Here is a 1094879-nt window from a genome sequence, read left to right as displayed (position 1 = left end):
AAAATAGCATTATTTCTCCTGCTATCGTTTCTGCTTTCTCAGATGACTTACTGGGTGATTGGTGGAGACAAATGCTCCAGAAATGGGAACCTGGCAAGGAATCTGAATGCCCCCAAGTCTGAGATGACCAAAGAGCTGAAATCAGACAGACAGACACATGCGCACATCATTAGCCGCTAGCCTGCATGTGAAATGAGCTGGGATCCAGCTGGCACCCTAATGAAGACTTCCCCTTGTTCTTGCAAGCAGACAATAAAACCCAACCCAGATACACCCCCATCTTCCCCAGCCATTTCTGTTATATAAGTAGTCTGGGTCTTGATCAGTGTTTCTTTGATTATCTCTGTGTGCCCACATAAATATACTGTGTGTGGGTTCACACAAAATCCATCTATTTATCCACCCCACAAACCATTTTGCTGGGAGACAGCATGGTCCCCTGAATTTTTTATGGCTCTGCTTAGGTTGGAAACAATCCAAAGGTCAAACACTGTGCTGTATCTCCAGTCACCTTGTCAGTCAGCGCAGAGCATGGGTCTCTGATACTTTCTGAATCTCCGGATTGCCCACAGGGCACTAAATTACAGCTATTACACTGCAATTCGCTGTACAATTTTATTCTTTGATACACTACCTGCCTTTGTCTGTCTGCATAGCACCGAGAGCAGTATGCATTATTTACCAGGCTAAGTACACTGCTGCTGCTAGTGTTGGGGAAAAAAAAAAAAAAGAGAATGGGAACAGGCTTGAAATATAAAAAGATGGCACAAATACAGCTTCCTGGGAAATGATTTCACAGTTATGTAAAACTTTCTGAGATTTTGCAGTCCTTTTTGCCTCCCTGCAGAGAGGCAAACAGAGGTACTGGGTTAGGTGGGAACTCCAGTCTGGCCAGTGCCCTGGCTTCAGGAGGACACCATGGCAGGCACTGTGCCTGTTGGGAAAGGGAACTGAAAAGCATGTGGTGAGGAGAGCAGGATGCCACTTTCCTCCACATGAGATATTACAGAGCCTTAAATTGGTCTGGGTTCCTTCTGTTTTGGCCAGAAATCCTTGTGGACAACAGAAAGATATTCCTTTGTTACTTCAGTTGATATATTCCACCCTTTCTAAAACCTAACCATGGTTTGTGTTCCTTCCAGGTTGTCCCTTTGAACCTTGAACCTACTGGGGCAGGGATCTGGGAATAAAATCAGTTTCAGAAGATTTCCATTTAGTGCAGGGATCATCAAAAAGATCACAGTCCTCTACTTTGGCAGCCTGAGAAAGACAGGTGTTAGCTGGGTTTTGTTGCCCTGTGTTGACTGTTGTGTCCTTTGGGCTTCCTTCCAGAGCAAGAGTGTCTGCGAGGCAGCTTTTGGAACGTGCGTGGGTGGAGCTGGCTGGGTGATGCTGTCCCTGGCTAACATGCTAAGAGACACTTCCAGACTTCTCTTCAGCATAAACAGCTGGTGAAGGTGACAAGGCAGAGCCAGACGAACCCTGGCAGGAGGGCAAAGCCAAGGCCAGCCCAGAGAGGGAGAGTCTGGGAGAAGCAGGCTTGCTGTTTCCATCTGGTGAGAAGAGGTGGGATGTGCATCGTGACCCACTTGTTGCTTTCCTTCCCAAATGCCCTGCAGGTGTCCCCTTCATTTCCCCCTCATCAGCTGGCAGCAATAGCCTGACCAGCTTGCTGTGGCTCTGGTTTAGGCGTTACACAGAGCGATGGTAAGACAGCACCTTATCCATCAGGTTGTGTGTATGTGGGGTGCTAATCCTGCAGGGAGAGTGAAAGCAGCTGTGCACAGGCTGCCTGAAGGCAGAGCTGACTGGAGTCATGCACTCAGACCAGCTCCTGGTCTTTTATTTGTTGAGATAAGCTACAGACAAAGTGGTTTTAAATCTAGTCCATGGTCAGGGAAATGTTTGCTCACTGGCTGAATGTCATGAAGCAAATGGAAAGAGGAGAGGGAGTTGGGGCTCTGATTATTGCAGAGCTGGTTGAAGCAACATCGGCCTGTATTGCAGCAGTCAGAGCTCTGATTGTTTCCCATCTCCCCAGTGACTGGGGTCTTATTCACTTTCTCTCCATCTGCTCTCCATCTGACATGGCTCCATTATTGCTCAGCAACACAAAATAGATTGCAGGTTGCTTTCTCCATTTTGCCCCAAAAGCAAACGGGGACAGCCACAGCCTTACAAGAGATGGATTTCTGATTGAAATCCTCCATGTCAATTGCTGCTGGGATGCTTCCTACACAGCGTGAAGAGACTTCTTGTGAAATTGCTAGCGAGAGAGGCTGTGGTTGTGTGAGGCTCAGGCTCCCACTCCCTTCCTTTCCCTGGCAATGTAACACTGTCCCCATTTCAGAGATGCTTTGCACCCCCTCAAGGTTTTGCAGGCTCCTGAAGTGGGAGCATCAGAGTGGCACATGGAGTAGTGTCCCCAGTCCTCTCAACAGGCAAGACTGCCACCTGGGCCTCCTTGGGTAGACATTTTCCTGAAATCAGTGCTGAGAAGTTTTTCCCCATTTCCTGCTGAGGTGAACCACTTCTGGGTGAATCCCAAAGACTGTATTTCTGAAACATAAGTCTTCAGTTGTCTTCCTGTCCCTTGTGGGGGATCTGGGCTCAGGCCACCAGCTGTGGGCTGTGATGGGCAATATTGCCCTTCCTTGGGCCTGAGCAGTGCTGACTGGGAATAGGAATTGAACCCACACTTGGATGAGATACTTATAGCTCCCTTGCCAAGAGCCCATTCCAGCCAGCCTCTCAGCATTTCTTCAAGGTTGACAGTATATTTTTTTAGGCCAGTCAAAATATGTTCAAATATGGGAACCCCTAGGAGATCAGGTGAACCTGTGCATATGGGTTAAACACAGTCTAAAGACTGGACAGGGTCCTGTTTACAAGCTGTGCTGGAGGAATGCAGGAGCATCCTTTTTGTTGCTGGTTCTGGAGGCTGCTCCGGCAGAGCAATGTGGATATAGTCCAAGACACTTTTTAGCTCAGCTGGGGGGCAGTTCAGTTTGATGTGCTCCTGCCTTGTTTCAAGGGCAGCACCTCAACCGTCAAGATGCTGGTGTGACAGGGGACTTCCCTTTCCCGTGGCATTTTCCTTCTGAGTGCAGCAGAGGCTGTGGCTGTGCAAAGCAGGCGAATAACCTTATTACCTTCTCCTCTCAGAGTATCTGGCTGATGAATGTAAGGAAGTTAAATATCAGCACCATTTTCTCTATTCTGTCCTTCATCTGATGCTTCTGCTTGTGTCTCAGACCTGAGGAAAGCTTTAAGTGTCCAAAAGCTCATCTGTCTTTCCCAGTTAGAGCAGTTGGAAAAATGATTCTCCTGCCTTACATATTAGGGATAAAGCAGCTGTCCTGGTTGGGCTTATTCCTCTCCCAGGAAAAATATTACGCCTCCATGCTCTTCTGATGATACAGCTGTCTATGCTGCTCCAGGTTGTGTCTCACAGCCATCGCCTTGGCTGTGAACGCTGTGTTGGCAGGCAGCAGGGAGACCAGGGCATGGAAGGAAGCAGTGGGGGAAAGAGGCTGCGGCACAAGGCACGCATTTTCTTTTCTAATTTGGGATTTGAGCTGTGTGTGGCACATGCAGGTGGGATTTGAATGCTTTTGATAACTTTACAAAAGAACTCCACTGTTTCCAGATTTCACAACCTGGAAAGAGAAAGAAATTAGCCAAACTACTTGGCTCCAACATCCAATGGCCAGTCCTTGAAATGACATCAAGCATGTTGCTTTAGAGGTGCTGTCAGGGTTTGGAAGAGCATGGAGAAGTGCCATGAAACAGGGGAAGAAATCTATAGGGGAAAAGAGACAGAGCAATTTTGTATACTAGCTGCTGCTAAGACTGGCAAACATGGCTTAACCATATTTTGCTCTCAGGTGGAGAGTACTCGGGTATTTTCCACACATGTTCATCTCTTCAGTTTAACTCAGAGGAGAGTGCTTTGTCTTGGCTAACATGTAGCCAGCAAACACCGTGCCTTACTGACCTCACTTGCACTGGCAGATGCTCTTTTGAAGGCTTTATGGATAAACTGACATGCATCTTACTAGAACATGTTGAAACCTCTGCCCAGAGCACCACTCTCTAAGGTATTAAGGTTGCCTCAAAATCTTTTAAAGAAGGACCCAGGCTGGGACTGGAGATGTTGAAAGTGTGAGGTCCCAGAGCACTCCTGCCCCTTTGCTCCTGTGAGATGCGTTGCTTCCCATGCAGGGAATTTTGAAAATGGAGGTCATGTGGTTTCTCTCCTGATAAAACATGCTGTTCCCATGCTTCACTTTTTGGACTATGGAGGTCTTTGCCAGCAGAAGAGCTTTTAGTGGATTAGAGACAAGGAGCCCAGGAAGGGATCCCGGTTCTCCTGGGATTTTCCACATGCATTTTCCATACTTCCCATGGGAGTGCACTGAAGGCAGCACTTTCCTGTGCAGGCTGTCCTGACTTTGGGCAGCCCTGGCAGCTGACAGCTTTGTACAAGTCCTCTGCATCCAGTGGTAATCCACTGTGTGGGCAAGAAAGAGACGGTGTGATGGAGAATCCAGTTTTGGCAGCCCTAACTCTGTGTTGAGCCTGCCTGCATTTTTTTTTTTTTTTGGCAGCCCTGAGGGACTGTTGGGAGTAGTGGAGCCTGCGGGGAAACTGATGTCAAGGTGAAAAAGAGGGACAGGGAGAGCAGTGGCTGTGAAGCCCTTGGCTCTGTCCTTCCCCACCATGGGGCAGAGGGTCCCTGTGGAAAAGAGGGTGCTGCAGAGTCCGGCTGCAGGAGTCCCCAAGAGCCAGCCCCAGGTGCCTTACCCTGGAGGAGCCTGGGGCATGGCTTGGACCTACTGTGTCCTTGTCTCTGCTGAGGGAAATGATTTTTCCCCAGCTGGCATATGCTTGGCATATGAAGGCAGCAGGTATGCCAGCTGAGGGAAGACCCACTCCATGAACGGCATTGAGGCAACTCTCCCTCCAACTTCAAACATGCTCAACAGGAGACCTGACTTTTAAATTAGCAAGAATGTTTTTTTTTTAATGACTTCTCTCTCAGTTCCTGAGTGGCTGCCAGCCCTGCAAGCAAGCAGGGACCCAAGGCTGTCATTTGAAAGCCCTGACAATGGGAGACCAGCAACAGAAACACTCTGGATGAGCTGCTTGGAGAAGCCCTCAGAGCAATCCAATTCAGAGAGTGATATTAGTTAATTTCTGTCTCCCCTTGCCATTTATTATTAGGGACCTGGAATCAGTCACCTCACCCCTTTGAGTTATCTCCTGACTCTCCCTCTCTAGTCTCCATCACCTGTCACCAGCATCCCAGGGAACCTCCAGGGCAATGAAAGGAAAAACTGTGCATGGCAGATCCACAGGCCTTGGCAAGAGAGCAGACAGCAGGAGCTGGTAGCAGTTTGGTTCAGAGGATAATATTCCAAATGGTAGAGCTCCGGGAACACAGATGTGGGCAATACCTGCTATGAAAGCAAAATCCACTCAGCAGGATGGTAGTTGCAGTTCACAAGGAGCCAACACCTCATTAATTTTCTGCTGTGTGTAAAATAAAGCTGTTAATGATATTTAGTCCTTCTTTTGCACCTTCCCTTTGAGGAGCTTGAAAGCATTTTGCAGACACTAATTAGTAATGGGTTGCGATTCCTTGGGAAAACACAGCAAAAACTTAATCTATACCTAGGGAAACCGAGGAAGAAGGACAGGGCACTGACCACTGCTTCTGCAGGACCTGTTCTCCAGGTGCTCTGCTTGGGTAGCCACTCTGAAACCTAGCATAAGCTCTGCTGTGAAGGACAGTGGGATTTTGGACATAAGGAGAGAGATGGGAAGTAATTTATTTTACCTTTTTTCAGTCTTATCTAAGCTCAGTGAAGGAGACCTTTCATGCAAGTAAAAGGCTAGCTGTCCTCTATTCAGGTGAGAAGAGATTCTCTTGGAAGAGTCTATTTTCTATTTAGAAAAGTATTTTTCAGTTAATGTTATTAAGGCCTGGTGAATGCATGGCAGCTTCTGTGTGAAATGAGTTTGGCAAGCTCATTTCACATCCTAGACTGTAGGTATAGGTGTCAGAAACCAGGAGCTGTCTCTTGCCTGGCTGTGGTCACTGAAGAGTCCAACAGCCTTTGGGATCTTGGACCTTAAGGACTGGGGACCAGATCAACTGCAAGACAAGGCAGAGGAAGAGAAGCAGACAGTATTCTTTCTCAGCTTCTCTGGAGACAAATCACAGACTTTCTGGAGGTTTCAGCTGGACACTTTTGTCTGGGGCTACATGAAAAAGCCAAGAAGAGGCATTTCAAGGTTCTACAGGCTCAATCTGTAGTCAGTGTAGCCATACCATCCTTTGCTACCCAGTTTTAGAAAGGTTGACTGACTAAGGGTTAATTGCTGCTGATAAGCCTCCCCCAGGCAGCTCTTACCCTAATGTAGCAACAGCATGGCTGCAGTATCCTCTGATCCATTAAAGCCTTATCTGGAGTTCTTTATTCATCTTTCTAAAATCCCTTTAATTCATGTCTTCCCAGAAGACGATCAACCATATTCTGACTTCATCCTACTTAACTGTGTATATAATCACTTAAAGTAATCCACAAAAACTGTCCTGATACCTTGATGCATGGGTTATAAAAAAATACACTTTATTCTCTGTAGGAAGAACATTTTTATCTCTTTCTTCCTTTTTCTTTAGGCAGATTAATAATTTCCTGGTTTTATCACAACCCCCTTTGGATGCTGGAGTATTCCCTGTGCCTGGTATATACTGTACTGCTAAATTCAGCGTCGCTTCCAGTATTTTAATAACACTTCATCACAAATGGTTGGGGTTTATTTGCTATGTATTCTGCTCCTAGTTCCTTCCTGTTTTTTCCTTCTGGTATCACGTGGGTTTGATTTATTCCCTGTGGGTGGTCCTGTCATGTGACTTGGTGAATGCCTTGACAATACCTGGGAGCAAGAGCTGCTGAGTGCAGTTGTGCTTGGTGCATGAGAGTGAGCAAGCATCTGCCACTCACCTGGGCCTGCAAGGACACACTGACTGGTATTTCACCTAGAAGCACCTGGACCCACAGAGCCCTGGATTAGGGCACCTTGGCTTTCTGACAGGGATAGAGAAAGTCACAGCTAAACCAGCCTTCCTCTGGGACTCATGCATCCAATTTAGCCTCTGCAATCCTCCCTTGAAAGCAAGAAACACTGCCCAAAAAACAGCCTCTCCTCACAACAGCTGTCTGCTTCTCACTTATCCAATGCAAGGTTCAGGAACTCATCAAGCTGTGCTGACAGCTAGGAGGTTCAAAAGAGGAACCACCTGTTTTTCACACATCATGTAGCTAAGCAGTAGAAGTCCTTGCCATAGGGTGTTGTATGTGCTTAAGTTTTACTTACGTTCAAGAGGAAATTGGATGTGTTCATGGAGAAAGAGCTCTCTGAACGGGCCTAGCAGAGGGAAGGAGGCAGGTGGAGGGTTACCAGGTTGATGTATTGCAGTGCCCTTAGCTGCTCACAGAGCATTAATTGCAGCTTATAGGCCCTGCAGGGACATTTTAAGGATCTGTGTTTTGTGGTCAGACATGCTGCTTAATTCACGTGTTAATATTTCAGGTCTAAATGGAGATGGTTTTTACCCACCTGCTTCCTTGGTGTGTTGCGCTGCCAAGGTAATATTAATGATATCTTTTGCATTCCTGGAATGGAATATGGTACACTGAGGCAAGGCCTGACATATGATCATCCCTGGGAAGGGAAAGCTGCCCTTAGCATGAATGCCTAGGAGATCTGTTACAAATTTTCTCTTTGGGACAGATGGTGAACCACACTCCTCTGCCACACTCGCTCCTTCTGGAGAGAAGTGATAATGCAACATGTCTCATGTGGAACCATCAATGCTGATCTCAGTAGTAAACAAGGCTGAGCTTTTCTGAGTGAGGATAAATACTGAATGCAAAATGGCACAGAAACAAGGCCAGTCTCCTCTGCCAATCCCTTAAAGAACAATTAGCACCCAAGTACTTACTCTCCGACTTAAGAGAAATGTAGTTGTTTTATAACTTAGGCCTTTTTATGAAAATGCTGAAGTTATGGGCTATGTCAAGATGACTAGCTGAAAACCAGCCAACTTTTTTTTTGCCAAGGAGGGATGCTTTGGTCATATTTGCAAGAGATAAAGTAACAGTCTCATCTGGCAGAAAGCATGCTGAATTCTCCTTTCCTCCAGAGGCATTAAGGTTCTTCTTTGGCCTCGGAAACTGACAGATGTCTGAACAATGCAGAGATGGAAATGAAAAGCAATTAAAATACCTTCTACCAGACCACTGGAATTACCATATGAGAACATCCCATCCCTCAGCCTAGTATCTGTCATCTTTTTCTTCCCAGCACTGAGAGTTGCGGGGAAGGTGGCAGCCACCGTGGTGGACATCCACAGTCTAGAACAGAGCATGTGCCCAAGAGACATCTCCTCTCTCCCCTCCTAGTAAAGCAGCAGAGGTCCTACACTGGACCTGGAGGAGTTAAAATCCCTTCCAGAGAGATTTTATTCCGTCAAGTGTGACGGTGGATATTTTCATTATTCATATCAATGGCTTTTTCTCTTCTGAATGCTTCTGAGCCTCAGTTCTTGGTAAAATCACATGGCAGTGAACTTTACAGGTTAAGTATTCATTGTCTAAAAATAGTCTTTCCTTTTATCAGTTCAAAATTCATCGCCTTTCACTCTAATTGCATGTCCTCTGTTCTGGTATTATTGGGCAGTCTCTGTGAGGGAATGATTTACTTCTGCCTGTCCAGAGGTTATTTTTTACCTATTTTTCCCATCCCTTGTATTCATCTTCTTTGTGTATTACCCTACTTCAATCTCCCTATCTCTTCCCATTCGGAAGGTCTACTGGCTTTTAATTGTTTTTGCTACGCTCTCTATTTCTGCTGTGTCATTTTGCAGAGCTGCCGTAGGAAAAGCCAGAAGATGGGACTCACTTCTCTGCGTCCCAGGCTTTAATGCCCCAGAGGCAAATAGGGCTGCACTTGGGGGACACAGTGATAGAGCAGGAACGGGCAATTATCAGGCTTTTGTTCTTTATATCTCATTCTTTATGCACACAAATGCTGTGTTGATGCTGGCAACACATAGCCCAGACGGAATTTGCCTTACGGACACCCTTTGGGGTGCCACATCTGGCAAGAAAAGGTGCTTTTTGTCAGCATTGCTTGCTGTGCCCCACTTGTGTCTGTCATTAGAGTCTTGCATCATCATAGCTGTGGTCCCCCAACACATGGCAAGGCAACAGGCAACTCCAAAATTAAGTTGGCTTCAAAGTCATGTTGCTGTACAGACTTGTTTCCCCCCCCCCCCCCCCCCCCCAACTGAGTTTCCCTTTATCTGGGCTTTTAAAATGCTTAGCTAATGCAACATTCAGCTTCCTTTACCATAATCATGTGGTTCGAAAACCTACAGGGACAAGAAAAACTATGATTCTCAGGAAACTTTGTGCAACCAGGAAGTAAGGATTTCGGACTCCCCCTTTTCCTATCTGTTGAAGATTTATGGAAGAAAGGTGAAGACTGATAACACAGGCTCAACTGGCTTTCTAAGGTTTCCTCCAGGACTGGTGAACACAGACAGTCTTGTGTGATCTGAAGAGATGGCAGAGGTGCTCTTGTAATAGAGCTGCATAAAGGAGGAGGAGAACGCTAAAGACTTCTTGCCTCTGTGATCACTTGTTAATTCTATTGCCCACACAGGTGCTGCTACACGTGAAATCACTCACCAGATTGACCACTTTTGTGTTTTAGCAGTTCTTTGAACTTGTTTTTGATCTTCAATAGCTGCTTACATCTTCCTTTTGACTGCTTTGCTTTCAAATGGTGCCAGTCAGCATGAGGAGCATAGATGGAGGCTTTTTGAAGGTCCAAATAAACCACCTCACTTTTCCTTTATCTACTGTTTTGCTGACATGCACAAAGCATCCTAGAAGCTGTGTGAGACACAAATACTTTTGCTGAAGCAGTGTTGGTTTGTTCCTGTTATATCACCGCTGTCGTGTAGATGTTTTATTCTTTAAGCTTTAATTGTCTTTTCAGTTAATTTGCCTAGTTCAGAGTAAGGCTCATTGGTCTGTAATTCCCAGGATTGGTCTGTAATTCCCAGGATCACCACTAATGCCAATTTTAAAGATAGGTATGCTTTTACTGCCCTCTAATCCACCTTCAATACAGTAGCTTATTTTAATGAAATATCATAAGCACTGGAAGACCTGGATTGAGGCTCTGTGCATCTCTGGATTCATTAGGTTGTTCTGGCACCTACTCTCTGAGCCTCTCAGTCCTTTGCAATCTCTTTTCCATTTTACTCAAAAAGGGTGATCTTGGTCTCTCCTCATCCTCTTACTCTGCTGTCTCCCAAATATGTGCCGAGAGGGATGCTGAGGAGAGATCACCCTCTTTCCCTGCAGTGTCTTTTTGCTCACTCTAGCAGTCCCTTTCAGTCCCTTGTAGTTGACTCCTGGCAATGCTTCTGGCTGCTGGCAGTGCCTTGAACAGAGATTTCCCAGCCATTTTGATCCATGGACTGGCAGTTGTGGTGCCCTGGTTGTGGTACAGACCAGTACCCACCAGATGTAAGGCCTCAGGTGGCCAGCATGAACTCCTTGCTCTACATCTTCAAGGAAAGCACGAAGGCTGTGGGGGGAAACTGCCTTCTTGCAAATCTCATTTCTTCAAGGCTGAGTCTCTGCTATCACTTTTGTGGTTCTCTGCGAGGCTTTTGGGGCCACTATTTCTCTGTATCAGCTCTCCCAGGGCAGCAGAACAGCTGCAGGCTGGTACCAAGGCAGGACCTGCATTTCAGTGGAAGCAAAGAGGATAAATGGCTTTAAATCACTTTCTGGGTCTTCAGGACGCTGCAGTCTTGTTTCCTGCTTCCTTCAGTAGTGCTGAGTTCTCATGAAGTGAGGTGATGGGCCCCAGAGAAGAAAAGGCCTTCAGGATTTGAAGATTGCAAGGTTTGGTGCTGACTTGTGAAGGGTTGAAGGGCTTGCTGGGGGTCTAAGCCAAGGGAAAAGCTGGGCTGTGAATGCTCGTGGGATAAGACAGAAGCCTTTCGTCCCGGAGGCTGCAGATGGTCCATGGTACCTCCAAACCCAGGTGCAGGAGGCTCAAGAAGCTTTGCATGGGCCACGTCAGGATCTCGCGGCCTGTTGTTGCCCAGCTTCCATCAGCACCACAAAGAGATGAGGCACTTGCTGAGGGCCTTACAAATGACTTTAGAGGGGAATAAAGGCTCGAGCAGGTCTCTTAGTAAAACCGGGTCTTTTATGAGGCATAAGGGGAGGCAGGTACATTGCTTTTTCTTTTACCTTCTCCCATGCTGAACTGTTCTTTTCAACTAGGATTGATTTATCTACATAAGAATGACATTTAAGGGCAATCTGTTCACATTTGGTACATAGCAATTTATAATCCATATCTGCACCTTGTTTAATGCTGCTGCTCTAAAGCAAGTCTCTTTATCATCAGCTGGAAGGCTCAGTAAGTGAAATGATACATCTTTGCTCATTAAAAACACAACTCCCTTTCTCTATGATGAGTATGTAGCATAAAACATTTTAGCATCCCATTTGCCTTTCATTTTCTCATGCTCGCTATCTGTCAAATGGGTCTTTTGCCTCTTAATATACTGATTTTGTGTGTATGCATCTGCCTTTCAACAGCCTTCTACATTCCTGTAGGCTGCTATATCAGAAGTCACAGATCCGATGGTGGTTTATAAACAGTGACTCAGATGATCCCTGGCTGAATTTTCTCCTAGCTTTTCCTAGTAATGTCACACCTAGGGACTTTAAGGTATGTGTCTGGGACCTGAGTGCCAGTGTGTGTCTGAGTATGACATCTAAACATAAACTCAGTCTTGCTGCCACAATGTAAGCTGTGGTGGCTAACAGCACCTATCACACCATGATCATCAGTAGTGTCAAACCTCTGTGTCCAAAACTATCTGGAGATGGGGCAATTGTAGTTTAATACTATCTGCTGTGTTCCCCAGGAGGCAACCTGCTGATCCAGCTTGGATTGTCTAATGATTAGGGGTGGGATGGAGAAGGCACCAAATTTTCAGTGCTGAGCAGGGGTTCCCTGCTCCCATTTCAATTAGAAGAGATGGAGTAAAGGCAGCCAGCACAGTCTGGAGGGAAATGCCACACAGTGAGACATGCATCTCTGCAGGCTGCACTGACAAAGGTAGGATTTGGTTGCTGAAATATGGATGCCTTGTGCTGTTTGAGACACCCTGGGGCATCCATGCTGTTCCCACTGGACCCAGAGCCCCTGAGGAGCAGCCCAGGGAGGCTGTCAGTCTACAGAATCATCATACTAGAGTAGTGAAGGGCTTAACTATGTGGGAAACATGTTATCTTGAACTCTTACGCTGCATTCAGACTAATTTTGAGATGGCAAAATGATTATTAATACCAAATAGTAAGTGGTCATAGGCATTGATATAATGACAGAAGGCATTCACAGAATCTCAGGGTATGAACGCAGACAATGGTTTCTGAACATCTTCACGCTGCTGCATCGTGTCGAAGTTGGTTTGGATGTGAAGAGGAAAAGATTCAAAAAAATATATGTTAGAGAGTTCTCAAACTTAAAAAAGAGAGTACTTATGAATGTGAATAGAAATGCCCATTTTTGTAGGCACTGAACAAGCATCAGAATCTGCTTCTTTGCTCAACAGGATTCTAGTACAGATGGGGGGGGAATAAAAGCCATAAAATAAAGTCATGTGCTGATATCCTCAGCAAAGTGCCAGCTACCTCTTTTATACCCATCCACCTAATGCCTGCACACAGTCAGTATCCTGAGGACATGTACTGATGACACAGCTTCTGGAGAGATGGATGATTGCACAGATACTTTATGGACTTTCTTTCTGTGTGTGCATAGAAAATAATCTGGCAGCAACATGTAAGAAACCTGCCTGGGTAGCTAAGGGACAAATGAGGACAGTGTGTTTAATTTTAACAGTTGATGCTACATGCTGTCCTCATTTGTTCCTCAGCCAAGCTGCTAGCATGTTTTTCTCTTAATTTGATCTACTACTCCTAACCTACTTTATTTCTAGCACAACCTTTCACCACAAGAGTTACCCATCTGCCAGCTGCACAGCCTTTCTTAATGCAGGGAATAAAATAAAACATCTACTTCTGTGCTGGAGTTCCTGAAAGCCCTAGACCACATCTGTGGATGATGCCTGTAGGGAAAGCAGCCCTAGTGCCACCTGGAAGAGGCTCTGAGCATCTTGCACCCTCTGGGAACAAGCCACTGAGGGCTGCTGCCATCTCATTCCCACTGCAGCCCTTCTCATTTTGGTTTTCAGCTAGAGGCAGCTGTATTGTAGCATCAGCATGTTCTCCATTTTTAGATGGCCAGCTGAGAGAGAGCATCAGGTACCAGACAGTCAGAGCGATCACATCAGGGTGGAAGCTGGCTTCAAATGCTGGATGTGGTCAGTTTGGGTAATTTGCATTTCCAAACTCTGAAAGACTTGGATGCAAATGACATGCATCTGGCATGGAGCTTTGATACATCCTTCAAACTGTGAGTAACACCTGATTAGAGATTAGCAAAGGTAGTATCTCTGGTTAATAAGGGTGATAAATGTGCTCTGGGCATGTACATGGCCATGTCTGACCTCAGCAATATTTAAAGCTTTTGAACAACTTGTGAAGGATGGACAAATTAGCAGAGGTAAATGGAAAAGGTCATACAATGAAATGTGAGTTTTGCCCTGTGGCAGATCATGACAGAGCAGTCTGATATCTTTCTTTGAGAAGGCAGCTGTATTTCTAGACAAAAGATATGTGGGAGATCTATTTATGCTTCAAATAAACTTTTGATAGGATGCCACTGAGAAACCAGTGGAACTGAAGTATATGGGGATCAGTAGAGCTGACAATTAGAGCAAAAAACTGACTCAAGAAAAGATGACAGCAAAGGATGTTTCTTAAGAGTGTGTTGACCAGGCTTAAGGGTCTAGAAGTGTTTCTTAGGGATGAATCTTAGGACTGATCTAATGTTTTTATGAAAAGAAGAATAGGGGTCCTCTGGTAGAATTTTATACTCACAGAAAGATAGCAGACATCAGCAGGACAGAAGAGGATCAGAATATCATGCAGCAGAAATTGGGTTACTTTCAAGACTAGAGCAGTGGAAGGTCTGCTACTACTAACTCCAGTGCCAGAAAGTCTGAGAAACTGCTTGTGAAAACCTCAGCTGTGAGCTGGGGGTCTATGTCTTTGAAGGAGTCATGAAGACAGAGATCCCGGGGGTGCTGCTGCATCACGTTGGCTGGCAAAAATGCTGGTTGGTTTCTCATCAGTAGGTACATGTACCCGAAAGGTAGGTGCAAAGAAGGCAGAGCCAGGCTCATTTCAGTGGTGTTAAGTGGCAGGACAAGAGGCAGTGGGCACAAACTGAAACACAGGAGGGTCTTGAACATCTGGAAACAAGTTTTCACTGTGAGGGTGACCAAGAAGTGGCATAGGATGCCAGAGATGTGGTGGAGTCTCCATTCTTGCAGACATTCAGAAGCTGTCTGGACACAGTCCAGGGACACCCTTCCAACCTCAGCCTTTCTGTGACCCTGTGTGAAAGTGATACATCCAGAAGGCAAACATCAGTCCTTTCAAACAAGGTATTTCCTGCAAAGCGTGGGAATTACTAATGCTATCAGAAGGGCTGCTTACAAATAAAAATAGGCTGGAAAAAGGCTTTGTGAGCGTCAGAAAACAGTTCTGCAATGGTTTCTCAGCAGATGCAATGGGGAGGAAAAGCTCCAGTGGGATTTAAGAAGGATTTTGTCAACCTGTAAGAGGAATATGGGCATTTGCTTGCCAGAGGGCACAGAGGATTGGGCTCAGATACTGCAATTGGAAGCCTGTATTTTTAAACTGTCGAGAAGGATGAATCCACCATTTAGGGTATTTCTCCAAATCTGAAGCTTCAGAGAGGGTCCCTTGGTAACAGCAGGCCAGTTTTATATATTCTTTCATTTTCTAGATCATAATTTTTAAGCCCTTGTTGAAAGTTCACCTATTCTTGTTGGCTTCCTAAATTAGGAAAAAGTACAAGTAGACTTAAAATACAATCTTCTGTGCTTTTCTAGGTTGTTGTAAGTCTAGGTTTTGGGAAATCAGATGTGTCACTATAATTGGCCTGGACTGCCTCCCTGATGCTCTCTGCTCCCTGCTGGAGATTTGTGCAGTATTTCCTGTTACTGAGGGATTATCTTTAACAATAATATTCCAAATATATTTAATGGTGGCCTCTGGGAAAATTGCTCCATTCAACAGTTTCCCATTTCTGCAATACTTGCGAAGAAATGTAGCACTTTGAGGGCATGAGCAGTGAGCGCAAGCCCCTCATTCTGCACACTGCAGTATTTCCACTTTGAATTTTCCTTCTCAGTCATGGTGGCTCACACCCTTTGTGGGTTGCTCTGCATCTACCTTGGCTCTCCTGGAGCTGTCACTAGTCTGCCGGGGGTGGACGCTAGCAGGGAGAGAGGTGGACATGTGCAGGTCCTGTGTCACTTGGAGGTGACAAGAGCTGGGGGAGAGGAGGGTCTGGTCTCTGTGAGCTGACTCCCAGATAAAGGCTCTGTTGCCCTCTCTGTTTGCTGTGCTTCTGAAAATGCCTGGTATGAACCTTGGTGTTTGCCTTGCCGTGCAGAGCCTCCTGAGCACCAGCCAGCCTGCTGCAGTACTCAGAGTATTAGGGAGACAGGTTTTTGAAGAGAGAAGCTGATTCCAGGAAGGCTTGCACATATCCACCCCAACCTCTGCAATGAATCCCAGGCCAGCCACTGCAGATTGCTAGAAGTTTATAAACACAGGAAGAAAAGAGATGAAATTCAGGTACCTTCATCCAGGCAAGGATGTGATCAGTGTGCCCTAGCACCCAGCCCCACAGTTGGGTGCTGGTCAGTGATACATCTTATTTTGGGCTAATGGAGGAGCTGTGGCACAGACTTAACTGCAAGCCAAACACTGACGTATCTGTCAGTGGAGAAGGATAATTCCTTTTCCTTTTTTTTCCTTTGGTACGGAGATGTGTATTTTACTGACAGCTTCAGCTGTAAAAGAACAACAGAAAGATGTCTGTGCTAAAAGACCATAATCCGTGACATGCTGGGGATCTACACCACTCTGCTCTCTGCATCGTAGATAACAGTAATGTCACAGTGCATCTCCCCAGCCGAACAGAAACACCACCACAGCAGCAGCCCAGATGCCGCAGCTCAGAGTAATGATGCCATTGCACTCAGGACTATTACTCAGAGACATTCTCCTTTCTGCGAATATGCTGTGTCCATTCTGCCTTTCCCAGCTGTGGTACAGCTGGTGAGGCAGGCTTCGAGAGGCTGAGAGGCTGGCTTTTGGTTCAGCCTTGTGTTCGCTAGGAACACATAGAAACTGAAAAACGAGAGAGGATCTGGCTTGCATTGCTCCTGACACTAATGACATTTAGGACTATGATCAAAGTCCCACCTGGCCAGGCTCACTGTGGGGGAGAGAGATGCAGCAGCAGGGAGTCCCCTTTGTAACCAGTGCCCAGAGCTTTCTCCAGCCTTGCCGTGCTCTGGGAACCCTGTCAAATCTGGGAGTTGAAGCAGAGGAGACTGAGAGCTACCATCCTTTCCTGTGCACCACAGGAGTGAAGAGGGAGCAATGCACGAGCCTGGCAGTGTTTGCTTTCTGGAAAAAGGTGGAGTTTTTGAGGTCTTTTGTTCCTGGGCTAACTTCTTTTTCCTGAGCAAGGACTGGCAGCCACATTTGTTGTGCCAGTCCCCCAGTCAGTAAAAAGAGGATAATGAGTCCACTAGCATAAATACTTTATTCACCTCTTGCTTCCCCCCACTGTCTCCAATTTGCAGAGCTCACTCCTGCCTGTGTTGATGGCTGACTTGTTCAAACTGCTACCCTAATGCCAGCAAGTGATGGTGACAGGTCATCCAGTATATCCATCCAGTAGTCTGTAGATTCCTCTTCAGTGGACTTGCCCACTACCTGCATTATAAACTCCAGCCTGGGCTGGGAGACTACCCCAGCATAGGCAACAGGCTGCTATTATATGCTGGATAAATTGAGCCCATATACTGGGTCGAGCCTGGGTATGAGGGATGTCCCAAGCTTGGTACCTCCCACAGACATTGTAGGTGTTTTAAGCCTGAACTAGCAGCACCACTGTGAGCAAAAACACAAAGATCACAGAGCCCAAAGGGGTCATGGCCCTCACAAATCTCTTATTGCTTTTCTCACAGCAGGTAATACAGGCTGACTGGAGTGAGAGAAATTTCCCCAGGGATAGGTGATACTTTCAGATTTCTTTCTGTTTCCCTTGGAAGAGTCCAGCACCAACCAGTGCCAAGAACTGGTCACACTGAGCCCATCAGCAACTCTTTTCTCATTGAAGCAGGCTAAGCTGCTGCTTCTTAAGATTCAGGAGACTGTAGAGAGTATTTCAAGACTCATTGCACTAAAGCCTCCCTCGCTTCAGAGCTTTGATACGCAAAATATGGAAACAAACCCAAGCTTCGCCTTTTCTAATTACTGCTCAGTGCTTGAGATGTGTCTCTCACATTTCTGGCTGCCATGGGAAGGTGGTGAAGTGGAAAGCTGATGTATATTAAAAGAGCGACGGTTTGGCTCCCTATTGCTGCTGGCTCTGCTTCTCCGAGAGCTTGCAATACACCCTGAATTTCTGTAGATGTTGCTGCATGCCTGCAGTCTTCCCACAAAGCTTTCTCAGAGGGAAGCCCACAAGTGCAGAGCATCTGGAGAGAGCTGCACTTTCAGTGGGGTTCCTCTTTCCTCTCTGGGCTCCAGAAAGTGAAGATACAGGTGTGGAGGCTGATCTCTTCTGTCTGACAACAAATCTTGAGGAACTAGCAAATTAGGATGGATTGGGATGGGTGCCGAAAGGTCACTATGGAGTTAAAGGTTTACTGAAAATCATTGCTGATCTGTGTTGCGTATCCTGTGTCACTGGGTTCCTCAGCACTGGCCCCATGCTAGAGGGTAGGACCTGCTCTGGAAACATGGCTGTCCCTAATATCATCCTTCCACCCTGGGGAATCAAAGGGTTTGCAGGTATCATACTCCCCAGTGTGTCCCAGACATCTCACAAGTCTGAGTCTGGTCTTCCTCTGCACTGCATGTACACACCCTCTTGGCTTATGGAAGCCCACTAGCTCCAAAATACAAGGTCTGGGAGCAGAGGGGATCCCTTTTGTACCCCTAAAATGCCATGGCCTCTGCAAAGTGGTATTCAGAGCTACCAGTTGAAACTCGTGGTGTGCAAGCCCACGCACTCCCTGCTGCCCTGGGGATATTAGCTGAAACCAGGTTAGAGATTGATGTGACTGCTCTTGATTGAGGGCGGCTAGGCAGGAATCAGCTAGGTCCCAGGAACCTGGAGTAAATCCCAGCAGATGGGAAATACTCCTTTGTGACAGATGCAAGACCTTAGAAGCAAGGAAACTTCAAAAACAATTGCCCTGAGATGTGATCTGTGCCAGGCACACACAGAGTGACTGGAAAGACTCCTGCATCAGTGCCCTCAGTGCCACGTGTCACGGGGCTCTTCAGCCCCATGAGAAGGACACAGTGGGCTGGGAGAATTGTGAAGGGAGTGGGGTAGCAAGCTTGCATCTGGGGAGGGAGTTAGGCTGCTGCACAGCTCTTCTCCCCTCCTACAACCTGCAGCAAGCAATGCATGGGGCAATGGAGGTGGTGGAGCTCTACCTCCTTTCTCTGTGCCCCTCTCGAGTAAGCCCACCTTGTTCTATTAATGCAAGTCTCTAATTGGCAAACACAGGAGAAATTTCTCATGGGAGAAATTACTTACTCTGGTTTAAGAAAGCAGACAAAGAAATATAGTGACGGTTTAAAGAAACAGCCCTGACTGGAAAACACCCAGGCAGAGCTGGAATAGAGAACTGAGATATTCACGTCAAACCTGACCAGGATCTGCTGGGGCTGATCTACAGTATATGATAGGCTTGGCATGTTTGTTTGTAGGTGTCGCTTCTTTTCAATGTTTATGTCCTGAAATGAAAAGTATGATATTTTGGGGAAGCTGACAAGTCACTGATTGTCCCTGTCGTGAAGTGGGGATAGAACTGTAGGCCCTGAGCTGAGGCTAGTGGTGCTCAGAATAATCAGAGGCAAGTGCAATGTGGATGCTGTTATAAAACTATGGCCATTTCCCAAAATTATAGCAGACAAAGGTGTTAGTATTAAGTGAAGTATCTGGCAAACGTTGGGATGGAGGGGTTAGTTACGTCCACGTGTCAAAGCAGCCAACCCTCACTGCCTGAGGGGGAGTATCAATATGTTGAAGGGAGTGCCAATAGTTACAAGGCCCAAGGAGTTGGCAGTGCCACCTGTAGCAAGCAGGGGATGGAAAAAATGCACCCCTCTGCCCTCCCTTCTCCATGTAGCTGTCTCAGTCCTTTTCTCCCTGCCAGTGGAGTAAGTCATGGATAAGTCATGGTGTCCTGACAAGTACAGCAGGGACCATGGGGCTGTCAGACTGGGCTGTCCAAGGCAGAACTTGGCTTGTTTGATAAACTTGCCACTTGCTGTGGTTTGACCCTATCTGGCAACTAAAGACCACACAGTTGCTTGCTCACTCCCAGCCCCTCAGTGGGATGGGGGGAGAATTGGAAAAAAAGTTAAATTTGTGCATTGAGGTAAAAGCTATTTATTAGGACAGAAAAGGAAGGGCGTGAAATAATGATAAAGTAATTAGAATACACAAAACAAGTGATGCACAATGCAATTGCATCACCCACTGACCGATGGCAAGCCAGTACCCAAGCAGTGGCCCCCAGAGAGCTTTCCTCATAGTTTGTATATTGAGCATGATGCCATAAGGTATGGAATATCCTTTTGGACATTTAGGGTCAGCTGCCCTGGCTTCTTGTGCCCCCCAGCCTCGTTACTGGGGGGGTGGAGTGAGATACTGAAAAGTCCTTGGGTCTGTACAAACACTGCTTAGCAACACCTAAAACATTAGTGTGTTAACAGTATTATTCTCATCCTAAATCCAAAGCACAGCACTGTACCAGTAACTAGGAAGCAAATTACCTCTATCCCAGATGAAACCAGAACACACTTCTGCCTCAAATCAAATCCTGGAGCATTTGTTTGTCCTGCCTGCCCCAGGCCTGTGAGAATGTGGGGCTCCCTTGGAGACTGAAATGCAGGACCAACCAGCAGAGCAGAGCTGATGGCTGCTGTGGGGAGGCACAACAGGGTGTTCATGCCCTGCATGTGTTCATATCCCATGCAGGTGTGCAGGATCCAGACAAATGCCCGTCCAGCTCAGCATCTCAGCAGCTGGTTTTGTGTGCTTGGGATAAATGTCAGAAAAAGACAAGTGATCAGTGCAGCCTCTCCAAAATATACCCTTATCTCCCAGAGATCTGCAGTTCAGGGACCAAAGCTGCTTGTTTAAGACATAATAAGTTTGTCTTCCTTGACTTTGGTCCACTGTCTTTTTGCATCCATGTTAATGTTGAGCATTCCCACCATCCCATGGCAAGGAGTCCCACAGTTTAAAAAAGCATTGCATGAAGAACCACCATTTCTTGTTTGCCTCAGACCAGCCACTTCCTACATTCATTTGATGGTCCCCAGCCTATTTCTGGTATAAGAAGAGACAGCAAATACCTCTGCCTTTGGCAAATGCACTGAAATCTGCTTGGCTAAACCTAGACCCTGGCAAGCCTAAGGGCACGCTTAGATTACATTTAGCTTACAGGCTGTAGATTGCCCATCACTTTTAGGATTTTCACACTAGCTGGACTCAGATGTCACCCTACAGCTTATCTTTAGCAAGAAGAAGGAGACATCACCGGATACATCTGCTCTCATGAAATGCCAGAGTCGAGGCACAGGCTGCTCAAGAGGTCTTTGCTCTGCAGGCAGAGCTTGAAGCAGGTCAGGGCGAGATCACAGCTGTGATGAAATCTTGGTATTGCAGCCCCCATGCCCCTGAAGGCTCCCTGTCTGACTGGCACCTGGCGGGCAGATAGGATCCCTGCCTGGATATGCCACTCATAGGGCTTGAATACCTCATCCCAGACAGAGTATGAGGCAGAGATAAGCCCATTCTCATTGGCATCTGCATCAGGGGAGAGATAAGGCAGTCAGCTGATGGGACTCAGCCACTTTCTGAAGGGCTGCAGCTGGGTGGGAAACATCCTTGTCCTGCTCACTGAGCAGCAGCAGTAGCAGCTCATCTCTCCCGGGGTCTCCTGTTCTTTCAGCATTAGCCCTGCACACAAAGGGAGGCTACTTTGCACACCAGCAGGAGAGAGCCTGGGCTTTGAGCAGCACAATCGCCCCTTTCACTGCTCTCAGCTGCCTTGCTTCACTCTGCACTCCCATGCCCGGGGACTCACTCAGTCTTGGGAGCCTGGGCATGGGGAGCCCTTGGCCTGGAGATCTGCTGCCCTGGTTATTTGAAGCAGGTGCTTGGCTCCTTTCGGATAGGCAGTTCTTTCTCCCAAGAGCTGCAGCACTGAAACGGTGACACAGCTATAGTAGCAGCTGGGAGAGAAATCTTGGGTGTGTCATTACCTGTCCTCACCTGCACATCCCTGTGCTGGCATCCAGAGGGGCAACAGCTCCTCAGCAGCCCTGCTGAGCCCGATGCTCTGACCTCACTATCCCCCTGTCTGTTTGGGTGCCAAGATCTGGCACCCTTTTTGGGAACAGTGCACTTGGATCACCGTTCCCTGTCCCTTCAGGTGATCCAAGTGCTCTCCTTGGCCAGCCTGTGAGGTGACAGCTCAGCTGAGAATCACTGATGCTCAGGACAATGGGCCGTTCACCCTTTTTTTCCTTTTCTCTGCCACATATTTCAGGGCCTCCAGTCATTCATTCTCTCCAGTCATTCATGTCCCTCCAACATGTTTTAGAGGTTTGCCCTTATTTTGGATAGTCCCCCAGAATACCCTTGCTTCAGAGAGGTGCACTGGGGAGTGAGGGAGGCAGGGGAGCACTTGGTCCAGCATCAGTCAGGCTGTTGGGCAGGCAGGTCTTGGCAGAGAAAAGCGGTAGAATATACATGTTTTATATCTATATATAAAATATACATATTTTATATCTATATATATCTGTATTTTCTTCACAATACCTTAGGATCTCTAAATCAGAAATCTGCTTTGTCAAAGGCCAGCCCTACCTCCCAGAGTCTGCTCCTTTCGGTTTCTTTGTGCTTCTGAGCAATCTGCTCCTACACATGTTAAGAAGCACTTAGCAAGCAACTAAAAGCCTCAGAAAAGGAATAACCTAAGGATTTAATAAACTGCAAACGAAATTATATAAAAAAATTTCCCAGGCAGTTGAGTTTTCAGTGATTAAGAAAATACAATTTCCTGTAATTAAATCTTAACAAGAAATGTTATTAAAAACACTCTGTCCCGGCTTTTGTAATAATTGCCCATTCCCCCAGAACAGTAAACAGAATTAGAGTCTGCAACACACGCTGTAATCCATGTGTCATTTTGATCAAATTTACCTTAATAACTTTATCTGAAGAGAAAAGTTGAATCACAGTGTCTGAAATGGAAACCCCTGCCTGACAAATGTGACATGTGGCTGCTTCTGGGGCTGGGGCAGGGGCCAGCCAGGGTTGGTGATGCTGCCAGGGTGGTCCTGCCCTTGCATGGGCTCCCTCCACAGCTGCTGCAGCACCCTGATCCCCAAGGATAAATGGGCTTGGTGCTCCTATCCAGGTCATGGGGCATACACCCTCCTCATGGCTCTAACCCTCAGCACCTCCATCCCGAACTTCCTTGGTGTCCCAGAATCCTGCAGTGGTGTCTCAAACCTCCCTTCTGGGAAGGCCTGCTCTGCAGGGGTGATTTGTTCCCTTCCATGGTTTCAGCTCCTTCCCACGATGTCTCTTGCGCTTGGTGAAGCCCTCCTTTCATACACGACACCGCTGCCACCTGCATTTTAGAGCTGGTGTGGGGCTTTGTGCCCTATCCCTGTCCCTGTCCCCTTCTCCTTGAGTCTGAGTGCCATGGGGTCTCGCTTTGCAGGTGCTGCAGCATTGCCCATGCTGCTTGACTCCCCTTCCCTCTCTTTGCCCGTGGCTACAGCCTGCTGGACCATTTCTGCCCCTTTACAGCAGTAGTTCCCTTCTTCCAGCCCTCAGCTATTCTCCTGCTTTCTGGCTGCAGGCAGAAGAGAGGTTTTTATCCCTGCCTAGTGGCTCTCTCCAGGACAGCTGACAAGGCATCATGCATTTCCCCTATGATCCCCTCCCAAATGCCAGGGCGGGGAATGCAAGTCGAGCGGAGCGCAGCGTGGGGAGCACTGGCACATCCTTCCCTGGGCAGCAGAGGCTAACCAGGGGCTCTGTCAGCTGGCTGACAATTTCCAGCCTAACCTGAAATCAGTCTGACAGCAGCTGGGCAACCCACTCACCTGGGGGGTAATTTTTAAAGCCAGTAATTGGCTGTCATTGCTGTTGTGTCAGGCTATGCCACTCGCCCTCCAGCAAAGCCTGGGAAATAGATGAGGAACCTGCTTGCACAGAGGCGAAGGTTTCTCGTGTGTGCCAGGGCAGCCCCAGGTAGAGGTGGGGAAGTGGCTGCATGCAGTGGGCAGGGCTGTCCTGGATGCTCCTGCTCTGCATCTTGCAGTGCTGAGGAAAAATACAGCTCCTGCTATGACAAAGAGCTGTTTGCAGCCAGTGTGAAAGGGACCTTGTGAGCAGCTTGCCACAGAGAACTGCTAGCAGATTTTTTTAGGAAGGGCAGAAAGAGTTGGAAAGTGATGGTCTAGTACCAAACGGAGGGGTGTGGGCTTGGATTCAGACTGGTCTTGCTTCAGGTACTGTTCCCAGCCACAGGAAGAGGCTGGTTTCTCTTGGAAATGTCCAGATGTGCTACAGGGCTGAAGAGCCAGCAGTGGCAGAGCACAGCACTGAGCAAAACCTGGATCCAATATCTGCAGGGACTTCTAACAGTTCAGTGGTTGCTTACATCACTAGGTGGGGCTGAGTGTAGAAACTGGGGAGGTTTGAGGGGAGCAGAGAAGCTTTTGAAATACTATGCCATTTTTTGTCAAAAGGCAAACACCTGGCCACACCATAGTTTTGTTCAGTAGGACATCACATTTTTCCACCCAGCTTCATTGCGCCTTTGAGCTGTACTTTAAGAACCTGCTGTCTTTGTTCTCCTCTAGTGATCCAGCTTCCCAGCTAGATGTACTCCAGCCCTTGTGCCTTGTATGAGACCCTGTAAACACATGCAGGCTCTCCTTCTTACATTGTAGGAGATGTTGGGCAACCCATGCAGACAGAACTCTGCTTCTCAAGGAGAATCCGAAGCCTGAACCCTGCAGTGGTCTCTACTTACAAGGGAGCATGGGTTCAAGCCAGAAAGACCAGTTGCACTCTGTTTCCTGGTCCTGTCAGTAGGTACCTGGCTGTGAGAAGACAGATCCTGCCAAGGTGTTGCTGGCCAGCCAGCATGGCAAATAGGCAGAACATAAGTGGTGGAATGCCTCTATCTTTCTGTTTATCTGGCTACTTACCTGCCTATTTTTCACTCCAACTTTCCTTCTTCAACAGTTACACCAATCCATCTATCTCTCTCTAACAGAGAAATGCCCCATTACACTGTTTGATGGTAGCATCTCCCTCTCTGAGTACTGTTTCTGTAGGGGCAATCATTACAGTATCACGGCATTACCTACGTACAAAAGAAAAGGCTCAGAAAAGGCTCTGCACCGGTGAAATATGGTTTTCTAGCTCTGGAAACCTCCAGACAAATATATAGCAGATGCCGTCTCTCTAAACAAAGGCTTCTTGCAGAAACCAAGTTATTTGCTGTACAGGATCCAGTGGTCCTGCTAGCCTGAAAAGACACACGCTCCCACTGGACTGAGTCCTGCATTATTTCAGGGAGGTGGCAGGGCAGATTCCACAGTCCACATACTCCATCAATGCATTTTGCTGGCCAATTTCTTATCTGTCAGAGTCTAAAATGCCTGCTGCTGTCAGAGTGTTTGAACAAACTGCCAAATCCTCGCTCTGTGTCACACTGCTGGCATCTGTTGCTTGTTCTGGCAATAAACCAGTTTATACTGTCACGATCCAACCCAACGGTTCTCCTGAGTCAGTGCAGGATGGCTCAGGAAGGCAGTTTCCTTTTCATAAGGTTTTTATTAAAAACAACATTGGAGAGAGGAGTTTCTGTGCTGAGATGGTGGAAGCAGCTGGGGGATTGTTTTTTTTCCAGCACATCATGCAGCCGGTATTTTATGTGCAGCCTTCCTGCAGGGGATGGCCTTGATTCTTCTCTTTCTTCCGCAGGTGTAAATGAGGAGTCTTTTTAGTGGAGCTACCCTGCTGTGAAGCAGGTGTAAGCAAGAGGAAAATAAAGCCCATCTAAAAAGAATTGGCAAAGTTAAAGTCTTTGGAAGCATGTCGGAGATTGCTGCTTCAGTAGGTGCTTGAGGAATATTCTCTGTCAACCCAGACAGTGGGGCCATTGGCAATAGAAACCAAGTTTAAATAAAAACTTCCTCAGCTATTCAGTGGAAAGCAAGGCTATGGCAGGGCTAGGCTTAAAATACAGGGACAGTGCCTGTGGGAATCCACTCACTTCTCAGGGAAGGGCTCTATGCAACCAAGCAGCTCTGATGAGAAACCGGGGGATCCTGAGGCTGGTTTGAGCACCAAGTAGCATTTGAAAACAGGCAGCTCTGAACCTGCCAGCATAGGAGAAATTATTTCAAAAGAACCAGGGTCACAAGTGAATCAGACACGCTGCTTTGAAACAGAGCTTCTTGTGGGATCCCAGCACCTTAAATGTCTTGGGAGTTGAGTAGTTTCATGCTTGATATGTCCGTAGCAGAGTCTTTAGCTGTGAGCCCTCAGGGGTACAGAGGGATGCGGCAGACCCTTGTTTGGAAGTTGGGGTCGAAGGGACTGGGAAAAGTTTGTTTGGATCAAAATCAGTTTGGAGTTTTCTCCTATATTACCTGCTAGAATTGCAGCTCAAGGGATGAGGTAGTCCTGGTATTTCACCTTGTGCCTTTGTCTTTTGGAAGTCTGGCCTCTTGCCTTCTGGCAGGAGAAGTGACCAGAAGCCTATCTAGCTCCAGCCACTGGAATATGGGGGTTTATCTCTAGCAAAGGAAGGAGAAGGCATATGCCTGGGCCACAAGCAGTGTTCCACAAAACCCCTGGATGGGTTATGAAAGCTGAAAGGTTAACACTGAGACCTCAGGAAGCACTTGTGAGGAAGGCAGCTACTATACCTTGTGCACACTGTGCCTTTGCTGGAGAAGCCTAGTGCTCGCCAGATGCCCTGGGCTACAACCCCCAGCACCCCTGCTATTATTACACAGGTCAGTGACCATCTAAAATCTTGCCCATCTAAAGAATCCACTCTTGCAGACCCAGTGCTGGTAGATGTAGTCAGACCAGAGCAGCTGTGCTGATACAAAGCTCTAACATCAGAGATCTTTATCCATCCAGAGACTGTCACACTGGTTTCAGCGCTGAGGGTGTTTAACACCACTGCTGTGGTCCTGCCCAGCAGTGCACAAGCTTCCTGCCTCACCTCTTTGCCCTGGCCCTGCAAATAACTCATGCCTGAGCCCATTTGGCTTACCTCCAAACTTCAACATCCATTGCTCCTCCTTATTCTAAGCAACCTCTTGCCTCCACCTCCTCTAGGGAGGGAACAGCATGACATGATTAAAAGCAGAAGGCTGTAAGGAAAGGTGGCTTTTTGGTAATAGTAGATACAAACAAGAAAACCTAAAGAGATTGTGTGCCTGGCTCAGTTTCATTAAGATTTTGAGCTTTTGGTTGATGACAGGTGTTGAGTTAAATCACCCAGGCCATGTTTTATAGTCATTAAAAAAAACCCGCAAAGATAAAAAAGTGAGAGATTATGAGCCATTTTCAGGATTTCTTCTCCCTTTGTGTCACTGCAAAATTTTAATTATCTTGCTCTGCACTTTGCACTGATCTTTGGATGTTAAGACTGAGACCTTAAGCGAGGGATCATGCTCTAATTTGGCATCGCTGTTGCATAGTAATAAAGCTCCCTTGGCACTTTTTGCAAACATTGAATTCTTCTAAATGTTGCACTGGCTATCAGGGCAGCAGAGCTCTCTGCTTTGGCTGTTGATCTTTTGAACACCATCCCTGGATCCCTCCCTGCCCTAGGAGACCATGCAATCAAAGTGACATTCTTCAAAGTCAACCTCCCCTGCAGATGTACGCATGCATTTAGTAACCTTCTTACCCACCTTCATTTTTGGTATCAACCCTTCCTTCCCTTTGAAAACATCTCAGGAATGATCCCTCTGTGATCTTCATCATCTGTCCGTGGCCCAGAGATTCATACAGTCAGAAGGAATGTGAAAATAATATCTTTCTCTAAGTGCACCCAATGCAGTGAATATCTGTGGGGCTTTGAAGATGAGGAATTTCTCACTGGAGGATGTTAAGATGCCAAAGTGTATGGGGGTCCCAAAGACACTGGATCCAGAGGCAGCTCCCAATGAGTACCTGTGCTCCTCCTTGGCCCTGACACCCCTTCCTTCTGGCAGATGGTTCAGCTGGGCTGATGCCCACCTTGCACACAAAACTGCTGCGTGCACCCATGTCCTGCGTCTCCATCCATCTGAGGGGCCAGTACATTGCTATAGAGGGGTGAGAAGGGAGGTACATGAATATATAAACTTGATGCAGGACAATGTTACAGTGCTCGCTTTCTGGAAGTCACAGGCAGACTTTAAAGCACAAATGTGCCTGTCTGCTTCTATTAATTTGAATTTTGCCTGGCTGTTTTCTGAAGAGTTTGAAAGGGCTCTAAGTTTGGACTGTGTTATGCATGTTCAATAATGCATTTCCTGCTCACAATGTTTAAATGGTTATCTTCATTGTTATTTATTAAAACATCTCCAAGAATGTCTGGACATTCATGGCTCTGCATTTCAAATGATTCATTAAAACACCCACTTTTGCTGTCAGAAACTGCACTCTTCTATTATGTTCTGATCTCCACCACTGAGTGGGTGAGAGGCCGATGTCAGGTGGGATAAAATCTTTATCCCACTGCACATCCTCAGGACAGAGGTGTCTGCACAGTGTCTTGCAGACAGAGGTGAGCATAGACTTTCAGCTCTCCCCTCTTGGCTACAGTGAGTCAGCCCTCCCCTACTGTTAACCCATGCTAGCAGGGGGTGCTGAGCTGCACCTGTCTTGCCCCTGTCTCCTCAGCATGGCTGAGGAATTTAAGTGTCACACCTTGATAAACTGTCTACCTGGCTTCTGGATCAGAGCTGGCTGGTGCTGGGATCAGAAGGCAGGCGGGCAAAGCAGGCTGACACAATCTGCACTCATACCTGCAATAATCATGATGGAAAGCTCATGTAACTGCAAAGACAGGATTTGCAAGCCCAGGGAAAGCACATTTTCTTCAGTCAGCAGTCCCCTCTGTTTGGCTCTTGTGAAATTGCATCTGGAGTACTGGGTCCAGTTTGGGGCTCCCTGGGAAGAGATACCTACAATCTGGAAAGAGCCAAGAGGAGGGACACTGAGATGCTGAGGGCTGGGGCACCCAGTATGTGATAAAGAGTCTGGAGATTTGGGGAGCTCTTTGCTGTCTTCAGCTGTCAAAAGAGGTGTTGCAAATAGGATGGAGGTGAAGTTTTTCTCAGAGGTGCATAGCAAAGGACAAGGGACACAAACAGCTTCCATGGAAATTTTGATCAGACATAAATGGAAACATAAATCTTCCCTGTGAGAGTGGTCATGCACTGGAAGAGCTGCCTGGAAAGTGTGGGATGTCTATTATGGAGATACTCACAGAAGGCTGGACTGGATGACTTCAGAGTCCACCCTGCATTCTTACCTGGTCACAGCTGTCTCGACTCTGCCATCTATTAGTGGCAACATTTCATGACCAGCTCTTCCCATAGCAGTCCTCTCGATCTACAGAGGACAAGACAGAGCTTGTTTCTCAAGGTATACTTTTGCCTCCTGCCACTCTTATGCAAAAACACAAAGAGTTAATAAAGACATTTCTTCCTTCCTAGTGCCCAGACTTGCTGGCAGCCTTCCCTGCCTAAGTTTTGGTCTTCCAGGTGCAGCTTTCACCTTGCCCTGTTGCAGGTAAGTGGACCCAACGCAGTGAAGATCTGTGGGGCTTTGAAGATGAGGAATTTCTCACCGGAGTATGTTAAGCTGCCAAAGTTTGTATGGGTCCAAAAGACACTGGACCCAAAGGCAGCTCCCAGTGAGTACCTGTGCTTCTCCTTGGCCCTGACACTCCTTCTTTCTGGCAGATGGTTGGGCTAGGTTGGGCTAGGCTGATGCCCACCTTGCAGATGCACAAAACATGCACCCATGTCCTGTGCCTCTATCCATCTGAGGGGTCAGATGTCCTAAAAGGACTCCCTCACCACAGCCAGGTGTCCCAAAAGGAGCTTTGCAGATCTGGGAATCTGATCACAGAGTTTCCAAAAATCTCTGGAGGAACAATAGCACCACCGGATTTTGGGTTGTTCCCTGTAGCCTCCAATTTAAGAGCAAGCAGCATCAAATAAAGCTAGTGGGAGCTGGGCTTGAAGGAAGCATCTCTTCCCAAAAGAGATAATTACTCTGTCTGACTCTTTGCTGCAGGATGTTATGCTGAAGTTTCCATTAAGTCCAAAAGAGGAAAACCCAGAACTAGTTACTGAGCATGACGAAACTGCCTCTGTTTTAGCAAGCCTCTATGTTGAACTTGTTCACCTCTGTTGAAGGAAAGGGATTAAGAGCAAGTTTTGTATATGCTCGTCCTAGTCTGCCCTGGTCCCTGGTCCCTGGTCCCTGACAGGGATCCTGTGGGATACTGTACAAATGTTCTTGTGGAGGGGATGGCATTTTCCTCACCACAAACCTCACTCCATTGCAAAATGACAAATAAAAACCTGCTGTCTTTTGTCAAGCAGTTAGCTAAGACAGTGAGCATCCTGGGCTTCTGTGTTTCTTGGGAGAGTGTGCCACTTGCACCTGCAGCTGTGCAGTCCCTGGCTCTTAACCTGGTCAGCTGAGATTTTTGAGGGATGTGACATTTGACTAGAGCTGTGCAAATAAGCATTGCTTTAGTTTGCTATGGGAAAAGCAGCATCAAAAAAAACCCCAAAAACCAAAACACAAAACAAGCCCACAACTGGGGGTCATTGGGAATTTCATTATTTTTCAGTTTCCTGCTGTAATGAAAAGCAGAAAAATCATCTTGTGTTGAGTAAATTACTCAGTTTGAAAGCAAATGTTCTGCTAAGGGATCTTAAAAAAGGTCTAATGGGCTATTAGAAATCTGTAAAAATAAATGGCTATTTCAAGAAGCTAAACCAGCTAATTCAGAAAATGTTGAATTGGAGCCTTTGAACTTGTCAGTTTTCTTCCTCTCTGTTGAAATAATTCGCTGATTTTTGCAGTGATACGTGACTTAGCTTGGTCAACCCAAAGAAGAATCTTTCAGTGGGAAAGCGTGACCCTGAAAATTGGATCCTTCTCCTGCTCAGGACCACCCCTAAATATACTCCTGCTCCTGCCACGCTGATTTTCAATTGCTGCAGCTGCACTGCTGTCCTTGCCACTAATTGTCTCTCTGGCACATCCCTGAGACACTGCTTCCCCGGTGAAGGTCTTCTAATAAATAAGCTGCTGCAGGGTTGTCTGCCTCATTTCAGCCTTCTCATCCTCAAGGGTCTTTATCAGTTTTTTTCTGAAGTGACTGGGTGGCTTTAGATATACTTTCAGCTGAATAGTACACAGCGCTTGTCATTGTCCCTGCTTTGCTGCCTGGCATGGAAAGTGCAAATAAAGCAAGAGCAGCAAGGGCTGCAAAAGCTTTGTGGAGACCTGTGTTGTTTAGGAGGGATGATGGTGTATACTTCCTCTGGCTGGAGGTCCTAGGAGCCTATGGTGCTTATGCAGACCTCCAGGACAGCTCCACATAGATGGGTTCAGCTGCTTTAAGAGAGGTCAGTGTGGAAGCTGAGCAGTGCTGGGTGGATATGGAGCAGTGGGGTGCTGTGGATTTGGAGGTTCACTCAGCAGTGGAACATTTCAAGCACAGGTGAGAGTGGTTGGTACATCTGTGCCGTCGTGGTAGCTCAAGGCTTAACTCTGCATGCCAACCCAAACTCCCTGGTTGCACCTTATCCTTGAAGCCTGCTCACAGATAGTGTGGACACAGCCAGCTGCAGCCCAGGATGAGGTGAGGCTCTTAGGAGGGCATGGTGGTGAGTAGTCACTTATAAATGCCCCCTGTGTTCACAAGGATCCATGTGCTCACTAAACCACGTTCCAGGCAAACAGAGTCCCTTCTCTCAGTTGCTCTTCCTCTCAGCCCCGTCTTACTTCCCAGAGCTGAATGCAAAATTAACACATTTATCACGCACAGTCTGAAAAAAAAGAGAAAGACCAATTTAGAACAGGTTGTATTTGCAAACATTTGAGCTCAAAATAACACAAACAAGCAGTTGCATGACAATTCCATGGTTGCTTTTCTTCTGAAGCCCTTCACTGGGGTGGAACCTGCCCCTTGCCTTCTTTTTAACCATTCTCTGCCAGGTGATGCAATACATTTCCACACTCAAATCTCCAGTTAATCCAGCAAAAGCTTTTTAGGGGGCAACAAATAGGATCTCAGCCAATGACTCATGGCCACCACTTGCCTGCTGCAGGCTGCTTCCCAGGGTGGTTTTTTCTACACGGTGTGCCTGGGGTGTCCTTGGTGCTCTGATCCTCAGGAGAAGACAATTTCATCCACAGTGGACTCCCACTTCTGAACAGCTGGAAGAAGCTAAGGGTGGCTGCCGTTCCAGGCTGGGAAACACACTTTCTCTTCTGTAGTAAAAGGCAGAACCTGATTTTACCTATATTTCCCATCAACAATCAGAAAATGTGATGACCCCGGAGGCAAACACCTCACCTCTGAAGACATACAGTGCAAGAGGAACAAACTTGTCTTCCAATATGGCACTGCCAGTGCATCTAGCCATACCCTCCAGAGGTCCTGGTGGTGATGAGGAGCAACCTAAGCTGCCATGGCCATCGCAGCTGATGCTCTCAACAGGGTCTGCTTCCCCAGCATATGTTGTGTTGGGGTTTGTTTGCCATGATGTGGGTCTGCCCTGTGGGGCTGAGGGCTGGTATGTGCAGTGGAAGAAACTCTCTGTATGGAGATCTTGGAGGTTCTGTGTTAGGAAAGGCAGTGCCTTAGGAGAGGCAAGATCTGTGAGGTGACTTGGACAGGCTGTTAGACCCCATTCCCCACTGTCACCGACACAGAGACCTGACACTGGAAGTGTCACTCTCAGGGGGTTACTTGTACACACAGGAGTGGATGGAGGTGCAGAGACACATGGGAAAACTTGTTTATTTTTAACCTATGCCAAGCCTTCAAAGTGAACTCCCTTCAGGATGCTTCTTTCTCAGTTCTCCCTTCATCCCACCCTCCCTCTTGTCACTGTTACAGGCTCACAAGGATGATGGATGAAAGGCCTTAAAAGCAGCTGGTTTCACATTTCATCACTGTCACATAACTTGCTCTCCTCTTTGCCTTAAACCACTCCTGCTGCCAGAAATGCCCTTGGCATTCCAAGGTGTGTTCTGCCCTCACCAGTGCCCAGAAAGGGATGGCCTGCTGGAGTCAGGTGCCTTGGTAGTTTTGCAGCACCCCTGGATGTCTTGAGAGGAAGGAGTCATCACAGCCTTCTGCTTCTGACAGCTGGAAATAACAGCATTGTCTTTCATCATGGGAAGAAGGGACGATATGAGCATGGCAGGGATGTCCACACAGAGGTGACAGAATGGCTCTGATGAAAGAAGGAAGGGAACTGTGATGGGAAACCCTGGTGCCCAAGGGACCACCTTGGACCACCATTCCCTTGTGGGAATGCCTTTGGGGTTCTGTTCTGGTGCAGCTCAGTCTCCTGCTGGCTGTATGCTGGGTATCTCTGCTCTGCTTGCAGGGAGGGGTGGCAGCTGTGCTTCAGGGGCAGTGGGCAGGAAGGCGACTTCTTTGGGGGATGGCACTGGGTGTCTGGGGTCCCTGGTGGCACCAAGGAGAGTTTCTGTCATGGGCAGAAATACCCTTGATGTTGGGGGAGAGGAAAGCAAGTTCCTTCATGGACTGCAGTGCTTGCATCCCTAATGACCATGAATAAGCACATCGCATCTCCCCTGTCACCTGGGCACGGCCAGATTTTACCCTACATCCCCCCATGCTGGCAGGCTCAGTCCTCGGAATGGATCTGGACAGGGACTAGTTAGAACATATTTCCACTGTTGCTTCTCAAGTTTCCTCCGTTTGCAGTACAAACAGGTGAAAAACTGGGTTGCAACCCCTCTAGCAGGCAGCTGTGATTGAATGCCTAAGAAGGGGAGGGGAGGGGAGCGAGAGGAGGAGCAGAAAAGAAATGATTGAATAAAAAAACCCCTAAAGTAAAATAAGAATCAGTGTGAAGCAAGAGAAGACATTGTAAATCAAATTGTGCAAAACGAGGCAGAGTGCAAATGCTTCAGCCAGGTCTAAGCCACCATCAGTTATTTATTCAGATATTATTAGTGAGGAGAGACACTCACATCTGATGTATATCTCCCAGTCCCAGAGAAATATGAAAAGGCAGCTGGCTCTGCTCCTATCAGAACCACTCCAGATGTTTTCAGCTGGTGTCAGACGTGCTGCTTGGCATGACAAAGCAAAGGGGAAAAAAAACAGAGAGAAAGAAGGGAAAAGAAATGTCATAATCTTTTTTTTTTTTTTTAAACACAAAAGGGAAAAGAAATCATGGCTTCCCATATTAAATGTTTCCCCTGGCAGCTCGTGGTATAGTTGTCATTAATAGCTGAAATAGCAAGGGAGATAGCAGAACACAAGGCTCCTATTTACCATTGTTAATCAAGCACTAATTGGTAGTTTAGACATTCTAAAATTATTGTGGGGAACATTTCAAAAGTGTCAAGAGCCCAGATCCATTTCAGAAGTGTCTCCCAAATCTGATTTCCATGTCTGAGTCATTTAGATGCTTTTGAAAATTTTTACCTGAACAGTCACAGCTGAGACTGGAGCATAAATTTTGGTGCCAGGAGCTGCAGCACGGAGTAGTGGCTGTGCCCTGAAGATTTTGATGAACCTGTAGGTGCAGGAGGAGGCTCTCACACCATGTTAGATATCTGAGGGATTAAGTTATGTAGGGATTAAGGGTGGCACCTATATTGCTTTATTAGGTAACTCTGGAAACAACCCAGGCTGCTGTGTGTCCACAAGCTAGATGTGAGCATGCCACCCCACCAGCCCTTGCAGCATTCCTCTTGTGTGGTGCTTCCCGATGCCTGCTGGCACCTCCAGGCTCCTGCCAGGCTTCAGACACTCATTTTGTGCTCTGGTGATTAACCATCTCTGCTGTGAGCCCATGGGAACTCTCAGTTGATGAGCAGGGAAGGTGTGGAATGAGGTAGTGCCTTACCTGTGGAGATTTGCTTGTCTGTGGGAAAGGAGGCTGGGAGCTGTTGCAAGACTGCGCTTTCTGCCTTTGTCATGAGAAAGAAGGAGTAAGCTGGGAATGGAGCATGGAAGATAAACACAAGCACTATTGAGGAGAGGCAAACACGGATCGGATCTGGGATGCAGCCGGAGACAGTTACCATAGTTACTCCCCATTCCTGCAAGGAGGGAGGCTCAGGCAGCTGTCCACTGCTTTGGCACACAGAGCAGAGGTATCTCCCAGAGCCCACGGGTGCTGCTGGCGGTGGGAGTCAACTTGGGGGTGACATCAGTCTGCTTGTCCTGGGCTTAACTCCTTACCTGTTTTGACCTGGGCAAGGAAAATGTTCCTGCTACCCTTAAGCTAGCAGCCTTGAGGGTGGTGGGGCACAGTCAGGCACGCAGAACCAGGGCAGGCATTTGCTAAAGCATGAGCAAAGCTGCAAGAGTGCAAAGAGCATCTGGAGGTTGGTTGCAGACTTAGCTGGGCTGTCTATGGTGTAGATATGGGCCTGGGAGGCCGAGGGGAAAAGAGGGCCCTGGTTTGGGATCAGAACAGGATTTGCAGGATAATTGACATATCCTAGTCCAGTTGGGGAATTGAGCTTAGATTTCTTTAGGGCCACTGGAAGAGGTGCATGGAGGATGCTTATGTAGATTGATGACTGAGATGCATGGAGATGATTATGCAGCCCCAGTTCAGGCTATGCTCTGGAAAATCAGTGGAATGACACAGAGCACACTTTACCTGCAATCAGTATGAGCCTGAGCCCCTAAAAAGCCAGGTAGAAACTTGAGCCATGTTACTGGATGGCTACAGAGAAAGAGCAGTAATTTTTTCCCCATCAAGAAAAGGCCTTCGGATCACATCAGCTGATGTGCAGTGACATCTCCTTGGCCCCTGGCTGGCTTTTCCTCTTAAAAAGAGTAAGGAGAGGGACATGTATGTGCAAGCAAGTGATAAGCAGCCTAGAAAATGAACCACAAGGCCCTGGAAGGTTCCTGTTCAGCTCCAGTGCACTGATGGGCATCCACAGCGTGTCAGCTTGGGACTTGAATCCTGATGAGCAGCCCCAGCGTCAGCCAGATCCACCTGTGCTGGCTGCCAGCAGTACCACTGCTGCTTCCCTTGGGTGCAGGGCTCACCTCACAGTGGGATGTGCTGGGTGCCTTGGTGCAACAGGGCTGTGTTCAGCTCAAAGCCAGAAAGTCTGCAGATACAGAGATCCAAAGCAGAGGTGGCAAGAGAAGTTGTCAGCTGGGGATGGTGTCAGGCTGACCTGTCCTCTGGGAAGAGGTCAGCATGGCACACAGGCTCCCAAGGCTCAGCACCTTCCGGAGGATGTAGCTGAGAGCTGGGTTTCAGCTGGCTGGGACTGTAACCATGGCAGCAGCAGCTTCTGCATAGCAACATGGCTTGGGGACACAAAAAAAAAAAAAAAAAAGGAAAAAAACGGGAAAAAAAGGAAAAAAAGAGAAAGATAAAAAGAAAACCAATTACATTCTAATAATTATATAAGTTTGATGGCAGATCAGGTTTGCTGAACACCTTTCACCTAGGCAGGGCCCACCCCTGGGCACCAGGTGAAGATGTGATTTCTACAGGCAGCCAAGCATGTGCTCTGGGAAATCATGTTGAGAGTATTCGGCTGGAGCTGGGGAAGGGGCTCCGCCTGCCTCTGTGCTCCTGGAAGCTCTCATTACACTAACAGAGAGCATGGGGGGCAGAGCCATGGGCGCTGGCACCCTTGCTGTGCACTTAATAAAGTGCCTGAAACTCTTGTACGTATTTTTATTAAAAAAGTGTCAGTGCCTCAGCAAAAGGTGGGAGGGAATGACTAAATTGCTGTTAAGTGACATGTTCAGACATGAAATCAAGTGGAGCACTACATTTTTAAATTAGTTTTTGACAGTCCTTTCCCCAGCATCTCATCAGGCTGCAGCTCCTGGGAAGATGTGTCCTCTCCCTCTCCTGTACCCATGGCAGCCCCCTCAGCTGGAATCCACAGTGCCAGTTTCTCCTGTTGTGGAGATGGGATGACCACAGTGCCTCATAGACCTTATGCTCCTGGAGGCTTAAGGTACCTGGTGAGAGCCAGGAAAAGCACATTGGGTACATCAACATGTATTGAGGCTCCTCTGGGCTTCACCAGCTCATGTGGGTCCACAGGCTGCTGTGTGAGTGGCCTTCACATCATCACGCAGCTCATGCCAGGGTGATGGGGTCTCTCTGGGACTGTCTCTCCCAGGGGCTGGCTGTGATAACCATGCCAGACTCCTGCTTGACCTGAGTAAGTGGCTTGGTGATGATCCCAACCAAGTTTCTTGGCTCTCCAGTATGTGGCTGTTCCCACTGCCAAGTTCAACTCTCAGTCCATGCTTACAGTCCAGACCCACTCCAAGCTGCCCATCCCTTGTCCCATTCACATTTAGCTATTCCCTGCTCTCCTGTATGGCAGCAGAGGCTGGGATGAGGGATAAGGCATTGCTGGGTGGGGATATATGTGTGTGAGGCTCTCAGTGGTGCTGTAAGTAGAGTGAACTGTATGTGTGGAGAGGCAGACTTGTTCATGTTGCTCACCACTGGAAGACATGCCTTTACCACCCACCCCCCGGCCGAGGAATGAGGGATTCAGCCCAAAATCTGTGAGCTCAGTTTGCTTCAGCTTATCTGGGATTTTCATGTAGGGGGTTTAGTGTGCAAAAAATGGCTTTGCAAGTCAAGAGTCAGAGTTAGGAGCCTAGATAGCTAATGACTATCCCAGAGAAGACAGCAACAATAGAATGAGGAAGGGTGGAGGAATGAAGGAAAGTTCAGAGAGAAGCTGTGAACCTGTGCAGAGCACTGGATGTCTTCAGGGTCACTCTGTCCCTCCTTTCCCAGCCCAGGCACTGCAGGGACTCTGCCGGTGTCTGTGAAGGGTAGGAGCTGTGAGTGAGGGGGCTGTGTCGCTCTAACGTATGCATGCAAGGTAATGTGCTGGTGGACACCAAGGAACAGCTGATGCAAATTCAGGGGTAAGCTGATGCAAACTCAGGGATATGTGTGTACATGCCCAGCTAGGAGTAAACACGCACATCCCTAGCTCTGGTATATCAGCATATGCATGGCTACAGTACCTCTCCTGCAGCGAGATAGTGGGGCAAGAGGCCCAAACAAGCTTCATGGCACACACACCTTCACTCTCCAAGACAGACCAAGCAGTCTTTGAGCTTAAACTTCTTGAAAACATCATAAGATTTTCTCAGAGCTCTTGGGCTGCATTTCTTGGTGCAGGGAGCTCATATATAAAACTTAAAAAACCCATCTGCAGTGCCTCCCTTGAAAGCTTCTTGGGTCAGAGATGTGAAGACAGTCCAGGGAGGGAAGGGAGGGGGCAGGCTGTCATCTCAGATGAGGAGGGTGCTGTGAAGAAAGGAAGAGTTTCCCGTCTGATGCCTACTTGTTTCTCCATCGCTTCTGTTATGGACTATTAAAAATTAACTGAATCATGTTCGTCATTAACATGCGTTGCCTTTGTTCTCCAGGCTCCTAGTGCCCATTTGTAGGGCTTTTGTTATGTATTTTTCAGCACTTTGTCTCTTTAATTGCTCGCTTCTCTCTGATGTGCTGGGCTGTGGTTTGCAAGTCAGTTGGAGGGAACAGAGGGGCATTTTTATTGCTCCAGACTGGACGTCAGTGAAAGGAAAGGTTCAGCAAGTCCCAGCCACAGCAGTCAAAGCAACCCCTTCAGTCTCTGGTGCCTGTGCACTGGATGCTCCTTGCCTACTGGTAGGCAGACAGTTCTGGAGGCTTTAATCCTTTGTGGAGGAGAGAGAGGGAGGCTTTTCTGAAGCTCAGGTTGCCTTTGCTCCTTTTCACCTCTTTCCTCCCACACACAGTTCTGTTGCTTTTTTCACTGTCTGCTCTCAAATGATGTAGTTGTTTTTGGCACCCCGAAGTGCAGTGTGGGTCTCACTGCAGTGCTGTGGTGCTGGATGCCCTGGGCTCCACTGCTGGCTGCACTGCAGGGGTCTGCATGGCTGTGGGAATACCTCCGGCCGGGACCAGGCTGGAGGTGTCCCCACAGCCCTTTCCTGATATTAGTCCCTTCCTCTGAGCCTAAGTGCTGCCTTCACTTGAGTTTTGCTGGGCCACGAGGGCCTCCTAACAGCTTGTATAGTCTGATTTCCTATAAAAAATGGATGCAGTGTAGTAATCCTGGCAGCTGGACTGGGAATGAGCAAATGCAGGGGGTGTGAGCAGCTGCCCCACTCTTGAGGCTGTGGTGTAGGCATCACTGTTGCTAAAAGGAGGTGGGCATGCAAGACCATGGTGGTCACAGGTCCTGAGGTGCCTCCTCCTGCCGAATGCGCTGGGGAGGTGGGGTGAAACGAGAGAAGGGGCTCAGTAGGAGGTACATAGGCTGCTCCTGCTGCCAGGAGAGATTTCACTTTTGCCAACTGTGGAGGAAGACAGGAAAAGAGATTGTAGAATAGGGTACTATCACTTAGTCTCCAGGGGGCAGCCCATCACTTGAAGCTACCAGTCATCCTGGCAGTCAGCTGGAGAGCAGGAAGAGATGGGTCAGCTGTTACAATGCTCATGCGGAGTGAGTCAGACCTCTGCCCACAGCTCCCCAGTGGGATGCTGAGCAGAGCTGACAGGCAAAAGTAAAACATCTGCTTCAAACCCTTGTTCTTTTCAAGCTCAGCAAGTGACAAGGCAAGAGCTCACCGCTTGGAACAGAAGTGCCCAAGGGAGAGGTACTGGGAGTTGGGGTATCTGGTTTGGGAGCAGGGGGCTATTTGGCACTGAATCGTCTCTTTTAGCAACTTGGGCAAGGAAGAAAGAGTTAGTTTCCCTTCGGGTATGGACAATTAGGACTAAGATTGGAACTCACCTCTTTGATCAACAAAAAAAGCCTAGACAGCATGTTTCTGGACTTAATTCAAGGGTCACTGAGTGCAGTTTGACAAACCATGCTATTAGGATGGGCAAAGATAATAAGAAGTTTCTGGTGCCCTGAACCTCTGTGAAATACCCTGATGGAGGAGGATCTTTGGTCTCAACTACCTTAGTCTCCTAATGTTTCTTACCGGAAAGGCTGTAGATCCTCAAAGCACTGATGTCCTGAGAGCACATCAGTCTTTGGGAAAGACTCAAGTCCCTCTGAAGATGACGTAAATCTTTTCCTTGATTTCATCAGTCTGTGGATCAGGGCTGGACTCATCGCAGTCTCTGCATAGTGAAGTGAAGTGCCATCGTGATTAAAACAGTCAGCTGCAGGGGTGATGGCAGGAAGTTTTAGAAGGGGAAAGGCTGGTGTCAGCATTTTCTCTAAGAGCTCTAATGCCTAACATGTTGAAATTTAATAATTAAGGAGGTACTTTCACTTTTTTTCTTTTTTCTTTCTTTTTTTTTTTTTTTAATAGTCTAACAGCATGAACTAAGCCATTCAATAATTAATTGACAAAGTCGAACTACACATGCCAGCATCGAAGCTGAGGGTGTGGGCTCAGCCTTTGCAGACAAATGAAGTGAGAAGTAATTGCTTGATGAAGAAAAGGAAGATATTAACATAAGATTTGTCAGGTCCCTCATAGGAATTCATCATAGTGGGTCTAAGGCTTCGAATGGGATTTGTGCTGCTAATTAATCACTAATTAACACTCTAAATTGGCCCAGGCATGAGGGGAGGGAGGAAGCTAGGATCATTCGAGACTTCAACAAGAGCAAACGGAAGGAGAGAGAGAAAAACCTTTATTTGTAGGGGGTGATTCAAAAGGAATAAGGAGGAAACAAAAATGGACTGCTCATGCTGGTCAACATCTGCACATGTGTGTTTGTCGTTGGGATGGATCTAGCAACACTGACATCCACATGGATAATCCCAATGTGCCTGGATGGAGACTCAGTTCCAGTGAAGGGAGCCCTAGCTCTGCTCCTGGCTGACTCCAGTCTCCTTCCTCCTCCTCATTCTTAGGAAGTCTCTGCTGTTGCAGATGTTACAGCTGGTCTGGCTGGGTTCAACCTGACTCCGGTCCTCTACCGCCCGAGCATTGCTCCATGTACAGTCTGTAGAAAGAACCAGGTACCACAGCGAGGGTAGGCACCTCTCCTATGCTGGCTGAATGTGGCTCTGAGGAGCCGCTGTAATACATTAAATAACAGATCCACCCAGCTGCCACCTACACGTGGCAGCTCTACCTACTATGAGATATGGCACCTCAAAGTTGCCTCAATAATTTAAGTCTGTCTCACCAGGTTATCTGTATCTCTGTCCCTGTATGTGTGTTACGTGACTTGGGTCTCTCCTACTTGTTACTGTGTGGATCAGCTCCACCTGGAGAGACACCAAAGGCTCTGTCAGTGTGCCCTAAGATGGTAGCTGGATATTAGCTAAACTTGGGGTGCACTGTTCCCCTACACATGCTCTGATTCCACAGCTATTAGAAGAGTGCTACCTTTCCTGTGATTTTTCCTTTTTTTTTTTTTTTCTTTCTGAGAAATATCAAAAGCATGATAAAGACACTAAAACTTTGAAAAATGTTCCTAAAAGGGCAACTTACCCCTTCCCAGCTCTAAGTGTATTCCCAGGACAACAGATTAGTAGCATCTAGGGCTGGAAAGGATCACTAGTTTAATCAATAGATTAAAAAAGATCACAGTCATTAGTGCCAGACTTTGATTTTCACACTGCCACTATGTGGCTGCCTCCCCTTCTGTGGCATTTTATAGCAGTATACCTCTGTGTTACCCGATTCATCTATTGTTTTGCTATCTCTTATCTCTCAGATGCTCCTGGATCAGTGTCCTGCTGTGTTTCCATCACTCACAAGTCATACCAGGTGGGAAGCAGTCCCACAAGATGCTGGCAGTGTTTGTGTGACAACTCCAAGGCAATGAAAGGCCAGTCTATATGCTGTCTGCATTTTACTTCAGGATCAGCACCTCCTAATTTTGGCTTGAGATTGACCAGGGATGGATGATTTGTCTCCCCAGACACTACAGCAGGATTCAACTTGGAGTCCTGAGCTAAGCCTCTCCACCTTGAAGGTGGTGATGTGGGCAAAGTGCTGGCCAGGCTTGGAGTGCTTGAGCAGGTTGCCAGAGTCTCTCTAGATGGGACTGTTGGGAATGGGGTCATTTCTTGTGAAGAAAAGGTGTTTCTCTGCTCTCCCCCTTCCATTGTCTTACAGCAGCTGAGCTGGTTTTCTCCCCCACCCAACATAGTTTTGGTCTCTGGCTTGCCTGATGGTGACAACTCCGAAGCACTCTTAGGAAGGACAAAGTCACAGACGTCAGATGAAACGTGCTGCTGTCAGCTGCTGCTGCAGAAAGGGGCGGTGGCCAGAAGTGCCTCTGTGTCTCTTGTTTGCAAAAAAAAAAAAAAAACCCAAAATGGACGTAAAGAACAAACTTGTTTTCTCAGAAAGTCAGCTCTGAAGGTCCCCTGAACTTGTGTAATCTTTTTGCAGCCTGAATGTGACTAGATATGTGAGTGGATGGATTGGGATGCTGCAGCAGGATAGAAATGAAGGCGCTGACAAATTACAGTGTTTCTTTGGTGCAGTTTATTCCAGAGACCTTGCTGCAGCTTCTAGGGAAAGAGTTACCCTTGAGGGAATGCAGGAAGTTTTTTAAAGTCTCAGGAGATAAAACCTCTCATAAAAATGCTATTGGTGTCCAGTCAGAACCCCTCTAAAGAGCATCTCAGTTTGCTTTTGGTTATCTGCGGATTGTATGCACAAACATACTCCTTCCTTGTGTTGCATGCACTAAAAAGGAAAATTTGTCAGCCATTTTTATTACTTTAGGAATTTTTGAGAGATAGAAAAACACAGGCAACTTTGTTGAAGAGAGGCACAAATCCATTCTCTGTCTTCCTGATACAAGTCCCTGGATGGGTTCTTTCTAGTTCTGCTATGGATGGATGGCAGTTTCTGTCTCAGGCTTAAATTAATTGGCATTGAGGATCTTTACTCTGTTTTACTCTCATTCTCCCTGTTTCCAGATGGGAGAATGAAAAATCCCCAAATGAGGTCTCTATCTCCATATTTCTGTCTCTGGAGAATCAGTCCTCATGAGGTCCCCTTGGGCATTGCTGACGTAGTAGCTGACGTAGTAGAAAGCCTCCACAAGACTTTGTTTTCTGCTAATGAACAAAGCTTCTTCAAATCTTAATAGGATTTGAGCATCACAGGTAAGCCTAGAGCAGCTATGTCATCTGATAAATAACTTCTTGTTAGTCTTCTGTCTTAGCTATAGAATGATTTCTGCATTGGCTTGTGTTCGCTCCTGTAGTGATGCAAGTTATACCCTGTTTCCCATGCATGAATAATCAGACAGTTAAAGGGGAGTCCCAGCAAACACTGAAGCTTTTGTGACAATCCTCAGGACTCCGTGAGGTCAAGACCTCACTTGTAGCTTGATGAGGACACTGAAGCCCTTCTTCCAGAAAGCACCAGAAGATCCTGGATAATTATCAGCTATCAGTGATTTAACTTCAGCAAAAGTTTTCTCTCTCTGAAGCTGATCTGGGATGCACAAATTAGCAATGATCCAGAGGGGAACCTTGTGGCAGACTAAAAATACCTGTTACTGGTTCCCCAATGCTGCCTGTGTCTTCTGGGTTCTCCTGGTGCATTCCAGAGCCAACTAAGGATTCAGCTGAGGATGTGAGCATTGCCTCAGTGTGTACACATGGTTCAGAGGATAGTGCAAGCTTCCTTCTTCAGTGAGACCAGCAGGTAGTTGTAACCCTGGAGAAAAAAACAGCTCCAGCTACTTCCACAGTGGGATTTTTAAGACAGCAGAACCAAAGAATAGGGTCTGCTCTGTGGAAATTCTTTGGAATTGTGTCTCGCTACAGTAATGAGGGTAGGTGCAATCTGTGAAGAAATACCTGGATAAAGTGTCTCTGCTTTTGGTATGTGCTGGCTATATGGTGGCAACTGGTGGGGAAAGAGTACCACTACTGTGGACATTCCTGGCTCTTTGGGTGGGATTTCTGCTGTTTGCCACATGCTGTGTCCTGCAGCAAGATGTATGAGGGTGAAGGTCTCTGATGCCTGGAGGAAGAAGGTTTCCGATGAATATTAGGACCAAACAGGATTCAGCCAAACTGGGGCCCATTGCACTAGAAGAGAATCCAGATTAGGTGGTGGGATTCTGCTGGCTGACAGGGATGCTGTTCCCATGTCTTTCATACCACAGAAATGCTTTCCCGGTCTCACAGACAAGAGCCCCAAGACGTATCTCAAAGTGCTCTAAGTGCCTAACCTTTTCCATTTTAAATGGTACAAATCAGATTCCCACTTTCCTAGCAACATGGAAGCTGCAGAGTCCTGGTTTTATTATTGCTTCACTGTGCCAAGAACTCGGCATCAAACCTATGATTTTTACCGTCCTGTTTTCTGAATAAGGGATGCAAAGGGATGAAACAATACAGCGTACCTGGAAAACATCCACAATGTTAGTTTAGGCTCGTGGCTCCTTGGAAAGATCCAGTGAACTGCAAGCAAAAGCAATACATCAGAGCATTGCCAGAAAAAGCAATAAATTAGCTCTGTACAAGTGATAGCTTCCCAGCAATAGCCAACTCAAGCAGCTCTAATAGGTTTCTACTGACTTTCTGCTGAAAGAATGACACTCAGCTCGAACAACAGAGATGTATCTGTGGGTAGGGGAGGTTTCCTTGTACCAGAGGCTGCTGTGAGCTCTGTGAGGGACACTTCAACACTTCCAAACTGGAAAATCTACAAGCAAAATGACCCTGAAACAGCCACTTCAGTGACATTGAAAAGAAACCTTACAACTTCATAAATCAAACTGTGGTGAGGAAATGAAGCAGAGGTTCTGCGGTCTGAAACTGGAGGGTATACCCAATGGGAAGAGCACCTTGGGCTCAGAGTCAGTTTTATCAAATTTTTAGGAGTAAACAATGTTGTCCTGGCTGTGTCTGATAGTAAGAGGATGGATGGCCTACTACAGTCTGGGACAGGCAGATCTACAGCTGAGCAAATGGAACTGAACACGCAATATATATCAGGCAACTCAGCCTCTCTTCCTCCTGGGGGTAATGCCAGCCACCTGCGATTTCACTGAATCCAAAATAATGGGAGAGACTTGCAGAGTGGGGAAATAATAAAGTGTTTTATAAGTGAGAGCAAAAGGATCAACTGACAGGGTCTGATCTGCCATGGCTTGTGGCAAGGTTCTGGCATTACTCCCCAGACTTCTCCTGCCATACCCATGGGAACACTGTGTGTGGCATTGGAGGGTCTGTCCTTTAGACACATGTAGTATCTGCTTTCCTTCTATCAGCTGCTTAGAAAATTGCCTGCCATAAGTCACCTGTCCATCTGTCTCTGGTGGACTGGTGCCTTCTCCTTCCTTCCAGTATCAGGGATGGAGCAGAGGGTTGCTCTGGTACCTCACAGAGCCATGGGGACATGTCAGCAAGAGGTGGAGGAACATCCCACAGGGGTCACTACAGAGGTGATGCCAATGGGCAGAAATATCAGAGCAAGACAATCCAGGGAGAGCAGAAAGGTGTCACATGGTGTTCCCTGGTCCTTTCCACAGCCCTGGCTGGTTCAGCCTGGGAGTCACCAGTGTTGGTAAGGCACAACAAACCTCCTTGATCCATCTCCTCTTTTCCCTCAGCAAATCATGCCCTGTCCAAGAGAAGCCAAGGCAGAGTGGGATAGGGATGTGATGCAGGGAAGAGGTGACCCCACTCTCAGCCGTCAGTGAAGTGTGCTGCCCTTGGCATCAGGGCTGTAACTCTCACCCTTGTAAACCCTCAGCGGTTCCTACGTTCAGGCAGACATAAAAGGAAATCCAATGTGCATTTACAAACTCCCAGCCCATTACCGAATGGGTTCATAAAGCAGCGAACAAAGGCTAATCAATATGCTGAGTGCAGGGGAGAGAGAGCCTGAAAGCATTCGCTAATCGGGGGATGCTGCCGGCCTTATAAATAAGGAGGGTCTCTCTGAAGGGGAGTGGGCCCAGGGAGCAATTCGGCACCTTTCATCTCCAGTCGCCCCTAAATGTCTCTCTCCAGTAATGAGCTCGCAGCTCTCCTTCCTCCACAGCACGGAGAAGAGCGAGAAGGAAGAGGCAGGCAGAGCAGCCACTAATGGTGACTTGCCACAGGGATCAATAGATAGGAAGCAAATTAACTAGGATCCTGTGGGAAGGGATTTGTTGATATGCGGGGTGGCAGGGAGTGACATCAGATTGGACGTCTGTGCCGTTTCGGAAATACCAACCTGTAATGAACCCCTGAGGGAGCAGGAGGGAGGGGACCCTCCTGACTGTCTGGGATGCTGTCTTTTCTCACCTCATCCTTCCATTAGCATATACACTGCTTTGATTTTTCTCCCTAACAAGTTCTCTCCCTGCCTCTCTTGCTCTCTGAAGTGCTGTTCTCTCCAGCAAAACTTCTCCCATAGATGCCCCTAGAGAGGGGGTAAGGTCCTCAGAGCCCAGGGCTCCATGTGGAGGGTGGGCTAGGGGGCTTTGTATTAGGACATACCTGAAGCTGTTTCTAAGAGTCTCGCAGCCCTCCTGCCCTGGAAATGTGTCATGTGCTTGAAAGAAAAGCCCTGGTCTACTTAGTTTGCTTCATGACCATCGTGGCACTGTGCTGCGAGGTGGGGAGGTGGTGAGGGAGGGCTCAGCCAGCTGTTGCTCACTCAGCCCTACCTTCTCTGGTCCTTGGGAAGGAGGGACTGCTTCTCCAGGCAATGAAGCTGGGAAAGCATGCTCCTTTCCCTGCCAAGCCTGGTGACTTGGTCAGTCTTTGGTTTCTATGTCGGCATTCCCAGAGGTGGAGATGTCCTCAGGCCCTCTGCCAGCAGCCAGCACAGGAGGCTGGAGAAGGAGACTGCTCTCAGCCAGCTGCTCCACAGAGCAACCTCATGGATGTGGGGCTGTCCTGAGGCTGGGGTTGTGGAGCAAGTGTCTTCAGCAGAAACTGGTGCAGCCTGTCCAGACTGTTAGAATCATAGAATCATTTAGGTTGGAAAAGACTTTTAAGATCATAAAGTCCAACCATTAACCCATCACTGCCAACTACACCACTAAACCCATGTCCATAAGTACTCCAGCTACAAAATTAGACAGCCCTATTTGTAAAGGGCTTCTCCTGACTTCATTCCTCACCTGCACATGGGGAGCCTGGCACTGCAGGCATTAGTCCTGGCATTCTGCACCTCAGCTGGAGCCAGCAGAGCAGGCAGGAGGAAGGTAAGAATCAACTGCCTGCTGGACCAAGCCTGGCTGGGAAAGGGCAGGAGCTACAAGTTGTGGTACCTGCTGGAGGTGGCTCAAACAGGAAATTTGTGCAGAAGTAGTGCTTTTAAGAACCAGAATAGATTTCATTATCTTCATGCTCACATTAGGCAGCCCTGGCAGGAGGGTGGGTGGATAGGAAGGACAGTACCAGCGGAAAAGAGTGGGCTAAGAAAAGCAAGTTCTGAGAACACACAGAGAGCAGGACGACCCTGATGGAGTGTGAGTCATGTCTGCAGAGCAGATCCGTATTTAGTACCTCTCCTTCACTGCAGATTTCAGGGCACAGCATAGCAAGGCATCAGTTGGCTGCTGAGACAGCCAGGGATGGATTTCCCAGGGCAGATAGCCAAGAGGATGGAGCTTCAGACTCCTGGAAACCACCACCATCATCTTTGCAAGGCAAATCTTGTTTCTGGACAATACTGAATGTTCCTCATGGAGTTGACCAAGGAGACCCTCATGGTCCTGAAGCTGACCAAAGCAGAATTTGTGAGAGGAGCCTGAGTCCAGTGAATTTTTGAGGGACACCCAAGTTCCCTTAGAAGGCTGGGGAGCAGGTGAACTTGTATGGGCTGGAGATGCATCTCTTGGCAGGCAGAGATGCATGTCCCATGCCTCTTGCTCTCAGCACAGGTGGAGAAGGAAGCAGGACAGAGACCGCCAGCCTCTGCGACAGGCAGCCCAGGCAGCCTTCTGGCAGCTGGTGATCTGAAGGAGTGGGGGTGATCTTCTGGCCGTGCTGGTTGTGCTGCTCTGGCAGAGAAAGTTCTTACTGTGCTGGCCGCCCCTCCTTGACTGCCTGACAGCTTATGCCCTGAGGGGCTCATTTGGTGCAGATCCAGCAGCGAGTTCAAATCTCATTTAATTTTGCATGCACGCATAAAAGAGAAAATCCTGTTGTTTCTACTGCTAGCTGCTTGACTGCCTCCCCAAACAAACAGGCAAGATAAAGTGACCCTGGGCATCTCTGCTAAGCCATGGACAAGGCTTGACTGAGCAAATGAACTTGCAGACAGAGAACAGAAAAGTTCATAGATTTGCTCTGCCTTGGTCCACCCTCCAAACACTGCTGGCACCCAAAGAAGCAGCGTCCCCTAGGCTGCTTTCTTGCTATGGGGCTGGGAGGGCAGGAACAGGACCAGCTTACCAGCAGGGGAGGAGTGAAGGTAGTCCTCCTTGGGGAAACCAGAGCACTGAGTGATCAGCATCTCACAGGAACAAGAACAGCATCTCTTTGGGAGGCATCCTTTGTCCTGCTGCTGGCACTACATCTGGCTTGCCTGCCCCACTTCTGTGCTTTCCTCTCTGCTAACGGTCAAAGACCCCCAGTATTTCTGGGCAGAATTAGGAAGGTATGCTCGGGACTAGGCTGTTAACCACTTGAAAATAAACCTTCCATCCCTCCTCTGTCTCCCCCTCACTGCTTTCTGCACCCTGCTTTCTCATACTTCCATCTCTCCTTCCTGATCTCCACCTGCCCTCCTCATCCTATCTCCTCTCTCTTCCTCCTTTTGATCTCATCCTCCCTCTGCAGTGGAGCTATGCCTTTCAAGCAGGCTATTGAAAGGACTTGCTGAAGGAGCCATTAGTTGGAAGCAAAGTGAAGGCCTGTGGTGTTGAAAACAAAAAGTACGGTGGTAGAGAGCAGGGAGGAAAGAGCCAGTCAATATAATACAGCTCTTCTCCACTACCAAGTTCAGCGAGATCCCCCTCTCCACACATCAGTCAGCCATGCTGTGACAGCCGTTTGTGAAGAGTTCAAGCATTCCCATCTGCATTCCCTAATGAAGACAGCGACTCACAGAGCCCCAGCTGCATCGCAACTCCTCCCTTCAGCCCTGGTATGTGAAGCATGAGCATCTGCTGGGGTTTCTGCTCCTCTGGAGTAGAGCAGCTCTCGCCAGGAAGCAAGAGGAAAGTGTGTAAGCATGAGAAGGGACCTAAGAGAAATCTAAAGGTGACAGCAGAGGTTGGCAAGCTCCTGGCTCCTTCAGGCTGTTAGGAAACAGGTGAGAATGAGTGTATTGTCCCAACAAAAGCACATTGCCTTGTTGACATAGCAGGGCTGTGTGTGAGTCTCTCGCTCTTGCTCACTCTTTAGCAGTGAGGAAAAAAGGTCTGTGTATAAGAACAGAAAATAAGTTTGGATTGGACACCCTACCCCTCTGTGCCAAAGCCCTTTGAGGTTAGAATGATGTTTGGATTTGGAGACAACATCTGTTGGGACTCCTTGGCAGAATCTTCTGGATATTATTGTTCTTCCTCCTGTGTCAGTGAAGCCTGACTGCTTCTCCAGCACCATCCAAGCAATTTCCCTGCACAGAGCTCTGCCCTAGCAAAGACCCAGTGTGTGCCTACAGATCTGTTTGCGCTTTCTGTGGTATCTGTGACCACAGAGTGACTTTGCTTGGGCAGAGAGAGAGTGCCTGCAGGATGGCTGGAGTTCTGTATTCAGAGCCTAGGTACTGCAGTTGGTAAAATACTGGGATGCTATAGATATAAGGCCATATAAACAAATGCTCAAGATTCCAAAAAGGCAGCATTGTATCACTCTTCACCCGTCTTCACCTGCTTCACCTGTCTTCACCCGCTTTGAGATCACTGAATGCAACATTTGATATAAATGCAAAATAATTATTATTTTGAAAAAGAATTTATTAATTTCCTCCCATTATACTCACACGCACCAAGGAGTACATTCCCACTGCCAAGCATTTGTGCATAAGCCCTGGAGAGTGGCTTGTCTGATGTGTTTATTCAGTGTAAATAAGTTAAATGCTGGGGAATGAATGATTCTACTAATTGAATTTATTCTTGTAAATTTAATATGCCAGTCTAGCCAAATGTGCCATCAGAAATGTGCATTATTTTTTTCGTCTGCATGGTCATCATTGAAATTCAGAGAACACATCTGAAATTCTAGTGCATGGCTGGAGGAAATGGTCTTTCCAGCAACTCATGGAAATACTGTGTGGAATTTCAATATTTGTATATCTAGAATGACTGGATCCAGTGACTGCAATTGTAATGCTGAAATATGCCCACTGTGAGAAAAAGCACAGTTTCTTTGCTTTTCTAACTTCTCACATATTGATTCCTTTGAGGCTTAGAGTCCCTCCTGTGCTTATTCTCTGCCCAGAGAGGATTTTAATGTACAGAGGAAGGGGACAAGGAAAACCCGTAGGTCTTTCTGTAACTGTGCTTTGCGTACATTGTAAGAATTATATTTGGGTGTAACTTGGCACCAGTGAGGTATCTTTTGCTCTAATTCACCTGTTTTATAGCTCTTATGGAGAAGTGACAGCAATGAGTGAGCTGTTTGTGAGGACACAATTGATTTGGAAGACCTGAACGTAGGAGTTTCTTTTTATATCTGCATGTCAGAAGGGTCTGTTACATTTCTTTAAGCTCTTCATCCACATCTCACACCATAGAGGGCCATGTATCTGCTGCAAACCCAATGTGATTCTTTTCAGTCTGTTTCATGGCAGTTCAGTGAGATGGTTTGGAGGTGGAGAAAGCACCTGCTAAACTGGCCATAGGAAGGAAAATAAAGCAAAGCAGAGAACATCGTTATGCCATAGCCCACGTGCTGAGTAGGGCATACAGCTCAGCTTCTCCAACTCAAATACCTTTTATATAACAGAGGAACAGAACAGCAGGGATGACCAAAGGTGGGGAATGACTTGGGTGTGAAAAATTATTAACTGGGCTAGGACTGTCCTGTCTGGAAGAGAGAGGTGAAAAGCTATGAAATTGTGAATACCATGGAGAAGGAGAACAAAGAGCAATTGTTCCGTCACAGCATCAAGACTGGAGAGGTCAGAAGGAACTGGTAGGTGGCCATTTCAGAAGACAGCAGAGGAGGTGACTCCATGGCAGGGCCATTGATGAGCTGTGAAACACCTGGGCAGTGGGCATCTGGAGCATGCCAAATGTGAGTGAACAACTCTGTGGAGGAAGAAAAATCCACCGTGAAGTATTAAAGGCAGGAATACCACATGTGATTTAGGATGTCTGGAAGCCAAAGGTGGCTGGGAGAGTAATCTGGGGAAATCCCATGGCACGCTTGCCCTGCCCTCATCTGCTGCTGGTTGGAGACAGGATGTTCAGTGAGATTGGTCTCTGATATGACCATTATTGTACTTTCATGTTTGTTGCTGAAAAAACACCCTATGGTAGTCAACTCAGCTCTAAGAGCACTAAACTTCAGAAAGTTATGTAACTATTCACTGCTTTGTCTTCATGCCATTAGGTATCATTAGGTCCCTACTATGGATTAAGCAGAACTCTGATGAGCCAAGGGGGAGAAATAATTGCGGTCCATATGCCTGAAATCATCCGTCCCACTAAGGACTGCAATTCAGCTCATGAGCAGTAATCACATCAATTAACCTTTGTTCCATTTAACATTAGGAGGGCCATAGAATTACAGCTTTTGTAATTAACCTCCTAAATAGGGATGTATTCAAAACAAAGAGAAATCCCTATGTCTCCCAGGCCTGTGCAAAGGCAGAGAGAGGGAGAGATGAGTGTTACTGAACAAAAGGAAAGATGGACTAATGCCCACTGAGCTTTGTTGTTGCCTTGCAAAGGGAAGAGCTGCTCTGAGCCCTTGGGGCTCGTGAGCCTCCCAGATGGGTGGCAGTTTTGCACCAAGGGCCTTGAATCCAATGCCAGGGAAAGGAGGGATGCAGGATCAGGAGTGGGGGAAATAGGAAGCTCCCAGGGCCTAAGTAAGGTTGAATAAAGGAAGCTCCCACCCTGGAGGAGCAGACTGTGTGGTATCAGCCCCTCTGGGATCAAGTGCCAAGCTGAAGACCCATGGGATGCTTAAGACCTGTTCTCTGCTGCTCTGCTCTGCTGTCAGAGGGTCAGACAGCAGAGCTGGCCTCAGGGGGGAAAAAAACACGGAGCAGCCGTTTAAAGGGAAAAATGGAGAAGATTCACTGAGCAGTAATGGGAAAGTAATTGAGCTAAACTGAAATGTAATTGGAAAATAATCATGGTGAGCAGCAGTTTAACAGATTTTATTGTTATCTGAACAGAAGGTGCTTTATGAGTTTGTGTTCCACCCCGTCTTGGGGCTTGTGGTGTGTCTATAGTGTAGACAGAAGACTTTTTCTGTGCCTTAGGACTGAAGCCAGAAACAGACTCTTCTCCCTCATCCTCACTGCCACTCTTGTCTCTGTATGCAGTGCCAGGGCAGAGCAGGAGGAGGAACCTGGTTTCTCCAGCAGTGTGGGAGAAAGATGGTGATACCATCCACAGCAGAAGATGACAACTGCTGGCCACAGGGGACGATTCTGGGAGATCCCACTTGCTTACTCCATGTTAGCCAAGAGTATTTTCCGTCCATTCTTTCTGTGTGCTGTTTTGTTCCAAAGCTGTTTATGCAAAGCGTTCAATAAATACCCCCTGAAATGTGGAGGAGATGAACAAGGTAATGTGAAGAATAATGAAATGTCCCTCAGCCTCTGGGGAAGCAATATTGACCAGCCATGGAGAGAGCTCATAATGAGGCCCACTCTACTCAGAGAGAACAATAATAGCCTTCCCTTCCGCAGCCCCCCCTTTGCCATCCCTGTAATTGTGTTTGCTCAAGAAAATGATTTGTGCAGGAAAGGAGCCAGGCAGTGAGTGCAGTCTGGAGGGGGTGATGTGGAGGGAAGGGGAAAGGTTGCAGGGAGAATCCTGGCTCAGACGTGGCTCTGTGCAGTCGGTTACTTTTGCAGAGAGAGTCTGCTGTCTAAAATGCTCCTCTGAATCCTGCTGGCCCAGGATGCCGGGGAAAAAAGACTTTGGGAGTGTGGGAGCCAGAGCTGGCAGCAGGGAGTGGATTCTGTGCTCCATGAGGGTAACCCTTGCCCTAGTTGTGGTTTTCCCTTGCCTCACCCATGGCTCTCTGTCCAAACCTTGTTCTTTGTGCAGGTGGTGTGATCTCTGCACTAGTCCTACTCTGTCCTGACAGTAATCTCAGGCTCCTTATCCCACCCCTGCTCCACTGCACCCCTCTGGATGGATTCAGTGAACTCTCATGCTGGATTCACTGGCCACTCTCTTCTGGCTCCATTACCCACCACAGTCTGCTGTGGAGAAGCCCTGAGCTGAGGCAGAGCCTCGGGCAGAGGCTGTGTGTCTGGGACAACGACCAGCCCCAACAGGGCTGTAACAGATAACCTGAGTGCCCAGTGACAGAGCTGCAGTTTCCCACCCAAGAGCAGCGACTCTTGTTTTCTAGCCTATGACCTGGGGTTCCTGGCAGCCTTTATAGCACTACAGTGTCTCTTGTTTTAGCAGTTATGGAGATTTCTAGAGCACACCAGCTGCTCACCTGGTTTTAACTGTGCTATCTGTTCAACACAGCATCCTGTCTACATTAACCTTTACCTCCTTTTCCCTTCCATTGCTCATTTCCATTCCTTGCCCCCTTGTTATCTGGGGAGGCAACAGGTCTGTCACTTTGCCTTGCTGTTCCTCCTATTAATTTCTCTGCCTTTTACTGTCAGAGCTTCCTTTGCCCGCTCCCTCCTTGAGCAGCATGCCAGTTGGGACCAGCATCTCATTAGACTGCAATTCCCCTTGCCTTGGTCCGGTGTACAAAGTGCCAGAACATCTCAAATTGAGCTGGGACTGTTGTCTCACAGACAGCAAGGTCACTGCAATCCAAGGTGCTCCCAAGCCTCTGTGTATATGAGGCAGCCCACGTTCACACAGAACAAAAGGCAGCTCTGCAAACTTTAGAGCTATCTGAGTCCTCAAGCTGGTTCGTTCGAGCACCCACACACTGCATCATTTCTTTGGCAGGTGAAGGAGGAATAAGGGTTTGTTTTTATTATCACCGTTATTGTATCATTTATTTCCTCAGTAATGTCCAGAGGAGAGACTCCTTCCTGCCTGCGTGGCAGGTGAGAAAAGGGTGCAGAGGAACGCACCAGGCAGTGGAGAGATGCGATGAGGCACGAACCTGATAAGGGTGATTGGATGATATAAGATTTTAGTGTGTGGTGGATCACAGTTACTGGTGAGCTTCTTCCCTGCTGCGCTCTGATGTGGCCCATTGTATGGCCAAACCAGACTAGTTTTTTCAACACTTTGTGATGTCCTCCATGGTCCCCCCCCCGGGCATTTGGGACAAGGGGGTTTCTCCCCCTGAGCTACAAACAGTCCCACACTGGCACCCACAGGGGATGTCCGTCTTTTTCCTCCAGTCAGGGGTTAGGCTTCACTGTGCCCTGGGGAAAAAGTCACTGGAAGCTATTAGCCTAAAGCAAATTGGAGGAGCCCCCCTACTGTGTTCAATCTGTTGATTAAAGCAGCAGCTGATCTTATTGTCATTCCTAGCAGATCAGCCTGAGTTTTCCAAGGCTGCTACTGAGCCCATTGTTAGCTTGGCTAGTTGCAGTGATCTCAGTTTATCCTAAGGGGTTTTGTTTTTTCTTCTTATGGTTTTGAGTCTGTTCAAAAAATAAATTCCTTCTCATTTTGTGTTCATTGGGGTTTCATGGGGTGGAACCTGCCAACCTGGCAAAACCCCCTTTGGTCATGAGTTTCTGAGGGATGCTGAAGCAAATCAAACTAAACCAGACTCTGTGAAATCCAAAAAAGTGAAGCTATGGCCAAAACAGACCAGATTCAAACAGACCCCATCAGTTCAGCCCCAGCCAAACCAAACCAGAAACCTACCTTGACTTGACCAGACCTAATTGAATTAATATTTGAGTTAAGGGGAATAGAAAGCCCCTTGGACACTGGAATAGAAAAGCATTTTCTTTCCTGCTTCCACTGACTCCAGGAGGAACTCTGCTCAGCTTTCCCTGTCAAGTGGGCCTTTTGCTCAGGTGCAGAGCTCCTTAAGGCGAGACTGTTGCTTGGAGAACTTGTCACAATGCCTCAGTATTTCAGAGAGGACCTCTGTTCTATCCATAGTAAAAGCCAAATGAAAGCAGAGAATCATCCTTACCTTTGATATGCTGCCTTAAGAATCTTGAAACAACATGGGAAATGGTATCCATTGTTATCACACCAGTGACTCTTCTATGGTTGACATCAGATTCTAACCTGGATTTCCTCTTGCCTGGAGTTGACAGACAGCTCTGATCTAAATGAAGTGATTAGGAAGCTACGTGCCTATTCCAGTGCCTGTGCCATATGACCAAGGTCAGCAGCACCCACTCATAGCCTTGCTGCTGTCCACTCAACAAGGTATCCACCGGCAATCCCAATGGGGAACAGTAAGTGTTAAATGGAATAGCTCTTTGGAGATTGGGTATTTACCAGACTGTCATTATCCACTTAAGTCCTTATGATTGTTTTCCCATAAAATCAAGGAAAGAAGCAAAAACCCAGCAGAAATAATTTTCTACAGTCTCAACAGTTAGGATAAAATCTTTGTTTTTAGACCCTCTCTTCTTTCCCATGCTCCAGGTTGAGCTTCTTACTTTTCCCACCTAATTAGCATGCAGCCTGCAGGTTCCACAGCATAAGCTAAATATAAGCCATCCTTTTATTTTTTTCCTTTTGTTTGAGGGCTGTTGACAGAGCTTTTTGTTCACTTGAAAGGTAGAGGATTAGCCATGTGAGGTTCATTCCTCACGTCTGTCTCCTGTCATCTCATTAGCCAGGCACACATCCAAGGCAATGCATTGGGCAAGGTGTCAGACAGGACAATGTCACAGCCAGACTCAAGGGAGTGAGTGCCTGAGCTCTCACTTGGCCACAGTCTAGTGCTGAGGACAGGAGCTCAGCTCTTGTCAGTCCTGGCTTTTCTTCCCTGCCTCTTGGCTGTTACAGAGAAGTTACCTTCCTTCAGTGTGCTTTGTGTTCTCCACATCGTGTTTCGGGAACAATCATGCTTGGGAAGAAGAATGGCTGATGCCTATGAATAGAAAGGTTGCAGGGGGATTGATCCCAGTCATCAATCTTTTGGTTTAACCAGCTGGTACCTGTAAAATTCTACGAGATTTGCTAAGAAATGAGCCTCTAGTATACATGGGGCAGTGATATGTGTCTTCTCCATGTGCTTTCATGCTTCTACTAACAGAGCTGGCCCCTGTATCTGTCTTGTCTGCCAGTTTGTACTGTTTCAGGAGTGATGACATTCCAGACTGAGGAAGGATGAATACGGCCTCTGATGTTAATTCCTCATCATTTGGTGCCCCCTGTGTCCTTTTTATACCCATTAGGAAGACAGGGTGACATTAAGGGAGCCACAGACTGCATTTCAAAGCCTAAGGTATCCCATCTTGGCTGAACTGTAGCTGACATTTCACCCACCCTGGGCTTTAATGTGCAGCAAAGACCCTCTGGGCATGATACACAACCGTTTTATAGAGCACTGAAACAGCATTCTCCAGCTGGGATAATAAAGGAGGGGATTTTTTTTTTTTTCCAATGGCTCCTGTTGGAACACATTATGAAACCCTTTTTGAGAGGCTTTAAAAAGTGCCTTTAAAATTAATTCAAATGGAGTGAGACTTGGCAGAGTTTGGAGTGGAAGGAGAATGCGGGGGATGGAGAACCTCCAAACCAAGGGAAATCACTCTGGGAGCATGGAGAAAGCTGTCTGCAGGATTAGATCTCTTTCCTTCTCCCAAATGATGAAGTGGGTGGCAAGACTCAGATTTCCCTCCCTGAAGCTGACACACAGTTGGCCAGTTTATCACTGAGTCACTGGTTTGGTCTGGTTGGTCCCAGCACACACTCGTCACCCTACAACCACAAACAGCTCGGTGTGGACACTCAGGGTACCAGGTGATTTGGCTATGGTGCCATCTCAGATGAATATCCCTTTGGACTTACACCACCTCTGCAGCTAAAGGGTTTCCACTTGCATCCATCCCACTCTACTTGCAAGGCTCCTACTTATTTCTTTGCTGCCTGTGGGAGGTGGAAACACTGCCACCCCTTATAACATGTTCTTCTCTCTAGAGCGGCCTCTGTGACTTTTCTCCTTCTCTACAGTTTCACTTATCTACTGCCCATGTCCATCATTACCTGTGATTACATAATGGAGAAGGAAGTTATAAAATAGAAAAGACCTCCCACTTCTCAACACATGTTGTTTTGTAGGAATTTATAATCCCAGGAATTCTTATCTCTCAGTTCAAGAGAAAAGACCTTTGCCTTGTTGAGCTAGTACTTCAGCGTACCTGAGTCCTGCTTGCTTGATGCTTCATCACAACAAGCCCTCATGTAAGGACATCAAGGGATAAGGAACAAGTGATCTACTGAGGGAATAACATCAGTAGCACGCAGAAGATGGGGACTTCTGTCCCAGATATTTGTCTGACTGGCAGCCAGGGCTGTTGGATGTCCAGAAATGCTGGTCAATGCTCCAAGTGTTAAGACTGGTAGAGCCAGGGGCTGATGTGTTAGAAGTTTTCTGGGCCCTTGAAGTTCTGCTAGGGAGCCTGGTAAAGGAGATAGTAGGTGCTTTCTAATAAAGGCTTGTTTTCTGAGTCAGATTAAAGGAGTAAGGCATGAAATTTGAAGATAGGGATGACTATGGCAGCCTTTATGGTAAGATCTCTCCTACATGTTGAAGTCTTCTTAAGAGGAAAGAAACAAACATTAGCATATAAAAATAGCTGAAACACAACAGAGCTGGATCTTGCTTTGGCCTTGGGAGAGAGAAGGAGGAAGAAAATAGTGTTTGGGGACCTTCATGCTCTGCCAGTGAAGACTTCTGGTGCAGTACAGGTGTTGTGTCATCTCTGGAATTTCCAACAGCAGTATGATGGCACATCTGTGGTACTCAACACAAAAAGAGAAGCTAGAAACCCTGTGGCTTGATCACTAGCCTGATTCTGCTATCTTTTCTTTAAATCCAGCCTCGTTGCTACATTAGAGCCACTAGTTTCAAAACCTCAATTCCTCTGTGCCTCCTCCAAAGTTGATCCGTATGTTAACTGTGCAAGCTGGGGTTTTCAAAGCTGAAAATATGCCTTGGGCTGTTTTAATGTTTCATCTAAAGTGGGTCATTCATTTCCAAAGAGAAGATTAGGGAAAAAACAAACACCACTGCTTTGACCATACTGTACAAAATTCTGACAGATGGGTAGTTGGAAAGTGCAAGCTTATATGTTGGAGATGGGAATCAATGTTTGTAAAATTCCACTCAGCCTAACTAGAGCTGCCCCAGTGAAAATCCATGCATCTTTGAAAACTCCCTGGCTCATCTATTTTCTGTAGAGACCAGCTGTATCTGGGCTGCTCTGTCCTCAGAAGCACCTGTGTATGCTGAGTGAGCTTGCTTGGCTTTCCTGTGGCTCCCACAGCCCAGTTTGACTTCCAGCATCTACAAGGTGATTTTTTTTTGTGCAGCTGTTACTCTATTGTATCATGGTAGAGTTTTCAGCCCACAAGGCATCCTACAGCACTACTGATGATGGCTGTCTCCCCATCTTCCTGTGCTCCAGAGGAGTATTCCCCGGGATGCTGGTGGGCGAGGTAAGGCAGAAGGAAGCTCTCTCTTTAAGTGCTGCCCTAGCTGCTGCACATGGCAAATATTAGGAAGGACTAAATCAGGAAAATGCAAAAAGCAGGAAGATGATCTCATGCATCCCAAGGGACTAGATTGTTTTCTTCCTCTGTTACTTTGCTTCTCGCTGTCAGGGAAAGGTGGCATAAAGTAAGAGGTTCATTGAGAGTAACTCATTCCTCCTTTCTTAAATAATGAGCCTGATTTGTGCTGTCCATTATTATAACCAGGTGGATTCACGCTTCAAACACATAAAATCCCATGTAAACCCTGAAAAATCAGACTGTAAGATCTTTGCAAATCTAGCATGCCAAATTATGATAATTTCGTATGAATTTGGCTTTGTTTCTGTCCTTCAGTTCATCAGGTATGATGATAATAAAGCCACCTGATTCAACAGGGGAAGTGCTGATGAATAATTCATTAATACCTGTGGCACTGAAACGCTATCATGAGCAGAACTCAGGCTTTGAGGCAGGTCTTGAGTCCTGCTGAAGGCTGTAAATGAGCGGGAGCCAGAGAGGCTGAGGAAAAACTGGGAGATTGGAGCAATGGGAGTCACCATGAGGAGAGTAAAATGACTGTCACTGTGGTCCCTCAGTCTGGAACCTTCTCCCTGGTTCCTCTGAGGAGAGAAGACACGGGGGTACTTGTCTTGGGGTGCTTGGGGATAGGACTGGAAGGATGCAGAGGAACAACCATGCCCTGGTGGGATAAATGGGCCACCTGCATCACAACATCCCATCATGTAATTTCCTCCTAGAAAGGAGCTCTAGGCTGAAGGGAAGAGACAAATGGCCCTCCTGGAGGGAATGTGGTATTAAAAAAGGAACTCCCCTGAGCCTTGGCTTCACTCTGTGTGCCAAGCTGCAAGGCAGGAGCATGTCAGCTGTCAGCTAACTCACCCATTGCCATGGCACTCATCTCCATCACTCCTGCTTGTTGTCCACCCCACAGCCAGGCGTTAGACTGACAGCAGTCTGATTGTGCCATCAGCCCAAATGCAACTAGCCTGCAAGGGAGGGAAAAGCATGTATTAAACATTAAATGGGGTACAGCCATTAAGCACTTTTGTATTTCAGCTTGGGTGTAAAAACTTACGGAACTGCTAGTGAATGGATGATGTGCCAAATGGTAGTTTGTATCAACAGTGTGGATTAAATGTTCGTGCACACAGTGTGAAGCATCTCCAGAGCTCCACTCCTCCGACTGGCTCCCTGCCACTGTTTCTGATCCCCACATAGACAGTTTTCTCAAGCCTCAAAACTCCATATCCTTTCCCTTAGTGCCTCAAAATGGTAAACTATTTGAGGGTTTAATTTCAAATGTTAGCACTGCAAAAGAGTAGGAGTTTTCTGGGAGGTGGCTCACATATCCAAAAAAAAAAAAAGAATGAGATTTAGTTATAATGGGGTGGTTCTCTGGTTGCTGGGTAATTCAAAGCATCTGATATACTTCTTTGCATGGCACAGTTGTAGTATGAGCTCCCTCTACCCCACAGAAATCCGTAACTTATCGAAGACACCAAAGTGATCTAAGTCATGGAAATAATCTGTCTGGAGTACTGGTGGAAGTAATACACATCCCCAGGTGATCCAAGTGTCTGAAAACCAGGTCACTCTAACTTCTTCCATGGTATTTCACCAGAACACCAGGACATGGATTTACAAGTGTCTCTTGACTGCCTTGGTTCTTGGTGGACAGCCTTGGTCAGGTCAAGCAGCGAGCTACTGCTTTGCACCACATCAGAAGTCACCTGCTTAGGAGACAAGTACACTTTGCAATAACCTGAGCGCTTTGAGCTAATATTTGATCAAGAAGTGCCACAGAAATGGTGTTTTCCACTGGAAAACTCCAATTTATTGAACCCCAGAGTGTGTAGCAGTAAGAGCTGACTTCAGCGAACGGGGAAAAAAATGTATGTGCAAGAGTATACATTTGTAGAGAAGGAAAAGTTCCCAGACTGTCAAAACCATGATGAAATATTTGGGCTTTCAGTTTGCAGCAGCTTTCAATTCTTGAAATGTTAGTTAATTCATACATAGAAGAAGGAAAAGAAAAAAAAAAAAAAAAGCCTTGAAAGCTCTAAAGGTTGAAGAGGCTGCAAAATAGAGGTCTGTAGCCTTGGAGCTCTTAGAGAGGCACACTTGCCACACAAGAGCCAGGCTGTCTGGCAGGAGAACAATACCTCCCACCTCAGTGGAGTGCTGAGGCAGGCTCTCAGCCCTGGAGTGGCAGCCAGGAGCTGGCCAAGGGCTTCTCCTGGGCTCCCTTTATCCAAAGGGCCATTTGGCAGTAAAAGGACAGGCTATCACTGGGCAAAGACACTGTGGCTCCCTCTCCCTTCTGTTTTCCCCTCCTGAACCACAGCTGGATCCAGCCCTCTTCCTCCCAGACTGAGGGGAGGAGAGAGGGGAAGACATGCCAGCAGGGAGGGCTGGGTGATAGCAGCCTGTTTGTAACCCTCGATAAATGCCAGGGTGCAGCCAGCGTGAAATGAAGAAATATTGCTTCTGGTAAATATTTATTTTATATCAGAAATTAGCATACCAAATGTAATTAAAAACAACTTTATGTGCACGTTCCTCCCCCCAAGTCTGTCAAATTACAGCTTAGAATAACTAGTCATAAAGAATGTGGCCTAATTAGCAAGCATCCCAGCCTACTGCTGCTGTTTGATAATTACCCTACAATAAGCTTCTGAAATGAGAATTTCATTCCCCCTCTCTGTCCTCCTTCAGCCGAAACCAGCACCTTTCTCTTGGCAAATACCTGAGTGCCTATATGCCAGAGCCAGCCTCAAAATCCCTCGCTTTACTGAGCTGGGAATGTGAGTGACATCTGTCAGCAGAGGCACCCCTGTCCTGTGGGGCAATTTTTGGAAGGCAGGCACTGGGGTGTCACCTGTGCTCCTCAACTCCTTGTCCGGGCACCTGGGAGCTTGGCTGGGGTGAGAAGAGTGAGAGGATGGGGATGAAGGGAGACAGGAGAGAGGCGTAGGAAGGAGTAATTAGAAAGGTCTCAAGACAAACAGGAGAGCGGTTAATCCCAATCTGGTGTGGGGCTGCTTAATTGCTTATCCCCGGGGCTACTCGGGGAGTGTGGTGCTCAATGAGCCTACTGCCTCCATTCACCGAGGCATGCGTGAAATAAAAATCAGTTTTAAAGAGGGCTTGCAAGTCTTAAATCCATCAGAAATGACCCATCAGAGGCAGGGAAACAAAAAAAAAAAAAAAAAGAAAGAAAGAACCAGATGGTGCCTTGTGAGAGAAAGCCTTTCCCTTTTGTTGCTAGAGCAAAATCAAGGCTGCCTTTCCCATCCCTGCACAGGCTCCGAGTGAGCCTGTGGAGAGGGGCTGCTGGCTGCTAGGGACCTGAAGTCTGGGAACATGAGTAGCAGCACATTTTCTCCTCCTGAGATTTTTTACTCCCAGTGATCCCTGATGTTTGTGCTCATGTGCAGCCCTGTCTCGCCCTGGCTCCCTCCTTGCAGACCCATCACTGCCAGAAACAGGGATAGGGTGGGTGTGGGCCAGTCCTTGGGGCAGGTCCTCAGGAGACTTTGCTGGAGATGTCTGCCTCAGGCATTTCCAGTCTGCTTGTCTCTGAGCCCCTTGCTCCCCTTCTTCCTAGGGAAGAGGACAAGGTGCTTTTAGGACCTGCTTTCTCTGACTTATTTTAGCCATTGACTTTAGTATGAGACAAATGATGTCATGGAAGAGTCTGTTTTCTTCACCTGACCAAGCAGAGACCCCAGGGTTACTTGCTCGGAGAAGAAAAACATCAGTGAAATGAATCCTATTCTGCAATCTTGTTTTCCCACAAATAGAGGCTAACCAAGACAAAGCAGAGGAGAGGGGCAGCTAGTATTAAAGAACAACAGAATTAACTATAATGGGAAGCATTTCCCAAGAGGCTTTTCAAAAGAGGCTTTTCGTCAGCACACAGGAGAGGCATTGGCTTTGTCTGCCTTTGTCTGGGATGCTTTACCAAGAGGAATGAGGACACAGAGACAAAATTTTGGAGAGAGCCACAGCCAAAGGTTCACACTGAGGCAGAGTACCCTAGAAATTTGGAAGTGATCCTGAGGGATCCTCAGCTCCATTTGCACATTGGTGGTTTGTATAGCTTGGCTGAAATGGGGAGGTGTAATGGGACCAGAGGCTTTAGGAAGTAACCTTGTGGATATCTGTGAAGGCCCTAGGGACATCTGTTCAAGCCACCCACATCTCTAAGGGCAGAAGAATAGCATTGTCCTACTCATCCCTTCCATCCCACATGGGACGAGACACCTCAGATCCCAGCAGGGGTCACTGGCTGGTGGTGCATTTTGGGTACAATGACTGGCACACTGGGAGGACCACTCAGTGGAAGCTGGGATGAGAGGCTTTGATGATTTTGTTGGGTCTGCAAATAGAAGGAGCTTTGGTAAAATGTGCCACAGTAGAGATTGTGACCCTCCTTGTTGCCTCCCAGTGCTGAGTCTTCTTTCGTGTGAAAGTTGAATCTGGGTTTGGTGTCCCCAGAGACAGTACCCCAGCCAGACTCCATCCTTCTTGGGGCGTGCTAGGGTGCTATTGCATGTGTCCAGCCCATGGGGTCAGCTCTCAGTCTGGGCCTTCAAGGGCTGTAGGTGCCACAAGGAACATGAAAAGCGCCATACTGCTGCTGGGCTGAGACATGCTGGCAACCAGAAAGAGGGTGAAGGGCAGGAAGAGAGGGAAAGAGACCTGGGCAGCTTAAAAAGGCCTTCCTGAGACTCTGCGGTAGCCTCTGTCCCTGTGCTGGCAGTGCTCCTAACTTTAGGGAGACCTCCTCCTCTTCCTGAAGAGGGCAGAGAGGATCTCCATGCTGACACTGCAAATGCAGCAGCCCCAGGCACTGGTTTCCTAATTGCTGTGCATGGCTGGGTCCTCTTGGGGATCCAGCAAGGAGGGCTATTGAAGATAGAGAAGGCTGGCATTTCATTTAAGTCATTAGAGAGCTCCCCAGGGAGCTGGAGGGAAGACAAAGTGAGAGGGATAGAGGGGCAGAGGGAGGGAGAGGCAGGAAAGGAGGAGACAAGGAGGGAGGGAGGGAAGGAAGGTGCAGGTAAAACAGGATAGAAATACGGTGAAGTATTTGGAAAGAAGAAAAAGAGAAAGGAAGAGGAGAGAAGAAGTAGCATGGGTAAGGGGAATGGGGTGTGTATGATGGAGGAAGAATGACCAGATGTCAGAGGATGAGAAAAAAACCCTGGTGCTTACCAAAGCAAGGAGCAGGAGCACTGCAAGCCTTTTCCCCAGGGTGTGCTGTGCTGAGGCCCTGTGGCCTCCTGCTTCTTCCACCCCTCTGCCCTCTCTTTCACCTTGCTGTTCATGTCACCTCCCCAGTTGTTCTTCTCCCTCCAGTTACCCCTCTGCAGCCATCTCCTGCCTCTGAATTGGGAAGCATCAGGCAGATTTTTAATCCTGGAGATTTTTATTTTAATTTTTGACGAGAGCAGCATAGAGTTTCCTTCACCTGCTCTTTATTTTCCTTTTCTTTTCCTTCCCCCCCACTCCTTTCTCCTTTTCTTTTTTTTTTTTCTTCTTTTCTTCTTTTCTGTTTTCTTTCCTTCTCTCCTTCTCTCTCTCTGCTTTTGGATTCCTAAGTCCTTCTCCTTCTCCTGCTTTCCCCTCCCCAATGGAGGGCACCACGGGGCCACTTGCAGAGCAGGGAAAGGAGCTGACCAGCAGTGTGGAGTGAGCTCAGCATCTCAGGCCCTACTCAGGAACTTCTAACTGGAAATAGTTGGCTTGTTTTCTTTGGAAATATTTTCTTGTGAAAAAAAAAAATAACCCTTTCCTCTACACCTTTTTTTTTTTTAGGATAGCAGATTGTTGTTTCTCTCAAACATTATGTTTTGAAGACAGAGGAAAATAACAAATATGTATAACAAATATGTACTCTCTTGTCTTCCCCTATATCCACATAGGGAAAAATGACATGTCTGAAAAAGTGAATTATTTTCAGGGATTGTTTTGAAGAAAGAGATTTTTTGTTGTCATTGGAGAGCAAAAAATAAATTTTTTTTTAAAAAATTGTTTTGTTATGATGAATTCTGCTGGTATTCTGAATGGACAGAGGGAAATATCCTCACTATAGCTGTTTCACTGCTGTCTTGCAGGGTAAACTGAGGTACAGACAGCTTCATGGGTTGGCTCAAAGGCAAGCTGTGAGTCTCTCGGAAAGTGAGGCATCATTCCTGGTTTGCAGGCAGTGCATACTGGAAAATTCTTCCCTGCTGGCCATGAATCTCATGCATCTTAGCAACTCAATAGCTCCACAAAGCCCAGACAGCAGAGGGGACCACAATTTTGCTTGCCCTGAGGACGGGGAATGCCAACATTGGCAGCTGTGCCTGCTTGCCTTACAAACAATTACCTCCTACCAGTCTAAGTTGCACTGTGCTTTTTACACACCACACACAGTGTATCTGACCTCACCTGCTCCAGCTCTGTCCTGCCCCTTGTGCTCAGGGCACTGGGCACACTGGTTAAGAGCTGTACAACAAGGACATTTCTTCAAATGAGGACGAATGGGAATAAGATTTAATTGCTGAAGCTCAGGATGTTTTCCAGAGCTTGCAACACAGACTTTCTCAAACACGGGATGCATCAAACCTAATTGCTCTCCAGGCTGGCCTGCTCCTTAATTAGAAAGTGTTTTAAAGCCCCATGTCAACTCGCTGCTGATAAAAATCGCTTTGCAGTATGAAATGAGAACCAGCTGCCCCAGCACCTTGCAGCACTGTCAGGACTGAGGCAGGAGCACAAGCTGCCTGGTTCTCTTCCTGCAAAGAAACCCCACAGGGCTGCAGCGTTGTGGGATTCAAGGGTGTCCTCTGCATCTGGCCAACTCACCTTCCTTCAGCCTTTTTCCAAGCAGGACTGTCTCACAGGATATGTGTGCTTTCCTGGGAAAGAAATTCTCTTATTAGAAATCACAGTTCAGTAAGGACATGAGTGGTTGTTGTGGGTTCAATCTTGAGGCTGGACAACATGAGAGCAGCAAGGGGCAAGCAGGGGAGATGCTCCCAGGCTTTCCCTGGCATGGAGATACTGCTGCATCAGCCCTCCTGTCTGAGCTGGTGCAAGCTATAGGACATCCATGGGAGAGAGAGGAAGCAAATAGTTTCCAGCACAGTTTCCTGCTTCTGAATGTGTCCCCCTCCTCTGCCTTTCCCTGGTCTGCCGTTGTCATTTCCCACTTGGCCGACTCCACAAACATCTTAATTTCATGCCTGCTTGTCAGGGCTGCTTTGTGAAACATCTGAATGACATTAGCACAGTTTAAGAGTGTGACAGACTGAGGAGCAGCAGCCTCCTGTGATCGCCTATTCCAGATGGTTAAGTGACAAATCTCACTTCTGATATCTTAACTAGAAAGGTGCAGGAGGAAAACGTCTCCAGGGAGCACCAACACTCCACCCTGCCAGCTCTGAGCCTTTGCTAGGCCCAGGCAGCGGTTAATCCATACGGAAGGAGACGTGCAGCAGATGCCGTGTTCTTCAGGGACCCTGGAAAGCTTCTCCCTCCCTCTGACTTGTTGCTGTCTCATATCAGTTACATTCACAGCCATAAACAGCTCAACCAGACCCAGTGCTTGTTCCTTCAAGTGTCTTTTCACCCGGCGACCCTTCTCACTGGCGTGATACTCTATCATATTGCCCTCAAATGGTATTTGCAGTCTCATAGGCATTCTTCAAGCCCCAAGCCATTGCAGGATATTTTGGGGGAAGAAACTCTGCGTTCAGAGCAGTAGCGAAAGACAAGCATTGCTGGGGAAACACTGGAGTAAAAACTTGAAGTGTATGTGTGTAGGGATAATGTAGTCCAGGCTGGTGAAGCCCCTTGCTCAGGCTGAGACTGGAAACTGCTTGCATCTCGACTGCCTTGCTGGGTGCTGCTTCACTTTCTAGTGCAACCCCTCCTGGGTCATATCTAGTTCCTGGACCACTCCTTCCTTCAGTGTAAGAGGAACTTAACTGCTGTTACCTCTGGGAGTGATAGAAACACATTGTAGGGCTAGTGCTGGTAGTGTTAGCAACTCTGCTAGCAAGAAAAGCTACAAGTTTCTGGGTCAGCACAAATGATCATGTGTGTCTGTCTGTCTGTGTGTCTATGTGTCTGTGTGTCTGTGTGTGTTTGCTTATGAATTGCTATTCTACCTCCTGAAATCCAGCTGATCTCATCATTAAGCTCAGCAGCTGATTGGAAGGACAGGACATGAGATGGCAAGGCAGGAAGGGAAACAAAACACTGTAAAACTGGGAAGGAGTACTTAGGAATCATCGACAGCTGGAGTTTTGTGCCTCTTCTGCAGTACAGCACTGTTTCAACACTTCCTTTTGTCCATGTAATATAATATAAACTTTCCATCTTGGCTTAGGATCTGGGTCCTGAAATGATGGTGTCCTTTCTCACGCTGTAGCAACAAATGTATTCTGGGTCCATAGGCCACAGAAAATTCAACAGACAAGGTAAATATTGGGATACTATGTCCTCCTATGCTCCCAGTGCTGTTCCCATTGCTATAGTTACAGCATCTGTGTGTTTGCTTGGTAAATGCCCTTGCCTGCCCTAATCTCCCCTATTCCCAGCATCTATTCCCAAGCTCAGACACCTCAGGGGCAGAGGCTTACAGAGCCTTTGTTTCCATCTCACCTGGCTTGCTTGTGTCAGCTACCTGGGCAGGGAGTTGAACAGTTTTAGTGGCGCTCAAAACGGGAAACGTGTCCATGCTTCCTGCCCTGATGCAGTCTCCCATCCCTGAAGTGAGAGCTCCCTGCCTCCTGGAGCGAGAAGCTGAGGTTGTTAGCAATTGGGCTGGGAAGTGGTAATGAAAGACAACAGCTGATCAGAAAACAAAATCAGAGAGGAGGGGAGAGGAACAAAATCTGGCTTTTGCTGATCTTATATAAAGTAGCAGTAACCTTGTAGTTAAATAATTGTTTTTGTAAGATACTTTGATTTCAATGTAATGGTTGAAGGTTTACGAGTAATGCCATATGAATAAATTTGGAGTTGGCACAGATACTGGGTTTCTCTCTGTGAGATATTTGCTTTTGGTGGCAAGAGACTCACAATTGCAACTAAAGCTCTGGTCTACGGTTGCACTCAGCTGCTGCAGTCCAGAGGCAAGTCTGACTTGCAGACTCCTGAGAAATGCTCATAGGAGGCATGCATCATCATCCTGGTCCCTGCCTGCCTCCCTCCTGTTGTGATGGAGCACATCTGTTACTTCAAAAATATCCCTTGAGCCTCTTTGAAATAGAAATACATGGGAATTATTATACGCTGTTGAAATCCTATCTTCTGCCCTCTGCAGATGGGAGGCAGAAATGGGGTTGGATCCAGCTAGGATTACTCTGGATGGTTGAAATGATTCCCAGTCTGGTCCCAGAAGAATGACAGGCAGAGAAATGAGTGCAGGGGGGAACAGACGTCTAAAACCTTGCCAGTGGAGAATTATTTCAAGTTACACCCTCAAAGACGAAAGGAAATGTTCACGGGCCCAAGGAGGGTGACCTGGCCTGATTTAGTTCATCCATGCAGCTCCGCGTATGAGGAATGTTATTACCCGTCACCTCCACCTTCTGATTCCCTCCCTAGGGATCCTGGAGGAAAGTGACAAGCAGACCAAAGTGGAACGTTATGGGACTCTGTAAGTGAGCAGCAAAGTCCCCAGCCATGAGTAAACTGTGCCTTTCTCAGCACTTTTAATCTCCTTATTATGGTAATGGGCTGATAACTGATTGTGTAGTTAAAATGGAATTTGGCACCAGGGCTGCCGTTTCTCTGACTTCAGAGAGATTCTGCAGTAAACAACCTGGTAAAGAGCTATAAGAGCTGATGTTCTGCTTCAAACCTGTGCTAATGGGAATATGAAGAAGTGCAAGAGAATAAAGGGAAGCTGAATTTATGTGGATAGAGGCATCAAATGGTCCTGGACAAATAAAGCATTTCTTAGCCCAGAAAGGGGGTGGTTAGAAAGGTCACCCTGTGGGTGGAGATGGAAAGGGAGGGGAAATGCAGGAGCTGTGCAAATGAAAGACTCTGGGGCCACAGGCTGCAGTGTACAGCATCTGCACACTCCTGTTGCTGTGGCTGCATACGTAGCCTCAGCAGGCATCTTGCTGGGCTGACACTGATGGGCCCATCATCCTCTTACCCCTGCAGCACCAGCAGCATATCATGTTCTCCTGATGTGGTTCCCCTCTGCTTGGCCCAGCTAGTTACCCAGTCTTTTAATCACATTTCAGCCTTTTCCTTCTTCTGTTTTATTAATTCCTGGATTGTATTGTCTCCTGTACTGCCCACTATGAGTTCCTGAGTGACCCAGTATGTTGGCTAAGCATATGCCCTCCATGGATTTCCCTTGGATTTTTCAAAAATTTGGGAACAGCTTTATCGCTTTACCTGATCTGTCAGCTTTGCTCCTATCCTATCCTATCCCATCCCATCCCATCCCATCCCACTCCATCTGACTGCATATCCCCCCATTCAGTGTAAGGCTTTCCTAGCGAAGCATAGCACAGTGACTGATGTCTGTGGCCTGTGTTCTTTTCTTGTATTTTCACTCTTGTCAGTGGTTTGGCATCAAGCTGCGTCTCTACAAAGCAGGAAAGGGATCTCTATCATGGTCCTAGCAATTAAGTTGCAGAGGATAAGAAAGATGAAGGTGATAGGACTATGAACCTGTCTTTGTCTCCATCCATATAAGCTCATTTCTCCCACACTATAGAAATAGAACGGGAAGAACCTCTCTCCACTCACCCTTCTGAGATAGGTGACAGCTGATGAGGCAAACTGCAAACCTCTCTGAACTGCTGAGTTCCCAGTACTTTTTCAGATCCTGAATTCTGAGGAATTGCAGGTTGATGGCCCGATAGCTTCAGGGAAAATTGTTGAGCAGTCCTGCTGGATTTACCCCAATGAAGATCCCTATTTATGCTCTATCAGCCACTTCAACTCCATTCTCCCTTTGAAAAACAGGAAGGAAAAATAGCATCATTGTGAGGGTCTGCTTTTACTTTTTTTTTTTTAAAGTCATAGTCAAGTACATTTATGTGGGGGAAAAAAGACCCATTGAATTTCAAGGTCTTGGGCAGCATCTATATCCTCCATTAAGCAGGCGGATGTGGGGAAATGAGGGAACGTGTATTGATTGATTTTACCAAGGTCCATTATAGGTCATGTGGATTGAAATATCAATCTGGCTTTGACATTAGGCAGAGAGGAAGCTGGACTCCCAAGAGGATGGTGTAATGAGAAGGTACAGACTTGTTTTATTTGGTGGGCTCAGCAAGGGGGGGATGAACAGCGTCCCCAGGGGGGGGAAGAACAGTCCCCCAGCGTCCACAGTTGAAGCTGTGTTCAGATGCTGCAGGTGGTCCTGGAGTGCTCACCATCAGCCTGTCAGCCCATCTTCTTCTTCCTGAGGACTATGGGTGGTGTAGTAGGTGTGCATGAAATCTCAGACCCCACCATGAGCATGTAGGGATGGGGTTTCCTGTGCTCCCCAGACACCGTCCACCCTTGTGCTAGCAGTGAGAACGATACTTAACACTGCTCCTTCACAGGAGAGGCTCGGGGACTTAGTCTGTCCCTGAGTACTGGACGACTCAGGTACTTGATAGAAAAGCAGTATGGAGGAGTCCACTGAAACCTAAAGCCTGAAAGGTATTGTTTAGGGAAAGTACTGGCTGTCTGGTATGATTAGCTGGGAGTGCCATATGAAGGCTTTTGTCTAGCTGCACCAGCATCCTCAGGACATAGTCTCAAGCTGTGCCAGGGGAGGTTCAAGTTAGACATTAGGAGGAATTTTTTCACAGAAAGGTTGATTAAACATTGGAATGGACTGCGCAGGGAGGTGGTGGAGTCACCACCTCTGGAGGTGTTTAAGAAAAGACTGGACGTGGTACTTAGTGTCATGAGTCTAGTTGACATGGTGTTGTTCGGTCATAAGTTGGACTTGATGATCTCAGAGGTCTTTTCCAACCTAATTTATTCTGTGATTCTGTGTGATTCAGGTAACAAGAGGTAAATCTGCAGGCCTTCTGAAACTTCTTGCTGGCTTTGCTCTGCAAGTACTGGGAAGCAAGCAGTCTGAGGGGATTATGCTGTGATGCCCAACAGGGTTTATGGGCTAATGGATGTCTCATACTCACATTTATTCTCAGCATGAGTAGAAGAAGCAGAATTAACTGTGTAAATAAGAGCAAATTCACCTTCTTTAGGCAAAGTAATACTGCAAATCAAGCTGTGCTGATGCACACAGCACGTGCTAAGCTGTGGAACTCCTTGACACAAGAAATTAATGGTGAGAATAACTTAACCAAGCTTGATGACACATATAGCTAGGCAAACCAGCATATGTAGTAATACAATCTTGTGATCCATGGCATAAGATGGAGTTTCTTTTCTAGCTGTTAGGTCTAGGGGGCTTTCCCAGGTTTTTTTCAGCTTGCTGAACAAACTCATCTTTGCTGTATGCATGTTTCTGTTTTCACCCATTTTTTTATCAGGGGATTAGAGAGGTGACAAATGTTTATCATCTGTGGGATGCTGCTTGGCTGATGTACCCAGAGTCAGAGACATGGGTTTGTATAAATGTAGCTCACAGAAGTCAATGAGATTCTCTTTTCTTCCCAGAGCTATCAGTAAACCTTATAGTTCAAGCCCCTTAACCAGCCCGGCTGTTGTTTGGGAGAATTTGTGACCTTCTTCAGTCCTGACAGTCAAAAGCATGCTCTTCCTTTCTGCTGGGAGACTCTTCCTGTCCTTTTTTATTTACATCCCAGCTCCCTCATCCCAAACTTTGAACTTGTCAGACACTGTCCATCACCCTGGAACAGACGCTGTTTGCTGCCCGCTCGGCTGCCTCCTTCGTACCCCTGTCACTGTGGCTGCACACCAGCTTCAAGGCAGTGTTCCCTGATGTGAGCTGGGCTCTTTTCCTTCCCCTCCACTGCACATCATTTGTGTCCTTGTCACCCCTCTGATGCCACAATGTCTTTTCGCCTTGCCTTTTGCCTGGCCTCTCCGTATTAGAAGCCATTCCACAGGTCGCAATGATCTCCTTCCCTTTACACAGTCCCAGGAGTGCCCATTAGCATTAAACTTCCCCTCCTTGCAAGTCACAGGCAGTCCCACTCCTTTTTGGGCTTTCGTGTCTAATTTTAGCATCATTTTTTCTTACAGCTATTCTTCCCAGAGCATCAGGAGAGTCCCTGCCCCATCAGAGATGTTATTCTCTTGGCAGCAAGCAGGTATTTTGCCATCATGCAAGCCAGGCTTCTCAGAACAAAGCAACCTTTATTAGGCATAAGGGATGCTGTGATTCAGGGTCATTAGGCTGGTCTGGTATAGAAAAGCTACACTCACATCTGCTGGGGGTCCCTTTTCAGCCCTGCATGGGGCAGCATGCTGACACTGCTCTATGGCTGTGCTTCCCAAGCAACTTCATACATGCACAGACCTGGACTAATGCTATTTAAGTGCTGCCTTTTCCCCTTCCTAGGTCGCAAGGTGTAGGGGATCCCTGCAGACTCTGCTGGGGGATTACCCTAAGCTTTGTCATTACCCAAAGTTTATTACTCTGGTTTTGTATTTCAGAAAGGTACTGAAGTGCTGGGAAGAGCAGAGGTGCAGCAGAGCTCTCGCTGCTAACTCCTCCGGGAGAAAGATGTGCTTCCCTAAACAGGCATTCCCGGGTCATGGCACATCTCTTTGAGCATGGCTTTTCACAGAAATTGCCTCTGTCGTCTCTGAGCTGACTGACACCCTGTGGGAAGTGAGCTGCCTTTTGGTAGCACGGCACTCGTGGTATGACAGGGCTGTGTATTGAGGTTCTTCGTGAAGAAAGGCAGCCTATGAATTATTTAAGCACCTCTGTTTCTGATTAGCTTATGACTAATGTTCATTGCACTAACCCCTGAGACGCTGCACATTAAAACTGCTGCAGAAAAAATAATGCATTTAATTGCTTTCTAGGTAGCAAGGTACACACAGAGCTTTTGTGGACTTCTGTGTGTTTGTTTTGCTTTTAGTTTTAAATACACATGCTGAAAGAGAGCTCAGAAAGTCTGCTCAGGGATTGGGAGTCCACAATGGGCCTGAATCATTTTTCAAGGTCAACAGGGAACAACGGGGAGTGAATACCACAGCAGACAGAGCAAGAGGAAAGAAATCTTCTTTCTGATTTTACATTAAGGTTTTATAAGTCTTAAGACCAGGAGCAGGGAGTAGAGATTGCCTTGACATAGCCCATGGAATGAAGGGTGCATGAGCAACACCAGCAAATTTCACATCATGTTGAAAAAACATAAAAAATACTGTTGGTGGAGCTCAGAAACCAGAGGCTGACATTAGAGCAAGTTAATAAATGCCTGCTGTGTACTGATCTCTTTGGGGTCTATGGCTGCAGTGGGAAGCTGTTTCCTGTTGGAGTGGACGTTTGACAACCACAAGTGCCTACCTCTTACCAGAGAGTGGAAGTCTTATGTAAGAGCTCAACTAGTAACCCCCTTACACACCAAAGGCAGCAGCCCAGAACCTGGCAATTCACATATTTAACTAGTAGTTTCATGTAGGATTTGGACACTCAACACTACAGTTTCCCAAAGGATTCCTGTACCTATTAGCAGTCCCCCTTGCCAGGTGGCAGGGCTCTCTTTGGGTCACTGGGGACCACAGATATCTTTTTGTCTGCTTCCCTTCTTGCTGTGGGTCAAATGAATTGAAAACTCTCAGCTTGTACTTCTTCATTCACATTCACTGACTGTTAGCTATATGTCCCTCTGGATACCTGTGTGCTGGCTTACTAATCACCTGAGTTATATTTGCTAAATAAGGGTCTTGATCACAAAACCCAAGCAGCAACAAAAAGAAAACTTCATTATTCATCATATTGTTCCACAATATCAGAGCCAGCTGCACCATGTTCCCAATGGTGTGAGTCTCCTGTAGACCTTTTCATCAGCTGAGCTCCCTTTAGGTAAGACAGCTAGAACAAAAGCCACTTAGAACAGAAGTTTGGGGTCCAGAAGGAATACCAGGTTCCCTGTTGGGAACCTCAAACCAACTCCTGCAGCCTCCTTCAAAACTTGCATCTGTTTCCCAAACTTCTTTTTTTTCTGCCTAAAGGTCTTGCTTGGGTTCCTTCTGTCTTAAGGAACAGTATTTCTTGGGCTTGTCAGGATTGTCTGAGACCCCACTTAGCATAAAGAAAAAGGAAAAAAAGATATATGTAACAACAAAGGCAAGAATCAAGGTCTCAATAACACAATGTGTCATTCATTGCACTAAAAGGCATTTTCAGTGGATGTTTCATCTGCCCTCTTCATCTGGAATAGATGAGATTTCTCTTGTCCTTAAAATGGCTCTTCTCCTGTAAGAGGATTCTGAAGTGAGTATTTCACATGGAGGTATTTGCACAGTGGACATCCAAAAGGTGAACAGGAGGGGGCAGATTTTTCCCCTGGTTACAGAAGCAAATCACAAAGATGAGAGCTGTCACCCAACTCTTCTACTTGTGGCCTCGTAAAGTTTTATGGAGGAGTATCTTAGCTGCAGGAACCAAAGTAGAGTTTTCCAGAACAGACTCAACCAGTCTTGGATTCCCATTCAGATTTGGGAGATTCCAGCTTCTACTGGAAGCAAAGGCAGCCTCAAAACATCTCTCAAAATCTCCTCAATGGCTCTGTTCATTTGAGGGATCCCATTGTGCAGTAGCTGTGTTCGCCTTCTTGGTGCAGGTGGAAAAGCCAAAGGAACATCTGATCCACAGCTGGTTTTCCTCCCACGGGGCACAGAGAGGATGCTGGAGCACAGGCTCTCCCATCCCTGCTACCTTTGCCTTGGAGGAAGCCAGCTCAATCATAGCTCTGAATTCATGTGTGTGTCTATTGACAGTCCTACCTCACTCATCAAGGCATCTCCTCGCTGTGTGGTGAGTGCTGGGCTTCCCACCAGTTTACAGAGACTGTCTAATGCAATAGATGTGGAACCTGCTTATGCTTGTGCCTTCTTTAGCTTTAGGGGTAACTAGGTCTTTCAAACCATTTGAATTTTCCAGGTCTCCCCATAGTTATAATTTCACCAGATCTTTTAAAATAAGAAGGATTTTGTCCAGCTGGTGTCCATGTGGGAAGCCTGCAGGGCGTGTGCCAGTGATGCTAAAACAAACAGCACTGGCTTTCAGCATCACTGGCATGGTCTGACATGAAGGGAAGCTTAGGTGCAGGATGAGCAATCTTGTAGCTAAATCCTGAAATGCAGACTTCAGTGATGCCTTGACAATTTTTAGTTCTGATTTTGTGACCATACCACAAAGCTTGTGAGACTGCTTTGTGCACCATACTTCCCACTCGGGCTGGTTTCCTTCATTACTTGCCTGATTTCTGCAAGTGCTGTCTCATAGTCCGCCCCAGGGGCAGCTGCACTGCAACTCTAAGGGATCCCATGACCTGTCGGAGTCCCTTGAGAGGGAAGATGCCATAGCAAAGCCTTGATGGTGACAAAAGAGAGGCATTTGCTGGGGACCAGCTGCTCTCCCTCTCTGCTGCAAGTCTGTTTCTGTATGCAGCCTGAGTACAAATGCATTTTATTAAATAAAAACATCTTTAATTGAATGAAACTTCCAAAGCTGGTAGGACTCCAAAAGCAATGTCTGCTCCAGGCACTGCTTTACTTTTCTCTTTTGACTTTTAGCCTCTTAAGTCCAAACATCTCTCAGATATTACCTCTTCTGCATTTTCAATTGCAGGGCTCACGGGGGTAAAACATTTCTGTGCTCAGTTCAAGGAACACCATGGCCTTGGCACTGTTACCAGCAGATGCATGGGTGAGGCCATCCTGCTTTAGGAGAAGACAGTTGAGCGTGGATGTCAGCACCACGCCATTCTGTCTGCTTTTCTCACCAGAGAACAGGACCTGGACTCTGAGACTGGGAGAAAAGGTGTTTTGTCTTAGTCCAGCACTTCTGGTCTCCTAATGTTCCATATCACTGCTCCAGAGCACTGAGGCCAGCCAGGTGATGGTGGGACATACTCCACCTCCACAGCCAACATGCCAGGAAAAAAATGGGCAGAGTAATTTTTCAAGAAGATGAAAGCACTCAGAGAGGAAATGTACAATGTCTACCTCAATAACATCTTAAAGACATGGCACCAGTGTGTGGAAGCTATTCTCCTTCTCTCAGTATAGCTGCAGGAGCAATTCTCTACTTCATTTTGCTATGGTCAGTTGTAGGAAGGTCACAAGTCTTACTTATGCATCCTTGGAGTTCCTTCAAAGTTCTTTTCCTTAGTGACCTTGCGACAAAACATCCTGCTGAGCCTGTTGTCTCCTTAATCCTACCAGTGTCACCTGCTAAGAGAAGGGATCTGTCCCTTTGTCTCCCTGGAGGACCTTAACCCCACACTACACATGCTGTGCTGAAGTAGCTGAAGTGTAGGCAGTCATCTACCATCTACCAGCTGCAAGGGACACACGTGTCCTGGTGTTGGCCATGTGGGCTGGGACAGACCTGGGCCATGCTTAGGGTGGAGAGCAGCCTATTTGGGATCTTTGAGGGGTAACCAGACTCCAGTAGGACATTTTCACCATTCTCATGTCAGTCTGTGGCCATCACCCAAAACTCCTGGCTGGGATCTTCCCACAGACATGCAGTGTTGGAGCGTTACAGAGTGATGTGCTCTGGCACTGTGTGTGAGGCAACCTTGACATACACTTAACTGCTGTTTTCAAACAAAGCAAGACAAAGGCAGTCATTAGTGCGCAGACATTATCTCATCCATCCTAGCAGAGCCCACTCCAGCTTCATCATGCGTTTCTCATGGCACCCTTTCCGCGGTGCACAAGAGGATGGCTTGACTGCCTGATTCCTCTTCATTGCACTTAACTGCTGCTCCCTGCAGCCAGCACCAGAAACAACCTGTTCTCTCCTCACAGTACTTTCAGGTTTGGGATTAAAGCAGCAAGAAGCCAGGGATATTTCCCTTCTATACAGTGAGGCTGTTGCCATTGTGAGCCTTCATTTGCCTGGGCTGAAACTTGAAAGGGGAGCTTGGGGATCTGCAATCAGAGCCAATTGCTTCTATTGCTGGACGTTTTCAGCACTCACCTGGACACAGTCCCCAGCTGTTACTACAAGAACTGACAACACTTTCAGAGTAGCACCTTTTCTTGCAACAAAAGCACTTTGCCTTTGACAGTTGTCCACCCTATGCTTTTTGCAAGACTCTTGCTTAATGCGTTGCACAGATCATACAATGCTGTCACAAATCCCTGGCATCTTTACTGCTTGTTTCCAGGGATATTCCAATTTCTTGATTATGTTTGGGGTCAAATCAGCCTCACTCTGTAATCACTGGTCGGGGGTTGTTTTATTTCCCTGAACACAGAGTATCCAGTTCCTTCATGCATCATTTATATTCCCTGCACCCTGGCAAAGCTCTGGCCATTTCTATATTCCAGCCACGTTTTCAGAATTGTTCATTTTCTTTCAGATTCTCTTTGTAAAAACAGAAATGCTCTATCATCTCCAATGACTCTGAGGATAGGTGATTTTGTAAATTTTCCACAATCTCAGCAAATGCTTTGTCTGCAGATTTAACAGACACTTAAACAATGCAGCAGATTATAAATTTTAGCCCCTATTATGATCAGTAAACTGCCAGGATTTTTTTAGATGTTATACATTGTTTACTCTCCCAGCATAGGGCGACCAGTTTTCTCCCAAGTCGGTGGAAAAGCCTGTTTTGCCCAGACAGCTGAACATATTTAATCTTTTTTCCTTTTCCTTCTGCATGGATGGATTACTCACAGCCCTGTAGCCTGCACTGTGCAGCTCTATGTGCCGTATGACTGGGTTTTGTGGCTCTCCTCATTCACCAGCAGCCAGAAACAGGATTGAGCTGAGCTAAAAAAAAATGGATGGGGAAGAAATAGCTTGAAGTCCTGAGGGCTGGTTTGTATCCACAGCTTTGCAAAGAGATGATTTTGTGCACCCATATGGGTGGAAGAGCTGTGCCCTCACCTTGTGTGATGCTACCCAGGTCTCCCCCCACCTTTTCTGTCTTGCCAAGTTACAGCAGAACCTCTGCCAATTCCTGTGGCGGGTTTGCACGGCATGGGCCAGCACTCTCATTTTGGCTGGGACCCCAGTTATTGCCATGGCTCAAACACTGTCAATCTGTAGGCAGGTTGCTAGCAAGCTGCTGGCACTTCCATATTGGAAAAACAACAGCCTGGGGGGCTCTGTGCAGGTTTTTGCCATAACTGGACAATATTTGAAGGTGCCTGCAAACTGAGCAAGTGAGGCATTGTGTGTATTTTCTTCCTTCCTCCTTCCTCATGCCTAGGTTTCTTTCTGATGGTTGGGTGCTGGTTGGCTCATGTAGGTGGCTGTTCTCTGAGCCTGGACATCTCTAGCCAGGAGACAGCTTCCCACCTCTTTAGATTCTGAAGTTTGATGGATGAGGACCTGTGCTAAGTAGCACAACTCCAGGAGAGCTTCTGAGTCCTCTCACTGTCTCCTGGCTCCCTGTCTTCTGATCCCACTGCCTCCCCCTGACATTTCATCTGACATCTGGATGTTACTCCCAGTCAGCTCTTCTCCTCTTTCTGCTCTCTGCAGCTTGCAGTCAGTTCAGTGGATGGAGGCATGGGGAGGGGAGTAGGAGCTGGATGGACAGAGTAGGTGGCATAGTCCTCCGTGTTTTATGCCAATGGTGGGACCTATGAGTTATGGTATTGCTCAGTAACAAGTATCAAAGTGGACACAGAATGCCTTCACTCCTGTATTATAAGATGGAGGCATTGGGATGTTCAAGTGGTATCTCAGGCAGAAGCAACTGAAGCAGGAGGAAAAGGGCTTTTCTGAGAGCCCTCAGCCTCTGGGCTTTGGGTGGAGGTAAGGAGGGAGGTCACACTGCACATTCCACTCCCAGTGTCCCTCCAGAGAGCTCTCTCTTCTGGGTTGTTGTGGTCTCTGCTGAGCCATTCTGACCTCCGTAGACCTGTGGGAGACAGGTTAAGGCAGAGCACACCTGAGCTATGGGAGGCCATCAGGCTTCGATGCAGCTGAGCAGAAAGGCAGCTATTGAGTCTGCTGAATGTTTTATAGCGCATTCAAGTCCTGAGCCCATTGTCAAAACTGGACATTATCCATTTAGAGCTTTGTGTTTAAAATAAATGATTTGAGTATGATCTGCTGCCAGGTGAGGGAATGTCTGATATGGGAAGAGAAACTGTACCAAGAAGACTGAGCACTCTCACCACAAAGGCAGAAGAGATGGGAAATTAGCTCACAGAGCCCAGGCATCTCTCCAGTTAAAGGCATCATTCAAAGAAAATTTCCCAGCAAATTATATTTTTGCATTAAATTGGAGAATTTTGAACCCAACACTCTTCCCGGAAGAGAGAATTTGCTTATTTTTTTAAAAATACAGAGGTAAGTTAAAGCCTGAATCGGTACTAATGTTTGTGGAGGAAAGAGGAAATAAAAAGAACTGTGCTAGGTTGGGAATGTGATGCCACAGGTGCTGGCATGCAAGGGAAGGCAGCATGGGCTGGGCAGGGAGCTGTGCTGTTGGGGAATTAATTCTGAGATTAAGATGTTTTAGGTTGTGAGTAAAAAGGAGCTGCAGGTGTTTAAAGATACAGGGGACAGGTAAGCCATGGGGGTATAAGAAAGTTTGAAGAGATCTGCGGGGATCTGAGGGGTTCATAAGCCCTGAGGGGAGGGAGGGCAACAGTGGGAGGGGGAAGCACTTCCTCTGAAGTGCACAGAGCAGGTGACCAGTATCTATCTATACAGCAGTAATGCTCAGTGCGTGCCCAGCCTTGCTCAGAAAGAGACAACTGCCGCATAGAAAAACACATGAGCCGTGAAGCAAAGCAGTAAAGAGAAGGGGTGAGAAGGGGAGAACAGAGGCCATAGTGAGCACATGAGATGCCACACTGGATAAGATGAATGTCCCTTTAGGCCCTTATCTCAACCCTAGCAGTGGCTGATATCAGATGCTCCAGAAAAAGATGCAAAAACAATCTTCACAACACATCTGGGCATCAGTGTGATAGCAGCCCCACAGGGGCCCTTCCTGCCAGACCCCATTTGCTGATTAGCCTACACATGGAAATCAGAAGACTGAAGGCTCTTGTCAGTTTTGCTCTGGCTGATGTTGCAGCCAGAAGGACTTTCACTCACACAACCTGCTTGCCCAGCTGGTTTCCTTCCCCTGTTGCTATACTCTGGGAGCACCCTTCTGGCAAGCATAGACCCATGAGCTATCCCTATGCTCCTGCAGACAAGCACAGCCCAAGGTGGAGCTGGACTATACCTTTTCTTCATCTATTTGCCACTCATTGAGACCTCACCCATTCTTCATCCCATTGTTTTGAACACCTTGCTTCAAGTGTGAGTAGGCAGTTGGAGCAGTGTGCCACCACTCTTGCCCTCACTAGAGCAACATTTCTGGAGGATGGATTAGCAGGAGTGTGAAGAACAAACCAGAAAATCCACATACCACTGCTATGGATAGCCATGGAAGGTCCAACAATGCTATGTGGCCCAACTGGAGGGTCTGTACCAGCATTTCCATTGCTTTAGGCATTGAACCTGCTGTCTTCATTCTGCACAGGGTAGGACTGATGAACAGGGGGAATAAATCTGAGGAAGAATCCCAGGAGCCGATGACAAGCATCTGGGACTTACCAACAATTGCTGATCTGGGATTTACTGGCAAGTGCTGAGCAAGTTGATGGAGTGCAGCATTATCCTGAGGGATCTTTGACAGACCCTAAGGTGACGCTCTGTAAGATATCAAAGTGTAAGATATACAGACCTATTGTACATAAACCTCTTAATGGAAAGCCCACACTATCTGTTCATACTCAAAGCACAAGGAGACCAAACAATGAAAGAAAAATCAAAAGGAATAAAAGAATTTTAAAAGTTTTATTTGGCTGTAAATGAGAGTTGCTCTGGGCTCTCTGCACACAATGCTCTTCAGGAGGATTTCTCAGCAGCTTAGGTGATTATCTACAAAAACAGAGGTGGTGAAACTCTGACCTGATCAGTTTTCTGGGCTAAGTATTCCCCATGGATATGATTAGTTGTGAACTTGGGACTACCTTGAGAAAGACCTTTCCTCTCCCCAGCACTGTGTGGGAAGTGGCAGCATAAACCACGGGGGACCTCCTGGCTCACGGATAGTTCAGTTCCTCTGATAGACTGCCAATAATACTGTGAGGTGTGGGATTTTGGTTTTGGACCTCCCGTCCCCTAGCATGCACACATGCAAATGAATATGCATTTCTAGGCATGTGATATCCTACAGCTGGAGGATTAACTCCCAGCCAGTAGAAGTGTTTTTGCTCTGTCCCTCTCCCATGCCCTACCTCAAAGAACTGATTTTGGGGAACACACCACACCAATTAATTGCTATTCCTTGACATCCCTACTGTAATAGCCTTGACCACTGATCACGGCCCCGCTGTCCTGTTTAATGTGTTTGGGTTCACAGCACTACAGTTCCCCAGGCAGAGACTGCAGGCTGCTGTCCTTGCTGTGCCCCCTCACTGGAGGAGCCCCAGGAGGTGAGAGCTTGGCTGCTCAGCTGCTGCCAGCCCTCCAATGCCTGCTCATGCCTCCCCTCTGCTAGCGCTGGGGCTGTACCCTGCGTGGCACATCGTGAGAGGCAGGGGGCCACGGGTCTATGTTGGGACACTGACAGTGAGCGCATGGCGTGTCCCAATCCGTCTGCACTCCAGGCCCTGCTGCAGGCCCCATAGGAGGTGGCTTTCACTCCCTGACTGCCTGCATCATGGGGTCAGGGCTGCGTTGGCTTTGCATTGTCACCACATGGCATGCGAGATCAGTGGAGGATAGCAGGTCACTCACAGGAGTCTTAGCACAAGGGACTCGGCTCGGCACTCCAGCTGCATTAAAATCCTTGGGAAGATAAATCAATGGCTCTCCAGGGACAATCTCTCCATGTACTAGCCCTTTCCCTCTTCTTTCTCCTGGCCTTTGGTGTGAACTTTCAGGCTCTCAGGGAGGTAAGTAGGGACACTTGAAAGCTATGATTCACAGTTTTAGGCTTATGCTGCCTGATTTTTTTAAGGCTCAGAATTATTTGCTGCTGGGACACCACACTGTTCCTTCCACAGCCACTTCAGTGCAACAGTGCTCATGTAAGAGGCTGTCCAAAGTACTGCTTCAGCAAGGCCTTCACTCTCCAAGGGTTATCATTGCCCTTCCCTGAGAGCAGTGGCAGCTCTGAACACTGCTTTTGTATGTGCAAGGTGATGGAAATGGGTAATACTTCTTCTTGGAATGCTAGTGGGTCGTGGTTAGGTTCATGTGAGCTTTGTGGTTTCTGGTACTTGGTTTGAAGTGACTGGCTTAGAATGCCTAAGGAAGAGCAGTGAGCAAAGCCTACTCACAGACCACACTAATGTTTGCACTCTCTTTCCCTCTAAATTTACACTTCTGGGTTGTCAACGTGGAGCTTTTCAGATCACAGAGATTTGGGGGGGGTCGGGTCTAATTTATTCCCACTTTAATGCAATTTTTTCTTCAATAAACATTGTTGGTTTGTTGGTTTGTTTGGTTGGTAGGGTTTGTGTTTTGTGTTTTATTATTGTTGGTTTAGGTTGGTATTTTTAGACGTATCAATGGCTGTTTCAAAGCTACTTCCCAAACAGAAAAAAAAAGCCTCAGAAAGTTTTTAGCTGGCTGGGGAAAACTACAAATGATGCAAAGGCAGCCATGTCCTGACAGAGGTTATTGAAGCACACTGGACTTCACCACCCCCCACATACTAGAGCAATGTCTGCCATTAATGCAGAGCGCAAATTAATGAACTGTTCCTCACATGGTTAAAAGAGTCCCACCTCGATAAATCCATCCCTTCTCATACATTATAATTCCCCCAAAACTAGCCATTTGGAGCTATGGTAATCCCACTGTCCATACAATACAGTTCCACAGATCAAGAACCACACCAGCCAAGTCTACACTGCTGCTCTCCAAGGTTTGCTGTGGGGCAGGTGTGCCAGGGGAGTGAAGGTTGTGTCTACGAAAACAATTTGAAACAAAACTCTGGATTTTGAGCATGGATACTCAGAAAACGGTTTTGGGATAGACAGGAAAAGGGCAGGATTGTGCCTCTGGCAATACAACCCTGTAGAAATGTGTTTAGATGGATAGAGTAAGATCATCTCAGTGTCACAGAATACATGTCCACATCCTATAAACTTGCCTTCACTGTCACTGACACACATGCTGAGGTGGAGGACTGAACGATGGATTTGTAGCTCCCAAATTGATCATAACAAAGACCCCAGTACTGATCCATGCAATGCCTGTTATCTATTCTGTGCATAAACAAAGGAATTCATCCTCCAAGGACTATCAGTCTAGGCTTCTTTCATTAAAAATAAATTAAACATTAAAAAAATAAAATTGTAGAAGAAAATTTTTTAAATTTTTTTTTTTATTGGAACACATTTATGTAAAATTCTAACTGAAATAAGCAACATGAAAGTGCAATGTATTTCAAATAGAGAGAAATAATGCTCTAAATATACCAGGCTAATTAGATGTACTTTCTCTACAAACCCACAATTCTAATGTTCCTGTCTCGCTGTAATTAAAGAAGCATTTACCATGCATTGGAACTTTTAATTAGATCTAACATCTAATAAACTCAGAGAAAACTAACAAATATTTTCTCTGTCAGTGGGTAGTTTTTAATCAGTGTTTAGAGGTTTAAAATTTCAGATAGCAGACATCAGCCAGTGTCTAAAGAGCTTAAAGAGACATTTGAGCATAACCATTCGAGTGCTATAACATTTGCACATAACCACATGTCGTGTTCACCCTCGTAAGGGCCTGTCAAGGGAACCAGTTCCCAGCCTTTTCCCTTTGGTAGTTTAATTCTCCTGAGGGGGAATTACTCTACAGGCTGTACTTGCAAGAGGTTGGCTGGGCTGTGGACTTGGGTATCTGATGGGTGCCGAGTGCGGGCTCTTTCCCTCTTGCATGAGCCATCCAGAAGGTAGACCAGCACTTCTACTGTAGTCAGTGGAGGAAAAGGGGGTTCAGCCCCTCCCAAATAGTGTTTAAGAGAGATGAGGCCAGGCCCCTGTCAAAGATTCCACTCTTTCTCCATCAAGACAGAGGACTTTGGTGGCCATCCCAGATGAAATATCTAAATTATAGACAGCCAAAGAGAGCTGAGAGATCTCTCTCCACCCTGCTAGTATGAGATGGAGACATGGGTGAGCTTGCTGATGTGTCACTACACAGAAATCAGCACAGCCCACAGGAAAGCTGCCAGGGAAGAGAAGACGTCTCCTGGTGGCAATGGATTGCAGGAACCCAATGGGCAGAGCTCGTGCTAGCCATGTGGGCAACTCTGTCTCTTTCCTCAGGAGGGAAGGACAAGGTTGGGGGAAATGGGATCTGGATGATGAGGAGGATAGAGGGACTCAATGACTCTTTCAATGGGATCAGACAAGCACAGACTCTTTAGGACTTGCCCTTGAGGAAGTTTCCTGTGCAACAGGAGAGCTCTTTAGAATCATAACCTCCTTTATGTGTTCCTCTGGAGCGTAGGAGCGTGATGCTAGAGGCTCAAAGCATAATCAGCATATGGTGTCTCTGCTTGCAGCATTCTAAACTGTCTCCAGACACCAGTCATGCCATCTTCCCATGTCCTGTGTCTTTCACCTCTTTCTGGCAATTGTTTCAAGTTAATGGTCCAGGTAACACAACTCCAAGGTAAGCTCACTCCTGTGCTAACAGGTTCTGAGAGACATTCCTGCCTCCTCATTGTCTTGGGAAAAGAATTCCCCCCATTTTTTGGCAGGACAAAGGGAGGGCGGACACTGAGTCATTAAATAGCTCAGAAATTTCCACATTCTCTGCAGAAGAACAGGGGTCAGGGGGTAGAGTATAAGAATATATGTTAAAGGAGCTACTGAGGAAGCAAGCAGAGGAGGCAGGAGATACATGCCTAGTGCAAAGAGTGAGGGTACACTTCAAAAAGAGACTGTTATGGAGATTGGATACAGTGGAGAAAACTGGGAGGATGGGGAAAGGGTAAAGACTTTCAGATTTGGTCATGGAAATGTGGCTAGGACATTTTGGAGGGGCAGGATGAAACCCAATTGTTGCTAAAAGATGGGCACACAAGGTAATATTTGGGCTTGTGAAGGTAATATTTGCTTCAGTACAACTGGCAGATGCCTGTGCTTGTGGAACAGAAGGTCATATATTTTGTGTGAAGTCTCCTGCATCTAGGGAATGACTTTAATGTAGCTTGAAGTACCAGTAAGTGGAATAAGTATGTGCCATTACCAATAACAATAACAGCTCTGGAATATTTTCTACCTAAGGATCTCAAAGCACTCCTTTTTGTGACTTATTCATTGACTCTTTGTGTCCTCAGGGAGGGCGGGCATTATAACGATCACCCACTTTACAGGTGGTGAAAGGGAGGGTAAGTGGCTGAGCTGTGAATAGAGCTGTGACTCTTCCCTGACAGCATCAAGTTCCCAAGCCAGTGGTTGGGAAGGAAAAAGTTGAAGCAGTTGCCGGAAAAAGCCTCTGGCATCCCAAGGGGCATGCGAAGGGGGTACCTGTTGAACCTTCCTGGTGTGACTGCAGTGTGGAGAAGAGAGACACTCAAGCACCTTGAGGGCAGACCCAAGCAGGCTCAGTCTTGTGCCAGGCCCCTGTGGCCTGGATCCCAGCACCATTTGGAGGTGCTCGAGCTGCAGACCTGCTTTGAGAAACAAATTTACATGGGTGAACCCCAGTCTCTCCCCTCACTCCTGGGCACACAGGCTGGTTTCTCACCCACTCCCAGTGGGCCACCCACAAAAGGTTGGTTGGTCTGACGCGAGTGTGTGTAAAATATTTGGGGTCTGCTACCTCCCTGTGGCTAAAACCAATGTTCAGGTGGGCTCTTATGCTAGCAGACCAAAGATTAGGGGTTATGGCACAAGTCCACACAGCTATGGGTCACAGTGTGGACTATATGCTCTACTGTGTGCAATACACAAAAAGTATACAGATCTAAATGGAAATTAGACAGGGGAACTTACCTCTATATACACCTTTAAGAAGCCTATTAGGAACTTACCTGAGCACTACCAGTGTAATGGGCAACTTACCAAAGGGCTGTCCACAGTTCTGGAGAAGATTGTCTCCAGACATGGAGCAGAAGTTTAAAATATTCATGTAGCAGTGGTAAAAGGCTCAGGCCCTAATTGGACAGGATAAAGTTAAGTGGGTTGGCCACTACCAAAACATTACCAAAGCGTAGTAGTAATACTACCCAAAGGCAATGTTAGTGTAACCTTTGCCTTGCCTCCTGACCCTTTACACCAACATGGCTCCCTCTTTCCTCACTGACTGCCTTCACTGGACCTGACTGAAAACAGACAGGAGAAACTCAGACCATCATAGCCAAGCTCCTGAAGAAGTTTTTCCAGTGGGGGCCAGCAGACAGGCCCATCCTGGGGGATCTCTGCCTGTGCTGTCTGGCCCCATCTCTCAAACATGTACAGGCTAAAGCTAAAAGTCTGAGCTTGCCTTCTGCAGTTGAGGAGGGGCTGGGGGAGTTGTGTGGCAGCACTGAGAGTTATTGCTATGACATTTATGGAGCATGTTGCTATGAATCGATATCTCACCATAATTACCTCATTTGCCCATTTTTCAAATTAGATAAAAAGGTTCAATGTTTGACCAGACCATTCCTCACCCCTTTACATCTTCTTCTCTCCTTGGGAGAGAAGGGTAGCCCCTCTTGTGTTAATTAGCAGGCCTTAGGGTGAGTGGGGGAACACCCAGAAAACTCATGGCTCCTTTTGCCTCTAGTGCCTGAACCTTGTTGCCTGAAAGTGGGAAGCCAGGACAGACTGCCTCTCACCAAGGATAGGGGAGCTGTTTGTCCCGGCTGGTTCCAGGCTGAGACGGGAGGCGGAAGGGAATGAGCTCACGCTGTGTTCAGACAGTGACATTTTCATGGGGCAGGGCTCATCCATCATGATGTGGCGGCTGAGGAGAGCTGTTAACTGTTTCAAGCTGGCTGCCTGCCTCCTGCACAGCAATCAGGCTCTCTCCCATGGGGGGCTCAGGACTCAGGACATCCCTGGGGGAGTGGTTTGTGGGATGGTCTCGGGGAGAACCCATTCGCCTGAGCAGGGGGCAGTAAGGATGAACCCCAGCATAACTCGGTGTTTCGGGAATACAAAGCATCCATTTGTAGGGGCAGTGCTGCTGCTTTAACCCCCATGGCCAGCACTAGGGAGATATTTTTTTCCCCCTTTGTACCTGCTGCTTTCTTCACAGACAACAGCCAGGCTGCCCCCCAACATGTTCTCCTCTTTCATGGGACCTCACGGTGTGCACCACAGACTGACACGCACCCATCTCTTACCTCAGGGGTTGATTTTGGGCTGGACCCATCACCCGCCCCGTGCTGTTTTTTTTTTTGCTTCTGTTGCTCAGCAAAGCACTCATGCTCATCTGGGTGGTGACCTGGCTTTTGTAAAAATAGCACTTGCTCAAAATCAGAAGCTGATCATATCCTCGACCCCTCTTCATGCCTCATTCTCCTGAGCCAGCCTCCAAGGCAATACTTATTACCAGGTATTACAAGCAAAGCAAATGCTTGTAGTCAGATGGCTCATTAGCTCCTGCTTCTCTGGGGTGCCCCGGTGCTTTTCCTCTGCTCTCTCTCCCCTGTGAGGAGTGAAGGACCCCCACCTTTGTCAGGGTGAGATAAAGAACAATTAGACAGCCATTAATCTGCAGAATGGAGGGCAGAAGGGGCACCAGCTGCTGAGCTGCTGTTGCACAGCTTAAGTGTGGTTTTGCAGGGGCAGGTGGGAGGGCAGCCTGGATTAGAGATGGGGGAACTGTCTGGTGCCTCTCCCTTGTCAATTAGTATAAGAGGTTGGCCTTACCTCCAAGGAGCTAGGGACCTTGGAGCAGCTCTCAAAACTGCAAGCAGACTCTTTGGAGATTAATTGGGGTATTTCACCTCCTTTTAGCTGCCTCTCAACAATGTGCTTTGGAGTGCAAGCAGGAGAGCAGGTGCTTAGTTTGACAGACAGGCAATCAGCAGGGCTTTACCAGTGCCCCAGGGCCCAAGGAATAATAGGAGAAGAGAACTGGGAGACATGACCCTGAAGTCAGGAAGCCACTTTCAGTCATTTACCAGCAGTCCTGGCAAACTGGGGAGGTCCCAGATGACTGGAGGTTGGTAAATGTGACGTGCACCTAGAAGATGGGTCAGAAGGGCAACCTGGGAAAATAGAGGCCTGTCATCTTGATCTGTGCCAAGGAAGGTCTTGGAGCAGGTCATCTTGAATGCCATCTCACAGCATGTACGGGACAACAAAGGAATCAGCCAGCACAGGTTTATGAAAGTCAGGTTCTGCTTGACAGACCTGATCTCCTTCTCTGACAAGATGACCAGCTTGGTGGATGAGGAAAAGGCTGTGGATGTACCTACATTGGCTTTTGTAAAGCCTTGGACACCATTTCCCACAACATTCTCCAGGAGAAATTGGCTGCTCAATGAATGGATGCACTCTTCATTGGGTAAAAAACTGGCTGGATGGCCAGGTCCAAATAGTGGTGGTGGATGGAGTTAGTTACATCCAACTGGTGTCGAGTCACAAGTAGTGTTCCCCAGGGCTCACTGATGGGGCCAGTCCTGTTTAATACCTTTATCAATGACCAGGATGAGGGGGTCAAGGGCATTCTCAGTCAGTTCACAGGTGACATCAAGTTGGGTGGGAGTGTCAATCTGTTGGAGGGTAGGAAAGTCCTGCAGAGACATCTGAACAGCTTGGAAAGATGGGTCAAGGCCAACTGTATGAAGTTCAATAAGAAAAAGTGCTGGGTCCTGCCCTTGGGGCAAAACAACCCTTTTCAGTGCTACAGGCTGGGTGAAGAATGTCTGGAAAGCTGCCCAGAGGAAAAGGACCTGGTGGGCTGGTCAACAGCTCTCTGAACATGAGCCAGCAGTGTGCCCAGGTGGTCAAGAAGGCCAATGACATCCTGGCTTGTATCAGAAATAGTGTGCCCAGCAGGACTAGGACAGTGATCATCTCCCTATACTCAGCACTGGTCAGGCCACACCTCAATTACTGTGTTCAGTTTTGAGCCTCTCACTACAAGAACATCAAGGCACGTCCACAGAAGGACAACAGAGCTGGTGAAAGGTCTGGAGTACTAGTCTTATGAGAAGCAGCTGAGGGAGTTGAGGTTGTTTAGCATGGAGAAAAGGAGTCTTGAGGGGACCTTATCAGTCTCTACAACTACCTGAAAGGAGGTTATAATGAGGTGGGGTTGGCCTCTTCTCCCAAATTGCAAGTGGCAGGATAAAAGGAAAAGATTTTGACTGCTGTCAGTGGAGGTTTAGATTGGATAAAAGGAAAAAATTTTTTACCAGGTGGGTGGTCAAGCATTGGAACAGGCTGCCAAGAGAAGTGGTAGAGTCACCATTCCTGGAGATGTTTAAAAGACATGTAGATGTGGCACTGAGTGACATGATTTAGTGGTAGACTTGGCAGTGTTGGGTTAATAGTTGGAATCAATTATTTTAAAGGTATTTTCCAGCCTAAATGATTCTATGTTTCAGTGAGGTGCTCTGTGGCTCGGAAGAGGCCTTCTCATGGCAGGGTGGTGCCTTCAATGGCACCCAGCATGGGGCCTCCCCATTCCCAGATTTCAGACCCTGTATGAGACTCCCTGCTCTTGTGTCCTTCTCTGTGCCAAGTCTTTGGGTTGACACTCCTTCAACCACCTGTAAGGGATGAACTGAATTCTTCTGTACCTTCTTCTCCGTGGAAACATGCACAGAGAGGCTTTTATGCCTCTCCATGTGGTGTTTTGCCAGTGTGCTGCAGAGGAGGAACATGTACATCCACATGGAGAAGCACTCCTTTTCCCTCCTGCTGCAGGAGGCTGATAGTGGCTTACATCAAAAGGTAACAGAAATGTCCTATGAAAAGGGAAGGGGAAAAACTGCCCAGGCATCTCCTACAGGAAAGGTGTCCTATTCTGGGGAGAGGAAAAATGGGTGGGATTGTTCTGAAAAGATGCTCTGGACTGCACCAGAATACTCCATGCAATGAGTTTGAATGGCAGCTGGTTATGAGCCCGGGCAGGGAGGGCAGCAGGATTCAGGCTCAGTTATTAAGACCATAAATCATGGAGACAGTCATGGGGAAGACTGATGAGGAGGGTGCGTGCAACCAGGAATGCCGGGAGGGAGAGGGTGGGCATCAAAGACACACGGCTTCTTCACATTGTGTTATTTTAAGAATTTTTCTTTTTTATGGCAGTGCTGTCAGTTTTCTCAGAAGAAGGGGACCAAATTTCAAGCTCCCTGATTTCCTGAAGACCCAGGCATGAATTCCTTGTTGCTCCTGATCAAGAGCAAGGCACAGGGAATAGAGGTGAAACAGTATTGCCAAGGGGTACAGTGCAAGAGCCAGGGGCAAGGACAGGGCTGGAGTGAGGCAGTTAAATACCAGAAGCATCCCATGTATGGGGCAGGGAACGGCAAGGATTTGGGATTGCAATGTTTTCACTGTCAAAAGCTGAAAGTGGTTTTTGGTGAGCAGGGGAGGTCAATCCATAGCTCTGCCTTCAGTGAAAGGTGAAGCTGTTTGAGGTAGCTAGGAGTGAGGCTGTGCAAAGATAGATGAGCAGCAGCCCCTCCCCTTGGGCAGACGGTGCAGCACTGATGGCTTCTCTGTTTCCCAGCCTGCGCCAGCACTTGAGCCCTGCAGTCTGTGGTCAGCTCTGGTATCTCTGTGCTATGCTGTAGTTGTGATGCCTGACTATCTGGAGGGTACAGCAGGCAGATCTTTGCCCACTTGCAGCTGTCCAAGCCTCTCACATCTCCTTAGGGGCCTTCAGATCTTTCTAGTTAGATACTGAGGTATCTCTGAAGTATCTGGGCCAAGGAGAGGCAAACAGTCACTCAGAGCTGTGCAGCCAGTGTCCCCAGCGACTGTACTTTGCTGTTGGGCTAAAGGCAACTGCCTGGTTCTGGCTTGGCTCTGACTTTGGTTTTGGCTCTTGCTTGGAGCATCAGGCACAGCTGGAGGTGCAGGGGAGACATATAGTGAGCTTTAAGCATAACTCAAGTACTGAGAGCAGGGCTCAGGCTTGCTGCAAAGCCCATTCAGGACACTGGGTTAGAAGAGGCTGAGTCTTGTTAGTGTCAACCTATTGAATAAAGGACACCTCAGTGTCTGCCTCAGAGGCAGACAAAGTTGAGGTCAGCCAGGGCAACCCATGAGAACATAAAAACTGACACTGGTCAGTTTTGAACAGGTGAGGTGACACACAGGCTGAAACAGGGCAGGAGCCTGGCCAAGGGCTGTAGCTCAGTCTTCATGCATGTGATGAGATCCCTTTCTCCTCAACAGTGCAGAGAATTTTCTAATGCTTGTGCAGGCAGTAGGTGATCTGCTTAGTGGTCTCCTGGCAGGCTTGACTTGCAGCCCTGCACCCTGCAGGAGCAGCCCTAGCCCTCCTGCCTTGTCCACTCTCAAGAAAAGCTTTCAGAGACATGTCAGTCCGGCTTTTGCATGGAGCAATCTCTGGTGTATCTATTTCCCTTGTGCCCAGGGGCTCACGTGGGATGTGGAAAGGGATGGATGGGTCAGCTCTGGGTTCCAGCTGCCAAAACCTTCAGCCTGCCCTGACATCTTTCCATCACACCCACCAGCCACAAGGTATCTGGGCTAGCCTGTCCCTACTCAAGGCGATGTGAAATTAGTTAATTAATCCTTGTTCCCTCTCCATGGCAGGGAGGAGTATGGGCTCAGTGCCAAACTTGAGATGTGAGAGCAGGCAGTGATTTTGCCTTATGTTAAATGAGTGGAGCTAGAGGAAGGGCTACAGCACGCAGAGTCCTTGGTGCAGCAGGTGACAGGGAAGTGAGCCCAGGGGACCAGACCGCTCCATCTGCCTCCTTCCAACAAGAATCCTCAGGTCAGCAAAGGGGATCAAGATGCAGCCATGAGAGGCTAAAGGGAGTCAAGGTGGCTAACTCCATGCAAGGTGGGACACTGCTGCTGGTAGGCCCTGGTGGGAGGGTGGTTTCACAGGGATCAGAGATCCAAATGGGAAAAAAAATCCAGGGGCAGATCTGTGGCTGGCAGCAGCAGAGAGATATGACTGACAGAAAAGGGCTGGAGGAGGGAGTCAAATTCAGTCAGACCCCTCATGGGGATGAAGGTGTGGCATGTATAGGGGACCACACAAAGGAAGAGCATCACAACATGGAGAAAGATATCTGGAGAGAGGTGCCCCCTCCATCGCCAGATACCCAAGCATAATCTAATCCCTAATCTAAACATGTCTTCCCCTTCCCCTGCTCACTGAGATGATGGGACAAGGGTTTCCCAGCCAGACTCAGGACCCAGTTCTGCTCTGGGGCTCACATGGGCTGGCAGGATGCTGCTGTGGTAGGCTGTAACTGCAGTCTGTATCTCTAAATCTTCTCTGCTTTTTAGGTCACTTCGTTCTGCTTATAAATCTTGGCCTTGTCGTACAAGCAATAAATCTTCCCCTTTAGTCAGCACCATTTATTTTTTTCTCTGGTTTTGTTAAAATAACAGGGTCAGAATATTTAAAATCCAGATTGTTGCGTTTTCTGTGGTTTTGGCTCACAATTAGTATTCTCTTCCATTCTGGGAAAATGCCACAGACCCGTGGCCAGACAGGTCTGCTTGGGAGCTTGAAGGGAATGAGGAATAGGGGAAAGGGGATCCAAAGGATATGCTGAAATAATCTGCCACTCACAGAGTCCTTACATGCATGCTCAATCCCCATGCATGCGTGTAGCACATCCAGTGCACCTACCTGCACACAACGTTACCTGCCCTGCTGTCACACATCAAACACCTTGCTGGCACCCTGCACTGGCCTTCACTGAGGCACAACCTTGCACAAATCAGAGCTGCATCTTCTCCCTCCACCCCTAACACCCATAACCGACCCGAGATACTTGGCAGAGAAAATAAGTGGTTCCCATCCCTTGCCTTGCCAAACAGAGCTGTTAACCCAAACCTCATCCCTGCCATGCCACCTTGGTGCTCTCAGGCTTTCCACCCTCCCTAGTGTCAGGAGCAACTTCTCAGCAACCTCTATACCCGCTGTGCTTCTCACTCCTTCCTACAAGATGCTGCTGGGTCCCCATCTGGGAGAAGCAGCATCTCTCCTCTGCTGCCTGCCTGGGGTGGAGGAGAGACTCTATGGGAGTTGGGTTCATGTGTTGCAACAGTGGGAAATAGCCTCTGCCAAGCAGCAGGGCAGCCCTGCATGGGATCATGAGCCTGCTAACAAGTCACATGTGATGGTGCAAAGCCAGTGTTCCACACTCAGCCACCCTGGAGCCCACAGATGTGCAGTGAAGCATCCTGGTGTGTCTGCATTACAGTCCTCTTCTTAATGACCATACTACTTGTGTTTCTGCAGGTTTCACGTGAAGGACTGTACTCACTTGAGCATACAGTCAATACTCCTTTCGATCTTCATCACTCACTGTCTGGCTCCAGGCTTTATTTATTGCACAACATCAAATCACTGAGCCAAAGACAAAAATGGCTTGCTCCCCTGTGGCCCTTTTGGTGGGCATTCCTGGTGATCAGGCTGTAACAATATTAGCAGTGCTTCTACCTTTGGAGGTGATATTGCTGTCTGCAGTGCATGCAGGAGGGGCTGAGCTGTAGCAGCTGTAGAATCAATAGTACAGAGCACCTTGCAGGAACAGCCTGAACCCCAGTCTAGTTTCTAATCTGACAGCACATCCCCTTCTCCCTCAGGGAAGAATTGCAACATAAAGTTCAGGAATATATTAGTGTGTAAGTTGTGAGAATGACTGCAGATGGGGTGTCAGGCATAGACAAAGACTAGAGTAAATTCTGGGTTATCAGAGGTAATCCCCACTGGTGGTGCCCTGCTTGAGAGAGCCACAGCCCTAGTAGATATCATTTTGTAGATGACACACTGAAAAGCTTTGAGTGTTTCTGCAAAGCAGATGCAGTGTGGGAATATCTAGAAAAGTAAGAATTAACAATTAATGAAAAAAATATAAAGAGCAGACTCAAGCTCTCTGGGTGATACTAAACAACCTTACATTTTCCCTCTTTGGCTACCCCCTCTACCTCATTTCCCTCCCAGACTGTGCAAGAAATAAAGCCACATTCCTGCAAAACAGAGCCCTCTTTCCTGCACAATTCCTGCTCAGCCTGAGAGCTGTTATGACCTGTGTGCTAAATAAGAGGGACCCTGAGAAGTCAGTACAGAGTGGGACTCTGTATCTCAGCATGTGCATGACAGAGGTGAGCTGAACTCGGGCAGCAGAGACAGAGATGAATGCTATGTGCATGCATATATATACATATATATAATATATGTATGTATATTACATATATATATACACACATGTATTTGTTCATTAGTACTTTGCAGTACTTTAAGACCTGAATCTCCAGAGTAATTCCAGTATCCCTTCAGACTCCCATCTGGAGCAGTTATTTTTTATTACAGGAGAGAATAAAGGAAGCATTTACTAGGCATGATTCCTTTCATTGAATCATAGAGCTGGCCATCCTCTTCGCCATTGGATTTCACAACTCTTGTTGCGAGGGAAGCATAAGATGTAGAAATTCTGGGTTGGTTTGGAAGGCTCTTTTGCATTGCTCTGAGCCCTACCCCAGACGTTCTCCAGGCAGTTCAAGATGCCACTGTTTCATCATCATTAACACCAGCTGGAGTGCATGGCTGTAGCTTAAGTGATCCACTGGCCCACAGTCAGGGTAGGCACCCGGGTTCTGTTTTAATGTTTTAGCATCTGTTGAGCTTCAGCCAACAGCTGCAGATTGTGACATGTAAAACAAAACTACGTCTGGCTTTCACATCAAGTTCTCTGAAGCGCTGCTCTTAAGTGCTGGGATGAGGCAATGTTAACTTAGGGCCTAGGTGAGTAGCCCTGCAGATCTCATGGCACAGAGAAGACACCTTCACCCAAAAACATCTGAGGCTTCATGCAGGTCATGTCTGGCATTGCCCATTCCCTGATGGGTCAATGGAGTAGTTGGAGTGGAGTAGTTGGACCCATTGCTGGACACCCTAAGGTGGAGGGGAGTACGAGGACAAGGGGACCTGGCACCACACTGACAGCCCATGGTTGTTGGCTTATTTCACACCTGCTAGTTTTGGAGCTGCTGCCTTGGCTCCTCATTTTGTAGGGAAAGTCAAGACCAAAGGACAAGAGAGAACCAGCTTTGCTTAGTGTCATCAGGAGCCAGCAGCCTAAATAGCTGCAGGCCTGGTGTGGGAAGGGGAGGTTTGGGAGAGGCCAAAGGAATGCTGGGTTAGGGAACATCAGGGGAGAGCTTTGCGCCACCCACCCTGTGCTCCCTTCAAAAGGATCCCCAGCACTATCTGCCCCAAACCTGCCTGTGCCATGTCCTGTGCCCGGCCTCTGTCATGGGCTTTGAGCAAAAATGAGAAGTCTTCCCCAGGGACTTAACCAGATGTTTTGGGAAGCCTCAGGGTCAAACACGCCTCAGTGTTAGGTAGTAATGCGAGCTATTCCCTGCCCCAGCCACCGTGAGCACCAACTGCAGGCTGCACCTTGTCATCCCACCCCCACACAGAGGGACACGCAGGCTCACCCGCTCGAGTACTGCAGCTTTATTTGAATGAAATAATCCACGTTGAGAGTCTATAGGTTACACAGTGGGTGCATTGGGGTTGTGGGCAGGGGGATGGATGAGGCAATGCTTATAAAACATCTCACCCTGTTTAAAAGGTTCAGTTCAGTCCCTTTGTGTTTTGTGCTTTTAACGTTGTGGACAGCTCAGTATCGTGGTGGTGAGAGGGTCCCAGCTCCACTCAGTGGTGGTGATGGCATTCTATGAGATGCGGAGCGGGGATGGCACAAGACGTGGTGGTGATGAGGGAGGTCGGTGGAGAATGAGGCTCTGTCCCAAGATCTCCACCTAGTATATTGATGGTAAAAAAACCAAGAGACACCAGAGGACCTCTCCCCATCCTCCATTGTATCCCCCCAAAACAGACCTTTTATGTTGCTTCTTTTGGGGAGTGTGTTTCTAAACACTTCTGTCAGGTCAATATATACTCTCTACTGGCCTTAGTGACCTGGAAGTGTCAGGGTGACGTAGTCCCATTGGAACTGGATCCCACTGAAGTGGCTCACTATTGGGCCTGAGCTGGTTCTCCCTACACCTCAGAAGTTGAGGACGGGATTTGGTGTGATCCCCTTCTATGGGATCCAGGGATGAAGTCTGCTGCTGTCTCTCTAGGCTGGAAATGAAACAGTTGGTGAGGATAAGTATGGAGCAGGGGGATGGAGTGAGGAGGAGTGTGGAAATCACTGTCTGATGCTCACTTCTGGCCAAAGGCAGGAGGTGCCAGAGTTGTGTCCTCATGAGACAGTTGTATCTTGGATGATGGTCCCTCTCCTCTGCTATGTATATTGCAATACAGACAGAATGGTTCTGGTTGGGAAAAAAGACCCAAGCAAAACCATGCTGGCACCAAATTTTCCATTCCGTGTGGAGATTAGAGATTTTACTCATGCTGTCAGGCAGGGGCTGTGACCAAAATCACAGAGAAGAGCCACATATCTGTAGCATCCACAGCTTTTGGAGTGTCTTGAGATGAATGACTGGTGTAGAGCCCCCTGGGATGAGATGGTACATCTAGAAGATCCCAAAAACTGGGAGAACAGGCCAGACTCATCTATTTGAAAGCACTGACACTAAGCCACTTAAACACTAACAGTTACATAAATGCACTGAGAAGCTGGGGATGGGCAGCAGAGAAGGACAAACATCAAAGTTTGACGAGAGGAAAAAGTCACCTCCAGCAAACTCTTGATAGAGTCATCTTGTCCCAAGATGCTACATAGCAGGGTCTCCAGGAAACAACCAAATAAATGCACAGGAAAGTTTCTTTGCTCCAGGTCTGGAAATACCTTCCCTCATCAGCATCTTAATTTTCCCAGGGAAATGTCTAGAGCTCACAAGTCTCTTGCTCAATCTCTGTGTGGTACATGCTGCCACCTGTACAAAAGACCTAAATACTGCCCCCACCTGTGGTTGTTAGCATTTCAAAGACAGAATGAAATCGATATTCTCGCTCACTACAGTTGAAGTGCTGTCTGAGCTGACCATGCTGCTACAGCCTCTCTTGGCTGTTCCTCTCTATGCTGATACCCACAGCTAGTTCTCGACAACAAGGCCCATTGAGATAAGATATACCAAATGTTCCATCTTCAAAGGTGCTCAGAGTTGGAGCATGGACTTTTGGAGTAGAGAAAGATGGGGACTCGATGGAGGTGCTGCCACCTCCAAAAAGGGTTTTCAAGTCCTGTCTTCTCTCTGCTGCATTGCTGGCAGCTGCAACAGATCCACACCTCAGTTTTTAGCTTTGATCCCTCTACAAGCTGCTAAGATAAACATCTTACCAGTGCTGGACCAACATGTGGAGACAGCTTCATCCCAGCACCACGTTATATATCAGAGTCACTAAAAGGAAACCAGTTGGTGCCTGCCCACAGAGGCTGCGATGCAGATGGGAAAGTGGGGCTGCAGTTGCTCTTAGGTAGTTTGGGCTCATCACTGAGCAGCTGTAACACTGACAGCAAAGGAGTCACAGCTCACTCAAAGTGACTGAGCAGGACTGCTAACATCTGGCATGTTCCAGCTCCTACGCAGGGCCTGCCTTTGCTGATGATCTTAGGCATACTGTAGTTATGCAAGTTTTGAACATCTAGGAGTATGCATTGTAACAGCTGGGTTTTCCACAACTAACAGCCACTTTGCTGCCTAAATGGCAGCTTCCTCAGCCAAAGTGGGCCTCTGTTGGCTGGCAGCAGCAGTGGGGCTTTTGTCTTCCTACAGACTTGGCTGGCAGACAGGACAGATGCACATGGGTGGTAGAACAGATGAGTACCCTTCACTTGGCTCAGTGTTTAGGCAAGGACCCAGCCATTACAGCACCTCCATCGCTATGAGCTTTGGGCACTGGCACTGCCTGGGGACACTGCCACACTGTGAGGGCTGTCCAGCTGGCCCTGTCTTATACCAACTTTAGGCCATCCTGGGGGTAAAAAACCCTACTCTAAGTCAAACATTCATAGACAAATTTCCCTTTAGAACAACAATTAATGGAAGCACAAAATTTTGCCTCATTCCACAGGAACAAATGATCTTATAAGCCATATCAAATCCAAGAAAAACATGGATTTGCCATAGACCTGCAAAGCTCTCCACAAAACCCTCTAATCCCCCAGCTCTACCTTCGCAACAGATGTGAGTAAAGACAGCATTTCTCCTTCTCCCTTTCCCTTATTCTCTGCCCCATGCTGGAAAACCCTCACGATGAAAGGCAGCAGAGAGAAATGAAGTGCCTGTGTCCTGGGACCTTAGCCCTACCTCCCTTTCCAGCTTTCCCAAGGGGTCACCAGTGCAAGGACAGTGGATTGCTCGGCTTCCTCATGCACAGATGCGCTGAGGCTCTGGAGGCAGACTGGAGCATTTTAATAGTACAGGTCAGACAAAATGGAGTGGGATGGCATTGCTCTTCCATGGGCAAGAGGTGTCCTGGAGACTACGACTCTCTGCAAGCTGCATCCCCTCCCTCTCTAGAAAGGCAGGTTGGGTGAAGGTGGCCCTCGTCTGTCCTGCAGTGCTCCTTGGGACATTTAAAGCCTCCAGGGTACAAGTGGTTGTCTCTGGTTTGATGTGACCATACCAGACTGGAAGTAGCCATCAGAAGACCCCAGAATCCCCTGTGGTAGGCTAGGTGGAGGCAGATGGTCAGCCAAACTGACATGTCTTACTCACAAATGGGAGTACTGAAAACCACATATATATGACAGCTATCAGTTGGGATACCAAGTGAGTTTAGGCTATTCAGCTCACTGCTGGAAACCAACAGCTGCCAGTTATTACCATGGAGTGTAAATGGGATCCTGTTAAAATGCAATTTCCAGAACTCTTCAGCACTTGTTCTTCTGCAAAAGCTTTTTGTCTCCATTAAATGCCTTCCCAGGCTGAGGAGGACAAGCTGTTACCAGTGGGGCCAAAGCAAACACAAATGCTGGCAACAGCCTGCACAGGGTCCTGCTGCTGCACTCTTGCCTCTACAAACAGGGGTGCACATGCACGGAGGGCAGCCTAGAAAAGACCAGATGTCAGGTCAGTTTAGGTAACCAAAACTGGTCTCTGCCAAAGCCAGGAGTGCAAGAAGGCCTCTCCTTTGCATAGGAGATACAATGCCACTTCTTACCGTCACAAAAAAGCTAGGTCCTTCTCCCTGGGTGCAAGACCTGGGCATTTCTTGGGGCTGTGTGCACCCATCTTGAAGCCCAGAGCCCATGGTGATATGGGCTTAATCACAGTGGGGTTGGATCAAGGGTTGGACTTGATGATCTCAGAGGTCTGTTCCAACCCAGTTAGTTCTATGATTCTATGATTCTATGTCCCTCCATGCTGTTGCTAGGTCACCCAAAGGCAGGAGGCAAAGGGTGCTGCAGCATTTCTGGAGAAAGATGGATATCTGAATGGTGCTGACAGAAGAAGGGGACTAAAACAGCAACACCCCGAATCAGCAACTCCCTGAGCTCTCTGCTTCAAGGAAAAAGTTTGTCTCTTTGAGTGGGGTGAGGTGACACCATTTACTCCATCTAGCAGAGAAAATGCCCTGGTTCTTTTGTCTGTCCCTGTCTGGGGCAGGTGAGGTCCCTTAGGGCAGCATGAAGGACCCCCTGGCAATTTCCTGCCTCAGGCTGGACAGGCAGGAGTAAAACTCCCTGCCTCAGGCTTGGAGACAAGGCCAGGGCAGCGATGGAGGGATGCTTCTGCCATCAGCACCACTTCCTGATCCCAGTGACTGTCACTCCCAGGCTGAGAAGCACAGGACACCAACCCAAAAGCAGAGTGCGTTTCTTGGCACAGAATGATAGGGAAGGGCTGAGGATGAAGAATCCTGCTCTCCCTTTGGTAGCAAAGCATTTTTTTGTCATTCTGGAGTAGTGCACCCACAGGATTTTGTATAGAAAGAAATGAAATTTCCGTATTTTGAATAGCAACAGGGAACCAAATACAATTTGTATCATGTTCACTATGCTCATTTATACATCTCTAAATTATTTTTGCAAGAAATTTACCAGCCTAAACATCTGAAGCCTGCCCTACTTTTTCCCCAGTTGCCACTGCATTTCTCACCAGAAGGAAACTAGTTCCCAGAAGAAGGGCTCCGTATCGCTGTTGCTACAGCTGCTTTTCAGGCAGCAAGCTGTGCAGCTCTGCTGGAGCAGCTCTGCATGCATGACAACCACAACACTTCAGGAGTTCCCAAGCCATTTGTGCACTATGCAAAGTTTTTCATATAGATGAAACGGTTTTTTCGCTCCCGTACAGCTGGGAGGAGTTGCACTCAGGCGTTCAAAATTACTTAACTCCAGATCAAATGAAACATATTAGTTCCATTGCTTTCCAATGGCTGATCTACGTAGAAGAAAAATAGTCTATTACTATTATCAGCCAGGAGCTGCATTCCAGAGCAAGCAGTAGGAATTGATGTTCATATTGTTAAAAGTCATGGATTAAAGTCCTGTTGATGACCTGTTATTGGGACTTGCACTGAACTGTAGAAAATTATAATTAAAAAAGTGTATTTTTCAGAATACAGTGAACATCTACAAAAAGAGTTTTCAGATGAAAGTTTCTTTGTAAGCCCCACTTGTAACTACACAGTAGCATTCACTGCTTCTAATATCTACAACTTATACCCAGGAGCCTGCACACGCACATATTTTCTGTTTTATACCCTGAAAAAATAAAAAAAAAGAAATTGAGTATATATCGGCTAACACCCACACAGCGTTCTTCCTAATGTATTTCTACAACTACCGAGCAGAGGTCTCTTTGTAAATAAAAGCAGTCTCTTAAATTTATATTGCACTTTTCTTCTGCAGGGACTTTCATGCTATATACACGAATAATATCCACCATTGCTGAAATGCAGTCAGTTCTGCAGTGGAATAAAGCAGCTACTCAATAGGCACAGAGCAACATAAAACATCAGCAAAAGAAACATAACATTAGGACTGCAATAGATATTTAAGCAGACAGTCTGTAATTAATTTTAAGGACTGTAATTTAGCCAGAACACTGTGAAAAGTGTGAAGGGATCTTTAATTGGAAGGGGTAAAGAACATGGCTTTGTATCTCACCTGGGATGCAATACCACCCCAAGGAGATTTGCCCCTCAAGCATGGAGTTGTAAAACACAAACAGCACTGTCCTCAAAGAGGAGGGACACAGCGTCCCCTCCACCCCATCACTGCACAGCTTCCCATCCTTGTTGCTGAAGTACCTTTTTTCTCTGCTACCGTCTCTCAGCACATCTGCCAAGGAAATGAAGTCCTTCTTTTTCACCTTGGTACTTCTGACAAGCTGAGGCACTTGAGTTAATGACTTTCCCCCAAACTTACCACCAGCTGATTTCTAGCCAGAGATAAAGGAACATAGGTCTAAGCAGGAAGGGGCTCCCTGAGATTTTTCTGAGGCTGATGGGTCCACACCTGACACCAAAAGGCTTCACCTCTGGCTGGGGCAATCTTCTTGCTCTTCCCTGGACCTACAGCCACCAATGGGCTTCTTGCCCCCTGTGCCATGGGTTTGCTTGGTGAGGCACTTACATTCTTCCTCGCAGGAGCTGGCAGCAGGGCATGGACACCTTCCCTGCAGGTGTCCCTTTCTAAAAATCTGGTACCCCTTTGCTGACACCTCACAGGTAACGCTTAACATCAACAAAACGTGCTTGTGCAGCCTGGGCTAAGCAGTCTGTAGAAGCAAGGCCATAGGGGTCTCTGCCTTAGAAAGAGCTTAGAAAGTGAGATGGTTGCCCTGGGCTATCTCTTACTGCTGGGGAAATGTTTCTGTCTCCACCTTCTGGCCAGCAGAAGCCTCCTGGAACCAGCAATGCAACACAACTATTTTGCTGCTGACAGACCAGGAGCCATCATGAAGTTCCCAAGGGCCCCTGGAACATACCATCTCTCTCCTAGGAGTAAAAGTGGACTGTTATCAGGAACGGGGTGATGACTTCTGACCTCCAACAACCATGGAAGAAAGGAAGAGTGTGAGACTGAAAGAACTCAGCTAAAAGATGATAGTGGCACTGGCTGCCAATGAAAATGGCAACAGACAGCAAGAAGCAGAATCGCTGTCAGCACCCACTGCATCCATGACGCTTCCTGGCCCTGGGCAACAGTCTCGGGTATGCCAGTCAAATATGCACTGTGACTGAGGTCTGGGCTTTGAGGGGAGAAGTGGAGACAGAAAAGACACAGTCCTAGTTCTTGGAAATGGAGAAAAGCAAAACTAGCAAGGGAGACTTGTATCATCCCCTCTCACTGTCCTGCAAAGCCTCCTGTGAAGGAGGTTCCCTTGCCCCTCACAGCTGATATTCTTTCTCTCTCTGGTGGCTGGGCAGCATTAGTGCATTAGTGCAGATGAATACCTTTCCAGGATCTAGGGAGTGATGGATTTCAAGACTTCAAACTGTATCTCCTGGGAGTTAGGTAAGAGCTTTCCCCTCCATCAGTGAAGGAAATGAGGCACCAGCTGTGGCTGGAAGCTGAGCAATGTAGGAGGCAGCTAATACATTCAAGTGATTTCAGACAAACACGACTGTCTCAGAGAAGCTGATATATTCATCAGAAATGGGTAAGAAGCCATGGATACTGAGGGCTTCAGTGAGAGAGCTATCTTATCATACATCTCTGGTGCCTTAGATAGGGATTTTGGATGGGTTGTTCCTTAGGAGGAAGAGTACCACTTAAATGGATTGCCAGAGCATGGACTAGTAAACCACAATTCACAATCCTGTGGGGCTAACTCTGCCCTGTGCAGGGAGATTAGTCATGTCCAGGGCTGCTTCCAGATGCAACAAAGCTATCACAGCTCCTTTCTGGCCAGTGCAGGGCAGACCCTTCTCCTGGGGGTTCAATCTGGAGTAGCACATGCCTCCACCCTGAGGAGGTTAGGCCAGACCCGCTACAGGTCTGCAAGCAGGGAGAAACATCAGCTTTACCCTTTCATGGTGCCAGCAGGAAAAAGGTGAATTTCCCATCCACTTGTTCCTCAGTGGCAAACAGGGCCACAGTTCAGCACAAATCCCTCTTTTGGGCCAACTTCCTGCCTCCATCTTTCATCCTTCTTGAGGCACGTTCCTGCCTGTTTCACCTTTCAGCTCCTCTGCCCAGAGCTTTGGCAGTGGAAGTTGTGTGAGTGCCTGTGTGCCTACAAGTGCTGACAAAATTCAGCCCTGAGCAGCAATGCTGTTGCCCCCCTTCACCCATGCTGAAGCTAATGCACCATGCATGCAGAAAGGCCTCTGTTGGAGCTGCCTGAACTGCCAGTCCAGGGGCTGGGTCATGGGCACAGACCTGATGTCTGTCTGACAAACATTTAAATGCCTCATCTTTCCCATAATACAGAAAGCTTGAGGTGGAGGAAGTTAAGCAATGGAATAACAACCAAAATAAATAGGTAATGAAGTAGAGGCAGAGAAGCAATCCTGGATTTAGGGCTGAGGCAGCCGTCATCACAATATGCACAGGGGAAAGCCAAAGCACAACTGCTCCACCCTTCCAGTCCCATCCCATCACACCTCATCCCTCAGACCCATAGAGACACCTTTCTGTCTGCAGCTCAGGCCTGCTCTCATAGTTTCCCTATCCAGCAAGAGTGCTGAGAGACAGAGAGAGGCTCTTAGAGGCCAGTGCTGCAGCTGGATCCAGCCAGGACTTCACCACTCAGTGTGCTCCATGTCATTGGTCCCTTCCTGCTCCATCTTCTTCAGGCTGGCGGGTGAGAAGCACAGAGAAGTGGGGAAAGGCCAAAGCAAACCACACTGGGGGCCATTAAATACATGAGAGCCTGGAAGATGTGGATGGATGGAGACACTGAAGCACATGCGGTGTGAGGCAAGGTGCTCTGGCCACTGGCACTTGGGGTGGCTGCTGCCCCACGGTCGAGGCCGGCATTACTGCAGGGAGCTGCAGCTGGAGTGGGGCAGCCCCAGCCAGCGGGAAAGCATGAGGAGACAAGGGGAGTACTGCAGTATATCATCCACTAAGCTGTGGGCTCTGCAGTAAAGAAGGTAACTGTTCTGGTAGAAATTTGTGCTTTAATATATTTTTGTTTGTTTGTTTAAAACAAGTTCCCACTTCCCTGAGGAAGCCCTGTCCGACATTCCCAAGGAAACATGGGGGTGTTTTTTTTCCTCCTTCATTTGCTCTTCACATTTCTTCATTCCTATTTTTTTGTCTTTCATTCCTTCTTTTCTGTGTCTTTCTGTTTCTTTCCTTCCTTCCTCTCTCTCTCTCACTCTCTCGTGCACGTGCTTTTAAAAAAAGTTTTGTCTTTATTTTTAAACTTCGTTCTAGACATTATGACTTTCTCAAGGAGTGCTCCAGTTCTGAACCAGATCCTTTTGCGTGGTCATGCCTGTCAGTCTTTGGTAACATATGGACACTTTGGTGTGCCAGTGAGGAGGGTAGGAAAAAGGAGCAGAGGTGGCTGATCAGGAAAGGAGCAGGAATGTCTTGGTCCGAAGACAGGAGCGCTCGCTTGCCATCATCTGAGCAGCACGTAAAGGAAGAAAGTCAATGGGCCGCAAACACAAGGGCTGTGCAGGGCTGGGACACCGCTTCCTGGAAGAGCAACCGCTGCGAGTCAAGAAGAGAGAAAGAGAATTAGTGATGGGACAGATATAGACCTCATCCAGCAAGTCATCACACATCCATGTCTTCTCCCACCCCAAAACACCCATATCTATTGGGAGACATTTCTAGCCTTTCCTGGACATTTTCAAGGTTTCCTAAAACTATTTCTTTTCTAACTTTGGAGAAAAGGTTGAATCTTAGATACTTTTGCAATCCAACCCTCCTTTCACCCCCAGAAGTTTCAGCTTGAGTCAAACAAAAGGTTCTGCCTGTGTTTTGGTTACAGCTTGACCATCCTAGGCTGAAACAGACCTTTAACTGCACATAAAATTTTGACATTTTTAGGGTGTTCTCACTTTTTTTATGTTTTGTTTCCCCCTTCACCTTTGAAGTTAAGAAAATTGCTGAAAGTGACTCTTACTCAACAATTTTTTTTGTTTCAAAAATAACGAAAACTTGCTCACCAGTGCCTGCCTGGCTCTGGTTTGCCTACTCCGAACATCTGTCCTCCTGCCCATCTGAGGCATGTTATTGAGGACACAGGCAGGACTAAGGCAATAGGCACACCAGTGATTCCCACTCGAGGGCTAAATGCCTACATACTGCTTACTCACCTTGCTATGGCTTCAACCTACAGTGCACCTCAGTGAGAGTGGAGTTGTCTCCATTACTGCAGTGCTGGCATCAGGTTATGTGGATGGACTGGAAAGAGACTGGTGGGATTTAGCTCATGTGCTCACTGTCAGGACTGGGAGAGAGGTGCCGTACAGCTCAGGTAGCTTGCTCCCATCCTGCACGTGTGACACCTTGCCTGGCTGTGCCTCTCTGCTCAGCGGGCAATGGGAAGAAGCCCAGCCCCTTTACTCCATGCCCCAAAAAGCAGATTTTTTTTCCCGGAGAAGGACTGACTTAACACTGCAGAGGCCATTAAATCCTGCAGAAGGCCCTTCCCTTTCCAAAGCTCCCACACCTAGGGTTTCCAGAAATGAGTTACTGCAGAAGTCCTTGGCTTCTTTGGGATGACACCCCCACCCAACGTACTGGTGCAGACTTCAGCATGCTGGTGTCTGGCACCACAGTCCCTACAGGATCTGGTTGTTCCTTTGAGCTCTGCTAACTCACGACTGTAAAGAATAAGTTAAAGATTTTGACAGCTCCTCTGCTGACTTCTGCTGATGGAGTCAAACACTTTGTTGAGTCCCACCAACATGTCAACGTGCTTTGAAATTAGCTGCGCATCCTTAGTGTATGCATTTTTGAATGCACTCATACCAACTCATTTGCCTCTGAGGCACACACAGTCTCACCTTTATTCGGTCCAATTGGCTTCCTCGGACAGTCTCCCTTTTTCAGAGTGACGTCATCGATGGCAATGTCCCCCTCGTAGCTCGTGCCCCGGACACCTTCAAAGATTAACTGCAAGCAGAGCATGGGAGAGAGCCTGGCATGAGCCTGCAGTTGTGGAGGGCCCTTCCTGCACTTCAGGGCTCTGCAGAGGTGAGCAGGACACAGACCAGATCTTATCAGGTCCCCAAGTGAATGATTCTTCCCTGTTTCTCCAGTTCTCACAGAACCTGGAAAGCCAGATCCCACTGCTTATGGGACCAGCCTCCCTGTGCTGAGTGTCTCTACAGTAATAAACGAGCATGTAAAGCTCTGCTTTCCTAAGTGTTCTGCACGAGCAAGCCAGCCAATACTGAACAGAACTTGTCAGAGTAACTACATGCTTATTTATTATTTTGAAGCATACTGGGCATTTTGTCACAGTGCTACAACTTACCAGCCTGCACAGAGCAGCTCTCACAAGCAACCCTACAACAGCAAAGTAGACTGTTGGGTAAAAACATCAGCAATAAAAGCAGCCACTGCCTGGGTACACGAGTGACTCAATGAGGAGATAAAGAGTGCCCAGTTCATAATCACAAAATCTCCTATAATCCTAAACCAGGGGAAGGCGGTGGTGGTGGTGGTGGTTCTTGCAGCACATGCTAGAAGAAACCTCTAGCACTCAGTCATTTTACACCAACAGCCAGCATCCCCCAGATGTTCAACACCAAGAGACCTGTCCGTCACACAGACATGGTACCAAAAGGTGCTCTTTGATAAGCAGTTTCCAGATCAGCAATAATCAGAAACTTTATAGTGCCAAACTGATGCTTGCATGTAACTTCAGCAAGCTTTTGCTTTGCCCCAGTGACCCTAGGAGTTGAGAGCTCCCAGTGTCCTCCCAGTGCCCCACCACTGCCCATGCCACAGAGGCAGATGACTGTTGGGAAGGTTCCTACATCCATGCCACATGGACAGGAAAGGTGGCAGGTGTCTCCTTGACTGTGGAGCTGACTTACCTGGAAGGGCCCGGGCGGGTTGATGGGCACATGTGCTTGCTGCCACATGTTCCCCCGGTTCCCACTGAGTGACCAGACCTGGGTGTCGATGGCTCGCTTGTTCCGCACACGGACTAGGAGGTTCAAGGAGCCTGTAAGAGAAACCAGGTGCAGGTGTAACAGGGCAGGCATGCAAGCCTGCCTGCTGGGCTTGGCTCCAGCACAGCTCTGGGGCTAGGCCTCAAACCATGGCTGTATGCCCCAGCTGGCCCAGGGACAGCCTGCAGAGCTGCAGCAGTAATCTCTGAAGGGAGCCAGCTTTCTTCTCTGTTGATGGATAAGTGCCACTGGCAATGTTTCATCCACCTGGACTATCCAAGGGAGGACACAGACCCAGACAAAGAGGGACAGGATGAGGAAGAGGAAGTCTACAGCACAGCTGGGGTGTGACAAGAAGGGGGTAGCAGAAATGCTAGTTGCCAGGGACCTCTGGACGCATCCCATCCAACCTCCTGCTTGAAGCTGTCTCCTGCTCTACAGGAAGGCAGCATGGTTTTGCCTGGCCAAGTCTTGAATTTCCCTGAGGAAACCAACTTTTCCTAATGTCCAGTATAAACCTTCAGCACTGCCAGTTGTTGTCACTGTAACCTACTATATTATCTAATACTGTGAAAAGATTTTGGTTCTGTCGTCTTTGAATTTGCCTTGAAACAGTCAGGGACCAAGAGCTGACAGTAACCTCCTCTTAGCCAGACTGAGCCAGTCCAGCAGCCTTAGGAGCTCTTCCTCAGGATTTCTGCTCCTGGTCCTTGACCATCTTGATGCCCTTCTGCTGGACCCCCACCAATTACTCTTCAATCCACTGGAAATGGGGAGCCCAGAACAGGTATTTGTCTCTCCCTGTTCACCACTGACACCTGACACATGCTATGCAGCTTATAGCACTCTCCCTGCCATGGCCCTGGAAATATGTTGTGGAAGTATGACTAGTGTCCTCACTCACCACTTGCCCTGGAAGCAGCCTTGGAGTGAGCACCGTTTCTTTGCAAGCACTGGACAGCGTTGCCTGTACCACACCCCCTAGTACCATCCCAGCTCCATGTTTTCAGAGGGACACAAAGACCCTGTGAATGAACACTGACTTCAAGTTTCTTCAAAAAAAGCAATTCCCAAAAGGTTTTGTCTGCCACTAAACCAAAACCAAAGCCAACAAATTTCAAAGCATTTCCAGTTCTCACTTTGTAAAGTGTGTCACAGCCTCCTACCCTACACCCACAAATGAAACCATCTCAGTTTGTGTTCCTGCAGCATCTTTTCACTAATGCTCTCAGATGACTTCTTTTCCTATTTTGCTTAAGGGAAAAAAAACCATTTTAAAGCAGTCAACATCTTAAACCACTCAGGGTTAACCTAAAGACTTTTTTTCCTCAAAAAGTCCATCAATCCCAACTCTAGTTATGCTGTTGCTCATCAGTGTTTCTGATCTCCATATGTAGATATATTACACCTGAGAGCAGAGTGGCAATAGTAACCCTTACTTATACATCTATATAGTCTATCTGCACTTGGGATGCTGCATTCTCGAATGGGTACAGCCTTTCTGAGAATCAGCAGAAAGAGGTCAGGGGAAGAGAAAGGGAAACAGACTTTCCTATATAACCTCCCTCCTATGTGATCCCCCCAAATTCTTCATTCTTGGCACATTTGCCTTGGGGGCACGGTGTGAATCACAAGGACCTGGAATTACCCCCATCAAGTGGCTGGCTGTCAGAAACTGAGAGATGCATCACAGGGAGTTCAGAGATGCATAATAAAGATGATGAAACGTTTAGATTCTGAGTGAATGACTTACAAGAAAAGGTTAAAAAAATGAAATATGTATACAATTTAGTGAAATGAGGAAAGGGGGGCATTTTATTGCCTGGAAATATTCTGAAGTGTTAACAGTAAGGCTAGCTGAGAAAACTAGATGAAGGCCTGACAGGACATGGACAGAGTATCCAATTCCCTTCCCTAGTGGTACCCAGTTTTGGATGCACACCATAACCCAAGATCAGGAGAAAAATAGATTGTTCCTCCATCTCTTGAGACCCAGCTGGCACTGCACAACCTTGGTGGGCCAGAGGTAAGTGAGTGAGACCTCTCTTCTGGAAACATGGTGGCACAGACAAGAGATGCCAGAGCCTCTGGTAAAACCAGGTTTGAGCTGCTGATTTCTTGGCATCTTCCTTGCCCTCGGGAGCTTACTAGGAAAGCCTCTCTAAGAAGGATATCTAGTCCTCATGGAGGCCCTTGTTAAAACTGATGGCTCACACAGGAACTATGTAATTCCACAGATCAGTGTCAACAGGAATGTGTTCAGAGCAGCTAATTACAGACACCAGAGCCAGTGAGGTGAGGGATTGAGAGTGAATCAAGAATTAATATGAAGCTGATAGCAAGCGTGGATTAAAAACAACCATTGTCTATTCCACTCTCATTTGGGGACTTGTAGCTAGGATCTGCTGCACAACAGCCTGACTGAGTACCCAGCACTGGGACAAATCAGGCAGCAAATGAACTTTGATGCCCTAGGAAAAAGGAAAAGTGAGATAGAAGGAAACCCAGAGAAGCATCTGGAATGCAAATTAATGCCTCCAAAGCACTGTCTGTGAATGCCTGGCCTAAACCCAAACCAAGCCTGAGCATATCCTGGCTGACAGCTCCATGTCCTTGCAGCGTCAGGAAAAACGTTTCAACCTTTTGGACCCCAAATTCCCTAATACAACAATACTGAATACGAGCAGGCATTCTTCAAATGGTTTGCAGCTGGAAAGAAAGCTCCCTTATCTACTCACAACATGCAGTGTTTCACTACTCCTGTCCACAGATAGAAAAATGAAGGTCAAAACAGATGAGCAGTATACAAATCAGTCAGAGCTGTGAAGGGCAGCCAGGTGTCACAGCCCTACCTGCAATTCCTGCTGAGTTACAGAGGCTCCCTGAGACTGGAAAGGAACTACAATACCTCCAGCTGTCGCTGGGAATATGCTTCTGGGAGGCATGGCAGAGACTCTAGGACTTTAAACATCTGGACTGTCCCATCTGAATTGAGGCCATAGTGTTGTAAATGTTAAAGATCGTGGAGGTCTTCTACTTTATTCCCTTCTACCATGTGTCAGTCTGCCATCAGTTGGCAGTCTGGCTTCAAAAGCCAACTTTGTAATGGCATAAGTGCTGCAGGGCTTTGTGTTTTCCAAGGGAAAGTTCTGGGTTCAGCCCACTGCCCTAAAATCAAGCATTGTTCAGGATCTCAAAAATTAAGTCTCAGGCTAAAAAGGGAGGTGGAACCTATGTAGATATGGACATCCATAGGTCCTGACCTCTGGTAGATTCACATCTCCCCACATCTATTTTCATGCAATCTAGCAATACCCATCTCATGTCTTATTTGCTATCTGTATTCCTGGTGTAGCTTTCAGCATGGCACACGAATTCAGCACGAACCAACCACCTAATGCTTGTTAAGTGCCTCTCCTAGAGCAAAGACTACATCTCCAAATCCCACTTTGCAGGAGGTAGTCAGTGCATAGGCCATGCATGTGTGGAGTGTGAGGAGCCCCTTTACAGCTGAAAACTGACTTGCTGTGGGATCCTCAGCAAACTGCCTTTACCTGCTTACTGCTGACACAATATGATAATCAAGCACGACGATAACTCTCAGTCACTCAGAGGGGAACTGAGAAACATAGCAAACATTTTATGAGACCTGAGAAAACATAAGAGTGCCTGAGCTCTTCTTCCTTTCCAGTGGTTACAAACTGAAAAGAACCAAAGTGTGACTTGCTCTCCAACTTCCCATCAGTGAAGATGTGAAAGGCCCATATGGGATGTTCTCCAGTGCTGCAGTCACCCTTTTTGCCTCGTTTTAAACTGCAATTGTGCCTACTTTCCAGTATCAGAGTCCAAAACCAGCTGGCCAGTTTTGTTACCTATTTCTGTCATTGTTGCCCCTTCCCCATTTCCCCTGTCTGGCATTTCCTAAAGGCTAAAGACATCTGCTGGTGAGCGACATACAAAATCAGACCATCTATCTGCTGCTAAATCTCTCCAGCTGACCAGAGACAAACAAACAAAAGAGAAATCCCAGGACACCAGCAATCCTATTGTTACCTCTTCTCATACAAGGCAATCTTTTTGCATTTGTCTTGTAATCTGTATTATTCCTTCTTCCCAATCAGAAGGGAGAATAAAGGCCAGTGACGAGTGATGAGGAATCAATTACAGGCAGAGCGAGTGGTACCTTCTGCTGGCTGCCTTTAAGACCAGAGCTGGCATTTCAAAAGAGTGGCACTCACACAAAAGAGCACCAGCTGGGCTGCCAGATACAGTAGCCCAAGGGATGCCTTTAAATGTTACTTTCTCACAACAAGAAAAGGTCTTCACTCAGTTTCCACAGGATGGGGACTTGACTGCTGCATTGAATTGCAGTGTAGATCCAGAAGGGCTAGCACAGGCAGCAGTGGGAGGGAGGTAGGGTATGTGAGGGCAGGGCCGCCGGCACAGTCTGTGCAGGATTGCAGAGAAGGTAGAGGTTTCTTCAAGAGTTCTCTACAGGGAAACTGGAGGGGGGTCAATGCAGGGTGATGGTGTGGGAAAAGGCTAAGGCACGGCTCAGTTTATCTGGCTCAGATGGAAGGCAGGCAGCTGGAACAGTCAGGAAGTGAAAGGAGGCCGATGCTGCATGCTGAGAGATGGGGTGCAGTGCTAAGTGCAGCAGAGATTCATGGGATGGGTAGGGAAGGCTGGGAGCTGGGCTGGCTGCAGGCTGGAACGCAGCCTGGTCTCACTGGGACTCTCTTCTGTGCTCCTGCAGGATCCTCGCTCCAGCATGGGGCAATCATCTCAGGCAACTAGCTATTCACGAGAATTCCTAGCTGCAGCTCCAGTTTAGATTTGGCATCAACTGGGAATTTAAGGCTGAAAGCCCCCATGGAAATTCCCCCGGCATTTCAACTACAGACAAGACAGACCAAGATAAAAAGCTGACTGATTGCAAGAGATATCCAGTGATACACAGTGATACACAGAAAGAGATACACAGTGAGGAGAGGGTTTAGACCTCGCATATCTTAGCAGAGTCACCTGCAGACTCAACATGAGGGCTAAAACTAATCCAGGGAGAAACCAATCCAGGGAAAAGAGAGCTCTTACCTTTCAAAGAGGGGGTCTGAGCACTCTGAGTGTTTAATGTTAACACCACTGATCAGTAACTAAAAGCCCAAAGCTTAGTGCAGGCAAATCGCAGGACCAAATGACAGTCTCCAGAAAGAATTTATTACTGTTTACAATCTCTGCAACAAAGACAGGTCTCTCTCTCTCTTATTTAAATGGATGTTAATGAATAGCAGTCAGTGTCAGGCTGGTGTTTTCAGTTACAGAGCTGTGGGGGAAAGTTACTGCTCTGTGAGCTAGAGAGCAGGGAGAGGAAAAATAATTGTAGCACAGATAGACATGGAGAAATAATTTCAGCTGGTATTGACTCATAATTTCTAGGAATGGAAGTTGTCTCCGTGCCATGATAGGATATATTTACTCGTCTGCAGTCTCTCAGAATGCTTCATACATTAACATATGTGCAGTAAGACAATTAAAGCGTCTGGGCTGCTCCTGACTCCTGATTACAGAGAACTTTGTCTCTACATGTCTTTAACTGTTCTCAGTTTGGTGTGCAGTCCTCTGCGTCCAGTCACAGGGTCACTACACAGACCTCTTCCTGCAGCCACCAATTCACTAACTTCAGAACAGGAGGGTTCAAAGAGGGCATGAAAGAGTTCAGAGTTTGGAAAGCACCACTATCCCACCTCTATTCACAAGGCATCCCCAATGGGGAACTGAGCATGTTCAGTGCTGTGCTGCAAGCTGGCTAATTGCTGTGGGACACTCTGGGCCTCATTACAGTAGGGAAGCTATAGAGAAGGGGATCAGGAATTCAAGCCTCCAGTTCCCTGCTATGGCTGGGACTTTCTGGGCATATAAACAACAATATGGTAAGTTTTGATGGGCAGTCTTTCCCCTACAGCAAACCTGTGAAAATCTGACTACAGGGAATTTTCTTTGGAGTTTAAAACGGATTTAAACCCCCCCAAAGAAACAAACACATTTCCACCCCTGACCTCCTAAACCACCATCAAATGAGGCTGGGCTCGAAGCAATATTCCCTGACATTGCAAAGTCAATTGTACAGATTGATCTATGATCCATCACTATCCATCTCACCTGTCTGGCACATACATGAATTTTGGGATGGAGGGAATGGGCCAGCAGAGAAGCAACAACACTTCACTCTAAAAAGGTAAAGTGGACATGGATGGATGCCTGGGGGAGACACACTGGAGGTGGGGGAGCTGGCGCCTGCAGACAGTGGGGCAAATGCAATGCTATAGTCATGGCTGTCTTGTGATGAGGAATGCAAGCGCTAATGGGAGGAAGGCAGGCAAGCTACAGCTATAGCTCCTTCTCTCTAGCATATCCCCATTTGTCTGTGTACACAGAGAGCAGATGGTGATATGGCAAGAGCAGACTCACAATGGAACTATGCTTGAGCTCCTCTGCTCATTTGATCCACAGCCTAATTAGAGAAACTGTTAGCACAGAAAGATGAAAGATACAAGACTTCCATCTTTGATACTGTATTTATGGAACAAAATCCTGCCAACCCCTTTCATGGAAAATTCCCTCAGAGGTTGTTTGTCATCAGTAACAGCCTTTCTATGTGTGGACAACAGGATGTGGCTTAAGGAATTGAAAAGTGGGAGAAAAAAATCTTGATGCTTCATAACATTAAATTTATGCTATCTCAGAAAGACAAAGGCCCAATATGCAGCCAGAACGCAGTAGAGGGAGGGTGAGTCATAGGTAAGTTCAGAGCTTGTCACTTTTTGGGGTCACGGCTGTGTCTCAGCCCAGTGTTGCCTCTGACTGAGCTGCAGGAAGGGCAGGGGGAGCCCCAGGTGTTCGGCAGTGAAGTGGGCACTGCTGACTTCATTTCTCTGTGCAGCTGCTTGGCAAGCAGGATGGGATGATGCTGGTGGGGGCAGCTCCTTCTCTCTTACCTGCCGTGCTGGGTACTACCTTAGAGAGGAGAGGCTAGCCTGGGGGAAAATCATAGAACAGTTTAGGTTGGAAAAGACCTTTAAGATCATCAAGTCCAACCATTAAAAATGAGACTATGATTAGTGTAGCAAGAAGGAGACCATGTGTAGGTAACTTTCCTACCAATTTTGCAGACTCAAGAAGCAGAGTGAACCACAGTTCAGCTGTGAGGTCTGTTTGCTCCTTGTTCACCCTCTGTTTCGTGACATGCCCAGATGCCTCCAGGCAAATGCTCCCTCTCCTCCCAGCTTTGATAACTGACCCTTTCATCTTTGCACCAGAGACAGCTGGGTCCTTTGCGGAATTCATGTGCTGGGCTCTCAGACTGAGAGCACGCACTGTGCTCAGCACTCTCAGACGAGCTGAAACAGAAGTCTGCTTCATAGACACTGCCAGGTTTAAAAGAGCACAAAAGCTAGACAGGGGAGCCTGTCTAGCCCCTTCTGTGGGCAGGCTTTGCAAAGACCTCAGCCAGAGAAGAGGGAGGCTCCCAGAGCCCCCAAAATACAAGTGATGTGTGTCGGAGGGTTCCTGACAAAAACCCTGCAGACACAGATGTATGTACACCAACGAAAATGTTGCCCGTCTCTTCTCTACCTCTATTAACAATTTTCATATTTCCCCATCATCACCCTGTCTGTGGTGTCTCAGTCCCGGGAGCCAAGCACAGGGCAGCTGCATGGCTGCAGGGCGTGGAGCAGATGGGCTGTTTTACTGTGATGCTGAAGTCAGTAAGACAGCAGGAAGGAGCAGCTGAGTTCACATACTCTTCCTGCTGAACTGAAGACACCACTCAAAAGCTGTTCTCTGGCCTCCTCCTCTGCCTGACCCAAGGAGACATGAGAGGATGAATGGTTCAGGCTTAGGAAGTGATTTGCTGCACAAAGGCTGTTTGTTGGAGTAGGCTGTGTTCCCTGCTTTGAGTCAGTATGCATTATAGCAAGACACTCCTTTCCCATTTTGTGCCTGCTTGTACTTTCATCAGAAAACTTCAAGGGGATGAGCTGAGACAGTGAGACTCTCAGCCTGGATCTGCAAACTCCTTCAATTCAAGTGTTGGGGTGCCTATCATCCCTGCAGATCTCTCTTTGGGAGAGGAAGTCATTCCTAGAAGTGGTGGTGATGACTGACACTTGCTGAGTCTGAGCATTTTTTTAATTTTCTGGGAATCATTTCCATACATGTTACAAAATCATGTCTTGTTGAAGCTCAGGTACAGATTGGGATGGTTGGGTAAGTACTGCATGCTACTTTTGCACTCTGGCCCCCTAACCTTTATCCTGTCAGAACACCCGGGGGTGTCCAGATGTGCACCTGGAATGACCAATAGTGGAACAGTTAACAATCCATGGAGAGAACAGAAGAGTGACAAGGGAGTGGATATGCGCTGAGCGCTCCTGTTTCCTCTTAAGTGTCTGTTAAGTTTTGTATCTAGCAGTTTCAGGATCTGAATAATTGATGAAGCAACTGATGTCTCAGGAGACAACTGAGTTGCAGTACATCCTTACAGCTCCTCAACTTTGCACAAGGCTGCTGCTGTGCACCAAGTCTGAATGGAAGGAGTCTTTGCTTAGAGCCTGGAGGAAGGATGGGGAGATCATAGCAACTTCCAACCAGAGGAGAAACAATGACTCAAATCAGGTGTCCAAGAGCAAAGATGATCTGTGGGGATTCAGGACATCTGCAAATGAATTGGTGCCAGCGTTCTATGCCTCTGACAACCTTCCTAACAAATTCTATAGCAAAAATGTGGTCAGACATTCAACTGGTAAGACAGAAGAAGAGGACTTTTGAAGAAGACAGCATTTCAGTGGCTATCTTCACTGGGAACTCAATTCAGTGATGCCCTCTTTGTGAGGGGCAAGAAAAGGTGGGGATCAGTGAACCCAGATTCAAGGTACTAAGCAGAATGCCTGCAAACGACATGAAGACACAATATTTGTGGAATAAAAATGACGTGTAGCCAATCAACATCTGAATACTTTCCCTTCTTTCAATGTTTTCTTCAGCTTTATGTGCCATGCTCTTCAGCTTATGATAATTCAGTCCTACATGCCAAATCAAACATACTATTGATGTTCTTTGTAAGTAAACATCCAATGAAGGTATAGACATAGTATTTACTGGGATCCAGCAAAAGCAACTGGAGTTCTCTGTCCTTGGTTATGCAGGAAGTTTGATTAGATGATGTACTGGTCCCATTGGGTCTTAATAATCTTTAAATCTATGCCTCTAATCCAAAGTTCACTGAAGTCTTTAGAAAAACAGTAACTTCAATGATCTTTGGTTCAGAGCCACTGTATTGAACCTACAGAAGTTGAATGACACTTTACAAATACGTGGTTATCTTCCCAGATATTTATAATCCTCGCTCATGGTCACGGTATTTGACTAACTTCCCAAAAACCCAAACAGATACTACTAGAAGAGACTACAGTCTATCCAAAGGGTCCCTACCATAACCCACAGGAAGCTGCTGGATCTCTGAAAAAACATTAGTCAAATATGTACTTATTAATGAAGGAATGAGTAAAGCCAAGAAACCATCTGAATAAGTGGAAAAAGAATGAGTATTAAAAAAATTGAGTACATTTTTCATTATAAACTCTTCACTTAACTCAAACTGCAACTTGTTTTCAAGAGCCTAGGGGGAAGTGAATCATACTCATTAGGAAAATCAGCCTCCCCTCAATCAATCCTGTGATGTAACCTCTACTGTGTAGAGTTATTGCTTTAGAGATAATGTCATGGACTTCAAGAACAATACATTTTTATATAATGCAAACTTTGATTATCCAACAGAATGCAGTTATCTCCAGAGCACCACCTATATAACTGTACAGTGGTAGGGTGCTGTGTTGATAAACAAATTCTGGGTAAAAATAAGGGAGCTACAATGTTGAATCTTACAAAAAGGACATCTTCATGGTTCAAAATGCTTTTATACTGACATAACTGGTACTGGTAGCTGTGTGACCTGACAGCTCTGACTCCTGTCAGAAACAAGATGCAGCCACATGGCATGTGCTCATCTACCACAGCCTTTGAGACACACACCTTTGCACTGGTTGCATTATCTGAGTTGAAGAAGAAGCAATTCACTTTGGCAGGCCTTTCAGATCTGTGATTCCTCCTCAGCAGGAAAGCGTCAGTGGTGACACCGCCAGTGTAAGTTGCTGCCCACAACCCAATTACCTCTGGGAAACAGCTTATGGCTTTCTGGAACTCAGATGCTGTGGCAAGCAATCTGATCAGATCTCATTGTTCCTAGTGACTCAGAACACAAATCTCTCTTCATCAGTCCCAAGCACTGTTGCTGATATTATCTTAGAATAGGGGGAGTAGGATAGAAAAAAAGAAAGGGAAGAGAAGGGAATGGAAGGGAAACTTGTAAAGGACCTACAACCATCAACTAGTCCTACTGCCTGGCCACTGTGAACACCTCTCTAGGAAGCCTATTCCAGTGTCTGACCAACCTCTTAGTAAAGAAATTTGACCTTCCCCTGATGCAATTCTGAACCATTCCTATGTGTTCTGTCATCAGATACCAGGGATCAGCACCTTCCACCCACTTTCCCTCAACAAGATGTAGAGAGCAATGAGTACTTTACAATTTTATTGAAAGATTCTCATCTTCCCATCTGACTTAGCTGGGGTGGTCAGATAAGATCGGTGTGAGCACTGGAACAACCACACCTTTAAGTCTTCATATGTTTCATAGATGCTGGACACATGCCAGAAAATAAGCCAGTTTCCTGATTTCTGGGAGAGGAACTGGCCAAAGTAAGACCATGACACTTTTAGTGCAGAAAGGAGGCTTGAAGTACAAAAATTGCAGGCCAAGGGCAGGGTCTTCCAACTTTGCATTCAATCAAGCCCATCTCTTGAAGACCAAGATTTGCCAGTTTCAATACAGAAAGGGGCTGAACAGTCCCATCTTGGGAGGTACCCCAGGGCAAGGAGGGGGTCTTTGCCTTCTCCCCTCTCTGAGGCCAACCATCATAAAACTGTGTGCAGTGACTACTGGTATTAAATACATAGTTTTAAAAGGGTCTACCAAGATGAGTTTAAAAAAATGCTGCTTAGGCACATCCTATATCTCTGCTTTTATGTAGGGCACCTCTGTGAGCAAACAAACTCTTTGACCCAAGTGTTTCCTCATGAGTCACTGGCTCAAGAGATAGGGATAGGGAGCTATAGCGTTGGCAATCACTGTGTACCACGTGGACCAAGTGGCCACACAAAAAGCCAAATTCTCTGTGGCTGAAATTTTCAAATCCCTCCGAGCAACCTTCATCCTGTGACCTGACCAGGAAGACGTCTTTTGCGGTAGGGTCTGCGAGAGCATCCAGCAGTGAGCAGGAGGAAGTGCAGAATAACCTGCCTACCAGTTAAGAGACACGAGAAAAAGATGGCAGGGGACTGTGGTGGGAGCAGTCCATCAGGGACACTGTCCTCTCAAAATCACAGAATCTGCCAAGTTGGAAAGGACACGCAAGGATCATTGACTCCAGCTCCTGGACCTGCACAGGACCATCCCCAGGAGTCACACTACGTGCCCAAGAGTATCATCCAACTTCTTCTTGAACTCTGCCAGGCTTGCTGTTGTGATCACTTCCCTGGGGAGCCTGTTCCAGTGCCCACCTCTAGGTGAAGAACCTTTTCTAATATCCTCCCCTAATATCATCCCCTGACACAGCTTCAGGCCATTTCCTCGGGTTCTGTCACTGGTCACCACAGCGAAGAGGTCAGTGCCTGCACCTCCTCTACCCCTCATTAGGAAGTTGTAACTGCAATGAAGTGTCCCCTCAGTCTCCTCTTCTCCAGCTAAACAGATCAAGTGCCCTGAACTGCTCCTCACAGGGCTTCCCCTCAGGGCCTTTCACCGTCTTTGTTGTCTTCCTCTGGACACTCTCTAACAGCTTAATATCTTTCTTATATTATGGTGCCCAAAACTGCCCATAATATTCAAAGAGAAGCCATCCCAGTGCAGAGCAGAGCAGGACAATCCCCTCCCTTGACCGGCTGGTGATGCTTTGCCTGATGCCCCCCAGGACACGGTTGGCCCTCCTGGCTGCCAGGGCACTGCTGGCTCATATTCAGCTTGCCATTGACCAGCACCCCCAGGTCCCTTTCCTGGCATTGCTTTCCAGCATCTCATTCCCCAGTCTGCCTGTACATCCAGGGTTGCCCCATCCCAGGTACAGAATCCAGCACTTCCCCTTGTTGAACTTCATATGGTTGGCGATTGCCAAGCTCCTCTTAATTTGTCGAGGTCTCTCTGCAGGGCCTCCCTGTCTTTGAGGAAGTCAACAGCTCCTCCAGTTTTGTGTCATCTGCAAACTTACTTAGTATCCCTTTCAGTCCTGTGTCCAAGTCATTTATGAAGATGATGAAGAGCACAGAGCCTAAGATGGAGCCCTGTGGAACCCCACTAGTGACAGATCACCAGTCTTATGTCACCCCATTATTCATTATTACCCTCTGTACTCGACCCCTGAGCCAATTGCTCACCCACCACATGATGTGTTTATCCAGCTTGTGCTGGACATTTTGTCTAGAAGGATCCTGTGAGAGACAGTATCAAAAGCTTTACTGAAATCCAAAAAGATCCAAAAATCAACTGGCTTCCCTTGATCAACTAGATGCTTCCAGTCAGCTGGGTCTTCTCCGCAATCCCAAAACCACTCCAAAATCATCAAGAGAGGTTGTGTGATGACGTCAGCCAGCTCTTTGAGGATTCTGGGATGAATCCCATCAGGCCCTATAGAGTTGTAGGGATCCAGTTGGAGCAGTAGATCCTGCACAATTTCAGGGTCGACTGGGAGTGGATCATTTTCGCAGCCATGGTCCTCCAGCTCAGGGCACTGAGACCCCCTTGGTCTGTCAGCTGTGTTGAAGACAGAGGCAAAGAACACCTCTGCCTTGTCTCTGTCCCTGTTTGTGAGGTGACCATCCTCATCCTGTAACGGGCTGATGATGTTTCTATACCGCCTATTGCCATTAATGTATTTGAAAAAACTCTTTTTTATTGTCCCCCATTTCTCATCAACTTCAACTCCCGTTGAGCTTTGGCCACACAAATTTTCTTCCTACACCTGTAAGCAGCATCTCTGAATTCTTCCCATGTCACTTGACCTTGCTTCCACTGGGTATACACCTTCCTTTTTTTGCCTTATTTCCAAGAGAAGATTCCTGTTCAGCCAAGTTGGCTGTCTGACTTGTGTGCTTGACTTCTGACACTTGGGTATTGCCTGCTCCTGTGCCCTTAGGAAGTGATGCTGGAACAGTGACTATCACTGCTGGACCCCAGCACGTGCAAAAACATTTTCCCAGGGGACCTTACTAATTCCCTGAGCAGTCTGAAGTCTGCTCTTCTCACATCCAGAGTTGACATTTTGCTGGCACTTCTCCTGTCAACAGAGATTTTAAATTTAATCCCTTTTAGGAATTTTCTGGCCCAGGTTATACCAGCTGTGTGGTGCTCCCAGTTAATTTCTGGAAAGTTGATGTCCCCCATAAGGACAAAGGCAGTTGATCTGGAAGTGTTGCTTAGTTCCTCAAAGAATAATTCATCAGCATCATCGTCTTGGCTGGGAGGTCTATAGTAGACCCCCAGAATGACATCCACATTATTTGTTTGCCCCTTGATTCTTATCCAGAGGCTCTCAACTGTGCCATTGCCAACTGTGAGCTCCATACATCCTAATCCTTTATTACACACAGTGCCACCCCTCCACCTCTTCTGCCCTGTCTATCCCTCTGGAAGAGCCTGTAACCATCCAACAGGGCACTCTTGTCACAGGACCTATTTCACCAGGTTTCCCTTATGCCAGTGATTTCAAATCTCTGGGACCATGCCAAAGCTTCAAGATACTCTTGTTTGGCAGCCCCTGGAAAGGGAGGAAGGGGAGTCTGATGGCTGAAGCAGGGACTTGAGGATTTGCTCCCAGCTGTGATGCTGACTCACTCACCCAACCCGACAAAAAGGCTATTTGAACTTGGCAAATGGTTGCTGCCTGCCATGGATAGTTTACTCCCCTGAAGAAAGCAAGCAATTCCTCATTTGATGCATCTGCACCAGGCACAATGTTCTTGAATGTCTGGTAGAAACAGGACTTCTTTCCTTCCCCTTCCTCTGATTTTTGTGTTTAGGCAGGCAGGATCATAGGGTAATGTGAATGCTTGCTCCAGGGGGACCAGAGGAAGAAAAAACGATGACCAAATAACTTCAGAAGAATGGGAATTGCCTTCAGGGAGCTCCCCTTCATCCTCCGCTCTCATCAGCTGAGAGATATTCAACATCGTCCTGCTCTGCTAGTCGCTGAATATTTTATACCATGGCTACAACCAGTCCATTTGTATTCTGTTTCTCTCTTTCGTCATATCTATTATAAACGAGTAGTGTCTGGGAACTCTCCCAGGGAAGATTTGCCTGGATGGCTATGGATATTTTATAGTCAAATTGTGAGAGTAAAACAGCTTTCAAGTTCTGTAGAGGGGGGAAAAAAGGTAATAAAAGGGTTATTAAAAAAATAAATAAATGTCGGGATTTTATATGGCTTCTTTCCATAGTGACAGAGCTTTGGTTTGCTCCACGATGGGGCTGGAGTTGCTAGGAAAAGCTTGGTCTGGGAGATACCCTCTTGCAGGCACTGTCTGCCAACAGGAGCAATCTGATATGCCCTTGGTAAGTGCTGCAGTTGGCTCAGCAGGGCTGGCACCTGGCTCGGTAGGACTGCACTGGCACTAGGTGAGCCAGGGATTGGGGTCATGACTGCAGGCATATGGGAAGCAAGGCATGGCTCAGGATTGTAGCAACTGCATCTTTACCTTCATATTGTTGGATATGTGATGTGGGTAGGAAGGCAGGGTCTGTGCCCTCATTTGACAGAAGTCCTACTGAGACCTACACTCTCTCTAACCCATGGCTAAAGAAGAAAAGCTAAATAAACTTGCTTTACCCTAAAAACTCTGAGAGGACTTCAGCCACTAGGGGTATCAAGCCTGGCACTATCGAAAAAATGTACAGCTTTCTGGAAGGGTTTCACAACTTCCATACAAGCAAAACCAGCAAGGGAGTGATCAACATGCATTAGAAATTTAGATCAAGCTGGTGAAACAAGTGTGTCCCAAACATGGGTTTATTTGTGCATGTGCAGAGATGAGGACAGCTATGCCAGAGTGTTGCCAGTGTGGTAGTAAGGAGGAAGATCAAGTAGTGTAAGAATTAGTAATTATCACAGTGGGAATGACGAAAACCAGCCAAGTTCCAATTACCAGGCATTCTGATTTTTCCTGTAGAGGTTTCAGTTTCACCCTGCTGCCCCAACAGGTAGAGGAGAAGTCAAAATGGTGAAAGAATATTGTGACCGGCCTCGAAAGAAACTCCAGTGTTGAGCAGATATAAGACACTGATTTTCAATCTGCAGAGAGATACAGAGTGGGTTTGCTAGACCGAGTCACGGATTGCACAAATGCGCATATTTTAGGACAAGAGAAAAAGAACATTTTCTCATTTATTTCTCTTTCATTCTCTGACTCTATCTAGTCAGTCTAATTTTAAAATAATTTATTCCCTCTCAGCTCAGCAGAACCCACACTGGAAATAATCATTTGACATTAGAGTCTATCTACCTTGCACGAATTTATCAGTCCCTTTGTGCAACAAAAGTGGAAAGCAGGCAGGGGCCACAGCATTAGGTATAAAGGGAAAAATCAACAGATGTAAAAGGCATCTGAAGCTGAGGAACAGAAAATAGCACTCAGTGGCTTTCTTAGATTTTGGGAGTTACTGTAGCTTTTGCTCTGGGTAGTTTGTGGGTGGAGCATATGAGTAAAGAGTTAAAATGCTAAAAGCAAAAAACCTATAATAAATTGATTCCCTGGCATGTCCAGTTCACCCCATCTCAAGAGAGACCACCACATGAGAGCTGTAAAACAGAGCTCTTGTCCAAAAGCAAGCAAAAGTTGATGGGCTTTTTCTTTACCTGTGAATGAACTTGCGATATGACACACAGTTGTATTTCCAAAGCAAACAAAGAAAAGGAGGTGTCCTCTCCTTACCTCTTTCCTTGCCAGTCTCCCACCAGTCTGGCCCAGTCTTCACCGAAATAAAAAAACGAGAACCCTCTCCAAGCCTCCAGGACATGGAGGAATTAGGAAGCAGAGCTGACTTACCATGAGGGCCAGCTGCAGGAACATGCGAGTTTGCCAGACAGCAATAACAGCTGGACTCTGTCAGCTAAGCAGGACCAAGAAGTTCAGGAAAACCTGGTGTGAGCCAACACTGACAGTGCTCTTCTATCTGAGCCACTGCCAGCATGACTACAGCATAGAGCAGCCTGTCTGCAGGGGAAATACAGGTGTGTGCAAACACCTTTGATCTGGCCTGACGCCTCAGAAGAAAGACACAGATGGAGACCTGCTCAGTGAACCACAGTCCAGCCCCTAGCCCCCGGCACCCATGGCTGTCAGGGTTTCAGTCTTGCCCAGATTCTGCAGTTAAACCTCTCAGCTGTGCCACAAATGAACAGAGATGTGGTGGCCAGACTCAGGAGTGCGTTCCCTCCCAGTGACATCTACAGTCCTGAGCAGAGAGCTGTTAATTAACCCCGTTTATTGAAGGGCGGACACATTCCTGCCTGGGCCCTGATTTTTCAGTCAGGCTCCAGGCCAGCAGGTGATTAATAACCAGCGTGCTGTGGGAAGAGTGCATCTATTATTCAAATTAATGAAATTATAATCAAGAGGTGACGAATTAGCAATTGCTCCTTGACTGGATATGGAAACTCATTAGTGTACCAGGCGCTTCTGGGGTGCTTGCTGCACTCACAGGCTTACAGTTAGAGAAGAGGGAGTCAGGCAGACCAGATAGCCAGCCCCTTGGCACAGCTGGGAGAACAGGCATCCTGCCCACCCTAAAATAGCTACAGCCACTGCAGAGTTCTCTGGTCCCACAAAACCCCTTAAACTCCACCTCTTCTTTATTGGACAGACTGACTGCAAGGTACTGCCCGAAGGATGCGCTGCAACAGCCTCAAAGCCCTGATGCTCCTGGGCTGTATTATGGGAATTTGTATTTGAAAGTATTTGAAAGCAGCTGCTTTGAACACTGGAGTAGGACTCCTGCCCTCCTGAATCGCTGGTCACAGGCATAGCTGGTGGAGAGAAAGGCTAGAGTCTTCCTCAACAGCCTGCTCAAGGCTGGGGTTACCTTTCCCTGGAGGGTACTCACCGATGTGCTTCCCATACATGTGGTAGTAGAAGGAGACACAGTAGTACTTGGCAGTAATGTTGTAGAGGGGGCTGATGAGCCGGGCTTTGTCTCCTGTCACCCGGGGCCGGGATGCCTCGATGAACATGTAGTAACCTACAGAACAAGATGGAAAGGTGGGGAAAGGTAGCATGCGCTGGGTCTCCCTTCTTGCAAGCGATGGGAAGCCAATGGCTGGGAAACTACTCCTCCTTTGGGAGACATGGCCTTGCTCTCCCCTACTGTTCTGCACCCAGTGTGATCCTGGCCAGAGACACTTGCAGGATGTCTGCATGCCTCTTCTGCCTTGACAGTGTTTAGGGGAGAGCAGCAGAGATGGGCATCTGCAGACCGGCTGTGAGTGCATGCAGCAGCGGAATCCCTGAACGTGCACACACACATTTGTCTGCGTGCAAAATGAGCCTTCCTGCTGCAGCACAGGGACCCCAGAACTGACTCCGTGGTGTAAGGAGAAAACCAGAAAGAGGAGGGAGAAACCATTCCCAACTAATTTCTTTGCCTCAAGCAGAGGGAGAGAGGATTCCATCTAAACAATACTGTTGTCTGAAAAGAACAATACTAAAGTAGTAGTTAACAGCCCAGGGAGGAACAGATTAGCTATTTAATTTGTTGACATCATTTTCAACGCTCAATCAGGTACTTAACGCTAATAGGAAAAGCCACTTTCTTAGCTGGCCATTGGATGTCTCCCATTTTTTTCTGAGTTCAAAGATATGTGCTTGCACACAAATTTACTTTCCTCATTAGAGAAAGGTGGAAGTAATATCCAGCTAAAATGGGAGCATTTAGTCCATTCACAGCTAGCGTGAGCAATGCATAACACCAGTCTCCTCCAGCTATGAGGTGAGGCAGCTCCTGTCTCTCGTAGTCCTGCTTGGCACTAAGCAGATCTGTTTGCCTCCCTGAGACCCTTGAGGAAATAGCTGGCTAAAACCAACAGAGCCATTTCAAGGTGTTGGAGACGTTCTTGTACTTGTTTATCCTTTTTTAACTTCAAAACAAGCATCAAACAGTACAAGGGCATTAGGCAGCAGGCAATTAGCTGGTAACAAGAACTAATGCTCACACTATTCCCTTCAACAAAGTCGTGGGTGTTTTAATTGTGTGTTTAATGCCAATCAGTAACATGCAAATTAACTGCCTGCTCCCCGCACCCTGCGCAGAGGAGAAGTGTGTTGTGTGGAAAGCAGATCAGCCCTCCGCCAGCTCCCAGAGCCACAAGGCTCCTGACAAGCAACGGCATGCATCTCACCCCCCCAGCCAAGCCGTAAGAAACCCAGATGTGTGCCTACCCTCCGGAGTACCGCTGATGTCCGTGGGGGGGCCTGTGTTGACGGTGCGCTTGGGGTTCTGGGTGAGGGCATTCTGCCGGGTCCAGTCAAAGTTGTCCATCTTGTCCTGCATGAAGCCGCAGATCTTCTCGTCCTCAAAGCGGCAGGTGTTGTCTGTGGGGAAGGAAGGGAAAGGGCTGGTCAGCTGCTGCTTTTCAAAACCTCCTCCCCAAGCTGCCTGAGTACTCGCAGAACTGCTATGTCACTGTGTCGAGCCGGGGGCAGATGGGCAGCCCTCGATCTCAGGAGGAGGCTGAAACAGAATGTATCACAGAAATCACAGAACGGGTTGAGTTGGAAGTGACCTCAAAGATCATTCAATTCCAAACCCCCCGCCGTGGGCAGGGCTGCCATTCACTAGATCAGGTTGCTCAGGGCCCCATCCAACCTAGCCTTGGACACTTCCATGGATGGGGCACGCATAATATCTCTAGGAAGCCTGTTCCAGTGCCTCACGGCTCTCTGAGGAAAGAATTAACTCCTAACATCAAATCTAAATCTCCACTCTTTTGGTTTAAAAATATTCCCCATTGTCCTATCACTACCCATGATATATCCAGATTAGTATTATTATGGAAGGGTTAATCGAGCCTGATGGATGTGATGGTCTGACAAAATAGAACAAAGGCAATATAGCTAAAGAGAGAGATTCTGCTGAGAGATCTGAAGAGGCAAATGTAGAAGAGGGTAGAAAGAGCATTGAAGGCAAACGGGCTACAAGGGCTTTTATATCAGAAAAAACTTAATAGTAGAATAATTTCCCCAGGACAGAGGAAAAAGCACCAGCAGATGACACCCCCCTTTAGGCTATATATTTAACTAAACTATGACACACATGAAAAAAAATCAGCTGTGGAGAAGAGGTCAGCTCAGTGTGACAAATGTGTCATTTGGCTAGAGTACATTCAATTTATACCAGCTAAAAGGCACATTTGATTTTGAGCTTACGCTGGTTTCCCTAACAAATAAGTCATGTAGGTAAAAGATTTTCATGTAGTATCAACCACATGTACAATAGGGCTCGTTTTTATTACTGCCACAAGACACTTACACCCTACAGCAATATTGTGAGACAGGTGAAAAATCTTGTGCCTAGACATAACCCAATATGGACTTGCATAGACTGGAATGAATAGGACATAACAACACTGAAGATTGTAACCTTTGTGTTAAAAAGGTAGTTCTTGAGTCACAAAAACAAAGGCCAAAGACCAGCTTTATGCTGCTGATGCAATAGGAGAGGGATGGATGAAACAGGCAGAAAAGAAAGAGAAAAGAGGTCCAGGACCCAGAGCAAAAACTGCTGTGTGTTCTGAGAGGTCCCTGGGCAGAAACTCGAGCTGGATGGAGAACGGGCTGAGCATGGGATCTCAGACCTTGCAAGTGGTCCTCCAAACAGATATCAAAAGTCTGCACATCTATGTGGCAAGGACTTGGGTTCTACATTCTTGCCTGTCTCTTCTCAGTATCCCACCAAAGCAGTGAGAAAAGAGGAGGCAGCCTCCTGCTATGGCCAGTAAAAATGTCTTTGCCAGCATAGGTTGGACACTGTGTGGCAAGCCAAGGGCTTGGTTCACAGACCAGGGCTGTTGGGTTTTCCATAAATTCAGCAGAAAATGCCTCTCTTTCGAGTTCAGCACAGCCATCAGGAGCTTGGCTGGGCTGGCCACTTAACTGCTGATTAACCCTGGCTAAGTGCTTTCCATTCAATCTGCTCATTTCTAATTAGCATCCAAATGCGAATTAGCCACTGCTCTGTGGTGCCTAGCACAGGGGTTGCATGGCATCTGGAGCTGAAGGAGAAGGGAGGAGTGGGGAGGAGATGATGGAGCAGATGCTGGCGGGGGGCTGAGACAGGGTAACTGCGTGGGATGGGGGGGCCTTTTTCATTCCTCAGCACAGGGAGATGGAAGGAGAAAATAGTGAAAAAGCAGCTTCTAAGGGTCCTTCTTCAGCTCTCATGGCTGAGAGAAGGGAGTTCATGGTTGTACCAGATACCCAGTGGTCTTCAAAGGAGGGGCTGGAGGCCACAAGCTTGCTGATATTGCTGGGTTGTGTAATACCCCTAGTTTCTCTCCACTGGACCAAAGACAAGAATTTCCATGACTTCAGCTCATGGGTTGCCAGCTGCAGTTAGAAGAGACAAGTTTTCTCTTAGAACGACATTATCCTATACAGTAGAATCGTCACGACTATCCTTTTCCAAAGGGACTGGGATTGTTTGCACTTCTGACACTGTGGTGCACATGGACTTCAGAGAAAGGTAACATCTTTCTCCAGCACAAAATTACCTTAACAGGGAATATCAAGTGTAAAGCAGAGCTGGAACCTGTAACACAGAGGTCAGCCAGGCAAGTGATTGAGAGGGAGCAGACCCACAAATGAGGAGGCACAGACATCAAAAGAGAGGCAGATTAAGGAGAAAGCACTGGCTCAGGTGGAGATCAGAGGGAGCTGTACAAGACAAGAGGACTGAAGTATTCTCAGTATTCTCATCTTAGCACCAAGGTCTGGTTGTGGCAGCTGATGGACTACTGTGCCTCATTTGTAAGAAGCCACACACGCCCATGGGATGAGACTGCTCAGAAAAGATATTCAAAAGCCCGAAGAGAGCTCTTTTAATGTCAAAACAGGGTCCTGATTGCATTTGGTGCTCTCACTCAAATGCAGCTAATTTCAGAAGGTAACATTCTAGCAGAGCACATAGACTAGAGAAGGGTCCTATGCATCACGGATCAACCAGTGCTGTTGCTTAATTGACAACATGATCCAGCTTATGTGCAACACCACTTGCTGTGCGGGAGTTTGTGACTACAGCACATTACCTCTGCTTGGCTTGGGAGCTCAAGGCACTTTGCAACAACTAATGAACAAGGCTTCTTAACACCTCTATGGCATAGCAATGCCTCTTTCTATACATCTCCTGCCTTACACATGGGGAAACAGACGCACAAAAGTATAGACAAACACATTAAAGGTCACAGCAGGCAGCATCTAAGCTGGAAACAGAACCTGAGTGCTCTGACTTCTGGTCCTTTGGTTTAAAACAAGCCACAGGAAGGCAAAGGTTTGTTGTTTCTCCGAGCTAGAAGTGGAGGTGCCATGAATAACTAGGAGATGTTCAGTGTGGTTTGGGACACCACCAGCACATCACTTCTGTGTGGTTATCAGCAAAGCTTGCCAGGAGAAACCTGGTAGATCCAGCCAAAAGGAAAACCTTTAAAGGGCTTTCTGTGTCTCAAGAGGCCACAAAGGTGACCTGATGAACCCAGCTGTGTGAAGCAAATCTTCTTGCAGTTTTACCCCATCTGCCAGGGATCCTGGCTCAGCACCATGGTGCAAAGGAACCTTCCTGTTTAAAAATTAAGAAATGGATTTAAATATTGAACACAGGATTCGTTCTCTGGATGGTTATATGTGGGGTGCAGGTAGCAGAGGAGCTGGTTCCTCAAAGGCTGTCTTCGCCAAATAGATTTCCTTGGTAAGTTTTGCGGTGATGGCAGCTCAGTGCAACATGTTTGCACCTGGTTACAGAAACCTCCCTGCACTCCCAGGGGAGGCACCCTCTGCTGTGGCTATTAGCATTTTTGTTGCTTTGCCTTCTTGAGGAACATAATGGAGGTTTTCCTTTCAAGTCCTTAGAGGGAAGCCATCCCTGAAATTCTGAAATTCTGGATGCCAGATGAATACAAAAAATAATAATCCTATTGCAGCTGCAGCCTATGGGTGCATAGCAGATGGAGTGCACTTGAATAAAATTGCCGGCATCATTTAGCTGTGGTCTGAGGACTGAAACTGGCTTAGAGCATAAAGAAACTTGCTCTAAACCTCGGCTCTCTTGGAGACCTGTTAACTGACCCACAGGCTCTCACCTTCTCTTTGAACATCAGTTTCCCCACGTAGAAAATCGAGACAATGAAAACTGTATTGAGACCTCGAAGTACATCGTGAGCTAAGAGAAAACATTTAATAGTCTCTTCCATTGTAATCTTCTAGAGTATTTATCACCAGTAATGGAAGAAAGCTTCACAATGACATAACTGGTTGGGTCATACTGGATTGCTGTCTGGTTTAATATCTCAAACTGCAACAAGGGGATAATATGGCCTACACAATCCTATTTGCCATTATAATACAAAAAATTGTCACCTTTTTTAACCTTTGCTTTGTACACATTCCTGAAGAACGGGTACAAATTTGAGTAATCCAACTCTAAACAGCAGGCTGGCATCTCATTCCCACATGTTCACACCTGAGCAACAAGATTAAATTCCTCTGGACTATGAGGCATTATCAGAGACAGGACACACAAGCACTAGATGGTAAGAAACAAACCATGGTAATCTACCACAACCAGCATCTGGCACAGATCACCACCCACCTACTTGTCCACCGTCCCAAAACATTTTAGCACCACACACAGCCAGACTGCAGATACGTGAGAAACAGTGTTGCTGCTCTGGAAGGGCAAGACACATTGGCCAAGAGAAAGCTATACCATGTACTTCTTAATGACCTCATCACCAAGTTGCAAGGGCACATCTGGTAGAATCAGGGAAACCAAACCATCCAGTGCTGATGAGCCGGAACAGTTTGTGGGTTGGCACTGCAGCGTTTGGGTTAGAAAGCGAAGGTTATATCCAAATGAAAATGCAGGGGAGAGGTAAGAAGGACAGAGGAGATTCCCCAGCACCGGAATTTATTCAAGGCATTAAAATTATCAGTTATTCTAGGAGAACTTTAAGATAATTCTTAGGCAGTTTTTTTAAAATATAAATTCTGGTTTTTAGAACTAGATCAACTAAATTTTAAGAGTCAGCCTTACTGGCAACCTCTAAATATTAGAAATCCTCAATGTCTTTTGTTCACTTCCTCTGCTTTTCCTTTATAGCCCTGTACCTGGCTCTGTAACCATGCCACACGCATGCCTGCCCCAATGTTATTAACATCTTATTAGGCTGAGAGAGAAAATGCATGAAGAAATAATTGTATTAAGTGACTCTCAGAGTTTGTAAATTAATCACCATTGTGCATGCCCTTGGATCAGGCTGCCAGAGGCATTAATCATCTAATCTTTGCCTTTCACTTGAGAGCTCCCAATGTTTGCTCCCAGAATTTGACTAGGCAGCCTAGCATGAACTTTTCCCTAGGGGTGGTGGTAGCAGAGGAACTAGGAAAAGAAGAGGTAGCAGGAGGGATTTCCATGTTACTGGGATGACAGTCTGGGAACTCAGCTGTGGTCCAAAGAAAGAGCTAAGAGCCTTTGGGCTCGTATTTACTAGCAGCTGGTCTGAAAGGAAGGGTCATATCTGAAATCAAGTGCAGTAGGTCCAATTTCAGGCGGCCAATCTCAAGGTGTGAACTCACGGGCAAGACCCTCATGACTGGTCCAGAGGTCCCAATATCCGCCAGAGGCTGGGCAACTTATATTAAGGTGAAATCATAAGTGTTGGGTTTACTGCATGAAAATACATGTGTGGCTGAATTATCCTCCACCGTAGGCAAATTTAATGCAGTTGTTCTGGACTCAATCAAGCTGCCAAAGCAGCCCCAGGCAGGCAGTCTGAAGGTTCAGTTTACAAAAACCCCAAGAGACTGGCACAATTAGGACTGAAGTTGCTCTGGCACTACCAATGATTTATGTAGTGTAAAAGCAAGTGGCAAAAGGCCAGATTTTGTCACTTTCCCCTGCAGGCTGGGATGCTTGCCTCCTCCAGCAAGTACCGAGAGACACGCTCTGGAGCAGGTTCCTGGCAATATGCTCCGTGGTTCCCAATGAGTCTTCTGTGGAGAATATTTAAAGAGGATCAGGAAGTGGAGAAAAGTAAGCAAATGCAATAAGGACTTAGAGCACCAAATCCCTCTAACCCTGTAAGCAGCTCCTACTCTCCGGCAGAGTATGGCTCACCAAACCATCCTCAGAGTGTGAGCTTGCAAGAATTAACACCTCATGGCTGCCTTAACAAGAAAATCCCATACCCTGATTTTTGGCTGCCTTCTCCTTCTCACTGATACCCTGCAGTGCAGCAGTACCACTTACCTACACATACACAGAGTAATACATTAAAGGACTGAATACTTACTCAGCAGCTGGAAAAAAGGAGAAACATATACATGGAACCACGTGCTCCCCATGGACCACTAGCAAGTAGTCTGCCCTTCTCTGCCCAAGAGCTTTGCCTGGCCTTATATCCAGCAATCGAAGCAAAGGGACTGTGTTTCATCCCCTGAAGATCACCCCACCACTGCTTCTAGCAAGCTAGAAATCCTCTTTCATGCTCAGTGGGCACCGTCACAGTCATGTTAAAGACCATCATTTTGAGACATTGTGTATTCTGCTCTCAAAATCAATGGGAACTCTGGTTGCTCAACAAAGATGGGCCTGCATCTTGGCAGGAATGACCAAAAGGAAAATAAGCAAGTTAACAGTGATGACAAAAGAAGGGAAAAGAAAGGGACTGTGCTCAAGAAGTTTATGAGAGGAACCAGATCTGAGCTGGACACAGCTCCATACTAGCCTGCAGAGATATCAAGTGATGTATTTTCTGGCCAGAAGAGCATGGGAATATACATTCCTAAACATAGATTATTTGGGGGTACATTTAATAACCTGCCTACTGGAAGCAGATTGCTCATTTTAAAGGGAGGGTGGTTTCAAGATCACAGTCTATCCAGTCACAGAGATATCAGGTGTGAATGAGAGCCATATCTCTGGTGTATATCTCCTGAAAATAATTTGAGGTTCAACAAATGGCAGTATTTACTGGAAGCTTTAGCGTATGCAATTTCATCCTCTTTTGGGAAAAAAGGTTTGAAAAAGTCAGCTGTGTATTCCAGTTGTTGGCTTGCCTGATCTGCTGAAGCACTTGACTAACATGCATTACATTCAAAACGCAAACACAAAGGTGTTGTTGCTTACCTGTTGGGTTGGGATAGTTGATTGCTGGAAGAGGAAACAGAAAAACAAGTCAGAACAGCTAGTACTCCCTCAAATCACAATCAAACTCTGAAAATAAAACAAACATATCAAGAAAGGTCACAGATGCACAAGTCTCCTGGTAGCATCCCTGTGAAACAGCAGTGCTCGGTGTCTGCCTTGGTGATGGAAAAAGATGCTGACGCTCTAATCCAAGCAGTAAGAGACCTTAAGAAACCCCCACCTAAGGGGTGATCCTGGGATTCCATAGGGGAACCCTTCTGGCAACCCAAGCAGTTTCCTTCTAGACACTAGTGCAGTAGCACCCACTTAGACGCCAGAGCTTGGTATCTAAGAGAGACATCGAAACAGTTTGACACACTGTGGAAGTTCAAGATGACAGGTATGCTGAGGACACCAGAAATGCTGTCACTCCACAAGATAAGAGGGTTGTACGCAATCATGAAAACATAGGAGGAGAGGGGTCTGTACTTCTTGCTGAAATATAAGGTCCAAACTCCTAATGGTAGTAAAGAAATCATAGAGCTGTGGAAATGGAGAGAAGTGTGGTCAATATGTATCAATGGGATGGTTTGGGAATCATGGTATTGGATAAAGCTATAGCTTTATTAGTGACTAGTTAGGAAAGGAATCATGCATTCAGCTCTGGAAAGAACTGAAGCCTTCTGCAATCCTCTTATTTTTATGGGATTGTGGTTAATACACAACGTCCAGTGGTTGTCCTCTAATATGCCACTGCACCATGGGAAACTGCAGCATGGCCTGATGGGTCACTGAGGTTTTAGGGATCTCCTGCCCACAGAGTGGAAAGTGTGAGTCAGAGCTGCTGAGTGACGGATCAGTGGAGACTGACCTTCAGAAGTCTCTATTTAGTGCTCTGCATCGATGGCAACAGCCAAAATACACTGAAATGTTTTAGTGCAGTGCTATCAAAACTCCTCAGCGCAGAGAGATCCACCCAAGGGTGACAGAAGACCACATCTATTCAGGCCCATGTCCCTAGGCCTGGGGCTCGGACCTGCTCTTGTAGCCAGGACCGAGGAAGAGACACCTACGTTCCATGTACCGGATGATGCGGGCAGCCATATCTCCAGCCCCAAAACTGGTGATGGGCGTCAGGCGAACTTCATAGCTCTGAGGCACTTTCAGGTTGGGCAAGATGTGCTCCAGCAACAGGCCTTTCTCCATTTTCTTCACAGGAATGAAGGTTTGGATGGTGCTTCTCTGAGACAGCTGCATAGAAAAGGAACCCACAGTATTATGAGAATCCTGAAACTGGAAACCTGAGCAATCCTATCCACCATCTAACACACTATTCCACCTCTTCCTATAAAGACATGTACATCTGGTTTCTCCATGAGATCTTCATGCAGTATTGGTTTGAAAATTCCCACCCTTGGTACAGAACAGTGATCAGGAGACTAAGTTGCCCCTCAAGAGAAGCCTTGGGGTCCTCCTGACTCTAGGGACAACTTGAACTATGGGTCCTGGAGCAACTTTGTGTCCAGAAAGAATGGCTTCAGGATGGGAAAAATGGACCCAACTTACCCCTGCTAGTGCACCAAGCTCCTTGCAAACACAGCATTGCATTTTGCCAAGATATCCTGCGGTTCACAATCACTGCTGCAGAATTCATTCACTTGCTGCCTGGGCCCTGTGGCATTTCATTTGGTGCCTCACTGGGACCTGTCTACTACCATGCTTCCTCAGCAACCTTCCATAGGATCCATTTTTGACTCCTTGCCCACACTGCCTCTGCAGACCAGAGCAAGTGGTCTAGTTCAAGTCGGTGGTTCTCTGGAATCAGTCATAGGCTCCCTCTTTCTCTGATGCCCATTGGAAGGAGCTGAACCATAATAGCTAAACATTGTTCAGTTTGCTAAGGCAGCAGGGAATTTTCAAGAAAACAATGGGAAAAATATCGTTATCAAAATCACCACCACTAAAAATGATGAATTACATGTCAGTGAAACTTCCCTGCCACGGTCATGCTTGCTTGGTGGGGGAAGGACAAGAACGAGGACTGCATTGCGATGATACAATTTCCTGCCTGTCGCCGTGTGGTACCTGGATCCTTGTGGCAAGATACGTTATTGGGGATGCTGGTGCTGGTAAAATGATCTTTGGCAGGGCTTTCCATGATCCAGTGTTCACTGTCCCAGACACTAAGCTTTCCCCTGCCTCTGATACATCCTCTAGGCTGACAGTTTCTATCGCAAAGGCAATTTTCCTGACAGGCTGTCTCAGTGTTGGTCATTAACTCTGAAGTTACAGGATTACTGGAACCAGGAAGCATGGAGGAAGGTTTACAGCAAATCTGTCAGTGTACAGAGAGTGGGGCAAGAAGATGGAGTGAGGACACAGTGGGAGCACGAGCCATTAGCAAGGCAGGGCTGGGGAGCAATGCAGATGTGGAGCTTTGTAAAAACAAGTTCATTCAGTCCCTGATCTGCCTGTCTCCAGCCCTCATGAACATAACTGTAAGTTCTAACTCAGAAGGCTGCCACTGGAGAGCTTCCTGTGCCATGGCCCTGTTCATTTCCAACACAGCCAGGACCCAACAATCCACCTCCTTGATCAGCCTACAGTTTGGACGGTGCTTCCATGTGAAGGGGCAGGACTGGACCACATCCTGTGTTGGGGCAGGACTGGGCCCTGGGAACCCATGGCTGCTTGTGGTTCTCACAGTGAAAAACAGCTTTGCACTTGCCTTACAGATTCTGTCTAACAGAGACCTTTGTACCTAAGCAGATCAGGGTGCAAGTTACTTTCTGCACCCTCCTCCTTCTCCCTGGGCAGGATGGGTCAGAGAGCTGGGAGCTGCTTTCCTGCAGCTTTGTGCCTTCCTGAAAGGCACCTGGGAGGAGTCCTAGCAGGCAGGACCAGGGCAGGGAACCAAGCATGAACCTGGCACCAAGATGCTGCCAGGATCCATACGTATCAACAATTCCTCATACGCATCCTTGCAAGCTGGCATTCCTACTGCTCAGCCCTCCCATCTGCCAGCCTTCCATAGCACCGCTCTGCCAAGCAATGGCAGAGCTGGCTCCCAGTGGCAGCGACTTCACCTGAGATCATTAGCATGAGACCCCCAATTATCTGGGAGAAGAGGAGCAGTCACAAGCCAGAAAGAGAAGGCTGGAGTGGTACAGCTGCCATAGATCTTTTTGGGATGTGGAACCTCACTGGGAAGGCTGGCAACAGCTCCTCCCCACAGGCTGCCATGAGCTGGGGTGCTGGGAAGGCAGCCAGCAAATAGGAAGAGGTCAGAAGCCATTTCCCTCATCTAGACATAACCTTTAGAAGAGAAACAAAATGGAGAGTCAGAGAGAAGCCTGAGGGCAAGATTCAGACAGTGCAAATTTCACCTCAGCTGGGATTTAAGTGGAATTTGGGTATCTAAAGCCTCTGGGAGCAGTGTCAAATCACGTACTCTCCCACATCATCTAATCCAGGACAAACTGAGAAATCAGCCTCCAGTCTGGACTGCAAAGCTCTAGATCAGATCCCCCAGTTGAGTCTATCCTCAGGGACTTGTGGGTTAAACAAAATAAATAACTGGCTGCCACCCAGTTTTGGCTGTGAAACTGAAATTAATAAGTCATTAATACGATTCCTATGGGTTGCAACTTTCCTGCTTCCCAGAAGAGACCCAGACAACTAGATAATGGGAAAGGCACAGCTGGGGCCCAGTATGCATCTCCTCTTGGTGTATAGAGGGAAAGTTTTACAAGAGTCTTTTCCCTCTGTCAAATGCTTCATATCCAACTCTTCACTCAGCCTGTGTCCTGTCTCTATTCAATCTGCAACTTGGACCTACACAGGAACTCACTGCCAGAAAGGCTGCCCTCTGCATATCCTTAATATGGTCCCTGCAGTCCTGGCATCACAACAGAATGTCTTTGGATGTCTTTGGAAAGACTGGCTCTTCTCTGTGAAAGGCATCATGGGCCAAACATCTCCCCTGGGCCAGCTGCAGCCGTCAGCAGAGACAGCCACGTGCACTGCCAGCACAGTTTAAAGGGCATATGCCAGGGAGAAAAAGGGGACAACTCCAGCCAGCCGCTTGCTGTGTGCATGCGGAGCAGGTGCTGGCTTGTAGTCACCAGCACAGGTCCAGCAGACAGAGATATTAGGGCCAAGGTCTGCCCCCCTCCCTAAATATCCTTTGCCTCTCTTATTGCCAGCAGCAGGTCTGTGAAGAGCTGCATGCATCAGCCCAGTAGAAACCCATTTTTCAATCCGCTTCAATTGCCAGCTGTTGCCCTTTCTGCCACTCTGTGTTCTTTTCTCCCATGTTATCCTGGTACCTTCTTCCTTCCACCCTCTTCTCAGCCTCCCTCCTCCTGATCATGTTGACCCAGTGCTCCAGTTTAATATTGCTGCGGTGCAGTTAATAAAGCAGAGGCAGGCGCAGAGGACAAGGAAACACTGGCCGCCCTATTAGAGATGCTGAAGCCTCAGTGGAGGATCTCATGCAACAAGCTCATTCATCACCAGGCTCGGGAAGCTGCCAGCGGGGCCAGAACAAAAGCACTGCGCAATACACAGCCTCGCCTCTGCCTTCACCTCCTTTCATTTCCAACAAAAAGAGGAAGGGGATAGGAAAGGAAAAAAACCCAAACAAATCCACAGTTTCTACCAGCTGGCTGTGAATATCCCACAGGCTGCAGAGGTGAGAACATTCTTGCAGAATGAGTTCACTAGAAACACTTTATGAAGGGAAAAATCAGCCCCATATAGTACGTACGTATTCACATGCAGTGTATGCAACCTGTCCCTTCCCCCTGCCACTTGTAAGCAGTGTTAGCAATCATGAGAGAGCACACTCACATGCTTATATGTACTTAGCCATCAAACCTCTGGGAGCTGCAAACTGAGAACTGCCCCTTCTTGTTCCTCAGCATCACGTTCTGTTGGTAGGTATTGCCTGTTCAGTCCCCTGTCTTATCATGTGAGCTGGCTTGTGACGCTTACAGAGTTTTCACTCCACTGCGGCCAGCTGAGCCAGCTCATGGTCCAGGAACACAAACCAAGAGACTCAGAGAGAAAACCAGGATTCCACACTACCCCTGCTCGCTGCTGCCACCTCAGTTGGGGCACTGTCACAGTAGAGGAGTCTAAGGTATTTTACCGCCACACCTGTGTTTTCTGTTTATATCAGCTATTAAAGGCAAAAAAGGATGATATTTTCAGACTGAATGATGTTTAAGCTAGGTATTTATCCACTGGAAGACTCACTAAAGCCAAAGGATATTAATAAACACATCTGTCAAGAGTTCATGCTGCGATTCTGCTCAACAAACCACACCAGGGATTCACAAGACTTGGTGTGTATTGTGGAGCCACACATGTGGTCTCACAACCAGCTGTACATTTAGCTACTATGCATACTCATTTAAGGGAGAAATTAGAAAGAAAATCTATTTCATCATCAAGCTCCAAGGAGTTGTTGCAAACACCCGCTAGAAAAATGCACATTAAAATCATGTAGAATCCCCAGTCAGCTGATCCAAGCAAAGGAACTGCTCTGCAGGCATCCAGATTCCCAGCATTGCATTTCACTCTTGCCCTCTCTCTCCACTTGTTCTGCTTCTTCAGCAACTTCTCAGCTCAGGGCACAAGCGCTAGCTCTGCTTTCCAGTATCTTCCATCCAAATCCTTTCCACACATACTTACTGTCTCACCCTTTTTTCTCAGCCTCATTCCGATTCCCCAGGCTGCTCCTTCCTGCAGCACAAATGAGACAAGGTGGCTACCCACACTCCCAGTCCATTCCCACTAACTAACCACAGACACGGGCTGCTGGGAAAGCTCCCAACTCCACCCCCAGCCTCCCCAGCTTCTCCAAAGGGAGAGAATTCAGCAGACAAAGGCAGGCTGATGTGGCACAGCAGGTTCACACACAGACTCCCTCTCTCTGGTAGGGTATTCCTTAGTCCATGTAAAGCTCCACAGAGAAGCATACCAAACAAATGGCAGAGGGATCAGGAGCACAGGTAGTAATTTCCTTGATCCTTCCACTGTCAAGGAATAATATTGCTAGTAATAGTAAGATCCATCAGGTCAGTGAGTGGCTCCAAGGTTGGTGCAATTGGAAAAATCTGGAGTTTGCTGGCCATGGGATGATCTACTGAACACCTGGTCTACTGACACCTGAGGGGATGCACCTATCTCAGAGGAGAAAAAGAGTTTCAGCATATGAGCTAGTGGGGCTTGTTGACAGAGCTTTAAATTAGCTTGGAAAGGGGCAAAACCAGGCTCGCCAACAATGAATGATGGGATGGTGTGCCAAAACTTGAAGAAACCAGCACTCATGGGATCCCTCAATCTTCTTCACGAGGCATGTACCATGCCTGAAATGTTTCTACACAAATCTGTGCATCATGAGGAACAAACCAGAGGAGCTTGAAGCTTTGGCCCAGTCCCAGAGATCTGACACCACTGATACTGGTTGGATGTGTCCTGTTACTGGAGTTCCCAGTTGGATGGTTACAGGCTCTTCAGGAGGGACAGGCAGAGCAGAAGAGGAAGGTGTATGCCCAGTAGAAGCAAGGTCAAGTGACATGGGAAGAATGCAGAGATGCTGCTTACAGATGTAGGAAGAAAATTTGTGTGGCCAAAGCTCAACAGGAGTTGAAGTTGATGAGAAAGTGGGGGAGGGGACACATAATAAAAAAATGTTTTTCAAATACATTAATGGCAATAGGCAGGATAGAAATATCATCAGCCTGTTACAGGATGAGGATGGTCACCTCACAAACAGGGACAGAGACAAGGCAGAGGTGTTCTTTGCCTCTGTCTTCAACACAGTTGATGGAGCAAGGGGGTCTTGGTGCCCTGAGCTGGAGGACCATGACTGCAAAAATGATCAATTCCCAATCAACCCTGAAATTGTGCAGGATCTCCTGCTCCAGCTGCATCCCTACAACTCTATAGGACCTGATGGGATGGTCTCCCTCATGTGCTCAAGAGGACAGTCAGTCTCAGCCAAGCTGCACAGTTTCTCATGACGCATAGACATCCCTGTTTAGCATGGTCCAAGGGCCAGGAGAAAGTGACAGCAGCAGAAGAGCACTTTTCTTCTGACAGGCAATAACACTCAGGGTGTGACAGAGCCTCCCATTTGTACCAGTTCAGCCTCTTTGTCAAGAGTCTTGGCTGCATTATATAGCTCTGTCCTGGAGTGCTGCACGCACTATCTCATATCAGATTTCCCCAGGGGCTGCGACTATGATGACCTCATCCCAACAAAGTCCAGCTAAGACAAAGTTGCTCCCTTCCAAAGGGAGTTTTGTTCACAATCACACCACTGCACTCAACAGTGGATGGGCAGTATCTGTGGCCTTAAACTGGTAACAGCCAGGAAAGAAACTTCCAAGCACCCCATCCAAGGGACTGGAAGGGACTGAGCTTTGTTATGGTTGCTGGTAACAGCTCCTGTGATGAACATGGGGCTCTGCAATGCAAAACACCCCACCACTTCAGCACACATGCTCTGTCCTCAGCTTCTACCCCAACTGCACCTCCAAAGCTACAGAATACCTTGCAGAGAGATAACTTCAAAGAGCACATGTCATGGACTTCTGAGTGTTGGGAAAAAAAAACAAACAAACAACTATGATTAGAGGGTTTATGTGTGTCAGAATTTACAGTGACCAAGACTGACAGCGAAATGATCCAAGGTCCAGACCCATTATCCACTGCTGGAGAATGAGAGCCCAGCAGATGAGTTCCACAGGTAAAACTAATTCCTTGTGAAAAGAGGAATGAAAAATGCTCAGAAACAGGATCAGGAGGGAGGCGGGGATAGGAAATTTTAGAAAACTCTCCTAAAAATGAGGTTCCAGTATGTTTCACAATGATGGAAAAATCTACCAGAAATCTGTCCCTCCTCTCCCACATCTTCCTATTCACCCTCTGACACATAGCAATGGATTGAGATTCTGATTCTTCATGTCACCTTGGTGCCACAGGGCAGAGCAGAGGAAGATGGTTTGTCTTGTGGGTCCCTTCCAACTCAGCATATTCTGTGCTTCTGTGAACTGAACACCACAAATTTGATGTTTGGTCTCGGTATTTTGGCAGAGGGATAAAACCCCTCTGCACTGGGAGCTCCCGAAGTTCAGAGAAGGACAAAGCATGGACACATACAAGGACACAGCAAGGGAGGTACACTCCTGGTTGATAGGGCCCAGCCCTCTGTCACTACAGGGGCTGCCTCTGTTTATTAATTTTATGTATGCATCACATCCCCTCTTAAAAGTGGTGCGTTCCCTTTAGGCCTGCTCCTCCTGCTGGACGTCTGTTCCAGAGCCTGCCCACCCTAATGTTCTCATTTCCAGACTGAATTTATTCACAAGCAGTTTGCACCTAGTTGATCCTGTGCCAATACTGTCCTTTAGCTTAAATGGCTCTTTTCCCTCGCTGCTGCTTGACCCTGATGTTATTATAGACAGCAGTCACACCACCTCTTATCCTTTGCTTTGCCAGGCTAAACAAGCTGAGCACTTTGTGACTCCTCTCGTAAGACAGACTCTGAGTTTCCCTGATTGCCTCCATAATATTTTTTTGCATGATCCCACTTGCTGGAGTTCTGTGCCCCATCCCTGCATATAGGATGCTGTGGCACCTCTCCACCTTGCCTAGAAGTACCTCAGGTTTCACACAGGAGTGCATTTGCCCTTTCTCACACCTGCACCTTCCCAGCAGCTACTTGAAGCCAACTCACTCATGCACATTGTTCCTTCACTTCAGTAATTTCCCACTGTAGCAGATTTCTCTGATAGCACCTTACAAATGCATGACCCTGCCTTGGTACCACTGCATTTCATCTCACCAGAACCACTCAAGTAGGCTTCCATCTTTCAGATCTCACTTAGAATATCCTGATCCTTCACTGAGATGGCCTTGTCTCCCAGCCTGCTGTCAGGTGCATGAAATTTCAACAGCACAAACTTAATAAGGGATTCTGAACTGACTGTCTGGTATCAGCCATGGGGAAGAGTCATGCCTACTCTGGAAAAAAACCATTTTGATAAGATTTGGATAGTGGAGAAATTTGGTTTGGATATGAAGACAGTCATTGTGATGTTTCTTTATAATCTCTCATCAAACTTCCTGTGCCCGTCATATTGGATTAAAGCATGTTACTTGGTTAGTACTTCATCACCACCTTGGATGAAAATGATGTTAAGCATTAACAGCAGCAATTAAAAGGCTAGGGTAAGCTTAAACTTGGATTTATTTCATTTTCCTTGCTTGATAACCTTTACTCATTAGGGGTTTCCAGAGCAAATAATCACATTGCCAACACAAAATTGGCATTTATCACACAAGCACACCAGTGAACTGAAATTCACGCCTATGTTGTTCATCAGTCAAGCACACAGGTTCAGATCCTGGGGTTAAGCACGGATGAATGGCCAAACCAAATCCATTATTCAGTCTAAATGAGGAGTCCTGGAAGTTTTTGTCTGACACTGTCCTTCATCAGGAGGCTCCACTTCCAGGCTGAAACATCCCCAGCTCCAAAGAGAGAAGTAACTGAGACCTTCAGCAGACACTGAGGACAGCTGTAGCCATCTAAGCTGGGAGAGAGTCTCTCTTTCTTCCTCTTGCACAGGCAATCAGCTGCCCATCCTCATTAGGTACCAAGAGCAGCAGTTTATGGCTTCCAAGAGAAGCCAAATTGGTGCTGTCATGAATTACTGTAAGTGCTTGTTCCACACTCTTCAATAATGTCTTTCATTAGGGGCTGATCAGAAAGCAATATGTATTTTATTAGCATATGTTCCCTGGTCTATGGAAGAACAGACCTAATCTTCACTCTGTCAGAGAGACAGTCAAGCAAAAGTCTAAACTAAGGCTCTCTTCCACAGCCCTATTTTCAATCCTGAAGGCACATGCCATCCTTCTGTTTCAGACTGGAGGCTCTATACTGCTGCTGCAAGTTCCTACCTGTACTTTACTATGCACTGCAGAGCCTGAAATCACCTCTCTGTCTTCTGTATGGGCATAAGTGGATGAGAGACAATTATCCCTCATGTTGCTTCACATCCTCTCTTCTAGACAGCAATGGTTCCGTCTCTTTTGAGCCTCACATCTGAAAATCAGCACTGCTCAGTGCCTTACTGGATCCAACTTCATACTCATCCCTATGTCAGTGAGCACAGTCTCCTCTTCCACCAGTTTCCTTGCACTGGAACAACTGCTTGCAGCTGGACCCACATACATCTGTGACTGTGCTGTCAGCACTTCTGGGTCCAAGAAGAAAAAGCAGTTTGGCTCTGCATAGCCCAAGTTTGCCCAGTTGCAGTGACACTGAGCGCTGAGCCACTCAGTCTCATAAGTTACACTTACGATTGTAACTTAGCAAGCAAGACATGCTCCACCACCAGGAGCTGCCACCTCGCAGGCTTCTTTTCTTGGGTTCTCTACAGACCACGGCAGAGCCCTCTGTTAGGGCACCTTCACCATTGAAAACAACTAATAAAGGATGGGATTGTTGCTTCCTGGAGAAGAAGTAGCCATTTTGTGGGACTCTGGACTTTCCAGTCTGGTACATGCAGTGAAGGTATAATACAGGTATCATTCCAGAGCCTACAGGTCACTCAACTGCACTTGTGGTCCTGTCTCTAACAGAGAAGAGGCAGCCAGCACAGCATACACAGAGAGGGCCATACAGCTCCTCACAACGCTCCATGCTGCCTGCTTCATTTCTTTATGAAACACAGTCAAAACATCTATGTAGTGCCTACTCCTGCTCATTTGTGACTAGCTATGGGAGAGACTACATCTCTCTTCCAAACCCTTATCCTTCACACACTCTCACCTCTTATCTCCAACACATTCTAGAAAGTGAGAGCCAGGGAAAAAAAAAAGCAAAGACAAGAACAAAACCAAAAAAGGAAACAGAAACAGAAGAAAGAAGAAGGAGGGGGAGCAGGGAAGGGCATGAAGGTGCAGAAAGAAAAGATGGTAAAGCAGTAGGAGGAACATCGTCTGACTACTGAAAATAACAGACAAGCAGAGTAAATGGGAGGAAGCTGCATCACAGCCTATCGACAGGGACTTTTGGAAAGACTCAATAAACAGCATGTACCCCTTGAAGCCACTGAAGGAATGTGGATAAGAAATGCACAAGAAGGACTGACTTTTATCTTTGATACCTGGCAAGCATTTTTCATCCTGCGTTCAGCTTTGTAAAACACAAGCCAACAGCCTGCTGGATATGAACAAGCACAGTGGTGTGAAAACAACATCTCTAGCCTGCAAGGCTGCTCTGAGCGGTGTATTGGTTTGGGGAATCTGATTATCTCTTCTCTCACATTTTCCTTACCCTCAGTGAGCACTGAACAGCAGTGTTAAGAGCTAGACAGACATGAGATTTTCCTTCTAGATGAGTTTTAAGACCATGTGAGCCTTTCCAGCAAGATTATTTGTACTGTTCTTCTCAGGCACTGTAAATATTACGAACAGAACAAAGACTGGGAAAACTGTTTGGATTATTCTCTTGTACTAGGCAAGCTAAACAATACCCTGCTTTCTCTCTTGCCTAGTCAAGTACTTGAATTGCATTAGGAGCAGTAGTTATGAAAAGTGAATGTTAAGACAAAATGTCCGCTGGCAGACCTTATGAATGGCAAGACACCTTGAAAAACTTTCAGCTACCCTGTTTTGGGTGGATGAGCTTATGTACTGGATCCAGGTATGATGGAGTTGATTTTCCCCATAGCAGCCCTCACAGTGTGGGTAGCTAGAAAAGTGCTGACAACACACCAGTGTTTTAGCTACTGCTGAGCAGCGCTGCACAGCATTAGTGCTGTCTGTCCAACATTTCCCCCTCACCAGTAGGCTGGGAGTGGGCAAGATCTTGAAAGGGGACATCATGTCCAGGATTGCTGACCCAAACTGACCAAAGAGATGTGAAAGGGATGAAGAAGGGGGGCATTTGTTATTATGATGTTTGTCTTCCAGAGCAACTGCTACATATACAGAAAATCTGCTTCCCAGGAAGTGGCTGGACATTGCCCACTGATGGGAAGTATAGAATAAATCTTTTGTTTTCCTTTGCTTCTGTGTGTGGCCTTAGTTTTTGGTTATTAAACTGCCTTTATCTTGATGTGGTTTTCCCCATCTTATTTTCTCCCCCTTGTCCTGCTGAGGAGCAGAATGATAGAGCAGCTTGGTGGGAATCTGGTGTCCAGCCAAGGTCAACCAACCACACCTTACTTACTTTGGGTAATCACAGAAGAGGAACGATACCATAAGACTCAGGCACTAACCTGCCACTGCTTATATTACTCATATTATTAATTTTCCCAACTAACTGATTAGAAATTATCTGTGGACTAGGGAAAACCAGCTCAGAAAAACCATGTATCTTACTGAAGAGCAAGTGAATGCAAAAAGACATAATTAATCAGACTAATTCATTAGTTAAGCACCATCTGATAAGCTCTCATGGGCAAAGGGAAGAAATCTCAAAAGTGGCATTGGAAGAAGTTAGGCTATCTAAGGGGACAACCTTATCCCAGGGCTACCAGCCATTTCCACTGAACTCACCTGAGCCATTCAGTGCTGGTCAGGCCTGTGTCAAGCTTCCATGGCCAGCCTTGTAAAAAACACTCTGATTCTCTGGCTGACAGGGCAAACAACCACCATGGCTGGGCAGACACCTCCACCTGCAGTGGAGTGAGCAGTGGCTAAGGGAAAACTCCCTTCCTTTGTGCTGGGTGGAGGCTCTTCTGTTGTTGACTTAGCCAGTAGAGAGTACATACATGAAATGTGGAAAAAGGTCCTTGTTTCCCAGCCCTACCAAATATCCAGCTATCCTGGATTCTTCCCTTACAACACAGTTAGAGAGAACCTTGTTCTAGTAGCAGGTCTCATTGACATATCATCCCCTGTGACAGATTACTAGGGATGAAAAGAGATGGCTCATTGTGCTCTTAGCTGCAGTGATTGACGGTGTGTCCTATTTTCAGGCAGCAGAGAGCAGAGCTGAGGCAAGATCCTGCCCTCTTCACTCCCAAACGCCTGTGGCAAAGTCACTGCTTTACCCCCAGGTCCTGCACAGCAATCGTACTAAGCTTCAAGGACTGCTTGCCCACCAAATGCTACTGATCAGCCAGTTCTCCTTCCGCCAGTGTGTGGCTGACACTCAGTCCCAAACCTCTCCTCCTCTTGCAGCCTAGAAAGACAGTGTCTCCTTTTCCCTCTCTTGCTTTCCCTGACTTTGCATCATGATAGCTGTTCAAACCATCCACCAAACACACCTCCTGCTGACACGCTGGCTTCTTTCTGCATCCTCTTCTACCTCCTCCTCAGGGTTGAGTCCTGCACAGCATCACATATGACACTAGCACAACTGAAGGCAACTGACTTGAGAGCACAGATGTAATTTGCCTATTATCACTGCCTGAACAGAAGTTAAAATGAAAAAAAAAAAGAAGAAAGAGCATCAATGGCGGGGTGTGTGTGTGGGGATAGTTAGAGTTGAAAAAAGACCTTTTGGCACTACAGAGGCTGGCTCTGCAGGTAGATGGAATTGTGTTGATTTGAGATCCCATATGACAGCATCTTGTGATCAAACATCAAACTGGCAAAGAAGGTAGGTAAAAAAGAAGAGAAGACTAAAGAAGCTTTCTAACAGATGAGACTTATAAGCCACCCTACAACAGAAGGTCTGCTTTGAGATTGAGTCCTGGGCAAACATTGCAAGGTCAAGTCACTGCAGTACCTAATACCAGTTTGACAGGATCAGCACAGCCCACATCAAGTGAAATGATGAACAGTAAAGGGGTGCAGTTTGTCACACCCCACAGTTGGTCCACACAGCATCTGACACGCAGCCAGGGCCACCATCTGCTGCTTCACAAAAAGCCACACTCCCTTCATGGCTGCAGCCGGCTGGGACTGTGATGCTCTAGGCAAAGGGGCTCACACATCCCTGTTCCATGTGCCCTGTCTGTGCTCCACACTGGGACATCAAACTGGGCTAGCCAGTCAAATGACCTGTTAGCTGGAGGATTTTTTGGCTGATGTGGCACTGCAAACCCATTCCCTTTTTCCAGGTAACACCAGGGTGAGTGCACCACAAGGCACATTTTATCCAGGGCAGGACAGGTCCCTCCCTAGCTTACAAGACACAACTCCATTCTTTAAGCTTTTCATCTTCTTGTATGAAAAGCAGGACAGCCTTGTCTGTTTTTAGCTAAGTCCTAAAACAGGTATCCCCATCCTCAGCTCCTGCAGTGTCCCTCAGCTGAAAACCCCACTGCAGCACTACTGTGGAAATGCACAGGATGAGAGCAGTGGGGTCACAGTGCCCCAGAGAGCCTCAGGATGAGGCCTATGGACCCAGCCTGGTCTGCAGCAGTTGCCTTGGCAATAGCAGCATTGTGCTCTGGAGCCAGCAAAATGTTAGCCCCTTTGTTTGTAAAGCAAATTTGGCCACCCTGAACTGCTCTGCCCTGCAGAGCTGCCTTCTTATTGAGACTTTGGCGTTCCCCAGCCTCGAGGTGCAGCCCTGAGGCAAGCCCCCAAAGTACTGCTCGGTTTCCCAAGAATCTTCACCTGAAGCCATGGTTGCATGTGCAGAAGAAAAGGAATTTTGTTCGCCACCCAGTGCACAGGGCTGGGCTGCTGCAAGGGCCACCACCTGCTCAAATACACTACCTGTCTGCATCATAGCCTTTTCTAATCTGAAACCCAATAGCATTTTCAACTAAACATTTATGGAAAAGACTGGTGTACTGCTTGCACATCTTCCCTTTCTAGAGCTACCATCCCTTCTCAGTGCATGAAGAGAAGTGAGAGACACCCCTGCCCTCGGAGGGAGTGCCAGTGCCACATGCTAATGAAGGCAAAGACAGCAGCTGACAGACACTACCGAAGTGGGCTCAGAGGAGAGGAAAAGAACAACTCAGAGGCAGAAATGAAGTGATACAAATCCACAATCCATGGGCCTCGGCATAAAACCTCTCCTGCTGCGTCGTGATGGCCATCAGCGGAGTTAACCTTCCACTCTAATCACAGTCATTAAATTCCTGCTAACGTCCCTGTCCTATGTCTGTCCAAACAGCTCTGTTATCTGTCACCTCCCCACACGGTGTGCCCGGCTCCCCACTGCCACAGCTCTCATTAATGCTGCTCTGGCTGGCTGATGAGGCAAGTGGCAGCCGGCTCCCGAGCCCAGATGAGTTTTGTAGACAGCAGGGGATGTTTATCCAACATGGAGGGGATGAAAGTGCAAACAAAGAGAGACCATACAATTACTCAGGCATCGCACAGGGCCAGTCTCATTAAAGACAGTCTCCCTGACAGGAATTAATCTGAAGTGACAATGCAGTGAGCCAATTTAGCAGATGAGTTTGGGGCTTGGCCCAGTGCAAATTTCAGGGGGCAGTCTGGCAGGTAGAGCTAAATCTGCTCCTAGGAGAGAAAAGGCAGGAATGTGTTAAGCTGGCCTGGTTCTGGCCTAAGACTGTGTATGAGAAGGTACAGAGGAGACAGCAGCCTCAGGTCTCCTTGAGGGGCACAATAAAGATTAAACTTTCCTACTGCACCGACAGCTTCTCCTTCCTCTTTCTCTTGCAGCCCTTAGGTCACAGATGGGTTCTAGCTCATTAAGTGCATAGTAATTCTGCCACTATCCCCTGTAACCACCAGCCCAACTCAGATCTTTCCTCCATGATGTAACCTGCTTGCAGTATTAGATGGCTTTTCATTTCTCTGTAATGTTAGAGCAGAGCCCTGGGAGGGGATAAAATACACAGAGAGAAAAAAGCAACTTAAAAGGCTTTTTATTTTTTAAGCAAAGATCTGGTCTGGGGAGGCTGCTTTGAATCCCCAAGCAATGAAAAGCATTTTCAGTTGGAGTGCAGTGCCTCAGTGCCTTTCTACGCTCCAAGAATATATGGAAATAAAAAAGCTGACCAAACAAATAGCCCAAAAGCCTCATGGCATCTGCCTATAACCAAAACAATCAAGGCTGTTAACTCATTGAGTTAACAGTAGTAGTTAAAACTACCACAACTGGTAAAGGTGAAGTAAGGTGGCTGGCATCTGTATCACTTGCCTTGCAGCAAGAAAGGAAAAACCTTCCAAGCTGTCAGGACAGACAGCTGTGAGGCTCCTGCTGTTCCTAAGTGGGGAGGTTTTCCCCTCTGAATTGGCACTCAACAAAGCCACTGCCTAAGCCCCCCCTGACCTTCAGAAACTAACCACCACTTTGCCAAGATATAGAGCAGAGGCTTTACAAGGAGCTTGCTTCAAGTTGCTATCATATGTGCTTTGCCTGGGTCAGTGGCTTCAAGCTGTCAAGCAGCTTATATGGTTTTAATCAAAAGTTAATCCTTATTCTACTGGAACTGGTACGTCTGCTGCACTGCCTGGCCGGCTCCACAGTGCTGGGAACAATCAGCTCTGCCTGTCTTGCTGGGAGCCCTTGTGCATTGCTTTGGAAACCATACTCCCCCTAACTGCTTGTAATCTCCCCAGGAGTGCACAACCAGCCTTAGGGAGCCACTGTACAGGAAAAGCTGGAGGAGCCACAGTGCCAGCCAATTAATAAGCAGCACTTTGACTCTCACCCAGCACCTTTTTCAGCAGCTGCAGCAAGCAAATCTAATTCAAGGGTTCCCAGGTGCCTTGCAAACCATCCTGCTACTTGGGGATCTTCACATTACATATGCCAAGAGATCTTTGAGCAAACCAGGCAGTGTGAAATGAAAACCAGCAAACCATCTTGCAACCAGTGGGCATCCCAGCTGGTTGCCCTTTGGATTCCAGCTCAGCAAGAGTTAATTTTTCCCTTGCCATGCCCTCTACCCCTGACAGCCCCTCATAGCCCCAAGGCTGCAGGCTGCTGCTGCCACATTTGTTCATCCTTAAGGTGCTGAAAAGCCCCTGCCATGACCACCGAGGCTGCAGAGCTCCCAGGGCTGGCTGGCTGGGCAAGCTTTCATCAGCTTAGTGCTGGCAATAAATCAGTTGTGTCTGGCCATGTGCAAGGACCTTTTTACCTAAGGAGAATATTCCGTCTCAATCCTAGCTCTCTAGGAATTTTCTGCCACCACAGGTAGTTCCTGGAAAGCCAGCATATCCAGTGAGGAGAGTGTGCAGGCAAACAGTAGCTCCACATCCAGGCAGACAAATCCCCTTTCTTAAGAGCTCTCCAGTCAGTAATGCTTTTTTAAGCTTTTGAGCTTTTCATGGTTATATTCAGTGAGGTCACTATGTTTTACAGTCCAACAATGGAACAGAAGTATGCAAAGCTTACCCCAGGTGTCCCAGCACAGAGAAGAAGGTATGACAAAGCATCAGGGTCTGCAGGATATGGAAGAGGGTGATGGAACAAGGGAAGGAGTGAAAGGTCAGGAGATGTCACAAGGCTTCTTGGAGTCCAAGTGAGACATCACAGGAAAAACACCAGGAAGGCGGGACAAGAGTGCAGGGAAGTGGCAGGCTGAAGATGAGGGGGGATGTGATCCTCTAGGACAAGGAAATGAAAAGGGACCTCAGCAAGGCACGTGGAAGGGGAGACCTTGCCATGAAATGCAAGTATTTTTGTTGGAGGAGGGCCAGGAGGAGGCACTACTGTGAAAAACTTTTCCAACGTTTCCTGCTTGTGCTTGACAGAAGTGGGAAAAGACTCCCCTGCTTCCTCCTCTCTCTGCCCTATCTTACTCAGATCCAGGCCACTATGATGAGACCTGTAGCCATTTCTAAGAGCCTGCCCATATGTGAGATTGGGCTACAGCAGGGCCGCAATATCACACTCCTTCAAAACACATAAGTCAACAGTCACAGCTATGTGGTGATTCTGCAAAACAGTAACAGCAGTAACTGGTGGGGTATGAACAAAACTGGGGTGGGGGGGTGAGTGGTGTTAAATTTGCACGGGCACTCAACTCCCTTCATGTCATAACTTAAAGCAGAAAAGTGGGTTTCCCTTTTCTTGATCCCTTTCAGCAGGAGCTCAGTGAAGAACAGATCCAAGATTACTTTTAGGAACTGTGCAAAAGGAAAAAAAACCCTCAACATTACCAGAGAAGGATAAAACCCACAAATTTCTTCACTGAGTCGCAGTGCTGATAATAGCAAAACTTGGCTCAGAGGGAAGAGCTACTGTGACAAACTGCCTTCATTATTAGAGGCTCCCCTGTGTCTTGTATTATTATTAAGTACTGACAACGTGCTCCATGCCATGTGAGTAACAAACAAAGGCTGTCCCACCCCAGAGAGCTCACAATCAAACGGAGACATAAAACTGGAGCCTACTGTGCAGAACTAGAGGAAAAAGACACTTGAATCTTTTTAATTATTTTGTTTTCTATCTACAGTAAACAAACTTTCCCTTGCAAAATGCATTTGCTTCCCAGCTACCACTGAATGGCAAGAACCACCAACCTTTAGTGTTCCCATTTTTCAAAAATGTTGAACATAGGTGCTTTGCTGAGCGTGGATGAAAGTACCTGGCAATCCTGCTAAGTTAATGTGCTCTTTAAAAACACCAAACTCTTTTCTCTAGCCTTCTCCAACCAGTCATGTCTTCAGATTTCACTGAGTTCTTTCCTCCCACTCCCACCACCCAATATGATTTCTCTTCAAGCTAAGAAACCTTGAGACCCACTTCTCTTCCCCTGCAGAGTTCATATAGTCCAAATAGCTTAGTTACTGTCACAGTATGAAAGCCCTTCTGCAACACAAACAGTCTTTGATTTTTTCCTGCAGTTCTAGCCTGGAGAGCTCTTCAACTTATTCTCTTTTTTCTGTATGAGTGAGGAGGATGGAATTCTACATGTTTGAATCTTTGGCCTATAAAATCTATAATACCTACTAATGACTGTAGGGTATTGTTCCCATTAAACCTCAGTTCAAAAAACTGAGCATGAACAGTCCAATGGGAGCAGCAGGGCTTTGGAAGACCTGAATTGTACCCAGCATCAGAGGTAAAAATGAACACTGAACTGTGCACTTGGCCTGTCTCTTCCATTCTGTGGGGAAGGTGCAGGACCATCAAGATCCGGCAATTTCATCACCTTCAACTCTTAATCAGCAAGGAGACATTGATATAACTGCCTCCTTAAAGGCTTTCTTCCCAAGGGTATATGCTGAGGCTCCAGAAGAGCAGACCTTACCTGCCGGAGTTCCAGACGGTACTTGAGGATGGGATCCACAGCATCTGGCTCCTTCTGTGTCCACTGCAAGATGTAAGAGTAATTCTTGGACTGCTTCTGGCTCAAGGTAGGATTGGGAGTGTCATAGTAAAACTCTGGGCTATAAGCTTTGGCTGGAGAGGAAAAAAAAAATAGGGAAAAAAGTAAAAAAGTGGGATCAAGTGGAACATAAATGACACGGAGATGTGGTGAAAGTGGATCAGCTCCACTCACCAAACTCATTCACCTGCCTCTGACATGATGGACACCTTTACTGTTGCACTGATGTGCCACCATTTTCTGTGACTCAATACTGCTTTCATAGCCTAAACTATTAGGCTATAGAGGATTAGCAGCCCTGCAACACCAGTAGGGCATGACCAGCACCTGAGAAGGTGGGAACAACTTCAGTTCTCCAGCTGGAACAAGCTCTAATCTTTTCTCCTTTGCTTTGTAGTTTAGATTGAGATAACAGCTTTAGACTGGCATTTCTCCTGTTTAATCTGCTGCTTTACAGAGACTCCTGCTAACAAACTCCGAAGAAAGATCATTTGGCCAGTAGGTCATAGGAAAAGTGTTATTTATCACACAGGGACCATGGCATTAAAAAGGAGACCTTGCTCCTTCTGCACCTCCCCTGCCTCAGCAACGCAGTGCTCAAGCCTCTTTGTAGAATAACAGTCAACTCGGCAGCAAAGGGGATGCTGACCTCAGCCTGGGTAAAAACAGCAGGAGCTTTGGCAGGGGCGGAGATGTCTTTTCTAAACTGACATCTCTCCTTAAAAACAGAGTGCAGCAGGAGAAGGGAAACACAGGAGAAACAATGTACCAGATAGAAACTAGGCAGTTTGGAGAAAAAGGGTCTTCCTGTGATTTCCCTAGTCACTGCTGTCCCGAACCACCACCAAACAGAATTTGAAGGCTATTGCCATGCAACCCCCCAGCTTAAGGACTAATGCACAGGGCCCAGAAACAACTCAAGGTCTTATCCACAACTGGTTTTGCCCTATTTGAAATTACCTTCATTTCATCCTGTGAACTTCAATTTTTGGCAGGTCCTGTCCTGAGCCAGGCAGCAGCTGGACCTGAACGAAAACCCAGCTCTCTGGGTTCAGGTCCAGTCTGAACCTGCAGTGACCAGAAAGATGCGTAGGCAGCAAGGGACACCAGAGAGCAGAACAGGCATAAACTGTCTCCCCAGGCTGTCTGCTGCACCTTTCCACTTGAATTACAGGTCCTGCCATTCTGTGTGGTTATAATCAGGCTTGACAGGATTCACCGGTCTTTTTTTATGAACTCAGATGTATAATATTGATATTTATTTCCAAGTCCTTTTTTTCTTATTATTTTTATTGACTTGAATTTTTGCACAAGCAAGAAGTTCAGAACCACCTCAGAGACTAATTGCTGCTTATTCAACTTGTATTGACTGTGGAAGTCAAGCTTCATAACGGATTCAGAAATAAAATCAGAACTGATGATAATCATCATCTTGCATGATATTAATTCCTTATTAATTGACTCAAAGATGGAAATGGAAGTTAAAAAAAAAAGCCTTTCGGCCTTTTGATAGAAATGCTGCACATCAAAATATTTTCAGAACTTCCTTTCTGGAAACTTTTAGCATTACTGGAAAGGTTTTTCTTTTGCTTACAGCCTATGGGAAGAGCTGAAGATTATTCACTCTGTCTTTCAGGGCTCTTCTGTGCTTGTGGCTAGTGGGAGAGCAGGTTATGACCACTATGGGCTGCCAGATAATTTACTCAGGAGGAATGGGTTGGATGTCTCACTATCTTTCCAAAATATCTTAGAAATGCTCATCACCCATTTTTAGATGCAAATAATCCCATCCTGGGCAGCTTCATGTACGGTATTTCCAGTACATCTGAACACCCCATAGTCACAAATGAGTCACTGCCTCCTTGTCACATAGGAAGGTTTATGGTCTTTCTCCATAGAGAAGAAACAAAATCAAAAGGAGAGCATGCCATTCTGCCCACTTACATAAGAAGGCTGTCGCTGATGGGAATTAAAACTCCAGCAATCCTGAGCCCAAGCGCAGCAGTCTAGCCACTGGATTATTTTTCAGGCTGCTCTACAGGCTCTGAAAGCCTTAATTGATTTGTAACTGTCCAGGAAACAGGCAGAGATGTCTGGAGCTGAACAGCTACCATCAGGTATCAATGCCTTGGAAACAGAGAAAGGATGTGGAAAAATAAAACCCTGCTTTTTTCCTGATCAGTGCTCTCTGGGGATGAAACTTCCTTCTGCTGAGGGAATCTTATCTAAGGCACAGCATGGCACACTGCATGGCAGTATGTATTTGTTCCTGCTCCCAGCAAGAAATTCCTGAGAGCATTCCCAAACTTGATAGGGACACAGTTTTCCCTGATGGCTCATAGAGGGATATGGTTTGTCATCACTTAGTGATGTGAGAGTTATGAAAAACGGGTAAAGAGGGTCAAAGCTCTCAAGAAAAATCCACTGCCAGACAAATGCCAGGAAATCTCAAGGGCTGAGAGCAAGGTCCTGAAAAGGGACTCAAACAGTTTGGGATCCCCCATTTCTGAGAGTGTCTCAGATTTATAGCATACCTGTGCTTTTCCAAACCTTACAAAAAATCTGCTTCAAAATCAGGCCTCTCTGGGTGTTATTTATTCTCTTTGTTCAGCCCTGACTTGAAAAGTATTATAAACTGACCCCAGACTCAAACCCCAGTATTTGGGCTGAATTTATTGCTTATTAAGGCAACTTCATGGGAGAGCTTTTCTAGAAACTTGTGCCCAAGTCAATTCTGGGGTCATGGAAAAAGCAGATTTAATGATCATCTGGAGAGGCCAGGTCAGATGTGTGGTTTTAGATGCTATAACTCTGCCATCCCTCTTTGCAGTTGCAGGTGCTGGAGAGGAATCCTATTATGGTGCATGACGGATTCACAGAAAACTGTGAGTCGCAAATCCACTGAGTACTAGTGTCCATAACCAGCTCATGTTTTTCCTATGAAGCATCATGAGACACAGAGAGACAGGAGACATAGGGATGGTACAGAAATACATAATACCGTTTTTGTTTCTTGGTTTGTTTGCTTTTAAAGGGGAAATTAGATGGTTTGGAGCCTGTTGGAGGTATGTAAACACTGCTAAAATGTACCAGTGGCTAGCACTAACTGCTCCAGATCCATCTGCCTGAATGACTGAGACAGATCTCTCTGTTGGCTTATAAAAATCACTCCTCCTGAACAGAATGCTGTATACAGAAGAGGCAGTAGAGGTTGCTTTTACTGGCACCAGTTTATGAGGAGCAAGCTTCCCACCTCCATGACCCCATCCAACAGCTTGCTCTGATGTGGATTCTGTGGCTTACCAGACACCTGGAAGAGGCAGGTGGAGACTCCCACGTCATTGGAAATACTGCACTCGTAGCTCCCACTGGTCTCCCGGCTGACACTGTCCACCTTCAGCTCTGAGTAGTCCTGCTGCTCTGCCAGGGGCTGCGCCAGGAGGGTCCCGTTGAAACGCCAGACAGAAGTGGCCACCTTCATGGGGCTGCCCTTCAGCATGGTGCAGCGCAGGGTGACACTGTGCCCCATGCCCTGGCGTACATCCTGGAAGGCCGGCTCCACCACGGGGGGGACTGGAGACAAAACAGAGCAACAGACAGGGATGCAGTCAGGGAACAACTGTCTCACTCAGCACGGTCACCCTGACTGCCTCTGATGAGACAGATACCTATGATTTCCAAGGGGATATTTATTTTCTGGTGGGAGCCAGGATACATCAAACCAAAAGCAATAGTCATCTGACATCTCCTTCTCATTGGATTGTGGCCACATCCCACCTCCCTTCCATTTATGAGGTAGGAGTGGCCTTTAGCAAGTTCTCGTACCACACTAACATGCTACTTGGAGGAGCTACCAAGCCCCACTCTTTCGTGTCAAAAGTGCAACCCCAGCAGCTGAGTGTCACAGCTTGGATTCAATCCTCAGATACTAATCAGAAAAACCACAGTCCTCTTTTGCAGCATGAAATGCACTCTATGACCAGGCAGTTAAGCTCCCAATCAGTTAAATTCATGTTCTACTTGTCAGTGTCTGGCAGGGTTATCAAGGACCCTGTGCTTAGATGGAGGGATATGCACTGGCTGTCCCTACAGATCTGAAGGCGTGTTAGAGGGCTTCTCCCAAATACATCAATACAACACACCAGGGACCAGCTACAGGGACTCTGAGTCCTATTTTTATCTCTGGTAACAATGCCCTGATGTTGGGAGGCGAGTCACATCTATCCATGTCAGCTTCTCTGCCAGTAGTGCAAGAATGAGAATGGTGATATGTGTTCACCTCCTCAGCAAAGGGAGACTACCGTGCTTTGTTCTCCAGCACTTGTAAAAAATTACAGGAACCTCACAATTTGGGTATGATTGAAGCAGAGCAAGTATCTGGATTGGTACTGTTTAGGTTACCCCTTATATAATGCAATTGCAGAGGACTTCAGTTTCCACAGCCATCTGATAGACTTGTTTCATTTGCAATAAACTTTTAATTAAAGCACTACAGCATAGGGATAACCAGAAGCTCTCCATCTAAAATAAGAAAAGCTTCCTGAACACAAAACAGCTGTTAGCCTAAATGTAAAAAAGGGAGAACTGATTTATAGCAGCTTCCAGCACAATCATAACTCACCTTCTCCATGTTCAAAGCACCTGCTCATCTACAGATGACTTCTGTGCACTACAGATGAGCAGAGCACTCGCCTCCTCTAAAGGTCCACAGAGCTGCCAAGCACAGCCAGGCCCAAACACCTGCAGCACCCAGCATCTGTAATGCCACAAACACCTCCAACAGCTACTCAGCACCCCTGCTGCCCTGAACACAGCAATGCCAGGAGGGCTCCAGCTCACCGGTCTCTCATCTCCCGTAGCCTGACCCCCAGCAAGACTCACTGACAGCTCTGTAACACTAGTGACATCTCCATCTTTACCACAGATGAAAGTGGTGCACACACTGTCCCACAGGCAGGCATGCACAGTGCCCCCCGGCACAAATGCAGCTGTGGATATGCAGCTTACAATCACCCGCTCCACCTGGCAGCCCTGGTTTGACATGGCTGATTGTTTGCAAGATACCTGTTCTCAGCTCTCAGTTTCTGAGCCCCTTGCTGCACTTCAGTGGATTAAAAGCAGCCCTCAACTGAGCTGAGTGGCATGGTCAGCTCATTACAGATGGCTTTGCTAGCACTGTGTCTCTGCAAGTGCTCCAAGTGCTGACTTGCCTTTGGCTCACATGTCTCCCACCTCATGGTGAGAATAATGTGAGAAGTTGTTTGATTAGACCTAGTGCCATGAATGTGTCATCTCCATCCCTAGCTGCTATGCCATTTCTTTGGTCACATCTGCTCCTTAATTGAAGCTAGTGGGGTCTCACATTACAATCTAGGCCAGCTGGTGATACAGGGGAAAAAAAAAGGGGAAAGTAGGGAGAAGAGAGAAAAGAAGGCTGAAAAAAAATGGCACAGCATTGAATACCAGAGGTACTCAAAGCAGTCTCTCTCCTGAGGAGCAGAGAGAGAGGTGGAAAAGCAGCTTCCCTCACTGCACCTAGCTGTGCCTGTCTATGGGGATGGGACAAAGGAAGAGAAAAGGTCTGAAATTGGACAAAGTGCTGACTGCAAGGAAATGCGCTGCAGGGAAGGTGCCCTCCTGGGCCTCACTGAGAGAGTGTCTGGGGTTGGTAAAGAGTCACAGAGGAACAGGGTTGAGATGCTCCAGATGCTTCCTTAGGTCACTGGAACAGCAGGGCAGCCAAGGATGCAGAAGATATTTAATCTTCTTCAGCTGGGGAATGGGATTTCCTTGATTTGCACTGGGACAGGCTCTGGGCCTCTGTTATCATTTTGCAAAGGGAATGTCTGAAAGTGCCTCTAAATTAAAAATTGATTACATTTTCTTCTCTTGTCTCTGGCACTAGGAAACACCCCATGAGCATTAACCCTGCAGGTAGTCCTGTAGCTCCTGGGTTTTCTGGAGAGAGAGCTGAAGTAGATCATCCCATGGATGCAAAGCATACAGAAGTATACCAAGAGTCAGCTATTCCCAAAGGTTCTCAATGGATATGAAAACAAAAAAAGGTCAATAGCAATTACAGAGCCAGACACCAGCTCCTGCCTCAATGCCTACTAGGGAGTCCACACTGGTTCAAGAAGGTTACACACAAAAGGCAGACTCGCCAGAAAGGCAGGTATTCAGTCTGTAAAATCTAGCATCTAACAACAACATAGTCTTTTCTGTTTCTGTTCTTTTTCCCTGGCTTAAAGGCAAATGAAAGCTTGTTTAAATGAACTGGTGCTTCTACTTGCTAGAACTGGGAACTGAACAGCTCCTGAGATGGGGACTGTCTCAGAGCGGAGACCTCCCACATGACTCCTGCACAGACACCTTTAGGGAGCTGCAAGAAAGGATAACGATTTCCCAGGTGCCTCTTATACCCACAGGCAAGCAGCATCCCTGCTGGCTAGAAGGGAGCAGTATCTGGCTCTTCTGGTTTGCTAAGCTGCCATGCTGCTCTTTGAGGACCTTGGGTATCACCCCGGTTTTTAGCCCAGTTACAAAGCTGTGTCCTTGTCCGGACATTCCTCAAATGCCTTTCTGTATCCCACCCTGAGCTCCTGTGCCGGTGTCTGAAGTGCTCTTTTAAGCAGCCACCACATTGCAGGCAGCAGGTTGCTACACTTAAAGAAGGTAAAAAACCTTTGTGCATATACAGAGCTTCGAGATCTCCTAGTAAGAAACACAGCAAACAAATATAGACGATTACTGATCTCTCTCAACACACAGGTTAACTCTAGAAGAGCTCACTGGCAAGAGGAGTGATGAAAGGGGTGAAGAGGTAAAGTTGAAGGGAGGCTCCTCCGGCAACATTGTTAAGATGCTGTTGCTGCAAAACACAAGGCAGGGCAGCCTGCCTTTGCAGCAGAGTTAGCTAGTTAGGAGCAAATCAAATCAGCCAAACACAGGCAACCTACTCTAGCATGCCAAGCACCCTAAAACAAAGCCAGGCTGCAGGCAGCTCCCTTGCTGCGAGCCAGAGCAGATGCTCCGCACTGAAGGGTTGCTAAGCTAACACAGTATTCACAATGATGAAGGGCAACAGTGAGGAAAGCACAACAGAGCAATGTCAAGCACCGAGGAGTGTTGCTTTGTGTCCCAATAACCTCTTACTTTCTTGGCTTCACTGGAAATAACTAGAATCAAAATGCTTATCCTGCTAGGTGAGTGAGAAGTGCGCTGGCTGATGAGTGGTGGTTAACTTGGATTAAGTCTGTTTTTATTTTAGCCTTGAGGAAGGGAGGAGTGTTCTTCCTTACAAGAGCCAAAGAACTTGAAGGAGAGACCACACTTTCCTTGCACTGTTACTGTGCTGTGCTGCTTGGGCAGAGCACAAGAAGGGGTACTCAGCCATCCCTGCAATGCTGTCTGATTGCTACAGATTCCCATCAAATTCAGATGCCTTCAGAAGTCAGAGATGTTTATTTCACTAGTGATGAAGTCAGAGCATCCCAGGATGGCAGAGATGCACTACAGAGAGTTTTTTACTTGTGGGTAAATATAGAAAAAAAAATCACCTAAATTAGAAAATGAGGATATTGTCATGAGCCTGCTCAATCTGGTATAGATGAAAGGCAAAGAAAGGCTCCTACTGGAGTGGACTGATGTACAGAAATCAGTGACAAGTGTAAACACAAAACAGGATCTATAGAACAGGGGAGCACTGAGAGAACAGACCTCACATTAATTGCTCAGGCAATAACTGAGAAGGTTGAATATCCTAGACACCACAGGACAACACTACTATGCAAGACATGCAAAGTCTGCTTTCCCACCACAGCTTGAGAACTGTTCCATTCCTAAATACTGGCTCATTTTGGAAGGGTTGTCAGAGCTGAGGAGCTCACTCATAACCTGCTTTTTGACTCAAAGGCAGCCTTGTCTCCTATGTAGCCACCCTGACCAGCGGCTGGCAATAGCCATCTCTGTAGGTGGTTAGCTGCCTGCATTGTACTGCTGGTCTGTGCAGCTGCCATGGGCTGCTGCACTCTTATTTTTCTACCCGAGTTTACTTTCTGCAATGCTTCCTCTGCTGCAAAGAGCACTACAGTGCAGCAATGTCCAGGCGGAAAAAGAGAAGCACAAAACAGAAACACACCCTAATCGAGGTCATACAAGCAGGCAGCATCAGACAGAAGCAGCACAGACTCCTGTATCCTGACCCTCAGTATCTGGTGTCCTGAATCAGGATACTTTCCATAACAGGTCCCATATCCTAGTCCTTCCGTCCTTAGCCCAGGCTTCCTTCTCTGTGAGAAACATCCTCTACTCTACCCTCCAGAGTCAGCCTTTACATTTTTATTTAAATTTAGAAAGTGCAATATGTAATACAAGTGATGAAAATAGCAAGCTTTGCTAGACTAGAAAGCAGCTTTATTTTGAGTAGCTTTCATTCCACCCTACTGACTGACCGCCTCAGAGCCTAACTATGCATCGTAGCACCAGTGGGACCCCTGCCTTTAACCTTCACCTTATCCCATGTCTGAGACCTAATGGACCACTCACTTGCTGGGTTAAGATTGCAAATGACACATAGATAACCTGGTATGAAAGACTGTACTTTATGGTTAGTTACAATTATTAGCTGTGTCTTGTTATCCAAAGTAGTTTGTGGCATCAGGCAGTTATTTCTATCTCTAGAAAGCAAATCAGCACAGGCAGCTATTAGGGCCTTATGAGACCTGTATGACCCCATCCAGCATCCATTTCATTTCTTAAAGGTATCCTTCTGTAGTCATACTGAATGCAGTCTTCCCTGATCTTCTCCAGACAACCAAAGGAATCCCAGCAAAGGTGCCTTCCCTATCCAGTCTGTGGTCCCACAGTCTGGGGTAATTAAGATGTTACAGGCATCAAAGATACTGCACCCCTTTTCTCACAGCAGGTAGAGAACTCCAGGGTTTCAGCTCTCTACCAGAGCTCTCTACCCAAACAAGTGGGAAGTTCTTTTATTATCACAAGACTGGGAAATCACAACTGAGCAATTCTGTTTCTTGCAACAGCACCCACACCCTTGGAACACACATTAGGCACCAGCAGTTTACCCTGTGGAGACAAATATCCAACCCATATTTACAAGCCCAGTCTCATGTGCTTGTTTCTGAGTGATATAATTGAGTAGTCAGAAGCAGGGAGATGGAGGAAGGCTTGTTCAACCTATTTCAAAAGCCAGAATCTCTTTCTTTCATCTTATATGCCTTTTGCCTTTGCACTTCAGTCTCCCCATGCGTAAAGAGATAAAACGTTTGCTTTCTGCATAGTGCTTGAAAGCCAAGTTGCAAGTATTGTTATTTCAAAGAAAACAAATTTGTTTGTGTACATTTTCTGCTAGACAAGTGGGCGCAGGGTTTGGAGAGGAAAGGCTCAGAGCAGAGAATGCTTAGTTCTGTGCTAGCTGACTGCTTTTAAAAGAAGAGCAAATGAAATGTATTCACTACCAGCTTTTCTGCTTTCCTTTCCCTGAACTTTCCAAGCCAATTAGCTCAACCAGTCTTCACCTTGTTTTAATAAAGAAGGATTTACTAAAGGATTTCCTCTTCTGCATGACAAGCTGTGCTGATTAATACATGAGACCCCTAGCTTACTTTACAGAGCGCTTTGAAGAAAGTCCATCCTGGGTGGGAATTTCCAGACCTTCAGCCTCACAGACATGCCTCCTCAAAAAAAGATCTGTCCCAGACATGCTGGAATGCCACTCAGACTTGCTGCCCAATTAATTCATGCTAACAGGACATTACAAAGGCAAGTATTCTCCTACAGTGTAAAGCCACCTCATTCCCATGCCTCACTTATCTTCAAGCACCTGGTTTCAAAACACTACACTCCTCTAATTGAAAAAGATAAGTGGGAAAAGATGGTGTATGTACAGAAAACACAGATCTGAATGTGAAAAGCAAGCTGATAATCCTCCCCCCACCCACATACCACCCAATTAGCAAAGCTGTGCACAAGAGAAATACAGAGGGTGAGAGAACGGGCATTTCAGTGCTAATACCATCAATTACTGCCAGACCAATGGCATAACCCATAAACTTGGATGATTTTTTTTTTTTTTTTTTTTTTGCCACAGACAAACATGAAAATATTTTCTCTAACTCACAACCAATTTTGCTAATTATAACATGGTGAAGTAGGATGTCGGCCAGGGTGGATCTGCCCACCCTTCATTCTCCTACCCACTCACATAGCCACAGGAGGGAAGCCCTCCAATGTGTAGCATTGTCAGATTACTAGCTCTCTGCTCAAGTTCTGCTTGTCTTCTACAAGATGACAAGGTATCAGCTCACACCCATGCATCTGTTATTAGATACCTCTGCTTAACAAATTGGTCTGGCAGTGACACGCCGCTCCCAAAAGTATATAAATAGTTTAGATGCAAACATTCACTAAGAGTCAGCCAATGACATTCTCTCCCCAAAAGCATCCCATATGCATTAACTTTTGGCAGAGAACCAGTTATCTTACTACTCAATAATTCATAGGTGAGCTACTCAGCTGGGTAGTTCTGGGAATAAAGCAAATCATTGCCAGTGCAAACTAAGGAAAAGAAAATAAAAATAAGATCAACCCACAAAAAAAGAACAAAATGAGATTCTTCTTCCAAAACAGAGAATCCACATCTTTCCTCTTACTTCAGAGTTTATCACTAGTTTTCCTTACCATATAACCCAACTCCTTTGCTTCAGCTTAAGCCTACTTCAAGTCCTCCCCACAGGTGTTTTTATGTCCTAGTAATCAACTCTGGCCTATCCCCAGTAGCTTCCAACCTGAAGAAATACTAGAAGGAGAAAATTCTTAGTCCTCTTCTCCTCCTCCCAAAGTCCTTGACAAGAGGATGTTGACATTTTATATGTGTGTGTATGTATATGTATCTTTACACTTCCTCTTTCTTTCCTTCCTCTCTTCTTCAGGTGGCAGAAGCATTGCTTTAGTCAGTTCCTGTTTAGACTTTGTTTTCCCTGAGCAGAAACACTGTCCTTGGCTTTTAAATGCCAGAGGAATCAAATGCAAAAAGTTTAGGAAAGGGAAACTTAAAAGAGAAACTTGAACCTACATCCCCGACTCTCCTCATGTGTCTGGCACAAACAGCAGGGCACAGGGGCCCAATAATGGGGCAGAGATCAACAAGTACCATTTACAACCTTGCAAGCAGAAACACCATCACAGCAGAACACATTCCCTGTGTTCCATCCACTGTGTAAAGTCAAAATAGAGGGCAAACAGTCAGTCTGTGATGTTCATCATCCTAGGATGGCCCTACACATTCCTGAGAAGGATTTGGGACAACTGGGAAAAGGACTGATCACCTCCCCTCCCAGGTTTAGCAGTAAACCTGGCACTAGCTGTAGCAGGACTTTAAAGACCAAATTTATCCCATCTAACTTCATGTTCTTCATTGAGGCACTCAACTTAGGAATGGCACCTCCCTCCAAGGCTACTGACTGCAAGGCACATCTCCAGAGGATGATTCAGATGGTAGGAATCCCTTGGTGTACTGCCTCTGTCCTGGGCCTGCACAAGGAGCCTAAGGTGATCCCAGCCCTCACATGTCTTTTAGGTGGCATGAATGCAGAGCAAAGTAAATACACACAAGTGGCCAGTGCCAGTGCCACCCTCCTATATGAACCTCTCCATGAACTCCCAGTGCCTTGTTTAATGAGTTGATCAGTAGGCTGAGTCATAACATGCAACTGAAGCTTGGGCAGCATATCCTGCTCTTGGACAAGAGACGCCTCCTGTGCTCAAACTGCTCTGTGCCACAAACAGCTAACCTGGGAAGGAAAACAGACACTGGCCTGCACATTCCCCATAGCAAATATAGTGATTATAGTGAATTAGTGCCACACTAGGGCTCATGTCCAGAGTATGCAGCTGCCACCTACAAGGAATTGTTCAAATTTCCTCTTGTCTTCTACAGGGGATCTCACCTGCAACCAGAGGAGCTACTGGACAGAGGTGACTGCTGACTTCAAGCAACAATCCAATAGAAACAGGTTCCCATTCCATCACCAGCTGCCTTAGCAATTCAATTGCCTCCATATATTTACACCCTTTTAATAAAAGAACTGAAAGATAAAAGCCAGGAGGTTGTACGAGAAAGTACCTCTGAGAACTGCAGTCCTATCAAAATGGAAAAGAGTCCCTGCTTTAGAAATGCACCGATTGTCATGGGTTGTAGAGGGTCAGAGGTTTCTGCTCACAGCTGGGACACAGCATTACCTCACCTTCTGTTTTCAGTTTGAAAGCTAAACTGGGGCCAAAAGACAATCCCTTTACAGCTGCTTTCCAAACAGGCAGGCAAAGGAAGAGGCAGCATGGCCAAAACCAGAAATATTGATTTAAAAGTCAGACTTGCTTTAATGATGGAGTGGTAGGATCAGAGCTGGAAAGGGGAGAGATCCAAGGCAGAAAGAACCTAGTAGGGGAAGGAGGGCCATCCAAGGCAATTAAGATAATCAAATACTAACCAGCTTTCCTTAATATGTTTACTTGGAAATCTTTACCTGTGCTAGTAACCAAAAAGGATGCACAGGGCAAAGCTATATGAGGAAAAGTTAATACAATGGTTCACCACTTATCTACAGAGTGAAAAGAGAACAAGCTTCCCCATACAAAACAGGCTTTGCCTCAGCCTCTCCTTCAGGCCTAGTAGGGAATTGGGACCAAGGAGAAAGAACTCTGCATAGAGCAAACACACAGTTCTCCATCACTTCTCTATCAGCTACCTTGGAGTTCAGCTGCCAGTTGTTTAATATCCTGCTCCACTAACTGCCATCATTACCCCATTTTTCCATCCTTCACTCATGATTGGTCTTGATTCATCTGTGGAAGATGACGACAATGAAAACGTAACTGTTCAGAAAGAGTCTGAAAGGATGCTCAAACTAAAAGATTTATGGCAAACGTTCAGCCTCATAGATGAAACAGCTGAGGTCAACAGATATCAAAGCAATTTTTCCCATAAGAATTAATGTAACAAGGGGGGTGGTGCATACAGGAATTCAAGAAATGCATGCAATTTGAAAACACAGGCTCAGTATCTATGGCACAGAGAAAGGAGAGGAAGGAACATTTTTTACTGTAAGCATTTTTACTGTCACTCTCTGGATGGTTACTGCTTCATCATTGTCATCATCATCTTCAGATGAATCAAGGTAGATCAAATCAATCAAGGGCAAAGGATAGAAAAATGAGGATAGATTCAGGAGGTCATCAGATGAAATGGCTGAGGTCTGTCAGAATAGTGACTGGCTCCAAAAAATAGTGACTGGCTCACCTTTTCTGCCATCTGTAGGTCCCGTCTTTCCCCTCTATCCTTCACACCATTACCTGCATGCATTTAAAATGTGTGAATTCAATAAGGGCCTTTGCTCAACTCCTCCTCTATTAATTTATTATGAAAAAAATACTTTATCTGTCATATCAGTAACTGTCATAGCTTTTCATGAATGCATCTTCAGTGCTGGTTACAGAGAATCATCTCCCTATACCTTATTCCCAAAACAGCTAATTGCCTATGGAGACAGCAGAGAATTTGGCAGTCCCCTTCCTTCAGGTATGGATGATATCACCTGTCTCAGAGACTGACACGAACTCAAGCTGTAGAGAACTTGCTCTTGCACTGAAAACCTCATCTCTTCTCTGCATTGGCACTGTGTTCCCCAAGAAGCAGGAGCACACCAGCCTTGCTGCTGAAGCAGATGCAGCCCTGCAGCTCCTGTCTTTCCCTGTGTTAGGGAGAGCAGTGTCACTTCTGACAGCCGCAGGTGCTGTGGGCTCCCAGAAATCACTCTCCAGGACTAGGGATCTCCTCTGCAGCAGAGGGCACAGGATGGAGGCCGATGACAGAACTGGCAACAATTCAGTGACCACAGACTGCTCCCTCGACCTCCCCATCTGGCTATCCACTCTGTCCCATCTCCTCTGGACTTGGACCAGCAGAGGGAAATTTATTAACAGTCCCACTCACTGGATAAATATGATCTGACATTCGATTTTCTGTGACTGACCTCAAACTGGGTCAGTACAGCAGGAACTATTTGGAGGAGCACCATCCCTGTAATGTGGGCACTTGCCTATCTCAACAGACACTTTTTCATGTTGACTGATGAGAGCTTAGGCTGCAGAAAAGATGATATTCAGGTAAGTGGGAGTACATACTCCAATTCTTCTCCTGATTCCTGGATTTTGGTCCAACAGATAAATGTCTGAAGTTGGTTCCATAAGTTTCCATTATTCTCATTCCCAACTCTCCTGGGACACAGAAGGTAAAGTCATTGCCTTCCTCATTCTGACCCACAGCATCAAGATCTGAAAGTGGATCCTGGCCTCAGTCAATCCATCAGCAATCATCAGTCTGAAGGTTTGCAGCAGCACATACTACAACATAGGATCCTGCTCCTTCCACTCTCTCCATGATAGATAATAACACCTCCCAGAATCAGATATTCCAGATGAGAAGGGCATTTTCAACGAGGTTCAGCAATGTTTGCTGAGCCATCCCACTGTGGTGGGCAGGAAGAAGATATAATTCTGTGTACAGCTCTGGAAAGAAGCTGCATGGACTCCAATCTGGTACTATCTGTGGCTAAATCTGTGATAAAAGGCTGCAGTGATGGAAAGACAGGCTATGTCTGTTTGTAAGACTCTCACTAGATCTGTGTACCCTGATCTGAATTCATCAATGCAAAAATGGCAGAATAAAAGACTAACAACAGATCATAACAATGTTATAGAAGTAGGAAAAGATGTGGGAAACTTCATCCATCCAGGTCTTTGAGGGGAAATTTGTGATAGCATCCTGCAAACTCCAGAGGAGATAAAATTATTCTGTACCCTCCATACATGCATTGTCCATGGCAGTAAAAACATCAATCAATTGGGTCAACATAACCAAATGAGGCCTCAGAACATACAGCAATAAACCTTTTTATTCTTCACTGATTCCATAAAAAACCTCATGGAAGATGAATGTGGGATGCAACATTCCAAGTTAAAAATGAATGATGATTAATAGAGTTTTATGGGTCCTTGGCAGACAAACTGGGTAGTGTTTGAGAAAGCAACAAGAAAAGTAACTATTTTGTCATAACATCCTCAGGCTTTGGAAAGATCCTGGCTTGCTTCCACACGACAGACTAATTGAAGATGTAATACTATTCAAATGCAGCCCACATTAAGCAGATTAAAAACACATTAACTGAAAGGGTTCAAAAAGAAATTTTAAATGGCTGCACACACCACTGGGATCTCTCTAGTGAGAGGAAAGACCTATGCTAGGAAGATGTCTCTAGTAAGAACCCATACAAACCTCTTAAACTGATGCTATTTCACATTTCCATCAAGGTCAAAAATCCAGCCAGCAGATTGGCATGGCTAAAGCACATCAATTATAAAGTCCCTGTTCAGGATGAGTAGCCAACATCACACATTTTTCACATTTCAGACACCTTTAGTGTCTGAATGACCTTACATCCACTTGCAGATGGGCTGATTGGGTGCACACTTTGGCACGACTGTGGCATGTGGCTTTTGTGCTTTGCTTCCTTCCCTCCCACACAAAGGCATAACTGACAATCACCATCCTTAAGTGCCTGTGTCAGGATAATATACCAACATCTGTGGAAGACACAAAATATGGAGCCGTAAATAACATACTAAAGAGAGGCCTGAGACAGGACACCTTGGCTTGCTTCATAGAATGGGATGTGGGAACTGTATTCAATTTCTCTTGGATAACCACAGAATCATAGAAAAGTTTGGGTTGGTAGGGACCTTTAAAGGTCATGTTGCAAAGGATCTGGAAAGAAAACTGTCAAGGAAAGAATGCGTCACTCTTGCAAGGAAAGAGACAATGACCCCAAGAGGAACCTCAGTTAATGTAATCCAGTAAATATCAGCTTTCAGTTTAATTCTGTAGTCCAAAGATGTCCAAATCCTTGGATGATTAACCCAAAGCCTGCTAAACGTATTGTGAGATGTGCATCACATCTGCATTGGTGAGATAATTTTTGAAAATCTGTTTAATATGTGTGAACATCCTTCCAGAACGATGTTGAAAAAAAAACTGAGAAGAGGGCTATAAAAACGAATCAAGGACTGGAAAACATGCCTTGTGGTGAATGGCTAAAGAGACTCTTTCCAGATTGCATACTTGACAGGCTAAGAGATTACTTGTTCTGGTGTCTGAGACTACACAAGGAAGAGACTGCTAATAACAAATAGCTCGTTATGTGAGAAGACAAAGGCATAAATAGAGCTTGTAGTTGGAAACTGAAATGAGACAGGCCTAGATTAAGTGACGACAACTGAACCATGAGAGTAAAAAAGACACTGGAACAACTTACTGGGCAACACACTAAATTCTCTATCACTTTAGTGTGTGAGGAGATGCTGCACTGAAAATGTACAAATAATCCAAGTTTAGATGCACAAAGGTAAACTCACCTCACTAGTGATGACTGTTGGCATATAACTAAGTCTCCTGTCTAGACAAACAGCACAAAAAGGGATTCAAAGAGCTTTTGCTTTCTCATAATGATTAGGAAGATGGAGTCACAGCATTTTGTATAAACAGACTGGAGCACATTAGCTTCTCAAACCTTTTTTTTTTTTAAAGAAACAAACAAACAAAAAACCACAACTCTTTGCTCCTCTCTTTAAAATCTGTAGGTAGTTTCATTTGTGTCTTTTCATTTACATGTGTGAGTTGGTTCCTAGAAAGTGAATCAGTATGACAACTTGCCCACTTCCAAACATGCCCACTTCCAATCCTTTGCAAGGTCTCATCACAAGCAGCCAAAGGATAAGAGAAATATTTCCAAATCACAAAACATTTTGAGTTGCTCCATTTTCCTCTGACCTAGCCAACTGCCACCATCTTCTCATCCCTTTAGATCCATTATACTCTGTCCATGAAAACACCTTAGATGGAGGGCTGCTTCTTTTCCCTCAAGCCTCAGTTCTCCATTTTACAGCATACCAGAATGTTGACTAAAGGACCTGTACTATGCATAAGCTATGAACTGCTCAGAAAATCCCAGCAGACCTAGCACTATTAAACTCATCTATATTGCATTAAGTTATTAGCTACTGTATTCTAGCTTGTGATTAGGACAGTAGAGTATCTCTTTGCAATCAGCACTTTGTAGGGAAAATCCCTGTTCAGTGCAAATGCTACTATCATTCACTGTTCTCTTGACCTCAATCACAGCCACTGTTGGAAACCTCTGTTAGTTTTGGCACTCCAACCAATTTCTCCTATGAAATGCTTGGCCGAATTGAGCCCAGAGTTGTATTACATTTGCAACAGATGAAATTTGCAGCACTTATTTCATCAGCTATGAGAGCAGGTCACAACAGATCGAGAGTCTACAAACAGTCGGCTGGGATGGCCTTCAGTTGCCATTGTTTCTTTACCAGCAGGGATTTGACCCAGATGCTTTTTTGTCACAGAAATGGAGTAATTTTCAGTCTTTTCTACATCCCATTCATCCCTCTGCAGCGTGGCAAATCAGGACAGAGAAGCACAATGTCTACAGCTCCACAGATACTGTAGCTGGAAAAGGCATGCCAAGGCAGTACACAAACATTTTTCCTTCCACATCTTTCTGATCTGGGCCACCCTAGAATTTGAGACCTCAGCCTCAATCCCAAGCTGCCATTTTGGTCAAGAAGTAGGATTAGGGTTCAGAGAATGATGGAGGCTCCAGTTCCATGGATACTGGGGCTGAAAAAGCTATGTCAAGTAGAGCACAGCACTGCACCAACATTCATCTCTCAACATCTTTCTTGTCTGGGCCACCCATAATTCTGGGGACCTCAGCTGTACTAAGTGAACTGTCTCAGAAACCAGCTTGTCCCGACAGAAAACAGCTGTCCTCAACAGTAGCAAAAAATGTCCATGGTTTCCTGTGACCACACATGACCCTAGAAACAAGGACTCCAAAAGCAAACAAAATGCATCAGTCCACACATAACTGGGAAATTTCAGCACATCTTCAATTCCTGGGACCAATAACAGTTTTGCAGGTTTGTCACTGGGTTCATAAAAGAAAACCAACTGTTTTAACTCCAGTCCTGAAGGCCAATAAATTTGAATCAGAAGCCAACAGCTGAGATAAGGAAAAGACTGTGTACACACGTGCAGTAGAGAGGCAATGAAGAATGGAAATCAGGAACTTACGAAGCGAAATAGGGTGAGAGGGGTACATGTTGGAAAATGATCTCTACTGCCTGAGAAAACTGTTTCCTGGCTTCAGAGAAAAAACAGTGTCTTGCTCTAAAACTGGCCCAAGTGGAAAAACACAAACTAGTCACTGAGTAGCTGTCTCCCCACAGAAACCTCCAAAAGGCCCTTAAGACCTTGCTAAAACCTGAACCCTCAGCCCCCTAGTACAGTGTCTCAGCACAGAACTGGCAACAGAAGACCCACTGGGATGTAGAGAAGCCTGACCACCTCTGAAATTTAATTCACATTTAAACAGTTTCCCTATGAGAGTGAATGTAATTAGTGGTGTTTCAGGGCTCGGGGTCATAAAGTATCATAGAATGTCATGTCCAGTATATAAACTGAGGGAAGATGGCTGGGAGGCACCAATCACTGATTGGGGATGGGCTGGCTATTGTTCAGTAGGTTGTGAGCAGTTGTACTGTGCATCACTTGTTTTTCTGGAGTTTTTCTCCTCTTTCTCTCAGTTTCTCTCTCTCTTTCCCCTTTTCATTACTATTATTATTGTAATGCTGTTTAAATCACTAAATTGTTCTTACCTCATCCCATGAGTTTTACTTTTTTTTTTTTCTGATTCTCCTGCCCATACCTAATGGATTCCCCATAAATTCATATCCCAGTCCTATTCATCACCCTTGACAGAGAATATCCCACCATTTCACACTCCAGGATCTACAATGCGTTCTCTGCCTTGGGCAAGTTCTCATGTACCCTGGACCTGTTCTGGTGCTGCACAGACCAAGAGAGAAAGCTTGGCAACAGCTGCTGTGCCAGACTCACCACCTCTGACCTGCTTACTGGAGGTAAGCACGCAGCAAATGATAGAGAGTGTATGATAGAGAGGAACCTGTGTTACATCCATGTGCAAACTGAAGCAGAGCTAGGACAACCTTTCCCTTAAGCCAAGGCTGCCTTGATGCAATCTGGGTACCACCAGCTGTATTGCACTTTGAAGGTCTTTTATATAGGTGGTTTTACCTATGGGCTAAAGCCAGACAACAACAACAGGACTCAAAACCAAATTAGTTTCTCCTGAACGCCAAGACGAGAAGCACTGGCAAAGTGTCTGACAATCCTTTGGCAGCAGTATCCTCCTGTGGCTTTAAACAAGGGCACGCTTGGGTGAGACCCGAACTTGCACAGCCCTTCAGGAGGCCCAGTGCAAAGCAGTTGAGAGGATTCTGGAGTTGTTTTTTATCCCAACAAGTTGATATATAACTAGGTCCTACAGAGCAAATAGGTGCCACAGCAGGAAAACTTTAAAAGGGATGTCTGAATTAGAACAGTATGAGATGTGGTGTTCAGCCCTGAAGGGGCCACAGAAGGTGAGCAAACATCCACAGAGACATGACCAAGATTGTCTGCCATCCACCATTTCTATACGGCCCTTGTCTCCCCTTTTCTGACAAACTGTATAGCTTGGATGTGTCTTGATAAAATTAAGTTGCTCTTCCTGGACAGTATGGCCAAAAAACAGAATAATGGGATTATGGAATGTGTATTTGTTTCTCCCAACATATCCGAGAAATGGATTAACTGATTTAAACCAGTCCTCTTCTGAACAAACAAATTCATCTCTCTAGGCAAGGAGCTCTCACACAAGCTTTTAGAGATGAACAATGAGCTGCACAGAGGCTGAATGGCAGTGCAAGGCAGGCTGCAATCTCACAGAGCAGACCTAGGTCCTCTCTTCAAGGCAGGCTCCCACCTTCCTGATGCACATATCTGGATATTTTCCTCCCTTCTTTATCCTGTTTTACCCAGGGCACAGCAAAGAGGCCTCATGGTACTTTGCATCTGATGGGTGTGGTCGCAGACTGAACATGCCAGCTTCACAAAATCTGCTCCCTAGCCTCCGAATTCCCCCTGCCATCTGGGCCTTTTGCTTTATGTCTCAAGTCTCTTAAATCTCCTGGCCACCACAGCGTGCAGACATGCTCTGTCAGACCAATTTCAATCAAAGAGGTAAATCAGAAAAGCTCTCAGGGCACAAGGGAGACTTCCCAAGAAACCTCAGTGAGTGGGAACCTGTCCACAAGGCAGGAAGCGGAGAAGAGACCCGGATTCCGCAAAGACCCAACTGCTACAAACTGAGGGCAAAAATTCAGACCAGCCAAAATTCATACAACTCCTTTACCCTGTCAAAGGCATTTTTATTTCTTTAAAGCTGCATACAACAAACATTACCAAAAAAAAGCAGCACTGGGAGTCCTGGGGCTTTGCTCTATGAACATAAAGGTGGTTCCAAAGAAGAACCACCTAGCTTTAGCTAGACATCCTTAGCCTGTCGAACTATCTACCCCTTAATGCCACGAGGCTGGCAGAAGGGTAGGACCAATGAGTAACATTTGGTACAATCCCATCTTAAGACCCAATCCAAGTGCTGTCACAGCCCCCATCTGTCAGGCCCCATGACCTGGTAATTGTTAATCTGAGGCCAGCTGTAAGTCTCTGCAGTTGTTACTGTGCTCTAAACTGTGGTCATTTGTGTTTACAGCCACAACGGAGTAAAACTGATTCCTCCCTTCCTCCAGCCCGTCCTGAGACTGACAACTCTAATTAGCTGTTAGCAGTCCAGGCATGGGAAGCTGAGTGAGCAACCCGAACGCCGTATCACCCAGGACAGGGCTATGTGCACAAACAGAAGCTGTAGGCAGCTTAATCCCAAACACAATACTGCAAGCAAAACCCGTGTTTGACAATCAGGAACAAACCTCCCTGCTCTTAACAGTGGGAGAAGGGGGGTGCTTTGTATTGATAGAAACACAGAAATAACATGTATACTTTTAACTTAGTCACACAAACCTCTGTGCAACAAATCTGAGGATAAATAGGCAGATTTCCATCAAAGTGGAACCTAACTGCCAGGCCATGCTTTGTTAAGACCGGTGGTTCAAGGTCATGCCCAGGGCAATAAATTTATTCTTTTTACTAATGAAGGTCTCCAGGTTTGCAAACACTGAACTTCCAGAAGGCACAGTTCTCCCATGACTTTGAATACAGACACACTTTACTGGTTCATTCTTTAGCCTCCCATGTTCTAAAATGAACCAGAACATGACAGAGCCCTAGTTGGCAGGAGAGCCCAAGGTTTCCCTCTCTTGCAAACAAGACCTGTATTGGGTAGAACAGCAATACTGAAGCATAAATGGAAGGGCAGGAAAGTGACAGCTATTGCAAGGGTAGACAAATCATCATCTGCCCCCAAGTTAGCTCCTGAACTCAGCTTGGAAAAGGGTTTCAGGATGGACATAACTGAAGAAAATAATGAAAAAAATACCAGTCACTATTAATAAATACACTCAGAAATTAAACCAGCTAGCTCTAAAATTCTTAGCAGCTGGCTCTGTACTCCAGCTCACATGGCCACGCAGCAAGACAGATAAGCCAGCTCAGTCGCATATAGGGGTCAGCTCTGACCCCTGACATTCTCATTTCTCTTAGACTCCCTTTATAGGCAGGGATTGCTGCAGAGAGCTCTCAGGAGCCAAAATCTCAGTCTTAGCCAGTCTGCAAAAATATCTTCATGCCAAAAACATGTCTCAAGAGCACTTTTAACGGAGCAGTTAATATCCAAGCTTTTGGAGAAGGGGGCAGGGCATCAGCAAAGGGCACTGACATTGAGCTATGGCTTCAACAGTTGATCGAAACAGTTTAATGCATTTCCATTTCCAGTTGCATGGATCCAGCAATGCTTCTTACTTATTTACAGTATCACCCCTTCCCCTCCTCCCTGCTCTTCTGTTTGCTACATAGATAACAGGGGAAATTGATGCTGACTATTGCCTGCCTGATGTACAGCACTGCCAATGGGTTCAGCAGGATTTTAAAGAGGAATGAGTCAACAGTATGTGACCAGGAATAACATTTACCAGTGTGTGAGCTTGAATAGGAAAACATATTTGTGCTCACCTGAACATTAGTTAAAGTGACAATGGCAACAGATGCCCCAGCAGGACGTGTTCTGGCAGTCTTCCAGGTCAGGGCAGAGCCAGACTTCCTAGTCACCAGCCCTTGGCAGTGCCTATGTCTAAGACTATAAATGGCTCCTGAAATCCTGTTAGCCATGATAACCATCCCTCCAAAGGGAATGTCAGTCTTCTTTCCTGATTACACTAATATTCACTATGCTTTGAAGACAAAGCATAGTAACCCACCTTCTTCTTAACGAGGCAAAACTTTACCTACGGGCTATAAAGATAACCCTTTGGAGAGCAATCCCATATGATTGTGGGCTCTTACTTTAGATCCAGCAGGGGCAAAATTCACAGGCCATGTTATTCCAGGGAAGGAGGTATTCAGGTTAATTCCTTTTCTAGTCATTCCTCCTGCCAGTATCTCACCTGTTACATGACCCCAAGACAAGCAACAGAGCCAACTTTTAGACTCACCTACCCAAAGCAAAGTCAACCCTATATAAATATTCCCTCTTCCTTCTTCTCTTTTTGTTGGGCATTCAGAGACACCAAAACTTCTGCTAAAGACAAAAACAGCACCAGCACAGCAAAAGTCCGCTTATCTCATTTTCAGAATTTGGTGAACTAATTAACAACTGTCAACGGAGGAAACAGGTGCTCTTCTATCAGGCTTTGGTGGTTATCCAAAGAGGGAGAACACATTCAAGTGATCACGCAAGGGCCTGAGACAGCAAGCAGTGAGTGATGTAAAGGAGGATAAACCCATCTACAGGAAAATACTGGAACAGATGTATCAAGGATCAGGTGGGATGAGGAGTGCAGGGCTGAGTTGGACTTGGACTAAGCTGTCCAGCAGTTTACAACATGCTGTTCAGGACTGACAAAGCATCAGAGCTGACACAATTTCATTCAAGCAGGATAGCATACTAGGATTGCAATTTTCACCTCACTGTTTTATGAGGCTCTAACAGAGCAAATGTCATATTCACTGTGATATAACAGTCATCTCAAAGGCCAGTTCTAGCAACAACTAGAGTTTACAGTCACTACTAACCTTTGTAATTCATGGAAATACTGTGTTGGCCAGTCTTTTAGGATACATGTTTAATACATTTTTTTCAATTTGTTGCTATGTACTTTCTAAATTCATACCTAGGTAGCATCCTTTTCACTGATCCACACATGCATACTGTCTGTCTTTCCTCCTTTCATATATATCGGCTCAAATGACACTATTGTATTGCAAACCCCTGACTGCTGCACATTTTCAAGCCCAGTGTGTGTTTTACAGCCTTACACTATCTCCCCTATATGGAGTGACCCAGCCCTGATTTTAAACTCACCTCTGCAGAGGATTGATTTTTCTGCCGGGATTTTTTTGAATGAGTACCTAGTTCTGAAAAAAACCCTTGACAACAGCATCAGTCATAGCACTGGTTTTTATTAACAGCACTCTGCCATTCCATTAATATTTTTATTTCAACACTACAAAGTGCTGTGTTTATTATGTCCCACAAATCTTTGATAAGATGGGTCAGTTTTATTCCTGTTTTGAAGACACAGGAAAAGATGACAAGATGTTGCCACTTCAAGTGGTAGATTCCCCGGAGTTCTGACAAGCCCAACCTCTCGCTATAACCAGTATACAACACTTCTTCATCCTAATCACAAAGCTATAAGGCTGCAAGGACTTTCATGAACTTATTAATCTTTCAAAACTCTACAGTTCAGACCAAGAAGTTCAGGGAACGCACCATGCATCCTGTCAGAGCTGATAGACAATTACAGCTCATAAGATAAAAGGAGAGCAAGTTCTTCTGCTTTCAAAATCCAAAAAATAATAAAAAGTCGAAACACCTTTTTTGACAGCTGACTTGTTCTTTTTGTCTTCTTACTTTCTTTCCACTATTGAAGTGCAGTTGGCAAAGCCTATTTCTAAGCTAGTTTGTTACAATACAGCACTATATGCATGAGGGTGAGGGGAGAAAACCAAGAGAAAAGGGAAACACAGAAACAGGTTCTGACATCTAATCAGATCTGCTGTATTGATTTTGCAGCTTTAGCTTTGGAGCAAATCAGAGAAACAACCACATTATCATCCAGGATTCGCTCTTCCCTCGAGTGAGCCGGTTCAAAAGGAGCTCACACTGACACTAAACAGGCACTCCTGCATGCACACACACGCTCACACACATGCACTTGCCCATGTGGATGCACACCCCACCGAAGCAGCTCTCCAATGGGATGCGTGGGCTGGGGGAGGTGAGAGAAGTGCTCATCACAGAGGCTGCAGGAGCCACACGATCCCCATTTCCAACAAGATGAGAATTCCAGAGCAAAGCCACCAGACTAATGAGCTACCCACACTGGAAAGCTGTGTTTCAATTAACCACAGAAGCCCCCGCCGCGGCATTCACATCCTTCCAGCAGCATGAACGAGGAGGAGAGGGATAAACAGGGACTGTGTTGTTTCTGGGTCTGCTTTTTGGGGGCTGGGAAGGAAAGGAGAATTCTGTAAAAGGGTTGAGAGCAATTCTTGTCCTACTTTCTTGGTTTGCAATTTCTTATTCATACTAATGGAAGGAGCAATTGACAGTCCTGAAACCAAGGCTGCCTGCTTAGGCACAGAACAGGCAGTACCACCATAAGGTCCTTCCACAATTTCCAGGTAGGAGGAGACAGTTCAGGTGTACTAACACTCAGGATGCACCCAGCTTCAACTAAGGGTAAATGGAAATAATGGAAAAGGGAAGAGGGCTGTTCGGGTGGGCTGTTGCATGGACCCTGACACCATTACTTGGGCAGGATCACAATAAAGCATTGCTTGGTCATGGGAAGAGCTATAGAAAGAGTATGTTGGGTTACTCTTTACATGGTTCATCACATCTTTGCCTTCTAGAGGGTCACATCAAAGGCTCTGCCCCAGAACTGCTTCTGGCTTGTACCTACCACCTTTCTTGTACGGAGAATCATGTCCTCCTCCTGCAGCTCAAGATTCACAGCTGTGATCCCCCTCTAGACCACCTAGTAAGCCTGAATTCATCCCAAGCTTGGCACTGCTGCTCCCTCTGCAGGGGCAATGAGGGTCAAGCGAGAACCACACAGCTTTCAAAAAGTAACACCAAACTGGGGACACCAGCAGGTCTGATGGTTCTTTGCTCCCAAGTGAAATTTTGCTGCACCTCTCATCAGTTCTTGAGGTGACCAAGAGTCACCCTCCCTATCATGTCTGGTCAAATCCCATACATTTGGCCCAGGATGCCTTCCAGAACAGCTCAAACCAAGATACGCATTTTCACCCTGCTAAAGGGAAGCTTCTCCACACATATTTACCTGCATGGAAATCTGCACACATTTCCCTGTCTCATCCTGTAATCTAATTCTTGCCATGCTCCTGAACAGACAGAGACAATTTTAAAAGGGGATCTTTGAACACTCAAAGTGCCTGCAGGATTTCACACACCTCCATTACTGCTGTGCTCCCAGCAGCTCACATCTGGGAGCAGTTTGTCTGGTTGATTTCAGCCAGGTTGTCTGCTGAGGTTTCACTTCTCTTATTCCTGGGGAGAAAGCCTGAAAGAAGTGTGGCAGCATGTCTAATGAGTGCTGCTGTGTTGTATGTGGAGGCTCATCAGTCACAGCCCAGAGGCAGCATGCCCATGTGCAAATTAACCTGCTCCCTGCCCATCCCACACCTGTCAGATCTGTGCTGCTCAGAGTACTCTGCAAGAGTTCAACAATCACACCATTCTCATGGGATGCAATCTGCAGGAAGAGCCACTCCTACAGTCACCACTCCTTCCAGACCAAGGCATTTTACCCAGCTGCTTTCCCCATCTGATTCAAAGCCTCATAAGGAGAGAGAGCACACACACTCCCACATGTCAAAAAACACCTCAACAGCATGGGAGCGGAGCAGGCACTCACTTCTCTGGAGGGAGAAACCACTGCAGGGAAAGGACAGAGATGTCATCCAATGCAGACACTGGCAGCATCCCTCCTTCTTTGTTCACCTTTGTGCACAGTTATTTCCTCCAAGTGGGGCTGGGAGCACTGCCCACAGGTAAAATCACTCCATATACCACATACTAAGAATCAGTTTTCTGTTACAGCCTTGTTACATGAAAACCATTTGGGATATGCAGTCTCTGTTAGGTCTGCCTAGCACTGCTTTTTAGGCAAAATGATCCAGGCACATCGATAAATGATAGCTGGGGTAACTAAGTTGAAAAAAAGGTTGTGGGGTGAAAATTAACGTTCATTTATTAAGGTCATTTGTGGAGTCTAATTAACATTCATTTGCACCTTTTGAGTGTTTGACTTTACAAACTTCATAACATACCCTGAAGGTATTTTACACACATGTCATGCATATAAACACACACCTGGTGAAGCTGCTGTTCTGCAGCCATCCTCTGATACGGAAATAGAAAGCATTGTATACAAACATGTACAACACCTCTCCCCCTTCCATTTGCAACATGCTGGCCATATGGTACCCTGCCCTTATCCTTGTGTAGCCAGACCAATTAAATATAAACTGTTCAACAGTCCCCAGACAAAAGAGATGTGTCTGCTCAGCCCAGGAAGAAAGGTCAACCCTGCTTAGCCTACAGGCTTTTGTGTACACAGGCATTCAGCCAGGTGCTCCAGTACTGAATGGTTATACTCACACTGCACGTTGAGCTGCACCAGGGCTTCCCGGGGTCTGATGTTAAAGCCATTGTACCTGGCTGTCTGACACTTATAGGTCCCACTCATTTCTCGGCTCACACTCTCCAGATGCAGCTTCCCATCGTATGTCTCCATCGTCATTGTCCCTGAAGGCATCGGGGTTTCCTTATCTACCCGGGACCAGATGATGGGTGGCTTGGGCTTCCCACGAACCTCGCACTGCAGCTCTGCCCTGGAGCCTTCCCGGACAGTGATGGTGGACTGACCCTTAGGGACACTGATCGTTGGTGGCACTAAAAGGATAACGAGAAGGGAATAATTTTACACTGAGTTTTCAGCAAGTAAGGAACATTCTTGAGACGCCTGTGTTTGAGTCATGCCAACAGCCTTGAACTCTCTACGAGCACACTGTCCTGTGCAAATTATCCTACAGGAGCTGGAGCTGCAGGGTACCAAGTAAGATCCCAGCTTCTCCAACATTGTATCCCAATATCAATGGCAAGTGCCACGTGTATTGGGGCAGACTCCCTGTTCCCATTCCTCTGTCTGCAAAATGCTATCCAGCAGGCATTGAGGAATCCAAAGGTAAAAGCCTCTTTGATCCATTTCTCAATTTCTGGTCAGTGAATTTCCCAAGGAAATAAAAGTTGTGTCTCCCAAGGGGTCTAGCACCCTTATCCAGGTCAGACCAAAATCAAGATTTAAAGAATTAGTGCTTGTAGATTGCATCTCTAGGGGGTCCACAATCCCTGTTCCTAAACTACAGCAAGGAATCAGCTCTGTTAGGTGTCTTTGCTTATTTTACATTGGTGAATGCACTGTGAATCTCCACACCAATGAACCTCTGGCTCATCTGAGTGAGTGACGAGTCCCAGCAAAGATCAATCCTGGCATCCCTTCCAGGCTGGGAAGAGCTCACCCAGCAGAACTGCTGCTGAGCCGGGGCTAGAGTTGGAGGCACAGTAAGACTCAAAGAAATACCCAGTTATCAACTGACAAACAAAACTTTGTTGATAAACAAAGCTCAAAAGAAACCCAATGACTACAGCTAAAGGGTGCAGAGTTGTCAGCGGGAAGAGGTTTGCTGTTCGCATCCCTAACACCACCAAGAACCCAGGAAAAGGATGTTTGTGCTAAACCCCACGAAATATTGACAATTTATCTGTGTTAGGCTTTAGAGTTAACAGTTCAGCTGAGGTAAATATGGCCACAATCATTCTCTGAAAGCTACCTTTTCAGCCCTTCCTGCTGACAATGGCAACACTTGGATTGGCACTCCTATAACTGCCAGGGCCATGTACTTCGTTTCCATTTAAATCAAAATGCAGGACTACAGAAGCTGTAACAAGCTGGTCTGACCAACATTAGCTCAATTCAGCTCCAGCAAAGGAAAATGTGCTGTAATAATTGTACATGTTACAGCCTGGAGCACTCTATGAACAAATTTAGGATGGATCCAGCCTAATCTTCCTCTGCAGTGACCTCCCTATGCAACAGGGAGGCCACATTTTCAATTTGCAGGTCTCCCGTGGGCGGGGGAATCTCATCACACCCTGTCCTGCACAGTGCGAAGGTACGACAGCACTTTCAGTGCCAACGCTGTCGGCAGCTACTCACCTGGTGAGCTGTAATTTTCTCCACAGGAAAAGTTGTAAATTACATTTGAAGATTTTTTTTTTTTTTTTTTTAATTAGAGCTATCTCCTTGGAACTGCTCAGTGGAGGCAGCCACCTTGACGAGCTCAGGCTTTGCTCAGTGGGGAAACACGAAGCCACTGCTGCTGCCCTCCTGCTCTAAACCTGTGGTCTCACAAAAACCTGGGGTTTTATATGGGAATCACTTGTCAGAGGTGGCTCATTGCTGTTTGTGGGAATTCTGCATGTTGGACAGCCTTGGCTGCTGCATGGAGGGCTGCTCCAGCAGGGATGGCTGTTTTCATTCACTGGGACACATGGATGTCCTGCTGGCCCAGGCTGACAAAGAGAGGCTTTAAAATACCCCAAGCTGCCCTCCCACTCTTCCTCATTGGCAGCATCCACACAAGCATATGGGACTCATTCTCCTCCAAACAGGCATGGGGCAACCTGCCACTTCAGACTCCACCTTTAAGGCAGCAACTGGCTGGTGCTTAGACCAACATCTGCACTGACTGACACTGCCCAGCCTCTCAGTAGGGTCATCCAAGGTCTCCCAACCCTTTCCAGCCTCCTACCCTTGCAGTCTTAAACACAACTGCACTCTGCCATCTAGTGATCTTGGGCAAAAAGAATTGCTCCCGGAGGTATCAGCCACTCAAGGTCAGGAGAGAGAGTTTTGCAGCAGGACTGGGGAGTTCCCCCGATTTTGTTCCCTGTTGGTATGACAAGGTTGGTGTCAGCAGGCATGGAGTGGGTCCACAGCTGCCCACAGAATAAAAGCACCATCCCTCACTTTTTAGTAGGTCCAAGGCATGGGCAGGACTCATTCTTCAGGCTGCTAATGAGCATTGGATGCAATCACATTGGGAACAGGCTGGCCCCAGTATTTCTGATGGGAGATAAGGGCTTCCCAAAGCATCAAAAGCAGTTGCAGCACTTTTTGTTGGGGAGCTGTAATCAGAAGCGTCCAGAATCAAGACTGTGATCAGACTGGCCTATGAGTCCAGCACAACCAGGGACTGAGAAGAAACTTTCTGTAAAGGTTCAGGTCAAAATTTGTGGGCAGCTGTCTCCCCTGCGGAGTCCTCATCAGATTATTAATGCAGTGCTGCTTTGTGCTGTACTCTCTCGGCCCTGGAAAGGCAGCACAATGACATGGATGTAACGGAGAACACAGCTGGATCCATCACTTCTCCAGAAACAGAAAGACAACCCTGTCAGTCCCCAAAGTGACTGACAACCATTTACCTATTGGTCCTGTCCTCAACAAGCCATGGGGTGAAGCTTTGACCCTGATTTTAAGGGGGGAGGCATTTATAACACTTTGACTCCTGCAAAAAGTGCCCAAGACAGACTGCATTTGCAATCCCATAAACATTAAAACATTAAAAATCTTCATCTATGGCAGATGACACCAATATCCTGGACATAGCTCTGAAAAAAGGTATATTCCTCATAAGCAATGCCAAAGAGAGGAAACAACAGCTTTCTTTCTCTTTTACTCCCTTCTAAACAAAGGGACACTTGAAATTTGGTGAAATATCACCTCTTCTTCCTTCCTTCACAATGTGGAGGTTTCTTTGAACAGTCACACTCTAAACCTGTCTCTGTAGCTTTGAGTGTCCTTTGGACTTTTCACAGGGAGAAAACATAAAGAAAGATCTGCTTGCTGCATAAGACATCTGACAGTGAAGCTGTAAGTATTGTCCATCTCCAATCTCAGCTAAGTGCTTGCCTGAGGATGTGAGACTTTTCCCCACTGGGATTCAAGACACTCATGTGAGGTCCTTCAAAAAAGCCAGAGGCATGCAGGTGGGGGGAGTGATGTCAAACACTCCTCTGAGGTCCCCATCTGCCACAGAGAGGCTCACCTGTCTCTGAGGAGATGTTCACCTCCACACTGAGGTCAGGAATGGGTGCTCCCTGGAAGGTAGCCACACACATGTAAGTACCATAGTCACTGAATCGCAGGTCAATAATCTCCAAGCTGCAGGTCACAGGTGGGAGCTCGGGGTCATTCCGGGTGATGAGCAACCGGTCTGAGAACCTGGCTGGTTTCCCGTTCTTGTACCAGGAATAGACAACCTTCTCCTGGGGAACAGCATCTACATGGCATGAGAGCTTCAAGTCCTGTCCTAACTGGATAGTCTCGCTCTCTTTGATCACATCAGGAGTGATTTGGAATGTGGCATTCTTCATGGCTGAGATAAACAGAAGTGAAAAGCTGGTTAGGGACAGTAAAGTGTCTTGCATGGGACATGACAACAATTCTTTGCTCCTCAGGAAGGCAAAACCTGCTCAAAGATCTTTGCAACTTACTTTCCCATAAAATGTCCCCAGGGCCTCACATCTGGCAGTCTGGGATCATTCTCCAGCCCAGGATAGTGGTACAGCCTGGGATGAGGCTGCAAGAAGTGCTTGCACAGCTGTTGGTCTGGGAGCAGAGAAATTTGCACAGGCACTTCTCCAGAATACTAATTGCTGCTAAATATCACATTCGCCCTCAGCCATACAAGAACAGCCAGGAGAAATGCAAATCCAACCCCTCTGCCCTGAAAACCCATGCTCTGAGAAAAACAGCAACTTACACCGCACCAGCAGGTTCACTATCTTCTTTGCTGGGTTCCCCACATTGTTGATGGCCGTGCAATTGTAGTAGCCCGAGTCCTCCACGCGGATCCTCCAGATCGTGAGGTTGCCTCCTTGCACAAGGCTATTGGGAGGTATTGGGCCAGGAGAGTGAGACCAAACAACTTCTGGCTGTGGGTCACCACCCATCAGAGAGCACTGCATAGTGATGTTGTCACCAGGGTTGACCACCAGGGTCTCATTGACAGACAGCTTCAGAGCAGGTGGGGCTGGAAATGTACAAAGAGGGACACTCCTGAGCTTGAAAAAGACCCATGCACTTGCCTGTACACAGCTTCCTACTTTCTAGGATTTATTCTTGATGATGACTGGTTTGAGTAGGGAGAGCTGGAGGGATCAGTGAACTCATTACAAATACAAAGTGCCCATGAATCTAAAGCGTGATCCTTACCATGTCTTTCAGTTAGAACACTCTGCTCTCAGGGCTAACAAACAGCATAGGGAGGAACCACCCCAGAATGGAGGTCATACCTAAACCACTCATCATTAGGACTGGAGCACAAACTAGGTATGACATTTTATCAGTGCCAAGTGCAGGTTCTCTAGGGCTTAGGATGCAGGTGTCAGTGAACCCTTTGCACAGGCATGGGTGGAAAACAGACAAAATTTGGCAGTGGAAAACCCAAGGCTAAAAGCTTCTTGACTCCTGGTGCAAGCAGCTGCAGTTAGGCATAAGGGCAATGGAAAGCCACTGTAGACTTGATGGAGAGGTGAAGGAGAATGGATATGCTCAGAGGAGCCTGTTTGAACCAAACCACTGCTTGTGTTCAAGGACAGCTTGAACCACTCATCCCAAGAAGGGAGCTTCAGAGAAGGTCTTAAACTAAAAGGATGTCAGCTGTCCTACAATATGCCTCTCCATCTCTCACACCCATCTAGACATCTTTGACAGGCATAGTCCTAGCAGTTCGGAGCCTGATATGGAGGACCAGGACCTGTCTGCACAGTAACAAATCATGAGCAGCAACTCTACACCTGCTCTTAACCTCCTTCACCTCCCTGGGTGTTTAATACACTTTTCTATACACCTGGGGGCTACCACAATCACAGGGATTCTCTTCCATGTACAACTGAACTGAAACTCATTCAAAACGTCTAGACAACCTCTCCTTTGAATACCCTAGTACCTGATTTTCAGTTTATTTTATTTCTGCACCTTCTCATTACAGCCCCCTCCAGGAATTGATCAAAAATACCTCCCTTTGTATTCTCTATTTTATTCCATGAAAAGCCTTTCAAAGCCTCTGTCAGCACCATGACTGGCTCCATCCAGACAGAGTTGAGAAAGCATCAGTCCCCAGCACAAAGGCGGACAGTGTGTTTTAAGTAACAGTCATAATAATGCAAAATAAGATATTGTTCCATATTCATGAAGCCTGATTTAACAGCATCATTATTTCTGCCTCCTCTCTCCCTGGACCCTGTGTTAATGAGCTGTGCTGGATTTGTGTTGGATCCCTAAATTACAGCCCATACAAACAAGGCAAGGAGGACTGCTCTCTCCTCAGCACCAGTGCCGTAATTTAGTAGTGCAACTACTGCCGTGCTGCATTATTGGTTTGGTGCACTGAATATAACATCCTCCCTGGCCACAGTACATGCTGTTTTTGCCAGAGGTGGTGAATTGTGCCTAAGGAAGAAGAGGGCTCCTCTGTCACCTGCACTGGACATTTTGAGGCCAGGGGTTGGAGTCCTTGAATTTCGGGAGGCCACAATCTGCATTCAAGAGACTTTGGTAGCTCTCTTTGTTGGAATCTTGCAAATAGTGCACAAGGGTTAATGCATAGTAAATGGCAAAGGAAGGATTTGTACATCCTCACCAAGGTGGTTTCATGAGATACCATGAAGCCCAGAAACTCAATAGCTTGAGTCACCATGGTTGGGTAAGACACAATCTTGTCACTAACTGAGTGTAGCTGACACCAAATTGCTGTTTCTGCCTTCTGACATTGAACTAGTCTCACATTCACAGGGCATGGACAAACTGACAGATGCAGCATACATCCCCTTCAGAGACAGAGAAAGGCTGAGACTGGCCTCTACCCGGAGAGAAGGTGTCAGAGTTGGGAAGCACAGACCAGAGGTCCTGCACATGCTGGTTCAGATTTAGGGCTCTTGCAGCATTTGATGTGCACATATCTGACCCACACTCATCTTGCCCAGCTCTGGACAAGGCAACATAGAAAAAATGTGACATGCTGGTGCAAGCACTGCATCAGGACAGGTTGTGTGTAATGCAAGAAGGCGGTAAGGAAACTGCAAATCTGCTACCTGCACAGCTCCAGGCAGCAAGCTCCCATGACATACCTCAAAATGGAGCCCTGGCTGTGGCAGCCTGTGTGGATCCCCACTCCCCACTCCCACTCCTGTCAGCAGACAGAGGTTAACAGACTGCAGACATTGTTATGCAGGAGATGAATCTCATTTATTTGTAACCTGTGGCAATTCCTTTTGTTCTTGGCTCAGAAAACCTGCTGGCGGAGTCTGCAGAGCATCGAGGGGACCATTAAAAACAAAGAATCGCTTTCAATTCCCTTTGAAGTCCAATTTGCTGCAGTAAAACTGCTGGAGAATTAACCAGCTGGGCTGCTTAATTTTGCAGAAATTGAGGAAGGAGAAAACATCAGGCTGACCCTGCTGGAGCAGGTGATGACAGCCCAGTGCTGAGCTGGTCCTGTGGCCCTGCAGACCCAACCTGCTGCTTGGAACCATGCAACAGCAGCAGAACAGAGGAGGAGCAGAGAAATCTACTTCCCATTAAGGTTGCAGACAAAGAACCCAACCCCTGCTGCTAGGGCCAAGTTGCTTACGCAGAGCTTGGGAGAAGCACATCTCCTTGCTGGAGACTATGATCTGCCCAAAGGCCACTGAGGAGCCAGCTGTGGAACTGAGGAGCCAGCTGAGGAACAGCAAATGAACTGAGAAGATTCCCTTGGCCTGACATGACCTGACCCACCAATTTCCCTCAAGGTCTGTAGTGCTGGGGACTATAAATATTTAAGAGATGGATTTCCAAGCATCTGAGTGCCTTTTGGGCCCTTCTCAGTTGCAAAGGCAAAAGCATCCTGAGCTAAGCTGCTCAGGATTCTGGGCGCAGCCAAGGCTAGAGAAGCTGTGAAAGCTCAACTGCAAGAGGGACAGAGAAGACCTACACAAAAAAGGAAAGAACTAAAGAATTTCCTTTAAATATTTCCTCATCTATGCACAATACTACCTACAGGGCAAGTAACCCAGATAATATTTCTAATTAAATATACTTGTGGTATTTGACACAAATCCTGCTCACACTGCAATGCCAGCTTCATTTTCACTGCCAACTTTTAATACAATTTGCTATGAACACATTTTCCATGGCCCCTTTGAGCTTGTAGTGCCAGGCTCCAATGTAACTATGTATAAATATGCATCTATAATTAAGCAACGGGAAGAAAATACTAGATATTTGTACTACATGGTCCAGGTTCAGAACTTAAGTAAGTACTTAACAACTTGGTGTAAATTCAGACATATCACTGACTTCTGATTGGAGCTACAACCTGAAAATACACTTTCCCCATTCACTTAGTAAAGGGGCTGGATTGAAATGAAGGGTAGTTTCTCTGTGCTTGGGCTGGCAGGGGGAATGGACATGAAGAGAAATTTATTTTCTGACTCCTCAAAGGTGAAGACACACAGAGAAGAAGAGCTCTATAAGATCCCTTGCTTCATCATGAGCAGAAGATAGGTTTTTAAAGAGAATATTTCAACATTTGCTACAGTCTCATCCTGAGAGAAATTCGGGTAATAGGGTGAGTTGCTCAAGATATGTTCAGAGATCTTACTACATAGAGAATACTTTTTTCTGACACTAGCTATAATTCACTTTCTTAAGCTCATTACTTTTCTTCTTCCTACCTAAAATGAGGCAACTATTGTTCAACGCCTTGAGCTCAAGTTAGATCAATAAACATAATTTAAACAGTATCAACAATATCCTGTCAACAGTTAGCAGCATCAGAAAAAGTTCTGTTTCTGCTGCACAAAGACGACACAAGGGATGCAAACTGCTTTGTGTTACATTAGAGAGGTGAATAATTCAAACCACTACAATGCCTTTCTCTCTGATCATGGAATACCCCAGAGCTGGAAGCAATTTCCTGACATTTACTTACTATTTGAAAATATTCAACACCTGGGGGGGCTTTGCAGGTGGGGATTTTTTTGTGTATGTGTGTGGTTTTGTTTTCTTCTGTTTTTTAATGGACAGGTTGCAATCGGGTCCTTGCCAGTATCTGATACGTGATACTCAATCGTTTACTGCAGGTCAAGCAAGAGGCATCAAACTGAATCTGCTGAAAACTGGAGGTGCCCTCAAGTATTGCTGACATGAATATGAGTGTAAAATCTCTTTATTGGGGAGGCACCACAGAGGCATGCTTTCTACAAACACCGGCACCACTGGAACCTGTTAGCTGGGATGTGCTGAGAGCACAGCCCGGCAAACCAGGCCAGAGTCACACATGGATGAATTATTCGTAAGAACTGCAGCACTGCCCAGCTCTAGATGTATCGAAACTATTTTTAAAGTCACTCAGAATTATAAATAAATAAAACAGTGTCTGAATTAAAAATTACATAGTGCCTCAACACCTACACGTAGTCTCCTTCAATGATCTCATGGCAGGCCTGGCCAAGGCACCGGATATATGCAGTGCTACAAGAAATTAGAGCATCCCTGGCCACAAGACTTCCATGTGAAGGCTCTGTAATCCCAGCAGCCACGTACATGAGGGTGATGTACTGCACACCCTGGACAGGGTTCTGTGCTACCCTCCTCAGGAGTAATGGTTGTTGAGCAGGCAAGGGGTCAGAAGGTTGCAGGAACCCTTCACATCCCCTCTTACCTGTGGTGTTTGTGAGCTGGAAGGTGATGGATTTGTCAGGGATGCTGCAGACATTGCGGACAGACACCTGGCATGTGTAGCTGGCATAATCCTGAGGTCGTAGGTTTTTCAGCTTCAGGACTTTGGTTTCACCCTAGGATTTGGGAAAAATGGGGAAAAAAAAAAAACCACAGGTGTACAAAGCACAGATCATCACTGCAAGTCCATAACCTGTCCCAAAGTTCACATATTACTAGCAGGTCTCATCAAAACCTCAGGGTACCGAGCAGATTCCAAGTCCCTCCAGCTCTATATAAAGGAGACCCAAAAAGTTTACAGTAGTAGTTTCACCTCAGGGATTTCTCAAAACACCCAGCAACAGACTGACATTTGATCTGAAGGCACTGCCAAACAGGTCTGGGCATAATTTCTCATCAGCTGCTGCCAGAATCATCTTGCAGAACATGACAAACCTTAAACATCTCAGAATAGATCCTAGGAACTCACTCTGAGATGTCAGTAGCAACACAAGGAAAGTCATTGGGGAGTCAACATTGCCAAACCAAAGTAAATTAGAGCAGATTGAGGCATTAATGCTGGCCTAAATATGACAAGTCCAACAGTTACACTGTAGAAATTTGCAGTATAGAGGGAAAGAGTATTTCAGAGAAATACTCAAAGAATTCCCAAAACTTTCTGATCCTTCTTTTCCAGATTCTAATCTCATTTATGTGGATATAAATCCAGAGTGGCTGCACAGACTTTGATAGCCTTTTCTCATAGTAAGGTAATACACAAACAAAATCACTGCCTGGCACTCCATTAGTTACTGGCTTGTTATAGAAACAGAATCAAGTTGTTAAATTAGTGATAGATGTGTTCTGTAGATTTTTATTTATGGAATGCAGAAAGCTCTGAGATGCATCCTATGGTTTGCACACCATGCAACTCATATGTCTTCTCCCGACAGCTTGTCGCTATTTTCTCCTTGTGTTTGCCTAAATCTCTTTTGGAGAAACCATTCCATAACTGCCTGCAAATGTGAGAAGGTGTCAGCATGACAAATCCTCCTAAGGACAACCTTGGGGGACTGGACAATGAGCTCAGGCATGCTAATATGCAGAGAACAAGGACATGAACTGAATAAATTAGAACAATAAATACCTGGGACACCAATAACCCTATGAGAGTCCTGTCCCCTGAGGATTGTTGCTATGCCACACAAATGACGGCATTTACACAGTGCATGTCATCTACTTACTTACAGGGTCATATGTATCCTGTTCATTGATTATTAGATGTTGGGTAAATATGTATAAAGTCTTCAACTCCTTTCTAACGCAAAAGCCTATTCAAACCTGACACTGGTACAGGTTTGTCTCAAAGACAATATTGCAAACTCCAGTGACGGGTGCTTTGTTAAACACAGTGCATTTGAGCTCCAGCAAGATTTTGCTTTCCTGACAGTGTTGCAGAGGTGTGTTTTTGTTAACTTCAACTCTTACCAACCCAAACTTACAGGCTTACACTGGTGCTAAGGAAAAGACCATAAGGGCATGCCTCTCTATGCGCACAGCAGTCCTAACACCCTCTCTCAGATCTGGGAATGACCCATCGTGTTGGGAACATTGCCTGAAAGGAGCTGCAGGATGATGGGTCCTTTACACATTAAGGCTGCAACATGGTGAATTTCTGCCAGATGCCTTATTTAGCTGAAGAAAATATCACAAGTCCTAATGCATCCTCTCATTAAGCAATGTCTCCCGTTAATTACACTGAGCTCAGTGAAAGTCAGAGAGTCCACGGTGGCTTCCTCTAAGGCCAGGGATGTCCTACTTGGGAGCCACATAGTGCACAGACAAAGCTGTCTTCAGGGCCGAACAGCAGTGCTGACTTACAGTGTTTCTGCAAATCTGCTGCTAACCTGCAGCTCTCTCCTCCCTCCTCATCCCCCTGAATGTTTCCATTTGGCTGCCCATTTCCATGACCTGCAGAGATGGCGTGTTTCAATAAAATATGAACACGACTACATTAACTTAACGGTTGCCTGGGGCATTGCTCAGAAATCAGACTTGGGCAGAATGTGCTCAGGGCCCGGCTCTGGGAATGCAGTAAGGTGCTTGGGATGAAACAGGTGCCCTGGGGAGCTGCCCTTCCAGCCCTCCCTTCTCACCCATCACTGCCTTGTGCTGCCTAGCAGCCTTGCTGGAAATACTGGGGCTGATTAGCATCTGAAGGACATTCAGAACTGGAGCTCAGTTTAGGATAACATGCCCAGAGTGCCTTGGCATGAGAAAAATTCCCTTTGGTCTCCCACTGCATTGGCAGGCTAATTACTGTGAAGGAAGTGGTATTCGTGGGGGGAACATGGTTGTCCACACAGGCAAGCAGGACAAACAAAAAGGATGTGGACTCCTTGTCGCTGGACAACAGTCAGGAAGTGCCCAGGCATCTCTGCTCCCCATTACTCGAGGTCATTAGGAAAAGCTCATGGATCCCACAGCAATGCCTGCCCCATTCGCTCATACTGCTAAACAGGAAGCACTTCCCCTCACATATGGGGCTTGGGCATTCAGTTAAAAAAAAAAAAAAAAGCAATGGGAGATAGAGGAAACCCAATCTTGGAATTGTTTGCTTGGGTTTTAGTCTCAGCCATCCAACAGCCACATAAACTCATTAGGGGAGCTGTGACCTGCTCTCAGGGAGAGTGACAAAAAGAGAAAGGTAATTCTAGGCTGTCACACTGCCCCCTGCTGCCCTGCTCTTCCTGTATCCTGGGAATCTGCATGCAGGAGGTTCTACCAGCCCTTCTGGAGACAGTGCTCCTTGCAGTGCTCCACACACTCTCCTCAACATCATAATCCATACAGGGAAGGAGACACAATCTATGACAGTGCCCTGCATCAGCAAGACACTCAACAAAAGTCGGCAGAGGTTTGCTTTCTTTCACCTGTGTGTAGAGGGGTTCATAGATGTCCACGCCATTGTCCTGACTGTGAGAAAGCGTCTCAGCTCCCCGCTTCCAGATGAAGCGAGCTGGTGGGTTGGAGTTGACCGTGCAGCGGAGGAAGACGGTCTTCTCCTGGTAGAAGCTGCCACGTACATCGCTGATGGTCTGGTGAACGGTGAGAACAGGTTCATCTAGATCTGGAAGGAAGGTAGGGAGGGTCGCAGCAGTTGTTAGCGAGCTTGGTCTGCGTGTACAGCCTGCAGAGCATATGATGCTCCAGGCGCCAAGGAGGAGAGGGGAAGGTCCCACACATTTGGCTGATGACAACTGCTGATTTAAGAACCGATCTGAGGGCAAGTAATACAACTGATATCTAAAGGGAACAGACAGGAGAAGCCAAAATTGTCCCGCTCACCAAACAACCTTCAGAGAATAGAAAGCAGTCTCTGGTTTGCCAATCCCCATGAAGTTCTCAAACCACCTGGCTGCCACATGCCTCTCAGAGCAGTGGGCTGCCTCACCTTCCACACTGGTACACCCCCACTCCCCCCCTCAAAATCACAACTCTCTACTTCAGTGAAAGGTCAGAGGGATCCCAGGAAACTCTGCTCCATCATCATTTCTCCACTTTTCAGCTTCCAGATCCCTCCTGAAATCATGGGACTAAGACCACAGCTGTGAGATGTCCATACAAAGGACAAGACAAACCTTCAAATAAAGGAGTGAGAGTGAAAATCAGGACATGATTGAGGAACTGAGATAGAGAATCATCTAGACAGGAGTAAGTCATGTGGGGAGTCATGGGAATATGAAATGCAAAGCACTGTAGTAAGAATGTATAATTTCTCTCCCTATTAAATATCCTCTTATTTTCTTCAAGGGCTGTACTGACTACCCCTCTTCATCAAAGTCTGCTCACTTCAACTCCATTCCCCATCCCTAAACTGATCAGATTCTTTTGTTTTCTCCCTTTTCAGAAGACGCTCCTTACAATTCTCTCACCATACCTCTACCAGACATGCAGCCATCATGACTGAATCAATGGTTGTCAGTGACTTCACTTGCAAGGACACAAACAATAGCCCTGCAGGGAGAATATTTTCTGCATCCACACAGAGCACACTGCTCCCCTAGGGCTGCCCACCCGCTAAAAAGGGATCATTTGCTTGGAAGTTGCACCAGGTATCAAAGTTTGAACATCAAGGTAGCATGGGGGAAACCTCAGAGGAGATGGATCTTTCTCCTTCCAGAACGCCTTTGAGACTGATTGAGGTTAAATGTAAAGATCCCACTTGACAAGAACTGACACTCTAAAACTGAAGTCTGTTCCTGTGCCCTCATGTATGTCTTATGAGGCATCTTTTGAGCTCAGTTGAAGTCATTCTACATTTTCAGGAGCCTTATGACCCCATTTTCAGCTTTGAGGAAACTCAGGTATGTCTCTGGTGCTGCCAGCACAATCTTCTCCTCATGTTAACATGTTAACATGCTCATTGCCACCTGCCCTCCTATGCCACCTAATTTTCATTACATTTTATTGTACAGATTTGCAAGTTTGGAGATCTGACTTCTAGAAAGCAAGAGGAAAGCAAGGATGAGTTTCTGTTAACAAGTCATCCAAACAACGTATGTTCTCTGCTGATTCATAAGTGTCAGCTTGTGCATTTGCATATTTTAATGAGCTGTATGCTTGGCAGACAGCAATTGTAATGGGACCTGAAATTTGTCTGCTTGACCACAGCTCAGAGGTATGGCTAGAGTCGTTAATGGAACAATGACAAGACCCAAAAAATATCTCAGGAGAAAAAAACCAAACCAAAACAAAAAAACCTAACCAAAAAACACTCAAGGTTGAAGAATAACATACACAAATGGAAAAAAAAAGACTCCTCTCCATACAGTGATGTCTTGGTGTGGCCATAAGTTGACTGAACTTTACAGCAAAATCTTTTGGACCAGGACCCAGGGCATAGATTCTCTTCTTTTGCCTCTTCTTTGTCCTTAACTATCCTTTATTTGTTCAAACTTTACATGAGTGACTCAACCATCCTTCTAGGACTCCATTTCTCAGCAGAAAGTACGGTTAATCACTTCCCTTTCTAATCAAAGAGGATGTTCACCCTTCAGGTCTCTTGGCTCCCAGCTACTCCCCACACGAAAAACAATAGTTTTCTTTTGGTTGCTAAAGCTTTCCTCCCTCGAATCTTTCAGCCTTCTTTTGAAACAGTCAGCCTTAGGTCTAGCCCTCCTGAGAAATACTGAAATAAAGCCTACAATGATATGTATGTCCTCGATGTACAAGTAACACCACTGATGTCAGTGAGCTGCACAAATGATAAATTTGGCCCAAGGCTGCTCATGGAGATGACCACATGGGATCTTTCATGCACAGTAAGAGCTTGTAAACATTCATTCTTTCTTTTCCTTTACTTTCTCTCTCTCCCACATGGAAATACTCTGAACAGCAGCTGCCTCTCTGCCAGTATCTAATCAATACGTTAAAGGCTCACTGATGCTCACTTGAGGCAAAAGAATATCATGCTACACAGGTTAGAGTTTCCAGTTTAATACCCTCTTGGCACCAACAATGCTCTCTGTACAACCTTGCTGTCTAATACTAAAAGCATGACTGAGGACGAGCAGTAGCTGTCAAGGACACCAAGGTATACATGAGGCTGATTACTTACCTCTAACTACAAAATGGGATGCAGGGAAAGAAGGGGTTTGTTTTCAAACTCTTTTTCATTCAGCTGAAGGTTGCCTGGGTGAGCGTTCAACAAAACCTGTGACTTTTCCTATGTGTTCCCTTTACCTACTGCAAATACTAGCAGAAAATAGTCTCTCCTTCCTAAAAACCAAGTGAGCAGAACAGAGGTGCAGTAGTACCAAGTCCATCTGCAGAGTAGATGTTAGTATGAGAAAGCCCTTGGCCACCCCATTAGCCCCATAGTTCTACAGGTCAGAGCTGCATGAGGACCATGGGACACTACATCACTCTAGCTCCAGCCTGCACTGTGGGAGTGCCCTCAGGGCATAAAGAGATTCATGGCACAGTCCTGTTCTAGAGACACAGGCCCTGATAAAGTGTCACACTGAGGCTTGAGAAAAGCAAGTCCCCTTTGAAATGGAGAGTTATCGTATGCTTCCATCCACGTAGGAGAAGAAGTGGGCAGAGAAGCCAAGCAGATCTAGGGTAAGTGTCAGAACTCCCCTAAACAAAGCGATGCGATGCCAATGAAAAAATACCCAGCTTACCCACAGTGGCTGCTGCTGAAGCAATCTATTTCCCCAGCCTAGGTAGGTGGTGTCCACATACCAATAAAGGGTAGGGCAAGGAAAGAACAGAGATGGGAATTTCTCCCAGCCATACAATACAACTGTGGATTATAAACCTGTCAAAAGCTAAGGATGCTCATGTCTGTGGCACAGTTTGATGAGAGTCACATGTCTGTGGCACAGTATGGCTGGACAGCGGGACTGAGAGGAAGCAGTCAGGCAGCAGTTGCTGTCATCAAAAATATCTACAAAAGTATCTCCAGGTATGTACTGGGGTTTTGAAGCCTGGAGGTTGCTCCACTGACAGATAACCACAGAGCACATCAGCACAGAAGACTGTCTTGCTAGAATGAGTGTGGGAACAGGTTCTGGGACAGTTTCAGCTGCTTTATCATACTTCACAACTTTTTAGCATCTCCTCTTGCTGGCTAGGCATTCTCAGAAGATATGAGTGAGGAGAGGGATTTGGTATTACTTGGGCTGAAGAAAACTGTACTAGTAGATAGCTAAGGACAATCCGCAGAATGGTAATCTCCTACAAGAGAGTAAATATGTTCAAAAGTTGCCCAGACAATAAATTTTGGATTCCTCCCATATAGGTGCTACGGCATAAGTTTAATTTCCCTCCCTTTTGTCCATAGGAGCCCAAGAATAAACATTAATCCCGAGAATAAACATTAGGAGAAAACTTCAAAACTTGGAGCCCAAGTGGAAAACCACTAACAGTACCTGCAGGACACAAGAGAGATGGCCACTGTGACCAGCCAGAGAAATGCTGAGTCACCTTTACATCCACCCCTTCACAGCTCAGTCTCCTCAGCTGCACCCCAAAGTCTTCTACTCTGTTTCCACTGTGCTACAGAGGTAGCAATGCTGGGAGCAGGGCACTGATTTTAGAAACTCTCCCAGCATCGGGGACACTACCAACTTTAAGAAGCATTGGTTTGCTTCAAGCACTACCAGCTTCAAAATGAAGACAAAGAAGGCAGAAGCTACCTACATTGCTAAATCCCAGACAAGTGCTAGGGAATCCTGTCACTGACAGACACCATGGCACCTAGATAAGAATGACTCACAAGGACAGGCAGAGCTGTTATTTTTCATGGATGGGTCTAACCTCTTATGGAAAACGGACCCTGGGGACACCACTCCAGTCCCTTTGCTCCTGATTCAGGTGCACGTGGTCCTAGGGCAATGCAGCTCCCCGCTGGCCCCGCAGCGAGGCAGAGACATGCAGTAGAACTGTGGGAAGGTCTGGGTTGCCGCTAAACGACTTACACTGCACATCTACTCGAATGGACTTGATGGCAGGGACCCCAACCCCATTTTCTGCTTTACAGTAATAGCGGCCCCCCTGCAGCCTTTGGATCTTCTCAATCCGAAGGGTCTCGTTAAGCACTGACGTCTCTTGGAATTTGTCCGACGCGCTGCCAGCAGTTTTGGTCCATCTCACCTGCGTGAGAAGAACAAATGAAATCAGTGACACAAAATAGAGACCCCAAGAGACAGCAGAGCTCCCTTTGCTGCTCTTCCCCTTCCTCCCTTGCCCTCTCAAGAATGGGTCCTACAGCACCACCAGACTTACCAAAGCTCAACTACTGATCTCAGTAGGCCAGTTGTGATTCTCAGCCATCACCAAACCCCATGTCCAAGAATCCAGGATGAGCCTTCAGTTCACCCAAACACACACTGCGTATTTCCTGCTCCTGCTCTGGTCCTGTAAACCCAGTAGCTTGCTGAGTTTTATTCCACAGAGGACTATTGGCATTCAGCCTTGGGACCCCATGTGGCTGGTAGGTCATGACGCTGCAGCAGACATCAGCCCACAGCTACAGAGCCTTCATTGCAGTCCATACACATCTCTTTCTGGACAGCAAGGCTATTTCTGCTTTTTGTTTTTCCAAGAATGAGAAAATGCAGTTGCTATCTGACTTGTGCCCCTTTCCCACAGAATGCATAAGGCATTCTTTTGCAGTACACAAGGTTTTCCTCTGTTTTTAAAGATACAGAAAAGGAAAAAAAATAAAATAAAAAAAAATTCCTTCAGATTTCAAGCTATCTTTGCAATTTTTTTGTCCTTATGTTACATGTCTTAAGATCCTGGATTGCAGGGACAACAGAGCTGCAAGATATTTAATGGTGAATGGTGGCAAGAGAGCAGCAATCCTAAAGACTGAATGGTTATTCTTATGTCTGGAATGAGGTACAACCCTCACAGTGGCAGTACAAGCTTTCCCCTTGTTTTGTGCAGTACAGACAATGAAAGAGAGAGACATCTTTTCCCAGCCCATTGGTTTCCTATATCTGCAGCCTCCCTTCTAAAGGCTGGTGACTGCCGGTCTCCTACACCGATGCCCATCTAGACTCTGGGATTGAGATCCAGAAAGATCAGCCAGCACAAAGAAGACAGACTTTCATTCAGCATTGGTCATAGATAAAATGCACCAAATACCTTGACCAATCTGCTAGACTTTGCCTAAAGCTCACTGCCATCACCTGATTGATGCTGGTGCTCCAGAAAGAGCAGGGGGTGTCTACATCTCAGTCCCAGAGCATCAGACTGAGCAGATTTTCAGAGCTAATGACCATGGATTTATTCAGCCTTTGTAGCCTTATGAAATTGTCTGAGGGCCCCAAGCCTCTCCGAGTCGTCTGTTTGCAAGGACAATTCAGCCAGCTCTTTAATCTTTTCAATTGCAATCTCATTTAAGTATTTTGGCCACATTTTCATGCTTTAATGACTGGCTGATAGAAGGGGAAAGGGAAGATTAAACAAAGGTTAGCATAAGAGCTTAGCTGGGAAAGAAATCAATCCATGAGGAGGAAGGGCAGAGATAGGATGCCTGCCATGTTCTATATGCACAGGTTCCAGTCTCCCCAGTCATGCCTGGTTCCACATTTTCATGTACCCTGTGCATGTCCAGGCAATGACAAGCCACCATGCTGCCCACTAGAACGCTGCCTGCAACAGGCTCTACTCCAGAAATCTCTCTGGCTACTCAGGCTCAAAACCCTACAACCTGATAGAACCTTCTCACACATTCAACAACCTTAGGCAGGGCCAGCCCTACCATCTTCCTTGTTTGTAATGTACACAGGCATCATTTGCCTATCACAGTCGCAAGCCTAGGCTGGGCATTTTTGCTGGCTTGGCTCACATTATTTTCTTTTTTTTGTTTCCAGGATTTTTTTTTGACAGATAAACCATTTCAAATCCTGCTGGCTCCCTTGCCTTTGTCATTGCCTCTTCTCCAAGTAGCTCCTCACAAGCAAGTCCACAGAGGCACTGACTGGTATATGCAGACATACGGCTTCTCAGCACAAATATTTTTGGCAGGATTGAGGAAGGAGACCAAGAAGACACATGTATCATATGTGTCTCCCTTGAGTGTATTCTGGCACATCCAGCCTCATAGTATGCACCAGTTGCCACTCCTACCCCGCTCTGTCCCAGAGCTTAAAGACCCATGCTCTGGTCCAGTAGCTCTATGGACTCATCCACCCCTCATCCACACTGAACCACCCTGCTTGAGTATCTGAAGGGTGGGAAGGTGGCTGTGTGAGGCTTGAGGCTATACAAGCCTCTAGGCACCCTAGGGAAGGACTGCAAGTTAGCCAAGCTCAGCTTCATATGTCTCCACTGAACTGTCTCTCTGACAACAGCATGGATATGTCCAGTGCCATGGGTGTGAATCTGCCTCTGCTTGGTGACCATAAATCAATGAAAAGTGGGCTCTGCACAGTGATCAATGAAGTGCACTACAAACAACTTCACAAACTCTCCAGAGCAGGGTCCCCTGGGCTCTCATCATGTGAGAGACTGATGGACTATGAAGGACCAATTCCTATGGCCAGGATATGTGGGAAGCCTTACCTATTCTCTACACTGTTCCTGCTTTGTAGTAAGACTGTTAAAGATTTAAGGATGGACTGTATATTGGGTTCAGTCTGGGCTTTCAGTTTCTGGGAGGACTTCACTGAAAATCATTAGAAGGTCTTTGTAGCCTCCTGCAAAGCTTTGTGGGCTGTTTTCCACAAAAGCAACCCTAAATGCTTTATAGCTTAGTAAACAAGTGCTTGCATGATAGGTTATCCCTATCTGATACCAATATGTAGAAGAAAGCTGGATCCCGCTGCCCACAATTTTGCTCAATGTGGAGACTACAAACAAGTGCCATGGGTGACATTATGGGTGACAGCTAGGACTGAAAATTTACCTGTGGCCGGGGATGTCCTGTGACCAGACACTGCAGGACCAGCGTGTCCCCCTCCCGAATTGTGTAAACACGTTCACTGATGTTGTCTTCCTTCACCACGCATGCTTGCCCAGCATGGATGATCTGGGCCTGAGCAGGAGCTGCAGAGAGAAGAGAAGAGGTAAAGGGGGAAATGAGCATCTCATCTCCTTGTGCCCACTGCCCAGGGTGGCTTCTCCCACAGCAGGGTGGAAGAGCCAGTTCTTAAGCCACAGAGAGGAAGAGCCCAGACAGTGCTGGGAACGAGACACAAAGGTCTTAGGACACAGAAAATTAAGCAATTTTCCCCATTTACTAGGTAACTGGTACCAACTTTATTTTAAAACCTTTGGTCTTGTTGGGATGAGCAGCTCTAGGCACTGAAAAGCAGAATATAGAGATTTTTGGGGGACTCTTCCACATGGACTGAGTACTAAGAATATCCTACTGTCATTTCTCCCAGAGAGGAGTATGTATAAGCAGCTATTGCAGGGACTTGGTCAAATCACAGCTGCTCTACGCCTGTCAAAAATAAGCCTGATTACTATGATTTACCTTGCAGGGGTCTGGCATAACTACCAAGCAGAGTCAGAAAGGGCCTTGAAGCTCTGTACAGCGATTAGCACACATCCCTAGAACAGGCATAGCACACGCTACAGGAAAAACAAGTCCTTCCCATATTAAATAGCAGCCTATCTCAGCCTTGAGCCAGAGGGAACACCACCTGCAAGATCAGGGGACCCATAATCTCTAAGGACCTCTACACCTAGGGGTCCAAACTGAGACCAGTTACTCCCAGGAAAATGACGGAAGACCAGCACAGTGGAAAAATACATAGAAAGAAAGTTCCCAGAACAAAGTTAAAAAACACAATGACCCCAAAAAGCTCCTATGTCCCATTGCAGCCCTGATGAGCAGCAGGGAGAGACAATCTCTAGGAGAACAGGATTTTATAAAGAAAAAAGCCTCAGCTCTGAAGTCCTGTGCAAACAGCCTTTGGCTCCCTACTCCAAAGCATTTGTGTGATCACAGAAGCAGCTGAGATGCATTGAAGGTGACTGTGCAGCCCAACAGGACACCTGCGTTTGTTCGAGGGGAAAACTCCAGTCGCACTTCAAGGAACAGAGAAACCCACAAACGTGTTCTGAGTCAGTGTCTCAGTGACAGTTCCCTGGGATACTTCCTTGACTTGCTAGAATGCTTCCAGGCAACTCTGGACTCACATCTCAAGCTCCTATTTGTGAAATATAACACAAATGAACAAACCACTGGAGGAGATGATCAAAGGTTTCAAATCAACAAGCTTTACTAAGACTTCTTAAACATGAACAAATTTTGCACAACCTGTTAAAGCTGAACCAACCACCTACTTTTTCCTCAATGTTAGTTGAGCTTCAAAGACTCCTTTTAAAAAAAATTATTTTCATTCCTTTGATATGACCAAAATGTTCTAAACCAAATCATTTGGGCAAGGAAAGCCCTCAGAGTTTTGCTGGTTTAATCCGCCAGCAGTACAGACCTAGGGCAGGCTGGGCTTGGGCAGTGGAGAAAATCTGCCTTTGAGGGCAGTTTATAAACTATAAACTACCATGCACTGATCAAGCAGCAGTGACATGAGAATGGACACAGGGCTAGTGGACAACAAGTTGCTCTTGCTGCTGGGGCTTCACAGCCTGCCACAGCCACCCAGCATCCAAGCAGCACCACTGCACATACAGCAAGTTACTCTCTTTTTCGACACTATTAAAATCACTATTACTTTTCAAACTGCTGACTAACAGAAGCAACATGTGTATTTGAATAATATGATGGCACAAACATGTACAAATCTCTCAGAGTCTCCTGTCTTTGCCCACTGGAGGCCTCCCAAGATGCCTGCCATCACTCGAGCACCATGAAATACTGAAACCAACTGTCAAGGCTTCGCTGATACAACTGAGCAGATAAGTGAGTGACCTTGCCCTGCCTGGGTGGCAGAAGAGCCTTGTTGAACCCAAGAGAAAGTGAAAACCTGTATTTGTGTTTACACACATCTGTGTGTTTGTATACTCATATATACTGATATGTAAATACATTAAATAAAATAGTGACTTATCAGTAGAAGACTATAATAATACTTGTCAAGCCAACAGTCACAGAAGAGGAATTCAGAAGCCTTTATAACCTTTACTAATACACTTTAATCCAAATGACAGTATCTTGTGGTGTTACAGACCTCAGATCAGTCTTCTGCAGATCTGCTGTCACACCTTTAACCCCATGTAAACTGCAGAGCACCACTTACAGGGCTGATACCCAGGCTGGAATGCTGAAGAATCCCTGTTTTATGATTAAAAGACAGACTACATCCCTTCCTATCCTATACCACATTCCCCCCCATCCCCAAACTGTGCCTCCTGCATTCCAGCATGGTCCTGGCACCCTCCAGCAGCAAAGCTCTTGTAACCTCTCTTTACAGACTTTGGGCTGCATTTGCCAGCTGGTGGCTCTATTCTCCCTTTGCAAACATGACCTTGCTGCAAAAACTAATTTCCAGACACCCCATAGAGAATCAGAATATTTATCTGCAGCTCTAGCTCCCAGTGAAATGTTGCTCTGCTGTACCCCATATGGTATACAAGGTAGGTCAACGTCTACTCTTTTCCCTTTGTCTATCCCACTTCCATTATTTCACCTTTCATGTGTGACCCTTTTCTACCACTTCTCCAAAGACATTTCCACATGGAGAATTTCCACAGCAAAATCATTAGGTACAGCAGTACAGGATTAGCAGGCTTTTGTGCAATTATTCTGGTGCCAAAATACCTTGTGGTAATTTGCTGGTGTCTCTCCGAGTTTGAGAACAATATTATTTAAACTGCACCTTTTTTGGCACTACAAAACAATACACAGCACTAGTCTACGGCAAAACGACAACCCTGAGAATAAGCCCTGGGTCAGAATTTGGTCCTCTTCTCCCAAATTCTCCCTGGATACACTCAGCTTACTACAAACAAGAGTGTGAACACTCAGCTTTGTTCATAGGCGTCTGAACTTGCTTCTGTCATCATCACTAATACCTTTCAGCTAAATTCATTGGAAAGGCACATCACTTTAAGTGAATCCCCTCTGCTTAAGCTGTAACGTCTCTCTGGCAATCACAGCACCAGGTCCTCAGTAGAACACCCACCATTTTTCCATGTCTTAAACCCCACATGAAACCAAATCACTCAAAAGGGAACTCAGAAAGCCTGGGGTTGGCATGGAAAGAAAAGTGCTCAGGTAGATGGCATAGGAGCCTGAGACACTCTGCCTTTTGTTTGGTTACAACTTGACATTAGTAAAGGGGTGGGAGCTAAGCAATGAAACAGACCAGCTCTTAGTGGGGCCTGCATTAAATCACAAGATGAGACTCAGGAAGGTCTCTGTTACAAGCTCAGCCTGCCACAGCACACAAGGGCTGGGAAAGTCACCTCATGCCATATTACAGATGGGCAGAGAGACTGTGAGGATTAATTGCACTTTTAATGTGCTTGAACAGAAAGAATACATTATTGTTTGACATCATCCCAATTCTCCTGGAGGATTTCAGCATGCAAACAGTTTGCACGTTGCCAGCACAACAGGATGGCAGGACCATGCCTGTCAGAGCACCAGTTTCACAGAAAGCCCCTAGGAATGAAAACAAAGGCTGGAGCATGAGGCCAGGTGCTGGAGTTGAAGCAGTAATCTCAGCCATTCTCAGCAGTGCTCCATGAAGAACAACTCTTGCACAGAGACAACCTTCCCTGCTAAGTCCTGCTGGGGCAGAATCCCTCTCCTCAGACCATCAAACCCCAAAGCAGAGATCCAAGGAAGACCTCTGATGGTCTCTACAGGGGAAAAGGGGACAGATATTTCCCACCATATTTTTCCCAGAATTTTGAGGGACAGATGCATCATTACTTTTATTCCACTTCCAGGTAAGAGACCGACTTAGGGATGGCTCCCAATAAAAAGTTCTCCAGAGAAAGTAGGACAGCCAAATATTGAGTGTCAGATGTTTTAGAAGGGAAAAAATTCAGACTCTGAACATGCTGCATTAGGCCCTTCCTCAGAAAATGGCTGGTTTGCAATGCATTTGGCCTCTGCACTGAGATTTTCTACTATGCTTTCACTTGATATATTTACACATTAAAACAAAAGGAAATTGAAATGGATAAAATAACTTTATTCCCAGTGCAGTGTACTGCACAGTGTTATTATCACCATAATCTGGAAAGTTTATGAGATGCTTGGTGCTTAGAGGTTGCTAATATGAAAATACAGAAAATGAGAGAAAAATGGTATTTTGGAGAGGACTGAGTCATCTGTGGTTCACATGTCTAACCGTTTATCTCCTTTAACCTGAGGTCCCATCGCTACGATGGCAATGATAAGAGCTCCTTCACAGAGAGGATGGTGACACTGCCTACTTTGCTGTCAGCACCCACAAGGACAGCCGCTCCCCTCACTTGCAGCACAGCATCAACCACACTGCACTGCTGCCTTGTCAGTCAGCAGGCTAACATTAGCCATCACTGTTTGACTCCATCCCACCACTACCCTTGCCACCAACACATATCCTGCTGATGACCTCAAGGACGAAGAGCATTCATCTCCGGAACTGCTGGGCTAATACTCATAGCTACACACACAGGTGCACTGAACCCACCCACCTTTGCTTTCACCCTCATGGAGGGTGGGGGGAGAGGGAGCTGCACCTGGAGCTTTCCTTCCTCCTTAGGCTTAATCTACCATCCTGCTTTGCATGGCAAGCAATAACCTTCCATGTATCTGGTGAAGTTATAATTCAGCCTCTTCTGCACATACCCTGGTCAAAGAAGCCGAAGTCCTTCCCCATTTCTGCTTACAGGCTCCTTGGACTCACATTGCTTAGTTACACTGGAGCAAGAAGGAGGGGAGCATCAGCTGCTAATCTGCTGCTTAAATCCCTAAAGAGCCTGCCTATCTCCTTCCCTCACCCTTCCCATCCTGAGCAAGTGGTATGTAAGGGATGCATCTTGAAGGAAGTTCCCATAAAAGGGAAAAACACATGGGGTATTTATGAACCACAGTGGGGGTGAATAAGCATTTTATTGAGGAGATGCACATCTGGCATTCCTTGTGGAACACCCACTCTCAGCAACTGCATGTCCACGGGTGGAATTGCCCTGCAGCACTATTAGTCACAGACCATACATGGTAAAACACGCAGGGGGCATCTCAGGCCTCGAAGTCACTGCTTTAGGTAGTGTTTTATCCCATCTGTTCATGCAATGCACAGATCTGCTTGAACAGCAGGGGCATACAAACTTGGAGACCTTTGAGGAAGGGGTCATTTCCCCTTAGCAGAGCACAAAGAGAAGCCAGCACACATATAAAGGGAAGAGGCCTGCTAGCAACACTCAGCAGGAGTTAGGAAAGTCTAGTAGCATGGGAAGGGTCTGCAGGGGCAGCATCCTGACCATCAAACAAAGCATGCTGCTCTGGGAGGGGATGGCAAGTGCCTTGATGTGTGCTCCATCACTCTTCAGCTGTTCTTATTGATTGCTTCACTGTGGATGAAGACCACAGGCTTTGCTGAAACTTTAGACAAAACAAATTAACCAGGCCAGATCCAGCCCACAATGCAGGGCATGATATTGATGTACCATTTGAAAAGGAGAATTCACTCCAGCTTGAGGACAATTATGGAAATAATAATACACAATCAGTGTCCATTAACACTGTCAGCAGGGTTGTGGATCAATATTGTATTAATGGCTGAAGAAAGACTGCCCGCACCCATCAGTCACCAGTTAAGACCAGCGCAATAGCAGAGGAAGAGAAGATGGCAGTGGGTGGGTGTAATTGAGCTCAGGCATTGGATGTCTTTGTAATACCTGCCCAGGGAATCCCTGCCATCACCACTTTTCAGAACACATTCCCTGGGTGCTTGCTCAGGGGTCTCCTCCTCCTCACCTCAACCCCTCACTGTCTCTTTGCCCAGTGCAATGGCAAAGGGAGCACAGTCCCTGCAGGGAATTTCCCCCGCAGAAAGTGCCCGGTACAGTTCAGCCTGACTAAGCTCCAACTTTTAACACAAGACCAGGCTAGTCCCCTAGCAGAGAGAGAGGCAATTCGGAATCCCCAGGGATAGGTGAGGTTCAAAGCACATCCATGGTACTGGATCTCCTCCCACTCTTTGAACTGTCTTGCCCAAGCTCCTCCTGTTGACTCTTCCAACATCGTGTGCTGCCTGGGCAGCTCTGCGCTATGACAAGGCTGTCCTAAAGCAAAAGCCATCAGGAAGCCCTCCCTGCATGCTGACACTAAGAGTTACAACCCCAAACAAGACAGAACTCCAGGGAGGCTCTTTGGCTCCCATGCACCAGCATTCTCACTGCAGCCCAAACCACATATGCTCAAAAAAAAAAAAAAAAATTCTTCTTACTGTACTTCTGGCCTAAATTTGCATCAGGGAACACATTATATTTCAGTAGCAAACTGAATCTGACTCCTCTGGTATTTGTACACTGATCATGATTAAAACACAAATATCAATCCACTCATAAAAGAAACACAGCCACTCCCAAGATACATAAAGCAACCATGTCTAACCACACTTCACAGCACTCTAGAGCAAGAAGAAAAAAAATCAGTTTTTCAGTGGTAAGTGCACAGAGAAATGGCAGAGTTGTGGAAAGTAATCACTGAGGATGAAACTTGACTATTAAAAATAGCATGGGATTGTTTTTTACTTGGAAGAGACCAAGATTCTGTCTTTTCATCTCTGGCTGATTACACCTCCAGAAACAGAGTTTCCTTTAGCAAAGCTCACCCAGATGATTTCCACAGTCTTAAAATAACTTTTTGCTTAATCAATGTCACTTCCTTAAAGCATCTCTTTAATTTTGTTTCTTTTAGAAAAATGCCAGCAACAAAATCATGGGAGATGTCATGAACAACAGGTACACCTCTCAGTGACTCACTACACCTGCTCCCAAGACCACCGTTCAATTTATAACTAAAGCAGTATTATGTGCTTTACTAAAGCATCAGTCACCAGATCATCACTGAACCCCTTCCCCCCAATTCCCAACTCCACTGTCTGCAGCGGCTCACTAGCTTTCCTACATGTTCTCAAAAGACTCTCACATAGGTCCACCTAACTGCAGAGAATCAAGCGGCAGAGCTTGACCAGCAACTTTGTTTGATAAGAATCAAGTGACAGATATTATACACACCTAACATTATGATGGCATAAACCTTACATTATTGCCTAACTCTTTTGCCTGAGCGGAATTTCTGTTGATGACTTAATGCCACCAATATGATGTAGGTTGTCTCCAAATCTTTAGGGACTCCAGACACGGTGGTAGTCAGAGCCGGCACCTCACCACTACTGTCCTGGAAGATTCCAGCTTTAGTTGGGAAATGGAAAAAGCATGCCTGTCTCTAGTCACCATCAAAGAGACTTTATCATCTTTCCCAAGCCACTTCCTACTGTGCCAGCTACAGAGCCTGAGCTGTATCTCTAAATCTTGCTGCGAAACCCAAGGAGCGACAAAGCCACAGTTGGGCAAGGTGATCCTGCCAAGCTGAGTGGTCAAAGCATCTCACTCAAAAACACCATTTCTTGTCTGGTTGCTACTTAAAGCACCTAAGCATTTTAGGGGGAAACACAAATGAGGCAAGTAGCTAGGGCAAGAAATCATCCTCTCCTCTGGAGACCACTGACAGACCAACTTGTTTGTCAGCTGGTAAAACACAAAAGAAATGAAACAGTCCAGTCAGAGAAAACAGGGCTACAAAGAGAGGAACTCAATTGGACATGTACAGCATAGACAGTCATTCATCCCACCCACGTGCTGCAGGAACAGCCCCAATAGGACAGGAAAGCACTAGGCTCCTTGGCAGGTTTGATCCCTTGCCTCCCTACATAAACACCTACCATGTCTCCAGTCCCCTGAACCAATCTCCAGCTGCTCCATGCACCCACCACCATCTGAAGGCAAATTAACAGCTATAGGCATCCAGAAAGCTTGCAGGCCCTCTGACCTTTATTAGCCCTCATGCTGTCAGCTTTCATTCTGCCCATTACGAGGAGCCTCCGAGTAGCCAGTTCAGCAGAGAGCCAAGGCTGGCTCAGGTGGAGACACAAGTCAGGTACTCTTCATGCATATCACACTTCTGCTCTCCTTTTTTGCTCCTTCATCACAGCACACAGGACCCACCAAAGCTGCATATCCCTGCTCAGCCAGGACAACTGCCTTTCACAACCATGCTACAGCTTGCCAGCACAGGCAGCAAAGTCCAACAGGCAACGTCCCCAGGATCTGCTGCTAATAACTTTTGCAGGTAAATGGGCTTTGCTTGAATGGTCTCAGGGGTTTTACCTCTCCTCTTTTCCCTGAATTCAAGATCAGCTTATTCCCAAAGCCACCATTGGCACTGCTTTTTCTGGTTCCTTTCCCCTTTTGTACATTGAACGTCTTTAGTGACTCTTCAACAAAGAGGTCCACGTGCACAGATCTTTAAACCTGTGTTCTTTGAAACTCAACTGTTGTTTCATGGCTAGACCACCTAATATAGGAGATAAAAGGAAAGCACAACACAGACACTTCTTTCCTTCAAAAGTGAGAAGAAAAAGTCAATTCACTAATCATTTGTTGACTAGATTAGCAACGAAGGTGCATTAACTCCAATCAATGAATAACTACAGGTTCCTTTTCATATCAAAACTGAAAAAGAACTCAGATGACAGCTGTGGTTCCTGAATCATGAAAAATAAAGAAAAGCAGAGGTAGTAGTTTCAAACTGAATTCCCCAGCTGGTGGGACACATGGGGAATGCTCCAGACTTTGGAGAAACCACCGAAGTCACACACACTTGCTAAATAAAACCCACCCTGGAAACACAGGAAGATAAACAAATTCAAGCTCCAGGTGTACTAAAAGCAATAGAGAAGAAGCAGAATGAAAAACAAACCAGTATGCAGAGCACACCAACAGAAACCAGCTAAGAATTGGAGCATTTCTACAAAACTCCAGCTGGTGCTGTTTTAAATGCTAAACCCCAAGGTCCAAAATCTTCAGCACTGAGGTAGAAACTACAGGCTGGTGGGCAGGACAAGAACTGGCAGAGAAGAGCTGCTGTAAGAGAGGACGTCTCTCTACATGCAGAGCCAAAGGGGACGTTGTATACTCAGTGGTGCTAACCCCAGCGAGTGGGCGCACAGACATGGCGCTACCAAAGCAAGGCACTGACTAGCTGGTGCCCCAAATCTCCTGAAGACCTCCCTGTGTATGTAACCAAAGCAGTTCCACCACTGTCAGGAGAGTTTCTGCAGAGGCAAAGAACTCTGTGCAGACCACAAAGCCCGTCTGCAAAGCTAAGTAAACACTCAGGCACTGAATCAATGCTAAATCCTCACCTGTCACAGCTTTGCTGCTTCCAGGGCCCCATCCAACCGGCTGAGTAAGCTGGGGATGTGAGGGCAATCATGCCATGATGGCAGTGCAAACATTCTCTCCACGCAGGAGAGGAAAGATTCAACAAATGGCCATGTTTACCTACTGTTATACCCATCTTCTCCAGAAAGCAAAAGGCTATTTCAATTGTGAAACAGAGGGCAGGGAGGGGCAAAGAGGGGGAAACGAGAGCAGGAGAGGGTGGTAAGAGCCACAAGAAAGAGACTGAAATAAAATTTCACTGAAAGTGTGTTTTGTTCTCATCATAGTTAGAAAGCGCTGGAAGCACAAATACTGCCCTTAATTAAATTATCTAAAATCCAATTTTGCTACTGAAAAGTGGTGGGCAGCAGTCTCTGTCTAAGCTCTACGAACATGAGATGCCCAAACCATATGCACCCCAAGTCCCCTGCAGCAAAGTCACCTCCATGGGGATCAAAGCACAGTGGCTGCATGAGATCTGCTTTCAGCTCCAAGCCACTTGGCGGGGGACAGGCAATCCCAGCTGGCACAACCCCAGCACAACCATTCACTGGCAAACCTGGCAGAGATGTCAAGGACCCAGGGAATGGCAGAGACTTGGCACCCCTCTGCCAGGTACCTATCTGCTTCCAGTAAGATCAAGGATTAGAGGCAGGGGTGCTGCTGATGGTACAGGGAGGCTGCTGGTAATACAGCCCCTCAGCGGAAAGAAGCCTTTGTGCTCAAATGAGTTCCAGTGCAGGCCCTCACAATACACTGAAGCTTTTATGCCCCAAGCAGTGCTGTTAGGTGGGGAAATGCTGCTATTGTGCTCTGCCATCGTTGGGCAGGAAGCCTGAAGCACAGCCAGGGATCAATCCATAGCTAATTCCAATTTAGTGCCATACAGTGCAAAGGCCAAACTCCACCCCAAAGGAAGGGAGAGAGCACTGAAAGCAAATGCCAGCAAATTGTCAGCAAAACTGAGGCAACAGGGGCTGAATGACACCCCTGGAAATCAAGCCAAGTAATGTTTTATCTTGACAGCATCTTTTACATCCCTGCAGTGCCTTTGGTGTTCAGAGTCCTAGAAAGTCCCCAGCTCTTTCCCTTCCGAGTACCAATAATTAACAACCACAAACTGGCAGACAAGCGAGCAATTCCCCCCGGTTCTGATAAGAGGAGCTGACATCTCTCTAACCCCAGCCACCTCCATTGTATTATTCTCTTTGTTTATTGATCCTTTTATGCACATAATGCAAATTGACATTTAATAATTCAGCCGAGTTAATGGTGCTTAAATATTAAAAGGCTTTTCTCTTTTAATTAGCTGTAGCAAAATAGGCAACAAAGGAGTGCTAGATAGACGCCATTTAAAATGCTCTTGTCCAAGTTCCCTGGCCTTTTTCTAGGAATGGGAAAGAACAGTTCAAGGGAGATTTTGTGTAAGTCTCTTACTCTTGCTAGGAAGGTAACTAACCCATAGAAGAATTTCCAGAGACTTTGATTCATAGAGCATATTCATCTCTGTCAACTCTTTGTTTTCTCTCCTTTCTGCTCTTCTCCTAATAAAGAAAGGAGGGGAAGGAGGAGCAGAGGGTAGAAATAAAATTCTTCTGCATAAGCAGTGCCAGCACCCACGTAACATGGTGCAGATGTGGATGCAGAAGCCTTCTGATTTGCCATTGCAACACCTGCATCCAGGTGAAAATAGAGCTAAAAGGGAGAAGTACACACAGCTAATTGAAGACTTACAAACAGCATAGAAATCTTTCAGTTATTCCTTGAGGTAAGAATAACTTATCCAGGAAATTAATTTAAGATTACACTGAAAAAAAATAATAAATCCACATACAGCAGGCTAAGGGAGCACTTAATTATTTCTCTTCTGCTCATTATGCCAATGGTTGAGAATGAGAGGGAAAATACACGGTATCTTTAAACCTCTGTTCCATCTCAGCTGGAGCCGATGGCAGTAATACATCTTAGTCATGATGTTGCTGGTATATATATCATCATAGCTGCAAAGACTTGGCATTATTTTGGGGTGTTTAAACTGTGCATACCTCCTCTCTGAATTAGTGCTCATTTTAAGTCCTCAATGGGTTTGAGTTTGGGATAATGATTTCCCACCTAACCCAGAGCAGAACCACAGAATCACAATAATTAGATATAGTAACTGTTAATAACTTAGTTTAATTACAACCCATTTTCTTCAAATTTAGCCTAGACATAAGATTTCAATGAATTCTAATTACATGCCACATTTGAAGAGCCTGCGTTATTACATTATTAATTCCAGACAAAGAGACTGACAAACACTAAATTCCTTACTGAGGATACTTAAAAAAATTAATCTTAATTCAAGTTAATTAATATATTGACTTGCAAATTCTGGGCAAATTCATTCTTCCAGTGAGGACTCTGCATTGTAAATCTGTGGAGAGTAAGCTGTGTTTTTCACACATAAGAAAACTATCAAATTCCATTTTTACATGCAAAGTTGAGTTCATCCTTAACAGCAGATCTGCTAGTGGCATTTCCACAAATCACTGGAGTCACCGCTCTGAAGTTGCCAGATAGGACATTATGCCAAAGGGTGTCCTCACATACAATGGCACCCAAGGAATTCAGGATGATGGGAGAGGATAGAGCATCGGTCCTTCTGTCCTGAAGTGGCAGGAGTGTGCAACACACACAGCCTTGTTCACAACCAGCATGCCCCCACATACACAGGAGAGGGCAGTGGTGCACATCCCAGAGTCAGCATGTTGTACTTTTATGACTGATATTAAGGTGGGGAACATAGGAAACTGCTATTTTATCTTCTCTTGCACACAAAATCTAGAGAAAGGTCTTTGACAACCCTCCTAGACTTGTGTTATCCCCTGCCCATTGCTTTTGCAGAACATGGGGAAATCTTCCTTGGTTCTGTAAGGCTCTGCACACAGGGAGCATCTTCTGTCACTCCGCATCTGCTACATGCTTCTCATGCAGTGAAATATTCTTGACACCATTACAAACATTTTGCATTGTTTCCCTTTAATAGATTATCCATCTACTCCTCTCCAGCTGTGCAGCACATCTGGCCACGCTGCCTCTCCTGGGCAGGCACTTCTCAGCCCAATATTCTGCCTACTGTTGCTCAGGAGACATAGGAGGTAATGGGGGAGTTAAGGCCCAGGGAACAAGTTGCATCTCCAGACATTTTCAGAGGCAATAAAACACAAGCCTGCTTACAGCCTCTTCAGTAACAAGCTCCCACTTTTGACCTTCTGTAGTCTCCCTTCCACCTGCAGCTATTCCCAGTAAGATGGAGCAACTCTCTGGATGTACATGTGATTAAATAACAGGCTGTTCCTGTAAACAGGATGGTTTTTGCATCACTACTACAAAGAGCTCTCCTCAACCTCAGGTGCCAAATGTTGGCCTCAAGAGCATCCCCCAAACCCTGCAAAACAAGAGTAGCTCTGGCATTGCCACATCTGAGTTCTGTTGATGGAGTTCATTCTGACAAGCAGCAGCTCAAACAATTAAAACGGAGGAAGAAAAGGGAAAAAAAAAAAAAAAAAAGGGAAAAAGGAAAATGGACTAGTAAAGAGTTTTGAAGAAAAAAAAAAATCTGACTACAACTGAAACACAGGCAATGAGAAGCGAGGCAGGCTGATGCTGGTTTGGCCATCCCCTGAAGAGAGACCAACAGCAATGAACTTAGGAGCAAAATTTCCACAAAGCCAGGTTATGAATTTATTACTCTGCATCTGTGTGAGTCAAAAGATCATCTGAAACACCGGAGATTTTCATTGGGGAAGCATTAATCCACATGGGATGGTGTTTAAAGTAATTTCTCAGCTGGCTGACTGCACAGGGGGTAGGAACAGGGATTAATTCTCTACCCAAGATCATGCATTTGTGCAAACACTGTTGAGCAGCTTGTTCAACAGGGGATTCGGGGACTAACACAGCCATATCAAAGCAGCCAGGGTCTGGCTGACAGCCTTGCAAAGGAAGTAAGATGATCTTTGACACCAAGGAAATAAAGCTCTGAGAGACTGAAATGCTGACAGGCACCAGCCTTAAAGTCAAAGCATCTCTGAAGAGGAAATCTCTTTAAAGACTTTTGTTCTCAAACTCTCTTCTGTGAAAGAAAAGGCTTTGCCCTACTTAGGCGAGGCCAAGGGCAGGCTGAGACCTCAGCATATTTTGAAATCACTTATCCTCAGCTCCATTTGATGTTTTCTTGATATTAGGAAGAAATTTTATTTTATTTAAAACACTCCTGGGCCTTCAGCTGCATGTGGAAGGACACAGAGCAGCCCATCCCATGGAGAACAAAATGGTCCCTTGCTCTCTGAAGGGGACAGGAGGAAAGCAAACTCAGACAGCAAAGTCTCAAAAGCAGCCTCCTTTCTTAAAAGACCTCGACCAACCCAGCCTGCTGCAGAACACCCTTAGATGAATTAATACAAAACTGGACAGTGCGCTTCCCACTTAAAAGAAAGTGTCTGAAGAAGGAAAGAAGCACAGCTTCTGAAAACATGCACTTACTTGAACTGCCATCCCCTAAATGAGCAAATCCCTTGTACTTCCTGTCAGACAAGGCATTGGTTTACCTTCTAAAGTCTAGTTTTGCCCTCTGTTTCAGTATGTTCCAATTTTGCAGTAAGGGAAAAGACTCTGGATCTGGTCACCCTAGAAGAGCGTACATCTCTGATAGTCCACCAGACTGATGGCTGACAGGCATTATGAAACTACTTTCCAGTGTTTGTCCCACAAGACATGTCAGCAATTACCGAGGCACCGCCAATTTGTTTCACTGAGATGGGCAGCACACTTGTTTTGGGGCATTTCCCCAAGGAAGACAGAGAGTGGGAAAGAAATCCAGAAACCAAGAATAATCTATAATGAGCACTACTCAGTAATTACCTTGCTGTGTGACCTTGGGCAAGCAGGTTCTCCCTTTCTTGGTGCACCTTTGCCTCCCTGTGTATCATTTCATTAATTGCACTACAATGTCATGCAGGCACTTTAAAGCTTAGTGTTTATACAACTTTCTGAAGATGCAAAAATCATATAAATGCTAAATATTATTGCAGTTATTACCTTCCTCACAGGGGGGTTATGAAGCTTTGTAATTAGTGTTTGTAAAGCAGACCTCTGTCATTGGATGAAATGTGATGTGCTAGAGAAGTGTGAAGGATTAATATCCTCAGTAATCTGATGTGGGTTTTACTGTTCTGTGCAACACTTAATAAAAATAATTAAAAACAAACCTAAGCTGATACTGATAGGAAGGATGAGGAAGCAGAGACAGATGCACGTGGGGACAGACTGCTCTCCCTTAATTAAGCCCAATACCATCAGTATCCGAGACATTGCCAAGTGTTTTCTTACTCCTGGTGATAATCACGCATTAAACTTAATGCTGATTTTGGGTAACCAAATTAATTTCACTCCTTAGGCTGTGCAGGATTCAAGTGCCCTGGAGCACAAGCAGTGACCACTCCTATGCATTGAGAACCACTAGCTCAGTGGCTCTGCAAAAATACATACCAACAGCTTTAAATTTCTTCCATATGAGAAATGTGCTTGCTGGAGTGTGTTGCAGTACATCTACTTCCAAGTGCACAGAGATGGAGAAGCCTTTGGAAAGTCTCTTTGAGCATCATTACAATCAGAGAAGGAAAACTGCTGGTAACTGCTTTTACTTCCCAATTACCAGCTTTCTCCCCAGCACAGCAGATGCTGCCAGAGCTCTGCCCTCTCAATGTGTTCATAACAAACAGCCCTCCAGATACTTCATGTGACTGAATTCACCACCACACATGTCCTTGTATTAGGGCTGGTATAGGTAATACATATATATACATATGTATGGTGGTATGGGCTATATTTCTTTACACACACAAGTTGCAACAGCAGCTCCCTAGGAGACTCCAAAATCAACAGAATGTCCAAGCCCTGCAGATTTTTTTCTGTTCATCAGGCTTCCCTCCTATTGACTGCATTTGCCCATGTGGTTTCTTCTGGTGCCAGTTCTCTGTGCTTAATGCCAAAGTGATAAAAGCAATACTGTTTTCCCCCTGAATATGTGCGTACAGACATGCCAATGCTTTCTATAGGTAAATGGACTAAAAGCAAAACTCAGACAAGTTACAGAAAGAGCTTAAGGAACCACACATATTTCAGACAGAAGAGTCCCACAGTACTTGCCAGGTCATCTACAAGCCTCCCCTGTAGACTTCTCCACAGTGATGAGCCTGATCAAGCTTTAAAATGTCTCCAGAGAAGATTTCCACAGCTTCTTTCATGTTTGCATCAAGAATGTTTTCTGGCATTCAGCCCAGGTTGTCCCCACAGACAGGGGTTTACAACAGGCTGGAAAAACAGCACCCAAAGCACCTGTCTTGTAGAAGGCATGTCATCTTTCTGTTTATCACTTGAAGGCACACAGCAAGGGGACCTGAGCTCACATCAGGTATTACAGTAATACGTGTGAATATCAACAATCCTGGTTGTGCCTGATAAACCACCACAGTAAGGAAGACACACATCCTTTCTCTTTAGAGGGCTTCAAGGGATGATGGGAAGCGAACTGCACCACCACTAGAGAAACAAAAATCACTCAAAGAATCCGTGCAATGGGGTGGGAGTGTGACAAACTAAACAAACACCTTTCTTCACCTATGAGACTTCTCTCAACATTCACTTTTAAATCCTGAGAAGCCACTTACCCTCTACCCTGACTCACTTGAGACTCAAAAGGAGAACAAAACACTATGGAGCAGTGTAACACCCTTTCTCTCCCTGTCCTGTGCAAAGGATCAAGTCAAATGTCCCCTCACTACCTTTGGTTTTTAGAGGAGATGTTGTAGGGGGTGTGTTTCACTGGAGGATACTCTGCTAATCCTTGTTATACATGACGGGTAAGGGCAAAGGATTAGCATCACCAGCTGCTCTGCTGGAAAGTGCAACATGGAAAATTGGATGCATATATGCAGTGTGGAGGCATTAGGAAGAACTGCCTCAAGCACCTCCCACTCCACATACTGCATCTCATAATTCCCCATGTCATGCCCAATGCACTCCCCTTCAACACAGCCTTTATTTTTTGTCTCCTCTGCAGCCTGTTACTCCAAGTGCCATCTCCACTGCTGAAACACAAGCAACACTTCTTTCCCATCCACACTGCTGTAGAGGGTGTTACCTTCATCAAAATCATTCTGGGCAGCTGGTGCACACTGCAGAACCAGTAGGGAACCAGTAACAGCACCTTCTTCCTGCAGCTTGGCCTTAGCAGAGTGGAGATGCCAGACACCCTAGCTGTGAGAAGTAGTCACTTTACCTCACATTTTGTTGTAATTTGTCATATCAAAAAGATAAGTAAGTACACAGGTGGGAGAAGAGGGGCTGCTTTCATAAGGAGCAGAACACAGCTTCCTCTGAGGAGGAATACAGCTGGTTAAGAGGGCTCAGGAACATTATCTAATTGCTCAGGTTAAAAAGGGAAAAGCAATCTGAACTGATTCGAAACTTCAGAGGGAATTAGGAACCAGAATATAATTACCTAAGTTGGAATTTTGCCACAACTCATGAGGAGAAAAAAAAAAAAAGTTATTCTGGTCTTTCATGACCACAAACAAATAGCAACTTGGTGTTCCATTCCTTTCCAGAGTGGTATGGGCATGCATTTGATCTCATTCACACTGCTCTTTAAGAAGCAGCTTTGAGGTAAAGAGAAATGCACTGGCTTTTTACCAACATAGCTGTCGGTTACACTGTGATGCTATGCTAAAGAGATCATAATGTCTCACAACACTCAGGTGACCTCAGCTTTGGGAATATGCAGATTTTCGATCCTTGACCTTCACAATTTTTAAAATCCTCTAGCAAATCTTCAATAAAGTAAATATAGACTAATAACCCAGTGCAGCCAAATACTTTTCAGAATCTTTCATATCTGTCACCTCAAGACTTTTCACAAAGCAGCCATGGGAGAACAGGTTTCTATGGCCAGGTGTCTGCTGCACAGCTCTGGGTCCACAGTGCAGGACGGTGGCACTACCCTGGGCTTCTGCCCCAGGAGAAGATCTTGGTGGCAAAGGGCTTGATCAAACCCCAAATTCCCAAAGCACATATTGGTACAGCTCTTAGCAGACCTGGAGTCACAGCAAGATGAGACCAGAAAAGCATGCATTATCAAGGCAGGAAAGCCTTCACTCTCATTAAGTCTGGCACATGGCTAGTTGGAAGCTTCCCTGGTATTTTAAAAACTGTGAGAAGCAGCCAAGCCAAATCTGGTCTGTTTTAAAGAACAGCCAGACTCCCACACAGGTCAGAAACACTGCACAGCTACCTCCAGCACACATGAAGTCTATATATGGGGCAGGTCTTGGCTAAAACAACATCTGTAAAAAGCTGCCAGCAATGCCAGATTGGCCCTTTTCCTCCTCCAACCTCACAAGCACCTGTGAAAAAGTAAAGAAAAAGCTGGTGCCATTCTGCTTCAGCCTGCCCAGAAAAAAACAAAACAAAAAAACCAAAAAAGTGGTGAAATTCAGGTCTGGCAAGTTCTAAATCTTGGCTATTCCTGTTGTAGATATGGCAGGAACAAACCAGAAAGCACAGAAGGCCTTGGAGAGCAAACACTTCTCCTGTTCCCCTGAGGAGGGGTCTTTTCCCACAGCAGTCATTACCAGTCCTAACTTTGAGAACTTTGATGGGCACAAAGTGTGCACCAAAACCACAGCGCCCATCATCCCGACTTGTCCTAGCCAAGTGCCTGTTGCACCTACCCCTTTAGACCAGCTTTGTCCCACTGTTAAATAGCAAGGACAGAGCTAATACCGGGCAGCATCTGGGCTGATTGATTGGTAGTGAAATTCACCCTCATGCTTTGCTACAGCAAGGTGTGTCCAGACAGGCAATCTGGCACAAGTGTTTAAGCCCATGGAAGTAAGGGGATGTATTATAAATTACACCCAGTGCAAGTGCTACATCAACACTGGCTTGAAGATTAGGTCTCTGCTAGAAGGATTACAGGGGGACGGGTAGGGCAACACCACCTCCGCTGTTCAGTACTTATCACACAGCTTTGATAACATTGCTGTTCTCTTCTAAATTAGAAGATGGAGGAGGTGGAATTGAAGGTAGCTTGGGGGGATAGGGAGGTCTGCCAGGAGGAATTAATTTCAACATTTCTAATGCTTAGGTCTTAAATAATCCAATAAAATATCCAAGCCTTCACAGAATGGAAAAAAACCGTCATAAGCTAAAACACTCAAACCCCAAGTACAAACAAAGGAAACCATTGGCAGTAGGCTTCACTCTCCATCATCTGTCACATTTCAGTTCTTAAAGACAAAGCAGGGTGGTGGGAGACACTGGCATCTCCAGTCCACTGTACACTGAGTCACAGACACTTGGAAAGGGTCTTGCTTTGACCTTGGAAAAAGGTCTAGAGGAAGCCAATGATGGGTTTTCTGTCTCTAATATGCATGGATCCAATTCCACCTTCCGCTGCAAAATGGCAACTTTCACTGCAGTCAAGGGGAATTACACCTATTTAATAGACAGAAGAATTGATCTTGTGATCTCTGGTGCCTGGGCCTGCAAGATTTTAAACCCACATAACTTTAGATAAAAATCCAGCTAACCCCAAGATAATGCAGTCTTTGAGATTCCACAAACACTGCTTCACTGAGCAAAGCTTGGAGGTAGTTGGAGCTCAATGCAATCACAACCTGCTGCTAAATTACCTTGGGCCAGAAGCATTACAGATCAGGACATTTCCAGGCAGGTTAAGGACTAATGTCATAAGAATTGCTACCTAAGGGATATTTTTTTTCACTACTCCATTGCTCCTGGGCAAAATGCAAAGGGGATTATGTGTACACAGAGCTACGATTCCCATCTAAGAGTTGAGCCTAAGCTTCACATCAAGCTGCTTGACTTTACTCTGCAAGCTTTGCTTGTCATAGTGCAAATGCAATGATGTGTTTAAGAAGATTCTGTTACCAGACAGAAAGAGTGAGAAAGGCAGCAGGAGCAGCTGTCACCTGCTGAGATGTGGCTTTGCAACTTAGTTGGTGTCACACTGAGGACTGTGAAGTGCCTGACAAGAGCAACAAAAGGTCACAGGTATATACTTCACTAGAAGATCTTGGCACCTTGATCAAAGCACTCTTGGGAAATGGGAAGACTCCTCAGCATTGCTCCCCTTTGTGTTCTCCTTGTGCTCCCCTTGCTGAGCTTCTGAACACGAGCTGAGGGCAAGAAGCTACTGCTGGAGCCAGCAGGTGCCTGGCTGCGGGGGGAGTTTGATGGAGAGAGCAGAACAAAAACCTGAAGCCTGAGGTCAAGCATCTACACCTTTTCTCCCAAAATATCAATTCTTTTCTGCACCACACTAGAAGATCATGAGGCACCACCTTGCCCCCAGCAGCAGTGGGGAGGAGAAACTGGAGTCACACTGAGCAACAGGCTGGGAGCTCAGCAGGGCTCACCTCGCAGTGCAATCCCGTGGCAATGCCCGTTCCAGACTTAAAGGCTGCCTGAGAGTCCTAAAGATGAATTAAGAGTGTTCAAGGAAGACTTTGGCTTGGTTTGCAATCCCTGTTCCTTTGCAGAATGCAGCCTCTGCACTCCTCCTCTGTAGGGATCACTCGGTGAGTGTTACTGCATTCCATTATCATCCCATCTCCATTCACAATAACTCAGTACCACAGGACCATGGGGACCTGGGTGATACATTGTTCCCATTGCACAGAAATTACATTGTTAAGCAGCACACTGGCCACAAACTGCATCATTTTGTTAGCTCTTGGCCATTGTAATGGTGACCCACTACAAAAAGAGCAGATGCAGCTTTCATGGAGTGGGTACTGCTGATGGCCCACTGCTCATCTCCAAAGGCAGAAAGAGGTACTATGGCACCTCATGGGAGCCCACATCACACATGGAGAAAGGAATGTGGGAGAAAAGGGAAACAGACACATACATCACCTCTCCTCTATGGAGGGATTTGTTAGACTGAAGGGATTTGGACCACTGCCCTTCCTTGCAGACTTACACAGGCCTCTCATTTGCAAAGGGTCAGATGCTCATGCACTTCTGGGAGGCTGGTCAATAGCTGCACAAGTAAGGGAACTGGGTACAGAGAGATTAAGGATTGTGACCAAGATACTCAGGGACTCAGGAGCTAACTGTTTTCATTTGTTCCCACAGCTATATCCGTTTTCAGCAATGTACACTGAGGAACAGCCTCTTTGGTGCTCATCCTTGCAATTTCCAGTCCAACAGCCCAGTCACATGTTTACCAGCCTCCCACAAAGGGAATCACAGCATAGAAAACAACATGGCCTAGAGGGTCTGTTTTCTGTAAGGTATCCAACACAGAGTGGCATAGGCTGCCTGGTGCATCCCTATGGTAACACTCGCTGCAACAGCTTGTGCCACACAACACCCCAAGAGCCTAGAAAAAGTGTTGCTATGAGATGGAGAAGTTTACTCCATTCATGAGCAACCTGATTTGCTGCTGGAGAGATCCAGCCCCCGAGGAATAACACAAAGGAGAGAAGTGATGAACAGGCAATAATAGGAGACTGAGACAGAAAGCCGTCTTGGTGTTTATTAAAATAGTATCTGCTAGTCGCCTCCCTGGCTGTGGTGTCATTTAAGCTGTAAAACAGTGCCTTGAGGCAGCAGCCAGCACTCCTGGTGCAAATTCCTGTTTCCCACAGGAGGCTTCCAGCACGGCCTTTGCTGTGGCCTACTCAGCTGCAGATGTTTCACTTTCAAACTGCCCCAACACGTGGAGCACCTCAGCCTCCTGGAGCCTTGTCTCTCCTACATACAGCTCTGCAGAACACACTGCCTGCCAGCAAGGGCTGCAGTTTTGCACTGTCTGAAACACCCAGGTGCAGGGAGGACAGAAAAAAGGGGAAGGGGCAGCTGGAGATGCAGGACACTGCTGCTCCAGCTGCAGAGTGAACTACCTCGGCTAGACATGTAGCCAGTCCTCCCATGAGAACTAGCTGGGATTGCCATGCCCCACAGCAAATGCCAGCACTGCCGTCCCATTAACATTAATGCCCATTACAGTAGGCTGGATCCTATAACAGGGAAGGCACAAGGTTTCCCACACAACTTCTTCAACACAGGTTTCAGGCTAGAGAACATGCAACCTGCAAGAGACTCCTTATTCATCACTTGAGCCAGTGTCCGGGTTCCAGCCAGGACAGGGTTGATTTTTGCAGTAGCCAGGAAGGGGCATGGCTAGGACCTGGAAGATGTCATTGCCTGGGGAGAAGGGAAGGGACTATTTTCCAAGGACAAGGTGTTCCTTCCAGTGGAGTGGCTGAAGGAGCCATCAGATATTGTCTATTGTCAGAGAGTGTCCATGTGAATTGTTCCTTTCCTGCACCCTCTCTCATTAGTATTGTTGCTGTTATTATTTATTTTCTTATCTCCTTGCTGTTTCCTCTACACTGTTCTTATCTCAACCCGTGATCTTTACCTTTTATCTTTACCACAGGAGGAAAGGGAGGGGAAAGTGAGGGAGCAGGCAAGCAGTATGTGGTTTGAAGTCTCAATGGGAGCACTAAATTGGAGTACCATTCCTAAACCATGACAGCCAGCTTCTTCAACGTGGAGGCTGATCCTTGCACGTTCACCTTTACCACTTCTCCCCTTGCATGTTCCCTTTTTTCTTGAACAACTAAACACTTGCAGGATGTTTCATGACCTGTCTCACCTAAATAAACCCACCTGCCATAGAAACGCATCCACGTGGGGGGAGAGCCCAGTAGCAATTTAATGATCTGTTGCAGTACCAAACACCACTTGAACAGGGTAAGAGGAGGAACATTAAATATGATCTCACGTCAGGCATGAAAATCCTTCTGCAGTTGCAAAAAATAAAGGCCAGAATAGAACATAAACCCATGCTGGTTTTGGTTTTGTGTTGCTTTTAAATTCTAGGTAACCAGGCAAGCCAAAAGACTAATGCAATGCTGGACTAGTGCATGCACACCATCATAGTGAGCAAGGCAGTGTTTCACCAGTCACCGCCCATAGATGCTACCCAAAGCACTGGGAGGTGTTCCTGTCTGCTCCCAAAACAGGAATTTCCTGCTATAGCCCATGCTCTTGCTCCACAGCACTGAATAGGATGCTCACAACTTTAATTCATAGACCTGAAGAAAGAAAGGATGAAAAAACAACCTCGTAGCTAATGGCAAAGGGCTCAGAGTGCTTTGCCTATGCCCTGGTGGCCACAGTGCTGCTGGGCAGATACCATTACACCATTTCCCACACAAAAGGCATAATTTAGAGACCCAGGGAAGGCACCTTTTCAGTAGCTTTCAGGGATAGCTGCTGTCTCAGAGGTTGAGGAAGGTGGGAAGCAGAGGGGACTTTCAGCCCAGACGCAGCCCCAGCCTAAGATGCTAATTCTCCTGAGGTGTGTGAGTGCTCTGGGGACGACTTGTCTCAGGGAGGCAACCGGGACCAGCCAAGTCTGTAAATGGATTTCTCAGGGCAGCTTGACAAGAAGAAACTTCAGATTCATCTGGCTGAAGACGCATGCTGCTTTCCTTCCCATACCTTCCTGCCTAATGCTGCTGGCTGCCAAGCCCAAATGAAGCAGGAAAATGAGGGGGTATGTTTTGGCAAAGAGTAGGAAAAAAAAAAAAAGGTAATAGCCTGCTTCAGTTGTTTGCAGAGAAAATTACTCTCAGAGAGAAAAGATCAGGGTGCAGCATCAGACCTGCCTAGGGAAAAGCAAGTCTCTGCTCAATGGGGGGATGACACTTCGTTCAAAAACTCAAGAACAGTTAAAAACTCCGTTCTGTGCTTTATATCTAAGACAGGAATGGATGTGGTATAAGGAGCAAGTTTCATCCTGTAGCATGAAAATTGTCTTGAGATTCTTTGGATTGCATTTCTCAAACCTCTTCTTCCCTCCATGCCTACAATCCCTTCCATAACTAAATCATGCCTTTTATGCAGATACAAGGCTAGGAAAGAAGCAGAAAGCATCCAAGCGAGTGAGCGAGCAGCTGCGTGGTGTTTAGTTGCTGGCTGGGGTTAAACCACAGCAGAGGGTCAGCAGTGAGGGCCATTGGAGGGGGCTGATCCCGCTGGTGTAGTGGCATCAGACCCAGGTGAGGAGGAGATGCAGCCCCTGGACCCCACACGTGCACACATGTTGTGCAGCATGAGATGCAGAACTGGAAGAGACTGAGCCAAGCAGTGCTCTCCCCCTGAGTCACATCAAGCCCTCAGCAATGTGGGCAGGCAAGCACATAAACAGGCAAATGTGAGCAGAGCCTGCAAGGAAGACTTCCACTAGCATTCCTGGGGAACAAACCCTGCCAGTGGTGTTATCTCATAAAAAAGAAATACATTGTACAAGGCATTAAAGAGAACAGATAAATACTCATCTACAGGAATGGTGGAGGGAAGCAGGTGCTGTTTTCTGTAGTCCTGAACCAGACAGAGCCTGATACGCTTTCTAGGAGAAACAGGATGAATCAGTCTTTCACAACAGCAGGGACACCAAGAAGCTGTTATTCTGGGGACCCGTCACAGACTCTGCTGTGCATCCCAGAGACACACTATATACACCTTGTATTACTTTCCCAGTAGTCATTTCCAAGCCATACTCCACAACATATGCTACAAAACTTTAATTGGAGGAAACAGTTTTGCCGAAGTCCTTACAGTAACTCACGAGCACTATCCCTCCCTGTCCCCCCTTCTCTCAGAAGGGGTCACTCCCAGCATTTTCTCACTACACCCAGTGCAAGGCAGCCCCCAAACACCTTCCTGTCTGCTCCTATACCAGCAGTCTCCTCCTGCCAGGTTTCTGCTTGGTGCAGTGCACCACATCCCCCATGGGAGCAAGCACACTTCCCGACACCAACTGAGCTCCATCTCCTCAGCACACTAGCAAAGCACAGCTTGCTTACTTTGCTACAGGAACCAACACTGCAGAGGACAAGCAAAATGTTAAGGACAACAGAGACAGTTCAGTTAGTTCCCTCCTACATCTTGTGCCACAGCCCCGAAGGAGGGAGACAGTGGAATGAAAGGGCAACACATTCAAAGCAATGCCAAGGACCTGCAGTTTGACAGCTCTGTTTAGTGAGTCATTCCTCTTTCTGCTAAAGTCCTGGGCACTGGTCACGCTTAGGGCAGGGATAGGACCAATTAGCTGGCATGAAAGGCTTGAAATCCTCCATCTAATGGGAGCCAATCACTGGTGCATGTCAAGCAAGTGGTACCTTGGATTTTAATTGTCTCCCTGTAGCCTACATTGCTCAGAAAGCCTGGCACAGCACTTGCTCTACCTGTTGTCCAGAAAGCCATGCTACAAGCTGGAGGAATGGGTCTCTCCTTCCACTGGAAATGTGGCCAGCAGCCCTCCTGCAGCAGCCAGCACCCTTGCCAGCTGGGTAGAAGAGCCTGCCCTCCACCAACCCTCCTCTCCAGCACCATAACAAGCCTTCTGCTGACTATAAAAGCAGCATCAGCTCACTCCCCAGCCCCAATAGTGTTAAATACTCTCCTAAATTTTACAAAATGCTGTTGTTGTTGTCCCCATGCACATTCCCCTCATGCCATCAACTGCAGGGACCTCCACCTGACTGCTTTAAAATCTCATAAACTTTCCCACTTTTTCGCAAAGCTGGAGTTACTGCTCTCCCTGGTACTCAGGCTGGTTCCCTTAAAATTATGGCCAAGTCAAAACTAAACTTGTGGTTTAAAAATTGCACAGATTTAAGATTTAGAGTGATTATTCATTTCTGACTCCCTACCTCCTTCCTCCCTCTAAGTGTTTCTGTGACCATCACTAAATTAAAACAAGCATAAACAAGGCTGAGTGGAATTCCAGCCAATTTTAAAAGCTAAAAGCAGCATGTCCCCCATCCTATTACTCCCTCCTACTCTTACCCTTGTATTTTATACAAAGGAAGACTTCCCTTTCTTGCTGCCTTTACTAAACAGATTTTCCAACCTTAGGCTGCCATATTTGGGCAATCAATGGAAAAAAGGCATTGTGATGTCACTCATTAATGTGGAAGCCCAATATAAAGTTGGCTAAGTTTAGAGGTCTTCTCCACTTCTTACATATTTCCAGATGATGTATTTCAAGACACAACCCTGATGTTCCTGGCCTTCTCAGAGGCTTATATGCATAAACAAGGGCTTTCCAAAATATCTCCCCACCTCTCCAACCATGACTTTACAGCTGTCTCATTGCCGCGACAGACAGGCTATACCCCAAACCTGGAGGTTTTGAGGCTGGCATGGGGACTGGCAATCAGACCAGGCATCAGACCTGCTGGAGACCCAACAGGCACTGGAAAACCTGAGCCTTGCTAACCTTGTCAGGTTTTTCACCATTGAGATTCCTGGCAGCTCTTAATAGCTGCAGGATCTGGATTTAAGGGATGCTGAGACTGTGTTTCCTTGTCTAGATTACTTCTGGAGCAATCGTAACTGGCAACCAACAGGGAGGAGTGAGAAAGGGAACTCCATGTCCCTATGAGACCTTTGGCATAGTCTTGGGTGGAAGCTGGGACCCAAAGGTTCTTGCTATCAGAGATCTTCTCTCAGACTCTAAGAAAGCATCAGAATCCCGCAACAACTCCTGTAGCAGGCTCTTAACATGAGAAGCAGCATCCACACTGGCCCTCTCCAGCAGGAGCAAACTGGGGTCAAACCAGGTATGAGCCCAGTGTGAGCAGGCTGAAAACCACCCATGGAGAGAGCTACCCTCACAGGAAACCTGTTCCTCAGCCAGTGCTGGTAGCACAGGGAGGGAAGGGGTAGGCATGAGGCAGAAACCACTTTTGTCCTCTCTCCCTCCCTCTCTTTAAAAGGCTGCAGCAAGGGCAATTTTCTCCTCACTGGGGCAGCTTTGGCCTGTCAGGTCTGTGTGTCCTTCCTGCTAAGGGCATGGAGCAAGCTGCCCCACTCCCCTTGGCAGGCGAGCCTGTTGCAGTGCCCAGACCACTCAGAGAGGAAGGGTGTCCAGCTCAGAGTTTATTCAGGCATTTTTTTCAGCCAGTTACCTGCCTCAAGCTTGATTCCCACTTGAGAAGCACCACCCCGCAAACCCCCACGATGGGGCCCCCCTCTGTAGGCTGTGCAAATTGGAATACAAATCAGAGGAAAAAGCTTTCCTCTGTTTGAACAAATTGCTATAGATTCACCCCCATCTCAGGTCAGAGCCCCCGATGGGAAATATTTTCACTGGCTGACTGCTAATAGACTCTGGAGCAGCCACTGGATCAATACCTGAATAAGAAAATTAGCCAAAGCACACAATCTGATTTTGCCTTGTTTTGAATTACAGCAGGTTTGTGTTTATTTCGCTCCCTTTTCCCTCCTTCCCTCTCTAGCACGCTTCCCCTGTCCTCGCTCCCTGGTTAGCTATCTATCAAATCTGGTCAGATTTGTGGGAATATAATAAAGTACGTGCAGGAAGATGTAATGCCTTTTGAAAAATGTTTACACGCATTAATATTTCCTAGTGAAACTGCAATGCTACCGTTCCCTCAGAGGAGATAATTCGGGAGCAACAGCAAGACTTTCATACACCCTCCTCAAAAAGGCCACATGCATACAATTAAAAAAAAAAAAATCTGCAAAGTAGGACTGAGACTGGGCTACACACTCCCTCTCAAAAAACTCAAGAGGTCAGTAGCAAGGTTTCAACGCTGGGAATTTAAAATAATACTAGTAATAATAATAAACAGTTCAGTTCTCTCCTTTGATGTTGGTAGCAATGAAGATATGTAACTAGACCTGGGCTAGATTTCAGATGCAGAGGGCTAGACAAGTCATCTAGAAGTCATCCCATTCTCTGAAAGACTTCACCAGCAAGGGAACAAGCAAAGTGATTCCTTTCACAGAGATTCACTGCTGTGTTTCTGACAGCTGAACACGTGAACCTTCCCAACTTCCTAATCCTTTTTTGCTAGTTTAGAGCCTATTTTGCTTTAATCTGGAAATGGCCCTACAAGAAGGGGAGAGACAGAGAAATAGAACACAGATACTAAGCACATTATAAAAAAAAAGCTGCCAAACCAACTGTTCAGCTAGGGCACGTTGCCCAGATAAAATGCAGTGGGAGTAAAATAATTCCTTCTACTTCCTACCCCAGCATCCCACTCTCCATGCCACCTACAATTGTGTCAAATGAAGAGAGAAAGCACGACTCAAGCTTCCTGCTCCGGCATGTCATGCTGTGAAGCAAAGCCACCAACCGGGCACCCATGGAGAACTCGAAGTGTAAAGAAACCCTGGGGCACTTAACGTGAGACAAGGTCCCCCTGTTACATTAGCACACCACAAGTGGCATTGGGCTAAACAGTTTGAGCTGAACCTCACATCATCCTCTTTATAAAGCTTTCCTCGGAAACTGCACATCTTTCTCCCAGCCCAGTCACTTACTGCTACACACCAGGGACAGGACTCTCTTCTCTTGACTTGGTGCACTGAACAGGCTCTGCTGCTGTTCCCTGCTTTCTATTCAAGAAAACTGACTGGGTATCCCAAGGGCAAAATCACTTGTGTGCCTAATAAATATATACATTACATATGCATACACATACACATGTGAGTACACATATACACACATACACAGCTATTTTAGTCTCTGTGAGAAGTGACCAGTGTGTTTAATATCCTTTTCCACCATCTCTAATCCCAACATTTGTTTGATCTTTATGTTACACTCACAGAAGACTACTAAGTATAACTGTCACTGGAGATTACGCTGTACATAATGGAAAATGTACAAATGTCTACCATCACAACTTCAGTTTCTCTGTTTGTCTGTGTCAGACCATACCAGGAGTGTGCTAATTACAGCGTGTCCAACAAAGAACTTTAAAGAGGAGAGGCCATAAAGCAATCTTTCTCATAGACACCACATAACAGGGACCATCTCATTGGAAGAAACTAGAAAAGAGATTTTTTCCAGAAAGCAGCATTTACAGTATGTGATACTGGATCAAGTACAGTGAGGGACCACTAAAATGGTCAGTTGGGTGGAGCATACGGTGTATGAAGAAAAGCTGAGAAAATTTGAGTGGGTTTCTTTGTTTGGTTGGGTTTTTTTCTAAGCCTTAAAAAATGACAAAGGAGGGAAGATGGACACAGAGTCAGATTCTCCTCAGAGGTGGTTGGTGAAAAGAAGGGCAAAAATCACCAGATGGAACACAGGAAATTCCCTTTTCTAAAGACAGAAACTATTTCACCATGAAGTTGTTCAAACACTGTTAGAGGGTCCCAGAGAGCGTATGGACTCTCCATAATCAGAGAAGTTCAAGACCCCAACTGGATGAGGTGCTTAACATCCTGGTGCAACTTCAAAGTTGGCTCTAACATTGAAGTAGCCCAGCTTTGAGCAGAAGGCTGAATAAGGCAACTCCAAAGGTCCCCTCCAACCTCTTCAATGATTCCATGAAGTAACTACACACAAATCGTATTTAAACTTGGAGATGTGGAAACGAGATAAAATACCAAAACCACAAAGAACTCTCATGGACATCAGACTTACTTGGTTTGTTTTGTTTGTATTTTTTAAGATTTGTTCCATTATTGCAGATGCCATCAGAGATGAAACAAGGTTTTTGTGGCTTAGGACCTCTAAACCAGGCTGCAGTCCAGGCAGTAGGAATTTTTGACTGAGTCCTTTCACTGTGATTCAGAATGAGTCCCCAATTACAATTACTTTGGTGCAGATTTTAACCTCTGGACCCTGCTATCTCCCAGAAAAAGGTAAGAGGAATGGAAAGATGCCACAGATTAGGTGTAAGCTCAATCCCAAGGAAATGGAACTTCAGGGGTTCTTTTTTTCCTTTAAAAACCAACATATTTCCCCTTCTCCCCTCCATATACAGTGTTGATTTTCACCTTTACGAAGTTACTGTACAGCTTCCCTCCTTGAGGACTATAAAACTTAGAAAAGAGCTTCTGGGAAGGTGGCCTCAGAGCTCCCAAAACAATGCAAAATGTCATGGCTTTCCCCAGGCAGGGATTCTAGGGAAATCTAGTGGATTATCAAAAACAAAAGCAGTTTTCCCCACATGGATGAACGCTGCTTTTGCTGTAGTCAGTGCCTACAACCCTACTGTTCACCTAAGGCACCTGGCTGCTGCCACCTGTGGGCATGCATGCCCCTGGGGAGAGCCACCGAATACTGGAGAGGATGAATAATCAGCTATGAAAGGGGAAGAGTCACACTCCTGAGAGACAGTAAGGAAAAAAGAAAGGTCAGTCTATACTTTAGGTAGAAGAGAGCTCCATGCAAATCTTTTCTTCAGCAAAAAGGGCTGCGCTTTTCTCAATTCAACCCAACTGTCCCCAGACGCTGCAGAAGAACTGCAGATTTGGGTGTATTACTCATTGGTTACCCAATAAACAACAACACACTGATCCAGCAGCAATGAACACTATGAGCACAAAAGTCTCCTGAGGAGACAGTTTCCTTCTCCACCCTGGGAAGTTTAGTGTCTGGAGGTTATTCTGTCCTGGAACTTGTGGAAGTTGAGTCTCGGCCCCAGCTGACCCCCCACTATGAAGGGTAGTGCTCCAGAAGATGCACCAACTCCCAGAAGCACTCACAGACCTAGAACCCACAGGTCCTCTTGGAGGGTGACAAGATGATGGACAAGTGATCTGGGAATGTATCTGCCCAAGAAAGAGGCAATAAATAAATAAAAAAAAAATTAAATAAAGGAAAAGACAGCGATAACATCTGTATTGGGAATACCATGAAACAAATTCATGTGTGCAAATTTACATACTTGGACAAAGAAAAGGGTGAGGCTGGCAAGACATCTCAAGGAAGGTAGGATGAGGGAGCACTGGGAGTCTGAAAAGATATTTGACAGAAAAAACGAGAAACAGAACAGTTGACAGTAAGTTTGCTCTATCACTCTTGCTCAAAAATGGGAACAGTGACGACAGCTCACACCAGCAGAGTAAACATGACAGCAGAGATTGCTGGTGTGGCTACAGAAGCAGCCTGGGAAGCCTTCAGACCTGACTCAGTTCATATCTGATCTCACACATAGCTCCCAGGAGACCCATGAGCTGGCCCTTGAATCCAAATTCCCAGCTCCCTGACGAACACCAGGCAAGGTTCTCACCTCAGTGAGAGGATACATTTAAGGTCAAATGTGTACAAATAATAATGGCCAGTCTTCGCGAGCGAAGATCCGGGGAAGGTCTTTACACCTTCCAGCCTGTGCATTGGATTTTTTAGGTGAGACACAGTGTGCGCGGAACTGAGCCCACCCTTTAATCCTAAGGTTCATCTGCCGGGGCCAAGCGAGCTTGGACGGTGGCAGCGAGGTCCTTAGGACGTAGGTGGGTTGCCTTTAAAGCTAACGAGCCCCACCTGCCCGGGAGTGGCCCTGACCGGGAATCGAACCCGGGTCTCCGCAGTGATAGCGCGGCGCCTTTACCGCTAGACCACCAGGGGTTCCGTGTACAAATAATTACAAAAATATTAACAGCAAGGAAAGGAGAGACACAGACACAGTGGAAAAGTCCCTCTATTCTGGTCAGCAGGGCAATCTAAATACATCAGGCCAAGGTCTTTCTCAGCTGTTTCTCCAACAGGCAGAGCACTCTGCTATGCTAAGCTCTTTGGTCACCATTCCTTCAGTAGGTGCTGAAAACACTCTGTGCTTCTCCATACGTGTTTATAAGTTTTGTGGAAGAGGGTCAGGAAAATACCCTCACCAGCACCGTGCCTGGTACTTAATCTTATTCATACAAAAAGATCAAACCAAGCTTCCAGCTGCTGTTTGCCTTCATGTTGTAATTCAGCATAAAGGTATCACTGGCAGCATTTCAATGCCACTTGGTTTTCCTTTGCTGCTGCTTCAGCAACAGGAATTTCCATTGTATTTGGACATTTGCATGTGGGGAAGCAGGGGAAAAGGGCTTTCTTCAGCTACAGGATTTTGTTGACATACTCATTTTATGTGCAAAAGCACACAGTCAGACTTTCTTTGCAAAGCCCTCTCTTGCAGAGCCAATATGTGTATTTAAAATAAGTGATAATGCATCTCTTTAATACAGCTTTTATTGTTCAAACAACTATTATTTCAAGCACAGTGAACTCAGGGAGAATTCCGAAGGTGAAACCACAGGAGCTGAGGAAAGAGAGAAGGCAGATGGGAAGACGGTGGTGACAATGGGACAAAGACTCCCCCCCCAGCAAGCCCTTATCTCCAAAGCCAAGTGAGATCCTGAACAGTAGCTCTATTTATGTCCCTTCCTTCTATTTGCACTTTTTAAGGACACCAGAAAAGTTAGGGAACAAACATATGTGACAAAGGTAAGGAGAAAAAACTTCTACCATTGTAACACAATTAAGCAACAGAAAGAAAAAAATCCTCTTATTCCAGCAAAACAATCCTGCAGGAAAGCAAAGAATGGGGAAAATAAAGAGGAAATCCAAATAACTCTTGCCAGCTGCCTACAATTCACTTCAAGACAGCAAGCTGCAAGAGACACAGGCCTGCAATCACTACAAAAGGATTCTCAAGTGGTATCATATATCTGATAAAACAGCCAAAAAACTTTTGGGGTAGGAAAGACTGGTTTTCCCATTATTCCAGATTGACCAACAGAAGTGAACGCATGGCGTGCTGAGAGTTAAGCTGTAGTTCAAGTATAATAACAATTAGCCCATTCTGGAATAATCACAAACATAATCCAAGTCCTCCAGAGTAGTGGGGGTTGAAATCAAAGTGCCCAGACACCTTTCAGGCCCAGAGAATCAAGAAATCCCCTTATAGAAGCAACCATCTCTGAAAGTAGATCCAAAAAATAGTGACTAGAGAGCTTGGCCTCTCTTTTGGCATGTTACCAGACTGGCTAAGTCTCCAGGCACTGTACTCTGGTCAGACAAAGCCAGCACACTTTATGAAGAGGGTTCACACTCAAGGATTTTCTGTGCTCTGATGACAGATCTGCTGTTGGGTTCTCCAGCAGCAGCTCACCAAGGCAGCTCAGGGACTGCCCGAAGAGAGTGGCAGTAGTGCAGTGACAACAACCACCAGCCATCGATGAAAAGATGCTCATCAATGCAGCAAAGCAGAAACCACCACAAAACTAAAAACGTCTTGAGTGGAAATTTAATGGTGATAGGATGGAAAAACCCCAAAAATCAGATGTCCCTGAAAACCTGCAAACCACTAAGACAGGATTCCAGACAAAAACTGAGGTTGCCTGTCTGTGCCCTCTCCTTTCATATCCAGATGAAAACACCCCACTGAAATCACCAGCTTCATCTTCAAAACCTCTGTCCAAGGCAGACAAATGGCACCACCTTCCATTCACACAAACAGAAGGGTAGAAGAAAAAACCAGGTCTGATCTTTTTTTGCAATTTAAGGCAAGTTTATTTGTTGCTGCTGTTTTTGTTTGGGCTTTTTTTTACATACTTGGTTTACACTGAAGTCTTTAAAATAAAATGTCATAAAAAAGACTGACAGCAATAGGATCCAAGCCATTATGCGCAGCATTTCAGGCCAGCATTTTTACGAGAGCAACAGCTCAGCTGCATTTAACTCCCTTGCTTTAGAATTAAAATGCTATCTACAGGAGTAGCATAGCAAAGCCAGAAATCATACCCAGGAAAGTGAATTCTCTAAGACTTCCCCCACCCTGCTTCTAACTTCTTTTTTCCCAGAGGATCTGAAGAAACACAAGCATTTCTCCCAGTCAGGCAGTAGCAAAGGCTTGAGTCAGAGTTTGGCCAGCAGCTCTTGCTGGTGGATCACGGGCACAAGGGCTGCCTGCTCACACCTCCGTAGCTGCAACACTTCTTCTGGGCTAATGAATAAAAAGTCATCCATGTCGGCAAGGTGAGCAGGTGTGACAAAAAACATAGGAGATATGATCTTATATCAACAAAAATCCAATCAGCCACGCCTGCCTCAAAAACTGATTACAATGACTCATTGGATCAGACAAAAAGGGAGAAATACAATACAGGAAAAATCAGAAGAGTTAGTTCAGCAAATGAACCCCTTAATTACAAACTATCACCCATTCTACACCGCTGTGGGATTTGGAATACAGCCTTGGTGTCACGTACAGTTGTTCACACACAGACAGCAGTAATGCTCACAGAGCATCTGGGACTGTAAGAAAAAGCATATAGGACTATGAATGAAAATTCTACATTAAATCTTCCTGTTTCTTGCACTGGTGGTGCTAAGACTAGCCCCGTTTTACATGACTTTTACCCCTGGACTTACAGCTATTGCTTTCTGGTAGATGTCCAATCCTGTTCAGGGAAGATTTCTGCCTGATGGGGATGATGGTTCTCACTTGCTCTTCCCATCTTTCATTTTCAACAGCAACAATGTCACAGGTATTATCATGAGGCCAATGAAAGACAGAAATATTCTCACTCCTCAAATTTACACACACCATCAAAAGCATCCATTTCTTTTCTCTCTCGCTCCTTTTTTTTTTTTTTTTACATCTAGCAATAGCTAGACACATTTCCTTCTCATTTCCCTGTCTATCTCACCAAGCATATCACAGATCCCAGTACTTTTTAGCACCTTCCCCTGCTTCCTCCTTCTGCAAAGCTTTTATTTAGGGCTAACAAGCAAAAAGCTCATAAATGTGGTTTCCTTCCCCCAACATCCTCACTTACTACTTCCTCTGGACTTGCTTTGAGACAATCAAATGCAGTTCTTAAAATTAAAAGCTGTTTATTAAGTATTAGTTCTGCTGGAGCTTTCCTGCACACTTCTCTATGCAAGGAAATTAAGTTTGTGATGCTGGGCTTCATTTTTCTTTACTGCTCTTTTAAATGTCTGTACAAAATGCCCTGCTGACCCATCTGAAGCTGAGTGATAAGCAGCTGATCTACTGTGTTTTACCCAACGTCTCTTATCTAAAACCATCTCCTTAAGCAAGCCATATGCTGCAAACATACTTTGAAATGTCTCCATAATAATCCAGGAAGCAGAACTGTTTGTCAAATAGCACACATACTACTGCTGGCCACTTGGAATAACCATCAGCCACAAGTAGGTACATATGCTCATTGTGATCTGCAAAAATCAGCGTGGCATCTTTGCCAAGGCTTAGCAAACACCAGTGTGGTTTCTAGTTTCAATAACTACCATTCACTTTGGCTAATTTCTCCTTCTACATGGAGTTTCAAGCCTGATTACCAACCACAAATATGTAAGAAACTGCTCCTTTCAATTTGTTGCAGTGATATTCATGCCTCTCACCCAACATCCCGACATGAAAGATTTATGGTATTAATCATGCACATCATAGTAAACAGTCATTCTCTACTGTCGATTGCATTTTTCTGCTGAAATAAGGATGAAAGTCCTAAGCTGCTTATCATTTGACCAGACAGAAAACAAACTATTATTGTGCTATTTTAACCAAAGCCAGAGCTTAGTTTCTATGGGTAACATCTTCAGATGCAGTTACATGGTTCAGGAGCTTGACTATCCCATTTTGAAAAACAATTTAGAAACTTAATCACAGCTAAATGCAGGGCTTGTCTATGCAAGGAGTTATTCAGGACTAGCTTTTCAAAATTAAAGATTAATTCCAGACCTGTTGTTCAGAGGTTCTTTCTCACCACAGCAAACTGCATTAAGCCAGATTGCACTCCTACATCTATGCTTGCTCGAAAAACACCACTGAGCAAGAGCAACCCTGGCATTTGTCTTGCTAGAGTTTGCAGCTACAGGACTGCAATAGCTAACCTGCTGCAGCCCTTAAACTTCAAACTAGACCCAACAAGCCAGATAGCTGGTTTTACACCCAGTGGCACAGCCTGGAGTTGAGTCCATTTGTTTGCACTGCAATCCAAAAGCAAGCATGAATCCAGTGTAGGTGTCCCACAACTTATCTATCAGGCAGTCAAGTGCAGTATGTTGCTGCCAGAAGACTCCAGGAACAGGAGGCTCAGCACACACCTCAAAGCCCACTCAGAGTGTTGCATGAGGGGCTCAAGCACGGGCCAAGCTGAGCTGTTACGGCTGTATTGCAATTGGTAACTAAAACTAATGATTTCAAGAGAGCTCAAGAGAGCACCCACAAGTCACAGTTCCTGCTTCTGTGCAGGCATAGTATATGTGCACTGTAAGTTGAATTGTCAAACAAAAATCACTGACTTTAAATCCTTTTGGGCTTCATTAGCATTTGGGAAACAAACACTAGAAATTTCTCACTGTCTTCATACTTGTAAGAAAAATAAGAATATAGATTAGCACATACATAAAATGACAAAACACGTTGGAATATTCAGATTTCTCTTTTGGTTTTTCAAAATCTGTGTTCTGCTCTGGCATCCAGCCTTATTTTGGAGTCACAGCTCCACCCTTGTAATCACAGCTTCTCCCCTTTGTCCCAGACACTCTCCCTGATCATGTACCAATTATATGGTCTCCTGCTTTTCTTCCCATCCCAAATCTTTGCTCCTTCATGGCAAACACAGACTTTTTGTCCTTCCCTCTGGGTACAAGCAACAGTCATTTAATCTCCTTGATTCATGACAGAGGTTTTTCATAGCAAGAAATACTGCTTCTTTGACCAAGTGCAAAATAATTTAAATTGTTGCAGAATGAGTCAACAGATTCTGAAACTGGTCCTTCTGCAGATCCACACAGCAAAGCCATGTATGTACCCACAACTGAAAGATTTCTTTCTCTCCCAGTGTTGTACTGTAAGGCTCAACTGCTGGAAGACCTACAAGAGATGTCCTAAAATAAATCCTAAGCTGTGTACAAAGATGAGCTAAATTAGTAGTGACAGACAAAAGATGGTTGTGGTTTTTTTATTAAGAAAGCTTGATTCTGAGATAACTGGATCAAATCCTGTTTTCGATGGCTTATGCCTTCTTATTGAGGATGTATTTACCTTGGACCTATCAGCCACGGGGATTGCACTTAATACCAGCTGCACTTTACCAGAGACAAGAGGATGGTTAAAACTTCGCTGAAGTTCGATTCTCCATTCTGCCACGGGCAAATCACTTAATCTCCATCTCATTTCCCCACACGCAGAATGGAATAACTGTAGGCAACAGGAGCATTGTAAAGATGGAGGTTCATGGATATTACAGTGATGGGAAACACAAGAAATCCTACATGTGCACTCTGAGAGGGATTTTCAGGGTCTAACAACTGCAGTGGAAATGTCCGTACCACTTAAATTTTCTTAATACCCCAGCTGGATTCACTTGACTGGCAAGGGAGTTTAGTCTCCCATCCCCAGCTAGCTCTTGCTGCTCAGGTCACTTTCATGAGCCTCAGTTTCTCCATTTCTGCTATTCTGAAGAATGCTTCGAGTCAGACTAATCCAGTTATTAAACTTAGCAAGAGAGTCATTCTTCACTCTAAATCTACAAATGCCTTTTTCCACTATGCAAAGCATGCAAGAAGCACCAGGAGGTGAAAAGGTATTTGTAAGCAAAAGCCATTCTGACACATTTCTCAAACACCTGTCTGAATCATATCTTTGTTTTACCTTTTTATTTCATCACAAAGGCACACAAGAGATGCACAAGATTCACATCCACATTTATTTTATAACAATTTACACTAATTAGTGAAGGATCATTTCCCTCTGAAACAAGAGCAGCAACAGCAAGCAGTTACTCTTGTATTAAATGTCCACCTGCAGACATCCTAAAGCCTTTCTCACAGCTTGACTTTAGCTTTCAATGTTATGTCAGTTCTTCTTTAGACAGCGTTTGCTAATTTGTCTTCGGAAACCGCTGTTCTTACTGCACCTTTGTCGATTGCTGTCCTCACCCTGCCATCATTTCCATTTACATGAACTCAGTAAAGTATCTGCATGCCATTTGTCCTACACTACAGCTCACAGTGGAGAGAAACCACAAGCCAGCACATCACCGTCAGATGGATTTTTAGTTACATCAATGAGATCTTTCCTATGCAAGCTAAAGCAAAGGGCTAACAGCCAACACCACGGCCATGAGCAGTTTGCAGCATGAGGGAAAAGAGCCACAAGAAAGCAAGAGGCTGGCAAAATCAATAAAAGCTGCTGGAGGTCCCTGCTCACCACCTTGATACACCCTCTTCTGGGAGGTCTGCAGCCCAGCACATCCCTGTGACCTGTTCTGAGAGCAGTGTTGGTGACTTCAAATCACCAGTGGGCTGTCCCACCTTATTTGCAACCACTGAAATATATAATTGTGTCTACACTGCTGTTCATTACTAGCACAATACTGAGGACACAGAGTGCTTTACAGAGGCAGACAGAGGGAGCATCTTTCTCAGAGGAGTTCAAACATTACTACAACCATAAAGCCCTCTGTACATTTTGGGAATACAGTCACAGCACACACTGGAGTAGCCACACTGCCTAGTCTAGAAGAACAAGTAGAAAATTTAAAGAACTAATAATTTATATTCAGCTGTCTCTCTACTTCCATGGTTAACTTCAAGCATCTCCCTTCTCCAGTTAGGAACCAGAGTATTTGGGCATTAAAACTAAAGCTTGATAGTCAGAAGCAGACCTTGGATACAGCGCAGCAAATACCCTGGTGCAAAGAACTCCCTGTAGGCAGCCACAATGCTCAAAAGACAATTTGGCTCTAAGCTAGAGCCCCTAAGCCACGTTTTCCAAGAGCCAAAGCACCAGAATCAATCAAATGTTTCTGGTGTGGCCCCCTCAGATCTGCTGCCTCAGAGAACCAAGGCGATAGATATATTGCAGCACTAATGCCCTCACCTGACAATTTTAGAGCCCTGATAGCCAGACCTCACCTTGCTGTCTTTTCTCCCTCTCCCAGAGCAAGGCAATGAGGATTCCTCTTCCCTCAAATCTGTTCAAATTCCTTTAATCCAACCTTTTCCTTTTGAGAACCAAAACCAAACAAAACCCTAAACGAACAACAACAACAAGTCACCAAACCACAACTACATAGATACGTTAAAAAAAAAAAAAAAAAAAAAAAAAAAGGTTAATGAAAGATTTAGGAGACCTGCACTCACTTTATTTTATGATCCTTAGAAACGGACAAGGAGGAACAGAAGAACAGCACTTTCACCTGAAGAGTATTACAAAGAAGAGAGAGGAAAACAAATAGAAAAGGGTAAAAGGAAAAAGAAGAAAAAAATAGTAGGGTGGTGGGCTGGGGAGGGCGGGTCATGAAGTGCTTGTGTACAGTGTGACACAGCTTCAGACCCGAACAGAAATCCGGGAGAGATGCAAAGTAGCACGCAAGCAGCCAGCGCCAACACCCGGACGCCGCAGCTCCGTCCCGGGCGCTCGCTCCCACACTCCGTCCCGGACGACGGACAGCGTGGTTTGCCCGAAGTCCGCCAAGGTGGTCACGGAGAGAACGAGCCGCCTCCGGGCGTTCCCCGGCCGAGCCGAGCCCGGCCAGCCCGCCCCACGCGTGTCCGGCCGGGACACGGGCGCTCCCACAGCGGGAGTGTGCCCTGAGGAAGTCCCGGCCCCATCTCTCTCCCCCTCTCCCCGTGGGAAGAGGTGCACCCCGGCACCCCCGCCGCCGGGGCGGTGCAACGCCTCCCTCTGCCGGGCAGCGGCGGCCCCGCCGCCCAGATGTGCTCCGCAGGCACAGCTGGAGGGGAGCCGGCCGGCAGCACCGGAGAAGGACGGGCAGCTTCCTGCGCCTTTCCCTCGGGCGGGAGGGGAAGCAGGAGCCGCCTGCAGCACCGCGCTGTGCCTGGGCAGAAGTCAGGAAAAGAAACAGGAGGCTAAGCCTTCGTTCCGTGAAACACCTGACAAAAGTCTCTCTGCCTCCCGGCAAGTCCTGTCCCAGCTAACTTATTGGTAAGCGCCCTTCTCCCACGTGAATTTTGTTGAGCCAAGATCAGCTGATGCCCAGGATCCCCTTTTCCTGGCTCCACTTCTCGAGCTCTTTCCTAGCTCTTTAATGCTCTTTTGATTGTCAGCTCCATTAATTTCTTCATCTAAACAGCAAGCGTTTGGCTATAAAAACAAACTTTTTTTGTTTCTTCAACCACTTCCCCTAGATAAGTAGCAGATGAAAGCTTTTTTCTTTTCAAAGCCAAGTACTTTGGATCCTACTAGAGTAGAAATCTCACCAGTTAAACATGGGCACAGAGACATGAAACACACAAACTCTCCTCTCCCACTTCTTCACAACACATCACTCTCTCTGGTGAATCCTGAAGGCCTTGCCAGATCAGCATTCTGCTGTATGGTGTCAGTGCCATATCCCTGCCTTCTCCACAAGCCCAGGAGACACTGGCACATTTTCCCCTTTGGAATTTAACCCTATGCCATGCCAGCTGATGATGATCAACAAAAGATGTCTGGGACACCTTGACTGCTTGAGAGCTAAAATGGTCTCAGTTTTCTTAATAGTTTCAGTGTACCTAAAATCTGGGCTACCAGGTACAGCCTAAAGAATCACATACTGTATTACCTACAGCATCTCTGAGGACAAACCAACATCCACCATTTGTTGTCTGGAAGGCTCATCTTCCCCACAGCAAATAACAGCCCCTTATGATGACAGAACACAGCAACCCTTCTGCAGAAGAGGAACCAATATCTCACCTGCCCTGATGAGAACTTAACCAATGAACTGTCTCTCCAGAGCTACACAGGCAAACCAGTTGACTGTAGACTTACCTTATGCTGACTAAAGAAGCTTTTTGCAGGTAAGGTTAAGGACATTTCCACAGAGTAAGAAAAACCTTCCATCCCAAATAGTCTTTCACGAGCTGCAGTGCATCTCTCTCCATTGCTTGTGCCAGCACACTGGCATTGGCTAAAAGGCCACTGCCTACCCCCCACCCCCAACTCTGCCCTCCTCATAACAATTTGTAGCCACACAGGCATGGTTCTTAGCCACAGACTATGCTTAATGAACCAAGAGAGCACAGCATGTGTGGAGGGTGGGACTGGAAGCTGGAAAATGCACTATTCAAGCAAGCAGAATAGCAGTAACTCATCAAAACACAGGCAAAACAGTAGGGCTTCTGGTTGATGGGAAGTGTCACAAAATCCCTGAGTTACCAGCATGGAAGTCACTTTGTCTTGTTGCTTAAAAATAAGAACAGCAGCCTCATCAGCACAGCACCCCTTACTGCCATGGCTGAATGGCTGTCTGACTACTGAACCTCCAGGTCCATCTTTTGCTGCATCTTCCACCTATTGGGAGTCACTTATTATACCTATCTCCCCCTCTCTCAAACTCATCTGAAATACATATATATATATTTCAAAAACTCCAATGCAAACCTGACACAGTGATAATTTTAAAAGCTATGCTGCTCATGTCAAATTATTCAACATCTGTCTTCATGTTCCCACAAAAATTAGCATAGGATGGTGGTTTCTGATGACACCTATAGTGAAATATTTTGACTTCATCCAGCAAGTTGCAAACAACCTGTCAAGAGGATAATGTCAGTTTTCTAGTACTGCATATTAAAGTCAATTGAGGGCTTATCTGGTGTATGAAGCTACTGACCTGACCTAAAACTACAGGCTCTAATGTCACAGGAGAGTCAGTGTGACACATTACAGCTGGAGAACAGCAAGGCATTCTGAAGCACTGGACTGGATAGATTTAATGCCTTGACCTTAGAGAGCTGTTAAAGACCTATGCAAATCTTGGACCTACCCAGTCCTTTGGTGAGTCTATTTCTATGGCACTCCAGTTAGAAAACTCATTCCTCAAAAGGCTGTATACAGCCTAAGCCACCAGAGATTTAAGGGCTGGACAACAAAGATAAATGGTTGAGCACAAAAGATGTGTGAACATGTGTGTATGCTTTTATATATATACATACACACATATATAGTTAGGAGGAGCACTGTGCTCATACTTCACATTTTCCAAACAGAACTAGCCAAGAAGTGGCTCATGGAGCCAGCTCCTCTCCTCCTTCAGCCAGTAATCTACTCAGCCATTTCTGAGGGCACAGGGTACACTGAGATGACAGCAAGGTATCTTGAGAGCTCCATGTCTCGGACCCTGTTCCTGCTGGCAAAACAGCTCTAGGCAGAGGCAGGTGAGAGGGATGGATCCAGGTCACCAGGCTCCAGGTGGCATTAGACTGTCTGTGCCCCAGAAACTGGCAGTAAAAGACATGCACGCACACAGGTTGCAAGACTGTGTGAGGCATACTGCATTGTAAACTCTAGTAAAAGCATTTTTACTTTACAGATAAAAGGAGCAGGAAACAAATCATATCATGTGTACACGAAATGAAAAAGTGCAGATGTTTATGGCTTAAATGCAGGATATGTTTTACCACGACACTCCTTCATCATAAGACATAAGAAATCAGTCTTCCAATAGATTTTTTTTTTGGCTGTCTGTAGTGGTATCTCAGGGATGATGGTGTCTCTTTAAAGAGAGAGCCTTAACAGGTCATTTATTCCCCACTTCTGAGGCCAGGGCAGGCCTACTCTACACTGCAAGTGCTTCACCCCCTCCAGTTTCAAATGCAGCCTGTCCAGGCCCTCTGATCATGGTGCTAGGTAGCTTTCCCTGCTGCCCAGCCTAAACCTTCCTTCTATTTCCTTTCCATCACCTGGATGTATGTAGCCCCTCACCATGCCTTGTGATGCCCATTCCTGAAACGCCTTCTCCGCAGGTCCCCTCTTGAGAGGCAGGGGACAAAACATCCCACTCTTTTATTCCACCTGAAAGGCTGCCGCTGATCAGCTGGACTGTGGTAGTTGCAAGACAACCCAGAAGTGTTAATTATATCCTGCACATGGAGCAAGCACAGCAGCAGCACTGTGCACACTCTGAAACAGAGCTACACAACTCCTGAAATCTACAAGGTTGACTGGGAAGCAAGCGGCACGCTCTTCCCCTTGAATACCTTCCCCACCCCCAACACCACCAATCGTCTCTTCTTTCAGTCTAATTTATAGTCTTTAAGTCTTGATAACTCCAAGCCTGGAAGGGCAAGTCCCCTGTCTCCTTACCTCTTCCTTCCTCCTCCCCAGTTCTGACATTTTCTAGGGATCTGTTACGGCTTGCTCCTTATCTTGACCAGCAGCATTAACATACCAGGACTGAAAGGCACGTGCAGCCTGGGAAATGGGCTACCACAAAAGGCTAATAAAAGTTGCCTCTTGGCAGTCTGCTGAATTGCCTTCCCGATCAGGCCAGCCTTGTCTCACTGCAACAAACAAGGCTGAAAGAATGGGATCAGCTAATGAGAAGAGGGTTTCAGACACACTTCAGTCATTACAACAAATGCCAATTTATATAACAAGCCTCTTCAGGTAGCAGGCAAAAAGCACCTTGACTCCTAATTAAATTGCACCTCGATTGTAAATGCTCCTTTCCCAGAAACGCCCTTACACACATTTTATTTATACCATTCATCTCAATAAACCTCTCCAACAACTCCGCTCTCCTAGACAGAGGTCTTTTGTGCACATCCATGTGGGTGTATTATTTAAAGGGTACATCACATGGACACTTTATCTTGTTTAATCTGATTTAATCTCAGGAGATTTGCTAAAGTAAAATATATTTATAGACCCATATAGATGCCTCCCCCAGTCTCCACTGCCATAAATAAATATTCAAAAGCAGAAACACAGATCTGAACCATGACACTTGAGATCCCATAATTTCTACATTTGGTGCCACGTGAGATAAACATTCACAACACAGAATGGTCAAGTACTGCTTAAAGCTATGGTGAGAGATTTAGGAAAAATCCAAGGGGGGGGGCAGTAGGACTAATTTCTAATCCTGCTTTATTTATCCTTGCAAATATAACCATATCAATCCAGCTCTGCTCGACCCATCAGTAACAGCAATCTTGCATCCAAAGAAACAGTGCTGGCTGCACAAGGCATGAAAACAGCACAGGTTAGTGGACTGAAAACAGGATTGGGAAAGACAATATGAAAACTATCAGCCACCATCCAGTGTGCTGATTCCACGAGACACTGCTTTGGGCTGCCCTGAGCAACAGCTGCGTATTAAGGCTCCTGATGTTAGATAGTTTGAAGAGGTAGGGGTGGGGAGAGGAAGGAAGAGACTGGGTTTCCCCTTTGTGTAGTTAAGTAAGAGAACAGATAGAAGTAGTGTACCATTTTGGCTCAAAAGGATATCTTCATCTTAGTGTATGTCTCTATCTGTGCTTTCTTTTGTACACAGTTTCTCCAATCTCTCTGTGAGAGAAAAAGACAAAAAACATCAGTAAGTTATTCTGAAGATCTAATTTAGCAGCAACTGTGTCAAATGTAGGTTCACTGAAGTGGATGAAAAAATACATCAGGCAACCTTTTAAAGCGCATTTAAGCAAACCTGGTTTTAAGCTCTGTCCCTCTTGCTACAATCCTGAGCTGAGAGGCCATTCTACAGCAAGTGACAGCTATTCAGCAGCAAGAACACTAAAGTGAAATCATATAAGTTCGGCTAGAGGCAGATTACCTGTTTTAAAGGATTAAATAGCATGCCCTGATCAGGTTTCTGTACCACAAACTCATTCTACTCCTCGTCTTTCCAGCCTTCTGAGGGTCATATAGTTTTCATCTGGACATGCAGGCTGGGAGAAAACACATATACCGAGAGGAAGAAAGAAAAAATGAAAGGAAACTAAATACTCTCTATTTAAAACGGTTATTTTACAAAACAGACCCAAACTCATATTAACACCCCAGCCCTCAAGGAGAAAGGAGGAATTGTTTCCATTAAAGAAATACATCATTAAAAAGTGACCTACAAAGACTTACCCACAGTCAGTGAGACTGAACTGATCTTTGCCAGAGCTCACACAAGAGACTGGCTGCGTGCTGTTAAAAAAAAAGAGGGAGCGGGGGGGCTGGATTCTCTCACTGGGGTCTCTCTTCAGAGCTCAGAGAGCCTGGCTTGTTAGAGGCAGCGGCATGCCTTCCAGGAGGACTTTACAGCAACGCACAACTGAGTTGTAAGCCAAGATAAAGCCGGCTTGTTATGAGAGACAAGACTTGTGGGTTGCTTTTATTTATTTTTTCCCAGTGTATTAGAAATGCAGATCTTGTAAAGCAAGAATTCAGAGAGGGTTGGGAGAGGGAAAGGGGGGTTGCACGGCTGGCTAACGTAAATTCCGGGTGTTTTCTCAGCCCGAGCTTGTGCTCGGCGGTGGCACTGGGTGCCATCCCCCCCACCTCTGCCCTCGCACTGAGGGGCTGCGGGAGGCAGACACCTCTCACGAGGAGACCACCCGAGCTTGCCATTTGCCACCCTGCCTGCAAACAAGGAGAGGAAGCAAGCTCGGTAAAAGCAATAACAATAGTAATAGTAAGAGAGGAAAAAAAAAAAAGAATCAACCAGCCCTACATCAGCTCTGCCACTGATCACCACCCACCAACCTCCATCATCTTAAGAAGAAAATCAGCAGCAAAGTTCCATAGGGTGCAAAACCAGCCTAGCCCCTCCCGGGGCGCCCGGCGGGGCTTGCCGTGGGAGTGAGGGGGAGCCGGGGCAGGGCGGGGAGCCGGCCCCGCCGAGCCGGGAAGAGCCGCCCCCCGGGCCGGCAGCGGGGGAAGGAGACCCCGACGCTCCGACGCGGAGCCCCGCGGGGCAGCGCTGACCGCCCTTCGCTCTGCTCGCCGTGCCGGCAGTCCTGCGAGGAAGCAAACCCGCAAGCGCAGGGCGGGGAGAGGAGCCTTCATCCTCCCCTTGCCCCAAAGAAAATGCAACTCGGAGGTGCTCCCGGAGCCACCCCCACCGACATCAGCGTGGCGTCCCCACGCGAGTAGGGAGAGAGGAGGCAGGGCCGGGGCCCGAGTCGCTCCCCGGTAGCAGCCCCGCCGGCGGTCTCTGCGTGCCATGTCGGCGGACTCGTACATGGGAGGCGGCCAGAGGTTACGGCGAGGAATTATGAAGTAGCTACAGGCGCTGGAAGCCCTATTGCTGCATCAATCTCTCCGCTCAGGCTGCGACGAGCTTCGCCGGCATCATTTACTTTCTCCTGCAGGTGCTTTTTAACTTTGATCCCACCGCTGCCGTCTGTGCCCTCGCCCCCCATCCCCACGGCCCTCCTCCGCAAACAGCGACCGCGACAGCGTCCCTTACCGTACACCCCTTGTCCCCTGCTGTACACCGGCATCAGAGACAGGAATAAAAAACAGATCATGTCCATCTTCAAGGCAGAGGCTTCATCGCCAGCGAAGAAAAACAGCCAAAACAGCTCAGGCAGCATCCGGCGGGGGAGCAAGGAGCAGCCGAAAGCCTCCCGAAACGCCACCCCATGCGCCCCGCTCCGCGCCGGGCACCGGCGTCCCTTGGGCGGAGGAAGGGACTCCCCCACCCACCCCCAACCGGGGCCGCCTAGGGGTAAAATTTAAAATTTGAAAAAAAAAAAAAAAAAGGAAGAAAAAAAAGGAGGGAGAGAGTGAGGGAAGGAGACAGGGAGGGAAGGAACGCGGAGCGCCGCTTCCCCTCGCCAGGTTGCTCGAGGATCTCCAGGCGAACAGGCAGCCGCGCCCGTACTCGGGGTACACGGAAAAGCCAGCTCGGGGGCACTGGGCCGGCGCCGGGATAGGGCAGGAGTAGGGCTCGGGCCAGCCCAGCGCTATCCCCCAGCCCCTGTGGGAAAGGGGGCTCCTTTGTTCAGCGGGAGCTGCCAAGCTCTGCCCCAAGTCCCGCGCTACTCAAAGTGCTGCCAACTGGGGCCAACTTCAGTGAGTCCTCGCCCTCTCTCCTCCTAGCGAGGCTCTGGCCGCAGCCCCAGAAGCGGACGGGGAGAAGGAGAAGGAGGTGGAGAAAAAGGGGGGAAGCGAGGGTGGGGGGTAGGAGCCAGCTGCTGAAAGGCGGAGGGAGGGATAGGTGATTCCTCTTTTCCAGATCTTCTGGGGAGGGGATTGTTGTAATTAATCAAATCCAGGCAGGAATTTTTTTTTTTTTTTTTAAAGCGGCTTCCAAGAGCTCCCCCAGCTGCACTGCATCGCCCCAGCCAACCTGAAGGGAGAAGCAAACGAGGAGCAGACAGACCACGCACCCTCGTTCCACCTGCAGCTCAGTCCGGCTCTCCTCTCCTCCTCCCCAACCTGCCAGGTCCTTCTCCCTACAAAACTTTCCCTGATGTTGTGTGCCGGCCTCGGAAGGATGCTTGGCCTCCGGGTTTGCCTGCTTTACCCGCCTCGCAGGGGATTTGCAGCTGTAGAGAGAGGTCCGTGTCTCTCTCCCTCGACGGCTGCCGGAGCTCCTAGCGGGAAATAACGGGCTGCAGCTGGAAGGGAGCCGACAAAGAGAGACAAGAAGCTGGACAAAGTTGGGCTATTCCTGCTAGATGCCAGCTGGAAACCGCTTGGCAGGTCCCTGCCCCACCGCTTTTTCCTCAAGCGCCAAAATCTCCTGCAAAAGTTGCTGGGAGCGTCACCGCTCCCCAGCCGGCCCCGGGGCTCTCCGCTCCACCGGTCCCCGACGGGGCGTCCGGCGGTTCCCGCGCCCGTCGGCCGGGCTGGCCCGAGGTCGCCTCACGCCATCCTGCCTGCCGGCTCTGCCAGCTGCGCCTTATTTTCTTCTCTGTTGGCTTTCCAGGTTTTTCCCATCTTCTCCTTACCATTTCATTCCTTTTTTTTTTTTTTTTTTTTTTTAAAAAAAAAAAAAAAAAAAAGGAGCCAATTAAAGCGGCCGTGCTGGGGAGAGCCCAGCCTCCTGCCCAATTCTGCGGGCCTCCCCATGCCTCGCCCCAGCCCAATTATAGACAACACCGCAGGGCTGGGAAGTAAAAGGGACTTGCTTCGTGCGAGAGATGGGTCGTCAGACCAGGGTATCCCCATCCTCAGGACACTCATGGCAAGGTCGGCTTCTCCCGACTGGGACCTGAGATGCGAAGGGGTGAGGAGGGCAGCTCCTGTACTGGCGCTGGCTAGTGCCAGCGAAGTTTTTTGCCCCCCACTTCCCCCATAGGTTGCAGGCTGGCGGGGTTGCCTTGTACATGCTGCCAGGGAGCGGCGGGGCGGGGGTGCCGTGCGGCCCCCAGCCTGGTGCGAGGCTGCGGGGGCCGCGGTACCCGCCGGACTGCCGGCCCTGGGCCGTGGTGAGGCTCGTACGTGAGACCTGGAGCCGGGGAGCTGTGCATGCAGCCTCCGCTCCTGCCCGCACCGCGCAGAGCTCGGGGCGAGAGGCTGGGAGGAGGAAGAGGATGAGAATGCTGCGTGAGTCCCGACCATCGTCACCGGCACTGGGGGGCTGCGCGGGGCCCTGCCTTGCCATCCCTCTCTCCGTCCGCTTTACCAGAGGGACAAAACGCTGCTTCTGGGGAGCCTAGACCTGCTCGCCTGCGAACCCGCCCGTGCCTTGCCAGGGGCCGTAGCAGTGAGCCCAGACCGTAAAGCGGAGCCAGCGCCGTGGAAACCCCTCTTGGGGCGCGCACTACTCCCGGGAACCCGGCTCCGGCTCGCCTCTTCCCCAGCGCTGAGAGCCCGCCGAAGCTCTCAGGGACGGGCTGATGCGGGTGTCCTTTAGCGACAGCAGAGTCGTCTGCGGCTCTTCCCTGAGGCTGGTCCCTGCGCACCCTCCCGCCTCGGCCACGCGTGGGCTGGGCGCGCTGCCCCCGGGCGCTCCCGCGGCTCCCTGTGCCGCCGCTCTGCACCCATGCCCGCTCCCCGCGGTTGCTGGCGAGGGGTGCGGGACCCGGAGAGAAAGCGGTTGGAAAGACTCGACAGGCACTGAGTCACCGTGTGAAGAAGTCACTCCCTGATAAAAACGTAATTAAAAAAAAAGAAAAGAAAAAGAAAAAATATCAAGAGATATGGCATAGGGAGAGCGGCTGCCTGCTCAGTCGTGCTCTAACAAACAAGCAATTAATAGATATAGCCCCTAATTAGTAAGCGGTTGTTCTTATTGTAAATGGTGCTCAGCGGGAGAGAAAAGCAAAGCGTGCACCAGGAGGAGAGCGGCGATACGGACAGGGCAGCTTCCCCCCAGTGCCCAGCATCCCTGCATGGAGGTGGCATGGCAGGCGATTTCCCACTGGGCTCTATTCTATCACTTGTCAGGATACCGCCAGTATAAAACTGCCTTGTTTGGTTTTGTGTGGTTTGGGGATTTTTTTGTCCTTTGTGTTTTTTGTTTCTATAACCAAGCTAAGGGAACATTTGCCAAGACACTGCGGGCTTCACACTCTGAGATGCCCTTTCTGTAGCTGATGGAGTGGGGCACTTGTGAAAGCACCTGATGTGATCAAGTTTATTCCTTAATACAATAAACCCTTGTCTGAGAAGGATTCAGTCCTTCCTGTGGTGAGTGGTGGCAACATTAATAAAGGGCGCATAGGTAGAAGGAGGCAGCCAGCACGAGGAAGGGACAGGTGGAGCAACCCCCTTGCCAAGGCATAGGGAGAAGGAGGAGCTGTCAATGATGAAAAGAAACAAAATTGTCCACATATCCATTCAACACAAGGAAAATGAAATGTAGAAGTGTTTGCAGATCCAAGAAACTTCATGGTGGCTAAAAAAAACCAATCAACATGGCAACACGGAGACACAACTCTCGTTTTTTTCTATGCGTAACTTTGAAATAAGGATATTTATGTGGCATTTTGTAGCCTTTTCATTTCTTTTTTTTCAGGGATTCTCATTAAATTATGGAACAGTGCCTCAGTGTTTGAACGAGTATCCTGGCTAATGAGTCAAAAAAAGAAAAATCAAAAAGTGTGTGCTTCACACCCCTTTTTGTGTTAACATTCAATGAATGTACTCATGTTTCATTGGCTCAAACACTTATGAAAGATGAATTTCAAAGTAAACTGACAAAGTATACTCTGAGTGGAAAAAAATACTGCCAAAACCCAAGTACCTAACTGCATTTGCTAAATAAGGTAATTAATAATTATTGCTCGAAGCCTAATAAATCATAGCATTCATAACTATGGAGCTTTCAGTGGGTGACAGCAAGGCAGCGCTCCTATGCACACTTGCTAAGCAAGCTACTTGCCATAGGCAAACCATACTCTGTAGTGATTCTACTTGTCAAAAAGCAAAGATGAGGGATGTCTTTCCTCCCCCCAAGACTGTGTCTGCAGAACATATTCGTCCCATCTTTCTATCTGGGAGTCAGTGTCTTTGGTCGCTTCTCAAGACCCCACTTGTCAGATGAGTCCTGTCTCTGAAATATTTATACATACTACATCACCTATATTTCACAGCTATGTTAAGAGGTAGACAGTCTCTGGGACAGATGTGGTGTTCAAAGGGAGCAAATCATATATAGCACAATGACGCCAGGCAAGAGGTGATTGAAGAACCATGTGAGGCCAAGGTCCAGTTGTAACAACATTAATTATCTCTGTGTCAATGTTTTCATGCCGTAGTCTGGTTCAGTCTGTCATTTATTTCTTTTCTGGGATGATGCAACTATCTCTGGGCCTCAGTGATCTTTTGAGCTTGTGGTCTGACATTTCTTTCACCTCTTTCCTGTTCATTATCTTCTCAGCACCACATCCAGGAATGACTCCATCATAGGTTTGCATCAAAGACCTGAGCATAGAGGCTTGTCCCTGCAATGCTGCTGAGCTGGGCTGAGCAGGGACAAGTGTCCAACCCAAGGCAGTGAGATGGGGCAGTAAGAGAGTCAAAGAGGGGGAACTGAGAATGGGAAGGGAATGCCAGTGTGTGTGAGGAAACTGTTACAAAACAAACTAGGGGCAACAGCACCAGATACTCTGCAATGCACAAACTACCGGAAGATGGGAAAGCATGGGTGAAGCTACAATGACAGGATGCAGTTAAACTGTCTGCTATCTGTTTTCCTTCTGTTTAACTGGTCTTCATAGGAAAACTGTAAAAAAATATACTAAAAAACCCTAGTTTGCCATTCTGAAGTGCTAGAGTCAGAATCTCTTTGTGGGAAAAAAATTGCCTAGAGCAGTCCTTCCACCATTCATAACACCATTCATAACTGCTGCTGTCCTAGATCCTCCTGGGTATCTCCTGCTTCCAGTGTGAAGCATGCCAAGATAGGGTTATAAATCCCAGGGGTTCTGCTTTGCTGTCCTCAGTTCTCCTCATCTCCACTCCAGGGAATACACCTATGCCGTGCTCACTTTCTTCCCAGATGCATTTTACAACACTAGTAGTACTTCTCAGCCTCTGCTGTATTCTCTGGTTTTTTGATTAGCTCTCCTCATCACAGACAGTGTTTGGTACTGAGAGGAGTGATGAAGAGGGAGTCCATCTCTATTCCTCATCCAAGGCCTACTGGAGCTTTATCACCCTTCCTTCCCTGCACCTCCCAGATGCAGCTAGTTGCAGGGCCATGTTGGGATTTCTGATAGCTGATTGCTATTGTATTGGATTTTGCTATTCCTGCCTCCTATCTTTACCCAACTATACTTTGACAAACCTATGTTTCCTAGTTAGGGCTTATTTGAAACCACTGCAATCCTTTGCCCCTCTTATCTCAATGTGTGGCCACTCTTCTTTCCTTTCCTTAGTGCTACCCCATGCCCTCCCCCTCCTTCCCCTGCTTTTGCTCTAAACCCACAGGCTTTTAACTCAACATTTTCTACCAATCTCTATGCCTTTTAGCCTATACATCTAGTTTTCCAGAGATCCTGCTGGGCTTTTTTTTTGCTTTTGTGCTTTAGGACAGATTTGGGCTGGTATAGGGGCAGAGACAAGGGTCTCAGCATCACTGGGAACATCTTTTTCCTGTTTCACCTTTTCTTTGATCTTTTTTCTCCTCTGCCTACTTCTTCTTCTACATTCATACTTTCTTCTTCTTTCCCACCCTCCCTTTCATGTGTAAAAAGTGAATCAAAAAATGTCAAGCTGATGCTGGTCAAAGGAACTTGTTCTCCCTTTCTTCCACTTCCTTTCATTGCCTCAGCCTCTCTCTTGGCGCACGTCTCCCAAACTGCGCTGGAGAGGGGATACTTTTTCACAGAAGATACAAAGGGTTTGGGCATGATTCTCCCCTATTCGTGCCCTCTGCCACCACCAGCAAAGGGTGCATCAATTGCAGATTTTGTCAGTGCCAGACAGATGATCTGAAATGTGTGATTTCTGCCCTTTGCTGGAGCTGGTGGTGCAGGGGAGGGTAAAGGAGCTGCTCCTGAAGCAGATGCCTTCAGCCAGAGGGTTGTGTTTGAGCCAGTTGTCAGCTCTCCCAGGAGACTGTGCTACTTGAATTTCCCATGAGAGGTTTTAAACACAGCTCACAACATGGGGATGATTGATTGGCTCATTCAACTGTCAGATGGGACCTTCCTGTTTAGACCTTGGTGGAGACAGACTTTGGCCACAGACAGCACATTATGTCTTCCTGACATGAGGAGGAAGCCATCCTGCAGAGTCACTTTTGTGGGAACAATCAGGTAAAGCTGTGGGTTCACATGCCCTAAGCCCTCTTGGTGGTGAGGAAACACCCCAGCAGGTACCTCCTCACTTTAGTTGTCCAGTGATCACACTTGGTTTTGTGAAGCTGATCTATTAGCCTCACAATTACTTCAAATAACACAAAAGAAGTTCCTTTATTCCTTTTTGTCCATAGACAGAGCCATCCTCACTTCAGGAAGCTGAACATTTGTGTTTTGGATTTAAAAAGAAAGCTGCAGAGAAAAGTATTTTTCTACCAGAATTTCCCCTCACTACCAATCCCAGAACATAAGACCTGGTAGAGATGGTCACAGAAAGATTCAACAGTGTGATGGGCAGGCTGCAGAGAAGAACATTCAGTTCAATACCTCCTTCCTCAGGAACCATACAGTACTCATCAGTGGTGCAGCTCTCCACCCGCCTCTCACTGTAACTTGATGTGGTGGGTTGACTTTGGCTGGATGCCAGGTGCCCACCCAGCTGCTTTATCACTCCGCTTCCCAGTTGGACAGGGGAGAGGGTAAGATGGAAAACAACCCATGGGTTGTGATAAGGCAGTTTATTAAAGCAGAAGCCAGGCAAAAGCGCGCAAGTGCAAAAGTGATGCTGCGAAAAGCAGCAGATTGTTCTCCACTTCCCATCAGCAGCGATGATGGACCACTTTGAGAAGCAGGGCTTCAGCACACGTTCCTCAGCAGGCAGCCGTTGGAGACAATGAGTGCCTGTCTTCCTGCTCCTTGCCTTAGCTTTTATATCTGAGCTGACATCATATGGCATGGAATATCCCTTTGGTCAGTTTGGGTCAGCTGGCCTGGTTGTGTCCTTTGCAGAATCTTGGCATTAACTGGGGAAGGAATGCTGTGCCAGTGCTGCTCAGCAGTAGCCAAAACACCGGTGTGTTACCAACACCTTCTGAGCTGCCAATGCAAGGCACAGCACTGTGAGGGCTGCTACGGGGAAATGAACACCATCTCAGCCAGACCCAATACACGTGACAGTGAAAAAAATTTGAAATCCATAGCTGTCAGGAGCCTATGTGCACTGCCCCCATCCAAACAGCTTGGGCAATCAGTGGGTATGGGCTTTGTTCCACCTGGGAGAACGGGTATGCAGTCCCAGGCTCACCTGGGCTTCACCAGCTGTTATGACTGGAGATACCCGAGTCAGCCCAGTTCCTGGTGGAGGCTTCCTCCTGCTCTCTTTTTGGCAGCTCTTCAGCTGATTGTTATTTCCCTTCACTAACACAAATACACTCTCCCAAGCCTGACCCGTCTTCCCTTTGTCCAGACTCCTTCCAGGAGGATTATAAATAAGCTTCGACCTGAGTTTTGGAAATCCTGGGGCCAGAGCTCCCGCTGAAAATACAGTGTCCCCAGGGTACTTATCTCCTCCAGAGGTACTCAAAGATGGATGTGGACACTCATGTTTTAAGTCAAAATAACTTTTATGGCCTGTTTCACTGTCACACCTTGCTCTACTCATACCTGTAGGTCAGGGTGGCAGGTGAATACATCAGAAAGTTTCCGGGCTTAAGGAGAGAATGCAAGGCGCTACCTTACTGGGCAATGCACATCTTAGTGCTGCTGAGCTTCCCTGCTTTGAGTCTGTAAATTCATGAAGTCTGGAGGGACGGAGTGCTGCAAATCTTAGCCCCATGAGGGAGGATGCTCTGAGCTCATCGGTGAGAAATCTGGGTCTCTCAGCCCTCATTTATGTTCCTCAGCAATCTCTGCACAGATACCACTTGTATATACACTATTTCATCTCAGTGTTTTGATCATGTATGACTTTAAGGAAACCTGGATTCCTGAAGTCCATGTGTCTTGAGAATGGCTGAGCACAAAAAATGTCAAGGGTAGTTGGCCCCTCTGATTTAATCCAAAAGCCACTGTCTTCTCATGACCCAAATATAGCACAGGGTGGAAAAGTAGCCCACGAGGTTTAGCTCCCTAAGTGAGTTTCGTAATAAAACCCATACGGTTAAGTTGTGCAGAAGTAGTTTCATAGTTGAGTACTGTATATAGTCTATGAGCTACCCTTGCTATTGCCTCTTCATTTCCAGGTGTTGTTTGCCACTGCTTCAGTATTTTACTCAAGAATCCAGCGATTTTTATCTATGTGTGAATCTCTGTGTACACACACATACACACACACACAGAAAATCCTTTTCCCTTCTGTCCAGTGATACACTACAGCCTCTTCAAGTCAAAATGTCTTAGACAATTCATTGCACAAATCCAGAAACCGCAAGAGAAATGTGCAAGGAAAAGAGAATGTTTGGAACTGTCACTGTTGAAAGGATGCTTTAAAAAACAAGAGCCTCTCCCTTCCCCAGGGATTTGCGGCTCCCTCTTTACCTTTGGAATGAGTCCGAAACACAATTCCATGTTGCCTCTATGCTTTAACATTCTCAAATCATTAAGGTGCAGTAGCATCTTTGTTTTTCCTCTGTAACTTGATCCATTTTAGAAAACCTGTGGTGAAAGACTCTGTTTCAACTTAACATGACTCTTTATAACAAATTGTACAGCAAATCAGAGTCAGAAGAGCCATTACTGTAACACTAGATGTGATACACAAGAATTTAACAGAAAAACCCTATTGGGAGGAAATTATAGAAACACCAACCACATTTACCAACATATTTTTCATTGGCGCTGCTCTAATCATTTTAGAAAAGCTGGGGCTGGGGCTACCTGGGGACACGATACAGATGTGTGAATGCTGTGCAGCATCGAAGCACTACTGGTGGGGACATAGTTTACCAGCAGAGCTGTTTCTTGACAGGATCACCCATCTACCCACTGCTCCCAAGCAAAGTAGCAAATGAATCTGCACTCACACAGAGGGGTTTTGCTGGCATAGCTGTCTCAGTCATGAGTTGCACCCCTGATCAAAAGTGAGTATGAAGGAGCCCTCCTGTGTGTGCGGAGGGGGTTGAAACACAGACTCAAGGTGTGACTCACCCAAACTCAGACAGCAAGGCAGAGAGATGAGCAGAGCTGGAACAGACTACTGTCTTGCCTCATTTCTCAGCATGGCTGCAGACAGACAGCATTGCCACTGAACTGTGTATTCCAATGTATAATTACTTGTTTATTATCTGGCTAGCTCATTATGCCAAACAAGTTAGCAGGAATGTGGAGCAAAGACATTTCTCCTCTCCTTGACTTTCAGACCAGAGAAGAAACGACAGATCATACAACCTACTGGGAATCTCCACCTCCTCCACCCTTCATAGCCTGGCAGAGATTGAAGTTTGATTGATTTCTCAGTTACATCTAGTCCTCAGAAGAAAAAGAGCTAATCATGCTAGCCTGATTCTAAAAGTCAGGGACTTTGATGGCTGTGGCTATTGCTGCTTCCAGAGTGATGTGCTGGGCATGTGTCGTGATGGGTGACCTTGCACTGAGCCGTGTTGGGAGTAACCAGCTCTACCATACACCATTGCTCGGTACCTCACAGACGGGGAGTGTCAACCTGAGCTAAAGCCAAATACAGGGCCACTGGAGTCAAGAGAGGGCTTGACTTACCTATAGGTAAAGGTGGCACATTTTTAAAGCTTGAAAACATAATCCCCTCTGTTGCAACCTTCCTCAAGGAGCTCACCAGGGGCTACAGTATTTTCACACATGTCACTTCATGTCTTAAGCGTTGCACACCCAGCCTGTGTATTTCCAAAGAAGTTTCTCCATGCAGCTCCCCAGGTGGCTGCCCTCTGGTGAAGGCTGAGGCACTCCTTGCTAAACCAAACCCTGCATCCAAACTTCCCCAGGAAAATCAGACGAGGGTTTTGAGCAGCAACAGCAGCCTTCCCTATTGGCTATATCAATCAGTAAAATTAGCAGAAAATAGCATAATTTTTAGATGGGCCAAATCATTCACAGATTATGGAGACAGAAGGAAACACTGCTGGTCTGATCTCCTGTTCTAATCAAAGTGCATTGTGAGGAACAACCTCCAGTACTGATTTCTGAGAAGCCAATAATAAACCATTCATTTGTATTTCACATAGAGCAGTGCCATATTCCATCAGGATGCACAAACCAGTGTTCTGAAGGAACAATACACATTTGGGATTGGATTTACAGCTCTGCAGAAGCTGTCAGATTTGCCGGTAAACCACAGTATCTGACTTCCTGGAAGGTTTCACGGCATGTGATGATGGCAGTAAGGAATAGATGCCTCTGATTTTCCCACTCTGATTTTTCCTGGTCTTTGGCATCAAGAATGGGGGGGACATCAGGGAGACAGTGTCACCCTCCCACCCAGCTTCAGGAGGGACTGGAGGAACCAGCAAGATCCAGGTGAGAGGGAGAAGCCATGGGGAATCAGGGCAGCACTGACTCAGGAATTAATGGGGTGGACAGCGAAAGGCGAAAGGCGGGGTGAGAAATGGCCTGGGGGAGGGATGAAAGAGAAACATTGGGGCAGCTTGAAGCATGGGAAGAGAAGCAAGGACTGCTAGAAAGATGGTGGAGCCAGTAGACAACTGAGACTTGGGGAAAGCTAGCATGTAAGAAGGCACTGCTTGCTGGGGTGGGGACTGGTGGCCCCTGGTTGGGTTGAAATGTGGTCCTGGGCCATGGGTAGGGTGAGGGGAGGCTTGAGAGTAGAGGTGGGCAGAGTCCCCAGGACCTGGCAGCTCTGCCCCTTCTTTTTGCCCAGTCAGCCCTTATTCTTCTCCAACCCACATTTTGGCACACCCTCACTTGCTTCACATCCTGACAGAATTCCCTTTCAATCCTACCCTTGCAAGGAAGCCTGTGGGGTTAGATATGAAGGGCTGATAAGAAGGGACAGAGGGAGAAATAGGATGAAATGTGCCTCCCTGTGCCTGATGATTCAGTCCAACTACCCTGGGAACACCTGGTCTTGGGGATAACATGGAGTGTGGTCACCATAGCTGACAGGGGATGAGCTCATCCGTGCTCCAAACATCCTGTGTGAGGTGTCTCATGCTAAATACTCTTCTTTATTCTCCGTGTACCTCTGAGCCCCTGAAAACAGCAGACATATTTTACAGGAACAAAATAGATGCCTTTCTCTCTGGAAAATGAGCACTGGCTGATCAAGAAATTACCAATAAAAATTTCTAATACGAGCACTTTTTTTCCCCCTTGTTTGTCTTGATGGAGAATCACATTTCATTCTCAAATCACAGTTCTACATTTATCATCCCTGATTTAGCAAATTGCCTCTTGTGGAAGCAGTGCCTAACCTACCTTTATTTAAGATTTTGCAGGATAATATGTTTGTGTTGGACTCAGAGAGACTGACAAAAAAAGTGGCAAATATATTGCAATGGACATACCATAAAGGATTTTAGATTCAAAATATTCCTCCTCAAGTAACACTTTCAGAAAATATGTATTGTCAGTAAGACTTAAACATAAAATCTTGAAACAAGAGGAATTTTGTTGTCTTTCTCCTTTTTTTAAAGTTTTTTTTCTTAACAGAGATCAAAATCAATCTTTCAATAAGCCTCTCTTCGTAGTCAAAATAGAAGAAGGTGAAGATACCTCTATATTCAGAGTTGGCTCAAGGCTTATCAGCAGGGTAGGTAAAATTTAATTTTGCAGCCCGAGGATTTTCACTTCACCCTTGGGCAGGCAGAATTCAGCTCTGTGTATCAGCAGAGTGGGTCCCTCCCTGGATGTGTCTCTTCTTTTCTATCACCTTGATACCACACAGCTTGTGGGGGAAAGGCTGGACAGTTGGCTGCTGCAGCTACAGCCATCCCAACCTCTTCTAGCCCAGGCCAACCAGGCTGCTGGTTGCCCCTGGTAGGCTCCTATCTTGGCAGCCAACAGCTTTGCCGGTGTTTGAAACCAGCCCTGTCTGTAGTAAGGTAGAGAAACTCTCATGTGCAAAGCTGAACCTGGAATCATTATATTATAGCTGCAAGGGTAGCCTCCCACTTAAATATAAGGATGCAGATAATTGGGCTACCCTGGATAAAACAAATTCTTCTGCCCTTTAAACTGTAACCAGTACACATGATGCAATCTCACTGTGCTGGGGCAGTGTTGGGAATGGGGGTGGCTTACCCCAAGTAGGAGAGGACTTCTGTGCCCTTAGCACACAGGGATAAACTACAGGGAATCATGACATTCACACATATGCCCCTTCCCATTTGAGCTCCATGGGAATACTATCAAGCTGATGGTTTTGTAATGAAATCAATAAGAAAGTAAGAGGACATCAACAAAATCATTAATAATTTCTCTCAATTATAATCTAGTTTTTTTCAAATGCAGCTATTGCTGGAGCCTCGAGCCAGAATTAATGATATGGAAAATCTGAAGGACGATAAACAGTATATCCGTGAGCTAGTAGGATGTGAACAAACAGTAAACACAAATGAAAATGTCAAAGGGGTTAAATCTGTAATAAACTACTGCTTCAATATTGTTTGATAAGCTCTCCTTCAGACGTTGCACAAATATTCTCCCTTTACTTTCAGAGCCAGCATGGTCTTTTACACATTTCACAGGACAAAATAGTAGAGGAACTGAAATGGGCCTTTAAAGAGAAACAGATTGTAACCTCATTGTTACATTTTAAAAGCAATAACACAAATGCATGATTACACATTCTTCATAGCTGGGATTCCTTTTTCGTCCTAGGTAGACAACCTGTGCTGTGTTCAGTGCAGAGCTCACTGATGTTCTGTACTTTCTGCTGTTTATAAAGTGAATCGAGCAGGTACATTTTGCAATTGTTAATACCAAGGGTAATAATATACACACACATATGCCTCCACCCACATAAGCACAGAGAGGTTAATACCAATCTAAAAATATTTTGTATGGCAGAAAGAATACAAAAACATTGTCAGCAGAGTTGTTGGAAGACAATATTGGTTAATGAAAGGTTTGTGGTCTTGGGCACACAACTGCAGGAGTTAATCTGTGTTCTGTCCATCCTGGGCAAAGACTGTACTTACTTCTTTAAAGTACTTTATCAAGTGCTTTGTGATGAAAAAGGCCGCAATCCCTGTATGTCCTAAATAAAGCAACCAGCAATACAAGTGAAACAGGCACATTTATGAAGCCAAGGAAGGAAACAGTAAGTTTTCTTAGGCCTGATTTCATGTCGCAGGTGCATTTTTGTTACTTTTAGACTCGACAAGAGTGACTCAAAACACAGAATTCTAATTCCCCGGGACACAGAGACAATTAATCACTGATGAAGGGGAAATGCTGAATTCCCAGTATCTAGCTTTCTCTAAGAAAGCTGTCTGGCTGTGTTGTGCAAACTAATCTCTTCCAAGCATCATCTTTTTTTGTTTCTTGCCCTGTTTCACATATATAATACACACACCCAGTTGGAGAGAGAGGAAAAAAAGAGAGGGAAACGAAGAGAGAGGTCATGTTTCCACATATCAATAACTGTTGGAAGAAAATAGCTTATACATGGAGCTGGAATTGGAGAAAGGTGGGACTACTCTTACAATTCCCTTGGTGAACTGCAGCTGAGATTAGTCCAGAACTATCATAAATAAAATACTGCACGGAAGAAAAAAATCAGAGCATGTTTTTAACCGTCTGGTGGGGGGAAAATAGCTATAGATTCTGACTGGGAGAAGCAGATGGCAGCGAATTATGAGAGCAGGGCACTGCTGCTGCTGCAGCCGCTGCTGCAACTGACACAGCTCAGCTCTTTTCCATGTGACAGAAGGGCCCCTGGGCAGCCAGAGATGAGTCAAACCCGTGTGTGTGCACAGGCATCTCTGGAGAACCCCAGTTTTTCTCTTTCATTTGTGTGACACTGCTTCAGGGTTTGAAATGAGTCGTGCAGCCCTTGCATCCTAAGAGCACCCTTTCCCCTTGCACTCTGTCTTTCCCAGCGTCTGAAATGTGGCCAGCTCTGATGAGCACAGTGTGGCTGGATGACATCATGCAGGAGGGATCTCTACAGTCTTCAAGCAAGGCTGCTATTGGCATCCTTCGAGTGGTGCACCTAAAGTCCTGAGCTAACACCAAGATGCAGAGAAGCAGCCACTGAGGACACTAACATTGAAGCCACTTTGCTTGCACTCACTGGGGAGATGTGCAGTCTCCTCCTGAAAATCAAAGGATGTGCAGCAACCGCATTGCAAAGCATCAGTATTTGACTAAGTCACTTAAACCTGTAGGTTACACATTAGCACTGGTAAATAGTCCCCACTGGCTCTGGGAGACACCCTGACCAACACTGGCCCAAACTCCGACAAGACAGTAGAAGCAGAAGAGCTGTGTTTTGAGCTGGAGACTGGCCAAAGCACATATCCAGTGTACCCCACCATGTGAGAAACTCTTGCCTGCTTGCAAAGGAAGAGCTATGCCAGCACTGGCATCCTGGATTGCTTTTTTAACAGAAGACTTAGCTGTTGGATTGAAGCTGGTGAGACATTTCCTATCCTCAAAAGACTATTTTAAGCTCCACAGAGAGCAGTTGTTGAACAAGCTCTGTAAATACAGAAGACCAGTAGCAAATCATTTCACCTTCTTAGCTAATGGCTTCCCCTCCTGGAAAAGAGATTCCTGAGGAAGGAAACCAACAGTGCTGTCTCTGCCACCAAGCCTGACCTGAGCCTCCCTGCAGCAGGCTGCTCATTCCACCATGTGAAAGGGGAAGGGGCACCTCTCTGGTGAACTGGTCTGCCCTCAAATACAGGACTGCAGGCTGAGGGCTGTGGTAGAGGAGGGGAGATGAGCTGGGTAAGAAATTGTTGTTTTCTGTGCTTCAATACCTTCTGGGAAAAAATTAGGGATACTTAGCTGCTGTCATACAAACATTTTATGCAAATCTTGTCTTTGCCTTCTGCATACTGGTACATAATTTGCATCTGATTATCAACTTTGGGTCTATTGTTTTATTCTAAACAGAATTCCTGCTGCTGAAAGGTGTTAGATTGACAGCCCTGGTGAATAAAGTCATCTCATCATCTCTCTATCAAGGGGTTAGGAAAAGAACAGCTTCTTGCACAGGGCTCTGCCATTATTCCCCAGCCAGGGCCAGCGGTGAGGGTGCCAGCCCTTGGCCTCTTCTGAGCCTGCCAGCTGATGCAGAGCAGGGCTGTGAATGTGGAATCGCTGTGAACTTTCTACAAAGACAACCAAAAATCATCTTAAAAGGAACAGCTAGTCTGTTGGGTCAGATTTACATTTGTGCTGCACACACAAAGGGTTCCAGCACGTAAATGGCTCTGAAGTCACACCCAAGGATCATGAAAAAGTTTACATGGTGGGATCTTCACACCCAAAATGAAAGCCTTTATCCTCTTGACCTAGAGGAGAAGAGGCATTTACTCCCCCGGCACATACACAAATATTGGCAACTGGATACAGCCCTGTGTCCAGCAGCAGCAATATGCTTAGTCCTTTTCCTGACCTTAGTAGGGTGTCTTGCCTTGTGTTGCAAGGCAAAAAAAGATTTGCCTGGAACTGAAGTGTGTCAAGTCCACCGGAGTCAGTGACTTGACAGTTTTACTTCAGCTTACCCTGGTTGAAAATTTGGCTCAGATACACTACATCAGCAGGAGCCTTTTGGGAAGCCCCATGTAGAAATCAATGACAACCAGAGATTGTGGTTTTCAAGTTCTGCAACACATGGGTCTTATCAGTTACCTCCTCTGTCTCTGAAAAGATACTTTTCTGTCATCTTGAGTGAGGAGGACACAGGGCCCTCCTAGTGTTGGGGAAGAAAAGGGAACTATTCATGGTAGCTACAGGGTGAAATGGGGGCTAAACTAATTCTGCAACACAAGGCTGCCTACATCAAGCCAAAGGATGAAGATAAATTAATGTTAACCTGATTCTTGGGCTTCAGCAGTCACAGCACTGAGCAATACGAGTCTGTCCACTTGGCTTTGGAATGGATGGCTGTTCTAGCTATGTTTGTCCTGTTGATAAAGCATTCAGGCCCAGTAACAGCTGCTTCTGTAAGAGTGACAGATTAAGACAAATAATGCAGACTTAGTGCTCTTTACATGGATTGCATGGGCTGACCCTGCTGCAATATGCACACCCACAAATCTTCTCAGCTCATTACCTCATTGAACACTGGCTGCTCCTCTGTGAGGACAGGAGCTGGGTGATACCTCCACAGAATTTGAACATGACACGTTGAGTCAGAGACAGAAATAGCTGACCAAGAGCTCTGGGCCTGCCTTGGCAGGGAGGTGGACCCTGTCAGAAAAATGCAGCCCCAAGAAGGACATGTGACAGCCCTGATGGATAGGACCCTTGGCTTTGTGGAGGAGGGAGCATAGCTTTCCTGTCATTAAGATATCCCTCATTATTTCAGTGCTTATTCTTTGCCAACACCTCCTTAGTATTTCACTTCTCTCCCTCTCTACACAGCCAGTTTTGGGTTAAGAAGGCAGGACTATGCATTGTGCAAATAGGGCTTGTTGTTTTCCTTTGAAGTATGTGGGAAGGCTTTGAAAACCCAACTGTAGCTGTTCCCAGTAATCTCAACTTTCTGCTCTATTTCTCTGGTTAACCTTGCTGACTCAAAACAACAAAAAGGATAGCCTGAAGGAAATAGTATTCACTGCTTTCTTAACTTTCCAGTAGCATTTTACCAAAGATATTTTCTTTCTGTTAAGATCTTTGAAGTCCATTCCTCTCTTTCTGTGTGGATTCCCATTGAGACCAAATGACTTCCCAGCCTGCTTTCCTCCATGGGATAGAAAGCATGACTGCCTTCCCCAGGTCATAACAAGAAGGAAGAATCATGAGGGGGCTGCTGAGATGCCAGCAGTAAACAATTCAACACAGAGATGTGTTTTATTTTCTTCCCAGAGGATGGTGGGAGCAAGATTTTCCCTCACACATGTATCCCAATTAGAGAGTGAAGATGTGATCTGTTAGGACATCGCTCTGTCCATCCAGTAAGACTGAGCAAGTCTTTCTTTCATATTGCTTTGCAGTCAGCTCAAGAGGTCATTCTTGACTCAAGCAAACTTTCTTCCCCCAGCCCCTAGCTGCATTTACAAACTGATTGCCTGGAGAAGGAAGTGATGGAAACTTCACATCAAGGCAGGCTCCTGCCAAGCTTTGCTAAGATACCTGCCTGGAAGAAGAGGGTGAAATGTGCCAACAGGATCACTTGAGGGAAAGCAGACATCCTTCCTTGTTCCATTCCTGCTACAGTACTTCTGGCCAAGAGTCCATCTGCTCCCTCATCTGAGCTCAAAGGACTGTGGTTCCCTTGACAATCTCAGGATGGTTTTCCACATGCTGGTCAGTGACTTGGTGGACAACCATCCCATGATTGCAAGGCATAGATAATGCTTCTGCTGAGGTACAAATCCTGAGTGTGAAGAACATGATAAAGAAGGGCATTTGTCCCATTGTCAAGTGTGCACCACACCACCACAGCATACAGCAGGCTGAAAACAGGAAAGCCCTACCACTGGAAGATTTCTCTGCCAGGAAAGCCTGTATCCTAAATAGAGCTTTCATCCTGACCAAGTCAACAGAAAACACCACCTAGCCACCAACAAGAATTCAATATCAGCACCCTCTGCTTATGTCTGATCTCTAAGGAAATGTCTAGTTTTTCAGGGGAAGATGAAGAAAAAGACATGTTCTGCTTCATTAAACACCGGTCCTTCCATCATAGATGTGACATGTAAAGGGAGGGAGAAAGAACCATATACAAAAGCCTCTTGAACATAATTGAAGAACTGGACTAATTTGGCTTGTCTTTATAACAGTCCAGATCTGGGCACTACACTTACCCACAACAGATAAAGATGAGTAACTATATAATGAGGTTAAAATATTCATTAAGCTAATTGCATGTTAATTAAGTAAATGATGCTATTAGGGATCCATTGAGCTCCATCTGTGTGTGCAAACAGGAGTGAGAATAATCACGCCAGAAAGCAGGAGGAAAGATGGAGACAGCACTTGGGAACCAGGGGTGTGGGGGCAGCTCCATGTCCTGGGGGAGCTGGCAGCTGTGAAAAGGAGGGTGGTCTCTTGAGAAGAGAGGGGACTTGTCACGAGAAACTCTAGGCTGCTGTTGCCAGTAATCATGTTGTGAATGGGCATAATATCTCCCCACGCTCCATTATCAGACATGTAAAACAGGAACTACAGCCTTGTCTCAAGTGAGAAAATTCATGAGAGAACACAGAAAAGGGTCTAGCAAAGCTCACCTTCACTATTGTGCCTGTTGATTTTATCAGAATTGCTTGCAGGGGCAGAGATCCATCATCTCAGAAAGGACTCAAGCCAACAGGCTGTAAGGCACCAGAAAGGTCTGTTATTGAAAATGCCCAACAAGAAGGCTAAAAATAAGAAGGCACAAATTACTTATCCATTTAAACTTCCTCTGTCAGCACCATGGAGGACAGTTTCTAATAAATATTTCTTCCAAAAAAAGAGAAAAAAATTCCATCTGACATAATTATGGCCAGTGTTCTATATGGCAGAATAGGGAAAATGCCTACATTTTTCATGTTAAAATTCATTAATAATGAAAGGCAAGGATTAAATTATATAACTGTCACCTTTAAGTTAAATAATATTTTCAGCAGAAGGGAAGGAAGATGAGACAACTCCATAACCAACACGTTTATTTCAGTTCATGAATAATGTAGAAAAATAATACAACAGCTTTTTAAAGGGGACAAGATTTGATGAGGAGATTGGGTTAGAAAGGACTTGCACTGCATTTGGAGACTTGAAGGACTGGGAGAATAATTCATAATCAATCATTCATTCTATTAATTTGTCCTTTCTTTCAAGCCATTAATGGGCAGATTGTTCTTTTTCAAATGCACTTATAGTTTGAAGTTACTGGAATCAATCTGGTCCATAGTTCCCCTTGAGTGGCCAGTTTCTTGAAAGGAGTCACTGCACAAAATGGAAACAGGTTTGGGTGGGGAGGTCACCTCCCAGTGGGTTTCTGATCTCAGACTAGCTCCTCAAATACTTTTTGCTATGAATCTAAATTTAACTTCATCTCATTCTCCTGCAATAATTGCTTAAATTTTCTTCTTCTTCAGGTAGACCTGCCAGGTCACCCCACTCATTCTGCTTAGGTACAAAGTGGAGGGCAAAACTGGAGTGAACATGAATGAAGCAGATTCATTAAAAATTTCAGACCATTGTTACTGAAAGATCAGTTTAGTGTGTTAGATTGTCCCCAGTGAAGCTGGCATTGTTCCAAACTACCCTTCTCGTGAGTGGGAAGGAGAAGAACTGCTTAAGTAATTCATATTTCTATTTCTGCAGTGAAACCTGACAGATGCCTTTTTATCCAGAGGCTGATGATTGTCTTGGGTAAAACAAAAATATCCCTGTAGATTCTGCTAAGTGCCCAAACATATGTGCTCTGCTCCACAGACCCAGAGCCCCCCAGACACACTCCAGCTTATGAAAGACACCCAAGAGAACTGACAGCCCTTCCCACAGTCCCCCAGATAAAACCAACTGCAGAAGTTAAACAGATTTCTCCAAGAGGCTGGACCTGCTGGCAAGAGCTCAGCGTGGGTCTTGGGATGCTTATCCGTGTGTAACAACAGAGCTCTGGTGCCCAGAAACCATCCCTGTGACTGACTCAGCAGGAAGACTTAATCCTGATTATTTTATGGCTCTTAGAGGCCTGCGCCTAATGATTTTTGTCTGGATTGCCTACCCATTTCCAGGTAGATAAATGTCTGCATAGCAAAAACAGAGACCCTGTTTGGCACTGAGATGCCTGCCAAACTAGGGATCTCAACTGGCAGCCTCAGGGCTCCTGCTCAGTTCAGTCTCCACTCCACATCCAGGGAAATCTGTTTTGCAGCAGAAGGAACAGACAGCAAAGGAAGCACAAATACATGTTGCTTCTACTCCATTAGTAGCAATGAGCAAAGAACACACATCTCTGAGGATTCTAATTAATTCTGCACCACATTCTCTTCATTTAAAAAAAATATAAATAATAAAGACTTCTGAAAATATTTCTGGTAGATTTGAAATGCAAGTGAAACCTAGGTTGTTCATATATGTAGGCAAAATGGAGAATGAACAAAAATGAATGAGAGTGGGGCTACCTGTGAGCAGAAAAGACTGTAATTTTATCTGAACTGCTTTATGTGCTAGATGACCTAATATGTCTTTTCCATCTCTAATTTCTCTGCTTCACCTATCCCTAGTTTATCATTAAAGAATCACTTACACAAATTCAATTAGGTATTTAACATTTTCCTTCCTGCAGCTCCCTGCCGTACTGACTCTTCATCACATTTCAAATCTCAGCTGACAACATCTCTTGCCTCTCTGACTTCCATTTCTTTGCCCTTAGACTACTAACTCAGTAACTGTGTGGCTTAATCCGCTGAAATATTTTGGGGTTTCTCTTTCTTGCAAAGGAGACACAAAATGAAGATGTAGCATACGGCACTAGCAAAGCCCAGTTGCTGGCTGCAGTCGTATGTTGCAAGAGATTATCCTGCTGGTCTGGCAGCTCTGGTGACCCCAGTGCAGTGCTGCATTAAGTCAGGAATGAAAATAAGGTTTTGTTTTCCATTGTTTGAGTTCACCCAACAACATATGGGTCCGAGTTTAGCCGAGTGCATTCATGAGCTTAGGATGGGAAGAATCAGGCTGTGACGTGGGCCAGAGGAAGGGGAAGAGCTGTGCGTGAGGAGTTCAGGGCTGGAATAGCAAAAAGGTGAAAGGTTTGCACGATGTGCAGCAGCGATGCACAGCGGTGTGCAGTCTCAGCCAAGAATTACCTCTCTTCTGGGCTTTGAGAAGGAAATTTTAGCTATTTACCACCTTGGGTTCTATCCTCCTGGTTTTTCTGCCATTATTCTTCTGGGTTTTTGCTCTCTCCGGTGTATGCTACCCTCCCTTCCCACATACATGCTAATGCAATTGTATGTAAACTTGCTCAAGTTGAAAACCAATGTTCTAGAAAGCCTCAGGAGCAAGTCCCAGCTAAGTGCATAATCATATAGTACTCAGAGTAATTTTCCTTTTCCTCTGAAAATGTGCATTGGCTCTGATTTTTCTATCTGCAGATTGTAAGCTCATAATTAACAGTAAATTACTCACACAAGTGACAAATTTTGTGCTTTCAAGTAAACAGACGAAATAGAGTTCACAAATTGCCTTGTGGTGCCACAGACACCTGGCTTTTCCTGCTTTCATGTTTCCCACTTGCGAGAGGGATAAATGGATCAGAAAATGTTTCTTCAAGGAGCTTGGATGATGTTGCCATTTACTGAGTTACCACAAAAAGCTATAAAAGGCAACTGTTGAGCTAGTGCTGCCCAGTCCCTGAGGATTGTGTGGCTTAGCTGGGTGTGAGCAGGAGAGCATGTGGCAGAGGCAGCTCGGGAGCAGAGGGTCCCCCTGCAGCCATGTCCCCAGCGTGCCTACCCAGAGCATCTGAGGACATCAATAAACCCTCGATGTAAGAACTGAAGCTTCCCTTCTCAAGCAAGGGAAAGCAATAAGAAAAAACACGTGATCTGTGATGTTGCTGCAGAGCACGGGAGGAAGATGAAAGTGCTGAGCTATTGTGGACCAAGGGCCAGGCTAAGCACTGAGGGCGGAACAAACATCTTAAGCTCCAGTCTGGTCTTGGGCAATGCTGTATGATGAAGCAATACCAATATGATTTGATAATTGCAGTTAATCATAGTTGCTGGGTGGGTAACCCAGACAGAGCGGGTGGACTTCAGGGCAAACAGGCCAATTGTTTTCCAGTTGTAAGAGCCATCAGCTGAGAAATGGTTCCTTGAAGAAGCCCCAGAGATGGGTGTAGCTGGATAAAAGATCATCTATCCTGACTGCACATCCATCTGAGACTTGGAGAATGGCAACAGGCCCATTCATCTGGTTAATGAGCAATATGTTTTCAGGGATTTGACCTGATGGTCATCAGTGTCTCTACCACAGAGCAAGAAGGGGTCTCAGAAAAAATTGCTGGTGCAATTATCAAAGAGGTAGAGATGACAACAGAAAAGGAATTACCTGTGGGATCAAAAGGTAGCTGTTTGGCAATGTGTAAATACAAAGGAGGGATTACTGGAGCATGCCATTAGGAGTGGAAGAAAAATGTGAGGAGGTGCTGCATGAGGGATGTTGCTTAGGTCTAGAGTAACTTTCAAGAACCACTCTGTACATTGGTGGCATAAATCCTGTTCCCTGAGCTGGAACACTGTCATGGTTGCTGCTGTGACAGTGTCGGCAAAAGCAAAGGCAAAAATCATATTCATGTTTCAGCTTCTTTGGAAATTCAGGGGGAAAACTACATAATCCACTCGGCAAGCAGGAAAAAAAAACCAAACACAGAACAAAAGAGGCAAGGCATTAAAAATGGAATTTCAAAAAAGGGGGGGGAGATTATATGAAAAAAAATTAAATCAGAGGTTGCAGTTGGCTTGGGATCATAATTGTTTTGTTATTACTTATTAATAGGTAAGGGATGTTTGCAGGGAAAGGATAGGATAAAGCAATTAATTTACAGCATCCATACAAACAGAGGCAATTCTTTCCTAAGCGTAGTATCATTTGAATACATTGGAAACAGCCAATCATGGAGACATTTCATATAGAACTTACATTTTTAAAGGTGGACTGAAATTTTCCTAGAGATATATATATATGTATATAAACATATACACTTAAGAATACTATTTAAGTCCTTGAATAATAGTACTTTGCACTTTTGTAGCAACTTCCTTCTGAAAGACTCAAAGGACTTTACAAAACTGAGTGAAGTAAGTTTCTCCAACCCACTGTGAGGGAGATAACTACTTTTGCCTTATTATACAAAGAGGAAGGAGGGGAAACAGCAAGACAGAATAGCCAAGCAATTTGACAAAAGCCGCGCAGTACATCTGATGGTCTGAATGAGTTTAAGAAAGAAGTTGCTAAGTTGTTACAGAAAGTGTGCAGCCTGGCTGATATCAGCTCTAAGGAGAATGAGGGGGCAGCAGATGTTGCAGCAGCCCTCTGCAACAGGTGTTTGGGAAAGCAGAGGAGGGAGTGTTCGCTACCTGCGATGAAAACAAGACTGGAATGATAAAATATCTGAAAGTTGCAGATATAACAGGGACTCTGGAAGGGCATTTGCAAAACCACTTCAATCTATTAGTACTCTTTGAGCGTGTCAGCAAATGTGGGACAAATGAAAATTGTCTGCCTGTTTTCACTTGGATTTTCAAAGCATTCTCAACAGGATCCAAACAAGAGAGTAGGCAATCAGGTACTCTATTAATGAGAACATCATGCCATGACAAGCAGACAAGCTGGCTAAGCATCTGAAAAGACAAATACATAATTTAGCATCAAGTCTGCCATTTCCAACACAGCAAAAATACTAGTAGCAGCATGCATCTAGCTCCTAGGAATGTCTGTTATTGTAGATTATGGACAATGTGGTGAAGGTGAACAGTAAGTAAGGTGGAGATATTGGCAAATATTTTTTGTCAAACTTAGAGGAAGATGTGAGTAATCAACCACATAAAGATGTTGAGTTTCTTGGTAATAAATGCACATTGGAAGGATTCATTTGGAGTATGCATATGTGTTCCTAGGTTCAAAATTTGAGAGACTTTATGTCCTCCTGAGCTGCATTCTATACCTTTGTAGCACTGTGCTCCTCCATGGTCAAACAGTTCTCTCCATCTGATGAGGCATGCATAGGGAATAGGGTGAATTTTCTTACTAAAGGTGGTTTGAGATCAGTATGAAAGAGCATTCTGTCTGTAATGCTGTGTTCAGCTCTATATTCAAAGAAAATTATAGCAGAAATCAAAAGGGTCTAGAAATAGTCAACACAATTGTTTCAAGGAATAGCATGATTTCCATGTAGGAAGCAAATTAAATGGCAGGTGTATTTATTTTAGAAATCATATGAATAAAATAGGTATTCAAAATAGTTAGAATAAATTATGTAGAAAAGAAAATTCAATGTTCCTATTTACCTTGTCTTTCACACTCCAGCACCAAAGGCACATTTCATTAAACTGAGTGATAGGGAAAGTTTTCCATCAAAGGGAATACTTCTCCTCAGGCATCCTCATTCACCTGTGGAAATCTGTGCTACAAGATATCTCTGAGGTGCAGGGTGTGGAAGGATTCAAATAAAAAGAGATATTTGTGGATATTGAAATTTTCCAGATTTACAATAAAAGAAGTTAAGATACAAATGAAGAATATAAAAGCTTCATAGTTTCACAATACAATGTTTGAGCCAGCCACTAATGAGGGTGCTAGGGAAGATATCTCCCTAAGCAATCCTTAACTGTCCAGCATGAGATCCTGTGAGTCTTCCTTTGTAACTTCTAGTATCCACCAGTATCAAAGATAAAATACCAACCAAACTGATAACTGGCCAGGTCAGACGTGGCATTTCCTGTGTTCTTCAACCTTCTTTTCCTCTGTTTGTTTCAGTCCTCAAGGCCACCCTTCCCATAATCTGAAGTGCATGGAGGTACAACTGAGCCATTTTACATTTCTATTGGTGTTTTTCTGCCTCTTTTAAGCAATTGAACTCATGGTCCCCAGCATCAGCCTTTCTGCCAATTTTGACTTGACCTGTTCACAATTTTGCATGCACTGTCATTGCCAGAACGACAGCTGAAATGGAAATTTTAATGATGTTAATGAGTAAAAGCTTAAGCTGTGCTTCCTGCACCTGGGCAGCAAAAGTGCATTTATAATTACTTGCCAAACAAGCCTCCTAGCTGCATTCTATCTGCCCCAGGCAAGCAGTTAACTGAGGTTTTCTCCTTTCACCAAGATTATTTTTGAGTGAATTCTTCTGCCAGTGAAAGCTGTTGGATTGACAGCTCTGGAGACTGAAGTCCTCTATTATGTGACAGAAGTGAAAAAATCTGTAACAACAGTTTTTATTAGGTCACCTAGTTCATCCCTCTGTCAACACAGAATTGTTCTCTATAATGTATTCTTGAGTGGTTTCCACCGCCCCTATTCTTCTCCTGCTCTTAAATATAAATCCCTAGGTCTTTTCCATTTTTCTGCAAAGTTCTGATGCTCACAGTCTCTTCTGTACTGACATTTTAGAAAAAAAAACCCCATGTGTGAGTGTGAAGATATGCATGTTCATTTTCCAGGCTTCCAGAATTCATTAGAAAAAGGGAAACAAGAAAGTTTGGAATCTGCAGGGAAGATGCTGAGAAACTATCAGATAGCACTTTCTGTGGAACAATGTTCTTCCTCCTAGAAGTCTCCTGAAAGAAGACTTCAGATCAAACAATGGTATTTTCCTTGTTCTGATGCTAATATCCTACTAGTATTGTCTGGATGACCACCACCTTTTTACTAGCAGAGTACCTTTAGAACTTGTCCTGGTGATTTTGCCTTTGTTTAAAGAAAGAGAATTGAAGCACAGAGAGATTAAGGGACTTACCCAAGCTCACAGGGGGTGAAATGAGTCTAGATTCCTCCCTATCTTCTAATCCAAACCCTTAAATCCCCTCTGGGGGATTCAACAACTGATGAATCTTTGTCCACGACAGGGTACTGGTCCCATACCAATGCAGTAAGAGCAGAGGAGCCCTTCAAATCACATATAGTATAGAATCCTGGGAATTACAATCTCCTTTTAGCCCATTCTGCCCTTGTGTATTGACAGAGTACAGGATTTATTGCTTCAGTATCATAATGTGATTGGTGTTTCTTCCAGAATAGGTCCTTCCCTTCTGTCGAAGTTAAACCAACAAACATGAAAACAGCAGCCTGCTTAACCTCATGAGAAATGTTCTGGCAGCTGTTTCTGTTTATAGAATCACAGAATGGTTTGGGTTGCAAGGGACCTTAAAGATCATCTAGTTCCAATCTCCCTGTCAGGGGCAACCTTCCACTAGAATAGGTTGCTCAGGACCCCATCCAAACTGGTCTTGAACACTTCCAGGGATGGAGCATCCACAGCTTCCCTGGGCAACATTTTCTGGTGCCTCACCACAGTCACACTATTTTGTGCAAGAATGACAGTGGGAGCAGAAACTACACTAGAGATGACCAGTTGACAGAGATGAATTTTGTCTCTGTTTTGAAATCTTGTACCTACCAATCATTCCAGTAGTCAGCACCCTTTCTTATCAGACTTCTTTCCTGCTACCAGTTCTTGTACTAGAACAGAGCTGTACTAAATAGTTTCCTCCAGAGAGGCATCCTGAAACTCCTTACCTTCAAGGGAGCATTACCAGTATATAAAACGGCCAAGACTACTGTCCCAGACATGGTCCAGTTTGATTAGTGTTTGAGTTCCTGCCATTTAATTCTATACATCTGGTTTATAAAAGAATCTTAGCTGGCCAGTGTCAAACGGTAACCAGGTGTGTTCAGTCAGGGAATTACAACTGACTTACTCAGGGCTGCGATAGTGCACATGGATGGATCCTAGACCGCATGCCCCAAAACACAGGGCATCTTCTGCTCTCACTTCCACTAGAGAGCATATGTCCATCATGCAATGCAGCTCATGTAGAAATTTCCAGGCTTGCATGTCATGGCCTCGTTGTGGTTTCAAAGGCGCTGGAGCTTCACTGTGTGGTGCTGGCTCCAGGGACTTGGTCCTGCTGGGAGCAGTCTGCTGGCATTGCTATGCCACTTCCATGACCCGAGCTAATGTTTCCATGCAGCACCCTGCTGCTGGGCTCACTCTGTGCTTCAGCACAGCAGTGCACTGTGCGGTGTGGACGTGCCCTTGGGTCAGTTGCCAAAGTAATTTTATTCCTCCCAGCTCACGCCATGACAACTGTGCTGCATCCAGATGCAGCTATCAAAAAAGAGGGTGATTACAGGAGAATTCAGCAGTCTTGAAGAGCCAGTACAGGAGAAGGGCTGGCTTGAGAAAGTCAGAGCGTGAGCACAGAAAAAAGACTGTGGGGATTTCACTGTGCAGGAGAAAGGTACGTGCATGGGCCAGATTCAGCAAAGAAACTGAGGACCTTGGAAGTGCACCTATGCTGAAAAAGAATCAGTAAGGCACTTAAAAGAAAGTGAGAATCTGGGTTGTAAATAAGGGTTGTGTCAGATGTGTGAATCAAGCCTGGCCACCTGTCCTCCTTCTGTCTTATATCGTTACTTTGCACTCAGGAAAACAAGGTCTGGCTCGCTATGCAAAGACACCTGGAGCATGCCTCATCCTGGAAAAGATACTGAACTGGCTCCCAGCCATCCTCACACACCATAGAGCAGCCAAGGACAGGAGCTACGAGGACCATCCTGGGGTCTCGTCCACACGATACCCATAGCACTCATCCAGAATCACAGAGTCTTGTGCCCTGGCAAAATTCATGCCCTCTCTAAGGGAACAATTTCCAACAGAGTAACACAAGTGATTCATTCTGTCTAACAGTCTTTCACATGTAAATATTTTATATTCCTATTGAATATTTTTGGTTGATTATGAATTCTTGATGTGATGAGGACCTTGCTATGTGTGAAAGCCAGGCAGTAGCAAGGACTCCACAAGGAGGAAAAGCATCCAAGAATAAAAAATAAGATATCATTACAAACTACAAATTAGAAAGAACTGGGATAAAAACACAGGCACATACCACTCTTTCTTCCTTCTCTGTCTGGACATTTTCAGAAACTGTCTAGAGCTCATATAATGAGCTTTGACATGGATAGATATGGAGTTGGCTGCCTCTCACACTTTCCCTCCCTTTCTCTCTTTCTCTTCTTCTGATTCAGTTTTAATTTCATTGTTTTCTGTTGAAAGATGCAATACCAACAGCCCAAAGGACCCAAGACTGACGTCACTCCAGATCTATTCCACAGTTTTACTGTTTCTGCAATGCATCCAGAAACCCAGATTGTGCCTCTGAATTCACACAGTGAAGTGAGACTGAGGGTGGAGAACTTCTACAAAAGAGGTAGATCCTGAAAGGATCTGGACAAGATAATGATTCCTTTTAGACCCCTAGTATTAATAGTGGTCGTACAAGTTTCATGTACGAGTACCAAAATGTCTTAGAGTCTCCACAAGGGACCTTTGCTAGGTTTCAGTGATTTCTGTTCTAGGTCTCAATCATCCAGTTAGTCAGAAGGGCTTTCACACGTTCAGAGGTGAAGAGTTGAAAAATGTTAAGTCTCAGTCAAGCTCGGACAAGGTTTGTCAGCAGAAACGTATCCTCTTGATTTGAACTGAAATTACTAAAGGTGAAGTAGAATCAGTGTTGGTTGACCCTATGTATCCATACATAAGCTTGTCTTCACTTCTAATAGTCCTCCCCATGAGCTAAGAAAGGGATTTGTAATGCCAATGGTTTTCATAGTTCCCTGACTGACAACACAATGTCAATGTCTGTGGGTCACCACAAGCCAGCTGAGGCCTCACCTACTAGTCCAGATCTAAAAGTGCATGAGCCTAAGCCTATCCAAAGGGCACGTAGTTTATGTTGTTGGTATATCTAGCTAGATTAGGAATAACAGTCTTTCTAAGCTTTCTCTAGGATCCTTGTTGTCCCTTGCCCAAGGTCCCAGCAATTTCATCTCCATAGAAATCCCATGACAAAGGGTCACACTCCTATCTACACAAGAATCACTTTTCAAAGCCCGTAGGGAATAGCAAAGATACCTTTGCCTAATTTTTGTGGGGAGAGAAGACATCATTGTCTTTGCAAGAGTGGAAGATAATTTGTACAGGCCTAAACTGAGAAATTGGCACAGAAAATGCTTATCTGCCCCATGACCCATATTCCAGACCTGTCCACCTCTGCTCATGCTTCCTTAAGTAGTTGTCTGCAAGCACAGCACTCCATGACTGCTTAGTATGTTGCCTGCAAAGACAAAACATCCCACTGTGTACCAGGGAAATGTGGCCAACCAGCACAGCCAGGGAAGTTCTCAACTGAACAAGCCCAGATAAGGATTGCATAAAGGACCCTGGTTATCTGGTCACTGTTGTGCTGGCATCAAAGTCCTGCACTGAACATTAGGGTTTCCATGTGTCCCCAGGGTGCAGTACACTGACTTTGCTTGAAGTGCAATTTAAGATTGATGAATTCACAGGTTTTAAATCAACTGCAAGCATCCGGGTTGGCCCCTTGATGGAGGCTATTAACTTAATGAAACTGAAAGGCTGTGAAGTCAGATAACAGACATTAGAGTCTTTATTTATCTAGAGATTTAAGGGGACCTTTTTGAGGCAGCACACGACTTTTCTTTTGAGAGGTGTAAGCTACTGCCTAACAGCACTTCCCAGGCACACATACACACACACTCAAGATGCCAGGAAGGCACTGTGTGCTGACAAGTGCTCTTCCACTCTCAGGTTGGCCGACAAGTGGTGCATTGTGGCACAAGGAGAAAGGTTTGTTTTAAAAGCCCAGATTCTGCTGCAGCAGCTGTCCAGTATGAAAGGAAGGACATGTGGTGAGCATTGTGGTCCCACATAGCCAACCTCCAAAAAATGATGCAGCCAGATGATTATTGGATGCTCTTGATCGGGTATGTGCAAAGTCAATCAGCAACTCAGCGGCAGGGTCAAGGGTAGAGCCTGACTCTCTTGACTGCTGCCTGGCTCTGCTGGCCACCAGGCACCACAGCTTCCCATCATATACTTCAAGAGGAAGAGTCAGAACAGTTCTCCATCTGATTGAGCAAAGATTTAGTAGCAACTGGGATCCCCCTGCTCCCCACGTCATGGTTGATGCATACGGTGTAGCACGTGCGTGCTCATTCCGTGCACAAATGTTGTCCGTTTCAACCGCTATCAAACTGAGTCTGTCTGATAAGCTCAAACATTAAGTTTCCTGCCTTTCCCCCACTTCCATACACAGCTACAGTGACAGGGTGCACGGTTCAAATGCTCCAGTGGCTGCTCACGAGGCAGGAGAAGCTCAGCCATCTGGCTTACTGCTTACAGGAGGGAGAGGGGAGCAGCAAAGCAAGCATCCAGCACGTACAGCAATCCCCAGGCCCCTGCTCACACAGAGGCAGTGCTGCTGCCCCCTCTGTGTGGCATCCCGGCGTCTCTGGCAGAACCGGGGAAAGGATAGGGAGGACCAGAGTAGAGGATTTATGGCACACAGATCTAATGACCCCCGGGTCCCGGCCTCCTCAGCAGTCAGTTCAAGGAGAAGAGAGGGTGTTTGGAAAAATAAGAATGCAGCAGCCCCAGGTCCCTGCCTTCACTGCAGCCAGTTTACACAGCACTGAAAGCCCACCAGACTTCATGACCCAAGTAGATTTGTGATGAGAGCTGCTAGGGTTATGGAGTGGCCCCCTACGATGCAATAAAGATATCCTGCTCCTGAGGTAATCTGATAGAACAATATAAAATGAAGCACTCGTGGTTGGACGTGTTTGTAGTTGTGCCTCCTTTATTCAAAAATTGCCCTTACTCGGTCACTGAGGTGCAACAGGGCAAAATCTTTATAAGTCACTTCTATCCTGAAAACCCACTGTAGAGCCTGGTATATCTTGCTTAAATGTGCTTGGACTCCTCCTAGCACCAGGCAGAAGGACTCTCAGAAGCATGTGATAGAGGATTTTAGTGTCAAAATAACCAAGGGGTATTAAGGAATTTATCTTGGCTAAATGACATATGTTTCAATTTGCACAAGGCTAAGGACTATTCATTTAAGCTCTTATGCAGATGATTTTTGCTCCTGTTCACCTGGATATAACCATCAATTTTCAGAGAAAATCCAGGGGTCACTCTGAAACAGACTTTCTATTCAATTTTCTTCTTCAGAAAAAAAAAAAAAAAGCAGTTAAAGTTTACCTTTTAAATTTTTTCAAGTCTCCAGTTCTCTTCTTTTAGTGATGTAATGCCTCTTTGGATTTTCCTGTGGGCTGAATGCATTAGTTTGTCTGTATCCAAAGGACTAAATTTAAATTCCAGAATAATCTTCCATCTGCAGGAAGTCGAAATTAAATATTATGTCCAAGTTCTTGTTTACAGGCTCAGTGGAAATGTGCGCACATGTATATATATTTATACATACATAAACCCAAGAATTTGTTGCTAGTATAATCGGAATCTTAACAGTGTAATCCAAGAATAACACTCCAGATTTGACTGTAACACAGAAAGGAAGAATACTTCTGTACATTAAAAAAGCCCTCCATCATAGTAACGATGCATTTTAAAACTTTTCAGTTTGCACCAGTTTCCTGCTCTTATGCTCTCCTTTCCACTGGTCTTCTGGGTCTTGATGGTGGTGGTTTCTCTCTAATGGGAGGGCATGGGGTTTGTCATGGTGCGCTGTCAGCATGTGGAGTCCTTCACCAGAAAAATATGATGATGATGATGTTGATGGTTTCCTCTTCCTCACTCCTTTTGCGGTCTGTTTTATATGTCTGTTTTTATACCTTGCTCATTTTTCGTTGGTCTGCAACTCCATGTTACATCCAAATGCATTATGTATGGTGCATTTTACATAAGCTAGAGACTTGTTCCTTCTTATCTTTGTTATCTAAAGTAACTGGTTTTGTTCAGGTCCAGAACACTTGTCCAGCCACATTTCTTCACTGGCTGTTGCTGAGTTGTTTATAGCCATGTGGCTTCCAGTGCCAGCCTGTGCCCCACCTCTTGCCCCATCCCGTACTTGTACTCTTCTAAACCTCTTCATGCCTGCAAAGCTGACAAGAGATCTACCTGCTGCACAGCCCTGCTGGTACTGTCCAGGCATTTTTGCCTCAGTATTGTTCTTTGCTGTCACAAAAATCTTGGAAGACTGAACACAAAGACAGGGAGCTTTTTCTTTTAAATCCCTGTGGCTTTCATTCCTCCTACCTGCTGTCTGCCACCTCTAATTAAAGTGCAAGGACCATGTCATGAGGATGGTGAAGTTGTATCTGGACTGCAAAATTTGTTTTCTAGCCCTGTCACCAACTTACCAACCAAAATCAGGCAAAAACACAGTCTGTGCCCTTTGTTTTCCCCCTTGCAAGGGAAGGATGACATTGCTTATATTATCTCTGCAGAAATTTTGGAGGAAGGACAGAGAATGTATTGACCCAGGTTTGCAGATGAGCTCTGACAAATCAGTGAAGGAAGTGGCTAAACCATAGTCATTCTCTGACCAGTTTTTCACTGGTTGTGATCCTGGGGATCACCAAATGGCAAGTATAAGTAGTGCCTAAGAGATTACCCATCTGCAGGAGTGGTGAAAACACAATGATTTCCCAACTTTTCCCATATCTTTCATATGCTCAGTGCCAGGGACACTCTGAGCAATGGCCTAATCCATGAGACCTGTGCCAGCTGAGTGTGGAGAACTCCTCAGCGGTCAGGTACCCATCCTCTTTGGGAGGACAACAGGATGAAGAAGGTCTGATATTCTTCAGAGGTTGTAATAACAGCAATAAGAGGAGGCATCTCTCTTGCAGCTTGCCTCCCAGAGCGAGAATTTCGTGCAGAGATTCTCATCCTAATTCACTGCTTCATGCCTCCTGGGCTGCAACTACAGAAGCATGCCATTGTGCCCAGAAACCTTTCCAGTGCACGGCTTCTGGCTCTGTTATTAGAAAATTGTGCATTGTCTACTGGTGTGTGACTTGCATGTTAAAAGTTGCCCACAGGGCCCTGTCCCCTGTGCACACAGGGGGGTGCAGCCTTTGGTTACTAAGATCCAGCACTTTGTTTCAAGCTGCTGCAGACCACATTTCCTCTCCATCCCTGTGTCATGCTGCCCACTGCACTCCAGACAAAATGCTGCGTACCAAAGAGCTACTTCTTCTCACAGTGGTGCAAATGGGCTGGTCGTCTTGCTGGGGACTGATGGATATTCCAGGGTGGGTGAAAGCAGAATTCAGCTTTCTAGTTCTCTGACACATCTCCTGCAGCAAGCACAAAAAATACCATAATACAAGCCATTATGTCTCCTACATCTTACCTTTCAGCATTAGGTACAGTTATGGACCTGGATGCAGCTCCATATCCCAAATCAGAATTGTAAATTTTGCCTTTTCAGCACAGCTGACAATAAGTATCAGACAAAAGAACAACAAAAGCACAACAAAATTAGAACCATTCCTTCACCTATTCCCTGCTGGAAGATTTCTTCCCTTTGATTGTTGCAGAGCCAGAGAAAGAGCAGACTGGCCACTGCATTTCTTTTTTGGCAATTGGCCCTCCAAAGGTAGCACCCTTTTCCTTCTCCTTTTCTGGCTTGGGAGATTGCTCCTTCCTGTGCCCTCACCTTCAGTTTTTGTCCTGCTTGGCAGAAGCAGCCAATTCCCTATGTGGCTCTGTCAATCTGAAGCAGTATCACGGTGATATGGCACTCTCTTAGCTTCACAGGATCACAGAATCATTTAGGTTGGAAAAAACCTCTAGGATCATCAAGTCCAACCTATGACTGAACATCACCTTGCCAATTAGACCATGGCACTAAGTGCCACGTCCAGTTGTTTCTTGAACACCTCCAGGGATGGTGACTCCATCACCTCCCTGTGCATCCCATTCCAATGTTTAACAACCCTTTCCATGAAAAAATTCCTCCTGATATCCAGTCTGAACCTCCACTGGTGCAACTTGAGACTACGTCCTTGAAGGTAGAAGGCACTCTGGGGAAATGAAGGGAAACTCTGTAAAAGAGAATAACCAAACCAAACCCATTATCATTTGTGAGATCAATAATTATTGAATCCCCTGTAAACTACTCCAACCTCTCCCTCCTTCCCCCATCTGCCAGGTTACATGTTGTAGGGGCACAAATATAGCTTGAAACAAGAAGCTACCCCAAACTGAGATGTTCTGGAGTTACCCGAGCACATGCCATGTCTGTAGGAGCAGCTGGGGCAGTAGCCTAGCCCATGGGCAGCTCCTTGGGATTACCTCCAGCTACCACAGAGAATCAAGATTTCTATCAGCTGCACTGCCCAGATACCCATGGTGAATGCAGCATTTACCCTGTAATACCTGAGGTGGATTTTACAAGATGTTGCTTCTGTTTTGCCAAGGAACAAAGCCAGAAAAGTGAGCCCTGAAGACGAACATCTTCTTCCAGCTGTGAAGGAAAGTTCTGCATTGCCTGCTGCTCAGGCAGGAAGGACCATAACCACATAGGGCCTGTGCAACCACATTCTCCTCAGAGAGCAGCAGAAGCTCCCCCCTACCTTCTGGGTCTTTGAACTGTTCATAGCCCTGCCCTGTCTCTGCCTTCCTCACTAACTTCACCCCTGGAAGAGAATTAGACAGTGCTTCTCCAGCCAAGCTGGCTCTGCCCCATGGGTTTAGTCTTTTCACTCTGTCATAGCTGGATTAAACCTCCTGCTCATCTGGACAAGCTGATTAGTTAAAGAACTTGTTTCATCCCTCCCTAGGGCTTTATTTTTTCATCTGTCATTTTCCTCTGTATTACCACAGTAAGCTTCTGCCTGTCCATCTCTTTCCATGCTACCCACTCACTGTCCACTCCAGTTCCCGGCCAACAGCCCTTGCCAGCCTTTCCCAGCTGGGGTGAGGGTGCAGAGCCTTCCTGTTCACCTCAGTATGATATGTCCCCATATCCTTTCACCTCCTTCCTTCAGATGTTCCCTTTCATACGAGTTATCTCTAGTTTTTTCCTTCCTTACTCCCTTCTGTTTCATCCCCCTGGGTCCATGTTGGTCCCATGCACAGCACTATACTTGAAGACTCTGGTGCTCCTGCACATTCAAACACAACTGAAGGCAGCCTTGGGAGTCTTTTCCCACCGTGCATGGTAGTCCTGGGTCAGGAATCAAGGAGGAAACTGTATGCAGGTAACTGTCCTACAGAACACTTGCACATTGGTGCTTTTTTCTGGCCAAAAGGAGCTTTGGACCATGAAATGGAGACTCCAGGACCTTGAAGTCCATCAGAGAGGCACTGGACCTGACAACTTTTCTCAGCCTTCTGTGGGCCCAGTAACACCACCCTCTGAGCTGCCTTACTCGTCTCAGCAGTTTGACCACGACCTTATTTCTGCTTCTTGACTCTGTCTATGTTGCTGGTTACCTGATCCTGACCATTGCTCCCTGCTCCTTCCATCTCCTCTCTCGGCTGTTATCCTTCCAAGGGTCCCAACACATCCTTCTCCATCTCTGAGCAATACTGACAAATCCTCCAAATAGTGGGCAAGTGAAATGTATCTTTAGGGAAAAAAAAAAGAAAAAAGCAAAAAGAGCCTGTAATTATGCTGCCCCTGTGGCTGCCAGCAACAGCCCTGATTGCTTTGATTGTACACTGTGACCCTTTTTGCCATGCTCCATCTGTTTATTTTTACAGTCTGAATTTGCAGCAGCAAAAGGACCGTGTCTTCTTACTTGTATCTACAGGGTCCCCTGTGCAATCTGCCCCTGTTCTGACCAGGGCCTTGCTCTACAGCACAGATAAGGAAGAACAACAATGAAGGGATGAAGAGTGGGAGCTGCAGCCAGCAGCACAGCCCTACTTTTGGGAGCAGAATAAGACAATTAAGAAAAAGATTTTCAAATAATCCAAGTGAAGAATACAAGGGAATAAATATTTAATACTCGGTCATGCAGCTTCATCCTCTTTAATAATCCCTAATGTTTCTACAGTGTCTTTCAGAAGGGACCAGTGCGTAAAGGGCAGATGGAAAGTGTGGCTCTGACAGGCAAAGATCCTCCCTCTTCTCCCAGTGGAATGGCGAGTGTGCAGCTAGATCCAAGACATGAGGGAGTCCTTCCAGTGGCAGCCATACCTGTAACCCTGTGGAGCTCCATTGGAAGGATATATTCTGCTTAAGCCCCTAGCTGTGGTTATATTTTCTATTCTTACTCCCCTTGACTCCACAGGCAGGATCATGCAGAGATTATGGATTTAGAATACAGTAGTACTCTGTTTAAAATTGAATAAAACCAATTCACATGTTTTGCAACATAGTCCATGTTCCCTTCTGTCCAGGGGCTCAGCAAGTATTCTTCATGTGGAAAGAGGATGCACTGACCATAGATTTCCTGCAAAAGAACTCTGCAGTCCACAGGTAATTTCTCTGCCTTCCTCTTACCCAGGCATTTTCAGGAGTCAGGCTCCACTCAGAAATTCCCAGCACAGGCAAGTGCCAGTATGACAAATACTGGCATCCAGGCTGGGTCAGGGGGAGTCTAGGACAGTGAGAGGGAGAGACAGATTGCTGGTGGATCGGACTATTCAGAGAGAGAGAAGGACAGGCAGAAGGTCTGTGTGCCTGTTGGAGGATGCAGCAGCCAGCACCTGGGGTACGTGCTGGGTATTTTGGAGTGGGAGTACTTAGTGTGTGGAGAAAGGTCTGGTTTTCAACCCTTTTTCCACTTGTCTGATTAACAGTTGCGATTATAAGCCAGAATTATCAAGCCATGCTCATACTGGGCAGGTAATATCTGTGCACAAAAGGAGACATATATATATAGTAGGGAACAGGCCACCTGCAGAGCGTCTGCAGCCTTCTTCCCTCTCTAAGTGCAAACTTGGTCTACTTTTCTTCTTAGTAGTCTATAGCTAGCTGCAAGCAACTGCAGGGAGAGGGGTGAACTGTTATTAACAAGCTGCCTCCCTGTTTCTGAGTGTACATGAGTGTATTTGAGTGAAAACAAGTCCTAATGGCAAAGAATGGATCCAGATAAAATCTCATTCTGCCACCTGTTATGTTTGGTGGGGATGCTGTTAGCTTCCAGAGACTTGGACAAGGAACCACATTCCCTTCACAGATTCTCTGGATTACATAACCCTTTTTAATTTTCTACACAATAAAACATGGATATGGAGAAAGCACTGGCTTTGTAAGGTGTTCTTAAGGTGGTTTTACACAACTCAGTTTCAAGTCCTGCCTCCCAAGAGGAAAAGAGGGTGGCATTTCGCAAAGACATTTTTCCCCAGTAGTTCCATGTGACCATGAGTACAGCATTGCATAGTGGCAACCTTGGAAGGAGAAAGGAGCAAATTAAAGAACTGCTGAATTATCCGGGCTGGAAGTGACCTTCCAAGTCCTGCTCATAGGCTGGCTAACTTCAAAGCTGAGTTGGGTTACTCAGGATCTTGTGCAGATGAGTTTTGAACATCTTTAAGGATGAAGATCCCATAACCTCTCTGGGCACCACTATCATGATCACCCTCATGGTGAAAAATTTCTTCCTTATGTTCATCTGGAATTTTCCATGCTGCAACATGTGATGACTGCCTTGTGCCTTTTCACCTCTGGGACCAGCATCTTCACTATCAACCGTTTTAGGGAGTAGAAAACAGCATCTAGATCTCCTCTCCGCCTTCCCTACTTAAGACTAAACAAATTGAATTCCCTCAGTCTCTCTCTGTGCTGCAGTTCCAAACCATCCTGGTAGCCTGTGCTGGACTAATTTGTCAAGATCTTTCTTTTACAGAGCAATCCCAGCCTGGACACTGGACACCAGAAATGTCCTTATGAGCGTGCCAAACAGATGGACTAATCACTTCCTCATTCTGATAGTCATCTCAGCTTTCCAGATCTGCCCCTAATAAATGCACATCATGGATGTATCCTCTGCAGTTCTGTGCATTGCATGCATGTTGAAAAAACTTACCGGTGAGTGTCATACAAAATTTCCTTTTATACTAAATAATTAAAACATTTGAAATAAATAGTGTTTGAAAATTACAGAGAGGGAAGAGATTTTAAATGTTCAGTAACATTTAAAGGCAAATTGTGTGTGCATGCTTGTGGGATGTAAATGAGTGGGTGTCAGTGGCACTAGAAAGGAATTCTTGATGATTTTTAAAATAAAAACATTAAGGAGCTAGCAGTATGAAATAGCAATTATTACGAATCATGATCTCATTTCTGAATCTGGTATGAATTTCAGGCTCTGCAGTTATTACATTTTGAATAAATAGCAATTAACATCTAAGGCTTTTTTACTTCTTTTCTTTTTTTTTTTTTTTTTTTTTTAACTTCTGGATAACAGACAAACTTCAGCCATTCTGAAATCCAAATACCTCTGAAGAGAATGTCAAGACCTCTACATCACCACTGATGGCAAAAAAAAAATATCTAAGGCATGTTATCCGACTCTGAGATTTTGCTTTATCTTCCTGGACTGACATGCACTGACCATTCGTGGGTTGTCATTTATTGCAGTGTCAAATGCCTGCAAATCTCATACTGACTTTGCAGCTGATTTGTATTTCAGTTTCTTCTAGTGCCTCACTGCCAAGTTTAGACTTTTTTTCCCCCTTGCTTGTACAGTAAGACCCATAGCAAAGTTTTGCAGACCATGTTCCATTGTCAGTGACATCCGAGCAATTCTACTTTCTGCCAATTCACTGACAGTGATCCAAGTGAATAGGCTGAGTCTCCGAATTGTGCCTGAAGCAGCAAATTGTGGGATACCCTCCCCTCACCACTGGAATGTGTGAAAGTGCAGTGCGGAGATGAAGCTTGGAGACCTAGAGTTTCAGGTCACCCTTCTGGGCCTGTGTTAGTGGTGTAGGAGACATAACATTGGAAAACAATGAAGATGTAGTTAACAAAGAAAACAAACCTAATTCTCAGGTGGTACCATTTCCTTTCACTGGAAGTCACCTTTGGGTGGGTCACTTTTCTGACCCATCTCCCCTAATGTCTCCAGTCAGTATGTCTAACATCTACAATCAGAAAAAAAGCCTTGAACATGAGGTGAAACATCCACATCAATGAATTAAACCATTCTTTCCCTTTTATGAGTTCCTTAAAAAAATGAGTAAGTGTTATTTATTTCCTTTAGAACAAATGTAAGACAATTGACCATACTCATTTTTCTCTGATATCATCTGAAAGTCCAGTGGGAGCAGTCTGTGTATTTCCAGGAATCTGCAGAGCTCAGACTGAAAACTATTGCAGTGATGTATATGGAAAGAATACACAGCCTGCACAGCAGCAGTTGGACTGGTATTCAGCAAGGTACAAAAGCTTCTGAATAGACAAAATACTCCACTGTTACCCTCTGTTTAATAGAAAGTGCTATTGCTGGAGGACTGATGTGAGTTCCACTTCTGAAGAAGAAGCAATACTTACAGCCCATTTGATCCTGTAACATACTAAGCTCACTAAACAAGTGGTGCAAATAGCCTGAGACTGTGTGCTGCCTGTGTTGAGGAAACCACAAAGGATCTTCTACCCTTTCCTTGGGAGACTATTCCACAGCCAGATAGGTGCTCGGTCAAGATTTGCCTTTGGACTCCAATGCAGTTTGCTGTTGTTTTATCTCCCTGCCTCTCTTTCACATGTTACCTCCATGTGTACTTTCCAAACCTTCTCTGAAGCAAGCTGGGGTGTGTACAATGAGTGTGACAGAGTGTGACACAGAGGCCACTTGTCCTTTTTCTTGTACTCCTGCTTGACTCCACTTTACAGAGAGAGTGATCAGGCATTGGAATGGCCTGCCCAGAGAGGTGGTGGATCCACTGTCCCTGGAGGGTTTTAAGATGAGACTGGATGTGGCACTGAGTACCGTGATCTAGTAATCACAGTGGGATTGGATCAAGGGTTGGACTTGATGATCTCGGAGGTCTCTTCCAACCCAGTTAATTCTATGATTCTATGATTCTATGATTACCCTCCATTGGGAACTGTAGAGAATCTGGACAGAAGAAGTTTCCTGGAAAGTTTCCTCTCTGCAAGTGCAGGGGTTTCCCACAGGGACGCACCCTCTGCTATGGATTCCAGGGGGCAGAAGCAGGGAGATGAGTGGCGTTTCTGAATCTCTAATTCATGGCCATTAGCAGAGGTCACTTTCAAATGCTTCTCCCTTAATGAAACGCTGGCTGTTCCTTGCTGGTGTTTCATTAAATCACAAGCTGGAGCAGGCAAAGATGCACTGGAATGAAAACAGGGAGAGAGGGCACCAGCTGGACATCCCTGGGGTCCTGTGGGACCCCCCTGCTTCCTGCAGCTGGAATCCTCACCCAGCTCACAAAAGAGTAAAGAAATTATTTTTTTGTACTGAGGGTTTTTGTTGTTGTTGTCACCTTTTCCCAGTGCCGTGCCCATCGTTCCAAAGAGAGGAGTGAATATTTGATTGCAGTAATTAGTTAATCAGTAACTGGCATAATTTTTTTCCCCTGATTAATGCTCTGAATAATCATTGCAGCCCTATCTGTAGGCAGTCCTGTTATCAGAGTCACTTTGAAAACAGCTTTGAAATGATAGATCTGCATCCTTACAGATAAAATTAGACAGGTCAGATGCTCCACCCTCCAAAAACTGCTCTTTCATTGAAATTGGCCAGGGGAAAGGAGACATCAAAAATGCATTCTCTTCTCTCAGCTCACTCATTTACACTTCCCCGTAAGAACCATTCTGGAAGAACCTGGGGAATGAGTCCACATGGAAAATCTCAAGTACACAGGGCAGATGGAGGCACAGGATGGGCCTTCCAGGAAATGAGAACCAGGAAAAACATTTATACAAAGACTAATCTATCTCTGTCCCTAGAGCTTATTTCATTGCTCCATGGGAATGCTGAAACAGAGGACCACATGCTGATCTCAGGGTTGAGCAACCTCAGTATGGACTCTGTGTGTTTATAGATATGTATACAGTACATGTATATAAATGAAAATATTTTGGGGGGTATATATTATATTTTTGTACATATAATGCATGCTTTATATGTTTTATGCATATAAAACATGCATGCATAAGATAAAATTTAACTTCATAGAAAGAAAAGGATGTGATCTTTTCCATCCTGCAGGAGCTAGAGCAATTCCTAAAGCAGTGGTGAAGTTCAAAGTCAGCCTTGCTTTGGAGGGATAAATAGTGTAATTCCAAAACTTTTCTGTAACAAATCATTAATTCTGAAAAACTGAATCTCTCTAGAACATCCGAGCCTCAGAATGGTCTCTTGGCTTCTAAGTGGGATTTCTAAGAGAAATGTGAGGCAGAGAATTCACAATAATATATGCAATGCTCGGAATGCTCAACACAAGATAGTGCTCAAGGGGAAGGGCCAAACTTTCAAAACCATGGTCTCTCCAATTGAATTTGAAAATCTGGACCCAAGCTTTACTCACCCCTGGTCAGTGGTGTATTCTCCTGCACATGAGCACTCCCAGTCTGTCACCTCTGACCACGAAACATGAAAAAATGGAAGTTTTCCTTTCTTTTTTTTTTTTTTCTCATGTGAAGCAGGGATATTTCCAAAATCCTGAAGGTGCCAGGAGGATGGTATCCCATTTCCTGACAGCTCCACCTGAACCACCTGCTCCCAGAAGTGCTAACATCAGCAGTAGTGACAATCATCAGGTGACGAAACTCAGATTAAAAAGACAGAGGGTGTTTTCCCAAGGTACCTTACTGCTTATTTGACAGAACACTATTTTTATCAGCCATTGTAAGGTATCAGCAACAACCATGGGAGACTAATGATCCCTGTTGTGCTCCTTTACCACTGGCCGGGTAAACAGATCATGACTTGCTGCCATTTTTGCTAGAAGAAAAGAGCGAGTAGATATGTACAGCATGTGGAGAAAAATGCCCCTGCTTAACTGGGGCTATCACTGCAAGGTTGAGCTGGATTGGATAAAATAGTGACATGCCCAAGCATCCTTTCCCACATAGAAGCTGAATCCTCTCCTTGAGACAGTTTTCAAAAAACCACAGCGCTGATTTGTATAAGAAATCAAAGGGAGTTTTGTATTAGGGGAGAATCACCAGATTTGTGCTTGAGGACTGACACAGCATCGTTTAGAAGAGCCGGACCCAGCTACATTCTCTGACCCCACAGACATTAGCAGCAAAAGGTTGAAAGAAACTCCTCTATGAGACTAGGATTTCCTGTAATATGTACAAAGATGTATATTTAGGAATCTTACAATGTGATTCAGTGAGTAAATCAGGAACAACGCAATAGAATTACAATCAGACCATCTTATCTTTATCTAAACTATGTCCTCAGTTATGTTATAACTTAAGTAAAAAAATGTGTCTGCTGGCTTCTTGGCAATGAGGCCATTTCTTATGACCTTTTGCCCGTGGAAAGCCTCAAGTCATTTGTCTTGCACCTCCAATATTTCCTGGACATTTAACTTCCACTTAGCCTACCTAATGCTGAGCTGACAAAAGCTGTCTTGGTAATGGGTACTCATATGTGCTAAACTACTACCTATACTCCTATCATATTCCATTTCTAATGATTATTGTATAATATTTCCTACATTCTCTTATGCTTAATACTATACTTAGACTTACTAAAAGAGTCGGGATTAAATGACATGTGAACAGCTATCAAAATGGATAATACTATTCCCCTTGCGTCAGGAAGACTCTCGGAGTGATATGGTCTGGCTGGCTGGTGCATTTGTAGTCATGAGAAACCAAGCAGACTGATCCCTCTTCATTTCTGGCTCTGGAGAAAGGAGAGCTGCTTAGAGCTGCTTTCTGTCTGCTTAATGTGTAGTGGCCACTTATAGGGGTGATTAAAGTAGGACACAAAGAATGACTAGAGACAACCCACGGACAACTCTGTCTCATTTCTGTGCTTGGAAGAGCCAGGTCATTTACTAGTAAAGCCAGTAAAAACCATGAGATTCATTCTTGCTTATAAGATTTCAAAAGTAGCTATTATATTCTAAAGACTGTTTATGCCTTCATAATTGACCTGATCCTGCCAATATAGAGATATCCGCAGAGGGGAATAGATGGTAATTCACTGATGTTTACTCACTCTTGTCCCAGTGGGGATTCATCATATACAGAAGGTCGTGGCCTCCCTTGTCCACTTATTTAACTAAGGGAATTTCTGCCTGGAACTGCCTGACAAACCCAGGGCTCCCCGACTGGGGAGAGCTAGAGCTGCTGTCCCATCCTTGTTGGTGGTAACTCCACAGCCCCTGGAGACTAGACTTCACTGGAAACGCAGGGAGTAGAAGTGGTGTTAAATTTAGACCATGTTCATTTCTGCCCCGGATCCCACATCTGAGCTGCCTCCCTCACGCTTGGATGCTTGAGCATACAAAAATCTGGGAAAGAACTGAGGGCAAAGGCAGGAAGGCTGGAGGACCTCTGTGCAATCTCATCCCCAGGGAGAACCTCTGCAGGCTTGGATGTATTTTTAATCTGCTCCATCAGCAATAACAAACACAGTCAGAAGAAATATTAACAGGGATTTTGCTGTGTATGTATGAACTTGTTATCACGAAATGTAATCTCTCGATCAAATTAGAGCTGTGTTCAGACATTCTCTTCACTGACCTTGGGCTCATCAAGAGAAAAGCATTTTCTTTCAAAGGCAGGCCTGTCACGGGTCTGCTCTTTACTCAGGCACTTGAACACTTTCCCCTTGTAACTATCTCTTCAATCTGTTGATGCCTAACTCTGGCTTGGGTCAACAAGGAAGTTCAAAGCAGTGCGAGATGTTTTCTTTAACATGAGATGTTCCACAAAAAACACAGTTGTGTCTGATCAGTATCGGTTCTTTGTTACTACTGTGCCTGAACCAAATACCAAGTCAGAAGAGTTACACTACATCCTGGATTAATTCTATTGTCTTAGATGGCCAAGAGTACCTCTTTTCTTCATGTTCTTAACTGATGTGTAGTTATTAACTGAAAAGCAACTGCTTTAGTTTGCAGCAGGGCTGTGACTAAACTGCAGTGTAGAGCAGAGCGCTACCAGAATATATGAGGTGTGGTAAACTGGTGACGTTTGTTAGCTTTCTTGAGTGGAAGACACTCTTCTATTACCTAGGCATAACTCCTCAAACAATCAGTTCAGGATGCCAGACATCCTCCATTCCAGAGTGCTTAAGGATGCGCAAGGTACTAACAGCTACATCATCTGCTTGTTGGGCCAACGCTCCCCATGATGAATGTTTGGCGGTATTCCAACCTGACTCCAAAGCTGATGGGACAATTTCCTGATGCAAGGTGACCATGTCTTTGTCCAGAGCTCCAGCAGACTGATCCAAACCCACCTAGTAGAAGTTAAAGGGCAGAGGTACCAAATGACCCTGTAGTGTCCTTAATGTGCCAGTATGCATAATTCATCATCCTCAGATAACCTGCAGTCCTTCCACCCTTCTGGTGACTGCATCAGCATTTGCAATGCAAAGCACTCTTTTAATTTTATTTATTGAGGGACTGATTTGCACAGCAGGGCATCACTTTGTTTATTCTCTGCGATCGTTGTTACCTTTAATGAAGACAATGAAGAATTTTAAATAATAATTATAAAATATATCGCCCTCAGTTACCCTGGCAACAAGCTGGAGCTTTTTAACACTGCCACATATTCCATCTGTTTCTTTCTTTTAAATGACAAAACAGCTACCTCCCGTACCACCATTGCATGCAGGAGAGGAGATTCTTAGGCAGAGGAAAATAGAACTTCCAGCTAACAAACGACTTACTTTACTACCCTGAAGGAAAGCCCTTTTCTAGTCAAGAGTGGTTTCTTTCAACCAATGCTGTCTTACAAGGTTTTCTCTACACAAAAAAAAAAGAGTGCAGGTCTGTTAGCCCGAAGCCTCCAGGACTTCACTTGCTCCTCCAAAGAACAGGTACAGTGGTGGATGTCTCCCTCTCTTACCTCCACCTCAAGCCTAATCAGACTCTATCAGATGACTGTCTGTCAGCTTGGTGCAAGTCTAGACCTAGATATGACTTGGCCCAGTTTGGAAGTAAGAGAGCAAGTGCATTCTTGTGACACTGCAAGAGAGATATGGCAACAAGGTACTTTCCAATAGATTTGTGGGGTGTGGATTAGAGGTAAATAAAATATAATAAAATTATTATTTTTCTAGCCTCAAAGTTCCTCTCACTACTATTCCACACAGATTTCCTGGGCTGACTTTTTTCTCTTCCTCCTCTTTTTTCAGACTCTGTTTGGGGGTTTACTGCAGCTCATCCCCATTCCCAGAAATTTCTTGAGTCTCTAAAATGAACTCTGATCTTCTCTCTTCCCTTGTTGACAGATAAACCCTCTCCCCCTAAAGACTGGCTGTCTGCCACTGCTCAGATGTATGTCACACCTGCCTCCTGCTTAGCATCTGACTCACAGATGGAATCATTTGTTGTATGAAGCCTCCATCTGCAAGATTTTGCTCTTACTTGTAAGGATATAAAGCCAGAGCAATTCTTCCCAATTTGCTGGAGATACTCCACCTCTTATGCTTGCGTTACCAAGACCACAACTATGCTCAAATGTTCCTCTTGGTCTTGCAACTGATGTTCCAGAGAGAAACATCAACGGACAAAGCTGAAGGCTTAGAAAGAAAGCTGTAAAGTGACCTTACATGCACAGAAAAAACAAGCCTTATCTTCAGAAGCATCTTCAGAATCAAAGAGTTTGCAGTCTTCCTTTCCAGCTTCCAGGATTGGTTTTGGTTTGGTTAGGGTTTGGTTTTTTCCCCTGTTATCTAAATGTTTCCTGTAGTCTTCTGCCTTCTTTGTCAGTAGATTTTGCTTTTTTTCATCTTGTGCCCCAGTGTTTCTCCCAGAGTCCAGTTTAATCACCCAGAATTTTACTTTTATGGAGGCTGCCTACTGTTCTGGGGTTTTGCCTCTTCTCATACAATCAGTTTATTGCTTCCTTCTGTCTTTCCAAATAAGCAGCAAATTGCAGTTGGCGGGGGGAAGGGGAGGCTGGAAAGCATTCTGAGAGTTCACCCAGTGATGGAGCAGCAACACTGACCAAGCCTGAAAGGAGAGCCAGCCTGTGGCCAGGAAAGGTTAATACCTTTAACCTCTGCATATGTATATCCTGGCTAGAGCCAAGTCTCATCTTGACCACTACTAATGGGCACCGGCATACTACCATGATGGCAATCTCTACTTTGGAAAAATTCAGGGCTGAACGGCAAAGAAATGGGACAGTCCATCTGCAAGGGTCCATCTGCAGGAAAGTCTGGAGGTCACAGCCTGGAGTAGAAGGTGCTGTACCACTGACTGAGGTTGCCCCAGGACATGAATAACAGAAGACACACCCAGTGGAGCTGAAGGAACAACTGTGTAGTGGTTGCAGTGTAGAGAACTGTGACAGTAAGACTGCTCTGAGTTGAGGGTGAATAGGAAGGTCCAAGTAAGGACACACAAGAAAGGTCAGCAGAAGAAGAACTGTAAGAACAACAGATGTTTTTAGCACTGAAATCTGGAGGTCACCAGTATCATGGCATATCTACAGGTAGTTTCTCAAGAAACCTGGAAAAAACTCTGAAAAAAGTAAAGAACAAACTAAACCAAGGAATACAACTTCCTTATTTTGTTTTCGGTGTTCTAGCCACAATAAATGTCACTTCAGATGCAGAAATACCCCTAGCCTTTCTCTATTACACAGAGACTGAGGTGCTCCTTCTCTCCTTCTTCTCTCCTCATCTTCATCTATAAGAAGGAGATTCCTAGAAATGCTGTTTCCTTGAGAAGCCAGAGACTTATGAGAGCAGCAGTGATGTTTGCCTGTAACCTGACGAATCATGGAGCTCCAACTGAGGACTGATGAAGCTGACCAGTCCAGCATGGGATGAGTGGAAGAGAGCTCCTCAGCAGAGCACTGAACAGTGTTGGAGGAGAAACAGAAAGTCTATGTTGCCTTGTAAAAGTGTGATAGAAGAACTACTTGACAAGCAGCAGAAGATGGAAAAACTGGGCTGTTTTTGAGATACCTTGCCTTGGGATTTCTAAGGGCAATGCGCAGTCTCTGAATGATAGACTACCAGAAATGTGGTTGATATCAACCTTTAGAGATGCTGTGATGAAAGGGCAGAAGGGGAAAACATCTTCTGTAATATCACACTCCTGAGCCAGGAGTGCTTGGGGTGGAAATGCCACCCTCCTGCCTTGGGCCTGCTGTTTCACAGTTGTCTGTTACTGGGGATTTTATCCTTCATCCTGAGCTGTCCTTTTATGTCCACTGCAATAAACGGGGCCCTGGATCCAGATGGTCCCTGATGCTGGCAAGACAAGAGCACAGCACTTGGCGCTTTATTACCTCCTCCTTTACATTGTGTATAACTGATGGTTGTGGTGTTAAAAAGCCGACAAATATGATAAATAGCCAAGGAAAAGAAATCCATGTAGGTGGATATTCTACTGTAAACCATATGTCTCTGTCCAGGGCTACCGTGGAGTTGTTACTGAAAACAGCAGGGTAGTAAAAAGTAAGATTTCCTACATTTTCAATAATGTTTTCTGACCACGTGTAATGTCAAGTGTTGAGAGACTGGCCAGAATTTCAGCCCTGGAGGCCAGACAAAAGCTCCTCATGTCACGCCTTCTGGGATCTTGCGCTAAGGGGAGGGAACCATTGCTGTCAGCCAGTGCTTGCCTGGCACCAGGCCCTCTTCCTCCTTCTGGTGGTGAATCTGCACCTCCAAAAGAAGCCAGTTTTTACTGAAGTCCTGATGATCATAAAGCTAAAGGTGTTGGCCCTTGACATTAGCTCTGCAAGGACAGAAATCTTACTCAGAGGAAGAACACATGCACAATCTGAGGAATATCCAGAATACTAGTGCCAGCAAAGAGTTAAATCCCCAGTTTTCCAGGATTCCTGGTGACAGAGTCAACCCATCAAATTATTTTCTCACCTCACTGATGAGGACATCCTATGCAGAATAGCATCTGGAAACCCATCTACCAAACTCCACTCACGGCTAGGCATATCAGCGCAGGTATTCCTTTGCAGATCTTCCTCTATTCCCCACAGAATGACCTGCCTTTGCTGTCTGAAAGCTAGTCCAGCTAATTATCCACCTCAATTAACATTCATATAGAGAGGATTTACCAGAGGCATTTCTGCTCTAACAATGCCCCGACCATCAACTTTCACTCTATAGTCTGTAACAGCTGTCATGGTCAAGTTTTCCCTCTGTGTTGGTTCCCTGAATTCCTTGATTTATACCTTCTGCAGCAAAAACTTACAGGATGAAAGCTAAAAGTGCTTAACCAAGCAAGGACTGAGATCAATGAAATCAAGGGTTTGGTACTCCCAGGTGAGGAGCAAGACAGGAGTAAACGTGATGTGCTCTAAGTTAGAAGCAGTTCTATCCCATTACCTGCACCCAGGGAGACATGGTAAGTGGGCAGTTAACTGTTGCCCCCAATAACGACTGCTTTCTGCAACTGAAAATAAATAAATTTTTATCTTACACAACTGAAATCCCAAGTAATAGTGGTTTATTGCCCTGTCAAAAAAAACCACTATGGATAGGGAATCCATACAAATGGAAATAGTCATAGAGTCATTTCCTCCTCTACCTGAGTAGATGGAATAAAGGGTCCTTGCTCCCTTGGAGCTCTCGCTCTTGGGAACTGGCCATCTGGGAAGATCACCTTTTTACTGGCAACTATGGTTGTAATAGGGGTTTTCAGGTGGATTTCTGCCCCACTGGGTTTGTAGAAGTAAAGCATTATAGGGGAGACGAGCATTTGCAATCCCTCCTCCCAAGCCTTATCATCTTCTCCTGGCTGCTAAGAGGAGCCGAAGGATTTGTTCCCCTGCCCGTCTTCCTTGAGCTATTTTTCATAGTGGGTTGAGAAAGGCTTAAATGTTGCAGATGGCTCAAAATCTTGTGGCATCAGCATGGAATGGCTGTTTCTGTTCATCCTAAGAGCCCAAAATGAACAGCAGGAGCAGTAACATGCCACTGTAAGCCTCACTCTGGTCACTTTAGTGTCTATCAGATGAAAAAATGAACAAATATACCTGATAGCAAACACCATCCAAGGCCTCTGTGGCACAAATTTGCCATTTTTTTTAAGTCTGGTTTGGATACCTCAGTGATAGCAATGGAAAGTGACTCATCCAGACAGTTGCCAACATTGTTAATGCGTTTTTTAGCAAAGATGAACCTAACTGGTTGTATAGGATATTTGTGTGTTATAGCAAACTTCCAAAGCCTCTGGTTGTGTTTTAGACCACTTGGCTACCAGGTCCCATTAACTTAGCTCTCTGCAATAGCTGGGAGCCCACAGGTCAGTGTCACCTCGCCTTTTCTTCACTGAATGGCTTTGGAGCAACATCTGACTCCTGCTTTCTGTCTGTTAACCAAAGCAGTAGATGAATGTGCAGCATCCTATACGTGTGTACTTTGCTTTAAAGGCTTCCCAGTCTTGCTCAAACAAGTTCTTCCTCATACTTGGTCCCTGCATGACCTGCTTCCTTTTTTCTTACTTCTCCCTTTTGTTAGAATGTAGCTGACTCTGGTAGGATGAGAAACCAGCACAGCAAGCTGATTTTTCTTCTCACATCAAGGAATAGCAGTGAATGCAGATGTTTGGTGCAAGAGCACCTGTAACTGAAACCCATCACTGGAGCCCTCTGCTCCCCATCCTCCTCCATGCAGGAAAAGTATTTGCCAGCAGACATTTCCACACACATGTGTCACCTCTACTGTCTTCTCTGTAACAAAGTGTGTAAGGAGGTGTTCAGTCAGACTTGTGTTTGAATTGTTCATCTAAAAACAGAAAAAGTGATCTTTTTAAAATAAAAATATTCATATTTCAAGAGATGCATTTGTTGTAGACAGATTTCAGGGTGTTTCCGAGCTGTTGAGCTTGGCTAAAATTATTAAATGAGAGGTTCTAAAACTCACTTTCCATGTTTTTCTGCAGATATGTTTTTAACATCAACCATGATTATGCCTTGGACTGGCATCCTAGGAAAGCAGATGGGGTTTCCTGGCATCAGGTTTCCTAGGCTTTTGACTGTTGGAGTCTACTGCATCCTGTTACAAGGGGAATGTATTTTGCAGTGCCATAACAGGATTCTATCTATTTCCAAATATAGTGGTTCCCTCTAATTCTCAGGCATGAGGTACTGCCAGGAATGGCTCAGCCTGACACCATTTTACTACAATGGACATGTGAAAGCCTGATTTCTGCATTGAGTTTCCAAGCCAGAAATTAATTGAGCCAAGAACAAATAAGTAATACCTTGTTTATTCCTCAGCTGAGGTTTGCGTCTGTTGTCAGGTCATAACAGGCTGGGGAGGGGAATTGCTCTCTGTGCCTCCAAGAAAGCATTACTCACTGTTACAGGAAATTAATAAAAGGTAGGATTCCTTTTCCTCCAGGAAAAGGACATCTCCCCCTCTTTGTGATTTACACTAGTGTTTTGAATTCTCAATCAACCCCTCTCTAGAAGTGGTTGGAATATCACTACTACTTTCTAAAACAGTGGAAATCTTCAGATGCATAATTTCCCTGGAGTTTTCTGTCACATCTGACCCCACAGTGGCTATCCTATGGGGAAGCTGTAAAGGTCACATGCAGGGACAAATGCAGGGACGATGTGCCTGGAAGCACTGAGCTTGTAAGCTGAACCCATAAGTTTCCATGTGGAAGCACCAGGGAGCTAGTGTTCTCCAGAACATTATTTCATCACTAAAGCCATGGAATCTGCACCTCAATGTCCTTCTGAAGCTCTATTTCCTCTACCATGCTGGCAACACGACCTACTAGTACCCATAGCCTGATATGCTCTCTTCCTTCACAGGTGCTTTTGAAAAGCTCTTTATCTTGTGATTCAGACTCTGTTCACAGGAAGTTTGCTCTTGGTTTTACATTTCAGGTGAGTGCCAGGACATTTCCTAGCAATGTGAGCATTGCTTCTATGTAGTAAACCCTGAAAGGAGAGGCTTCCTCAGGGCTCAACCTCCTCTGTTGCAGGCTTCTTCTCTCTGGCACCTGAGGAGACTCTCCATGGTTTCTGTACACCAGGGTAGAAGATGTGCCGCTCAGGGGCCTGGGTTGTGTTCCACCAGCAGAGACTCATGCATTGCTAGCCCTCACCTCTGGCTGGGCAGTAGCCTGTGGTTGTGTGCTTGAAATTGCTACAATACAGGGGCTCTGCAAAGATGCCTCCTTGGATAAGATTGACTTTGGAACCAGGCTAAGTTAGAGGGGTGCCTGTGGGACACAAGGCAGTCCTGCTGCAGCAAGGGAGGTGCCCAGGCCACCTCTTCCCTGTTCGGGGCTCCTCAAGATGCTCCCCTGCTTGGTGAGACAAGGATTCTGCTCTGTACCTCTGCTAGCCCTCCACACCCATGGCATGTGCCTACCTTTACTGCAATGCTTTTACCTTAGTATCTTACAGTTCTGCACTGCTTTTAGTTTTAACATTGTTTCATAAGCAATTGGCCCCTTTCAGCATGGTGTTAAGCACCACTGAAATAATTCACAATTGGTAGAGCGTGCCAATAGAGCCTGATTTTTCCCCAGCCTTGAGACAGCTTCATCAAGTGGCTATATAGTGGTGTCCACAAAAATTATGCAATAGTATAGGGCAAAAAGCAAAGCCAAAACCCATAGTAATCTGAAGTGTTGGGGAGACTTAAAAAATGTATAATTAGACAGGCATCAATGTGGCCAGAAAACCCTGTTTAGTGCCCCATTGTCTTTAGAAAAGGACCTGAATTTTGTTCATGAGGCAAATAAGGGATTTACCAGAATATTAACAATATCTCCATTCCTATATTACAGAGCATCCTTGGTACAAATAGAAAGGTATTGCTTGCCACCCACGGTCTATTGCCCTTGCTACTTAAAGACCCCAAGCACTTTGCATTTTGCCAGCCACTTGGAATATATATACTAGCTATAAAATGATACTTAAAGAGTTCCTGCACTTTGTACAAATGGCTATTTATGACCTGCCATCAATGTTGTTCTACGGAGAGGCACGGGGAGGGGGGATTGATGGAGCACTGAGCCCAATCCATCAGTCACTTTGCTACAAACTCTAAACAGATTTTAATTGTGAGGCCAGATTTACTCTAGCCATCTGTATACGAAACGTGTCTACCCACTGAAATAGAGAAATACTTTATACAGAATGTTCTTTTGCAATGTATATATTGTGTCAATGTCAATAAAATATTTGTCACAGCAAAAATATAAGCTTGTCTGCTGCATAACGGAGAGCCCCAGTGGAAGGCAACTTTCCCAGATTTAATGCTGACTAAACTTCTCAGTTTCACGGGAAATTAATGGGGTTGGGGAAGAGCCTTGCAATTAGAGGAGCAGGGCTACAAATTCTTGCCTTGCTGTTGGCTTTCTTTATTGGAAAGATCTCAGTTCTCAGAGCAGGACTGGGCTGACGGCTGGAATTGCTGGGAGCTTTTATTTCTCCTCAGAGCAATAAAAATAAAGCCACTGACATGACAAGCTTGCCTATGCCTCCAACCCCTCTTCTGCCAGAGCACCCCAGGTTGTTCCCCACCCAGAGCAGTGCATTTACTCCCACAACCCCTTTAAACCATGGCAGCACTGTTAAGACTGCCAACATGGGAGCCAATTAGGTGGTGCTACAAAGATGTTGATGCCTGTGGTCTGATATCTATCAGCTCATCTCAAATGTTCCCTGAACTGCCGTAAGTGGTAGAAGCTTTTAATCACTGTTGAGCTTGACTCAGTTCAGACCATTTTCTTGAGCTACACAGTCCTTTTGTTCACCTCACTTTCAGGATGATTAAAACTCTGTTTACTGTAAGGGGACAATATCTTCTTCAAATTTTATTCCTTTCCTTATCACTAACCATAATACAATTGCTTCTGAAGATCCTTAGGTTAAGTGACTTTCATGTAACATGCCTCTCTTTTGTGGTACACCCAATCTGCCACCTCCGGACAGCACGGCACAGTCACCATTCTTGAGACCTGGGATCCAGTCCTGCCACAGCTTAGCTTTTTCTGGTGCTCAAAGTGGCACCACATTACACCATCCTCTTTGCATCACCATGGACAGGCCCTCTCTGCCACTCACAGATATTTTTTAAACCCAGTAGAACAGTTCTACTTTGCAATTCCTAATGTACTTCCTAATAATACAGACAAAATTGTTCAGTACAGCCTGAAAGGTTGGTCTTCAGGACTCTTAGGAGTGGTCTGTAGGAGAGGAACATTTCCTCCATAATCAAGTGACCAGTGCATGCAGGCATCTTTCTTCTTTTCTCTGAAGGTGCAAATCCTACCAGTCCCATCTCATCCCCATTTGTATTTTTCTCCTGTGACTTTGTGGGTACCACTTACTCATCTGTTGTTGTTTTCAGTTATTCATATAGCTGATGGAACAAGACTTTAGTCTAATTAACCTGAATGGATGCTGGCATGCTAAATGTTGCTTACTCTGATTTACAGAGGATGCCTCAAAAGCTTATCCTAGCAAGGCTTTTCAGAATCCCATTTGCTTTTCACTTTCTGCTGTTTGCTTTTTCCTTGGCATTTCTCTCCGATGGACAATGGAAACAGACATCTAGCTTTCAATTCAGTTTCTAGTCTCACATTTGTGTTGCAAGCTCCCAAATGGGATTTTTACTTATTTTTGTTTCTTTCATGGAATATTTTCAATGAATTGCTGTGCGATATTTTTATTGGTCTGTGGTATTTATGGGGCAGGAAAAGCTAGACTGAAGGTTAAGCCCTAGCCTTCGCTTTTTCCCCAGAATGGTAGCCCCTATGCAGCAGTTATGTGAATCTAAAACATTCATCACAGACTTCCTGTGTTCATGAAGGGAAGAGCAGATATTGACAGTCTCTTATCTCCATTTCTGGCCAGACGTGCTTAGTATGAGGGCAGCTAATTCTTAAATCACCAGATGAACTTCTGCGCCGTGTGATTCAGAGAGATCTGCCAAAGAAGAAAATAGTAGGTCAGTGTCAGTGCTTCTGCGTTAACCTGGCGATGTTCATTGCACAGGCGTGAGCCTCGTCTCCTGGGTGATATTGAACAACCCAGGAATGATTCCAAACTCCTCAGGCTTTGCTCTCGCTAGCCTGGTGCACATTTCACCCTTCTCCCATTAGTGGTAAAGTGAGACAAGGAGCATGTGGATGTGAAGATGAGAAGGGATCCCAGTGAGGCAGGCAATAGTTTGGCAGTTAAATTTACCATCAAAACCACTCTAATGTATTCTAGAGCCATTTTAAGTGCACTGCATTAAACACAACTGGTAATACAAAAACAGAACAGAAATATGTCTTTGATTTGCTTGTGTTTTATTGCTCTAGTGTGTGCTCTGTAAACCACGTGAGCATTTGCATCCAGGATAAGACAATAAATGAGAATGAAATTCAGTGGGCAATGTTCCTGCCTCTAGGCAGCAGGGTCAGAGGTCTGGATTTTCCTTCAAGCTCATACCTGCTGGTGGGAAAACAGAAAAGGGCTGGAGGGATAAGTTGCTTTTTGGAGCAAGAATTAAACAGAGAAACATTGTGAAATGCAACAGGGTGAAAATGAGGATTCACATCACTCATTTCAGAAACATTATAGCAGAGTATGTACATCTGACACATAACAAAACTTATTAAAATGACAGTACAAAGTCAAACAGTGAAAAATTAGGAAAAGGCAGGGATCTTCAGGCAACCATTAGTTTGCTCCCTTATGCATTAACTATGTGGCTACACAGTGTTTTCCCTGCAGGGCCCTGTTTCATTCACTGCGCAAGATAGACAGTGCTAACTTAATAAATAGCATTTCAGTATTTCCTTCTCCTTTGTGTTCACTCTGCTGCCTCCACGGTTGGGTTCCTCATCTCCTGTGCCCCTCTCCGCTTTCTTGCTCCCTGTGTTCCCTGTACTCCCTTCCCTTGCTGGTGCTCCATGACAGATTCTCTCTTCAAGTGCAACACCAAGTCTTGCTGCCCCTTTCCATCAGTGCCTCCAAGACACCCTGTCACATTAGTCCCAGCTCCCCTACATCCTCTTCAACCCACATCCTAGGGTTGCCAGTGTCTCTTCAAGGTCCCACCATCTCCCCACCCAACGAACCTCCATCGCCGAGGACTGGCCCCACAAGACCCTCGCCCAGCCAGCCCAGTCAACTGCAGGGGAAGGGATGAATGGAAGGACCAAGGAGTCACCCCTGCACACAGAGGCTGCGGGGGTTGGACTGTGACATGGAGAGATGCCCTGCAGAGGGTTTGCGTGCCAGCACAGGCTCAAGACTCCGCAATACAGGCAGATTCCCAGTTCTCATGAGCTTCTGAAGGTTTAAATCACCCAGGGAGTTCAGCAGCTGACGTCCCTCCCACAGGCTGTGAGCCTGGGCCCCATCTGATCCAACAGAGAGGTGTCCATCTGAGCTAATCATCTGATGAGCCTTTTGTCGTCAAGGCAGAGAAAACACAGCAGTCCTGGGGCATGATTCATCCTAAGCAGGCAGTTAATATAGGTCAGCAGAAATGTTCCCTATGAGTGCCACTGGCTGTAAATAGAAATAGACCGGTGAAGCCGTGCCAATTGAATGCCACGCTGGTGGACAGGAGGGGGAGATCACACCATCACCTAGACATGGTCCCAATCTCCACAGTCTCAGTCCCAGACTGATTCTCTGATCCCACTTTCCTTACCCAGGCCATTTTCCAGACCCAATCTCTTTGCTCATCGTGTCTCAGTATTTCACCCTTCTCCAAATTCCAGCCCAGTTTCCCTCTCTCTTGGTCTTACCAGCTCCCGGGTAAAACTCTAAACTTCACTAGGCTCCTGTGCAAATCTGATGCCCCAGCAGCCTCTGAAAGCCGGTTCCACATGGCTACAGACCTTATACAACAAATTCTGCATAACCTGGGGCATCAAGCATGCTGAGGACAGAGGGACTCTTGGGGGAAAATTGCTTCTACAATCCAAGTAATTCCCAGTAGATATGTGCAAATTGCAGTTATTGGAGGCCAGATTTGGGGCAGGTTCATAAAGAGACAAAGGACACATTTCTGACTCAGAGACTACTCAAGCGCTCAATTCCACTGCATACTGGACACTGAACATTTAAAGAAAAAGATCACCTTTATTTTTTAATATGGACAAAGGCATAATTTTTTTCTGGTTTCATTCTTCAAAACTGTTACATCATTTGGAATGAAACAGTCATAAATACATGCATCCCAAAAAGGAAGACCGAGTAACCATTAAAAATCTGTGCCCAGAAAAGGTCTTACATAACAAAAAATAAGATTTTATGATGGGAGATGCTGGACAAGCTAAATTATATGTGAGGTTAACAACCTGCATGTAGAGATGAGACACTGTCAGGAACTGATGTGTCACAAGAAAAAATACTAGAATAAATGTGCTACATTAAAGAGCTGTAAATCACCAGTCTCTGATGGCCCAGGTTAAAGAATCCTGAAGGCTCCTAAGAAAGAAATTTTGAAGGAAAATACATAATCTCTCAATAAAATTAGTTGGCTGAAAGACAGCAAACACCAAGTCTACCATTTTCAGGAACACTAGGGTTATTCATGCAAATCAATACATCTTACTCTTACAAACAAGTTTTGTAATGAAAATTTAAAACATAATTACAGCAGCACTGATTGAGATACATTAAGGTCAAACAAACAAATTTTCAACACAGGAAAATCATGTTTCATTGGTCAATTTGATTTCTTTGTATAAAAAGGCAATGGAGAATTGGTTGCTACAGGCTGTTGGATTCTGACAGAACTCTTGACAAAGTCTTTCTTACGACAGAATTGCATAAATTAAGTAGCCAGAGCCAAAGCAACATAATAAACTAGAGCGAGGCTGCAAAGCAAAAGAAAATCAAGAGGAACAAATGACTAATTTTCATTATGGTAAAACACCATTAGTGAGATACAGTAAGTTTTAGTACCAGGGGATCATATTATTTAACATAGTCTTCTGTCATCTTGAAACATGATCAAGCAGTATAGCAAAAAAGGAGTCAACAAGGTCCCTTTATTTAGCCAAGGCTGTATAAAACTGTGGGGGTTGATCTAGGTGCCTGGATTACTCAAACCTCCAGTGGGGCCACCACTGGACCACCAAGCCAGAACTCACTGGCTTAACAGTGTATTTACCTACAGTGCTTTTACAAGCCTGCAGCTGCTATGTTGCATCTTTCCAACTTTAATTCAAAGTACAACTGGTCTTCAAACAAATGCTCCCTTAAAAATCACAGATACTGCTTATGAAGCATAACTTTCCCTGCTGGGAAGACATCAAGCACAGCCCATGACATACTTGATTTGGACCTTGAGGATTAACATTTGTATAAAAGGGGTCTATTCCTGGAAACCTTTGCTTAAAACTCAGAGAAACTTCCACCACATTTTTAAATAGCAGTGCTTCATGTACATTTATAGCATTATAAAAGTTAGAATAGTCTTTCTACAACAACCAGTCTGCTCTGGATCAAGGATCAAGCCAAACCAGGTCCTTTGCCCTGGCACATTTGGATAGCAGACTCCTTAAACTCCTTGCAGGGTTAACCAAACTGAAGCCAGTTGCTCCGGAGGGCGGCTGCTTTAGTGCCTCATGTGTCTCTGCCTTTGAAGTCTCTGCTCAAAGTTGCTGAGAACGAGGCACCTCTAATCCCAGAATCTGGGCATGCATCCACAGAACATAGCTCCCATTCTTTTGGGCCTGACCCCACTTTTTGCTGGGGCACAAACAAATCTCTCAGATGGTGCATATAGTGGGTGATAAACATGCCTCGTTCTCCCAGGTATACTTTACTGCTGAGTGTGGAGAGCCAACAAGGAGATGTTGTTTTCTGTGGTCTCAGAAATATTTCTCTCTTGGGATTTTCCTCTCTCATCTGGTAGGTAGGAATTGCAGCACTCAGGAGCTCTCAAAAGCTCTCCACTCACAGCAGGTTCCTACAGCACTACAAAGAGGAACACAGGGGAGGGATGGGGGAGGAAGGAAGAGGTAACAAAACCTCTCCAGGAAGGAGAGCCAGAAATGGGAAGTGCTACTAAGCCTTCACCTGCAATTGAATTTTCATAATGGTCAGGCTTACTTGGAGGCTGTAATTCTGTGCTATGGTTTGGAGAGTGCTCTGGAAAGAGCTGGACGGTGCCCCGTTTGGTCTCGCTGATGTATGGCATCAATATGCCCTGTGGCAAGTCATCTCCAGGCAGCGCCAGACACTGGGACAGACACTGCCCATGCTCTCAAACAGGGCTGTGTTTTTCAGGGGGACTCCTTTCTCCTCCTTGTGCAGTCATTTCCTTCTCTGCACACGGTGTCAGATGCTCCACTGGAGATCACTGCAATCTTAGTGATCTGTCTGCTTGTAATCATTAACTGTACAGCACACTATGAAATTGCATTCACTTCCTTTTCCCCTCTACCTCTCTTCCATACCATATAAGCCACCTCTTGTCTGTACAATCTGATGTTTGAACTCAGACTCCCATATAGAAATTCATATTTTCCATAGTTGACTTCCATAGGGGGCCTTCCCCACTACCCTCTTAAGAAGTGAACAACAATTAAGATTTTTTTTTCCTATTCTTAGACAGCACACACACATGGAGACACAAAATATTTACTGTTCCTCCAGCTATTTACAAAGGCAGGTTGACATTCCCACACCAACAAGGGTGGGAAGTAGTGAAAAACATAATTCAGGGCTCCTAAACTAAAGCAACTCGACAGACCAGCCAGCTGAGCTGAGCTCTTGCACCACTCCTCTGCCCCCCTTTCACTTCTCACCCCTTTCTCCAAGTCCCCAGCTGCAAAGAAGAAAGGCAACAAATCTTCAAAGGTCAAACACTGGTGCTGGCTTGCCAGGGTGGGAGAGTTTGGTGTCTGATGTCAATGTGGGGCTGTTTTCCCCAGTGCCCATTTCAGCATGACAGGCTGTTTTGAGGATGACACCTCAGCAGTAAGATGAATATTTGGGGTCTGAGTTGGATGACAGCTGTCTAACAGATTGAAAAGAAGTGTAAGAGGATGGTCATGTTGGCCTGCCAGCAGGGGACCAGCCCCCTGATTAATATCTTCACACATTCTAAAAACTAAAAGATCTCCCTCCTGTCCCCATATTTGACTGCTTCAGAGATGGGGGAAGCGTTTTTTGAAGCTCCTCTGGTAGAATAGCATCCCTTGCAGCAAGGAGAAAATGGTCAAAAGCAAGGCAGCTCTGAGGCATGGTGCACTCAGGTCTCCCTGGAGTGATATGCAGAAGGTACTGGCCTGAATGTGCAGACTTTAAAAAAAAAATCCAAAATACAGGAAAAACAAAACAAAACAAATCCACAAAACAAAACAAAAAACAGACTCAGCTGCTTAAAAGAGAGTCAGTGCAAGGAAAATAATAAAACTTCTGTATTTGTGCTATGAGTTTTGTGCAAGAGAGTCTGTGTCACATGTGCTTGTGGCTCAGTACCTACTGTAAATAGGGGAGATACTGGGGAGAAGAAAGCTGCAGGCCATCTTTCTCCATGCACAACCAGATATTACTAGCTACATTCCACTGTCCTTTGCAGGCAAAAGGAGGTGACAGGAACTGCTGCAGCCTTCTATGTTGACCCAGCATGGACAGATGTGGGTCATGTAGGTGGCAAAGCACATCAGGATACCTCCAGTCCCTTGACAGTCAAAGCTAGACAGAGCATTTGCTCTCTCCCCCACTTAGACCTAGGGTGGAATTGTGCCTGCCATCAGCACACACCTTGAGGTGCTTTGGTTCTGTGCCTAAACCATGGGGGAAGGGAGATGTTTCAAACAGACCTTCTTGCCCAGACAAGGGGGTTATATTAATGCATCCAGTGATATAAGCAGTTGAGGCTGTTGGAAACTGAGGGCAATTCCCACCAATTTTTTTCCTACTTTGCCTTGGAAAAAAACCCCACAAACTAATTTGGAAAATTTTCTTGATCTGATTTTCTGAGAGTTCATAACTTGGTAAAGCACTGGAATAGGCTGCCTAGACAAGGGGTGAAGACTCCATCACTGGCAGTGTTGAAGGCCAGGCTGGATGGGGCTTTGAGCAATCTGGCCTAATGGAAGGTTCCCTGCCCATGGCACAGGGGTTGGAACTAGATAATCTTTGAGGTCCCTTCCAACCCAAACCAGTCCATGATTCTATGAAGTTTGTGGGGAAACCCAACAGGTAATGCAAAACTCCTCTGATGCTCCAATGTGACAAATGTCTGGGGCAGGTAAGGAGGGTCAGGTAAAGACCAAAAGCAGCAATTGTTTGACTTTCTTGACAGTGTCATGAGTCCTAATCAACAACCACAGGCATCTTCATAGTAATGCACCTTTTCTTTTGGTGGTTAGGCTATCACCTTATCCTGCTCTAAGTAATGCTGCAGGGGAAGCAAAATTCCAAGATAGGCTCTGTCAAGCTGTCTTCCCTTCAGCTAAGCTATCACAGTTGTTCAGCTCCACAGGATAGACACATACAGCAGTTTTAGTCAGGCAAAATGCGCTAAGTGTGAAGCTGCGAAAAGGTTTATCCTTTTACAACATTTTGTCAATGGTTTTCTCTATTAGACTTTTTCTTCAATAGAAATTGTTTCAATTTAGACCCTGAGGGAGAGTCTGTGCATAATTTTTCATACTGACTTAACTATATTAGCTTCAAAGCCAATGTAATTAAAGTAGTATTCCCTCCTCCTCCACAGTCACACTTTAACTGGTATAAAGGGACTTATAATGGTACTGTTTACATGAAAATTAACTGCATTAATTTTTCCTTCTCTGCACACCTGTATTACATCCAGACAGCTGTAACATCACCAGGGGATGGACTGGGGATGAAATACCAAAACCCTTCTGACAGATTTAAATGTGTAGATAGATAATACTAATGAGGCAGACTATCTCACAGTCTGGTCTTGCACTCAGTGGGACGGGCTGAGAATCAGCATCTATGGATTTAAGGAAAAGGAATCTACAAGTGTTTGGTTTGGGGCACTCTGTGAAGAAAGTCCAAAAAGAAAAAGGAAGATATAGCTTCTGGTCTCACACTAGCATCAATCAGGATCTCCACTCCTGATGACAGAGAACGATGTGTTGGTTTCAGCTATTGCCTCTAGCTATCTCCTCGTACACACAGCCCTGTCAAGTCTCACAAATCCTTGTCTGGTACTAAAGTTTGCAGCCATTCTTCCACCCTCCCTGCCCTGCTTCTCCCTCTCTCAAACTTGAGGTCTTCTTTCCAAAGGAACCAGCTGCACCCCACATCAGGTGAGCAACTCTAAAGTCACCGCACTCATCTTCTCTGTACAGACACCAAACAAAGTGCAACATAATTTCATATTTGTCACTTTCCAGGCTCCTTCCCAGTCTCTCTGATTTGTGATTTCTATTTCAGGAGCTCTGCAAAGGAGCTCCACTGATTAATCCTCCATCTATGAACTAAAAGTAGCTGTAAACCCAGGCATGGGGGAGGGACCTTTAAACATTCCTGGCGGAAAGAGGAAGTATTAATTCTGGCATGGAAACAGCACTTAGCTTGCCTGCAGAATGACTTAATTTGTTTCTTAATGGACACAATGCTTTGCTGATAAAAGCCCTAAAGTGCCTTTAAAAAAAAATTAAGAAAGTGATTGTTCGTTCTTTACCCATTGGAGCTTTCATTTGTAATGTTTATGCTTCAGCCTGGAAAGCAGAAAGGGTTATGCTCCGGATGGGAAGTTAACACATGTGCAGACTCAAGTACTTTGTTAACTTTAAAATAGGAAGGCAAAGCCCATCATAGAAGAAATGCTGAGAGTGGCTATTTGTAGGAATTACTGTCCAGCCAGAGCTTTGGGACAGGGCAGGAGGGATGCCTAGACATCCAGGGAGACTTTTTTACCTACAGTCTTGTGTGTTATATGAAGAAGAGATCAGAGATTAAACCCTGCCTCTGAATTTCCCCAAAACTGGATAGTAAGGAAAGTCAGCTCTGCCATGTATCAGGTAAAAGCTAGGAATAAACACCACTCCTTGGACAGAAAGTGTTATCAGCCACTTGGCTCTTCCTTCTGATGCAGTCTGCTGGTGCTGGTATTTTCTTCCAGTTGCTGATATCTCAGGGAAATGGAGGAGGAGGAGTGGTAGATTTTAGAGATGGGAATAAAGAAGAGCTTTTTAGATGATACATGACATCGGAATACCAACCAAATATCCAGAAACTGAAAATCAGATTCCTGCCCAGCTCTGGATCCTGGCCCAGGGCTTTGTTTTGGCCATTTCTGCAGGCTGAATTTGTGCTGCTGACCACTGCCAGGGAGTCCAGCTCTGAGACAGACGAACCATTTGTTCAATCTAACATGGCAGTTCCTGTGTACCCTAATGCATGACGGCTAGTACATTTCTAGGGACCCAGGCTTTCATCTTAAGCCCAACATCCAGACTTTGATACCCATTCTAAAGTGTTGAGGCTCCTGCTTGTACTCCTTGCCACATTTGCCTGGAGTTGCTGGGTGTGCTGGGTGAGTGCCAGCCCCGCACTTCCATTTCTGCACATCTCCATGGCAGGCAAAGTCCTTCTGGCATCCCCTTGGTATGTATATGGTATGTGCCTGGGATGGTGCTGCAGCAGGGTTGATAATGTTTCCTGTCAAGGTTAGTGAATGACCTGCTCCCACCCTCTTAGGTCTGGGATCCCTTGTTCAGTTAATTTCATGCTGTGTTTCTTGGAGATGCATGATGGACAGGTTACCACTTCCTCTTATGCCTGGAAGCCTCTTCCAGGAAGGAGAGGAAAACAACTTATCCTCAGAGATTCAACCAGGATGGGGACAGCAGACTGGGTCAGAAAGTGAGAGCTTGGATGTCAGAGTCTCCCCACAGCAGAAAGCTTCCTCCTTGTCCAGGAGATGAGGATGGAACAGCAGAGCTTCTGGAGGCTGGACTAAAGTAAATGAGAAACCAAAGTAAAACATTTCAGCTCACAGAGAAAACTCAATGATCCAGGAGTATCAGTGGGAAGGGGGAAGATCTTGCAGAGATCAGTGCTATAAAGGGCAATAAAGCAAAGACTATGATTAGCTACTCAAAATAAAGCTCCTTGAGTAATGTATTAGCCCACACAGGAGCAAAATACCCTATGAAATGTACAGAGCAACTAGGTGCAGAAATCCTGGGCCAAAACTGAAAGTGGGGGAAAGTGAAAAAGAGTCTCTGTTTTAGCATCGCTCTGTTGTAAGCTCTCACCAAGGCTCAAATGTCAGTGAGAACTGCATGGCATCCTGCCCTGATGAGCAGAAAGGGCACCCTTGTGTCTGCAGAACAGGCAGGATGAGCATGAGAGAGATGCAGGAACTTGACACAAAATCCAGTTGAAACTGAAAATTCCTTGACATGGGCAAATCAAGGTAGAATTCAGTGCAAGAAGCCCTGCGCTCTCTTAGGCTTCCCTTCGTCTTGCCTAGCAGGTCAATATATTGTTACTTGCTCAAACAGGAGAAACCAGGGAAATGCCATTCCTAAATGTGCTGTTCTCTGGCACTGAGCATCCAGCCCAAATTCTGATCTCACTTTTACAGGCATTAAGGCAGGTTTAACATCATCTGAGCAACTTTCAACTTAGAGTGGTGTCACCACGATCAGAATCAGGCCTTTAGTCATTCCTGGCATGAGACCCTGCTTCCCTCCCCCTCCTTCTCCCTTTATTTTCTGTGGTCTATAAGATAATTTGCTAAATATATTACTATGTGCTGTTTGTACTGGCTGCCTCTTCAAGATGTTCCTATGCTGTCATCCCTTCCCCATTCCATTCTGTGGGAATTTCATAAATCACTGCAGGTTACACTCACCTACCATGGGGCCATGCATCACCTAAATACCGTCTTCACACACTGCCTTTCAGCTCAAGGACAATAAGAAAAGATGCTCCTGCTGGCTGGTCTGCTTCTTGCCTCGCAGAGGATGTGTAAGGAAAACTCCAGACACAGCAGTATATTGATCCAAATTAAACACACACACACAATCTAATAGCACTGACAGGAAACTGCTGTTTAAAGGCAGAAAATTAAAGCTGTTAATATAATAATGAACAGTTGTGCTTACTGTCTGTGCCTCTGACATTTCATATTGTCGTCTCACTAGCTAATCACACCGCCTCTCCCTCTTTTGTGGGAGTTAAACTGTTTTCATCCATTCACCCAACAAGGTAGCTCCCCAATCGTTTGACAGTTACTAATATATCCTACCTGCTAATGAGCCATCGAGGTGGAGTTGCACAGGTGATGGTAATAACAGCAGCCACCCACCGCTCCACAATAACCCTGGTGAGGTCAGGCACAGCGCACTACATGCTTGCTTGCCACTCGCCTTGGTCCCTTGGATTAGGGCAGCCCCCAATAGCCCCACTCACTCCCTTGGTGCTGATGGGAGGACATCAGCAGCAACTCTGTCTGAGCAATGATGCTAGGCTGCTGCAGGAGGAGGGGAGAGCCAAAGCCATTGCCTTTGGCCAAAAAGGTCCCTCCCTGGGTCAGGGCTGGGACCCTGGTTATTGTTGTAGACCCCAGCTCAAGCTGCTGCACCATCCATGGCTTTGCAGGGGACATGGGCAGGTCTGCCCATGCAGCTATTCGCAGAACAAGCTGCAGAGGTTCTTGAGGCACTGCACTAGGCCCTGGTCCTGGCTTTTACAATAATTTGGCTCCTTTAACTTCCAGCTGTGAAGATTGCAGCCAGTTAGGCTGCTGGGCTGAGCCATCTCAAAGGGTCTCCTCAAGTTTACTGACCAGCTGCCACCTGCCTGCTCTCTGAGATTCAGGGGCATGAGCACCGCAGCTCAGTGGCTTTTTTTTGCTTGGGGAACTGTGCTCACTGGTAAGTAAATATCTCTGCTCCACAGACAGAGAGCCTGTGGGGAGGGCAGGAGGACAGGCTTGCTTGTGAGTCAGCAGCAAGACTGGGAAATGGACCCCTGCCCCAGCCCCCAGCATTGCTGGTTTCAATTTCAAACAGTAGAAGAGGGAGAAGGGGAATGAGGCTCATCTGCCTTTAAAGACAACCTGCAAGCTGATTTCCTCCAACGATTTTCCAATAAACTTGGCTACATCGCTTGAGTGGATTCTTGACAGCCTCAGCATAACAGAAAGGGCACCACATTCCCCTACAGTAGCCCCCACAAGGGCTGCACAAGCTCAAAATCTGTGGAATAAATGTTACACTACCCAGGCCAAATCCTGCTTTGTGCTGCCCACCAGTCATGTCCTAGGTGATGTGTAGCTACCTTGCTAACTGTAGTGGGATGAGCTTGAAGTGGCCAAAGTAATTGCACCTAGTCATCATCATGACTGGGAGACACCTTCTTCTGCTTGCACAGCCAGTGTGTGCAGAGTCCTGTGTCCAGAAGGCAGGAAGGCAGGAATGAAGGCAGGAAGGCAGGAAGGCAGGAATGAAGGCAGGAAGGCAGGCAGGAAGGAAAAGACACCATTCATTCTCTGAATCTGTCTCCACTGGCTCTGGAACTGGCTCTTGAGACTTTGACTTGAAACATGGTGATGAGCAGGAACTTTAACTGGTGCTGTGGTCACATCCTTATCAAGACTTCCAGAGGATAATGAAGAAAACCCTGCAACATATAAATTTATAAAAGCATGTATTCCTTGGTGAAACTTCCTCTACCACCCATCTCATAGAAACTGGTTTCTGCCATGAATCATGGGGATTGAGAGTTCATCTTATGAAATTAAGTTTATTTCCATAATCCATATTCATGCATAATTTTTTTATTTTGTTCTCACTCTGTTTTTTGGACACATTAATTTTTTACAGCAAGGAGTTCCACAAAGCTGTAGCTATGTATTACACAAAAATAATTTTCTAGCTTCCTATGTGCAGTTTTTCAATGTAATGAATCATCTCTGAGAAAGAAAGTAATTAGGAGCCTACAGTACACCTTGTCTAACCCATCTATTGTTTTACTCTGGTCTACCATGTCCTTGTTATATATATCCACCGTTTGATAAAAAGATACAGTATTTTCCACCACTTCCCAAGTTTTTTCTGAGTGGTTGCCAATTCCTTTTACTTCTACATCATTTGTGGACAGATTTCCAGGGCAGAGTATAGTATTGCAGGTAAAAGCAAGCCATCTAGACATATAATGGCATTGCCACATAGTTGATCTCCTAACACATTTCCAGCTGATCTTTGCCTTGCTTCACCACCTTTCTGCATACTGGAGGGGTCTCACAGAGTTCTCTGCACTGGAAATCTGATTTTTCCTTCTCTTGAGTGAAGACACATCAATGTCACTGAATGGTTTAAATTATCTCTCCCTGCTCCTTGCTCATGATGGCACCCACATCTTTAGGAAACAGATTATTGGCTTTCTTTGGGTTAGCATTTTTCCATCCTCTGCATTTCTGTCCACCTGTCAGCTTCTCTATCAGCTCTGTCTGCTAATGGGCTCCACGAATTATCCTTCAGTCCCTGAGTCAGTCCCACATACACAGACCCGCACTTGCTGCTGGGAGCAGCACTAGATGAAGATGAATGGAGACCTCTTCTCCTGCAGGTTTCCCTAAACTCTCCACTGAGGAGCAACAGGAAATCAGTCTCCAAGCCCAAGCTTTCCATTACCAGAGACATGAGGAACAAAATAAATCTTCATTCACCCAAGAGGGAAGCAATACTCAAGAGGTGACATTCAGGTTCCTGCAGGGAACACTGAAGCAATCAGACAGCTCCAGTTGCTGTGCAGCTTTCCCAGGTTTGATTCAGTGCTTGGGTTGATAAAATCCAGAGGACAGTCAGCAAAGGCCACTGAACAAGCAGGGACAGCAGAAATCTTGTTTCAGAGGGAGAGAAAGGACAGCGAGGCAAAGTGTAGGGATCTGTTGTGTGGAGCAGAGCCAACTTCACCATCTTTACCACCACACTGCAGAGCATCAGCATGCTAGTCCCTCAGGATCACTGCCAGAGAGTGGGATGCTTGGTGGAGATGCCTCACTTCTGGGCAGCCACGGCCGCTGGCACCACATGATGCGTGGTGAGAGATGGAAAGTGGTGACGGGGGCGATCAGAAAATCCAAGATGTGATTGGCCAGTCCTGGCCCACATGGAACAGCTGGTGGGCATGGGGTGCAAATCACTGCTACTGCACCTGCTTTTCCCGTTGGGACTGAGCCCACTAACATCCTGCTACACATGGATCCCATTCTCTGACAGGTAGGTAGCATCCAGGCTTATTGTGCAATTAGCCACTCAGAGGTCTCTTCTGCGGCATGTTGCTCCTTGCTTGGCCCACAGCACAACCAAGAGGAATGCAGGGAAGGATGTAATTTCCCATTGCACAAGCAATGAAAGTATCTTTCCTAGTTTTATAGGTACCTGCTGTCAGGCTTTAAAAATAAGGGACCCAATTTCCCTTTTCATGGCGTTCCCTTATATAATATAAAGGAGCTTTAAATTGGAGTGATCTATATTCATCTCATGGTTTCTTTCCACTGTCATGGTGCTGTAAAATCTGTTGTAGTGTAAATGAGAATCAGGTCCAAAGTGTTCATCTACAGCACAGAACAGCACTGGCCCAAGGCTTTGAGCAAGGAACCAGGGAAGGGGAGAGAAGGAGAAATCCCATGGTCAAGAATGGAGTGATGTAAGAGGGCAGGAAGGAAGACATGACCTTGATAGGCACATTTGAGAAATCATCCTCTACAAGTTCATGGCTGTAGATAGCCCTCAGGGATGTGAATGTTCAAAGAGGATTCAGATGGGTGAATTAATGTGGGTCTAGGCTTGTGAGGGAAATAGGCACCATGCAGGTAACACCTTCAGTGACACAGTATATTTGTGTATGTATAAATCTATACATGTATGCTTATGGATGTCCCTGGGTTTTGGCAAATCTTTTCAAATTTGTTTCAATTCCACCAAGATCGAGTGGAATACTGATAATTTAGAGTTATCCTTCCTGTACAAGATAACCAGTTTCATACACAGTGTAAGCAAATATGTCAAGCAATTTCTTGGTTCACCCATCTGTAGCTGCCAGTCATGCTAGGATTTATATGTATTAATTGTGTTGGATCAAATGTTGTCTCAAACATTGGATAATGTGGTGAGAGAGGCCAGTGTTTTTCCAACTGAAAACATGCTGGAAGATGGACAAGACTGTGAGAAACAGAATGGTTTTACTTTTTTAACACCTGACAAATTCCACAGGCAACAAGGCCTCTGATGTCAAAACTGTGGGTGGATGACTCTAGTTTTGGGGTATACCCAGCTTACATGGAGGTAGCCACTGCCACAGGCAGTGTTCCCTTCTGACCACCTCTGCTATGCCTGTGGGTGCAAACTGATAGTTGTGACTCGTGGGCTTGGAGGAGGAGAAGGTATCTCAGGTGCCAAGTCAGAGAACAACAACTGCTCTGCACAGGTTTCTGACAACAACTGTCAGCCTTCCACAAAACTCGCCTCTTTATGTCAGGGTGTCCATGCAGCCTCTCCTCTCACTGCTGATAGCTGGGCCAGCACAACTTGGAGGCATTTTGGCTTTATCACAAAGATCTACAGAGGTTCCCAGGTCACTCTGTGCATTCATCCTCCAAAGAAATCGGTATGGAGGGATGAGGCAAGCAGTGTCCTATCCCTTGTTACCTCACTGAGCTCCAGAGAAACTTTCTAGCTGGGATAAACTGTGCTGAATGAAACCCAGGGACCTGAACCAGAGCAGTGGCTGAATGCTGGCATGTCCCAAGATCCCTACAGAAGTGCTTTGAGTACTGGAGGAGAGACAACCTCTCTGACCCTTGTGCCTTTTCTCTGGCTGAAACTGTTGGATAAACCAGTAGGTGGGCAAAGAGGAATCAGCTTTCACCTGATTGCTTCTCCCTCGGAGCATCATGAAAAAGTCAGCTATAGGTTTCTGGGATGTTGAAAGAGAAAAGAAGGAAGAAGGGAGTTTGCCAACTCAGCAAGGGTGAAATGTCATGAAGTTTGTAGGAGGCAGCCTTCAGCCAATAAAGAGGCTTTTTCTAAAGCCTCTGGTATGTAAAAAAAGTTGCTCGAAGTGCAAATTCACTGGCCAGTGCTTCACACTAATGTCCTCTTACCACGGAGTTACTGTCATTACCTGGTACGGCATTTGGGGTGACAGACAGGACCATGTGAATGTCAGTGGGGTGGGTAAGAGACCAGGAGATCCCATTAACTCTGTCCTCTCATGGATTTCTTCTTCAAAACAAATTGACAGTTGATTTCAGGCTCCCCATACAGAAAACAACTCACTGGTGTCCAACTGGCGGTCTTCTCATTTTGCAAACATCCATTGCTCCTCACCATCATGGAATTCTCTTCAAAGAGAGAGGTCAGGCACAGTTCAGCTATTCAAGCACTGCACATTTTCCAGCCAGAAAATGTGAAAAGAGCTAAATGAATTGAGTGGGTTAGAGCTGGTCCAGGATGCTGGTACTCTGTCCTAGGGAGAAAAGCTCAGACATTTGCAAGGGATTAAAGATATCACTAGCTGTACAGTTCGTCCAGGTCTTCCTGACTCTTTTGTTGAGTATGGATTCAAAGGGCAGAGAGTGGCTGTTCCCCACAAACAGAGTCACACCAAAACACCAGTGCCATTTCTTATGGCAGCTAAGTTTCCCATAGTACTGGCACATACTGGTGCTACTTACTCGGTAGGACAGGTCATCCAAGGGACACCATGTGCTTGTCTTCTTCCTGTAACTTTCTCTCGATGAGACTGGTCGCATCACCCTCCAGCCACCTTTGCCAACATACCCCAAGCAGAGAGACTGATGTCACCAGCTGAAGCAGAACTGACCAAAAAAGAATCACAGCACTAGGCTCTTCCAGAATAAGACCTGTCCACAGAAGCCAAGGGATGAGCATGAGTCAAGAGTAGGCTCCAAGGCAAGCTGTTCGTAGCAGGTTGTGCTTCCCAGAAGACTTCTCTGGTTGGCATTGTTCCTCCAAGGCTCCCTTTGCTTTTGCTTTTTCCTAGCTTATATTTGACTAGTTAAAAGTTTTATCAGCCAGGGCCATAAATTACCATGACAGCTTCTAGGAAAACTCAGCCCTTTCGTCTCCTGCTCATTTCCTCTCTGTCCCTTGCCATTGATCAAACCTGCAGAGTTTTAGCCTTCTCAAAGCAGAAACAAAGAGAACTCCAACCCTGTCTAATTGAGACGTAGGTAAAGTTAAAAAGCAGCCGCCACGCGTGTCTTTGCCTCAATTAAATTGGCTCTTTGATATTTCTGATAATTCCTTTCTCTTCTTTCCTTTCCTTTTTTTTTTTTATAGCAGTTTTATGATTAATGGGTGCTGTGATGTGCTGACATTTCAGCTTTTCACATATCCCATGCCCCTGTTAAATGGTGGGGGCTCGAGCTCCTGTTTGCAAGGAGCAAGAAAACTGCAAGTTGACTATTAATCAAAGGGGTAATTCAGCTGGGGAGGGAAGGAGAGCTCAGAGCCTGGCTCCTGGCAAACACAATACCCCCCCAGGAAATTTGAAAATGTTTGTATCCGATTCACTCAGCAGCTGAGAGCAAAGTGGCTCAGCTGAGTAGCAAGCTCAAGGCAGTATCACTGCACTGCTTGAAGGTCATTAATTTGTGTCTGATGAGGGAGAAAAAAAGCAGTGAAAGCCAATGCTTTTCCAATGTGTGGATTGAGGGCTCTAACAGGCCCTGAAGAGCTGAGGCTGGAGAGCAGGAGTTGTGTTTCAACCCATTAAACCCTGGCCTGACTTCCAATGTCAGAAAGGAGATGGATGATGGTGCTGAGAGCACAGTTTCCTTGCACAGGAGTTTGCAGGCCGTACAGCAAACTTTGAACTGGAGAGAGTGTGGGGAATATCAGGCTTTGCTGGGGGCTGCCTGAGTAATAACAAGAGTTTCAGACATTGTAGCTGTCTTCAGTCCTAAAGCACTTCAACAAACCTGAGTACCGGAATCAGTCACCATGCTAAGAAAGGAAGGGCAGCTTGTCAGGAAGGTGGGACTGATCCTTCCATTTAAAGGTAGTCCAAAAGCATTGAATGAGTCTAAAAGTAATGTTTAACCATGCCCCTAAGATACATCCTAAGTTGCATGAGCATTATGGTTGCTTGCCAAAAAGCCTCAGATTTCCATAGTCAGGTTTCTTAGTCAGGTCTCTGCTGGGTCAGTCATTCTGCAGCAGGGGAGATCAGATAACGTGGTAGCCTGAGATGGGTGATAAGCTTCATGCACAAGCAGAGGAAAGCACAGCTGAGGGATGGACCATCAGGATTCTCCCCTTCTTCCCCAGTGCAGCATTTCCAAAGAGGGGTGCCAGCCCAGCATTTAGCATCTAAAGAAGCAACAAAGCACTGAATGTCCTTTCATCTGAGTGGGAGCAGAATAGACTCCCTTGCCGCTGAAAGGGGAGTTGCACGATGTGGTGTGTTTAGCATCAAACAAAAAGACATAGGTTAAAAATAAGCCTTGCAGAAAAGGGCTGGAGAAGCTAACTTCAATCTTCTTATCAAAGCACAGAACACAGCCCTACAATCAGCAGTGTCAGGACAGCTGAGGGGGCTGCAAAACGTGGTACAAGAGCAGGAATTTCTTAAGTCAGCTTTATGAGCAAAGGAAACTCATGATGTAATTACACCATGCCAGCAAACACGGCAGCAATAGGTCTCTTTTGTCTCTGGATTTCTGTTCCTCCCTAGATGTGTGTATAGTAAGAAGCAATCCAGCCAGTGCAAGATACTCCATGTAAAATAGCAGCAGTGAAGAAAACTGTAGGAAGCTCTGTCTGCTATGGCCATATGGGGTTTGTAGATGATGTTCCCGGTCCTAGGAAAGTCTTCTCTAGGAGACCAGGGTGCCTACAAATCACCATGCTGTCTAACTGGTGTGGAGATGGAAGAAGTCATGGTTACTCTTTGGGAAGACTTGTAGAGCAGCAGCCCTCAGAGAAAGAATCAAAGCTAGTGCAGCTGCTGTGGTGGAGCTATTGGAGAGCGTGCTGTGGTTCAGCACCACAACAGTAATTATTCCACACTGGCTGGGAGGGGAGCAAAGAGCAGCAAAACAAAGAGGAGAAGCCCCCGGTCTATTTTGCATTGCCACCTCTCTTTCCAAAGCACCAGCAGAGACATATAAGATATGAAAGAGTCCCTTCTTGGGCAAGCAGTGTCCAAACACCCTGTCCTTCCTTCGGCCCTGACAAACCCAACTTGGAGATGTACTGAACAAATACTCTCCAACATAACTAAACCAAGGGATGAGCAGCAAGTGTTTTCACCGAACTAGAGCAGTTCCCGAAATAAGGGTTGGGAGGCCAGGGGGATCCAACAGAAAATAATTTAAGGAGGATTTGACAGGGGACTCAGAGCCATAAGCTTCTGAAGAAGAAACATCAGAGGGACACAGCTTACCTTGCCTGGACAGTTTCTGGTATGGGCAAGTATCTGCTGGGAGAGACACAGCTCTAGCCAGCCCTGCTGGCGTAGGAGATGGACCAGCAGATTTTATGATATTCTATTTACTCCCATTTTCCACAGCTGCTATGAAAGAAACCTCTTTGCAAATAAAACAAATCATCGTCTTAATTCTTCCACAACCAGGCTTAAGCAGAGCAAATAGATTTAGATATAAAACCCAAGGGACAGGCAGCTCCATTGGAGGCCAGAGCTTTATCCAGCAACCCCAGCCACATCCTTCTCCCCCTGCTGAATAATTCAGAGCTTCATTTTCTTATCTCCTCTAATCTGGGTTTGTACAAACCAGCCCTGCTGTTAAGTAACATGAGCAAGATAAAGAACAACAAGGCATCTTTGTGCAGGGGGAGCCTCAGCAGGCAACAGATACCTCCCCTTTGTACTGCCACACTTTGAGCGAGGAACTGGCATCTTTCCTCTGCTCTGGTACATTTGTTTCCCTCAATTTTTTTCTTCATGCTACTTTCCCAACGAGGATTCATTACGTGCCTAGGCTGGCCTCTACCTGAAGTGAGGAAAGCCAAGCAGCACTGAGGGAAAAAAAAAAAAGGAAAAAAAGAAAAAGCCCCAAGCTCTGTAATAGACTTTTCATGACATTTATTAAACCTTTTAGAAGTTTTCCTTCTTTCTGCACTAAATATCAGTTGCTTAAGATAATCTGTGAACCTGTAGAGTGGCCATTAGGAGCTCCCTGGTGACTAGGTTAATTCACAGTAAATTACAGTCACTGCCAAGGAGATTGCAGGGAGGTTAGGAAGAGATTGGAAGCGGCAGGCAGCAAAACACTGTAGCATTTACCAAAACCAGAAAATAGAACAGTAATCAAAACTCTCCCTTGTAAGGAACAAGGAGGCCAGGCATTGAATGCATGTTAGGATAGTCATTTCTGAACTCTGACAAATGCTGGTAAACACGGGGATCAACATTGGGCAGGTTTTCTGAGTGACCAACCAGCAGTAGCCAGTGTTACCATACACAGGAAGCATGAAGGACACTCACAAAGAGACTACCCTTTTCCCAATTCTTTTTTAAAGTGCTAGAACAGAGGACTGCGGGGCAAGAACCAAAAACTTGGCTGCACCAGGCACTGTACACATGGGAAGATGTTCTTCAGGCAGACAACAATCTTTTTGCACCTCCCTTCCCCTTCTCATCACCATCATTCCATCCTTTCCCTTCTTACTGTTAATATGATGACACTAACCTTGTCATCAGCCCCATCACTGGTGTTGCTGTGAGAACCTGGGCCCTTTCATAACCCAAATATTTGCTTGTGCACTGGGTGTGCCACTGCTCAGAGGCAGGCTCTGTAGGTGTATGATGCTGCTCCTGGTGAAGACCAGCTAATTTTAAGCTTAAAATGGGGGGCAAGTTCCCTGTGCAAGTCACTTCTTGCAGAGCACACTTTGCTTACTTTCTTCTGTCTCAGTTCAGAGCCCAAGTCTCTCCCATACGTTTGATCACTGTGATGCTGGGATTAAGTACATTTCCATAACCACATTTGAGAAGGGAAAAAGGGGAAAATACCATGATCCAGGCAATCCTCAAATTACTGAACAGTAATCTGAGTCACATGCAATGTCTAAGCTTTTTGACAAAATTGTGCCTGGAGAGCTTTTTGGAGAATGACAGAGAGTGGTCTCTGCTGTAGGAGTGTCCCTAGCTACCTGGGGAACTGCAGCTGTCTTCTGCAAACCTCCTCAGTGTTCCCAAAACAATTGTGTACATCCAAAAACTGCCAGGATTTTTTCCCCACCAGACACAAAAGGCTCCTTTTTCAGCTGCCAGACACATAGACTCTCTCAACACACTGGCACAGTATCTGCATTCCTTCAAGAGACCAGCATAGTGAGGACAAACTTGGCCTATAGCAGCAGTGTCACCAAAAAGAGGACACATGGCAAGCGTCACCATCCTGCAGTGGCTTCTCTCCAGCCTCCCATCCAAGATCTCTTTCCCTTCTCTGAATTTTCCCACAGTCTCTTACTCCAGCCACTGCTCTGACTATCAGCCAATATTCAGATCCCTCTGATATTTTGGCTGTGGTTTCTTAGTGTATGAAAGCCTCATGTTCAATGGATTCACAGTAAGCTGGTAGTAGATCATCCTCTGATGTGCTGGGGTTTTCTGCACAATTCAGCTCAATTCATTCTACCACCTTTCTGGGGGGTAATAGGCTACAAGGTATAGAGGCCCCTGGAAATTCAGATGTTGTCTCATCCTCCCCGTTCTTCCTCCTTTCTTTTCTTCTTCCCTCCCTTCCTCCCTCCCCAGCAGTCTCTGGGCTGCCAGATTTTTTAATATGAACTTTAATTTCTGCTGCTAGTAAAATGTAAATGTACCAAAAAATAATTTGTGCCTTTTTGCTTTCTTCCTGAAAATATACATATTAACCTATTTGGAAAGGCTTCCTTTCTTCTGCCAGCTGGTATCAACAGTCAATCAGAATCTGTCAACATAGCAATTTTATCATCTCCAACTCGGGTAGCAATGCAGTCGTCATGGGAACCAAAATAGTAACTATGGAATAGCTGCCTTAGTAACAACAACAACAAAAAATGTGTTGGCATAGAATTGCATTTGTAGTAAATTTCAGTTAACACTTTAGAAATTAAACAGTCACTGTGTGAATCGGGGAGTTTGTAAATCCAAGGGCCCTCTCCAGGGAAATGGTGGCTTTTAAAGTTCCCTGAGATCTAACCTTGTTGCTGACCCCTCACACTACAAGTTGAAAGAGGAGGAACAGAAGGAAACACGTCTTTATTTTGATCTGGGCATCTGTGTAATGTGATATTATGGATGCAGCAACTTTATCCTGCTTGAATAGACAACCTGCATTTCTAATGTATGGAGTTAAATTTGTGATGCTTGGGAGAACTACTAACTACACAGACTTTAAAGGCAGCTTGCTTTGGTCCTTGTGAAGATCCAAAAGAACAAGACCATGGGCAAACAGCAGGAAGGGAAACTTGGAAATTGCTGTATCAGTGCAGACCTGTGGCCCAGTACTCTGGGGGCATATCCACCTTTCAAAGGAAAATACATATTCTCAAAATGCTTTTGGTCACATATGCACAGAGATTCAGTTTTTCAGGGTAGTGGTTCATTCCCTTAGTCCATTTGATGCTCACACTATATTCCCAAAAGCAAGAGAACAGAAAGAGAGGGTATGTCTAAGGAGAGCACTTGCTGAGTTTTTCTGTTCGGATGACAGGTTTAATATACTCAGTGCTTTTATCCCCTCCAGACCTCTTGTTTCTGTCCTGTAACACCTTCAGAAACAGAAAAAGTCAATTCTAGCTTTACTTTGTACGTGACCTCTACAGATTCTGCCAGATCTCCTTGCATTGCGTAGATGAACATGACTCTCTTAACAGCAAAGATGAATAGCTAATTTCCAGGTCAGCTTTTTTAATTCTCTGTCAAGGAGGTGACCTGCTCAGCTGAGCATCCACACTACCCACAGCAGCAGGTTCAAATCCCAGCACTGTCTTCTCTGCCCTGCATAAAGAAATACAATTCTCTAGCACGGAGGTCAATCAGACAGTCTGGACACTTGAGGAGAGGTCTATAAGAGTCCCCAAAACAATAATAAAGTTCCTTGTGAAGTGTCTTAAGGTTCTCTATAAAATGACAGCACTTTTAATTGCAGTTTGCTAACACTACCAAATATATAGAAACTGTATCTGGCACTAGAAAGGTTGAGCCACGGGAGGCTGAAGGCTGGAGAAGATGTGGGGAAGTATCACTATGTACTTACAGTGGTCTTATACCTTTCCCAAAAGGTCCAGCTTTTGGCTCCTGACAGATAAAAGATGCTGTGCTATGGGGATCTTTGACATGCATGGTGTGGATATTTTAATACCCTTCTATACACATGCCCATTACTGGCCTACATCCAAAAAGCAGTTTTATTTAATTACTGCTGTATTAAAATTGTGAAACCATTGTCATAAAAAGGGAATGGATGTGTAGTTAATATTTGTCTTTCTAGAATGAGAGGTAGTTTAAATATTTGTGTAATTGCAGTGTCACAATCAATCATAATCCACCCACTTTAACACCTTTCTTGGGAAAATTGAGATTGTCAGTTTGTGACAAAGGCCAACGATCCAAAACTCCTGCTCCAGCAAATGATGTTCCCAAGTAAAACACAATCATTTAGAATGGTATAAGTGATATACACAATTTAAGTGACCATTTGGCCAGATGAGTTTGTCCTACTGACTGGTTACCTAGAGAAAGCACACTCAGAGAAGAGCAGTGGTCAGAAAGGTCAAGAAAGCTTCCCATTTTTCCCCCTTTTGAAAACTTTTTGTAAGTCAGAGAAGTGAGGATGCCTTGAGATGCTCCAGAGAAATCAAAAAGAAAATTCAGCTGGAACAGTAACAAAATCTGCGTCATGTAAAGTGAATTTAGACCTAAGGTTTAATGCCATTATCTTAAAAGGGCATCTCTCTACATTCTTCTCAGCACTGTGATAGTGCAGTGAAGAACAACCTGAAAAGGTGTTTGTCAGGAGGAAGTGTGAGTACGGGAGAGTTTGGAGGATTAACCTTTCGGTTGTGGAGACCAGAGCTGTGAGAAGTGGATATGAGTAAGTGAGGGCTGCAAGGCTATCAGCATGGACAGAGCTGACAAGGTTACAAAACAGTTTGTGTGATTAGCCAGGAGCCACAGCAGAATCAGTGACAGAAGTGAAAACAGATTAGAAATTCTGCAGCTTTGAAGACAGGAACCAGGACACTGGCTGAAGAATAAGGTTAGTTTGCTCAGAGGTGTTCCTGTGCTAATGAACAGGGGCCAGGGGACTGAGTGGAAGGACTGTAAAGCTGATCCAGAAAGCAGAACTACAGGTGGGAGAAGGACCGACATTGGAGGCATTAGCAAGTCCAGGGTGTGCCCATGCAAAAGATTGTAGCTATTATTTTCTTACTCCACATTTCCTTTACCACTCTGTCTCTATCACTTGCCCCTTCTCCCTTTCATCCTGGCATACCAAACCACTTTTACAAGTAAAGGTGGGGACAAGGTGAGAAAACTTTGCAGTTTTAGTGCTCGGGAGAGCTGACCACTAATCATGAAGTCCAAGTGGAGCTTTAACAGACTAACCAACTTCAGCGACTGTTTGCCAAATTTCCTGTGTTTTCCTGTTTTTCTTCAGTCCCTGAAAGATGATTACTACTCTTCTGATGTCTAGAAGACACAACAGAATTGTGATTCCTTTTGCATTGTGGAGTTATGGGTTGATCCCAGCATTAATGGTGCCTGGCTACTACCTATCGTGTTCTCTAACCCTCAGAAATTTTCCATATTCCACATATGCTACAACTGAAATGTTTTGGAGAGCAATTGAACCCCGAGAAGAAAGAAGCAGGAATATTCCGTAAATCCACTAAAATCTGCTGGAATAAAGAAGGCTTTAGGAAAGGCAAAAGGAGAAAATAAAGTTACTTCAAAAGACAAATGGGACACAGCAGAGGATGTGCACGAGAGGCAGTTCATCGCTGTCCCTCAGTGCCACCTCTGGCTCAGGAGGTCCCATGACTGCAGTCCACAAGCAGCCAAGGAGAGCACACCAAGAAAGCTTCATTGCCTAATGGCTTATTTCTGGGGCTCTTCCCTAGGCAATTGCTGCTGCCAGATACTGGATCCTGAGCTAAACAACTTTTGGGTCTCACCCAGAGCACCTGTTGGGGTGGTCACATCTTGATATATTCCTGGAAGGCAGCTCTGACTACATAAACTGGAAAGAGATCTCAGTCCACGAGGAAACAGTATGAGCAGTTCACAATGACTGTGCTCTAAAAGCATGCGTTTACCTTTGACAATTCCAGGAACATTTTTCTGAAATCAGGTCTGCAACTGCTGACCTATTTTTCCAGTTACAAAGCAAATGATGTTCGAGGGAAAAGTGACCAAAACTGAAGCCAATTTTCACATATCTCAAAATAAGGAGTCAAATGGGGATGACATCTCCAGGGTGCCCTCCATGGCTGATAACAATATTCCTTGTAATGCAGCAGCCCTTAGGCAAGGGAGAGGGAGGTGAAGCCCTGTCTCAGCCACACACACATCCCAGCACAGGCAAAGAGCTCAGCTCCACTTGGGTGAGGAGCTGTGTGAATGCCACAACAAATGGAAATCCAGCCCTGAAATGGTCTCCTGCCCAGCTTTGTGAAGCACTATATTATCATTTGATGCAATTATGTCATTAACTAATTTTCAAATTTGCATAGAACCATTAATTTAATCTTTAAATAAATAGTATGGATTTAGAGCCAGTGAAAGCCCTCCAGATTAACTGCTTGGTGAATGAAGCCTTCCGCTTATCTGTGAGACAGCAGCAGGACAAGCTTTATCCACATGCTGACCTGCCAGCATACTGCAACCTTGATTTGACAGATAAGTGCACAGCGTCTTCTGAGAAGCTGGAGAAAGGAGCTCAGCTCCCTTACTCAAACACCTCATAATCTCTCTTGGGTCATTACTGCACATCAGGGCAGAAAGTTCTCACGGAGTGCAGCTGGCACTGAGACTCATTTCACTTCCTTGTGCTTGAATCTCAGCATCTTCAGAATTGAAGTGACTAGCAAGTTGTCACAGGGAGCCAGAAATGGCCCCTCTACAAAATGAACACTCCGCATCTGTGAGCAGCCACAGCAGAATAGCACTTCCACATGTTCTCACGCTGTCTTATTGTCCTCTGCCACCCACCTCACTTAAGCTATTTATGCCGTGCTCTACACAAGATACTCACACTTCCTTACAGACGGGGAAGACAGACAAGGCGCCTGATGGTTGCTTTATGACAACTGGTTGGATTAGCTCCACCACCTGGAAGCTGCCTCCGCAACCACTGCTCTCTTGCAGGTTGCAGAGAGAGGCAGCCATTGTGTTGAGGAGGGGCAAAAGATCCTTGTGTTCCTGCTTGGTGGTGGATGGAGCTGGATTCCCTAATCTATCTGTCACAGCTGGGTGGGCTGACAGCTAACAGGCCTTCTCCCTTCATCTGGAAAACACACAGGGCCTACACCACTAGAGGAGGAAGAGGAGGAGGAGGATCCAGGCACTTGCTCCACTGGCTTTGCGAAATCCCAGGGCCACGACATAACCATGACAACTGCCACTCTGCAATCAGAGGAGTGAGTTGCGGCCAGCCATGAGGAATGGCAGACAAAAAGCAGAGGTAGAAGCTGACAGAAAGGGGGTGACTTGGCAGCCCGTGGTGTGAAAACAGCCCCTATGCCTCGCACCACTGCCAGGGAGGCACAGTCAGCAGCCAGGCACACCTGGACCAGCCGCATGGCTCTTGGCTGCTCTTATTATTCTCTGCAACCCTTCAGCATGACTCTTGACAGAAAAATTACCAAATGTAATGCACTTGTGACTTAGTTAATTTGCACCTGTATCTAATTTCAGACCTGCTAGAATAACAGAGCAGTTCTGTAATCAAAAATGGAGAAAAAAAAAACCAGACCTGCCAGTCACCGGCTGCTGCAGGGGAAACTGCCCCCACTTCATACAGGGATCCCATGTGAGAGCTTTGCATGAAGGTCACTGCAGGACACAGAGGTTTCCCTGAGAAGGGACAAAGCAAACCCCCGTGAGTGGGACTCAGAGTGATCCTATAGCGATTCTCAGTGGCAGCTGGAATTCCTCCCTGCTTTCTCAGTCAGCAATTTCTTCGGTTTCCTAAATGTCTCTGCGCTTTCATTTTGGGAGATTGTTCTGAGCAGTTTACAATTGTCTAGTTGTGGCTAGCGGCCTTGACTTTCTGAGAGCCAGAGGGTGCCATATTTCATCATCAGAGAAAGCACTAATGAGACAAAGTCCCTCTGGCCCTTGACTGTGGCTCATTAGGGTACTAGTCACAATGCCTCAGTTTCCCCTCGAGGCTCTGTGAAGCCAAAGCTGTTAGACTTCATGTGTCATTTTTAATCCTTTCCCTCAGTCCCCGCAAGGGTCTATCTCTTTCACAGTATTCAAGATACAAAACGAGATTTAAGAAAGTCAAAACCACTTTGTTTTTGGCAGGTCTCCCAGGACCCTTACACACAATAGTGCCAGGGTTCTCAGCCCAGCCTGCTCAGGACACAGTCACCATGCAGTGTGGCACACCAGCCCACAAACCTCACCTGGGCTCACCATGGGACCTTGGGCTGGCCTCAGCCTGCCCAGCCATGGCCAGCAACTGCCTCTCCTTCTTTGCCTGGCACAGAGCTGTGATGGCAAAAATGTTTTTTCTGAAGAAAATCAACAAGGAAGAGCTTTGGTTTACTTCTTGACCAACTTCAGTGTCCAGCCGTCCCCAAAGAGGGCCTATCTATATCTGCCTCGCTTTCTGGTGTCCCCTCCCTGCATGGATCCCATTGCAGCATCTCCAGATATTCCTTGCATCCTTATGACCCTCAACCCAGGTGCAATTCTATCGTGTCACACGACCACTAAATCATCTCAACCCATCCCCAACATTCTTCCTACACCTTCCCTCAACAGCATCTGCTTTCCTGTGGCACAGTCAATCAACTCCTTCCCCAGTGAGTGTGGTGATTCACCCCAACCATCTTCACCCCAAGGGGAGCTGGAGACAATACAGGCACACATACAGCACGGAGCAGCCTGCACTTTTCCGCTTTGAAAGACCAACAGCCTTCAGTAGAGCTGCATAGAGAAAGCAGACTGGGACATAAAACATTTTGAGATCTTCAGATGAAAGGGGTTAGTACATCATTAACATCAATTTCTTTGGAGATGTATGTTAAGCACAGGTTTTGGAATATGCAAGTCTGATGTTTTAACCTTGTCTTTCTCACTGACCCTACACCTCTAACCCTGGTCAAGCATTTGTAGGCTAAAAGAAGGTAGGGTCTAACTGTCCTGTCTTGCCAGGCTGGCTGCTGTGGTTCTGTAATTAGGTACAGCCCGTAGATTGCTGTAAATGTACAGGGCAATATGTAGGCATTATCTATCTATAACAGCCTCCAACCTCAGCGTACTGCAATAGCAGATGTACCACAGCAATATGCTCCCTGAGGAAATAGGTCCTTCCACCTCACAGCCTTGCTTCTCTCCCTGTGAAAGTGCTCTCCTGGACAGCCTGTACAGACAATATCCACGCTTTACAGCTGAAGATGAGGGTTGAACCAAGAGGAAGGAATTTCAGACGCTGTCTTGGGATGTCCTCACACATCATGCTGTTATCCAGTGGTCTCTGCACTAGAATACAATTCCAGGAGTGGTTGCTCACTCACCCAGGGAGAATAGTGCAAAGCACAACCACTGATCCATGCTGATCATCTCATCACTGCTGAAATTTCCTCCCAGTGATGCCCTGTAGCAACAGAGCTCAGAGAAAAGTCTAGGTGAAGGATATGCACTTCTGTCTTCAAAGGGAAAGCTGAATCCACCATTCTCATCCTGACATAGGAGCACAAAGGCCATGAAAAGACCATGCCAGCATTCACACTAGATACACAAGAGAGAACGACTATGGGGAGTGAGGCAAACTCAGGACACCGAGCAGTGTCAAGGACTTCCTTTGCGTCATATTTGGCTCCCACAAACCCTCTCCTTCAGGGAACTGAAGAATTGTTTCACATTCATAGTACCTGTGCAGGAATTCTTCTATGCCAAATAGCCTTTATGTGAAAGAGTCTTTCTATGCTTAGAACAACCAGCACAGAGGATCTGGAATCCTCTTAAGCCATGGTGACTCATGACTGGATAATTACCTACCGCCCTGCTCCTCTGAGACAAGCACCTACTGGACTGGCATTCATCAGTCCTCCTAGTTTCAGTTCTAGCAGAGAGGCCAAGCCTCAAGTACCCCAGGGAAACCAAACATCTAATCCCTCCAAGTGGTGCCTCCAGGGCAAGGTTGAAGGCGTATTAGCGATATAGTGTGGGAGAACTGTAGTGTGTCTCAGGATTCAGAGCTATCAATCCAGTGCTGCGGTGGGGAGATACAAAATCTTTAATTAACTTTTGCTCACTTGCTCCCAGCACTGGTGGAGGTGGGTGGATGTGATCGTTGCTCAAGGGAGGATTCTTCCCTCCCCCTGCTTTTGAATTCCCAAGCAATTAGTGCTCTGTATAGAGCAACATAAATAGAGCTCCTCAAGCCTGGAGGGTTTTAGTTTTGTTTTGTTCTGTTTGGGATGGGTTTGCCCTCCTACCTGTTCTATCAAAATACCAAGCAATTTATGGACCACTTTGCATGTGTTTGCACACCCTTTTTGCATCTTAACTGACAACCTACATGCTTTTTTAATTAAAATTTTATTGGCTTTTCCATGAGTGATGTACCTACTGTAAGTAAGCACGGTTCAGTACAGATAACATGTGGTTTGTTTAGCTATCTTGCAGGAGATTATTTCTGTTATCATTGTAAGTTGATTATTGTAATTATTGAAAGAGAGAAGGCTGACAGAGAGAGAGCATGCAGAAGGGAAATGGGGGGGAATTAAAAGATAATAATAAAAGATAATAACAGTTTCCTTTGTTCTTATTTTTCCTCTTGACAACCTACTGTACATGTTAAATTCCAGTTTAATGTTAGAGTCAATCCCTCCTGTTGCTAACACACCCCCATCAATAACACAAGGTCTTTAAACCCTGGATGCCTGCAATTAAATTCAGTATCAAAGAAAGCCAGAAACTGCCTCTCTTGTTAGCACTACCAGCCCTCTGAGTATCTCAAAATGCTTCTTTTCACCTCTTTCTTCCTAATTAATTTGATATTTTTAACCCTCTTTAGAAATCATATGGCCTGAGTGTACACAAAATTAGAGACAAGCATTATGTGGGGAGGGTGATGTGTGTGCATGAAAAGACTGAGGGAGAGAGATTATACACTGCACGGATAACCATGAGGTCCTGGCACCACTTTGAGGCCAGTGTATGGGATGGGAAGGTAGAAACCCCTGAAGGCCAGTCACAATGCTGTGAGTGGAACATAGTGCTGCCCTGTGCTTGTCAGGAGGGACAGGTGTTCCAGGGGCAGTAAACATTCCCTGTTCATGAGAAATGCAAGCAAATCTTCACGTGCTGGTCATCTCAGTAAGAAAAGTGCTAACTGTTGCAGGTGGGGTTTTTTCCCACATTTCAGAGGCAGTGGCCAATGCTTACAAGTACTGGAGGAGGATATCAGAAAGGGTCATCAGTAGGAAATGGCAAGACCCTCATATAATTCAGATGGTGTCGATAAGGTTACTTTTTTAGATACTTTGATCCAGGCTACTAGGGCTTTCAAGGACTGAGACTTTGAACTTGACCATGTATTCTCTTAAAACATGAGAGGAGGGGATGGCGCAACTGGCTTGAGCTACTGAAGTGTTCTGGGCTGCAGCAATGTCTCCCACACCCCGATGACTCTGTGCTCAGCTGGGTTAGCAAAAAGGGAAAAGCATAGGTCCTTGTGGGACAGCACCACATCTGGGCATTAGCAGTAGTGATGTACGTTCACATCTCTACTAACTGGGTATGTCCCACTGAACCATTCCCACCAGACTGCAACCTCCCTCCTCAGCAGGGACCTGAAGGGTTTCATGGTCAACAAAGTCAAATACTGCAGAGACATGAGCAGGAAATCTGTCCTCTGTGTATCAAATGCAGAAGTGCCACAAAAGCAATTTCATCTAATACCCTGGCCTGACTCCAGCCAGAGCCCCTGTGTCATTCCAGGAATACTGCGAGCAGCAAACCTCACTCAGGTTGGGGGGGTCAGAAGTGAAGCCATCCAGCTAGCAGCTACTCAGATGTTTCTCAGAAAATCCTCCCAACAGACCAAGCCCCACGAAACCGACCTGAAAAACAAAAACCAAGAAATCAATGCTGTGCTCTTTGCAGGTTTTCTGCGGTAAATAAATACTGCATTACCTACACCGTGCTCACATTAAAGGATTTTCTTCACTATGGGTGGTTACTCACTTCAGCATATTTGGCATTTGCTTCCCCTCTTTGCCAGAGGACCTGATTTGTGATGTCTCATGAAACTTCAAAATAAAGTGCAGCTCCCCTTTCCTCTCACAGAAAAGGAGACTAACAAGCTGCACACCTTTGCTCACCTCTCCCAGGGAGGGAGAGCTGCAGCCCATGTTATTGCTTTATAATGACATGACTATTTACGGTTGCAAAAGTTCTTGTCGTGGTTCCTCTAGTGAGGAGGAGAAAGACAGGAGATAAGACTTTGAAGGTCAAAACAAATGGGCAAACCGGGAGAGTATTTTTTCTACTGGGGGGTTGAGGGGAGAGAGGGGGAGAATATGCCCCTTGAGATCATCTGTGAACATACAAAAGCAGTAGGGATCAAAACAGCTGATTTTCATTTCAGGGGTAAAAATCCAGAGATCAGACTGTAAATATATTCACAAATAACCAATTTTACCAAGGCTTCATTATCTAGCAGTGCCCATCCTGACCTGCAGGAAACAAAGCAATGAAAGAAACTGGAAGGAAAACATTTTTAAATTAACCCAGATTTCTCAAACTACCTCAAACAGGCAAACAAACCAATAAAACAGCCTGAACAGTCACTCACTTCTTGGATGCAAGCTCACGTCAACTTTTATTTTTCTGAATTGATTTGCTTGTCTGTATTGCTTGCCACTTTTATTTTTTGGTCCCTGAAAACGTTGTAAAACCCAACTAATAGGGGTACAAAACAGTAGGTTTTATGTACATTGCAGAAACTCCTATGTGATGCAGTTTGTTAAGATCTCTGCCGTTTCCCCAGCAGCGTGTCAGGTTTGTCTAACACCCAGCCCCTGAGTTACAGGTTTACGGTGCCGATTTATAGCGTTGTAAGTTTAATATAGTGGCGCGCTGTAAAAGGGCTTCTTCTTCTTTTTCCTTCCTTTTTTTTTTTTTTTTTTTTTTCCCCACTTTCCCTTAATTAATATTTTAGATCCCAGGAAAGCACCACAAGGGCAGGCGGCGGGAGCAGGGCTGTGATGTCCGCCTGGAGCGCCTGGAGCGCAGTGCCCGGGGAACGGGCTCCCAGTGCCGGGGCGGGCGGGGCTGCCCGGGGCAGTGCTGCCCCCTCCCGGCACCGTCCTGGCGAGCATTGTTTGAAAAGCGATAACGATTTTAGGAGGGGAAAAAAAAAAAAAAAAAGAGAGAGAGAGAGAGCGCTCCCTAATTTGAAAGAAACAGCCAACCCCGCCCAAGGTCGGGGCAACCAGAAAAATTATAAAAATTATAATATATATTGGTACAGACATATGACCCTAACTATAAAAATACCCCTTTTGCTGCTAATGTTAGCATTGAAATGTCAGTAAGAGGGGCAAAAGCCAAAATATGGCAGCCCTTGTGCACTGGGAGTAAAACAACAGCTTTAGGCACAGGAGCTCTTTCCTGCACTTGGCTGATCCACCTGGAAAGACTGTGCTGTGGCTGGGATAGTGTCACATGCTGGGGCCACCTCTTCAAGGCCTTCACCTTCCTGGAGCTTACCTCCAGCCCAATAGGACACCCCTGAAATGCTAGGGAACGTCTGGGCAAACACAGGAAAAACAGCAGCACTGCTGCTGTGTTATAATAGAATCCTAGAATATCCTGAGTTGGAAGGGACCCACAAGGTTTATTGAAGTCCAGCTCCTGGCCCTGAATAGGACAGCCCCAAAAATCACACCATGTTCCTGAGAGCATTTTCCAAATGCTTCTTGAACTCTGTCAGACTCGGTGCTGTGACTTTTAATCTCCTTCTTTGCCATTCTCCAGTGAGTTATTTTCCCCAGATCCTCAGTGGGATCTAACAATACTGCCTGCAAAACCAAGCTGTATTGTCTTACAAGGGAAGTGATGTGGCAGAAGTTGCAAAGAGAAGATGCTTCAGGGACGGAGGAAAGAAGAGATGCTTTGGCTTTCACTGCAGACCCTCTTCCACTTAGCACCCTCTACTTCGAACAGCTGCTTGCCATTAGCCATGCCCATCACTAGAGTCAGCTCCTGCTTTAGTCCCTGCTTCTCTCTGTCACTCTTCTCTCCTTCCCTAGAACACCAATTTGTCTGATTGTTTGCAATTAACTGTTGATTATGGTGCACAGAAGTCCAAAGAGGATAATTAAAAACCGTTCAGCCAGCAGCAGTGGAAAGAGTCTGCTGCTGTAGAAGAGAGAACAGTGCACAGCAAGCACATCCCTGCTCAGGACAGGACAACATGACCTGCTGAGGACCAACCAGGCTGGCGTGCACAGGTAGGCAGGTTGCAGGGATGGCAGAGCAAGCCAGAGGCTGGTGGTGATCTCAGAGAGCTCAGATGAAACACTGCAGCTTAGTGCTCCTGCCCCCAGAACGTGTAAATAGGGGTAGTTCCCCATCCCATTATACCAGCAGGACCAGGAGCCCTGCAAGTACAGCATGCACCTAGGTCCATAGCAGCAGCATCAAATCCCTGAGCAATTTCATCAGTAACTTTGCTGAATGGGTTGAAGAAACACACTTTTCTGCCTTCTCTGGCAGCATCTCTTTTTAGACAAATTGTCAGTGGAAAGCCTTTCAAGAAATCACCTTGCTGTGAAATACGCTTTTGTTGCATGAAATAAAGCACACAGGCAAATGCTGGAGCTGATAATACAAAGTGCCCTCTCAGTCCTGTGTCAACACAGATCATTTTTATACACAGTAATAGACAACATGGGGTGTTGAGGAGAAGCCTGGGCAGGAACAAAGTACACATGATAAATTTAAACCTTGGACGACCAAGTGCAGGAAGCAGAGTTTTATTGAGGTACAGGCATTTTGCCTTCCCAGTTATACAAAAAAGAATTGCAAGTCAATTAGAATGACGAAAAGTCTGTCCAGCTGTCCAGTCCACATACCTCAGAGCCTCTCTCAGATGACACCTGTAAACAAGAACAGCCTGTGACTCTGCAAAGGGAAGTGGGAAGAGGAGTCTGCAGTTAGGACTGCTGTTTGTCTCTAATACCATCTCAGAAAATAAAAAAATTAGCTTTTCAACTTGAAAAATAAATAGCTTTTCCAAATGAACCATGTAACCAGAAGGAGATACCAAACCTGCTCCACCATGGGTGAAACCAAGTCTTCGTACATGGTCAGCTGAACTAACACAGATGTTTTGGCTGAAAGAAAGGGACCTTCTTTCTTGGCCCCTTGTCTTTCTTTAGCTCCCCACTTCTCCTGATCCTGTGAGCTAACCCGTCTATCTCCTGGCCCCTTGATCCAACTCTTGTTGCTCAGCAAACCCTCCAGTGAACTATATGAATCATTAGCCTGGCAGGATATGATCCTAATTTCTGGAGTGGTTTCTGCTATTTTAATGAGTTAAAGCCACTCAAGGTATGACACACGCAAGGTAAGGATCTTAGATGTGGCTGGAAGAAAAAGATCTTCCTTAAAAGGGAAATAGCACAATGCCAAAGCCTAGTGAAATGTTTCAGTATGTTGTAAGAAATAAACCTCAAGTAAATCCCAACCTTGACCTGTATTTTGGTGACCATCTTGTACCCCAGATACAAACCAGCAATGCAGAAATGGGTAAAAATGAAGAATAAAAAGAGTAATTGAACTGCTTTGATTTTCAAAGAGAGGTTCAGGACAGCCCAACTCTGGTTATAATGAACATCTTTTTTTTTCCTCCGTGGGAGATCTGTAGGGATATAGTTGCTATAAAGATAAGGGCTCAACAAACTGGTAAGACATGATTACAGGAACTGTGCCATGCTGCTACAACAAAGCATAGTTCAAGACACAGATACAATATTTTCTCTGAGAAAGGTGGAGCTAATTGCAAATCTCTTGTTTTCATAGAAATCTGGTTCTTGGATTCATTTCATGAAGCCTAAGCAAAGAAAATGAGAACAGCTGGGATACCAGAGGCAGAGTGAAAAGGAGCAGGAGTTCTGTGCAGGAGAAAATGCAAAAATACAAACTGAATGAGGCTTGATACATTAGGGAGGAACTCTGCTTTGACTTTTTTTTAATAATATCCCACAGCCTGAAGACACAATGCTAGTGCTGTAAGAAAATAGCTTTCCTCTGAAGCCTGATGTTTCAAAAGAATCAAGGCTTAAAGTCCCATTAGATGTTTGTTTAAGGACTAATACATTTAGTAGCTGTAAAACCTAACTATAATGTCCTGCTGTTTGTCCACTAAATCACATTATGCTCTAGCAGTGGGATGTATACTCTGCTTAGCTGTCCTGCCTGTCCCCAAAAGTAGAGTTTCCTCCCTGAATGTGCCACTAGCATTAAATGTTCTAGTTGTAGACCTTGCATTTAGGGCTGGTCAAGAAGGATGTGAGAAACATCTTTGAAAGACCTGACCTCCTGCCAGGCAGCTCAGAAGGAACACAGGCAAGACTTGAACCGAGATTAAAAAGGAACAGTTTTTCTTTGTAAGAATTTAAGAAGCAAAGGGTAACTCCTGAAATACAGAGCTGTGGAACACTGCTTTATTACAGTGACACAGTGCCTCACCCACAGTTTTACTGATGTCTGCACTATCGGATGATGGACAGGTCTAAAGGGGTTGGGGGTTTTCTCATGACCAGCACTGTCTTAAAACAAAGCAGGCTGCCCATGTTTCATTTACAGTTTCAGCAGGAGCTTTGCTCTCTTGAACCTAGTCAGCTTTGGTCCATGGATCCTATCCAATAGAAAGTTTCATCAAAACTTGATTACTCACTGGATCTGTGTTTCAGTGGACTGGTAAGTCCCAGGGTCCTGGCATTCAGGCTGCTAAAATGTGATACCTTGAAGCCTCAGATCATCATGTCTAGCATCTAATTTACCTCAGTCCACTGACAGGCTTTCATTCCATTCAGAGAAGCTGTTCTCAGTGTTTACAAAGTCATTCTTACATCCCAGTCTAGCTTTTCTGCTGAGTCTCCTAGCCCAGTGACAATTTTAAAGCTCTCTCCACTGCTGTGGATGTGGCAGACCCAGAACTGACAATCATCAGAATTCAAATCAATAAATTGTGCCCCAAAGTTGTGAGTTTTGTCCAAAAGTTGTAAGAACAGATAGATTACTTAGGGACAATTCCAATTTGCCTTAGTCTGTATTTCCCTATGAGTAGTTGGCTGGAGATCTGGGCTTTTTAGAGAGAAGGGAAGAACAAAGACATTAATTCCTTGCTCCAGGAGACAGACCTGCAAGACGTAAAATCCTGAGCTGGCAACACCCCCAGCCCTGGGGTCTCTAAAGTGCCACTGGGTGAAACCAGCCGTCATAGCTCATCAGCACAGAGCAAATACAAAGTTTATTGTGTAATCATTGTTTCTGGAAGAATTATCTATTCTTTATCTCTGTGAGAGCGTGAGAGATTAAGTTTGGAAGCCTATTAGCAACCGCTGAAATGCCATTGTTATCATTCACTGTTAATCGTCACGCCTGACTCTAATGCACTTAATCAGAGCAGTTGACACTTGGGCTCCAAATGAGAGTCAGCCAAGCAGGAGAGAGCAGGCAAATGCCCATGGCTGTTGCATGGGACTGGCATCTTCTGCTCATGACAGCTTTTGAGTCAAATAAAGACCCCAGCAGCAGGGTTTAAACTCCTGGCAGATTTTTTCAGATCCCTAACTGATTACAGCTGGTCTTGGCAGTACACTTAAATGGCACAAGGAAGAAAGCAGAAAAGCTGCCTGTCATGAAACATCCAACACAGAACTAGCAGACATGCTGAGGAAGCCAGGCCCTGGTCAGGGAAAACGTTTCTTGGGGTCTTTTTGGAAACTCCTGCCTGCCAGCTGTTAATGGATGAGGCCGAATTGCAGTCTGCATGTTAATGAGCCTATTATGAACAGCACTTTATCTTGTGACAAAGGTGGATTTAATGGAGTTGAAAGGTTTCCCAGAGTAAATTTCTAAATGTCCTAATAACCAATGAAGACTCCATTAGTGTATTTATTAATTACGACACAACCACGTTTCAGCAAGGCTGTTTCAGCAACCCAGGATATGAATCTTTCAGTACAGGAAGCTCCCAGAGATGTGTCCTGTAACCTGAAGATGAGAGCCTGAAGGTGCACGTCACAGCCTGAAGGATCTCCTCTCAATTCTGGGCTTCATGGGTGGACTGCTATAGCAAAATATCACCTTTTAGCTTGAAACACCTTGTTGGAGCAGAGCAAACCAGAATTTGGAAAAGCCTGCTTTGCACTGCACAAACATGGCGAATCCAGGCCAGAAGAGACCACTAAATAGTTCAGTGTTACCTTCTAGAGGCCCTTAACGTGATGTTCCTTATCTCATCTTATACCTTTGCTTCCACTCTACTTTATTTGGCAATAATTCTAGCCTTGAGATCTATCAGGAGATCCGGGTGCTTATCATCCAAATGCTCCAAAACACCTGCTCAGTCTCTCTGTCACTGACGCAATTCTGGAGTGGGATGAGGGCCTGTCTCATGTAGGTTTGTCATCATCATCATGGCTAGGCTTCGTGAGCGAAGATTTGAGGCAGACTCTGCCCACACTTCCTGCAAGCGTGCCGATGGCTAGAAAGGCCAATGTGAGATAGACAAGTCCGGTTGCAAAAGGCACAGCGGAAAGACTCCTTAGGCAGTATTGATTTGTAGGTTCGAGCCATAACTCACAGTTCCCTAGGTATTCCCCCATTGTTTCTCTGGGCTATTTTGATGAGGCTTCTGCCTCTACCATGAACCCTCCAGCAAATGTGATAGTCATGTCAGCTTCTACAGTGCCTGCTTTTACAAGCTACTATGACATGTACCACTTGTTATTCTTTGCATGCCTGGGCTCAGATCCTTTAAAGGTCAGTCTCAAAGCTAAGAATGATTCCTTTGTCTCAGGACTGACACTGTCCTTTTTACCCTGCTGGTCAGAGGACTCTATCTATCTGTCTATCTATCTATCTTAGATGCTCTGGCTGGGTTTCCATGAAGATTGTCCAAGGGAGAAAGGAACGATGATAATTGTTTTACAGCACTGTCAGATAGAGGACATCTTTCTTTGTCTTTCAGATTATGATTTGGCTTCATAGTGATGTGTGAATGACTGCAGGCTTTCTGTGGGTTTGCTAGAGTCAAGCTTTTGAACTCTTTCCTCCCCTAGGAACTAGCACACTCAGAGGTGAGGAAAACAAGGTGTGCAATTAACATAAAATTCTGGCATGATATCATAATTCACATTATCACCTGGGTTTTCCTTTCAGTGCTCATCACCTTTGCCTCTTATTGAATGCCTTCTGTGCACAGAATATCTATGTTTTCAATTCGCATCTCATTTGGCAACCACGCACCTGTCAGAAAAACCTTGCAAATACAACTGCTCACAACTTTTCACTGACAAGGAGAATACGGCCTTTCCTACCTCCACTGAAAACTCCAGTTGGGAAACTTGCTGTGAAAGGAGCTGCACAGATCTATAGGAGATGCTTTCCTTCATGCCAATTGGCTCATTAGTCATTTTAGAGGAAAGGTTTAAAAGTCTATTTAGTTTGGAAAAGGGGACTAAATAGTGTCCTTCAACACAGTTTCACTCCAAGCTCTCAGCTGCACTGTAATTAACTTTACTTTCTCCAGCAATCCAAGAGCATTTTCAGTCAAAATAAGAAACAATACTTCTTCTATAGTACTTTCTATTGAAGATTGAATTATCATATCATCCTACAGTTACTGCCTGCCTTTGCTGTTGGATGAGCTGACCCAAGGCACTGTGGAGCAGTGTGTCTCCACTGACAACGACCAGTGGGACACTGGTGGGACAGACTCCATCCCACTGACCCCGACTCACAGCCCGTCCCTACGCACTCATGCTGTCTTATTTGAAGACACCACGAAAGAACCCATGCTGCTTGAGCCCTATTTGTGGCTAGCATCTCTCACCAAGTAATTCTAGTTCTCATCAGATGTCTGGCAAGTATCAATACTGTACCCAGAAGAAAAAAGGCTGCATTTTGGTCTTCTAATGGGAAGAAAAGTAGGGTCATTCCATCCTTTCTTTGAAGCAAAGAAGAAATTTCTCTGAACATGGAAAGGGTTCTTTTCAGACTATCTGGACTTCCCCTGGACTCAAATGTCATTGTGCAGTCATATAACTGTCAACTTCAACATCATCACGGAAGGGTATCATTAGAGAAAGAGGTCAGTGCTGGTGAACACAGGTATCCACACACTTCTGAGAAACAAAAGGACTATGACAGATGTAGGAGTTTTTGTTTTACCACTCCTCCAGGGGTAAATTGCAGGAGTCCTGGTAGGCATCCCGTGAGAAAAAAAAAATCTTCCTGATGTTTGTCACAAGTGACCAGAGAAGAGCATAAAACCACAAATAAATCCATTTGTATTGCTAAATCAGTCCTGAACATGGTGGTTTTTCTGGAAAATACAAATAATTTAAATTAATTTGTCAGCTTGTGTTTAGACCCCAGCCTCTTCCACAGCAATACATTGAGAAGAGCTGGTTGAAATAATTATTCTTGACTTATGCAATCATTCTTTTTATTTCTGAAGGCTAATGGAGTGAAAACATGCTTTCCAGACCTTTGCTAATGACAGAGTCAGAAATAATGATCGGGGACCCTTATGTTCCTCTCATAATGAGGAAAGCAACACAAAATGATAGGGATGCGAGTCCTCAGCAATCACTTGTTCTTTATTTAAAAAGCAAATGGAGCATTCAGATGAGTTCTTTAGGTTAATGGAGCCACAAATAAGGTTTTGGGGCAAGGATTTTTCACAGATAATGCAATACAGGCAATATCTTCTCTGGAGGACAGAAATGTTTCCAGATGTTGAGATTTCTCTATCACAGAGAGGCAACCTAAAAGGCAACACTGAGAGGACAAACCAAACCTGTCCTTTACTTCTCATCCCCCCAAGTCTGCACACACAGTCCCCCAGGGTGCAGAGGCACCACATGCCCAGCCTGGGTGTCAGCTGCTGAAGTGGTGCAAGATGTTCACAGGCAATATGAGCCCCAAACAAGATTCAGAGAAACAGACACAGCAAATTTGAAAATTACTCCTCATGTGCCTGTCACCCAAAACTCATGGCTCCATGCCATGCACTTTCCTGTCCCCTACTCCACACCGTTGCCCAAGCACAGATCCTGGCACTAAACCAGCCCCCACAAGACCCCCAGAAAAATGAAATGACCCAATGACTCCTGCTCCACTGCTGAGGGTCATGAGATTGGACAGACCAAACCCAGGAGGCCCCTCAGAGGAGCCTCAAGGAGCAGCTCAGGCAGTTTTATCCCAAGGAAGAATGCAGAGGTAGTCATCTGCAAGATCTTCATCTTCAGAGGTTGGGAACAGAGCACTGGAAGTCCCCCAGGCTATTTACTGATGGTTAGGTGCAATTTGTTTGACTTCTGCTACAAGCAGCTGGAAGAAATGAGAGCCTAGAAAGACTTCTGCCCCACTGGGTCCTTCATTCTTAAGGAGATTGCACCTGTTTCTTGCTCACAGGCTGGTGAAGGCAGTGGCAAAAAGGAGGCCCCATAACCTTGGGACAGCAGTTCAGGTCCAGGTCTCCCAAGGGATCTAATTTCTTGCTGTATCACCACGTGAAGCAGGTTCATGTTTCCCTTCTGGTTCTTGTTGAACTCATCAGTTCTCCTGTAAATAGGCCTGAAACAACATCCATAGCCTGGGGACTTTTAGAGAAAGGGACCTATCTCCTTGATTGTTACCACCACATAAATATTTTACACCACCACTTTTACTTCTACTGCAGCAAGAGGAGAGCCAGGCTCAGGTACAATCTCAGACCTTCACTCTTAGCAAAGCCTACCCTACAAAGACACAATCTTCTTAGTCCTTCTCATACTGCTAGTTCAGATGGTTTAAAAAAGTCCAAATGCAGGTATACCCATATAATTGATTAACCAGTAGCAGGAGGAGGCCGTATATAATCTACCAAATAAGTTTTGAAAGATGCATAATTAGTACAATCAACAGCATCTCATTCTTTTCAATATGAGATCACAACAAGGGGAAAAAAATTTCTAACAACCACTATGATACTTACAACTCAGTAGGTACCATGAAGCAATCTCCTGGAAAGAAAGAGAGAATAATTCACAGAAACATTTGGGTTTTATCAAAACCTGCTTAGCCCATTAGAAAAAGAAATTTAAACCCATTGATCTGTCAGGGTTAACAACAAGAGAAGCAAGTTCAAGAAATTGGTTCAATACTCAAAACTCTATTTTAATAAAGCTAACTGTTTTCCCAGGCTGTGATCTCATCAACTCCCACAAGCTTAGTGGCAGGAACTTTTTAATGTGTTCACTGGGAGTCCTTGAGCGTGTAGAGGAGCACCTTGAAGTGATGGAGGGAACATGAATGGTCCTGCAAAGCAGGACTTGAGCCCAGTACCCTGGTGACGTGTGTCTGGTGTAGTAAGCTATGAGAAGAGATATGGAGACAACGTACTTAAAATCTGCGACCATAAAATATTCTACAAGACTTTGTGGGTTTTCATTAGGGTAGGTGATGTTTGGTTTTGAGAAGGAAAAGCTACTAAAATAGAGCATCTATTTATGGATCCATCTTCATTTGTGCAACTTCTCCCTTAAGATTTTTGACTTTCACTCGAGATCCTTCATGAAATCAATATATTCCTAATAATTAACTGGAAATAGACTCCCCTTCTATTGTCTTTACATTATTCTGTAGAAGTACAAGTTTTTGATGCTGTAAAGCAAGTACAAGCTGGAGAAATTCTGCTACTATGACTTTCTCTCCCTACTCTGCCCAAAACAGTATGAGATGCTAGTCACTCTTCAAACCTCACAGCATGAAGATTGACTCTTGAGAGTCTATTAACGAAGACCCAGCTGCAATAACCTGGGCTCATGTTTTGGACAGATGGTACAAGAATGCCCAGATAATGAACTGGGAAGGGCAGTTGTCCAGGAAAGTGCTTCAAGTAACTTTAAGTGCACATTTGACTAGGTGCAATTTATAAGCCAGCGCACGGATCTTTAGTTGTAAGCATAGCACCAAGCTCGAGGAAGATGTGAGCCACTTTAATCAGCTTGTCTCTGGGTGGGAAAAGCACACAAGGAGAAGGGTAAAATCATTAGCAGAGTGACATGTGCTGAGCAATGAGTAGGTCTCAACAGTCACCTACACCCCCACTGACTCTGATTCACTCGTTGCTGGTACAACACTGTCACCCTCACCTGTAAGAGGCTAACACGAACATACGCAACCAGCTAAAACAGTCTGTGCTGGCAAAAATGCATTTGCAAAACAGTAACTGATGAGATCCAAGTGTATTACCCTCTAGTAACAGATATTTCAAGATGAAAAAAAAAAAAAAAGGAAAGAAAAAGAAAAAAAATCCTGTGTTAGGGTTGCCATGAATAAGAGTTGACCAGATCAGAACAGTTCCTTTTTTCTGCAATCCAGGTGAATGACTTGGCATTTGGCAACATTAAAAAGCATTCTATTGAAATGGACACTGCAGACTGCACTATTTTATCTCTCTGTGTAACCACTCCATACCCATCATTACCAGCTACTCCTTCAGTTTGTGTGTCATCCTGAGATTTTATCAGCAGCAGTTTTATATTTATTTCAAGATCACCGATGGAGAAATTGAAATAACACCAGACACAGACTATTTCATAAAAACCTCACTCCCATCAGTCAGCATTCCCTGCCTCTTTTGACTCAAGTCAAAATATTGTGCTGGGCCATGCTGAACACATTGCAAAAGCACATTATCTCTCTGGAGTCACTGTCGACAACTGAATTTGAAATCACATACAAAATGAAACTTGTTCTGTTTAGCAGGCTCTCTCTCCTTGAAAGCTATGTTGCCTGATATTAATTATATTTCTAGTTAGAAACGGAACCTCATATTTCCCTGTGCAATATTTTGCCAGATATTAACTTTAGGTTGTTCAGCTTATAACCATCATAGCCACTGCCATTACACATCTCTGAATTACTGGCAAAACCTAAGACCTTTGCAGTCATCTGCAATATTGCCAGCACTCCCAGGTTCATTAAAACCAGATGTTTCCTGAGCCAACCTTCTCAAGACTCCTAGATATATGTTGTCCTAATAGATAATGTTTAGCAGGTTCTTTGGTTATTTCTTCTGGGAAGTAATCAGCCTTATCCAACCCATATGCTGTGGCTTTTCAAACATAGAGTAGGAACCACGACATAATGCCTTTGACCTCCTGTCTTCATTATAATGTCTTTATCTGTTGCTGATAATGACAGTATTCCTACTGTTCTTAAACCCATAGAAAGTTCTCATTGCCTCTGCCTTTTCTCACTAAACCAGAGGATTGTGTAGTGTGTTTGACTGTTTCCCCCTCCAACAACCTCTTTCTGCTGCCCCTTTCTCACCCTCTGAAAGGGTGTTGTGGACAAGGAACAGAAGGCAAGTTCTGGAGAAGGATTGGGAAGGATCCCCAACAACTGCATAGGGATTCAGAGGCTTTCTGCAATTCATCTACAGATTAATAGGACCTAAAGCCCTGCTGCAATTAGGGGAAAGTTATTTGAAAACAAAAAATTTGCTCCCATGCTCAGGGTCTCAATGCTGTTGTACAGGGCTTCTCTCTATAAAAAAAAAAAAAGTAATGAAAAGTAAGTTAATAGTTGGCACAGAGGCCAGAACAAAGACAGGGACAGAAGTCACAACTCTGAACTACTAATTTTGTGTCTTTTTCCCATTTCACTCTTTTTTTTTTCCAAATTACATGCCCCATCTTGTCTTCACTGCCACACGCACAGCTGAACTAAAAGCTTTGCGCTCAGAATAAATATCTACTACAAGGAGAAGCTTGTTATAGTAATAGCACATTCACCGCACACAGACTGCATTCTAATAACTACAGTCATGTAGAGAAATCCTCTTAAATCAAAGAAATACCACAATGAATAATGAGAATGTTCAGTAAAACTCTCTGAAGCAAACAGGGAAATAGAAAGATTGTTTGACCTCTTAATACACCTGCAATGCCCAAGGAATGGCTGCATTCCACAGCCCCCTGAACAAATGCCTAATGCCTCTAATAATATCATTTTCCTGCATGTACCTATAACAGCTGCATGGCTCCTCTTAGCAACAGGACAAGATACTTGGGATTATTCGGAGCAGCGTTTGCCAGGTGTTTCGATTTTTGTGTTGTGGTTTTTTGGTTTGGGTTGAGTTTTTTACTCAGTTTGGGTTTTTACTTCCACTAACAGTGTCCACTGACTAGACTAAGTTATCAAATGTGCCATCCATTTCTTCTCAGAAGAATTAGGCAGTAGCAGAATACCAGGGATGCATGTGTTCAGTCAGCCAAGGGCTACTTTGTTAGTCATGGCAGCCTGAAGAACCAGCTGCAAAGAAACACATGGCCCACTGGACAAGCCACACTTCTCTGGGAGAAGTAGGATGAATAACCTGATCTTAGGGGTCTCACTGACCTGAAGAAGCTGTGAGGGTCAGAGGGGAATTTTGATGAATGCCTGAGGCAATTGCACTTGCACCATCACGGTTGGCTTATGATGGAAGCAGCCTTCATAGGCTTTGGGTTCAGCCCATGTAGAAGTAGTTGCAGAAAGAGGATTCCTCATTGTCTGACATTGGGGATGGGCCCATCCACTCCCCAAAGCACCCTCTATGGACTTCAAAGCATGAACTTATCTTCTTGATGCAACCATGCACAGAGCAGAGGCCATCAAGTTAATTCTACCCTAATCGTCATCCAAACTGGAAGGGGAATAGCTGTGAAGCTGCTTTGCTCTACAGCAAGGCTAATTTTCTGGGCACTGAAAGGTCTACTGGATCTACACAAGCTGAGTTGTTATCTCACGGAGCTGCACTGTGCCAGGAAGACTCACCAGCTTGTTAGGAGAGGTCAAGGCATGGCCCTCTGTCAGGTTTCCAGAACAGTTTGATTCCCACGGAGTTAGGTTTGTGAAACTCCAGTACCAGGTATGAGCACCAAACTGTTTGGAAAATCAAGCCCTGAGCTCTTGAAATCTGCCCTTTCTCATGCTCTTCCAATTACTTCATGCTCTTCCAATTACTGCTGATCTCCACACTTAAAAGCCTGGTGGTGCTGAGGGGTGGTGTGATCAGCACGGTAACAGAAACAGATTTTTGGAGTCTAACAAGCTACATTTAGTTGAAATGTTTTAGCCATTCTTCTTTAAAAGCAGCATTAAGAATGGGAAGAAAATAGTATTCGGGGTGTTTAAAATGACAGTCAGAGAAGGCAGAAGTGTTTCACTAATCTCTCATAATTCTCTGGCCATGTCAGGGGAAAGCCACAACTTACTCAGACTGTCAAAATGCTTTTGAGCAAACATCACAAAAAAGAGAAACTATAGGAATTCAAACACCATAGTGGAGGCAGGTAAACTATTATTTTGATGAAACTTTAACAAAGGGAAAAGAAAAGAAGAATTAGATAGTCTATTTTCACCCTGACAAATGTCATATGCCTCAAGGCTCCACTCTGGATCCCACACTGTTTAATTTGCTTGTGTTTTTGAATGATCTAGAAAGCGCTGCAACTGAAATGGAAAAAATGCACTAGCCACAGATTTTTAGGTGGGTGAGTAGTAAGAATTATTATGATGACATTCAGGAAAACCTTAGGCAACCAGATGACTGGCCCAAGTAATCAAATCCAAGTACCAAAACACCAAAGACATGTAACATTGGAAAAGGAGAAAATATTGCTTGCACAGAAATCTAAATGTCAGTGGGAAATTCTTTCTTTACCGAGAAAGCAGGGGGTTTTTTACACCCATACCATGATCTGTACCCCGAAACTGCTGAGGGCCCTCATTGCTACACAGGGTATCCCCTTAGCAGGCACGTGCTCAGTGTCTCTGGCACAGGACACCACAGCAGCTCTAAGCAGCAATTGCCCCTGTCCCACCATGGGAGAGGCTGTGTCTCACAGTTGGGCAACAACATCTCCCCTGCCCGCCTCCCTGTCCCAGCTCACAGCATGGGGCTCTGCCTGTTCCCACAGGCAGGACCTCCTCTGCGTTTTCTTTCCCACCACACTCAAATACACACATGGGTCCCTCAGGTGCCCCTCGGCCTCTGTCTCAGTGAGGAGCTCCAAGCAGGAGAGAACAGAGCATGCAACATGCAAGAGAAAGAGGCTGCAACGTTACGGGGAGGAGGAGAGTAAAGGAGGAATGGTCAAGAGCCGGGGCTGGGGAGGGGATGCTGCACCGCAGGCAGTGCAAAGATATAATGCAGGTGACACAAGGAAACAGTTCAAATCATCACTGTAGATGTATCCATGTAGATTCAATCTGTACGCAAATGATAGCAGATAGCCAAAATTGATTAAAAATTAAACACTCAAAAGCGTTTGAGCAATTCTACGTAAGCACTACAAACCCAGCTGAAATCCTACACATTGTGTCCCTTCACTGGCTCTGAAAACTTCCTCAGAGATACTGCACAAGTTAAATGGGGACATGACTTCTGTTAAAGCAAGGTATTAAGAAGACATCCTAAGGAAAGAGCAGAAGACAAGGCCATTAGCTAAGGTTAGGGTTAAAAATGACTACAATAAGAATGCTACAACTGGTGCAGGGGAAAATAGGGAGGCCAAGGGAACAGGGAAGCTGCAAATGCATTCTGGACTGAAAACTCTTTCACTTCCAGGACATCTGAGGGTCTTGGTTAAGGCTACCCTGGCAAAAAGGATGAGTGAAAGGGTTAGGAGAGAGACAAAAACTACTGCTCCAGTTTGAGTAGGGCAGGAAAGGGGCTGCCAAAGGGTAGATGGTCTGCAAAAATAGCTCTCCTATAAGATCATGTTTATCCTAACCATGCCCAGGAAAGCTGAGACAAAAGTTAGCCAAGGTCAGCAATTTGGACTAAGGTATGGATTAGGGTTTGTGTTTAGGGTACCTGTATTTTTGAATGGGGCTGGAAGCAGGATGCCAAACAGTGTTTAAGCTGTTGAAAGAATTCATGCCCTGAGACCTTTTGTAAAATAATGTGAGTGAATAGAGTACACTCACTTTATCCCTACTCCATACTTCATAATGTCAGGAAAAAAGACAGACAGTGAAAAAAATCACAGCAAAATTACCACAGACAGAAAGAAATATTAAATACTTCTTGCAAACAGGTGTTTAAGCCTATGTACTCATTGCTATAGTAGACCAAGGACACGGGGTGATTCAAAATGAAAATGTATTTGTCTAAGGATAACATTAGTTTCCAGAGTCATGGGAGTTAATGATAACAACAATTTTTAGAGTGTATTAAATGCCATTCTTCAAGACTTAATCCAACCTCTAACTATTTCAGGATCAGGATGAGATCTAATGGGGCTTGAGAAAAAGGTTGAAAGGATTGATTATCCTGCATCTGCCTGCTGTGAGGTTCTTACATCTTCCTCTGAAGCATGTAGTGCTGGCCAGGGTCAGAGGCAGGCAGCTGGATAGGAAGGCACCCTGGATTAGCCTGTTTGTACTCCCCCTGCTCTGCCTTGGCTGCAAGCTATGCAAGGTTTTATGTCTGTAATCCACAGCTCTCCTTGAGGAACACAGAGGGCTTCTGAAATGCTAAACAACCCAGGGAAAGAAGCTTACCTGAAGCCATGAGTAAACCCAGCAGTCAAACCTCTGGCACAGATTTTGGCTTCTTCCTCTTCTAAATGGCTCAAGGTTTGGATGTCTTTGTTTTCAACCCTGTATCTGAAAGATAAAGGAATTAGCAGGATTTCTTTAATCTTTGTGTTCTCCCGGATAAGTGTATTAGGGGAATTTTGTAGGTTATGGAAATATTTATTTTGAATTAAAATTAAAGCTGCACCAACACTGTGTGTTACTGTATCTTAGTGTAGGGCACAACTGAGCCATGCAGTCTCCTGTATCTGACTGCAGAAACATCATTCCTTTTGCCCAGACCTGGAAAAATGAAATTCTCTCTTTTCAGCCAAACTCACCTTATACCTGTTGCAACACAGAATGCATGGAGTCCAAAAAGTCTCCTTAAAATAGGTGTTTTATTTTCAATATTTCATAGAGAAATTGATTTTGGCTTTCAAGCAGCAAAGAACTAGAGGTGTAACCTAGGGCATTATGGAGTCAGCAGGTCCAGTTATTGACACAGGAGACCAATAATTCTATTTCTGTGTAAACTTATTTTAGTGAACATAAGAATATCTCAGCTGGTCTTACCTGAGCTCTCTCCAGCCTATTTCCTCTAATTTAACCAAAAGGGAGGTTGCTTCTACTGTTTAAGATGGAGAAGAGTATAGAAAAAGTGACAGATAGTTAATAGGCAGACAGGTTTCCTCACTATGAGCACAGTTGTTGCTGGTGTCTACGAAATTTCCTTCCCAGCTCCAAGGGAAATACAGTTTTTGGAACAGATCAGGCCCAGAACACACTCTGAATCTCACAGGCAAAGATTTGTGAGCAAAGTGAACATATTTCTCAGGTGCAGCGCTCCTCTGCCTGAACAAAGGGATATAGGGGAAGGTGAGGAGCACAATACAAACCCTTCCCATCTCAGCAGCTCTGGGCCTCTCTGATTCCTCCTCAGGGCTGCATGAAGCCTTCGCTGAATGCAGCAGCCCACCAAGCAGCATAGCTCCAGCACCAGCTGAACTACTCTCTTACCTAACAACCCTAACAATCCTACCATAACCTTCCAAAAATCTCTCACTCCTAGTCCTGACTCAGTCAACACTCAAGGAAGTGCAGTTTAATGAACCCTTTCTCATGAGGATTGCGTTCAAGTACCCCATCCAGATAAGTACTAATATTGGCTCAGGTCGTATTGCCTCAGTTTCTCCTGCCACAATTTTTCCCCCCTTCTGCCTTCAGTAAGCTCTTTAGATTCAAGCACTCACCTCAGGCCAATTTTTTATTTCAAAGCTGGATTACTGCCTTAACTCCCTCTTCCCATTTTTCTACCACTTAGTTCAATGCTCTCTGACTGTGAGGATGTAACACAGCAACAAAGGACCAGGAAAAAGACAAGGGATTAAAGTATAAATGGATCTAAATACTTAATAGCTGGAAGTAAGAAAAGTGTGACCTACATTAATCAGAGGCAAAGCAGTGACAATGGGCTTCAGCTGGTTGTGTACCTAATTGTCTGTGTGTTTATTTATTTATTTTTAAGGCACCGTGTAGCAAGAAAATATTCTTGAAAAGGTTTCATTCAAATGCATCTTCAGACATGATTTGGAAATTTTCTACAGCTTGGAAACAAGCAGACAGCACTTGAGGGAAAAAAATAGAATTTAGCTTTATGAAAACTGGCACATCAGACAAGAGACAGTCAAGAGTTACAGATTGAACCCACTGTGTGTAAATTACTGAGATTTCTGTTTAATTACATCACAAGGCTCTTTGTTGGCAGTTCTTGAAACTTATTCAACCTTTAAAACAGCAGCTTGAAGCTCCAGGCCCTGAAGTCAAGAGATCATATGAGAGTCTCAGCTTCCATCACAAATAACACTGAATGTCAACAATGTTCAGATATCAAGAAAAAAACCCAAATGACTTTCATCTATCTATTTGTGACTTAACGATTTTTTAAAGGCAAATTCATGTGGATGGTGTACCAGCTTGTCTTCTGAACTGCTGGAGTGAGCAGTGCAGTAGACAGGGGGCTGTAGTAAGTGTGCAGGTCTCTCAAGGCTGCTGGCTGCATCCTGTATTCTCACTCCAGCTGCACTGGGAGAAAGGACAGAAGATGCAAATGGCCATTGCAAAGGGCTGGGCTTGTGCCACCTCCTGCCTCGTGGGAAGCCTGGGAAGAAGACTTGTTCTGCTGAGACTTTTTGGCCTGCCCAAAACAGGGTGTGCCTTTGGGTGTTCCCAAGCCTGAAGCAGTGAGCAGCTGAGAGTGATGCATTCATTGCTTCAACCCATTCCTTCTTCGCTATCCTCCTCTGAAGCACCACAGCTTGACTCATTGCTGTACTGCTGTCTCAGTAGCCTCTTGAGCTCTGGGCTGGATTGGGTTTCATTTAACGAATCAGCCTTCTAGCCCCCATTTTAACAGTAATTGATTGGAGATGCTTTTAACTGTTCCTTCTGGGTGTATTAATTTTTTACAGATTGAATTTGGTTTGATGAGGCAGGAAACCTGAAACTATTCCTGGCATCTCCTGTATACTCAGAATAACCACTCTAATGCATTCAGAGGAGCACACAGCAGCAGGGTGGTAAGAGATCAGGGTGGGGGACGGGAAGGCAGAAGTAGGGTAGGGGGAGCCTGGGTAGTCATCCATTTCCAAAAGACATCAGTAAGTGATTGCTTACCCGTGTCATCTTTTATATTAAACGTTTTTACCAGCAATGCAAGTATTTTGATCAGGCTGGGGCTGCTGACATTAACAGATATTAAATATACTCAGGAGAAATATGATCAAATGTTTGAAGTGTCTAGTAAATGTGCTGTTAGCTGCCCTCCCAGGGAGGCTTAGTGTAAGCTATTGTGTTTTGCTGAGCGAGAGAAAGGCTGGAATATTAGACAAGGAATCCAAAGGCAATTTTATCAGCAGTGTTATGCAGCTCTGGAACACATTGCTTTTCTATTGGAAGCTTTTCTATTACAGCCATCAAATTACTTGCTATTCTTAAACAATGAAATGCCATTTTGCATTTTAAACCCTCTGAGCTGGCAACTGTAAAGGATTGCTATGCTCAACAACACCTCCTTACTGTGACACTGTGGTGATGCTCTGGGCAGGGCTGGGCTTTGATGTCCTTTAGATCAGACAAAGGCTTTATCCTTCCTGCTCACCCAGAAAGGAGTGGGAGACACACTTGGCCAAGCTTACTTCCAGATATGTAGTGCCAGCAAACTCACCATTACAGCTCAACTACTCTCCTCCTGGAGCAGAGAAAATAACAGATGAGAAGATAATTGGCAGAAGAGACGGGAGGTTGGCCCCACTGGAACTTATGTAAAAGAACATGAGGAAAAAAGATTGGGAGAAGATCCTCCTTCAAAGTGTACATCTGCACAGGGGCTATTTCTCCTCTGTTTTTCAGCTTTTGAATTCAAGAGAAGGAGCCTGAAGCTGCTCCTTCCTCTTGGCACAGGAGGGCCTGAGACTGTGAGACCTCTGTTAGGTTGGGCAATGTAAACACTCCCTTGCAGAGGTTTGCTCATCCTCAAAACAACATTTCTATCCTGCAGGACTCTTCTACAGGGTTATAAAAAAGGAAACCACATAAACATAAAAGGCCACTTTCTTTGGTAAAAGGCCAGGTTTCCACTAGAGAAAAATGACTGCTACATTTTACAGAAAAAATTCAATTGGTTACTAACAAAGTTACAGAGATTAGTGACACACAGAGTACTTTTCTATCTTGGAAAGCATCCTCATTCCTTTAAAACTTCCCAGTATATCCAAATAATCCCAATAGAGCCATGTCTAGAGTAGATACAACCCTTCAAAATACTCCTCTCCAGCCAGAAGTTCAACTCAGGCAAAATGAAGGACCAGCTTTTTTTTTGGTTTTTTTAATTAAAGAAATCGAATACCATGTTTCTGGTGTACATCTACACCTTACCTGAGGCAGTCAGTCCCAGGAATAGCCTGGAGCCTAGGACATTCCTGAGACTCAGGACTCCATATCCAAAGCACCTTTGTAGATGATTTGAATGCAACCTGAATTCAGTCCTGCCCACCTTTCCAACAGACAATGCTAGTGCCCTCCTAGTATGGACGTGGACTGTCTCATGTGTCCTGTCAATTCTGTGATGTTGCTACAGGGCAGAAAAGACACCGAGGACAGAGCCATGCATCGCACACTGGGGTCTCCAGGCCCACTCACCCTTTAGCACCCGTACAGTATGGTGTTCCCCTTCTCTCTCCTCCCCATAAATGTGGGCTGAACAGCTGGATTAGACCAGGAGTATCCCAAGGCAGTGATTTAACAGGCTAGACAGCCAGTGCAGGTGTCTTCATTCAAGGCTTTGAGATTAGTCATTAATCAGTCACGATGGTCAATAAGCAATTGGCCAATGCACTGCAGAGGATTTTAACCCACTGTTGAAGCAGCAGCAGGTGCTGGCTTTGGAGAACCAATGGTCTCATTTAGCCAAGCAAGCCCTAGGCCCTCCTGTTTGTTAGAGCAGCATGCTTATTTTAAATTCAAACCTGCTGTCTTTTTCTGCTCCTCTTCTTCTATTGCTAAAAACGGGTTTATGACAGATCTTGATGGATATGAATTGTCTGCCATATGGTGTTTCCTTTCCTGACTGTTATCTCCATATGTCAAATGTACTTGGATCTGATGATCCCCATACAAACGATAACAAAACAAACAGACAAGGAGAGGCCAGACTACAGGGGAAACAGAGTCCCTATCAGAGAACTGAAATACCAGCAGACAGCCTTTCTACAGGAGACTGTACAGTTTACATGCTGTCACTCAAAAACAGTGACTCCTTCTAGGCACTCTCACACATTAGTTGCTCTCTGACTGCTAAGAAAGAATGTGTTCAAGGGGAAATTCCCTGGGGATCCACCACCGAGCTTAGGATATACAGAGTACTGAGAGACCTAATGAGTAAGGTTTGTTTTGCCTCCAGCATAACTGGTGCCAAGCTTTTTATAATTTGGTTTTTTTTCCTGGGAAATTGGGTAAATTATCAGAAGTGCCTCAAAGTGAATTAAATTTACCAGAGATTTGATCTCTTAAGTCCCTTAGACACTTACAAAATTGAATCCCTTCTTTCTTATAGTTGTTGCCTTTCTCCTTCATTTTCTTCTTATCACACTGCCATTTTCTTTTGTGTCTTTGAGACTTCTCCCACTCTCCAGGAGATCCAACATCAAGGCATACTTAGAAAACACAGGATCATAAATACCTCATAATACGAGATGGTAGGATTCCAACCTTACACCATTTTGTCCCTAATTACTTTTGTCCCTAGTGGTCCCAATTTTTATTTCCTAAACCAGACGTGGAATTCCTGCTCGTCTTTCAGGTTGTTCCCCCCTGCAATGAGCATCTGTGAACATGGGAGTGCTTGGCCCAATGTAAAGTGTATCTGCAGCCCTGCCTCTTTCTTCCTGTGCCCAAACTTTCAGCAAGAGAGCAAGGCACAGTGCCTTTCTTCCTGGCTAAATTCACAAGGAATTAAGTTGTTCTTTACAGGCCAAGGTAAATCTGTGCAGTTCCTGAGAAAGAACCCATTAGCAAGGTAAAAGTTAAAAACCACGTTTCAGCTATGATAGTTTCTGACTTCCCAAAGTTCTTCTTTTCTTTCTTCCTTCCCCTCACAGTTATTGCCCTGCTGAGCTGCTCAACAAGGAATCAAAGTGTTGTAATAGAGATCTTTGCAAGGTTAGAGAAGACACCTTTCACTTTAACAAATGATGGTCTCCATCTGTTTAGCATCCCTCTCATGTGTCTGTAACAGATATAGGCAGAATTGATTATCTTTACTTCAGGCTTACTAATTAAAGCCCTCCTCTGATGTAATGGTACCACTAAAATTTCCACTTGGGTCATCTGTGTTTTTCTGCAGATCCTATCTTTTTTTTTTTCAAGACAGAGGAGATTGTATTTAAGGGAGTATATTTTTTAAGGGAGACCAGACAGCAAAGAGATAAATCTAAACAACACAAAGGATCTCTAAGACCTAAAATAATTCAAATTGGAAGGTATTTTAGAAGTCCATCTAAAACTAAGCACAAAAACATCAAGCATAAGCTCAAAATCAGCTTCAAAAGCAGGTCAGGTTGCTGAGGACCTTGTCCAGAAGTTTTGAAAATTTTCAAGATGGTGATGCCACAGCCTCTCTGGAGACTTGTTCCAGTGCTTGACTGCAAAACTGGCAGGCTAATACAGCAACCAAATAAAGAGGTTTATGGCTGGTATCTCATCTTAGCTATACCTTCAAGGCAAAACGTGGAAACTGGGGAGGAATATGGCCAGTATTTGCCTGGGGCAAATGTTAATCATAGAATCATGGAATCATAGAATCAAATGGATTGGAAAAGACCTCTGAGATCATCAAGCCCAACCCTTGATCCACTACCACCACAGTTACTAGACTGTGGCACTAAGTGCCACATCCAGTCTCCTCTTAAATACCTCCAGGGACAGAGAAAAGGCCTACAAGACGAGCTGGTAAACTGGTGCCTCAAGCTTTTGTTAAACTACAAAACACATCAAGGATGCTATCTCCTAGGGAAGCATAACTTAGCCTGTACAGTCCTTTGGGGAGCAAAGAGGATAAAATAAGGACTGTAATAACTTGAAGAGCTGCTGCTCAGAGCCCAAGCACTTCCCAGAGCATCCCTCATCAGAGGGCTGGCCACACTGCACTTCAAAACCAGGAGGGTTTAGGGACTTCCTTATCACTCATTATGTTACCTATGTTTTTATTAGCCTTGCAGTGCTACACATACTTGCTTTGCTAGATAACATGGCTGCAGCAAATTTCCTTCCTTCTGTTCCAAAATCTTTTTCAGGATCTTACCCAGTGATCCAGGTCCATAGTACAGTCAGCAGAAGGCACGCTTGGAGAAACGAGCGGCAGTGAGCAATTCAGATCAGAGGAACAACAAACCAGGTTACACCAGCTTCAGCGCCAAAGCTGATGCCCTAAAATTAAAATTATTAAAATGATGCCCTAAGTGCTGAGCCACTGCAGAAAGACATCTCACTATGACTGGGGATATTTATGTGAGGAGTCAGGCACAGGAGAGGAACCCTTCAAGAACTGCCTCTTTCTGAAAGTCACGTGCTAGTTTGAGTGCAGTTAACAGAGGTCAAGTTCCCAGTGAGTCCTGGGTGAGTCCCTCACTTCAAAAACCTTGCTACCATTTGCTGGCTCTTGTGATGATAGTGGTTCCTCAGATCTTTCTCATCAAAGGCAAAGAGAGAGTCATAGGTTGGAGCAGACCTTTTAGTGCTCAGGGAAAGCTGAGATGTTTCTAAGAAGCTGCAATACACATGTGGTTTATTTGTCAAATTAGTAACACCTGAGATAACGAAAAGCCTACTGCTTCTATAATTAAATCATATTTTGGCTATTGGCTCAGGCCAGTATTAAGCAGACTGGTTGGGTTGCCTCTCTTGTACTTGTTGGTTGTTGCTAAATGTGTATTTAGAGTATTAAAAAAAAAAAAAAAAAAGAAAAAAGGAATGTGATTCATTCTTTTGAGCGAGTTGAAACCATTAGTTGGTACAGACAGAATGAACAGACAGTAAAACATGTTTGCACACACTGGAGTTTTTCTTTGCTTGAGTAAGTCTAGAACCAACCAAGCCTGAGATTTCAGTATTTAGCATTAAAGTTCACACTTGTTATAATGCAAATCTTCTGGGTCACTTGCTCATTAGCCACAGAAGTGCTCTTCTTGGAAGTGCAATATAAGTAAATAAACAGGAGTTAATGTATGTAATTCAATTTAAATTCAAGAAAAATGAACTTGGATATTTTTAGAGTCATTCAGCTTTCCAGGACTCTGGTCTTCTGACCGAGCTTTAACAGCTGCTCTTAAAGCAGCAAGCAGTTTAGCAGGAAGCACTGGGATATGGGATGGGCTGAGGGCCAGAAGGGATCAGTTTGGGTGGACAGTGATCACCCCAGCATTAGGGCTGAAAGAAAGCAACAATTTCAGACCTTCCTCCACCACAGCTCCAGTTACCAAAAGTCTGTCTGTAAGGATTTATATAGTAAATAGCTCCTAGATTTGTCTCTTGTACATCTCTGACCATTAAGTACCACTGTTATTGCCCTTGGGGAGCACTTAATGTCTCCATCTATTTTAATTTCTTATCATTTTGCACTGGTTCTTTAGAAATGCAATTTCATGCATTGCTTTCTTTCAGTCAATACCACCTAGACAAATTGAAGTTGGTACATACACAAACTCCTTAAAGATAATAATGCCCTGAGATGAAAGGAAAATATTTGACTGCTTCATATACTTGAACAGGAAGGAATTGAAAGGACCACTACCAACATCAGACAACCTTGCCATTTAGTTGTATATTTCAAGAGTTTGATTATATTGTGTTGTCAAAATCTTGCAGTTCAATTCAGTACGATTTTTGCCAATACAGTGTGCACTGTAAAGCTGCTGGTGCAATTGCTTCTGTTTAGATGGTGCCCTTTAATCAACATAAGATCTAGTACTACAGATAGCATATGTCGAACTCATAGAAAGCCTTTCCAAATCACAACATTTACACGCTCTAAAAAGCAGGCCTATCTGTGACTGGAAAATAATAGATATCATAAAGCTTCCCTAATTAGTGCATTCAGTTTTGGTGCCATCTAAAGACTGAAGCACGTAAGTCTCCATGTTTAAAATTAATTCTACAAGACACAGAGGAATCACTGTAGCGCACAAGCAGAGCCAGGAAAGATGAGAGAGGAGGAACTGCAACAGCAAAATGACTGTGGCACTAATGATTATGGCTAATAACAAGATGTTGCAAGAGTTAAATTGTCCAGAGCGAGAGAGAGAGAGTGAGAGTGTATGTGTGTGTGTGAGTGCACGGGGCTAGAATCAAAAGGGTGAACTGTTCAATCTCGGTGGAGTTGAGCAAGTTTTTTAATATAAATAACTTCTTGAATGAAGTTTAACTTATAGTCTATTTATTCCTTATGAAGTGTCTGTTCGCTGATTTGAGATTTTTTTTCTGAAATTAATTCACCATTGGAAATTGACTCTGAAAACCTGTTAATTAATTCAAGTGATCTACAAGCTGCTTTTTGGAAAAATTCTGTGCCAGAAACTGTGCTGGTTTTGTATAGATTTCTAGACGAATGAATATGCTTCTCGATCCCTAGCTGCTGTGCCTCATTAATTGCTAACACTGGTTTTCAAAGGTAGATTCCATTACAAAATTCAATGTATTAAAAAAAAAAGTCACACACCAGCTAAAATTCACAGTAAAATGTAAGGGACAAAATTTTTCCTTTTTTTTTCAAAATTTTTGTGTGCACATGTGCTTCTGGGAACTCTGGCCTCCAACTCCCCTCGGGAGAACATGGCAGAGACAATGACAACAAAGTCCCAAAACAAGGGATAAACATCACAAATGTCATTGCAAACATCATTGCAAACATCAAAGCAAAGGACTAAAGAAATCAGAATTAAGGATACATTTGTGGAGAAAGCAGCAGTTTGAGCCTACATCTCTTAACATGAGAGACATTTCAGATTTCAAATAATTCACAAATGTTGATGGCAAGCTGATTAAATGAGTCCCTTAAATGTTGGATTTTACTGTATTGTTAATGAGTGAAAGTATCTTGAGTTTAGATGGTGCATTTCTTTGTACAAGAGAAGGATGGTCAGATCCTATCCTGCTAATGCAGCAAATCTCTAAAAGCCACAACATTTGGGTTAGTGACAACAATGCAGATATTGCACCACGTCAATGCAGCTGCCAATGTTGAATTTTATTAAGTGACTTCTAAGGAGGACAAAGTAACTTCCTGCACATATTTGAAGATTATATACAGCACAGTTGAAAAAGGAGAGTGTAAATGGTACGTAAATAGAACAGCATGTTTGTATGGTGCTAAGCTAAATCAGAGAATCCAGGTGCAACACAGTGAGGACTCCTGCATTTCAAACACATTACAGGTGAGTTCCCTGATTCAGCTGCTCAGATGGATGCCTAATGTGAGGTATCACACAAAAAAAACCAAACTTGTAATAATAGAATCCACCAAGTTAAAGGACAGAATCACCAGAGAAGGGGTAGAAGCCAGAACTTTGAAATACAGACAATTTGATAGCTGCTCTGCACAGAGGCACCTAGAGGGAATCTGACTTGGTCTTTTCCACATAGCAAGTGCTAGAAAAAAAAAGAGGAACTTCCGTTTTCCTGTGAGTAAAATAATCTACTGTTTCTAATTCCTTTTCTATGGCAACATTTATGACTCCTAGACAATGGGGCAACATGTTCCCTATTTGTCTTAGTATCTCTTCCTCAGACAACTCTTCCCATGCTCAGCACTGCTTTTTGGTACTTACTACTTCCTTGGCAATGTTAAACCTATGTCCATTGTTGCTGCTGTACGTTATGGCATCAGGTTGGACTCCCAAATCCATGGCGGAAGGACTGACAACAGGCAATAGTTTAAATTAATTGAGATTTCCCTCCTCATTTGGAAACAACTCAGGGATAACATAAACCTTGTCATATTTGAAGGACGGCTTAATACTACACTCCTAAATGAGACGTGACTGAGTCTTAATCCCTCTAAGTGAAGCTTCACTAGTTCGTATTAATAGTTTATTATTATCTCTGATGGTTCCCCCCACTCCAAATCCTATATGCATCATTTACATGGGATTTTTAAATGGCAACACAAAATCCATTAGGAGAGACATTTTCCCATTTTAATAACATTTTCACACACATCAGCTAAGTCAGTCGCTATTGCAAGCTCAGCCTCACTTTTCTGCAGTGATCAGAATTAAATGCCAGCTGATCTCCTGGGAGGCTACAGGCTGAGCCAAGCATTGCAGGCTCCTGTGGTAGATATTGATGCTCTCAGTGAATTCCATACTTATTTATGTGTTTAGGAGTAATTCAACACCACGTTCTTCCAGAAATGACAGGATCCCAGTCCAGCAATTTTTGCTAAGGGAGTTTCTCTGTACCCTGAGATCAGGTTTTAAGCCACCTCACTTCAGCCTCTCCATTTCTCAGTGCCAAGTTAGAACCTGTCTCCAAAGTGGATCAGGTGAAGAAGTGGCCCTGAAGTTAACACAGGAGCTTAGAGGTAAAGATGGGGGCTGTTTCATGTCAGGAACCTAAGAAATAGATGTCAAATTCATGCTTTGCTGTTGTTTGGACAAACTTGATCGTGTTTTTCAAGAAGGAGCATAAGTCCCTTTATTTCCCATTCCCATGGAACAGGTCTCTCTCTGTCTCTGCTGTTAGAAGCTGAAAGGAGAATCAGAAACACCAGAGTGCAACCTCCCTAACAGTTATGTCCAGCACTGCCTGGGGTAACCACCACTGGCCATGATTCATCCAAAAAAACAGCTGGAGACTCCTAAGCATCAGCCATGTCTTTTTACAGGTAAGATCTTTCTTCCTAAATGTGGTGAGCAAATAGATCACACTCATTTTCTAAGGATAATAACCCACAACACCATATAATTCAAGAAGCTGGGCCATAAAACCTACAGACTTGGTCTGGCAGACAGTATAGACGTGCCCTTCTGAGGACACCAGAGGAAGACAACCTCACTTGCAGAAGCAGGAAATACTCTCCCTTCAGGGGAGCTCTTCCACAACTATTACCTCCTCTCATCTCCCAAGAACATCTGTCTTCTTAATAACCTGAGCCTCAGCCCCTACACTGCTATAACGGAGAGCACTCACTTTGAGAGTAATCCTTAAGGGAGGGTGCAGTGCTGACAGCACTGCCATCACCCAGAAAGCTTTTACAGGACTATACACCATTTGGAAAAAAAAATGTGCAGGATCCCTGCATAACAAAAGATCTTTCATTCCATTTGAAGTATGAAATGGATCAGAGGTAACAAGTGTTTTAATTGAGAGTGCATACTGAATCCTTTGTCGTCTGTTCTGTGCTGCAGTTACAGGTGATCATAGGACACCTGAAAATTATTGAGGGTGCAAACTGGCAATGTTATAATTCCTATATGGGCTCAGATGCTGAAAAAATAAATTTTATTTGCAAGTTGCAAGGGAAGAAAACAATGGGATGTGGTATTTTATATCTAGTAGCTTTCTAAATTTATGAGAGTTTTGAAGGGTGAGGATTGTGCTCAGTCTCAGCAATCCTGTCATCAGACAAGAGGCAGAAGAACTAAGGAAATGTGCTACCGTGTTCTAGCATTTGCTAGTAACATTCTGTGATTGGGACTATTGTAGCATCTAAGATAGTCTTGCTTTGCACCTTGCACAAGACATTCATGCCTGAACAAAGAACATACAAAATGCTACTCTTTGGATTTGGCAGCGAGTTATAGGCATTTGGCACAAGCATACATTTCAGTGTAAACTGCAAGGCAACAAAGAATCCAATCCCATTCAATCCACAAAGAAAAGAGGAGGGGAAAAAAAAAAAAAAAAAAAAGAGTATTTTGCAGTTGCCTAATGATAAAATTTGCCAGGTCTGAAGAGCCTTGTTTTTTTAATGTTCCTATCAGCCTTGCTTTTAAAATGGGAAGAATGGTAGCTGAGGGCAACTAATAGCTTACAGGGTCAATCTCAGCAGTAGGATTTGAATGAAGAGATGAAAGAAGTCTAAAGGGAATGAAATTCCCGGACCACAGAACTATGATCCTTTTGAGAATCATTCCCATAGGGCCACTTAGCAACAGGCCACCATCCAAGCACAACACTCCTGAGAGCAGAAGAAAAACTTTCTTCTTTGTATCTTGCCCTCTCCGTTGAAAATGGAGTTTTCAGCTTATTCCCTGGGGAGTCAGAGCCTCATCGGGAAGAAATAAAGCTGGCCAGTCTGAGAGTGATTGTGTCTCATGTTCTGCAAAGGCACACATTTCTCTTATCCCCAGGAAGAAAATTGCCTCATTTTATATTCAGATTCAAATGTACTGAAATTATAAGCAGTGGAATAATTACCTTCAACATGACACACTAGATCTGACCTTAATAAGACAGCCTGGTGGCCTTAACTGTTGTGGGACTGGCTCCTTCCATTTGTAGACCTGGGGATCATTTCCACATTCGCCCTCCAGTAAAAATAAGTTATGTCCTTCTTGCATCATGTCCATGTGCTCTGTGTGACCCAGGGGGCTAAAGCAGTAACTCATTCAGTTCTGCTGCATCTGAGTGCTGACTTGACCAGTGCCACTAAAATAGATACAAAGAAAGTAAACATTTACTTAGAGAGAGGAATAGACACAGCTGTGGAGTTAATTCTAATCTTTAATTGTTCAATACTGAATTTTAGCAATTCTAGAAGAAACTCTGTGTCCTCTGACACAATGATTTTGCTGTGAGTGTTGATGGCTCCGATGGAGTAAGGATATACCTCTTTGACAAAGGTATTGGGTATCAAAATCTGTCACACACCGAAATCTGCCAGCTTCTTCACTCCTGACCTCCAGGTTATATTAGTATTCCAGTGCCACCACCACACATCTCTGCCAATGCTGCTCACTCATGACTTACACCCCCTACTATTATAGCACTGAGCACCCCATGCAATGTAGCCTACTCATTTTTCTGATGGGATATATATAACACAAACCATCACAGAAGTTGTAATCACTCACCTTTGTTCTGAGATCTCCCCGTACTTAGAGAAGGGAAAGCTGCAGGATGGGAGGGAGGGAGAAGAACGGATCTGTCTGGGACATATCATTTGGAACCTGCTGTTGTGGTTTTTAATCCCTCTTTTCCTTGGGGATCAGGTAATCAAAAGTACATAAGAGATGAAAATCAACATTCCAACTTTCTGCTCAGTAACAGGAGCAGCTGGAGAGAAATGTGTGGCTGTAAGTGAGATCTAACAACTGTGTGCAAACTCTGCTCCCCAGAGAGTTGCATACATGAAAGTTTGGTTGAGAGCTTGTCCCCCACTCCCTTGACAGAGGAGGTATTAAGGTTTTTGCAACTAAATATCAAAAACCAGGTTATTACAGTGCTTTCTTCGTGAACTTACGCAACCATTACTTATTACCAGTTCAAATTCCTATATAATCTCAGATTTCTTCAAACTAAAGGCATGACACATGCCTTAAACCCCTGAATTGCTATTCCTTAGGTGTAAAAGGAGGCACTCTAGTATTTCTTTTACAGGGATGCTGGAAGGACAACACTGCAAATGCTTGGAAAGTGTTCAGAGGCTGTGGGTATAGACATTGTACAGCATGAGGAAAGGCAAAAAGAACCAACTCATGTCTTTAATGAGAAATTACATGTGTGTGCATTAGACCTGGAGACTTGGAGAAAGGACATCTGTGTTGTTCCTAAGTCTGTCCTTGGTCTTCTAGGTGCCACTGGAAAAAGCACTTTTCTTCTCAGTACATCCATTTCCCCAGCCATAGCATGGGAACAATACTACTGACCTTATAACTGAGGAGATTGGGAAAGCTGAATTCACTCATGTGTAGAATGCTTCACAGTTTACATCACAGATCATGGATTAGAATAAGCAATGTCACTGTCCTGGTGCAACCCCAGTGGAGCTGATTTTGAGACTCTCATGTTCCAGTGCTAAAGCAAGGAAAGCAAAAGTCATTCTTGCTTTAAACAGCAGCAAAGCCTGCTTGTGCTTTCTGACACACACCTCGGAAAAAGATGACATGGCACATTGTAACCCATGTGTCAAGGACAACCACACAACACACCTCTGCAACATGAGAAGCCGTAGCACCTCTTCCACGAAGTCCCATCCCTGGGACATCCCATCGCTCTGCAAAACACACCATAAGCAAAAATAAAGGCTGCAAGAGAACCCAAAAACTCTGTTGTACCTTTGTTGTACCACAGCTTCCCTGGATCACCTGGCAGAAGTCTCTCAGTGCCTGTGATCTGCCTTGGAGAGCCTAGCAGGACAGAAAGCACTTCATTGCAATTTGTCACTCAGCATTGCAGGTCATGTTCCCTCCCCTGTAGAAAGCCTCTGGCAGTAATTTTCCAAACTTTAGTGTATCCTTTGTCTATGAGAAAGATCCATAACCTGAAGTTGCAGAGGGTCTCCTACACGGCTGGAACTGGTCAGTGTCCTGCTGCTTCCTAGTGACAGGGATTTTGCTCCTTGCCTTATTTTGCATGGCCTCAGCATTTATGGTCTGTACCCTTCTATACACCCTGCTCTTTGCAGTGCCACCATGGAAATGTCTGTATAAATGTGAATTTCAATAGCCATTATACTCTCAGCAGCAGCAATCCATGTTTGGTACCTCAGAGCCTGTTAATCTGTAGTAGTCGTGAGGTTACTTATCTCCTGCTCTTTTCAAATACCTCAGCAGTGGATACAAAAGGGAAATGGCAGGAGTTATTCTTCTCTGGAGTCTGAGAGGTTTTTTTTTTTTCTCTTTCCTTTCTTTTTTTTATTTTATTTTATGCTATACTGTTGCTACATTACATTCAAAAGCAATGGCAAAGTTTGCAAGAGAGATGATAGATGAAAATCTCCCAAGTTTCTGCTACAGTAAGACTCTCAGCCCACAGGAGCACCTATTTGCAGGGTGTCGTTTCAAGGGCCCAGAGTGCTTAGCTGTCTGTTAGCTAATTAAAGCATGTGATCTCAGAGCTTTGAAAGATTTAGTTCAGATCTTCCTTGGGGTAATTTTTAGCTCTACTACTTATTTGCTGATGAATCCTCACTCCAGCCTACAGGTGTTGAGCTACAAAGGGATGTTTGGAGAGGGGTTCTTGTAGACATGGACTTAGGCATTGTTAAAAGGCAAAGAGAGACGTGGATCCACAGAGACTCATAGTGAGGATAACAAGAGCTAAAAATGTGCAAAGCAAATGAATTATGAAAGAAAACTATAATTTTGATTGGATTTGGACTGTTGTTGCTATGGTGAAAAATTTGGGATGCCAATTCACTTAACCTCTACCATTGCTGACATCCAAAGTTGAAGCCATTTCAGCAATCAAAAACTGGACAAGAGCTCTCCCTGAGGGACAGTCCTTATGCTTTTCTATCTCCCTAGTTGGAGTGTTGCAGAGCGATAGAGCACTGGGAGATCTCACTGTGTGACCAAATGTGACTGAAACATGGCCACAAAATGAGCGTTAAGGCACAAGCTCCATGATTAACCAGTTAGGCAAGTTGGACACACTGTCTAATGAGGGACTGAAGAAAATTCTCTCATGTGGGCTGAAGTGTCCCAGATGAGATCAGAGGTGTGCCAGATGAGAAAATCCAGGGAAATCCAGCTGTGGAGCTGGGTTTACAAAAAGAAAGGAGGGTGCTGGACTTGCACTTCCAAGCATGCCTGGGCAGAGCTGATCCTGCAAATGGAGAACAATTGTGCCAACTAAGACAGGACACGAAGTATAGCAGATGTGACGGAATGAAGAGGATACTGAAGGTGCTTAGCAAAGGGCCCCAAAAGGTGGGAGTGGTCTGGCTCTTGTGAGGAGCTGGTAATAATACAACCCTATTTTCTACATATGGCAATTAAGATACTAAAAATTCTTCAGTAATTTGGTAAACAAGAGACTCTTAGTCAAGAGACAGTAACAAAATCTTCTTATTTGTTGTCCATTACTCAGTCTTTGGAACAAGGCTATAGAACAGGATTTTCTCCTTTCCTACACTGCAGGTTCCCAGAAAATTCAGTAAAGGACAATGCTGAGCTCCTTGGAAGGTATCTTTAATTCCTATTGAATTTCTGCAGGCACAGCCATATATAAAAATAATCAAGACACAGCAAAATAAAAGCAAAGAGCAAGGCCTAGCAGCCTAAAATATACTATGCTCCTTTTCCTACTGATCACCTCAACTCCTTGCTTTATTCCTAGCCAAGCTGGAGAGAGAAATAGCTCAAGGATTTCAGAGAAAATAAGCCAAATAATGTGTACCTGAAAAAAAAATTCTTCTCAGAAGCCATGGGCCAGGAGCAAAGAAATGAAGTTGAATTAAAATCTGGCTTTCTTCCCTCCTCTTCCACTTCCCCACCAAACTAAAAATCTTCTGCCAGCATCTGCTTGTGGAAAGGCAAAGGCTTCAGGCACCTGTTTTTTTCTGTGCAGCATCATTTTAATTACATGAGCAACCACCAGTATAGTAAAGGAGTCTTGCATTTTCTTCAGCAAGTTTTCTTGTTTGTCTGGCCTGGAAGGAACAAGTTTCTGGTGTCTTTCCTTGTGCATCCTCGTGCATAGCCCACTGTGACCTAACTGCTGTTTGCTGTTCCTGCCTCACGGGGATAGATATTCAGAAAGAAGAAAGGAAATGAGAGAGTGCCCAAGGTGCTTCACAACATGACTTGGTTTGCCTTCTGAATTATTGCTGCCACAAGCTAATGAACATTTCTCCTCAGACTTTCTCTCACAAGGACAGAAAACTCAGTTGGCTTAACAGGATTTTCCTGTTGTTGTGGGTGCAGGCTGTGCAAACCAGAAATGAGAAATACTTTCATGGTTTGAGGCAGCTGCACAAAAGTAATCAAAAAAGAAAAAATAAAGAGAAGCTGTTATAGTAATCAGGACATGCAATGAATGAGCTCAGATTTGCATTCAAAATTAACCTCAGAACCTCAAAGGCAGAGAAATTTGAGGCCATCTTTTCAGCATGATTCCTTGACATCTACCGCACGTTCAAGGTCATGAATAAAATGTTGTTGTATATGTATGAGTGTGTATTTACCTGCTGATTATTTATTTGAACTCTGGCATGGGTTCTTGTGCATACAGTCAGAGCTTACTCCAACGCATTTGCCAACGCCTCAGTACTGGTGAGGCCCCACATTAAGTACTGTGCTCAGTTTTGGGCGCCTCACTGCATGAAAGACGTTGAGGTAATGGAGTGTGTCCAAAGGGCACAGAAGTTAGGAAAGGGTCTGTAGCTCAGGTCTTATAAGGAGCAGCTGAGGGAGCTGGGGTTGTTTAGCCTGGAGGAGGCTCAGGGAGGCCTTATCAATCTCTACAGTTACCTGAGGGGAGATTGTATCAAGGTGGGGCTTGGTCTCTTCTCCCAGGTAACAAGGATGAGAGCAAATGGCCTCAAGTTGCACCAGGGGAGGTTTAGATTGGATATGAAAAACAAATTCTTTACTGGAAGGGCTGTCAAGCCCTGGAACAGGCTCTCCAGGGATGCAGTGGAGTCACCATCCCTGGAAGAATTTAAAAGTCATGTAGATGTGGCACTTAAGTACTCGATAATTGTAAAGGTCTTTTCCAGTCTGAATGATTCTGTGATTCTAAAGCTATTTTCTGGTGTTTACCTAAGTAAAGTAATAATCCAGTTGTACTTACAGCACTTTTCAGCCAAAACACTTGGGGCACTGCAGAACAACAATAGAAATGCTTGAGAACACAATCCAAACACAGTGTTAAAAACATCTTATAATTCAAACAAAACATGCTGAGTTCCTAAGAGGCAACGCTATGGAGATGTAAAAGGCAATAAATATGTGGTTACAATGGTTTTGTTTCAAAGCACACTGTGAGCAAGTGTGGTTTAGATGGATTTAGCAGAGAAGTGGCAGTGGGGTGAGCTCCTCACACCAGAGCCCTCTCTGACAAAGACTGACTTTAAAAGCTGAGCTGTGCCTGGTGCTAACACAAGTCAAATTAAGCTGGAAGCAAGCAAGCCTGGGGTACTGCAAGGATCAGAGCCATAAAGGGCTTTCACTGAGCAGTATCAGTGTGTCACAGTCACTCTGCCCCAGAGGAGGCAGCTGTCAGGCTGAACACAGGGCATGTGAAATTTAATCTTTGAGGCTTTCACCTACTAGTGGGGATTGAGGGACTGACTTCCTAACTGATGTAGGAGCCATGTGAAGATACAAGGAATGACACTGTGACCCCAAAGGTGAGGCTGCAACAAATAGCAAAACCTGTGTTTTGTACCCATGGCCCACCCCATGTACAAAATAAAAACAAAGAAACAAACACCCTCCTCTTTTATTGTTCTCAGCCCTTACCTTCCCATGGATTTACACAGAGAAGCACAGGCCAGCCCACTGGGAGTACCAGCTTGCCTGCTCAGCCGTCAAGGGGATCCCAGCAAATGCCATCAGAGCAGTTGTTATTCCTCCCATGCAATATCTCTGAGCACAGCACAGAGATATAAAGCCAGCAGAAGCCCTGCAAACAAGAACCCCATGATTTGTTGAGAGCCTTCTCCAAGGCTAGCGCTACGTAATGGGAGCTGCATCTGAAGATAAGCGTCTTGCTCCAAGGCTACTGAAAGCTGAACAAACCCATGTTTCTTTGTTGTGCAGCAAGCAGAGCTCTAAGCTGGATGCTGCCCAGTGCCTTCTCCGTGTAAATAGGGGAGTTCCTGCTCAGATGCCAAATGTTAGAGCTGCCTTTGAGTCCCCGACATTGATTTCAACAGGATACAATTGCTGAAGCTTGGTTCTCACTGAACAAAATGAAAGACCTTAAGCAAAGTTGTGCCTGGTGGAGCTGAATTTGGTGTAGCAAGAGAAAGGCTGAACACTGCCCTCTGCCTTTTCAGCTCTATGAAATAGGCATTTTTCACTCCCAGACTCCTGTAGAATTCCAGGAAAAGTGCCAGGAAGCTCTCAAGAATGAGCTTTAGTTCAGGGCTGAGCCCTGCTGGGGGTGTGCACAGTGAACTAGAAATACTGGTGCGAGGCAAGAGTGCTAGAGAGGCAAAAAGTGGTAAACAGGAAAGCACCAGCACTTGAGTGGAGTAGGACTGTTCAGTGTTGGCTTGCTCAAGGGTGTACCAGGAGGCCATGGATCATGCTGGATGTCCTGCAGGAGTCCCACTGCCATTGCAGCAAAAGACCCCAAAACAACCTGTCTGACTCTTGATAACTGTGTACCAGAGTTCCACACTGTGTGAGACCTGATGTAGAGTAAAAATAAATGCAGTATTTTAATAGAATCCCACTGACATAAACACAATCACAAAATTTCATGGGCCAATTCAATCACAAATGTGACATCCATATTTTCACTCTAATTTAAAGAACATTAGATGATCTTGGCCCAAACTTTAATTTAATATATCCAGGTAGGGAAAGAGCCTTCATTGTATAAACAAAATTACTTGTTTGCTTTATCAGAGTAGCATAGAATACAAATTAGTTACCAATATTTGTACAGCATTTAGACTATGACTGAATTGCTTAGGTTCTTGGAGTATCCTCTCAAGAGAAGGAGACAAAAAGAAACTGTTCTAGCATCTCTGTGTTCTCTCCAGCAGCTGTCCCCATCTGATGTGTAGGAAGTGGGTCTGGCTGGCAGGGGTCATACTGGAATCTCTCTTCCACAATGACACTCCTCCTAAATGTCTAGTTGTTTCATGAAATGTAGGTTGCTACATATCTTAGAATGGGCACTCCCAATGAAGGCATTGGTGACTGAGAGAATGAAAATTTAAGGTAATATTGAATCAAGAACCAGAATAGCTTAAAATTTATACTATCAGAGTCATTACTAATTTTCTTCAGTCTCTGCCTTAGCTGGAGAAGTTCCTCTGGCAATAAAACCAGCATCCCTGCAAGACTTGGAGCCAGATACTTTAAGCTGACCCACCCAGGTCTAAATTTATTAGGCAGGGCCATGCAAGAACAGCCAGAGCAGTTCTGTCATTTCAAGGTTAAATGTTTGAATTTATCTAGTATATGAAAGAAGGTGAAACATCAGGATATATTGGGCCAAATGGTATAATTGATCCCCAGATGAGGACTGAATTCCACCTGTCCAGAATCCTTTAAGTTCTGCCTTTCTCTCCAGAGACTTCCCATTATGCTGCCTCATGTATTATCAGTGACACCAGACCTATATCTATGGCCTCTCTCCCTGTCACAGTCCCTACACATCACACAGTGACATTGTACTTTCCTTCTAGCTTTCATAAGGGATGACATTTTTACATCACCCTATGAGCATGCAGTAAAGAAACAACAAAGCAGCAAGCTATTACAGGATGAAAATGCACAGATCCACCTAGTTAGCGATCTGAGGGTTTCGCAGGTAGGTGATGTCTCCTGTAGGTTTCTTCTTCAGATGGACACAAAAAAGGTATATGGAAGAAAGAGTCTCTCCCAGTCCAGGGCACCTGGTGAGAAAGAGACTGAGTGTGTTCAGAAATTTCCAAAGTTTGTCTCTTTCCTTTAGGGCACAGTTACACTTTTGGGTGTTTGAATTAAAAAACCTCCTGGGGTTTCCTTGTCCATTCTGAGAAACTCCTTTCTTATGTGAAACACTTCCCTTGGATGTATGGGCTCAAGAAAGTGAAGAAAATGTGCAGCCTGGGAGAAAAGCCTGGAAAGGCCAGCTATTCTAGGCATAAGTTTGAAGCTGCTGAAAGAGACAGGTTATGTTTCACTGAGGCCACTTTTGCTTTCCTATTCTATTATCCTCCTTTTCCCACTTCATTTTTGCCTGAAAATAACTTAGGGATAATAATCAGCAGTAACACAAATAACAGAAAATGACATATACCCAGAAACTAATAAAGGAGATGCTTTTCTGTACTCCATAACAGTGTTGGAAGTCACTGAAGAACCTGACGGCCACACTGCTCCAACCTCTCCTTATCAGTTTCTTGCTTTATTTTTCATTGTTGTCAGCACTATATCTATTCAGCAGTGTTATATGTAAAGGAACAAACAAAGCATTTAGTGATGCCCAATTTTCTGAGGTTCTAGCTCAGTTTTAACTCAGTCTTTCTTCAAGCTCCTTTCAGAGAAAGAGATGAATCATGATTAAATAGGGGGCATGAAAATAGGAAACAGATAAAGAGAATATGAAATGTTTCTCCTGGAATTTTGTTCATTCTTCAGCCATTGCCCTCCATTTATGTACAAACAGGTGAAAGGATGGGTACAAATATGTTCCAGGCTAGACATAGTAAAACTGATGGAGACTACAGATGCCAGAGCAAATGAGATCTCTGAGGGCTCAGAAACAAACTTGCTGACATATCCACTCAATATTCATAGAAATGAGCTCAGGAAACTTTGCCCAGTTAAAGACTGGCTGCAGGGAAAAGCAGATCCAAGCTGAACTCCAAAGAAGTGTTTTTCTGGATGCATGAGATCTAGGTCAAAAGACACATAATTGGCTGAGGGATGCAGTATATTATAATGACATCTTCCAGAACCAGTGTTTTGGAGCACTCTGGCTTAATAATGCTCAGCTTTCACATTTACAGTGGTGATGCAGTGTTAACATCTGTATAGGTAGCTTCATAGTATATCTGTACCTATAAATACAGATTCCCACGGACAAAAAGGACTTTTGATTATGCGCATTAGTGAGTAACAATTAGGACAGATTCTTTTCCTAGTGACAGTAAATCTGGAGTAAATCCATGGAATTAATTGAAAATTCAGCAGTTTTACAATAGTATAGACCATTGTAACATATTCAGTTGTGATACTGCAGACTTACACTGACATAATCATATATCTTGAGTTCATTTCATTTGGAGAAGGAAACTACAAATTACTAGAGTCAGCTTTACTCATCACCGCCCCAGAATCCCCATAAAAGTTCCAGAACAGGTATGACTTTTCCAGATTAAGCAAACCTGCATTGTCATTCTAAACAATGCCTTCCCACATGGTACTGAACCATATTAATTTAGTCAATTGCAGTAACATCTTACATTTCTGTAATACTTTTCATCCCAAAGGTTTTGGTGGAATGCTTTGACTCTCCTTTGCTGCACATAAGCTTATTAGTTAAAGATATGTTCATAACCACTGCTTGCAGCCTGTTCTGCTTCCCACTGCTGGGAAGCTCTTCCCTGGAGCCTGTGCAGCTCAGTCTGAAGCTCTGGACAGCAATATCACCCACTGACCACCCAGGAAACTCATCCAACGGAAGCCGTGAATGAATGTGAAAGGCTGTCAGAGTAAAGCCACACTTTGCAGGTGAAAATCAGCCAAATCTCACTGCTTGTGCTATACATGTGAGGCATGAGGTGGGTCGTAAATCTGAAAACAATGGATAAATGGCCTGACCTGAAGAATATGAAATTGGATGAAGCATACAGAGAGACCCAGCCTAAGAGAGAATCTAGGTCAGACGAAGGCCAGACAAAAGCTGAGTGTTTTTGTCATGTTGCATTCTCAGATTATGCCATGAATATCTAACGCAGAGAGGAAAATCTTCCATGCAGGTTTTGACCCTCCTTTACCTCCACTTTTGATAATAGCTCTCATGACACTGCATGCAGAATATTATTTAATTGAATTTGTTAACTAACTCTGGCAATAAGGGAATTAGAGCCCTTAGTAAATCTTTTCACCTCAAGATTTAAACAAAAAGGATCAGATTGCTATCTGGTATAATCTAATTGAGTTCCATGGATTTACAACCACAGTCAAATTTTAGCCAATAAAGAGAAGAATATAACTGTTTCATTCTAGCATTTGTGACATCATAAAGCTAATATAGCTGTGCAATGAAGGGAAGATTTCTGAGCACATTTGTCTAATTTAAGTCTCATTTATAATGGAAAGTAATTAAACACATTCCATGAAATTGGAGAAAGTAGAAAAGAATTCTTCAGGATGTCACTTCATCTGTGGGACTGAGATGTACTTTGTTGTCTCCTGCTGTTTATCTTTAGCTCTGCGAGCAGGAGTTCACATTTATGTTCAGCTATTAACTGCCAACCTAAAGCCCATTGGAAGATGCATGTCATTTCCAGAAGGATCTTAATAAACACCACGAGTGGAGAGACATTTCACACTTGGCAGTTCATCTGTCAGAGCAAGAGATAACTTCAAATTATTTCCATGGCCATTCTGCAAGTATCTAGTGGAAGACAACCAGCATCGAGAGTATAATACTTAGGGAAGATACAAGTTAGAGAGGACTCACTGGTTTCTCTAGGAGAGAGCCCAGCTCAGCAAGCTCAGGGGTGACACTTGTCTTACCAATGATAGGCTACACCAAGTTCATCAGGCCAGTTGAAGAAAATGGAAATTTCCTAGCAATGAAAAGCACAGTGCTAACTAACAGCACTCCATGGCTCTGGGGTGCCACTGTCAAAGCTCTCTCATCCATGTCATGGCAAGCAGAGCATCTGCAGGAGGAGATTGGCTCAGACAAGTGCTTGCATCACACAGAGAAGTTAAGACCGCATCCTTCAACCTCCATGGGATCCTGCCTCTGTAGCATTGTCAGAGTGATAGTCTTCTGTTTCTCTAGGAAACTCTGGAAGCTGCTGAAGATACTCCAGTTTAAAAATAGGGCCACAAAGTTCATACATGAACCAAACAGGGAAAAGAGGTAGAACTCACACAAGCATTGCCCATCCCCCTTTGGACTGTGTTTCCACTGCCTTGTTTATCTGGCAATGTTCCTCTCTCCCCATTTTCCCATCTCCCTATCACCTTCCTCCACTTCTTGGATGAGAGGGAGAATGGGATGATAGAAAACTGAGTAAACAGGATGCCTGACTCACAAGCAGGCAGCAGGAACTGAGGTAAGTATGGGTGTCTTGAAGTCCTTTCCCAACGGAGAGGCAAATGAACAAGGGAAGATGTGCATACAGAGAGCCTCAGGAAAAGTGTGCATATAAGCAGTACATCTAAGGAAAAACATGACTTAAAGTCTCTGTCTCCTGAAGCCATTTGGCAGAAGCTCCTGGCAGCTCTCCCAAGCGCTCCTTCAGCAGTATTTCCCTCAACGTGGCAACCCAACTTGCACTGGGTCAGGCACAGCAGCAAGGCAGTGCCTTCATTTGGAGGTCATATGCTGCAGCTCTAGGCATCAGCTCTGAATTTTGGTTCTGGTACTGGGGAGTAGAGATGGGAGCAGGGAGAGGAGCAGAGCACTGGCCCAACTTGGATCCCCTCCTAATGTGGGTTTATTCCTGGAATGTGTTTCTTGCATTTGGGTTCGTTTGCACATGGAGCCCACCAGTTTGGAGGAGTGTTAGCGTATTTAACAGTTCTGCTCTGGTTTTAGTTAAATCACATGAATAGGTCCTCTCTGACAATGATTTAATTATGAAGGACTTGACGAGAACAGGAGAAAAAAGTCCACCTTGATGCCCTGCATCCACATAGACTTGGTTCAGGAAGTAGGGTTGCTGGGGCATTTTTTCACACCTTGTTTTTGCTTTTAACCCTTGCCAGTGTAACTGCTGCAAGCGTACCATGTCCACTATTCCAGCTTTCTCCTCAGTGTCCCTGAAGCACCACAAGGCTGTAGCAGGTTTTTCTAAATAGGGGCTCTCCAACTCTGGACACACATCCCAAGGTGTTTTTTTTTTCCTTTTGTCTTGTGGCCATGGATGTCACTACATCATCACACTGCAAGTTCACCAATCCCAGCTACTACAAGCTGGTAACTGTAACTACCTAGTATGAGGACATACACATACACACACACTCCTAGAGTAGCTCTCCCTGCTCCCAACAAACCTTTGACAGTAAGGGCTTGTTGTGACTTTTTTCTACTTTAAGAAAACAATCCATCCATCAGCTTCCCCAGCTCATGAAACCTTTTTCCTGGGCACTTCTGTAAGACCTGCTCCATTCTACCAAGAGATAATGCGGAATGCATATGAAATAACTATTTGAAAGGCTAACAAAGGTATAACAAAGCTGGAAGCCACTGAACAATACCTGCCCCTGTGAAATGTGAACCTACTGTATTTTTTGCCCCACAGCTTAACCTAGTCCTAAGCCTCAATGATGGGTGAAAGTGCAGGGTCTTTGGACATGGTAAGATAAGCAAACTTCAGAAAATCATGGCTCAAAGGTGTAGGTGGTTTTGCATTTCTTCTTTAAACCTAGATGCTAACCATGCTAAAATGCAAGTTTATTGTACAGCCTGGCAAAATTTCAGCAATTTTATTGAAAGGGCATTTTGTTATGTTTATTAGATTTGTCAAAGAGGCATTTTATGATGTTTATGAGATAGCATATAAGTTTATGAAACTGTAACATTTTTGTCAAAAATAGCCTTTACTGAAAATCAAATAATACAAGTAGTAAAACCTCCCATCAGACAAATACAGGCAAAATTTTCCATCAACCAAGGTTACAGACTCATCCACAGAACAATCTGTGAAATACTGACAGTGAAACCCATTCCATAAAGCAGTGGAAAACTTGCTGGGTGCACACGGGGAGGCTGCAATGCTCCCTACTGGGAGCAGATGTGGCAATTCTGTCTGATGTCCTTGCCTGACTACAAGTGAGGGGGCATCTGCTGGTTTTATTGCCCTAACTTTTGCAGAAGAAAGGAACAAGCTTCTGGCTTGTGTTTGGCTTTGTGTTGTGTACTGCTGTCCATAATAATCACTTGTCCCTCTGATTTCCAGACCATGACTGGCTGGGGTTTACATACTGCTCAGGAATAAACCACAAGCACATCCTCCATCATATCTATGCTTCTGTCTCCACTCCAGAAGCCACTTCTTCAGGTTTGTTTTCTTTTAATTTATTGCGGTTGTTGCTTTTCATTTTCCGCTGTTCATTTCTGCCTCCGTCCCACCCCCCTTCAAGTAAAAAACTGTCTTGTATTTCCACTCAGACAGCTCCCTTCTGCTCCTTATTTTTTTCTTTTGTTCATCCTCCACAGTCCCATCAAGATGATGTGAAACACTTGATCTATTCCCTTTTCTTTCTCGCTTAGGAGGTCAGTCTGGCACTCTGGAATTGATGTTCTCCTCCTTCTTGAAGACTGTGATGTGGCAGCAGGACAGGCTGAGAAATTGATTAAGCCATTACTGTGTCAGCTCGAATCTTGGTCACAGTCATGATAGCATTTCCAAAATGAAGATTTTGGAATGCCATTCCCCCAGGCAGAGAAAGGTGTAGCAACAATGAAATGTTTCCCACACTGCTTCCACTTTGCAAAGGAGCCCTAAAAAGTTGGAAAGGTGGAGGGAATGAGAGGTGTTAGGAGGTTAGGCAGGAGAAATCCATGTACTAAAGAGTTGGAAGATTAGGGATCAGGAGGGAATGAAGTCGGCCCTGCCTGTGTGTCAGCACAGGCTGTTCTTATGTTTAGAGCAGTTCACCCTGCCATGAATCATTGAATCATAGAGTCATAGTATTTTTGAGCACGGAAAAGACCTTTAAGAACATCGAGCACAACTGTTAACCTAGCACTGCCAAATCCACCACTAAACCATGTGCCTAGTTCTGCATTTACATTTACAGCTGGCTTCATGATGCATCAAAATGAAGCAGACCTGATATGCATAGAGACTTACTACCTAATAACTACTACTAAATTCCGGAAGACATAAAAAACCAAATGCATGAAAACTTGCATTTTCCAAGTGGTACTTTTTGCACTGTGTTTAAGTATTCTGAGGTACACAGTGAAAACGGTGTAAATATATTCCTCCTAGAGTAACGGTTGTCTTTTAAGCAGTTGCTTTTCAAAGCACACATGATGTTTTGGTAGTGGAAAAGCAAAAAGAGCATTGTAACCACAGGGTTTCAGTTTCAAATTTTTTTATTAAATAAGGTCCTGAAAGGCAGAGAAGGGACCTATTCGAAAAGCAGAGGACAGACAAGGGAGATGTGGTCACTTTGTGTAGCCAAACAGTCCTCTCACAGGTATAGCATCACTTCACCAATAACCTTTCTGGACCTGCTTTGTCTTGCAGTCTTGGTGAGGAGCTGCAACACTGCATTTGCCTGCTGTTCTCCCTTATTTCACTAGGGGACACATTCAAAGCACAATGCAAGTCGGGTCCTGCAATAACCTTAATAGACCTAAACTGTGATGATGCCAGGAGCGTGACTGTGACTGTGACCAGCCAAGGGGTCTCCTTCCATTTCCACACATCTTGTTTTGGGAAATGTACCTCATAAAATGCCATGGGAGTTGAAAGCTGATAAGGCCCATCAAATAGCAAAGTGTCTTGTTCATTGTCCAAGCTCTCCCTAGCTGAAGTATCAGTAGACTCGGATGCCCCTATTAAGCATTTACCCATCTGAAAGTGCTGCGCTGTCATTAGTTTGATTGAGGTGGAGGCATGTGCTGCAGTGATTGGCCTAGATAGTATAAAACTCTGTGAAAATGCAAAGGGCTGGGAAAATGGGGATGGTGAGTAAGTGAGGGTGTGCTATTACTATGCAAATTTTAGAGGAACAATCATCACCAAACAAAATTTTCCTGGAACAGATGCTGCTTTCGGCAGACTTAGAATCCAAGCCACAGCCCATACAGATTGAAGAAACTGCCTAACTCTTGTTGGCCTAAAATAACATTGACTGCAGGGCTTGCAGGACACATTCGTGTGCCTTCCCTCATCCCTCCCTCTATAACCCCAAGATACATCTGAACATAAAGTCTACCACCACCATCTTGAGAACCCTCTTACTGTAGCTGTACAGCAAGTTTATGCTGTGTTTAAGAAGCATCTTTTTCTGGATCTGTTCTGTGGGGTTTTTTTACAGGGAAAATAACCTGGATTTACAAGAATTTTCCATCCTCATAGCTCTGACTCCTCTTTGCCACCAGCACAGGTCACAGCACAGCAACTTCTGCACCAATTACCAGGCATAAATCTTTGGAGAAGAAATAGGTACATGGAACATTGCCAGGGACCTTGTTTACAGCCTCAGAGTTTTTTCTCCCCATTTTTGCTGATTTTATTCCTTCCTTTTTGCAATGAGCTGTATCCTAAGTACATCCTTCTTCACCATTTTAGTATATACACCTGTATCTCCAGGTCACTCTAGGCATGTCTGCACAGCCTGCTTTCCCGGGGTGTATGATGACCTATGAATTCCAGATGGCCCCTAATGTGTGCTTGGCAAGGAGATTATGAGGCATGAGATGGTGTATGAGATTTTTGAGAGTATTTATTCACAGGGCACTTTTGGGTACATGCACCATTATTTGAATCTCATTAGCTTGGTCCTTTATCCAGTGAGAGCCTACAGGCAAGCAGATGAATCAACCCTGGCATGAAGCAATATCACATGGCATGTCAGCAAGAGGTCAGGTAGAAAAGTTCAAAGTATAGATGTGTCCTCACAAAACTTAATACGCCATAGCTCTTCCAAAGATTTTTGCACATGCCACTTTTTAAATAAATCCAGTCTATCAAAAGTGAACATTGACTTGCTGTAGTTCACTGTGTGAATTCAAAGTGTTTCAGGTTTGTAAGAGGAGTACAAAAGCACAAATAGAATAAGCCGGCCATTAGGCAGCGTTTGTCATGTGGCTCTGAATAACTGCAGAAAGCATGTGAGCAGCATATACAAGAGAGCCACAAAAGAAAGGAGGACCAGAAGGACGTTAGAGCTCCTTCCTCTTAAGAAATTATTTAACCCACTGACTGCTTTTTTGTTTAATTAAAAATAAAAGATTAGTGAAAGACCTCCATGGTTCTTGGATGATAAATTCAGGATGCCTTAACTCAGCACTTTGGGCTGGTACCCTTTGGACTGATTATGGCCTTGGCATAAACCCAGCGCCTTCCACCAAGATGCACCCCATTACCACAGTGCTGACTTTACCCTCTCCTCTTAAGGCCACATAACTGCGCTCGGTAGTTATGAAAGGAATGTATGAAACAGAAATGAAATAGAAAGAAAGGTATGAATGCAGCTTCATGAATTTTACATCAGTCCAAATGAACTTGGAGAGATTTCTAGGCAGTCTTTTTAAGTGAGGGAATATTAAGGCATCAGGATTTTTAAATCTATCAGCACTGACCCTGATTTAGTATTTTCTGTATCATTTCAAACGTCATGATTCATAGCTGATCTGTCAGGACTGTCAGAGTAGCCTGTCCAACCACTTTGAGGTCACAAAGGTCTTGGAAACCAGATGTCCTTAATATCTGAATGTTGTTAACAGGTCAGAAGAGTTTCTTGTCCACTGCCAACCTCACTTTGCCTCTGGTAACGTGGTATGGATTACCTGACCAAAGACAATTTGCTTCATACATAGAGGTGGCTATTGCCATACCTGGTGAAGACCTGAGATCCATCGAAGTTTGGAGCACAGTTTACTGTGGGAACAACTCTACTGCACTATGCTTTAGGGCCTTTAGAAACAAATCAACAGGGGTGGAAAAAACCCCATGGCTCTAAGGGGGTCAATCAACCTTCCTCAGTGCTGTTTGCATGCCTCATGATATGATGGGAGCGAGTATCTGTCAGCTGAGTTCCACTTCCCCCTTCTTGACACTTGTGCTGCCCCAGATAGTTTTGCGTCCTTTGCCTGAATCTGTTGAAACCTCAGTCTACACATCACAAAGCCCTTGATGCTCCTGTAAAATAACATAGCAAGTATATGAGAGACTAGATGGGCTCAGAACTACTACCTGGGCTGGCAGCTCAAAGCAGAGCAGCTTGTGGCTGAACAGATGGCAGGATTCAAAATACCTGGGCTCTCTGGAGCCAGGGGCTGGAGTCCCAACAGGGACAGTTTCACTCCCTATTCCCAGTTACTGCATTCCCCATATCTTCCTGTCTCTAACCCTGCAGATAAGACCTTCACATCCTGAGGCTGTGTCTGGTTAGCATGCCCGCAATAACTTTTGAGGCACTTTTGTTGAAAGCTGGGTTTTCCCCAGTGGTTTGGGGTAATGTTTGCACCAGGAATTATTCAAATATCTAACTGATAGGAATCCTAGACCTTCTGGGGAATAAATTTGCTGAGGAGGTGTTCAACAGATAAGATATTCTGCCAGGTATATATCAATATTTACAATTTCTAAGACCAAATCTGGAGTCTTGCTGAATAATTGGAAGAAAATACACATATTTTGACAGTGCTATGTAAGCACTTTGGGCCTAAACTCTAATTTATAATGTGCTTTGGGATTAAAGGTGTCCTATATATGTAAGATAATTATTAGTAACAGTATCACTGCAAGTCCCAAAACAGTGAGTTAGGAACAGATACAGAGTATTCTGCATTTTGTCAAACCAAACATAACCACTATAGAAGACCGAGTATTTCTTGTCTTTTATTGGAATGAAGCAGAAAAGCAGTATGAACAAACATGATTAAAAATACCCTCTGGATTACACGTACCCCCAATTGCTCTTGCAAGCCAGATATCAAATTTTGCACTGTTTTCTAGGGGTTGATTTTTACTCTATAGTCTTCATTTGATTTTACAGTCAGCATTAGTTTAAGCTTATTACATTTGTAACAGGATACAAATACAACACCATTAATTTAATTTTATTTACGTTTCAGAGTTATTCATCTGGAATAAATTGAACACAATTTGATTGAAACTGTCTTGCAGGACTGACTTTAGAACACATTCAACAAGAGTGCTTTATAAATAATGGCAGCATTTGGTACGCCAAAGACACGCTCTTGAACCAGAGGATTCGCAGGAGTCACTATCCGATGAGGGAAAAGCAACGTTCCCAAGAACAGAGCTAAACTGAACACTTGTTCTCTGGAGCCCACTTTTCAGAATCTGCATCTTCAGAAGAGACCTCAGCTGGAGATCATGATGACCACACACTTCTAGATCCTACAGAAAGCAGTTGCTAACTCGGGTGTTCCACTAGTGCAAAAACGTCATGACTCAGCTAAACTGTTCAGGTGAACCTTGATGGAACAGGAATGAGGAACATCAATGTCTGTTTTGTAGTGGCCCTTAGAAGTCCCAGTCAGTGATGGAGAAGCTGTTGTAAAGACATTTGGCAGAACCAAAAGACCATCCCTACCTTCCAGGTGTATGTAAAGCGCAGCAGGTACATCTGGGCAGGCAGGGCAGTGGGTAGTGTGATTTGACTCCTCTTTGTCAGTATGATGGAGAGTGGCCAAACTGCTGGCAAGGTTTCATAGGCAGCATAGTAAAGGAGGGTTTTCACAAAGATTTGGAAAGATAGTGAGGGTATTTCACTGCTCTTTACCAATATTCCCCCTAGTTACAGCAAGGAGAAAAGCACAAAAGTTGTTTCTATAAAAATGTTAACGAGTGAGAAGTAGAGACTGACAGAATGATGAGGAGATGACACTGTCATAGCAAAGGAGAGCCCTTTGTCAGGTTGGGAAGGGGCTTGACAGGAAAGATAAATAGCTTGTGTTGATGGAGTAAAGAAGAGGAATGTAGTAGAGGAGCTAAGAATGTGTAAAAAATCCTCAAACTGATGGATTAAGAGGATGATCCCTATAGCAGTATTTTGCAGGGATGTGGACAGACTGAAATTACACTTAGCAAGACCAAAGAGAAGGATGTTTCAGTAATCAGAATGAAAGAAAATTGAATTTTAGCCAGGTTAGATAAGGCCATCTGATGCTTTTTAATGGCAAGGCTAGGCTACTAGCAGCATCTCTCTTATCTTGCCTGGAAGTGAAAGGAAGTGTTTTGAATAAATTTTTCCTTTTGATTATGATTGGGTTTTGTTCCAACTTCTGACTGCCTCCAGCATCCATGAAACAATTCCATTCTCATATGTGGGAAAAGGACATAGAATCATAGATTTGTTTACATTGGAAAATACCTTCAATATCATCAGGTCCAAGCACTAATCCAACTCTGCCAAGTCCAACACTAAGCCACGTCCCTAACTGCCACATCTACACTACTTTTGAATAAGTGCAGGGATGATGACTCCATCACTTCCCTGGGCAGCCTGTTCCAGTTCTTGACAACCCATCTGGTGGTGTTCTTCCACCTCTCTACCTGATCTTGTAAAAGCCCTGAATGAGAATTGGAAGGCAGGTAACAACAGGTAAGGGAGACTTGTTAGCACTGATTTAGTGGCACTTAATAGGTGGGCACTCAAGGTCAACCCCTTCTGGAGTAAGTGGAAGAAAAAAGGGATTTTGTTTAAGACCAACGAGATTTTTGTGATCTGTCACAGTAAGATATCTGATTATAAAGAAATAGAATTGCCATGCCATACCAAACAAATGGACCATATAGTTTAATAATCCTGCTGTGATAGTGCCTGTTGAAACAATTCAGATTAAGTACAGGGAACCTAGCAGAAGACAAGTCGAGAATGACTTGCCAAAAGGGGAAGTTTCTTTTTAATTCTTATCAGTTAGCAACTAGCCTAGGCCCTGAAGCAAGAGGGCTTATATCCTTCCATAACAAAAGAAAATATGTATTCTATTTAACAAGAACATTCCCAATTACATTATCCATATAAATGTCTAATCCTTTTTTTAAAATCCTGCTAATCTCTCAGGCTTAATGTTATCTTATGGGAATGAGCTAATTAGGCCTTGTATAAAACGCATTTCCTTTTAACAATTGTATATTTGCTGCCTTTTATTTCCACTGAATGTCCCCTTGTCCTTGTATTCTGGAAGCATGAATAGCAACGTCTATTTTTCCTTCTTTCTACTACCCACACATTTCACATCCCAGCCAGGGACCTCCTCTCTGAGGTATAACTTTCAGTGTTTCCAGACCTTCCCCAGTCAAACACCATAATCACATCATTTAGCAATTTCTGCCACTTGTATCTGAGAGCCTTATTCAGCATCCTGACCAAACAGGAAAACCAGAGCAGGACAAGAAGATTGTGCCATTGACTCAACCCAAGGGCATTACCATAATTGCAGGCTGGTTTGTCCCACGCTCTTAGCACATTTGAGCACCCCGTTATGCCTTGTGCAGGCAAATCTGCTGCAGTCTCCCTTGTGGTACCCGAGTTCCCTTTCTGAGGCATTACAGTTCAAGCAAACCCCTGCAAGTTCCTAGGTGCTCTCCATCACCCCTTCAAGTACCCACTGTCCTATGTCTGTTAGTGTGGGAAGGGGTCCTCCACCACCTGCACACACAGGATGCCTCTGCCATTGCTTCATCTTCGCTACATGTGATGAGACTCTGTGGCAGTGTTTGATCCACCTCTAACACCTCACCTTGCCCTCCCTTTTCCAAGCAGTTAAATAGCAGCCACAGCAGGGGTTAAGGCGGTGTCTTGCTGGAAGCCTTTACCAATTTAAAGACTGAACACTTAATCCTGTGCTTTGTTTTCAGCTCTTTTGCTGGTGTTTGATGTTTCCTCCTCTGACCTTTTACCCACCTTGCCTTTTTAATAGTATTTTGGTAGGGGATTTTGAGGAATGTTTTTAAATGAGCAAATAAAATTTGACAATTTATTCACATCCTATACAACCCTGCAGTGGTACTGGAGTAACGATAGTAAAACTTGGTTCTTTCTAGAATATAAAGAGCCTGCATGGAGCAAAGTATAGAAATTGTGAAGGATTTCTATATTTTGGATTCAGTACAGTATTTCTTCTGGCTCACATCCAAGCTTCTCCACATTGATTTTATTTTTTTTTTCAGAGCTTATACAGGAAGCCAAACAACCTTTACATTGAACCCAGAAGTAAACTGATCACAAGCCAAAGATGAGTTCTCTCTCTGCAGCTATCTGAACCATTACAGCAGCATTTATTGAGTGTGCCTTTATTTTTCTGGTTTTAATTTGCAGTTTGCTGACAGCTCCAGAAAGATCCTTCTTAATGGACTTTAATAGCGGTGCAACACTAAACTTATATAGCACCTGCCACACCAAGGCGTCCCAGTAGACTTCCCAAATAATAGAGTTTAAAGCTTCTGCTTTCACAAGCCAAAGGAAAGGCTCAAGAGAACAAAATTAGGTTTGGCTTTTAAAATATTGACAAACTTGACATTATTAATTTCAAGAGTCAAATTCATCACTGCTGGAATCGATTGCAAAGGAGAAACCAGGGGAGGATCGGCAGAGACAGCTCTGGTCAACTTACAGCCACTCACCTGGATGGTAACCCAGGAATGAAAACCTTTGTTCAATGTGCAACAAATGCATGTTTACAGCTGCTTAACCTACTGTAATTAAAATAAATCACCCAGAAAAGCAACAGAAAGTTTGAAGTCAGACTTGCCCTATGTCATTTTGAGCTTTCATGCAGTACCTTCTACACAACAGTTTCAAAGCATTCTAGAAGCATACCTCCCTGGTACCAAAAGCATTATAGGTATTGCAAACTATGACACATAAAGGTCAAATGACCTGTAGAAATTAATTCATAACAGTACTAATAGCAGAAACTCAGGAACTTGGATTCTCAGATTCTACATCTACCTCCTGGTCGATGAAGCTTCCTGAAGTTCCTAGAGGCTCATGTGTCACATGCGTGACTTCTCTTTCACTTTGGTCCTAATCCTAAAAATGGTTGTCTATGTTCTATTAAGGCTAAGATAATATTAATAATAGTATCTTTTGAAGCGGGTGTCATTTCCATTCATCAATAAGATTTCATGCTTTTAAATCCAAGGAAGCAAGAGTAGAACCAAATTTTGTGTTTTCTGAGCAGAACAGTCTTTCAGCAATAAATGAAACAACTTAGAAACATTTTGCAGACCACCTGAAGCAAGAATACAAGGAGATGCTGAATATTTAGAACGTTTATGAATACAGTTGAACAGATCCTGGTAAGAGATTTTACCTCATTTCAATGGGATAGTAAACCTATTGCATAGCTATCTGCATGACCTGATGAAAGCTGGTTCTAAACTGTGGCTGCAAAGTTCATGACAGGTAACACTTTCCACCAGGAAACAGGGCACATGTTTACTGAACATTACAGCCAATATATACTTACTTTTTGGTTCTTATCTTTCAAAGTTAAATGCATCTTCAACTTATTACATCTATTTTCTTATTTTCATGTTGCTTATCACATGTCTAATAAATATGTGAGCACAAGTTTAAGCTCACAAGCTACAAGCTCCCATTTGAAACTCCTGAAATACTTTTTTTAATGATGGCAATAAATGCCTTTGATTCAGACAGCATAAGTAACTGCAGCTTGTAGATATTATGCAGATCTGAGCTTGGAAATAAGGCATTTTTATTTCTCTGCTGTAAGGTTGTCCTCCATGATTTTCAAACCATTCTCAGACATTTTGCTGCCAGGTAAAAGGTGACATGTAAAATAAGCTGCTGGAAGGAAAGGGTATGACTGGACAAAAAGTATGCACAAAGAAAGGAAAAAAGAGCTCTTCTCTGAAAAAGGAAGTTAATAAACAAACTCAGGCAGTGGAAGAAAAATGGTCTGGGAATTTAAACTATTCTTATCATCTCACATGTGAACTCCACCATCCCCCAAGGTCATTCCCACCTTCTGCCTCCTAGCCATTACAGTCCTTTTTTTTGAGTGACTATTGAAGGTGTGAGGAGGGACATATCTCTGACTAAGCTCTGTCTAGCTAGGAAACAATTTACGCCTTTGCACCTAATCCACAAATTTGCAGCATGACTTCTTTACACCTACAGGCAGAGCATCTGACTCTGGAAACCAAAATGCTAAACCGGTGCCCTTGGGCTGTCCTACAGTTGTTTGATGTCAGGTGAATACAGCTGGGTAAATCAGATAACTAATATGAAAATCTGTTCTCAGATTTTCAGCCCCAGTTCTGCCACTTTAAGAAAATACGTGAGTACTGTCTGTGCTATCCAATGAAGAAGGTACTTCTTTGGGTTAAATAGATACAAAATATGAAGTATTAGTGGTAGTTCCTTTCAGCATTTCTATGGGAAAATGATAAAGAGATGTGTTGTAACAAACTCCTAAGCACCACAAAGACGCAGCATAAAATATGAGGCACAGTGCACAGCAGAGCTCCCCTTGGCTCATACATTAGGCTGCATGAGCCAGGTAGGAGGCAGTATTAAAAAAAAAAAAAAAAGTGTATACTACCTTTCATATCCAAAGCTGGAGCAAATAGTCATCAAGAAGCATTTTAAATCAGTCTAGGATGGGTCATGGACAGCAAAGAAAACTGACAGGTATTTTATAGGACTGACATATGTAATCGGGGGTGCCTTCCTGAGAGATGATGCCATGCAGGCAGGGAGTTTCCTGCGGGACTGAGAAACAGCTTTATCAACCTCGCAGGGAGGGGAATGGGTGATCACAGCTTTTTGTTAGGTTTTATGCAGGGTTGGCAGGGCATGGGAGAGCAAGAGGGTGGAGAAGAAGCTTAACAAGTGGGTACTTTAGCCTGGGGCTTTTAGTGGTTTTTTACCTCTAGAAGATTTTGTGTGTTTCATTCAGGAGCCCAGTACTGCTAGGCACTGTCAAAACATGAACTACAAAAGCAGTTCTGCCTTGATAAAGTTACCAGCCAGGAACAGGGAGCCCAGAACAGATCAATATATAATGTGGGAGTCATCGGCAAACCACCTGCTTAACCAGCGTCTAACAGCCTGTCTCCAGAAATAGACTACATGAGACAAATATGGATGTAAGAGACTCTGAAGTAAGCAATTATGGATTAAGCTACAGCTACCTACTGATAGTTTGACTCTCATCCAATTTTGTACCGCCTCACCTATGACTGCAGTCTTCAAGCATTTTACTTCAAACTGTATTTTCATCCTCCAGAAAAAAAGCTAGCCATAGACCTTTTTGCAGGGGTATAAATTAGAGCCTAGGTTTCAGTGTAAGCTGAACCCAAACTGGACACAGCTGAAACCCAGACAGCAGAGTTTAATTTTAGTAGTCCTTCAATGCCACCACACCTCCTAAGCCTGTATTTTCCAGACTCTCTATCACCTCTCCTTTTCCTGCAGCTTACTAGAAGCCACCTGCTTGTTTCTAGCAAAGCTGAAACCCAAAATATCACAGCATGCTCTGTTTCTTCATCACTCGGCTCTCTTCAACAGCCTGAAAAGGCACCACCTGAATGGGCTGCTTGCTGGGCTGAGTGCTCAGTCCTGGGTGCTCACTGGTGAGAGAAGGGGAAAGAATATGGTTTGGCTGGACATTCTGGCACCTGCATGAAAACAGACATGGGAGGATGGCAAATGAAAGGCTTGTGCAGATGTATGTCCTGCACTGGGGCAGGTTAAATACAATTAGACCATCTCACTCTCTGCTTTCCAAGGCAATGCACTGCAACAGCAAGAGCTGCCATGGGGCTGCCCCATGGTGAGGTGACTGGCTAGGCACACGGACAAGTGTTGATACAGGACCAAAGAGGAGAGAGTACAGAGTCCTTGGGAGAGCCCTTGGCAACAGGAGAAGCAAAAAAAGCAGGAATAGACCTTGGGACAGATTGTGTGATTAAGTGGAGCTGGAGATAATTGTGTTTTAAAGAGCTCCTGGGGAATGGGCTCAGAATAAATGCAGCAGAAGGGCTGGATCTGTAGCTAAGTATATAGCTATCGACGCATTTTTTAGCATGAAAGAGGAAATGGAGAACCATGGCTTCCATGAGTAAATTTCTTTTAGCAGTTCAGTGCACTGCTAGACAGATGTGCCAATACTAGTGGTGTAACATTGTCCCATACAGGTCCTTCCTTACAAGTCCCAGGGCTATACTAAATAAAAACATTAACAGCAATACTAGTCCCCAGAGGTTATTTGTTCGTAGCCTGCTGTTTGGGAATAATGCAGGAAGCTGGAGAAGAGATAATTTTTTTTACCATCTTCTTCAACATTACCTGGATGTTTACCCTAGTTGTTCTTGATTGGATGGTTACCTGTTTGTTGTTGTGTGTTTTTTTTTTTAACAGAGGAGAGACTTGATGGAAGCTCTGATGTACATAAGTAGGATAAATGTCCATTTATCCAAGTAGGATAAATGTCCAACAGCTGCCAGCTAGCTCTCCCTATTAATTCATGTGATGATCAGTCAATAGGCACTGAAATCTTCCCTCTGAAGAAGTAGATTTTTTTCTATCAAAAGCCCGGGTGAATTTATCCACTCTCTTGTTCAGGGATCTACAGGAAAATGGCATCCTTGCAAGGCTTCCCTAGGCTGGAGAAGCAGCAGAACAGCCACGGCAATGGGTCCTACATCTGATTGCCTTAACATTTCAAGGTACTCTACTCCCCTTACCGTTTTTTTCTAGGTTGGTTTAATGAAACCACTTGAAACCATGACAATAGCATAGGTGTGGCTGCTACTAGTAACCAGGCTACTAATACCTTTAAACAGGCTAAGTAATTAAATGTAGGCATGCCTAGTAAGCAGAAATACTAACTTGTGGCCACATGTACTGTAGGACTTAAAACAGGGGTTTCTTTCTTTCTCTACACAAAGAAATAACATGCCCTTTTACTGTTTTGATGGACTTGTCACCTCAGCCTGGCTAAGGAAGCCATTCTGACCTTTCATCAAGAGATTCGTGATGCAGGGAGAGGTATGCAAACAAACTCAGAGGGAACAAGGTGCAAAGGCAGTCTACTGGCTTTGTACATTTGCCTGAGTACTAGGAGGAGGAGAGGGACAGGGAGAGAGGAGCTAGGGGAGGTACACAGTACATAGGGTGAGTATAGAGGGAACAGGGCAAACAGCAGCAGCAGAAACTGAGTGGTTCATAATTTAAAAGGCCATTAAGTGAAAACCCAGTTACAGCACTTGTGACAGTACAACCTTCCACCGTAGCAACCAAGTACATTCTGTGCAGTGCCTGATAGTGGGTGATGCTGGTGATGAATTCCCTTCAAACAGGCAAAAGTCCCTACTCATTGCCTTGTCACTCTCTGTCACCACAGGAGCAGACCAGGCAGTGAAACAACACTTGGTGTCACAGGTCCTTTACACCGGATGTGCTTCTCTGATTCATTCTTGGTTATGTATCTGTATATACATGCTGCAGAAAGAAGTAAAAATAAGGAAGTTGTATCCAAAGCTTTTATTAAAACATCAAACTCTTTATAAGTATATAAAGGAATGTAATATCTTCCTCTGCCCTCAAAAGCTGTACACATCATCACATCCCCCCATTACAGAGGTCACCCCGAGGTGTCCATCTTGAGGACACTGGTTACCCCTTTGACACATTGGTCCAGCCACAGTGCAGCGATGCCTTTGCTGGCTGTCCATGCATGTGTGCAGACTAGCAAGGCTTTGAACCCCTTGTCGGAGAGCTCTCCTGATCTGCTCGCAGATGTTGTGAAAATGAGTTGCAGTGAAAATGAGCTGCATCCAGTGGGCTTTGCTAGCAGAGTGGCCATGCCTTCAGTGCACCAGATGTGTGCACTAGCAGCAGCTCAGCATGTATAAACCACCTGCTCCCAGGCACTTTGATTTTGGCATTTAACTTCTGGAACCAAAGCTGTGCAGTCTGCTTTTCTTTAAAAAGAGATACTCAGCTTGCAGTTTCAGCAGTGCAGAGTCCCTTGCCTGGTTGCTGCAGCCCTTTTCCTCAGAGCAGCTAAGGGACAGGTAAAGGACCCTGGGTGTGAGTGCAGCTCTCTCTCTCTCTGCAGTAAATCAGCCAGAAAGTACTGGAGTAGAAGTGCGAGGGTCACATCTGTGGTCTTCCCAAAGTAGGGAGGTGATGTGCCCATCCCAGAAACGCAGGAGGCACCACTGAGAATGAGTAATGGCTACCGACACCTACTCCCAATCATGCTGCTGAAGAACTTGTGTCACCTTCTGATCCCAGAAGTGAATGAGCTCACTTGAAGGAGAGCACCGCCTACTAATCGCAAGTAACAACAGTACTTCACCAATAAGCACAGGCAGCTCACACCACAGAGCTGTTGTCTATAAATTGCCTTCAAAATGTGGTAGAAATTTTTGAATTGGGTTTTTCAAGCTTTTCTTTGACACCAGGGAAGCTGAAAGCTTTCTTCCCTAGAGAACTGATTGGAAATAAGCCTATGCTGACATGGTCTTAATTCAGCCTTGACTATGAATAGCAGAATAGCAAAACAAAGCAGTTCATCCCAGCTCCCATTTTGAGGTGTTGAACTGTCACATTGTTTCAAAAATAGGCATTATTACAAAGCCACTGTGCCAGCTTTTCCCTTGGTCTCCTTAAACCTCTCATGTTTACCCCTGCTGGAGGGGTTAATAAAGAAATGAGTAAACTCAGAAGGCAACACAAGTGACGGTCCCAGCAACACGGACTACCTTCAGGAAGCTAATTGTGACAGTAAGGGCTTGAGGATCCCTGCTCAGAAGTCTCTCAGTTTACGTATTGCTTCCTAAGAGCTGGTTGATAACTCCCCTTTTCCTATCCTCTTATTACTCTTTTCTCCGTTGCTAATGTTTCTGCCTGTGGTACTTCACTGAACTATTTTCAGCTTGTTAACCATTGACCTGTCCCCATGTGCCACCTCCTCCTGTCAGCAGCCTTCAAGATGTACCCTATAACCTGTTCTTCTGTTGAAAAGTTGTCTGTAAAATGTAATAATCCTCCTGAAACCCATGGGAAAACCTTAATAGCGACTTCTCCTCTCTTTCCCACAAGGATAGGAGTGGTTTAGACACACATGACCATCCACCATTTCATTCTTGTGCCAGCACTCGGCTGCAAACCTGAGTGTAGGTATTTGCACTGGTCTTCTAACCAGACTCTTACTCCACTCACGTCCTCAATTTGTCCTACAAATACACACATACAGGCCAGACTCACTGCTGAAAGATGGGTTTGGGAAGCTGGAGAGGTGAGTAGATCCTCAGAGTGAAGTCAAGAAGCTGCAGTGAGTCTGTTTCCATCTCCTCTCCCTGTTCTACGATCTTTACATTCCTCACCCATACAGAAACACTGACAGCCACTTTCCCTCTCACCTGCTCATAAGAAGTCCTCCCTCTCAAAGCTGAGTGTGACTCTAAGACCACCTATGTACTTGTCATGTGTGTGTTACAGGCTATGCAATCTGGGATGGAAAGTCCCAAAGACTTTGAGACAAGACTTACCATTCCTGCTGCTGTGGGAAGGAAAAGGATGGCTGCTCCTCGTGCTATGAGGAGATATGATCCCCCTCTCCCCCCCCAGGAGTGGCCCCACACCATACAGCTCATCCCTCTTTCTGCACTGCTGGTAGTATCAACAGTGGTTTGCAGGAGCAAAGCATGGATTCACAGCTGCTCACACTGGGGACTGTGGCCATGAACTTCAGGTGCTGCAGCTTCTCTCTCACCCACTCTGCTCTGCACTTTCTGTCTCAACTACAACGTTGCTGCACAGCTCAATTTCTGTCTCTTGCAGCTGGGCCAAGGTTTCTCCCCATGGCTGGTATTGTGTCAGAACCATCGCCCCAATTGCTTCTTCACTTCCAGATTCTGGGTCCTAACTTTCCCAGTTCCCTGGAAACCATTCTTTCATGGCTTGCTGCTCTGATTTTTTATCTGTTGCTTTGCCCTCAAAGGCGAAATTTGAGGTTCTCCTCAAATTTCTTGCCTGACTGAAACAAAATGGAGTAATCCTGGCTTTAGCAGTAGCCCGTTAAAGTGAAATGCTTTGCAGCTTGACAGAGGGAGGCACAAAGATCCCCTGCTGTGCTTCTAAGGAAAATGCAAAGCCGCAGCATTCTCTTTACTTACCTTCAAGGAGCACTGTTTCCTCACTCTCTGGCTTGTACCCCAGCTCATCCATACTGGAGTTGCAGTTCTCCCGTTGGGGTGAAAGACTCCTTCAGATCTCAGCATTTCCAGCCCAGGGAGGGGAGAGGAGAGCAGAGCACACCACCTCAGGTGTGTTACTGCAAGAGGCAGGACTCTCCAGCAGCCCCTCACCAACTCACCTTTGCTTCCTCTTCAGTATCTCTCCAAGGCCAGTGGCTGCTGTCCTAGTCTGGGGAGGACTAAGCTGCTCAGAGCCACTACCTCCTCCACTCTTTCCTGCTTGTAGTCTGCTGTCACCTTGATGAGACAGGCAGAGTGGGAAACACCTGAGAGTCTCTGGAAAGCTGGAGGTGTGACTCCCAGCTTGGGGTCAGAAGGCAGAACAAATTTAACAGGGTGGGGAAGAAGGCCTGAGGACCACCTCAGCACTGGTCAGCCCAGCAGATGCTGCTGCATGGCACGACAGCTGTGGTTGGCTGCACAGCATTCCTGCCCATCAGACCGCAAGTCCACCCTAAGTCTGCCCAGCCATTTGCAGCCAACAGCTGTGGAAATGCATCTCAGAGGAAAGGCAAGGGAACTGAGCACAAATGTGGTAGCTCAATTGTACAGCATAAAGGAAAGCTGTCAGTGTGCACACAGCAGGAGAAACTGTGCCACGGGTACAACTGTTAACACTTTAAACTTGTTTTATAACAGCGTCAGACAAATTTGAAACAGCTGCTCTGTATGCTCTTCATTTCCAGCGGCAATGTCTTTTTTTTTTTTTTTTTTAACTTGCTGTAAAAGAAATTGGTGCTACTGCTGTTTACAAAATTACCCGAGCTGCACTTATGACTTCTAACTTCTGATCTTCCTGTGATTACATGGATACCATAAACAGCAAGATCAGGGTTTGCTCTACTAACGTTGGTGCCACAGCCCTGAGAAAGCTAAATGTTGGATGCATTATGGAGGGGAGCAGGCAAGGGAGAACTGTTTCCTATTTCACATTCTCTAAGAGCTTTTGTCATTGAACTACCAAATATTTTCTCATGCAGCCAAGCAATTAAGCCTCCCTGATACTGGAGTGTTTATGAGGGAATTACTGCTCATCTCAGCTGTGCTCAGAAACACCAGGTCAGAAGTCAGAGCATTGATAAACCTTATTGAGGTGCCAGGAAATACGTTCAGCTGCTGAGTCCCTGGGGCTGACATCTCCAGAGCAGTGAAGGAAAGAGCAGAAAAAGCTTATATTTAAACAGATTGCCAGGGGCAGGCACCTCTCAATTCAATGAAGAGTGAACTATTTCATATTTATACAAGATGAGAGTTTTATAATGCTTGTTTATCTGTGCTGCAGTAGGACCCAAGAGACCTAGGTGTAGATCCCTTTGTGCAAGGTATTATGAAAATGCTGAAGAGAAGACAGGTAAAGAAAACAGAAAAAGATGTAACTGTCACTAAACTTTCCATTTAACCATATTATTTTGGCCTAGGCTCCTTTTTCAAACGGAAGGATGTGTATAGTCCTTTATTTCTTTTTATCCATGTAATTTATAAACCAAGTAGCTGCAGCAAAAATGATTTGGGACTCCACTGTTAAGCAAACCTGGACACTGTGGCAGAGGAAGCAGATTGTGGGAACTGCTAAAGGAACACCCAAGGCATGAGCTCTGCAAGAGGGCACAGACTCTGCATCGGTTGCTATATTGGGAGTTGAGCAATGTGAATGCTATTACTAGATCCGCAGGTGCCTTCTTGTGTGACCCTAGGCAGCTTGTTTCACTTTTGAAAGCTGCTTTTCTCCTGGTAAAATTGCTGTAACAATGCCTACCTTTAAAAAAAAAGGGGGGGGAAGAGGGTTGGAGATCATTTGCTAAAAAGAGCATTCAAAGGCTAAGAATGGTCTTTGCTGAGTCTGCTATCCAGCATCAGGAAATGCCTAGCACAATTTGATCATCATTACACAGTCATAAGTCTCATGGTTTCTAATAATAATGAAAGTTTCAACTTATATAGAACATAGAATCATTGCATCATTTAGGTTGGAAAAGACCTTTACGACCATCAGGTTCAACGATCAACCCAGCACTGCCAAGTCTGCCACTAAATCATCTCCCTAAAGCGCCACATCTACACATCTTATAACGTCTGCAGGTTTATTTTCCTGTGAGTGATTTTAGTATTAGTCACTGCCACCCTGCTGTGTGGGGTCACTACCCACTTTTGTTTTCTAGGCATCCTCTCTCCTTTTATTAAATAACATCTAATGTTCTGATTTTTAAAGTATTTTATCTGGCGTTTTTCGACTAGCCTAGAATGTTTGTTTAATTGCACTCCAATTTTTGCATTTGTGCTTTTCAGAAATTGCCCTGGATTACACAAGAGGCAAGAAGGGTAAGTAATACATGTATGAAATAAATAAAAGTATTATTGCCTCTGGGTTAGTCATATTATTGCAAATTGCAACTGGTTGTGTTAAGAGTTTTCTCTTTCACCTTGGACCCTTCATCCAGCCATTAATTACAAATAAATGGCACTCTCTTAGTCACAGTAATAGTAACAACAGCAATTTCTCATTTCTAAAAATGCCATGCAATCAAGATTCCTTTACCAGAGTGCCCATGAGATTGTTTCCATTTGAGAGAACGAAACTGAGGCACAGGGGATTTAATATAAGAACGTCCAAGTCCCTACTCCAAATTCTGTGCTGGAACTATTGAAACTTGCCATTTAGTTTTCAAATTTAAGTTTTATGTTTCAAAAAGACACAGCTATGAAAACCTTCTAATTTGCATGACTCATAAATTGTTAATTCATGGCTGGTTTGTTTTCTTTTTGCTTTGTCAACACAAGCAGCGTTGAGAGCCAAGATGAGCTCATCTTGCCTGCTTTAATCTGGAGACTTCCTCCAAGCAGCAAAGAACTCTGAGTCGGATTCATCGCGGCCCAAGCCAGAGGCTAAGGTGCGGGCACTTCTCTCTTCAGACTGCTTGCACTGACACCTGACTTAAACTAAATGAATAAGCAAATGTTGAGATATTCAGCTGGAGCACACCCTGCTATGCCAGGTACATACAAAAACCAAGATGTGCCTTCCAAATGGAGAAAATGAGATGAGCTGTGCAGTGCAGAGAAGGCACTTGAAAGCCCGGCAGCCTTGGTCCTGATTCAGCCAGTCTTTGGGCATGGTTCAGTCACCTTTTCCGGGGTCAGATCTGTGTTGCTGACTTGCTGCAGGTTAAATGCCTTCATGGTCTGCAGCCCATGCCTTGGGCTCTAGTGAATCACCGTAATTGTTCACCTTTATCGTTAGCTACGGCTATAGCTCAGACATGTCCTCTCCACTGCCCTTTCCAACATGCTCATTTTATTTTTCAGCCTCAATACAGGTCTTAACAAGAATGAACTTCCAAAAGAAAAGATTTCACTAAGAGTATCTGCCTACTGGAGAGGAATAAAAAGTGGTGATTATTTCAATCAGTTCAAGAGTCTCTCTAACAGATTGGCATCACATGCATCACTTTTATCATTTTATGGTAATTTAGATCTCAAGATGAGAAGGAAGATGTACAATACTTGTGACATTCTCCACCTGCTCCACTTTATGGTTGTCCACACGTATCTCAGTCGGGCAATCATGTTTATAGTAAAATAAACCACCCACACACATTCTGAATATATACAGGTACAACACTTTCAAGCATATCTGTAAAAATAAAAAGGAGCACTTGAGAAACAATGGTATTTTAATTGTGTGGAGTTTTGCCTCCCAATCCTGTGAGGTCTATTACCTCATCTAATCCTACAATGGGGCCCTGCTGAGAAAGAGACAGAAGTATCTCAGTGAGAGGTTAAAACTAGACTTTACCACGAGAACATTTCCTGCATGTCCTAAGCATTTCTCCCATTAGAGAAATCTCTTTTATATTTTTTACTAAATTCTGTGTGTCCTGCTGGCAAATACCTTCTATTTTTGTTGACAATTTTGATTAAGAATGTATGGTTATGATCTGTGCCCAAATGGCAAAACTGTACACATTACATTTTTCAATTATTTCAGTGTCTGCAGCCTGTATTTTGGATGCCTTTCTCTGCATTCTCTGAATTGTCTGCAAAAAGATGCCTGGAGAATAGCTGCAGGGCCACTAGAGTCTCATTAAGAAGGATTAGCACCTTCCCCATCTCTTTCAAATATGCATAACTAAAATGACATGAGCTGTCCCTGTTGTTATGTACTTAAACTGTTGCTCACTATTCCTGTTATCAGTCTTCTCCAAGTTACCTTCCCATCACTAAATGAGTTTTTTCCCCCACCTAATGTATGTTTACAATGGATATTTGGTTCCCAAGGTTGAAACTTCCTTTGCTGTATCTGGACCATACGATGACTTTCTGTGGATGAATATTTCCAGCCTCTCCAACTACTACACTGCATATCTCTGCATATGTTTCCTAAGTGCTGTTTATGCATTGATCTGTGGATGCTTATACATTAGTTGAGAAAGCATCTGGGCTTGGACTCAGGATGCAAAAAGAAAATGTCAGTTAGCACTCAAATTCCTCAGGGGGCCAGAGGCCTGGATCAAGAGATCTCTTGGAAGAAGAGCCCACACACTGAATGGAGGCTGCGATGCCCTGTTCATGACTCTGCTAATTTTAGATCAGCTGAACCAGTTTTCTCCCTGCCAGCCTCTGAAGAAGCACTGCACAGCAGTACTTCCCTTTGCTACCACACTGCAACACAAAAATACACTTTCTGGTGGTTGCAAGTGGATGGATATGATTAGAAGACACATGACACGTATCAAAACATTACAGGGTTTAGAAAAGCAGGTACAGAACAACACAGTAAATTTTCAGGAAACAACACTGAACCGATACCTCAATAATTTAAATTTTGCATTGTTTGAACAACATAGAAAGTGACACAAATATATAAAACCAGTGTCGCAGAAGTTATACTTAAAAAAAAAAGACAAAATCCATTATTGCAAAGCACACCTGCTCCCCTGCTCTCTGTCCCATAGTATTCAACTGCACTATAATCCTTAAGACCACTATGTGTGTGTGACCCCAAGATTATTCCTCCTCTGGGCATTAGTAGTAGGCAGAGTTAGAGTTGTTCATGGATCTTCACTGTCATCATGCTTAGTATGTGTTTGCTTTGTGTAGTAATATTGTACCTAATCCCATGTTTTTCTTGTGTTTAACTTTGAATTACCACACCCCGGTAGGGTTTTTAAAAATCTGGACTGCTTGGAAAACTAGAATTTTTACATCATCCCAACATAACTTTACAAAATCACAAAAGGTTTATTTGCAATTCAGGAGCCCCTGGTGGTCTAGAGGTAAAGGCGCGGCGCTGTCACCACCGAGACCTGGGTTCAATTCCCGGTCAGGGACACTTCCGGGCTGATGGAGCTCGTTAACCCTTAATAGGCAATCCATCTACGTCCTAAGGACCTCGCTGCCACCGTCCAAGCTCGCTTGGCCCCGGCAGATGAACCTTAGGATTAAAGGGTGGGCTCAGTTCCGCGCACACTGTGTCTCACCTAAAAAATCCAGTGCGCAGGCTGGAAGGTGTAAAGACCTTCCCCGGATCTTCGCTCGCGAAGACTGGCCATTATATTTGCAATGACACAAGAATACTGAGCAGAGAGAATGCTTCTCCACGATATTTCCAATACTTGAAAGTTAATTCAGTATGAGCTTACTTCAATAGCAAATACAGACACACAACCTATTAAATCATCTTTAAAAAGCCAGTATGTACTCCTCTCTGAGGGGAATTTACAGCCTCTGGTAGTAGCACAGGCAGCCAGCACAAAAGGGAGCATTTCAATTTCCCGTTGACTTACTGGCTTAAAGGGCTGAGTTAACGAGGCTAGGGCTATTTTTTTCACGTACTCACTTCTCTGCTGCCTCAGCAGCTCAGCATTTTCCTCAGAGAGCTGTGCCAAAGGCAAGCCCTCCTGCTTCTGTCCACAGGGTAGTCTGGAGCAACAGATACTTTAGGGAGGGCGGGGACTTGGACCAGTTAACGCCCCATTTCCAGTCTCACACTCCGTGACTTTATAGCATCCAAAGTGGCTGCTGAAGAAGAGCAGTGACTGGTTGAGCTACTGAAGTATTAATCGGGCCCACTTAATGCATCAGGCAGGAGTCAGTCATCCCCAGACTCTACGGGTTTAATAAAACCACCATCATTAGCAAACTGGCACAAATTAGCCTCTTCAAAGGAAGTCTGTCCCCACGATTTCAAATAAATTCCAAAATTTCATTAAAAAGTTTAAAGCTTGTACGTATATGTATTTTGTTATTACCTTTCTTCTGTCATGAATTAATTTGATAGTAAATTCTTTAAGAACATTAATATTAAAATCAAAATATCTTTGGCAGAATTAGATGTTCACAAAAATCTACGTACTCTGGACTTTGCTAAAGATGTTTATTATTTTCAATGTTTAATAACCTTGATTTTAAGTGCAAAGTAGAAATCAAAGTATAAAACGGGTAACAGCACGTCAGAAATACATCAATATTCCACCGTCTTTATTGCCACACCGGTATTTTTCCACACATTTTCTACTCAGATTAGAAAGCGATTTCTAGCAGGGGGGGTCAGCAATATTTCCTCTTCTGAGACAAAACCAAGATACAGTGAGTGCGGGACTGCAACTTGCTCAATACCACTGGCTAAACCAGTACCAGAAGTACAATCCTCATTACTCAGCCCTCAAGTCCAGATGCTGAAAATTCCCCTCTCCTTTCCCGTCCGTCAAGGGGCGGCAGCCAGTAGTCACTGAGCCCGCTGTGCTCTTCACCCCCCTGCCATGCCTTACCTCCTGCAGGCCCCAGAATGGGGCCAGCACATGCCAGCCGGAGCGGCCCTGCCTTCTCCCGGCTCCAGCCAGCCCTCAGCTCAGCGTCCTCGAGCAGCAAGTGGTGTTTGCCACGAGCGAGGGAAGCCTCGGGCACGTCACACACCTACACGGCTTTATTTCGGACCGACGGAACGCGGGGACGCGCATCTACACAATAAGCCAGAAAAGAGACGGCCGCACGTCGCCCTTAGGGCCCTCCAGGCCTCCCTCCAAGCGGAGCCCCGGGCCAGTGAGTCCCGGTCCGCGCCTCGCACAGCACCGGAGCCCCTCAGAGCTCAGAGACCCCGAGCGCGGACAGCCCGCCCCCCCCGGCCCACTGGGCTGTCAGCGGCCAGGACGAGTGAAACACGTTCAGTGTCCCGGTGCGCGAAGCCGCTCCCGGTGAGTGGGAGCCCCGGCAAGTCCCGGCCCGGCCCCCCGGGACGCGCTCCCACCGACTTCCGCGTCGGGGCCCCTCTGCGCATGCGCGGCGAACACCGGTACCCCCACCCCGCCGGCCGTCCCTGGCTGTACCACTGTGCGCCCAACGTGTGGGTAGAGGCAAAATAGGGCAGCGGCTCCAGGTAGCTCCGCGGACCTCAGCTCCGCCTGAGACTCCTCCCAGAGAAGCCTATTCCCGAGCTTATGATAGCCCTCCAAGCTCACTTCTAACCTAGTTCCCGCATTCCATCCAACCTCACCCCCCCGGGGATGTGCTATGGTATATGCCGCTCCCAGCTGATTCAGTGGCTTGACGAAACCATCGCGCCCAGGACGGGGGGAGCCAAGGTGCCGGAGGGGGACACGCATTGTTGCGCCAGGGGCCGAGCGGCGCTCCGGGGACGGCGAGCGCGCCCCGCTGCGGCACCGGGGCGGTCACCGGCACCGGCGGGCGGGCGGCGCCGCCGCACGGAGCTCCGCGTCCCCGTGCCGCCGCGTCCCCTCTTCCCGGCGCGCCCCGCCGGCAGGGCGCGGCCGGGCCCCCCCGCGCCCTCCCCTCCGCCGCCTCCCTAGTGGTGCCGCCCGGCTCCAGCTGACCGGCCTGGAATCCCGGCCGGGAGCCGCGCGCCCCCGCCCGCCGCCGCCCCGCGCCCCGGCCCCGCCATGGGAGACGCCGGCAGCGAGCGCAGCAAGGCGCCCAGCCTGCCCCCGCGCTGCCCCTGCGGCTTCTGGGGTGAGCCGGGCCCGGGCTGGGCTGGGCGGGCAGCGACGGACGGACGGACGGAGGGAGGCGGGCGGCCGGGCGAAGGGCGAGGCGGGGGGGCCCCGGCTGGGCTGGGGCTGGGGGAGAGGGGCGCCGTGCCGGGTCGTAGTCCCGCACCCGGGCCAGAGGCGGGGGCCGAGGGCACAGCTCGCCCTGGGGCGGGGGCGGCCGCGGGCCCGTGCCGGGCGGGCCGCAGGGGTTGCCCCCCCGGAATAGGGTGTGTGCCGATCCCCCCCCCGCCTGTGGCTGCCGCGTCCCGGGGGGCCCGGCCGGGGTGGCGGCTCCGGGCTCGGAGACAGCGGGTGCCCCGGGGGGTGGTGGCTGCGATGTCCCCGGGCGCGGGGGGGTGCCCGGGCCGCCCGCGGCCCCCCCGCCGGTCGGGCACCGCGGCCTTCCCGGCAGCCCGGCGGGGGAGGCCCGGGCGCTCCCCCAGGCACGCAGGGTTCCTGGAGCGGCCGCCCCTCCTCTGGGGCTGCGGGCTGCGCTCCGGGGCCTGCCTGCGGCTCCTCACAGGCGCAGATGAGTAATGCGGGCCCCTGGCTGCCCTGCCGGGTGTCCCTGACACATCCCTGCCCTGCGCCCGGGGACGGGCAGCTCTCCCTGCAGTTCGTGCAGGGCAGCGTAGCTAATAAGGGGAAAAGGCTAAGGACAAAAACATGCTTCTTTCTCCACCTCACGAAGGCGAGGAGCTTCTTTATCGATAAGGTCCTTGTTAGCTGTTGCCTGATTCCCTTTTAGGAAGAAGGAAGTAGGGGTCATTCCTATTTGGCTAAGGTGAAAAAAAAAGAGTAAACCCGTTCCTTGCTAAACTACCACTTGTAGGGTCGTGTCTGTTGAAGATGTTTCCATTAGTGTTTTTTTGTTGGTTTTTTTTTTAAATCAGATGTATCATGGCAGATGGTATACTGGCAGATATGATCATAAAGTGTCTTTAGTGTCTATCACACAAACATTAGTCCCTAATGTTCTTATTTATGGAAAATTCAAAGAATATGTGACTAAATAGACTTCTGAGTGCCCACCTGAGATTTACACTTGTCTATGATTGTACTGTCTTGGGATTTATGTTGTGCAATTTAAGGTACTCTGGGGAAGTGGAGGCTGAGAGAAAAGAGGTGCAATAAGAGTGATTTAGTGATGTCACTGTGCATTTGGTTGGTTTATTGAAGTGGCAGGATTTTAAATGAAATCCCATTTTTGAGTTATGACAGAAGCCTGAACTGCAACAAATGCCATGGCCCTGTTGGGAGTGATCTTGCAAGACAGATTATAAATATATAGTAAATTATTTTGTTCATTTTTGTTTTGTTAGGCCTCCATATTTGGGCCTGATATTTTCTGTAATGTAGTGGAAAGAAGTTTCTGCTGTCTCTAATGTAGTGTACTGACTTTTGTAACGTGATATTGATGGGAGAGTTGTAGAAAGTTGAAAGTGAACTTCTTCTTTGGGCTGAACTTTTTGGCTAGTTCAACGTGTTGTGATAATGAGAAAAAAATCTGGTGCTTTGTGTTCAAGGATCTGCTTCATAGTGACAGGAGACTCTCAAGAAAACCCACTGCCTTTAAAGCTGATTTATTTTTTTCTTTTTAAACATGTTTCTCTGAAGGAGATATCCAAATGGTATTTTTTTGCCCTCCCCTTTTTTTCCCTCTTCAGAATGTCATCCAGGCAGTGTTGTTTTTTGTATGATAATTTTGAAAGACAGCACTCTGGAAAAACCCTCATTTTTTCCACCGATACAGTGAATAATCTGTTTTTTGGTCTCTCTAAGTGTCTGCCAGGTACATTTCAATACAGAGTGGCAAACTACATATCTATTTTTCCACTTAAAAAAACCCAAAAAACAAACCAAACCAAAACAAAAAACCAAACCCCCAAACTGTGCTGTAAATTTCCAGAGTTGGTTGTACTTCTCAGTCCTGAAGAAACTCAAGTGTCTACATGACTTTATTTACCTAGGCTTGAATAGATCTTCTGGTAAATCAGTGCAGATATGCCCTTCTCATTAAGTTGCATTGTCAGGAGTTCTTTAAGAGGTTACAGTTTTATACCAGCTTTCTAAAGAAAGTAAGTCATGATAACAAAAAGACTGATATTCATCTGAAGTTGAAATTCTGCTCTAGGTGTCAGCTAGGGTTATTACCAGCAGCATTTCTTAAGACAGTGTCTTATCTGTGACTTTCATGACATCTTTATGTCTGTCAGCTCACGTTTTGGAACAACAGGAGCAGGACATTTAAAGCTATGAAAAGTTCTGAAACTTGTAATTTAATGTAGTAGTTTCCATTAAATTTGTAAATAAAGTAATGTAGAAGAGTAGTATTTCTTTATATTTCCTGGACCCCATCAGTCTGGTGGTTGAGAATCTTTTCATAATTCTTCTTGAGTGAGCCCAAGCCATGTAGGCAGCAGAACCAGCTCTGTGTCGGGGTGAAACAATAAGGTCTAGATTTTATGAAGTATAAAAGATGATGCCTTTTTTTTTAAATCGATTTTATGTGATGCTTAGCAGGACATACTTTCTTCAGTAAGCCACAAAGATGGGAAACATGAAGGAAAACACTGAAAGAAGCATTAAAATGGAAGTAAAGTGTGGGTTTCTGTGCTAAAGCTTGCCTATTGGTGAACAGGGATAGAAGCAGCTCCTGAGACACGTTGATAGTGGTGGCATGCAAAGAGATTAAAGGAGCAGACTTTAGTATGTACTGCGGCATTGAAGTTGGAGGAGTTTCTTTTTTTGAAAGACTTGGGTTTATATTAGAAATTCAGATCCTGTAGGTTTCAGGAATCTCTAGAGACTGGAAAACTACTAAACTCTTGATGTTTCAAGATCTGAGAGACTGAAAAATGAACAGCTGAAAGAAGAGACTTGAGTGAGACTGCTAAGGACTTCTGAAACATCTGCTTAAGGTCAATGGCTAACGTTTGCTTACCTTTTGTTGAAGATCATGGAATCCATCCTTAGACCAGCAGACTTGCTCTTCTTTTTAGGCTGTCCAGTCTGCAATTTCTGCTCAAGTAAAGTTCAGATGGAGTATTGAGATAATCTTTATATTTTACAAAATAATTATGGTTACCCAGATAATCTCAACTGGGAAACCACATCAGTATTCATGTTATTTATGAAAAATTCACATAACTTACTGTTTGGAAATATTTTGCTCCAATTTCTTCCTGTTTTTATATGTTAAACTTCAGTCAGTTGTAACTATCTCGCTTTCTTAGTGTAAAAAGATTGGAAAGGGTGCAGTATGCAAACTTTTATTTTAGGTTACTTCATCTAGAGTTTATGCTGTGATTAAATTCTCCTTGTTATCATCTTTAAAAAATTCTGTCTTATTTTCCTGATTAACAGACCAGAGAATCATAGAATCATACAGTCATGTAATGTTGTGTTTTTTCTTAGACTAGTGGATTTCAGAACCTGTTTGCCTTTATGGTGTATATTAACTCAGAGTTGAAGATTTTATAAGTACATTAAAATATTGCTGTACATATTATATTCCAGTTAAGCCTTTTTGCTTATTAGAGATGAGGCATGATTCTTTAATGACCCACATGTTGGCAATTTCCCTTTGGCTTTTAAAGGACTCTGTGAAAATTTCGCATGTGTGTAGCTCACTGGAGGGCTGGGGCTGTTACTGTTAAATGGTTATATTCAGAAAAGAGAAAATATTCCTTGGCTGGTAGAAGCGTATTCTGTGACAGGAGTATTTCAGAGAGGATAATAATTTTACAATTCTACTTGCACCGTAGTGACTGCTGCTTATCTTTCTTATTGTCCAGACTGATACTATACCATTGCATTCAGTGCCTTAGAACCACAAAAGAAGGAAATATGTTAATGGACATAAAACAAATGAATTCCATTCTTGAAATGGTGGCAGCCAGCAGGAAGTTGATTGAAAACACAGTATGATTATTTTCATCTCATCTTAGTTCTGGCAACTATAAGGTACTGTAGTCAGCTAAAAGTGATGGCAATATTTGAGGACATGGCCAGCAGGGGTTTTGCAGGATTACCATTTGTTCTACCTTTCTCTGACACTGCATGCATCATACGTGTGATGAGACATTGTGCCCCAAGCATTCTGTGCAGGCCAAATTCAGAGTTTATTCCTGAGTCTGGATTTTCCAGTTACTTATGTATCATCAGGCCCTTGCCATGCCAATCTGGCTCTTTTTTCAATTTTGTTTGCTAAAATTAAACATTTGATCAAACAGTGAATCATTTAACATAAGCATGATTAGTTTGTGACTGTATATCACCAAAGCTTGCTTTTAGCTTCTAAACAAACAGTGATTATATATATGCCATTTAGAAGCCTCTTCTCTGACTAGTCTTTTCTTTCCTTATTTTTGGTGATTACAGCTGTTCATTCCATATAAACTCTCAGTGACGGTCCTTTTAATAAATATTGTCTAATCTCATGGGCTGTGTAGGTCACTATGAACGCATAATATCTTCCTAAACCTAATTTTGCTTTTACCCCTGTTGCAACCTCACATAGATGTTCCTAAATGAGGCTTGAGTAAACTATTAAAATATGTATCTTTCCCTCTGAGAATTAGTTTTCACTGGGCTTGTGTCATGCAGTTCCTTAGCCAGGCTTTCACTGCCTGGCACATTGGATCAGATGCTGGAATAAGCAGTGAATTTGTCAGTTTATGTGAGACAACGTATATGCTACCAAATAGGTTATAGTTTATTAGACCTCAGTATCAACTGAGGTCTTGGAGTAAATAGTGAGCAGTGAGAGTCCCATAAGCTGCTTTGGAATAGTTGTGTGGGAGTAGAGCTGTCTGAGGGCACGATTTCTCTGCAGTTACATGTCAATTGTTCCATCTAAAATAATAAATTGATTTAAATCAAGAAATTAATGACGCTTGTATTTTAGGAAGGGTAATTCTTTCTACCTTATACAAGACTTAAACAATTTTTTTGTGAGTAAGATAGAAGCTTGTTTGCATTTATTTATTACAAATGTTTATAGGCCACCTATGATAGGAGACTGTAGTTGGTTGGAATTTGTCTGCTGTGGTCTTTGTGCTTAATTTCAGTCTTAGGTTAAGACTAAAAATACTTGAATATTGTATTTTTTGATGTTATTCGTGAACTTATTTAATACTCTGTCAAATTCTTGCATAAAAGAACTTGAAGCAGTTTATAGTTAAAGCCAGCATTGACTGCTGTAATAATACGTCTACTGGCGTGTTGCACGAATAGAAGTGAAAAATTATTTAACTGACAGAAACAAAGAGTGTGATGAGAAATTGATTTATTTACTAGCTTTCCTATGAAGTGCTACAGAGGATGATGAGGGGACTGAAATTACGTACTTGGATCTTAATTTTAGAAGATACTGAGAATTATGAGACATAGAGAAGCTTCTGTCTGGGGAGAGAGTGGTGATGGGAAATTGAACTTTGTCATGTTCCCTGCTTGAATAAGAATATACAGAATAAAGAATGATAAAGAATTGTGATTTCCCTCAGTCATAATATAAGTAGAAGAGCATCTCAACTGAAGTCCAAAGACAGAAATTTTTTACGCTTTTTTTTTGTAGAGTGAGCAATTGCCTCTTGCATCCGCAGTTGCAAGGTAACACATTTTTGCTAAGTTTTCCATTTGCTGCAGGAGCTTACCTTGTGAAATGGGGGTTATTGGCACTCGAAGTAAAAGCAGATGAACTGGATTTAATACTTTAACTGTAATAAGCTCTTTTCTAGGAATGTGAAAACAATGCTTTCTTTTGCAGTACTAATAGAATAGACAAAACAGAAAGGAGATTTTGGTTTTTAATGAAAACCAGCTGTTCTGGATCAGAGCAAAGATACATCCAGCCCTGTTTCTGATTTAGGTGATAAGTGATGCAGAGGGAATAAGCATGAGGACAGAGCAAGCATGCACTGATGCTTATCTTGGTATACCTCCTTTGCTTCTGGCAGTCAGACATAAGGTCGTCCTCTGTTTTATAGATTAACAGCTTAGTAGGTCTTACCTATTTTTCAATAAATTTGCATAATGAATTGGTGAATCCATATTGAATCCAGTCCTGCAGCAAGACATTCCATAAGTTAACCATTCTGTTTATGGGGAAAAAAAAGTAAATTTTTTTTGTCTTTAATCTTGCTGTGTGATAATTCTGAGGAGTGAATAAATTCAAACAGCTGGTGTATGAGGGTGTTTTATTTAAGAAGATCCAAAAATAGGCCTTCTTGATTAAAAATGTCTGTTAACTTACTCAGAGCAGCCAGAATTTGAGGAAAACCCCCTCTTGCTTCAACCATGACTTTATTCAAAATCTTTGTATAAAAATTTTATAATTGTAAATGGGTACTGTGCTAATTATAGATTGGCGTATCCAGCACCTTTTAATCTAATTGTAACTTCCTCCTCAGTCAGAATGAGATTCATTGTCATAGCTGCTGTTCTTACAAGTGGAACAAATAAGAAGTAGATTGTGCCCTGCTTTTTGGAGCTTAGAGGAGTTCAAAGTTACTGTGTCTAGGTCACCTTCCAGGTTTCTTTCTGTCTTCCTATGAGACAGTATCTTCTCCATATCTTCTGTAAACTGTGATTAGTCAAAGGTATTATGATTTGGGCAGTGCTGACGATTATTCCACAGTTAGTGCTATGAAATATCTGCCGTAATGCTAACTAGTAAAATGTTGGTTGTGTGGTACCATAGATATTTTTTGTATGTTGTTTCATTTCATTGAAGATGCTCTGGTTTCTCCAAAGTCTCTAAGGGTAAGCCCAGTTTGTTAGAGGTTATAAAATAGGTATTAGTTTTAGGGAAATACTGATGCTGATTTTAATTGTATAAATTTTAAACAATTTACCACTTCTTTGGAAATTTGATGGTAATGTTGCTGCTGCGTGTTGGAGAGCTGTTGAAGTCTCAAACTGGTGGAAGCCTTGTGACCCAGTATTTCTTTTAAGGTGTTGAAATCAGTGAAGCAAAATATTAATTAGAGAGAATGATCCTTGATGGATATATTTATTGGAGATGTCTGGTTTTGACTTGAATGTTTTCACTAATATGCTGTGCCACTACTGGATTTGAATTTATTTTTTTTTAATTAGGAGTTAGTGCATATAAATAGACACAGACTTTTTACGAGCCAGTCGGTAAAAATTATGAAGGTGATATACTTTGCCAGCCAAATATTGCTTATATTCTTTGAAGTTAAAAATGTCACTGTGTTCCTGTATCTCCTCAAATATGCAACCTTGACTGACTTAATTAACATTGTACTTCCAGTGTTATCACAAATGTCTTGTGAATGTTGTTGGACAGTATTTGATCTTGATTGAAACCCTTATTTGGGTTAAGATAAACTTCATATACGCTTTAGGCATTTAAATTACGTTGCTCTTTTCTCCTTTTTTTTCTCCTTTTTTAACTCAAATGGGAAAAATCTTTCCTATCTGTTTAGTACAGACAGGGCTCACTAGTATGGAGTCTCTTCTCTGGTTTTGGAAGAAGAATTGAAAATCAGGCTGTGGCTGCAGCGTGAATCAACTTCTCTCGATGATAGATCTGTGAAGAAATTTAGGTCAGAGCAGCTGCAGATATTAAAATGGCATCTTCCCAGCACACTGAAAGGCCACATAAGAAAATACTGTTGAGGACACTATATGCAATGAATAACAAATGATTTGGAAAAAAAACGCTCTGAAAATGAAATGTTTGTGTGAATGACCACAATGGTTTCAGGCTGTGGAGATGACATTAAAGTACAGAAGGGTTGGTATTTTTAGGCTCTGCAAAAATGCCCAACCGTTATCTTCTAATTTAAGATTTTAATGTAATACTATTTTTTATTTTTATAGTAGAGATGGATCTTTTATTTGAATCGGTGAGAATTTTATATGCTTAAGGAGTGTAGGGTTTAAACTTTTTTAACGCTTTTTTTTTTTGAAATCTTGTAACTTCAAAGTCAGACAATGTATTGTAATACCTAGCTCTATTAACTCTAAGTTATTCTTTACCTGTACTCAAGAAAATATTATTTGAAGTGTTACAGTTTTCCATGAGTTGGAGAAGGAAGATATTTGCAGCTGTGTGTTCAATTTGTTTATAGCATTGCAGTAAGTGCAGTAGTTGCCTGAATAGAGAAGTTGTATTAGAAAATTGCTGATGGATTTTTACATTTACTTTGTCATCTGGAGTCTTCTCTGCAACAGAGAATGCTGCTCTACATTATTTATGAAAGAATTGTAGGTACCCTGTTCGATTCTGGGTGTTCAATCTGGCCACCATATGCATACTCTGAACTTGAACAATGGAAGTCAGTGGGAGGAAGATACATTTCAGTTTCTAAATATTGTAATATTTTAATTTTATTAGTGTTTTAAGGGAATTTATTTCTAGTATGACTTTCATTGGTGTTATGTCCTTTAAGAAACATATTTTGGCTAGTGTCGGATTTCCAGTCTTTATTTGGTGTAAATTAGAGACTAACTGGAAGTGATGAAAACTTTTGAATGGAGATAAAAACTGGTTTTCCTAACATAATTTTAGTAAGCAGTCAGACAAACAGAGAAAAGGAGGTTGGTTGTTGATTACTGCCTTTAGTTTTTAGCTCTTTAGACTATGTAGTGTCTAATGTTGGGTGAATTTTTAATTTGAGGGCCTATCTTAGTAATGTATATATTTAACTTCTCCATGGTTGAATGTGCTATTTAAGTTGAAAGTCCTATTTAAGTTCTAAACACCTAAGGAAGGGGGAGGAGAAAGGAGCACGGTACTAGATTTGAAGCAGCATTTAAAAGAACGAAAAGCAGGGTGGTTTCATGACAACCCCCTAATTGTGCCCTTCGAAAAGCAGAATCCAAAGTCGTGTCCTCATTGACTTAATTGCTAAAACACAACCGTCCTTCACAATATGACTGTTACTGAGATCAACTCTGTCTCCATAACAGCAGCATTTTTATCTCTAATTATATGTTTAGGGGTGTCTCAGAGGAAGTTGCATATATAGAGTAGGCAAAATGCTGTCATTTAGCGAGAGTCCCTCAGTAGTGGAAATTGTATTGTCCTCTAACTACCTGTTGATTAGATGCTATTTTGGTCCAAGATAATGTCAATATTAAGGATTCGTTTTTTGATAAATCAATTAACTGTCTTTGAAACTCTTCTTTAACAAGTATCCAATATTACTTAATGAAGTGCATTTTTAGCTGAAGCAAGGTGAGTGTTAGGTCAGGTATTGCTGACACCAGTTCCCAAGAAGAGGCATTAGTGTCAGATGCAGTAATGCTTGTTCATTGTTTAATGGCCTAGTGTTACCTTTTTTTAGTAATCTCCTTCAGTGAACTAATGGACAGTAATGGTTTCCAAAATCATCCATGTGTTAACAAATGCTTGGTTATTCATGCAGATAGGTTTCAAGTGTTCCCCTGAATTGTTAACATGTTAATCAATTTAAAATGTATTAATTTCTATTTTTAGAATAAACTTTTGACTGTGTGCCTCTATGAAGGAGTGAAAGCATTTTTCATATAGTATGTTTCCTTTAAGGGAGGTTCTCTCCAATTTCTAATTTGCAAGCATGTTAGTATAATTACTCAGTTTTTAACATGGAAAAACTTACATGGAAAACGTTATAATTTAACTTTTGAGAATGCTTAGAATTTTAAAAAGTTTAAAACACGGTAGTACTTTGAAACATCTGAAATCTTAGGGGTTTTCCATTTTTTGCATAGATGTGTGGATGAACCATCATCTCTGCTATAACTTGTAAAGGGCTTTGAGAATTATTCCATATATACTCAGTAACTTCCCTAGGTGTTAATTCATTTTTGAGCTTTCAAAAGAAAGCTATTAACAATAATATTTGAGCACTTCAAATATATTTTTCTGGGCATTGAGGCTTTGTGATTACTACTTCTTGGAAAAGTAATTGAAATAAAACTTGCCTTGGAAATAAGATGGAGCAAGTTGACTCACGTTGTTTAAGAAAGTGGAGTAACTCTTCTACTTGTATCTCCTGGCATTGTCAAATACATGGAGTGTTTGTGATACTTCTGACATACCTATTTTAGATATAATTCTTTTCCAGAATAAATTAGCTGTTAGAATGCCACTGTATATAGTGTTGAATGTCATGATACAATCTTCTCTTATTTTGACTGTAGTTTGTTGTCATTGGTTTTATTTTGAACAGTGGATGCATTTTTGTTTTAACTTTCTCTTGAGTACCACGATTCCAAGTGTTTAGACATTGTGCTCTAATGCTGATTTTTTTTAATACATCTTACATTTGTTATGAGACTTCAGAGACTATAAACCCAGAAAGATAGGGGTTCCTTTTTTTAATAGAAGTCCCCTTCTTGGCATTTAATTCCACAATGCTTTAGGAGCCTTGAATGAAAGACTGTGTAGTAAGGAGTATTTATGGCTTTTTGTTTAGAAACAGGTGTTTGTTTTAAATCAGAACTTGCTCTAGGACAATATTGACCCATTGACATGTTATTTCCCGGGTTGTTCATCCAGAGGGAAGTGTTTGTGGTGGGTGGAGGAAGTCTCTTTCAATCAGAAGAGTTGCTATGCAATTAGAAGAGCAAGCACCGCCTGTGTTACACATCTGCGAGTCTCAGGTGGTTTTGCAGCACTCTGTTGATGAAGATAGGACCCCATTATTATCTATTATTCTGTGATGCAGTCTCTCCTTTGACTATTAATGTTCTTGTGTGACTAATTCAGGAAAGACCAGAAATCTTTCTGGTAATAATTAACACTTCCTGTTCTGCTCAAGTGACTTGCAAAGACAAATTCACAAGGTAAGAACAAAACCCCAGTGATGTATATTGTTATATGGTAAACTGATGCATTATATCATTATTTCAAAGTAAAATAAAATACTGAAAATTCCATCACTTAGTGGAATAACAACTTGAGCATTACAGGTTAGAATTCAGTTGCCTGAGCTGAAGTGCAGCTGAAATTCAGACAACAGAAAGTACTGGTTGCTTTTGAAACTGCTATAATTAGAAACCTAAACTAAACAGAACTGGACCAGGGTTTTGAGAAATTCAGGTCTACAGCTTTCAGAGATTGTTACAATTTTTGTAGGAAGTTTTTTTGTGGGTTTTGCTTTGTTTGGATTTTTTTGTTTGTTTGTTTGTTTATTTTTGGTTCTTGGTCTTTTGCTTGGTTGGTTGGTTTGTTTCCCCCTTTGGATCAGATTTCCAGCGCACTCCTAGATGCCATTGAGACAAAGTGATTTAGCTGCTTTCCTATTAGCATTCTTTCTGTCCTTATTGTTTACTGATTTAGTAGTGCCGTTTCTGACTTCTATTAGCAAGGTGTTTGTTGCAAACTTGTATACAGAAGTGCTTGTTAGTAGTCTTTATATTGTGGTTGGAAATGTTAAAATTTTGTGTATGAATTTTTTTTTATGTATTCACACCCCTTCAGTTTCTTTGTAACTTTTGATACAGAATTATAAAACCTCAATTGGCTTCTCCATCACTCATGTAGATGGGTTGTAAAGGTGATGGCTTGTTGTAGCACAGAATGCTCATAGGTGTTCATTACTTTTCAGGATGAAAACAACTGTGAAAAAAACGTTTTCTGTCCTAACGTGACTTTGACTAACTATTCTAATAGTATTTTTCCTTGTATGAATGTCTTAAAATTAGAGATGTTGTGGTTTTTTTGTTTAATTATTATTTTTGAGGACTACCTAATACCATTAAACAACCATAAATATTTAAATCAATTTGTGGTCCAGATGGATTTATACTCCTTTTAAGGCTGTATAGTAAGATTTTCGGGAGCCCCTGGTGGTCTAGTGGTAAGGGCGCGGCGCTGTCACCGCCGAGGCCCGGGTTCCATTCCCGGTCAGGGACACTCCTGGGCAGGTGGAGCTCGTTAGCCCTTAAAGGCAATCCATCTACGTCCTGAGGACCTCGCTGCCACCGTCCAAGCTCGCTTGGCCCCGGCAGATGAACCTTAGGATTAAAGGGTGGGCTCAGTTCCGCGCACACTGTGTCTCACCTAAAAAATCCAATGCGCAGGCTGGAAGGTGTAAAGACCTTCCCCGGATCTTCGCTCGCGAAGACTGGCCATTATTATTATATATTTTATTATTTAGTAAGATTTGGACACAAACAGAAGCTTCAAGGACTTGTATTCTTTGGGTGTCCATGGAGGCAGCTACATAAGAGGGCAGGGGAAATGGTGTGCAGGACCCTCATCTTGAGATTGATTATTAGCTGGTTAATCAACAGTGCTTTAGTTTCCTCTGTTTAGTTTTCTTGTCCCTCATCATTATGCAGGACAAATTCTGAAGGTAGGTGTTACATTTTTAGTAGCTGAGTACTTAATTTGGAAAAGTAGAGCTCTTGGAGGCACAGGCATTTCTTTAGTATATGGGAAAGCTAATCTACTTGTTCAAAGTGTATACCTGGATATTACCTCAGTCTTGCCTATATTCTTAGATTGTCATGGGTGCAACAGTGACATGAAAGATAAGTGTCTTCTACCAACTAGCTGGACAGATGGCCTGCGTAAATGTTTCTTGTCAGCTGTTTACCTGTGTATGTTGTTAAGAAACTACTGTTTCTGCTAAAATCATGGAGCACAGTATGTAGCAAACACTAAATGTGGTATTACCCTTACCACAAACGACTGAACAGTTCAATTGGTACCATCTGCAGATGTGTTTAAATCACTTTGATTCTAACTGTGTTAGTCAAGTGTAAACATTTTCTTTGAAAGGGTATACATATCATTTTATCTTCCCAAAACAGAGCGAAATCATCAACATAAATTGACTGGAGAAAAATTATACTTAGAGAGCTGAAAATCCAAAACTGTCATCTGCCAGTCTACTGTTTGTAGGGGGTAGGATACTAAGTAAAAGCATTGGGAAGTAAGAGGGCAAGAAAACAGTTTACATGAAACTAATAATTTACGTATTTGCTATTCATTAGTTTAATAGTTGAAGACACTTCTTTTTCTGTCACTTAACTTCCCAGGCTGCTGTGGTGCAGCAGTAAATATGTAGAGTGATAAAAAATTCTGTGGGCTCCTTCAGAAGAGGCCTTCTGTGAGTAACGGATGCAACTGAAGAAGCTGCAGAGTTTTATGATTATAAGCTTAAAGTCAGGCAGAATCCTGGAAACATTAATTTTTATTTTACTTGGAGACTAGAGGTGGCTGAAGAGTTATGGGCTGATACTGCTGCTTGCTTTATTTTTGAAACTCATTTTAGCTTCTGCTTTGGATTCAGCATTAATTTGGCATAGTTAATGAAGCAGTAGAATTGCAGTTTCCATCTGCAGCCTGTCCTGGTGGTTACGTGGTTAAAACTTGCTTGTTGTTCTCATGTGCTGAGAAGGTTACGCACAGCTTGGATGAGAGTTCAGGATGAGGTAAAGTTTCGGGGCTCATTTGTATTACTTACTGTTAATGATCACTCTGCTTGCTTACCAAATGCCTTTGCCTAAGATTACCTTCAGAAATGCATAAAAAGCTGATCTAACAAAGGAGCCTTTGCTGTTTGCATGCATGCAAATGAAATATTTAACTTGGCCCTGATTTCCCGCTGTCTGAATTAGATGAAATAAGCATACTGATTGTGATTTATCCCTTCAGTCTTCATTATTAGAGGAAAAAAAGAAGTTGAGGCTTGTTCCCCCACTTTCTCTATGATATTTCAAAATAGGAAGATTGTGAGATTAGTATAATGGTTTCTGTGAGTGCTCTGATACCCTTGTTTTTGTTCACATAAATAAATCCAGGCTGTCTACTTTAGATACTTACAAAACAGTAAAAGCTACCTTGTGTAAATGACAGCTGTGAAGATTAGTTTGCATTGACATTAATCTAGATCGTTGAAGATGGAAAAGCCAAACTACCAGTCTGTGTAAAGGTTTCCTTCTCCTGTCATGGGATGAAGGATGTGGGATGGATTGGTTTTTTTCACTACTTATTTAAAACCCTTGAACTTTTAAAGCAAAACGTGCACGCTGAATTCTTTTTATCCCGATAATTGAAGTGCAATTGCCTGAGACTTGGGAAATCTGCTGTGTGAAATAGGAGAAAGGCACAATGCATTAAGTAAGGGGTCTCATCCCAACTTTATGTCTGACTGACTCCCTTTCTAGGAGGTGCTGTTGTTCTCTGATGTGTCAGCCACTGAAGGGCACATGAAGCAGCTCATTTCCCTTGGAGGAGTGAGTTACCCATACAGATGGTCCACACTGCCCTCTGTAGTAGTTCCAGTCTTACTCAGGGGTCTTTCACCTGAGCAGCAGTGGAACAAGAGCTCCTGACTGAGCTTCCAAGGCACGATATGAGAAAGGCTGTCCACAAACATCTTCTCTTGAGAATAAATTTAGGCTGTGGCAAAATTTTGAAGGAGATGGGAATGGGGGAGGGTAAAGGATGTTGACAATTTGATTATTCCTTTAACTTCCTTGTTGCCTTTTCTTCTGAGTCCTCACATGTAGAAAAGAAAACCTAGGTATTTTTATTTTTGTCAAGGAAAAAAATCTTAACAGTTCTGGGTGACCTCATTTTCTCTGTCCTCCAGCCATTAAATTTAGTTCTGCTATACTTGCATAAAGGCTTTAGTTATAAATTTATAAGGAAAGTGTCAACTAGCTAGGTACAAAATTTGATCTCTCTGGTTACATCAGACACTGCAGACTTCTCCACCTACTGCTAAAACTCTAGAAAAAAATATCACTGCTTATGTGCGATAGAGTTATGACAGAACAAGGTACACATTATAGAATGGTAAGCACCAAGGCTTTTTACAATTTTGCTTTAGATGTTGAGGGAATCGGTAGCATATTGGAGGGTAAGGGTTAAGAAGTTAGAGAGATACTGGTAATTTATTTACTTAGAAGAGGCTACTGATGGGCATTGTGTAGTTCAGAAGGGCTTCTCTTGAATGAATTGTATGAATTAATAGAACTTGCATATTTAAAATGCAAAAGTGGACTGATACTGATCAAGCTAGTTAACTTTGGGAGTTTAGGTTTGTGGGTCACTGATTAGCTCAACAGATTTAGTTATGTTAAAGTTGTTTCCAAACAAGACTTACTGTTGTTGATAGCACATTTGATGGTTGACCTAAACACTTAACTAACACCCCTGTGATTTAGCATGCATAGTTTTTACTTAGTTGCATTTCTCATAAGTTAGATGCTGAGAGGAAATGAGATTAACAGGTTTTATTTATGTTTTGGCAGATTATTGTATAACACTTGCTTGTACTGCTGCACTGCTAAGATGACAAAAATAATAGCTAATGCTGTTTTATTTTAAAAAGAAAAGCTTCCACTTGTTTCTTTGAGCAAATAGTAACGTGATTTGTTACTATTTGCAAGTGCTAGCCATTATGCATCTTCCATTTCAGAGCTGCCACAGAGAGACTGAAATGTAAGATAAATACATTTTTCATTAATACTTCAATTTTACTAAACCTAAACTTGGAACAGCAGTCATAAGAAAATATTTATTTGTACTTTAGGAACACAAAGAGCTCCCGAAACTGGAAAAATAATATATCAAGTTGACATTATGCAAAATTGTCAGCTGTTAATAAATCAGTGAGTTCTACACTAGAATAGTTCAAAATCCTAAAATGCAATTCCTTTCCAAAGTAATTGGGGCAAAGAGACGTATGATTCAACATGGACCACGAAATAGTATGGCTAGCAGAGGTACAAATGAGTTCAGCTACGAAAGTATAAAGTTGGGAAAAATGCAGAGGAGATTGCAAACCAAGTTATTTGATATCTTACTGCAAACATAAAGGGAGATTTGTGAATAGAAGATGTGTATGGGGAATGCTGAATGGTCTCCATTTGGTACATTACTTGCTACTTACAGGAGCAAAATTTGAATGGTGACTGGGTGAGAGCAGAGGGCAGGGTTGTTTCGCACTGTACAGGCTGTGAGTAGTCATTTGAGCTCAATTCCAGAGGAAGCACAGAACAACTTTTTGTTGCGGTGTGTAGGTACTATCAAACTCCATCTTTGGGGGACTAGCAGTAAGAAAGGACTCAAACTTTATTTTGCCTCTCTTGTGTCATTAAGAGGAGTGAGGATGACACTGGAATGCATAAGGCTGAAAGAGATTTGTGAGAAAAATAGCAAAAATTTCTCACTACACCTCAGAGCATGAAAATGGAAAAATATTACTTTACATTGATAGAAATCAGGAATCAATCAGTATTTTCGGCCTAGAGAGTATTACAGTCTCATCTTCTGGATTTCTCTTGCTTAAGTTGTTTTTGTATGCTTTCAAATATTGAAAAGCTTAAGAATGATATAAACCCACCTGAAGTCTAAGAGTCTAATGTATTTTTTTCTCTGTGAAAGTTGAGTTTTGATTTATTTACTGGGAAGGCCTCCTCTGTAGTTAGAGATGCCTGGAAAAGAACATGATTGGGTTAAACGCGAAAAGAACTCTTAATCTTTTATGACTAACAAAGCAAATGTAGTTCTTGTAACTGAGTGTCCTTCACCAAAAGTCTAAATGTAATAAATGATTTTAAAGCATTTAAATGACTTGTGTGTTAAACCCCAGTGGCAGCACTCGGGAGCCTTTGGAAATGTTACCTTACCATCCATACTTACATAATGTGATCAAACAGTGATTGTAGGCTTTCAGGAATGAATCCAGAGCCAAAAATGTGGTAAATATCTTAGTGGGGTGATTTAGGTCAGTAACAGAGTCAGCATTTGATAAGCTTGCGTATGACTTGACCTAAGTGCATTTAAAATGTAGTTGTATAGTCCTTTTCTTTTAGAAAGCCTGTATATTTTTAATATTGCACATGTTGGAATAAATAATGTAGTTTTACACATTAATCTTTTACCCAGCTGGCGAGGTAACAGACCAAAAACTATTCCATATGCAACCTTGTAGTTCACATTCAGTCTTGTGGTAGAATTTCAGAACACTGAAATGAAGGAATGCCATAAAACAAGGTAACTAACCATAGTTCTGTCCATAGTTTGCACGTCTGAAAGCGAGTCATAAATACATGGTGACTTACTAATAATTTTGAATATCAATGTGAAATGTTTTTCGATGGCTGTGGACAGCAGTGTAGTTATTTTCATTGTAGATACAGAATAATTATTAAATAATTTCATAGGGCAGTATTTTTTTGGCTTCTTACTGGTTACTCTTCTATGTGTTTAATTACTGGCAGAAATAATAGTGTGTATGTAAAAAAATATGTTTTCCCCATTAGTAAGATGCATCACTCCACAGTAATTTATTATTGTTTCTGATCACAAACTGGTTTGGAAGAAAAATGTTTTTCAGCATTATGATAACCATTCTAATTATGACTGGGTTTTTTGACAGGCCCTGTAGCAATAAACCAAATTTCTGCTTCATTTGCCCTATTTTCAGCTTTGAGTTGGAAATTACTCCTGGTATTTGTTATGCTTCAAAAAGATACAGTAATTTTTCTTTGGAAAAGTTGCATATGGGTTGCATGAGTATGCTTAGAGCCTGCAAAATGGTCTACAAGTTTGAGGGAAATATTTGGAAATCCTAAATTTAGTAGGTCCATTCTCCTGTTTCATATTAATTCCTGTACGAGTTTTTCTGCAGCCTCATTGCGCAATATGTTTAAGTATCTCTTGGAATCTTGGAGCCCTGGTAGGAACAGGATTTTTCCTGAATAGAGCAGTCAAGTCAATTGTTTGAAGTAGGGAACAAGACAGGATTACTGAACTCCTTGACTAGTTTAGGGCGAACGATTTTGATGATGGTAATGGAAAAAAAAGGTGTTTAAAATATTCTTAAGTTTGGCTATCCTGTATCAGCAGGTTCTCAAATTCCCATACTTCCCTGCTGAATTCAAAGAAGAGGTGGCAGGGCAAAGGGGGAAGGACAATAGCTGTCATTAGTATTTATGTTTAACATTTAATGCTGTGAACTTTAAAGGAGTTTGGAATATTTTTGCTCTTACCACCAGTGTTTGCCTTCATATATGCACCCAAAAAAGCCCCATAAGTTTCAGTGAGATGTGGATGAGAAATAGTCCTTGAGCCCAGGCAAGCTGTAAGCTTTAACATTCCAGGGTGTGATGGCTGATTCAGTGCAGTTTCAAAAGCCTCAGTAACTTGGAAGATGAGTCAGTAATGAAAAAAACACTTTATTCCATCCACACAAATTCTGCTTTTGTAATTACATATGGTATCAATAGAATATAAAGTTTTCATACAACATAGTTTTTTGTGGAGAAGGCTAATGGTTTTGGAGGTGTTCTACCTTCCCCTAGCCAGATGCTGAATATTTTGAGCCATTTCTATAAAATCATGCAGCTTTGTTACTGGACTGTAAATGCCAGAAGTACAACTGCAGTCACTGACCTTCAGCTGTATAATGGGAAGATAAAAATTTTCAAGACCTTTGGGCCTGATATGTAAAGGACATTGCTTTGTATGTCAAGGAAACTTCACTCAAGAGTGAAGACCAGAGTATTCAACTGGTTAATCCAGTTCACAGGATTTTAATTTTTTTCTGAGCCATACATGTAATACTTCTGTTCCAACTAAAAGTGATGATTCGAAATAAGATGCTCATCTTTAAGGAACAAAAAGCAGAACAAGGAAAGACAGATCTGACAGTCCCATTGGCAGGTGAGAGGAAGGAGGCAGGTAATTAAAAAACATTTTCTTTTTTTTCTCGTTTTTACCATTTTGTCACTATTATTGGGGAGACTTCTGAACTTTGTGCTCTGAGATGAAATGCTCACGGTGTATTACAGGAACAAACCCTGCCCACATTGTGCAATCAGTTTTAGTGTAGGTTTTATAAGGAAAAATGAAACCTACGGTGGAGTTATGGTTCTCTTGCACAGTTCCAAAAATGAATATAACTTTTTTTCCTCTGAAACCACTAACAGGGATGGTTGTTTTGCTGTAACTGATGGGGAAACTAAGACAGATGAATTAGTTAAATGGAAGCTAGAATTGTATTTGCATCTTGAAGCTTTAGGAAAGTGTTGGTCACTGATTCACAACTAGTAAGAAAGTTTTAATAGCAAAAATAGTGTGAGATTGCTGGAGAGATGGGAGGATTTGTGGATTTTTTTGTGATTTTTGTTTTTCATTGCCTTTTCCCCAGAATGAATATTTTAACAGGGAAGAACATTGTTTTATAATGTTAAGGCATTTAATTTCAAATGCAAGAACCTAAAGAACCATGTAGCTCTTCTGTAGGTTTAGAAAATTGTCCAGAGAAAATTACTTTTAAGCAACATATATTACTTTGTACTCTTACGTTATTAAAACAAAGAACTGACTGCTTGAGCTTTTAATTTCTAGGCAGTTTAGTGTTTCCATCCAGCAGGTTTCACAAGCTGTAAATCAACAACATTAACAGCATACTCATATAAACATACATATGTAGCTTATATATATATATATATATATATAAAACTTATATTGAAGCTGTGGACCTTAGTGCTTTCTTATTAACTCAGAACATTTAATCTGTATAGTTGACTTTAGCAAAGAAGCTAAAGTTTACCTCTTTTAAACTTTGAGATATAGGGAAACAAAATTTGGTTATTTCTTGGGTGACATATAGAAAATGAAAAGCCTTATCAATGTTTAGAAATTTCAATACTTACGATTCTCAGATGACCCGCAAATGAAATTTGGAGGAGAATGTAATTCTCAAGTTTGAAAATTCAGCCAATTGAAAATCGTAAGCCACTTACCTTTTTAAAAAGGCACTGTTGAAACAAAGTGTCTCTCTTGCTTTTTATTTTCAGTTGGTGTTTTAACGTTTATACAGACAATTAAAGACTTTGAAATTTATTAGTAGAACTGTTGGGACCGTCAAACCACTTCTTTGCTTCTGCTGAATTTGGTAAGATCTCAAGAGTAGAAGTGGGAGCTCCTGCTGAGGGAGCAGGAAGTGAATTGAAATATATGATGTTGTTCACTTTGGCACTGATCAAGCATTTTGTGAATCAATCTCTTACTCTGTTTAAATATAGTAAATACTCATGTTTGGTGATAATACCTCCCAATGTGTTCATTTTCCCACCTTCTGATTTGCTAGTTTTATTATACTGAAAAGAGAAGCAAGGAAAAATAGCTTGGAACTTTTGTAATGTGTGTAAAAAGGAGGCAAACAGATACATTTTTGTGTAGATTACTCAGATTTAGTTTTTTAAAATACTGGAAAAATTTTCTGGCTTATTTTGCCCATGTGATACTGAATCCTGTAATAAGGTAAGTTACAAGATTTACCCAGTTTCTTTTAATACAGTATTCAGCATTTCCCCTCCTATGAATAACACGAAAGACCACCACATTAATAAGTGTATTTGGTTACTGTATGCTAATTTTAGTGAGTGGTATTTGTTCCCTATAGATTTATTTGCAGACATTACAGTCCAGATCATCATGTAGCCGTGCCCACTGGAGATGGCATTCACTGCTGTCTTGCAGTACAAGTGTCGACAGGTTCTTATTTAACTTGAATTTTGTAGAGCTAAGGAGTGACCTTCTGAATTTACTAGGTGTAAGTCCTATTGGTACTGAAGTGTGGTAACCTGCTTCTGTAATACATTTCCTTTATACAGTAAATTCTCTTTAGTATTTCTGGTAGTTCAGCTGATTCAATGTTTACAACAGCTGAAACCCTTGTGTGCTGATGGTTTGAGTTGTAAAATGTTTCACAGATGTTAGAGTGCCTAGAGAATTATAAATGTTCTGTGCAAACTAACAGAGATCTACAGAGCGTGCATTTTATAACTACAGAAAGGCACTGTGGTTAACTCCTACCTGTGTGGTGCTTTTCTGTGATGCCACATCATTTTAGGGGCGGTGGGTACAACCCATTAGGATGTTAGACCTGTGGTATGTGTTAAAGTATACAGAGTCATCAAATTCTTTATTGAATAAACAGTAAAATTAATTTTCTGACTTTGGTTATATGTGAAGGGCAAGGGGAAGTGATCACCACCTAAAAGAGATGAGCAGTCTCTCCCAGCTTCCTTTGCCATTTTTGTATTGACACATCTGATTTTTTTAAAGTTCTGCAGATTTGTTAGCCGAGAGCTAAGATGAGATTTGGAGTCCAGTCCACTTTCACTTTGTAGGTCAATTAGACACACTGGAACAATTTGCTAGTTCTTCACAAGATGAGCTCAAGAAAAGACAGGTGGAATATTTGCTATTAAATAACGTGTATTAGTCAACAGTGTGGGACACAGCTGGCCTTTCTTAGAAACTCTTTCAATTTAACCTGTACCTAGCTCATACCGTAAACTTCTCTTGGGGAAAATAAGCAATTTTAAGAGTGCTTAAGAATTATATTTAAAAGATACTTTCAAAGTTGGCTGTAGTTGCATATGTGTTGTAGCACCTGCATTGTTTCTTTTCCTCTTAATTCACTCTAATACCTTTAAGAAAATAGAGGTTTGAGTTCTGATTAGAGTATATTGTTGTAGATCTGACTGCCTTTTTAGCTGGTAATCATGTAAATAAGCAATAGAGTTTGATGTTCATGCCACTGGTTCAAATTTAACCAGTCCTGGGAGTCTCCAGGTTTGATGGGTGGTAGCTGGAAGTTCACCCATGGATAAGTGATTTCAGTATGTTTGTGTTAGGCTGGGAGCAGTGCTGATTGACAGCATGAGGAATGATGTACAGTGTTTTGTTCTTTGTCAGGGTTAATAACAGCAGCATTTACAATGATGAGTGTGAGTTAAAATTATTTTCAAATAATGAGTCCTTTAAGCCTGAGATGAGTGCACATTACAATGTCACATCTTCAGCTGTGTAGTTTCTAATGTTCATCCTTTATAACTTTGATGGTCTGTGCTCTGTTTAGAAAATAACACCTAAAATTTGAAAAGTGTGTATCCTGATGTTAGTCATGATCTAATATATTCTTTAGTTTGTATAGCTCTCAAATTATTTACTAATAGAGGAGCTCATACAATCTGGTATGTATTTGCTTGTTTTCCAGTCCCTTATTCTTCAACACTAGAATGAGTTTACATTCCCTCAATTTACGTCTTCCACCTATGCAGGCAGATTATATATGTGAGGGTCCTTTCTTTAACAGTTTCATCTATCAGAGTAGTTAGACTGTAGGTTTGATAAGGAGGTCAAGTTTAGACTGAGGACAGATTTCTTCCAAGAGTTGTAATGAAGGTATTTAAAGCAAAATCAGAGTGTTTGCCTGTAATGATCTGTGTTTCATTCTGCCTTTTTTTTTTTTTACCACCTGAGTGTAATTTATTTTGTAGTAATTGCTCAAAACTGGTGCACTGGCTTAGACAATCTTTGCTAATGTCTTCCTTTTATATCCAGTTTAGTATTTTGCCTTGTTTTTTGTGATTTTTGATAATGAGAAGATTTGGGATGGGGGGGAGTAATAAGTTAAGAACTCTGGAGAAGAATGTTCCTGTTTTGGGGTTGGGTGTTTTTTTTCTTTGTTTTCTTTGTTTGTTTCTTACTATGGAAAAGACAGGCTGTATGGGGAAAGATATCTGAAAGATATCTCTGAATCTGTTCTTTTCCCCTGATCCTTTCTGCACTTCCCTGGGTACATATGCTCATCCTGGGATGTAAGGGAACAATTCCTGATCAGATTCAGAAACAAAACAATTGAGGTCTCTGACAAGGTCCCAGCACTTTGGATGTTTTAACCAAGAATGTTTTATCGGTATAACTATATTAACAACCCAATTTGAATATTTGGAAATGAATTGCTGTTGTTTCCTTTCAGAATTTTGAGAAATACAGTTTTATGTAATATTTTGAAGAGGTATGGAGAGTTGAAAGATGGAAAAAGTAAGGTAAACTTGGAATAATCTAATATAAAAATGCCAGTGTTCCATTAGGTACAAATGCTTGCCTGATAGATCCAGTTCAGCGCTGGTGCTTTTGGTCTGGGTTGGTTTTTGTGTACTGTGCTCATTCTATTTCAGTGCCTACGGAAGATACCTCATGTTGTTGTTTTCTTGGGCAATGCAGTGAGTGTAGTAGTGATTCTATAGCTGTGAAAGAGAAGGCAAAGATTTGTCTATTTAAAAGAAAAAAGGAAAAGCATCTGTATAATTATTAACGACATTTACATATTATGACTCAAAATACTTCTGTTTAATTGTATCCTTTTGTTTTGATGGTTTCATTATTTACAGAGAAAGTTAAATGTGCAAACATACGTACAGGCAGCTTTCCCGTAACAGAGAGTTACTCTTTTATCAGATGTTTGTTTTGAAGAATTTCAGTTTTCTCTGTGGAAGAAATTAGTAAACAAAAACTTGTATTATACAAGTTTTATTCAGTGAGTCAGGTGCACATTGTCTTGAATTAACATGTGATAAAAGAAAATGCTCAAGACTGGAATACTATCCACTAAATGAATGCATAGGGTGCTCTACATCCTGTTTTTGAAGCAGCTTTACTACTACTTAGTTTTTCTATAGTTGATCCAAATTGTACTGCTACAGTTATAGAAAGACCAGTAGCCAAACCTGTGAGCTAACTGTAGTTAACGAGAAGATTGAACATAATAATTTAGTATTTGCTGTTATACCGGAGGTGGGCAGGTTTTAAGACTGTATTTAACAAGTAACTTTTATCCCCCCTCTGGAATTGCAGTGGAGTACTTGAGGTGCTTTTTCTTCCTGAAAAAACTTGGAGCGCTATTTCTATTGTAACTGCTCTTGGAAATCAGGCATTTGCATTCAGAATGCAGAAAAAAGCAAAATATTGACACCATGGTGCGTTACATTATTTTAAAGTTGTTTTACATCTACATATTCTGGACACCATGGCTGAAGTGATTTGAACTCAGTATGTTTATTACAAATCTATATTTCATTGTGCAGTTCTGTAGCTCAGTTAAATGTATTTGAAGGATTTTACTATTCAAAGTAAAATTGAGAGGATTTCTGAAATAACATAACTGGATAAAGTACAAAGTTGAGGCAGCTGTTCCTCCTGGGCACATGAGTCATAGGATTTGAGTGAAGGAGCACGTTTATTTGCAGTCCAGTTGCTGAACTCTGCCACATTGTTGAGTCATCCACTTTCCAGCATCCTTTACTTGAAAAAAGAATGACCAATGTTCCTTGGGTCTGGCTCAGGTCTTAGAAATCGTGTTGAAAATGTAGGGAGCAGCTTAGGTTCTCAGATGTTAAAATTTCCTTCATATGTTTAATGTTTTAATCTCAACTTAAAAAAACCCAAAAAAACAAACAAGCAACCAAAAAAACTCCCCAAAACAATGTTCACACTCCCCCCAAAAAGCCTACTCAGTCTTTCAAGTGCTTCCACTTCATTCTAGATTTCTTAACTCTACAGATTTCCTTCCCCCCCCCCCCATCTCTCGCTTTGTAATTTGTATTTTAGTGGACTGATTTGGGATGTTTCATAGAGCATACACAGTTCGTAACAAGCAAAGGGTTTGGGGGCTGAAGGCAGTTTTCAAGGCCAGCACTCACTGTGTGATGGAAGCTCCTGAGAAGGCATCTTTGTACTGAACAATCCTGAAAAGAAGATCCTGCTTGATATGAGCTATCAGTGGAGCTATAAGTCAAGCCTATCATATGTCATGTTTCACTGAACTAATTGTGGTTTCCGTATGGCTGCTTTTGTATTTCTCTACTTGTGTTTGTGCCTGGGTGCACATTTATGGGAAAAAAAAATTACACCTTGTTTTACATTCAGATTAATGTCTTCCTTTGGATAAGTCTGTGTTATTATCAGCCTAACTCTTGCTTGTGGTGTTTTGGTGGTTTTTTTGAGGGCTTGTTTGCTTTTTGAAGTGGTGTTGCCAAACATGTTTGTATTGGTTCGTTGTAAATTTTACCTGATTTATTTAACCTTTTTCAAACAATTCAGAAGTTGAATGCTTAACTCAGAAACATTTTGAAGGAATGCTTTATGAAATTTTGTGCTGGTTAGAAATGCTGCATTCCTTGGAATTATGCTGACCTCTGGCTTTGTGGTACTTTGTCAGTTACATATGAGAAGAGATGTCAAATTTGAATATCTAAGGTATTGTTCTGAGACAAAACTTTGTGTGTTAGTGAAAATATTAGTTTATAACATTTCTTCAATATAGCAAGTGAATGGTGCTCTGTTTCTTTACTCTGGGATGGGTTTTTTTGAGGCTGGGAGTCTGAAAAAATGCAAAATCTGGTACAGATTTCTACCTGAGAGCTGTTAGGCAATTCACCAAAATTTTGGAGTGGCTAAGACGAGCATTCAAACCCGCTTCTACTAAAAGCAAGGTAGTCCTGGGTGGTTGAAACAGATGACAGAGTTGTTTATTCCACTTTAAAAAGTGATTTTTTATGGTTTTATTTTGGTTTTTTTCCCCCTACTTACTTTCTTTTAACAGCAGGGCAGAAATGCTTTCTGCCAGTATAGGTGGATCTGCTTTCAGGAATGTTTTGTTTAGTTAACTGGCAAATTGCTCTTAGTGTAGGCATAATCTTGATACGATTTATTTCAAATTCCTGAGGAGGAGCTGAAGTACTCTTATCTCTGAACCAGGATCATGAGACATGGCTGCAGTTTCCCACCTGAGAACTGAAAATGTCTGTGTGCAGTCAGTCAGGTGTAGAGGCAGCACTGACCAGAGTAAGAGCCATATTGTTTCTTGCCTGTACAGTTGGGTTCAAGGCAAGCTAGGACAGAAGAAAGTGAGTTTCCCACAGTGAACCTCTAGCTCACCTTTTGAAGACTTTACTGAGACTCGTTTTAAATGGGGGGAACTAAAAATGCCAATTTAACTTGGCATTGTTTTAGACTTGTGTGTTTATGAACAGTGTAATAAGGTAGGATTGCAGGCATCTTGTCAAAATTCTTAAACTGCTTTTCAAGAAGTGCTGCAATTCCACCTTAGCATGCAGTTCTAGAGGGGTTTGATTGACCAAGGAGTGCAAAGAACTGTAAAAGTGAGTTTGTCACTCATTCACAAAAATATGCTGTTAAATTGCTGGGTTTTGGTGTTGCTTAGGCAGGTTTAGGCAAGTGAGGTACTCTGCTGGATAACCTTCTGATTACTTAATACTTAATAGCTCCTTACCACATCTCGTAATAGTAACGCTTTCTCACTTTGTCCAGGGGATACTCTTCCCTCTTCGTTTTGACTGCTTTATTTCTGAACCTAGCTTCCTGTGCTTTATAACTCAAAGAAATGAATAGTCAAAATACTAATTGGGATTCTGACTTTTCCTCTCAAGTCTTTTGCATGTAGTGCACGTTCAGGTGCTTACTTTCTCCGTGTTTGGGATAGTCCACACTTAAAATACTTTTTGCTCGGGTAATGTTTGACTTGTTAGGCATGGCAAGTAGAGCTCTGTAACAAAGGACTTTATTTTATAATTTTGATGCTCTGCTAGCTTTTGAGAGAATACAAATGGCACAGCACCTAAACCAGACTTTGTTAGTGTGTTTTGTTAATACTATGCAACAGCATTTTTGAACCAGTTTATATAACTTGTCCTTTTAAATGTTATTTGACGTGCACACTGTGGTCTTGGAAACGCTTTGCAAAACCTTTTCCCCACCCCTTTCCCTGTAATTCAAAAGTTCTAAGCATTCTAAGCCATTATATTGCCAGGCTTTTTAAAGTACATTTTTGCCTAGAAAAATAACTTTGATTAAAAAAAAAAAAAAAGCTTCTCTGTGCTTTTACTGTGCTTAAATTTAGCAAGAATTAAACATTTCCCCACTTTCTATTCTAAATCTAGCAGTTCAGGTCAGGAAATGTTTCAGAAGGGTTTCCTGTCAAGGTTTGATATATAATTAGCCATACCTTTAAGTCAGGGGACAAAATGAATACTTTCGTGAGGTTTCGTCCAGCTACTTTTTTTTCTAAGAATGTCTTACTATTTAGTGTTTATTACTGTTCCTGTAGTAAATGGAATAACACAAATGGAACAGATTTTTGAGTGCTACTTCTTGTCAGGAGAGCATTCATTGGAGTGTCTGATCTGAAGAAAAAGATGAAGTTTATGTGATCTCTTATTCTAGATCTCAAGATGATGCTTGTGTTGTCATAGGGCAATGTTAGTTATTACCTGCAATACACAGAAAAAATAATATCCTTGAAGAATTTGTGGAAGTGGGGTAGGTCACAACTTTTGAATTTTATTCCTGCTTCACTAAAGACCTCTTGGACTCTCTTAATACTTAGTATTTCAACCTTTTTGCTGTACTTTAAATAGTAGGATACAAATCTTCATGAAAAAGATTTTGAAGAGTTGGCAGGGGAATGTTTGGTGTATGATTTTGCTGCTGAGATTTTTTTTTTCCAAAGAAAGTATAGAGATGTGTATTCATGGCAATATGAACCATTTAGCCTTGGCTGGAAGGCAGCAATGTTGTAAGCTCATCTAGAAACCCAGCTGAATGAGATTTTACTTCTTACAACCTGATTTAGATAGTTTAGATGTGCTGGATTCTTTGCAGTTTAAGAATTGTTGGAGAAGGCTTTAAATTGAAACTCTTATCAGTGTTTTTGTGTCAGAACCCATATGTTTTGTAAGACTAAGGAGCTACGTTACTGTGTATTTTCCGTATTCTCCTCTCTTGTGTGTTTGTGCTCTTCTCTCAACTAATTGTCAGCAGAGCACTTCAGTGTCTTTGTGTATTTAAACCATAAAAAGTGTTTTAGTCATAGAGTTTTAGAAGGATGCTTTACTAAAATTGAAAAATATTATAAATCAGGATACAGCTGCTACATTGGGTTGCATTAGCATATCCTTTAAGTGTGGAAAACTGCCAGAAGGGCATTGCACTAGTACACTGTACTGTTCATAAAGTTTGCCCTCCATTTCATTTCAAATAGAGGTAGGAACATGTGGCTCACTAACTGAAGCATCATTTTCAGCAGCTTACAAAAAATTTTGAAATGATAAGCAACATATAAATTGATAGTGGTGAAAATGAGGAGCCCCAAACCAGAATACTCACAGTTTTCAAGGAAAAAACCCTGTAGTAGTTGTAATAATAATAATAATAAATCTTGCTGATAACACTTTTCTAATTTAATTAGAATTCTTAACAGAGCGTATGGGTATAGAAGAGCTGATGAAGTAGAGGACATTGAATGTATTTGTGAGATATTTAATTTCAGATTTTAGTTCACTTAAAGATCTGTTTCTGAATGCCTGTTACTGCTTCTGGTTGCCAAGAAGTTCTCTACAGGTCCACCTACATTTGACATGCTCCACTTCTGCTTTTTAATTTGAAAGAAATTTGGCATACATCATTCATGAAGAATAATTGAGCTGCCTCAGTTTGAAAATATGAATAATTGTTTAAACTGTCCAAAAAACCTTGCTTGTATTCCCTTAACAAGATCATAAATTATGGAGGACCTATAAATATCAAATAGGCAGCATATATGAAATCAATGAGGTGACTTCTGATTTAGAAAAGTAAAATGGCTTTCTTCAAAAGCTCATGTACTTTCAAAGGACAATTGAGGGTCTTATTAACACAGCCTAATTAACCTCCCTCCTGCACAAGGTGAAGCATTACACACTCTAAGCAAAAGATGAAAAGTGTAAGGGAAATACAGAATTGGATCGATTTTCTTTTAATGATAAATAATTCTTCTAGTCTGGTTGGTTATAAGTAAACATATGTGCTCTATGATTTTGCTTTTGCTGTGTGCCAGGATTCAGCTGAGTGAACTCTTGGCAGAGTTATAAGCCTTTGAAAATTGCTTTATAATGGAAATGGTGTCAGATCATTAACGACAGTAGTATAAATGCATTGATTTAACATATGTATAGTTGTTTTAAGTTGCAAAATACATGACACAGTATGTACTGGATGTATAGGGAGTATCTTTGCAGTTTTAACTGATTAATGACACTATTCATATTATGTTAATCTTTCTCAAGCATACGACCCCTGACAATGTTAGACAGGTATCATTCAGGGGCTAAGATACATTTGTACTCTAGTGACACTGTGGTCCCACTGTAATTGCTGTATGGGAAGGAGACCAGGAAGTATTTTAACATGATGCATTTAATCACCAATGCAATTACAATGCCTCTGAAGTAGATATGTTTTCCTGCTACCAACTCATAGGAACTTCTGAATCATTACTAGATAAGCTGGAAAACCTTGTTTCTAGTAAAAATGCAGAATCTGGGATTTTGCAGTCACACCTAATTAGCATCTGAGGCTTAAATGTCTTTAAAATTAAATGTCTAATCCACATTATACTATATGAAAGCATTTTTTCTCCAAAACCTTTATTCTTCTGTCATCAGAACACAGGTAAACAAAAATGATTTTCAAGAATTATGATTGTTCTAGTGTTGTTTTTCAAGCACTCGAGGAATCAATACCCATACTAGAATCTTTACTTATTTTTACTCTGATGCAGCTGCATGATTGTTGTCATTGGTGAGCACCGACACTAATAATACTAGTTCACCATTACTTTAAAAAGTGTAGGTAGCATGCTAAAAAAGGTGACACTGAGCATTTTGTATTGCCCTTTGGCACTGGTGTAAAGCTACTATTAGTTTTTAGTGTTTCTGGTTTGCTTTTTATTTTCATCTTTGAGATGGGATGGAGAAGCTATGAAGCACCTGACCATCTGCTGGAAAATGGAGGATTTTGTTACAAAACCTTCCTTATTTATTAGGTGTGCCTATCTAAGTTTCTTGGCGGAAGGTTGTTTTTGGAGACTATCTTAAGATCAGCATGCTTCTTTTTAACTCCCTTTGATTGCACAAAATTTCCACATGTAACTTGTTCTTCAGATTGAGATTGTCTTTTTTGATTCTGTCTGTTCTGTTCAACTACTGTACATCCCACAATGTTTGAGATTTATGGCTGGAATTCAGCTGCATTCTCTGGATGTGGTTTTGTATTGATAGTCATTTACTGGGAGAGGGGGAAGGAAAACCAGACTTTTAGTGAAGACAGTGTGGAATGCACATTGATTTGGATGGTACCTTGGAGTGGTATACTGTCAAACTTTTATTCAAAGGAATAAAAGGAAAAGGTCGTAATATAGAGCCTAAAATTGAATAAATAACATCGAGTAGATAAGGTCACTCCACATCTTTATAATAATGTACTGAAAGTACCGTATGAAAATAGAATCAGGGAAGCAATCTCTTCAGTTTCCTTAATTAGTTACATATCGGTTGTGCTATAGGATATGAGCACATATAGGATTTGAAGAACGTGATTTTTGATATTTAATACCTCTGGCTGGCTTGCACTTTGCACTATGCACCTTTAGCTGGAGATGCAGATGTCCATCTCACTGAGGTTAGGACCTCGTGGTGGTCTGTGTGCACATCTGTCTGAATGCTCTCATAGTTTCCTTTGCTGTGGTGATTTGTAGGCACAGCAGTGCAAGTCAAATGTGCATTTTAATTTTTTTTTTACCTTTACATGCAATTTATTTCCTGCTAAAAGTATAAATATAATATCCAGGATTCCCCATTTCTGTAAATTCCTTTCTCTTCCAAAGTCCCCATGTTATTGCTACTACTTTCATGGTTGTGTTGTTAAGGGAGTGTTGTTTTTTTGGCAGTGGAGGCAGTTTTAATACCCACACTTTTTTCAGACCGAGCCCTGTGGAACGGTTGCTTGCAATCATTCTGGAGCCTCTCGGGTGTTCCAGCTGCCTTGAAGTATCCTCTGCCTCTAACTTAGTCTGCCACTTGACCTTCTGAGCTTGCTTCACCTTGTGGTTTCCAATCTGCATAATAATTTTGTGTCACCCTTTAGTTAAATGGTTTCTTTTTGACAGATAGAAGTACCTTCAAAGAGGGTTTAACTTTATATTCTGCCTCAGAGATAATACCATTCTATTTGACTTGATTTATCTATAAATATGAATGTCTTTCTGAATACCATCTTAAATTATGTACTAGTGGAGATTATAAATTACCAGTACAAAACTGGCTTGCTGGGGTTATTGGACATACAAAATGTGGACTGTGAGTAATTCTGGATTAGGTGCTGTTCAGCATGAAGCTGAATTTTATGGGGAAAATCTGGGAATTACTGTAAGTCCAGTTAAAAACCATGGTGGTTTGATGTCTGATTTAGAAGCATGTTGAATATGCCAACCTAACTGTGACAGAAGGATGTAAAATGTTGAATGTCAGCCTAAAGACTTGCCATCTAAAATGTGCCATTCTTGTTTCCAGGACTGACTTTGAATTCTAGCTCTGCTGTGCCTTCTTTGCCAGTACAGTGACTATTTTACTGTATGTTCCTGGAAACAGGAATTGTATTCCCTTCCCTGAGTCACCTTTGACCATCTTTTTCCTACGAAGTGGAAATAGAAGGCTGTGCCATGACCAAGACTGATATTTCAGAACTTTGAGTGTTGATATATTTGAGAAGGTTATCAGGAACAAAGAAATTTTATATTTTTGTGTTCCTCCTTGGCACTATGAGCTTCCGGTGAATTCTGGAGTCACTGAGAAGTAATTAATATAAACCAGCAATGTGGTTAACAAGATTGCTGTCTCCCTCATAGAGGAGCAGCAGTATGTGGGTTTGCTCAATTTTAAGTCTGGTGAGTGAACTTTTGCCTGCTGTAAAGTGGAAATCCTACCAACGAGATGAGGGATTTGCAGTGTAACAAAGAGCTATCAAACAATGTTTTACTTGACAGACAGTGACGTGACTCTCCGATAATACCTACTAAGTTTGATGTACGTAAATTGTGTAATGTGTTTTCTTTATAAAGCTTTTGCTCTAGTTAAATATTGCATTTTCAAAAAGAAGCTATTGGTGATCAGTGCTGTTACTCTGTCTCTAATAAAAATGGTCTCTTCTTAGTTCTAGTATAATGGTGATGTATCTGCCCTCACATAAGTGGCTGTGTAAAATAAACTAAGAGAAAAAACACTAGATTCTCATGGTAGGTAGCAACCTCAGACTGACTTGGATGCCCTGAAAAGGCATATAAAAAGATTGGAGAGAAAGTGATCCTTGAAACTGTAACAGTGAGCTGAAGTAATTTAACTCACAAGATCACTTGTCCAATAGCACTGTCCTTTTGGAAAATCTTGGGGGGTTTGTGTGTTAGGAGTAAATGGAAGGTTTTTTTCTTTTTTTTCACATAACTGTATGTTGTGTTTGCATCTGTTGTGTTTTCCGTTGTTGGTGTGCTTTTAAGTAAATATTATATGAGGCTTTGGATTGATATTTAACAACTGAGATGGTTGGTTATACCACTGAAGACATTTGTCATTGCCCATTCTGATGTCATCAGTATGAAGCAGCTGAACTCTGCCTTTCTTTTTCTTTGCTGCCCCTGGGGTTTAATGGCTTTGCAGAGAAGCTCCTGCCTGGCATATTGAGCTACTACAGAAGGTCTAACCCATAAGCAGTGAGTACTGAACTGCAGCACACTAATGCTGTGGGTGTTGACTCACCATGCTGTTTTTAACTGCAGTTGTGTTGAAGGTAGATAATGTGTGCAGATACTAAATCTTTGGGTATCTACCAATCTGATGATATATTTGTATGGCTACAAATGCTGATCTGCTTTTCTTTTCCAGGGAATTAACTTTTCTCCCGTGCACATACTGTTTGCATTTAAAACTAGCTTTCATGTGTCTGTGGCTCTTGCTGTAGCTGGCAAATGCTTACGTCTCAAATCTGCAGCGATCTGTGTTCTTTTAGAATTCTTGAGCCTGATGTAAACCAGCTTTCAAATGTGCATGAATTGAAAAGCATCTTCAATGTTTCGATGTGACTAATATTCAGATATGATTGACCAAGTCTGGATTTACTTTTTTACTGGAAAATCATTCAAAGTAACCCTCTCCAAACTCTGTGGGCAGGAAAAAATTCTATCATTCTGATACATATGTTCATTTCTGATATAATTGCTTTCAAAAAATTGTCAGATTTTTTCTCTCAAGATAGCAAGCAGTTTTTTATAATTTATGTGGTTTTAGGGCACTGATCTCCTCTCAAAATTCTATCCATGTTTGGCTGGAAGTAGAAAACAACTGTTTTGGTTGTCTCAGTTGTTTTTGTGTATGCGTATTTCTAAAGATAAAGGTGCAATTAATTTGGCTAAATTATATATTCCAACTAGAGCTGCCCCGAGGAGTCAAAAAGGTCTCGTCTTGCCTGTCAGTAGGTACTTTCAGACCTGCTCAGGACGGCTTTAATACTTACATGTAATGGCAGAGCTGGTTCAGGATTGCTGAACAAATCAGATATCGGCTGGTGTGCACAGAAACTGGATTGTTCTTACTTAAAGACATTTCAACGCTTTCGAGACTATTCTACAGGTCAGTTTGTGAAGGAGATGTGATATTAGAAGAGAACTTTTACAAAATGGAGAAACTTGTTCTCCCGTAGTGTATTGCTCTGGGTATTTTCATGGTAGCCTAAGGGAGGTCTATAACTGTATATGTGGTGGTTTTGTTTATTTGGTTTGGTTTGGGTTTTTGCTCATTTTCTTTTTTTTTCTTTTTTTCTTTTTCTTTTTTTCTTTTTTTTTTTTTCTGTGAGCATACTGAGTTCCTGAGGTTTGAACACTTGTGGCATAATTACTTAGACAACTTTGGAGATATCTGGGAGGCTTTTAAATATTACTGTTGTTCTCTAGCTGTTTTTCTCTCAACTGAAGGTTGTTGCCCTCAAAGCTGAGCCTAATGGATCATGTGAACTATCCTAGTCCCTGTCAGTGCAGAGTCAGGTTATTTTAAATTACTGCTGGATGCAGCTGAGGGTAGTAATGAACAGCTTGAGGTAATAACTACTTAAGCCATTCCAGCTAGACTTCCAAGAGCACATCTGTCTGTGTCCTTATAAGTACAGTACTTTAATCTCTCCATGGCTGTATTGTATTCAGGATTTGTCAGGACTGAGCTGTTGCCAAGGAAGTCTGATATTCAAGTCGAATGTATTGGTGCTTCCTGTCTATCATCATATTTCAGTAGAAAGATTTGAATGATGAATGTGTAACATTTACGTTGAATGGTAAAGGAAGCTTATTTTCATATATGAGGTAAACATGTGGAAATCGTGTTTTGGAAACTCTTTAAATTGGAAAGAGATTACCACACTAAGTCTCTTCTCTGACTCTGTTTCTAGTTCAGCCATTTCTAGCCACTGATCTTTGATTCTTAGCCATATAAGTTCTTACCCTCTTTGTGCCCTTTCCATTCCCCAAAAAACTTCCCTGTACTGATTAGAAATATAATGAATTTTTTAGCTCTATTTTTTTTTTTTTATTTTTTGCCCAGGTCCAGCAAGACTATGAATCTCTGTTCCAAATGCTTTGCTGGTAAGTGCAGTAAAAGGTTTTGTGTTTTTGTTAGATTACTGAAACTACATTGTTGGCATCTCCTTTAGGATTTGTGCATGGGTTTCTTCTCTTTCAGTGTCTATATGTAATCAGGTTTTCCTCACTTCAGTGCTTCATTTATTTGCTAATCAAGAACCTCTTGTGTAAATATACCCATCAAACCTTGTTCTTGAAGTTTATGGAATTTTGGTACATCCTTAAACTACAGAACTCCACTGCCAGCATAGCTCCTGTATGGATGATGTGGCTTTCAGAATGTCTGAATTGTAATCTGCAATTTTGTAGGATTATTTTGTAATAACCAGTATTATATACAATGGATAAAAGATGAAAAGGAAAGGTTGGTATAGAATACCTCATTTCATTTCACTTACAACCCTTGAATGTTAAATCATGAGTAGCTCATTGGTAGGCTAATTTGAATTACTGCATGTTATTTTCTTATTGTAAGGTCACTGCTTTTGTGTAAAATCTTAGGAATTGTTATTGACGGTTTCCCATTTGCATCTTTTAGCTTTGCCTTTCTGAATTAATTTTTTTTGTATTATTTAAGATTGTAAACTAATTTTTAACTTTAATTAAAGTCCTGTCATAGTTCATGATTTATAATTTGTCTTGGGGAAACTGATACAATTTTAAAAGGATCAACATTTTTATTAAACTTTAAAGCTTTTTCAGCATTTTTTAACAAAAAATGAATTTTGACTTGTAGATAGATCTTAGGTTCATCACTTCATTAAACAAGCACATGGGAAATAAAGATTGTCAAAGGTTGTTCAGCAAAATGATGCAGGTATTTCTCTGGCTGTTTGCCAAAGCCATGGGTCACTGAAACAGTGTATTGAGAAAAGTGTAAGTCCTTTCTTGTGTCTCTTTCCCTACTGACCACAGTCACAAACAAGTTACTGGGTCTTTGATTTATCTCAGTGCGACTGATATGTTCATATTAGCACTGTAAAAAACTTACATTTGTGTACCTCAGAAATGGGGGTGTTCTGATTCCGAGACATCAAAATGGTCCATCCCTCATGTTCTGAGCTTAGCAGAGTACCCAGCACTTCTCAGACAGCAGACCAGGCATTGGGCAAAGCATCTTTTATTTTGGTTTTACTGGTTTGGGAATTTTTTTTTTGGTTGCTTGTAATTCTGTTTCTATTTAACAAGAAGAAAAGTTCTTGTCTTCTATTCTGCAGTTCTTCTGAAACTCCGTTACTTCTGATAAAGTTAATTTTTTTCTGTTGTAAAATTACAAGATGATACACAAATATTTGTGTGATTGGGCACTGTGAGGGTGGAGGGAGGCGGGAGAGCTTATGTTTTTAAATTTTCAAGACTTTCCTTAGAGTCTGTTTATTTTAATGAAATAAGTTTTTGGAAGAGTTAGAGTAACTTAAAAAGCTACTATTGTTGGAATAAAACAAGGTATTGTAAAAAAAGGCAAATTTGCTGTCTTTTTTAGGTCTTAACTATGGTTCCTTCAATAAGTAGTATTGAAATAACCAGTTCTGTTGCAGTCACAACTTGAAACCTCTCAATGTCATCATTCCAACATAAAAGAATTTTTCTTTTTTTTTGTTTTTTCCTGATGTTACTGAAAGTATTTTTAGCATATTTTATATACTGGGTTTCCAGCCACATACTGAAATAGAAAGGCATATACTCTTGTTTCCAGCACCACAGATAGCAAGAATTTAGGCAAGTAAAGTGTTGCAGATGTTTTTCACTGTTTCAGACACTTGAAAGAAAGGATGTGAAAAAAGTTCCTCTTTTTAATATGGCAAGTTATTTATTGAAATGTATTGAAGCAGGTTTGTATGTGAGGGAAAACTGCAAAATATGATTTCTCTTGACCATCGTTTCCTTTCTCTTTCATTTCAGAAAAAAGAAATCCACACAACGAAAAAGGTTAGTAACTTTTTACATTTTTTGTTACTTTTTTTCCAGACAGAAGGGATAGAATCCAGTCTTCCTGGTTTTAAAAAATTTGAGACAGACACAGCAGGAAAGACCCTTACATTTGTGTAAGCGTTACTTTTTTGTACATACCAGGGGAGAAGGGCAACAAGTCAGCAAGGGATGAAAACGTTGTGTTTACAGTGCAGTATGATTTATTCATGGAGCCTTCATATCTTAACAGGTTTTTCAGACATTCTGAACTATGTACAAGTTTGTAAATACATGATTGTGAGCTATCCTTTGCTTCTGCCCTTCCTGGCTTCCCCATTGTCCTGTTTCCAGCCAGGTCACCGTTAATTTTTGCAGTAGCCAGGAGCAGCACGGCTAGGACCTGGAGGTTATTCCGTTCCACCTCATGTCATTGCCAAGGGTGGAGGAAATGGACTCATTTCTAGGGAGAAGGACTTCCTTCTGTTTGAGAACATGTAGCAGAGGGAGTGGCCAGTTCCAAGCAATCCTGTATGAATTGTTTGCCTATCTTGTACACTTTGTTATTGATATTGTAGCAGTTGCTGTGTATTTTCTTACCTCATTGAAGTCTGCAGTAAATTGTTCTTATCTCAATCTGTGATCTTCACCTTTGGTGCCTTCAGTTCTCTGCTCCAGCCTTCCACAGAAGGAGATTAAGGGAGAGGGGGAGTGAGCGGCATGGTTTGGAGTTTCAGTGGGAACACTAAATTGGAGAATGGTCCTAAATTGCAACACCCGTCCCTTGGGAAAAAACGGTCATAGTTTGGTATCCATTATATGAATCAGCATATAATTTGAGCAGAGGGCAATGGCTAGGGTGTGTTAGTTTGCCAAATTGTTTGACCAAATGCTTCCGATTTCTAAATTTATTATCAAAATAAATTCACTGAATTTTCACTCCCATTTGCCCAATATGAAACCAACAGCAAAAGCAACCAGATTATATAGCAGGGAGACTGGCATCCCTTGTTTTGGCGATCTTCTGTATGTTTTCTTACATTAAATGTGGGAATACTGTTCACAGCTTATTACAGAGATTAAGTTGTTCAGTTTTCAATGGCAAGAATGAGCTGGATACTGCACAGATACATGCAGACATTTGCCTAGAAGTGCCCAATGTTTTGGCCTAGATCTAGAACATTCACTAAACTCTTCTGTACAATCACAAATTTGCTGTTCATTTGCCCCAAACTAGTTCTTGGCTTGCACATAAAGGTTGATAAATACTGTAGAGGAGCTTGAAGTTAGCTATCTTCTTTAGCCCTCTTTGCCACCTCTTTGCCCCATCTGGCTCTTCCAAGAAGGAATACTTGACTTGTTTTACTGTTGTAATATTCAAGAGCTTCTCTGAAATAATTTCAAGTGAACTGTACTTCTGCAAAGTGCTTTAACATTCTGTCTCCAATTCAGTGCTGACTGTGTGCTATCAATGCCTCAAAGTCTCCACATACAGTACAAATGTAATACTACCTATTAAAGTGCTTCAAATTAAATATGCTCTTTAGATGGTTAAGACAAAGTTGCTTCAGACTTCTAATTCATTGAGAATACAAATACAATGAAGTGGTGTTTTGGGTTTTTTTAATCAGAATATAGACTGGTAAGTGAAAAAATGCAAATTACAGCCAGAGTATCTCCCTTAATTACACCACATCTTTCACTAAGGCTGCAACATCTCTTCTTTCAATATGGTAAACTGTGAAATTGGAATTATTAAAATACAGGACAGTGATGAGTGAAATTTTTCAAAAGTACTCTTATGAACATAACTTTGCTCCCATTTGGTTTATGGATGTTTTAATATTGACTTCAGATAGGGGCGATGTTTGAGTACCTTTTGAAACGTCACTTTTATAAAGTGAATTCTACATTCGTGGAAACAACACCTGGTATCTCAAGAACTCAATTTTAATTGGAACCTCTGGGAACAATCACAGAACAAACTATTACAGAGTAAGAACAAATATTTAAATACAGAAAATGGTGCAACTATGCTTTCTACTTGAATGATCCCAAAACCACTACCTTTAATCCATTTGACTGTCATCTTAGAAGGTTTAGTGCATTGGAAAGAGGGGTGCAGGAAATGGATTTCTGCTTCTTCAGTAATATGTGAAGCCGAAGGTAAGTGCAGCAGTAAGGTTTGGTGGAGAGATGCACTTGGAGACCTGGAAGAAGATAAAGTTATGATTAGAGTATTCATGGATTTGTGAATCAAATTCATAGGCCTTCTGTCTGAATGTGTAATAGAAACTTCCAGAGGTGGGTGTCCATTTCTTAATCCAACTGTACAATATTTATGTTCACATTCTGTGAAGCGCTTGGTCAGCATCACTGAAATTGAGAAAATAATTCAACAGTATAACCCAAGAATTTTCTGAGTTTTAAGGGCCTTACCCTTACTGAACTGTTAGTTCAGTTTAATTTTTAGATTTAAATAAAGCGTGTTTTTTTTACATACTGTTTTCTTGATGAGTAAAAACATTACAGATTTTTAATCTCCATCTAATAAGCAGAAAATCAGTATTGCTGGAACTGCATATGTATTTTCAATGCATATGCTTAGCTCTATGCTAGGTTATGAAATTTTGAAAGCTTTTATTTTCCTGAATTGAAAAGATCTAGTAAGAGGGTGAGAAATAAAAATAGACAGTAATATCTACTATATAGCATTACCTGAACTCACTCAGATGTCTTACTGTAGAATTATTTCATATTTTGGTGCATCTTAACCTACCTGCTTTCTTGAGCAGACCTTTATTTTGTCATGCTTAAGTCACACACAATTTTTGGAGCTTACAAAATTGGGACTTTTATGTGGCTCAGAGTTACTGAATAGCACAATGTCTTTTCTCTTAGTTTTTGTAAATCTTGGGAGCTATTTAGAGATTGTCTGTTGTAACTGCCATGTCTGGCAGTAATAACACCTACTGAAAGCATGAGCTGGCAAAAATTAGTGTTCCTGCTGAAATAGGTTTTGCTGTTAATTAACTGCTGATTTGATCCTTAGTCAAGCTTTCAGCTTGCTTTCTGGAAACCTTTTCAACAAGTGTATTTTGCATGTTTCTAGGTCAAATTTTGTTTTCTTTACTGTATTGTATTGTACTATAAATGATAAATTATGCCACTAAGCCTGACAGAGTTGAAGAGGCATTTGGGTGAAACTCTTGAGCCACATGGTGTGACTCTTGGGGATGGTCCTGTGCAGGACCAGGAGTTGGACTGGATGATCCTTGTGGGTGCCTTCCAACTCAGCATATTCTGTGATTCAGCCCTTCTGTTCATAAAGTTTTCAGTCCTAAATGAATGATTAAAAATCTGTTAGGTTTATCTGTTATGTGTTTTTCATATGCTTGTAATTTCCAACGTGGATCCACAAGTTTTAGTATTTTGTTGGAAAAGCAGTGAACACTTTGAGAAGTTTGAAAACATCCCTAAAGAACTAGTTTTCTTTATTGCTACACGAGATGTTTCTTTTTTTTAGTATGGTATTCCCTTTGTTGGCTCCTGATAGAAACCAGTGCCTCAGTATGTTGCTTCATTAGGCTAGAATTTGTTGCTGTATTCATGTCGGTCTTTGCATTTTGAAGTACATGGGGTGCTTGCTACAAAAACCATCACTCACTGGCTAGAACTTGAAAGCAGTCAAGCTTCATTTTCTCAGGCTTGCAGCTAAATATTTCTTTGGAAAATTATATAGCCGGTTACAGTGGCAACAAAAATACTTTTAATTTCTAGAACACTACTAATAAAAAACTGTAACATTTCAGAGATGGCAATAGATATTGCTTGGCATATGTTCAATTTCTTTTACTTTATACCCAAAGAATTTCAAGAAGGGAAAGACTGGTAGGAAAAAGATGTCTTAGCATAATTAGTAAACTTGAAAGATGAGATGTATGCTAAACTTGAGAAAGAGAGTCACCAGGAAATGGAATTAAGAAAAAATTAAATAAACTACTTCAGTTGAGCTTCAATTATTTATAAGCTTTATTTGCACTGCTACCCCAGTGATTCTTCTTACACTGTTAGTATGCATTATTCTGTTGCTTTAAAAAAATGTAAAGATCTGAGTAATAGATTTATTTGATTTGTTAGAACAGGGCAGTATTTTTAGGAAAGGTTAGGAAGGGATTTATGGATTTTTAGTTGACTCCTTTTCCCCTAACCTGGCTTAAAGTTCTAGAGGGGAAATACAAATTAATAGAAAGTGAGTTTGTTAAAATATGGTTGTACGATGCAAGCTTAGGACTAAACATTTTACTTCTGTCAAAAGTAACATCAATGAAATCATCCAACGTATTTAGACTACACCATCCCAGGTCTCCATACGTAAAGGAGAACTGGAAATTTGGGAGAGAAGGATACCTGAATCTTTCTAGCCTTGTTGGAGCTATAAGAGTTAAATAGAGATCACATGTTAAGTGAAGTTAGTAAAACATTACTTGAGGCCTCCACTCCACTTTTTTTTTTACTGTCATGGCTTGGAAGCTGTGGAGTACAGTGCTCCTGTGTTTTTGTGTCAATACTGATATAGTTTGGCTGTACATTACATTAAAAGGCATTAAAGGGGCTGTGTAGAAGACACAACCATCATCTGCCTGGGACCTGGCTGTGTGGATAGTGCAATGAAGGGTGTGAACAAGGGCCAGTGGTTCAGCTGCTGGTTTTGTTTGCTCTGATTTTTTTTCCTTTTTCGTCATCTTTTATCTTCCCCCCTATAAAATAGTGGGAAGGGGCGAGCACTGATGGAGGACAGACCCATGAAGTTTCTTTACAATTGGTAGTGGAAGAAAGAGAATTTCTTCCACAGCTGTCACTCAAATGTTGTGGTTTTCTCTTTTCTTCTTCCTGGCTACTACAAGTTAGTAGGACATTATCTCATCATGTTTGTAAGTGTCTTTTCACCAACACAGTCTAGTAAAACTGAATGCCTTTTAATTAAAACTTTATCATTTTACAGTCAATCCCATCAGCAAACTACCCTGTAGGACATTAGTGGCTGTTGGGTTGTGCCTTGGGAAATAAGGTTTAGTAGTCTGGGGCTCATCTGTTAAAGATATAAACTATACTCAAACAAAACCATGACCCCTTATCTGTACTGGCTACCCAAAAAGACTGCCAAATAGTCTTTAATTTAATTTTTTTTTTCTGGCTTAACAAGACATCACTGATATTTTCCATGTGTTTTCTTTTGCTTATCTCACGGGTTTGCAGGCCCAGCGTACAGATTGATCTACAAACAAAGAAAAGATCTCAGCTCTCATTTTTTTCCTTAGACTTGCCTTAGTTTCTCATAGCTCTGCTTTTGAGTGTATATCCTTCTGTATGGTAAAGCCAGTTTCTTTCTGTTTTGTTAGTATCTTGTTCACCTTCTAACTCCTGACCTTTCCAAATGACTTGATGAAACACCAACTGTAATGTAGTCTCCCGTGTACAGGTTCTCTATTGATGTAGAAAAAAAAGTTTAGAAATATGACTTAATTGCTATGATGTTTGCACATTACCAGCATGAAAGCAGAGTTATCGAGAATGTGCAGCCCACAGGTTTAATTTATTAAACTTTCTTGTAACTCCATTCTCCTATAAATGTGTGCATGAGACAGGAGAAGGAATGTTTTTCTTTTTTTTTCTAATTTAGCAATTTACTTGATTTATAGAAAAGTCTGTGCTCTGTTTTGTGTATTTGCTTGTTTGGAATCCTTCTGTAGTTTATAGAGACACTAGTGATTTGTTCCTTAGCCTCCCTGTGGAGTTTGTTCCATATTACAATCTAATTCCATGTCCGTGTCGTGCACTCCTGAGCTGTTAATTTGTACATTTCGATGCAGTTTGTTTCATCGTGTTTTTGTAATCCAAACTGAATCTAACGAGCTGTGTGCTTTGGGGACCCAGCCTTGCCTTGCCAATTAGAACAAGTGGTTACTGAGAGAGAGCATGTTTTAAATAAAACATGGCACCTCTGCGTGGGACCAGCAGCCTTTGGGGAATAAAAGAGGATATTTAACTCTTTCTGACTGAGAAGAGAGGTCAGATCAGTGGGCACATTTTAGAAACATTCAACTTATTCCTTTAAAAAATATTATGCAGATTCATGTTTTGTCTTGCAAATAAAATGTAGTTTGGTGTTGCAGATGTGTCAGGCACTACTGCATGGGAGTATTTAGGAATGCACGAGGACATCTAATCATTTTCTAGGATTCTAATTGCTAGTGCCATGTGAAAATTGTACAGAACTAGCAGATAACCTTTCTCTTTCCCCTGGTGCTGTTACACAAGAGTCTGAGATGGAACAGGAGGAGTGCCAGGTGGTAAAAGAGCTGGTTTCAAAAGGCGTTTTACGAGGGAAGGAATCTAGAACCAACTTTTTTTTTAATAAGAGTACTAAGGTTATTTGCTAGGTGACCAAGAGGAAGTTACTCTACCATTTTGAGGTAGCTGGGAAAGTGTACCTCTATGATCAGTATTTGTGATTGTTGAAGGAATTACCCAGCATTCTGCTAGTGCTTACATTAACTAAACTTCCTGGTGAATTCAAGCAAAACACAACAGTGATTTTGACCAGTTAACTTTACTTGCAATTCTTGCATTCCAGCCCCAGCAGTTCCTTTCCTCTCTCATCCCTATTAACTTGTACATGCTTGAGCATCTCCAAATGCAAGTAGTTTAGGTGAACAGTCACAGTAGTTGGCTAGACATTTCATCAAGTCTTGCCTACACAAGCAAGGCAAGACCAAGAAAAACCTTTCTTGTGAAAGTGTTTTGGCTCAGCAGCTTGGTGTTAAGGAAAGTAGAGCTGTTTGCTAAGGTGATTTAAGCTGTTAGAGGAGCAGGTGTACAGGACAAATGGGATCTGGATAATAGAACAAAACTGATGACTTTTCAGTTATTAATCTATTTTATGTAAAAGGAATGTGATCTAGCAGCTAGACAGCTGACTAGGATCTTGGGACTTGATTTCCTTTTCACAGTCAGTGATCATTTCTTAGTGATACTAGACAAGTTGCTTTTTTTGTCTCCTAATTCCATTCCTCATCAGTTACTGAGAGATGGTAATATTTCCCTCTTGATTTTGGACAAGCTTATTTTGGACTTGCCTTTTATACCCTTGAGGAACGGATACAGCTAGGGATCTTTTGTTTCTTTATTTTGTCTTAGCCTTCGTAAGTCTTAGGCAAAGTTCTGAAATTTCAGTTCTCTTCTGAATGTGGCTGTTCTACAGTTGCATTTCTATTCTTCATCTTCATGACACTTCATCTTCAGTTCAGTTTGTTTCTCTTCTTAATTTAAAGGAAATCACATTGCTCTGTTGCAATTAATGCATACCAGGTTGGTGTTTTTTTTAAAACTTTTAGTACTGTTTCTTATGGAACCTGCAAACATTCCAGTAATTTTTTTATTTATACAGGTTTTCATGTATGTATTGCAAATCTTGTATGTTCTCACAAAGTTAGTCACCAGAGGGCAAACTGTTCATGCAGATTTAGTCGATACAACTATAACTTTGAGCTTTTTTAAAAAAATCACAGTGTCTATGAATGAGTTTGCATGTAGTATTAATTAAGTAGAAAGTAAAAGGCTAATGACTCTCATCTTCAGAAGTACAAAAGTTAAGATTTTATGTTGAATGAGATGGAATTTTTAAAGATTAACACTTAAGCTGTTGGACTAATTTGCAAACTTTGGGGGAAAAAACACCCCTTGATAATTTTTCTTCTTTTTTATCACATTAAATATCCCTTAGTAAATAAATTATTAAAGATCACTTATAAATAAATATTAAAAGTGATTAAATATCACTTGACTATTAGTCCAGGAGAATAACAGTAGGTTAGAATAGTTTTCAACAGGAATGTCTTTATCCTTAAATGTGAGTAGATGAATCTCTGTTGTGGGCGCAGAGGTGTGTGTTTGTAATCTTATACTGGAGATCTCTAAGCCTGCAGGACTATTGATAAGGCCTTTCTGGTAAAATTATCTGAAAGGACTGCATCTCTTATAACTGAATGTGTAAGATTTTGCTCCTTTCTTTTGCAGAAAGCATAGAGTATTGACTGAATCTGACGCTGAAGAGTTAAGAAATTATAAGACAGGTTATGGTGCCATAATAATCCAATCTGTGTGTATCCAATATAACTGTCTTATAATTATGATAAAAGACTCAAAGAGTACAGGAAAGCATAAGATTATTGGCCTACACTGGTTTAAATCACAGGTCAGTAGATATTATCTAGGTAATCTCTGTTGAAAATGTCTCCTTGAAACAGATACCCTGTCCTGATGTGAATACACTGGAGCATGCACCATGGGCTCCAGTATTTCTAGTCTCCCTCACTATTAAATAATACTAAGGTGTGCCTTCTTAAATACAGCACTGTAGGATGTTTATACAGAATTGTACTCTCATTCATTGTACTGAATAAGAAGCAATTTAAGACATTCTGTCATGTCCTTTATCTTATTAGGACACTTGCACATTTGAGCTGAATAGAGAATAATTATTTTCTTTATAGAATTTCTTTAAATAACTCATTAGCCCCCTAGTGTTTTAGGAAAATAAGAAATTTACCATCTTGACATTTCTATGAGTCAAGATTGTGATATTCTTGTTCACTATACATAGATAAGAATCTAAAGCACAAATGTCAAACACCCACAGATATTTGGATTATATATTGGATATCAACTTTGAGAAGCCTTGGAAACTGTAGTCCTTTTCCTAATCTCCCTCCCCCAGGGCATATAATCTTTTGATGTTTTAAACATTGAAAGTATACACATCTCCCTTCCACAATGGAACTGCAGGGGTATTTAGTGCTTCTCCTAGTGGGGACCCAAGAATACTAGTTTGAACATCCTGAAAATAAATACAAGGAGGAACTTACAAAAGTCACACTGGAATTCTGTGGCAGAAAATATGGTTAGAATTTAATTCTCTTTGATTTCTCTTTGGAATTTTCCATGGGATTAAAACAAAGTCAAGAGTCTAGCAGAAAGGAGCTCTGCTTTCTGTAAGATTCCAGTTGCACATTATGAATGTTTTTGAGTCTATCCAGTAAGCAAGTTAAGGGTCCTCCAAAAGAGAAGTTCTGTGACTGCATACATTATGAAAATAATTTCAAATTAAGAGGTCAGATCACAAGTGTACAAAATTGATTTGATCAGGCGCTTACTTTTTTCAGAGTGCTTGACTTTTCAAGCTTAGTGTAGGATTTTGCCATCCTTTAATGCCACCGCCATCCTTCTAGTATAAATAAATGCAGTTATGTGGAACTGTGACTGTTACTGGCCAAAGTATTTGGAAACCATGAATCAGGAGTGTTGATTCTGAGCTGTTGGGCTGCAGTCAGGTCACGGGTTGGACCCAAACAATGTCTCAGTTGGGATCAGAAGTGCTCAAGCTGAACAAGCAATCTAGCTCTGGTCTTCTACAGAGTCTGTCTTCCGAGATTGCCTTTTTCTTGCTGCAACAAAAGTAATAGCCTTCAGAGCATAATACAAGACTTTTCTTCCTCTCCTCTGCATTAAGGCTCATCAAGCAAATGCAGAGGGAGGCTCTGGTTTGTATATTTTTAACTACTAATGTTATCTACACCATAGCTGTTTATTACCTGAAGTGAACACATAAATTTCATGATGTTCAGGGTTAATGAACTTAATGTATATGGAGGAAATGATGGAGATTTCTAAACTTCTATTTTGTATTTATGTACATTTATATACATTATTATTATTATTATTTTATACATGAGTACTTCAGCAAAAGGGGTAGCATTTTTATTTGATTTCAGCTACTAAATAATAGGAGCATTTATATTTTGGGATTGGTCCAACTCTGTGGGAAAGGTCCCCTATAAATGGCGAGCAAATTTGAACAGACAGTAGATGCTTGGGGATTGTAAGTATTAGAAATGACCAAAGGTAAACTTGTGCATCTCAAATAAGATTGCTCGAAGTGGACTTGGTATTCACTGGAGGTTGTTTACAGTGAGCTACATCAGGAATAAAAGACTCGTTTCTTTGTTGGTAATTGTATAAGTTACAGGCTTTGCTCTTTTAACAAAAGATGGTGGAGTTTTGCCTTCTGTCTTTGAGTTTTGCTTCAGAGCAGGGAAAAAAAAACCTTTCAGCACTTTAGAGAGTGTCTGTGGAGGTAAATACCAGTCTGGCTCATTTCTAGGTTGGAAAGGAAATATACTGTGCCATTTACCAGCATGTTCTAGCAATGTTTAGTATAGCATTACTGCTCCTAATAGACAAGCTTTCGTTCACCTCTGTTGACATGTCCTGCCCTGCAATATGTGAAGAAATAGAAAGCTGATCCCAGTGTAGGTGAATGCAGTCTTTCACCGTGACATTTTCTGTGCCTCAGCAAAGTCTGTGCATAGTTTCAGGTCCTCATGAGAACTGCTGTCTGCTGAAACGCTTTGAGCAGCAATTTGAAAACTACATTATGACAATTTTTTTTTCCTTGAGACTCACTGGTATGTAGAGAAAATTGTGATAGATGTAAATAATTCTGGAAATGCAGAAGCATATAATGGGTGTTGACATCTACTCAGTTGACAAAGATAAGTTAATGTTTAGAAATAGCTCAAATGTTTGTCTTCATTCTGCACAGCTTCTGTTAGTGTCCATAATTGTCACTTTTAAAGAGTTAAAATATCAGGAAACTTTTAACTCTAAGGGTTTAATTTAAGATAGACCTAGCAGTCACTTGTTTCAATAATCAACACAGGAAAATCATAGTTGGTGTTTAACTGCAGCTAGCTGGAGGTAACTGGATGGGTTCCAGTATGAACATGTTCTTTTTTTTTCAAAGTGAGCTCTTGAATCTATGCACAACTGAATTGTAAAACACAGTGTCTCAGAATCCAAAATCAAGATACCTGACAATATTCTCCAAATCAATATATCTGGTAGCTGTGGATAGCAATAGGTCTCCAGTACATTTCAGTCTTTTTTTTTCCCCCCCTCTTTTTCTTTTTCTTATTTGGAAAGGGTCCTGGTGTGCTTTAGTTGGGGAAAAATATATAGGAATATTCATCAAGGAGATTTAGAAATGCAGAGTGCTGAAAGCTTTTGTAACAGAACCTGTTTTTCTTGGTAGTAACCAAATGAGCTTTTTTGATGTAAAGGTCAGATTTCATGTATTTGTTCCCACTTGAACTCTTTCTTGACAGAAAGAAAGCTATTTTGCTCTTGATTTACAAGATATTTACTATGAGTTAGTACTGCATAAACATCTGACATTGTGAGCTGCTCTGGGTACTGCTGACCATGCATTGATGAAAGGAATTTTAAGATATTTATTGGGGCCTTTTCTGCAGGTACTGTAGCAAGGTACAGAATGTCCGTTTACAGGAGAGCAGAAGTAATTGTTTTGTTTTTAACTTGAAACCGTTTTCTCTTTCACACAGCAAGCTGCAGTAACTCCCTGCAGAGAGAATGAATGGCCAGTTGTGACTCTGTACACACACCTGAACCTGAGAAATTATTTGTACCATAACCTAATCGGAACGAAAACTTACGGCTCATTCACTTTTGATTTGTGAAGATGATGTTGTTGGTAGGACTTGAGATTATATCATCCTTTAGGAGACTTCAGAAAAAAATCAAAGTACAAATCTTGTATACTATTATGTCAGCTTGTTCCGTAGTTAAACTTACCAAGGTACTCAAATAAGAGTCTAGCTGCTTTATATTAAAAAAAAGCTAAGCAGAGAATCTTATTGGTGTGATGACACATAATTTATATAAAATTCAAGTTGAAGATGCTTTCTGTGAAGAAAGTTTTACTAACACTCTATTAACATAAGAGCAGTCATTTTTTACTAACAGTAGAAGTACCTCTGAATAAATACGAAGCAGTTGAAGTGACTTCTTGTTTAACCAAGTAATCAATTTTATGTTCCTATATTTGGGGACTTTCTATGAAATTCCAGTTTTCCTTGACATGTATTCCTAAATTATCAATAGACAAGCTAGTAAACAAGAAGTGTCCAGCAAACAGGACAAATACTAAGTTTAATTATTTTGTAAATTCATGTAGATATGCTTTAGTGTTTTTAGTTAACAAAAGAAGTGCTAAATTTAATTTTTAAATATGAACAGTAACTGAGTATCAGTCTTTAAACATGATCACCAATTTGCATAACATTTTGGCTAAAATTAAGCTTTTGTGAAACAGGATTAGAATAACATTAAAATCTGGCAACTCTTTCTAAAGGTGCCAGATTAGAACCTATTTCTTCCATTTCTCCTTTCTTAGTGAAATTTGAAGGACTTTGTGACCTGAAAATTGAAGGAAATCATAAGCTACTGTGAGACTGTATTCTTGAGCAGGTGAAGAAATCCTATGTTCTCTTTTACATTCTCCGTCAAGTTTGAGGCTGAGGAGCTGTAGAACCCGTGTAAGCAACTAATTGCAAGTGTTGAGACGTTTGCTGGTTTCTACCTAGCCTTCCTTTTTTGCTTAGCCAAAGGGAATGTTTACCCGTTAGACTCTCAGTGGAAGCCCTTTATCATGCAGTTTGGCATATATCTGAGTCACCTTCTGCCCTCTTTCGTTCCCCTTCAATGAAATGGAGTTGGGTGGGCAGAGAAGTGAGAGTGGAATGGCATTTACTGTGTCCAAACCAGTGACTTCCCTCACCCACCACCACCCCCTTGTATTAGAAAACTCTTTGTCCCTTTTATATTTTGCCTTACACTGCATTCAGAAGATTACTGTATTCTAGTGAGGACTTAGGCACCTTTACAGAATACTTATTCTCACATAACTGGATTATTGAAGAGAAGTTTTGACTGTACTTGTAGACTCCGGTTGGAATGTGGTTGAGTGAAACTAGTAGCAAATTACTGTCGTGACTTTTCTTGTCCTGTGCTGTTCCGGCTCTCCAAGTACAACTTTCTTCACTAAAACCTTTCTGTGGTAGTATTTAGTATCACTTATTAAATAGAGGCTTAATATGGAATTGCATTTTGTGGTTTACTGCAACTCATTTTCTGCCCTTTGCTCAAGGGAAGGCAAGTAGGAGGCTTTCTACCTCTTTCCTCAGTTTTACTGCTGATCAGGGAAACTGAGACTATGAAAGTTAGCTTTTTTTTTTCTGCTATATAAGTTTGTGCAGCAAGTTATTAACAATTTTCCAGTTGTGCCCTGGCCTATTAGCAGGAATATACAGTGGTACAAGAATGAATTTGTTGAAAATTTTATGCCTCCACGATCCATTGTAGAATGTTATCCTGCTGCAGTGTTATTAAGTCATATATCATCTCTTAAATTAATGTTGACGTGCTGTTACTGGATTTTTTTCTTGTCTTCAGATTGGAACATAAAGGGAAAAAATCTTATTGCTGGAATATTAAAATTAATTGTTTAAGTACCTTACTTGAAGTAGAATTCTACTAGAAAGATTATAATGTAAAATCAATGAATGATTTAGATTTGCTTGCATGTATGAAAAAGTGCTTTTGAAGCATTCAGGGCATCAGGAGAATGCAGGAGGTAAGGATGAGTTGAAATTGCTGTGAGAAAGGAAGAAACTGCAGAAGACAAGATATCCGTGTCCCTCCATGCCAGTATTGCAGGGGATAGTAACTGGAAAGTTCTGCCTTTTGTGAGCATTAAAATGCATTTTTAGTAACTGCCTTGTGGCACTGTTTGGTGATGTGAATTTCGTGGGATGTACAGAGAGGTGGGAAAGCTGTTTGAAATTAAATGTCACTCCTGGTGGTTGGGTTTGTTTTTGTTTGCTTTGAAAAGAGTCTTTTTGCGAAAGGGGATGCAGGTTTGGAGCTGGCATTTTGCAAATACTTTCACTATAGATTTTTGCTCTAATTCAGCTTTGATCAACACTAACTAGAAGTTATTGATAAGAAATTTCTGTTTGCCTATGGAAGATAAACTGGCTTGATATAGTATTCAATAGAAACTTCCATTATAAGCATTTTAGAATGCTCCAGATGAAGCATTTGCTTTTAGCTTTAGGAAAGAAAGAGATCCATAGAGATAGAGCTGGAGTGCTCAGAATAATCAGTAAGAAATTGGGGAGGTGGTAAGAAATTCTTTGTTTTACTTATAAAGTAATTTAACCATCATACTTGGAGGCTTACACTCCTTCAGACAGAGCATAGGCATAAACGTAGGTGAGCTGGTGGTGGAGCACAGACCTCTGCCAAGAAGGATGTGTGCAAGGAAACCACTCAACACCTCTACAGCAACAACAACAACAATAACGACAAAAAAGGTGAATAGCAAATAATTCACCAATTACTAGCCCTAGGAAGAAACACTCAATTTTCTGATAGTTTTTTAAGTTGGACTTTGAGCATGTGTTATATTCATTAGGCAAGTGGTGATTTGTTCTTACTGGTTTGTATTTGTTTTGGTTTTTTGGTCCTGGTGGGATGGCCAGCATGTGACATCTGAGGAAAGAGAAAATTTTCTTCAGTTTGTTCTGTGGGACAGTTGTGTTTTTCTAGTGCCTTATCATTTGCTCGCTCTCTTGTAGAGTGACAACACAATTGCATAAGGTGTATTCTTTTAATGCATTTGGTTAAAATTAACATCTTCAAATTTTATTCAGCTGGCTGAGCTATAAAGTGAAATTTGCTTTACATTGGTTTTAATAATTTTGGACCTAAAACTTCTTTAGTTGGTGCAAACTGCTGGTTAAAGTAGAGTTTTGCACTGGACGGAGGGGGAGGTAGAGACAGGAAGGTTAGGGTTAGAGTTAGCTTCTTTTTCTGGCTGATATTGCTGAAATTTAGATCATGAAAATTGGAAACCTTTCTACCAAAGGTCTGAGTTATATGTCTCATCTGATGGGACTAACTCTTGTAGTGACATTTGTGAAGAAGAAAGCTTTTGTTTACTGGAAGCCATAAACTAGTGAAGTAAAACCAGTTTGATCACCTAGTCCATCTGCAGATGATATAGGATTTCTGATTTACTTTTTTGGCATGTGATATGGGCTACAGAAATTGCTTTGAGGATAAAAGGCAAATAAGTTCATGGAATTGCTTCATCTTTTCAAAGGACAAAGAGAAAACGCTCGTTTCACTGCTGTCTACCAAATGAGATACCGGGAGGAGTTGAAATACTTATACTTAAAATCTGAGTATTGCTCTGCAAGTGCAAAAAAGTCATGGTGTAAAACACCATATTTTTGCTCTAGCAGTTGTAAAATAAGAACATAAGATTTGTGGATGTGTTAGCTTTTCAGTAAAGCACAGAAGATGAGTGTGAGTTTTCTAGTGTTAAAATAAGTCAGGGGTAACACTGATTTTTATTTTTTATATTATTCCTTTTAATCATCCTTCTTTCTTCTGAGAAATGAGACTTTCACAGAATGTCAGGTGTAGCTTGGCACCCAGTAGACTTGAAGAATCTGAGGCATGTGCCTTACTTTGGAGTTGTCTTTTTTCAAGAATTCTGACAATGCTGTCAGTCTAACTTAGCTTTTTCTAACTTGGCCTCATAGGCTACTGCTCCTACCTTAGAAGGTACTTGTGATTAATCCCAACTTAGAATGGATCATTATGCTTAAAAAAAATGGGGAATCTGTTTGAACAGAAAAAACTTCATTTAATGAGGGACCGAGCTTGGGATCTCTGTATTCCAGATGGCAATAGTTTGTTCTGCCAAGGTCTGTAGGTATCTGCTGGAAACGGTTCCCTCATACTAGATAGCTCTTTGTCATGTCCCCGTCCCTCCATTTTTTTGTTTTCTGGTTTAATTCAGAAGATGACACATCTGTCCATGTGGTAAAACCTTACAGAATGCAGTACAAAGAGGTTAAAGGAAAGCATCTGTATCTCTGATAGCTTTCTGAAAAGCAGTTTTAATCCCTAGGGTATGTTACATTGCCTGTCTTATATGATCAGTGTTAAGTGTTCTTTACAAATCAGGCATTCTCTGGGAACCTCTTTAAATTCTTGCAATCAAACTCACAGTGTTCAAGAATTATAAAACCAATATTATGAAGGTTCTCTGAAAAGCAGATGTGCATTAACATGTTAAGCAGCATGCTTCCTAGAGTTTTTCACTAAGAGAAAATAAGTGAAACCTTAACAGTTTTTATAGTTTGTTAACGTGGTATGTCATTTGTGATAATGCTTCCCCATGTCATCTTCTTCCATGTAGGTATAAATGGTAAATGTGAACTGCATTTTTGAAGGATTTTTCTCCATCTGTGCTGTCTGGTGTTTAAATTGATTGGGCCTTTTCTTTTAACTCTTATAATGAGATTTCAAAACTGTTTTATTTTCTGATCAAGGCTTTCAAATATGTTCACGCTTGAAATGTAGTGGGCTATGAGTAAATATTTTTTTCTATGTATAAACTTATTACTTTTCCAAAGGAGTTTAAAATCAATCTTAACTCTAACCTGGCAATATTGTGTTTGTGTGATATTGGACTTTTATATTTGTGTGATTTGATTTAAAAATTGAGGGTAAGGTCAAGTTATTAGGTCCTTACAGACAAATTGTGAAAGGTGTAGTAGCTAACTGGAAGAGAATCTGTAGAGAAACAGTGCTCTCTTTTGAAAATTTTTAATATTTAATTTTACTGTTTTTCTTCAATGACTTATATCTGTTTACCTGTTACAGTCTGGAGGAATCACACGTATAGCTTCTCTTCTGCCAGTAGCCAATGAAGTGAATATCCACAGGGCCAAAGAGATGAGAGAACTGTTCAAAATAAAGATAAAAAATAGAGAATTCATATGGAATCGTAGCATACAGTCTTAGTTGCTGTTCATATGCAGTATGCCAGTATTTCACTCCACTCACTCCTGTCAAGTATCTTGAAAGCATTAAACAGTAGTGCTGTATTCACTCATGTAGGGTTGGCAGCTGGGTTGGAAAATCACTCTCTTGGAACCCAGCAAAGCTATTCAGTAATTAGTAAATTTAAGAACAATTGGATCTGCATGAGTTGGTGGTACCATGTGATACCACTGCTGATGGAAAGTTATTAGAAAACCTGAAAAAATTCTTTACTTCCTAGTGCTCTAGTCACAATAATAAATCTTCTAGGTTATCTTCATTAAAAAGAGTAAAAACTAGTTGCTAATTTCAATTTTGTTTTACCATAGCAGTAGTTTTCACGGAATTTCAGTGTGTGGATTTTCTACTGTTTAGGCAGTTGGCTTTGTAATTTCTGTGTACTTCAGTCAAAACCAGAGCTGTGTACTGTATGAATAAAAGTGATGATTCACAGTCTTGAGCTCAAGTGTTGCAGCTGGGAGATTGGCAGTGTGCTGTGAAGGGAGAGGCCGCTGGTAGGAGGAATACACAGACAGGGTTCTTGTGGTGGGAAGAGTCCTGCATTTTCTTGAAATTCTCTGTTCAAAAATTTCCATGAATAACAAAATTCTGAATGTTGCACTTTGAGTTGAATTTTTAAAGTTTTCTTTGAGGTTTTTTGTTTTAAAAATCAGTATATTTTAAGTAACTAATTAATCAAAGATACATTTGCATTTTTAGTGGAAAACATTCGTATAAGAAATTTTTACCTAGCTCTTGTCTGCTGTGGAACAAAAATAACTGAATTATGTTTACTTTTGGGCTTCAGAGGCACAGAGTAGATTTCTTTAACATTGAAAGGGGGAGAGAAGAGGACAGGTGCTTCATTCGAGCTCAGTCAAAGAAGTCATCCTACTTACAGACTGTTGTTCTTTTCAGTAGCATAGTTCAATGACAATTGATCTTATCTGAGATTGTGTTCCTGAACAAGTAGCATGGAAAAGGGAAATACATAACTGAATAGACTGCATGGGAAAAAGGAGATTTCTTTTTGAAAGAATGAATTCTGGTTCCTCTCAAGGTGAAGATGACGTGGGCTCTTAAGGGTAGTTTCTTGCATGGTGCAGGAGAGCAAGACAAATTTTGACCACAAATACATGTTTGGGTTGAAATATCACCTTACGAAAACTGTCTCTTTCCAAAGACTTTTCATTTGGCATAATTTGAGGTAATAGATTTCTTTCTGGTTTTCAAATTGTATTAAACTGATGCTGACTTAGGAGAGAGAAGGAAGAGTGTATGCATGTGTGCACACCCGTTTATTTATATAAGTTTCCCCTATAATTATGTTGTCAGACTCTTTTCACCTTACTGTTTTGGCTGTTTCCATAGAAATAAGCAACAAGTATCCCAATTTCAGTAGAAAGGGAAATACTCCACACTGAAGTTTCATTCCTTGATTGAAGATACACTCCTTTCTAGGAGTAAGTACTGGAACATTTTATTCTCATTACCTATCACTGTGCTTTGCAGTAAAGAGAATGTTTTATCAGTCAGATACCTTTTCATCTGCTTTCTAACTTACTTCTAGCAACACATGTGAAACACTTGACAGAATAACACGTTGTGTTTATAATTCATCTCTTACTAGAATTCTGGATGGACTTTTGAAAGAGGGCATTCCCTACTTTATATATATTCTATGCATAATTATTTTTTTCTCTGGCAAAAGGCTCATCAAACTAATTAGGACATCATGCAGCTGTCTAAAAAGGGAGGGGAGAATGTGTTCAGCATGGCCTGAAATGTGTCCTCTACTACTTCAACAGTTCTAAGCAGAAAATCTCTCCCTTGCTGATAGTGAAATAAGAATTGATCAGCTACTATGTGTTTGACAGTGAATGAGTGGGAGAGCGAGAGGTGAAAATAGAAAAGGGAAGATGACAACTCCATAATGCTGGAGACGTTTCTAAAATAATATTAGGTCTGTTGATGCACTCTCCTTTGTGAGGGCCATTGTGGAAGCTATTGACCCTTGCAGAGACTCCATTAACCAGATATTTCTCAATTTAGGAAGCATCTTATCTTTTAGATAAGAAAATACAAAGAAGGATAAAGCTTTTGATACTGTCTCTCACAGGATCCTTCTGGAAAAAATGTCCATCACACAGCTGGATAAACACATCATGTGGTGGGTGAGCAATGGGTCAAGCACAGAGGGTAATAGTGAATGGGGGAACATCAGACTGGTGACCTGTCAGTAGTGGGTTTCTGCAGGGCTCCATTTTAGACCCTGTGCTCTTCAACATCTTCATAAATGACTTGGACAAAGAAGTGGAAGGGATATTGAATAAGGTTGCAGATGACACGAAACTGGGAGGAGCTACTGACTCCCTCGAAGACAGGGAGGCCCTGCAGAGAGACCTCAACAAATTGGAGGGCTGGGCAATCACCAGCCATATGAAGTTCAACGAGGGAAAGTGCTGGATTCTGTACCTGGGATGAGGCAACCTCAGATGTACAGACAGACTGGGGAATGAGATACTGGAAAGCCAGGAAAAGGACCTGGGGGGTCCTGGTCAATGGCAAGCTGAATCTGAGTCAACAGTGTCCTGGCAGCCAGGAGGGCAACCGTGTCCTGGGTGGCATCAGGCAAAGCGTCACCAGCTGGTCGAGGAAGGGGATTGTCCTGCTCTGCTCTGCACTGGGGCAGCCTCACCCTGAATATTGTGTGCAGTTTTGGACACTGCAATATAGGGAAGATATTAAGCTGTTAGAGAGTGTCCAGAGGAGGGCAATGAAGATGGTGAAGGCCTTGAGGGGAAGCCGTATGAGAAGAGGCTGAGGGCACTTGGTCTGTTCAGCCTGGAGGAGACTGAGGGGAGACCTCTTTGCAGTTGCAACTTCTTTGTAAGGGGAAGAGGAGGGGCAGGCACTGATCTCTTCTCTGTGGTGACCAGTGACAGGACTGGAGGGAATAGCCTGAAGTTGTGTCAGGGGAGGTTTAGGTTGGGTATTAGAAAAAGTTTTTCACCCATTGGGTGGTTGGATGCTGGAACAGGCTCTCCAGGGCAGTGATCAGAGCGCCAAACCTGACAGAGTTCAAGAAGCATTTGGAGGATACTCTCAGGCACATGGTGTGACTCTTGGGGACGGTCATGTGCAGGGCTGGGAGTTGGAGTGGATGATCCTTGTGGGTCCCTTCCAACTCAGCATATTCTGTGATTCTGTGTAATTATATCTGTGCAATACTTTCCCTGTGAAGAGGAGAAAACAAATGTGTTTTTTTATTTTGAAGACTGAAGATTCTTATACATACATTTACTTTAATTTATTAGTTACCATACTCTAGTATTGAATGTAGAATATGGGCTAGAATACATTTTGTCACAAAGTGTAAACATGCATGCTAATTTGCATTGGAGAAAGGCTTAAAATCTTACACTTATAATCTATATACTTTTAGAGCTTGTCAGTATCACAAAACAAAAATGAGCATTAGTTTTCAGTGTAATGGATGTGAAACAAAAATCCCCATAAAATTATGTTTTAAAAGGAGAGTGTTTGTAAACAAAGAGGGAACATGTTAAAATTCATTGGAGAAATTAAATATTATTGCATAGTGTCTTTAAGAAAAATCTGTATATATTCTCTGTCAACACTAAAGCAGTCTTTATTATTGAATATTGTAAGAATCGCAAATATTTAGGCTCAGTGTGTTTAAAATATATCTATTTGTATTTAAATATCTACAGAATACTTCCAAGCCATTGGCAGACCTTCATGGTAATGTTTTACCCAGCAAGAACACTGGAATTCTTTTAATTCTTCAATATTGTGTTCCAGTCTAGTTACTTGTCTGCCTCAAGTACAGTGTTTTCACAGTGACCTGGAATGCTGATTATATTGGCTCAAATGTGGCATTTTCTAAGGAATTTATGTTCTTAGTGTGGATTTTCGTTTCGTATATAGCTGTCCCTATTGTGATGCCTGAAATTAAGCAAGCAATCTGATTGATATCTGCTATGCGTGGTTTGTTCTTTCTTTCTTTCCTTGCCTAAGATAAATCCTGTAGGGTTTTTACTAAGTACATTATTTTATTCTGTGCTCTGTGTTTATGTTAGTGAAAGCTAGATTGCCAGAGTATACCTTGCCTTTAGAGAAGATATTGATAATATTTGCAGTGGTTTTAGTGTCTGCAGGATTCCATCACACTGGATTACATTACACTTGAATCGATATGGGGAAGAGTTTGTGCTATGTGATTGTGGGGAGGAGTCTGTGCTATGCAGGTGAGCTTCACCCCTGCTTTAGGCAATTTGTGATGTGTTGATACACTGATTGTCTTCAGATGCCTTCTAGTACCATGTTGGCAGATAACTGGGTTTCACAAGGATAAGATTTGACATCTCACCTGAAATTCCTCTCGGAGAAGTCAGGATAGAGGTTTGGGCAGGTTCCATGTGCTACTCACAGTATGATGATGAGTGCTATATTCAGCACTGGTTGTAGTTCCCTAAGGGTTTGGGCAATCAGCATTGTTGTAGAGCATCCAGGGAATGACAGAGCTGAATGTAATTCAGGCCAGACCATCACCTTCAATTGGGTTGCAGGTTCCCTTACAGCATTTCTTAGAGATCATATTTACACGTACATGTGGGTATATAGGTAGTTGTCTCCTGGGATTTTCGTGGATACTGTTGATTTGATGTTGCACGTGATGTCCTCATCTTTTGCTTCTGTTCTCAAACAGTAGCATCAGGAATAATCTTAGTCTTAGTCTTACTGACAGGTAACTCTATCTGTAGTTAATGAGAACTGCTTTACCTTGGGAGGGGTTCTTCGTCATCGGTCAGACTGCTGCCTATGTCACAGAATCTGAGAGTGGTTGAGGTCAGAAGGAACCTCTGGAGGTCATTCAATCCAAGCCTTCTGCTCAAGCAGAACCAGCTACAGCTGATTGCCCAGGACTATGTCCAGATGGTTTTGAATAGCTCCACGGATGGGAAGCCTGTGCCAGTTCTCAGTCACTTGATCACCATCATGCTGAAAAAGTGTTTCTTGATATTCTGATGGACCCTCCTGTGTGCCAGGTTGTGCCCATTGCCCATATTTGAAGGAATGTCAGGGAAGGAGCAGGATGAGCAAGTAGTCTAAGTACGTACCTTTGCTATTCCAAAATAAATATTTGTGAAAAAGGAAAAAAATATTATTAGATCCTTAATTGTTCAGATTGCTTTTTATTTGCTTCCTTGGGCTGTTTTGTGTTGAAGGCATTACACAGAAAGAATATTGTTTCAAAGTTCTATTTGCTTTGACACAGTCATACATCTAAATGCATGATGGTATTACTAACCGAATATATCTTTGAATCTTCATTTGATGCTGCACAGTAGTATTCCTTTTCACCTGACTTTGTGTCTTAGAGCTCAGTCAAGCACAAGTGTAGTTCCTAGTTGATGAGAAGTTTGTTGCTTCTTGAGAGTCCAGGTGTTAAATGTCACATGTTGAGAATCATGGGAGAATTTTGCTTCATACCTCCCAAATGCATTTGAAGCAGGAGTAGTTTTACTTGAGGTTTTAATAACAAAAAACTTTTCATCCTCCACGCTGTTTACAAGGATCGGAATACATTAAATAAAGTAATTAGGCTAGCTGTAATGATGGATATGCGAAATCATCTGAATTTACATACAATTATTGTGATATACATAGTGAAGAATTTGTAGCTTGTCATAAGGCAAGCAGTTGCTTAGGGTAAAATGAGTATTTGACTAAGTTCTTGCTGTTTTATTTTTTCCAGGCAGAGAATTAAAAACAGTGTCCCAGTGTTAAGTATTGTCATTTCCAAGAGCTGTTGAAGCAATTTTGTAAAAATAGGCAAAAGTTGTTATGTTAATTGGGTACAACGGGCACAGATACCAACTGTGTGGAACAGTACTTCAACCTTTTTGTCTCCTTTTGAATCCTGACCAGGATTCTCAATTCCTGGGTTCTCATGACTGTTTAATAGTACCTTAATCTGTCAGTGTGCCTTTTTTTCCTAGTACCCATTAACTCCATGGTGTTTGTCATAAAGGAACAATAAGGTAGATGACTGACACCCTCTAAGTCGCCTATGAAAGATGTAACTATAAAATTTGGTACTAGAAGAACAGCTAAAATCATTTTAGGTTTGTATCTGAATGGCTTTGACCAGGAATGTATCATGCCCTCGAGAAAGGTCAACTTAATCTCCAGCATTGTGGATGCAGAGTAATTTATACAGGGACTCCAGTAGAAGAGAGTTTAATGGACCTGCAGGTAGTGTTTAATAACTGAGAATGTAAGTTAAATTGACCATCTGTTACATGTCTCTACCACGTGCTGCAGTGGCATGTGGGATGGTGGAGGAATTTCATACTCATTTTGTTTCAGATTGTTCTAATAGTTTGTTTTTCATGCAAAGCATGAAAAGACTCTCGCAATTAAAAGAATGCCCTCTCTAAATTAAATGTAAACCCAGAGATTTAATCGAACTAATTCCCAAAGTAAATTCACTTGTCTTCATTGTGATGCCTTGAAGGGATGACATGTAACTTCATAACTGAATTGAAGCAGGACTTCATTGCAAGTGATGCCTCTGAGGTGCCTGCTGAGTTGCCTTTATCTCATTCCTTGAATGATTTGCATCAGTTAAAAGATTACAGTTTGTCCCTGATTGTTTATCATTGGATAGTTGAATAATAAGCTGCACAGTGTTTAAAAATCCTGGTAATTTGCCTTTAAATGTTTTTTTATAGAGCTGTGTTTGAGATTGTAGGGCTAACTAGAGATTCTCTAGTTAGGAAGAAATCAACAGCAAATGGAATTCAGAAGAATTTTGTCCATATACAAAATACATTGATGAAGGTGTTAATTTTAGAGGCTGTAAATGATTAGAAAGGGATACCGTCCCTTGGCAACTCTTGTATTCCTCGATGGACAGCAGAAAGGTTGCACCATATGCTAACAGAATAAATAGCATTTTCTCATTGTGAGAAGCTGTAGCATCTCAATGTCATCTAATTTGAAAAATGTCCAGAATGAAGTCATGCACCATGAATGAAAGCCCTTTCGAGAAGGTGATTGCTAAGTGTTATATAAGAACACTTTCTGAAAATCCAAGTTGCTTCAGGGATCAACATGTTAGTTGAAAAGTGCCCTCAAGCTGACATGTATTGGAGGGGAAATCAATGTTTTAGCTACAGAATCTCTTTAGAAGTGTTATAATCAAAATAGTGTTCAGTTATGTATACCTGGAATTAAATGGAAACCTGTCCATATAGTTGCATGTCTATCTGTCTGTCTGTCTATCTGTCTGTCTGTCTGTCTATCTGTCTGTCTGTCTGTCTCTCTGTCTGTCTGTCTCTCTGTCTGTCTGTCTCTCTGCAAGTGAACTGTATAAGGGACTGGCATGTACAGAAGCTAGACCTTGGCATAAATGTGAGTTTCAGTTTGTTTGGGGTTTTTTAAATATCTGTATGGTTTTAAGTGCTTTGTAACTGAGAAAATAATGTTTTATTAGGACCTAAGCATGCATTTCCTTGGTTTTCTGTATCAAGGATATTAGGAGGAATAACCCAGCTCTAAAAACCAAAGTATATAAATAAATAAACAAATAAAAACAAAACCATGTACTTGGTTAAAGTATTAAATAATTCTTAGGAATGGTTTTAACCTAGTGGTTTTGATCAGATAATGAGTGAACTGGCTGTATGATATAGAAAATTAATATCAAATTAATTTAATGTCATCAGTATTTGGTTCAGAGACACCAAAGTTCCAAGAAGGAGAAGCATGTTCCTGGTTTTGGGAGAACAAAATAAAAGTACCCTTCATTTAAGGCTGTCGATTACTACATGCATTTACATAACCATAATTTTATTGCCATCGCCCCTTCTCTGACCCCCCACCACAACAATATATCCACGTGATGAGAAGTGGTCATCTTTTGCTGCCTTGATATGTAGCTTTAGAAATACTAAATTCTGGCTACTGTGCATTATGTACTGGAGTTTACTCCAAGCAGTGCGGGGTAGCTGTGCCTTTTAGATAACCAGTGAGTGTGGATGGTGTGAAGTGTTAACCTTGTCTGATTCTAAAGGAGAGCTGACATGCTCATGGCCCTTTTCCAGATGAGCTGATGATTGTACTGGGCATAATAAAATCACTTTCTTACTGAAGGAGGAATAGGAAATGCTTCTGTGGTTCAAAGTGTGTGCGATAGGGGAAGTCCATGCTGCACTTCCTAAGATGGACCCTGATGTTGTGTTTGTTCAGTTACCTATTTTGTCCTCTGACTGAGCAGAATTTTAGTGCAAAAGCACCTCGAATTTATTGGACTTAAAATATTTAAAGAACAAAAATACTTATCAAGAAGCTCAGATAACATCTGTCAATCCTTGATTTTGAATCCTCTTTTTGTGGAAAGTGATAGGAACAAATTCTCAGGTGTGACTGCATTTTTTTTCCATAATAGAAGACATTTAAATGCTTCAAGGTCTGCCATTTAGGGATTTCTGTAAGAATGAAGCATTGCTTATACTGTTTGTCAACCCCTTAAGGTAAATTGCTGTTGATTGTTTCTCACTAGTTATTGAAAGTTTCCTTTACTGTACATTAATGTCATAGTAATAGAAATGAGTGGGACAGCAGGTGTATTTGTGCCTTCCAAACCAATGAACAGCCATCATTGGTGAAACAGTTGTGTTTATTTGAATGTCTTTTTTATCATGCAGTGGGGAGAATACTTGCTTATATGTCCAGTGTGCAAATGACAGAGGCAGTGTCCTATATAATCGCTGTTGTACACGGTAGTATTTATCAATTATAGGTGATGTTTCACAATCCATCTCTTTGGAGTGGTGTCTCTTCCAAAACACAGCTTTATGTCTGTTGAGAACAGTATTTATCTCCCAGCTCACCAAATGCAACTCAAAATACACTGCAGTTTGTAATAACAGGTGAAACAATTTAACATTTTTAAATCTCTATTTTACATCTCTTAGTTTTGCAACAGTCTGCCAAAGCAGGTTTCTGTGATTTGAGACCTCTGTCACGGTCCTGTAAATTCTTGATTCCATTTAGGAAATGTCAGCTTTCTCATATGTCACCAGGCTTCCTACTACTAATGTGATAAATATTTGAGTGGTTAACAAAAGCTTTTAAGCCCTCTTGCTGTCCTTACTTGAATTTTTAATTTCACATTATACTGGTTGCCAATATGTTTCACCAACTCTGAAAATTAACAAATTCTAAAATTCCTATCACTGATAAAGAAATGTGTCCTGCATACTTTCTATCCCAAAGGTTTTTATGCCAGGAAACAGAATTTGTAACTTGAGTGACAACCAGCGCTGGACTTTGTGCTAGTATGGGAATAAGTATGCATATGTTTCAGAAATTATTCTGTTGTTTTCATTGCTAGTTGCTAATTCTCTTGCTTCCCATATGTCTCCCCAGGGCTTGGACAGTACAGGAGTTTTTTGAGAAGTGGAATGACTTTACATTTAAGGAACCGAGATGTGTATTTTGGGTTCTGCTGTAAACTTCGCAGCGTTACATCTCTTAATTTCCACTACTCTGCCATAATTGTTTAAAAATGCTTTTTGCTGACTGTACCTGTTAGACTTTGCATTGATACCTGGGACACATATTTTGGATTCTATTCTGACTTCCATCATATGACATAGGAATCTGTGTTGAGCTCAGATAAATAAAATAGTTCTGGTAACTGAAGTACTACACCATAACCAGTGACAACATGCTTGGGTATCCCAGGATGACAAATGAGGACGACATCAGTGGTTTATAACTCATATGCACATGGCAAGAATAGGGAAGTCATTCTCACTGTTCTGGATATAAGGAAAATAAAAAGCAAACATTTTCTATAGTGCTCTCAAAACTAAAGAAATACGTTTTATCCAGATTCAGAATAGTTAAACAATTGTGATTTTATTTTTAGAACAGTGAGTAACACTTTCTAAAGCAATGAAAACAATGGGGTACTTCTGAGAAATAAAAACTTAAGTCATAAGCATTGTATACAAAATAGGTCTGAAGTTTCACTGGCAAGTTTGTATATGTTAGTTTTCAATATGATAAATTAAATAGAGGGCAAATAGTGAAGACTTTTATTGTCGGTTTTGTGGACAAACAAATAGGAGTAGTGGAAAAATAAGCTGGTTTTCCTGCTTGGCTTTCATTTAGTTAGACTGTCTTTCCACTATCAAGCTCCTTCAGCTGGTATTTGAAGTTGTTTATTAGTGTGCCCAGCCAGCCATGTATTCAGTTCTTTAAAAATACAGTTTGAAAGCCTGATCTGCTTAGTTCCACTGTATCAGTGTTCCTGTTTTTGAAAACACTTTACTGCCTCTCTTCACTTCATGCATACAGGGATTCAAGATAAATTCTGAAATGTATATTTATTCTTAAAGCTTACTCTACCATCTCACAATGTGGAAGCAATAAGAGGAAAACAAAATTCCACATATTTGTAAGAATTGCCTAACCTGAAAGGAAGAGCAGAAAATCACATAACCTTTCAGAAGCTGTAGAGCTCACTGCTGAAATTTTTCCTAGTGTTGTTCCTTGGGTTGAACCGACGACAGGATACAGTTTTCTCAGCAGACAGTGAAGTGACACTATGATATGTTCAGGTTTTTATATTGAAGATAAAACCATCCCCTAGAGACGTCATGTAATGTTTCAGGCTACTACTTTTTCTTTAAATCCCCTTTAGAAGGCTTATACTGTCTACTGATGTAATAGCTGTTTTTGTCTAGTATCTTTCGCACTTTAAACTTTTTTCTGATTTTGTTTTAATTTTGGACATCATCTTACAGGTCATGTAGAATTAGACATGCAGCGGTATAGACTGCTTTGTTAGACTTTATATATTGCTTTCCTGATTCTTACCTTTCAGACAGTAATTTTGCATCAAAGAATTGCTTCAGCTATCAAGTTTGCTCTGTAGATTTCTCAGCTTTATTTTTATTTTGTTAAGTTTGTCTATATTTGGACCACTCTTGCAGGCTCTCTCAGTAGCTGATTCCAGACTCAGTGCTGGGAATTTTCATCTGAAGCTCCATGTGATTAAGCTTTCTATGTTTAGATGATTGAAGTCAAACTAGCTCAAATTAAACTCATTTTATAGAGTTTCACCAGCAATGTGAACTGGTATAGGTGAACCAAATTAGAAAGCCTCATTTGATATTTCCCTCTGCTGGTATGGCTGTTTTGGCCACACAGCAGACTGAACTAAGGGTAAGATGACCCACCAAAATGCAAACACCTGGATGGGTTCTGTATTTCAGTATATTTTACCACCTCACAAATAGCTTTGAGACCACAAGGATGGGAGCAGTTATACGTGGGTCAGAATGGATGGGTACTGGAAATTAATAAACTAATTAAAAACTAAGGATATATTGTCAATTTGTCTGACAGTCTGTTTAGGAATAACTAGAGATGTCTTGGTTTTGTCTTGATCTCTACATCCTAGAAAAAAGGAGTCAGTGCTAATGACATGTTCTTACATATTTTTGACAAGGCCATGCTTACAGGTGCCTTCCAACCAAAGTAATACAGTAGTGAAAGCTGAAAAAATATAAAATTAATAAAAATAAATTTATGAATTCCCTTCATTATTGCCAAGAGAAGTTCAGGAATATCATGGAAATGACACTGAGTTGCATTGCATTCAGAATCTTGTCTGGAGTGGTAGGTATCCAGGACTTTTACTAAGAAAAGTAGCAAAAAATTATCTAGAGCAGAAATGAATAACCATCTAGTAACTGATAGCAAAGGGAGACTTATTTTTGACCCTTGTTGGCAACTGATTTGCATCTGGGGCAGGAGGGTTTAATTTATAATTTTTTTATTCTTTTAGATAGAAGCATTGTCAGTGTTGTCTTCTCTAAACCTTTCTAAAATGTTGTCTCCCATTAGACCTTTAGTAAAAATATGCATTGAAGAAGGGTGGCTGCTTTTAGTATGTTTTTTGTGAAGACTTTACTGTGTCAGAGAGACAGCAGTACTTGCTCATGGTTTAGAGAGTTACTTCTAAATAAAACATGTATTGAAAGTCTTATTTAAGATTGCCATAGCAAAAGATAAAGATATTCTAAAATTTTGCTGTATGGAAGTTGACTGAGCTGGCATGGAGGGGAGGGGGAAAGGTCAAAGGTGTTGACATACTATTTCCAAGGGTGGCATCGTTCATGGATATTAAAATATCTATACCTCTGTAGGTGGAGGGTATAATTTAAGAAATTTCCCACAAAGCTACTGAAGCAAAGGTAACTAAGTTACTGGATTTTGCAGCCAATTTCAGATGAGAACACAACTGCTCTGAAAATTTATCGCTGCATACTGTACAGATATATGACATGAAAGCTGGTGTTTCAAGTACATTTCTTCTGCAACTGATATTGTTTCAAGGACTCTCTGTTGTTTGTTTCCTCCTCAGTGTTGCCCTCCCAGTTCTGTTGTGTAAACTGGGCTGGGAACTCTGTGATGCTGACCAGAGTAAAAAAAAATTGACAACAAAAACGTGCTTGTTCTGGTATGTGAGGTTCTTCGGGATGAGAGGAGGCGGTGTATTTTTTCCAAATTCAGTTCAGCTTTCCATGTGGTTCATCACCCTGGTGTAGGACAGTTGGCTGAGGAACATGTAGGGAGAGCTACTTAAACTCCCGCAGCTGTTGGAAGAAATGTTTTCTGAACTGTGGCGTGTTTATCTCTTCAAGATGACATTTTTAAATGATGCAGTCATCTTGTTTTGGATACAATTTGGTTGGAAAGTACTTGAGATATTTTTGCATTGGACAAAATTTCAGACTACTGGCTCATGCAGATAATAGGGATAGGTTTAGGATTTTTTTTTCCAGTTTGAGGAATAAAATAATCCTCAACTAGAGGTTAGATGAACTGTATTAGAAAAATTACTTTTTAAAAGTGAAGGGAGATTTATTTTTGCTAAGACTAAAAACTTCTTTTGTTATTGCAGTATTATTGCGCCTTTTTTTTTTTTTTTTAAATTTTACATAGAAGGGAGGATAGCAAGGCTTACCATTAGCGGCACAATTCTAAAATTTTGGGAAATGCTGTCTAATTATACCATTATAATGTCTGGGGACTTGTAGACTTTTTTCTAACTTTTGGTATACAGATAGTTCAAAGAGAAGATCTGGAGGAAGAGAGTAGTGGATTTACAGGTCACTTCAGGTTGGTGTGTTTTGTGTTGGAAAATGTCATATCCCAGAAAACAGAAAGCCTGACGTTTTCCTTATTTTAGCTATTGCAAGGCATTCATGGAAATTCATTGAAATTTCATTACTCTGCAATAAAAGAATGCTCTCAGTGCCACAGAAGGTTGCTTAAAATACTAATTAAGAGGATGATTACCCTTTATACTGTATCATCAAACAGGGTAGTTTGATCTTTTAGTCACCACAAAGATGGAATCCCACAGAAATCTTACAGCAGACTTTGTGTTTTCATTACAATATTTGAAGTAGTCTGTAGTATCCCAGATACACTTTTGCGGTCTTGCCTTTGCATGTTCTCTTTTGTTTACAGCTCTCCTTGTATGGTAGAACAGCACCCTGCCTTGTTTGGGCTGCTGGTTATTACTGAAGTATGAAGATAAAGAATTGGGTTTCTTTTCTTATTTAAGCATGTAGTAAGCTTTTGTAGTGTTTACGGGTTTTTTCATAGGTGTTTTTTCAGAGGTTTTTTAATCTTTGTGTGTAGGTCTCTATTTTCCAATGCTAGTAGTCAGCATAAGTCAGTATACTGGTTTGTTTTTCTGGCAGTAATTGCAATAGATCTGACAGTGGCTGAAGTTTGCTTTTTGAAATGGTCACAATGTGAGAGAGAGACTATAATTTCTATTACAGCCACGTTCTGTAGTGTCTGAGGAAAACATGATATGGTGGCAGTGTTATTAACATGAAAATCTTCTTTTAACTCAACCAAGTCTGTGACATGCTCTATCCAGGGAACTTACAGATCTGTACAAAAGCATTTGCTTTGCAAGGCAGAGGTGGCGGTTTATGCACTGAAGCAACAAGGTTAAATAAAATGACTTGTGAAATTAAAGACTGCCATCTCCTTGAAGAAATGCATCTTTTCATTTTCCCTCTCCCAACCTTTATACAGCCTCATATTGTCCAGATTGCTGTGGGTCTCTTTGTTAAATGAGCTTTGCATCTCTCAGTTAATTTTCTGCCAGTATCACTTTAGGCTGACGACTGTGGGTGTTTGTGTATCTATTAAGCACACTGCCAGGACATGTCCACCACTTGCCACCACTCCCATTAAACGGCTGTCAGCAGGTTTACAGAGCTGCTTTCTTGCTTTGCATTAATTGCTGCAGCTCAGTAGATGCAGTGAAAAGCACCTATAAACAGAGAACACAGTTTGCCTTGAAAATTCTAAAGGTAAATAGAAATGCCATGAGCTGTTAAGTCATATTTTGTATTTAGTCATATCAATATGATTAGCAGGAAAGAAACGTCACTTCTTTTTAAATTTTCTTTTTTTCAACTAACCTTTCTCCTTGAGCTCCAACCTCCATGAGGAACATACTGCAAATCTAAACAAGAGTATGTCAGCAGATTCTTGCATGAGACTGTCTTGTTGAAGTTGTATATAATCCCATGCTGAGATTTACAATTGGTTCTGAAATGAAAATCTGTTAGAATTAGATCAAACATTATCCTAGCTGAGATAAGCAGTGCGGGGAAGATTAATGGTTTGTCCATGAGAGTCAGTGTGTAGATGGGTTATTGGTTTAAGGCTTTTCAAGAGATGTACTAAAATGCAGAAGGAGTACTAGCTTAATTGGATGGGCTGCAGCTAGTTTGCTGCATATTAATATGGTGTATTTTTTCAGAATAGGAAATTCTTATTCTAGTTCTTAAGACAAAGAATCATTTGGGATGAAAATTCCTTTGTACTACTTGAAGCCGTAAAACCAATAGTAAATAATTATGGAGCAAAGCAGTAATTTTGTATATCCAGACTCCTAATAAAATACTACCTTGGAAATCTGTTGGTGAACATGAGTAGAAGGCCAACACAAGACACGAGAAAACTTAAGTGTATTGACTGAAGGTATGAAGTTGAATCTAAAGATTTATTATGTCTAAGAAATTTCTCTGAGGCTTTACTTAGCCTTATGCTCAGTGACTTCAGACTTTATTCATTTTAATTTGTCATTCCTGAGTGTCATTTGTAGATGAATTTTGAGAGCAGATCATTGTGTTGATGAGTTTACAAGCTAATTTGACATGACCAGCACGTGGAAAAAGTTGAAAGAAACTAGTGACTTGTGCAATATCACCCAGAACACCAGTGGTGGAGAGCAGAATAGTTCCGAAGTGCTTTGATACAAATAAGTATGCTCTACACTGGGTGGCACAATCTTCTAAAAATGACTAAAAGTTCATCTATTCATTGATCTTTCTCTGTCTTACGTACTGCAGAACCATGAATTTTCCACCCAGTAATGTTCTCTTTAGAGTCTTCGGGTTTTATACGTCTTGCTGAGTATCATTGCATTGGTCTTTTGAGGGTTGTTCAGTGTTGCTTTTCAAGCAGCCAGCTAAAGGAATCATCAGATACTTACCTTGCATGCCAAACCTGCTGGCAGTAAGATTCCTACTTTCACTGGTCACAGCATATTGGTGAAATAAAGGATTTTAAAAGATGATTAAGATCTTCAATACCTTCTCACAAAGATATTTGTGTTCTATATTTTATCCCTATGCAGTAATTCTTTTTACCCAACATCTTTATGATGTGTACAAATACAGTTAATATAAACCTAAACCTGGTGTAAGAATAAAATCAGCTTTGTCACCAGATATGTTCCGTTTGTAATAGTTTCTAGGCCTCTTGAAGGTAGCAGTATAAAATAACATTCGTCATCTGACCTGAATATTTTGAGTTCCTTTCTACTCTTTAGTAACCGTTGCATTGTTGCTCATAAAAAGTTGATGATTAAGAAAATTCAAAAAACAAACCAGTAACCAGCAACAAAATACAAAAAACCCCTTATAAAATGCTAATTTTCAACTTTCCTATTTTGTGCTTCAGATTTTCTTGTAAACTGGTATTGCATAAACTTTTTTGTGGTTTATTATTACCTCTTAAAATCTTTGGAGTGCCTACTGGTCTATCTTTTCCAGCATTAGTTAAATATCTAAATCAGCTCTAAGGCACGTTCGGGTAAAATTTTTGCAGGCTTCTTTCACTGTATATTTTGATCATTTTCAGACAGTGCTGAAAAAGTATGGTATTTCCGTGCTGACAGTTCCCTTGTTCTTTTGCCAGGGGTAAAATCCTGTGCAGGCTGTGTAAGTAATTGTTTGTTTCAAAGGTTCTGGGGAGGGGATGGGACTGAGCAGGTAGAAGGGTATATAAGTATGTGACATGTTAGAAGGGATAAAAAACATACTTTGCATATGTAGAGGAATGAAGTGAGCTCTTAGTGGTTCATTGTTCCTGAGGGATTTTGGTGAACAATTTGCCTCTTCCACTTCACCTATCTTAATTTTTTAGTAAAAAAATGTGTTCTGTTACTCCAAAGATCTGTCAGCCACAATGTCAGCACCATCTCTAGCAGAACACTTTTAAAGTTGGGCATTCTGAATATGATCCTAACAGTGTTGGAAGGCACATGGAAAGTAAAGATCTGTTTAATCCCATAACATCCTCTGTGTTTAGAGCAGATGTGCCTACGTGTATCCACAGCTGTGTTTCAGTGTATGCTTAGAATACATCACGCAATGAAAACCAGGACTATTTTCCACTTTTATACTTCTGTACATGGAAGATGGTAGAACACAAATTTGTGAGGACTGTTAGGTTTGTAGTTCTTTTGGGTATCTCTTTTTTTTTTTTTTTTAATTTTAATGTGGAGATACATAGATATAGATATAGATATGTGCACTCACTAATTGTCTAGGCACCTAAGTCAATAAAATAATGTCAAAAAGAAAGTAATGCAAGTAGGAAAAGGAAAGGATCTGAAGATGTGAGATTAGTGTGGAATTTCTCAGAAATTACTTTGCTACCCTGACCAAAATAATTTAATTTTTCTACTCTGATTTCTAAAATATGTATTTATGAGGAATCAGTACCATTTAAATATCTGAGATATAAATTCCAGTCAGAGCACTATATAAACAAAGATAAAGTGTTCCTTGCACTAAATAGTAAACCATCTCAACAAGCAGGAAAAAGTAGTTTTAGTATTTTCCTTTGGCCCTGGAAACTGAGGGTTGATACATATTCAGCTATGTGGAGATTACACTTTATGCTCAGAATTTCACTGGGGCTTGAGGGAACTTTTGAACTCTGGAAGCTTTGAGCAAGAGGAATTAAGACTTTAACACTTATGTAGAAATAGCAAACCATCAAGTCACAAATATGTTAATCAAAGATCTTTGAGACTCTAACCCTGGGAAGCAAGCTACTTCACAAGTACAAGGACTTGTTCCATATTGAAAAGGTACTGATTCAGGTTAAGCCTTTCTTTGGTTAGATGCTTGTAACTGAAATCTGATGAATGTTTAACTCATGTCTAATACAAATCTGTGTATTTACTGATTATAAATTGGAAATTGATGGTCAGATCTTAAAGTATTGACTTCAAATGTCAGACTTGATCAGTAACTTGCTGGTTCTGAGAACTTTGTCAGTAGAATCACAGTACTTGTGTGTTTTTCCTAAATTGCTTTTTGCCCCTTTCCTCCTTTTTCCTTAGACAGTAACTCAAGTGCTGTGAACATTTTGTGACTGTGTTAAATTTAAACACCAAAAGATGTTCTGAATAGTTAAATTGATCTCAAATTCAAGACATCTGATAAAAAGTATCAAGGAACATGTAAAGGATTAGAATCCTGGTGGAATTCTGTAGCTAACTCAATGTATGCAATATTGGGTGAAGCCACAGGAAATCGAAGTGAGGTTTTGAAGAAAAACATTCTTCTCATCTGTCTGCCTTTGTAATATTTAAAAAAAGACTGCTCTTAGTGGAGACCATACAACGAATATAAGATACTGGAGGGGAAATTTTCTTCATCGGTAAAAGTAAGATGTGGGGAAGTCAGCAAAAATGATTCAAGTAGTAGAAGTTTCTGAAGCCAAATGCAAGTTGCCACTCTTACACTTCTTCATTGCTCTTGCTTCTTTTCACTTCTGAGAAAATATAAGTTCTGCATTTGAGTATGGGCTTGTATTTTAAAAAGGGCAGAGTAACATCTCTTGTATTTCTAGTTCATGTATTTACTAAGAATATGGCTTGACAGTATATTGTGTATCACAGTCTCTGATAATATCTACCTGTCATGGTACTCGATTAAAATAACTTGATGGTTTGGGGTTTTCAGGGTTTTTTGTCATTTTCTTTGTCTTGTCTTTTTACAACATGTTGATGAGAAGCAACAATGTTATGCTGGCTAGAGAACACAGTAATTGTTACCTTCTTGCTCACTAAAGTCCTAATTAGTGTGAATGAGCATGAAAAATAGATAGTAAAATGCGGTAGATAACAGTAATACTGTGCCACAAGAGAAAAGCTTTCTTTTTTGTGACCAAATTCTGGCATATTTAAAGTATTAAGAGGATTAAATGGGTGAATTAAATAGTTGTGCTCTCATGCACTATTTGCATTTGAACAGGGAGAGTATGTGGTAGGGTTTAGACAAGGAAATGGGTCCCAACCTGCGCAAAGTCACTGCAGGGACAATGTAAATGATAATGGGCCTACTGGATTTCCTCACAAAAATTTTTCTTGCCAAATCATTCTTAGGAGAGCAGCAGACATGCATAAACATCATTAAATATGAGATAGATTTGTTGATATATTTTGTTATAAAGTGAACTAACCAAATTAAATTACTTTTAAAAATAGTTTAGTGAGCACTTGGTGTATTTTTCCAATAATTTCGTATCTCAATTAACCTAGGACTGAGTGCTTTCTTAAAGATGACAAATTTTTTTTTTTTTTAATAAAAGCAGTACATAAATTGCATGCTGTTATTGCAGTGTCTCATTCTGAGGCCCATTCTGATTTTTATTTTCTGATACAATTACTTTCAGGTGCATCATACCTACAGAGCATCTTTTCTCTCATGGTATAGCCAGTTACTCTCTGTTTATTCTCTTTTCTCATTGTATTTAGTTGCTGAATAGAATTTTGGTTGCACATACAGTTTTAGTTGGATGAAGTATGTGAAGTTGTTGTATTTAGTTGTCAGCTGCTTTTCCATTTGTATCTACAGGCTTCTGATCACTTCAATTATTCATCTGTCTGGTGCTTTTTTAAACAAACTGCGTAAGTTATTGTTATATATGTTGGACATTTTCAAGAAATAGCCACTCTTATTAATTAAATACATTTATATTCTAGTGTTCTTTACGTTTCTGATGTGAGTTCTAGTTCTTGAGTTTAGATAGTAGTTCCAGGAATCTATTGTTTGCAGCTGAATACAGACTAGGTGTTGGGGTTTGCCTAAAAAAGTCATAAAAGTCTGTTAAAAAATTTCAGAAATTCCTAGCTGTGGACTTTCCACTTCTGACTACTTCTGGTAAACTGAACAGGTGTAGGTCCTGAGAACATCAGGAATTGTAGGCATTAATGATAGATCCATGACATAACATGCTACAGAGAGTTTGTCTTCTCTTTGTGAAAAATTGCAAAACTTCTTAAGCAAGATAAAAATCTGCAGAAAAGTTGTAGCTTGGCAGTTTTGGATCAGTTTCATTTGAACTTCAATTAGACAGTAATTTTGTATTAACATAAAGAGGCTGTGCTACCAACTTGTACTTTTAAAAGCAGATGTCTTTGAAGATATTTGAGTACTAATCAGGCACCCAGGTGGAAAGCTTCAGCTTTCTGTTCTTCACCACGTGAGATTTGATGAAAGCCTTTCAATGCGCTGTCATTGAACAGGTAAAAAAGATAATAGAAACTCTACTTTCTCGGCATCAGAACAGCAGGCCAAGATTTGTTTCCCTAAAGAAAGTAAGAAAATGAGTTGAGAATAACAGGATGTATCGATATCTCTGTACCTTTCCCGAACTTCCAGATCTTCCTGAACGTGATATTGTTGGCATGCTCTGCTTTTGACAGGATTCAGTTGCATTGGGACTACTTTGCACTTGCCTTGTGTCAGCGTGTTTTACTAACTCTGCAGGTTAACAATAACGTTGCTCTTACTTGCTTCTAGCCATATTTTTTTTCCTTGTGCTTGATAACAGAAATAAGAGAATGACTAAAGAAAAAGGAAGTAGAATTATGCACAAGTGAGAAGACAATGCGAATATGGCCAACAATAGTCTTAACTACCCTTTTGTGTGTGTCTTTAAAACATCATTTGCTTGGGGATTTTATCAAAAAGGAGGGGAAAAAAATTGCGGGAAGAGTCCATCAGTATAACGTCCAATACTGCTCCCTAAAAATAAGTGTTGAAAAGAAGAATGTATTGCTAAAATAAAATACCTTTTACAGCACTGGAAGAAGTCTGGAAGGCAGCTAATGCAGAAAATCATAAACATGAGTCTTGTATTTGGAATCTGACAGCAGATCATTTGTGGGCATGTACAATTACCACTCTCCACTGGCTGATGTCTGCCTCAAGCTTCAGAATCCAGCATTGCAATGAGTTTGACAGACAAGCCTGTTCCTCGCAGTCTTTGTGACTGTAACGCTTTCTAAAAAGTCATTACTTCCCTGCTACATAATTTTGTTGTGAAAGCTATTCTGAAAATACTAAAGATTAGTGCCATGTCTCCAATGTAAGGGACTGCTGCAGATTTTCAGATTGATGGAGTTATTCTCATGGCATTGCAAATCAATATTGTTGTGTCGTTTTCTTGTGAAGCAAGTTTGATGGGAAATAGTGACTGAGTAAATCATCTTTAAATTGACCAGAGAACATAAGATTCATGTTTCTGAAACCACAGGTTTTGAGGGAGTGTGGAGCAGGGAAGAGATTTCAGGTTTGATGTGCAAGAATAAGAGAAAAAGCTCTAGAATCAGACAGTGGTAATTTCTTCATACATTATAATAAACTATTTCAGGGGCCTCAAGAAAAAGAGCACAAGTCAGGGACTGAAAAGCTCTTGCTGTCAGCCATGGCATTACTTTATTTTGCTGTTTGCAAAATAACACACCTCATAAGTATTGTGCAGTGTTGATAAATGTATTATAAGTGCTGTTTCTTTTCAGAAGGACTGTGTGAACTCTCTTTCAGAAGTAATTTTTAAAAACAGGTTTGTTTGTCTAGAAGGGTGAAGTTGATTAATCAAGGTATAAGTGGCAAACCTTATAATTTGCAAGCAAAATGGCTAATTTCAGAATTTTCCCATTACGTGGTTTTGTGGCATTGCGATCTTCACACAGTTTACTCCTAACTATATTCTTTCTTTACTTATTTCTGTTATTCTTTCCTCATCTCCATTCTTGTTATGGTGTTGCTTTCTCTCTTCAAAGTGTTTCCTGTGCACAAGTGAGCAATGCCTAAATAATTCATGAAATTGAATAAAAGAATGTCTGTACAGGGCCAACCAAAGAAAGCTATGACTAGCCAGCACCCTGTCATCAGTAGTGACCAGTGTGCCGGACCAAGCAAATAGGGCAATCTGTTCTCAAAATTTCTAAAAATACTCACCAAAAAAACCCCTTCCTAAATTTGAAGTGAATCTAGGCTTCCTGAATTTGTCATACAGCTCCAGCATGAAATTGGGCAAGTGGCTTAGTTTTGCTCCGTGCACAGCTTCTCCCTATCTCTGGAGGCAGTTGGATACTCTTACAAAGTGGTTATGAAAATATAACCAGCAACACTGAAAGTATATTTGATAATGCTGAAAAGATTGCTTGACAGTAAGCGGAAACTTAACCTTCAGTTATAAAGCATGGGACATTTTTCGCTCTAAATGATGTGCTGTTCAGTGTAAAGCAGTTTGAAATAATCCAGTTGAACACACATAATCCAGTTGAAGCTTGAACTTCATTTCTTTTGGGCTACTAATTTTTTTGTCCCTGTTTTTAAAAAATTCTTTTAAATGTGCAAATTTAGGTCTACTAATTCAAGTAGCATCACAGCCAGAACTTTGGTGGTAATTTAATACAGCAGAATTCAACTCAGGACAGACTAGGCAAAGCTGTTAGTGTAAATGTCTACAACATAAAAATGAGTGTTCTTCCTTAAATTAAAAAATCCTGAAATCTTGTAATTGAAAGTTGAGCTTCTGTAATCATACTGTTTATCTCAGATGCAGCTGACATATTCTAATATAGCCTGGGGAACTTGGAAACGAAGGAATAAGCAAGAAACCAGACCAATGTTGCAGTCAGAATTGAGTTATGTTCTGAACTGGGAACTGGAAATTGTAAATTGAAGTCCCAGAGTGTGTTGCAGAGGTCACAAATTAATTAGCAAGGGAGTATGTTGATGGAATTGAGTATATGGGTTTCATATCAGGGTGTTTGTAGGGCTAATGTGTTCTTAGTCATTGCTGAATTTGGCAGGAAGAAGACAGGGCATAACCAGCAGCTCTCTTGAGTCTGTGAAATCAGGTGTAGGAGATTTGCAGATGACTTGCCTTTATGAAACAAGATGCAAGATTCAGACTTTGAGTTCCTGTGGACTATCAGTGCAGTCAGCATGCAGGTCTACAAATTAATTTCTTGATTAAAAGTCTTGGAGAAAATATGCTTCAACTTGGAATTTACTTCTAGAAGAAGAAAAATTCAAATATTAGGCTGTGGTTTGATGTGATCACCTGAAATCCCTTAATTTTACTTTTGTTTTCAGTTGAGCTGCCGCTGTTATTTGCTGTGAATCTTAATGTATTAAGTTTACAGAAACCTTGGACATCTAATAGAAAGACAAATGTTCCCTGAAGTTGACTTCTGGCATATCTAGTGCAGCCCATTTTTTATTTAAATAAACATATAAAACATCTTTTTTTTGTATGTCTAAGTAGTGTTTCTAGAGATAATTCAAGCCCATAGTATGAATAAAATCAATAGTTCCATTGTTCCTGTCCCATGTAGAAAAAAATTCTTTTTTATTACATTTTTATCTGTGCTAAATATTTTTCTTTTGTTGAAGTTTATTTTATATATAGACATGAAAATGTATCTGGTGTTATATCTGTCACTATGGTCCTACTATATTATGATGAGAATAAAATCTATCCTTCAGAAGAGTAACTCCTGAAGTTTTTTGCCTCAGAGATATTTTAATGTACAGACAATTAGGCAGCATTGAAATGTTACCTTACAGCATTTTAGATGAGGAAGAACAGTGGAAAGTCAGCCAGAGAGTATTACATGTTAGATTTACTGTCACTGTTTCCAAGCAAAATCCATTTAATAGGGGAAAATTTACTCACCTTTTTTTTCTAGATATATTTCTGCTTCTCCAGCAAGATCAGATTTAATGTTGGAGATTCCCCTGATAAAAGTTACCATCTAATGTTCATATATTGATGAACTTGCAGACTTGAATTAGAAATAGCCAATGCAGTGGATGGCAGGTTTCTTTTCCTGAATACTGGTGTTGTTATTCCCTGTATTTGAAGGGATACACACAGGAAAACCTAATTTTCTATTTTTCATCTGCATTTCCATTTGCTGTTGATTTGAGTCTCGCACAGAATTTTTCCCAAAACAGCCATCTTGCTTTACAATGGTTTCACCTATTCTGTATAAGTAATAAAACCAAACCCCTTGTGTTCAGGGTGGATGAAGGGGGAAGAAGAGTTATATCTTTCCCACAGAGCTGAACAGCTAATACCTGCAAGAAGTAGTTACTGTTTTGGAAAAAATTCTGTAACAGTCCCCAGTCATATGGAAGATGAGCATTTCTATTGCCTTTGTGTTATGGGTCAGAAAGAGGATAAAGGGCACTGTTTGATTTGTTGATTGTTTGAGATGGAAATGGTGGATTATTTATCAAGTTGCTTCTGTTAAATAATCAAATTAGTAATTAGTCTAAAATGTATACACATAACAAGTGACTCTTTGGAGTGTCTTTACAGCAAGAATCTTTTTCCCTAGTGAAGATGATTAGAATAGAAATAAATGTGCAGGGAAGGAAGTTTTTGGAGAAGGCAACCTAATAGAACACCTCCCTCTGGTGGTAGACATTATGTTGTTTAATCTACTCTGTCACGCAGTGAGCTGGAAACTTCCTGGTGAGGAATACCTCTCAGATTGCTACTGAAGAGCTAGTAGGACTTCTTTAAAAGATAATTGAATTGAGTATATGGTTGCCTGCCACTGTAACCCTGAATATGATGGGGGAGGGTTGGGCTGCTTGACCCACTTTATTCTGAGTTTGTCGATTAATTAATGTTTTCTCCCACCCTCCCCTCTTGCTGCTGGGATCCAGTTGCATTTTGCCATTTTTACTGAGCTGTGAGGATAGGCTCTATGGATGTTGGTACTTTAAGCAGGTAATCAGAACAGCGTGCATGAAACAGCTAATAGCTTCTAGCAATCATTTGGCTCTTTCTGAAAATTTAATTAGTCTTTTAGTTTATTCATATTTAGCTGTTTGATCTGAATTTTATGTGCCAGTCCTCAGTTAGTTTCCAAAGCAATGTCTGTAATTACTTGTACTTGAAACACAGTAAACCACCCTAACTGCAAGGGAAAGGTTGTTCTTAACTGTTTATTTTGTAGTGTATTAATGCCAAGAAACAGATAGTTTCTAAGATTTTTTTTCTATACTTTTCAGGGGGGATTCAATCTATCAATCAATGGCCAGTGAGCCCCCAGAGAAGCTGTAAATTGTTATTTCTACCTCTGTTTAGGCATAACAAAGAATGCTTGAAAGAATGCTTTCAAATGCTTCTTGAAGGCATATTTTAGTTCCTTAATTTTCATGGCCATTAAACTTCAGGAAGTGTACTAAACTAGCTGAATGTATGAGAATAACATTTTTCATTCTTCTTTTCCTTTCAATTTAGTAAGCATTTTATGGTGACTTTTTCTGTTCTTTCACAGTATAGTGAAAGCTGCTCTTATCCCCCCTGTCTAGGCTGAACACTCGAAACAGTTTTTACCTTTTTTTGTATGTCATTAATAGAAGAACCTGTGAAACCTTGTAAATCTTCTCTAAGGCTCTAGATGAAAAACAAAAAAACTCTTCCATGAGTAGGAGTCCTAATTCCATGACTGTGATGCTGGTAAACTCATAAAAACAAAATTTTGAATGTGGAGGACTGGCTACAGAAGTTGCTTTTATGTGCAGGATCCAAACATTACCGGCATTTAATAAATGTATTTGTTTAAGGTCAGCTCATCACTGCTCTGATTTGCAGTTTTATGCTTTGCTACTGAAGACTCCCATTTAAAGGATTCCACATCTATTATGCCAAATAACCACCATTTGCAAGCCAGAGCTCTGGAAACACCACTGGTAAAAGGCTACTTTAACTTGCAAGTGGGAGCACAAGAAGTCAGATCACATCACAAATCGTGGATATGAAATGTGCTTCTCTCTTATTGCACTTTGTCTTATTACAGAAATAAAGACATAGACAAGAGTAGGTGTTTTAGACAATTTCAGCAATGATCCTCAAGCTCTGACAGGTGGAAGGATCATTTCATCATCATAAAAGATGCTTCAAGTTCACATGTGCTTGCTATATAAAAATAAGTGTATTGAGGAAAAGTGTATTTATCTGTCATTTCCACTGGAGGGACAGAAATGCATCATTCTGAGGAGAGAAGTTTTTCCATTCCTTTTCCTTTTCTACATTTTCCTGGTTTCTTTGCATTAAAAGAAGCATCAATATTTAAATAGTCAGCATTTTTAAGAAAAAAACATTTAAAAAATCCATGAATTTCAGATATTAACTCAATAGATGACTTATTTTTGCATCAATTTTGTACCAATTTCAGATGCTAAGATGCGCTTCAGCTATTTTCTTTGGAACTAATTGGCTAATAATAAAAATGGATGTTGTCATTGACTTGAATTCAACATATCTAATGCCTTCTTCTAGAAGACAATTTTAATAAGAAATAAAGATGTTTTTATTAACTCAAAATTCCAGCATGTTTTGTTGCTCACAGGCCTAAGCAATGTTTATTTTATGTAGGCATTTATTTGATGTTTGCAGAAAATCATGTTTTTGTTCCTAAAGGACTGGAAAAGAAATAAATATTTAAAGTTTACCGAAAATAAGCATGGTGTGTTCAAGTTTGGGCTTGGTTTCTGAACCATGGTGTTCCGTAGTCAAAATTTAATGTAACATGGTAGTTTACAGTCAGATTTTGCAGTATTTGAGCTTTTTGATACATAGACTTAGATCAACTTTCCTTTGCTTGGTTCTTGAACTCCTGTTGTTTGGTTTTTTGTTGGTTTGTTGTTTTTTTTTTTAGCAGGTTGAACACTACTCTCCTGCATTTCTATATGATTATAGAATGGGATGGAGGGGATGGTAAGTGGGAGACTATAGCTAGCCCCTTGAGCTTCTGGACTCTTTTGGAAAGTTAGTAAACTGTGGAGCTTGAAGCTAAGGCACAAATGTATCAGATGAGATTTCAGTGAGCTTTCTCATTTCTGTGATTAAAATGACCTCAGGTTTTTTCATATTATTGCAGATTATTGAAGTCACACAAAGTACTTACATAAACTCCACCCATTGCAAAGTTGTTGCTCCAGCAACTGAGGACTGTCAGACTTGGAGTTTTGTCTCCATACTTTTCTCTAGCTACTCTGTGTGAAAGGCAGTTGTTTATTACAGGAAGCATCAGATTGCAGTAAGGTTGAGATGGGTGGGAAGATCATCACCCCTTATACTTCACCTCACCATTCATTGCTTTGGTGGTAAAACTGAAACAATGGTAAAATACTAAATCTTCCTCACAGACACACATTTCAAAGGGTTTGGTTGGCTCTGGGGAAGTGAGTCCAGGAAATGCTCTCCCTTCTCTTCCAGAACAGTCTTTAACTCTGCCTCTGGGATATTCAGAGGAGACCGGGGAAAAGAATCTGATAAATGAGTAATTCTGAGGGATGTTCTGAGAGTTTTGGTATTGGTACCTTAACTGGAGATGAGGGAGAGGGAACTGATCAGTGAGTTACTACTGGAAAAGTTTAATTTACTGTAGAGGCCTTTTATCCCTTGTGAAAATCCTGAGGATTTATGTTGTATTGAAATATTGGGGAATACTTGAACCATAAATGTGATTATTATTGACAGAAAATGAGGCAAACGTTCACTTTAATTGAAACCTTATAAATTAGATTGGAGGAATTAATTAAAAAGTAATAGACATCTGTTTTGAAATTGGAGGGTTCTCTCTAGGTATTGGAAAGGCCATGATAAGGCAACTTGAAAGATAGCTCCAGTACAAGAAAAGCTAATTGAAACATTTCTTTTATTAAAACAGTAGTTGCTACATGCCTCGTGAATGAAGTGTCCAGAATAATATCAGTGATAATTAAATTCTATTTCTGTCAGTTAACAATCCCATTTTCAAGATCTCTGATTTATTACAAACACACCTTGAGAAGTTCATTTCATTAGTTTGCTTTGTGGGACTCGCTGCTGTTGCACCGTTTGAGTTCATTGGTCAGTTTCTTCTAATCAGAATGAATGCCTCTCCCTCTTTAGGAGCATAGATTTTGATATATCATCACTGAATTTAGCTTGCAATGGGAAATTTAGTAATCTGTTTAGTTTCATACAGGATACTGGTACTGAAAGAATTCTAATGATAAAAATATAGAAGTTTAGAGGAACAACAGAGCTCCATTTTTGTAGGTTTTGTGCTGCTCTTAGTCAATTTTAAGTTTACACTTTTGAGTGTTTTCCATAATTGTCTTGTCTGTTGTGAAATGCTCGTGTTGCATGCTTTCCAACTAGTCTTTGAGAATAAATTCTGTAGGTCACAACTACTTAGATGTTTCCCCCCAGGAACTTTTTAAAAATTTTCTTACCTTTAATTCTGTTATATTACCGTTGTTGTATTACCCCCAGACCATGTTAAATGTTTGTTCTTCTTAAGTGCCAAATGGATCCTTCAAATGGTCACAGCGTTTTACTTTTCCTGGCATTTAAGTGTCAGAGTTTCTTGTCTCGTTTATTTGAGTTGGTAAAATTGTTGTCATTGCCATCTTTTCAGTGGCAGCATGTAAGAATCCTTGGCAAGTTACCCACTCAGTGTCTTATAGTAGTCTGTTTGATACATGTCCTTCCTAATGAATACCCACTCTACATGTAATGAAAAATAAAATATTTCTTGCAATCATGATGGAGTGGTTGCTTTGTCTAGTTATTTAAATTTCATAATTTCCGTTTGTATTAGACTGTTACCAATATAATTTGATACAGATTCAAAAACCCATACAGTCTCAATTAGTTGGGTATTAAATGGTCTTCATTTTCTAGTTTTACCAGATGCAGGTGCTGTATAGATAGCTCTTCACTGGTTTTAGGCTTTACAGTGTAAAAGTACCTTCATGTACTGTCTCTCACTGTATGGCTCTGTAATAAATTAAGGTATGAATGCTGAGGACCCAAGGGATTCTGTTAGAGGAAATTTTAAGTGGATTGTTAATATAGAAGTTTACTTCTCATAGCTTCAGCACTTTGGATCCTGTGATGACAATCAATAATATTTATTCTTTTTTATGTTGGTGAGTTTTACAGAAAAACAAAATTTTACTTGAAATAATGTAAACTTACTACTTTAAGTAACAATGGGAAATGTGACATAAGGGTCCAGAAGTTTTTCAGTGACCTTGTTCCTGTTGTGTACTGAAATAGATACAATAGTAAGCAAATTGTTACTACCAGGCAGAGCAAGGAGTGTTTGTTCTTCAGGGAAGCTGCTCTCAGGGGATACTTTCTAGATGATAATGAAATTCCTTTTTCATCAATTTAGGATTTCACAACTACTTTGGAAATAGTGGGATCATATGCTGTAAAAATGGCAAAGCCTTGTTAATACAGTTACTGTAGATTATTTTATACAAAACTGCATTTTCCTTCCTTAAAAAGGTGTGCATATATATTAATGACCCCGATCTTAAGTTGGTGGTCATCTGTAACAACATTATAATTGTTGTCTTGCTAGTCTTTGTTTATTAGTTATTCATGAATTTTCTTGCTAAATAATAAGGCAGAATCTGGTAGTCAAACCTCGAGCTTCCTGTGTAGCTTTGGGTTTGAATCATTTTATTGAGCCAAGAGAAAGAAGGACTATTATGGAATGTTATCTTTAATCAAAGAGTGTCTTTTTTTTGAGAGAAAAACTGCTCAAAACACAATGTCAACAGAATTCCTGGGGAGAGGCCCCCACTCCCAAGAAAAACCAAAACAAACAAAACTGACCACAACATAACACCAAACTAATCCTCCAAAATATTGATACATCCCAGTAAATTTACAAATAAGGTGCTCTTATGTAACTTGATCCTAATTCTGGAGTGATAGATACATGTAGTTGCAGGTACACTTTCTCACTGTCTGTTTACTACCCTTGCAGATGCATCTTTTTTATTTTGCCTTTTTTGTAGTACTTTCCTGCTTATTTGGTCAGTTTATGCAACATGAAAAGCTAGGTATTATTTGAACCTCTTATTAATAATGTCTTGCCATTTTAAAAAGTGTAGCAATCATAAAGAATAACTAAGCATAAAGAACTCACTTCAGCTTTTCTTCATGAAGAGCAAAAGCTAAAAAAAAAAAAAGGGAGGAAGAAAATGTTTGTTATAATTTTGAATAAAACCCCTAAGAGCTGAATGGCTTTCCTGTACCACATGTGCTTGTAATTCTAAATAAAGTTCAGTCTTATGGAAAATCATTTTTCTAATGTTTTTTGTTGCTTGTTAATTCTCTCTGTACTTTGCGCTTAACTCTGAAAGCCATGAGATCTGCTGATAGCTCATGTAAGAATGTACTGCAATTGTTATTTTGTGCTCTCCAGTCTAATATATTTTATTTATATATTTATAAATATAATTTAGTAAAATTAGTACATACCTCTGATTCATTTTTATGACTTTGTTTGGCATCTTCTAATGGAAGGGCTTGGGCATGTTTTGCAGTGCATTCCTCTAATAGCAGGATATCTGTGATCATTCTGCAATTGGGCTAATGCATCTTTCTGTCTTTGTGTTATTTAAAAAGAAAAAAACTAAAACTTCTCTTCCCAAGATGAGTTTTATTGCCAGTCCTTTATTGAAGCTCTAGATTGCATTCAAGTACCTACTGAAAGTGAAGGTTTTATCCATTTCACCTTAATTTATTATGCAAAAAGTAGTTATGTCTGAACAACACTTGAAATACCTTCAGTAAGCTATGAACCAGAGAAGTCAGTAAAGAGTTCTCAATAAATAAATAAAATATTCAGGACTTTCACTACTATTCCATGGGCACAATTGAGCAGTTTTTTGAGACACGTGATGGAAAAAAAAATAAAGTGATGCAATAACTTAAAGATTTCACAGTAGCAGTTTCAGTGTTGTAACATTTGTGTTACTTCCCATAGAGTACCCTCAAAATTCAGTTTCTCAAGTGTGGAACTGTTTTCTGAGTAGACTAGAGTATGGTAAAGTCTGTTGTGTACTGTTGGGATACTAATGGACTAGTAGGCATTTGATGTTATGCTAATGCATTCATTTTTGCTCTGTAAAAGAACAAGGTGCTCGAGTAATAAAAAATGTGCAAATTGCACATCCAGTGCAGAGTAAGAAACAAGCACTCTCCAAATAACCTTTTTGCTAGTTCACACAGCTAAGTTATGGGAACTGTAGGACCGAAGAATAAAGAAGTCGTGTTGTATTGCCTATCAGTCAAAATAATTACTTTAAAGACTCTAATTTTCTCCTCTCTGTTTACTCCAGCACTTCTTCCAACATCCATAATTTATTTGAATGAACCCATTTCTTATTAATGAAAACATCTGTTATAGGCTAGAGAATAGGAAATGTTTATAACTTAGACCCTTAAAATAATCGAAAAGGAGAGCTTAAGATTCTGGGATTTCCGAGAGGCTGTTATGGCTTATACCATAGCATGAGGGCAAATGAGGAAACTCTCTGACTCAGTATTAACTTCATGTAATGCTTTGTCATGCCTGTCTTTTTCAAAATAAAATGCTTTATGACATGCTGATATTACTCATATTTGCCTTCACCTCAAGATTCAACTGGTTACAATCATGGAAATTACCAGAAGCTGAAGAGTCATTTCTTACTTGGTCACAGAGTCCTTAGAGTTAAGCAAAAGTTGAGGACTCAATATTTTCTTAGATATTTTGTTGGACATTGATGGCTCAAGAAAGCTAAATACTGTAATTGGGCATGTCTGATTTTTTGTATCACAGAATCAGTCAGGTATTGTAGGTGATGGAAGTGGTTGGATGTTCTAGATATTTGTTTGATTTTGAGGTAATGGGTGAAATAAATGTGCTGGGGCTCTTTCTCACCTAACCTGGTAACAGTAATTGGACAAATGAACTGGCAAGTTTTAGTCCTGTGCAGAAGATGTGATTCTGTGTGGCATTTCTGGTTTTATGGGTTAGAATCAGAAGCTGTAAAGGCAATGGCCTTCATTATCAATGTTGTTTTATTAATACAAATGGGCAAAAAATTATCCAGCAAAAGAACTTCTCACCTAAGGTATGGAAACAAATGCTACTTCTTGCCTTTCTTTTAGTCTAAGCTATTTCAATTCACTGTATTTGTAGAATATGAAATATTTGTATCACATCTGTATATACATAGTCATTGTTTTGTTTACAAAGAAATCCTAAGCACCAAAACATAAATTACACTCTTGATATCCAGTGCATAAGATTTTCTGCTCCTGCTCAGCTTGTTAAGACATTGGGTGCAACCTTTGAACTCAACAAAGCAAAAGGATTATGGAGCTCAAAGACTGACAGTGTTGCTACCTACTACTAGCAGCTTCTCTGACATCCAGTAATAGTTTATTGAATGCATTTCATGTATTTCATTGATAGATCTTTCCTTCTATTATTCCCCCATGAAGAAAATGGCTAATTTTCATGTCTTATTTTGAGGCTGACTCCACTGTAAAACTAACAGCAGGATATCTTGCACTTTAACAAAAAAAATCTGTCACAATGGCCAAAAAAAAACCAAACCAAAACAAACCACCCAAAGCCGAAGGCACTTTGGAAAAGGAGACAGTGTTGAGAAGAAAGAGAAAACATCTTTTCTGACAAATGGAGAAAGTTTGCTTCCACTCAACCTGTGTAGCAATTGAAGTTCCTGTCAGAAGTTGCAAAGATGTGTTTAATTAACTGGGAAAGGGTGGTGCGGATTTGATGGATTTTTGGTCTGTCTTGTGCATTTTTGCATAGAATTTGCTAGCATATTGGAAGTCTCAATAAAAATGAAGGAAAAATAAATTAAAGTGTTTTGCATGCCTCTCCAATTAAATAGGAACTTTTGGAAATGCTGATTAATGTCTTGCCAACTCTTGTTCTGGTTTTTCCGTGTTGAGATTATTAGGAGAGGTCATTGTTCTGTCAACAGACTTACGTTCTGATTTTAATCAGAATTAAGCTTACCTTTCAAAACCTGCCAGGGTTTTGCCTGTATCATGTGTGTATTTTGGTTTTGTTTTATTTGTTAAGCAGTTAAGGCTTAACTGGATTTATTCAGGCACAACTCTCCTGTAAATGTTGCCAACTTTTATTGTGCTTGCGGGGAGAGCAAGGTGATCTACAAGTTATTTGTGCTAAGGAGAGTCCTGCTTGACAGAAGCCAAATGCCCTACAGAATACATGGAACAAATATAATGCAGCTCATATAACCTCTATTGCCAAACAGGTGCTGTGTTGCTGTTGACACCCCATTACAAAAGCAGCTGTTAATGATTTGCTGTAGTTTGAGTGGTGCAGCTTCAGTCACAGTTCGTGTGTTTCGGGGCACTTGGGATCATCAGTCTCAACACTTTCCTCAAGTACTCTTGTCTGTGGTGGAAACGTGGTTAAAAAGGGGGACGGGATGTTCTTGGGTTCCACACAACTGAGCAGGCTAAGACCTTTTTGAAAGTTAATTGATTTGCAGTCTGAGTAAATGTTGGTTCTGAACATGAGGTCCTGGGTTTGTGGAGGCAAAGAGCATTTCACTGCCATGGTGGATTTGCTGCTGTATGACAGCTCTGAACTCTTACAAATGCTACAGCTGCCTGACTGTGGCTGGTGCAGAATGCCAAGTGCTTGAAGCTTTCCTGATTGCACAAACACATAAATAATATCCAGGAGCCAAATTTGGGTGAAATTTTTCTGATAACTAGGGGGGCCCCATTAGGATATTTTTCTGGGTCCGGTAACTTGTCCCTGACTAAGCATCCCACTCATTTTCAGAACTGGATTGTGAAGGTGGATGGTTTCCTTCCTACCACTTGCTTCCTCCTCTTTCTCCTTCTCCTTCTCCACCTCCCTGACTTTGAGCTTATTCCTCTCCAGTCTGGACTTCTCGCTGACTCTTCCACAGCAGAAATTACAGCTTAATTTTTCTGGCGAATCACTTAAATCCTAAATCAGCATTTAGTGACTGCTTGACTGTAGTGCTTCCCAATCCCAGTGAGTCATGTTGGCAACCTGTGTTTCTAACACATCATCATCTGCAAATATTTATAGACTGCTCTGTTTTTCTCTTTGCCATGATATAATAATGAGCAATCAAATACTGATTGATTGATTGATTTGGGTATTGAATAAATTCTACCTTTGTATGTCACGTACAAAAAAAGCATTTTGGAATACCAAGAGGTGATGCACTTCAGCTGTTTCTTTGCAAGGAAGAGGTGCCTTTTCACTGGAAGAAAACTGGATATTAAACAAACCACAATCCATTTGGCTGAGAGGGGTGCTCTCCAGAGGCAGAGTGTGCCAGACTGAAATCTTTTAGTGTAGGTGGTAGGAACTGAGACTTATGCTATGATCAATCAGGTATTAAGACTATGGGTTTGGGAAAAAGCTTTCAATGGGGGATTTGCACTTGAAAAAGAACCTGAATCTGCTTTGGAGGCAAGATAAACCTCAGGGATTTTACGTAATGACAATGAAAAGTGTTAACGTTTCCTTAGTGCTGGGTTACATGCCTTGGTTCTTCCCTCATTGGATGTTTGCTCCTTTATGCTTCTGTACGTGCTTTGTGTGAATCGAATCCTTTTAGAAATGATACTGTGTGCTGTGGTAACTTTGAATGCTCTTGAAAGGCTGGGGAAACAAGACCTTTGTGTAGTTCCGAAAATGTTTGTTCTTCAGCAAGTAACTTCTAAAGTAGTTTATATCCGAAGTAAAAACTGGAAGGCTGCCCTTTGTGTTGTATGAGATTATCAGAAGTTATCAGAATGATGATTCCTCTGGCAGTGTTTTGGGGTTATTTTTGTTATGTAGGCGGGGGGGTTCTTTTGCATAAAATTTGGTGATTAGATTGAGCAAGTGGGATGACATATGAAATCTTGGTTTTGATAGATTTCCAGAAGAAACAGCCAGACGATGACTCTACTCCCAGCACAAGCAACAGCCAGTCAGATTTGTTCTCTGGGGAAACGAACAGTGACAACAGCAATACCTCTTTAACCACGCAGGCCGCTAACTCCAACCAGCAACTTTTGACAGAACTGAATGTAACTTCACCGAGCAAAGAGGAATGTAAGTGCTCGACTCCTGAGTGAAAGCGAAGGAGGCATAAACATTATGCTTTGTTCTCAGGTTTGGGTTTCACTGACTCCCTTTGGATGTAAACAGCCTGACTTTTGGGGCGAAGGAAAAGGTTAGAAGCTATTCACAAAATAGACACTGATGGCTTTAACCAAAGAACAAACTAATTATAGAGGTTTTTAACTAATTTTATGGCCATTTGAACTGCAGTATACAGTTTAATTTTGAGAAACTCCTCACGTTGCTGGTAAATTGGTATCTATATTGTAGTGTAAACACCAGTATCTTATGAAATTTGACTTTAAAATGTGTTGGTTTTTAATTACTGCAGTTGCACATAACACTGGCTGTAATGCATGTTTGTCTGAGCTGCTGCTTGCCTAAAACTTGCTTCGTGTGGTAATTAATCTATTCTTTCATGACTCATCTTTCTTTCATATTGAACTGTCAGGCAAAAATTCTCCCCAAAGGTAAGTTAGGATAGTAAAAATTAGCAAACTCAGTGAGATAAAATTGTCTTATAAATTATTCGAAACCTTTATATAAGTATATTGAGTTTTAAAATCTGCATTCTACAACCTAAGCTCCAGTGTGTAGTTTGTAGTTTTATTTTCCTTCAATTGTAGCTTTATTTTAGAAAGTACTCTATGGAGAGAAACCCTCCTGAGCTGAGTATACTTTAGGTTGTGGCCAGTAAATAGATATACACATTGCAAGAAAATGCTGGGTTTTCAGTAGGAAATTTGCAAAAGCGACTCTGGTTCTTCAACATTGAGGCAACTGCTGGAAATAACAATGCTGACAAAGCACTAGGACTAAAAAATCTTCAATATACTTGCTTTCAGTTGTGTTAACTATTTGCATGGGATGATTTTGATGAGTTGCCGAGGTATTTATTCTTTTTACAGGTATGAAGAGCTTTTACTCATGCAGATTGGCTGTGGACAAAGCATAAAATATGGTGTGGGGATTGCGGTACTTTATTATACTAACCAAAGTAAAATTTTTAAACTGAGATATTGTTTGCTATTTGTGTTTGAAAATATGGTCAGAAATACAACAGTGGTCAAATGTGAATGATCTGACAGTACTTCTTGTAATAAGACTAAACTTGCCATGTAAGTCTTGTCTCTCCCTCACATACACAGTTGCTGCTGACCACACTTCACCTCTTCCTTCTGTCCAGTGCTTCTTCAGGGGGAACCTGTAGCCTGCCGTAAAAACAAGGCCTTAAAACAACCTTCCTGGAGAATTCAGGAAAACACATTATGCTTCAGCAACACATTTGGGCCTTCAGAGGCTTACTGGCTGGCCAGGATCTACTACTTAGTGTTACAGGGTGCTCCTCTAATGCTTACTGGGTCAGGTTTTCTGAAAATTTGTTCAGGTAGAAATTAAATTGTGTTACAGCAAAGTATTTCTGTTGTGGCTGGGAAGGACTTGGTAAGTGAGAAAGTGGTTACAGGGATGAGAAGGAAATTAAATAGTGTCCTTCATCCTGAATTGCTGCAAGCTTGTGAACATACACTGAACTTGATAGATATTAGGCAGCACAGCCTGCAGAGCATTTGAAAATATTACCTGTAAAAAACCCCTCTTTGTGACTTCCTGCTGGGGTGTTTTTAAGTGAAATACAATAGGGAGATTTATTTACAGCTTGAGCTCTCTCTGTCTTCTCTCACATCCTCACTATCTCTTTAATGATGCTTAATATCATTTATCAGAAATAATTATACACAGATGGAGCTTTTCTGATGGATAATGTTCTCCATGTACAAGGTTCTTTCCTGTAATGAAGAATAGCCAATTTTTAAATGTCTTTTTGATTTTAATTTGAAGGTATTTTTTTCTGTACATTATTTATTTTGCAGCACGTTCTGTAAAGCATGCACTGCTCTTCTTCCCACTGTGTTCTTCAGAGATGGATATTTTGCACTGCTGTGTGAAGATGTACAGCTCTGTTTTGTTCTGAATAGAATTGTGGTAATTCACCAGAAACCAATGTATGGGATCATTGTGGTAATCCCTATCAAAGTGTGGAAAAATTGGACTATTCGGGAAGGATTCTCATGGTGCATTCCACACCCCTCTGTTTCTTTTCAAGATTTTGAAGAGAGACATTTGCCACAGTACTTGAGTCCATAGGGTAAACAGAGTGGACAAAATTGCAGCAAATCATTTAGGCAGATTAATTCATGTTATGACATTAAAAAATTTTATGACAACTGAAGAGAACCACAGAAATCTGTGGGTAAGATACATATTCTGTGCAAGAGAAAGTGAAGGTTTTTTTGTACTTGCTTTTAAGTAGCTATTTCCTTTTTCAGCACAGAATGAATGATATAGGAGAAAAGTTCCTTGGACTGTATTTTACAAGAGTTCAGTTTGACAGTCGCAAGTATTTCTGTGTTTTTTTTGTTACTGTTTTGATTTTATGTACGAGTTGCATTGGCATTCCTGAGTGTCTTACATACATACCTAGGTTGTAGTGGCTTTCCTGCTCCCACCACCCTCAGTTCTGAAGAGTTACCTACCGTGGTGTTTGCTTTGCCAAATAATATCTCTCCCCCTGGTAGGTGAAAGATAATTCTCAATCTTATATTTACAATCAGTGAAAATGTATTGAAGATTTATGCCCAGAAATAGTGATGCAACTTTAGTATTTTTTTCCCCCTCCTTCTCATGTGGAGGTGTTTTTATGAAATATTACTGATCAGTGGTTTTTAAAAAATGCTGTTGCTATCGGGGAATGAATAGTCTATTAAATTTTTTTTTTTTTTGGCCCTATATATTATTCTTCAGTTGACTGTTTCTTTCCAGAACCTTCAGGTCTCATCAGTTGCAGTCAGTTTTCTGAAGTAAACTTGCAGACAAAGAGTATATCAATATTGCTGTATCTCTACTAAGTCTAGATTTGCACAGTTTTTAATTATCTTAATCTTAATAGGTGGTTAAATAAGTCTAACTTTTGTTCTTCTGCTGCTTTATGTGCAGATAAGTTTCATCTATTCTCATTTTTCCCTTCCATCTCCTCCTTTCATTTAGGAGGTCCTAAGGGTAGTTATTTCAGCATCAGTCACCATATCAGCCAGTTGTCTGTCAAAGATTTCCTTTTCTGATTGGGTGGGCAAGGGTTTTGACTATTTTTAGCAGACAGGAAAAAGTGGATTTGACAATAGCCCTTGTTTCTCTCTGTCCCTACCTTCAGCCACTCTTAAGCTTATTAACCAGGGTTCTATGTATTTTGGTAAAGAAAAGGTCACACTGCACAAGGAATAATTTTGCTTAGTTTCAGGCCTTCATTGCTTTCTTTGGGGCTGTCATGTTATTTTTCTGTCACTATATGAGTAGAGCTAAAGCTAGTACTGTGCAGGTTTGAAACTAACTCTGTTGTTATGTGACAGGAGAAATGTCAGTGTGAAGAACAGTGACTCTGGCAGCTTGAACAGATTTGGTATTTCAGTAGTTTTTAGCTTCAGTTGACAGGATTTTATTTTAATTATGTGCTTAGCTCTTCTTGGCCTCCTTGAATAGCAAGAACCACAATTGTAAAAGGACAAAAAGAATATCTGATGTTTCTAGAACATTTAAATGCTCTGCATTTCTACATTGAAGAAATTATAGGAAGATAAACAAAGATTTGAGACATTGCTGTGAATGTCAGAAAATACACTGGAGATTTCAGCCCAGAAAGAAGGTGATGATCACTGACCAGACCTTACCTCTGTGTGTGTTGAATTTTAGATGCCCAAATACAAAATTATTTCATGACTGAAACTTTGGCTAGTTTTTGTATACCCTCCAGAATTCAAACCATTGGACATCAACCTAAGTGTTTAAAGCATTTTTAGTTTATCGCAAATGTTTAATTTTGCAAGATAAGTTTGAAGAATGCTTTTGGGTTGTTTATTTTATTAAGTGTTTGCATTTACTGGAAGTACTGATACACCCCCAATTTTGAAGTTATTTTATTGAAGTTACTTTATGTGCATCAAGCATCTGAGACAAAGATGCACTAGGCTTCTATAAAGAAAGGTGAGAGATTGTTTTTTCTACTGCACCTGCTGTTTATACTCTGAATTGCATTGCTTGTTGAAGCATGACTGTGTAAAAAGCAACATAGGCTATAGTACTAGAAATAATGATTTTTTTTCTGTCTTTGGAATAAAGTAAAAAGAAATGCCAGTTTTTTCAACCCAACTTTATGAAAAATGGATAAACAAGTGTGTTCTGTATTTCTTTCTTGTTGAATGGCCTTCTGTCTGACACAATGCAAAAGGTTTCTAGCAATTTATAACAACTTCACAGTTTTTGCATTTTGCCTGAGTTTGTGAGTAGTCATAGATAACAGCTTTCCTATGTATGCTCTGAAAATACTTCATATTTTGAATAATTACTGTGATGTTCTTAGCTGCCATTTGGACCTTTAAAGTAAGGACAGAGATTTTTAAAATGACAGTTGGTTTTGAGTGCTATTCATGGCATACTTTTCTAAATGCCCTGACTTTGAAAATTCAGTTGTTTATTGCAGTACAGTCAGCTTTATGCATCCTGTCTTTTTTTTTTTTGGTATGTTTTGGTCTTTTGTTGGTTTTGTTTGGGGATTTTTCCTAATTCTGTCTATGGGGAACTTTGTTTTCTGGCTCATCTCTGAAAGTTACATGCATACCTAATCCTGTAAAGTATTAAATGTATAAGCAGGCCAACCTAGGTGCCTATTTTTGTCTTGCTTGTCACAATTGGTTGTAGAAAACAATTGATTTTATTGCTAACCTGATTTATTCTCATACCAATTTGTACATTTTTCTCTGATTCAGAAGAATGCAGGAACTGGTAAAATGATGCTGAGCTACAGAACTAGCCTACTAGATACATGTGATTTAGTTTTAAGTTAAACTTGTATCCAGACGTAGCCGAGAAAGCTGTGGCTGGGTGATGGTGATGATGAATAATTTTAGTTTTATTTATCACTGTACGAGATTGTCATGTGTTCTTTCTCAGTGTAGCCAGTTTTGTGTCTTGTATCAGAGCAAGAGGAGACACATCTCTAATACAGAATATGCACCTGACTTTTCTTTGCTATTACAGACATCTTTGGGTTTCTGTGCCACAGAATAAGAACCAGCTATTTTCTCAGGTGTTTTCATTTATTAAGTTAGAGAATCGTAAAAGCTGTTTTACATCTTCTGGGATTTTTATTTTTTTTAGCCTTGTTTTCATTAGAAGCTATTAACAAATAGTGTTTTGGTACTGTTTTTAATGTTAAAATTAACAAATTCAGGTTTTTTATTAGATTATCATTGAACTGCTTTTTAAAATATTTATCACAAAATATATATCTGTTATGCAAGCACTTTTTCTCTAGGAATTTGCAAGAATGTTTTCAAATATAAAACCATATTGAGTTGTGGGCTATTTGTCTTTTGAGAGATGCCACTAGTATTAGGTGCCAGTACAGAACATGCAGGCAGTTAGAAAGTTGAATAAAACAGAGTTTAGGAGTGTCATCTTCATCAACTTTTCGTGGATGTATATCTTTCTGTAAGTTTCAGTCTACTCCCTACAGTCTGAATTTCATTTAAAGAACATTTCTGGAGTTTTTAACATCCTAAGCAAAGATCTGGCACATAGATTTATGAAATGAACAGTTCTTTCCACGTCTGTGGCATGGTAATTTTGAAACATAATGAAGACTAGTGGACTAGTACCACTGTTAATTGTTCCTTCTGATTTATAGTCACTTCACACTGCAGAGTAGACAGTGTGTCCTAGGGTCTCATTTATTAAAGTGAAAGGACCCCATGGAACATGAAACAGAAACACAGCCACATAAGAAAAATGTGGGTTAGAGCTGCACAGCTATTGAGGTTACATAAAAATTATTTATAAAAATGTAATTTAACTGCTGGTTTCAAAAGCACATTTTTACACTTCAGCTTACACCTATAAAGTAGGAGAGTCTCATGTCTGTTTTACAAGAGAGGAGACTGAGGAAAAGCAGGTAACGGAGTTGAGACAATAGCAGGGAAGAAGGTGGAATCTGAATCCTGTCTCCCTGTACTTCATTCTAGTTGTTACATTTACCATCCATTCAGCAACAAAGCAGTCCAGGTTTCTTTTTCTTTTCCAAAAGCTGCATGTAGATAAAAATCCCTGGAAGTACAAAAGGCAGGTTTGTAAAACTAGATTTTAAAAAGTATATATTTTTATGTGATATAATCTGTTTAGTAATGACATCACTGAAATTATCATGCAGCTTACCCATTCTGCAGCAAGTAAGCAGTTCTTAAGTGTTATATTTTGCCTTTTTTCCTCAAAGGTAGCATGTTCTGTCTGTGCAGACTGAATTTAGAGATTTATGTTCCTTCTTGTTTATGTATTGGTGTTTGTAATCAATGACTGTCTTCAAACTCAATTGTGTAGATTAATTAGATTATGTCTCTACCAATTCTTGAAATGCACAACTAGTTTACTGGTTTGGACAGGTTTCCCAAGATGGATTCTTTCCTGTATTGCAAATAACCATGACCTTTCTCCTTTCCTGGCTAAAACACTGCTGTCCAAGGAAATTCAGCTCTCACTTATTACCCTCCTCCATCCCATTGCATGCAAGGAGTTCAGTGTACTTTGCCTGGGAAGGAACCATCACAGTACCAAAAGCTCTAAGTGGAGTTCATGTATCCTTACGTTACTGGGATCAAGTTTTACTGGGCTTCAGGCTCCTTCACTTATTTTTTCATGTTTGTTCATTATCTGGCTTGCAGTTTTTGTGGTATCTGAAATTGTTTCAATTTAGACTCTGTACTCCTCCTGTACAAACTTGATTTCACTACATTCTGCATTTCTTTCTCTGCTCAGTAAATGCTTCCAAGTGCTTTCAAATCCACCTGAAGTGTGTACTCTGGGCTCTTCCTCAAACAGCAAAAAAGGGGGGTTACCCTGATATTTAACTTTTTTTCCTGCATTGGTGGTTCTGACTGAGTGGAGTCACTTCGCTTTACAAAGACCTTAGGAAGGGGAGACAAGAAGTTACCCTTGCTCAGGGTATGTCCTCAGGACAGACGCTACTTGGCAATTGTTAATGTTGTTCAGGAAGGGAGGTGCACAATGCAGAAGGGCAGTCTAAAACTTTAAACATATAGAAGTAGTAATAGTCTATAATAGTAAATAATAGCAATACTAATGTCTCTACAGAAATACAGGCAATATATAAAGTTTTACTACTTTGGACATAATAATAATAATATTATACTTTGGACAGCTAGCAGAGAAATTGGATTTGAACCTGGTTTTCCAAATTGATATATTTTGAGTACAGTACAGTTTAACAGGAAGTTACAGAAAGCTGTGAATATCATAAGCCCAAAACATAGCAGCTACATTAACAAGACCTTTTGTATTAATATATGATAAGGTTCAAGTTAAAGGATCATGGTTTATCCTTTATTAATTCTATGTTTGAGTTTGCAAACCTGAGTATTACCACAATCCTCACAATTCTTCCAATTTCTTCAGTAGCTTTTAGTATTTTTGTATTTTTGATCAGGTCTTGGGATTATGTTATCACTGGGCAGTGGCTGCTCTTGTTTGAAAGAGGAGTTGCAAATGTCAAAAACCATACACTGGAAAACATAGGAGCAGAAGCTGTTGTTTAACCTTTTAATTGGATATACGGTAGAAAGATACCTCTACTCTTCCATTTTAATCTCTTGTTTGTGCTCAGGAGTCTCACAGCCCTGTAGGTTATGTTTGAAGCTAGACATGTATGGCCTTTCACTGTGAACTGAAGTGTTTAATGTAACACAATTAAAAACCCTGGAAAAACTGAATTTTTTGGCAATGAAGATGCAAATATGTCCTGAATCATGCGAAGTTATAAGCCTACCTTTGTGAATAGCCAAGCAGGTCTGGTGTTCTATTGTTATCTGACTTCCCTTTCTCACATGAAGAACTTTTGTCAAAGGTTTGAGAAATATACTTCCCTGTTTCAGATAGTACAAAGATGCCTGAATTAGCAGTTACATATACCAAAAGATTCAACATAGTGGCTTCCACATAGAATTGCACAGTCAAACCCATAGTACTGAATTATGCATGACATTTTTAATGGTGGAACAAAGAGTAGCAGAAGGAAATGCTGCAAAGTACGTGCTACCTTCACTGGTTATTAAGCACTAGTGTACGTGCATACAAATCCCAAGATATTCTTTGTTGAAACTCTGGTGCTGTGCTATACAAATCAAAGTTGTATGAAAGCAATACCTAATGAGGGAAGAATAAATAATAGAAAAACTCTGACACAGGGAAGTGCAGAATACATACCAACTTATTGTACTTTAGAGAGTGAGAAATAAAAGTTCTTACATTTAGCTGGATGCTGAAGGTATCAGCTAGCGTAAATATTTACTGTACAATAATTGCAAGGATTAGTCTTATTTGTTAATCCACAGTGATGATGCCTCTCACTGTCTATTCAGTGAAAATTGGGAGAACGTAACTAAAATTATTTAGAGAGGAGCTGCTGCATCTTAAGAGGCAGCTGTGATCTAAAGTCAGTTCATTGAAATTCCATATCCTGTTGTATATATTGTTTACACAAATTCCATATTAAAACCAAATACTTGGTCTTTGGAAGTTGAGACTGACTTAACAGACCTGCTCTGTAATCTTTTGAATATTCAAAAGGTTTCAGTAGAAAACTTGGTAAGGCTTCTGTTCCAGTACTGATTTTCTTCCCAAATGCACCAAACCCTAGACCAGGCATTTTTGAGCCTTCTACAATAGTATTGCTAGCATAGATCAAGATAATATTTTCATTTTTTTTAATATTCTGGCCTAGAAAAAGTTATGTTATAAAAAAATTATTTCGGCTTACTTGAACATTTCTGGTTGTTGTGAAGCAGTTGTTGCTTGCCACTGCTGAAGAGGGCACTACCTTGGTGATACCAGGGTGCTTCAGCCATCCACTGTTCAGTAGGAAAGCCATCCACTCCAGGACTCCCAGTCCTCCTCACTGCAGAAACGTGCTTTGCTCTTCTCATGTGCAGACTAGACCCTTCAGAGAGGTCCCCACCACTCCCCTCCACTTACCTGTGGAGTTCAGCCATTTCTCACGAGCTCCCTCCTTACCAGCCTCCAAAATCTAACCGTGCTTTGCAATACTGTCTGTAGCATCTGCCAACTGCTTATGCTGTTGCATGTCACAGACAGCAGTTTCTTGTGTCACGTTCAGTAGTTTCTCCATGTCCTGATACTTCGCTTCACCTCAGGCCAGGCTCTTATGAGTGGCCTTAGCGTTTGCCTGCAGGCCACGCACTGGCTTGCTGGCCTTTGCAACCACCTCTTAAAAGATTACCTGTTGCATAGTTGTGAAATGGTGCATGTTGCCAGAGGGACTTTTTGGGAGAACAAAATACTCAAAAAATACATTGGTTCTTCTCTGAAAAACGGGAAGTGTAAAATGCTGTTCCTAGACGCATTTCCTTGAAATAGAATATGCCAAAGTAATTTCCTCACATATTTTCCTCCTTATTGCAAAAATTTATTTTCTTCTTTTTTTAAGTGCTGCTTTCCAGATAAGACAAGACTGAAAAAAATATAGAGAAAAAGTATGTTTCAGGGCATGAAGACTTATGTTAAAGTTATCCTGTCATACTAAGTTCTGTTGTATTGCCTGCAAAGTACTACTATATCACCAGCAGTTCAGTGCAAACTTGATTATTGGTATTTCGATAGCCAAACTCTAGTAGGTCTAACTCAATTTCAGGCTCTCTAGCATCATCTAATTTATAATATCCAGTTTTCAAAGCTATGATGTGTTATTACCACTGGTAATGCTACTGTCAATTTGTCTTGGCTTCCCTATATGGAGTTTATTTATTTATGTTTACTGCAAGTCACTGAGTACACTCAATTGGTTGCTATTTTAACAAGATCTCTGGAGAACTCCTCAACGATGATGCATGTTAAGGAAAAAGCCAGAAAGCAATTTACTACCAAGCAGATACCAAGATGAGTGGGCAAGAGTCCAGAAGTGAAAAACCTAAAACATGGAAAGGATTTGTTAACATATGCTTGTACCACACTTAGAACACATAATGAGGACAAGATAAGAGTGGAAGGTGTTATGTCACTGGAGTCAGTTGCAAGGTTCCTGTTGACATCAGAGAAGTGATCAGTTTGTCCCTCTCGTTACTTGGTTAGTTGCATATATTTCTGGCATTGCAATTGCAGTGTGTATTTTCCTAAAAATACCTCTTGAAATATTTATGAAGTATAACTTTGTCCCAACTTCTCATCTATGTTTTTTTTCAGCAGAAGGCATATTCCAATTTGTCTAGGAAAGAAATACTAAGTAGTTGAATACTTCCATATGTGCTTTCCAAAGACAAATTCTCCTCAGTGTTTTATGTTGCTAAATATAATCTTGATGTGGTTTTAAATGCTAAATGTAGGTAGTATTTTGAGACATATGATTTTCTCTGTTTCCAGGTGGGCCATGCACAGGTACAGCTCATGCCTCGTTAACCACACCAACCAAAAGATCTTGCGACTCAGGTATGTGTTTTGTGGTGATCAGGGACTTAGGTTTTGCATGACATTTAACTGTGTGGTTGTAGTAACCATGCCTGGCAAATGCCAAGTGAAAATAAGTATTGTTGCTTTGCTGACAGAAACATATATATCTAAGGATTACTATGGCAGATAGTTCATCTGAGAACTAATTGTAATGTTTTACTCTGGGTTTCATTGCAGGGTAATTTAAAAGCTTGCTATGGTGCTATAGATACAGTAAATTGAGAGTACTTGTAATTAACAAAAAGGCATGTAAGTTCTCTATTTGGAGTGTCAAATGGCAATGGTAGAAGCTTCTTAGAGTAAGGCGGATAAAGCTAAGACGTTGAAAAATATCCATTAAATGTTTGGCTAACTTTGCTCTGTAGTTCTCTTATTTTCAGTTTGTGCTGATGTTTGGTGTCTGATTCTGTGTTATTCATTTAGTCTGTTTTGCAAGAAAGAAATGACATGACCTTAATTTGCTGCCACAATTATCCTCTTCACTCAACTAAACCTCATGATTTTATGTTACCTCAGTTTCCCGTAATGTTTTTTATATTATTTGCTCAGTAATCTAAATATTTTCTTTATAGTTCCTTACACTAATAAAAACTTGTTACCAGGAGTTACAGTTTTCTTCTTCCGATCTTGAATTTTCAGCAAACTTTTGTTTTTAAAATAAATTGCCATGTTTTTGTGGGAATTGATAAGAAAACATTAAAAAATATTACCCAGAAATACTGTTCATCTTCAGGCATAAGGAGCATACCATGAAGGCAAACATTCGTCATGGTTTAACCACAAGTCCAAAACATAGCCCCATATTAGGCTACTGTGAAGAAAATTAACTCTGTCTCAGCCAAACCCAGCACATACTTTCACACTACACTCAGTTCAGCTTAGGGTCCCTTCCTAGGAAGCTATTTAAGTGATGGAAGCAGTATTTGTCAACACATTGTGTATAAACCTGCTTTCTGTAAGTATTCTACATTTCTTCTGCTTGGAAGAGCTTTGAAGGAAGAATGTTGTCTTGGATTTCATCTGTATAATTTTGTTCCCCCTTCAAGCGTAGTTTTTGCCTAAAGTTCCTTCAATCAGCATTTGAGACAGAAAATTAGAAATTTGACCTACTTATGAGTTCCTATCAGGAGGATATTAAGGAAGACACAAACCTTTCATATTTTATTAGTGTGAATGTAATAGTTGAAGAAAGATCAAAACAATAAATCTGCCAGATACAGGAAAAATTCTCGTACAGAAAGAAGTTTTTACCTAATGCACTTGTCAACCTGCATGCTGCAGGAGCTGTTCTGATAAAAAATAGTGTTCTGACACCAAATAGTGGGTTTTTTCTTCCTGTTCTCCAGAATCATCACTGTGGTAAAAAGTATTTCTATTCCAGTGTGCCCACAGGACAAGGATTATAATGAAAGGAATGAATAAAGCCTTGCAATCATTAGTTTGGATGATGCCTCAAAGGTTTTTGAGAGCCAGCAGTCTGAAGATTTTGTAGGAAAAAAAAAAATGGGACTGCGTGGCCTAGTGTATAGGCTCTTATGTATTTTGATTTGTTTCCTAATGGTTAGGTAATGTGATGATTGATGGCAGGTACTGTGAGGCTTACTCTAGTCTGCAGGGCATCCAGATCCCATTTATATCAGGTGCCCATGTTGTGGAAGTGCAGTACCAAGTGGCATATTACTCTTGTTTTTCTGCTGTACAGCTTTAATGATGATTTACTACACAACTCTGAACAGCCAGATTTTAAAACATTTTCATGCAGCTTAAAGAAACATGGAAAAAAAATCGATGGAACTGTGTGACTATGCTCAGTTAATTTTTAATTGTGCAGTAGAAAAGGTGGTAGAAACAGGCAGATAAAATGCAGTAATGATACAATCAATTCATACATTATATCCATAAAGTCGGTGAGATTTTAAGTACTTTATTTCTCAGTAGCAGTTCATGAGAAGCATGCATCTGTAATTCTTTGTATAGTTATATGTGTAGATAGCTCAGCTTTTATGAGAATATGTGTTGTAGATTGGTGTGGTAGTGTTTATATTGTACAAGATGAGTGTCTGTATCTTTGCTCTATGTGTTTTCTGGTTTAAAATTTGGGTCTAGAAGATGGAAATAATTCTTTCACTGCTCGGGTAAAGCGGCTGAGCAGGCCTGTGGTCCTTTTTGAAGTTTCAAGTTTATTGATGTTCTTATACTAAGACATATTCTTGCTTGTAGCAGTGCCAGGAATCTAAATGCTTTGAGGCAGAACCTGTACAATCGAGAGGACAGCCTTTTAGGAGTTACAGGAAGGTCAGGTCATGGAAATAAAAGTACACAGATTTTCAGCCAGAGCCAAAACCACGAAATCATTAAACTGATATGATCTTTTTTTTTTTTAATCAATCTCTGTGTATTGAGTAAGGACAAAAGGACCTCATACACCACTAAATAGATTTGGGTTTTTTTAATTGCTCTGAAGTGTTAAGCTCCCGAGCTAAAATAAACAAAAGATTATTGAAGGGGACTTTACAGTATTAAACCAACTTTGAGGTATGTTTTCATTGGTGTTCCAGGGGACTATTAAGGTGTTCTTTAGTGTTTGACTTCTGGAGGGCATTGTGTTAGAAATCCAACCTTCTTGGAGCCCTTTCAACGGCAGGAAAGTGATGATAGAACAGCCTTCAAGCAGCATAATAAATCACCCAGCCCTAGCAATAATAGTGCCCATTAGGGACGCTCTTCCCCCCCAACTCCTCTCAGTTTCCAGCTGTACTAATAGAACAGCACATCAAGCAAGGCTGTAAATAAAAGTTACAACCTAATAGGTGGGTGTTGAAGTGGAACGGACAGGAGCTGAGGCATGGAGGCCTTATTACTGCTCATCAGCAATTATAAACAGGATAAAGTGTCTGGGACTTGCACTGATGCTGCAGGAGCTAATAGAGGCTGGGAAATGACACTGTGCCACGATCAGGTGATGTATGTTGATGGCTTTTTACTACCTCATCTTATTGCCTATTTCTGTGACATGTTGTATTATGTGTTCTGTGCTTCTGTATCTGTCTAGGTGGACAGATTGGTTTCCACTCCTACTGGTTATCTAAGAGCCATCTCAAAGTGTTTTGATTATTATAGATTAAAATCCTCCTAATGGTAAAGATGATAATAGTCATACCTGTAAACAAAATTAAGGGCTTACTCTAATTGTATGATGTATTTTCACTATCACCTTCTTCAACTTTAAAAAGTTACCCTTATTTGTTAAAAATAGTGGATATGGTTCACCTGAACTTTCTTCTACACTGATTGCATCCCATGCATTTTAGACTGAATGGTTTACAACCAGTTTGATTGGAGAATCCAGAATGATGAGTTTGGGGCCAATATATCAAAAAGTTTGTTGAAAAGTCAGCCATAGCTATGATGATCCTTTCTTCTGAGTTTTTAAAACTTCAGCAGTTCCTGGGAAGGTTTATAAAAGCTTGTTAGCACACAATAATTGGTAATATTTTTTTTTTAAAGTCTTTCTTGATTTTTATTTATCACTGTCTAGCACATTTCTGTGCTAGACATCTAAATCATCTCTTTACTAAACTGTAGTGAAAAAATGCCTTGAAATTTAGCCTGTACTTGCTTTGATCTAAAGAGAAGTTTTGCAGGCATCTTCGTAGTTCGTACATTAATCACTCATGCTGTTTACTTCTGAAGATATTTTTTTTTCTGAGTACTGGAAAAAATACAGCATTTGAAAATGAAAAGGTGTGCAGCAGCATGACAGCAAGTCAAAACACTGACTCCTATCTTTGTCTATTCAGTACAGCCAGGATAAAATAGATTATTTTTCTATCTTATGGTATAACGACAGGAATACTTAATCTTCTTGTGTTAAAGTACACTAAACAGATGAATGGAAACTTTTCATAGTATGTCTTTGAAATTAACTTTCATACTTACCGGTTTCCAGATGTACTTTTTCGCTGCATTGTCCATAAAGTGAGAAAGCTACATAATTGAAGTGGCCCAAGGGACAAAAAAATGTAATGTGGCTGTGAAAGCCTTCTTTCATGTGCTCTATCAATGAATTACAGGTACTTACAGACAATACTTGGAAGGTTTTTATAAAATCTTAATATTTACTCTGCATCAAGCAGGAGGCTGGACTAGGTGACCCCCAGGAATCCCTTCCAACCTAATTTTTTCAGTGACACTAGCAGAAAATAAATATGATCTGAATGATTAAAGGTATTTAGTCTAACTTCAAGTAGCACTCATAGCACTTGATGAGACCTGAGGCCAGCAGGCTTTAAGAGTACAGGCCAGCATTTAGTGACTCGAAGAGAAGAGCAGGAGAGAGACTCCTGGTGGGAGAGTTGGGATGGTCAATGCAAAGCAAAGAAAGGGGAGAACAGTCTGTGCAGCAGGGTTCTCCCTGGGCATGAGTGTGGTAAGTGACCTGTGCTTTGGTAAATGAGATTCTACTGTCCTGAAAAAATGTGTGCTGCTGCCCCCAACACTTTCTCACCACATTTCTTCTATGGTCTGATGGGTTCTTTTCAGTCTGGTTGGTGAAACTGTTGCCAAATGCAAAATTGTACATTTTCAATATAAATGTATAAAATTCAGGTATTACCATCTTTTTACTAAAGTCTTAGGGAATTATGACAAAGGATTTGCCCTCAAATTCATTGAAAGAGTAAATATTTTATCCTTTATGTATATTTTGCTTAAAATGAAGCAACTTTACCTTGAATATTTTTTAGTAGTTTCATGCCATGTTTAGTTTTCAAAACTATCAGATTCTCAGTGATCAGTTAAGTGACCTTTGATAATAGTTACTATCAAAGAATACACATATATTCAGAAGCCCTGAATTCCTTGTTTCTTGGCCACAGACTGCTGGAATAGCTTTAAATAAACCACATCTCCATTAATTTGAAGGGCAAAGAAATCAGGGTTACATGTCTTGCTTTTCCCACCTACAGCCTGTTGGAACAGAATTGAGGGAGCTTAGGGTTTACATTAATTTTGATAGGGTTTGTCCAATAGCAAGACAGTATGGAGAATGTCACAAAGAATAGTTGAGACCATTAAGTTTAAAAACCTGACTCCTGTCAGGCTGAAGAATTGAACTGATTTTATCTCAGCAGTCAGCACCCTGATCTCATCTGTACAGATCAGGCAGCTTCCTTACTGGTATGATTTAGCAAATGAGACTCAGATTTTTAGAATTTTAAATTTGGTATTTTATTGCACAGGAGAATTTTTTTAAATAAGTTCAGCATTAAATAACTGGTCTGAAATATATTTGAAACAAATAGCCACTTATATTTGCTTCTAAAGTTTGGGGTTTTTTTTACTATTTTAAAATACATAGTCTGCAGGGAGCTAATCCATGATCCTATTCTTGCTATACTTTTTGGTATAAGAGCAGAGCCACAGAGATTTCATCTGACTTTTGGTACAGGTCTTTATTCTGACTAGTTATTTTGGTGAGCATCAGACAGCTTCTAAGAACAAGTTTTCAGTAGTTTCATTTAGATTCTAATTTTCTTAAGTACCTTAAAACTATATGAAGGTAATTTTAGAGTCTCTTGAAAGTATTCTTTAGTCTGTTGAGCGTCCATGGGGGAAAGTGTATCTTCCTGCAAAGTGAGGAACTTGTTTGAGTGACAGTTGAGTGAACACAGAAGTTACTTCTTTTTCCTGTTCCAAATCATTTTGCGTAATGTAAACTTCAGGGAATAACTAGTGAGACCAACCTCTTGGAGCAAAAGAGTGTAGAAAAAGAGCTGGATGTAACATACAAGACAGTGCATGTACTGTTGCATCCTCCCATTTTCACTGGTCTGCTCTACCTCTCCCTTTCTGTAGACCTGGTCTTTGGTTCAGGTGAATGTGGAAGCTTCCCAAACACATCTTTTCCAAATAGTAAGAACTGCTCGTTAAAAAATCCAGTGGAGACAGCAATCAGGTGTACAGGAATTGTCTTCTATGCCAGGGCTTGTTTTTTCCCCCCACAAAAGTTCCTAGAAAAAGTAACACAAAATATAAGCTGATTTTTAAGATTTATTTAAAATAACAGAATCAAAACCAAGTGTACTTTGAAGATAGATTAGCTGTACATTTCAGAACCTACTCACAATGCATTCAGTAATATTTTTGTCAAAGTACAAGAACTCTTAGTTTTTTTTTCCTTGACATTAATCAGTTACAGTCCTTGGAACTGTGGTCTCTCATTGCAAGGTTCCTGTTGCTAATGGCATCACTGAGGTTTTGCAGTTAAAGACAAATCAGTTTTTTGCAAGATAAATATTGAAAATATGTATTTTTTTCACTGCTAGCAGGCAAGGGTTCTTTACAATCCCTCTTCTGAATTTCTGTCTTAGCCTTGGAAAACCCTCATTACACCAGTGGGGGGAAGGGTCTACTAAGGAAAACTCAGTGTATGAAAGAAAAATAACAGAGCAAGTATTTTCTATATAGAACTGGTTTTAGGCTATTAGTTTGAAGAATTACCTTCCTGAATACTGTATACCATCTGATTGATGAGGACATAGCTGGAATATACCACTAGGATTTGGAAGCAGAGCATGCTTATTTATGCACTCAGGAGCTGACTAGCAAATATGCAATATTTATAGCATTATCTATTCTCATTAATCCAATATTAGAGAATTTCACAGAGCATGAGAGGGCTCTCATTAAAGTCAGCAAAACCAAAACTTTAATATTGCTGAATGCCTTTGAATTTCCCATTTTATCAGAACCACTGTGAGCTTATTTGTATGTATTTCTATATACATATTCATATACGTAAATATTCACGTAGTACTACATAGTCTTCAGGTGCTGTGGAATGGTCAGGATGTTTATGATTTGCCTTCATAACTTTTCATCATGTATATTCCCATGTTATGGCTTTTTCTTCCTTCTTGTGTCCATTCTTCCATTTAGCTATCTGTATGTGTGCATTATCCCTTCACTTAATAATCCTATTCTGATTATTCAGGCCACTTATGATGTAATTTTTTCTTCAGCTTTAACTGTCACCAGAATCTGCCTTTGTCCCTCTCCTAACCCTATCCCTGTGCTGCTAAAATACATAATTTCATAATGAGAAAAGAAGTTCAAATTGACACCCATAAAATATTTTTTGAAAACCATTGAGTCGAGTGCTTTGGCCTTTTTTCCTCCTCTAGCCCTTTTCCCTCTTCTGGCCTTTTCAAGGGTCATTCTTGGTAATAATCTGAATATATGAAGGGCTTGAGATGCTGTTTGTCAGCTATTAAAAAAATGACAGCAACAACCTAAACCAGCTGCCCTTAACATCCTTAGAATAGTACCAAGCTTATACCCTGCATCAGTTGGCCCCAGTAATTGAGACAACAGGAATTCAGTCTCGTGCCTGCACACACCAGCAGCACTGTCTGTGTATGATTTTGCTGTCAGCAGCTGTTCTTAAACATGTTCTTCAGGTGTTTCCCCTTGGAGCATGAGATGAACAGCAGGCCAGGTGCTCTGCAGGACTGTCCAACCTGTTCTCTCTTCACAAGCTCATCTGTTGTTGTGGGCTCTTTTGCCCATTGGTGTAAGTCAGGGAAGGAACCCCATTCAACTAAATATTTAAACAAACAAAATCCTTCTTTCAGGTCAGCAGCAATAGAAGTGGCCATTGCCTTAGGAAATGTGTTAACTAATTGAAATGCCCTCAGTTAATCCATCAAAGGAACTATACAGTACAGGAGGCTGAATACATTTAAATATGTGCTTGTTTGAATCAGTTTGGTATATGAGTAAAAATGGTATAGAAATAATATTTCAATTAACTAAAGACATGCTGACATTCAGAGAGTATGGGGGAGTAATGCAAAAACTTAACCATAAAACAGGTGTAGTATAGGATCCTAAATATAATATGAAAACCAATTAGCTTTTTGCTTAATTTAACAATTATGAATTTATTGACAAGAAAGGATAATAGGCATTTTCACACTTTTTCTAATTATAACTTAGCTAAAATGCATGCAGGAGCCTGTGTAGTTCACTATTTGTCATACAGTTTTCAACATGCACATATTAGTCCCTTCTGTTTCATTAGAGATGGTAGTTAGTAGCCTCATTAGGTAACACTGCAGTATAGTATACTTCCTTTTTGACAGATGATAATACTGACAATACAAGCTTAGAGGAAAACTAAAAATGTGAAAGATAGGAAGGAATTAGTATCTAACTTTTTTATTTTATTTTCCAATCCATGAATCTCAGAATTACAGAAAGGCTGAGAGTGGTAGTGACCTCTGGAGACTGATCCAACCTCCTTGCTCATAGCAGAATCTCTTAGAGCAGGCTGGGGGCTGTGTCCAGTCAGGTTTGGAGTACCTTTGAGAATGGAGCCTCCACAAACCCACCTGGGCAACCTGTGCCAGTGTCGGGTCTCCGCTACAGTAAAAAAGGGTTTTCTTATGTGCCAGTGGAATGTTACCAAAACTCTGTGTATGGTTATGCTCCCACACTTCCCTGTTTTCTTGAAGTCATATGCCAGCATTAATACTCATTCACTCACATATATGCATATATATATAGATATATATCTCCTCTTTCCTAGAAACACATGCTATGTGTGCCAGTTCTCATTTTAGAGAAATGAAACCATGCTGTTGTTGAGCTCAGAAATATGGCTTACACTCAAAGCAATACATGCTAAGTCTCTCCTTTTTCTTTTTTTTTTTCTTTTCTGTTTTTTAAAGTTCATTAAATAAAATCCAACACTTGGAGTCATTGTCTGTTAACAGAAGGTGAATTTTTTTCTGTGAGAGTTTGAAGCGCATTAGTAGTGTTTTGCATTGGAACATTTTGCAGCGATTCTTTCAATGGTGTATCTTAAACAGCTAGGCTAAAAGTTGTGGGGGTTTTATTGGTTGTTTTTGCTCATTAGAGCTGGAAACAGCTACTGTTGCATGGTTGTGGTGATGGATGAGAAATAATAACTTATGTAATGCAACTTGTGGGGGTTATTTATAGTCTCCAGTGTGATTTCATGGAGAGCCTCCTGAGGCAAAGCAGCGACTGATGGGATGTGAGTTCTGTAGAGACTATTCCTATGTGGTCTCTCTATTCCACATTGTTTAGGGACATTGAGTTTTAGTGAAGTTGCTTTTAAACTCTGTGGAGGGGAAATAATAAGTTGTTGAAATGGTGATGCTAAGGGCACTGCAATGATACTAGAAAAGATTGTGTAGTTAAATATTACCAAAGGGTTTATGTAAGGCTTTTTGAGACATTTGTCTGGAGTGTTTTAAGAAAAACTTAGGTAAATTCCCAAAAGAAATAAATTTCTTAGAAGCATGTGTGCTTCTGAAGAGTAGCACAGCTTTGAGATGCAGTCATGATTGTGTGAGATGATGTTCATTTCAATGTAAATATTTCAGAATAACTTCTTCTACAACACTATACAGCAACGGGGTCAGGGCTGAGGTGGTCACAGTTGTCAAACTTGGCTTATAGGGTGTTAATCTTGAATGTCTGTCTCTTCTTTAAATAGTCAACAAGCAAATGGGTTTTAGTGCAACTATGTTAATTTAGGATCATTTGAAGTACAGGAGGTGATTTTAAATTATGATTTCTGGTAAATGTAATAGGGAAGATTTGTAAATTTCCTCTAGATGAAATTTCTAATCATAGTCAACATGCCAGGGAATTAAGTAATCCCGCATCTAAGAATGGAATAATGAAGGGGGAAAAAATCAAGTAGAAATTGGCAACAAGCTATTGCTCAAACTGTAGTTAGTCCCTGTTACATAGTTATTGTCTGTGACCATGTAAGTTTCTTTAGGGACAGAGATTTTAACAGCTCAAGCTTCTTTTAAAATAGTTTCAGAGGAAATGGCAGTAATGTTTGAGGCTTCATTAAATATTGCTCTTTCTCATGTTTGCACAGACAGCTGAGATCATAAATGCCAGTCTGTCAGTGTGATGGGTTCTTTATGAAAAGAAAAAAAACCTGAGTGCCTCAAAAGCTGTCATGAAACCAGAGATTAAACATATTCATCTTCTTGAAGCAAGCAGCAGCAGAGGAGGGATCCTCTTTCTCTCACTATTTTCCAATCTCTTCCGTCCTTCCTCCTTCCCTGTTACATTTTCTCAGCCCAGGTCTCTCTTGGGCCTAGAGCATCTCACCCTCCCCCAAAAATGCCATGAAAGAGAGTGGAATTCAGCTCAGACACCATTTATTTGAAAAATTTTGAGGGGAGAACATGAGTAATGAAGATGAGAACAGTGAGGAACAAATATGAGTTTCTGTCCATGACACAAGAGTTTTAAGAATACTGCTTGTTGATTCCAGACAAGCCTCCAGTTTGTCTTCCTCAGCTGAATTACTTTGTTCTCTAATTTCAAATGGGTGCTTTAATGAGCCACCACAATTAGATGCATCTCCATCATCAGATATCAATTAGAATTTTTTAACTCTGAATTAAAATTGCAGTGAGTGTCAGTGGCAGTTAGTCTGCTGAGCACTTTCTTTGCGAAATTTGGGGATCTCTCATCTTTATTGTTTTTCTTCATTTTTACAGAGAAGTTTTATGATTTTTGATGTCTGTGGGTAAAAGGAGAGCATTCTTTTTTTCTCTCAGACTGGGTGTTTGTTGGTTTAGGTGTAATGCTAAAATGCAGATTAGGTGTGGAAAATGTTTCTTGAAAGGCAGAAGCAATTCTTGTTGCACCAACCATCCTTCTGAGGAGAGCCACTGTCAGTTACTAGCTGAGAGAATTCTCTTCTCTGTAGCCTTTTTTGATTGTTTGAAGGTTCACACTGGGAATTTACTCTTGATTTACTCTTGATCCAGGGAAGTTGCAGCACTTCAGCCTGTTCATAGCAGGTTTTTTCTGCTGCAGTCCAGGTAGTAAGGCTGTGTATGACAATTTCCTTTTGCTGTCAGATCTCTGAACTTTATTGTTACAAGATTCCAGGTGCTGGAAGGTTTGTGTTGTGTATTGCTTGTTTCAGTATGGTGGAATGCAATGTGATGCACAAAGACTGAACCTAAAAGTTCCAAATTTCTGATCGGTGCTTTTTCCTCACTCATTGTACTTGCTCATGAGAAGATGTAAGCACCTGTGCTGTTGATCTTGTTTGTAATGAGAATCAGCTGGGGCTCATGCGTTCAAGGCATGGTGCAGTCCAGGAGAGTCAGGCTAAGTTTGCCTCAGTGTTAAAAGTGTTTTAATTTCTGGCAGAAAGATATGCATTTTAAAAAATGAGGTAGCTAAATTTTCATTCCTGTGATACTAACCAATTTGTGCTGATTTTCAGTTAGCCATTACCAATTAACAGGAAAAGTATAATTAAATATTTTAATTTATAGGACTACTGGCCTGTCTTGGGGTAGCAGTTTTTCTCATTAAGGCACATGGTTTTATTAACTGATTAGACACTAGTTGACTCATACCATGAATCCTTTATTTGGATTTTATTATAAGCAGACCACTGTGGTTTCCATCGGCTTAATTCAGAATGCCAGATTTGCTTCTGAGAACTACCAGAATGGTGTATGTTTCCAGAAGCAAGGATGTGTGGGAGGTAACTGTTCCAAAAGCAGTGTATCTGTTTCTCTGAGTAATGAATAAACTACAAAACATGTAGTTTGCCATCTTTGGCAACAAGGTGGGCTGGAACATGTTTTTACTGAGCACTGAGTCAGCCAGGTTACAGTACACAAGCCGCCTTTTGAAGGGGACATCCTTCACTCAAGGCTAGCCTGGTCTCCTAGGCACTCTGAAAACAAGTGTCTGTGTGATAGGACTGTTGGCCTTGGAGCATGAGTCAGGATCTCTGTTCAGAGTGTCAGGCAGTCTGTTCAGAGAATCTTTCCCTCCGATCATCTTCTGCAGAGAGTTAAGACAGGACTAGTTGTTCTATAACTGTATAATTCATTATGCGCTACTTTCTTTTCCTTGTCGAGGCTCCTGCACAGCCAAATATGCAAAGGTGGAGTATGTTATGTACTGAATGTCAGTTTAGGCCTAATACGTGTATTTTGTGAGGTGTAAGTTTTAATCTATGCCACTGCTCAAAAAGGCATCTGTCTTGAGGCACATATCAGATAAAATCATTGCAGCTTAATAAAAACTTATCACCTGTATCCTGTGCAGAAAGCAGTTCAGTCTACTATGAAATGTGAGATAGAGAGACTTTGTACTTATTGTGAAGCCAGGCACATTTTCAGCATATCTTAAGAGCAATATGACAGAAATAAAGTGGGCTTCAGTGAGGCAAGTTGTGTATTTGTAATGGGTGTAACACTGGAGTCCAACAGTTGGAAAATCACTGTGACACAAGGGCTGAAACACAGGTAGGAAATGTGGCTTAGTCTATATTGCATGTGAGGATCCAGGGAAAGTTAAGAGAGCATACCCAAGGGAGAAGCTAGCAGGTATTCCTAGTCTTATCTCCTTAAGGTGTTTGCTCGAGGAAAGTCATGATGTTGAGAAGCAGTGGATCAGGTAAGATAGGTGACATAACAAGGATACGGACAGTTACCTTTTCCTGGCTAATCCAGGACAGCTACACAAAGCAGACATAAGCAATGGAATCTTAACATAAAGGTACAAACATGTTCAATAGATTACCATCCTGCCAAAAAGATATAGTTACCCTGTTAATTGTTGGATTAATGTCCTTTTAAAGTGGATTTAAACAAACTAATTTTTTTTCCTTGATCACCATCGTGCTCTGGAATGCTGACCGACTGCAGTAATGGCTTTCAGCAGCTCCTTACAGCACTACAAAAAATGATATAATTTTTAGTACAGTTGGGCTTAAATTTGTTTACAGTTCCTGTTACAAAGAAACACAGCACTGATTCTGCTGTGCACAGATTTGAGGAAGGAAAATGTCTTACGTAGCCTGTCCTGACTTGGATTGCAGAGCAGCAGATCCACTGAAATCTTCTGCCTTTGATATGCCACAAAAAAAAGGCTTGGGCACCCCATGTTCCAGTCAGTAATGTACATTTCATGTACTAGTCTAGAACCCTGGTCAAGATACTCTCCATCATAATTAAAAAAAAAAAAAAAAAAAAGGCATTGCACTATCTGAAGTAAACCTGTCCTGAACCTCTTAACTTCTTAAGGCTTTCCGCACACAATTTTCTTATAAGCTGGAATTTATAAAGTTATTAATGCAAATAGTATTCAAATTCTTTAAAAATGGCTGAATGTTTGGAACTTATAGGATGTATGTAGAGATGGTGCTTATTTTGTTTGGGTTTATATTGTTGGTGTTTCCTAATTTACATTTAAATTGTTAGCCATGTGGAAAGAGAGGGAAGCACGGTATGGTGCTTTCATGTACCGCCTTCAGTCATGAGAGTTATAACTTACATGCTGTGCCTTAAAAATCTCCCTTCTGCCCAGGGAGGAAATAGGTTGAACCTGTGTTCTGTTGTTTTTCGTCAGCAGCCTCCTTCAGTTAGTTTGTGTGGGGAGAACGAAGAAGGCATGCAGGAGAAACCAAACGAGATGAGGGATGAAGCCTGCAATTGTTTAGGATGGTGTGTGCTCTACGTGTATATCTATATGACCCAGCCTTGGCTGGAAGGAAGCTAATTGCTTCATTTTGTATTTAGTATTGACAGCAGGAGGGGTTCTTATAGGGAACAAAATAATTTGTCCTTTACTTGATGCTCACTTTGGTTGTTAAGGAAACGTGTGTATGTGATAGAATGGGAAGTATCACACTGCTTGTTGTTGACCCCAAGTGAAAGCAATATACCTTCAGTCTGCCCAAAGGGATGCCTCAGCAAGGAAGTTCTAATATTTTTCCTAAAATATTTGTTGTGAATACAACAGATTCACAGTCGGAGAGTGAGGCTTCTCCTGTGAAACGGCCACGGCTACTGGATGACAGTAATGACAGGCCTGAAGAAACCAGTCGATCCAAACAGAAGAGTAGACGTCGATGCTTCCAGTGCCAAACAAAACTGGAACTAGTACAGCAGGAACTGGGATCATGTCGCTGTGGTGAGTACTGTTTGTCAGTAGTGTCTGGTTTTCTAATGCAGCCGTGCTCAGATCCATATCAGAGGTGGAAATACAGAGAACACTTGCATTTTTTATCGTTCAAAGATAATTTAAACAGATAGCTTCCACTGGTAGCAAAAAGTTATAATTAGTTGCTGTCTGATTTCCCCTTTAAAATTTTGGCCTTGATGTACTACCTCGTCTCAAGAGATCTCAGATGTTAATGATTTGAGTCTCAGAAGTCCCTGTAAGGCAGGAGAGCATCATACCAGCTTGACAGGAGAAGAAACACAAAGTACATCAGGAAATATAAAAAGATCAGAAAGTTTTTACAGGGTGTAAAGGAACATAGGTCAGTATCTACATTCTGCATTATTATTAAGAACTTTAAACCAAAAAAACTTCTAGACTGAAAATATTTTCATTCTCATAGTTAGGTCTTGGTGGGGGAAAACTTGTTGTTCACGGTACACTTAAAATCATCTAATTTGGCTTTACCAAAGTTGATGACACTGTTCAGGTAATTGAATTGAGGATGATATTCCCATGCAGAAATCTAATTTGCGGTTTCATATTAAATGCAAATCGTCTTTCTGAAACAATAATTAATGTGACTAAATTCCAGAGATGTTCTCTGCATCATGGAGCAGTTGTGTTCATGACTGGTTTAAATGTGCTCATTAGACCCAGTGATGATGCACGTGGTAGTTTTACCTGCTAATTATTTTTTCATATAATCATATATTGAAAGCTTGCATTGTGCGCTCTGACAATGCTTGTATCAATACATTTGGAGAAGTTTGTTTTAGTTACTCCACTGTGTCTCAGCAGGGGGGTAATTTCCAAAGGATTTGCATAGACAATAGGTGCAATTAACATTACTCCTGTAAAGTATAGAATATTGTGTTAAAAGCATTTTCTGGATAGGAGGCACGTCCTCCTGAGCACCAGTGTAGAGAGGAAGGGTTGGGTGAGCTAGTTACAATTGAATACCCAATACCAAATGAAGAGAAGCAATAGAAAGCTGCAAAGATTCCATGTTATCCTTTGTTCTCTTCTTCATCATCTGTCTGTCTTCAGCCTGTAGAGATTACTGTTGTGTTGTGATCTTTTGGACATGAGATAGGCCTTGTTTCAGATACTGGAGCACTGCCCAGCATCCGTTATCTGTGTAAACACCAAACATGAAATCAAAAGCTTGTAACGCTGAAATTCTTGTTATGGAAATCATGTCAGGATACTTTGAAGTATTTGGTAACAGTTTCATCAAACTGTAGAGATTCAGAGCTATCAGTGACACAGTTTGGTATGACTCTTCCTGCTCAGCAGAGGCCAGAGTTTCTGCTCTTGGTGTGCTCCTGTCATGTTTAGAATGACTGAGGCTGCTCACAGGTACCTGACTGAAATGGAAGTATCCTCCCTAATATTGGGAGCAAGACAGTAAAAAGGACTGGGGAGTATTGGAGAAAAGATTACTTAGCCATTATATATACTATATCATTAATCTTTCTACATTCTGCAATATTGGAGCTATGTTAGAGCAATGAAGTTGAAAGCAACTCTTAAGAAGTCCTTCTATTGATCAGTAATGTTTTTAAAATTATGAAATAAGACCTGCCCTTTTTTTTTTTTTTTCTTGTAAACTGGATTATAGATATATCTGGTCGGTTCCTCTCAGGTTTTCTTGAAGTGGTTCCATAATTCAGTACTGTTGCAATATAAATGTTGTAGGAATTATTCTTTAAATTGTTTCTACTGGATATATATAGCTCTATGGAAATATTTCTGTTAAAGTTCATGAAATGTCTTAATAAAACATGAATATGAAAAAAAATTCTGGGTCCCTCAGCAATAAGTGACAAAATGAAAATCTGCATTTGTATATTACATCCTATATAGTTTAAAGTTTGTATTACAAACATTTCCACACATTTAATGAGAGAAGTAGAAGGCAGGAGTCTGTTTCCATGTTTACAACAGAGCTGAAAAAACTAGAGATCTTTAGTTTATCTGTGCAGTTATGATGTTTCATTAACACTCTATGAAGTAAGTGTGTGTTATCTATAATGAAATGCTCTCATGTGATGTGAAAGTAGGCATACACTGTGCTACTTACTTTTAATAGTCATATTAATAAGAAGCAAACAAAACCCTGCCACTGAGCAACACAGGTAATCTCAGCTTCACATCACCTGGCTGTTGATATCAGCACCTGGCTGTTGTCATTTTTAAAGATGCTGCCTTAGAAACCATTCTCAGCAACTTGCTCTGCTATCTGTAAAATGAGATTGCTTTAGGTCATGAGTGACAAGCCAGATCAAAAACCCTGGGGAAGAGATGGGAAATGGAACAGAATAAATATGTTAAATTCTCATTCGTTTAAAATATTTCCTAGATCCATATGTGATCGGGTTATCCTTTTTTGTCAAAATGTGAAGCACAGGTATCGATGCGTGTTCAGCTGGAGGTGGTGAGATATAATCAAGTGGTGTAAAATAAGCACATGCATTCTTGAAAAGCAGTGGTCAAGGTAGAACATCGTTTGATCTGCACTTTGAACCGCTGCTGTTAAATTATTGTCATCTTAATCCTTAACTGAAGCAATGGGAAAAAAATGTGGGGAAAAAACTCTCAACTTCAAACATTAAAAGAAATTCTGATTGTCAGGATTAATGAAAAGGCAGACATCATCTTCAGAATGACAAATATATGTGTTTGCTTGGATTTAAAGAAAAAGGATTTAGCACATACAAATACTCCAAAGCTGTATCTGAAAAACTGTTGTTAAAATACACATCTTCTTGTCCTAATGGTAAAAGTACTGGACGTCATCTCCTTTTTTGATGATTTGTCCTGGTAACTCTTCCCGTGAGATTTTTAGTGAGACATAGTAGAAAGAAAAATATGTACATAGTGAACAATATTTTAATGTAGACATGCTTGCAAATTTTGATCCAAATAACTGGGATACAGCTTTTTTGAAAAGCAAACAGGGAGAGTGGGCTACTGCTTTACACCAATTCAGAGATTTTTGAGAGACTGTTATATTGGCTTTACTGTCTCCTGTAAGACCTGTCCAGAGAGAGGTGATGCTGCTGAGCTCGTTCCCTCGACACTACATGGAATTTTAGACAGATTTGACAGAGCTGCAGGGCTCTGCTGTGAAGAAAAGCAATTCACTACTGAGAAGGGAGTTCCAGCAATTCAAACACAACATTTTTCAGATGTAGAAAGATTTGTTTGTTTTCATACATGCAGACTCTCAAGACCTTTTTTCATTCCTCTTCCGCTCTGTTCAAGTTATTAACTGCTGACAAGAAATTCACGTCTCATAAATAATGCTTAAGAGCCATTGCTATATAAATTGAATGTGTTATGAATTGTGATGGGCCTTTTTGTAGCATACTATGCCTGGAGCAGGAAGAACAGAGGATGTCATTTTCATTAATTTCTAATGAGGTGCCAATTAAAGCTAAGGAAGGAACTCAGAAGGGAAGAGTCACAGAGCTCCCCTGAATCCTGTACCCTGGGGCTGTCAAACGAGTGCGCTGCCAAGCCTCCTCTGAAAGTTCCATTAAATTACAAACTCATCCAGAGCACACACAGACAAATTCGGCTTCCCTTTGATCTTCAAAAGAGCAATTTGTAAGACGAGTTCTGAGCCTTTTCACACAGCAAACTGGGAGAAGTGATAGGAATTGTTAATTGCTGATGCACTTTGCAAGGTTCAGTGAGAAAGAGAAATTTTTAAATTAATTCTCGTTTTGTGCCTCTGACTGGATAACCTTTATATCAACAGGACTAGCACAAAATCAGCTTCCTGTGAAATGTTTCTAGGTGACAGTACAGTAGGCATGTTCTCCAGACAGCAATGTTCTCTAGTTTGGGGTGGATGGACCTTTCAGTAGTTCAGTGTGTTACGATGGAAAATGATTGTATTGAAATAATGTGTTTGTTTAATATTAGATGTAGGAGGCAGTTTAATCATCAAAGAATTGCAGGAATTGTATTCTTTCAAGTTACACTCCGTTACAGCATTTCTATAAGCAGTCCAAAATCAATTGCCTCTGATCCTTGATCTGAAAATTAAGTTGTTATCTCATTGGTGTGATAACTGGGTAGTTACCACAGACTTGCTTCAAAACTAGGGGCAGGGAATTTGTGAGTGAAAATAGCTATATAACACAGTTCTGGAAATGTATTTTGGAAAAATGCAGGTTGATTATTTGCAAATTGCACTATAAATTTCTAAGCCTGGTCTTAATTACTTGACCAGATGTACATTGTTATTAAATAAAGTTGTGTACAGTTTTACAAGACACTGAGCTCTATAAACTTTTATCCAGAGAGATTATTTGCACGGAAATAATAGCTTAATTTTATGGCAGAGTCTTAGTATTTTACAGCAAAAAGTGGTTCTGGTACCACTTGTTGTGTAAAGCCAACACACAGAAGTCTGCAGTGGTTTTTCTCTTAGAATTGCATGGGAGATACAAAGATATTCTAGGTGATCAGTAAAGGAATTTAACATCTGTCATGTTAGGTCCACATCTAGCCAGCAATCAAATTAAAATTAATACAGTGTGCCAGTTCTGCAGCAGAATAGTTTACTGTTTGTAGGCCAATCCTAATGGGCACGTCTGTGCTTCAGGTTCCACCTGTCCAGAACCTCTTGGCAGTCAGTGGAGTGGTCAGCAAAGTGGGCCTTCCAGTAGTAGTAGTGCCATTGAGAGAGGTTGCCCTTTTGTTTGTGTCCTTCCGGGATAGGAATCTTGATTATTTTGTGTTCTTTGGCCAGAGTAGATGCTTAATAGAATGGGAAGACGTTGAAACCTTCCAGTTTGATCACATTTAAAAAACAATTGCTCAGTTCTGGTTCATTCTGATCAAACAGTTGTTAGCCATATTTCTTGCCTGTGTGGAAGTGAAAGATTTTCTTGGAGTTTTCCTGGCCTAGGTTGTGTTGTAATAAGTTACAATTTCTCAGAATTCAGATTGACTTAAAAGTTGTGTATTCGCTGCTGCAATTTGTGGGGGCACTCTGCAGTGAGTGCTGACTTCAGGCATGGGTGAAAGCAAAATGTGGTATTTTGCAACTTTAATTTGATGTTGGCAAGTACTGTTGTTTGTCTGTTTTTTGATTTGAAGGGATGCTTGCTCACAAGTGACCTCCAGAGCAGTAAGATTTTGAGCCAGGAAACAAGAGTCTAAGTTAGCTGGTTAGCCAGAGTGCTGCCTCGTTCTGCTGAACACATGGAATTAAGAGTGTAGCCCATTGTTGGGGCCCAGCACAGACTACTCCTTAATAAGAGTATAAATTTCTTTCCTAGTTACTGTGCATATTTTCCCTGTTTTCAGTTTAGTTCTGTATAAATCTGAATAACCTGTTGAAATTCTTTTCCCAGTATTATTGTTGCTTTACTTCTGTTTTGGTCTTCTCCTAAGCAGAGAGTAAGAGGCAGAACAGAACAGACTCCTGTCAAGCACTGAACATTTCTGTTAGCCAGCAGAAATTAAATGGTTCCACACAGCAGGGACTGTACCTGTTTTACAGATAACTGGCAGCGAGTCTCACTGTGATTCAGTTATCAGAAAAGTGGAAGAAAAACAGCTGTAGATTCTTAAATTGTGTAATAGAGCTCCTGGTTCATAAACACAGGAGATGAGGCACTTGTTTGGATAGTGCCAAAATAAATTTGGAATGATTTGATTTACTCAGTTAATTAGAAATAATCTTCAGAAAGACAGGAAGAAAGAAACAAACTTGTGTAGATAAGTTGCTACATCTTTGTACAAAGTCATCCAACATATGTTGGACTAATGTCTCTCTTAAAACTTGGTAAAATAGTAAATCATGGTTCCATTTCCATGGAATCTCTTTCTGTCAAGGAGAATTTGTAATGGTGCTGGTAAATTCACTTTCTAGATGGATAAGGTTTATCTGCTATAAACCAAAATGGCTTCAGGGCTTTATTATGTATAACAGATGTACTTCCATTGATTAAAATGAAATACACACACTGCTTCTGGAGATTATGAGTCAACCAGTTCAGTAAGAAGTATTGAAAGAAAAACAAATCTTATTAGTAAGTGGTTACATACTACAATTCTGGCCAGCCTTACTGTTAGCCCTTAAGATGTACCATATTCAGCTCTTCTGTTGTCCATTCTCCTAAGAGACTTGCTCCCAGAATAGTGCTTTTGCTTCAGCCATATCAGTAATGGCTAGCATCTTAGCTTATGTTGCTGCAAGTATTAAAAAAACCCCACCACAACACAAAACCTATTGAAGTTTGAATTTGAACTCCAAGGGTTTTTTTGTTTTCCTTTGTTTTAAGAAGATGTTATTCCAAAACTTTTAATTCAAAGTAATAGGGAATAGGAGCTGTTAACTAATGTTGTTCTTTCTGAGTAATGCGTATTCTGAAAGTACTGGAAATTACACAGTTAAAAGGAGCTGACTAATTGGTGCATCATGGGTTCCAAGGGTAGGACCCAGAAAAGTGCTTTAGCATCTACATTTTAGAAAAGCTGTCCACGGCTTTAAAAGTGTAAATGGAGTTCATGCTCAGCTTATAATTAGGAATCATGAAATATCTTTTGAAGAGACTGCAGTATATTCCCCCAGCTTGTTCAATTAACGTGGGTTTCTTACAGCATGTGCTCATTTTTATTTCTTTCACTTTCTTGCTACCTAAGGTTTGGCAGTGTTGATTTAGTAATGTATACCGAGCCTATTACCTTCCTGTAGTCCCAGTCAGTAATTTAAATGGGTCAGTCAGTCTCTTAAATCCCCAGGTTCTCCTTCAATAAACAAGTTAGCATGTTTCTTTTAAAAACAAAACAAAACAAAAAACAGTTTTATTTTGGCACTACTGATGTGATATGTCCTTCAGTAAATAACCTTCAGGGGGGTTTTGCATGGAAACCACAGTGTGAGGTAAAAACCAAGCATTTTGTTGGTGGTGCCATATTATGTCTGTTCTTTCCTACCTACCTGTACTGTGGTTACAGAAGAACAAACTGTATGCATAAAGATGATACAGTTTCAAATTGCCTTGTATGCACATGTGACACATGGCCTAGTGAATTTGAACATAAAAATCTATCTGGCACTGCCTTATTTCTAATTCCATCTCTTTCAGCACCTTTATTTGCTCAGTCTTTGAGTCGTTTTTTTCTTATCAGAAAAATGAAGATAATAGCCATCTATCTGCCAGATGTTAAAGGAAACGTTTTTGAAGGTTGAAGTGCTCTACCTTTTCTAATCCAAGTTCTTTCTTTACAGTGTTCTTATTTATCCAGAGTCTCATAGGCATTTCTTACAGCTTCACCAGGACTGTGCACACAGAAAGCTTCTGCTGGTCAGCCAGAGGCTGCAGCAGTCTGGTCTCAAAAGGAAAGATACGTCCCCTTCAAAGTAAATCAAAGGTGTTTGTCTATTTGTTATCAAATAGCTATGCACTGAAGTGCTGATTTTACTGGTGTGCTTGATATTTCGGGTAGACACAGAAGGCCTGAAAATATGTCATAATAATCTGACCAATCCTGAAGGAACATTCCCAGCTAGTTCAACTGACCATAAAGTAAGGCTTAGGTAGGGAGGAATGATGCCCAGTGAATTTTGTTGGTGAAAAGTCTAAGTGGTTCACAGGAAGAGGTGGGGAAAGAACATAACAATTGCTGCGTAAGAACTGGGAGGAGAAAAAGGGTGTTGAAAGGAATTGTCAGAATTTGTTTGGAAAGTCAGGATTCTTTCCAGGAATTAGAGTATTTTTCCCCTACAAAATAAGTAAATATTAGCTAAAGGAAAATACCACATGTGGTCCTAAATTGCATAATTCAGGTATAAGAAGGTAGATACTGAGATTTGAGACTACCTTGTTCTCTTCTAGCTTGCTGTGGATGTTCTGAGGAAACTGGATGGATGTTCTAAGGAAATGACATAAAGATCAGTGTGCATGTGTTTTCACAAAAGGAAAAAGAATAATATTAGTCTGTGTCAGGACCTTTTAATACTAAATACGTCTGGCTTTGGAGGAAAGTTTCAAGAGCTGAAAAACTGTATTTATGGATATTGTAATCACTGAGGAGTACTCAGTAAGTTTTTTAAAGTAATGTGTTTATTTAACTGTATCTTACATGTATTGAAATGAAGATGGTTACTTAGAGAGGTGTTCACAGCTGTCAAACAGTCCTGAGTGGATGAAAGTTTTGCAAGTATATGCACAACTGGTGTATGGAGGGTCCTACCATATTCTGAACAAGCAGGAGCAGGGAATGTTATATGAAGTTCACACCAAAAAAAAAGGAGGAGTGAAAGTGTACGTTGCTCTTAAGCATTTGTTTTTCTTTATGTTATAAATAAGGCTTCTGAATGGAGCTCTATTTTCCTGTGGTTAGAAGAGGTATTTCTCTTGACATAGATTGCAAGAGGCTACAGGAATAGAAGACTCACATGGAGCAGAACGTGTAATCTAAGGGACCCTGCACATAAGGTGTAAGTAGGGAATGAAGACATAAAATACCTGTTATTTAGGTTTAAAAGAAACAGGGCTGCTTCTCTCCAGTGATTTGGCCAGCAAGCCTAGCTGTTGTCAGATTGGAGATCAATATGGTGCAACCTCTAAAAAGCTACCGGAACCCAAGGCATAAATAATACAGATCAGGAAATATACTGGAAGTCAAACCTGGAATCATATTCAGCATGTGATGAAGTCAAAATACATGCAGGATCCAGGAGAACTGTTAGAAATAATGCAACGTACAAGTACTATATGTTAGTATAGACCCTTTCATTTTTCATTCCACTTCTTTACTAGAAGCCTTGCATTTTCATTGGGCTAAACACAATTATACACATACATTATTGAATCACTCAGTATTGCTTGCTATTTTAATTAAGTTACTGGTACACTTCAGCTTTTAATTAAATCCTCAGCTTCTGGGAGAAGTGCATCAGCTGAGGTGGGCTTGGTGCAGAGAATTCTAGAAGTATTAATTCTCATGTAGCTCTTTTGAAAGTGTTGAAACACTGCACACATCCCTGCACTGATGCTGTGGTAACTGTCATCCACCCTCCCTTTCTCAGGACATGTTGTTTTAAGATTTCACACTTCTGAAATCTAAATAAGCTGTGCAGGAAGAAAATGTTTATGTGCTGGTATAGTCTATGGAAAACCTAATTTTACAGTACTACTAGCATTTACTACAGTGTTACCTGTTAGCATGTTTTACTTCTACTTTATTACGTGCCTACTCCTGTACACTGGGAGGCCTTTTTGGCATAATTCTTTTTACTGTGTATTCTGTTCTTTGGATTCATTCTTCCATATCCTGCAGGATATAACCTTCTGAAACTAGGAATGATAAGGAGGTGTGTTATTATTTCAGTGTGTTCCTGATCCTTTAAATGTGGCAGTGAGTGTTCCTATTATAAAGGTAGCAGTGTTACTTTAATAGCTTTAATACATCATTGCAAGATCACACAAAAGTTTGAAAGTTTCTTTTCAAAAAATGAAACTCTTTTCACCTACCTAAAGTCTAAACTTTTAATTTTGACCCTAACTTTTTCTCTCCCTCAAGTCAGTCATTGGTGTTCACTGTCTGGCACTTCTGTTGATGCTGTAAGTTGTTGGGAGCAATTTCTTTAAAAATTCTCTTGTTAAATTAAACACTAACTGGTTTTGGTTGTTTTGTCTGTTTTTTTCCTGTCTTCATGTTTCAAAAATTGCACAGGTCTTTTGGTGAAAAATATTTCTTTCAGTTACATTGACAGATTACATGACAAATTAAAATGCTAATTTCTGGCAAGTTGTATCCATTACCATAGATGAACCATGATCGGAACCCAGTTCTGTAGACACTTCACAAAGGCAGTAACCCAGCATTTGTTCTTAGCTGGTGAGTCAGCTTGTGGTGTCACAAGTACTGCTTGTGCCCGACTGCTGTGGATTGCATCTCAGACGAGAAATTGAGGACAGTTTGTGTAAGATGGGAAGGGAAGCCTGCAGATGAAATGTGTAGGTCAGTGACTGCTGAGGTATAAAGCAGTTTAGGAGTGAGTATTGATTGCATGGTGTATCCGTGGGATTAATCAACCTAAGTTGCTCTGTTAGTCTGTCCCCAGTGGATATTGGCCTTAACTCACAAGTCTGTAGTGGGGTCAAGAAGTTGTGATGTAGAAGTATTTACTCATATGTCCATGAGTTCTGTACAGCAAGAAAAATATTTGGTCCAAATCAAAAATTTTAACCACCTATTTTTTTCTAGTACATGACAGAACTGAGATACAGTCCTGACTGAGACCTGCAGTATTCAGTCAGACCTGACCCACAGCAAACATTTTCTAGTGGCAGCTTACTATACTTACTAGATTCTTTGAAATTCAGAAATAATCTGAAAACCTCAGTTCTATTCCTGAACAAGCTCTCTAATGCTGTGGAGTTAGTATCTCCTAGAGCAAAAGTCTTGAGTCTAGTCAAGAGTGCCATATCTTAATTTTTCCCACTCTAAATACACTGTCTTTAAAGAAACAGGAGGAAACTTTATTTTGAGTTCTTATTCTTAGTTCCAAAGTCAAGGAATAGAGTAGTGTCTTATGTAGAACCTCCCTAAGAATTTTTGATTCAAAAACAACCCCCTAAAAAACAGCATGTCCTCAAGTGGTATAAATTCTCTGTTCAAAATTTGTGTCGCATTTAATGTAAGAAAAAAACAGCTTTCTGAGCAAGTAGTAAGATAAATAGGGAAGTATATTTGAAATTAGCACAAATTGGGATAAAATGTAGTTTGTTTGCAGAGTCTCCACAGTGCAGAACTGCATCTCTTGTATGCTCCCTAAAGCAGCTTCCCAGGCTTATGATCTTAAAGAAAACAGACAGAAGACACTTTGAAACTCGGGTTATACGTGACTAAACTTGGAAATACAGTCTTTTCCTTGCAGTCTTAAGGAATTTTTGCAGAATCTTTAACCATACCTGTCCAGTGGCTGTTACAGTGTTAAGATGTGTTCTCTCTCTTTTATATACAATTTCTTCCATTCATTTCTTGGGCAGTTCTTTTCACAAATAGCTTTTTTTTTCCTCTAATGGAAATGCATGCGTATTGCTTGATCCTCTTTGTGGCAGACAAAAAAAAATAGAGGAAGAAGGGGGAAAAAAAAAATGTTTGTTTCCTTCTTTACTCCTAAGCATAAACCCAGTAGTAGAAATACAAAATGAATCTGTAGCATCTCATAAGCACCCTGAGTCTCAGACATAAACTTTTATGTAGCATCAGAGATACCACAGAGCTGCGTGCTTCCACCATGAAACCTGAGATTATCGCTGACTGAACAGCAGGGTGGAAGTCCCAAGTTTCACATCCAGTTCCGGGCACAGATTGGCAGAGTAAACAAAACATTCTAAGGTGTCTTACACCAACTCTTTCCTTTTCCTCTCTTTGGTTTAGTTATTGATCATTTTGATAGTCGGGAGTATCAATGATTTGTATAAAGAAAAAATATTGAAAGGTAAGTTGCAGTGATCATAGCAAATGGTTGGAAAAATAAGTTAATAGGAGAAGTACACTTCTTCCTACTGTATGTTTTGTGAATCTTTTGCAACTGTGCTGTTTGGGAAGGAACGTGGAACTGAATTGCCTTGAGAGCAATGTTTAAGATAATACGCATTGATACATAGAGACTTCTAACTTTGAGCACTTAGAGGTTAATATTCCCCATCCAGTCATCTTGGAGTGCAAATGATAGAAAGGACTGCCTGAAGCTATGTTTTGTGGACTTTTAATAAATATATCTATCTGGGTAAAAAGCTTCACCATAATGTTGCCATTTCCCCTTGGAAATGAATGACAACCAAGATTCCCAACCTAGTTATTCTGAACTACTTTAGGACTTAATCAAAGTCCATGACAACTTGCAAAGCTGGGAAAGAGAAACAGAAGAGTTTAGCTCACTTATTTATAAAAACTCATAGTTTAGCTTAGTGGGGTTTGGTTTGGTTTTGTAGAAAATGTCAGTAAAACCGAAATTTCCTTGAGGTGTGAAATGAAAGCTGACAATGCCACTGCAGAGCATTCCCCACAGAAGACACAGAAGAGGTAATTAGAGGATATGCTAGAAGGAGAATTATGCAAGGTATCAGCAAGCTAGAATACATTTATATTGTAAAACAGCGATGCGTATAAGCTGCACTGGACGTTTTGCTAGTCTGGACTATAGTGCTCTTTCACGTCCTTCCATTAGTGCATGTTCTTTCTGAACAATCTGCAGAACACTAGGGGAGCAAGCTGGATTATACTGAAAACCAGAGAGCGAGGGTTTTCTGAGTTACTCTATGCGCAAGCCTTTAGGATCTTTCTTTGTGTCTTCGTAGTTATTTGTTCAGCTCTTCCATTTATTTCTTACCTATTTCATGTCTTTAAAAAAAGAAAAAATATTTCCCTCCTACACTTCTTAAAAATAGCTTTATTGTTAGTATAATAAAGGGATGGGGGAGATACATAAATGTTGTTTTGGGGATTACTAGACACTTCCAGAGAATGATGTCCAATTATTCTTGACAGTGCTGCAGCAGCATGTATCGCGGCATGAGCTAATCTTCTCTGCTGGCTAATCTGCCTGGTTTGGCTGTGCTGTGTGATACCCTGTAGATATGTTCATCTTTGAAAGAGATGTTCAAATCTGTTCTTGCACAGAAATAGATTCACATATACCTTGTTAGATAATATATCTTTGGTAGAGAATTTTTACAGCACCTTCAACTCTTAAGTTACAAGATGTTTTTCAATTCTGTTTGAACATCTGCTGATTAGAATTTCAAATTTGCAAGAGAAGTAAAATATCTTGTGAAGAATGTAAAGAAATCAAGGGACACAGCACAGAATTCTGCTCAGAATTATCTCTATGTCATTATTAAGACTACTTTTGAGTAGGCTTTGTATAGGGCTCTATGCAAAGGTTGGTTATTAAATAAAATGGTGTAAGCTGCAAATTCTGACAGTTTTGAGCTTCTGCCTTTTGCCTTGGGAATGGAAATGATAAATACCAATACTAGTGGGCAGGTAAGATGATTCTGAAGTACCAGAATCTCTAATTTTTTATGGCAATATTGACTACACTTTTTTTACCTACTAGTGGGAGTTTCTTTGAATTAATATAGAGGAGTCACTGTAGTATAGAAAACTAAACCCCTTCAGAGCAGTTAGTGTGTGTAATGAAAACATAAGTGTCTAGTGTGAATAATTAAGGTGACTGATGGTACTTGGCAATGAAGGGCTTTGTCTTTTTCTGTCAGCAGTGATACCTGAATGGCTTAGCTTTCAGAAGCACAAAAATGTACCTCTGCATAAGTGAGGTTCAGTTTTCTGTGGTAGATGGAGCTGCCTAATTAGCCATGTGACGCATGCACTGTATGGCAGAGTCCAAATATGCTCCCTATTCTTGAAAAACGAAAGTATGAATATACTGAATATCAGGGTAATTGTGGCAGCAGGCAACAGCTTTTTAGGTAATATACATCAAGATGTTTCCAATAGAGATGCTTTTAAGTGCTTTAAAGTCGCTTTGTAAATGTGTAATCTGTGTAAATCTTTAATAAGCTTGTTTGGCGCTTTTACCACTTTTCAAACTGTGCACTCAAACAAATCTGTCTTCTTTTAGCAGCTTTCTGCGTGTCTTACCAATGAGATCAGGACCAGAATCTCTGGGTGGGAGACAAAGGAGCTTCCTTTCTGTCACAATGCTATTCACATAATAGGGATCATTATGTTTATTATATATTTTATGTAACAGTGGGAAGTTCTCCAGCAGTACATTAGCAAAGTCTGGAACTCCATGCCTGGTCAAGGACATCCACTAGAGTAGTCCCACCAGTGTGCTGTGCTTCTCCACTGGTAGTAGCTTGCAGTAATCCAATTGCTGGGCATTTGTGTCACATTCCAGAAAGTCTGACTACTCTTTATTGAGTTAACAGAAAGAAAGAAATTCAGATAAAATCAAGGGCCCACAAAAATTGCAATCTGACTTTGTGTTGTGAATTATTATGCCATTTAGTTGATTTTTTCCTGAATCTTCACATATCATTTTATTGGTATTTAAGTTGCTTACTGATTTTAGAATTTGAAAACTAAAACTTAAGAATCAAGTGTAGGTTTGAGTTGAAGCATTTGCTTATTGTCATTCCATACTCCCATAACCAATGTTCTTGAATGTACCAGTGAAGAACATGCCATCATTTTTCATCATCACAGCAAACTGGAGGTCTGTGATAGTCTCTGTCTTGAATATGGGAGACTATTTTGTTTTCTGTCCTCTCCAGCTGCCCTTTCCCAGGAGGTTCCCAGAAATGATGAAAGCAACTTTACAGCTGCTTGTATGTAATCTTGAGTTTTCCTTTGAATGACTCCTCCATAAGGAAGAGACAGTGCATTGCTTTATGGCTTTAGCCATTTGTGCTCTGATGATGAAATGGAAGTGAATTTTTTGATGATGTATTGTGAAATAGTTTCTGGGGTGCTCAGAGGAGCTCAGATGTTTTGAGGCACTACATAATGTTTTTCCAAGATGTTTACATTGGAGACCTGAGGAGTAGGTGATTCATAGTTTACTTCTAACATCAGAAAACAAAAATTGCAGTGCAGTGAGATGTATTATTACATTTAATAGATTGAAATCTTCTACACTTGGAGTGGAAGTCTGGCATGTTTTTGGTTGATGACTTGAGTAAACAAACTTTAGTTGGCAGTGGATTCCTTTTTCCAATGCTCTTTCCCCTAGCAGAACATTATTTATTTTGTGTTTTAGTTATAGTGTGCTAAAAGAAACATTTCTCAGTAAATTCCTGTAGAGGAGACAACCTATACTTGATACCATCCCATAATGAACTTAACAGCAAATGCACTGCGAGAGTTCATTTATCTAACTTACTTTATAAAAGCAGAGTTTTCAGGAGAAAAGATTTCACCTCTAAATATGGATTGGCTTTAAGGATCAAAATACTAGTACGTATATTGTTCTTCTGCCCCAGAACACACAAGCTGATAATGGAACTGTTGTAAAAACTAATGGCATTGGTATGACATCAGCCATTTGTGCACACGTAAACCACAAAATGTCCTTTCTGATTTCCAAGAAATGAAGAAGCAAGGAGTGAATATAGCAGTAAAAACTTAATTGAACTCTGAACTACATGAAAAAATGTTCAGATCTACTGTCACTCAATTAGCTACTATATAACAATATTTGAAAGTCCTTTAAATTTAAAATGAAACCTACAAAAATTCAAGTTCCAATCCTTAAGGTGTCATAGGCATTTGAAACAATGAGACTAAAGATCTGAATTCTCTTTTTGAAAATGGAGCTCCAGAAGATTGGCATTGCTAATTCAACAAGAATTACCCCCCTTCCTTAAGATCAGCCAATATATGCAAAACTATTTTAGTAACATTCAAAATGTGCTTGGGTATTCTTTCATTATCTGTTCTAATTAGCAGTACATATTTAAATATGTATATATTAATAACAGGTTTAGATTATTTAGTTGCTGAAATTAGAAATGCTATTCCCGTACTCTGGGAGAATGAAAATCATTCTTTTGTGGACAGTTATGGAAATTCTACATAAAAAATGCTTGACTAACAGAAAAAAAGATAAATAATGTGTCACATGGAATAAATGTAGCGCACACTACAGATTTTCCTATGTGAAAACATGCTCTAAAAAGAACTAAAAGGTGTTCAAAGAAGAAATAAAGGTACAGCAAAGGACAGAATAGATTGTTTTGGGGGTGGCAATGTGGAAAGGAACATCATGAAGCTCTGCTGGTCTGCAAGAGGCAGAAGGCTTTGTAGAAAGTGAGGAGATGGGGCATTTGAAAGGTCATTTTCAAAAAAGTGATAAATCATGTTGTATATGTACTTTCTTACTAGATTTATAAAAATGTCAAAAGGGTCTTGCTGAAGCAGTGTAGAAGATTGTATAAATTTTCAAGATCTCTTTTAGATAGTATTAGATAGCATTTCTACATATGCTTGGAAAGGATCTGTAAAACCATCAGGATTTAAAAAACAGCTTTTATATAGAAAGGACTGAGATATCTCCTGCCCAGTCCATATCTGTAGGGTTTCTTGCATCTGCTTCTTACACATTCATTGCAGATAAGCTGATGAACTTGATTTTTGAGCTCATTTAGTTAGGAGTTTATGTATTCTTGTATCTGCAGTGGACATTGGTTCAGCAATTTGAAATCTTATTTCAAGAAGTAAGGGAAGCCTTTCAGACCATGTGAGAAAGAATTGAGTGAAATGCCTGTTCAGTACTGAAACGACAGTCCAAGGATGTTTTCATTTTAACAATCAGACTTTGAATTTTTGGCACCTCAGGAAAGGTATTTGTCACATTTGAGTGTGGTATGACCCAGACTGAGATTGGAGGCAATGATCACAAGGGGCAAGATACATATCAATTCAATCTGCATGCTTCCATCCATATTTCTGAATTGTATATACCAATACAGAAAACTTGCCTTTCTTGCTTTGTTCCTAGAACTGAGTTCAAAGCCAGCCACAGATAATAGTCATGTCTTTTCATAGCCTGGTGCCACTGAAACAAAGACCAAAGATAGATCTGGGGGTTTTCTCCTTTTTTTTTTTTTTTTTTTTTTTTTTAAATAATTCCATATGTGATACTTCTTCCCTCTCATTTTTTTTAACAATCACCCTAATATAAAGGCAGCCTGTCGTTCTCTCCTGCAGTTGATGTTTTATAGTCCAGGAACTTGAAATACATCATGCACATATTTATATATATAAATATGTGTCTGTGTATATATGCACGATCATTCGCTCACTCATTTTTATCCTTTTCCATCTCTCCAGTACTGTAGTTTTGTGGGGTTTATATCTTTTGAGCATTCCAGGAGCAGCAGTAATGTAAAGCACTCAAGTAAGAGGCAGAATGTTGCCCTTTGTACCATCAGACAGGAAAAATATCACAGCATAGGCAATACCATACTTCATTTTGTGTGCAGGGGCTGCATGAGCCCTGTAACTGTGTGACTCTTTTCCCTATTGTATCATCTTAATACTACTTATTTGCTAGTTAACATTACTTTTGGAAGTAGGAAATTTGGGGCAATTTCTTCCCTGTTACAAAGTGTTACAGACAAAGAAGAAAAAAGCTGATTTCCTTTGTAAGCTAGAAAGTGGTGGCTCTGGAAGATGCCCTCCTCACCTGCAGGAAAAAGTATTGACATGTTTCTAAGTCACATGCTCCCTGGAAAGCTGAATAACATTGACTAGCTCTAGACAAAGAGAAAATAACCTACATCTTTTCAGCTACAGAGCAAGATGATGTGGCATGACACGGCCCTGTGTCAAATGCCTGTTCCCCCCTGTGGTTGGTGTCAGAATGGTGCACGAAGAGAAGCTTCTGAAAACTGGGATAGTGAAGGAGCAGTGAACTCTCCTGCAGTCGCTGCCAATGCTGGCAGTGAGGAGGAGGAAAGGTGCCTAAATTTAACAGTTCTGACTTGAATGTCTGCTTGGGAGTTCAACCTAGAGTACCATAGACATGAATTTCAGAAATGACAACCAACTCCACTTAAAAGTAGATAAGATTTCAGTGAAGGTGATCAAAACACAAAAGCAGTAGCTTTTTTACTATCTGGGCATACCTAACTTAGATGATTTTGGAGGCTTCCTCTGTAAGAAGAGAGGATGACAAAAAACCTCCACGAATCTAATACGACTTGTGTTGATAGATGATCAACAAAATGCAGTAAACGATCCAATATTTATTAATACCCTGTAAGGAAGACGAGTAAAAACTTCATGCTGGCGTTAATTTTTGAGACCTGAGTAACCTCCTGGCGGGTGGGGATCCTTCACTCCTGATTGAGGTAAGATTCCACCACTTAAGCCAAGTCCCTAACTGTGTTTTTTGTTTCCCTCCCCACGGCAGGTTACGTGTTCTGTATGTTACATCGCCTGCCCGAACAACATGACTGCACGTTTGACCACATGGGGCGTGGGCGTGAGGAAGCCATTATGAAAATGGTGAAACTGGATCGGAAAGTAGGGAGATCTTGCCAACGCATTGGCGAAGGATGTTCCTGAGTGCAAGACTGCAACCAAATGCTGTTCTCTTAGTTCACTAATGTTAGCCTTATTTAGGACAAAGTCAGCCAGACACCTTGTACTAGGCAAGTTTCAGACTACAGCCAATCAGTTTCCTTTCTTTAGCCAACCGTCCTGGTACTGTAGTTTAGGGGTTGATGGTGGTTGAAATTGATTTCTGGCTGGTTACTAAGGTGCCTGCTAGCCACCGTATAAAAATAAAACATGGAGAAATATTATTTTTGAGTATGGCTAGTGGATTTAAACAAAGCGAGAAAAATCCAAAGGCTTCTGTTATTGCTGGAGTCACTCTAAAAGCCTTATGCTGGAAACATTCCAGCTGCAGAGTTAAAACAAAATAGTTGTATAGAAGCTGGTGTAAAAGTTTGCTATGCACATGGCTTTCAGACAAACTGTTTAATGTGCAGCCTTTCACCTCTTCACTGCTAGTGAATCCTGAGGAGGTGAAATACTACTAAGAGCAGCCAGTATAGCTGCTTAAGCCCAGAAGACCTGACTGGTCACTCGTGCCTTCATTGCGTGTGGCTTTTGAGTTAGGCAGTGTCACCAGCATCAGGGATTCTGTTGGGGTAGGAACACCTTTCTGGTTCTTCCCAGGAAGCTAAAAAGAAAGGGGACAGAGATTCTTATGAAAAATTTTTATATGTATCTTACTATAAAGAACCTATCAGGGGTTTTTTTTTTTTTTTCTTTTTCTTTTTCTTTTTTTTTTCTCTGTTAAATTATGATCTCACTTTAAAGCCAACTCCATCCCGGAGCAGTAAATGGTGCATACTTTTTACATGGCATCCGCAGAGATTCTACGCGTTGTGTGAACAGGTTCCACGTACCTTGAGCAGTGCAGCCCTTCCCACCGGCCGAAACCTGATTGGCTCTTGTTTGCCTTTTGCTAAGTGCAGGTATCTGATAATTGATCAAATAAGGCTAATTCACAGCACAGTAGCCATGGCTGGATTCTACAGACTGACTTTCTGTAGCTAGACTTATATATTGGGGGAAAAAAAGGACATTTTGTAGCAAACGGAATTCAGTAACAGTATTGGGGAACAACCTGTAAAACACCCTTTTCCAGAATGAGTTTGTGAGTTCCTCACGTCCAGAGTGTCAATGAGATAATCAAATGGGCTCTACCAGCCCTCCTTCTATGCAGCTGAACGCTCTCAAGAAAAATCTCTGCCCGCAAAGCAAGTATAGCAAGTGGATGTGAAAAGCATTACACGGAGTAGAATGTTCTGGATATGGTTAGACCTATGGTTCTGTTCTGCATTACGGTGTGTCACGTTGAGCTGAGACGAATTGCACCAGTTCTGTCAGTTTGGAAACACAATAATTGTAATCGGGCTGTCTCCTGCTGCACACAGGGTTTTTTGCAGGTATAAAGGATCTGTACCGCTGTCGTTGCCCAGCTTAATCCTCAACGAATTTAACTTCTCAGTCTATTAGTAAGTTATTAACAAGTGGGTAAATTTGTAAGAAAACCTGAGGGAAGGAAAGAAAGACTGTCTCATCTTCAAATACTGGGCAGATCTAAAACATCCAGGGGGGTGAAGTGGCATGTCACTTGAAAAACCCGTGTTTTGGGAATGAGCTTGTATGAGTCATCCTCCATTCTACTTGTTACAGGTAATTAACTCATTATAGGCCAAATTATATTGTTACTTTGGTAGCCAGTTAGGAACATTTAACAAGGAGACAACTAATTAAAAAAAAGAATATAAATATATATATATATATGTCTCTCCACACACACAGCATCTGACTTGTATTAGCATTAACCATCAGAAGTGTCCCATCATCATAAATGCAAGCTATCCAAAAGGCAAGCTCTTTTTTTTTTTTTCTTGTTGTTGTTATTCAAGAATATGAAAGCAGCAGCAGAATCTTCTGAAATGTGCTGCATTTTCAGGAAGTGGTCCTGGTGAGAGGGACTGTCCAAGAATATTATTTACATTTGCTGTGAGGAGTTAAAATAACATGAATTTTGGCGGCTGCTGTGATACGCACTTTCTTTTCGTACAAAATCCTATCCTAGCATTTGATGGGCATTCTGATTGATAAACAAGACTTTTCTGCATTAATACTGAAGATGCTATTTTGTTCCTCCTTAATATTCTCTTTAATCTCATTACAAGTGCACAGATGGTTTCAAGGTGGCTCTTGAGAGAACACTAAAGTTCATGTGAATTACGGACAATGTTCACTTTAAGCAAGAAGTTGGGGAGGGGGTTGTTCCTTTGCAGTATCTGTTCTGTGAAGTTTGTTAAACGTAAAGAAAGCTTAAGTTCTTGTATCTTAAAAGAAGATCTTATTTAACCCTTTTGTGTTCTAGATTTACTTACACATGTAGCCTAGAGCTCAGTTTTAGTTTAACATTGTGAAAATATTAAAAGAACCTTGTAACTTTATTCTTTTTCCTCATGCTAAAAAAAAAAAAAAATTAAACCAATCAGATTAAAGTTTGAATTCCTTTCTGCCTATTCCAACAGGTCATGCTATTTTGCACCACTTCTGCTGTAAATTTATGTAAGAAATATGAACTGGGAAAATACCAACGTTAGGTCAGTAACTTCAAGCTGAATTTACCATCGGGGAAAGGTGGACAGGAATTTCTGCTGGCTTGGAAGGGAAGGAGAGCGTGTCTCCTGGGTCTGAGTTTAGTGGTTTGTTTTATTAGCAAATCTGCTGTAGCCAATTTGGTCCATTTAACTCTGAGGTTAGATACAGTAATCAAAGGAATAGGTTGTGCATACTCTCTACGTGGAATGCATATTGTACGCTGTGTCATTGGCATTAAAATGTCTTAAATGTTATTTCATGCACTTTGACAACTTCACCTAGAGTAGCTGTATTCATAATGGACAAATAGAGAAATAACTGTTGTTTCTTGATCGTTTAGATGCTAGAAACACAAGGCTAATTAAAAAACAATTTACTGTATTAGAGGGAGAGAGAATATAAGAAATAATTATTTTAAAACAATTTTGAAAATTGTTTGGAATTGAAATTGTGCCTGATTCATGGGACACATACACCCATTTTTTTCTCAAATTCGTTGAGAACTTTCAATTCTAAAACTCTGCGTGATTCTTGAGCAAGATGGCTGTGTTCTGGTAAAGGTAAGTTACATAAAACAGCTCTGCCTTGTCATCAAGTTTCAAACCTTCAACTGAGTGTGAGCCAAGGCTTCAAGGAAAAATAAGAATTGCCCGTGGAGGTTGCTGTGCCAGAGCCCGTCATTATAATTGCAGCTGTTTTCTGTTTTGAAGCAGCTCAGTGTCTTGAATGAGCATCAGTGTAACTGTAACATGAGGTACCTGAGAACAGGAGCTACTCTTCAGTAGTGCACAGGCACCACCCCGAAAAGAGTCCTGGTGCAATTATAGCAGTCCAAAAGTAATATTAACTGCTTTTATCTACTCAGTGGAAGGTGATAAATACATTCAAAACTTGAATTTTGCATGACTTTTCTTTTGGATAAATTGTAATCACCATGCCCAGTGAATACAATGTCCTCTTTATATTTAGCTTTGTACTCTCTGTGGTGTTCAGTTCATTCCGCCACCAGCAATTCCTTCTGTGATTATGCTACAACTTAGATATAAATCTCTAGGGGATAAAAAGCACTTTTTTGCTATCTATCTTACAATGATTATTTCAGTACAGAGACACATCGGGGAGGAAAACTGATACTAATGGAGTCATAAAAATACAGATTTTATAATAGACTCCAAGCAGTGTGCCAGTGGAATATCTGACAGCACCTGTCCTCACAGTTGATGTGTAGACAGTTAAGTGTCCAGACAGATGAATTAACATTCTTTTTGTTGTATTGTGGTTACTGAAATTGTCAGTCATCAGAGGAGCAGCAAAGAGAAGTAATCCCTTAATGTAACAACAAGCTTGTAGCCAATTCACGCTGGAAATAAGTTTGTATTCTCCTGGAAACTTTTATACCTAGAAAACAAATTGAAACATTTAAGCTCACACTATTTAAAATGAACTGTATTTATTGGCACCAGATGGTTTATTTCATTACTCAAGTACCTGATTAGAATTCTGCACACACAACAAAAATAATATAAACATTAGTAAGCTGTGATCCAACTCAAAAACTGTTGTGGCAGGAGCTGCTCTGTAAGGATACAGTTCTAGTGGACCCGGTTCATAATCTTATGCTGAGTTAAGACTGTGTCTGTCCACACTTTACTGCATAAAGGACCACGGTGGAAAAAGAGTGCATAAGATTACATTGTTCAAAAGTATTTGCAGTGTACGCTTTACATGGTAAACTTCTGCAATAGTGGGCTTTATTTCTCACTATCAGCAGCTGTTTTGGGACAACAAACTTTGCTGCTGGTGGAAAGAGCCACTTCTGAAAGCCATCAGTGAGAAGGACTCTCTTCCTGATCTTCACTCATTTTTCCTTTTTGTTGAGGCAGTCACCATGTGCAGCTGGGCATTTTAAAGTTGTTCTGCTTGAATGTTCCTCTTCTTGGCTTTTCAGTACTCCCCACAGGAAAAAAAAAAAAAAAAAAGCATCAACTTTGTTGTTCTTACGAGTCCCTGCACGTCAGTCTGGGCGGATTAAAATATAGATGTTGGTATATAGGTGATAACCTCCTTGGATTTTACTGCAGTGCCAGGCTGTTTCTTCAGTTAACTGAAACATAATGCAGACACAATTTACCTGTTCTGGACGCCTCATCTTCCAATCTGAAGTTGGTCAGGAGGAAAGAAGGCATAAAAGCAGGAGGCAGAGGGTGCAAAGTGACAGCTGCTTAGTGATCACATCCACCTTTCTCTTCCATTCAGCTCAGATCACAAAACAGTAAAGAGGCAGATAATTACTTGCCGAACAGCACCAACTTTTTTGACTTGGTACTACAGAAAACTATTTTGCTTTATCTTTGTGAATATACCTGTGTCTGAGTCCATTCTGCAACATGTTATATGCAAAGAAATGAAACGGGACCGTCATAATTAGAAAACATTTTTGATGGATTATTTAGTAATAACTACATATTTTACTAATGGACCTTCCTATTTTGCAATATGCTGCTATTTTCTTTAGAAGAAAAGCAGAACTTTATAAGACTAACTGTAAATGATTTCAAATTCAATACGTGCATCTGAAGCATTAGGAAAAGATTACTGAAATTATATATAGTTTTTAAAGATGATGATAACTGCATCCTCTAACAAAAGGATTTTGTTCTTCAGATAGTAGCAAGTGTTGATGGCAATGGTTTAAGCATAAGCAGAATGTTCCTTTCTGCTAGGTTTGTGCAAAGCCTAACATGCAGTAGGATGCTGTGAGTTAATGACTTGTAGCACGGTGCAGTGACTGTGTAAGTAATGAGAATAAAATTATAGAGACCTACTCTTGTCTGTTGGCTCTCCCTTCACACAAAAGGACAGATGACACCCACTGGTTCCTTGTTGCTTAGTCCCCTTAACTCTTTTCTGAGTTGCAGAAGACACTTCCTCTACTAGCATGCTAAGGGAGGATGGAAAACCACATTGAAACTGGAGGGTTTTTAGAAAAAAGAAAAGTTGACATCCCTGAAAGTGAAGTGATGAAGACATCCTCTACATCAGAGATGCAACATCAGAAGGAGCTTTCTTTAGGGTTCTTGGAAGTAACACCTGAAAACGCTGGGGTGATTTTCTCCTCTTAGATTGTTCAGGGGCTCTTATCCTAAAAAAAAAAAAAAAAAAAAAGGCACAGCATTGTATCATCCCTTGAAAGAGACCTGCATGATCATCACTGCTGCATTAAGCAAGCTAAATGAAAGGTTCATTGTTAGCTCCTGAAACATTTAGTCTCATCTTTTCAAAGGAGCAAATAAATGCAAGACTCCTAGAGGAAGGAGAAAAGAGTCTGAGCTAGAGTTAACCTAAATTCATTCTTCATTCCAGCAGTAATTTGTCTTTTCTCCCCTCACCTCCTCCTTCTGCAGTGTGTATACTACATTTGCTTTAGATTCCTGAAAGCTTTATCTACTCTGGTTTCTGGAGGCATCTTTTAACGTGCTGCATTTAGCAGCAGCATGAGGAAGGTGATGAGCTCCAATAAGTGTATCGCTGTGGCCAGCACAACTGTTCTCGTCCACACTAGAGCATTAAGAGGATGGCTACCTAAAAATGTTTTAGCTGATCCACCCATATCAGCTTTGCATGAATTCTGCTCATTTGGATAGTCTGTTACGTGCTGGAGGTGTAACCTTTATTCTGTCTGCAAGCAGACTTTACCCTTTGTTCTACCTTCCCCCTCCACCTCCCAATATTTCTCTAGATTGAAGTACTCATGAGGCAAGCAGTGCTTAGTTACAAATTGTGGGGCTATACAGCTGTTTTCAAGTCACGCTGCATTGCACTTGTTTTCTCTTTTTGACTGTTTGGTCTCAGGTCTTCTCAAATATAATAGTTCCAAATGGACCATTCCATACACGGACACATAAACACACACAAATCCCCTGGGATGTCAAATGGCTGTAGCAGAATTACGCTGCTGGACTAAAACCAGCTTTTGCTTCCTGCACACCCACATACATATTATCAGTCCCTGTCTGGCTTGTCTTCTGGGGAGATGTAGCTCGACCCTCTATCTCAATTTGCCCATTTAGTAGTAGCTGTAGTTTAATCATTATCAACTGCTATAGACGTAGTCCTGGAACCACCTTTATGTTCATTTGCAATTCCACTGAAAACACCCCCCTAACAGCTGCGAGGTTGGAGTGACTGCACACAGTTGGGTTACTGATCTTTCTCAGTAGCATGTGTCATGCTGTCCCAGGGGCACAGAACTCTGAAGGATGAAGGGAGCGTGTGTGTGTGCGTGGGATCAGCTCAGTGATGCTGACTGTACTCCAGCTGCTACCTCAATAGCAATACTTCGCCTCTGCTTAAAGCAGCAACTTCTGTGTGCTGTTTGAAACTTAACTAACCTTTTGGCCTGTTCTAGCACCCACGTAGGCCTTGATTTCTCTATTTGCTGTGATTTTTGTAGGCTTTCTCCATCATCCCTTTTGCAAAATCTCGCTCATCAACTATAATGCCCACTTCCACATCAAATTGTCATGTTGAAAGGCAGAGTCTGTGTGAAGACAACGTAACACTAGAAACGACCACATCTAAAGGCTTATATTGCTGGTAGCTGTTTCCATCTGTAATGGAAATGTTGATTTTTAAGTGTTAAATGACTGCTGCTGTTTAGGCTATGAAACTCCTAGAGATGTCTTAATACACTGTAGCAAATAACATTAAGGTGAAGTTCTACTTCCAATTTAAATCCCTTCTTCCTTTCTCTAAACTGTCTCTATGGACTTTCTCAATACGAGAAACCTTAGGGATAGTTTGATACTGCAACCACTGGAGATATGCAGGCAGTGTTTAATGCCACCTCTGCAAGTACAAAGTACCCATCCAGGCCAAGAATACAAAACTCTCTCTTTGTTCTGCCTTTAATTCTTCCTTTCCATTACCCCCATGTTAACCCAATGTTGTTACTCTGTGGATAAAATATTAAACTATCACTCGTTTGCCAAGTAATGCTAAACATCAGTCACAGTGATCAATATAAGATTATTAGCATGTGGTTGATACTGTGGGTCGGTTTGGTTTCTTTACATCAAGCTTCATGAAGACAGTTCTCCACTGTTAAAAGCTACTGAAACAGGCAGATTCAATTGACACAGAAACCATGGGTCAAGTAGACCCAAGTCAAACTTGTTATGTGAATCAGAAGCAGTTCCTTGCCTTTGCTGTTCTCCGTCTGGATGATAAAGGGAAGGCCAACTGCGCTGCTATCCCAAGCCCTGGAAGATCTCAGGAGTCACAGAACCTATCCATGAGTCCCTGAAGGCAATCAAGTTGTCTATTGTACCTGCTTTCTAACCATGTTTGTTGTGTGAAACAATAAAATTGTTTATGAAGAGATAAAATGTATTAAACAAGACACTGCTGATCTGTGACTGAACTATGCATTGTGGGGTGGCTTTCTTTTACCAGCCTTTGGCTGGTAGCAGAAAGGTAGGTAAGAAAATTCAGCAAGCCTGTGGAACTTAAATCACTCCACAGGAACTGAAACAAATGTTAGGCCCTATGCAGTCTGCATGCATCCAGCAAGGCAGAAAGATTAATGCCTTTATTTCACACCAGCCCTGAGTCAGTCACTTAACATCAACACAGATCAGTTTTCCTCAGCCAACATTCAGCATCTTTCTAGAGTGAAGGCAAGGAGGATCAATCATTTTGAGAGCAGTCTGCAGATAAAACGTATCAGAGTTAAATATCTACTATAAAGATTACACAGTTTTGTGTAAAACATACCAAAATAGAATTCTGATCCTGAAATGCATTTCAAGTACAACGTTACATTTCTGTTTTCTCAGAAAGCTCCATGGAGTCAAGATTGGGGCATTAACAGCAGAAAGAACAAAAGGTAATAGGCTTCCTGCACCATATAATTCTTCACGGTAAGACAGTCTGACCCTTGCTGTTCTTACTGTTTATGGATTTCTTGGTGTAATTTTCTGTTTGAGAGAGCTTAACTGTGAACTACAGTTTGTGGGTGCTGTGTAATTCCATTGCTAGATAACAGCCACTCCAGAGCATACAAGAAGAAGGAAAGCAGTAAGTCTTCGAATGTCTAATATTTATTTTTTATTTTAGAGCATACAGCTAAAGGGTTGATTACTTAAATATTAGAGAAACAGAGAAATAGAAAATAGCAAATTCTTCCAAGGAACCTGTGTAAACTCTTCCTGCACAGAATTCATCAGGATGTTAATTGAGATCTACCAGGTAAATAGTCTTCAATTTAAGAAAATGTAATGAAGTGACTTTCTCACTTCAGCCAGGGGCACATTCCTTGTGCCCTGTTTCTGTTACATACGAATTACTCAGTGTGCTATCCATGGTTGCTGGGGCCCTGTCTGCTTCTAGCTCTGCTTCTGTGTTGTCTATACTATTTCAAACCAGTATATGTCAAACCAGTATGTCGAACTAGAAACATCATCCCCAATGTGACTGCCACACAAGCTCCTCATCACGCTGAAGTCACAGGCAGTATCAAGAAGTTCGGAGTTGCCAGGCCAGGCCAAGACCTGTGCACCAGCCCCTCTGCAGAGAAAAGGGCACAACCCCCTGCTACTGTGGAGAAAAGTCACTGGCATTTCCTGCACCATTTGTGTTAGGCAGGCAGGACAGAAGGGCAGTGATGTGTAAGATAATACTCGCAGTACAGCCTTGGTGCAGTGCTGGAGCTAATGAGGCATCTCCTGTGTTAGTTCCATGCTCTGCCCCTACACCACTTGGCCATGATCTGCCTGTGCTCTGCAGACCCTCTCTACCAGCAGTAGAAAGGGCATAAGATCTCCTCTGCAATAACATCCACCCACTTTCTCTCGGACGAGTGGCAGGTCAGCACTGTGGCAAATGCTTGACCAAAAGCTCTCAGAGAGAAAGGGGAAAAAAAGTAGGAGTCCCAATGCTACTTTAGACTGTTGAAGGCCATGATGAAACCTTCACTCTCCCCATCCCTCAAGTCCTGTTTCAGGTCCTGAACATCTGTCAAGTGAAGATCAGCGAAGGGACATCCATGCTCCACACAAGGCTCCTTCCTACATCCCACCAACTCTTGTCCAAAGTTGCATGGTGGTTTGGTATTTGATGGTACTGGGAAGTTTGGTGGGGGTGGAGTGGGATGCAAAACTTGGCTGGAATGTCCTCCTGGCATGCAACAAGGGAAGTTGCTTTGTTTTTTAAAATTAGCACCAGCTAGCCTCCATTTAGTGAATTGACAGTGCCCATTTTATCATGTTGGACACAGAGCTTCCTGCAGAAGTTTTAGTCACTGACCCAACCTCTGGGTAAAAGACCAAACTGTTCCTCAGAAACAGAAACAGTAAATCTCTCTGCCACATTTCATTCTCTGCTCAAGCTGAGTCCCGCATCAGTGATTGCACAATGTCAAGATGCAACATAAAGTATCTGGCTCCATGCTGAACTAATGCTTTGGCTCAGTATTTCATTTTCACAAGAAATGAAAAACAAATAGACATGGAAGATTACTGAAAGAGCAGGTCACTAGCCAGGGTGACTGGGCTACACTGGACTGACTGCTTCTTACAAGCCATTCAGGTTTCCTAAGGTTAGCTGGAGTACTGTTCTTCCCTTTCTCACACTAAGAGGGTGTTTGATTCTGCTTGCAGTGTGGTAAATATGTCCTTCCTCCCGGAGGTATTTGCCCTTTGGGAAAGGGATCAAAGCATGCAATCGTATTTGTAAAGCACTGAAATACATGAAAAAAAGTGTTATATGCAGACTATTAAGAGGCTGTCTGTCAGTATTAATTTCAGAATAGCCTGTGTGTAGGAGAAAATAAAGTAAGTATGTGATCCTAAATATAAATAAAATCAGTATATTGGTCCTGAAGGAGAACGTGAAAAATGTAAACTCAGAACCTGAAGGTTAGGGTTTAAATGACATTCCCTTCATTTATGGTTAGCAGTCTTGAAAGTAGAAATTCTCCCCCATCTCACATGACTACCTCTCCCACAGATGAGGTCTCTGGTAGCACTCCAATTTCACATCTATATTTATGTAGTGATCAGTGGGCAAAATTTATTGAACTGCCACATTTAGCAGCACAGAACTAAAGCTGAGAATTAAGAGATCAAATAACTGTGAAAACTTCTGGTATGTGGCTGAAATGAAAGTAGTTCCTAAATAAACTAGCTGTTCCTGCAGTTTGACCATTAAGATTCATCCATCTTCCACTGGTATTTAATGAAAACCTCTCCAGGAATGCTGCTGCATTGCTCAAGCTGGCTTGCAAACCTGGCCAGCTGTTTGGGCTGTACTCGTGTTAGGGCTGTACTCGTCTACAGCAAGCCTGGTTGAATACTTGCCACCCGTCCAAATCTGTGGGTCTTGGACACGTCCGCTGCTGAGATCTCCTGACTGCACAGTTATTAGCCAGACAGTGCTCAACACCTAAGTGTCAACACACTCTCACAGTGCAACAAAGACAGCAGCAGCAACACTGACCAAACTTCAGCAAAATCTTGTGTTATTTCTTATATTTGGCCGAATTTCATTTTGGCAGCTAAACTGTGCCCAGCCTTGCCCCGCTGAGCTTCACAACCCACTTTCTGCTTTGGCATAAAGACCATTTCCTCTTGAAAACTGGACAAGGTCTCTTCTGCTCTAAGATCACTGGGCCACACCGGCCATCAGCTGCTGAGCTCTGTTATCATCTTTGCTTTTAAAGCACTCTGGACAACCACAATGCTGCACAAAACATACCCATTTATTTAGCCAAATGACATTAGCCCTGCCTATTACATTGATGCAGCCAAACTGACAATTTTATTGATCCAGGTAGCCTGTTCCATGTCCCCTCTTCATTATTTTTCATTTGTCCAATTAAAATAAAAGGAGAGAAGAAAAATAGGCTGTGACAGGACCCTGAATCAGCTGGAGTATTCATGTGGAACTACTCCCCACCTTTTCTTTCAAATGAGCACATCAAAATACACCAACAAGCTCTCAATCTCTAAACCAGGAGATGTTCTAGTTTATTAGGCTCTAAAGCTCTCTCTTCAAATAGATGAAAAACTGAGATGTGCTGGGTAAGGCAGTCAGTAAAAAGAGTTTCAGAGCAAATTCTCCCTTTCTTATCACTGTGTCCTTGTGGAAAGAGAGAGGGCTCTCTCTTCTGTTGGAGTTTCCCAACCCATGTTGCTCTTTCCTGCTAAAGGTTTTCTAACTAAAGAATAGCTTTTGTTGTTGTTCCAAGAGAAAGTACAGGTGGTTCCAACAGTATTTCAGCTACAGACAAGCAGGCAGCTCTTCCTCACTGCTACTCTGCTACAACACACCTCATCAGAAACAAAGGGGACGAAACTAAGCAGCTGTACCCTTTGCTGCGTAAGACCTGCATCTGGTACCACTCGCATCTACTAAAAAATAAATAAAAAAATCCAAAAAACAAGAACAGCGTACAAGAATTAGTGCAGCTCAGCTGATGTGCCCAACCTGCACAGTTACTACAGTACACCCAAGATAATGAATTTTCTGCAGCCAAGGGTAACTAAAAAGTCATTTAGCATAAACGGGAGATCTGGGAACAATGAGCTTGCTTAATTTAATTCAGAGTGTTAAACCTGGATTTTTGTTGTCACATTTGATGCACAACTTAAAAATAAGCCAGGAAGAGCTGTGAAGACGATATTCTTCCTTTTGCAAAGAAAAAGCTAGACAGAAGGCAGCTGCCAATAAGGTAGCATTTGTTTTAGTCACGTAAATAATATCTTCCATAACCTCCCTTTCTTGATGTCAACAAAGGACAGTAATAGAGAAACTGAGATAACAGCAGGTCTGCATGAGCCCAGAGGTAATGTTGGGTCTGCAGTGATGGGCAGTTGAGTAGTTGGACAGATGGCCTTAAAACCTGTGCCGTGGTTCAGCTCCTTCTGAATGGCTGCTCTTTACTGTACTGTGTAAATGGTATGTGTTGACTACACTGAGGAATTAGAGGGACATGGTTTGCATAACAGCTCTGTTGTCTTGTTTGTTTGTTTTTAAATGAGATGTGTAAACCTGTAATCCAAATGTTTTTAAAAAGCTCTCCCTTTTTATAGCTTCCTTTCCCATCTGCCAACATGCTTTATATCTACATGCTTTGAGATTTTTCATGGTTGTTGCATTCAGTAGCTTCAACAGCAATTGTGGGGTTGTTTGATGTTTATAGATATATTCAATTAGTTAGCATGGGAATGGCTTTGGTTCCTAATTTGTTCCATGTCTGTTTTCTCCAGTACATTTCCACTGAGATCAGAATTCCAGAAGTCCAGAGTCTAACTGCACAAGCCAGTCAATGTCAGATGCCAAACCCAAACAGATGAAACAAAAGTGCTTTTTCAATAACAAAAACAGATATTTTCTTTAATTAATTACAGCTGTGCAACACCCCTCTATCTCTCTTATCTCCCCATCATCCAAATAGGACATCTGAGATGGCGTATGTTGGCTAGGCTCTTTTCTCTCATTTGGAATCATTTCACAGCTTTGTAAAACAGGCATCCAGCAGGCAAAAAAATTACCCAGAAGGTTCCCTGTTCAAAGGCAAGTTCAGTTACAATGGTTAATCTTGGGCCCCCACCCTCCGTCTCTCAATCAATTCTGTCATTCAAGGTGCAGGTGAGAAATCAGTGTAATTAGTACATATTTCCCAGTGGTAGCTGAACTGACCTAGCTTGTACGTGCCATTTTTCCTCCTTGATCCAAGAGCATAGCAGCATCTTAGATTCAGCAGCATAAAGGGGAGATCAAGTCAATTAGTGGCGAGAGGAAAAAAGAGCAGTTCCTCTTGCGTGTAAGAAAGGGAGAGCAAGTACCGCACAGATTAGGTGGCTCATTACGTTCTTTTTCATCTTAGATTTTAAAAGGCAGCAAAAATGCTAAAATATCATCAGAAATATTTGCTATGAGTCTCTGCAGTCAAGCCAGTCTAAATGCAACAAAGAAGTATTAGAAATCCCACACGAAGCCCAGGTGCCCAACAATTCCTCATCAGAGAACTGAAATGCTTCACGTGGCATTTAGAATGCCACAGGCATCAGAGCTCTGCTCTTTGGAGATGATATAAGGCATCAGATATAAGGCATTATCCTTTACACTAGAAAAATCCAAACATTCACTCTACTACTGAAATTTTACTGCTAGATGTAGCCTCAGTTGCAAAGGGCCCCAATCACAAATGATTTGTTCTTTCAGAGAGAAAACCTTGAATATGAAGAACACCCTTCTCCTGCTGAGTTGCCTACACAGAAGTAAACAAAGCCCAATCCTTTTCACACAGGCAAATCATCAAATGTGTGGATTAAACACAGATTAATCACTATCCCTCTGAGCATACTGGCAACACTGCACATTTCTTTGGCATGAAAAAAAAACAATCGTTTCCAAATGAAATTGCTGTCTCCATCCTAAATGGAACTAAAAGTGACTGAGTTAATATGGTGTACAGTGGATTATGGCTTGTCCATTGAGCAACAGTAGCCAAGGCCTCATATGCCCTTAACCCATTGCAAATGCAAAGTAAAATGACTTCCACATGGTTCAAGTTGAAATCTTCTACGAAGTTACCATTTATCACCAGCACTTCAGCAAATACTTCACATGCATTCTTCTCCTCTTGCAAACACAGTCCTTCACACACAGTACCTCAAACATTTGTTATCATAGGAATGTAGATTTAGGGAGGCAGCACTGAAGTTGTTTACATGGAAATTTGAACAGGCCATGCAGAATAAGAATCTCAGTGCCTTGGGAAGTTTTTAACTGCAGCATAAACCAAATGCAATTTTCACGTAGTGCATGAATGATGGCACTTCCAGAAGGACAACATCCCCGTTATCACAGCAAAGTGCTGTCTGCCCTTGAAGGGAGAGGAATGCCAGTTCCTCCATCAAAGGACTACACTCCCTGCAGCACAAGCTTTTCCCTTAGCATTCTCTCACCTAAGAACTGACCAGACTTGAACCTGTATTACCTCACAAAAGTTAAAAGAATCACAGCCTGTGGCAGCCAGCCAGCATGCCAAGCAAAACACTGCTCTGATCTGTGCAGTCTTTTTAACCGCCCTGGCTGGTTGACTTTGAGCTGGATCCTCAACTCCAGTGACATCTTCAAAGAGACCAACAGCTGCAAGATCTTGCACTGCTTATGACAACAGACTGGCATTAAAATGGCTGTGAAATCTCACTGCTTCAGAACGGGACACAGACATTACAGACCAACAGGGAGATGCACCCCGGCATGCGCAAACAAGACACACAAAAGAAATACCACATTTGTTGATGTTAAACAGCAGTGACCCAAAGTGCCACCCCTCTTTTCCTTCACCTGTGCAGGTCCCAGACAGATAAAATAGTTTTCTGTAAGGTTACTAGACAGGAAGAGAACAAACCAAGAGCCAGTGTTTCTAAGTCATCCTGACTTGATTCATTCAAAGCACAGCTTCATGTCCATTATCCTTGGGTTGGAAGACATCTCCCTACAGCACAAAGTCTTTCAGATTCTAGATTAAAGCCAGGGGTAGCACGGCAGAAAGCAAGGAACACAGACTTCACAAGAGGAGTTTCATAAGCACACACGTTTCACACAATACACAAAGAAGAGATTTGCTACCCAGGATTCATGAACCCCAGCTCTCCAACACGCAGCCACCTAAGCCCAGTGACAACGCTAAGGAAGAGCATGAAGAGCTAGGCCTGTGCAGAGGTTTCAGCAGGTACATGTTCTGCCCACTTGCACTGCCTGTAGCCACTGAGGCAGAACTTGGCAGTAAGATTTGCCAGCAGTAAGTGGTGTGGAACGGCAAAGGGTCCCAGGCTAACAAACCTGAGCTAAAACAGGCACTGAGGGAGCGCGAGGACAAAGCAAGCCTAACGTGCTGTGGGAGTCCTGGGTGATGCGGAGGATGGGAGAAGCGGTGTGACAGGTACCTAAGAAACACCTGGGATCCAACAGTCTGGGTGGCAGAAACAGTGTGAGGGCTCTGAGGGTTTTCTTCTGTTTTGTTGTTAACACAGGCGCTTATCGTCTACAGACAGTTGTACTTTCAGTGGTACAGGCTTCTGCACATCAGCCTTCCTTTGTCAGGAATAACCTGGACCTGCCTAAACTGCTGAAAGGAGCAACACAGGAGAGGCATTCTGCTCAGAAAAGCAGACTGCTGTCTAGACTTGGACTGTGAAGCAAATTCTGCTTCAGCTTTACCAAGAACAGCCAAGTCATCAGATAACAAATGAGAAAAACAGAGGTGGGGTCACAGGGTGAAACTAGAGAAGGAGGGGTCTGGTCCAACAGCAGATGCACACAGCAATCACAGGCAGTCTCCTCTCCCAGGTGTCTTCTGTGCCCAGCAGCTGGGAGCAATCAGAGGTGTGATCTCTGCCCTTGGTAAGAACTAGGCATAAACATGTGCATCTCAGAAGTGGGAGAACAGATCTTGGGGTAAACTGAATAACTCTGCTGTAGATGCTCCTCAGACTCAACAGCTTGAGAGACTCAAGATGGAAAGTATAAAACCCCAGTTAACTCTGCAGTCTAACTGCAGTAGAGGAGCTGTAAATTGAGAGACATTCAGCTTATTTTTTTTTCAGCCTAGCAAAAAAAGAACTCATACCCAGCATGGATGGTTCAGATGCCCTTTACCCCCTCTTAACTGTCAGCATAGGGGGGTGCTCCAAGCTAAGCACTCTCTCTACTGCCCCAGGTGTTAACTGGCACTGGGTTAGGAGGAAATCCCACACAGAAGTTCTTCCTTCACCTAAAAGACTAGTGAAAACCCCACTTGCTAGAGTACACAAAGAATGCAAGGGTAAGCCTGAGTGATACAAAATCACTGCACAGCCTAAACATGCCAGACATTGCTTCCTAAAATTGCTTCTGCAGTTGTTAAATCAACAGAGGAGCTCAGTTCACACCTGCCACAGTTTAATTGGTTTGGCCACAGGTGACCAGGCTGTATACAATATTCTACGTAGTCTGGCATAGTCTTAGTGCTTTCCTTTTGCTGCAGCAAATTCCTCCTTAAGCATGTCTGGAAACAGAAGTACAGAACTGAGATTATCACAAGGTGTTGGTACAGAGAGGTCTATCCACATTCCACTTGTTGTCAGCTCTGCTAGGACAAGGAGCTGGCCACTGTTTTCCTCTTTCCCTCAGACCTCTGGTTTCATTTGCGTTACTGCCTCTCATAATGCAACAGTCTTTACTCCTCCACCGTTCAGTTAACTCCACTCTAAAAATTTTTCTCCTAATGTTGAGGCGAAGTTAACCGCTCACCAAGCCAAGTGTGCCTGAGGCGTGCCCTTCCTGCTGCGCCCTTTAAACATGGAAGCAGTCACACAGTAAAATCTAAAGAGTCATTGAAAAAAAATCTTCAAGTCTCATCTTCAGTGCACTGCCCACAAGATATATGCGAATGTTTGGACAGATCATGCTGTTCCAACACTGGTCACTCCCCAAGTTGCAATTTTCTTCCCCTTCTGCTGTGATCCTTCATTCCTCTGACATCTTGTATCCCTCTCCTATTTTTTAATAACTGATTAAAGGTCTTTAAAGAATTATTAAAATTATTAAGTCCCTTAACATTTCATTACATACACAGTAGAGTCTCGAGTCTGATTGGAGCCCTTAGACACAATGATACAAAATAATAATAATAGCTGCAGAGCTGTGGTAATACTCTCCAGTTGTGATGGGCATGCTGGAAAGATTACTTGATGTTTATAAAGCTTTTTGAGACTCTTAGATGAAAGTCAAGGTAGTGATGCACAGGATTTATTATTCTATTCACCACTTCAGTATCCAAGGCTAGCATCTATTCTAGTTGAAAAAGATTTTTACTGTATTGTAAAATGGAAACAAAATGAAATATATACAGTGCATGGTGCTTTATATATAAGGCACTGGCAGTACAGAAACAGAATTTCATTATTGAAATGGATGTAGCTGAAGCTGTTACACACAGTAGGTAAAAGACCAGATTCAGTGACCTCTTATTCCATTTAATCAAAATTGTTAGTATATGGTTTTCCAAAGGCCAAAGAAAAAAATCTGGGTTTTTTTTTCTTCTTTTCTTTATTACATATTTCATCACTTTGTAATAAACCTTTGTAGTTGCTTATGATGTGAATCTCAAGCAGACTTGACCAGCAATAAAATGAAAATAAAGCGTATGTAGGTTCAACAAACAAAGCCACCGTTCTTCTGTAATGCTCTGTGCATTTAACCACCAGATCAGAACCATTCGAGGAGGCTGCACTCCCTCTTCCTCATCACAAGTTTCTGCTCATTTCACAGCACCCCCCACTGCTCTATTGAGACGCAGGGCCCTTGCAAGTTCCCCCCCTCCTCCAGTTCTGTGCTTGCTGAGCACAGAGGGTAGACGATGCTGCTTTAATGGTGCTAGTTATGCTATACGTGGTCTTGCTGTTTCTAGGAATAGACATGCTCAGACATCAATTAACATCTAATTGCAGGAATTAATCTTGTTCATCTGCCTCAGACACCACAGAGATCAAACCAAGCCTATTTGCAGCTCTATTTTTAATTTACTGGAATTATAGTTTTTTTTTTCTCGTCCAGTGAAAAATAATTAAGTGACATGCTGTCCAGAGAATACACAGTTCAGGGATCTGGGTGTTTATGACGAAATTAACCAAGCAGGAAAAGATCACAACTGTTTGTGCCAAAGCATCTTTGTTACTGCAAGTCTTTCCTCTCTTCACACCTTCTCACCAGTATTTCTCTTCACACCTTCCTGCTTGAGTGATCCTCAGAGAGAAAGTGAGAATTATAAGAGTGTCTTGGGAAGGGATTGAATTTACCACCCTAGCAAATAATCCCCAGTTCTCAGGGTCAGCCTGTGCATAAGGGCAAAACAAGCATGGAAAGAAGATAAAACAAGGAAGCGGAGGGAAAGGATTTAGGAACAACACCAACCACCAGAAAAAAAAAAAAAAATCAAGCAAAATGTTTTTGCAGCACTCCCTTAAGGCAGTCACCCGTCTTCTTTCTTACTTGCTGAAGACTGTCATTGCAGGCCACAGGCAAGGATTTGGACTGCAGTTTGCAAGTTTTTATACTGAATGAAGCAAAGCAGCTTTCAGCAGACAGCTCCCAGTCTTAAGATACTGCTCCAGTTTCCTACATACGTGAGCAAGGAAGGCTTGGGCTTGGCCAGTGAGTTAGGGTTGGAAACAGGTTGGATTACTTAGCAGGAAAAGAACAGAATCCTACATAACCTGGAGTGAACCTGCAACAGATACTGTCAGAAAGCTGAGCTCTAAAGGGCTGTGTGACAGATATCAAATATGAGACTACGCTCTGGGACTGGGTCACAACACCTTCTACACCAAACCTAAAGCAGCTGAAGCAAGCATTATGTCCACCTACAATGCAGACTGCCAACCTATATTTATGGAAAGGTCTTTGATGACTCGTTTGGTTTTCAGAAAGAAGCAAACCATTCCTTTCTCATTCCTAGGTTAAATTGGCCAAGTCCTAGGTTAAATTCCAAGGTCAATTGGCATGACGTGTAGCTTCACTCATTTTTGCTGCCCGTATCAGTCCAATTATTCTCTTAGCTCCTCAGCACCAGCGATCAGAATTGATCTCACCTCATGCCATCACCCCTCTCCTTCTTTTTTCTGTCATTTGCTAAATACAGCATGCCCAGTAATAACACTGAACCCCTTCTTCCTTCTGCTAAAAGAGAATGTGAAACATTCCCACTTCCTACTAACTCAAATGCCCTCCAGAAATGCAGCTGGAGGAAAAGGTGCTGTGATGCTTTCTGGCACCTTTACTATAGGTCACTCCCTATGTGAGGAGCACATTTGGAGGGGATGAACACCAATCAGCTGCACACCCATAGAAATTTCAGAATTTACCAAAAATTAAAAAGGGTGTGGGAGAAGCACCACCATTCCTTCACAGATTTTCAAAAATCCCACTTTTTTATTTTCAGAGAGGAATGGTTCCCAGAGCTTTGGCAACCAGACCTATCATTCCCACATTGCATTGTTAGTCCTAAACAGAAGGAATTTCTGGTTCCTGTAGAAGAGGAAGGTGCTCAACACCAAAACTTGGTTTGGTGACACTTTCCTAGGAACAGGTCAAATTTACACATCCTTATGTCTGAGTGAAAGGCAGAGACAGACTGTTGGTAGCAATGTGTGCTAAGAAGTAAGAAAAAAACCCTACAAACCCCATTTATTCAATGCACATCATTAGTTACTTAATTTATATTCCTACCAAGCAGCAATAAACATCCTTCTGCTGCTTCCCATTCCCTTCCCCCCCAGCTTTTCCATTAGGAGCTCAGCTGGAGGCAAGGAAGGAGTGGGAGAGGAGGGAAACAGAGAACCTAATTCCATATACCTAGTTCTCTCAAAATACTGATACATAATTCTGCCAATGTATGTTACCTTGACTTACAACCTTTGTGCCCCCTGCAGTCCTTACTCACTGCTGACAGCAGAGCTCCAAACTACTAACACCACAACTCAACAACAATTTGACTTGCTTGACACTTCCTCTACTACATTATTTCTGGAGTTTTCCCCTCTTTCTCCTAATTGCATCCCCCCAAATCAACAATAATCCATACCATTACAATCCAGTACTTTTATGAAGCAAGAGAAAGTAATGCTGTCAGTGAGAGAGCTGAAAGAACCCATTTTATACTGTTCCATCCTACCCTATAGTAAACATACTTTCTTTAGGAGATAGATATTGCAATGAAACAAGAACATAAAGAAAAGTGAACCCCTTCCAGCACAAAGGTCTTAATTCTATGCCCAGATGAAACTCCCACAAAACACATAAAGCAAGGACCATTCTAATTGGTATTTACCTCACTTGCAAATTATACAGAATTTTGTAGAAAAAGCACTTGCTATCAAGTGCTAAATATATCCTATGGCACGGAAGAAAAGAAAGAACAGAGAATTAAAACTCTCAGATAAAGAGAGTAACCTTAATGTAAACCCTAAGCTAAAAAACAGTACTTTAAAAAGTGAGCTACACTCCAGTAAAAATGCTCTCACATTGAGAGATGTCCTTTCTTACAGACCTCAGACGCACAGACAGTGACACCCTGATCCCAAAGCAATCCGTTTACTTCTCCAGAGTAACAGATAGACACCTGAACTCAACAATAACAAACAGGTAGAGTTAAAGTGGTGCAAACATGAGAAAAGAAATCAAATAGCTAAACACAACAGTGTTTTGGGTATCATGCCCCAGGCATGGAAGTAATGCTGAAGCATACCAGCACTTTACATGGTTTTTGTAAATAACAGCCAAGATTTTCCTGAGTAGGAGAAAAGGGTGTTTAGATGAAAGACTGGAGTATCCCATTTCTGACTTGAACTGCAAAGCAAATCAAAATGTGACTTGCATTCCTACCTCAGTTTGTCATTTATATAGTCATGATAATAATATTCAGCACCTTTAAAAATATATTACTATCTTTGTTTGATAAATGCAACATTAATTTTATTCATGCTAGTCACTTCCATTTTACTCATTAGCTCTACTTGAAGACATCACAGCTTTATTAGGGAAACCAAAACTCCTTCATAAATTTCAATTACCTAGTACATATCATTATTACTATTATTTTATTAACTCTTGTGTAATTGCCTGTTGTGCATACAATTACAAAGTTAATAAATTCAAATCCAACTTCAGAAGTTCTTTGTGTAACTTGTATTTGCATAGCTGGCACACGTGTGTGCTTACATAATTTTTTCACTAGCTTTAAAATCTCCATCCTGAAATTTTCACTGTGCTTACACATAGTAGTGTGATTTAGACATTAAAACATTATTTTTTGGTGATATTACTTACTTCCAAAGCAGCCTTTGTGTCACTGAAAAAAAACCAACAACCAAACAACAAACAAACAAAAAACAACAAACAAACAAACAAAACTCCCCAAAAAACAAACCCAAATCATCTTACCATTCAGATGTATGCAGAAATATCCATATTTACAGAAATAGAGGACAAAGAGGATCAGATATTTTTTTTAAGAGGACAACAAAGACAGCCACCTAGTTGGGTCTTAAGCATAACGTATGAAGATCCCAAATTACTAATCAACAGATTTCACTCAGCTGTTGCCCATTGATGGCAATGACCTGCCATTATAGAACACCTGAGGACTTTAAATATACACCTGAGAGAAGGCAGTCTTCAGTTTTGAGCATTACTCCAGGGACCATTATTAATTGGTAAAACAACTATGTGTTCCCTGAGGGAGGGATCAGAACTCTGGATTCTCACGTGACTGAAGTACTTCATGTAGGAGCTAAATTTCCTTTTCCCATGAATTATTTTGTGCATGATGACATAGCTTCAGTAACACAGGTAACAAGTACTGTGCCACTCTCCCAGTAAACTGCAGGCTTAGATTTCTGGGAGAGAGATGTGACTTTGAAAGTTGTGAGGTTGCAAAGAAAACAATCTCTCACTTTCTGCACAGTTTCTCTGACAAGGTGTTATATACCAAGATGACACCTTCATCTCTTCTCCTACAATGAGAATACATTAAGGAAGAAATAAAAGCTCTCTTCTCTTTGCAGGCATCTCCATTCTGTAACGAACTCCAAACAATATCCTAAATGTTTCCTAATTAAACACTTGAACTCTAAAGAGAGACATGATGGATGATGAACCCTTCCACTCACAATTTCCTACTAGTGGATCACTGTTCTGGAAACACTATTCTGGAAGTCATTTGGAAGCATCTTCAAAACACTGTTCTCGAAATCATTTTGATGTACCCAGCTTTTCCTATACCTCATTCACAAAGCACAAGTGGGATTTGATGCAAGTTTCAGATTCAGCTCCAGGGAGAGGTGATTAAAAAATAAAGCATTCTGGCATTTAAAGTGCTGTACTTCATTGTGCTGAATTATTTTTGGTATCTATCTCTTAAAAAAAAAAAAACTGACATAATGAAGCTGTATTTATTTGCCTCCCTCATACTTAACAAATATCTGAAGGTAAACATGGCATGTTAAAGGAAAAAAAGTGTGTGGGGAAGGATGCAAAACTAAATTGATGGAAAGCAGAAAGCAGCTGTAATATTACAATAAAAGAAGAGATTTCAGGTCTGACTATAAAAGTTTTACCTAGGCAAGGACGAGCAGGTACAGTACAGACCCATACCCTCCTTGGGGCTTGACACCCAGAAAGATGCAAGTCAGGCCCCAAGAACCAGATAGGAAATTATGGAACCACGACAGGAAAAGGCAGGAAAACAACAGACAGAAACTGAACGAAGCGTAGGGCATCTCTTGTAAACAAACATAACAACGATGGAATTACTGTCAAATCAAATTATACAAATCAGAGGTCGTAAGATGCAGCTGCAGAGCGGCCTGGATCGATCACTCCAAACGGAGCGGGAGGCGGGCAGATGGCACCTCTGGCACACAGAGCAGCCCCACACCCGAGGCTGGGGATGGGCAGCCGCGCTTAAAGCGTGGCTTCAACAGATACGGGGGTGCGGGAGGGCACTGCCAGGGCCAGGGAAAGCCAAGTCTCTCCTTCACCCGAGAGAGAGAACACAAGGCCGAAAGGAGCCCCAGCGACACCTCCTGGGCCCGGCGGTCTCCGGCTCCCTCTGCCGGCGCTGCCATGGCCGGCGCTGCCCCCAGTCAGGGGCCGCGGCCCCTCGGCTGCCCCGCACTGCCCCGGCCGGCCCCGGGGGCAGCGGCGAGGGGCTGGGTACGGCCCCGGCGGAGCCCCTGCGGAGCCCCTGCGGCAGGAACGCTCCGGGTGCGGCTCCTGGAAGAGGAGAGAGCCCTGGAGCCGTGGGCGAGAGGAAAAGCCGGTGGCGATGTCGGCAGTGCAGCGAGAGGCGGGTCGGAGCCCTCGTGTGGGGGCTCTGCCTCTCCCGGGGCTCTGCCTCTCCCGGGGCTCTGCCTCTCCCGGGGCTCTGCCTCTCCCGGGGGCTCTGCCCTCCCGGGGCTGTGGCTCTCCAGGCGTCTCCGCTGTGAGGCTGCGGGAGGTGCTGAAGGTCGGGAGGTGCCTCTCCACGGGAATCCTGTCCTTCTGCCTTGAGAAAGCCTTGTGAGGGGTGGTGTGCGATGCCTTTCACGGCGTATCTGATGAGAGTAAGGCGCCTCTCCCCGGGACAGATAAACCGCCTTTCTTGTAATGAAGATTCTCCTTTTAAATTTGAATGGGCTCCTTCAATAGAATAAGTTGGTTTTATCGTTTATTCCGTCTGTACAAAACACACCAGATTTGTTGCTAGAGATAAAGCTGTAGCAAAGGACAGCGTTTAACAAAGATATCAAAGGGTTTCTCACAAAGCAACGCTCAATGCACACTTCGTGTTATTGATGCTAAGGAAAGAAATAGATGGCGATTTTAGATCATCCATCTCCAGAGGGAAAAGGACTTTCCCCAGTAGTTTTTAATGTAAAATTTCATCCTGTGCCTAAAAAATCCCAATTGGTTCTTTCAGCTGTATTTCACTAAGGATCCTAGAACAAAATAGTAAATTCTTAAATAAATGATTGCATTAAGTTTACAATGCCAACCTTAATATGTCACTGTTACTTTTCTAACTGGTTATGTAGATATCAGAATGCATTAAATAGTTTGTAGGTTGCTTTCCTTTCACTCTTTCCTTGCCCAGCATTTTGGCATTTGCTTGGGATATTCTACAACAACTTATATGAAAGAAGCAAAACCAGATACTGCCTCAGCTTCCATAACAGCATGAAGCTCATAGTGTAGCTAAGGTAAATCTTCCTTTGAGGTCTTGGCCAGACAAACTGTTATTTAACTCACCTGCTTTTATTTTTTAATAAAATTGTCTTTAAAATGTATGTGGCACATTGGAGGGGACAACGTGTACAAGGACAGAAAGTGCATTGTCAGCCAAATAAGCAGCTAAATGCAATAAATAAGTAATGAGAGGAAGCAGGAGGCCCTGAAAGATGGGCCCATAAAGATGTGGGAATGCCCAGGAGAGCAGTCTTGTTAAAGAGCAGACACTACAGCTTTGCTCCCAGGCAGCCACCCAAAACAGGGGACGTGGAAGAGAAAGCTACCACTGCTCAGGGCAGATGCAGTAAGGCTCCAAACGCAGGCACAGACACTTCCAGGGCTAGAATATTAATGTTTTACATAGTCAGACAGGTGCTAATTGCAGGTCACAAGGGAAAGGAGAATCAGTTTCTACTTGCAATGTCCTAGAGGGATCAGACAGTCTGCCATTTCAGTTCACTAAAAATCTAAGGCATTGTTCAGAAATGACTGAAGCCGATTCAGGGAGATTGGGAATTGTCCCGTCTTCTTTGTTTCCCTTCCTCCAAGATGGGAAGGGCAACACTCACCTTTCCCTAATGCCATGTGTCCAGCATTTGTTGGAAAGTGACGCTGTTGTGAAACTGTTAAATCTGAGTTGTTGCCATTATTCCCAAGTGTTTCACAGACTTGTTACATAGCAAGGAACATTATTAACTGCCCACATCACCATATGCCCTTGGCTTCACAGTTTTCCATTTAAAGAGGTGGAGACTGGGGAAGATACTTTCAAATAGAGGAGCTGTAAATTTGATTTTCAGAGGTGTTGAGATTTCTTAACTGCCAGTGAAATCAATTGGAGGGGCATTTGCTCAGCACTGCTGAAAATTAGGGGGGTTTTATTCAGGTATTGCATCGATTTAAAAATAAAAACCTTGTTTATGCACCCAGGTTGAAGATTTTGGCTGTGAGTTTTAGCAAGCATCAGTCTAAGGCCAAGTGCAAGATCCACGTGGAACATGGAAAAAAATTCTCATTTCATTCTTCACAAATGTTAAGAGTAGCATTTTTGACTCAGCTTTCCTTTCTCAGTAGCACATGGTGCTCTGGAGATTCCTGGGCCTGCTCTGTTATGTTCCTACTTAGATGGTCATTAACAGAGTTGTCCCCTTTGGGGAGAGGGGCAGGGGAAAAGAGGCCTGAGGATTGATAGCTGAAATGCTACCTGATACTGGCTGTGGAAAGCCTGTGAGAGGAATAAACCTATAAAAAGATGATTTCATTTTTTACCGTGAAGATGCAAAAGGACCTGTGGTGCATTAATTTTTCATATGGAAAAGATAGAAACAGGTTGCGAGTTTAAATAATTTACTTAGAAGAGGTAACGCACTCTCTTTTATCTCTAACTCATTCATTTTTCAAATACAGATGTTTCTGAGAAGCAGACTACTGCTGGCTCCTGAACAAGTTTGTAATGGGTGTGGTTTTACGAGCTTGGTGGAAGCCCAGGTGATAAGCCAGCCCCTAATGCCAACTCATCCCACCACTGCAGGATCAGGTGAACAGCAGGGAGAGGGAGAAGCAAGACCTCATTTGTCAAATCTTCTGTGGGAAAATGGCCAGGTGAAACCCAGTAAAATACCCCTTAGAGCAGCTAAAGCCTTACAATGATATCCTTAGGAATTTATTCTCAAACCATCTGGAACTGATATAATTCCTGGACTTCCACCTAAGAGGATTTCTGGGACACTCTTTCACACTGTAGTTATTAGGTGAACAGAAAGCTTTGGTGTGCTTTAGTCATCCTGCTTGCTGGGGTTAAGCTGTGTATAAGGAAAAGGAACACATCCCAAACCTTTTCTGGCAACGTAGCCCAGTATTGAATCTGATAATTATAATTAATAGTATGCGTGCACCTGTGCTAAATAGAGAACAAGAACAGGAAATGTTTGAAATGCATCAAAAGCATTCAAAATACTTCACAACAGCAGACCGTCTATTTACAAGCAGTCTCATCTTTCAGAAATCTCCATCCAAGTATCAGTGTTGGAAGCCTTTCTTTGCCAAGAATTCACTCTAGTTGGAGACTGAATCAGGAAACAGAATCTCCTGCTGCTTTAAACACCTTTACCAACAAGAAAGAGCATTATGGGCATAACAATAATGTGTATTTTTTAAGGCACTGTTGTCATTCTAGGAAAAGCAGCTTTGGAAATGCCAGCACACTGAGCCTCCCACCATGTTGGGAAGAGCAATCACGAAGAAGCTGCAGAAGAGGACCGTCTTAATCTCTGCTGAGAGGTATTGGAGTGTAACCACTCACAAAGGTCTTTACACCATGCAAGGTCTTCTAATAAGGATTTAGATTAGCGTCTCTCATCTCTCACTACACAATGGCCTTTTTAAAAGACAGGTGTAGAAAAATAATTGTTTTCAAAACTCCTCATTACAAAACCATCTGACAGATGGCGGCTGGCAGTGAATGTGGCTGCTTCGACCTAGTTTACGTATCTGAAGAGTAAAGAGTATTCTGCACTTAGAATGAATAGTTAAATCATGCTTATATTATTTGCTAACGATTAGCTTGTAAGAGATGATTTTATTAGGCACAAGCTATTTTCCAACAGCTATATGACCTCATGGAACAAGCCCATATCAATCTGATTTTAGATTGCAAATGCTACAGTGCCAAACAGTGATGGCTATTAGTACAGTCCCTCCGTTAAAATTTCTTTACACAAAATACTCAGTCAGTAACTCTGGATGAGAGAGCCACTGAAAGAAACTATTCTCTGTTCAGAAACAAAATTCAAACTCAGTGGGTAAACAATTTGTTGCAGATAGCTTGGGTAGATCAAGAGCGGCAGGCTGGGCATACTGTTGCTGTCCTCCTCTGTTCCCACAAAAAAACCCTCTTGTAAGGGTGCATGCTGCAGATCAGCATAAAGGACAAGCAGAACATCAAGTATTTTCTTTATGGAAAAACTGAACACGATGCTTTTGTCAGCTGCTTCCAGTAGACGACATGAAGCTGTGGGCAGGAAATAGGAAGCTCTAATAGAACAAAGCTTTTCTAAAGGGCAAGTCAAGCAAGCGCTCTCTAAAATTCCGAAAAGAACAAGCACACATTTTGCAGGCAAATCTGCTGTCCAGCTGGATCTGTTTACCACCTGCCTTATCTCAGAGGCACAGCTGAAGTAATAACAGGGATTTTGATGCTAGTGAATTGCTTAAATATGGCTCATTAAAAGCCAGGATGACTTGGGAAGGTGAAGTATTTGCTATAAGACACAGTAATGTCAGTACCAGGGACTGACATGCAAGAACTCCCTCATTGCTGGCCATAAAGTGGCCCAGTGAGGGCTGTCTGCACGAGGGGTTTGGAATATGATTTGGTTGCCCTCTGAGAAAGGGATCTGAGTGGAATATGGGAAAAAGGGGAATATCTATAAATCAGAGAAGCTGCAGACGGACAACCTAATCTACATCTATATCGGAGTCACTGTCACATTAGATGGTGGCCAAGATTTATTCTTCCAGAGCTCTTATAAGGAGCTGAAGCTTCCAGGCAGTCTGGAGAGATAACTATGCTATGGGACTGAGTATGACATGGCACTTTTCCCATTAAAGAAATAGGATTAGCCTATTGCTTACTGTACCTCCTAATAACCTTGGTGATTTGAAACCTGTTTCATAGTGACCATGGCAGGCTATGATCGCAGTGCACAGGACCTTGCTGTGAAGGTAGATGGCTACTGAGGAGGGATGATTAGTGACTCCTCTCATCACCCTCACCCAGAAAAGGAAAATGACCTTTATCTGACTCCTGCAGAAAACCTGAAGCCTCCAGATGCCTTGGCAGGAAGACGAAGTAGATACTGATCAGTAGGAATCTTGAAACTAGTATCTCTGATCCAATCCTGCCAGCCCTCAGAACACACTTGACTTTTGCACCCTTCAAGGAAGACTCATACTTTTCTACCAGTTCCTGAATAATTTTTTTAGTTGTCACAAACATCACAAAGCAAATGGGTATTCACTGAAGCTGGGGCCTTTTAACCAAAACTTTTCTATTAACATTCATTCTGAATCCTTATCCACAAAGGTGAAATGTTGAGCTCATATTGGTTATTGCTTCACATTAAGTAGAACAATTGATTCTTCATGGAAGGGAAGTACTGGCACAGAGGTATCAATCAAAATTCTAGTCTCTAAGCCACAAATGTGTTAGCCCATGGGAACCAGAAGAATGTGTCAAAAGAATCAATGTGCCTTTACCCTTCATTATACAGTAATAAAGAAGAATTTATGAAGCTGTATCTGACTTGCTCTTCTCCCTTTTGTCTCCCTGAAGCAGGGTGACAGAACATACACACACCAAGTTACCCAAATCCAGTATCTAAAACAGCAGAAATCTGATTATAATGCTATGCTCTGTCAGCTCTTCAGAGATCTTGTAACAGTTTGCAATTGCTAATTCAGGCTCAGAAACCCCATTGAGAAAGGTAAAGCCAGTATCTTCATTTTTAAGTATGAGTAAACTGAGACCAAGTGAGGGGCTATGGCTCTTAGAGCATTGCTTCAGGAAAAGACATCTTAGAACTGTGGCATTGCTGCATTGGAGCAGACTGGTTAATGAAGGTTTGTCCCCCAGAATTCCAGAGCAGTGTGCCTGCTTAGCTTAATGGGGTTGGTCACACATGGGCAGTTGCCAACACCAGATAAATCAGAGGAAAGTGTAAAATTCCTCTGGCAAAAATTCATATTGTTCCCAGGGCATGCACTAATCTCTTCTATTAAAAACACTGTCTGCCTCTTGCTTAATTGCACCAACATCTTTGAGTCCATTCTTCAGGATATATCAAAAGAAAAAAAAAAAAAAAGAAAGTAATTCTGTGGGCAGGGATGCTGGTGTTCAGGTTTCTTTTACCCAATAGAGATTTGGGATAGTCTATTAGTGCTGTTGTAATGAAAATACAGCTCTCCTTCAAAGTCTTTAGAATGACAAAAGAGCTGATTTTATGCTTGGTTACATATTCATTTTAATGGAATTTTTCTTCTCCCCTCATTAGCCAAGAAGGGGAATGTTTCAGATTACTGCTATCCCCTGCAGTTTTCCGTGTTCTCCTAGGGAGGTGAACATATCCAGCAGGCAAATGAAACCTGCTTTGGTTCTCTCTAAATATTTGAGTACCCAGGATTCCCTTAAAGGATTTTTCATTTATCTGCCTCTCCTTCTGCTTGCACATCTCAGCTGATCTAAGAAACTCATCCTGCTTTTCCACTGAAAATAATCATAGTCATGCATCTGCTTTATCATGACAGTGTAGAAGACAAGCACTTTTCCATGCTCAGTTCGAGACACCTTTGCAATCCATCTTCTTCTTCTCCTGCACCTCCATAGTCATCTGAGCTTTGCAGAGCGGTAACTTGCAGAAATTAATGCAGACCCTGCAATCATCACTCTGTTTGCTGGGATTGGATTATTCAGATTATGGCTTGTCTCTAGTATGGCTGCAGTGGGAGTTGGGGCTGACACACTTCATATTATCGCTTAGGTGCAGAGGTGGAGAGCATGCACTTCCCACTTAAAGGGTTGGAAATCCCAGAGCTGATCTGTGTTGCATGGAGCCCCAGCTGTAAACCTTGTCAGATTCAAAACACCTCAGTGCCTGTGCCACACTGGCAGGACGGGTGGGCTGTCAGGAATAGCGTGCAGGGACAATTTCCAGAGCCACAAGCAGTGAGACTGAGTACAGCTGTGCAGGGTAGCTCTGCTCAGGCTGGATCTGAGCTAATGCCGTGCACAACCACCGCCTGTGCATCTGCCGCTCCGTGCTCCTGGTTCCAGCACTTGGTTGTTCAAGTCCTGGCGGAGACCTAGATACAGCTGCACACCTAGATCCAGGCTAGCACCGTGCTGGATTAACGAAGCCTCTCTCTGGAAGAGCAGGGAATGCTAGTGTGATTGTAATAGTGTGACTATAAGAGCCAACCAAGCTCTGATACGGCCAAATAGGCTCAATTGAACTCAGAGCTGGACACAATGTGTATATTATATTGTGCTCTCAGGAGCACCCAGTAGTATTTGTACAGGCTTCTCATCTCACAAGTTTATCCATTACCTTTGATAATGAAGATTTTACTGTAGGATCTCTCTCCCATCTCTTTTCCAGTAGTATTTAGGTATACGGGAAAAACAAATATGGCAGCTGAGATTTGCAAGTTTGCCAAAAACAGCAGCTGCAGCAGCTTAGTATCCACATTTACATCCTTAGTTGAATACATTTTTCAAGAAATTTGAAAGATTAAAAACTGCCCAGGTATCAAACACAACCTAATTCTTGGCTCGTTTGTTGCCTCTGATTCTTTACTTATTTACACACAGATAAGATGGACACATTCAACCTAGAGTAGCACCTGTCTTACATTTCCAGGAGGCTAGGGAATGTTCAGGTAGCATGCCAAGACTGAGTATGCTAATGGAGAGACCACCTGACACAGACAAAAATGGACTGGTTACTCTAACAGGGATGTGAAATTAATTAACTGTAGTTGGTAATATATTTGATATGCTTTGGACCTTTAATGTTCAAGAAAAACAACACTTTGGAGGGAAATAACAGTAAGTAATTGCTTGAACTAGCTGATTATTACTGCCATTTTCTCTGTTAGTTCTATTCCTAAGTCCTTGGCTGTCATTTTTGCCCCATTGGTGTGTGTGATTTCCTTCAAGCTGATTTAATAGAAAGCGTATTTGCACACACATTTCGTTTCACTTCAGTTTCTTCAAAACTAAGCTTCTTTGAGATTTTTGACTTCCTGTACCTGCTTTTTGCCACAGCTTCTCATTTTCCTCTTTGTTTTGGCTGAGATACAAAAACTGAGATTCTGAACAACTTTGCTTATTCAGCTTCCATTTTTTGAAAGAACCAGGAAATAACCAGGAAATTTTCTTCATGGAAAATTCTATTGGCTGGTTTCCTTTTTAATGACTCTTCTGTCTGTTTCTTAAGGATCCGTACTGCCCTTTTAACTTATTCTAATTCTTCACTTCTCTTTTTTCCCTCCTATTCTTCCTTAGTTTTCCCTCCTCTAGCATTTCATTTCCTCTTTCTTTCCAGCCTCTCTCCACTGCGGAGCAGGAACTCCTCTCCTCAGTCCTGCAGGGTTTTTCTCTTGCCACAGTTCGCATGAAAAGCCTTCCACCTTTAAAATGGCCTTTAGAGTAGAAAAGTGTATCTTGGTGTTACCCATAATATTTGAATGCAGCATGGGGTTTTGAGTGTTATGCTTCAATTTAACTATCCTCTGTTCTGCCTCCTCTTCCTGCATGTCATTCTCCAGTATTGTCCAAAATTCCTGGACAAACCATGAGGACACACATTTATTTATTCAGAAGTTCCACTTGAGAGTTGAAGTTAATGCCATGGTTTTCTGAGGCTTGTCGAAGTTTTGAGGTGGTTATTAGCTGATTAATAATCATAGGAGTATGAATAATCTCCCTAGCCAAATCACTGCCCTGCCAGTAGCATCTGACAGGCTCAGAAACCCATTTGAATGCAGAGATATGTACTCAGATTCACCAAACAGGGCATTTCAGGAGGGGTGTTTAAAATTAAAACTATATTTCAGTAAATGAAATTAACATCAGTAAAATGTAAGCCTGTAACTTTCCATCTGCAGTCAAATTACAGTCATACAAGATCCTGTACATGACTGTAGGGACCTGTCTGGTAGTCAGAAATGCAAGTTTGAGTTCCACACTCGAATATATAAAATGAGGCACAGCTTTACCATTTTTGAGTTTGTATCCTACAGGGAATTTAAACTGTAGTACAGTCCTAGGGATTGTAAATTCCTGCCCTGACATGGTAGTGAGCAATACTTGTTTGCTCCTTCCTTGCTACAATCATTAGAGAAGTGCTTTTTGATCAGAGGCCACGAAATTAATTCCTACAGATATCAGGCTAGCTGGTGGTTTAGTTAGTCTCTTCTCTTTCTGTCATCAAAAGAATTGTACAGAATGAGTAAAAAGAGGCCATGAACATGCAGAACAGTGCAGTGATTTCAAATTCATATTTTTACCAGCTGTTAATCATGCCAGCAGTTTCCTCCCACTCTGCTTCATGTGCTGAGCCTCCTCGTTTCCTTTAATCATTAATTAGAGCACTTGTCAGGCAAAAAGATTCTCACGAAATCCAAGGCTCCCCTGAATTTAGTGACTGTCAACCCTGTCAGCCTTTCAGCAAAGTTTATTAGTTATGTTTTAGCTTCTCCATTCACAGTAAAGCAGTTTGTCACTGTATTGATCCTTACTGGTTATATTGTGGGATAGCCACTTTCCTGACACAGACCAGTGCCAAAGGGACACCTGCACCAAATACATGCCACAAAATGATTGTCTAAAAAATCACTAGCAAGAACGAGGAAGAAGCGGACAAAAATGTGCGGATCTTAGGATTTATTAATTTAAGATACCCTGTTTCACTTGTTGGTTTCTCCTCCCCCTCTCAGCAGTTTTTCCCCTTAACACAGATGTTCCTTCCCACTCACGTAAATTGTAAATCCAATGTCCCAGACTGAACTTAGTTGTGGTGTTTAGTGGAAGCACACCAGGCTGAGCATCCGTATAAATACACAGACTTCTGCAAATGCCTTGATTTTTTTGTGTAGTGAAGCCGTAAGTCTTGTTTGGTAATCTAAATCCTGCTAAAGGGAAATTTAGACAGAACAGTAATGGAATCACAGATTTACAATGGTGGAATATGAAAGACAGCTGTTACAATCTCTTTTGCCTTGAGGTATGAATGAAATAAAAAAACCAAAGCAGCAACACAAGTTAAACTTTTTATGTTGTAGGATAGTTGCAGCAAATTCTGAGGACAGGTCATGCCAGGATGGAATACACTAGTTGCTTTTTCTAAATTTAAAACAACAATGAAAAGAGGATCCGATGTTTTCTGCTGTTCCATTGTTTTTATTTTCGTATAATAGACATATGGAAAAGTCCCTTTAGATCTATAATCCAGTCTCTTATTCCCATTTAGAATCATAGAACAATTGAGGTTGGAAAAGACCTCTAATATCATCAAGTCCAGCCATTAACCCAGCACTGCCAAATCCACCACTAAACCATGTCCCTAAGTGCCACATCTACATGTCTTTTAAATACCTCCAGGGACAGTGCCTCAACCACTTCCCTGAGCAGCCTGTTACAACTCTTGACAACCTTTCTGGTGAAGAAATTTTCTCTGACAGCTAGTCTAAACCTGCCCTGGAGCAACTTGAGACCACTTCCTCTCTTCCTATCACTTGTTACTCTGGAAAAGAAACTGACCCCCACCTTGCTACAACCTCCTTTGAGGTGCAAGAAATTTGCTTGCACTCACTTTAAGTGCTTTGCCCACACCTATTGTTTTGTGACCTTACCTATTATTTTGTGTTTGAAATTACATTTCAAGTTCCTTGAGACAGGAATCATACAAAATATGTATTTTTCAGTGAAGAGGTTTTTAGAATATACTCAGGTGACTTTAAAACCATATTAAAAAGAAGAAAACATAATATGACAATGATTCTGTATTTCATAGACATTCATCACTGCACATCTCCACAAGCTTTTACTTCTCATACAAAGGATTCAGGGTTAGACTTGGAATTAGAGGTTGCAGGGGGGTGAACTGTGAGCAAAGGCCATAGGCATAAAGGCCATAAGCATAATGGTTTTATTATATTTTAGTTATACAGATCTGCTGCCACCTGCATAAGTAGAGGCAAATCTCTCAACCCAGCTAACTGACAGAACACTGTTTTCAGCACAGACATCATTTAAGAACTGAAGTTATTAGCTTGAGATGCTTTTTATAGTGTTTCTTGAGTATTTAAAGATCCCTTTGTCTTGTGAAAATACCAGCTCTTTGGGAATGAGGTTGCCTTCTGTCTTCCTCAGACATATTTTGCTATTGCTCAATTTTGCTATTGCTGGGACACTGGTAGTTCCTTCTGCTTTTACATAGGGTTTTATTCCAAGCATTTTCTGTAAATCTACATTATAGAAACTAATGTTGATTCAGCCACAGAGTTTAACATTACACTCTTACTATGTTTAATGCTTAACTAACTTTTCACTATGCCTATCTAAAGTACCTGAGCACAGGTAGTGCTCATAGCCATGGTACCTGAGTGCTAAGGTAGACGACTCCACAACAGTTTTATTTAAGTGTAAATAGTTTAAACCAGACAATTGTGCAGTTATAAGATCAGAAGTCTCTCTCAAATGTGCTCAGAATCCATACTGGCTGTGCCATTCTGTTGATTGTTTTTGCCGGAGTTTGTTTTCCAGGTGTCATGGGACAGCAGAAAGAATTTCTGAGAAATCTCTGGATTCTTGGTCTCTGGGCAATGACAAGAGCAGCACAAACTGACCTTATCTATCACTGATGAACGCTCCCTATAAATACAAGCAATGCAGGAAAGCAGCTGATACTGCAGCTTCTTTGTACAACTCTTGGTTCAGTGTGTAATGCATGGTGTTTGCAGTGTAACTTTACTACAGAACTCCAGGATTTATAGAGGTTCAATCCATGCGAGAACATCGCCAAACGCTGTGACTTGTGCAAGGCAGAACTGGAAGAGTAGAAACTGTGGATAAATGTAAGACATTATATTTACTTGTTTAGCTACTTTGTTAGAGCTTTGATATGCATTTGCCAGTTAGCTGAGAGAGCTGGGGAGCTGGATCAAACAAAGCTCTTGTGTGTGTGTCTATGTGCATCTGCGTTTTCTTGTACATACATGTGCATATATTCATCCATCTGTAACCTCATTTATCTAGAAAAGTGGGTGAAGAGTTAGACAGACTTATATGGTGGTAGGAGTTGTACAACCAATATCTATAACTAGAAAAATGCCCTGAATGTTTTTTAAAAATTGTTCTTATTACTGTACTACTCCTAGTTGTTTTATCTTAATGCTACTGAACTTGATGCTTTAGAGGTGTGAATTACTATAGAGAGTAGGCAATAACTATAGATATTATATATATATAAAATATATATTATATATATATATAGATATAGATATAGATATAGATATAGATATAGATATAACTAACTGCATATGCTACAGACCTTAGACTATACATTCTCCTAATTTACAGCCTTTGGATACACACCATCTGCCTGATTTTGACTAACAAGAGGAGGGAGAAAGGAAGAAGAATGGTGTTGAAGGGCAGAGCATGATGATTGTTTATGCATTTTCTGTTTTGAAACCACATGAATGATAATCCAAAGGTAGCTAGGGTAATAAAATTCTCATACTAATGTTGTTACCATTAATTAATCTTGATGATATGCTCACAATGTACCTCTCAAAATCACAGTGACATTCTGCACAGTGTTGCTTTCCAATATCTGATGCCATTGTAATAAGACATTATGTGAAATTCCTTTATTACTATGCTAAGTATAGAAAAATCTAATTGAGGTCTGAATGATAAACACGTCATGCAATAAATCATACATCCTGTAATATGTCTACTAGAAACTAGAAAAAGCAGCATCTGCTTTGGTTTGGGTTTATTTTTCAAGTGTGGTCTGAACTGGTTCTTCTCCAGCACTGGAAACCACAGCACAGGAGCAGTGTGTTGCTCGTGTCCTGAAGAGTCCCACCTAGCTGGCGTTTCTTTGAAATCTGTTTTTAGGATTTGTTGTCAGTGTGACTTGCTGGCTTCACTGACTCATGGTGCCCTCTACAAGGTGAGCCTTAAGCAGCCTGATGCACTTGTTCTCTCCCACTAAAATCACTCCTCACTAAGATGGGCATGCCCCCAGTATGATGCTGTGAAAATGCATCATCTTAAGGAAAAGGTAATTAAGACAGCAGGACAAGTGCTTTATTATGAACAATATGTTTTTAATTTTTTATTGTCATTTTATTAAAGATCTTCTGACCACCTAGATATATTTTACTTGCCAGTATCATTAAGAAACCCTCATATTTTGATATTGCATGGGTGGAACTATGATGCAGTACTACATTACCGTAACAGCTCAGCAAAGATCCTTGAGCATGTAATATGTTGTGAGTTTGCTGTAATGGAAGAAAATATTTCTGTTCACTTCAGGGAAAGGGGCTTTCTCTTTACTGTGATTCCCCAAGTTTTGCCATGAAAATCAAGTCACAGTCAGCTGCAGTCAGTAGGAACTCAAAGCTGACTGAACACTCCAATATATGATGCCTTCTGTTCAGTCTTCAGTGTTTCTACAGCTTTCAGATATTCAACAGTATTCAGATATTCAACTTTAAAAGCCTTCCCTGATTTAACACGGACCCCCTGATGCATCCCTAACTAGGGAGGATAATTAGATGAACCAGGCACACAACACTGTTACACTAAGGATAGTCTCTGTGGCAAACCTTTGAAAAGCAAAAGATAAAACTCCCACTGGAATACACAAAGAAGCAATAACCATATGGGGATTGTGATGTTGAATATATCAGATAAATCAAGAAAAATATATCTCAGGGTAAGTCACCATATGGCAGGCATCAACAAGGCTTAGACATTCTCCTCAGCTTGGGCTGTGTGTTTCTTACACAGGTCACAGAAAAAAAATGCTAATACCATGAAAAAAAGAGTGAAAGCTCAAAGTCTGCACATGAGTTAAAAGCGTCTCAACATGTGGGACCAGCATGTAATCCATGGAGCAAAATGAGCAGTGTAATATATTGCCACCTGATGCTTCCAACACCTGACTGCACACGAGGTACAGCCACCTCAGTTCCCTCAGCCTGCAGCCTGGTCTTCTGACCGCCATATCTGAATTACCAGATCTCATACTGCAGGACACACAGTCATCACATGAGGAGATAATTAGAATTTCTCTTTGCTCAAATCTTATACCATGCTGATTACCATGTTTTCTGAAAATGCACCTTAAATGCACTAAAAGTTAAACTGTGTCTTTTTTTTCTCTCTCCCTACCCTGCATCTCTTCTCAGGAATTGCTTCCTGTCTATTTATCTTCTGTCCAGGACCACTCAACAGGTCATGTATGCTTTAGAGAATGTTTTCCTTCAATTGAAGCTTCGGACCTTTCATTGGTCCTTGCCAGCAGCAATATAAGTGGTTTGACAGAGCAACAGATGTGTGACAGCATTTACGCAAGGAATAGTTTCCTCCCTTTCTGGAGGCACTTCATACATTCACAAACTGGTCAAATTTGTTTTGTAATGCACTGGTCCATCATTTAGTGAAAGTGAGTTAGCAATTTCCAAGGTAATTCCCCTATTTTCCTGTGAACAGCTCTGACAGGAGCCCCCGGGGAAATAACCATTAAGCAAACATCTGTGTACTTCCTATCTGTCAACATCTCAACAGCTTCAGAAGTGGGGGCTGACATGACGGACCTGCCAGCTTTACCAGAGCCCAAATTCTGAGGCAGCTGAGATTAGCAGAAACTCTGAACTGCACAAAGTAGCAAATTGCTGTTTTCCTAAATGTATTTTGTTCGTCTTGATACAATATATGTCAATTTTTACAATAAAAAATCTCCCTTGAGAATCGGCTGCAGGATTAGCATTGTCATCTGTCTAGTGATGATACATTGTACTGTCAACTTGTCAAAATGATTAACTGAACTAAAAAGCTAAATTTTTAGTACTTTCATGATAAATTAAATGCATAGAGGGTTCTTTCTGTTTGCCAGCATCTGCTATGTTTTAGTAATTTGGCTCTGATGATGGAGGGAAAAGGAAAAACAGAGTGGGGAGAAAGACAGGTAAGGAAAACCATTAATCTTGAGAAAAATAAGACTGTGATCTGCCCATCAACCTTAAGATTAAAATCACTCAAAAAAACAACGGGCAATTTTATTTTCACTTAAGAAAAAAACATTAAAGCAACCTGCTGCTTCACATTCTCAGAAGTACAATCTACAAAACACCTGTTACCTAATGGCTTCTACAATATTTTCAGGGGAACAGAATACGTTACTGAATCTCCTTGCCAGCACTTCCAAACTACACCTGAAACACACCTTTGCATAGTGCCTAGCAGAGAATATTTTCTTCAGTTAGACAGCTAACAAAACTGCCATGTTTTGTCACCCTTAACATATACTAAACCCAGGGATGTGCCGCAAGTGACATTAGTGACAGAGACTGTACTGCAGTTACCTCAATACAAATTTGTAATCAAGTTGAAAGCATTCAGTATTTTGGATATAGATATTACACAAGCATCTCAGTGGAATAAAAGTCAACCATTACATTTGATGCAGGACTGCTACAGGCAGCCATGGGCATTCTCTGATGGTGTTTTAGCAGTAGGCACATAAATCTATGTCTTGCCCAAGACAGCATGGTTGATTTGGTTTGCCCACTACCATAACCAGTGCAGACAACTAGAGATCATATTCAATACATAAAATATAGATATATACCAGCTTCAGTGTTCAGCCAACTTTCAACTAACTACACAGCAAGCCACGATTTGGCAGCCTTGGAAAGCAGATGATCTAAACTGTTTTGTCATCTCCTGTCCTTAGAAACTGCTATAGATAGACACCAGCTTTACTTGTAGGTCAGTTGGTTGATGTGGCACTGAATATTCATGTTTCATCAGCTCTTGTCTGTCTCATCTCCTTCAGAGAGAAAAAAATCCGTGCAACCTTTGCAAGAGCATCTCCTTGACTATGGATTGTGACAGCCTGAAATGAAGTGCCAGGCCCTTTCATGAGCTTCTTCATATACATAAATCTGGTGAAAGGATCATTTTTTGACGATGAGTAATAAGCCTTCTTCATCTTCCCTTATCCCTCTGAGACAATATCTGAAATGTGTAATAGCTAAGCTTCAAAATCATAGCATTTAAGTTATTGGGACAGTCATCTCCCTAAACAGCTACCACTGGGAGCAGTTCAGAGTTAATGCTTGGAAAACAAGAAAGAAAATGCCCTGGAGTATCAGCAAACTTGAGGCTTGCATTTCTGAGGTTGCCAGTATTAACAATGACATGAAGGGAAAACAGCATCCTCTTTGAGCAGATGTTTTAATCACCCTAGTCATGTACTAGAGCCCCCACATTTTGGCCCATCACCCAAACAGATCTGTGCCAGTGTGAGAGACAGTGGAAAGTTCTTAAACATACCGACAGTCAAATCTGAATCTGGCAAATGCCAGAAGATTACAGAATTTCTTGCTGTAAGTCATGAGTCCTAGTCTAATCTGAAACAAAAAGAAAGGTCAGTTTAATGGGGAATTCAGATATCATAAAACATGCAGGATAACATATTTATAACATAGGTATTGCTCCCAGTTCCAGAAGAGTAGAAAGAATGCTGGAGCTTGCTGGCTGTTCTAATCAGGGGCTAATACTAAATCACAATTGTGCTAAAACTTACCCCAGTTAGTTTTTCAGACTTTGAAAGTACTAACCCTGTATTCAGTGTTCTCTGCCCAAACTCTTCTACAGGCCTGCAGCTGGGAGAGATGCTTTTGACAGGGGAGCTACCTGTATTTCCCTCCATTTAAATAAACCTTTGCACCAATCCTATATGAGAACATGGACAAAGAAAGTGTCTGTGTAGTAATGACATGATTTATTTCTATTTCAGTAGATTGAACTTGAGAGTGGGAGAACAGAACTGTCACCGGCAGAAAGCCCTTCCACTCTGGAGTCACAAAAGGGGATGAAAGCTGTCAGGAACAGGACAAGAAAGCAGGACCATTAAACATATGGGAAAGAGTTAAGTGCACACATCAACTGGAAAGCTGTTGACTGGGAATATTTGTATACTCCTACTGTTACCTCCTGTGTTTTTGCTGAAAAACACATTTCTTCTAACAGCCTCAATTGCAAAGCAGTGCTTTTTTTATCCTCCTACTAGGTTTTAACCTAGACAGTACTGTGACAACATCAAAAGCATAAGTAATTCCTTTCCTCATTCTATTCACATCCAAAGCTAGCAATTTCCATCTGATATTATCACTAATGACCAGGTAAATCAAAATATAACTATAATGTAAGTTTATATACTTCTACGTACACTATATAGCTTAGAACAAGGCTAAAAGATCACCATGACATATATTCCACTTATATTAATAAACCCCCATTTATCTGTTTATTAATAGTGAAACTTTAGCTTAAAAATACATCTATAAAATAAAGTGTCACCTCCATTTTGTGATGCTGAAGTCTGAACAGTGTTAAGTAGCAATAAAACTACACTATGCCAGCACCTGGGCAAAAATATCTTTTCACCCAGCAGTTGACAAAGAAACGTGATAATGTCACATCTGAATTAAAGCAACAAGGATATTTATGTAGAGGTCTAGCACAGAGCATTCACCACAAAGAACACACCTGACAGAAATCCATCTATTTGTACCACAATCATCTCCTTTCTTAAAATACACATCGTAAGTGTTCATTTCATTAGACTGTTGGAAAGCAAGACTTTTCAGTTCCTTATAGTGGATCAGTTTAATACATTGCAATGATGGATTGATAGCAAATTGCCTTGTTAAACAGCATGCACTTATAGAACTGCAGCAGGCGGCCTCGGCTGTGCCTTAAGCGAATTTCTAATACTCTTACCATGTCCCTCATTGACATATGCAAGTATTTTGTGTCTGATCTCTTCATACATGTTGTGCCTAATGAAACCATTAAATCAAACTGCAAAAGGGCTATTTATCAAAAAGTAAACACCTCTGAACAGAGCTCACACTTGGTCTCATGCATCTCCAAGGCTAAGGGCAATTAGGAGTAATCACTGATAGAATCAGTTTTATATGGCTTTGAAGCAGCAATCCTGGAAGCTGTAACAAAGCTTACTACCTAAGAACACAACAGTCCATGTTTTCAAAGCTCAAAAATTCTCTGAATCCAATTAGGGATCTCTCATTAGCAAAGTGTGTGTGCATGAATACAGCTGATTTGCTTGTAGCCATTTGCCTACATCAGGTATGCAGAAATATGTGCAAGTATGCGTGACCTACAAGGCAGAGGAGCCTTTGTATTAAATAAGCACAGCTATGTCTCAGTCTGTGCTGCTGCCCTGTGCATGAGCTCCAGGCAATAGGTCACACAATTTGAGAATAACCGCTCCCTGGGAGCAGACACACCGGAGAGCAGTTACATCTCCATGAGGATTTTATCCCAAAGAAAAGAAGGCTCAGGGGTGACCTTATTGCTCTCTACAACTACCCGAAAGGAGGTTGTAGCCAGGTGGGGTTGGCCTCTACTCCCAGGTAACAAGCAACAGGACAAGAGGGCATAGGCTCAAACAGTGCCAGGGGAGGGAGATTCAGGTTGGACATCAGGAGGAATTTCTTTACAGAAAGGGCTGTTAAACCTTGGAATGGGCTGCCCAGGGAGGTGGTGGAGACAACATTCCTGGAGGTGTTCAAGAAATGACTGGACACGGCACTTGGTGCCATGGTCTATTTGCCAAGGTGGTGTTCGGTCATAGGCTGGACTCAGTGCTGTCAGAGCTCTCTTCCAACCTAACTGACTCTGTGATTCTGAGGATGACCAAATCCCTTGGCTATTCAATAGATGTGCTTGCCTGGCTGGGGGCAGGTTGATTACCTGCATGTAGCACATGCAGGCCCTGAGCAGCAGCCCCTGTCTTCTAAAATCCACACCATGAGGGGTAGCGAAGGACTACAAATGAAACTGGGGACTGACAAGCAAGTCTCAGGCAAAAGCGTGTGTATGACCTGACAGGTCTGAAAGTGTAAAAACTATTCCACAGGGCACAGAAGCGTGGGTCATCTCCATTTCCTCCTCAACAAACACACAGTAGGAAAACTCAGAATTTTCCTTTTTGCTTTTGCAGAGGAAATAATTAACTCACAAATACACTCAGTGCCTTGAAGAAGTCAGTGAACACAAGGATACCAGTGATCTAGTTGGTATATTTAGAGTTTCCCAAAAGCTTTTGATAAGGTTTCTCACAGAATGTCACTCTGCTATGGGCTACTACGAGAAACAGGATACCAGAGTAGGGAAATTGTATCACTCACCAAAGACTCCAAGAAACTGAGCTATCGTAGGGTATAGAACGCCCCCTCACAAAGAAATAATGTTCAAAGGATAGGAAACCAAGTATACCTTTTATATTCTAACAATACCTCCTCTTGCCAACTTGATTTTGTTCCAGAGATGGTGATATTTCAGTGCTAAGCAATACCACTATCTCTCTTATGCACAGGGCATGAATCTTCACATCCAAAAAACCCCAGGGAGGTGTTTGATCAAACAGAGTCACAAATTTGTTTCCACAAACACACTGGTAACAACCAACCCATGGCCCCTCTGCAAGCCACAGGGGAGCCTGGGCAGCAGTCAGTTTGTTGCTGAGGGGGGTGAAGACTTGTGAATATTTTACTTTCTCTCAGTCACGCAGTCTTCAAGAAAAAAAGCTTAGCAATGTAAACATCAACCTTCAAGTTGATGTTTACCACCTTAAAAAGCAGATGACAAAGAACAGTCATTCATAAATGGGACTAAAGTTGGCACTGCACAGACTAGGCCCAGGTAACTTCCCAATGACTCAGCTGCAACAAGGGATATTTTTGTGATGCATCTATTCTTACGAAATGGAACATGCTTTTACCTACACACCTTGGTTCTGCTGATGCTTTTGAAGCAAAACCCACACACTTTTCCAGCTACAGAAGGTCAGCACATTACTGGGGGAGAAAAAGGGAAAAAGAATGAGAAATCACAGAAATACAGAGACTCAAAAAAGATCTTATACAATTAATTTTTTTTTGCCTTGAGCTATAAGTAGGCAACAATTGCCTACTTTCCAGGATGTTTAATTTAATTAACACAGCCTACAAGGATATTTAAGCAGTAGTTAATAGAGGGTAAATACAAAATGAGTAAATAACAGGTGTCCTGTTTATGTGCATTTTTCTTTGTATTGTGATGATAAAATGATTGTGATTTGGTCTGTATCTTGTCTTTACAATTCATGCTCCACTGATGTGTCAGGGTGTTTTAAGCTTCAACTGTCAATGCTCATTACTAGTAAGCCCATCACAGAATTAGAAACAACTTTGAAATAAATCTTCAGGCTGTACCACCCAAACTGACTGCACCCTACTGCTGTTTGGAAAGGCAGCTGTATTTCCACTTCAGTCTGCACTCCCTTCATAAGCCCTACCTACTGATGATTTTACAAGCCTAAGCCCGAAGATAAACTGGACCAGAGCAAGAAGAAAGAATATTACTTCTTAGCTTTGCTCTCATCCAACTCCTTTTTCTCCTTGCTATGTTTTACTGTGTTTTTTCTTCTAGTATAATATATCCAGCACTTGCTACGAATTGCGTTATCTTGAACACAATCAAAATTCTTCGTGAAGGCCACAATGAAAATTTCCCAAAGGCCTCAAGAGGCCTCTGATTTGTCAAGACAGAGCAAAAAATCTTTGACTCTCTTTTCCACTTGGACACATGGCCTGGGAATGGCTTCAGCATGCGCTTCTTCTCATTGACCGGATTATACCGCTTTCTGTCTTACTTTGAGCCCGTGCCCTGTTATGCAAATACAATTTCAAAAGTAAGGCTTCCTCGCCTCAGTATTCCCACATGTTGTGTCACAATATAGTAAGTGAGGTGAGTGGCAGCTTATGCTTCAAAATCCACACATCTCCTTTTTAAAATGAACAGCAGGATCTGACACTTAAAAAAATCTCACTTTTCTTCTTAAAATCTAATTATAACTGTCAAATGTATTAACTATTGTATAACAAATCGACACACAAAAGACATTAAATCCAATTATACTATAGCATTGTATGGTTTTCGCTGGTACCTCAGCTTGATTTTTCAACCTGGTATCATACTTCTTTTTTTGAGTTTGACCTCTCCACTTTCTAGGTAACAAAGGGTATATACATTCATGGAGGGAATAGCATGACACACAAATGCTTAAAAGATTACATTATAGAGAAATGTAGTGTTGTTACTGGAGAACAGCCACTGCTTTAGGGCATGAAGTTCTGAAATCTGGGCAAGGCTTACAAAAATTCTGTTCAATATGTGAGGCTGATAAGATAAAGGAAGATAAAGGCCTAGTATTCTGAATCAAACATTCAGTGCTCCCGCATTTCATGGTAGTCTGATGAAATCAAGTGCTAAATCCTCTGAAAAATCAAGCCTTTTTTCGGCTTGTTTGAAAACAGCATCCCAAGTCTCAAAATATTTGCCCACTTTTTTCGTGAAATGAAGTGAAATATTCATCTGCTTCATCCAGAGTGTACAGCAGCACATCCTGGCAGCAACACCCCACAGCTGCTGTTCTCAACGTTCGCTGTAGTTTCGTGGATGCCCACTGGCCTGAAAGTCACTGCGAAAATCTCCGGCATTTTCTATGTTGATATTAAGACTGTCATTATGAGTTAACATATCAGTGATGACGTTATTTACTTCTTTGCCATGACAAGAATTCAGTACAGTTCTGCCAAAACTCTTCTATTCACACATGCAATATGTGAGCAGCATCAGACAGGCTCTACCCTTATTTTAACAAAACTACAGACAAGGAGTTAAGCACAAAAGATCACTTTATTTTTCAAATCACACCCCTCTCATTCTTGAAAAGGTGTATTTCTAATTGTCACTATTTTAAATATACTCTATATTTTCCTGTGAAGTTAAATACTTTGAAGAAGAATCTCCAAAGAAATAAATACAAAGCACAACAGTTTCACTTTATGATTTGCTTTGAGCATTGTCTGGTCCTGCATCCACTCCGTCAAGTTTTGCTGTTCTTTGAAACTCTTGAAAAAGAAATCCACAGTCAGCATTCCTTGCTCTCCAGAGCCCTCTGCTTATCAGCTGTTAATACAAACTGTTAATACAATACCAGAGCATGCACAAAATAGCTTACAGCAGTTTAGTAATTCTAAAACTTCCATTACAAATACATATGTTGCTACTAAAGAAACAACTGGGATGCTTCTTTTCTGGATGCTCATAGAAAATTCCATGTTACAAAATGCTTGTTTGATGATGTCCATGTCTGCTGGTGAAAAGAAAATCAGTACTAACTAGGTTTGCCAGCTTGTACAATGGATAACTTACAAAACCAGACAATTCCCAAAGTTATCAAATGGATCAACTGCAGCACAATCTGCAACCATCATTTTACCTGAAACCTAATTAGCCCAAAGGGTTGGTAATGCACATCCACTGCAGTATAAAACGATACCAAGGCCATCAGAACACACCTTGTGGGGTTTATTCTCATATGATGAGCACTGTCCAGTGCAACAGCACAGCTCCTGCTCACAGCCAGGAAGGGAGGGCTGACGATGCAGTTTTATGGTGGTTGTCATGGCAACGGAGAGGTGAAAGTAGTCCAGTGCAGGCAGCATCATGTCCCTTCAAAGAGAAAGTTAAACGCACTTCCCATACCAGAAGTTGCGCTTCTGAAAAAGCTTTTCTTGAAAGAGGTATCGGAGAGAGCCTGACTGGATGTGGCTGTGAACTCATCCCAGTTACGTCTCACCTGGGACAGTATTCCTGAAAATGCAATCATGGTCTGGCAGGCTGATTTCGCTACATACACATGCACTTAAAGAACATTCAAAGACTATGATAAATTCTAAAAATTACAGCTGCAACTCGTACCTGTTCACAACAAGGTCTGAGGTAGTTTAGAACCACTCTATGAGAAAGAAGGAAAGGGATTTAATGCACAAATATTTCAAGATACAATTGCTACAAAGAAGGGGAGTGTAACAAAGTGTAAAACAGATTTAGACTACTGTCTGCCAGGAAAGAGGAGCTAAACACAGAAATAAGTGAAAAAGTTCACTAAAAGCTGAACTTCTATTTAGCCTGGCTCTGATCATTAACATTCACTACAAAAAAACAAAAACAAAAAACCACCAACAACAATGAAATTGAGCAAAGCAGAAAGGAAATTTTACAAGAGATTGGACAAGGTTAATAGACATAGGGTCCAAATTGGGAAGTAGAACTGAACTTCACAAAATGAATCCATGTGCTCAGCGCGACATTTTGATATCTGACAGCCGAAATACCTTCACACAGGGACACTGAAAAGTTACGAATTCTTTCGAGATTCACTTTTGATGATGCAGTTTATTTAGAAAAGAACATTTATGTACAATCAATGCATTAAACAATGCATAACTAACAAATTGAGAACATATCTGGTGCATCAGGGTGAGAAAGAAATACTTACATTTATATTTAAGTGTAATTTAGATTAGCCAGCACAAAACCTGACCTACTTCTTAAGTCAACAGTAAACTCCTTACTGATTTTCCTCTTAAGGGTAACAGACTGTAAATAGATTATGGAAGTACAAGGTCCAAAAAGGTTAGTATTTTGCATATCCATAGACAGCCAAATTTAAATGTTGCTCACTAGCACTTGACAGCCTAGTTGCAGTTGCCTTTAAAGTCTGATGTGAATGAATGGGGATGAGGATATTTTATTCAGCATATGACAAAGAGGAAAAACAAAGAAAGTTTTAAAATTCCTTAATATACCACAATATGGAGGAAAGCTGCAGGGAACACCAGTGATACAATGCTAGGTAGGGAGGAAAAGAGAAGGAGTAACTAGCAGATTGGGGGAAACACGTAGGAAAAATAACCACTGAGAAGACTGGAGACAAACAGAACTAGCTCAGACCACAAGAATCATATCTTTGGGTTGTTCTTCCCTTAAAAACTACTAAAGCCTCACTCCCTACGTTCTCTTTTATTGCTCACATTCAGGTGAGTGAGATTCCTTAACAAAATTTCCCAAATTAAAAAAGAAAGGTCACACAGAAACACACCTTTGCAAACAGTCACTTCAACTTGGGTAACGCATACATTTTCTTTGCTATATATGCACAGATGCAACTATACAATTCCATACCAGTCTCTCCCTCAAACTGCTCCTTGCAACACCAGCTCTTGCTTTAAGTGACATTTTTAAATCTAATCATCTACATCCCATGAATGCTGTATTATTGCATTAAAACATTCACTTATGTATTTACGTCTCAAAATGAATAAGGGACATAATTCCTGAAACAGATCCAAAGAAGAACTTCTTTACTGTGAGGGTGGTGAGACACTGGAACAGGTTGCTCAGAGAAGCTGTGGATGCCCCAACCCTGAAGGTGTTCAAAGCCAGGTTGAATGGGGTTCTGAGCAACCTGGTCTAGTGAAAAGTGTCTCTGCCCACGGCAGGGAAGTTGGAACTCGATGATCTTTAAGGTCCCTTCCAATCTGAATCATTCTGTGATTCCCTGCTTCCTCTACTGAAAAGAAGTTGTGATAACTACTGTTCACTGGCACATAGCTCAGACACATCTCACAGTTATACTATGGACCTTACTTGATATTTCAGGAGTCAGCTGTACTTTTTGGACACAGAATTTGGCATAGATCATATAGGTTTGTTTTGTAAATTCCTCAGACCAATTAATATAGACTGAAGTTGTTTATGTATATCTGCCAGCTCTCAGGGGTCACTGGATAATTCAGAAGATCATGAGAAACTACATTACCTTGTTTTAACCAAGCATCTGCACAAAGATAACAGATGTGCCAAGATGCTAAATACAAAAAGATGAGTAAAAGTTCATTTTACCAATAGTGCAGCTTTTGTCCTCTATTACAGCCCAGGGCCTAGAAGTAGTAGGAGGCACTGCAGAGGCGTGTTTACACCTGTGCAGTGATGCCACCACTCATTCAAGCTTTTAGTAATCTGAACTTCAATTCCATTACGGTTATGTAAGGAATCAGTTATCAATTTTTCTGGAACACTGAACTATATTATTTTACTAGGCTGGAAGGAACAGTAAGAGAAATAATTCTCTAATGACTGGTTGGTGATAATGTCTAATGCCAAGGGTGGAAGGAGCTGATTCTTCAGCTCCCCCATTTGTATGTATCATAGTAATGAAACACATACAGTATGATAAAATCGGTATTAGCTGTACTGGCAGTCAGTCTATTGGTAATGACAGATACCTGTAGTTTCCTCACCGTGGCTTTAAAACTTTTCACAGTAAGCAATCAAACACAGACCCAGATTCTATCATGGAATATGAGTGGGACTTTGCCATTACCTCAGCTAAGGCTTTGCAGTGAAAGCTTGGGAAGGGCCAAAAAGACTGCAGTGCCTTTTTGAGCAGTTAACAGAAGTTATATGAAGGCTCACTCTGTAAACACTGCAAGCCATAGCAGACAAGGTAGCTTGGAGGAATATGTGTGTTCTGTGGACTGCAGCCCTGTCACTGAAATTAGCATTTAACTTGCTCTGTGTTTTATACACCTCAGCCAAAATGCCAGTACTTAATAACTGGGCAACAAAGCCCTTTGGACCTGCTCACCCCATACCTTGTTTGGACATTTGCACTTCTTAAGCAACCCTAACATAGTCACCATCCTGCCATACCACAAGAGCAGCACTTCACACATGCCTGCACGGACATTTTATTTGTTTGTTTGTTTGTTTGTGTTTAGTTTTGGAGCTTTAGAACCTGTTCTAAATTCAAGTCACATAATTAGCTACTCGCTCAATTTAACATATATATGTGTGTGCATACAAATACGAATATTTAGGTACTCCTAAAACCTGACCTACAACTTTTATTTCTGTTTCCTGAACAAAGCTTTGTGGAGCTTCTATATATCTAAGTTAATTAGTACAACTGACAACAACAACCACCAGTTCAGAGAGAACTAATGATTCTAACCTAAACAGACCATTAACTGAGAAACTGGGATGAGAACCAGGCCTCAGGCATCCTCTAGGATCTAAAAACTATTATTTCTGAAGCATGGTTTAGTCCTCTGGCAACTAATATCATGACACACAAGCCTGAACGTTTACTCTTAAATATATTAATTCTTACTGGCTCTGATTATTTGCTCACTACTCTAGCCACAACAACAAAATTACCAATGAATTCACTTGCTTATCTGACAGTATACTAACACCTGTCAAAATATAAGCCAATTAATATCTTAATAGAGAAATGCAATGTATAGCATGTGAAATCAAATCTAAGTTCTAATTCCTTCTGAGTGTCTCTGAACGGGCATCACTTTATTACCAGAACTATGAACACACAACAATCAGACAAGAATGGCATTAACTTTGTCTTCTAATTTTTGTACTGAAAATTTAATTAAACTGGAACGATTACAGACATCTTTTGCTTTCTTTCATGGAAACCAACTCTCATCAAGTCAGATACTCAACTGAAAATTCTCTAATGTTATCATTAGTAAAGATGAAAATGCATTAAATTGAATTTTTCAGCAAAGCTGAGAAGCACTGAGCTCCTACATGAGTTGTCATAATAAACAAGAAAAACTGATTTTCATGGGGAAAAAAAAGAAAGAAAGGGAGCTCTAAAGGAAGGAAACTGCAATGAAAAAGAGTTCCTACTCTAAGAAAATTGGTTATGTCTCCTCTGTATTGTCTTTTACGTTAGACTTGGGTTAATCTCTCTCATTGTAATTCCATTTAACAAGCTGTTTGACCTTATTTTAGAGCTGATTGGAAAGAGCTTGAAAACAGCTGAACAATTTTGGCTCGCTTAAAAAATTCATTTTCCCAGATAATAATTTCCCCCTACATTTCTGTGAACAAAAAACCCCTTTTATTTGCATTTGGGAAAAGTTAAGTAAATAAAAGGATTTTAGGAAGGCCTTTGTTGAGCTCCACATGAGTTAAATCTAAGTCTGAATTCAACCCATGGAATCAAAACTGAGAAAATGAGGCCTGGGGAACTTAAAGATACTAACGTACCAAATAGAATTAATGGTTCAATAATGACAATATAGTTAGTTCCAGTATGTAGAAATCTAAAAGCAGGTCTGTTTCATAGTTTCTGGTGAGAAAGCAATGAATACCTGGTCAGTTCTGCTCTACTCTTGTTGCAAATAAAACATGAGTGATTGCACAGTTCTGAATAACTACAGTATTTCATCCCTCTGATACAAACCCTGATACTAAGCCATAACAGCACAATTTACTTTCACTGAAAGGTAAAACAAAGGTAAAAAAGAAAAGAAAAAGAAACTTCAGACGACTATACAGGAAGTGCATTTGAAATTGGGAGTCAATAAATACAGACAATAATCTAGAAAGAATGCAAACATTCACACCAAATCAGCAAATCAATTCTGCATGGTGTCTTCCTCTGTCACTAGTAATACTTTGCTGACACGTTTAAGACAAGAGACCTCTTCTAGGCAATACAGGTATTAGGGGTGTTTGTTGGTGGGTAATATTAGAAGATCAAGCAGAGTTTAGCTCTCTGAAACATTATTTCTTTAATTAAAAAGGGGAAAGGGTTGAAAATGCGAAGCTGAGGCAGGGCTTGCCTTAAAACCCAGGGAGCTCACAGGGCTCACCTTGGTGACAGGTTCTAAGAGTAACTCTATATGAAATAAAGACTCTGAGAAGGGCCATTGTGAGTAAGTCTAGTACTAATACCTGCAGGAAGAGACAATGAAAAGTTGTTGGGTTTTTATTCATTTATGGGGGTGAGAAAACGAAGGGTCTACAGGACCTTGGAGTTTTTGCTCTGGGAACCTGATAAATTCATTTATATTCTTGGCAGAGAGTGAATATCATGGGAAAAAAAGAAACATTTCTGTTCCACAATGAGTCACAGGACAAGACCAAAAAGATGTTCAGTAGGTTATAGTCTACAAGATCATAAAAATCAATTTTGTATCATAAAAATTAATTGTGCACATCAAAGATTGCAAATGGAAAAATGCCATTCTTTCTCTGGGAACCTAGACTCAGAACAGCTGGCACAACCTTTTCCTAATTTTTTTTTTTTAACATTCTCTACAAGAGTGACTACTAAATACTAACAGCAAGGAAGTTATGCCCTTTGCTCCAGTTTGACAAAACCAGACTTGTTTGATCAAACTGCGAAGAAATACCATCACTGACATGGAAGGATTTGTATCTACCAAAGGCAAGACACACTCCATGCATCTCGGTAGCTCCAGCATGGATTACAACTGGAAAAGTTTTCTGTTTTTACTTTTCAAAGGGAAAAAAAAAAATCAACTTTTTGAACCTATACTTAAACAAGAGAGTGGCTGTCCCCAGCAGCTGGTCTCAATTCTTTCATGCTCCAAAGGCTGCTAAGCCATAAGGTAATCAGTCCCACAGACTAGGAGGTGACTGTCACAAGCAGAATCCTGTCCCAGAACTCCAGACTGTCTGAGGCAGCTGTGGCACATACATTAGAAGCTTTATACAGCACAATGGGCATCCATCTTCACCAACAGGCATTCACAGGTCAGAAGATAGCAGTGGCAAGGGAGAGGACTGTATGCGAATGTCAGAACTAAACTGTAATTTGGCAGTGAAAAATGCTATAATATTATTGATAAAGCCTAATCAATTTTATTTGAAAGAAGAAAGGATTTTTTTTTATTCAAAGTATTCTCTGATTCACTGCTACCACTGATTATATTTCTTCTTGGGTTTAGCACAACTAGTATGCAATAGGGAAATTATTTCAAACTAAGTAGTGTGATAAATTAACATACAATTTGCTATGTTGATATAACTCATTTTACCACTCTAATTATGCAAAGGAAAACCATATTTATCCTGCACTAGCTTTGTTTTCTTCTGACAAGGCTATTTATCACCCTAGGAAATTCCAAGTTCATAAAACTGGTTAGCTGACATTTCCAATATAATATACTTTGTGAGGAGTAACAGTCCTCCTAATCAATTTTGCCAATTACATCAGCATTTGTCTTAAAACAAAATCTCTTTATCTCATACTGAAGGACCAACATGGAGTTCTTCCTAAAAGTCATGCAGGCCTAGAGAGTAAGAGACTGCATCATCATCAGTGTGAAAACAGAATAAGTGAAGTAGCAGGCAATGCAATCCAGACAGACATGGATGGATAATGAATTCTGTGACTGTAAAGTAAGAACCAGATCTTTTACAATACAGTGCAAAAGCATCATATTTTGTGAGGATCGTGAGAAATGTTAATGCACACACAGCCTGTGAATTTTTAGCTCCAGACTGTAAAACAATTCTTCTTGGAAAAATGTAAGTTATCTGCAAAATCTTCTTTCTGTATTTGAACGACTGCTTGTCAGTGACCAGATGCATTTCTAAATCAAACATTTTTGATGACCTGTTGCAAGTTGTCTTAGAAATGCAGGCAAAATTTAATCATCTTCAGGAGTGAAAAAATATCATTTTCTTCAAGATGGATGTTTGATTTTGGAATTTCCTTTCTGAGCGTAAGAAATGACAATTTTGTACTTTGAAAAGTCAACTAAGGTCAAGATTAATATAGATACATTAATTAGTTTGTTGATATCATGAATGCTTTTCTTGTCATCCCACTGATGAATGAGGGAATTTGCATCTCAGCAGGTAAACATGTCTGATACTTCCTTAATCTACTGTACAGCATTTACTACAGCCAAAAATAAGAAACAAAGTGGAATATAGGGTCAAAATTATTTAGAAAACAGATTACTAGTTACAAAGGAATATGAATGAAGAATCACTTTTAAAAATAACATATATTCTGGACTGATGTGTTCCATAAATATTTTTTTTTGCTAATGAAAACCTCCAGGGAACAAATACTTATTTCATATGCCTTCCATTCTGCTCCAGTAATTTTAGATTTCCACTGTAGCTCTGCCCTTTATTTCCTTCTGTTTTCCTTGCCTTGGTTAGATTAGAGAGGTAGGGTGTTAATGGGGTACTTGATGAAGATTGAAGACCTATTTTCTCACCCTTTGGAGACCAGCCTGATTTGAACAAGTGGAGCAGAGTGAAGCAGTCTCTTCATGTCCTCAGGAAAAGCCTTTTCCATTTCAACATTTCCAGCGCTCAGACATGGCCCCCTTCATTCACAAAGAAAGAAAAGGTGCCAGCACAAGAAGGTTCTGATTAATTTCACAGAATGCCAGCAAGGCTGCAAAAAGCTCCCTTTCAACCTTCTTTATTGTTGGTGAGCATGGGAACGCGAGATGGATCCAGGAGGGGAATGCAGGGGACTAGTGCTTGCAGCTCGAACAGGGTGAGAAACAAGCTATTGTCCACCAGTGCCCACCTCTGCTGATGATACTTCCTTACTACTCTCGTCCTTGTGGGTACTGTTTTGGGCTGGGCACTCAAAATGCACACAGTGAAACACCTGGAGAGAACAAAAAAATGATGATAAAGCAAAACAATTTAATGCTGGCAAAAGCATGATCAAAGTAAGATGAAGTCTTTATGGAAGTATGCAGGCCAGATCAGTGACAAAGTAATTAGTCAGAATAGAAGTTTTGCCATGAGGTCAAGAACATTTATCCATGGGCAATAAACTTTAGAAAAGGAACCAGTGGAGCAAAAGAAGGCCTTCAGATTATACCAACCTTTACATATGGCACTAAAGATAAGAAAAATGTTTCAAAAGCCGATACAGACATTTGTAAATTATTCCTTTCCTTGCCAAGTAGCAGTAATATCTACTACATGCTATCAGATGACAACAACAATTAAACTGTCTTAAACGTATCTTACGATATAATTACTTCCTCAACAGGCTGAACGTTCACATACACTAGAAATGAAATTTAAATCATTACCAACATGATTTTATTTCAAGATTGCCCTCTGCTGTAACAGCAATGGTAGCTCTACAGACATGTCCTGGAGTATGTAGAAAGGCATTCAGAGTGTCCACGGAGGCTGCTGCTTCATCAGATGAAATATTCCATCTCAAACAGTGATCATTTACTGATGTTTCAAACAATATCTGGGACCAGTGTACAGGTGACTGTATCTTAGAGGACCATCTGTTTAAGCATTTTTTTCCATTTTATTTTCTACTTTATTTACTCTTACTTCTACTTACTTCTTGTTCTTGAAGTGCCTGGGAGGAGAAGGGGGAGGAACTCTTTAAAATTGTTACAAAACTTCTTTGCATATGATTTCTCATTGCTATGAATTGCATATAAATCTTTTCTTATAGTGTTTAAAAATTTGCTATTTTCTCATGTCTTATTGTTTTAAAGCTAAACCTTCATGAATATTAAAACCTGAATTTTAAAATTATTGCCTTGTCTTAACTTTGTATGCTTTCATGACATCTTTTATTATTCTTGTTGAGAGCAGATCATGTTTTTAAAGCTCTTCTCACGAAGATAATCTCTTATAATCTTAACTGCCCTTTCCCAGACCCTTTCAAGTTAATGTGGGCAAAATCAAATACCATAAACAAGACATGGACATACTACATATTCATACAAGACTACACAGTATTATATTTTCTATCCTTTCTTCAATACAACCTAAAATCCTATTATTCTTTTTGACCATCCCTGCTCAAGTGCACATTGAGCAGACATCTGCGTTGACATGTCTGCAATAGCCCCAGGTCTTTTTCTGAGGATGTAGCTAGTTAATTCCAATTCTGACAGCATACATGAAATGAATAAAAAAATATTCACAGTCACTGGGGTTTTTTTTAATCCCCATTATATTTTCTTGTGCCTCTCAGTGTAAGAATTCTTGCAGTTCTTTTCACAGATACATGGTGATGCATGCTTATATTTCTATATTTATGTACATGCTCACATGCATTGCTATGCCTTTATAATATATACACTTACGAACAGATTACAAATCCACACCCATAGCCACACACAGACGCATGTGCACAAAATGGTTTTTCTCTGCGTTTCTTCTGGTGAGTTTTTTTTCTAAAGCTGAACTAATTCCCACAGTGGTATGAATTCTCTCCATCTGTTACACTTCTTGAGAAGCCGATTTTTGTATTTAGTTACACTCTCGAGAAGCCCCTTTTCTACTCATCTCGCTCCCATGTTTTTAAAGTAACAGCTATTCTCATTTTTCCAGCTGCACTTAGCAGGATAAGGCCTTGCAGAGAAGAACATTCTCTCACCTCTGTAAGATGCTGCTTTCCTTGAAAGGCAGCACAGTCTAATGAACAGGATAAAGGTCTTCAAATCAGAAGATTCCATATTTCTACTGTATCCCACAACAATAGTGTTCATCATTTAAAACCTCACTTAATACAGTGATGCAGATTTTTTAAATATAGTGTGGATAACACTCAAATTTATCTAATACTAATCTAGAAAGTCAGAAGTACCTGATCCTTACATTCTAACTTCAATTTTTACTGACTCTTTCATACTAAATTCTTAATGCTCAAAACATCTGGCACATTACCAAGTCTGTGAATTTAGAACATTCTTCTCAGTTACTCTGCCACCTCAAAATGTAAAGAACACAGTGTGTGAGAGAAGCATAAGATTGAGAAGCACAAGTGAGCTCAACTGCTTCACCTGGTATGGGAATTAAGTGTTTCAGAACCTTATTACTAAAATAAAGAATCCTGCATGTGTTTCTCTCAAAAGAAAATGATGACAGTTCAGCATCATCCTCTGACCCACATCAGTTCTACTTCTCATGGATATTTTAAGAAAGGTCAGACATATAAAGAAGGAAGGCCAAGTACATATACACTGGTGCAGTAATTTGTAAGATAAAGCTCTCACATCAGCAACTAGGTGTCCTTTCCAGGTCAGTAATACTGAAGAGGAATAACAAGGTAAACTTACATAAAGTATCAGGTGACCTGTCTGACAAATAAATGAAGACGAGGACTAAGGAAAAGTAATCCTTTTCTCTACAAAATAGCATGTCTGGGAGCTCAAGAAAAAAACCCATAGTTACAATTCTATCTTGTTCTAATATACAAAAATAAATTCAAATATCAGGTCAAAAATCACTGAACATCACGTCTTCCAAAACCTGGAAAACATGGCAAAGGTAAAAATGAGTTTAAAAGATTAAATAATTCACAAAGTGGAGAAATTTTATGGGATTTTTTTGCAAGTCCAAAAGTCAACTCTTCCCTTGGGGAAGTACAGATTGTGCTTCAAAGTTCAAAGGTATGTGTTGGTACAACAGGCAAGGAGTATTTTTGTAGCTATTACAATAATACTCCTTGATAAAAATATGCTGCCATTAGTACATTTTATTTAATGTGAGACTGGTTTGACATAATATACAACCAGCTGTGGGTAAATAATTATGGAAACTGCTGGTATTCTTACTGAAGAGACTACTGAGACTACAGACTCCAGAACAAACCAAGACTTCAGTGACACTGATATTATTTAAATCAGAACTATGAAAAATATCTTGCTTCCTTGTCTGGAAAATTAAAATTTATGCCAAAATGTTACAGACCATCTGTTTAATATATATAGATAGATATATAAAAGTAATTTAGTAATATGTGCACACCAATTATGTTCCTACTCTACAGGATTTAGGAGAAATTAAAAACAATAATAAAAAAAAACCCAAACAAAATTAGTGTTGGGTACAGATTTTAAAAACAAAAGAGGAAAAAACCAAGAACAGCAGCATGTGTTTATAATTCCACTGCACCACTACATCAGTAGCTGTAACCTCAATTTACACATACTGTTCTTCATTAGAGTTAGGCAGTGGTCTATATAAATAAATTACGCAGGATATTAAAATTCTTGAAAACAGTAACCAATTTGAAACTGGAATTACAGTTAAAAGCCCATTACTCTTCGGGGCTTAAAGCTACCTTTAAGAACTAAAAGTTGGAAGTGTAGGTTGGTTTGCTAGGTTCACTCAGTGCACCTCATTCTTTTTTGACAAAGAGTTGACAACTTACAAATGCTGGCATGAGAGGAAACAAGACTGTCAATACGCAGTTGACAAATTCTAACTAATCCAAATATAATAGTGCTAACCCAAGTTCACTGTAAAGCGTGGAAATACAATGCTTGGCGGTGAACTACACATGTGGGATGTAGACATGCATGTGTATACACAGAAGCAGCAGCGTTTGGTGCCTCTTACAGTCTTGTCATACAAAGCCCTAATCTCACAAAGACTTACATGTATTATTAAATTCACATACTGTAAATTGTTCCATTGAAGTCAAGTGTAAAATCTGGACTTCAACTGAGACAATGCACAACGATTACGAAAGACAGAAGCACAAGTAAATAGAGGATGACACTGCACTTGGTTGGTTAAGGCACAATAATTTTTGCTATATAAAATTAACAATATTTCTTGGTTTGGCCACTATTAGTCAACTGATTTAACAGGTATGAAAATTAACTATAAGCAAATCTTAGGCAAATAGGATTTTCTTAAAAAAAGAGGGATTTTTCTTAATTTTTATTAATTAAAGAGATAATATAAAGGTGATAAAACCCAAGTAATCAGAGACCATACACCTTTCTAGTGTACTCAAATGGTATTTTCATCATTTATCAAATAAGGATTAATTTAAAACCAAACCCAGTAGGAATGTTTGACGGCAGTGTGGAAAGGTCAAAACCAGAAACAATGACATTGTTCAAACACTCAACTAAAAAAATTAGGCATGTACATTTGAGAAGACCTTAGCAATTTCAGTGCAAGATATGGAAATCTGTACTGTTGTGTATTCACGAAGAATGTAGGTTTTCTTAAAAGTTCCTTACCTCGTTAGCTGTGTTGCGAGTTCCAACTATTCTGATAAAAGATGCAGGTTGTTTATCAAAAGTGATTGTTTGCCAGGATCTACAAAGAAAATCCAGAAAGACATATAAATACTGAACACAGTCACAAAGAATGCATTCAAGTGACAGTAAGTACTATTGTCACTTAAAAGGGCAAAGAGAGAAACACTTTCCATTGCCTGAATTTCCAGCACTTCCTTCCTCATGTTTAAGTGTCTTGGCTCTGCTTATGTGATTTCATGCATACCTTATACCACTATAATTTGTGTGCAGGAACAGTAATCATACTATTGTTGAAAGTTAAGGAGATAGTGAAAGAAAAGAAGCCTGGATCAAAGTCTAAAATCCTTATCTAATATTGACTGTATTAGATAAACAAAAGGTCAGATAAATAAAAGTGAATGCATTCTCCTGTTACCTACTCAGAGCTTGGTTAAAGAAAATTGCAGATTGAGAGAAAAAAAACCCCAACAAAACAAACCACCCAAAACCTCAGATGAACTCGTCTCATTCTAAGTGGAGCAGTAGAGGCAGAGGAGTCAAGCTTTCTTTGTGTGGGCCAAGGTCCTTCTAGAAAACTATAAGCGACATAGAGCATTCTTTACAGGTCAGGTTGTGAAGATTTCCCCGTCCTGACACAGAGGCAGTGAGGAGAACAGACCACCACTCCAAAGTTGGCATATAAATTTTTGGGCTAGACTGAGAACACTACAGGTACAGTAGGACCAGCATGATCTTTTTTCCTCATTCATGCTCTTCTGATCTCGGTGAGGTGCAGCACCTCGAGTAACCAAATACACAGCAGGAAAAGGACACAACTTCCTACATACCTTTGTGCTTATAGAACACACTGACAGTAAAACAGAAGAAATAAAAAGAATACCAGGGAATAAAGGTTTCGGTTTGATACCAGTCTTCCACTATACTAGATTAGTACTTGAACACATTTAAATTTAAATTATTTTACATTCATAAAACATGAAAATGAGATACATAATTTAACTTTTTAGTTGAAACAGACTCTATCACAGATGTTTCAGAAATAAAATGAAGTTAAGTCTAACGTGATTAACTCACTACAGAAGGAAAACATTGGATGGTTTTCCAGCATGGGTTCAGAATACCTTTAAAAGTGTTCATACAAGAAAAAGGGACCAAAGCAAAACTGGAATAAAATACTACTCACCACCAAAAGACTACCCCAAAGCCTGGCAGTATCAACAGCTTGGTTGCTGACTATTTGTCACACATTTGATTTTTCCCTTAGTAGGAAAAACCCTTTGTCACAAACATTGCATTTCTGGGATTAATTTAGCCTGCTATTACTTCTATCACTGCTGTCCGGTTATATTTGTCTAAAGAAGATTATGAGCCCAATTGAGACCTAATTTCAAGTAGTTTACTGGTCTTACCATATGATGTAATGGGTGTAATTAGAGTTACTCATGATAACAGAAAGGTGTGGTCTCTGGCAGCTCTCAGTAGTACAGCAGTTATCTATCTAACAACAGGGTTTATTTATATCCCTTGTGTGGTTATACCCTTAATTTAAAGCTCAGGCTGTTTCTTCACGCTCTAAATAAAATACAAAAAAAGGAGAATGGACTACTTTGTTGACTGTCCCAAGATGTGAAAGACTGTTATGATTTAAACATTTTCCCCCCTAAATAGGAGAGTAATTATTGAATTTCCTTCTCACATTACTCCAGTACAGCCAGTCAGTTAATCCCCATGGCCAAATAGAACTTGTTACCTTTGAAGTACAAAGTCCCAAAGATGAGAGGCTGGGACAATAAGATGATCACAACACTACTTCTCACAAAAAAGCAATGCCATAGTTTCCATTATGCATAAGCTTTCACATTTACACACACTTTATGCAAGGAGAACGATGCTGTAAAAATCAGATTTCCCTTTTTAGTGATTATGAAAATATTTTAAAGCTATTTGAAATAAAAGAGTATAAAATCCTAAAGAAGTTATTAAGAACAGCCTATGTCTTCCCAGACACTAAGGCAGAGTTTGTGTTTCGTGACAAGAAACTATATTAATTAGGGATCATAGAATAGAATAGAAGTGGCTCTTCTATTTATTTCTACTATTTCTGAGCACCAGTTAAACAAACACTGCAAGAGCTCAGTGCAGATTTTCCAAGGATGGCAGTTAATGCCATTGTCTGTCCTATGATGTGATAACAAGAAAGCTGATGCATCTATTTGGAAACAGAGCTGAAGAGCATGACAGATGCTAAGAGGGTTTGAGAGAAAGGTCTCTGAAGATCATTTTGACAACAAACTTCCAGGTCAGCTCATCCAGGAAGTTCTCAAGTTCTCCCACATCCCACTTCCTTAGAAGCCCTTACTTTCTGCTACAATGCTATTCTTAGTTTTGGATTATAATTACCTCTTTAATAATATTAAAACATGATGGAAAAGAGTAAAAACATTTCTTGAGGATGTGAGACCTGAAGGGAGATAGGGTTTTTAATAAATTCAGTCCCAAAAATATGTACTGTTTTGCTATGTGTCCATTTTGTTCCTTTCCCATTGGAAAATCAAAATTATAGACTATTTGTAGAAGAGTTATTTTAAAATTCAAGAATAGTGCCACTAGAGAATTAGTACTTGATTGTATAATGAGAAAATTAGGGCTCTAGTTTATTTCCTTAGCAAAAAGAAAAAAAAAGCAAAATAGAAAACAAGCCACATGGATTTGTGAAGAATCACTTTTGAAATAAGCAAGGCAAACCTTCTTCACTAGAAAGTTTCATGGATTTGGCTGCAACAGTACATTTGAGAACATCAATATATGCAAAGCAATAGCTCTCCAGTACAGATATAATTATGCATCAAAGAGATAATTTATGCATGTAACTATACCCATATGAGAAAAGAGATTACTGACAGAACATTATCAAGGCATATCTGACCTCTTTTTGCATTTTTTGCTGATATAACAAATTCACTAAGACCTCTATTTATCTGTCAGGCCATAAAAATTGTTCAATGGTGTTCCTTGATTAAGGACATCGTGGGTAAGCCTTAAGTTTCTTTTCAACCTTCCTTTTTTTACTACTAGTTATCTCTGCTGGTAATATTCAGCTTCTTTGTAGAAGTTCTGTTTTGCAAATTACTTTGTAGTTACACCATTTGTCTAGTCCTGCCATGCATATGTGCTCACATTATATTTTCCTCACAAGAGCTACTCTTTCTATTCTCAAAATCGCTTTGATGGTCTTTACAAAAATTTCCTCCAAACTTTATACATAACTCTGCCATTGATTCACATATAAGTCACTGTATTCCAGGAACAGCAGCATTTAAAGCATATCAAAAGCACCTCATTTTTAGCCTGGGATTAGATAGTTCTGTGTAATAGATGGCATTTCTTCACCTTTACTCCCCATATGCCAAACAAACAAATCTTCCAAACTGGTGGCAATACTTTCACTGTCTTTACCTAGGACACAGTCATAAAGAAGCTAGCAGAATTTACTTCTCTCATAAAATGACACTGCTGTCTTGGTACTTTTTGTATCTCTGTAGTCCTTATTAGTGACCCTCTAACAAATACATTTTTGGGGGTTTAGCTTTATTAAATATTCAGGCAGTGTCGATTTATTTTCTGCTTCAACACCTGTCTCGCTAGTTGATTTATTTTAGATTTGCTGGCTCAATCTGCAGCAGTTCAGGTCATCACTTTCACAACAGAAATAATCACTATCTCAAGCTGAGGTTTACACCTATAAGAGAAGACTCAGGACTAGCAGCCTACTCAGATTTATACCAGGGTCCTCAAGCTGAAATGCAGCACTACAAGTTATTTGGCTAGCAAATGTCCCCCGATACCACAGCTCCATTTTCCAAAAGAAATTAGCCTTGTTACAGTCCTACAGTGTTTTATTTAACACTCTACATCTCACCTCAGCCACCCGACTTTTAACTCTCTTCTTCTACCCAACTCCCCTAAGGAGATGCAGTAATTGGTGATTAGCATTCCAAAGCCATGCTTGCATCCTGTGAGCCTGTCATATTTAATTACATTTTAACTATATTCGTCTTCTATAATAGCCTGAACATAATTTAGATAATTATCTTTTGCTCCCTTATTCTCTGACTCTGCCTGTCTCACTCAGAGCTTCTTGCAATAAAATCACTTTCTCTGTTCAAACATATAAACAGACTCTTGGGCCAAGTGCTTTCATCTCTCCAACAGCAACAGCTGAAAACCCAATGGCTTTGTGCATCTCACAATCTCTTCACCATACTCTATTCAGAGGAAGAAAAAAAAAAGTATTTGAAGCCGCTCTACTTTCATGTTTCTCTTGTCTTTTTTCTTTATTAGGCTATTGCAAGAAAAATGCAAGAAATACTGATGTCCAATAGCTTGCTATTGCTTAAACAATCTATAGTTCCAAAATAGCAATTCACCTCCTAAAGAATATGATGGTTTTTCTCAGCATTTGGAATCTTTGCCTAGTTATTTCTAAGAAAAGCTGCTATCTTCCTAAAGATTTATTACATATAATAGGACCTAAATAGTGACTCTTTCCCATTATTTCCTTCTCTTCTGGAAAGAACAAATTGAGAAAGAAGTGGAAGTTTATCTTTTACTGAGGTTTTCCAATGAGCCACAGGCACTAAAGAATACTACCACACTGTGGGCTAGGAGAGCATCATGAGTCAGAGCTGAAACCAAGTTCAGGACAAAGATGTCAGACAAAAGAGAAAGCTGTTACATATAATTAACATTCAAATGCTGTTATAACCATATCATATTCATATCAAGGCTTGCTTTAGGTTAAGCATGTATGTTTTCAGTGTGCACATCGTGTCTCCTCACTTTCCAAGGTGACATACAACCTCCATTTTCTGTTTCTCACTCCAAAAAGACAAGCAATGCAGACTGGGAAGCAAATGTAACCTCCATTTTACTTTCTAATACTTGATAACATAAGCCTCATTCTACAGTAATCAATGAAATACTTCTTACCTTATTTGAATGCAAACTTCTTCAACTGTGACTACATTTTTTAAAAATGAAATTTATAAGAGCAAATGACAGGAAAAGGAAAGAAGAGTTGTATTGTCTTTCCATGTATTAGCCTGATGACTGCACTGATAAAAACAAGACAGATCGTAACCAGCAGGTGATGGTACCAAATAAAAAATTGTGTGCACACATCAGCAAGCTGACTGAGACACGAGAAGCACCGCAGCATGTTCTGCATGGTATGTTACACCCCTGTTCTATTAATGAATACCATCCTAACCTCTCTTATGGAGTACCTATAAACATAGAAGTGCACACTAAAAATGCTATAAAAGTAATTGTTATACAGTTACTTTTTGTTATAGAATACAAAAGAGGTCTACAGCTACCTTATAAATTGTCTATAAACCCCATGTTTTCCACCCTAACAGTACTAAACAATAAAGTGAAGTAATGCTTCCTCTCCTGTTCCAGTTGTAATTTAACATATTAATTCAGGGAGACAGACCCATAAAGTGCAGAAGTCAGACTGCGTAGCAGGCTCAGCCATCCCTTTGCCATCCAGCCTCCCAAGCCACTGAGGAGGAAGACAAAGCATGAGAAAGAAAATATTGTGAGGAATCAAAGGTCATCAACATTTTGGTTTTTAAATCAAAGTCAAATTAAGTGCAGTTCTACCCCTGGTCTACCTCAACTAAAACTGACTTTCTATCTATTCTGCTAATCACCACAATAGCACTTTTTCAAAAGGCGGTCTGTCAAACATGAGACTTCTAAGGAAGCAAGGAAGGTGCAAGCTCGAAGTAACAGCTTTTTCTCTGCTTCTCTCAGAGACAGAGGAAAATCTGACCTAATAATACATCTTGGCTATATTTATGTGATAGTCTATTGATGAGTTAGCAAATATACTTTATCTAGGATAGTGAAAAAAAAACCCAAAACCACAAAATAAACAACCAAAAAGGACTTGAAATTCTAACAGAGGTAAGAAAAATGGTTAATAGAAATATAATAAATACTAAAAGTCATCTATCACAGTATTTATCACATAATAGCTTTATATATTAGCTTTATATATATATATACATATATACACACACAAATAAAAACACATATTCACACCTTTTGGGAAACTTCCACTCAAATGTTTTTATTCTAAATATACTTCCCATAAGGAATACATAATTCTGAAAGAATCTCAACTAAATTTGTAGTTATTTATAGCAGTTTCTATAATTGGTCTCTCACACCAATCCAAACAAAACATCTGTCCTCCATAAGAACACTTTCTTAAACAGCTACAAATATTTTATTACATAGGGTTTGTTGCAGAAACCAAATGTGGGCTTGATGAAACAGACCTATTACAATGAAAATTCTGACATAAAATAGATTCATAAAGTCTATACTGACTTTCTGACATCTTCATAAAGCTTCTAACATGAAAGACTCCTTATAGTAACACCTGCTTTTACAGTTTCAGTGCTGAAGTTTGCTTTTTTAAAAAAATATTACACAAAGAAAATGTTAAAATATAGTCAAATTGAACTATGGTAAAACTGAATGTAATAATTATTTTTCTAGCTAAATGAAGTAATCAGTTTTCAAATATGTACACCACAGTAGGCAGTGTTTGTCCTGCATAAGCTCACATAATTTAGCTTACTTACACATATTTTCAATTTCAACAGGTTGTCTTTCTGTACTTCCAACAATAGTCTATATTTTAAAATCTTACACAAAATTAAATGATTAGCAATTTGCTGGCAATTTTCTAGCAGAATGCCACAGGCCAAATTCCTATGCTGTAGCAAGAACTGTGCATGTAGTATCTACACATAAATCCTTAGGGGATGGTATTGGCAGTGGACAAAGGCTGTGAACTTGAGTAACTTGACCTGTGAGTTCATCTTACTTCTGTGTACACCAGAGCACACGTGCACAAGACAAGCCTGAGTAATCCTGGGGTTTGAATTGGTTTTGTTCTGTTTACCAACAGTCATTGTTCCTGATGTTCACATTGGTAGCAAAGATATGAAAAGTCATCGAGTACAATAACATACCCAGTAATACAACTAATGGGATGCTTTCAACTTTGAAGACTTCTCCCGCCCATAAACCTTACAACTGACTGTAAGCTATTTTTATTATATAACTCCTCATACCAATGGAATAGTTGATTAATAACAAATATATAAACAATACTTTCAGAGATATGAGATAGAATCATGCTCCCTATTAATCAGTTTCTTTGTAGCGTGAACACTAACACTGTATTTATCGCACTTGTCTCTTACGCTCCCCTGGGTGTAATTTCATGGCCACTCGTAAAAACTTCACATTTACAGCAACCGCCCTTCTATTACTGTCGATAACATCTAATTGACATGTCAAACCTCCAAGGAATGCAGTAAATTGAACCACAGCCTCTAAGAAGAATAAAACAGTGAAAAAAAGTAAATCAGCATGTGCCTCCTCCTAACAGCAATACAAGCATACTGAGGTTTGGTAATGGAAGGGAGGAAAACTGTTACCCTTTCTACTACCACACTGAATTATCTATTAACCTCAAGGTCAGAAAAGAAATCCTTGTGACCTCAGACTGAAACTCGCCCACAAAACCCCTGAACCTGAATCCATGACTGCAGTAATTTTAGACATGAGAGTAAAGTGAACTAAGACAGACAAGAGTAACAAATACAACTTTTTCTTCTCTTATTGTGTTATAGAACGGGAAAAAAGTAACGCCTTTACAATAGTGTCTGATAAACTAAATTTTAATATCTAGATAGAAACTCTATGCCTTAAAAATTTATATACAAAGAGCTGGGTAAAATTCACAAATACAATATGAAAACAAAGGAAACATAACTCATGATTAAAGAGCACAAAACAAAATCAGCCAAAACTTGTTTAAGCAGCAACCAAGGTAACAGGAAAAAGGTAGAATGATTTTATGTAGTTGAAGTATATGAAACTCATTAAGAAAGAAAAATTAGTTTACAAGGACAGAAGAAAAATAACATAGTGAAATTAGGTAACATGATGTTCTGTACTGGTATTGAGAAAAAAAATTTCCTTACTGTCGGAATTCAGTGTAATAGAAAAGCAAAGAGCAGAATGAAAGTGCCATCCCTTGAAGTATATGAAAAAAAACTTGATGAAGAATTATTCTAGAAAAACCAGACCACATACCACACAGGGCAGAAATCCCCAAAGGATGAACCTAAAGATATAATAATTCTTCAGCCTTGTGATTCATGGTTATAATCTGTCCTGCTAAAAACATTACTGTGAACAAATCAATGGCTTAATACTGCATAAATCTCAATGCAGGATATTTGTAACCCTAAAGACCATACCTGTTTCAGCCAGCATAATCAAATGTGTACTTTCCAGAGTTTTAATGAAATTAGATCCTGAGTATCAACAACGTAGTTAGGGCAAATCTCTAGACTGACATCTGACTGGCCTCCTGACTATACAAGATGTCAACAAGTGCTATATTATTTAATAGCTTTACCTGTAAGAAAGGGCTACAGACAAAATAGCAACTTACCATTCAGACCATGAACTCTTTTTTATTCATTGGTTTATTACACTAACTTATGCAACAGCAAAATTCAAAGTAAATGAACATGACCACAAATCAACAGGTAAAGCATCAGGTATTCCTTTCTCATCTCAGGCAGAGAAATGCATGAGTGTCACAGGAGACATGTACAATTAGGGTAACTATTTTGTAGAAATATTTATTTATACAGGTGCTAAGAGTCTGCATATGTGGGTGTGTCTACATGCATGCAGGTATGTGCATGCATGCACAGATATTTTAAAAGAGAGAATTTATGACTGTGAAGGCAATCTCAGGTGCTGCCACAGGATCTTTCCATAATATAAAAGCAGTGATCTGCACTGTTGAGCCCTTAACCAGACGCAGCTGAAAATTTGTTTCTGTTACCATTGGGAAAAAACCCTTTGCTTAACAGGATGCAAGACAGCAGTAGTATTCTTCTCCTAGTAAGAAAATTAGAATTTCTATACTGTTGAACAAAGTTGGCAACAATTGGACCTCTTAAGACCACAGGCTTTTGCAGAATTGCTTAATATTATAGATCAAACCGGGACCCAAATGTTTGGAGGGGGATATATAAGTATTCATAGTATGTATGAACAGTCACAGAGGAAGAACAACAGAACTTACAAATTTCTGAGAGGAGCAAGTCTATTTTCTACTGAAATGTCAATACGGTAATAATTATAATAATTCTTGAAAGTAAATGAATGTTTGCTTTGATTTTTATTTTAAACAGAAGACTATGCAGTGATATTTTACACATACTTAATCACCACTTTTTTAGATTATAATTATAATTACCACATTTTTCTAGATTATATTAGTAATACATACATCTATTTATATCATTAACTTCACAGCTTTTACTGGCCTCCAAAGAGACATTCAAGTCTAAGATGCCATGGGGGAAAATTCCCTTATCTAAAAGAGACAGGTACTGAAACTGTGGCTATTATTGGGTATTGCTTATTTTCTCTGAGGGAGAACTGAGCTAACATCCAAATTGATGTTGGAGTTACTATGGTGTTTTCTCCACTCTCCTCACAGTAATGTGGATGAGGAGGAGCCGAGAACATGCCAGCCACATGGCAAAGGAGAGCAGAGCAAACCTTTAATGCACGTGGCACATGTAGAGCTGCAGTGAAACAAATGCACGGAAAAACATTCAAGGGAGACTAAGACACTTTGCAACTCTTGTTACATTGTTCAAGGCTTGTTCAAAAGATTCATGTATATTTGTGGCTGAAAAGCAAACACAATGAACTGATGGTAGAAGTGAAAAAGAGAAAAGACCAATTAACAGTTTGAAAACCTTCCTGTGATCCTGAATTGCAGTTAAGATACACAACTTCAGAGAAGCTAGATCTTTCTTCAATCAAGCTAGAATCATCTAAAATAAAAGCTAGCAAATGAAACGTTAGATACAGAGTTTACACACTTTTGAGAGGCTCCTAATGCTCTGAAATGGAAACCCTGCTTTCTCTCTGTGAAATCTTAATTCTTTGCGCTCAATAAGAGAGGTCTGTGAAGCTGAAGTCTCTTTCTTCTTTTGCCTTATTAGAATCTTTCGAAATGTGAGCATATAAACATAAGGAAAAACATGTTCTTCAATGCCTTTATCGTGCAGGGCTTAAAAGCTCAATAATTACACAAAATGACCCTTTATATCTGTCTGACTTGCTCCAGTAGGCATTACTAGCAGCATAATGAACAGACTAATGAGAACTCTTAGTTTATTTTTGTGAAGTGAGACTTGAAATTGAGCTTAACAATGTAGCAATTTCCCAGACATCTTGCTTGAACATATTTCATCTTGCACTGCACGAATGTGGTTACAGTGAGTTTGTCAACCCTGGAGCAGGCATCTGGATTTCACAGAGTTGCTGCAAAATTTGCTTCACGTGAAGTGTATTTCAACTATGGATGAACCACAGTTGAAATATGCCCTGTTTGACAGAAGAGGTACAAGAATGGTTTTGCTGTGAAACCGACTTCATGTAAAATAGGACAAAGTACAGTCAAAATACTCTGTTTGACACCACAGGTACAAGAGCAGTTCCTTTTATCCTGTTTCACCCCACCACTCAGGAACTGAGGTCATCATGGCTAGGCTTCGCGAACGAAGATTTGAAAGGGCTCTACCCACGCTTGCTACAAGCGCGCTGATGGCTAAAAGGAACTGAGGTATGAGACAGAATTAAGGACTACACAAAAATTAGGTAAAATGTTATTTTCTTATTCTAGTGTGAAAGGCAGGCAAAACTGATGGGAAGCATCAGAAAAAGTGATGCAGGCATAGAGGCCATAGGAAAGGCAAAAGAGCTGAGAAATACTGCAGCCATTTTATTATGAGTGAAAAGTCCTATGCAAGTGGTTACGGAGCAGAATGATGAATGAAAACGGATGTGAGGGAATTCTAGAGATGGGATCATGCAATGAAGTGGAGGAACTAGAAGAGAACAGGAGGAAAAAGCTGCTATGTTTGTGGCTAAGTATAAGAAGCTACAAATGTAAGTAATGTGCCACATGCAGTTATGAGGAAAGGTATTCACACACTTCAAAGCAGAAGTACTACAGAAGTACTACTTGTTTAAAGCAGAAGTACTACAGAAGAAAATTCTCAGAATTGAGCTTAGATTCAGAATTTGAAATAGCTGTTATATAAGATAACAAACAATGGAAACATGAAATTAAGTTTGGAAGTTTTTAAACATTTATCATAACAGCAATATATCCTGAATAACATAAAATTTCAAACAATATATAATGCTGTATGTTATAAACCTTCCAAAAACGAGGTAATGCCCAGAAGAAAATCATAAACTCCCAAACCAGTCATACAGACAGGTGATACAAACTGCCTTATAACTGTTGATCCATAAATAATATTCATTGTTTTCCAAATTCTATCAGAGTATTAGATCCTTTTTTCCTACTGGGGAATTGAACACGGTATGCCTGCTGCCAATGGATTAGATCCATTTCACAATAACTACACAGGAGAACTTTAAAGAATGATACTGAGTTGATGAGCATTGTGACAGCCTGCTTTGTATTTGTCTTTGCAGGGTTTATTTTATCAGAAGTGTCATTAACTCTGAGGTCTGACTCTCCTACTGGCCTTTGGTATCTTCTGTTTTTCATTTGACTTTCAGACTCTGTCAGCAAATCCTTCTAACAAGTTCAAGTCTCTGTTGTTCAACACTAACATGCTCGAGTCCACTTATAATAAATGTTTTTAAAAATAGAAGGGAACACGACTGTTTTTCATTACTGTCATACTGTGTAGAGAGAAACAGCTTATTGCAGAAAAGAAAAAAAAAAACCAGCCTCCACAGAGCATCTGAAAATTGTCAATTACACAACCAGTATGCATTAATTGGCTCTCACTTAGGGAAGGTACACAAGCTTCCCCTGTGAAGATAACAGACATCCAGTTTCTGTCTTCAGCCTTTTAAAACTGGGAAGAGAAGGTTAGGAGTAGCCTGTCAGTTCCTGCCTTTGAGCACTGAATTATTAATTTACACAAAAGACGACATTAAAAATGCCATTAAAACAACCCAAAGCAGCACACTGATAGTTTAAAGGGGAAGTTCATGCTTCAGTAATCTGCCAAAACCAATATATGCTGTTTAAACATAATTTAATTTTCTTTCTCATTGTTTTGTTTGCCACTTCCTCATCCCTTAAGGTGTCTGTTGAGGTTTGTGTTTGGTACCCTTATGGTTCATCCTACTGCTTGTGCCGGAGATTGAGCAAAATTATTTGGAAACCTCACAGGACACTTGCAAGACAGTGGGCTAATGACTCTTATGAAAGTCTGTAACTCCACTGCAAGACCAGGCAGACTGAAAGCCAGCAAAGGAAACACCTCTTACCCATACATCTTTGAAGACAGGAAAGCAAATAGAGAATGTTACTAGTAATGTAAATTTTCTCATCGTGAAAACATTTTGTCTCTTTAAACGTGAGCTCCTGTGATATTCTCCTGTGTTTTAACTCCATCAACTTTCATTTCCTATACTGAAAAGTGAGTTATTTTTCTGCAGTGTACTGCAGCATATTAAGCACAGAACTAATGTTAGGGTAAACTCAGGATTTTAAGGTCTTATCAACCACTTAGGTTGCACTCACATCTCCAGAACTTGGTAGAGAATCAGATGTAATTTGGAGCATAGTTTTTAGAAAGAATTCATATTTTAGCCTGACATGAATACATGTATAATGATTCTTAGTTGACTGTTGCTCACAGAGGCACTTGTCAAACCGGCAATCATAGTCCCATGGAAGGACATATCTACTTCTTGTCTAAGTGAAGATAATTTCTAATACAAGATTAGTCCTTTTTGGGATGGTGTGTCAAAGTATTAATCAAAAAAAAAATCAGGATTTGGCTGAGTCAAAAAACAGTTGCAAAATTGAACCACATCAGCAAAAGGTATGTTCTGTTTCATCCAGGTGAGAGACGGGTGCAGCATTCAGAAACATACAACGCAGAAAGAGATGAGTGTACTCTGGTTTCTACCCCTTTATGCTCTAGTCTGGTTAAAGAAGATTACTGAATGCAGCTATCTTTAATTGTTTGCCTAAACCTGACAGTGAGTCAAACCCAGGCACACGGCTTGAGTTTGATCCCTGCTTTTCTTTGGGAAGTCTGTGAATCACTCGACTAAAAGACATTCAGAGGCAGATTTCTCTTGAGCTGTGCTGTTTGCATAACATACCAGTGTAATAGTGCTAAGAGAAAGAACACATAGAAAAAAACCATGAAATCCCTCGCATCCAACAGGAGTATCTTCATCCTTAAACTATGACAGTAAACCAGAAAAAACTGTACCACCTCCACCTTACTAGCATCTGTTAATTTTGGTTAAAATCCAACTATCTCCTCTGCTTGTTGCTGCTGTTAAAATTATATAAAATGAAAATAACTTGTTTGTTTTCATGGGAAAAACCCTCAAGTTTTCAATTTGAGATTTTTTTTTTAAATTACAGAAACTAACCCAAAAAGTCACTTCTTCAGATATTCCTAGCAGTGAGTGGTTCCATTTTTTTCCTCTTCATTAAGATGTCTCTATTACCACATTGAAAGCTTACCTTAATTTTAAGTGAGGACCTTAATTCAGTGCATGAGTCATTGAAGGGTGACTTTTCTTTCATTCTACATTCAACTGTTTTAAAGCACTAAGAGTATGGCTTTCTAGGTCATAGTACTGTATTTCAGTATTTTTCAGTGAAAAAATGATGGTCCAGCTCTGACTGACCTTATAGATATTAAACATTTATTTTTCTTTATGATATACTTATTTAGAGTTATCCATCTGCCATTACCATAAAAGTAATTTTTTGAGTAATTTCAGCATTTCTGCAAATAATACCTGAAAATAAAATAACGCATATTAAGTTTTATGTGATTGTAAAAAAAAAAAAAAAAGTCCATTTCTCTGATCATAAAGGGCAAGAGATATAAACTGAACATGAAAAAGCACTGTCAAATGCAAAGAAATCACCTGAAAATTGGCATGCAGTGAACTCTGCAAGCTTTATGACCAGCCTTTGACCAGCCTTTGTATTTATTTAGAGGAGATAGTTACGGACAGTGCTAGGACACTGTGTCTGCAAACTTCACAAGATTATAGACTGGCTTTATGCCAGCTGAACACGTATCTGTCAGAGTAAGAAGTTAGGCAAAATGCAATTCTCTAATCCACATGAAAATGGTTCCTGCAGCCACAGCTTTGAGAACTTCCAGAGCACCTATGGTTTGAATCGAGATTTTGAAGTATATCCCAAGAAGGCAGCTGTCTTTACTTCAGGTATGCATCTCTCTTAGCCCAAGGTCAAGGCTTTTAAAAAAAAAAAAAACAAACAAAAAAGTGTGGTTTGAACACTGTGTGAAGATATTTGAACTGGGCAGTCAATCAGCTATTTCACCTGCACTGTGCATACTTAAGCAAGTGCTTCTTTTGATTGTTACAGGCTTTTAGTATCAAAATGTTCAAGGAAAAAATGCACAAAGATGCTTGAGTGTCTCTCTCCTTTGTGGTTTCAGCCTTTTAGTTCTCCCACTGCTGGAGGCGGACAAAAAGATGAATTTTATCTATTACGCTGAGATGTCTTTGAGAATGATTAAATCTTTAGTCCTTCTCCAGACCTGCAGGCAGAACACAGGTTTTCTGCTCATCAATACCCTGCCCTTTACAGACAGTGAAAGGACGTGTCAAGTTCTCCTTCACCAACGTGCCTAGAGCACATTGTAAAGCATTTGAGTCGCACTGTTTGTTAAGAGAGGGAATATAAACTTTAAAAAAACGTGTGTCAGCAGCGTTGCTACAAAGGACTGAATAATTCTCTCGCTCAATGTGACAAACTGAGATACATCTCTGAATTTGTAAAATCAATTTTGTTTTGGTTGGCACAAATACAAGATGGGTGGGGGTGATTACTTCAATTTTGTCCCAAGAAAGAAAGCATATCTTATAGAAAACTTACTCGGGGAAAAGGAGGAAAATAAGGCTTTTATAATTCTGAGCTTCCCTGGGGCTTAGACAGGAAATCATGTCCTGTCGATATTCACTGAATGCTGAGCATACCTGGCTTCTGGATACATAATGTATAAATTTTCAGACTGGCTTTTCAGTCCCATGACCAGTATATAGGTCATTCTTTGCTAGGAATTGTAACTATGATCACATGGTTTAAGAAGGCTACCAACACTAAATTATTCATCCATATTAGAAGAATAGGTTTCATCAGCAGAAATTGTAGAAAAGCCAGTAGAGAGTATGCATGTGGAGAATACTCATGCCTGATTTGTCCTGATTTAAATATTCAAACGAAAATGAAACAGTTTTTCTCTCTTCTTTCTCTCTGTTTAAGAAGCGTGTTTGTTTTATGGAAGGGTCCTTTTCAAAAGCAGAGTGGTCAACGCATAAGTCAGGTACTCTGCTTTTGAACAGAGACAAGGTCAAGCTTTGGTAACTGTTTGGCCTGTTATGCTTTCGTCCCTGCCCTCACTCTCCCCACTCCCTTCAAATACCATACAATACATTTATGTGCTTTGACAGGGGAGAAAGACACTCGATTAACAAAATCCTTTACCAAATATACTCTCTTCCCTCTCTTTCCACCTTTCCCAAGGCAGGGTGATTTGACGCCAGGGGTCACCATAAACATGAGATCTACAGAAAAACACGGTTTAACTTCCAGTGATCACAAAATCAAGGGTAGGGTAGGCAGACTGTTTCTAAGAATGAACAATCCAATTGATAATCTGAAGATCCAGTACTGATGTGGTTCTTAAGAAATTGATTCTGGTCTGAAAGTCTAGATGTTCAGTTATACTAGAAGATGTTACCCTCTAAAGCTGTATTAATCTACAGGTTATGTAATGATCATTCTTTTCACAGTAACCTATATAAGTACTGAACAAAAAACCCACCAGAAAACCCAGTTTTCAGTTCTTACTTTGTGCAAATAAGTGGAAAAAAACTGAACTCACTTGCAGGAAATTTTTGTGCGATCCACCACCATAGTCCACTGCTGCTGATTCGTTGAAACCTCAATGTAGTAGCTGTAACTCCGATCATCACAGTCCCAAAGTAGCAACCTAAGTATGAACAAGTTGTTGAATGATAAGTAAAGAAGCTTTCCAGTCCTTTATTTTCTCCACTTAATCCTTTATAAATGTAACTATTTCTTTTGGAATGTACCTCTAGCACTCAAGGAAGTCTTTACTGTTTCTGCCATCTCAAACTACTGTGTCTCTATTCTTATTAGCCTAAGGCCAGTAATAGACTTACAGGCTTATAATAACCATCTTAAGAACATTAATCTATTATTACATTCAACAAATTACTTTCAATTTATTTGGCATGTGGCATTGCCTGCTTTAAACACAAAATGAAGATCTGTCTCAACAGGTCAGCTTAGGAGGGAATAGAAAAAAAGAATCGGGTGATTTAAAAGGATTAAGCTGTCTTCTTAACTGCATTCTCTTGGTTTTGGTAAATATATCATAAATACATTTAACAAAAAACCACACAAAACAAAACTAAAAAATGAGTATGGAAATGGGAATTCCCAGTCCTGGTTCATCAGAATATGACAAAAAAGGCAACGAATTGTTAAACAAATTCCTACAAAGGCAGAAGAAAAAAGGAAGACCATAAAGGTCTTAAGGGGCTCATTCCATATTTATTCTAACAAACATGCAGCTCTTTAGGAAGGGCACTAAATAACATATTTAATAGCCTTTGATTTCCATACTTGTCTTACAGAGAGGAAGACCTAAAGCATCAGGGATGTTATTTAGTTTAAGTACCAAAACATACATCTGGGAAATGTATCTTCTTTACTTTTCTTTATATGGGGTATATTGCCCCGTTGTAAGAGATATTTGGCCCAGAACTGGACATAGTCCTTGAGGTGCAGCCTCACCAGTGCCAAGCACAGAGATAAACAATTTAGTTCAGCACTTTTTTTTTAAGGTTTTGAAATCCCAGCATTCAAAGTGGAATTAGGTCTAGTGGACAAGTAATTATTCAAAATAAATTCCCTTGATGTTGAATCTAGCTCATTAATATTATCAAAAATAATATTCTATCAAAAGCAGCTTTAAGAAGCTGAAATAAAACACTTTTAACACAAGTGTTTTAGCACATATTAATACTGTCTGTTTGCAGATTAAAAGATTCAGACCTGACTGAGTAAAAATAAAAATAGTTGCCTGTGGCACCATGAAAGACCTAAATAAAATCCCATACCCCACAACAAAACCACCCAACTTCAACCCTGCTCCTTCATCAAATCATCCCCATTCTGCTTTTCTGTGGCTTGAAGGTCTCCAAATACTGAAGACACTGAAAGAAGCTTATTTTCTTTTAAAAACGGTTTACTGATTTCAATCCTGTATTTGGTAACTACTACTAATCAACATGTCCTGAATTGATTTAACATTTATATTTAAACCAAGTCTTCTAAATGATAAAAAGAGGGAAAAGTAAAAACAGTCATAAATTTGCTTTCTTTCAAAAAGTCTATTAAAATGTAGCTAATTATGCTTTTCAATAGAATCCTTTTATCATGGGGACTCAGTGTTGTTTCCTTGATCCATGTTTTTCAAAGCTATGATCAAGAGTTTGAATATCAGAAGCACACTGGTTGACTGTAATTTCAACTAACAATACTCTAATTAAACCACAACTGGCTTGGCTTCAGAGCAAAAGGCTAACAGGACATTTACAATTTCTCTCTACTGAATTTCTCTCTACTGAAACAACCTAGCCCAAGTTAAATATGTTTAGAAAAGCATATGGCTTAGAATTATTACAAACCAAACAATGAGTAATTGCAGTTGGAGGAATCTTTCCCAAAGTGACTTGGCATGAATGCTAAATGTAGATTTTTGTTTCTTTGGTACTTCTGAAAGAAAATTAAAAGTTATTTCTTCTCCAGTAGCTTTCTTAGGAAAGACTGGGGAGGGAGTCTGACAATAGAACCTATTTGGAATTTACTCTGTTTGAAAGCCTTTCTATACAAGCAGTGAAAACCTTTCAGTTGACAACATGAATATTCACCAGTGCACACTGAGCACAAAGGCCACTTTTATGCCAGGTACAATAATCTTTGCAGTATGTTCCAGGCAAATTACCAAGCTAAACGTTTGTAGAAAAGCTATGTTTTTCTAAGATGGATATTAAATGACAGGAAGAAGAATACCCCAGTCAAAAAGTCAGAACTATACCCATCGGAAATGCATCTGTTTATAGAAAAATTGCTCATGTTCTTAGGACTTTCCATATTAGAAGAAAAAGCTAAATTAGCTCATTAGTAAATCTTGCCCTCGGGATTAAGAAGGAAAAGTCAAATGAAGATTTACCCAGCTTACACCCTGCAACACTGTGAGATTTAAACACATTTCTTCTTTGGGTATCTAGAGTCTAGGCCTGTAACTTAATATGACATCATTATTTACATCACATGTTGACAATCCATCACTTTATAAAACAAAAGCTTTAAAAATATAAATAAAACTTCATATTACAGGTGTGGGAAACTGATTATATTGGCTACCTGTTACATAAAAAGATGCTGCAGCCCTTTTTAAAACAGTATATCCCTGAATGGCATGTGTTGGTCTATGATTGAATGTTCTGTGTTTCTACAAGCATTTTGTGCTGTCTCTGCTTGCTTTTTATTCCTAGATTTCTGTAAAAAAAGATCGTCACTGCTCAGTTCAGACTGCTGTATGACTTCAGGTACTCAAGGTGTTGGCATAATACCAAACACTATTAGTTGTGTATCTGACAGGACGACACCTGTTTCCTGAATACTATTAAGTCACTATTTAAATATATGGCATAAATATTTGATCATACTGTGTTCATAAACCACTTGCATACCTTAAAAACCCAAAAGACAGAAATGAAAACATGATGTAGTGACACTTCTAGAAAGATGAAGAAAAAGAAAACCTAAAACAGCATGGGAGGAGGTTTTTTATACAATATTTGTGACATTTTTGCCTCTGGATGTCTATAAACCTCTTCAGTTTTGTGCAGATACTTATGTTTCAGTAGTTATCCTGCAAGAAACCAGTTCTTTGGGATTTTACAAAGGAGACAAAATTCCTGCACATTTGCTAAGTGTTTTTATGATCATTCATTCTGAGTTATGATTCCACTTTTAAGTCAGACAAGCACAGAAAACAAGCAGCAAAGAAAGAAAAGCTACCTAAGCAGAAGTGGTATGGAAAATCAGAAAGTGTAAAAGATGTATATTATGATGGTACAAGCAAAACTTCATTGATATTGTTTGTTAATTTAAGAATTACTTTGAATATGAAAAGTTATCATGTATTCATATTAACAATAAATTCTTCAAATAAATTAAACTTGAATAAATGGTTAATGTACGTTCCTAAAGACGCAAAATATTTCCATTTATTCTAACTTTAAAATCACTGTTACAGAATAATTCTGTCTCCCTACACACTATAACAGATCCCATTTTATTTTTTTTGTTTTCTTTCTTTTTTTTTTTTTAAATTCATAGGAAAAATCAGGCAAAGACCATAGTGTAATAGTATTATATTTCTATTCCAGAAAAATGCAGGGAGAGTTAGAGAGTTATTGTGATATGACAGCTATTTCAATATTAAAAAGTTTTAGCCTTAGTTAAAATACATTAAGTATGTTGCACACAACAATCGCTGTCTTTTTCTTCCTAATTAAACACTTTTTCTGTCATTTGTAAGGAAGGGCCTTTTCAGAGAAGAAAAGAAGAATGTTATTTTGTGTCCAGACAGGCAACTACGTGGGAAAACTATCTAACCTAGAATTTTCTCTGTTAACTGTTGCAAATATCTTGTAAGCTGTTCCGAGTATTAATAATAATAATAAAAAAAATCTTATTTTTTTTAAATTTTGTAATCTAAAAGACAATATTTAGTTACAATCATTTAAAAAAAAAAAAAACACCACATAATCATAGAACAGTTTGGGTTGAAAGGGACTTTTAAAGGTCATCTAGTTCAACCTCTGTGTTTTCCAGGTCTTCTCTATTACAAAATACAATTGAGCACTGACTGTCATTACATCTTATCAAAATTTACTCAGAAATTCTGAAATGTAAGTCAAGAGCTCCAAATTTTTATACAAATACCTGTAGAAGCATTAAATACTAACAAACTTTCCCCATGGTCTCCCACAGCATTCCTGAGTCAAATTGAACAGAAGATACCATTAGTTGCCCATGTGCCTTCTCAGCCACGAAGCATGGTGGAGCTGCAGTAACAGGAACTGAGCCAGCTGAACAACGGAAAGAGATGATTCTTCTCTACTCGGCACCTGTTAGATCATACCTGGCATACTGGATCCCATTAAGTGGTAGATATGAACAATTCCAGCAGAGGACCATCAGAATGGCCATGAGGTCAGAGCACACACACTGTGCAAGAGGATGCGGAAATTGGCTTGTTTAGCCCAAGGAGGCCTAGGGTTGGGAAGGAACCTAACAGTGCTTGCCAATACTACCACTAACCTAAGAGCAGGTTATCATGGGCTACCCAGAGAAGTTGTGGAATCTCCTTCCTTGGAGGTTTTCAAGAGCTGAGTGCATAAAGCCCTGAGTGGTATGTTCTTTTTTCATAGATGACAACCCTTTGCGAAACAAGCTGGGCTAGATGTCTTCTCCCTCAAGTCCCTTCCAACATGAAGGATGCTAAGATTTCAGGACAAGGAATGACTTTGGCAGAAAGTATGCACACAAATATATACTCTTGAAACATTAAACTCTCTGTACATTTCTAAGGCATATTTGAGTACCAAGAGTACTTCTGTTTTTTCATTCTCAGAATTTAGTTGCCATGGTAACACATTCTGTCTTGGAGCCTCTCACCAGCGGTATTCTGATTTCTACAGACTAAAAGCAGACACCACTGTTTTCAAAGGCTCATGTATTTACCCTCTCTGAAACAAATATATTCAATGGAAAATTTGTGTTTCTGAACTAAAAAGATATGTATTTTAATTCCTAATTATTCATTTAGAATCCAAACCCACAGGCAGAGTTCTGTCTCTAGGCAATGCAGGTAGCCTCCTCTGTCAAAAGATATCTCATACGATAACATTGTTGTTTTCCTAAAGTAAGCTATTCATCTGGTTTTTACTATACATGCAGAAAAACTGACAGAGAAAGACGATATTCTGACCTTGTAGCTGTACAATCCAATACCACATAAATCACTAAATGCCTATTAGTTTTAAATTATGTAATGTTTGGGTTATTTTTTTTAATTTGCTCTACATTCTTGCTGATAATATAATTATTATTTCTTGGCAACCAAAAGTCTAGTTCACCCAACTCACTATTTAATAATAAGACTTACTAAAAATCTTCCCTCAAGAATAAACACTATTGAATATAGGAAAGTCAGGTTTTTCACTGACTGGAAAATATGATACTTTTCACCAACTGAAATGTAGCAGATAACAGTAAGATAGGAAGACAGATTATGAACTGAGAAACTATGAATATTGATTACTATTTTCTTGTCTTACTCCTTCATGTGGTCAAGGTCTTTGCTGCTATTTAAGTTTAAAGTGGCAGGAAAATGATGTAATTACATTTCATTTATCTATTTTAAGAAATCTTAGTGCTGCATTTTCCTTGTTTTCTACTTGAGATGCAATACTTAATTGAACGCTAAAAACATCAAACTAAAAGGCATAAAACACTGAGTGTGGAAAGTTACCAAATACACTTATTCAACTTGTTTCAGCAAGAACAAAGCCAAACTTGGATTATGCATAACATCTACAGCTGGCACACAGACAAAATACTACTTCTGTTAGGTAACGGATTTGCCCAGATGTCCGAGTTTAAACTTTGAAGATGAAGTTTTACATCCATCACAACAATGCCACAGGCCAAACCCAAACCACACAAAACAGAAATTATAAAGTTACAAAAGAGCCTTCAAGTCTCACTTCGCTCATCAGTCATTTTGAAGAGGCAGCTCTAACAGGTGGACTGCACTGAGCTCCTAGAAATATGTACCTATGTACATGATCTCTGTTGCAAGCCATACTTACCTGGGGTTTCAACCTTTGCTCACTAATACACTGAACTTAGAAATCTTTCTCTTTATTTCATTGCCACAGAGCATACAAATTACATCCCTGATTACATATTCTAAATTTACAAAGAACATGATGCCATAAAGACAAGGCCTGATTTTATGAAACAAGAACCCCAAACACTCATGGTCAGAGAATCTGAAGTTTGCAAGATTATTTTTGTCTTCACCTGTGAAAAATCCCACTCTCCAATCTATTTCCTAAGTCTCTACGTTAGCCAACACTTTGATCTTCATATGTATAGAGACATTTACTGTAGAAAGAGCCCAATGAACTTCAATCCGAATCCAAACACACACATTAATCCAGCACCGTAAAGGAATATTCAGGTTACTGTACCTTTATTATACTCTTCATGTTCAAGTAAGAACTAGCACTAATTGTGTAGTGAAAAGGAAATCTGGTTGACTGGAGGTGATGATTTTGTTCAATAAAATCATTTTCACAATGAAGTGGATAAGAGGAATTTCACCTACTTAACCAAAAGTGAGACTGCAATTAAATTCTATTTTAAAATAAGTATATAACTTTAATCTTACAATTTGACTGTTACTATTATTATGCCTCTGTAATGCAACATTTTCAGAAATCGCACTGCTGTATCTCAACAAATAATTCACACATTAATTTTTAACACGCCTACTATACTGAAGTAAGAAGCCAAATCCCAACTACTAAACTAGTCCCCTAATTAAAGATGTTTCCAAATGTCATATATTCTAAAGACAATAACTGCTCAGCGAGAGTTTCACTGCGGCCTTTAATTTAGAGAAAAATAAACCTTCTTACCGTATTGATCCAATCATGTAGGGCTGTGCTAGCTGTACTACAATAGCTCCGCTCCCAAGCTGATGGCATGTGTATCCAGAATCCCAATCATAGTTTTTTGTGTCTCCATTCAATAAGGCATTGCGACTGCGACTTACACCCTCAATCACACTGGCACAGTCTGCAATTGTTGCAACATTTTCAGTAGGAACTGTGAATTAAAAACATAAAGACGACAGACACACAGTCAGAAAACAGTTCAGATACCAGTGGACTTTATTGATGGGAAAGGATTGGTTAAAAAAAAGAAAATTCAAAGTGTGATCAACAGAAGGAAATTTAACTCATATAATGTGAACTATGAACAAGTGATACAGCTAGTTTTTACAGCATTGATCCCAGAATAGCTTGGTAAATTAACAGATGGATTTCAGTCTTGGTAATATGAAAGTACTCTTTTAATACAATTGGGAAAAAATATCTTGTCCAGTAAAACTTCAGAAACTTTAAAACAATTTCTTCCTGTTTTCATGATGAAACTTCCCTCTCTACCCCCAAAAGAAAAAATGAACAGAGACAAAACAAAAACTGGGAGATAATTTAAAGTGCTGATCTGGGCTGTATTCTTCCAGCCCTGTTTTATAAGTGCTTCAACACTTGTTTTTCGAATTACGTATTATTTCCCTTTGTTAACATTTGATCAAGTATGGCACTTTCCAGTTGTAACTTAGAGAGAATCCTAAGCTTTTTGAATGTCCCCTTCCAGCAAGATGACAGATAACATAAAACCCCCAAAGCCATTGGGTTTATGCCCCAACCTACATGCCCCAATCAGGTCCAGCAGTTTCCTAAAAAGCTCAGTTTCTAGCTAACCTCCTCAGCTTCTAAAACTCTCTCTGTTCCCTCTCTCAATCAAAAAATTAAAATTAACAAGACTGAAAAATATGCTCTCTGAACATGTGAAAATCAAGGTTGCTTGCTGAGCCCTTGTTTTTTGGAGGGAAAATGTTAGAAGCTCTGATTGTTCATACAATGATAACAAGAATTCTTTCAGCACAGGTTGCATTAAAAAACAATCTGAGATTTTGCGTGTCAACCTCTGATAAAGGACAAACAATCTGCACCATTTTAAGCCTGCTGTACACAGATAACTTAATCACATACTTTTAATAGCTGCCTGTAAAATATGTATTTAGAGTACTACTACATCTGAAAATGGCTGAAACACAGCTATGTGAAATTTCAGAGCTATTGTATGAGTCTCCAGCAGGCAAAAAAGAGATAATTTTCCACAAAGAGCTGGGATTCCGTGTTTTAAGGGCCCTACTGGTATCAGGAGCATAATCTTAGGACAACCACCAACCAACCAAAACATTGTAAAACACACCCTGGGGGAAAAAAGCAAGCTTGTTGCCAAGTAATAATCCAAGGCAGTGGAAAAGCAACCATTTCTGAAAAATCTACTGTGCTATCAAATGTACTACCACCTCTGTTTGCTCATAAAAAAATTACTAAATCCACCACGTTATTATTCCACAAATCTCTTGATTCCTCAATTACTGAAAAGAGGCATTCAACAATTCTCAGATTCTTGTTGGGAGCAGGTGGTAGACATTAGAAGTACTTCACTGGGAACAATCTGAATAAAACAAAAACTAACAATGCAAACTAAAAGTACTGGCATCGAAATAAAGTTTGCCCTGACTTCCTTTTCTTCCCCTCCTCTCTGGGAGTAAGGGTACTTCTTTGAGTATCCATTTTATACAGGCTTTAAAGCATCTTCTACGTATGGCTGCTTTTTGTAGGAAGAGGAAGCTATTAAAATCTTGATTAAAAAAAAATGAGTCAAAGATAAAGTGTCAAAATCAATGTTCATATTGAAGCTCCATGGCATATTCCAAGCTATGTAAGGCATTGACTGAATGCAGTGCAGCTCAGTTCATCCAGTATTTTGCCTGCATGCCCTCCGAGCATCATCCCGCTCCTTCTCACATCTAGATTTCTGCACTAATCCATGACCTCCTACGAAGATGTTTCCCTGATTAGTCAAACTCCTTAACAACCACACAGAAATTGTCTTGGTGTGTTTTTAATATAATTCTGTGGTCTTCCCTACATCAGCTAATTAGAAAGTGACTCTAACTAATTGAAGAGTGCAGAATGTGCCATACTGTTTCTTTTCTCTAGGGGGTCTGCCACTCCCTATTTTGAATGTTCATTATCATCTTTTATATCCGCTTGATAAATTTATTAAAAATACCATCTGGTGGGGACTCTGCTCTGTGCTGTATTCTAAAGTCTTCTGGTTCTCTGTCTTTTTCCCGTTAGAATTTCTGCTTCAATTTAGGTCACTTGTTTACAAAAATATACTGCCAAAACCAACAGTCTTGTTTCTTTTTTTTTTTTGTTTGTAATCCACCAGTTATCAAGCTTTTACAGTAACCAGTATTGTAAGAGAAAACAAAAGAGGAGATTACAAATATGGAAATATTACTTTTTTTCCCCACTGTTCATACAGCAGTTTTGCCCTGAAAAATCTGATTTGCTTTTATGGAACAGAAAAGATGTGTGTGAATAAAGCATATACATTCTGTAAGTAAGCAAAAGGAAAAGATGATTGAGGTTTCAAGACAGCAACTGTAAACATTTATTAAAACTTACTTTCTTGTCTCCTGGTCTTATGCTGTAGTATGGAGTGATGAACAGCTGGCAGTATATTTAATTCTAGTAATAGTATTTTTGTAAAGGACTGTAATTTTCAAGGCATGGTCTAAGGGTCATCTATACTGATTATATTTAAAGATAAGACAGATAGGTTATTCAACTGTCCTTAGAGATCTTCTAGGATAAAATGTACCAGAAGTGTGTTGTAACCTCAGTCATATTTACTTATCACTCCTTAAGCTTTCTGCTTTTTAACACACTTGATTTTTCATAGGAATTTTTTTTTCTCTGAAGTACTGAGAAAAGAATTTAATGCAGCTGCTGCCAACTGGCTTCCACATCTGAGCATAGGGTATTCCCTTTTATCTCCCATTCTGGACAGGTCAGCTTTTGCTTTCTGTCCATCCACTGTAACTGAACTACAATCAACTGGCTGATGTGGGTGGGTGGGGAAATGACAGAAAATCCTCAAATAACTTTTTGCAGCACAGGAAGGAACAGAACGAAGTGGGTTTCTGTACCAGCTAAAAAACCCAGCCCTTAACGACCCTTAAAACAACTACTAAAATAAACAGAGAGACAGCAGATCTACTAGGTAGTCTTACTGTACAGGAAGGCAGCAATTTAAAGCATTATGGAGTGTTGAATATATTTCTACTGCACTCTAGGCAACAGTCAAAGGTTCTCAGCTAAAGTATCATCACAACTACGATAGACTGAAATGCTGGTAATGTCTTGAACATCGTCAAAATCCTAGAAAGACTTTTTGTCAAACCGCAAAGAAGCAACTGCCTGTCTGCGACCACCGAGGCAGCCTCCCCTCCCAATGTCTCCTGACCGAAATTTGGACTGTGACTGAGGACTTAAGACTGCTGTCTAATCATCTCAAGTCTGAGGAGAAGTAAATCAGGCTCAGGAAAAAAGAATGCATTTGTGTTAAGAATCAGCCCTAGCTGGGCTCAGGGGGTGGTGGAGAAGAATTTTGGGTGTGTGATGGTGGAATCTCTCCACACCAAACCAAAGCAGTAAACCCCCTTGCTCTGGGAAGACCACGTACACATGGAACACTCACATGAAAGGCAGCTGAGAAGGGGTCACAAACCACTAAAGACCCCCAAAGTCATGCCCCAACTACTCCTGAGGCCTTTTCTATCACCAGAGGACTGCACATGAGCCAAGTGAGGCAACAAATCCAGAGCCTGTCCCAAAAGACTCCCCAGGGGAGGTGCCTGGGCATCTCCTGAACACATATTAATCCATTGGAGGCTGTTTTTCACGACCTTCATCACCAAGAAAAGCAGAAGAACTGGACCAATGAGATGCTGCCAGGTTCCACATTGGTGACACTTTTTCTATTTTAATCTCTCTCTGTCAGTTTTTTTCTTTCTCCACCTCCTTTTTCCTATTTCTTTCTATCTCTCTTTCTCAGCCTCACATTTACCATTAAATAAAACTCATACTATTGACTTTGGCATCTGATCTTGTTTGCACCTTGATTCGGGTAGAGGCATTTCTAATAAATTTAATAACTAGATCGTTACAGCAATACGACTGTTCATTTTACTCAATTCTCTTTGGAAACTTACAAAATCATCACTGTGAAGAAATTATCAACAAAAAAATTATACTGGAAGGAATAAATTTTTGTTTTAGTTAATACAAAGAAGTGATTTTCCTCTCATGATGATATCTGTTAAATGTACAGCTTTCAATTGCTTTGTACTTAACTGTAAAATTGCATTTCTTCTCTACCTGAACATCTACTAAGCTGGCATAAGTTTTCTCACCAGAAAGTGATGGCTAGAAAACACAAAGCTGATGCTAAAAAAAATATTAAAGATGTAAGTATTATTTCAGGGTTTGACCATATTGTTTTGAATAAAAGGATATTTTGGCATTTTGTTTTCATTATTTTCCACATGATAAAAGATTTGTTAAGTCTAATCTTTATTCAGTATATGAATTTGCTTTTGTTTATTTGCTATGTGGTAAAAAAAAAAAAAGAAATCTACAGACTTTTTAGTTAATTAAAAGTACAGTAACAAAGTCCTGTCTCTCCTTCTACACACTTTCTTGTTTTCTGGAGTTGAAACTTGCTGATGAAATTGCTACATTTAATTTAAATCTTCAATCAATAAATCAAGAGCTCAAGAAATACCAACTTCAAGCAAATATCAACAGCATTTCCACCTGTTTCAGTGAAACGCTTTCTGCAAGCCATATTTATCTGGAAAAGAAAACCCCACTAATACTTCTCTATGGATTTGAAAAAACTTCAGAGAAGGACAATTTTTCACATGATATCAGCTAGAGCTCATGATTTCTGATCCAATAAAATTAGAAGAAAAATATTCAAGTCATTAAAATGGCCATACTTTTAATTCCCAACCAATAGGCTGCTACAGGGCTCTTTCATTAAACCTTATGCCTGAAGAAGGTTTTCAGAAATAACAACTATTTTAGGAAGTACATATCCTTTGTTTCAGCACTAAAAATAGAAAGAAAAGAAAAAGTGGGAAAAAAAAGGAACTGGAACCATATGAACAGAATTTTGTTGAACAATGGATACCAGTAACTAAACCAAGCATGTGACTGTCCTTTCTTATAGAAAGAGAAAAAAAAAAAAAAATCACTGCAGTATTTAGATCGTCTTCAAATTTTCATAACTTCCTAAAGCTATGCTTGTAGCAGCTGGGTAAGCCTGCATAGTTTTGGAAGAAAGCTAACCTTTTTAAAAGAGAAAAAACCAAAATATGATAGCTTTGTGTGGAGTCGACATTAAACTAGACACAAAAATAGCATCTCTCGCTGCTTCCTTGGAGAGAGACAAAGCAATCTTTTACAAAGCTGAACCACACACTAGGAAACTGATATGACTGGTTTCTCTCTGTTACACATTTAGTTTAGCTTTGTTTCAAATAACTTCCAAAGCCAAGTGAATGTTTATTTGTATTTTTTTCCCTTTTAAAACAAGTTCTCCTGAGGCACTGAACAGCACAAAAATGAAGGTTCACAGTGATTCATAAGCGCTGAACAGCATTCCCCAAAGGGTGACCAAGGACACTCCATTGTTTTATATCCATCTTCTGCTCCTCAGCCATTATTCACTGTTCTCCCTTTCATCTGTAATGTACAAGTTACAAGACAACCTGATAGACTGAGACAGACTAGAGACAAACACAACTTCATGTACAGGGCGCCCACGCTGCACTTCCTATGACCTTAACCAGGCTCAAAATAGGCCAGTAGGTTGCTCAAACTCACACACCCACACAGTCCTTGACTGCCCCTCAGCACTGAGTAGTGATTAAAAGACTAAGTGAGGTTATCAGTTTTTTCCCTTTCAGGCAGAAAAGAGGAACTGGTTCCTATATTTAGATAGGGTAAAAACCCCAGGAACCAAAAGAGATATTGCACAGAAGCAGTCCTTTACCTGCTGTTGTAACTTCTTGCCGCTGGGCAGATATACATCACAACACACCAGGTACTGCTTCTGCCTCTGTCTCTTGCTTGTGAAAACATTCTTTTGTTTTGGATTCCAGATTAAATATTAGTGTCTAAAGACCATTCAAAATGTCAGAAGTAGAAGTTATTAAAAGCAAGCACTATGATTTTGAGATTAAAAAATATTTACATCCTTGTTAAATTAAAGTTATGCCGATATCATGAATTTAATATGTAAAACTGTTAACTCACACATTTAGAGATAATCCTATGCCAAACAGAAAAATTACATCTCAACCCTAACATCTGCATTAGGGAATAATTTCATGTGATGGAATTAATTTCTGTCACTTTCCTCATTCCACAAGACAGCAAAGTGTAAACCAACACTAAAACGCCACACAGGGCTAGAAAGAGAATTTTCTGCTACTTTTACTTCAAAACTACTACTCAGCTACCATTGGGTCATGCCAATACCATATCCAGTACTGTGTAAAGTAACCGCATAAATCATCTCTCACATTAACTTTTAAATGTAATATGTAAAGTTAATAATTTTTCATTAAAACCTTGTATGCAATAACACAACAACATAAAATTGTTATCATGAAACAGTACTTCATTTTTATTTGTTTACCAGCCCTCTAATCTTCACTCTACAGTGACAGCCATTACATAGATACTAAGTATCAGTAATAATATAGCTGAAAAATTATCCTCTTTGCCTACAGCTTTCTGATCAAGTTGGATAGCTTTCAAAAAAAAATAAATTATTCTGAAGTCTCCACATAAGATCCCTAAACAAATACCTCAGAGGCATTATTTCTTTGGAATGAGTTTTCAAACGGCAAAGTCTCTGCATATTATCTTCAGTGTTGTTTTGGTACAAGTAAGGGTCACAAAGTCTTTCTGAAAAGGGCCACATGGCCTTCAAGGGCTGACCAATATTTCGTTTTTTTAATAAAACAGGTTATAGAAACAGCAGCTGTATTTGTTCTAACCTAATTTAATACCATATTTAATATCATATGGGATAAGCATTGAACCCAATGAACTGTTTCTCAATGGTTGAAGATGAAAGCTTCTATACTCAGTCAACTTAAAAACAACCTACTCTGAATACTGCACTTTCATATATTTAGTGGAACTTTCCTAACTGCCTTCAGTTCACTTTACCCTATTCTGTTCACTGCAGAAGCAGAAACAGAAATTAACATTACAAATTCTCATCACAGCAATAAAATAAGTCTGTGCTAACTACACCACCGGTAGTTATACAGAGTTTTTACAGAAGTGGACCTTGGACAGTCCGCTTGATCACAGGAGCCAGACAATATGGTACCTTATGGTAACCATCAGAGGTATGGAAAACAAAGGATGGAAAACAAAATGGATATAAGGTTACTTTGATGGATCAAAGTTGTTAAAAATATTTTTGAATAGGCAATACTGATAACCATAAATTCTGGTGGAACAGCCCTTATGCCCCTGCTCCCAACTTGACTGCCCTCAACTAAATCCCTAAATCTTCCCAACTGTACCTTTTTCACCACAAATTCTTCAGGGTTGTGTAAATATTAAGAGTTTTCTCAGGGAAAAAAATAAAATAAATGTGTCTCATGCTATTTTGAAAACTGTTTTCCCTTCCATCTGTCATAGGTGCATACTTTATATATTTAAAATCAGCATGAACTCCGAGAATTTTGCTGAAATTCTCCATTTCATGCCAGAATTAATAAACTGGGGAAAATCCCATCTAGACAACTACTAAAAGGCACATAATACTCTTTCCAATGAACTTGAAGATCTGACTTTCATGAGTATAAATGGAAGAAAGCACACAAGCCACTCTGTTTGAACTATTCAAAAAAATTAGATCTTACCATGACATATTTTATCATTCAGTAGTGTTGGTCTGCTGGGGATTTCTACCTTAAGTAATGTCAAGGTACTTAAATCAGTATTATATAAGCTGTCCAGAGCTAACAGAGCTCCATCAACATGGTGTTCTGAGAATAACAGCAACCAATATAACGTTCTGCCATGGCTAAGCAAGTCTACAACTCTTTGGGGGAAAATCAACACATGAGAGTTTACTTTCAGCAGTTGAAACTAGGTTGTATAAGAGTCCCTAAATGCCCAAATCCATCTTCACTGCAATAAATAGCTCTAGTTACTCTATTCTTGTAAAAGAATTTGGGCTAACCGAGTGGGAGGAAAGAGCAACCATACTATGACATGCAACAAAAAATTAGATTGTCAGCACAGAGTGACTCAATTACCAGTAGCTTTGTCAGCAGCAGTTGATGTAATTTGAATTTCAGCATTCCTGCAGCATCATTAATTAATCCACAAAACTGGAATTTCAAAGAAGTTGCAAGAACTGCCCTGCTAATTCTGTGCTTACAGCATTGTTTAACTCAAATGAGAGATTTCTGTGTGGAAACAGGAGTAAGAGTGTAGTGATGGTCAGCTTTAAAAGACAAGCATTCACAACAGTTCATGTAGAAGGAAAACAGTTTCATCTCTTACCTATCAGACCCTTCTCAAGAGTAAAGGATTTGTTTGTGAACATGCATTCAAATGCCACAATATGGAAAACTTTGTTCACTGTGTTGTGAGTCCCAACAATTCGAATATACCTATAGGGAAAAAAAAAAAAGGTAAATAGCACAAGTTAAACACGATAAAGTTCTGTTCACTATCATGCAACTGATCCAGTCGGACTAAAACGTGCAGACCCATAAGAACTGAGTAACTGTTTAAAAAAAGAAAAACGAATAAAAAGACAATAAATTTCACAGCAAGTTTACATCTAGTCAGGATGCTGGTTACACTACAATTCAAGAAGAAAAAAATTTTTAAAGAGATGTGAAATCTGTTAAAATATTTCTGGATTAATTTGCCAAGAAAAGTAAAGTGAGGCACCTTCCGCTTCAGAAATGGTCTGTTAGTGCATATGTGTGCTCATAGAGGCTTTAAATAATAATAATAAAAATAATAATCCTTTCACCAACAAATTTTCATCACTGTGAAAGATTTCACAGCCAGAACAAACTCAGCAAATCAGTCAGGTTTTATTTCAGAAGCCAAAAATTAATTCCATTTTATTATGACTGTTTCTAATTCTAACACTGAGTGTACAGGATATCAATCTCTTTGTTGGTGTGTCCTTTATTAATAACAAAAAACCCCCAAAATCTCTAAACATTCAAATGTTATGAAATAAAACTAACTCTGGGTTTCAGTCCTGGTTGTATAACTTACACTTTTACACTCCAATTGCAAATCGAATAGTGCTGCTCTTGAACACTGTGACCTATTCACCTGCTGTATTACCCTGAAAGCTTCACCTTCCATAAACAAACACTAACCTCAATTCAGTCCGATTTTGCATTTTCTGAAGAGACTCAACAGTTCTTACTATACTTTTTGAAAAATCTTAAAAGGAATCTTGTACACCATCTCAATAAATGCTGAACAAGCAGCACAGAAAACAACCAGAACCAAATACCACTACCCCACAAAATGGGTTACTCACACTGCAGAAAAGTTTGTATGGAATTAACTCAATTCAACTGAGAAGTATCAGAACGTATGAATCTTTACCAATATTCTCGATCTGTGGTATAAAACAATCTTTCACTTACCCAGTATAATTATATTTCCAACATCACGGCCATTCCCCAACAGCATTGTTTTCACTTGTGTTTCTCACAGATCAATTTCAATGTGTATCAAGACATTTTTCAGTCCTATGATTTCTTTTTAAACAATAAAGCAACCCTTATAGCTATTTAGTGTACTAATGTTCAACCTCCAAATTTCATTTATCATGACTTGCAACAAAAAATATTATACACTATTCCCTAATTAACTCACAGATCAATTAATTATCACAGCAGCAAATTTCCTGAAAATTATATTATGTAGAAAACATAAAGTAGTAAAATAAAAGAAAATATTTTTTATTCATAAAGAAGTTGAACCTAAGTCTTAAGAGTAAAGCAGAAATTAGCCCTTACTATGTAACTGTGCCAAGTGCCTGCAAAGACCATCGCAGGAATCTTGGCTGACAGAGAAACAGCAGTTCTTTCCCCAGACCTGCCCATGTGGACCAGATTACTTTCTTTTCACAAGCACAGGTAACCCTAATGAACCCTAAACACACAGGTAATGTCCAGGATTTGACAATGGTAACTGTTCTTGTTCTCTCCAGCCTCAGAAGCACAAAATTCAATTAAACACAAGAAAAATCTTGGAATATTTTTAAGTGTGTACGTGGAGGCTGGCTTGCCACAGAGACTCCCTCATCTCTCTCAGGCAAGAAAGGTATTGATTGAGTTACGCTGCTTGGACAAAACACACTCCCAGTTAACCAACAGAGCATTATTAATGGACAGATACTTTGGCATCCTTCAGTTATACTTCCTTGCCTTAAAGAGTTTAGAGAATAAACAAAGTAACAATATTAATAGGAACACAAGAAACTGCTTCATAATTAGCTTTAAAACTGATTAATTTAGATTTTTCATGTTATGAAATTGTAACACTAGACCAAACTTCTTGATTGCTTTTTCAGTGAGACTAGAAATTATTCAAATTCCTGCCAGCAGCAAAGCAGGTTTATACAACACAAAGTTATCTATGAATCTTTGTGTGATTGCAGAATAAAAGAATCACAATCCAATGGCCAGTCTAGCTCCACTGTCAATGGCCTTTAGACTCAACTGATAAGACTGAGGGGAAGATAGAAAAACACTCTGAATCATTCTTTAAAGAGAAAACCTTGATCTGTTTGTGGTGTTTAAAAGTACTTCCCTGGCAGGTGACCAGGAATGCAGCACGATAACTTTGCTCCTTTATTTTATTTTATGGCCCTCTTTGAGAACAAGGGATACTGAAAATATAAATGCTATAAGAGTTTCACCCACATGTCACAGACTTCTCTAACCACAGTTAGTCATGCTACACATGGCCCTAAAATTCCCAAAACGGGAATACCAAAAAAATCTAGGTGGTTTTTTGTTTGTTTGTTTTTGTTTTTTTTTCTCACAAGAAAATTGTTTTAACTAGAGGGAAAACAGTACGTTCTACCAGAGCTTGGCAAATTTTAAACTTCTACAGTTTGAATGGACTCCCTGGGTTGATTAATTAGTCACCCACATGGCAACAGCCCTCAACCATCCCCCATTTTTCCCAGAGCAATTCTTCACATTTACACAAAACCATGACATGGGTACTCCGTTGTGGCTACAAATACTCATGTTTCTGAACAACTAAATTATGTTTTACTTCTGCTCTTTACATTTGTACAGCTGACACATTTAATTCAGATAACAGCTGCTGCAGAGCATACCACTGATTCAGCTGTGGATACCCTGGAGGACTACTAATACCAGAGCTCCGCTGCCTACATCAGAACAGTGCTTAGGACATACATGTCAAAATATAAAAACATGTATACTCTAGAAGTCATTTTAATCCTTCATTATAATAGCACCAGTAAGATACAGACAAACTCTAAAATATATTAAGCACAGATTCCAATCTGTTGAGAATATTGAGACAGAAGAGTAAATAAGGAGAGGTCATGGAAACTAACTGGTATTTTGCACTGATACCCACTCTAAGTTACTATCAAAGCAATCTAGAACAGCAACAGCAAACTCAAAGAACTAAATCAAATACGTTCAAAATGTGCTCTTATGAACTTGGCATTCCATTTTCCTTCATGGAGCATTTGGTATGAGACACCAGTGCTAGCCCTACATAATTTATATCTCCCCTAACTGCTTAAAATCCACTAACATTCACATTCCAATCACTGCCACAAAGATGCATGAGGTACAGCCTAACACACAAGGGCATTTGAAGATATTCTGTTTGTCTTTTAGTGGAAAAGGAAACAGTGCTATTCAACACCATCTAAACTCCATTTATTGACAACTCCCTAAAACGTATAATCCTTCAGACTCACACAGCTGAATCAACAGTCCCATGGCAGGAAGATAGAAAAAACAAGGAGGAAAAAATCTATTGCCAGCATTAAATCATGTGGAAAAACAGTGGACATAAATAAATATATAAAATAAAGAATTAAGCCAGAACAAACTTGAAAAGCATATCTGTCTTTTGACAGAAGACAAGTTTTCCTGCTCTTAGACAGGAAAGTCTAACAAAGTCTATCGCATAACAAAGGAAATCCCTGCTGCAAATATTGAAAACAAGAGTGACAAATCAAACAAAAAACTTCCACAAGACAAAATCATTAAACTCTAGCAGCAAAAGTACACGTAACACCTGCAAAGCCCACAGTAACAAAATGTACAGTAACAAACATTTTCACCTTTGCAATTGATGCCAATACAACCAACAGGGTAGCAGTCTGAAAACACGTTTCTCTCTGTAATGTGCTAAAACGTGCATCCAGATATCTCATGGTGGAGTACTCAAGTGGCTACAAATATTGGTATACAATACTCACACAGCACATGTAATTGCTTGTGTACTATACATAAGCAGTGTATCAACCAAGCAACCAATGTTTCTCAACATATTTAATCAAATTAACACTGATGTGCTTTGGAACATAAGTGACACTTGCACAATCTGATATTTTGTATTCCATAGGTAAGAATAATGAGCTTACAAATGTTTTGTTTTTCATTACTGGTTTCCAATTTTTATTTTTTATAACAAAAAACCTCTAATTTCAGATAAGCTTGCATGAATCTCCATCTTCACATTGTATGCATCTCTAGTTCCACTGATGTTCTCAAATCCGAACTTGGTTTGCCAGGTTTTGTTTCAGATCAGATCTCAACCCAAAACAGCTCTGTTACCTAGAACTCACCTAACTGTGAGCAGAAATCTGCAATTACACCTGATCTCATAATGGACTTCTATCACATGAATAAAAAACAAGGTAGAAGAAGATAGTAAGACTTTGATTTAAAGAATTCTGTATTTAAACCCTACCCTTGATTTGACTTTGCAGCCAAACACAAATATCACTTTCATTTATCTTTATGCTATCTTTGTTGAATACATAAAAATGGGACTCTAATAAATTCAATTTTACAGAAAAAAGAATAGCTCTTATAAACAGAGAAGAAAGCATTGTCCCTCAGAATGTCTGGTTCTAGCCCAAACTGGTCACAGGATTTAGAGAGCAGACACAAGCTGGCTCTGCATCGCTTCCAGGCTGCTTGACATGGAGTCAGATTCTTTCCAAAATACAAATAATCTTCACCAGGATTCGTTTTCTTTGAATCATCCTATGTCCTGATGTAGTTTCAAGACTTTGGGTCAATTTAGCTTAGGCTTCATTACATAGATACATTATAGCCTCTACATTTTTAAACATATTGAAGAAAACAGAAGAAAATACAGGATAGTTCTGCTCAATGAAATCTAAGAATGTTTTCCATTTTCCCCAGGTTCTCACATTCAACTAGTCTGTGAATTTAGCATGCACTAATTACTTCTTGCTCCAAAGATAGTACAGTAAGTGCTGTCTAGATCTAGCCTGGAATCAGACAATACACAATATGACAAAGAAACTCTACCATTTGTTACATTAAAATTATACTGGAAAAGTACCAAGCAATACTCAAATGAAATCAGCTAAGTATTGTAACATAAAAATGATGGAATACATCTTTTTCATCAATATTTTTATAATTTGAAAATTCATACCTATGGATTCAATTCCATGTAGAATTGAAGGTGGAGGTGGTTAGAAAATTGATGCAAAGTATTGCCGGCTCAATTTTGAATTGGCTATGCAATTATGGAATGCTGCAATGTGGGGTAATTCATTAAGTTAAGTCTGCCTTATAAATTTTAAACATTTATGATATACCATAAGTGTGGTTTAGATCTGAGACAAGACTGGTTCTGTTAACTGGTTCCTTAACTAAAGATATGAGGATACAGTTATTATATCCCTCTACTACCCAGTGATTTACAGATTTACAGATGCCAAGTCAACAGTTACTATGTCACTTACAAGAAACATCAACTTAAATTGTTCAACAGTAGAAGCAATGCTTGCAGGAGCAAAACCCTTAAAAAAAAATTCGCACTCAAACTAGTGGAATGTCAGTTCTGACTGCTTTGGCGTTCCTTTATGACATAAATAAAGTGTGTAACATCTGTTCTGCTCCTGACAACACACAGCTTAGCCAAACTTTTTAACTATAATCATTCTTTGGCTGCATTTTAGAAATTATTAATGAAGACTCACATTTACATGAAATATGTATCAGTCACTATGAAACGGAAGAGAAGCCTCACTGGAAATTATAAGACACATTTTTCATGTTGGTGAAACAAATGTCTGATGTGAGACAGATCAGTGAAAGTAACAACCAATTACTTCTAAATTCACCAAGTTGTGTCTTTTATGGGAAAAATCTGATATGATATCAATTAGCCGTATCACCTGCTACACATATACATGGTTGCTACCTCTGTTAATCAGTGTCTCTAATCTTTGCTGCTTTTTGTATATATTCCAGCATATTAAAGACCTAATTCCTAACTACTGCAGGCCTGAACTGAGCTATAAAATAAAGGACAAAAGAAATATTATTTATGGGACTGTTCATCAAACATGGACAGTGCAGCAGATTCAATCTCATAAGCTTCATAGGTCTAGTTCTTTTTAAATCCAATTGTGTTTTACAGGAAATAATAGATAACATGATGAAAGAAGATCATAAATTTGGATTACAAGTAGGTCTATATTAAGTTGCACAAACATTCCTACACAGCTCAGCAGCAATGACATGGCAAATGAGAAGGGTAGTGACTTCCAATATTTGGACCAAGATAACCGAACTTCCAGAAATTCAAGTTCCTGTGAGAAGAGTTGAATTATGGTTAATTTGAAGGCAAAGTATTTAAAACAAAAACTACTCTAAGTAATTATTTCTTGTTCTCACTCGTTCTTTTTTTTTTTTTTTTTGGGGGGTGTGGGGGTGGGGGGAATTTGTTTCAGCTGTAGAGTAAAACCACATGTATCACACAGTATTTACCACATTTCTCTTGGTGATTTAATAAGCAATCAGGAGAACTGTTAAATTCAGAACAGCACTTTGCAGTATTGCACCAGTTAAATTAATTATCCAGATATTTGCTCACTGAAAGATTACCATCAGGCTGGACTGGTACAGTGAGTGCTACAGCCCCAAGAAAACTTTATTATTTTGTTAAAATGTAGATCTTGTTCTCCTATAAAATGAAAATTACGTATTTTTGACATGTTTATGAAATATCCCACTAAAACTCATGAGCAGGTGAGCAGACTGCAGAACACAGAAATATATTTACTGAGCTACAGAATTTAGGTCTCTTCAAGTTGTTCCTTAACCAAAGAACAATTACCACTCATGCAGTTCTTTTCCTATGGGTAAACACATAAAAATATTAAACTGTTGCTATCTAATGTCACAAACCTTAAAATCAATTTGGAGGCAATGGAAGGGGAAGAGAATAAATGGTAACCAGAAAAATAAAGACTTTTCTTTTAAGTGGAATGGAAAAGTAAAACTCTCACCTGTCCAAAATTTGCTCAACACTGAGTGAGCTGCATGTAGGTTCCTTGTAGGTAATACTTATCCAGTGGGAGATCACAACCACTGACTCAGGGACCAACTACTAAAAATGAACCCCAGACCTGAATGCAAGGAAGAACTACACAGAATAATTAGCATGGGAAGCAAGAAATATATCTAGCAAAGAGGGGCTTGAGTACTAATTAATGCAAACATTATGTCACATGTATCCTCTGAATGCTGATATCTTTGTTTGTTAAAATGCACAGTGTAAAGTTTTGATGGTTACCACCCAGCTCCCTACTTTGAGCAAACTACAACAAAGAGTAGAACTACCTCGCCTGTGAGTTGGTGTCGCGCACCAGGTAATGAGTCCGCGTTTGAGACAACAGCACGTATTTGTATCAGTAACAACAACAAATTTGCCTTGATCTTTCTTTGTAATACCCTTCAAATAATAATAATAACAGATCCCACAGAGCATTGAAAGGATGTGAAAAAGTCAGTACTTGCCTGTGCACAAATATTTCTGCCAGCTGCAAGATGACTGCTTCTGTAGTGAACTAATGTTTATGGCCATGGGAAAAAAACCACTACAATAGTAACTTCCTTCACTATGAACAAGGAATCTTTCATTTGGGAATGAAACAGAGCTTTATCTGGATACCTACTTAAAGATAGAATACATTAAGCCATCATCCATTTGGCTATCTATATATTAACCAGTGTCAGAGAGAGGTTTCATCAGCTGTTCCTAAAAAGCAACATAAAGTATAAGAATTGTACTGAAAATGCTGAAAGTTGCAAATTGAAAGGCTTTAGCATCATGACAAAATAAAGGCTTCTTAAATAATTTAGTGATCTACCTAGGTTCCTCTAATGTAACAAGCTCATTTCTTCTCCATAAACCTCTGCCTTTTTCAGTCCAGATGACATCTAGTACTCAGAAACCCTTTTTTTTCCAAGTTTAAAGCTGTCTCTGAAATATTTCCATTACTCATGAAGGTACTGCATTAGACCTCAATTCAGGTAAATCTTGATGGTTTTTCCTCTACTGTTAAATTTGATACTATGTTCAAAAACACTCAAATGTAGCTCTAAAATTCATATATATATTCATATATATATATATATGTAAAGAAAATGCAGACTTTTTAAGTGCTCCAAACCATCTAAACTCTAACCACAATATCCCTGACACTACCTTACAAAGCTATGCTGCACATCTGTTTTCACCTTGATAGCAGATGGAAGAAGAATTCTGCCTATACAGCACATCTCTAGCACTGACAAACCAAAGTTCACACAACAAAACCACGATGTTAGTTTTAATGGGAAATTGCTTTCTTTTACTTCTGTTTGCCTTTGATTATTGCTGAATTTACTCAGCTAACACTTAAAATGTGACTTTTCAATGAAGAAATAAACCACAATACTTGAATCAAAAAAGTCAGAACAAAAGAAAAAATATGGGAAAAAAAAGAAATAAAAAGTATTTCCTTACATTGCACAGCAGGTGAGACAGTGAGAATGAAATTTGTGACTGGGCCCCTCAGTTTAGGAAAGACACTGAGGTGCTGGAGCAGGTCCAGAGAAGAGCAACCACGCTGGTGGAGGGACTTGAGCACAAGTCCTATGAGGAGAGGTTGAGGGAGCTGGGGTTGTTTAGTCTGGAAAAGAGGAGGCTCAGGGGTGACCTCATCACTCTCTGCAACTACCCGAAAGGAGGTTGTAGCCAGGTGGGGATCGGTCTCTTCTCCCAGGCAATCAGCAGTAGGACAAGAGGGCACAGGCTTAAGCTCTGCCAGGGGAGGTTTAGGTTGGATATTAGAAAGAAGTTCTTTACAGAGAGAGTGATCAGGCATTGGAATGGCCTGCCCAGAGAGGTGGTGGATTCACCGTCCCTGGAGGTTTTTAAGATGAGGCTGGATGTGGCACTGAGTGCCATGATCTAGATAATCAGAGTGGGGTTGGATCAATGGTTGGACTTGATGATCTCAGAGGTCTCTTCCAACCCAGTTAATTCTATGATTTAGGATATTAGCTCTAACAATTGTATAGTCCATCAGAAACCTGCAGTTACACGGTAGTGTTGGGACTAGCTGAGCTGGTGGTATTGACATGCTTGTTTCACCATTCCTACCCTCAGCATATTTGATAGGTCTCCATTGTTATTACCTCATAGGTGTCCTTCCCAAGGTGGCTGTGAGCATACACAACCCTCTCCCAGTTAAAAGCCAATTAGATCGTTACAACATTACATTGCAACAACTGCCACTGAAAGGCATTAGGTTGTATTGTATCTTCTTCAAGAAGAATTTTTTCCCTCTAGAAACCACGATTCTTCCCTCAGAAGTGACAGAAGTGCTCTGTAGTAGAGTATCTTGTAAAGGATACTTTACTGCACAGTTATGTGAATCTCAGTTCTGTAGACACAAATTTCATTAGTGCATCAATTCGATTTTCCTGAATGTCCTGTGTTACCTTTTAAACCATCTACTTCACTTTATTAAGCTGATAATTTGAACTCAGTACTGCATTATTTTATGCAGCTAAAAGGTAAGTCAATGTATTTTATTCTTACATATTAATGCAGTGAAAACACGTTTCAGTAGGCAGCTCTTCGTTATACCTCATTGCTTTATTCCTAGTTGTAACTGATGTCAGTTAGGAGGCTATTATCAGGCTAATAGTACTTTTTCCTCCATAATATTATTATTATTCTCAGTATAATGACAAATATCTGTTTGGAAATGGAGGCAATCAATATTATTTATTGCTCTATTTTCATTAAGTAGAAATTTACAGGGAATACAAGACTGTGACTTTCTTTTGTCCTTCATGGAGTGGAACCTTTGAACTTCAGAACTAAAGTTCCCCCATCTGACCTTCCTTACCTATGCTGAAAGTCATATTTTCACACTTAATTTTCAGATTTCTTACTCTCCATCTCTCAGCTCATGCCCTTTCTTTCACCTTGGCAGGTGAATTAGTATCAGTGTTTCCCACTCCCCTACTATGTCATGTATCCTGAAACAGATGATATACTTGATATATTCAAAATGAATCTTGATACAATACAGCCTCATAATTTTAGTTAAAATCAATAATTAACTTGTGTACTTTTCATCATTAAATGTTAAGAACTTAAATGCTTAAGAACCCTACTGCCAACATATTTAGCAAGTAATCGTGATATTGATTTATGTAATGTATGTCCTTTGATGTATAACCTAACCATTTAGTTCATCATATCTCATCATAGAGCTTTCTTGACCTCGTACAACTCCCAGGGGCTCAACTACATCTACCTTAAATTCAAATTTCCTGATATAATTTTTTTCTATTACTTTATATGGCCTTTTTAAAAAAAATAAAAAATTAGTCCAGACAAGACTGATCACTGTTTCTGTCTTAATACACACAGCTGACTCTCAGTATCTCAATTTGCAGATTCCTGACATCAACTAAGGAAAGATATGGATAAGCCAAAAGAAGTCAATAATGCCAAAATGTTAGAGAAACATTAGTTTATAGAAATGTTTTAAGCTGGCTTCAGGGAAGAAGAGTCCAGGACCATGCATACTTAGTGAAAGTCACTGAAGCATAAGGAAGCAAAATTATGGTAATATTAAAACTTTCATTTTGCTATACACATATACCATAGAAATAGGATTTCTGTGTGATCAAACTGCATTTACAACTGTCTCTTTTACTCAGAGATTCTTCTATATTTGCAAATAAGTAGGTAAAACAGAAATACGGTGGTTGGACACAAAAAGATTTCAGCTCTAGTAATTTTATATCTCTGGAATACTAAAAATTATTTACCCAATGTCTGATTCTGTTTTCTATATATAATGATCAAGTCCATACATTAACTACTGTGTGAAAACATTACAACTAGGTCCTCTTTATCATCCTGTTGCATGACTGTACATAACAAGCCATTTGAGCACAACATAGATAACAAAATTCATGATGCCGAGAAAAGATCGACTGACATAAGAGACTTGACAACTACTTCTTTATCAGGAGGGAGATTTAAGACAAGAAAGAAAAAAATAAACAAAGAAAAATAATAACCCCCCAAACAAAACAAACAAACCACAAAACAACAACAAAACAAACAAACCAAAACCACACCTCACCACAATCAACCAAACAACCCCAAAGAACGACTACAGAAAGATGAAAAATAGTGGGAAGCATGAGAAAAAAAAGAAAAAAAGGAGGAAATACAGTAAGAATTAATAAACAGGCAGCTCATTAATCTCATTTCAACACATCTTTTTGAAGGAACTTGCTTTTAAAGTATTATTTAACCTCATAGCAAAAAAAATAACAACAAAAAAAATCTTTCCCCATACAAATGAGTTCTGATTTTACAGTGACACCTCTTAACAGATTTAGCTTCAGACTTTCAAGTACTCACCATGTTTTGTGAAGGAGAAAGAAAAAAATCCGAAAACAATGAGCAAATGCATCATCATTTTGAAAGTATCTTGTCAGGTGTGCATTACCAATGTTAAATTGTAAGAATTCAAAGATTACTTTTATTTTAAATAATACACTATTGCTGTAGAATGTCAGTATCCAAAAATGTAAACCCAGTGCATTTGCTTTTAGCTCTGCACCTTCTGCTTTGGTTTTCCACCTCTGTTTCAAAGCAATGATGTTGCACATACATAAACAAAAAAAGACACCTGGAATGAATAAATAAAATGCAACAGTTTGTTTTAGTGCATTACAAAAGGACAGCACTGTAGTTGCACCTTTAGTATGACTACTATGTACCATGTTTGCTTTGCATTAATCAAGTCTATGAGCATGCCTACTCTACCCCAAAAAACTGAATCTCGCAATGACTCACATTCTCATAAATACTAATGCCAAAGGCCTGAGACACATTTAAATTAGAACTCAAACCTTCATGACTTTTTAAATATTAAACCATCATCAAAAATACATTTTTAGAGGTATTACTTATATTTTATGCTGTGATGTCCATTTCCAGAAAGAGACCTTTCAGACTTCCACTTTAATAAAAGGTTTAGACTAGGGACTGAACTTTGTAAAAATAAAAGGCTGAGATTGAAAATCTGGTGAATGCTTTGGCCTGGAAAAAGCAGTCTTGCTTTAGCAAAAAAACATACAGTTTAAATGACTCATTTTTGAGAGTTGAGTTCATACATAGTTAACATTTCCCTTCCCTTTTAAAACAGAAAGATTACTTAAAATATTATTTTACCAGTTTTCTTCTATATTTATAAACATTACTGTTAGTGCAACAGGATGACAGTAGATCAGGATAAGCCAAAATCAATTTTCCTTACTGTCAATGGATGAATACTCCTTGGCTCTTCTTTTTTAAAAACAGTCTGCTCAAGACCTGTTTAACATCAGTATCCTCCAGAGATACACAATTCACTTATCTTATTGATAACCAATAAAGGTTTACACCCAGTGTTCTTATTCTATAATAAACTTTGTGTGAAAATTAATATTAAACCTGTCCCAGGCTTTATGAGCACGCAATTCCCCCAAAAAACCAAGACCACCTCAAAAATTTTCTTTAACAGGGGAGATTATAATGATTATATGATGATGCATCCTAAAAGAGGATACATTTGGGACAGAAGTTGTTAGCACTAGCCATCATTAGCACACTCCTCATGCAAGGGCAGAAACGCACCAATCTAACAACCACCTTTGAAATATACACTCGTGGCATTTTGTTTTCAAGTAGAACTTGTTTACTCTGTGGTCAACATATTCAAACAAAGAGAAATAGTTTCTATAACTGTATCTGAAAACTAACTGGTGAAAACTACTGAAGGGGGAACAATTATGTCAAAAAAAGCAGCAGAACAAAAAGCGGCATCTCAAAAATGTCCACTCCTCCTACCCATTATAGAATATATGATCATATTCACTGGTGTTCTCTAAGGACAAATAAGTTGTATGCATTGTATGCATATACACGCGTGTACAGAAGTCAGCACAAAGCCACAGTTAACAGCTAGAATGGATGTGACCTATTAGCTCAGAAGCTTCAGTCTTCAAACTAAGAAGTTGATTTAACACAGTACTCCATTACAAAGATCCAATAAAAATGCTTTAAAAGCTTGATATAATAGGATTATGCACCTCATCTGCCCAAGGGCAAGCATGAACTGAACGATGCTCAGGTGACAAAGGTTAAAATGACAACATGGCATTGATGATTAAAGGAACTTCTATATATATTCATGATCTCTGATGTTTCTGAGGTGGAAAGAGGGGAAGGTTACCCCTCCCTGCCCTGAAACATGGGTCAATCAAGTAAAATTGAGAATATCAAAGACAAATCATACTTTGATATTATACTTCCAATATATACTTTTTTTTAAAGATTTTGGTTTGTCTGCAGGGGTTTGATTGATTTATTTTATTTTTTTTTAACAGAAATGTCTTGACTCAGAATGGATGAATCTTACAAAATAATGCATTAGCCTCTTCCAAGCAGGAAAGAGGCATAGAAAGGACATCCTGGTATTTTATTTAATGTCATTACCAGTTAATATCTACATCCAAAAAATTTGTAAATTAAAATATGGAGCAAGAAATTAATATTTGATGTAAGTAATTCCAATTTGCCAAACATGTTGGTTTAGACACGGCCAAAACTCTTCTAGAGAACAAATTAAATTCCTTTTAAGGGAATCCACACAAGAGATTTAAATTCATGCTTAAAATATATGACAAACTTTCTAAACTTAACACTTGACAAAAACTATGGATTGCAATTATTGACTACGGGTTTGGGCATTTTTTTGTTCCTTTTATCCACCTCAATTGGAATCCATCATTTTATGAAGGTACACAGTCTATGAGTTTTACAATAGACAACGATGGGGGAAGTTTTCAAATGAAATTTCAAAGCAAATTGATGCCTCCTCCAAATACATAGATTACATTGTCAGAAATCCCCAGTCACAGAAGCAGGACTTACAGGATGAATGACAATCATCTTGTCATTCCCAATCTCACACAAAAGAGAACATGATAATGATTTAATTCTTTTTAAACTATATTGGGTTGGGGTTTTTTGCCAACCTTAAAATATCAATGTAGCTCTTACTCAAATCAAAGTCTTGAGCCCTTTCTTTTTTTTTTTTTTCCTTTATAATTCTTTCTCTGCTGAATTTAATTGCCTTGGCAATGCCAGAACACTGCCTGATCCTAACAGGTCAGCATTGATCGCTCCAAACCAATTGGTTCCTTCATTACAGAGAAAATGAAGCAAAGAGAAAAGGCAGGTGTGCTCTCGCACAGTCAGCTGGACTTCAGCTCTTGCCCTTCTTCTCCCTCATTAGCTAAAAACCAATCGATCAGGAACTTGCTCAGAACCCACAAAAACTATTCATCACTTCTGACATGGAATGGTTTTAACAGGTCACTAAAGAATATTTGAGATATCTATCTTCAGAGCCTTTAAAGCTCATACAGTTTTTAAACTTACATCCAAGAGAAAGGAAAATCAAAATGTTACACTTCTATATAGTTCTAGTCTAAACCTTGAATCCAAAATAAAATTTGTTTGGTATTTGCCCAAGACAAGACATTTTAAATGTTCTTTATCATGAAGAACTTTGATCGACAGAGAGAAGTACCACAGCTGGGAGAAAGAGTACAGATGGCCCCACTCCCTGCTTCCTCTTCTGCACTTCCATGGTCTTAAGTTGAACAAATTAAAAATACCAGTGAAAGTTAACCTAAAGCTTTACACATAATTTCTACCTCCATCCTTTTAAATATCTGAACACTGCTTGTATTTCCAACCATTTGACACCACTTTTTCCTAACAAGCCTTTTCCTATCAAGCCCCATACTTTATTTGCCCATACAATTGCAAAAGGACCCCTCTGTCTCATTTGTTAAAAATTACCGTTAATCTAATCACTCTTAAAAATTATTCATCTTGAAAGGTTACCTGTACTGATTAGCTCTTACTCTAGTCAGTTATTCCCGCTTGTTTCTTTTCTTTCTCTGATTGCAAACTCTGCTGAAGGTGCCTTACCATAACTTGCCTTGCCTTGTTCATTAACACAGGATTCTAATTTCACATTACTATCAGCTCAAAATATTGCCACAAAGGTGATTCAGGAGAACAACAACAACAAAAAAATCAAATAAACACTGCAATAAATACATATTAGCAAGGAACAAGAGGTTTGAAAAAGAAAAAACACACCAACAAACCACCTCAAGAAGAGAACTGAAGAGAATATAAGGGTAAAGAAATGAAGAAAGGGAAGAACTAGCAGACAACAGACTGACTGAAGAAACATAGGGGAGTGGCACCCCTCTGATTAGGAAAAAGAAAATTCCAGTGAATATTGCATAAAACATTCCACTTACATCTACTAAAAGAACCAGAAAAGAGAAGCATCAAACCAGTACATCACTTTACAGCACAACGAATGGGAAGAAAAATTTAAGAAGGCTGCAAAAAATACAGATATTTGCAAACCAGTGTAAGAACTACTTTTCTCCCAGTTATTTCTATTGTCTAACAAATTAAAAGAAAAGGTTATTATTTTGAACAAGTCCACAGAAATTAACTGACTGAATCCACGGAACATCATAAAGAAAGTCAGGTCTTTTATCTGTGTTCTTCGTAATAGAAACACAATGTGTGACCAGCAAAACTAATTTCAGTATGGAAAAGTTTTAGCCATTATATCCTATTCATCCCAGATTACTCTAACAATTGTTAACTATACAGTAAAATGGAATTTCCAAGGACACCTAAATTAACTCACTCTTTTGCTAAAAGTTTTGTCTGCCACAGTAACATACAGAATCAGCTTACTTTCTGCTGTTGTTCTTCACCCTCTTTTTTCCCCCTCCTCTTTTGAAACCTTTGAAGCAACTGTCCCATGTATTGCTCAAAGGCCATCATGTCTGAAAAGATGATACTGCTATTCAGGAACACAGTCTCATGTGAAGCAAATCAATTTACCAACACAGCAGACTATGTAAAGGGCTATTCACATGACCTAAGTTAGCATTTTGGATCCTACCCGAGCTCCAGAGGAAAATTTGAGTACCCCAAGTCAGGTTGGGTTATCTTTTGTCGTTGAATCACATACAGACATTTATGAGTAGGTACCTAATTCTGACAGACACTGGATGATGACCCTTGCTGTGGCTATTCAGCAACACATAAATAATCATACAGATGTCAGAATAGAAGTATGAGCATGTTCTACCACAGTTTTAAAGACTGTGTGATTTTCCCATGAACAGTCAGAAATAATCTTCTAATGGTAAAAATACATTTCACCAGGTTTGTGAAAATCCTACTAAAAACAAATTTAAAATTTTACATACTACTGCAGAAAAAACTTGCATTTTAAAAATCAGTTACATTAAAGGTTCTCAGATTGTTTGGACGCAATGACAGTGGCAATCCTCCAAGCTTCTCAGACCTCTGGATCCTCTATCAAATTTACTAAAAAAAATTATTTTACAAGTATCAGAATAAAATAAGCATGTTTTTCTTACTCATTTGTGTCACCGACTTAATTGGTTTTGACACATGCAAACTCTAAATTAGGTTTTTCCAAAATCAGGGCAATTATAAAACTTTTTTTCTGTCTCTGTCTGATCCTCTTCTGAAAGATCCTACAATGTCTGGCAATATTTAGGCTTTCTTCCAGTGAATACATTAAAAGAATATCCTTCCTATATTTTTGGTATCAGCCAGTAGAGACTTCATTTCTTCATGTAACCAAGTGCATACAGTCTAAAAGAAATGTGCTTCACAATATGTGATCCCCATAAACAGTGATCAATAAATTATAGTTTATATACCATGGAGCTACATTATCCCACCAATAAAAATGCTGAAAAACAGAATGCAGAAGAATCATCATCTTTTAAGAAATAAAACTCTACTGACCCTGTGGTCATCATGTTGCTTTTACTCAAACTCCTAGTTTGAGTCATGCAGTCTAGAAATCTGAGTCCAGAAGTCACAGAGAAAAAGAGGTTTATAAGATAATTTAAGACGTTTCATAGTCCATTCCTCCTGTCACCCTTCACAAAGAAAGATCAAACCACATTTATTATACTCCAGACAGATAAATATGTAATCTTGTTGAAGTTCTCCACTTATGAAGCTTTCACAGCTTGTATTTAGCTAATGACAGTGTTTCTTAGCACCATATCCAACTTTTAATTGCTATAATTTATGCCTATTACTTTGTGTCTTATTCCTTATGAAGATGGAGAATATATTCATCTCTTGTACTTGTTCTTAGGAAACTGCATTCTATTTATTTCAGACTGTGTCTCCAATTTGTCAAGATTCTTTTTAACTCTGATTTTGTGCTTTTGCATAAACGAATCTTCTCTCAGTTTCATGCTATCTGCAAATTTAAGAAAAAGGCATTATGCATATAGAGTACAGAACACATGAAAAACCCCATAAAAATCCCACTTCATATTATAATTCCATTTTCCATTTATATTTAACTATGGTTACAACAGGTGCTGCTCCAATTTTATATGCACTTTACTGTATTTTCCTTTAGACTATGCTCCCCTTGCTTGCATACTGAAATACCACGTTACTGTCAAAAGCTTTACTTACAACAAAATATAAGTGTACTGATTTATTTCTTATCCATGCCCTGTTTTTCTGCCTCTGAAGGAAACTAAATTGACTATCTGTTTTTGACAAATCCAGTTTAGCTGACAGTAATTCATTTATCTTCTAGTGCCTACAAACAATTTGGTTCAATTACTTGCTCCAGTATTTTTCTGGAAACTGAAATTGTGCTGTGTGATACACTTCCTCAGCTTCCTCTTTTTGCTCCTTCTAAGGATGAGAGAAGAACAAATTTGGGGCCCTTTACATATTTTCCATGAATCCATAAAATCAATAAGTCTTCCCAGCTAATAGATATAAGCTAAAACTACTAGTTCAAAAGCTGTTTTCTGGAAACCAGAAAGCAAGTTATATGTTTATATAAATAAATAAAATGGGAATTCAAATGTAAATTACAGGTCCCAGCAGAACAACCTTCTGCTACTATATTTACTAATTGTTAACTGCAACTATTACCACCAAGAAATTGAAAGCTTACATATTGTAAATTTTCAAGGACAAAGAAAAGGACAGGCACTCAAGGTAAGTGAGAAGATATAGAATATCAGCTGTGTTAATACCAATGCCTTATATGCTTTGCAACAAAGAACTGAGAGCTGCCTTCCCACTATACAAAAGTGGTTGCCTGTTTTAAAATGTTTTATGCTTTTTTAAACTTCATTAACATAAACCTATGATGTTGGTAACATACAAGCATATTTCACATTGGTATTCTTATATATTATTTAGATGCAGTAATCTTTGGGAGAAAGAACAAAACTCAGAAACCCGAGAGACAAATCTTTACCCTAGTACCCCCAAAAATTTATACTTTATTTAGACATACACTGAAAATCCCACAGGGGCAGATGAAGTTACTCCTCCTCCCCCCTTTACCCCCCAGAAGTTATAGGATCCTCACATGATGCCATCTTCCTCTACATTACAACACATGCATCATTGCTCCTCAGTAGAGACATCAACTCTTTACCAGAGGAATCAGTAAATAAGAAAATGTTCAGAAATTTACAGCAGGAGGTAATTCAGACAAAATTGAGATGAAAATGTAACATATGTTTAATATGTAAGTGTAAATTAACAAAGAATGCTATGTTTGATACTTTAGACATATTATGTATTTCTTGACAAGAATATCCTCACAAATAGCAAGAGGCTAGATAAAAATCAGTAATACACCTCAGGAAAAAAAAATGAGTGCTTTAGTAAGCTTAATTTTCAAAACTATTATAGTATCCTTTGATGACCATGATCAGGTAACAGAAGAATGAGCAGTATTCCACAAGAGGGATTAATTACCAGCTCTTCCTATTTAAAGCTCAGTTGTTTTACATTCCATTTTCCTCCATGTGATATATAAATCTTAAAAGAAACCAACAAAACATTCCATGATTGTGAAATATTATTTCAAAAATTTTCAGTCTGAAAAAATAGAATGTAAAAACAGATTAAGTTAATGGAGAGAAGATTTCTATTTTCTGACCTCAAAGATACCTCAAGTTTTCCTCTTGGCACTGAGTGATGGGTCTGCCACACAGACATTGCTTTAATATTATTTTCTTTAAGATATTCCAGTCCTACTAATGAGGAAGAATGCTAGGTGAGAGACAGTAACAGAATAAGACTTTAAGTTTTCAAACATAACAGGAGGAAGAAGAATAGTTTCTTATTCCACTCAAAATGAACTACATCACTTCAAATTTCAATAAACATTGTATATAAACAAAATTAAGTACTACTAACTCTGCATCATACTGAACAAGTATTAAGCTCGGTCTTAAAAAAAAACTCTAACCACATTTAAGGTCTTATTTTTTTAGTATTCAATCCCTCAAAAGCAGTCACACACAGGAGTTTCTATCAATGCCCATATATCAAAAGACATAATCAAACACTAAATTGCACTACAGGAAACCATGTCTTAGATAAAATCAATAAACACATATTCTATGATCTAATTATATGGAATATTAACCTATGTACACACATTTTGCTCTCCAACTGTTCTTCAGTAACTGGGCAAACATAGTCAAGATGGATCAGGCAAACTCCCAGTCAAAACTTTAATGATAAAGTATGAAAATAAGTATTCCTAACTAGCAAACAGAACCTGAATGAAATTCGATTTTTAAAAAATATGAGATAAAAAGATTAAGAATCAGAAGCAGTATTCAACCCTCAATAACTTCTCTTCCCTATGGTCCACCAAGCAGATCAGTCACACTACAGACATAAAAACTACTAATCCACTTCTGTGTGCAGGGTACTGAGTCTAGCACAGGGTGTTCAGCTTATGTACTCTGTCACATATATGCTACTGCACTGCTTGCATACATTTTTATCTTCCTGATACTGAGTCCCAAAGAAAAGTCACAAACCAAGTTCTGTGCTCCAATGTCTCAGCATCGTGATACTGGAGAAACTCCAGTGCGGGAAGAGTAGTATTTCTACCCAGATTTAACTTAAATCTACAAAGACTGTTCAGACCACCCCCAGGCTAACTCCTGCAGGGTTGCTCAAGCATTTCCCACCCAAGCTTATTATATTGGAACAAGCACAAGACCAGTACACGTATCATAGACAGCAAAAGCAAAGTGACTTCACAGCAGGAATGGGCATTGTTCATCATCCTCATCATGAGGAGAAGGAGCAGAGAGGCAAAGGCTACCAAGTAGGTCTGCAGAAAGCAAGCTGAGCCTGTACAGTGGTAAAGATGGTGCTGATAACCCCCTCTGCTCTGAGCAGCTCTTAAATCCACATCTTGGGGATGCCTCTGTTGAACTTTGTGGCAAAAAAGAATTAAAAAACAGGCACCAACCACTAGTTATTAACAAATAGCTACTACTGCTACCGCACTTCCCATTTTCCTAATTGCAGTTTTAATCCAAGGTAATATTCAAACTCCCAAAGCAAAAACGGATGTCTCTTTCTCTGTACTAGTATAATTTAATTCACTGTAAGAAAAAAAGTCTGCACATTGTTAAACATAACATCTTTCCTTTGACAAAAGGCTCTTCAAAGTCTAAAATCTAAAGCAACAGTTTTCTAGCTTCAAGGATTCATCTTCCTTCACATCAGACAGACTGTTGATAAAGTTTAGTAGTAGAATTTCAAAGACTGAAAATAGCTGGATCCCAGTGAGGAATTTATGGGATATATTTTTCATGTCATTATGGAGAATAACACTGAAATGAAAGCCAAGACACTGTTTCATACTTAAATTTTCACCCTGAGATGGTACTTTCTTTCATAGGATATCTCTTTGCTATACATTCAAGTAAAACAGCAACATACATCTACTCACCTTATTATTCTGCTAATAGTTCTTTCTCTATTTTTAATACAAACATATTTTTTTCTGCCAATAGCTTGCTGTTTCCCTGTGAAATAACAATAAGCTCCTGCATTTCATCACAGTTTATCAGTTGACAATTCACCCAACAGAATTAAAATGCAAAAGACTGTCTTGGCTAAAGTGAAACTTTGAGATGTTCAGTGCACTCTGGACATTACAGAAGGGTAATGACCATCAAAGCTTCTGTGACCCTAACTTCTTTACTGATATTAATAAAGAAAAAATAATACAACAAAATAGATTTAACGTTACAAAAATTGTAAGAATAAAAACACTGTGAAGAGTCAGTTGTATTTTGCTATTTTTCCATTTTGTTGTTGTTTTTGTTTTACAGATGAACAAGAGATGGCAATCTAGCAAACACTTTCAATTTTCATAAAACCATCTTTCATCTCAAAGTCAGCATCAGTTCCTTTTCAATTAATAGCTCAATCAAAACATGCTCATTACACCAAGTAAAGTATATTTGGAAATAAAAAATATTGAATGACAAATTAACACCTGAAAGCCATTTCCATATAAGCTGCTTGACAAGAGGCAGCTTCAAGAACATTAGATCTGTAGCTCTGACACTTTGTAATTTCAAGTAACTTCAACAAATTTCACTTTTGAAAAAGTATTCTAAGTCTTCAAAAATGAGAGTTAGTTACATTTATTTTACCACTCTGTTAAGTATATTTCTAAGACTTCCTCTGCTGCTGCTCCTGTCACCCACCACCTTTAAAGGGCGGTAGAAAATACATCAACAGCAGATTCAATATTGCTTTGCTAGTTACAATACTGCCCTTTTGTTTGTAACACAGACTCTGGTTTTGACATGAGACCACATAACCATTAATCAGTTCAACTTTTTGTTTATCTCAAAGATTAGTCTATTCTGCCCATTACAATACTATTTTACTGATAATATGGTTTCAATAAAGAAAACTCATTCTGCAACTTTCAGTCACACTACTTCATCTCCAGAACCATAATTTCAAAATAATATAATTATTTTTCTGAGACAGTAGGAAATAAGCAGGTGGGCAAACAACTTTTTACAACTGAACTTGTCTTTCTGTATTTAGACACTTGATACATTTAATGTCCTTCCAGACCAAACAAAACACGGTTTCCAAACTCATTCAATGGCACATTACCATTCTGACTTTCAATATGTTTATTTTATCTCCAAGAGATAAGGACCCAGAGCAATCACCTCAGATACATCACTTTCCTTATCGGACTGTCCTCAGCTCAGGGTCAATTTTGGTGATGACATAAAAGACGATGCTATAACAGCCTCAGAAACTATTGACTTGGTAGGAATGGCAATGCCTCAAATACATTGGCCTCTCAGAGAAAGAAGATAAAGGTTAAAAACCAAGATGCAAAAAAACCACCATCATCACTACCAGACTGAAGAGAATGAAAATAGCTACAAAGCTTGCACAATAAGTCTAAATGCCTAACTTTGCAAATATATTAAAATCAGTTTTATTTTTATTCTAACATTATCTTCTAGCAAGAGACAAACATGAAGTTTATTTTCAATTAAATTCTTTATTCACTACATTGATTCTGAACCAGGAATATCACATGGAAAGAATATTTTCCATAGAATACATTTGATTCTGAAAGTATCAATGTCAATTAGAAGTCTATAAGAAAATCCCTTAAACCGATCTTTCAGAAAATTGGCAGAACTTCATTAAACAGGTTTATCTTTCTTTTTTCTGAAGAAATTGGATACTCCAGCAGATGCAGCAATGGTTTGCAATGCACAAAACAAATCCCAAGCTCACCACATCACATCTTATTTTATACATATTTACATTTCTGCTCTTTTAAATGTCACCTATACAATAAACCCAACTCTTATTATTCAAAGTGGAAATTTAAAAATGTGTTTAAAAGTGCAGCATTATTCTCATTGTTAACAAAAATTCTGAATGGAAAATATTTTTATGAAACTCTACAGCAGAAGTTTTCCAATTACAAGGAATTTAGGATACGTAACAATAATATTCTGAAAGGGAGAGGAGTATCCTTTGTTTGCTATCACATTAGCCTGACCAGCACAATTATATTTAAGAACAAATCTTTTGTATATCCATGTCAGTATACAGAAAAAAATAAAACCAAACCCAAACACCTCTGACCAACATGTCTATACCAGGGGAAAACTGCAGAAGAGGTGTAACTGCACCATCAAAATATTTTTAGGGAATTAGTATTATATACCCATCCCTGGAAGTGTTCAAGGCCAGGTTGGATGGTGCTCTGAGCAACCTGGGCTAGAGAGACATGTCCCTGCCTATGGCAGGGGGAACTAGATAATCTTTAAGGTCCTTTCCAAACTGAATTCTACATACAGCAGGAAAACAATGCTTCCTTTACAAAGGTTTTATGGTGGTATATTTACATTGCGAAGTGCTAGAGACCCAAATAAGCCACTAAAATCTACTTGTAGGATTAAGCAAAAACAGGCTGTTCCATTTCTACGTGACAATCACTGTGGTGATTTAAGATCCTTAACTAATATATAAAACTCTCACACTTACACTGCAGTCCTCCTGGGCCATTTCCATCTGTGTGCATCCTGAGCAGGAGTTTTTTTACAACCCTCATACAATTCCAAATGCCATAAAGTATACTGTGCTACAGCACACAAAATCTGTGCCAGAAAGAGAAAATGATGCTTACAAGATACACACTAAAGTAGACTGGTACTGCTGAATTTCTACTGGGAAAAAAGAATAAAGAAAAATAAAAACAAAGTGTAGAAATTTGTCTAGATTCCTGAAAGCAAATGTCTTCTTCCCCTGTTACATTTAATAGCAATAGCTACCTGTCCCTTAAAATTCTGGTAATTTTCCAGTAGACCTATGCTCTCTTTTATCTTGCACAAAATTGTTGGTAATAGTGGGACCTTCTATTTGTAATATACTTCTCATATTTTCCTGTCATTCATGTTGAAAGTTAAATAATGAAGACTACAAGTATTAGCAATGTTATGTCACTTTATTCGCACTTTCTTCTGGCTCAACAGATGCAAAGTGGGTTTTTCCAACATGCCATATTTTATGAAAGTTAGTTTAAAGCACAACAAATTATCAGTTGGTGTCTTTATTGTAAAACCAATAGATCTGTCTATCATATGATATAACACTGTCATCCATTCAGATGACAACATACACATTTGTCATGCAAGCTTGTTAACAAAACTTAACTGAGAGCAACTAAGAACAGCAGCAGATACTCCTTCTCCACCCCATCAGCAGTACAGATGAATGGAACACTCAGCAAGTTTCACTGATACTTGCTGCCAACAGAGGAAAGCCAACATTCAATAATTTCTGGTGCTATTTTAAAATCAGTTGGATGATGGAGACCGAGAGCAAGTCAGCCAAATGCCTGCTGTGTCTACTCCCTCCCAAGCTTTTCCAAACCAGTGCCTTACTTGATTATTAAAGTTCAAGATATATCAAGATTCTACTAGTTATAACAGAAATCTGGCAAAATTAGCAGTCCTGGTTTTGATTTTTCTTCTCTTTTTTTTCATTTATTTATGCTCATACACATTTCAGATTTGAAAAGGCAAGATTTTTCTTAGTTTGATTTTTAAATTCCCTTTGTGTCCAAAATTCTCCTGTATTTTAAAGGAATAAACATGCTTCTGAGGACATCAGTCCTCAAGAAATTTACCATCAAATGTCATCCACGTTGCTAATTATAAACTGCAAAATAAAAGTAGAAAAACACCCCCACACTGAAATAAAAACATTAATTTCATGCTTAACATACTGATATTTTAACTCATTCTATCCACCCACTCTGCTATTAGGCTATGAATTACTAAGACTCAAAATGAAACTGAATGATAGTAAGTGGCAGGACCAATTGCATTAAGTGCATTTTCATCTGAAAACAATATCGTTGGAAGGTAAAATATTTTAAGACAAGTAAAAATGAAGCACAGTACATTTGTTCATGCTATCAATACAAGATATAATGATTTCTTAGAAACCTTAAAATCCCCTTTGAAAAAAAATATTGATTGGAATAATTAAAAATCTAAGTGCTGTTCACACATCCATACATACCTTGACCCCTAAGTCATGACAGGAAAAAAAAAAATCACTTTATCATTAGATTATTGCATGGCCAAACAGACTATAATTTTTGTGTTACCTCCTGATACATAATTTCCAACCTACCTACCACTCAGAGACAGGATATTGACTGGCTAGTCAGGTTGTTCTGCAAAGGCAAGGACAAAAGCCTGTGAAAGTCAAGTCCCTCATTCCTTGCTATTTTGTCAAAAGAGCAAAGAAAGGGAGGCCACGAGGGATCACTAAAGCAAACTGACTACAAGCACTACAGGATACAGTTTAACAGCATTATGACTGGACAGGTTTGTTCTTTAAACCAAAATTTTTGTGAAAATACATTTCCAAATGCATTTTTCCCCTGTCCGTTCCTCTCTATCACACATGAAAATATGTCAACACATCCTGGGAAAAAGTAAGTAGGTCCTCTAGTGCTATAACGTTTTGAGATGAAGAAGCAGTCAGACAACTATTATTTACTAGTCACAACAGCAAAAACCATGAGGGATGGGAGACTCAGAAAGAAAAGCAATTTCCAGCTTGAACCATGTAACACAGAGTAAGCAGAACTTGCCTTCTCATCAGTCACTCAAGTCACAAGACTACAAAATGTTTTTCCTTTATTTCAAAGAGTTGAAGGATGCAGTCACTTCTAGTATACCTAAAGAAAAGTTCTATTTTGACTGACTTCCCATATAAACTATTTTCATTACATTATGCAAAAAATGACTCAATTTTTCCTTTGCCAATGCACATGCAATGTTAACCCTTACACTTTTATGTAAACACATGAATGCACCTACAATAATGCCAAACTCAGAACAGAGTTAGGCTGCTGTCATAAAGCAGGTTCAGGAGACAAACCCAGAGCATGCAAAGCAAAAGCAGTTGCATTTCACTCACAAAGCACGGCAAGTATGAAAGCGTGAGCAGGATTGAAATACCTGTGACTTTCCTATCCTGAATGCTACAAAAGCTTGTCCTAGGAAAAAATTTTTATTACTGTCATTCTTATGAAGTCATATTGCATTGCAAGATAATGAAGCAGCTTAATAAGGAGGATAGTATGGTTAATGAAAAGTCCTCCATCAGCTTTTCAACCTACTATATTATATGGAAATTAATCAGCAGAACTTCTACTTTACTAAAAAAAGGCTCTAATGGTAGGTATGCTCTCAGGTGAAATCAAGACCATAAAACTGGTCCACAGAAAAGTCTTAGATGGGTACTGGGAATTTAACTTCTAAAATCCTCTATGCAATACTTCTGAAGTTCTTTTAAGTCATTTAATGAAAAAGAGAAAAAGGATGTGATGCAGAATTTCCAGGTCTTCGGGGAGGCAGGCCCCTCATTTCAGTGGGTTTGGTGCTTTCCGGGGTTTGGTGCTTTCCAGGATCACATTAAACAACTTGACAGAGTTTCTCCTAACTAATTCATATGACCCAGGGACTTCTTTTTGACTTCAATCCTAACATGTACATAGTATGATTTTTTTTCCTCTCTCCCAGTTTAAGAAAGTCCTGGGATGCTAGATTCCTCTTCCCTAACTTCCTCTTTCTCTAATTTCCCATACATAAAGCATGTTGGTATTTAACTTACCAAAGAATTTCTTCATATTTTTCTTTTTTTTTTCCTTCATTTATTACTGTATACTTTTCTTCTAAGTTTCTGAAACTACATGCCTTCAAACACCAAGGAACAGAGGAAAAATTCAGCCATGAAGACTTAAGCAAAAGCTGCCATTTTCTCCAAGTCTCTTGGTATTCATCTCCTAAATTTAAGAGTAAAGAGCTCTACCTCTCAAACTGGGGAAAGAAATCCAATTCAAAGACAGAATTAATACAGCAGCCTAATCATCTGACAAACTGTCAGGTGAGTAGACTGTTCTATTATGACGATCAAACTGGCGACTTTTCTGCTATTGAAAGGGTAGGTCTCACTCTATTTCCAATTCCATTATTTCAGACTTCCCATCACTTTTTTTACTTCCAGCCAAGGAGTTCCATCTCAAAATACTTCTGGTGCTTATCAGACAGAGCTTATTCACTTAATCAACTTAACTTATCCAGAGGTAGAAAATTACCTTGCCATGGATCAGTGAGTCAAATCTGTTCATGCAGACATGACCAGAGCCACCACAATGGAGAAGGGTGACTATGTTCATCCTAGAACAAGGAAAAAGATCTTCCATCTTTTTCAACCTTCCTGATAACCAGCTACAGACTGTATTTGCACATACATCTATAATCCATCTTATGAACCAATTAGTCTCCTAAATTGCTTCGAAGCAGTAGAAAACAAGTATTTCCTCACTGCTAAGAAGAATTACTCTGAGCATCTCAGGACATGAAGTGAGGAGACACACACAATTCACATCACCAACTCAATGCACTTTTCCTCACAGCATTGCTTTGAAGCAGGGAGCGAGCAGAAGCCATATGTTAAAGACAGTGTACATAGATACCTATGTAGAATGATAGATGCCATGCTTGAAATCACATAAGGCACCTAAAACATAGAACTGTACTCAGGACACTTAACTCCCACATTAGTACTTAAAGCAGAATAACCTTCTAATAACAAATATGAAGGCCAAGGGTCATAACTGAGATCCGACCTGCAACTACATGGCTATCCGAAACAAAGCAGCTGTGCTTCCAAAACCGCCAGTTCATACCAAGCTGCAGAGCAACTGACCTAGATGGAACATCATAGGCATGTTTCATGTTTTCCAGTATTTGAGCTACCCTAGCTATTCCTACACATCCCTATAGAGTTGAACCCACGTAATCTTAATTAAGGAAATTTAATACAATTATTTAGAATTTCATAAAATCTAAGTATCCGAACCCTAGGCACAAGCATTATTTTGCAGATATATTTAATGTCCTTTTCCTTTTCTTTGGAAAGAGAAACAAAGCATGCATTTCCTTCCAAAATTGCTAAAATGCGAGTGTAAGACAAATTGCAACAGAAACTTACCCAAAGCAATAAAACACATACAAAACATTAAAATACATGACAAAAGAGACGTTTAACTAAGAAAATTATCCTTTGCCAAAAATTTAGTAGCAACATTCATTAGTTCTTTCTCCAAGACACAATTGTTCATATTCATGCAATGGTATTTCAGGTCTGATTAAAACATAAAATCTCTTTAGGAAATGTTATGATTATATTACACCACAATTTACAGCTTATCTGTCAACCTGTAATAATGCTGTATTTCTTATCAAACAACCTGTATGTCATCTATTAGTATGTATGAAAATTCACCCTAAAATGACTTCACAGTTGTCAGAGATGGTCATAAAATTATGTAAGTCCATGGCTCAGTAAGAAATGCATTCAATACATAATCATAATGGGTTGTACTGAGCTTTATATCATGTACCTGTTTATGGGAAGACACATGGCAACATTCACTCTACTTTTCATTGCTCACTCTGTCTTAAGCTTTCTTAAGTATTGTTTTTGGATGTGACACATCCAAAACACAGGCCTGTTGAAGTGCCCTGAGCACCTGGAAAATTGGACCAAGTGGCTGTACCATCACTGCTATTCCTCACATAAACTAAAGGTTATTAGTGAAGACTCTACAGTAAAGAGGAATTTAAAAGAATCCTGACTGCCATAACTTTGCCAGTAATTAAAACCAAAATAATACACCTTATGCAAAGGTTTTCATCAACATTTTAATGAGATTAGGGAGCATTTTTTTCTAACTGCTATAGCCACGGACTCCTGATAACAAAATATTGTACTATTGAGCACATAAAATGTAAGCTACTGAAATCCAAACAAGAAAAGCAGCTTTCTAGCATTGCCTAATTTCAGTAAGTTCAAACCTTATAAAACTGCATAACAAAGCACTTTTGTACACCTTTACTAACTGTGTACCAAATTGTTAAAAAATTCCTCATGAGATCTCCCAGCTTGAATGCTGAGGTTTTAACTTCAGCAGTGGGAGACAGGAATTGAATAGCATTGTCAAGTAAGTCTATGTTTTAGGCCCTTATTTGGCAATTACACTGATGTCATTATTTCAGCAAACAACGTTTACTTCTGCTCAACATACAGAATCATATCAGTTAAAAGACTATATAATTAGTCTTCAAAATCAAGGTTTATTAGAAATAGCATCTACATGGAATCAGCATTTGCTTCAAACCCTGCCCACAGATCTACTAAAAAAAGAAACACAGGAAGAATTACAAAGAACTATAAAACTGAAGAGAAAGAAGCAAAAGATCAATTGAGAAAATAGTAATTTTAAAAACTAAAATGTTAAAAACTACATTTATCTTCAAACTTTCTTTCCGAGTAACTTCTCGTGGACCTGACTGCAAAATAAGAATCAGAAAATGTTAGAGCTCTTTTTTTGTGTGTTTTTTTTTAAACATGTCATTAAATTAATGCTAAAAACGTCAGCAGCATTTTGTTTTGATTTAGTCAAATAAGGATTTACAAGAATTTGAGTAAATTATAACCTTAAAATTTAAATAACTTGCAATGAGACCATTACTGTCACTCAAACAAGTTTCTACAGGTAAAGTCTGCATGTTAAGTGTAAATTAATTTGGCATTTGAAGAATATCAATAATTTATCTGTTTAATGTGAAGAAGACAAGATGCAATTGGAGATTTTTTTTCTGGAGAGAAAAGATTTTAGTTATTGCATAGCACGCTCTAGTGGCAAAAGGTGTTCAAGTCAACTAAGTCTTTGGAACAATTCTATCTGACTAAAGAATTTATCATTTAAATTATAACAATTTTATATGACAATATATATATCTATGCTTCTTACCTTGGAGTTTCTGAAAAGTGCTTAGCTTTGTTATGATTTCTGTTAGTTTTGTGTTTTGGGTTTTTATTTTAAACTACAATCTCTCACGTGCAACTTTTCTCATAATAATACTTCAAATATAATCTACATGAAGACTACTAATGCTAAATCTAATAACCTTTCATCTTTCTTTAAATCACGCCTTTTAATTTCTGTCTAATGCAGGATATTCCACAAACAACAAACCAGAAAGCATTTGCATAACTCTCCATTCATGTTCTCTGACTTCAAGCATAGCCCATAAGTACAAAACACTTTGAACTGCTTGAAAGCAGCTTCTACAGTCTGCACATATACTTCTTTCTGAAGTATATTTTCATGAGGCTGATGACTCATAGGTTACAAATGAAGATCTGGATACCCACACATGTAGCCAAGTTGTATTTTGTATGTAATAAATTGTACCTAACGCATATAAAGACAAAGATCATCTATCTCCATTAATCTGCACAAAAATGATGCGAGCTATAATATTTTCCATTATATTTTTTAAAGTAAGTAATTTTATTTTAAGATTGATATTAGCTTTGCACATGTCAACCCAAATTCACACATCTATCACTTGAGAACAAAGACATGAGGTTTGATTCTGCAAGAAGTACAGAGGAATTTACTGGTCCTTCTATCACCTCACTCCCTACTTGTTCTTCTAACAGCAAATTTTCAATGAGGTCCTTATGCTCAACAGTGCAGATTTCCTTTCATATTTGGGATATAAGAAAAAACCCTTTATTTTTCAAATGCAGATCAACTAATTTTCATGTTCATTAAATAAATTAATCTGAAATTTAACTGTGTTTGAAATGGAACAAACCTTGTTTTCTTATTTAATGACTCAGGGCATGCTGTTTCCTCAAGTCCCATTTTATGCCAGATCTTCAGCGTAAACTTATTTTAGCTTTACTTTCGGGGAACAAGCATCTCTTTTGGTAGACTGGTAAAACACCAACTTCATTCTAGCAATAGAACAAGCCCAGATAAAGCCTGGCTAATCCATTTTCATGACAAAACTGTAAATAAATTTTTTCTTCTTGCTTAAAAGGCCCATTCTTAAGCATTAATTATCACATGCAAAATTATGCTTTCTAGACAAGAATTTTTATACAATAAAATGAGTTAAAAAAACATTTTAATTATTAAAATAAATTTATGCCTACTTACTATCTCATACCCAAACCTTCAAAGAGAGAACTGGAGACCCACTGGTTGGTGCGACATGTCCCCAGATAGGCTCACCGGGCTTGCCGCCAGCTGGGAGCAAACAGTGAATTGCAACTGCTGACAGCAAGGGCTGAGTGGGATCTGATCAAAGCAAACTCAAGGGCCGTGGATTCAAAAGGTTCCAACAGGTAAAAAGAACTTATGTATCTAAATATTGATCTTGCTCCAAGAAACATATCCAAAATGCCTACGTTCAAGGAATCACCTAGTGCTGGGGGAATGCACAGCCCACTGGAAAGCCCTCACCTGGGTTAGTTTCTTTACATGCTGAAAATTTACACATTCAAGCTCTGAAACATTATTGACTTTTGATACTCTTATCAGCTGATGTATGACCCAGAGACTAGATAAAAAAATCCTAATTTTTCTTAATGTTTTATTTTGTTGATATTACTGTTGTTTAAAGCTCTTTATGTTAACTAGGAATAAGCAGCTCCTGTTGGGAATAGTCTCTGAACATCCCTCTGAAGACTCTCAATTTTATTAGCAGTTCCTCTTAGCTTTTTCTAAATTTATTTATTGAAGGTAAAGGTGCATATTTATTGTTTTGAAAAGCTACCCTGGCAATGAACAGGTATTTCTGGTACATAGGTATCACAGTTGCATGACTTCTGAAAAACAACACAAATACAAAACCAGTGTCTTAACGGGTGTTCAGAATGCCAGAGAACTATGCTGAGCACAGTATCAGGATTTCTGTATGAACTCATTGCTCACAAAAGCTTCAGAAGTACAGTGTACTCCTTTAAGAGTTGTACCACAAACATAATGATGGTTTAAAAATTGGAGAATTCTTGGAATCCAATAAAACCCCTTAATTCCACAATATGACAAAGCACTGATTACTGTCAACATGCAAGCTTAAAACATGAATGACTTCTCCACAAAGAACTTTTCCTACTAGTTAGTCTCTGTTAATACAGTTTGTACCACATAGCTTTCATTTTTCAATGAAAAGAATTGAAGAAAATGCTGGAGGATTTTTTCTAAAAAGTAAGTGAGCTTTTTAACACCATAAAAATCCATGCCATCCCTTTTCAAAACTTTACAGAAAACACTCTTATTTCAGGCTGTCATACATACATTCTAAATCAAAAGACTTTCTGAAGCATTTTTGGTCTTTGAATTAATTTTAAAGAGTACATGCTCATGAAGACTGCAGTTGTTTTCAGAAGTGATAATTTAGGAAATTTATCAACACTTTATTCTGATTTTCTTATTTTATTTAACAAAGAAATTCTAGTTCTTACATACACAACCCTCTTGACAGAATAATTTTCTGAAATCTTATATTATAAAAACACTTGTTTTAAAATATTATTACATGTGGTATCTACCTAACTAGAAATTTAACACTCTCAGTTTGATCTTAATTTTAGGTAACATTTTGAATTTTATGTTGCATTACATGTATAAGCTGAATATTACACCAGTATACAATGTGCAATTAAAACAATTATTCATTATATTTATAAAGGAACTTTAATATTTAATCTTCCTGAGAGTAGTCTTAACATCCTTCTAAACAGGTTTATGTGTGTCTTTGTACCTATACATATAAATGTGTGTGTGCATGTGTCTATAGGTGCTTTACACTGAAAACACTGTCAAATACTGTGAAGACACTAAAGGCACAATCAATTCTACATTTGCTACACATCATTTTATTACAATGCAACATCAGAGAAAAATAGTAAGGAATTACTGCTTATATAAGAAAGCCAGTTTTATTAAACTCCTATTTTATTTTACATCAGTAAGAATGCTTTAAATTAGAATTCAGTACCCTACCTGGGGTTAAATACATAAGACACAGAGTTTTGTTTGCTAGTCAAAGAAAGATGTGATTCTGTATATTTCTTGTTAAACCTTAAGATTACTGTAAGGATAGAACAAACACTTTCTCAGAGGCATATTGACTTTTGCTATGAAAATACACTGTACTTAAATAATAGTTCTTATATGCTCTCTGCTCCAACATAGTGTCTTGAACTACTGTGCAGACTAAAAGCCCAGTCTCTTGCTTCCAAAATGCTTCTGAAAGCACTTTGATAGGAAAACAAATTCAAAAAGTTAACATTGTACCTCAGAACCGTGACTAAATATCGTATTTTGCTGGCACCTTTCCTTACCATCAAACAAATAGGCATTCTGCATATAAACTGTGAGAACAAAAAATAATTTGAGATTTCCTGCTTACATTCTTTTCTCAAAGCTGATTTGCCTCTGCATTGCAAATTCTAGTATAACACTAGAGCCTAAGAAACAGCACTTTTTTAATCTCTTATCACCATTTTTATCAACAGGCAAGTAATATAGACCTAACAGTTTTCATCCTTTGGTCCTTGCATTCCTTTCCATGTGAGAATGCAAATGGCCCCAGTTCAGCAGAAAACAGAAAGGCATCCAACAGCAGAGACAGAAACCCCTTTTTGGGCTCCTAATGAGGTCTCCAGAGCCCAAGGCAAACCAATAACAAATTGTACTTTCCACACATTGAGAAGTGGGGGTTGTGAGGGAAGAGAGGAAGAAAACCCTGGAGCTTGTCATCTGAAATTAATTGAACTTAGCCATGCCAGGAAAACATTGGTAATAAACCTCCCCATCTAAATAAAGCTTTTACACCACGGAAAAAAAAAAAAATTATGGCAGTAATTTCATCTCATGTTTTTCAAGAAGAGCTTGCTGTTTTTCTTACTTGCAATAGAAAAATCCCAAAGGAGCAATGTAGGCAGCAATAAGGCAGACTTCTAAAAAGATAGCACTTATTTTCTCCCTCCTTCCCTTGCACTATTGCCCCTCTTCCTCTTGTATTTAACTGAATATTAACTCTATCACTGAAATACGCTACCACAAGGTTTCTCATTCTGTAGAGGCAGTAAGTCTTATGCTTTGCTATCCCCCTGAGAGATGTTAGATCTCTGCAGGTTTATCACTCATCCCATCATCCTAAAAGCAGTCCAGAGATGCTAGACAACTTGGGATTAACAAAATGCCATAAAAGATCAAAACGTAAAAGATTTTCAAATATTAAATCTCAACTTGAACCAGAGGATAAACACTCCATATAAAAGTAACTGACACTGCACTTCTTATTCCCTACATGCCACAGAAACAAAGTGATCTTGAATTTGGTAATTGCTGAATGTGTTTTGCTTCACTCACTTATGCATCTCACATGCTACTAAAAATCCAGCAACTAATATTCATTGAATCTATTTAATACACACCATCCCAATCCTTCAAGCACTAAAAATAAAACTTCACAATTGTAGTTCATTCTGTAAACAAAAGCAAATTAACCAATATCTTTTCATTTTCTCACTTACATGTGGACAATAACCACAAGCTAAAGGAATTTCTAAGATGACCTATAAAAAAAAATAAAAATAAAATAAGCAATGCACTCTACCAAACCTAAAGAAATTATCAGCAACATCCTTTATTGCTTCACTCAGTATCATACCAGAAAACAAAAATTTCTATACAGCTCATACATATCTCTTGTGTCATGAAACAGCTTAGACTGAGGTGCTTTTAATGTGTCAGAGAAGTGACAGCCCAAGTTCTCCAAATTCATAATTTAACAAGTTGAACCTCATGCAAAGAGCTTTCACACTCTCTAAACCACTCTGCTCAAGCAAAGAGAAACCATGCCCTCACTAGACCTGATGGTCCCCATTTTAGATCTGCTACCTCCAAGCTGTTCCCCTGTTCTACACAGTAATCACTGTGCACAAAAATCACAGGAAAAACTCTTCTAAAATTCAATCTTGAGATTATTCTGGTTACACTACACATTTTTAAGGTCATCTGAAAATGTAAGCAGACATACTGTCCGCACTGTTTAAGTGCTAGACCTGTCTCTGGTATAATTCCAGTCTAGCCCAATTGGCACTCACTTCTCAAGCACTACTTGAGTGAGGGTCTACATGGGCCAGAAACTGTTCCACCCAAGGGCAATGAAGATGGTCAATATACTCTGTAAGCTGAAAGGAAGTTTTATAGGATGGATGGTCAAAGTGTGAAAGGTCATTACAGGACTAAAGAATAGGCATTGGGACTATTAAGTCCATTAATTTTTAAATACCTCTATAGACTACTTGAAGCAGTTTCAGAGGTTTATGACAACAGTTATTAGAAACAAACATAATATCTAGGCAGAATGATACATTTCAAATTTGTTCAGCTTTCCTAAGCACTCTCTAGGCTTGCCTTGCATGGCCATATTTCTATATTTTGCACATGACACTTGCTCCTAATCCTATCTTCCATATATAGTTTACCTTGCCCTTTGCCTAATACCTTCACTTTAAAAGGTTTTCTTTACTTTAAAAGCTTATCCTCCTATTCTCCTCTTCTGACCGGGCTTTCTAAATCTCTCTAGTCTCTTCTGAAACCCATGAGCTACACAGTTCTTAAGAACTTATGTAATCCCCCAATCAGGCTTATACTGTATGTTTAAAGAACTTCTGGAGAATGCCAGCTGCCTTTAAATAGGATGAAATGATTTTTTTGTTTCAAGTAAGAGCTATAAAATTTGGATCAAGAAAGAAAACAGTGCAGAATTTGTTTCCCTTTAAATACAGTGATTATCAGGCTGATCTTCTCAGAGAAACTTTCGAGTATAAATCAGAGTGACATTGGCAAGTACTTTATTATCCTGCATTTATGTTTAGTCCAATTATATTATCCAAAGATGCACAAAAAAACTTCATAAATCTTGACTACCTGCCATATATACGCCATTTCATTGACCGACACAGTTCCAAATCTCATCTAGCATCATTTTCAAATCAACAAAACATTCCTTCTAACTCTGTTGACAACATTTGATCCATTTTACCTTAAGTTAACACAGTATCTACAAGCTGTTGCATCATAGCTGACCACAGAATTCAACTAGCTGTCAAAATCTTTGTGTCTTCCAGCTTAGGACAGAAGATGCTGCCAAAATAAAAACAGTTAGTTCCAGTGAGGAATTAAGACCTTTCCCAGGTCAATTAGGAAACTTTTCATTCTTCCCTCCCTTCTTCCTGAAGCATGATGAGCTTTTGTTTTCTTTACCAACTCTTGTCTACAGGCTTAAATACTGAAGCCATGCAGGGTAATTAAAAACAAAGCAAAGGCACAAATGCGAGACAGCTTTAAACCATTACTATATGGCACTAGCTCAGCAGAGAATTAAGACCATCAAAAACACAGAAGAAAAAAGACTGATGTGACAAAATACAGAAACCCTACCAGAAACAGAAGAGAGAAGCTCACAAAATGAAGGCTCAGCCTGCTCCAGGGACTACACTTTTCCACTTGACTGATGACTGGTCTGCAGACAGTCGCTAGGGGACTGTGCTAAGGGTGAAGAGCATATTCATGTTTAGTCTAAGAGTGTGCTTTCCAGGTTAATTACTGTGCACATGAACAAGAACTATTCTTCACTCACAAACTAGGTATGATCCTGCTGTCAAGTATCCACTGCCAACAGAACAGATGTAATGATCTAAAAAATTTGATGACTGCATCATGTATCTCTACCACTGCAAAGAAAGTGGGGAAGTAAAGCAAAGGAAGTATCAAGCTTGATCCTTGCAGCTCCTGTCTAAAGCTAATTCAGCAAACTGTTTTCCTTTCAATAAGACACTGGCAGTTTCCCATACACTCAGCCCAGGAGTACAAACTTCTAATTAAAGCATATAAGGTTAAGAGAGGAAGGTGAGAGTCAGCCACAAAAATCCCCGCCTCAGTGCTAACCTTGAGCTCAGGGCAGAGGAAGATCAGCAGGACCATTTCAATTAGGAACTTCTGAAGGAAGACAAAGTAGTGACAGCATAACATATGGGAGATGTGTGTTAGTCACTAGGCCAAGAAAACAGCTGTTTTAACACCTGGTTTTCTGAGTGAGAATGAATCACCTATAATTCAGACCTGGCCTGGAAAAGAATTTAAAGGACTAATATGAGAAATTAGCAGTTTTTCTAACTACAAAGATCTCTAAAAATATAGAAGACAAATGTGAGCATCAAGATGTGGTTAATATGCAAGTGAACTACTGCGTTTAACTTGCTCAACAGGAACTGCAAGGAGGAAGGAAGAATCAAATGGAAATGTATCTTCTAGCTGCAGATGACCAAGCATGCCAAAGGGCAGGCACTTCTTCCATTTGTACTTTTGGAAGTTGTCCGAAACTGCATTCTAGAAAACAGGCCACAAAAATTACTGCAGTGATCTTGGAATAAATTATTCTTCATTAAAGCTCTAATGTTGCAGTAGCTATAAATGATAATTCTTCTAACACTGAAGTGTGACCATAATTCAACAAAGAAGAAAATTTTCAACTTTATTTTTAAGAACACCCTTCCCCAGGATCTCTAAGCCATGTGAAAAGCACAAGCATATTTCAGAATACCTGGATAAGAATTCTTGATTTTGGTTCCTGATATTGGTGTTTACTGCTTTATTTTAGACACTCCTTGCATCTGCCATATCTCTTAAGTAGAACTCTGAAAATATTTGCCTATAATTACTATGGAGTACGTCCACTCTAAAGTACCACGTCTGAACACCTTGAGTATCATGCACAAGAAAATATAAACCACAAAAAATTTAATTTCTTTCCCTTGACTAATTGTAATTTGTGTGTATATATATATCTTCTATGACAAATCTTGCATCATTAAGATAATCAGTGCATTCCAACTTCATGGAACTTTTGCTTACTCAGCGTAGGAGCATTTTAGACAACTTCAATGAAACCACTATATTAACCAGGCTGGAGCTTATAAATAACTGAAGAACTGACATATTAGTACACAACCTTCTTGACCCATAAATCAAGGTAACTACCTGGTCAACATAAAAGTTCTCCATTAAGAGACTAGGTGGTAGGAAAGCTCCATAGTTCTGTCAAGTCATGTCTTCTAGCCAATGTTTAAGTAGCACTGATGGGTCCTGAAAACCAGAAGTCAGGAGAAAGAGCAAATTGTGGAAGAAAGCAAACCAGATGATATTCAAAGGACCCCAGTAACAACTCTCCTCTCTCCTTTAAAAAGGCTATTAGAAATAGGAAAAACACTGCAGAGATTACTAAAAAGTGATCCTATCAGCCTGAACCTATGCACCTCATGTAAAAGCACTTTCTGTTGTTTGTGACTACTGTGGTGACCTCTGTTTTCTTTAAAGTACTAAAACTACTTCAAGTAATTTCCATGGTAACTGCCTACAGTTCCTAATTTTAATAGCCAAAACAAATTTTTACCTGACTGAATGAAATATAATACATATTGTAGCTCCTTATGCAGATATCATTCACTAGAAGCTAAAATGAACAAAGATATTCAAGAGCAGTTATGCCTGAAAAAAGAAAAGAAGGTAATTTTCCAGTTTTACAGCTGCTTTCAGAATTCTGCCTGAAGGATTACACTCAGCAGTTACTCAGATGCAAAATATTACTTCTATTGCATAGATTTTGAATATGAACTATTAAATCTATTAGATCAATAGTAATTCCTCCCACGTGCACTTAAGAAATTGATATAACAACTATAACATTTTCATACTGAAACATTTCCATTTTAGGTAATAGAGAAGAGAACAAACATATTTAACTTCTAAAACTGCATCACAGCAGTTGCATACAATGTAAGCCATAAAGCTGCATAATAAAGATTAGATTATGAATTTCATCAAAATGGCAATTTTAAATAATGTACCACTGAGCTTACCTTAAAATAAAATGGGATAACAGATGTTCTTCAGTTCCTAGATGTCTCTTTCCCCTCTGCAATTTTTTTTTCAAATGTAGCTACTAAATAAATGTAATGGTTTGTTTTTGAACAGCTCAAACACTGGTCATCCACAGTAGAAAACAAACAAAAAAAAAGGTGTCAGGTAAGTTCAAACAGGGTAGTTAGTCAGATTAGATCCATTTCAAAATGATTTTTTTTTTAAAATTCTAAATTAAGTCCTTCAAATACATAAGAGACTGGTCAAGAACAGTACTAGAACGGTACTTGAAACAGGCTGCTGAGTGAAGTGGTTGAGTCAGCATCCTTGAACTTATTTAAGAGATGTGTGTAGATGTGCCAGTCAGGAACATGGTTTGGTGGTGGACTTGGCAGTGCCGGGTTAATGGTTGGACTCAATCTTTTCCAGCCTAAATGATTCTGTGATTCTACTTGCTCTTACTCTCCACACCTTCCATAAGAAATATTCTATAGAACCATTCCAGAACACACAGAACAATGCAGCATATTTTTAACTGAAGTCCAGTATTTGCCAAAGTTAATACAGGAAAGGGGCCAGCCTGGGCAGACAGTTTGCATTCCATGCATTGCTTTAAGCAGTTTTCCTTAGCCTATGATTTGGAGGATTCTTAAGCAATAATTTTTGGAAAAAATGTGCACTAAACAAGCTTATAGAACAGAATAAAATGTTGAATCAACTCCCCAGTTGCTAAACGCCTTTTTAGATTCATTTTAGACACAAACCAATATTGTATCTAATCTGCATCTTTTGAGAATTCCAATTTAGAAATTGTTCTTTAATTCAATGAGCCGAAGCAATTAGTTAAAAGCATGTGATAATTTGGCAGACTCGTCACAAAGAAACTCCACAAAAACCAAAGCTTCAAGTATCTTGTCTCAGTTGCCTTGTTTCTGATGACAAATACAAAACAACCAAAATACAGAAACAAATGACAGTAAAACCATCCATTGCTCTTTGAATAAGAAGTCCAGCATTTAAAACATGTCCCATCATCTCCCCAGTTTACCAGATACAGACCTTCCCCCTCAAAAGTTTGTGATGCACAACTAATTAAATTCAGAGCAACATTTCTGAAATACCTTCCAATAGTAATTTTTTCCCCAGTATTATTCAAAAAGTAATTTCCTAAGCATAAGCCTTACCAGCAGCCTGTCCTTGTACTAACATACCTCCAAAGATGTATTAATTGCTTCCATCAGATGCGTATCTCCAGTTCATAACATGAACACCCTGAACAGGAAACAATTCACAAAGGAAGAAATATTCATATCCTTTAAGCTGCAGCATTCAACTTGGGGAGCTTCACTGTGGCAATAGTTTCTCAGCACTATCAGCAAATATAAAAAGACTCCTCTCAAAGGCATTCAAAACACCACATTCTGGTTCATGCTCTCAAGTCCTGGAAGAGGTTCTTTGCTCTCTATTAATTATATGTTCAATGTAGCAAGATTAGCCTCCTCTGGCAACGTGTGTTACCTTACATCAGCCTCTGCAATCACTTTGCTGTGAAGTCAAACAACCTTCATCCTTCTCAGAGTATTTCTGTGAAACTTTGTAAAGCAGACTGTCCAAGTTAGAATTGAGAAACCAAACAACTAAAGTTTCTAGAAGATAGGCATTTTCTAGCTACATCACCATACATATCAGCAGTTTTGGTGGCTGCAGACACTTTTTTCCTGCTAGCTTGCTCATGCACCATTATAACAAACCCTATAAATTCAACTTGCATATGGCACTGTGAACCTTTCAAGGATGTCTCTTTGCCTGGAAAATTTCAAGGGACTGTCAGTCAGTTGTGGAAACAAAGTATTCAAAGTATGTTGCTGACCTCAAACATTATTATATTTTCTTCCAGACATCTGTGGGGAAAAACACCTAGGTGCTAGATGCAACAGTGCCAACACATGCCCATGTGCCAGAGGATGGTAAAGAGCCTTCAGTTATCTACCCCCTGCAGCACTACAGGTTGGGCACAGAGTGGTTGAAGAGTAGTCAGGCAGAAAAGGACCTGGGAGTTTGGATGGACAGGAAGCTGAACATGAGCCAGCAGTGTGCCCAGGTGGCCAAGAAGGCCAATGGCATCCTGACCTGGATCAGGAACAGTGTGGCCAGCAGGAGCAGGGAAGTGATCCTTCCCCTGTACCCAGCAGCTGGTGAGGCCACACCTTGAGTATTGTGTCCCTCAATACAGTTCTGGGTCCCTCAGTTCAGGAAGGATATTGAGGTGCTGGAGCAGGTCCAGAGAAGAGCAACCAGGCTGGGGAAGGGACTTGAGCACAAGTCCTATGAGGAGAGGCTGAGGGAGCTGGGGTTGTTTAGTCTGGAGGAGGCTCAGGGGAGACCTCACCACTCTCTACAACTACCTGAGAGGATGTTGTAGCCCAGAAGGGGTCAGTCTTTTCTCCCAGGCAATCACCAGTAGGACAAGAGGGCACGGGTTTAAGCTCTGTCAGGGGAGGTTTAGGTTGGGTATTAGGAAGAAATTCTTTACAGAGAGGGTAATCAGGCATTGGAATGGCCTGCCCAGAGAGGTGGTGGATTCACTGTCCCTGGAGGTTTTTTAAGATGAGACTGGATGTGGCACTGAGTGCCATGATCTAGTAACTGTGGTGGTAGTGGATCAAGGGTTGGACTTGATGACCTCAGAGGTCTTTTCCAACCTGGCTGATTCTATGATTCTATACCTAGAAATCAGGTGATACATAGATGATACAGACAAGGCACAGGTAACTACAAAGTTTCCATAATACAAAACATAAAAAAGGATTAGGAAGTGTGAAAAAAATAAATTTTCCAGCAGTGAATAGCAACTTCTGTTAAAATGATGAATTATACGCTCTTCTGTGTAAATTACATGAGAGTACAGTGAACCCCTTTTACTTTACTATAATTCAGTACTCATGAACACGTCTGACAACTGTTGATGATATGAGGAACATTCTCTTACTACTAATCTGCATTATGTCAATCCACACCAAGAGGATAAAATACATTTATAGTTTCTAGTTTCACCCAAGAGTGAACTATTTCAATTTCATTCATTTTCACTCCAAAGAAATAATATAGATTTGCCTTATTGAAACAATTTGTTTCCCTTTCATTTACACACTTATCTATGAAGGCAAGATGAAATATGATACAGGAAGTCATCTCTCTTTACAGCTGTTACATATGCTTTATAATTTACTACAAACTGGAATCATCAGCAATAATGTCTTCCAGCCCTTCACCCTAGTTTTGATCTATTGAAGTGTTAAAATCAGTTTTCATCTAACTATACATTAAATCCTTCCCTTAAAAAAAAAAGGGGTGAAATACAATCTGACTGGGAAGAGTGCTTATGAATATATATATATATTCAGACTTCCACCTAGATTTGCTTTTTCTACCTATAAAGTCAAAATCAGAAACTCTCTTGTAAAAATCCCAAAGCTAAAGTAACCCTCAGCTTCCAAATAAAACATTAATATTGCTAGTAAAACTGAAAAAAACCAAATTAATTTAAACTGTCAATGAATTAATTTAAACATCAATGAAAGTCTTCATAAATACTCATTTACACAGAAAATTGTGCTGCTACCAATACTGCAATAAAAATAATAACAATTTCAAAAGTCCAAGCTCAACAGTTTTTAAAAGAAAATTGTATCAGATAAACTTATTAATATGCACTGAGGGAACAAAACTGCTGCATGAAAACTCCCTAAGGCACAGTTAAGATTGACTGTATTCATAAATACTATGTACTCATAATTTACTGTAAAAATTTTCAAATGTCCAAATATGTGACATTCAAACTCATAACTTCTACTCTAAAAAGCTTGTTACAGAAACAGTAACACATTACATTTTTCAGTTGCTTTTTTAACTGAAGATATTTTTAAACTCTACTATCCAAGTTTTGATGGTATAAAAAGAGCAAGGGTATCTGATAAGTTAATGTGAAAATGAACACATAATCTCAAATCACATGGAAAATTAGTATAAAATACCCCACCACACATACTTAACATCTGAAAAATCTGCTCTCAAGGTCAAAAATAGGACACAGGGCAAGGTGCCCACTGACCTGACTCAAAAGGGCACTTGCATTGTTAATGAAAAGGTAGCTTGATTAGCCAACTTTGTAATTTGCCATTAACAGAGACAGGATAATTAAACTGAACAGAATACAGATTTAGAAATCAATATTTAATACCCCTTCAATCACTGCTGTTATTCCCCAACACAAATGAGAAAGACAATGATATGAAGAAAAGTAATGAAGCCACTACTTTATTGATCACTAAAGATGTTACTCACAGTTTCTAAAATTTCCAAGATCTGTATTACATCTCCAGCGTAATATGGAAATATTTGTCCTGATCTTATAAACGAAAAACTAGCATGAAAGTATAAAGCAGCAAAAATTGTTTTGTGGTAAAAATCAAAACCCAAATGCAGAATCTGCTGTTTAACAAAAAGATAACTCTTTCTTTCTTTCTTTTAGAAGACATTACAAAGAATAAAATAACTGTTTCCAGTAGCAGCCTGAAAACAATAAATCACACATGGTTTTCCTATAATTAACCCTACTGTAAAAAACTCTTTCACAACATTTTAAAGTTGCAATGATGTTTCTTCCCCAAACATGTTGTATTTTTTATGTGTGATATCTCTATTCCATTGCTTTCTTTCCTTCACTCACTCATTTCTGCCAGTTGAAGAGATTTTGTGTGTGTTCATGTCTTCTTTTCTATAAACTGGATTCTCTATAGAACATAATTTGATCTTTTATTGGTATTTTCAGCTTGATTTTTAATTTTCAACTGTTGGCGTCTTATCTTCTGCCATTTTGGAGACTGAATATTCCTTTTGTGAAATAGAAAACTACTTAAAAACTTCATCAAACGGAACCATCAGTCTCATCCTCCCAGTTGAAACTGAGATGAGAAAGAGCAAATACAGGCCAAGCCCAAGAAGCTTAACTTCAATGTGAGTTGCACAAGCTTCTTTTGAGGACAAAAAGGATTTTGAAAAGTAGTTTACTTTAGGGCTTTCCCCACTCATACACTGATTGATAGCTTTAAAAAGTGCTACACAGAAGATAGCTTCATCTTTGTGAACAAAGAATCAAGTTTAACCACCGACAAATTTGCTTTACTATGATATTTTTAACATCACGCAAATTATTCCACAACTGAGATTGGCCTAGTGTTGGTTGACAGACGGTTTTATAAACTTAGAAAATTGAAAAGTGAATCCACAGAAGTGTGTTACTTGGTTTCACGTATACAATTTGAATATTCACTCTGAGTAATTGTGTGGTACAGTGTTTAAGATACACATTGACAAAGCACGACCACTATCTGCTGAGAAACGGTGAGAGAGAGAGAAATGCTTTACACAATGGCAACAAACAACTGCAACAGATGGTCATCACTGATCAACAAACTAAAATAAACCAGAATTCTTACCAATTTGGCAAAACATGATTTTCTTTTGTAAAAGACTGTCTTTGTAAATATATATGGCAAGTTTTCACAGTTAATTCTGGCTCTTGGAGTGTAACAGAAATCACAGAAGAGGATTTAAAGAAAAGGAGTATTGAAGACACCTTTTAAACAGATTTGTCTTATACAAAATTAACTTTAAAATGCAACTTGCTGTAGAATTATTATAAACAATTTGATAATTTAACATTTAGCTGTATCTTTATGTATCGCTGAACTATTTATAATTTTCATCTATGTCAGATCTCATTTATGAGGTGAAACAGGTTGAAAATAGACCTATAGACAACTTAAGAGTTTAAGAAACTCACAATAAATATGTCAAAATCCAGACTACAAAACTTCTAACCATACTAAAAAAACCCTACTTATTATGTCAAACATGAGAAATATTGTAATCTAGGTCTCTTAAAAGTTAATTGTTTCTTCTAAACTATGAAGCAAAAAGAATAGAATATATGGCACTTTTTTATAATTCCTATCAAACAAACTGCATTGGCAGGCTCTCCACATTTCTCAGATATTTCTATACAAGCCATACTGACCCTCTGCACACACTTTTTCAGACAAATACTCATTTTAAGAGGATAAGTTGTCTGGTAGGTTGTCATCGACAGCTTAAACACACACCAGTTTTTTTGCTTTTCCTCAAAGCTGGGTTGGGCTCTTTATGTTAGGGTAATTGAAACTGCTATGACAGACAGAAGAAGGAATTTGAGAAGAGAAAAGCTCCTTTGATAAAACTGTTGATGAAAAATGTTATTGATTATTACTACAGAGAAAGGAGCTTCTGTATCACTAGGAGCACATTTGGAGCTGAAATTAAAAGTATAAACTTAAGATCAAAAGTATACATAACCTGAAGAGAAGATAAAAAACCTTTTAAATCAATAAGCACTCCATCCCAGATGAGGTAATAGCTTTCTTGATCCTGTGTAGAGATCTACATCATTTGAAAAATCTCAGGCTACCATATTATCTTAAGAAAAAAAAGCCAGATTGAACAGGTACTGAAAAAAAAAAAAAAAAAAGAAAGGGGGGGATGTTTAAGCACTGATAGATAGAAAGATAAGCAGCACCTACCTACCCACTACAGGAAATCATTTCCTTGCATTCCACACAGTGAAAAAACAAGGTATGGGAAACATGTCAATAAAGACTCCTCAATATGATCACATCCTACTAGAGTGATTAGCTCTTCTCTCCATCCCCAAAAGCAAACTAAAAAGCAAACTGTACGGCTGCACTGAAAATATGGTTTTGAAAATAGTGTCAGTGAAAAGCCTCAAAGGTCTGGTGTGACATTTCTAAATTGCTTTCATTTAATAATATGTTTCTGTAATATAAACCAAGATACTTTTTACTTATCTCTGGATATTACATTATCACTGTATTACTTACACTATTAGAATCAGGAAAAGATTTTAAAATTTCAGTTATCCAGAAATAAAGAAAAGTTAATTTGACTTATGTAGCAAGGTTGGGGATTTCTGCCTAAACTCAGAAAAATCAGCATATTTGCACAGTTGGAAATAAAATATTTACATAACAGTCAATGCTTTGTGAAGAATGGTATAAACAAAATAACTTAGCAACATGTTGCCTGTGCAACCATTTGCAGTTCTCAAATGCAGTAACTAAGGTAAAGATGGATTCAGTTCTCCAGGTTTAATCATTCCATTTGCCGGAAGTCTTTTTATAAAGATACTAAAGACTTTGAGGAAAAAATTTTCCAACGCTTTTCAGCCTGACTGAAGGCCTTGCCCATCTCCTTAGCCTATGCTTTCCAGTTAGGTCATATAGCAAGGTTTCATTTTAAGTTAAAACAATGTCCAAAAGCTTCCTTTGGATGTCTGCATGCTTCTTCTGAACACCAGCATTCCCTACTGAGGAAGGGGAGAGGATATGTATAAAAAACACCCCGCGCTAAATTGGGTCTGCAGACACTGCTTTCCCCTCAGTTTATTTCCAGTACCTGGAACAACGTTTCAACTGCTTTTTCCTCAAGAGTTGATTCCTCACTTGTTTCAACATGTGAAATCGAATGTATTTGGAATGCCTTTTGGCGAGTTATTGTCCACTGAGATTCCACCAAGCACAGGAAAACCACAAAATGGGTATCTACCACAGATAAGAATGTCAGAGACCTACAGGTAAAGCTGAAAATGAGACATTGCTGCTTAATCAGTAGCTAATTTCAATGACTTTTCCAGGTGGAAAGAAAAATAAAATTACTGCACCACCACCAGTAGAAAGCACAGTTATCTGAGGCTACCTGATTAAGAACAGAATTAAAGAAAAATGCCTTGTCTAGACTATACTTGAGAATCAAATCTCTTTGCATATCATTATGTGCAAAATAATTGTGCACAACTACTGGTATTTCTTAGTCTAGAACTGCATTAGTAATGAAACATTTACTCTTTTTGCATTTCTTCAATGTTCAGGAGACAGAGTCTACAATTTAATTTGCCTTCACTCAGGCAGAGGATTACAAATGGTGTAATCATTAGTAGCAAAAACTGCTGAAGCGCCAAACAAGAAACCCACCCAGTATCATCAGTGCTTAACAAAAGGAAAGGCAAGTAATTCTCTCTGCACCAATAAATACATTTAATACACGAGTACACCTTCTAAAGTAAAAATAACTGTAATGCCACACTTCCTACAGCAATGAAGTCCTTTAAGGCATTTAGACATATTGTATCACTATTAATTCAGCATCCTAGTATTAGGAAACCTCAACATTTTTGAGTTCAAAGCAAATTAAAGAACAGGAAAAAGAATATGCTTAAATAATTTCTCATACTCACAGCACTATTCTATAAGGATCAGTCAGTTCTCTTAATAGAAAAACGCTTTAGTGACAGAAATTTATGCAGCAATAATTAATATTTCCTTTTGATAAGTTACATTATAATATCTCAAAAAGAGATAAGATATTAAAATAGTAGTAAATGCCTATAAAAACTGACCTTTACCCCCTTTTTCGTTATCTTTTTCAAAAGTTGATATTACTGATAACATGGCATTAATTTCAAACTCTAAATTAGTCTGGTGAGCCAAATACTCCCCTAATCGAAACTCAGCATCATCCAATGTCAGATGAAACATGAGAAATGAATTGAAAGTTTCCTTCTGATTTTATGTACTATCTCTGTACTTGCCCCTCTATAGCATAAACAGTAAACCAGAATGATTCCATAAATCTGGGAAGTTTTAATACACAACCAAAGCACACAGTAGGAATAACAGTTTCATCAAAGGAGTTAAGAAGTCAAGTCTTTTAAACTTTTATTGTAGTGACACCTTGTGGCTATATTTTACTTATTTTGAGACTTAAAAAATTTTCATTTTCTTCTCAGTCTTTTAATGCAGTTTTTCAAATTTTATGGTCTAGGACAAAGTAAAAAGATGAAAATGCAAATCAAAAATGAAAGGATGAAAAAAGCGAGTAGGATAAAACAGAAAACAGCACTACCCATTCAAAGATCATTACCAGTATTAACATTCACTGTTACAAGAGGAAGCTGGAATAACTATGAACACAACACCTGTTCCTAACTTTGACAGAAAGCTGATTACATGACTTTTTTCTGTGTCCCATCTTCCCTCTAAAGAGTTTTCAGTTCTACATGAAAATTGCTATAGAAGTGCAAACAATGAAAATATGACCAAAAGAAATACTAAAAAAATACAGTACCATATTTAAAAAAAAAAAAGGAAAAAAATTTGCCCCATAATCTCACTCTCTTATTTGCTTTTTCTGCATACTATAGGACTGTTCAATTTTCAAAGGTGGTAGAATAATGTATTCTGACAGCATTTAAAGCAAAAATTAAAAGTCTAAAACACAATTTGTCAATAAAATCCCCATGTATTATACTCACCTTTTTTTTTTTTTTTATTAAAAGCCCTCTAAGTACAGCAACATCCCTCACTTATAATACTAAGCTTTGACACCAAACAAATAATCTTCCTGGTACAAATTAGCTTGTATATATAAATCAGGATTTAGATTTCACAAATAACAAATAGATCACTTAATGGGTGTGAGAAAGCATAAACAATCTTCTCCATTTTTTTCATCTATTAATCTAACAAAGGTTATGGCTGGCAAAAGTTACTCTGAATGTATATGCTGGAGCATGCAAGTAGTAACAGGAAGAAGGAAAGAATGTAAATAATCTTATCATGTTACTGGTTTGACTCTGCCTAATTAGTCTGGATGTTTTGATACATGCTTTGCCAAGTACAAATTATCTTTCATGGGAAGCACAATAATGCCACTAATTCTAACACTATTGTGAATATTTCACAGTGCTCCATATATCAAAAAAAAAATCAAAGTCACGACAGAGACTATGACATACACAACAATGACTCTTTAAGGAGGCTGAGTTGGTCTTAATTCACTGTGGTATAAATTATCAGTTTTATTTAACAACTAACTGCTGGAACGGTGCAGTTTTTTGCATCCATCTAGTGTGAAAGAGGTACTTCCAGATTTCTACATAGATATATTTGCTTAAGAGAAAAGTTAAAGGTTTTCAAAGAGAAACAAAACCCCCAGCCGGCATACATGCAAATAGAAGACACACCACATCAATTTTTACACCCATGGAAATGTTTGAGTAGCTTCTTGAAACTCGGATGAACATATCAGCTCAGCCCTTGACAGCTCTCACCTTTTACAACTAATATTTATGTGGAAGATAACTCAAAAAGGCAACTAACCTTGCCTAATGTTACAGGGCTCATATCCTCTTTATAATCTGTTTGAACAATTGCTCTGGTGTATCAGACACAGACTGGCTGTCCTTCAACAACCTGTACAGAATCTGGCATGTTCTATCCCTCGCTTTGAAAAATGGTGTGTAAATAAAAACACCCAGCCAGTTAATTCTAGCCTCCAATTCTTTGTTGCTCCTCAAAATGTCACCCTATACGGTGATGTCATAAAGCACTTTGGGCTAAAAGAATCTTTTTTTTTTTAAATGAATAAAACCAAAACACCACCTATCTCAAGCCTGTACTGGTAAGACACTTAGTCCATGATCTTCTGCTAAAAAAAAACACCTTAAAAAAATTGCAGCATGGTTCCCTAAGTGGTTCCTTCCAAAAATATTATCTGCATTACTAAGGCAAAAAGGGAATAAATGCAAAAACTAATAGCAAGAAGACAGAGCAAAACATGATGCTTGCAATCCACTCCTCTGTACTGTTTGTCCACTAACAAGAAAATTTTGGCACTGGGACTTGCCACACTATCTTGAGTATACAACAGAAACAGCATTGAGCAACATGAAAATATAACTAGTTTTGGATTAAAAAAAATATGGATTAACCAAGTGCTAATAAATAGGAGTGATTTGCTGAGTTACATTACAGTCTTTCTCTAAAAATGGGGCAGGCATTTACGTCTTCAAATAAAATAATGGGTTTCTTCTTATTATCTGCTGATAAAACAGGGCATATAAAAAACCCAAAACATATCTGCCCTTTGATAAGCATGCATAACTTAACCACAAAAATATCAAATGTTAAAAGAATACATTCTCACACAACCTCATATTAGGTCATATTTTAAGTCTGTGCTCACAAGACTGGAGAACACGTAGTTTTTAGGTGACAAAAAAATCTGAGGCATGAGAATTATGTGATAAGGAAATTTGTGCTGTAGTTATCTGGACAACTGTACACTTCCAATGTGTGCTACAATAAAACTGCAAGGGGGAGGATCCCAGATGTGCCTGTGCATGCAGATCCCCATGCATATGAAAGCACCACATGAAATGAACTCCCTCCTGATAATCTGCTCCTTCAAAAGAGGGCAAGTCATTCGCAGAGGATTAAGAATTCACTGGAGAGTTAGAAAGTACAAGAGATCCTACTGTGCCAAAAAATGAGTAAGGTATCTTCTAAAACTTTGGAATAATGTTTTCCCCTTCTCTATTCCCTCTATGCACTTTCAGGCAAGGCTACAAAGAGCCTTCACCAAAACAGAACAACGACACTCTCAAAAGACAGCACACGCACACTCAAACCCAGATGAAGACACCTGGGAGGGGGGTGGCAAACAGGTCAACTGTTGTTGAAATAGAATAGTCACTTTTGGACAAGATTTGAATGAGGCCAAAGAATGGCAGCTCTTTTGAAAAAATGATTTAGGGAAGTCCCACCACAACAGAGAAGTCCCTAGACATTATTTCGGTAACATGATGGAAGTGAAAAAACCCTGTGCATGCTAACAATCCATCCAATTTGAATGAAGCTAAAGTCACACACAAAAAAATACCCCCAGGAAATGTAAAACACCTACCAACTCATGAGACATTTTCTCAGTGCTAGGTGATTTATCACAGACACCTTTAAGCAAAAATTTAGCAATACACACACAAACTAAGGGACTGCACCGACCATTTCAGAAAGAGAAAACGGTAACACCGGAATTAAAAAAGTTACAGGGAAAAGGTGAGAATGTATTTGTTTATATAGGGAAAAATAAATTACAAGTCAGTTACATTCAGTATGAACTTTTAGTAAAGGACAGCAAGGTTGAGAAAGATTTATCTGAGGAGGAGAGACACGCAAGTGACCCATCAGACCCCTTCCCCATAGACTACAACTGCTTGCCAGTAATCCAATGCTGCAGAGTAGTAAGGGTCAGAGAGACGACATTCTTTGGGAAAAAGAAAGCACTTCCCTCCCTAGGGATTCCAAGAGTTGCGCCGAATAAAAACTTTGCATCTCCAAAACAATTACAGTACAGGTAATTTCCTCCTTGGGTCTATAACCCAAAACCTAACGACAACAGTATCTTGGATATCTACAGATTGTGGCCTCTCCCTCAATTCAATTTTTGGATAAAACAGTTTCAATCTGATTATAAGCTTTTCCCAGAATTCCCAGCACCTACAGTAAAAAAAAAAATCATCACCTTAATAATGCTTAAACCCATCTAGATATTTTGGGTTACACAAGGCATTGCTCAAACCTCCTTTCACTCTTTGACAACTTTAAAACAGTCTCTCAGTGCATCAGCAAAAAATATATAAAATATATAAAGATACATTTCCACATTCTATAGTAAGTACGTAAATGCATTATATAAATTTAGGTTGTCAAGGAATAATGTTTACTACTGAGTGGAAAAAAAAAATCATATCAGCTGCAAAAAAGCATGAATATGAGTCAAAAAAAAAAAGTAGATATGAAAGAGGTAGGGTAAAAAAAGTACATTTTATCAACTATATTTACATTAAAAAATCATCCACCAAGATAGAAAATTTTAGGATAGCTGATGAAAGTTGTGTATATAATGCACTTTTAGAAATACATAATGCAGTAGCAAAATCCAGCAACTTATTCTGGTGCCCACATTCTTTAATGTTAGCCGTGCAATGTTAAAATTGATGAACTGACCTGCAGACACGGGCAGGAAAATACAGGTTCTGCCAGGACCGACAGAGGTACTTGGAGTGATCGATAACCCGAATCCAGTCTAATTCATCCATGGACACCTCAATGTAGTAGGAATAAGACCTATGAATTGTTAGAAAACACTGGTTAGAACATAAGTTGACACATTTTAGGTATTAAATTTTACACTGGCTTCTGGATTTTCAGTTGTGCTGAAGAGAAGGCTGTTTATTCCTACCCAGATGCCTATTTTCAAACTAGCTTTGAAAATAACTCTCATGCAGTTCAAACATTTTTAAAATGATTTGAAACATCCTTACACTCACAATCTGCAGTCACTATAAGATACTGTCGTCCCTCAAAAAATGTAATGTAGACTTTTAACTCAATCACAAAAATAATAATTTGTATTCTCTCTGCATAGAATAAAACTAAACCACCAGAGATACAGTACTATTTCTATTGCCAAATCAATAAAGAAAAAACCCAAAACAATTAGCGGAGTAAAAATGCAAATTCAAACCCTTCACTTGAAAAAAAAGCAAATTTACTTTAAGGTCATTCTCACTGATGCTGTTCTTCACTTTTGACCCTTTCACTTCTTTATAATACATCATTAACCCTGCCACTACTTCCTTACACACTCCAAAATTACTTCATGAAAAATAAAAAAAGTCACCAACAAAATCTATGTCTTCCTCTTGCTTATCAATTACATTTAGCTTAAAGCTTGCTGTTAAGAGAAAACAAACACAAACTAGAATTTAAAAGCCATAGCTAATTCCCTATTATACCTACAACAGTGACACTTATAATGAAGTAGAAACTTGACTTGGGGAGCAACAAATGATGAAATAAATGTTTCAGCATATTTTCTTTCTCCTAATGTACTAGTCTGCAACATTCACAGGCATTTCAACAGCACCACATCAGCACTTAACATCCTTCCATGCTGATTTCTAAAGAGGAATTGCTCTTCCAGAGTTCTACAGAAATATATCTTGTTAAACACTTATGCCTTTGTTCATATTTCCAATTTTTCTGAGGACTGAGAAGAGTAGGTGTCTGAAGTTGTACTGTTTAAAAACCCTTAAAATGTTAGATAGCTGTTAATTCTGTACTAAGTTGTCCCATAGAGAATATTTTTTGTCTGAGTTTCAGCAGCTGCTAATTAATGCCTTGCAGATGAGGGGCATTTTACCAGTCATACAAGCTCTCCAAAAATTGCTAGAGAACTCCTCATAATTAGAATATTTCTAACACTGTTTCAAATTTTATAAAGTTGGTTGGTAATTGGTTCATAAATTTGGCTGATCTTCCGGGACAAGTATTATAATATTTATATGAAGCAGTTCCTTGTACCTTCAAAATTTTATTTTTTCATCTTTGTAAAAGAAACAGAGAAGAAACATAAATTTCAGTTTAACTGAATTAGGAGAATTTACTTGAAACAAATAGCTAAAAACCATGAAATGTTCTAATAACTACTGTAGTTTGTTGGTAATTCACATTCTAAATAAATTTTACTAACTCTGAACTACAGAATCACAGAATCATGTAGGTTGGAAAAGACCTCAAAGATCTAGTACAATCTTATTGTCAAAGTGTGTAATTTCTTAAGTTCGACATATTGAAAAAATCCGAAAAAAAAAATTCATCCAATGTTTGCAACGTAAATATGTAAAAAATACAGTTCTTCCAAGGAACTAGAATATTGCTTTTCAAACTGAAATAATAGCAGCTGATAAATGGCAAATAGAAAACAACTAAAAGAATTTACATTTGGTAAACTTCCATTAGTACAAAATGCGTTGCCTTCCCTTTGTGTGTCAACTTGGCACCTACCGACTGTCTCTGTCCCACAGGAGTATTCGTATGTAGTTGATTATTGACGGCTGGCCTAGTTTAATTTCAATTCCAGAACGGCAGTCGTCACTGATCGGGTGTCGAGAGAAGCCATGATCCAAGTCATAGTTCTGAGTATCTCCATCTAATAAAGCAGATTTCAGCTCCCCTTTTACAACCTGTGCTCCGTACTTCATTGTTGCAATATTTTCCCCTGGTACTAAGAAGAAAAGGAAATAATTGCTTAACTTTTACACTCTCATACTGCCAATAAGGTATTCTGAACATCAACTCTATTAGGTCAGACCAGATTAACCACTAGTATCCTTTTTTGGCCAAAAACCCATCCTCAAGTGAAAAAAAAAAAAAAAAAGCATTTTAGAAATTTAGCTTCTTGAATTTCATTGATATTCCCTAAGTCTTTTATGGTAATAAAGTTGTGTATAATTTACTAGCTTGTAATAGATACATTCTCACTCCCCTTCGTGATTTTACAGAATTCTGTTGCTCCTTCCTCACTCAATCAATACTTTCCCTCTTGCTTTAAAGTTTTGGTCTGTTTCGTTTCTCCTTGTGATCAGCTTCTCACCATACCTCTAATAGTTTTTCTGCCCTTTCTTTCTGTCTTCTTTTTCTAATTTCAGCTGTTGGTTCACTTTGGTTTTGGGTGTTTGTTTTGTCTTGTTTTTTGTAAGTGGAAGGAAACTAAAAATCACATAAAATGTACAGGATGTGGATCAAATATTCAAGATGCATCATGAATTTGCAGGGTGGTATATAGGTTAGTATAGCCATATATGCTCTTTTGATAGCTATACAACCTTCCAGTACTCCGCAAAGATAAAGGAACTCGAGTGAAACAGGAAAGTTTTGGCTACTTAGGCTTTGAAACAACATGGTAAAGCAAGTTTTTTATGCCATCATTTCATAGGAATAAACTTCTTGCATCCCAGGAACATCTTCCATCAAGATAACTGGAGATAATGACCCCTAACTTCAGCTACAAAACAATACACTGATGAACCACCCTCTTCGTAAGACATTTTTAAAACCTTCTTTGAGGAGAGACCCAAAAAACATGATCTGAAAGCTAAATGATAAAAAGCTGCCCCTGAATTCTTCAGGTAGATTGGCAACAGAAGTATGAATTTTTTCAGGGTTTTAGGTTTGACATCTAAAGAACAGAATTTGAAGTGGTGAAATTTTAACTGTATTGTAGTACTACTACATCAAATGCAAAATTATGAAACTGTAAGTAGTTGTCAGCATTTACACAAACAGAAAAAGTTCCAAGAGCCCAAACAAATACTTAAAAAACAAAGAAATTCCACTCTCCATAAAGCTGTGATTAGGAGTATGCTTTTGTGGAGAGATAAATATTCAGAAAAAGAAGTCAGAAAACACCACCTGACTTATTCAAATTTATTTACTGCAGTGTCAACAGAATATCTTGCATGACAAGCCTTTTATAGTAACCTAATATTAAACTCATATGTTTAAATATTAATATCTGTAACTTCTACAGGAGAACAAAGGGGATATGCAGTTAACATTTTCAGAGCTCATCATGTATGACTGAGAATACAGTGTAGGTTCTAAGAGAACATTTAAATTTATTCTTTACTGTAGGTCAAATACTCTCTATAAATCACACATTAGATAGGTAACAATACCTTTCTAAAGCTCTAGTGCTAGCTACTCTTCTTGAATTAACAAGGAGCACAGACCAAAGTCAAGCACAAAGCTTCTCTCACTTTTTAGACTTCCATTAAAACCAGTTTTGGAAGACTTGTTTATACTACTTGGGCAAGCATGTAAACAGTAACAGAAAAGATGTAAGAAGTGAAGAAAATATGAACATCTTCATGAAGTAGAAAACAAGTTACCATCAGCATAAAACCATTTAAATATCATATATCCCACAGCCAATGCATTTTTAAATTTTAATGTTTTTGTAAAGGTTTTTCTATTAAAATAGCCCTCCCTCTAGGAAAATACTCTCATTACAACATTCATGATTGAGAAATATCTGAGATAAAAAGCAAAAAAATATGTTGACTAATATTATCTGAGAAATGGAAATGGCATGAACAGTACACAAGATATTTCCAAATGTAGGATTTTTAAAAAGTGCAATAACAGATAAAAACTCAAAAGCACACACTAGCCATATCCTCCAGACAACTACAGTCACTAAATGAGAAGGAAACAAACAAAAAACTTGATGCTTACTTAACATGCCCCTATAGTTGAGGTCCATGTCCCGACTCTCTGAACGAATCTTAATGGCATCTAGGATGGCATCAGGTGACAACAATCCAGAAGGTCTTACAACATTCAGTAGTTCAGTTAGACTCATCAGTGGCAAACGTACTGCCTGCATGATTTCAGCATGGTTTTCCTTGGGGTTATGTTTACACCAGTTCATCAAAGCTTGGAAAATATCCTTTTCAGGAGCTGCAAATGAGTCCCTCACTACAATACTTAAAAGAGCAGCCTGAAAAAAAGAAACAAGAACAAAATGAAGCACACCAATAAACAGAAATTAAATTGAATTTTATCTTTTTAATCATGGGAAATTAAAATAAGGCAAAAATTAATGGGTATTTTAACTAGCTAACAAAAATAATCTCCACGGGACTGACTCCCTGGAACTGTATCTTGTTTTAGTTATGCAAGTAAATTAAAGAGTCCATCACAAAAATAATAGGTAATATTACAAAACCACTAGAAGAAATAAGTCAGAATTGAAATGTAGAGAACTACTCAAATCAATATAAAACCACTTACTACTTCAAATTTATTTTGGAATATTGTAACAGATTTGGGAGTATAGTTCAAAACATTCCTTTAAACTTAGGCTGTTATAAGAACACTGATGAGAAAGAAGTGTTACTTGGAATCACTTTTTTAAACCATTTCTAACTACCTAGGATTTCCATCCCCCCACAATCTTTCTTTGTCTTTTGGTACCAACTTAGAATCAGCAGGTAAAAACTCCACTGGCTCTTATTCGTGCAGAAAACCCACTGACTGCAAAATGAGAACACGAATAACCAAACAGCTTTTGGATTTTCACTTAGGTAGCAGAATAATCAGGAGTTTGCCTAGAAAAAGGATAAATCTCTCATATATACCAGGACTGGCTACACCAAACACATCAAAGTATGCTCTTCCTGATAAATGATGTTTCCTCATTATTTTATTATTAATATGCTCTCAGAGCTCAGATGACAAACTGCACATGACAGACAACAGTGTAAAGAAAAAAATATTTTTCCCTTCACAAGTAGTAAGTTAGCAGAGCCAAAGTGTCTCATACTTATTCAAGAAAGAGGCCCTTCACAGCTTTTCCACTGAAAAACACTTACAAAAAAAATTAAACCATCATTTAAGGTCCTCTGCTACTTCACGTGAACATCATTTGAAAACACTCCATCACTATTATGAACAGCTCAAAGACCACTCCAGAGTAAGTGGAATATTTAAACTTCATGGACCAGCCTGACTCAACCACAAATATGCATCTGAAAACAGAACCAACACACAGGAAACCAAAACCATCCTACCACACCACCACATTCTGCAGCTTCAGAACATGATGACAATCAGCAACATAAATCACAGCAATCTCCAGAATGCTTTAGTTTACACAGCAGAAAATCCCCCATCACTGATGAAGTCTATATCAAGAAAATAATGGAATGAAGTATCTCCTGCCATCTTCAGATCTTTACTTTACATTCCCTGTGTGGCCTTCACAAGCCAAATTGTATTCCATCAAGAACAGATGAAATGGGACAAACTAAGATTAGACAAATTAAGATGCCTGCTCCCATCTTTTAGAATACTCCATCAGATTTACTATATTTAGCTATACTGACCAGTCGAAATTAAATACCTAAAAAATTCAGAACAGATCACCAGAACTTTCAGTTCACCTTGGCTTGAACGTTCCCAACTGTCACCGTTTCAGTAGTATAAAACAACAACTGTTAACTAACAAATGAATTTTTATTTGGTGCCCGCACCAAATGCGTACATCCTGAAGTTGTACACCGATTAAAATGAAACATTTCTGAGGGGGGAAAAGTGCAAACAAAAGATATACCTTAGAAAGTGATAGGAAGCCTTCGCTGGAGAGCACCTCTTGGGCATTTCTATCCATGAACATACAGCACATAAAAGTTAATTTGGGAAGAGAATAAAGACTGGCAACATCAAATGTCATACAGACATTCTGAATATTAAGTATTGTGCAAAGATATTCAGATGTGGAATCCTCCAGTTCTGGGAATCCATATTTATGTGCTAGGCTTAAGAAGTCTAGAAGAACCTCCTCTTTCTCATCTCGTAGTGTAGCACGACCAGTGTAGATATATTTCAACAGCATGGTAAATGCTTCTGCAGTGGTGTCCTGAAGAGGAATTTCTGCTTCAGGCTGAGATTCTCTCATTCCTCCATACAATAATGCTCTATAAGGAAGATAAAATTTGAGAACTTTATATCCTGACAAAACCCATGCAAAAAGTAGAAAAAGAAAGGAATAACTATCTGCAGCAAGTGGAATACAAAGGGGACATGGTTTGAGAATGTACAAAAGAAAACTCCTTATGCTTGGCATTTATAGTGCAGCTCTGCTCTGAAAGCAGTTGCACAAGAATAATCTTCTAATGCATTATGCTTTTATCCTATACAACAATACCTGCATCTCCACTTTGAACAACCAGAAACTGAGATCTGGTCCTTGTGCCTTGCTTTTTAAATATAGTACTATCAGTGAGAAAGAAAATTTTAAAAAATAATTTCAAAAAGCAAGTGAAACAAATAGTTTGCAGTGCAGCTTAGCAAATATCAGGATTCTTGATCTCCTATTCCTAAATGCAGCACATGGCAACTCCAATAAAATTCTGAATCTTGAGAAAAATCAATGACAGTTTGAACAAAATTTGCAATCACACTTTAGTTTAGCTATTGGCTTATCCCTCTGACAAAATTCACTGGAAAATTACCAAAAATTCTATTAATACATTTAGAGTTAAAAATGCCCATCTCTTAAAAAAAAAGAAAAAGCTGGATTAGCATTATACCTAGTTTTAAAATATATATTCTAATCTGTATCAGCCAAACCTCTTTAAATATTCAATTCCAATGCATCAAAATGAAACTTTCTAAATGAGTATATTCCATAGAAGTACACCATTTACAGTCTCAGAAGTCAAAACAATTTTGCAGTAGAACTTGTCTGTTCTCAACTTATCTTTCTCTTGAATTTGTGAAACTACCTTCAAAATCCAATTTAATGAAGGTCAAAAGAATAACATTGTGACATGGTATTTATCTTTTTCTATTTGGACACAATGATTTGATGTGCTGGGAACCATTCACACAGAAAAGGTCACACTCAGAGGACAGATGATTACACCCTGAAAAGTTCATAGAGAAACAATGTTTATCTTATCTGCATAAAAATTTCCTTTAAGCCTGACAAAAAGCTATACTTTACCTGAAATAATGGCATCTAGCAGCCAGGATCACCCTGTGTGCTGGAAAACGTTTCTTTTCTACAATAAAGGTAACGTCACTATATTCTTCCCCGTTCATTAGAGCACCAATGTGCTCTGACAGAATGTGAACGTGGTCAATCTCACCCACAGCTGTGTAAGGACGAAGTGGATGGCTGTTACTCATCTTGGAGGGATGGTGATATTGGTAGCCTAAAGGGAAAAAGAAAACAACCAGTATTATACAGAGAAAAAAAAACATTAAAACCGGCAAACATGAAACTGCAATTACAAAAAAAAAGTCTAAGTAACCATAGAAAATGACAAGAAAAAAAACCAAGAAAAAATAACCCAAGAGGTTTTCTATTAAAGTTCATTTACAACAGGATTCAATGCAGCTTGCATCTACAATTCTAGCTGACAAAATATTTCAGAAAATTCCATCACCTTGTTGTTCTGTCAATTCATTTACTTAAAAGAAAAAGCTTCCAACAAAAGGAATTAAGAATTAAAATATTATAAATAATGCTACAATTAGAAAGCAACTTTATCTCAATTAAAATGCACATAAATTATAAACAAGTAATGTGAACAATTAAGCCTAGTCTTAATTCTCAAGTCTGTACCAAAATCAGTGACAAGTGAAAACATTAGCATTTTTGCAGGATTCTAATCAACTTTTCAGAACTGGCAGAAAATAAACAATCAGGATAACTTTTAATAAATAACAAAGTCTGTTCTTTACAATGAACAACTCCATTTTCTTACCCTTCCCACTCAGTTTTCTTGATGCCTCTTTGTTCTCTCACATTTTTAAGAACACAAAGCCCCTAATATCTCTCAGTCATTAAAATTAGGAAACACTCTACTAATGTACAATATAGATTAGTGAATTAGTCATATCTTCTATGGAATTGTTTCTTCTTAATTCACAACAGGTTTGTTGGTTTTGGTTTATTTCAGCAACAGAGGCTTTCAGTTGTTACACTTTGGCTTATTTTTATCTAAAAAGAGGCTGGCTATTTCAGATAATAACCATCCATATTTTCAGAGAAATCCTCTGTTCTCCAGTAACTATCCACTTTTTGAAATGGGCACATACCTAGCGCTGAAGAAAGACAGTGTAGCACAAGAAGCAGGAAAATGATGAGGCCATACCTTGCACACAGCTAACACATTCATCTTTCAAGTGAAATATTCATGACACCACTGCATTTTTATGCTCCATTTAAAAATATTATGAGAAAATATGCATCTATTTTCAGTCATTTCTACCCCAACAAAGAAAACACATGCACACGGGGTTAAGTATGCACTTTAACATGTGGAAATGCTTAACCCAAAATCCAAATACTGTAGAAACAAGGTCTCAAAGAACTTTAAATGAAACTAAAAAAAGTGATAGAAATAAAAATAAAATTTGAGAAAAATAGAGTATATTGAATTAACATGGATCACATCACAAATGGGAAGAAAACTCCAGCTTTCCACAGGCTGTCTCTGCCATTAGAAGCTGTGTGTCCATGTAGCCATTACAGCACAGAACCAGCAACACTGGTCAAGATACTGGAGGTGGCCTAACCCTGGGAACATCCAATACTGCACAGTCATCCTTCCATTCTGACATGGTAGTAAATTAATTTTTATGGGTTTTCATAATAACACATTATTCCTTCCATTTGCATTGTTTAATTTATAATTAGCTAAGACAAATTTATGCAACATACACTTCACTTCCAATAACATTTACTTTGTAACAAGCAAGATTAACTTAACTCACACCAGCCCAGCAGCATCTATTTATCCCAGGAATAATGTTTATCACAACACAATTGTCTGAGAGTTTACAAACAACAGTAAAATTTTAACACCCTCAAACCAGAAAACTTTTTATAACCAGAGGAAGAAACAAGAGGATGTATTTGTTACTCAGCTGCAAATCTTAAGTCTCAGTACTCCTCGAAGACTTCTGGACCATACACGTCCATATTTACTGCTGTTGATCGTCATTTGCTAATAGGCAACCTAACAAATGCAAATTACATGCACATTATCAAGGAACTCTGTACTATCTTCTGTTAGTTTCAACTTTGATTGTGTAGGGAAACTGATTTATGACACTTCATGCATGTACAAGCATTGGCACATTTTGGTTTTAAAATCTACTTTTAATTCCATTTTTTCTACATTCTACTTCTTTGTTTCCTGAATCCACTCGTGTCTCTAAAAAATAAGAACAGGTACTGTCTGAATAAAACTGAGAGACTGTAAAAGTGGTGAAGACAAGGGAATGTCACTTGCTGCACACTAACTATGCTACTGAGTACCTGTGAATGTTTCATGTGCCAATCGGGTGAAAAGTTCAGGGGAAATTGTTTTCTATTTCAAGTTAAATAAACAAATAAAATCAGAAGCACACTTCCCTCTCACAGGCACATAAACTTCTCTCTAAACAAGAATCAGTGTATAGAAGAGGGTAATCTGAAGTGGGGACATTTTCTAGTAAGCCAATGATGCCAGTCCTTATGAACATCAAGACCCTGAAGGACAGCAAGCAATGAAAGTAGAGATTTAGAAATCGCCCTGTGTAAGCAGTAAGACAAATCTGTTCTGATGTTTAATGTTTTCCAAATTGCTGGCACCATGCACTATTCTAAACTGCCTGTTTCAAACAAGAACATACTGATCACTGGGAACAGAGGACTCAAATCATGGCTATAAGCCTCTAGCTGAGGAGCCTTTCAAATGCATGAAGGACCCAAAGTGCTGGAAGCTTATCACCTTTATGAAACTATCTTCATGCCTTAGATGTGTTCCATGGGTAAGATTAATATATTGAAGAAGCATTCAACAAACTCATTTGTTTACTATCACAGATTTCCAATGCAAGTTTTGTCTGTATTGTGGATTTTTCATATAAAGCAGCCCAGTGAGACAGTCCTGCCCTCAAAATACAGAACCAAATAATACATGACTTCAGATCTTCCCAGACTGGATTAATTATTGGTATGAATTTACTCAACCCTTGAGGTGATCTGCACACTTCTTGTTTGAGGAAGTAAAACATAATAACCTCTTTAGTTGTGGCAAGTCACCATGACCTCACAACTTCCCTGTATAGTTAAACATGTGTTTTTCTCATTGTAATTCAAAAGCATTACTTATTATAAAAAAAAATAGACAGATCCTGCTAGAAATTTGCGTAAAACCCTTCCTGAAGATCCCTCTAGCATCTTCTGTCATCAAACATCACCCTTTCAGAGAGAATACAGGTGTTTACTCATCCTGGCAGCCAAAGAACACGTAACCAGCATCAGAATAAAACACCACGCATTTACAAGCCTCTTGCCAGTGCCATAACCTATTTCCAGGAGGTATTCAGAGCTAATTAACTACTTCAGGAGTCACGCAGCCTTGTTCATACCACAGAAATAAACAAGCAAATGTCTTCTCAGTGGATCTGATGCACCTTTAAAACTGCAACATTGGGAAAGGCATTTGTTAAGTCCGAAGGCCTACAAACCAACTCTAAGACCTCACTGAAAGCCCTGCTTGGTGTCCACCTTCAACAGAGAGCATGTGAAAAATGCGGCCTATTATTTATTACATAAGGCACTGTGAGATATCACACAATGTGTCACGGCTAGAAAAACAACAGTCCCCCAGCTTTCAGTTTGCTGTATTTCTGTTACAGTAATCTGTAACATGCTATGGCACAGAGAAACACAATCTAGAAACTGCAGCAACAACAGTAGAACACCAATGACATCCTTACTAAACAACTCTCAAACCAGAGCTGCAACGAAGACTGATACTCCATCACTTCCCTCCCTCATTTAGGCTAACACCAAAGAACCCTCTGAAAAGCAGTGCTGTTTCAGTGAGACATGGAAGTGTTGTTTTTATAGCAGGCATAGAAAAAAAATAGAATAAATTTATCATGGATACTTGTCAAAATAAAAGTTATTTAAAATTAAACTGAGAATGTTTACGTAACGGATAACTCTACCAAAACTTTAGAAATATATGCAAGTAAATACACTATTGCTGGAATAAAAAATTTTATTAAATATATCTGGATTATAACTGAGCAAATAATTTCACACCCTTGAAAGAGTTAATTCCTTCATCATCTAGTTTGTACCTAGCAAGAGAGTATTTTTGTCAGAATCACACAAAGGGAATTTTCTTAAATGTAATTCTCTTACACTACTATTTTATCTAGAAATAGGAATTAGTTCTCAGTTGATCAGAGGTATTTGAGCAGTATTTCAATTTTTTGTAATTCATTACTTCGTAAAATAATTTGCTATACTGTAAATATATTCCAGCAAAATATTGCTTTATTTTTCAATTTCTATTATTGTAGACTCGCAGAATATGATAGATGTGACAGTAAGACTACTGTACAAACATACCACTGTTTTCAAATATGGTTTGTATTTTTAATGAATACACATATGTCTTTTTATAAAAAAAATATACTGTTCTCTTAAATTCAGGTACAGTAAACTCATATCTCAGGAAATACACATTTTTAGTAAATATTTCAACATTCACAGAGTACAACTTGAGTAAACACTGATTCTGTCAGAACCCTTGCTACAGCAGCTCCTTTGCACTTCTAAGTATTAATAACAAAATTGACTATGAGTGAAAATTTTAATAGGGAAAAAAATGAAAGTATGTTCTAATACTTAGTAGCCATTAATAATAGCAACATCATCAACAAATTTGACTTTATAAATATAGAATATGAAAGCTCAAGAAAATGTAATTCGCAGAACTTTCAAGCCTCATCTCCAAACCTTCTGTTGTGAAAGGACTAAAAGAAAAGCAGATGGTAGCATTAATGGTAACGAACCACACCACTCAATGACAGCATTCTAAAGAACAATTTCGTACAAAAAAGTGTTTTGACTTAAAGCATATGGGAAGTTATGCACTGCTTATCGGCAAACATACTCCCATCTCTTAAGTGCTGTAGCGCTAACATCTCACGTTCCGCTCCAAGACATATTCCTGTGATAGAAGAGCAGGAGTAAATTTAGCTAGGTACAAAACCCAATATACTAAGTGCAGATTATATATTAACACACATATAAATTAACCTGGTTGAAATGGCATACAATTAAACCACTAAGTTAAAAAACTCAAGAAAATAAATTGGTCCACTCACCGGTAAAATTCTCTGAGGATCTACAGTGAACGTAGCCTGTAGGCACATTACCAGCTTCCTGAAAATTAGGGTTCTTCGCCATTCTGAACAACAGACAGATTGAACAGCAGGCTCATAGAAACGCTATTCAGCAACATGCAGCTGCACAGCAAGAACTGTACCATTTCCTGAAACAATGCACGAAATACATACCATCAGACTCTGGGAACATTGAGCATTATGACAAAAGCAAGCGAGATGTATACTTCTCAAATCAAATTTTTGTGGAAATAAATTCTTTAAAAACACCTCAATTTTATGGGAAAACTTCTAATAACGGTAGAATATAGCATCAGAATTACTTTTTTGGGTCATCATCACTGAATTTTGACCATTCACATTTTTAATTGTCAAAGAAGATGGTAACATACTGCCATTCATTTGTTCATAATTAGTCACAAAAATTTCATCCTGACTTTCCTGACACAACATCAATGTCCCTGAAAACACCTCTTTAACACATAGGTGTTCTAATTAAACCAGATCTATACAAACTGTATCACACACGCTTTATTCCCTACACAGCCAAATCTCTTCAAGTCTTCTTGCCTCGTTGAGGGTTTTGGGGGTTCTGTTTGGTTTTGGTGGTTGTATTTTTTACAGCACTTAAGGCAGTTGCAGATCTTTCTCTTGCGTAAGCCTTTAATTTTATAAACAGGAAAACAAAACAAAATTGCAGGGTGAGGAAATACAGAAATATAAAGGCTTTATTTGTTTAAATACATAACCAACATAATAAGTCTCTCTCAACAAGTATAAATTATTGTTATCCTTCCCATCATACCTGCCAGCAGGAAAAATAAACTGTATTTAATTTGTTAAACAGATGATACCTTGATCTATGAATTCTCTCATAAGAGCCACTCTAATCTTCTTTAGAGTATACGCTTAAGAGAACAAGGGAGGAGAAGGCAGAAAAAAATATTTTTCGGTTGTCTCATTAACTGGAAAGTAACCACACCTTAATCCTGCAAATCAAAACCAAGCATTTGACAAATAAACTCTCCTGGTTTTGAGGAACAAAACGTAATGTGTAAATATTTGTCCATACCAGTAATGTATGTTATCAATTTGGCCTCTATTATCAAAATATATTCAAAAGCCATTTATGAAAATTATTGGGTGTTTTTGGTTAAATATGAGTAAACATTCAAAAAGAACAGTAAGTTTCAAGTATCCGATTTACAGATTTGTAACATAAGACATGCCAAACACATCTACATGTGTGCTGCACTTTAAAAACTAATAAGTAAAGGATAAGAGCATTGGTAGGCAAGTGAGACTAACAGCAGATTGCTAACAAGTTAGCATCAACTTATTTTTTTTTAAGTCTGATAATACATCTTGTAAATCAAAAGTAATTTCAGTGAATCACAGCAGTGCTTAACTGGTTAACTACTCCGACACCAGAAGGACCCGGGAAACTATGTACCATCAGAGCGTCAAAATACTAAACTAATCGTTAAAGCACAAGAAAATTCAAATAAGGCAGCCACAACAGGGCCTTGGAAAGCCAGCCGGGGGAGTAGGACCAGGGGGCGGCGGGAGAGGCAGGCGCGGAGCAGAGGACGGCCGGAGCCGGCGATGCGCCCAAGGTCGCGCCCGGAGAGCCCGGGCCACCGCCGTCCCCCAGCTCCGGGGGCGCCAGGGAAGGCGACCCCCGCCTGCCCGGCCGCCCCCTCCCTCGCCTCCTCGGGACGGCGCTCCAGCTGAAAACGCTTCGCCGCCAAACGCGCCCCGCGCCTTCCCCGGCCGGCGGCGTTTCCCGGCCCGCTCCCGGGTGGCCCTGTCCGTGCCCGGCTGGAGCCGCCGGCGACGGCAGCAGCAGCACCTCTGCCCGCCGAGGGGCCGGAGCGCACGGCCCTCTCGGCCCCGGACCCCCTCGGCCCGGGGGTGACGCGGCCGCCGCGCCCTCCCGCGCCCCTCCCGCGGGACTCACCGGCCCCGCCGCGCCGAGGCCTCACCCCCGCCCCGCCGCCGTCGCTACGTCACCAGGCGGCGCGCTGACGTCACCGGGCAGCAGCGGGCCGTGCGTGACGCAGCGCCCCGCGCGGGTCCCGCCGGCGCTGAGGCCTCCGCCGGTCCCGTCTGTGGCGGCCGCGCCCGGGCGCTCCTCCGGGCAGCGGGGCTACTTGTGAAGTAGCGACTGGTGCTCAGCCTTCCCTGTCGGCTTCGTCTGCTGTTCCGTGGCTACATTCGAAATACACAGAATCACAGAATACGCCGAGCTGGAAGGGACCTACGAGGATCATCGGGTCGAGCTCCTGGCCCTGCGCAGGACACCCCAGGAATGACACCATGTGCCTGAGAGCGTTCTCTAAGCGCTTCTTGAACTCTTGTCAGGCTTGGTGCTGTGACCACTTCCCTGGGGAGCCTGTTCTGGTGCCCAACCACCTTCTGGGAGAAAAACCTTTTCTTAATGTGCAGTCTAAACCTTCCCTGGCGCAGCTTCACGTCAGTCATTCCCTTTGGTCTCCAGAGGGATGGTGAGCCATCTATCTGAGGAGCGGTCCTTGGAGCAAACCAAGAGGTCCATAGGTCAGTCCCCCACTCAAAGCTAAGACTAGATCAGGGTGACTTATGCCTTATGTGACCAAATCTTGAAAAACCCCCAAGGATGGACATGTTTCTTTTGTAAATGTGTGCTTACCTGCCTCTTTTCATTCAGTAGTTCTGCTTTCCTGAGTCATGAGAACCTCTCCCACAGAATGTGGGCTTGTCTCTATGTAACCACAAGATTCACTTCTACTGTACCTGCACAAAGCTAAATTTAGGCCCTCCAAGAGGCAAAGCATTATATGCTATTTAATTCCATGTTTTATTTAGCAGAAAACAAGTCTTACTTGGAAGAAGTAAAAACAGAGGTCTGTAAACAGTGAGAACATCAAATAATTTCAAAAGTTTTCTATATCTAAAATACTTTAATATTGTTGCAGGTTAAAAGAATCATCAAATGTTTATCTTTAATAGTTTATTCTTGGATTTCATAACTGAGAATACTGGTTTTAATTAGCTTACAGTATAGCAAGCAGCAGTAACTTTCAGAAAAAACCAAACCCGTACCTTGCCCCCTTCAGGATGTCGCTGTAACGAGTTTGTAGATGCCAGTGGTTTTTTATTAGTTTCCTCTTTATTACTGCATCATCTATCACATCTGCACTTTGTCAAGCATATAAAAAACCAAGGCTCATTCCAAGATTAACAAACATGCTTAGAGTAACTTTTGATTACTAAGCAGAGCAGCTTTGGCGTAGCCAGCTCCCACTCATGTAGTTATCCACTGCACTACATCTGCACACCCTTTGACTTACTCATCTGATTTATGAACTATCCTGGTTTTAATTACTGGATTCCATACAATTGGGTCAATAGCTTTTCCAGTCACACCTGTATTTTGAAGTGTAGTGAAACAAGACTGAATGAGGCTCTACATATTGACAAAACATGAACCACCAAGTGACATGTTTGTAAAACTTTGGAGATTTTCTTTACCAATGCCTTGGTCATATCTACCTGCATTGACTGAAATAAAACTCAGTCTAAGTCAAGTCATCAAACTATTACTCTAAAATAGTTTTTCTATTCACACAATCTAATGAGATGCTCTGAATGGTGAGAAACTGCAATTAGCACCTGGGGTTTTTTTAAAATACTTACTTCAGAACACCAGCAGCCGATGTGTATGAAAAACATGGTTTAGCCATCAAAACTTATGTAAACTGCAATGAGCCGACTTCTTTGTCTCATTACTGTAGCTCTGATGCTTCTTGGCACTTTACTCATCCCACTAACTTCAGAAGATACCATACTGCAGCTACACTACAACAGGATTCAGAATAAAGAGCTCTCTGAATTGCTGCTGTGTTTTGCAATATCATGTACCTTTTTTTAAAGTAGGGTGAAGTTTCACGATTCAGCTGAGCTCATCCAACTTTCTGCTAGAACAATCAGCTTTACTCATTTGGGAAACCAAGGAGCCTTGAACTGGTTCCTCATTCCTGCTTAATAAACTTGGCATAAAACTAACGCAGCATTCAAGAAAATCTCTGTCACTTGCTTAGGCTGAATTAGCCTGCTTGGGGCAGGGGGTGCAATGTCAAAAGCCCCATAATTTGTGAGGAAGAAAACTAAGATCATTGGTGCTCCTACAGCTATTACGACACCTCACTTAACTCGGGAGATCTCACTCACTCCAAATATTATCATTCCTATCAAAATGATTTAACTTGCAGGAGAATAATCTATTGTACAAGGAGCAAAAGAGGGAACAGCCTAAGTATTAATTCTGTAACTATAAGAGGGCAGAAATAGAGAATGCAACTATGAACCAACAGTGTTTATTGGCACAGAGAAAGGCAACTTAGCAAATATTCAAAAAGGGAAAGGATCTACTGTATATGAATGGCACTGATAAGGCACCATCTGAAGCACAGTAGCTGTAGATACTGTAGAGACCAGACAAAATATACCATACAAAGGACAACTTAGAATATCAGGTTTAGATCATAAAACAGAAAACTGAAAAAAAAAAAATTTTGAGTTGCTATGTCTACCTTCCAATGAAATTATGATTGCTTGTACATCCATAGGAGGTATAAAGTAGAGCGGTAGTTTTAATGTTCCTTTTTCCAACACCTCAGCTTCAGAAGAAACATATCTATTTTAATCATTTCCAAGGGTAAAAAAATTATCTTGGACTAGGTTTTATGAGTGATTTTTCATCTAGAGTTCTGCAAAAACTCCTGGGTTTATATATGCTACTTAAAATGAGGTCGCTGAAATTAAAGGTATTTCAGAGAAGGAGATAGGACAGCAACACTTAGCATTTAAGTCATTAACATCTACATTAATATAATAGAAATCAAATGCAATTCTTTCTATATTTCTGTTTTAACTTATAAGCCAGGGAATTATTGACAATTATTATGAACTCAGTTCATGAGGTTACTGAAACATCCTGCTAATCAAGTCACACATTTATCTTCTTCGCTGTTACTCCCAGTTCATGTTCTTTTATGACCAGATTTTTTCTCAAAAAAGAATCCATAAACCAAACTGCCTTTCAGTCATCCAGAATTCAACAATCAGCAATGCAATTGGTCACAGTGCTTTAAAATTATTTTGTAGTTTCCCCCAATGCTTTATTGAGAGGTCAATTGCAATGCCATTACACTATCAATAGTCACATAACTGAAGGAGTTAAGTGCCATTAAAACCAAAGTAAGACAAGGCAGAGATGTTTTTGTCCTTGCTGGAAGAACAGGATTTCAAAAACTCTCATTATTTTTTACACTGTTTTTAAGATGTGGAAGAGCATAAAATCAAACAGTTGGTGTAACATGTAAATTTTATGTTTTATCGCTGTTTACATGTAGGTACCATCACTCATTTTGAGAGGGTAGATCACAAAGTCTACTAATAGGAAACTGTTGTTTCAGATACTATTTTTATTAATTTCCCAATGCAGAATGTACAGAGCATTGAAGTTAAATACAGACCCAGCCTTGTATTGAAAGAAAAATTATGACCAAGTTCTTTGTAGTGATGAAAGAGACAAGAAGGGTTACTGTGAGTTAGCAACTATGAGACCTCTTATCTTGGCTGTAAATCAGCAGTCGGGAGCTGAAAGACTGAATTCTTTCTGCTGCACTGATTTATTGCTTCCACAAAGTTTCTTGTTTCAAGACTGTTTAAGGCTGCTCCTTAAAGAGGTTTGCCTGGCATAATATAAATAAGATTAGGACTTTGATAAACATGCCACTACTCATGTCAAAGTTAGTCTGACATTTTATTTTCTAGTATTCAAGATAGGGCATGAAGTCTTCAGGATCTTTTTACTTCAAAAATATTCTTTTTTTCTTCCTTGTTGAAGCTCATGTAGTAACACAGGACTTTTTGTTGTTAGTTTAAATCTAAGCAGCATGGGATGCAGTGAGTTTCTGGTCAGCATATCTTTTGACAGTGTTTAGTGAAATATTAACATAATCAATGTTCAAGAGGAGAATCTGTGTAAGTAATTGCTCTTCCAGAAAATTGTGGTGGCATCACAGGACAAGAAAAAAAAAGAATCCAAGTACAGTCAAGTCCCAGGGGATAGTTTTAGAGGACATTCTGAACATGACTGAATCCTATTAAACAAGAATTTCACCAACACTGTTACAGATTTTTGCCAGGGGACTGCAAGTGGGCATCTCTTATATACTATACTTTATTAGACTTAAGTAAGAGTCACCATGTGGTTAGGATTCAAAATTTCAATCCAGTAGCCATCAGGATCCTGAACAAATGCAAGTCCTTTCATTTTACCTGTTGGAGAAAGAAAAAAAAAAAGAGGATAAAGTTAAGACTACATGACTGGTTCCTAATGTCAAATATCACTACTCTGAAAAACAATTTTTTCTTTTTTCGTTTTGCATGAGAATTAGTCCAAGTTTAGACAGACAATTCTAAAATCATCGATATTATTTTTTAATCACCATTATATCTTTGTATGCTAAACTGTCAATCTTACTCTCAAAGCTGTAGGTTAAAGTCACTTTGGAATTCCATCTTTTGTTGACTGAAGTTTTTTGCATATGCCCCTGTAAGTGTTCATCTGCTTCATAAAACAGAGAAATGAAAGACAGAATAGTACACATTTGATCAATAATGTAGGAAAAAACCCCACATTCGATCTCCCAGCCTGTTCCACAATGTGAAGTACAAAACTTCTTCCTCCTCCTTGGCATTTGCTGCATCAATTTTCCTTCTTTATTTTAAAGAAGAGCTTTAGCTCTCCAGCTGACTGCTTCAAGAATTCTTTCCTGTGATTTATTCCTTTTATAGTCTAAGCTTCCTGTCCTATGTACCTTCATTCCATATCACTTCAGAGCTCTAAGTTAGCAACCCTCACTTCAAGTCTCTCAAGGTCTAACAGGTGCCAAACAAAGCTCAAACTCTAAAATGCTAGAAATACCAAGCTCATTTCTTAAATCAATAAATCTGTGTTCAAGTTAAGTTTTCAGCTATATTTCTTCTATCTGTTTCAGCTGAGAACACAGTGAATAAGATGAAAATCCTTTAAGTCTCTTTTCAATTACTAGTATTAAATGTCTGTTTTGAAATCCATCAGTCCTAAAATTCTCATGAGATTTTCATTAAAGGGAATCCAGTTGAAAAATGCAAGACTTCTCACCGCTCACTTCTGCATTTTAGGCTACTTTGACATTTTACTGAAGGTCAGGCCGCATACAGAAGGCACGTAGCAGACTGATGAACTACTGTTACAGAGATGGATCTATTGCCAGTTTTGCCCACTCTCTTAGGAGGTGCAGGTGTAACTGGTTCTAGAACCTTCTAAGCAGTGGTAGCTACTAGAAACATGTTACCCAGATGTCCAGGAAGATCTGCTGGACAGAATATACTAAAAACAAATTAAAAAACTGACTTGCATTTCTGATAAAGACTTACCATCATCTGGTTTCTTTACAAATTTCACTCCTAGTTCTTCAAACCTCTTACAGGCTTTATAGACATCAGGAACAGCAATTCCAATGTGTCCTGGGCAACAAGGCAAAAAGAGTGAAGTAGACTGTAAATACTGCTGCGTGTTCCAGGAAAAAGTTTGCTCAGTATTTCATCCTCTGCAAAACTTTCACATGCTGTAGTTCACATAAGATATGATTGTGTAGAAGAAAAACATTGCTTCCAAAAAGAAGAGCATTTTGGGTATTAACATTATTCTCCTTCAGAGAATTTTCTTTTGATAATGACTTTTAAAATAAGAACTTTAGACTTGAAATATCTCTAGTTGTTTAGGAATATATCTAGAGTAGGAAAAAATGAGATTTTCAATCAAACTGCTTTATCTGCATTTCCTTTCTCAAAGCACAGCTACATAACAGGATTTTGTTGCATTTGCTCAGTTCAGCAGTACAAGGAGTTTATCATTAATGCTGTATTTGCAGAGACTGACACTAGTGCTATGCAAGGCCTGAGCTTACAAACCAATTCAGAAGCTTTAAATGTCAAGTGGATTGACTGAGTGTGAAACTTATTTTACAAGCAGTGACCTTTCAAGCACTCAAGAGTATCAAATCAAGCCACACAAATAATATCCTCACTGCTACACACAAACAGAATTGTCCTTCTATCTTAAAATGGGTAACCAGTGGATTATAAATTAGAAATCCAAGTGTAAATCAGTTTAAACACCATGATAATCTAATACACAAGAACAACTGCTGTTCTTCATTCAGTAATTACAATTAGCCTGTGTTTGCTTGTCAAATGATTACATTCTTTATAAAGAATGTAACTGTGGCTCATTACTCTGAAATACATTTGTTTACTCATTTTCACCATCTTTCACAGCATTTATGCTGAAAGAAGAGAAATAAAGGATGAGATGCAACTTCCCCTCTTTCCTACAGCTAGTTCGATTTCCTCAAAGTAATCTACTAGACAAGTCTTTTTTATCCAAACAAGTTTAAAATATTTTCTCTACTAATTCACAAATAAAAAACCCCTACAGCATATACTTAATCATCTTTGCACAAAACTGATTCAGATGTTTTCTCAAAAACATCTGAAATTGCATTTTCACCTAACACCCAAGAGAAAAAAAGGCAATCACAATAAACCAAAGGTTAAAAATTATAAACACAAAATTAAAGACCTACCAAATCCTCGGGGATCTGAATTGCCATTGTGATAAGACTGATTTTCATCATTTTCAGTGCCCCAATTGCTGTAAGAAGTAATTATTACATATTGAAGAAAAGCATCAAAATTAACAAATTGTAAACATTCAGTTTCCCCAGGAGGGTAAGTTCTTTCTCCTGAGAAACCAGAGAATTTCATCTGTTGGCTGCATTCATTAATCAAGATTTTTCCCTAGTCATAGGTTCTTGGGATAAGCTTGGGGCTTATCCAGTCATGTTCACAGTCCTTTACTAGCATTCAGGTTCCACATTTGAATGAGTCAGAAATACTCCTCTCTCATTCAGATTACAAAGAAGGTTTTGCTGCACAAGTCAGTTTATCTATTCATCACTGGGGAACAAAAAGTGACAGTAGCAGGTCCTGGAGCTAAGTAAGACAGTGGGAGATTTGGGAGATTTTATCTGCACAGTTACAATGATTAGGAGCATTAACCAAATTGTCCTGTTTACAGGAAGTGTATGTTTTGACTTAATACCTCTTTTGATTAAATTCCAAAAGCAAGTTATCTATTACTAGGATGCTTCAGGGATTCAAAAACAGGTCTAATCACATTGGATTTTCCTAAATTCCCCGCCCAAGTGTCATGCATACTCATATACTCAAAATATAGCAAAGACTGTTTCATATTTATGTACCACTGTTCACCTAGCAGTTTAAAGAGCTCTGAAGTAAGGCAAATTAAGCTTTCCAAATATCCAATCTCAGCCATATTTTAAGGCTATATGACAGTGAAGATGTATTCCATTTTTTATTCCATCCAAGAGGATTTACACTTATCCAATTCTGTTTAATCACAGTTAGCTAAATGTCATCTCTCATTATATAAATACTTACTGTGTCAGTTCAAGTGTAGCTTTTCTAGAAAAGGTCCAAGGTGTTCTCTCCGTTTTATCTTTTGGGATATCATTTTTATCTTCATAGCCCAGGAAATAGAGTGAGAACTTCATAGTAGGAAAGTCAAATTTTTGAAGCAGTCTAAATGGTAACAATTATTTTGAAATAGTAACTTAAAAGGGTAATCAGGTAGCTTGCAAATAATCCAAGATGTTTCTGCTATGGAAGAACTATTTCTGTGAATGTTTGCCTTTCTGTAACCCACACCTTAAAATAGTTGCATTTTAAATTATCAAATAAAACTATCCAAAACCCATTACAAACCTACAAAAATTAGAACAAACAGATGCTTTAAAGCCAGAGTACCAGTAAGTAAATAGCAAAGTCAGTACATGGCTTGGGCCTTGAGGTTGTCACTCTGTTACTTGTCTGTATTTCCACAGGAAGATCTTTAACAATTTATTCTTTGGTGAAATTTTAAACTTATGCATTCTGGAGAGCACACTGGCACCAGACAAACTTTAAGAACACAGCAAACATACCTTTAGATGAAATATCTTTACAATTTCAATAGCTAGCTATAATGGTAAAATCCATTTCCAATGTGACAATTTAATCAACCAGAAAATACTTAAGGCATACATTTTTATGTAGAAGATTTAACTGGAACCAGTAGGTATGCAAAATGAATCTAATTTCTTTTTCATCTTACAAAGTATTGAATTTTTATTTTCACTACAGTGGAAGTAGTTTATTTAACTTTAGTCTGGACTCTTTTCAATATGTTTAAAAACACAGTGGAATTTTGTTTTGAAATAACTCACACCAAATGGCAAGAAAGCACAAAGAGGTTCAGCATAAACCCATGAGACTACTGCAGGGCATCTGCCTCCCAAAAGCCACCTATGATAACTAGTAGAAAACTTAATTTGAAGATTTATAGCAATGACTACTGATTATAAGCACTGTCATAACAGTTACCAGTTAGCTACAGCCTCAGCCAGGAGGAAGTAAGCAAGTTGTACACTGATAATTAATGACCTATTTAAGAAAAAAAGAAACTTCTAGTCAAAGCCCATATTAGTTCATTTGCAGCTCAGGCATTAACTGTGCTGTTGGAGTCTTCAGAGACTCTGCCAGACTGTCTAACTGAGCATTGTCTGATGGGCCAGCATTGTTTATGTAGTTAGACCAATTAGTATAATTGCATCAAAATTTAAAAAAAAAAAACAACCAAACAAAAAAAACCCCACACACAAAAACCAAACCAAACCAAAAAAAGATCAAAAAAACAAACAAACAAAACAAAAACCAAAAACCCAGCATCACCAAAAAACACCATGAGGAAAACCCAGTCTTATCGTGGCATATAATTTCTACTCACGTCATTCCAAGAACCCTTGTATAAAAATCCAATGACTTCTTAGGATCCTTTACTCTTAACATTGTCTGCTGAAACATAAAATCCTGTGGGAAAGAATGGTTTATTATTTATACACCAACCAAAATTGAATTATGGGTATTAACAAACATGATAGTAATGTATCTAAAACCAGCAGGTTCAGAAGCAACAGAGAACTACATTAAGTGCAAATAAAACTTTTTGTCCTAATCCTACACATACAGATTTGTGTTAAACAAATATGCCTTTGTAACACAACATTTATAACTATAAATAAACAAAACCATGACTGATATCACTCAATATATACTACCAGTGGTATCAAAAAAGAGTATCCTTCTTACATTTATTATTCTTTTATGGGGCTGCAGAACACATGAACAACTTCACATGCAAGCAAACCAGACATATGAATATTCAATATTGGACCTCACTGGAGACATAAAATTTAAATAGAGCTTAACTCCTGAACTCATTATTTTTATTATTTCATCACACAGGTGCTGAATTTCTGCCAAGCTTGATGATATCTCGGCAGCAAATCCGCCCTCCAACTCTGTAACGATATTTTCTTGAAGCTAAAGGGCAACTTTAAATACCATGGGCTTATGAACGCCTAAGTGGGTAACAAGTGAACGGTAGGACAGTAGACAGAGGTAATGGGGGGGGGGGGAGGCAGATGTAGAACCACTGAAATGCAGTTACGTTCTCCTATTAAAACATAAAAACGTTTGGGGAGTTTTTGGGTTGTTTTGTTTTTGTTTTTTTGCAACGCAGGCCGAAGCGCCCGCGGAGCGCTCGCTCCAGGCCAGCCCGGAGGGTTCGGGGACTCACAGGGTCTGGCCTGGCCGTCCCCGCCCCCTTCCCCACGACCCCCAAACTGCGCCGCGCCGGTCCCGCCGCTCAAGCCATCACGGCAGCTCCGTGCCCAGCCACCCCCGGCCACCCTCTCGCTCCCCCCGCTGGCCGGCCCCATGCCGCCGCCCTTCCACCGCACGTCCGCCCGGCAAAGAGCGGTGCGGAACCTGGAAAAGGCGAGCGGCGCCGCCGCCGAGCAGCAGCCGGCAGCCCCGGGGCGCCCGCGTCACCCCCATCCAGCCCACCTTCGTGCTGGCATCCGGCTCCGAGCAGGCACCATAGGCTGCCTCGTCCGTGAGCCCGCTGAGCTCCGCGGGAGCCGCCATGCCGGGAGAGGAGGAGAAGGAGGAGGAGGACGCGGCAGGAAGGCGGAGCTGCGCCCTGCCCCGCCTGCAGCCGGGCCGCTACCTCGCAAGGGCGCCGCTGGAGCGCTGCGAGGTTTTGTGGTTGGGTCGGGTCGGGTACTGCCTGTTCGGTCCGTAAGCGATATCAAGCCTTTCAAGATTTGAATAAAACTTTGTATGCTTGGCTAATCTTTTTGTTTTACGAAAAAGAGGAGAGAATCCCAAGATGAATGGGCTATCTGGACGATAGCCATCAGGAGTCAGCAAAACTGAGCAATAACTGGGACAGAGGAAATGAATGCGTTTGTACTTCGTAACCAATGAATGCGGATGCCTGTGTTTGCTGATAGGTATGAATAGTGTAAAGTTTTGATGATCAGGGAGCCAGCCTTTCATGGGTTTCAACCCAGCTCCCTCCTTTGCGCAAACTAGTATAAAAAATAGAAATACCTCGCCTTGATGTGTGAATCGGTGCTGTGCACCGGGTAATAAGCCCGCATTCGGGACAACATAAGGACCAACAGGAAGGAGCCTCCCTGCCTGTGGCGTTACTTAGCTGAAACGTGGAATGAAAGCACGGATCCCTCAGCTTCCACCGGCAAGCACTGTAACCCAGCTCCATTGGAATGGTGATGCTTTTGTAAATCCTGGCGGTATTCAGACTGGTTGGGAATCCTAGCCTTGCTCTGTTCACAAACATACATATGGTGTGCTCAGTTATGTTACCTTATATAACATGTTACCTCATTAATATTAATTAATTAAAATAGCTAGAGGGGAGGTGGCAAGAGGATGGATCCAGGCTCTGCTCGGTGGTACCGAGCACTAGGACAAGAGGCAACGGGCAGAAACTGGTGCACAGAAAGTTCTACCTGAACATCAGGAAGAACTTCTTTACTGGTTGGATGACTGAGCACTGGAACAGATTACCTAGAGGGGTTATGGAGTCTCCCTCACTGGATATATTCAAGAACCACCTGGATGCAATCCTGCGCCATGTGCTCTAGGATGACCCTACTTGAGCAGGGAGGTTGGACCAGATGAGCAACTGTGGTCCCTTCCAACCTTACCAATTCTGATTCTGTAATTTGATATTGACAGAGGTTGGTTTCTGCTTTTGCCTCCAAGCACTGGGAGAAGATTCCAAGTAGCATTTGTCACCCTTCAGAGTTATGCAGTGACCATTAGTATAATCAATCATTTCGGGCCTAAGGAAGATGAACAATATTTTTCTCAAAAACTCAGCATGAAAACCAGGATAGAATACTCTGTGGGGGAGAAAAGAAACTAAAAATTAGCTTTTGATAATCGAGAGGAAAGCACTTGCAGTGCAGCGTTCCGTCTGCCTTAAGTAACTTCCATCGGCGAATTCAAGCACACCAAACCCCCCGGGCAGGGGGAACTCGCGGGACCAAGGTACACGAGGCCTTTACGGTAGAATGACAATTTCTCGGGGGTCGAACTTCGGCCGGTCCTGCGCGGGGCCGCAGGGACGCGCGGGCAGAGCGGGCGGGCGCCGGCAGCGCCTCCGCGGCTCCCGGGCCGGGCGGGCGTTGGAGCCGCTGGCCCGAAGCCCGGCCCGAGCCCACGCAGCTGTTACGGGTCCGCTCCCCCCAGCCCTCCAGGATCACATCTGCCCGGCGAACGCCCGGCCGCGGGAGGAGTCGCTGTCCGGGAGGAGCCGTCCCGCGGCGGGCGCTGGGCGTTGGACCGACCGCTCCGGCCGCTGAGCCCGCTGAGGGGAGCTCGGGCGGGCGCTGCGCTGCCCCGGCGCTGCTCACGGCTCCCCGCCCTGTGAGGAGGCATCGCTCCGGCCAGGTCGGTGAGGCTCTTCGCCTGCATCTCTCTGCCAAAGCCTAAGGCACTTCAACTTTTCAGAGGAGAGCCAAAAGGCTGTATTTCTCCGTGCTCTGTGCTTGGGAACCCTCCACTTCTCCCTTACCTCATCCTTCTTCAGCCCTCCTAAGATGCATATTGGGAGCCAGACTTATTTGTCCTGTAGACAAGGTTTTGGGCATCCTGGAGGGGAGGAAAGGGGGTTTTGGCATAAAAGCACATCTGCTGTTCCAGCCGGGAGAAGTGGGCAGCTGGAGTTCATACAGGTTTTTGAAAAGTGAAAATCTCAGCTGAGACACCAGATATCTTGAGTACAGATTTTGAAGAGCCAAGGGAGGATGCCACTATACAAATGTAGTCTTTGCGGGTTTTTTTAAAGAAAGCTGTGAAAACCCCACCTCTCTCATCTTGGTCTTTAAGGGCTTTAGGGGAAGGCATGAGTTAAAAGAGAACTAGTTAAAAGTCAAGAAAATTAACATCCAACCTATTCTGCCTGAGTGGAATAATCAAGGAAGAAAGTTCCCTGCTAACCTTGTAGATGACCAGTCCAGTCATGGAAAAATGAAGAAAAAAGAAAGGAATATAATTAATTAAGGGTTTTCTGGGTGTTTTTTCTAAAATTTGGTTTTGATGTGTTTTTTGGTAGTATTTTTACTTCAAGAGAGATATGAACATTTTTTCTAGCAGGTGTTTGTATGCCGTAGACCATAGAATAGTGGCCACTTTGTTACCTATTACATGGGCAAAAATAAGGAGCTAGTAGTGTACTACCAAGTGTTAATTTTCAGGTCAACCTCACCTCTGATTGTTAATTTCCTAAGTCAAGCAATAGTGTCTAAGAGAGTATGTAACACTGTTACATCTGTGGTTGGCTGCCCTAAGACCTCACAAGAACTACTACGGAATTCTTGATAGTTATTGTAATTCTTATTGTAATAGTATGCTGAGTAGAATAGCAATTTCTGTGTATGGAAGTCTTTTTGTAAGATCAGTTGCTGAATTTGTGTATATTTTAGAAACTAAAATTTAAACAAATAATTTGTACTATAAACCATTTTTATTTCTCAGATATGCACTTAAAGTATTAATATTTGAAAACATATTTGCTATATAGAAAGATTTTCACTCCACAAAACATAAATATATGATACATTGTTTTTAAAAAATGTTCTCAGTCTTCAGCCTGACATTTGCAAGCTATCATAAAATGTATATAAATGTCTGGTAAGAACTGGAAGAACATTTGATGAGGCTATTGAATTTATATCCTTGGGAATTCAGTTTTGAGATGCTCCTGTCTTCTTGAAAAGGTAGACTTTAAATGTCTGGCTTGTTATAAACAATTTTGGTTTTTTTTTCAAATTTCAGATTTCAGAATGGAGGGGGTACAAAAAAGTAATAAAGGAAGTTCAAACACTCGAGAAACTACTGGGCGTAATCGCACTGGTTCTGTCATTACTCCTGGTAAATCAGAAGATGCTTTTACCAGATCTACTCACCCTGGTCAACGAACAGGAAGCGTTTCCTCTTCTCGAGCGTCTTTTTCTTTTGGAAGTCAAAGTTTGTCTAAGTTTTACCGCCCTAGTGGAGCTCCAAACTTGCAAAATATCAAAGCAAAACAGGTTATAAATTTCTGGTTATTTTCTCAGATCATTAAACACAGTTTATATTAACAGTTAGTTTTTGGGGGTTTTGTTGTTTTGGTTTTTTAAAAAATTTCCTTATACTTGGTTCTGTTACTAAATTACTTCTGGTAGACAGTGAGTGTTTTCAATGTTTGTAATATTCTAAGATTTTATTTTAAAGTAATAGAGGAAGGAAGGAGATATTAACTGAATAATTTACACTGAAACAAAGCTCTACTCTGTTCCTGCAAATATTTACCCATGTTTGACCTTTCTGTATTAATATAATAAATTGAAATTTTGATAGTGAAAAATAAAACCAGTTAATGTGTCACAGAAATATCTTAAAATATAGCTAGTATTTTTTTAATGTTAGTTTTTCCTTGACATATCCTCAGAGTCAACTTTACCTCTTATACTAATTCTTAATTATTTGTTCTTCTGTTAGCCTCTGAAAGTTTAGATATTTTTAAAGAGTAGGACATTTATGTAGTTGTATAATACAAGACAGTAGATTTCAGCATGAATTTCAAGTTAAATAGGTCATTGTTGTGATCACTTTGTGTATTTTTAGTTTGAAAGATATGTTTTCTGTTTTAGGCTCAATATGTAAAAGCAAGAGAAGATCGAAAAGCACAAATTAATGCTTCATATAAATACATATTTGAAGTTCTCGGTGCCAGGATAGGTTTAGACTCAGCAACTGTAGAAGAAATGATTTTGGATGCCCCTTCGGTGAGTCTGTTCTGTATATTTATTGATTTAAATTATTAGTTAAAATATGTAGCAGATTACCCATTTGATTTGAATTGTTATCGATCACTTTGATTGTTTCTATCAGAAAATGTAATTATTAAAGCATACAACTCATCTAAAGGATATCTGACTAAATCTTTCAGCCTAGTTTCTTGGCAGATGTGCAAATATTCCCAAGGTTTTTGATTGTAGCTTTTTCATCTTTCTTTTCTAAAGGAAAATATAAATACTGCTGTTGTTTTGACCGAAGAGTTTCTTGACACATCTACCAGTTCCAACAAGTTTTATTCATCTCAGCCTGACATTATTATGTTCTAATGATGATCGTTTTATTTGTTAAGCAAGTTGTCACTGAAATTACAAAGCTTCTGCAAAAATGTGTAACTTTATGGAGATATTTTGAAAATTAAGAGTATTGTTAGTAATAAGAAGAACAATTAACCCTGCACCATTTAAATACTATAATGACATTGGGAAAGACTCACTAAATAATTTCAGTTTTGAGTGCTTTGTTTATTTTTAAATGTTTAAAAGAGGGGATTAAGTGGGTTTGTAGAGTGATAGATCCCAAACCTGTCATTCTTGGTGTGTCTTTAGTGTTGTCTTTCATAATGTTTCAAAGTGATTGAGTAAACAGGAGCAATCAGTTAAACTGTAGTTTTAGTAGATGATTAAAACTCAGCATGACTGTTGTGAGAAGATAAACAGTCCTGTGGGGTTTTTTTGTGATGCACAGCATAGAAGTACTTCAAGTATTGTCCTTTTTTTACAGGTGCTAAATGGTATATGGTTTCAAATCATCCTGACTTCGTGTGAAACTGTTGTTCTACACCAAGTCTGACTAATGCAAACACTTGAAATATTGAGACATTTTTGATTCTTGAGGCTTCTTTGTTTTAATTTGGTTTTGGTTTGGGTTTTTTATATGTTTGTTTTAAGGGGTTGTTGATTTTTTTGTTGGTTTGGTTTGTTTTTTTATTGGGTTTTTTTGCTGGTCACCAGGAAATTGTTGGAAATTTTCCTGTTTCCAGTTTTAGTTTATTCGTAAACATTTTAGGCTGTTGGGGCTGCGTTAACACTGTCCTTCAGCAAATTGTCGTTTAGTAAATTCCCATATACATATCGTGTCTTTGACATCCATGAGCTTAGTTTAACCCTTTAAAACATTAGCTTGCATATGTATTCATACAGTGAGTGTGGGTACCACATGGACTTGAAACAGAAGCTCTTTCCAGAATCAATAGCTGCAGGGACAGCTCATGTCTTACCTTGCGTGTAGAACCGTACAACCCCAAAAGTTAGTTTGCCTTTCTCTTTTGTCACTGAGCTTTCAGTACTTAAATAATTTTCTGTTTCTTTCCCTATTTCTGGAGTGGGAGTTTTTAATGTATTTTTCTCAGTTTTAACCTTGTTATTCACTAGTGCCTAGTAACCAAAGCAAAATTGATTTCTAGAGCTAGCTTGCTTTTGCTTCCTTTATTTTCATGTGGTGTTGTCTTCTCACAAGAGTGGGTTAAAATTCTGTCCACCTGGGTGTCACTCATTTTCCTATCACTGTTCTGATTCAGTTTTTATATTTGTTTATAAGAAATACATAATTCCTAAAAAATATACCATGTCTAGAAGTGCATCCTTTGTCTTTGAACAGGTGATTTATCTCTAGACATATTTGCTTGCTAAATTTCTAATGGTTTTTTGATGGGGAGGAAACAGAAGGTCTCACTACCAAGGCTGAGCCCTTCAGCTGGACAGTTTGAATGCCCAGTCACATCTTGCTGGCTGGTTGTCCTTGCAGATACTTACAGAGACTGTGAAAGAAGCTGGATTTTGACCAGATCAGTCAATATCTTCTGATCTCCTCTGTGCCTTCTTTCAGCACTTTTCAGAGCTGTGTTCACTTCCTATTAAATCCCATATCCTTGTTTTACCAGGACACACAAATAGTCTAGGACAGTTTGAAAATTTGGATTTTGGAAACTCTAGCTGTAATTTCAGGCAAGTTCTTCTGAATGACAGTCCATACGCAAGCAGCATTTGTTACAAATCTTTCCATCCTTACTACCCAAAGCACCTTGTATAACATGACAAAATCAAAATGGACATCTAGAGACCTATAGTCTCTACTACACCTTTTAGGGTGGCCAGTTTATGGACAGGTACAGCAAACTTATTATGGGGCAGCATGCTCTCCCTCAGATGTGATCTCATTGTTCTTCCGGAGGTCAGCAAAATCTTTTTCATCATGGAAAAGTTTTGGAGCCAATATGGCCAGTTCATGTTTCCAGAATAAAATTCTCACATGTCATGTTGCTCTTCTTATATTAATTAATATTTTACATTAAGGGTTACAGCAGCAATAGCAGGGTATGTCAAGTCATGGAAATGTTCTGTGCATATTTCTAAGTCTCTTATGACCAATTAATTCAAGTTGGTACTTACTGATCTCTGTGAGTAGCAGAATATCCTCCAATATGTTCGTGTTACTGGACAAGATCATCAATGTTTGATGCACAGTGACCAGGACTAGGTCACCTGTATGTGGTTCAGTACTTGAAGGCAATATTTGAAATATCTATTATGCTGTTTTGTATCTTCTCACAATATTTGAGGATAAACTTTGCATGCCAACAAAACATTAACAAACAGCGTGGTGGAATTAGTTTTGCATATCCTAAAGGCACATAAAAATATATTGAGTAACAAGTACTTACTTTTGATTGAACAGTTGGAAGCCTTTGATTCTTTTTTTGCCAAGCGAGGAAGAAAAGCATTGAAAATTTTCTATCAGGAAGGAGATGCACCAGGAATAGGTAAATGTTTAGCAATATTAATACAGGCAGATGAAATAGTGCATTTGTATTGTTGTATTTTTGTTTAATGTTTCCCCCCAAAAAATCTATTTTTGCTTGTTCAGAATGTTGTGATCTTTTGCTCTAAGAACTGAAAATTCATATTCTAAATGCTTGTTTCAAGTCAAATTGTTTAGAAAAAAAATTTGAATTTTAACAATTCTTGGTTGGAAGGGTATAAAACATTCTCCTGAAATATTGAATTGGTTGTAACTTTTTCATATGGGAGTTTTGCCTCCCGTTCATTAGAAAGCACTTTCATAAAACCTGTCTGAATTTGCATTTATTATAAATATTTGAAATTTCTCAGTTTTCAGATGCTTGGTAGAGAAGTAGAATTTAATACCTGAATTCCCTAATGATTCTTTAATCGCTGCACATGCTGTCCCCTTTCCTATTAATATGAAACTATCAAATTGCATAGGATTATATCCACAGAGGACCCATGGGTATTCATAGTTCTCTGTTTTCTAACTCAGACCTGACATCATGTTTGATAGGATGAATACAAACACACAAAGTACCTTAGTCACCAGCAAATTGCTCCAGAATGATGAGCCTGAGCAAATTACCTTTTCTATGCAGTACAGTGTGCCAAAATAGCTTTGTAAGGTATATGGTCTGTGTTTGGTGGATGTTTCTAATGGTGTGCTTAATTACAGTCACAAATTCTGCTGGTTTTTGTTCTCTTACAAAAGAAGAAAATAAACTATTTATGTGTTCAGTTTTCTTTCCCTACATTGATTTAAGCATTGTATAATACCCTCACTTTTTAAAATAGTGACACCTGTGAAATTCCTTTTTAGAGTGTGGTCGGATGATTCCAGGTGCTGCAAAAGGAAGTAAAGTGATGCAGTTTTATGTGGACAAGCCACCAGGCAAAATCATAGGACTATGCTTGTTTTTTGTGCGTTGTAAGAACGACAGTGCCATAAATGAAAAAACTATACATGAGGTATCCTCTCATATGTTTCAAAAACTAAAAGTTTTAAAAGTAGCTATTTTTTTTCATTATTTTTTTCAATGTTGACACATACCTAAAATAACTGGTAATTGAGTTTTTTGAGTGTTAAGTTTTATCACACACTTTGCTCTCTGTTTTTGGTGGACAATGAATAGCTGTATCGCTTCAGCGAATACTCAGGATATCTTGTGAATTTAATGTCTTACAGAATTCTTGCTAAAGAAGTCAGCATTTAGATTAATGTCTTATTATCCTTGGTGTTTTTGAAGCAGTTAAAGCCACTAAGTACAATTTAGTTTTGATGAAAATCTCTATAAACTACCAGAACACACAGAAGACTTTATTGCAAATACCAGGAGACAAAAAGTTTACCTGTACCTTTCTGTTTTATGTGTCTTTGAACGTGCAAAATGCACATTATCCTATGTAAATTATGTAGCATGAGTTTTTCTGCTTTACAAGACAAATTCTTGGATAAGTGTAGGCTTTGTTCTTTTTTATATCTGCACATCTTAATACTCAGGCCATGCTTGAGGGACTGTAAATTGCAAATAAATGGTTTTCTATATGTATGTTTTAATATAATTTCAAATTCTTCAAACAGAAAACCCAATATTAATTAATATATTTTATATTAAAATATTCAATTCTTTTGGAGAGCTAATAAGGTGAAAGAGGAAAAGCACTATTAGAAGTAAGATACAAGATCTGTCTTTAATAGTAGTCTCAGTACTGGTCATAAATACTACTTTTGTCTCAAGTTCCTTTCAAATATATTCCAAATACTGAAGAGGTAAGGAAAGGAAATTTATGTTCTAGGAAGTTTGTTGCATGAAGTATGTTAATACTTGCTTATTCAAAAGACATTTAAAATACTGAAATATTGAAAATAATCAAAACTTGTAAAGTTTAGTTTTGGAGAGCAGGAAAAAATTTCATCTCATCCAAAGTAATACATTCAGTCAGATAACAGCTTCTAATATAATTTCAAATTTGGACACTCAGAGCACTTCTTGCTACTTTCATTTCATGAATTAGTAGCTAATTAGTAGCTAATAAGATGGGGACATTTATTTACTATTTAAAAATTTCTAAATTCCCTGTATGTTAGGGAAATAACTGAAGTTAAAAAAGCATAACCTGTCAGCCTTCTAAAACTCTATTAAATTATTATTGACTTCCCTTTTTTAATGAGAACAGGATCTTATGGGCATAATGGAGGTGTATTTTTTAAAGATTTTTCTCTCCTTAAGTTCTTAAAGTTTTCGTTAGCATATTGGAGTGCTTTTGTAAAAATGCACTGAACTTAAAATACTGTTTCTAGAGTGAGTTACTGCATTACTAACAATCATTTTGTTATAATGCAGGAGATCTACTTTGGTGTTTTCGATGCCACTGAAGGACTCCTACGTGGTGTTAAGAATATGATAGGAAAGGTTTTTCTCCCTGCTATCCTCACAACAAGTAACTGGGGTACTTTAGGTGAGACCAAAGAGGACACAAAAGACAAACAGAATTTTTTGGAAACAATTAACAGATACCTTTCATTTTTAGAAGGTAAGCATTGCATTTAGGAAACATACTAGAGCAAATCTATTTAAGGATTTCCATTTAAAGGCAGTAGCACATACATAACGTTCTTTTCACATTCTGCAAGGAAAAATAAAATTATCAATTACTTGCAGAATAAATACATGGGTAGATTATTTTCTTGAGAAAATAGTGATATGTTACTTTTAAGGAGGATCACTGGATTTAAAACTAGAATTTTCTGCTTTATGTGAGTACAGTAAAGTGGCTATTATATTGAAAAAACACTGAGTGCGGACATAAATATTTTGAAATTTAAATTACTTAGACTGGTAGAAAATTTTTTTAAAGTCTTAATTAGTTTTATATTGTAATTGCCTTTTTTTTTTTTCAGGTGCTGCAGCGAGCATTGAAGGAATTGTTGAACTGCAAAAAATAGATTACATAAATTTTTCTGAACTTCGGTCCTTTGAGAAAATAGCTGCAGCAGCTGACAATTACGATACAGTTCACCAGCTAGAGGAAGTACTTATGATATGGTATAAGCAAATTGAACATGTAAGTTGTTGATTTAACACATCTGTTCAGAATGAATTTAGATAGATGTTCATAAATGACATATGAGACTTGCCTGTAGTTATCCAAAAGCTTCAGCTGCTTCTCTACCTGAGTTAAGACAAGTGCTCTGCTTCTATGCACAAGTAAAGTTAAGCAGATGGTCCTTATCCCTAGGAACTTATGGTCTAGCAAGAATAAGAGTTTCTGAACAGTTAAAACACAAATAGTAAGAAAAAGAGAACAGAAAGATGCAGGAGTAATAACACTGGTGAGGACCACATATGGATATAGAACGTATCTAAATATACATGACCGGTGAAGTTTCTGCCTCCACTCATGGTGTGAGATACTGATCCTGGAAAGATCTTTAATTTGGACCAGAAGGGCATTTTTTTGTCCTGTATTGCATGGGAAGGTCTCAGTTATGCAAGAAATTATTGTCTGAGACTTCCATGAAAAACACAGAATCCTTTGTCAAAATGAGAATCTGTGTCAATTGGGCATAATATGTTTACTGTGTTTAGCTCACAAGAATAAAAATATAAAAGACATGTAAAAAGAACTGTGTGTTTATCCACATAAAAATGGGTACATTTATGAATGATATTTAATACTTTTATTAAAGTAGCACTTGAAGATTTTTACTAGTGAAGTTACATTTGATGCATTTCAATTCATAGATTCTAATTAAAGAGAGAAATATATGTATATGCTGATATCCACTCAGTTTATGACAGGAGTTGAAAATATGTATTAATTGCCTTAATTTCAGTTTAAGAAAATGATTAAGTGCAATTCAGACTTAGGATGCTTTTCCAAATGGGAACTATTTTTATGTGTCATTAACTGCAAGCTTGTTCTTTATTAAATGAGTATCCTCAAGAGTGTTTCTTCTTTATAATGACTTGTCTATTCTCTGCAGTAGATATCTGATTTTTCTATTTTTTTTTAATTGTTTGCAGGTTTTGATTGAGAGCAAGCAGATAAGGAGAGAAGCTAATGATTCAGGTCCACTGACTGAACTGGAGCATTGGAAATATATGTCTGCTAAATTGAACTTTATTATCGAGCAGATCAAAGGACAAAACTGTAAAACTGTCATTAGTGTTCTGAGAGTTGGTCATTCTAAACTACTAAGGGTAATTATTTTTTTCTTTTTTATGTTGTTTTTTACTATAGTAGGCAAAGCTTATGTTTTCAGGTTTTTTTCATTGCATCTAAAGGAGGTTTACTGAGGAGAATTAAAGGAGAAAAATTTACATATGATGCTGATGTGCTTAAGGTATTAAGATAAAGCACAAGACATTACGGAGATACAGCCAAAAATGATCATATATGATATATATAAAAACCATAGTAAAATAACTTTTATTGCTTGCTTTGACAATGCCTTTTAAAAATTCATTTACCAAGGTTTACTTCTGGCAAATAAGTGCAAATTAAGGAAATAGTTCACTATGTATGAAGTTTTTACACAACTGTTTTCCCACTAGACATGGCAAGAGTTAGATGCCAGAATCACAGATGCAGCAAATGAGTCAAAGGATAATGTGAAATACTTATACACAATTGAAAATGTTTGTCGGCCACTTTATGTCACTGATGTTGTAAGTATGCCTTTCGTAATTTTTTAAGCATAGTTTAGGTATTTACCTAGAATACCCAGAGCAAAATAAATCTTCTTGTACTTGATTTAAAGTGATATTTTCTGATTTACATTTCTATTTTTCTGACCTTTTTCTAAATGCCTGTCAAGCTAAATGTTGAAGCATTAGTTTATTTTATATATTACATAAAATATAGTATTTTAGAATAGGTATTTAATCAATAAACATAAATACATATGATTGCCTAGTAAGTCAGTCCTGTTAACAGTATTATTTTAAAAAACAATTAAACAAGGTACGTATTTTATAATACAAGAATCTCAAAGTACCCCTTCCACTGAAAATTCCCTGTGTCAAAGAATGATCACATAGCTGAAACCAAAGTACCAAAATTTCAGTTTTATAGACAATAATGAAACCTAATGAGGTCCTAAATGCGTAAAATAATGTTTTGATATCAAATATGGTATTAGCTGCTTCTATTTGCAGAAATGCTAGTCAGCATTTAAATAATTAGTTGTAAATTTACATTATTTGGCCCTAGTTCAAGATATTACTATTAATTATTATAACAGGTGAATTTTCCTAATAGTTGTTGCAGAATAGAATGAAAGGAGGAAATACTCTAGAAAAATAGTGCTGTTTTGTTTTGAAGTCCTTAATGTTTTGGTTCTAAATGCCTCCTGTCCTCTGTCAGGAAGTGTTGCATTTCTTTTGAAGCTCTGGTAGCTTAGGACCCTACTATGAAGTATGAACTGAGGAGAAGCAAAAAGACTGATATATGACATAGAGCTGATATTGCATGGAATAGTATAGTAAGCATGACAAACTATTTCTAAGCTGTTTTTCTTCATCTCTTCAAAGTATCACTAGAGGGAGCCAGGTACCAGGCCATAGTGATGAGCTACTTTGTAGGTGTTATGAAGGCGAAAATTCTTTTTATCACAAACTACCCATTTGTGGGTGAAAACTCATTGAAGAGTTCATAATTTTACTAATATAGTAAGATAGTTAACTACTGTTCTGGAACAATTTGATATATCTGAATTTCTGTTTAATGTCTTTGAACACGTTCCAGAGATCAAGTTAATTTAGGTAAGATTTACTATGGTATTCAGCTTAAAAAACAATGATATACAAGCTAAATATACCCTTGTTTAAAAAGAACTTCATTCTGTATTGAGTTGAATTCAATATCTGGTGTGGGAACCTGTTTCGTATATTAGCGAATGAGGAATGGAATACATGCAGATTTAGTATGATACTTAGTGTGTGTATCATAAAATATGGCATTTTGTGTGTGTAGTATCACATGGTGAGATTTGTAGCTGAAGTGGGTTAATACATGAGAATTTAAATGGAACATTTAACTTAGGGCTTTGAATCGAAGAAATTTCTGTACAGTCTGGTGTTCAGTGTTCTGTTTTTTGTCAAGAATTAAAAAAGAAAACCGATAGAATCTGCTGATTCCATTTCAGGGGTGGTAGTAGTGATGAACAACCTGGAAACAGATGATTATTTTTATACCATATAGCATTTCTTTCACACTCCTACTAAATGCAAATTCCTGCTATGTCTACCCACAGTATAAGTTTACTTTGAGTTTGCAGCCCAGAATTAGCTCCAGGAGCTTGGTTTTCTCCACTGAGGGGTGACAGCCAAAATTACTTTTCTTGATGTTATGAAATACATTTTGACAAGCCCCTGATAATGTTAATGTATTATAATTTTTCACCTCTCTTCTCTTTTTTTTTTTTTTTCCCCACCCCAAATACTTCGGAAGTGATTGAGATGCAGAGTACTTGTAATTCCACAGTAGGATTTTAATGACATAAACACTGATTACACTAAATACGTGAAAGATTCATATGATGGTTGAATGAATTAGCCATTTGTTTATGAAACTAACATTGAGACAATTATTCCATTAGTTTTATGAAGTGTCTGAATTAAACATTTTATGTAAAGATTGTTATCACAATGAAATTGCATAAGTATCTTTAGCAGTTCTACTTGGAGGAAAGAAAAAGCATTCATCACAGACAACTGCTGTGAGCTGCTAGAAAAATACTTCCAACTGTGCCAAAAAATGCAACCTGTACTTTTTGAATTGGTTTTCAGTTTTGTTCATCAAAATAGCATATTAAAATTCTTCATGTCTTATAACACCTTTAATCTGATTTCTTACCTACTGATCAAGTATTTTTATTGTTCTTATTAGTTGAGGTTTGAAACATTATTGAGCATGGTTAGTTTTTTTCTTTTACAAGAAACCTTTTGTGAAGATGCCATGGCATTTTATAGATTGGTTCAAATGATTTAGGGAGAAATGTAAATTAAAAGTTGTCAATAGAATAGTAATGTATTTGCTAAGAATAGGAAGTAAAATTTTTCTCAAAACTCTGCTTTAAGGTATCAATGACACATGGAATACCAAATTTGATAAAAGCTGTAAAAATGATTCACAGAGTTTCAAAATACTACAATACTTCTGAGAGAATGACATCATTGCTTATAAAGGTAAATATATTAAGGAAAATATTAATTATAAAAATTATTTAATTTTCCAGAAGAGAAAGTTTGTTTAAATCAGGAGAACATTTGCTAAAAAATTATAATAAATAGTGGGGATCTGCATGGGAGGGAAGAGAACTCTGTTGATCAGGAGAGGATTAAACTTGGATTACAGACTTGTCTTCTGGAAGGAACTTTGTCATTATTCTTGGTTCAGCAATGTCAGGTTTTTTCTTATGTTCTTGATTAATCCTCTGACTTGAATTAATCTGATCAGTTGTTTCCTAAATCAGACTCCACAAAGATTCTTTTATTATCAGCTTTGAAGACCTAATTTGGCAGATGGCCATCAATCTGACTAGGCTATTCCTCTAAAAGGCGTGAAAGACAAAAGGTTGCTGTTTTCTGAAGTAATACTTGAAAAGTTAATTAAACTTCAGGTCATAAACTTTTCCACTTTAAAAAGAAAACTAAGACAGACTATGTGTTTATACTTATGTCTTATGCATAATCCAGGTATTCACTGAATGAAAAACTGGTTTGGATAATGGTTTTATAACAAAAAAATCCTTTATAACTAAAACACACACCTCCAGTAAGCATACAGAGGAAATTCACAGTGATCCTCATTACACAACTTTTTTTTTTTTTTTTTGACACTCCAGGGTTTAATGTCAAGTTTTGTTACACTTCAATTTGAATTAAGATATTAAGAAATACATGCTTTTTCGAGGCCATATTTATTCATGGCTGGGGCTGTTTTCTATATATCATAGGTTAGGTATATATTGCCTGTCATATAGTGGTTTTTTACACATTTGTGTGTTGACTTTTGCTAGTGTTTCTTATTTAACAGTCCAAGGGAGTGTGCATTTTAGTATGAAGGCTAACAACAAACTGGTTACATGAGGCTGTACCAAGAAATAACAAGGAAAAATATTTTGTTCCAGCAGTTTAAGGTCCCCTTTACCATTGGTTTCCACTTAACGATCATGAGAGGTGACATTGGAGGTCCTATCTACAACTTCATCAGTGATTTTATTACAGTCTGAGGCTACCTTAGGTGTGGCAGATTTCAGTCTTTATTCAGTTAAGGATTCTTAAGACCTGCTTTACATTACTGTCATGTCAGAAGAACTGTTTTGAATTGTTCATATTACTTAATAGACAAAAAAATTATCTACCTGTAGTGTCGTCTGTGGTACATCTTCTATATCTGCACATATTCCTCTCTGTCTTTCTCTCATTACTAAATTTTGAGTTTTGTGGTTGAGAAGTAGAAGAATCTTTTCTCCTTTTTATAGCCATGAGAAACCAAGGTAACGACATACTGCTAGGATAGCAAAGTCTTTTAAGGGCAGTCTTTAAATAAGGATGCACATGCTGCAAAGTGTAAAGATGACAATGTAAGGGAAGAATAGTTGGAATTAAATAAATTCTTTTTGTTCTTGAGTTATGATTTAAAACCTTTTGTGTTTAGGTATATGTATTGCTGAACTTAGAGGACTTACAAATATATCCTGGGACTTAAATGCATTTCTGAGAGTGTTCTCAGGGTTTTTATAGGCTGTTTGTTATGCTTATTGCATATAATATTTAACTACTATTATTCCCCATAACTAAATTTATTCAAAATCTGATAGTACTAATACATGCATGTGGGAATTTTTTTTGATTTTGTGAAGCAAATTTCCTGTTAAGCTTGAGACCTACTTTGTTTTTTTCGTCTAGGTTACAAATCAAATGGTCATAACATGTAAAGCATATATTACAGATGGAGGCTTGTCTCAGGTCTGGGATCAAGAGACATCAACAATCACTGAAAAAATAAGGGTTTGTATTTTGGTGTTTTGTTATTTACCTATCAAACCTATTGATTACCTATTGATATCACAAGAAAGTCCATATCAGTATGTATTAAGTGCTTCACACGTCTTTGCTCTTTTATTTCATGATGCTTTAAATATTTTCCCAATTTTTAGCCCACTGGCATTGTTGAAATTAGAATGACCTCACCTTTATCAGTGTGGTCTGTCACTGACCTTGGAATAGGCATCTTCACCATATGCACAGCCAAGGAATTTTTCCATCCTACATAGTCCACATTCTTCACTCTTGAGGAAGACATGGAAGAGGGGATACCTTTGGTGTGGTACCATCTTCCTCTACCATGGGGAACCTGGTATTTGAATAGACATGACTTTGTTACAGTAGTTCCTACCAATACAAGATTTCCTTGGCATGTCATGAAAGTGCATTGCTAAGACAGTCTTCCTCTTCTTCATCTGATGGTGACCTATGAAGAACAAATCAAGTGCATGCAGTGTTCGAGGGCAAAACATGTGCAGCTCTGGGGTTACTGCTTGCCAATGCTGACATAATTTCTACCTTCTCCTTTACCAGACCTCAGCTACATAGTTCCTATAGTGCCGAAAAGGGCATGTTAGTTCATAGTCTCTTAAAAATTAGGTCCAGAGGTAAAAAAGAAAACATATTTAAATATATCTCTCCTGACTGACAGGATGATATGATACTAATAATTCATCTATCTCATTGAAGCAGTCTTGAGGCTCTTGTACAGCTGACAAACCCTCATTATTCAATGAGAGAAATATATACCCAGTTTCTAATCATGTTGATCAGTCTTCATTCTAGTATTTGTGTATTTTTGAAGATCTGAACGTTCCTTTCAATGAGGACCTCTTTCCATTTCCTGCAATTCATAGCCACTTATTATATTTATACCTACATATTCAGACAGCCTGGTAACTTCCAGTATATGTGATAAAATCTGCTTTCTGTTTGTCAAGAACTAGCAGAAAAGGTTGTGTTTCAGTGACTATAGACTTCACATTTCTCATCAGTCATAGTTTTTACATCTGATAAGGTCTTAGTGTAGAACTCTTTGTTGTGGGGCCCCCCACCCCCAGTGGATCAAGACTGTGACCATCACTCAGACATTGAAATTGCAACAGTCAAGTCTCGTTGCTGGATCCATGGGTGGTGATATCTTTCTTCTCTACTATCTATTCTAGTCATTCCTTTCTCTTTCTTTCTTTTCCTTATATATTTTCTTCACGGTATTTTTATAGAAAGGAACCAGAAAGGCTTTTCTTGTTCATTCTGTTCATTTGGACATCTCCAAATATCTCATTTAGAGCAGAAGCCATCGGCTGCTCTCTGCTGGCCTCTAAACCATTACTTGCTTTAACAGGAACTAAAACTTTCCTGCTCCTTTTTTGGTGACTGATTTCCCAATGTTACATCTTTTACTGTATTGTACTATTGTATGTTCACGTGTTGCAAACATTTGCCACAGATACTGAAAGAAAACCGCTGTACGTAAATCGTTACTGCCTGTTGACTGAAACCAGATTCAGTGATAATTACCCACTTTGGAATGAGAGTCGGTTTGAGTTCCCTAGTCTCTATCCCATAAGTGTAGTGTAATGAGTATGGTATTTATTCCTTCACTTTTTAGGACTGCATGTGTCTGTTGAAAGAATATCAGAAATGCTTTCGTGAAGCTAAGCAAGAGATTTTGGAAACTCTAGGAGAAAAGGCATTTGAAGTGTCAGAAATGTACATTTTTGGAAAATCTGAAGCTTTTTGTAGGAGATTAGAAAAAGTGAGTATATTGTTTGCTGTTATTATTTGTAAAGAAGCACCTCTCCAAAGAGCAGTTTTCAAAGTAGACACTTGTCAGCATTCATGCTCCTAATGATCCTGTAAAGGAGTTTGTAACTCTTTATTGAGAGAAATTAGGTACTTCCACAGAGTAAGCCAACCCAATACTTTAGGCAATTACCTCACAATTGCCTTCTGAACTTGTCAACTTGTCTCAGTGTGGAGAGAAATAGGCTAATTATCAAGACTTATGTCATTATTGTAAGAGGTTTAAAATTATGTGAAAAACAACACACCTTTGCTTTCTTGAATGATATTTTGTTATTGCTAAATACAATTCTTCAGATGATTCTGCTGTTTGGTGTTGTTTTAACATTCATCTTGGTAACTCAGTGAAGGGATTTTAAACTAGCATTGATAGAGTTTGTGTGGAAAATATAATAGGTGCCTCTTGGTGCAGAATAAGGTCAGACAAGGGATAAGATAATAATGGGGCAGTCATCACAGGGTAGGAAGTCCGTGATGAGTTTCTTCATAATGCAATATGCGTACTAATCTCTAGGATTGGGGTTTTTATTCTTTGAAATATCTTTTTATTATCAGTATGCATGTGTCGTGTTTTAACTCTTTGCATATTACTCTATTGAATCTAGCAGTCAAATATAAAAAATAAACCCCCTATCATAAAGAAAAAAAAATTATTTTACTTTGTGTTGGGTTGTGGTGAGAACTGATGTTGAAAATTGGATTAATGGTGCTTTATTGAAGATTTGATTCAGAATATTTGATTCAGAAGCTCAGAAACGACACTTTTGTGAATGCAGTAGTTAGAGAAGTGGCTGTTTAGTTTATTTTATTTATGTTTTAGTTTATAGAAGAAGTAACAAATAATTTGTTATAAGCATGAATATAACGTCTGTATTTCAGATTACAGAGATGATAGCCATAGAAAAAACTTTTTCTGCACTGAGCCTGTGTGCAATTGAAGGTATAGATCTTATGGCAGTAAAATTCAAAAATATCTTCCACATATTTCAAAAGAAACAATATGATTTCCTTGATCCACAAAACACAGAATTTGATGTGGATTTTGATAAATTCTTCACAGAGGTTGAACGTTTAGAGGTAAGTAGTATTGCTGCCTATAATTTACTCTAGGAAGAATCTCATCACTACTTGCTCAGTATCAAATTGGGTGTCAGTGAGACTTTGGATTGTGAATAGCCTACATTGTTGTTCTTCCAATGAACAGGAGTTTGTGTTTGTCCAGAGGGAGGCTTTTTCCATTCTTTCTTCTACTTTCAAATGAAGGTGTAAAATAAGTCAGAGTCCTCACGGATGATTGTTACTCTGCAGCCAAAATGAAAAAATTATGAGACCTGAAAGAATGATCTACATGGATGCCATTTATTAACCTGGAGAAACATGGTTAGATTTTGGGCAGAACAAAGCTGCAACTGATCTATTTCATAGCATTGTATGACATTTTAACAGATTATTTGGCTGAAACTAGCTATTCATTAATTATATTAAGCATGGACTAGTGAAGGCTCCTATTTTGTGCTTTAAGCAGTAACAGTTTCAAATGTTAAGAAAATATCAGGTGTCAGAATAGTATTCTACGACCAGAAAAAGCATACTAAATTACATATATTCTTTAGACACAGCTACAGACCTTTATGCGTACCTGTTTTGCGAGAATTTTGTCTTCACAGAACTCACTTCAGTTACTTCAAAGGTATTGGCAACTATGTTTTAAGATATTTTAAACTGACTTTGAATTATTGATTAACACAATTTAAGAAACAGAGCTAATTTGAGAACAAAGGGCTTAATGGAGAATTTTTCATGACTGATGTTCTAAACCACTTAATAATAATAAAATATGTATTTTAGCTTTCCTATATGAGTCAATGTATTCTATTTCTTAATTTCATTAGATTATTTTGTATATATGAGAGGATACTAAAGGAAAAACCTAAAAAAATACAGCAAGGCAGAAATTTTCAGCTTGCTTAAAATTACTCAAAGCAAAGAAGTTTTCCAGATTCAGAAGTATTTCCTAGATTTGTGCTTCTTTCACTTTATGTAATGTTCATATACTCCAAAATAAAATTTTAAAAAATTATTTGTGTTTTAGGAATGTCATTTTGGGTACTAATTTTTAATACAGGTTTCAAAATCTGAATATGCCATGCCTTCAGGAAGAAATAGAACGTACAGCTGGTTGTATTCTTCAACATTATGTAGCGGAACTTGAAGCTACTAAAAAGGTATTTAATTTCTTTTCAATAAATTGCAAACATCATGTTAAAGTAGGCGCAAGTATTTTAATGTGAATTTTTATTTATTCTGCCTGTTTCACTAATTGACTATCAAAGCTTAGTTATCACACTTCCTTTTACAGCAAACAGACTTTAGTGTGTGGGCAACACAATAAACATACTTGTGAAGGCAAATATGTAATCACAATTTTACTCTTTAAACCCAAAATATTTTCTGTTATTCCTTCATCAATTAAATTTTAAAAAGCATGTTCTCTACTCTCCGTGTACATTACTTGCATGTATCTGTTAGTTTTTTTATTACATGAGGTTTCTACAGTTAATTTGCATTTTTAAGTTACTGTTATCAAATCTGTGACAGCACAAAATACACGTACAATGAAGTTAAATTGCATTTATGTTCATTAATAAAGTAGTATTTCATGATTTGTGTGGTGCACCATGACTGTAGGATAAGAATTAACTTCTGCTGCCTGTTCACATAACTTGGTTGTAATCTTTTAGAGAAGAATTCGTCTAACCTGACTTTATTTGTCTGTAAAATAAACATCTGCCTCAGAACTAGATGTCCAAACTCCCTTTCTACTGGGAAAAGTAGGAAAGTAGTTTATCCAAGGGGAAAAAAAAAAAGTAAAACCAGGTATATTTTCTGAGAGTATTTCATCCAGGTCAGCTCCTCTCTTAAGTTCACTGTGAAGCTGCTTGGATTTCTTTTGTTAGGACTGTGCAGAAGACAGTGTAGGGTTAAGAAGATATAAGTAAGTGAAGAGTTGTGTCATCATGGAGTCTTCATTGTCACAGCATGAGTTTTCAGGCTGGAAGTTGGGTGGATACAAATACTCCTTCTGTTGAAGAATATATCTCAATTATACTGACTAGCTCTAGCTACATATTAGGTATTGGATTGCTTTTTATCTTTGAAAAGCAAGTTATTTCTAATAAAAAGTTGCTCCCACTGCAATACTGTTTCTAAAATGATTGAATAATTTGTCAATGCAAAGTTTGTATGAGATCATTTTGGGCCAACTTTTTTTTACTCTAATATAGCCATTCAGTGAGGAGGACCTTTTTTTTTTTTTTTCTTTCTCATCTTTAATCTCACAGATTAAAGCGTGGGCTGCTTACCCAGGAGTATCTATATGCATATTGATTAGAAGTTAGTAGAAAAGTTCTTACTGTAGAATCCTAGAGTATCCTGATTTGGAAGGGGCCCACAAGAATCAGTCAGTTCAGCTCCTGATGTGTTAGCTAATAGTCAGATACATGTGGCCAAAGAACAGTGTTGACATTTCTATTCAGGTAAAGCTCTCCCAAAACCACTTACTTCCCTAAACAGCTTGCTTGCACAGCAAATGGCTCTTAAGTCACATAGCTGCACCTGTCAGGCTTGGTCTTGAATACTGGCTGCTCAGCTCCTAGGTTTGCAATGCCTTCTGCTGTACTTAGAGCTCTGTCTTAAGTAAGCACAGCTAAAAGCCATCATGAGTTAATGAAGACAGGAGACTTACTGGCAGTGATACCAATGTGTCCACCTCAGAAACATAGCAAGTCAGGGAAGAAATATATTTTTCTCTCCATGAACTGCTGTGTACCTCCACACAAATTTAATCTGTTTGCGAGGAGGAAGAAATTGTGGTACCAGACACAACAATTTACATTACAAAAAATTTCTTAATCCATGTGTTTAATGATAGTGTTCTTACTGTAGCTTTACCAAAGTCAGAAAGATGACCCTCCTCTGGCTCGAAACATGCCACCTATTGCAGGAAAGATATTGTGGGTGAGGCAGTTATTCAGAAGGATAAATGAACCAATCAACTATTTCCATGTAAGTTGATGTGAAGAAAAAGTAGTTTTTTTGTGTAACAGGGAACTGTCTTACTTCAGCAGAGTGATTATAAAGTTTCTGGCTATGATAATGTCTCATTATATCTTAGGCAACATGTTTATTTCTACGGGAATACTCCTCTGCAGGAACCATTGCTGTAGATCCAAGATGTCATGTTAGAATAAAATAGACTGTTTCAGTTAGAAGAGATCTACAGTGACCATCTAGCCCAACTGCCTGACCCATTCAAAGCCGACCAAAAGTTAAAGCATGCTGTTAAGGATGTTGTCCAAAAGTCTCTTAAACACTGACAGGCTTGGGTCATCAATCACCTCTCTAGGAAATCTGTTCCAGTGTTTGATCATCCTCTCAGTAAAGAAATGCTTCCTAATGTAAAGCCTGAACTTCCCCTAGCTTTGAACCATTCCCATACATGCTATGAGTGAATCCCAGGGAGATCTCAGCACCTCCCTTTCCACTTACCCTCCTCATGGAGCTCTAGAGAGCAAGGAGGTCTCCCTCAGCTTCCTTTTCTTCTTTCTTAGACAAGCTCTAAGTCCTCAGCTGCTTCCTCATTGCTTCCAGCCCTTATATCATCTCTGTTGTCCTTATCTGGATGCATTTAAGGACCTTCTTAATCTGTAGGGCCCAGAACTGCACACACTCCTTTCCTGTTTCCCTCAGATGTGAATATGAATCATCTGATCTGCTCCAAAGAAAAGAGGCATAAATATCATTACTGATTAAAAAAGGAAACTTTTACAGTATGTTTTTAGTTATTCAATTTTGAGTAGAACTGAGCACCCATTTCACTGTGAATTGTATGTGTTTATAACAGTATAATAAAGTAATTGCTCTTACCCCTGTTAAGTATTTAGTATTTATTCCTTACGAGTTTTTATTGACTTTACTTTTGTTGGCCTTTGAATTTGAATCATTAATACTAGATACAGTTTTTAAGAACTCTGTAAGTATAATTCACAGTATTAACTCAGCTTATATATAGTCAATGGTTAAAATGAGAAAAACACAAGTGGTATGGGGTTTTTTTGATATAGTTTTAATTTCAATGCACTGTTTTTTAATAGAAAAATTCAAATATCTTGGCAAGTCCAGAAGGTAAAGCAGTTGTTCAATCATACAACAAACTTGCTTATGTATTGGTGGAATTTGAGGTAGTCTATCACAATGCGTGGATGAAGGAAATGTCGCAATTAGAATATCGTAAGTAATTAAATATGTACTTGGTTTGTTTAAACTGTTATTGAATACTGAGTTAACACAAATCCAATCAGATAGGTTTTTTAAGCCACATTTACCCTTAAAATGTGCAAATTATTCATGTGTGAATAGGCACACTCAGTAATATAGTCATGGTGCCTTAGTGACCTTGAAACTTGATGCAAAGGGTTGCAGATCTCATACATTGTTTGACAGATGACTACAAACAGAAGTGATATAAATTTAAGACACAGATAATTTTGGTATTAAAATTTTAATGTTTACTATTTAATAATTCTTCCTGTTTTCTTTCCACTATAATAATTTATACAGTTGTATTGTCCCAGTCCCTCTCTTTAAGCACAAGTATTACTTTATGCCTAGAAATGTTTGATATTCAAGTGTTGTGTTTTCAGGTCCTTAGAAAATTAATTTCATAATTTTCTAACTTGGGCTCAGAAAAAATATGCCACAAATAAGACTGGATCTGAGCCTTGTTTAGTTTATGATGAGAAAGACAGAAAGCAAATATGGTGGAAGTCAGTTGTGTATTTTCTTTAACTGAAAACCATGTGAAGCTATTTCCCAGGTAAACATACATACATTTGTAATATAATAATATTACAAATCTGGGTTCCATAATAATTTATTGAAGAGAAACAATTGTTTGTCTTAGAAACTGATATTAGAATGTCTTTACAGCCTTACAAACCACAATATTTGTGCGTCATCCTAAATCCGAGAAGTTCCTGGTTAATTTTGATGCTCAGATTCTAGAGATTGTGCGAGAGACCAAATGTATGATAAAGTTGGGTCTGGAAGTACCAGAGCAAGCAGTAAAGATAGTAATAATAGAAAATAAACTGAAGGCAAACAAGTTACGCTTAGAGGTAAACTTGAAAAGTATCATGATTGCTGATTAAAAAAAATGAAAAGAAAATCTGTTTAATCATAGAATTTTTTCAATAGTTATATAAGTACTAATGCTGGGTATGTGATTGTTTAAAGTAAATTTGTGCAATGCACAGGTGGACATAGAGGATCTCATTTGAATCCCCCCGCTAATTGCTGTGGGGGCTAGTAGATACTTAAGTATAAAAATAAAAACTTCTTATACTCCATGGCAGGTTAAATATACTCTGGTGATGAAATAATTAAACACATACAAAAAGTATTCACTGTCTGAAAATCAGTAAAACAAAGTCTTATGGATTTTTTCAGAAGGAAAGGTTGTAGTTAGTCTGGAATATTTTGAAAGTTGATGAGCCACGAAAACATGAAGAATTTTACAGGTTTACCTGCCAGAGAAGTCACATTTCTGATACTTATTGCAGTATTTGCTATTGTAGTATTTTGAGAAGCCTATATCTTGTGGATGAGGTGTACTATACAAGATTTCTCTCTGTGTGTGTATGGCATAAGACAAGAGGATATTTTAAAATTGACTTCATATGTGAATTTAAGTATCTAAAACATATTATTTTAAGAGGGCATTGCAAGTTACAGTCACTAAAACTCAAGCTTTCTTTAACTCTAGAGAAAGATGATATTTTGTCTGGCTTTGGGCATTAAGACAGTGTTGCTCAAAGGTGACTTTCATTCTTCCTTATAGCATGAAACAATTTCATTACTTCCTAGAAATGATGTTCATAGGTATGTAATGTCTGTGTTAAATTCTAAAATTATTTTCAAATAGATCCTTGTGCTGCTTTCTATGTTTTTTTCTGATGATTTGATTGTAAAACATGTTGTTTGCTTCAATAGAGAAGCTCTTTAAATATTCTACTTGATACTGCCCTTTCTAATAATTAACAGGGTCTTGTCCAGTGTTATGAAGATTTGTGCCGAGAAACACCAAATATTTTTGTAAATCTACTGACAACAAAAATGCAAAAGGTTGGTATTGCTAAATGCACTTCAGTATTTTTCATAAGAAGTTAAAATAACTTAATTATAATTTTTAATATAATTTAAAATTCTTAAATATTTAGATGGATCTGCATACTACAAACTTAATGAACTTTACAAAAACCTTAAGATCAGCAATTTGCTCTTTACATCCCTCATGCAGTGCTCAAATAATGTGTATTACAATAGAATAATCTTAGTGCATATGAGAGCCCAGTAGAACAAAAAATATGGACTATGGGGGTCTATTTGTCAACACAAATCTCTGGCTTTGACATGGAAGTAAATTATCACTTGTTCCAGTTTTTAGAGGTTTTAACTGTGCTTTTCATTTAGCTGAAATATTAAATGTCTTTGCTTGGAGAGAATTATTAGCCTTGTGAATTGAGTCTATTCACTGGGGTAGAAAGATTATATGGTACACTAAAGGCACAGTTTTGTTAGAGATGTTCTACAAACCATTTCATTTTGCCAGACATTTGCAAGTGTAAGTGTATGTATGTGGTTGTTTTGTGTAACTGTGCCCTTTTTGTTTGTAAGTAGTAACATCAAAAGGTCAAAAATGTAAGTTTGTGTAACTACATAGTTGGCATATGCTGAAGTGTGAGAAACAAAAAACATGTCCTTCTCTTAAGACTTAAATAATAGAAGGTAAAGAGATAAAGTAATGGTAGTTTTCACTTTAATGATACTACTGTAAACATGATCATGTCATAAAGGGAATCATATATCTCTGTATGTTAGAGAAAACAACTGGCAGAAGAGAAGGGTGAGTATTGTACAAACAACAGAAAGTTAAAATCTTTTTTGAAGAAGGGAGAGAAGCCTTTGGTATATAGGAAGAAAAGAGGAAAGCACATAAAAAGATGGAATGAGCAAATCTAAGCTAGTGACTGGATTAGTGCCACAGTAAGACAGCAACCTATGTAGAGCCTTATAGTGTTTCTAGATTGATTATGTTGATTACCAGGAACAATATTGCCCCAATATACTGGAGTTAAATATATTCCCCAAAACCACATAAGTTAAGGTGATAATATTGGCTGCATTTGCAAATGGCTGTTTGAGCTTGATTCGTTGTTTTAGCTGTGATATAGACATTGCAAGAAGTATAAGGATGAAGAGGTGGAGTGAATTCCAGGTGGTGGGTTGGTAAATGTCAAAATGAAAGAACAGATATGATAGGTGGCAATTTAAAATCACGTTTGACTGAAATCAGTTCAAAGTTTCTCAGCAATTAAGCCAAATTAAGTTTGTCTCTTCAACAATGATGGGATGACAACTTTTAAAATTGTGGTGGCTGTATACTGGCAAATCAGTGAGAAGTTTCTGAGTACTAAGCAAAAATATTCATAGGACCTCTGTGAGAGAGTCTGAAAGGGATGATTTTCATAGCTTGGCAGTCGTATTTCTTTTCTTGAGTCCCATCTCCTTTAAAGATACAGGATCTACAGTGAAAGAAGGGCCTTGGTGTAGATCATACAGTGACAGGGAAAAGAGATGATTTCAGCTACATGCTGAACACCTTGATAACAAATCCAGAAGAAACAGACCATGGAGAACTAAGAATTCAATAATGTAAATAGTAGGGAAGAGGAGATGTTTTAAAATAGCATTGAGACTCTTAAGAAAACTTGGCTAGGATCAGTGTGATTCAAAATGGGAGAAGTAAAAATGTCCTTACATAGACACATGAGGTTTAAAGACAAAGTAATTATACTCTTGAGAGCGTTCAGGATGTATGTTAACAGATATATTGTATGATCAGTAGTGGACTTGATTTTTATTTCAGGAAGTACTGAGAACCACTAAAAGACAGTATTGAGGAGAATAGGAAAAGGAAGGTGTATGCTGAGCATGTCACTTAGAGGCTTTAGTATGCACTACCCTTCTCTTCCTCCACATTGTATAAATTTCTTTGATTTTTTTCTTGAAAACCTATAACCTTCCAAACCATAGTCATCACTCTGTTTAATAAGTGATGATAGTAATTCTAATAATGGCATTTGTTTTAATTTTTTTTTCCCAATGAAATGATATTTTTATGCTTAGATGGAAGCTGTGTTCAGGCAAGGACTTACCATGGTGACTTGGTCATCTGTGACGCTGGAAAGTTTCTTTCAGGAAGCTGATCAAGTTCTGCATATACTTAAACAGCTTTTGAGAAAGGTATACACCTGCTTACTGTATAAATAAAACTATAAGTTTAGAGAAATTATATCTAGTACACCACTCTTCGCATTGGAACTTAATCTGTACTTATTTTTGTATCATATGAAAATTTTGTTGCCTTTAAAATATGTTCTTTTTTTGGCAGAATGATATACTCAGTGATTCCCATTATTTTTGCTTCTGTTTTTAAAGTAGAATATATTTCCAGTTCTTATCTTCCAGTTCTGTGACTTCCACTCTGATTTTCAGAGATGATGTCTGCTTCTCTTTGAGTGCTTGTCCATGAGCACAGTTGTACAAAAGATACTTCCATACAAAAGTTGTTCAGTGTAGAACTTTTAAACATTATTCATAGCAGGCGTGTTGTGAAACTGTATCCTCTTTCTGCAGCCCATAAAAAAATGGAGAACATGCTCTTCTCTCGGTCTCTGCATGCTGATTCAGCCTGTGGGTTTTTACTCTCTTAATGTTTGTCACATAATTTCTGAATTATTTTGATTTCATATTTAATATCTTCATAAGTGATTGGGTGGTGGGATCAAGTGCACCCTGACAAAGTTTGCCAATGATACCAAACTGAGTGGGGAAGGGGAGAGCTACCCTACAGGAAGACCTGAATAGGCTGGAAGGGTGGACTAAGAAAAACCTTATGCAGTTCAACAGGGACAAATGTAAGGTCTTGCACCTGGGCAAACATAATGTAACAGTGCAGCACAGGCTTGGATCTACCTGGCTGGGGAACAGCTTTGTGGAAAATAACCTTGGCAGCCTGGTGAACAACAAACTCTGTGAAAGCAAGCAGTGTGCTGCTGCAGCAAAGAAAGACAATGGGATGCTGGGTTGCACCAACACTGCCACCACCAGCAGAGATAAAGATATCATCATCCCTCTCTACTCAGTGCTGGTCAGGCCAAACCTGAAACTGTGTTCAGTTTTTGTGCCTTCTATACAGAAAGATATGGACAGGCTGGAGAGGGTTCAGAGAAGGCCCACGAAGATGACCAAAGGAATGGGAGGCCTACTGAAGACTGAGAGAAATGTGTTTGTTCAGCCTTGAGTAAAGAAGGCTTAGGGGAGACCTTATCATTGTGATCTAATATTTGAAGAATGGCTCCAAAGAAGATGGAGACCCCTTGTTTACAAGGATTTAAACGGAAAAGACAAGGGGTAATGGGTACAAGTTACTCATGGGGAGATTCCAATTTGACAAAAGGCATAATTTTTTGCAGTGAGAACAGTCAGCCATTGAAATAATCTCCCCACAGAACTGGTGGACTTCCTAGCACTGGATACTTTTAAGATTCAGCTGGACAGGGTACTAGACCATACTTTTGCCAAGAAAGGTTGGACCAGATGATCCGTGAAGTCCTCTTCCAACCTGGTATTCTATGATTCTGTCATTCTATGATTTAGCATGCTTGAGGACCTGTGTTGGTTTGGTTTTTTCCTCAAGAATTTACCTTGATAGTCAGATCACCCTTCTGGCTTGATGGTTGAACTATATTGCTACTATCTCTTCTATGAATATCATAAATTATGTCTCCTGTGGCAGGAGATTGTTAGTAGTGGGTATATCTAGTTCTTTTTCTGTATGGCAGAAATATGTAACAATGATCAAGTGCTCTATTTGCCACTGAAACCCAAAGCTAGAAAAAGATTTCTAAGTCAGAAATTAACAGTTTTGTAATCGTGAGTATATTTGAAATAATCACGTTTTTATATAGAAACACTATTTTCTTTAAATGTGTAAGTTGTATATATTTTTTAACTTTCTTATCCCTCCCATATTAATTAAAAAAAATTCATCCTGGATTAGACCTTTGATTGCTGTGAGAAGGGTATTGTAAACAAATAGGGAAAAAGTGATGTGAAACAGAAGCATGAGTGATATTGTGAAAAACAAGATGGAATATGATAGATGCAGAACATTTCAGATAAAAAATTAAATATTGGACAGAAGTTGGTTTTATTTGGATTGTACCATGACAAAACCAATTCACTTGTTGACTGAATGCTAACAATGCTCCAATTTAGAATCAAAAAACCCACCAAAATGCTAGGTTTTTGACTAAAAGGAGAAGGACTGAAGACTAACCCATCAAGCAAATTACAGTAGGCCCCCCTTGTCTTGTTGCTAGGCTTGTAGCCTATAAGATGATGAACAAGAATCTAATTATATTGATGTAGCTCGTTTTGTTACTCTGTTTTATTTTATCTAGCAGCACCATATCTTGCATGACAGGAATGATCTGGGGTCTGACTTTCTATTGCTGCCTGTCTGCCTAAAACTTCAGTTAAACTAGCAAGGGCTCTTTGGGAGTCTAGCATGGATAACATCATGGAACAATAGTTCTTTTCTATTCCGTTGGTTCCAAAGCTTTCAGAACAGAAGAAAGAAAAGTTTAAAGATGCTATTCTTAGTCTTTGATCCACTTTCTATTGCGTTTCTTGGGACATAGAAGGTAATTCTCTCTCCATTGTCACTCATCCATCCAACCTTTAAGACTAATCAGTTCAAGGAGCTGCCAAGAGAAGCTCATTAAAAAATTAGATTATTACTCTTATGGTGCAGAAGTAGTTTTCACTTACACTGTCTGTGAATTTCATTTATACAACGAGTTTTGAAACATGGTGCTGATAACTAGAAATCTGTGAAGAATTAGGTGGAAACGCCAACTTCCTCTAAATATTTCAGTTTCCCAAGGATTCATATGTCTCAGTTTCCCAATGTGGAATATGCAGATACTTAAAAATTAAAAGGTTTTGTTTTTAAAGGGCTACCTGAAATGAAACTGTGCACACTACTGATCTTTTTAAAAACGTGTTATCAGACTCTATTTAAGGCATGTAACCATATAATTTCCAGATTTACATCTGTTCTTTCCAAGTTGTCTACAATGAAGATTAAAAAGTCTAGATTTTTTTGTAGGGTACTTGTATCCCTAAATTCCCCTCTGTATGTAATAGAAAAAGAGGATCATTAAATCACAGTAAAAGCAGACTGGGTTTAGCCATAGTAAATAACTCTTAAGTTACTGCAACTCTTACAGTAACTTTCTTAGAGGATTTTCTACTCTGTAACAGTCTCAAATTAATTTTTCTGCAAAACATTTTATAACATGTAGCAGGTTACAGCTCTCTAAAATAGAATACATTATACTTTAAAGGTTAGTGTGTGGTATTAATATGATTTTCTCTTTTTAGGTCAATGTTTTAAGTGAAGTGCGAATTGGTTCAATATTAAAAGAAATATCAGATACTGCTTTAGTTATCTTACCAGCAGATGGTCCTATCAAAGTAGAGGATATGTTGGCCTGCAATGAGGTGTGTGCCACTTTAGATCTTTGAACTTGAATTCTAGCGCATGTTTGAAACAATACCTTAGTAAATGAATATAAAACTAAAAAATAATTCCTCTCTCTGGGGAAATACAGAACTTTTACTTGTAATGAAAATATTTTAGTTAACACATTTTATATGAAGATAAATTGGTTCTTATGTCTTTGAGATACTTAAGCTGTAGTATTTCATAAACAATTTTAATTTAACTGCTTCATAATTAGATGAGATATTTTTGTGTATGAACATACTGAGACATATATAGCCTTTTTTTTCTCCCCTATTTTTTCCAAACTGTTTTTTGAAGGAGAAGGCAAAAAATGCTTTCCAATAAGTATATTTTAAAATCTGAAAGCTTTCTTGATTCCAAAAGAGACTAAAAATGTATTAATTAGAAAACCAGTGCAAGTAAATAAAATCGCTAAGAAGAGTTGAAAGAGTATTTGGGTAATTTCGAATTCAGACTGTGACCTCCCTTCACTATTCAGGATTTTCTTCTGGCCCTTAAAATACCATTGCATTTTAAAAAATGATATTTTGTTTTAAGCATTAAAAATATAGTGATAATACAACAGAAAATTTTTATAAATCTATGTATGTTTCCTTGAAATTGTTTCAGTCTGATGAATGCAATATCCAGGCAAATGTTTGGAATCTTCATAAAGAGGAACATTAGTAAGATAACTAATGATACTAAGACAATTGATCTATATTTTTATTTAACAGGCTTATACTAAAGAATGTGCTACATTATTGAACACGAAGAGCATGCACATTGAAGATGCTGTTCAAGAGCTAATAGCTCTATTTGAAAAGAATTATGAACTTCCATCTTCTAAGACCTCAGAAGAAGGTAGTTAATGTTGGTTATTTAAATAAAAAATTCTGTAGATTTAGATAGTTATTATCAAAACTGATTTGTTTTGGCTAATTTTCTTCAGCCTTCTCCCTTCCACTACATTTTTCATCTGTATCAGAGTTTTGTCTTCATTTACTTACTGCTGTTAAACTAAACCACTGGGCCATAAAATACTGAGATAATTCAGTTTAGGTGGCATTTCTAGAATTAAACTCTGTCCTTTTCTGTAGATTACCAAGGAATTTGCTCTAGAACATTAAAGTTCCATTTCTTTCAGTCACTCATGATACCATTTTCCCCTAGCCTCCCATTCTTCTGTAAGTGAAATACAATGTTCTTCTCTTCTCAGTAATGCCAGGTATTTAGTACCATCCCTCTCTTTTTCACCTTTTTGCCAGAGTAGAGTTGTGCCTCAAATACCAGTGCTTTGCTGGCTGGTGAGTTTAAATCAGTATAGTCAATTGCTAGCGTATAGATGGCTGGTTCCCACTCCTTTGGGGTGTGTTACAAAGGTTTTAGAAGGTCCTGCACTCTTACAGAAGGAATAGTGTATAGCTGGAAAAAATATTCTGTTCTTAAGAAAATTTATTCTGAGCCTTAATCAGTAATGGAGCTCTTTTCTTACATAGATTTTTTTTTCCTTCTGGGTTCAGATTTCTTCAGGTATAGAGACATAGTCAGGATAAAAATACTCCAGGTAGTTCAATAGTATGCAAAGAGAAAACCCAATGCAAAGATACTTCTCTGTCTTTTGTTAAATTTTTTATATCGATTTTGATTTTTTTTTTGGTCATTTTCACTGGTATACCCATGTCTGCCTAGCTTTAATAACAGATTGGTAATGCATGATGTTTGTTAGGCTAAGGCTTACAGGCTGGACTTTTAAACAGATTCCTGGTGTGAAAAAAGTGTTGTGAAATAAACCCTATTTTTGGCAATCTAGGTACTACTAAACTAAAAGTCATTATTTTACCTGTAAAGAGGGAACAACATGCTTCGAAATAAAACACAATGTGCAATTAACAAAACGATTCTTTTTTTCATTTACGGCAAAAGAGAAGCGGATAGCATTTGAAAATAATGAAAAGGAGAAAGAAAAAAATACTCCTGAAGATAGCAAGGTCGATGAAAAAGAGGAAGAGTTTAAAAAGGTATTTTCTAAAAATAAGGAAATTATTTTTCAGATTGATCTGATTTGTAACTTGAATTTTGATAGTTGTGTATCTATGTTACAGAAAGGCATCACATTGACAGTATCAAATGTAATGTAAAAGGGATGAAATAGCTTTCCTGAAAAGTGAGTTTAGGATGGATTTTAGCTTTCAGAAGTATATTGCATGTTATTCCAATTAACACCTTTATTAAACAAGTTCTTTACATGTGAGCGGTAATTGTAAAAGTTTGGAGAGGATATTGTTCCTAAGACATAACATAGGCTTTCCTGTGTTTGACTTAAACATTTTTGAAATAATTTTCAGGCTCCTATCTCAGTACAATACTAAATAATGTGTTTTTTATTTATTGCAGAGTTGTAAAGACTTACTTGCCTATTTCACTCGCCGGCTGCTATTCAGCCTCCAGAAAGCGACCCGACTGTCTTTGGCTAGTATTAAAAAAAGAATAAGTGTTTCCGAGTAAGTTGCAAATGGAAGATTCCTTCAATAATATGCACTCTTTATGAGGTTTTAGTTTTGAGTAGGTTCAGATCATGTATTTATCATTTTACACTAGCTTGTCACCTTTCAAAAATATTTTTCTGTTCTGTTGAGTATTTATATAAAATGTAATGAGGCAAATTTACTCCTGATAGGCTGTTGCATGAAATGATCAAGGAGACCTTCCTATGCCCTATTTAAAGCACTGACAGAGCTCCATCATTCTGAAATTGGGAGATTAAAATCCAGAATTAGAAAATATTCTGAATAAAAAATTCTGAAAGCAATGGCTGGATTCAAGCTAACCTTTGTCTGAACGGTGGAACTCTGGTTATTATCCTTATCCTTTAGACAAGAAGCTTCTGTAAGTTTTGTCAAATAGTACGTAATTTAATGTTAAAATTCTCTATATGGGTTTGCCCAGGAAAGGTAGCTCAAAATTATATTTCTCAGATAATTTGAGGAGGTTTTATTGTGTTTATGATATGTTTCAAAATTATTTCCATCAAGACAACAAATTTTTCTGTTCATCCAAGCAAACCTGAAGAGGTCACTCCTTTTCTGAAAGCGGAAGTACACCTTGCTATTCCCAATCTGGTAAGTTATGCATCATATAGATAAGGTAAAATACACTGTATTTAAGTTGTCTCTGCATTTGCCCAAGTGCAGGATGTGGGCACGCTTCTACTGAACCTTCATCTGTTCCAAGGAGAACAGTTGCTCAGGCTTTTCAGTGCACTGAGAGAACTGAGGAAATGTACTCACAGTTCCACAGTGTTTTGGCTTCTGTCTCAGCAATACTGGCTTTTTATTGTCATTGTGTGATTTAACAATTATATTGCAATCTGTTCATCAGTGTTCTTTCCAGAATGATTATTGTTTTCCTCACATGTAGCAGCTGCATTCCTGAAATAGATCCTTCATGTTTCTTTTTTATTTATTTTAACTGTTACCTGTGCGATCTAAATCCTTTGTTGAATTGCAGTAATGAATATTATCTTTACTCATTTTGGCTTTAGTAACCTAAATAGGAACTTAGATGAGCAGAATGAGGAACACTGAACAAAAATTAGAAGATTCAAAACCAAAAGAAAGAAGTGTGGATTTCAATGTACCAATAACAAAAAGGCAGCTTGATTACAAAGAGCTAAAGCACTAATTTAGTTTCCTTTTAAAAATAACTATGTGTCAGCAGTATGTATGGTGTTTCTTTTATTTTATATATGAGAAGGTAACTTAGTATTATGCAAATGTCTTATAAAGATTAAAAGTTTTATATTAATGAAATTATAATGAAAGAAAGGTTCCGCTCTAAGGTGATACTCCTTTGACATTGTTCATATTGGCATTCTGTTTTACATTCACGCTGTGTATTTGTGTGTACACATGATATGTAAGTTCTGTTCAAGTGTAGAATGTCTACCTTATTGATATTTGTAAAAGCAAAAAGCTCGAAGCTCTACTCACTAAGGAAGTACATCTATCTCTCTTTCCAGTCCTCAAAGGTGTGGCTGATCCAGGGCATTAATGCCGAGTAAAATACCACTTTACTAATGATAATATGATTTTGCAAGAGCCTTGCTTTCATATATGCAACTGGTCAATGTGTGAAAGTGATTTACAGGTCATCAGAGTCACTTCTAATTAGTTTATATTCCAGTTCTGAGCACTTTCATGGATTCCATCATTTTAAAATGATGAATTGAACATGAAAGCAATAAGATGTTGCTTAAGGACTGTATTCGAGGATTGATCAAATCACAAGACTGATCATTCTTCTGAAGTTTAACAAGAAATACTCTTTTTCTTTTCTTTCCTTTCCTGGATCACTCTTGGGTAAATTCTTTCTCCTGCTCAGTATTTTGGAGAAACTGATGTGTGCCTTTACTCCACCTTATCCTACCTAGAATTATTTTCAAACAGGGGCAGGACAAAGCCACAAGTAACATTACTGCTGACAGTACAGTTCAAAAAGTACTGGGTTCAGGACTTCATGGCTGTTTGTGTGCTGCTACATAAAACAAGCTGCAGTCTGTTCTTTGACCTCAAAGTGAGCTGGCATGGCACGCTGTGTATCCACAGGAGAAAATGCTTTTCTTCCTGAAACCAGGACTTTGCATTCAAACTATGTGTTAGGAGCAGCCCCTGTCATGTTTCATTCACCAAACTGTGCTTGATGTTTTTCTTGTGAAGTGCTTTGATGCAACATCCCAAGCTATGATATGGGACTATACTAGCATTTATATAATATGGATGATGGCAGACCAGAGCCTGTGCTTTGGTCCTGTTCTGTTTACTAGTTGTTGTTGATTCAGATCAGGAATAATTCTTTTCCTTCTTGTTCTCTTTATAATGTACTCTGATAGCTGAATCAGAGTTCTCTTCCTCTTCTGACTTGGGTATTTGATTGCTCTCAGAATTATGTTACAAAATCTTTGATAAATATACAAATTGAAAACTTTAGGGCTACTGCATGGAGTTTCATTAATTTATTAAACACTATGCTCTTGCAAAACCTTTTAAGCTAACGCTGCCTTTGTGAGAAAAGGAACATTCAGTATTTATTCAATTAGGATCTTGGACACATTCATCCAGGTGATTTTTGTTGTTTGAAGTTACCCACAGTGTGAATATATGTACCTGTTGTGAATGAGTATTTCAGGTCACTCAAAGAATCACCATTAAAGATATCAGTAAAGCAAGTTTAAAATAACAGTGAAAGCATGACAAAGTTGGTTGGCAAGGTTCACTCTGCTACTTACGAGTTGGTTAAAGCACACAGAGAAAAATCAGACAAAAATCTAAAACCAATCAATCTAAATTTTCAGTCAACCAGAAATGATAAATGTTGGAGGCTGGGGACAGCAAAAGGATGGAAAAGTTAAGGATGGAAAAGGATGAGGATTAAAAGGGAATGAGGGAGATTCTCCCATTGAGTCACAAGATTTAAAGTGGACCCCCGTCTCAAACTTAGTCCCAGACTTGCCCAACAGTCTCGGCCTAAAGGTTTAACAGAACTTAAACATAACAGCACTGAACTGATAGCCTAATTTAAACAATTAGACAAAAGATTCTATAGAATTTACTATGAACTGAACAGTATCTCTTTTATAGGCCTAGCTTACAAATGAAATGTACTTTAGATTCTAAGAGAGAACATAGTACATTTGCTATAACATATTCACACTCCCATGGACACAGACCTAAAGGAGTATGTCCAAGAGTTCAGTGAAGTACTTAGGTCAGATGCCTTTGCATCTTCTCAGCAGGCAAAGGTTTGAGCCTTGATAAGTGAGGGTATCAGCCCAGGCTCCGTCATCAGAGTTTGGCCATGATCCTCCATGTACAGCAAAGTTGAGAGTTCACCAGCTCTGAAAGGTGGCCCACTCATTACTGATCACAACCCACTGTGGTGCAGGAGAGCTCAAAGGGTCTCTGAACCACTGTTGATAGGATCACAAGAGAGTTGGCTTTAGTCATAGTAATTTTCCATCCTGGCCACAATTTAGGTTGGTAACTTTCTTTGAAAGCTCAATAACCAAAATACTGTTCCACTTGGGTTGTTATTCAGGCAAGAAAAATAAGTTTTCAAGTCTGTTTGTTAAAAGACAGGAGCTCATTAGCTCACAACCTAAACTCCTGGAAGCAGACAGCATTTCTGATAAGCTTAGGAGAAGCTTAGCCCAGGTGCTGTTCATCAAGGCCAAGGTCTAATGAGCATTTGTGAGATTATAGTGAGGCCCAAGGGAGGTGGGATGCAATTTCTAATTCTTTATTGTTCTAAAAGGAAAACAATAAGGCTAATAATGTATTCCCACACATTATATAACAGTACTTGTAAAAATGCTGCTTAAAATGTTGTAGAAATTTTAAAAACAATTGTAAAAAGACAGTAAATCTATCTGCTTATATACTTGGTTGTCATTTTATTCACAGTAGGACTGTATAAATAGATAGTAGGTCAGTATATATGCTTTTTCTCTTTAGAGGCAATTCTGAGCCAGACAGCCTGTTAAAGTTATATTTCCCAGCTTCTCTTCTGGGGTAAGCTCCTCAGTTCGCTCTGAGTGAAGTGGAACTGAGGTCTTAAAAATGCCAATCAGTTTCATTTATTTCAACAATATTTCAACTGTTTTAAATAGGAAATCGTTCCCAGTTTAGATGATATACAGCAAGCCATCAATCGCCTGATTCATTTAATACTGGAAGTAAATCGTGGAGTTGCTCAGTGGGGACAGAGACATTTGCAGAAATCTATTTTAAAACCACAACCAGGCACACAGCAAGCATCTTCTGGAAAAAGAGCTAAAAAAGGCGAAAGTAAGTGTTTTGTTTCGTTTTTTAACATCTTTCAACTTTTTGCTTTAATAAGAACACTATACATAAATATTTGTGAATAACCTAATTTTTCTTCAAACCAGCTAACTGTGGATTATTTTTCATTTTTTAAAATTTATTTTGATTTAATTAGCTGTATTTTTCAGAAATAGCTTTTCAGAGTTATGTAAATTTTATAACTCTGAGAAACAATAAGCAAAAAAATCTTTGAAAGATTGCTAGATCTGAATCTCCTACTTAATGTAGCCATAATGATATAGCTGAAACCATAAACAATGATTTCAGACTAGCTTTCGTTGAAATGTGGATATAGAATAAGAGCAAGTTTAATCAGTAGATTTCTGTAAAGATTTTAATTGTTGTATGTATTCCTAGATTGGATTATAAAACACCCCAAATGAGTTTTCATGTAAATAGTCAAACTGAAGATAGGCCTGCATCCATTTTAGTGAAATACTTTATTCCTTAATATTGTTTCTAAGCATCTCTCCATATGCTTTGCAGGCATCCACAAAAGCCTAAATGTATTTTTAGCATCAGGTTCTGTTAGCTGTTTGGCTGAGCCAGTGATCTGCAATATAGTTGTATATATATATGTGTATATATATATATATATATATATCTTGTTGTAATTCCTTTGGAAAGTCTGGAACATCTAGGAAAGTTTTTCTTTTTGACAGTCCAGAGCTGGAACTTGATTTTTCTTCTGATGTGTCTTGTATGGTTTTAACCTCCTTAATGGCCTTCGAACAGGGTGGCAGGAAACAATCCTCATCAGACAGTCATAGTTTTTTCCTCTGCTGTGCCAAAATATAACATCAGCAAGTAACCATTTTCATCACCTTTAACTACACATCAGCAACACCTGGGGCATATGTTAATGTTTGGGCAGTGAGATTTGTGGAGTTCACTGGTAATGATGGATCAATCTGAGATTGTTTCCATTGAGTGTACCCTTGAAAAGGTCTTCAGAGTAAAAGAGAATTTGGAGTTGCCCTAAATCCCCCTCATTAAACAGATGTATATGGTGGGAAGAGTGGATTTTTCTTCTCTGTTTTCTGAAATGTGCTTCAAAAGGCTCAGGCATTGTTATGACTGAAGTAGCTCATTAGATCTCAAGACTATCCATTTCTATATTGACCCCGATTGTCTGAGCAATTCATCAAAGAGTTCAAGAGGCTTACACTGCTTTAAGAAGTATATACAATTTAAAAACTTTATATATAGGAATCAAAAAAATGATGAAATAACTTGGAATGTTTATGAGACCTTTGTTGATCCAGTTAAAATTAAATTACAGTGAAGAAAATGAAATTTGTGAATGAAGAAGACTATTTTCTTTCTTTTTGCAAACCTTCATTTTAGACTAAATTTGCTCTAGCTGTATAGAGCCTGGCGTGAACTAGCAGTTAGTACTTTCATATTAAGCAGTCAGACAGATGTTTGAAGGAGGATATTCAGCCTTACTGAAGACAATGATTGCTTAAATGGTATGCATAGGTTTAAAGAGAATTCTAGTCAGACTGTTAACAGTTCATTGATGTATATATAATTTTATTTTACAGAAGGAACTGAAGATGCGCTTATCAGAAAGCTAAAGAATTTTTATGCAGGTGTTACAGAACATGAAGCTATTACTAAATTAGTTGTACTCCTCTCTTCTTCTATGAATTCTATAAAAGAAATAGCTATTGACGTTCTGCAGTACTTTGAGAAATATAAGATCCTATGGACAGAAGATAAAGATGCCAAAATTCAGGTGAGTTTAACAGTAAACACCTACAGAACTGTTTTTCATTAATCTTCTATTTTGAAATCAGAAAACATGGAGGAAAAAAAATCAAGGGAAAAAAGATATAGAAAACACGTTCACAGCTGAAATTCTTTTATCTTTCAGTAGGAATGGTACAATATCTCATAAGAAGTAATAGCATGCTACATAATTTTTGTGTTGTGGTTTGCCTTTTCCTTCTATGCCATTCTAGATACTAATAAACTGGTAATAACTTTAATTTTTGCTTGTATAACTCTGGATTTTAGGTCATAAGAAACAACTCCAGATTGACATGAGGTATGCCTCTATGCAAACACATGCAGCATAAGCAAGAGGAGTTAGAGACGTGCACACACCTGCAGGGCTACTGCTATCACAGAAATGTGGGGGGATGGCTTCTATGAGTGGAGTGTTGGAATGGAAGAACACGGGCTCTTTAGGAAGGTCAGGCAGAGAAAACCAGGTCAAGATTAAGAGGGAAGGGACAGGGGACATTATAGTGGAGGTCTGCTACAGGCTGCCTGACTAGGAAGTCCAAGCAGATGAGACCTTCTGTAGACGGATTGGAGCAGTGTGACATTAACAAGCCCTGGTCCTTCTGGGGCACTTCAACCACCCCCATATCTGTTGGGAAGACAACACAGTGGGGCGTAAGCTTTCCAGGAAGTTTCCAAGAAGTTCCTGATGATACTTCTTTCTCCAAATAATTGAGGAGTCAATGAGGAGAGGTGCCATGCTGGACCTTTTTCTCAGCAACAAGGAGGAACTGGTCGGCAAAATGAAGCTCAAGGACAGCCTTGGCTGCAATGACCATGAAATGGTGGAATTCAAGATCCATAGGGCAGTGAAGAGGGTGTATAGGAAGCTCAGTACCCTGCCCTTCAGGAGAGCAGATTTTGGCTCTTCTAGGGATCTGCTTGGTAGGGTCCCATGGGATAAAGCACTGGAGGGAAGAGAGGCCCAAGAAAGCCAGTTAATATTCAAGGATCACCCTCTGCAAGCTCAGGAGCAATGCATCTGCCTGACTTCCTCTGATGAAAAGGAAGTCAGGCAAAAATGCCAAGAGGTCTGTGTGGATGAACAAGGACCTCCTGGACTCAAAGTCAGACACAAAAAGGAAGCCTACAGAGTGTGGAAGCAAGAACAGGTAGCCTGGGAGGAATACAAAGAAACTGTCCAATCAGCCAGGGATCACAATAGGAAGGCTAAAACCCTGATAGTATTAAATCTGGCCAGGGACATCAAGAGCAATAAGAAAAACTTCTATAAGTGTGTCAGTCATGAAAGGAAGACTAGGGAAAGTGTGGGCCCTCTCCAAAGGAAACAGGAGATGTTGTTACCTGGGACATGGAGAAGGCTGAAGTACTCAACTCAGTTCATCTTCACTGGCAAGTGCTCCAGCCATACCACCAAGCTGAAGAAGGTGAAAGCAGGGAGGGACTGGGTGAATGAAGAACTGCTCACTGTAGGGGAATATCAGGTTCTGAAACATCTAAGGTGTGTAGGTCCATGGGACCTGATAAAATACATCCTTGGGTCCTGAGGGAACTGGGCCAGGAAGTAGAAAGGCCACTATCCATCATATTTGAGAAGTCATGGCAGTCTTATGAAGTTCCCACTGACCGGAAAAGGAGAAACATAACCCCCATTTTTAAAAAGAAAAAGAGGAAAACCTGGGGAACTACAAAGCAGTCCATCTCACCTCTGTGCCCTGGAAGATCATGGAGCAGATCTTCCTGGAAACTATGCTAAGGCACATGACAAATGTGGAGATGATTTATGACAACCAACATGGCTTCACTAAGGGCAAATCATGCCAAACAATTTTGGTTGTCTTCTAAGGTGAGGTTACAGCATTGGTGGATAATGACATCACCTACCTGGACTTGTGCAAAACATTTCACACAGTGCTACCTGAAATCTGTGTCTCTAAATTGGAGACACAGTTTTGATAGATGGACCACTCTGTGGGTAATGAATTGGCTGAATGGTGGCACTCAAAGAGGTATAGCCAATGGCTCAATGTGCAAGCAGGAGAAGAAAGTTGTCTTCCATATAGTCTTTATTTAACCTTGACTTAAGAGAGTTTTCTGTTCTTATCTTTTCTATTTAATAGACTTCACTATATATACATATCCCATTATTTTGTTTAATTTGGGGCACTGCCACCTTTTGTTTGTCACAGTACAAGTTGAGAAGTTTATGGTGGCTAAAACCACCACTTTATATTCAGAGCTGAAAATTTGCTGTTAGTCTAATTAAAATTTTGAGTCTAATCAAATAAATACTATTAGTTTGATCTAATTACTACTGAAGAAAAGGATACTGCTACAGTGAAAGCTTCAATAAGGCAGTTAAGTTTTCTACACGTGTGCTTTAATTTCTGCATTCTTCCTTTACCACTATGCTGACTCTTCCACTGCCTGTCCAGGTACTCTCAGGCAGAAGAGTAGAAGTGGGAAAAAAGGTTTCAGCATTTATTACTTGCCCATGCCATTGTAAGCATAATCAATATGGGGCCTAAGTGATATTTCTGAAACGCAGCTTCTCAGAATCACAAAACTTTTCTACACTTGAGTTCTGCTCATGGAACTGCCTAGAACATGTATTTTCTTGTGATTGTTTTACGCATAACTGGGCTAATGAGGTAGTCTTTCTGTAAGTGTGGACATGTATTTTTTGATCTCTGTTTTGTCACCTGTTTCCACAAAAGCAGTAGGCACTTGGATATCTGCCTTGGATATCTGTTTCTCTGTTAAATTTGATTGGAATTTCCCAACAAGCTTGAGAGCTACTGATAGAAAAATTGATAAACATGTATTTTACTACTTTAGCAAGGCTAGAGAAGGCTAAAAACAGGTATAATATTGGTATACATTTTCAGTAATTGCTGAGTAACAGTTGCAACATGTGTTACCAGAAATATGGAAAAGGACATTTTTTGACTGACATTTTAAAGGACATTTTGACTGACATTCCTCCATACAGGAATTTTTGGCTACCTCTCCCCTCTCTCTCTGAAATTAAAGAAGAAATACTTCAGTATAATATGTTTGAGCAAGAGATGGCAAGTTTAAAACCTATTATTCTTCTTGGTCCAATTGAATTGCACACAGGTATGACATATTCTTATCTTAGTATGTACAGTAATATAATGAATAAAACAGTTATGTTATTTGGTTTATTCTTGTAAATACAAATATATATATATATTTTATATATATATATATATTTCAATACGAATAGAAATCACTGAAGAGACCTTGCTGACTATCTGACTTGAAAAACCCTCTATTCCCCTTGCCTTTTCTTTGGAGTGTAAATGTGGACGGTTACTTCTGCCATGGCTGTGAAGTTATTATGGAGGCTTACCAAAGAGTTAATGAATATGTACTAACACTGATTTAATCATCCCTCGCACTCCTCTCTGGCACCAGATCAGTCAGTGCTCATAAAGAGCATTGGAAGCATAAAGCTTTTCCTTTGGTATTGCTGCAAAACTAGCACATAACCGCATTAGTGGTTTTTTTTCACTTTCAGTGTGTTTTGCAGCAGGAGATATGGCTACTTAGCCATTCCAGTGTTTATGATCTCTACCTCTCAGAACATCACATTCTGAATTAAGCTATTTATGCTGTGGCATTTGTGCCATAGCTGTTTGTGCTAAGGATTCCAATGGCACTTAGGCCTCTCACTTTCCAAGCCTAACATGCCTGCTCTGGACCAACTCTCTGGTTGGTATTTAGGGAGAAGAAGAAAATGCCTCCTTTTCCAAATATCAGTGTGGCCACATTTCTAATGAGCAATCTTCTTCTTCTGACAGATCTGTTTGATTAGATTAAGAAATAAACCAAAATTTGTTTTCAATGCACATCAGAGAAGCAGAAGCTACCTACTTTTGAAGACCAGAGTTCATTTCAGGATCTTGGTGGTGTGACCCTGTTTCTTTCAGTGAATAGGCAAAATGTCAGACTGCTGACTGCATATCCTAATCCAGTTCTTGAATGCAGTTTCTTCTTAATGAAACCACTCTGGAAAACACTTTCTGCCTAATTTTGAGTGAACAAGAGTGATAAGAAGCGATGTATACAAAAGAACATGGATTTTGTTGATGGTCACAGTACTCCCTCATCTGTGACCACTGCATCAGAGGGAGCCAAGCCCTCTAGATTAAGGAGCAAAGTTATTAAATGTTTTTACAATCTGATGCAGAAGTTAGTTTCTAGGACTGTTTGTTTCTTGTTCCCAAAACTGCTAGGTTTGGGAATTGATTTATTGTGATTTACAGACTCTACCTTCTGGCAGGGTACAGTACTTTTCTTGAATTACCCCTGGCCATTAGGAATCATCTCTTTAATGTTAATAGCTACATTATTAAAGAAAAATCTGTATCTGCTGTAAAATTTGTTTTGTGAGCAGAAACTTTATATTCTGTTAGTATGTTTTACTTTGTTTTGCCACAGTACAAAATGCTGCCTATTAAAATCCTAATTTATTCTGTTAATAAGTTAGAGAGCCAGTGATTGACTCTTCTGTCCTTTCAGTGTTGGTTTGTGTTTATATATAAACTGCATATGATGTGTCACCTTACAGTTTTAGCTGTGAACTGTTCCAAATCCCAGTATTGAAATCCCAAGATGCCACCTCCTCAATGGCTATAAGCCATTTAAATACCACCAATCTTTGGCAGCCCCTGGTGGTCTAGTGGTAAAGGCGCGGCGCTATCACTGCGGAGACCCGGGTTCGATTCCCGGTCAGGGCCACTCCCGGGTAGGTGGGGCTCGTTAGCCCTTAAAGGCAACCCACCTACGTCCTAAGGACCTCACTGCCACTGTCCAAGCTCGCTTGGCCCCGGCAGATGAACCTTAGGATTAAAGGGTGGGCTCAGTTCCGCGCACACTGTGTCTCACCTAAAAAATCCAATGCGCAGGCTGGAAGGTGGAAAGACCTTCCCCGGATCTTCGCTCGCTAAGACTGGCCATTAAAATTAACCACCAATCTTTATGCATTTGGTTAATTTGAAAATCAACATTAATAAGTAGGCATTTTGTTCTTTATTCATCTTCTCTATGTGTTCCATTAGGTAAGCTTACCAATATTTTTTATAGCTACCATAATATACAACAAAACAACAGAAATATAATTCACTATAGTTGGAATTGCTTTGAAACTTTTAAAATGCTGTAATTGGATTGCTTGTCTGCTTTTTTCTAATTGCTGTTAAAGAACCATATGTAATGGTGTGGGCTTTTTTAACAGAAAAAAATTAGGATCTGGATTGCGGTTTTTTAATGTTATTCTTTTTTAAATCAGGACCACTGAAAACAGCTTTAGCAATTGAAGCCAATGCCTGGAAGATGCTTCTCTGTCGTCATTTAAACGAGCAATACAAAAAGAAATTGCTAGACATGATGTCGTTCATGAATGAATACATAAATAAATTGTCCCGACCTCTGCGTGACTTGGATGATGTCAGATTAGCAATGGAAGCTTTATCTATGGTACAAGAAAATAAAATAGAAATTGATATGTCTCTGGGACCTATTGAAGTAAGATGACTTTTAATTTTTTCATTGAATAAATATTATTATTATTTTTATAATCAGTTATTATTATAATTTTTAATATTTAATAATATAGAATAGGTGTCACAAGCTAAGATTATGTGAGAACTCTAACAATGAATTTACTGTTTTGAAAGGTATGATAATCAGTGCACAGATGTTAAATAAAGCAAGCAAAAGGAACTGATATCAGCACTGTTTATAGGTTTTACATGTGTAGAAAATATTGCAAAGTTTTAAAATAAATAAAAGGTATAAAGAATTATGCAGTGTTAACATTCTTGTTTATTATTATTATTGTGCTTCTGCCACTTTGAGATGACTATTTAAGATAATATTCTTTTCCAAACCACTTGTATTCTATATATCTTACAAACATTTGCTCACTTTCTATATTAATGTAATGAGTCCTATTAATGTCAGTAGGGTTACCCATGTTAACAAGTCACTCTTATATCTTTCCTTCTCCATCGTCAGGAGAAGAATAACCTTAGATACCAGTGTAGCCTGGGTAGAAATTAGGTTTGCAGTAAAAGAATTAAGTTTCTTGGTATATGCCAAGTTGAATGTAAGCCAGAAAAGTGCCCTTGCAAGAAAAGTGCTTGAGGGTCTCCCAGACTGTATTACAAGTTGTGTTGCCAACAGATTGAGGGACGCGATTCCCTCTACTCCAGGGTATGAGACTTACCTGGAGCGCTGTGTCCAGTGCTGGGCTTCCCAATACAAAACAAACATGGGCATACTGGAGTGAGTCCAGCAAAAGTTGAATAAAATATGAAAATGAACTTATTTTAAAATAATGCAATATTTTTATGAGGAGGATAATGAAGGAGAAGATATGAAAACAAATTGCAAATGAGAACAAGCAATAAGAAAGGTTCATCCTGTTTCAGAGACATGTGCGCGTATTTGACAGTTTGGCAAACTTAGCAACAAAGATTTTATAGATGATATGACAAAACATTTATGAATGTGTAGCTTAGTGTGCACAATTTTATATAGTTAGAAAAAATTAACTAAAATCTACATTCAGGTGGAATTTGAATAAGCGGAATACAAATAACATAGAGAAGATAAAGTTTTATATCTTCTAATAATAAATTTATTTTATGTTTCCTAGTTTTATATGTTTCCTAGTATTACAGCCAAGAAATCTTTGAAGAAATATTTTTTGCTCTTGTTGCCTAGTTCTTCATTCATCATCCTTATTTTAAAAAAATGCCTAAAATACATTAACAGATTTCCTTTTACATGTGTTTTACAAATTTGATCTATTTCCTGCAAATGAACTTACAGTGCATCATTCCTAAGGTTTTATTTTTTCATCTAGGAAGCCTATGGCATTTTAAATACATATAAACTGGAGATTACAAAAGAGGAATCAGAGGGCATTGATACAATGAGAGCTTCTTTTAAGAAATTACAGAGTATAGCTGTGAGTATATAAAATTATGTTGTTTTCCATTTGTCTTCCTGTGCTTTTTCTCAGAATAAAAATGGGAGTCCTCTCAAAAATGACCTCTCACTTTTGACCTCAGTTGTGCACCAGGGTCTATACTTTCTGTTGCTAGGTTAATTTTCTAATTTGTTTTTAATATTTAAATATTATTGTAGCTTTTAGACATATGTTTAAAACCTGCAAGAAAATGAGAAATTTGTTGTGTCTCTGCTCTTCTCACCTTCATTTCCAGTTCTTGTGTCATTCTTCTCTGACCAGGGATTTTATTACCCTTAGGTTATCTGTTTTTAAGAAGTGCATACTCTGCCAGTGCCCTTACCCATAAGCAGTGATTGTCCTTTATCACTTAGGACAGCCTTATATCCCTCAAAAGCTCTATGTTTATAGAGTGTTTTAGGTAATGGAAGTGGTTAAATAGAAATAAGTAGATATTTTGTTGAAAGGACTTCAGAGTATGTTTTACATTTGCACACAGTTCTTGGTTCTTTCTCTCAAGCTTTTGAACAAAGGATAAGAACGTTGTTAAAGAGAAGGCTGAGCCATCCATGAGGAAGATGAGTCCAACACTTTGGAGTTTGAGGATTTTTTTGGAGGGAGGAAAGAAAGAGAATAAGGATCTTTTTGTTTTGTCACCCCCTTGTAATGAAACACAGTCCCTTAAAAGTGGAGATTTTGTTATGGTTTTTGGTTGAGGTGGTTGAGTTTTTTCTCTCTCAAAAATTTAATGTATAACAACATAAGAGGAAAAAAATGTTTTTAGCTTCAAATACTCAATTCTTGTCAAAAATTTGATGTGTTTTATTTATGGTTTTGATTTATATATAACTCAAATATCTGCACCTGATTTCTACAGAAATAACTTTGATGTTAATCTTTTCTGTGTCAGACCCAAGTTCAAGATGAGTTGGTTCAAGTTCAGCCCAAATTTAAGACAGAATTGCTGGAATCAGTTGCAGTTTTTCAGGAGGATGTATCTAACTTTGAAACATCGTATGAAACGGTAAATGAATTTAGTAGTTGCATGCAAAACTTGTACTTAGTTTCTTAATATTTTTGGTTTGCAGCATTTGGTTGCCAGAATTTTATTCTGCTCAGCTACTGATGTTTGATGCTATGGTTGCTAAGCAGTCATCATTGTAGGTCAGACTTTTCAGTATGAATAGCAGTGCACACAACTCTGTAAAGAAAGAGAGGTCCTGGTGGTACAACTTGTCATGAAATCTTAATTATAAATTAAATTGCATAATAATTAAATTACAAATTAATTCAGAAATTGTGGCACATGTGGCCTCTTTGCTCATCTATCAACATGAAAAAGGACAGTCTCAGGCCACAGCCTGAGTATTTTATTTTCAGCAAAATAACAAAGTATGAAAAGTTACAGTCCTATTGAGTATAATTAAGGTAAAGGATTTTGAATTGCATAGAAGTTATCTTTTCTGAGATTTACCATTGTAAGTATCGCATTACTAAGATACATAGCTTGACTGCAATTTGACTAACAAAAAATAGGTATTTTGTGATGACCTGTAAATATACAGGGGCTTCAGTCACTTTGTGAATTAATTTTATTTTTTTCAAATTGCTTATTTGAAAGGAAGGGCCTATGGTTCCAAGTATTCCACCTCAGGAAGCCAGTAAGAGGCTACAGATCTTTCAGGTCAGAAAGTAAACTTTTACATTTCCAAATAATTAAAATTAGATTTGCTATTGCTTATCATAACAAGTTTATCAAACTATAATTTGGATATCTCTGTAATATTATGATAACTATAGTTTCTCTCATGCAAAGCCTCCCTTAATAGGAAGAATTGATTGATTGATTTTCTTCATTCTTCACATTTTGTAAGCAGAAATTGTCAACTTGAAGTAATAAAATCAATAGAAATGATAATTACTTAAAAGAAGCCAGCTTACAAAGCTGACGTGAGGCAATCTTTTAATCTTTTAAAGATCCCATTTTCCATTAGATAATTGTCTTTCAACCTGATATTTGTTTGCTATGGACCTCAGCTTACAGGTCCATGAGCAGTTTTTGATTATTTTTAATCCTTCCCTTTTCTGCAAGTTATAGTAACTTGAATAGTACTTTTGTCAGTCTTACATATTGTATGGTTTGTAAAAAGTAAGTTCTAAGTTTGAGAAAAGCACTGAGTAACTGAAAGAAGATGCTTAAATATTCTAATGTGTCTAATATGTACTGAAAATTGAGTGATTTTGGTTAAATTTACTGTATTTCTTTTTTTGCCAAGAGAATGCTTTGTACTTATGGATACTAATTGTGGAAATAAATTTTTGGCATTCCAGTGTTTTTCTTCAGGCTATATATTTTACCATTTCATACAAATATTTTCTTTTTTATTTTTTTTGTCAATTATGTGGAATTCATTTTACATCTCAGTTTTATGAGATGCTTCTTTGAATAATTGCTTCTTATGTAAACTTTCACTTTTTGGATTCACTGTGTGGACTTGAGTATTACGTTACATGAAGACTGTTCAAAACTTTAGATCGAAAACATTTTCAGATATCTACATATACTTCTAACAGAATTAGTACAGGTTTAAAACTGTTTAAGGATTTATTATTAGACAATTTTAAATTAAAACTTATAAACTTATATTTTCATTTTGTCTGTATGAAATATAATTTGAACAGTGTAACTTCGATGAGTTGTGGAGAAAGTTTATCACATACTCATCTGGTGAACGGTTGTTTGGATTGCCTGTCACAGAGTATGAAGGTTTGCATAAAGTCAGGTAACTGTGAAATAGAGCTGTCTTAAGTGTTTATTAAGTATGTTGGAAAATCTTAGGCTTATACCAAAGGGGAAAAATATTACAATATGCAAGTTCTCCATTGCCATAGATAGATACATAGATGAATGAACATTTTGCAGATCTAATGAATTTGCCAATAAAAATAATTCTATTTATTTATTATTGTAACAGAACCATACCAGAAGATTTTACTGTGTATAAATACTATAGTATAAGTAGCAATATGCTCTGTTCTAGAAATACAGATATAAATAAAAATACATATATAAATAGATGAGTAAATATAGTATTATATATTAAGATAATGTAGAAAGTGAAGAAGAAGATGCAATGGAAAGTCTCACAATATATGAAGAATTTAACTGCAGCTTTTGTGAAAATATGAATTTTTTGAGCAGCTGTAGAAATGGGTATCAGAATCTAAAATGTTTGCACATTTCCATGGTTTGATGATGGTTCACACCAGATGAGGGTCTGACCCTTTCTGGCTGTTTTTTAGTTCAGACTCAGAGACTGCTTCTGGAGTAAATTGACTACTTGTTCCCACTTACTGTGCTCTGTTTTGCATGCATTTCAGGGTATATAACCGAGGTTCCTTTTGGGTGAATGGAAGTTTTGCAGAACTAGATGAAAGCAAAACTTCTCCAAACAAGTTCAGTGTGGATATTAAGTCCTTAGCACCAACCATCTGCTCTTTTTTGTGGATTTTCTTTTATGAAGCATTCTTTTCTGCATTAAGAAACATACTCTGATTGATCTACCTCTGTTTTTTCCTAACAATGTTACATATACCAAATATTTAACTATTGTAAGATATCCAGAGAGCTGATTGAAATTACTGGCATAATTGCTTCTTTTTTCCCAGGAAGGAGTTGGCCTTGCTTCAGAAATTGTATGGATTATATGATACTGTAATAAGCACTATCGATGGTTATTATGACATACTTTGGACAGAGGTAGATATTGAAAAAATTACTACTGAACTTCAGGATTTTCAAAACAGGTATGTTTATAATATGAATAGTAACAGATGTTAAATGCATTAAGGTTCAGGTGAGTTCAGCAGAGCCATTTGATATATTTAAAGTTTCTGTGAATAAGGTTTATCATAAAGCAATAAGATTATTCAAGAAAGAGGGAAATAAAACCATACTGTCAGTTATGCACCTTTTACCTCTAATTTTGATAATTGAAGGGCATACGATCAGCTGAAGCGTCAGTCTCCTTATCTAAACCAATCAAGAGGTCAGGAGGGCTGAAATTTTACTTGTAGAAGTTAAGTTCTTCAACTGGGATGATCAGCACATTTATTTTAAGCTTTGAATACAAGAATAACAAACACGAGATACCTCCCCCCTCAGAGAAAGTCAGGCAGGTGTTAAACATCCAGTTTGACAGCACCTGGGGAACTAACCAACACAAATATATCGGCAACCACTTAGTACTGACATAACTCTAAACCACAGACTGCTATATTGTATCTGATTACTGAAAATATGAAATTATATCAGTGGCAGATAGAGAAATAAGTGATAAATTATGCAAAACTAAGGCTTTATTATTTTTCCAGCTAAGGATATACTTTATTGTTTACAATTGGGCATTTCCAGGGTAGGTCAGCTTGTTAGCTCTTAGGGTGTAGGCTCTGTAAAAGTGTGGTCAAAGAGATTAATACTTGTTTAACTGTTCTGCTGAGTTTTTTCCACATTAGAAGTATGTAATTTTCATTAGTGATTAGTTTCTGGACCACTAATGAAAAGTGAGGGAGAAGGTGGTCATATCTGTCTCATTTTCATGTCTATCTCCAAAGTGGTGTGTTAATAAGTACCATGTCTATTCCTGATATTTAAATTGGAGTAAATATTGTATTTATACGAGGCTTTCATATATGAAATTTAACAAATTTTGCCTTGTTTTTTCTCTACCAATAAAGAGTTTCTGATGAGGAGCAGATAAGTTATGTTTTCATGGAAATTACAATATTTTTTTATTTTCAAAGAACATATCAGTAGCTGAGACTGTGAAATATTGTGATTTGTTAGTAGGGCATTTGCAACAGTTTTTCCCAAAAAGGTAGGCTAACTGACACAAATTGGAATTTTACATAGAAAATGTTGACCACAATACAATCCACTTCATATCTCCATGTTTAAACAATGGTTTAAACAATTCCTATTTTGAGAGAAGAGGCATTTACTACCGTATCGATTTAATTTAACTGCAGGTGCCGTAGACTGCCTAAAGGCCTCCACCACTGGCAAGCGTTTTCAGATCTCAAGAAAAGAATTGAGGATTTTATTGAGTGTTGTTCTTTGCTGGAAATGATGTCTGACAAAGCAATGAAGCCAAGACACTGGGAACGTATTGCTGAAACAACCGGACATGAATTTGATGTCGAATCTGAAACCTTTTGCCTTCGAACATCATGGAAGCACCAATTCTCAAGTATAAAGAAGATCTTGAGGTAGGGGCATACATTTTTTCCCTCCTTGTTCATTTTCTATTATTAACAAAAATAGTGTGATTACTTATAAACTGATTACCTTCTTTTAAAATATTTTTTTACTTTATTAAAGTCCTTGGCTCTTAATCAGAACACACTAGTTTAAACCAATTTATATTTTATTTAGAAGTTTTTATGGATATGAATAAAGACAGAGGTAGCAGCTGGAATCTTTGGATACTTATTTTTAGATAATATCTTTGAATTCTTCTTGCCATTATTTTATATGATTTTCTTAGCTCTTTATAAACAGGTAAAAAACCTCAAACAAAACATTGAATGATCATGGCCTCTTAATTTTTTAACTCTGTGATAGCTTTAAAATGTAGTAGATAAATCATAAATTTTAGAGGAAGGCTTCATGCTTAATAATATTTAAGAATTTCCTAGATTATTGTGGCTTCTTTTGAACCATACAACTTCACAAAGAACCCCCAACTTAACTTGAGAAAACTCAGTGGAGTTTGCATGTTTCATATGATAAATATGCATGCAAAAGCTATATATATATATATATATCTCAAAAGATATATGTATATATAGATCTCAAAAGCTCTGTGTGCATATGTATATATCCATACTTGATTTATATGGAAGAACTTATATGGAACCATTCCAAGTGATCTGCTTAATTTTGAATTAAGCTCTGATTTGAAGTGAGTATTGGACTTGATGACTTTTCCAACTTAAACTATTCTTAGGTCCTGTGATTCTGTAAACTGAAATGTGGTAAGAGTCCCAGTTCATCTGGTGATGAGTCTACATCACTACACTCCTTAGGCCTTGTAAAAATTATGATTCAGAAATCTTGTTACACAGAAATAACAAAATGTGAAGCCACAGAAAACATTTATCCATCCACTTCCAAGTGTGCACTTTTCAGTTATCCATACAAGTAGTTTGAGTGAGTAAAATTCATGGTGTGATCTCTGCAATTTTTTATTATGTGCAGTATTATCAAAGATTTAATTTCAGAAGAATGGAGAGTCTAAAAAATGGTTCTTTCTTTGCAGGATATATGCATATCTGCCATGAAGGAAAAGGATATAGAAGCCAAACTATCTCAAGTAGCTGAGACGTGGGGAAACCAAATTCTGAGCTTTTCACAGTTCAAAACAAGAGGAGAGTTACTGTTAAAGGGAATTGAATCATCAGAACTTTTGGTATTGATGGAGGACAGCTTAATGATTCTTGACTCTTTACTGTCCAATAGGTACTTGGAATCATATATGGTATTTTCAGAAACACACTGAGGTAGCAACAGTACTGTTAATGAGATAAATTAGCAATAAATTTGAATTAAGTATTTTTAAATAAAAAAATGTTACAATGCCTAATGAAAAATATCCTCACGTGAAAGGCTTCCACATATAAGTAGTAAACTTTTGTCTCAGTATATTTGAATGTAATCGAACTGGTAAAATCATTTCCATGAGGTTGTTCTTGTTCTAAGTAAAACAGCTAGTTAGTTTGTTCTGTTTTTTTTTTTCCCACCATTGTAAGTATTTATTTTTAAATTAGCTTTATTTAGAATTAAATAATTTCTACTTCTCTGCATTTTTAGGTACAATACAGCATTTAAAAAGCAAATTCAGAGCTGGGTTTATAAACTAAGCAACTCTGCGCACATAATTGAAGAATGGCTGGTTGTGCAGAACCTTTGGATTTATCTTGAAGCTGTTTTTGTAGCAGGGGATATTGCAAAAGAGTTACCCCAGGTAAGCTTCACAATACTGGCCTATTGTTGTGCATTAAAAGCTGTGTGTGTAATAATCTCCAACAGATTATGATGTGAAAGGACTTATGCTTTTGCTATATATAGGAAGCAAAGCGTTTTCAGAATATTGACAAATCATGGGTAAAAATAATGCAACGAGCTCATGAAAACCCAAATGTAGTAGCCTGCTGTGTTGGAGATGATACTATGGAGCAAATTCTCCCTCAGTTACATGAACAGTTGGAATCATGTCAGAAATCACTTACAGGGTAAGTGATAGTAAGGGAATTGTTTGATTTTTTAATACGTTATTATGTTGTAAATAATTTATATTGAACATTAACTGGATTTTAGTTTTACTTACACCCTTATACAGAAAACAATGATGACCTGAAATAGTTTAATAAGAATCTTGTTCAATTTTAAAGGTATTTAGAGAAGAAAAGGCTACTGTTTCCAAGGTTCTTTTTTATTTCTGATCCTGCACTTGTTGAAATTCTTGGACAAGCAAGTGATTCTCATACAATTCAGGTACAACCTCAGTGATTTTTTTTCTGCTTACAACAAAAAAATTAGAATATGGAGAAACATTTAATAAATTAAAATTTAAAACATTTTACTCTTATAAAATTTGCTTGAGAAAAAAATTCACTTCTTGCTCTTTGGTCTTTGAAAAAGTATGAAATAGATACCTGTAATTTAAAAAAATCTTCAGAATTCAGAACACTGGAATGTGGTCCCATCAGGTGATTTGCAGGTGGTTCCTTTCACAACTGAACAAAATAGAAGGGATCTTGTCAAACTTTCCTGCTTTGCATATTGCAAAATTCATCCAGCTAGTCTGGATGGTTACTGAAGGGTTGATTGAGATGAAGCCAGTTGATCTCTCCTAGATCACCTCTGGAAACTGTAAAAACACAGTAGTCGGAGATAAAATTCTACACAGTAGTTTCTGTAATTATTACCTACAAATGGCCCGAAATTCATCTATAGGTTTAAGTGAACCTCTGCAGGATAACCTTATTTGAGATTTTTTTGCTAATGTGAAATATTTACATTGACTAATTCCTGAATTATTCTTACAGCCACATCTGACTTCCATATCTGACAATATAAATGAAGTAGACTTTCATCCAAAGGATTATGATCGCATACTGGCAGTCATATCGAGAGAAGGAGAAAAAATTCCAGTAATTATCTGATTTTTTTTCCCCAGAAGTGTTTATAGATAAGTAATTTTATTATTGAACATCTAAGATAGAGTAAATTGAATTATTGTTCGTTACTAATAAATATTTCAAGGATTGTTGTTAACAAAACTCAAATATGTCTTCATTAAACATATTTATGGTACACTAACTGAAGTAAAATCTGTAGTTGTCATAAATAGAAATCTAGTAACTATGTAGTAACTCATGTTACTGGAACAGAAAGCTGGTAACTGCGTTCTATTTTATACCCTTTACTGTAATTAATTTTTCAGTTGGACACTCCAGTGCTTGCAAAAGGACCAGTAGAACTTTGGTTGAAGATTTTATTGCAAGTGCAGCAGAAGTCATTGCATGGCATAATTAGGGCAGCATTTTACCAAATTAGTGACCCAGGATGTCAGCTACTGAATTTTCTTAATCAATTTCCAGCACAGGTAAGAATACAAGGTGTGAGTGTGTGTGTGCAGTCTGGGTTGTGTTTGGGGGTAGGTGGAAGGTAAAGAGCATGTGCAATTGCCTATATGAGAAAGTTTTCATAGAGGAAACAAGGGGAAGGATCTACTCAGTAGAAGGCAGTCCTTAATGTCTTAAATTTTGGCACCCTGTATATATCATAATATTTTTCTTGCAATCTTCTTTAAAATTACTTTTTTTTTCTTTTCTCAGAGAATATAAAGTAGAGCTTGTATTTTCTGTGATGGATATTGAAGCCCTTTCAGCAGCAAATAAAATTTCATGTGCAGATTGATTTCTATCTCATAATTTAAGATTGCAAGAGCTATGATTATGATTATTTATCTCATAATTTACAAGAGTTACCTCATAGTTCGTGTCTTTGTCACTTATGATAATGCAGTCCTGGTAGAAACCTATGTTGAAATATTCTGGTTTACCTAGAAAACTCCTCCATCTTACTGATAATTCTTAAATATCATTAACAAGTAATGAATTGTTTCCCATCTTGTACAAATTCTGAATCTATAATTTGCTAATTGGTACAATACTGGGTGTAATTTTTTAATAAAAAATTTTGCAAAAATTAGAACTGGTCGGTATGTTGCTAATTAAAAAAAAAAACACCTATCAATACATTTAAATATCTAGGAGAATTATCTTAAAGGTGTACTTATGATGTAATTATGTATTGTGTCACCATTATTTATTTGAAAAATTCCACTACTTTAAACAGATAGGGACTATCTGTCTTGTCAGACATTTGAAAGTGGCTTTATTACCATTGCAGAAGTTTTTTTTTCATATGTCTTGCTAATCCATATTTCCTTATATTCAAAAAATTTTTTGTGCTAGAAGGATTTGGCCAAGAAATTTTTACAGAGAAAGAAAAGCTGTGTTAAAGGAGAGAGAAGAAATTGGGCAAAATACTGACAAACACGAAATGTTTTCTTCAAACTGCTTTATTTCCTGTCTCAGAAACTTCTTTTATAGGTAGCACTAGAAAGTCACATCCAAATATTTGATTTTTGTTTTCCTTTGACCATTCATTCTAAAATAAATTTGTTTTAGATTCTATTTATTATAGCCTGATGATTTTACAATGGTGAGATATCTCCTGCTACACAAACTCTGTAACCATGAACTCACTACAGGTATAAGGAGATGAAAAAGTAAAAGTGGTTGAGTCAAATTTTTAGGGCTTGATGCCTTGTGAATATAGAAATGTTGGGAGTGAAGGTGATGCAGGGATACAGTGCTCAACTATCATTTTTTGCTGTGGGTATTGTAAATCAAAATCAATCTGAGATGGTGGTTTATGTTCAACATTCTGTAACTCTCTAGATTTATTTGGAAGCAAAATAACTTTTGGTTCAATGTTCTCTAGGCTGTACTCCAGTCCTGACAGAATGTTAGAAGGCAAGCCATCCCACATTCAGTAGCAATGGCCCAGAATTTTAATGTGCTTGAATTAGCTACAAATGGGCAGTGGGAAATTTTCAGAAGGTCTTGTATGCCCAGGACCAGTTTATGTTTCTGTTATTTTATGTTTATGTGGAGCACTCTAGAGGGCTTTTAGAAACTGACACTCATCCTTACTTTGAGTGTATCTCACTATGTGGCAAATTTTGATAAAATTTTAAAATGTCTTCTCAGGAAGGCACAGCAGAGCCAATTAATTCAGCACGGTATCCTGGTGAGATAGATTTATGCTGGATGTAGTGATATTTGTGACTGGCTACACCACAACTTATTGTTCCCACCCAAGACTTCTATAACAAGACTAGAGTTCAACAAGTGATTATGTTGAATATTTTTCACATATCACATTTTTAGGTTGGATTACTGGGAATTCAAATATTGTGGACACGTGATTCAGAGGAAGCTCTGAAGAATGCTAAGGAGGACAAAAAAATAATGGAAGTAACCAATGGCAGATTTCTGGATATTCTGAATGCTTTGATTGGCCAGACCACACATGATCTTTCCAAGTTTGACAGAGTGAAATTTGAAACACTTATTACCATTCATGTGCATCAGCGAGACATTTTTGATGATTTGGTAAAGTAGAGATTTTGATTTCTGACAATTAAATGCATTTTCTATCATAATGCTCTTTCTTATATGTGGCAGCTGCAGTTACATGTGTATGCATGAGTTTATAAGACAAAGATGTCCATAACCTCACCATAATCAAAATAATACAATTTTGCTTAAGCCAGAATAGCATTAATTTGTTCTGTCAACTAAATATTTTCGCCAAATGTCTACACCTCGAATATTTAAATTTTTCACTTCTTCCTATAAGTTGTTTTGATAGATAAAACCCTTTTATTATTTCCTTCCTTTGAAAAACAGCTGTATTAGTCTTACTTGCATAACTTAAAAAGTTGAGACTGCTGAGGACATTGTATCATTATAATTAATTTCCTCATGGCTTGTTACAAAATCTCAGTAGTTGACATGAGGCTACACTTCACTAAGGAGAGCACATATAAGACAAATAAACAAAAATTCCTACTAAAAATGGCAAAGAGTTGCAATCCTATACTAGAACTTATGAGACTGTGTTAAATTGTTACCATTCCTTTATTTGTTGAGGAATGGCATCCTTCAACGCTACATCTCTCACATTTTTTACTGCTGATGACACAGGCTTAGTAGATTATACAGCGTCTGCCTTCCATGCCTTGGTCACATCCTTCCTTCATCATGCCCTTTGTTCCAATCTGTTTGGTGGATTAAGAAGTATGCCATCTGCATTTCTCGCTTGGAAGGTGGACTCCACTACCAAAGCAATTTCAGATTTATTTGATTAACACAGATGTTGGAATGATCAGGTTAAATGATCAGGACGTCTTTTAGTATCAGTCTAGCATATATCTGAACATATTATATGATGTTTGATGTATTTAAGTTTACTTACACAGAAACTTTAACCTGAGTAATCACTTGTTATTCACATACAAATAAATATTTTATCACAACTGTCAAAGACAATAAATGTAGATGCTTTGTTATAACATATACGTTTACTTTCTTTTAAGGTAAAAATGAACATCAAAACACCAACTGATTTTGAGTGGTTAAAGCAGTCTAGATTCTACTATAAAGAGGATTCAGATCACGTCATTGTATCAATTACAGATGTTGATTTTATTTACCAAAATGAATTTCTGGGTTGCACTGATCGTCTGGTTATAACACCTCTTACAGACAGGTTAGAAAAATAATTATGGATAAGGAGTACTTTTAATATTTAGTGTTTCTTTAACATTTATCTTTAAAGAGGTACATTTTGAGTTAAGTCCTGTGTGGGCTAGGTCATTCATGAAAATATTCTCAAACATTTGCTTAATATAATCTTTTAGAAAAGATAAAATAGTCTGACTAATTTGTACACTTAATAATTCCTTTATCATTGCTCAGTCTTAGAAAGAACATTTAGTAATTTAGAAATTAATTGTTTTAAGGTTATATAGCAACATACAGTTCAGCAGTATACTGAAGAAAAGATTAGGTCGAATATTTCAAATATCGTAGTGAGAGATTCTATAAAGATTCTGTAGCCACTTTCTTTGAAAGTCTAATAAAACATCCCAGCCATATGCACTCACATTCTGTTCTTCTCTAGCTAGGCAAGCAAATGGCAAGTTTGTTTCAAATGTGGCTTAACAATAAGAATTGTATTTCTTTTTCCTCTTCAGAATTTCTTTGCTTCCTTTCTTCTCAAAATTCTTTTTCCATTCAATCCTTTCTTGAGATGTCACTTTTGACCAAATGAGAAAAAAAGGCCAGAAGATACTTCACTTACGAAGAGACACTCTCAAGAATTAAAAGTAGCTTTCACTCTACAGTCATTTCCTTTGTTACCGATGTGGTGTTTGTGTTTCTATGACTTTTTGAACACCTTTATTTCTACAGGAAATGTAGGAATGCTATTGTGACAATACGGAAAGTTCAGTAGATTTCTGCAGTGAAATGTGCTGCCCTCAGCAAATGAGTATTTTTGATGTAAAGTTGTTAGCTACCCCAAAATTGATCCCGGTAGAACTCTGGAGATAAAACCTTCCTGTCACTTCAAAGTTTCTTATTGTATAGAAAACATGAAAAATCCTGCAATGCAAGTTGGGCATAATAAATTATAGTCATTCAAACTAAACTGCAGTTAGTTATTATACTCCACTCAATTATGGATTAAAAACAAAGAAACTTCTTTTAGAAATGTGTTCAGAGTATGTTGATTTGACACTGAAGACAACCCATCATTTGTATAGGAACTTTGCTTTTTAATTCCTTTAGCATTACTCTCCCATACGTTACCATGAATGAAAATCATAACTAAGGCTCATATATAAATAAAACAGTAGTCTAGACTTTTTAAGACTTAAAGAAAAAAAAAGGTAAAGCTTAAGGTTGTGGGTTTTTTCCTAGAATGGTAAATATTTCTTAGCAATAACTGTGGAAGGGGACATATATCCTTATGCTTTCACACTTGAGGATTTAGGCAAAGGTAACATAATGAAATGTATACAGGTTAAGATGCTGCAGAATGTGATGACATGGTAGAACTGAACAGCAGAATCTGCTCTTTATACCTGTTAAGAGTTAATGATATATTCCTTTATGGGATGAACATTAATTTTTTTTTTAGCTCATTATCACCTAGGGTTTTTTTTGCTTGGTTGTTGCTTTTTTCTTGTTTGTTTGTGGATTTTTTTTCCTTTTAAAAGTAATGTTTAAATGCTGTATTTTGTGCCTTTTACCTCTCTGAACTTCTTGTACTCACAAAAATAATTGGAACTGCTTTATGAAGAAGTAGCATTTCAATATAGGAGCTGTAGAATCTATTGCATAAATTAATTGTTATATATATGCACATATATCTTTCATATAATTTAATAAATCCATATCAATTAACATTTGTAGGTGTTATATAACTTTAGCACAGGCTTTGGGAATGAACATGGGAGGAGCTCCAGCAGGACCAGCTGGAACTGGTAAAACAGAAACAACAAAAGACATGGGAAAGGCTCTGGGAAAATACGTCGTAGTCTTTAACTGCTCTGATCAAATGGACTTCAGAGGTTTGGGTAGGATTTTCAAAGGTAAGATTTCTTCACATAGGATAGAAAAGGCTTTCAGAGGTCATTTAGCAGATGCCATTAGAGCAGATTGCTCAGTACTTTACTCATGTTGGGTTTTGACTATCTCCTGGGATGGACATTCTGCAACACCTCTTTTCAAGTATTTTAACTATATTGAATTTAACAGTTTTTATATTTCCACTGACTTGGAATTTTGCACACTATGTCCGTTGTGTCCATGTGTCCATTGTCTCCTCTTCTTCCACTGCACCTCTGAGATGAGCCTGGCTCTTTTCTCAGTGCCTCCTGTTAGTGATAACAGCAATAGGCTGTTCCTTTAGCTTCCTCTTTAGGCTCAACAGATCATGGAGTTGTTCTGTTCTAGATACGGCACTTGAACTTCATGAGATTTCCATCACCTCATTTTTCAAAGTTATGGTATTTTGTAGCTCTCAATCACTTATTATTAATTTTTTGGCCTATATATAGCTTTTTGCAAATAATTAAATGGTGCTCTACAATAAAAGGATGCACTCACCGAAAGATCTGGACAAAATATATACCAATTGCCCCAAAATATAAAAATATTTTTTTTGGACTTTGATTCACTTGTAAACCTTGTGTATAAATCAACTAGTGTTAATTCAGATTGTTATGGAAATAGTCAGGAGGATTGGAGGAAGATAGGCCTTGACCATGGGACAATAAATAAAAGCAGTGTAATTTAATTATTTGCAAAAAAAGTAATTTAGACCAGATATCTCAAATATGCCTGGAGAACAACAGATAATATTTTCTGCTGTCCCTTTTTTAGGTCTTGCCCAGTCAGGATCTTGGGGATGTTTTGACGAATTCAACCGAATTGAATTGCCTGTCTTGTCAGTAGCAGCCCAACAAATCTATATTATTTTAACAGCAAGAAAAGAAAAAAAAAAGCAGTTCATTTTTGCTGATGGAGACTGTGTAGATTTAAATCCAGAGTTTGGAATTTTCCTAACTATGGTAAATGTAGTAATAATTACAAAGAAGTGATAAATTATATTATATAGAGGTTAAATGGCAAGGTGAAAATAAGCAGTTTTATTAATTAAGTGATGCTGTCACTATAGAATTAGACTAAACAGTTCAACACATAATCTGATTATTCACGAATGGCATGCCTTCATTTTGACTTTAATATTATTACAAAAGTTCATAATTGTTTCCCTTCATTGCTGTATTGTAATTCATTATGCAGAATAAGAATTTGACTAAACTTCCAGAATTCTCTGTGCTCACTGAGAGGACTGAAACACTGATACACTTTACTACCCTACCTTGAAATGCTTTAACAGTGTTAATGAGAGTGATACTGGTGGGGAAGGGGAGGTAAGAACATTCACTTAAAGCAGGAAATAGAACAAAGACATTCTTTGGGGACATATGTCTTGACTAATTCATACTTTTCATGGATATGTAAAAATTTTTCAAGCTCCCAGATACAGAATACTAACTTTCAGAGTATGCTATCTTGTTGCCACAGGATTCTTGAGGCTTTATAACACTAATTCCTGTATCTCATGAGCAGGAAATTTTAAAGTGTATGTTTCCTAATGCCAAGGCAGAAGACAATCCAAGATGACTTTATGAGAGATTAAAATTTTAGTAGCTTGTAGACAAGAGTTTTAACTCTGAACTGATCTAAGTATTTCTATATGCATTTACTGTTGTTTTGACTATTGTAAATAATAATGCAGTATGTTTTCTTATATAGAATCCTGGATATGCTGGACGTCAAGAGCTACCAGAAAATCTCAAAATTCAGTTTAGAACTGTTGCAATGATGGTTCCAGATAGACAGGTAAAAATCCTGAATACACTGAAAGGAAAAATATGTTTTACTTTGATGACCTGTCTCCAGGAGAAACTAATGGAATTTCTACAAAAATTGTATTTCAGATAATTATAAGAGTTAAACTTGCAAGTTACGGATTTATTGATAATGTGGTGCTGTCTAAGAAATTCTTTGTTCTTTATAAACTTTGTGAGGAACAGCTCACTAAGCAGGTAATGTTATATATTCCTTTCCTCTTTGTCTTCATAATAATATAATTAAAAATGATACTAGTTAGTAGTTAGATGATACTAGTTAGTTACAAGTACATGAGGTTCTCTACCTAAATAGGGCAGCTGGGTAAAAATTATCCTGGTCATGTCATTTTTCTGTAAGAATTATCTAGGGCTAGAGTAAGTAGCTGGAAACTACAGGATAAATGTGCAGAGTTTGATTTAAGTTGCTCATATCCTGACAGCACTGCCTTGCTCTGAAGTTTATGCTTTAAGCCGCCTCAGGTGGAAAGAGACAGTCTTGTCTGAACTATTAGTTTTTTAGAATCCTGCTATACAGAGCTATAAATAATTGCTATGTAGAATTATAAATTTTGAAATCAATGAAATTTAAATTAGAAAAGAAAAACCTTTTAACACACACCACCACACCTTTGTCCCTTCCCCTCCCCGCAACCCTCACCTTTGTGAAAACAGCCTTATTATCCTTTGTTTGTTTGAACAGAATAATTCCTAAACAGCAGCAACAATTCCTATTTTAGCTACCTTTTCCAGATAGGACAACTATACTATACAATATGGGAATAAGACTTGATATACTGATGAAATAAAGCTAGAGAATTTGTTACTGATGCATAAGCCTTATACTGCTCTCTAGGTCCATTACGACTTTGGTCTGAGGAATATCCTTTCAGTACTGAGGACTCTTGGAACTCAGAAGAGGGCCAGGCCAGATGACAGTGAATTAAGTATTGTTATGAGAGGGCTAAGAGACATGAATCTTTCTAAGCTGGTAAGAATCTAGTTTAATATTTTAGCACGACATAAAAGCAAGCCTACTGGATTTTTCATGGATTTTGTATTAGAATAGAAAAAATATCAAGCATCTTCTTCTTTATAAATTGAAACATGATAATCTTCATGTTATCATTAAACAGCAGAGAGCTTATTAGACTTGTAAATAGTGCTCAGTGTACAAAGGTTCAAATAGATTAATAGTGGCTTGCCTGTGCATGAGACTTTTTATGTACTGACTTGTGTACAGACTGACTACCATAAGTAAATTGAATAATGAGTACTCACGAAATTAGACTTTTGAAGGTTTCTTTACAGATAGGACATTCTTTCCATACTGCAAGTGTTTTACAAATCAATTTTACAACTAGATTCCAATGTCTACTCAGTGGCAAATTTCTTTCAGTTTTGAATTTATTTTTTGCATGGCATGTGAATGACATTTTCAAAATGCAGTTTTTGTAGCAAGCTATCCTGTTGTCTGTCTTTAAGCATCTATATTTGGAAAATACATTCTTACTGCTCATTCTTTTAGAACAGAGATTAATTTTGGTTCAGAAATGTTCTTTGGATAACCACGCTTTAATTGCTTAATACATTTTTTTATTTCAGATAGATGAAGATGAGCCTTTGTTTCTTAGTCTCATCAATGATCTCTTTCCGGGGATACAGTTAGACAGTAGTACCTATGCTGAGCTTCAGACTGCAGTAGCTCATCAGGTGGAAGAGGCAGGATTGGTTAATCATCCACCATGGAATCTTAAGCTTGTTCAGGTAAAACTTTTTTTCCGAAACATATTTCAGAAACAGGAGTCAGAACAAGATGTTATTTGTTAAACCATTGTCTCACTCAAGAACTGCACGTCTAATATGGGAAAAAATGAAGGTTGTGTGTGTAAGACCTACACAACCGACTCACTGTGGTGCCTGTAGATTTTCTTCCTGTACTGATATAAGGCTTTGTTCAGCTTGCAGAGGAAGAACTATATATGCTTCCTCTTACAAGGTTCTGGCATCCAGGAGAACTATCACTGTTTTGTGCCTTTCAGTTCCTTCAGCAGGAGATACTTGTATAGGCAGATCTCTGACACTTCCATAACAAGCCTAATGCTAGTATTAAAAGACAAACAGAAAATTTAATGAAGAACTCTTCTGAAACTAAACTCACATAAAGTCCTAGAGAAAGTGCAGTCCCTATGTTTATTTCGTATACTCAGGTACTTTAGCACTAGTGATGAATCATACTTCTGTTGCATTAATGTTTTGCTACTATTCATTTTTCCTTTCAAATAATACAAAAAAACCTTTTAAAATCTGGTAAAACTATTTTCAGTTGCTTTGAAAAGTTTAGGTAAGGTTTAGTCCTTTAAATTGTTTATAGTAAACTTTCTTGAGGCTTAGAAGATTAGGATGTTATGTACTATTCCACAAAATGCTAAAATTCAGCAAATGCATGCTGAGTTTAATTCTGAGCATATAATTTTTAAGTCTGGTACATTTTTTCATCACAACTAAGTGCAAGCAAAAATCTTTTCGAAGCATATATTTGTTTTATTTTGATTTTTTTAATTGAAATATTTTGATTTTGTTAACAGTTGTATGAAACTTCTCTAGTACGTCATGGGTTGATGACACTTGGACCTAGTGGATCAGGAAAAACAATGGTCATAACTGTATTAATGAGAGCACTCACAGAATGTGGCCAGCCTCACAGGGAAATGAGAATGAACCCCAAAGCTATTACTGCTCCTCAAATGTTTGGAAAACTAGATGCTGCAACTAATGATTGGACGGATGGAATCTTTTCTACACTATGGAGGAAAACACTGAAAGCCAAAAAGGGTATATAAATACTTTGTGTGTGGTATCATAAAAATACACCTTGAATGATACATTGAAAAAAGTGTATTGAATTTGCAAATGTGGTGAAGTTCCCTGTTGAGGGAAACTACCAGAGAATATAGATGAGGTTACAGTTCACTCCTTAAGAAAGGGCAACAGTTTAAAAATTTATTATTTCAGTAGTATATCTACATTAAAAGCCAGATTATTTTCTTGCCACTTCAGTTCTACAGTGCAGATGTGTTATTTCAAAGCTGATAAATTATAGTTTATATTTACTTGTACTAATGGCACTATCTTTAAAATTATGTTTTTCCCATGTTTTTTCATATTTTATTTTTGGAATACTGAAATTCTTTTTCACAGAGTTTCATTTGCACCTGAAAAGAAAAAAACAAACTTACATTAAAGAAAGAGAATTCTTCTAGGGAAACTTCCTAGAAGGAGGGTGCTTTTAAAGTACAAATGAATTGTCTATATTGGAAAAGTATATGTTTACTCTTGGAAATTCAAAATTTTCTATATTCCAAATGTAGCTAGAATTCTAAAATTTGATTTCAAAAATTTATGTATTTTCATCTATATTTCAAAATAAAAGAAAACCAACTAGATTTTAAGAACGGATGAGTGATCAAAGATTTCATTAATTTGGGTGGGATCTGTGAATATTCAATGCCTTTTGTTTAGTTGCCCAAATAACCCTTATTTTAGTGACAAAATGCAAAATTCCCCATCTTGCCTGTGCTGCTGGAGCAAGGGTGGGGTGGAGGGCAGGAGGAGGAAGAGCTAGATTATTTTGGGAGGAAAGAAGTTGAGTCCAGAGGAAGAAAAGCGAGCATGGGAAAGGTGTTTTTGGTGATTGTTTTTGTTTCTCGTCATCCAAATCTATGTTAATTTGCAATAAAATAAAATAATTTTTGCCAGACCGAGCCCTTGTTTTACTCATGGCAGCAGGCAAGTGATCCACCTGTCTTTATCTCAACCCACAAACATTTTCACCTCATCTCCCTCGATCCTGTTGAGGACGAGAAGAGAGAGAGTAGAGCAGTTTCTGTTTGGCAGCCAACCAAGGTAACAAATATTCAACATTATAAAGGTATATTTGTGTCCTTACTTGCTCCTAATAATTTCAAATACAGTTCCTTATCTAAATATGCAATTTATTCAATAATGAGTATCCATGAATTTGGAAGAAATTACGATAAATAAAATAAATTTTTGTACAACATTTAAATTCTAGACCATCTTTTGTAAACTTTTTTTTTTCTTGCTATTTCAGCATGATGATATGAACTATATCTCTTCTGATTATTTTTTCCAGGTGAAAATATATTTCTGATTTTAGATGGTCCTGTAGATGCAATCTGGATTGAGAATTTAAATTCAGTTTTGGATGACAACAAGACCCTCACTCTAGCAAATGGAGATCGAATTCCTATGTCTCCTACATGTAAACTGTTATTTGAGGTGCACAACATTGAAAATGCCTCTCCAGCAACAGTTTCTCGAATGGGTATGGTCTTCATCAGTTCTTCTGTCCTCAACTGGAAACCAATATTGCAAGTAAGATAATCATTGATGGCTGCTTCTAATTTTACCTTGCTATACATTTGCTGGAGAAGAGGAGGCTCAGGGGTGACCTCATCGCTCTCTACAACTACCTGACAGGAGGTTGTAGCCAGGTGGGGTTCGATCTCTTCTCCCAGGCAATCAGCAGTAGGACAAGAGGGCACGGGCTTAAGCTCTGCCAGAGAAGGTTTAGGTTGGATATTAGAAAGAAGTTCTTTACAGAGAGAGTGATCAGGCATTGGAATGGCCTGCCCAGAGAAGTGGTGGATTCACTGTCCCTGGAGGTTTTTAAGATGAGGCTGGATGTGGCACTGAGTGCCGTGATCTAGTAATCACAGTGGGGTTGGATCAAGGGTTGGACTTGATGATCTCAGAGGTCTCTTCCAACCCAGTTAATTCTATGATTCTATTCCATGATTTTATACAGAATTTTACCTTGCTATACATTTTATGTATCGGGGATGTTTTTTTCAGGCATGGCTGAAGAAACGTTCTGCTCAAGAAGCTGAAGTGTTGCAGGGCTTGTATGATAGAATCTTTGAACCAGCATATACATATATGAAACTAAACCTTAATCCAAAAATGGAGCTTCTGGAATGTAACTACATTATGCAGGTAAAACAGATACAGTATAAATTTGTATGAATTGACTGAGAATTGTAAACATGCAGAATTAGCAAAGAGAACGTTTGATAGCAACAAAACCTAATATCGATGTTTCCTGAAAAGAAAAGCTCAAACTCAATATGTGTTTCTTGGGCAATATAAGAAGAACTGTTAGAGATGTGCAGAAGAAAATTTTACTTCTCTTTATCACTTCATACCTAGGCTAGTTTTCAAATGACAGGAATTTGTAAGCTTCAGTAAATTTTCAGAAGCATATGTTTAACAAGCTAGGGGACTCAGTCCAGTACTTTTAATACCAAAGAGTTGTGGTAAGGGTCAGTGTAACCCTACTGGTAATGTCAGCAGAGGGAGAGAAGAATTCCATTAATCTTTTTATCTCCAGGTGTAATAGATGTTATTCTGTCCATCAGCTCTTCCAAGGTCAATGTAGTAATTTTTGCCTCTCCCTTCCTACACTTGGAATTCTATCTTGATTCGAAATTATATCAGTGATTTATTAGTAATAAAAACATGTGGCAGATATTGCAAGACTATCATTCCTGTGCTATGTGTCTCCAGCTGATTTGTTTATGAGTCTGTTGTCATCTGCAGATTCCAAGTCTTTAGACTTTCCTTTTGTCCATGTAATTTCAGTTTCATATTTACACACATAAAAAATTGAGTAGTGCCTTTGAATAAGAGACTAGACAAGATCATGTTTTGGATAACACTTCAATTTAATATTGGGAGCAAATTGGCTACTTTAATATCTTTCTGTTGTAATTTAGACAGCTTCAGATTTTCTAGATTGCGAAGTATTTTGCTACAAATTAATAGCCACAGTAAATGCTGCAAAGCTTAGCTGTGCCGTATCAAATGGATATCTGTAGAATTATAGATATAGAATGGTATCTGTAGGATTGAAGTCCATAGGCAGAAACTATGTAAGTTACCACTTTATGATGATAGATTGACATGCTAGGCACAACATTTTTGAGTGATATATTATTTTTCCTCTACATTTGTTATCTGTGAAACCTGACTGAATTGAACTTGTCTTCATGGAAGACTTTTCCTGTGACTAAAAGTTTCTATGTTATTTTTGATTAGGGCTTGTTAGGAAGTGTCAGCAAGTTTGTGCTCTACTCATACTACTTGGTCAAGGAAATATTTCTCTGATTTAGGCTGTATTGAATGTTTTTTCCTGTGAATAAAATGTTATTTCCTGTGAATAAAAATCTCTAGTAAGTTTCTGTCCCATGTGTGACAGAGTAAATAAGTCTTAAGGGGTCTCCATGCTGGGGTTATCTGAGAGCCAGGGAGACCAGAGCTTTTACCCTACTTGAAAAGAATCTTAACATCCCAGGTTTGCCATAAATTGTCTATATGCTGAAGCCCTGTACCTTTTCAGCCTTTTCATCTGTTGGGTCTTATGTCTCTATTAATTGTAGGATTCAGGACATGCTTTTGGTTAGTTCAGGCATTTTCAAAATTTACAACCAAATCAAACCTGTTACATCTAGCAGACTTGTGTTTGAGTTCTGAAGTTCAGTTTTGGATGTTCACCCAAACATGCACATGGATCCAGTTGTCTTCCACTGGTTAGCATTCACAGTTAAAGCTGCCTATTCATCAATAACAGTTTTATGATGGTTTTATATAAAAGTGACCTCACCTGTGCTTTCTTCCTTGTAATTTCCACTGACTTTCTAACATTTTACCGTCCTCTGACCCACCTCATTAGGCAGACAAATATAATTTACCTTAGGAGATTCAACACAGTTTGTTTTGTTTAGGGTTGTCCTGCCTTAGAAGTCAGTTGGGAAAGTGAATAAACTTGTAGCTAAAGGAGATCTGATTGATATAGTCTGCATGAAGGATCAAAGGTGTTTGACATAGTTCTTTACCAGGGATTTACATGGAAACTAAACAGTCATAGCAGAAGATAGGAGATTCATTTCTAGATAAATAACTTACTAGAAGATATGAAATGTCTGATTGGATTATCAGTTCTTAGGAAGGGCAGAGGTTATCACTGATCCTGAGTCACCTTTGCTAGCATCAGTACTGTTCAAAATGTTCATAAACAATTTGGAAAAGTTTTAGGTGAAGAAGTTTATTGATGATGCTAGATTATTCAGGGTAGTAAGGACAAAACATCTAACCATGAAGAACTGTAGACAGACTTTATGACACTGAATAAATAGGTAATAAAATGGCAAATAAAATTCAGTGAAGATAAGCATGAAGGGGCTCACACAGCGAGAAAACAAACTGTTCAATGCCATGAATAGCAGACCTATGGAACATCTTGCTAAAGGTTGTTATAGACAATAAAAGCTTCTGTAATGCTCAAGACCACTCTTGATATTTTCAGGGTGGAAAAAACCATAGAGAATTACTAAAAAGAAAAAGCTTATATCATTCAGAAAGTCAAAAGCTGAAGAGAGTATCAACAGGAAGTACTACCCCCAGCACTACCACAAGCCAAGAGTTTTTTTCTTTGTTTTTACTCTTCTCCACTTCTGGTCATTATTGCAAATGAGTTGCTAGGCTAGCTGAAGTTTTCATCTGAGCTGTTGCCTTTTATGTATGTCTTTTTGTGTCAGTTTAATTTTCTCTTTTTTTTTTTTCCTTCAAAAACTTGTTACAGAATATTGCCAAGACCCAAAACCTTTGGAAATTTTGAACTCAAGCTTGTACTTGAGGGAACAAAAAGATTTTGTTCAGATAACCTGGAACATAGCCTGTCCTGGAAAAAAATTAGATAAATCAATTGTCTTCTAAAGAAAAGGACTGACATTACTTTAACATTATGAAACACTATTAATACTGATTGATCATTTTTGAAAACTAAATTTGAAAGTAATCAAAAGTAGTCTAACTATTTATGTCCTTTAGGCTGCATTGAAAGTATGTGTTACTCATTACTTCCCACTTCAAATATGAGATCCAAGACAGCATAAAGAACACTAGTTCCAAGAGCTGACTGAAAATCAGTTTCACTGCTAAAAAGATGTATTTTGAAGCAATGTGCTGGACACTGCCTTGTATAGAAAGGGAATACAAATGGTGTTCTCTAAGACAGTCAAACATCTGACTTCAGGAGCAACATCACAGCATTATAGATAGCAAGTTACTAGTTTTCTGCAATCTAGACTCTAGTTCCTTAGAAACCGAGTGAAGCAATCATAACATTCAATATTTTAATTTTTTTTAAAGCACAAAATGAAAGTTAATATGATAGATGCATTAATTGACCATAACTGATAAATACATCTGACAGATGCTGAAAATGGCAAGGCTCCACCTACTTTTGGAATTCTGAATATTATAAAATCCCTTAAAAAGTGATTTTGTTACCCTAGCTCTTAAATTACATTTATTATATAGGCATAGTTTAAAAGGGCAGCTGATGATCAAATTACTTCAGTAATTTGAATATATATTTGAATATATTTGAAAATACCCAGTTTTATATAGATATCTTTAATAAATGTTATTGGGTTTGTAGTTCTGAATTTTATGTTACTATTTTGTAATCTGTATTGATTTAAAGCTTTAATGCATATAAATAATGCATGTGCATACATCTATATGGAAATAAAAAGCGATTATGTAATATTTTCTCAAGACACTTTTAAAATATTTTTAGTCTATTAATCTTCTGGAGGGCCTGATTTCACCGAAGGAAGGAGGTAATCCAGCTCATCTGCAAAAATTGTTCAGCTTTGCAATAATGTGGAGTTTAGGTGCCCTTCTGGAGTTGGATAGTAGAGATAAACTTGAAGCCTTCATTAGAGCTCACGATAACAAATTAGACTTACCAAAAATCCCCCGTGGCACCAATCAAACCATGTATGAGTTTTATGTTTCTGAGCAAGGTAAGAAAAAGCACTAACATTCTTTTTTATACTATTGTTTTAAAACTCTATTACTTCTTCAGTCCTTATTATACAGCCATATGAGTGAGGTTTTTTGATAACTGTGCAGTACCAGCACCTCTTGGATGTGAGAAGTCAGAAACAAGAGACAGAGTGCTCATTGCTAGTATTTTCTCATTTCTTTTGGTTTTAGTTTCATTGATACAGGTTACTTTTCTGTTAACTTAAACAGCCTACAATTATTAGATAATTTATCCTTGGGCTGGTTTAGTCAAACTTAATCTTATGTTTAATTTTCTCACAGCTAATAGATTTTGTTAAAAGAATAAAATTTTATTTTAATTCCATTTAGTAGTTATGATTTACCCACGTCCAATAATCAGTTGTAAATCTTATGGATTATAAAACTATAAGAATGGTGAGACATTTTGAAAGCTGTGATTCTTGATATTTTGCTTAGTATACTATTTTCCAGAATAAATTCTGTAGCTTAAATAGCCCACACAACCAATGCCATAGAAATAGCTGTTTCAGACCATGTCCTCCCCTGAATACACTGATTTCTTTTCTATCCAAATTCACTTTTTTTTTTTTTTTTTTTACCAGCAATGTGTTGTTTTAGTGTACACATATGCAATCCATATTCTGATGTTCTGTAGTTTTTCACCAACAGTGTGAGAATTAGTTTCTAGGTAAACATTGTTTTGGGGTTTTTATTTAGATATGTATATATACATTTAAGAAATATGTCTATATTTGGTAGGATTGTGGAGTAATTAGGGGTCATGACTAAGTATGTCCTTTGTTACATGCCTTTTAGCTGGAATTGAAAAATTTTATTCCTTTTTATGTTTTGTAGTATTTTACCCATAATATATATATTTTTAATTATTGTACTAATGAGATATTGAACATGACCAAAATGTGATTACTTTTTTCCATTTCAGGTAACTGGGAGCACTGGAGTAAAAGAGTTCAAGAATATGTTTATCCAACAGATCATGTCCCAGACTATGCATCCATTCTGGTTCCAAATGTTGATAATACCAGAACTCAGTTTTTGATAAACACAATTGCAAAACAAAAGAAAGTAAGTACAGGATTACTTATTTAAGTATATACCTTCTATATGAAGTAAATAGAAAGGTAACTGTGAGTTGAAAGCATTCTTCATGTTCTTGGTCTCTAGTAATTTCTTCATGGGTGTGTCATTATTCATGTATTTCTCTATTTTTATTTCCTTAACATGAGTTCTCTGTACTTACTTCCGTGCATGGACAAAACTTTAAAAATACCCTTTTTATAAAATAATTTTTATCATAAAAATTTGCTTTCAACAACCTATCACTTTTCTCAGAGAGAAAGACATAAATCCATGTTCTTAGTATTTACATCATATTCATTTTTCAGATTTATGCTTTCTAGAACAAGGACACAAGGTAAATAAATTTTACAAGGCAGTTTACTTAAGATCTGTAATTCCTAACCTTATCTCTGTCTTTTTCCTCACACTAGGAAAGCTGTAGTTAATAGCAATTAAGTGCAGTTAATAGCACAAATGTAGAAGAGGAGAGCAGTGCTGGGAAGAAGGAAATATTCTTCTATTACAAGCACATGTCAAAAAGGGTACCTATAGCCCAAACAAATTTTAGAAATTTTATATTCCAATTATATGTCAGAAATTACTTTTCATTATAAAGGAAGCCACCTTAGGGTCATCCACTAAAAGAGACTGCTGCAGTGAATATGTTGGAAACTGGAAGAAGTTAGGCAAATGGAAAAAAATCTTGCTTCTTCCTTTCTCTTTTGACTCTGTAAATAATTTTCTTGGAAAATCTGTGTGGGATGAAAAACACATACTATATCACTGCATATGGAGTCACAGGAAAAACCCATCAGAAAAATTTATCATAGATCCAGAGACTATTTCTTTCTCTAAAATGGATCTGTTATGCATAGATAAGTTTTTTGTACTACTTACATGTTTTAAATATCTGTTACAGGCTGTTTTGCTTATAGGAGAACAGGGGACTGCGAAGACAGTCATGATTAAGGGGTATATGAAGAGATATGACCCAGAAGAGCACTTGTCAAAATCTTTAAATTTTTCATCTGCCACAGAACCATTTATGTTTCAGGTAATAGTATAGATTTTAAGCAATCTTGTATATAATTTCCTTGTGAATTGTATAAAGTGTACTTAATTCTGATGATAAGTGATTTAAGATTAATGTTGAAACTATCTTTATCATCTAAGTCACTTCAACATTTCAGAAAATTCTATTAAAAATATGTTTTACAGATCAGAATAAAATATAGCCACTCACATAGAGATTCATACATCCATGATTGCTGGGTGCTTTTTCATTAAGGAATTCTAAGGATCCATTTTTTGCTGAAGACTTTTCCTTTTCTTTTTTGATTTTTGATTATACTTCATTTTTTGTCCTGATTCTTCAGTATACAACCATAGTTGTTATAAGCAGCTTTCAACTTACAGATGATTTTATTTTTCCTCAGCTCAGGAATGACTACAGCATCAGAAATTCAATCTTTAAGGACCTCTAGCAAACCAACTTTGTAGAAATTTCTCTTTCCCAACGTAACTGGTAAAAATCCATATAAGCAGAAACAAAATCTGTAGATAGGTTAGTTTTTTTCAAGTGATCAAAATGATCATTTATACCAATGTGCTATGATTCGATACTACTGATTTGCTAAGATGTGATCCCATAAGTTGAATTGGCTTCATTACCAATTCAATGCGATAAATTCATGGTGACAAACTGCCAAGAAATGATTTTGGAATATTTCTAGATTGAAAAGCCTGCTCGCAGAATAGGTCTTGCAAACTCCATCTCAGAATCAAACATATGTTTTAAGAAGCTAATGTAAATTTTATTAAGAAAATGATGAAAAGTAATGGATTAAACATCTATTTTTAAAAAATACCAAACTAACAGAATGTCTACTGAGTGTTTCTCAGCAGGTATTCTATGTATAAGATCTCTGGCCATGGTTTGTATTGAACTGTGTGGTAGAATAAGACAACCATCCTTTCATGCATGCAAGATTTGTTGAACAGTCAGTATCTCTGTCTCAGTGCCCTTTACTTAGTGTATTATGGGTCTGTAGAACATTACTGTCTTGCAAGCAAACTGCTGGCTTCCTTATTTCTGGTACAGGGAGTCTGTGAAAGGATCTTAGTAAGTCTTGTCTCGCTGCAGTCCTGCAGTACCTCAGAAGATGTGCTCCCTCTTAGCTAGCTAGCTGAATACATAGTTCACCCGGCTGATTTTCAAGAAAGAGATGTAGCAGAAAAACAGTTGAAATGCTTCTAAACTCTTGAAAGAGCTACACTCAAAATGTTTGTTTGTTTGTTTGTTTGTTTGTTTTAATTTTGAGTCATCATTCTGAGGATATTTGAAAGATTGGGTGATTTTGGATGCATTAGATGTGTTACAAAGTTTTTGATTTCTTATGTAATCACTTAGCAACTCTTTTTCACCTTAATCACAAATTTTCTATGTGCCTTTAAAATACTCAGCTAATTATATTTTTCTAAAAACAGGACAAAAACATTGGACAAAGCTTGTATCTATTTCCTGTTTCTAAAATGCCTCTATCTTTATGACAGCACATGCCACATTACTCATATAGGATATTTGTGCTTTTAGAGAGAAAACCTTATTTGTCTAATGAAAACATCTGCTGCCATCTTGTAAGGTGTTTTTTCTGTCATTGTTTATGTATCTTTAGAAAGGCTGTAGAGCTGTAGAACTTCAAAAAAACATTTCAGTTATATGTCAGTGTCTTACTTGTTTATTGCATCCTGCTTCTTGACACCAAAATATTAACATTCTGCATTACATCACTCACAAGACATCTGGGAAATCGTAATGAAAGGACTCTAAGTTGCCTGTGTATGTTCTGCTGTTGTGTTGCAAATACAAAACAACTGATATGAGAGGAATGATAATGTCGATAATGAAATAATAATTTCTAAGTTTGAAAACTTTTTAAAAACTTCTCTACCTGCAAGAAGGTTGCAGGACAGGAATTGGATTCATTAGGAATTGGGTTCCTTAATCATAGAAATTAAAGGTGAAACTGCTTGCAAACAGAGGGAATCATTGGATAACAACTGTAGCAGAAAGCAGTAACACACTTTTCAACAATGCATTTTAAATATTGTTGCTTTAGATGTAAAATGAGAATTTTCTTTTCTTTTTTAGAGGACAATAGAGAGTTATGTGGACAAACGCGTTGGAAGTACTTATGGACCTCCTGGAGGCAGAAAGATGACTATTTTTATTGATGATATCAATATGCCATTTATCAATGAATGGGGAGATCAGGTAAACTGTTTTTTAACATATATAACTTATTCTCAGATTGTTGTGCTTTTTATGTATGTACATATTGGAATCAGTGGACTTGAACGTTTAATTAACTGCTAATTATTGGAAATGCTTTCTAATTATGATGCCCGACAAAAAAAAGAAAAGAGGGCAAATTAGAATTACTGAAGGGACATGTACAATAACAGTGCCATATTTTACCTAATCCCCACTTCCTCATTTTTGTAAGTCTAAATAAAAAGCATCGATGTACAGAGTAGCATATTATTACTTTCAAATTGACACTAATTTGAAAGCACCGGTAAACAAAATTTTTATGAAATGGAAGTGTGATACCTTGGAGAAAGAAATGAAGGCTGTGAAGAATTCAAGGGTAACACACTGGCTTTTTATAAGCCCATCTACAATTTGGCTGTGTAGTATCTATACGCTTTTGCAGATCAGGTGAAAGTCTTTCACAGTTTCTTCCCGTAGTAGGTCTGAAATACTTGCAACCCAGGACATTAGGTCTTCTGAAATGTCTGTTCTAACATAAAGACCAAATATGCTTGTTATAACTTCTTCAAATTTGCTCAGAGTAAATAAAAAAAGAGAAACTTGGGGGCAAACTCAGATGTTGTAGAGTGGTATGTAGAGTGAATAACCTTTTCAAAGTAAACAACTTCCTCTTTCAAAAAAGAATTAGTTGGTTATGTTTCAAAGAAGACCCAAGGTTGAACTGAAAAGCATAGTTTGAACTTCTGTAGCTGAATGTCCAACAGCAAAATAAGGAGCAGAACAATTTGCCCCCCCCAGTTCATTGCCTTAGCTTTTAGTTTCATTTTCTTGATATTATATGGCAGTACAGCCATGAAAGAATTTTCCTGCGATTTAAAATTGCATAAACCAAGATCACCCATATGACTAAGGAAGGTAGTTTAATCTGGTTTTAGATTAAAGTGAAAATATTTCTCTATGGATTAGTGATAAAGTTACAAGGTGAAATAAAATTATCATGGTATATTTTCTTTTCTTGCATGAATTTCTAATTTGTACAAGTTACATAAACTTACAGATAACAAATGAAATTGTGCGTCAGATGATGGAAATGAGAGGAATGTACAGCTTGGATAAACCTGGAGACTTCACTACAATCGTGGATGTACAAATAATAGCAGCAATGATACATCCTGGAGGAGGCCGTAATGATATTCCCCAGCGTTTAAAAAGACAGTTTTGTGTGTTCAATTGTACATTGCCATCCAACGCATCCATCGACAAAATATTTGGTACTTCTTACTCTTGTTTTATTATGATTTATTTTTTTCAATAATTGACTTAAAACGTATAAAAGTATGCTGCCTTTCTCACTTCCATCATGCAAATTCAGAGTACTTCCGGTGAAAAAACGGAAGCTGTACTACAGCAAGAATGGTCCTGTGGAAGAGAAATCAACTCCTTTAAGTGCTTGCCTTTCTAATTTTGGACAAACAAATATTAAGAAAGTAATGGCATTTCCTGGAAGACTATGAGCACTGTTAGGTTACCATTCTACCTCTGCATTGTCTGAAATGCACTCTGTTGCTAAATTTCTCAATTCTGTTAGCTCTGTCAGTATGGTATATTGTGAAAAGCCAGCACTTACTGCCTTTTATTTCAATGCCAGTTCAGAAAAGCCACAGACAACAAAGAAAAATCATTTAGCCTGTAATATAAAATTATGTTTTACCAATTAGTGTTTTGAATAAGCAAGACACTAATGTGTCTTGCTCACAACCTACCTTATTATATCCTACAACCTGAGATTAATTTACATTGCATTTTATATTTTCAGGTGTTATTGCCTGTGGATATTTTCATTCCTGTAGAGAATTCCAGCCTGAAGTATGTGATCTGGTGGAAAAATTGGTCTCAACAGGCAGAATATTGTGGCAGCGGACAAAGGTATAAATTACAGGAAAAGTTTTATCACAATCACTCTGAACAGAGTGTCTGTTGGTGTAATTTAGGTGACTATTCCCTAAGAACGCGCCTATAACAAAAAAACACATACACTCCAAACCCAAACAAACAAACTAAAGGGAGAAAGATGTCTTGGAGAGAAAACTTGGAAAATATCAGGTTTCTGTATGCAACACATTAATGGAAATATCAGTCCATTTGTTCCTATTATTGAATTCATGTTACCCAAAGCTTTAATCACTATAGCTAAGGAACACAGAGTGAAATTCTTTATAAATTATAATTTTTAAATTATAAAACCAGAACAACATATGAAACAATTGAATATTAGAAGGGTTAGTGTTCTACATTTAGGGCTAGATCCTGCTTTCAAGCAAATTAGATAGTTGTGGTGACTTCTAACAAAGACTCTTTGTTATGTGTGAAAACTATTTGGGGTTTTTTATTATTTTATTTTTATGTTTTATATTTGTTATTTATTATAAATTTATATTGTCTATTATTCTTGATTCCTTCTAAATGTGACTGATTTTGAATATTGACAACATTTTTTTTAGGCAAAGATGCTGCCTACACCATCTAAATTCCACTATATCTTCAACCTTCGAGACCTTTCTAGAATTTGGCAAGGAATGTTAACTATAAAGGCAGAAGAATGCAACAGCAGCACTGTCCTTCTAAGGCTTTTTAAACATGAATGTACCAGAGTAATTGCTGACAGGTATAATAAGTATAGCATTTTATATTTAGTAGGTTTAGCCACTTACTTCATTTATGCTCATGCATCCATAAAACTTCAGAATACAATAAAACTTATTAGGTCAGTATGAAAAATTTTGTCTTATTTTACATGAAGTCTGCATTGGGATATTATCCCAATAAATACTGTGCTATGTTCTGGTAGATTAACCCAGTAATTGGATGGACAACATCCAAGTGTGCACATATTATATTTTATAACCTACTTTTTTTTGGTACTTTGGCTACACTCAGCAAGTTACACTGTAGAAAAGATAATTGTATGGTGTCCTAAATTTTTATGCAAAGAATTATATAAAATTGCTTTGATCTCCTTACAGGAAAAAACCCAAACAAACCAGGATTGCATGCCTGTGGCTAAAAATTTGCCTATCTCCTCTAAATCTCTGTCAAAATATTCATAAAACAGATACAGCTATGAATGTTTTAGAGATCAGTATTATTTTTCCATTTATAGTGTCTGATTTTCTTGTGCAATTCTAAAGTAGGACTATAGCTACCACTAAAAACTTGACATATACCCACTACTACTGTGAATTATTATAATTAATATAATTTTTTCTTATTCTGATGTCCTGAGGAAGAGCCTTCATAATTTTTATTAAACTACTGTTTTATAATTAAAGCATTAAATGTTTACTCTCAAAAATAGGTATTCTTACTTTCTTGCATTTCATTTACTTTATAAGTCTATGACAAAGTGAAAGAAGTGAGAAATATCTTGCCATGGACACAAGAGGGCATATTACAGTGCTTTTGTTTTTAATTAGACCCAAAGATTTTGAATTGGAAAGTAATTAGGAGTTACCTTCCATGATCAGATTTTTTTCAAAATTCATCATAGCTGAAAAAGATTAAAATAGAATTTATCTATTTTAAGATGCTGACTACATAAATACAATCTGTTGTAGGTAATTCAACATGGTAGCAGGCAAGGTGAATACATAATGATTGCATTGTATTTAAGCAGAGTCAGGCTTAATAATATTATTCTAGTAACTTTTCAACATAAAGGCAAGAGCAAAGGTATAAAAGCATTATAAGCAGTTCCATCTCCATTTCTGAAATGTAAGAGGGAGAAAGGGAAATCCTTGTAAGTATATGTTGGTATGTGGACCTTAGCATGTACTCAGTGGAAACAGAAAAAAACAATATATGTGAAACTTAGTGTTGAACTGCATACTGCCAAAACTGGTGGATGAAACAACTGCCCTCCATTTCATGTAAATGTTGTAAACAATTCCAAATAAAACATAGACCATTGTCAAAAGACTTTGTTTACCATCCCTACCTGCATCTTCTAGAATCCCTCCTTTTCTTGCATAAGAGTTCTGAATCACTGACAGAGCCTGTCTCATTTTTGCCCACAAGGTGCATTAGCAAACCTGAGTTAAGAGCCAAGGAACATTTCTATTATGACCAGTTTCAATATCCCAAGAAGAACTCTAATCCTGCTCACTTTCTCCTCTCCCCTAACATACATATGCTAAGCTCAGCAAATGTATGCAGGAAATCGAAAAGGAAATCTTATTCTCAGTTGTCAAGAACATTAAAATGAAGGCCAGACTTTTCTGTTGACTTTAACAGTTATTATTATTGTAACCAGAGATAGCCAACTCAGTGTAAATCCACCACAAAGTCTTAAGAGTGCTGATATTTCTAACTGCCTGAAATATCACATATTATACAAACTTTTATATTGGCTGAAATATACATATAAATGCATTTATATGTACCACAGAGTGTTGTTGATATAAAAAGGGGAAAAATGTTTAATTTTAATTTGAAGTTAAGATCAGACCCACTGATGCACTGTACAGTGTATTAGTTTCTGATTTAAAGTTAGGAGTAATATCATTGACATTTACTGAAACGGTCTTTTATTTCTTTATTTGTTGTGGGGACTTTAAAAATGCATGAAAGATATGTATTTGCACAGATATGTTACAGATGCTAGAAAAAGGGAGAGAGAGAGTGTAGTCATGCAGTCCCTTCTTGCACACTGCTTTTAGATTTCCTAGTGGTTAGTATTATATTATAATGGCATCACAAAACCCCTCTAACAAGAATGAAATTTATAATGTATATCTAGGCTGTCTCTGTACCACAGCTCTTCAGTTCTTACTTGAAAACCCAGAGTACTGAGCTTTTCTATTTTCCTCTCAGTTGTATCACTGAAAAGAAAAAGAAATCAATAAATGAAAGTTGGGGCTTTTGTACTTTGACATCCATAGTTGGACTTCACTTTTTCTGGTGTCAGTGTTACTCTCAACTTTTATGCTTGTCAGTAACTGCTAATAGCATTCTTGATTGCTTCTCAGATAATCACAGACTGCTTTGACAGAGTAGTCAAAGGTCTGATCTGTATTAAAATCAGATTGAATCTATAAAGGGAAGCAAATAAAGTTGTTTAAACTCTGACACGTGGTCATTAGTATCTGTTTGCAGACTTTGTTTTATTACTCCCTCCAACCCCAACATATATTCCCCTCTGTTATTTATGGGTTTTGGTGTAAGGGAGGTTGAGAATGGAGTCAGGTTGGAGTGACATGTATTATCTTTCTTTCACTCTTCCTTGTCTCATTGCAGTTTCATAAACAGTGCTATAATAACATAATTTATGCTATTCTATTCCAGGTTAAGATTATAAGAGTTACTTAGCAATGGTTATTTGGGAAAGAATTCACCCCTTTTAATTCTTTCTCATCTGGAAAATTAAATGGTCTGTCATTGCCTGGTTCTAGGTGAAAGTTGCAAGTCAAATTATTTTTGGTTTATGTTTTATGTGACTGACATACTTTAGAAGTATGGAAGCATTTGATTTCTGTGAATGCTGCCTAATCTGTTTCTGTGACTACTGTCTATTATGTGTTGTTCTTTGAAATGTTGTGTTGGTTTTCTTTAGTATTTAATTACCTGTTTTTTCACTTGAATTTTTTTTTTAAATTTGTACTAATATATGATTTTTAGATTTAATACTCCTGAAGATACAGCCTGGTTTGATACAACTGTTGCTAAAACAATGGAGGAATGTGTGGATACAGATTTAACCAAAGTTCTTGAAGCTGAACCGTATTTTGTAGACTTTTTACGGGATGAGCCTGAAGCTACTGGTGAGGAACCAGAAGATGCAGAGCTTCAAGCACCAAAGGTTTATGAGGAGGTATTTCATTTTTCACATAAAATACTAGACACTGAAGTTTTCCTTTAATTTATAAGTATGTTATATTGCTGAACTCGTATAATACAGAAAATTTTGTTGAATGCCTACCACATTTTTTGTGAAAATATACCTTTATTTTTCTGGTTAATATGCAATAAATCATTTTACTGATGTTAGAATTAGTAATGCCATATAAATGTGGTTTATTCATTCTTATACCATGTGCTTTTTTTTTTCCCACCATTAGCAAAAAAATTTCTGCTTAAGCACATTTACAATCGTTACAATGAATTAGCAATGAATTCAATGAATTAGCAAGATAATACCATTACACATGGCCAATGTGTAAACTGAAGTTTGTGTTAAAATAGTGCAGTTTTAAAACTGAGAAGGGCGATACTGGTGTTGTTACTGAATTTGTTTGTTTGTTTTCAGATTCCAAGCTTTGAATTTCTTTGTAAGAAATTGCGGGCGTATCAGGGACAATACAATGAGAATATTAGAGGATCATTTCTTGATTTGGTGTTTTTCAAGGATGCAATGACACATCTTATTAAGGTTTTGTATTGTTACTTTTTTATTAGTTTAAATATCACAACAATGTTCCCGATTTAAGCAAGCTATGGTTAGGGAGCATGTTCTGGAAAGCTCCTCTTATCCCCAAACCTACTTGCCGTTTTTGCCTGGTCATTTTCAAGACCTAGGAAAGAGCTACAATCCTTTTACCTGTTTGCATGTTTTATAATAAATTCCTTATTTAATATATTTGTTTAAACTTCCACATATTCAGAGGTATGAAGATTTTCCTTGATAGGAAAGATGAGATCACAAAGAGTCACATTTATATTTTGTATATGGAACGATTTCAAAGGTATCTGTACCTGACAGGTGACCAAAACAACATGAGTTAGAATCTGACTGGGTGGGAGACATAAGAAGAAATATAAAACAATGCTACAGTAGAATCAGTATGTAGGGTAGAGTTTAGGGTAGTGTGTGGTTCTCAATTTACAATCATTTGTACCCCTATGCAGAAAGGAATATGTAAGAAAAGAGTTTATCTGAAGTCAGAATCTAACTCATGGGGGGAGGAAATAAAGTCAATGTATGAGATTTGTTTGAAGCACTGTGTCTCAGGTTTAAGAAGTTGTGTTAGCTATCTCAGGAATTACTTTGGATGACCTGTTTACTGAAAGACACTTAAAAATGGCTCTGAAACAAAACCAGATGGGGATGTTTTGTTCTTTTCTAGACTGATTTCAAATTAAGTAAGTGAGTGTTTGTTTTGCATTTAAACAGAAGTAAATGATTTTCTTTTCAAATATAGTTTGCGTGATACTAGGTGAATTTCAGAAGACTTTGAAAGTCTCTGACTCTCCATTTTTATTGGCAAGTTTTAATCCAAATATCTGTGATAGGCAGTTAGTGACAGCAGGGCTTCTTTGTACTAAAGGGACAATATATTTAGTCACCCTCATAATTTCATATCTAAACTTCTTTAATATAGTTATCTGGATAGGCTTAGAGGGACCTATGCATTAAACCAAAATTTCTTAGAAGTAAAAAATTATTATATTCCAAAGGCTTAATGTAGATGCCAATCTATTGCATTTTATGCGTAATTTACACGAGGACCAAAGCATAAGGAAGAATCTGAAAAGTAGTTGTGCACTAGCATATAATAAAACGAAAGAAGATACGAAGTATATAGAGGAGATGGGTGAAAAAGCAGTAAGATAGTAAATTTGTAATCCAGCTTTTTTATCAGAGAGACTTGGTAAGAAAACTATTACAAAGGAAATGTTGCAGGTAGATAAAATAGAAAGTAATACTAGAGGGTAGTTTAACTCTGTCCAAGTCTTTCAGACTCCTAAAACTAGTAATTTATTATGTTTGTTCTTCTAGTTTAAGTTTTTATTGATATTTCTAAATACATTCAGGATGATGCCTTCAACATAAAATGGAGCTCAAAATGTATTTATGTATTTAAATCCTATGTGTAACTGATCATAACCATTCTATATTATTACATGTTTCTTCTTCATTAGCTACACAAAATTCCCAAAGAATTTACAAATGTTCTTTTGAGAGGAAAAATTTTCAACAAGTATCCTTTTAATAATCTTTACACTGTAATACAGGAAATTAACTGTAAAGCATAATAAATTTTAAATTTTGCTAGTTAATATTTAAATTTATATTTATTAGTGATATTTTCATTCATTATTTTCTATATAGATTTCCCGGATTATCCGAACAGCGTATGGAAATGCTTTACTTGTTGGAGTTGGTGGTTCCGGAAAACAAAGTCTTGCAAAATTGGCCTCCTTCATTGCTGGTTATAAAATATTTCAGATCACTTTAACCAGGTAGGAAATGCAAGAAATATATAAATCACATTTATGTTATTATGGTGGGGGGTTGGGGTCTTTTTGGTGTTGTTATGTTGTTTGGTTGTTTGTTGGTTTTTTTTCCCCCAATAAATTCTTATCTGATTTGTATACAACACTGGATTTAGTTTGACTTGGAAAGGGTGGACAATGTGTTAGCTATTCCTGTGCCAAAATATGTGTTTTCACAAAGGATGTTTGCATTATTATTTATAAAATACTATATTCCAAAAAATAGCAGTATTATGAGTTGTTTTTAATTAAGAGGTAATATTCCTTATTGCTCCTAGATCCTATAATGTAACCAATCTGGCAGATGATCTAAAATTGTTGTATAGAACAGCTGGACTAGACGGACAAGGCATCACTTTTATTTTCACTGATAATGAAATTAAAGAGGAGTCATTTTTGGAATATGTAAATAATCTGCTGTCTTCAGGCGAGGTAAGAGTCCAATGTAGTTTGGAATCAGGAAATTGTAAAATTTGTTCTCACTACATTATTTATTTTGGTAATAAACTGTAGACTCAAGAATGATTAAAATATTTCAGCTTCTCAAATAGGGAATACTCTGGGTATGTAGTTCCTTTATCTCTATTTCATTGTAAACCAGGAGAACATAAAAGTAAATGATGATTCAGTGACCATTCCTAGTTTTTAATTGAGTTATCTAAACCTAATTCAAGGAAGAATCTGGTTTTTAGTCTAAACTGTGTATTTGCAGAGAGAGATATACAGATATAAAAAGAAAAATATTTTTAAATTCTATAATAATTATGTCCATGCAATTAATTTTCTTATCAATTTTTATTTTACAAAAAAGATTTCTAATTTATTTCCTCGGGATGAACTGGATGAAATCACCCAAGCATTAATAGCTGTGATGAAAAAAGAGATGCCTCGACATCCTCCTACCTTTGATAATCTCTATGAATATTTTTAACTCGAGCAAAGAGGAATTTGCATGTTGTCCTCTGCTTTTCTCCAGTAAGTTTTTTCTTTGTATCTCTTTTCCTTGCTTCCATTACTAAACTGTCCTATATGGTGGGAAGGGATTAGTAAAGTTTTATATTTTTAAGGAAGTTTCAAGATACATGAAAAGATTAATGAAATCCAGTTGTAATTGCTGAGATAATAAAAATAATAGTAAAGTTGTCAGAACTTAAAATCAAAATAGTTAAAAATTAAATAATTCCTTACACATTAAAGTATTTTTATTTTATTCCTCTTAAATATTCTTTTCTAATACACATCAATGAATGTGTCATTTTGAAATCCTTGCTTGTCACTTGAAAACAACATTTTATTGGAAATTAAAATAAAGTATTTGACATTTCAAAATATTAAACCCGTATACATTTGTCATGAACTTCTTCAAATTTCATAAAATACTGAATGTTGAAATTGTAACAAAATACCATTAGAAAAGAAAAAAAAAAATCATGGTGTTTTAAGCAGAATATCATCAAGACATATACTATTTAGTTTTTTGTGTGAATTAAACAGTTTGATTGACCTTAGATTAAGAGTCATATTGTCAATTAACACTGATACTCTCTTCAGGTTGGTGAGAAGTTCCGTGCACGTTCTTTGAAATTTCCCGGTCTGATATCAGGGTGCACCATGGATTGGTTCAGTCGATGGCCCAAGGAAGCTCTTGTAGCTGTATCCAATTATTTTCTTTCAGAATTTAATATGGTCTGCTCTCCATCAGTTAAAACAGAAATAGTGGAAACCATGGGTCTTTTCCATGATATAGTTTCAGAAAGCTGTGAAAATTATTTCCAAAGGTAATATTTTCTACAAATGCAATAATTCAACCCAAAAATGATGCTAATGATAGTGTTTTTTGAACTCATTTTGTTGTATGTATCAGTAAGTGTATTTTAAGACTAATAAAAAATTAATCTGCTATATCAATGTATCCTAAGAACATGAAAAAGAATTGCTATTATGTTGCAAAGTTTCTATCTTCATTCTCAGTATTCAACAATCTATAATATTGCTTATGTGGATAAAACAATGTAATTGGTACCAAGGATTTGCATTATGAAGAAGGTTTTGAATGAACTGAGACGATTTATATAATTTCCTCTTTCACTGAAATTAATCAAATGTACTTCTCAAAAATACATGCAAAGTTGATGTTGCCAATATTCTTTGATTTAGGTATCGACGAAGAGCTTATGTAACACCTAAATCCTATCTCTCTTTCATCAATGGCTACAAAGAAATTTATACTGAAAAGTTAGAGAGTATTAGTGAACAAGCTGAACGCATGCAAACTGGTAAGCGTATATTCCCATGTATGATCTCAAATGATCTCTTTTTTTTCATATTTTCACATTATACAAATTTCCCTCTGGATCTCTTGTCAGTTCCTGAAATCAGGACTTATCATTAGTCCTCTTTGAGATGGGGTTAAAGTCTGAGAACCTTGAAGATTTCAGAGCGTGGGTTCATTTTGGTTTTTTTGTATTCTTTCTGCAGTTTTTCTATTTCCAAAAATAATGCAAAAGTTGTAATGTAAGTAGCTTCATCACTGTCACAAATAGTTTTTAGTAGCCTTTGACATGTCATCACAAGTTTCCTATGTGGTCTTCAAAACAAAATGATCATATGCATGTGAACATGGACATGTATATGTTCCACTGCAGCATCTTTATATCACTGATGCTTAGAAAACCATGTCTTTCAGCTTATAGCAATACTCATACCAGTTCGAAAATATTCTGATTAGCTTCAGTTGCACAGATAAAATGTATTACAAAAGAACAAAAATACTGATCATTCCGGACTACAAATGTGCTCCACTGTTTACTGTATCCTAAAGAACATTCTCAAAAAATTTATTTAAAATTATTTAGCTACCATCTCACATATCCATCCTTTAATCCTTAGTCTTTCTTCATTTAGTGCTCAACAAGAATTAGAAGGTTAAAAAGATTAGCCATGACAATTGTTCCAGTTTTGTTAAAATATCCTGATATGGGATTTCAATTTAACATTGTTAAGCTCAGCTGAGATAATGTCGCTCTTTTTATCTCCTTGTTGAAATGTTTTTCCTGTATGTAAAGATGCCTGGGCCAATTCAAGATTCTTGTAAAATGGGAAAATTCTAAGAAATACCTCAATCAATTCTGATTTCTAGAAAAGTGTCAGGTGTGCCCTGAGCAGCTACTGCAAATGATCCATTTATTAACAGTCCATCAGAAATAACACAGTTTTGGTTATACTGACGTAGTGATAAACTGGTCCCAGCCCCTGTAACTGGGACACATGTCCTATGAGAAGCAGCTGAGGGAGCTGGGGTTGTTGAGTCTGGAGAAAAGGAGGCTCAGAGTAGAGGCTTATTCTCTTCTGCCATGTCTCAAGTAAAAGGATGAAGAGAAATGGTCTGAAGTTGTGCTAGGAGAGATGCAGATTAGAAATTAGAAAATATTTTTTCACTGAGAGTGGTTAGGCATTAGAATAAGTTGCCCAGGGAGGTGGTGGATTCACCCTCTTTGGAAGTGTTCAACAGGTGTCTGGACATGACACATGGGAATATGGTTTAGGGGTGATTATGGTAGTGCTGGGTTGGCAGTTGAACAAGATGATATTGAAGGTCTCTTCCAACCTTGATGATTCTGTGATTCTGAAGAATGACAGTAGCCTAATCATGAGGCAGCTGTTTCAGAAGGACAAGGGATGTGCTGGGAGAGACTGCGTGTGTGTGTGAAATGAGGTAGCACAAAATTGGTGAGCCATCACAGAGAAACATTGCACATCAAAAGTGTAAATGCAAGTGTATGCTGACTCAAACCTTTAGGGAGAGAGGGCAATAAGGGGAATTGCTTCCGGGCAACTTGCTATGATTTAAAGATTTAGTGGCAAAGTAAGAGGTGAGGAGAAGTTTCAGCATGCAATGTGGAGCTCAGGAATAGCCAAAATATCTTTGCACAAGTCTATGAGCAAGGGAGAAGAGAAAAAAAGAATCCTTGAATGCATGGGAGAGAATGAATATATAATAATTATAGAGGGACCAAGCTCATCTCTTCCTGGATGCTCTCAGGCACATGGTGTGATTCTTGGGGTGTCCTGTGCAGGGCCAGGAGTTGGACTCAATTCTACGACCTGTTAGGCTGAGTGGCCTCTATGGATGATTTCTTCAGAACATGTAAGAGCTATGAGACTGGCCCTAAGCACACATGTGCTTTTCTGCACTCTCTGTCACCAAGAGAGGATAAAATCAATATGCAGGAGCTGGAGATCATAATCTTGCTGTGATCTTTGGGTCCGCTTTTGACTTCGCTTCCTCCCACTTCTTTCTAGAACGAACTGCCTATTAGAAGGCAGTCATGGGTCCTTATGTCATTTCTGCATTTAATGACACAAATGAAGGAAGTATCATTTGGATTTTTGATTGTCCCGTGACTTTATAACACAACATATCCTTTACATAGCTCCCTCTTGTTTTGTTTTGTTTTGTTTTTTTTGTTTTGTTTTGTTTTGTTTTTAAAAAGTCTATATGAGCATAAGCATATTTTATTGCAGGTCATATCCCAGCCATAAAACTTTAGGTACTGTTTATAGCTACAACAAACAAAAACTAAGTATTATGGATTTCTCTTCTGGAGAATTAGGGTTGCTTATAATAATTTTGTGCCTGTGAAACAGTTTATATCCATAGGACATAAATAGACACAATACAAAATGTAGGCACAATCATGATAGTATGACTGCTTACAAAGACTTTCTCTCCTTTACATAAATTAAATGAGACAGAGATTTAAATCTACCTAAAGCTAAATGAGAACACAAGATACAAGGCACGTGAGATCTGGAGCTAGATTGTATTATCTAACTAGGAAAAAAAGATGTTGCAATTTTTCTGAATTTTATCTTTTTCTTAATAGGTCTTTCTAAGCTAATGGAGGCCAGTGAATCTGTTGCTAAACTCTCTAAGGACTTGGCTATTAAGGAGAAGGAACTGGCTGTGACATCTGCTAAGGCAGATAAAGTAAGTACTTGAGTGTTAAGTAGCAGCAGAATATACAGTGGGGGAAAAATGCTATTGCATAATTTTCTCATAATTTGCATAATCCAAAAAATTTGCCTTGTTGTCTAAAATGAGGCTTCAGTCCTATCGTTGTCACATGTTGATTCAGCATTTGCTTCTGAAAGTGAGGCACTTTAAGGCTGCCTCACCTCACTCAACCAACGGAGGTTGAGTGCTTTCCTTGTTCTTCTACCATTTCTTACCCACCCACTTATTTAAGTATCAGGTTTCATTTTTTCCATGGCTTGTTCTGTGTGTGTGTGTGTGTGTGTGTGTGTGTGTGCTTGATTGACGTTTGTTAAATTTGGGGTTATATGTGCACTTACTAGCAGATAAGGAGTTAACATGATAATGGTCTTTACTATTTCAAAATTCCTTAGAAAAATGTTCAGCACACTTCAGTTTCAGATTCTGTCTATTCCATTAACAAGGTGTCTGTGTGTTCATGGGATTTGTGGTCTGGTAGAAATCTGGTTGCCAAAATTATTCTCTGGAAAGGTGTGCTAGGGAATGGATTAATATAGACCTTATGTTTTCTGGATGACACCATAATGCTATGATGGTGCATATTTAATATGGAGAGCAAACTTTTGGCTGGGGATTGCTGAGGGACTGCCTGCACTCCTTAAGACCTTTAATCTCTTAAGAGAGAAATGCATAGCAGAAAGGGATGAAATTAAATTTCTCACTTTCAATTTTTATTCCTTAGTTATATGATACCATATATATAGTTAGCTATAGTTAGTTAGGGTTAGCTTTACATTTTCAATAGCTGTTACATACCTGTTCTATTTTTTGACTGATAATCACTTGTTCCACCATTTTGATTTATGCTTTTTTTTGTGTTTATTATCAATTCCAGGTACTGGAAGAAGTCAAAGAAAGTGCTGAAGCTGCATCTAAAGTAAAACAGGAAGTCCAGGGTGTCAAAGATAAAGCACAAAAAATCGTAGATGCAATTGATTTGGAAAAACAGGAAGCAGAGAAAAAACTGGAGGCAGCTAAGCCAGCATTAGAAGCAGCAGAAGAAGCACTGAAAGTGAATAAAATACATTTTTATTAGTATAGTATTATTTACATCACCCATGAAAGGCTGAAGCCACCAACATACATTTGTCACTTGGTTTTGACTGCTGTCACCAGCTCTCCATTGTTGGTGGACATGTCTCTCATGAATATTTATGGCACTCACATTGTACCTTAAACACATAGAGACTATTTTATATTATTTTTTTACTTCCACTCTAATAATTGATCATTATGAAGGTGTACATCTTTCCAAAAGCCACAGATGCCTTTAGAATATCTGTTATTCTGAGTTCAAGAGAATACTTGTGCTAACAGAATGTTTTTAATTTACACTTAGGTAGTTTTTATGTGTCTTTTAAGACAAATAAATAACTGTCTCTTCACAAAAAACCCACATTTTATTTTGAGAGAAACAGGAAACAAAGGGTATTCAGGGCCATCAGAATCAGGGTTCAGAAATTTGGACGCATTGCTGTGGTACATAATTTCATTATTCTGCACTGAAAAAATTAAACAGTAAAGAACTCTGGAATCAGAAATCAATGATGTGTTATATTCTTAAGGCCTTCTGTTCCAGTTACCAGAATTTATGTGACAGAAATAATTGGGTGGAAAAAGCAAAAAAAAGGAGCATTTTTTGCTCTTACACTGTCATTTAGATAATGAGATAAATGAAACTTCCAAAAATGGTCACAAAATTCACTTATAAAATGTGTGGACTTATAGAATGGTTTCTGTAATGTGTCTGTAACTACTACTTCTAGACAGGTAGTGGTATGCTTGTATTTTTAGACACAAATTATTATATCTATTTTGAAGTTTTTAATAATTTATTAATTTTTTAATGATTAAACTAAGCAAAGTATGACAGTGATGCTTCTAGAAAATGAAGTTAAAAATGGTATCTCATACTTAAAATAATTTAAAACTCAATACAAGCAAATCCATCTCAGAATAAATGATGATACTTAATGCTAAAAAATTTGAAATACTATTCTATCAAGGAAACTGATTTTAATTAAGTCCTATACAGTTTTACAATATACTTTTCTTCAAACGCTTAAACTGACATGTTAATGCTGCTGTATGTAAACTTTATTTTTGACCTATTTCTTCAGTATTGGGAAGATATTCTTGTCTACTATTCATTACAATTGTTAAAGTTTCATGAATCTATGAAGTTTATTAAACTAAACCAAGTTTCTCCCTTTTTTTGGTATGTACTTAGTACAAAGTTACCTCAGAGAAAAGCATGACAAACAAACATTAAAATCAAGATATTGAATGAGAAAATAGAATAATAAATAGAATTGATGAAGTATTCTGTTACATCTTCAAATAGACTATCAAACCAGAGGATATTGCTACTGTTCGAAAACTTGCAAAACCTCCTCACCTGATTATGAGGATCATGGACTGTTGTCTGCTGCTATTCCAAAAGAAACTGGATCCAGTTACCCTGGATCCAGAAAAGCCTTGCTGCAAGCCGTCATGGGCAGAATCATTAAAAGTAAGTAGAGTTTTCAAACAGTGTTTCCTAAACATCAGAAATAGCAATTTGCATATTAGCAAACTTATGCTGTTTACCAAAAACATGACAGAATTTTGTAAAAAGGCAAACATATCATTTTAAGATGGACATAGCATATAGAGGAAGTTTATCTGGTAAAAATAGCAGATGAATTGCTTCGAGACTTTGCAGTAGGAGCTTTAGAGTTTCTTTACCCTGTTCCTGGCACATGGCCTGATAGCAAATAAATCCAACAGTCATGCTAACCATACATGAGCTAAAGACATTCTGGAAAAACCCTTTCTCTTTGAGAATTTGTAGCTTCAATTTAAAGTCTTTTCTGAGCCTCTCAATCTCCTTTTTTTGTTTTAAAGATTAATTAAATGACTAAGAGATGTTCTGCGTTTCAGTATTCCTGGCTGAAGTTCCTTAGTCAGGCAACCTCTTTTCCTCCCAGACTTTGATCTTCTCTCAGGATGCACCTTGATTTCCATGGCTTCTCTTGCCATTCTTTAAATTCTGTTCTCTATGTCTATTAGTGTACTAATATGCCAATATTATTACCTTGATATTTTTTCACTCAAATGATGAAAAATTATGTATTTTGGATACAAATCGTGCTCTTGCTTTTTATTTAGGCTTTTACAGTAATTAAGAAATCATCAAAACCTTTTGCTTCCCACTGACATAATAAAGTGAGTTAAGCAGTGGTTCCACGAATTGTCTTTAAAATGCTTAAACACTTGTTAGAAAAAAGTTAAACCCAATGATTTCACTTTTCAGAATTTAAATCCCATTTGCAACTGCATAGGCATTTTTTTGCATTCTTCAGGTAAGTTGCAAATATATCCCTGAGGCTTTATTTTGGTTTGTTTGTTTGTTTGTTTGTTTTTTAATTAGATGATGTTTCTTAAATGCTTTTAAAATGGCAACACAGAAATATAGAAGATGGAAAGTACATCTATAACTTTCAAACCCAGTTACTGGAGTATAATTGCTTTAAACTCTAAAATAATCAGAAGTGTGTGGGAGGATTTACAATTGAATAACAGAGTTATAATATTTACTATATGAATTACCTCGATTTACAGAAGAATTTTGTAGTCACCTGTGAACAAGATTTTGAATGTAAAATGTGTAAATAGCTCATAAATTGTTGGATTTTGCAGCTTATGAGTGGCCCATTCTTGAGCAATCTACAGAACTTCGCTAGGGATACCATCAATGATGAGACAGTAGAATTAGTTCAGCCTTACTTTGAAATGGAAGATTATACACTGATGCACGGTAAAAAGGTGTGTGGCAATGTGGCAGGACTCCTCTCTTGGACACAAGCCATGGTGGTATTTTATGGTGTTAACAGAGAAGTCCTACCTCTTAAGGTAATACAACATCTCTCGCTTTCTGTTTGCTTACCATGTAATTTAGTTTAATTTAATAGGATTCTACAAATATATATATAGAGAGAGATAACTTTATTTAGACATAATAGCCTGTGATGTTAGTGGCTAAAGATGATAACAGCAGAAAAAACCTGTCTTCTCTTCTTGATTCTAGACAGAGGGTAGAACAAAAAATTAGCCTAGATTAAATTTATGTGCTATGGTTTACTGTGTTCTGGGAAAAGGTGTTCACAGTCTTTCTTTTTATAATGTTATAATTACTTTATAATTGTTTTCAAAAGGTTGTACCAGGATCTTCATTCCTTCTCTAAAGAGTCCTGCAAACAGAGGTTTGCAGCTATTTTACTTTCTTTGCTTTCACACAATAACTTAAAGGCAGTGGAGGACTGATATCTTGCTCAAATATTGGTTTTCTAAAGAGATTCAGGTCTCACATCAATATAGGAGCTATGTTGCAATAGTAGGAAGCAAATTGAGTAGAACATTTTTAAGAATACCTTTACTTTAGTGTGAGTGATTTTTTTCATGTTTATGAAACTCGAAGGCAGTGACTTCTGGTTCTAAACAAAGTATTTATTCCCTAAATTTAACACACTTTAAAAATGAAGCAACAGTAATACAGATGAATGATTCAAAAATGATTTCATCAATTTCCTGTGGTTACTGTAAATATGATTTTAGGAACAGTGGGAAGATTAACTGTTTTAGGACTATTATTTTCTAGTGGTTAAAACCAATATTGTTATATGATAAAGGACCAATCTCCTGTTGTGACTGCTGACAAATAAAAAAGAAAATAAAATATGTAGTCAAGCAAGAAGATTGAGTGATTGTTCCTCTAGTCTAATCAATATGTACAGATAGAAACCTTACCTTCTTAACCAGCTTATTGAAATGTAAATTTTTCTAAAGGAATATTGACAATATATAGTAGGAACTCTGTTACTATTTATTGCTATTAAAGTAGGAACTCTATTGCTATTTAACAAAAAACCTTATCTGCAGTAACTATGATACAGTCTTCAGATTAAATGTTTTTGATATTTATATAAAAGTTGCTTTGATGTATTATTGTCTTATTATTACCAACTAAGCAGGCTTAAATATTAAGTTCATTGATTTATATTCAAATCTTATACGATTGCTGTTTAAATATTTCTTCTCTGTGCAGGCTAATGTGGCAAAACAGGAAGGTCGCCTGAAAATAGCTAATGCAGAAAAAGAAAAGGCTCAGGCAGAATTAGATGAAAAGCAAGCTGAACTGGATAAAGTGCAGGCAAAGTTTGATGCAGCAATGAAGGAGAAAATGGTGAGATAAAAGTATTTTAGTCTTATGAAAAATACTTGCATACAATACTGTCATGTAATCAGGATTTGCTGCAAACACACTTTCACCTGCTACCTTGAATAGCATGGATGAGATTCAGGTATAAAAGTGAGAGATTGAAATCTATATTCTCTCCTATTCCCTTATTTCTGTGAATAGGAGCATGTTACACAATAGATGTCCTAAGAGTTGTCATGAATGAGTTTTAAATAAATGAAAGAGCAATAATAAATATAAGAGAATGAAAAAATATAAAGTAACTCTTAAGTTTTGCATTTTATGATTAATTTATGTACAACATATTTTCAATTTTAGGACTTGGAGAATGATGCAGAAACATGCAAAAGAAAGATGCAAGCAGCCTCTGCACTAATTGATGGACTGAGTGGAGAGAAAGTTAGGTGGACTCAGCAAAGCAAGGAATTTAAAGCTCAGATTAAAAGGTATCAAATTACAGAAAAAAAAAAAAAACATGTAAAAACTGAAGTACTAGTAAGCAATTTAGTAGCTTTAGTAGTCGTACTTAATTTTCTTCCTAGGAATCTTAATACAGCAACACAATCAAATGAACTATCCTGAAATATGAATTTTCCTCCCATAAGTGAATACATGAGTGTTGAGTGCTTGTATTTCTGATTTTGGAATTTACTTCCTAAGAGGTTATTACTCGTACTGTTATGTGCCTGTATTAAGCTGCTTCTCCAGCCCCCTAGTACTGCACCTTGTTCCAATATCGAGTGAAACCTTCAGATAGGCTCATCTTCTGTAGAACACTTGTATAACCAAAAATTTCTTGTGGGGAAGTTGGGCATTTCTGGTGAGGTGTACTCATTATAATAGAATTAAGTTTGTATCCTTGATAAGTATTGTGTTGCATATGTATTTTATATATGCATAGATTTTATATATTTTTAAGAAATAAACAATTTTCTTGCTTCAGTTGTGAAAGAAGAAATAGTTGTCATCAGGGTTTTATTGTTTTGTAGTGTTTTGCCACAGAAACACAAACTGTTTATTTGTTTGAAATCTTCTTATATTTCAAAAGCTAGTTTTCTAAATCAATAGCAATTAAATCGGTAAATCACCTTTTAATTATGATTTTCTTCCTTTTCTAGACTTGTGGGAGATATACTGCTCTGCACAGGCTTTCTTTCATACTGTGGACCTTTTAATCAAGACTTCAGGAATCTTTTGCTTAAAGATTTATGGGAAGCAGAGTTGAGAGCTCATAAAATCCCCTTTTCTGAAGATTTGAACATCATTTCTATGTTGGTAGACCAACCAACAGTAAGTTCTTGGTGCTTGAAGGGTTTAATTTGAATTTCTGTTAGCATATTCTGTGAGTGTTAGCAGGCGTTATGCTTGCTTAGAGCAGAACTATAATCTCCAAGATTCTCAGTATTGCTGTGCTATGTAGTTCCAAATGCTCCTTTCACTAAACATTGAAGTATTGAGCCATGGGCTAGGTAGATAAGAAAGTTATAAACAGGTGATGTATACAATTAGACAATTCCCAGAAAGCACACTTCTGAGTATCTTTTTTGAGCCCATCACCACAGCTATAGATATCTTGTTGTGTTTTAACCCCCGTCAGCATCTGAGTACCACTGGAAAATAAAATAAACTTGGGCTGAGACAAGATAAATTTAATGATTGAAAAAAATAATTTTGATGTTGATATAATAATAATAATAATGATAATAATGGAACCCAAGAGAAACAAGCGATGCACAATAGAATTTCTCACCACCTGCTGACTAATCTCTGGCCCATCCCCAAACCCACAATCTTCTGGGTAATTCCCTCAGTGAGCATGTTATTCTATGGTATGGAATATACCTTTGGCCAGTTTGAGTCAGCTGTCCTAGCCATGCTCCCTCCCAGTTTTTTGTGCACCTCCTCACTAATAGAACATGAGATGCTGAAAAGTCCTTGATTTAGGGTAAGCACTACTGAGCAACAGCCAAAATATCAGTATTATCAACATTATTATCATACTAAATCAGGAAAAAACCAGCACTGTACCATCTAATAGGAATAGATTGAACTCTGTCTCAGCCAAAACCAGGGTACTTCTAAAACAGTGGACTTGGTTATAATTTAAAAAAAGAATGCATAAAGTCTTTTCATTTCATGTGAATGTATGAGAAATCAAACAGAGAGCAATGCTAGAATCTTAAAATTTCCTTCCGTAAATATTAATCCCCAAAAGCTCTCTTAGCCTGGTTTTCTCTTAATTAATCCCAATGTTTAATTTGTCTGTCAAGCTGTCTTTTGACATCTTTACACTTATTAAAATATGGTTTTTATGATTCTATGTAGTTAAAAAGATTGATAAAAATAAATTCCTGGAAGTATTTTTACGTCTACTTTAATTTTTCAGCAACTTTAAATATGCATCTCCTCTTACTTGATGTCCCTGTTCTTGGAACAATTGTAAATGAAGGATAATTCAAGTGATATTTTATTCCAAACTACCTTTTTTTTTTTTTTTTTTTTTACTTTGGTCTTTAGATTAGTGAGTGGAATCTTCAAGGACTACCTGGAGATCATCTCTCAATTCAGAATGGTATCATTGTCACTAAGGCATCTAGATACCCGCTTTTGGTAGACCCACAAACTCAAGGAAAAACATGGGTTAAAAATAAAGAACAGGATAATGAATTGCAGGTAAACAGGATTTCAAAGAAATAACGTACTGTATTGTAGTCCTTCAAACATTATTACTTTAGAGGAGGTTTTCATTTGAGTCAGTGTAATCTGATGTAATTTTGATTTGTATGGAGACTGATAATTATATAGATGCATCAGCAGGAAATTTGACAAGAGCTGTAAATCGCACTCAAGGATGTGAAAAAGACCATATAACTGGTATAAAATCTATCAAGAAGAATAAAAGAGAATGAAGTAGCCTTTTGTTTAAAATTCGTAAGTATGTTCCCTACACAAAAGAGGGCAAAGACGTGGTAAATACAGCAAAATAGTATAAGATGAAATTAATAAATGAGAGTAAACTGGGCAACTAGTAGTAACATTACACACAATGGCAAGATAAGCTACAGCTCTGAGAATGTAAGCAAAGAACTTCAACTGATGCAGTCCAGAGTTTAGAACCTGAGAGGTTGTTCGTATGTGAAGTTATTGCTACAGAAAGAACTTGAGGACAACCAGCTGAAACCAAACTCAAGAAAAATTAACCTGTCCTAACATTACTGTAATCTTTGTTGCTCTTTTATAGCTTAAGCCCAGAAGGTAAAATGTCTGCTCATGAAGTATAATACAAAGATGTTCATGTGTCACTTGCATGTGTCATTTGCATTACAAATTAATTTTCCCAAATGATGTAGCATGGGGAAAGGAATCTGGATTTTAAAACCCTTAGCCTAAATGTTGCAAAAAATCTTATGTCCTGAATATCAATACATTTTGGAGGATTTAGCATTATTTAATTATATATAGTTTATTTATGCATGCATGGTTTTAATGATTCCATACATTATGAATCCCATTTCGTGAAATCTCAGTCTGGGTTCAAACTGTTGTAACAGCGATTCAATTGTTAGACTGAATTCAGATTTTCAGAAAGAATTTCTCAACACTTCAAAGCTAAAATTAGAAAGTCTAGTCCTCAGGACATAGTACAGAAAATTAAAGATTAGGTGTCTCTAATTTCAAAAGTATACATAACATCTTCAATATACAAAAAGCTCTACCAGTTTTATTTGATACATTATTGCTCTCACAATGAAGTTTTGAGGATTCGATTACAGCCAACCTTTTTATGATACTTTTCATTGTGCACACAAGAAGTATTTCTGCATAAACTGCTGCATGGTCAACATTTATATTATTTTTTCTTTAAATACAACTAACAGAAACAATGGAAACTTTCAGGAAATGTTTTTGCCCTTACACCAATTTATAATTTACTTTTTGAGGTAACAACTCTGAATGACAAGTATTTCCGACAGCACCTGGAAGACAGTCTTTCACTGGGTCGATCACTCCTGATTGAAGACATAGAAGAAGAGCTGGATCCAGTCCTTGATAATGTATTAGAAAAGAATTTCATGAAATCTGGATCTGCATTTAAGGTTAGTAATCAGACAAAAGAAGTGGAATAAGTAGTTTTGTGACAAATTATATTTTACCATTATTCCAAACCCCTGCTGAATCAGGTAGACTTTGTATTCAGTAAAGAAGTGTAAAGAATCAAACAGAATAAAATATAAGAGACAGCACCTCAGCTGTGTAGTAAGTTGATGAGTCTAAAATTTGAGTTTAAGTGCTAAAATTATCACTGAAGATTCCAAACTGGAACCAATTATTTTTATCCTATTGAATGCTTAAAATAATTTCTATTGATTTTCACCCTTTAACAGAATTTATAGAATTGAAAAGATCTCTTCCTAGTGCAAAGCACTGATTGTGGCAACTGCAAAAATCTTTAATCAGTTTTAAGCTGTTTTCTGATGGAACAAGCCAAAAACCATAAAGATTTATTCATAATTTTTATTCCCAGCCTTGAAAAATCATGAGTCTTTCTGATCTTCAATAGATAAAAAATGTCTCCCAAATCTTAACAACAGGCCCCCTTCAAACATTCTGAAATAAAATGAATGCACATACTGTATATTTCCAAATAATGTATTGTAATGTATGTGTGTGTATATATATATAATGTCCATATATGTATAATAATGTAAATTATTTTAATCTAATAATCTTAATTAAGTGCCTGGGATATGAGAGAGATGGTAGACCAGATTGCTGATAATAATGAAAGTAAAATGGTGGCTATTTTTGTGCAGTGTTTTTACTTTGAATGTCAGTGCAAATATGCTTAAGAGAGTGGTTTGGTCCTACTCCTTCGTAAACCAGGTAGTTTAATGGCCTTGGAGGCTCATATGTTGGAGCTGCCTATGTCCTCCCACCACCCCATGGCAGTGGAGTTGGAATTAGATGATCTTTTCCAACAGTAACAATTCTATGATTCATGTTATGATATACAGCAATCAGATTTCCTTGTGCACATGCAGCTTTCAAGTTAGACTGCTGTTTTGGATTATCTTAATTCTGTAAAAATTTCTTTGGTAAAAATTTTGAATATATTTTGAATTCCTTTGGAAATATTCTTTGAGGTCTGCTTAATCTTAATAAAGATAGAATTTATCTCCAATAATTTATGTGCCGTTGTTGGATCACGTAATTCCTATTTTTCCTTGAACACAATGATTTCTGCAAAGGTCAGCAGTTTCTACCATCTTAATTTGAGGTGTAATTGGAAGCCCAAAGCCTAAACCACATGGTTCTGAAGCTGTTAATCAGAACTCTGTGGAAGTAATTCCTATATTTAGCTAGAAGGGAATGCTGCATTTATACTATACTCTATATTTGGTCATTGTCTGATGTTTTCATGACAAATTTGAATTGTAAAGTAAAATTCTTCTCTTTGGCATTTCAAATGAGGCTAATTTTTTTTTCTTGTCAATATTACTCTGTTTAATAAAACTATTTTTCCTCTGTTTAATATTATTTGAACTTACTCCACAGGTGAGAGTTGGTGATAAGGAAGTAGATGTTATGAATTCGTTTAGACTGTACATTACTACAAAGCTACCTAATCCTTCTTTCACGCCTGAAATTAATGCAAAAACATCAATTATTGATTTTACTGTTACAATGAAAGGACTTGAGAATCAGTTACTGAGAAGAGTAATACTTACTGAAAAACAGGTAAGTTAACAGTACACATAAACTATAGTGATCCTTAATTTTATTCTTTTTTTTTTTTCAGTCAACAGGTTTTGGTATGTAGGGAAGACAAAATGTTCATATGAGTAAAAGATATCAGCCATTTTCTAAAATTTTCAGATTCAGTATAGACATTTCCAGAAAACAAAAATACATCTGGAGGCTCATCTACATATGACTGTTGGTATGACACAAACAATTAAATACAAGTATTTGGCATGGATAAGATATGTCATAAGACACCAAGTAAGCACTGCTTAAAAAAAATTGTTGTTAAAGCTGCATTTTAGATACCCACAAAAAAGATAAATGCTCATTTCATGACTGGAACCAACTCTTCACTTGTATCTTCAATCAGAGTTCATGAACTTGAAAAATCAGAACTGAATTTTAAGTATCTCTCATAGTTGCAGTCCATAAAGTGTCATGCCATTTTCTTGGTTTTTAATAATAGGAACTAGAGGCAGAACGAATTAAACTCATGGAAGATGTAACTTCTAATAAGAGGAAGATGAAAGAACTGGAAGACAATCTTCTTTACAAACTAAGTGCAACCAAAGGTACTGTATCAAAGGGATTATCCAGATTAGGCAGATTAAACTGTTTCACACTAGAACCTTTCCATACAGAAATTGATTTATCCATTCAAGATACAGTAAGAGAATATCCAATGGTAGGAGAATGAGGAATATGAGGGATTTGATACTATAGCATGCCGCTATATATAATTCTAGACACTTAAGTTTAACATGTAAACAAGTTTTGTGAAATAAATCCATTTTTGAGAGCTTTCTGCCCCTTTAAATGACATAAGGTATCTGACTGTGGGCAAACCCTTAACCCACTGAGAATGCAAAGTAAAGTGGGCTAATTTAAAATGGTGTTGAAAGTCTTTCACAGTACATTAGGAGCCTGAACATTATCCATTACTATCTCAAGTGGAAAAAGAATCTGGTAACAGTAAATTGATCAGTAACTGCTGGAGATGCCTGAATACTGTTGAGTGACCGTTTCCTTTAGGACCCTAAGTCTTCTTTACTTTGAGTGTGCCAGTGAATAGACTTCAAAATAATTGAAGTACTGTGTATGAGTATGTATTTTATGTTCTTAAGATAGCTGACTTCTCTGGCACATGTTGCAAAGCTGTCAGCATAAATACATTTGAAATATTTTGAATATACTTGTTTAATATGTTGAATATAAAAATAATTTTTATCATTACATATCCTGTTTGATCTCAGTTTTAAAAGCTTTCTGTAATACAGTAACTAACTTCTATTTGTTATTAATATTTCCTGTAATTTGGCCCTTTGTTTTATATATATTTGAAATGAAAAAATTATTATAAAAATGTCCTAAACATCCATTATTTTACTTTTTAGGTTCACTAGTAGATGATGAGTCCTTAATTGGTGTTCTGCAAACAACTAAGCAAACAGCTGCTGAAATAGCTGATAAGTTGTCTGTGGCAGCAGAAACGGAAGTGAAGATTAACACTGCGCAGGAGGAATATCGACCTGTCGCTACACGTGGAAGCATTCTTTATTTTCTTCTTACAGCAATGAGCATGGTCAATAACATGTATCAGACTTCACTGGCTCAGTTCTTGAAGCTATTTGATCAATCCATAGCCAAGTAGGAAGACACAGATTTTTTTCCTACTATTCAGATGTTCGCCTTTTCCATGTATTTGCTGCCATTAACATGGCTTTCTCTGTGCTTTGTTTTCATGATTCAGATCTAAGAAGTCTCCTGTACCTCAGAAAAGAATCTCAAATATTATTGAACATCTTACTTTTGAAATTCATGCGTACTCAGTTAGAGGCTTGCATGAGAACCACAAATTCCTCTTTACTCTCCTCCTGGCATTAAAAATTGATCTTGAGAGAGGACACGTGGAAAACAGAGAGTTCCAAACACTCATTAGAGGTAAGTTTTAAAAATTATGTTATGTGTAGAGATAATTCAACTTTTTTATCTTTTATGCCGTTTCAAAGTATGATTTTTTTTTTTGGCTATATTGTTTCTCCCAACAGTTCTGTGGGAACTGCCTCTGTCCTTACACCTCCTGTGGTCCTGTAAAGATAGATGCAGTTCTCTGTCTCTCTGTCTCACTTCTACCTCTGCCATTTACCCAGTCTGTGTTCTATCTTGAGATCAAGACGATAATTCTGGTTTTCTCCATCAACTAACTTATTGTATATTTTTCTATTATATTTGTATCCCTATTTTTATAAATTAGGTGGCCCTTTTTGATCCTTTGCTTCTCTGCTTTGATGGAGCTGAATAAAGCTATCTTTTAAGTTGCCAGAATTGTTCCATGTAAAGTTGAGGACGTGCTGCAAACAGTCTTTTATCAGTTTCAGCTTGAGCTTTCTCTGACTTTTACCAACCACCTAACACTGACTTTTAGAGAACATAAGGTGTTTCTGTGGCCCAGCTGGCCAGGTCTGCCTCCTCTGTACTCTATGGGTTTGTGCCTCTCCTGTAAAAATGTGATCAGGGTTGCTTATGTGGAGGTCTATCTGAAACCTGTATGAATTTTACAGTGTTCAAATGAAACTTGCAAAGGTCTAATGTCAAAGTAGTGAACCTAGATTTGAAGATAATTATCTGTCTTTAAGCAATCAAGTGGATAGGAAACAAGCTTAAATTCACTTGCTATTTTACCTTTCAGTTTGTCATAATGGTTTTATCCTTTGAGAATGGCATCCAGCTATCAGTTTACCACTGACGTCAGGCATGCTTGAAAATTTTTTCAAAATTAAGGGCCTGCTTTAGTGAGGCATTAGGCAAGGAATCATATTTCTTGGCTTCTCAGCTCATGGATTCTGCTTTTCCAGAGGAAAACATACCTTGGACATCTGAAGCAAAATGTGATCACCCCTTTTTAACTGATGAGAATCTGTAATAAAAATACTTTTAGCAATTTTTGTCTAGAACATGGAATTGCAGTTTCCTGCCAAGCTTTGGCATAGGTGATTTGATAGTAAGAAGTTTTCCTGGTATATAAAATGACACCAAAATAGCATCATATTTTCTTTAATTATTCACATTCTATTAAATAAGATTGGGAAGTGGGCAGACACCCAGCCAATTTGTCCTGGACTCTTAGATATCTTATGCGAATGAATGAATTCTTCAATTTTCCTCTTTGGATGAACAGTTCTTTGTGCAAAATGAACACCATGTTACCAAACAGCAGCTGAAGAAAGGATTTATTTGGAAAATCAATCTCTATTCCTCTTCTTTCCATTTCTTTTCCAGGAGCTTTCATTGCTTATTATCAGCGGATGTCTCAGTGAAATAAGCATTGCTATTTGAAATGGAAAAGTCTCTAAAACACACTGTTCAGCCAGTCTCAGGAAATTATCAACTTTTAAGTCTTTCATTCTGCTAAAGTACATGAATTGAATTTCATTCTATGTACTGTGTTCCATCACAGATGCATCCTGAATATTCTAATGCTACACCTTGAAGGCAAATTTAAGTCAGCAAAACTAAAAAGCAGATCCCCAAATTATAGGAAAATAGCTTCCCAAGATAATGGCATAGAATTTTTATTAAAGCTTTAGGAAGGAACAAAATCCAAAGACATGATAATATCTAAGGAGTTAATTGACAATTTTGTAGATATCTTGACACTTAGATATGCTGTGTCCTTTACCACTGGAAAGCAGGGGACTGACACGAGTGAATAATACAAACTTCTCTAGCAGATGTATTTTACTAAGAAGGTCTATAAATATTAGAAAGCATGGTACAGAGGAACTGCAAAACATCTTTGACTTTGTTGACCTAAATAAAAGGCAGAAATATTGCCAAGTACACTACTTTGTGGACGATTAAGTCTTAAAATTAAGGCAAGTCTTTTTGGCTTTAAGTGATTATGACTCTCACAGAGGTCAAAAATTTGCATAAGTATTCCTGTTGGACTATTGTACTAAATTTGAGAAAGATGTGATTCTGGTACAGGGTATAATTTTGTAATAAAAATGCCAATAATAGGCTACAGTTTTGTCTTAACATTTTTTTGTTATCTCTATGAGATTTCCATTATTTCAGTTTGCAGAGACTGAGAGGAAGTTCTGGGATCCGTACATGGATTCCATGCACTTATTTCAAACTATATATCCTCATGCCAAAGACATAAGAGGATGTGTGAAGGAAATTTTAACAGCTCGTTACAAGAAATGAAGGAAAATCAATAATTGCATCTCAGACATCGTGAAGCAGCCTTTTTCTCTGTGGTTACTTCAGGTTACTGAAGCTTGTCATCCCTGAGGTGAAGGGAAGAAGGACTGCAACAGAAGGAAAACTTTGTCATAAAAGCAAATTAAGTAACTTCACATTTTTGGATTATAAAAATAATTTGGATTTGTTTGTAGGAACTCCAGATTCTTGAACAAGAGTTTTACCCTTTAGCTGGGCACTAGGACCGAAACTACTTCAGTAGTTCATGAAAACATTCAAATAATTTATTAATCATATATAATTCTGTTTCCTGGTTATATCTCACTCTATTCATCTGTGGAAGAAAGCATTGCATACATTTTTATAGATGATGGACCTTTGCTCATATGCCTATGACTGGCAAAATGAAAGCTAAGAAAAAAAAATACATTTTTCAGGCATTGAATATTTAAGTTACTAATATAACAAATGATTAACCATAAGATTTTTACAGGATTTATCAAAATATTATGTATATATATCAATAACAAGAATATAAAGTACGACAATGAGAAACACATTGTTTCGAATTTTGTAATTCTTGTTCTCCATTTAATAAGTCTGCCTCAAAAAGTTAAGGTTTAAAAATTTCCCCAAAAGGAAAAACTTCCCTGAGCTTTGCTTCTCCCCATTGGCATGCTAATGTCCAGGTTCAACAAAGGGATTCTTGTGTTTCTACTCAAAGGTATATAAGATAAAACTAGGAAAATGTGTAGTCTTTCTGAATCATGTGTATATTCTTTCAAAAAAGTAGATCTGCTCTTGCCTGGAAATCACCACTGATATTATAAAAAAAAATTCTTGCATCCTGGAAACCTTCTCAAATAATCAAATCTTTCCCTGTAAAGTTGATAATGTAAGCAGAACCTATTTCAGGAAAATCAGAAAGAATTTGTTGCATTATAGTATTTGCAGCACCATAAATTCTAGAACGTGTCAGAATTTTAAAGTAGGTCTCAGTTCTTCAGCTGCATCAAAAATATTATATATAATGTCTTCTCGATAATTTCTTAAATAACAAAATTAGTCTAAGAAATTAATATTCTAATTCCTTGTCATTTCAGTGATGTTTCTCTTCCATTCTTTTCCTTCTTGCTTTTATGCTTCATTTTGTCTACATCCCATTTATGGAGAATTTGAGGCTGAGATGGGTGCAGGATTAGAAGGATCTCTGTGTTATTTTTTATAATAAATAAATAATAATTATTATTCCATTAGTCTACTGAATAATTAGACAGTTTGTAAGAACTATTATTATATTAATTGAAAAAACCTACAAATATATTTATGTATGTATATTTTGAAGGTATTGAAATAATTGTAGCTCACATATATAGAGACTATATATATCCGTCCACATGCTCACATATTTGAAGTGCTTAAAAGTAATAGCACTTGTTCCAAGGTGGATTTTTAATCTTTTTGTTACAAGTTGGTGAAATTTGTTATACCAGTTAATTAAATGAATAATTGATCTTAGTTCTGGGGACCACTGTAACACCATCCTCTAGTTTTTCCAAGAAGTAGCATTAACTAATTTTTGGAGGACAAGGAAAGAGACACCTACAAGAAGAAGAAAATTATGATATAAAATTAATATGATAAACGTTAAAAGTTTGTGGGTTTAAAATTAATCATGATAAACGTTAAAAGTGGGTTTAAAATTGGATTGCAGTCTTATCCTAGAGGTGTTCCTTTCTATTTTCTCTTCTTTTGCATATCAGAAGATGTAAAACATCCTCTACTGTTCTGCTGGCTGTTCAGCCTTATATATGCTATTTCAAATAATTTGTGCTTGTTAAGCTGGTCTAGGATCGATTGATTCCATTACTCCAGACTTTTTCTTTTCTTATTGTGCATGGTTTGTTTTTTTTTCCAATGATCCCAAGAGAATACTTTGCTATTCATAAAGAATCTGTGACATTGTTTAGGTATTATAGCTATGTGTTTCATTAGAAAAGAGGTAGAAGTTTGCAGTTGAGAAAATAAGACTTTCACTTCAATTTCTTTTCATTTTTAGGAATAGTGAGATAAAAAATAGACTGACTAAGGGAAGGCCTTCAGAGGAATGTTTTCATCTTTCAGATAAATACAAAATTATCTCTAGCATATTTTCAGCACAAATGAAAAGGAACAGAGATTATTAAAATTTCCAATACTTGAAATACAATCAGTATCACAGTATAAACTTACAAGAACAAACTGTAGAGAACTTGTGAGCTAAGATGAGAGGCTGAGAGAACTGGAGTTGTTCAGTTTGGTGAAGAAAAGCTTTAGAGAAGACCAAATAGTAGCCTTCCAACAACTATGAGAGGTCTATTAAGAAGACTGAATTATCCTTTGATGTGAAATAAATGTTAATTACATAAGAGTACAATTAGGATTCCAGAAGAAAAGCTACTTAGGTCAGAAAACATAATTTAAAAAGAAATATCTTGATCCCTGGAATATCATGTGTACTTCATCAAAATATTTTTATCCACAGGAGGTGCTGCTTTGGATCTACAGGCTTGCCCACCCAAGCAATCCCGCTGGATTCTTGACATGATATGGCTAAACCTAGTGGAATTGAACAAACTTCCACAGTTTTCAGAAATTTTAGATCAGGTGATATTTGCTAGTTATTGTTTTGATGTTAATAACCAGTTTCATCATCATAACTGTACTCCCATGTTTTACATTTGGAATGCACCAGAGAGGTAGTTAAAAACAAGACCAGAGAGGATACAGAGTAATGGCACAGGGATCAGCAGTTAGGTAGCATGAGTTGGGGGTATGTTTATTTGCTCTACATTTTTTATTTGCTTTAATATACTTTGTATTATAGTAATTGAGGCAGAAAGAGGAGAGAAGGAACAGGAGCAATTAACTAGCAAAAATGGAAGGCAGTGAAAGAGACAGAAATAAGTAGAAGGGGTAAACAGGTAGAGGTATCAAAATGGCTCATAAAATTTATCTGAGCGTCATGTTCCAAGTTACAACGTCATCTGTCTTAAGCCTGGTATATTTTTCCAAGTAAATTGTTTGTTGCTTGTTTTTAAATGCTCATTTCCATTTGAAGGTTAAGTTTATTCAGATACAGTGAGCTAGCTATAAACTTATTATTTATTTTTATTGAGCCATACATGAACTTATATGCACATAAGCTTGTGACACGTTCAATTTGGTGAATTTATCTTTTTTTTTTCAGTGTAGTTAAAACACTTCCTAGGCATTTCTTGTTCTGTAACTCCTAAGCACTCCTTGTTAATGAGGCTGATAGCCAGGACACTAAGTTCTTCTTACTGTTACGGCATTGGTCAGCCAAGTCCATTTTGTGATAGCATTTTTTACCCTGAAGAGTAGCAGAGATTTTAGCTAAATAGTTATCTGGAAGTGATCCTGGCTGTTTCTTAGCTCTGTATCAAGGCAAGATCTAGACACATGCCAGCCCAATTTCTCCAGTTTTTGGTTTCTGGAGGTATCAAACTAGGATACTGAGTTAGGAGAAAGTTGGAGGAACTTGAGTTCAGTCGTTCACTCTGGGTTGTTGGGACACCTTTCTAGAAAGGTCTTTTCACCAGGACTTTCCTAGAATTGGTGCAGACAAAATTTTAGACTCCAAAATATTTAGGTGACCATGTTACCCCCAAAGGCCTCTATTTTAAAGTAATTTTTTACCACTGTCTTATATTTTTCATATAGTTGCAAGTTGAAAAGTTACAATTAGGTGATTTTAGTAATAGATAGGGATGGAATATGGGAGGAAGCCAACTAGGATATCAATTAAAAATGCAAGTATGGAAATAACATTTTTAATTATTTGCAGCCAGTAGATATGCTGTTCTATTTTACTTATCATATTAAATACAACTTTATAATTATTCATTTAGATATAAAGAGAAAATTAGTTAAAGTAAGAAAAAAGAGCAGATCTCAAAAGGTTGCTGAGCTTTTCTTTTTTTCTTGGTACTTTCATTTTTTTTCTCCTCTAAAAAATAAGTCCTTCGTGTGCAGATGCCTGACTTAATATGGACATCTCCTTTTTTAAACACTTATCAGTGCATTCCTTGTTCTCTTTCCAGTGACCTGAGAATATTGTAGTAGCTGACACTTCTCAGTCACTTCATTAAATGCTCAATTGCATTTGTACTATGTTCTGTCCACCGGTATCCCTTGTCCTCTTAGGTCATGGGTTCTAAGAAGTGCCTAAAATTGTGGTTATATTTGTGGTCAAATTTATTCTTTGTCAACCCAAAAGCGTACTAGAATCTGTTACTCTTACTTTGTGATTCTTGGCTGGCTGGACTGTACTGGGACAGATTTCCCTGGTCCTTCTCATACTTTGTGAGCAAAAGGAATTAATCACACTATGTTCCTCTCGTAGTATAGAACCTTCTGCTAATTGTTGATTTTTCTCAAGCAGCTGCTTGGCAAAGAAATCCATAGATAACTGACTGGCTTTAGAGCCTGCATCTTAATACTAATTGGAATATTTTAATTAATATGATCTGTAGTATTTTAATAGCAATTCACATGGCATATGTCTTAAATGTTATAGATAATGGTACTTGTAATACATCCTAATAAATAACAACCTCTCATTAATAATACATTTACAAGGGAATTTTACTGCAGCTGAAATATATTCATATGTGTGTTAATGTAATAAATTTAGATAGCAAAAAATGATAAGGCATGGAAAAACTGGTTTGATAAAGATGCTCCTGAGGAAGAAATTATTCCTGATGGATACAGTGATTCACTTGACACCTTTCGCAAGCTTTTACTCATCAGGTGAGCATCTTCAGAAATTTTGGGAAATTACACAGTTGCATCATGTGTCTCAATTTATTGGTATGCTATTACCATAATAGTGTAATTTTAATTATCTCTGGTTGACATTAAATATTATTTAATTCACTCACATGAAATATGATTTTATTCAGAGCTCTCCTCTGCCATCTAAAGTTATTTATGGAAAATATTTTTTATAGCTTTGCTTTTATGTCATGACAAATGGAAACTGGGAACCACACTGCAGCCTCCTGTGAGAAGCACATGGAAAAGCTGAATCATTCAAATAGTTTTCAACTTAATTTCTTTTTAAATTAACTATTTTAAATAGCTTTTAACAAGTAATTAAAAAAAAAAAAAAAGGAAAGAATGTGAAAATGGGAAACAGGTATTCCAAAGCCCCATGTGAAAAGCGTGGTATAAATTACTTTTTTTGCATCGTGTAAGATCTCTGTGGCAGAGCTTGGGATAAAATGGATTTCCACAAAGCAGCACTCAGCTGCCTTATGCATGAGGTCATATCTTCCTACATTCATTGTATACTTTCCAAGTGCTGCAACAAATTAATCAGGGACACTACAAAAACCTCCAGCAACATTATTTACTAGACCATGATTTGTCTTTGGAGCAGATTCAACCCGTGCGGTAAAAAAGGCTGATGGAAATACCATATTGTTGTGTGCTCCACACCCTAAGGGAGAGGGAAGCACCTAAATCCTAAGTGTTTAAATAGAAAGTTTACAAATGGAAGTTTTTTTAAGTCCCCAACACAAATGCAATCCAGTGCAAAAGATTTGAGTCTGTATCCTAAAAGACTAACAGATGCAATGAATCATCTGCAGAATTTTACTGAAGGGCAAAAACAATCTCTTACATTTCCCTACTTGTGTTCTCGGATACAAAATTTCTGTTTAAAATGGAGAATGTCCCAAACTTATAAATGTACCTAGAACAGAAAATTCCGATGCAAAATTGTAAGCAACTGAAAAGTATTGAACAGTCAAAAGTAGGGGAAGACTACCACCTCTGTCTATTATAATATCTGTAAAGACAAACCCACGAACATATATATGAATGTGTGTATGTACATACATATATATGTATATTATGAAAAAATAGTTATTTAGTTGATAAAAATAGAATTTCTAGGAATAGGAAGAGGCAGTGAATTTTTATCTTTGTATATTTTTTAATTTCTAGGTCTTGGTGTCCAGACCGAACACTTTCCCAAGCCAGGAAATATATTGCAAATTCCTTGGATGAGAAATATACAGAGCCAGTTATTTTGAATTTAAAAAAAACTTGGGAAGAAAGTGACCCACGAACACCTCTCATCTGTTTTTTGTCCATGGGATCTGACCCAACTATTCAGATTGATTCCTTGTCTAGGAAGCTTAATTTGGGTATGAAAGTAATTTCTCATTGTCTAATATTAAGATACAGAGGGGCAATGTAAGTAATTTTAGAAATATTTTTTCCTGAGAGGTATTTCTTAAACTCCTTTGTACTCCTTTTGTTCCTGAACCATAATCTTAGAGATAAAATAATATTTTAAATAAAAGACGATATGCTGAGCATCATTCTGTGTGGAGTTGGACAGTAATGTTTTCAGTTCTATTTTTTAATAAATTGTTATCCTTCTTCGCAGTGATGATAACTTTTTAAATCCCTATCTGTCCAACAGTTAATGTTTTTTTGAATTTTGTTATGGTGACAATGTCTTGTTTTAACTCTAAAGTGCAGGTAATGTAAAAATCAGCAATCTGCTTACAAGTTTACTTTGAAAAAAAAAAAGGCCACAAGATCTGCATTTGTATATTCTGGACTTTATGTCTGTATTATATGAAAGTTTTGGAAAATTGTGCATACAAACTGAGTTGGAAGTAGATAGATGTATTCTTTATATTAGTCATATTAGTATGTTCACAGATGCAATTTTACTACTATGCATTGTGCTCATTTATGTGACTTCATTATGTACATGTTGAGAAAAATCTGTGTTCATATTTCAAATGCTCTAGTGTCATTAAAAATTGGCACAAATTCACATTGACAATAGTAATATTCATCACAGTTTTTCACTTCTGTAAATATTGTGGATGTATATTTCAATGTTGTTTTACAAAATATCAGTATTTAGAAAATTTATACATTGTAGCATACTATGATGACGAAGGGATTCTACTTTTTTACGGATATATTTTTGCATAAAATGTATTTAATTGTGATGTATTTGTATCACTGAATTGAAATTCTTACTTTTTTTCAATAATGTAAGTACATTAATCGTGTATTGTCAAATATGTTGTAGAATGTAGGACCATCTCTATGGGTCAAGGACAAGAAGTTCACGCACGCAAAATCATTGAGGTGTCAAAAGAACAGGTGGGGAAAAAGCTCTTTAGCACGCAATCTCTTTAATATTTTCATCTTACCGTCAAGCATATTTCAGGGTGAACATGTCTTTTGGAATGCCCGAGTTCATAAATGTTCTCCTGTGGGATGTGTATGCGACAGTGAAGTCCAAGTCAATACTTCTGGCAGCAGTGCTACTGAGCAGCTTTTCAAAAGCAGCACGTTCCTTACTTATCTCTATACTGTTATCCAAGGGTAAAATGACATGGAGTCCTAGTCCTGTCCTGCAGATCCCACCTCTTTACTGGAATATTGTTTTCATTTTTCCCCCTCTCCTATAAGAGATACCTAGATGTTGCATAGCTTCTACTAGATAAAGTGAGTGCACATGAAGTTTAAAGTTGTAGATACAAAAGGATATGCCTCCTAATAATGCTTCATATTTTCCTCACATCTGTGCTACTGAGAGCACCTCTTACTCACCACCATTTGGTGTCCATTATTTGTTTCTTTAATGGTCAATCCTTTGGCTTTTAGTCCCAAGAATGTCTAACAATTTCCAAACAATATATAAGAATTTTTCTCTTAAATGTAATAATGTATTTTGTTATGGCAGATGATATGTTCAAAGAGTAAAAACATGAAAAACCTAAGCAGTAGCTACAGAAAGATGGTAATTGAAACCTCAAATACAATGTAAAAGTTACAGTGCAAAGGTGGGACCTCCTGGTCAGCTGGACACTTCAAAGAGTTGTTGATGGTGTTGCAAATGAAGACATACAGCCATAGTTGCCTGCAAACTATGGAGGGAATTACTCATATGCCTGTATTTTGGAGGCCTAGAATATCTCCACTAATAGAGAGCAGAACATGAGTATTGGACTACAGAGGTACACCACTTTGCAAAAAGAGAAAAATAAAATCTCTATGGCAAATGGCATTTTTTATTATGTGTAAATGCACTCATGCATCTCATAGTTCTTTGTTTGGATGTCTAGAATGGTCATTGTCAGCTTCCAGTTCATTGCAATGGTCAGCCCTTCCTTTGTTTTGCCCTTAATTAAAAACATAAGAATACTCTGAACAGCATTCCAGTAGAGCTACTAGTAACAATTTCTGAACTACGTGCTGTAGTGCTGCATAGATTTTACAGAGGCATTGATTATGTGAACATCAGATTTGAAATTACAAACCAGAGTAGTGAATATGAAGACAAATATCTGTCTGGGTGTTTTTGTATCTTTAACCAAGAGTATATAAGATGACTAAAACTGCTGTGCTCTGTCAAAGTTTTTTTTCAGATTTTTCAAATTTTCAAAAACTAAGTCTTATTCATTCAAAAATGTAACCTATTGATTAAAGAGCTCAAATAAGTGAACCCCGATAAAAGAAACAAAAAAATTCCTTTTATTTTTTTAAAATATCCATCAATTCACCATAAATATTTCTATTATATTTTGTCACCAAAAGTTATTGATTTCTTTTTAAATGAGCTAAAACAAAATTGCTGAAATGAAATTACAAGCTGTAATGAAATCCACATATCACTGTTTAGAACAGATTAAATCATGTCCCATTTTAATATCAGGCTTCTGATTCATCAGCCTTCAAAACTGATGCTGAGAAAGCTGATTGAATTTAGATTCATAAGCAGAAGTTCAGAGAGATAATAATCAAGCTAGAGCTTTCATGGAATTTGAGAGCTGAATAAGATCAAAATAAGCAGAGGTTGAATTTCATGCAAATGCCTTTATTGCAGATAAACTAATTGCAGTTAAAAACTTTTAGAATCTTATTACCACCTCTTTACACTTACTTTAGATTATGTGATTAACAAATCAGTTTTAAAAAAAAGATATATTCCAGAAGTTTCAGCTGTTACTTTTCGACTCACATTCTTTTGGCTCTGATGAAGGATTGCTTATCACTGGTGTTTTGCTCGGAGTTTACAGGAACTACTTCTTTTTGCCACTAGATAGCACTGATACTTTACTTAGAATACTGAGTCTGGTGGAAACAGCTTTTGTACTAACTTTTCCTATTTGATTTAGCTGTGCCAATATCCTAGCATATCAAATAATAATATGTATTCAGGAACAGAACAAAAGTAAAAAACAAAATTACATGGAAAACCAAATTGATTCTTCTATAGACAGTTTAGTGTTATGAATAACGTGTTCTAAATTGTATATGGTAATAGTTGATGTTATTATTTAGGGAGGCTGGGTGCTACTTCAGAATTGTCATCTTGGACTGGATTTCATGGATGAACTACTGGAGACACTTCTTACTGCGGAGATCCAGAATGAAACATTTCGAGTTTGGATAACTACTGAGCAACATCCTAAATTCCCAATTACACTGCTACAGGTTTGTTCAAATATTTAATTCAGATGCCATCAAAATTATTCAAATTAATCCTGTAAATGGCAGTTAAATAAATTGAGGGGGGAAAAGCAAAACCCAAGAAAAAATGGGCTTACCTTGCAATGCAAATATCACTTTAAACAGGAGGGTTACTTACCCATAACTGGAAGTTCCTGAAGATGCGTTATGTATGTGTGATTCCACACTAATTCTATACACAGAAACACGTGAACAAAATCTATTTGGCTTTACTTATATCCCTTGTTGGCCAACCAGATGCCTTGTGGACAGATTAATGCCCACAATTGCTCTTAGTCTCTTACAGAGAGAGATTCATAGATTCCCTTATCTGAGATAAAGTGTAAATGGGACAGAACACACATGGATAACACATCTCAGAGAACATCCTATACCAGGAAGTAACTTGTTTTTCTTTGGATGAACTATAAATGGCTGTTCTGCAGATCTCAAGGATACATTTTTCGTCAGCACCAGGAAAATTGCCTAAACTGTTACAAAGTACATTTAAGTCACTGATGGTGGTTCCCAGCACTCTCACAGTGGGTGATAATGCTACCTAATATCTACTGTAATAGCTGTATGTTGACACTTCTGTGTTCCCTTTCCTCTTAAAAGCAGTGGAAGTCTCCTTAGTGTTTCTCATTCTCTCTGAATAAAAATAGATACCACACCTGAGATCTAGGATGAGAAGGGGAGTAGTGTTCCTTTCTTGAGTGAATCTAGAGACAACCTCCAGTAACAAGTGTCTGTCACCATGGACTGTACATAGAAAGGTAGCCATACGGACCTCTTATATTCTCTCAACAGAAAAAACTTATCTTGCATCTTCAAGGGTTTTATGAACAGTGAGGTATATAAACATAAGGTTTGCTAAAAGTGAGACTAGAGAACTGAGAGGGTTGCTAGATGTTTGAGATAATCTTCTCTGCGTTTATCTCAAATAGTTCAAATGTGATTACCCAGTCTATAGTGTCACATTACCTGTTAAAATGTTAACATATTCAGGGGTTCCAGAAAATGCATAACTGACAAACCAAAGCTCCTTCTCAGAAGAAGGAAGAGAATAACTTGCTTTGATTTTTTTTTTTTTTTGTAATATAGAGGGTTCATCAGAAACTGAACAGGATATCCTCTGAACTGAGGAAACACTGATTTTCGAGTGTTCCCATTCAGTCCAACAGTCATATGAACATAACACACTGTACATATGTGCAGATAGGTCCTTGCCTATGGGCTGCCTGGCATTTATTATCCTTTCTGTCCATGCTACCATGTTATCCAAGCCAGACAGACAAGTACATACTGTCATGAGCAAAAAAATATTTAGTTTTTATTTGGGTTCCTCCAGCATTTGTTACGTGTCTCAAGGAATACAGATTCTGGTAAGGCCAGAGTGTTTCCCATGAACATTATCCAGCACTGGAATGCCCTAGCACATAGGGTAAGTAGTTACAACATTCTCTGTCATGAAAACCTGTGCACTAGCACTCTTCCAAATAATTTCCAGGTATAGTTTGACAATTAAAATTTTGTAGCCACTATTCCGATTAGGCACTTTGAATGAAACCAAGAGGCTGTGGCAATTTAGTATCACAAATGTGGATTCAATGCCTACTGAACAGAGTGCTCAGGAATATTCTCTGGTAAATGTAATTTACTGCTGTAGACATAGCCACAGACTCCAGAGTAGCCATTGGAACACAAAGATCTGATCTGAGTAAAGGTGAGATTTCTTTGTATTTACTGTGAAGTTCTGGGACCAGAAATACAATATCGTTTTTGTAATATATGCTGGATAGTTCTCTTCCATAATTCAGTCACTGAATTAGAGATAGAGAACCTTTTCCTTCTGAAAAACATGGTGCCTGCTTCTAGGTCATTGATGAAAAGTCTCAGATCCATGGGCAAGTGTCAGTAATGGATCTGACCAACATAATTAAAGGTCTATATTCAAAATCCTTTGTGGCCTTATCTAGTATGACTGGAGAAGAGAAGGCTCTGGGAAGACCTTGTTGTGGCCTTCCAATACTCGAAGGGACCTTTAAAAAAGATGGGAACAGACATTTTAGCCGGGCCCTTCGCAATAGCACAAGGGGTTCTGATTTTAAACTGAAGAAGGTTTGATTTATATTAGATATAAGAAAGAAGTTATTTACAATGAGGGCAGTAAGACATTCGAGGTCAGGTGGGACAGGGCTCTAACTGACCTGATCTAGTTGAAGATGTCACTGCAGGGGGTTTGGATGAGATGGCACCCCCTTAAAAGGGCCCTTCCAACTTAAACTATTCTATGATTCTGTGTACTCATTTTATGCAATTTATAGCTACATATCAACTTTATCTCTACAATGCTTCCGCAATTTACGTTTTATTTATAACTAATAGCTGTGACATTTTCATGTGTTGCTACTTGTGTTTCAGTAAACAAATCCAATTCCTTTATCTTTTTCACATGACAGATTGCTATAAAGTTCACAAATGAACCTCCCCAAGGTATGCGTGCCGGATTGAAAAGAACATTTTCTGGAATTAGTCAGGATCTGTTAAATGCAAGCAACCTGCCTATGTGGAAACCTTTGCTTTACACTGTAGCTTTCCTGCATTCTACTGTTCAGGTATTTTTTTAAAAGTTTGCAAATATTGTTATAATATATGGAATCACTGTAATAGAGACTCCTGAAAAAACACATTCTGATATTTATTGTAGTATCCTGCTGCAGGGCTGAAGCTTTAATTTCTGTAATCTGTATTTCAAGGTTCCTTATTCTCTTTTTATTTTTTTATTTTTAAATTTTAAACAATTTTCATACTATGAGCCTTTAGAATTTGGGTTTTTTTCATCTGACCTTGTTTGACCAAAAGTTAGTCATTTGGTGTAAGGCAAAAATTTCTTTCTGTAGTCCATAAAAATAGGTAAGCCCTCTGAAATAGAAAATTGGCTGATCTGTAGCAGCTGTCTTTCCATAAGAGTGTATATCTTTCTAGAGGTGTATCACTCCTTCTGTCCATTGATTTTAAAGGCAATCCAGATGCCCTGCTTAGAGTAGCCATCTACTTTCTAGATGGCTAAATTTAAATAAAATTCTACCACTCTGCATCTTGTTTTTATCTTATCTATGTCAATGTGTTTTCTACATTAATTCCAATGTGAGAACAATTATACCTGTACTTTGTATTCTAAAGATATGTAAGTTTTGAGGTCATAATACATATCAAAAATTTGAGCTCTTTGAATGCACCTTCTTTTCATGAAGGATCTCAAAATAGTTATAAACCACTGTTTGAGCCTCAAGCTCTATTGAGCAGCTCATATTTTCAGTATAGGGAGATGGTGAGAGAAGGACAATTTGTTGATGTTCCCTATTAAGATACAGTATTCTGCATTGTTTTCATCCTTCTACCTTTTAAAACAGTGAAAAATTTGTTCTGTGTACTGCCTCAGGATTATACTGTTCTTTTGGAACTAGAAGATCTAACCTTATTCAACCCATCAGCATTTTTAAAACTATTACAGCTCTTCATTTGTTAAGAAATTCTATTTATTAATTGTCAATCAATAAGCAAAATGTACATTGTTCTGCCTTTAAACTGACCAATTCTTAGTATCTTTTGGTGACAAGATCATTATGATAAATACAGCTTAAGAAGTAATTCATAAAATTTGGCAGAAAATCATTTTACCTTTCTGCAGGGTATTATTGTTAATGCTGTCTCATCTGCTTATAAGCAACATTTGATTTTGAAAAATAAAAGGGTTTTTTCCAATTCTAGATCTTTTTAAATATTATAGCTAGGGTACATAAATGTTATTTCAGATGTCAAAAAACATCAGTCATTGGTGACCTGGTAATATAAACTCTGATAAATATGTTATCATCATGTTATCATGTTATAATTTTAAAATGTCATTTATGCATTTAATAAATGTCAGCACTATTCAGCAATTTAGTTCTTAATTTCTTGCATTAATTTGTTCTACATTCTTTAAAAAAATCATTGAGCGATTTAACTGAGGTGGCTGTAACAAAGTTGTGAGAAATCTAAATAGTGTTGAATGTTTAAAATGTTTGGGCTACAGAATATAGTCTCCTACTTTTATAGTCAACTATTCCATTACTACAACTGGTATAATTTTATTTTCAAGGAGGTATGAAATAATAAATTTGAATAATGTAATGGTGGCAACCTTATAATAAAGTTGTGAATTTTGAAACCGTACATTGAAACAATAAGACAAAAGCAGCAACGTAGAAGCCTTTGGATGACTGAGCATAAATATAGGAGACTGAAAATTTGAAGCTATCATTAGTAGACAGTATATGGAAAAAGAAGTTGAAAACTGTAAAATTCTGAATTAATTAATTACTTGACATAAAAATCTCATCATCCAAATAGACATGAGACATTGCAAACCTATGACTGATACATTGATTAGTAAAGCTAGCAATAAATTGTTTTGTTGCTTTTTCTATAAATATTTATCCCTTATGGTGTAACTTAATATTAACCGTATTATTCATATGTTTGAAAACCATTTCATGTGCTACCTTTTTTCACCAGTTCAATTCTTTACTCCACTGTTACTATTATTATTACTGAACTTTAATAAGGAAAGAACATTATAAGAGGTTTCATGAATATATTTGGTTTTAATTTTATTCCTAAGGAGCGACGCAAGTTCGGGCCTTTGGGTTGGAATATTCCCTATGAATTTAACTCAGCAGACTTTACAGCCAGTGTTCAGTTTATACAAAATCACCTAAAAAAATGCGACATCAGAAAGGTATATACTAAAATTTGCATACAGTATATTTAATTGCTTTGTATGGCATCAGCAATTATTTTTTCCTCCTGTTACTATTTGTCATAGTTTATTCATTGCTATCCTTTCAGTGCAGCCTCTAATGATCAAAATTTCAAGTTCTTTGAGGACAGTCAAGCTTAAATATTTTGTATGCTGTCATCCATATAACAATAAGTAGCTTTTAAGAACTTTAGGATTTGATATTGGTTTTTTTCACTCCTGTATCTAAAATGACCAAGTCTATATGTTATCTGTTTTGGAAAAGGCTAGCATTTGGTTCTCTACTTAGCAGGGAGTGGCCATTCCTTGTGAAGCAGCACTTGGCTAACAGAGAAAGATGAGAAATAGGGAGAAGGGGTAGGGTGGGGTGGGGAGAAAGAGGAGATGTAGTAGCAGCTGAGAATTATTTCAGGTCACACAAGAAATTATATATTTTAGATATGTAATGAGATATTACTTCTAGACAGTAAACCGTACGAGGAATGGCTGAAGGAGCTGGGGTTGTTTAGCCTGGAGAAGAGGATGCTCAGGGGGGACCTCATCACTCTCTAGAACTACCTAAAGGAGGTTGTAGCCAGGTGGGGTTGGCCTCTTCTCCCAGGGAACTAGAGACAGGATGAGAGGACATAGCCCCAGGCTGCATCAGGGAAGGTTCGTGTTGGACACCAGGAGGAATGTCATCATAGAAAGGTTAGTTAGGCATTGGAATGGGCTGCCCAGGGAGGTGGTGGAGTCACCATCCCTGAAGGTGTTAAAGAAATGACTGGACGTGGCACTTAATGCTGTGGTCTAGTTGACAAGTTGGTGTTTGGTCGAAGGTTGGACTAGATGATCTCAGAGGTCTTTTCCAACCTAAATAATTCTGTGGTTATCTATTTATAATAGCAGGATGAAGCCCAATTCTCGTATTAAATTACAGAGTTGAGTTCAGAAAATACATTAGAAAATACTATTTTCATATGATCTGTTCAGGTTGCATTTCAGAGCCTTATGAGCTTCAGATGATATTGAAATTACTGGACACCTTCTTCTTACATATTATAACTACAGTCTTTCATTTACTTTACTTGCATCCAGGGAATATCATGGAACACAGTACGCTACATGATTGGAGAAGTACAATATGGAGGCCGAGTCACAGATGACTATGATAAGCGTCTTCTTAATTGCTTTGCAAGGGTAGGAGACCTTGAAAATACAGTTATTTGTCATTTTTATTAGTGGTTGCAATACAGAAATCAAAATACCTTCTTTCTGCTGAATATGTGTTTCACCAGTTTATAAGACCATTCAAAGTAAAATTAATTTTTCAAAACATCATTCTTGGCAGTGAGATATTCCCCTTGTTTCCTCCTTAGTGAGGAGCAGAAACTTGAAAAGACTTAGATGAAATTCAAACTTTGCAGACAGAATTTTTGTTTTACTTCTGTATTCAAGGAAAATTAGATGTAGTAGCTGAAGCAAGAACCCTAATTGTCTAAGAATAAAAATGAGATTTAAAAAACCCTCTAAGTAGCAAAGTAATTGTTGGGGTTTTTTTCTCCCCTGGATTTTCCACAGGTATGGTTTAATGAAAATATGTTTGAGAGTGATTTCTGTTTTTACACTGGATATAAAATTCCAGTGTGCAAAACCCTGGAACAGTACTTTGAATATATCCAGTTACTCCCTGCCATGGACACCCCAGAGGTCTTTGGTCTCCATCCTAATGCTGATATTACGTAAGTATGTCTCAACATATTGAAAAAAGAGAACCTTTCTTTTAGTGTTTGGAAACAAGTCCCTATCAAATGCTCAAGTGAAATATGTTTCATAGGAAATTTAGGATTCATGTGAATTTCACTATTGAAGTGGAAAACTTTTTGTGTATGCATGTGGTTATGAGTGCAGCATCTTCAGCTACATTTTACATGTTGTTTTGAAGCAGTTGGTATTCCTGCTACTTAGTCTTTGTGGTTTTACAATTTTTTTAAAAATTGAAATAATTATAAAACTTTTAGATGAACATACAATACAATGTTCCATACAATTCAGTTAGAGAACGTTTCTAATATTTGCCTTCTGTTCCAAAGTAGTAAATTATTTTTCTGTGCACACTTGTTAAATGGTTCTTTGGATTGTCATTTGCTTTACAAGCACGCCTTTGGATGCAACTACAAACTGTTGTTGCCATCAGTCCTGCCATTTTCATTATTTAAAGAAGACTTTTCAACTGCACCAACTACTAACTTAATTTAAACTTTGGCTTGATTCACTTTCATTCCAAATAATCTGTGTAACAGCTTGACTTTTATTTCCTTCTAATGTTACATGCCCTGTGAAAGGATATGAGCATTTTTTTGTTTTTTTCACTGAAGTTCACAATAATCCTGACATGACTTATTGCATTTTCATTACGTCCGCATTCATTGTTTCTTAATGTAGCTTTTTTTGTACTTTTAAACAAAACAAATCTTATTCAGATGCAGAGCTGCTATGAGAACCTAATATAACATTTTTGGACAAAACAATAATTTCCCACAATTTTTCAGTCTCAAAGTTGAGATGATGCAAAGCTGAGATGATGCTGATGCATATCAAAAGCCCAGTATTCTAAACATGCTGTGAGAACAGTACACAGTTTTATTGTCAGCTCTGCCTAGTACATACCATTGTTAATATATACTTGTGAAGAAAAGAATCTAAGAGTAGATTCTGTTTCAAGTCGTTCTCTGATACTTGCAAGACCTCCCTTGCAGAATTGATTAAAGAAGAGCCAAGATTTAACAGAGAACTAAACAAAGTCTTGAAGAGAGACCTGCTTTAGATCCAAAATTAGGCTTGTAGGAGAGCTAATTTATAGGAGGAAACTTCGGACTAACACTGTTGGGGGAGCTTTTGTGAATAGGAACAGTGCTTTATTTCTCTTTACTACTGAGTTTTTCTTTCTTCCATTTGGTACCTCAGCATATTCCTGCTACTTCAGTCCTTTTGTGGTTTTTTTTTATATATTTTTTAAAGATTTTCCTTTATCAACAGCTTCATGCTTTTTTTCTATGTTTAATCACAATCTGTTACAGGGAACTATGCTCAGGTACTGTGTCTGAATTTCATCTTTGACACACAAACCAGATGGATTAGCATCTCGCACAATATAAAAAGTTCAAATTCTCCTTAAAATATCCTACCAAGTCACCTCATTGTATGCAAAAGGCTAACCGCTAGAATTGGAACCCTAAGAGAGCCAGAACCTCTCCAAGTTCCTATTACTGAGGACAAGAAAGCCCTTATCTCTCACCAATTTACTGTGACAGTTTTACAGTTCGGCCAAAAGCTCGATCCATTGGTTCTAACTGTAAAGCTTCACTGAATTTCAATGCTTTCACTTAGGATTAACACCTGAAATCAGAGAATCATTTTAACTTGCTGTATGAATCACAGCCTCTGCAAAAAAATCATCATTAACAGTTACCTGGGAGGGAAAGGAATATTCTGACAATCTTCTGTGAAAACCCCATCCCACTTGGTTCCCTTACTGAAACCTTACATGTAACTGAATTTTTGTAAAGCTACTGCAAGCTGCTATTAACCAAGTGAAGATAGAGAAGAATCTCCCATTGTCCCTTGGTGAATGTAAGGTTTTGAACACCCTGCTGCAGTACATATTGCTGTTTTCTACACAAAGCTGAGGCAATGTTCCTGTCACACTGCATTTTTTCTCAGTTTTAACTTCCAGTACAGAAAATTCCTGGTGGCACAGGCTCCATCTATAGAAATGTGCTACATTTTCACATCCAAACTCTTAGGAAAATATTCTTAATAATGTTTTCTGGAGAAAATCAAAATTCATAGAAAATTAATTCTTTTTTTCTTCTTATGACACGATTTGCTTTACAATACTACTTCAGGGAAAAACAATATAAACAGGTACTGAGTGCTTTATCTTACATACCTACTTTTAGGCAACACTGACACTATAAATGAGATTAACTTAATGTTGCTGTAGATTCCTTTATGCTTACCCAAGACTTCCTTTACTGTAACGGAGAAAAATAAATCCTTGTAAAGTTCAATTTCACTGATCACAAAGCAGACATCTAAAATACATGAGCTGAATTGGGCTATCTGGACAAAATCTGGTTTGTAGGCATCTGCACTTACACGTCTATAGATGCTAAGGGTCAACCCATCATGTGTAACTGATTTTCTTCTCAGGAACATGGTACTTCCTCTACAAACTTATGAGATGGTTTTCTTCATTATTGTTTGCATCTATACTTCAACATTTTATTTGCAATCTAAAGGAAAGTTTCTAACAGTTTTCCAAAGCCCAGGAAAATTTTGTTTCAGAGTGGGTTTTTATGTTCAGTGTGTCCCAGTGGTATGTAAATGAATTTTCTTCTTTTTATCTTAATCTCACTTTCACACTGGAAGGTTATTTTTAATTATGTGCACATTGAAAGACATCTTTTTGTCTTTTCTATTTTTATTTACAACAAAAGTCTTCTTGTTCAAACTGTAATTTTTAATTTTAAAATATTCACATAATTTCTTCTCTTCAGAAGATTCTTACCTTGGGTGATTCAAGAAAAAAATATAACTCACCTTTGATTCTGTTACTTCAGTGTTATTTTTCAAAAGCTATTCTCTCCCTTTTTGCAAAGTTTTTCTTCTTAAAATTGGTTCTCTTTTTGTTTAGATTTGGGGAAAGACTGTTTTTATAATTCTGTAATATATTATAATTTAATTGAGGTAATAATCGGGGAACCTATTCCTTCTACATGAAATAGCAGTATTGGAAGAACAGTACTCACAGTGTGAAGAGGAAGGTTCACATCTCTCTTATCACTACTTGTTAAATCAGCAGGACACAGACAAAGGTTACAGCCACCAATATGTCATCCAAATTAGCAATGAAGTCACGAGTCCAAGAGAAATTTTATTTTATCTTTGCTGCTCATATGTGGTCTTGAATAAATCTTTCATTCTTTAAATGGGGCCATAAATTGGAAAAAAGATTGAGAGTTTTGAGTCTGAAGTCAAGGGTTATTAAAAACCATGAAAGCCCCACCACTCCTACATTTAGAAGCAGAAATTATATTCCCTGAGAAGCAAACTCCCAGTAGTATTTCTTCTATATTTCTGATTTATAGTCTTTATAATTGGATTCACCAAAAAAATTATTTTAACCACTTTTTTCTTTATTATTGTGATACTATCTCCAAAGCTTAGATGCTTTAGGAGTTCACATGTTCTATCCTTGGTTTCATGTCTTATATAATTAGGTATGACAACAGTAATAGAAGGAATGGGTGTTGTATGGAAGTTGAATAGTAAAACTGACATGCAGAACTTTGCTTTGAATCAGTGTAAATTTATGTCCTACATCAGACTCATGATGTATGTTCCTTGTGTACCTGATTCCATAAGGTAAAAGTAGGTGTTGCCAGTACTCCAGTATCAACACACACACTCTTAAGTTTTCTTTCTTATTGCCTCTCATAGCTCTATGCCACTGGATAGCACTGTAACAAAAAAACACCTCCTATAATTCTGCTTGTATTGAAGGATTAACATGGTCTACTGTTTTTTATCATCCAATGCCACAAAAATTTAATTCACTTTTTTTGTATTGACTCAGAACATAAATTCACATTAGCACTGCCCAAGCTTCACTATGGAATAGAATGTTTCAACCTGCAGTGCTGTAAAGCTAGCAACTCTTATCATTACCCAGAAATACTTCAAAGCAGAATGAATTTACTAATCAATAAAGGGGGCAGCTTGCAGAGTTATACCTCCACCTTTTCCTTCTTCTGTATTTCACTTTTAAGAAGTAGCTGAGAGAAATATTCTTTCTTTTTACAAAACTTTTGTTGCTTCTTCCCAGCAAATAGGTATTTAGAAGTTCTTATGAGAAATATGCCATTTTCTTCCCTCGGAGTCTCTAGAAATGCTGTGATAGCTTTTTCTGCCACCTCACAATCTCAGCTTGCAGACCCTCAATTAGAAAACCCTTCTTACCCCTCAATTAGAAAAACATCAAGTGTGTAACAGGGTGTGTAGAGTGTAGAGTGTAGAGTGAAGTTCATACTCTTTAAAACCATGGAAAACCAAACATTGTTCATGATCAGTGTGTTAAACTTGTTGCAGGATGCCAAGGAAAACAGTTGCATGTGAGTTTTGATTTGATCTGATGACTTTTCTGTTTTTTCTCAACTTGCAGGTTGTGCGTTCTACAAAGTTATGACTAACTATTAAAAAATCCTATGTAATTTATAACATATTTCTTATCCTATCAGATACCAAAGAAATACATCAGCTGATGTTCTAGATACTATTACCAACATTCAGCCTAAAGAAGGTGGTGCAGGACCTGGAGAAACTCGTGAATCGGTTGTTTATCGTTTAGCTGAAGACATGCTAGAGAAACTTCCTCCAGATTACATACCTCATGAGGCAAGATAATTTTAGTTTTATCTTACTGTTTTCTCTGTTGAGTTTTCACGTAAGACATTCCAAAAAAGAAACACTGAACTGTAATGGAAGATCATATAGCTAGTAGCTATATTTTCTGGACACACTTAAAGTTGAGGTGCTGTATATGACAACAGCATTTCAACAATTTAGACTTAACTAAATTCCTTCTGTGCTTTTATATTTTAGGTAAAAGCTCGTTTAGTTAAAATGGGGCACCTTAACTCTATGAATATTTTTCTTCGTCAAGAAATTGACCGCATGCAGAAAGTGATCACCATTGTCCGCAACAGTTTGAATGATCTGAAATTAGCCATAGAAGGCACTATTGTCATGAGTGAGGTGAGCAAAGCTTATTTACTACATATGGAACACTCTGTTTTAAACTATTACCCTGATTACTTTACTTTGGATATTATTATTTCATTCCTTTAGAATTTAAGAGATGCACTTGATAACATGTATGATGCTCGAATTCCTCAAGTATGGAAAAGAGTATCTTGGGAGTCTTCCACACTTGGCTTCTGGTTTACTGAACTTCTGGACAGAAATGCTCAATTGTCTACTTGGATATTTAAAGGAAGACCAAATGTGTTTTGGATAACTGGATTCTTTAATCCACAAGGTAATGGTACTGAAAGGACTTGAGTAGTAATGTATGTAATAATAATGATTATACTGCATATCTAATTTAATATTACATGTAGAAAAGATATTTTCATTGCTGCCAGAATATGTCATAGAAGCCAAAAGACAAATGGGTTCAAAAAAGAGATTAGATAAAGTTATGGGAAACAGGTCCAATGGTAGCCATAAACAAGATTGTCCAAACTTGACCTTTGAGTTGTGAGGTCCCTAAGCTCCAAAATTCCAGAATCTGGAAGAACATAGAAGGGAAAGGATTTATGTGTCATTTTGCCTGATGTAATATTATTTCACTAAGCATCTGCCTTTGTCTAGTGTCAGAGACAGAATGCTTGTACTGGTGGTCTCCAAGTGGAGAGCAGTGGCAGTGGCATTCCTCTGGGGTTGGTATTGAGACTGGTGCTGTGAAACATCTTTGTCAGCAACATGGACGTGAGCCTGAGTGCACCCTCAGCAAGTTTGCTGACAACACAAAGCTGTGTAATGTGGTTGACATGCTGGAGGGAAGGGATGCCAGACAGAGAGACCCGGACAGGCTTGAGACATGGGCCTGTATGAACACTGTGAAGTTAAAGGCCAAGTGCAAGGTCCTGCACATGGGCTGGGGCAAGCACAAGTACAGGCTGGGTGGAAAAGCGATATTTCTATCTTAACCTGGGTGCTTTTTTTTCAATAGAACTCTAAGTTCTGTGAAGAGTCATGCTTATAACCAAACAAGATAATTTTTTTTTTTTTGGTCATGTGAGAGAATTACTAAATCTCTGGCTTAATTTCTCAAGGATTCCTGACAGCCATGAAACAAGAAGCAACTCGAGCACATAAAGACTGGGCTTTAGATAAAGTCGCAGTACATAATGAAGTGCTAAAGCAAACCAGAGAAGAAATCACAGCACCTCCTCCTGTATGTATACCATGCAGAAATGCTTCAGCATTAATTTTAGTATTTAGTTTATATTATGCATCACTGATTTATATTGGATTGATAGAGGACAAAGTTACTCTTGCCTTCACCTTGCTGCTTTTGCTCAGCATAGAAGACAAATACTAAGTATGAAGACTTTATTTTCTTAAGTTAGAAAAAATTTTATTAAAACAACTATTTAATTGTACCACCTGTTGATTTTTTTCTTTATAGTAAGCTTTAGATGAAATTTTGTAGGATATAGACTTTATTAAACAACTTTTATTGCCATCCATTTCAGTACCATTATTTTCTGAAAAAGGATGATACTATAGTTTAAGACTAAATAACTTGAAAAGATTCAACGTTAGATACCTTTTACTATAAAACATATATTCCTTTTAATGGTTTAAGACAATAGCTCATTTTAGAAAACAGATGTTTTATTTCATGTGGTGTGTCTGCTTACCCTTCACACAGGAAGGAGTATATATCTATGGGCTCTACTTGGAAGGTGCAGGCTGGGAGAAACGAAGAAGCATCCTCGTTGAATCTACACCAAAGGTTCTTTTTGTCCAGCTGCCTGTGCTGCATATGTTTGCTGTTGATTCAACCAAACCTAGGGATCCCAGGCTCTATGTATGTCCTCTTTACAAAAAGCCCATGAGGACAGATTTGAACTATATTACAGAGGTCTATTTAAAGACAGTAAAGTCTCCAGACCACTGGATATTGAGAGGAGTGGCTCTTCTGTGTGACATCAAGTAAGCTGTTCTTCATACCAGAACAGAAATGGAATATATGACACAGGTAACAAATTATTCTTCTACTGCTTTGTTTTGGTGGCTATTTGTCATTATACTAGAAATTTCATTTCAGTCTTGACTTACTGAGTTTTTTCCTCTGCTTTCAGTAAATTCAGTTTGCCTTGGCTATTTGTTGATAGTCCTAAAATTTTCCAAATAAGTTCACTGACTGTAGTCTTTGATGTTTCTATTGTATTACTTAAAGAAGGAAATAATACAATTAATGCCAAATAAAATGTTGTTAAACCTTAAAAAAGAAAAACTTTGATTTTTCACATTCTTTCACATATATAACTTTTAGCTTGTGTTTCAGTGACATGTTTCTTCCTTCAGACACCTTTATTTGGCAACACAGTTTTTCATTTACATCCCATGACTGGACTCTGTTCTTCCTTTTGCTGTTCAAGAATGTTCAAATGCATCTGCTGTGGCAAAGTGCAGCTACTACTTGAAGTCCTGGTCATCTGGTGGGGTGGTAAAAGGTTCTTCCTCCAGTTAAGAATCCTGTGGCTTTCTGCTGGAGGTCACCATCCCAGGATATCCTCTTGCAGAAAGTCTATGGTGTACAGAAAATAATAATATATAGACACAAAATCGTGAGCAGAGTAAGAAAAAGGAAGATCTCCAAATGCAATTAAGTAAATAATTTCTTCTCTCTCCTCTCTAGACTTAGGTCCAAATACAAAAAAAACAGCTAAGGTGTTAGATAACTTTTACAATTTCTTTATATTTTTAAAAGTTGTAGCACAGAAGGGGAAAAAGAAATCTGACTTTGCAACTGCAAGAGATTTTGCTCCAAGTAATCAAAATATTGATGACAGTACTTGTGGTGAGTTGACCAGCAGCTAAGTACCTGCCTAGTTGCTTGCCCCTTGCTGCCTTGCCCCAGAGGATGGGGGAAAAAAATTGCAAGAGCAGAAGTTGAAAACATGGGGGTCAAGATGAAGACAGTTTAATAAGTGAAGCAAAGCTGCACACACAAGCAAATCAAATTAAGGAATTAATTTACTGCTTCCCACTGGCAGCAGATGTTTAGCCACTTTCTGGGAAGAGCCTCAGCACACATAATGGTTACTTGGTAAGACAGATTCAACAACAACAAATGTGTCCCCTACCCTTCTCCCTTCCCAAAGTTTCTGGTGCTGAATATGGCATCAAATTGTATGAAATATCCTTTTGGACAGTTTGGGTCATTGCCCTGTTTTTTTCCTCTCCCATGTTCTTGCAGATTCCCAGTCTACTCACTGTGGGGGCTGGGGGGGAAAAAATTTCCCATCCCAAAACCAGAACAATAACTATTATGTATTGATGCTTACAGTTTTTTTTCTGGTCTAGCCTTTCAGCTTAATTACAACGGGGAAACCCTGTAAATGCCTCCACACGTGGAAGATGTGCACTGGCACATTTACAAGTGAAAGTCTGTAGAAGAAAATAGCAGGGAAAGTGGAAATTAATGTGCTGAAGTTATACAACTTACACAGAAGATGATTTTATTCTCCATCTAAAATAGTATCAAGAAGAGAGATGAGTACTATATTGTTATCTCAGCTATATCACATATTGCAGCAGATTCTTAAAAGCATCTCCTTCTTTCATTTGTCGGAGTCCAATCACCATTTCCCATCTTCTCTGAGCCTGTCTAGGGGTTTGTTCCATTCTCGTTCCTCAATACTATGCATTAGCTCACTACTCCCAGGTTACAGTGAAAGTTAATTTCCATATAGCTTTGCAGTTAATTTATGGAAATAGTCTGTGTTTTGTGACAACAACAATCTACTACTATGTATTATAAGGCTCTTTTGTTTTTCTGCATGCTTTAAGAATATTTATGAAGTATTTTCATGTGGCACAGTATTTATTCTTACACTTAATTTGTTTACAGCTGGCTCTTCAAACATCTAGCGAGGTGCAGTAAATTACTTGAGTCTTCACAAGTCATTCTTTCCAGCTGTCATAATCAATAGGAATTAAAGACCTCCAGTCAGGACTTCACTCCCAGGAATTCTCTATACCTTCAGGATGTTGTAATAAGCATTCAAATTCCTAAATTAGCTCTAACACAGGGGTGTTTTTTTGCAAGTAACTAAACAGGTTAACTTTCTGAACTTTTTTATGCTCATTTGCTAGTCAAGTTAATGCTGTTCAAGTTGTGAGACAGTATTGTGGTGCCTGAATTGACAAAGACAGGAATACCATGTCAGCAAAACACAAATATTTAAAATGATAAAAAAAGACAAATACTTGAAACATGACATTTAATTAGTCTCTAGGAGAGAAAACCTAACTCATGAAGATCTGTGGTTGAGAATGTAAAGAACATGTCCAGAACTAGCATCCATAGTGTATATTTTTCTTTCCTGTCTTGATGGAACTGTCACACAGAAGGATTTTCCTACCCATTTCCTCTGGTTTTCAGAGGTAAGTTCAAGCAGCTGAGACAAGAGAAAGCACACTCTATCCTGGTGCTTAGAGTGGACACATTAATTGGAAGTCATTGAACTGCTGGTATGTCAAGATACTTTTCACAGAAGTATTTGTTCTTAGGTGATGATTCATAAAAAGCCTGGAGCATGGCTGTGCAATAAGGTTTTATGTAAAAATGGCTAAGAATTAATAAAACCTATGGAAAAGAGCTGGCAAATGGTGGGAAGAGGATTTGTTTTCTGTTCAGGTTTCTAAATCTCATAAAACCACTGATTGAAATGAGCTTGTTCCAAGATCGTATCTATTCTTAATATTTAAAGTAATTCATTGTATTTCGATAGTCTGGAAGAACCTCTGTCATCAGTATGTAAGTGTGTTTCTGTGGATGCAAATATCAAATGTACGGAAATATTTCTGCTGACTTTTTAATACTTGAGTGTAATTGCAAAGCTATGACCAGTCTCTCATTCATATTTCTTTAGAAGCCATTGGTATTATATACACTCCTAGTGCAGACATCAGAAATACTAAATCAAGATTTGATACCTGTATATGCACCACACAAGCAGAGTATTTCTGAGGCAGGTCCAGTTGTATCAAAGCCAAACCCTCATTCCTTTTCTAATGATTAACACTGCATTCAGAGCACAAAGAGGCATGCATACATTAACTCTCAGACATTCAGGAAAACTTTTTTTTAACTTAGCAACAGTCCATGATAAAGGTCAAATCCAGAAACAGACTTTAGAAATAGAAATACCATGTAATTCTTATGTAGGAAATATTATGATACTATGATGGGTACTGCTAACATCTATGGCTTACTTCTATGCCGCTTTATTTCCATTACAATTTCTAATTTATTCAATATAAATATATGCTAATAATGTCATTGGTGACATCTGAACAGTCTCTGACGTATTGCATTGACTGTTTAATAAAGGAATGACTCAACCAAGGTATTAGGTAGTTTGATGACTAGTAATTAAGGAATATCCAGGAATATAAGACCCAGTTAACCAATTTCAATTATCTTCACATTCCCAGATGTCAAAAAGGACTAGTAGTTGTGTTCTGCCAGTTAAAAACTCCAGTTTTTGGGACTTTAATTCAGTTCTTATCTTGCTGATAGATCTGAAAATTTGCCTTATGTTTTTGTATCCTTTATTATTAAACAAGATATTCTTCCCACTCTTTCTGTGAGGTCCAATCTTTATCAAAATTATTTTATAATTTCTCACAAATACTGATATCGCATCCAAAATTCATGCTCAACATCAGTGCCAACATTTACCTTAATTAACATATAGTTAAAAGCCTCATTCAGCTCCAGGTATATGTCATTCCACTCTCTGAACATTAGGAAAACACTACCTTTTATTCTTTCCAGGGCAAAATGACCCACCTGAAGTTAAAGAATTTCCTCTCTGACTCCTTGCCTTTCCCCTGATCCCTGTCCCAACCCTTGAATTTTCCTTATGGATTTGCAACTTCAAATGTCTCACAATATCAACAGGCTGACTCCTTCCATTCACCTTGGTTTTCCAAAGCAATCATGGCAGCACGGTGCAACAGGTAAACTGTCTGCAGCTTCTTGCATATATTCACTAATCATTAATTCCCCCTACCAGTGTTTATATGTTTACGTTTGATATTCAGATTAGTCAAGTGGTTGTTCAAAAGGTTAGCTAATTAAAACTCCTAATATTAGTTTCTCAAAGTCTTCGGCTAAATGGCAAAGCAGGATTTCTGTGACCGGACACTCAAAGGCAGAATGATTATTTGCCTTACAGACACAGTAATTACAGATAACTGCCCTTCATCCTTGCAGCTTCAGATGACTTATGAGCAGGCTGCTGTATAGGAATGGAAATGAATGATGGTTAGGGTCACCCTCTCTTTTTGGGGGGATATTTATGATGTGACAAGCTAAAGCCTCAAAGACACTGTGATTAGCAGTTTGTGTTCTCCTTCTCACTGGGCACATGAGCACAAAAAGTAAAATTACTTAAATGTAAATAGCCATGTTAACGTAAATGAAAACTATTAAACCTGCATATTTACGGTCTAGAGAATTTAATCCAAACAGTACCCTTCTCTCTCTCTTTAGTCATAGCCACCATAGCACATGGGAGACACAAGAAAAGGTTCCCAATTTCACTCATTTGTCTGGGGAATATTTTGATATGGAATGCCAGACTATGAAGTTTAGTTTCTCAGGAGACACATCCTGTCTCTTCTTCAAATCTTACTTTTCTCAAAAATCTATCAGATACTGCAGACAAGCAACTAAATTGTTGTGTCAGCATTTGGGAAGCATTTTACCAAGGTGATACAGGTCCTGCCTACTAGGAATCTAGCATGAGAGTAGACAGAAGTTACATCTCTTTCTTTGGAAAAGGCCAATATTATGATTACTGCACAAGATGCATATCAAGCTGTACAAGGAAGTTTTCCTTTTCTGTATTGAGGTTTCCCTTGGTGGGAAAATATGGAATGGAGTGATTTCTAAATAATTTTCTCACGGAAGAAAGTTACCACTACAAAAAGAAGGAGATGGGAGAGTAATACTTCCATCAGTTTCACTTAATAAAGAATAATTTGACTTCTCTTCCTTTGTTCTGTGCTTCATAGCTTCCTACTTTCTTGTGAAAGATGAGGAGAGAAAGATAATTTCTTACAATCATTTCCTTTGTGCTAGCATCTTTCATCAGTTCATCCTAGCAGACGTCTATAGTCCAAAATACAATTCTTAACAAACATTTTTGAACACAGGACTTTTAATCAGGAAATTTTAATTAGGAGTTGTGGACTTTATTAAAAAATTCAAACTGTAATAAAAAAGTTATTTTCTATGATATTACATGACTGCAAATAGCCTTGACACTTCTATATTTCTAAGAATCTTAAATATAAGAATGTTGGGTCAAATTCAGACACAGACATACAAATCCTTCAACAACGTTTTATGGAAATGATTGAAATAAATTTCTTCTTTATAAGTCAGAAATCTAAGTTTTTTATTGAAATTAAATACCTGAGAATCTAAGCTTTGTATTGAAATGAAATACCTATCTAAATCATTCCCTCCACATAATCATTACACAGAATAAATTCCACAAGGCAGCCAGGTTCCAAAAGTAGATACAACTATTTCAGTTCATTATATAGTTTACAAAACTTTAGTTTAAAAAAAATTATTATATTTGCACTCGTTTCTTTGTTGTCATTGAGAAATACATAGCCCAAAGTGTACAAGCCATATTATCTGACAGATGAAAAATGGAGCTGTCCATTTCAATCGAGCACTGTTCTCATATATTTACACAAACCCAGGCTCATGTGCCTGGAACTGCAGTCTAGCAACCCTTTATGTTCATTCATTCTGAGTCTGCATCTGCAATTAGGGAAGGCTGGTTAACCTCAACCCCTGCATTCCAGCCCCGTGCAGCCACCACGAGACATTTCATGTACTGAGCACAGTCTCCCGCACGTGGTCAGGTAACTTAAGTAACAAGAACAATTAATACTTATAAGCACTAAATTAAAAATAATGAGATTCAATGCAAAATGTGTACTTATGGCCAGTAACCAGAAGAAACGCTCTTGCTTCCTAACGCTCTTTTAAAACATTGAAAAGTTTTGTACATGGATCTGTCACGTAACTATTTGCTGTAGCCATGTTCTGATACAGAATACTCTAAGATCATCTTGAGTTTTACTAAAGTGTAAATTAACCCAAAGTTCAGGTTTCAAGGTGTAATTTGTATGGTTTAGTTTCTCCAAATATATAGGAGCATATATAGCTCTAACACCAATGTGCTTGTAATCACAGTTGTGGCTTCTATGTTTGTAACTCTCATTTGCATAATCCTGCTCAGAGGTAATTCTTTTTTCCCTAGGAGGCCTACAGAAGGGTTCAGCTTAGATAAACTTCTACTGCAGTTAAGTAGGTATCAATATGAATTACAATTCTACAAACACCATTCAAATTCAGTGATTCAACACTAACATTCTTCTGCTTCCTTTCCTAAGCAAATACTTCAAATGTCTAAGTGATTTTCTTGAACACCTTTATGGGTTCTAGTCCTCAGCTCAGACACCTCAGCTTCTGTTGAGCTTGGAAGGATCTTTACAGACAGTTCCTCTTGGAAGGAACTTTTGTAAAGAAAAAAAAATGAGCCAAAGCATATTCACTGCTGCAGCACACTACAGGTACAAAACACAAGAGTAAACAGTTAACAGACTTTGCAGGCACATGGGCAACAACATTTGCACAGCTCCTGTACAGGGCAGCCACTCCCTCCAGTTTTCACATAAATTCTGAGTCTCGGTAAAATTCTCCAAATCTCAGCACCATGTACTCTGCAACCTTAAATACACACATACAAGATAGAAAGGAATAAAATTTAACTAAGAATTTAGATCTATTTGCGCTGTTTAAGAGAGTTGTATGTCTCCATCCCCAAAAAAGTTGCTATAAAAGAGGATGTTTATAAAAGATAGTAGTTATTGGTCACAGAGAAGCACAAAGTGGGTGACTTGCAGTGAAAACTGATAACATTCCTTATGATACTGCCTATGGCATCTTAGGAAAATGTCTGTTACCCAGCAAACATCAAAGCAGAGATATGCAGTTTCTCCACGACAGATTTTTGTCTTTAGAAAGTTTCAGAGACAAAGCATTCAGTCTCTCGTAAGTGACAGTTTTCAGGCAGCAGAGCACCTGAACCCTTGTGAAGGCTTTGTCACTCGCCTGCAGGAACCTACCATGGCAAGCAACTGGTTATGCAGCCTCCACAGACAGGGATTATCAGGGGAGATTAGTAAAAGAGACACTGAACTTTTTTTCAAAAAACAGTTTTGCCCTCCAAAAAAAAGGTAAATTGCATTAATAATGCTTATTGGTTATAGGCATACAATAATGCCTGTGTTGCAGTGTAACTGCAAGGCAGCTCCTCCTAACACATGAGAGGTGTGGTCCAGCCGGCAGGTAAAAGAACAGAAGAGAAATCACAAAATTCTGCATTTTAAATAGCATCTCCAGTCTCTCAGCTATGGCAAAAGAAGTGCTTCCCTAAACAAACAAAATTCTGAAGTTGAACAAAGCTTTGTCAACTCATTGCGTTGTATTTTTCAAACTGAAAGGACCCCAGCTCCTTTTCATATTTCAGATTCAAGTTTTGTCATTTTAATGCTTCACTTGGCTATTTTCAAGCTGTTCTTTTCTTGCATAAACACTAATGAAATATCAAGTCAAATTTTAGTATAAATAAAATAATGAATAAATATAACAAAAATCCAACAGACCAAGGTCTGAGAGACAAATTTCAACTGCATTTCCAAAAAAAACCAAACCAAAACAAACCAACCAACCAAACAAACAAAAAACACAACAAAAAAACCAACAAAAAAACCCCCTTATTGAATAAATACCTTTCCATCTCTAGGAAAATGACCTGTCTTTTAACACAGTGATTTAAGTCAAAAGGATTTGCTCAGTCTTCTGAAATTTGCTAACAGCTTCTTAATGTGCACAGTGAAAATGTGCCTGTTCAGAGTTTACTCCAATCAATTTTGGTTTTTTCCTCCTGTCATGTAGATAACACCCGTTTATGTGTTGTGTTAACAGTATAGAAATTTAGCACGAAAATAAACCCGCTTGTGCTCCAGCTGCTCCTCAGAGATCAGAGAGGCTGGGTGAGGCTGGGTTTAATTTTTGATTATAGCTAATTTGGCACTGTGAGTCTGGTCCTGTTCAGTAGGAACTTCCAGAATCACAGATTCAGGAATACTGAAGTTTCAGCATGGTAGGTCTGGCTATGTTCACTGGAACTTGTGCAATCACAGGCACAACTAATGTGGTTCAGTGAAGCAACAGAAATACAGATTTGGAATTGCATTTGCTGCAATAGAGCTCCAATAATAACAATAATTAATCATGTTAAGCCAGGTAATAATAACTGTATGCAGAAGTTTGCCAAGAAGGCATCCCTACTTGAGAGGAGGAACAGGAGAGGAAAGTAGCCCATCAATTGTCTCCAAGGTCCATCTAGGTCTTTCCCCTAACTAGGTGATATTTTTACCCTGCTTATACAGAGCCCAGTCCTATACTCTTCCTCCTGCTTATGTATAGCATGATCTAAGGGGAGAATTGAGTAATATATGTGTAATATATGTGGTAGCATGTACTTCATTGAGCTTATTAGCATATACTGAGTTTTCATATTAATATTTAAGTGGACCTTAATTAGGACAGTTTCTTTTTTTGGCCATGGTTTCCTTCAACATTCTTGTAATTTGACTTTTTTCTGTCCTGTGCTGTTTGTCTAAAAAGGACCATCCTATCTCCACAGGACCTCCTCCTTCAGCCAACTCATCCTTTCTTCACATCAGCCATGCAGACCTCCCCCACAAAGATAACAGAGTACACAGTGTAGGCTACAGATAGTAAGCCTTAACTCTTGCCTGGTTCCTTGGTCATTATCCCACAGTATGATGTCATCATCCCTGAAGAGTTACTTTGATTATTTCTGGAAAGCAGAATTATTTCAAAGTAAAACCTCTGCTTCCAACCTGATATGTGCCACTTTTGTAGCCCTGATAAGGCTTTTCAATGGAGAGGTGAGCCTACTAAGGTCTTCCAAAAGCAGCTGGACCTCTGCTATGCATAGATGCTGGGACTCGCCTTGGGAGCAGAAGTCCTAATTGAAAAACTTAATTAATAAGCCTGGTGCAGAAACAATAGAGAGCAGTAAAGATTTCCATGTAAAATAGGTGTATCCTGCTAAGGCTGACAGTGCCATCCAGGTGGAAGAGGTCTCTTTCCCTTTATTTAAAGGTTTCCTTTACCTGGCCTGAAAGGGGTAATAATTTTTTTCCTTCAACCTTTTTTTTCTCTCACTTTAGAAAAGTTGAAAGAAATATCTTTTCAGCCTTCAGTCAGCAAAACCACTATGGCAAATTCTTTCTTCTGGAGTTAGCTACTGAGATGTAATTGCCCTGGCAATTGACAGTCTGAACAATGTCATGATTTCATGATCTCACAGCATCTGTACTCTGACTAGTTACACTCACAGCCTGATGCTGGGTTGTATTTGAAATTAATACACATCATTAATATTTAAGCTATTAACTTTTCTATATTCCAGCAGCATCTAACAGACCAATGTGAAATATTTTCCCCACTTCCTGGTTCAATTTTGAGCTTTATTTCTAACTGAGATGGCTCTGTATGCTTTCTTCTTCTGGATTCTGGTGTATAATTTCATAAAACATAGGTGATTTAGTGGAGATTTAGTTTTACAAGTCAGCGCAAAGTGAATAAATTGGAACAATAATATGAATCTAGGAAAAAGCAGATGCAGAGCTTGGCAAATAAGTATTCTAAATCCTCCAAATTTACACATCATACTACTGCCAGGACTGACCTGTGCCCCGTCCTCAACTCAGAAACCAAGCTCTGATCTGACGTGCAGCTCCTCAAATTCATGTTATAAATCGGTAATTGCATTTACTGTTATTAAAACCTAATAAAACTCGGACGTCACGAACAGCATGAAGGTCGCCGAGATGCACAAGCGTGAAAAGATTCAGAGTCAAATAAAAGAAAATAAGAAGTTGCGAACTGGGGGAAGGGGGACGGACGGCGTCGCAAAGGCGCTTCCTCGGCTCTTTTCTTTCCCTTCCCTTCGCCGAAACAGCCCTTTGCGCTGCCGACTCCCGACACTCGCCCGCGCCCCGCGGAGCGACCCCCCCCACAGCGACGGCTCCCCATCCGCGCCGGGCGGCGCCGGGCCGGGCCGGGCCGTACCTGGGCCGGCCCCTCCCCGCCTCCTCCGCCCATACAAAAGCGGCCGCCGGAGCGCCCGGCCGCGCTGCCGTTCTCCGCCGTGCCCGCTGCGGAGCCTCGCCGGGTCCCCGCGCATGGGGGGCCGCCCCGGACATGCCCTTCTCGCCGCTCGGCTTCGCTCTCCTGCTGCTGGCGGCCGCGGGAAGGTCCCTCCCGGTGAGGCCGGTGAGTGAGCGCCGCGCTGAGCGGCGGGGGCTGCGCGGGCGCCTGCAGCGGTCCCGGCCCCTGCCCCTGCCCGGGGGGTGCAGCCCCTGCCCCGCCACTGCCCGACCAGGATCCCGCAGGGCATCCCGCGCCCCCCGTGGGCGCTGGGGCGGGCGCTGCGCTCCGCCCCGTGAAGCGGGACGCGGGAGGGCTGCGGGACGCGGCCGCGAGTCCGGGCGCACCTCGAGGAGAAGTGGGAAGTTTTGAGCGCGTTACTTTTTGGGTGCTCGCGCCGACAGCTGCGGCACAAGGAGCGGCCGCCGGAGCGCGGGGACTGCTCCGCGCGTGGGTCCCTGCGCGGGCCCCGCGCCCGCCGGGGGGTCGGGGATGGGAGGGAGGCGAGTTTGGGTTTAAGGCGAACGGAGTGAGGGAAGAAGCGGAGATGCTGCTGCTGCGAGGGCATTGCCCTCGAGGTAACGCTTCCCCCCGTCACCCACAGGAAATAACACGCGTGTCTGTTTTGTCAAACAAATGTAGTGCCGTGGGAAAACCGGAGCAGGGTCGTGGCGGGCGATTGTAGGGTCGGCTGTGATACAGCGCGAGGCTGGGAAAACAGAGTATAATCTGTGTGGAGAGCAAGGGGAGGCGATGGGGAGGAGGGAGAGGGTGAAGGAAGGGGTGATCGACAGAGAAAGCTGATTGTGGTTTGGTCGATTGGGGACAGAGAGAAACGAGAGTCTGGTGGGAAGGGATGGAGGTTACAGCGTTGGAGATTTCAGCAGGAGGCTACTGCTGTAGGGAGAACAAGGGCAGGCTCGAAGCGGAGGTTGTGGGCTGCAGAGGTGAAGGAAAGGACAGTGGAGCTGATAATAAACCAAACGTACTGCCTGTGCGGTTCCTTTTCACTTGCTAAAAGTTTTTGAGGTTACAGATTTACACAGAACAGCACTAAGGATCTGTTTAATACCCAACTAGGTTTAAGTCTGTAGGGCTGTCTTACGTATTGGCTTCTGGGTTGTTTTTTGTTTCTTTTTTTGGTGGGTTTGTTTTCCTTGCTAGCTACTTCAGGCCCTTAAAGGAGCAACAGGCGCAATTCACATGAGAGAAAATTCTAGTTAGGAAAATCTCTTCATCATGAAGATGATCAGACTGAAACGGGAGCCCAGAGAGACCCATCTGAGTAGGTATTTGGTATTTGACAGGATAAGGCACTGAGCAACTTGAGCTTGTACCACAGAGTAAACTAATGGTGGGGATACCAGTGGTAGAGAATCAAAGTGAAGTACCTTTTCTAGCAAAGGGGTCTCCTTTAGCTGGATGCAGAACTGGGGGCAGGTGAGAAGAAGCTTTTCTGCCCTCAACACTATGACGTCAGTCATGCAACAAAATGTGTACTTTTATAGCCTTTTCTGACACTAGAGGGTCTTATCTGACAACTTCTCTGGAGTAGTGGTGCTTTTTGTATTCTGAGAAACTGTACAAAGTACACTGCTCAATCCTAACTGTCTGAAAGCATGAGATTTTGGCTATCGAGAGTCTTTATTCTAATTCCATTTAGAATAGCGTCAAAGGTAATATTTAACGGAAACTGAAAACCAGTAGTGGGTGGTAAAATCTTGGTTAAAAAACAGTCAGTTGCAAGGTCTTCTGGTTTAAATACACGAGACAGATGTGAAAGAAAGGTAGAGTGATTTGATACAGAGTTGGGGGAGAAAGTATTTTATCGATACTGTGACTGCTGTTTTACTTTGACCTTCCCTATCTCTCCAATCAACTCCTCGAAACAGTGAGAAAGGGAAGAAGAGTAAACTGAGAATGTTCGTAGAAGGAAGAAAAATTTAAGTTCAGAGTTTTTATCTGAGCTTGTGCTGCTTACATGCCATCATCTTAAATGCAGGGTGACTGGAAATTCCTTAATAAGTGTCTAGATCTTCCTTACAGCATTGAGGATAATAAAATGACTGAGAGCTGGTAGCACATGGCTGCATTGCAGAATCTTATTACTAATGACAAGCCTGTGTCCTTTGCCTGCTTGGCCTTGAGCAGCGGTGCCGTGATGCTGAGACAGCTGACACACAGCTGGCCACTGGTTCCCTACCATCCAGTCCTCCCTTGGATCTGAATTTCACTTCTTGGTTTTCTATGTAGTACTTATGCTCAGAGGTTTGATAAGATAATCTTGAAGAAAGTAGTTTAAATGTCAGTGAAGTGCAGAAAGGAGCTGTGCCACAATTCTTAGCTGGGGGTTCTGTTCTTCAGACTACGCTGGTGCTTCTGCTCCACAACTTAAACATGAATAATACCTGGGTGGAAGTACAAACAGATGAATTCAGTGGAAAGGTTACACATCTTTTGATCTCCACACCTCTTATTTCTGAAGTGCTCTGGTATGGGAATAGAAGAGCACTGGCATCAATATCAACATTAATTAGAGTGTAAGGGTATGTGGATGTTAGAAATAGAAAAGTGACCTGGAAGCTAGCAACTCCTTGCAGAAGCAAGGATGGGGAGTTGAACTACAATCTTGATTAGTAGGGTAAAACCCCTTCATACTTAGGTTGGCTGGAAGTTCTGAGTTACTCCTTTTCTTTCCTCGTTTTCTGTTCCCAAAAGCTTGCATAAAGCTGGTTTTCCTGTTGCGTGCTCTCTGCAAATCAAAAAAGACCAGTCCCACAGCATGTACTGGCAGAGGTATAGAAAGCAGTGGAGGAAAGGGTTAACAGACAAGGTCTGACTCTGGGCCACCTTGCTGTAGTAATTATTCAAGGATAGTTGGCTGACTTCTAGGTAATGGGCTTCTTTCCCAGGAACATGGCCAGATTCTTCAAAACTTAATATTTGTAGGCTACTTAAATTCATGACTATATTAGAATGGTGTAAAACTTAAATTAGATGATTGTCCTATTAAGTAATTCAATACAGATTAAACTGCTATCCCAAATGACTAAAACCTTTATGTATTCATAAAACAATGTGTGTAGGGGTGTTGTTTACTTTTACTTTTAAAAAAAAAAAAAAACAAAAACAACTCTTATTTTCTGGAAATTTTATAAAGCTAGTGATTGTGTTTGCTGTGAAGACAGATGGCCTAGCACCGCAAATCTGGTTATACAAGCTAAAAAGGAGATACTTATTTACTTGTTATAATATCCCAAACTTAACTATGCTGGGGAGGACCGGGGATGACTTACGACATTTCAGGCTTAAGGAGCCTAGGACAAGAGCAAGTAGTGACAGGACGAGGGGGAATGGTTCCAAACTGAAAGAGGAGAGGTTTAAGTTAGGTGTTAGGCAAGCCTTCTGTACTGTGAAGGTGGTGAGGTACTGGAATGGGTTGCTCAGAGAAGCTGTGGATGCCGCATCCCTGGCAGTGTTCAAAAACAGGCTGGATAGAGCTCTGGTGTAGCGGTGGCATCCCTGCCCATGGCAGAGGGGTTGGAATTAAATCATCTTCAGGGTCTCTTCCAACCCAGGGCAAAGGAAGGGACTGTATTTCACACAGCAAAATGACTTGGCCCTTAGCATTGTTTTAAAGCTCTGATGTCTTTTTCAGGCAAGTTTAAATTAGTGAAACAGCTCTTAAATCCTACCACCTTACCCATAACTCTCTCACCATTACTACACTAGCACCACTCCTCACACACCATCCTGCCTCCTGCCCAGACTAGGCAGCAGTCTGAAAGAGTTTGGACAAAAATATTTGAGGTAAAGCATAGGCAGATACATGTGGGCATGGAAGGACATGTTTCATGGCTGTACAAGCACACGTAGCTGTCTTCTGTGAGAAGAAAACTTGTATTCTCAAAGCCATGGAAGTGATAGAGCTTTGCAAAACTAAAACTCCTGCCCTCCAAAAGTTGTAGTGCTATAGCTGGGATAAAGTTCAGTGAAACTGGGCCTGATATACAAAGCGTAAACAGTTGTCTGCTGGCTGTCAAAGAGATTTTTAAAGGTATTGTATCATATCCTGTTTCTGTTAGTCTGTCAGACAAAACAGGGCTTTAATTTGCTGCATTGATTGATTGCCAGTTACTTGAGAGGACACACCAGGAGGAGCTGTTATCTCTGAAATCACAGGACCTTCACTAGTTTATAACTTGGAAAAGTCCTTTTCAAAACTGATTGTTTCCTTCTGTGATGCTGTAGGGAAATGAGAGCTGTTATGTTTTTGTTTGGCTTCTTTCATTAAAGGCTTTTGCATTTCTTTCTCTGTGGTAAACCAGTGTAGGTACTGCAGCCAAGGCTGCCTGCTGAAGTTTCTTTGGTGCAGTACATCAGTTCTATTAGTTTGTCTTAACAAAAGTAAGTGTACACAATAGCAGCTATGTCTCTGTTTCTGGAAAAAAAGTTGTCAGCTTAGTAGATAAGAGACCTTTATTTAAGCTCTACAATGTTGTTTTCTTGTGAGCCTGAATTAAAACATCAGACAGGAACTCCTTTAAATAAATAAATCTTCCTAACCTAACTACCAAAAAAAAAAAAAAACCCACACAAAAAAAACAAACCACCAAGATTATTGCTTCTGTCCAATGCTTCCCATTAGAAGAGAAATAGGGAAAACAGTATCTAGGGTTCTCTAGCTTGCCAAATGGAAGGTAACCCCTTCAAATGTCAGTTTTATGTGCAACAAAGTAGAACTTAAAATGGGTGAAAAAAGTTGCTGTTGGTGGCTGAGTTCTGTTCTTTGATGCCTCTTTTTCAGTGTTGGAAACTGGTATTTATAAGTTTCAGCCACACTGGCCTGTGATCACTGCATTCCAGTGATCCTTTGGGGTGAATGTTTAAGAAATGCATGTTGATCTTCACAGGCAGAAGGAGAACCTCCAGGTAAAGTTGCAGCATCATAGTAATCTGTGGTTTGTAAGCATAGAAATGGAAAGCCCACCTCTTCCACTGCTGGAGGAAAGTAGATGACTCTGCTCTTAACTGCTGTGGATATGGATCCATGCAAAGAAGAACTCCCTGCAGTTTCACTGGGACTTCAGTAAGCCTGACAGCGTTCCTGGGGTACAGTGTGGCACATCTTTGTGGAGAAGAAGTGGATTTGCACCTGTTGTCTTCCTCCTAATCTTTATGGTCTTATTGTCTTAAAGAGACAAGCAACTGCCACTGCCCTCTGATGTTGTGAATGAGTCAATACAGTGATAACATAAACAGCTCTTTCACAAATGCTTCCGTGAAACCTTGTGAGCAGCCCCTGCAGTGGGTTCAAGTATGTCTTCTTAATAGTCTTATAAATACTACAGTTATGTATAGAAAAGACATGGGCTTAATTTAATTGATTAAACAATCAAAAAAATGGTAACTGGTTAGAGGAAATTGTAGTTTATGCACGTGGAAAAGAATAGTTCCTTCAGCTGATCATTTTACTGACTACATTTTATTGCTGTTTCACCATAATTGATTGTTAATGGATTGCTGCCTTCATGCAGTCTGGTATTGACTACTATTTTTCTTGTAATTGATTGCATTTCATTGTTAGTTCACCCTCTTGCCATCTTTTTCCTCGATTGTTTTATGCAGGCTTTTCCAATTACCGTAATTTTGTCTGTCCTTTGAGCTTATCTGAGTTCACCTGTTCTGATCTTGCCTTGTCCCGCTTACGCACATACCCTGCTAGTTTTCCAGCGCCTTCTTTGATGACTTCAGGACAATTTTTGAAAATTGCATTCTAGTCTTGATGTGTGGTTTTAGCTGTTGTTTGTTGCTGCCCTTTCCATTGCTCTGTTGCTGCTCCTGTGTGTTCTCTGCTGCACTGTGGGAGAAGTGTAGGAAAACGAACCTGCTTTCTCATTGTGCCTTGGAAGTAGCTAAAGAGTCGAGAACTTTGTGGAAGAGCATTTTGCAAGTGGGAAACTATGAACTCCTCGAGCACAACTGAGAAGCTTGTGACTCTTCTGGTGTCCTGCCTTCTTCACTACCTTCTGGTTCCTTAAAGGATAAATGAGCATGAGTTAGTTTGCCATCTGAATTTTGTTGTGATTGGGGCATATTGTCTGCTCACCCACTCATTCCTCTTACTGTTGTTCAGGGTGACTTTTCCCTGCCACTGCTATAAAATTGAAGTGTTTCTCTCCTTCACAGCACCCCTGCTGCCCCTTTCCCCCACAAAGCAATTTCTTGGCCATTTGTTGGACTTAATGAGTTCAGGGCAAACAGGAAGGAGATGTGGGATGTGTATGTGGACATATCTGCATAGGACACTCTCTGAAATCTTGCTCTTTTTAAGACTTATGTTTCTAGGATGTTTTGGAAACTCCTCTGACATCTGACAGATTTGTGGATGATACAAAACTGGGAGGAGCTGCTGAATCCCTTGAAGGCAGGGAGGGCCTGCAGAGAGACCTCGACAAATCAGAGGACTGGGCAATCACCAACCATGTGAAGTTCAACAAGAGAAAGTGCTGGATTGTGCATCTGGATTGGGGCAACCCTGGATGTACAGACAGACTGGGGAATGAGATGCTGGAAAGCAGTGCCAGGAAAAGGACTGGGGGTGCTGGTCAATGGCAAGTTGAATATGAGTCAGCAGTGCCCTGGCAGCCAGGAGGGCAACCGTGTCCGGGGGGGCATCAGGCAAAGCATCACCAGCTGGTCCAGGGAGGGGATTGTCCTACTCTGCTCTGCTCTGCACTGAGGGAGCCTCACCTTGAATATTTTGTGCAGTTTTGGGCACCATAATGTAAGAAAGTTCTTAAGCTATTAGAGGGTGTCCAAAGGAGGGCAATGAAGATGGTGAAGGGCCTTGAGCAGAAGCCATGTGAGGGACGAGTGCTCTGGAGGAGACTGAGGGGAGACTTCATTGTAGTCAACAACTTCCTTGTGAGGGGAAGAGGAGGGGCAAACAGTAATTTCTTCTCTGTGGTGACCAGGGACAGGACCCGAGGGAAGTGCCTGCAGTTGTGTCAAGGGAGCTTTAGGTTTAGGTTGGTTATTAGAAAAAGGTTCTTCACCCAGTGAGTGGTTGGGCACTGGAACAGGCTCTCCAGGGAATTGAGCAGCACCAAGCCTGACAGAGTTCAAGAAGCATTTGGACAATACTTTGGGCACATTGCGTGACTCTTGGGGATGGTCTGTGCAGGGCCAGGAGTTGGACTTGGTGATCCTTGTGGGACCCTTCCAACTCAGTATGGCTCCCCTGAGTCTCCCCTTCTCCAGGCTGAGCAAACCAAATACCCTCAGCCGCTCCTCACAGGGCTTCCCCTCAAGGCCCTTCACCATCTTCATTGCCCTCCTCTGGACACTCTCTAATGGCTTAAGATCTTTCTTATATTGTGGTGCCCAAAACTGCCACAGTATTCAAGGTGAGGTTGCCTCAGTGCAGAGCAGAGCAGGACAATCCCCTCCCTCAACCAGCTGGTGATGCTTTACCCGATACCCCCCAGGACACGGTTGGCCCTCCTGGCTGCCAGGGCACTGCTGACTTAGATTCAGCTTGCCATCAACCAGGACCCCCAGCTCCCTTTCTGCTCCATAGTTAAGAGCACTCACTGCTCATGGTGTTGGTCAGCATCTCCTGGATGCAATCTTCATCCTTGTCTATTATTTCATTATGAAAACTGAAATTTCTTTGCATGTTTGTTTAAAGTGAATTCCAGTTGTTTCATTGCAGCTCAACTTTTTTGCAACTGAGTTTGAAAGAGTTTTTTGTGTGACCAGACTGAGTCAAATTTTGCATGGCTCATGTATTTTATCAACTCAGTCTTTCTTGACATCTGAAAGAAGCCCTGAGTGTATTGAGTGTAATTGGACTGCATGACAATATAGAGTGTGATTAGGGAGTATAAAGTATAGATGACAAGTAGGTGACTTGTCCACTGTAACAAGGGGGACCCAGTCCTCTAAGAACCTCTTAGAGCAAAGAAATCAGAGGATTACCTTATTACCTTGATGAGTATCAAGACCTGTGACCACCTTAACAAAAAAAAAAACAAACCAACCAACCAAAAAGACAAACAAAATAAAACCCTCACAGAAAAGCACCCTAAAACAGAACTGAACCTCCAAAGTGTTCTAGAATGGGTTTGTTTGTTGGTTGGTTTTTGGTTTTGTTTTTTTCTTTTAAGTTTACTTTTGCTGTATAAGGCATTAGGAGGATAGTAGGTGAGGGGGTATGGCATGTCCCTGCAATTGCAGGGATCTTATGACCAAGTCTCTAGGGTTTTTTTGGAGATGACATAGCTTTCAATGGAGAGAAGAAAGGGTCAAGGGTTTGTGCTCAGTTACATGGGGACACTGTTTCTAACTTAGTTGTTAGATTCAATGCCGTGTATGCACAATGCATACAAGAAAGCATTTGATGTCCGTGTTAACAGGAGCCTTGGTGGATGTGCCTAAATCTTGTATTCTGTGCTGCTGTTCATCTCTAAAGCCCTATCTCTGGGGAAGGGTTGCAGTCATTGGATTAACTTTCTCTTGACTTTTGACTAGCACCCTTCTGCGGTATTTGGCTCTTTCTTAGCTTTTTGTTGAGTGGAAGATAAATCCTAGGCACAGGGTGCCACGTGTATTGTCAGCCACACAGCAGATTTTTTTTTACCCTCTCTTGTAAAAGAGACTAACTGAACTATGGCAGGTAAAGTAATGGCAGAAAACTTGCTCCCTTTGGGTGCTGTTTTGGTCTAGTTTTCTCCTTTTTCAGGTGTCTGGAATAATTCTGAAGTATGGACTTAATGTAACTCTTACACTGCAGTGTGAAAAGTAGTAATTACTGCCTTTTGAGCCTTCTGGGAGAGGCTGACATGGCTGATACCTGCAGGCTTCTATCATAAGATTAATTTCCTGATATGCACAGACTCCTGGAAATGCAGTAGCCTCTTCACAGGTTTTCTTCAAGATGGAAATTGATAAGTTTGTTTGCTCCTTTGACATGTCTATAGTGTTGTACAGAGGCTACTGAAGAGTTGCTGTAATTCATTCTGATATGCAGAAAGGGTTGGATGTAGAGAAGCATTGACAAATATCAGGTGTCTTTATGCCTAATTGGTGGGGGAAACCAGGAAACTCAAAAGTCTTGGTTTATAAGTAAGAGAATACTGTATTTAAGTACTACCTTATGAAATTACTAATTTACGCATTCCAGTGTGACCTTTGTGTTGTTCAGACTGAGTGAGCACCTTGAAAGCTAGAATAGAGTGGCAGGGCAAAGTACCTGTCAAGTTTGCAAAGTACAGAAACCTGTTGCCTTTATGGCTGGCTGTGACTTCCCAGCACAATGATCAGTCTGTAGAGATGTTCTGTACATAGAAATCCAAATTTTATGCCTTTCAAAAGAAGGTGAGAATCTGGGCATCAGTGCTTGAATTTTTCCCTCTCTTTCAGTATGTGAAAAATGTGGGGGAAATCCCAACATCTAGGAAGGTAACAGCTTGCCTTGTATGCCCTAATATCACTAAGAGTTGCTACTGCTGTTGTGGAAGGAGCTAGACCCTGTAACAACACCTACATTTTCACCTAAGTCACCTCTAAAAGTTTTGTGGATACTGGGTTACAAATAAGATATACAGCTGTGTATCGCTGGATCAATGATACTCAGTTAAATCAATCTTCATCTGCCTTCTTCAGTCCCATTCCTCCCAAATAAAAATGTTCTGCTGTAAAAAGGTAGTCATGTGGAATGAATGAAGCTTTTAGCTTTTATTCCCTGAAATGGGAAAATTAAGGGTGTAGTATTTAGTCTAAATTATTTGAAATAGCAGTTGGTCTTTGCTTTTGTCAAATGCTGTGATGCTCTCTGATATACTGCTCTTTCCGTTACTGTTTCTTAATGAAGACAAATTCATCAAGTGCCATTTGAAATGCATCGCTGTTAGAATAACAAAAAGATACCGCTCCTTTTAAACTTGGTGACACTGCAGGCAGAGTACGCTCTGGAAAAAAAGACAAGACGTTATGTTCTGATTACAGTGACACTGTGTAGTTCTAAACTGCACATCAAGTAAATTAAGATGTGTTTGTAGTGGACCTCTTTCCAAAAGCCCTAAATTCTTAATATGTATGTTTATTATGTTTATATATTAATATGTTCCTTTCTCTAAAGGAAATACGGAGCATCACAGATGGCTTTCAGATATAAAGATAGTGAGAAATATCCTGTTCAAACAGTATTTCAGAAAAGTAAGCTCCAACACATAGTTGTGATAGATGTGCTTTAAGTCTCCATCTTGGCGATTCTGTTTATTAGTTGAATTGAGCTAAAAGTTGACACAGGAAACTTCAAAAACCTGCATTCAGCTGCACTCAGCTTTGCTCTCTATGAGCTTCCAAGGGGCAGCAATTTTATCTTTAAACTAACTTAGTTAGTTAAAGGATAAAGTTGCATTAGAAGATACCTTTAGAATAATTATTCTGTAACTATTCAGTATGCTCTGTATTTCTTCATTGCTCTTTGGGGATTAAGATACCTGGTGGTAATGAATGAGGCTATTAAAGTTTATAGAATAAAACTGATTTTATTACTAATGAGATGTAATGATAAAGGAATGCCAGCTTAGTAGTTTGAACTCTTAACTTAATGGCCTTGCTATAATAGAGATGGTTGTAAATTGCAGGAAACAAAGCTGGAGTTGGAAGTTACCTTTTTTTTTTTACATTTGTTTTTATGTCTGAATAATGTTGGTGTCTCAGGGCTGGAACCAGAGAATGGCTGAGGTTGGAAGGAACCTCTGGAGGCAATCTGATTTGACCTTCTTGCTCAAGCAGGCCTCCTAGTTATTTACTCTCGTATTTCCTGATCTGTTTTGCTACTTGCTTCTTAGCGTAAATGAGTGTTGGGACATCCTCTAATGGTTGAAGGAAGCTTTTTTCTTGCTCCTCCTGCCTTCTTTTGCCTTCTGCCACTGTTCATCTTTCTTAATTAACTATAAACTGAATTTACATGTGGTATTTCACCAGTCAAAGCTTTTTTCAAGGTGTAAAAGTCTATTAAATCTCCATACAATAGACTTATAATCAGCTGATTGGACTCAAATAGGCCTTTACGTGGTCAAACCAACAATTAAACATTATGAGAAGGGAAATGGGCAAATAATCTCTTCCCCTACATATTAATTCTAGAGGAAGCTGTTACAGTTTCAGACTGTTAATTTGCTGTAAAAGAAGCCTTGAGTTAGTGCAGCTTTGATTACTTCTGCTTGGTTTTAGCAAAAGGGTGTCAAATGTGAACATTCTCTCCTTTGGATCTTTATGATGATCTTCCAGGATGCTTTTTCCTTTCCTAGAAAGAAGATAGCAAGGGGTTTGGGGTTTTTATGTCATTTTTGAGCGGTGTGTATGGTGTATTGTGGGGAAACTCTTTCAAAATCTGATCAGGATAAAATGTTACTTGTTTTCAACAGAAAACAGTAATTTCTGTGGCAGGGTTGGTGGGAAGTATGTGCCTTCAGCTACAGAAAGTAGTTAGGGCCCTCTTTGGGGCCAGAGCTCTGACGTCTTTACACAGGAAAGGAAAGAGGAGGTGGGTAACAAGCTGTCTACCTTGTTGCTGTAGTAGTTGTGGTTAGTCTGAGCAGTCAAGGGAGATGTGCCCTCCAGGACAAGGGCTATTGGTGGCAAGGAATCTTGCCAAACTGTAACTTGTGGCTCACTCATGAGCTGTTGTTCTTTCTTAGAGTTTTCTTTTTAGCTTGTATGGTACCTGCACTTGCAGATAAAGATTTTCTTCCAGAAATAGCAAATGGAATAATCAGGTGAAGAAAGAAACAGAGGTGTCTCAAGATCTGTGTTTAAATGTGTCTCTGTGGCCTCCATGCAAGTCTGGGGGAGCATCTTGTGGCTGATAGATGATGAAAAATGTCCAGGTCTGGGCTTGGTGGGGGATTGTTTGCTTTTTTTCTTTGACTGCCTGGCATAGAAATATTTAAAGTTGCAGACTTTTAATGTATTATTATCTTCATTTTTAGGGAGATTGAGTCAGGTGAGTAACATTCCCATGGGTTTAAGTTTTAATTTTTGAATAGGGAAATGGTTTCCTGTGTTGTCCTCCGTTTTGCATATAAAGTAGGAGCTGTTGTCACTCTTGCTTTTAATAGCAAGACAGGATGACCACATGTGCATGTTGTTATAATCCATTCAGTAAAAAGACCCCTTCCAAATACCTATTATGGGGAAAGAGTGGTAGTGCTTTTTTCTGTGTGCACTTAATTCACCAAGTCTGTGTGCTTGCATACTAATATGATGGATGCCTTGGAAACCCCTATTAGCTAAAGAAAGTAGTATATAAGTATGAAAGTGGAGTATGAATCGCTTTTTATATTGAGCTGGGGTTGAAGGACTGTTTGTCTGAAAATGTTCTCAGTTCCTGTACAATTGATTGCTGGAGGAGGAGGGGTTACAGCTGCACAGTAGACATCTTCATTGAGACTATTTGTTAAGCAGTATATTCTTTAGAGCCAGTCACTTCATAACAAACTAAGCTGTTGATGCTACACATCCTATTTAGGGAACTTACAGGCTGTAATATTGGGAGAATGAAGCTAATGTAATCATCATTTATAGTTCATGAGGCTAATCTTCTACTTGCTCAAGCTTTCAATAATTAGTTTCCTTTGTATCTGTCTTTTGTATTGCCCCTTAAATGTAAAGTTCTCAGGTTCAGCAGCTTGTTTCACAGCCTGGCTTTAATCATTGCTGGGTCTGTCTCCTGTTTTCTTTGAAAATACTCAATAGTTTTTCTTCAAACGTAAGACTTACAGTCCTCTTTAATCTTGGCTTTGCCATTCAATCTGAGTCTGGCATAATGCTTAAGTAAAGGTTCAAAGAAAATTCACGTGCTCAAGTAATTAATGAATGTGCCTGTACTTAAAGAAGGGGAAGGAGAGAGAGCCTTTACTGACTGATCAAGGAGAAACTGAATTTCCAGTTAGTGTGCTAGAAAGGACTTGCATAAATATCCTGAATTCCAAATACTTTCTCTTGTCTCCAAATTACATCTGAGATGCTGATCTTTATGTTGATGCTACTTTATGGTCTCTGGTTTGTTTTTAATTTATGGCTGTTCTTCCTTCTTTCCCCTAGTTTTGTCATGCTGGAAATACTTGGAGCAAAATCAAATTCTGGTAAAAAACAGATTTATTACACTGTTCAAAGTATGTGTATCCTGCTCAATGGACAGCTGGGATCAGCACAGAAGAAAAGTATTTCGTGAAAGACAGCACGGACAGCAGACTGTCACTGGGAAAGAAGAAGATAATTTCATAGCAAATTTGTAGCAGGCTTGGAACACTGTCAAGTACAGGATGACAAGCAGCAGACATGGAAATGTTCAACTTCCACTGCCATTGTGATCTAACTCCTTTGCGCTTATTTTGCAATGCTTATCTTTTATTTAGTTTTATGATCCAAACTGGAAAAGAAACTATTTGAACATTAGGGAATGGAAAAGTGTCAACTTACTTTGGTTTTGACTAAATCGTTTTCTCTTTAGCCTTCCTTTCCCTCTCATCTGTCTTTTCCTCCACCCCGGTGCCTTTTTAAGTTTTTGACCATTTCTCATCCAAGTAATCTGACAAGAGAGATGTTCTGGGGGTTAGTGTCCTTTCCATTAAAAGTTGTGGTAGAAACAAAGCAGACAAGCTGTCCTGTCTGCTGTGTGTTTGTGCAGTTGCCCAAACTGCTCGTCTAATGGGCTCCTCCAGGGAGCATGTCCCAGCTCTGGCCAGTGTTGTCTTCCTGTCCTCCACGTAGTGAGTTACTGCCTTTTTTGGTTGTGTTGTTTCCTCCCTTGAATTCCATGAAGTGGACGATTCTGAACAACTCCAGTTAAGATCAAGATTTTTAAGAATTTTTATTTCCTCCCACCCCCCCCAAAAAAAACCCAATACTTGTTTATATAGTGATCAACCTATAGAGATTCTGGACTCAGCTGGAGTCTTGTGAAGTTGTAGTGATGAGCATTTGTATTTGTTTCTTTTGAAAAGCTGATAAAAAGTCCTTTTTTCCATTTCCCCCCCTCCTTTTTTAAACACTGTGTAGCTAAACGAGCCTTCATTTTGGAGACAGGAATTGTAAAGGATGTAACTTGATGAGTTTGTGACTTGCTCGTTTTAATAATTGGAGACTGTAAATAAACTATTTTGTGGAATGTTCGCATGCACAAACACTCGCTGAATCTGAACAAATTTTGGCTGCTTTAAAGGAGGAGCATGCATCTTACAGTGATGTGAACAGAAGCTGTTCCTGCAGGTTGTTGGAACATGGGGTTTTTCATTTACCTGCCATTTCTAGCCTGGTTTTGGCTATAGGCTTTAAGAATATGATCAGAATTGACTTTTCCTTTCTTTTCCACTTAGTATGTTTAATTCTACATGGGTAATAAGAATATTTTGCTCACTTGATAAAATCTTAGTTGCAGCATATTCTGTGGTGTTTATGTACCATGTCAATCTTAAAGATCTGTCTGATATAGTTTTAAAAGTTGTGATTTATTACTTAGTGATGAAGAATAACTCAGTTTATTTTGTGGTTTAGTTTTTACTTTATCTTTTTTGTTTTTATTTTTAAGGAGTATTGATGGTTGCTTTCAACCTGTTGAGAGCTAAGTGAGAGTGTAATAAGATATGGAGAGAGAAGCTGTGTAGTGAGTTTCTTTTAAAATGTGCTCTTCTAATTAGAAGTGTAAGAGCATCTCAACAGCTTTGGGGATATTAATCTTAGATTGAGATTTGCTGTGTTTCTGCAACATATAAAGTAAAAATAAATTGAGTATCATGTGTGGGTGTATGTGTAAGAAAGGAGGATAAGAGCTGAGAAATGTAGGCAGGATTCAGTAATTAAAGTCAGAAAGTGAATAGAGACTATTATTGTTTTATACTGTGGATCCTCTGAAGCTCTTGTGCTTTGAGTCATATGTTCTTTGACTCCACATGCACTCTGTAAGAAGGAGAGGAAGAAGACAATAAGAGAGGGAAAAGGCAATGGGACAAGTAATGATTATTTTCTACATGCTTTGGAAGGGTGTGAGAGTGGAGTGTGAATACACACACACACACACACGCATGTGTGACTGGGGTAATGTTTGAACAGAAATTTCACATACAGTGGTTTATTTACCTATTTTAAACTTAAATGTTGCAGTTAAATTTCTGCCCTCAAAATCTTGAAAAAGAAAAAAAAGACTTGAGACAGAAGAAGGACTGTTGTCTGTAGTATAACTGTGCTGCTTTGGTAGCTGTGATGAACAGACTTACTTTTTGGGCAAAGTAGTTGGGCATGAAAGCTCTTACCAATCTCTAGAAGCAGATGTGATCTACAGCCCTGATACTGCAGCATTCCATGCACAGATTGTGACTTGTTTACCCAATTCATTCCTCCTAATTGGAAAAGCAGGAAAAAAATGTAAGCTACCATCTTCAGCTGCAAAACTGAAAGAGTGAAAATAACGTGAAAAGAAAATATTGTCATGTAAAAGTACAAATACTTGTAACTTCGAGGTGATAATGATGCTGACAGTGTCCCCAGTACCTCCCAGCTGTGTAGTTCTCATCTGTAATAATTTAAACCATTCTTGTAAGAAATTGAAATGGTGGCTAAAGTAACTCCTGCATTTAAGTATATTAAAAAGGTAAGGAAGCTGGTGGCAACAAGTACAAACCAGCAGTTTCAAAAATGCTAAAGAAGGTTAAAGTGTCTGACAGGTCTGTGGCTCTGGGCCTAAAGGCCAACTGGCTCCGTCATCAGAAACCAATTCAGCCAAAATGGTGGTAGGATGGAGGAGCCCAGACTTTCCTTTGCTACCATTCAGTACCATGCTAACCCTCTGCTCTAGAGCCCTGCAATCTAGGAAAAATTCAATTTGCTTGATTTCACTAGTAACTATTAGCTGTTTAATCTGATACTCATGCAACAGTCTTGTGAAAAAAATGAAAAATTATCTAACTTCATAAATATTAAAGGACCTTTTATCTAAGAAAAATTCAGTCAGGTATAATGTAATTATCTCATTTCTATCTTATTAATACCACTGTGACATACTTCATGTTTTGCAAGTTAGTTGCTTTTAAGGAAGGTTATTTGTGTGGTAATTTACTCAGACCAGTAATAAGTGGAGAATTCAATACTGAGGATGGTCAACCACAGTAGCAGCTTACCTAAGGGTGCAATGGATTCCCCATCACTTGGAGTCTTCAAGGCAAAATTAGATCTGTTTCTGAATGGTATCTTCTACTTAAGCTAGCATGGATGGGGCAGTTGCTGTTAGGTTCCAGAGGGTGCTATGGAGGAAATTGTTGGTTTTATTGTCAAGGTCACCATGGTTGCAAAAGGTGAAAAATCACGACCTGCACAGTGGGAGCGTAGAAGAGGAAAACTTAAAGGCTATTACACCAATTGCTGAAGTCCTCAAATCTGTGCTTCTTTGGGTAATATGTTCACCTCGTAGCTTAACGTTTTTATACACGTAGTTCATTTTATATGCTATGCAGGACTTTACTTCAAGTTCCTCTTACTTCTAATGTGGTGGATAATTAAGATTATTCTTATGCCTTACTGTGAGCTGTGCTGCATTTATCTCTGCTTCACAGCAATTCTTTTTCTCAAACATTTTTTTTCCTGTTTAATTTTACCTTGGAGAGTTTGGCTGTCTGGCTTACAGTGTTGATGGTATGAGTGCTTATGGTGGCATAAGGAGAAGAGGGGAGTGAGGCGTGGGGGAGAAAATCACCTTTCTCTGGGGACAGAGAAACCACTGCTTTCAACAGTAGTGTTGGTTTATGCTGCTTTAAATGCAAATAGTTATGCTCTAGGATTACTCAGTGCTCCAGAAGTACATCCTGAGGATGAACTGAGATGTAAAACATAAGTCCTTTGCAGAATAGGCTAGCTCAGAGAGCAAATTTTTCTCTGAAAAGGCAACATGTCAAGCCTCTGCTATTTAAGTTCCTAAGTTTTTTCTCTAGCATCTTCTCTGTGAATCTATTTTGTTCCTACAAGTGCTGCTTGATTTAAAGTAAATGTCAGACAGGGAAATATGTAGCTGTGAAACTACTAACATGGAATGAGTTTAATTCCTTTAAGTGACCTATCCATTCTCAGCTTTATTACTGCATGGTCACTGCTTCCTTCAGTGCTCTTAAAATTGGAGCTGAGGGAGGGGAAGCTTTGTGCACAACTTGACCTTCCTCAAAATGAATAATTTAGGGACTTGACTGGAGAGGCAGCTCTCTCTTCCGTGTTTCCATTTGTCCAGCCTAGACAGTTTACTTGAAGCTCTCTGCATGTTTTTCTTTGCTTGGCTTATGAAATTCTTTCTCCCTTGGGCTTTATCCTACCTCTTGCTTTCTGAAGACTAGTGTGCTTGCTACCTGAACAGCCATCCTCCTCTTGCTCAGTTTCCCCTTTCATTTGAAGGTGCCACCAAGGAAGAGTGGGGAAAAGTGGAAGTCCCCTCAGCTTTAACATCAACACTATCACAGTTCAATTCTGTATCGTAAACCCCAAACCTCTTTAGCTCCATATACCTTTGTGAGAGTATGGAAAGGAAAGAAGGGCTGAGGAGGAGGCAGGCTGATTTCTGTGGAGAGTTATGACTCTCTTTCAAACTGGCTATTGCCATAGCCGACCTGCAGGGCTGAAGGCTGTGCTACCTGACTGAAGTAAAGAAGTAAGATCCAGCCCTGGAGCTGGTGAGGATTCTGAATGAAGAAAATTAACAGAAGATCAAAGCTTGCTAGAAGTGGCCTGAGGATGGGGTAGGGATAAATGTTTGGAAAAGTAGAAGTTAAATCTTGCATTTGAGTTCCTCTCTTATGCTACTGGTTTTGGGGGCAGAAGCATGGTAGCATGTGTGGGATTGCCTCGCAGAACTAATGCATAGGTCCTTTGTTAGTGATTCAACTTGTGCAGTCAGTGCCAGGATCTCTGGGCACAAGAGCAACTGAGGATCTGAATATTATATATGCAAGGTTAATGCAGCAGAAGTAAGAATATAGAGGTATGGGGAGAACAGTGAGCTGCTGTGAACATGATCCTGAAATGGGTTGGAGGTTGCTCACTCATTTTATTGCTTACCCAATTAAAATACTTGGAGAGATAACTGGGAACAATTGCTAGTTTGTTTGTTTGAGAGACTTGCAGTATAGAATGTCTGATAAACTGACCCAATATTGGCTACAGAAAGAAATGTTTGAGGATTGTTTTTATTAAAACTCTTACACTACAAAATCTCTAAGCTCAAGGAAATGGTATAGTAAAGCAAGGTCTCAGGATTAAGCATACAGAAAGATTTTTAATTTTACTTCTGTCTCATCTACACATGCTGGTGCTGTGTACTAACTATTATCTCTTTGGGGAACTGGGAGAAGATAGAACTCCCAGAGTCTGCATGGTTTTGGTCATCCATTTGCTTGCTGTCACACTTGGCATCTCATTTTCATTCTGCTGTTTCTGTTTCTGAAATGTAGAAACTAGGGTCACCTTCTTGAAAGAGGCATTGAGGTAGATTAACTCAGATTTGAGGAAAAAATGGATCTGATTCTTGTAGTGATAGTGTGGTTCATAAATTGCTTTGCAGTCTTAGAGTAAGCAAAGTCCGTGATTCAACTTGACTTGCCTCTATGTCTGTAGTCGGCTTCACTGGCTGAGAAGGATTGCAGGAAAACTGGAAAGTAACTCTGTGCTGGATAAGTTTGTCAAGTACTTTTACAAGTATAAAGGTAGAGGAGGGGATGGTGTTATCTTCCAAATCATTTGAGTTGAAGGTGGTAGCAGAGTGAAACACTGAGCAGCTAAGACTTGGTTGGAATTCTGTGATTTCAAAGTCCTTAGCCTACTCATTCCAATTGAAAGCTTTGAAAGGCTCAGCCCTATTTTACAGATACCAAAACCAACCAACCAAAAAAAAAACCAAAACACAAAAGAAGAAAAAGCTGATTGCAATTAACATATTAATGAAAGCTTCTGGTTTTAATGGCTTTCATTTCTGTGTCCAGCAACTAAATGACTTCTGCTTGTTTGTAATTTTAAGTATTGTAGAAGATGGTGATGACTGTCCTCACAAAATGAGAAATCAGAAAATTTAGGTTTCAGTTTTGAGCTGTTTTATTTTTCCTTCAGGAAAACTGATTTGGCCTCCGCAAATAAGAGCTAATGAAGAACTGTTCAGAAGTGAAAGCAAACACTACAGTGCATTCATATCTGCTGTTGACTCTTGTACCATCACTTCTGGGGAAAGGTGATTATGCAGCCTTAGCTACCAAGACCTCACAGATACAGCAGGCTGTTGTCAAGTTATGATGATGCTTTAAAGAACCTTTCTGCTGAGGAGCTTTCAGAAGCATAGCCAAAAAACGAAAACCCCAAACCAAACAACAACAAAACCCACCAAGGATCTAACTTTTCTGTTTTTAAGAAGGAAAAGGATGGGAAGGACATAGGTGGTGGGAGGATGGCACGGATAGAAGTTCCATGTTTGGGTAGCCTCTGGAAGTGGTAGTTTCATCTGGCCCCCTCTGTCAGGGATCACAGCTCTGAGGATGCTGCTACTGATTGTGGTGCCAGATTTTTTTCTTCTAGCCTGTGCCCTCTGATTTTGATGTCAAGATCTGCAAGATCTTCTCCCCAAACTTTGGATAGAATAACATGATCATCCAGTGTGAGTTTAACTTCAGGCATGCTGATTTTGTCCTTGTTTTTCAACCTATGTTACCTTGGTGTTTCACATGATCAGACTGCAGTCCCTGAGCAATCTTGATACACCATTTTCATTTGTCTTACTACTTTTTTTTGCTCATTTTAATGTTTCTCCATGTTGGACTGCGTTAAGACTGTAGTGTTTATGAAACATTTATCCTGTCTTGGTTTTGACAAATCGAGCCCTTGGAATATAATACTTGGCAGGCTTTTGGGTTGAATGCTGGAAAGTATAAGATTATATGCAGGCTGTAAAACACCACACTGCATCTGACCATGTAAATGTGAACTCTGCTATATATGATGTGATACTGCAAGGATTATTGTTTTAGAGGTTCTGTCCTGTCATTGTGTAATGCAAAGGTGTACCTACCTCTACATTGCCTTTTATTTAGGATTTGGAAGGCAAACAGATGACGTCTGGAGAATGAGCTTTGCTGGCGGAACTTCTCTTGTATGCCCTGTTCTCAAATGTGTCGTAACTGTTGATGACAACACTGGCAGTTTGCAAAGGTGCTACATAAAACTGCCTTGGCAGGGACAAGGCAGTATGGCAGATAATGGGACAGTGGACCTTGAACTGCTGAGGGAGTTAATTTGCATTTGTTAAAACCAAAATAAACTACTGCCCTCAACTAGGACTGCAAAAGCAATACAGATTTGATTGCATTCTTCCCTGGCAATCTCTAAACGATAGTAGATGCAGAACCCATGAAATTGTATGCTGAAGTTTTGGGGCTTGTGTGTGGTGGTGTTTTTTAAATAGCTTTGTGGTTATTGCTTTTCTATCAAATAATTTTTTTTACTGGAGAACTAAGTTTGTTTACAAATTAAAGTGTAAATGGGAATACATTCATTCAAGGTTTGTGAAGGTTAATGTGTCTGATTTATTTGTTTGGTTTTTGCTTGTTGTTGAGTTTATTGCAGGGATTGCAGTGATGGGGTAACAAACTGGTTACGTTGCTACAGGATTTGTGAGTGAGCTCTCTACACCTTGCACCGCAGCTTTTTAAGAAGAATGACTTGTAAATAGTCATTCCAAAAGTTGGGGGGAGCTTAACTCCCTTATTTTGGTTGTTTTTGTATGGAAAGTGAAAAGATTTAGAGTTCTTCCTGGCTAGAGAAAACAGAGGTTATTTACAATGAAGTGTTGCTCATTCAGTCCCTGAGGTTGTGGTGAAGGTTACTTTTGGATTTTTTTGTGAAAAAAAAAATATTTTTTAACTTGGAAACTTGAATGTTGCAATTCCATGGCTCTGTGGAACTACCAGCTCAGTCTGTCCCTCTGCTCAGCCAGCTCTGGGATTGGACAATTGCTGGCTGGTGCAGAGAAACCAGTCAGTTATAAGCATAAAATAAAGATCTTTTTAAATGTGCTTGGCTCAGTATGTCCTCAAGAACCAGCTTAACTAATTGCATTTTAAACCTCAGCAAGAGGAGCCAGAAGTCCAGCTTTGACAGATGTTCTTTGCTTTGTTTTGCTTCAGCAGCTCAGAGAAGATGATGATAAGTCAGCTGCCCAAATGTAGGCGTCTAGCACTGCTCAAAACGTCTCAGTATTCAAGACCCTGTATGGGATCAATGGATGTGGTGCAGGATATAGGGGAATCCTGCACCTCTCTGTAGCTGTGGCAGGAGACAAAACACAGAATTTGTCTGTGCTGAGGGGAAGTGTAGGTACCTGTGATTAGGCATCTGAATTCTAACCTAAATCTCCTTTGCTTTTTCAGCCCTCCATATCCCTCACTGCCCCTGTGCAATCCTGTACTACCAAATGGAGTAATGTCCCACAGGTCTGTACTGGGACTGGTACTCTTAAATATCTTTATTGATAGACATAGTGGGGTTGAACGCACCCTTGGCAAACCCTTGCAAGTTTGCAGGTGATGCTGAGCTGAGTGGTACAGTCGATTGAGTGGAGGGAAGGGGTGCCACCCAGAGGAACCTTGGTAGGCTTGAGAAGTGGGCCTGTGTGAACTTCATGAAGTTCAGTGGGGCTGACAAGGTCTGGCACCTGAATCAGAGGAATCATCAGTATCAGTACAGGGTGGGTGGAGAATGGACCAAAAGCAGCCTTGCAGATAAGGACTTGGGTATTCTGGTGGATGGAAGACTGGACATGAGCTGCCAATGTGCACTTACAGTCCAGAAACCAACCTTATCCTGCGCTGCATTAAAGGCAGAATGGCCAGCAAGTTGAGGGAGGTGATTCTGCCCCCTACTCTGTTCTCATGAGATCCCACCATCCAGCTCTGGGGCCCACAGTACAAGGAAGAAATGGACCCGTTAGACTGGGTCTGGAAGAGGGTGGAAAAAGAGACCTGAGAGCTGGATGACCTCTCCTACAAAGAAAGGCTGAACTGTCTGAGTGCTCGCAGCCTAGAGGAGATAAGGCTCTGGGGAGACCGTATTGTGGCCTTTCCTCTTAAAGGAGACTTACAAGAAAGGTGGAGAGAGACTTTTTACCAGACCTTTTAGTGTGATAGGACAAGGGATAATGGTTTTAAACTAAAGGAGGGTGGAATTTTATTAGATAGAAGGAAGAAACTATTTGGTATGAGAATTAGTATGGTAGTGGTTAGCCACTGGGACAGGTTGCTCAGAGTAGTTGCAGATGTCCATCCCTAGAAGTGTCCAAAGCCAGATTAGATGGGGCTCTAAGCAACCTGATCGAACTAAAAGATGTCCCTACTCACAGCAGTGGTATTAGAATAAGATGATTCTTTACAGTCTTTTCCAAGCCAAACCATTCAATCATTCTATATTATTACAACATTTTTAGTGAAATGCTGAGTTTCTCTTCCAACAGCACGGGCCATATTTTGTTGCTGGATATGTAGTGCTCTTCTCATCTTCAACTTTTTAGCTTTCCCTGTTCCCACAATGTTCCTGAAATTTGCCTTTGTTCCTTCCATAAAGTTTCTAGAGCTATACCTTATGTATCTGCCTAAAAATGCATTTTAAACTATTCTGTTCTTTTGCTTGCTCTGTTGCATGACCGCATCAATAAAAGTCCTCTTCTAAAGAGCACTTCACAAAGTATATGTCTAGATTTGCAATGAACAGTAAAATCTAGTTGTATGATAATGTAACTCTCGTGAGTGCTGCACTCTGTCTCCCATGAAAATTGTTGGGCTGCTGTCTTCTCTCCAAGAGTTTGTGAGTTATAGTTGCTTTTGAATTTTGCCCTCTTTTTTTTCTTCTGTGCCTCTCTGTAGTTGCTTATAGTTTCTTCTGGCATTTTTGAGTGACTCATGTAATACATCCTTGACAGGAACACTTACCAGAACAGATGAAAGACATTGTAATGAAAATAACATTTTCTGGTAACAGCAACTGCCAATCTAAATGTGTATCTGCTTCAACTGTAAGCATAAGGATTTATGAGTCCTGCAGTCATCAAAGAGGAAATGTCTTTCCAGGCTGGTAAAGTCCTTCATGGGACAGAAAAACTCTGTAGGTTCTTGTCCCAGGTCTGTCCATCACTGAAGACAGAAACATTAGAACCTTGAACCTCGTGAACACAGGTTTGCACCACATTTTCAGACTATCTTAGTTGACTACAGGAGTTTGATTTTATTTATTTATGTCTCTAAAAGATAATGGTAAATTCTGTAGCATGCTGAAATATTAGGCTTTACTTTACTCCCTTTATTTTGAGACTGTATACCGTGCAAGTTGCTTTATATCTTAAAAAAGCTTGCTTTGACATCTCTCTCTGAATGCCGAATGCTTTGTCTTGATCCAGAAAACTATAGGGGCCAAAGGAAATATTTCTTGTTGAAATGCACCTTGTCAAAACAAAAATTTCAGTGTTGGGAAGTCTGGTTATTTTCAAAGCACCAATGAAGGATCAGACAGACCTGGAGTGTTTGGTCCTGGAGTGGAAACCCTTGTGGTCACAGCTGAATTCTCCTGCCTGCTCAGACAGTTTACATATTTGGAATGATTTTTGAAGCAGTAAGTCAGCTGAAGTGGAGCTGCCTGCGCAGAAGTGCTGAGAAACAGGAATGTGCCTCAAGTCAGTTTTAAATGTGTTCTTTAGAATACCTTATCTGAGACTCTGGGCAGAAACATTCTGCATTTTCAAACCTTAGGAGGATGTATATGTCTATTCTCTTGTCCTCAGTCCAGAAAGATCAGGTTTTTAAGAGTGGGGGAGGGGTGATGGTGGTGATAAGTGCCCTGTGCTGTGGGACTGAGCCCAGCCAAATCTTCCTTTTGAAGCTGTGCAGGTGTGTAGAAGAGAAAGGAAAATGCATGAGGACAGGCAGGCCAGGATGATGGACCATGTGGTGCAGTGGTTATTTCCGGTTGAGAGAGAGAGGAATGCTGAGATTCAGTCTCTGGTTTTAAACAAACAGAACAACAGCAACAAACATGACCAAAAGAAAACAAATGAAGAAAGAAACCAAACTAAAACCTCCACCCAGGTATTTTTATATGTACTCTTGTCTTTGACAGGAGTGGCGTTTGTTCTTTCAGGATGCTCTCTAAATTGTCTGAAATACTGTTTTGAAGCTGCTCAGGCAGAGGATGAACTGCAAAGGGGGGAATATTGTGTGTTTTGGGAAGTTATTGAAAGCCCAATGTTTCTGTTCAGTATTAGAGGTCTGCCATCAGTCTGAGCTGAGAGGCTCTGACGAGTGAGGGAGCATCTCTTCTGTGCATTGATCAAATGTAGGTGTCTGATGAGAGCTTGCTTTTGCAGCTTTGAGTTCAGAAGGTTGATGTCATGAAACTTGAAGCAGTTGCAGAATAGAGGGGTTTCCATGCATAGACAGCTGGTGGAACACTGTTCTCAAGATTTACCTTTATCAAAGTCCTGAGACTTTTTTGTTTACCTTGAAGGATTTATTGTAAAGTACTTAACTGCTGCAGTCTAAGAGAAAGAACAGCTGGCAGGTGTCATCAGGGAGTTTCTCCCTGAATCTGGTAGCTACTTTTGAGAGAGCTCATTTGTTGCTGTTTCACTATCAGGAGGGATGCTGAAAGGTTTCTTTTTCTGGTGCTCTTGAGCTACTGAAGCCATTGGTTCATTAGTAACCAAGGAGCAGAAGCATTTACAGGAAAAGCTCCTAGGTGAGCTGGCAATAGACTTTGCTCTGAAAGAAAAGTTGTTTTGATCCCGTTTGTTTATGCTGAAGGGTGAGGAATTGTGCAGAGTGATCCAACTGCTGATGAAGTATCTTGTAAAATATGAGTTGGGAAGCAAAATTAATATTAAATCATCTGATCAGTCAAGCGACCCTACAGAAGGGACCAAGAATAATGACTTTACCTCAGAGAGTCATTTAGTGTTGTGTAATGTCAGATAACTACATTAAACTCAATACTGGGCAGCATAATATGGGAAGAGAATTTGTTAAATACAGAAATCTGGGGAATATCAGATGTTCTAAAGTGTGATCTCATTTTATGATCTCTGGAAAAGGTATAACTTGGGTACATTTAATGATATGTCTTTTAAACTATCTATAATAAGGACAAGAGTGTAATTTTTGAGGTACCTCCTTCTCCTTTGGCATACCTTCAGTAAATAAAGGAGAGTAACTGGACTGTCAGATGTTGCCTATAATAGATTTTGATTCACTTGTGACGCAGAAGTTGAACTAAACAGTTATAATACTGGGTTGAATATCTTCTCTTGGATTAGAGTGAGGGCTGAACCTGCTTCCATACCAACATATTTCTAGAACCTCTTTTGGTTTTCAAAAAGCATTGTACTTGATGGACTAATCTTCAGTAGGATTGCTTTGTCTTGGGGTGAACAGAGGGTCATCAAAGGAGTCTGTTAGCATCAAGTGGTGTTGGGTATTTTGGCTTAGTGTTGAATTTGGGTTTTTTTCTGCAACAATTAAGGAAACGTAACCATTCTTACAAACTGGTGGTTGGAGCAGCAACATTTGTAGAAATTTTTTGACAAATTAGTAGTAAATCTAGAGAAATTGGATCTTTGCTGATGGGCCAGGGAAGAGAGTAGTAGCATCTTGCCAGTCATATGCTTTCATACTTCAAGTTAGAAGTGGATAAATGTGATGATTAATTCCAGAGAAAGATGAATTTGTTCTGTGAACAGCTAGTCCTATTGCAGTGTTTTGCTATGTATAGCCTCTGTTTTTAAACTTCTGCTTCTAGAGGGCTGTCGTGGCAAGCTGAAACATCTTGTTAAGTGGGAAAGCATTATCAGGAGGGTGACTGTATTTAAGCCTCACACAAACAAATTCATTTAAGTTTGAAACCTGGAAATAATTCTTTCTTGGACAGGAAGAATCTCATCCCCAATAAATGAAAGATGATATTGGGTCCCAACAGATCATTGTGGGGTATCCATGTTGAGTTTTGCCCTATTCGAGCTGTGATTTAAGGACAAAACTGTAAATTCCAGCTTATGTACACGCTATGAATTGAATAAACAATTCAATTAGCTGACTACTGTGGTGGCTTCTATTGATGGAGACCTATATCATATGCTACATAACATGATTTAAAAGATCTATATTATACAGGAAAGAATTAAGTTAGAATGAACATAAATCTGTTAATGTGTAATCTTGACTTGTCTTGGACTTGGTTGCTGTGCTGATCCTGACCAGAATAGCCTTGAAATAATGTTACATTGGACTTTTCAAAAAGGGCACTGAAATTTAAAAGTAACTTGCTGGTGCTTCTGAGATAAAAGGCAGTAAATATAATCTGAATCCTCTTCTCACAAAGTAGCTATGTCATAATTACTATCCAAGGGAAGAATACAAAGGCCATGCCAAAGTGTTGTTTGATACCAGGCTGGTTATCTTTTGCTTTTGAACACTATGATTAGCAATTTGGAGGTTCCAGTGGTTCTAAGACTACACTGCAGAATATGCTGAGTTGGAAGGGATCCACAAGGATCACCTAAGTCCAGCTCTTGGCCCTGCACAGGACCATCCCCAAGAGTCACACCATGTGTCCGAGAGTATTGTCCAAACATTTCTTGGTCTTAGTCAAGCTTGGTGTTTGACCACTTCCCTGGGGAGCAGCCTGGTCCAGCACCTAACCATCCACTTGGTGAAAAAATTCTTCCTAATATCTAACCTAAACCTCCTCTGACACAACTTCAGGCGCTTCCCTCGGGTTCTGACAGTGGTCACCCCAGGGAAGAGATCAGTGCTTGCCCTTCCTCTTCCCCTCACGAGGAAGTTGTAACTGCAGTGAGGTTTCCCCTCAGTCTCCTCCAGGCTGAACAGACCAAGTGACCTGAGCTGCTCCTCACAGGGCTTCCGCTCAAGGCCTTCACCATCTTTGTTGTCCTCCTTTGGATGCTCTCTAACAACTTAATACCTTTCTTGTATTGTGGTACCCAAAACTTCACACAATACTCAAGGTGAGGCTGCCCCAGTGCAGAGCAGAGGGGGACAACCCCCCCCCTTCCCCCTCCCCTCCATCCCTACCCTCCTGGTGATGCTTTGCCTGATGCCTCCCAGGACATTTGACCCTCCTGGCTGCCAGGGCACTGCTGAGTGGTATTCAACTTGATGTGAGCCTTTAATGGCAAGGTGAAGTCTTGCTTGTTGTTCTGAAATATTAGAAGCATGAAAATATTGTGATGTTAAGTGTTTCCATTTAAAAACAGACAAACAAAGAGAAAAGAAACACAAATGTAAGGAGGAATTTCTCATTCTGTTGCGTGTGAGACGTTATATGTGGTGATGGGAGAAGAGGAAAGAAGATAACCCCAGGAGTCACCAGCTGCTTATGAAGCTGAGAACTCTCTCTTCCACTTTGCCATTTCATGGTGTATTTTTCCTGCAGGTTTATATTCTGTGTGCTCAGATTTCACTGTATTAGAATATTGCTTTTGTGGCACTGAGCACCTTGGATCTGTATGGATGATGTTTTTGTTTCAGCAGGAATTGTTTCAAAGATGTTGAAAAGTGATTAAAATGCTTAATTTTACAGTGGTCCTATGAAGACAAATGATGACTATGGAAAGGAGCTTTTCTATGAAGTTGTTCAGAGTTTGTAAGGAATTCTGTCTTCAGACTGTTGAGTGTGCTCATTTAGAGTGTACTTTCTAGAGATTAATTACACTTAATTGTATACATACACTGAGAGACTCCCAGTCTCTCTCCTCTTGCCTGTCCTAATTTTTCTCCATCTGTTTTATGCTCCTTCGGCTGCACCATTACTCACTTCCCTAATGTCCTTCATCCATTCATGCCTTTTGACTCCTCCACCTTAACCAGTCAGCTGTGCTTCTGTCTTCTCCTCCACTGTCTTTCTGTGATGTATTTTCACCAAAGCAAAACTACTGCTGTTTTTCCTCCCATAGTTGAGTATAACTGGGAAAAAATCCCCAAACAAAGCCACAACTACATGCTTTTAGCAACAAAAATATAGTTCTGAGTTGAACAAAGCTATATTTTTTCCATTTGCTGCAAATTTTAAGTACTGATGGAGGAACCTTGGCCTCTTATATGTTCCTTTAGTGTTTTGTTGCATAAGGAATTAAATAACTTTTGAAGAAAATACAGTATCTCTTATTTGAATAACTACTCTCATGGTTAATCTGTGGCACTGTGTAACTTGTGATTCTCATTCATGTGGGCAAAAGCCCTAGGAAATAGGGATTAACATATATTAAAATTAAGTTTAAGTCAATTTGTCTGGTAAGAAACCATGGTATTTAGCTGAATCAGAGTGAACTGTTGCATAGAGAGAACAAATTACGTGGTCTTGGAGTTTATATTTGATTGTCTTATTGCAACTATAGATAACAGAAAACTGTCTACCAAATTTGTCATATCCACAGAAAGGGATGTCTAATTATTTTACTCTTAGAGTTTGCTAATCTTCTCGTTAGTGTTTCTTCTCACATTATGAAAAACCAATATAGATAGAATGTTTTTACTTTTTCATTAAACAAAGGCATTAGAGGCTTGCTTTTTCCTCACCTGTAATTAAAGCCAGGTATTCCTGCATTTGTGAAGGCAATAGATGAAAACTTGATTTAGAAAAAAATACTTTCGGGCTTGCTGACTTCAAAAGAGCAAATTTTCTTAGTGCAAGCAGTTTTAGGACATTGTCAGCATATTTTAAAAGGTAGAGTCTCGTTTCTAAATGAAACTCTGTATGCATCTTTATCTTGTAATGATTTTAAAAGCTGAATTTGGATTAACTTGATGTAGTCATCAACATGTTTGATCAATATTTACTTTTTGGGAAGATGTGTGATGTTTAGTAATATTCTGAATCGTAGTTTAAGAGGTCATCCAGAAAATATCCTTCTGATTCCTTTATTAGTGTTAACCTGGTGATGAGAGGATAGTGAAACAGTCCTGTGTAACTTCAATAACCACCTTTGTAAGGTGAAGACCTTTAAATGATTCTATGATTCTAAATGACATATAACCTGGAAAGTCACTTTTTAAAGACTGCCTGAGAGAAACTACAATCCAAAAGCTTTCCTTCTCCCTGTACTCTGGTCATCTATCCCTTTTCAGCCTACGCGGATCTGTAAATGGCATTTTAGTTTTAGTTACTGATTATCTGTTTCTCTACACACACCTGTCAACCTAATTTAGGTAATGTTTTCTTTCCCCTTCAGGTATGTTGAGCATAGATCACTGTGTAAGAGGTTTGTGTTTCCATAGGCACATGGAGTTAAAATTCAGTGGAATCCATTCATTTTAGGATAGGGACTTTAGTCCAGACAGACTTTGCAGCATTTATTGGCGTAAATCAGATTATTAAAATCAGGCACACAGGATCAGAATTTCCAAGATCTACAGACTTATACTTGTTTTGACTTCAGGGAGAACTGGCTAAATTCTAAATTATGGCCATGAGGCCTTAGCTACATGTAGGTTATAGGTAGTTATTCTTGAAGCACAACACAGGTATCTATTAAGTGTTGTACTTATCACATGTACAGGAGCGTATTTGTAAGTAAATGTAGTGGCTTAATTCAGGCAAAAGTATTGTGCATATGGTGTTTGGGTTTTTTTCTTTTCTAACACTTTTTTAATTGGAAGGATATAGAAGAGGAGGACTTGAGGTGGCTGTAGTCCAAAAATACCAGTTCTACTTCTGTTATTCTATACAAAGTTGATTCCACTAGTGTCTAAATATGGTTGATGTTAGTGTCTAGCATTGGTTGTAGCAGACAGCATTTGTTTTGGCTTTTCTGAAGTGCAATATAGTTTTAAAATTACTTCTTCATTTTAAAACATTTTTTTCTGTGCCCGGGTTTTATTCTAACCATCTGAAAAAGATTTAGAAGCACAAGCGGAAAATAAAAATTAGCAATTGTAGCTGAGGGGGTAAAACTGCAAGGATTATTTACCCTCATGCTTCACTAAATAAGCTGGTGGACATCTGGGATTAAATGAATGTACTCTCACTCATTGTTAGTGTGTTGTACCAGTACGTTCATGCTGTTGATTGTATGTCTGAGACATCCATGCTGGGCCTTTGTCTGGGAGAAGAAGGCTGAGTTAGCTGCACTGTTGATCACTTACAGCCTGCTAATCCTGCACATTACATTTGTGATTTGGTTTATAGGAATGTGAAGAGAGAGAAGGACTAATGTTTCTACTTAAATGCAGTGAGTAAGCTGGATCTCTGTGAGGCAGGTGGGACATCTGCTAGGCTTGAGTGAGCAGCCAGCGCTGAGTTAGCTGCTCGTTCTAATAACAGCTAATTTCCTTTGTCCTCAGAGGAAGTTTGTACATACTTTTCCCCTGTCCTCTCACTGCTTGGGTTAGCTGATGATGGAACCTGCAGCCTGTTAAAATGTGCAAAAAGGAGGTCCCTGTTCTTTCTGCAGTTTCAGGAAAAATATGCTGGATGCAGAGAAAAGCTGCTCATGGAAGAAAAGATGAGCTGGAAAAGCTTTCATCCACATTCTGGAAGAATGTTTGAGGAATATCTGCTGAATACAGGGAATTAATTTGGTTTAATTTATGGGAAAGCAGAAATACTGCCATTGGAAAGAAAATCTCTACTAATAAAGGGCTTACTGCTGTCCCTGTCTTTTCTTAAGATAATAAATCACTCAATTGGGGCGTGTTCAAGAGAGCAAGGCTAGCTCAGTTTGGGTTTCAGTGAGGGCATGGTATAGTTTGTGGGTTTTTCGGTTCCTCGTGGTACAAATAGAAAGGGATTTCTATAGAAATAGAAAAGGATGAGAAGCAATGCTGGTTTTTATGTAGTCATGTTCACACTCACCTACTCAGTCTACATGAAGAGCCATACAGTTTAAATTCCTGCAATGTCTGAGACTCATGGTTTCTCTTTCAGAGTTCAGATGGGTCCCTCTCTGAAGTTGTGCAGAAGTGGAAGGAATATCAGCTCCAGTGCCAAAAATACTTATATGAGACACCCCCTATTGTGGCAGGTATGCTAGTTTGGTCAAAATAGGATATATTAGTTTTTGAAATGCATTATAACAGTAGCAAGGTGGTGATTATGAACTTGAAACTACTTCTCCAGCTTCCTTTCTGGTCCACTGCTTCTTTATCCCATTTGCTTCTGCCTGCTCTCTGTGGGACTCTTCCCTCTGCTGAGGAAGCATTTCATAGAAAAATTTCATTCTAAAGATGTTTATCCTTAGGTCCAGAGTGTTTTGCAGTGTCAAGTGGTGGCTGTAGCACATCAAGCAGCCCACTAATGTAATACTTCTGTAACTTTTATAGGTCTCAGGGTGTTAGGAAATCTGGAACCATGCTGTTCCTATTGAACTTGGAGTTGGTGGGTTGTAAAGTTGGTATAAATTATTTTGAGCATTGTAAAATGCTGAAATGGCTTTGGAAAAAAAAATAAGTGAGTTAAGAAAATGAGAATGTAGCTTGTCGTAGTGTTTGGGCTGCTGTAATGTGCTGAGAACATCTGTGATGTGCCAGCATCATGGTGTTTAGAGGACACTGGTGCCTTGTCAATGATACAGCTGGACACCATGCAGCCTCTCATGCTTCAGTGCATTTGTGACACACTGAAGAAAGATAAGGTGGGTCCAAAGTTGTGTCTGTAAAGCTGTCAATATTCCTTGTCTTAGCTATGTAATTATGGCAGAATGAGAGCAGGAGCTGATGACAGCAATGGCAGGGACACATTTGTCTCCCTCTGCTCCATTATCCTGTTGAGCAGTTGAGTGCTGCCCTCTAAGAATGACAGTTTAATAAATCTGAAGTTGAAATATTATCATGTTGATTAAGCTGTAATGCCGAAGTTATGGTTGTGTGCGTGTATTTTGTTGATGGATCTATATATTAGGCTAGACTTTCCAGCTGCACGACTGTGAACCATTCTGAGGAATTAGTATTCGTAGCAAAAATTATTTTAATTAAGCTGAGACACATAAGTGTGTAAAAGAGAAAAGATGGTAATGGATAAGTGTTAATTTATCTTTCTTGCCTATTGATTTAAGTCTAAGACCCTAATCTGCTCTTGAGTTCCTTCCTGAAACAACAGTTTCCTGTGTGGGAATAAACTCTTAGAAAAATGTCATTTAATTGTACATCAAAGCTTAAATGCCTAATGCTGTTATGGCTTAAATACATGTCTGTATTTTCTTTTATACTCTGCTCTTTAGTCTTTTCCTTCTTGCAGTATTAATACAAGGCAGTGGCACAATCCTCCCTTCTCTCTCTCTGCAGAAGGCAAGTTCTGCAACAGAACGTTTGATGACTATGCCTGCTGGCCAGATGGACTGCCTGGCACCTACGTGAATGTCAGCTGCCCCTGGTATCTGCCCTGGGCTAATGCGGGTAAGAGCCTTTTTCTTTTAGGCAGAGCTTTAAACTTGCACTGTTTTCCTTGCACAGTCTTAGCAGGGATAAGATTGGCTTAAATGGCTGTGTGTGCAGGCAGTTTTCTGTAACATAAAAGTAGGAATGAGGATTAGTATGATATGCTCTATCCCTGTTTAGCCAGAAAAAAATGAAAATGAGGAAAGAGGCTGTTCTTAAAGGTTGCATTTAGTTTGGATTTTTTTTTTGCTCTCATCTGGTTTTGCTGCTTGAGTAGTGGTGACTATTATTAAAATAGCTCTGTGGTACTTGTTGAAGGCTATTTCACCGTGATAATGGCTGAGATGGAAATGGAAAACTCAGATAAAAGTAACAAAGCTAACTGGTAGGTCATCCTGTTGTAGATACAGACAAACAGGTTTAAAGTGAAAATGTTTTATGCTGCTTCCTTAGCACAAACTTATTTCTCAGAATGCTGCAAGATGAAGGCATTGTCAGTGGTTGCAAAGACTTTTTCTCTATGAAGGACTGAGTGTTGCCTTTAGGTTTTACAGCCTTATGTACTTGTATACTTGAAGGCAATGTGCATTACATCGCTTTGTCTAGTATTCTGTCTTTGAAACCAGTGATTTGTATAGCTTGTTCTTTGTAAAGACCCTTCCATGTTTTGGAGCCTAAATGAAACAGTTTTTTAGCTGCTACCTTGGTAAGGAGAAATAGCTTTGGCTTTCAACAGAGGATGTTGGTTAATGATTATGTATCAATTTGACTGATGGATATAAAGATGGTTTAAGTGTGGAGAACGTGTTGGTATTAAAGGGACTTCAGGAATGACAAAGAAAAGGGATGGGATGGTCTGGTCAGAGGTTACTTAGATGTGTTGGGTAGTGTGGGACCTGTGCATAATACAAGTGGTATGAAATAAGGGGTGGAGATTGTTTTGGGTCTGGCTGTGTTGAAGGCAGCTTCCTTTGCAGCAGCCCATATGGTGCTGTTCTTTGTGTTCTTTGTGTTTACAGCTGGAATTGCTGATAATGCACCAGTGGCTGTTGTTGAACGGTGCTTTCAAAGCATCAAAGCACTTGCTCCAAGCCCTGCCCAAGGCCAGCAGGCTGGGTCTGCAGGAGGTTGGGAGGCAACATAGCTTGGACAGTTGGCCTCATCTGACCAAGGGGATATTCCCTACCATAGGATATTGTACTTGGCAATAAAAGCTCAAGGAAAGGGGGAAGAAAAGGGTAGGGGCATTTATGGTGGTGTTTTGTCTTCCAAAGTAATGGTTTTACATGCTGAGGTGCTGCTTTTCAAGAAGCAGCTGGATATCTGCCCACTGATTGGAAGCAGTGAATAAATTCCTTCTTTTGCTGAAGGGTTGGTGGTATGTGCAGGTGGAAATCCCCACACTAATATCAGAATATCATCACAACAAAGGTTAAAAGTTTACACACACACAGTAATACTGCACCCCTTGTCCCTTCACCGCTAACCACAAAAAATTCTCTATAGGGGAATAACTACGTGGCAACATCCAGTTCCAGTTTTTCCCACTGCCTCTCCCAGTTACTTGTTTATCTTGACCAATAAGATTTTTCCATCTTAATCTTGACCAATAAGATTTTTCCATCTTACTTTCTCCCCCATTTTCTTGAGGAGGGAAAGTGGCTGGATGGTTGTTTGGCAGCCAAGCAAAGTAAATTCATGGTTTCCACCATGGTAGTTCCAGGGGCTGCAAAGAAGTCTCTACTCTGGTGCCTGCAGCATCCTCTTCAGATTACTATTAAAGATGTTATGCTTTTAGAATGGATAAGTAAGCTTTTGCAAATATATTAAATTAATATTTACCTTATAATTCATGAACATAAAATTATTGGATCCTGCAGAATTTCTTTCCAGTAGTGCTGTTCTTTCTGGATACCTAAAACTCTTCACAGAACTTAACTTTCCTTTTAACCTGTTTATTTTCAGTCTTTAAGACCCTGGACACAGTTATTTGACTTCCAACTGCTCTTAAAACATCACTGCTGGAAGGAGCCAAGGTTTAACACAGTACTGCAGGTTAATAAATTATTGGAATGTGCAATATCTTTCATGCTTTTGGAAGTAAGTTTTTTAAAAAATTAATTATCCTGAAAACAGTGTTTGTTTCAGTGAAAAGAATAGCAGCATTTTGTAAACTCCTTGCTAGGGAGGATTGTGAAATACTTCAGAAATTCATTAAACTTCTGGATGTGTTCCCTTGTTGTGCGTATTGTGCATAAACCTCAACCTCTGTTTTATCAGCAAGGAATAAGAATGGAACAAGGAGGCCTTTCATTGTCTAATATAAAACAAGAAGTTTGTATTGGTGCCAGTTATGCAATTTAGGAGCCTGAATTACCTGATAGCATTCCGTGACATCTTGTGGAGCCATGTTCGAAGTGAATACTAATGAGCTGCCATGATGAAGAGGTAATGTCTTTATAATGGATGATCTAAAGCAAGAGGAAATTGAACACCCTGTGCTTTAAAGTGGCCACTAAAGCATGCTTATTACTTGTTCTTGCTTAGCCCCTGACTTGGAATTTGAAATAGATTCTAGCACTGCAGGGCTTCTATCTCGTCACCTAATGAAAACAGAGAAACTGAAAAGATGAGACCTTTGTTTGGGGAGTACCTTCAAAAACTGTTCAGTGAAGGTCATCATTAAGTATGAAGTGCTCTGGACAAGTGTACTCATTTAAGACTGTTCCTTTGATTGAGTCAGGTTTTCATAAAAATCTTACTGGGGGATGTCAGGCCATATCCCCAGAAGTCCCCTGGGGAGTGATTGAGTGACTTGAAACTGTATGCTGTTTATGATGGGGTACTGAAATGGAGGAACCATTGAGTGCAAGTCCCTTTGATCTGACCACTTCTGTAAAAAAAAAAAATGTAGAAGAGCTGGAAGCAGGGAAAGGTGACCCAGGAAGCACATAGAGACCCTGATCATTCAAGGATAGCATTAGGAAAGCCATAGCCCACCCAGAATCTGACAAGTGATATGAAGAGCGACAAGAAGGGCTTCTAAACAGATATGGGAGAAAATTTGGATCCACTGCTGAGTGGGGCAGGAGGATCTTGTGACAAAGGATAAGGAAATGACTGAAGTATTCAATGCCTTCTTTATCATTACCTTACTGGTGAAACTTGCCTTCAGCAATCCCTGGTCACTGAGATCAGTGAAGTCAGGAGCAATGAAGACTTATTCTTACTGGATAAAACTTAAAATATGGAATACTTTAACAGGACATACACATGTCCACAGCACTTGCTGAGGTATACTAACGAGTGCTGAATGAGCTGATTGATGCCAATGTGAGGCCACTCTTTATTATCTTGGAAATGTCATAGCAATCGAGAGAGATTCCTGCAATTGTCACTACTCTCTTCAAAAAGTCCAAGGAGACAAGTCTGCGGACTTAAAGAAGATTTGCCTTTTGTCAGTCCCCAGGCAGGTTAATGAAGCAAATAATCCTGGAAACTGTTTGCAAGCACATAGAGGACAAGAAGGTGATTGGGAGTAGTCAGCATGGATTTATGAAGGTGAAATCATGCTTGATGAACCTGATGAGATGACTAGTCTGGTAGATAAGGGAAGAGCAATGGATTTATCTTGACTTTAGTAAGGCTTTTGACACAGGCTCCCATAACATCCCCATTGCTAAACTGGTGAAGTTTGAGTTAGACAAAAGAACAATGAGATGAACTGAAAACTGACTGAGCTGATTGGCATATGGGGTTGTGGTCAGCAGAACAAAGTCCAGTTGAAAATCAGTACCCTAGTGGTGTACCCCACAGCTTGGTAGTAGTTGTATTAGGAAGAGCATAATTGGCAGCTCAAGAGGATGATCCTTCCCCTCTGCTCTGTAGGGCGTGACACCTGGAGTGCTTTGTCCACTTCTAGGTTCCCCAGTATAAGAGAGACATGAGCATACTGCAGCAAGTCCAGCAAATGATCGTGAAGATTAGTAAGGGATGGGAATCTCTTAATCAAATGAGACTTTAGGAGCTGGTATTCTTCAGGCTGGAGAGGAGAAGCCTCAGGGAAAATCTATCAAGGTGTATGTTTACAAACTGAAATACAGGAAATTTCCTATTAAGATAATTATTTTACTGTGAGATTGGTCAAATGCCTTAGACAGGTGACCCAAGGTTTTGAAGTCTCAGTCCTTGAAGAAGATGCATATAGCCTGACTGGACATGGATGTGAACAACTTGTCCTAGTTCACCCTGCTTTGAGCAGGGTATTAGGAAATCTCGAGAGTCCCTCTCTGTTGTCTGTTTTGTGATTGTCTGTTATCATCTTATAAAAAAAAATTAACTCTTGGTAACTAGCTACTGTCAGGTGTTACAAATTTCTCTATGTGTTAGCTAGATTATGAGATGAGGAAAGGAATTTTTATGGTAAATGTTTGAAAAGCTGGCGTGTTCCTCGGTGAATTACAGGTTTTGCACGATTGATGCTTTAACATCTCTTACTCTGTGTACTTCTCTTGTCCTAGTGGCTGTCAGTTTTGAGCCTGCCCATCTGCACATCTCAACAGCAGATGTGGCTCAGCACGTTGCCTAGCTAAGGGGCAAGCTAAAAATGTGAAGAACCTTTTACCTGCTCAGCAGGTGTGTGCTGTGTCACCAGTGCAACTGCGCATGATGTTAGTGGGTTCTTGTCTCTGCTTTCTGCCCCAGAGGTGCTTGCTGAGGTGTAACTTTCTTCTTGCTCATTTAATGTGGCAGCTTCTGAATCCCTGCCTGCATTGTGGGCAGAGTTCAGCAGTAATGATTTCTCCGGGTCTTCAAATTGCTCATTTGTCTCCAGGTACAAGAGCAACTGCAGCGAGATGGGAATCTGTTCACTGAAAAACTCGAGAGTTAAACTGGTGGTCAGTGCTGTATGCCTGTTCAAGCTTGTGCATATACAGACACTCAAGAACAGCCTTTCACAAGAGAAATATGTGGATGATGGGCCTGCAGGTCTTCTGTGCTAAGCAATGCATGCATTTGCAAGGTGGTTTGTTTTTTTTTTTTTTTTTGCAGGACCACTTGCCTTATGATTGCAACATTCATCTTCTGCCCTTTCTGAAAGTGCTGCTTGCTAAGGCAGTCTCTAAAGTACAGCAGAGACAATCAATACTGTCCTACTCATGTGTCAGATCTCTTTAGAAATGCTGAGGCTGATACTTATTTTTGTTGTGTTACCTAGCAGGTGTATCAGCATCCCTACCAGACTCAGTATTGGTGTGCTGTCTGCAAGGATGGACTCCAAGGGCTGGGAATATGTTCGTGATAATCGAATAGAAGTAAGATCACAACACATTAGACCCAGATTTTGTGCTTGAAACCATGTATCCCTGTACTGCTTGTGACAGACAAGTAAATTGAGCCTGAGTTTTTAGAGGAATTTTTGGTTCATAGGTTGCACTGAAATACGTGGTATTCGATGTGGGTGCACTTTTGAGATGTGACCTGAAGGTTGGGTTATTACGTGTTTCTTCAGTAGCACTGCACTGCTGTCTGTTTTCCATCTGTAGTTGTGCAGCAAACTAGATCAGGAATTTTCACCCAACTGAAATGTGCGTTTTTCTCCTCATTCCTTTTGAGTCTTGTCTTTCTTCTTTCATGCAGATCAGTTTCCTGATTGGTGTGATTGCAGCTGTATTAGTATACACGTGCTTCAAGTATATTGGTGGTTATATTATTTTCTTAAGGGGAAGTTGTGAAATAAGAGTTCACAACTAAAAATATAGAGTTCATAAAGTCACCTGTGTCCCTTGAGTGCCACATAAAACATCTTTGTGCCTGTAGTGAGGAAGCCTTTTGGGACAGTGAGAAGCAGTGTCATTGGGGCAAATGGAAGGTGGAAGGGAATCTAATTTTGGTTAAACAGAGTGTTCTGATCAGGGCTCTGTAGTGAAATTCTTGAATTTTCTCTTTGTGAAGACTTCTTGGGTTTTCAAGTATTGTTTTTGAAATGCTTTGAAAATACAAAGTGAGATGTCTGGACTATCAGAACGCACACATGCTTGACTTAGGCCATGCTTTGCTTCCTTACCCCACAAAAACCCCCATAATCAAAGCAAAGCTTTTTTTGACCTGCTTATAAATCTTTGAAATTGCAAACTACAGAAATTTCAAACCCATATGAGCTATTTCACTCCAGTTCTTTGGCTTTTATTTGTTCTTATGCAACTCCCACTGTGGGCAGGTCTTTATGGGGAGATACTGAGTAGCAGGAGGGAGGTTATTGTTAAATAATATTGTTAAATATTGTTCTGCAAAGTTGCCAGTACACATCTTGGACCACAGCCAAAGCTTGTTGAAGGCAAACGTCACTTACTTGTGGCTGACAGAGTTGACGCTTTTGCTCCCCTATGTGAAGCCTACACCGGATAAGCTTGGCACACCTTGCTGTCCACATTGTAGCCTGTGAGATTATGGCAAGTTCTAGGGATGCAGATGTCTCAAAGTTCAGTCAGTGCAGAAACTCCAAGGGGAGCAGTATTCCTTTAAGGGATGGTGGGCACCTTGCCTCACTGTCACCGGCTGTGTGCTTTTTCTTGTTACCTTCTTATAATTGAGGGCCGGCTGCCAGTAACACCATGTGGATTTGGAAACTGTGGAGCTGCACAATTCATCTTGCAATTATGCCTCCTCTGGGGTTCTGATATTTTATTGTTTAATAGCACTAAATCCTTTTTAATTAAAAAATCTTCCAGAGGTACTAGTTTCAGACAAGAGTTATGTGAACAGTAGCCACATCATTTGCTCCTATATGCACTGAACTGTGCAGAGGCTGGCTGCAGACTTGCATCAGCACAGATGTGGCATCTCCACTCAAAATCTTCTAAAATCTTTGAATGTTTTTTTCTCAGCTTAGGGCCTGTCTATAGTTTTGAGGTGTCTGACACCTGAATTGGCTTGACTGCTAATCTGTATCTGTATTGCTGATATATTATGGCACTGTAGTGAATTTTGAAGCAACCTCCTGACTGTTCTGCTTGCTGTGACTGAGTTAGTTTGAGCAGTTTTGGTGTCTGTTTGTTTAGAGTAAATGAAATCACAAGCTGTGCCCCCAGAGTGCATTGGATTCTTTTCAGTCCAGGACCTAACGATTTGTCTGTACTACTATGAAGTCTTCCAGTACGACCATACATGGGCTACTGGAGGACTTCTGAATTGCCAAGCTCTTATTAAATCATGAATGTTTCTTGTACCAGGTAATGGGCCAGATGGCTTTTATACCTTTAACTAATGTTGTCCATGAAGCTTCAATGCTTTGTGATTCCTTATGTTCTCTAAATTCACTTTTCTCCTAGTTTGAAATCCTTTTCTTTGTTTAACTATTAACTTCTGTTCTCATTCACCTTTGCTTCAATCACTTGTCTCCTATAATTCACTTTATTATCTACATTATCCTTTCTTTACTACGTTATATGTTGCAATAGTGACACCTACTCCTTTGTTCTCCCAGATTATCAGGCAAAGGACAGCCTGGGGACCCCTGGAAACAACATTGCTTTTCAACCTGTGACATGAAAGACCTGAAAGTCTCTCTGGTGGCAGAATAACCCAGCAGTAATATCAGATGATCTCTGATAGTAACCTTGTGGCTGCCTCTGGCTACTGGAGATGCAATCAGTCTGATGAAATAGTGGAGATTTGGTACCACAGCTGTACTTCACACAATTTTGCCTGGTCAGAGAACATGAACCAAGCTTCCTGTGGGGCTGTGGTAATGCAGGGATCAGAGACCAGGCTGCTGCTTCAGAGTACCTTTAGTTGCAAGAATACATCCAGGTCAGCTGCTTCTCACTTCCCCCTGCTGCAGTCTACATGAGATCCTCTTTCCAGCACTGCCCTTTTGCTCCCTTGGTGGCAGAACTTCTTTACCTGATGTGTCTTTAGGTAGGTGTGATGCTGCATGGGGCTTTGGGTGAAAGTGGGACATTACCTTGGAACTCCAAAGTGCCAGAGATTAGCGGTTTGACCATGAGGATTTTATGCTTTTTTAAAGCAATTTCTTTAGAGCTATGAGATAGACAAACTTTGTGGTGCAGCAGAGATGATGGAAATTGTCTGCATAGTCCCCACCCAGCATTAGTTTCTAGCTTAGTCCTGGCTGTTGTTTACCTTGTAAACTAATACTTTCCTTCTCATGTGGTGTCTTCCCCTCCCCAAAAGCTGTAATTATAGACTTACACAATTGTAATCGCATCATATACAGCGATATTGCAGATCTTATTCTGCCCCCCCCACACACACACTTTACAAGCAGCCAAAATTAAAGTGTTGAAATGGATTTTGTTTGGGATCAGATAGTTTAATCTGTGATTGTTGTGCCCACCAAGGAGAAGGGCTGAGAAAAGAAACAGAACTTTGTTGTGGTTGTCACTTGTGTCTACCACAAGTGGTTTGTGTCCCTGGCATGCTCTACCTTGACCCAGGTAAGAGAAAGTTTCAAGCAGACTTCTGCCTCAGCAGGGATTTTGTCATTGACTGCAGATGGGGTGGGCAGTAGCACAGTGCCCTCCCCACAGCAGAGTGCTCCAGGCTGGGCAGGTGGCAGCATGGTGGGGAGAAGGCTGGTGGTAAGCAGTGGTTTGGGGTTGGGAGAGTAATATAACTGACTTCATCTATCTGTATGTCTTGCTCAAATGTTGTCCCATGAGCAGTGTGGTGCCACCAGTGTTCTAGGCCCACCATCTGTGGGCCACTGGAAAAGCTGCTGCAGGTAACCTTTCCCTAAATGTGGTTTAGTGCTCCCCACACCCACTTTCTGTGAAATGTGGTTATTGAGGGTTGATGTTCAACCTGCTGCACTCCTGGGGCATCTGCTTTGTTGCAGGATTAAATGCACTCTCCTGCTCCTCTTCCATTTCCCTGAGTTGCCTGCGTTTGGGCACTGTTCAAACTCAGAGGGGGAGTGAGTTTGGGGACAGAGTGCCAGCAAAAACAAACAAACAAAGAGATGCTTGCTTTTGCTTGTGAGACGTCCTATGGACAGTGATGCTGTGGTGGTGAAACTCTACTGTTGCCTGTGAAAGGCAGACCAAAGGAAACAATATATTTTGTTTTCTAGAGGGGTTTATGGAAAGCCCTACAGGCGAGGAAGCAGACATCTGTGTGAGTTTTCTTTCAGACAATTTTTGAAGTATATACATGGCAGGAACATTTTGTTCAAGGCATCAAGTTAGACCTTGTCTGATTTAATCTCTCTCACTTTTTGTTTAATCATCCGGTTTCACAGTTTGAGGTAGTCTTAAAACCAAGGTAGCAGATGCCTACGTGAGTGAATAGCTAAAGTACCTGCTTGTCTTTTTACATGTAAGAAAATAAATTTCACTTCAAATATTGGATATGGTGAAGATGATTAGACATTTATTAAACTTCTTCCCTGCTTTGCGTTAATAAAACTGAAGCTTCCAGAAAGCTCTCCATAATGCTGAAAAGGGGTGTGACCTTTTTTCGGTGAAAAAGATGTTGCTTTGCATTTGCTAACCCATAAGCAATTCAAAATTTATACTTCCTTGCACTATAAGCTGTCTCAAGCTAATTGGCAATTTCAGTTTGCTTAAAGTAATAATAAAATCTTAGTCTTTCAAGTTCACCTCTGCCTCTGTTTGCCAGTCTCCATCTGGTAGTACACCAGAGAACTCTAACATATGTTGTTCATCTTAAGGATAGATGGTAGGGACTGTTGGCAGAAATAATTTTTAAAATAATTAACAGATATTATTAACATGCATTTATTTTGGGCCATGTGGCGATGCCATTTCTTTAAGCAAATGAAATATATTTTTAAATAAATTGCTTGTCAACTTCACATTGAGCTACATGCAATAGAGCAGTGGTTTATGACCTTTCAGCTGGGCTGAGATGTGACTGTACTTTAGGGACAGTGAAAAAGCTATCTACTGATGCCTCTTCTGCTGCAATCAAAATACATCAGATGTGTTATAGGAACAGAAGGAGACTTTGCATGTGAGCAGACATTGAAGTGCATGAGTGGGTGATGGGAGCAGCTTCATGTTGTTCATATGTCAGGTTCATCTGGTCACTTGAGGCCTTCTAGGAAGAATTAAGTTTTCTGCATTGCTGGACATAGCATTAATGCTGAACAGCCTTGCTGTAAGATATCAGCTTGCTGTGATATTCAGAGCAGTTGGCAGGACTTCATGTTTTCCAGCAATTTTTCACTTATAACTGTGTCATGTTTTTGTTTTGTTTAAAGTAGTTCCTTGAAAGGTACTGTCAAGGATGTCAAGGCACACCTCAGCAGAGACGTAGCTGAGCCTCGTCCTGCGACTGCTTGAGAAGCTTCCCTCAGCTGATCTGACCATGAATAGGATATGAGAAATGAACACCATTAGATCCAGCTGCAAGGAGGTGTTACTGGCCCGTGCTAGTCTAGCAGGTAGTTAGACACGTTTGAGCTTACCAATGACCTTAGACTTCATCTGTGCTCTCGTTACACACCTGCATAACTGAAGTATATAATATCTACTCGCTTTCATTTGTTTGCAGTACCAGTATACTCTTAAATGGAGGGACCTCAAACCTTCTGTCACATTACTTGCACTTAAGAACTTGCAGTTTTTAATTGCAGTGGACAAGGAACTAATTAATGGCCTAGATAAACATAGTGCTTGTATGTGCTACATAATTAAATGCCTTGCTGAAAGGAGCTTATTAGCTTTCTGGCTTACTTAAATATTGCTAATTAGTAAAGTACCGATTTTCCCCTCCCCCTCTCCCCTCGAAGTCCCAAAAGATGGGATACAATATGAATACCTGCTCCTCAAGCAGCATAGGTGGAGAGCAACTTGCTACGAGAGCCATATGGCCTGCAACTCACTTCTTCCTCCCCTTTTCAGGAATCCCTGGCATTTCTTTTTCCCAATACCCTCAGTTAAATTATGGTGAAGATACAACTTAGTCTACTTATAGATATATATAAAAGGATGTTACAGTCTTTGACTCTTGAAGTTATTAACTCTGAATTTTTAATAGTATTTTCATTTGACAGAGTATTCATGCAAAAAATCTGTACTGCCTTAAAAGGTCTCTGCATGTAAGTAGTCTAATTATAGAACATCTTCCCTTTTATGCCATTTCACAAATGCAACTTTAACTTGAAAATGCGCTAACCTATACAATGATTGCACTTCCTAATCATGCACCTGGTTTTGTTTAGCAGTATTGTCCTTTCCCACTTGTGTATTTTGTTGGTAACTTTTGCCTTGACAGTTTTCTGTCATACACTATGTTTTTCCCCGAGAGACCCAGGCCTGCTATGAATTTTGAAAGTGTGTCTGATCATCCCCAAACAGGCTCCAAATGTTAACTGTCAGGATTCCCACGCATCACTTTGTATTTACTTTGAATAAGAACAAAGTTTTTCTGGGCAATATGTTTGAGAGAAGCTGGGTACATGACTGGTTTGATGACAATAATAATGATGGTTGGTGCCTGGGCAGAGTCATCTGACCCTTCTGGTTCTAATTTACTTTTTGACAATTGGAATGAGCAGAAATGAGTTAGGCAAGAAAAGGATCAAGTGTTCATCAGCATATTTCCTCTGAAGGCAAAAAACTGGCTTTCACACGCAAAACCTGCCTGATAATTGTCCTGGAGCTTAATGAAACAAGGCACCAACAGTTTCCTTTAAACAGAATGAAAGCATGGGCAAAATGTGGAAAATGTGTTGGTGTGGCTGATGAATGATAGTGGGCCTCTAATCTTTTAAAAATGTGAGGTAGCACTGGCAGTGGATATTCAAGGAAAGGATTGTGCCTTGGCAGGAAAAGAAAAGTTTAAGTCAAAAGGATTTTATGTCCATCCAAGTACCTTTCAAGCAATGAAAATTGAGTGGAAACAAAAATGAGTGGAGAACTTGGGGAGCATTACCAATAAAATTGTGTAAAAGATCCCAATTTTGGGTTGGGTAGGTCCCAACTAGGGGTTGGAGGGTAAGAATCAGTAAGGTTAGTGTATAGGTTGACTTTGTAAAGGACAGGTAAATCCAGACATACCTGCAGCTTTAGTGGCCTCCAGTTGCTAATGACAGAAAAGATGGTGTTTTTCATAATAAAAATGACTTGGTGCTTTCTTCATTATTAGTAGCTTACAGGTTTGTAGAACTCTGCTTGATGAGATCAAATAAAATAAAACTGTTTTAAGGCTGATGTTTTTCAAGAACATTATTTTTCAAAACCTTATTCTGTATTTTAGCATGTGGATGAGGAAGAGTAATATGGCTCCTGTGGTATTGGTGATATGACTCCTGCTGCTCATGGGGATGAATTCCTTAGGTGTGCCCCCTAGACTTCCTAGAGTTTGTTTGTACCTACTGTCTCCAGAGGCTACATCAGCGTGGAGCAGTGTTCCTTTCTCTTTAAATATTGTGTGCCTGTTGGGGCCAGATGTGCTTTTGGCGCATCATGGGCTGAGTGGGACTTCGTGTGCTCTTGTCAGCTGCAGTGGACTCCAGATCTGAGAGCAGAAGCTTTTAATTGACTCCATCCCACCTCACTGCTTGGCTGGAGGAGGAGATGCTGCTGGGGTGCAATGAGGAAGGCTGAGGAACGGACTGGTGAGAAAGGAGATGTGAGAGGCCAGAGTGAAGTTGCAATATAATTACAGTGTTTTTGTAGAATGGCAAGCCTGAGTAGGAGCTGGGAGAGAAATAGCAAAGTGTGTAATACTTTCATACATTGTAATACAGCATAGAAGTAAGCATTGCAGCATCAGAAAGGGCTGGAGAAAATTAAGCTGGAGAACTGGGAAGTTGAATGCAAGCAAGGGAGAGAAGAATGGTGTGACAGTAGTTGGAAGGAGTGGGGCAAAAGAGGCAGAGAAAAGAGGAACAGTTAAGGACAGGAAGGAAGAGAAATGTAATAGAGCTTGAAATTCAATTATCAGTTTTCCCTTGTTGTATAGCAAAGAAATCCATTGGCAAAGCATGGGCATATTTTGATGTGGCCCAGGGCAGTATCCTGAGTGGTAGAAGCAAGAACTGTATTTTTATACTTGAGCTGGTTGGGTTTGGGGTTTTATTGCATAATACTAACTACAGGGGAGAGATGTGAATGAGAGGAGCCCTGCAGAGCAAGACTTGAGTCGATGGTTGATGAAAAATTCAACATGAGCTGGCAATGTGCATTCACAGCCCAGAAAGCCAACCGTGTCCCGGGCTGCACCAAAAGGAGCCTGCCCAGCAGGTCGAAGCAAGTGATTCTCCCCTTCTACTCTGCTCTTGGTAAGATCTCACCTGGTGAACTGCATACAGCTCTGGTGCCTCCAACATCAGAAGAACATGGAACGGTTGGAGCAAGTCCAGAGGAGTGCCATGATTTTGATGAGAGGACTGAAGCACCTGCCTTACTAAGAGAGGCTGAGAAAGTTCTGGCTATTCAACCTGGAGAAGAGAAGGAGACCTTATTGTAACCTTCCAGTATCTGAAGGGGGTCTACAGGGAAGCCAGAGAGGGGCTCTTCATCAGGAACTGTAGGGACAGAACAAAGAATAACAGGTACAAATTGAAAGAGGGGAAATTTAGGTTAGATATTAGGAGGAAATTCTTTACTGGGAGAGTGTTTAGACACTGGAACAGGTTGCCCAGGGGTGTTGTGGATGCCCCAACCGTGGCAGTGTTCAAAGCCAGGTTGAAAAAGACCTTGAGAAACCTGGTCTAGTGGGAGGTGTCCTTGCCCATGCCAGGAGGGGTTGGAACTAGGTGATCTTTAAGATCCATTCCAACCCTTTAACATTCTATGATTCTGTGAGGATGCAGCTTCTATGTGTAACACAAGGTCTACAGAGAGTGTAAGAGTGATGTTTGAGGAACTCCTTTACCAGTTGATACAATTTCTCTTTACAGCTTCAGATGCTTTAGCTCATGTATAGAGAGGTAATAAGCTTTTAACCAGTGCCAGAGTGCACAGCTTGTTCAATAAAAATGTCTCTCTTCAGTCTTTGAAATGCATGAGATGCTTCATTGTATTTGTTCTGCTTTGAAGTATCCACATTCTTTACTTTCTGTAGGTAATGGATAATACTTGTGGAATTATAGTCAGCTCTAAATGAAGTTTTATGGTTTGAATTCCTTTTTATGATGTGTTTTGCAGGGGTCAGTGCTGAAAGGATCGCATTCTTTAGGATTTTTTGGACTGTCTTTGTAACTGTTCTGTGAGACAGGATAAATTTAGGATTATTGAATCATTAGTTCTGTATGCCATTGTTTCTGAGGATAACTAAATACCACTAATTTCCGTGTTGCCAAAGATTGGCTGGTTTTTTGCAGCACCTGGCATTGGTTTTAGCCTTCATGTTCTGGAGCTGCTTCTTTTGCACAGAAGCACCATCAACCAACTGGTGTTTACTTGCATGTTTACTTCCCTCTCCCTCATAGCTATGCATGTTTAACATACTAGTTGTCTGTTGGTTTTTCTCAAAGTTGTTTTTCCTAGCTTTAGCTCAGCAAGCATTAGTTGCGTCTCTTGCATCCTTTTAAGTAAACTTTTTATTGCGTAATTTTTTTTCTTCATTGTAATATCCCTAATGAGATGGCTTCTATTAATTACATTAACTGATCCAAGAACTTTGAAACACAAAACCACTTAGCACTGTTTTTCCAAGTTTATTTTGCATTAACTTACAAATCATGTCTGTTGTTGCAATAGATTTATTATATTTATTCTGAACAAAATTTTTAATGGTGCTTTTTGGTACATTGCCAAAACTTGAGAAATCTGTGCCATTATCATAAATACATGTTTTTCATAAACTGCCTCCTTTTATTACATATATCTTTTATAGTTCATAAAAGTTCGCTCTTTATTAACAATTGATGCACACATACATGTATGCATTTTTGTGAAATTTTAAGTGTATTTCAAAAAATTATTAGGTGTCAGTGTGGTCTAGTCTAGGTAATACAGCCTCTTCTTAATACAAGTTACTCTAATTAAATGCTTGGAGGGTATAACTCCTTTTAGGGTAATGCTATGTGTTTAAAAACAATATTGTTTTTCAGAAAGCTGTTTTAGTTTTTGTGAGATATCAACTCCTACCCAATAATGTATTACTTTGGAACTTAATGAATGCTTTCTGATTTGGCATAGTTTTGTTTGCTTACACAACCTGTGTTAGCCACCATTATGTGAGTAGTTTTTAATGATGAAGCTGTAGTCTGTGTATATTTTTTTTCACAGATCTTGTTCCTTCGCTATGAAGAATGGGTTTACATGTGAGATGTGTAGTAAAGGGGGCTCTTCTCTGCAGGATCATTACCTCATTAGCTGAGGAAGTTTATTTTGAGTAAAGCAAGATATTGCAGAGCTGACAAGGGTGATCTCTGCAATGGTGAACTGAATATGCCCATGCAGAACAAATTTTGGGGCTGCATTAATTTTCTTTATTGCATAAATCTGACTTTTTTAATGTGACTAAAATATGCTCTTTATTTTTTTGGGTCATCTCTGTACACATACATGATAATAGCCCTTAGTGTTCATTGGGGAGCTGAATTGTTGGTGGTCTTCGAATCGACCATACAAAATAAGAAAAGCTGTATTTGATGTGGACTTGATTCACTCTGCTTAAATTTGATTTGACATTTCACAGTAGTAAGGATGAATAATTTCACATGAAATTATCTTCCTCTATTCTGTGTCCTGAATAAAACAGTGGATTCTGCTGGGAAAAAATGTATGACTGTGTATGTAGAAACAGTATTATTGGAAGGAACTAAAATCCATATAAGTAGCTTTAGCTTAAAACTTCCTAATTCTTGAATCTACAGTGTCATTGTGTTAATGTACTTTCAAAAGGAATACTTTTAAATAAGTATTTATATGCAGGCCTTATCCCTTGGGTGATGCCAATCAGCATTGTCTCCATCTGCAGAGACTCCAACTTCATGCTTTTGGTAGCACAGCACAGGATTCAGGCACTGAGGATTTCCACTGCATACAGGGTGGGATGTGCAGCCTGTTGCATGGCCTGTGATTAATTAGATCTTCCCTTGCTCCATGTAAAGGTATTTGGTAGGTCTGCACAAGCTCATGTCAGATGGTCACTGCAAGTTCCTGCCACAGAAAGGGAATAATTATAAGTAAGGTTATATGGTTTGGGTAAGAGGTGGGGAAAGAAATTCAAAAATCACCATCACTAGGGCCTAGCTTGAAAGAGCCAAGAATCTCTCCAACCTCTTCCAATAAAAAACAATAGTACTGCAAAGAGGAGTGACAAGAGGAAAACAAAACAAAACAAAACAAAAACAACCCTCCACATTCCTACCAAGAGACAGACATGAACTTACACAGACCTAACAGATACCTTTACGTAGTTCCAGGGAAGATCCAGCTAAGCAAGCAGAGGCTTTTTTCTTGTCATTACTAAAGCAAAGGAGTTGAAATGACTAATACACTATGAGGGAAGAGAAATAGTGGGAAGGGATACTAAATTAAGTACCTGTAGTTAAACTGCCTGTTGAGGTAATATAATTTCTGATGTTCAGGTGGGCAGTGAGCCCAGCACAAAGGAGCATTTTGATAAATGTGATTCATGGACAGTACTGCGAGCTGGGGCTCCTCTGGCTTCCTGGAAGCTTCAGGATCAGGCTGCTCCCTGCTGTTGTGTTTTCAGCTGCATGAGTCCTGGGTTTAGGATGTCTTTGCAGCAAGCAGCACCAGGGTTGGGACTGAGTGACACTTAGCAGCAGCTTTTACAGCCAAGAGTCATTCCTTTCAGGAGAGCTTTGCCCAAGTCACACCAAGTGATAGCTGAACAAAGGCTGCTGATGGGGACACAACCTCCTAAATTCTGATAAATTGTTGTCCCCATCAAAGGGCAGGTTGCTTATTTCAGGAACAAACCAGTCTGCTTTGAAGACCGTCGTGATGCTCTCATACTGCAGAGGTCCTTGTTTTATGGAGAAAATTGTTACCTTTTCCAAAACAATTCCCCTGCTAGAAATAGAGAATGGGTATTAACAGAGGAGAGGTCTATAATACTTGACACAGAGTAGACAGACAAAACCGCAGTCTCTTGTTCTTCTCATTCTCTCATCTCTCTGCCTTAATAGAATTGATTGGCTAGGACATGCTGTAATTTATTTTTACAGTGAATAATGTTCCAGTTCATCCTCAGGGACAGTTGGGTGAGTAATCTCACACTGACCTTGACATCCTGATGTTGTTAAATGCAGATCAGGTTGGCTGTTTTAAACAGAGAAGTCACTCAGTTTGGTTTTATTTCTAGCAAAAGGAGACTAATAAATAAATGTTTGTGAGCCTCTTCTCTATGTTCTCTATAAGTAAAAGTATTCAACTACTTATAAGATTTGATTTGATTTACAGCTCCACTAGATTGATATTATTAACATGAGTGCTAACTCTATCTTTTATCAGCTTACAGAGTCTGAGTTTTGGGCATCAGTCCATGTTTTAACATATAATTCTAATGAGGTGTGTGATTGACACTGTTCAAATAAACTGGTCTCATTAAGGTGCTGTTCCAAAGGTTGTGCAAGTTTGTGAGTGCATTTAACTTAAAGGTTAAATAAAATCAGATTCCCTGTGCACCAGCTGTAGATTTATTTGTTTGTTTGCAGAGGATGATAGCCAATTCTAGAATGCAATAGAATGATTGGAAACATTGACTTTATGGTAACAAAAAACATTACAAGACAGGAAAAAGGTATTGCAGGATAGCAAGGAGGCAGGAACCACTCAAACCTTCAGAAAAGTTTGTTCATTACGTTGATCTACTAGAACTGAAGCTGATTGCTGTCTGTTTGGTATTTTCACTGTGTTAAAGGTAAGAGGGCCTGAGTCACTCTGCAGGATTCAGGCATGGACAAATGTGAATCACCTCTGACTAAACTACCTGCAAGCAAGAAGCTGAAATTGCTCAGTAGTTGCAGAGGAAGCTGTGTGCGTGCCTTCCTTCTGTCTTGGCTCACAGGCCACCTCCAAGCATGTCATTGTTAGTTTGCCTCTGTGTGTATTAATAACTAAATTTTTTTTTAGCAATGGCATCATGCGAAAGCTGAAGGAAATGAGGTTCCTTCAATATGTGTGCTCTTTGGTCCTCCAGCTCAGGGCACATTGAAGGAGAACAATAAGAAGATTTTTTTCAAATACATAAATGGCAATAGGCAGAATAGAAATATCATCAACCCGTTACACGATGAGGATGGTCACCTCACAAACAGGGACAGAGATAAGGCAGAGATGTTTAATGCTTTCTTTGCCTCTGTCTTCAATAAGGATTATGGACCAAGAGGGTCTCAGTGCCCTGAGCTGGAGGACCATGACTGTGAAAATGATCACCTCCCTGTTGACCCTGAAATTTTGCAGGATCTGCTGCTCCAGGTGGATCCCTACAAATCTGTGGGCCGTGATGGGATTCGTCCAAGAATCCTCAAAGAGCTGCTGATGTCATCACACAACCTCTCTCAATGATTTTTGAGAGGTCTTGGGATTCCAGAGAGATCCCAGCTGACTGGAATCTAGCAAATGTTGTCTCAATTTTTGAGAAGGGCAAGATGGAGGACCTTGCAAACTACAGGCCTGTCAGTCTCACTTTAGTGCCTGGTATAGTTAAATAGAAGATTATTCTGAAAAGTATTGAAAAACATCCAAAAGACAACAGTTATTGGTCACAGCCAGCACGGCTTCATGAGAGAAAAATCCTACTTATCAAAGCCGATTTTCATTCGTGACAAGGTAACCCACCTAGCTGATCTAGGGAAGCCAGTTGATGTAATCTTTTTAGATTTCAGTAAAGCTCTTGATACTGTCTCTCACAGGATCCTTCTGGACAAAATGTCCATCACACAGCTGGATAAACACATTTGTGGTGGGTGAGCACAGAGGGAGTGGGGGAACATCAGACTGGTGACCTGTCACTAGTGGGGTTCCACAGGGCTCCATCTTAGGCCCTGTGATCTTCAGCATCTTCATAAATGACTTGGACACAGGACTGGAAGGGACACTAAACAAGTCTGCAGATGATACAAAACTGTGGGAGCTGTTGACTTCCCTGCAGGGAGGTCCTGCAGCGAGACCTCAACAAATCAGAGGGCTGGGCAATCACCAACCATATGAAGTTCAACAAGGGAAAGTGCTGGATTCTGTACCTGGGATGGGGCAACCCTGGATGTACAGGCAGACTGGGGAATGAGAGGCTGGAAAGCAGTGCCATGGAAAGGAACCTGAGGGTCGTGGTCAATGGCAAACTGAATATGAGTCAGCAGTGCCCTGGCAGCCAGGAGGGCCAACCGTGTCCTGGGGGGCATCAGGCAAAGCATCACCAGCTGGTCAAGGGAGGGGATTGTCCCACCTTGCTCTGCACTGGGGTGGCCTCATCTTGAATATTGTGGCAGTTTTGGGCACCACAATATAAGAAAGATATTAAACTGTGTCCAAAGGAGGGCAGTGAAGATGGTGAAGGACCTGGAGGGGAAGCTGTGTGAGGAGTGTGTCACTTGGTCTGTTGACCCTGGAGAAGAGGAGACTGAGGGGAGGATGTGGCTGGAACACTTGCTGGTGAAGACTCTGGCAAAAAATTTGTTAAATACCTCACAGCCTTCTCCATGTCCTGGGTTGCCAGGTCTCCCCTATCCTTCCTGAGAAGACCCAAATTTTCCTTGTCTTTCTTTTATTTTTGATGTACCTAAAGAAGCTTTTTTCATTACCTGTGAGCAACATTGTAGCAAGATCCTAGTCTAAGGAAGTGGTTGGCATTGGCAGTAGATAATGAAAGCAGCTGAAAAATGTTCATAGCAGTTAGTTTCTGTCAGTGTACATGTTGCAGGTGCTTACAAATATTTCGTTCTGGTTTTGTATAAACATACACAAACAGATATCCTTAATATTAAGAAAAAAACTCCATCAAGCATAACTAATTTTTTATCATCTTTATGTTATTTCTTGCTGGTATATTCTGTATACTAATAACAAAAGCAAATAGGCTATGCCTGCCAGAACCATTATCAGTCACCATTTAGCATACTCATTAAAAATGGCTTATTAGAATATTAATGTCTATATTGCTTTTTCAAGCATCACTGTTCACTCAGAGTTCCTAATACAAGTCTGCTGCTGACAATTATCAAACAGATTACCAGTTGCCAACTAATATGCAAAGAGACTACTGGATTGTTATAATTTTAAATAAGTTTTAAAATTGCCCTATTGAACGGAAATGCCAAGTTCAAGTTCTAGTTTGCAGTAATGAGGGAGTTGACAAACAGGATGAGGTTGCAGCAGGCAAGGATGGGTTTGAGCAAAAGCTGTAATTAAGAAGCACTTTGGAAGCCCTTGTAGAACTGAATTCTCCTGTTGCCTGGGTAGATGCTAACCCTGGTTGAGGGATTGACCCAGCTTCTTGAGGGGTAGCTTTGTAATACAGAATAGGTCTGTTTATTGGGTCAGAAATGTGATTAGTAAGAAAGTGTCTTTGCAAAGCAGCTGTACTATAAGGACAACCCTAGATTGCTTATGCATACAGCTGTAAAAGTTGTTAGACTTCCCCAATTCTTCAGACACTAGAGAGAGGCTTTGTTTTCATACACTGTGGCTGAGTGCTCCTTTTCCTTTGCACTTTTATTTTGGTGCTTCAATCTGACATAGTTCTATTATTAGCCATTTCAACATACCTGCTTTTACGAGATCAAGCAACTAACTGCCTCAGAAAGGTGTTTAATTTATTGCTGATTTTGTTATTCAAACATGTAGACAGAAGGAGTAAAAAGAGTACATGAGTAGTATAGGCAAAGATTTATGGCTTCATTTTGTAGCACAGATGTCTGTATAAGCATTTACATGTTGGAAAGCCTGTGTTAGCATATCTCTTCTGGGGTTTCTTTGAGTCTGTATGCTTTCAGAAAAGAAAAAGCACATTTAGTCTTTGTGCACCTTCTTTTCCATATGGATTCTGTAGTTGAGGCTTAACTTTCCCAGAATCTGTGCATCTCAAAATCTAACATTTCAGTGAGCTGGAAATTATGCATGTTGTAAAAATCATACAAAAAATAGTGACAACTATATCAGGCTATTGTTGTTGCAGAATGGTCATTAGTTGTCCTAGAGCACGTCCCATCCCTTGGCAGCCTCATGTCCTTCCAGGCCTCTCCAAGGATGATTAGCAGAGTGTCAGCTGCAGGCAGGGAGTGGGTGAAGCTCAACCCCTGCCATGCTGCATCTTCCCCCTCCATCCAGGAGTGTGATGGGTGAGGAAGGAGGGTTTTATGGAGTCTCAGAGTGTTGTGTGTGCCTTGCCCCTCAATCAAGCAGGCTCTCCTCCTGTTAACCCTGTGGCTGGTTCTGTCCTGGCAGTGCTGCATGGGCAGGTGTACCGGTTCTGCACCTTGGAGGGGACATGGCTGCTGAAGGAGAATTCGACCCTGCCCTGGAGGAACCTGTCTGAGTGTGAGTCCTCTGACCAGGTAAGAGTTTTTCACCCCTCTTGAGGCTGTTGTTTAGGACAAAGCAGAAGAGAGGAGAATAATAGACATTGGTGCCCATGCGGTTTTGTCCTGTCAAAGTAATCTTTCCTCTCTTACTTCAGTGAGCCTGATGGTAAGAGGTGTCAGGTCTCTCCCCTTCAACAAAGGCAACATGGAGGGTAGACTGGAGTAGGTTTAAGTGTACATGAGAGAGCCAAGAGAAGTGAATCAGATCATCCCAGCTGTGGTGCAGTGCCAGGGCTCAACTGCAGCCCATTCCATGTGCAGGAATGACCTAATGTTATTCCTTTGCCTTTTTTCCCCATTGTCACGTCATTGTAATAGTGATCACTTGCTCTCTCTGTCTTGTTAGCAGCTATTAAGGTGATTAAGATGAACTGAACTGAAGAATATTTACTTTTGACCTTTGGGCAGGGGGCAGTCCCTGCCTTTTTTTTTTTTTTTTTTTGTGGTTTGGGGTTTTTTTCATGGTGTGGGTTTTTTGGGGGTTTTTTTTGTCTTTTTACCTTAATTTTCTGTGGGCAATGGAATTAGGCTTGTCAGTGTTATTTTCTTGCCCTAGTGCTTTATACTCTGCAGGGAGCCGAGACACCTGGCACCAAATGAAGGAGAGCATAGGGATTTCCAGAGGATTTTTGACAGCCACTGGCGTCAGCTAGCACGCTGTGTGCGTTCCCATGACACGTGATACCACTACTGCTGTGAACCTCCAAGGGCGATGCTTTTCCTCACAGAAACTGAGTGCACTCTCTCTATCCCAGGGTACTGGGCACTAGTACATTATCTAGTCAAAACAGTTCAAGTTCATGAAAGTTCCAAGTGCTGTAAGATCTCTGCCCTCTGTAGTTCCCATTGCTCAGTGCCTCATTTTTCAGAGGGAATAATGGCCACAGAGTAGGAGGAGATGGGAAAAGAGAGAGTTTCTGTTCTCCAAATATGTAAAAATTAACCTTTTCCTTTAATTTGCAGCCTTATTCCTTGCCCCTTTCATTTTCTGGGGAATCCCAGCAGAGCACATTTTCATAAAGCAATTTGTAAGCTTAGTCAGTTGACTTTTCCTTGTTTGCCATTATGGTTTCTTCTAGAGCTGTGTTGGGACATGCCAAGGAGCGAGATACCTAGTGGTAACATTTAGTCATTTGGCCCCTGCTCCCAGATATCCATGAACTGATCTGGATTCTGAAACCCTGGGTGCATGGTGTCACTCCCTGAAATGTGAACAGCCATATTTGGTTTCCCAGCTAATGTATATAGAGCCCCCTAATAGCTTACTTTGTTTTATGCATCTGGCACACGAGAACAAGAGCTTGTTTTTTATAAGTTTGCCATGTGTTATGTTACAACTGTTACTAAAACAAATTCTAAAGGGGATGTGAGTGAATCGTTATAAAATAACATTGTTTACTCTATGTGTGCAATGTAATTTTGATCTGTGTAGATGTTTTAAACTGTTGGGTTTCGGTATTTTGCCTAAGCTTTGATACTGAAGAGATTTTTTTCTATTTGTAAAACTAGCTCTCATATCATTCCCTTTAAAACATTAACCTAGCAAATCCCCGAGGAACAGCCTGTTCACCTTAAATCCTTCTGACTGTGCAAAGTACATCTGAATAACTATATTTAATTTCTGAAGTACAAGGAATGAATTCCTTTGTACAGCACAGATCTCATGAGTCAATTGCAGAATTAGCAGCTTGAAGAAGGGAAGTAAAATGCCTGAGTCTTTTTAGACACAGATGCACGTGTAGAAATGAACCAGAACAGTGCATATGAATGTGCCTCAGAGGCTGAGCAATAAGCCTCTGTTATAATTCAGACCTGCCTGTACCTTTTCAAGTACTTCTCTTCTCTGTAAGGATTTTGGCCAGAATTTTCAAACAAGGCTCTCAGTTACCATGTCTTCAGCAGTGAATCTGAAGAGAGCCCCTGCTCAGGACTGCAGGTGGTACAAGAATCCCCACTGCTCTGGTCCACACCAGGTCGCTCCCTCCCAAGCAGTGCTGTGACACTGAGGTCATGAAATGCTGTTGAGCATTTTGTTTGTTACCAGGAGGTTGCATAGTTGAGGCAGAAGAGAGACTGACTGGGGGCAGAAGAAAAGTTTAGTTGCATGAATGCAAGTCATGCTTTGCCTCAACATCAACAAATGGGATCTGTCTTGTTTTATTTCTGAATACTGATGTAGCCAAAATACCCCGCTCGTTACCACAGTAAGGACACTTGCTTGAAGTGTTCAAGTCTGAAAAGATCAACTTTGCCATTTTTACTGCAGGACTGAGTTGTGTGTGTGCTTCTTACCCAGTATTTTAAGACTTGCTTGTGTGGTAATTCATGCCTCTCCAACTTTATTATGAAATAATGTCACATTATCTATTTTTCTAGCCTAGCTGCAAAACCCTACTGTTTGACTGAACACCTGGGAGCAGCTGAGGAATTAAGATTAAATTTTTATTTCTTTAGAGCGTATGGAGAGTGGAAGACTGATTTGATATGTGCATTTAAACTTACAAGTAGGAGAATGATTTCTGGTTATCATTAAGAAAAGTTAGAAAGCAGCTGGGAGAAAAGAACTGAAGACCATGAGCTCTGTCTTTTCCCCCTCCCCTTTCTTGTTTTTCTTTTCTCCTTTATATGCTCTCAGGATGCACCAGAAGAACAGCTCCTGAATTTGTCCATCATATACACCATTGGATATGCTCTTTCCTTCTCTGCCCTTGTAATAGCAACTGCCATTCTTCTTGGATTCAGGTAACTGGCAAAGCTCTGAAGAGAGTGGAGTAAAGGTTCTATGTTTTTCTGTATGAATGTGTCAGACATTGACAGAAACTTTGGATTATTTTTTCTTTCCTTCCATCACCTCATCATTTCTCTATCTTTTGTCACTTCTGTGTTCCTTTCTAAAATAATTTCTTCTCAAAATGCAAGTAAAATTGCCAAATTTTTGCAGTTTCCTGTATGAATATGTGGAACAGATACTTTCTGTCAATTGGAATATTTTGTTGTGACAATTTTTATTTCAATGAAATTTCCACTGGAAGAGGTGGTAAAAAGAGAGATGCCAGCATTCCTTCATGGTGTCACCTTGCAGATGAGGCACAAGTCTGAGATGGGCAAAGATATTTAGGACAGAAATTTTCATCTTGCCTTGCTTGGAGTTACACAGAGCATAAATCTCAGTCTGGCCGACTTCCCAGCCCTCACGTGCAAGGTGTGCAGACAGGGATTTTTCAAACAATTTGTCTTTTTGGAGAACTTTTAGAAGTTCTTACTTCTTTTGCAATGTAAAAGAGAGCCTAATTTTGAAACTTGAAAAGTTTATGTAAAATAAATTGCTGTCACCTGGCCATATGGATGAGTTCATCCAGGTTTGCACCTACAAATTCCAAGGAGTGCATTGAGAGACTCTTGGTTGCACATGCCAATGATACACTGTGTATATTTGGTTAAAAAAATCCAAACAAACCAAAACACAACTTTGGACTCCAAGACAGATCTCTTTTTTTCCTCTGTAAATGCAAGAGATGTCTTGATTCCAGCCAGACTGTCCTGTGGCTGAGCATAGGAGACTGATATTTAGAAAACACAAAGATGTTATCCTGCTCTGTTGTGGGAATGAAGTCCCTCTGCCACAAAACCCTGCTCCTTGCTGCTGTACATAGCCAGGTCCTGTCTTATGTGCTGATGAGGCTGCCTCTCCTAAAAAAACTAGAGTTTTCCATCTCCTGCTACTCTTATTTGAAATCAGGTCAGGAACCTTCAGTGCTCTGATCCTTAAGAAACTTTCTTTTCTGACTAAAGAATTACCATTTCCAGTTATTGATCATTTGCTGTGGTGTCTGCACTCTACTTTTAGGAAGGCATTCCCTTTCCTTTCCTCCCTCCTATGTGTTTATATCCCTTATGTATTTAAAAAGGTCACTCATGCCTTTTAACTTCTAATTTCCAAAACTGAAATGATGCAAGCCTTCTAATATTGTACCATACCTTTTAGCACTGTGTTATCCATCCTTCTTGCAGTGGAGAAGCGTAGGCAAGCAATCTCAAAGAAGTTTTAAAGTGACTGCAGAAATGCAGAGACACGCTCACCTCTGTGAATGCCATGTGATAATTATGAATTGTACGTTTCTACCTGTGCAACTTTGGGACCCATCTGACAAAACACCAGATGGTCTTCAAGTCTCCAAATGTCTCCCAGGATGAGTGTTTTCTCCTCATTTCACCTATCAATGACACTTTTTGAGTAATCTTAGCAGCCCAAATGTAAAGGTCACAGAGCACAACCATACACTTTTTGAAGGAAGGAAGAAAGGATGTGCATGTTTTCTGGCAGGGAACAAAGAGCAAGTTTGTCACCAAGGACTGGTAGGAGAGAGGGAATTTTGATGCCCTGACTTTTATGAGGTGATGCTTTAGCAATTTTTCCTTCATCCGTGAAGCAGGGACTGGAACTTCTCCTGAAGTTCAGGAGTGTGTGATTCTTATTCTGGAAATGAGGTTCCAGAGATGTTAAAAGGGCCAAGAGTCTTGTTAAAACTATACCATCAATCCATTTTGTGCTTCCCTCTTTAAATTGTCTATCAGGAGACAATTTGGTCCTGGATCTCATGAAATAACATGAGACCTACTCCTATGCAAATTATTCTGACTGGAATCTCTGCCTGTGGCCTCTCCCTGGAGCTGTGCAGCCTCAAGAAATGGGAAATTAAATCTAGTTCAATGACACCTGAATGCTGATGGACCTTTTTAAGTTCTTAGATTACAAAATAACCTTCATAATTATCTTTAATGATGATACAGCAGAAGAAACTATTTCTTTAGAGTCCTATTTTGCATCTTCCAAAAGAAATGGAAGAAAAATCTGTAATTTCAGTGGTGTAAGCTGAATTAGGCCCATAACTTCATGACTGAAACAATTTGAATAACTTGCGTTGCCTGTAGCAGAAATACTCAGTAACTATTTGCAACCTATTTTCTTCAATTGCCTATTTTACATAATTTTTTCAATCAGATTGAAATGTGTAGCAGTTCTGAAGGGTAGCAACAAATGAATTTTGAGTTAAAGGAAAATAAATATTAATAATAGGTAAGTTTTGAAATAAGGTGTGACTTAAAAGTGATTAAAAAATTCCATTAGAACTACGAAAAAAAAATTATTCTTCTTCAATGCACAAGCCTCTAACTTTCAGACCTAGTCAATTTTTCTACCAAAATTTATAGAGCTGTAAAAAACAGACATTTAAAGTGTAAGTTCACTGAAACTCTTGCTTGAATAATTGCTAATTACCATATGTTTACCCTATCTTTTAGCATTTAAAAAGAGTTTTACCCAGTATAACTTCCTTTGAGGCAAATTTTGTACCCTTGCAGAGCTGGAAGAAAAATGTTTGTGGATAAGGCTGGTAAAACAGCACTCTGCAGTTGGATGCCATTTACATGACTGCAGTTTCTTTTGCTATCCTTTAACATGCTCTTTTTTGACAAGTAGCAGTTTTATTGTCTTTGCAGCTGGCTACTGAAATTCAGAAGAATTTTTTTCTTTGGTTTTTTTTTTTTTGTTCGTTTGTTTGTTTGTTTTCCATTCTGAATGCAGAGGTGAAAAGTCTGTTCCTTTTACTTCTACCGAGAATATTTACAATTCCCCCAGGAGGCAATTTGAATGCAGATTTTCTCTTGTTGTCAAAGTGGTAATTTACAGGTGGATGTTTTTTCATTGTGGGTTTGAGCACAGCCAGAAGCTGCACTGCACCAGTTCCTGAGCTTTGCCAAAGTAAACCTGTGCAGTGACATTGGGGTCAATTTGAAGCAATTAGCTTCAGCATTATGTGAAACTTGACTTTTTTAGTCCTTTCAGATATGTCTTCTGAAAATGACTTAATTGTTGCACTTTTTAATCTTTTAAATTTTTTTTCCTTAACACACTGGTCTCCTTTCTTTCCCCAAATATTCAGTCTTAGGCCTGAAGTTTTGAATGTCTTTTCCTTGCTAGTGATTTCTTCCCAAAGACAGTTTGAAATCCCTACAGTGATTCTCAAGTTATGGGATTTCCTCTGGTACCTTCTGATTCCCTACAGGGCTTGTTATTCCTTCCTTCAGTCCTATGTGTGATATTGCAGCTTTTACATAGGTAGTGGATCACGACTAGTTTGGTTTTTTTACAGACATCTGCATTGCACGAGGAATTACATTCACCTGAACCTCTTCACCTCTTTCATCCTCCGGGCTATATCTGTTTTCATTAAAGATTCAGTAGTGAAGTGGATGTACAGCACAGCCACACAAGAGCACCAGTGGGAAGGACTTATTGCCTTCCAGGTAAGGCCAGACACTGTGGTGGTTCTTGGGATATTGAAGTCATCACTGTGTGTGTCTGCATGAGAGCAGATAATTTAATTCATTAGTTGATGGTGTGGCATGTTTCTCTACCTGTGGGAAGTTTGGACAGAGGAAACATGAAGAAATTGCTTTATGTGTGTATATATATATATATATATATGTATATGTACAAATGCCCATGTCTTCTTCCTGTGCTGCAGGTTCGTTTCTTTCTAGCAGTGACAAGAGGGCTTTCATTTCCCTAAGCCATCACCTTTTGTGATAGAACTGTCTGCCTTGTATAATGACCAAATTAGCTGGTTGTTCTTAGAGATCTTTAATCTCTTGATGACAGGAAAAAAATGTAAGCATCTGATTAAAATGCAGATTTGAAAGTATTTAGAAAAGCTTTGGAGGAACAGGATAATTAAATACTTCTAACTGATGGGAGAGGATATACAGCTCTTGTAAATATGACAAAAGTGTCCCTTTCCCGATTTGGATTTGGAATACAAAATGTACTTGAATCCTAAAAGAAAGGTATTTTTATTATCTCTGTAGGTCTTGTGGTTCTAAAACATGGGTACAGCATTTACTGCTGTATATGGGGTTGTAAAGGCTAAGTCTTCTGATGCATCCTTAGTACCCAACCCATCCTTTTCTGACACTGCCTAAGGCTTAAGCCCTAGTACCACATAGTGAACCTCCTATGATGGTTGGGTTTTTTTCTCATCTGCAGTGTATCAATTGCCAGAAAATAACATTGTAATACACATCTTAAATGGTTTGGAAATGTTCATATTGGATTGCCAGTAATTTCCTCTTCCAAAAAGCCTAGACTTTATTCTTTTACAGACTGCTTATTCAATAGTGGTTTCATCAGATCTGATGGATATTTTAATTAAGTAATCAGGTTTCATACTTAACTAAGGCCCTGCTGACCATCTCTGTAATTTGCCAACTATGAGAGATTTTGCTCTTAAATGTGGTGCACTGGGCAATATTGCTGTTCTGTTAAAAAATCCTTGCTTTGGGAAATAGTCAACATTATGGCACCCACGGTTTGCTCTTTAATAGAGAAATTCTCAACTGCAGATTAGAGTATCTGGGGAAATGCAAAGATTCACTGACAGCGTTTGATACAGTACCTTTCACTTGTTCTTTTTATCTTTGTGTCATGCTTTTCAAGATGTAATCTGTTGCTTATTGAGATACAATCTATTGCTTATTATTCTAAATGCAGAATGTGTACTTTTTGTTTTTTAAAGGAAGAATGTTGTTAAAAGCATCTGTCTGCTGCGTATAGCACCTATTACCGGCTTCTGTCCCTTCAGTACTCAAATGTGATTAGTTTAGCAGGCATTTTTTTGTGGATTAAAAGTAGGAGAGAGAACCAGTCTTTCATGTTAGTATCCTTTTACTCTTGGCCCCTGTTGCTTTCATCTGGGCTGTGCTTTCTTCTCTCACAGGAATCGCTCAGCTGCCGGTTGGTCTTTGTGATGATGCAGTATTGTGTGGCTGCAAACTACTACTGGTTGCTGGTGGAAGGCATGTACCTTTACACGCTGCTGGTACTTTCGGTCTTCTCCGAGCAGAGGATTTTTCGGCTTTACCTCTGCATTGGCTGGGGTAAGTTGATTTTTCTGTTTGTGGCTGCACTGGCAGATGGTATAACAGGGAAAATTGTGTGTCTACCCTCTGGCTGCCCAGTTCAAGTCCTGCACTCCGCATTCCCTTTTTGTTCCCAATCCCTTACCTTGTTTGAGCTGGAGGGTCCTGGGCTGTCACAGCTCCTGGATGCTCATGGAGTAGAAGCTGTGGGTTCATAACGCAGGGGCTCTGTGACACCGCAGAAACTCCACAGATCAGTGGCAGGGACATGGCACTTTTTCTGCAAGTCATCAGCTTCCCAGTACAAATGACGTGTCAGTGGTTCCACGCGGGTGTGGACTTTTCTGGACCGCCCTGTTTCATCTCCTGAAAATTTCCCATTGCATTTAAAGATGTATTAACTACTTGTGGTGCAAAAGAGCAGTGATGCCTCGCATCTAGGTGAGGATAACGGTAGAGAAATGGTGACAGCATGAGCAGGGGGATGCAAAGGGGCCAATGGACAAGGAGCTGCTGGCAGTGAATTGTCAGGTTGATTAAGTGGGCAGAGCAGGTCCAATAGGGATTGTTGGGGGAAAAAACAGTCAGGATGTATGTGCCATGGGCATGTGTGTGCTTGAAATCAAGGATTGTGTGATGCCTTGAAATCAGTTGGTTGAGCAAGGACCACCTTGTGTAGAAATGCTAAAGCTTTGATTCTTTCACTGTCCAGTTCACCTGAAAATACATTAGAGTTCAGGATTCATCCTATTTTTGGAATGATCATTTATGGGTTTTTATTGCGTTTTCTCCCTTCCTCTTCTCTACTCTCCCCTTTTGGTGGAATCATGCCACTTTTGGAAACCTGAGAGTAAATCCAGGTAAATACTGCAAGTGCTTTCACAGATGCTAGTCTGAACATTTAAATTGCTTTGACTCTTCTTTTCTCTCCATGGATCTCAACTGTGAATATTTTAACAAATTAGTTCCATGGTAAAATGCATATAAATGGCTTATTGTGAATTACCCAATTCTACTGAACAGTGATATATGAGGAGCAAAGGCTTTCTGGCATATTGATGGGAATAAATAAATGCAAATAATAGCAGTTTCCTGCTGGAGAGTTTTAGTTGAAGTTCTATGTCTTCCGTATTCTTTTATATAGTGCATGCAGCAAAAGCAACACCATTTCGTATAACATTTGAACTATATATGTTTTAATCATACCCTCAATTTAATTAAAAAAAAGGCGGGGGAGCTATCCTGAAGCACTGACTGAGGTCATGAAAGGAAATGGAAAAGAAATTAGAACTAAATTATATCTAGTCAAATCCCGAGGGGATTATGGTGTTCTATAAGAAAGGGATAGGCTGGTTTTGGTCTGAATCACTTCTATTTGGAGTTTGTCTCCTGCAAAAGCAGAAGGCAGAAACAGAAGATGTTATTTTGGTTTTGTTCTTCCTTTACAATGGCAGTTTTGCTACTGTATATTGAATTTCTGGATGAGTTTGTGGAAATGAGTGGCAGTGTCAGAACTTGGCACTGGATATATAGGCTTCATCCAAGCTTCCTAGAAAGGTCTTTCCATACCATTCAATCCTCATCTGTACAGTTTCTTGCTATTCCAGATGTGTCTGTATGTGCAAACCTTGCCAATAATTCTCCACCTTTAAATGCAGAAGCATCTGCTGTTTCAGTGCTCCCAGATTAGTTATACCAGATAACAGTTTCACCTCTAACCAAGGGAAAGATACAAAGATTTTTCCCCCTCTTTCTGCTTCTTCTCTGATGATTCCATTTTTTGGGTGCTCAAGTCCCTCACTGAGTGTATGTATGCAATGCTCAGAAGATTTTTATTTAATTTTTTTTTTTACAGCATGATAGACTCAATATAATGCTGAGGCTTCAGAGAGACAGTAAGTTCCTGTTTGAGCTAAGAGTGTCCTGTTCTTTGAAATAGTTTATCAATTATAAAAATAAAGCCAGAACAAAAAAGCTGTTTATTAGATTGTCAGAGCTGATTTGATACCCCAACCCTTTGTCCCATTAATGAATTGTCCTCTTACAGGGTAATTTTTTTAACTTGTTCATTAGTCATCATTTGATGCATATTTATGTATAAAAATTTCATATGTGCATTGTTCAAAAACACTGTAGGTGTTAGTCACTTCATGTTGTTGTTTCTTCTAATTATAACTGTGATCACTCTCAGACCATACCAAAATCTGTTCTCCTGAAGTGCAGAGTACTGGGATTGGTGTGCACTCTTCTTACTTCCCTAGGGATCTTGAATTTCACCATTTTATGGTCACTGCAGCCAAGGCTGCCCTTGAGCCTCACATTCCCCACCCGCTCCTCCTTGTTGGTGAGAACAAGGTCCAGCGTGGCACCTTTCCTCACTGGCTCCTTTGTCACTTGGAGAAGGAAATTACCATCAAGGCATACCAGGATCCTCCTGGATTGCTTATGTGCCATAGTGTGTTCTCCCTTCAACAGATATGGGGGTGGCTGAAGTCCCCTATGAGGACCAGGGCTTGTGAATGTGAGGCTGCTCCTGTCTGTCTATAGAGGACCTCATCTGCTTGGACTTCCTGGTTGGTGGCTGGCAGCAGACCCCCACTGTGTCACCTGTCTATGCCCTGCCTTTCATTCTGACTCATAAGATCTCGGTCAGGTCCTTATCCATCCCCCAGTGGAGCTCCATACACTCCAGCTCTCACTGATGTAGATGGCAACATGCCCGCCTAGTCTGTCCTGCCTGGACTTCTTAGGAACCTGTGTCATTCTGTTCCAACACTCCAGTCAGGAGCCATCCCACCATGGCTCTGTAATGGCAGTAAGATCATAGCCCTGCAGGTGTGCACACATCTGTAATTCCTCCTATTTATGCCTCATGCTATGTGTGTTTGCATAAAGGCATTTCAGTTGAGTCCCTGATGACTCAGAGTTAATGTCTGGAGTGGCTGGTGTTTCTTCATGCTGCTTTTCAGCTACTTTCCTGCTAACCTGTGATCCCTCCAGGCTGTGGGCCTCATCATCTATTGCTGGCACTGGCATCAAATTGGTAGGAGTGGGATGGATTGAGGATCCCCTTCCCCAGCAACTTTAGTTTAAAGTCCTCTTCACCAGCTTGGCAAGCCTATGACTTAGATTCTCTTTCCCTTCTCTATCTGATGGACACCATCAGTCCACAGTAGACTGGTTGTTCCAAGATACTGCAAATACATTTTTCTATATGATCATTTCAGGTAAGCTTTTAAGTCAGTTATTAGGCAGTAGTCCATTTATTATCAGTTCAAATGAGTAATTATCCTTTGCTGTTGAAGTGTTCATAAAGGGAAAAATCTGTTTATCTTGTGTTATTGTACTTTGCAAAACCTAGAAAAGTTATAAAATCTTGATAGCCTTCTGGAAACTAATGCAGTTTTATAGATTGGGAGTCATTTATATCAACATCGTGTGTATTGATAGGATTCTATAAACTTTCCCTATTACTTGTGAGGTAACTGTATTCCTAATGGCCACTTCCTTGCTGAGATTTTGTACCATACTAGGCTTTGAGATGGCATTTGAAAAAAATGAAATTTATCCTATTTCATTTAATGTGGAATATGTCTTGCTTATGCCTTCTATTTCTTTGTAAAAGCTGACTTTCATACATTTGTGTCAACCTTAATTTCCACATATCTTACTGCAAAAACAATAGTTTATGCCGTTTTCAAAGCTGATGGAGGTAAAAAAAGGCAGAAACACTAACAGCATCAAACCCCAAAATTTTTAATAGGCAAGTAGAAGAGCAGGTAGACGAGTTATTTCCTTCAGTCTGGGGATCAGCACAACAGCAGCTAAAATGGGTGTTGATTTACATAGTCATTATCACTTGCAGAAAAAAAGATCTGTTACTATACACTGCTGGTTCCCAGTGCTTCCTTCCTATGGCATAAGAGAAATCCTTTCCCATGGATCTCACCTTCTAGAGAGAATAAAAACATTTGTAGAAGAAGGAGGGGAAAAATTCAACCTAACTACAGAGAACAAGATATTTACTTTTTGTTTTGTTTGTGTCTTGGGATGTGCACAATGCTCTGAATCAGATTGTCCAGGACACCAACATGGTGTTCACAGCATCTGAGCCCAAGGGAAAAGTTGCTGAGCCTGACGTTGACTTCAAACTAGCAGTAGTCTCTGGAGAAGAGCAGTTTATACTGTAATGCTGCTGTATCAGAAGCTTTTAGTGGGAAAAGGACCTGTTCACATTTAGGAGTCGGGAGGAGGGAAGAATGGGGAACAATAGAAATATCACACAATGACTCTGTGTGACATCCAGACAGGAAGAGCAACAGGAGACCATTTTCAGCACTAAAGGCTAAGAAGAAAATGTTAATAAAGAGCTAAATATTCTCTGAGCTTCTATGGCAATTTTACACCCAGCTGCTCTTGCATCAGGGAAATTGCCATAAAAAATAAATAATCCATTTCCTTCCAAGCCTTGGCAATACAAACTTGCTCTAAGGAAGAATACTTTAAGGGAATGAAGCTGTCAAAAGCAGGAAGCCTGTCTAGGGCATCAAAATCTACATCCTGATTGCAAGGAAGATCCTACTGGAATAGAGGCAGTAAAAAACCTTCTTTCAGAAGCCCAGTATGAACTCACTGTAGCAACAGGATGCATTCATTGCACTGACCACTTCTCTTCTGTTTTCAAATGAAAATGGTGTTTCAAATGAAGATGTGAAAATAGGTTTTGTATCCAGACTGATATTGGTAGGAACTGCATGTCAGAAGTTCCTCTTAATTTTCTTCACTCTTTGTGTTCTAGAATGAAGTCTTCCATTCTTTTCCTTTCTTAGAAGTAAAAAATATGTCATCTTTTCTTCTCAACATCTTCAATGCTTTTACTCTTTCTACATCTACTTATATTTATTTATCAATTCTTTCAGTTCCTCATATCAACGTTCATGCATTGGTACATCAAGCAGTTGATCAAGTCAGAGCATCCTGGATGCTTTCTGAGAGAAAGAGGACTGAAATTGTTCTGACAGCAGTAGTGTCCTTCTGGTTTGTGTGCCTGATTGTCGTGGAGGTTGAACTTAGCACACATGGAAACCAGTGATGTCAGGTTACAGCTGAAATACAGTCCTAAAATGCTATATTCAGAATATGTCGTCATTTAAGGGTCTCAGCAGGATGGCAGTGCTCTGGTCCTACAAATTCACTTCAGGAAGAATCTCTAATCAGCACATGAGGATGAGGGGAGCCTCTCTTGCTCCTCATGTGTCTTACCTGAAATTGCCTTTATGGAAAGTGTGTACAAGGCAAAGCCACAAATACGGTGTGTCTGTAAGAATGGAAACTTGCTTGCACGTGGAAGTAAGGGAAAGAAGATGACATGGAACAGCACCACCTGGTGACACCTTTCATGGTAACTGGGACTTTGTGCATTCCAGAACAAACCTGAGCTTTTCTGTTTGGTTACCAAAATATCTTAGACCCATTAAATGAAGAGACTGATTACTACATGCTGCTGTCAGGACATGGTTACTTCCATTAGCAGCTCACATGAATTTCTTGCCCCTCTGCTCATTCGGGATAGTGGAGCATTCTGAAAATGTCAACCTGTGCAGATTTTCTTACAGTTTTCCTTTCCTACCTGCCCCATCCTTTTGTCATTCTGGAAAATGCCTGGTTTTCCAACTTTTTTTTCTTACTATGCAGACACCTGACCACGTGTAGAATATATAAGCTAGAGTGAAACTAGGAGAGCTCAGCTGCTTATTTGTGCAGTGGGGTGTTAAGGTGTTGGTTTGGCAGCTCCATTACTTTCTCATCATCCATAATATATATTATTATTGCAGCCTACAATTCAGATGCCCAGCCATTTGAAGTTGAACTTTATTAGCTGAACTGTCAGCAGGCTTATTTCCTAGTACACTTGACAGATTTCATAATCACCATGTAGTATTCAAAGATTTTGGGTCAGCTATCAGCCTGCAACAATTAACATCGCAGAAGCAATTATGAGCAGGCTGTTGTAATTTCTGGCATCTTCAACAGTGATGCAGTACAGAAAAAAGTAGACGTTACCATTTCCAGAATTCAGAGACCTTTCTCTGGTCAGTTAATCTAGGAAAAGATCATTCTCAGAGCTTTCTGGGTGACAAAAAGCAAAACCAGAAAGAGTTCAGCCTATATCTTGAATTAACGAATTCTATAAATGAGTACAGTTTTTTCTCGGATATCTGATATTCTCTGAATAGCAGCAGCAAGAGAAAGAAGTGTAGGACTGAAACTCAAATGCCCTAAAAGGCCTGCATGTTGGGAGCCCAGTGGAATACACCACTGATTCTCTTAATGATATGTAGTCATCTGTAGTATTTATTCAAAGAGTTGTATGCAGTTTACTTCCACTGCCTGCTCAAACCAGATAGAAGTCTCTTGATTGAGTGAAGTAACCAGAATAATATGTGAGCTTGTGCCAGTTAATGCAGGGTAATTAGGTGTTAAAATTGTTAATTAATCTTTGGAGAGTCTCAGTGATCCTTGAATAGTACATCTATTTCAGAGATGCTTTAAACTTTGCCCTCTTGCTGTTATGAAAGACTTCTACAGACTTGAAGTGAATTAGGGAATGTTCTTGAGGCAGTCTTCTCTTTAGATCCTCACAAGGGCTTTGTAAAACTGGATGCATTCTCATCTGCTGAGAGTGTGTCCCAGGTGGTTTTCAGAGCCACCCATTTCTCAAGGCAAGGCTTTGTGAATTTGGTAGATGTCAAGGGGTATCCAGAAGATGGAGATATCCACAAATCACTTCATATGTCAAATGATATATCCACTGACCTACAGCCTTTGTGCTCTCAGTGTTTGTGTCTTATCCTGTAACTTTCATATTAAGATGTCTTAATTCTCAGCAAAGTCAAGAAAGGAATAATTCAAACTATAATTCATTTCTGTGAATCAAAGGCTCATTTGGTTTGGAAGTGATTTACAGTGAGCCTGTTCTTAGTCCCTTTATGCCACTGTGAAAACAGCACGGAGTTCTTAGAAATTTTGCTCCCATAATATTGTGTATTCTCAGTGTCAGGTATATTCATGGAACATGTTCAACCACTTGCCCAAATAATGTCTACTCAACTCACTATCTTTGCTATTATTCTAATTATTGGTAATTTTTTTTTCTTGCTGCTCTTTATTCTCTCCCTTTTGTAACTGATTAAGGGGAATATTTTTCTTCTGTATCTGTAGTATTTAGCTGTTCTGAGAACAGAGATAGTCTAGAGTGCAAGAGAGAAGAGGTTTTTACTTATAATACCCACTACAGATAACTGCTTGAGATATTCAGACTGCAAGAGATGACCAATTTCTTTGTGGCTTTTGTTGCCAGGAACTGTGTGTTTGCCCTGTGCAGCACTTACTGCTGTACCCCAGATTTTTAAGAATGCAGTTACAAAGTACAATAAATGTTGCCCTTTCCATACAATGTACACTCAGCATGAAATACTGACCAAGGAGGTACTCAGTGGAATTAGACCATCTTGATCCATCCCTAGGCAGAAATTCCTCATCCTGCTCTTTAAGTCTCAACCTGCTTTCCTTCCTTGTGTGCTTTTTTTGGCATTCCCTGTACTGAGTATTGGTTGGTAGATGCACTTCTAAATTATTTTTCATGACATAGGCATTTCATAAATGGAAGAAATTCATTTGAGAGCCTTTGACACTATAAAGCAGGTAATGTTTGCCAGCTTGTTTGGCTTGTCTCTCTTCCCTTTACACCCCAGATAAATTGACCAACTGTGGCACACACACTGTCAGAGGTAAGGGTAGGGCCAAGCCTCTTCTCAAAGCAAGGTGCTGTCTTTGCTGCAGCCACTCAAGCCCATGCCAGTCCTGCAGCCCAAACTTGGGACTTCTCTGTGGGGGAGGCCTGAGCAAACTTGCTAGGTGTGCCCACACTCCTCCTGCCTTTGGGAAAATGTGGGCTGGGGTCTGCTCCAGCCCTGATGCCAATAGATAGCCTGAGCTTGGTGCTGCCTGAATGCAGGGTAGGCGATCCACAGGCAGAAATTTGGAGGCAAAGGTCAGGGTCAGAGCACACTCCTCTCTCATGTGAGTACAGAGGCTAGTAGAGCTTCCAAAACTTTAATTCCCTTGGCCACTCTGTGAAACTCTTCTGTTCCATAGAAGAAGTGATATATGCCAAGTATGGGGGCAGTTCTGTTGTTGTTCATTTTTCATGCCTGTTGGGAACTAGGAGGAAGGCCAGGAAAAAATGAGTTATATCTATTAGTTATTTGTAGGTTAAATACCTCCTCCCACTGTTGATGGCCATCTGTGCCGGATAGGAGCTGCAACCCTGCCACCAGTTAATTATGTTGCTCTTCATTAGGGTGTTTGTATATGGGGGATGGGTTGTCCTCCTCTCTGCTTTTCCCATTCCCAGTGTCAGTGTCAACCTTGTCTCCTCTCTTCCCAGGTGTGCCAATGCTGTTTGTTATCCTCTGGGGAACTGTCAAGTACCTTTATGAAGATGAAGGGTTGGTTTAGTTCTGATTTTTCTAGCTATCTCATTTGTGCTGTATGTGTGCACCAGCAGGTCATTGTTTGCTTTCTGTTCGGTGTGGTTTGCTTTGGCAATGTGCTGAAACCTCACATAATTGCTTCTGTTTTGTCTGAAAGTCTTGCATAACATTTCAGAAAGGAGCATATGTTCTTTTCTGATGAAAATTTTCTGCATGTCTGAATGAATCCATCCTTTTGCAGGTCAAGGAAAGGTATGTTTTGTTTTTCTGTAGTTACAGTATCAACAGTAGAAGTCATCATACCAACCAAGACCACTCCTGATGCTGTGCCTTTGGCAGTAGCCTTTACAGTTATGCTTCAGAGGAAGGCAACAACCTCCCACAGGATTCTGCCTGCGATTTGTAGTGGTTAGCTTATGCCTAGCAGCAGGGATGTGATTGCCTGCTCTTGTTTAAGCTTCCATTACTTAGATTTTTTTAAAACAAATGCACATTCTCTGTCTGCTTATGTTAGTCTTGCTGAAGTCAACTGTGTCATGCACAAGACTGCTGTAAAACACAGAATACTTTTCATCTGTTTTTACCGTAATGGCTGTTCTGAAAAAATTACCTTTGTATATGCTTTATGTACCAAATTGCACTGTAGGCGTTTGTAGCATTTGCTGGGATTTTCAAAAATAAAAATTGAAAAAAAAAAAAAGGGAGGAAAGTGGCTTCCTCTTTTTAGTGGCAGTGGCTGCCTGGAAATATTTGGATAGTTTTCTTTATGATGAAATAATTAAATGTATACTATTTCATTTTTATTATAAATTTACTATTTAATGGGCTTTTTTCTTACTTAGTTTCCAAACTACGTAAGCAAACTTTTGTAGAAGGTCCTTTTTTTTCCTTTTTTTTTTTCTTTTTTTTTTTCCTTTCCTTTTTTTTCTTCTTTTTTTCCCTTCTTATTTCCCCCCAGACATAATCCTTGCTGGAGGGATGCTGCAGTGTGAAAATTCAATGTACTCAGACCCACACCCAGACTGTTTTGTGGTGTTTGTTAGTATTAAGAACCAGCTCTTTTTTTAATGTTCTTCATAGTACTGAACCAGTTTAGTCAAAGCTGCCTTTTCTGGCTTAAGCAATGTTAGGATTTTTCAACTTTCCTTTTCAAGGTTGACTTGACAATATTCTGTGACAAGATTATGGCTGTATTGATGTATTGCAAGTTTTGTGGAAATTATCAGAATAGGTATAGAGACCATGCAGCCTCTGAGCAGGCAGCATTCCATGGACATATCTTGGTACTGATGTAGAAAATGTATTCAAAGTGCCCATACTGAGCCTCCTACATTATGCGGTGCTCAGAGCTGATTTATATTTTCTATTAGGGAAAACTGTCACTCACTGCCCTCAGCGGACCTTAAAAGGGGCAATCTTGCACCTTATTGAATTTTCTAAATCTTGTCTAAATATTTGTAAAATACAGCAATAAATAACCATGTGCAGCAGCTGCTCTGAAAGGCAGGATTTCTGTGCCTTGGGCAGGCATTTGTTGGAGCAGCCAGGGATATCCTTCATGCTGTTTGCCATAGTGCTGTCACTGTGGATGTGCAGCAGGCTGTAAATTTCATTTGTGATTTAACTATTTCCCTGGCTATGAAGAATAACTGGAAGTAAATGTGGTCAGGACTGGGAATTTGAGGCAGTCTTGTGAACGTAGCTGTTTGAATGAAGGACCAAAGTCTTCAAGACTTACTTGCACAGTGGCTTCTTCTTTCCTTACATGTGCAGCTATAAACTCCTTTAGAAAGCAATTAATGTTTTAAAAGTGAACTATTGAAGAATACTTTGTCCAGTTCAGAAATAAAATTAAAAGCAAGCTGCTGTTCTTAGTTATTAGACTGTGCCTAAAAAGCTGATACTTACACATTTTTGTTCCCGTCTGCAATAAAGTATGGGAGGAAAACAGCCAGCCTACAATCCCTTTTTAAAAATGGAGCCATTCAGCTTTGGTCTTCAAGGTAAAAATTTAATGTTTTCACTTTTAGAAAAAGACTACAGGATTGGTAAGCAAAGGCAGAAATTTCCCAGTAGCATTTGTTTCACTGGACAAATTCTCCACTCACAGCTCCGAGGCTATTAGTTGCCAAGCATCTCCTGAGTGGTGCTGAGCAAACTGCAGGGATAGATCCCAAACACAATAGATGTTGATGTATTTATCAGTGTGACAATCACAGAAAGAACAAATGGGCAAGAAATCATGGACAGATATACCAATTTTATTTTTCTGGACACTTTAATAGCCATGACACTATAATTGACCTGTAGTGGTGTTTTTATTGCACGCATTTGTATAAATTTAAAAGTAGCTAAAACTGCTACGTGCCACAGGAAGCAAATTAACACACACAGAAATGTAGCAGAGTTAATGTAAAGAATTGTTTCTCAGTGTCAGTTATTATAAAGAAATTTTTAAATTGCCTTTGCATCTATTGCAGCTAGTGAGAAAATTAGAACTCCATTTCCAGACATGCTTATTATCCCATCGGTTTTGAGGGGTTCAAATAAAATCAATTTCAAAGGCTCCATGAAGCTGGCTCCCAGTCACACATACCAGTTAAGTTCTTCTGTTACTCAGATTCCAGCTGATGTATGCTGACTGCACACAGTCTGTACACCTGTTTTCTCCAATATCTAAAATACAATTGAGCTGTAGGTTGTAGAGCAGCTGGTGGCAATAATACACTTGTTATATGCTTTAAAGTGAAATTGAAAGAAAAATGAAGTCCTGGGACCTTCTCAGACTTGCATTACCTGCAAGGGAATGTGGAATTTCCACAGCCAAGCTGCTACACTTTCCTCTCTAGTCTGTGAGCATGTGTGGGTGTGTGGTTGTAGCATGGATCCTGCTCACATGCTGCATGGTTTGCTCTTTTTTCTTTCCTCTTAGACTGTCCCACTACGAGGCTGGGAGGGTTTAATTTCCATCATCATCACCCAAACTGAAGTTTCCTAAGTCTGTTAAGAAATCTTAAGGAGAATTGTGCATATGTATGCTTTGGTGAGAGATGAGACTTGGGGAGGAAGAGAAACTTGTTTTGCGAAGGAAACTATCTTTTCTGTAGTACTGTTTTCTATTTTATGTTTCACAGCCTGTGTAGCCCAGAGACTTGCTGGCTTTACTGGTGACTTTTGCTTTTGAGTAATGCTGAGCAATATGGCAGGAGGCTAACAAAGCTATTTCATAGAAATATTAAGAATGCTGTCATTGCAGCAACAAGTGAGCACTGCCCTAACACATGGGTGATTGTGAACAGACGTGGCCCATCAGACAGTCAGTGGTGGTCATTGGCTGTGGCCAGAGCAGGACCAGAAAGAACTAGATGTACAAACCCCTCCGTGTAAGGTTCACTTCAAACCAGCAATCCCAAACTGGCTGTCAGGCATCAGTTTTCTTGTCATCGTTCTCCAATATTGCTCAAGGAGACAGGAATTTAAAAAGCTAAAATGAGACTTATGGGGGAAATGAAGTATTATATTGCCTACAGCATGCTGCTTCCTTGGCAGAGGGCTCAGGTCAACAAAAAGTTAGGAACTATTGCTCCCATATTTGATTTTACTTGTTTATAATTTCTAAAACTCCCTTTGGACCAGAAACCCTGTGCATATGCACTGAAGGAACTAGAGTTTGCTGCCTCAGTTGCTTTCTCCTGGCTGAAATTAGTAGGTTCTTTATGAAAATAAGGACAAATAAATGTAGTACGGAAAGAGGAGGCTAGAAACCACACAGGAAAGATCTGACTCAAACAGATTCCCCTCTCCCCCGCTTCTCCTTTAAGCCGTATGACAAATTTGACCTTGGTTTTAATGGAATAAATCTTCACAATTAATGGATGATAATTCATAGCAAATTATGGAGGAGAGCTAGCCATTAGTGGGCAAGAAAGGCCGGTGAGTAGTATCCAGTTGGATTATGATAGCGGTAATAGTACAGAGCATTCAGTGTTTCTGAGAAGCAACTGCCTCTGTTTCCATGTCAGCATGATGTGCTTTCCTAGTATCTAGTCCTTAATATTGTTTTCCATCTGTATTGCTGTGGCAGAATGAAAAGCAGGAGATTTTAGTAATGTACTGAAACTTTTCCGTCGTCTCCTTTTTGTCATCTTCCTAGTTGCTGGACCAGAAACTATAACATGAATTACTGGTTGATCATCAGACTGCCCATTCTCATTGCCATTGGGGTGAGTATGAAGCGTGTGCTGCGAGCTGGCAGATTTCCATGAGAATGGGACGTGACATAGTACAGAGATGCACACATGGCCCTTGTGCACGTCCAAAGGCTAATAACCTTTGAGGCTACTGGCATTTTCATTCAGAAATGCGATTTTATGAAATTGGTTTCTATCACTGGAATTCCAGACTAGCCTTTTGTTTGTTTAATTTGGCCACATGCTGTCATGTTGTAGTGGCAGGAAATGATAACAAAACAGATGCTGCAGCAATCCAGTTAATTCCCCAGTGAGCAGAAAGATGTGGCAGGTAGTACAAGGAGGGTGGAGACAATATTTCAGGTACTGGACTGCGAAAGAGCCACAAAATGTGCAGCATTGTGTAGAAATGCCATGTTCTGCAGCTACAATACTGTGTCAGTCTCAGATCTCCAGATAAGGCAAATGGGCCAACCCACACTTTTACTGTGTCTCGCTCCCCAGAGAGTAGATAGGCTTCCCTGCTTTGTTTAATGAAGTGCCTGTGTTTTCAAAGATGACTTGTGCATTCACAAATGTATTTAGAGCACAACTCCTTAGCAAGGAGTTGAGTTACATGACAAATTCTGCAGCTGTAGAGTAGCAGGATGCAGACACCTACCCCATACACAAACCAGCTTTCTTGCATACTTATGCACATGTGTTTATTGATGATGATATAAATCCTTCTTTCATTTCTCCAGGTAAATTTCCTCATCTTTATCAGAGTTATATGCATCATCATCTCCAAACTGCAGGCTAATTTGATGTGCAAAACTGACATAAAATGCAGGTATGTCTTATGGTGGTCTGGCACTTTTCATGCCCATCAAAACAGAAGTAGACAAGAAGGTACATGACAGGACTGGATTGACAAAGGCGGTTAAAAATCACAGCCCTTGAGTAATGCACAGGTGTGGTGTCACACATTGGTATGGCTGCTTAGTCAGTCCCCAGAAAAACTTCAGTGAAGCTGGGGCAGGTATTATAGCTGTGTTATTGATAAACAGAAGGTTTGATGTCTGTCACTTTACAGTCTTCCATTAGACTGGATGAATATTAATTAAGCAGATTTTTTAAAATACATGCATCATATGCAAATACTAGATGTTAAAGTCGTTGAAAGCATCCAGAGAAGGGCAACAAAACTGGTGCAAGGGTTGGTAAGAATGCCCTGTGAGGAGTGGCTGAGAACTTTTTGGCTTGTCTAGTTTGGAGGAGAGGGCTCTGAGGGGTGATATCATTGCTCTCTACAGCTCCCTGAGGAGGGAAAGTGCTCTTCTCCCTGGTATCCAGTGATAGGACGTATAGGAATGGTTTGAAGCTGCATCAGGGGAGGTATAAACTGGACATTAGGAAGCATTTCTTTACAGCAAGGGTGTTCAAACACTGGAACAGGCTTCCTAGAGAGGTGGTCAATATCTCAAGACTGTCACTGTTTAAGGGGCATTTGGACAGTGCCCTTAATAACATGCTTTACATTTTGGACAGCTCTGAAGTAGTCAGGCAGTTGGACCAGTTGGTCATTGTAATTATTAAAATTAAAGAAATAAAAATAAAATTAAAAAAATAATTTAAAAAAGGATAGAAATAAAAGGTTTCACTTCGAGAAAGGTAAGACAGAGGTCATTTTCAGTTCTACTCCTTGTTCTTCATGCCAGTTGTTATTGGGACAAACTTTCAATCTTGAATGCATGAGATGTTTCAAGAAAAATGTCAGGGTTATCACAGAAATGTTTTTGTTTTTCAGGCTTCACCCTATCCATGTCTCTATTCTTCCTGTTATTTAATCACCTTGCTAAGATTCATGGTTGCATCCTTCATTTCTGCATCTTGAAGAATACTTTTGTATTGCAGTCTGAAAAACAATGTAGGAATAATAAGTTAGCTATTGAATTTTCCAGTGTGGAGCTACATGCTGTGGTAGCTGGACTGCTACTGGCGCTGGACTTAAAACGCTGCAGCATTGAAATACCCAATTTCAAAGTCGCTAAGCTAGACAAAGCATATATTTTGGTACATTCTCATCACAGTATAGAGTTGCCTTGTATGTTACCTACCTGCTTTACCTCACATGAAATTTTGGAAATCCTAGTGCATCTTTAGAGCACAAAGCAGAGAAAAGGACTTGTTTTAATGAGCCTCTTTTGTTTTCAAGCCTCCTTTTTTTTCTTTTTTTTTTTTTTTTTTTTTTTTTATTTTTATTTTTATTTTAATATATGTGACCTTTATTTGCCAGGATAAAATTAGTGGTGGTGTAAGGGGGGATTTTCTGGTCCTTATGGCTTGAACCCATTTAAAAGTCTGACTGTAAATTTACCCTGTATATTTACAAAGGGAGAAAGCCTTTGCCCTCATGACTTCCACAGGATGGTTTGATGCAGGTGAGCCATTTCTCAGAGGTGCATTTTCATACATTTCTACATTTTACATGTTCAAAAATCTGCTGTGTAAACAGAAGGGTTTTATCAGGAAAGAGTTTACCCAGAAGAGTTTACCTTCTTCACCGATGAAGCCTATAGATTTGGCGGCCTGTCTGGAGGTCAGTGGTTATAAGTAGAAGTTTTGGAGAAGTCTTTTACTTCTGATGATAACAAGACCAGTAATCAGAGATTCCTGTATTGGAATTCTTTTCCTCCTTCTCTTCCACTGAAAGTCACTGGAAGAGGTGTTGGGCAGAGGAAAGACAGAACTGCTATGCTGGAATGGATTATTTTAAACAAGGACTAGACTAGGTGGCCTTGAAAGTTACTAGTTCAGATATGTATAGAAAGGAGAAAAGTGTTTTGCTCTCGGGCCAGTCTGTCTTTCACCTCTCTCCTGTTGCCCACCCATTTAATGACAGCGCGCTCACTGTTCAGTATGGCAGCAAACCCCTTTCCTCTACAGAAGGACTGGAGTTGTGAAAAAACTTGTCCCCTTGCTCAGGGGGATTTTGCTTGCCCAGGAATCCTTTTCATAGGACTTTGCATGGCTTCCTTTTTATGGGCAGAGCTCTCCAAGTATTCCATCTAGAGCAATTAACTTTGGTTAAATAAGCAAGGGGATTTCTGTACACCTACACAACTCCTTATTTTTACCCAGGTGGTGTCTCCAGGGCCGATTCAGCATCAGGCTCCCACTTCTCTGTCTCAGGCAGGTGGTGGCTGAGCACAGCCTCTCTCACAAGGCTTGCTGGTAAGCTGCTTGTTTAAACAAGCTGCCTATCCCCCAAAGCAGTGGTGTGCCTGGGTCTACTAAGAGCTACATTTCTGCTTATCTGTATGTGTAAACCTGTTTAATTTCAATAGCTGCTTTGATTCATCATCCTTTGGTCCTTGTGTATCAGGGACATTGGCAGGCCAGTGGGTGGGCTGGCAGGAAGCTTGCACTTGCTATGGGATAACCTCAAGCAGCAGTACAGGATGGACACTTACCGGGGAGATTGCTGCTTTACAGAAGACCCAGGGAGGCTGGGGGAAAACAGGTTGAATGTGGTTCAGCAGTGTGCCCTTGTGGCAGTGTAGGCTGACTGCACACTGAGCTGCACAACCAAGGGCAGAGCCAGAAGGTCAAGGGAAGCGACTGATCCCCTCCGTTCAGCACTTGTGAGACTGCTTCTGGTGTCCACCTTGAGGCTTCCCAGTATAAGAAAAACAGCGTGTCCCTTGCCTCCAACCTCATGGGTCTTGCATGAGTTTTGCACCAAACCAGTTCAGCAGCTGGACCAGGTCATACAGGAGGAGATGCTGCAAAATGGGTCTATTCAGTCCACAGAACAGAAGAGTAAGTAACGATTTAAGTGCCGTCTTCAGCTAATGTTGGTTTTACAGAAAATGGAGCTGGAGTATTTTCAGAGGGTCACAGTGAAAGGACAAGGGCAGAGGTCACAAATTGTAGCAAGAGAAATTCCAATTGCATCTCAGGTGAAAATAAATTCATAGTCAGAGTGGTCTGTCATTGAAAGAGAGGCCCAAAGGTGGTGTGGAGGACCTTGGAGATACTCGAAACTTTGCTGGACACAGCCTTGAGTAACCTGCTGTGAACTGGAGTTTGACCAGAGACTTCCAGAGGTTCCTTCCAGCCTGAATGATTACATGATTCAAAGTAGCAGCCAGTAGCCCTCAGGAACACAAGATCTGCTAAGTACTGACAGCCCTGCTAGATCAGTGATTTCGTATTTGCTGAATTTTTGTGAGATCTTGATAGGTTCTGTGGCCCAGGAAGCTCCCATGTGATGCTCAGGCATCTTTCATCATCCTATTGGGTGTTGTCTATCAAAAGAGAGTTAAGGATCATTCTTGTGATTTTTTTTTTCCCCATGGTTGTATCCCTTGAGCAGTGCTCTCTCACATGTGAAAAATGTTTTATTTCAGGTTGGTTTGTCTTCTTTCCTTTGCTAGCTGTGTCTTTAAACTTGCTGTTTAAATCATGGAGCCATCACTCACTTTAACGCAGCTTAATTGCCTTGACAAAGTGTTCTGCAGTTACAGGTAGTTACAGTGAAGATTTAACACACCACAGAGTAGAATAGCAAGTACTCCTACCTTTGCCAAGATACTTTTAAAATACTGGAATTATTGATAGATTTTTTCTTTTAGGCCATCAGCAAAGTAGGTTTTGGTCGTTTTTCCCAAATTACAGGTGGAGAAAAAGATACTCAGGAAGACATCACAGGGACAAGAAAGCACCACATGGCCTACTTCTGAGTTTGGAAGATTTTTCAGGTTAAATACAGCTGGTTACAGAGAGTAGCTCTCACCAAGAAATGATCTGCACTGAAGGGGTAGGGGCAGTTAAATCATATGGAAACTTACTAAGGTTATTTTGAGGATTTCTTTTTTTTTCCTGCAGCCTCTGGAGGAGGACCTTGCATCACAAAGTGGTACAGTGACTTACCAAAGTTGACAGTGTGTCAGAAGCAGAATGCAGAAACAGTGACTCCCAATGATCATTTGGATCAACAATGGTATATTCAGTGGCACTGTGTTTTTTTCTTTCTCTGTGGTCTTAGGCTGGCCAAGTCTACGTTGACTCTGATCCCACTGCTGGGGACCCATGAGGTCATATTTGCCTTTATTACGGATGAGCATGCCAGAGGGATGCTGCGCTTTGTGAAGCTTTTTACTGAACTCTCCTTTGCTTCATTCCAGGTAGCACTCACAGTATGTGCATGTGCATGAGATACTTTTTAGCTGCTATTTGGGGACCTGCTTTCTCTCCAATCATTGCATGTTCCCTGTTCCTTATATTTTTTTCAGTTTAGCACTGGATGTTAACAGGATTCTGACAGTGAAAGGGAAAGTATAAGGACTAGTTTTTAACAACCAACTTAGTGTCACATACTCTTATTTTCAGTGTCTTGAATTTACTGCAATAAACTCGTATTCCTGTCCATATATTAATATTTACTTCCTATGGTTCACCTCAAGGCAATAACAAAAGTGTCTGTGACTTCCTGGAATTGTATAATGGCATTGCTGAAAGCAAATTCTGGTTTTGATACGCCTTGGAAAATCTCTGCTGTGAGAGGTCTACAGCTGTAACTGCATGTGAAGAGGATGTAGGCTTATTGTGACTTTTATTTAACTGTTGCCTTAGGTAAAGGCTATTTTGAAAGTCTCCTTGTTTAAGGAAATCATTATTCCTTTAGTTTCCCTGCACACTCACTAATACCCTGTTTATCAAGCACAGAAATGTATTTAAGACCACTGTGAATTGCTCACTTATGAAGTGTTTATAGTTTGAAACCAGGTAAGGAAAAAGAAGGAGAAAGGAATCATTTAACAAAAATAACAGGTTGAAGAAAACGGTAACTCATTTTTCCTAAGATCATGTGCTTTGAGACATAGTTTGGTCAAACCTCTCCTCTGCCATCAGAGCTGACAGGGGCCAAAGATTGTCTCCACCTTTCAGTCTTATCATGGACATGCCAGTGTGGAGCCTCTAGACCTCTGCAGTTTTGTTTGGCAAAGCAAGGAAACTGCTCTGCTGACTGTTCTCCTATTTTTTGTTGATTTCAGGGGCTGATGGTTGCAATTCTTTACTGTTTCATCAATAATGAGGTAAGAGAGACACCATTTGTTCCAATTTGCCTTATCAGCATACACTGTAGGAAAGGGAAATTGAAAATGGTCTTGAACTGCTAAATTGTCCTTTTTCAGAAGTTTCACATTTTTTTACAGATCCCTCAAAATCCTGTACAGCTGCACAGGATAACTCAAGAGACAAATGTTGTTGGAAGGAATTCAGGCAGTATAATTTAGGGTCCCTATTTGTAGATGTGGAATCTCACAAATTGTCTTGCTTACAATTGTACAGTTTGCACTGCTGGAATCCTTTTTAAAAGAATTATAGCTGCTCTTCTTAATCTGTTCATAGTGCTTCTTATTTCCTTGTTTTGGTGAATGTGGAAGTGGAGCCCTTTCTATTGTGTGAACTCAGCTCCACTGACTGTTGAAGCTGGAGAATCCTCATGGCTTTTGCTGTATAGTTTGGTTTCATTTCGTTCCCCTGTGGCCCAGCTCTTGAAGACATTATCACTCTCTCATTAAGAAACTGAACTTTATGGAGTAGTGAGCTCTCCCACAGGCCCAGAAGAAATGTATCTTTGAGTAACTGATTGCAAATACCATCTCCTGTGGATTCTGCTGAATCCTAGCCTTGTTGGGTGAGAGGGTATAATTCTGTTTCCATATTGCAGGAATCCCTCATGTTACCTTCCAAGTGATTATTACAATTCATTCATTTATTCATCAATCAGATTTGCAAGGGAAGCAAACACTACCCAGTACCTTATTAAATTAAATGCACATTAATGTGTTTTACATTCACACTAAATCTACTTCTAACCATGACATGGTAATTCAAGATCACCTATTAAGAGACAGGCTTCATCAAGGAATTGGAATTGGTGGAAAAGTACACTACTTGTGTCATTATGGCCAGGCTGGAGTCAACAGAAAAGCAGCAGGCATCCTGCACTAAGCCTTGCAGGAGAATGTTTACTTTTTTTAGCTTGTGGATAAGATTTTGTTTAAGTGAATCTGTTAATTATACTGCGTATGAAACTCAAAGGTAGGTAGCAGCAGGCTTTACTCAAGCATGAATTAGAGAATGTATGTTTCAAATTCCTTGTACAGCTTTACAGGTGTACTTTAATCATGACATGCAGCACCGTCTGCTGGTGCATTGTGTATTTCTTTTAATTCACTTTGGCATTTGCTCATACATCCCCTGTGCAGCTGCAGCCAGGCCTCTCCTGAGTAATGTCCAATAGTTTCCTTCACATGATATGACGGCAAAGTTACATCATAGCCCAGACTCAATTACAAACCTGAAACAGGTAGGCTTGTTTCATTTGAGGGAGCTTACTGTATAATAGCCTACCCATGTTTCTAAGACATCCTTCAAATCTCTTGTTACTATAATTCTCTTGCCTTTGTAATACAGTTCATAAAATCTAACCACAGTGTGCTCAGCTGCACTGACAGACAATCTAGGATGAATTATTCTGTTTGTTCCAGCTCTTGTTAAAAGTAGGGAGTGGGGTTTTGTCAAGCCCAGTCATCAGCATCCATAAGATAAATCCATGTAAAAAATTTGATTAAATAAAGTCTCTTCTATTTCTTTTCTATATGAGAAATTTTCCCTAAACTAAATGAGAAACTGTTTGTCTTCTGACACACTATATGTGTCCAAAGAATATCCTTGTTTGCAATGTGGTCTATATTTTATTTTTATCTCTGACTCATTGACTCCTTCTCTTTTTCCTTAACCATACAGAATGAAAGTTCTTTGCAAGTCCTGGTGCCCAGATCAAGAGTAGAAATTTAGCTAGAAGTGATATTGTTATCCTTTTGTAGTATCTACTTCTGGAAAAACACTAGAATATGTTCATATTTAAGTCTTATTTCCCCTGAGAGATTCTAGATTTTCTCTGAACTTGTTCTGAAGCCAACAGCAGGGTCTCATGAGATTGCCTTTTACCACTGATGTTCTTTGCAAAATGAGATAGGGTTAATATGACCAGGTTTTTTGCAGTTAATACAGCTTTCTGTAAGAAGTATTTTAAACCATGGAGATGCTGCCTTTTTCCACCTGATAGTTTAAGATGGTTCAGGTTTCATTCTCTGTAGTCTTGGTTCTCCTTTTTGCCTCTTTTCTGTCACTGTGGAAGTACACTTCAATCTCTTCTACTTTAAAGAAGCTGTCCTGATGCCAGGACTCTTGAATTCTTTAAATACTGCCCAATCCTCCCTTTTTATTTTAATTTCTTTTCATTCTCCGTACAGACAACTCATTAAACTCTTCCATCAGCTCCATTCCATCCCATTTCAGACCTACTTTCCTTTCACTATGATTTGTTGAGATTTTTTTTTGCCAGAAGTTAACTTTTTTGTAATCAGATTCCACATTCATTGCCACACTCTCAACATCCTTCCCCATTAGCTACATTAAGCTCAATCCATTGGTCTCTCTGAGAAGTCTTCTCCACCTTTAACCCTCCATCACCATTTTTTTCAAATTCTCCTCCCTTTCAAAATACTCTACATAAACATTTTTCTTCCTCCCCTTTCTCATGTGTCATCGTTTAACCCCAGCAACTAAGCTCACTCCCCCCTTGGCAGGATGTGGAAAAGAATTGAAAGAGTAAAAGTGAGAAAACTCATGGGAAAACTCATGAGATAAAGACAGTTTAACAGGTAAAGTTGTGCATGCAACTAAAGCAAAACATGGAATTCATTCACTGCTTCCCATTGTCAGGCAGGTGTCCTCCCAACTTCTTGTGCGTGTCAGCGTGGGATGAGAAGCAGAAAATGCCTTGGCACTGTGTAAGCATTTCTCAGCAATAAAAAAAGCATCTCTGTATTATCAACACCATTTTCAGCACAAATCCAAAACACAGCCCCATACTAGCTACTGTGAAGAAAATTAACTCTACCTAGACAAAATCAGCATGTCATGGGAGCTTTGTTCTTGGTTTCCTTTTCCCTGTAGAGCTTATCTCTGGGAAATCTTATTGATACATGGAAGTTACTAGGATAATTATTTTGCTGAAAGATCTGTAGGTCTTCTGTGTTGGAGAACTGCCTCTTTGCAAAATAAATCTTGAGCTGTTCCCTTGGTTATGCATTCACATCCATCTAGGCAAAAGCTCAATTCAGTACAGACAGCAGGGCTACTCCCTACCCTTCTCCAAACCTTTGGAGAGAAAATTGATATTCTGTCATACAGAACCATTCCTAAGATAGATCCTTTCCCACAGTCTTTTGTTCAGGTCTTCCATTCACTTTATCTCAATCTTGCAGGCTATTTGTATCATAGCTCTAGCCTGTTATGAGCAGCCAGAGGAAGGACTCATTTCCTCCCTTTGACTGACTTGAAGGTACCTATTTCTATTGCTCACTGACTTATTCTGTCAGTCAGTACATTCATGCTTTTGTTCAGGGTTTGCCTGTAAATCTCTACAACAGCTTTTTCCCAGTGCTGTCTGTTGTTTTCCATGCCTGCAAAAGGTGCCAAGGGGTGGTAATATGGTCAATTCTTCTCCTGCAGACAGTATGGTTCCTGCATTTCTGTCTTTTATCTGGCTGTTCTCCCTCACTCTTCAATGCCATGCTATCCCAGACACACCATCTTTCTCTGTTGTCTTTGTGCACCTTTTAACACAACAACTCCCTCTTACCGTGGTACAACACAAGCTTCTGTCTTAGCATCTTCTCTTCTGACCCATTTGGTTGTGGTACCAGAGGGACAGATCCTATTGCCAGAAACACAGACATGCAGGTGGTTTCCATCAGGATAGTATTCAATACAAGGGCTGTAGCCCAGAGCTGATAAGCACTGCTAGAGGTACCCAACAAGAGAGGACAAATAGTTATATAAGGCTTTGCTCCTTTTTTTTAGGGCTGCCTCCCAGATTCAGTATTTCATAGGGAACAAGCAGAGAAGACAGACATAGAGCAGCTGGTTCCCTAGGAAGTTTCCTACACAGTATGAAGGTTTCAGCAGCCCAGGAATGATGACAAGTCTATGCTGAAATTGCCATCAGCTTGTTTAGTCTCTTGGTGGTCAGTACCAGATCCTAAAAGGAAACAGAAGGCATCTCTCCAGAGAAGGCTCACTTGAGTGACCCACCTGTAGTGAACTTATTTCCAGGCTGAAGTACACGCCATAATGAATTGATAACTGTAGTTGCACTCCTGCCTTCCTATCTAGAGTACCAATTTTCTGTCCTCTGCCTTATGTGTTAAAAGCTAATGGAGATTCTTTCTTACTTTGGTCAAGTGGCAAGAACTTTGCCCATAGAACTGGAAGATCTAAATTCTGTTCTTGTGTAGCAGTGAAAAGACCCTGGATAAACTTCCAAATGAGTGCAGAGGTTACACAGTTTAGCCCAGACCTAGATCAGTATGTTTTGTAGCTTTAAAAAAAAAGCTAGTATCTGGAACAAGATACTAGAATTGCTATTTAAACAGGGGGAGCAAGTACAGTCTTCACTCTGCTTAATTGTTGTTTTGAAATCTGAATAAATCTTCATTTTTGTATGGAATAAAAAAACTTACATAAAAATTCAAAGAACAAAAATAATCCAGGACATAATAATGTTTAAATCAAACCAGAAGTTAGAACAGAACCCTTAAGAATACCTGTGGTGACAGTATTGAGCAGGAAGCCAATCTTTTCAGACATTTCATGGCTGATAAGCAAAATCAACTTAATTGTTAGTATTGGTAGGGCACAGAGTACAATCAGTATTGCAGGTGAATACGATTTCAAGTAAAATAATGAAGGTAAGATTTTTCTGGTGCATAAAGGAGCTTTATTTCTACAGGTAAACAGGAATGTCATTATTTTAAATGTGAAATACCCTACAATAGACTAATGAGATAATTGGATAATTTGAAGCAATAATATTGCAGGGTTTAAAGCATTTTCAGCTTTTCTCAGTAGTGTGGTATCTTTCTTTTCCCCTTTTTTCCCTTGCTCTTTTCTAATGCAAATGGAGTCATTTAAAGAGCTGATTAGTTCTACATTCATTCCCTTTGTTTTCTTCTTTGCTTCTGTTAGGTTCAGATGGAATTTCGGAAAAGCTGGGAGCGCTGGAGATTAGAACATCTGTATGTCCAGAGAGACAGCAGTATGAAACCTCTGAAGTGTCCAGCCAACAGCATCAGTAGCGGAGGCACGGTAGGCAGTAGCGTCTATGCTGCCACTTGTCAGGCCACGTTCAGCTGAGATTTCTGCAGGTGAATCAGACTGAGAACAATGAACTGTGTAATATACCTGAAAACCCTTAAATACCCCAGCAAGTGGCTTAAGTATGCCATCTCCAGCAAGAAACTTAAGCATATGCTGCTCATTGCCTGCAGCCTGTTGGACAAAGGTTTCTAGGGAAAGCAATCTGCTAATGTAATCATTAGCATCATCAGAGGAAAACATTGATCACGTCTAAAGTAAGTTAAAAGAGTTTCTTCCTATTTGCACACAAGGCCTCCAGGTGTCCAAAACTTAAGCATAGCATTGATCCAGTCTGAAACCACAGGGTCAATGGCTTATTACTGTTGAGTAGGCGAGCTGAGTGATTGACTGATTAAATTACAAGGATACAGAATATGATTATTGCCAAAAAATACATTTAGACTTCTATGGGGACAGGGTAAGGTGCTATCACCATTTATAGAAAAAAAAATAATGGGACACAACTCACATTTCAGGGAAGAACCAGTTTTGTAGTAGGAGTTTCCCAAAGTTAAAGTTGAAAAAAATACGCTAACCTGTTTTCTATGTAGGTGAAGGACAGCATCCTGAAGGTTTATCAATTTACAGCAGGTAGTTTGGTGGACACTTGAACACTTCTGAATGCTCTTTTAAGCTTCACTTGCAAAAAAACCCCAAAAAACAACAAACCAACTAAACAAAAAAACCAACCACCAAACCCAGTACCTGTTAAGGGCCTCATCTGCTAGAATTACAGAATTAGGTACACATTGTCTCTGTTCACTTGGATGAAAGTGTCCCCTAAATGCACAGCACTTCCATTATAAGTGGTACTCTGCTCCTCTGGTGGGCACACAGGGATGGGATAATGACTTCTGCTTCAAGAGAATATTTTCTGTCTAAGCTTTACTCTGCTTCATGTGGGTGCAAGCACACAGAAGTCAGCTGGTGGCCACTGCTGGTCTTAACAGACCTCATGTCATTGAAAAGATTCACTAGTTGGCATTGTGGGCTCACTTCTGTTTCTCCTCCAGCTCTGGTCCGTTTCTCCAGACACGAGGTACCCACACTCAGGGGCGGGAAGGCAGCCCTTGCACTGGGCACGGGTTCAGTACCGAGGACAGCTCCCACCCGGGGTGGGCCGGCATCCTCCTCCAGAATCTGTCTGCTTCCCATGAGTGGGATTCAAAAAAAAAAAAAAAAAAAAAAACCCAAACCCACTATCCTCTATCCTGAACTCCACGCGCTTTTGTGAGATTAAAACAGTGAGGGCTCCTGCAGTGACTGCATTTGCACTTCTGCACTGCCTAGTGTTCCCCTCCCTGATGTTTACAAGAGTTGCTGGGGAAAAACAGAGGTACCTTTACAAGCAGGAGGTGATCCATTGCATCACTCAATAACAAGCTTTACACATCTTTACTCAGCTGTTATTCGGGCTCCCTTTACAACAAAGAGGCCAAATGCCAAAGACTAGCCCTGAGATCTCCCTGTTCAGAGACTGTTTAGTAAGTAACTTCCATGGCATAGCAGTTAAGAAATACTTAGAAATAACACATCACCACCACCACTACTACAACACACACACACCCCCCCGCAGTGTTCAAGTCTCTTTGCACTTGCATTCACAGCCCCCATTACCAAGAAAATGGACTGGATATTCTGGGATGTAATTTAGCATCTTTCCTGCCTGAAGCTAGATTGCTTTGCATGGGGTTATTTAATCATTGTATTAGAATCCGAATTGCCAACAGCGTGGATTAGTTTTGCAATCACCAGGTTAGAATTGAATTAAGAGAGGATGTGTTACCTTCTTCTGCTATAATACTTGTAATTGAGCTCCAGGGAGAAAGTCAGACATGTTTGTAGAAATCCACCACAGTTCTCAGGCTGGCTTATATATGTTTAGCATGCTGGCTTCTATGTGGGCCATTTCCAGGCCTTCCCTCCCTAACATCAGTTGCAGAGCTAACTTTGGAATGAAGCACCTCAGGTTCTTCTGTAAATTTAATAACTAGCTTCTGTGTTGTGTGACCATCAATACAATACTTGACTACCACATGCAGATGTTAACTGGTGTCCTAAAATATAATTAATTAGCTTCCTATACATAGAGAGTATGCTTGATATTTTTATCTACCATGTACTTTGATGTGCTTTGAATAGGAAAAAACTGATAGTCACTGGTAGGTGAAAAGGCAGCATGATGACAGATGAAATTTGAAGCTGTAGGATAATGCATATTGGAGGGAATAATTTCACTCATTAATATTCAAGAGTGGATACTAGTTTTCCAGGGCCCCACTTAGTTGGGTGCAGACCTGGGAAAAAAAGTTTCTGCTGCATGCGCAGCTGTTAGCAAGATGATAATTTTGCTATGACAACAGAAAGTTACAAAAGTGTTTTAACTCACTACTATGCTGGGAAAAAAGTGTACGTAACAAATGAAAGAAATCATAGGAATAGAGAGCATTTCCATGTGTGGTAACAAACCTGTACTTAGTTGCTGTCACAAGATTCTTTCAACAGCTTGACATGTTTTTGAGTTAGTAGGCTCTTCTTGGCCCTCCTGGTCATTTGAGAAGTGAAATGAGCGCTTTGAGCCCACAAGAATAGCTCCAGCACCAGATGTCAAACTTATCTTGGTAACTTCTGCCTTGTTAAAATACAAGAGAAAAATAAGGGTAACAAAGTGAGATCAGAGGGTTGTGGAGAAACCCAAGCAGAGGGTTGTGGAGGAATTTTTTTTCCCTCTCTTATTAAGCTCTCACTTCTTCAAACTTTTTTAAATCCGCTCTAAGAATAACTCAGTGAAAGTTATTGCCACCAAAGCAGAATTACAGTATTCATGTATTTAGAGACAAAGCAAGGCCTCAATGCCAATTTCTCCATCATTCTTTATCTACTTCAGTAAAACCTTTTACAAGCCTTTGTTATTCATGCCGTCTCTATTTCAAAATGTGTAATGTACATTTATTTGGGTAGCATGAAATAAGCAAACCAACACAGAGCACTGGAACAGATGAACTGTGTCAGTTTTTATTTCTTGTGCCTTCCAGCTTCATGCTCACTTCTTGTGATAACTTGTTTCATGAAGCATTAAATACAAGAGCCTATAAATCCATCTGGACATAACGCAACTAGAGTTTATAGCAAGTGAAAACTTTATTTCCAGCATTGCTGCTATGAAGTTTTATAATTTCCCAAATCTTACCTTATATTTAATATTTATTTGCATGTATTTCCTTGTTTTAAAAAACACCCATAGAATCGAACTGTACAGGATGTCAGATTATCAACTCCCCATAAACACTACGCTGATGTTTATTTTTATTGTTGTGAATAAAGTTTCAACTCACAAAATTTCATTGTTTACAGGTGTTTTGAGTATCATCTGACTACTTTTTGACCTATAATTAGTATAGTTTTTAAGAATGGAAAGGTTCACTGTTCAGGAGACAAAGATTTATATTTGCTAATCTGTGTCCACTACCACTTGCAGAGCCTATGTTAATCAAAACCAAAATGCAGAATCATTAGTGGGGTTCTGCAGGGCTCCATCTTAGGCCCTGTGCTCTTCAGCTTCTTCATAAATGACTTGGACACAGGACTGGAAGGGACATTAAGCAAGTTTGCAGATGTCACAAAACTGGAGGAGTTGTTTACTCCCTTGAAGGCAGGGAGGCCCTGCAGAGAGGCCTTGACAAATTAGAGGACTGGGCAATCACCACCATGTGAAGTTCAAAAAGGGGAAGTGCTGGATCCTGTACCTGTGATGGGGCAACCCTGGATGTACAGACAGACTGGGGAATGAGGTGCTGGAAAGCAGTGGCAAGGAAAGGGACCTGGGGGTCCTGGTCAGTGGCAAGCTGAATATGAGTCAGCAGTGCCCTGGCAGCCAGGAGGGCAACCGTGTCCTGGGGGGCATCAGGCAAAGCATCGCCAGCCAATCGAGGGAGGGCATTGTCCTGCTCTGCTCTGCACTGGGGCAACCTCACCTTGAATATTGTGTGCAGTTTTGGGCACTGCAATATAAGGAAGATATTAAGCTGTTAGAGTGTCCAGAGGAGGGCAATGAAGATGGTGAAGGGCCTTGAGGGAAAGCTGTGTGAGGAGTGGCTAAGATCACTTGGTCTGTTCAGCCTGGAGACTGAGGGGAGACCTCTTTGCAGTCTACAACTTTCTCATGAGGGAAAGAGGAAGGGCAGGCACTGATCTCTTCTCTGTGGTGACCAGTGACAGGACCCGAGGGAATGGCCTGAAGTTGTGTCAGTGGAGGTTTAGGTTCGATATTAGAAGGAGGTTTTTCACCTGGAGGATGGATGGGCACTGGAACAGGCTCCCCAGGGAAGTGGTCACAGCATCAAGGATGGTCCTGTACAGGGTCAAGAGTTGGACTCTGTGATCCTTGTGGGTCCCTTCCAACTCAGCATACTCTGTGCTTTTGTTATTTGTACAGTCAAAAGGAATCTGTAATAATAATGAGAACTCTGAGGGATTTTTACTAGAGGATGGTGGAATATGTGTAAATCACAAACTTCTGTCGTTGGCTTTAAATAGCAGCATTTGGAAATTATACAAAAGCCCAAGACAGAAGCTGTGAGAGTGCTGTGGAGAGCTACTGAGAGATGTTTAACTACTGAGAGATGCTTAGCAGTGTTAATATATTACGTGTGCTTTAATCTATTAATCTCTTTCCAGTCCCGTTAAATTGAAAACACCAATTCCTTTTGTTTCCACAACCAGTGATGAAACTTGTGGTAAGTCAAGCCTGGTTTAACTGTTAAATTACAAAAGACTGTTAAATTACAAAGCAGGATTTGAAGGACCAGTTTGTGGGTTTTCTCAGTAACTTTGTCCTCAGAGGCACAAGTTCTAGCAGCTGCTCTTCACTATGACTTAATGGTTTCATTGAATCAAAGAATCGTTAAGGCTGGAAAAGACCCTTAAGGTCAAGTCCAGCTGTCCACCTAGCACCACCACAACAGTCACCACTAAAACATGTTCTCAAGTGTTCTCACCTGTTTTCTGAACACTTCCAGGGATGGTGACTCTTCCACTTTGCTGGGCAGATTTGGTTTAATGCAATGATCTGTATATTAAAAATAGTGGTGTATCATAAAAGTACACCAGCCAGGAATAACTATTTTTTTTTGCTGACACGCTGGCAGCCACAGTCACGCTGTGACAAGGCCGTGCCTCTCGGGGCCGCCCGCCAGCGGCCGCAACAGCTGCCCGGCCCCAGGAAACCAGACTAGAGCGCGGCCTTTGCTACGGCTTTATTCGGGACCGGAGGGCGCCGGGGGGCTCGGGGCCAGCAGTAAGGCTCGGAAGGCGTTTTGCATAGAGACAACCCCCGTCTCCTCCACGACCGGCCCTTCCTCGGGTCCGTGGGGCGGCGGCGGGTCCGGCCCAGCACGGCGGCTGTGCCCGCCGGGCCGGCCGCTACCTGCCCGCGGCGGGCCGGTAGTGCAGCTCCCGCTCCAGCTGCTCGGCCGTCAGCGTCCCGGCGATGGCGGCGCAGCCGGGGTTGAACACGGAGTAGGCGCTGAGCTCGCCGGGCCGCCGCTCGGCGGGGCCGCGGGTGCCGGCGTACATCCAGTAGAGCAGGGAGAGGACGAAGTAGGGCAGCCCCAGCTCCAGCTCGGCGAACAGCGCCAGCAGCACGGCCCAGAGAAGCACCTTCAGCAGCAGCGGGCGCGCCCACACCGGAGCCGCCGCCGCCGGGGCGGGACGGACCTGCGGAGACGGCAGCGAGACGCGGCGTCAGGCACCGACGGGCCGCCGCACCCTCGCCCCGCCCGCCTCGGCGCTCACCTGAGCGGCTCCGCCGCCCGAGCCCACTGCGGCCCGCGGTCCCTCGGCGGGCTCCGGAGCCGCGGACACTCCCGGCGGGTCCGCGGGGCGCGGAGCGGCCGCAGCGCTACCGCGGGCGGCGCGGAACTGAGCCAGGCGCCGCTCCACGGCCGCCGACATCGCCCAGCCGCGCCTGCGCCACGACCGTGACGGGTCCGTGAGGAGGCGGGGCCGGTGGAAACAGAAAAAAACGGGGAAGGAGGAGGGCTGGATCACCCCCGTGGGGAGGCACAAGTAGGGAGTGCTCCGCGACTGCCCTGGGTGGATAGCAGAGCTGGCCCACCGGCTCTGGAAAAAAGCTGTATTTCACCAGGCATCTCCTCTTGTGTTTTGTTATCACAGAATCAATCAGGTTGGAAGAGACTTCGAGTCCAACCTGTGACCGAACACCACCCTGTCAATTAAACCACGGCACTAAGTGCCATGGCCAGTCTTTCCTTAAGCACCTCCAGGGTCGTTGACTCCCCCACCTCCCTGGACAGTCCATTCCAATATCTAATCACACTTTTTTGTGAATGAATTCCTTCAAATGTCCAATCTGAACCTCCCCTGGCGCAGCTTGGGGCTGTGTCCTCTTGTCCTTTCACTAACTGGGAGAAGAGGCCGACTCCCAGCTGGCTACATCCTCCTTTCAGGGAGTTGTAGAGAGTGATAAGGTCTCCCCTGAGCCTCCTCTTCTCCTGGCTACCTGAGAGGAGGTTGTAGCCAGGTGGGGGTCAGTCTCTTCTCCCAGGCAATCAGCAGCAGGACAAGAGGGCACAGGCTTAAGCTCTGCTGGGGTAGGTTTAGGTTGTATATTAGAAGTTCTTTACAGAGAGAGTGATCAGGCATTGGAATGGCCTGCCCAGAGAGGTGGTGGATTCACCATCCCTGTGGAGGTTTTTAAGATGAGTCTGTATGTGGCACTGAGTGCCATGATCTAGAAATCACAGTGGGGTTGGATCAAGGGTTGGACTTGATGATCTCAGAGGTCTCTTCCAACCCAGTTAATTCTATGATTCTATGATTTGCACTGGGTATTCGAGCAGATGTTTTAGAAGAGCGTTGAGCAGCCCGGGCAGGGGCAGCGTGAAAGAGGAGGAGGAGGGTGCCGACGTGACCATGGCCGCTCACCATGGGGTGTGAGGAGCCAGGGCTCTCCCTTTACCACCTGCTGCTGGCCGTGGAGTGAGTGTGTGGAGAGCTCCCTCCAACACAGGCCCACAGGCCTTGCCAGCATCCATCTCGCCCTCTCTTTAAATAAAAAACTATGATGGTGAAAACCATCTCTATCACATCATGTTTCAGTGATCAGCCTTGCCAAGAAATAAAAATTTATTTACAGGATCTGTCTCTTAGCCTCAGGAGTAAAATATTCATCACTCTCCAGCAGTAATAGTCAGCAATGAGACATCATTTCATCCTGCAGTGCTGTTTCCAGTTACTTATAGCTTTCTCAGAAGTGACCTTTGGGGCTGAATGTCTCATGCATGTGTCAGCTCAGAAGTGATTATGAGAAGTCTAATAAAAATCAATTTGGGTGTTCTTAAGTTATCTTAATGTGGAAAAATGTGTTTTTTCCCAGCTAAATCATTTTTCAAATGCCTATTTTATGCTCGGTTACAAAATTATTTTCTTTTAACCTTCCGACTTTACAAAAAGTGCCACAATGAATGACATTTTTCTCTTTATTTGTGGAAATTTGATTTTGAAATAACAGTCAAAAATGTTTTAATATATCCTGCACAGGGCATCATTTTGTTTTGATATTTTTTCTACCTCTTGTTCTAGTGTTCATTGAAATAGCTCCTTGTTCTGTACACATCATTAGTCAAACTAGTAGTTATACCTCAGCTTAATACCTCCTTTGCAAGCTGCACCAAGTGATTCCCGTGCTGTCAGATTTGATTCAAAATTTACTGTGTTTACTATGTATTTGCTATTATGCATCCAAATAGCTATTTTATGGCTTTGTCAAGCTGCCTGTATTGCCATGTATTGTTAGGGAACACACAGATTAGTGCCATGAATCAGGCCTTTGAGGCCTAAGAGCACTCAGGTACCCTCATCTGTAAATGAGTGCTACACTGCAGACAAATACCTATACAAATTTGTACCCATAACGTTTTAAATTACTTCAATATATCTTGTTTTAAACAAATAGCTTAATTGAATAGACAGTTTTGTTTGTTTGTTTGTTTGTTTAACAAACCATATGGGCAATTTGTTCCCTACTCCAGTGCCTACAAAGGTCTTTGGCAGTTCACTAGTCCTAATCTTGGGATCCTCAGCCTGTGAGTGGGAGTGCAGAGGGGACATGGAGAGGCTGAAGAACACTTCTGTGGGACTTGAATCAGTTCGTGCCTTTCTCACTATGTATGAGAAAAACAAATTGAATACGGTGGGTCTGTAGGTGTGAGTCTATGAGCCAAGTGTTTCTCCCCTTTGGTGCAGCCACTGATTGATAAATCTCTAAATCTGCGTTCTTGATAACAGAAATCCTGAAACTGCCCATTAATTTTAGGAGGCAGCATTAAGATCACTTTAAAAACTTAGGGTTGTTTTTTTTTTTTATTTGTTTCATACTAAATCATACTACATAGAAGTTGTCATGCATATTTGTCTCTACCAAGAAGAAAACCTTTGTTCTTTATAAATTTCCACTTCAGCAATTTTGAAACCTTTTTCTTTATCCCAGCTATCAACTTTTCATTATATTTTAGTATTTATGATACAGGAGAATTATTGCATTCTGCTCTCAGCCAGTTATCACCAGCTTAGGGACTAATGTTCCAAACCATTAGGAACTTTGTCTATGGCACTCTATTAGTAAGTGAACTGAAGGAGGTGAAGAGGCTGCTGAAAGAACTGACAAAACAAGAAAGCTGTCAAAGCCATGCCCAAAGTGCAGTCAATTTTATATTTTTGGGGCAGTGACTGCAGAGTTTTTCTTAATTATTTTTCAAGTATCTCTGCTCTTTCATGCCTCTTAAAGAAGAGAACTGAAACTAATTCACTGAGGTATTTTTACATGACAAGTGGCATTAGAACTATTTGTGGTAAAATATCAACTCCGCTGAGTTAACCTAAGCACTGATAGCAACACTGAGATCCTGTGGCACCCTTTGCATGTACCACATCAGCAGCCTGTCACCATGTCTTGGTGTCAGCCACCTCTTTATTCAATAGTACAGGCTCAGGGCCTTGCTCTGTGTTTTGGAGTGTTGTTGCTTACTTCCTACAGCTGCAGATACCTGTTTGTGTATGCCAGATTTTTCAGTAATCAAGTCACATTAATTCTCTTGATGGATTAATCTAATTCATTGTCAGGAGCTCTCTTCTTCGTGAGAAAAGTGTTCACTCTTGCACTGACTTGCTAAGTGCCATAAATGCAGACAGAAGGGCAACTGATTATTAATATAACGACCTAGCTTAATTAGTTCAATGGAGCTGAGGGAGCATTAGCTCTAGTTGTTGAGGTCTTGCAGAACATGTATAAAATAGATTGAAGTGCACAGACTCATATTTGTCTCATTCCACAAAAAGCTTCCTGCATATCCATTTACTAATCAGTTCTAAACTACAGAGAAGACCTGCTTCCTTTGTAAAAAATGGTCATTAATTTTCCTTTGTAAAATAGCAGCATTAGAGTACTTTACCATTAGACAGAAAGAAATTTTTTATTTTATTCTTTTTATTGAACTACTTTAGGTTCTGAATTGCAAGTTTTCATGTCTGTGTGGTTTTGAAACATGTACATTTGTATATTCAGCAGTGTATACTAAAAGTTCCTGAGACACTAGCACTTATGTTCCTGCTTTATATACTGAAATGCTCTATATTTAAACATGTTTAAAATTGGGCAATGCAGAGTTATTAATGTTTCTGTCACAATTCTGAAATGTTCCTTATCATTTCATGGGAAACCTCCATTTGAATAAAAGAACAGAGTGAAAATCCCTCACTAGTGCAGTGCTAGCTGTAAATGCCAGATACTTGGTGAAATCATTTTAACAGAAAAGGGAAATGAGCTATTTTATTGCATGTAGAAGATAGCACACATGGGTGCTCTGGGTGGGATTGTTTTGCTGTATTCATAACTCTGATTTGATTCCAAAGTCAAGGTTTTGAAAAACTGTTCTAAAATTTCAGAATTTCAGAATATTGCCTTTTGATTTTTATCATATAGCTAGTGTGGGAAAAGAGGCATTTGCCACTTGGTATTCCTTATAACTTAAGGGAAAGGAAACCTGATTTGTGTCTCCTGTCAGTAAATGTTATGTTGGGTTTAATCAGTCTACTCTTCTCAAAAAAAATTTTTTTTAAAATACTTTGTAAATTAATTATCAAAGTACTTTTGTGAAAGTGTTTGCTGGAAATCCAGAAGGCTTTTTGGGTTTGGAATGAATAGTTTTTTATTCTAGGTTTGTTTTTATTCTAGCACTTAACCCCAACATTCTAGAACTAGATACTGCAATAGCATTTCTCCAGACAGGAAAAAGGAAGTAAAAATAGAATGTCAGAGAAGATCCTAAATCCAGTTGTAGATCTCATTTCTAGTTCCATGTCTATTTCCTTCAAATCCATTGGAGTTTAAAATACAGAAAATTCTATATGCTATAAGTTGAATAAAGGCTGAGGAAGACAGAAGGGGACTACATTATCCCCTTACACACATACACACTCAGTCTTCAGGAGTCTTTCATTAAGTGTGCACTGTAAGCCTTAATGCTCACATTGGCTGCCAGTTTTATACAGCCATTTCCACAAAAACACAAAGGGCATCACAACACGGACTAGTTAATTTTTAGAGGGGCAGAACGCCCAGAAAGGTGTTGCAGCAACCTTTTCTCATGCCTTCAAGCCTCTGCCCTATATGGTAGGGCAAATCATCGTCCAGAAACACTGAGCTATCGTTGCAGTTGGCAGTCCACATTCCAGCCAGCTGGTTGGAACCTCAGGCTCTTGCTGATAAATGTGATTTTCTTATAAACAGCTCAAATAAGGGTGAGCATTCATCTGTGCCCCTGAGATAGGTATACCAGGCATAAGGGCTATTTCTTATTTCCCACAAATTATTGAGCAGACTACAAGATGAATTAGGGAGACATCATGACATTCCCGTTCCTCCTTGGCTGTACATGAAAGAAATTAGTTTACCTAAAACAAAATAGTTGAATATGTGTATCTTCATGTAATCCACAGGACAAAAGTCCAAACTATTACTTCTGGCAAACTGTTGGATTGTATGAAAATATTATCTGTTTACTCTTTTTGGCAATTTCTCCTTTTTATAATCATCTTTTAGGCCCAACACCTATGCTAGATTTTGGAATATTTATGATGTTTACCACTGGAAGTGAAACTGCTCAATCAGATCACAGCTAAAGGTTAGGAATAAAGCCTTCCCTAATGCTTTCAAAAACAGGAATAAAATAGGCAGTCCACTAAGAGAATGAGCCTTTCAGCATGACCTAGGAAGACTCTTTTCCAAATTGGTATTTAAACATATGATATTCCAACTTCTTAATTCCAAACTCTGCTACAGAACAGTGCAAATAGCTGATTGTCATTGCAACAGAAGCTTTGAGCTCTAAACTGCCTTCAGTAATACACAAAGGTTCTGTAGGGGTCCACTACTGAAAGTCAGTGGATGGCACACAGAAGTAAAAAACAGGTACACCAGTACTTAATCCCTAAACTTGTCTTTCAGTTATAGAAGGTATTTTTATGGGTTTGTGAACCCTGGGAGGAAAGTAGGGGCAGAAAGCTTTATACTCCACCAATGCAAGGAGTCAAAGCTGGGACATCATCAGAATCAACTGTGAAAAATCTAGTGTTCAGTGGGGAAATGGTCAAACTGTGATACACCATACAAAGTGGGGGCCTCACCACAGGTGCGAAGTTCCCCAAGCAATCATTCATTTTCTGTTGGAACTGGTGATTATTTTTTAATACTCTGAGTTGAATCCAGGGCTATCAGATATCTCAGCCATGTACCAGAGCAATTTACCACCCCTAGGGATGAGTGTTTGAGAATCACAAATTAATTTTATAGAAAATAGGACATGAGGGTGCTCTGTTCACTTAATATGACAGCACTTCTGTAGACACAGAAGCACTCAAGAAAGCTTTCTGAATAAAGTATTTCTAATCCCCAGGGCAGGGCAGAGATTTTGTGCATGGCTGTCTTGGATTGCAGCAATGCAATCTAAATTCTGTTCAAGTCCTTCACCCATGTTTAGGTGGCTGCACCTACTCTATTTATCTTGCATCTAATAACTGTCATTTTGGATCAAGTCACAGTCCAGACTGCAACTGATCTGTGTGTAAGGGTCTAACTAAATATCAGCCCCGCTCTAGGTAACTGCATGCTATTTTGGATCTTACTCCCCAAATAATGACTTTTAATTCATTAAGAAACTACCAAGAAAATTTATCCTCATGATTGTAAAGAAAACACAGGAATCCCAAAGGGTACAACCAGAGTAAAAGGTGCAATAGTGGTACAGAACTCTTTAGTAATCAGAATTCCTTGATATTTTAAGTTACATTTGATAGTTCACACACAGAGTATTTTTCATGTCAATATTTGTTTTAATAAATGGAATAAAGATCTGGAAGAAAAGCTTATATAAAGCAAAATGAGAAAAGAAAAACAAGATAGTAGAAAGTCTTGAATCCACAAAAGACTTGCAGAAAGACAGCATTTGCTAACTGCTGAAATCTAGTAAAAGGCAACTTGGCCTACTGAAACAGGTTAATAACTCTTTGATTTAAACACATTGCCAACCCTGACTTGCCAAAAAATCTATTCAGTACTCCAGAATACAATACATAATGCAGAAGCCTACGCCTGATATCCTCAAAAAGTGGAAAATCCTGTCTCCTACTAGCTATCACTTTGTCTTGAAGTTATTTTCCATGGCTTGAGTCTGACTGTGAGCCCAGAAAAAACACATATCAAACACCACATCAAGCAGAGACTCAGCGGCAGCCTCCTCTCATTAACAATCAAGATATAACAGATGTAAAACCAGTAAAGGTGGGACTGGATGAATACACAAGTAGGAGAGAAAAACAAGGGCAATTCATGTGAAAATAGCAGAGGTGAGGCTGGAGATACTCCAGAGGGTATGAGAGGAACAGACACCAAGCCAGATTCTCAGTTTTCCTGAAGTGATAAGACCCTGTGATGTGAAAAGCTGACTCCACTGAAGTCAGTGAGAACTTTGCCAGGACTACACTGGTATTGGGATGACATCTCCTGAAGGACTGAACTGAGCTCATACCTTGCTATCTGCTTGGTGAGACCTTTGGGCTCGTACAAGTAGCTTCACATTATTTCCCTTAAAAATAAACCACACAACAATAAAATCTTGCAACTTATTTTTTTTACCATGACAACTCTAGACAATTTATTTTATTTATCATACTGTAAGCATACCCCACAGATATTGTACCTTATGCACTTCAAAATAACATAAATTATATGAGGAGGACAAGTAAGACCTTAACAAGATTATCTTCTTATGTACTGGATTGTAAAGACAACCTGTCATGGGGATGAATCTCTAAATTTATGGCAAGTAAAGTTCAGATCTGGGTCTGACTGGTTCTAGTGAAATAAGAGAAATGTGGAGGGTTCATCTTGGCTCTGTTGGGTTTAGAAACCATGGGCTGTGTTTTAGCATTTTTGTGCTGATCCTGTGGGACACTCAGCATTGCAGCAAGTTCAGCATGTAACCTCCTGCCAGTATTCTCTCTTCAGTCAAACTTGACCAGAGTTTCAGTCTTTCACTTAATTGGGACCTCACAGGACATGCTTTGAGCAATCAAGCTATGAAAGAAAAGGTGGAAAAAAACAAGTCCAAGAAAACCATACTTTTTATGTATTGGTTAAGTGGAGATTTCAGATGGCAGAAAAGACTGAGGACCCTTTCTAGATCATTTGTTTATCTCAGAGGGCAGGGAAGGATGCGATACGTTCTTTGCTCAGCTCTTCCAAAGGATGACTGTCATAGGCAGGACATTGCAAACATTTAGTAATATTATCCTATCAATTCTGATTGAGCAGTCCAGTGAGGACAACAATATGTAGCAGAGAAGTTATGAAATTATGAGGGAGAAATATTTACAGATTAAAAGGTCTGACATTTATGTTTCTAGAGAAAACATAGGCAACAGCAAAAATCTCTTCATTTTGGTTTTGTACAACCCAAGTACTTGTGGCACAGACTTCACGTTTTGAAGTTGAGTTCTGGTCTTAAAGACATACCAGTCTAAATTTTCTTCCTCCATTCGTGGTCTCGAACTCCCTTATGGAAAAACTTCCACGGCATTTCAAGATTTTTGGGGGCTTTTTTTTGAGATTCTTTAGAGCAGCAACACAAGGGGTAAGAGAGCCGCGAATTCCCTCGTGACGCCGTGAACCGAAGGAGAAATGATAGCGCCCTCTGCTGTCACTTTAGATTATTACCTTAAAGATTTCTGTGTTAATGATGTCACTTGTTTTATCTTGCCTGGAAAAACAGCTGACAGAATCTTTGGTTCATATTTTTATTTCATGTTATTAACACTGTGACGGCTTTGTGATTTATTTCTATTTTAGTCTTTTGTAAATTACTGCTATATTCCGCAATTCAGTTTAGTTTGTCTTTTAAGATCTAGAAAAGAACTGAAATTTTAAATCTATGTCTTCTACTTGTGTAAGGTAACACCTTTCAAAATATACCCTTTCTTTCAATAAACATGTTTTTTATCACATGTACACTGAATTTCAGCATATGTTTTCTAAATCCCACTGTCTGATGGAGAGCCAGACAGGTTTAATCTTCATTTCTGTAATTCATACAGCTAACATGGGAAAGCTGCACAATGCCAGTTGAGATTACATCTCCCTTTTCCCTGCTGCAGACTCAAGTGATTCTGACACCGAGCTCCCATGGACATAGTTGTGGAATGACTACAGAAGCCTGAAGCTATTTACTTCCAGAATAAGGGGCTGAAGTACAATTTGCATTATAGTATATGAATATATAGTCCCTCTGTCTCTAATTCCTGCTTCCCTTCTGTGATGGACATATGTTTGTGGTTCTGGGTTATATAAGTTCTAAAATAAATGTAAAATCACAGAGACTTTCTTTGTATATTTATGGAAGTGGACTTACTTGTTATAGACCTGATCTGATAGATCTCAAGTTGCTTTTAATTCCCTCACCTGCATAAACAGACTGAAATATATTGGTTTTATAACATTGTGATTTACACAAAAGTATCTGTGTCTCCAGACCATGGGATACTGAAAACGGAGCTCTGGACCAACACTAAGAAAATTCTTTACTTTAGAAACTTCATGTGAGGTATTAAGCCAAAAATGGATCAAGTCTTATTGCATATGTAATGTCTGTCTCATTAACTGGATTTCAGAGTTCAATTTCAGGTTTTCCAACTATTACTATTTCTTTCAAGAGGAAATCTATTATTCTGTCCTCTTTCTTTCTTTTTTTAAAATGCTCAATATCAACATTTTAAATTGAAGTGCTAGGAAATATTCTTCTGTATTCCTTAAAAGGAGTTGTTCTGCTGGCACTGATTTTCAAACATTGTGTATTAGTACTCATTCGTGTTCTTGAACAAAAGTGATTTTCAGAGAGAAATGCAAAGTAAATACCGGTAGTGTACATGAAATAATAGACTTTTTACTAAGAGAGAACAAACACATAATTATCCCAGAACTGCTTTTGCTTCATGTCATTGCCCAGATATGTTAGCATGCAGTAAAACAACAAAACCCATGGGAAATCAATAGAACAGAACTGACTAGGCTCTCAGTGGGCATCAACTGGTACATAAAAATCACTAGCACTGCATACCATACATTAGCAAGCATATGGCCCAGTTGTCCTCATGGAAGGTTCTGGACTATACTACGTCTCATATGGTTGGCTCAATTCAGTGTCTATGTTTATTTCTGGGAAAAATTCCTAGGAGATTGAACAAAATGGCATCTGCTCTACAGCTGTATTAACTATACATCATTACCTACAGGCTATATAGCCAAAAGAACTTGTGCTGTATCTCCAGACCTATCACAATTTGGATTTCTCTTTGGTTGCCTGTATCTTGGAAGCCTCACTTCACAAGTGAGTTGATTCCCTTTCCTGTTATCCTATGTTTTCTTATTCTCCAGTCTTTGCTGATTGCAGAAAAATCAAGTCCATTTTTGCCTGTCACAGCCTTGGTCCTCCTGTCCCCATTTAGCAGGGCCATAAGGCTTCCAAGGCCACTTCCACCTAACAATGCTTAGGTACTTAATTATAACTTTCTGTTAGTGCTTTGTTGCACTTACAATTGTGTGTACCTGCAGTCTAAAACAGATAGGTGGTAATCTCTTTAGGCCAAAGCCACCATTCTCAGCATAGATCAAGTTTCTTGACATAGGATTCTGTGACCTTCAGAAAAATTGCTGTGCTGTTTTGCTGTTGCTGACAGACATCTCTTGCTGTGAGGCACTCAAATCATTGTCCAGGACATTTAGCAAAGGCTCCTTGATCTCTTGATGAAATCCATTAGAGGGTTAGAAGACTGCTGTGGTCTTCTTCAGCATAAACAGTGCAGGGGACTCTGTGGGCATCTCAGTTTTACAGCATGTATAATCCCAAAGAAGGGAAGCAAAAGCAAGCATCTGGCACCTAGGAGCACCAAATGAAGGAGCTGTAGCATCGTGGCAGGCAGATCTCAGATGAGAGCATGGCATAGCTCTGTCTTGGCCTGTTTAAACTGTGCCATGGACTGAGAGTAACAGCAGCAGGGTCAGCGTCCAGGAAATGCAAATCGAAATCAGTCGAAATTTCTGTACACAGTTCTCCACGTTCTTCCCCTGTTACTGACATCCAGCTCGCTACAAGTCTGTTTTTTCACACATGTTTATGTCCACTAGGTGGTAGCAAAAAGGCGTTTTTGGGAAAGGAAGAGTTTGCAGGGCTCTTCTCCGTCCGGGTGGCTGCATCCTTCTCCCCTAATATCTGCAGGGCAGACCTGGAGTCAGGCTGCTGCTGGGGGTGGACAGGTGGGGAAGAACTCTGAGGAGCTTCAGTTGTATGGATCCTAAGCTATGAGCTTGCTAAAGAGTAAATGCTTCTCGAACTTTGGGAAGATGTAAGGTAGGCAAGTTGCCGCAAATGTTTTGCTTTTTTTGGAACCACAAAATAGTAAGTAGGGAATTATTGGGAATTTTCTCCTTGAAAGCACACAAAAAACCTGCAAAGGAATGTTCTGGTGTATTGTTGTTCCCCCACACCCACTGTCACATACATGGAGATTTCCATATTCTGCTCATTTCGTTACGATATGCTACATACAATAAGGCCATCCCTAAGTAAAGCACTAGAGGTCAAGGAGGGAAACAAGGCAAAGGTAGTTCATGTCATGCTGATGACATTATTGCTTAATTTAAAATTACCTACAATTAATAAATTAACTAAGCTATTTGTTTGGATGAAGATTCAGGTCGAAGCCTGAAGACACAAATATGGATCTCCTTCTGCTCCACATCTGTAGCTTGGCTAGCACTAGAGCTTAGTAAAAATACATGAAGCATCTGATCTTGTAGAAGTTTTCCTTTTCCACATAGGGACAAACTGAATATTTTTTAAATGGAAGATGACATTATTTTTGGTGGAAAAAAAAAGAGCAAAAGAAATTCCTCAAAATAATTAGAGCATTTACATGGGAAAGGAAAGAAAATAAACCAAGAAAAATCTCTCATTCAAATCCCAGCCCTGCTTGACTCAAGGTAAGCCTTGATTTCAATGGGCAGCTTTACCAGAGACTGTGACCTCTAGGTCACCTCATGGGACACAGTGATGCAGTCTGTGTCTACCCAGCCTCTGCTTCTTTGCAGGTCTCTCCCAGCATGTTAATCTGAATTACCACACTACAGGAAACATCTTCTGCTGAAACATTCTTGCAATACATTTGGCCAAAAAAAGCATCTTTTATTTGGAAAATTGCTCCAGGAACTCTTGACCATCTTTGTTCAATGAAGCAGGAGGGCTATGATTTCAGAGTAAAAAAGGCAAGCTCAGCAAACTGCCCGACCTCTTGTGCACATACAACTTCCCAGCTACTGCTGGAGCCTAATAGAAAGGGTGACAGTACAACTGTGTAGTCATTTGGTACCAACCAAGTAGTACTGGGAAAGATGCAGTTTGCTTCTCTTCTCCAGCTCCTCGGTGTTTAAGCTGAAACAGTTCAGATTTCTTTGGAGAAATCCTCACCAGACTGCAATGTAGTTGAAGTCTTATTGTTCTGCAAGAGAAAAGCAGAGCGAGTTAAAAAAAAAAGAAACAGAACAAAAACAGTAACTATTTATTAAAAGTGAATTGGTTCAAGAACAAAAAATTCAGAAAATGTCTCATGTCAAACAGGATCAGTTATATTAGCTTTTCATTCCCACATTCCTGCAGGTTTGATGCAGAGGCAAGGTAATCAATAATCCACATATTTTCATGATCTTAACAACATCCTAGAAGAAATACTTTCACAGGGATAAACTATTCAGCAATTTCTTTGGTATGGTAATCACAAGCTAGCCTTTCTTCAATGTCAGACAGTCCTGTACTTCTGCTTTTCTTTTTGTCACTGTTTTTTTTTTAAGCAATATTGAAAACAGAACAAAACAAAAAAAGTACCATGTTTTATTTGACCATTGCTTAACTTCATATCCTTTTCACAAGACAAGTTTGCATTGGAACCCAATCCCTGTGGCACTTCCATTTCCTCATATAAATTGTTATTTGTCACAGTTCCTGCATTTAAGTTATAACGCTGTCTTGCTCCATTTTTAGATTTCACTGTAAAAAGAATGCTTTAAATCAAGGTGAACATATTTCTGTTACTATGGTAGACTTCACAAAGGCTTTTCCTGATGTCAGATCTTCTCTAGCTTCTTGACAAATACCATTGCTTTTATAGATGATTTTTCCCACTAACAGGATATGTAGCCTTTCACCTCTAAGATGCTGTTTTGAATCCTGCCCTTCTCAATTGCCAAACAAATGTCAGAGAGCAGCACTTTAGATTGCAAGACTTGAGGGATCTTGATCTAATTTCCAGGGAAAAGATATTCATAAAGCATAGAAGGAGTCCACTTGGCCTTGTTCACCAAAGAGTTAATAATCAGAACCTAAAGTTAGACCAGCTGTTATGAAATAAAGTGGACATTTTTAGTAAGTCATGCAATTAAGTATCTTACAGATTCAGCAGACTTCAGGGTCGGGGAGAGGATATCCAGTGACCAGAATCTCATGCTGTACATGTGCAAACTAGCGGAAGCTTTAATACCTTTACCTCCTGCCAGCAAGAAGGGTCTAGTGGCTGCAGCATCCCCTGCTCATTTAATGACTGTTTGCCTCTGTGCTGATACCTAACAGTGCTTTCTCCATACTAGGGTTGGCATACAAGTAGAAAAAAAACAAGTTTCCTTTTTGCATGCCCGAACCTCGCCTATCCCGTGGTTAAATGAAGTATTCTGTTATCATGTTCTTCATGGATGATGGTCCAGGAGCGGCAGTAGCAATAAACTCTCTTGGCCTGTGCAATTTCATTAACCTTGTTCTTTTGTGACTGTGAGCTTTGCAACCTCAAGTGCCACCTTATTTTCTGCCATCAGATACATGAGTTAGCCATGCCAAGTTTTTATTTATAAATGCAGTAACACCTGGTTTATTTGAGCCCCAGAGCTTTTGGGTAAGCACAGAACCTGGACAAATGGAGACGCTGGGCCTGAGCATAAAATACAGCGTTTTTTGAGCACACTGTGCTGCATTAGTAAGAGCAAGTAAACATCCTAAACAAAAGAGAGGCCATAAGGAGAACAAGCAGGAGCAGGGCTAAAATTAAATTAAAATTAAATCCAAGGGCTTTACACACACACACACACACACACACACACACACACACACACACACACACACACACTCTCACATAAAATAAAATTAAATAAAACCAAAGCAATACAAAACCAAAAAACCCCCCACCAAAACTCACACATACCGTGCATGATGCATGGGGACAGGCAAGAAAGGGCTGCCCTGACCAATACAGTGGGGCAATACAGATATTGCAGTTGGCTCTTGCCAGTCCTCCTGCTGCTGCTTCCCATCTTTGCCTTTTTGGGGGAGTAAGGGAAGATGCCAGCTGCCCTGGGGCCTCTCTGCTGAGCCTCTGTACTCTTCTGTCAGTTGTAGTGGGCAGATGTGGGGTTCAGGAATCTTCAGTTTTTGATCAACAAAACGGCCTGTTTGGTTCTGGCAGGTTTCTCCCTTTTCTTCCTGCTGCATGCTGAGGTGAAGTCTGTTTCCCAGCACTATCTAGCACATCCATGAACAACTTCCCCTTGGCTAAAGCAGTCTCTAACAGACCTTTTGTTCCTGACATAATTATAAATGTCCTACTTTGACTTCACAATCTTCAACCCTTTTTTGTCACATCTTTTGTTGCCTTCCTAAGATATTTCTGGTTTTGTTGACCTTTTTTCCAGCATTTTGCTATTTCTTTGGCTGTGTGATACCATGTTAATCCTGCTGATTTATATTTTTTACTGTTTCTTTATCTACTCCACATCCCATCCTTGAGATAACTGACCATTTTTTTCTCATCAGGTACTTCTGACTTGGTAATAAATATCTTGAAGTCCCTAACAGTTACTTTTCTTTCCCACTCCAAGCCTATGCAGTTCTCTTCAATATTCAGTGAAGTCCATAGCCCACCCTCGAAAGGTCAATGAAAGTCTTGTTTGTGCATATTGGGACAGAATTTGGCAACAAAAGCTTAAGTTTTTCCATGTGTAATTTTGCAAAAAATTAAAAATAGAAACATAAAAAAAGTGAAGGTGTTTCCCAATCCACATTTCTCACTAGAACAGAGTTGTTTATTGCCTTAGTGATGCAGGTTTTGGCTAGTATCTGCTATCCCAAAAGCTCCAGATTAGTTTTTCTGAGAGGATTAGAAATGTGAGGTCAGTGAGTGTTTTCTGGGGGGCTCTCAGGGCCCCGACTTTGAGCATTCACGTACAAATGGGAGCTTGGTTGTTTTTCAAATATTTGGAAGGTAAGTGGAATAGTATGTATTTGGGTAGATACCTGCATATAATCATTCAGTAATTTTGCTACATCAGAGAGCTGGATCAAGGGCTTCAGTCCCTGGTTCTGCCTTCTAGCAACAGCTTGCTGTGGGATACTGGAAACAAAAAAGATAGCTACATTAACAGATGTAAAAACATAAAAGATCTGGAATTAAAAGATTCTAGAAAAGGGCATAGAAGATTATTTAGTACTCTGTTATCCTAAGTGATACTGGGTTTAGTGCAGGGAATTAATTTAGTACAAAACATGAGCCTGAATGTCCTCAGTAGACAAGAGGACATTCCTTGAAGAGGGACAAATAAGTCTTGAAATTCATCTGCAGGTGAAGTTATTTGGTTTTCCTTATTTTTATTTATTACTGCATGAGATAAATTCTCCATTCGAAACAACATAACATTCACGGTTTTGCTCTTTACTCTAAAACAAACAAGTCGTGTTTTGCCTGAGTTGTTTAGGAAGTTGAATTTTATGTCATAGTTATGAGCACAATACCAGCTTCAACATTTTAAGGCCTGGTTGCCATTTTATGTAACCAAGCACCAGTTAGAGCAAGTGCTCAAGGTCAAGAGGATAGATAAATAAACCTTGTTTGTTGGAAAATGTTATAAAATCAACATCACGAACCTCGGGCTGCTGTTTCTTACTCCATATCTAGTGCTTGCACCTGAAGGCAAACCTTTGTTTTTATGCTCTGAGCCCTGGGAAAAAAATTTTGCAACATTTTTTATTTTATTTTATTTTACCTGAAGATGTAGTTTACTGAGGTCATATAGTAACTTTTTGCTCAAGGCTCTGCACAGGAGTTTGTATTCCTCTTTGTACAACACCAACAAACAGCTGTTTGCTCACAGTCAAAGGCTAAGCTTCTCAAATAAAAGATTTCATGTTTTGTTCACTTTATTTCTCTACTTTTACGATTTCTCTATTTAAAATTTCCAGTATTGAAACAAAAAATATACTGAAACAAACAGAAAAATTAAAATTGGCCTAAGGATACAGCCACAGCAACGTCTGTAGGTACAGCCTACAAGGGAACTGTCTAGTCTCCAGACAAGAGAAACAGAAAAGGGTTTATACTTGCCAGGGCATGCATATACACTGATGTTTCTTCCTATCCAATTTTTAGTAAATATTTTTAACAAATCATCCCACTGAAGAAGAATACAGATTCATTTAAAGCAACGCACATTGCTTATTTCTGGTTGTAACATGTATATAATATTTTAAAAGAATTATCATAAATTAATAGGTTTTGCAAGGCCATGACGATACTTTTTTTGCACATTACCTGATAACAAATTAGTAGGCTGTGTTTGCAATTACTGCATTTCGTATGGTGTTCAGTAATTTCTGTAGAATTCATTTAACAGACTCATCAAAACTCAGACTTTGTTAATAAAAAGTTTTAATCTGAAAATAGAATTGCAATGGCTTTTGGTGTAGCGTTGAACCTGCAGTAATGGCAAACAACGTGGGAATGTACAGAAACCTGGATGAAGTTCTTCTTATCTCCCACTACCCATGGTTTATATTTAGAAACAAAAAAATCATGATCATGGTTATAATTCTGAACTGTGCTCTGCATTTTTGAACATGTATTCAAAGCTTAAGTTAACCTAAAAGAAGGAGTCAGCCCCAAGGTCAAACATTTCCCTTGAAGGGAACTTGAAACACTGAGAACTTTGAACTCTGTGAGTTTGAGTTTCTGCTGCATTGCTTGGTGTGCCACCTCTATGGCAGGAGAGAAGGAGAGAAGGCAAGGGTGACAGCAGGATTTCACTGGTCTGGAGCAGAGAGGAGAGGCAAAGAAGCAGGTTTGGAAGTCTTTTGTACCTGAGTCCTGCTTTAAGATGTCCAAGTGAGAATTGTCCCTATTTTAATCACAGTCCCTCCTGAGCTAGTGATCCCTGCAGCCTTGATCATGCTCCTAGCCTGACCCAGATGTCCTTCTTCTGACCCAGATGTCATATCCCTCACCTCCCTGTGCTGCAGTGACACATTAAGAGTTCAAGTTACGCGTGTTCACTCTATAACTCCTTCTTTTGTCCTCACCACCCCTTTTCCTTCCAGGCTCTCTCCAATCGCAAATCCCTTTGCACCACTCTTCGCTCAAATACCCCACTTCTCATTTTCTCAAATATCCCAAAAGTCAACCACAGTGCCCTCTACCTCTCCCATTCAAGAGCATCTCCTCCTTAAACCCTCTCCTGTTTCAAATTCTTAGTCTTGACACTGTAAGCCACCTTGTAGCCTCTTATCACCATCTTCTCATTCCTCTCTTCACCCCCAACCCTCTATCCTGCTCTCAAATTCTCTTCCAGCTCACCCTCACCCCATACAGACACTCCCCCTTATCTGCAACTGCTTTCCCACTTTGCCTCAGATCACTGAATCTGTTGTGGCTTTTTAGTTCTGCCTGCTCAGCTTTGGTGATATTCCATCCTCTTTTCCTGGAGCTGGGTGATCAGCTGGAGTCTTCCCCTTGCAGGAAAGAATCAGAGTTCCTCCTTTGTCCGGGATTTCAAAAGTTCAGTCCAGACTTACCAGACACCAATAAGAACAAAATATTTTTCAAAAGCAAATAGCAAGATGAGGATGTAGGATAGTAATACTTATCAATAAAAATCTCTGCAGTCCAGGTATCTGTCCCTAATTCATCACAGGAATAGAGTGGAGAAGGGAATTAGCCTAGAGAAAGAAGTAGAATGGAAAACAATTAGCCTGGAAAGGTGGAAGGGGTCAGAGTAGTTCATCTGCCATCTCCCTCAAGTCTTCATTACACTTGTGTTCTCCAAGGCATCTGGAGGAGCACTGTCCAAGCTGTCCCATGTGCATCATATTTGAGCTCCATCTCTGAATGGAAGAAAATGGGGCCCTGGTCCCCCAAACCTTTGGAAACAGCACAAGGCAAGCCATGGGGGACCTAACTGAACCAACGGGGGAAATTTCTGGTTTGGATTTTGAGAAGTTTGCAACACAGGCCATAAAAATTTCCCCAGAGCTATGTATGAACAACTGCAGTGCAGCAGCCTAGTGCTAGTTGTAGGACATTATAATGGCAGCGTGAAAATTCCTTCATGTATATCGTTGCAAAATGGTACTGAGCAATATTTATGAGCATATGAACATTCTTTCACACTGAAAGTGAATAATCCTGTGCAGAATCAGATGAACTTTCTCAGAATACTGGGCACTGCTGAGGAGCGAAGCAGTCGGATTATTGCATTGACTACAGTGTTAGCAAGGACACTGGGCATAGGAAAAAAATACTTTCCCTTCTGCTGGAGTAGAATTTCTTGAAAATGTAAAATTCTCTCCTTAAGAAACAAAAGGCCTCTTCATTGAAGAAGGGTCATTTCTACTGACAACAGGCACCCAGATTCTGAAGAAGAAACAAAACAGCCAAATGATCAATATATTGTAAAGAACATCACACTAACAAACTTATATGTTTACAGCAAATGGGACATACTTGAACACTCCAGATTCTTTCTCATAGGTGTCACTTGCACAGACACTACCCTCATTATTGTACATGAGATTTGTAAGTTCTTCTGTTGACATTACTGAAATATTCATTTTAAAACAACAAACAGTATTTCCTCACATACCAAAACAGGAATTTTAACATCTTAAGCCTTCCCTAAAGATGGCAGGATTCCCTTGGTTTGTGTGTTACTCCACAGAGTTGCGTGCTATGCCAGTGTGAGGGAGGGACATCTCTGGTTTTTTCCACTAACTTCACAGTGAGAAGCTTTGTCCACAGACTCCCACACGTTTCCTTGTTTCCTGACTTTGTTCATGATTCGTTTCTGAATCCACCAGGTAGGACAGTTTAGTACAGGGTGGGAGGAAAAAAGTAATTGCATTTGCCCAGATTCCTGTGGCAAAGATCAGGCTTGAAAGGAGGAAGCATGGCAGGTTAAGGCTAGTTGGGTCTCCCTCAACTTTGGTCTGTCTTCAGGAACCCATTTCTTCCTACGAGTCAAAAGTTTCTGATCCTTATCTGCTCACCTCTCCATTTAGTCTCTGGTTTCCCTCTGCCACCAAGATTTGCGTGTGGGCTGCTTCTTGTGAAGGACAAATGCTCATCTCAGCAGCCAACCCTCTGCAATCCACGCACTGCTCCTCTGCCTGACTGAGACTCAGAAACAGCTGGGGGCCTTCTACCTTTGATGTTTGGCTCCTCTTGCCCCAGGTTCATCTCCTATCACACAGTGCCATGCTGGGCTGCCAAGTATTCCAGCCCCAGGGCCTCAGCACTGACGCAATTTCCAAAATTATTTTTTAAAAAGCCACAAATATTTTGAATTCCTAGCAACTGAGAAACCCCAAAAGCAAGAAAGCAGCATTCTTCTGCCAGGAAGGGAAGAGGAAGGGCTACAGTGGGGAGCAGAATGGTAGATTAAGCACTGCCTCACCTTTCTATTCCCTCTTCTTTTAAAACTTGTTGATAATGCAAGATCAGGGGAGAAGGGAGAAAGAAAGAGACAAAAACTGGGGTGGGGGAAATAAATTTTGGAATCCTTTCTCCAGGAGTAGAAGTGGAAAAAATCACATAAAGCAATGCTGGTAACTTTCTCTCTCTCTTCTTAGCTTCCAGCCTCTGTAAAAGCCACGTATTAATACAGGTGAGAGATGGATCCTATTCTTTTTCCATTTCTTCCTTCATTAAAAATAAATAGAGGCATAGTTAATGGTTAATGCTGCTGAGTTCATGGAACAAACAGTTCTCTTTTCCCATCTTGCCTGTAGTTTAATTATGAACTTAGACTGCCTTCAGGCTACAAAGGGCAAGAAAGCAGGAAATACATATATCCAGAAATGCAGCCAGCGTTTGATGTCTCTGAGCTAAAATTAAATAAAATAATAAAATTGAAGTGGAGAATGAAAGCAATATGCAAACCATGGAGCTTAGAGTCAAGTGGAGAAAAAGCAAAAAATGAGGTCTGAGATAGCTGAGCAGCTAGCAGCATGGGGGACTTCCAAATTCACCAGTAATGGCAGAAAGCTGTTTCTGTGAAGGTTGTTAGTAAATGATCTTCAAAGTAGACACAGATCAAAAAATAAATGAACAAACTGTGGCTGCTATAAATGTGCCCACTGGGTTTACCAGCACTGAACAAGCAAGGTAGGAGGAGAAAAATCAAGACCCCATCGTCTGGAGTCAGAACAGTGACTGAGAAACCCAGAAACACTGTTGGGATGCAGAGGAGCCAGAGAATGGGATGAATATCCACACTCCTCCAAAAGACGTGGGAAACTTCAGGATTGTGTTGAAGTATATGATGTTCTGAAGCACAGGACATCAAAGATCATTATTTATCTGTCCAGGAGGTGAAGGAGCTGAAGGACCACATTGGATAAGGATGTTCATACAGATCTGGCACTCAACAGTGCCACAAGTAATCACTGGACAACTTCACAGACACAGGCAGCAGGATTCAACTCCTGATGCTGTAGGAAGAAGCAGGAAGAAGCTTTCTGTCTTGGTTATTCTCTGGTGGAAGAGGACAGCACATACAGATGCCTGCCAGAAGGGGAAGAAGGATTTGAAGCTTTAGCACACATCAAAACTACACCCCAGAATGTTTCCTTTAAGTGTGACCCGCATTTTTATGCAGCTCAAAGTGAATCAGAACTTCTAATATCAGCATCACAGCAAAACACATGAGATCAAGGAATTGATCCAAAGTTCACTAAGCATTGGGAATCAGGCTTGCCTTTGGATACAATAAAATAAAGGTGCCTGTTGTATTTGTAAGGAGTAGGAGGCACACACAAACCAGCTGACCTCACAGAATATATAAGGTCACAATTATTCGAAGAAACCATAAAGCATGATGAATGACATAGGTATGCTCAACATTATTATGAATGCAGAATTCATAATTACAAATACCTGATAACACATGCAAATCTAGCTTTTCAAAAGTCAGATAGGTAGGTAGTTAGGCCAGTTTCTAGGAGAAACTCCAGGGAATGTCTCCCATAGTTTAATACTAAAAGAATAGGGCACCCTAACATCAGATACATCAAGAGATGGGCAGGCTGTAGGTTCTGAAGACACAGCACATACATACTGCAGAATCTGAAAATATGTAGCTGATGCAGATCAAAAAGATAGTGTAATTTTAACCAGTCTGTAGATCTCAGAAAGTTTTTTCCTGATTGGTGCCTTTCCCTGTGCCGTCTAATGAAATCACCTTGTTAATCAGCCCCTGAGTTTTCTAAACAATTGAGGGCTAGGTGAACACTACAGGAAGGACACAGTCTTGAAAGGGGGAAAAGACAGGCAACCAACCACTCCAAAAACCTAAAAGAAAAAAAAAATCCAAATAGATGCTTTAGAGTTTTACCTCTTTAATCCATAAAGATGATAATTAAATTCAGACATCAGCATCCAGATTTCAGGCAGTAATATTTAAATATGTATCCAAAAATCTAGCTATCTTGATGCAAAAGGAATTCTTAAGAAAAGAAAAAAGAGCAACTTGTGGCACAGCATGTCATGAGCTTTGATATGTTGATATACATTTAAAACTAAGACTGAAGAGGGGAAGTAAAAAAGCCTTCACTAATGTTGGAAGATCATCCCTTGTTATTAGAATAACCCTGGACTTTCAAACTGAAGCCAGAGTGGATTATTCAAGCCCAAATGCACATCTATGTTTTAGGAAAGAAGAACCCAGATACTATTGTGAAACAAGATGGAGATAATATGTACTCTTTTCTTTGGTTTTGGAACCTTGAGCACAGGTAATCAGATTACAAGTGGGATGAATTAATTTTGGAAAAAAAGAAAAGCATTCCAGTGCATTAATGCATGGTCCAAGGACATCACATAATTAATCAAATGATGCACTTGTTATATTACTAATTGAAATACCCTATTAAACAAAATGAATAATTAGCCTTTTCCCTAGATGACTAGTGAGATTGTCACAAGAACTCCTGTGATTTGCCTATATTTTGATTAATTTTTTTCTTTGCTAGAATACCAAGCATCTTCTCCATGAACGATCTGACCACTAGTTGGCATTGTTACTTCACTAAAATAAGTAGCCTTTAAACGAGGTGTTCCGCTACAAATCCTGATCTCTACATTTTTGAGCCCTAAGTTTCATTTTGCCACATCTGGAAATAGGGATGAGAGAAAAAGGGAGGAACAAGTAATGTGTGATTGGCAAACTATATCCTTCTCTCCACCCTACGTATCTATTTCGGCAAATTTTTTGTTCTACCTTGGATTCTGAAGGAGAGAATGAAGCAATACAAAGTTATTTGGGGGTGGGGGGAAAGACCCATGGTCATGCATACTGAAGTGGTACAGTCCAGGCTGTGAGTGTAGACCCAGTAGTATGGAAGCTTAAATAACAGAGACACAACTGTTGAATGCAAATATGAAATACAAGAACCTTATATACCCCCATAGGTTGCTCCTCCTGTTACACCAGCGATATTAGTGGTGCCTCATGCTCTGTTCTACCAGCTCTGAGCCGCTGGTAATAAAGCATGTGACAGTTTCTCTGTGGGGAGATTCTGTCGTGGATAGAATAATGGGAAGGATGTTTTTTCTCATCTTCCCCTAAAAAGCAGGGTGATACCTTTATGAGTCGAAGTTCAAAGAGACCCTGAGGGCAGAATCTGCCTGTGCTGCTCAGCCCCTAGTCCATTTATTCTGAGGCTGCTTTATCACACACAGGGTGGGAAGGGGGATTTCTCCTGGCTGTTCTTCCTGTAGCTCTGCCGTGCAAGACAGGGGAGCACCTCTGACGTTCAGCAAAACAAGTTGGTTTCAGAGGTCTCTGCAACCAGGTAAGTGGAAAAGAGAACAGATTGTCTCTCTCTGCCCCATCACTGGGAGAAGAAGAGGGAATTTTCACCTTTTGGAGTCTAACTGATATTGAAACAGTTAAAGGTTTGCTTTAGCTGTAAATGAAACTTCCTTTCAAATAAACTTAACATTTCGGTTTCACAGAAGCAAGCTTTCAAAAATACCCAATTATTAAAGGAAAATAAACACAACCTGACAGAGCTGCTTTAGAACAATAAGAAAGATGTAATCTCTGTAATACTGCAAATCCCAGCTGATACACAAACCCATAGACTGACATTGCTAGCACATTAACTACAGTGAGTCACAGTAAGGTTCTCAAATTAAATCCTCATCTACACTACTGACACACTTTAAAACCTTAAGTACGTCTCATCAGCACGCCTGAGCTCTAAAATACAGGTAACACTTATCCAGAATTAGAGAGATTAATTCATTAGCAGCTAAAGCGCTAGGTAAATGTTTACAACCATTAACAACCAAGTAGGATGTTTTTGTCACCAAAAGAAATATAAAATGCAAGCAGCGACAACCGTGAATGGTGGAAAATAAAAGCAAACATTTCCTTCCATTCTAATGAATGTTTGAAAGCCAAAACAACAACAAAAAGCAGTCAATCAACTGGACTGTGGTTTTGAGTAACTTCAGTAGCTTGACATCAGCTCTTTCAGAACACACAGTGGGGCTGATATGTAAGAAAATTTAGACAGATTTTGCAACTGCTTTACATAGAGGACTTTCTAAAGTCTCATGATAGAAAACAGCTGATCCCACAATATCCAAGATATCCCTTGTTGATCTAGGTTTAATTAAATTAAACCACTCACAAGATTATGCTATGCCACAAGGCAATCCATGAATGATCACAGAAGCTATAGCAAACGACTCCCAAATTTTCCATTCTCGAATGAAATAGCAACTGTTTTCTTTTGAAGAAGCTGTACATTAGAAACTCTCAGTGAGTTGGAGGGAGCAGATGTAATGCTGCTTCAGACACCCATGGATGCAGTTTAATCTCCTTTCTCTTAGTGAGAAGCAACTGAACTATGCATGATGGCTCCTAGTTGACAACACAGACTGGAGTCTGATATTCAATTGTACTCACTGTCAAAATCTTCATAAATGCTGTCCATTTTATTTAGCATTAAAAGCTTCCATCCTTTGAAGATAAACAGGTTAACAAGCTTTAAAATCATTAATGAAGTAAGGCTTGAGGAATATCTTTCTGAGCAGCATAAACATTGGCTCAGCTAACATCTCATGCCATCAATGAAGACAGATCACTAGCAGACCCAGGCCAAGATGCTGTGGGAAATAAGTGGAAGGCAGCAACAGCTGGAAATATTTGGCACATACAATAAAGTTTTGAAACTCTTTGGATACTGGGTTTCCAAGTGCGCTTTTTTTTTTTTTTTTTTTTTTTTAACCACAAAATATGTCATTAGCACTTGTGTGAGTAACAAAGTCAGCAGCACCCAGGTGTGGTATGGCACTGTTATCTGCCATGAGATGATACAAAATCCATCTCCTTCCTTCCTCTCACCATCCAATTATCTATTTGCATGGAACAGCACATCTTCAGAGCTAATGTTATATAATCTGGGGAGGAATATGTATCTGCCTGTATACAATTGGAAATCCAGTCTTAGGGTACTCTGGTAACTAAATGGCTTTATACAAGAGTGCTGTACATCTGTCCAGCTTTGCATTTCCTAATGGTTTCCAAACATGACAGGCAGTTTTAGCCACTTTTGATGGATGGATTGATAGAAAGTACGAAATTCCCAGAGGACCTTTAGGAGATTTGCATGATGACAGAAGGTACTAGCAAATTTCTCTGAGGAGGAAAAGGCTGCAGCAGGGAATCTACAGCTCCCCGCTGACTCAGGTCAGGGAGGACACTGCTCAGAAGGAGACATCACCTTCTGCCCACATGGAGGCTTAGAGGAAGATGAGAGTGAGTGTTCAGGGAGCAGAAGGGCAGGAGACAGTGAAAGGGGAAATAACCTACTGGTGGAGGCCTCAGAAAACATGCAACTGTTAAATATGGAGAGGTTTTTAAAATTTATTTTATTTATTTATTTTCACTGGCAGAAAGTTGGGAGGTAGGATGCAAGACGTGGAGGAACTAGATTTCTGCAGCTCAGAAGAAAAACAGTTTCTTTCTAATGCAATGGTTCCTAACTATTTAGGCATCTTAGTCAGTTGAAAACCTGCTTATCCACTGGTCAGTGTGATGGGGGATGAGAAAAGTAAGGTGAGAAATAGTTGTGTACTGTGGTACAGGAGTCCCAGTCACTGCATGGACTTGGCTGTGCTCACTCCACAAAAGTAAACAGAAAAGATTATTCCTGTCCTAAAAAAAAAAATTAAAAAAACAAAAATATTTTTCCCGTCTACCCTAAAACAGTGAAACCCAAACTAAACATAAACCAACCACCCTCTTTAATGGTGATTATAGCCTTGCTGGATTCTGTGCACAATAACAATGACTTGAGTTTGTTAAAGGTCGCAAGGAAAAGTACAGCAACGAGACCTTGTAGCTGGTAGTGTGTTTTTATTTCTCAGCTTAGAGCATACACAGTGTCTGACTCCACAGCACGTGCTTGTAAACAGCAGCCTACAGAACAAAAAAAGAAATTAACTATGCACTATTGAGAAAAATAAATGGATAGATAAAGGTATAACTGCTGGTCTCTGAAACTTCGTAGTTATTTCACCTGTGCAAAAGCCATGAGAGAAAAAAATTATGTAGCACTCCTTGACTGTGCAACCTACAGAGGAAGATCTCTCCTGCTGTCATTTCTGTTACATACAGAGCTCTGCCCCAACATGGAGGCACAAGGAATATTTAAGGAATACACAGAGTGCTTCTCTCCCATGATATTTTTTTTTTTAAGCAGCGGAAAGGAGAAATAACAAAGTTAAAATATATTTAGATTCAATAAGTACAGCATGACAAGTACTCAGTTGTACTCTGGGCCTTTGTTTGAGTAAACAGCAATGTGTCTTGTGAAATGTTCAAAACAAAAAAATAAGTAGCCTTTAAAGACACAAACTGTTTGTACAAACAGAGGTTGGGGGAACACTGCTCGATGACCAACACCTTTTGATGGAAAAAGAAATCAGCAGCTCTCCCTGTAGAAGGAATGGAGGACTGGGATACAGATCCTACAGCAAGGCTTCCTGCACTCTCAGGAAATCACACAACCGATGTCCAGGTGCCCGCTTTCCACACAATACCTGCCTATTGATAACCAAATAAGGACATAAGAAACTTCTCAAACAAAACAGCTGTAGACAGAAGACAGCAAAACAGAGAGAGTGAAGGCACTGCTGCTGGGCTAGATCCCTGCAATAAGCAAGAAAACTGTTAAACAAAGTTTGTTAAACAGTTTAGGGGGACAAATCTCTGCTGATCCCTACAAGAAAGGGGCAGAAGTCTTAGCACAGGATTACCAAAAAATAAATACAGGGTAAGCAGTGATCTGGCTTTCTTTTGAACCTAGTAGATAGACATGGATTCTTATCTTCAGGAATTCTCCAAATTAGTTACACAATCCCTTCCATTGGTCTTATCGTGTTCAATCTCCCAACAATTTAAACTCCTCAGTCCTTCCAGTCCTGTTTGGAGCTTCTCTCTATGAGTGTTCAGGAACCATCCAGTCTCTGGCCTAAATTAACTAGATAATAAACACTTGATCTGGTAGTAACATTATACTTTTATATAAGATTTTTGCCTCCCTGATGCAAAATTCTCCAGTCCATTTACAAATAGTTGTCCTATCCCCTTATAAGCATCTGCCAACCAGGATGAAGAAATCAAGGTATTTTTGTCTCTTTGTAAGGAATAACAGGGAAATGTTTAATCCATCTCATTCTTCTAACTAACCTACTAATCCTCATCAGTATCTGTGAATTAAGCTTTGTTAAAACTACATTATCTCAGCCATACATAAAACTTTATCATTACCAGATACAATGGCTTAGATAACTCTACAAAACCACCTTGCTTAGCGTGCCTTAAAGCACATTATGCATTTTATTTCTGCTTCACACTGGTTGCTCATAGACACTTATGAATTTGATTTGCCATAATATTCTTCTCTTTTTTTTCTTTTACACTTGTATTTGTTTTAAAGACCCAGCAGCAAGAACAAGCAAGACAGTTCACTTCAGAGATGGCTGCTGTGCTGCTTCTGACCCACCACAGGGCTTGTGGCATACAAATTGTATTCTGTGCCACTCTCTTAAATCAAGTGGGGGGATTAGCACACTAGGCAAACACATTATTGTGCACGATTTCAGTATTGCAGAAATATAATACTCCCCTGCAATAAGGAGTTAACTTTCTCAATATCCCTATAGTAACAGATACTTGCAGTTACATGTAAATTGAGAAGGAAAAATTCACATGGTTTTGCACGCAAAATAGCGGACAAGGAACAATTTTTGTTATACTAAGTGAAACCTAAGTGAAGCTAAGTGAAACCCACCCCTGGACTACTGCTTCCAGTTCTGGAGCTCTTGGCATAAAAAAGGACAGGTCCTGAGTCCAGAGCAGGGCCATGGAGATGATCAGAGGGATGGAGCACCTGAAGAGCAGGAGAACCAGTAACACTGAATGTCACAGGAATTTACAGAAATGTGAGGGCAAAACTCGATGGACATTTTCAGAAAAGAAGTATACAACTGCCAAGTGCAACACAAGTGAATTGCTAATTCACATGTGAATGACCAAGAAACAGCAAAGCACTAATTGTATTGAAAATTGGCCTTCCAGCTGCACTGCCCTTTGGGGCTGCCAAATGCCACCAGAAAGCCCACAGCCATGACTAACACTATAGATGTAAAAGCAAGATTAATTACACAGTTTCTTTTAAATTGTAGTATATCTGAGATTGAAGTGACATGTTTTCTGTAAATCAGTCTGATTAGTCGACTACCTTCAAACACATGCATGTTCTTACAATGGTCTCAGGGAAAAGTACAAGTTTTTGGCCTTCAGGATGTCAAGCACATATCAAAGAATTATTAAATAACGTTAACTTAGAGTTGAGAAGAGCCAGAGCTAAGATTTTAGCTTCCTCTTAAAGTTGAATGATGGTCTACTTCTGGATCACATGGCATCACAGGGGAAAGAAGTAAAATATTACCTAGAACCACTGCTTTTGAGTGAACTCAGACTCACACAAGCTCTCTGTGACCTGCAGACAAGTGATTGTAATTAGTGCTCTGCTATAGTTTTGTCACAAGTTGGTTTGGTTATGGCACAGACTGTAACACTACCGATCTAGGAACCTTAGAAAGCAGGATGTCTTCTTGGACACCTGGCTCATGAGAGGAGTGTACTGCAAATGCACCTTTCTACCTGCCCTATTAATTAGCCAGAGAGAAGGCTTTTATGCTACCCTACCCTTACACAAACTTTGTACCAACTACGAATTTCCCCTCTTTCTGACATTTGCATTTATTTGCAAATTACCTAAGCAAAGTACCTCTGGGCATTCAAGGAGGCACTTCCTTTGCTCATGGCACCAAACCTTCTTCCAGCTGAGCCCTGAGAGCTCCTTCTCTCTCTTGGTTTATTGCTTCAAATAAATCTCTGTGATGGTTCTGGAAGCTTTCCTTGGCTGTTGCTCTCCCAGACCCAAACTTTCAAAGGAAGATCATCACCATCCTTGGGTTTATTCGGCTCCTCATAAAATCTGCCTACATGGCTCACAATGTCATTGAGATTTCAATGAGATCTACACTTTGAACTGCGATGATTGTTATTTCATCCATGCCAGAAAAGAACCGAATATCTTTCTTATACTTTATGTGAAAGTTTCACCTAACTCTTCTACCGCTGCTTTTCCAACAGACTCTGTACATGCCCTCACCCAGGGCACAGACAATTTCTGATGGCTGACCATAAGACCATTTCTTTTGCACCATTTCTCACTGCTGTGGTTGTTTTCTGCACAAGACTCATAGGGACAAGCGTGGTCATGGGCCTGAATCTAGAGCCAAGGCAAGCTCTGGGTTCCCTTTCCTTTGAAAAGGGGACATCTGGCCACGCACCAGAACTACTGAGAGCAATGGAGTTAGGCAGAACTGAATTAATCCTCTCCCAGGCCCCCCACCCCCTCACTAAAAACCTTGGGAAAGCTCAAATCCAAGCTTGATCTTTAGGTACAATATGCGTCAAGGCCACAAAGTGCAAGCTTGCAACCAAAGGTGCTTTGAATACACAACAGATTTCCCAGATGGGAATTTCCTCTATTATTATTTTTAATTTTCCATTTCCTAACATTCAAATACCAAAGAATACATCCAAGCATACTCAGCTTTGAAGAAAGCAGTTAAGCAAGGACTAAACTAGGAAAGAACACTTGGCCTTCTACAACACGGCCATTACATTAACTCCTCTGAGAGCTGGTCTTTTGAATCCAAACATGGTTTGTTTTTTTAAAGTCACTAGCGATTACCAGAGGAAGAAAATAATTGTTGGGAAAAGCTTGGTTAATTCACTGACCAACATAATGTTTAACTCCATTCCAAGCTTTCTGCGGCATGATGCACTGCAAGATGATAGCATGTGGTACTCTGAGGGACAGCTTCAAGGGCCAGGAAAAAACAGTCACCCAGAACTTGAGTTCAAGTGAAAAGCACAGTTAGTTTTCGGAATGGAATGGCTGGTGGGCACAAAGCATTAGGGTTGAACTCTGGCAATATAAAAAGACTTACTTGTATGTATAAACTAATTGTATCTACAAGTTTAACATCTCTTCAGGATGTTCTGTGGGCTTCAGGACCAAAAAAACCCAGGTTTTTAGAGTAAAATTAAAAAATAAAAAAAAAAATCTCTTCAAGAGACCCTAAAAGTATGCAGATAAAATCCTCAACTATCACAGCATCTTGGTTTCTTACTTTCATTACTACTAAACACCAGGTAGGAAAAATTGGAAAATAGATAACCTTTTTAGGACCCTTCCAGACCAAGGCAGAATCCCAGATCTTCTTCTTTTAGGCTGCAGCTGAAAGCTTTTCACAATCTGCAGTTATATCAGAAAGGTATAGGAAAGGGGCAATGGCCAATATAATGAGGGCCTAAATGTAATTTGAGGTTTTGCCAGTGAAAGGTGTATTTCCTGAAAGAAAAACACATCAGCATCACCCACTTCTGCTATAATCCTTCTTCACTAGAGTGAGGTGTGAGGTATGAGTAATGAGACTAAGTGTGAGTGCTGGCAGCACTCACAGGAGAATGCTCAGGAGAAGAGACCAGAAATACATAAAGAAGCCCCATAACCTTTGACAAATGCAAAAAAAATGTTACATGGAAATAAAAACTCATCTGTTTGTCTGAACATATCACCGCAGTAAAATGTGCTTATAAGCAGTAAACTTGATCTGTAGTCAGGAGATGTTATAATCTTTTCAGTAACTGGATGCTTCTGCAATTCCAGTGCTACATTTAATCGGATTTACTAACTGTGTTGTACAAAGTGGTCGTAGAGAGCCAAAAGGGGTTCTCATCCACCCTCTGTGCCTCTGCCAGTATAACAGTGATTGCTGCTTTATTAGGTATTACAAAATGTGTTGATGGGAAGAAGCCCTCTTGGCTCCACAGGAAAGAAAGGAAGGAAAACACAGGTGAATTTGCCCTGAAATAGTGTTAGGGAGGAAAATGCATTTCCTCCTCTTTTCAGAGTGTTTTAAGTTGTACTTTTATTACAGTGCAGTTTGTTTTAAATGTCAGAAAATGCCATTCCCAGGGTGAAGTGAAACTGAAATCCTGAAAACTTCCTCTGATCTTGGCCCATCAGTGAAAGCAGTTTGAAATGTCTGCTTCTACTAAATGTTTTGTTTGGGTAACTTACACTAGGGATTAAGTCTTAATGCTTTATTTCCATTAGAATGTCCTTTGAACAGGATTTTGTAAAAGCTGAAATGAAATGAGAAAACACTTAGGTCAGAACTTGTTCATAGCAGTGTTTCTTCAGGACTTTATTAGCCTGGGATTGAATGAACTGTATTGTATCAGCTGACAATCAGTAAATAAAAGTCTGGGTAATTATGTTTTTTTCAGTTCAGTGACTGTACCACAGCAACTCCAGCAAGGGAGCTTTGTAAGCAAGAATGTGAAGCAATTCACTGAGAAATAGCCAGAAATGGGCACATTTGCTTGCTGATATGTATAAAGCCTTGCATACACCACACCTCAGAATACAGTCAGCTGAAAATAAATGTAATAGATTTTGTAGTCTCTGGCCCAAGTTGTGTACACATTTACACAGGCCTGTACCCAGGTCACATCTATAATTTCACTGAATTTAAAAACAATACTTTAAGCTGGATCACCAAAAGCACTGTCTGGGTCTCTAAATCTAGCAGAGAATCAAAAGGCACTTAAAAAGCATTCTTTCAGAAGAAGATCCTCCTCCTTAAGCGATTCATGTTACAAATTAATAAATAAAAATAAAATGAAACTGACGGTCGAAAAGTGGGAGAGAACATCACCCTCCTTATCCCACATACTTTAGTTGTAAGCCAATCACTAGGTAGGTATGAGGGATTGGTAAAAATCCTGGAGTATGAAGTGTACTACCTCTCCAAACTTTTGTTCATATTATTTATCATGCCTCTTCTGGTATCTCTTTTTCTTTCCACAGTGGGCTGTAAAGAAATATTGTACACAAATATTCCTGTGGTTGCAGCATGCCTTAAAAAAGCCCTTATACAGAGCATTTCCCTACAGGATGTTCCTGCTGTTTTTCAGCATATGAGTGTGACAGAAAACCAAAGCAGTAATCCCTAAAAGAGGGAATAGTGTCAGGAGAAATATGTTGCCAGAGCACATGTGCTTTCTGACAGCAGTGAAGATGTTAATCATGACAGCACCAGAGCGTATGACTCCATGGTTACAAACAGGAAAATTTGTCCCAATAAAAACATCTCTATATTTCTTCTTACGTTTTTAGCAGGAGAAAAGCTACTTCCCTGATTTGCAGTAAATTACAGCTCTAGGCAAAAACTTCACCAGAAGAGAAACATTTCTGACCATCAACTTTTATCTTACACAAGATACAATCAGTTTCTGTTGCAGAAAGTCTCCAGCACATTCAGTTATAATTTCATCCAAGGTTAACTAATATCCCTCACCCCTCCCCACTAGAAAACCTGGACTTGCTCTGGAGCTGCAGGGTTGCCCTGGAACATGCTGGTGATTTTCCACTATCTGTATGACACACCATCTCTGATGTTTCTCAAGTGTTTTCTCAAGTTTCTACATGGATCAGGATTTTCTAACAAATCCATTTCTCCATGATGCACCACATTTGCCCTCCTCAGAGAAAGTCACGTCTGAAAACAAATTCTATTTGCTTAATTTGCTTCAAGAAAACTAGTTAGAAACAAGTTACTAAAATAGCACCCCTTTCCTCACAAGTATTACTTTTCTTTCATATTCATTTGAAGTCTTCTTAAAAATCACTGCTCTTTGCTTTTGGTTACATGTAGGAGGTAAAAGGAAAATATTTTATAGAACATGGTAAAACAAATGAGGGGCAACTGTTGTTAAACAGAGACTCTCACCATATAGCTTCCTTCTACCCATGCCTGCCTTTCTCTTCCCCCACCAGCCTTTAGCAGCCTCTAGAAATGCAACTTACTTTTAAGAAAGCAAACCAAACCCACCTCATTTCAGCTTTTTTTTCCCATCCCGTCCTTACACCATTATCTCTTTCCAGGGCCACTTCCCTCCCTCCTCCAGCACAGCTTCTCAGCTGGACTGTGAAATGTTACCAGCTGCACCCTTTCTTGCCATCTTCCTGATCCTAGGCAAAGGTGGAAGAAGTTAACTCCAGTGTCAGCCCGAATACTGTCCTAATAGCACGACTTGCAGGTACACAAATGACCTTGGTTATCGTTGCCTTCTACCTACACTCTTTACATTAATTCCAAGCACCTGAAAAACAGCATCCAGAGGCTCCTGAGGGAGCTGCCTGTGCCACGCACTGACACCATCAGCTGAACCCTGTTCAGCAACATATCAGCCTGGTTTTCCTAGTAATCTCTCCACCTTCCATAAACCAACATGTGGCATCTCCTCTGGACAAGGGCTTTACATAAAGCATATTTCAATTTCAAATCCATTCCATTTCCTGCTTTGCTTTATTTATCTTCATCAGGCACAATCAGGTTCAGAGGGACACTTTCCCTGAAGCAGAGTTCAGAAGTTCTGTTGGAATCTGTCTGGCAAGTGTTTTTCTTCATCCTTGCAGAGGTCTTGTATCCTCCCACTCTTTTTTTCCCCCTGAAGTTCCCAAATCTGCCTTAAACTTTGTTGGATTGTTTGAACACCTGGATGTGTCTTTTCTAATCCTCTGGTAAGGCCCCCTGGCTCTAGTGAGGAGGATACCTGACCAGCACCCTCACATGTGTTTTTTTCAGATTTGACCAAGGGGCTCACAGAACCTGAGCTTATCAGGAGATGTACACAGTCAAAATAATTTTAACTGTTCTGAGTTCAGAGCCACAATCTTAAGACATAGTTTATTTGTTTATTAAACAGCATTATGATGTCCTGGGAAACTTTTTAAGTTGCTTATATCCTATGAAGTGACATCACTGAAATGAAACAGCGGGTCACAGTGTCACAGCTGGAAACCTTGAATCCATCATAACAGGATCTTCAAGTTTCCAATTCAAAAGCTCTGGAGTGCTCAAGTATTTTTTTCCCCCTAAGGGTATTAGCTCAGAATTCTGCTTTCCATGGATCACTGAATAGGACTTGGTACTAAGCTATTGATAGGGTATCTCTGGAAACTCTAGCTGTGAGAACCCTGTGTATGGAAAGGCACAGTGTCAGAAGCTGTGGTTCAGTCCTGTCCAGCGCTGAAGGCAGGGTTACATTGCTGTGCTGCCATGCCATGAGGTCCCTACAAGCTTCAGAACTGTATAAAATACAGGTAACCAATCCAAGTTTGATGACAGGTAAACACAGGCTTAGTTGAGTGATATGAGTGTATGATACAGCCATTGATTGTGCATGACGGAGCAGGAGCCAAACAAGACAAGACAAATTATGTGAAAAAAATGTTCATCAAGGCAGGGGATGCATCCATGCACACAAATGCATAGAAGTCCCTTATAAAGAAACATCTTATATTCAGCTTTTTCCTGTTTGATACAACAGAATTCAATGTTCTTGCATCTCAATGAGGTCACAGACAACAGAAGTGGCAGGAGAATAATGCTGGAATATTTTGGATGGATTTAAGGACTCAGGCCTTCAGATTTATCTGACAGTGGGTAAACTTGAACAACGATGCAGACAATATCTGCAAATGCTTCTGTATGAAGTCATCTGCAGGGAAGGAAGTTTAGACTGTCTAGCATCAGTTGTCTAAATAGTCTCTTATCTAGCAAGATCGCTAATGGGGACCATATTTCTGTTAATAGATTTACTACAAAACTAGCATCTAGCTCACATGAAAACCTGAATCCAGCAGGATTTTTATGGCCACTCGAGAAGGTGCAAAATTCCATGTTTTCTCACCCACCATAAAATGGTTCAGATTTTCCCCCAAGCCCTGTTAGTGACTACAGTTCACTTCTGAGATATTACTATTTTCTTGAAACTCACTAAGATGCATCTGTAGAGGTGGGAAAAAAGAGTAAGTCACAAACTTTACAAGACAACCATAACAACAAAAAAAATTTGGAAAAATCTTCCAAGGATAAACAGAATTTCTTGCCTGGTTTAATGGCCCAACTAGGATTAATCAGCCCAATTAGAAAGATTATTAGATATTTTTAAACCAGAAAAACTGTCTGAGAAATTTCAATATGATCTGGAGGAAGGAAAGTTAAGCAGTGAGTATTCTTGCCCTCACATATAAAATACAAAGGATTATTTCTTAAAGATAAACTCCACAATAATAATTATTTTAGTGCCAATTCTAGTTGCAATATCAAGTAAGTCTGATAGAGTTGTCTATCCATTTGCTGAAACCACTTAATTTTTAGCCCTACAGGTTGTGTCCCAGTGAAAGAAAAAGGGGGAGATGCTGGAAACTGAAGTAGTTCCTTCAAAGAAGGAAAAAAACATGAAGTAGCGAGGTGGCTCACCTGGGAAATTTTGAACAGAAGGAAAGATTATTGCAACATTAGTGACTGAGACAGAAAAAAGTGATCTCTCCTCTCATCTGTCTGTATCTGAAACACTGGCACACAGACTTGCTATGGGCCGGCAGAAAATTTTGCCTATGAAAGACTCCAGAAGGAAAACCAGTTAAACACTCAGTTTCTCACTACAAAGGGTAAAATTAATGGACAAAGATTAGCATGCTTCCTGAAAAATAGGGAAGATTTCTCATTTTCTTCAAGAACTGCACAACATTCTGCCCCTCTAAAAGCTATTAAGAGAATATGAAATAAAATCTCTTCCCAGCATTTCATGCTCTTTCATATAACACATTTAAAGAGATACAAACAAGTTGTGTGGGACAGTGATGAGCCTCTGAACAATCCCTCTTTTCATCAGAATCCAAACAGGGTCTCAAAAGCTGCTTGAGACTTGCCTAGCTATTTCTGTTCCACAGCAATACAGTCATGGAAAGTTTTCCATGTACCACAGCAAGGCCACAGAGCAAACAGTTTATCACCGGAGTGTCTGAGCTTGAACGATAAAAAACAAACAGGGAGTAATATATGACAAAACCTTGAAAGCAGAATTTTGGAGTCCAATTACCTGGTCAGAAGCTCTTTTGAATAGGTTGTGTGAGCTAATAAATTTCTTGTTAGAGAACAAGTCTACTTTGTCTGGACTCTAATCTTGGGTTTATAGCAGATTGTTATCAGTGCTTTTCCCCTGGAATTTAGTTTCTCTGCACAGATTTAGAAGAATAAGTCTTTTTCTCTTCCTTCAAGGCAATAGAATGTAATATAGCTGCTGCTACTTTTTGCCCATATTTGGGGTGAACGGCAACTGCCTTAATTTTTGCTTATGCTTTGGTTTCCTTTGGCTTTCCAGCAAGAAGATCCTGCAGAATGCCTACAGAAGGCCTCCCATTAAGTTGACATTGAGGGTCTACAGTATTTTTCCCTTTCTTGTTCTTCTGTGCAGATTTTAGTGGGGAACCATTAGGCACATGCCCCGTATCTTTGGAAGCTGGTGGAAAGAAGCACAGACTAATTCATGGGCAAAGGTAATGGGGCTTCCTGTGGTTCAGAGAAGCTGCCTGGTGGGTCTGGCAGGCAGCTGTGTTCAAGAGCAGATGGAAAAATTCAAGTTCAGTGGTTCTTGCTGTGCCATATCTCCCAGCTGAGGACCTGCAAAGCCTACAACTGCCCGCTGGTACACCTTTGCTGGACAGATGCCACAGAACCAACGTGAGAACAACATTACTGAAGAGCTGGGGCTTGGCTGCTCCGAGGACAGAATGATTTAAAAATATGAGGAACGATGAGGATCAGGACATGGGGTTTCTCTAATGTTTACACAAATCCAGAGGAAATCACAGAAAGCAGGGATGACTTGTCTTATTTTGTTATCCACTGTAAGAGTCTAGAGGACCACAGGATTGGAAGGGATCTTTGAAGGTCATCTAGCCCAACCTCCCTGCAGTGACCAGAGACATTTTCAACTAGATCAGCTTGCTCAGAGCCCCATCCAGCCTGACCTTGAATGTTTCCAGGAATGGGGCATCTACCTCCTCTCTGGGCAACCTGTTCCAGTGTTTTACCATCCTCATTGTAAAAATCTTCTTTACCAATGGCCTCTTGTCTTTATGTGTTTCATTAAAGTCTACCCATGTCTTTAGCTTGTTTTGTTATCTATACCAATCTCACTGAAATACTTAGGGAAGGTCCCCTTGACCGTTCTGTGATCATGTTATCATAAATGTAAGACTTCTCCAAAAGAGCAGATGTGCCAAACCAGCCCAAGGATGCTGAGCTGAATGGAAAGTACACACTGATCAAATGTTTACTATTCCTGATGTGGAGGGAGCTGAGAAGTGGCATTTCCATGACATTTTGTTCTTTTAAAAGCCAAGAACTGTTCTATAACCTTTGAAAGTGCCTTGATTCAGAAAAGATGCGATTACTTATTCTCAGTCCACAGTATCACACATAAATAACACTTAGCAGTGAATATTATTAATAAATAAATCATCATGATGAGTATGAGAAATAACTGTTCATAACAAAAGAATTTACAGCTTAAGAGCAGGGTGACATAGCAACTCAATGCAAGGTTAACTTGCTCTGTTCTGTTGTAATAGGCAAAAGTGCTTGGCTGAAAGTTTATTTTAAAAACCACGCTCATATTCCAGAGATTAGCTAAGAATAGTAGTTTACAAATATGAGGTGTTTCCATGTCATCCATTAGCCAGAGCTGCCAGAACAATACTGTATAAGAATCAGGGAATTAAAACGTTTTTACCACTTCCACCCTGCATTGGGCCATAGAGATGTGGCCTGGAGTACAGACTGGTTGGACTTCAATAGAAAGCAAGCAAGAACAAGAAATGCCATGTTCAAGGAGGAAACAACGACAAAACTCAAAATACAGCTGAAATGTTCAGAACAAGAGATGAAAACCATTTCAGCTGCTGATTTTTCTGGCAAAACAGAAGTCCAATTTGTCGCTTTCAAAAATGCATGCATAGCCTTCTGAAGCAGCTGCCTGCACCCTCTTTTTTGCTCCTTTGCAACCCTGCTGGGATGCATAGACATATACATACACCTTGGTTATCAGGCATCACCAAATACTTCAATTCTATCTAGCTGTTCTCTTTTGGAAAAGTGCAAGAAGGTACAAGAACGTGTGCCAAGTGATTTAAAACAACTAAAGTTGCCATGAGGAGAACTCAGTGCATTTGATAAATGATCTTGTTGCTTCTACTAAGGGAGAAGATTTCTTAAGGAGGAGGGGAATAAAGAATAAAAAACCCCACCCAAATCAAAACAACAAAACCAACACAACAAAACCAAAAAACCCACATACACCCAAAGTCTCACCAAAAAGAAATCCCATAAAACCATAAAAATAAAATAAATCCAAAAATTCATTCACCACTGAGATATTTCACCTGTGGGAACTACAGGTTGTTTAAACTATGGTTAGGTTTTGATATATGCAGATTTCACTTATCCTTTTATACCTTATTTTATTCTCAACCTTCATTTTATTATGACAGGTATTGTATAATTGTTACTACGCAGAAAAGAAATTCAGGATTGTTGGAATGACTTTATACAGCTGTTTCACTCTACCATCCTGTGCCTCCATGACTCTGCAGAGATACATAATTTATTACAGTGGCCAAAGTAATTTTAAAATTGCTGTTAATGAAATGCAAGTCCTACACTGTGATTTCCCTGAATCTAAGTCCCTCATAAAATGGGGAATTACATAAAATTGCTTTAATCTTGCAGAACGGGAAAAAAACAAGAAGACAGCTACAAGAGAAAGATATTTGATCACAACTTAATTGCAGATGCTGCATAATTCTCACAGCAGCCCAGCCCACCTCCATCTGGGGAACGTCACAGTGTTTTAGAGGAACTTGTAGCAGTCCATGCATCTCTCACTAGAGCCTCAGTAAAAGTACAAACAAACAAACAACCCTCCCTCTGATAGATACCTGAAGTATTTCTGCTGCATTAACCTAACATCACACCACAGAGCATCCAGTTTTCTGCAATTTTTTCCAAACAAGCCTATACGTTCATCCAAGCTTATGCATATAATATTTAGTAAATTTCACTAACATCTGATTTAAATGAGATATTAACTTCTGCTTCTTTAAAATGCAGACTAGAAAATCACTTCTTTCTGTCATTTTGTGGTTGTTGTGTTTAAAGAATCTTCCCTCTGGGATTTTGCTGTGGTCAGAAGACTTCATCACAAACTCACTGTACTACATTAGCTGTAAAAACAAGAAGCCAGTGACTTCTCCATTTCCTTTTCAAGAACCATGGTTTATGATGTTTTAATTAATCTCCTCTTAGCTTGACAATTTAAGAAGTAATTTGAACATGCTTTTACTGCTTTATTACCACAGCTTAAAGCTGTGATCATTGGTACAGGGGCCTGTTTGCTCATTGCATATTCCTAGGTGGGTTCATGTCTGAATGTGTCATCTACCAGGTTTTTTCTTCCTGAAGGTGGTCCCATAAGACATAGGGATATTTAAAATTTTAAAATATCATGAAAGGACCAGAGATTGCACTACCCTCATTGTAAGATCCTGGGATGTCCAAGTAAAACAAAGGCGACCTGAGCTGTACCATGAAATAAAAGCCAGTTGTTTGAAATTAATGGTGACACACCTTTGATACTCTCAAAGGATGATTTATAGAAAAAAAATGCAGTGATAACAAGGATGTAAGAATGTCCAGAATAGGCAAAGCTTAAGAAAATATGAGATAGATAATTCATTATTTCAGATAAGAGTGAGAAACAACAACAACAAAAAACATTTAGTGCAACTCTACAGTCTGGTAGCAGAATTTCTGAAGGGCTAGATGAAGTCTATAACATTTTTAGTCTCCCAGGAATCAGAAGTATATACTTGAAATGGGAAACAAGTTTTGAGGCCTCAAATGTCATTTATAAAAATGTCAGCTCCTAGTAATCTACCATGAAAACCTCATACTATCACATCAGTAAAATGCATATTTTAAGACACAACTTTGGAGTTTCAGAGTTGCCTGAACCATCTACATCTCTGTCTCTCAGATATGTATGTGTATGTGTGTGTAGATATAAATGTATCTATGAAACAATTTTTTTGGCTTTAAAATGTATTTCTCATAAGTCAAAACACCATCTTGCAATAAATTGTTTGGTTTAAACGTTGATCTCTAGGGCACTGATAAACAGTATTTTTGTGGGTTTGGCAAAGCTGAAAATATTTGCATTTTAAAAATCCCACAGTGCAGAAAAGCAGTGTTTCAGCAATCGGAAACATGGCTTTTCCTCTGAGCATCATTCACTGTAGCTAAGCCCCCAAAGAAGTGCTGCTACTGGATGATTGCCAGTAGTAGTATATTCTAAAAAGAGTAAAAACAAACCCTGAAAACAAAAACGGGTGCTGTTTAAAACAAGTTGTGCACAGGTACCATTCACAGACAGGCAACCAGCATTACACTTTAGTCCAGACATAGATCAAGTTTCCTCCTGGCAAACAGGAGCTTTCCCATTGGATGTTCTCAGGCAAAGCAACAAAAACCAAATTGGGGCCTGATACTGAAAGTTGTCTGTCCTCGGCTGAGTTAAATCTCTTCTGGGGCCCCCTTCTGAGAGTGCCCTGCCCTGTTTGCTGCCACCAGCCATGGAGGGGATGGCAGGCCCCTCCTGCGAGGGCACGTGCAGCCAGCTGCGGGACGAGGCTTCCCACACGAGGTTTACCACCTTTGTCAGCCACTGACCAGGGAGTGATTTTTGGCAGCAGTTTTGCTCACCGTATCGGGGCTGGCTAATCAAAGGCTTAGCATTTGAATGAATGCCAGCTACCTACCTCCTTCTGGCCCAGACTCAGTGCAGCTCAGCGCAACCTCAGCAATAGCATGCGATACGCAACAGTGCAGGAACACAGCACCTGAAGCTTCTTACCGCAAACCATAGGCCAAGAAACACGCTGCACACATTTAGTAGCCATATAAGGAACAACCCTGGCACTGATCTGCTGTTCTCATTTTAAGTCTCCCTCACCTCACCCTGCTGTAGCGCAGCTTCTGCCTGTACAGACTCCCACAGAGTTTTGGGTAGCTCAAGCCTGTGTCTGAAAGCAGGAGAGTAGATGAACTCAGTAACTTAATGACCAACTCTACAATCTACAACAAAACAAAATAAAAATATAGAGCAAGCCCCTGCCTCTGTGCTTAGTTCTCAGCTCTGGCACATTTTTGTCAAACACCCCCAAAGTCAGAAGGTTCATGGCAAGGGCTATCTTCTCGGCAGCCCTCCACTGGACTAACTCTATTGCTCCTCAGTCTTCCCCAGGGCATGCCTCAGAAGCACCTATGGTACAAGTACTGCTACACCTCCAGATCCCACCCCCATCATAGCAGAATGGATCGAAATTGAGGCCAGTTTAGGCTGAAGATGTCTTTATGCAACTCCTCCTGTTCCAGCCTGTCCAAACAGGTCCTGAAGAGCTCGTTCCTCTGCTTGATTTTTATAGAAGACCAGAGCTAGTTTTGCAAAACAGACTCAAACAGGATGAATCCTACCTAACTTGCATTGCATCTATAGGAAAGCATGGGTTATAGGTATTACTGGTGCTTCTAAGGACATGTTGATAATTTTCAGTCCTCAAAGTCCAGACAAGGAGAGAGGGACTGCCCCAGCAAAGGGCAGCAGAAGTCCTTGCCATGTTTATAGGGACTCTTAGAAGCAAGTAAGCAAGTGGACAAGCAGCAGGAGTGCACATCACAGCTGAGCCCATAAAGCTTTCTAGCTTCAGGTATCAGATACCCAGCCATAGGCCAGGCAGTAGAAGACACTGTTACCTCTGGCACCTCATGCTCAATCGCTTCTGGAAATGAACAATCCAGCAATGCCTGCACATCTCTAAGGGGCAGTCCAGGAAAGGTGAGTGTTGCTCAGTAGAGGAGAGCAGTGGTACTTGTATCTTCACCCATTCAAAGTATTTGTGTTGGCACAGGCATGGTTTAACTCTCAGGAAAAATTAAATTCTCATCCTCAGGAATACTTCACAGTGACGTGAGCCTCTGTGCTACTCTCAGGCTGAATATTACTGAGAAAGACACCAATGAATCAATAGTGGCTACAAACTAAAGAATATAAAAAAGCATTTCTGTCTATTTCAGAGGAATGGCGTATTTACAACTCTACTTACATTTTTGAACAAACAGCCAAAGGGTTTTTATCTCTTATACGAGAGACAGACAAAGAAGAACTTGTTTATTTAAACTGAAAAATTTTATAGATGGTGTGAAATTTGGGGGAAGCATTTTAAGCAGCTGAAGCTTGAGCCGCTTTAGGTCTGGGAAAATACTTTATCTTCCATGTTTGATCTGGGTGGCATTATAAAAGAACAGGAAGGTCTGATTTTGCAATGCATCCAGGCAATCTTGTTTGTGAGTGTCTGAGCACCACAAAACAATTTCGCTTCTCCAAGCTACATTCCCACTGACCAGTCTGCATACTCATCTACTTGTAGACCTAGTTGCCCAGAGTCATATTTTGTCAAACTATGGTAAAGCTACTCTATACTTTTGTGTGCACTAAAAGATGCTCTTTCTGCTTCCAGTCTACCTTACCTGACCATATCTATGGTCCTGTTCTGGCTCTAGCACAGTCATAGGGTGCATGTGATCTAACCTGCAGCTTATCTTAAGAGGTATCTGCTTCTAAGACCTGAAATCCTTCATAGGTTTGTATTGTCTCAATGAACTCTTGCCAGCAACATCTATACGACTGGTTTTGTTATTTGTTCCCCCCATCATATTCACGTGCTTTTCTTTCAGGTCTCTCCATCTTCTCAAACTTGACAGCCTTACACACAGTTTCAGTGTGTAACATCGTTAATAAAGTAAATCAAGTGAAAGAAAACTTCAGCTATACTATTCAATTGCAGCAGAAAGCAAAGTAGCACATCTTTCAACTGCAGTCACTACCTTATAATGCTAGATATTTTTAGCAACTCAAGAGACAGGTGCTATCTCTTCCTTTGAATTAGCTGTAAATACTAAAAAACAGAAGCAACTCATCTGTACATATGTAAAGGAAATTTTTTTTAATCTCCATTCATGTTTTCTTCTTTGGCTCCTCTTATTTTCCAAGACTTAAAATCCAAAAAAACCCTATGCCTCTGCCAAAACTTGAGACATATGTGATTGGAGCATGTATTTAGAATAAATCAGATACTACCCATTTCTTTAATTTTATCTGCTGGAATTAAATGTAACTGCCAGCTATCAGTCTTCTCTTTAGTGTGTTAGCTGTGGTAGAGATTTCATAAATTGTATGCACTTGAGATTATATAGCTTTACCAAGTAAAAAGAAATCTGAGAGGGAAAAGCTCCTCACAGTCTTTTATTGCAGGTTCCTTTGTGCATTCATGTTCCCTTGTAAAAGGTCGAAGTCACGGCAATGAGGAAGAGAGAAGGTGTCTCTTGACAAAGCCTTCACCTTCTTACCTTAAGGTCCCATGCCTTTCAGAATAGCTAATTCTGAGGTTACACAGAGGGCTTTCCCCTGTCTCAAGTCAAAGGGATATGTGAAGAAGAGTTAAAATGCTGGTAAAAACTAAAGAAGACACTCAATTCCTGGAGCTATCAGAAAAGTTTGACTCAGAGGATGTTGCTCTGAATTCATATCAGGGAATACAAAGACAACAAAAATATTTAGGATGCTGGTAACCAGGCAATACACTTTTTTTGGTCCATTCTTCCTTTTCTTTTGGCAACACCTTTGGTCCCTGCCCCTTTGATACTAACCTATGTGTGGTGGGGGTGTTTAAGCTCTCTCCGCCAGTGATGTTTATGGCTTTCAGACTAGCCACTTGCTCTGCCCAGCCCACAAAACTTACAAAATAGATGGTGACTTATCCTAAAACCTTACCTCAAAACCCACACCCACTCATCCAGGGAAAAACTGACACTCATTGGCTCAAAGTAGTGCTCCTCCTTTGTTCACACCATGAAGGTAGAACTTATGGTTCAATCTGTATTTGAGTGTAAATTTATTCATTAAGCCTCTTCACAACAACTTTTACGAAAATGCAGGACTGGTCAGAGACACCAGATGGATTTGTCTTGGACACAGAAGTCCCCTGCAGTATCAGAGGCACCAAAGTGCTTTCTGCTATTGTAGAATGTGCTTGGGAGGTAAATGTAGCACTGAAACATGCTACTGGAAGTTTTGTAGACTTGATAATACAGAATGAAATGCACACCCTTTTTCCCACTGTGACACAACGTCTTTAAGGTCATGTAGGAATGGACTGCTTCCTATCATGCGATACATGTTATTAAATAATTGGTAATATTTTTCCAAGCTTACTTATGGAATCATAGAATTTCCTGAGTTGGAAGGAACCCACAAGGATCGTTGAAGTCCAACTCCTGCACAGGACAGCCCCAAGAGTCACACTGTATGCCCAAGAGTACTGCCCAAATGCTTCCTCAACTCTGTCAGGCTTGGTGCTTTGATCACTGCCCTGGGGAGCCTGTTCCAGTGCCCAACCACCCTTGTTTTATCTGGTTTTTTTTGAAAATTCAGCATTACAATCCTTTAGTAACGACTACCTGTGCCATGGCATGCAAAGTTAATGGTCTGCAGGAATTGAATAAGTTGTTTTCTCCCTACCTCTCCGTCATTTTACTCCCATCTATATCCACACATTTCAAAAAACATAGTTTTGGCTTTTTTTAAAATCTTTGTTTACTCTTCTGTGGTTGGATGATGCCATTTCCAAAGCTGTAAGCTGACCTGGCATATTACCAACATTCCTAATGCTGCTGCTGTATTGGGAAAAAAAGATTCCCCACAAACCACCTACACGCACAAAAATTCCTTCTGGAGAAGAGGCAAAGTACTGAGTTGGGAAAGGATAAAGGCCAAACCCATAGCACATAATTGCTCAGAAAAAACATATGAGGTTTTGTGGTGTAAAAGTGACATGACTTTTTTATCAAACAATGGTACACTGATGCTATCATAGCTTTAGAGATTATTCCACTTCTTGACTCAGTGCTCACAAATGGCTGGAAAAGCAACTTTTAAAGGAATAAGCAAGTTCAGTGATAACTTACTTAGTGAATGAAAACTACTTGAGCAATCTGAGACACACAATGTCCCAACCACAAGACTGCCACCAAATGTTATTTCTTGTCACCCTGTGACTCACTTAATGACAGCTATGAAAATGATGAAGTTCTCATTTCTCTTTTTCCCCCATGATGAGGTTCTCATTTCTCTTCTTCCCCATGAAGTTTGTATCATTTTACTGAGAACATGGATAACATAGAAGATAATGCTGAGTGGTTTACAGGATCAGACTATATAGGAAGTATAAACTAATGATAACTTCCTCTGTTCAAAGTCTTTATGATAAAAGTTTTAATTTGCAGACTTTTTACAACTACAGTTGCTCCCTGAGTAGAAGAGAGTGAGGAAACCAGCCATTTCAAGCTTGCTGTAAGTGGGACATGCAATGCTAGTATCCAGTTTCCAAAATGTGCTGCATTTCACACCTTGTTCTTCTGCAATGCAGAGTTGTCTGCCTTTTGCTTTTTTTTTTTTTTTCCTGCCCCTGCAGAAATGTGGGAATGCACACAATATTAGGAAATAATATCCAGGCAATTGAATTCTCAGGGGTGGACATACTACTAGATACTAAGCCAACCCATCCTGAGGGACACTGCTCTCACCAAAGGCTGATATATGAAGAAGTAATTTGCATCACTGTGAGAGAAATTGTTCTGGCAGGTAACAAAATCAGATAAAACTCTCTTCAAATAAGAACAACAGCTGCAAATACTGTCTAGGATGAGAACAGGGCAGGAAACTCACTGGACTGGGGGCTTTACATGCTAGTTTTCAAGTCTTGCAAATTGCAATGAAATGTGCATGAGAAGAGCAGGTAAACACCAAATGAAAGAAATGTTCTTTATGTCTGGTCCAGACAAGAGCTGAGGCCAAAGTCAACACAAAGAGGGAGCTTTAGTCATAAAACCTCCCAGTCAGTCTTGATGGTTTGGGTTTTTTTCCATCTTCCTTAGTAATGTTGTAATTATGTGCAACAAAGAAAGATTTAATACAGTTTGCTTAAATATTAACTACTTATGATTTGAGGAGAAAACTAACCACAGACTTAAATATTTAACTGTTACATGCCAATGAATGACACATGTCCCCTCTTCTGAAAGGACATCGTGTTTACCCCTTCTCAGTAGTATGCAGAAAGTCACGATTACTTGATTGGTAGAGAAGAATTGCTTTTCACTGCTAGTAAGGAGGGAATCAGAAAATTATGGCTACATGATAGAATAAAATATATTATAATGGACAAATTTAATGAAAAAAACTCACAATATCTGGAACAAGAACAGTGAAGTCTCTGTGGGGAAAAATGATTGCAGACTATATACAGTACATTGAAAAGAATGGAGCCTCCATAGAAAAGGGATGTGTCTCGTCTAAACCTCCTTGGGAAAGGAAAAAAAATACATTTCAAATCATTACCGATAGTTGGGAGGAGACATTTGAAACAATGAAAAAATATTTGTGCTACACTATTATCTTTGCCATTTTCAAACTCCAGTTAGGACATTTCCTGTGGGGAGTTTGTCCATTCCTGTGCTTGTCAAACATGAAAGGGCATGATTGAAATGTCCTGGGGTTTTATATCACCTGGTGTGCAATTGCTTGAGTGCTCATTTAAGATACGGGTTCAGAGTCCTTTTCTCTCCATCCAAATCCAGTTCTGGTGAGGCAGAAGCTGTAATCAACATGGAGAATTTTCTCAGCCCAGGACTGGATCAGCTGCCACCCACAGCCTCACCTCCATCATTTGCTGTCTAACCCTGTGTACAGAAACAGGACCAGAGCATGGGCAGCATTTGTGTTACCAACATTTACCACTCATAAGCCTTATGGAAATTAAAACAACCCTCCCAGAGTTACTGTCATTTACACAAGAATGTAGTGGGTGAGTGGGTCCATAGGGAGCCAAGGGAATAGGTATCACACAACAGTTTTGCTGCTCTTTCCTTGGGTTTCATATTCTGTGGAGCATGAAGCTGCCTGAACCTTAAGTAAAACAGCTAAAAGACTACCACATTATGGTGGCTAATCATGCAATTAATGTGTTATTTAACTGCTGTGTTCATTATATAACCACATTATTGCATGCTTCGGTTTTCACTTACATCCTTGTTGTTTCAATACCGTGACTCAGTGGAGAATAACACTTAGCTTATTTTCCAACCTTGTGGCCTCTCTCACTGATGCATGTAGTGTAAGACAGGAAGAAGACATCAGGGAAACAGTTCAAACCTTGCCACTGTATGTAGACCTGAAAGCCAAATCTTCAGACCTTTCTGCATTCAGCATAACTCACTGATGGGAACCGTTGTACTAAATGTTTGGGCCTGGTCTCATTCATTGGAGATGTGCTATCAGCTCAGTGAGCTATCAGAACTGAGGTGACCTAAATATTTCTTTCCCAGCCTTTGCACAGACGTGGGCCATAGCGTTTCCAAAAGTAAGAGCAATATGAGTGCAGGATATGATGCACCCTTCCTGACACAGGATTTGATTCAGACTTTCTTACCCAAACAATACCCTGAGCAAGTACTACTTCTCCTGAGTCAGGTCCCTAATAATTAGCCTCTCTCCTGGACTGTGGTGCTCATCAGCTGGTGTTGCTCCTCTCTCCATTCTCACCGACTTTGTGGCAAGTGTTTGCAGTGTGCACAAGGCTGGGCTGGGAGGATGAGGGGCAGAGCACACACAGCTTGGCACAGACATGGGCTTTACCATCTATAGGAGATATTTAACTCCAGGAACTGAGAATAGCAAATGTGAAATGTTCTTGGATCTCTGATTTTTATTTAAAGGTTTAATCATGCCATTTGACATTTTCCATTCCAAGATGTCTCCAGGGGTGAACTTCTTGAGTCGGGTCAATGCACCATGTAACCCCACATCTTCAACTGGATCACTGAGTCTTCTCCACAAACACATTTTTGAGAAGATGATTTGTGTGTGCATGAGATGACTGTGAAGTTGTACAATTTTGGGAGTCACTGTTGACTAGGGGAAGAGATCTCAGCTCCACAGAGTTCTGACAAGAGGTGCCTGTTCTTTTTTGTGTAATTTGAACAAATTTAACAGACAAGGCAACTAAAGACAGAATGGCTACTGCTACCTCCTGACAGATTTCTTCAGCCTTCTCATAGTGCTAGACAGCTACCTTATGTTCAGTAAACTTCACTGTTGTCACATCTCTCAATTCTTCAGGTTTTAAAGTCACTTAAACACTGTGCAGTTTTGGGGACTGAGAAAGAATTCATTGCAACAATGTTCTTTGTGGGTTTTAAAACCTGCTTGGGTTTACGTCATTTACCTGGAGCACATTTCTTATATGTTGCTTCTTCCAGCTGTGATGGCTAGACTAAATATTTGTATACTAAGTGACAGGAGCAACAAGTGGAGTCCAGGGAGAAGAGCAGCTGGGGTAGCTGCTGATGCTGAGAGACCATCCCGCAGCATCTGCTGGAGGTCTCTGCAGCCTTCGGCCTGGGAGACAGCAGCCACAAACAACCACAAAATAACTTCCTGATTACGGAAAAACCCCACAGCAATATTTTCTATGCTTCTCTCAAGCCAAGAAAGCATGAAATAGCCCTTTTTTAGTTATTTGAGGTTTTTTAAAAAAAGGTCAAAAAATGGCAAATGTTCAAATCTGAAACTTCAGGAGAATATCTTGGAATCGCAGAAGTTTAAATCAATAAGGACCTCAATATATCACCTGTAGCTTGTTTGATCCAGATCGGAATAGCTGGGCCTAAATGTTCCTTGGTACTTATCTCAGCTGTTTTAAAAACTTCCAATATTGTAGTCTCCAAAATGGGCTATGTAGCTTATTCCTGAACTTAAGAAGCTCTGTTCAATACTGCAGATGAGTGCTGATCTCTACACTTATCTGTCTTGCTTCTACTGGGCATGCAGAGCAATCGATGATTCTCAGCTTTGCAACAGCTTTCTTACGTTTGAAATCTATTATCAAACAACCTGATGTCTTTCCTCTGGACTGAATACATTCCTTCAAATGTCCTCCACCTTCCACTCAGCTTTCATCCTTCTTCTTGATCATTATAATTTGGGATAACAATTGTTAATTGTGGTGCCTTTGTCAAAAGACTTTGAAGGCCTATGCCACCAGAGATGCACTTCTACATTGTCTTAATTTCATACAAATTTGAGACACTGGAATTTCATAGACCAGTAAAACTCTTTTCCCTTTCACAGAAGATTTTGGCTTGTTTATAACATTATAGTTATTTGCATTATTTCAAGTTTAAAATACTTTTCTTCCCAACAAGATAGGAAACTATTTGTGCTTGTAGGCTCAGACAACATTTCTGTCCAGCAACATGTGAATTCATTGAATTTCACTTCCATTTACTCAACACAACAAAAGTCAATGAATATACAGAACAGTACAATGCTTCTAACATTTAAGGTGTATAAGTTGTACATCAGTGGACTGGGTCTTTATGTGATGTGTATTTGTGTTTATGTCATTGAATTGCTGTACACAGCAGGAACGATTCCTTGATTTTGCATACCTCTATCTACCACTCAGTTACACAGGATTAATAATACAGCATGTTACAAATATTTGCTTATGATCATGAGTATGTTTTTTTTCCTTGTTCTTACACAGCATTTGGGCATCTGTCACTCGAAAATGTTACGCAACTGTCTGGCAACGCTGGTAACCATCCTCCTCTGCAGAAAGAGCTATTGACATTCTCAGCTGTAGATTTTGTTTGTTTAACATAGTGATCAAAAGGCAAATTGTATTGCCACCAAACCCTGAGTCACCCTCCCCAGGGTACAATCACCCTTTCTTTCCATTTGGGTGGAGATAGTATATTTCTTACTAAGGCAGTGGTGATCTCAGTCAAAAATTTCTTGATAATACTTTCTAAGCTGAAGCAGGCTATTTTATATCGAGATGACAGAGAAAAGTGGGCTTATTGCATATATGCCAGTAAGCTTTTGTCATTGTACTGCTGAGATCAGAGCACCACAGTGTCTGGTTTTTACTGAGTGCAGTTAAAGAGGGAGAGGGAAGGAGTATCAGTATAGGTGGTACTGTGAACTTTGCAAAAACATCTGGCAGATCCTGGCTGTGGCAAAGAAATAGAAACATCTCTTGACATGATTTTTTTTTTTTTTCAGATGCTCTGCCTCTGCATTTCCTCAGATTCTAACAGAGACATTCTTCTGTGAAACCATTGGTTTTGACTTTTTATGTTTAGGAATGTGCAGCAGCAGCATCAGGATACAGCAACAGATATCCTGATGGTGACAGCACGTGGTAGCAGAGGGAAATAGTCGGAGGTGGAAAGTGATGAAACTGCCTGTCATGTGCTAGGGGACAGGACTAGAGTGTGACGAAGACTGGTTAATCTTGCTCTAGAGGAGACAAAAGAGAAGACTTTGCAGCAAAATTACACTTCCTTATGCTCCAAGATGAAAAGTAGGAGGGAGGAAGGAAGTGGGGGAAAGGCAGGGTTCAGAGCCAGGGTTGCACAAAAACCCACACCAGGGGATGTCCCTGTTTCTTTCCCATTATCTACCATAACCCTCACACCAGTCAGGTCAGGGGGAGGAGGGAAGAGAAGAGCAAATAAAGGGAAGCACAGGGGACATAGGGTGGCACATCAGAAATTTGATGCAATTGGTCAGTTGGGCTGGAACATGATAGAGCTCTGGAGAATTACTCATAATACAAAGTTTCGAAATATGCACAACTCATGCTCAAAAAATGGCTTGTGTTTGAGGGTGGGGAATGTTTTCCCCAGCCCCTGCTTGCGAGACAAATAGGAAAATAGGGACAACAATTACTACAGTGAAATGTTTGTTAAAGACAGTTGCAATGAAGTTTGCTCAGGTAACACTTATCTTGCTGCCTGCTTCCTAGAGACTGTCCAGGGCAGGTATCTGATAGCACAGCTGGGTCCTGGAGGGGGTACAGAAATGGCACAGGAGTGTGCCTGGAAGCCTGAGTCTGGGCTCAGTAAGGATTTTGGGAATTTTACATAGGCTACCTTATGAATTAGGAAAAATGATACAGAGTGCTTAGGTTGTTGGCGTTTTTAAAGACTGTCTGCAATCATAAAAACTAATTTGTTTTAGCCGCATGGAGACAGTAGCTGCTAGATGATAGTTGCCTTTAGCTTACTATTTTTCTTATGTGAATTTTTGCTCGTTTCCCAAATGTGTAAAAGTATGAATCTCCTTATATACAAACACACTTCTGTACTATCTATGTCAAAAGATCATTACTTAGAGCAATGGCAGTAAATTCTTTGGATGTGCAGAATCAAGTTGCTTTTTAAAAATTATTGGATCTTTTGGCTGGCCCAAATTTTGCCTGTGCCAAACTGGGTACCAGTGCCACTGCTTCACCATCATATCTGAATAGACACCTTTTGCATGCTGCAAATAGTTCAGCTGTGGCAATCCTTGCATGATTGTGGTGTGACTGACAGGGACCAGTTACCTGGATTTCTCACAGTTGCGGGAGATGAAGCGACAGAACTGTGTTTGAGCCTGATGGGAGGAAAGCTTATTCCCAGCCTGTTTGCTTTATAAAGATCTTTGCCTGCCTCAGCCATGTATCAAGTCACTCTGACCTGCTACAGACAGATTTCCATAAATACAACCTACAAAAGGAAATGCTTGCTCTAACTAACGCTGTAGGAAATTTCAGGTCAATTTATTTATCATATGCATCAGTATAATATAGCACTGGGTGCACACACTATTCCTTTGATTATTCAGAGCATTGTTCTAAATCATTTAGTGCTGAGGACACGTTCCTGCAGATGGCAAGAACCAGCAAGTTCAGGCTAAATCAGGGAATTACAGTTTACTGTCTCAGACAGTCACACTGACAACTAGATGGAAGCCTAAACCATGGTACCGTGGGATGTAGTGTTCTCATTGGTTTAATATTAACTTTTGGGTAATGTCCAGATTAGATGTACATCATGAGCCAGTGAGGGCTATTCCAATCCAAAGCGGAGATGCAAACCTGATGGGTGTTTCTCCCCTTTCTGTCTCTGGCTCTCCCCCTTCCATTTCCTTCTGTCTTCACTTGGACCTGACATCATCATTGTGCTAGGTACTTCTATGAGTCTGCTCTTCCAAAAGCGGAGGAAACCTCTAAGTGTCACTTGAGAGTATTGGGAGCTCTCAGAAGAACAGCACATTCCCTTTGAGTGGCTCATTCCCTGATGCTAATGCTCCGTTCTCCCCAAATCACTTCTGAATATTTTCATTTGTTTTGAGTTTAGGGACAGAGAAACTGTTGAATAATATCATAGCCAGACATATCTTTAAATTAATTTTGTGTTTTCAGAAGTTTACAGAATGAACATTTTGGTGGGAAGAAGTTTCCAGTGTTTTAATTTTTTTTTTTCTGTGTAGCCATATGGATTTCCTTACATTACAAACACTGGGAGAGGTTAAAAAAAGAGTAGTTTTTACCAGTGTGCCAGTGAAATTTGGGGTTTTTTTCTTATACTGAGTCCTCATGGAGTTGTTGTCTTTGTCACATGCAGCACTTTATGACAGGAAAGTGATGTTTCAGTACCAAAAGTCACCAGCACAAAGATCCTGGCAGTGCAGTCACACTTGATATTTACCTAAATCAACTATTTTTTAAATAGCAAACTAGACCCATTTTTGCAGCAACGTGCTTAGATTTGGGGGCATATCAAATTGAAAGACAAAAGTCAGCTGCTAGTCTATTTAAATGTGTATTAATTTACTGAAGTTAGAGAAAGTTAGAATTGGAGAAAGCTGGTGAAACAATACTTCTATGCAGAAGTGCAATCTGGTTTATGAATTCTCCACACTTCAAAAACTTCAGTGTGCTGCAAAGCTAGGTTGAAAACATTTGATAGTATTGCAGAATTATCAAAAGGAGATAGAGCTGGAATGAGGACAGCTGTTTACTTAAGCAGTTGTGAAGGAAAAAAGATACAGCGTGGGATGAGGATGATAAACAAGTTAGTTGGTTCTTCTTCCTAAAATCCACCAATATTTCATTTTCAACACAAGGCACTGACATTCACACACCTGCTAAGGTAAGCAGAGTAACTTAGAGAACCCTTTTTAATGTAGCAAATACCAATGCATCAGCTTGTGTTCATGTTTCCCTTGCAATCACAGTGGCTGGAAACTAACTTTTTAATAAATGAAGGAAGATCTGAACAGATTTTATACCAAAGGTGAATGCCATATTTCAGGGTCACAGAAGTCATGCAGCATGCACAGGTCTGACACGAGAAACCTGGCTGGTTCCTCTCCAGGCCTTTTGGGAATTAAAGCCTTCCTCATTAGGAAAGCTGAGCTCAGGATCTAGGAGGAAAGATGGATCACCAGAACAACAGACCTCAGCAGAGTGTCTGTACATCAGTGGCACAAGGTACCACAGGTAAAGCAGCTATTCTCACCCCTGTGGTGATAGTGTCCCTATTTGTAGGGTGTCTGCAGAGCTCTTAATAAAGACATTTCAAATGTGCAGAGACTTTCTTCAGCACTCAGTCTGTGTCCCCAGCTCCAGCTGTGGTCCCAAGTATTGTTACTCTGGGTTTGGGCTTTTCAGCACCCCCCTAGACAAGGCACAACACTGCAGTCTTTGATAACAGAGCTCCAGTCAATCCCTCATGCAATGTAAAGTATATCAGAAGAAAATGCAGTTCTTTTCTATTACTTTGCCTACATCGAGAGTTTTGCAGGAGTGGTTACTGTGGTTTCCCCTCCTGCTTCCTAATAAAGACACAAAACAATTATTTTTTTTCAGATGAAATCAACTCTTGCTTTTAATCGCCATTCTTCATCTTGTAGAGCTGTTTCCTGATGTATATAGGGTTTGGTTTTGTTCCCCTAGAGACACTCAGGAAATTTCAGCTACATCTTGAGTTAAATCTGACCTAAAATGTGATGTCAGCTCTCACACACTGAAGCGTGTTAAAAATATGAAAACGCAGTCTGAATCATGAGGAACCAAGTGACTCTGATTCCAGGATTATGATTCTAGCTGGAAAAAATGAGAGTCAGCAAACTAAAGACTCAAAATGATGCTTTGGCTTTGATGCTTTTTCAGGGTACCTTGAAAAGGAAGAAGAAATAACTAAACGCCCCAGCTGATTAGAGTATGGCAAGGAAGTACAGTATAAGTTATTGCTATTGATAAAATAGTGATGATATCAATAGCAATAGTACCAACAGTTTATTGCTACAATAGAATGCTCCTTGTTGAATTTCCTGCAGTGAAAAAGGAGTTTTTATTTGATGAACTTTAACCTGTAAAAATACCTAACTACTCCTGTGCACACTGGAGTGGAACAAATAAGGGTAAATATACTAGTTAAGGAGAAGATAAAGGACATCAGCTTGTTTAGTCTAGCAAAATAAGGACAAGTTAGTGGACTGGAGATACAATTACTGTAAGTAAATACATTGGGCCATAACACCAGGAAAGGAAGAGAATACTTAAGCTAAAGGATGTTAGCTTACTAAAAATAGGTAAGAACTGGTCAGGAACACATCTGTGCAGAAAATCAGATTTCCAGACCCCAGAGGGAGGAGAATTTGGAACAGCCTTCTTCTAGAGTCAAAACCCTCACTAGTTTTAAAAGGAAACTGGATGTGTTTGTGAAAATGGTACATGTGATGCCCATGGAATACGCCTAATTGCACAGAAAATACTGTCTGCTCTGATATTTTTATGTTCAGCCCCTTATTTTAAATGCAGCATTAAAAAAAAATCAGAAAGTATGCAGGTCAGTTATGCACCTTGGGATGCCTTTGCTGTACAATTACAGGGCAGTAAGTCCACCGCTTGAGCATCTGTCAGTGGGAGTTTAAACACATCCTTTCTCAAGCTTAGAATTTTTATTAGTCAAACTAAGCTAAAACAAATTTTCAACAAGTGAAAAAAGTTACTTGTTTCTCCCCACGCTGTATTTTAGTTTTTGTTTCTCTTTATGCTGTATTTTGTTCTCAAAGGAGAGAAGCCAGGAGTGTACTCCCTTGGTAGGAAGGACAAAAGGGACACATTCATCGCTGTGGAAATTACCTTACTGAGTTGCTCCAAGACAGTATAGTTTCACATCTATCAATTGCAAAGATTAAGTTATTAATACTCTTTTATAGGAGCATAAGCAATCCCTCCTAGTATCCTTAGGTAGCAACAAGTGTGAGAAAAAAACCCCTAATTTAATGGGCATTGGTGAATCTGAAGGGCAGAAGAGTAAATGGGGAATCAGGCCTGCCAAGCGTTTGCAATCTCAGACTACTGAGGTAAACTGCCTCTTGTGTTTTTCTGCTGCCAGCATGATCCTTCAGGCATCAGCTCCAGTGAGATTATTAGCCTGAACAAGGTATCCCTTCAGCAGAATTAAGTCATAGTCTCCAAACATTCAGACATTATGACTCAGGCCTCATAGAGGCAAAAGTTTTATCTTTAAAAGGCCTTTGATTTGTTAAGCATGTGTGTGTCTAATCTGATAAAACTTTAAATGCTGTTTTACCAGTCTTTTGCATAAAAGATCAGGGCAGATTAGGATATGCCTAATCCTTAGTGTGAAATTCTGACAATGCTGCAGGCAGTGGGAGCTCTTTGAATGACTTCAATAGCTTCTTTCGCTTTCATCTTAGGAATTCTTGCAACTGGTGAATAAAAGTCTCATTTCTGAATTACAGAGGAAAATTAGTTCTCTTCCTTTGTAATTGAAGAAACTAGTGACCAAAGGATCGGTCTGAAAGAAATTTTTACCTACTACAAAAACTGGGGGGGAAATGCAGTTTCTCAGCTGTTATTAAAATTAAATTAAATTACCTAAGACTTTGTTTCTTAGATCCTATGGAAGCAGGGTACATTTGGAGTTTATTAAGACAAGAAAACAAGCAATTCAGAATATGTTTCTTTGATAAGTAGGATGATATTTTAATTAATTTTTTATATGTCTACTGAACTACCTTGCTTCATTAACCAATGGGCTGTCTCTCCCATGAAAGCTCTGTTAATTAATGCAAGCTCACTGAAAGCCTCAGATCTCTTCTATAGCCAAGCTTGATGGCAATGTGAATATTCACATCCCAAAGCAGTGCTTCTCTTCTGCTTCTTCAGTGCTGCAGAAGAGACAGTAACAAATGAACACCTCCATGCAGTAGGATCTAGAGAGAAATATCTTCAGGTTGAAAAGGGTGGGACGCCAGAAGCTGGAGATAAAGATCAGCATGAAGTAAGCAGCCTGAGCACCTGCATTTGTTCACCAGTGGCAGTATGGGACACTTCTGAAGGTCTTCATAAGTAAGAGGAAGATATGGCCTTTGGAGTAACTGGATGGAGTATCTCAGATATTTATACTTGTGTTTTTAGTTCAGACAAGCAATCACTTCTAAAGGACACAAGGGCTGTAACGGTTTGATTTTGATAGTAAATCAGTTCCACAAATCCCTGATGAGCCAAATGAAAACTAGTGACAGAAAAGAAACAGCTTTTGAAAGTTATGCCAAGGTCTCAATAGCTGTTTGAGGTATATGACCTTCCTGAGAGCCACCAAAGCATTAGAGCATCCAAGGGCAAAGCCACATGGGAATGATGTCTTGGATGCAAAGTTAAACATGATGACTGCCAAAACGTGTTCCAAAGACCAGTATCTGTTACTACAAAGACTTAGCAGTTTTAAAGAAGGATGTGGAATGCAAAATATTTTCACTAGGTGCTGGTAGGATCTGGTGAAGTCCTGGTCACATCTGTCTGAGACATAAATTTGGCTGGTAAGACTACGGGATGGGTTTGTTACTGCAAAATGAGGTGTTGATAGATAGTTTTGAGGTAAATGTATGGGAGTAAGTCATCAGCAGGACAAAGACAACCTCCCAAGTGGAGCAGAGATAAAAAAACAAGTTGATTTAGTGCTGGGGCAGGATCCAGTGGCAATTCTGAGCCTCTCTCTCTCTGGCTCAGGGTGATGGACCACCACAACGGCAGGTTCCGCTGGCAAAGACCAAAACAGAAAGCTCCTGGTGTTGAGAGCTGTTTAGTTGTTTTTGAGCTTCTGAGGTTGCAAAAAGCAGAAGCAGAACAAAAAGGTGGAGGGGAACTCTGTCTTAAATGTGGATGCTGGAGACTGATCAAAACGGATTGCAGAAAAGCATACTAGGAGCTGCCTGAGAGAAACTGAGGAATTGTGAAGGAGAATAGAACACCCATGGCACTGCTATACAGGTTTGGGCAAGGCAAAATGTCTGATCTTGGCCCATGGTATGCACATATACCCACAGCAAAGTGCACATTGACAATGTCTCAAAAAATAATCCTAGTTTTCTAATTGTTGTTTTAAGATATGATTAAAATATGTTTTAAACATATACTATTAGAGTACAAATGACATCATGAGTTTAAAACTACAGTTGCCATTTGAACATTTCTTCTCCAATAATAGAATTGTTCTCTATTTATTTGTACCACTGCTGAAGGTGGGCATCACTAGTTGTTATTATGGACACAGAAAATGAGGGAAGAGAGCAATTATTTTCTGAAAATTATCACTTTTATGTAGTTACATATTTATTTTCAATACTTTGAATTTTAAAAAAATATAATTATATTGACCAGTATTAGCTTATTTTAGAATTAGCCATCTGACTACTGCAAACTTTATTATATTAACATGTTCTTCTGTGAGTCTTTTCACGGTGTATTTTGTCAGGAATCAGAATCTATGGGATTTTACAACTGGGCTGATATGAAAGATCCCTCCAAATCTTACAAGACATGAACTTGTTGTGGATGTCCCATCCCTGGCAGTGTTCAAGGCCAGGTTGGATAGGGCACTGAGCAATCCGGTCTAGTGGGAGGTGTCCCTGCCCACGGTAGAGGTGGATTGGATCTTTCAGGTCCTTTCCAACCCAAACCATTCTATGCTTCTATGAATAGCTCAGCCTGAATACTGAAACTGTGGTCTGCTTTTTCGGAAGTGTTGCTGTGCTGACTCAGTTTATCCAGTAATCAGTTGCCAAGCTAAAGTGTCCACATATCTACTTTGCCCCAGATTTCTACATACTGTTGTGCAGCTATTACATCCTTCCATGATGCTGGCTTTCCAGCAGGTTTCAGTGCAATGTTTCAAGCCTATACTGTGTTCAAATACTGTGTGACTCTTCAGAATTGAAAGTGCCACTTAAGATTACCAGCCTGCTTGCACATCCATGGTAGCCATTCAAGTAATTTTCTTAGACCACTCTTACTCCCGTTCCCTGAGCTTACAAACCAACTGGAGTGTGTTATACTTAGAAATGAAGGAAAGAAACATTATGAACAGCAACTGGCAGAGCTTCTTATTTTCTAGACTGGTTTGTTCATAAATAACCTGAAATCAGATACCACTTTAATAAGTGACAGATTTTCCACTTGCAAACATCAGGACAGAGTGAGCAGAAGGGGTTGCCATGCCCTGCCTCACCAGGACACTACTGCTAGAGGAGCTGTAGGAAGCTGCTCAGGGAGCACTGGCCCACCACTGACTGCATGGAGTCTCTGTGCACCTGCTCCTCCTGCCCTGTGACTCTGACCACCTGAAGAAGTGGAACTGCTGCCTGATGTGTACCTGTGTTTCTACAGGATGCCAGTAGAGGGCAAGGATGACTTTAAGCTCGATGTGAGAAATCACACAGGTTGCCCTGCAGAGCAGAAAAATTGCATGACTTAAGGGAAAAGGCAAAACGGAATGGTAGTATGGGAAAAAGAGGTGCCCCCAGGACTGCTTTCTTAGCTCTTTCTCCTGCCTTGTGAGCACAAGTTTCCGTGCGGCACAGCAAAGCGCTGTGAGTCACGGTGGTGAGCCCCACGCTGCAGCAGGAGTAGTGCTCGACTCGAGCAAAGAGACCTGTCTGTCCTCAGCGAGACATATGTGTCCCTGCCTGGCTGAGGTGCTGTCAGTCCCCATCATGCCTGGGAAAGGGACAGGCCTGACTGCTGCCCCTGTTGTGAACAGAGGCTGCTCTGTTACGCTGGCCCAACCCTCACTTCTTCGTCAGCTTCCTCTGTCTTTCCGAAGAGCTGCTTAACATGGGCTACAAGGTAGAGTCTTCCATTGGTATCATGTGGAACCTCGAGGCAGCTGAATATTTCCAATTTCTTTACCAGGAAAGCTTAAATACAAGAGTAAAGGTGTTTTTTTTGCTCTATTCTGGGGAAATGGAATTAGCAATAATATAAACAATCTTTAAAGGTCTTGCAATTAAATAATCCAAGAAATAAGGACTCACAAATGTAGGTCTTATTTAGATCCTTTCCCTGAGCTGAACAGAACATGATTTATGGCAACAAGTATTTCAGATAATGTTTACTATACCTTAGTAAAGCAGCTTTTTTTTTTCTTTTTGCTGCAATTTCAAATCATATGTCTTCTCTACAAGCAAGTCCAAGGTGTCTGAGAACATTATTTATTCTTCTGCTCCAGAAACAGAAATAGTGTAACATTTTGTAAATTTGAAGGAATCTGTCTCATGAACTGATGTAACGCCTTTCAAAAGATAAAAAAGAAAAAAAGAAAAAGAAAAAAGAAAAAAGAGGGAAGGGAAGGGAAGGGAAGGGAAGGGAAGGGAAGGGAAGGGAAGGGAAGGGAAGGGAAGGGAAGGGAAGGGAAGGGAAGGGAAGGGAAGGAAGGGAAGGAAGGAAGGGAAGGGAAGGGAAGGAAGGGAAGGAAGGAAGGGAAGGGAAGGGAAGGGAAGGGAAGGGAAGGGAAGGGAAGGGAAGGGAAGGGAAGGGAAGGGAAGAGAAGGGAAGAGAAGGGAAGGAAGGGAAGAGAAGGGAAGGGAAGGGAAGGGGAAGGGAGAAGCCTGAAAAATCCCAGTGATAAAAATGGAAGTGAAGTAAATAAGCTTCTTGCTCTTTTTCCTGAGAGAACTTCATAAAACTCCCCAGTCAGAGGTTTTGCCAGTTCTCTCACCCATGAAGGGAGTGATGTTCCTCTGAGACATCAGTTCTTGCTTTTTAGCTGTGACTGTGCAAAGCACCTGTGCTGCTCTGGAGGGCAAAGACTTCCACAGAATTTCTTACCTCTTTTTCCATCAATTCTATTAAGCAGTGAGGTAAATGAACAGAGACTTGTTACACAGAAATGAAAGGCCACTGAATTTAGAATCCAGAGGACTATAATCAAGAGATAACTTCTATAACTTTACATGTATGACAACTAATGTACTGTACAATCATTTCATCCAAGTAACATAAATCCATACATGTGGCTGAAAAGCAATGGAAGATAAATAAGAAGTGAGAGGAAAAGCTAGACAAGGTGGACACACTGTTTAAGGAGAAACTGCTTGAAAAGGAAAAAAATCATTGTTTCTTTCAAGTAGAAAAACAGGTGGAATACACTGGCCTAGACAGAGCAAACTGCCTTAACACCATTGTGTCCAAACACCCAACACTTGAAAGGATAGCCAGACAATGAACTAGTAGATCCCATATTGCATCATTCTCCAATGACCTTGACAACTACGGAAGCTCAGGAAATAGAAATGATATAGAGTCTCTCTGTCTTTTTATTATTTACATGGGTTCGTTCTTTTTTATGTTAGTACATTCTAGCCACGTTAGGGCAGTCAGTTAATCTTGGTAAGCAGAAGAGAGGGTGTTATTTCTACAATGTGCACAAAGTATTGCATCTGACTTATAGCAGAGACTCATTATGCTGAGTAACCCTAACTATACAATACAGGGATAATTTAGGGAGTGATAAAACCAGATCAGACCTCTTAGAATGGACCCAAACCACAAAAATGTAAAGCTGAAAGAGATAACTGAATATGCCCTTCTGTACTGGGGGTCTAGAAATGTAGCAACATTATGCCTGACAGTTGTTTGCATAAGCCATCTCTCTCCAACAGTTTGAAATCCATGTCCATCTAGAAGAGTTTATTGCTCTTACAGTTGGAAAGCATTTGTAGCACCAGGCTCTGCCCTGTTTATTGCAATGTTGACAGATTTTTTGTTTTCTCAAGGCCTACAAGGAACAGTTTAGCCTCCGCTTAGCACTCTTCAGCAGTCTGAAAACTTAGCTGTTTTGTTTTCTTTTTTAGTCTGAATAAACCCATTTTCAGCCTTTTCTAATGGCTTTCTCAAATGTCATGCTTTCTTAAAACATTTTCTTGTTGCTGTGATACAGACTACTCTCAGCTTACCTACGGCTTCCTTAAAATCTAATGATCTGAGCCCATGTTAGAGTCCATATTAGCCCCACCATCCTAGAGAGAGGAATAATACCTCCTACCTCTCTCACATGCTAATTTTGCTTAAACATCCCAAGGTAACATTCATCCTTTTGCAAGCTGTCATATGTGTTCGGTGGGGGATCTTTTACACATCCCAGATCCTTTTATGCAGTAGTAATTCTGACTCTATTGCAGATATTTTCATTTTAATTGTCTTTAAAGGTTTGGGATGACTTTCTTGAGGTGAAAGAATGGGATTTTTAAGAATTTCCTGATATGGGTTCTATTCTGGTACATGCTGGTTTCTTTTCTCATGAATTCTGTTTTTAGTTTCTTCCTATTTTGCTACCCAGAGGTCTCTGCACCCAAGACAGCCAAAAATTAAAATTAAGATGAGAACAGGAACTAATTATTTCTACTTGCTAATGGGAATATCAAATGAGCATGAAATTAAGCTTCAGTGAGTTGCATGTTACGCATGAGAAAAATTATACTACCTGGGAAAAAAAAACCTGCTAAGGGAGGTGGTGGAAACAGCACCAGTAGATCTCACCAAAGGTCCTACTAGACCTCATTGTCAGTACACAGTCATATGGGTTTGCTTACTGCAAGGAGTTATAGGTTATGGAGGAAAGAGGTCTGCTCACAGTTTGGCCTTCTGAGGCGGTAAATAGCACTGAACAGCTAAGAGAAAATGAATCTTGCATCAGGGATTCTGTGAGAGAGACCTACATAGGTTCTGGTCTGATCCTGAGGGAAACAGTACGACTGACTCCCTGTGAGAAGATGGGTGAACACAGAACAGCAACAAGACATGAGACACCTCATAGTTTGGAACAACAGGGAACGGAGTTATTTCTCCAGTAATGGTCAGATGCCCTCCTGGAGAGTCTTCTTCACAAGAGAAGGTTGTATGCTTCTCATGAATTATATGCACATCACTCTTTGTTTAAATGTCATATAATGGAGAAATTTAGTATGAAGATATAGGCTTAGCTCCTTGAGGATCACTGTGATGATTCAGTGGAAGAGAGGAAACACCTCTCTCTTATGAGGTGATGACAGTTTTTGCTTCTCCAAAGTCCTTTCCCAGCAGGAGGCATATGGCAGCACGTGCCCTGCCCTCCTTTCGTGCAGTCTCCTGTTAAGGGAACATGTCACATCACGGAGTCCCAGTGCACAGGGGTACTTCAGGGCCTTCAGCTCCAACAAGAAATACAAGAGACAATATTCAAAAGCTTTTGCATCCACCCAAACTCATGTTCTCACCCTTCCCACTTCAAATATTAGCCAGGCCTAAACATAAGCCAAAGCAAAGATGTGTTTAGCAGGACATGTGTATGTAGAAGAATTTTCTTAATCCATAGCTAACAAGGTTTCTAATTCCCCCTCATGTAGAGTACCTACTGTGTGATGCTCTGGGCTGAGCTCCATTGCCCTCCTTCTTTACAAAGTTCTAGATGATGCCTGTCCTCTTCTAGTCCTGTTTCTCATTCCTAGGGTTTCATTTTTGTGTACAAATACTTTGGTGCTGCTAGACATCCCTGATGCTTGAAGACTCCTCTACCTTAGTTTGAGACTAATCAGCCAAGAGCCATTCAAATTATGTAAATATCTCTCATAATTCTGCCTGGGGCCAGTGGCAGATGCTATTCATGGTCTGTTAAGTTCCCTTCACACTCCCTGGCACCATAACACACTAGAATTTAACTATGGCATGTGGCACCAGCAATATCCACGCTATGAGATTATGCTCTCATGCATTGCTGGCTTTCTATAGACTCATTCATAACACAGGTGACTACTTCATAATCTCTTGGTGGCGGCGTCTGCACAGAACCCCATTCCCGCTCCTGCCCTCTCACTGACCTTCAGAGGCCCCTCACACTCAAGTGTTATGAGATACACAAACGGTACCTGACATAGATCTATGATATTTTTAAAGTTAGTTTTGGCATTTATTGGGAATAACTGTAACTAGGAAAGTAGCACATATGGATTTCTCTAATGCTGAAAAAGATTTCAGTGTGGGAGTTTTCTGTACCCTAAAGACTCGACATGTAGGCTGTCTAGGTTATATTGGTTGCCATCTGGCTCTCAGTCCCACTCTTTGTTTTCAGTCTCCAGGCCATTATGTCTTTAGTAAATAATCAAACATATTTTGTTCTATTCAATTTCTTTTCTTCTGTTGAATTGTTGATTAGGAGCCAAAGGTTTATTTAAACAGGTGATAACTTTGCTGCTTACTTGGTGCAACAAGAAGGTGGTTTTAGGTCACATCTACAAGACAAATGTAGTCAAGTCAAGAGGTCTGAACACACAGTAACAAGCTAAATTGTTTCTAAGGCTTTGGAAGTCTTCTAGAGGGTTCCAGACTAGATAGAACTAAGCTTTATTCTCCCATTTCAGAAGCTGGAGCAGTAGGCACAACTGTGATGATAAAGTGAGACTGGGAAGTGTAGGAGTGCTGGTAAAAAGGAACTGGAGTGGGAAGAAGGGGAGGAGGAATATGGAGCTGGAAAAGGTGTAACTACAATTCACAGTAGGCATAGCCTCTTTCAAAACCCATTTTGAATTCCAGCCTCACTAACAAGCCTCTGCGAGTATTTCAGCAGACTTGCCTGGTCCACTTCGTGGCCCCTTGCCCTCACCAAACTACATCTGTGCAAATCGTAATCCACAGCAGACATAAATAGCACGGCTGAAAGCGTGCAAAAGCTTGACATTTTTCACTGAAGGAAGGCATGACTGCTCAGCTGGGCGCCTTGGTTCTGTCTCCTTCAGCTGAAGCAGTTCAGACTGACACTCTTTGAGTGAGAGAAGCCAAATCTATCTTCTGGCTGTCAGCCTGAAATGCCAAGAGGCTGCTGTGTCCTGCCTGCAGGCAGCCATGATGTTCCTAGGGAGCCACGGGAACTGGAATGGGACAGACGTTACGTAGCTGAGGAAAGGGAACATTAAGACATATAAACAAGGAGAAAAGCAGTGAGAGCCAGAAGATGTAGACAAAAGGGTTGGAAGTGGCATCCTTCCTTGAAAAATTACTTGGGTCATAACTGCATAGGTCTGAGAAGAATGTGTGTTTGAAACCATTCACGGTTCTCCCCATCCTGAGTCTTGTTGTTGTTGCTTTGAAGAATGGTGATTTTACAGTAAATAAACTGTGTTAACCCCAAAGTCTTTTCCTCCCTCTCTGTGCCAGAGGAAGCTAAGTTTATCCCAAGCGTTTTCAAAACCACATAGCACTTGAAGGCACAGTAATATGTGGGGTCAGAAGCTTTTAAATAAAAGCCAGTTAGAGCTTCAATCCATCTCCACCTCATTTTTTATTTTCACTGCATTCTCTGAAAGAAGCCTGTCTCAAACCTACACATTTTAAAAGGCTGCCTGTTCTTTCCACAGATTTTGCAGCTTTCAGCTGTTATGCCTCCATAAGATTATACTTTGCATCTACTGATAAACATCATAGAATTAAACTCCCACAGAGACACCAATAGCACTTGGCCAGACAGAATCTTCAGAAAACTACTTGAAATTATTTGCCAGAAAACTAATTTCCTAGTGTTTTAGAGCAAATCTCTCCACAAATAACAGATTCCTCAGCTACTGTGGTTTTGGGTCTCTGATTTCTTCCTGTACTTGATGCAAATTGTATCTCTTGAATTTTTGCTCAGTTCAGCACCACATCCCTTAAACTTTGCCTGTGTGACATGCTGGGGTACCAGAGTTAGGGCTAAATGTCAGGCTCTCTTCTCAATGTAAAGCAGCTGTAAAGGATGGAAAACTTGGACCACAGAACTACAGAAAACTTAAAGGTTAAGGTTTTAAAATAGGTATTTGCTTTACTATCTTGCCTTTGTCAGGTCCCTGTCGTACATCTCAGAGTGTAGTCTGATATTTGACATTAGTGAATTTCACTTTCTGAAGAAATGCAGCACAGAAGAAAATCTTAAAGCCTGAGTCTTCTTCATTGTATGAAAGAAGGCCCCCACGGCAAGCCTTTCTCTCTTTAAGCCACCCACTTTCTATCATTTATAAAAGACCAAGAGCCACAAAATCAGCCAAAGAGTGCAATGTCCCCCCCAGATGTCCAAGGCATGTTTCTTACTCCTGCTTATGTATTCATTTCCCATTCTAATCTGCAATTAAAAAGCAGGCCAATTATCTTACTACTTTTCCTTCCTTTCCAGCCGTGCCAGAGATGGAGTTGGCAGAATTCCCAGGCTGAGAGGAATAGAATATATCAAAAGAGGTTGTCTGTATCTGAAGCCTTGGTTTGTTCCTTTACTCTTTGCTAACTGCCAGCGTACAACCGGTAAGCCACATATATGAAGGTTGCCAGAGGAGGACAACAGAGCTTTATGAATAAACACTTATCCTCTAGTTTCAGAAGCTTGTGACTTCTATTTCAACATGAACATGGATTTATTCCATGTTGGCATGCCCATATTTTGCAGTTCTGCCCAGCAACCAGGAGTATGTAGGAACAAGTGCTCCTCTGCACCCAGTTTATTTTGGTTGGTATGGATAGCACCCAACCCACAAATAAGCACAGGAGAGGATTTTTGTCTCTGATCTTAGCAGCATTTATAATTATGATACTTCTTTATACACCCAAAAATTCAACTAGATAAACAAAAATGTGATCAACAATTTTCCAAAGCCAAAAGTCTGCAGAACAGTGCAAAGCTGTCAACAGGCCTTTTTTGCTTTTGGTCATTCATATAGTGTATTAATTCTCCTTACAATTAAAAAGGATATTACTGTGCCACACAGTACTTTTATATTCAAATCAGATTAAAAGTATGTCAAAGTACTTGTTTTTTACTTGAATTAATAAGGCATAGTCTAATTTGAAAGCACAAGTGCTTTTGTTTAGCATATTTAGGAGAGTAGCCAAAAAAATGTTATTAAAGGTTAGCATGGGAAATTTCAAAGAATGTCTGTGGGAAAAATATTAACTTGTACTTCAGATATTTTGTGTTTTAACCTCCTCACCCCAATTTCAGAATTCTTATTTTCAGGTTTTTTGTTTTGCTTTCTTTGTCATTCACTGCCTCACTCCAGTAAGGAGAAAAGCATGTGTTTTCCACAGCTTCCTCCATGTAGGAAACAAGATAACCCTCAAAATGCGAAGAGCGAGATATCATCATCTCTCTTCTGCTCTTTCCTATGAGCAGCAAGGAGTGACAATAGAGAGAGAACTTCTGGCATCCTATTAAAAAAAATACCTAAAAATAGAAAACCAAAACTCCTTGAATTCACAGTTGCTTCAGTTCAACTTGTAAAATCCAAACTGATTATTAAAAAAATCCATCAGAACATTTCTCATATGTCAATATATTTTTCATATATGCACTGTTTTTTTTTTTCAACCAGAAGGAGTTCTGGTTATGGGCTGTACTTGGAAGCTTGGCCATCAGAGGAAGCCCTCCCTGCTCCAAAACGCTACCTGGCTTTCAAGGAACCTCTCTGTGTGCAGGATAATGCCTCCAGCATCCCAGTCCATATCAACCCTGCCTTTCCAGAGAAGCCCTTCTGATGGGAAATTGCAGATTTCCTTGGTCAGTTAGATGAATATTTGTGGACCTCTATGCTCCTATCAGTCGTGGTACCTCTCACTGTGCTAGCCTCGCTGTGCAGTCCAAGATAGCCACTGCTTGAATTTTTTTTCATCTCAAGACACAAAATACGTGCTTGGACATCTATTGTTCTTCCACAAAATATCACCTCCCCAGAAAAAAATGCCCACCCTTGATGAGTCCATTTTTCTCGAAGATTTGTATTAGCTGCATGGAAGAAGGTATTTGCCAATAGGAAAGTGAAAAGCAATCCCTTAGCCACCCCTTCAAATATTCCACAAGACCTGTAGGTGATCAACAAGTTTTAGTGGAGAGCTAAGGGCCTGCCAGGGAGAGGTAATGCCACAGGTTTGCTCCCAGCAAAATAAGTGACCCCTGGCAGGGCTAGGTGTGTTCCCACTCATCCACCACTTCCCACTGTTCCTCAGACATGGAGTTGCAAGGAAGCCACAGCACCCAACCATATTATAAAGCCAGGCAGGTTCTGTGGAGAAGGCCCAGTCTGCGTGCAGATCAAGAGAGTTCTCTAAGAAACAAAAGGAAGTAAAAATCTAAAGGGTGCTGTACTCAGCACCACCTTTTATTTCGAGATATCACAGTATTAGTTACCTTAGCAAGGGGAGGTTGAGGCTAAAAAAAGGTTTTTAAAAGGAAAAATCAAAACCCAAAAAACCACCCAACTGTTGCTTAACAAAAAAAAAAAAAAAGGCACAAGGTACAAGTCAAGAATTTAAAAAGAAGAATCTTCCTGCTCAAACTACAGGCAACAGATCTCCATCACCTCCTTGCACAAGAGTCAAGAGAGGTATTTTATGGGTTCTTCAGGACCTAGGTCCAGCCACAGGAAACTGCCCTGAAGAAACCCCCTGAAGGGAGTGAAGTAGCATTTTTCTGTGTAAAACAGTCCTGAGCAGCAACTCTTCCTGCTTTATTACTGTCTTCATCTCATAGAATTAAAGGTTGGAGTTCTCCATGTCCATGAGCTGCAGGTTGCTGGTATCATGTTGCACCATGCATTGCGATGGCCTGTGATAAGCATTTAGCGAAAAGATTTCAGGTTTTTTAAGTGTCAGCTGGCCTGTGATTTTATCTATTAAGCTATTGTGTTCAGAGGAACCCGCAGCCAGGCATGGACCGTAAGAACAGGCCTATAACAGATACAGGTTTGTCCTGTTTTCCTACTTCTTGTTACCCTACCCCCTGTAAATTAACAACACTCTGCTAAAATACCGAGGGCAGAAGGTGAACAATAGTCTGTGGGCTCAAACTTGCTGGGAGCCAACAGAAATGTTACTGAGTGCTTACCAGACTCTGTGCTATGTCCTGCCTCCAGCTCCATGAGGAGACCCCATCTCCCTCTTTGGCTCTTTTTGGCATCAATCGCCAGTCAGACAACTCTTCCTCCTTCATTGTGCCTCTGTTGTGGGGCTGGAGGAAAGTGTAGAGTTCGGCTACCCTTACCCCAATCAAGACAGCATCCACCTTTCCCTGCTGTGCCCATGGGTCTCCCCACTCTCCTAGCTCGTGCTTCATTGATGTCACTCAGTTGCTGAAAACCCAAGGTTCAGTCTCTTCCTCCTCAGGCTGAGGTTGTCCCAGTTTCTTCAGATGGCTCCAACTCTATCACAGGCATCACAAAGTCATATTTTGCTCCCCTTTAAAGCAGGTAGTTAGCTATTTTCCAATGTGTTTTAAGGAAGCTGCTGGAGTTGAAGGACTGCAAATACTTCTTAGCCTGCAAAATGGTGAGCACTGCTACTCGAAATCTTGTGAAAATTCATAAACAGTTACTCAGATATTTTAATAGCTCTGGCATGAGATTCAGATAGCAGTCATAAATGTCCATTTTATTTTATCGCAATATTGATTAATTCTAACACTTCCCATCTCAGTGAATCTTCTTTAAAAGCAGCCCCCTGATAAAACACAGCCCCTAAAATAAACTTCAGTTTATCTTTTAACAGCTGTCCAAAATCCACATCGAATAATACTTTGCTATGCTGCATCTAATTGAAGACCAGATGCCATTGAACTGAAGTCATCAATACTCCATACAAGTTAAGACATCTGCTTGCATAAAACTTGCTTTTTTGGCTCCTTATCTTCCAGCTCTTTGGACCAGGACCAGTCTCATTTGTGAGGTGGATTACAAGTGTAGGTAGTTGTAAAAAGAAATCTCGATTACCATTCTTCTCATGACACAGAGGATAAATTGTAAAATTTTTATTGCAAAATATTAAAATAAATTACATTTTACAAAGACTTAGCAAATATTTACATACAGTGTGATTCCAGTGACAATCAGCAACAAAGACAGACAGACAGGCATATTATGGAGTGATAAGAGTCAGAGCTGTACAAACTTCAAAAGCCATATGAAAGACAAGCTGATTTTTAAAAGTTAAGTCCATCACAAATGGAATGAATCCCACGAGGCACAAAAATTACAAGTCTAAAGCAGAGTTCTTTTATTTAGGTCAACAGACTTGTATATTGCTCTTTGCTCTCCTCATCAGTCGTGCTTGTCTGTCGCTACACACTCTCCCAGATCAACTGGAGGAAATATAAAATCTCAACATATACAAATGCGTCACCATGGATCTGTTATCAGTCTGGTTTTACTTCTGCATGCTTTGTGATATCCATTGCCAGCAACAGATTCACGCATCATTAGTTCAGAAAAATTTAACACTCCAATTTTGTATTTCCTCAGTGATTTCGTACCAGTGTATCAGATGTGTCAGATTGCCTGATGCAAGACAGGTATCTGAAAATGATGTCCTTCTGGTAAAAAGAGGCTTCAGTAACACAATACAAAACCAAGAAGTGTCACGATGATGTCACGAAGGATGGGGTCACATAGTCTGCAGCACTTAAAAGGTCTTTTGTAAGAACCGACTTCTGTGGTCACATTTCAGGATTTTTTATTTTTTGGAAAAAAAAAAATAATTTAAAGTACTGGCTCATCTTGGCAAAATTAGTAAGTGGACCCATCTTTCACAGGATGTGACTGGAAATACAACTACTTGTAGGCAATAAGTAGAAAAGAAGAGTTTCCACTGCCATTCCATCCCTTCCTTACATGTGCTTTTAAGCTTTTTTTCATTTCCTTTTTTAATAATTCCCCTTTCCTCTCTTTCCAGGAAGAGATCTGTTTCACCTGTAAGCCCAACTCCACAGCATCAAGAAAAGTGTTAACACTATCAGTTAACCAAATGAAATCTTAATTGACATCCAAAGAAAATGCTTCCAGATCGACCAGATAATTGAAATAATTACAAGACATAACCAGTAGCACTAGGAATTCATTCAGAGGCAGTTTTGAGGCTGAACAGATCAAAACCCAGCCTGGCCACCCCTTTAAGTCACTACACAAGAATCTGAAGGCAGAAAGACATTAATTTAGATCCCCCAGGCAGCTGCTTTTCTCAAGACATGGAAGACAGGCAGGCAAAAAGCTGTCTTGCTTAGCACTTCGGCAGTTCTGAGATGGCACCATAATTTTAAAATCCCTGGGAATGGTTCAGGTTTTGGAGAGAGCCAGTATGAAGGCTACGCGCCAACTAAGCCACTCCAAAACACTGAAACAAGTAGGGCTTAATGAGACCAATTGTGTTGGCCCCTGTGTAAAAAGGAATTTTTTTCTCAGTGTTACGATTACATTAAGGCACATGGTGGGATATCTTGAGAACAGTTTTGTGAGGTGCGATCATGTTTCCCCAAAAAAGTGGGAATATTGTAGTTTGTTTTAATAAATTTAAACTATTACTTTAAATCCCATGATACTTATTATGCTGACTTATAGTCTATGCTGACTACACTGGGAAAGGCCAAAGAGCCACATCTAGCTTGATAATATGAAACAGATCCCATCTATTCTCAGCTCTGGCGTACAAGTGCACTTCGCTATGGAGAACAGAGTCTGGGTTCCAGTGTGCAACATCCCCTCCCAATCAAAGCAGCCCAGCCAAGTGTCTGGGTTGTATTATTTCTGTATTAAAGAGAATTTTTTCCTTTTTTTTTTTTTCTTCAAATGAAGATTGGACTATATTTTTCCATTTCACGCACTTTCAGCAAGTCTTTTCTCTCCTCATTGTCCTGTAGCTCTCTAATTGTTACTAAAACTTTAATCTTCGCGTCAATAATGGAAGACAAGCTGGAGGACAGCAAAAGCTATATGGAGTGCTTGCTCTATTCTTTTAAGTTAATATGCACTTTTTTAAACAAAAAATATATATAAAAAAAAGGCTGGACTTGCTACACAAGCATTCTGTGCATCATGCAAGTAGTCTTTACCTACTGTTTCTTACAGTTACAAGGCACAGCTGTCAACCACAACCCTTCAGATATATACAAATACTTGAAGGGTTTGGAGTCATTTTAAAACAGTGGGGATGAAGGGAAGCTATCAGAAGGAAGTAAGAGCCTTCTTGATACGGCCTCTTCCTCTTTCTTGTCAGATACAAGCAAATACATCCAAGCACCCCTACTCCAAATTGCATTGATATAATAAAATTTTCAAAAGAGAATTCTCTCTTCAGCGATACTGTCATAAATTACAGATTAACTACCACATCCAATTATGTTGATCCCACATTTTTGTAGTATAACAGAGTTGGCCCTAGCCTTGTGTTCACTTTTTTTATTTGAAAAAATGTCATATATGTGGAAAATTCCAGGAAAAAAAGAAAAGACCAGTAATGACAGTCCCTCATTTCTCAGTAGATGACTTCAAAACACTATCCAACCAAAGTGCCAGTTTCCCACACATCCTCCTTCTTCTGCTGAAGAAGCCAGATGCAGCCAATATTTGCAGTTATTAGAAATAGCTAGTAATTCAAGATTGGCATTGCAAGATTCCGTAGGCTCTTCTTACAGAGTTAGTGAGTCTGCCAGCATTATACTGAAAATGAGAATGAGACAACTTTTAACTGTTCACTGAACTTTGGAAAACTTCGGACATACTGGAATGACTTAAATACTCTAAAACTAAACAAACAGCAGAACGTGACGTGTTAAGGTTCAAAGGTCTTAGCTATTTTTTGTTCCAAGTATGTTGGATACAACTGAAGTCCGTACCTTTTGCCAACATGTAATCAAGAGCCTCATTTGAAAGAGCTGTCAGGGTTAATGCACAGATATGGAAAAAGGAAGAAAAATAAAACCACGGTAAAATTTTCTTTGGAGCCAAAATAATTTGGGCATAAATACTATGAACAGACATATTTCTGCCTAATGAATAGCCCATCTCCAAGTCAAAAGATAATACTTTCAGAAGCTTAGAGCCAAAGTTCCTTTTAAAAAAAGTGCCTTATGGCCTGAAGTCACTTGATCACATCTCAATTTGCCCCAAGGTTTGATATTGCCCAACCTTCTTTAAAGTGGGATAGTATAACCATTGTATATGCAAACAGGACAAACTCTAAAAAACCTCCCAAATATGCGAAGTGTAATCAATTGTTTCAAAAATCATCTCCCATTCAAGTCTAGTCTGAAGTACCAAGGCAGGGAGGAACATCAAACAACAATACTGACTAACACACTGCACAGATCAGCAGCAGTGCTACAGTCCCTTCTGACAGGCATTAGGGCATTTGGAAAATATCTGTGCCTCCCAAGGTGATTTTTTCCTAATAAGAACAGTGTCAATAAAACTTCACCTGTACACAGATACTGTATAAGGTTCATTCAAGTATTTCCTTTAGGAAATGGACAGTGGAAGGACACTTTCAACATTAAAAAAGTTCATTGCATCCTGCTTGTGCTCATACATGTTTTGATCAATAAGTCTTCCAGTCACTTCATTCTAACAGTTCTGGGGCTGATGTACAGTTTAGCAGCCCAATTGGTAAGCTTCCTCCTAGATGATTCTTCCTTGTTAGAGGGCTCCTTCTCAATCCATTCCTTTGGAATTTTTCATTTTAGTATTTTATTTATGAAATTAGAATTGACTATAATTTAAGAAGCACTGAAATATTCTTGACAGGTGTTTCAGAAACTTCCTTCTCAGTCTGCCAGTGCACCTCAGCTCAGATCTTCTCGCTAAGCATGGCCAGGCAACCCCCTTGATTTCATTTGTGATCAAAGCAGGATTCAGAAGTGAAAGGCTAATGGAGTAACCGAACACATTTGATGCTCAGAACAGTCTCTGTGCCACAGTATAGTTACATTCCCAAACCAGTTCCTCAGCGAAATGCATGAACCCAGAGCAGGTCCAGTGTATTAACTAGTCTTTTTGTCCTACGTTGTTCAAGAACCATAAAGTCCCAAGAAGGAGTGGGACTCCAAATTCAACTGTTATTTTACAAGTTTTTCAGAAAAACAAAGCTGACGGGCTCAAAGCCAACTTATGATGGGAAAAGGAAACTGGAGTTTCTTAGTTTGGGACTTGCTTTTGTTTTCAAAGAGACAGGAGAAGCTGTAAAAACATACTTTTCTCCTTGCTCTGCTATATGTTCTTTATGTACTGACCACTTCCCAAAAACCACTGTCAAACAAGATTCACGTGGCAGCCTTCACATTGCTTACTGTATTATATTCGTTCATCAGTTGTTCATAAGGCACAGAAAGTTCTAGCTCGTTATTAGTAAAGGTAGATTCATCAGAGGATGGGAATTTTACCAGTTTTTTTGCAGTTTCAGATTCCTCTGCAAGATTATCATCCATGGAGGATTTTGACGTTTCTTCATCATCTGAGATATCTTCCTCTTCATCATCATCTTCATTTACAAATGTTATATTGGCGTTCTCAAATATTAAGGGTCGATAGTCTCTGGAATCCCACACTTCGCCTTCTTCTTCACTAATCCTGTCCAGCTGGTTTACAAACATGGTTCCTTCTAAAGGGCTGTCTCCCATACGTTTATCATGCAGGGGTCTCAGTACGTGACCATTCTGAATGTCCAGGGAAGCCTCATCATACTCAAATGACTCTGTCTTTGTGTAAGTCACCTGAACATCTATACTGGCATTCATTTGTTTGGCATTTTCGACTATCATCATTTTGTCATTTGTTTTCAGGGCCTTCTTCCCAATTTGCTTTATAAGATCATTGTAGGTCTCTTCCTTCTTTGAAAGAAAGCTGAAAATGTTGACATCCTTTGAGGTACCCATTTGAAGGGGTTTTTTAGACCGAGGATGGTTGTCAAATGACTCTTTTCTTTTTTTCCTCCGTTTCTTGATTGCTTTGTGGACTTCCACAAACATACTGACCTTCCAGTTAACGAAGAGCGAAAGCCAAGCTAATCCCAGATAGATCCATAACTCCACAAAATATCTGTAAAGGGAATGATAGTTTGCATCTGGATTTACACCTACAAGGAAGTAAAAACGAAAACATTACCGAAAGAAGACTCGCAGTTGATAAACCTTTGAGGTTATGACCCTGAGAATTACTCCCTTCCACACTAATAGAGCCTACTTGTTTGAACACTGCTCTGAGAGGTAGCAAGTGGGGAGCAAGTTGATCCCATGTCTCCCACTTTCCTTGGCCGCAGGTATTCTGACCACTGGACGAACAAAAAAGCCCCAGCAGCGTATTTATCCTCGCCTTATAAACTACAAAAGTGAACATTTTCCTTGCTGAAAATTCCAAGTCTCATCCCTGCCACTGAAGTGTGTGTATACGTACCAGCCTTGAGAAACAGATTCAGAATTTCACTTACAAGGACCACCTTCAAAGCCCTGGACAAAGTAGTGGATTTTAGAAAAGAAAATGTTTAGGAGGGAGGCTTGAGTATGCTCAGCATTTCCCATTGACTAGTTCTAGACAGCTGCATTGCCCAGTACCTACACATCCTGCTTAGGATACTGGATCCTATCCAAAGGTGCATAACTATCATGATGGATAGGATAGCTCTTTGCCTGACAGACCGACCTGGGGCACCTGAAAGACTTACAAACTTGGCTGCAGACTTAGCCCAATAAAGGCCTTAGGTATCTACACCAAGACTTAAGAGCCAGATCTAGTCCATTGGATCAATATCCAACTTTAATTGAATGTTCTACTCAGCAAAATGTTTTGGAAAAGCTTAGGAAACATCTTTTCAAATTAGAGTTTTCAAACACAGAATTGCCACACTATGCACGTAATGATATACTACATAAAATACAATTACTGACCAGCAACAAAATCTCCAAATCCTATGGTGGTGATAGTGATGAATGAGAAATAGAGGCCTTCAATGTAACTCCATCCTTCAGTCACCATAAAGACAAATGGAGGAATAACCAGATGGACCAAGACACCCCAAACAATGAAAATGGCCGTGCATGTAATTTGTGCTTTCCTCTGTAAAGAAAAAAGACAGAAAAAAGTCAGGAAAAGATCTCAATTTTCTTTTCCTGTCCATGGCACCAAGAATTATCTGACAGTACCAGACATTTCAGATTTTTGTGCTAACCATTTAGCTACCATAATTAAAAGTCACTAAAAGTGACTGAAGTAAACACACTTTTTTTTTCTTTAGGCAGAACTCTGTATTCTTACAACTACTTGCTCAAAAAGGATTATTTCCTCATAGTTTTCTTTCACAGTCATGGAAAGTTTAAGGAGTCCCTGATATTTTATAAACAGGCATGGGATATGGACATAGTGCTCTAGTCTAAAAAGCAGTCAATACCTCTAACTTTCCTTTTATTCATATGAATATAGAAGATCAGAAGTGTTTTAAGATGCTTCTCTCCTATTTCTGGCTCCTTCCCTTTGCCACTCATGCAACCTCTGTACAAACCTGCACGTCTCCATGCATTTCACTACTATTTTCTGTACTTGCCTCTCAGTCCTTGCTCTGTTTCTGAAACCAGGATTCAAACTAGACCCACTGTCCTCCAGGCACTATGGCCCTGCCTTGCCTCCCATTTCTGTGCAGTTAGAACTGGGAATTCAGAGTGGAGGAGGGAGAGGAAATAAAAAACCCTCCACCAAAAAAACAACAAAATGCCACAAATGAAACACCCACAAGCCATAACTCAGAACAAAAGTGTTGTTTTCCAGTTGGTTCACTGCACAGCAGGAAGTACTCATGCTAGGTGGGAACAAAGCAGGACAGCTTATTTCTGTGCCCCTGGGGCTTGATTGAAATGTCTGTGAAACGGAGCCTCACCAACATTTGTCCTAAAGGTTTCTAATGTAAGGAGATACACTTAGTACTAAAGGTTTCTATGAGACTTTATTTGCTAAAACTTCCTCCTGAACTAACTCATCAGACCCAACCCCCCTTTCAGTTATTTCTATTCAACACCATTTGGGAAAATTCGTGTTTGCGCAAGTGTTCATTTAGAAGATGAGCAGGTAACTTAAGAAATGTAAGCTTAATTCATGCATCAAAAATACACAGTTCAAGGGTAAACAAGTAAGAGCCTTACCAGGCTCACTCCTCTTTTCGTCAGAAACTGGCCCAGCCTCTTGGCACGTCCTCCAAAGAACTTCCCCAGAGCACTGATCCACGTCAAGCAGAGAGGAACTCCAAAAAGCCCATAAAATATGCAGAAGAGACGCCCAGAGGGTGTCTTTGGAGAAACATTTCCATAACCTAAAAGAGATAAGTATGTGCTCCGTCTGTTCTTGTTGAAGAGAATTCAAGGCAGTTCTACCTATGCACAAAACATTATTTGGGTTCCTGCTGTATCAAACACTCCTTATTTCACCTATAAGAGCTTTAGTTTACTCCAGATGCTGATCTTCTGAATATGGATGCCTTCCAATTCTGCTCTAGCAAACATATATTCCATTGATGCAAGCCAAGAGGATTACTGCACTCCAAGTGTTTCCTAGATTTTGTACATCATTTTCTTGACGAGATGGGATAGATATGAAATAAACTTCATCTTAAAACTTCTAATATGATCCCCAACCTTAAGCAGCACTATTAGAAACTTGACTGATTCAATTTTATAGAATAAAAATTTAAAATTCAGTCTGAAGTTAGCTTCCACGTGAAAGATCCACTATACACATTTAACTTGTGACTACCTGGTAGCTTGGCAGGGGAAGAGCTTGGGAGTTAAGTGCAAAGCAAGGAAGTGCAAGGTATGTCAACTGAATTTAGTTCTTTGCTGGTCACAGAAGCCAACAGGGCATTACAGACTCAGGCTCTAAAATCAGCAGCCTATTTTCTGTACTTCTGCCAGAGCTTTCTTATATAGGTGTGTTATCCTTCAGTGTTTTGTCATAAGTTATAATATAAGCTGGGTATTGTGAGTTTCAAATAATAAAGAAAACCACAGTACTGCATATGATTTAACAGTAAGACTCCTATTTCTGTATACATCCAGCCTTGTCTGGTTATTTTGCATTCTTTTTTTTTTTTTTTTTTTTTTGCACTGTAGGTGTAGCAAGGAAGAATTCTTTCAGTGCAGAGGGTTTTACAACCACAAATCAGTAGTGATATTTAAAAGACAACAGTTGTTCTGCTTCACCTTCTTTGAAGAGACAGATAAAAAGTCCAGATTGTTCTGCAAGCCAGGAACACTGATAATCCAGTAGCTTCGGAGGATGCATCTGTGTAACAGGACAGCTATACAAAAACCTCATATGCACTCGCTTTAGGCATTAGTTTAATGGAATGCTTTGTTATGCTTTTGTTTTGGGATTTTATGATTTGGAAATTAAAGTGCATGAATCAGTGCAACTGGAATGACACCAGTCATCCCCAACTGCACCTTAAATTCATTACTTATTGGAAAGGCACACTTTTCTGTATGCCCATGGAGAGAATGCCAAAAAACTCATTTTTTCCTTCTATGAATCTGCAGGTGAACTCGTACTTTAGGCAACAGTTAGGAGAGTTGACATGGTAAATACTTACCGATTGTAGTGATTACAGTAGCAGCAAAGATCACAGCGTTAGGCCAATTCCAGTTGTTGAAGGTATTGTTCCCAGTAATGGCAACCCCCTCTCCAGCAGCATCTGACACAATCTGAAAGCAAACAGTTTAACAGTCAATCTTGAAAAATGCTGGCAGCCTAAAAAAGAAATGTTTGTCCCTCTCAGGTTTTCGCCCTTTGTTCATACTTTGAAAAATTATCCAGTTTTTTGCAAAGGTAAGCCTAGTATATTCACTAAAAATAATTTTATGAAATACTAAAAACCTGCTTCACATAAGGAAAAGTAATGCAAGTGCTCTGACATTTAGATAGGGAGTTTTAATTAGATAAACTTTTACTTGATTTACCAGTTTAAACCAGATGGATCTCTTCCAGAGACCAAATATACTCTTCCAGACTGAACTAGCATTTAATCTCCAGTGCAGATCTTGAATTTGGTTTAATATTAGAGACATCTTCAGAACTACTATCCATTTCAAAACACTTGTTACATGCCTCAGCTTGACTTGGGTATGAGCAGGATGTCACAGAATCCTTGGCAAAGGTAGTGCGATTCATGTTAATTCACCTGCTGTCTCTGGCAAAGTCAAACCATCTACAAGCCAACAATAAAACTGTACTTTTCAAAGACGGAGAAAGTAACACTTTGTCAAAGCATTTCATGCAACAGGATTCCAGTCATTGTCCTTGAATCAGGACCTTTTCTCATCTCACGTTTAATCTAGTATGCCATGATGCATGCACGGCACTCGTTAACAATGTTTTAGAGAAATAAACGAGATCATTATCATTTCCACAGGTTCTGCAAGTCAATTTTTTAACAGTTGCTCGGGTCTTCAGGTGCTCAGGAATGCTTAACCACCTTCACCTTTTGCAGGAAGGGACTTGGAAGAACTAGCTTCCCCCCCTTTTCTAAAACTACATTGTAGAAAACAAATTGAGAAAAATTATTACTATTCAGTGCAGAAAGTGAAAGTTTCAGATCCAAACCATGCATTTGGACGATTCTGGCATGCGTTTCTACCTCTCTGAAGTAAAAGAAAAAACCCAGATTTACCATATTCTCTCCTGGAATTCTCTAGTTATTTCAGTCTTTGCTCTGTCACATCATGATGCAGTTAAAGCCTTTCCCAGGTTACTTTGCTTTTTTCCCTTCAGCGTAAACACTGAGCAGAACTCTGAGGTTCCATCCTTACACAGGAGGAGTGAAAATACCCCCAAATGTTGATTCATAACATTATCCCACTGTCCCTGTTTCCCTCTCAGTAAATGTTATATACAAAAACTATCTTAGGAGCAAGCACCTAAAAAATTGGAGGCAATATACTTTAAAAAAAAAAAAATAAATAAATTACCATGACAGGTGACATTTATCTTAAACTGGCAAGAACTTACTGATATAACTACAACCAGCTCTTCCTTCCCCCTCATCCCTTCCTTCCTTTCTACTTGATTAAGATCTGATCTTGGACCCAGAAAAGATTCAACACAAAGTTCAATCACTGCTGAAAACATACACAAGTTAACACAAGTTTTAATTATTCTTGAGACTTATTACATATCACCACACTCCTACTGTACAAAAAAATGCCCTCAAATGAATGTATTGTGCATATACAAGATGCAAACAATGTAATTAAAAATGCAGTTTCAACTCACAAGCTGTTATGGAAGATAAAAGGAGAAGCATTGAAAGTAAACAACGGTACAGAACTACTTTTTTTTTTTCTCCTGGCACACTCAAAGTGCAGACAGTGTCTTTCCAAAGCCTACAGGCTCTGGGTAGAAAAGGGCAGAGTTCTCACCAAGGCACTCATTTATCATGAGAAACTGGTGTACAAAAGAGAAGTAGCTCTATAACAGGCAGGTTTAGAGCAGGCAACTAAACACACAATGCCACCTCCCTTTCAAAACAAACAAACAAACAAACAAACTTAAGGCAGCTACAGTGGATCATGAGAGTTCATCTGAATAGAGACCAATTAAAGTAACATCACTCATTTCTGCCACGTTCTGCAGATGAAATTCCTAAAAGTCCCAAATGACATCCAGAATACCTGACAAACACAATGTGTTATCTATTATCCCTGAAAAGATGGCTTGACTTCTTCCACTGCCTAAATGTTACACCAAACGCCAATTCTCTTGTCATTTTCCATTCCATAAGCGTAGTTGGGGTTTTTTTGCAGTTTTTTTCAGTTGTTGTTTCCTCACAGAGCAACTGATCTCATAAGAGACACAGTGAAGTATCTGTTTCCATTGTCACAGGGCCATTATCTCATTGCATTACTCCACCTTCGGTCTGATCTAATGAGCTCAGTTTCCCAGTACATACAGCTGTGTTAAGATCTGCCAGCATTTGAGGTCTGGAGGTGTGAAGGGGGCCCAGATCTGAGGGGAAGGAGCTGCTGGACTGAGCAGCACACAGCTGCCCTTCACACCCCGGCAGCTAAGATTTTGGGGGAGAGATGGACAGCTCTCCAAGTCATACAAACTCTTTGTATAAAAGAGACCCACAGATAATTCTCCTGACAAAGCTGCCACCCTCTTCCTGTCCCTATTTGCACACAGCTATCGGCCATTAGCACACAATTAGCTATGATCTGTAGTCCAGTCTTTTAAGTTACTTTAAGCCTGCATGCGCTCTATGTATCCCAGCTGCAGGAACAAAGATGGTCACAAAACATGCTTAGTTAGCTTTGGTGCAATGGGAAATACGTAGCTGCTTTCCAAGCAGCATAACTTTTGCCCATACTGAAATAATTAAATATTTTGGCTCCAGCAAACAGTGTGAGTGGACACCATACAACAGAGTGGCAAACATGGGTTTTTTTTTGCTTGGCAAATCTTTTAGGCAATGCCTTTATTTTCGTATACTAGGATACAGAATTCCCTGAGTTTAGCTGTGCTTTATTTCTTAAACTACAGAAAATTTCTTCCAAAAAGTCTTTGGATTGGAAAATAGGGGGCAAGGAGGGAGAGGAAGAAGAGGGAAGGTGTGCTCTTATTATTTTGAAAGATGTAATTTAGAAAGTATCTTCTCAAATATGCCTAAATGCAAAAGTTAAAAATAGTTTACTAATTCGGAATTTATACATAACCTTAGATCTCAACTCATGACAGCTCATACTGATAAAGGCATGACTTTATTTTCTGTTCAATTACTTTTGCCTCACAGGAATTAAACCCACTCTTCTCCCTCACTCCCCACTACTCTAATTCTGCATTTTGACAAAGGAAAAAGGGAAAAAAGTTCTAGAGACTCTGTTTGAGAGTTAACTCTGGTTATTGTTGAAAGTTAAACAGACTTGTAATCGCAGATAGAGATTTAACACACATGAAATTACTACATCTTCTGATTACATTAACACAAGTAGAAAAGGGGACGTAATTTGAATACAATCAAGCAGACAATATGCTACATTTGCACGGTACATCCCCACTACAACCCCCAGCACTGCTCCAATACAGCCTTGTGTTTCCTGAGTTTGGTGACTTTTTTATCAACCCTCTGATGACCAAGTTCACAAGAATAGTTGTTAAATGCCCTTTATTTTGGGCGAAGAAGAATTTATCTCAGATGCTTTTGGCACATGCCACTTGAATCCCCTCTGTAACAGTAACAGTAGAGCTGAAAAGTTCTCAAACCAAATTTGAAAATAGCAAGGAGAGAAGCCCTGACCCATATAGGTCACCCACCATTAGTGATTTTATCCTAAGAGTTAAGGAGTGTGAAAAAGCTGTGATACAGGTTTTGCATAACAAGTAGGAATAATTTAATATTTGGCATGAAATCTTTGATACTTTAGTAAGGAATAGCTGGGTCTGATAACAATAAGCAACAGGAAAGTAAAAGCTCTTTGGGGTACATATGGCCAGACAGATACATCAAACTAAAGATGTGAGACAATAAACAGGCTATGTATAAACAAGAGCAACAGATCCTACCCCACAGGCACCCTATTACATACAGGAAGAACAACCAGATACTGCTCAGTGACAGGTCTCTTTTGAAGAGGCTAAAACCTCCCATGTTATTTAAAGCATTCCCTAGAGATCTGACATATAAGTCCAATGGCAGTTTTAAGATTCTCCCAGTAGTATGAACAATTCTCTTTTGAAATGCTGTTTTTCTGTAAAGAAAGGAGATGTAATTGAACTATTAAGCCTGAAATGAGAACCAGTGTCTTTCATTCTACTCTCAACAGTATTACCATGTCATGGAGAATCACAGCTGGCTGCTACATCCCAAAGCAGAATCCATTAAAGCAATAACTGATGCATCCTTTCAGAACTCCTAGGCTTTGTCCTCACTCCTGACTCTGAAATAACAGAGTAATTTTGCTTCTTTCTCAAGTTCTTTTATCAAGGACGTAAAGATTTAATGTGCCGAAAAATCACTGAGAATTGCAAATCTACTTTAAAGACTTTCCTATAAGGAATAAAAACTTCAACAGCAATCTCTTTTCACATGGACACCTAAATCTTTTATACAATTTGAAGAAACCAGGCAGTAGTTATCTAATCATGGGTACATACAATACTGACAACTTAGCCAATCATAATAAAATTGTCCAGGGTAATAAAGTTTAAATTTATACTATCAGATAATATAAAGTCATATAATAATAAAAAGTCATATAATGCTGTTCATCTTTAAACAGATTTCAGTTTTAACCAAATCTAGTAGCAGCAGGGCAAAAAGATAGATGAAGATACAAGCAGTTGTATGAACAAAAAGCCTAAAGTAACTTTTATGTTATTTAAAAAATACATAAACAATTAAAATCTATGCCATGCAAATTGCACAGCCTTTCACTTGTCTCACATGGGTTTTCCAGTTATCTAGGTTTTTTGGCTCCAGCTAAAGTTACAGTAGCAGTCAGCTGTTTACAATAATCATATTTTTAAATGCAATCAAAACATCTTTAATTGCTAATACTCATCTTTCAAATAATAAAAAACTTGAGTCACATGTTAAGACTCCCAGATCAGATACACACTAAAAAGTTCTGCTCACCTAGATAATATGTTGTCTCAGGATGGATTACATGCACATAAAGAGAAAAGAAACCCCCTCAGTCAGTACCCATTTTGAAGGAAAAATGTCAGTGGGTGGTCACGGCTCGACTGACAAAACAACTTCCTCAGACTCATTATGCAGACAGGCAGCACCGTGGCCTTGGACAGAAATTTCCTGCCCTGTTGGCATATTGCACTTTGACACCTGCTTGCATATTAAAAGGAGTAGAAGCTATTTCACAGGCAAAGTCTGAATTTATTAGTACTTTATAGCTAGATCAAGTCATAGATTCAGTCAAACTAGGAATATATTAATCCTGCCTGACAGCTGTCATAGGTCATTTATGGAATAAGTTTGTATGTCTAGTTGTTAAGCAACAAATTATATATTTAATATAATACTAAATGTCGTAATCTATTGCTTTGAGTTAGAGAAAGAGAAAACAAACAGACAAAAAAATAGATATGGAAGGCAACTGGCTTTCACTCTGCACCACAAGGTGTCCCAACTGAATGGAAGATACTACCTGTCAGAGAATGTATTTTCCTCCTTGAAATATCTTGGCAGCTTGGAGTTTGAGTAAGGAAGGGGAAAGCAAAGCCAACTATGCAACTAATGGTTTTACCAGTAAGTAAAAAACTTTTCCCTCCAACTATTTTTCATGTCTAGATATGTGAGGTCTACACATGTAATGTTTCATTAAAATTTCCTGTTTGAGTTCTTCAAAGCCTTCATATATTCTTTCACCTCTTTTCTCAACCTAAATTCCAAAGACAGATGCGGTATTGCTAAGAAAACCTTGCTATGCCATGATGCTCGCTTTGGTCGCCAGAGACACAACGTGGCAGAGTTGCAGGAAGCCAAGAGAATACACATACGGTTAAATGATTTCATCAGGGCAGCAGAAAGATCAGCTATTCCAATGTCATCTTTAGGACGGCTGCTATACACGTGTCTGTGCACAGAGAAATGGAAGCTTATCGCTCCTTGAAGAGGAAACGAAACAAACCCCTTAGGGATTAGAAAACAAAAAACCCACAGAATCTACAATACCAAACAGCAGCACCCTATTTGGGACAGGCATTCTTCTGCCAGCCACTGGCTAATCTGCTCAAGGCAAGAGTTCTCAGGGAAGGATGGTAGTCTATCCTGCTATCCTCCCCTAGCAATCATCTCAGTCACCAGAAAAGCACACAGTTCTGGTCCCTGCCATCTTTTTTTTCACTCCCATCTCTAATGTAATGACAGACTTATCCTGACTGCTCACTTGGACTCAGGAGTTCCCAGCTGACTGAATCACACTGGCATATAACCAGGGCCAGCACACAGGGCCAAGAGAACAAGCCTTTGAGGCTGCCTCGGCCACTTGACAGTCTCTGCAGGACTACGCAAACCAGCAGGACTTAGGAGAGCTGACCTTTCATTTCCCTCTCAGCATTATCTGTGTTCGCAGCATGAATTTCATGTTTGTCAGGACAAGAACCGTGCCAGATGTAAAAAGAAGTCTTTTAGCTGAGTCCTGGATTTCCTACTCCACTTCTCTGGGGAATGGTTTGCGACCTTTTTTGACAAAGAAAAATAAGACAAGTGAACCACATTGTCTCGGTCTGACAGGCAACAAACACCCTTGTGTCTTGCTAACCTGTGAAAGTTTTACTGTCCTTTACTGACCTATGCAGAGAGTTGAGCTGGAAGGTGGTTGGGGCAAGAGGTGCAGGATATGAGTCAGCAGCACCTGCATTAGAGAAGGATGGAGGGAATGAATAAAACCCACATTAAGTGAGACGGACATCAGTTGACTACATAAGTCTGATTCTGGATCAACCGAGCATACAGGAGTGAATCCCCAGCTGGCCTGTACTAAGAGTTGTTAGGTTCTGCAAGACTTGATAATCCTAGAACTTGTGTATAGTCTGTTTTAACAAACAAAATCCTAGGCAGAAACAGCTTATTTCTAACAGCACAATGGGGTTATGGCTAGTAGCCACCCACCACAAGGCCAAAGCTGAAACTGAAGCGAAAAATATGAAGTGGTAATTGAGGGAGTAACGTTAACTTTCACTTCTAAAAGAATAAAAACTCCACAAGCTTCATGTTTGGTGTTGATAGATGTAAATAACAAACATAACCAAAAGCATACATGAAGATTACCCCAAAAGATGGAGATCAGTATGAGTATACAAGATTCCTTCTCCCTTATCTTTGAATTGAAATAGAAAAATTAAAAACAAACCCAGGAAAGCAAGTGTTAGTCCCTGGGTTTACATTCCTACATAGATCAACCACAAATAGTAGGGTACAAGTTTTCCCCTTGCTGTCATAACCAACCACTTTATAAATGCAGTGCAACTGCTATAGCAAGTAAATACATATTTTGCATTTTTCAGTCAATAGTTTAGTCTCAAAACACAGTTCCTATCAAAGAACAAACTTTTGAAAATTCCCACTTGGGGAAAAAAATCCTGGCAAAATATGGATTCACATACAGCATGGGATGTTTTTTCCAGCAATAGCAAGATTTAATCCAGAATGAGATGGTTCCTACTGATACAGCAAATAGAATGTTATCTTGTCACTTTTCCACAGTCTTTGGAAAAAGGAGAACTTAAAGAAGGCCTCCCTAACTATTTTTTTAACCGCTTCAGCATACCAGTGTTTGGTTGTGTGTGTTTTTTTTTTTTAATCAGGGAATTATAAAAGTTACTTAAATTTGCTAAAAGTGACTTTAAATGATCCACTAGTATCCTATAGCATCCAAAATAGAAAGCTATATGTAGAAGTCAAATGCACTGTATATACCACACTTTTTCCTAAAGGTTATAAAACAAGACTCAACTTGCTCTGCAGAGAAAGCTTAGCTAATCTTGTTGATTCTTCATTTACCCATCCAACTTCTTAATGTTTCATTCTCTTCATGCAACAGTGCTTCTCAATGCATAAATGAATTACAGAACCAAGGCACTCTATTGCTTCCCCTTCATTATGCATCACTTTGGTCTGTCAGCAACTTGGACCTCCACCTAACCTGATTTTTCTTACCTAACTGAGCCTCCAGCACATGCCACTTCATACAAATCTGTCCCTACATCTAAGCCTGATATTTATGGAATGCATGTAAATACATGCCCAGTTTTCACTTTGCATAGTTTTGTGATATAACAAGACAGAAAAACAGACAACATTTGTGGCTGTTAATTTAGAACACAGCAATCAGAGTTGTAAAAAATACCCAGCAATCCAAAAAGGGTTTTTAAATGTATTTCTTAGTCTTGAATTCTCAATTAATTTTTCTTTTTAAGTCTTGGGGAAATAACTGTTCCTAGACTTCAATGTGGCTAGCACTTTTATTTATTTTTTTTTAAAGCAGGTTTGCTAGTTTTATTACATGGATAAATCACAGAGTGCGAAACCTTGTCCTTTACTGGACTTTGAAACGAGATTTCAGTGAAAGTAATTAAGTACATGCTATGAAGAAAACTGTAGAGTAGAGCTCCAGATCCCTTTTAATTTACTGATTAGCCAGCATAGAACAGGCTGTCTAGTAAGAATGCCTGAAGATCACAGCACCAAACAAGATACTTAAGACAAGATACTACCAAACACAGAGATACACAGAATGGTCTTCAGCAGATGGAAAATACTCTTGACTAAATAACTACCTCACTGTGCTGTAAGGAAAAAGTGTGTATATCCTTCAAAGGACATGACTGAGTTTGAAGAGGGCCTAGAAAACATTCTCATCTTAATCCTATACACATACTTTTACACTTTAAAATATTCACTATTCAGTATAATTCTGAGGCAGCTTCATCTGAGGTTTATTTAGAATTGCTCAGAATTGAGAAAGAATACTGACACATCCCAAAGCAAACTGGAACTGCTCAACATTAGCTCAAAGATATCTCTGCAAAAGACTTTGTTGGATAAGCCAATGAATTCCTATTGGCACCTTAAGTTGTATTAGGTTAGCTGTTCTTTTTAAAATTCACACTACCCAATCCCAGCATAACCTGTATGCACAAAAAGGATTTAAACAATAGCGTCCTTGCTTTTGGTTAGGTTATGTATTGGGTTTGTGTGGCCAGGTATTGGTAAAGAGTGGGGCTACAGTGGTGACTTCTTTGAGAAGCTACCAGGTTACCCCATGTCTGACAGAGACAATGCCAGCCAGCTCTAGGATGAACCCCCCACTGGCCAAGGCTGGGCCAATGGTGGTAATGACACTGTGAGAACATATTTAAGAAGGGATTAAAAAGTTATTGCACAGAACTAGTTGTGGCCAGAAAATAAAGGAGTGAAAATACGAGAGAGGAACAAGTATGTAGATACCAAATTCAGTGGACAAGGAGAAGGAGGAGGTGCTCAAGAGGTTCCCCTGCAGCTCGTGGTGCAGACCATGGTGAAGCACTATGCCCCCACAGCTCATAGCAGTCAACTCTAGAGCAGAGACTCACCTGCAGCCCATGCAGGACCCCACGCCAGAGTACGTGGATGCATGAAAAGAGACTGTGAACTTACGGGAATCTTATGGTGGAACAGGCTCCTGACAGGGACCAGAGGACCCATGGAGAGAGGAGGCCACGCTACAGCAGCTTTCCTGATAGGATTTGTGGCCCTGTGGGGGCCCCATGCTGGAGCAGGCTGTGCCCGAAGGACTGCACCCAGTGGAAAACAGGCCAAACTGGAACAGTTCATGAAGAACTGTTGCCTCTGGGATGGACTGCTGTTAGAGAAGTTGGTGCAGGACTATCTCTCATGGGAGGAACCCCAGGCTGGAGCAGGGGAAGAACTCCTCTCTCTGAGCAGCAGCAGAAACAATCTGTCACGAACTGACCATAACCCCCATTCCCTGTCTCCCTGTGCAGCTGGGGGGACGGGGTAGAACCTGAGAAGGAGGGAGTGGTAGAGGGAAGGTGTTTTTAACATCTAGTAATAAATTTAGTTAATATCGCCAAGCTGAGTGTGTTTTGCCCTTGATGGTAATCAGTAAGTGAACTCTCCCTGTCCTTAACTCATCAACATTTTGCTGTATTTTCTCTCCCCTGTCCAGTTGCAGAGGGGACTAATAGAGCGGCTTTGGTGAGTGCCTGGCACTCAGCCAGGGTCAACCCACCCCAGTGTGCTACTGCATACAGACTGCACGACCTCCCAAAAATGTGTGTGGGTGAACTTTTTCAAAAGCACTTGTGTTTGGATGCAATGCCACTGCAAATAAATACTGTCACAGCTCCCTATCTTTATTGGGCTAGTGGCTTAAAAATCTGCCCTGACTTTGAAGAAGATACCTTCTTTCTGTTATGCCAAGTGGAAAAGAGTTGTCCCCCACCTCCTCCCAGGCAGTGATTAGATAGCACTTTTTCACCCTCTCTCTGGCATCACTATTTCAACACACCACCAATCACACCTGTTAAACGATTTAGGAAGTTCTTCAGTGGACTGAGTCTCAAAAGGAGCAGAGTGACAAATTTAAATCTGCGTATTTCAGGGAGGTTTTTCCCTGAATTTTGTTCTACCTTTTTGCAAGTGCAATGTGTGTGTGGGAACAATGCTAAAATGATAAATTTGTATCAGGAACCAAGCACGGAGCTTAATTAATCCATAACTGCCATCACTCATAACGCAAGGAAGAGAGGAAATAATCGATTTAATTTAACATGAAAGGACAGTCTCACTAAAGACAGTGCTACAGGCACAAGCATACCTTCTTGCCTCTGTGTTCTCTTACTCAATATGCTTCCTAGCTGGTAAAATGAATAAAGGTGCAGAACGCACACTTGTCACAGACAGAAACATTTGCAATTTCATACTTTTAAGTGCTCATCTGTTTTCTTGTTTTTTGATTACAATTTAACCAGACTAAGTGATTCTTTAGAAAGGCAATCTGTTAATTAACCCATATAGGGCAGCACAAATTATGCTCTTCAAACACAATCTCAATTTATTATCCAGACATAGGTCTTATCAGACAGAGACAAGAAGGGGGGAAAGGTTTTTACATGCAAATTAAAAGATACATGCTCTACCCTGGTTTTAGTTTGTTATCTGAAGGTCATGCAATAAATCATTAATTTAGAGGAGATGTAAAGAACCATCTTTATACTTGCTTGAACCTGAAAGACTCATAAAAATTTAATTATGCCTAATATTTAAGAGAGTGGAAGCTTCAGGACACAGTCCAGTGGAAACAATTGGTGAGTTTACAGACAAATTAATTCCACATTATTTTTTGGAAACAGAAGGCAAATAATTCTGCCAGCTATTCCCTGCTTGGAAAGATGATCAAAATTAGACAAAGCATGAGCAGGATGAAACAGGATACATACAACTTGAGGATAAAAATCTTGGGGATTCAATAGTGCCGGCATTCAACATATTGAATATTTTTCTCCCTTACTTTCCCCTGCACACATTCCACCTCCTCCCAATTAAAACCAGACATTCATGTGCCAAACAGTTTAGTAGTTCATATAGCTGTAAATGCTGATCACTTGCTGCAGCAAGTCCTTAGGGTTGTTTCTACTTAGACAAACAGTGTCTTAGTATTGCATTAATGTGCAAGTGCAAGACTACCTGCTCTATCAGCACTAATAACTAGCACCACCACGTTTTCATTCCCTCCAAGGTGAACACAAGCTTCACAAAACGTATTGATATGCTTGAGTTTTACATGGAAAGATACAGATGAGTAATAAATCTAATCAAGAAAGCTTTCCTGAGGACATGATGCTTCTCAAGATGCAAGGGTACTTTTTTTTTTAATGTACTTGGCATGGAGAACAAAGGCTGAGAGCTTTAAAGTTAATAGTAGATATCCTGGGAATAATTCCCATTGACAAAACTAGCAGATTATCTCCTGTGGGACAAACAAATGGGTGGGGATCAAACTTAACCCTCCTAGCTTCCCAACTTCTGCAATATCTGAAAATTAATAGAAAAAAACAGTAGTTCCAGGAAAAGGTTACAGGAAATTCTTGCTGTTGATTTAACAATAAAGTGCCTGCCCATAGAAGAGAACCATCTGACTTAGTTCAACTACATCTTTTGATGAGAGCAGACTAGCAAAATACAGTTTAAAAGTTATCTAGACTTCAGTCTATGCTACGAACAGAATCCCTCCTTCAATTAGTCTGAAATAAGAGGAGAGTTCCAAAACTTCTGCATCTTGAAATTGGACCTCATTGCCCTTGATAGCAATGTAGGTTTTGTCATCGATTTTATTTAGGGAAGAAAGATAAGCAATTTATACTGCAAAAATAAATTAAGAGTGAGAGAAGACAGCACTGCTCTCTTTTGCACTATATCAGAAACTATAACGCAAGATCACAAATAAAAGTCATTTAAACTAAAACCCAGTTTGGTATAAGAATAAAAAAACATTTAAAAAAAAAAGTATGAGTGAAATTAAGATGCAAATTAAATCAGGTTCTCAACTACGCAGTAATTGTTAGTCAAAGCATTCAGCATGGTAGTGTATATGGAACCTTCCTGCCTAAACCAAGATCCAGATTAACAGTGATTGGTTTAGCTAACATAAATACTTCTGCAACATGGTGTTAAGAGTAAGATTTTGGATCTGAAACCCTTGTTATTATTATTATGCAGTGCGGAGCATATATTTGTCCTACAGTAAAATCCTCTTAGTAAGAGAGAAGGAGATGTAGTGAGAAAGGGTAAACACTTTCACCATTTTCTGTGGCTCCATTTAAAGACATGCAGGAGCTCTTCCTCAAGAATGAACATGATGCAGAGCATGCGAGAGATAAATGGCAAAGAATAAAACAGATTACTTGGAAAGAAACAATTCTACTGATAAATAGAACACCAACACTTTTGCAGCACCAGCTTGATTTATATTTCTTCCTGACAGACTTCTAACAAGTTTAGAAAGGTCTTTAAGTAGGGTTTGAGCAACACAGGATACATCTAATTTCCTTTACTCAGTATATGAGTGGTTCTACAAAGTGGATACATTTCCCTACTGACTTTGTGAAGCCTTATCTTAAGGCTTCATTTAAAAGAAGTACAAGTCAAGATTAGTGATTTTGTAATGGTAAGTTGCACTCCTTACTTGTACCAAGTGCTATTCTACTGAAGGTTTACAGATGGGTGTTATGTCTACAGCTACAGACATAACATAATAGCTATGGAAACAGAACCCTAATCTGAGCAACCTGATGTAGTGGCAGGTGTCCCTGTCCATGGCAGGAGGGTTGGAACTAGATGATCTTTGAGGTCCCTTCCAACCCAAACCACTCGTTCTTTTGTTTTGTAAAAAGCAAAGCAAGAGTTACATTTATCTTTACAGCTTTCCATCATAATAAGCCTTTATTTTACAAAACAGTGTTTTAAAAATAGGCAGTTTAAGACATTTTCAGTCAAAACACACATATGTGTTTTCTCAAAACTCCTCACATTGTGTACATGTGTGTTTGTGGAAACCTGCTGTACTCTGCCCAGACGTGATTTGGATAATGCTTATTGATTTCATGGTCTGCAATGAGTTCTGTGTTTTGCATTTTTCTCCATCCTCATGGAAACTCCCTACCACTTTCCCAAACTACCTTGCCTGAAAGGAATGCCCCAAGTTTGAAGCTTCATTTTTCACACAGTAAATTCAAGAAAAAAAAATCACAGAAGGATGGTCAGCCCAAAGAGGGTTGCAAGCACATACCCCTTCTTCTTCACTGAGGCAAGTTGAGGCCAAGCCAGCATTGCTCGTGTGACTTGACAGAAAAACTGAGTAGTCAGGTCTTTGGAAATACTTGTTGCTCTTTCTATACCATGAAATCAAGCACGCAATCAAGCCCTTAAAAAGTGAACTTAAAGCCACTGTTTGATCAGAAACTGAGCAGTTAGTTGAAGCTGCTATATGATGAATTTTGAGGGGTTTTGGCAAATTGAACCATTACAATTGAATGATTAAAGTTTTCCCTCTTTACCAACCCTTGCTATCCTGCTGCTAACCCACTCTTTAACATAACAACTAGCTAACAGCATGCTTGATTAATGACCTTCAAGACCAGATCTGTAAAAAAGAAGAGTAGGGCTAAACTATTGTGATGAGAGAATTAATTAATTCTGCAATAACACCCAACGTTTTGGGATAGCTTCTATTTTAGAATGAAACACAAAGCCAAGTGAGACTTAGGTGGTAAGAGTCTATTAAAAAAAATAATTTGAACAATCTAAACTCTAATTCTATTCTGCAGAACAAATAGGTGTTACTGTTTCCTCTGGAAAAAAAGTTCTAATCTGTAGGGAAATTAACCTCTTGGAGGCATGTCAATATTTTTACAGCATGCACTGTTTAAGACTTGCTTGTGTATAATGTATAGCATGGACAGGTAATTTTCCTATAAGTCATAATTCATAGGACAAACAATGTGAGGGATATTAATGGAAAGAGATCAACAAGGTTATTTCCTTTTTGTAGCTTTCTGCAGAGTTAAATAATAAGTGAAACTCATAATTCAGCAAATAAGTTAACTTTGTCATTGCAGAATTGAATGCTGAAGCTTACCTACTAATGATACTTGCAGATCCTCTACTTAAATGAACTAATGCTGCTTAAATAGAAAGGAGAAATAAAGTTATGTGCAATGGATGTAAATACCAACCGTTTTGAAGAGGCATCTGGCTTTTTGACAGATCATGACTACAGAATTTAACAGTTGATATAGATTTTTCCCCTATTAATTTCAGGACTAGATTCCAGTTTTATGAACTAGTTAATAAACTATTTTGATGAAAAGCATATTCAGCATTCCCTTGCTCTTCTGATTAATACAATAATAGAACTGTTTCCTTTTCACTTTCCCAAGTTCCACATAGACATGTTTTGAAGACAAATTAACTAAAGGTTACTGCTGCATGAGAACTGCAGCTGTTCTGCAGATGCTGCGTCCCAACTTTTCGTTAGCCTCTAATTATTCTCATTCAGAAATAATACCTATTAGACTATTTCATAGCTTTCACTCATGCAGCTTAAATTTCAGGGCTTAGAACACATTTTGTCTTGGATGAGGAAAAAGTATTTCAACAACTTTTATGTTGCATCAGCTGAAATTAAGGCATTGGAATAATCTATAATAGCAGAGTAGGCTTACTTCCTATCTGAATACATACACGGTGACTAATGTAGCCAACTCCCCTTTCAAAGGGCTTTAGAAAATGCTGTTGCCCCCATTTCAGAGATAAGAAAGTGGAAGCAGAAGAGTCAAGAGTTTAATCAAGCCCTCACACCAGCTGGTGACCTGTGTTAGGCAGGGTTAGAACCAGACAGTGTTTGCATGAGACTCTTGCAACAGAGGTGGTACTGATTGCATAAGCAGATGGTAACCCATGCAGCAGACTGAGTTTCCAAAATAATATATTTCAGTTTAGTTGCAGTTGATTTAAGCAGATATAAATGAAACCAAAACAATCCTACTGTCAATAAAAACAGTTTATTGAGATTAATTTACTAGATGGAGAGGGGTTGGAGAGAAAAGTGTTGCTACTACACAAGAGAAGCAGATGAGGAAGTTGAGTCTAAAATGAAGTTTCCCCTGCTCCCGCCGTGCTTTCAGTGTACAAGAATAGTTAATTAGGACAAGTCAAAACACATGTGATCCAAACTTGACAGCTTTGCTTACAGAAGCCCAAATAAGCTTTTCAACTCAGTGAATGAATTGCACCATAAAGTAACATTGAATTAAGAAGCATACTACACTCTCTCTCATTTAGTCATGCATTAAAATAAACTTCAGATTAAGAAATTTACAGAAAGTCATTGTTTTAGAACAATCTAAAAACTGTTTCTTAGGCACTAGGAAATGTTGCAGACTTGGTTTCACAAGCATTTTTGTATTTCACTCCTGGATTTCAATATGACTTCAAAGGTCTTGCTTCTCTGAAGACAAGCTAGAAGCTGCTGCAAAGTGTGCTAGTAAATCACACACCTCATTTCCTATTTAACAACCTATCTTAAGTTAAAAAAAAAAAAAATCTTATTTGTCTCAACAGCATCAAATCAAAAAAATGAAAGTAATCAGACTTAGGTGGAGCAGGGTACTACTTGTAACAACATTTTAGTCAAGTAGACTTTTGAACTACAGAACAGGATCAAGAAAAAGACACACTGTTGGCTATTAACTCTTTAGAAAGTACCTTTATTAACTCACATTGTTAAGCCAAACAAACAACAAGGTTTCCAGGATCAACCAAAAACTTTACATAACCTCAACCACACTGGTCTCTCTCCCTGTATCGTTCCATCAGGCAGCATTAGGAGTAGGCAGGGCAAGGCAGGCTTCCAATGTCAACATGTACAGGATGCTTTGTATGAAAAGCAAGGTGATGGGTTTATGTTAAGAGGCATTACAAGAGGGAAAAATCTGCCACAGAAACGCTATTTGCTTTGAGATTTCTGTTCCTATGTATTCAGCTTTATCCAGGGCTTAACCTGAAACAAAATGTTTTTATGTTACTTACTATAAATCTCTTCAACACCAGATTAGCTCGACTGATGTTTGAGGAGGACTGGGGAAAGAGTGGAGGCTGCTCTGAACAAATGTTTTCACACACAGAGAAACAGTTCCTTCAGGTTAGAAAGAAGTGCGATCAGTAGCTAAGATAAGCGCTAGGAAACTGTCTGATCTACACACTCTCAGACCTGTAATAGTACAGATCGCCTAGTCTATCTTCTTTCTTCTTCTGGGTGAGTGAATTAGGGCAATAGCATTACTTTGCTGCTAAGAACCAGCTATGAATTAGAGTATTTCTTAAACACAGTTGTGTCAGCATACAAACCCCATTTCTGCAGGAGTAGAACAATATTAAAAACCACGCACACAACCACGTGCACTGGAACACAAGGTTGTACTATTTTAATACATTCAGCACTATACTACTAAGTACACAGAAAGGGCTTTCTTCCCAAGAGAGCTTCCAACCAATAACCAACAGGCAGCAGAGCAGAGACTCCTTCAATAATTCTTCAATAGTCTTTTCCATCCCATACCACATTTAGTTCCTGATCAAAACCCAGTAGTAAACAAGTAATTGTGTATATCCTGCAGAAAGAGTTTTGAATAAGTCAAAAAGTAAGCTTAGTCAACTGAAAAAGCTTTCAACTTTAAGACCATGAGCACTTCCAGATTCATGAAATTTCCCATACAGTCTCCTCTGAACACCAGTTTGAGACAAGCTGAAGGCAAAGAAGTGCAGTGTACAGTGTGGCAGGTAATTACCAAATTCTTGCCCTGTCACTTCTCTTCATACGTCCCATCCCTGAGGACGTATGAAAGTCAAACCACTTTGTCATCTTCTTGCTACTGCATTAAAGGGAAGAGGGATCAGCTGGCAGAAGCACTACAGTTGCTGCCTTCTGTTTGTTACACTTCTCCTTCCTAGCCTGGATTTCCTGCAACTGACTTTTCTGGCTGTTCAGCAGGCATCTATTACCTTCTCAGAAGCTGAGACAGAGGAAGCACTTGCACATTTCTAAGTAGAGAACCCTCAATCTTAAAAAGCTGCTCAGCATACAAGATGCTAAGGGAGTCATCAAAACCACAGGAAAGCTGCAGTTAGGTCAAGTAAGCGGGATGGTTTTCCTAAGGTGCACAGAATTGAGCTGAAAGCACCTAGTCAATTGTCTAGTGTGAAACTACTTTATTGCAGTATTTCTCCACTAGGAAACAAGAAGCAGCCATCTACGAGGATGTCTGTCCAAATAACCAACTGTCTAATGGCAGCAGAGCCGAACAAGCATTATTAAAACACATGAAAATAAATCCAACGTACTCTCAAAGTGGGACCTATATTTTGCTTCCATTTAAGACAAAGACATCTATGCTCATTTCAATAATCAAGTTGAGAGCTTTGGGACCTTGCAGACTGTGTAGCAGCTTCATGAAAAGCACAGTTATCTTACAGTCACACTCCAGTTAAGACACTACCTGAAAATCTAGCATTACTGTAACAAATTTAGAAACACAATAAAGCTGACTATTAGGTTTACTGCTACAACAGCATCAACTTCAAAGTTTTTCACTCTTCCTCTCCCTTTCCTGCCTTCCACCCCAAAAGCTGTAAAAAAGAAAAAAAATTAAGAAACATGAAAATATTATTTTAAAAGGGCAAATTAGTAGTGACACAGGTGAAAAGCTTTCAGACTGCACCAATACAAATAAAAAAGAGTAAAGCATAAACTCCAATGCCCTTAAAAAAACCTTTGTGCCAACAAGGCAAGTGGTGATTAAGGAACTGCCCTCTGTCATTCTGCAGTCACCTACACATCACCTAGACAGGTCAGAAGGTTGAAATTCTAACTTAAGTGGCAAGTTATCACAGGTAAACTATGTAACCTGATTTTAACATATTTGCATTACAGTCTGAAGCTGGTTAACAACAAGTGAAACAGCTGAACATGTGGTAGGTTGAGGATTCCAGCCAGACTAAGGGTATGACACAGGAAGCCAAGGGAGAAGTTGGTATGACCAGTAAGCTTGGTTAGACCCCTTCTCTTTATACAGTTGCTTGGCTCCAAACACCTCTCCTGTTTCTTTGTTGTCTGGAGGAGACTCACCAACCTTACTCCCCTCATGGGTGAGAACTAAAATTCTTAAGCTGCTGTTTCTCTAGCAAGGGACCACACATGATTCTTCAAAGCTTTTTTACTCCTTTGGAGTGGGTTGGGGGTAGCAAAGAGAAGCAGCAATATGAGCATTTGGAGGTCACACAGAGAAGTCATCACTGATTAATGTGCTATGTTACCCAAGCCACCAAAAATACTGTAATCATATCTGTGCTTTCCACCTCAGAACCTTCACAACTCTTTCTGGAATTATCTTCAAGTTCCATCAGCTATCACTCACTCACTGCCAGTTTTAACCATCTTATGATTTTCTTTGCAGTCCAAACAAATGTTAACTGTCATCTTTGTTGTTAAGAAGGACCAGAGTTCAGAGACCTGTGATAGGTGCAACTGGGACATTTTGGCACCTGTTGCAACCTCAAAGAGGCACACAGGTCTGGGTTTTGTTTCTCGGCAGTTGGAACCTGCTTACACAATATCTGCAAGATGCCGGCACAGAACAAAGTCAATTTCATATTTACCAGTTTGCTCAATCACAATCCGTGTCTACCTTTTCATTAAGGCAGAAACATTGCTACAGATCAGCCACTCTGTAGGATTACTGATCACACAACAGGGGTTGAAAAATAGACCCATCGTAAAAAACACTACAGATGCACGTATGGTTAGAAAATTGATTTCAGATTCAATAGAGGCTACAGAGGCTATCATGCACAAACTGTTATTAATTTCCTACTCCCTTTTTATTACTCACATTTCTTTCTGTTAAGAAAACAGTGTATGAAGTTTGATTTTAAAACATTTCAAAAGCTATTTTGCACCTAAGAGTGCCTGTGATTCACTTGAGTTCACACAACACAATGCAGGGGGAAAAAAAAAAAAAGAGAAATAACTTCCTTGCTGATTTGACTGTACGTAGAGTTACTAGGGCAAGGCATGCCTAGGAGGGATCTCTTCTGCCTACAATTCAAATGTTGGTAAGCACATAACTAACAGAGTAAAGTCTAAGAACTCTTATATAAAGGCATGATAAAATAACATGGGCATACACAGGAAACAACCAACCAGCCTGAAGTTCCCTGGTGCTTTAAAGAAAAGATCTAGTAATGCTAGAACAAGAAATGCTGATGAGGGACCTCAACCAGAACAAAGACAGGAAATAAAAGAAGACAAAGTTACGCCCTCAAGCCTAAACCATCCCTTCAGTAGGTAGAGCTAGTAAAAATGCAGAGTGCATCTTGCATGCTAAATTTTAAAGGTTCAATCTGCCTTTAAGTGTGGCTCTCCTAAGGATGTCTGCAGCAGCATAGATGCTTCAGGTGTGACCACAGTGGCCTTTTAATTTAACTAAAGAATGCAATTCTTCAGGCTGTCCTGTTACCACATTCTGTTACATACTACAGAGCAGACTGAGCAAAACTTAAAGACATACTCCATGAAGAAATTTAACTACATGTTCAGCGGTCACACGGGAGCCAGGACAAAATAAAACCCCTGCAAATCACAGGCACTATGATCAACAGGTCTATAGCACCAAAGTGCAAAAGCATTCTCCTTTGCTCCCCAGCTGATCGGATTATTGACTGCCACTTGTCCTCAGCTTGCTTCTGGTTGTCTGTTACTGTGTTGACATCTACTTGCAGTACCAGCAAGGAATACAACTGTTCTGAAAGTCAGCAGCATTGAAAGAAAAGCAAAACAATTAATTATGTTTAATTCGTTTTAATAGCAAAACCAACAATTTGTTTGAAAAAAGGAAATCTTTACGAAGTCATCATTACACTGTACCTTCACTGGCTACAGAAGGTATCTTGCAATAACCATATATACAGTATGAACCAAAGCAGAGGTTCCAAGATATTTTAGGACAACAGGCTCTTGGTAACTTGCAAATCCACTTGCATGCCATGGTCTCAAGAGCAGAGCCTGCCAAAAAACACACCTAGTAGCAGAAGGTAACACAAACATTCAGTTCTAAGGTAACAGAAGGACAACATACTAGAAACACTCAAGAATTAAGTCCGTAACAGGAAAAAGGAAAAGCACCATAGCAGGAAAATTATAACTTCTGATCGATTACTATTGCTCCATCGGTAGACAGAGTTGCAGTGCATGCGCTATCAGCTTTGTTTAACTATGTTCTAAGAAAGTTCAAACAATTTAATGGTTAAACAGGGAAAAAGGGAAAAAAAAGAAAACACAACAGAAAAGCATGCCTGCTTACATGTGATTTTATGTGTAGAAACTCACAGAGCAAAGCTGTGGGGTAATGGAGTTGGACATAAGGAGGAATTTCTTCACAGAAAGGGTTGTTAAGCATTGAAAAGGACTGCCCAGGGAGGTGGTGGTGTCATCATCCCTGAAGGCGTTCAAGAAATGACTGCATGTGGCACTTAGTGTCATGGTCTAGTTGACATGGTATTTGGTCAAAGGCTGGACTCGATCTCAAAAGTCTTTTCCAGCCTAATTTACTCTGGGATTCTGTGCTGCCTGTCCTCAGTTCTCTTCTCCTACTGCTGCAGTGGCAATATCCATAACTCATACTCTGGGACAACTTAGTCAGCTGTGGACAGTGGTCCTACCTTTTAATATCAGTTCATCCCTGCTGACCTTAGAGGATGCATAATTCAAGACATAAATTTGACAAATCTAGCAATAGCTGTTTTCAGGCATAAGCTTTAACTTACACTGTCAAGTTTTTATATGAGAGCTATTAGATGTAGTTATTAACAATTTTGCTGCTAAAGATATTTCATTAGCAGTCACTTGTCCTTGTCTGATAGATGCTCAGCTTTACTTTGTTAAGCCTATGAAAATGGCTTAGTCTTTTGAAAGGGGGAAGTCAACTGGCATTCCAGCTAATGAATTCAGACCCCTATTTATCTACCCCACAATCAAGACCTTCCATGGAAGGGATCAGGAAGTTAAGAGATCAAACCAACAAATTCAAGTAAGTCTAGAGGAAGAGAGAGATTACGAAAAATATGCCCTTATAAACTTTAGGTTGAAAAAACCCCACTATACAAAATGTAAGCAAAAGCCCTCATCTCTATTAAATTTTGAACTAACAAAGAGCATTTAAAACCTAGTTCAAGTTTTTAAGAAAACTACAGTTTGCAAACACTCTCAAGAATACTGCACATAGATTTAAACCTTGAGGTAGAAACTTGAAAGTAAAGCAAGATGGGAAACAATGCTCAGAATCAGAGAATATTTTAGATTTTCATAATCAAACAGACAAATTCCAAGAATATACAAATCTAGAAGCAATTTTCAGCATACTCAAATGCAAACCAAAATCCTGTAAATGTACCTGTAGGTACTTGTGAATGGAGAGGACATTTTGGTTTTAAAAAACAGGGGGGGGGAACTATTATTAATCCACTTAATTGTTATTTCCTTTAGCATGAACCATGTGCCATGTATATCCCAACAGCAGCTATCCTTAAAAGTCTTCCAAATGTTTGTTCACAGCACTGGCCTTTAGGTCTAAACATTTAGATTTCTAAAGTTGTCTTTCAGGCCTGTTTAGAGTCATGTATGCTTTTCAAATAAAGACCTCAACTATTTCTTCTCATACTCAGTATGTTTGTCTGTTTCCCCTGAAGAGAGCCAGCAGTTTCTCTTTTCATTTTATTGCTGTTTTGAAAGTAACCATTTTCACTCATCTTCAAATTCTTCCCTTTCTTTTCACCAGCCTTCATGTTTATCAGTGGCAAGCATTTAATTTTTTGATGACCATAGCAGGCCAGTAAAAGATTTCCTAGTAAATAAGACGTGGCCCAGGGTTGGCAAACCTTTGCTCATGTGAATATGGACATGAGGGTCGAGAGGGCACCTCCTTGCATGAATAGCTCCTTTATCATTAAGCTGATGTTTCACAATCAGGATGGAGCAATAAAGAGTAAAAGTAAGGAGCTGGAGAAGAGGGAAATGACTGAATCACCTTACATTTGCTTTGGTCTTCAAAACTTATTCCTACAGCAGGGTAAGCAAAGGTGTCTTCACTGTGGATCTCTGCTTTGTACCCCCCTTCCTAAAGAGCCCCAGGACTCAGGGCCACTGAAACAAGCGGCAATGACAAGCCATAGAATTTTATCAACAGACAAAGGTATTACAGTACTTTTAAGATTCTACAATGACAATATAGTGCCATGACATCAATATGAAAAATGTTAATTTTTGCAGATATTCCACAGAGTTATGAGACATTTCTTTTCCAAAGCAATTGTACCTAGTGAGGAGAGATTACACAGTTCCTTGTGTCAATACAAAGTTGTGTTTGAGGGTCTTTGGAAGCTTAAATAAACTGCCATGTGAAACATCTCAGCCACATTTTCATTTGATCAATCACCTTTACCCAGAAGAACATGGGCAGGCAGCAACCAGCCTATACACTGCCCAGAGTGAGTCACCTTTAAAATCAGGGTCTATGTAGCATTGCTCCAAGATTGTTTAAGTACTTTCTTTACCTCTTATAGTTATGGTAAGTAATATGGTACTCACAACAATCAAAAGCAAATGGATTCTTCACACAAGAGACTTCTAAAAGCTGTTTTTAAACTAGTTTATTTTAAGGCATTTCTTGGGATTGGGGAAAAAGGCTTTCTTTTTAGCATATCCTACAATACTCTGCTTGTAGATTTCTGAAAGTGTGTTAAATACATTTCAGTAAACATTTATTGTAGTGTATTTCTACTGCAATACACTGTGAATTTTTTATTACAGAATACAAACTTTAGACAGTATTTCACTGTATACAACTCACTTTGTAGTCACTTGAACTGTTGGTATAGAGATACCAGTCCGTATGTTAAGTGCGAATCTGTGCTGATGATCTACTTGCCTTTTTAAGTGCTTCAGATTAATACTACAGATCTAGTTTTGTAGTCATTCCACACAGAGTTTCCATTGCACTTACAGCTAAAATTAGTGTCAAAGGAACACGCGAGCTAACCTGGGTGGGGAACAAGGGCAGCAGAGAGACCGGTCTCTGAATAAGTCAGTCCTTGTCACCTTCCAGGCTGCTCCTGGAAACAAAATTGGTATTGTTAGTTCAACTTGAACATTCCTTGGCATCCTTGCATTTTACTAACAACCATTTAAAATTCTAAAAAAAATTATGATAGTTATTGAAGAAATTTATCCAGTGTGTTTTAAATGGGGATATTAAAAAGAACATCGGTGAAATAACAGCAAAGCTCAATGTCGCTCTGTAGAGTGACATGAGTGTCAGTAGAAACCAAAAGCAGAGTGAAAGAAAAGGCTCCAAGATGAAGCCATTTGTTAAAAAAACAAAACAAAACAACAAAAACCCTCACAACAAACAAACAAACAAAACCACAACAGCATAGAAATTAGTTAACCATGCAAAACCCCAAGAACAAGTTGAAGGAATTCATGGAAGAGGCTAGAGGAAGAGGCTCCAAGGGAACAAGACAAAAGTGGGCACAGGGGGCATTAAGTGCCCATTTTCAAATCAGCAACATTCTGGATTTATCACAAGAGAATAAATTTGAAGGTTTAATATGGGAATGATCAAGATTTGTGAAAGAGAACAGATGTTAGTAATGTTTTAAAGATTCAGCAGAACCCAACAGAAGCAATTCTGATAGTGAGAAAGGACCAAGACAATTTCTGATATGCTTTACAACTTACTCAGGACAGAATCCTGATGCCCTTACATGATTTCTCCCATCACAGTTAGCTTCATCTAGGTTAGATTTCCCCATGCCATTTTTCTGTCAGAAATGCCACTCCACCACTTCCCATCACTTCTCAAATAGAAGTTGAATAAGAACAGGAGCAAAACTACAACTCTGAAAGAAAGCAGGCATTAAAGTTTCCAGTAACCATTAAGAGCGAAATAAAGGCAAAGTAAGACTTACATTTTAGCTAAATTGAGGTTAGGACAACAACAGAATATCTACGAGGGATCATCAGACCAGCACGAGTGGACATGGAAAGTAGGATATGATTGGAAGTAGTACAGAGGCAAAACTCAAACCACATGAATATGAGACCATCACTAGGAGCTAACACATACTGAAGAGGAAAGGCTCTCAACATTTTTTCATTGTCATCCTGTATTTTAAGAAATTTTTCTGCCACTTCAGAATTAATTGTGATAGGGATCATGGAGGGGGGGAGGGGGGAAAAGAGTACTAATGATTCGCTCATAACATGAATTTCATCCTAAATTGAGGCAGAACATAGATTTTGCATTATGTCTGCAGCAAGTTAAGCATGCCAGCCTTCATGCACATCCAATCCAAATGAAGTTTTTCTCCTGAGGACTTTAAAACAGGTTTGAGGTATAACCTAGAGTAAGATTTCATTAAGATTCCAGAACAGCAAAAGCATACTCAAAACGCATAGCACATCTTTAATTTTCCAACATCCCTTAATAGTTTCAAGCCTCCATCCACCTGTTCTACTTTATACCACAAATACACACTTAACAGGGTCCTAAGATGGTAACAATAAGGACACTACCACCAGAAAGCTCTGCTATCTGAAACAGACAGAAGGCAGCCACCAACTGAAGAAAGAGAACTTAAACCACAAACTTTTAGGATCAGGAGCCCATACTCTTCTAAGCCAACACTGTATCGATTACACCAAGAGAACTAATGAGCCACTTTTCAATTCTTTTGTACTTTAGCATTTTAACGGACTTTTAATGAATTTCAAAATAAAATAATATACTTTTTTAAAAACAATCCAAAACACAATGAACAGAAGATTTACTCGTATAAACATTTCTGAAATAAAGTCCCAAATGATTCATTCTCACCAGTAGAGCCCCACATATCCGGGTATAGCCTGCTTTTCGTGGTTCGCCATTGCTTGCCACCACTTTTTAACAGATACCACATCCATAAAAAGGCACTAACCAAGTTTATACTGCTCTCGGAATTTATACATGTTATCGATTATAATTAGTTTTGAAGAGACATTCTGCCAGGTGAGCGAGGCAGGACGATTATCAGCTCCTTACGGTTTAGAAAGAAGTGAGTTTCCTGAAGTATAACAGCGCAAGAGTTGCGAGCATCCCTCCATGCGAACCCTGCACCCTTTCCCCCAGTTACCCCGACTGACCTCCGAGACCCCCAGGCACCTCTTCAGCATTTAAGTAAGGGAAGGGGGGAAAAAAAAAAAAAGAGGAGAAGAAAATCAGACCAAACATAAGAGGATCGAGACACTTGGCTTCACTTTCCCTTCCCCGCAACACACCATTCATTGAGGCAGAAGGAACCACCCCGGGTGCTACAACAAGAGCCGCATTCACGGGCGCGGGTTGGGCTGGCGGGAGCGCGCTCCGGGCGGGCACCCCGGGCCGGCCAGCCGGCACCGAAACCAGCCCTGTGCTCCTTCAGCACTCGGGGGCACAGGGAAGGAAACGCGGACCCATTTACTGGCTCTATCATTAAAAAAGTTAGGAACGATTAAGAGGTTTTCCTACGCTCCCGCTCGAGGGACAGTTTTTCGGCACCGTGCTTTGTGAAGGCACAGACGCGGTCGGGCTCTGCCGGGAGCCGGCTGGTTTCCCTGCCCGCCCGCGGGCGCGGGATTTTCCGCTCCGGGGCGCCCGGCAGCACCTGCTGCTGCTGCCGCCCGGCACCCCCGGCCCCGGCCCCCGCCCCGGCGGCACCCACTGTACCTGCAGGATCTTGTCCAGCCCCTCCTGGCCCAAGCAAGGGAACTGCTTGAGTAGCTCCGTCTTCTGCCGCTTGTAGTCGTCGGCAGCCGAGCGCCAGTGGGGCTCCTCCAGCACCTCAAAGATCGCGGCCCCAATGGACAGGTAGAAGATGATGGCCGAGGTCAGCAAAGGGCCCCTATCCACCATGGTGCCGGCGGGAGGGACAGAGGGCGGGCGGGCGGAGCGCGGCGAGCGGGCGGGCCGGGGCGGCTGCCCCGCGCTGCGGCCGTGGGTGCCCGAGGCAGCCCTGTCCTTCCCCTGACAGCTCTGCCTGCCCGCGCTGTCCGCCGTGCCTCCTCTCCCGGCTTCTGCCGCGTTCCCTTAGTCTTCCACACTCCCCTCCCACTCTCTTCTCCTCTCTCCTCCCTCCTCCGCTTCGCTCCGCTCCACTCCCCTCAGCTGTCTCCTTCCCCCCGTTCTCTCCCCTCCCTCCCTCCCTCAGCAGCGATTTGAATCTGGTGCTCTCCCGCTTCCTCTCCCCTCCCGCCCGCGCATGCGGGGCCGCCGCCGGGGGAAAGGCCGGCGGGGCGCCCCGGGCGCTCCCGGAGCCGGCCCGTGGCGAGGGACGGGCGGTCCCCGCGGAGCGGGAGAGCGGCGGTGGGGTACGGCCAGCGCCCGCCCTCCAGGGGCCACCCAGGGGAAGGGGAGCGGGGCTGCGACCTCCCCTCTTCCCGCCTTGCCCGCACGACCGCCGGGAGCCCGTGTGGGGGCCGAGAGGGGAGCCAGGTCCCGGCCATGTGCTCCTAGAGCATGGCTGGTCCCTGCGCCCGGAGCCCTGCGTTGCCGACCGTGTTTTCCCTTAAGTCAGGGGAAAAAGGGGTAGCGTCGCTCAGTTTTATTTTGCTTTTTCCCTCGTGCCGGCAGGTTCAGCGTAATTTCTCGTTTTCGACGCCGGCAGGCTGTGAAACGAGGGCTGCGGCTTTCCTGGGTGCACGGAAACGTGGGGGGAAAGGTGAGCAGGAGTTCTGAGAAGAGGTCTGTCGGCAGATTTCACCCCTTCCCTGAGACGTCGTCCGGATGTGTGCATTACAGATCCTTCAGAGCAGACACTGCATCTCCCTTTCTTCGTGCATTTTATACCTTTAATAAAAGTTCCTGTGTGTGCTCTCTGTGTGTTTGGGAGTGAGGGAGAGGTACTGGGTAGTGATTTTCCATGCGACGCTCAAAATCCTTTCCAGGCTGAAGCTCTCTTGAAGCTCACCCTGTCTGAAGCAGCCCACGCTGCTCCATGTTCACACTTCATGGCAGGAGGAAGGGAACCCGACTGCTTTAAATTAATAGGGCTGGAAATGGCGTTAAATGGGGCAGGGAGAGTACATAGCAGTGTGTTATGCACCCTGGCAAAGCGCTTCTGGTGCGGACGCAGTTCATCTTACACGGATCATCTTACAAGTGCGGGTAACTTATTTTCTTCCTTTTCCAGCCCCCTCAGCAGGAAGTAAACACTCAAGAAATAGAGTCATTCATATCGATTGCATCAACTCTAAGGATTTTGGGATATACAGGTACATCAGTTGGAGTAAACAAACCAAAAAGGCCAGCTGAAATTTCTCCTGCAGACATAGTTGAAGCGGGAGGAGGTGAAATGGAGGAGAATGGAAAGGGGAAAGGAAACAAGTAGAAAATATTCAACAGAGTATGAGTAAATGAAAAGGAGAGCACATACAAGGGAGAGGAACATGCCTTGATTAGAAGGTGTACAGAGACAGCTCTCTAAAACTTTGAATCACGCCCGATAGATGCTCGTGTCAGAATGCCCACAAGAAACTACATGGCCCTTAAGCAGTCCTTCATGCTAATGTGTATAGTGCTCAGTGAAAATACATCTGCAAGAGGTTCCTGACAGCCTAAAAGCAAGACTGAAGAAACCACAAAATCCACAAGCATGTTAAGTGATCGGTCTTTGCATGGGATTCCCCGGTTTTTTGAAAGCAGAGAAAAGGATTGCCAAACTGCAGTAGTTTAAAAAAAGTCATTTATATGTGCTAGAGGAAATAGCAAGAAGAAAGCACCATAATAAACATTTTAAAAATAATGAGTGTCATAAGGAAACTACACTCACCTTGTTTTATTAAGGTAAAAATGGGCGGATGCTTCATGAAGTTGTAAGTTTCCTTTGAATTCAAAGGAAAAGAAGAATCTCATGATGCACAATTACCCCATGAAAATTATTCCCAGGTGTTATCACTTGGCCCAAGACCTTTGCAAAATTTGAAAAGCCACTGGCCACATAAATCAATAATGTGAGCATCTATCATTGCTTCACTCACTAATTTAAAAGTAAAGTTCAAAATCCTAAGGTGTATAAATACTTATGGCAAGTGACTGAAAGTGTTGAAGAACTCTTTCAATAGGCAAACTATGATACAATTTTCCTTTTTGTGCTCTTGCACCTTCTTCTGAGTCACCTGCAAATGGTTAGGTTATTCCAACAGCGGCATCAGTAGCCTGACACGTTAGAGCAACACTACACTTGCGTGTTCCTGACCCTGAACATCTGTGCTTCGTAAGGGGAAGGTATTTGATTAAATTTTGAAACTGTACTCTTCACCATCTGTCTTTAAGTCTCTAAAGGCCCATTTATACATTGAAACAGTATCTTAAAGGTACAAGGAATGACACGAATGACCCTGAACCCACTGCACTTATAGAGCACAGACAAGCAAAACCACTTTCAGACATTTTTTAGAAAGTTTGTTTGCAATTTTGATTCAACGTTTCTACTTTCCACTCTAAACTCCCAATCACTGATTGCATAATTAGTGCTCTCAGTTAACTGAGTCAGTGTTTAAAAACAAACCTGTAAATCACATACCATTTTTCCCTGTGTTGAAATGCTATTGCACTTGTTAGACTGTCTCCTTGTGTTTCTCTGAGTTTCAAAGAGGTGAACCTGGTAAGGAACTACGTCCAGAAGAATAATTCCCTAAGGAATCATACTCAACTACTTCTACAAGTAGAAGGGATCCACTGAGTATCAGTAAACTTCTAGCATTTAGATATTTCACTTTGATTCTGTTGTCTTTTCCAGAACAAAGGTATAATTTCGTGCTGCTGGCCAAGGGAGTGCGGCACGAAGAAATGTTTTCTGCAGCTGGCCTCTCTTTGTACCTCCTGATCCAAAATGCTTCTCCTGACCTCATAACAGATCCCATATCCTTTTATTCATGGCCCTTTTCTCCTCTTTGTTTCCCTTGGATTAAACACTACCCCTATTGTTAACCCACAGCACCTGCCACATAGGCCCCGCAGCTTTTCATGCTAGGCTAAGTTAATGAAAAGGCTGGGGTTATTCACTCACACAGGCTTTTAAATCCCATTAAAAATGAAGGGAGAACCAGCAGATAGCACTGTGGTGAGCAACACCACAAGTATCAATCATTTGTATTATTTGCATAGGTCGTTATTTCAGGCTGTCCAGTCCAAAAGGAAATCTCTTTCATCCAAGATGTATGTCTAAGACATATTTGCTGTACAGATGTTTCCTAGAACAGCCTGAAATGAATGAATAAATGTCAGAATATGTTTCAGATGGAGCAACTAAAAGACATTATTTGGGCAAAGCAAACCTGTCATATAGTGGCAAAGACTGCATGTTGTACTGAGTACGAACTATGAGCCTCTCTTCAAGCCTCTGCCATTTTTCACTTAGAAGTCTGGTTTTGCTTGGTTGATGACTCTTTTCAGTGCCTGTCAACTCTGCATTTTTCACTTTTCTGAATCTGTTGAAATCTGGACACCTCAATATTGCCTTCAAGTGTTATACATCTAGGCATGGAAGGTTGAACTAAGTTGAGGGGTATACTATCGTGACTGCCTTAAGCAGTTTGGCTTCTTTCATGCAGTCCAGTGCACACAGATAGGGTAAGGCTGGTCTTCAGATGATGCAGAATTTTATATGAGACATTTGTAGAAAGTTAAAAAATTCTCCATGGGATTGTTCATATCTTTTGGCTTAAGTATTTACACAAAACAATTTTATGCTCTGAGTGTAGAGTAACACATAGTAAATCATAATGAAAAATAATAAAAACCTTTACCAAAACAACCTGCATACCACTGCAACAGACTTCTTCATTCATAGACAGATAATGAGTGAACAAACACCACATGACAGATGTTAGTCATGTTGCTTAATGAATAACTGGTGATGAGTACAATACCTGTGTGGAATGGCTGTAATAAGTTCAAGGAAAATTATGCATTTGGATCATCAGTTTTTCACTGAGATACCTGCAGTGCTCAAGAGAAATGTCTTCATCAGGAAGAAGCCTAGGTATTTCAACATTTTTTCTGCATGTATTTCCTTGACTGCCTTGTTCCTCAGCCATCCGTAGAAGTCACTGGATGATGAAACACGCTTTCCTTCAAAATACTTTAAAAAGAAATAGTTTGGCCTTCTCTTTCTGCTGTACCATGGCCTCAGTGGTAGTGCCAAACGTTTTATGACAGTCCTTCACGCTGACATTCACGTCAGTGATCTAAGCAGTTCAGCATACAGCTCTGCAAAAAAACCCCAACTTGTACAATGTCAGTCCTGGGCTGGGTTTTTTAAAAACCAGCACTGGTTTTTACCTGTGCTGGATACCCGAGCACATTCTTGCTCTAGACAGTATGCTCAAGGATAGCTGAGCACCATGGTAACAGACTCAGTGAATATGCAACAATCTGTTATTTTGTTATGTAAAACATCACTGTCAAGTCTTATTTTTGTGTCATTAGGAAGGAGTTAAATTTTATTTGTGTATAGTAATATGGATGAATGCCTGCACATTGCTCTGAGATTTGTTTCCTGAACCAGTTTAAATTAACTTTTATCAATCTGGTGTTATGCAGTGCCCACAGTGCATACCTTCTCCAGTGCCTGAACGTGATAGGGGTAGATTACAGGGGAGAATTCAAGGAGCTGTTAGTCTCCCCCGTCTCCTAGCTGGGTTGCACAGCTCCATATCTGTGTGCCAGGTTGAGCAATGAAGGACCTTGTGTGTAACTGGGCAGCTCCCAAATCCACATTGGGCTCCCTTCCATGCACGGTGTATAGCACTCACGTTTTGTTAGTCAACATGCCTGAAGAGCTGGTCCCACCTACCTCTCTTCCCTTTATAGAATCAAAGTCAGCACATTAATTTTGGCAGAGGAAAAGCAGAGGGGAGGTTGATGGCTTTTTTTTTTCCTCCTGGGTGAATAGAGCCTTGTGGATAACAAATGAAGACAGCTATACACCCAAAAAACATTGAAAAAGATCATATTCTTATCATCTGTTCTCCTGTTCCAAACCCTGCAGCAACAGCTTGTGAGGTTAGATTGGGTCTTATCTGGGGAAAAAAAAAGATTGAGTAAGTGAGAGAGTTGGCTACAAGCAGTTAAAGGAGTATGCATCTTTCAAAATTTTTTTCCTATGGACATTAGTTGCTTTTGTGCTTGGTATTCTGGAATGATCCATGGCCCATGCTGTTTCTATGCATGTGCCTCTTCCTTCTATGCTTAAAGGAGTTCTGGAAGAAAACAAGAGTTCCTGGCATAGGAACCTCCACAGGCCCTTTGCCTGTCACATGGTCCTTTGTGGTCCCTCCTCCATCGTGTGTGGTATTGGGAAAGAAGACAGCAAAGGCTAAGCCCTAACACCCACAGCTGTCCTGCATGGGAAGGGATTGCAAGCTGTTAGTAGCTTTTAACTTATGCTTTCTACCCTTCTAGACCATCATCAGGAGAGATATTAAGAGGGTTTGGAGGAACTTGGATTTCAGTGTTTGTTGCCTTCCAGTGGTGCCTCCCACATGCCAAAACCCAGTGTAGAAGTAGCAAGCAAATCCAGGTCTCTCATGGATATGACGCTAAGAAGGCAACTTGGCACAAAAATGACTGAGTTAGAACACCCGAAAAAAGTCTGCCTGGTCTAGTGCTTCAGTCAACAGCAAGACTCATGGTGAGCACCATGCTCTTGGCAGTGACTTCATAGGGATGTATATGTGGGTGGTCACAGTAAATTGCAAGATAACCCATGACTGAGGTAGTAAAGCAAGTCAGATGCTGGAGGTTTTCCTCCTATCGCAGAACACCTCAGCAGTGCTCTGTTCATCATTCTGCTTCAGAATTGGAACAAAGTCTTGGGAAGCTGAGGCAGCAGTGAGTGAATGGGAGCATATTCAAATTACCCACACTGCTGCTCTCCTTCTTCCTTCCATGGGTAAGTCCTGGTACCTCAAGTCAGACTCATGATGGTGCCAACAATGAGGTGTAGGAGAGGCTAACAGGAAGCAGAGGTAAGGGAAGGCAGAGAGCGTAAGAGTAGACAAACCCTAACTATACCTGTGCATCTGCAAAAATCTCTGAAGCAGTTGGGTATGGACAGAGGGAGAAGAATATGGGGAGGGAAACACTGACCTCATCAAGATAAAGGGATGTGGTGCTCTCTGAGGGCATCCAAACAGAGGTGGACATCCCTAACTTCTTTGTTCATTCCAGAGGACCATCTGAGGCCGAATGTCCCCAGTGCCAACATGGGTTATAGAAACTAACAGTTAGCAGCCTGTTAGAGGTTTCACAACTCATTTCCTTTGAATATTAGTTATTTCTTTTGCCAAAGAGAGGCAAAAAAGGGGGGAGTAGGAAATAAAAACTAAATGGGCTAGTTAATTTATTTTGTGAGATCAAGTCAATAGGCAGATGGGTGAACTCTGCAGATGGCATTGCTTCAGTCAAGACAGAAAATTCAGTGCTTTCCTTTCATGTGTTTTTTTTCAAGATTTCTTTGGAACGAGGAATTGTATGCAAACAGTGGGACAAATCTGCAAACGCTCGCTCATCTCAGCAGCCAAGAACTCTCACTTACTGGGGATACTTGTAAAAATAAAGATTCTCCAGGCTGAGGAGCCTGGCTCTTAGGTTTGTTTCATTTTTTATGCTTGCTTCACTCCCCACTCTCACCCCCAATCTTTTGCAATTCAGTGACAATCAGAGTTAATAAAGGCGTGTCTGTGATCCTATAAAGCAATTTGCATCATCATCTTTTGTGATGAAATTTTCACAGGGGAAGGAGGAGCCAGCAGCATTTTGTCCAAGTAAAGGTTGCCCTGGCAATGTACCAAGAAGCCTGAAGCCCTTAATTTTCGTAAGAGATTTGATTACCGCAGCCCATATCTAAGTGCAGAAATGTGTCCTGCAGAAACTACACTCCCCCACCCCTTCACTCCCCCTCGTCCAAGATAAGTCTAAAATTAGTCTGGATCTTACAGTCTTGCATTACTGCCACGGTGTCACAAGCACATGGACAGGCTTGGGCTGCCTTGCTGAAATTATTGTACTAGGTCTACAACAGATCACATGACACCTGCCTCTGCCCTACCAAAAACATCATTTTCCATAGCTGGGTTGAAGAAGCTGTGCTGCTTTCACTAAACAGAAGTGGCCAGAACCTGCCAATTGACGTTAACTGCGTTGTAAGTTATTTCAATGTGTGTCTATTATAAACAGATGACAATGCAACTTCCATTTTGACTAAAGGAACCGATAGTCAACACAGAGCTATTAAAACATGACAAATAAGTAATCTCTAAGCCAGATCAATAAATGAATTGTCAGAAACTTCTTTCTTCTGCTGTTCTGTCTAGTGCAAATACAGCAGCCTTGCTTAATAAAGAAGGCCTTATTTAGTTCTGGGCTTGTCTCAACATTAGCCTTTTACAAGTACTTGGGACAAGATCATTAAACCTGCATGTATCAACTGAAGGCATGCCTCCCGAATATCCTTCTAATCCTGGGAAAGGCCCTAGTTACACAATTATACATTAACTAACAAATATTTATTCTCAGCCGTGGGAAGTGAGTTATTCTGCCGCTCTCTTTTGGAGTGTTCAGATGCCTTGTATGACATTTAGAGAGACTAAATTCCTTTGCCCCTCTTTTAGCTGGACTGCTTGTAGGGCATGCTGCAACACTGGCACCCAAATCTTCTTGGAGAACAATGTGGAAAGATTAAAATTGGAATATCTATTACCATGATAATGTGTGGAAATCTGACACGTTAACAGAGCAGTGTAGGAAGGACATTACTGAGGCTCATAGGTAAAGCAGAGAGGAGATTTTGATATCTATCGTTAATACAGGACAGTGGGAAAAGCTAGTGTCGTGCTTCACTGGCAAGAGCCGGTGGGGAGGCTTCTTCTGCTGGCAGCTGGACACTGGAAGAAAGGGTGGGATGGAACCTACAAGAAAGGTTGTGCAGGCTGACTGCCAAGGGAGGCCTTTGCCGATGGCGTTGTTGGCAACAGGGCCACGTGATGAACAGATACTGCAGCTATCATTTTCATTTTCCAGAAAGAAGTTGGCTGGAGTGACTAAACTAAAATGTCTTTTCTCCGTTTAATCTTGATGCAAACTCATATCTGTTTCTGAACAGAAATCCCAAGTTTTGAGATCCAGTTCAAATCTGAACTTTTTCTTTACTTATGGTCTCCACTTTGTGGAGAATACCTCTGAATCTGGCAGTTTTCCATATCAGAAATCTAACACTGTTTACTTAGATTGTGGTTTAGACATAAGGCCTGAATTCAGTCCTATGTGGATAGAAGGATTTAATATCTTCAAACAGTGGCGCACAGAGAGAAAGAAAGGGAGAGTAAAATTGCCCTGAATAGTATAGATAGAATCTGGTAGTGCTAAGGGCACAGATCAAAAAACTCTTGGTCTTTTCCATGTGAGACTTTTGCAGTACAACACATGCTTTTCACAACAGCTGAGTGCCCCACCTCAGGACCAGGGTGAGGGGTAAGGAAGAGCTCACACTAGCAGCTTGACAGCTTGCCAATGCATACAGAAGCAATATGCACCTTTCAGTCAGTCCCTGCAGTGAATTATGTTTTCAGCTGTACCTTGAAGAGTGAGTAGAAAATAACTATAACACTGTCCAATCTGTTCCCCCAGATGCACTTCTTTTCCAAAGAATACACTGTACCATGCAGTAATGAGGGCGTTCAAATAACAATGGAAAGAATGACTCTGATATTCTCCTGAACTAATTTCAAAGCTGCATATCCAGTTCTCTGCCTTTTTTGGTCAGTCTCTTTACACCATTTATGCCTGGTTTTAAACAGACTGGGTAGGATAAAAGATTCCAGCACACCTGATCCAACTTTTAAAGTTAGCTCCACAGAAAGGCAGACATTATGCATTCATAGAGTAAAAAGTCAGTAGAACTTTCCCTGCTTTCAGTACGTTTATATTTCTTAAAACTATGCTATGTTGGTGAAGTAGTTAAGTGTGAGAGGTTACACATAAACTGGAATGCAGGGCACAAAAAGTAATATCCTTCTGTAACACTGAGTATTATCTCACATATGAGAGGCCACTTCCAGGCAATATATCAGAACTCTCAAATCCTCCTTTAGGCACCTGTAAAAAACCACTGAAACCAACACAGGCAACGTGTGACATGCAAAGCCCTCTGCTGAAACAGTCACAGTCACAAAGCTGAGCTATGAAATCCTCTCTATGAAAAAGGCCTCCAAGCTAGAAAGATTTATTATTCTTCTGGGAGCAGTTTTAGGCACATAACTTATTCCCATTGAGGTCTGACAGTTTCTCATATTCTGGTTCTTCTCACAGTATCTTCTCTACAGCTAGTCCTGCAGCCAGCTTGTTTTCTAGCTGGACAAGCTACCTCTTGAGTAATATCATCACTTGTTGGGCCAACAGGGAATAAGATACATATATAGCATAACAGTAGTAATACTTTTGTATTGACTTTTTCTCTGAAGGACTGTGCACAGCACAATACTGAGCAAATTTCATCCCTATTTGTAGGGCCAGGATATGGTTTCTACACCTGAGTTCTACTTAATGCTCAGGTTGTTTCTAAGTGAGAGATAACTCATTACAGTTCTGCACATGAGCAAATTCTGATTAAAGAAAACAAAATATTATTTGGGAGAAGTGAGGATATTTTTTTCTTTTCATTCTGAAAAGGACCACCGAAGCCTTTCTGCCCACTGAACTATAAGGATGAAGAATGAAGGTTGCCACTACTATGGCAGGAAAAAGTTTTTACACCATCATTCTGTCCTGAGTGGTCCATCTTCATACATTATTCATGTTTGGACAGTGAATTTCTGTTCAGAAGTGTTCCTGCTTGAGTGTCTGATACATGCAGTGATAGTTAGTAGAACATCGTGTCATAGATGGTGCCTGGCACAGAGCATTGGTCTGCCATTCCAACCTGCTGTGAAAGTTGCAACCAGTTGAGTACCATGGCTGTGATGACATGAGTGTAGGCTCCCAACTACACCTGCTGAACCAAATATGTTTCTCCAAAAATAACCTCTTGCAGTGAGACAAGTGGAAACCAACAAGCCTCTGGCTGCAAAACAGACAGCCCATTAATTCTTTCAGAAATTCCATTTTTGTAGGGGATGGATACAAGCCCTCCATACCTATAAAATCCTCCAAGTCTTACAGACAGACAGGTCTCATTCTAACCATTGTCCCAGATGTATTTCATCCTCAACACAAAGCAAGTCTGGCTCAATCCTTTGCAGATCTCCGAACTGTCAAGAGCGTGGAACTGCGAGGCTCCCAAGTAATTGCATCACGTGAGAGGGGAGGAGGTCAGAGGGAATCATCTCTTGAGAATGCATGCCCACATCTCAGCTCCTAATCCTGATCTGGCACTGGGCAAGTAAGATCATGCACGGAGGAGATGCACAGGGCATGCCACTGCTGGCAGGCGCGTGCTGCTTAAAAAAGTTGCTTTGAATGCTGGCCCCTGCAGGTTCTCCTCCACCTGCTCCAGCCCGGGGCTGGAGTGCTTCCTCTCTGCAGCCACAGTGCTGGCAACAGCTCTTACTTTGGGGGGTGCTCTTGGCAGGGACGGGTGCAGGAGGATGGCGCTACCAGCAGTGGAGGAGCAGCAGCAGAGTGAATCTCACTCAAACTGCCTCAAGGCTCAGCAGGGCTCCTCTTAAGGTCTACCAATGGATCACGTCACTGCCTTCACAACCACAGAAATATTGACAAAGGTTGACTTATTCTTTTAGAAATAGGGAAATTTCATACAGTGAACCGTGTATTTCATGGGTGTTATTTGGCTTGCCAAATGGCTGTAACCTGTTAGCCTTCAGTTTTGTCCTACCAGGTCAGCCCAAGGCCTTCTCTATTCTCCTAAAAATGCCATGTCTTGTACCTTACTGCTGAAAGATTGGTTTGTGCATGCTTGGCTAGAGAGATTCTTTTAATGAGAATCTTTTACATACAGGTTACTAAGCTCCTTGAAGCTTCCTCACAAAGCAAATACTGTCTCCTTTCCCCTAGAAAAATATTGAAACTGTCAAGCGATTTGCATATGTTAAAGAACTAAAAAAAAAATTATAGAAAGGAGGCCAGAGGATACACAAGTTCTTTGGGATCCTGTGTTTCGGAGCCAAAGTTCTGAAAAGCACTTCTGTTCAAACACAGAAACTGCGGTTCTCTGAACTCTCAGAAGGGTGTCAGCAATTGCAGAAGTGTGGAAGAGGAGAGGAAATCTCATGGCGCCAGCTGAAGGAAGGAGAGGCAGTGAGATGAACACTGCCCCTTCAACCAGCAAGAAAAAGAGGAACGACCAGCTCTGCTTCTAAACCACTAGCTCTCTTTTCTATGTTAACAGGATGCTCCTCCCAGCCCTACAAGTAAATGCAAATGCCCCAGGTGAGGACTAATTTGTATCACAGAAAGTGAATGGAGCCCATGAAGTCAGGAAAATTACTTGAAAAAGGGCTGAGTTTCATTGCCCTCACTTCTCTTTGAGCTTGCTGAAGTTCAGATGCATTCAGAACTGGAGTTTTGGAGCAGGCCCATCTCTGTTGTCATTTTACTCTGTTGTCATGGGTTATTTATTACAAAATAGTGTGTGCAAGATATTAGTCTAGATAAAAACGTAGAAAAATGAGACGTGAGTGCAGTGGCCGTAATAACTTCATTGTTTAAAATGCTTTAAATAATATGCTTAAGAAAGCTGAGGACAAGTACATATGAAGATATACTGCTAAAACACTGAACTTTAACCTTGCAGGTCTGCACATTTGTGCAGATAATGACGCCATAAACTCAAGCACTCTTAGATTCAAACTGGCTGGATTTGTCAGGAGCTGTATAGCTGTAGACAGAATATATTTCAGCAAGTTGGAAGTACTACAAAATGATCATGGACTGAAAAGGCTTTTACTCTGTTCTGAGTTGCAAAAGGAGCAGGATTTGGCCCAAAAATACACTATCAGAAGCTCTTTGAATTAATGTAATAATAGAATATGGTGGGTTTATTCCTTTTACCTAATAGTCTCAATTTAATTTATAAGCGTTATTTAGCACTAACTATGGCTCTCAGTTGTGGGAATGTGTTTTTACAGGCAGCTCTGATACGGTCATGTGATTTACCCTAATTCACAAAACTTAAAAAAAACCCCCACAAACCCAAAATCAAAACCAAAAACCAGTAAAACAAAAGGAGTCAGGGAAGGGGAAGCAAGAAAAGGCCAGGGAGTCAACTGAGATTGGAACATGAGAGTTTTGCCTCTGCCTCCTATTCCTGCAGAGAACAATATTCTCTGTCACTATCATTCTCACTAATTTACCTGACCAAGGGGATGTTAAGTTACACATTGCCATGGCTCTGTATAATGTCATTTTTCATATTTTTTTTATTTGCCTTCTTTTTGAATGCTTACCAGGTTCCCTCCGGGAGGGATATTAATGTCTCCCCTCAGAGAAGCCCAAATTGTATTATTGTACTCAAAGAGTAGCTTCTGAACCCAGTTGCTCCTTAGATATTAGAATAGGCTGTATCTGTCAGGCCATCCCTTTTTTGACTTTCCCAAGCACTGGATGTTTGTGCAGTGTTTTACGTACATGTAATTACAATGACGCAATTGAAGTATGCTTAAAAAGGTAGTTTTATAATAAGTCTCTGTTTTGTTGTTACTCAAGTGAGGTTACTTCAGTTTCTGGCTTATCACAAGAACCAAGAAATGTATGGGTCTTTTCATATGGGGAAAAAAAAATGAATACTGGGAGATTTGTAACTAAGATGATGTTGAGAAATGTGCACCCATTAAAGGCTGTGACTAGCAAGCCAGATAGCTGATAGCAGACCAGTGGTTACTGAGAGAAAGATGCTCTTACAGTTTCCCCACCCAGTAAAGGCTGGGTCCAAATGTTTGTTGTCAGTTGCTAGACAGCCCGTAACTTGACATAACCAGGCACTGATGTCAGGGCTTCAAGGCTAATACGGAGCTAAAATCTTGCCAGCATTTTTAGTTAACCTCTTTTTATTACACATTGATGGCACAAAGCAAACTTAAGTCAATGTTTACCTCTACTGTTAAAAGCAAGGAGAAGAGGAGAGGACAGTTGGTGGCTCTAAGGGGGCTTGATAGCCAAAGACTAATGTCCTTGTAAATCTGATAAATAACAGACAGTCCAAATTTTTGTAAGAGCTCCAAGGTTTCCTGTGGGATTCCTTCAGATAAGAATTTGAAGGGCACTGGTTACTTCTGAAGGTACATTGCCCTCTCAAGGTCCAGCATATGGGGAGAAATAACATTAAAACAGTGAGAAGGAACATATATGGGAAGAAACAGCTTAAAAGAAAGCCCAGATCAACTACTACTTGTCCCTTTTCTGCATAGAGATGGACTGTCTACACTCACACAGAAGAAGCATACACTCAGTGGATACACAAAGCAAGAGGAACAATTAGTCAGGACAGTGGTGAGCAGAACCATAAAATACAAGGAACAGAAAAACCAAACAAACCCTGCCATATGTAACCTCCTGAGTCAGGGCTGTGCCCTATGTGCACAATACTATCTAAAAGTAGTGCATATTGTATTTAAGTATCTAAACATACACTTACTACATCCTTGTAAAATATAATCCAGATCCAGCATAATATCCTTTTAGTTGTACAGTATGTACAGGAGGAGTTGCCAATCCTGAACCTGCAGTCAGAGGTGCTTGTCTTGGAGAAGGTTCCTGGAACCATCTCAGCTCAGGTTTAAAGGTTGCTCAAATGTTTAGGCTCAAATTAATCAGGTTAAGTATGTTCTTGACAGATTATTTTCTCCCTTTCATAGGTCTCCCCTGAGGGATATTAGTCATAAACTCAGCAGAACGCCCACACTGCATCTACACAATTTGAGGTAAATGTTAAAATAATCCCCCACCTGAGCACACAACTCTGGTAACTGTTCAATCAGTTATGCAACTTGCATGTGTAAATGAATTTTGCATTAACAGATTCATATGTGTACTATGGATAGTTAAAAGTGGAATCTTATAACTGTTCTATAGTATTCATTTCCCATAATGGGATTTTATCAGACTAAAGTATAAATCTATGTTTTTATTTATATATTTTTTAATATGTATATATATACACATATATATCCATCTCTCTCTCTCTTTCTCTCTCTATATATGTATATATAAAGATGCACAGAGCATATCTGACTGTGTTGAGTGCTCACTTCTGGAGCTACAAGAGTGCTTAGCCAATTGAGAATGTGATGGTGGAGCTCTGTACAAGGTTGTCTTTGCTTGTCACATTTTGGGGACGTGAGTGGGACAGCAAGACTGGGACTTTTTTCAAACAGTAGTGGCCTATGAAAATACCTGATTTCATGTTCTCTGGGTGTTTGGATTTCAGTTTGTAGATCATTGCAACTCTTGCTCTATTTTTTGGAATGCAAATCTTCAGGTTATGCAATGTACTATTTAAATTCTGTATTTTCAATACTCAGAAAGGAAGTGTGTCACCAGTCCCACTGGCCACTTATTGGCACCAAGTTGTTAGCAAAGGGTTGTATGGGTGCTGAGTTTCTGGCACAGACCTTTTTTAATAGTTTCTTTTCTTTAGAGAGCAGACAAACACGCAGTTCTGACCTTAGCAGATGAATGCAGAAAAATAAGGTGGCTTAAGGTTTGAGTCTGCCAGCTCAGTATTACCCATTTCTGTGTATAATAACCAATGAAAGCATTTTTGCATGATCAGTTCAGGATGACACTGAGTGGTTAAAATGATCAATACTTCACCTAACCTTAGAGAATTCAAATATCGTTGATTTCTCATGAAAACAGAAATATCTTCCAGATGTTCATATGTTAAAAATACAACACCTCTCACTTATACGTTTACAAAACTGTTTCCCAGTATGATTTTTAGTTTCTAAATGGCTGAGAATTCCAAGAAAGGTAATTTTAGAAGTTATTCTACATTTCACATTTAGGGATCAGATTAAAGTTTGGGTAGTGGTAATGTTATATGTGGGATTTTCAATTCCTCAAAGGAACCACAATATTAGGAGCCACGAATGTGACTTTGCCTATAGGCCTATAGGCATAGCTTTATATTATATATTTGAATATTCCCTGTAAGAAAAAAGAACATTAATCAATAGAAGATGTTAGGAACCGATCAAAACTCTTGACTAATCCTCCAGGGGCATCTCCCTCATACCGATCTTGTGGATTAGATGAAATATGTTTACCTCAAATTCTATTATTGCAATGTCATTTAAAGTCTTAATCTCAAAGATTCCCAGATAATTTTGGGAAAAAAAAAAAAACCAAACAAACCCAAACCCCCAAACCACAACCAAAACAATAAAACCTGCAATATTCTTCCTTAAGTCACAGCACTAAAAAGATTTCAACACTTTTTCCTTTTAGAAGAAAAAAGCAAAAGGATACCTCTGAATTCCTGGATTCTCTACTTTGTTTTTTTATTTCTTAGGAATAAATTATTAATAGAAATTTAAGAATTATAGCATTTTAGGAAAAGCATCATACCAGTGAGCAGACACTGCTATAGGACATTAACAAACTAGAAAAATGAAGCTGATTATCTGAAGTGATGGGAATTCTTTTCTCCCATAAAGGATTAGGAGGCAAAAACTGTCTTTGCTAAAGATTTTGTATTTCTTTCTTTCCTATTCTGTCATATTATTTAATCAGAGATGGATGACGTTAATCAAATAAAAATAAAAAGCTCACTATAAAATACTCAAGATACGCAGAGTATCTTGAGTTTTTAAGACTGTTGGCAAACCAGTCTTTAAAAGTGATGTGATGCTGAAGCCAAGAGTGTCATTCACATATATAAGATAATTTTATCTACTCAGACCTCAAAGGCAGAGAAAGATGAGAATCTTTTTGGTTACTTTTAATTTTTTATTGTCATTTTTCCTTGCAAATGAATTTTTAGACAATCTCCAAACACTAGCAGAATCAAATGAATCAAATAAGTTGGGACAGACTGTGTGAATACGACAAAAGGTGATTGTGAAAATTTAACTGTTGAGAGTAGTGAGAAACTTTCAATGTAAAAGGGTTTTATTAGAAAATATATACTCACAAACCCCCCAAAATGTCACCAGAATATTTTCAATGCACTGCTGATAAAATGCAGACTGGATCCACTGGTGATCTGCAGCTTGCTCTGAGTCCAGCCATTAGGTCCTGAACGTAACCAGGAGCTTGAACTTCCAGGCCCATAGCTCTGTGTCAGAGCCACACTGTTGACTTGATGGCTCAGATTTATCAGCCCTGCTTTGCCATGTGGCTTGTTTCAAAACCAGTGGTCTAAATGAAAAGAGGTCTCTCTCTGCTGGGAAGAAGTTCAGGACACCCAGAAGAGTTGGGCGATCATATTGTACCACAGCAGAACTCTCATCTAAATGCATAACACCCAATCATTATTTAATTTAGGGTGCAGTATGACATTATAGCAATGACAAGGTAGAGGTTGGTGTCACTGAAAGAAGTGTTCATGCTTCTCAGAGCAGCTCCTTGGGTAAAGTTACACTCACATAGCTGTAAAGGTATTAGGCAAGTAAGTCTTATATTTGTATAGGAACTGATGTTAACCTGATATAATCTGAGTGGACATAGCATTCTCTATGTTGATTTAGCTTTAGTTAATTGCCTACTGACTTAAGCTAAATCCTTAATCCTATTCTTAACTTCCTATATATCAGGGTGCATTCTGTCTAATCATTATAATTTTCTTTTCTTTAAAGTAATTTAGAAGTCCAAGACTCCTTTTAAAAATTACTTGCATGCCCAGGAGCTTCAGACTTTTTGCAAGACACTAAAGCTTATCTTGAAAATTGTATCAGTGGTCTTAAGATGGCAAGAGTCTGCACCTGTGTCGTGCGGCATAAAGCCCTAGATTAGGAAACAAGTCCAAAGTAAATATTTAATTGAGGATAAACAATTAACAGTTCAGAGAGTTCAAAGAGAGAAGTCATACTTCTGACCAGGACTGTTTAAACTTGCCCAGCTGCAGGTTAGGAGCAGTGATCACTTCGAGGTCACCTTCACACTCAGAAGCGACAGGAACTTCAAAATTTAAGCCATCTCAAATCTCCAGATGTAAGATCTGTGGAGAGCCCTGAACTCCAAGCTAGCTATACTTTTTCCATGCCTGAGGATTTCTCATGTCTCATTTAATAAGAATATCCAATCACAAAAGCCAGTGGTGATCACAAGCTCTTAAACTGTCAGTTATCTGGTATTTGAATCTTACTGAGAGGAAAGAGCAGGGCGTGGAAGAGGGAAAGATGGCATGCAAAGTGTAACTGAAGTCAAATAGAGAACTGCAAACATGCAGGCTGAAAAGCCAGCTGCTAAACTATCCTATAATATGGAGGCTCATAAAAAGTTAGGAATGAGGATATATCTGCTGGCAGTGTCAATACACTGAGTAAGCAAAATGTTAGCATAGCTTAAGACATCTTCATAATCTTAAATTTTCCTTCCCTGACTCATACATCAATCTGATAATTTAATATAAACAAAGAGATTTAATACTTTAATGTAGTTGAACCTCCCCTGGACATAGTGGTCCCGGTTCCAAATCTGAGACACAAAGCTGCATCATCATCATATATTCTTGGCTAAACGTAAAGACCTCGCCTTGCAATGTGAGTAACAAAAGTTTTAGCATTAATCCTAGCTTTCAAGAGACAAGTATTTTCCATGAGGAGGGAAGATGATTTGAAGGGAAAAACATCTAAATATCTACATAAGAGACTTATAGAAGGGCCTCTTTCTGTGTCTTGCTAGTGGAATAGAACCAAGTGTGTCAGGGCTTGTTGATGGATCTCGTGGCCTGACCACACCAGCCCTTTATATTTGCACCATGAAGTTTTGACATTCTGTTGGAGGCTCTGGGACAGCTGGGCAATGCTTCTTCAGTCAGTGTTCCTCTCCAGTGCACTGCCTTGAAATATTAACAAGCCTCTTGCCTTTCAATAAAAAGGGCTATCAAGCAATAAAATGATGAAGATGAAGGTACAGAAGGGCCTTAATGTAGTTGAAAACAAAGACTAACTTAAATGTAAAACAGTGTGAAAAGTACAGAAGTGCCTTTTTTTATAGATCAAAATGGAAGATCCAGGCCCCCAAAACAGAGATTAAAATAAATTTTGTGTTTCTTGTGCATGTAATCCCCAATCTCACTTGCCCAGCAAGTGTGCCAGCAAGAATGAGATGACAGGGTAGGCAGCTCCCCAGTGTCCCTAAGATTACAAAGTCCCATTGTACTCAGGTTCTAACCCACAGTCAGCATCTCTCCCTTGTCCCACTGCAACTGTTCTTGTGGTTGTAGGTATTCTTTACCTTTCCTTTTATCTTCAGACTGTTGATGTACATCAGCTACCACAAGGTTAAAAAAAAAAAAAAAAAAAAAGAAGAAGGAGAGTTCAGCACTGAAGACAAGCCCTAAAGAGATACTGACAAGCAATCTGTCCTGGAGGGGTAATTTCCAGATGGATCTACTGCAGAAACCACATTCCTGAAACTAGTAGATGAAAGCATGGCAGCTGATACAGCTTAAATTTGTGACTCAGGCAAATCTGTGTTTACCCAGATAGGATTAATGCTGATACCAGCCAGAACTGGTGTCACTTAGTGCCAGCAGTAAGGGTTCTGGGACTGTCCATCTAAAATGAATACTTGTTCTACTGGCTGCCATAATACACCCTTGATTTCTTCATTTATTTAAAAAGTGACAAAACAAACATTCCCAATACAATCTGGGCTTTCATTTGCAGGAGGGCTCTCGTTGGTTCAGGCAGGTTATGGTAATTTGTTGGCATTCTTGTGATAGACCAAATGCCTATTATAAATAGGTTTGTTGCTTCTCCAGCTCTAGTGGCCTCTCACCAAAAGTATGGTGTGATTCTGGCTTTAACAGTTCACTCTGCAGATATAGTGCTCCATATGCAGTGCAGCTCCAAACACTTATAGAAAATTAATTAGACATACCACTGAGTACAATAGGAAATTTTAGAAGGTTAAATCTTATCACAGCTGAGTGGAAGACATGGGAGACAAGTGTCCTTCTGTGGCTGGTGAATTCAAAGCCTATAATACTTTTACATCCCATTTAGCTAGGGAAAAAAGGATGTGAATAATTCACAGGTCTTCAAGTGGCCTTGGCAATTTTTAATTTTTTTTAAGTGATTTTCTTTAAACCAGATCATCTTGAACGGGACCTATAAAATGGATGGGGACAAACTTTTTAAGTAGGGCCTGTTACAATAGGACAAGGGGGTCTGGTTTTAAACTGAAGGAGGGTTGATTTAGATTAGATATAAGGAAGAAGTTATTTACGGTGATAGTGGTGAAACATTGGAACAGGTTGCCTAGAGAGAGACGGTAGATGCCCCATCCCTGGAAACATCCAAGGTCAAGTTGGACAGAGCTCTGAGCAACCTGATCTCATTGAAGATGTCCCCCTCATTGCAGGAGAGCTGGACTAGATGACCTCTAAAGATCTCTCCCAACTCCAACTATTCTGTGATCTCACAAACCAGATCACATTGCAGACATACAAATATTAGCTCTAGAACAAGGAAGAAGGAAGGAATATGAGGCTGGGAAGGAGAAAAAGGAGAAGATAAGATTACGACTGCTGAAACTTAAATTAGCTCAAGGTGCTTGGAACCCTACCTAGAATTTCAGCATATGCCTTTGAAGACATGCATTTGCTTTGAGACCAATGCAAAATTACTGAAATCATACATGCTTGTTGAGCTGGTCTATCTGCAATGTTAGTAAATGTATCAGAGAAGTCAAACCTCATCCATTTCCCAGGGTCCCAGCACCCTTCAAGTTACATCCATCACAAATGCACACTTTGCTCAAAAACCTTTTACATGTTAAACTATAAACAGTTACAGGACCAAAGCTTGCAGCAACAAGATGACGCATGGTGACACAAAGGGGCTGAGAAATTTCATCCCTCTCCCTGACCCCTTGGTTTACCAGCGGGAATCAAAAATGGAGAGGCACCCTGCTGTGCCAGGCACCAAACAGGATGCCCAGGGACTGCTGTAGGACCATGGCGAGAAACTTTGCAAAGGCTGCTGTAAATCAAGGATTGAGAGCAGAAGAGCATGATAAATGATCAAAATCTCTCACAGGAAGAGAGAGTGATATTTTCATAGATCAGAGGCAAGTAAGAGCTACATGAGAACAGTATATAATACGGTAAGTGGTCTGGAAAAGGGAGACTAGGAATTAACCTAAAATAACAGGAAAGTATCTTTGATTTTACAGCTCAGTACTTAAACTAGCCTGGAGCAGATGGATTTCCATCTGTCTGATCACAGTGTCAGGTGGGCTTGAACCCACTGGACGTTCAATCTGATTTCTCATGGAAATTCCTATACTCTTCTAATTGAACAAGGCCCTTCATTCAAGGTTCAAGTCTGATTGCTGTGGTGATATTTAAAGACACGTTTGAACGCTTTGTTAATTCAGAGTTTATGTCAGTACGTGTTTTGGGTACTGCAGAAGTTGCACCACTCAGATAAACCGACCTCTGCTCCTTCTGAAAGGGTAAAGATACAGGCACATGACTGTTAGCCCTTCTGGGTTGATTAGCACATGTTAACCACTTGGACTGATGTTTATTTAAAACCATCTGCTCAGTTAATCTGTATAACTACCTGAAACAATTCCTGAGGTCAGTCTTTTAAACAAGGAGATTGGACAGATGGTCAGTTTTACAATGAAGGTGGAGCACTATAGGCTTGAGGAAGCAGATACAATTCCAATAGAAGCTTGAATTACCCACTTTTCTTGCAGTTCTTGGATTGATAAAGCTGTTGCATCAGTTCCCAGCCAGTGCTCCTGGTAACGTAACCATATTAATTCATGCTGCTAGTGCAGCACAGTATCTGAGACCAAACATGAGGGTATATGCATTTGTACAATAAGTTCACTGCTCAGCTTCAAAGTATCACCCCACAACTAGCAGCTGCTGCCCATTCAGCTGAAAAAGCACAACTATTTGACTGTTGGCAGCTTTAGATGCCATCTAGAGAACATTTAGACTTGTCTCCTTAGTTTGCACTGCTATGACTATGATCACAGCAGTGATCAGTTAGCATGACTGTGATCAGTTACTGTATCTTAGCTCCTGACTCCTTAAATTCCCTAAAGATAAGAGAACCTCTGATTTTAAACACTTATTACCTCTGCAGGCTTTGCCTGGGTAGAGTCAAGCCAAGAATCTACCTACCTATGTCTCGTTTTCTGTATTTACAAGAGAAAGTGATAGCACATATCTGGCTCCTCAGTGATACGTGCTACAATGGGAAAATACACAAATTTTTAGAAAACATTCATAAAAGCACAGATTGTTCTCCTCACAGATCTCGCGAGGGTACCACATATTAAGCATGGAAATCCTCACAGAAAAGAACAAGGTATGTTTGGATATTTTGATTGTCCTTGAGAACTTCACAGAAATGCAGGAGCCAAAGGGAAGGTAAATGGGTAAAAATATTTGCCTTGGCAATGAGGTTATTTCTTTATATAAACACAAAATTTTTTCAGTAAAATTGATTCTGAGCAATCATCAGACACATCTACCAGATGGCTGTCACATAATTGATTCTGTGGGTTGGAAGCCAAATAAAAACTGGGGGGGGAATTCAGAATTTGAATCTTCTTGCCGAACAAAAAATTAGGAATTGATTTAATTTGACATGTCATGTTCTGGCTAATACAAAATATTTAATTTGACTGATTTTCACAGAAGCAGAAATATAAACATGTAGAGTGGCAGTTGTTCTCAGGACTGCTCCCAGGGAGACAGTTGCCCCTTTATTCAGTATCTCAAGAGCTGTAGCACTCACACAGGACATGAACTATCCAGATTCCACTCTGTCCTCTGCCTCCATTACTCAGCTCCCAGAAAATTGGTATAATCATCACCTATGGTCAAAGAGCCCCTCTAGTTATCTGCTGATGCACTTTCACTTTGGATAAACATTTGCAGCTCCAGCCTTCCACATAACAGGTGGAGGCTCATTCCTGGACGATTTTCTGTGGTCTTTCTTTTGTAATACTGTAATGTTTTATGCTAAGTGGAGTTGTGGTGCTAATCCAGGGTTTCTCACGGCCCAGGTAAGTGCCTGACTCCCAGGCTGTCAGATAAATCCAGTATCTGTCACATCCTCCTTTATATTTGTGGTAAAAGAGAAGGAAGACCAAGATCTAGAGAAGGCATCTAATGAATTCACTCTGAATTTGTAAATAACACTGGGATAAAAAATCTGACACACTTGGCTCAAAGTTTGTCCAGCTCCAGTAATGTCTTTGCAAACTCTCGAGGAAGGAGTGTGTGTTTTATAAACATTGTCTGGCATGGGAAAACACAGAGGATCCAAGGAGATGGATTTTGGTCAGAACGTTTGAGTTGTAACTGCACTGAATATGTGCAGTATGTAATAGTCTGCATGAATATATGAGAGTTACTTTAATGAGATATAAAAGACATTCCTGTGATGGGCTGGACAAGACAAATTAAATGTAAAATTTGTGTTAAACTGACTGTCATTAAACATTTTTACTCTTCAGATATACAAAGTTGTATCTCCTGAAAAAAATATTTATACTACTTCACTGGGAACATAGTGAACCTAGCTTCTAAAAATATGAGACTTGTACTGTTTTTCAAATCAGTTGTCTGCTAGCTACATTCAATTTCAAGAAACTGTATAGAGAAGACAAAGAAAACTTTCAAGAGGTCACTTGAAAAAGATATAAGAAGTCATGCTGTGTCATATGTTGCTGTTGATGTACAGAAAGACTGCCTGGAAAAAGCCAAGACAGTGTCAAGAATGCTGGCATAAGTAGTTGAATGACCAGTGCCTTTGGGGCACTGATGTTTCATTACTTAAACAAGACCATCACATGCACTCACATATACCAGAAATGAGCAAAAAATTCTAATACTTTCTTAATGTCAAGGATCTAAACCAGGATACCTTTTGAAATGTATTGGTAGATCTCAAGATGAGCGTGAAAAGGGAAGACACACAATGGCTTGTGTCTTCTTTTTTACTTTTGCAAAAATCAATCAATTAATGAAAATAAGTCATATTTTAGACCATGCCAGAAATCCCTGCAGTCTACTGCCACCAACGTTAGACACAGGTTGAAACCTAAATTCTGGTCAAAAATTATATCAAGACCTTTTTTCTTGGATGCAACAGCTTATAACTTTGTGCTGGATATTCCTGGTGACTAGTGGTGGCAGAAAGAAAAAACCCAACCAAACCAGCTTCTGCTTTGTATAAAACTCCAGGCTGCTAGCATTCTAGTTAGGACAAAACACTAGTGGCCAAGTTTCCAGCAAATGGGAACAACCCAGTCCACTGGCCAGCCAAAATACCTGCTCAGCTCTAAGCAGGGAAGCCAAGGAAGTTGGCTGATTCCCCAAGAAGCTTAGCCAGATTGTGAGTCCTTCAGGCAGTCACATCTTTAGCCAGGCAGCCAACTTGCCAGACTTCTGCCAAAAGCTTTCAAAGTACCAGCATGTCTCCAGAAAAAAAAAAAAAAAAGTTATAAAGTTGCCAGTGAAAAAGTGTTATTTTCTGGAAAATGTGTTTTGGTCGAAATACAAGTTTTGGTCGAAAAAATTGTAACCAAGTCAAGAGGCAATTCTGTTTGTGGTGCTTAAACAGTCTGCATTGCCTGAGGTCTGGAATCGTTGCAAAATATTGCTAATGCCAAAAGGGAGGTACACACTGGAAATATGGTATGTGATGTTGAAGGACTGAGTGGTGAGGTAGATGGTAGATGGATTCAAAAGTCTGGCCACAGACCATGCACAGAATCCTTACCTGCCCCTACTAGCAGTACTCCACTGAATAAGGAACTACTGTTCTTCATATTCTTATTATTAGGTCTTTTACCCGTGGGACTAGACTATTTGAGAAATTTTGCTGCTAAATTTGCATTCCTGCAAGTAAGAACAGCATTTGCTAATATTTACAAATTCATACAGGGTATGTTTAATAGGTTACAGGAGTACACCACGAATCATGTATGTCTGAGGCATAGCTGACTCCAGCCACAGTCCAAACTGGTGGACGTTTTGTTTTTATAAAACAGACCCTTAATCATTATTTACATTTGGTTTGTGCACTTTGTGTCCTAGGCTGATCCTAGTACTGAATACAAGTAGTCTTTTCTCATTTGCTTCATTCGGTCTCTTCCTAAATGTTCCTTTTATGTTGCTTCAATAAGGTGTCATAAAGACTTAATGGCTGCCACCAGAACCTTATAGGACTCCATAGTAAGAAATAAAAAGGGCCATTGAACTGTGATGGGCCACTTACAGGTCCCTGAGTACCTTGATGTACTTTCAATTGACAGAAGCCAGCAGGAATATACAGCAGAGATGAGGCACATTCTTTGCAATACAAATCACACAACCATGACAAGCTGGAGAGTGAAGTGTTCTGTGTAACCAAGAAAGAGCAACTTTACCTTTAAAGAAAATCTTCTCTAGTGCTAAATGTTATTCCTGCCCTGATCAGAATTCACATATCCTGCCACATATCCAAAGACCAGACAATTTCAGTTCTCAGAGGGACTGCAGTTCGTATTGGAACCTTTGATTTAGCCAAGACAGTCCTTGACAGTATCCCCACTTTCGTATTTATATTACAGACATACTTTGCATTCCTCTAGCACCTTTTATCAAAGGATTGATCTGCTTTACAGACAGCAATGAATTAATACTCGCAATGCCAATGTAAATTGGTATTTGTTTTCCTTGTTCTGTAGATGGGAAAGAATCAAGCTCAAAGATGATGCAACTTATTTAAAGAAGGCTTGGCAGAGCCAGGCACAGACTCCAGATGTCCTGATACCCGAGACAGTGCCTTCAACTTGCTATCATTGCCCTTTTACCTGCTAGCTGTGCAACAGACATTCAAGCTGGACACATATACAAAAAACCAAATCTTCACCTGCTTTTTAAAATGGATGCCTAAACTCATGGGTTCACAGCTAGACACCAAGTGTGATAAATGTCCAGGACATCTTCAGGCATGAGATTTCACTAGTGGAAAAAAAAAAATAGAACTTAGTGACTAAATAAAGATTAAGAACCCTAGTTGTATCCATGCCTTTTTTTCCCCTAATTTTTTCTTTTTCTAATAAGCACTTCTAAGTGGCTATGTTGAGTGTGAAATTATCACAGAAGAGAAAAAGATATTGCGAAAGAAAAAGAAACTGCTTTTGCTTCACTGGTATCTCTGTCTATCTGAGATGTCATTATAAGCAAGGATGGTTTTATTTCTAAGCATTTGTCAAAGTTTCCAGGAAATATGTGCATGGATTAGACCTGATAGTATGTGGTTTTGAACATAGGAGCCCAAGTTTTTCATAATCATAGGCTGACTATCAACAGAGTATCCTGTACCATTCACGTTTTTTACCCTGCCCAGTGACACTATCTCATTTCCCACTTACACCATCTCATATTCACATATAATGTCTATGCCAGACAGACTAATTACTTATTTGTAAGTAATAACGAAAAGAGGTAGGAAACCATAACTGACCTTGTGTGATACTCAAATTCTACATGCATCAAAGACTTAGTTGGTTAATGTGATTTCCATATATTCCTTGATGCAAGGAACACGTGCAAACCAATATTCCAGTGGAAATAAACAAAAGAGTTATAACCCCAAACACATCCCCATGCCTGCCTCTTCAGTAATTCTGTGGTCCTGAGCACTCCCCTTTCTTTCATAATATGTTTGAGAGTGTTGCTGTTGCAGTTTGCCTGGTCTTGTTCTTTCTCACACAAAGGGAGACATTTACCTCCACGAATCCACTGCTTTGAGGAATATAGCTCCAGATCCACCCTACAATGTGAAGCTCCTTTGGGAAGAAAGCTTTTCTACTCCTTTGCTTTTCAGCTCCTGTTGTTTCCTAAACTCACACTGAGTTCTTGAAGCTCCTACTGGTTTTATTCAGAGCCACAGCTGTCTACAGTTAAAAAACCTGAACCAGTCAACAAAAAAAACCCAAACCCAAAACCGAAAAAGGCAAGGATTTAAAACTTTCTAGCTTAAAAATACTGTGAATAATAGACCACCTTACAACACAGGAAGCTTTCTTTTGCTCTTGTAGACATCATTTGAGAGGATGTCATGGGGAAACCCATGACAACACTAGCAAAAAAAGTCTAAATGTCACTATTTAGCTTTTTTTTTAAGACTGTGTTTCCTTCATCTTTGCCATAGCTACTCATCTGTTCTGCAGTAACTTCAAATCATGTGGAATCTACCTACAGAATGAGTCCATTTCTGTCATTTATAGCTCTTTACTGAGATCTGAGGGAGCAAAAAAGTCCCATCAGTATTAAAATACACTATTAAGGCAATTTGCTCCAGCTTGAAAGTCTTATGCTTATTCTATAGAATCTGCATTTTTAAGTTAACAATTCCTTTACTTTTCTGTTTGAATGGGCTTTTTGATATTAATATTACACTGTATTTCTTGTAAAAATCCATCAGTTTTTCTGATGTTGTCAGTAAATGGATCAATTGATTACCATCCCTAATGTAACTCTGTTGTGAGATTCAGGTGTTGTGGTTGGTCGTTGCACCACTGCACCATGGGCTGCAATCAGACCAAATTCACAAATTAGCACATACTTATTTTTCTTGCTTGACTTTATGGAGTACTTGATGGTTTTCATCTCTTTCCTTATCTCTGTTCTTTTCTTCAGGTATCACTATTTATCTTTGAGGAAAATGTTTCCTAAATAGTTACTATTTGACTTATTCTTATTAATGAGTGCTATCAGGTGCTTTTGATTTTAAATTGTGAAATATCTCCCCTAACAGTATGTTTGAAGTTCATGGTCATAACATGAAAATATTTCCAGACACTGACAAGGAAAATATATGTCTGATTTTAACCCTGTTACAAGTGCAGCTGTATTCCTTCTATGCAAACAGTCTGAAATGGGCTTAAAAGCCCAGAAAAGTATAAGTCCATTTTGGAAGATGAACTCCAGGACAGGATATTCCATACAGCTGAGCAATGAGGGTGCACAATTAGTTAATGCTACTTCAGCCTCTCTGTTCTTAATGTTCAAAGGGGCAAGTAGAAATTTACCTTGTTAGTTAACTGTGCTAGTTAATCATAATCTTGGGTTATGTATATGGCAAAGGTATTTTCTTACCTCATACAGAGGGCTTGAGGCTTGATGTTTGAGTTCTTTTTGCAGAAGGTCATTGATGTATTAATTCAATGTGCTGGCTAAAGGCCCCAAGATGTTGAATGGGTGGTGGGAACAAAATATATTGTTTCTATCTTGCCAGACAAGGTTGAGGGGCTTCTCAGGGACTTTAGAAATATAGACAGCACTGGTCAGGAATATGCCATTTCTAACATGCAATTAAAAGCTACAACTGTAAAAAAATCTTAATCTGGAACTGTGCAGAAAATCTCCAGATTTTCCACTCCCCATTTTTGCACTTCTTGATGCTTTGCACTTTATAAAGAGTGGATTTCTTCTAGCCAAAGTATACGGTAATACTGAACAAAGACATTCTCAAATACATACCTATAAATATGCCTGTCTCCTCAGAATGATTATGTTTGGGCTTTTGGTTCTGCAAGATGTATTTTAATTTCACTCATCCTAGGGCACATGTACAGTAAATAATGGAAAGCAGTGCAGAGATTCCTCATTTAGCATCTCCAGATGGCTCTGTGTGGAGAATAAATGTTCAAGCCACTTGCTGAGGTCCAGAAGCAATGTAGGTGAATGACACAGAGACTGGTGAGCCCTGTCACTCCACAAGATAATTGCAACATTTTGGGATTTTAATCTTCCAGTCTAGAGTTCCTGAGAGAATTCATGTTGAACAGTGTTTGTAAGTAACATTTCTGGGCCCTACAACCTGAGATAAAGCAAAATGCCACAAATCAGCTGCCCCACACTGCTGAGTGCTATGCAGTGAGTCAGCTGCTCCCAGCATCCCTCCACTGCCTCCCCTCCAGCGCAGATGCAGGAGCAAGGCATGGCAGAGCTGGGCTGTAAGGACATGGACCTGGGCTGAGGGGCTGAAGGTGGGAATGTGGAGAAGCTTGGAGCCTGACTGTGGAAGTGGAGGACCCATGGGCATATCAGATACTTGTGGTGACATGATGGAAGAGATTGCTGAGGATTCAGACTGAGTTCTGAGGAAAACACAGTTTAAGGAGGGATAATTCCCTGTATATCTCTTTGTGTCCACACACTGAGCAGCAACAAGTGCCTGTTTTGGCTGAAAGCCCTCCAGCAACAGCCCCAAGCAACAACAGCTCTGGTTCCCTTCACAGCTCTCTGTCCTGTGACACAGACACCAAACCAGGGTAATGGCACTAAAAACAGTGGTATGAATTGCAGACACCTGAGGCAAAATTTAATCCCTTGCATTTGGTTCCCAGCATATGTTTTTTATTTGTCTGTAGCCCTTCTGCACTCAGATGGGTATGTCCTGGGTACATGCTGTTTACCTACAAGGAATCCAAAGCATTTAGAGGCATGCCAGCATCAGGGCAGGTTCTGCCGTGCTGGAGCTGTCCTCAGCAGCTCTGGGCTGTGATATCCTGTCTAAACAGTTTCCAGTGCTCTGGTATTCCCATCCTCTTGATCCATGTGGATTTGTAATATTCATCTGAGGGTGAGCTGAGGCCACGTTACTTTGTCTCGGTTTGAAAAATCTGGATGAACCCTATGCACTACTATAAGATTCCCCAAATTTCATCCACCAGATAGTAATGGGTTTTATGTGACAGCATAAGTATGGCCTGAAAAACTCATTTTAATTTGAGAAATGAATTTTATGTCAGTATGATGAAACTGATGTGGACACTGGCATCAGAGCTTTGACAGATGAGCACCAGCCAAACTCACTGCCATAGTTCAAGACTAGTATCCCAGTTATTCCCTTTGCTCTCGATTGCCTTGTTCAGTAAGAAGAAAGCCATGATGGGGATTTACTTTATTCCCCTCCTCCCCTGTGAAGAGGAGAACAATCCCCATTCAGACACTTTCTTTGTGTATAATTTTTTCTCTCCAGGTTAGCTCTGTGTGCCTTCAATAATTCAACACTGTAAAGTGATGAAACACTTTTCTTCTATTAAATAAGTTGCATGGGCAGTATATCTTCCAGTTTTCTAGTTTGGGGAGGGCTCCCTTTCTTATTTAAGTTCCATAACAGAAATATATTTGTATTATGAAGTGCATGAATATCCAGTACAGAGAGGCTTGCAGGACAAACTGCACAAACTTTGTAGCTTTGATCTGTACAAAACTGCTACAAGTTTCCTTGGGTTTTCTTGTCAGACAGTCCAGCCAGAGCTGTACTACTGTAGTAACTGGGCTACTGGGCACCTGGACACAATCTCTGGGCAGAAAGAGAGGAAACACCTGGAAAGACATGGAAGTATGGAACTCCTAAATTGTAGATATCTGAGTTAGGTGCATACACTGTGTGGTTAGGAAGCCTGAAGAGCACAACTGAGTGTGCCAACATTACTTCCCTGCACCAACTATGTAATTGCCTAGTTCTGTGTTCCCTCTGGACACCTACATGAAGAAAGGGTACCAAGTTTTTCATTAGCTAATTATATTAAGATAATAAGATATGTAGCATGTAGATAAGCAAATATTAGGCAAATCTCTATCTACACTTAAATTAGCCACTAATATTCTGAATTAGGAGTAGCTACACAACCTTTTACATTGTTTAAAATCTCTTCAAGTTACATGAGAGCAGCTTTCCCTTGAAGAGAAACCATAAATTCCCTGTTGCCGTGTAGATGAGTTGCTTTGCACAATCTTTTATTGTCACTGGTTTGACATTTTTTTCTCTTCCAGACTTGAAAATGGGCTTCTGTTTTATGATGTAGATTTTAAGTTCTTTGGGGCTGAAATCATGTTTGTATGTGTTTGTATAGCAGATGCAGATCTTGATGTATGACTGTGGTTTGTAAACATTACCACAATATAAATAGTGCATTAATCATTAATTATATTGTTGATACATTACTATGTCTTAAGTGGTGGCACTGTCTATGACTCTTTGTCTCCTCACAGAGATGAGGTCGAGACATCTCCATAATCAAGACATTTGTCTGAAGGCATGGCTGACCCAGATCTTCCTGGAACAGATTCAGGAACAGAGATTGACATTGTATTGTGAATTTGTTGCCTAAGGTAGCATCCATATGACAGATTGACATATTTTGTGAAACTTCAGAAGATTAAAAGTTATCAGCTAAGGTATGTGCATTAAGTCTATGTGCATCTAGTCACAATTTATTGCCTGTGAGTCTCAGACTGCTCTGCAAACGTTATTTCACTACCTATAATGTACAAGAATGTTACAAACTCAATTTAACTCCAGGATGAACTAGTGTGCTTGGTCAGCATATTCACAAAATGTAAGTAAGTAAGTAAATTTGTGTGATTGATATGTATAAGAAATGCATAAATGCTGGACTCCACAAAGCAGGTGCAGATACATTCCAATTTCTTGTAATAACGAATGCCTAAAACACTGAGTTCCCTGTTACTTGATCTGAATTGATTTGATTGTCAAGGTCATGCTGGAAATCTGTGACAAAGCAAAAAATAGAAACCAGATCTCCCAACTCTCACTAAATTACAGTTTCTTAATTACAGCAACTGACTGTCAGATCTATAACAGCATTCAACCACATAAAGAGCAATTTAAGGCAATTTCCCTACCACTTGAGGCAAATAACTCAAATCTCATCTAAACTGCCTAGGGACACACAGCTTGGATAGAGAAGTTGAGTTTCATTCTTGTATCCCCAGAATAGATCAGCAACACAAAGTATCTCACCAACCATGGCATAGGAGACACAGGTCCTCCCCTCTTCACAGAATCCCCAGACAATGTGGTGACAAATTGTCTCTCTTATCCTGTTGATCCTTGTCATGTGAGTTTTGTAGTCCTGACCCCTTATCCTCAAAAGAAAAGTAGGAGGTGTCCACCAGGAATGGCCAATGCCTGGCAACTGGCTGTCCTGCAAAGAGGGAGCCCTGGGTTCAATGCCCCTGAGGCTGAGGAGGGCCACTGGAATGGGCAGTTCTTCTGCCTCATTTACCTGCGTTCAAGTGCATGACTGAGGTGTTGATGCTCATGAGCTGGTTTCGGTTTCAGCCTTGCAAAAGCAACTAACTCTATAACTGAGTTAATCAACTAAATGGAGGCAAGAGGGAGAACTTCACACGCATTCCTTTCTTCAGCATGTCCTGCTGCCCGGCTCAGTGCTCTGACTATTGAGATGCCTGTTATCAACTTCAAATTTAAACATCTGCCCCTTCCTGCTTGTTGTGGGACACCTCAGTCAGCACAAAGGAGGTGGGCACACAAAATTTAGCCACTGAATATCACAGTTCCCTGAACCTTTGTAGAGAGGGTCTCCTGAGATATCTCAGAAACTAAGCACCATATTTCAGACGCCCACAAATCCTGCTTTGATATAGACCATCTAGGAAGGACTTTATTACATAGAGAAGATGCAGTACTTAAACAACAGGGCAACAGAAGTCACTGTGGAAGAAATAGTTGGACTAGCAATTATGGATTTAGAAAACCCTAATTCATGTTTTTACTACTTGCACACTAAAGCTATGTGCAAATGGTGTCTCAGTGCCTTATTTCTTCCTCTGCAAAAAGAAGAAAAGTGCTGGTGTGTCCTACACAAGTAATAATAATGGCCAGTCTTCACGAGCAAAGATCCGGGGAAGGTCTTTATGCCTTCCAGCCTGCGCATTGGATTTTTTAGGTGAGACACAGTGTGCGCGGAACTGAGCCCACCTTTTAATCCTAAGGTTCATCTGCCGGGGCCAAGCGAGCTTGGACGGTGGAAGTGTGGAGATAGAATGGGAACAAATGCCAAATATAGAAGTGATAGTCAAGTTACAAGTCGTGAAGTCAAGTTACAAGAACTACTCACATGCATAGGGAGAAATTACTGTGAACAACCTTCACCTTGGATGAGGCTTTTTCATTTGTACAGGCAAAGCCATGTTTCAGCAGTTTATCTGCTTCTGGGGACATACTTATAAAATCACAGGTAAATTCTATGAGCTTTACAGGGAGTAAGAATCCCCACTCCTGAGTTGTGCCTGCTTGAGCCTTTCCTTTCTGACCATCATGATTATCTGCTAGTATTTGAGTCCCAGTAATCCTAAATGTTTTCATATGTAAGCTACAGTTCTGACTCACAATACCCTCAGTTTGCCTCCATGTTGGGTGTCTCTAGAGCAGAGAGGTCCAGGCTTTGTCAGGAATAGCCATTTCATAGGCAATGTCAAAAGGCTAATCAGCAGAACACTAGGATCTGTAGGAGTGTTTGTTTTCTTTCCCACCCTTATCAGGCACACACTTTCAAATCTCTTGAATCAACGATTTCACTGATCATTTTCAGAAATAATGACCATCATTCAGGAGATGTGTTGATGTTTCTCAGAAAAGATCAGGTGTGGCTGTGGGTCTGTGAGGGATAGGAAAGGGTAGGAAAATGGTGACATTTTTCTGCTGGACAGCTAGAGAAAGTGAATATCCAGGTACTTCTCTACCACTTTAAAAACCTGTATTTGGTAAGTAATGCTACAGAAACAGGGTTCTGGGAGAGATCTGGTAGGAGAGACAACAGTCTTATAAGCAGAAAGAAGAGGAGGTGTTTCAGGGTGGAAAAGAAAACAGAAAGGTAAGATAGAGAGAAACTGTTCATGGCAGAGAGGCTATTGGCTTGCCCTTGCTGTTATTCATTCATTTATAGGAAATCACTGAACTCTTCTTTAGTAACAGTCATCCCTTTTATAGGGGTGTCTTAAATTCACATGTTTATCATATTCTACAAATGTACTCGAAGATAATTAACCAACTGTAATAAACCTCAGCACAATCAAGAACTCCCTTTCAAGATTCAGCTCAATAAAGGTCACTGTTTCTAAAAAATTAACAGATTGATCTAATAAGGCCTTGCATCACCCCTCATTTTGCACTTAAGTGACCCGCAGATATTATTTATCGTTTAAATAAGATCAATTCTATCCTGTTGTTTCTAGTGCCCTACTTCAGGTAAGCTCTTTTGCATCATCATTTTCTCATATTCACCTAATTCCTCCAGATGAGTCTTAGAAATATTCTCTCTTCTGACACCATAAAATTGGAATATTTAGCACTGAAGTCCTGGAAGAATAAGGTGATCATTCTTATTATTGTTGGAAATCACAGTGACATTACAGTAGTAGCAGAGCAGCAGCATCATGCCGAGTATCCAAGAGAAAATTCCTACTGTGGTGGAGCCTGGAATACACTAAAAAGCAGTGTGCTACACTGTGCAATTTGCTTTCACAAAGTGGAACTTTCCAGCCACTACAGAGAGATAGGATCAAATGGGAAAAGTTTATGATTTTAGGATGCTTGGAAGAAAGAGACGGTTTAAGCATAGCTGGAATGAAGGGGATGATTAGTACATCAATGGGAAGAAATTGGAAGACTAGAATAGCACAGGCACAAAAAAAGTGTGTGGAGAGAGAGAAGACTAGGATTAGGTGTGTGGGAATAATGTTTTAAAGAAGTTCATACTTGAATTCTTCATCTGATCTACTGGTGGACAGTACAGAGGTGGAATCCCTAATTAATTCTGCTCGTCCCTGACAGGAGCCCTGAAACCCATACACACACAGCGGATCTGGGGGGCCCATGATCACTGGTGTAATCATATTGGAACTAGGGATGCATGGGCTGTTGTTGCAGGGTGCAGCTTCAAGTTTTTGAGTCATAGAATAGTTATCCCAGAATGTTGTGGTTTCTTTAAGAGAATCCATATCAGCAACCCCAAATATTTCAGCTCCCATTTCTATAAATAACAGAAGAATGACTTGGAGATCACATAGCTTCCTTTATATTTAACTAGTTGCCATAGTGTCTCTGCTGAAAAACTGTGATAGCTATGGCTGCCTAAAGGATGTCTAAACCCTTACCAGTTGTGTTTCTCTCTCTCGCTATAGAGAAACAGAAAACGGATACAAAATTAAGCTTTAAATTATTTTCTTGAAGCATAGCTAAGACTATCTGAAGTCCCATGCTTTTTAGAAAGAATTAAGTTGGAAAAATATAAGTTTCTAAACACGAGGAATGAAGAATTAAAGTACATGTTCAGGCAACCTTTACCCTGCCTGGCTTGTGCACCCCAGCTCCGGGAATTGCTCCCATACCGGAGGCTGGCTTTGAACTCTGCAGGGGGGTGGCTACACCTGCCCTGCAGCCAAATTCCTGACGCACCTCACCAGCGGAACACCAGATTTCTCACATTTGATAAGCCCTTTGCTTCTCTTGTAGTCTCTCCGCCTTTACGTGTTTGACACAATCCAACCCTCCATTCACCTGCCATTAAAAGCCTGTGCACAGACAGCTGCTGGCATCCTTACTTATGGGGCCGATTCAATGCAGTGCTTAAAAAAGGTGTGTAGGAGCTCTTGAAGCTACAGGAAGCCCTTCTATGATCAAATGAGGGTCCCGTCAAGGAATTTTCTCCTCTATTAACAGGTGAGAATGGTCCATCCAGATCACCTTTTAATATGAATCACAGCTCTGTTGAATTGCTGTGACTAATCCTTCTGGCTAATCACACTTGCACAAGCAAGGCAGTTGGATGATTTGCACATAATTCCAGTGCTATTGACAGGGAAGGTCGAGTGTCAAGGCTTCAAAGATATCCTCTGTTTCTCAGATATGGGGTATTTTTTCATATATTCATATGTTAGACCAGAAGCTGACTTAAAGGGCATGAAATACCAGTGGACAACTTTAACTCTGCATTCATGATGTTTTTTCCCGGTGACTATAAGATCTGTCAATGGATTTAGGAACCTCCCTGAAATGGGCACTGTCTCCCACTCTAAAAGTACTAAAATGAGGCAGAAAGCTGAGCTGGGAGATGTTAAATCATCAAAGCTTTATCCTTGTGATTGCAAGGATTAGAACAGGGAACTCAGAAGTCCCTCTGAACCAATTGTACACAGGACTTCGAATTAACATACTCTGAGGCCAGAAATATTCTTTTCCTGCTATTATCTTTTTAATGAAAATACCTAATCCCCAGTACGTTTATGGCAAACCTCAGCACTATTGTCTGGAAAAGAATGTTCAATCATTTGTCTGGGGTAAGTATGCATGAGTTTTTATATTAAAATGAATCTTTGGATGGCTTTTGCAATTCAAAAGAGGATTAAATTAAAAAAAAAAAAATGTACCTCTATTTATGACTGCCTACCATTTTTAGAGTTCACCCTGCTTTAGAAGAAATTGCTTTTAAATCATAGGAACAATAGTTTGGGTTTCCTCTGTAGTATGCCAGTGAGCACTTCAGAAATTCTGTGAGCTAAAGAAGTAAGTGAAACCAACAGTTCAGAACAACAAAAATAAGGTTGTGTTCTGTTGTGCTTCCATTACCTGGCTGCTCGCTGTAGGCCCCTTTCCTGTGAGTCACTATGAGCAGGACAGTTTGCTCAGCTGATCTACCAGAGCTCAGTCTCTCTTGTGAGCACTGTGTGTTATAAATGAAGCTATAGGCAATGTGATGCAACCGAGTATTTGCATACCACCGAGGTATGTGCTCTATAAATACATAAAAGCAAACAGACACAATGTTTTCCCTGTGGTCACATTGGTTATTTACTATAGCAGGTGTCAGCCTCTTGAACGATTAAGATACAAAGTAAGTTTAGAAATGGCTTGTATTTATTTATGTCTGTCTATATATTATGCAGGTAATATTGAGAAGTACCTACCACTGAAGGGAATTAACCAGCATTGTCTTTTCCAAGCTAAGTATGCTATATGACAGCAAAACCCCTCCTGAGCTGTGGCCCTGGTATTTCAATTTTTCATTAGCACATAAGAGAACATTCAATTCCATATTTGTTTTCTAGCTTTTGTGGGTATATAACAAAAAGAGGGAGCAAAACTAAGATCATCAGGTGGAAATTGCTAAGTAAGTAATATAAATAAATACCTTTTCAGTAAATAAGTAAGTTTGAGGTTAGAACAAAAGACCAAGAGTTAGGCCTCCAGGGCTTTGTTCTCTGGTCTGCCATTAATGCCAGGCGTCCTTGAATGAACCACTGGCCAAGCTCTTAGGGTGAGCTCCTGAAAGCACTCTCCTACATTTACTCTTCCTCTCTTCTGCCACTGAGGGTGCATCTCAGTCAGAGACACGGAATAGATTAGTCCTGATACAGTACCAATGAGATCCACTGAAGAAAAGGACTAAGCAATAAAGCGTACTGTTAGAAAAGAAGTATGTGCATATTTGCACAACTTTGCTTCTTTGCCCCCTCCCTTTCCAATATACCAAAGATGCAACAACCACAACAGATCACTACAGACACTAAAAACATGTGAGGCACTCTGAACACACTACAAGGTTATCAGCAATCACAGTTTCTTTCCTATTTATCAGGTTTCAAAGGAGAATCACATTTTAAAGCACAGCATGGAGTTGGTCAGCAACTGAAGTGCTTCCAATGATTAAGTCCTAATTACATGTTAACTACCTAAAATATATCTTAATATCATAAAGGCTCATTATGGACTTCATTCTAAGGACCCTTGTATCAAAACAGAAAGTACAGCCATTTTCCCAATTCTCTCCATGGTTAAGTGGGGGACAGTAAGAGCCTGTTTGACTCCTGTAAACTCTTTATCTGAGATTTTGGGGTGTATCTGGATGCTAGGCAATAAAATACTTTTTTCAAAGTTTTGTTGATCCAACTTCTGTTCAGGCAAACTGAAAAAAGAAAGGGAGTAAGTGGGGAAAAAAATGGTGTGTTTGGCTGTTTTGAATTATAGTACTTATTTGCTCTTTGCTCCCTAGCTAAGCTATGGATGTTACATCCTGCGGAAATAATTCACTACTGGGTTGAATCTGCATTGGAAAATATTTTAAATTCTCTTTTCTGAATACATTTCTATAATGTATTATTACATTACAGTAAGAGCTCCATAGGCTTATGTAGGAGTTAAATTGGTTGCACTAAGATTAAGTTCTTCAGGCAGATTTTACAGGAGCTGAACAAGGGAATTGTTACAATTTCTTCTGCGATAAATATCTATTAATTTATAAGTATGCATTCCACAAAATATATTATCTAATACTTTCCAGCAGCAAATATTTAAATCCAAAGAAAGATTAAGCCTTTTGTGAGCAAAGTGGACAAAGAGAGATTCAAGCAGCAAAATGTCCACAGTAATAACTTTCTAACCCATTACCTGGAGCACAAAGGTTTCATGAAAGAGTCAAAAAGCAATAAATGTGGGCTTCCTAACATCTCATGGTGGCATTCCTTCACAAGCTGTGGCTGCCATCTGTCCCTTGAACTTCAGGTTTCCTCCTGTACTATTTCATTAGACCATACCCTGATTTCCAAATTATGCGATCAACACTTGGATTATCAGATGTAATTTCAACGATATATAGATTACTTATATCTATTTTGTGTGTGAAATGCAGGCACACCTAAACCAAGAAAGACCATCAGTGCCCTTTCCATTAATAGTACATGTTTGATCAAAGATCGCAAAGCCTACGTGACAGCATAAGTTTGGTCTCAATTCATTCCCAGTGAGCTGAAGTTCAAAGCAGCCCGTTGAGAGCAATAAAGTTTGCAGGCTTGCTTTGGGTTCTGCAGTCAGTGGCTTCACCTCTGTGGCCTCACTTGCAACCAAATTTTAATTTACCTCACAAAGCACAATGGTTTCCCAGCTGTGGTGTACAAGTCCATGTGGCAGTTTTAGAACGCTTTACAGAGTAGCTTTCACTTTCAAATATCTTTCAGATACTCCTTCTCTCCCAAAACAGAAAAGAGGTCAAATGTCTTCTTTCACTAGAAGCAAGAGAGAGCCTGTGATTATACTGGGCACGGTAAGAGTTAACAAAGCAAGTCTTCATTTCCTACCAAGGATAACTTGATTCCTGAAGGGATGGTGGTGTGCAGGGAAGGGAACTGCTAAGAACTCCACAGTGGTGGAGGTAGTGTTGGGAATGCAGAAATCTGGGAACACAGGTGAAACTTTGGATTTTTACTAGAGATGTGCAGTTTCCAGATGTGAATGCCATCCGTATCTGAATAAGGTATACATTGCCTGCATTTCTGTTACAAAATACTTAAAAAGGGTTTTTTCCTGTTGTTTTAAAATGCCATTAAAGCCTCTCTCTGCCCCCCTCTCTGTCTGTGCTGGGCTTGGTCAGTATGCTCCTGTCCCCACGGCTCTGGGCTGTGGCATTGACCGACATGGGGCTGGAACTGCCTGACCTACTTCAGAGCTCCAGGAACAGAAGCCAGCAGAGAAGTGTCTGGCAGTGACAGCACGGCATTCAGCTGTGCAACACTTCTATCCTCCTAATGCATTTCACACTCAGCAGATTGAATTGCTTTGGTCTTCTCATTTCTTTTTCTTCCAGCAAACAAAACTTTTTCCCCCTTTTTCCTTGACAAAGAATTTTGCCATATGCTCCAAATCAATTGCAACCTTTTTGATGCTTTGTTACCGCCCACATCTTGGGCAGCATTCAAAAAAAAAAAAGAGGCAAGCAAAAAGCAGCTTAAGCATTTTTGTTTCTGCTCCAACCAAACTAAAATTGAAACATTCTGTTCATTAATTCAAGAGTTAATGTGTCTTATCACTCCTCTCTTACTCTGAACTAGCAAGAACTGAACCAATACCTTGCTGTAACTGACATATCTGTCTGACACATTTTTGTCTTTCTACATGGATAGTTGTTATGAACAGAAAGGAATTTGCTCATATTCATTCACCGATCAACACTATTTGTTGACTTTACTTACCCAATTATCTTAATTTGATTTAATGCTGCACTTCATGCACTTCTGTCCCTTCCTATGTGCTGCCACGAGTCCTTGAGCACTCACACAGTCAGCCACGCAAGGCAGCTGAAGAAAAAGAAACAAAAGTTTTTTATTGATAAAACTCATTTTGAGCACCCCCGATGACCACCACTGTGGCCCAAAGAACAGGCAGAGGTAGGGGTACCCTCTGCTTTCAGCAGCAGTGGAGTCTTAGATGAATTTCAGCTTCTGTCTAATTCTGGCAAATAGCTTTGAGACTACATTATTGTAGGTGTTACTTAGGGCATAAGGCATCCATATACTGTACTAATGCCTAGTGAGGACATATTTATAGCAGTAGAACAGTCAGGTATTGTGAACTAACTATTAACTGCACTGACAAAGGCACTTTGAGAAATAACTGGGTCAACCCTAGGGTATCTGGTGGCACAGCACATACTCGTGAGGAATTGTGCCACTTTCCTCTCCCAAATAATAAAATAAACCCACAGAAATCTGCTGGGTACTTCAAGGTGTGATTTACTTAGAGGGATAGGAATAAGAAGGCATATATTCAGAGCATGAAAACTTTATTGCTTAGGTTTGACCCAAGATTTCTATCTCCACTACCCAACTTTGTTCTCTCCCCTTCAGCCTCCGAGGGTACAGGCCACTGGGGAGGTCACTCTGTACCAGGGGATGGGAATAAGTGATGTCCATGCAGCTGACATCATGTTCTGTGTCTAGCTCCCATGTACCTTGAGCATTGCTTTGTATTCCCCAACTGAAATGTGTTTTACAAGTACCTGGCTACTACTTTTCAAATGGGTTTCACTGAAACCTTCCAGTTATTTGGTATGTTTAGTTGTATTAAGTCCCTTTTTTCAGTGCAGTTGTTCTGGGAGTGGAAGGTTGCATTTTCAAGGTCTATATTAACTTTTTTATTTATCTGATATTTGCTACAAATTTACTTTGTTTCCATTAAACTACTTGAATTTTCATGGAAAGCAAAAGAGAAAGTATGCAAGCCCAGAAGAAAGAATGAAAGATAGTATCACACAGATGCAATTAAAACAGGTTAAGAAAAAGCAAGGGAAGGAAAAAAAAAATTAATCTTTCGGGTCATCTAGTTTATTTAATTCAGCTAATTAGTTTACAACTATTAGGTATGCTTCCATTAGGAAGATTATCAGTATAGCTATCCCGGTCTAATTATATTCATGGATAAAATAAATTTAAATTTTGAAATGAAAAGCTAAAGCGTATTTTTCCTCTATGACTCCAGGTCTCCTTTTGCATTATAAGAGCCTACACAGCCAAAGTAACCTAACTTAGTTCAATTTATATCATGTGATAGAAAACTGTTACTGTCACCTTTTAAATCATGGTAATTGTTTAACAGCCTTAGTACTTGCCTTAGGAACTTTCCTTATGTTAGTCCTAGAAGACAGTATAGTAATATTATATGACTACAAGAAGAAGAAAGCAGTTCTTCTGAGAGGAAGGAAAATGTGAGCCGTTCACTGGAAAATTTGAGAACAGATGAATATGGCAGACAAAACTTTGGGAGGAGATGGGCATTTTCCCCACCTCTTCTCTTCAACACCCATCTTAACCCAGCAGATTCCATGGAGTTAAAGCTTACAAAACAGACTCTGATTATCTTTTCCCTGCTATTTGGAGTGTTAGGAGTTAAGTTATTGATGTTTGTATAGTACCTTTGCTTCTGGAGACACAGGCCTCATAGAAGTATTACCACTTCAAAGAGATCAGCAGCTCAAAAAAAGGATGAGCTGAAATGACATGAGGCTGTGGGGTGAATCTGCACTCATTTGAGTGAGCAAAGGCAGATGTTATTCAGACTCACTTCAGATTATTACATTTATATGGCACAAAGCCCTGACAGCCAGACTCTTCATTTCATTTCAGTGTTTGTTTCCAATGGATGCTTCCATAAATTTGGAATTTACAGAAGGTAAAGCAGATATTAAACCCAATATAGTGCATAGCTGGAGGTTTAACCCAACCCAACAGCTCAGTTTCCTAAGGGTTTGTTCCACAAATGCCACTATGTTCTTAATGTCACTAGGTCCTTAAGGCAATTTACACGTTGTAATTACAGATGCACTGCACAAGTGTAAAGAGGGAGCTACACCAGTGACAATTCACAATTTTCTAGATTCAAATTTAGAAATTTTGGCCTACCCTAGACAGGTTACAAATGTGTTGATCAGATGTGCAATATATTGGTTTTTTACCAGACAAATGCTTATGCCATTAGAAGCCCTAGATAAAGTTGCCTGACTTTATAAACTTTATTGCTTCTCAAGCCAGAATTAACTGTGCAGCACTTTCAGTTGATATCTTTATATTTGTGATAAAGTGTGGGGAAAGGTTGTTTGCTTGGACTACACAAATACAGCAAAGGCTGCAAAACTGCCTGTAACTAAGAAGCCCTTGCTCATTGAACTCTCTTTTCTTCAATGCATTGCTTGTTATCCTGCTGAGATTTTTTTTTTCTTTAGTGTAGATATGGTTTTATCATCCTTCTCTTGAGTGCCAAATGTCGGGGCAATTGCAATTAACCCTTTGTTGGCTGAAGACAGCTGCAGGGTGTGTCCCTACAATTTCCAATTTTTCATAAGCATCAAAGCCGGAGAAGGAAATAGGACTCTTTGCCTGGTCTGTAAGCAATAACAAACATGGAAGAGGAATGCTGTTTATTTGGTGCAGCTGGAAAGAATGAAGATGATCATCTTCCTTTATCCCTTTCAGGAATTCAGACTGCTGTTAGGTAACAAGAAAACTATGCTAATAATTTTCCACCTAAGTAAGCAAGAATTTCACCACTGATGCTGCAATGGGCTTCTCTACTGCTGCCAAGTTGCACAGGTAATGGATAAAACTCATACAGTGATCTCAGATCCACAGAAAACTCTTTTGCCTAAATATAGAGATTAAATTGCCTAAATATAGAGATTAAACAATTTGAAAATGCTTAGCAGAGGACTTTTCAATTATGGTGACTTTGTTTTTGGTTTACATTTTGGTGGTTTGTTTGTTTTGTTTTGGTTGTTGTTTGGGTTTCTTTGTTTTTTAACAGGATTAACATAATTTAAGTGTTTAGCTTTAAGGTAAGATCCATTGCTAGACTATCTTCCTCCTCTTGTTTATACTACATTCCTTTTTACACCATTAGATATAAAACTTCAGTTTCTCCTCTTCAGAAGTAATGTTTTTACTCAACTTTCTAGTTGCACTGGACTTGGGGATCTGGGGCTGGGAGTTGCTCTCAATGTCAGGGCAGCTGGACATTAGAAGCAGCATTGTGCTTTGAGGATTTAGCTCTTGCCCACCAGCATTGATGAAGGTGCCTCTAGAGAGACAGGTGCAGGTGGTCCCAGGAATGGTCTGCTTGCTTCCCAAGCTGGATATGAAGCAGTTCTGACACAGAGATGACGACTTGAGTGTGGTACTTACATTTGATCCTCTGCCTCTCAGCAAGGCTTTTGTGCTCAGGAGCAGGATTGTGCTAACATGACTATGCTAACATGACTGCATGGTTTCTGGTTTGGATCTGGCAGCCAGGAAAGATCATGGGGATAGCAGATGTGGATGTTTGCACTGGAATGAAGCTGTGCTTCAGTTTAATCAGTAATACTAAAGGATTACATTTCAGGGAGACCTGGGAAGACTGACAGGGATATTTTGGTTTGGGGCAGATAGAGACTAATAGTGATTTACCCCTAACCCCAATATGAAGACAATGACTACAGAAAAGGAGTGGTGCAGGGCAGTGTAGTCAGGAGACCAACACATGAGCTAGTCATGTGGGCACCACTGTCAAAAGACTGAGAGGTGGAAGGGAGAGTCTAACAGTGAATTATGTGAGTGCCAGTGGAATTTCCAAAGGGATTTTAATGGAGGTCCTCAAGAAAAGGATCATTGTAGGCAGTAAAAAGTCCTGATCATGAAAGGTCCTTTGTCACTCCAGAAGATAAAACAGCAATAAAGTTTCAGGAACCCAAGATATCCCTTATAGCTATGTTGTGAAAGGCTAAGGATGTAAAACTGCAAGGGGAAATGTTGATGGACTCTATTATTCCTTTTAGCATGAAAAAAAAATGGCCTGATTTGTGGATAAAAACCTTGTTTCAGTACTTCTTTAGCCGCAAAGAATGCTGCTCAAAAAACTCTACGTGCCATCTGCTCCATGCTCTACCACAGACCTGAGATATTTGTACCATACTCTACAACAAACTTCTGTAGGGGAGGCTGAAACACAAACTGTGCCATAGCAAGATATCAAAGGGTAGTACCTTGCATTACTGCCCTATAAAGGATATAGTAGATAAATAATATGCAGAAGATTTAGGAGTGTGGCCTTACATTACAGAAGAGATTGATAGACAGATGGATAGATAGATAGATAGATAGATAGATAGATAGATAGATAGATAGATAGATAGATAGATAGATAGATAGATAGATAGATAGATAGATAATTCTTGGGAGGTTGAACCAAGGAAAAGTTCCTTCCAGATGCCATGTTTGGTGGTTGATTAGGTCTTAGTCAGATGCTGGGGGCAATTTTGGCTTTATCACTGGGAATAAAGGGCATGCCAGAGGCCATGGGGCCAGACAGGGGGTGCCAGTAGATGCAGAGATCTCCCACAACCAAGTGATAGAAATGGGGAAAATTATGAAATGGGAAAACAGAAATGGGAAAGCAGTATTTTCCATCACCTCCTGCAGACTTTTGAAGCAGCTGAAACAGGATCTACCTTAATCTCCGCTACGGCTGTTTGGCCAAATGGGATACTGTTGCTACTGTTGATATTGTTACTGTAACACAACTCCCTATCATGGTACAGCCCTTAAGACAAGGCATGTTTTTCCTTCAGGACCTTTGCCTGCTAGACAGTTTCACTATCACAGCAATAGCCCACATCTTTCCCTTATCTCTCCTGAGTCAGCACGGCCAGCCAGTAATCCAGCACTGACCCGCCAGACCTCACCTTCAGCTGGGAATGGGTGTTGTTTCACTGGCACCATCTGCCCAGGCTGCACTGCCATGATATGGGGACTTCAGCAGCGAACTCACCTGGGAAGCTCCTGCCCCTACGCCTCCCATCTCTAGATGCTTGTTCATACCAGCCCCTCCACAACCATTCATGGGGTTGTGCTGGGAACCACAGCACTGAAGTGAACCTCAGTAACAACAGCTCTTCTGGGGAAAGGAGAGACACACCTATTTGCAGCTCTTCTCCATTCAGTGGTCTAGTTCCTGGCATAGCCCCACAACTAATTGTGTCAACATGAGTGTGGGACCAGTCTGAGAAGGTGTGGACATGTTGATCCCCAAGGCATGACAGGGCAGGGCCATTTTTACCTGGTGCAGATAAAGATGGTCCAGCACTCTGTGTAACAGTCTCTGTGCTTCTGTTTCTTCCAAAAACAAGGGGAAGAGGAGGAAGGAAATTGCTAATGGTCACCCTTGTCAGCATGTGAAAATTTGTAAGAAAGAGTCAAAGACTTATCAAGGAACTCTTATGTACTGCTAATTATTTATTTTTGACTGACTATAAATAAATAGCCTAAACTCCCATTACCAGATTGAGAATAATCTTGCATTTTGTTATGAGGGGAATGACTTTGCTCATAGTTTTATGTGGAGGGTTTCACTAAATATGGGTTGAAGTAGAATGCAATAAAAATTAATTAGTCATATCTGGGTGTGAGAGTGGGAAGGGAATAGCAAGCTCTAAACAGGAAGGTGTATCAGTTTGACAAATAGTGTGATCCTGCACAGATTTAGTTAACAGTGTGATTCTGTATAAGGACATTCTGATATTGGCTTATGTCTTGTTTTCACTGGATGTATGCCACAGAAGACAGATATAAACTAAAACTACATGTGCCAGTACTGGAGGCTGGAATGATATAAGACATAATATCATCATAACTTCAGTTTAAAAACAGCAAAACCTTTGAAAGATACATGCTTTAATTCTCATGTATATCATGAAACTGTATCTTCTTGTGGGATCTGATTAGTTCTTGATATGGTTAAGACATAGCTTGATCTTGCATGAAATACTTGTACGTAGTACATTTTAACCAGGTATCTTAGTACAGCTATTGTATAATCTACATCTATAGAATAACTTATAAAAAATTCTGAAATCTTATTTGTGCTATAACCATGTTTGGTGCAGTGTGTATGAACTGAATTGCACGTCTGTCAGCTGAAAAATGCCAAAAAAATAGACCTACAGTATGGTAAATTCCTTGGACTGCAATTCACAGGGAGAATGTGCCAAGCAAAGAAAAAGTCACAACATGTTATTCAGTGGTCAATTAACATGCAAAATTGTTTTGCTTGGGTGATGGCTGCTGACAACTGTGTGGTCGCAATAGCTGGGTGGTCATTTTCCAGCTTATATAAATAAACACTGCAAATTCTGATATGTCTGGACTAGGGTGTCAGCGAGTATAAATGCCATCCTCACAAGAGAAAATACAGGATGCTTGCTTTATTGGCAGACATTTCTCAGGCTGGACTTCCCTGATATGTTAATTCCACTTTTAGGGCAAATAATCATGGATCAAAACCATTGTGGTCTCAGAAAGCAAGGAACTGAACTAATCTTACTCTCTTTGCTGGCTCAAGATTGTTCAAAATGTTTTTAAGGAGTAGCTTAGCAGGTAAGAGCTGCTCTCCTGCAACTATTCTGCCCAAAATAACTCATGATTTATCCATTTCAAATGTGCCCTGCAGTGCACATGATCTTGCAGTGCACAGAAACTGGTACTGATGGACAGGAAACTGCAGCTTCCTCATTCCAACTCAACTAGATGATCATAGAATCATAGAATCATAGAATCAGCAGGGTTGGAAAGGACCTCTGAGATCATCAAGTCCAACCCTTGATCCACTACCACCGTGGTTACTGGACCATGGCACTAAGTACCACATCCAGTCTCAGATGATACAGTGCAGTTTCCCCTCCTTTTAGCCCAGACTTCATTTGAATTAATGAAGGAACATTTTGCCAAGTGGAGTGGGAGCTGGGTAAGCAACCTCAAAGGGGAAATGTTGCTCAGAGACTAAGAAAAGCTTGCTCAGAGGAAGACAAAAAGAAGTCAAGGCAGACTTGAAACTAGTCTCTAGTAGGTAAGGATGGGCATAGACCCCTATCTAAAACACTGTATAATTTCTGAAAATAAACAAACAAACAAACTTGAGATGAGGACTGTCAGGACTGGTAGGTGAAGTTAGGATTCATATTCCTATTTGTTGGCTGATCAGATTTACAAAGTAATTTTTTTCTCTTAGGAGCATAGTTCTGCTATTTTGGCAGGCTCTTGGCACAAGTATGAAAGCTATTTCCTTAATATGAAGACAGCAAGAGGGAAAACGATTGAGATGGTGGAAGTTTGGCTTCACTGCTTGTTTGTGGGGGTAACATTAAGCACTTCACTGTCTGGGGTCCCTCTATAATCAATGAAGGGAGATAAGGACTCTTGCTTTCCATCACTCTGAAAGAGCTTTTATCTTCCTAGTGACCACAGAGAAAGCTCAAGAAGAGGAGCTGAGTTAGGCTGTAGTTTACATTACAGAGAGTTTCACAGCTATTTTGGTTTAAAGTATCATCTCCTTCCTCTCCTTACAGACTCCTCCCCAGAGATGGCTCCTCTCATTTACACCCTGTCCAGTGGCATGCTTATCCCTCAGTAGTGCAGCTGTGCTGTAAACAGCTTTGCGCAACCACTTCAGTCAGAAAATAACAAAAAGGAAGTAATTTTTCGAATGTTGTTTCCCAGTTTGGTTCACACAGTGACCACACAAGCAGCTCTATCACCACAACTGGTGCACCCTTGTCTGGGGCAATAGTAATAAATAAATAATAAAGCGGCCGAGGGAAGAAGGAACAGCACTGGCTTAGCACTGACATAATGTCCCACAGCACCTTAATTTGCCTCTGTGCTTCTGGAAAATGCATTTCTATTCCTGGAGCTGGTATATGTCCCAGCTAGGCCCAAGGCCTAACTCTTTTAACAGAGCAAAGCTTGGGCATGCACCAGGCTCTCTCCTCTGTCTTTCTCTCCCTGTTTTCCCTGTGTTCGTCTGAAAGAAACCCAGAAGCACGAGTGAGACCAGAGCTGGGGGTGTGCTCCTGTGCAATGGTGTGGGAGCAAGATCCTCTGGCATCTGTTGTTGAATCTACAGGTATATACTGTGAGCCAAGTCAAGTCCCTAAAAATGTACTTCAGCAATTTCAGCACTTGCACTGATGTGACACCTTGGGTAGGCATTTGCTTGAGAAACTCTTTTTCCCCTATCAAATTGGAACAATAACTATTTTCCAACTTTCCAACTCATACCAAGGCTGCCATGAGGTCAGAGGCCACCAGATCAGTGAGGTTCAGGCAAACTCAGAAAATTTAAAAGAAATTGTAATTCCTTTGATGCCAAATTTGTTGTTAACAGAATTCAGTGTTAGTGTGAGCCAAGTTCCACTGGCTGCCTATTAAAGGCAGTCTCATGACAGAGGTATCTTGTGATGTGGCTCTACTCTGTAATTGTTGATTGTCAGCCTTTATTGTAAAATCATCTGCAATAAAGCATCCATTCCTTGGGGGCAAAAGAAAATGGATGTTTCATACCAGTAATGAAAGTGCCATTGATTTTGTTGAGAATTTTTACTACAGTTATAAAAAGATCCCTTCAGGCTTGCACACTGACACATGAGGCAGTGAAAATCAAAATCATGCTGTTAAATGCAAGCAAGCAGTGTGCTGGTAAGGGGAGCAGAGTAGTGGGAGTCAACTAAAACAATTATATTCTGAGATATTGTCAGAAGCAAAGTTTGCAGGGGCTTTCAGGAAGAGAAGCAGCAGCCAGTGTTTGATGGTAGGCCCAAAATGTATCAGAACAAAAGCACCAAATTATACCAGAATTTTAACTCCCTCGATGGAAAGAAGCACAAACACTATTCGGAGACAAAGTTGTAAACAACAAAAACAAAGTCCCTTGCCTTCAAATCAGCCTGCAATTCAACAGGCAGCAAATACGAGTCCTAAGACTGGGAGGAAAACTGGCAATAGATCTTCAGAAATGATGCAATAATGTGCACTTCCTCTGCTGCTTAAAACAGTCACAGGATATACAGGCATGTAGCAGGTACCAGATCTCACCTTATGGCAGGTTATGAAGATGTTATTGAAATGCTAGTGGAGAGCAGGGGGAAAGGGTGAGTGAGCTGCAGTTACATTTGGGGGTCTGTGTCACTTGACAATTAGCTTGCACACCACACTGGACAAAGCTTACGAAGAAAGTACATGCCTGCACTCTGATAGAGCTGAAAAATGGCTCTCCACTGGTAGACATAAAAGAAAAGTAAACCACTTAAAGTGGCCTCTATTCAATAGCTGTATTTCTATTTTCTCAGGCTGAATGGTGAGCTATCACAAATCCTTCAGGTACAACTAGCACTGCAAAAAAATTGACAAAGTGTCATTGCTTTAGTCTCAGAAGCCATTCACAATTTGTTGGAATCCTTGAGGCAGCAAGCAATACCAAATTGTTCCTCAGCATTGGTTGATGCTTTTCTACTTCTTTGTTGTTGCTATTTTTGCATGAGTGGGAAGCAAAAGGCAGATCTAGTTACAGAAGCAACAACATTTAAAGAACCATCACTGATCAGCTCTTTTTATTTAGTTCTGAAAAACACTCAGGGAGATAAGTCACTGCCACAGCTCTGCAGAGCTTATGCAGACACGTGGCACCCACCTGGAAGTGACCACCTGATTATGGAATGGAAGAGAATGGAAGAGAATGGAAAAAGTTATTTCATCCCTGCTGATTTATCCTTTTATTTGTTTGGTTTGTTTTTTTTTTGTTTTTTTTTTTTTTTTACACAGAACTTCTGCTTGTGGTGCCTAGCTGTCATTTGAACCTTATTTAATCTTAACTAACATATTGGATCTTTTGGCTAAATTTCTTAGGATACCATTTTCTCATATAGACCTGTAATCTGGACATGCTATTCAATGTCATTGTTTATCTCCTTATGCTGGTTGAGTCTATATCTTGCAGCCTCTCATAAATTTCTTCCCTTGTACAGCTGAAGTTCTCTACTAGTCTATTGTCATCTCACATCTTGATGACTACCATTTCCTCTTTTCCTTCCTCCTTTACTCTAAAAAAATTTTTTATTGAGCCCTGCTTAATTCTACACTACTGGTTTCATCCTTATTTAATGCTACAAGGGTTTCCTGGCTTCATGCAGCACAATGCCTCATAAGGAATATATCTTAGGGTGGAAGTGCTCAAAGGACACATTTCTCACTACCACTCCAATCCTGAGATGAATTTTGCATATTTTGTTTGCATCCATTCATCTGGGCTCTGCCTGATTAGAAGGCTTGCTGTCAGTGGTGGAGTTGAAGAATCAGTGCTTGAGAAGAGACTGGTGCAAAGAGTAACCACTGGAAGCATCAAGGTATCAATCAAAATAATATAAGAAATGAGGGAAAGGTTTAGAAGGATGATGCATAAAATCTTATGCTTTTGCTTATTTCAAGATACAAAAGCTCACTGTGAGCTCAGGTGCTCACAGGTTTCTGCAAGGAATACAAGGTGTACTGTCCTGTACAGCTCCCTTTGCTTAGGGCCTTACTACAGCACAAGAACATCCACACAGAACACTTGCAGAATTCCTACAGCTGTGTAAGTATACTGACAAACAAATAGCAGTATATTTTTTGCATTAAAAACTCCTACAGGAGTCGAATAACAAATGTTTGAACTGGAAAGAATCCCTGAGTGTGAATGCCACTGAAAAAATAAATTGCTTCTGTGTCTTGAAACACACAAAGTTTCTCTTTAATATTGCTTTCTACATCTGTATGCTTGATTTTCTAAGCTCATGCCTTACCTTTTTTTTTACCAAACTCTGTACACTAGTGTAGAAGAGAGAATCAGCTGGTCCTTTGGTTGGGAAAGAAGTGCAAGGCTGGGGAGGCTGTCCATGTGCAATGCACAGCAGGCTGTCAGCTGAAATGCCAAGGCACACATACAGGGATGGGACTTGGGCTCACACTCATGAGTAACGGTGCTGTTATCTAGTTATGCATAAGCTCATAAAGGTTTGATATTGATAAAAGACTAGAAGTAGTGTGAAGGTATGTGGGGGAGGAGGAAAAAGAAGGAAGACATGATATTTTCTGTAAATCAGAGGTCAAGAAAAAAATATTGCCAAGGTTGGGAAATTTAAAGCCTACACTACATTTAGCATCAGAGATGATGACGATGTTGTAAGTGAACTGATAGCTCTTGTTTGTAGCATAAAGTTAACTATAGAATGGAGCATCTGCCCTAAAACTGATGAAACTGCCCTATTGGCAGATGTACCCATATGCAAGTATCCTCACTTGAACAGCTTTGTTTTAGGGACTGCAGAGCATCCCCAGATTAGGTGCACGCTCAGCAATGGTGTCACTAAAACTTTGATGACCCAGATGAAGACAAAGCAGAGATCTTGCTGTCATGTGGGAACTTGCAAGTTCAAGGGTCTGTGTAATCAAAGCTGAGCTGCAGCCAGGAGGGGAGGAAACTGGGCTCTGCTCTAGCATTGCACTGCCAGCCAGCTAAGGACAAAGTCCCAAGCAGCTGCTCTTGTGTAAGATGTCTGGGGTTTGGCAGGTTTACATGCAAAAAATGTTTGTAGCTTGTTTCTGGGCCAAGAGATAAGATGAACAAGAAAAAATGGAATTAACCTTTTATTAGAGAGATGAATCATTACTAGTCCATGAGGCTGCTAAAGGGGCTTTTCTGGACTGCGTATTAATATAAGGTGCAGTACACAACATCATATCATCAGGCAGACTAGCTAAGCAGGATGAATCAAAGCATGAGTTAGGGTGTGTGTAAGGCTCTCAAGGGAGGTGCAAGGGAGTGGCTCTTTCCATGACAGAAATGAATGACAACATTTTGGGAGCACATTTTTTCATGGGAAGACATAGGAGCTGAGGCTGTTCAGTGAGGACTGAATTTGGATTTGGCCAACAGGAGGAAGTGTGGAGTTGGAAAAATTCAGCCTTTCAAGCAGGATGGTATTTAGACACCATGGAGGAACTGAGGTGAGCTTCTGCTGCAAGGATTCTGTGTATGGTACTGTGCCACAGAAGTGCAGAAGATAGACCTGGCCTGGGATGTCACACAGATCTGCCCTGTCATAAGAGAGTGTCCTAATCCATTACTGTGCTTTGCTGAGTGCTAGCTGAGAGTGACAATGGACATTCAAAACACATGAGAATATGCATATTTCATGTTCAGTTCACAATTTACTCCAGTTCTGAAAGATGAGCTAAAACACAAACAAAACTCAAGGAGTTAATTACATAAAACAGTTTGGTCCTATTTCACACTCGGAAGAGAACAGATAGTTAGCTTTACTTTCAGGTACTCAGGCTGTTTCTAGAGAGGTTACTTCTCGCTTTTGCACCAGCACTGGTGCAAATGTCAGAGAAGAGAACACCTGGGTACAACACTTGTGCTGCCACTGGGTTAACTGGGCTGGTAATCTCAGCTGAAAAACATGTTGCTGTAAATATCCAAAGAAACAGCATACGAATAACAAGCATTAATGGACTATTTTGCAATGTGCCTGTGTATGCATGTGTTTGTGTGCATGGTGAATGCATACAAGATGTTCCTATAGATTCTTGTAAACGGAAATTTGAAAGCGGAATTGAAAGTGGTGAAATTTACTTTGTGTTGCATAACAAAGTAATGCTGTGCAGACAGATGGTTTTTCCATAAGTCTTTGCTATAGAGTGGTACTGGCCTCACTATATTAATAAGATTATGTTTGCTGGTGAATGTCCATACCAAACTGATGATGCATTAAAGAGCAGTGTTTTTAATCAGTAAGTGTTTGTCTGTCCATCATGTTGATTTTATTCTCCCCAGCATATCTACTTTCATTGTGTAAAGACCTTAAGATGAATGAGCTCCAGCATCAAAAGATGTCAGAAGAATATTTAAAAGTTAGCATCTTTTATGTGGATTTGGAGGTTTTAGACACTTGTTAAATTTAGCAGTTAAATGAGAACAGCTTTGACTGATGATGCAATGCAATGTTGGGATTGCAAGAAAAGAAGATCCCAGCAGAAGGCCAGAGCACAGATGTGTCAGATGAGACTGCATTCCACACACCAGAAGTCACGATCTCCTCAATAAGCCATCAGCAGCATTGACTCAGACTTCCTTACATTTGAAATCATTCAAACACAGCAGAATAAATTCCTGTCATTGCAAGTAAATTTAGCCTACTGCTAAAAAGCCAGGAGGTGCCCTGCAAAACACTCTTATTTTACTAAAAAGCGATAGTACTCACTGTTCTTCACCTGGAGTCATTGTCCTCAAACAACAGTAAGCTAAGAACAAAATATATGGTTTGGTCCATATCAGTATGTATTTTACTTTCCTTATTTGCTCTAATGGGGTAAGGGAATTATTTTGTGATTTAACACTTATGTATGTTTTCCTGACTCCCTTGTTCTCTTTTACTCTTTGGAAATATACACAGGAAAGAGAACCCATGAAAGACTCTCCAGCCCCAACAAATTAGAGTCACAGAACCACAGACTAATTCAGGCTGTAAGGCATACCTGACCATCTGATCAGGCTACCTGCTTATAGCAGGGGTAACTTCAGAGCTGGTTGCTCAAGGCTTTGACCAGCTCAGATTTGAAAATTTCCCAGGACTAAGATTTGACAGCCTCCCTGCCCTGTTCCAATGCAGCATCACTTTCAGGAGGAATTTTTTTTATATTCAGTCACAGTTTGCCTTACTGTAAACTGTGTACCTTGCCTCTTGTACCTTTCCTGGTGCATGTCTGAGAAGAATCTGGCTCTGTTCGCTCTGCAGCCCCCCTACGGCTAGTGGAGGATAGCAATAAGCTTTCCTAATCCCCTTCTCTGTTTTAGGCTAAATAAACCTTGTTGTCTCAGTGTCTTCTCCCATTTAATGTGACTTGTGGTCCTCTGCTGGACTCCCTCCTGTGAGCTGGACACAGTTCTCCAAATGCAGCCTCGTTAGTACCAAACTGTCCTACTAGAAAGGTTCTTGCAAAGAAAGATACTCCTTCTTGCCTTTCTTGGAGGTGGGTGTGACATTTGCCTTTTTTCTTGGCATTGGAGAGCTCCTCATCAAATTACCATAATCTTTAAAATATGATGGAGTATGGCCTTGCAATGACACCAGCCAGCTCCCTCATAACTCTTGGACCCATGCCATCACATCCGAAGGACATGTACATGTCCCCATGCTTATGCTGATGCATTTGTTTACATCATCTCTGACTTAATCTTCTCCTACCATTAGCAGTACTTGTCTCCTTCAAACTCTGCGCAAGGCATGCAGCTCTATGAGGTTGAAGGTAGACTTTGGCAGTGAAAACTGAGGAAAGGAAGGAAATGAGATCTTCAGCCTTTTCTGTGTCCCCCATTAGCACATCTCCTGACCTATCAGGAATTGTTCTGAGCTGGCAATACTTTCTCCAGGGTAAGTTTGGGCTTCCAAGCTCTGCAATAAATCTTCACTTTTGAAAATCTGGACTGTTTCTGTCATAATTTTAATAAAAAGGTTTTGTGAGAGAAAAGAAAACAAGAGGCTGTGGACGTGAATATTTGCAAATAAAGAAAGAGAGTTACAGACCCAAACAGACAGTCTTGCTAGGCTGTTACCAGTCAGGTTATTCATCACATAATGGGAAATATTTCCCATTTTTTAAGTTCAGTTCATTAAAAAAAAATCATTATACAGGAAAAAAAAACAAACCAAACCAACCAAACCACAAACCCAACAACTCTTAATTTATTCCCCAGACTGTAGCTCAACACAAAAGGAAAACACAGATGTTTCATAACACAGCTGTAGAATGAGCTTTTCCAGGTTTGTGAATTTGGCACCCTCCTGCTAAATTAATGGCTCAGGGCAGATGGCTCCACTCTGAATGTAGCCCTGACTGTGCTGCCTGAATAGGGATCAGGAAGTAAGCACAAGCTCCACCAGAACAAGCTTAATCGATTCAATGGAAATGGAACCTGATATAATTTGTGCCATGGTTTTAGAGGTTTAGGTTATCTCACAAAATCAGAAGTCATTTGCAAATTACATAAGCAATAAACACTCACCTCATGGCCCTGTGCAGGCTACTCAGATTAGAAATATGTCACAGGGGAATTTCTAGGGTTTGTCACCAGTTTAAGCCATTTGTAGAATACATATGATAGCAAAAGGGTGTAGATTTTGCCCAGTGCTGTGTGCATTAGCTGCACTTGGAATCCATTGCCTGAGGGCTGCACTGACTGTTGCTGATGTAGCTGTAAATTATGACTTGCTTCAGCCTGAAGAGAGGGCAGGAAGGCTACTATTGTCCAAAAGGGTGTTCCTGAGGCAAACACCCTTGATTGTTCCTGTGAGCTGGGATGATAACACTGCTGTTAACACATATTCCTTGCTGGAGGCAAGGTAGGTACACGTGGTTGCAGTGTGGCTGCCCAACACCGGGTTTAGAATCTCATGCTTTACGAAGCACTATTTTCCAAATCTCTGATATTCCTTAACTGCATCATGTAACCTCTTTTATTTCCCTTTTCCTGCAGCCAGTTCCTTCTGGATGCAAAGCTTGTAATGCCCCTTCCCACCTCTCCCACAGAATCAAAAACATGACTTCAAATTCACCTTAATTTAAATACACTTTTTCATAGCTAAAAAACCTAGAATTCTATACCTAATAACAGGAAAAACCCTGAGTTGATGCAGAGGGGACAAATTATAATTGTTGGAATGACTTCTCTGCAGTCTGATCATGCAAAATAATCAGGACAATCAGTTCCCATTGCCCCAGTGAGAGTGAAGGACAATCAGTGTTTCATGGGTTCAGCTATACAGAACTACACTACAGAACCAAAGTACTAACAGGATTACTTCTTGGACTACTGAACAAAGATTTCCTCTGTGAAGAATTAAGATAAGATTAAGGCTTTGTAGAAAGGGAGAAACTCTGGGTACCAGGCGGATCCCCTGTCCTGTAGTCACTACAGTTTACGCAAGGAAGCACAGCAATGCATTAAGCTTTCTCCCTTTGGGACCACGGAAATGGATCAGCCTTATCTTTTTGATGTGCTTTATCCAGATTTGTTTGGCACACCAGCAAGCGGACACTTACTGATTTCTTCTGAGCTTACAGTTCCATCCTAATAGGGTCAGATTTTTCACAAGGGATTACTTAGCCTCAAAGGGACAGGAGGGGACAGGAAAACAACATGGTATTTTTAAAAATTAGACATTGCTTTCCTGCTAATAGTGTGTGCAATGAAAGCATGCTCGATTTGCTTCTAGAAAACAGATGAAGAGAAGAAAATGTGGATCAAGCAGAAAAGAATGGGATTTGCTTGTAGCAAACAGAGAGCATTTTTCACCTCCTGAAATACCTAGCATGCTAGCTGAAGTAATTATAATTATGAGCACTATGTCAGTGCTCACAGACATAGAAGAAAGGAATCATACGGTCTCTCACTGGATAATTAACCTCCCATTACCATCCAAGAGGGTGGGATCAGACAAGCTGTGTTTGTGGGCAGGTGGGAGGAACAGAGCAGAGCAAAGAGAATCAGAGATGTGTGAAGGCAAGAAGCTAATCATATCAAAAAATGAGAAATGTGTCCAGTAAAACAAAATGCTTCAGCTCACTGCCTCCTCTTTCTCTACGGTAAGAGACACAACATCAAAAACTAGGATGTTCTTACCACCTACTTAACCTTCTTTAGCAGCACTGGTGTTCCAGAGATCTTTATTTCTTAGCAAAATCTTGTCATTGTCCTGAAGGAATAGGCAGTTGTGATAGCTTTAATTTCACTGATGGGGTGACAGTGGCCAAAGATGTAAATGTATTCAGCAATCTTCTTTCTAGAATTTTTCAAAGCAATAAGTCAGTTGATGTTTCATTCAATAGAAGTTAAATATGAAATTCCTTCTGAAATATTCTCTAACCACTTACCTGCCTTTTTAAGCACATATGTAACTTTAAAAATTAGATGAAAGTGACTCATTTCTAAAAGAGATATATCTTAAAGCTATGCCTTATCGTAGGTGTCCGAGGAGAAAGTTGATAGGAATCAGGCTTTAAACATCCTAAGGCACCAAGTCTTTGCAAGTCATTCCTGGTTCCCAATTCTCAGCTTGCCTGTTAGGTCAAGCTAGTTGCACAGCAAGAAACTTGAACTTTACTGTTAATAGATGAAAACAAAAAAATGTGTTGCTGGTATAAAGATGACTGAATAACATCCTCGACTTGGGGCCCTTGCTTTCTCTAGAGAATGGCTCTAGAGAATGCCACCTCTGACACAGAGTGCACTATCTTCTTGAAACCCTTAAAGACTTACTAACTTAAGGAGCAAATGATGGTACAAGGCCCAGTTTATAAACAGGAGATGTTATCCACAGGAGAGCTGATTCATTTTGTTTGGCTAATCCTGTGGACCAAGGAGAGAGGCTTTTCACAAGGACTCACTTGGCTTGGCCTCATGTCTTCAGTTTTCTGGGTCTGCTTCATAACAACAAATTCATAGTCTATAAAATAACTCTGGTGCATTCAATATATTAATCTTGTTGAAAGTACAGATGTCCATTTCTTCAATGGAATAATAATAATAATAGCTTGTCTTCCTTAGAGACTGGAGTGGTGTGAATAAAAGAGCTCTGCTAGACAGCAAAGTATGCCAAATGGACATATTTTACTAGATGAGAAAAACAGCTTGTCACTTCTAATTGTTCAAATTATGTGTGATTCAGTTCTTCCTGCAGTTATTTTTAAAATGTTGTTAAGAGGGCATAATGTGCAGCTAAGAATAAAAAGGGTGTGAAATTGTTAGCTCCCCTGGTAGGTAGGTGGTGATAATGAACATTTCATAAAGTTCTTGTTAACAGACAAATCTTGGTAGTGCTCAGAAAGTCTCTCATAGCATTTACAGTCTCTCACTAAAGTAACGGTTCTTAAGGAATTACACATGGGTTCTGATCTGCTGCTTTTCTTTTTTTTGTTAATTACAGAAATGAGTTAAAATCAGATTGATGGGTCAGAGCTCCAGGATACGAAGCATTATGCTGGTGTCCCAAAATGTCACCCAAAGCTTCTGATTGAGACTCCAGGGCATGGTCTGCAGCTACGCTGTATGCTCGGCTTGGTGCCAGTCTCTCTTCATGAGAAGAGCTGCAGCAGACACTCCTCTGCTTGCATGGCAAACCTCTTAACAGGGATTGTTTTCAGGGCATGGCCCTCAAGTCTTCCATTTGGGAACCATTTGCTTAGACTTCTTCTGGCCTGTTCAGTACTCTTGCCCTAATGTAGCTATATGAATGGCCTGCTAAAGTAGCTTCCATTCCAGATTTCTCTGGAGTATCAGAGGAACTCAGCTCACACTGAATGAAGAGATCTGGGCAAGAACATATAGGTTGCTGAACCACACAGCCAACAGCCAGACCTCAGACCTACACCTCTGTCTAGTGTGGCAGGGTTGGGAGAGCGGTGGTCTCTGAACAAGGTGGCCATGCCAGCAGAAGCCTCTTGTGCTGATGCATTTTTAGCTGCAGAGCTGTGCTTTACCAGCAGAGCTTGGCTTGTCTCTGTGACTTCTTCACCTGCTGCTGTTTCTCTAGGCCATGGCTGTGCTTACAATATCTGTGAACCTACAGGCAGCAACCTCTGCACACACCCGAACTGTAGTGACTGAAGCTTATTTAACAGTGCCTGAATTACCTTCAGACCTGTTAACATGGGTGGAGGTGGATATTAGCTTGGATGCAGGCAGTGCAGTTGTGGCATGAAAGAGCTCAGCACAAGCCAGCTGCACTAGCACCTATCCAGCCTCACAAGCACTGCAGCCATCGCTGTCTGCAGGGCTAAGGGGACTACAAATGGGGGCTTTCTGTTCTCTGGGGAGAAACTCCAGGAGCTTACTTTTAGTTCTTCCAGGACACATACATCACTGTAAGGATCAGAGATTGAAACCTGGGATATGGAGGGGATGGAGAGAGGGAAGTGGCAGTCTGGAGTGCAATGATCAATTGGAACCTCAAATGCCATTCAGGCTGTCCCTGTGCTCTTCGAATATGACTAATTCCTAGTGGGGACAGGGAGCAAAACTGTCAGTGCTAGAGGGAACACCACATCCTTACGCATGCAGGTGTTCACATGGCTTTCCTGCCTTTCTCTGGCATGGAGGCATTTACAGGCTGGGTGTATCAGTCTCATAAACATGCCCTAGTCTGACTAAAGGGCTTTTCTTTGCAAGGCTCCTGCATGGCCTTGCGCTGCTGACCTTTGTTCTTGTTCAATTAATCAACTTGGTGGATAACCAGAGACCCTTCAGCCTATGCCACAGATTGCTTTTCTAGCAGGTATCTTGCAAATCATTTTAAGGGCAAGCTTCCTGCAGGCACTGGAGCTTCTTACTATGGGTCTTGCAAATGGTGACTTCTCCAGCATCATAATTTGTTCTCTGACTGTGGGCTCTGCCACTACAGATTTCACTTCACAGAGTGACCTCCATATTTATACTCATCTTTTGTGTGGGATCTCATCCTCTGGTGGATCTTATCAACGTTCAGATGTTTATGATGTAAATCTCTCCCTATATAAGGTAGTCATACTAAATTCACTTCATAATTAATGGAAATAGATACTTTTATGGTCAGATTTAACTGCTGCCTTTTCATCAGCAGCTTGGGAATGAAATGAATCATGCCCTAGCCATATCTTTTTTCCCTTCCATTAATTATCAGGGGCACTTAGTGTCTTGTTTAGATGTGTCTGCATTGGGTGAATCTCATCCCACATGACTCCCTCTGCCAGGTGCTTGTAACATCACCTCACTGTAATTCAGTTTTCATTGACACAATGTTAACTAAAAATCTGATCATTTGGGTCTAATTTGAGGATAATGAGGGTTTTTCTTCTCATGAACAACTTGTCTGGGTATTAGAATTGATCTGGCCTACAAAGCAGAATGAAAAGGGTTCTCGAGGCATAGGAGTAAGCTAATGTGGGTTTTTTATTGTCTTGATACATGTCTTCAAAGAAATCTGGATGACATGTGTTTGAAAAAAAACACTGCTGAGTAAGAAATAGTTTAAGACTGGAAGAACTGTCATAGAGACAAGACTTCTGAGTCTTACTCCTATCTGTAATATTGACTTTGTGGCCTTCAGGTCACTTGGAGCTAGCCAATCTCCCAGGATAACAAAGAAATAAAATTAATTGTCAGCATCTTGAAAATTAGTTTAACAAAAGTCTTGAACTGACCACATAGATATATAATGATAAACAATTCAGAGAACTGATCTGAGGCTTAATTATCACAGCCATAAAAGCCTCTGTGACCTAGAAAAAGATAAGAAATAGGAACCTCAGGTCTAATCTCACTGATGTCAACAGATTTACAGCTCAACATGATCTGATTTTTTGGACTTTGTTTTGAATCATTAGTATAACCAAGCACCCACAAAATCAGAGGCATCTGATGGACAGTTTGATAGGTATGCTTTTTTCTTGAAACTTGCCATGCTCTGAGAATGCACCATTCTGGACTCAGTTAATCCCGAGATAAAGGATTCTAGTTTTTCACCCTTTTCTGGAGAAGCAGTCCTTTTGGATGATTTAATTTTTAATGGTGTTTGTAATACCACAAAAACTGTGGTTCAGAGCAGGAAAGAGAGAAGGGCTTATAGTACACAAGCTGAACAAAAGCTAAAATATCAATTTTCTGCACCACCACTTGGAAGGAATGAGGAAACACCACCTACTTTCCTTAACTGTCCCATCATCATTCAGGTTCCTGGTTCACACTCCCAGATAAGGGTTAAATTATAATCCACTAGGGAAATGACTTTGAAAAGAGTGATTCATTTACTCTGGCAAATAACAGATGTTTGTTTCATGGATAGAACACATCACTGGTCAGATCTGTACCTTGAATTTCTGAAGCCCCTATTTAATGGTGTCAGAAAAGAGTAATGTTTGTCAAACAAAGGTGTTCAGGTGGATCTTCCTACATCTCAACTCCTCAGTAAAACTGTCATCAGCGATCACATTTTTGGAGCAGGCAAAGTGTGTACCCACATACACTAGCTGAGAAGCTGGGGACAGTAAAAATGCTAGCTTTCAGATATGAAATAACTGATGTTTGCCAGCAATGACTATTGACTATTGACAAAAACTGTATAGTACTGAGAGGTGATGAGTCATACTCTCTTAAAAATATTATTGAACTGTTAAGAAATTTATGGAAGGACAACAACCTCTGTCCTGCCTTGCCAAGAAAAGAGACTCAAACCAGCACTGGCCATGGATTAGACAGGTTGTGAAAGACTTAACTTTTGCAGCACTCATCTATAAAGTTTGAGAGATCAAAGGTCTTTATATTAAACCAGTAAATTTCTTTGCTAGCAGCTGAGGTAGTTAATATTAGTTCACCAATAGGCTAAAAATGAAGAAAAAATTCATTGTGGTGTGGGTCCCCATCTGATGGGAGGGTTTTAGAAGGACTCTGCAGGCCTCTTAACCTAGTACAATACCTCTGCTGTTCCTGAGAGTGAGAAGGCAGAACAAAATGGGACAGCTTGGAAATTCCTGCAGTCACACCAGGACTCTTAACTTTGCTACATTAGTGAGGTACACTGGCTCATAACTGGATAACGATTGCATGGCTTGCAGAGAAATATATGCACATATCTCACAAATAACATTGGTGCCTGCTGTGCTTACTTGGCTCCTGCTTGGATGAACCAGCAGCTACTGGGCACAGGACGGGTGGCTCTGGGATACAAATAATTTTAATCAACAGGTCAAGCCAAGAATACGTAACAGAAGGCATTCTCAGGAATTCACTGATTAGCAGCTGGGAATAGCTTGAGCTTTATCACTTAATCCAACCCACATAAGCAAGATTTTTGTGCAGACACACTAGTGAGTTTAGGCAAATGCACAGGCAGGAGCACAGCTTAAAACTGCAACGCAGGCATACCCTGAAACTCTGATTCCCTTGACTTGAGTACTCTCATCCAGTAGAGACTTCAGTGAAACCCATCAATCTGAACAGACAAGATGAACAAAGAGAGGTCCCAGGGTCAAGCACCATGTCAAAATGAAAACAGACAACAGAATCCAGACCACTAAACTACCAGCTAACCACACAGTTCACTGGTTTGCACTCATCTTTCTACAACCCACCACTGAGGTTAACAAGAGACATGTTCTGCCTCAAGTAAAGCAGACAAAGAAAAAACTGAGATTCAGTGTACGAATGCAGCTTTTTAAACTGTAGATTTACATGTAGGCATGCATGCTTTTACAGCAGAAAGTAGGATCCAAAATGATACTTGGCTTGTCTGTGTGAGTGTGCATGAGTAATAGAAAAATAAAGTATAATAAAGAATAATAAATAAAAATAAAGAATAATGAATAATAAAGTAATCCATGCATATTTCAATGTTCGTGAATACAAAATATCATATATAATATATATACAGTTCTTGTGGGCAGCTTTGTAATAATGAAAGGGCAGCATAACCAGCATTCTCAAATCACCTCAAGTGATTCACAGCTGGTATATATGACTTCCCCAACAGCAGCAAGACATCTTGTGCATCTCCTGACTCTCATAAGCCCCTCCTCTTCCCAGAGTATCAAGAAATGCCCACCAGAGACAGACAAAAGCCTGATCAGGTAACCTTTATGCTGCAAGGCTGCAAAAGGATTATATAGACAAAGAGAGGGAAAAGACAGTGATATTGAAGGTGATGGAAAATGTCTTTCCAGGTGCCTGCTCCAATGAATGTTTTGTCCTCGTTTCAGAGTCACTGAGACCTCTAACAATAAGCAGGGGGATAACAGCAGGCCCAAGCCTGGCAGCAATAAACAGAGTTGTGGGGAAAGAGAGGCATGTTTGTGGCTGTTGTATGGAAACCATTCAACAGAAACCAAAACGTTTTAGAGCCTGGAAAATCTATATGATTTAAAGCTGGGAAATGCTGCCACACATCCTCACTTGTAAACTCTGCAAGAAGACAGGAAAAATTAGACTTCATCACTGCCTCACCAACTTCAGAGCACTTTGCCACTGGTGTTACTTGCCTCATCTCTGACTAGCAGCTCTGCAGACCTCATCACCAGATTCTCATTACACAAAGCATCCTTGAACACCCTTTGGGACACCATCTGCTGTATAGCTCTGTAATGCCTATGCAGCCCTGAAGGAGAGGTCTTCCCCTGAAAGAAGCATGTATGTCAAGGGAGGGAGCTATGAGCACTTTTCCCATAGCTGAAATCTCAGGAGAGGGATAGGGACCTATCTCAGGCCCCAGGGAAATCTCTATGTTTTGGTGGGCTGATCAAGAGAAGAAAGATGGATCTAAAACCACCGCTGCCCACAGTGGTTTAATTGGCATCCCTGCATCCAGCAGCTCCCTCCTTTTGTTCTCTCTTCCGTTTAGGTAACCATGACTTCTGAGCTATGCTCATGTCTCACCTGCTAACCTGCTCATTCATCTATCTGTCTGCTTCCCAATCTATCCACTTTAAAAATCACTTAGAAACTGACACAGGAGCATCCACTCAGGCACTGATGCTAATTTAAATGAATCAATCTGGATAATCCCCCTTGGGTCTGACTCTCATTTGTGTTTAAAACCACATTTCACAGATCCAGAAAATGGAAAATTTAATTGGCACTTTCCATTAGCGCTAGAGGTCTGCTCTTTTTTTGTGTGGCAGCAATCAAACAAACTCAACACGTTGATTTCTGCATTCTCCAACACTGTGAAGAAAATGATCTTTAAAGACTGGGAACATTTTAGCTGAAAAAAAAATAGAAGAGGATAACCATTTAATGGATCTATTACACCCTCCCCCCAAAAAAACCCAAACAACAACAAAAAACCCCCAAACAACAACCCCCCCCCAAAAAACAACAAAAACAAAACAAAACAAACACAAACAAACAAACAAACAAACACAACCACCAAACCCCCCTAACAACCTAGTCTCTGCAGATGACACTTTTTGCTTTTGATGTCTAATGGTGTTACTTTTGAGCTGATTCCTTCTCACCTGCTTTCTTCATCTCTGATAGTGCTAGAATTGTTGTATTTCTTTTCCATTGGGAGTCACCCACAGGCCTTATTCTACTCATTCATTATTACTCTATTCAGGAGAAGTCCATGTTCAAAAGATATGGGGTAGTAATACCTTTCAACAGTCTCTATGGGGAATATAGAAAACTAAAAAAGAATCAAACCAGATGTACTCCTCTTTTACCTCTGCCCTCAGACAGATTGGAGAAACCAACATTACAAGACAGGTTTGTCCAGCTTCTTGACAGCAGAGTATTGAATTATACAGTCAGATAAATATTTCAAAACCATTTGATTAAAATGTACCATCAGGGTACAGATGGACTAATCAATGGGCTGGAAGCACCCTGGTATTTGGGTTAACTGTTCAAATGGCAATGCGCACATCTCAGATGAAACATTTCTCTAACCACAATAGCACAGACTCACCAAACTATTTCAAACAGGTAAGTGGTCTTGTTCAGAATCAGTGCCTGCTTTGCATCACAGGGAGCTTCTCCTGCTTCACAGGTGTAGCAGCTGCTGTGTCCACAGAAAACCAAAAGTGGGAGTGGAAATCAAAGGGGTCCCTCCTGCACCAGGAATGTGTAAGACACCAGTACGAGACTTGGGGCTTAAGTGGAAGATGCTGAGAGCTCCTTCCTGGCCTCCAGCATGAAAAAGACTTGACAAGCCTGACTGACTTGCTACCTAAATCTCTCCCACTTATTAGTTAATTTTCAATTCAGCTGAAAATATGACTGTGGGCCTACATTCTTGGCTGAGATAAGTTTGTACAAATCTACATTGTTTGAAGATATGATTCACTTCCTTTAATCACAATATGCTCACTTATCCCATCAAGTATCTGGCATATATTTAGTATTCTTCCACTATCTTAATCTCTAGACTTTTATGAGCGTGAGGAAGCATGAAGACTGGATTGGCAGTTAAACTGAGAACTTTTCAAGGGGAAAATGGCTGAAGTGAGACCCAGCTTTTATAAACAGTTTCTAGACAGTGCTGGCTTTAAACACTCCCTACTATTTCTCTTTGGAGGCTCCTAAGGACATCTTAAGGCTTCTAAGAACATTACTTTCCATTGCATGGCAACAAAGCGGGTGTGAAAGCAGTATCGAGAGATGGCTGCTGGCATGCCCACATCACATAGCAAAGCATGGGCACAGAGATGCCTAATCCAGCAGCACAAGCACAAGTACAAGGGCCACAGTGTAGCACAGCATGTGGGAGGGAGGGCCTTTCCTAGGAAGCCTGCTGCTTTAAAGTCAAAGCTAGCTTCTCCAAAGACAGCTGCCATGCACCATTCAGATGTATCAGGTAGCAATAGGTCAGCATTAGTTCATGTGCCTGTGTTGCACAGGACAGATATGTCTGTGCCTTTTCCATCTTCTAAAGTGTGTGGGCTGTTAAAGAGGAGTTTTGAAAAAACAACCACCGTCAAAATCAAGCACAGAACAACTCAATAATCCTGGGTAAAGTGTGGAAAGATGAGATTTTTAAACATATGAAGGGTATAGGAATAAGTAGCTTGAGCCTCGGGCTTATGTTTTGGGGTAGAAAAACAGAGAAATGTTTTACAAAATGTGAGAGTAACGAAAAATGTTTGAGTTTTTATCTCTTTGTAAAGAAAATAATTGGCTTGGACTGAGCCCTTCCCTGGCAGTGTTTGCAAAACAAACATTACACAGCTGCCAAGTGCCTGAAAACCAAAATGTGAAACTGACCTAAAATAAAAGCAAAAGTGATTGCTTTATTTCCATCCACACAGAAGACTGCTCAGAGGCCTAGGTGCAGGGAGAGTAAAGACCTTTAGGATGTGATTCATCTGACATCTTAATGTGCACAATGCCAAGGCCTCCTATAAAAGCAACTTATGACATACACACTGTTCATGTGAAATCCATCTTATTCATAAAGTGGGTGAGACAAATCAGGAAGTCCTTTGATTAATTTATGTATAGATGGCTAATACTGGGTAAGATTCTTCGCCTGATCTTTAACAGATCAATCTGCTACCTTACAGTGCCCTGTCCAGTGAAACTAAGTGTTTTAAAGAACAGTAGAAGCAGAAAAAAGAACAGAATTTTAGAAATTAATGAGATAAGGGAAGACTAAAACTGTTCCATGGTATCTGTGCAGTGACAGTGGTTCCCTGTCACCAAAAGATTTTACCAAGGCTACCTTTGGCTTGTTGTACAGGACCACAAGCTTACAGCCACATGTACTAGCTAAAGCTTAGCATGACGAGCCTGATGGAGCTTCATTTGTGCTTAAACATTTTTTTCCCTGCAGAAATGAAGTACTTGGGAACTAGATTACCTCTGAGTAACTGGCAGTCAAGCAGACCATGTCTAATTTTCCTCAACAGCTGTGTGGATGCTGTCATCAGCTAGAGACAACAGCTAGTCTAAGGGGTTGTGTGAGTGCTCACAGAATGCTAACAATATGCCACTGCATCAGTAGAGTGCATTAGAGATCTTCTTTCTGGAAGTATTGAACAAAGCTTAAGTACTGACTCCTTTCAGTATTTCTGGGAGCTATAGAATAAGAAACATTAATTCCACTTTGTGATTGAAGTTGAATTATAGAAAAGCACAAGGATCAAGAGAGGTCTTACTTCTCCTTCCAAGATTTGCCAGCCTAACTGTGTTGGTCCAGAACACAACAGTTATTCCAATGAGATAAGCCTTTATTTCCTTTTGGAAAGTAATATGAGCTTTATACTTGTTAGGAGGCTTTCCTGATATAGCAATACCAATTGAAGTTACACTGGCAAATACTTCCTTGTGCAGATAAGGTTTGAATTACTCCAGAAACACGTTCTTACAATATGATCTTATGTTCTCCCCATTCTACTTCTCTGTTCCTCACAGACATAACCTATTGAGTCCAAAATCCTGTTCTTACCATATTGTGTACTCCTGTGCATGTCTGTGCGCAGGCAGAGTTTTATCATCCCTCATTTCTCAGGCTATAAGTGCCCTGACCCACAACAACTTGATGAAATGTACAGCAAGTTGAGAGACATCTAAACCAAGACTTAAAGTAAACCTCTCATGCCCATCTGATTGAAGCCATCTAGGGCTGCAAATCTGAAAGCTAGTACCTGTGTTTGTTGGGTGAATCAACAGATTGCTCTGCAGGTCTCTGACTGACCTCAGATGCAAGGTCAGTCACACCAGACGCTGCTTAATCAGCTGGCTTTGCTCAGAAATATGATAAGGGAGGGCAAGGCTGGGAGACACAGCTCCCATTGGCAGCCTCTGACAGCTCCCTTTTATTGCAAAGCAAATGGTGTGGGAGATTATAGGTGAGAAACTTGCTCACCCACCCACAGTTTGACTTTATTTCTGCACGTCATTTATTTGTGTAGTGGCATTCCACAGTTGTTCCAGCTGTATGTACAGCTACATCCTTTAAAATAGATCATTCAGGTCTGATGTAAGAGAACTGACCTCAGCAGTTCTGAATCCTCAGGTCTCTCCAGTGGCAACTTTGCAGTTGCCACAGATCCCCTATTTAGGGGCTAGTGACCTTCTCAAAATTGCTACTAGCTACACAGCAAGAGATACCTTGAGATTTGGGGCCAGGATTTGAAGGTCCTACCCTCCTAAACTGGAGTTGCTAGGTACCTTGAGTCTTTTTCAGTCTCTGCAGGTACACTTGTCCTACTCCGTTGTTACTATTTAACACTTACATGAATGGATCCTAAACGTCACATTTTCACAACCTCCATACCTTCATAAGTCACCTACAGATTAAACCCCTGGCTCTCTATTTCTGCAACAAATATTTAGGAAAAGGAGACTGAGAAAGACCAACTTCTGTTTAGCCTATGGTCTTTGCTATGACGCAGATTTAAACCTCTTGATTTTAAACACACAGAAATATGAATGTGTGTTGTTTTGCACTAAATGTCTTCCCTAACCATTCAGCTGCTGGTTGTTTAGAAGTGTCTCTGTTGGTTTTCCACAAACAAAAAAGTTGCATGTAGGTGTCTGTCTCTGACATTTCCACAAAGCATTCAGACACAATTTCTTTGGCAGTCAGGTATTTATGTATTTCTCATTTTTTCTTTTCACTTCTGCTTGTTTTTCCAAGCTCACGTGGACAATTCCCTGCTAAAGAAATGTATCTAAGTATTCCCATATGTTATATGGGGAACATGCTTACCATTCTTTGGGTTAAGGGCTCTGCTATGGGACAAGTCCATCTAACACCAAGAAGTTATAGTGCCTGAGAACTAACAAGCATACAGAGCCATGAGAGCTAACTCAACGATATCTGTGATGGCAATTCTTCACACCACTGGCTACTGAAATCCAAGCACTGGACTATTCTTTCTCTTCCTACTGTAGCAATTCCCTAAGGGCTAAATCCACATAAAGATTTACACATGTAGTGATTCATGAAACAAGAGAGAGAGTAGCTAATAGTTCCTTACCTCACAGCCAAGTTAATAATTTATGAGCAGTGAAACAACTTCAGGAGTGACTGAGACGGCCTGCCCATGAACCTTAAGTAGAGGGCATTCATGTCATACTGCTGGCCTGCCCTACCTGAGTCAGACCAAAGACCTGAAAATGGATCCCTCCTTCCCAGATATCAGTCCCAACCACTTTATTTTTTTTTTCAAGACAAAGCACTGGTTTTACACCTAAAATCCGGACATAGTCCAGATAAAGGCACTTCACTATGATTAGGTAAGAATGGAGTCCACCTGCTGTTTTGTTTTTGTTTGGGGTTGGTTTTATTTTTTTTTTACTGGCTTGGTTAGCTCTGGATTTTCTGGATTCAGTGAATCCTCCTGTTAGCTACTCCATGCACAGCAGGGAATACTGCACTGTTGCCCTGAGAATTAGAGGTTACATAGGGGTGATGCAGATAGAGTGGTAAATGATCCTTATTTGTAAAATCATGAAGATATTCTGTGACAGGTCCTAAACTTCAAAAGTTTTAGTCATAACAAGTGCCATACTGTCATAACAAGAACATGATGCAGTACACTCTCTTGTGGTTACTACCTTTCATCATTATATTCTGTGTCACATCAAAAGATATCCTCATATTCAATCTTGTGCCTTCAACTCACTGCTCAGCTGAAACATTTTGTTCTGAACTCAAAAAGCAACGCTATCATGGAACAAATAGCAATAACATCCAGAGAGATCCATGGGGAGGACTATTTCCTGCTCAGCTCCCGGGGTCACTCCTTGCCACCTGGTACTTCCTGGATTACTACAGCTAGTGTTCTCTCAAAAGGAAGACAAACTTGTGTGAAGCCATCACCACCTTCCTTCAGGCTTTTCCTGAAGATCTTAAGTGCTACCAGTTCCTTCAAATTCTCCACAAGCCAAATGAGCTTGAAGCATGGCTGCAGTTGACAACAAAAGCTTCACCTTTCCAGTACATTACAACCAACCTGAAAGCAAGCCAGTCACCTGAGACTATCTGGACCCTTTTGCTCCCCTCATAGTAAAGATCAGCAGATCAGAACTGGTGCAGATACTGGAGAGATCTCAACCCTCCTCAGAGCTGGGATCCTACAGTTAACATCATTACGACAAGAGAGTGGGAGCAGGAAAAGTAGTCCCTGCAAACCCTCTGCTCCTCCTTCTTTTCTGCATTATATACCATGCTGGCCCCAGCATAACAGAGAAGACTCTGTTGTACATAATTCTTCCTGGCACGGGAGAAGGGCTTGAGCACACAGGGGAAATACAAGAGGAGAAGAGCTGATTTTGGTCCAGGAGTGGTGAAGGAACTAGTGCAGGATCAAGACTGATTAGGCAGAACCAAGACCAGAAAAAAGCATGAGAAAAAAAAAATTGTTTATGAAGAAGAAATTATAAAATAATTTTTTTATTTGCTGGGAAAGGGGTTGGAGCCATGTGGGGAACACGCTGTAGGAATTGACATGACCATAATATAATTAGAAACACTAGCAGCACCATTCCTTTCTTTCCTTTGCACAAACGCAGACACACAACATTGTGCACTGCAGTAACAGTTCAAAAATTCAAAGGGCAGACACTGAAAAGTATGAGTCAGTATTTTTGAATCTCTGGACTTAAAACTGCTATAAGGCTTCAAAAGTGCTCTCATCCAAATGGTGTCAACACTTATGTCTCCTTATTAAGTAAGATCTGAAATGGGGCTTTATTTTGGGTGCATCCAAACTGGTTACGTTACATTGAAGTCTTGTCTTACATTCACTGCTTGCTAAAGAGAAATTCTCCCTTATTTTGAAGGCCATAACTAATTAAACTCCTCACTGTGCTTTGTTGACAGCAAAACCATATAAAACCAAGCTGCCAGGCATTCTCTATGATCCTTCCAGTACCTCATGTAGTCATCCACAACATTTGCCTTCTAGGATTATGTTTTTCTGTGGTATACCTCATCAAATTTGCATTTTAAAGTTTTAACCAAAGCTTAATCAACAGATTTAAACTTGTATTTGGAAGGCACCCTGTTTATCGATTTGAGGTGCAGGGGATCATTAGTACCAGAATAATGTTCTAACTGGGCAGTCCCAAAGAGCAGTGGAAAAACGGATGAACAACAACATTAACTGGAGAACTGAAATATTTTAAAAACAGTCTTTCAACTTCAACTCGTACTAGAATTATGTATCAAGTAATAGCAGTTACAGTACAATCATGACTTTTTGATCAGTAGTTACCTAAATTACGTTACTCTAATTCTTAACTATAATGAAATTTCCCTCAATTATCCATTCCTCATTTACCATAGTCAGCTGGGCAAATGCTGCCTCACTGCACTTCTCCTTGCCTCAACTAATTCTTTCTTTTTGACCCTATCCTTACTATGTGCCTTCTCGTTCAGTCTTCATACCTATGGCTTCTTCAGTTTTGCCTCTGGTGGAGGTTTGTACAACCCTAAATTTATGCACTGGGCCTTGCTATTCACTCAGATACATGGATGTCTGAAGCACTTCCATAATCACTAACTAAATACAGACGTGTTCATTTATTTAAGATATAGCTTTTAAAGGCATTACCAAAAAGAAATGTATGAACTAATGAAGTTTGATAATCAGGTTCCTTAGGAATAAGTAATAAACTCCATAGGCTTCTCTCCTCCATGTTTTCTTTCCTATTATTTTCCCTCACTGTTTTCATCTGATATAGCCGGCTTTGGTAAGCAAGCTCTTGTTTTAATTTAGAGATATTGGAAATTTGTATTACTCAAGAATTAAATCTTATTTTCCAATTACTTTAAGTCAGTATCAGGGAAGATACGTGTACTACTAAAAATTAAAACAGTTATGTACTGATAAAAATTAAAACAGTTTCAAAGCATCTCTAACTTACACTGCATTGTTTCTGTCCCAAGAGGTGGCTCTAGTACTTAAGACTCAAACACTATGGAGCTATCAATTTTTTACTGGGAACGTCTTCTTGTTCAACTTCCCTTACAAATAAAGGTACTTTAGCTCAGAACTTGAAAAGGAATAAAAAGTTTTGGAGACTGTATCTGCACCTATATTAACATAAACAGCTTAAGAATACAATAATCCATGTTGCTGCTGTTTCCTCCAACAGGGACAGCTTTTCAGTGGCTCTTACTGCAACATGCATTGACTTCGGAGGTACCAGAGATCCTCTCTACCTGCTTAGTGTTACCTTAAAATGTGTATCAGTTTATCTCTGAAAGAAACCCCCACCCTTAAGTGGGGTCCTGAGAAATGAGGATTTGTAAAGGCATAGGTATTGTTCCATTGTAATCACCCACCTTTGTAAGAAACCTTTGAATCTTTGCCCAGAGCCATGCAGTGTGACAGCTGCCCAGACATTCAGACTCAACTCCATTTCAACTGGAAGTTTCCACACTTATTTGAGATATTGAAAAAATAAATTAAAAAAAAGACATAACCTTCTAAAACCAAAAGGGTGCTCAAAGGCAATCACAGAAATTACCCAG

General features: G+C 40.7%; 8 protein-coding genes and 1 long non-coding RNA gene across 12 annotated transcripts; 4 read left to right on the top strand and 5 right to left on the bottom strand.

Annotated features, from left to right (window-relative positions):
* Positions 1-95115: 95115 nt before the first annotated feature.
* MDGA1 (MAM domain containing glycosylphosphatidylinositol anchor 1) lies at positions 95116-243620 on the bottom strand. Its single transcript, XM_050315589.1, has 17 exons — positions 243403-243620; positions 197885-198024; positions 194946-195120; positions 190392-190588; positions 187463-187595; positions 182519-182788; positions 181802-182131; positions 178293-178586; positions 154735-155004; positions 151354-151505; positions 133261-133438; positions 132188-132211; positions 125230-125382; positions 123899-124033; positions 106549-106679; positions 105511-105619; positions 95116-104206 (listed from the first exon to the last, which is right to left on the bottom strand). The coding sequence occupies exons 1-17, from the start codon at positions 243527-243529 to the stop codon at positions 104115-104117; spliced, it is 2910 nt and encodes a 969-aa protein (XP_050171546.1). The 5' UTR covers positions 243530-243620; the 3' UTR covers positions 95116-104114.
* Positions 243621-394301: 150681 nt separating this feature from the next.
* On the top strand, positions 394302-530263 carry ZFAND3 (zinc finger AN1-type containing 3). The gene is made up of 7 exons (XM_050316245.1): positions 394302-394433; positions 428710-428750; positions 430650-430676; positions 481978-482157; positions 492658-492723; positions 506578-506748; positions 524708-530263. Exons 1-7 carry the CDS (start codon positions 394363-394365, stop codon positions 524860-524862), a joined length of 711 nt encoding a protein of 236 aa, XP_050172202.1. The 5' UTR covers positions 394302-394362; the 3' UTR covers positions 524863-530263.
* Positions 528873-680907, bottom strand: BTBD9 (BTB domain containing 9). Of its 3 annotated transcripts, XM_050316241.1 has the most exons (13): positions 680834-680907; positions 678856-679022; positions 673679-673889; positions 672284-672647; positions 670405-670669; positions 668173-668392; positions 666331-666450; positions 614449-614558; positions 605830-606019; positions 598902-599009; positions 582814-582892; positions 579162-579179; positions 569812-578456 (listed from the first exon to the last, which is right to left on the bottom strand). In XM_050316241.1, the coding sequence occupies exons 2-13, from the start codon at positions 678935-678937 to the stop codon at positions 578352-578354; spliced, it is 1872 nt and encodes a 623-aa protein (XP_050172198.1). In that variant the 5' UTR covers positions 678938-679022; positions 680834-680907; the 3' UTR covers positions 569812-578351. The 3 variants fall into 3 exon arrangements, with proteins under 3 accessions (XP_050172200.1, XP_050172198.1, XP_050172199.1); XM_050316243.1 differs by lacking the exons at positions 569812-578456; positions 579162-579179; positions 680834-680907 and adding an exon at positions 528873-530581; XM_050316242.1 differs by lacking the exons at positions 579162-579179; positions 680834-680907.
* LOC126640449 (uncharacterized) lies at positions 562072-571750 on the top strand. Its single transcript, XR_007629043.1, has 2 exons — positions 562072-564032; positions 564861-571750. It is a non-coding gene; the product is annotated as an uncharacterized LOC126640449 (long non-coding RNA).
* Positions 680908-683215: 2308 nt separating the features above from the next.
* Positions 683216-691046, bottom strand: GLO1 (glyoxalase I). Its single transcript, XM_050316247.1, has 6 exons — positions 690937-691046; positions 689816-689898; positions 688432-688572; positions 687555-687622; positions 686344-686433; positions 683216-685200 (listed from the first exon to the last, which is right to left on the bottom strand). The coding sequence occupies exons 1-6, from the start codon at positions 691015-691017 to the stop codon at positions 685112-685114; spliced, it is 552 nt and encodes a 183-aa protein (XP_050172204.1). The 5' UTR covers positions 691018-691046; the 3' UTR covers positions 683216-685111.
* A 3201-nt stretch (positions 691047-694247) lies between these two features.
* DNAH8 (dynein axonemal heavy chain 8) lies at positions 694248-817934 on the top strand. The gene is given in 95 exon segments (XM_050316240.1): positions 694248-694493; positions 695097-695231; positions 697978-698062; positions 698908-699056; positions 700433-700622; positions 700990-701153; positions 702116-702292; positions 702647-702760; positions 705173-705280; positions 707006-707107; positions 708756-708902; positions 709829-710026; positions 710563-710639; positions 711075-711174; positions 712895-713014; positions 714103-714238; positions 714938-715125; positions 716051-716131; positions 718196-718312; positions 721520-721639; positions 722381-722514; positions 723562-723664; positions 724041-724147; positions 724705-724765; positions 728311-728488; positions 730072-730265; positions 733269-733286; positions 733288-733396; positions 735594-735829; positions 737175-737279; positions 738190-738303; positions 738901-738963; positions 739962-740062; positions 740949-741086; positions 742308-742498; positions 742501-742547; positions 743600-743799; positions 744151-744304; positions 744409-744572; positions 744732-744834; positions 745389-745493; positions 745787-745948; positions 747804-748028; positions 749015-749187; positions 750897-751075; positions 751869-752056; positions 752808-752894; positions 752993-753100; positions 753759-753893; positions 754508-754669; positions 755491-755737; positions 757059-757300; positions 757781-757921; positions 761568-761796; positions 762744-762886; positions 763800-763934; positions 766032-766154; positions 767212-767425; positions 767971-768080; positions 768656-768819; positions 771828-772020; positions 772456-772578; positions 774259-774389; positions 774701-774854; positions 775234-775348; positions 775351-775397; positions 775974-776200; positions 776580-776698; positions 779309-779412; positions 780314-780490; positions 781823-781990; positions 783160-783372; positions 784565-784702; positions 785036-785163; positions 785836-786007; positions 787235-787390; positions 788659-788814; positions 790274-790456; positions 790929-791034; positions 791857-792109; positions 792213-792403; positions 797193-797314; positions 799365-799483; positions 800684-800886; positions 801795-801868; positions 804056-804208; positions 806686-806841; positions 808893-809009; positions 810108-810209; positions 810591-810751; positions 815312-815468; positions 815676-815828; positions 815922-816111; positions 816911-817032; positions 817513-817934. Coding segments are annotated over 95 exon segments (13917 nt in total). The 3' UTR covers positions 817801-817934.
* A 10239-nt stretch (positions 817935-828173) lies between these two features.
* GLP1R (glucagon like peptide 1 receptor) lies at positions 828174-913966 on the top strand. Its single transcript, XM_050316244.1, has 13 exons — positions 828174-828279; positions 859162-859258; positions 860517-860627; positions 881969-882078; positions 884741-884847; positions 888258-888411; positions 889881-890040; positions 898472-898532; positions 902671-902740; positions 903451-903539; positions 907740-907878; positions 908749-908790; positions 913799-913966. Exons 1-13 carry the CDS (start codon positions 828208-828210, stop codon positions 913964-913966), a joined length of 1380 nt encoding a protein of 459 aa, XP_050172201.1. The 5' UTR covers positions 828174-828207.
* On the bottom strand, positions 913528-919921 carry SAYSD1 (SAYSVFN motif domain containing 1). 2 transcript variants are annotated; one of them, XM_050316248.1, is made up of 3 exons: positions 919763-919921; positions 916439-919684; positions 913528-913971 (listed from the first exon to the last, which is right to left on the bottom strand). In XM_050316248.1, the coding sequence occupies exons 1-2, from the start codon at positions 919919-919921 to the stop codon at positions 919391-919393; spliced, it is 453 nt and encodes a 150-aa protein (XP_050172205.1). In that variant the 3' UTR covers positions 913528-913971; positions 916439-919390. The 2 variants fall into 2 exon arrangements, with proteins under 2 accessions (XP_050172205.1, XP_050172206.1); XM_050316249.1 differs by having other exon boundaries at positions 918967-919684.
* A 68643-nt stretch (positions 919922-988564) lies between these two features.
* On the bottom strand, positions 988565-1023822 carry KCNK5 (potassium two pore domain channel subfamily K member 5). Its single transcript, XM_050316156.1, has 5 exons — positions 1023447-1023822; positions 997165-997276; positions 995723-995889; positions 994478-994646; positions 988565-993669 (listed from the first exon to the last, which is right to left on the bottom strand). Exons 1-5 carry the CDS (start codon positions 1023630-1023632, stop codon positions 992858-992860), a joined length of 1446 nt encoding a protein of 481 aa, XP_050172113.1. The 5' UTR covers positions 1023633-1023822; the 3' UTR covers positions 988565-992857.
* Positions 1023823-1094879: the final 71057 nt, after the last annotated feature.

This window comes from Myiozetetes cayanensis, unplaced genomic scaffold, assembly GCF_022539395.1.
Source record: "Myiozetetes cayanensis isolate MyiCay16 unplaced genomic scaffold, myiCay2020 scf2-11, whole genome shotgun sequence".
NCBI lineage: Eukaryota > Metazoa > Chordata > Aves > Passeriformes > Tyrannidae > Myiozetetes > Myiozetetes cayanensis.
This window is presented reverse-complemented; position numbering and strand designations above follow the sequence as displayed.

Bases quoted from the DNA above. Each gene is read 5' to 3' on its own strand.
- MDGA1 (XM_050315589.1), bottom strand. From the start codon at position 243,529: ATGCTGCCTGAGCTGTTTTGGCTGTTTTTCTTCGCTGGCGATGAAGCC. The intron at 151,506-154,734 runs GTAAGCCACAGA...TTTCCTCTCCAG, and splicing joins CTGCCTCTTCCAGGTGTCTG to CCAAAGCTTATAGCCCAGAG. The intron at 124,034-125,229 runs GTAGGCACACAT...CTTGTTCTGTAG, and splicing joins CATCAGCGGTACTCCGGAGG to GTTACTACATGTTCATCGAG.
- ZFAND3 (XM_050316245.1), top strand. From the start codon at position 394,363: ATGGGAGACGCCGGCAGCGAGCGCAGCAAGGCGCCCAGCCTGCCCCCG. The intron at 394,434-428,709 runs TGAGCCGGGCCC...TTTTTTGCCCAG, and splicing joins TGCCCCTGCGGCTTCTGGGG to GTCCAGCAAGACTATGAATC. The intron at 482,158-492,657 runs GTAAGTGCTCGA...CTCTGTTTCCAG, and splicing joins TTCACCGAGCAAAGAGGAAT to GTGGGCCATGCACAGGTACA.
- BTBD9 (XM_050316241.1), bottom strand. From the start codon at position 678,937: ATGGCGAAGAACCCTAATTTTCAGGAAGCTGGTAATGTGCCTACAGGC. The intron at 668,393-670,404 runs GTAAGCATCAAG...TTTTCTTCTTAG, and splicing joins CAACTATAGGGGCATGTTAA to TACCAGGGGAAAATATTGCA. The intron at 666,451-668,172 runs GTAGGTGCCAAG...AACAATTCATAG, and splicing joins CTGTGGGACAGAGACAGTCG to GTCTTATTCCTACTACATTG.
- GLO1 (XM_050316247.1), bottom strand. From the start codon at position 691,017: ATGGCGGCTCCCGCGGAGCTCAGCGGGCTCACGGACGAGGCAGCCTAT. The intron at 689,899-690,936 runs GTGGGCTGGATG...TCTTTCCCACAG, and splicing joins AGCCGGATGCCAGCACGAAG to GATTTTATGTTTCAGCAGAC. The intron at 687,623-688,431 runs GTAAGTATTTAT...TACTTCTTACAG, and splicing joins GCTACACTTGAACTGACACA to CAATTGGGGCACTGAAAATG.
- GLP1R (XM_050316244.1), top strand. From the start codon at position 828,208: ATGCCCTTCTCGCCGCTCGGCTTCGCTCTCCTGCTGCTGGCGGCCGCG. The intron at 828,280-859,161 runs GTGAGTGAGCGC...TTTCTCTTTCAG, and splicing joins GGTCCCTCCCGGTGAGGCCG to AGTTCAGATGGGTCCCTCTC. The intron at 884,848-888,257 runs GTAACTGGCAAA...GTTTTTTTACAG, and splicing joins GCCATTCTTCTTGGATTCAG to ACATCTGCATTGCACGAGGA.
- SAYSD1 (XM_050316248.1), bottom strand. From the start codon at position 919,921: ATGTCGGCGGCCGTGGAGCGGCGCCTGGCTCAGTTCCGCGCCGCCCGC. The intron at 919,685-919,762 runs GTGAGCGCCGAG...CCGTCTCCGCAG, and splicing joins CGGGCGGCGGAGCCGCTCAG to GTCCGTCCCGCCCCGGCGGC.
- KCNK5 (XM_050316156.1), bottom strand. From the start codon at position 1,023,632: ATGGTGGATAGGGGCCCTTTGCTGACCTCGGCCATCATCTTCTACCTG. The intron at 997,277-1,023,446 runs GTACAGTGGGTG...GTTTGCTTTCAG, and splicing joins GGCTGGACAAGATCCTGCAG to ATTGTGTCAGATGCTGCTGG. The intron at 993,670-994,477 runs GTCAGTAATTGT...ACTTCCTTGTAG, and splicing joins ATTTGGAGATTTTGTTGCTG to GTGTAAATCCAGATGCAAAC.